Source organism: Canis lupus, chromosome 19 (assembly GCF_003254725.2).
Source record: "Canis lupus dingo isolate Sandy chromosome 19, ASM325472v2, whole genome shotgun sequence".
NCBI lineage: Eukaryota > Metazoa > Chordata > Mammalia > Carnivora > Canidae > Canis > Canis lupus.
In genome coordinates this window covers 50,265,905-51,419,337 of record NC_064261.1, presented here as the reverse complement: position 1 = coordinate 51,419,337, position 1,153,433 = coordinate 50,265,905, and the positions used below count along the sequence as shown (strand labels likewise).

Below are 1,153,433 nucleotides of genomic sequence, written 5' to 3'. Positions count from 1 at the left end.
TCTCTCTCTTTCTCTGTCTCTTGAGAATAAATAAATAAAACCTTAAAAAGTTCAAATGTATAGTTTTCAGCAAAAACAACAAATCACAGTGGATACAAAAACCAGAAAGTATGGCCCATTCAAAGGGAAAATATAAATCAACAGAAATTATTCCTAAAAAAGCAGATCTATTAGAAGAAGAAAAAAAAACTGTCCTAAAGATGCTCAAGAAACTAAAAATGTTGTGGAGAAACTCAAGATAAACAAAGTATGAACAAAACAGAAATGCCAATAAACAGACAGAAAACCTAAAAAGAAACCAAAAGAAGTATTGGAGCTAGAAAATCACAATAAATGATGCGCCGACTTCACTAGGAGGGTTCAAAGGCAGATTTGATCAGGCCAAAGGAAAAATCAGCAAACTCAAAGATAGGAAAATGGAATTTATTTAGTCCAAGGAACAGAAAGAAAAAAAGGTCAAAGAAAAGTGAACAAAGCCTAAGAGATCTGTGAGATTCTATAAAGCAGACCAATATACACATTGTGGAAGTCTCACACGGAGAAGATAAAGGGTAGAGAGAATCGCTGAAGAAATAATGACCAAAAATTGCCCAAATTTGGTGAAATACATGAATATAAACATCCAAGAAGCTCAATGAGACACATTATAACCAAACTGCCAAATGACAAAGAGAAAGCACCAAGAAGGAAGTAACTTGTCACATAGAAAGGATCCATAATAGGACCATCAGCAGATTTCTCACTAGAAACATTGGAGGTCAGTAGGCAGTTGGCTGATAAGTTTAAGTGCTACAAGAAAAAAAAAATCAATCAAGAAACCTATATCCAGCAAAACTGTCCTTCAAAAGTGAGGGAGAATTTAAGCTACCCCCAAATGAACAAAAGCTGAGGGAGTCTACCACCAATAGATCTGCCCTGAAAGCTCTCCCACAGACTGAAATGAAAGGACACTTGAGGGCAGCTTGGGTGGCTCAGCGGTTTAACACCGCCTTCAGCCTGGGGTGTGATCCTGGGGTCCCGGGATCGAGTCCTACATAGGGCTCCCTGCATGGAGCCTGCTCCTCCCTCTGCCTGTGTCTCTGCCTCTGTGTGTGTGTGTCTCTCATGAGTAAATAAATAAAATCTTTAAAAAGAAAAGAAAAGACACTTGATAGTAGCTTCAGGCTGCATAAAGAAACAAGGGCCTGAGTAAAGGTAATACATGAGCAGTTATAAATACGATATTATTGTCAGTATGGTCACTCGACAGAAGAACCAGACAGGAGACGAGTATGGGAATAGGTGTAAAGAACATAACACACCGCCTAGAGGTAAGGGGCACATACAAAACACTACCCAACAGCAGCGGAATACGTTCTTCTCAAATGCACACGAGACATTTTTCAGGGCAGACCATGTGTTAGTCTGTCTGTATTTTCTCTGATTACAAAGAGATAGAGTTAGGAATCAGGACAGAAGGAAAACTGGAAAATTCACAAATTTATGAAAATGAACAGTGCACTCAAACAATCAATGACAAGGGAAATGAGAAAATCCTTTGACATGAATGAAACTGAAGACAAAATACACCAAAACTTATAGGATGCAGCCAAAGCAGTGGTTTGAGGGAAATTTATACCCATGAATACTTATACCAAGAAAGAATAAAGATCTCCAATTGACAACCTAACTTTTTACCTTAAGATACTGGAAAAAAGAAGAGAACTTAAACTCAAAGTTAGCAGAAGGAAGGAAATAATAAAAACTAGGGCAGAGATACAGAAAATAGCAAATAGTGAACTAAGAGAGAGAATCAATGAACCCAATAGTTGGTCTTTCAAAAAGATCAACCAAATTGACAAAACTACCTAGAGAGATCAAGAAAACCAAAGAGAAGACTTAAATTGCTAAAACCAGAAACGAAAGAAGAGATATTGCTACAGATCTTAAAGAAGCAAAAAGGCTTATAAAGGACTACCAAGAACTGTATGCCAACAAAGTAGATAACTTAGATGAAATGGACAAATTTCTACAGAAACACAAACTACCTAATCTAACCCAAGAATAAATTTTATTCTTTAATTTTTTAAAAGGCTTTTTTGAGGTAATCTCTACACCCAACATGGGGCTTGAATTTATAAACCCAAGATGGAAAGTTCAATGCTCTTCCAACTAAGCCAGCCAGGAGCCTCAAGAAGAAAATTTTACAGATACATTGCAAATCCACGCAATGGAACATTATTCGGCAACTAAAAGAAATGAGGTATTCACCAGCTGAGGCAGTGTTGCCTGAGCCTCTGCCGTGCTCCGTGCTCCAGGGAAACAGTGGTGCTTAGGGAACCCGGCCCCACGGACCTGCCCGTCTAGGAGGGGAGGAGGCAGGGCAGGGCACCCACGGCTGCGATAGGTGCCATCACCCGGTCATGAGCGCTCTGGCGAAATGAAGCCGGTTAAGAAAATAAATGCAAGTGGTGGGCTGAGTGGTGGCATAAATGAAGTGGCACTTGCAGGGCTGAGACTCGCTGCAAACAGATGAGGGGTGTGGCTACCCGGAGAACTCGGGACTGGCCAGCAGAGCGTGGGCTGCGGCGCAGCAGCTCAGGGCAGACGGTGTGGGGCTGGGCGAGGGGTCAGCAGGCCCAGGTCACTCCTTAGAGTTTTAGGCCAAGGCAAAAAGCTTTCAGTCAGCGTGTTGAGTTTATTTCAAATACAACGGGAGGCCGTGGGAAGGTTCTAAGCAAGGAAGTGACACGATCTGATTCGTATTATAGAAGGATGTGTGGAAAGTGCAAGGTGTCAGGCGAATGTGGAAGCAGAATGTTGTGGGTTGAATTGTTGAGTGTGACCCCCTTGCCAAAGAAAAAAATAGATTTGTAGAAGTGCTAGGCCCGGGTACTTGTGTCTATGACTTTATTTGGAAATAGGGTCACTGCGGATGTAATGAAGTAAGATGAAGTCACCAGGGTGGGCGTGGATCCAACGTGACTCATGTCCTTACACAAAGAGGGAACGCAGACGCCCGGGGGACATGCCAAGGGGCGACATCAGTGTGAAGGCACCGGCGGAGGGTGGCATCGGGCTGCCCCCTGCACGAGCCACAGGCGGGGCCGCCGGGGGCTGGATAGGCCGGGAAGCAGTGACCCCCCGGAGCTTCCAGAAGGAGCAAAGCTGACACATAAACTGTAGACCGCTAGCCCCCGCGCCGTGAAGGGAGACATTTCTGTTGTTTACTCAGTTAGGGACCAAAGCACAGGTGAGCCAATTAGGCGGTTACGACAGGTGTCCCAACCAGAGCAGAGGGTCCCCGGACATGGAGGTGGGGAAGAGGGCCTGATGCCCCGGCTATTCTGAAGGGACAGCTGCCAAAAACTTGCTGATGCACCGGGTTTTGCCAAGAGCTGCGATATAAGAGTGAGTGGGCCGGGGGCACATTGCAAGGGCGCTGGCAGGGGACTCCAAGGGCCAGGGCCTCTCGCGGCTGGGTCTCCAAGGGGGATGCACCAGGGGAAGCCGGGTCTCCGAGGGGGGGGATGCACCAGGAGAGCCGCAGGTGCAGGGTCTCCGAGGGGGCTGCACCAGGGGAGCCGCCCACACAGGTCGCAGATGCTCTGCCTGCGGGGCCACGTGACCCGGAGCTCAGGCTGCAGCGTGTTCAAGCCAGACTGACGCTCAGCCTCGGATGCATCACGTGGGAGGGTCCCCGAGAGTCCCGAAGGCCCTGGGGGTCCAGGTTGCGACCCGCAGGCTCAGTGCCCCCGTCGCGCGCGTCCGCCCTTCTGCTCCGCCAGGTGTGTGCGCGGTACCTGCGGCTGCCTCAGGTGCGGCCCGTGGGCGCAAGACCCGCAGCTCCTGCCTCCGCGCCCCAGCCGCGACCCCCAAGGTGCACGCATTGCTTCAGGAAAGCAAGGCCTTTGGGGGTCCCCGGGGTCTCAGCGGTCTGGCACCTGCCTCGGGCCCAGGGCGTGACCCCGGGTCACCGGGTGGAGCCCTGCATGGAGCCTGCTTCTCCCTCGCCTGCATCTCTGCCTCCCTCTCTCTCTGGGTCTCTCATGAATAAATAAATAAAATCTTTAAAAAAAAAGAAAAAGAAGAAAGAAAAAAGAGAGGCCTTGGGTCAGTAAATGCCAGGGTCTCCTGCAGACCCAGCTGCCTGGCCTGCAGAGGCCCCAGCCTGCGCCACCCACGCCCCCCGCGCCTCTCTGGCACTTGGTGCTTTGGGTCGTTCCCAGAGCTTTTCATGGATCATCTCCCTTAGTCAGAAGGAAGGTCCTGGGCCTGAGCCTGGGCCCCGGGGTGCAGAGTCCGGATGGGGGAGACCCGGAGACTTGGAGCTCGACCAGCATCCCTGCACCCCCTGCCCTGCGGGACGACCTGGGAGCCCCGGCGCCCCGGTACCCCAGGCAGTGAGACCACGCAGACAGGCCCCGCGGCCCTTGGAAGAACCAACACCCTGCGCCTGCCCCTTCCCCCCCCCCCGTCCCCCCCCCCCCCCGCTCTCCCCGTTTCTCATTTCTCTCTCTTCTAAAATGCTTGACTGCTGCTTCTTTACCAATTACAGCTCTAGCCTCATTCAGCCCCGGCTTCCCTATATCTAAGGCTTATTACCATGATGCCCAATCACGGATTTGCCCCCCACCCCATCCAATCCAGAGCAAAGCCCCTCTGCTAGACTCAAGACCCCCCCCCCCCTTCTGGACCTCCCAGGAATAGACCCCTGGAAGCCTGCCCCCTCTCCCAGGTCCTCCTTCCCCTTCCCCTGAGATGTCCCTGCCAGCCGAGGTGCGCCTGCAGCACAGGTAGGAGAGGCCAGGAGGGGATGAGGCCAGGAGACAGAGCCTCCCTGGTCCCAGACCCTTAGTCAAGCACCTGCTCAGCCCTTAGCATGTGCCTGTTGGCACCTCTGCGTGCAGTGCTCCGAGCAGTGGACAGTTGGCACTGACTGCAAACAAACCCATCTGAAAACACTGTCCATGCTGGAGGATTCTGTGAGTTAATCGGGAGAAGAGAACACGCACTTGTAAGCAGGCAACTTGGGCCAGTCTGGGTACTTTAAGGGGCACAGTTCCCACCCTAATCAGCCCTTTGTTGTTGCTTCTACTGTCTTTTACTAGGTTTGGTGAAGCCACGGAGACTTGGTGGCTAAGAAACATGTTTAAGACACAAAAACACGTAGATTATGGAGCAGAATAGAAAACCCAGAAATGGACCCGCAAAGATATGGTCAGCTTGTCCTCAAGAAGGCAGGATAGAATACCCGATGGAAAAAAGTCTCCTCAACAAATAGTGTTGGGAAAACTGGCCAGTCACATGCAGAAGAATGAAACTGGACCACTTTCTTACACCATACACAGAAATAAATTCGAAATGGGTGAATGATCTAATGGTGAGACAGGAAACCATCAAAACTGTAGGAGAGAACACAGGCAGCAACCTCTGTGACCTCGGCCACCGCAACCTCTTACTAGACACATCTCCAGGGGCAAGGAAACAAAAGCAAACACGAACGACTGGGACCTCATCAAGATAAAAAGCTTCTGCACAGTGCGGGAAACAATCAACAAAGCAAAAGGCAGCCTACAGAATGGTAATTGCAAATGACATATCAGATAAACGGCTAGCATCCAAAATCTATAAAGAACTTATCAAACTCAACACCCCAAACCCAAAAAATCCAGATAAGAAATGGGCAGAAGACATAAAGAGACATTTTTCCAAAGAAGACATCCAGATGGCTAACAGGCACGTGAAAGGATGCTCAACATCACTCGTCACCAGGGAAATACAAATCAAAACCGCAATGAGATACACTCTCACACCTGTCAGAACGGCTAAAATTAACAAGACAGGAACCAACAGATGTCGTTGAGGATGCGGAGGAAGGGGAGCCCTCTTGTCCTGTTGGTGGGAATGCAAACTGGCGCAGCTGCTCTGGAAAACTGTGTGGAGGTTCCTTAAAAACTTAAAAATAGAGCAGCCCTACGACCCGGCAATGGCATGACTAGGTGTTTATCCAAAGGATACAAAAATACAGATTCAAGGGAGCAGATGCACGCTGAGGTCTACAGCAGCATTATCAGCAAAAGCCAAACTATGGAAAGTGCCCAAGTGTCTGTAGTGTCCACTGACGGACAAATGGATAAAGAACATGTGATATGTTTAACGGAATATTACTCAGCCATCAAAAGCAATGAAATCTTGCCATTCGCAACAATGTGGATGGGGCTAGAGGGTATTATGCTAAGTAAAAACAAATACCATATGATTTCACTCATATGTGGAATTTAAGAAACAAAACAGTTGAACATAGGGGAAGGGAAGGAAAAGTAAGACAAAAACCGACGGGGAGACAAACCATGAGAGACTCTTAACTATAGGAAACAAAGTGGAGGGAGGTGGGGGCGGGGACGGGCTAACTGGATGATGGTCATTGAGGAGGGAGGGCAGGACCTTATAGGTAAGTGAGGAATCACTAAATTCAACTCCTGAAACCAATACACTGTATGTTAACTAACTAGAATTTAAATAAAAATAAAAAAATAAACACATACTGGAAAGAAAACATTACCAAAAAGAGAGAGAGAGAGAAAAATATGTTTAAGATTCTCTCTGGAAATCTATCCTGGTCAATTTTATATGCTATAAAACCCCTCTGATAAGTTTAACATCCTCAGTGATAAGTCCTGCTGAAAGTTTAGACTCCGGGTGTGATGGGATAAGAGTATCACTGAACCTCCGTGATCTTCCTCTCAAAAATCCGTAATCCAGTCTAATTATGATAAATACATCAAACAAGCCCAAATTGAGGGATATTGTACTACATACTTGATCAATACTCCTCAAAACCGTCAAAGCCAACAAGAACAAGGAGAGGCTGAGAAATTGTCACAGCCAAGAGGACTCTAAGGGAACATGATGACAAAATGTCTTGCAGTCTCCTGGATGGGTCCCGAAACAGGAAAAAGACTTTAGGTAAAAACTGAGGAAATCCGAATAAACTATGGATTTTCGTTAATAGTAGCTGAATCGGTTCATTAATTGTGAGGAATATGTCACAGTAAGGTAAGATGTTGACAATAGGGGACACAGAAATTCTCACGCTGCCTTTGCATCTTTTCTGTGAATCTAATACTGTTGTAAAATAAAAACCTCATTACAATGAAACAAGCAACCGATGAACTTTGGAGTATTGCATTTTCTATGTACGATTCCCCTAAAGATGAATTCTGATCAGTTTAGTCCTTCTTACCATATAAAAACATTGGGGGGGGGTGTTTATTTTTTATTATTAAAAAATTTTTTTTAATTATTTATTCATGATAATCATAGAGAGAGGAGAGAGAGGCAGAGGGAGAAGCAGGCTCCATGCAGGGAGCCCGACGTGGGACTCAATCCCAGGAATCCGGGATCGCGCCCTGGGCCAAAGGCAGGTGCTAAACCGCTGAGCCACCCAGGGATCCCTGTGTGTGTGTTTAAAGGGGCAATTACTGTACTTTGATTTTTAAAAAATCAGCCTAAATAAAAAAATCCATTAAAAAAACCAGCCTATCTATGGTGATGGTTTCACAGACATATACATATGTCAAAATGTACCAAATAGCACACTTTAAGCATTTAAACAGTCTACATTTTGATGCCAGAACAAATAAACACAAGAGGGGCCAAACTCAATTGCTTATGACCTGAGAATTTCTCTTTAAAGGGAAAAGCAAACAAACCAACCTTAGGATCTTCCTCCAGAAAACACCGAATTGGCCGTCTAGGGAGGATGAGCCCCAACTCCCAAATTACAGGCTTCAGCAAATCTCCATGATCTTAATTAATTCAACCTCTGGAGGAATGATCCGGAGTCAGAAGAATTTTGATTCCTTGTGTGTCTGAGAATGAGATACTGGTGATAAAGGGCCAGGATGAAGGGAATTGTTCCTATGTTTTCCCCCTTGACACCCTAACCAGCCTCTGACGTTGCCCAAATGCTCCGAAGGGACGCTCTTCAGGGCAAGTTTCTGGGGCTGCCAGGGGGGTGGCCTTCTTCTGACCTTGCCTTGGGGCTTCCAGACCTTCACTGGCTCCACGCTTTATCTTAAACTCCTCATCAGGGCACCTGGGTGGCTCAGTTCGTTGAGCTTCCGACTCTTGGTTTTGGCTCAAGTCATGATCTCAGGGTCATGGGACCAAGCCCCATGTGGGTTCCATGCTCGGCGTGGAGCCTGCTTACGATTCTCTCCCCTGGCTCTGCCCCTCCCCTGCTCTCTTGTGCTCTCGCTCTCCCTCTCAAATAAATAAATCTTTAAACAAACAAGCAAAAAGACCTCCTCACCACCGAACTGCCGTCATCTGGGTGCATCACCTCTCTGGTCCCCGCATGCAGACAAGACCACTGCTGTGCTCTCTGCCACTGTGGATTAGGCTGGTTCCCCACGTGCCATGAACGGAATCCTACGGATACGCTCTTCAGTGTCTGGCTTCTCTCTCCCTACGAATGTTCTTGGATTTCTCTCTGCTGTCCTACTAGCAGTTCATCCCTTTGTAGTGCTGAGCAACACCCTCCAGTCTGGCGATCTGTTCACCAACTCACGGGCACTCGGGTTGTCTCCAGTATTTGCCTGTAAAGGAAGCAACGGTAAACACTCACGGACAAGTCTTCCGTGGCCACGCATTCACGGCTTCCGGGCTCGGTTGTACTGTATTATAGTGTAAACACACCTTTAACTTTAGGAGAAACCGCCAAACAGATTTGCAAAATGATCACGACCATTGTACACTTCTACCCACGATGTATGAGCTTTCTGGTGGACCCACATCCTCATCGACGCTGGGTGCGGGTGATCTTCGAAAGAATTCAGAATTCCGGCCGATGCGATGGATGTGAAGCGATCTGTCATTGGGACTGTAATCTAATTTCCCCAATGACCAATGACATTGAGTATACTTTTATGCATTTATTGGCTAATCTTTTATCTTCTTTTATGGAGCATCCATTGGAGTCTCTGGATCTTTTGTTCTTTGGGTTCTTTATCTTTTATCTTTTTAATCCCTGGTTTGTAGGCATCTTTCTATATTCTGGGTCCAAGTCCCTCATCATTTATTTGTGTATTGTGAATATTTCCTCCTATCCCTTGGCTTGCCATTTCATTTCCTTAGATTTTATTTTTATTTCATACTTCGTTTCTACATTCTGGGATCTTCCGTCGGTTGCCAACCCAAGCTCAAAATAGAGTATACCATGTATTGAGGGCTTGCTGTAGACCCTCTAGTGTGCTAAGTTCTCTATCCTCCTCGACATCCCCTGCTACTCACCACAGTCTGGGAAGTCGGCGGGGAATCCGACGTTGAGCAGCCTCCCAGTCTCACCCAGCCAGTGAGTGGTGGGCAGGCTTAAAGCCGTGGTGTCGGGTGCTGGGGGCACACCAAATTCCCTGAGTGGAGGTGGGATAAAAGTCACTGAGGCCGGGGATCCCTGGGTGGCTCAGTGGTTTAGCGCCACCTTCGGCCCAGGGCCTGATCTTGGGTCCCCGGATCGAGTCCCAAGTCAGGCTTCTGCATGGAGCCTTCTTCTCCCTCTGCCTGTGTCTCTGCCTCTCTCTCTCTCTCTGTGTGTGTCTCTAATGAATAAATAAATAAAAATCTTAAAAAAAAAAAAATCACTGACGCCGGGGCCCCAACCTCAGGGATCCTGATTTCATTGGTCTGGGGAGGAGCTCAGGCCCGGCTGTCTTGCAGAAGCTCCCCCAGTAACCGTAAGGTTCGCAGCCTGATTCCCAGAGTGCTCTGTCTTCCCTGCTGCTGCTCAGAGTTTGGCTCCTGGAGATGGGCCCGCCCCCCAGGGCAAGAAGGGGTAAGGACAGGGCTTCCCGGACCACCCGTCCGCATCATCTAGGAGCTGTGCAAGGGGAAAGCTCGCCTGGCTGAGGCCGTTCTCTCTGCAGCCTGGAGAGGCTTCGGGTTTGGATTCGGGAGCTCTTGAAAATCAGTTTCCTCCTCCACCCCCTCCTCCCAGGAGGCAGCACACCAGACACCAGCTCACAAAACCGGGTCCAATTTGGGAGGCTGCAGCAATCTGGGGAACCTGCCAAGGTGTCCCCGCAGGCAGGCAGGCAGTCACCAGTCGGAAGTGACGGCCGCCTGGGGTTTCAGTGCTGCACGCGAGTCGCCTCCCTGTCACCTTGCATCAGGCTGTGGGACGAGGCTTCCCCGCTCCAGGAGAGCTGGCGCCAGGGGGGTGCCTGCCGTGCTTGCAGCATCCCCGCATCCCCGCATCCCCACATCCCTGCATCCCTGCATCCCCGCATCCCCGCGTGCCCGTGTGCCCGCATCCCTGTGTGCCTGGCTGGCAGCAGCAGGCCGCATGTCCTGGAAGCCGGCGTTCGGTGACGGAGGGACGGAGCCAGGAGCCAGGTGCCCCTCTGAGGTCAGGTCCATCCCCAAGGTTGTCTCCCTGCCAGGTTTTCCGCTTCCAGCAACGAGGCCAGGAAATCCTTGTTCTGGAATCAGAAGCCCGGGTCACTGCCGAGGGCAGGGAAGGGGGGACCTGATGGGAACGCCCTGGAGCTCTGCAGTTGCCACGGGCCGGCGCCGTGGGACTCGTGGACAGGAGACCAGGTGACCCCCGTGGGACAGCACCCACCCCCCAAAGCTGGGTGCCAAGCTCGGGGTGGAGAGCAGGGGCCACCCCTTCCCACAGCACCTGGGCCCGAGCCTGGCACCCAGAGCAGTGCCCTGCAGGCGATTCCGGGCCCACCCCGACCTGCTGCACCCGCAGCGCCAGGCCCAGCTCCAAGGAGCCTGCGGTGACAGCGACACTCCCCAGGCTCCAGAGCAAGGGACCTGGTCTGCCCTCTCAGGAACCCCTCTCGGAAACCGGGGGCCCATGAGTTGCAGGCAGGAGGCAGCGGGAAAGGGCCCGCCTCGGCCCTTGTCGGCATTCCCTCCGGTGTGGGGGGCCCAGGGGAGGACTCCCCCCGGGGGCAGAAGCGGATGGAGGGAGGAGGCTGGGGAGCATCTTGGCTGCTTCATCCCACTCCCCCAGGCAGCGCAGGCTGCCCTCCTGCCGCCTTTCCTCGGGGAAGGAGGGCATGTCCCAGGGCAATAGCACAGCAGTTCCCTGGGCAGGAGCCCACCCTCTGTTTCAGGGGCACAGGCTCTGCAAACATATCTGGAAGGGCCCCGGGAAGGGTGGGAGTGAGGGCGGTGGGATGATGGGGGGAGGGAGGGACAGTGTGCCAACCCATAAGAAAAGGGGATTCTGGGGATCCCTGGGTGGCTCAGAGGTTTAGCACCTGCCTTTGGCCCAGGGCATGATCCTGGGGTCCCGGGATCAAGTCCCACATCGGGCTCCCGGCATGGAGCCTGCTTCACCCTCTGCCTGTGTCTCTGCCTCTCTCTCTCTGTATCTCTCATGAATAAATAAATAAAATCTGAAAGAAAGAAAGAAAGAAAGAAAGAAAGAAAGAAAGAAAGAAAGAAAGAAAGAAAGAAGAAAGAAAGAAAAGAAAGAAAGAAAGAAAGAAAGAAAGAAAGAAAGAAAGAAAGAAAGAAAGAAAGAAAGAAAAGGGGATTCCCTGGCCAAGCCAGTGCCCACTGGATATCAGCCCTAATTGGTTGTCGTATACAACCCGCCCAACTGTACCTGACGGGCCTGCTCAGCAATAGGAGCTTAACCAGGCAGGCACCGCATTCACAGAGCAAAGAGAAGTTGAGAAGGAGGTGCCAGGGTTGGGGAGCAGCTGGCTGGAAGGGAAGATGAGCCCCAGGACAGGGTGGTTTGAGGGTACAGGTGCTTTGTTTAAAACAGTATGGCAAGGCATGCAGACACGGAAAGGACTGTCACGAAGGAGGAAGCTTGCTGTACTCACAGTTGGTCAGAAATAGGAGGCGAGCTACGCGGTGCCGGGGCCACAGCCCGAAGTCCTGGAGTGGGGCCGGGGGTGGAAGGAGGAGAAAATACGGGCCAGGACCTTGACTGTGGCTTCCACAGGAACGAACAGGTGAGGCCAGGTGAGCAGGCTCAGAATTGGCCACCTGAGTCATTGCAGTGGCCCTGGTGCACTGGGCTGTTCCCAGGGGCCTGGGTCGTGGCCCCGGGTGGGGGCACTCCACTGAGCTGCAGGGTGTGGACTCTGGGTTGGTTGGATTATCTACGAAAGGCACACTTTTAGGGAGTTAGTTGTTTGCTGTCTCTGGGAACTGGGGGGACCATCCCTCCAGGGTCAAAGCATAAGAATATGGAAAAGAAAGGACGTGGTTAATGCGCAGGGATAACGAGGAAGGTCCTGAAAGCTGGCCCACTTAATGGAGCTACCACTCGGTTCCCTGGGCTCTCGGCCTGGGCCGCCCAGCACAGCAGCCCCCGCCACACACGGGATCGATCAGCGCCTGAAAGGGTCAGTGCACCTGAAGAATTGAATTTTACATTTTTATTAAATTTTAATCAATATAAATACTAAAGACTGAAGCCAGATAAAGATACTCTTCCATTAAACCAACTTAGCAAGAGTGTAAAATAACTCAATTATTGTTATACTGATTCCATGTTAAGATTCTAATATTTTGGAAATACTGGGTTAAATAAAATACACTATTAAAATTAATTCCACCTGTGTCTTTTTACATTTTTAAATGTGACTACTAGGAAATTTTAAATTACAGATGTGGTTTGCATTGTATTTCTGTTGGACAGTGCTGGCCGGAAGTCAAGTCCTTAACTAGCAGTAAGAGACTGGACTGCCCTGAGAGGCGGGTGCTAACACGGGAAACACAGAGCATGCCTTCCTCTTGTTGGGGTGCCACTCTTCTAACTGGGGATGTAGGAGACAGTGGTGGGGTAGCTGGAGATTTTGACGTGGCTGAAAAAAATTCATGCCCAAGCAATTTCTTGAGAGAGAGAGAAAATGACCTAGCGCCTGCAGCCCAGCAACAGCCGTAAGGCCCAGAAGCAATTTGCAGTATTTCCCGGCTATTGCAGTCCATGAGGGCTGCCAAAGTCCTCCCAGGACCCTGAGCTCCTCTTTCCTGCCCTGGACTGACTGCTGCCTGGATGGCCAGGTCTGGCAGAGACAAGGAACAGCAAAGAAGGACAAGTGGAGGGACCGGATTCCAAATGGCCTGGTGCCCACTGTGCTGAGTGCCTGTGCCCTAGCGGCCCTCTACCCTGGATGTTCTTGTGTGGCTGCCAGCCCTGGGAGGTGTGCATGACTCACAAGCATCCTCAAGGTTAGAATCTTTGGTCATTGTGGTTATAAATTAGTACAAGAGGTTTCTTGGCACTGGATCACTGGATGGACCCAGGAGCCCTGGCCGTGTATTAGCTGCAGGAAAGCTTCTCAGCCTACGAGGGCAGGAGAGGGTGTTGGTTGGATGGTGAAGCTGCTGCCAGTCTCACTAAGGGGACCCAGACAGTCTGGGCAGCAGGGTCCACATATAAAAGTGTGACCTGGCGTCACTCTAGAGGATGAGGTACCACAGCCGGTAGCCACCTGCACCCACACAGTTTTGTCAGCAGGAGAGGAGCTGGTTTCCATGCATATGTCCTCTGAGCTGCTGGATCACATCCTCTATGTGCAGGGGGTGGGATCCCTTAGCAGAGGTTAGCTTAAGACAGGAAAGAGAATACTCTACATGATCCAGAGGAAGGACTGGTTTGAAAAAGGGCCCAACTTTCCCTTTCCCATTGATAGAAGCAATCCAGTTCATTCAGTCCACCAAGTCACATCTTTGTGCCTAATATGTGCCAGGTGCCGGTGTACAAATCACTTTAGGTCCCTCCCTGACCTCAAGTAGCTTAGAGGCAGATGAGGTTACTCTGTTATGATAAAGTGTAAGTATTGTGAGACATCTGGCTGGCTTAGTTGGTGGAGCATGCAACTCTTGATCTCAGGATCATGAGGTCAAGTCCCATGCTGCATGTAGAGTTACTTAAAAAAAAATAGGGGTGAGCTAACTAAGCTCAGTTAGAAAGAACAAGCAACTCTTGATCTCAGGATTATGAGCCCCACATTGGCTATAGAGATTACTAAAAAAGAAAATAAATGGAAGGAAGGAAGGCTAAAAGGAAGGATGAGGATTGTGAAAGGGAAATAAGGTAGCCTTACTGGAGAGGCGAGTCAGAGAGGCCTCCTCAAGGAGTATAAATGTTAGCCACCTGAGGAGGGGCTGAGGGCAAAGGATAGTTTTTCTAGCTGAGAGATTTGCACACACAAAGGCCTAGAGGCAAGCGAGAGGCTGGCCTGCCAGGAATTTAATGTATTCAGCTGTATTGTGTGGAAACATGTTCTAGTGCCAAATATGTTCTGGGCATAATTGTACCGTCTTGACCTGCCCCAGAGGTTACAAAGACAATAACATGCAAGAGTTGTCATTCATTTGGTCACAAGGCATTCAGGGGCATCCACAGTGTGTCGGGCACAGGACCTCATTGTTAGAAGGCAGCAAGCAGCCGGACAACCCAAGGGATGTTGGGACTGTAGATGCAAAACAGGACAGAGTTGGGAGACCTGTGGGAAGGATAGGGAATTAAGGGGGAGGGTATTCACTCCTGAACTGAGTTTATGGCCTTCCTACCTTGAAAGCATGAAATGGAAATCAAAAGGTCTCTGGCACACAACCCCAGGACCCTGAAGGAAGAGGAACTATGTAGTACCTCTCTCTTCCGTGCTTCCTACATTTCACCATTTGTCATGGGCTGGAAGTTCTACTTCCATATTGTTTCATATCTTGACCCCATCCCCACTGCCACGGTCCCATTAATACTGCCTAGACTAAAACCACAGCCTTAAAAAAGGGGAGCTTATCAAAACACAAGGATCAGAAGAGACTGAAAAGTACAAGCTTGGCCCTTAAAAAAGATTGGTGGGGTAAGCCTGGGTGGCTCAGTGGTTTAGTGCCTGCCTTTGGCCCAGGGCATGATCCTAGAGACGCAGGATCAAGTCCCACATCGGGCTCCCTGCATGGAGCCTGCTTCTCCCTCTGCCTGTGTCTCTGCCTCTCTCTCTCTCTCTCTCTCTATGTTTCTCATGAAAAAAAAAATCTTTAAAAATATAAAAATAAAAAATAAAATAAAGCCGATTGGTTAGTGTGATCACTGGCCAGGACTGACAGGGCAAGTGTTCAATGTGATAAGACAAATGGTGTCTGTGGCATTCAGTGTGTGAGCTCCATTGGAGGAACAGGGCAAAGGCAACCACTTGGAGTAAGTGCAGAGAGGAGCAAGGAGAGCAAGGAAGGCCAGGGTATCTGTTGCTGTTATGGAAAAATAAGCAGTGGATTAATGGAGAGGTCATAGTTTTCCAAGTAATTTACAATAGCAACAAAAACCATACCTTGTGGTAAGACAACAAAGATGCAGATATTTGTGGGTAAATTCCATACAGTTTATCCAAGATTCAACACAATTCCAAGCAACTCGCCTACAGAGTTTTTCTTAGAACGTAAGAAACTGATTCTAAAATTCATATGGAAAGAAAAGTTGCAAGAATAACCAAGGTTACTTAGAAAATGTTATCTTTAATCCACTAAATACTAAGAAGTATTAAGAATTATAACAATTAAAACAAAGGTAGGCGTAGTACCTGGGTGGCTCAGTGGCTGAGTGTCTGCCTTTGTCTCAGGTCATGATCCCGGGGTCCTGGGGTTTAGTCTGGCATCAGGCTCCCTGTAGGGAGCCTGCTTCTCCCTCTGCCTCTCTCTCTGTGTGTGTGTGTGTATCTCTCATGAATAAATAAATAAAATCTTTTTAAGACAAACAAAACAAAACAAAAACAAAGATAGGAGTAGGGGTTAATGTTATGCATTCTGACAATGTTTAAATAATAAAACTAGCAAAAATGGGAGTTAAAGTGGGGAGTAAAATAAGCATAGTGACAGTCTCATGTGAAATAGCTGGGAACAAAAGACATCATTTATAGTTATGTAACCTTAAGTATTTTTAACATAAAAAGGTAAAAGCAAGGAAATGTCTTACTGATTAAGTTGGGTGTTGAAGAAGGAGGGTCAGCAGGGCAGAGAAGACACAAGCTAATTAAACTGTTATACACAGTAGGAACCAATAGGAATTGATTAAAGAAAGAAGGAACTAAGGGTATTACATAAAGATATACATGCAAAGGGAACCACCAAAATGAGAAATGGAAGCCTTCCTAAACACAAAAAGAACCACCACAACAAAAATGAACAAAGAAAGCAGACCACATAATGAATGAACATATATACAAATCGGCATACACACACACAAAACATTCATACAAACATTAAGCATAAACTAATATAAAATAATTGAGACAGAGGATCCCTGGGTGGCTCAGCAGTTTGGTGCCTGCCTTAAGCCCAGAGCATGGTCCTGGAGTCCCGGGATCGAGTCCCACATCGGGCTCCCTGCATGGAGCCTGCTTCTCCCTCTGCCTGTGTCTCTGTCTCTCCCTCTCTGTGTCTCTCATGAATAAATAAATAAAATCTTAAAAAAAAAATAATTGAGACAGATCTCTCATATCAAAACACGGAAATGGGCTGAAATGACTATTAAAAGCAACACACAACTCTATGCTGTGGCAAGAGATGTACCCAAAACAATGTGAATGATGAAGATTATAAATAAAAAGGTGGGCAGGAAGTATAGCTGCCACACGTCAGTGGAAATTGTGGAGTAGGTGGCTCCAAAGACCCATTGCTCCACAGACGTATCAGAAAATTAAGCAAAAAATTTTAGAATCAACCTTGTTAATTCTGGAAAACAAAGATTTACAGGATCCAAGAGAACTTTATAGCAAGAAAAAGGCAACCTAAAATTGTCAGAAAAGCTTTGCGATGTTTTCATTTTCCCTTGTCCCACTCACCTGTGTGGTATGTCTATGGACTTGATGATGGTACATCGTGTTCCCAGTGTAGGACTCTAGTGCCTGTTTCCAGAAGGAGTAGAACAAACCTTCTGCAAGAATTGTGCTTTGTCTAGTCAAACCTGTCTGAAGGACTGACACAAGGTGCTTTGTTTTTGTTTTGCCTAACTTGTAACTTGCTCAGGGTGGAAAAGTTGTGGACAGTTCTTGAAAATATCATAAGGCAAATCAATTAGCTGCATCAACGTGGGGGCAAATGATTATTTTTGAAGTGTATGATGCAGGGCCAAAATCCAAGATGGAAAAGTTGGGGAGAGAGTTTCTTTGGGAAATTAAGGGCATGCAAAGGACTGTTGTGTACCAGGAATTTAGAAAGCCATGTGCAGGGATCCCTGGGTGGCGCAGCGGTTTGGCGCCTGCCTTTGGCCCAGGGCTCGATCCTGGAGACCCAGGATCAAATCCCACGTCAGGCTCCCGGTGCATGGAGCCTGCTTCTCCCTCTGCCTGTGTCCCTGCCTCTCTCTCACTGTGTGCCTATCATAAATAAATAAAAATTAAAAAAAAAAAAAAAAAAAAAAAAAAAAAAAAAAAAAAAGAAAGCCATGTGCATGCCCAGGGCAGAACACATGCCAATAAAGACCCGAGAGGACCTTAAGCTTTTGTCTCTGGCTGATTTCTTGGTTAACACAAAGAGGAAGTGAAGGCTTAAAGCAGAGATGTAAATAGTCTGGCTAAAGATTTAGGAAATGCTCCAACACAGAACAAATTGCGGAAACTGGGAGATATTTGGGTTTTTTCTTTCATTTGTTCTTTCTCTCCTCTTTCTGCTTTGTTTTGTTTCTCCCTGGGGGTGGAAGTAGGGCTCCTGGCATTCAAGGAAATCTCTGTTAAAACACTAACTAAACACAAGATAAAGAAGCAGACTTCAGAGACCATACATAACCAAGAATACAGACTTTACAAAAATAGTTTAGAAAAGTCACCAAACAGCTACAGCTTATGGCAAACAAGAAAAACATACTCCGAGGAGAGCAAACAAATCTGATTTCCAGAGTTACCACATTACAAAATTCAAAGTGTAGCTTTCAACAAAAAAATGATGAAACATGTGAAGGAACAAGAAAATATATCCCACTCTGTTTCTAGAATTGACAGAAACTATCCCTGAGGAAGTAAAGACATTGCACTTACTAGACAAAGACTTAAATTTAACTGTCTTTTTTTTTTTTTAACTGTCTTTTTAAAATTTTTTTCAACTGTCTTAAATATATTCAAAGTGCTAAAAGAAATCATGGGCAAAGAGCTAAAGGAAATCAGACAACAATACACAAACAAATAGAAAATATCAATAAAGAGATAGAAATTACAAAAAGGAACCAAATAGAAGTTCTGGAGTTGAAAGAGCAGTAAGTGAAGAACTCACTAAAAGGTTTCAATTGCAGACCTGAGCAGATAGAAGGAAGAATCAACAAACTTGAAGATAAGCCCATTGAAGTTATTCAGCCTGAAAAGAAGAAAGAAAAAATAATAAAAATAAGTAAATAGAGCCTGAGAGATGTGGGGTATCATAAAGTATGCCACCATGTACTTAATGGGAACCACAGGAGAGAAGAGAAAGAAAGGAACAGAAAGAGTATTTGGAGAAATAATGGCTGAAAATTTACCAAATTTGACAAAAGATACAAATCTATACACTCAAGAAGCTCAATGAACCAACCACATGAAGGATACAGGCAAAAAAAGACCCATTACAAAAACATCATAGTCGAATTGTCAAAAGGCAAACACAAAGAGGGAATCTTGAGAATGGCCAAAGAACGGTGACTTGTCACATACAAGGAATACTCAGTAAGTCAATAGCAGAAGCATCAACAGAAATGTGGAGGCCAGGAGAGGGCTGAAAGGAAAAAAAAAATGTCAACCAAGGATGCCACATCTGACAAAACTATCCTTCAAAGATAGAGAAATTAAGACATTCTCAGATAAACAAGAGCCATGGGAATTTGTTGCTAGCAGACCTGCCCTACAAGAAATGCTACAGGGAGCCTTTCCAGGCTGAAATGAAAAGACGCGAGAGAGTAACTCAAAGCCGCACAAAGAAATAAAAAAATTCAGGTACCTACGTGGGAAAATATAAAAGCTAGTCCCCTGTGTTTTTGTTTGTAGTCTCTTTTTTTGTTTCCTATATAATTTATTTATTTATTTTTTTTTAAATTTTTATTTATTTATGATAGTCACAGAGAGAGAGAGAGAGAGAGGGGCAGAGACACAGGCTCCATGCACCGGGAGCCCGACGTGGGATTCGATCCCGGGTCTCCAGGATCGCGCCCTGGGCCAAAGGCAGGCGCCAAACCGCTGCGCCACCCAGAGTTTCCTATATAATTTAAAAGACAAATGTATAAAACAATATTTACAAATCTATCTTAATGAGCATACCACGTATAAAGATGTCATTAATAACAACAGAAGAGGGGAGGCTGGAGCTATTTAGGAACAGAGTTTTTATATGCTGTTGAGCCTAAGTTGGAACCAATTCAAACAAGATGGTTAGAAATTTAGGATATTAATTGTAACCCCCATGGTAACCACTAAGACAATATTTAAATATATATACACAGAAATAAATGAAAAGCGAACCAAAATGGTATGCTACAAAATATCAGCTATACACAAGAAGTCAGTAATGGAAAAAATGGAGGGGAAAGGTGTAAGACATACCGAAAACAGACAGAAAAATGGCATAGGTTAGGCCTTCCCTTTCAGTAACCACTTTAAATGTAAATAGATTCAGCTCTCCAATTGTTAAAAGGTGAAGGAGTGTCGGTAATATATCGTCCTGACCGAAAAGGTATTTTAATACTGAAGCCAGCCTCTCCGTACCACTTACACAGTTTTTTACACACTTTTGTTCAGGGTAACTCACTGACGACGGTGGTCTGGAGGCAGACGCTCCAGGCGGTACTAACACAGCAATCCCTTGCCCATTTCCCACAGCTGTTGTGCACCCCTGCTCTCTGCCTCCTCCTCCAGACCTTAATCCACAGCTTTCACGGAGCAAGGGGCGTGATGATGAGGCCCCAGGGTAGTCATGTAAAGGGGCACCATCTGGGGGAGAACAAGATGGACGGCCAAAGATGGAGTCAGTTTGGCAGTACTCCTATACCAATCAAAAGGCAGCGTTTGGTAGGACGGCTGAAAAATAGTCCTCTATGTGTGCTATTTTCAAAAGACTCACTTTAGATCCAAAGATACAAATTGGTTGAAAGTGAAAGGGAAAAAAAAATTCAGCAAACGGTAACCAAAAGAGAGCTGGATGGCTATATCAGAAATATCTGAAAAATATCAGATTGTATCAGGAAAAAAAATAGACTTTAAGTCAAAAACTATTATAAAAAAACAAAGAGGAGTATCATATACTGATAAGAAGATCAAGTCATTAAGAAAATATCACATTAGAAACATACACACCAAACAAGAGTGCCCCAAATGAATGAAACAAACTTTGGTAGAACTGATGGGAGAAATAGTCAGTTTTATAATAATAGTTGGAGACTTCAATACCCACTTTCAATAAAAGATAGAACATCTGAAAAATAACACCAACTTTTCTCAAATTCTACCCCAAAGGGGAAGATAGAACATTTCCTAATTCATTCTACAAACCCAGTATTAACTTGCTACCAAAGCTAGACAAAGACATCTCAAGAAAATTATAAGCCAATGTACCTTGTGAGTATTGATGTAAAAATTCTCCACTATGTATTGGTAAACAAATTCAACACCACATTAAAATGATTGATTATATGACATGACCAAATGGATTTATTCGGGGAATGTAAGGGTGGTTCCACATAAGAAAATCAATCAACATAAGAGGCGCCTGGGTGGCTCAGTGGGTTAAGTATCTGCCTTCGGCTCAGGTCATGGTTGTAGGGTCCTGGGATCCGTCCTCACATTGGGCTCCCTGCTCAATGGGCAGCCTGCTTTTCCCTCTCCACTGCTTGTGCTCTCTCTCATACATAAATCTTTTAAAAAAATCAATCAACATAATAAACAACATTAATAAAATTACAGAACCCCCCCTCCCCAACATATGATCATCTCAGTTGACACAGAAAAGGCATTTGACAAAAGCCAACACCTTTGATGATAGAAACACTTGGAAAACTAGGAATGAGAGGGAACGCCGGCAATATCGTAAAGGGCAATTAATGGAAAACCTACAGCTAACAACACACTCAATGCTGAAAGGCTGAAAGCTTTCCCTTTAAGATCAGGAGCAAGACAAGGATGCCCACTCTCACCACTGTTATTTAGCATTGCGCTGGAAGTTCCAGCCAGGGTGATTAGGCAAGGAAAAGGAATACAAGGAAGGCATCATAATTGGAGATGAAGAAGTAAAACTATCTCTGTTCACAGATGACATCATCCTAAATGTAGAAAAATCTGAAGGAATCTACAAAAGTGACTACTAAAGCTAATAAATATATTCAGTAAAGTTATAGGATCCAAAATCAACCTGCAAAGTCAGTTGTATTTCTATAGACCAGCAATGAACAACCCATGAAGGAAATGAAGAGCATTCCTCTTACAAGGGCATCCAAAAGAATAAAATCCCTAGGAATAAATTTAACCAAGAAAGTGAAAGGCTTGAAATCTGAAAACGATAAAACATTGTGAAAGAAATTAAACACCCAAATAAATGGAAAGATAATCCATGTTCATAGAACTAGAAAACTTAGTGTTGTTAAGATCATAACACTACCCAAAGAAGTCTCCAGGTGCAGTGCAGTTCTTATAAAAATTCCATCTGTGTTTTTGCAGATTTGGAAACATGAATCCTCAAGTTTATATGGAATTGTAAGGGCCCCAGGCAGCCAAGAGCCAAAACAATCTTGAAAAAGAAAAAGAAAATTGGAAAACTTATTTCTCAATTTAAAAATATATTTCAAAGCAATGGCAATGGAGACATTCTGAAAGTCGTACAAGGGTATATCCACATATATAGATAGATCAGTGGAATAAAGTTGAGAATCCAGAAACTAACCCATACATGGGTTAATTGATTTCTACAAGAGTGTCAAGACCACTCACGAGGGAAACAAGAATGTTTTCAATGAATGGGGCAGAGACAACTGGATATCCCATTCAAAAAAGTAAAGTTTGTCCGTGAACGCACAGCTTATCTAAAAATCAACTCAAAACAGATCAATGAAAACAAAAACAAAAAAAACACAAAATGGATCAATGATCTAAGTATAAGAGCTCAAAACCAAAAAATCTTACAAAGACACAGAAGTAAACCTTCATGACCTTGTATTTAGCAGTGAATTTATAGAAAATACTAAAAGCACAGCAAAAGAAAAAGTAGATAAACTGGACTTAGAATTAAAAGCTTTGTGCATCAAAGAACATTACCAAGAAAATGAAAAGAAAAGCCATTAATATTGGACAAAATCTTTGCATACAAGGGTTATTATCCAACATACACTGACTCAAAATTCAACACAAAAAGGTGAACAATCCAATGTAAAAATGAGTAAAAGACTTGAATAGACATTTCTCCAGAGAAGATACACAAATGGTCAACAAGTACACACAAAGATGTCTGGTTTCATTAGTCATTAGGGAAATGCTAAATCGAAAGAATGAGATATCACTTCACAAAGACTAGGGTGGCTATAATTTTTAAAAGAAAAGGAAAAGAGGGGCACCTGGGTGGCTCAGCCAGTTAAGCGTCTGCCTTGGGCTCAAGTCATGATCCCAGGGTGGACTTCCTCTTTGGTGGGAAGAATCTGCCTCTCTCCCTCCCTCGCTCTCTCTCCCTCCCTCTCTCTCTGCCCCTCCCCACCACCACCACTTGTGTGCACTCTCTCTCTCTCTCAGAAAAAACTACCAAAATGTTTTTTAAAAATAAAATAAAATACGAATTCCAAAGCATGCCCTTTTCAAGGGTCCCTAACCTATACAATGTGTATGAATAACCATTTGAATGTTCATTAGTAACACGTCCATTAACACTTTCAAACAGAGAACTCCTAACTGAGCTGAAAACCACTGAAACAAGCATTTGTTGGACCAGGGTCATGAACGTTCAAAAGTACATAGGAATTGGCAAACTTGTAGGGTCAGTCCCAGGTTGGGTACCACCTAGCTACGGACAGGCTTCTTCACCTGTCTGGGGCCTAGTTTCTTCATGTGTAAGAGAGCTGGGCAAGATCATCAGTAGGGCTTTTTGGGTTATAGACAATCCATGCGGTATATTCCCCAAGACCAGATAAAGCAAGGCGAAGCCCTTGGGACAAGGGTTGTTCATCATTCACGAACGCGGAAGCAAATTTCACCTGTGGTATTGGAAGTTGGGGAGAACAGCACTTTCTGGAGTAGCCAGGACAGAATGGTTTACAGGTGAAAAATGAAGCCCAAGGCAAGCCACGTCTGGAGGAGAACTGGCGTCAAAGATCAACAGTTGGGTACAAGTATTAATTTGCATTTTTTTGGCAAACATCTGACGTGGCTTTGGTGTGAGCAAAGCATCCTCCCTCCAAAATAGCTTAAGTGGAAAGCTTTAATAATTCATTACATTCCTGGTAAGTGTGTTGAAATCTGAGTTTTTGATAAAAATATACCCAGAAAGCATAAGGAAACATTGATTAGTCACAAAACCAGATATGAGTCTTACAGTAATCATTGATGAAGAAATATTTCTAGCCCACAAACAATGACAGAACCAGCAGCTATCTAGTCTGCTCCCAGATTTTCTTATACTTGAGCATGACTGCTAATTCAGTATAAATATAAGTAGAAAAATAGCTTTCGGGAATCTTAAATCAAAGCCTATTTTCTGCCTCCATCCACCTACAACCATCTGCTAGACTACGAATTAAAGAAGATGACAGCAACCCTCTGAAGATGCTTCACAAAGAAAACCAGTTTCAGAAGCTATAGGTCAGTCATTTTATGCATAATTACACTATTTTAGACTTCCAAGTCTATTTGGCTAATAAGTCCAAGAGAAATGAAACCATATTTAGTGATGACCATGTTCTGGTTTAAAATGACCATAAAAAGAATAAAAAACAAGATGGAAATCTCTTGATTTTATGTGATAGCACTAATTGTTATTCATTCACTTATTTGTTCAGCAAATATTTCAACAAATACCATGTACCAGGCTCTGTGCCAAGTGCAGGAAATAAAACAGAGAGCGAGTCGCTGTCATCATGAGTCTCATGAGGCAGACGAAGGGTCTAGTAAGCAAATAATATCAGTAAAAAATATTTCTTTCATATCATTCATAGATAAGGAGCTGGGCCAGAGAACAGCAGGGGTTGGCGGGAGAGTATCTCTGAGGAGGGGACCCTCCCAGCCTAAAAGACGAGAAGGAGCTAATAGGCAGAGAGGAGTCTTCTAAATGGGGCGGGGGGTGGGGGGTATGGGGGGGTTTGTACAAAGGCAATGGGGCAGGAGATCACTTGGTCAAGTGAGGATTGGGTCTACCAATGTGGTGCGGTGAGGGGGTAATGGGATGGGTTTGGAGAAGACAGAACAAGGCCCGGAAGATCTTGGTAGGTAAGTGGACAAGATAGTGGCAATCTCCCCAAGGAAAAAAATGGATGGACTCCGTGTGCATTGAGGAGCTCACGTCAAACCACTGGTGGACGGATCTGAACAGGGGTGGGGTGAGGAAAGGGAGGAGTCGGAATCAGTGGGTGCACGGAGGTGCCGTAGCTGAGATGGTGGAGACCGGGGTGTGTGCAGGTGCAGGGGGGGGGGGGTCCTGGCGGTCAAGGCTGCTGCGCACGGCTGCTCGGGCATGGCCGTGAGATTCAAGTGGGGCGTCAACAAGGTCTTGGATGCATAAGAGTGGAATTCAGAGCAGAGTTCTGCTAAAGATTTAAGTTTTGGAGGCCCCGGGATAAAAACAGTATTCAAATCCGGGGCCGAAAGGAGTGCAGAGAAGCCCAGGGGTCCTGGGAGAGAGGCTGTCGGTGTCGCGCAAGCCAGTCTCCACTGCTTCTTGACGGCAGGGCCCGTGTTCGTGTAGGTGAGCGCCCGGGTAGGAGTGGGAAAGGGGCTGCGACAGCCACGGTCCGGGCGCGGGGTCTCGAGCCCACTTGGAGGGCGGCTACGAGGTCCGGGGAGCAGTCCTCCCGGCACAGCCGTGTCCTCGGGGCGCGTGGACGGAACTCGGGCTGCTTGAAATGGGCGGGTGTCAGGGAGGTTTACAGACCGCTGGCGAGAATTCCTTTTCCCTCCTGTGGAGCATTTAACCACAATTTAAATTCGTAAACTCTAAGAATTGATTTTTTTTTATTGTTAAGGATTTTAGTTATTTATTCATGAGACACAGAGAGAGAGAGAGAGAGAGAGAGAGGCAGAGACACAGGAGAGGGAGAAGCAGGCCCCATGCGGGGAGCCCGACGTGGGACTCGATCCCGGGACCCCGGGGTCACGCCCTGGGCTGAAGGCAGATGCTCAACCGCTGAGCCCCCCGGGCTGCCCAAAGAATTAAGTTTGTAAAGCATACAATCTCACCATCTGCTGAGGTCACGAACGAAAAACTGGTCCCTTAACCAATCACACAAGCAGATGAAGGAACCGAAACCACCACCACCAGAATCCCGACCCACTTTTGGGGATCTCGGCCCCACCAGCCTGGGAGAGCCACACTTGTGTACCCTGAGCTCTCCGAGGGGCCGCGGTGGCCAGACGTGCGGGACAGGACTCGAACTCAGGCCTCCTGGCCACGTCATCCCTGGACCTACCTTCAGCCCCGGCAAGCTGTCGCCACTCGACTTCCTTCCGAGCCCAGCACTCCCGGCTACCCGCCGGCCCCCGGCTCTGCATGGTCCTTCCCGGCGGCTCCCCGGTCACTTCCGTCCCTCCCAGCCCCGCAGACGCTGAGGTTCACTTTCCTGCTTCTCCTGCTCCTCCCCTGGCTGATGGCGTCCACTCCGGCTCCCCCAGGGCTCCCCGGGTTGAGGCGGCCCCAGCCTTGCGGCCAGCCTGGACCAGGCTCCTGCGTAGCGCCCGGGCGTGGGACAGGATTCACGGGCTAGCCAACCGCTCCACCAGCGTACCTTAAATGTTTGTCTATTAAAAAAATGTGTTCCTTTGAAATGAATCCAAAGCACCGAGATGGGAGGAGGGGGTGCAGGGTCAGGGGGTCGGAACTAACCCAAGGACAGAGGCACAGACGTGCAACGGCGTCTCCCACCTGCTTCTCACCTCCTGGTATCCACGTCTGTGTAATTCCGTCCCCAAGTGGGAGCAAGACTCGGGACTTGGTCCTAACGGCTAGAACAAATGGAAGGATTTTACAGACGTGACCAAGGTCCCCAGTCAGCCACGTTACAGCACATCAGGCGCGTGGCCTGAGCCGACCGGTGAGCCTGCCGAGGGCCCAGGCTTCTCCGACACCGACTTGGCGGGGCAGGAACCGCCTCCCCGGCTACCTCTGAATCGAGTCACTGTGAATCCCACAGCCTGGAGCTAAGCCGTCTCCAACCGGGGGGGGGCTTAGAAGTGGGCCCTTCCCTTCCTGAGCTTGCAGGTGGGAACAGAGCGGCCTCGGCCTCAGCCCGGTGCTGGACCCCCGACCCGCGTGGATCAGATGCGCCGTCACAACCCGTCCCTCAGCACTAGACGACGCGGACGCACGCCTGCACCTCGGTTACCCCTAACTGGGGCTCACGTGGCCGCTGGCCAGAAGCTTCTGCTGGCCCTGAGGGCACCCGACAGAGCCGTGTGTCCGCGACCTCCAGGGGCCCCGGCCGGGAGCCGAGAACAGTGTTCTCTCCGCACCAACGGGTAAAGGCTTTCAACAGGGGCAAAAGGAAAACGCGGCTGCTGTCGGATACGCTGCTGATCAGATCGACGCTTTGTATGTCGAAGGTGGAGTAGTGTTGGGATGGGAGCCAACCTCTTGTTCCAGCAAGAAAGGGAGCTCTAGAACCTTCCCGAGGGCAAGGTTCACTCGAGGGAGGGCCGGTGCTCCCAGACACTTAGTCATCTTGAACTTGCAGGATTATTCTCATCATTAGCCGGTGACGTAGGGGTTTGGTCCGAATATATGATGACATTACAAGGGAGCTTTTGGGAGAATAACAGGAGGTCTCAAGTACACAAGTACTTAAGTACACACTGAACTCTCAGTGGGACAAAGAAAACCTATTTAGATAGCCCAGGCCTACAGGTAGGTCACTGCTGGAGAAATACGTAGCTTGGTGCTACCACCTTCCTCTTGGTGCTAAACTTTCAAGCTCTGCAGTAAACCACAGCTAAAAAGCCTAAAGTCCATGTTTGAAATAAGCAGTTCCCATCCGGGTAATAGGCAAAAGCATGGCAGTGAAGTATGTAAGGTCTGATTTGTTACGGATTCCTCTGAAGGGTGTTGGTAACTTAATGGATAGTGACAACAGGGAAGGGGATTATTCTGGGAAGGGAACCACCTGGGGAAATGGGAGATTTGGTTCCCGTGGTGGTATCAGAGCTGGTGGAGATGTTACAAATTACCCAGTTCTATCCATTTGCCCTATGATCCAAGTTGAGATAGCAAGAAATCAAAATCATGTGCCAGTTAAATGGTAGAGAAGGGATTAAAACCACACTCCCCAAATTCCGGTTCCCTACTGTACTGCATTTCATCTTGCTTCCTCATGGACACCTCTAGTCAGCTTTGAGGACATTCATGACTTCCAAAAAAAAAAAAAAAAAAAAAAGCAGGGCAGCCTGGGTGGCTCAGCGGTTTAGTGCTGCCTTCAGCCCAGGGCATGACCCTGGAGTCCCGGGATCGAGTCCCACGTCGGGCTCCCTGCATGGAGCCTGCTTCTCCCTCTGCCTGTGTCTCTGCCTCTCTCTCTCTCTGTGTCTCTCATGAATAAATAAATAAAATCTTAAAAAAAAAAAAAAAAAAGAAAAAGAAACTCAACCTTAAAAAAAAAAGCAGCAGCTCTGGGCTAACTGTAGGCTCTGCTTTAGCTCCCACATCATTTAGTTCCTTGGTGAGAAACCACTGGCACGTGGGCCACCCTTAATCCTTCACCAAGTTTGCCAGTGGCCTCCTTCCTAGTTTTAGGAACTTGCTCGTTCTACAGATAGGGAAACCAAGGTCCAGGAGGGGCCAAAGCTCAGCCAAGTCCTGGCCCCACTCCAGTTGCCAAGGCCCTGTGTGGACTGCAAGCTGTGAGCACTGACTGGCTAGGTCCGGCTGACAGAGGAGGAGGATCGGATCGGATTGGGCTTGCTTGGCAGACGGCTGGAAGCCAAAGTTGGATCTAATGCAGTCTTGGAAGCAAAAACTAAAACATTAATTGCCTGGTGGGGCAAGAGTGGAGGAAGTTGTTTTCTAAGTAAGTTTGAGACTCCGCTTACTAAGATGCTGCCAACAAGTGGACTGAGAAGTCTACTAAGTACTTCTTTGAAGAGCACTTTTTCCCCTTTAAAGATGGCAGGCAGAGACACCTGGGGGGCTGAGTCAGTGGAGCGTCTGCTTTTCTGCCTTTGGCTCGGGTCGTGGTCCCAGGGTCCTGGAATCGAGCCCCCGACTGGGGAGGGCGGTTCCTGCTCAGTGGGGAGTCTGCTTCTCCCTCTCCTGCTCCCCCTGCTTGGGCTCCCTTCATAAATAAATAAATAAATAAATAAATAAATAAATCTTTAACAAAAACAAAACAGATGGGAGGCAGTGGTTAGAAGTGTGGTGGTGACTACCTAAGTTTAATTCCTGGCTCAGTAACTTGCTGGCTTAGGGCAAATAATTTAATTTCTCCAAGCTTCACTTTCCTGATCGGTAAAATGGGAATAATACCGGTACTTACATAACTGTTAGGATAAAATGAAAAAGTCACTAAGAGAAAACTACATGCTCCATGATATTAGACGTGTATATTCCAATTAATAATGAAAAAACCCTCATCTTACAGGATATAATAGTGAAATACTTGAAATACACTTAACCTTTTGAAATTTAATAGTTTGCCAAGTTAGCTAAGGAATGACATTTCTGTCAACAGCGTATTACTGATCAAAAAAATTCTGCACAAAATATAGCATTATATTTGAATATGGCAGTATATCCTAGGGAGAAGTTTCTATAATGTTTTTTTTTTTAAAGATTTTATTTATTTATTCATAGACACAGAGAGAGGGGGGCAGAGACACAGGCAGAGGGAGAAGCAGGCTCCATGCAGGGAGCCCAACGTGGGACTCGATCCCGTGTCTACAGGATCACACCCCAGGCTGCAGGCGGTGCTAAACCGCTGCACCACCAGGGCTGCCCAGTTTCTATAATGTTAAGTCTTCCTTTACTGCTCTCCTTCCCACAAAAAACCTTCCTAATAAACACTATGCACAGGTGCAAATACTGTATTCCCTATTTTTTTCCCCTATTTTTAAAAAAGACAGAAAGTGTATAAAAAAATAAAATAAATAAAAGACAGAAAGTGTGTTTGTGGGGGGATAGAAGTGTGTGATGTGCCCTCCAGACATTTTTATTTTTCCTTTGGTCTTTTGCAAAAGAAAGAAGTGCAAAACATCCTCAAATATGCTTAGAGCCACATTAATCAGTGGTCGCGATGATCCTGAATTACTAGGAAGGGAAGGGTGCTCTCTTTAGGAAGGCAGGAAAATACAGGTTGTATCAGTATTTCTATCTATATCAAATAACAAGACACCCCAGGACATGAGAGTTATTTTGTTTAAAAACAAAAAACAAAACCAACCAGCCGGCTTCCTATTCATCCCACCAAAAACAGAAGAACCCACATTCTCCAAAGGACTCTGGAGGGTTACTGAACTACAAGTACCAACATCAGTTTCTTCAGAACACCGAGATACGGTGGTAGTGCCCCGTGGAGGGCCAGTGTGAAGACAAACGGCTCTTTAATAAGGTGAAAGTAAGTATCTTAAACTTAAAAGTTTTCGAAAAGCACTGGAAAAATGTGTGTGCAAATAACTGAAATGCCATCTGTGAAACAGTTACAACCACCAAAATAAGAAAGGCTTATTTTTCTATTTTACTTCAAAAGGAACAAATAAATTGGTCACCAGTCTTTGAGAAGTTCTGGATTTGCCACATCTCCAGAAACTGTACAAATGGATAGTTGTTCTGTTTTACTTCAGTTATTTATAACATGTATATCACATAAGGCAAATTCACTTCATGCTTTACTAGTAAAATGGAAAAAAAAGCTTTCTCCAAAATTGGCACTAAAGTTGTTAAGTTCTTAATAGCAAGGAGATACATCCAACTATAAGCAGAATGAACACAGTCATAATACAAATCAAATCAAAATTATTTCCTTTATATCATCAGCAATGAGTAACTCCAGAGGTAGTATGGCAGAAACGAGCATGGATCCTATCAGGTCACAACCAATGAAGAAATTAAATTTATTTTTTTCTGTGGTTTTGACCATAAATTGCTTTACACATTTAGGACCTGAATAAAAACCACTCTCAGCAGAAATCTTGGCCCATTAATTCAACTGACATATCAATTTACAACTTTCAGGACTGCAGATATAAAAAATGTAAAGTATAAAATTATGTAAGTTTGAAATGGTTTTAATCATATTCATTAAAAATATTTACATTTCCCAGGACTTACTTGACAAAACCCCCTTGCAATATAATTCTACTCTAAACTTTTATTTATAAAATGAGGCTCATTTATGAGATTTCAATGAATGTTATACTGCAAATTACTTACATTCCGTAAAATATTTTAAGAACTTTTCATATCAAAGGTAGTTTATATTGGATTATCTGAAACCCAATAGTGCCCACAGATGAGCTTCTTATAATTCTTTTCATTAATGCTTGGAAAGCACTGTGAAAATGAAAAGTGCTGTTAAGTGCTATCATCTCCCTTACATTTTCACTTACACTGTGTGCACATTGTGAAATAAACACATATGCAGCATGTCCATGTTTTGATATGTATTTTTATTTCCCTGCAGTTTTCACTTATCAAGAACAAGTAACAGGGAAAGTTGTCTGAACTAGTGCATAAACAAACATTCTGAAACACCACTACACGTATCTAATTTACAAGAACCGTATAAAAAAAGTCACTAAAACACTACACTATGAAGGTGTCCAACGCTTACAGTCAGACTTTTTCCAACCCGTTACTTGCCTTGTAGCCACAGGAAAACTCTCCAAAATTGAAAAGACAATCTTGCCACAACCCTCCCCCCTCCCAACACCTGGGATGGCTCGATATGTAGACTTCCAATAATTATTGCAATGATATGATGCAATACATACCTGGTAAAATATCCTTTATGTGGTGTGTTACAGTTTTAAAGCCAGTTAAAATATGCAGTCTTCAGATAAAATGTAATCCTTGAAAAATTTTCTTATCTGCACAGTTTAAATGTGCTAGATGCATAATTTTTCCTAGTCCGTTTTTTCCTGTGTAATTATTTTTTATAAACTGGTATTATAAATAGAAATATACATTCAAAATATATGGAAAAGTGAGTTACTACATTAAATTTGCATGTATCGATCCATCCCTTTCCCCTGCACAGTAATAGAAAATACTATTTTGCCTTGAACTTCATATTTGACAGTGAAATGCCACTAGTATTTACCAAAAAGTCCATCTAGTCAAATTGTGAAACAAAATGAACCAAGTGAAAACTTTACAGTTCCTTTAGAAAAAAATTACAAGAATTTCATTTCCTAGCTATGAATCTTTAACTTTTTAGACACAAAGTTGGATTTATTTTTACAAGATACAAAATGTAAACATGGCAAAATAAATAGTTAAAACAAGTGATGCAGGATCCCATTTCATGCTCATGATCCCATTAAAGAATTATTTTTTAAAATCCATTCAGTTGCAAATTCAAGTGCAAAAGCATGATGATGAATATCTACTATTCAAGTAACAGAAATAATATTGATGATACAAATAAACTATTTTACAAGGTAGTGATTTTCCCAATTTTACAAAATATACATCATATATCGATTTAACATCCGATATACTGTAGTCCATTTAGGTCCATTGTTACGCTCTGTGATCCACAGAGTGTCGCCTTTTGCATTCAGCTGGAATATGAATGACTGTACACCATCAGCACAGGTCAAAAGCCACATGTTTTAGGTTATGTCACTTCCATAGCTACTGTTGTCTCTGCTATTCCATTTAAGCCCAATCTTTCTGGTTCATGGTTCTCTCTAAAATGAAGCAAGGAGTAAAATCAACATTAATACTCTCTAGAATATTATCAGTATTTACAGACATGTTTTTATGTAACTACAGCTAAATACGTACTTCACAAGAACATTTCCCATTTTTATAATTTCTATACAGGAATGAGGACAAATTTTCTTCAGCTAAGAAATCCTAAAAATTCCTAATTCCTTGATTATAACTGTTTACTTAGGAAAGACAGTAATTTAACATAATATTTCAGTAGAAGCCGAAGACAAACTTCTCATGAAATATGTAACACAGAACCCATCCAAGTTTTTTTACAATAGATGAAATATGTAATACTCAAAAAGAATAATCATTAAAAGTACAGTATTAGTTACTTTCCACTGCAGTTTAACTTTATTTTATTTTTTTTTTAATTTTTTATTTATTTATGATAGTCACACAGAGAGAGAGAGAGAGAGGCAGAGACACAGGCAGAGGGAGAAGCAGGCTCCGTGCACTGGGAGCCCGACGTGGGACTCGATCCCGGGTCTCCAGGATCGCGCCCGGGCCATAGGCAGGCGCTAAACCGCTGGGCCACCCAGGGATCCCGCAGTTTAACTTTATAGGCTTAAGGTCATGTAGTTATTAGTTCATGCACTTCAATTGTTTTCTGATTCACTGTTCTCATGAATTAGTATCACAGAAAGAAATATAAAAACATATCCTGAAATACCACAGATTTAGCTAAACCCAGAATATTCTTAATTTTAATATATACATAGAATAATTTACTTTCCCTTTGTGTACAATGTTGAAGAGAATGCAAATTTTGATTTGAAAATTGAGGCTCTGGGACGCCTGGGTGACTCAGTGGTTGAGTGTCTGCTTTTGGCTCAGGGTGTGATCCTGGGATCCGGGATCAAGTCCCTCATCAGGCTCCCCGCATGGAGCCTGCTTCTCCCTCTATGTCTCTGCCTCTCTCTCTCTCTCTCTCTCTCATGAATAAATAAATAAAATCTTTTAAAAATAAAGAAAATTAAGGCTCTGACAAGGGAATTAATAACAACTCCTCTAGCCTTCCCAACTATCTATGCTACAAAAAAGTAACATAGGACTGAAGCTTCTAAAATATGATGTATTTTTGGAGGTCTGATGGTTCCCAATTTGATGTTTCCCCCTTGTTTTTTTAGTACTTCTGGCTGGCATATAAACAGCGCACTAGTGACACTTCAAACAAAATAATCTTAGTCACACAGCTCCACACTAAGCAGATCTCAGTATCTGTTAAAAAGCAAGAAAATCAACAGATATCTTATTGCTTGGGCAGTAAAAAAAAAAAAAAAAAAAGCGCCTTTTTCCTCCCACAAGATAGCCAGCAGGGAGGGGTGGAATGCTACTGGAAACACACACATGCACCCACCTTGCTATGCTGCTGATGGCACTGCTGGGAGTAACCTTTGGCACTCTGTCCATACTGGCAGCAACTGTGGCAAGTTTTAAGGCTGTTGGCGATGGTGCTGAAGTCCGTGTATTGATATGCACATTGACTGGAGAAACAACACTGACGTTATTGAGGTGCACTGCATTTGTCAGGCAGGAATTGTTCATGGGAAGTGTTTGAGGACTGCTTGTGCACAATGCTGGGATTAAGTGGTTTGTAGTGGTGTGGCCAACTGTCCTTACAAGTTGTACAGCGGAAATCCCTGGGCTGGATGATAAAGCCATATTGGTGGAGTATAACGTTTTAGAGGTTCCTGAAAGAGAAAATCATTCAATTCATATCACGAGACATTAAGTAAACTCTCAAAAAATCAAGAGTTTAATAAAAATAAGTGCAAACACTAGTATTCTAACTAAATCCCAAGTTAATTTCCACACAATGGCCTCTCCAAAGAGAGCTCCTGATCACATCCCTAACCCAGTACAACCCAAGGACAGATCTTTCTAGTGGCCTGCATAAAAATAAAAAGGCTTTACAAAGTATTCTGCTGCATCCCGATTTGGAAAGTAGGAAATAGGACACAGGAGGTTGAAAGCACGTGGAAATGATGGTTGGATTCTACCAGAATTCACACAGGCAAGAAGAAATCACTAAGGGGGGCAATCAGGATCATGGGCTTCACTAAAAGCAAGTGGAAAAGCCAAAGGTGTGAGTAGTAGTTGAAAGCTGATAGGAACAGCAGGTCTTTGAGGACTCGGGGTAGTAAGAAGCAGGTAAGGTTGCAGAGGAATACTGGATTTCAAGAGGAATCAGGAAGGCAGCCCATTGAATATGTGCTAGTGGGACAATAAATCTGATTTTAAACTTATTGAGAGAGGAGCCTGGATTATCCTTTTTTGGTTGGTGATTAGATAAACATGTTTCCTAAGATGTGAGGCAACTCACAGTAGTACGTGGATAAAGCTAGGCAAGGTGGAAGAGCTACAGAGGAAGGTTATCTAGAGGGTGCACGAGGAAACCGGGAGTAGGTTTTACGTGAATTTTAGAAAAACATTCAGCCATTCCACCACACTTCCCCACGGAATTCTGAAGAATCCTGACTTCTTGTACAGTGTTTTCTCCTTGCATTTAAATAACAAAAGTCCTATCTCAAATCGGTGAGTTCCAGCTTTGAGCTATTAAGCACCACACGAAACCACAAGCTTACCTGAAGGCTGGACAACACCGTTTATGTTGTTGTGGCCAGTGTTCTGTTCCTTGGCTACCTCACCGCGACTTGGAACAGGTGCACTGACCACTGCGGATGCAGCAAAGTGGGCGCTGGCTGAGTCAAGTGTTTTAGACATACAGTCAGAGGTGCTTGAGCCCTAGAAGATGAACGAAATTAAACTCTTGATTTTTCTGATGTGATTTCATGAACATGAATATTAAGAAATGGGCAAACCAAAAGGCAGTTGCCTTTTTCGTCTTGAAGAGTTACAGGTGTTTAAGAGATCTAGGACTCCACAGACTATTTCTGGCATATGAAGCAAGGAAAGGACTAAAAATGGGAAACAACTATTTCAGAGAAAGATCTAGGGAATTAAAAACCTCAAATGTATAATAGTCTACTAATTTTCCTAGTATGTGTTAATGAATGCCTTTAAGAATACTTGACAATCTAGATACCATGGACAAATGAAATCAAAAGGACTAACTGACCATCACTTTTGTCACAATTAAAAAATATGTCTGGCCTACCTCGCAGTTGGCTACTCAAGAGATTCAGAAAAAGCAAACAAAGGCAAGTTTAATGGCCATTCCTCTTGATTCCGTAGGAAGCTGATCAGCTATTCCTAACAGCCAATAGCTCTAGAATGTGGGCCATTCCCAAATCTACCTGGACGCTAGAAGAGTGCTGAGAGGTCCTGGTGTCAGATTTTCATGTTTTGGGATTCAGGATTTCCAAGGTCAGGGTATTTAGTGATCCCCTGAGAAAGAACTAAAACTACTACCATCAGCAGATGCTGGCCTGAGAGCTCATAGAATACAAAGAAGACTGAACGCGTCTCAGTTATTCCTTCAGCATTACTTTTGGAATTATGAAGCAACAAACCTAAGACCTAAACACTAGATGTCTTTCTTTCAGATGGCTCAAATTTGAAACCTACTTTTCAATTACAGTTTAATTTTTAGTGGCTTAAACAACAGAAACTTATTCTCATACAGTTTGGGAGGCCACAAGTTCAAAATAAGTCTTACAGTGCTCATATCAAGGTGTTTGCAGTGCTACCTTCTTCTGGCAATTACACTTTTATATTTTTATTCTTTGTGTATTCATTTAATCATGCCAGTGGAAAACTTCACCTGGTGGCCATTGTTTTCTTCAGGGGAATGTGATTCAGAGAAGAAAAGGGCTATGTTGTTCAGATTCACTATACAATTCAAGAGAATTACCTCTTGGCCCATGGGGCATATCCAAATGGCACTTAAACATAGTTTAGGAAAGGGTTAGGAAAGTTATATTCTTGGGGGAAAAAAAGTTTTGAGGACTGTATAAGTGGGGATGATAGTCCTAAGAGTATGTAATTTCTTCCACAAATTTCTAATAACCCTTTAAAACAATGTAGTCTCTTTCCTACATTACAAATACCATATTTGACTCTAGTACTCCCTTCGTTAAATATAAACTAGTTTTTGAAGGTTATCCTCCATGACTTGACTAAAATTGAATGAAAACGATGTACTTATGAAGGGGGGGGGGGGGGGGGAAGAAACATAACCACAACTAAAAGACAAGTTTACCTGTGCTTTTGGATGTGTCTGTTGCGAGGAATGCTGAGATTGCTGTTTCTGCTGAAGCTGAGCAAGTTGCTGCCTCTGCATTTGAACTAACTGCTGTTGATGTGTCTGAACTGCTCTTCTGTGATACCCCCTGTTACTGGTAAAGGACATTCATTTCAGAAATAAGTATGTGTTTTAAAATACTTATAACAACACAAAGTATGATACAGTATCACACGATTGCCTAATTAAGATGAAAAGCAATCGCAAATCGACATCAGCAAAGAACCCAACAAAAAGCAAAAGTGGTTTATGCTAATATCCATAATCTTCTAATGTCACATGCTAAAAAAGTTTCTATATGTAGTGTTTACTGTATAACGTAGTTCTAACAAAAGGATTCTAATCATTTATTCAGATTTAATGTCTTTGAGATCACTTTTAATTCACTATATTGTGGTAACAATAAAATAATTTTGATTTATTAACTGAAATAATAATAATGACTAAGTGATAGCTTTAGTAACAAAGCAGGACCATCCAGAAGACTAAATGATTCTTACTGCTGGTTTCCATTCAGGACATTTTCTCTGATTACAAATCAGAGTAGAGAACAAAGATGTTCATCTAGTTTAACCATTAACTATAGTTTCAAGCCAATAGATTGATACTAAAATAAGTCTTATCTATACAAATATGGGCTAGAAACCAGAGAATCGTTCAGAAAATTAAAGGTAGAATGTATCCTCCAATGTAAGCAATTATGCTGTGATCAACTGTGTTAAAAGTTAGTAGATTTCAAGTAAAAGTAAGACATCTAAAACTTCTGTTTACAAGTTAGCTAAGAAAAAGTTATAATAGAAAACATTTTTCTTTACTTTCATTCACTAGTTTTCAAGTACATTATTGATAAACTGAGCTTGAGGACAAAAGCTATTTCCATAGAAGTTAGTACATTATCAAAATCAAGAAATATTAAGTCACATCAGAATACATCTATTACTAGAATAATTTTGCTCTACTTTTCTTCATTGCTTTCTTTGCTCTCCCCAACTATTCTTTCAATCACCAAATATTTACTATCTACCATGATGCAGAGTGCTACATTTAAGAGTTAAGTGAATACAGGGCAAAATAAACTAAGAGGGCCCCTGCTATAAAATTCTATGGTGTAGTTGGAAAGGAAAGATACGTAAAAGAAATACCAACTAATATGAGTCAACTTTTAAGTGTAATTGAGCAATCAAATCAACAGAACCTAAAGGGGTTTAGCTATAAGACTATAGACTACACCCTAAACCTAGGTTACTTAACTACCCCCACCCCCAAGTTTTCCATTTAGTATAATTAAAATGAGAAGTTAAAAAAAAATGATAGTAAATTAGATATATAATAAGTTTTGAATACAGTCTATTTTCTATGAAAAGGGAGTTAGGCCCCAGAGATGGACAAAGCATTTGATACGCCTTCATTTCTGTTCTGCAACATTAAAATTTGTATTGGACTATGGGAAAAAAAAAAAAAAAAAACCAAAACAGTTCCTAGATAGCAATTTTAATTTTTAGAAGATTAAAAGACCTGGTGTTATGATAACGCTCACTCTAAAATTTTAATATTACCTGTATTTTTGAAGTACACATTAGTTATCTTACTGAATTACCAACAAAATCAAATGTTTTTCTTTGTTTGCACATATTAAATTCATTGCAAGTGTTCTATTTTTAAATGAAAAAAATATTTTTAATTCTAAATTTACAATCTTCAAAATCAAATGAAAATGTGAAGTATTCATGAATTTCCAGCTGTTTGAAAACCTTGGGAAAGAGATGAAAAATAGTTTATTAGATAAAAAGCAGGAAGGAAAACTCTTAAGTTAAACCCAAATAAATCTGTTTAAGTCTTAGGTGTATAAAGAGTGTGCCAATTCAGATGAAATAGACTTGGAATCTGGTGTTAGCATGGTGTACTCCCTCAAATCCAAGATTATGTTTGTCTAGAGCTAAGTTTTTGTTGTAGTGAAGAGGTGGCAGGTTATGGTGATTGAGGAATAAACTAAATTAATTATAATTTTAATGGCTATTTCAAAATTGAGAGAGAAATGAGAACAGTGAGAATCATCTCTAAAATATTTTAATTCAGAAAATCATGAAATCGAATTCAGAGTAAGTATGTATCTAAATTAGTAGAAAGAACAAAAAGCATTTTTTAATTTAAAAAAATGGTTGGTAGTCCATGACAAAGTATTGCCTACTACAGGTGTTCTAATTGCTTTTTATGAACGATGACCATTTACATATATATTAAAAAGGAATGCTGATAAAATTGCCTGTCTTGGGGAGGGGGGGTGGTATGTCTACTTACTGCCTTGTCTTGTTGAGACCATAATTTGCTCAGAAACCCCATCCTTTCCCCATAGAAAACTCATTAAAATTTCAACCAAGACTCAATTCAAATTATTCAAATTAATGGGGTTTCCTAAATTTTTTAACCTAGGCTGACTTTGATACCAAAAATTTCATCCCTGATCCCATTACCGGTTGAGAATCACTGGTAATATAAACTCAGCTTAATTCTATAATATGCTTTGAAAAATGACATTTTTTTCCTCTTCCCCTCATCTCAAGCTTAGCATGTTATATTCTTTCTTGACACCTAGTTTTCTTTGCTATAATGTTTTGTGCTTGAAAAACAAGCTGATGTTCCTCATTCAGTATTTTCTAGAGCACTGTTCAGTATTACTTCAATTCTTTAGACAAAAAGAGCAATTAGTAATTATGACACAGAATTTGAACACATAAAATATCCTTTCTAACTGACCTGTTTCATTTTGTTAGGGTGAATGGAAAGTGCTAAGAAACGTGTGATCTTAATGGCACAGACACAGTACTGAATTATCATTTTTAGGGCTGACTTAATGGTAGATGGAAGTAGGTAACTTGGTAGGTAATTTGACTGAAAGCACCTTCTCTACTGATTATTCTTCCTTTCATAATCACTCAAATAGTTTCACAAGAAATTTATTTTGCACACTGACTTGCAGTCATCAAAGGGGTAAACATTAAAACACTGCAGGAAAAGGTTGCAGTTATACTGTGAGGAAATCTGTTTCGAAATGAGATAGAGAATAGGAGGGTCCGTAGTGGCAAAAAGGGGAGTTGGGAATGTACAAATCTGTTTATCTGCTTCTCTTGCCAAGACAAGCTCTACTAGTTGCTCAAAGGTTGCTAGCTTAAAACTAAAATTTATGCTGGTCGTAAGTCTACCCTACCATGCCCCTCCAAGTGCTGTCACTTTAAAAGTAACCACAAATCTGATTGTTTTGTAAAGGTACCAATATTTCACTAATCTAGATAGATGGAAAGTGTCCTTTCACCTGAGTAAGAAGTTTTCCAAATCTCTGTGGTTAATACATACTAATAGGAATACATATTATAGAATTTTCCTCTTTATATGTGCAAATATATCATTCTATACACTAGTGATGTACTTGCATTTCTAGGTATCTTGTGTATATAACCAACAGTTGTTTTTTCACTAAAGCCTCTAACCTCTCTGGCTATTTTTTTGATCTGGCTCAGTATCCATCTTATTTTTTTTTTAAAGATTTTATTTATTTATGAGAAACAGAGAGAGAGAGAGAGAGAGAGAGAGGCAGAGACCCAGGCAGAGGGAGAAGCAGGCTCCACGTGGGGAGCCCGATGTGGGACTTGATCCTGAGTCTCCAGGATCACGTCCTGGGCCAAAGGCAGATGCTCAACCACTGAGCCACCCAGACATCCCTCAGTATCCATCTTAGATATCAGTTGCCTTATTTGCCAAATGAATCCATGTATTTTTTGTTAGAATACCTGTCACCATCCTTGAAATGTTGATTCTGTTTTCAAAAGTCCTACGCTTTCCTCATTTCATCTTTCACCTTTCAGGTATGTGGTTCCTGTGTGGTAATCTGCTAGGCTAACCCCTTATCAGCTTTCCCTACCATATTCTGACAGTGGTCCATCAAAAATATACTCAAGGTGTCACCACTATATTTTATACTGGTTTAATGATTCTAAAAGCCCTAGATCACTGCTTCTTAAACTCAGGCCCACAGACGTAGTATTCATGAGTATGTGGGAAATCTTTTACAAGTATTTGCTAACTTTTGTTGATAGAACTTAAAAAAAATCTAATAGAAACACATTCTGGATCCTCTTGATGACCATCTCACAATAGGGTATGAACATATGATTTTGTGTGTGCCTTTTAAAAATTATCTTTTAATGCAGTGTTTCTCTAAGTGGGCTAATGCAATGTATTCTTGGGAAGCTATGAATTTTTTTAAACACTAGTCTAGACCAAGTTTTCAAAGTTTACTGAAGAACAACTAATACGGTGGTAAAGATTATCTAAGAGTCAAAATGCATATATTATTATCCAGCATTTCTTCATCTACAGGGTAGGTCTTTGTTATAAAAGTCTTAACATATGCTCTATGAAGCAATACTGACTATACACATTTTTGGTTTGTTTTAAAAGATAGATCTGGGGCTGTTGGGAGTAGGGAAGACAACTTATTTTAAACCTTGTAGGTCTTAGTGAGGAGTCAGGTGAAAGTTCATATGAACCTTTGGAGCTACTATGAGGACAAATCTTTCAATCCTTCAAAGGTGACATTATTCGTCCAGGACTATACACACCCTATGATGTAACTCTCACAGTTAAAGGCAAACTAACGAATAGGCTACAAAACTGTGGGGGCACAAAGGGTGAAGATGGGAGGTGAGGTCAGGTGTGAAGGGTGAGGAGATGAAGAATGAGGAACAAATGTATGAAAATGAAGACTCATATAAGGGGTGCCTGGCTGGCTCAGTTGGTAGAGTGTGTGACTCTTGATCTTGAGGTTATAGGTTTGAGCCCCATGTTGGGCTGAGAGGCTACTTAAAAAAAAAAAACAAAATCTTTAAAAGACCCATTTAGCGGTGAAGGAAGCCATTGAGGGTTTGGTCGCAGTTTTCGGAGATGCCGCCCAAGGGAAAGAGCGGTTCCAGGAAACGGGGGAAAGGGGGAGCCGCCTCCAGGAGTGACAGTTCTGACAAGAAGGCCCAGGGTCCCAAAGGTGGTGGTAATACAATAAAGGTTAGACACATTCTGTGCGAAAAACATGGGAAAATCATGGAAGCCATGGAAAAGTTAAAGTCTGGAATGAGATTCAATGAAGTGGCCACACAGTATAGTGAAGATAAAGCCAGGCAAGGGGGCGACTTGGGTTGGATGACCAGAGGTTCTATGGTGGGACCATTTCAAGCAGCAGCATTTGCCTTGCCTGTAAGTGGGCCGGATAAGCCTGTGTTTACCGACCCTCCAATTAGGACAGAATTTGGGTATCGTATTATTATGGTTGAAGGGAGAAAATAAAATGGTATGAAAGACGGGAAAAAAAAAAGACCCATTTAAATTTGTGATACTCAACCTAAAGAGTTGTAACTGGAATTTCAGTATTAGTCCTTCAGCAAACTAAAAATTTTTAACTCCTGAAATCTGAATTTATATCTCATACTTCTGGAAGCAATCGTAACTCAAAAATAAATCCTTGTATCTTAGCTAGTTGTGAAAATATAATTTCACCTATTCAAAAACTTTCATATTTGCAAATATTTTATGGCAATTTAGGAAAGAACAGGAAAAAACCCGAAAAAATTAAAAAATCAGGAATTTCTCTGGAAAATTGCTCAAAATGTTGATATTCTTACAAATTGGTATGTTAAAATATTTGCAGCTGGTCAAAAATGCTGCTGGTATCTATCTATTCAATATTCAAAGACAAATGAGGGGAAAAATGTTAATTGCAACCACAGTCAAAACCAAGGTTAAATAAAAGTAAATTAATCCAGCTCCTCAAGTCTGAACAAGCAAAGCTACATTCATTCATCCATCCATCTTTAAAGTAATTTACACCCAACACAAGACTTGAACTCACGATCTGGAGACCAAGAGTCACATGCTCTACCAACTGAGCCTGCCAGGTGCCCCAAGCAAAGCTAGTTTTAGATATACATTTTCTTAAATTTTGGATTTAAGAACAGTATCTCAAAAGAATAAATAATACTGCAGTTTCAAATGACTAAAAACTTTATCATCTATTTATTTAAAAAATGTAATACTTGCTTGCCATGTGCTGGAAGCTCCTTAAAGGATTATTCTTATAAAACTGCAATATTAAACACTTAACATAGTGCTTTGCATATAATAATTCTAAGTAATTATGTGTGAAATTAGTTTTCCTTGGTTATTCACTTGCTATTTTTCAGCACAATCTATCTTTTCTTTCTCTGTCCTGGTTCTATTCTTTGAGAAGAGTTTTTCAGCTAAGAAAACAGATCTTCATTTTACATAATACTTAATAAGACATGTGTCTTTGCTTTAAAATGAAGTCTTTGGTTTTAGTTCTTCTACTACCTAGGACATACATTCTAATTTGTTTTAAGTCCTTTAGTATGACATCAAAAAGAACAATTAGGATCTATTTAGGACACAGGGATTATGACTTGAAAAATATTAACTGGGTTATTAACATAAAAGAAAATTCTTTGCCACTAGCACTCAAGTTCAAGAACTAAAAAAGTTGTGATTAAACATTATTGTCAAGAGTATCACAGTTCTATTTCTGATTAAACTATTTGTTGTGATATTCCAGCTGTGAAACAGAAAATTCAGTACTAATAATTTGTCTAGCTCAGTGACACACCCTGTAAGGTAAAAATAGGGTCCTGTGTCAGTCTCGTTACTCTTAAAGACAAACATGCTCTCATGACCAAGTCCACTAAGAATAAGGCAACAGTATTTCAGTATTGCCTTCATATTGCAGTATGAAGGCATAAAGACTGAAAGAAATAAAAAAAGATTCTTTTGTCTGTGTCCACCAAATATAAAACTACAACTTTCTAAAAACTCTTACATTCTCAAAAAAAAAAAAAAAAAAAAAAACTCTTACATTCTCTTTAAGTCGATGAAGGAATTGTTATCAGTATTTACTGTACTGTAATGGAATCCAGCTAAATTTTCTAACCAGAACTGAGAGGACTATGTAACGAATAGAACTGGTACAAATGGGTACTTCAAATGTTTACAAAAATGCTGTTAAAAGACTTGTTCCATTATGCATTTATATACCTGTGCCTAATATTTTGAAACAAATATATTAGGAAAAAAAAACACCTTGTGGCCTCAATGATTAAAGGGTCACAGCTGAGAAGGAAAACTTCAAATATAATCCTTTACTCTAGGCAATAGAATATATATTTGAAAATTTCTATTTAAGACACTGATTCTAATGTAGCTAAGTTGTTGCTTAAGTCTTGAAATCTGTCAAGGAAAGAAGGAAATGGTACTATGTTGAGAATACCAAAAAATTAAGACAGGAAATATACAGACCAAAAAGACTATTATTTTAATGATAGGAGAAAGGCAGAAATTAATATATTTGTTATTTAAGTTATTTGAAAAGTGCATCCATGCCGAAGATACTTTAAATGCTTATTTTATGCTAATATATCATGATAGTGTCATAAAATTCTAGAGCTAATATTATGGGATTATTGAAATTATAGTAAGCCATATTCTGGATCAATACAAATAGAATAAAGATGATACAGTAACATACAAAATCTATACATATTTTCTGGAAAAGAGTTTTTAGTCAAATCCTTCTGGAGTTTATTGGGAATGTACAATAGAAAGCTGCAAATATCTGGCCATGTTCAAGGTGAGATGAAACACAAAATCACTTTTTTGGTATGGCATTCATTGTTAGAGAAGAAACTCAAATCTACTATCAAATCTAATTATTAGTGCCTATATTGAGATATTTTTAAATTCCCCTTTTGGCAAAAATTATTTTGAGTAATTTTTGATACAGGAATTCCAGTTCCGTTTATTTGAACACTGTCATGGAGTTGCCTTAAAAAAAAAAAACAAAAAACAAAAAACTAATATTTATCAACTTCCTACTACCTTTAGGTTTCTAGGAAGACTGCCACCACAAATCATATTAGGAATTTATCCATTTCAGCTTCAAAAGCTCATTAAAACTTCACAGACTCATGAACTTTATATAATGAGATACCATTTTCTTTACCTAAGTTTATTTGGGAGAAAATTAACCAATTAATTTGGAGGAATGACATTATCAACTTCTAATTATTCAAACAAATCTAATTTTCTAATATAATCTTTAAATGGATAAGTGGCCAGATCAAGTTTAAAAATAAGCAGTCCAATAACAGAAAGACTGAATATGACTGAGACTAAATTTCAAACTAAAATGATTTGCAACCACTTTAAAGAGGTTTTACATAATTTCACATAGTAAAATGCACCATCCAGGTTAAAGTAACTTCGAAATACATACGTTTTATATAAAGAAAGGATATCAACAGTGTAAGAGAAGTCACATCTAGTTTGGTCTCTGGATACCATGTACTGATGTATCTATTATAAGGATATTAAAAATTGTACCTACTTGTATACATGTGATAAAGACAAGACTATCCGCAGATGAAAACAAATCAAAATTACATTTTAGATTGTCTAGATACTATACATTTACAATGTACATGTCATAAAAAATTAATTTGAGCACAGTGTTTCTTAAAATGCTCTCCAATCTCAATCAGAGGTAAGCTACCAGACAAAATTACAACTAATCATAGGGAGCTTCTTAAAAAAAAATAATTTTTCAGAGAGAGAGCTTTAAATGGTACTTTGAGGAACAATACCTACATTTGAGCAAAGTTCATATACACAAAAAAAGGAAACTTTCTTTACCAAGTGCACATTATGGCTATGAAGATCTGCCAGCAGCTTATAACCATTCTGCCCACAGAGAACTGCCTATGTTTTCCACCAACACACTCACAAAACCAGGCACACACATTCAAAACAGAAGTCAGGAGTGCCTGGGTGGCTCAGTTGGTTAAGTGTCTGCCTTTGGCTCAGGTCAGGATCTCAGGGTCCTGGGATCACCCCACATCTGGCTCCTCGCTCAACAGGGAGTCCGCTTTTCCCTCTCCTCCCCGGCTCGTGCGCTCTCTCTCTCTCTTTCAAATAAATCAATAAACTCTTAAAAAAAAAAAAAAGGGTTTTATAGGTAGTAGGACACTGGTTAAAATATGAACCCTAACAACAGGATTTAGTTTCTTAGGCTGGAAAAAAACTCTAGTAGGTTAAGATAAAAATAATTCCTTTCTTCAGTGGGATTATGAACATAAACCTTAAAATTTACCCTGAGCACTTATGTAGTGAATAATGAAAATTAAGGAAAAACAGAAGAGCAGGATATACTTTTAAAAAGTGACAGCTTACCTGATATGCCATTCTTGCTGGTGTTCAATAAAGCTACAGATGCTGCAGAAACTCTTTTATTGTTCACAGTCTGCCCTGATTTTCTTGAGGTACATTCTTCACTATCACTGTCCTGTAAATTTAGTAGCCTTGGCTGGAAACACTGTAGTCGACATGATCTGATATTGCTTAATATTTCAGAGAGGGACAGTCTATTTTCACAATGTTTATTGGAAGCATTGGTCCGAGTGAAATTAGAAGAAAAGTCTATAGTTTGGGAAGAGCTTGAAAAACCATTCAGCATTTCAGGGTCTATCTGTTTTAGGACTGGGTCATGTTCTGTGGATATCCGGTCCATTATAACCCTGAAAAGCAATATAAAACCAAATATTATCTGGAAGAACTTAATAACATTTTCTCTACATCCTCCCTGCTAGCTTGTAAACAAAAAGCAGGCCAAAAGAAATAGTTTACCTTCCACCTCTGCCAATTCGCCTCCTTGCAAATCCTATACATCTTCTTGGGACTGTGAGCGTTGTAAGGCAATGCCTATATCTCAACTTATCCAAATCTGCCAATTCTGAATTTTCAAATGAGTGGTTAGCTTGGTCCAAACGAGGCTGCAAAGAAAGAAAAAAAAAATTAAAAATCAGGGAGTAAATCTGAAATGAAGAAAAGTTAAATCATGATAAAAATAAAGTACAGCATTAGAAGAACAGTTGAAATTTAGATGTAAAACTGTAAAATTGGAGTTTAAATGACATTAACTAAATAAAATTTTATAAAACCGAATCAAAAGTTCACTTACCAAAATAACTCAAACTGAATTTAGTATTTTAGGGTATAACATATTTTCGAAGAAATCTATCTTTAAAGAATATTATGACTTTTAACATTTACGTAGAAAAGCAAAGACACTATAGTTAGTAATGTATAGGCTTCTTATTGAGATAAATCAGAAGGAAGTTTTGTTTTGTTGTTGTTTTGTTGTTGTTGTTTTTTAGCCAAAAATTGTACTTTATAGCATTTATGGATTAAGCTAACACTTCCTTTATTTTTCTGGGTCTTAACATTACTCTGCCTTTTCATAGTAATTTTCTTTTTCTTATTAGCATAACTCATAAATAACTTCCTACCTCTTCTACACTAAACAGACACACACACACATACCCTGAAATGATGGAAGTGTAGATGTTTACCATAATGCAACAAGAAAAATGGTCTCTGCAAGTCATATCTGAAAGCTATCCTCGTGACGCTACAGTTAGTTATACCTTTATGAAAACCCGAGCATTTGGGAGTGAGTCTCTCCTGATATAATGCTGCACCAAAACTTGACTTAATAGCACAAAGTAATTTCTAAGTATGTCAAAAAGCTTGAATATAATTATTATATAAGATATTGCCATGAAGAAAGTTTAAAAATGATTCTTTTATGTTTGATCCTTACTTGGTATATGCACAAGATGGACTTGCCTAAAATAAATTTTAATAAGCAGCAACTATCAAAATTTTGGGGCACCTGGGTGATTCAGTCATTTAAGCAGCCAATTCTTGATTTTGGCTCAGGTCATAATCTCAGGGTCCTGAGATCAAGCCCCATGCTCAACAAGGAGGGTGCTTCAGGATTCTCTCTCTATGCCCCTCCCCTCTGCTCATGTGTGTTCTCTCTCTCTCTCAAATTCTCAAATAAATAAATCTGAAAAAAATTTTCAATTAGAGATTCTGGGCTTATTTAACTCTAGCAGTGACAGTAATTTTCCTAACTGCTAAATTAAGCTATAGTTAAGGCTCAAAATAAAACTAAATTTCTAAAATTTAGAATTTGAAATTATCAATTTCCAAGTAAAAGGATTCTGGTATTTTTTAAATATCTTCTGAAAGGACTCAGTACTTTTCAGCATCTTTCACTGGTATATATAGGGGATAGTAAATAAAAAATGCTGATGGACTTCTCATTTGTAAATCAAGACTAAGTTACCTTGACAAGAACTACCTATTAATTCCAGTTCATATATATATACTACAAAAAAATGAAGTTCTTACAGCATAATACTGGCATCCTGCTCGCCTCCTGAAAGCACAGGGACCATCAGGATCATTTTCCTCTTCAGGTTCTGATACTGGGGATGGTACCTAGAAAAAAGAGGCATGAGACATTCCATTCAGGAGTTACCAAAGTCAACAGATCAGTCTTTATAATGGTCTAAAATCAGAGTCCGATCATAAACAGTAAATCATTCCTACATTACTTCTGGTAGGCAATAAATTCTCCCAAAGAGTTAAAGACCAGCAAAGATTCTCTATGGTTAAAAATGATTATTTTGGATGGGTTAGTTCTTGAAAGTAAGTTAACATGGTTTTGTGTAATGGATTCTGAACATGTAAGTACTTAAGAATTAGTAGTTTTTATATACCCACTTGTATATTTTGTAAATAATGTATGTGACCATGAATGCTTTATTTTTATTTTGACAGTTATGCTTCACTTATAAGTACATGTATTTTTATGCAATGACTTTCTCTGTAATAGAGTCAAATCTAGGAAGTTAAAACACTATTTATAAAGCTTATGAATAGTGCTCCCTCCAAAGTGATTAAGGGCATACATTTTTCTCAAAGGGAGTCCCTTATTTCCCTACCCATTTTTTAATAATCACTTTTTAAAAAAGTTTTATTTAAATTCCAGCTAGTTAACGTATAGTGTAATATTAGTTTCAGGTGTACAGTTTAGTAAAACCACTTTTTTAAACTTAGTAGATCAGAAGCAGAAAATTAAAAGAAAGAAAACTTGCTAAAAGTAAGCAGACTGGTTGCAGAAAGAAGTGATAAGCCCATAATCTGACAGCAAAAGAAAAAAATACTTTCAAAAAGCTGTCACATAATTTAAAAGCATTCTGCCTGGAACTATGTGATCTTAGATGAAATATCGCTGTATAATGTGAGTGGACCCCTGGGGCAACACTGATTAATTAGAGCAAACTTTATATCATAAAAGATGGATTAAATGATATACAAATATACTCTGATACAGCAGAAAATAATACGGTTTAGAAAAATTTCTACTCATAATGGTTAAAATTAAAAAAAAAAGTTTTGGTACTTAAGTTTCAGTTGTCTCGCAATTTCACTTTGGAGAACATCTCTTTTTCTGACAATGCTGGCTCAACCATATTTACTTGCAAATTTTGAACCTCACAAATCCCTCTCTTCCTATTTTGAGAGGAAAAATGTGTTCTCTACATTATTTCCAAACTGTGGTAATTACCACTGAGCAGGGTCATCCAGGGGATAAAGGCATTTGTTTGAGGTTGCAATATACCTCCACCAACCCTATGGGGGAGACACAGAAACAGTAAGCTGGGGCTGATTCTTCTTCCCAGGGAACCAAGCCCCCAAACCCAAAATTTGAAAGGAAATCCCAAACATGAATTTTATACTTTGGTTCCTTTGCAGATCATCTACCTCCTCTAAAATACACAGAAGGAAGCGTTACAAACTCTTAGAAATTCTTTTATTTATTTATTTTTTTAAGAAATTCTTTGCATAAAGTATACCACCCCTTTGTCCTGACCATCATTCCCCAGGAGTGGATTCCAGGATTTAGTGTGAGACAAAGGAAGAGAGAGCTGCATTAGAAGAATCAGAAGCATAATCAAGAAAAGATAAGGGTTTTTAATTCTGCTCTGCTGCAAATCAGTTGGGATAGGTCTGGTTAAAATGTTCTCTTAAGGCTCCCTATTCATTCCTATGTTCCTTGTTTACTAGACAAAGAAGAAACATATGATTATTTTAATGATCTTCTTAGCAATAAAATACTGATTTTGTAACAGCTACATCCTTAATAGCTGCCTAATGAATGATGTCCAACTACATAGGTAAATATGAATTCTTCAGCAAGAAGGGGATATCATTATAAAAATTTATAAGGGTTTTTAAAGACCTAGTTAAAGGACTCAGGAAACTAAGTTTTAAAATACAATTCGAAATTTCAAAATTTTCATGTGGGTTTGAGGGCTGGGGACTATAAGAATTCAGAACAGAAACAAAGGTCCCTTAATGCACGAGGAATATATAGGACTAGTATGTGAACTTATGCCTTACCATCAGGGTAATGGACTGATTTTAGCAAGAAAGGAAGTTTCTACAGGTCGTAATATCCCATATATCACCTTAAATGGCTAAGGTGTAAAAGCAAAGTTTTATAGGCTCTCCTGAGTACCACCAATATAAGGCTATTATTGATACATAATAATCCATGTCATACCCTTACTTAAAATTCTTTAATAATGCTTCAGAATATATAATGTAGATAAAAGCCATTTGCCACCTGGCTACTACTACTCCAAGTATCATCCTGTTCAGCCTCTCTTCCCTTTTGCATTCTATGCTCCAGCAATGCTGAACTGCTAGCAGTTCTCATTCATATGCTGTTTCCTCTGCCTAGAGCCTATCCCTACTTCTTGTATATGGAAAACTACTATTTGTTAGGACATTATTTTCCTCATTTCTTCAAAATGGCCATATCCCATGGCTCTTCAAAGCACTGAGTCTAACTGGATTTTCCTTTGACAAAAGTAATGAATTATTTCATTTAGTGCTTTTTAAGAGTGTACTAAATTAGACATATCTTTGTGCATTTGTTACAATCCAGATGAATGCTAAAATATTATCTGGGATAGAAAAACTAAATTAGTGATAGAAGAGTAAAAAAATATGTAATATAGCAAAAGGGGACCCATTTCACAATTTCATATAAACTCTAGATTTTAAGTAGTTATAACCATAAACTATTTTATAGATAATCTTGCTTCCAGGCATATCTGTAATACTGGTTTAAAAAGTTTTTTCTTTTAAAGCAATGAAGCAAAAATGTTAAAATAAAATAACATGTATTTGTTGCAGCATCTCTTTAGGTTGCCTATACCATATGAAAAAGAAAAAAGAAAAGGGTATTGCTAGATGAGGTGCTAAGTATAAATATGTATCTTTTAAAATTGATCCTTTAATATACAAAGGTCCTGTTTTAAAAATAGCACTTGTCAAAGTAAAATTAAGATTTTAAAACTGCAAACATTTTGCTATTAACTGTTGCAATATAAACCAAAGAATTATCTTCACAATTTATAATTTGAATAACTTCTTATAAATCTTCAAAATTAAATGGTTATTGCCAAAGTAGCAAAATTTACATTAAAAGTTGTAGAATAGAGCAGCCCTGGTGGCGCAGCGGTTTAGCGCCGCCTTCAGTCCAGGGCGTAATCCTGGAGACCTAGGATCGAGTCCCACGTCAGGCTCCCTCCCTGCATGGAGCCTGCTTCTCCCTCTGCCTGTGTCTCTGCCTCTCTCTCTGTGTCTCTATGAATAAATAAATAAAATCTTTAAAAAAAAAAAAAAAGTAGAATAAAATGCTAGTGGAATATGGCAAAAAGAAAAAGGGAATTATTATTGGTGAATATTTATATAATTATGTATTAACTATTTTAAAAGACCATAATCCATTTCTAATAATCTACCTTAAATACAGAGGGAAAGAATACTAACATTCATTTTTATATAAGGGAAAACTGAAAACCGCCTAAATGCTCCACAGAGAATAAATTCTACCCAACTGATAGAAAATAATGCAAAATAAATACCATTTCAGTGGCCACATAAATAATGTGGAAAATGTATATATATATATGCTATATAACATTAGGTGAAGAAAGTTAAGACTCAAAATTAAGAGGTTATGTTTTAAAATATAGCAATATAAAAGACTAAAAGGAAATGTCTTTAAAATAGTTTTAAAACAAGCACCTGTGGAAATTCATCTTCATCTGAGCTGTGAAAGTCATATTGCTTAATGTCACTCTTATTGATCACAGGCAATGTCTCAGGAGTGGGTTGCTGAGATGTTATCAAAGCCTCTGCTTTAGGCTTCTTTGGGTACTTCTTCTTTTGACGAACCACATCAGAAGCCTCTTCTTTCAAAGACAAATGATGAGGGTGCTGTTTACATGACGATTTTTCCCCCAAAAGGAAGAAATGAAAATCATTTTAGAAATCATGAAAAACTAAACTGCTCTTTGAAAAACATACATTTTTACCCAGGAGGTGATTTTATTTACTGTTTTTAATATGCAAAAACTATGTGATCATAAATTGAAAAAGGTTTTACTTTTTGCAAGTTATGATTAAAAATCATAATGGTACTTAATTTGCTTTTTATTGCTATTTTTACTTAAACTAAGATATTAGTGATTTTTAAAAATTGCTCTATTATTATGCAATCCAGCATTTAACAGTACTTCAATTTTTATTTAAATTCACTGTATTAATAATTAATGACTATTTTTAAAGTAATTTGATTTAGATAAATTCATTGATTTATTTCTACACTTATTTCCAATTTTTAAAAATGTCTACAGCTGGTACATTTTTGGAGAAAAATAAGTTTATTAACTAGAAAAAAAGCTTACTTTTTTTAGAATGCACAATTACTGCTTCAACCGAACAATAATCAAACTGTTCTCAAGTACCCCAGAGTTGTGACAGCACTTGAGAGGCCATTTGGCAGGAGACTAATGGGGAGGGTTTCCAGCCCCACCTTGCTCTCAACTCCTCAGCCAAGAAGCTCTAATCTGTTTTAACATAACGGTATTTCTTTTAATAAGTAGGGATCTACTGCTTAAAATGTTTGAAAATGATTGTTCTAAAAAAAAAAAAAGAAAATGATTGTTCTAAGCACCAAAGTACAAGCAATATGAAAGTGAAAAAATAATTAGGAAGTTCTACATTTTCCCATGTAGTCCACATTTCTGTTAAAACTACCGCAGGGTCAAGAATGGTACACACAATGAAAATGCTGCTTACTTAGTGATATAGCTGGGTTTCACACAATGGATATAGCTAGGACGTCAAAAAGAAAATCCCTACCTCATTCTTAGAAACTACCTATATTTTAAGGTGGGATGTATGACTAAGTAAATAAGGTTAACTGTGTTTAATGGGGTAGAGCAACAATGGATGCAACTGTATCTCTAACACTAGTAAACAGGGTGAGCATTTACATTTATAGATGGTCTGAAATAAGAATCAACGAACGTATAATAAAGGCTGAGTCTGTCAGTTTTTTCTGGTTGAGATTTCATTTCTAGGCCTACCAATCATATACCTGGAAAAAGCACTGGTTTATATAAAATGGATTTTAAAAAATAACTTAGAAAATTACATGTATTGCACTGGTAAATTTTTGGCTATAGAGGCAAGTATGATTTTAAAAGAATCAGGTAGATGGGCTAGATGCCTGTGATGAATAAGAAAGAACTTTGGTGTTTGAATTGACATCAGTTGAATAAAAGGAGGAGTCTTGCCGCTCCATATTCTTCTTTGACCTTTAAGAATAAACCCACAGAAAGTAAGAATTGTGTACATTTTTAAAAGATGAATTTTCCACAAACACCCTATGTTGCTTTTTAAATCTTGCTACAAAGTAAAGCTCTATTGTCTAAATACTCAATCAATACCTATTATTTAAATTTAAGCTCCTTAGAGGTTTTATTAACTTTTGTATTTCTCAACTGAATATTTTAATTAATGTACCAAGTGAACACTGAATAAATACAATTCCTTTAAATCTAAGAGACCAAAATAATCATGTAGTCTGGCTCTTTCTATTAGGAAGAAAACAGGATCTGGAAGTTACAGGACTTCTTCAAATCACTCCAACTGGACAGCAGTTGATAAATGCTGGTTCTGGAAGTGATGATGAAAATAAGAATAACTTCAAATATCTCAGTGAATAAAGCTTTAATAGTAGATTTTGATGCCTACCACTACAATGCAGGATTTGCTTAGGCTAATGACACGTAAACTTTAATTTATCGATATTCTGTAGGAAAGCAGATGGCATAGTGAAAAGCACATGGTTTTTGGTGTTAGTTAGACCTGGACCTAAACCTTGAATCAGCCACTTATCAGCTATCTCATCTAGAAGTCACACAGAGGTAAAATCTATGTCAAAGGGCTGCTGTAAGGATTAATGAGTTAATATGTATGTAAAAATTCCTAGCAAAGTGCTTGGCAAATAGTAAAAACAACGCATGTTAATTATGTTTTTCTTTAACCAAATTATACTAAAGGTAACTGATGAAACCAGTAATTGTCTGATCATTATTACCATATGTGCTTCTCCCCAGAGGATATTCACCTTAGTTTTACATTCTTGGACTTTGTGATGATTTCCATTGTGAAGAGTTGCTGGAGTGGCATATAACTCTTTGTCTGATCTATTGATTTTCACTTCATTAAGGATTTCACCACCATAGTCTCCCAAGTGATATCTTGGAAAGGTAACAAAACGTAAGAAAACGTTTTATAGTTCAAAAATAAAACCAATGATATCTCAGTGAAATAGAACACAACTAATCAAATAGAGCCAACAATTTATCAGATTATTCTTAAAAGAGAAAATTTATGGGAATAAAGAAGTTCATATTTGCGATTTGGTGAAAACAAACAACCAAAAAACACAAAAAATCTCTAAGGGACACAGAAGACCAATTTCTCATTTATTCAATGTTTTCAAACACTGGGAAATGATGTTTAGAATGCTTACCTCAGGAATCACATAAAATTCTGTTCGGTTTAGTATAGTTTAATCATGTAGCTATGCAGGACAATGACTATTGCATTAGAGGACACTTTTTTTTTTTTTTTTTTTTTTTAAGATTTATCCATTCTAAAGAGAGTGTATGCAGACAGGGGAAAGGGAGGACTCTCAGAGGGACGGGGACAGGGAACATCTTCAGCAGATTCTCGCTAAGCATGGAGTCCTCCACTGAGGGGGGCTCTATCCCAGGACCCTGAGATTATGGCCTGGAGCTGAAATCAAGAGTTGGATGCTTAACTGCCTGAGCCACCCAGGCACCCCATAGAGAACACATTTTTTAAATGTGTTGAAACAAAACATGCTTTCTACCTAGTCAGAAATAAAGTCCTTTATAATATTCATTTCCCTCAAATTTTAATAGAAAGTTTAATAATAAAAATGGACAGAATGATCCCTAGGTTCTTTTCTAAATAAGATTCAATGATTCTTTAAAACAATGACGTATATTAGAGGATCTATACATATTATACACCAAAACATTCCTCAAACTTGTAATTCAAACTGATAATCTAGTTTTTAAAAAAACTAGCAACACAAGAATTCTTAAAAAAAAAATGTAGGTTTTGTTTGAGAATCTATTTCAATTGTTTTAAAGCTAGGCAACAAATCATATTTTGTCCATCATCTGGCTATTGCTGCAATTAGTATATAACAGTAGCAATGTTACCTTTTTTCCACAACTTCTAAGGTTAAGTGCAATAATTCTCGTTTTGTTTTCTCTCTTCTCTTAATCATTTCCAAAATTGTTATGGCTCTACTAAACTCTCGTCTCAATTTCAGCATCTTTTCATAAGAGGCTTCATCATTCTTACGATTCTATTGAAAGTAATTTTAAAAGAATAAACAATTAATCCAGTTATCCACATTTCCATTTTCATTCACCAAATCTTAGGAGACCCAAACATGTTCCATAAAATGTTAAATGTAAAAATGCTTTAAAAATTATGTTAAACAGCAACTACATAAGACAACCTATCTACTTAACTCTGAAAATAGAAATTTAAGCAAATAGTTCTTAAATATTGAAAAAAAATGTTGCCTACTGTTGAAAAGATGGGATAATAGAAGGGATCATTCCAATGTAAAGAAATATTTAAAAGTTTGCCTGAAACAAAACTGAATGTATCAGAAAATGTAATCCATTTAAATTGATGCAGGGTATTTTCCAGTGACGAGAGAAACAGTCCTGTCAAATCAAGGTTACCTAAAAATAGCCAAATTAGGTCTCTATCCATCCATCCAGCTCTGTAATTGTGGGATGAAAGGGTCAATAACACAATGTAAACACTTACAATGACAAGCAAAATTTCACTTCACAAACTTAGATATAAAACTGAAAGTGGGATATAAAGCATCTCAAGGAATGGGATTATTATGTTTCAAAGTAATAACACCTCACTGCAGGGTAGAAACAAGTGAAAACTCTGCATTTCAGAGTATTGTTAAGATATTCCCATTCTGAAGCTTAAGATTTAATTTGAACAACTCAGAGTGAAAGTCCTGCTTAATAACTAGAGAAGGCTCAGTTGTAATTAGCAGCACCTATTTGCATACGAAAGTTACTGTGAATATATTTTGTTTAATCAAATAACCACAGAATATTTTTATTAGGCATGAAACTATTTGTTTAAAAACAGACCATTAAAAAAAATAAAAAATAAAAAAAATAAAAAATAAAAAATAAAAACAGACCATTACCACCTCTCATTCTATGAATCCAGACTGACTGCACTTAAGCAATCTTTCCATCCTTGAGTTAATAATGCAATTGTACTACAGGGTATTTACTCAAATGATACAAAAACAGTGATTCAAAGGGGCACATGCATCCCAATGTTTATAGCAGCAGTATTCACAACAGCCAAAATATGGAAAGAGCCCAAATGTCCATAGACTGATGAATGGATAAAGAAGATTGTGTGTGGGGGCAGCCCTGGTGGCTCAGCGGTTTGAGCACCATCTGCAGCCCGGGGCCTGATCCTAGAGACCCAGGATGGAGTCCCACGTCGGGCTCCCTGTATGGAGCCTGCTTCTCCCTCTGCCTGTGTCTCTGCCTCTTTCTCTCATCTCTGTGTATTCTCATGAATAATTAAATAAAATCTTTTAAAAAAAAGAAGATTGTATGTGTATATATTGACTATGGAAAATTAGTCATAAAAAAGAATGAAATCTTGCCATTTGCAATTGCAAGGATGGAACTAGAATGTATTATGTTAAGCAAAATAAGTCAGAGAGAGAAAAATACCATAGGATTTCACTCATGTGGAATTGAAGAAACAAAACAGATGAACACAGAGGAAGGGAAGGAAAAATAAAAAAACCAACAGAGTGCCAAACCATGGAGACTCTTAACAATAGGGAACAAACAGGGTTGCTGGAGGGGAGGTAGGTGGGGGAATGGGGTAAATGGATAAGGGGCATTAAGGAGGGCACTTGTGAAGAGCACCGGGTGTTATACATGTAAATGATGAATCCCTAAATTCTACTCATGAAACTAATACTACAGTATATGTTAACTAACCAGAATTTAAATAAAATCTTGAAAGAAAAAAAAATCTTGAAAGAAAAAAAACCCAATATATTACAGAGATGACTGCTAAGGACACAAACTCTGCAGGAATAAAAGAGATTGTCACTTCATCAAGCAAGGATCACAAATATTTGGTGTGCTTACTGAGAACAAAGCAGATATGGAACATGCTCTAGAAGATACATTCTATGACCATTTGAACAGTTAAAGAAATAAGGATTTATGAACATATCCTAATTGATTTGATGTGAAAAATTACTTATAAATTTTTTTTTTACACTTATAAATATTAACCAAGGGCAGCCCCAATGGCCCAGCGGTTTAGCACCGCCTTCAGCCCGGGGTGTGACCCTGGAGACCCGGGATCGAGTCCCATGTCGGGCTTCCTGCATGGAGCCTGCTTCTCCCTCTGCCTGTGTCTCTGCTCTCTCTCTCTCTCTCTCTCTCTCTCTCTCTCTCTGTGTCTGTCATGAATAAATAAATAAAATCTTAAAAAAAAATATTAACCAAACCTTTTGTATTGTCCCTCTCTTTTATTATCAAAATAAAGTATGCTAAAAGTAGTTTAAAAATGAATGCAATAGGACATTAAAAGGAACCTGAAGCCAGGTTTCATATTGAAAGATTATAAAGGAGAAAATAAAACCTGAGAAAGATTCAATGTTTTACTCTTTTTCTTAAAATGCTGTTATTAATTCTTTTACGTTATCAAATGGAAATTAATCCCCCCCCCACCATACTATGTGACAAAAGGCAAAATGTAAAATACGGTTTTTAACAAAAAAAAAAATTTTTTTTTGGCCATCAGGCAGCAATAATACCTTCCAACTGAAAAAAAAAATTAACATTACCAAGAGCAACTATTAGAATGTCCCCTGTACAGAGTACTGCACATGTTCTCTACCCTCAAAAGGCTTAAAGTCTAAAGATTAATTTCCTTTTGATAAGGTAGAAGAATGACTTACACAGCATTTTAAAATACAGGCATGTAGTACCTTAAAAGAACTTAGTTTAGGTTATATTTTATAGGTGATAATTAATTTTCAAATATAAGAAACTACACCTAAAAGTCTAACAAGGACATACAAATTCAAAGATGAATAATGACACAAAGTTACATACCAGCTGAACAATATTCAAAAGTGCACCAGAACCTATTAAAATGAATCCTCTCTTCGCTAAGTGTTTCTTATGGATTACATGTTTCTGCCCTGTCTTTACTAGTCATTTCCTGCTCTCTTTAGGCCCAAATAAATAACTACCCTTCCTAATTTTTCCTTTTTACTAGTCCTGTCCTTTCTATTCTTTTTTTTTTTTTAACTTTTTATTTTGAAATAATTTCAGATTTACACGAAGTTTTAACAAATTCCTATATATCCTCATCCAGACTGCCCAAATGTTGTTATTTTACATTTGCTTTATCTGTCTCAATGTATGTATATCTATTATTTAGTCTGTACTATGACAGACACTATTTGTGTCCCCTGAAAATTCATGTTGAAACTCCAAGTCCTCAATGTGATAAAGGCAGTTAGGTCATCAGGGGTGGAGTCCTCACAAATGGATTTGTACTCTTATGAAAGAGATCCCAGAGAGCTTTCTTGCCCCTTCTCCTATGTGAGGACACAGCAAGATGACTTATGGACCAGGAAGTAGGCCCTCACCAGACACTGAGTCTGCTGGTACCTGTATCTCAGACCTCCTAGCCTCTAGACCTGTGACAGATAAATACTGTTTAAACCACTCAATCTCTGGTACAGCCAAAATGGACTAAGACAGATATACATGAATATATACAAATACACACAGATATGTAAAACGGTCATATTTTTAAATTTTTTTGAGATTAGTTGAATATATACTGCCCCATCATCCCTAAGCACTTTAATATGGACTTTCTAGAAACAATGATACTCTTCTTATAGTATCAAAATCAGGAAATATTGACTTTATTCATATTTCACTGATTGCCCTAATATCCTTTATAGCAACGAATACAATTGTTAAACATATTTTTATGTTATGTAATTATTGCCATAAAGGACATTAACGGGACAATAATTTTTATTAAATTCACTTAAAACAGCAACTTTTTTCCTGGTCTAGGATCTGATTCAGGATCACAACTGCACTTAATTGTCATGCACCACCTGAGCTGAAACTAAGAGTCAGCTGCTTAACTGACTGTGCCACCCAGGCACCCCACGATCTCAACATTTTTGAAGAACAGAGGCCACTTATTTTTGTAGGGTGCTCCTCTACTTGGTTTCTTCAATGTTTTTCCACAATTCAGGTTATGTATTCTTAACAGGATTATCACAGAAGTGATACTGTATCCCTCTCTTATATTAAGAATTAAACGAGGGATCCCTGGGTGGCGCAGCGGTTTAGCGCCTGCCTTTGGCCCAGGGCGCAATCCTGGAGACCTGGAATCGAATCCCACGTTGGGCTCCCGGTGCATGGAGCCTGCTTCTCCCTCTGCCTGTGTCTCTGCCAATCTCTCTCTCTGTGACTATCATAAATTAAAAAAAAAAAAAAAAAAGAATTAAACGCTACCTATTTGTCTGATTACTCTTGATGATAACTTTGATCACTCAATTAAGATGGTGTCTGTCAGGTTTCTTCAGTCAAATAACCTTTTTTAAAAAAGATTTTATTTATTTATTCATGAGCGACACGGAGAGAGAGAGAGAGGCAGAGATACAGGTAGAGGGAGAAGCAGGCTCCATGCAGGGAGCCCGATGCCCTGAGCCGAAGGCAGACGCTCAACCACGGAGCCACCCAGGAGTCCCAGTCAAATAACTTTTTAATTAAAAAAGTATGTTGTAGGATTATATACTTGTTTCTCATTAAATTTCCTCCCATTAGTTTAATACCCACTGATTCTAACTTTTGCCTGAAAAAATTGACAAATGGTGATTTTCAAACTTCCTCATTCCACTGACACTTAGAAGTTAAAATTCTACTGTAAGAGAAAAGTGTTCTCTTCTCTTTTATCAATCTCTTTAACCTACCAATCTTCCTTCCACCCATCCATCCATCCATATTAGTATGGACTCACGGGTTACTTATACTCCAGATGTTATTCATTACTCTATTTATCCCTCTCAGCAAACAGAGCTAGGAAATATAACTGTAATATATGTGTGTACATATACATGCACAGATCTGTATCTATTTCTAACTCTATAAATATAAAAACAGTGAGTTCATACTGACATCTTTTCTATGCTTTTAAGATGGCCCTATTCTTGTTTTCAAATCCACTCACTTCCTTTACTCTTCCTCACAGTGGTCTCTACCCTGGATCAACTCTTCTTTTTCCCAGTTACAGTTTTCTCTCTATTCCCATATTATACTTCTGATCTACTGCCAAATCTCTAGGGAAGTGGTTCTCAATCTGCTGCACTTTTTTTTTTTTTTTACCTTTTATTTTTTCAAACTGCTGCACTTTAGAATTAACTATAGATCTTTTTAAAACCAAGTATCCTTGATTGTTTTGAAGAACAATCTTCATAGGAGATTGTTCTAAGGAGCCAGATTGAGACCCACTACCCTGTGTTCCCTCTCCTGTCGATCTCATTTTTTCTGGGCCACACAGAAGGGAGAGAGAAAGCACAGATGTTAACAGTTGTGTCTATGGGGTTAAACATATTAAACACACATGCTGATTCAAGACTTCTTCCCAATCAGTGGTTTCAGACATGCTGGTGCCTTAAGACGGTCTCATTTAAGAATGTCCTTAAGTACTTAAGCATTCACAAATGAAATATTAGTTTAGTTTCAGAAGTCCACTATTTTTGCACCTTTGTATCTAGCTATACACGGGTTTTCTATTTTGTGGAAACAGAAAAGGAAGTAGAGAGCCTTTGTTAGCTGTATTCATTTTTGCATATCCCAAAGCTTGCTCACCTCTGGAACATGTAGGGGTATTCACTATTGAATGCTTTCCCAACTTTTTCATTTTGAAACACATAAACATTTCTAAACAGCACTGGTATGCATGAAAGGGAAGTAGTAGGTCCCACAACTGAAAACAGAGAGGAATAAAAAAACTACTAGAAAAGAAAATGTAGCACTCTGCAGAGGAAGGTGAAAATAACAGATAAGAGAAAGGGTAGGAATCAGAGAGTCAGGAAAAAGTGGTGCTAGTTATTGCACAGTGGTGAAGCACCTAAATATATGAACCCATTCTAGCAATTCTCAATATACACTGCGTAGAAAACAGTGATTTAACCTACTGAAGAATAAAATCAATGTAAATATTTAGAATATTGCTTACGTGTCAATAAATACTGCTAATTTTAATTACGTCAGACCCACTCACTAAAAGAAGCCAAATAGTATTCTTCCTTCAAAGACATTGCTAAAAGTCTATGTTTTGCAATATATCTGAATCAATTATATTTCTTTTAAAAAGCAGTTGGTAGTTCAGATTTTTCAATGGTTCAGATAAACTTCTTCATGTCCAACTGCCTATATTTACAAACTTATTTTAGTCTTTTTTAAGCAAGACGTTAAATCTTCACAAAGAATCTTAGATTTCCTTAGCTAAGAACTAAAACCAATTTGAAACCTTAGCCTGGGTTAGAGAATGTCATCTACTCTTGAGAAATCCAAGAAAGACTTACAGAAAATAGTTGTTTGCCAGTAGGAGAATTTCTCCTAAAATATACTATTCCTGGCAGCTGTTATGCTTCACAGCTGTTATATTAACAACTGACAAGGACAAGCTTTTAATGTTAGGAGAAACAGGAATCTGCAGAAAATGCTTTGCCTCCAAATCAGAATTCCTTATAATTTTACATTTATATGTTCCAATTTTTTTTGTGTTAGAAAATGTGTTACTATGCATGGTGTTTGGAAGACAGTGAATACCTCCTATGAAATAATACCTTCCGCTATACCATATCATTCCACAACATGAGACCCTGTTTCTTACTTAAAATTCTGGCTCACACTGCTTCTGAAAGGCAGATGGGGACAGGTTCATCAATTTGAAATCTGACACAACGGACAACTCAGAAAAGAAGAAAAACATTCCACTGTTACTTTTGACTATTGGCAGAACAGGCTTGAAAATGAACCTTTCCCTACTTCTCCATGACACCATAGTAGCTAGAGGCAGTAGAGTCCATTTTATTTGCAAGAATTAGAATATGGTTTTAAAGAAGCTATAAGCTCTTAAGCTTCACAAACAAGAGGATATGTATAGAATGTATATACAATGTACTGAAGAACTCAAATTTCTGAGGTACATAAAGATACATAATTCCTTTTACCACTTCAATCATAAGTCTCAAATGGTATAAGCAGTAGACTTATAAAGGGCATGGGTATTAGGTATTATACCAATAGAAGCCAACCAATACAAGATACTGAAGAGCAGGATTTCTAACCTCAGGTTCAACAACATTATGAGCTTCCGTGTATATCAAGGTATTCAAAATTATTTGTCATTAGCAGAAAAAAAAATTGGTCTTAAATACTATGAAGGTACACTCAATTAAATCTAATTTGCACATTACCTTTCGAGTTTGCATTTTCTCTGTTCTCCTCCGAAAGGCAACATAAGGGTCATTGTTGGTAGAGCCGTCCCTTTTCTCTTGTTTTATCTGAGGAATGAGGGACGGTCCCCTGCAGTTTTTACGTTTTCTTACCCAGTAGTCATACACAGCTTTAATAAGGTAATCATCTTCGTTTAGCAGCAGTTTTGCTTCCTGAAGTGTTACAAGCTAAATGAAAAACACAAATTATCATTAACTGTGACGTTTGAAAAATAGAAATCCAGGTTACTATGCCTACAGAAAAAAATGTGTGATCAGTCTAACAATTATGATCAGACATCATGATGGCAGAAAACACAATTCAATCTGACAGAGGATTTACTAATAAGGAGATGTATCCAAAAATTTATATTTTGCTCTGAGAGGTAGTAAGTACAACTTAGTAGTTTAGAAGACTAAATGAACAACAGTTGGGAAGACTGCATAGATTTATGCTTTAGTTAAGTCTTGGACTAGAAAATATCTATGGTCCACCAAAATTCTGATATTCTGTAATTCTACACATTTAAAGATCTACTAGTTTTCAACTTTTTGTGCTTTTGTTCTTCAACAGAAACTAGAAGATACAGAAAGGTTTTTTCTATCTCCCTATAAAATGAAAGATGATTATTCTCTAATATACTGCAACGAATATAACAAGTTTATTATTTTTAAAGATTTTATTTATTTATTCATGACAGACACACATAGAGAGGCAGAGACACAGGCAGAGGGAGAAGCAGGCTCCCTGCAAGGAGCTCGATGTGGGACTCCCGGATCCCAGATCCCAGGATCATGGCCTGAGCCAAAGGCAGACACTCAACCACTGAGCCACCCAGGAGTCTCAACAAGTTTCTTTTGAAACTATAAAAGAACTCTTCTTGCAAAATAGTAAGCATATTTCTAGAAGTTTCAACACTACACAATTTTGGATTTCTTGTACTAATTAATAAAGGCAATTCCTCTACCCAAACTGGTTAAATACTAGAGAATCCTTGTTCTCAACACTCATTCTGCTGACACTGTTATGTCTGGGACAGTGACTCTAGGATGGTTCCTCTAGAATCTCTCACATTGATATCTCAGGGATCTAATTCTCCTTTATCAATGAAGTCAATATAATGTTGACCTATCTCAAACCAAGGTTTGTAAAAATTTGCTTGGTCACATCTAATTTTTTACTGCTTGTGAAGATCAAATAGACTGATCAGCTTTAGCAGGATGGATTATGGGTTATCCATATCCATTTACAGTGAACTCTAGAAAAAGATTATAGAGTTTTAACGCTGAAAAACCTCAATGAAGTGCTCTTATTTACTTTTATCATTTTGGAGATGAAGATTCATTTTCAAAACAAGTTCTTCCCTAGCAAATGTTTTCCTAAAACTTGGAAATTAAGGGAAAAATTTTCTCACTGAAACATAGGAATTGATCTGAGGGTTGTATGAAGTCTACTGAAGATAGCATGATTCACCGAAGAGATTTCTGATATCTGATTTCTCATATGGGTATAACTTCATGGAATAAATGCAATGATCATTTGGATTTCCAGTCCTATGATGTTGATTACCAGGGCTAATTAGTTGGTTTCTTACTATAATTAGGCTGCCAAGATTGGCCGCAGGAAAAGAATACACTGACAATGTCAATTCAAGTATTCCAGTCCATGTAATGATTACATTTAGTGCCATAAAATTGTATGTGGTCACACTTTGGCTTACTCAATGTCTCAGTCAAGTCACCTTAAATGCACCTAAGAGGCTGAGTAACGTGGTCTTTAAAGTAGGGGGCCAAAGCCTAGATGGAGACCAAACCAAAAGAACCAGTATTTCCACATCAACTTTAAATGGACACCTTTGTTTGCTGAAATTCTCTGGAATAGTCCAAAGTCTACATGCCAGTGGTAGAGTTAGAACCAAGCTTTCTGGATCTACTAAAATTTGACCTCATGCTTAAAAAGCATCAGAACATTAGCACTGGCAGCTCTCATGTGCTCTGAGGACCATGGGAAACCATTGTTTTTTCAGCTGTTTGGTCATTCGGTTTCTGGTAAAGTTTTATCACCTTCACTAACTATATAAAGAACATGCTCTAACTTATAGAGTGGAGAGGGGGATAGGTTTCTTTCCATCAAGCTGCAGAGCAGTACTGAGTTTCTTATACAATACTATCAGAAGGACACTGCTTCCTATCTTCCTGAAGGAGATGTCAGGCAATTAAAACACTGCCTCGTATTTCCTTCTCTGGTGATTCTTGCTCCTTTCACAAAGGTTCTTCTGCCTGGTTGATAAGTACCCTCTTTATGTCTCAGGTAACAAGAATTCAATACACTGTTTACAGTTAAAAACATCCTGACATTTCTTTCCCGTGTTAACTATATTTCTCAGCTAATTGATGTTTTTATGTTGCTATACAGTAAACTTTTATTGGGTAATCTGGGTTTTAATCATTCTGTTAAAATTATCTCTGGCTATTCTAAGGCAATCGGTATTCACTTGCATCATTATTATTATGCTGACAGCATCAATCTGAGAGAGCAAGAACTATCTGCAGATACAGTAGCCCCAGATTATTATGACACAGGATTAAAAATCTGCAAAATCTGAATCCTACTACTTTTTTACCTTAAGAAAAAAAGTTCTGCCATTTAGCACTTTCTCCACCAGAAAACAATGGAAACCAGTACTTAACAAAAAGGTTCATGATATTTATTATTTCTAAGACACTTCTGAGTTGTCTGATTTACTTGTTTACATAGATTCATGATTCAGCATTTTTAGCAAGTACATTTAGAATACACAAATGAATAAATTACATACAAAAAGTAATGTTTTAAAAATATAGTCAGTTAAGCACTAAATAATCAACTATTTATATCAGCCCATCTGGTGTTATATAGGTTGTGCAGAAATTAGGAAAAAAACTTCAAAATAAAACTACTACCTACAGAAACTTAAAATATGGCAATCAAGGCAAGACAAATACAATTTTTAACAAGAGAACAGTGTCAGAACTTTAGAACTGAGTATTAGTGCATTAAGATAGAGGGCAGAACTATAAATTACTCCCTTCTAGGAGTACCTATGTTGCTAGCTTAAGATATAAGGATAAATTCTGAGGACAGATCGTGAAGGAAATAGCAACAAGAGGTAGCAGAGGATGAGATGAAGAAAGAAGATTCTTCTAATACTACAGGGGATATTTAGTAGGATGCGGGCTAAAATGGATGGATGACAATGAGAAAGCCATTGGTGATCTGGGTACAATTTCAGTATACTGAAATGCACTGGGGTAGGAGTAAAAGTTAAATAATATGACTAACCTTTTAAAAATGTAATGGACAGACAGACAGACAGAAAGAAAGAAAGAAAGAAAGAAAGAAAGAAAGACAAAGGGTGGCAGTTTACTGAGAAAGATGAAGTCAAATAAAAGGGTCTCTTGTAAATAGGGACCCTTGGCAAAGAGAGGAAGATGGAATATGCAAGGAATATACAGGTGCATGAAGAAGAGTTAGAATTAGAAATTTAGGGACTGAATGAAAAGGGATAAAACACACATCACTATGAGTTTTGGGAGTCAATGGAGAGAGAAGGAATACAGAACAGGATCATGTGGAGCTAAGAGAGTAATTCAGAAAAATTAAACTTGAGAGGTCTGTGGATTATCTAGGTGGGGATGGCAATAGCACGAAAAGAGAAAAAAGAAAAGTCCTGGAGCTTGAGAAGGAGGTCAAGGGTAAAGATACATATATATATAATATTCACCCTCATAAAAATGCTTGCTAAGGTGATATTAACCCCAAACACATAGGATAAAAATCTCAAGAACAGAATTTCGAGAAACTCTAATGTTTGCAGAAATTAACGAAAAGGACTCAGTAAAGGACAATTAGAAGGAATGATCACAGAAAATAACACACACACCCCCCAAAAAATCAGAAGAGAATGAAGTATATTCAAAAGACCAAAGGTGATGAGTTTCAAGAAATAGGAGCGCTCAATTAAAATGAATGAATGGGGACTGAAAATAGTCACAGCATTTGGCAACAGGAATCTTCAATAATGGCTTCATTGCAGCAGCCTCTACAAAATGATGGGGGCAGAAGCTTTGTCTCAGTCTTTTATGTCTTCTCTACCAACCTAACAAATATTGCTTTAACCACAAACTTGATTCCTTGCCTTGAGATCTGCTACTATGTTAGCTGCCAAGAAAGGAAAATAAAGAAATTCATGAATCCACATTTCAGGCACCTAAAATAACAGCCTTTGGTATCTTTAATCCTTTATCCTAATAACAGGACCATTATCTTGTCCCTAAGATGAACCTCTACCTTTCTCTACACTGCTGAAAGCAGGTGCAATCATTCTCTGGGCCTACCCAGTTTTAGGATTTAAAAGCTTGTCACTGAGCAAAGAGAAGTAATAGGATATTTTACTGACTATACATGAATCATTAATTGTATTGTTCACACATGCTTTTTGTGTCCCCACTTAGAGAAGAAGCTCCCCAAGGGCAGAACATGTGTCATCTCTCTTGTTCACCGAAGTACTAAATAAATATTACTGACAGAAATGAAATAAAGCCAATTACAGAACAGAGAGCTGAAGGCTTCTGATGATACAATTTCAGCCACCACGAGCAATTTCTGAGCAATTATGGAAAGTAGCAGAAATGCTGAAATAAAGACTATATCTAGGATTGCTAGAAAAGTTTGAATATTAAGAAAAATGAAATTATACCTAATGTCAGTGGATCAAAACCTCAGGAAAACTGTGAGCACTAGTAAGAATATTTTTGGTACTTAAATCTGATAATTAAAACAAATTTCCAATAAAAAAAAGAATCTCTCAAAAAGCCAACTAAGTTGAATTTTACAAAATTCAGTTTTTTAATGTCTTTTTGACTACACATTAAATATTACTTTCCATCCCAAGGCGGGGGGGGGGGGGGAGGGGAAACTGGTAGAAAGGCTAAATGTGCAGCAAAGTCCTTTCGCCATGGAAAAGTTATTTAAAGGACTCAAGTTGGGAGGTAAAGGAAAATAATGAATTTCTAATGGGCAAATTAATGAAAATTGTTAACAGTCTACTGTAAAACATTTATTTCTATAACTTCTTACATCAATAACAATTAATATATATTAATATACCACACAAGTACACCAGAATTTTTTTTAAAGTAGTTTATTTTTAAAATCCAATTACAATATCTAGAAGACGTTCATAATAATAAACTTGGAAAACAGAAAAACAGAATAAAGAACATAAAAATCACCAATAATTTGATCACCTAAATAGAACCGTTAGTGGTATTTTGTTGGGCTTTCCTGATCTTTTATTCAATGCACACATATAAATGTAATGCTTTAAATGAATCTCATAGTTTTGTCCTTAACAATTCTGTTTCCTTTTTTTGAACTCTAACATATAAGGAATAATTTCCATTGATATTCAAAATAATGGTTTTTAATGGCTGTGTGATATCCTACCCTACACACAATTTGTAGGTTATTCTAAACATCCTTGTTCAAAAATCTTCGACATTTTCGCTATTTTTTTTTTTTGAGAATGATTCCTAGAGGTAGGATTACTAAACCAAAAGGTATAAATATTTTAAGGTTCCTGAAATATGCTGCCTAATTGCTTTCCAAGAAGGCCATACCATTTTTAATCCTCTCTACCATATTTAGAATGACCCACTAAAGAAAATTATTTGTGAAGTTTCTTCTTCACTAAAAGTTTTAAATAGTATATAAGTAAAACTAAAATACATCTGAAATGACAGAGTACCTTGATAAATCTAAGCAGCAAGTAAGATTTGGTATGAGCTATCTGCCTTAGAGACACAACCAAGCAAATTTAGCCTATGGAAAGGATGAAGAAGATATTATATAGCATTGCAGCTAGTATTATTTTTATATCCAAAAAAGAAGAAAGGTCAGAATAGTACTCTTCATACTTATTCAAAGACATTATGCTTAAGTTTTCAGTTCCAGGAATACTGTAAATAGAAATTCTAGGATGTCAGTAAAATTTAAAAGGCAGTATAATACAATATACTTAGGTCTAAAGAAAATGCAAAATAAAGCTGCTAATTGGATTAATAGTAAGACAGGAGACATTTTTACAAGGTACAGTACCTGATTAGAACTGGCTTTTTCAAGTCTGTCAATCATAATTTCAAATTGCAAAGGCTTAATTTCCATCTTTCTGTTAAGTCTATTTAATAAGGTCTCATCTTCTGAATCCATATCATAATCTGGTTGCTCGTTGTCTAGATTAAAGGCTAGAAAAGAAAAGAAAAATTCTTCAAACTGAAGAGAAATTATGGAGTTATATAGTGTTTATATTTGACCATATAATATTCCTAAATTATAACACATAGACCAAAGAGGAGCTCATGAGCTGACATCTAAAAATCAGTTTCATGGGATCCCTGGGTGGCGCAGCGGTTTGGCGCCCGCCTTTGGCCCACGGCGCGATCCTGGAGGCCCGGGATCGAATCCCATGTCGGGCTCCCGGTGCATGGAGCCTGCTTCTCCCTCTGCCTGTGTCTCTGCCTCTCTCTCTCTCTCTCTCTCTCTCTGTGTGACTATCATAAACAAATAAAAAAATTTAAAAAAAAAAAAAAAAAAAAAAAATAAAAATCAGTTTCAGAGTATACTTGAAGCTAATGTAACGCACACGTTGTGTCAACTACTGTAAAAAGAAAAATCTTAATTCATATATGACTTAAAATAACAGAACACAGTAAAAGCAATAAAAAATTAATTTATTCTAAAAATAACAGATCACAGTTAACTACTGAATGGGAAAAAATACTTGCAAATGACATATCTCATAAAGGGTCAATATCGAAAATAAAGAACTTATCCAACTCAACACCAAAAAAACAAATAATTCAACTAAAAAAAGGGCAGAAGACATGAACAGACACATGAAAGGATACTCAACATCACTCATCACCAGGCAAATGCAAATCAAAACTACAAAGATACTACTTCACACTTGTCAGAATGGCTAAAATAAAAACTCAAGAAAACAGTTAAGTGTTGATAAGGATGTGGAGAAAAAGGAACTGTTTGGCAAGGTTGGTGGGAATGTAAACTGGTGCAGCCACTGTGGAAACCAGTATGGAGGTTCCTCAAAAAGTCAAAAAACAGAACTACACTATAATACAGTAATCACACTACTGGGTATCCATTCAAAAAAATATAAAAACACTAATTCAAAGGGCTATATGTACCCCTATGTTTACTGCAGCATTATTTACAATAGCCAAACTATGGAAGCAGCCCAAGTGTCCAACAATAGATGAATAGATAAAGAACATGTAGTATACATACAATGGAATATTACTCAGCCACAAAAAGAACTGAAATCTTGTCATTTGCAATGACATGGATGGAGCTAGAGAGTTTAATGCTAAGTGCAATAAGCTAATCAGAGAAAGACAAATACCATATGATCTCACTCATATGTAGAAATTAACAAACAAAACAATTGAACAAAGCAAAAAAGAGAAAGACAAACCAAAAAACAGACTCTTAACTAGAGAGATTAGATGGCTACCAGAGGAGACGTAGTAGAGTCTAATAGGTGAAGGGGATTAATGGTACACTTATTTTGATGAGTACTGAGTAATATACGAAATTGCTGAATCACTTTATTGTACACCTGAAACTAATATAATGCTGTATATTAACTACACTGGAGTTAAAAATTAAAAATAAATACCTTTCACTAACTGAAAATAAAGCATCACGAAATACATGCCTTTTGGCATATATGTTTTCATCAGCAATTATTAAGAGAGGATATGTTTTTTTTTTTTAAGATTTTATTTATTTATTCATGAGAGACACACAGAGAGAGGCAGAGACACAGGCAGAGGGAGAAGCAGGCTCCATGCAGGGAGCCCGATGTGGGACTCCATCCTGGGTCTCCAGGATCACACCCTGGGCCAAATACAGCACTAAACTGCTGAGCCACCGGCGATGCCCAGAGAGGATATGTATTTATCAAAATGGTAGTTTGGTAACATGATGAAAAGCTATAGAAGAAAATTAAGAATCTAGAAATAAGGAGTGCTTCGCTGGTTCAGTCAGAAGAATATGCAAACTCTTGATCTTGGGGTCATGAATTCTAGCCCCAGGCTGGAAGTAGAGATTACTTAAAGAAAAACTTAAAAAAAAAAAAGAGTCTAGAAATAAACTCCAGTACAAAGTGTGTGATAAGTAATGGCATTTCAAAACACTGAGGACAAAGCAGATCATTAATAAAAAAGGGTTATACATACTAATTATCTTTAAAAAAACTTAAGTTGGAATTCTACTTCATTCCTAATACAATATATTATATATTTAACAAAATGTTATAGTAAAAAATAGCACAAAAAAATGCAAAAAGGAAATGCAAAGGGAAAACGTATGGTCAGGTACAAGCTCAGAAGCCATAAATCTGATCAAATACATGCAAACACAAAAACAAGATATGTGTCACTAATCAAATAGACTAAGATCTAAAACTTGATGATACGCTATTTTGGAATGAATGGGGGAAGAAAATCTCAAATGCTGTGAGGAGGAAATGAAAGCTGGTATTAGTTCAATTAAAATACATACTCTCGGACTTGGCAATTCTATTTCTGGGAATTTATCCTATAAATTCATACATAGAGACAAAGATAAATATACAAGAGTATTAGATGTGACACTGTAAGGAGTAACAAATATAAAACAATAAAACAATAAATAAATAAATAATTAAATAAATAAATAAATAAAACAAATAATGTACGTGGGAATAGAGAAACGTGATGGTTTGTACATACATGAAATAGAGGAAGCTCTGAAAATGAATGACAATGATATGGAAAGAAACCAATCTTAACTGGTGACAAAAGTTAGGGTACACAATAGTGTACATGTGCATTTAGACATATTTTTAAAATAAAATAGTATATGTATACATATATACTATTACAAAAGCACAGAATATTCTTTAAGTTTTGTTTGAGAGAGAGAAAACACGAATGGGAGAGACAGAAAGAATCTCAAATAGATTCCGCGCTGAGCAGGAGCCCAATGTGGGGCTTGATGTCACGACCCTGAGATGACAGCCCCAATGGAAACCAAGAGTCTAATGCCTAATTGACCACACCACCCAGGCACCCCCAGAATATTTTTATATAGTGCACAAATGTGTGTTTTTAAAGGGTAAGGAGAACACACACACACATACACACACACTCTCTCTCATAAACGCACAGAATACTTCTGGAAGGATATACAAGGAAGTGATAACAGCTTTCCACTTCTGGGAGGGAGGCTGTATAGATAGGGAAGTAAGTACAATCTGCTGTTTGAATATATTTAAACATTTACAAGTTGACTGCTTATAGTATAGAGAATTTATAGAACAGAGGTGGTCTAAAATTAGCTGATAAAGCACATATCACTTCTAGTTGCATGTAGCTTTCAACATCCCTTAGATTTCCTTTTACTTAAATATATTCATAAGCAAGCATCCAACGGGCATAGCTATATAGTGGAATGAAAATATGAAGAATCCAGGAGAAGAAATAATACAAGAAAATTTCCCAGAGCCAAAAAATGACAAGAAGTTTTCAGATTAAAAGGGTTTATTGGGGGCGCCTGACTGGCTCAAGTCTGTTAGCCATCTGCCTTTGGCTCAGTCATGATTTCAGGGTCCTGAGATTGAGCCCCCTGTGGGGCATCCTGCTCAGCGGGGAGCCTGCTTCTCCTTGCTTGTGCTCTCCTGTCTGTCTGTCTCTCTCTCTCAAAAAGATAAATATTTTAAAAATAAAAAAAATAAAAGGGTTATTGCTTATAGCAGCATTATCAACAATAGGCAACTATGGATGGAGACAGAGAGAGAGAGAGAGAGAGCGCGAGCGCGTGAGCAGGAATGAAAAGTATAGGAAGAGTACTTTTTCAGCTTCTCTCCACCCCTTCACTCTTCCCCCAGCCAAGGAAGGAATGACTTAAACTGAAAGGTGAACTTGGGAGGAAGACCTAATTACTTTAATATCTTTGGGAGCATAATCTTTTAATGGTTCTTCCTTCTTCTGAAGAGATGCATTCTAATCAGCCCTCTACTATGTGGCAAACATAGGTGCTGATTCTGCCCTTGTATAGGGAGAACTGCTTTGTCTCCAACCATTCCCCAACCAGTGGTGTGGTAATCTTGTCTAATTCAGGGGTTAAATATGAGAAAGTCTACTGAGGTCATACATCTATGTCTTGTCTTCCAACACCATCTTTATTAGTAACAAAACTGAAATTTTATGTGTCCATGTCTGTTTCTCAATTAGTTCTAAAGTAGAAAAGATAAAAAGACTGTTACTTTTGCCCTCCTAAGCAAAATTTGCAGGCTATCCAGTCAACATTGTAGGTTATTCTCAATAGTTTATTATATAAGTGGTTATGCTTTTTTTTTTTTTTTTTTTTTTGGACTCCAGAACATTCTACCTTCTTCTGTATTTCGGTCTCCATCATATGGCCCTTAAGATTATATTACTCTATGCTCCGAATTTATTCCGCTCACCCTATTCTGTCTGGTTATTTCTGTAAGTTGGATGCAATAGCACATGTGGCATTAGGTATTCCCTAACACAATGAATGTAAGCCAAATGAGAGGGCTCTAAATTCCAGGCTTTGTAAAAGCAAAGTAAAACAAACATGGATAATTTCCCTACCTTAATTCTGTGAATTCAGAACTCTTCACATAAACCTATCCTTATATTTACAGATTCAATCACTGTATCTACCAGCCTGTGAACCCACCTATACCATGTTTGATACCATGTGACGTTCCATTCCACAGGCAACTATACCAGAGATGAGTAACTGACCCTTGAACACCCAACTCGTAGGTGATCAGTGACCTATGAAATGGAACAGGGTTTAAAGCATACCTGGGCCAGACTTCCTCTAACAGAAATGTGAACATAAAGATTGCTTCTGGTTAAATAAGGCAGAATGAACACACAAATATGTGCCTCGAAATCCCAAAATAAAAGCAGAACAATTTTTTTTTCAAGTGGCATTTATCTTTAGAGGTGATGAGAATGAGCAAGTAAGAATTATCCATCAACTTTTCAGACTTCTAACTGAAACATAAACAGTCCAGCCAGGGGAGGAGAGGGTAGGTAGAAAGAACACAACTAGAAGCAGGAAAATTCCCCTTATCCATCTAAAGACTTAAGGAGAGTTGAAATTAACAGTTACTCTCTGAATGAGCGGGTAGGTCGTCACTTCTGAAAACAGGAAGATTAGTTAAAAATCTTTATATGGATAATTAGATCTTTCCTTCATCTACTGTAGCTAAGTAACTACTCTTCCTCCCAAATGGTAGAAGACTGATGGCTTATTCTGCAAAGGCTGATTCAGAGACCCTATGGGCTCTAGCACAGCAGGCATACTGAGGGAAAGTAAAAGGCTTCATACCAAAGGATTTGAAAGATTAAACAGAAGTCTACATGTTGAATAGTGAATTCTCCCGGCACTCCCATCCACTGCCATCTCACCCTGCCATCTCTACCTCCCAATTCTGCTATAAAAACAAAAACAGTGTCAGCCACCCAAGAATAAGAAAATTGATCAATCCCCTAAAAAACACCCTCAGATAAATGATCTCACTCAAATATAAATGGGCAGTCAAGTAATCCAGATATTTGAGGAAAGACAGCAAAACATCATAAAAAAAGGAATAAATAAAAAAAAAATCCTCACAGAAATATTATTGCATCCATGAAACAAGAACAGAAACAGGATACTATGTTAAGGGAACACTTAGAGAATAGAAAACTAAAAGCAAAAAATAAATAATATCAGATTTCTCAACAACACTGGATGTCAGAAGACAAGTGTTCAAAATTCCTAAGGTAAAAAAAAAAAAAAAAAAAAAAAAAAAATTCCTAAGGTTGACAGTTTCCAAACCAACCTATAACCCTCTCTGTTCAGTCATAGTATTAATCAAGTATGAATGAATCTACAATAAAAATATCAGACATCCAAGAACCCGCCCAAAATGCACCTTTCCACATACCCGTTCTTAGTAAGCCACTGGAAGATGTATTCCATTAGAATGGAGTAAATTTAAAAGTAAAAGAAAAGTATGGAATCCATGAAAGAGGGAAGCAAACAAACGAGAGAAGTAAAGAAATTACCAAGATGATGTATGATACATAACCATACAGCAAGCCTAAGAGCAACCAGTCTAGCATAAAGCAGCAAAATTAATGGTTACAGGAAAAACATGTCAATAGAGGGAATAAAACTGACAGATTATTTAACTGTTTGAACATATTAAAAGAGTTACACTTCATTTGAATTGAATTAATGAAAGGCACACAGAAAAAGAAACAAAGATGTTTCCTTTGAAAATAAAAATCTAAGAAAGGAAATGAAATCACTGTTAAGTAATTGTTTCAGCTGTTAATATTTGCAGAATAATACTATATACGCTAAGTATTGATTTAACAGTGTAACTACAGCCAAAAAATGGGACAGAGAAAGTGTGCTGAGAAGTGAGATAAGAAAATTTTAAATAGAAGAGAGAATATATTTTAAAACTTTTAAAAGATAGTTATGTAAGCCCACTATTTAGAAATATAAAGGTAAATACCAAAAGAAACCAAGGATTTGAATGCAGCTATCCCTCAGAATGGGGGAAAGACTGCCCTTATAAGAGGAAAAAAATTTCGGGATCCCTGGGTGGCACAGTGGTTTAGCGCCTGCCTTTGGCCCAGGGCGCGATCCTGGAGACCCGGGATCGAATCCCACGTCGGGCTCCCGGTGCATGGAGCCTGCTTCTCCCTCTGCCTGTGTCTCTGCCTCTCTCTCTCTCTCTCTCTGTGTGTGTGACTATCATAAATTAAAAAAAAAAAAAAAAAAAAGAGGAAAAAAATTTCAACTAAACCTAATGATATGTGTATTCATCTGACAAAAATATGTGATTTAAGAACTTAAAAACCCAAGCCCCTCCAAATCCCACAAACACATTAAGAGTGTTAGTGATGGGAGCAAAGAGGTGAAAAAGTCCCATTTAGAATATGGGCCATGGAAGACCAAAGCTGTGATACGAGGAATGAGGAGAAGGAAACAAGTAAAAGATCTCCAGTTCTAGTTTATAAGCATTAAGAATCCTTACACTGAGGGGATCCCTGGGTGGCGCAGTGGTTTAGCGCCTGCCTTTGGCCCAGGGCGCGATCCTGGAGACCCGGGATCGAGTCCCACGTCGGGCTCCCGGTGCGTGGAGCCTGCTTCTCCCTCTGCCTATGTCTCTGCCTTTCTCTCTCTCTCTGTGTGTAACTATCATAAATAAATAAAAATTAAAAAAAAAAAAAAAGAATCCTTACACTGATTCCTTCTTTTTTGATTCAGTTGTTTGCACGATCATAAGCAACCTTATAGCCAAAAGTGCCTATTTAATACTTTAACACTTTGTAAAAACAATGTTCCCATGAGGGTTGGTAAAATTTTTTTGAAGTTTTAAGTTTTAAGCAGGACTTTATTTTTCCTGTGATTTGTGTGTAACCCTAAACATTTCCATTTAGTTTTCACTAGCTTATTAATAAAATCCTAATTCAGTTGTTGCTTCTAAGTACTGTGAATTAATTATAATTACTCATAACAATGTTTACCACTGACGCAATTCCTATTATTTCTAAATAAACACTTCATATACATTTTCTCTAATGTTCACAAAACCTGAAAAGGTATGGTTATTTGTATCTTCATTGCAAAATGGAATTGAGATTTTAGAGGTGTTTTAATTAGTTTGTACTTTGTCACATAGAATTTGAACCCACATATGCTGGATTCAGAAGTGCGTGCTGTTTTCCCTTTACCACAATTTGCCTAAAAGGATTACATTTATATGTTCTTCTAAGGGTCTGTGGGTTGTTCTTAGGACTCATTTGTTGTAGAGAAATTTTAAATTTTAATACACTATAATTTATCCATTTTTCCTTTATGGTTTCTGCTCTTTGCCTTAAGAATTCTTTATCTTTAGGTCGTAAAGTTATCCTCACTTTTTGTTTTTTTTTTCTAAAAATGTTAACATTTTGCTTTCCTTATTTATTCCTTTTTACTTTTTTCTATATGGATAACCACTGTCCCAGCACTATTTATCAAATATTTTCATCCTTTCCCTACTGATCTGTAATACCTCTTTGACCAGACATCAAATTTCCACATATGTAATGGGTGGATGGGTTTCTTAGCTTTTTAACTTTCCATGGGTCAACTTATCAACGTATCTCAAACCATAAAATTTTAAGTGTTAACTATAAAAGGAAAGAATCAAATTAGGGCAGAGCAGATGGGATAAATGGCAACTAGACTTCTCTGAATATGGCTTACTTTATAGATAGGACTTTCAGAACGAATTTTACGTAATATGAAGCAAAATAAAATCTTAGAACAAAACCCAAGAATAAAATTAAATGGAATAAAGCCAACTGTCACTTGAGTTCTATTACAAGTATCTTTAAAATACAGTAAAGTTACATTTCTAGTAGGAAATACTCTCAGAGCAAAAGCAAAAATGAGGCCAACAACCAAAAAACTTAAAACTATTTTTGACAATTATATTGCTGGTGCACGTGCTGGCATTACTATTCTGAGACTACTGTGGTGTAAAGTGGGATAAAACCTGGTAAATTATGTAGACATTCTTAGATGTGAAAGAAAGTTTTAAGTGTGTAAAATTAAAACCCTATAGTCTTAAAGTAAGAAATATTAGTATAAATTCATGATGTATTTTATCTTTCAAATTTTAAAAGTACCTATTTCCTTATAAGGTCCACTAAAAAGTCTGAGAGACAGTGGCCAACTTGGTAGCAATGAACACACTCCTAGTGCCTAGACTGTAGTCTTCAAATATGATTTCCCACTAAAAAGAACACAAGCTGCCTGGAGAAATGGGTGCTTTCAGATCTGAGCCAGGAAATACAAAGGTAAGCCTATAACATCTTACTTTCAGTACAGTACAGCCATGTTAAAAGGACTTCAAAGCTAACCTGAATGTTTTTTTACTACTGGCCAAAAATGGATAGGAGTATCAATAAAGGTAATAATGTAATGAAATGAATCGTACAAATAGTCCATGATCCATAACGATTCTAAAAACAATAAACATCCTCATAGTCGCTTTTGGAAAGTACTAAGAAACCAACCTCCATCAAATAGTATGGAGTTTTTGGTTCTTTCTCCCTCCTTTCGTTTTGTTTTTAGGATCTAGAGACTCCCCACCCCTAGCTCCCAGCACATGCATATAGATAGGGTTGTACATGCAATGGAGGCCCATATAGGCTGGAGGCACTGTGAGGGGTTCAGGGTGGTAAGCGGTGCCCTATCAGTCCTTGGACTTCAGTGTGAAGTGACTCCATCCTAGGGTGAGGAAAGGAGGTGGTATTTCAGAGAGAATGAAGTGGGGAGGAGACCTGAAATGTGATTTTCTTCATTGTTTGAGCCTCCTGCACAAGCAAAGGCTGGCCACAGGTCTGACTCAGGCCATTTCTCGTACCTGCAAGTGATATGGACAAGTTGTTCTGCTGGGGAAGCCCATGCCAGGGCATGGGAATTGCTTCATTCCAGACTACTTATGAGCACAGGGCCTCTGCCAGAGACTTTTTCCTAAATGACTCTCACTGTGGAGGGAGATGCTCATTTTGGTGCCTCTGCAGACCAACTAGAATATACTCTATGTTTTTTCTTTTTTCCATACTGTATGATTTTATTTATGTGAAATGTTTAAAAAAAAAAAAAAGACATGCAGAGAAAGATCAATGTTTGCATAGGACTGGGTGTGGGAAAAGGAAGTGACTGTAAATGGACATGAGCTTTCTTTTTAGGGAGATGGAAATTAAATTACAACAAGAGGCAGGAGTGGGGGGACCCGGGAATCAGGATGTGATGAGTCAGGTTAGCAAGAGGGTAAGGAAATTTAAGTCCTAAGGGAGAGGATGAAGAGATACAGTTTTCAGTTTGGCCAATCACAGCGGAAAAGCATCACAAAAGTTCTCACACGTGGAGTGTGCTCTGCCCTTTAAAAACTAAAGCTAGATATTCTGTTCCACTGCAGTTATATGCTTTGTCAGTTTATTTGTGAGCTCAAACCAATTCACAAAACACTTGTGCCCACTCAAAAGGGGAGCAACTATCAGATCTCTATATGGGGGGATCCCTGGGTGGCGCAGCGGTTTAGCGCCTGCCTTTGGCCCAGGGCGCGATCCTGGAGACCCGGGATCGAATCCCACGTCGGGCTCCCGGTGCATGGAGCCTGCTTCTCCCTCTGCCTATGTCTCTGCCTCTCTCTCTGACTATCATAAATAAATTAAAAAAAAAAAAAAAAGATCTCTATATGGGCCAGTGAGTTTTTGTGTTTATGTTTTTCTTTTTAACACCTTTATCAGGACATTAGCTCTACACCATAAAATCCACATGCCTTTAAGTGAATATTTAACATATTTACAAATGACTTAGTGTATATTATCACCATCAAACCACATCAGCCTAATTGTAATGTCCACCCTTCTGTGATGTTGTCAGCCATTAACGATCAAAACCTTGATCTGTTAATTCCTTAGGGGCTGCAAAATAGTGATATTCTATCATTCCTTCTTGTTTTGTGTTAGCTGGAATACTTCTATAAAGAGAAATACCACCTCTTCCCAGAGACCCTGAGATACAGCTCACAGAAAAAAAGGTAAGATAAACACTCAATTCCCAGTTATATTAAGAAAATGCTGTTTTTCTTTTAGGGACTGGTGTAAAAATGATATTGTGCTTATGTTCAAAAATTCCCAGACGACAGGACATTGGATTAGCTATATAAAATCATGAGGTGGGGAGAAATGGTGTAGGGAAACAATATTACAATGTTGAGTGATGAGTTCATGGCAATTTGTTGTACTACTCTTTTTACCTTTGAGTATGTTGAAAACTTTTTCGTAACAAAAGCTTTTTAAAAGGTAACTATCGGTATCCCTGGGTGGCGCAGCGGTTTGGCGCCTGCCTTTGGCCCAGGGCGCGATCCTGGAGACCTGGGATCGAATCCCACATCGGGCTCCCGGTGCATGGAGCCTGCTTTTCCCTCTGCCTGTGTCTCTGCGCCCCTCTCTCTCTCTCTGTGACTACCATAAATAAATAAAAATTTAAAAAATATAAAATAAAAAAAAGGTAACTATCTAAAATATATAAAGAATCCCTTAAAAAAAAAATCAGTAAATGATGCAGAGAAAAGTGGATCCAAAGATATGAAAAGGTAATTCACATTGCAAAATGTTTAACATCACTGTAACTGGGGAAAGGCAAATTTAAATCAACAAAATCCATTTCATATCCATCAGATTGGAAAAAATTATAAAGTTTAATAATAATAATGTTATAGGAAAAATATGAAAAAAAAACCCCAAGAACTCTTAAATACTACTAGTGAAGATACAAAACAGAATAACCAGTTTGGAGAGCAATTCTGCAATATCTAGTAAAATTAAACATGCACATTCTAGAAGACCCAGTAATTTCACTTTGTAGGTCTATCTCACAGATGTATCCGTTAATATAGACAAGACATGTATAAAGCCACTCATTCATTGCTGCATATCACAAGAGAAAAAAAAAATCAGAAAAAAACTAAATGTCCATCAATAGAACAGATAATATTTACACAAAATTATATTTATAAAATGAAAACTTATGACATCAAACAAGCACACAAATAAATGTTCATAAGCAACTTTATTCATAATAGGGAAAGTTGGAAAAAAAAAAACCCAAATGTCTTTCAACAGGAGAAGACTTAAACTGTGGAACATCTATACCATGGAATTACATTCAGCAACGAATAGGACCAAACTAATGATACATGCAACAACTTGGATAAATCTCAAGGGAGTTATATGCTGAGTGGAAAAAAGCCAATTCCAAAGGTTAAGTACCATAGATTCCATTTATATAACGTTCTTGAAATGACAAAATTATAGAGATGGAAAACAGATTATAAAACAATGTTGATAAATGCACATATCTCACAAGAGTCTTATATCAGGATTAAATAATTTATGTGTATCATATAGTATATAGTATTAGTATACTGCAGAAAAAAAGGTACTTTTTTCTATTTCTCTGGAGGCTAAGACCTCTCAGAAAAGAGTCGTTACATCTCTTTCTCTAGCTTATTTTCTTAAGGCTACAATTTGTACCCCAATGTGCTTTTGATTTATAAAACAAAGTCAGAAATGCTTTGCAGGGACATGTAGGTGGCTCAGTGGTTGAGCGTCTACCTTCAGCTCAGGGCATGATCCTGGGGTCTGGGGATCGAGTCCCAAATCCAGCTTCCTGTGAGGAGCCTGCTTCTCCCTTTGCCTATGTCTCTGCTTCTCTCTCTGTGTGTGTCTCTTGTGAATAAATAAATAAACAATCAGAAAGAAAGAAAGAAAGGAAGGAAGGAAGGAAGGAAGGAAGGAAGGAAGGAAGGAAGGAAGGAAGGAAGGAAGGAGGGAGGGAGGGAGGGAGGGAGGGAGGGAGGGAGGGAGGGAGGGAGGGAGGAGAAATGCTTTGACAGAATCTAAAGAAACTTTTCAAATTAACTCATGGTTTAACCTTGTATTCAGTCTGGTCATACTTGGGAATAGTTTTTTTTTTTTAATATTATTCTGTGAGTCCATACATGTGAAATTCTAACTTAAAGCAAAAAAAAAAAAAAAAAAAAAAAATCCAAAGGTGGAGGCTGGTTAAATGACTGACAGGGATGTCACAAATGGTTTCTTCTATAAGTTTTACCTACCAGGGAGGAAAACATGGTTTCAGGAAGCTATCAGTGGGTTTAAATAAGTATTTTAGTTAAGATAATAAAAATCAAGAAATGGCGATCTATGGCCTATGAGTAAAATCTGGCTAGCAGTTTATTTTTGGTAAGCCTGTGAATATATAAAAAGATTCTTACATTCTAATTACATTTTGGAGTAATTACCAAAAAAATTCTTTTTAAAGAGGAGAAGAAAGTAAGAAGTAAAATATGTGGTAGAGACTTATGTGATACCCAAAGCCCAAAACATTTTCTATCTAGCCCTTTACAAAAAACTTGCTAACCATGATCTAGATTAGTAAACAAAAATTAACTGTTTCTGAAACACTGGAGTATGCAAGATAAGCAAAGATTTATCAGGGGAGTAGTTTTCAAAATTTCACTCTTTGTGGAGTACAGTTTCTTCTCTTGTAAGTATCTCTCAGGCTCACCACCCATTTTAAGAAAATAATCAATAATGGTAAGCTACCAGGAGATACTCCCTGAAATACTCTTAGGAATGTGAACCAAAAGCATGAAATCTGTTGTCTAAAAATGAAATCGTCCTTAAGGATGGTCTAGATCTGCTAAGTTGAGGTCTGAATTTGGCCAGAAACTTACTTCCAGGTCTTTGAAGTCACCTGCTTCTTTTTATGAACTTAAAAAAGTCAGCAAGATCTACTCACTAATATTCAAAATGAACCACTATAATTTATTAATATTATGAAAAAGTATAGGGATCCCTGGGTGGCGCAGCGGTTTGGCACCTGCCTTTGGCCCAGGGCGCGATCCTGGAGACCCGGGATCGAATCCCACGCCGGGCTCCCAGTGCATGGAGCCTGCTTCTCCCTCTGCCTGTGTCTCTGCCCCTCTCTCTCTCTCTCTCTATGACAATCATAAATAAATAAAACATTTAAAAAAAAAGTATAGACATTTCCACTGTAACATGGTATGAATTCCTAAAAATATTTTTATATGTAAAAATTATATACTAAAAACAGCAGGCTTACAAGAAAAATCTACATAACTTAATTAGAGACCAAACAAATTGTAACTGTTATATTAGTATATGTGCCATTCAGAGTGGCTGGCTACTATCTCAAGGGATACTAAAAATGCACAAACATAATAGAATGGAATTGCTGGCTGTGGGTACTGAGACAACACAGATTATAACAGACTTCTGCACTGGGGCTCCAGAAGTAAATGCAACCTGCCACTAGCTAAGAGTTGTGCAAGGCTGGATGTAACCCTCTTGGGAAAACAAAAGCCTAGGTGCAAGCACTCATTTTTAATTTTCCTCAATATGTAGTTGAAAGGGCTCTTGCATGTGCAACAACCAAACTAAAGCCTTTGTGCCTCCCTTTTGAAAATTTTTAATTCTTCCCTCACTATTCCAGTCCCTTTTGGCAAGGAAAAAAAAAAAAAAGATTCCGGACAACTTCCAAGTAGTACTGACATCATTCACAGTGTGAGTAATCATTGCTGAGCTAACTGGTATTAAAGAAACACACACAATGTAAGAGACTAAAAACTGTATTACTGAGGACAAAACAAGGATAAAATTTTATCTAGATCACATGTCCTGATACTATTTTTCTTATAAGATTCTAAATTATACAAATTCTCTATGCCACAACTCTTTTTATAAATAAGTGAGGTATTATTTATGAATCTTACCAATCAATAAATGAAATGTACATAAAAGTATTTTACAAGCACTCATCTATGTAATTCTTTAGTTATCCGTTACTATTCATGTCCAAGTTGCACCCAAAGGGGTTTCTTCTTTTGGGGTGGGGGTTATAAAACAAAGTTTGACTTTATTTTTTAAGATGGTAAAATACACTAACATGAATTTATCATCTTAACCATTTTTAAGTGTACAGTCTAGCGGCATTTTTTCACAATGCTGTGTGACCATCAGTACCACCCATCACCAGAAGGACCCAGAGTTTTTTCCATAATTCCATACTAGCATTCCTTGTTATTCTGCCAAAAATATGGAGATAATTAGTACTGTATAGAAATAATACCTATCTCTTACATGCATCACAGGAACCATCTGTAGAGTTAATCAAAAGATGCCTGTAAAACACACGAAATTCCTGGTCTAGGACCACATCGATTTGTTATTAAGTGCTTATTTAACGGATCAGGTAGAGACAGAGGGGCGGGACGTGAAGGTATTTACCCCTGTCCTAGGAGCTTCAAAGCCTCTCGCTCTGAGGATGATAGTACGGACTGTTACTGCAAAAACTCTCTTGGATAGGAAAAGAACTTTATGAGGAAAAGAACCATGGTTTTCCTCACAAACACACTGTGCCTGGTCATTGGGCTCAAGCGCTGTTTATCTTTTAACAAAGTGTGACCCTGTAGCCTTTGAATTACTTGATCATATCCAGTTTAAGCTTTTTCTGATTCAGGCGAGCAGTTTGGCTCCATGTCACCCTTCTTTCTTTTAGTTACTGGCAGTAAAGAAGTAAATTTAGGTACCTATTTCTGAATGTTAGTTCTGTGGAAGGGACTTCCACCACTGCTGGATACCATATGGGAGTGATGAAAAGGATTCAATGACCCTTCCAAAGGAGCTAACCCCTTAAAAACAAGTCTGTCAATGATCCCTCTTGTTCTTTTTCTACCAGCTCCTGTGTAGTATGGCTCTAGCAAAGAAAGAGGTACAGAGAGAGAGGGGAAAAAAAAGCCATTCTGCTATCAAAAAGAGTTGACCAGAGAATACACTATCAGTATTCCCAAACATGTCTGTAAAACATGCACCTCACATACCAAGAGATCTGAAAAAAATAAAAATAAATAAATAAAAATGCACCATGAAGGAGATAAAAACACCAGATGTGTATACTGCTAACAGACTGAACAAAGCAGTCTGGATTAAAGGAACAGGAATGTACTCTACCATATTTGGGCATGTTTGTTCAGAAAATATCACTAATATAAAGATTTACCAAAGAAGCCCTATATATTGGTCACCTATGTACACATCCTCACTTTCAAAAACTTATAGAAAGACAGGATAGCAGTTTATAACAGTGGGGCTTTGCATTTCTTCTTTCTACCCAGCATACAGTAACGAGCATCTTTCAAAAACAATGAGCTAACTAAGGTCATCTATGTGGTCTACAATGCATGTAAGTAATAAACTGGTCTGCACCAAGACCCAAGAGAAACCACTGTGCTCACCAACAGCCCATAATACCTGGCAATGGCACAATCCTCACTTACACTGTCCCTGACCATAGGGGTGATGTTAACTCCCGAGGAAGAAGAAATTTTACACAATACCAGTAAAAAAAATTTTTTCAAAAAATATTAATAATAAAAATTTCTGAAGAAGTTCCTTCTTTAAAGCAGAAGCAGCTTCTTGAAGCCATCATGTTAGGGTATGGCCAAAGCGGCCAACTGGCTAAAGCTGATAGCTATTTTGTGGAGAGCAGTAATTTTGGAGTTCCACCTAAGGAAGACCTCTTCCCTCTCATCTTAGTTCATATAATAAAGTAGTCTATTCTCTCTCTGTGTAGCTCTCATGAATAAATAAAATCTTTAAAAAGGGGGGGGGGTGGACACCCCAGGTGGCTCAGCAGTTTAGCGCCACCTTCGGCTCAGGGTGTGATCCTGGGGTCCCGGGATCGAGTCTCACACGTCAGGCTCCCAGCATGGAGCCTGCTTCTCTGCCTCTCTCTCTCCTCTCTATCTCTCATGAATAAATAAAACCTTAAAAAAAAAAAAAAAAAGAAAAAGAAAGTAGTCTATTAAGGAAACAAATCTAACAAAAAAACCAAAGAACAGTTAATGTGATTATTAAAAAGTGTGTGAAAGGCTGTCAAACCCAGCTTGAAGACTTCCACTGAAGGGGCAGACAAATGTATTGCTTGACAGCTGCTTCCTACCTTAAATCCATAACCCATCAATATACGTTCTTCTCTCACACCTCTTATACTTCATTTACTTCGAAATTTAAAAAAAAAAAATTTTTTTTGCCTAAAAATTCACCCATCCACACACATTTGATATAGCAGCAAACTGTAGGCAAACTTTATATAGTTTGATGTAGGAGCAACCAGTAAGCAAAACTCAGATTTAAAACAGTATAAATAAGAATGGCAATTCCAGATTAAAAGTTTTTTTATCATCAAAATTATTCCATTTCTAATATGGAACATTTTTAACCTAATGTTACTTGTCTTCTGGACAGGAATCAAAGAAAATAAATTCAAGAGGCTGTAAACACTAAAGGCAGTGAGGAGAGAGACAATATTTATTACTGTCCTTTCAGTCCTTTCTGTAGAAGCTGATTTTTCTCTGAACTGAATATATATTCGAGGGTCTATAATTTGCCAGGTACTAATAATTCTATAGAAAAGAAGAATATGGATGCCCAGATACAGTGTTTCCTGAGTCTTAATTTTTCTTTTAATTTATGTGCAACCTGTCAAGTGGAAAACTAGAATAAACAGAGATATGCTGGCAGATCCAGACTCCAATTAGCATAACCCAAATTATACAGTAGTTACTCTTTTCTTGTAAATAGAGATAAAAGCCTTAAAAATTAACAGTTCCTAAGGGTGGTCACAGACCAGAACTCAGCTGTTCAATTAATCACATAATTCCTTTTCCTCATGTTGGTGGAAAAATGCCAGGTGTGGGGGAAAATTATGGTTACTCAAGCAATATTTTTTTAAAGATTTATTTATTTGACAGAGAGAGAGAGAGCGCACACAAGTGCACACAGCAGGGGGAGAGGGAGAAGCAGACTCTGCTGAGCAGGGAGCCTGGTACGGGGCTTAATCCCAGGACCCTAGGATCATGACCTGAGCCAAAGACAGACACTTAACCAACTGAGCCACCCAGGCACCCATAAACAATATTTTAATAAAGTAAAAATCTCACTGTCATAAAGTAAAATCTGGATAATTTTCATTTTTAGAAAGTTTTTTCTTATTCATGAAATCTATTTTGAATTTTCTCCCTCTTTCAACTCTTCCTCTCTCCTTTTCCCTGTCATCATTTTCTCCCTCTGCTGGAGCTATATTAAAAAACAATACAAAACAAAAAAGTAAGTTGAAGATCAGACATACCAGTTAATTTACATTAATGCAAATTTTTAAAAGTTACATAATTTAGAGTCGGAAACACCTTATCTTACAGATCAGAAAACTGAGAGGTTAAGAACTTGGTGAGTTGAACACAGGTTTTAGGGTTTTGATTCATAGGGCTCAGAATTTATCCCATTACAACACACAGACACTATTAAATCCTTCTAATCATAGCAACAGTAATGAAAAATTCTTTGAATTTCAAAGGGAGCAAAAATATAGGCATATCAAAAGATTGTTTTTGTTCTACTTTGGACTTAAATGTTTAAGTTTATAAATTATATTTAATAAACAAAGACAATGCACATAAAACAAGCAGTTGTGAAACGGATGTATTAGGCACTCAAGGATTTATTAAAAAACAAATGTGAAATATTAAAAAGAACAAACTCTAAGAGTTTTTTACTTAAAAGTTATTTCAAGACAACATTTCCAACATTTACCTATGAATTATCAATGGTGATTTTTTTTTTTTTACTGTAAGAAGAAGCAAACTTCATCTTTATTAACTAAGCCCCTACTTTCATACATCTTCAAGTTTCCCAAGTGTTTAACTTCTGGAAACTGTTTGCCAATATCCAATCCCTTTAATTCAGACAACAAAGTTAAGACTGAGGTACAAGTACACCTTGTTTGTAAAGGGTCTTCCTTTCAATGTATTAACAACAGCACTTTTTAAGAATGCCATTTATTTACAAACTCACTGGTGTTATATCTTCTTCCAACTGTGCATTTCCTTTCTTATACAACTTTCCAAAATTACTTTTATTAATCCAATGAATCCAGTAACAAACACTAATGACTGTATCTCAAGTACACATATATGATAGGCTCCCTTCTAAATCAGAATAGATATCAATGCCATATAGCATCAAGAAGTATATGCAAAGGTACTCCAGACAAAGGAGCAAGAGCACAGAAATGGAATATGCTTAACTACAAAGAAACATAAATTACCAATAGTGAGTCTGGATAGACTTCAACTAGCAGAATAAGGATTCAGAACTATATATCCATGGAAGTTGTATGCACATATGTAAAATGTATATATATATTTTTAAGTAGAGTTGAATAGTTTTATTACAAGTCTTAGATCAGCAATGCTACTGTATCATCTAAATCTCAGTTAGATGGACCTAGTACACACTGAAGTGAACTCTGACTAGGTGGTAGACTTATGTACTAGGAAGCAGTTTAAATAAAACATTTTCCTAGAATCCCAAATATACTTCTTAATCCAAAAGAAGTCCAGGGATCCGAGAAAGGCTCTGAAGGCTCTCTTTTATATGAGTATCATCAAAGCATCTAAATCAGTATTTCTCAAACTTTAGCATTCACCAGAATCTTCTGGATGACTTCTTAAATCACAGATTACTTAGCTAGACCACCAGTATCTCACCAAGTCTATCTAGAGAAGGGCTTATTAATTTGCATTTTTAACAAGTTCTCAAGTGATGAGAAGCAACATTTTGAAAACCTCTGATCTAAACCTAAATCATTGCTCTTAAAGATAACAAACTTTATTTATGCCTAATTTGAAATATGCTGAATTTTTACAATTTTTAAATTTTTAAGGTCCTCAGGGTTCAAATAACTTTCAAAGATAGATAATGACAACTTAGTGTATCTCAAAGTTCAAAAGCAACATCTCTGCCTCTGCTTGGAGCTCTCCAAGGTTCTGAGAGCCTCCAAGCCTAGCATTTCTCAATTGTGTACCAAGAGACCACGAATGTAGATATAGCCAGGACTCTTTTATTCCCCCAAGATTATCTATTTTATACAGAGAGAGCACCCGTGCAAGGGTGGGGGGAGGGGCACAGGGAGAGGAACAGAAAGAGTAGCAGACCCTTGCTAAGCATGGAGCCCAATGTGGGCGCTCGATCTCAGAACTCAGAGATCAAGACCTGAGCCAAAACCAAGAGTGGGACACCTAATGATCTGAGCCACCCAGGGGCCCCTAGCCAGGACTCTTGACTTTCATTCTCCAAGATTTCCAACAACTATTTAAGACTCAGCCAGAGACCTTACTTATATTCCCTACCCAGTGTACAAATAAAGTGAAGTACAGAAGAATCCAAGATGACTTCTGATCCAAATCTCTCTGACAAAAAAAAAAAAAAAAAATCCACTCCAGATTTATAATGTAATAAGGATTATTTTAAGCCTTTGGCTGGCTAGTCAACTAATAACTACATCCCTCTCCCACTCTGAAGAATTCACATTTTATATAAATAACAAGTATTACTGGCCAAAATTAGTAGCAAAGATGACAACCATGGGAACCACAAACCATTAGAATGGGTAAGCGGATTCTTTGAATCTTTCAGGGAAATTTTCATCTTTAGAGTGGGTCTACAGCCTAATGATATTAGACAAAACCTAAAGGATGTAATGGTGATTTAAAATTAAAAAGTCAAGTATATAAAGATAATGATCCTTTTATTCTCCCTCTAATTATGTTTTTTCTTAGTCATCTCTCTCCTCCTTCAGACTCTTCCTCTCTTGTTTTCTAACAACTCAATAGGTAACTGGGCAAAGGACTAACAATTCAGGAGATAAAAATGCTAACGGCTCCTAAAAAAGTAAGAAAAAGACTTAACCACATTCATAAGGAATACATTAAAACTATACCAAGAGAAATTAAAGTCTGGGTTTTGGTCAATAACTATGTCCCAATATTGGTTTCTTAGGTCTGACACAGTAATGTGTGATGGTAATATTAGAGAAAATTGAAACCAGTAGTGAGGTATAAAGGAACGCTCTACTACCCTTGCAACTTTTCTATAAATCTTAAGTTTTTCCAAAATAAAAGATTTATTTAAAAGAATAATACACTAAGGTATATCATCTCCCACCTATTAGAATGTAAAATTTTAAAATCCAAAAGCAGTCTTTTGATAAGGCTATGAGGAAGTAAGTACTATCACACATTGCTAGTGGAAGTGCAAAGTGGTATAACTCCTATAGAGAGCAATTTGGCAATTTCTGTAAGAAATAGATACAATCGCACCTTTATGAAATTCTGTATATTCAAGTTATTCACTTAGATACTATTCGTAATAAAGACTGGAAACAATCCAAGTTCCCTTCTATAGGAAATTGGATAATAATCTGGCACATCCAAACACAAAGGACTATTATGCAACAGTAAAAAAGAAATGAGAACATGTTCTACATGCTGTTATGGGAGGGGATAATTTCCCGACTATACTCTTAATAAAGAAAAGGAAAAGAAAAAAAGTCAAAGTGTCAAAAAGTATATATAGTATATTAAATTTTGTGTAAGAGGGGATATAAAAATATAAATTCCTATGTGGCTTTATTTGCATAACAAAACCCTAAAAGAACACATAGCCTAATAAAAGTGGTTTCTTATAAGGGAAGGGTGAGGGCAGCCTGGGTGGCTCAGCGGTTTAGCGCCTGCTTTCACCCCAGGCCGTGATCCTGGAGACCTGGGATCAATTCCCACATCGGGCTCCCTGCATGGAGCCTGCTTCTCCCTCTGCCTTTGTCTCTGCCTCTCTTTCTCTCTGTGTCTCTCATTAATAAATAAAATCTTAAAAAAAAAAAAAAATAAGGGAAGGGCGACTGGAACCTGTTTTTTACATACTTTTTATTTTGTTTTTTTTTCATACTTTTTATTTTGAAATCATCTGAATGCATTACCTATTAAAAATAAAATCTGGAAAAAAAAATAAAAATAAAAAATAAAATAAAATCTGGGATCCCTGGGTGGCGCAGCGGTTTGGCGCCTGCCTTTGGCCCAGGGCCCGATCCTGGAGACCCGGGATCGAATCCCACGTCGGGCTCCCTGCATGGAGCCTGCTTCTTCCTCTGCCTGTGTCTCTGCCTCTCTCTCTCTCTATCATAAATAAATAAAAAAATAAAATAAAATAAATAAAATCTATTACTTTGTGAAAACAATTTTGTGTTTTAAAAAATATTCTGGGTCAGTGATCTCCATGTACTACCTGAGATTCTTCCCTACTTTCTGTTCAGACCTCCTATCTTTCTCATTCACTCTCAATGAATCAAATCATTCAGTAACATGGAATGGGGGCAAAAGCCTCACTTAGATATCTGGGTGCAGTCAGTATCTTCGCTTAACTAGTATAAACTAATTCTACAACTACATATGTGCAAAAATATACATGCTATTAATACCTAATAGTATAAAATAATAATTAAGTCACAGAACAGAGAGCCTGGGTGATTTGGCTGATGAATCGTCTGACTTGGGCTTTGGTCATGATCTCTGTTATTTTACTAATAACAAATCCACAAATAATCTGGGTCTAAAACTCCTTGTTAATTAAAGTGTAATGAGGGGCACTAATTAGAGTGTAAGAAGAGTGCTGAGCCAGGTGCGGGGCTTGATCCCATGACCCAAGAGAGAGATCCTATCTCTATTGCCTAAAAGAAGAATGGATGTTTAAGTGACTGAGCCACTCTAGTGCCCCACAAAGGAGATGCTTAAGCCAATGATGAGAATCAAGTATTTTCGAACAAGGTCCAATTTAGAGGGAAAAGGAAGGCTTTACTTAACCTTCACGGGGAGAAGGGGGTTCTATAACTCTGATTATTAACTATCAAAGAATGTGAGAAAAAATTATTTTAATCACTAAAATACTATCTTGGATTATTTAAAAAACACCATCATGGAGGCTTTTATTTTTTCATCTTTTACATAACTTCTATTTCCCATTTTAGCCTTTTCTGAAAAACCATGAGAAGTACTATTTACTGATTTTTTTTTCCTGATTTTTTTTCTTAAACAGAAACAATAAAACCTACTTGATCAAGGTCCTATGAAGTCCAATCCATTCTACCCAAAACAAACTTTGCCCACTGTAACATTTAGTTGGGAGATTAAAATCACTAACTGCCACACTGTGCTTTCCCAACTTGGACCTCCTTCCATGAAAGTTGCAGGACTGTCTTCAGAGTTCCTCACTACCCTAAGCAAAACTGAAAAATGTGCTTTTATACTTGTTTAGATTACTCTCATGGTTCCCTTTTCTTCAAGCTTTTCTCTCTTCCTGGCATCTCCTTCATCCCCATGCACAGTGCTCTTCCATTCATCAATCAACCCTGACAGGCCAAACCAGCAAAGTGTCATAACAAGTGTTTGTATCTGCCTTTAACATCCAGGATTTCCTTTTCTATTGACAACAACCATCCTCCATCCTGCAATTTATCCATCACACACACACAAAACAAATGAAAAAAGGAATTCTTTACTCCCATTGTTGATTCTATCATCAGCCACATTTGAACAGAAATGTATTTGTTTAATGTGTATCAGTATTTGCATCTTAGAATGATAAGCTATGACTGAAAAACTATACCAGAGTTAAACAGGCACACTCTAGAGCTAGAGGGCCTGGTTCAAATTCTGACTCTTCCACTTGCTAGCTGCATTACTTTGACTCTTTATGAAATATTTCTTTAAAAGGGGAGTAAGAACACTGGCTGCCTTGTAAGATTCCTTTAAGGCATAACTGACTTTATACATGTAAAACACGAACAGGACCTGGGCATGGCAATCAGTAAATGCTATTTTACTATGCCTTTTACCCGTAACTGTGGAAAGAAAAGTTTAGTCTTCAATTAAAACTGTCAGGAAATATGCATGTAAAAAATATTTTTATAGGTAGGGTAGACAGCCCATTAAATTGTATTACGGAGTAAGATGGGAAGGAAATTTAGTCTTTTAAGGTAGATAGGAAGACATACAAAATGCTAAAAGGTGCCAACTCTCAGGGCAGTGCGGTGTCACTGAAGAATCTTCCATGGAGATACTAGCTGCTAGGTGAATATGCTGAAAGCCTGTTTCTGGTAACCCCTATTAACAAAACCAGGTGTGCTGGGTTACATCACAGTATCTTCTTTGTGTGGCCCCACAGGAGAGTTCTAAACACTTCAGTGCCAGGAAACCTGTACTGAAATATGCACCTTAAAGCCAATCTTACTTTTCTGCTTTTGTCTATTAATTGCATCATGCCTAAAATATGTACTATTACACATCAGACTTAACCTCTTACTGTAGTGTCTTTGTTTTCTTCTCAATTTCTTTAACCATGCTCTTTACTCTATGATGTATTTTACTCAGTAACTCCAATTTTTTAATAGTGGGAATAAATAAATACATAAAGGCCCAAAAGGCACTCTCTTTGTACTCCGACTTCTTTTTCATCTCTCTAGTCAGACCACCAAATGATTATTTTGCTTTTCCCCCCAAACACCTGGTATTACTTTAACACTTTCTGACTTTTGGATTTCCTCCTCTTTCCTGTATTCATAGCTACCCAGGTACTGCTCTACCATTTCAGCCTTCACACCCACACTAACAGCTTTACCCAAGAATAGGAGGCTCAGCATAATCCTGAGAAGTGAGGAAGATCCTTAGAGCCAGCTGATCTGAACGTGAGTTGCCGTCAGGGTCTAGCCTGGCTCACTATCCCTGTTATCATGCCTTCAAATCATCCCAGTGTGGAATCTAGCTTCACCTGGAATGTGTTCTCCACAAATCTGATACACTCTATTTCTGTATTCATGGCACTGTTTTTTTCTAATATTTATTTTCGTAAATGTGTGATTCATTTCATCACATGCTCAATTCACCTATTAATATACACCCAATAACATTTTTACAAAAAGTGATGTTCTTAGAATGCATTCTTTTTCAAACCAAGGAGTTTTACTGTATAAACAAAGCAATACTCTTCATTTGGGATCTTTTCCAATGCTTGCCAATCAAAACATGTCTGTCCCACCAGTGTAAAGGGTCAATTATCATCATTTTCGTTAATGAGAATAGCAACGGCCATTGCAAGGATAGTGAGACTTAAGTTAGATATTAGGCCAGCATCTATCTCACTCCTGCTGAAAACCCAGTGGAATATATTGGTCCACTTTACGTTGAATAAGTTTCTTCTTTTCCCAATGTTGATTTGACAATGGTCAGCTTTATCAGACTGAGGAAGCCACCCTCACGCGTACTGACATGTTACAGTATTATAGAGGCAAAGATCGGCACTTTCCCAAGGCTTTATTATCTTTGTTGCCGATACAAACAGCAGTCAACCTCCTTTCAGTAAGTTCCTCTCCCTGCCTGGCAGATAACAAGGAGGCTACTTCCTACCTATCTGTCCTCCTAAACTCTCCTTTCTTTCAGCCAAGAAGCAGGGTGAGATGGTCTGCTGATCTGTGTTTGTAGGTGTGTAATGCAGTGAGAAGAGGAAGAGACCTTTCAAAAAAAAGATAAGGAGTCCTAGTTTCAAGAACCATTTAGGGGAATTCAAAACTAGATACAAATTAACTTCAGAACACTTCGAAAACAATATTGAAACAGTATCTCAAGTTCCTTCATGTTCTAAAATTCTGAGATAATTAATGTCAACTGTGTAATATTATAAATTTTTTTAAAGATTTATTTATTTATTCATTCAGAGAGAGCGAAGAGAGAGGCAGAGACACAGGCAGAGGGAGAAGCAGGCTCCACACAGGAAGCCCGATGCGGGACTTGATCTCGGGTCTCCAGGATCACACCCCGGGCTGCAGGCGGCGCTAAACCGCTGCGCCACCGGGGCTGCCCTATAATATTATATTAAATAAAAGGGGTAATGGAAGGTCAAAATAAGGAACTTACTACAATGTAATCAAAGTCATATCCTCAAGGAGAAAAATTTGGGTTCTGAATTTGATGAAGTTCTTAAATTCCAAGAGGAATGAAGGAATTATAACATCTGGGTTGAGGTACCCAAAGTAAACTTGTTTTAACAGTAAGTAAAAATGGAGGCAGCATCTTATACAGGTGTCATCCAACTGACCAGTGTGGAGAATTAGCCAAATGAGGAACACTTTGGAGTATCTTACGTCATCAAAAACTCTATGCCTCCAAGATGCTTCCAACTTGAAAAGAATACCCCAATGTTTCAGATTTAAAGAAGTTCCTCAGACTACCAGCACAGGCCACTATGGAGAACTAGTACTGAAAGAGATGGGAAGAAACAATGGTGCCTCATCCATACCAAGACTGGAATCACTCTACTCCCAACTCCTGGCATATATGAGTTTTGTCCTAAAATGACAATGTTGTAAATAAAAAGCTCACTTTTCATTTCCAACTTGGATCCACAAAGCTCCTCATTTTCACTGTACATATCAATTTTGTTACTTTTGATTCTGTGTACAATTCTGTTATTTTAATTCCTACAAGATCAGTATCTCAAAAATGTCATAGTGTGTATACTTTTATCTTCAATCACCCAATGATTCACTCATTTATTTATTCAGCAAATATTAAACTGCATACACCCACATGCTAGGTACGACTGGGCAGTGAAATTAAAAGGAAAAATATGTCCCTACTCTCAATGACTGCTATAGCCTAGTGAGACAACAAAGGGCAGACAATCACAACCAAAGGTGGTTAATGCCACAATGACAGTGTGCACGTGACATGGGGGGGCTTGAGGTAAACAGTGCCAAGAATTTTGCTTTGAGAAGGCTGTTATATGTAATCCTGGAGATGAGACAGAGAACAAGTTATATGCTAACAAGAGAGGACAGAAGTAAAGAGGTATGTGAAAGCGTGAAGGTATGAGAAAATATGGCATAAGTCAGAGTGCTGCAAGGAGCTCATTATTTCATAGCTGAAAGTGCGAAGGCTTAGAGGAATTGGAAAAAAAAATTGTATTGAGGCTGTATTCTAGGACTGCATGGTGAATGAGGTGAAACTGTGCTGCTGAGGATCCTACCATCTAGAGAAGGAAACAGACCATTACTTCCAACAGACTCAGTAAGGTTGGTGGTCCTAGTGGAAGAACCCACAGAGAACCAAGGCTGGATAGGCACAAAGAAGGGCCTTAAAGTACAACACTAAAATTTTATCCGATAGACAACAGAGAAGCTTTGAACAACTCTAAATGGACAATAATCACATTAGCAGCAGTGTAGACCAATAAAGAAGCTTCTGCCAAAGCCCAGGCAAACAATGTGATGGACCTGTACTAGTCCACCCTACTGTGGCAATTCTACGTCTTTTTCTAGCCAGGCAAATAGGGATACTTTGAAATCTATTATGTAAAGAACAAAAGGAAAAAGCCAGAGCAATATTTTCTGGAATTCTTATACTTAAGGACTCAAGAAAGAAGTTATGTCACAAAATATTTAAAAGACTTGCCTTGAGGGGTGCCTAGCTAGCTCAGTCAGAAGAGCATGTGACCTTTGAATACAGGTTTGTGAATTTAAATTCCACATTGGGTATAGAGATTACTAAATATAAATAAACTTTTTTAAAAAAAAGCTCTTCCTTGAAAAAAAATCTCTATGATAACATGAATTTAAGTTTTAGCAGAGACAAGTTTAAGGCCAGTAATAGGCACACAGGTAATGAAATGCGGAATATCAATTTGATAAAAAATTAATAGGCATTGAAAACAACAATCACAGACTATAGTAAAATCTGAGAAACTTAAAATGTACATAGAAAAAACAATACTTGTATGTACAGAATACTGTGTATAGTATGTAGAATAGCTACTTTGACTAAAAGAAAAAAATGAAAGTTAAAATGTTATTTTTATTCTATCTTCCACAGTTACACAATGAAATTAAATTTAAAAGCCAACATAAGATTAATGTTTTTTGTATCTAATGGGTCTGACCCAGGTGGGTTACACCCAATTTCTTCCTTCTTGGTTTTCTAGAGTGGTTTTTACATATGCTCCTGATGTCTAGCTACACTGTTACTAAAAATACAAAGACAACAACGACAGACACTTTGGCTTGAAAAATCCTTAAAATTCCTATTGCGAACAGCTATCTCCTTCCCGATACAAAGACAAAGCAAATTCAGGAAGATAAAGGGCTCAAAGTCAAAGAACACAGAGGGAAAAAAAAACAACACATAAATAATTTCTGCATCGTATTTCTCTCAAAATTCAAAGAATCTCTGGAAAATGGTTCTGATATCTAAGAGCCTTTTAAAAGTCATTTAAAAACAATTCAGTCAACACACATGCCATTTATTGTGCGTCTATAAGCCATGAGCTTTCATCTAAAGACACAAAGAGAAAATAAAACAGAAGTCTCTGCCCCAGGAGCTCATAGTTTAAAAGGAGAAAGAGAACGAACGGTTAATAAAGTACGGTGAGTCCTCTAATAGAGGTATATACAACGAAAACAAGATAAGTAAAAATCAGAGGTCAAATGAACAAGGTCAGGATAAGCTTCTTAGGGGAGTTTTAGGTCTTAAATGAGTTACAGGACAGGAAAGAGGACTTGAATAGCACATGCAAGGAAGTGTGAAACGTGAAACAACCAGGCAAATGTGAGTAATTTACCTTAGTTTCTATACTAAAGAGAGTGAGGGGAAGAACAACTGGAAATGAGGTTAATGGAGTAGACAGGAAAAAAAAAATCACAAAGGGTCTTGTGTTCAGACTAGAGATTTTGGCTGTTATGAATTCTGTCAAATCTAAACTGTCATCAGTTACAAGGTGCATCATGACTTTATATGTACTCTAAGAAAGAAAAAAAAAACACTTCTGCTGGAGTCTATTAAGTTTAATAGAATATTCCTGCATAAAGATACACTACTAAGTGGTAACAACTCAGCTTAAGATAAGAAATAAACCAACTATGCAGAAAGAACAGTAGGGAACTTCATTTCTCAACTGTATGTGAAAGGTGGAGGGGGAAATCTCCCCCTGAGAACTTCAACTCTAGGTAGGTCTAAAGCTACCAGTACAGACTAAAAACAAGTAAACAACAAACACTTTAAAGTGGTCTCCTGTTGGAAGTATCCCTAGGTGCTTAGCAAAAATAAGTTTTCTTTAGATAAAATAGACCTGAATTCAGGACAACAGCAATTTAATATGCAATCTTATTCCAAAGACGATCAATAAAAAACGTGCATCTTAGAACTGATAGAAAAGTCAGTCTTAAATCTAGAAAGGTTTCATAATTACATGGGGAACTTTTTAAAAATACTTATTGTCAGGCCACATACCTCAGAAAGGCAGACCTAAACCAGAGCCCTGGAATCTCAATTTTAACTAAGTTACCCAAGGCTTTTTCTTACACAATCAGACAAGATACCAAAACATGAGCATCTGTCTGACCCATCCTTTGAAAGCTTCTCTCCTAGACTGTAAAGAAGAGCATGATTTTAAGCCAAAGAATAATTAGATCAGATTGACAGTTCAGGAAGACCACTCTGGTGCCAGTGGACTTTGTGGAGAAGATACATTAGAAGAGGGTAAGGAAAGGCAATAGAAGAGTAGTAAATAAAATAAGACATTTGTGAAACAGTTTTAAGGCAAGAGATGGTTACTATTCAAATAGTAATAGGGAGAAAAATAAGAGAGTATCAAGGAGGCAGAAATAGAATTTTATAAAAATTAGATGTAGAGGGGTAGAATCTAATTCTAAAAAATTTCTGAAGATTCACCCGAATCAGCATCATAATAGCCTCTAGGCCTTTAAAAATAAATCTTAAATTTGAGTACAGTAATCCACCAACTTTTAGATGTATAATAATAAAATATAAGTGCTACACAAAATTCTATACTACATAAAGATCAAATGTTCCAAATGCAACTAACACTCAAAATGATTTCCAAGTTCAGATGTTAAGCACAGAGAGATTTTATTCCATAATGTTTTACATTTCTATGAATCAGTGTATATGCACTGAAAAATTAAAATCTCTTTGGGCATAAAAGAGAGAAAGGATTTTCACTGATTGATAAATTTAAATTACAAACAGAAAACAATGAATCAACAAACTTACGCTGAATATGAATGAACTGTTTTGGCTGTTTAAACTCTCCTTTGTACAAGCGATTGTAATAGTTGACGTTGCTCTCTGCCTCAGGAACTGGAATGACCATGCTCTCTTTTTTTTCTCTAAACACTTGCTGTGCTGAAATAGCTCGCTGTAAATGATGTTCCTGGAAAATGTAAAGTAGGCAACATAAGTCGTTTTAATAATGTTAATTCAATGCATAATGCTATTTAAAATTTACTTTATTTAATAACTGCAAGGTGATTTAAGAATTATAGATTCTTCAGCATAGAACTATAGAAAACATTGCCAATGATGTCTCTTAATACTTGTGCTCATCCTGTTATCATCTTAGATGTTTATAATTTTATTACGCAGAATTTTCTTTAAAGATTAAATATACATATATTCCCAAACTAGAATTTAACATATCAATTAAAAGAAAACTGATCCCTTGTTTGCTAAATTAACAGAGGTGTTTGTCAACCAGTACCAGGATACAGGAAAATATGCAAATGACAGAAAAACCATTTGTGTCACAGGTTTTAATTATCCTCTGCAATTACACACCCGAAACTTCAAAGGTAAAAAATTTTGAGTAACTCAAAAAAAAAAAAAAATGTTCAACAGACTGTATTACTATCACAGCAAGAAATATTTTTAAACTAAGGTTAAACAAAAGTTCCTATTAAAAATACATCCTGATTCTAGTAATTTTCATTGTCTCCACCACTTAATGCCTACTTTCTCCCTTGGCCCACAAGGGATCATTCTCAACAAAGTACTTTTACTTTGTGGAAGACAAATTAGGTCATGTCACTCCCCAATAGATCCTCTTCATATCAGATCAAAGATTAAAATGATCATTGACTTATAAGGCCTTATTTCTCTAACCTTAGCTTCTACCTCTCCCTACCCATCCTTTATTGTAGCCACACTGCCTTTCCTTAAAGTTCCTAAATATCCAAAAAGATTGTACTTGAAATTCCCTCAAATCTCACCTTATCAGAGAGACATTCTGTAATTTACCTAAGAGATAAAAGAATACTGGCTAAGAATTTATTAGTGTCATTCTTTCAATACTATTTCAGGGCATCTAGTAGGTATCAGATACTACTCCTGTTACTGAGAATTATAAGAATGAATGAGAGACTGCTATTAAGGAATTTAGCTAGTAGAAGAGAGATACCTAATTATGCAATCATGTTTGGACTTGACAAGCATCTCTCTTCTCAATTAGTCAAACCACTGTCTAAGGAGGATAGAGAAAGATATCCAAAGAAAGATATCCAAAAGAAAGAAAGATATCCAAAGAAAATCTAAACTAAAACTTTCAGGATCAACAGAGATTTAGCAAGGCAAAAGCCAAAAAACCCCACAAAAACCAAAACCAAAAAACCACAATCGAGGCAGAGAAAAAAAATGTTCAAAATAGGCAAAAGCTCAGACACATTCAATAAAAGGCAAGCAGCTGAGATAAAAGACGGTGGGTGCTAGCTTGGATTTGAGAGTTTCTCCACTTTCAATACCAGGAAGAAGTATGTTTTTCTTCATAGGATAGGATCCCAATTTGGAGCACTAAATACACCACCCCATACAAATATTACTATCAGTTTAGAATCTTTAGTAATAAAAACTTCTGAGTTAACTAAAAAATTGTGAGAGGATCAAATACACCCACAGAGAGCATCAAGAAATTAGGAAAGCCAGGCTCTGAAAGAGCAATTGCTAGCATTATTTAAGCCTATACTCTTACTACTTGCTGACATTTCACCCTTCTGGTCAAACAAAGTGATACAATATGAAAAGCCACCTTGCATTTATATAATGTTTCATAGTTCTCAGAGTACATCCATTATCACATGCTTATTAACTCCTCAAAATCTGGGGACAATGGGTCCCTGGGTGGCGCAGCGGTTTGGCGCCTGCCTTTGGCCCAGGGCACGATCCTGGAGACCCGGGATCGAATCCCACGTCGGGCTCCCAGTGCATGGAGCCTGCTTCTCCCTCTGCCTCTGTCTCTGCCTCTCTCTCTCTCTCTCTCTGTGTGACTATCATGAATAAATAAAAAAAAAAAAATTAAAAAAAATCTGGGGACAAGAATAGATATTATAACATAAATGAGACTCAAGAAACAAAGGATTTGCTCTTAGTTATGGTATAAACACAGGAGGATCAAATTTCAGCACTCTGAATTGAGTGTTATTTGACTATTTCATCTTTACTAAAATGGGCTGTTAAAAACAAAAAACCAGGAAAGGGGGATCCCTGGGTGGCTCAGCGGTTTAGCGCCTGCCTTTGGCCCTGGGCGCAATCCTGGAGTCCCGGGATCGAGTCCCACATTGGGCTCCTGGCATGGAGCCTGCTTCTCCCTCCTCCTGTGTCTCTGCCTCTCTCTCTCTCTATCATGAATAAATAATTTTTAAAAAATAAATAAAAGTAAAAAGCAGCCTGAAAAAAACAAAAAACAAAAAACAAAAAACAAACAAACAAAAAAAACCAGGAAAGCCTGGGTGGCTCAGTCAGTTAAGCATCTGCCTTTGGCTCAGGTCATGGACCCAGGGTCCTGGGATGCAGCCCTGCATTAGAGGCTCCCTTCTCAGCAAGGAATCTGCTTCTCCTTCTCCCTCTATCCCTCTCCTCCACTTGGGCTCTCTTTCACTCTTTCTCAAATAAATTCTCTTAAAAATAAAATAAAATTTAAAAAATAAAAAAACATGTACTTGTAATGCTAATATTCTAGAAAAATGGGTGACAAAGAGGAAACTGAGCTAACTGGTAGCACATTTTTGATCTGAAGAGATTCTTTTGATATAATGGACTTTCTTCTAAGTACAAAACGTTTTTAGGTATTATCCAATTATTGAAATACATCTTTAATAGATGAAGACTTAATATTTTAATTTTATATGTGAGGAAATTTAAAAATAGATCATAGATGACTCTCTTCTTGTTAACACAGCTGGCAGATGACAGAGCTGCAGCCAGAAACTAAGGAGCCAGATCATGACACACTCCCCCATTTTAATTTACAGACCAAATTTAGCTCTAAAATAAATCCTCAGCTATCATTTCCCTCCCATACTATCAGAAGACTCTCAATCTAAAAATTGAGAAAAAAAAAATCAACAATGACATGACTGCTAGAGGCCTGTGCTTCATACAGTAACAAACGCCAGTGACAAACATACAAAATCCTGGAACTAGGTACCAGAGTTTTCATTTGTCTTTATTGAGGCAAAGGACTGGTAGGAATAATGATGATTCCTTGTTACATGCTGCATTACCATTAGTAAAGTTACTTGGTTTTTAAAAGTATATTAAAAACCAAGTGCTACTTGATTTCTTTTCCATTAAGAAGGCATTCTTTTGACCCACCAACTTCATTAGGAAATTCATCAAAGGCAACATACAAATGGGCAACAATGACTAAATAAAATACTTCTCACGGCATTGTTTATAACATCAAAAAAACCCATAAAGTCTAAGTGGCAATACAGAGTTAGATATATAAATCATGTTTTATACATAAAATGGAACTCTTAGGTAGTAGTAAAAAATAACATAATGCAGACCTTTCTCAACCTGAAAAGATGTTAGAATATATTTTTGAGGTAAGGGACAGGTGGGTGGATGCTGGCTTAGATGTATAAATATAACACATATAAATAACATGTATAAATATAAATGAATATAAGTGTAGAGAAAATAGACTAGAAGAATATAGAATAGAATATACCACAAAATATTTTTTAGGTGGGCCATGTATTTTTCTGTGTGTCTGCTCTCTCATATTTTCCAAATTTTCTATAATGAATCTGTATTATTTTCACAAGTTTAAAAAGTGGTATAAAAGTTTTTCATCTTGGGCAGCCCCGGTGGTGCAGCGGTTTAGCGCAGCCTGAAGCCCAGGGTGTGATCCTGGGGACCCAGGATCAGGTCCCACATCGGGCTCCTTGCATGGAGCCTGCTTCTCCCTCTGCCTGTGTCTCAGCCTCTCTCTCTCTCTCTCTCTCTGCCTGTGTCTCTCATGAATAAATAAATAAAATCTTCAAAAAAAAAAAAAAGTTTTTCGTCTTAAATAGACTCACCACCAAAATACACAAAGTCACTTCCTATGACTCTTACATTCTGAAATATCCTTTTGAAACGTACTGTAGTATACCTAAATATTTTTTGGTGTTTTCCTAGATATTTACATATCTCTGTGCCTTCTGTTTTTCCTGGCAATATATGAGAAACTGTTAAAAGCAAACTAAAAGAAACTAAATAACTTATGGCTTTTAGTCATATGTAAGTACCAAGCACAACCATGCAACGTGCAGGGCAGAATTTTTTTTCTTTTGGAGATGGGTAAACTAATAAGGTTCTCTGGCCACACTGGTAGAAATCAGCAGTGCTGAAATCTGAACCCTTGTTTGTATGTCTCTTTTCCATCTTGCCAAGCTCATGCCCCAACTTGTTGGGTATCAGAATCTATCAATTAAGATAGGCTACATTAAAAAAATACACACACACACCTCAAAAATTATTTATTGGTTTTTTAAAAATTCACATGCAAAACCCCCAGTTAAAGACAGCAGACTAAATGCCTACATTTATCTACTTCACCATCTTACAATAGTAAATTTACCAATAAAGGATTAAGAAATTTATAAAGCCACAGGAACAAAGAGAATGAGAGATGAACCATCAGCACAAACAAACCAGTGTGGCAAAATTCTGGGAGATCAAAATCAAAAGATGAAGTTTTGAATCCCTGCAGAGAAGGAAAAATTAAAAACTGAGTTCATCTGTCCTGCAGAAAACAAGGTAATGGGGATTTTGAAATACTAGCTATAAACAGCCAAAATGAGACAAGCCCTTCTTTGCCTATTCCTCAAAAGCAGATCATTTTACAGAGACAGAAGAGAGCACCATAGAACTAGTAAAACTGTGAGCCACCCTTAACCTACAGAAGTGAAGATAACCTAGAAGTCTATCATTAAAATTTTTTAAAAGATTCAATTATATCTCTAATAATAAATTCTCTCCACTCTGCACTTCAAGAAAAACACAACAAATGAACTTAATGCCCCAAAGAAACCTTTAGAGATATGAAAACACACACACACACACACACACACACACACACACACACACTAAGATCAGAGAAGGAAGGATTTGGGGAAAAAAATGGAAAGAACTCAGGAAAAAGGAAAAAGACAATTATCTCAGAGATGAAGACTGAAATTACTAGTAGCCAAGTGCAAATATACTCCAACAAAAACATGTCACATAAAGGTTTTTTAATGACCAAGAGAATGAAAATGACATAAAGTAAAATGAATAAAAAAAGATGTCAAGGTCAGCCCCGTGGCCCAGCGGTTTAGCGCCTCCTTCAGCCCAGGGTGTGATCCTGGAGACCAGGGATCAGGTCCCACGTCGGGCTCTCTGCGTGGAGCCTGCTTCTCCCTCTGCCTATGTCTCTGCCTCTTTCTCTCTCTGTGTCTGCCATGAATGAATAAATAAAATCTTAAAAAAAAAAAAATGGCAAGATGTAAAACAAAGAAGGAATGACATTCATATAATTGGAGTCCCTGAGAAAGAGAAACAAAACAATCCAACAAAACAAATATTCAAAACAACAACCCCCCAAAATACCTGGAAATAATAGATTTGAGTCTACATATCAAAAAGAAGCCCATAAGGGAGCAAGATAGCACACAAAAAACCCACCACCACAGGCACAATCTGACAATGCTCAGTGCAGTAAGGAGAAAACACTCTGCTCACAGCTTCTCTCTAGGGAAGAAAAAGAGAAAAGTAGAATGTACATCCAACATTCCAGCTTTTTGGGAAACCGCCCAAGGGACTAACTTCTGTTTCAGCTAACTCAGAGGGCTGACTGAACCAGCCAGCATTCTTTGGATGCCTACGGAACAAAAGAGAACTCAGTCTCCTTGATGCACCAAAGAAGTTATAGCACTGCAGAGAGACACCAGATGGAGCAAAAGATTACAAACTCCTGGAAAACTAGTAATACTCTTTAATTAGGGAATTACGTGCACATGTCCAGAGAAGATGCAACTCTTCCAGATTTCCCTGCTTGTGCTACTAGAAAAGGTCTTCTGGATATGAAGCCAATTCATAACTAAGAGAGGTGACTGTTTTTTAAAAACACACAAATTAGGGGCACCTAGCTGGCTCAGTCAGAAGAATGACTCTTGATCTTGGGAGTCATGGATTTGAGCCCCACCTGGGTGTCGAGATTACTAAAAAATAAGTAAGTAAATAAATAAATTTTAAAAATAAAATGCACAAATGAAAGCAAAAAACAAGATGCATGGAAACAGGGAAATGTAGCTCAAAGAAACAAATCTCCCAAAAGTAACCCTAAAGAAATGGAGACCTGTGAATTATTTAACAAAGTTTAAAATAATTATCTTTACAAAGTTCAATGTGTTACAAAAAAAAAACAAAAACATAAATAGCTAACTGAAATCAAGGAAGCTGAAACATGAACAAAATGAGAACACCAAGGAAGACAAAGGAATTATCAGAAAGAACTAAGCAGAAATTCTGGAGCTGAAGAGTACAGTAACTAATTGAAAGATCCACCAAAGGGATTCAACTGCATGCTTCACCAAGCAGAGGAAAGAATTAGTGAGATCAAAGAGAAACCATTTGAAATTATTTGGTCAGAGGAACAAAAAGGAGGGAAAAATGAAGAAAACCTAAGAGATTTATATGACACTATTGACAGATCCATATAAACATTATGGAAGCCCCAGAAAGAAAAAAGAGAAAGGAGCAGAGAACTTGTTTTAAGAAATAATGGCTGAAAATTAAATATGAGGAAAGAAGTGGACATCCAAATTCAAAAAGCTCAAGTAACATCAACAAAGATAAACTCAAAAAAAAAAAAAAAAAAGAAAAAGAAACAAAGATAAACTCAAGGAATCCTACACTAAGACACATTGTAACCAAACTATCAACAGTCTAGGACAAAGAATCTTGAAAGTAGCAAGGGAAAAGCAAACCATCATGTATATGGGAACACTTATAAAATTATCAACAATTTCTCATCAGAAATACAAGCCAGAAAGGAGTGGGCCAATAAATTCAACGCATAGAAAGAAAAAAAAAATGCCAACCAAGATACTGTATCTAGAAAACCTGTCCTTCAAAAATGACAAAGGAATAAAGACCTACCCAGATAAAAGATGAGGGAATTCATCTCTATTACACCTGTCTTATAAGAATTGCTAAAAGGAGTCCCTTCAAGTTGAAACAAAAAGACACTAGACAGCAGACAGCAACACAAAAACATTCAAAAACATAAAACTCTGGTAAACGTATACATATAGACTAATACAGAATCTTGGAATACTGTAATGGTGGAACATAAGTCATTTTTGATTCTGGTATAGAACTAAATGGTAAGGGACACCTGGGTAGCTCTGTGGTTGAGGATATGCCTTTGGCTCAGGGCATGATCCCCAGGTTCTGGGATCAAGTCCCACATCAGGCTCCCCATGGGGAGCCTGCTTCTCCCTCTGCCTAAGTCTCTGTGTAATTAATTAATTAATTAGTAACATCAATAATGTGAAACAAAGAAAGAGATGTAAACAATTTAAGCTTTTCTCTGGGACTGAGTTTACCAGTTAAAAGAGACTGTTAAATGACGTTTTCATTTGTCTCAGTATTTTATAAGTTCCCTTGTGATTTCTTTTTTGACCTGCTGGTTGTTTAAAAGAGTGATGTTTGGTTTACACATATTCGTGAATTTTACAGTTTTCCTTTTGCTGATTTCTAGTTTCATTCCACTGTGGTTGGAAAAGATACTTGGTATGATTTCATCCTTCTTAAATTTGATAAAAAGTTGTTTTGTGGCCTAATGTAATCTATCCTGGAGAATGTTCTGTGTGTGCTTGAGAAAATGTATTCTGCTGTTTTGTTTTTTTTTAAGATTTTATTTATTTATTCATGAGAGACACACACAGAGAGAGGCAGAGACAGGCAGAGGGAGAAGCAGGCTCCATGCAGAGAGCCCGACATGGGACTCCATCCTGAGTCTCCAGGATCAGGCCCTGGGCTGACGGCGGTACTAAACCACTGAGCCACCCGGGCTGCCCATATTCTGCTATTGTTGGGTGGAATGTTCTGTATATGTCAACCTCTTGCCAAATTATTGAGAAGGAAAAACTTCCATATTCATTTAACAAAACCAGTATTACCCTGATACCAGGATCAGACAAATACTACAAGGAGGGATGGGGAAAAATGGATTAAGGTGGTCAAAAAGTACAAACTTCCAGTTACAATTTTAATATGTTCTGAGGATCTAACATACAGCATGGTGGCTATAGTTAAAAATACTATACTGTATACTTAAAAATTGCTGAGAGTAACTCTTAAATGTTCTCCAAAAAAGTTAACAGATTTTAACAATAACAGCCCTACTATAAGATCGGCAATCCCACTTTTATGCACATACCCCAAAGAACTGAAAACAGGATTTAGAAGATTTGCATATCCATGTTCTCCACAACAACCAGTGATGGAAGGAATCCAAATGCTTATTGACAAATGAAGGTATAAACAAAATGCGGTATATACATATAATGGAATATTATTAGTCAGCCTTAAAATGAAGGCAATTGTGACATATGCTCTAACATAGATGAACCTTGAGAGTTATGCTAAGTGAAATAAGCCAGTCCTGGTCACAAAAAGACAAATCCTTTGTGATTTCACTTATAGGATACCTAAAGTAGTCAAATTCTTTATTTTTTTCAAAGATTTTACTTTTAAGTAATCTCTACACCCAATGTGAGGCTTGAACTCACAACCCTGAGATCACGACTTGCATGTTCTACTGACTAAGCCAACCAGGTGCCCTCTAAAGTAGTCGAATTCTTAAAAATAGAGAGTAGAGTGGTGGTTGTCAGGGACTATGTGAGGAGGAAAAAAACTGTTGTTCAGTGGGTAGAGTTGCAATGTTCTAAGATGAAAAAGTGCTAAATATCTGTGGCATAATACTGTGCATAGTTAAAAAACTATTGTACCCTTAAAAATGGCTCAGGTAGCAAACTTTAGGTTATGAAGTCTTCACTACAGCAATAAACAAAAAGCTTATCAAGTACCTGGCAAAAGTAATCCAAAACAACAACCAATTCTGACACATTCCTGAATAAAACTATTTCAAAAATAATGAAAAAATCTTCAGTAATGAAAAATCTTCAATCTTAATCACTACAAATAAATGATCATAATAAAATAATAGTACTGATTATTATAAATTAATGTTATTACAATAAATGAAATGGCAAGAAAACCACTAAAATCAGACTTCAAAAACATCAGTGCAAAACATCAATGAAGCAACATTTTCAGAAACCTCAATGAATGAAAAATATGAGCCAAGGATTTTACAGTCAGCTAAAATGGTCTTAAAGTGAATTTAGTTTTAAAAATATATTTTATTTAAGCCACATCTACTCACCTACAACATTATCATCTCAACAATCAATTCAAAAATGTATGGCTATACTTTACATTTTCCTCCCATATCAGGTCTACAAAATCTAGTGTGTATTTTACATGCATGGAACATATAAATTCAGACTAGCCATATTTCAAGCGCTTAAAAGCCACCAGTGACTACTAGCTACATATTGGATAGTATGGTCCATCTTCACCTTGGCTTCATCCAACCAAGAGATAACTGGTAAACTCTAGTAAAAATTTATACCCACACACCCACAAATCTCTCAAAGATGGGAAGAGAATTAAAGACTAATATACATTCTGTATGTTAGTAAATTGAACACCAATAAAAAATAAATTAACTTAAAAAAATAAAAATAAAAATAAAGACTAATATACAAACATCTCCAAAAAAGTGGAAATAATGCAACTAAGAATGGAAGAAAAAATACAAACCTTCTCAAATATAAAATATAATCTTTTAAAATAAGAGCAAAAAGAGAGGGCCACCTGGTGGCTCAGTCATTTAAGTGGCCAATGATTTCAGTTCATATCAATAAATATCAATGAACTTATCTATAAAAACTAAAAAAATTTCAACTTGTCTGAATTATAAAATGAAAAAATTTTCAACTGGTCTCATAACCCAAGACTCAACTATACAGTGCGTATAAAAGAAACACACACACAAAAATGTGGTTCAGAAAAAGTAAAATTAAAGGAATGAATGCAAGTTTATCAGGTAATGGAAGACAGTAAGAAAAATGAGCAGATCCTAATTATCAGACATGTAGAGTGTAAGTCAAAGAGCATTAAGCATGACCCAAAAACCACAATCACAATAAAGGCTTTTAATACCCACATATCATTCATGCATGTCTGTATCTATAGGTTTTGGACATCCTATATGTATTTAACAAGTTATCTATGCATCAAATAAAACAACCTTTTTATAAAGCAAAGCTACAACATATGCAAGGACTGATTAAAGACACACTAATAGTATTAACTAACTTTAACACATGACTCGCAGCATAAGGTAAGTGAACAAAGAACAGCATGGGCCCAAGCATGGACCTAATTTAGTAAGACAGATCTTATAGCTATATATAAAACTTTATACCCAATGCTCCTTCTTCTCAAATACACAAGCAACTTTGATAAACATGATCATTTATCAGTTAACTAAGAATTTTAAAAAATAGGGTATTATGAAGAGTAGAATAGACAAGGAAAGAAACAATTCTTTGAGCATATCTCTTGTACGGTTCTGAATTTTAAAACCATGTTAATGTTTAACATGCTCTAAAAAATAATTAAAATCAACAAGAATGTGAGGAGAAACCAAAATAGTGCACAAGGAGAAACAAATAAATCTCACTTATTAGAAATGAATATTCATATAGCCACAATGAAGAGAACAGGAAACAAATTTTAAGTTCCTTTGGAACATAATGATTTGAAGCTCATCTGTAAAACTTAGATAATACGCACTTCAAAGAAATTTTGTAATGATTATTTAAGTTAAAAACGTGTTCACAATAGTTCATGGCACATCTAAGAGCTTCTTTTTATTAAAACACATCACAGAGGTGCAATATTCAAAATACTGGAATTTTAAAAACAGGATAAAAAAATTTAGGAATTTTGACAATTAAAATGCTTTTTTCAACACCCATTCATAACATAAAATTCCCTGAAAGAAATGTCCCCAATCTGGGATGCCTGGGTGGCTCAGTGGTTGAGCGTCTGCCTTTGACTCAGGGCGTGATCTCGGGGTCCAGGATCGAGTTCTGCATCAGGTTCCTTGCGGGGAGACTGCTTCTCCCTCTGCCCGAGTCTCGGCCTCTCCCTCTGTGTCTCTCATGAATAAATAAAATCTTGAAAAAAACAAAAATTCAAAGGAAGTCTGTTACCACTTCTAGCGTACACTTCTCCTAAGATTCTAGTCATAACAATGAAGGAAAAAAAAATACAGGCATGCAGATTGGAAAAGAAGACATAAAATTATTTGTATATGGTATCTTCATATAGGGGAGAAAAATCCTAGGGAATCTCAACAGAGCTCCTAGAACTAAAAAGTGAATTTAACAATATCACAAGTCAGTATTAAACACTCAACTGTATTTCCACATATTGGCAACTGAAATATGAAAATAAAAAGCAATAACATTACAACAGTATCCAAACTACTAAATACTTAAGAGATACAGGCCTAAGAAATAAATGTGTAAAACTTGCAAAACAACATAGAAGGAAGTATATAGCATGTTCATGGACTGGAAGGGTCAACATTATTCCAAGAAACTTTACTTGGGTAAATTTTCCTCCAAATTATCTAAATTTCTAATAAATTCCAATCAAAACCCCAACAAGAGTTTTTTTAAAAAACAGAAATGGAAAATTGATTCTAAAATTCATATAGAAAGGCAAAAGAAAAATAGCCAAAATCACCTTGAAAAAGAATAAATTTGAAGGACACACACAATCTAATTACAAACTAAATCATAAAGCTAAATTAATCAACACTGTCACTAACATAACATATAAAGCAACAGAAAACAACCACACAGAAGTCCAGAAATAGTCGCACACACATATAGAGAATGAATTTTAGACAAAGGTGCCAGCCAATTAATGAGGGAATTAAAGGAGGGTAAGGAGGGCGGGCACCTGGGTGGCTCAGTGGTTGAGTGGCTGCCTTTGGCTCAGGTTATGATCCCAGGGTCCTGGGATTGAGTCTACCATCAGGTTCCCCATGGGGAGCCACTTCTCCCTCTGCCTATGTCTCTACCTCTCTCTTTGTGTCTCTCATGAATAAATACAATCTTTAAAAATAATAATGATGATGATAATAAACAACCAACCGAATTTTTTAACAAATTCAGTCAATGATTTAAACAGACATTTCACAAAATATAATAAGGACCAGTAACTACTTGAAAAGATGTTCAACAACTTAAAAAAAAAAAAAAAAAAGATGCTCAATAACTTTACATCTGGAAAATGCAAAGTAAATCCACAGGTTTTGACTACATAATCACAAACTGACTAAAATTAAGAAACTGACAACACCAACTGTTGGTGTGTCACTGGAAAACTACTGGGCAGTTTCTCATGAAGTAAATAAATACATGCTTATCATAGGGCACCTGAGTGGCTCAGTCTGTTAAGCATCAGACTCTTGATTTCAGCTCAGGTCATGATCTGAGTCAGCTTGAGATTATCTCTCTCCCTCTGCCCTCCCCAACAAGTACTCTCTCTCTCTCTCAAATAAATAACTTAAAAAAATACGTACTTCTCACATCACCCAGCAATCCTGCTAAATAAGTATGCACCCAAGAATTGAAATGCATGTCCACAAATAACTTGCACAGGGATGTTAGCTGCTACTTTACTTGCAACAGCCAAAAATTAGAAACAATACAAATGTGAGTTAACAGGTAAACAGACAAAGTGAATACATTCATTCATTAGAACGTTACTCAGGTAAAAAATAATAATAATAAAAAGGGATGAAACTAATGATATGCACAATGATCTTTTTTAATTAAAGATTTATTCATGAGAGACACACACACACAGAGAGGCAGAGACAGGTAGAGGGAGAGAAGCAGGCTCCCTGCAGGGAGCCTGATGCGGGACTCGATCCCAGATCCTGAGATCACGTCCTGAACAGAAGGCAGACAACTGCTGAGCCACCCAAGCATCCGGTCACAATGATGTATCTTGAAAGTATACTGAGGAGAAAGGGGAACCCTCTTATACTGCTGTTAGGAATGAAAGCTGGTATAGTAACTCTGGTAAACAGTATGGAGCTTCCTCACAAAGTTAAAAATACAGCTACCCTATTATCCAACAATTGCACTACTAGGTATCTCCCCAAAAGATATAAACATAGTGATCTGAAGAGGCACCTGCACCTCAAAGTCCACAACAGCCAAACTATGGAAAGGAGCCCAGATGTCCACTGGCAGATGAATGGATAAAGAAGATGTGTATATTTTCTCTCTCTCTCTCTCTCACACACACACACACAGGAATATTACTCAGCCATCAAAAATGAAATCGGCAACAATGTGGATGGAAATAGGTGGTATGCTAAAGGAAATAATTCTATCAGAGAAAGACAAATACCACATGATTTCACTTTTTTTTTTTTTTAAGATTTATTTATTCATTCATTCAGAGAGAGCGAAGAGAGAGGCAGAGACACAGGCAGAGGGAGAAGCAGGCTCCATGCAGGAAGCCCAATGTGGGACTCGATCCCCGGTCTCCAGGATCACACCCCAGCCTGCAGGCCGCGCTAAACCGCTGTGCCACCGGGGTTGGTTGCCCACATGATTTCACTTCTATGTGGAATTTAAGAAACAAAATGGAGGCTCACGGGGGAAGGGAGGGAAAAATAGTTCGAGACAGAATCAGACAGAAAGACAAACCATAAGAGACTCTTAACTGTAGGAAGTAAACTGAGGGTTGCCAGAGGGGGAGGGGGTGGTGGGAAGATAGTGTAACTGGGTGATGGACATTACGGAGGGCAAGAGATGTGATGAGAACTGGGTGTTGTATGCAACTGATGAATCACTAAACACTACCACTGAAACTAACGATATATGTTAATTAATGGATTTTATATTAAAAAAATTTTTTTTAAATGAGTCCACTTTAGGGAAGGAGTTTGGAGGATGGGCAAAAAACTAGGTGAAGGGGATACAAGGTACAAATTTCCAGTTACATAATATGTAAGTCACAGAGATGAAAAGTACAGCATGGGGAATATAAAAATATTATAATAACATTACTTGGTGACTATGACTTCCCATGTTGTACACTGAATAATAATGTATGGGATTGTGGAGTCACTATGTTGTACACCTGAAACTAATATAACATTGTGGGTCAACTGTACTTGAATAAAAATTTTGGGATGCCTGGGTGGCTCAGCGGCTGAGCATCTGCCTTCAGCCCAGGGCATGATCCTGGAATCCCGGGATCAAGTCCCACGTCGGGCTCCCTGCAGGGAAGCCTGCTTCTCCCTCTGTCTGTGTCTCTGCCTTTCTCTGTGTCTCTCATGAATAAATAAATAAAATCTTTAAAAAAATGAATAAAAATTTCTTGAAGTCCAAAAAAATGCATAGAGAAATAACCAGACACAAAACTAATATACAGTGATCAAAATCAGATCATTAGTTCATTGAAATGGGGGTGGAGGATATGACTGCAAAAAGGGTTAAAGGGGACTTTTGTGGGGAATGAAAATGTTCTACTTATTGTTTGGAATGGTGATTACACAGATAATTTGTTTTTAAAAATAAAGAAACCACACACAAATGTTTTATACTTTATGTAAATTACACTTCAATAAAGTTGATTTTTATTTATTTTTTTAAAGATTTTCTTTATTCATGAGAGACACACAGAGAGAGAGAGGCAGAGACACAGGCAGAGGGAGAAGCAGGCTCCACGCAGGGAGCCCGACATGGGACTCAATCCTGGGTCTCCAGGATCACACCCTGGGCCAAAGGCAGGCGCCAAACCGCTGAGCCACCCGGGCTGCCCTAAAGTTGATTTTTAAAAGGAAGAAAAGGGGTGGCTGGCAGGCTTAGCCAGTAGAACATGATCTCCGGGTCATGAGTTCAAGCATGACATTGGGCATATAGCCTACCTAAAGTTTAAAAAAGAAGAGGAAGAAGAGGAAGAAGAAGAAGAAAAAAAATAACATGATGAAACAAAGAGTTGATGTAAACAAAACATGCTGGAAAGACAATATTTACAATGCTGGTAAAATTGTGATGAGTAAAACCGACACTTTCAAGAATGAGTGCTAGTCAATGTGTTAAAGTGTAAATTGGTATAATCTGGAAAACAGTTTGATAAGATGTTTCTAAGCTTTAAATACATTGCCATGTAAGACTTCTTGAAAAATAATGACATCTGAAAATATTTATGCATTAAGTAGAAAAAGCAGAAAATAAAACCATATACTGAAGATAATCTCAAATATATTAAGGTACATAGAATGTTAAGATGCTAGCATGAGGGGAATCTCTGGGAGGCTCAGCAGTTGAGCATCTGCCTTCAGCTCAGGGCGTGACCCCAGGGTCCCGGGATCGAGTCCCACATCGGGACCCCCACATGGGAGCCTACTTCTCCCTCTGCCTGTGTCTCTGCCTCTCTCTGTGTGTCTCTCATGAATAAATAAAATCTTGAAAAAAACCCAAAAAGATGCTGCCCTGAGGGCACCTGGATGGCTCAGTCAGTTAAGTGTCTGCCTTCAGTTGAGTGAGGTCAGGATGCCAGGGTCCTGAGCCAGGTCAGGCTACTCTCTTCCTCTCTCTTCCTCCTGCTCATGTTCATGCGTGCTCGCTCGCATGCTCTCTCTTTCCACCCCCTCGCTCAAATAAATAGAAACATTTTTAAAAAGATGATAGAATGAATAAATGTAGAATTTTTAAAAAAGGCTAGTAAGAAATGTGCCTATGGAAAAAACAAAAACAAAAACAAAAAAAAAGAAATGTGCCTATGTATTAACTAGTGAAACTATAGATGGTCTCTAATTTTCTCCTCTACATTTTCTACAATTTACTCAAATAGTATGTATTACAAAAAGCAATCAGTGTCAATCTTTAAAACTACTGATCAGGGATCCCTGGGTGGCGCAGCGGTTTGGCGCCTGCCTTTGGCCCAGGGCACGATCCTGGAGACTCAGGATCGAATCCCATGTCGGGCTCCCGGTGCATGGAGCCTGCTTCTCCCTCTGCCTGTGTCTCTGCCTTTCTCTCCCTCTCTCTGTGTGACTATCATAAATAAATAAAAATTTAAAAAAATAAAAAATAAAACTACTGATCAGGGGACGTCTGGGTGGTTCAGTGGTTGACTGTCTGCCTTTGGCTCGGCTCCTGATCCTGGGGTCCTGGGATCAAGTCCCACATTGGGCTCCCCTAGAAGAGCCTGCTTCTTCCTCTGTCTGTGTCTCTGCCCCTCTCTCTGGGTCTCTCATGAATAAATAAATAAAATATTTTTTAAAATAAAACTACTGATCAGGTATCTCTTCCACAATCAAAAGAAGACAGAGATGGAGGAAGACAAAAGAAAAAAGATTCCAGATAAGTAATTTTCTTATTCTAATTAAACTTGCTTCTCTTCTAGTACTTTTTAAATCTGATTCTCAGTCCTGGCAGCATATTAAAGTCCCCTGGAAACGCCAAAAATGGACTACATGAGAGAAAATAGTTAAAAAGATTCAGCAGCTGACTTCCACACCAACAAAGATGAAAGGCATACAGTGGAATATTAATCAGCTATGAAAAAGAATGAAGTACTACAACATGCATGAATCTTTAAAACACTGTACAATGTGAAAGTGAAAGTCATCAGATATAAAAGGCCACATACTATTTAATTCCATTTACAGGAAATGTCCAGATATAGGCAAATCCACAGAGAAATTAAGTGTGTAAGTGGTTGTCAGGGAGTGGCAGAGGTTGTAGGATGGAAAATGACTAAGGTATGGGATTTCTTTTTAGGGTGATGGAAATGTTCCGGAACAATATAGTTATGATGTTGATAACTATATATGAATATAGTAAAAACCACTAAATTGCACACTTTAATATGGTGAATTACATTATATGAATTTTAGTTTTTAGTAATTGCAAGGGAACCTGAGTGGCTCAGGTCATGATACTAGGGTCCTGGAATGGAGCTCCACATCAGGCTTCCTGCTCAGTGAGGAGCCTGCTTCTCCCTCTGCCATTCCCCCTGCTTGTGTACACGTGGTGTCTCTCTCTCTCTCAAATAAAATCTTTTAAATTGCAAATAAATAAAGAGGTGAAGTAACAAGGAATGAATTCACCCTTCTATACCTGAAGCAACAAAAAAGTCTGAAGAGAGTTGAAACAATGGTTTTCCAAATACTGGACAGTAGGCAATGAAGGACAACGAATATTTAAAAGTAAACAAGGGGGCAGCCCCTGTGGTGCAGCGGTTTAGTGCCGCCTGCAGCCCAGGGCGTGATCCTGGAGACCCTGGATCGAGTCCCACGTCAGGCTCTCTGTATGATGCCTGCTTCTCCCTCTGCCTGTGTCTTTGTGAATAAATAAATAAAATCTTTAAAAATAAATAAATAAATAAAAGTAAAACAAAACAAACAGTCCCTACAATTGCCTCAGCTTACTATCCTGGAAAAGTTTCTATGCCATGGAGCATGAAAGAGAAGTAAGACAGAGCCTAGAAGACTTCATGAATTGAAGAGACAGAAACAAGAGTCTAAGAAAATGAAAGCATCTAAGCTTCATAAGACAGAGTACCAAAAGGGAAGGTTCTGCAGAGACAACCCAGGAGATCTGCAGTTCTCTGTAGTATTCAGCATAGTACTCATCAGCACATTGTGAATAAACTACCTAACACTGGAGAAAGAACTATCTATCCCCCAAAGGATTCAAAGGAAAAATGCCTGTCAGGGCCAAGAAGAGCACCTGTTCCCACCAACTAGGCTAGAGAAAAAGACATGCTACACATAGGGGAACAAGGTAAGTATGACACAGAATTTCTCATCAGAAACAATGCAAGTGGGGGCACCTAGGTAGCTCAATCGGTTAAGCATCTGCCTTCAATTCAGGTCATGATCTTGAGGACCTGGGACTGAGCCCCATGTTGGGCTTCCTCTCAGCAGAGAGTCTGCTTCTCCCTCTCCCCTCAACCTCCTCTTGTGCATGCTACCTCAAATAAATAAATAAAATCTTTTAAAAAGAGAGGCAGAGAGAAACAATGCAACTGAGAAGACTGGAACACCATTTTTTAAATAGTGGAAGAAAAAAGTGTCAAGTTAGAATTCTATATCCAGCAAAAATATTTTCAAAAACAAAGCTGACATTAGAGATTAAAGATCTGTTATACAATAATGCACATATAGTTAGCAATATTGTAACTTACTTACATCTATAAACCGTTAAAAGGGTAAATTTGTTATGTGCCTTACCACACACAAAAACAGAGAAAGAACATTTTTAGACATGTAAAAGCTGAAGTACTCATCACCAGCAGGCCCACAATACAAGAAATGATAAGAGAAATCCTTTTGGAAAAAGGAAGATGATACCTGATGAAGTCTGGATATAAAACAAACTGATGGAAAGGAGTAATCATAAGGATAAATACCTAATCTTTCTCTTTTCATTTTAAAGTATTTGAAAAATAACTGCTGTCTAAGTAAAAATAATAAGAATGTGTTATAGGATTTATTACAAGTGTAAAATGTATAGAAACAATAGCATAAGGTTTGGGCAGGGAGAAATGGAAATACACTATCATAAGGTTCTTACACTGTACAATACACTGTATGTGTATCACTTGAAGATTGTGATAAACTAAAGATATACAGCTAATTGCCTAATGATGACTCAACTTAGAATTGTTTCACTTTACAACGGTTTGAAAATGATATGCACTCAGTAGAAACCATACTTCAAAATTTGAATCTTGATCTTTTCCTAGCTAGCAATATGTGGTACAATGCCCTCTTGTAATGCTGAGCAGAAGCAATGAGCTAGGGATGCCTGGGTGGCTTAGCGGTTGGGCGTCTGCCTTTGGCTCAGGGCGTGATCCCGGGTCTGGGGACCCAGTCCCGCATCAGGCTCCCCACAGGGAGCCTGTTTCTCTCTCAGTCTATGTCTCTGCCTCTCTGTGTGTCTCTCATGAATAAATTTTAAAAATCTTTAATAAAGAATAAAATTAAAAAAGCAGTGAGCTACAGCTCCCAGTCTATCATACAATCATGACAGTGAACAGCCCATACATTTGCAACCATTCTGTACCCATACAACAATTCTGTTTTTCACTTTCAGTACAGTATTCAGTAAATTACATGAAATATTCAAAACTTGACTATAAAAGACTTTGTGCTAGTTGACTTTGCCCAACTATAGGCTAATATAAGTGTTCTGAGTTCAGGTTTTAGGCTAAACCATGATGTTCAGATTAGATACATTAAATACATTTTGACTTACAATATTTTCAACTTACAATGAGTTTATTGAGACATAACCTCATTGCAAGTCAAGAAAGATCTGTATATCGTAAACTATAAATCAGAATTTCTCAATCTTGGCACTAATGACAATCTGGGCAAGGTAAGTCTTTGTTGTGGGAGGCTGCCTTGTGCATTGGAGGATGTTTAGCAGCACCCCTGACTTCTACCCATGATATGTTGGTAACACACCCCACCTGCTACAGTATGAAAATAAAAAATGTTTCCAAATGTCCCCTGGGAAATAAATCAGACTCTTCCGACAACCATGCCCTGTATCAATCACTTAAACAAAAGACAAAAAAAAAAGTTACAGCAAATAAGCCCAAAACAGATAAAACAGAATCATTAAAAAAAAAAAAAAAAAAAAAATTCCAAAAGAAGGCAGAATAAGAGAGAAAGAAAACAACCAGAAGAAACAAAATAGTGCTTGCTTTGGTAGCACATACACTAACACTGGAATAATACAGAGAAGATTAGCACGGCCCCTGCACAAGGATGACATACAAATTTATGAAGTGTTCAGTATTTTTTAGGGGCGCCTGGCTAGCTCAGTTGGGAGAGCATGCAACTTTTGATGTAGGGGTTATAAATTTAAGCCACATACTGGGTACAGAGCCTACTGAAAAAAGAAAAACAGAAAACAGCAGATGACAGAGTGAAACCTAACGAAACCTAACAAAAACCATATTAAATCTTACTGAACTAGGAATAGAGGGGTGTGTCAATTCCACAAAGACTATCTACAAAACATCTATAGCTAACATCATAGTTAACGGTGGGAAACTTGAAGCTTTCCCACCAAGTAAGTTACAAAGCTAGAATGTCCCTTCATCACTTTGTTTCATCATCATACCGAAAGTTCTAGCTAGTAAAATAAGACATGAAAAGGAAATAAAAAGTATACAGACTGGGAGGAAAAAAAAGACAAAACTTTGTTTACAGATATTATGATCATCTATGCAGAAAATCTGAAGGAAATGACAAAATATTCCTCAAACTAGTAAGTGATTATAATAACAAGGCTGCGAGATTCAAGGCTAAAACACAAAAGTAAATCACTTTCCTACATACCAACAAAGAATAAGTAGAATTTGAAACTAAAAATACAATAGTTTATTTACCATAGTATTTCCAAAATGAAATACTTAGGTGTAAATCTAACAAGTATGTACAATATCTTGAGGGAAAACTACAAAGTTCTGAAAAACAAATGCAGAGAAAAACTAAATAAATAAATATTTCATGTTCATGGATAAGAAAACTCAGTAAGTCTTCAACAAGGTGTACCTGGTTTGCAGTCAGTTAAGCGTGTGACTCGGTTTCAGTTCAGGTCATGATCTCAGGATAGTGAAACTGAGCGCTGCCACCTCAAGCTCTGCGCTCAGCACAGAGTCTGCCTAGGACTCTCTCTCCCACTCTTGCTGTCCCTCCCCACCATGATCATGCTCTCATAAATAAATAAACAAACAAACAAACAAATAAATAAGATTTTTAAAGTCTTCTACAAATGGTGCTTGAAAAACTGTGGGCAAAAAAAACAACTATGGGCATCCACATGCTAAATTATAAACCTAGACACAGGTCTTACAACTTTACAAAACTTAATACAAAATGGATCATAAACCTAAATGTAAAATACCAAAATTCCTATAAAACAACACAAAAGAAAATCTAGGTGACTTTAGGTATGGCAAAGACTTTTTATTTTATATTTTTAAGATTTTATCTCTTTATTTGAAAGAGAAAGAGAGCACAGTGGGGAAGAGCAGAGGAAGAGGGAAAAGCCCTGGGATCAGGACCTGAGTCCAAGGCAGACACTCAATGGACTGAGCCAACAGGCACCCTGGCAATGACTTTTTAAATACAACACCAAAGACACCAGTCATGAAAGAAACTGGTAAATTAGACTTCATCAAAATTAAAAACTTCTGTGGAAAAAAAAAACACTTAAGATAAAAAAAAGTGCAAAGATAAGCCACAGACTGAGGAAAAGAACCTGATAAAGGACTGTTATCCAAAACATACAAAGAACTCTTAAAACTCAACAATAAGAAAACACGCAACCTGATTAAAAAATGGGCAAAAGACCTTAACACACAATTTATCAAAATAGATATACACATGGCAAATAAATATATGAAAAAAAATGCTCCATATGGCTTATCAGGAGGGAAAAGCAAATTAAAATGGGATACCACTGCACATCCATTAGAGAGCCGAAATTCAGAACACTGACAACATTAAATGGTGGCAAGTATGTACAGTAACAAGAATTCTCATTCATTACTGGTGGTGATGCAAAATGGTAAGGGCCACTTTAGAAAAGTTTGGCAGTTTCTTATCAAATTAAACATTCTCTTAGCATATACTCCAACAACTGCACCCTTGATACTTAAGCAAAGGAGCTGAAAACTTGTGACCAAATAAAAATCTGCCCATGGGTATTTACAGCAGCTTTATTCATAATTATCAAAATTTGAAAGAATCAAGATGTCGGGCAGCCCGGGTAGCTCAGCGGTTTAGCGCCACCTTCAGTCCAGGTCGTGATCCTGGAGACCTGGGATCGGGTCCCATGCTGGGCTTCCTGCGTGAAGCCTGCTTCTTTCTCCCTCTGCCTGTGTCTCTGCCTCTCTCTCTCTCTCTGTGTGTCTCGAATGAATGAATAAATAAAATCTTAAAAAAAAAAAAAAAATCAAGATGTCCTTTAGGCAGTGAGTAGATAAACATTGGCACATCCAGACAACAGGATATATTATTCAGTGCTAAACAGAAATGAGCTATCAAGCCATGAAAGGCCATGGAGGAACCTTAAATGCATACTAGTAAGTGAAAGAAGCCAATTTGAAAAGGCTAGAACTGTAGGATTCCAACTAAATGATGTTTTGCAAATACAAAAATAGAGACAGTAAAAAGATCAGTGGCTGTGGAGGTATTGATAAACAGGTGGAACACAAAGGGCACTGAAAATAACTGTGTATCACACACACAGTAATGACAGATACATGTCATACATTTGTTTGAATCCATAGAATGCTAATATAAACTATGGACTTTGGGGGTTATAATTTGTCAATGTAAGTCCACTAATTGTAACACTCATGGGGAATGCTGATGATGGGGGAGGCTATGTATGTGTAAAGAGAGGGGATATATGGGAAATCTCTGTACATTCCCCTCAATTTTGCTGTGAACCTAAAGCTGTTCTAAAAGTGTAAAATCTTACCCCAAAGATACATATGCAGTGAAACAAACACCAGAACACCTGCACCCCAATGTTTATAGCAGCAATGTCCACAACAGCCAAACTGTGGAAGGAGCCTCGGTGCCCATCGAAAGACAATGGATAAAGAAGCTGTGGTATATGTATAAAATGGGATATTACTCAGCCATTAGAAATGACAAATACCCACCATTTGCTTTGACGTGGATGGGACTGGAGGGTATTATGCTGAGTAAAGTAAGTCAACTGGAGAAGGACACACATTATATGGTCTCATTCATTTGGGGAATATAAAAAAATAGTGAAAGGGATTAAAGTGGAAAGGAGAGAAAATAAGTGGGAAAATGAGAGAGGGAAACAGAACATGAGAGACCCCTAACTCTGGGAAACGTACAAGGGGTAGTGGAAGGGGAGGTGGGCGGGGGTTAGGGTGACTGGGTGATGGGCACTGAGGGGGGCACTTGGCGGGATGAGCATTGGGTGATATGCTATATCAGTATGGCTTCTAGCCATACTGATTAGGGATATGCTATATGTTGGCAAATTGAACTCCAAACAAAAAAGTTAAAAAATAAAAAAATAAGGGGTGCCTGGGTGGCTCAGCAGTTGAGCATCTGCCTTCAGCTCAGGGTGTGATCCTGGGGTCCCTTGATCGAGTCCCACATCAGGCTCCCTGCATGGAGCCTGGTTCTGTCTCTGCCTTTCTCTCTCTGTGTCTCTCATGGTAAATAGATAAAATCTTTTTTTAAAAAATTAAATTAAAATTAAAAAAAATAAAAAATAAAAAGTGTAAAATCTTAATTAAATGCAAATGATGTCAACACCACTGTTAAGACAGAGACTATGAGACTAGATAAAAACAAGTAAATCCTTATTATAAGCTGCCTTTGAATTGCAGCTTGAATACGAAGAAACACATTTTGAATATAGATTTAAATAGGCTAGAACCTAAAAAAATATATATATACTGCGTTAACACTAGTCAAAAAGACTTTGTGTGACCATATTGGCATGCAACATAGATTTCAGAACAAAGAATATCACCAAGGGTTTATTTCATTGAGGCCCCTGGCCGGTTTAGTTGTTAATAGCATGTGGCTCTTGATCTTGGGGTCATGAGTTCAAGTCCCATGTTAGGTGCAGACATTACTAAACATACTAAAGAAAAGTTTATTTCATCATATTTAAAGAAATCAGTCAGCAGGACATAACAATCCTACTCATTTATGTATTCAATAACAAAGCTTCAAGATACATGAAACAAAAACCAGTATAATTTCAAAAGTAAACAGACAAACCCACAATTACAGAGATTTTAATACCATACTCTCAATGATTGATAAAACAAATAGAGAATCAGCAAAGATACTGTAAACTATAACACTAACAGCTAACTTAACCTGATTTTTACAGAATGCTCCATCCAACAAAGGCAGCACACACCTTCTTTTCATGTTCACAGGAATCATTTACCAAGACAGAACATACTCTGAAAAGCATATTACAAATTTCAAAAAAGTCTACAATTCAAAGAAAGAAAGAAAAGAAAAGAAAGAAAAGAAAAGAAAAAAGAAAAATGAAATTCCTAACAGAAAGATCTCTGTAAAACCACTAAGTATCTGGAAACTAAGTAACATATTTCTAAATAACCCCAGGGTCAAAGAAGAAATCAAAAGAGAAATTAGTATCTTAAAATGAATGAAAATTAAAACAAAAAGTTGCAAGATACACTAAAACAGCACCTAGGAGGAAAGGTACTGCACTCAATACTTATATTAAAATAAAGGTCTCAAATCAATGACCTTAACTTCCACCCTAAGCAGCTAGAAAAAGAGCAAATTAAACCCAAGTAAGTAGAAAAAAGGAAATGATCAAAATCAAAGTGGAAATCAATGAAACCTAAACAAAACCTACTGAGAAAAACTGATTAAACCAAAAGCTAGTTCTTTAACAAAATCAATAGAATTGATAAACTTCTAGCCATACTGATTAGGGAAAAAGTGGGAAGACACAAACGACCAATGTCAGGAGCAAGAGAGGAGACATCACCTTAGAGAGTATTATGAACTTCTTATCAATAAACTCATCAATAAAGTGAAAAGGACAAACTCCTTGAAACAAACTTTTACCAAAGCCCACTCAGAAAGAACAGAAACTGAACTATAGTTAAAAATCCTTCATACAAAGAAAACTCCAGGGACAGATGGCTTCATTGGCAAATTCTACAAAATATTTGAGGAGAAAATAATACCAACTCTGTGCAAATTTTTCGGTAATACTAAAGTGTTAGGAATACTTCCCAATTCATTTTATGAAGCCAGTATTATTCTGATACCAGTTAACAGAAAAAGACATTACAGGAGAAGAGAACTACAGACAAATATCCCTTGTGAACATAGATGCAATCATCCTAAATAAAAATTTAGCAAATAGAATCCAACATGCTAAAAGAATAAAACATAACCAAATGAGGTTTATCCCAGGAATGCAACATTTCACCAGATTGATTCTTTAAAAAGCCATGATCATTTCTATACACAGAAAAAGCATTTGCAAAATCCAACATCTTTTTAAAACTTCTCAGAAAACCAAAAATATAAAAAGGAATTTCTTCAATCTGATAAAGGGGAATCTACCAAAAACAAAAGTCCCATCATACTTAAGTGAAATACCGAATGCTTCTCTCCTAAAATTAGGAAGATACTCTAAATATGGTCTTTGTAAGTAAAGTGATATGTTTTTCGTTAATTTTTGGCTCCCAAAGAAATACATCAGCTTTAGCTAAAAATCAATAAACAGGCACATTACTAAGGTTCTTTTTTTTCTATAGAACTGGACTTAAAGGCATTTATCAACTAAACAGATAAATATCTATTTGCATAAATTCCTTTTAGAATTTAATAACACAGTAAAGACTTTTCTCTTCTGAAAAACAGCTGTGTTAAATTTTCAATGAATAAGAACTGAATCACCCATAGCTTCTCTATCTTAACTGCCTGTGGGGATATGAAGAAGAAAGGGGGTGAGGAGACTTTAATGGCCAGATAACTGCTATCTTAAAACAGAAATGTAAAAGTGAGAGCAATCTTATTGTATACAAATATCTTTTCATACTCATTTTAATTCTAAAATACCTGACTTACAAATCAACTTTTGGAAAACAATTCAATTAGAAGTTACATAACACTAATGACTTCCACTTCATAAAGTTAGCAAATGTTTACTCTTTCGTTATCTAATTGTTGCTTTTCTGAAAACTTGTTTTAAATTGAGAATAGCCCAATGCTGATTAAAACCATGACCTTCAACATAATTGAGGAAGGTGACAGTAACATCAATGGCTGGCCTGCTCTTAAGTATCCAAGCAACAACAGAAATAAGCAATAGTAGAGAAAATTCAGAACAGTAAGCAAAATAAATCATTAACACAAAGCTTTAAAAAGCATTATTTGATATCCGGCTAATTTGTCTAGTGATTAACAAAGTCATTTCTGATATTATTTTGCATTTCTTAAATAGTAACAGGAGAGAGAGAGCACTCTTACAAAAAATGTCAAGATGGCTGTATGTGAAAACCACCAAGAATTAGATCACTTGTTATGCAAAGTAAAAATAAGAACATTAAAAAAAAAAAAAGGTAGCAAATGGATTCATTCACCCAAGAAATGACACAAAATGAAAATTAATCTCACCCACAAAAAAACTGTGCCAGGCAACAGAATTCCATACTTGAAAAAATGCTTGGGAAGCAATTCCTCCAGAAACTACAAAATTTGAAATAGGCAACAGACAAAAACACTTTACTGCCATAAGTAAAAATCACTATGAAAGAAGTAATCATTGTGGTGGGGGCACAGAATACACTTATCAATATCACCTATCAGACTTAAAAACATCCAGCATCTCCCAGACCCATTTGAGAATTTTATATAAGCATATCAAAACCCTCAGATGTTACAGAAAAAAAAAAAAAAAAGATTGAGAACTACTGCTTCAAACCAGAGCTTCTGAAATTTTAATGTGCATTTGAACCACCTAGCGATCTTTTTAAAATGCATGTTTTTGATTCAACAGGTGGGACTTAAAATTAAGCAGTTTTAACGAACTCCTAGGTAATGCCATATCCACAGACCAAACTCTGAATAGCAAGGTTCTCAACTATGCAACTCAGAAAAGGTATCTTTATGGTATAACCACTCTGGAAAACAGTTTAACAGCTCTTTAGAAAAGTTAGAGGGTTTTAATATACTCACCATACAACCAAGCCATTTTATCCCCAGGTATTTACTCAAAACAAATGAAAGCAGATGTACACAAATGTTCATAGCCAAAGACCAATCAACAAGTGAGTGGATTATTTGGTATACCCGTAAAATTTACTGTGATAAAAATTCTCAGCATGAATTATTGATACATGGTATAGTAAGTATGAATCTCAAATAATTACACTGAGTGAAAGAAACCAGACCAAAAGGAGTATATGCTTTATGGCTCCATTTATATAAAAAGTCTAGAAAATGCAAATCACTAATCTACAGTGACAGCATATCAAGTGTTTGCAGAAGGACAGGAAGCTTATAAAGGAGCATGAGGAAATAACTTTTAGAGGTGATGGAAATGTTCATTAATCTTGACTGTAGTAACAATGTTCTTACAGGTGTATATAAAGGTCAACAAATTGTACACGTTAAGTATATTCAGTTTATTCATCAATAAACCTCAATAAGTCCATTTTATTTTTATTTTCTTTTTAAAAAAATTTTTTTATTACTTATTCATGATAGTCATAGAGAGAGGAGAGAGAGGCAGAGACACAGGCAGAGGGAGAAGCGGGCTCCATGCCAGGAGCCCAACGTGGGACTCGATCCCGGGACTCTGGGATCGCACCCTGGGCCAAAGGCAGGCGCCAAACCGCTGAGCCACCCAGGGATCCCCAATAAATCCATTTTAGAAAGAGATCTTCCAAATCCAAACTTCCAGCTAAACAAAATAATGTCACTATAAATATATATAACTTCTAATTTTTGAAACTTCATATAATACTACAGTAACAAGAAATATATATTCAGGGCAGCCCGGGTGGCTCAGCGGTTTAGCACCACCTTCAGCCCAGGGCGTGATCCTGGAGACCGGGTATCGAGTCCCACATCAGGCTCTCTGCATGGAGCCTGCTTCTCCCTCTGCCTGTGTCTCGGCCCCCCCCCCCCCAAATAAATAAAATCTTTAAAAAAAAAAGAAGAAAGGAAAAGAAAAAGAAAAAGAAAAAGAAAGAAAGAAAGAAAAGAGATTGATTCAGTCTTTGTCCCCATTCCTGACACAGAGCTCCTAAAACTCTTGGAATTTCCTAAGTGGTAAGTGTGTCTTGATATTCCTAAACAAATCCCTTTCAAACACATCTGAGTTTATGTTATGAGGTCACTTTCGGAAAGCACCTACAGATGGGGGCTTTGCCAGGAGAATCAATCATGTGACTTAGAGGGTTGGAACTTTCAGTCCTACCGCCTAATCTCTGGGAAGAGGAGAAGGGCTACAGATTGCAGATCAATCACCAGTGGCTAATGATCTAATCAATCACACCTATATAACGAAGCCCCCTTAAAAAGCCCTGAAAGGAATAGGTTTAGACAGGTTACAAGCCGATGTATACACAGAGCTGCCAGGAGAGTGGCATGCTTCAAGAGGGTATGGACACTCCATGCCCATTTCCCCATATACTGCCCTATGCATGTCCTTCTGCTGGACTCTTCCTGAGTTTTATTGTTTTATAATAAATCAGTAATCCACCAAGTAAAATGTGTCTGTGTTCTGTGAGCCAGTTTAGCAAATTAATTGAGCCCAAGGAGGGGGTAATTGGATACTCCAATCTATAATCAATTGGTCAGATGCACAGGTGACAACCTGGACTTGTAACTGGCTTCTGAAGGTGGGGGAGGGGAGCAGTCTTATAGAATTGAGCCCCTAACCTATGGGGATCAGACGTTATCTCCAGTGTCAGAATTGAGCTAAATTGTAGGGTATTCCCTGGTGTCAGAGAATTGCTTGGTATAGGGGAAAAACCCAAACGCTGGAATGAAGGTCAGAATTAGATATATGCAACTGTATGCATATTACCAAAAATAAGAGCCTCCCTCTTGGGATGGGGTGGGCAGTGGAAAATGACTCAGAGGGCCCTGTAGGATCTTTCTTAACTCCAAGTAACCACTGGAAACATGTACTATAGGTAAGAAAGCCAGTGGTAATCCAGTAATAGAATACAATTTAAGAAATCTTAGTCTGTTCAATAAAACCTGAAATTTTGCTAAAAACACGGTATTTGTAAAATACAAAACTACAATTAGACACCCTTTGAGGGGCCAGACTCACTCCCACCGATGTTCACTCTCTCCCCAGAAGTGAGTTACCATCCTCAAATTGTTAAATCATCTCAACCTTACACCAAACCAAAGATCATCAACTAAATCAGTCTAGATACCTTATCTGAATTAGGCCAATCATATTCCATCTCCTGGAAAGTTAGAAATGAGAGTGAATCACTATTCTCAGCCAGAGTTGGTTGCTTAAATAGATATAAATTTAGTTAGAAGTTACAGAGTGGCCACCTTGGGTCAATGAGAGGCCAAAACCTGTATGTAATTCCTTTTACAGAGAAGAACGCAGTAAGACTAAAAACATTTTTTAAAAGAGTAATACTTCATTACTAAATGGAGTTTATTCCACAAATGCTGGGATGTTTCAGTATTATAATTCATTGATAATAAACAGATCTGAAGGAGAAATTTCCATAAATTCCAAAAAGGCAGATCCCTGGGTGGCTCAGCAGTTTAGCGCCTGCCTTCAGCCCAGGGCATGATCCTGGAGTCCCAGGAGCGAGTCCCATGTTGGGCTCCCTGCATGGAGCCTGCTTCTCCCTCTGCCTGTGTCTCTGCCTCTTTCTCTCTCTCTCTCTTTTACATGAATAAATAAATAAAATCTTTTAAAAAATAAAAATTAAAAAAAAATCCAAAAAGGCATTTGAAAATATTAGAGATTCATTTGTGATAGAAACACTGGAGATTTGACATACACTTTTGTGAATTATATATATATGTTCATAATACCTATTAGATCTACTTCAGTTTTCTTTAATTTTTGTTTTTTTGAGAAAGAGAAAGCTGTGTGTGAGCACAGCGGGGGGCTAAGGGAGAGAGAATCTGAACAAGGCTCCACACACAGGGCAGAGCCAGCTCGATCTCATGACCCTGAAATCATGATGTGAGCTGAAATCAAAAGTCAGATGCACAACCAAATGAGCCACCCAGGTGCCCTCCCTATTTTATTTTCTAACATGCCCTCCCTATTTTATTTTCTAACATCTATAAATCAATCCAGGGAAATTTACATCTTATTTACTGGAGAAACATTAGAGGCAGTCACTATGAAGTAAGAAACAAAACAAAGATGCCCAGTATCTTCACTACTATTAAACATGGAATGAAAGTAATTTCCAACAAAAATTTTAAATAAGGGAAGGCAATTAGAAGGATACTATTTGGAAACGGGAGAAGTAAACTACCTCTGTGAGCAAGTGATATGTTACCTTTATCTCAATAACCCAAGAGAATCAATGCAGAAACAAGTATAATCAGGTAACTTAAAGTCACAAGATATAAAATTAAAATATAAAAATAGTTTAAATACAAACAATAACAAGTTATAAGGTATAATGGAAAAAAGTGACACAATAGTAACAAAGTATGTAAGATTTCTAGAAATAAGCTGAACCAAAAATAAAAAGCAAATGGAAAAAAAAATGCTCCTGAAAAATAAACATAAGTAGACTTCAACGAGCGAAGAGACAAACCATGTTCAAGAGACAAACCATGTTCTTGGACAAGAAGTCAACATCAGAAAGATGTCAATTCTCTATAAGCTAATTATAAGTGTATGATAAATGTCAATAAAAACACCAACATCTTCTCCCTGGAGTTAGACAAAAATCTAAAGTTCATGTGGAAAAATATGTAAGGAAAACTGAAAAAGGAGAGCAATAAGAATGGGAGATGTAACTAGCCTCACCATATAGTTTTTTTTTTTTTTAAACATTTATTTATTTATTTATGATAGACATAGAGAGAGAGAGAAAGAGAGAGGCAGAGACACAGGAGGAGGGAGAAGCAGGCTCCATGCCGGGAGCCCGATGCGGGACTCGATCCCGGGACTCCAGGATTGTGCCCTGGGCCAAAGGCAGGCGCCAAACCGCTGAGCCACCCAGGGATCCCCTAGTTTTTAAAATAGTAAGAATATAAAGATAAAACAATGAAATGATTAAAACAGTAAATCTTCAAAAAAAAGTTAAAAATAAGTCAATCTTTTACACAATGAAACAAAATAGGAAATCAAAAAATAAATCCAAATGCTAAGAAATTTTATTTTATTTTAAAGGTATTATTTATTCATGTGAGACACAGAGAGAGGAAGAGACATAGGCAGAGGGAGAAGCAGGCTGTCTGTGAGGAGGGAGCCTGATGCGGGACTCGATCCCGGACCCCAGGATCACCACCTGAGCGAATCAACCACTGAACCACCCAGGTGCCCCACCCCCCCATAAAAACCAATATCCAGCAGGAAGGAACTGATTAAATTACCATAAATATATACAATGAAACAAAATCTAGGGGATCCCTGGGTGGCTCAGTGGTTTAGTGCCTGCCTTTGGCCGAGGGCATAATCCTGGAGTCCCGGGATCGAGTCCCACATCGGGCTCCCTGCATGGAGCCTGCTTCTCCCTCTGCCTGTGTCTCTGCCTCTCTCTCTCTCTCATGAATAAATAAATAAAATCTTAAAAAAAAAAAAAAAAAAAAAAAAAAAAAAAAAAAAAAAAAAAAACAAAATCTATAGTATCAACAAATTAAAATCAATGCCGAACCCATAGGCATTTTTTAAACAACTGTATTTATGCTTTAAATTCCCTTGTTTTGGAGGATCACTATTCCTCCCTTCCAAACTCTCTTTACATCAATGATTAAAATGCAAACTGCTATTCTCTTATACCATCCACTTCTCAGGCTACAGTGACTACAGCTAATTTAATAATTGCCAAGATGACTCAGACTGGCCAGTCTTTCTACAGGTTTTTCATTCTGAAAGGAACCAGTTAAAAAGCAAATGTCTGTCTCTTTCTAACACACACATACCCCTACACGTGTATATGTACCTATAAATATACAAGTACAGAGGGGCAAAAGCAGTGGAAGGAAGTTACATCCACCAAAAGGTCAACCATGGATATCTCAATGCTAGGATGGCAAGGGATCTGTATTTTCTTCTTTATGCTTTTTTGGTATATTCTGAATTTTTTACAAATAAGCATATATATAAAACTGTCATAATGAAGAGGTATTTTCATTTTTTTGTATATTTTTTAATTGGAGTACGATTTGCCAACATATAGTATAACACCCAGTGCTCATCCCGTCTAGTGTCCCCCTCAGTGTCTGTCACCCAGTCACCCCAACCCCCCCTTCCACTACCCCTCGTTCATTTGCCAGAGTTATGAGTCTCTCATGTTCCGTCAGCCTCTCTGATATTTCCCACTCATTTTCTGAAGAGGTATTTTCAAAAACATAAAATAAAGTGGATGTTTTTGGGGTTTTGTTTTCCAATTCACAGAGACATTAGCTACGCTCAAGATACGCTCAAACGGCTGAGCACATTTCCAGTGATCATTCTGTACTGCTTTACTAGTCTACACAATGAGTACCTTCCTATGCTGTATTAATGTCCTAAGAGCAAAAAACAAGTCAGGCAAATCTGAATTATGCCACTGTTTCTAAACACAAATCCACTGCAATACAGGCACTCAATATCTAAATGTTACTTTAGTGCTTAAAACAAAGAATTTTCCCTATACTCAGTACATTTATATTCCTCAGCGACATGCTATGTAAAAATTCTGCATTTCATAACATGAACAGTCTAAAGCTTTTTCAATGTCTTAGAATTCTCAAAAACTTAGAATGTTATGATTCATATGCAATTAGGATTAACAATGGAAAAAAGTAATCTGTATTATCTACTAAAATGTAATTCTTAACCTCCTCTAGGTCTTTTACTTCATTAATAATCTGATGATGGAGTAATCAAGACACATACATATAAAACTGGTTAAAAAAATCAGTAATTCACAAACCCCATTAGGTCTATCTAGGTACCAGAGACTTCAATTATGAAATCTCTGATATAAAATTAAGACTCAATTGAAATCCCTTAATCCACAAGGCATCCGAATTGTCATTACTCTGTCACAAATCTGCTGAAAATACATAACTAGAAATCACATTTCTAGTGCATTGGCCTTATAGCTAGCCTAGTCTCTGCAGTCTGCCATCACCACCACCAACCATTGTCACCCATGAACTGCCCCCCACAATCTATCCATCAACAATCTTTCACAAATACAAACCCAACAATGTACCCTCCAAAACCGCAGCTCCCTATTATCAAGACTAAATCCTATAATTCTCTAAATGAAGGAAATCATATACATATAGTTTAATATCACTTACTACTTATCATTGCATAACTAATAAATAATATATAACATGTTGCTGAATTATAACAGTATTTTTCAAGCTGAGGGTTGAATCTAGTTTACCATAAAATCACTAAGTAGCTCATTTAACAAAATAGAAATGAAAAGGGGAAAAACATGTATGTATAGCCAATCCTCATTACAAATTCTGTATTTGCAAATTCACGTACTCACAAAAATTTGTGACCCCCCCCCCCCCCAAAATCACTATATGCAGTACTCTCAGTCATTCAAAGAATGTACAGAGCTGCATTTGAGCCGTCCCAATCATCTGTTCCCAGTTGAGGTCAAATAAGGTGACGCTTCTTGTTTCAGCTCTCACACTGTAAACAAGTGTGCTTCTAATGCTCTATTTAGTGCCACTTTTTTGCATTTTTGCGGTTTTTTTTGTTGATGTCATTGTAGTGAAGTGCTGTGTAGTGTTCCTAAGCACAAGAGGCTGTGATGCGCCTTTACAGAGAAAATATGTATGACAAACTTCATTCAGGCACAAGTTTGAGTGCCACTGGTTGTGAGTTCAATGCCAAGAAACAGCAGTATATGTTAAATAAAGTATCTTTAAAACAAACATCCATAAAACAAGATTTTACATCGATTTGGTCGATGAAAATGCTGTGACCAGAGCTTCACAGGAATCCAGCCTTATATCTTCTTTAGGAGCGATGGTTCAGTACTCATTAAATCATTGTCACGGCAACGTGACAAAACATAACTACAGAGAACATTTGTGTGTGTGTATGTCAAGGCGCACTTTATTTTGGTTATACATACACACAATCGAAAAAGTTCAAAAGCCAATATATTAATTGCAGCAGAAATACCTCGGACAGGAGAGGTAAAATAGCAAGGCAGACAGGCAAGGGACACTGACACACATACTAACCCTTTTTTCCAATCACAATCAGAATCACCTCCCATAAATTGTGATTCTGTTAGTAAATCTAGGGTAAAGGCTACACACATACTTTATAAAAGCATCCCAGATTATTCTATGTGGTCAAAATGAGAACTGCTATTCTCCCTTGTAAAATTAGTAGTTTTCAAAGGGTGGTCTGGTCACTGGACAGGCAGCATGAGAACCATGTTAAAAATATAAATTCTCAGGCCTCTTTCCAGACCCACTAAAAACCACCATATCAGAATGGAGCCCACTGACCAGCATTTTAACAAGCCCTCCAGGTGATTCTGATGGATGACAAAGTTGGAGAATCACCTAAATCTTTTTTATTTCTTTTGGAGGTATTCTAAAAGCCCTGCTCTAAGATGGCTGAGCTGATATTTCAGATAGTAATGATTAAAACACCTCTAACGTATAGAAAAGTACTTCATGGAAAATGTCATCTGTGCTTTAAAGCAAAATAAGTAAAACCTGCACATTACTTGTATAATAATAAAGCAGCACAATTTCTTTAGGTCATCCTCCTTATCGCAACGTTTCTTTCCCCAGAGCTCATTAAATATGAACTGTTTTGTTTTGCTTTTAAGAGAAGGGGGAAGAGGGTAGGGAGACGGAATCTTAAGCAGGCTCCAAGCCCAGTGTGGAGCTTGTGAGGGCGCTCCACCTACAACCCTGAGACCATGACCTGAGCTGAAACCAAGAGTCAAAATCTTAATTACCTGAGCCACCCAGGTAACCCCAAGAACTGCTCTTAACTCAAGCTTGCCTATTCTAAATGATAACTCTAAACTAGACCACAATTCTTTCAACCCCCTAACAACTCTCCAGGGCATCACAAACTTTCCAACATTTTTTTTTAAGATTTATTTATTCATGAGACACACACACACAGAGAGAGAGAGAGAGAGAGAGAGGCAGAGACACAGGCAGAGGGAGAAGCAGGCTCCATGCAGGGAGCCCGACGTGGGACTTGATCCCAGGTCCCCAGGATCAAGCCCTGGGCGGAAGACAGCGCTAAACCGCTCAGCCACCCAGGCTGCCCAAACTTTCCAACATGTTGAAAAGCAATGACATGCACCACCACCACCACCACCACCACCCCCCCCAAAAAAAACTCCTAGCTTCCTGACTTATTAAATAACTTCAAAACTAATTTGTAAAAAATAACTCAGTAGTATCTTATTACTGATTTAGTTATTACATGAACTCAAATATACTCTTGTCCAAATCATGTCCCTTTCCACAATATCATTTTTATCTTCAACATAACACATTAAACCTTATACAGAGTCATCGATGTACAACTCTTTTCTTTGGGACTATAAACTGCTTGAAGACAGTACCATATCTTATCCCTTTCTGTACATAGCAGGTGTTGCTCATTCCATCAGCAATATTTAGTGAGCAACTACCATATGTCATTCACCGTACCAGATGATGAATACAAAAATGGTCATGGAGATATTTACTCAATGAATAAACACAAACCTCAGTGAAAGTTAGAGTGCAATCTGAATGAAAGATCCACCAACATGATCACCCAAAATAAGACCATCTTCTTCAAAAGGATAGCCTACTGTTGCTCTTCTGACACAAACTGCTATGTAAGGCCATAAATAACTGGTAGAGAAAATACACTAAGTCACTTAATCAACAGCTAATCTGACTTTAAAATATTTATCCTACATATAATAAACAAAAGTCCTACCCACAATGCAAGGCTTACAGACAGCCAAAATGCCATATAGGAATATCTAAACTCTAAACAATTCCATTAGAAAGCTACAATTTGCCAATTCTCAATTCCTCAGAGATTTTAAGATCACATATTACTTATAAAATGAATACAAAAAATATCTGCCTACTTTATGAAGTAAAAAGCATTTGTTTAGAAGTTTTCTAGGACACACATACACGATGCCAACAATAGCTGCCTCTAGAGTGTCTGGGGATGTGGGGAAGACAAGACACTTTTCACATATCACTTTGTTCTAAGAAGTTATCTTTAAATCACATAGGCCTACTATTTTTCAACTTAAAAACCTAGAAAATACCTTAAACATGAAGATAACATATTGTTTATCTCCTTTATAGTAATGGAAATAAAATCTCTAGCCTGACTATATATTTGGGACAAAGAGAACACAGGTATAGGATTGCCATTTGGGCCAAAGAAATTCTTGAGGCATTCTGAACCTCAACTCACAGACTCTCAACATATCCAAAGAAAGAATTGAGGAGTCCATAAATCTGGATGAGAAATAATCATTTCTCTAAATCCACTAACTTCTACCAAATTTGACATTTTCCTTCAATTACTAATGTCGACAAAAGGCAAAACAGTAGTAATACACAAGACTAGCAACAGAAATCACAGGTCATTTCAATGTCATATTACAGTAGCTGCATTTGTCAAAATTTTATTTGTATCAGTCACTACTTCAAAATTAAGATAATTAGACTCAACTCCAGATCTTGTCATAATGCGTTAGTTAAGCATGTAAATTACAAATTGTTTTACTATTTTGGTAACTTTCAGTATAACTGGCTTATGTGATTTCATTGTATGCATTTAAAACATCATTCTGATTCAGGCCCTCTGCCCATTTTTTTTTTATTGATTCTTTTCAGTACTGAGTTGTAAAAGTTCTTTACATATTTTGGATTCTAACCCCTTATGAGATACATCACTTGCAAATATCTTCTCCCACTCAGTAGGTTGTCTTGTCATTTTGTTAATAGTATCCTGAGCTGTACCAAAACTTATTTTGGTGTAGTCTCGATAGTTTTTTTTTTTTTTTTTAAGATTTTATGTATTTATTCATAGAGATGCAGAGAGAGAGAGAGGCAGAGACACAGGCAGAGAGAGAAGCAGGCTCCATGCAGAGAGCCTGACGTGGGACTCGATCCAGGGTCTCCAGGATCACGCCCTGGGCTGCAGGCGGCCCTAAACCGCTGTGCCAGCGGGGCTGCCCTCAATAGTTTATTTTTGCTTTTCTTTCTCTTGCCTCAGGAGACGTATCTAGAAAAATGTTTCCATCGTCCCTGTCAGAGAAATTACTGCTTGTATTTTCTTCTGGGAGTTTCATGGTTTTTAAGTCTCACATTCAGGCCTTTAATCCACTCTGAGCTTATTCTTGTTTGGTGTAAAGAAGTGGTCCAGTTTTCCCACTATATTCTCGCCTCCTTTGTCACAGATTAGCTGACCTTACAAGTACAGGTTTATTTTTAGGGTCTCTATTCTACTCCATTAATAACCTACGTGTCTATTCTTGTACCAGTACCATATTGTTTCGATTACTACAGCTCTGTAGCATATCTTGAAGCCTGGGATTGTGATGCCTCCACCTTTGTTGTTCTTTCTCAAAACTGCTTTAGCTATTTCAAGGTTTTTGGGGCTCCATACAATGTATTATTTGCTCTAGTTCTGTGAAAAATACTATTGGTATTCTGATAGGAACTGCATTAAATCTGTACATGGCTTTGGGTAGTGTGAACTTTTTTTTAAGTAGGCTCCACACCCAACGTGGAGCCCAATACAGGGCTTGAACTCATGACCCTGAGATCTGGACCTGAGCTGAGATCAAGAGTCAGATGCTTAACCAACTGAGCCACTCAGACATTCCAGGAATATGAACATTTTAACAATATTGGTTCTTCCAACCCATGAGCAGGAAATATCTTTCCATTTGTTTGTGTCGTCTTCAATTTCCTTCACCAATGTTTTATAGTTTTCAGAGTACAGATCTTTCACTTCCTTGGTTAAGTCTATTCCTAGGTATTTTATTCTTTTTGGTGCAACAGACATCTTTCCAAAGACGACCTACAAATGGCCAAAAGACACGTGAAAAGATGTTCAACATCGTTATTCATCAGGGAAATGCCAGTCAAAACCAAAATGAGGTATTACCTCAACACCCGTCAGAATGGCTAAAATCAAAAATATAAAAAATAACAAGTGTTGGTGACAATATGGAGAAAAAAGGAACCCTTGTGCACTATTAGTGGGAATGTAAATTGGGGCAGTCACTGTGGAAAACAGTATGAAGATTCCTCAAAAAATTAAAAGTACAATTACCGTATGATTCAGTAATTTCCCCACTGGGTACAGGAAACAAATCTATTAATTTAAAAAGATACATGCACCTCTTATGTTTACCACAGCTTTATTTACAAGCCAACAGCCAAGCTATAGAAGCAATGCAAGTATCCATAAATAGATGAATGAATAAGGAAAATGTGGTATGTACACACACACACAGGAATATTACTCAGCCATAAAGGAGAATAAGAACTTGCCATTTTTGCAGCATTATGGAAAGACTTAGAGAGTATAATGCTAAGTGAAATAAATCAAAGACAAATACTATGATTTCACTCATATGTGGAATTTCAGAAACAAATGAACAAAATAAAAAGAGAGACAAACCAAAAAAAACAGACTCTTAAAATACAGAAAACAGGGATCCCTGGGTGGCGCAGCGGTTTAGCGCCTGCCTTTGGCCCAGGGCGCGATCCTGGAGACCCGGGATCGAATCCCACGTCGGGCTCCCGGTGCATGGAGCCTGCTTCTCCCTCTGCCTGTGTCTCTGCCTCTCTCTCTCTCTGTGTGACTATCATTAAAAAAAAAAAAAAAAAAGAGTTGCAACAAAAAAAAAAATACAGAAAACAAACTGGTAGTTGCAGAGGGGAAAGTAGAAAAGTTAATAAAGGAGAGTAAGAGTATACTTATCTTGAAAAGCACAGAGGAATATATACAATTGCTAAACTGCTATATTATACACCTGAAGCTAACAAAGTATGTTAATTATACTTCAGGAAAAAAAAATCATTTTGAGAAGTTTTATCAAACTGCAAGGAAGTCCAAGTCACAAAAAGTTAAGAAGCCTTGGAAATGGTTCTTAAATCAGATGCAACAGCCCCCATTTGGAAATTGAAGGAGAAACCTTTAGAGGTTATCCCAATTGGAATGCTATCAGAATAAGCAGGCAGGGTATTAATAAACTTACTACTATGCCTGTGACAGTCCCATAATCCAACAAATTGTAATACCAAAAATGTGCCAGTCAAGAAACATCTCAAGGATCAAATGGCAAGATACCCTCTTCAGTACCATGTTTTCCAAAGTTTCCAAACTTAAACGTTCATCCCAGAGTGCACTGGTATATTAGAACTTCTCTCTTCATTTAAGTCTCTAGTATACACACCCACTAAACAGATTTTCATCACTTGGACACCTGGGTGGCTCAGCTGTGGAGCATCTGCCTTTGGCTCAGGGCGTGATCCCAGTTCAGGGATCCAGTGTCATATCGGGCTTCTTGTGAGGAGGTTCACAAGCAGCCTGCTTCTCCCCCTGCCTATGTCTGTGCCTCTGTGTCTCTTATGAATAAATAAATGGAATCTTTAAAAAAAAAAAATTATCACTAAAACTGATTTTCCCCCATGACCAACTAAATAATCCAAGGAAAAAAATCACTTCTAAAATCAAATACAATATTTAACTATCAATTATTCAGGAGTCAAGTATTACTCTGAGGATTAGCTAAAGATTTAGTTTGCTGCTAATTTTCAAAGTCTTTAATTTCTTAAATCATTTTGATTGTTAAATGTTCTACCAAGAACAGAGATGGAAAGAGGAAAATACAGTATCTGCTAATGTTTGACAACCCTACAAATATACTTAATTGACTGAAGAAAAAATATGAAACTATACCACAAAATAATGTATGGAGATACTCTGTATTTTCTTTTCTATATTCCTTCACATTTATTATCCTGAATAACTGAAAATTGTTATTAATAAAAAATTGCAATCGCCTGTATAAGGCACTGACTTACGTCTACCAAAAACATTAACCTAAGATTACTTTTTGAAATACTCCTCATTAAACAGATGAAGCAAAGTGGCTTAATGAGATGAAGTAATTTATCTTGCCCAGAGGGAAAGTGACAGAGGCCACGACTATGGACCCTATTTGTGGTTTTGTTTTTTTTTTTTTAAAGATTTTATTTATTCATTCATAGACACACAGAAGAGAGGCAGAGACACAGGGAGAGGGAGAAGCAGGCTCCATGCAGGAAGCCGGACGTGGAACTCTATCCCAGGTCTCCAGGATCACACCCCAGGCTGCAGGCAGCGCCAAACCGCTGTGCCACCAGGGCTGCCCCTATGGACCTATTTGTGAACACAATTCTGAAGTACCAACTTCATCAAAACAGTACTACAAATAAGGGCTGCTTGTCCACTCCCCAATCAACAACCTCATATCCTTTGTCCAGACTCCTCCGAAAAAAGGGAAGTGAGAAAGCCGGAAGTAAAGATATGAGTTAGAGAGCTAGCAGAGAGCCTTTCACTCTGCATTCTTCTGACTGCACAGTGGTATCAGCTGGCAAGAAAAAAGAACCGAAAAGCATATATAAGAGAATGGTGCTGTGGAGAATGTAGAAGTGACGTCGACGTGTCCTCCTCCACTGTTAAATCCGTAAAGAACGATGCTGCAAGGTGACTACACAAACCCAAAGTTCTGTTTCATTCAAGTGTAGACAAGGTGAAATATAAACAAAGATCAATTTTAAGATAAGATCAAATAATCACGATGGACCTACTATTATCTACATTGGTCTCTTCCTGGCTTATTCCTATTACCCCTTCCTCCTCCATCTATCCCCTACACATCCATTACTGGTTTGTTTTGTTTTTTTCCATTACTGTTTTTCTACTTCAATTCTACTTGTAATAAAATGAAGCTGCAGAGCTGTACGTTTAAGAATACAACCAAATTCAATCCCAGTGTCCAGTATATTGGTCACTGCCTGTGTTCTAAACTTTCTATCACTTAAGTGCCTGGGTAGGTATCCAGCCTGTACCGAGTAAAATGAAGACAGCATACCTTCCTTAAGGCATCTGGTCTAATTGGGAAAATAGGTGTCTATTCTTTCACTGTCTCATGCATATATCCGTACCTATCTACACACACCACACACACACACACACACACACACACTCTCCTCCTCTCAAGTGAGAAACATGAGGTACTAGAAAATTCAACTTAAATGGTATGGGCTAAAAGCATACCAAAATTCAGGACACAGCAGCAGTAAGAGTAGTAAAAACAGTGAAAGAAAACCTCACGAAAGCAAGGGAACTGATCATCTCCAAAACATACAGAGTGGACTTCTCTATTGATCTCTAGGAAAAATGAGTATCAAATAATAGATAAATGTAACTGAACCTCACAAAAAAAAAAGGACTCTCAACCAAATTAGCAGCATCTCAATAAATAACTTTTTAAAATTTTATTTTAAGATCTCATTTATTTATGAGAGAGACGGGGGGCAGGGGGGCAGAGACACAGGCTGAGGGAGAAGCAGGCTCCATGCAGGGACCCGACGTAGAACTCGATCCCGGGAGTCCAGGATCATGCACTGAGCCAAAGACAGAGATGCTCAACCACTGAGCCACCCGAGCGCCCCAATAAATAACTCTTTAAAGAGTTAAAGCTCACCTACTAGGAGCTTCCTAATATTTAGTCTCTCACTTATTAGTTCTTTCCATCTAATTAATATTCTGGACAATATGCCTAGTAGGTAGAAATGTGGATTCACAGATGCTACTAATTTTTAGATCCAAAGTACTGTAAAGGTCACTCAATCCAATTCGATTTCACAAATGAGGAAACTAAGGGCCAGGAAGGTTAAGTGGTATCTTTGAGGTCACACAAAACACATCCCTTACTACTCTGAAAATTAGTATAAAGGGTTGTTATGTTTTCTTTAAAAAGATTTTGGAGACTTCTTCTATACTCCTTTAATTTCATTTTAAAAAGGCAATACACATTCTACCATTTTATTGTAAAATATGTAAAACATTGTTATCTAATTACAATACTTTCCAAATTTAAGGTTTGTAAAAACACCCTAAGTTCGTAAACTCACCTTGGGTCAAACCATGAATTAAAATAATTTAACTTCGGAGGAGGGTTGGGGTGGGGGTGAATGGGTGACGGGCACTGAGGAGGGCACTTGACAGGATGAGCACTGGGTGTAATTCTGTATGTTGGCAAATTGAACACCAATAAAAATTAAATTTATTTATTATTAAAAAAACACTGTTAGGTGAAACGTTAAAAAATAAATAAAAAATAAAATAATTTAACTTCAAAACCTTTGGTCATTATGTTACATACATGCCAGGAGTAAATCTCTAAAGGGCCACTACCTGACTAAAGTCTCATTCTCAAGGGTAGCCCTTAACGGCACATGTGTACTAACAAGCCCCAACCCCCACCTCTACCTCCACACACGTTAAGAATTACAGGTGCACAGATACCTGATGCAAGCCAAACCAATATGCCCTCTAACACCAGGATCTGGGATTTTTGAAATGAAAAAAATGTAACAATGATGAGAATAATAGCTAATATTTATTGACTGCTTACTGAATGCCACAAATTGTCTCAAGCACACCACAATTCATCCTCTCTAAAACCTTATGAAATCTTATAGATCAATTTAACCTGCTGGAGGACTCAAAACCATTCAGTCTGGCTCCAGAACATTTGCACTTAATCACTACCATATGCATACTACCTCTCAAAAGGTTAGGAATTATTTAAAAAAAAAAAAAAAGATTAGGAATTGTTAATTTAGTGATGTTAATGTTACTTGCTGCTAAAGGGCCCATAGCTGCCCTGGTTCCTCACTTTCCTAAGCCTTGACTGTTGAAGCATTCTTTAGGATCTTTGAGACCACACCCAGGAATCTTTAATGAAACTAGATTTGGTTTCTGTTACTTAAAACCAATCTAATGATCCTACCTGTTAAATATTTTTAGGCCTCATTTTTAGAGAACTGATACTGCTGAAATCTAAACTTAAACCATAGATTAAATGTGTTGGGACGCCTGGGTGGCTAAGTGGTTAATTGCCTGCCTTGGGCTCAGGGTGTGATCCTGGAGTCCCAGGATGGAGTCCCGGGATGAAGTCCACGTCAGGCTCCCTGTATGCAGCCTGCTTCTCTCCTTCTGCCCATGTCTCTGCCTATGTCTCTGCCTCTCTCTCTCTCTCTCTTTCATGAATAAATAAACAGAATCTTAAAAAATAAATAACTTAATTAAATAAAATCTTTTTTAAAAAATGTGTTTACAAGAAGTATTCACCTCAAAGCCTCTTTCGTATCATTCCCTGAGGCAAAAACTTTTAATGACTCTTCCTTGTTACAGAATAATAAATGACAGAACAGTGGAAATGTAATAAACTTTAGGTATCACCTAGTTCTCAAGCCACTCACCGTATAGATGAAGCAATACAATGGTAAAAGATCAGAGCCCTAGAGTCAATCACTCATAGGGTCTGAGTTCAAATACTGGCCTTACTATGTTCCAGTCCAGTTAAGAGATGCCATGGTCACCTTTTCTAAGTAAAAAGGATCAGTTTCTTATTCTAGAAAAGAGACAATAGCACCTACTACACATCCTGCCATTTTAATGAGTTCTAAACCATCTAGTGAGTTTAACTGAGTGCCTGGCACATACAGCACACTCACTAACACACATTCAATAAATGGCAGCTGTGATGGTAGGGATGAAATGACCTGAGGCTTGGAGAAGGTAGCCAACTCTCCCAGATCTTTTGGCCACTAAGAAAAGAAACAAAACTAGAAACAGACTTCACACTTGCAAGTCCGTGCTCTTTTTTTCTACACCATCCTACAAATCCCTGGGCCTAACGTTCTAAACTATCTACAATCTGGTATAATTCTACCCTTTTCTCAACCTTACCTCCACCTTAACTTTTATTCACCAAATATCTGCTGAGCGCCAACTTTGTTGTAAACAATTTCTAGAGGTATCTGGGTGGCTCAGCGGTTTAGCGCCTGCCTTCAGCCCACCGCCGGGATCCTCCATGGAGTCCCAGGATCGAGTCCCACATCCGACTTCCTGCGTGGAGCCTGCTTCTCCCTCTGCCTGTGTCTCTGTCTCTGTCTCTCTCTCTCTGTGTCTCTCTTGAATAAATAAAATCTTCAAAAAATAATAAAAGCAAAAAATAAATAAATAATTTCTGGTGTTGAACATACAGCAGCACAGAACAAAGGAAGGGGGGAGAAAAGAGATAAAAGTCATCTGTGTTTCCAAAAAAGGGAGAAAGAGCTAAGAGAATAACATGCTCAGAAATGACATAGAGCTACCTTCCTGAAGTTTCAGGATGATGGATTGAAAAGGACAGATAAAATACATGTACATTGGAAGAACCTTCAGTCTACTTAATATCCATAGAAATTGTTTTTTTTTTTAAGAGATGTATTTATTTATCTGCGAGAAAGAGAGGATGTGAGTAATTGTGAAGTGGGAGGGGCAGAGGGAGAGGGAGAAAGAGAATCTTAAGCCAACCCTGCATGGAGTGCAGAGCCCCATGTGGGGCTTGATGTCAAGACCCTGATTTCACCATCTAAGCCTAAACCAAGAGAAGGACGCTTAACCCACTGTGCCACCCAGGCACCCCAACATCCATAGAAATTGCTTTAAACATTCCTGCACAAAAGTATTTGCTTCAACACTGTACAACCAAACCCAAAAGCCCAAATTGCTAAATCTCCCTCCAACCCCTCTAGACGTTCCAGTAAGTTCTCTCTCTCAACCATACTGACATTTAGCTTTTTCTAATGCTCTTTTTGTCAGGTCGACTTAACTTGGTAGCTTTTGCTAACTTTCCAAATATATTTTTGACCTCAATGACTCCTTTAAGTTCCCCAAAGTCAAGATCTGTATCATATTCTTTTAATTTTCATCCTAACAACACTCCAGTAGATAGCCTTACATATACTTTTAGACATAGTTACCCCTTTAAAATAGTTTCCTAAGGTCATACTTAAATTAACACCTGACACTCTTGATACCTGGCCACTATTTGCTTTTGTTGAAAGAATAAATGCTAAATGTTCTTACAACGTCAGCTTACAAAATTTTATTTTATATCCTCTCTAGAACCCTATTTTGAAACATGAAATGTATTAGTGCCAAAAATAACTGAGAAATGTGAGAAAGACTGAATATATTCCTACTCTATCCCTGGAAATGTCACTTCAAATATTAAAATAACACCAAAATTAGGCAACTAAAACATAAAAGGAGAAATGGCAATTCAAATCAGTCATGGTCTTTTTCTTTAAAAATAAGCAGATTTATATGCTTCATACGGATTTTGGTTCATTTTACATGTTACTATGAAGATATATTTACATAAATTTACACACATCCATGACAATAATACAACATAAAAACTAGTATTGCACCCATACCTATGCATAAAAAAGTTCTATGTTTAAAGGAGCCTCTCATTCAAGAGGAAAAAAGAAAAAAAAAGGCTTAGTATTTAGGTATATGTTGTACCAAACTAAGAAACCAAAAAGAATTTCCAGAAGACTGATTTACCAAATTCTGGTATTTTATACACACACACACACACACACACACACAGTTTCACAAAAATATAGACTTTGATATAGGAAAAAAAAAAATTAGAGGTTCATTCAACACTGAACCATCATTTATTTAGCAAGCATGTATATTATGTGCCAGGCACAGTTCCGGATACTCAAGAGTATATTAATGAACAAAATATGCAAAGATCTTTGCCCTTATAAAGATTACGTTCTATTAGGATAAAATCTAGATAATAGAATAGTTTCCCACAAATTTCTTATATCCTTCAGACAACAAAAACATTTAGATAAACACAATGGTGCCAGTATAGGGAAGCAAAGCTAACAAACTTCTAAGGAAAAAAAAAAGAAAAACCTTTTGCCAAAGGCAAAAGTCACACACAGTTAAGTGACCAAAAAAACTATACTTAGTAATTTAATATTCCAATCAAATCAATGTCATCTTTCAAAGTTCCGAAAATTATAAAAAGTAAAACATTATTTACAAAACTATAATGAACTTGACAACAGTTCAGAAGATAATCTGTGGTTCTGTAAGAAGTCAGTATGGGGATCCCTGGGTGGCGCAGCGGTTTGGCGCCTGCCTTTGGCCCAGGGCGCAATCCTGGAGACCCGGGATCGAATCCCATGTCCGGCTCCTGGTGCATGGAGCCTGCTTCTCCCTCTGCCTATGTCTCTGCCTCTCTCTCTCTCTGTGTGACTATCATAAATAAATAAAAAAAATTTTAAAAAAATATTAAAAAAAAAAAGAAGTCAGTATGAAGCCTAGTGGTTACAAGAATGGTTTCTGTGATATTAAAGGCAAGGGCATGAATGCTAGCCCTACCAGTTACTAACAGCGAGACCCTCAGTTTCTTCATCCATAAGCCAGAAATAATAATTTCTGTTACAAGGATTAAACGAAAGCCAGGAACAGGAAGCAATTCAAATATCCAAGTGTATGAATATATTATATATCAACTCACTAGAATACTATTCAGTAATAAGGAACGGACTGATACATGTAACAAGGATGAATCTTTAATGCATCATGCTGAGCAAAAGAAGCCTAACACTAAAGTATGTGAAACCCATTTAAATGAAATTCTAGAAAAGACAATACTGATCTACAGGGAGAGAAAGCGCATCTGTAATTGCTGAGAACTACTGAGGGAGAGGGACTGACTTGCAAAGGAGCACAAGGGAACTTAAATGTTTGTTTGAAATGTTGCTTCATCTTGACTGTGGTGGCATCTCCTCGGGTGTACACGTTTGCCAAAACTCATCAAACCCTATACTTTAAATGAACACATTTTATTGTATGTAAATCATAACCTCAAAAAAAGTGAACTTTAAAAAGAATTGAATAGTATGTGAAGTTCTTAACGCAGTAACTGAGACACAAGAAGTATTCGAGAAATGGTAAGGAACATCAAGAACATCAACTACCACTATGAAACACTAAGGGGGCCATGGCAGCACCACCGACCACCTCATCTTTCTCGTTGCTTGAATCGTAAACAAACATATGTTTACAGTATTTGACCTAAATCATGTGCCATGAAGAGCTCTACAGAGATCAAGTTTAGGAGGATGCCAACTGGCAGACTTAGGCAAAAGACAAAGAAAATAAGGAAAGGGAAGAAAAGAGAAGATGGCTGCATGTCCAAAAGAGCTAAGAGAAAGAGAGAGTGCTATCAATGCCAAAGAACACCTAAATGATCTAAGTATCACCAAAATGTAACTCAAAATTGAGTCAGTGACTCCATAAACAAAGTCTAATAATAATCCAACAGATACAGTCCTTGATTTTACTGGGGAGCAGGAAGGAGCGTAAGATCCACGAAGGTGATTCAAGTGAAGTCAAGGGACTCCGCCAACCACGCAGGGAGGGAGTCACACTGTGGACAGTTTAGAAATGCAAAGAAACAATTACAAACCCACAGGTTTTTGGTTTTTGCCTTTTTACAAGTCTACAATTAAAAGAAATGCTTACAAATGTAATTAGAACATGTTGAAAATGGAAGTTGAATTGAAATAGAACTCAAGTGAAACACAAACCATGTGGGAGATTTATACTTTACTGCTGCTTAGAACTGTCGATCAAGGAAGAACATTTACTTAAAGAATAATTCTGCTGAATAACGGAAATCCTGTAAATAAGACCAAAAGAACTGAATTGGCTTTCACTCCTGAAAGCCTAAGTCTTCTGACTCACATGTTAACTTAAAAGAGGAAAAGAGAAAACGAACACCCCACCTGGACATCCTGGGAAGCAAAAGACTTGGCTACAAATCAGCGTTTGTTCAGTTTTGTTTTGATTTTAAGTAAAATCGGATTTGTAACATCAAAGAGGCAGGAAGGCCAGGACCAAGAGAAATCCTGGGTGTCAACTCTAACTCCGTCAGAAGGTGATTTCTTTTTTCTTCTTCCCTAAAATTGGGCAGCTGAAGCAGGCTCTTGAAAATAACCCAACGTAATGTAACTTCCAATCTCTAGATGGGAAACCACAACTTTTACTGAAAAAGTCAATAGTGAAAGGGTTAACATTTATTTTTAATATATCACCAAAAAAAAAAAAAAATAACTGAACTGCAAGTTTTCTTCCTAAACTCAGATAAACACCAAGATACACGTGGCAAACTAAGGAACTAAAGCAATAACTATATTGCTGATCACTGTTCACAGAGAGCGATTTATATTCCAGGGGCTAACTGTTCATTCTACAACAAGTTTCCTGACTTTAGTTCTTCCCGAACCAAACTAACTGGATCCAAGTAACTACGTACATTATCGGTACTCTAAGCCTCCTAAGTTACCTCTCTCCCCTTTTGTCAAAACCCATACATAAAATGCTCACAAAAATTTAACTTTGTGTCATGCACACTTGTGTCTTTTAAAGTTCAATTAGGGATCCCTGGGTGGCTTGGCGGTTTAGCACCTGCCTCCGGCCCAGGGCGTGATCCTGGAGCCCCGGGATCGAGCCTCACATCGGGCTCCCCGCATGGAGCCTGTTTCTCCCTCTGCCTGTTGTCTCTGCCTCTCTCTCTCTCTCTGTTATGAATAAATAAAAATAAAATCCTAAAAAAAAAAATAATAAAGTTCAATTAATTCCCGTGCACACTATGACCTTATTTTAACCAACCTTCCCATGGAAAATCGACCTAAGTCAGACACAAACTTTGTTTTACGCGCAGAACGCTCTCACGTGACTTGGACCTCCATCTACAGCAAATACTGGGCTTTCCACCTCGCCACCCGAAAAGCCGAGCACTGAATGTTCACGTCCCACTATGTTGCCCATATTCTTTTTTTTTTTTTTTTGGGCTGAAAGTTCACGACTTTCAAGGAACCAGAGACCGAGGCGGACGACACGAGAGCAAACCCCAGCAAGAAGGTCGTGATAACCGGGCCATGGAAATGAGGTCAGCCCCCGAGCAGCCAATCAGAGGCGCGACAGCGTTTCCTGCAATATTAATAGCCAGAGGAGGAACACCAATCCGGGACACCCCCGAGCCGTCCCTCTGACAGGCACGGGCGCCGGGCAGCCAATCCACGCGCGCCCGGGGCCGACGGCGAGGCGGGACCGCAGGTTCATTGAAGAAATTGGTGAGGCCGCCGTTACTAGGAACTTCGCACGCAAACTTTGCCGCGGCTCCTTCCACCCTGTGGACACAGGGGAGGTCCGTGCGGAGGCGACACGAGTCCCGTGGAGGGCGACGGGCGGAACCGCGGGCGCCCCACCGCGAGGCACCCACAGCCGCAACTTGCAGAAGCGGCCGGTCCCGGCCGGGGACCGTGCTCGGGGCGGGGGGGGGGGGGCCGGGGCCGGGGGGGGCGCGGACGGGGACGGGGACGGGAGCGGGGGCGGGTCGCCGCGCGGCCCCCTCCCCCCTGGCCCGCCCCCCGCGCGCGGGTTACCTGGCCACACGACGCGGACGTTCGTTGGCGACGCGCTTTACGGTCCATAAGTCATTTCAAAGGGGCCCGAGGGCACGACTGACTTTGAAAGCGGGGAGGCGGGAGGGGGGGAGGGGAGGGAGAACGAAAAACAACCAAAAACAAAACAAAACAAGAAAAAAAAAAAAAAGAGAGAGAGAGAGAGAAAAGAAAACAAAAAAAAAAAAAGGAGAGGGACTGTGTCCTAGCGCGGGGCTGCCGCGTGAGCCGCTGAGGTAACCCCGCGGCGGGGGGGGGGGGAGGGGCGGGCGCGCGCCGGGCGGCGGCGGCGGCGGCGGCGGCGGCGGCGGCGGGGCCCCCTCACGGCGGTGGCGGCGCGCCGAGCTGCCGGCGGCGCGGGGACGCAGCAACATGGCGGCCGCGGGCGCGCGGGCGCTGCGCCGGCCGGCGGGGGCTACGCTACTCCGCCGGCGTAGGGTCCCGGGCGCGGCGGCGGCGGCGGCGGCGGCGGCGGCGCCCTCCAGCGAGCGCAGAGCGCGCTGTGAATGGCGCGGCCCGACTGACAAAGGGGAGGGGGGAGGCGGGGGGGGTAAACACTCGCGTCCCTACCGATTCCTCCTCCTTCTCCATCCCGGTGGGCATCTGGGGCACGGCCCGGTTGATGGAGACGCAGTCGTTGAGGTCAGGCATGTCCTTGCCGCGGTAGATGGGCAGCGGCTTGGCGGCGTCCAGCGCCCGCGCGCGGAAGGAGAGTTTACTCATTGTCTCCCCGCCTCGCAGGAGCGGCCCGGGCGGCGGCGGCGGCGGCGGCGGGGCGGGCGCGGAGGGGGGGCAGGACTCCCGCCGCCTCCTCCGCCTCCTTCCTCAGTGCAGCGCGGCCGGCCCGCTCCGCCTCCTCCTCCTCGCTGCCCCCGGCCCCCGCATGGGCGCCCACCCCGCCCGAAAACAGCCCCCCGCCGCCCGCGGCCGCCTCCGCGCGCTAGATCCGCCGCTCGCCCGCCCGATCCGCTCCCTGCGCCATGGCCAACATGGCGGACATTACCACAGCGGCGGCGAGCGATCCCGGCAGCCCGCGCGAGAGCGCGCCCCCGCCGCGGGCACGCGCGCCCCCGCCCCCCCCCCCCCCCCCCCCCCCGCCGGCCCACCCGCTCCTCCGCGCCGCGGCCGGCCGGGAGCGTGCGCCGCCTCGGGCCGCTCGGGGCCCCGCCGGGCCGCAGGTGCCAGGTGCGCCCCGGCCCGCGGCCTCTGCCCCCGCCGCCGCGCCGCCGCGCCGCGCCGCCCCGCTCGCCCGGGCCCGAGGACGGCGCGTGGATGCCCCGGCCCGCGAGCGCCGCGGCCACCCCGAGCCCGAGCCCGCGCCGACCGGGCGCCGGACGCCGGACGCCGGACACCTGGCGGCCTCGGACCGCGCATCCCCGGGCCGCGGAGGGCCTCCCCGTGTGCCCGCCCAGCAGACGGCCGAGCAGCCCTGCGCCCTGCAGCCTGCAGCCTGCACCTTGCAGCCTGCGCCCTGTCGCCTGTGTCCTGCAGCCTGTGCCCTGCACCCCGCACCTTGAGCCCTGCAGCCTGCAACCTGGGCCCTGCGCCCTGCACCTTGCAGCCTGTGCCCTGCAGCCTGCACCCTGCATTTGCACCCTGCAGCCTGCGCCCTGGCCCTGCACCTTGCACCCTGCACTTTGCGCCCTGCACCTTGCGCCCTGCAGCCTGCACCCTGCATTTGCACCCTGCAGCCTGCGCCCTGGCCCTGCACCTTGCACCCTGCAGCCTGCACCCTGCACTTTGCGCCCTGCAGCCTGCACCCTGGCCCTACAGCCTGCGCCCTGAGCCTGCACCCTGGCCCTGCAGCCTGCGCCCTGTCCTGCCCCAGGGAGCCTAACCTGATGACCCGCCTCGCCTCCACCGGGAAGATGCTGCTGACAGCAGCGGGGCCTAGCATTTGAGGCTGCAGATGCAACAAGTGCCCTTGAACCTGCCACCCAAACTCCTTAGAGTTATTTAGTGGATGGTAGATATATTTCTCTGACTTCAAAAACAGGCTTCTCAAGAATTCAACTTAGTTCTAAAAGTCAACCAAGACAGCGCATGTTTCCAAAGCAGCAGATGAGGGTGTGAAATAGTGGTCATGGTGGGAGAAGCAGTTTGAAATAAAGTCCCTGCCCTCATGGAGCTTTCCCATTAGTAAGATGACTGGATGGTTGGAAAGAGGAGTAACGATTAGAGACGGGAATAGTGAAGAACTGGGCAACAGCAAAGATAAATGATGGAGGGGAAAATTAAAAAGTGTAAATACTCAGGGCGCCTGGGTGGCTCTTCTGCTGGGGTCATGGTCTCAGGGTGGTCAGATTCAGTTCCATTCTGGGCTCCCCCAGGCTGGAGCCTGCTTGCAATTCTCTCTCCCTGCTCCCCCATCCTGCTCAGGCACACAACCTGTCTCTTAAAAAAAAAAAAAAAAAAGTGTAAATACTTTACACAGGAGATGACAAGGGCAGTAGAACATGATTAGTTACCGAATGAGTCGTCCAGGCAACGCTTGCCATAAGAGATCAGAGAAAAGAGACATTACTTTAGCCTGAACTGGTTAGAGAAAGTTCTAAAGAAGAGGAGAAATGGGGCAGACTCAAAAAAAGTATCAAGACTTGTTGACATCAGCTCTGGTTAGCTGAGAGTTTCTCAGTTGGTCTTTAAGCATTACAGCTTTTGTACAAAATCCCTGGGAAAATTATAACGCATTTTACAATTTTCTAATAATTGATCAATATCCTGTCAAGCTCAGAGAAAAGTAGGTAGTTGGCTGAAGTCCAGAGTGAAAAAAAAATACATCTACAGTCATTTCTCTGTGACATCAAAACTCTCTTTTCCTCCATTATCTCCCCCTCCCCACTTATTCCCCTTTCCCTTTTTCCTCTTCTTCCTCCACCCTTTTCTCCCCACCTCCCACTTTGAAGGCAAAATGATGGACATGGACTTCATGGCACCTAATAGCCTAATGCATTTGGCCCAGCCAGACTTCCGGCATTGTTTAGCAAGGCTGAAGTGTTCTCCATCCACTTTGTTGTTGGAAACAGTGGAGGTGCGGGGACTCACTGCATGTGAGCAGTACCTTCCTCGGGCTTAGGAGCATGTCCTGCTCCGAATACTCTCCTCTGGAGCAGTTCTAGTTCTCTGCAAAGAATAAGATCTCGTTGGTAGGGGGTCAACACTGGATTCAAGCCTGCAAGGGGGCAGAGGGAGCCACAGTTGAAGAAATGAGTCATCCAGAGCTTTTTTCCGGGTGCCCAGCATTTCTCAGGTTCAAAAAGGATACCTTTTTTTCTATATATTTCTTGTTTCTCTCTCTCAAGAAGAGAACTTTGAGTACCTATAATATGGCCGGCACTGCAGTAGTACTTTATGTGTAGGATCTCAGTCGGATTGTGCTTAATGCTCATTATAACCCTATGAAGAAACGTTCTGATTTTACTAATAAGGAAACAAGCACAGACAGTTCATTTGCTAAGTCTCAACACCAATAACTCACAGAACTGGGTTCAAAATCCAGATCTAGCCTGACTCCCAAACTCTTCTCATCAGTGCCCCCTGCTTTCCAAGCTTTTCAGTTTATTGACCATTCATTAATCTAGAGTTGCTCTTCCAAATTAGTGAGACCTTCCGATAGAGTCATAGCCCAGAACCTCAAGGTGCCTTAGGAGGGCAGGAGCAACACCTGCTCTGCTAATCGCTAGATGTCCAGTCCTGTGCCTTACATGGAGCAGGCCCGACATATATGTGTTGACTGATATTCCCTGGAGAAATTAGTAATACTGGGATCCCTGGGTGGCTCAGCGGTTTAGTGCCTACTTTTGGCCCAGGGCCTGATCCTGGAGTCCCAGGATCAAGTCCCACATCGGGCTCCCTGCATGGAGCCTGCTCCTCCCTCTGCCTGTGTCTCTGCCTCTCTCTCTCTCTCTCTCTCTCTCTGTGTGTGTGTGTGTGTCTCATGAATAAATAAGTAAAATCTTTAAAAAAAAAAAGAAGAAAAGAAAAGAAAAGAAAAGAAAGAAAAGAAAAGAAAGAAAGAAAAGAAAAGAAGTGATACTGACCCCATTCCCTTCCAGCTCGGAGTTTACATACCCTATTGGCCTGTCATCCAACCCAGCCATCGCTGACAAGATTTGCTCTTATTATGGCCTAGCCTGAGTTTTAGGACAATTAAAGCAGTTCAGATGAACCTTTTTGAAACCTGAAATGCTGTTATAGTAACAGGTTTTGACTCTAGTAGTTCTTGTTTTATTGTTCTTTATCGTTGACCCTGTAACAGATTTCTTCCCAAATCTCCACTTTCCTCTTGCCCTGTAGGCAATGATTATATAGCTGGCAATAAAATAGTTTGAGGCAGATGACAAACACAGTATGCTTTTCAAGGGGGGACACAGCCTGTGTATTCTTGGCTTCCAGTTCAGTGCCAAAAACAGAGTGCCTCTTTCGCATTTGGAAATTAGATTTTATTAGTATACAAAGACTATTTTTCATGAATTGATTTCTAATCTATTTGTTAAATACCCATATACTTGTTAGAGCTAAAAACAGAAAATATCTTTTCAACTTTTGAAGTAGGTCCTGTTATGTTTTTATCAGAACCTATTTCAAATGATTGTGCTGCCTAATGGTTTAATTTCCACATACAAAGCACTGAGTACAGTTGTCCTAAAATAGGTCCACTTATATATACCCCAAGCCAATTCCAAATGGCATGCATTTAGCCAAGCAAGTATAATCTATAAACACCTAAGAACTAGAAATAGTTTGGGATGCCTGGGTGGCTCAGCCGTTGGGCGTCTGCCTTCAGCTCGGGGTGATCCTGGAGTCCCGGGATCGAGTCCCACATCGGGTTCCCACATGGAGCCTGCTTCTCCCTCTGCCTGTGACTCTGCCTCTGTGTGTGTGTGTGTGTGTCTCTCATGAGTGAATGGATAAAATCTTTATTTTTTAAAAGATTTTATTTATTCATTGGATAAATTGTTTTTTTAAGAAAAAGAACTAGATACAGTTTTAAAGTGGCTGTCTAAATATAGTCTAGATAAGAATAAAGGTCAAATAACTGTGAAGATTGGGATTATATTCCATTTTCCATTTCCCTGTACAGCAATCAGGGCAGGCAGCTTCCAAATAATGAACAAATTACTTTTTGAAAGAAACCTTAAAACTAGTAAACACAGTTGCTATTCAACTATTTCAGAGTTTTGTAAATGTCACGTTCTTTCTAATTGGCTCCTTATTTCAGCAAACCCAATTGAAAGTTAATTGGGTTGGTATGTGAACTGCATCCCTCCCCTCCCCTTATGTTCCCAGCAATGAGCCCAGTACCAATAAAGCTTCGTTGTTTTCCATATGTAATCTGAATGTGGGGTCTGCATTCATTACCATCAGCTGGAATCAGCCCCCTGGTCCCAGTGCTCTTTACTTGAGGCAACTCTGAATCTTCGAGGCATGGGGACAGAGACTGCAACTCAGGGGTGACATGCCAAGCATCTACTACCACCTTTATATTCGCCACAGCGAAAAAACAAGATGCTAAATAAAAATGTATGACTGTAGCTCAGTCTCTTAGCAGCATCGCTCCTCTCAGACCTGGTTGGAATCACAGGGTGCCACCTTGTGTATAAGCCGACGATGTACTTCCCAGTTCCACAAAGGATCCAGATAGACTCAAAAATAATCAGCCCCAAAGCTCTCTATTTTATTAATCGAGGAAAAATGAAACAGATGTCATTCAAGGAAACAGATCGGAAAACACACAGTCCCCCAGAGAGTCCATGACCCCCAGTTTTGAACCACACTACAGCCTGTCTCCTTTTTTGCCCGACCCTGACCACTAAACACCCCGCATGTCCCACACATGGACTAGATTGCTGCTGTTCACTCAAGCTCTTGATGCAGGCACCAAAAATTAATAAAGCTCCTGTGGCAAAGCTACTGGATTCAACTAGGACAGCTATTTGTGTTCAAACAGCAAGCAAGCTCCCTAGATTTAATTTCAGGACTTTTGATTTCTGAGAGGGACTAGCTCCATCAATGTGATGAACATGATCCTACTTAATAAAGTGCTGAGTTTGGGTTTTTCTGTTTTGTTTTTTAAGATTTTATTTATGTGGGATCCCTGGGTGGCGCAGAGGTTTGGCGCCTGCCTTTGGCCCAGGGCGCGATCCTGGAGACCCGGGATCGAATCCCACGTCAGGCTCCCGGTGCATGGAGCCTGCTTCTCCCTCTGCCTGTGTCTCTGCCTCTCTCTCTCTCTCTCTCTCTCTCTATCATAAATAAAAATAAAAAAATAATAAAAAGATTTTATTTATGTAGTCATAAGAGACACAAAGAGGCAGAGACATAGGTAGAAGGAGAAGCAGACTCCCTACGGGGACTCAATCCCAGGACCCTAGGCCGAAGCCAGACACTGAGCCTGGCTCCCAGGTGCCCAAAGTGCAGAGTTTGAGACAGGGAAACACAATAGGTGGAGCAAGGTCATGGGTGGTAAAATCGGATCCTTTCCAGTTCAGCTAGCTACCTTGCCCTTGAGAAATTCCACACTTCTCTAAAATCAGTACAACTGCCATTCAGTTGAAACCACCATTACATTCCTGGAACTGACTGGGCCTTTCATGTTATTTTCAGGAGCGAGTTGGAAGAGCCTGGTGTTGGGGGCTACAGGTACACCCCTCGTGTCTGTTTAGGTCTCCTGGGACATCTATGCCTCCCAGTTGCATTCCCTGGCCTCTTCTGTTGTACATCTTTTTCTCCACAAGCATCTCTGAAAGGCAACTCGGAAGGTGTTTCTCTCTCCCTGTGAAGGCGGCGTAGTCTCACTGGTGTGCTGGCCCTTCTCACACAACTGAAGCAGGCTCAGAGCACCAAGGGGTCCGACGTGTTAGCCAAGAGAAGTTCGTTGTCAAGAACCGTGGGTTACTGGTGTAAAGGTGGCTCCCCTCGCCTGTTTTTTAAATCTCTACCCCCACCAAAGGACTAGGGTTTATAAACACAGATTTGTGAATGGAATATGCATTTGGAATCCTGAATTAAAACTGGTGAATTGATTCCGTAACTGCCAGCGCCTTTTTAAAATTTTATCTCTGTTGTGCCCCAAAACAAAATGACCTGTTTCCTAAGAAAAGGTTCTGGTATTAGCATATTGAGAGCCCCTAAACAAGAGCTCCTGGTATTAGCATACTGAGAGCTCCCTGAGCTCCAGAGTGACTTGTTAGGAGGCAGAAAGGAAAGCAATTTTATGTCTCCCAAGTTAAAAAAACAGGTCTGCTTGTCTTTCATAAGCTATTAAGAGGTGATTTTGGAAGAGGAAGAAACAGAAACCATTGAAATAAAATACCCTAATTACCTAGATATTTACTGGTTCACCCACACCCCTCACCCTATTTCAGAAAGCATTTCAGGTGGCTTTCGCGAGGAGCTAAAGTGCCCAAGGGTAGCATTTGGGCTCTAAATTTCCTGGTTAACATGAAATTTCCTAGTCACGTGAAAATAGGAAAGCTTGTCGGCTTCACAGTTCATAATATCCCTTAGATACAATGATTGATCAGGAGATTTGTAATTGTTCCTGGTTCTAATCAGAATATCCAAGAGTTCATAAATAGAGCAACTGGGTGGTGTGACGAACACCTCAAGAGTGTCCTTATAAAAGACACAAAGAGGGATCCCTGGGTGGCGCAGCGGTTTGGCACCTGCCTCTGGCCCAGGGAGTGATCCTGGAGACCCGGGATCGAGTCCCACGTCGGGCTCTCGGTGCGTGGAGCCTGCTTCTCCCTCTGCCTATGTCTCTGCCCCTCTCTCTCTGTGACTATCATAAATTAAAAAAAAAAAAAGACACAAAGAGACACCCCAGGGCTGTTTCTTAGAGTGGTTCTTCCATATCAGCTGATGGCATCATATGCAATCTAGCACAAACAATCTGGCAGGGGTTAGAATGTCTGATGCCATGAGCCCCACCCCAAGCAGATCTGGGCTTGGAAATCGACTCCATGGACTCCAAGCAATCCTCCCTAAAGAATGTTTGTCTTTCAACTGTCTCCTGATAAATGGACTCCTGTCTCCTGTGGCTCAAAATTGTGTCCTGCCACAATTGCCTAAAGCGTGGCTTTTCTAAGGGTAGACCCAGGGACGCCTGGGTGGCTCAGGAGTTGAGTGTCTGCCTTCAGCTCAGGTCGGATCCCACATCAGGCTCCCTGCAGGGAGCCTGCTTCTCCCTCTGCCTGTGTCTCTGCCTCTCTCTCTCTCTCTCTCTCTCTCTCTCTCTCTCTCTCGAATAAATAAAATCTTAAAAAAAAAAAAAAGGGGGGTAGACCCATATGCCCTAAGTGACTGGAAACAAAGAGGCTTACCAAGGACCAGTGCCTGAGTAGGAAGTTGTCCCTCCTGCTCTTGCAGTGAGCTTCAGGTGTATCCACTGGCAGGACCCAGAGGTAATTTTGCCTTTGCATAAACAAGGTGTGCACACTGCTATCTCGGGTTAGATGGTATGGCTAGGGGGACGGAGGGGGACACGGAGAAAGGGTGTCCTTGCTCACCGCATCTCATTCAACGGCTCTTCTTTGCCTGTTTTGTTTTATAGCTCCGATTCTGCTTCCTTTATCTTGTTGGCCTTTACTTAGAGCAGCCCCGTCTCTGCTACTCACTACAGGCAGCTTTTGTAGCCCAGCAGTGGTGCCAAGGCTGGTTTTGAAGGAAAGCGAGCTTCAGACTGTCCTCTTTTAAAGGTAGACATTGGATCCTCAACTCAGCGCCATCCAGAAGGCACTTTTGCACCAAGTCCCCCATCTTCCACACTTACCCACTCCAGCAATCCTTCACAGCACTGGGCTTTCCCCTCTAGCACTGGTACACAGGCCCATGCCTACAGAGGACCCAGACTTGCCATTTTAGGTTAACTTAGCAGAACAAAGGGATGTTGATTTGAAGGAAGGCCAATTCTTCCCCCCACATGGAAGCCTTTCACTAAGCCTGGGGACAGTTGCAGCTCAGTGTGGAGCTCGGTTACTTGAAGATCCTACTGATTTTCTTGGTCCTTTCTCCTACTACTTGTCTATTTCATGGGGATAAAATGGCCTAAGTAGTATGTTCCAACTCATGTATGCAATAGCTCCAGCTATTTAAAATGTGCCAGAGTGGTTAACCAAAGAAAACAACATGTGAAACCTATTTTAAGCATAGAGATAATTCTGGAATATTCTACCAAAATATTCCCTCTAGTGAGGGAAATGAGATTGCAGGGAAAGGGGTGGTGGTAGAGAGAAATCCTTACTTCTCACTTCATAAAGTCCCTCTGTAGGGTTAAATAATAATTCTACATAGATGGTTGAAAAAAATCATGAAAAAAAAAAATAAGTCAGATAATGGAGCACACTTGGGCTTTGGAGAGAGACAGAGCTTGTCTCCATGTATTCTATGACCCTTACTATGTTTCTTAACCTCTGTGACTTTATTTGTAAAATGGGGATACTGTGCCTGTCTCATAGGCTCCTGATGAGAACCAATGAGATAACATGATACAAATTGACTAAGACGGTGCCTGACAAATAGTAGAGGCCCGATCAACATTGAAACTATAGGTTTTTTTTTTTCCCTTTGCTCTGCCTTTTTATTTATACGGCTTGAGATGATTCAAAATAGAACTGTAGCACATATGAGATGAAACCTTGAGTTTCTGCTTTGGTTTACAGTTTGTTTCAAACTTTTTAATTTAAAACTAAACTAAATGGAACATTCCTCCCACCCCCACCCCCACCCCCACCCCAATAACACCTCATTCCCTGGCCCTATTTCGGTTTCAAGCATGGAATGGAACTATTATTCAGATCATCTCATCGTGGCCATAGGGTCCTGCCAAAGAGGCAACACTAGATCCTTCAAAAAGAGGAGATCTTATCTTTATTAAGGATGGACATACTTATGTCTAAATACCTAATCAAACTCTCTGAAAAGTCCAATTTATTTTTCATTTTCCAAAAGTTCTCTTCGATAACTAGGCTTAGATGAATCACATGACCTTAAGACCCATATTTGAGAAAAAGGATCTGCTTTTCCTTCCTTATTTCTGCTCACCTCCCATCCTCCCTCCTTCCGTCCCTTGCTTCTATTCTCTTCTTATTTTAGGAGATTCTGAAGCTAATTTTTAAAAGTTAAAGTTTCTATCTGAATAGCGACAGGGTTAGCTCCTGTTCAGAATCATGAAGGGATGGGCTACTTACCCTTGAAAAATCCCATCATAATCCCGGGAGCTAGCTTGTCTTGTCTCAGAGTTTATGTTCATCTGTAAAATAATGCTACCATGTTCACAAGTGAGGTCATAAAGGATATTAGCAGGAGTCATAATACGGCATACTGAGAGGCCTTCCAAAAACATTTACAAATGTTTGAATATAATATTTGTCTGTTTCCAACAAATCTGTCAGAATGTATCCACCCTAATGTGTGCCCTTCTACGCATCCACCTTAGCTTTGTAAAGAGCCAAATATCTCTCACAGTCAGAAACTGCTGACTAAAATTCCATTTGACATTGGGGGGCAAGATGGGTGGGGGAGGGCTCCACAGAGGAAGAAGGTAGTAATCCTGGTTTGCTTGCATGATTTGTAAGCTATCTCCTTTCCAAAAATAGAGTTCCACAAATACAGTAAACTCATCCAACTTTCAGCTTCGGAGGATCAGTCTGATTTGGATGTCTGCGTGCAGGTGTGCATATTAACCCAGGCCTGTCGCCGACTGACCTCTCCTTTTATTATCCATTGATATAATTTAATTTAGAGGAATTATTATTGGAGCATAAGCCCGGTAGTCTTGGTTTTACCAACCTTTCCTGACTCCTGAAATATAAGAAAATTCTCCCGATAAGAGTTTACCCAAAAAAGAGCAAACGTCCTTCTCGGTGCTATGTTGCCTTACAGGATATTTATTCTTTACTAATTTTACCAACTTACGAACAGCTCTCAAGTCATTCTGTTTGAAGATATAGTATGCAAGCTTGATTTTTTTTGTTAATTTTTTTTTTTTTAAAGATTTTATTTATTTATCCATGAGAGACACACAGAGAGAAAGAGGCAGAGACACAGGCAGAGGGAGAAGCAGGCTCCATGCAGGGAGCCCGACGTGGGACTCGATCCCGGGACTCCAGGATCACGCCCCGGGCCGAAGGCAGGCGCTAAACCGCTGAGCCACCCAGGGATCCCCTTTTTTGTTAATTTTTATATAGCCTTTAGTCTCTACAAATTTTATCACCTTTAGAATCACCTTGTCCCAATGTGACATAATATGAAATAGTAAAAGGGAGAACAGCCCCAAGATACTTAGAATTGAGACCATCAACTTCATTTCCATCCACACACTAAAGATTTGTTTCCCACCCGAGAAGGTGATTCTTACTCTCAGTAGTACAGCTAACAGCCCAGAACAGGCACAATTATTGACTTCTGTGCCCTGTTGCCTGACGTATGGCAATAAATTCCCAGGGTGGCCGCGCAATTACACACGATGTGATCACTATCACAGCAGGCCTGGCTACATATGGATACACAACATGATCACTTACCCAGTAGGCACCGTTCAATGGGGTTAGACAACACGATCACTACGCAGCAGGCCCCTTTCAATATGGATTCCTAATATGGCCATGACTGATGCACCAGGCCAGTTGCATGCATCCAAACTGCGTTCACCATCCCTGCAGAAACCGCTTGATGGGGACATGTCGTATAATACCTAACTGCACATGTACCCTCAGGTAGACACACCCGGCACAAGGTGTATGTTTAGCACAGCCGTCCCTGCCATGCAGAACATTGACCCCAGACACGATGGAAATAGATTTGGCCCTGCAGACAACACATGGTAGGACTTCCCAACAGGACTGCTAAGGTGGCAGGCAATATTCTGACTTTAGCCAGCTGTCAATAACCAAAAGCCGAATGATGAACAAGAGATCTGTAATTTAGGAAAATGTCATGACAAACGGGACCCAAGGAAAAGGCCAGGTGCACGCTGTTTTATGGGGAGTGTGGATTTTCCTGCAGCCATACCACCAGGGCCTCTGGCAGAAGAAGATGCGTTTGACATTACCCTGCTACTCTCATTAGAGCACATCCTTTTGATGGAAGGTGCTGTGTTTCTGAGCTGCTCTGATACATGTGAAAATATGCCAACTTCTTTGTGTAAAGTAATGTTATCAACAGTTGTGTGGAACTAAAAAAGAAAAGCTTTTTAGGCAAATAAATGGAATACTCCTTTTTTGCCAGCTTTAAAGAAGCAAATGAATTTGCAAATTTGAAATCAAAATAACAAAATTTGAAATCAAATTAACAAAAAGGAGAGTAATTATTTTATCAAAAAGCTTTTCACTTACTTTTAAATGATGCTATTCCCAAAGATTCCAATTTGGCTGATCTGGAATGTGGCCCAGAAATGTACATTTAACAGCTATGCCAGGTGATTCTGCTTCAGAGTATTTTATATAGCTTCGTCCCACTGCTTTTCTTTCCTTCCTCATTTTTTCTCTAATTTTCATCTTCCTTTTGCTCTCCCTACGTTTCCTCTCCCATTCTCTTCTTTCTTTCCTTGGCTCTATCCTCTTCCCTTAATTTTTTTATTTTTCTCCTCGAAGTATGGGCAGGGTTGGAGAGGTTAGTTGGAGGATCACAAGGAAAAGAGAATAAAGAAAATCCTGTTAATTTCATAACGTGGCCTCAAGCCACGTTCCAAAAACAATATAAGGGACTGCTGAATTCTTTGTGCCCCTTTAATTCTAGTATAAAGGTCATGCTACCAAACTTGCTATAGTCATGCTTACTAGGGGGAGGTCACCAGGAGCCAAGAGAAGATAGGCAGAGATCTTGGATTGGGCCTGCAATGGTCCACATTTGGTTCAACCAATTAGAAGATGCTGCATTCAAAATACTTAATAGCAAACCTGGGATTGGAGCAACTGTTTTCCAAATTTCTCACCGATGCTCTTTGTATATAAGGATGCTCCAGCCTTGGTGGTCATCCCTTTCCTCTGTCCTCCACCCCCATTCTCTACCTATTTACTGCTTGTCAGGTTTTGTTTACTTTTCTCATGGACTATTTTGTTGAACATGAGGGAAGCAATATAGTTTGAAGAGCCCCAATTTAGGACATAGGAAGCTGATACCCACATCTGGCCCTGGCATTAGCTACCCTGTGACCTTGGATAAGTCATGCAGCCTCTCCAGTCTCATTGTCCTTGCTCTAAAGTGAGGGGTTATCTGCAAAGAACAAAAAGAAGTGAGATTCTCCTTCTGTGAGGCTTCAAGATAAATGAGGCTAGGTGTAAATTATAACAGTGCTTTTAGCATCCAGTAGAAGTGATCACTTTGTCCTTAAAAAAAAACCCTAAAACTTGCAGTATCTTATCTAGAGTTAAACTTAAATGGCTGCCAAATTTCCTACCGGTTTTATTAGAATATAGTCAAAGGTAGTCTGAATGGTAAAATATAAACTTAAAAAGAGGTTAACAGGTTTTTTTAAAGATGTTATTTATTTATTCATGAGAGACACAGAGAAAGAGAGAGAGAGAGAGGCAGAGACACAAGCAGAGGGAGAAGCAGGCTCCATGCAGGGAGCCCGATGTGGGACTCTATCCTGGGTCTCCAGGATCACACCCTGAGCCAAAGGCAGATGCTCAACCTCTGAGCCACCCAGGTGTCCCTCATCTTAACCATTTTTAATTGTTCAGTATATTCACATTGCTATTCAACTTGACTCCAGAAATTTTTCATCTTGTAAAACTGAAACCCTATACCGATCAAACAACTCCCCTTTCTCCCTCCTCATTAGTCTCCGACAACCACATTTTACTTTCTGTTTCTAAGAATCTGACTACCCTAGGTACCTCAGGTAAATGAAATCCTACAGTATTGTCTTCTTGTGACTGGCTTATTTCACTTAGCATGAGATCCTCAAGGTTCATCCATGTTGTAGCATGTATCAGAATTTCCTTCCTTTTCAAAGCTAATAGCCCATTATATGTATGCACCACTCTTGTATATTCATTCACCTGGCAACCAACACTTGGATTGCTTCCACTTCTTGGCAACTGTGAATAATGTTACTATGAACATAGGTGTACAAATATTTCTTTAAGATCCTGATTTTAATTCTTTTGAGTATATACCAAGAAATGGAATTGCTGGATCACATAATAATTCTATATTTAATTTTTTAAAGATTTTACTTATTTATTTGAAAGAGACAGAGAGTTCACAAGTGGAGGGGACAGGCAGAGAGAGAGGGAAGAAGCAGGCTCCTTTGCTGAGCAGGGAGCCCGATGTGGGGCTCAATCCCAGGACCCTGAGATCATGCCCTGAGCCAAAGGCAGACGCTTAACCAACTGAGCCACCCAGGCACCCCTATATTTAATATTTAATTTTTTTATAAATCTCCATACTGTAGCAGCTGCAACATTTTACATTCCTACCAATGTCACACAAGGGTTTCAATTTCTCCATATCTTCATTTTTTTTAATTTAAAGATTTTATTTACTTATTCATGAGAGACACAGAGAGAGAGAGAGTGAGAGGCAGAGACACAGGTAGAGGGAGAAGCAGACTCCATGCAGGGAGCCTGATGTGGGACTCGATCCCGGGACTCCAGGATCACTCCCTGGGCTGAAGGGAGATGCTAAACTGCTGAGCCCCCTTAGGGATCCCCTCTCCATATCTTCATTAACACTTTTTACTTTCTAGCTTTTTAAAAAAAAATAGTAGCCATCCTGATGGCTGTGAGATGATATCTCATTGTGGTTTTGATTTGCATTTCACTAATGATTAGTGATGTTAAGCATCTTTTATATGCTTGTTGGCCATTTGTATATCTTCTTTGGAGAAATGTTTATGCAAGTTCTTCAACCATTTTCTGTTTTTTAAGTGAATAATTTGGCTAAAAAAAAGTAACCTGATTGTATAGCTTTTTTTAAAAAAAGATTTTATTTATTCATTCATGAGAGACACAGAGACAGAGAGAGGCAGAGACACAGGAGGGAGAAGCAGGCTCCATGCCAGGAGCCCGATGTGGGACTCAATCCTGGGTCTCCAGGATCACAACCTGGGCTGAAGGCGGCACTAAACCGCTGAGCCACCACGGCTGCCCAGCTTTTTGAAGTTTATATAGCATTCACACATTTTGTTCTGTTTTTTATTTACAATAACTCTGTGGGGTTGGCAGATAGATATTTTGCCATGTACAATAACAAAAACTGGGAATGAGAGAAATAGTACTTTGACAAAATAGCCATTAATAAGCAGGTCCAAGAGTTCTTGAGTTAAGTTCTATATTGTTTTTGCTTGAGCATAATAAAATGCATATTGTCTGCAACCAATAGAAAAAGCACAGAACGAGCTTAGAGACCACCTATTAAAAATCACAGAGAATAAAATCAAGCTGTGAGTTGGATATAGATTTTGCAGTGTCTTGTGGAGCCAATCCCAAATTCCATGTCCTGCTATACTCTACACATTTTCTTTTTCCAGGTATCAGAGCTGGGAATCCACTGTCAATGGGAATTTTTCTTTTCCAGACTACGATATAGACCTCTCCTGGTGGCCTTCCACCTGTGTGCTGAGGAAGGTGCAACTAGAGAGCAGTGGGAAAGAACCCCAGGAAATTCAGTGGCCGACTTTCCCTATCATGGCCCTAGGATCATTGTTCTTAGAGATTAGTTAAAAGTCCAAGACTCATAGGGGCACCTGGGTGGCTCAGTCAGTTAAATGTCCGACTCTTGATCTTAGATCAGGTCTTGATCTCAGGGTCGAGAGTTCAAAGCTGCCCGCTGGCACGGAGCCTATTTAAAAAAATCGAAGACTTGCAAACATACCACTGGTTTACCATGTATCTTGACCTAAGTATAATGCTCTGTACCTGACTGACTGTGTAAGTATTTGGGTGCCCTCTCCCATAACAATTAAACAGAAGATACATTGACTGGGAATCTTTGAACTTTTCTACAGTATGTTTCTGCTCTCAGCTCTGGAATAAAGAGGAGATATGGGGGAGGGAGGAAAGTGTTAGAAACAGTTCCTTTTCTGAAGACTGTATCCTTGAGACTTTCACCTTTTTCATTTCATTTATGCATTCGTATATTCAGTAATGCCAACTATGCTTTCTACTTCCTAATTAAGTAAAAAGCTTTCTACTAAGTAGAATAGCTGTGATGATTAAAGATGGGACAGTATCTGCTCCAGGTGCCTACCGCCCGGTGGAGGAGACAAGACTTGTATACACAGTTCACTATGGTGCAACATAGAAAGTGATAGGTATCTTAGAGAAATCCATACAAAAAATGCAACAGGGAAGAGCAACCATGGCGAGATACCTTCTGGTTGATTGGCTTGGCAATAAGTCAGAGAAAGCTTTAGGGGGAAATATTATCTGAGCTTTGAAAAATATGTGACCAGGTGAAAATGGGGCAAGAAGTACATTCTTGGCAGAAAGAAATGTGTACGCAAAGGCATGAAGGAGGGAAGGATAGGATGCCTTCCAGGGTCAGGAACCTGAAGAATGAAGCATGGTGGGTGGAAAAATCTGGGAAACATCAGCCAATCTTCCACTCTTGGTCCTGCCTATTAAAGACTATTTGGTCAAAGTACTCGGTTTCTCTCATCCTTAGTGTTTGTTTTTGCAGATGGCAAATCTGTCAACCCTACAAGGTTATTGTGAATATAAAATACAACACAATGTGTAAAAGTGATCTATAAACCACAAAACTCTACCAGTGTGAGGAGTTCTTACTGGTAGGTTGGGGCCCAATGATGGAAAGCTTAGGGGACTTCACAAGCCATGTGCATCACACCGAGAGGTTCTCCGCTGAGAGTTCCCCTTGCTTCTCAGGGAAAGTCTAATTATCTCTTTTCCACAGAGGAATATAATCTGGTGCACCAGTTCTATATACACATTTGATAACTGGTATAGGTTACATACCTGTAACTCTTGTTATTAAATTAACTTGTTACAGAATCAAAGTTTTAAGTACAGTCTTCTAGGTTTCCCTATTTTCATCTTCAATAGGCTGACAGGCTTGTCCTTTGGCCTGGACACTGGGGTCACCATTTTGGACTTTTTTGTTCTCACAACCGTACCTTTTCAGGCCCACGTTCGGTCATTCCTCCCGACTCCACTGATTCCTAGAGAATAGGACTCAATCCTGGTCGGGGGCACAGAGTCCCCTACTCACACTGAAGGGAAATCCTGCTTCACATAGCAGAAAACAATCTAAATTAATTAAAGGTGAGGATATTTGTGTGCCACAATATTTCAAAGGACTGCAGCAGAAGTTTGTCATTGTCTCTGTTCATTTTTATCTTGTGCTTAACTTTTTGGTTGTCATTAACAATGGATTACTTGCAAAATTTAAACCATTCAGGAGTGCCCAGGTGGCTCAGTCAATTAGGCGTCTGACTCTTGATTTCAGCTCAGGTCGTGATCTCGGGGTCCTGAGATCAAGGTGTGTCTGGCTCCCCACTCAGCAGGGAGTCTGCTTGAGATCCTCTCTCTCCCTCTCCCTCTGGCCCTCCCCAACTCTCAAATAAATAAATAAAATTTTTAAAAAATCAAAGATAAAGTGAATTCCTTATGTGTACGGTGACCTCTTCATCCCATGGGCCACCCACTGGCTGCTCTCAGTTGTGGCACCATTTCTCCATAATCAGATGCTTTTTCCTGGACTCTTACTGGTATCCTAACTCCAGTGGTCTCCTAACTAGACATTCTTGCCCAGCCTTGCCTTCTTCCCATCCAGCCTCTACAGTATTTCTTGATTGGTCATTCTAAACATGCAAATGGGGCAGCTGAGTGGCTTAGGCAGTTAAGCGTCTGTCTTGCCTTCAACTCAAGTTATGATCTCAGGGTCCTGGGATTGAGACCCACAACAGGCTCCTTGCTCCCGGGGAGCCTGCTTCTCCCTCTGCCTCTGCCTGCTGCTCCGCTGCTTGTGGTCTCTCTGTCAGATAAATAATATCTTAAAAACAAAAACAAAAACATGCAAATCCATTTGTGCATCTCCTTTGCTTCCTTAGGATGACACACAGCCCGCCATGACCTCACCCTCTGCCACCACTCCCCCTCTTTCACTTCCCCAACCCCAACATCCACATCTCCTCTGCCATCCTACACACTTGATACACTCCGAGTCAGCCATGCTCTTTCAGGGTTTGCTTCTTTACATGCTATTCCCTGGAGTTTCTGTTCAGCACCCTCATGTTCCACCCGAGGCTCATATCTATCAATCCCTTCTTTGTAAAGATATCCTGATGCAGGGGAGCCCTCCTATCCTCTCCCGACCTCTGGCATCATTGATTCTGGCCTTCTCTCACTATTTAATGAAAAATTAACTCTACTGGGACATTATTCATATAATATTATCACTGTTTGCTCATCTGTTGCGTCAATCTTATTTTTTCAAGTCCAGATATCTGGGCCGGTTGAGCCCAATAAATAGGTTGTCAAATGAATGAATAATGTACCCAGGGGCCTTGACTTTGGAAAGTACTCTACAAATCTTACACCCTTTCACTCTTTTTTCTAATCTCTATTTTATTTCATTCCTAAAAATCATAATTTCCATTTCAGCCCAACCCAGGTCACCATATGGAGACTCCAACTACAAATGTCCACTTTTAAGAAGCCATATTACCAGTCATGATGAAGAGGCCATTTTCAATTTCCAGGAGGTTTAAAGTAAAAAAAAAAAAAAAAAAAAAAACTTTGAATCCATCAACTAAATTTCACTCTTTTGCCTGAATCAAGTTTTCAGTTACAAATACACTTTGGAGAAAAATGGTTTTGTCATATTCATTCTTACCCCTACCTTATAAAAGAGAATTTTACCCAACAGAAGACAGAAAATAAAAGAGGTGATATCCCAACCAGTTTAAACTAGAAATTCATTTCAATATTGGATGCCTTCTCTGTGCCTAGATAAGTGTGAGGTAGGTCTTTGTATATATTCTTCTCTCTGGCTAACATTTACCTACTTCAGGTTTCTCAACATTGGCCCAACATTGGCAGTTTGAGCCAGATAAGACTTTGTTTTGAGAGTTCTCTGGTGCACCTTGGGATATTGAGCAGATATCCCTTGCTTCTACCTACTAGATGCCAGCAGTACCCCTACCCCAACTGTGATAACCAAAAATGCCTCCAGACATTGCCAGATGTGCCCTAGGGGACCAAATGAGCCCTACTTGAGACTCACTGACACAACTGATTCCCACTCATCCTTCACATTTTAGCTAATGTGTTTCCCCCTCTAGAAAGCCTCCCTTGACCTCTCAGAATGGATCAGATGACCCATTACGCATTAAAACATTGTACACCATTCCTTCATAGTACATATCAAGACTTGCAATTGTGCATTTATCAATATGCTTGCTTGCTTATTATTTTCCCATGAAGCTATAAGACCCATGAAAATGGAAACTGGGTCTGTTTTGCTCACTGTTGTACTTTGCACAGAACCTGGTTCATATTAGGCACTCCATAAACAAATGATGTGTTAAAAAAGAGAGAGAGAGAGAGAGAATGGGGATGCAGAGACTGAAGACATAATCTCTGACCTCAATAACAAATTTTTTTAATTTTTTAATTTTTTTTTTAAATTTATGATAGTCACAGAGAGAGAGAGAGGCAGAGACACAGGCAGAGGGAGAAGCAGGCTCCATGCACTGGGAGCCCGACGTGGGATTCGATTCCGGGTCTCCAGGATCGCGCCCTGGGCCAAAGGCAGGCGCCAAACCGCTGTGCCACCCAGGGATCCCTCAATAACAAAACTTTTAAAAATTCAGAGGAAATATAGGTGTGAAGCATTGGCTAGAAATATCTAAGAAACAATGCAATTCAAGTGGATGAAAGCTTTTAAATAATATTCTTTCTGTATAACTGAAAGACAGTGGAGAGCAGTTATGAAATTATGGGGCAGGAGAGTCTCTGCTGAGACACTATGGGGGATTGAAGGGATGGGCACGGACGAGTGTGGACTTATTTGCAAGAATTGTGCCATGGAGCTAACGGCCAGAAGGAGCTGAGGCTCACGTAATGGACTCTAGGAAGGACTTTATAATCCCACGTTCAGATGGCAGGACTCCAGCTGCATGAACAGCAACAACAGCAGCCATTAGCCCTTATGGGAACCGAGGGCAGGGAGAAGCTAGGGGACCATGAGTGGGATCATCACTCCCAGCTTCTGATACATTCTGGATCCACGGCTGAATGCAAAACTGAAGTAAACCCTTTTTCCTTTCCTTTAACGAATGAATAACAGGCCATTCTCCATGAAGATGTAAGCACGGTAAGAACCAAACCATACCCTCTTATCTATCTGTTGTCAGCACCTTTTCTAAATAAGGGGTCTTAAACTGTTCTCTTCTTTTTCTGATCTAAACTTTTTCCTTTGACTTGTTTGTTGTTTGTTTATTACCAGGGTGTTCGAGGCAGGGTCTTGACAGGAAGAAGATGGACTTGATAAAGGAACTGTTTACAGGCTGTATTGGGAAACCAGAGGACAGTGCCACATCTGGGTCTAAGAGTGAGTCACTCTCGTCACCTTTAGGCCTGAACGAGTGGAAGGAAGGAAGGGAAGGGAATAGGAGGGATAGGAGGGAAGAGTGGTTACAGGAAGAGAAAGAGAGAGAGCGGTATAGAGTCATCTGCAGAGCGCCCACATCTGGGTCTAAGAGTGAGTCACTCTCGTCACCTTTAGGCCTGAACGAGTGGAAGGAAGGAAGGGAAGGGAATAGGAAGGGATAGGAGGGAAGAGTGGTTACAGGAAGAGAAAGAGAGAGAGCGGTATAGAGTCATCTGCAGAGCGCCTGAGTGGCTCAGTTGGTTAAGCATCTGACTCCTGGTTTCGGCTCAGGTCATAGTCTCAGGGTCCTGGGATTGAGTCCTGCGTCCAGCCCTGCATGGAGCCCACGCTCAGCGGGGAGTCGGCTTGAGGATTTCCCTCCCTCTCTCTCTGCCTGCTTATACTCTCTTTCTCTAAAATAAATGAATCCCTGCTTATACTCTCTTTCTCTAAAATAAATGAATCAATCTAAGAAAGAAAGAAAGAAAGAAAGAAAGAAAGAAAGAAAGAAAGAAAGAAAGAAAGCCATCTGCAATGAACTACGGTCACAGAAGAGGATGCAGCCAGCTTGCAGTGGACCAGGCAGGGAGGGAGCGCAGAGAATGAATCGCCACCTAATCTTGCTCTCTTTTTCTTTTCTCTCTCTTTCTGCTTCTCCTCCCTCTCTGTCACCCTCTCTCTTTCTCTCTCTCTCTCTCAACTGCTATCATTCCTCATGGATAGCAATCTGGTAGGCAAGGTCATCTGCTGATTCAGTCCACAAAGGTGAGCCTCCTTGGTCCCAGGACTGGGAGGAGAAGGGTGCAAAGAGAACATGAGGGGCAGCAGAAAATATGCAGCACAGTGTATCATTACACACCATTCCCAAAAGGTGGATGATAACATTATTTCAGACTTTGTACCAATGATTTGAAAATTGCATTGATTTTGTGACATACTTGTTGCTGGGAAATGGAATATATACACACTTGAAAGTAGATACAGCGTTGAGAAATCCTACATGACTTGATCATTTTCAGTCATTGTACTGGCTCAGATTAAAAACTATGTTAAGCCTAGCTTCCAAGCCCCCATTACACTCTTGGACATGGCTGTGTGAAAGAGATTAGATAAAGCTTAATCTACCTGTGCCTCGTTCCTTGAGGAGTACAGTAGGACCACATAATGGGGCCTTCTTTCCTTTCCCTATGAGGGAAGTAGAAGTGGCCTAAGTGAGAAGAGCCATCATGGCCCTTTGAGGAAGGTTGTTGGGGATGGGGAGAGAAGCAGCTGTCGGGATGGGGAGGGATCTTAGTGCAATAGGTAGATAAAAAGGAATGTTAGGATGTTTGCTGGTGTGTCAAACAATATTAGATCTCTCCTTTTGAAATTTTCTGAGAGACTTAAGTAAAGATTTAAATCACTTCCTAATTTTTTATTTGAATATGAAACTGTTCAGATAAAGACCCCAAGTCATCCCAGCCTTCTGTAGGCTGCAGAAGCAAAGAACAGATGGCCATCTGGACAAGGGCCCTAGAGCCAGAAGGAAAATACAAAGAGCATGGGAACTCAGAGATGCCAGCCTCAACATGATGCCTAGGTGAGCGCTCCCCAGCCCTCACCCACATTTTCCAGGAGGAGAGAGCATTTTCATCAAAGGCAATATGAAAAGTTCATGGATGAACAAAGTGGAGCCTAGCTCAGTATACTAACAGGCACAGATGTTTAATAACTGTGATCTTCTTTGCTCCCCTTTCAGGCTAACGAAGCCTACTAGGGATGATTCTAGTTGCCGTCTGAGACCAAGCCTTGGCTTATGTCTGCCCCATGTTTTGAGTCCTGATCTGGGCTTGTCGCCCATGCTCCCATCTGTCCTGCTCACTGCTTGGCACTCACTCCTGTTCATAACCTCAGCCTCCACCTGTCTGTGCCTTTGATGAGTCCATTCTGTAAGCTGTAGCCCTAAGCAGGCATGGGACGGAAGAGTTTTCGATCACTGCTTTTCTCACCAATATATTTCTTGCAATCTTCCTTGGGATTCTAGACACTGGCTTGGCTCTAGAAACATACTAGTCCTATATTATAACAAGGATCACCTGGGGCCTGATACTAAACCAAGGCCATGACGCTGCCCTTGGGATACTTCATTCTGGCCACGGCCAACTACTTCAATTCCTACAAACCAGTATTTCATTACTACTACTCATTGATTTTTTTTCCCCAGGAGCCTGGCTCTAGCATGAATTATCTCATGAAATCCACAGGAAAAACCTATCTGCAAGAGCATACTAGCTTTCCTATTTTATAGATGGAAATACCATAACACAGAAAGGCCGTCTGTCGATTATATGTCTGTAAAATGCCCTCTCCTTTCCCACAGGCTGAGTAAATTCTCTGTCAGATAGCCAGCTGGTAGTAGAGCTGGGATCAGAACCCCGGCAATCAGACTTCTCATCCTACGCTCTCAGCGACTGTGCTACATGTGCCTGGAATGTTCCTTACCCTCCAGAAAGTGAATGATCCAAGACCTTCCCAGATCTGTGCCTTCCAGTCTGGAACACCCTCCCTCATTCTGCACATGATGCGCTCTTTCCCAGCCTTCAGGTCTCTCTTGCCATGTTTCCTCCTCAGAGAAGCCTCCCTGCCGACCAGTCTAAAGATGGTCTCCCTTGCTTTTAGTCTCCCTTGCATCCTGTTTCTTCTCTCCTTTGGTGCATTTATCCCAATAAATGTTCCTTTGCATGTTTACTTGCCTTATGTGTTGTCTTGCTGTGCAAGAGCTAGGACTAGGTCTGTGGGCTCAGCACCATATCCCCAAAACTCAGCTCAGCAAGTGACCCACAGCAGTCAATATCTTTTGAATAAGGGAATAAATGACTACACTTCCTTCTGGCAATCTTTTTACCCTGGAATCTTTCAAAATTCCATCTGTAACCTGCATTGTTGAGCTTATGGCAAATGTTTTTTTACTGTTTGTTTACTGCTGAGAAAGCAAACATTCATCCTTTGAAGGTAGATTTTATTTTCAGAAATAGATAATTCTTTTGAGGTCAAATTTGTAATGAACAAGTTTGTCACAATTAGGTAACCTAATTTTGATTCGAAATGCCTTGATCATAAAGTAGTAGGACTGTGTGTGTGCATGTCCTATAGCAGCTGCGGAAGGGCTTCTAACAGTTGCCCAACGACAGTGGTCCCAACCAGTGTGCAATCTGCAGGCAACAACTCAATTGGCTGCATAAATTCTAGCACATCTGTTGAAGATTACCTTTATTGCTTTCTAATCCGATTTCCAACATGCTAGTTTAGTTCAAGCATCCTCAAACTAGTTGGACTTAAGAGACTTTTATATTTTTAAAAAGTATTGAGGATCTCTAAAGAGCTTTTTTTTTTTTTAAAGATTTTATGTATTTATTCATGAGAGACACAGAAAAGCAGAGAGACACAGGCAGAGGGAGAAGCAGGCTCCCTGCGGGGAGCCGGATGTGGGACTCGATCCCGGACCACCCAAGCGTTGCATCTAAAGAGCTTTTGTAGGGATGCCTGGGTGGCTCAGTGGTTGAGCATCTGCCTTTCTTCCGCTCAGGGCGTGATCCCACGTCCAGGGATTGAGTCCTTTGGGCTCCCTGCAGGGAGCCTGCTTCTCCCTCTGCCTATGTCTCTGCCTCTCTCATGAAGGAAGAAAAGGAAGAAAAAAAGAAGAAAGAAAGAAGAAAGAAAGAAAGAAAGAAAGAAAGAAAGAAAGAAAGAAAGAAAGAAAGAAAAGAAAGAAAGAAAGAAAAGAAAAGAAAAGAAAAGAAAGAGCTTTGGTAATGAGGGTTATATATCCATCAATACTTATCATACTGAAAATTAAGATGGAGACATTAATTTATTACATCATTTAAAATATTTCTTTTGATATGTTATTTTGGTTGAAGCATATGAAAAAATCCATCACCCAGATATCTGGTTGGAAAAGGGAGAAGTGTATTAGTAGCTTTTTCAGATAATTGTGGATATTTTTTCATACTGTTCCCAAACTCAACAATTGGTAGTTTCTTTCTCTCTTTTTAAAGATTGTATTTATTTATTGAGAGAGAGAGAGAGTATGAGTGGGGGAAGGGGCAGAGGGAGAGGGAGGAGAGAAACAGACTCCCTACTGAGTGGGGAGCCTGATGTGGGGCTCCCTTCCAGGACCCCAAGATCATGACCTGAGCTGAAGTCAGATGCTTTACAACTGAGCCACTCAGATGCTCCAATAATCGGTAGTTTCTCAAAGATCAATTCAGTGTGAAATATGAAACTATGTCAATGAAATTTTTGTTCCTTGGTGCGTTCCCCTATCTTATATTTTGGACTCATGCATGATTTTGTAATATCAAATTAAATGGTTTCTTTTTTTAAAGATTTTATTCATTTATTCATGAGAGACACAGAGAAAGAAGCAGAGACACAGGCCGAGGGAGAAGCAGGCTCCCTGCAGGGAGCCCAGGACCTGGGGACCATGACCTGTGAGACAGAGGCAGGCACTTAACCATCTGAGCCACTCAGGCGCTTCTATATTAGTAATTTTTGTTTGAAGGCTTGAGTTTTATTATTGACAATGATATTGTCAGTTGTTTTCCTCTATACTGACGGGCCCGCTTTGTTCATTTTCAAGAAAAGTTCTGCAAAATAACCATGTAAGAGTGGTAGCTCAACGCGCAATTCAAATCCTCACACAAGCACTTTCCTTTGAGCTACAGTGAACTTCGGCACAGAGAAGTGCTTTATGCATACTTCCCATTGTATCACACGGAATATTAAAAAGGCATGAACTCAAGAATCAATATGAAATGAAATTAATAATTTTTACGGCCCCACCAAGGAAATTCTTAACTGAAACTACCTTTTTTCTTTGACTGTGAATCTCCTTTTTCTTTTCTCTTCCTTTCTTTTCTTTTTTCCTGCCTGGTGCCACTATCTTGATTTGTGCAAAGACAACAGCAAGTTTGACTGTCACTGCTTTCACGTCGTCAGTGCAGATGTCGACATGGCAGCAAAGGCAAATGACATCTTAGTATTATAATGAAAATAGCTTTGACCTTGACCTTGCTAATCCCCCCAAAGGGGCTCGTGCACTCTAGGAGTCTACAGAGCACTCTTTGAGGAGGGCTGTATCAGTCTATCTGCTATAAAACCTTCCAAAACCTTCTGCAGAATTGTGGCATTATCTTCCACTATCATGTGACCACACAGCACACCTGTAGCACAGTGTCAGCCTAGAGCTGGAAAATGGCTCCAAAATCACAAGAGGAAAAATAAATGGGAAGGGAGAGACTCAGTTATAGACAAGATAAGCAATTTTTGTTACGATGTGCTCGGATACAAATGCGTTAGGGTGGTGCTGATTCTAAATCTGCTTTTCTTTGTGTGGAAGGTGCTTCGAGAACAATCTCAGTGGTCACTCTGTCTCGCTGGCTTCTTCTGATTCCTAATTCTCAGAGCACACAAAAATATGGGTTTGCCTTTGAGGGAAAAGGAACAGGAGTTTGGGGAGATGTCTTATTTTGTAACCAGAATTTGCTTGTAGCGCCAATTCGGTTGCTTCCTATCAGTCTGATTGGAGTTCTCACCTGTGCTCGATCCTCTCTCTCCAGGATGCTTAGTGGCTAATTAATAAAAGCCTATGACAAATGGGAGAGGTCGATTTGTAAGACAATTATTATTTGTTTGGGGGAGTGGGCTTTACTTTTTAAATGAAGAGCTTAATTGTTCCTGTAAAGAATGTTGCAGCTGTAGGGACGCCTGGGGGGCTCTGCGGTGGGGCATCTGCCTTTGACTCAGGTTGTGATGGGGGGGGTCCTGTGATCGAGTCCCACGTCGGGCTCCCTGCATGGAGCCTGCTTCTCCCTCTGCCTGTGTCTCGGCCTCTCTCTCTCTGTGTCTCTCGTGAATAAATAAATAAAAAGAATGTTGCAGCTGTAGAGTCGTGAGTGGAACGAATGAGTTGTGTTCACGACCAAGGATAATGAATAGAGGAGCCCAACGCTTAAGCCCTTGTGTGTAACACTGAAAACCTGGGGGGAAAAGAAAACCTGGGATCCTGTGTTGGCACAGCTGGCCATAGGGGCAGAGGCGGTAATCCAGGTGGAATCTGGATGAATGGGAGACAGAAGGGGAGGGAACAGGGAAAACAAGACTTTCTGTCCTTTTGGCATCTTCCTGGCTCTGAACGGTGCAGAGTTCTGGGCAGAACCCATGGCCTCCCTGGAGATGACCTTGTGCCAACACTTCACACTGGCTCCAGGCCAGGGGGCCAGCGACAGGCTGGAGGAGGCTGCTGACCAGCGACCAGGAGGTCTTACCTCGAGTCCGTGGAGATAGAGCACGGGGACAGACGTGGCAGGGACATCCCAGAAATGTGACCACAGCAGCTCCGTATCCCTGTCCCTCAAGTGGAGGCCTGGACCCTGCCGGGATCCCTGACTTGATGAATTGGAATCAAGAGGAGTTTCCAACCTGCTGTGTCAATAAGCAGGAGGGAAAAGATTGTGAAATAAGAACCATCGGGGGAAGGGGTGAGGGGGAAGGGGGAGGAGGTAGGGAGCCAGAACAATTTTCTTCTCATGAGGGAAGGCTCATTGACTGGAGAAAACCCAACTTGAGCCAAGGGTATGGTTGAAACAAAAGCAGTGGTGCCCCCCATTTTCAAAAGCACTTTATCGTTACGGAGCATTTTCATGTTTCCCCCTCCCACACTCGCACCTCACAACGACCAAGTGACGTCGGCAAAGGGAAAAGTGAGTGTCCCAGCTCTCAGCAAGGCTGGGGAGTTTTTCTCTAACAAGGAAATACACAGATTATAAGAGCTGCCCATATATTCGAGCCACAAGGCTGTTCCTCACCGTAAAGCTCAAGGTAGAAATGAATACCAATGTAAGCTCCTTTAGAAAAAAATTTCTTTTTGATGTCATGAAAAACAAAAAGGACCTAACCTTTCTCTCAAATGTAGAACATTCACAATGAGAACAGAAGGCGGTCTGTTTTGGATGTTTCTGATGAGATCGTTACATTTTTCTTTTCTTTTTTCTTTTCTTCAAAACAAGAATAAAGGCTTCCGGTGACTTTCACTTTGCCTTCGTCTTTACTACTCCAAGGGCATTAAGAGTTGACAGTGCACACAATTCTACTAATAAGTACTTATTGTACCAGGGTAAAATTGCCAGCATTTGGAGCTTTGTCAGCCCTCAGCTCCCATGGGCCTCCTGTTGGTACCTATAGTCAGAAGAATTGGGAAAAGACTCAACCTCCTTGAAGCCAAGCTTCCCATCTGTGAAATGTGATGATAATATCTACTTCCCAAGATGTAAGGACTATATTACAGGTGGTGTCAAACAGATAAAAGTGTATAGCGAATTGCTTGGCACAATAGTATAGAGTGGATTTATTTGGTGATGTGCTGGAGACTTATATGAGCTCACAGGAGTTCATTATCATATTTTTGGGGAATTTGCTAGCCAGTTGCTGAACCGTTGGCAGCTGGAAACCAACCATGGTAAGAGTGCTCATACCATGGGAATCAGCAAACTATAAATCAGGGTTCCTCCGCAGCCAGTGGCTGAGGATTTATAAGCACACCACTACTGCTCATAATAAATAATTTTTTCTTATGGTTTTCAATTTCCTATTCAATATTGTTTTACAAATTAGGATGAACTAACATTTTTTTGTTATAAATGTCTTGAAAATGGAAAACAATTTCTTTCAATTTTTATTTATTTATGATAGAGAGAGAGGCAGAGACATAGGCAGAGGGAGAAACAGGCTCCATGCACCGGGAGCCCAATGTGGGATTCGATCCCGGGTCTCCAGGATCGCGCCCTGGGCCAAAGGCAGGTGCCAAACCACTGCGCCACCCAGGGATCCCTGGAAAACAATTTCTTTCACTGTTATAAAACCTCTGTCTGGTAAACCACCAATAAAAAATAGTGGGATCCTAGGCATCAGCAAAGTTAGTGGTCATGGTAGACACCGTTGGCTCTGACCTCAACCACTACTTTCCTTGCTCTGGCCTCTCTTCCCTCATTACAGAATGAGATTCCTTGATTTTAGGCAAGGTAGGCCCAGTGCTAATTTATAGCTCCAGACTGAGATCATCACACTCTAGTCAGTCATGGTAATGTGATTCTCCTTCACCAATGATTGGTTTACCAATGGGCATATAACTGAATTCTAATTTCTCAGATTAAAAAATAAAAACAAAAATAAACAAACAAACAAAAAAACCAGACCCTGATTAGAAGAAAGCCCTTGAGTCCTTTGTCCATTCACTTTGGTACGGGGATGTGATACCATGTGACTCGAAGGCCACTGGCAAGCAGGAAAAAAAGTCAACTCCTTGAAGATGTCTGAGAGGAAGAGTGGAGAGCGTCTATTTCTGTGTCAGCATCGCGGAGCCACTGATTGAACCCTGGACCTGTCCCTCACAATAACAATATGGTGTCAACCACAATTATATTTTTCCATTACTTGCAGCCAAGAGTATTCGAACCTAACGTGGGGAGAGTAATATATTATAAAAGCAGCCGTCGTCTCTTCAAAGTCCCCAACGTTGGTATCTACTTATAAAGCCCTTCCTGGCTCTAATCTCAAAGAGCACAGGGCTCAGAGTGGGAGGGCACCCTATTATGGTGAGGAGAAGACAGGGATGGAGTGGGGAGGACTGAGGACTTCCCCTTCCACCTAGATTGATTTGTTCAGCTACCATCATTGAATCAAGCATGGGTGGACATCACTTTGAGGCCCTTAAAAGGACTTGCTCGTCTGGAGATCCTGCTCACGGCGTATTCCTATAGGCACAATATTCATTCGGATCTTTTTAGAATTACTTTATCTGGAGTCATCTTAAATGCTTATCAGAAAGGAATTCTGGGAAATTCATTCCCAGCCAGCACATAAATGAATGGTTTTAAGGGAGTGGGAGAGATGAGGGTGGGACTAGAGGCTGTACCCATTACCCTTTCAAGCAAGATTTGAACAGAACATGTCATCATACATGTGAGAACATAAGAACCTGAAGAGGATGAGGCCCTTCTAGAAGAGGAAACAGTGAGCTAGTCCAAAGTGTACTGGCCAGGTGTCAGAATCTGCTTGTGACCCCCCCCCCCAAGACTGGGGGTTCTTGCAGCCAGGTCAGTGGGTCAGTGGAGCCGAGAGGGGGACACTGCGAAGAGGTGGCTGAGCCAGGCCTAGTGCCTGGAAGCAGCCTGGACGCGGAGGCCGGGAAGCCTCTGTCTGTCCGTGGCTTCCCCGCGTGCCCGCACGGCAGGGCTTTGTCCAGGCTGCTGTAGGAGCCGGGGCACAGGACACAGGAGCGTGACGGGGGACGCTGTGAAAACAGCCCTAAGTGCGCCAGTGCAGCGCCACGGCTCCGGCTTCTGCCTTTTGCTCCCCGGGCGCCAAGGAGCGCGGTGGCAACCCCTGCCCGCACCCCAGGGCCGCAGCTTCAGGGGGCTCAGCTGCCGGCTAGTGCCGGGGGACAATGACGGTAGTGAGAAGCCACACTGGGGCCTTCAACCCCGGGAAGTGGCAGAGAATGCTAGGACGTCTATGAATGGCCTCCCGGCCGCTGCGCGCTTATGAAGTCCTCCTTTCTCCTTGGGCTGCGAACTCCCGGGGAGGAGAAAGGAATCTCTGTCTGGTTTCTTTCAAAGGGGGGTTTGTAGAAAAAAAATATTCAACTAAATATCCCAGCTGCTCCCGAACATTTCTTTTTCATATTCGTCCAAAGGACCGGCGATGGGGTCCGACATCAGATGCATTTTCCACTCACGCCCGCTGGTTCTCTCCAGGGAGGTCGCCAACGCTGAGGCCTTCCCAGAAACTATTTTTAGGGAACAACTGCTCGGTGGGGAGAGTTCACCAGAAGAAAATCAGCTCCAGGAAGCTGGGGAGTAACTGCAGAGTGTTCTTGTTATCTGGGGCTCCGAACTCGGCTCTCTTCAAGCTGTCCCAGACCCACGGAAGTCACCTGTCCCTCCGCAGAAAAGCAGGCAAGAGCGTGCCGGGGCCACTCGAGAGTCGTGGCCGTTATTCGGAGGCGGTGAGTGGAATCCTGGAAGCGATGTCTGAGCGGGGGACGCGGCAGCCACCTCCCTTCCCTCACGTCCAGGAAGCAGGCCCGAAAGAGCTGTGCACGCACACGTGTGAGCTTAATAAGTCTCAGTCATGCCACCATTACGTCACTCAAAATAAGACTATACATAGTTTCAGTGGCAGAGACGCACTCAAGTTACCTCAGCATATGTGTGTCGGGAGCGGCGCTTCTGCTGCTGCTGGGGGAGCCCGGGAAAAGCCACGTGCCCTGGTGGCGGGAAGACAGGCGGCCTGCGGTTGGCGCGTCCAGCTGCCCGCTGGGGTCTGGGCCACCACCTCCTTATTTCTGGTCTGTCAGGGTGTTTGCTTCCTCATGGCGCGCACACTTTCTTGTCCCTTGAACGTCTCGGGTCACCGATGGATGCAGCCTCTCGTCTCCCTCAAGGCACCACGTCAGCCCCCGCCTCAGTCACCGAGGGCTCCCTCAGTCCAGCGTCTGGCAGACGAGCTGACGGCCTTGTTCGGCCCAGTTGGTCTTCTGCTCTGTTTCTGGCCGTCCTGAGGACGGTCCGCCCTCGGGCCCAGCCGGCTGCAACCTGAGGAGCGCCTGGTTCAAAACCCAGCAGGGTGGGCAGTCTCCTGCTTGAGGGCGTAGCTGAGGCGGCGGTGGGACGCTGTTCGGGGATTGGCACCAGTCCTGTTGGCGGCGGGTACCGCGGCTGGCGTGTCTGGTGTGATGTGTGAGCAGGCAGCTGACGCGTCCTTACACTGAGGAATTCCTTCATGTGATCTCTCTGACAGGACTAAAGTTCCTACGTGTCTCTGTGTCGTGTCCTCAAGAATTCTGAGGGGAAAAAATACCGTAGCACGTGGACCTCAGTTAAAATGTTGCCTCCTCATGGAGCCTTTCTTGACCATCCGCTAAAGGAACCGATAAGCCACTCGCACCCCAACGCCCTATCACTGTATTTCCTCCTTATTTCTTATCATCTGAAATTATTTATATATATATATATTTAATAATGCATTGCCTCTCTTTCCCCTGCCCCCAGGCGGTAAATTCCTCGAGGCAAGCACCTACCTGACCTTGTTTACCTCTTTCTTCCCAGCACCTGGGATAGTGGCGGACACAAATAAATATTGGTTAAATCAATGAATAAATAAATGGAGTGTAGAAGAGGAAAAATACCATGTAGGCTTTAGGTCTCCAGCTTTAGTGTACATGAGAATCACTTGTTTCTTGTTAAAAATGCAAATTCTTTGCAGATATTCTAATTGAGTATGTCTGAGGTTGAGCCCAGGATTTGTCATTGTGAACAACCACTCAGTGGTTCTGACGTGACGGGCGCAAGGACCACATTTTGATAAACACTTCCGTTGTTGAACCTGCAAGACCTTCGATTTGAAACTCCCCACCCGACTAATAAAAGGCAACCGTGAGATTACAGGGGGGCAGCACTTGGAAGATCAGAGCTTCCTCCCTTGGTTACCAAGGGCTGTTATGACCTAGGCTATCAACTAGCCTGTTGCCCCCAATTAGATCATGGGCTGCTTTTACCAGAAGAAAGAGAAATGGATGCTGGGCGAGTATAAACACTAGATGTCCACTCAAATATCTTGGCAAGACAGTATCACCCCCAGACTCCTTTGTGTCGTGTTGAGGCATTTCATGACCGAATTCCTCATGACCCACTCAGCCACACCTGTCACAACTAACCACTCATTAATAACAGCTGACATGCTGGCCTTCTGGTAGTTTCCCCTAGACCACCAGGTCCTTGATGACCTCTGGGCAGTGGTGTGTTGGCACATGTTTATCAACTGGCACATGTTTATCAACTCCTTAAGGGCAAGACGCCCTGGTGAGCAGTGTGTGCCACTTCCTGTGGTGTAAACATTCCCACCACGACCACTTTCGGACCATCAACATGACGTCACTGAATGTGGAATTGGGAAGGGAGGCACACGGTCCTCTCTTCCAGTAGGTGGAAGCAGGCTCCAGCGCACCATTCCTCTGGATCTTCCCACATCCTGCTCACCCAGGGCCTCCTGCAAGGGGGCCTTCACGCCACTCTTCCCCCACAGGTGTAGGCCAATCCTACAGAGCTTGAACCTGTGGCCTCGCTGGAGCCGCCTTGCCTGGGAGCAGGGCTCCTCCTACCTGTTTCCAAGCCCCTGGACTCCCCTGTAGGACAGGTGCTCGCGGGCATCTCCATGAGACCACGAACTCACAGCAGCCACACTTTGCAGAGTGCCTAGTCCACCGGAAGTACTTCAAAATACTCAGTGCCCGGATGCATGAATGCAGGCCTTGTGTCTCATGAGCTCTCCTCCTGGGGGCAGCTGACAGCTTGAACCGGTACCAGACCACACAGAACATTTTTATTAAAGATGTAAACAAGGGCAGCCCTGGTGGTGCAGCGGTTTAGTCCCACCTGTGGCCCAGGTCGTGATCCTGGAGACTCTGGATTGAGTCCCACATCTGGCTCTCTGGATGGAGCCTGCTTCTCCCTCTGCCTGTGTCTCAGCCTCTCATTCTCTCTCTGTGTCTCTATGAGTAAATAAATAAAATCTTAAAAAAAAATAAAGATGTAAACAAAAAAATTTTTTAATAAATTAAAGGAAAGAAAGAAAGAAAGAAAGAAAGAAAGAAAGAAAGAAAGAAAGAAAGAAAGAAAGAAAGAAAGAAAGATGCAAACACACGGCCCGGAAATCACTTTCCAAGGATAGGGCTGGTTGCCGGCTCAGTCTCACTTTTCATTGAGATACGTGTGCCCAAAGGACCAGTAGTAACTCACATCTTGCTCCTGGGTCCTGTGTGTACCTTCACTGTCCGCAGGCCCGCGGGAGGCCTTCGTTGGGAAGTGAGCACCTCCTGCAAGGACGGAAGACATGTGTGGGGGCCAAGGGCCTTGCTTGGTTTCGTGTGTCAGCCAGGCCCTCCAGAGGGGCAATAAAGCCAACAGGATGGGGTGTGTATGGCCCGGCAGGGGATGCTGGGCCATCGTGGGAGGGAGATGGGGACATGGGGGCACTTGGAAGGGAAATTTGAGAGAGATGGATTCCTTCTCAGCATATTTTCTGAGCTGGGAGAGAAGGCAGACACTTAACTGACTGAGCCACTCAGGTGCCCCAGAAAAATGTCTTGTTAGTAAAGCCAAATATTTGAGCTATATAATTCCCCAAGTTCTTTTCTTCCCCGCAGCCATGTCATTAACATAAGAACATACCCAGCAAGCCAATAAGAACATGAATGTGCTCACGGAGGTGAGTAATGGAGCAGAGAGTGCCCCGGTGCCATCTCAGAGCCCAGAGATTCACTTCAAAGAGTTCTCTCTGTGCGAGTCGCACACCAAAGACACTTTGAGGGGTGGAAGCAGTGGAGGAAGTGGTTTCCCACCCCAGCAGGTCAAAGCATCATTTAGAAGGTCTTTGGAAACTCCGATTCCCAAATTCTACTCCTAGAGCTGCTGAGTCAGGAGGCTCAGAGTAGGACTGGGAATCCGTTTTCAACAAAGGCGCCTGTGACCCAGTTGGCCAGCCAGCTTGGGGGACTGACCTCCGAGGGACCTGTAATGAGTAGTCGTAGGTGGGTGCTCAGTGACTCACATCTAGAGCAGTGGTTGAAAAGGTGCAAGAATCACCCACACAGCTTACTGAAAATGCAGATTTGACAACCAGTAGAAAGTGGCTCAAATGACAAACACAGACAACAGCAAATATTGGTAGAAAAAAGGGGGGAGCAGCTGGAGCTCTCATTACATTGCTGATGGGAGGGTAAAACTACAACCAGTTTGGCATTTTCTTACAAGGTTAAGTATCTGCCTGCACCGCAATCCAGCAATTCCCCTCCTAGATATTTGCCCAAGGTAAGTAAAAGCACATGTTCAGGGGTGCCTAGGTGGCTCAGCGGTTGAGCCTGCCTTCTGTGTCCGCTCAGGCCATCATCCCGGGGTCCTGGGATCGAGCCCCGTATCGGGCTCCCTGCACGGAGCCTGCTTCTCCCCCTGCCTGTGTCTCTGCCTTTCTCTGTGTCTCTCAGGAATAAATAAATAAAATCTTAAAAGAAAAGTAATATGTTCACATAAAAACGTGTGCACTAATATTCATAATAGCTAAAAACTAGAAACAACTTCAGTAGACATACCCTAAATGGCCTCAAAAATCCACAGCCCTGTATTAATCCCTTTTCCTTGAGTCTGGGTGAAATTTGTGACTTGCTTCTAACATGGCAAAGGTGACAAGGTGCCAAAAAGAAGCCAACACCCTCAGTCTTACAACTCTGTAAGAATCTCCAAAGACTCATGAAGTTTGGCTGATACCATAGTTGTGGTTTTGTGAGACTGTTTTGTGAGACGGAGCACAGGGCCCAGTTGAGTAAGCCGTGACAGGACTCCTGAACCACGGGAATTGCGAGATGATCATCGTGTGTTGTTTTTAACTGTCACGTTTGTAGTATTTTGTTACACAGCGTGGGGATTGATACTCAACTCAAATGTCCAGGTAAATGTATAAACAAATTATAACACATCCCTGCAATGGACTATGACTTAGCAATGAAAAGGAACTAACTCCTGATGCATGTAGCAACATGGGTGAATCTCAAAAATATGTTGAGTGAAGAAGCCAGACTCAAACGAGTATGTGTAGTGCTCTCTTGAGTACATTGGAATGGGAATAGTGATTGCTTCTGGGAGAGGTAGAGTGATTAACTGGAAAGGGACTTAAGGAAACTTTCTGGGGTAATAGAACTCTTGGCTGGGGGAGGATTTATTTGTCCAATCCCATTGAACAGTGTGCTTAAAAGATAAGCATTTGATTGTTTGAAAATCATACCTCGGTTTTAGAAAATCGTAAGTACCTCTACCTCTCAGATTCTGACTCAGTGGGTCTGGGACAGTGGGATGTAGGATTCTTCGTTTTTAACGAGTATCCCCAGACAATCCTAATACATCAGTCCTTGGGCCACACTTGGAAAACACCCAGAACAATGGGTCATTTAAGAAGGAGGGATAGAATAATCAGGGACATGTGGTTTCTTTGGATTCATTCTAGCTTTCTTCCAAGGACCTGTATTCTAATAAGAACAACAATGTCTTCCTTCATTTGTTATTCAGCCAGTCAATGGGCATTTTCATTCAGTTCAAATTAATTGAGTATTTTCCAAGTACTTGCTATTTATCTTAATCAAAGAGTTAGTAAGACACAGCCATTCTTCCAAAAGAGCTAAAAATCTAATCGAGGAAAAATGCCCATATATGCACAAAACTGGAAGCTGTTCAATCGCAGAGCGAAGAGGACAATCACCCACTCTTTCTACATATTGAATCTAGTTTTTCTTGGTGATTTTCAAAGTAATCCCAATAGCCCTACTTCAAGTCAGTGTGTCTTCAAAGTTACCTTTTAATGGAATAATCATTTTAACGATCATTTGGATGTTGCCCCTACTAGGTTTCCTGTGTTTTTCAACTTTTAAGGGTTCTTTTTTCTTATTTTATTGATTTTTTTTTTTGTTCTTACTGGCCAAGGATCATGTGTCAGGGAGGTATCAGGAGCTCTCAGTTAAGGACAAGACCATGAATTGGTCCCGTCTGTCTTCCCCAATGTCTTGGCAAAGATCTTGGTACTGTACCATGTTCCAAGAAACAATGAAGGAAACTTCTTCCTTCGGATGCCCAGATAGATGAGATTCAAGCTTTTAATTCCCAGGTGCTGCTAATTTTCATTGAGCCTCTTTCACTTGGGGAGATTTCTGTTAACTACTTAAGCATCGAATTTTAAGTATCACAATCTATAATGTTCATGCAGATTCATACTTTTGAAACCTTCCCAACAATTTTCTACTTCATTTTCTTCAATTCCAGGACATTCTAAATGATGCTCTTCTATTATGGACAGTAGAATGGCCAATGACCAATAAAATAATGTTTATCGGGACACGGGTGGCTCAGTGGTTGAGCGTCTGTCTTTGTCTCAGGGTGTGACCCCAGAGGCCCCGGGATCGAGTCCCATATTGGGCTCCTTGCATGGAGCCTATTTCTCCCTCTGCCTCTGTGTGTGTGTGTGTGTGTGTGTGTGTGTGTGTGTCTCATGAATAAATAAACAAAAAAAATCTTAAAAATAAATAAATAATGTTTATCTTTGGTAATAAACATGGAAAATTTCTCCTTTATAATGGAAGAGTAAGATAATGTAAATCTGCAAAGGTTTTTCAAACACATGGTTGTTACAATAAATTCCTATTTGTCTGGAATATAAATCCAGGGACCTAAATTAAAAACAATATATTTGAGAAAAGTAACCAGGGTGGGGAAAACACAAGGAACCAAAGAAGGGAAGGCTCAGAAGGGCCGTCTTCAAATATAGGGTGGGCTGTCTACATGGCTCCAGGAAAGAAAATTAGGGCTAATGGTGGAAGAAACACAATAACAGATCTTAGTGCAACAAATAAGGAAACTTTTCCTTACAAAGGGTGCTAATCAGAGATAAAGCAAGCTTCTTGGGAAGGCTGATTCATTTTCTACGGCTGCCATAAGAAATCATCACAAATTTAGCAGCTAAAAACAACACCCATTTATTACCTCACAGTTCTGTACATTTTGGAGTAATTTGTTACATACAGTTCTCTACAGTGGAGAACTATTACACGGAGCTTTATCCTTAATGCCTCTTTATTCTCACATTCCACATCTAATCCATCACAAAATCTTATTGACTCCACTAATGATACCTTCGGAATCTGACCATCTCTCACCAGCTCTACTGCCACCTCCGCGGATCATCATCTTTCTGCTTGCACACCTTCACCGCCTCAGTCTCTTCTCAACGGCACATCCATAATCCTTGTAAGACATCAACTGATAATATCACCCTTCTGCTCTGAGCCCTGCATTTTTTTCTCATTTTACTCATATAATAGCCAAAGTCTTACAGTGACTGTGTGCTGTTCCCTCCCCACCTCCATCCTTTTGGATGTTATCAACTACTATTCTATAGTCCTCCCATTCCTACCTCTCAGTGCCCCCCAAAGCTCCTCACTCACCCCTTGCCTTTATTTAAATGTACAACCCCTTGAGCCCTCTACACAGCCCTACATCCTTAGCACTCGCCACAATCTCACACGTTGTTTGTGGCTAGGCCATTTCTTGTCTCCTGATGGGCAGTCTTGCCCAGAGTTCCCCAATGGGTTGGCAGAGGTGCCATCAGATCCGCATCACAATCCGAAGACCCAGTCTTGCCTCCTTTTCCTTTTATCTGTTATGGGCATTACACCCAGTAATGGTTTGCCCTCCTAATTTCATCTCAGCAGCTGCTTCCCAGGGACCAAAACTAACATAAGGACTGTTGGAAGCACTTCACCTATATATTAACTCACTTAAATGCTTGGCTTTTTCCCTCTTCTAGCTTCTACTCATAGAGCTTTCAAACTTTCCTAGGATATAAAATCCCAGCAGCCTGGGAATTAACTAAGCTCCCTAAATCCTTACTCTTATCAGCAAAATTCTCCTCATTCTTAACCTTAAATCATGGCAAGATTCCCTCAGTTTTCTTTCTTTCTTTCTTTCTTTCTTTCTTTCTTTCTTTCTTTCTTTCTCTTTCTTTCTTTCTTTCTTTCTTTTTCTTTCTTCTTTCTTTCTTCTTTCTTTCTTTCTTTCTTTCTTTCTTTCTTTCTTTCTCTTTCTTCTTTCTTTCTTCTTTCTTTTCTTTTTCTTTTTTTAGAAAGAAAAGAAACCTTTGTTAGATCCTTTCATCCCTCTCTCCTTTTCTCCATCTTTTTACTGCAGTACTTTCTAAATGAGCCATCTTCCCTTTCTCCCTGCACTCTGGTGGTGCCCGGTACCTGGCAGCCTGATTTCCCACAGCCCAGGAAGCTGCTCTCCTGCAACTCCTGCTGTAGTTGGCACTCTCAATAACTTCTTGCCCTGCAGCTTCTGCCTCTGTTTGCTAGTGACCCGCATCCCTTTGTTTTCCCCCCTCCGCACTCATCTATTTCCTCTGGATTTTCTTTGCTTTCTCATCTTCTCCCTCAGTCTCTGATTTAGATATTCCCAAAGGGACAGTACTTGGTCCTCCTGTCCCTTCACACTCCCTTCCAGAGAACTTACTGATTCTCATGGCCTCATCTGTTTTCACTTGCAGATAGCTCATGCCGTTGATGTGTATCACTTCAATCTCCAGACGCATCTTCAGGTAACTAACTTCTAAACACAAAGCAAGGAGGCCAATTGCTTACCTGGAAAAATGCAGTCAGTACTTATTTTCTCCATATTTCGAGACTTTTTTGAACGCTCTATAGCATCCTGAAATTTAGAAGACTTTTACATGAAAAGGTGACTGGAGGCTGAAGAAAAAATAATATTTCTCATGATGTTGATCTCACATATTACTTGATTCCATTTATAGGAAACGTCCAGAATAGACAACGCCATAGAGTCAGAAAATAAATTAGTGATTAGTGAGCTGGGACTTTGGAAATAAGAGGGCTCTGCTAGAGACTGGGGCAAGGAGGATGGGAGTGACTGCTAATGGGCATGGGATTTCCTTTTGGGATGATAAAAAATGTCTTGGCACTAGGTAGAGGTAGTGGTTGTACGGTCTTGTAGATAACTAAAAACCACTGAATTGTATCCTTTAAAATGGTGAATTTTATGATATATGGATTATATCTCAATTAAAAAATGAAAGAAAAGGAAGTGCCTAATAAACATGGGAATGGAGAATGAAAGTCACAGCAATCTTGAATATGTGAATTAAAACAACAGTCAGGATTCATTTTTTAAGATTTTATTTATTTATTCATGAGAGACACAGAGAGAGAGAGCGAGGCAGAGACACAGGCAGAGGGAGAAGCAGGCTCCATGCAGGGAGCCTGATGCAGGACTCGATCCCGGGACTCCAGGATCACGCCCTGGCCCTAAGGCAGATGCTAAACTGCTGAGGCACCCAGGGATCCCCAAAGACTTAAAAATCTATTACACACAGGGTGTTTCATGATCATAGAGAAACTCTTATGTCCTGATGGAGGAAGAGTAATCTGGCATATTGTGTTCATACCCTGAATAAATAACCTCACTTCCAAGAAGTTACCCTATGCTTATATCTGCACATAGGTACGCATAAGAACAGATACTTAAAGGTGTTGGCTGTGGCATTGTTAAGAACAAACAAACCTCATTTTATAGCCATACAATAAAATCTTAAGCTATTGCAGAATAGGGTAAGTTTATATGGAAAGATACCTACAATATATTATAAAGTTAAAAAAGTTATCACAAATATATATTATATATTATATATATATTATATATATATATAAAATATAGATGATTCCCATTTTTTGTCCAAGACATACATATGTAGGCACATCAATTTGTAAAATAAAGACTAGAGAAACATACACTGAAATGTTAGTAATAGTTGCTGGGCTTGGGGTAAGATGAGATTTGGAGGAAATTTTACTTCCTATCATTATGATTTAAATTTATAAAAATGAATATATCTGGATCTCCTACAATCAGAAAAATTGATCACTATTTATAAAAATCAGCGAATATCTCAAAAGCCCACAACATAATACGTGTACATTATGGCATATTTTAAAGGTACATTAAAGAGACCATTTTATTTATTTATGACGCCGAAAGATCTTTTTTTTACATTGAATTAGCCAACATAAAGTACATCATTAGTTTCAGATGTGGAGTCAGCAATTCATCAGCTGCATATAACACCCAGTGTTAAAAAAAAAAACAAAAACCCGGTGTTCCTCACATCACGTGCCCTCCTTAATGCCCATCACCCGGTTACCCCAACCCCCACCCCTCCAGCGACCCTCAGTTGGTTTCCCAGAGTTAAGAGTTTCTCAAAGTTTGTCTCCCTCTCTGATTTCTTCCCATTCAGTTTTTCCTCCCTTCCCCTGTGATCCTCTGTGCTGTTTTTAAAGAGACCATTTTAGAGAAGAAAATACAATTTCTTAGAATCTGCAATTTAGGATATCCTAGAGTACTTTTTTTTTTTTTTGAGTATTGCTTTATATGTCCTTATCATCAGTTAATTTTTTTTCTCTCCCATACAGTTATAAGAGTTTTTATCTTTTCCTTCCTAAAGAGAAAAGAGATGGGGCTTTGGAAGTTAAGAGGCTTCTGATGTGGACCATAATCCTGCCACACAGAGGGTAGCTATGCCCACGAGGAATGATTAATGGCTAACATTACCACGATTATCAATAACTTCGTAGCTAACAAAGAACTTCTGCACATCTCATCTCATTGAACTGGGGGCCTGATGCTGTTCTGTGCACCTTAAGAGCAGGTTATTTCATTAGCCGCTGCGTCCCCAGGATCTAGCTCAGGCAAGGCGCACAATAGGTGTTTTCAACTGAACTGAAGCTGCAGAGGGAAAGAGGCACAAGGATTCCAATTACCCACTGGCATTAGGGGAAAAACAGGAAGTGAGGGGGAGAAGGTTGAAAACAGGAATAACACTTTTAATAGGATTTCAAGCTTCTGTCTCCCACCTCCCTCATTCCACCTTTGAAATCTAGATAGGAAGGCAAGACAGGAAGGCCAGAGGAGAGTGACAGGAGGCAAATGGACAATGGGACATGACAAAGGCAAGCTTCACCTAATCCTTGTTTTCCAGAGCCAGTCAGGAGCCTGAGTGTGAAGCTCGCCTCCATTAGATACAAGTACCAGGAGCTGGATCTTTTGTCCTCCAATCACAGGGAACCATTTTGTGTTTTTGTTTGTTTGTTTGTTGATTTGTTTGTTTTTAAAGCCCACATCTGGTCTATCCTCAGCATTTAGCTAAGTTACACTGGGAGGTCGCATTTGGTGTTGTCACAATCTTCATACCCCACAGTTAGTGACAAGCATGGCTCTAATGCAAGTGGCCCTTTGAACCCACCAAACTGGAGGTTTGGGGCTGTGGCTTGCAGAGCTTTAAATTCTCTCTCTGCTCTCAATTCTGCTCGGTTCAAATGAAATTCATGCTTTCTACATCGGGAAAGACAGGAGCCATCTGAAATTTTTTGAAACACCTGGTGCCAGGCAGGTTGAGGCAGGTGATCCCATCATGCTGCCCTTGACAGGTTTGTGATAACATCTTTTTTTTGGTCTTTATGTTATTTACTGGCAAATTCCAAGAAACGTCAGTGCTGATGAATGCAAAACTGCCACCATAACTGTGCTATCAGTACCCCCTAGAGCACAGATTTTGATTGATCTAGAGCTGAGTTTTTCAGATTAGAGATGGTGTGACCCATCGGTGAGTTGAAAAAACAATTCAGTGGGAAATTTTTCCAGCACTGTTACATCGTGTGTGTGTGTGCATATGCAAATGGTTTTAGACATATAAACAGTTCAGTGGATTGTGGCAGCATTTAAAAATAAAACCAAAAAAAAAAAGTAATAAAACCAAGTGGGATAAAATGAAAAAAATCAGCTTATAGTTCATAAGAAACATAAAGAACTGAAACTTAAGTTTTAACCACATTGTGTATGTAGGCTTATGGATGGTGTAGGTTATAATATAATATTAAGTGCCTTTCTTACAGTTAAGGTCAAAAGAGGTTGAAAGCCGTTGATCTAGTTCAGAAGTTGGCAAACTATGGTTCCCAGGCCAAATCTGACTCACTGCCTATTGTTCCTATAGACTGCAAGCTAAGCATGGCTTTTACATTTTTAAATGTTTGGGGAAAAAAAATCAGAAGAATATTTCCTGACATGCGAAAATCATGAGAAATTCAGATTTCAGTGTCCATAAAGTATTATTGGAATGAAGCCCAATCTGTTTATGTATTTTTTTAAATTTTTATTTCATTTATTTATTTATTTATTTTTCCAATCTGTTTATGTATTGTCTGTGGTTGCTTTTGCCAGAGTTGAGCAGTTGCAACAGACATTTTATGGTCCATAAAACCTAAAATATTTACTATCTTTTTAAAAATATTTTATTTATTTATTCATGAGAGACACAGAGAGAGAGAGAGAGAGAGAGGCAGAGACACAGGCAGAGGGAGACGCAGGCTCCATGCAGGGAGCCCCATGTGACTCGATTCCCGGTCTCCAGGATCACACCCTGGGCTGAAGGCGGAGCTAAACCGCTGAGCCACCCGGGCTGCCCAAATATTTACTATCTTTATGGAAAAAGGTTATTGACCGCAACTCAGAAGAGTCATTTTTATGATGCATTTCTTTCAAGTCTGTATATCTGTTCAATTTAGTTTATAGAAGAAATCGGAAAACTACCTGGCAGGATTGGAATGTGGTAATTTGGGAGTTGTAGTGGACACTGTGCTGCTCCCCACTTCCCCTGGGATCCCCTGTCCTGTTTTGTGTGTCCCCCTTCTGCTATCTGTGCATTCCAAAGGCCGGCACCTGCAGCATTCCGCAGAGACTACCCTAGTGCCCCTGGCACGGTTTTGCCTACCTGTGTAGGAGCTGGTGCCCAGGCATTTCAGATCTTCAAAGTAGGCTGTTGGCCAAAATGCAAGGGCATGAAATTCTAATGATCTTGCCTCAAGTCATGAGGACAAAACTGTGAGGGGTCATACCATTGCACAGGGGGCCTGTGGGATCAGGCCAAAGTTCTCCTCCAGACTTCACCAGAATCACACCCTTGCTTGCTTTCTCACCCTTCTCTGTCCTACTTAGCCCTCATTCCCTTCCAGGTTTCCTGGAGTACTTCTTAACACTGGGGTCATACGAACCCCAGTCTCGGAGTCATCTTCTGGGGATCCCAGACTCAAAGAGGAAGTAGGGGGAGAAGTTCATGAAAGGCAACTATTTGACTAAATTCTGGTTCAGTGGGTGTCACCAACCTCTCATTAACTGTGGACTCTTTGCACACTGTTGGTGTTTTCAGAAAGGGGGGAAAAAGGTGGTTTCCTCATTGAAGATGAATTTGTAACGTGAAAGAGCTCCGGATAAGGCAAGAGAATTAGATTCCATTTCCAACTGATCCACTGAGCAAACAGGAATCTCTATAAGACTCATTCCCCTGACTGGAAAAAGAGTTAGACTAGCCAATTTTTTAAGGTTTCCTCTAACATTCAGGGTCTCCTTGTGAAGCGGGCGGTTAAAACAATCGTCTTGATGCTGACTAATACTGATCGGGCCATCCAACCCACAAGCTGGGCTGGGCTCCAAAATTCAGACTTCAGCATATTCCCCATGCAGTGGAGGTGTTAGACCTGTCATCGCCATGTGGGTACCCTCGGTGCAGAGAGCCCCCTTGGGGGCCCAGGGCTCCCCTTCGCACAACCTAGACTTGGGCAGCCAGTCAGCAGCACTCAAGACTTTGCTTTCCCAACATGGATCCACTAGGTGTAGTTTTCAGTCTTAAAACTATGAACTCTCAAAATAAAATAAAATAAAATAAAACTATGAACTCCCTCCCATCTCCTCAATCCCAGCCTGGGCTCTGCTGTACTGGGCTTCCTACTTGGCATCATATCTTTGGTCTGTTATTCTTTTGTGCTCTGGTTATGCTCCACAGCTGGCCATTTTTGATTCAGCCCTATCAGGGTACCAAAGCTCCTACCTGTGAGACAAGAGCAACTCTAGCAGACACATAGTGGGAGGGAAAACCTTGAAAAGGAAACAGGATGCCTAGGGCGGGGTGCTGAGAAGGTAGATGATTGTAAGATGGCACCACTTCATTTTTATCTCGCTCATTATAAGAACTTTAGACAACACAGAAGAATATAAAGTATTTCTTCAATCAGGTTTGCAGACCCCTAGGAATTTGGGGTGTATTGTCTAAGGCCTGTGAGTTCTTTACAAAAAATTATTTATAATTATATCTGTTCATTTGGATAGTCATCCTAGTGATTAAATATGAAAACAGCATCATCCAGATTCTAGAAGATGACTGCATGCCGCTTAAAGCTAGATCTCCAATTTTATCATCTTTGTTTTCATTTGTGATTATGATCTTCAAGGAGCCAAGTGATAAGGTGACAGCATATTTTTTAAATTTTTTCCACAATGGAATCACCTTTATCATTTACTTTTAAGCTTAGGTAAATAGTCATAATCATTTAAAACAGTCCAATAACACATGAAAGGAGAAAAACTTTTTACTTTTTTTTGAGTAAAAATCACTCAAAATCCTACCACTCATTTCATAAACATTTTGACCTTCCTTTCCTGATTTTTAATCTTTCATGAGTTAGAAAATATGTCTTACTGCCATAAGGTTGGCAGATCCCAACTTCAAAATGATAACTGTCCCCTTTGTGTTGAATTCTTTTCAACTTATCAAGACAAAACTTCACTTTGGCTGTGATAATTTGCACTTGAGTGGCATTTTCATATACAAAGACTTAAGTTTTTAAGACTATTTAATACATTGAGAATTCAAGTTGACATCCTGAAAATTAACATAAGTAAAATAGTAATGTACTACTTTTTTAAAAAAAGATTTTATTTATTTATTCATGAGAGACACACAGAGAGAGGCAGAGACACAGGCAGAGGGAGAAGCAGGCTCCATGCAGGGAGCCGGATGCGGGACTTGATCCCAGGATCCTGGGGTCATGACCTGAGCCAAAAGTAGAGGCTCAACCACTGAACTACCCGGGTGCCCCAGTAACGTACTACATTTTAAAAAAGTTTTTAATTAAGTTCCAGTTAGTTGAGGTGCCTGGGTGGCTCAGTTAGTTAGAGTCTGAATCTTGATTTCAGGTCAGGTCATGATCTCAGGGTTGTGATGTCAGAGTCATGGGATCAAGCCCTGCATGGGGCTCTGTGCTCAGCATGGAGTCTGCTTGAGGTTCTCTCCCTCTGCCCCTCCCCCCACTTGCATGCTCTCCCTCTCTCTCTCTCTCTCAAATAAATAAACAAATCTTTTAAAAAAAATTCCAGTTAATTAATGTATAACATAATATTAGGTCAGTTTGCAATATAGTTCCATATATCTCCCAGTGTTCCTCACAACAAATGCAGTCCTAGACTCCCATCACCTATGTCACCCAAAATGAGTAATGTACTTTAATTAATGGAGAATAATGAGAAAAGGCCAGAAGCAGACTTACCATGAAGATGGCATATTCGAACTAGCTGAAAGCCATAGGACATTATGCTGGTAGTCACTTCAACATTTCACTTGTAGACCAATAGCAACACAGATAAGAAATCTTGAATTGTGGTTGTTTTCTAAATAATATAAATGTCTTATTTCCAGTTTTTATTATTTCCTTTCCAAACTTTGTGAACTCTATGTTGAAACTGCATTTTTAAAAAAATCTATAAAAAAATAGAGCAGATTCAGATATTATCTTCTTGTTCCCTCAAATATTTGATGCTCTTTTTTTGAAAAAAAAAAAGATTTTATGGGCAGCCCCGGTGGCGCAGCTGTTTAGTGCCTCCTGCAGCCCGGGGTGTGATCCTGGAGACCCGGGATCAAGTCCCACGTTGGGCTCCCTGCATGGAGCCTACTTCTGCCTCTCTCTCTCTCTCTCTTTGTCTCTCATGAATAAATAAATAAAATCTTTAAAAAATGAATAAAATGTAAAGAAAGATTTTATTTATTTATTCATGAGAGATACACAGAGAGAGGCAGAGACACAGGCAGAGGGAGAAGCAGATTCTCTGCAGGAGAACTCGATCCTAGGACCTGGGATCATCGCCTGAGCCAAAGGCAGATGCTCAACCACTGAGCCACACGGGTGCCCTGATGCTTTTTTAAAAGTTACAATAATAACCTTATTTTTAAGGAAACAAATTCAGTTAAGAGTTGTCAAGTGTTGACAAGAAATAACAAATGTTAGTGAGGATGTAGAGAAAAAAAGAACCTGGGCACACTATTGGTAGGAATGCAAAATACTGAGATCACTATGGAAAATAGTACAGAGTTTCCTCAAAATATTAAAAAGAGAAATACCATATGGGGGTACCTGGGGGACTCAGTCAGTTAGGTGTATGACTCCTGATTTCAGCTCAGGTCATGATCTCAGGGTTGTGAGATTGAGCCCGGCGTCAGGCCCTGCACTGGGCATGGGGCCTTCCTAAGATTCACTCCCTTTCCCTCTACCCCATCCAGACTGTATGCTCTCTCGCTCTCAAAAAAAGAAAAAGAAGGGCACCTGGGTAGCTCAGTGGTTGTGCATCTACCTTTGGCTCAGGTCATGATCCCGAGGTCCTGGGATTCAGTCCTGCACCAGGCTTCTTTCAGGAAGCCTGCTTCTCCCTCTGCCTCTGTCTCTGCCTCTGTCTGTGTCTCTCATGAATAAATAGAATATTTTTTAAAAAAGAAAGAAAGAAAGAGAGAGAGAAAGTAAGAAAGACCAGCCATGTGACCCAGTAATTCCACTACTGGTTATTTACTCAAACAAAATGAAAACACTATGTTTTTTGCAGCATTATTCACAATAGGCAAGATATGGAAGCAGCCCAGTTGTCTATCAATAGATGAATGGATAGAGAAGATGTGGTATATATATACACAATGGAATATTACTTAGTCATAAGAAAGAATAAAATCTTGCCATTTGCAACACCGTGGATGGACCTAGAGGGTGTTATGCTAAGTGAAATAAATCAGAGAAAGACAAACTTTACTCATATGTGAAATATAAGGAATGAAAAAATGAACAAAGAAAAAAAGAGGCAAATCAGAAAACAGACTTTTAAAGATCAAACTGGTAGTTGCCAGAGGGGAGGTGGGTCAGGGGGTGGGTGAAATAGATAAAGGGGATTAAGAGGTACAAACCGCCAATTACACGATAAGTAAATAGTGGAGATTAAAAAGTACAGCAGAGGGAATATAGTAAAAAGATTATAATAATGCTGTTTGGTAACAGATGGTGACTATACTTATTGTAGTGGACACTGAGTAATACATAGAATTGTTGAGTCACCACCATGTTGTACATCTGAAACTAATACAACATTACATATTAATTATACTTCAATAGAAAGTTTTACAAAGAAAAAATAGTTACCAATTGTCATATTATTAAAAATTGACCCATAGCTTTGGTAAAACGTGGTCTGATGATCTTGAATTTCAAACACAGATGTGAAATTGTTTGTATTTTTATAACATAATAGCAATACACAGAGTATTATCAAAGTCAAATGCAAAAAAGACTTAATATACACTTGTACCTGAGGTACATCTTTTTACAAATATATTTCATCAGAGATCTCATATCAGCATAACATCACCCATCAGTTTGTGTTTTAACTTCATAGATTTTTTTTTGGCATTTAATTTATAAATTGCTTTTGGGTTTTTTTTTTTTTTTGCCTTTGGGTTTATATTTCTACTAATGCAATAAGGTTCTGAGATCCCCTAGTTGATGATAAAAGCCCAAAAAATACACTGACTTCCATACATCTACACATTTTAAGTAAAATTTATGATTAAAAATTTTAAGCTAATAATAAATACCCAAAGAACATTTCCCTTTAAGTGATCCATATGTTACTCAAATTTGAGAAATCCCGGTATAAGGGTAAAACAATGTTTTTCTGCTCCTGTTGCAGGCATATATCTGTATACACATACACATAAACATACATATATGAGTATATGTATATACATATTGGGTAGTATTCTCATGTAGACAGGAGCCCCAAATAATTGTAGACTTCCAAATATATTTTGCTCTGAGCACTCTTTTTTGAAAGAAACAAAATCATACGTGTGTGTGTATATATATATATTATATTATATTATATTATATATATTATATGTATGTATACATATGTATATATATGTGTGTGTGTGTGTATATTTATATGGTCTTTTATGTCAATGAAATCCTCCCATATATGTTATTCTAAAAATCGAATTTTTAAAAAAGATTTATCCATTTATTGGAGCAAGAGAGAGAGTGAGAGTGAGTGAGGGGAGGGGCAGAGGGAGATACTCTCAGCAGCCTCCCAGCTGAGCCTGGAGCCTGACACGGGGCCCAATTCCACGACCCATGAGATCATGACCTGAGCCAAAATGAAGAGTCGGATGCTCAACTAACTGAGCCACCCACATACCCCTGTAACTTGAATTTTTACTTGATGTCACAGACCTCATTCTTTTTGTTGTTGTTGTTAAGATTTTATTTATTTATTTGACGAGAGAGAGCACAAGCAGGGGGAGTGGGACTCCCGCTGAGCAGGGAGTCTGATGCAGGGCTCAATCCCAAGACCCTGGGATAATAACCTGAGCTGAAGACACTTAACCTATTGAGCCACCTAGACACCCTAAACCTCATTCTTTATAATGAGTATAAAGTATTCTATTATATAACTGGTTAGCGAGTCCCTCATTAGGATATTCTTGTTTCCAGATTTCAAACACTCCTAAGGAATGTGGTGATGAACATCATTGTGCATTTTGTAAATGTGTGTAGAATAATTTTATAGACGTGAACTTGCTGAGTCAAAGTGAATGCATGTTTAAATTTTTGATAGATATTGTCCAATCTATCCAATTGTCCAACTTTCCACAAAAGTTTATTTATTTTTTAAAGATTTTATTTATTTGTTCATAAGAGACAGAGAGAGAGAGGCAGAGACACAGGCAGAGGGAGAAGCAGGCTCCATGCAGGGAGCCCAACGTGGGACTCGATCTGGGATCACACCCTGAACCAAAGGTATAAGCTCAACTGCTGAACCACCCAGGTGTCCCTCCAAAAAAGTTTGTATCAACTTTCTATCCCACCCACAGGGAATGACGTTTGGCCACACTTTCATCAACACAGAGTGTCACAGAACTTTTAAATCTTTGGAAAACTGATAGTTAAGAAGAATTGTGAGTAAACTGAGTCTATGGTATTTTGTGTTTCAAATGTATATAGATGCTGCTGTGATTGTTCAGATGCAAAATCATTTGAAAGTGTTGTCGCATTAATTTATCATTGTGCGTTTTCTCAGTGACAGCTACCCAAACAGTGGTGTCATGCAGAAGTTTATGATTTTGTTTCTTCAATAGAGAGTGCTCAGAGTAAACTATGTTTGGAAGCCTGCAATTATTTGGGGCTCTTGTCTACATGAGAACACTCCCCAGTATAATGCAGAGAATATGGTAGAGCAGGACCCGGGATGCGGCAACCCTGGCAGCTGTTGTTACCCTTTGTACTGACACAAATACCACCCAGCTGCCCCTAGGTTCAGAGAGGGGCCAAGGAATGACAAAGTTCTTCTTTAATAGAAGCTTTTTAAAAATTAATTAATTAATTGATTGATTAATTTTTAAAGATTTTATTTATTCCTGAGAGACACAGAGAAAGGCAGAGACGCAGGCAGAGGGAGAAGCAGGCTCCCTGCGGGTTGCCTGATGTGGGACTCGATCCCGGGACCCCGGATCACACCCTGGGCCGAAGGTTCAACTGCTGAGCCACCCAGGTGTCCTCCCAAATTAATTTATTTAAATTTTAGTTAGTTAACAGTGCAATATCGGTTTCTGGACTATAAAAGTTTTTTCTTAAGTGAGGAAGAAAGATATCCTTTGTCTTTTTTGTTTTCCAAAAAGTCTTAATGTCCACTATTGCGGAGTCACCGTAACTAGACCATACTTTTAAAAACGCAGCCCAGCCCACGTGCCCACCTGCGGTTCTTTGACGGCAGCGATGAGCCTGCTCCATCCTTGTGTCCGCCAGTGCCAGAAATCCTGGCAGGAGAACGGACGGTGAGTGAGTGAATATTGGGATGGGCATCGCTGTCCGTTCTGTAAACCTGAGCAGGCGACGTGCTTCCTCACACCTTCATCATTCTCACTCCTAATTGGACTTCAGCTTTTAGAGAAATAGTTTTAGAAACTCCCCTGTAATAGGTGCTTTTGACTTAGGCTTGTTTCTGAAACTGGTGATAAGATATTTAAAAAAGCCAACCACAAATTCTCTCTGAAAACACAACTGACTTCTTAAACGTGAAGCTTCCTATTGCAAGCGCAGAGCATAACCTCGTATCCTGGTTCAGGGGACGCTATTCCAAAGAGAAGGTTTACAACTCTGTAGTGTTGTGGAGACTGGGTTAACCACTGTGACCAATTCTACGAGTTAGCTTCCTTCAGAGAAGCAACCGACTCTGTCACTAAGTCAACCCATCGTATCAAACATCACATTTCTGCCTACCGTAAAAACGCCACAATAGAGTGGACAAAAAATATTTTAGTATATGTGCTGCCGAAGCGAGCACGAGTGGACAAAAAATAGAAGGCAAATCCAACAATGGCCAATAAGAGAAGTCCCTCTGAAGTATTGTCCGAATTCTCTTGCTTTTTTATGTCCTTCAAAAATTCTTAAAAATTGAAATATAATTCACATACCTGGAAGTTCACCCTTTCAAGTGTACAATTCAGTAGTTTCCAGTATATCCACCCATAACCACCATCTAATTCCAAAATATTTTCATCAAACCCCAAAACATCCCCATCCTCCAGTCCCTAGCAACCACTAATCTATCTCAATCTTCTTTTCCTTACCTCTAGTTGATAGTGCCTCAACCTGGGGGAGACAGTGGCCTTTAGCATCACAGGCCTTGGGAGAGTTGTCTCCCAAGATGCCTTTCTCTTTCTCCCACCCTCAGTAAATGCCATTGACCAAGCACAGACATCCCAGGGAATTCTCCATAGGGCAATTATTATTTGTCATCCATATATAATAAAAAGTGTGTGTGTCTCCCTCTCTGTGTATGTATGTGTGGTGTGGTGTGGTGACTGGGGAAAGAGTTAATGATGAGCACATGCATTATTGCCTTTGCTGCAGTAGAGTATTGATCGTCATGGAAGGCTAGAGATCACATTCTCTCCAAGAGATAAAATAGCAAGGCAATTTCTTTCAGAGTTAAACAAAGACATTTGCCATCATAGAGTCCAAGACTGGGTCTTAAATTTGTTAACATAATACAGAACTCTTAACTTGCTGACAATTTGTGTCTGGAAATGGAACAAGATGGCTGAGGAAAGAACTACACAGGAAGGCGTGAGAAGAAAAGCAGCCTCAAAATCCAGGAGTTGATGTGGCGCTCACAGCTAGGTCTTGTTCTTATGTTGAACACAAGCAATTTGTCAGAACCCTAACGGCAGGCAAGGCCATTCTCTGCCCATGATGGATCAAGCCAAAGACCAGAATACTATGTGATTATGTCTGAGCATGGACTAAACAGGAATGCTGCCCAGACCACCAAGATGGCCAAACACCCTCCTACCCTGGCTCATAGGAGTGAGTGCTGCTTCCTTACCAATCCCAGTTTTAGCTCACCTCCATTTCTCTCACCTTCTAGGTAAGACTTATTAAAATGTCAAATCACAGAATTGCCTTGGCTTTCTGAAACCATCCAATTCAGAGCAAGGCTCCACTTCCTCAACCCTCCTCAAAGTCATATAAGGTAAGCCAAATCCTATCGTAAGTCCGTTCTAATACCTTTTGCTGAGATGCCGTCCGCAGTTCTCCCTCACTGACACGAGTAACAGAAACAACCTGTTCATTTACAGATGTATTCCTGTTGGTCTTTGGCTGAAGAACATTGACAGGGGGAATAGACTAAGGGTAATTTCAGGGGACTGTACCAGGGCTCCTGCCCCAAACCATTTCACTTACTTTACCTGCCACAGGTAATACCTGAAATTCCACCGTGAGAATGTTATTCCTTTAGGTCAACACTTTAAGGACTATTAAAGCAGAAATGCTCTTAGAAGAGGGAATAACCAATAAAACACTCATTCATAGATGTTTGACTTTGAGGAACCCACTTCCATATTTCATTTATTCTTTGAATTTCCTCACATTTTAGCCCTTTGAAATTAGGACATATCCTATGATTCATGACATCTTAAATCCTCTGTAACATGGTGATACTTCTGATCTTCAGTTTCGTCAGTTGTGAGTTCTAGACGTAGGTTAAACACTATTTCCCAAACCACAGTTATTTACATAAAAATCACAACTTCTGCTACATTTGTGTGCTTCAGTAATGATATTCATATCATATTTGTCTTTACAGCAACTCACTTAGAAAATTTAAGTAAATATACCTTTCTCATAATAGTATTTATGAAATCGTGGGCAAAATACACTAGTTATAACTTTCCTTAAAACATATAAAAATAGGGGATCCCTGGGTGGCTCAGCGGTTTAGTGCCTGCCTTTGGCCCAGGGCGCAATCCTGGAGTCCCGGGATCGAGTCCCATGTCAGGCTCCCGCCATGGAGCCTGCTTATCCCTCCTCCTGTGTCTCTGCCTCTCTATCTCTCTATATGTCTATCATAAATAAATAAATAAATATTTAAAAAATATAAAAATATACATAACTATAAAAAATATATAAAATGGTCCATGTTCTATATCTAATCTCATCTCACTTATTGCCCGGTGGTAGCTGTGCTATGCTTGGACTACCCTGAACTAGCTGATTCCCTAAGTGTCTCCCTGGCTTTTTTGTTTTGTAGTTTCTAGGCTTCTAAGAGGGACACAATCTATCCCCTAGAGCTTATAATCTAAAGGTCAAGACTGACACGAACAAATAAAAGATAAACATACAGTCATACATATTTTTAAATATAAAAATAGGTCCTATTAACTATTTATATGGCTTTTAAATAAGGATAATTGTGTTGGAGTCCTTGGAGCTTTATATTGGCAAAAAGCATCAGATCTCTTGGTACCTGGAAACAGACCTGACGGATTTCAGATTTGATCTTTGTTTCAAATATTTTGGGGGAGGATTTTGTTTGGAAAATAAAGAAAATGGATTTGAGAGTAGTTTGGGAAAGGCTCTTAAAGGAGAAAAGATTTTAGAAATTATATAAACTCTTTCTTTGCTTACCACCAGCCAGAGGTCCTCTAAGCCCTTTCGACTCCAAGAATGTTTGGTGGACGTCGGCATAGCCTGGGAAGCTTCTTGGAAATACCAGTTCTCGGGTGTTAACCACAGTCCTGCTAAACTGAAATCTGCATTTTCCCTGAAGATTTATATGCCCAGTAAGTTTGAGAAGCCCTGCTCTAAACCACTTAAGCCTACCTTAGCCAGTGCTTACCTGAAAATGGTCCTTCAGTGACATATCCCAAGCCAGGTAGCCAGGACACCAGATGACATACATTACATTCATGTTTCCCTTCTACCATCTTTGACGGACCACATTACACAGTAGGCTTAGGAAGTGAACATTTATTTTATTCAGGGGGAAAAATAAATATCAGTTAAACTAACATCAAAACCCCAAGCCATAACATGTGGTCCTTCAGCTCATGGAAGCTAAGAATAAGATTAAAATCACCCTCATCGGGGATCCCTGGGTGGCTCAGCGGTTTAGCGCCTGCCTTTGGCCCAGGGCGTGATCCTGGAGTCCCTGGATTGAGTCCCACGTTGGGCTCCCGGCATGGAGCCTGCTTCTCCCTCCTCCTGTGTCTCTGCCTCTCTCTCTCTGTCTATCATAAATAAATAAATTAAAAAAAATCACCCTCATCTACTTCCTTCTTCCAACCACCTCGGCCATCTCCCTCCCCTGCACTTGCTGGCCCAGAACCTATCTGTCCTCCATTGCAGACTTGCAAGCTTTGACAAAGATCCATATGAAGGAAAATAATTGTGGATGAATTTATTCACATGGAAAAGAAAATGTCATTTTTCACTTAGGGCAGTCCTAGGCATTTCTATGAAAAAACATCTTCCCTGGAAAGTATTACCCCAGAAGATTCCTTCACTGATCACAGGATCCCAATTCCTTCCTTCATTTGTTTAGACAATACGCAACACGTATTTATTGAGTGAATGAATGAAATCATTTCCCCTCATGGACAATGGCTTAGAAGGCCATTCCCCTCTTAGTCTCTCTGGTAACTGGATTTTTGCCAAAGGCCATGTGATAGCATGTTTTCTGTCATCCCATCAACAGAATAAAATCAAAAGCATTTTAGGTGTGCCTGGTGGCTCAGTCTGCTAAGCGTCTGCCTTTGGCTCAGGTTGTGATCCCAGGGTCCTGGGATGGAGCCCTGCGTCAAGCTCCCTGCTCAGCCAGGAATTTGCTTCTCCCTCTCCCTCTGCACCTGTACCCCTGCCAACTTGTCCTCTTTCTCTCAAGTAAATAAAACTTTTTTTTTTATAAAAGCATTTTTAAAATGTTTAGTGACTAAGCAGAAATTATTTATTTAGAAGGTCAAAAGAAATGAGCCAATCAGAAAACAAATAGCCGGTGGCCACACAAATTCTTTTTAAGTGAGCTGCACTCTAATATTTAGATATAAGAGAAAACTGCTTTATTTTTAGTGTATTCATGTTCCTTATTGCTAGGTTTCCTTTCTGAACCCAAAATATACCAGGCTCTAGTACTGTCAATGTTATATTTGTGTGCCATACTTTATCAGCGTATTCAAAAGTTTTCCCAATGAGCCTCTGTGTTCTGTCAGAGGTAATAAAATATTTTTCTCTGAACGTTATCTCATGTAATTGTATATGATCATGAACCTTGATATAGCATATGAATAAGAGGACAATCCTTTATATGAGCTTAAAGGTCCCTCAATACTGGATATTTTGGCAAGCACATTTCAAACCCTAAATACTACTTTATAGTTTTTCTCCAGGTACTTTCTAGCAAGAAGAAAGAGTGAAAAGGAGTAGCCAACTACTGTGTCTCCATTCTGTGCCAGGCACTCTGTGGGGAGCCTGGTAAGAAACAAGGGCGAACAAAATATTAGAACGAAAGATATTGTTGGTGGTCTACTATGTGCCAGGTATTGTTTCAGGCTTGAAGTGCCGAAGGCAGAAATTCTAATGCAATGGTTTTCAGTGCTATCTGTGTAGTAGAATTACCTGGAGTCTTTAAAAAAAATAAATAATGATGTCTGGACCCCATTCCTGGAAATTCTGATGCAATTTGTTGAAGTGGGGCTGAGTATATCAAGGTTTTTTTGGTTTTTTTTTTTGTTGTTTTTTTTTTAATCTTCCTAGTTGATATGCCTGTGGGCTGAGGCTGAGAACCACTGCTTTGAAACACGTGTATTGTAATATTATGTTAATATCATCCGTATGTAAATCAGAGTGGTAAATTCATTGAGATTTCAGTGTAAGTAATAGATACAACATTTAAAAAAATGATTCTTGGGAATATGGGCCAAGTCCTCTATCTTCAGTACCTTATCACAGTGTGCAAAATATAAATGTGTTTTAAAGATCTTAATATTGGTGCGCCTGGGTGGCTCAGTCAGTTAAGCATCTGTCTTGGGCTCAGGTCGTAATCCATGGGGTCCTGGGATCCAGCCCCACATCAGGCTCAGCAGGGAGTCCTCTTGTCCCTCTCACGCTACCCCTCCCTTCTCTTGTGCTCTCTCTCTCTCTAAAATAAATAAATAAAATCTTAAAAAAAAAAAAAAAAGATCTTCACATTGATGATTAGAAAGCTTCTTGAAGCCATATTCATGGCACCAGGCCCAGCTCAAGCACTTAACACGTGTTGATTAAATGAAAAAAAAAAATGCTTTGATTAACGAAGGAGTGATGACGAGATGACACGGTGCCACATTGCTTCCTGGAAACAAGGAAGACAGAAGCTCTGCTAGCTCCGCTGTTGCTAGCTCTATGGAACTTCTGCTACCCATGTCCTCGGCAGCAAATGCATAGCATGAGTTCTTTGCCACAGATGAACTAGAGAGCGCTAGCCTCTCTCTTGGACCCTCCCCTGCTTCATCTGAGGCTCCTCATTGCCAGGGTCAAGTTGTGATCGGGCAAGGAGACAGTTAAAGGGCTGTGCTTCTGTGGGGGGATTAGCCAGGGCCACTAGCACTGCAGGCAAGGAAAGAGTTCCACTGACTTTGGTAGCTAGGAACTGAATTCTGCTGTGAGAGTCTATCTTTTACTTTCTTACTTGGGCTCAAACATTTGTCCTTTTACAAATTCTCCCCCCTTTGATCTAACTAACTACAGGGGACTGAGCTCTCAAGCACTGAATGAGATTCAGAAGATCAAGGGATATCATGCACGTACATGGTCTGTAAAATATGTTTAAATGTCACCTTCTGTGGAATGGGTTCTTTGACCCCATTTGTGATGCCAGAGTCTACGTAACACATCTTGCTGCCTTAGTCCATACTATGTAAGATGTATCATATAGTGCTGTTCCCACAGGAGCATCCTCTACATTACAATAGTTCATTACAGTTATTTGGATACATTGAGAATTGAATTGTTTTATGAAGCCCTTAACACTATAAAAGACATGTTCTAACACTGTCAGCCTGTTTGGCGGATGTTAGTCTCTTCCCTCAATGTCAGTGTGATAAAGAACTGCCCACTATTGGACACCAGTCTACGTATCTGGTGTGTGAGGCTCTAGGTAGGGCATTTGAGGAGAAGGGCACGTGCTGTAGCACCAGCCACTGCAAATGTGATTAGAGTTTCCAAGTGTCTCACCAGGGAAGATACTATGTCCAATGGAAGCATCCACTGCAGACTGCAAAGGGCAACCACTGGGGATACACACAAGGGCTGTAAGAAGTTCCTCAGAATTCTAGAAGCCCTGACCACACACAGATCTGTGCCTTGATACCATCTGGAAAGGAAATGACGACATGGGCACAGAGAGGGTCCACTTCTGGACGGTACAATTGCAGGGAAGGATTCTATGAACAAATTAAACAGCATCTCTCTCTCTCTCTCTTTTAAGATTTTATTTATTTATTCCTGAGAGAGGCAGAGACACAGGCAGAGGAAAAAGCAGGCTCCCTGTGGGGAGCCTGATGTGGGACTCGATCCCAGGACCCCGGGATCACGCCCTGAGCCGAAGGCAGACGCTCAAGCGCTGAGCCCCCCAGGCGTCCCTAACAGCACATCTTTAGCTCTTGCCTCCTTGCTTGGTCCGGCTCTCACAAACGCTCTTACCCAATCCTTCACTTTGTGTTGATTCCATTTAAAAATGCACCTGATTTCTAGAGCAAGGAGGTGGAAAATGAATACGTATCTATATCATACGTAGATCCATGTCTCATTTTTTGAGGATTACCTGTTATTATAGTTCATCCCGTTTCACCTGCAGACTGCCTCTTTATCAACTTCTCTTCTACCATATTTCTTGACTCTTGTCACCTACAATAGCCTCTTTCTGCTCCAGCATCCTTAAAACCTTCCACCACCCATTTACCAAACCAACTCTTCCCATCTCCTCCACTAATATTTAACTGCTATTTAACTTCTTTCTGATGAAGAAAATTAGATAAGGTGCCAGCCATATGGTTTTTATTTTCCTAACAAATCTTTCCTGGGATTTTGTTTGTAAAAGACTAACCACATTGTCTATAGTCTGATCTTTTTTTTTTTTTTCATTTCACATTCTTTCAATCTCCCAGTTTCTTTTCTAAAAGGAGATGATTGCAATCACCAAGGGAAATAGGCCTGACAATTAAAGTTGGATACCAGAGGGAATATAGTAGTTTGCTAGAGCTACAGTAACAAAGTCCCATTAACTGGGTAGCTTAAAACAAGAGAACTTCATCGTGTCATAGTTCTGGAGGCTAGAAACTCGAGATCAAGATGTTGGCAGGACTGGCTGCCTCTAAGGGCTGTGATGGATGTGTTTCACGGCTCTCTCCTAGTTTCTGGTGCTTTGCTGGCCATCTCCGGTGTTCGTTTGGCTTGTAGGAGCATCATCTTAATCTCCGCTTTCAACCTCAGCTGGCATCCTGTGTGTGCGTCTGTCTCTAACCTTCCTCTTTTTTATAGGGGCACGATCATATAGAGTCTATCCTCATGGCCTCATTTTAACTTAATTACCTCTCTCCAACCCTATCACTAAATAAGGCTACGTTCTGAGGTACTGGAGGTTAGGATTTCACATTTTCAGGGGACTGCAATTCAACCCTGAACGGGATTACTTTCTCCGTGTTGCATACGGCTGGACTCGTCTAGGTCTTGCTTCCTCAACGGCAGACTTGACTAGATGATGGGCAACTCCCAGTTGCATTCTGCCTCTTGACCACATGACATTGATCTCACTTGGTATCATCCTTCAAAGGAAATAGTCATTACCAGAGAGGGTGAAAAGAGCGACTTGGTTTTGAAGAGCCTGCCCACCATCCCTGGGGGAGAACATAAACTCATTCATACCCTGCCCCTCCTAGGCCTTCTCCCTCCTCAGCCCTCCCCACTCCTCACTCCGTCGTCCAAGCTGTAACCCCATCTGACATTTTCTTCTGACCTTCCTCAGAAGTCACTCTGGCTTAAGACACTACGTGCTGCTGTGTAGAGAGCCAAAGAGGCACCGAGCTGGGTCTTTCTCCAACAGCAGAACTGCTGAGCCTTCCTGCTGTGAACGCTTTGTCCCTCTCGGCCAGTACCACAGAGGAAGACCTCCTCTGACCCAGAGATCAGCAACAGGCTTGTCTGTGAATAAAGAGTTCAATGGGATGAGCTGAAAATGCCACACCTGAGGGTCAGGGGGGCCTTACGCATTTGAGTGAAAATAAATGGAAGATCCGCGTGGTCATCCAGAAATTCCTCCAAGTTGTGGTTCCTTTTCCCCACGCCCCCGCCATGTGTCCCGTTGGCCTCCTCCTGAACGGAGAGCACCCCTTGGCCACCTCTCAGGCCTTGGAGAACAAAGCTGCAAAGCGGAGTGGCAGTAGGTTCAGGTAAGTTCTGCTTTTGTTTTCCCGATGGAAAAGCTAGCACTTTGCTCCCAACGAAACCGTGTGCAATCTTTGTGTTGTGCCCATGCTTCAACATCAACCGCAATAGGAGGCACTTCTGCCTCGGGGAGACTTGTAAGCCGAGCTACAGAGCCCGGGAAAGCTTATTGAAAAGCATCTCCCAACACGTCTGGGTATTAGACCTTCCAGAAAGGTGATTAGGAGGAGGATCACAGAGACCAGGGGCGCATGAGAGAGAGAAAGCCCCTTTTGTCTGAGGAGGTTCGGGCCTGCGCTCAGCCCAAGGGTGACTGCTTGGGAGGAGAAACGCTTCTTAGCGCCTCTGCGACTTAAACTCTCTGGCCCTCACCTTTTACGTTAACTCGCGAAATCAAGAAAATGGTCCTGCCTCACGGGGCGATATCGAGATGATGCACAATTGTAATGTTTTTGTCTCAACAGGTCACTCGGAGGCAAATGCTTCTGCCTGTGTCAGTGGAAATATGTCAGTGTGGCCTGGGGCAAGCGCAGGAAAGGGATGGACGGACGGAAAGCGAGGGACAAAGTGCGAGGGGGGGCGGCAGGGAGCCCCGCCGCTGGGGGACCGGCCTCCAGGCCCCGGGGGGCTGGGACCCCGCTTGCTCGCTGTCGGAGGTCGCTGGGCCTCATGCCCCCCCATCCTTCCTTCTCCGCGTGGTCTGGGCACAGAAACCATCCACCTGCACGCGCCCCAATAGGCCTCGACGGGGAGCCTCCCTGCGGGCTCTGCTGGGGGGGCTGAGGAACAGCGACTGGGGCAATCCAGGTGGCCCGTGCCTGACCCACGGCCGGTCCCTCTCCCGCGCGAGCGAGGCGGTGAGCAGGTCCCTGGCCCGGGGACTGCAGCCCCACCGGCCAGGCAGAGAGCAGGTGGGCAGCAAGTGCCTTGTCAACGGGCTCCTCTCGGGCTGCGGGGCCCACCTGCACTAGACCAACTGCACCAATCACGACTGGAATGGCTGGAGTTTCAAAAGATCCATCTGTTTGAAGTCATGGGAGTTGCCACCAGGGCAGCATTTCGGGCTGGGTGGGGAGGGACAGGGAGGGGACCTGCATCCTGGGGCACCTGCTGACCCACGGGGGGGCGTGGGGCTGAGAGCCCAGGATGCAGTCGGAGAGGGACAGCCAATCAGTTCTGCCTCAATAAAGCTGGGGGAACCCCCGCCCCCAAAATAAATGCTCCTGGAACCCTAAGAAGAACTTGTTTTAAGGGTTGGCTAAGAGTCAGAGCAGCCGTGAGGCCGAGGAGGCAGACGAGGGGGCTGGGGGCCGCGAGGCCAAGGGGCCTGGGTGTACTGAGGCCCGCAGCGGTCCCCTCCCATCAGCCCAAGCCTGGACCGAGGCGGGCAGCCCAGTCCCACTGCCTTCTGGAAGCAGAGGAAATCCACTCTGGAGGGAGGCAGCCTCCTCGGGAGCTGCTCCACTTTCTCACGCAGCTGCTCAGTGAGAGTTGCCTTTGTGTGTCTTGTGCACACGCACCTCTCAACCCCCCGGGTGAGGCCTGGGAAAGTATGGAGAGGCCGAAACCTTGGCCCCTGGGCCTGTTTCCTCACTTCCAGGGCGAGACAGGTTTATCCAGCTTGGAAGTCCTCTGGGTCTCTGGGTGGAACTGGCCTCCACCTCACCTGCGTGGGCCAATCACGTCTTATTCACGCGGCTGCTGAAGGAGGACTCCCGCCTGGGGTGGTGGGACGACCGGGGGTACCCAGCACCTATCCACCCAGAGCCACGTAGACTCAGAGCCCAGGGAAGAAGGATGCTGCCTGCCATGCACTGGGGCTGCACTGGGGCTGCACTTGGGCACGGAGCAGAGAAACCAGGGCTGTGGGGGGCACTCTCTGTGGTACCAAGAGGGAGGAAAGGCTCCTGGTTCCCATGAAAAGATGTGATTGGTTTGTTTGAAATTGCTCCATGGGCTGCTAGGGAACTGGAACCCATTTCTTAGGGATAAGCAGGAACTGTACCTGGTCCCTTCGATAGGGAGGGCGCTCACCCATAGAATCACCTGTGGGAGCAGAGGTGGGAGGGGAGCTTGCAGTCAGGCCATTTGAGGCTCTCTTGATTTTACCAGTTGTCAAGGCAGCATGTCATACTGAGTTTTGGGCCTTACACCACACGTCCTACGGGAGAAGGCCCTATACCTACACCCCCTGCCCAGCTTTGCTACCCTCTTCCACTGCCTAGACCTTTCACTTATCCTTACATCTCATACTCTTTGCTTGAGCGCTCTGGCTCTTACTAGACTTTGGGTCCTTGTCGCCTCCCATCTGTTGTGATAACATCATATAATAGGTTTCTCTGTTTCTGTTTTTCCCCTGGTTGAATCTATTCTTGTCACAGCTGACGAATTAATCTCCACAAAATACTACTTTAACCACATTGGTTCCCTGTAGCACCTCATAACCCTTTGATCACTCCCTGCTGACCTTGTGATTTGGCTTCCCCACCCCCTGTGAAAACACAACCGAAACTAGCCCAATGGCAGGTCAACTGGGCTCACCGCGCCCCACGGAGTGTTAGGAGCCGATTCTCTGACTGCAGTCTGAAAAACTAGGTACCCGCCTCCATGTTGCTACTTTCTAAACATTATCACATAATCAAACTTAAGAAATTCAGTTAGTGCCAATTTTGTTATTGACATTTTTCTCATTAAAATTAAGGTAATCTTTGTTATTAGAATATGTTTTTTATTTATCAGAGTCAAAAAGTCAGAGCTATTTTCTTAAGGTTTTTTTTTTTTTTTTTTCCAGGAGGAGAGTGCTTTTTATTTCTCATTTAAGTAAACTCGATCCCCAACATGAGCCTTGAACTCATGACCCTGAGATCAAAAGTCACATGTTCAACTGACTAAGACAGCCAGGTGCCCAAAAAGGAGCTATTTTCATTTTGAATGGTTAAAAAAAAAGATGTGGCTATAACTTTTTCAAATTTTTCCTGGTACGCCTGGGTGGTTCAGCAGTTGAGCATCTGCCTTCAGCCCAGGGTGTGATCCCTGGGTCCCAGGATCGAGTCCGGCATTGGGCTTCCTGTGAGGAGCCTGCTTCTCTCTCTGCTTATGTCTCTGCCTCTCTTTCTGTGTGTCATGAATAAATAAATAAAATAAAAAATAAAATAAAATAAAAAATTTCCTGAGTTGATTCTTTGCAAGAAAAGATTTGAGAAGATAGGTGCAGCATAAAGGCTTTCATTTTCCCCGCTTCCTATTTCCTGGATCCCCTGCCTATCATGGGCCCCGAACAGGATCCTCATCACATAAATCCATCACTCACACATCCGGCTGCCTTTTTAAAAATAGAATTTATATTTTGAAATAATCTCAAGTTCACAGAAAAAAATTGAACGGGAATTTCAGAGAGTTCCCATATATGCCCCACCTCCACACATGCACCATCTCCTCTACCATGTTCATCCTGCACCACAGTGGCACATTTGTTACAGCAGATGAACCTACGCTGACACATCATTATCATCTCAAGTCCACAGTTTACGTTAGGGCTCATGCTTGGTGTTGTGGGTTCCATGGATTGGACAAAAATGCATGATGACATGTATCCATCACCCTGTATTGTACAGAATAGTTTCACTGCCCTAAAAATTTCCTCTGTGCCCTGCCTATTCACTCCTCCTTCTCCACTAACCTTTTTACTGTCTACATAGTTTGGCCTTTTCCAGAAGGTCAGGTAGCTGGAATCCTACTGGATGTAGCCTTTCCAGTTTGGCTTCTTTTACTGCGTGTAAGTTTCCACCATGCCTTTTTATGGCTTGATGGCTCATTTCTTTTAGCACCGAGTAATATTCCATTGTCTGGATTCACCTACTGAAGAACATCTTAGTTACTTCAAAGTTTTGGCAGTTCAAAATAGTCTTTGCCCTGTAAACAAACCTCCCTGGGCTGTCCAGGCCAAATAGGACCGAGATGGTAATCCCAACGAACAGCAGCTTCGTTAAGTGCTTGCTGTATGGGGTTATGTTTGAATAAGATACCTGCTAACTACACCCATGCAGTATAAAATTCAGGTCCGGGCATTTTTCAGGGATATGAGATTTCTCCAATAGAAATTATTCGGTTATCCTCCACAAGCATTTATAGAGTGGTAATATACTCAATGTGTGGAGGGGATAATGCAGTGACTTAGATGACTGCCCGCCCTCAGGATGGCTTTCAAGTAGCATAGAGAGCCCATGATGACTATACTGTCCTCGACAATAAAAGTTTCTTCAGCAAGTACTAGATGCTAAGCTCTGTGCTCGGTATTTAATTTAATCCACATAGTGACCCAGCAAAGCCATTTTATAGAAGAGGGAAATGAGGTTAGGCCAATGAGAGAAAGGAAAGCCCTCCCCAGCTGAACTGCAGAAACTTGAAGTACATTTGGGACAACCTCCTGGACCTGCCCCTGTCCATCTGCTGATGCTCACTGGAAGCTACTCCTTGGACCCTGAGGTCCAAGATTATGTTTTCTATTACTTTCCATCCAAGCCAAGGGCAGGTTCAAGGATGCACTGGATCCTTGGATTCCATACACAGCAAAACCACAAAAAGCATAGCAGGCCTCTTATCCTAGCAAGGGAACTTGATGCCTTCCTGACAAACTGTTGGGCATCCCTGAATTGGAGTAAGATGAAGACATCGAGCCAAGAGTGACTACCCACCTTAGAAGGTGAAGGAAAGAAGGGAAGTCATTATGGGTCTTTGTGGCAGACTCTGCAATTTTTGGCCAACCCCAAAAGCTTTCTGTGACAAGCCATTCAAGAGATGCACTGATTTTTTTTTTTTTTTTTTTTTTAAGGATGGGTAGGGAAATTCAGAAAAAGAGCCGAGGCCACCACAAAATAGCACAGCACTAAAGCAAATCAAGAGGAAAATAATAATAATAATATAAAGAGAAATTAATGAACTGAAAACAGTAAAACTAATATAAATAAATGCAAAAGCTGATTATTTAACAATCATAAGAAATACAATAGGTAATCTATACTTCTACTCACCAGGGCTGGTCTAGCTCTGCCACGGCTGAATGTCCAACTACCCCAACAGAAATAACAGTGAGTTCCTAATAAAGCATCGTCCCTTGAGGGGGGACCAACCAACCAACTGGTGGTGGGCTGGTCACACGGAGTCCTCCCACCCAGCAAGGTCAGCGATTCTCCTTGACTGGAATGGTCACATATTATAGATTTTGATTTGTCTTTACAGCATCACCATCCATCCACTGACCTTTAAATATTTTATCCACTTACAGAATCCTGCACAGTATCACAAAGGATCAAGGGTCTCACTTTACCGCCGAGGAGGCCTGCTATGAGCACACATGGGATCTGCTGATCCTATTACCCACCACTCCAAACAAAAGTTGTCAGCATGATTGAATAATGAGACGATCTAATGCCAAGGTGCCTTAGAAATATCGTCTTAAGACGATGACCATTATGAAGGATTGTGTCCCCGATAGATAGAATTCATGGGTCCAGGAGTCATGGGGCAGGGGAAGGGGTGCAAGACGAGAGCTGTGTTCACTATCGCTTCCCGTGATCCACTTGGGAATTTTATGCTTGTAGCTCCTACAACCCTGTGTCTGCTGTTTAGAGATCCTGGGCCCCAGAGGAAGAAACCTTTCCACTAGGAATCACATACACATGCACAAAAGTCCCATTTAACTTTAAGCTATGACTGCAGCTTGTTCACTTTGGGTTCCTTGAGCAGATAAACCAGACAGCTTCTACACAATGGGGCAGGGTGGATTATATTTGGCACCTGGGGGTAATCCACTGGGATTCTCTTGATACTCCTCTGACCAATTATGATGGTAAATCAACAAGGCAGCAACTCTGGCCAAAGGAGGGCATGGCAGCCAGGGACTCAGAGAGCTTAGGGTTGAAGATCCTCCTCCTCCTCCAAGAGGATAGCCACCTGGACTACGAGAGGCACCAGCTGCGGCTGAGAAAAATTGAGAGTGGAGGGTAGACAATGAGCACCAGTTGTCTCAAGATCAGCTGTAGCAGTGGGGGCTATAATTTGTGCCACTAACCATATTTTAAGTTTCCCCCAGAGAACTGAGGAATCTTGGGGAACAAGTTTCCAATGAGATGCATTTCTTCTGCTAAAGAGTAGATCTTAAAACATAAGGGGTGGACTGTAGGGTGCTTCCAAGAATCCCTGTGCAGGGCTGGGACACTCAGTCCACCAGCGGCTCTGGGAGGGCCGTTTGCTGCGGGCTTGGCTCCCACTTGAGTCCCTCCCCAAGAACTGCCCTTGGCTGAAAGGACCTACCTCACCCACAGTGATGCCCCTTGCTGGTCAGCCAGGAGCTAACTGACACGAGCGTTTAGGAGCCTGGCCCCTGACTTCGATTTGAGACGTCTCTGGGGGGCCACCCCAGCTTCCGAGCTGAGGCCTCTGTGGTGACTGCCTCACGCAACAACTTCTCTGTCACCCTGCTTCCTCCATCCCCCTCCAGTTCCTGAGAGCACATCCCAACAACCTACCCGCACACCAGCTCCACCTCGAGTCTGTTTCCTAGGAAACCCAACTCCCCGGGCCGGTGACTGGACATGGTAGAAGCTGATTCCACCTGTTTTGTGTGGATACCATTAAGGGAGGCTGCAGGTGGGGAGTGCAGAGAGCCGGCAGAGGGGTAGCCCTTGCATCCCTTGCATCCTCCGCTACGAGGTGGAGGTGGCGACAGGAGTGAAGCCAGGGGTTCCGCTGGCTCAGACATTTCCCGTCACGGGTTCTCACAGAGTCTGAAGCCAGAGGACCCAGCTCATTGCTCTTCTGCGCGTCTTATTCCGCCTTTCACTGCATCCTTGAGAGGCCTCCTGTTAAGCAACCGGCAAAACAGCAAACTACTGCCAGAAATGAAAATACAAGTGCTCCTTCCATTCTGGTCTTCAGTGCCTCCTAGAAGAGAAACTAAGGGATATTTCCTAAACAGGATGTGGCTTAACATCTTTCTTTTAAAACACATTTTTAGCAGCCTACAATAAAAGGTGGCTTTATCCAGAAGGGAGCTTTATCAGCCTCAAAACCATCTCTTCACACTTCGATTCTCTTCAACCTTTAAAAATGTGTCCTTCAAGGCTATGAGTCATAAAAGAGACATTTCAAGCAGACCAGAAACAAAGTTAGAGAGACAATGACTGATTCAGAAGAGAGCCCCTGTGGTTGGGGGCCCCGCACGGGGTGAGCATTTTTTCCCCCTGGTACCAGTCCCTGACTCTTGCTCAAAGGCTGGGCCCGGGGATGTTTCCAGAAGGCCCACGAGCCTTCTTGCACAAGCCTCCAGGCTAGCACTATGGAGGAGTCGCTGTGCACGGATAAGTGCTCACGAAGCCAGGGTGCAGGATGCTGAGAAACCCCCCACGCACAGTCGCCCACGCTGCTTCCACGAGCTCCCTCCCAGGCTGGGCAACGTCGGCCCCACAGGGATGTTTTCGACTGCAGTCCAGGAAGCTTTTATTTGGTGTTCATGTGGAAGTTGGCCTCCTGAGGCCGGCCGCAGTCTCCTACCGTGCCCACCCTTGGGCTCCGGTTCCAAAGAAAAACAAAGAGGACTGTGATCCATCGCAGGTACAGATTTTCTGTTTTTTCCCCCAAACACTTTTCCTGTGCTTTTACCTCATTTGCCACGTCCTTCCATCAGAAGCCTGTCCCCCATCCGTGGGTCCTGCGACCTCTTTCGGTCCCGGGGCTCCCGTCGGCAGGCCTGCAGAAGAGGTGAGGCAAGACTGTGGCTGTGGAATGAGTCAGCCAAGATCACACTGTCGTTGGGCCGTTTCTAGAAAAGTCTCTCCACCTTGATAAACTCCTCTGTGCTAATTCGGAATAGGAGGCCGGCCGAGACGGTGCAGGCCCGGGGTCCTGCGGCGATGTCCAGGGATGGGGGCTGCACGGAGGGCGCAGAGGGAGCGCCACAGTGTCCTTTTCCACCTTTTCTTTATTCTCCTTGTCTTCCTTTGAAGGAGTGGGGTCAGGCTGACTCCACAGGGCAGTGGCCGGGCGGACGCTGAAGCGCAGCCCTCTGGCCGCCTGTCGGGCCGACTAGGCCTCCGACGTGCTAGCTGGGGGCCTCGCAGACGTGGGGCCACCGGTCTCGTGGGGCAGACGCTGCTGACTCGCAGGCTTCATGTGACGACGGAGGAGGTGACACACGTGAAGCTCTAGCACCGTCCCTGGCACGTACTAAGTGCTCAGCAAACGTTAATTTTGGTTTCTCTGCTTTCACCCTTCCTGTGACCAGGGTGGCCTCATCGGGCCTGGCGGGGAGAGAAGTAGAGACAAAACCCGAGACACGAGGAGGGAGGAGGAGAGGGAGAAAGCTGTGGCTGGGGGCGGGGGCCGGGGGACAGCAGGCACCCCGGGGTGGGCGGCCCAGGGCGACGGGCTCCTCCCCCCAGAGGCCCTGGGTCACACAGGGTCACACAGGCCAGAGAAGGCGCGTCGCTCGGGCTCTCACAGGAAGCACAGGGGAAAATTGACAGGATTTCTGAGAAACCCGAGAAGCCACGAGGGCGCAGCTGCGGAAGACACACGCCCTGCAGGGTCGCCCGAGAGGCCGGGATGATGCGGCAGCGGCAGAGGGCGACAGGCGACCCGGCACACGGGGACCCAGCACTCCACGCGCTCAGGGAGGCCGGGGCGAGGGCCTGGGCTGCAGGCCAGCCGCTGAGGACCCGGAGGCAAGCGTCTGTCTAGAAACTGCCTCGGGTGGGGGGGGTCCCGGGGGTCAGTGGCTTAGCACCGCCTTCAGCCCAGGGCGTGACCCTGGGTCCTGGGATCGAGTCCCACGTCGGGCTCCCTGCGTGGGGCCTGCTTCTCCCTCTGCCTGTGTCTCTGCCTCTCTCTGTGTCTCTCTCATGAATAAATAAATAAAAATAAAAATAAATGCCCGAGGGGTGTCGGCCTCTTGGTTTCAGCGGGCTCAGGACCTCAGGGTCGGCTGGGTGCTGAGCTGGGAGCCTGCCTGAGGTCCCCTCTCCCTCTCCCTCTCCCTCTGCCCCCCACCCCTGTCGCCTGAGCTCAGTCAATCAAATCTTGAAGAAACCCTCCTTGCTGTGGGTAGCGCCGAGGGACGAAGAGGAGCTCCCGGCAGGCGAGCAGGAAAGGCGGACATGCCGACGCTCACGGGAGCAACGTGCCTAAAGCCCAGGTATGAAAGGGGCTTGGGACGTGCCCGCATCAACGCTCCATCCACCTGAGGATAAAGTGCAAGGAGAGGGGGATGAGGCTGAGAGCCGGGGCGAGGCGGGCGGCGGGCGGCGGGCACGGGGTCCTGGCCAGGCGCCTGCATTGACCCTCCCGAGCGGTGAGGAGTCCCTGAACGGTGCTGAGCAGGGGCCCGTCACAGGACAGCAGGGACAGTGGGATGGATCGTCTGCAGGAGTCCAAGCAGCGGGACCCCGGGGGCCGGTGATTGTGCAGGACCATGACTTAACATTACCTGCTAGGAGGAGCACCCTACAATATCCAGGTAAGTACTTTTTTTTTTAAAGATGTTATCTATTTATTCATGAGACACACAGAGAGAGGCCGAGACACAGGCAGAGGGAGAAGCAGGCTCCCTGCAGGGAGCCCGATGTGGGACTCGATCCGGGGACCCCGGGGTCACGGCCTGGGCCCAAGGCAGACACTCAACTGCTGAGCCACCCGGCGCCCCAAGTAGTTTTTTTTTTTTTTTAATGTAACCATTTCTAACTACGTGTCTGTATCAGAGTTTTCTCAATAAAACACAGAAATAAATTTGGAACCTGAGGCTGACACAGGACAAGCTGTCACCCACAACCCTCAATTTCATATATTTGTATTTATCAAACAGCCCAAGTAAATGACCTTAAAAAATAAGTGTTAAATTTGAACCTATAAACCTGAATTAATGAAATTACTGAGCTCATTCGGGGGAAACAAACAAACAAAAGGCCTGCGTCCTATGAAGGAATTGGGAAAGCACTGGTCTGGGGCATAGGACTCGGCGGGCCCCAGGCCTTCAGGGGCACTCTCTGCGCGGAGGAGCAGCAGCCTGGGCACCTGTCTGGTCCAATGCTACAGTTAGGCCCCGCAGCAGACACCGCAGCAGTCAGGCCCTGCAGCATGTCAGACCCCACAGCATGTCAGAACCCACAGCATGTCAGACCCTGCAGCATGTTAGACCCCACAGCATGTCAGGCCCTGCAGCATGTCAGGCCCCGCAGCATGTCAGACCCCACAGCATGTCAGAACCCACAGCATGTCAGACCCTGCAGCATGTTAGACCCCACAGCATGTCAGGCCCTGCAGCATGTCAGGCCCCGCAGCATGTCAGACCCCACAGCATGTCAGGCCCCACAGCATGTCAGGCCCTGCAGCATGTCAGACCCCACAGCATGTCAGGCCCTGCAGCATGTCAGGCCCTGCAGCCTGTCAGACCCCACAGCATGTCAGGCCCCACAGCATGTCAGACCCCACAGCATGTCAGGCCCCACAGCATGTCAGGCCCCACAGCATGTCAGACCCCACAGCATGTCAGGCCCCACAGCATGTCAGACCCCACAGCATGTCAGACCACGTAGCATGTGTTGCCTCACAGCATGTGTGGCCCCGCAGCATGTGTGGTCCCGCAGCATGTCAGGCCCCGCAGCATGTCAGACCCCACAGCATGTCAGGCCCCGCAGCATGTGTGGCCCCGCAGCATGTGTGGTCCCACAGCATGTCAGGCCCCGCAGCATGTCAGGCCCCGCAGCACATCAGGCCCCGCAGCATGTGTGGTCCCACAGCATGTCAGGCCCCGCAGCATGTCAGGCCCCGCAGCACATCAGGCCCCGCAGCATGTGTGGTCCCACAGCATGTCAGACCCCGCAGCATGTCAGGCCCCGCAGCACGTCAGGCCCCGCAGCACGTCAGGTCCCGCAGCACTCAGGCCCCCAGCATGTCAGGCCCCACAGCAAACCCTCTGAACCGGAATCAGCGTTTTCAAGGAGACTCTACACACCGGGATTTGAGGGGTGCGGGCCAAGGGGCCTCACAGGGCGGGTGACAGCAGGGCTCGCGGTGTGAACCGCCAGGCCGGGCGGCCCTCGCAGCCGACCGGGGCCGAGGGGGGGCCGTCCAGCCGCGGGCCGGCGAGGCCCAGGCCCAGGGACCCAGCACCCCACGCTCAGCAACAGCCCGGAGATGCCGGGAGGGGAAGCCGAGGCAGGGGAAGGCGCCGGCGGCCCCTGCTCAGAGCCCCCCACCCTGCGGAGGGAGCAGCGCCGGCTGCCTTCTGGGACCCCAGCCCCGACCACGTCGCCACCATGAATCAATTAAACCTTCAATAGCCCCAAGAAGTTGGGGCTCATTATCTCCATTTTCTGGACGGGGAGCCAACCACTTCCGAAGCTGCAATTACTGAGGGTCAGAGGGCACCGAGGCAGGAAGTCTGGTCTGTACCGGCGCATTCTTGGCCCTCGGCTCCCCCTCTCCAGGGGCACGGACGAGCGGCGGCTCCCGGCTGCTGGGGGCCCCGGGGAGCCCGGAGCCCTGGGGAGCCCTGGCCAGGAGCAGGGGGGCCGTTGGCCAGGCTCCGGGTCAGGAGGCCGGGGGCTGCTGAAGGCTCTGCTGGGAAGACGCTGGCGGGGCGCGTGGGGCCTGGGGCCCGGCCTCCAGTGGGGCTGCTGCTGCGAGGAGCCGGACCCAGCGGCCCCCCACGCGAGCGCAGAATCACTGGCTTTTGTTAAGAATACGATGGGCTCAACTGGAGCCTCGACGTCAGCTGGACTCTGTAGAGGCCCACATCCAAACCCTGGAAGGGAGAGGGGGCGGCTGGGCTGGTGGCCTGGAGCGCCGGTTCCCAGGGGGCCTCCCGGCACCTGGCCCGGGAGCTGTCACAGGGAGAGACCCGGGAGAGGGAGACCCGGGAGAGGGAGACCCGGGAGAGGCCCGGGAGAGACCCGCGAGCTCCCTAAGCCAAGGCAACCGACTCCACGTTAGTAGGAGACGAGCGCCTGAGGACGGGGAGGTGGCGGGGCCCAGCCAGCCCGACCCGGAGGCCCCTGGGGCGCCCTGTCCTGAGGATGGAGAGGCTGGGACACCCCTCGGGCCTGCGGCTCCCCGCTGGGGGGGGAGGGTGCTGATATCCAGCGGGGGCCCCTTAAATCTGCCTTGAGCTGATTCATCAACTCCTGGAGGCTGAGTGTGTGGAGGCCCTGCCTCCCCTTGATCCTGCCCTTTGATTCCTGCTTAATGACTCCCAGCTGTGCCGTCCTGGGTTTGTTCGACTTTCAGGGAAGAAACGGCTCTGAAACCTGAGCTCTTCACTAGGTGACTGAGGACAGGTTTGTGGACAGGGCAAGTGCTGCTGCTGGTCCCGGTAGAGGCCGCACGTGCGTGGCCTGGGGCCCTGGGGCGTCTCCGCAGAGGGCGGGGAGACAGGGGCTGAGGCTGCCTGAGGGGAGGGCAGGGAGGTCGTCCGGCCTCCTGGCCTCCGGGCTGCTGGCCAGGCCTCAGGCACAAGCTCTACCTAACTCAGGGACGAGCTGCGAGACAGGTCTCAGCCTACAGAGCCGAGGACTTCACCAGAGCAGGGGGGCGGGGGGTTCTTGCCTCTCCCCCGAATTCCTGAAACAGACTCTTCTGGGATATTAAGCTGTTCTGATGGCTGCAAAAACCCGGGGAGGGGGTAATCTTCAGCGGAGAGCACCTTGCTGAAAGGAGCCTACTGGGGACCTTCAAGGTACCCCAAGTGGAGAAGTTGGCAAAGGAGAGGAGACTGAAGACACACAGGGAGGCCCCACGTTTATAATGCATTCAGCCAAGGGGTGACTTAGGAGGGGTGCTCCTCTCTGGGAAACAAAGGATTGTGGAAGGAGAGGTGGGTGGGGGGATGGGGTGACTGGATGACGGGCACCGAGGAGGGCATGTGATGGGATGAGCACTGGGTCTTATACTATATGTTGGCAAATTGAATTTAAATTAAAAAAATTTTTTTTTAAAAAAGAGGGTTGCTCGTCAATTGGGAGGCAGTGTGGGCCCATGACAACCTCCAGGGGAGCACTTCAGGGTAAAAGGGGGGCAAAAGAGAGAAAGGAAGACGATAAAGCCAAAGCTGAGCAGTGAGCCCCGATCCCAGGCCAAGTGTTGGGTCCTGGTGCGTCGGAGAGGAAGGCAGGCCTGTGCGCTGGGCTGGATTTGAGCTGCTGGGGCAGGTGACGGATGGGGAGACCTCTGGGGACAGCTAGGCCTCCCCAGGGCCACGTGACTATAAAACCTGAAGCCCCAGGCGAGTGTAGGATAGCCAGATACTCCTAGTGCATAATTATATCACTTATATATGCTAGATCGCTGCTAAAAATCACACTATTCTTTAAGAATGTTTATATGGGGGATCCCTGGGTGGCGCAGCGGTTTGGCGCCTGCCTTTGGCCCAGGGCGCGATCCTGGAGACCCGGGATGGAATCCCACATCGGGCTCCCTGCATGGAGCCTGCTTCTCCCTCTGCCTGTGTCTCTGCCTCTCTCTCTCTCTCTCTCTCTGTGACTATCATGAATAAATAAATAAAATCTTAAAAAAAAAAAAAAAGAATGTTTATATGGAGAAGTTCTCACGATAGATATGTTCGTAACTGGAAGGGAGCTAGTGCTATGAGTAGTACACGCAGATTCCACTTTCTTTGCTGAATACACACACGGACACACACGTGCACGCTGGAAGGCTGCCAACACGCCCACGCTGGTTGGACGTTGCGACCTCTGGGTCGTAGCATCACAAGGAGCGTTTGTTGTCTCCCTGGTTTTCCGTACGTCCCCAGTTTTCTATACGCAGCATGCCTTGCTTTTGTAAACAGAGGACAATGACCGTTACTTCCATGAGAGTGCTGCAGCCACGTGGACGGGCAGGTCTATGGAGAGCGTCAGAGTCAGGGAGCTGTGAGCCAGGGTGACAGGGGCTTGGTGGACCCTGCTAGTTGCTTAAGAGCACCCATTTCCCCTTCTTCCTTCCTACCTCTGGTCCAGTCAGAGGGCACCCCGGGGCCTTCCAGGCAGTTGCGAGCTGCCGTGAGAGAGTCCCAGGAAGCCATGGTCCTTCTAGTCCCCTCCTTCCTCTGGACGTGGACCTACAAGTGCTGCTGCTGTCAGCGAATGAGCCAACGAATCTACAGGCCGCGATAGTGGTCCTGCTCCGGCCTTCCCGTCACGCGAAACGCCGTATTTCTGTACCGCTTGTTGACCTAGGGCTGTGTTGTCAGTAGCTGGAAGTCTACTAAATGATAGAGAATTAGATCGGTTATATGTGCCCTTCAGCAGGGTTGTCTTACAGTCTAAGGATCCCAGCATCTTCAAAAAAAAAGGACTTTCAAAAGTTGAAAACTCTTTTTTTTTAAATAATTTTTTTAAAGATTTTATTTGTTTATTCATGAGAGACACACACAGAGAGAGAGGCAGAGACACAGGCTGAGGGAGACGCAGGCTCCCTGCAGGGAGCCCAACGCAGGAATTGATCCCAGGTCCCTGGGGTCACATCCTGGGCCCAAGGCAGACGCTCAACCTCTGAGCCACCCAAGCATCCCAAAAGTTGAAAACTCTTGATAAAAAAATAATAATAATTCACGATACGTTCATGGTGCTTACACTTGGTGGGCAACTAGTAGGAAAGCAAGATGAGTGGATATTTAGTCAACCACCGTGTTAGGGAGAAGGTCTGAAGTAACAATAAGGTCACACAAAAACAAATCTGCGTAACACAACTGGACATTCATTTGGCAAACAACTGTGAAACCTGCTATAGGCTCGGCACCTGGCAGTGGGAGCTCCAAGGGGAGTGAGACACTGGCCATTTGCCTTGAGGAGCTCACAGATTGTTTTAAACCATTTTTCCCCTAGGTGATGTTTTATCCAAATCATGGAAAAATAAATGCAAAACGATCCATCTAGCAATACTCGTACTGTTCGCCTTCCGTACTGCCGTTGATTATATACTTGGTAAGAAATGTACTGTTACGGGCAAAACGAATGCAAGTCAGAGGCAGAAAAACAGGAAGGAATCGGATTCAGAAGGATCCCATAAACCAAGTATGAAAACCACACTGATCTTTACCCCAAAATGTGAAAAACTATGTTCTGCTTATGAAGTATTGCTTGGAATTATTACAGATATTTCCCAGGGTCCAGCTTATTTTAATTTTTTTTTGAAGATTTTATTTATTTATTCATGAGAGACCAGGGGGTGGGGGTGAGGGTGGGGGTGACAGAGACAGAGGCAGGTTCCCTGCGGGGAGCTGGATGCGGGACTCGACGCCAGCACCTGGGGTTCACACCCTGAGCCCCCCAGGTGTGAAGAGAATGCTTGAGGCTCGAGGAAGCGATGACGACGTGGCCCCGGCCAACTTCACAGGTCACACAGGCAGCCACGGACCCGCGTCTACACCAGCCGACACCCCTGCCTCCTAATTCCGGGCCCAGGAAACAAAACTCCCTGAGTAGTTTCCTCAACCAAAAACCACTCCCACAAGTCTAATGGTCCAACAGAGAACCTTCCCTTTGGACCAAGTAGGATGGCTCCCTAAATCCTCTTCAGAATTCTAGTACTCTTAGGAGGCGTAGTCATTATTTTTTTATTTTTTATTTTTGTATATATTTTTTATTGGAGTTCGATTTGCCAACATGACTGTATGTTGGCACCCAGTGCTATCCCGTCAAGTGCCCCCCGCAGCGCCCGTCACCCAGTCACCCCATCCCCCCAGAGGGGTACTCAAATTAACTCACAACACGGGCTGATTTTTCCAGTTATTCGGCAGAGCTGTGAGAGAACGGGACACCGAGGATGAAGAAGAGTGGGATTTAGGGACTGCCGTTCGGGAAGTCTGGGACAGGCTGGACACTCAGCTTGGGAATCCCCGGCAGGCAAAAGGCTGAGCGAGGGGCCTGGCTTTTTTCTCCCTCCAGGGTCCTACTTCTCATCTCTCCTCAGCCGTCCTCTTTCGAGGGATGCTAAAGTAGAAGCCCACGGCCGCCAGTGAGCCTTCTCCAGTTCCGCCCCATGGAACTCTGCGTCTCCGAGACGCCCTTAGAAAACGCAGCGCTGGAAGCCCTCAGAATAGGTCCGTGCACCGATGCCTCCGCCTCTGGTGGCTGCAGTTAGGGATCTTAATCTGTGACTGTGATCCAGCACTTTCCGATCTTTCTGATCAAAGAACTCTTTAGTGACCGTGAGTCACCATGTCTTAGCAACATATTCCAAGAAATGTTTATCTGATGCTCGGTGACAGCGAGTGTTACCTGAGTTTTCAGGTGATACAGCCCTGAGCTTCCTTCTGCTGCGGTTTCCCTCGCTCGCTGAGTGTGAGGAGGAGAAGAGGCCCGTTGCACGCTGCACCCTCAGCTATTCCCTGTCGGCTTTCCTAGCAAGTGGTTTGGTGGGAATAGATTTAAACAGTTCCTTATTTAAAGTAAACGTATTAGCCACAGCTTGTGACCATCTAAACTTTCAGTTCTTCATTCGCCTGCAAGAATTGGAAGTTGGCTTTTACCAAGTTGCTCTCAGCAAACCTTGGCTTCCTTGGGCAGCCCGGAGGGCTCAGTGGTTGAGCACCGCTTACAGCCGGGACGTGATCCTGGAGACCTGGGATCGAGTCCTATGTCGGGCTCCCTGCGTGGAGCCTGCTTCTCCCACTGCCTGTGTCTCTGCCTCTCTCTCTCTCTCTCTGCATCTCTTGTAAGAAAATAAAATCTTAAAAACAAAAACAAAAAAACAACTTGGCTTCCTTTAAAGCAGTAGCCTCCCTTATGAAGCCTCTTTTCATTATTCTGTAATCTTTGGAAAGAGCCCAAACACCTCTCCTCCCCCAGGAGAGCTGGTCCAGGAAAACTATTATTCGTGGCCTGAAGATATTTCAAACAGGATCATCACAGCTATAAGTGCATAGTCAGGATGCTGCCTGGAAGCCAACAAACTACCAAGTGTTTGCAACCACAAGGGACAGATCCAAGGGCTCTCACTCTAAAAGTTTGCTCCTCATACTGAGCAATCTGAATTAAGTGCTGAGAACAGCTGTTAGAAATGCAGCATCTAGGGTCCCCCGCTGGACCCCAGAAGCAGAATCTGCATTTGAACCGATCCCCAAGTGATTTATATCACTTGTATATCAAAGAAATATCGGGACTCGTCCATTTAGCCCTCACTTGCCCATTCATTCGGTAATTTTTGAGCCCCCCTGACACAGCAGGCTCTCTTGTAGGTAGTGAGGATGCAGTGGTTTTAAAAAAGAAAGAAAGAAAGAAGAAAAGAAAGAAAGAAAGAAAGAAAGAAAGAAAGAAAGAAAGAAGAAAAGAAAGAAAGAAAGAAAGAAAGAAAGAAAGAAAGAAAGAAAGAAAGAAAGAAAGAAAGAAAAAGAAAGAAAGAAAGAAGAAAGAAAGAAGAAAAGAAAGAAAGAAAGAAGAAAGAAAGAAAGAAAGAAAGAAAGAAAGAAAAGAAGAAAGAAAGAAAGAAAAAGAAAGAAAGGAGAAAAGTTCCCAGTTCTCATGCAGTTTACATTCTAAGGGGGATTGAGATAGAGGCAAGTTTAAAATGAAAGATTTCAGGAAGCAGTAAATGCTTGAAGAAATAAACATCATGGCTTAGAAGCGGAGCGGGAGCTGGGGGTGAGATGCAGCTTCAGGAAAGGACCTGTCTGAACGGAGACGTGCACTGGACCGGGTGGGGTGTCTCATGAGGGTCTGGGCACAGCTAGAGCAAAGGTCACCCGGAGAGCAGGAGCTCGGGACGGAAAGAAGACAGGCCAGTGTGGCTAAAGCTTAGGAAATTAGGAAACGCGGAGGTCAGAGGGGCCGGTCCAGGGCCCCAGTTTGAGAACCACCGATGTGCAGCCTTGTGGGGTCTTGTAAGGAGCTCAGTTATATTCTAAGTACGATGGAATGTCCCTGGCGGAGTCTCAGCAAGGGAAGGATGAAATCTCACTGTCGGGATCCCTGGGTGGCTCAGCGGTTTGGCACCTGCCTTTGGTCCAGGGCGTGATCCTGGAGTCCCAGAATCGAGTCCCATGTCAGGCTCCTGGCATGAAGCCTGCTTCTCCCTCTGCCTGTGTCTTGGCCTCTCTCTCTCTATGTCTATCATGAATAAATAAATAAAATCTTAAAAAAAAAAAAAAGAAATCTCACCGTCATTGTCCCCTGTCACCACCAGGAGAGGAGCAGCCCTTGCCTGTCGTCCATTACCATCTGCACTTGCATCCTTTTACTGCTTTGCTCACCACTGGACTTAGGGTTTGTATTTTTATTTTTATTTTTAGCTTTTAGTTTTTATTTAAATTCCAGTCAGTTAACATACAGTGTAATATTGGTTTCAGGTATACATTTTTTAAATATTTTATTTATTAATTTATTTGAGAGAGAGAGAGAGCACAAGCCAGGGAGAGGGAGAAGCAGGCTCCCCACGGAGCAGGGAGCCCGAAGCAGGGCTCGATCCCAGGACCCTGAGATCATGACCCGAGCTGAAGGTAGCTGCTTAACTGACGGAGCCACCCACGGGCCCCTCAGGTCTACAACATTAGCATCACCTGATTTCTTTCTTTTTTTTAAATTTTATTTATTTATTCATAGAGACACACACACACACACAGAGAGAGAGAGAGAGGCAGAGACCCAGGAGAGGGAGAAGCAGGCTCATAAAAGGAGCCTGACATGGGACTCGATCCTGGGTCACCAGGATCACGCCCTGGGCCGAAGTTGGTGCTAAACTGCTGAGCCACCCCGGCTGCCCTATCATCACCTGATTTGACCCACTTTCTCCCCCTTCCCCTCCATATCCTCCCCAGCATTTCCGCTGTGTCTTCTGGAACCTCCCTCACCCCCTCTTTCCGTGATCTGTACTATTCTTTCACATCCTCAGCCCATGGCTGCCTTCCCTGCCATCCTTGCCTTGAGTAGAGCCAGGCCACTCCCAAGGACACCGGATTCCCGCAGTCCTTTCTGGCAGAGGCTGTTTGATCTCGGAGGGCACAACCTTCCGGGCCAGGAGGCAGAGTTGGTGGCTGCTGGTTCTCCCGTGTTGTTTCTAGAGCATATTCCCTCTCATAAAGCCCCAGTGTATTAGCAGGTCCCCCTGCCTGGTGCTGCCACTGGGTCACGTGTCCTGGTCCACTGAGGGCTACAGGCCCTGCTTCTCACCTTCCTCTCCACACAGCTCCCTTTTGTCAACCTCAGGGAGGCTAAGCACACTGATGCCCATTCCAGCGCCCCGGCTGCTCGGTTTCCTTGACCTTTTCATCTCTAACGGCCTTTCTTCCTCCATCCCACCTCAAGGGTAGAGCCTGAACCTTGTCACAGCCGGAAGCTTTCAATCCTCTGCAAGCCACATGCCCATGGTCTTCCCCAGCTCCCTCTCTTTCAAACGTCCCCTGCAACAATCCTTCAGCTCTCTTGAGATCTCCTTTCTACTGGCTCCAACACTTTGTACCCCCCATCGGCCACCTCTTGTGTTCAATCTTCTTTCCCAGCGTAAGGTCTATCATCGTAAACACTCCCATCTAAAACTCTCATCTGCACCATCGCCTCGACTTCTAATATAGAACCTTACAAAGCACCGAATGGATCCAACCAACTATTGCTCCATACTTGCGCTCAAGTAATTTAGTGTTGCCATGGAAAACCATGTCTGCCCTGGAAGCAGATTCTTTTCACTCTAAGTTCGTGATCACAGACCTCAAAGGAGTACTCCAAGCTGCTAGGCAGTATTATTGTGTTTTTCTGGTAAGCCAGCATTCATATTTTGTATGGCAGCTTTTTCATACCTTTTTTTATCTTCAAAACTCCATCCCTTCCTGTTTCTTACTCTCAGCTGATGAACCCTACCCATATTTCATTGAGAAAAGAGAAGCTGTCACATGTGAACGCCCTCATTTCCTCATTTTCCCTGAAATTGACACAAGTACACTTGTTGACCTCTTCTCCTCCCCTCTAGTCGGGTATGTCTGTTCCCGTTGAAGGGCCACCAGTCCACCGGTGCTCAGAGTGGCCTCCCCTCATTCATGCAGTCACCCTCAGCAGTGCCTCCCCCTCTATTGGATCATTTCCACTGGTGTACACACATGCTTTAGCATCTCCATCTGTTTCTTCTGTGATTTATATCTGTACTTCTAAATAATATAGCTATTTTTAGCATCTTCAATTTTAGACACTTTCGATTGCTTTCCTGCACCCCCCCCCCCGTACACATTTCCCCCTCCTTCCACGCTCCCAATGTAGTTATGTCACCATTTTTAGCTAAGTCAGTGTTCAGTATTTGCATTACTGTCACTTAAGTAGTCACAGCTGAACCATTAGAAGATGTTATTCTTATATGGGTCGACTTCGTTTTTCTTGGGGTTACTAATCACCTCATTTTTTTATTCCTTAGTTTTTAAAGTATCCGTTACCAAGTTTTTGTACCAACTTTCCAATCAAGTTATAAAACCCTTCTCAAGAGGAAAAAAAAAAAAATAAAACCCCTCTCATGAATCATAGGTAACCAATCGAGATGGCTTCTTCATTCTTGAGTCTGGCGCCTTGGTTGTTCGGGCTAAAGTATGCAAGGCTGGGAATGCCAACATGTGGGCTTACGTGTGGTCTCTCCAGTATGGTGGTCATAGACAGCTGGACTTCTCACATCATAGCTCAACACTTCAAGAGTGAGTGTTCTGGCAAATAGGGGGAAAGCTATATGGCCTTTCAGGACCTTGGTTGGGAAGTCACGTTGTTTCACCATATTGTATCGGTTGATGTAGTCAAAGGTTCACCCAGAGTGAAAAGAAAGGGGCATAAACCTCATCTCTCAATGGGAAGAATGGCAAAGAATGGCTATGCTTTAAAACTGCCACAGAGACATATACACTTGTACTCGTATTTGAATAGAATGTGTCTTTGGAGGGAATCATAGGGAGTTGCTAAGGGGAGAAACTGGTTGACTAGGGAAGGAAGTGGGAAAGAAACTAACTTTGTCCTATAAGATCTTTTGAATTTTGTGTCATGTGCTTGAACAACCTTTTCAAAAAATTAAATACTGTTCCCCATGTCACAGCTTTGCCTAGAACCACACCTGCCTCCAAAGGTCTGTCTGTTTCTAGGACATTCTAGACCAGTGCTGTTCGATAGAACTTTCTGTGATGGAAATAGTCTATGTCTGCGTTGTTCAATATGGTAGCCACTAGCCACATGTGACTATTGAAGTTAAAATCAAACTAGATTAAAATTTAATTCCTTACTTATATTAGCCACATTTTAAGTCCTAACCGCATGTAGCTAGTGGCTGCCTACTGGATAATACAGCTGAAGAAAGTGGGAGGAGCTTACACAAGTGGGAGGGGGATAGGGAGCGTGAGATTCCTGGGGTCGGTGGTCTCCAAACACTTTCACACGTGTACCTCTTAAAACAATTTTAAGAAAATTCATAACCCGCTGCAAAAATGAAAGTTGACATCTAAGCGCTTTACCCTTAGTTTAAAAGTTTATTTTCGTTTGGAGTCACAAAAGATTCAACATTTTATAAGATGAGAACTAACTATAATTAGGATAAATATTTCATGAGATGGTTTGATAAGATAGGTTTAATTACTGAATAATGCACACTGAATCTGAGAGAAATTGCTTAAAAAATTTAGCACCACTAACCTATCTGCTTTAGTTGTTCTAAATTTAGAGTACCTCCATGTGGGCCATGCTTCACCCTTAACGGAAATACACGCCAGACAGGGAAAGACAGGAAGCCCTAAGAGGCGAAGACGCCTTGATGAATCATTGAAGAGGCTCCCCAGAAAGCCATGTATCAATCTTCCCTTTCTTTGGCTCAAGGAGATCTTCATACCCCAGAGCGAAGCTCCTTGGTGAATGATCATGGGTGAGGGGACGTGGGAACTTCTGTGAAGCAGATTTAAGTTGAGACTCTGGCAATGAAACCTCTTTAGACCACTCATGGGCCTCTAGTCCCTTGAACGTAGCCCCTCGGGTGTGCCTGAGCCCCGGTGTGGAGGCCGCTGCCTAGGAGGATGGAAGCTGGGCTCGGCAGCCACTCGCCTGCTGCTGCTGTGAGTTTCCACGGAAACCTTCCAAGGAGTAGAGGCGAGGACAGGTCCCCGGTGCCCCTGGAGCTGACACGGGGTGGCCCTGCCGGCCTCGCTCCACAGCCCTCAGCCCGCTCTCCCAGCCTCGTCTGCCACTAAGGTGGGCCGAGGGCCTGGGTCACTTTCACAGGAGCTCCTTGTCTGGAATCGCGAGCCCGTGGCCCGTGGAGAGGGCCAGACACGGCGCTTCCCAGACTTGGCAAGATGCGCAAGGCCAGACTGTTCCCTTTCATGGGTCAGTTCTGCTCGCACAGCCCCCTCCTCACCGCCGTCCCCCCTCCCTCTGCCCCTAATTACATCACACGGGACACAGACTGCAGAGGACTTCGGAGAGTCACGGTCCCCGGAGAGGGGGCGCAGAGCGGGCGGTGACCGGGCAACCAAGTGGCCAGTGGCCGCCCGAGGCCTGGGAGAGCATCTTGCACGCGGCCGCTTGTGTGACCCGGGGGTCGCTCAGGACATGAAAGCCACTAGTCCCAGCTGAGCTGCCGTCAAGAGGCCCAGGGCGGAGGCTGAACGCTCGCCCCGGGGTCGGCGCCGGGGCCACCAGCGGGGAAACCGCGATTTCCTTCAGGCCGAGGACGGGGACCTCGGTTTCTTTGGCCAGAGGGTAGCTGGCTGGTACCCGGGAGTCAGCTGGGTAAGCGTCTGCCTTCAGCTCAGGGCATGATCTCGGGGTCCGGGGTGGAGCCCCCCATGACAGGGCCCCCGCTCAGCGGGGAGTCTGACCCCGTCTCCTGCTGCCCCTCTCCCTGGCTGGTGCACGCGTGCTCTCTCTCTCCTCCCCCCTCTCTCCCCCCTCATCTTTCTCTCTTTCTCTTCTCCCCCCTCCCTCTCCCCCCTTGTCTCTCTCTCTCTGTCTCTGTCTCTCTCCCACCTGTCTCTCTCCCCCTCTCTCCCCCCTCCTCCCTCTCTCCCCCTCTCTCCTCCCCTCTCTTCCTCTCTCTCTCCCTCTCCCCTTCCCTCTCTCTCTCCTCCCTCCCCCTCTCCCTCTCTCCCCCGCCCCCTCTCTCCTCCCCTCAAATAAATAAATAAATAAATAAATAAATAAATAAATAAATAAATATTTAAAAAAAGAATCACTCTGTATAAGACCCCCCTCCTCTAGGGCCAGGGCGCAGCAGGTGCACGGGGAGCCCCTGCGCCGGGTCCGGGTCGGCTGCCTCTGGGGCCCGCGGGTACCCGGGAGGGCTCGGCGGAGGCCCCGAGGTGGCAGCGTGGGGCAGGAGGGGCCGGGGCGGCCGCGGGGTCTTCCGAAGGGGACACGTAAGGCAGCAGCGCGCTTCCCCTGCTCTTCTGCTCTGGGGCGACAGGCAGGGCGCCCGGCCCGCAGGTGTCATCGCGGGGAGCACCCGGCTGGCGGCAGGTGTCATGGCTGGGAAGGCCCACTGGTCCCTCGGCTGTGCCCACACTGTCCCCGTGCCTGCCCCCTGCGCCTCTCCTTCCTCCAGGCCTGGCGCCCAGCAAGGGTGTCCTGAGCCCCGACGCCCACCGGCCGCCTCCCGCCACCGAGCCGGCACCCCCGGTCCCTGAGCGCCAGCAGCCCTCCCAGGCGCCCGGTTCCGCCCGGAGCCGCAGCTGCACGGCTGCGCACAGGCCTTAGCTCCGTCACCAGGCGGGCTTTCCCCTTCTCGGGGCTCCGGCCTTCGGCTCATCATCCCTGGAGCCCCCTGGCCCTGCCAGCCGCGTGTGGCGGTGTCCTGCAGGGGAAGGTCCGGCCTCGGGGACCGCGGCCTGTGTCCCAGCCCAGCCGGAGCTTGAGCGGCTCTTTGGCCTCCGAGGGCTCCTCCGGCCTTGGGCCTCCCTGTCCCCTCCTGGAACCAACAGGCCGTCTGGGTGCAGCCCGGAGGTGGCGGTGGGGGACCCGGCACTGGAGTGCCCCACGGCCACCTCCTGGGGGGGCCCTGTCTGGCAGGCGGGACCCCTCGGGAGTCCGCGCTTGGGAAGCCCTCCAGCAGCAGAGAACTTGAGACCACAAGGTAGAAAACCGAGGCCAGCCCTGCCTTTGCCGGGTCTCGGACTCGAATTCCTCAGAGAAAGAGAAATGCTCTTTATTCCTGCTGCGTGCCCGCTGCCCCCCCTCCCCGTCTAGGCCCGCGGCCTCCCTCCGGCTCCGAGGAGCTTCAGCCCCTCCACGTGGGCAGAGGAGAGGGGCAGAGGCCTCGGTTCCTGACTCACCCGAGGCGTGTGGACGGTCTGTCTGTGTCGCTGAACAAAGGGGACCTGCCCGCATGGGGCTCCCCAAAAAGCACCTGAAGTAAGGGAGGGAAAACGGATCTGGGCAGCGGGGGCCAACCGACCTCCTTAGATTCCAGGTGGCAGCAGTTGAAACGTCGGGAGGCTCTTTGGCTCATGGAAACACCACCCTTACCAGCCCAAGGAGGACATTTCCAGATGGGGCCTGGGGGCCTGGGAAAGCGCAGGGGCTCCTGGGGTCTTCCCGGGGGGTCTTCGTGTGGAGCTCTAAAACCGGGTGCACACCGGCCAGCTCAGAGCAACAGGAGCCTATTGCCCTATGGTTCTGGAAGCGAGGAGCCGCGAAGTGAGGTGCTGCCGGCTGGTGCTCCCTCCCCACGAACCCGTAGAGGAATCCTTCCTGGCCCCCTCCTGGCTTCTGGTGGCTGCCGCCCATCTGTGCAGCTGCCTGGCCCCCATCCCTGCCTTTGTTGCCACATAGTGCTTTCTGTGTTTCTGCATCTTTAGGTTGCCTTCTTAGCAGGACACCAGGTACGCTGTATGGGCCCCTTGTAAGGCCCCTCCTACTTCAGTACAACGTCATCTTAACCAATCACACCTGCAATGACTTTACTCCCTTTAAAAGATTTTGCTTATTTATTTATTTAGGAGAGAGAGAGAGGGTGAGAGAGAACATAAGCAGAGGGAGGGGCAGAAGGAGAAGCAGACTCCCCACTGAGCAGGGAGCCCGACTTGGGGCTCGACCCCAGGACCCCAAGATCATGACCTGAGCTGAAGGCAGATGCTTAACCTACTGAGCCACCCACGTGCCCCTGCAATGACTCTACTTCTAAATAACATTTTGAGCTACTGGGAATTAGGACTTCAATACATCTTTCTTAAGGGGACACAGTTCAACCATGAAAGCAATGGATTGAGGAGAAGTAGGTCCAAAGATAGATGTGCCCTCAGAGCTGGGAATCCGACAGGAGAGAGAGGCGGGTGTGGCCACGGAACAGCCTTGCAAGTGGAAATATTTTCAGAAAGTGGTCACGAACACCAGGGCATGGGTCAGGAAGAAATAAGTCAAAAAAAAAAAAAAAAGGAAGAAAATAAGTCTTGCAGAGCGGAGTGAAGAGGAGAGAAAGTAAAGCAAGAATAAGGACAGAGGAGGTTGAGGGAAGGAGGGGGCATCTGAGCCCCAAAAGACATGCAGGCCGTGGGAGGCCTAGGAAGAGAGGGCAGAAGGAACATTCTGAAGGACAGGAAACCACAGACGCAGTATAAGAAATCTCATCTTTGCAAGCGATCATTCTGGAATTCATTAAGCAATTTCCTGCATGAAGCTAGAAGGGCGGTGGGTACTCTGTCCAGTGAGCTGCTAATCTCTCTCTCTTTTTTTGTTTTTTTTTTAAAGATTTTATCCATTTATTCATGAAAGACACAGAGAGAGAGAGAGAGAGAGGCCGAGACACAGGCAGAGGGAGAAGCAGGCTCCATGCGGGGAGCCCGACGCGGGACTCGATCCTGGCCCCGGCTGCCCTTATCTCGCTTCATCTTGGTTTAAAAGGTGGAGGACAAAAAAAATAAAATTAAAATTAAAATAAAAAAATAAAAATAAATAAAGGGTGGAGGACACACAGGAGAGGCCCAGGGTCTCTGAGCTGGGGGCCCAAGACCAGATAGAACGGCACCCCAGCTAGAGGCTGACAAGTTCCCCGGGGGAGCAGAGCTGCTTCGGGTGGGAGCTGAGCCCAGGGCCTGGCTAGATACCACTCGCCCCGGCCCCAGGTCCTCCCAGTTCTCTCCGCACAGGAAGACAGCCCTCCCCGCAGCCACCTGGACTCCCCAGTACCACCCTGCCCATCTCTGCCCTGAGAGCACGTGGCCGTAGTTCTGGCTGAGAATGAACGAGCTGGGGTAAGAGGAGCAGATCCTCCACGTATCACCTCCTTTGAGGCACAGGCTGTATGAGCGCAGATCTTTGTGGAATACTGGTCTATTCTTCAGGTCACCCCTCAGATTTAGAAAGGAGGTGGTGTTTCCCCCACAGCTCCCAGCTACTCCGCATCCTGGGCCAACACACCGGACCTCCAGGTCCTCATGGTGGGTTCTGAACCTCTTGTGTCCCCCCGCGGCATCTCTCCAAACGCCCCTATTTTGTGTACTATTTTGTTTCCGAATGGTTGGCAGGTATTTAATTTGATAAGGCAATCAGAACAATGTCGTAGAAGGCCTAACATGTTAGTGGATTATTATTATCAACTGACCCTCTCAGAGGTCTTGCTTGCCCAGAGCAGGAAGTGGCTCTAGGCACTCAAGTAGAAGTCGCTTCCTGCAGGGGGAGGCGGCGCATGGGCAGAAGGCATGGCCTGGCTGCTGTGGGAAGCGTGGCTAAGCAGAGATGACTCTTGGAAATGTCTTCTTGGCCATCCCCCCGGTGGCCCTGGATGTGTGGTACTGCTCCCTTGGACCAGACTTGGCTGCACTCCGGTGGATAATCCCCTCCTGGCCTGGGCCTCCGGTCCTGGGCTGCAGCATGTGGTTGGAGCACAGGGTCCTATGTCTCTCCAACTTTCTGAAGGTGGGGAAAGACCATCCGTGAATTCAGTTTTTGTAGTAAAAAGTGGAAAGGAGAGCCCGTTTCCTATTTTAGGATTTTCCCAAATTAGGAAGAGTGTTCCATGTGGGCAGCTCAAAAGAACAACCGTCCACTAAAATAATATGGTGAATATTCAGAAGAGCCTCCTGAGAGAACACCCGAACCCAGAAGAGGGTCCCTCCTGGAGATTTCAGGCACTGCCATGTGGATGGGGAGACTTGCCTGAGTCCTGGACGAGCCCCGGGAGTCAGGCAAAGTTCGCTTCCTCCTATGACAGATCCAAGTGCTGGTGACGCGCTGGCCCCGGTACGTGCCTCGCACATAGCTGATGCTCAACCAATATTTGTTCAATGAATGAATGAACTGTGGGTCTCCCAGTACGTGAAGCAGGGTGGAGTCATCCATCAATTAAAGAAAACCTGAGGGCCGTGGGGCAGGTCCTGTCCTTGCTCCCACACCTCACTCTCCTTATCTTCTAAGTTCGGAAGGTTGGCTGATCTCTAGGAATTTACCTTTGAATGAACTACAAAAAGAATTTTCGTCACCTGTAAGACAATTACAAATTTAAACACTGACTCGATAATTTGATGAGGTTAAGGAATGACTGTTCATTATTTTTCAAGGAGAAAAATGAGGATATGGTTTGGTTTTTAAACGTGCCCCCCTAAAAAAATAAAAATAATAATAAACGTACCCCTCAGCATGGATGGACCAAGAGGAATTAGGCTAAGTGAAATAAGCTGATGGAGGAAGACAAATCCCATATGACTTCACATACATGTGGATTCAAAAAAAACCAAAACAAACGAATGAACAAACAGTAACAATGACAAGGCCCAGAAACAGATTCATAAATACAGAAAAGAGACTGGTGGTTGCCCGAGGGAGGGCGCTGGGGAGATGGGTGAAGCGGATTGAGAGGTACAAAGTTCCTGTCACAAAATAAAGAAACCACAGGGAAAAAAAGTACAACACAGGGAATATAGTCAGTAATATTGTAATGCACGTATTGTGAGCGTTTTGCAACGTGTGTGCAATTGTTGCATGACTTGTATACACCTGAAGCTAATTTAATATTACATTCCAACTATATTGCAACTAAAACTAAAAACAAAACAGAATGAAAGTATTCTTGTCTTTTAAGGATACGCGCTGGAATAATAGGGGATGAAATGTCACAGTGTCCGAGGTTTGCTTCCTAATGAGTTGGAGCAGGAAAGCGGGTTGGAAAACAGACGAGAAAGGCCCCGAGTGGATCCGTGGCGACTTAGCAATGTGTACATGGGCGTCGGCTGCACTGTTTGGTCTACTTTTTATGTTGGAAAATGTGCACGCTAAAAGGATTTTTTTAGACCCTAGAAGCTGCTGTCCCAACATCTCTTGCTCCCTGGCTCTTTCCTAAAAGAACCTTCGGTGCCATCCGGGTGTCTGCTTCCACAGTGCCCCTGGGACTCAGGGCCGGGTGACCCCTTCCCCACCTCCCGCCCTCATTAGCTCTGCGGATCAGGGCAAGCCTGGAATGACCTGACAACCCTCTCACTGGGGAGTGCTTCGAGGGGGACGAGGGATGAAGGAGAGCTTTGCGGGGATGCTCCACTGGGTCCTCCTGACTCCGAGAGGGCCGCCGGAAGCACTTTTCTCCTGCTGGAAGGAAGCAGGTGGCCCTAAATGCCCAACAGCCACGCTGCATCCTAGAGGAAACCAGGTCTAGGAAGAAGCCAACATGCCGAACAGCAGAACAGAGGGATGACAAAGACCCAAGTCCTTGAGAAGTGTCCTGACCTGCTGGATCAAACAAGCCTGAAGTCCACTCTCTCTCTGGACTCCTCGTTACGTGATACCATAAATGTTCTGATTCTTTTTTTGATTATTTACAACCAAGAGCATTCACAACCAAGAGAATCTTAGCAGATTCAGGCTCAGGGAATCCTCCTCTTGACAGTGGTGGAGTGGGGACTGAGCTAAAGGGAGGGATCCCTGCAGCCCACAGTCACCACCATCGTCTGGGGTGCAGCAAGCAGTCAGTGAAGGAGACCAAAGGAGGGCGGCAGTAGGAGGGGTCTTTCGGGAGGGGACACATTGTCCTACCCTTACCATTTTCAGTCCAGATAGACGGTTCTCCCTAATGTCAGGCCTTCCTGCTTTGAGTGACGGCGCCCTAAAGCTACAGACACAAGTTCAAGGGTCACCTTTGGGAAAGTTGTGCCCGGCTTGTGCTACTGTGGATTGCCTCCGAAATACGACGGCGCCCATCCCTTGGCGAACGTTCATCCCAGAAATTATGCAAACCCGCTGTCGCCGTCCTGGGAGGCAGGAGCAGGTGGCCCGGGAGGGTGCGCGGCCTGCGGGGGTGCTCCTTCCCCACACATTACCCTTGGAATTCCAGGCCTCCTCCTGGCCCAAGTGGCTTCTCTTCCTTCTCAAGTTGATTGAAAGCCAGTGGATGGGGCCCTTGAGGGAAGCCTGGGGTCGTCCATAAAGCAGAGAGGGGCTCCCCAGTTCCCTTCGCTCTGTCTCCCGGCAGTTCCTCCTGCCCTGTTTGCTGTCTCTGCCTCAGCCCCCCCCCAAAATCACCTCCATCCACCGCAGCGGGGCCCAGTGCCTCCCCAGTGGATTCCCGCCTCCACCAAACCCCATTCTTCCCACAACCTCCAGAGCCACCCTTCCAAGTGCAAGTCTTTTCCTTTCCTAGAACCTGTCAGCCACATTCCCCTGCCCACAGGGTCGGGGTCGGGCCTTGGGGTCGGGACTTGGTGCCCCCGCGGCCTCCCCTCTGCTCGCTCCCCTCCTTCTCCTCTCACCTCAGAGCTCTCCACGCAGGCCAGGCGGCTCCCCAGGCTTGGAACCACCGGCTATACCCCATCCTCCTCTCTCATTTGCACAGAAGCAGCTCCTTTAGGTCTTATCTTAATGTCACCTTCTTGGGGAGAATGTTCCTTACTCTGTCTCTTGCCCCCAGCGAGTGACATCGCCTTTACTTGCATCCACGGTATCTCGCCCTTCTCTCTCACAAGTCAGTGTAATTGGAAATTTTGCACAACACCTCTCTTCCCTGTTGGATTTTAAGCTGAAAGAGGGTAGAGATTTTGTCCACTTTGCCCCACACTCCATCCCAAGGCCCTACCACAGTGTCTAGCACATAATCAATGATTAGTAAATAAAAATCGGTTGGCTGCCTATCAGGTGTGGCCGCAGCTGAGGCCTCCCAAAAGTATGGTCCCAGGGACCCCTGCAGACCCTCTTTGACCTCTTGCATCCATGGAGCTCCACACCTAGCAGGCTCCGGCTCTAGAGGACAGAGCGTGGAAAGGGACAAATGTGGACAGATCCGAGTCCACCTGGGAACCTGAAAGCCATGTTGTTGCCTTACAGGGAAACTGGCTTATAGAATTCAGGACATTCCCCTCCCAAGCACACTTGTTCCTCACTGTTTGCTCTAAAATGTTTTGTGTGACTCCGAGATGCAGACTAAAGACTAGAAACAGAAAGCAAAGGCTGAGAAGAAGAAAAGTCAGAGCCATTTCCTGTTCATGGGCCGCACGCGCCAGGGGGGAGAGCGTCCTTGTCCTCCTCCTGCCTCCGCAATAAGGAGAAGCCTGCAACGCCCCCACATCGGTGGTGCTCCCTCCTGGACTGCAGGCAGAGGGCTGGTGGGAGAAGCCACAGGTATGACGTCCAGGGGGTGGGGACCCCTGGAAGCACCATGGCTGCGAACTGCTGGTTCCTTTCCCTGGGACATTCGAGCAGCTCAACTTCCTGAAAAGTGTCTCTCTAGGAAAATCATGGAGTCATTCTATCCTGAAGTCAGGTGTGGAATGGGTGAGACTGTTCCTGCCAGGAAACGGGTTTAGTCGAAGGTCAAGAGAGTCCAGTGGCAGTTTCCTGGACCAGTCAGGTGGCGAAGGCATCATGGCCTCCTGTAGGTGGGCCTGGCCTCAGGGACTCTGGGAGCCTGCCCTATTGGAGATGGGGAAGGCCAGAAGGTGGGAAGCATGGGGACAGCTTTCAAAAGGCGTGGGGGTGGGGAGAGTCAGCAGGTGTAGGCTTGAATTCAGCCCCTGCAGCGGAGGGCTCTCCCCCCTTTGAGGCTCGGTGTCCTGTGATAGTGTCGGTCTGGCTGCGAACCCAAAGAGAAATGCTTACAGATGCCCCTGCACGTAGGAGCCTCGAGATCCAGAGGCAGCGTGGAGGATTACTACCAGGGGCTGAGCTCAAGAACCTAACCTTCAGTCCCTCCTCACCGTGCCTCCTTCACACTGGTTTTCCCAACACATGAGCTGTCAGTTCTCAATGAGGAGGTTTCGAGGCCTCCCGGGAGTCCACACCAGAACTTCTCAAACGTTTCCACGAATTTGTCCCCAATAAGAATGAATGAATGCCTCAGAGAAGCACAGCTGAAATTCCTTTAGGTTCCTTGTTTTATCTTAAAAATTCATGTGAATTAGGGGTGCCTGGCTGGCCGTCAGTGGAGCATGAGACTCTTGATCTCGGGGTTGTGAGTTCAAGCTCTATGTTGGGTGTAGGGATTACTTAAAAATAAAATCTTTTTTAAAAAGTCATGTGATTTTATGTATCTTAATCTGTAATACAGTCATGCGTGTTTGACATAAATATATTATTTTAACTACTCAAATAAAATGTACAGTTCTAGGAAGTTGCTGGGAGGAGGAGAATGGACAATGAAGAAGGGTTGGGAGGACTTGGCTCCTCACATCTGAACCCTGTTTCATTCTCCCCATAACTTTACGAGGTAGAAACTTTAACAATTTTTATGTATTTGTTTGAGAAATAAAGTGAGTGGAGGGAGGAGCAAGGGGGCGGGACAAGGAAGAGGAAAGAATCTCAAGCAGACTCCATGCTCAGTGTGGAGCCGAACACAGGGTTTGATCCCGTGACCCTGAGATCATGATGTGAGCCCAAACCAGGAGACAGACATTTCAACTGACCAAGCCACCCAAGCACCCCGAGGTAGAGTTTAAAAAAAGAATTAAAACATTACAGCCATTTCAAAGGAGAGTGTGAGCATTCCTCACGGGGTAAGTCCCTAAAAGAAATCCTTGTGATCCGTATCTGTGGCATTTTTCTCTCCGCTGGCTTTGCAAGTTGTTGGACATTCTGCCCCCTGGGGTCTGCGAGGTGTGTCTCAACCGTGCGGTCATTCACAGACACTGTCCCTACCCCCTCAATGGAGAGCGGTAGCCTCCTGCCCAGAACCCATTCTGCTAACTCGATGTATGCTTTGGACTCAAGTCAGCTCTGTCAGAAACCAAGAGACAGGAGGGAATCTGACTTCTACAGACTCTTGCCTGATCTTCCTTTTAGAAGTAGCTGAACCTGGCGGGAGCGTCACGTCTGGTGGTTCCAAGCTAGTAGCCAGCTACTCAGGGGTCAGTGTGCATAAACGAGGAGGTGCTATGGACTTCAGGTCAGAGCCGGTGGGGAGAGGGCGGAGCTGGATGGCGAGCTGCCTGGGGCCCTGCCCTGTAGAGAAGGGGCTGGGGCCGGAAAGAAGCTACAGCAGGTCGATGACCTGCTTGCCACGGGGGCTTCTGAGACCCAGGTCCTGAGGACAAAATAACAGCACAAGGTTGAGGTGAAGGTCTCTCTCCCCATGTCTGCAGTGCCTCCAGGGGCTCAAGGAGGAAGGCTCTGCTCCCAGAGATCTTGGCCAAAATGGCCAGGATGGCTTCACAGGCAGGGGTCAACAGTGAGGGGCCAGACAGGAGGGCCTGAGAGCAGAGAGCTTCTTTCACACAGAGACGCCTCCATCGACACCCAGCAGGAGCCTCACAGGGGGGTGCCAGGGCACAGGCAATGGGCCGGGATGGCTGAATGTCAATGCCTCTGTGGCCTAATAAGTATTCACATCCAGGGAGGGCTGGGGGAAATTCGGTTTACAGAACTCTTTCAACCAGGCATGGGATCGATCATGGGATCTTTCTTGCCTATATATGTTCCTGAAAACAAAACCAAAAAGGAAACAAACTGGGCCTTAAATGTGGAATGAATTTACTCCTTCAAAGTAGCACCTCAGGAGGTTACGCGCACATTCTACGATGCGCACGATGTTCGCAGGAATCGTCTTTGGGAACTGACTTCGGAGCCATCCTACGAGTCACACCTCAGAGTCAGCTGGTCTGATCACTCCACTGATTCTTCAGATTTGTCTTTGAATAATTTTTGCTTGATTCTAAAATCATCCATCAAATGATTATGCTTGTTGTTGTTGTTGTTGTTTTTTTAAACCAGTCTGTTTCTCTGTAGACTATAAATTTCTTGAACCAATGGAGCTCGTCTAGTTCATCTTTGGCTACAGAGGACCTGGCCAGGCACTTGAGAAATGCTTGATCAATATTTAACTCTGTGCTCGTTCACTCCATTTCATGGGCTTATTTCTGCTACTGTTGTGTCTCGTACACATTGCGGACATCAAAACGTTTTGACTTCTCAGGTGGCTTTTTGGTATTAAATAGTTAATATTTATTCCAGAAAAGGAAGGGTTATTCTAAATCTGCACCCACCAAAACCCACAGTAGAAATGCCTTCTGGAACGAGCATCAACAATTTAGCTGTTTCTGTTGGTTGACGTCACAGAGAACAGTCTGTCAACATTTTCCCCTATGTTGCTTTTCTTTTTGGGGGCATAGAATAAAGATGAAAAATCACAGCTCTGAGAGCACACAGAACAGAGAGCTGGCACTCGAGGGATTGATTATGTATTCACTTATTTATTATATTTTTTAAAAATGGCCCAGCTGCTTCAGCTTACACAAGCTGGGCTGAAATATTTCACTCGATGGTATTCTCATCTGGTGGTTATAATACCGGGTGATTCAATGCAAAGTTTTTTTTAACCCTAAGAGGAGAAAATCAGAATTAGGTTAAAAAAATAATATTAGTGCTTAAAACTGAGATTTAAATATTCAGGTACTTTCAAGAAATGGCTGCTGCCTTGCTCTGCCAGTGGTACGTGTCGGAACCAGCGCATCTGGAGAATTTTCCAGTTGCTCACTAAGTGTCCCTCACATGAGCTGCAAGGTCCAGGCCCAGACCTGTCCACTTGTACCTTGTAATGTGATTCCAGGTGATTCTGATGTAGACCTGTGGTTGAGAACATGTGATCTATAGGCATCTGACCACTGCTTCCCTGTTAATTTCTCTCCTGTGGTCATCATTATGCCTGATAAGTTATGTTTTCGTCAAATGATGGACTAGCTCAACTCCAACTGTCTCGAATAGAAGGAGGAACTCATTGGCTCGTTTAACGGGAAAGCCCAAGGTCAGGTTTGGCGCAAGACATTGCTCGATTCAGCGACCCAAATGGTGTCAAGATCAGGCTTCTCTCTTGGCTCGGCCTTCTCATGTTGGTGCTTTCCTCAGACAAGCTCTTTTGTGAAGGCAAGATGGCTTCCCGGAAAGTTAACCTCTACTTATCAAATGTTAGAATGAGATTCTGTGATCTGACTCCCCTTGGTCCACATGGGGTCCCAAGTATCCATCTCTTCTGTACCTGGCAGGATTCATTCATAGACTACAGAAGCCACTCTAGATACTTAGCAGAGAGGGATTTAATTCCAGTACCGAGTGCTTGCAAAATTGTTGAATGATCTAAAGGAGTGAGTTTTCTTTTCTTCTTTTTTTCTTTTCTTTTCTTTTCTTTTTTCTTTTTTTCTTTTCTTTCTCTCTTTACTTACTTATTTATAATGGGAGCACTAGGGTTTATGGAGCTGCTTATGCTTTAGTACAGACTCCGGGGCTTACCCATGGGGCTCTTGATGTATAAAGCCTGGACATTTTGCCAATTCTTGAGCAAAATGACACCAGGAAATTGACAGCTAAGTGGGTGTCACACCCAAGTTCATCATCTGTCATCTTCTTGTGGCCATCAGCCACTGCCAGACACCACACCCCCTTCACCTGCAACTTGATCGTGGACTTCACTTCATCTACTCTCACTGCGCATCAGCAAGGCCTAGTCAGGCCTGCACCCGGAATCTGTGGGATCTGCTTGATCAGAGATTCTGAGGCTAGCAAGGCGTCATACTTCTTGGCCAACTTCTTGACTAATTTTTTATTCTTGTTGAGTTTCTTCAGTGCCTCAATGTCCATGTGGGAAGTAGTCATAGTCCTGGCCTCATCCATCACAGTGCTGCTGACCCCCAGAACACAGATGCAGAACGTGGGGCAGGGAGTAGGCTTACGTCTGACCGGTGTCAGAGTCCTTCAAGGGCATCTACAGCTCTACCACCTGAAGGGGTGCTTTTTAGACTGAAGCTTTAAAAATGACTCCCAGAACACAGGAGAACTAACTTGTTGGGGAGAACTCTGACTCTTGAAATGCTCAGGAAAGAAGGGCAATCAGGAGGCCACCGTGGGAATAGTTGAATTCAAGCCCACACGTCATATTTGTGATTTGGGGATCAAGAGGCCTGGAAGCTGGTGACATTGCCTCCAAACTGCTTCTGAAACCCAACACACAATTGACCAGATGTGGAACCACTGCTTCATAGGAAGGGTCCAGAAGCATGTACACCTATAGAAAATGTGAATGTTGTAGGGAAGCTGTCTCTTCTGCACTCCTGCCTTCCAAATCTAGTTTGAATGGAAACTTTTGGATAACAGTTTGCATTCATGTCATTGCCTGTGGAAAAGTGTAGAAAGGTGGTTTTTAGCTATATAACCACAGTAATACAATAGCATAGCACAGTGCAGGGTGGTTAGAAAGGATTCTGAGGGCCCGTCCAACACAGCAGGAGGCTGGGAGGGTACAAGGCTCTCCTAGGCAAGGAACCACACCTCCCACTTCTGGGAGTGTCCAGGGTCAAGTATACCTGTAGCCCAAGGAGTAATCTTGGGGTCAGGTTGGTTGTCCAGAGGCAATTTAGGTTACAGGTTATAATTTAGTTAAATTTAGGTTAAATTATGCTGTTACTAGAAGGAGGGGTAAAGATGCTGGGTAACAAAACCCAAAGATGTCCCCTGTAAGGTGTATGATGTCCCTGCAAGGGACATGATGCTTTATCTGATCAGTATCGTCACCTACACTGTTGTCACCTACACTGTTTCCATTCCACTGTTTCTTCTCCTTTGCAAGACGGGCCCCCTCATCCTCCCTGCCCCATAACCGGGGAAGGTGGGGGCAAGGAGGGTGAGAGGGTCCGTCTTACGAAGGAGAAGTTCAGACCCAGAGGTTAAGAGCCTGCCCAAGCTAATCCTACAGCTGGTGAGAGGCAGGGCTTACATTCAGACCCAGTGTCCTGACTCAAATACCATTCCCTTGGGCTGGGCTAGAGCAGAATGTGGAAGAAAATTCTTCTGGAACAATGGTTCCAACCCCCAGCCCACATGAATACAGCAGTGTGCCAGGGGCCTTGAGGGAAAGTATTCCTCCGCTTTCGAGCAGCTCTGGCCGGATTCGAGCACAGGGTCACAGCGGACTCCGGCATCAGAGGAGAGGCGGGGAACCTGCACAAGAGCTTGGATGCTTGGCTCCCCCCTTCATTTGGTCTTAATCTGAAGAACGAAACAGGGAGTTTCACGTTTGTTTGTTTAATGCTGGGTGTTCCAAGATGCCACAGTATCATTTAAAATATCTGAATTTAGGACATAGATTGGCTCATGTTTCTCCCAAACAGCAATATTTTTAGCATTAGCCATTCCCACGTAAATGCAAAATCTTCTTTGATAACAGATCAAAGCAAATCCCTCCTCCTAGGCTTCCTTGCCGGCTGCAAAATGACTGGGTTTGCATAAACCAGATTAGAGCCATGCAGAGCTGCTAGCAGCATTACAAATGCCTCCTGGCGTCAGCACCCAGGAGAACCCCCCACCGCGTAGCAGCAAGAGTCTCCGCTCCACGGTGTTCAGACATTCAGGCCACCCACCACAGGGACCCAGACCTCAAACTGGACTGCAGTGTCCGAGGGGCCCTGCATGTCAAGGACGGGGACTTGCCTCGAGGCCAGTGGGCCTACAAGGATATAGGGGCTGGAAGGGCAAGCTCCAGGGCTGCTCCCTGAAAGTCCTACCTCGAGGTCAGATCCCATGAGGCCTGTGCAGCTGCCGCACGCAGACAGCTCCACCCCACTGGGCGATGGTGCCAGAGCTGTTTGTGATCAAGGAAGTTCTTCCTTTTCACCCGTGAGGTTGGGTCACACTCCCGGAGTCCTCACCATCTGCCTTAGCTCAGGCTGCTCTAACAAATTACCACGGACTGGGCCGTTGAATACTTCTCACGGTTCTGGAGGCTGGACGTCCAAGGTCACGGTGCTGGCAGTTTCTGGTGAGAGCCCTCTTCCTGTTTGCAGATGGCCTACTTCTCATGGTCTCACATGCTGGAGAACAGAGAGAAAGAGCAAGCTCTTGTGTCTTTTTAAAAAATAAAAACACTAATCCCATTCACAAGGGCTCTACGGTCACTGCCAACCACCCCTCGAAGGCCCTGTTCCCTCCTACTGTCACTCCGGGGGTTGGGATTTCAACATATGGATTTGAGGGGCCATATGGTCCATAGCATCATCTTGCTGTAGAGAAGGAGTTTGGGAGGAGCTGCTCACTCCTGGGGTCCTGGCCTACAGTGGCAGGTTGGGACAAGTCTTCCTTGTCCCTGTCACTCATACCAGGTCTTGGTGAAGCCTTATTGACATTTCATACAGCTGGTTAGTTCTTTTTTTTTTTCTTCTTCTTCTTTTTTTTAATCTCATGGGTTCATTTTAACAAAGTTCAGAAAATACTTCTGTCATGGGCTGAATTATGTCCTCTTCCAAAATACATAAGTTAATGTGCAAAGCCCCAGAGTCATAAATATGACTGTATTTGGAGATTGGGACTCTAAAGTAATCAAGTTAAAGTTAGGACATTAGGATGGGTCCCAATCCAGTATGACTGATGTCCTTCTACGAAACGATTAGGACACAGACGGGTACAGAGGGAGGACCACGTGAGGACACAGGGAGAGGATGGCCATCTGCAAGTCAAGGAGACAGACCTCAGAAGTGGCCTTGCGACACCCTGATCCTAGATTTCTAGCCTCCAGGACTGTGAGACAGTCAGTTTCTGTCGCTTACGGCACCCAGGCTGTGATAGTTTGTTACAGCAGCCCTAGAGGATTAGCGCACCTTCCCTCCAGACCAACTGGTAGTATCATCTCCTGCCTCGGGTCTCCAGCCCTTTTTCTTGAAAGCAGTGCTGATAATCTGTCCTCTGGATGCAGAGATGGCAGCGAGGCCATCAGCAGCAGGTGTGAGCTTGGAGTCCTTTCCCAAGTATGACGATGGAATCACCCACCCATGCTCTCTCTCTCTGGGCTCTTTCTAGGGCTGTGGAAACAACAAAGGCTTCCCAGGTGCTTCTCGCTGGGGGGCATTTCATGGAGGGGAACTTCCAGGGGGAAAGGACCCCGCACAGATTCGACACGCCTCCTTGGTCCCCACATTTACCTTTCTAGGCAACCGTCACACCAAATACTCACACCTCCATTTCCTCTCAGCATCGGTGGTTTAATCCAGTTGGGCCTCACCTTCCTGAGTGTGTTTCCAACTACGTTGGCACAACACTGGGGCATGTGGGTTGGCTGGATTGGCTGATGTGTCCTAGATAGCATTAGTGCCATCAGTGCGGGCATGATGGACTCACACGGGGAAACGGATCGGACATTATGGATGATGGCAGTGACACACCGTCTTGCTTTCAGCCCTCTGTGGTACGGCTTGTGTTCGTGCTACAGTATCCGTGATAAGCACTGTGAGCTCTTAGGAGAATAAGGGTTAACCGTACCACGAATGGTTGCACAGGGCAGGATGCCTCTCCCCGCGGAAGTCTCCTGGCCTGGTGTTTTAGCCGTCCAGTCATGCCCTCTGCATTCCTTGTTCCAGACAACTGTACTTACAGCTCCCATCTCCTTAGCGATCGCCGCTCCGTGGGCGTGCTCTACCTGGGACTACCTGGGAGCGCCCCACTGGACCCAGCACAATGGATATTTCCTATAGGAATAAATTATGCTCATGATTTCGATTCCTTTGTACTTATTAGCCATTTTAGTTTCAAAGTTGTTCTCCTTTTCCATCCTCACTGTAACCATCAGCACAGGTAAAGAATCAGACACGTACCCGGTGGGATTAGCAAAGGCTTAGGCCGGGGTGCATAGAAAGTACTGGAGTTCCTACCCATCTGTATTTTTAATCTCATAATTGAGTGTAGGTTTCACCCACATCATTAACCTGTCATGCAGTAGAGCGTGTGATGCAGTGCGTGTGTTCACAAGCCAACACACAACACACAGGGCAGGTGCCTGCGGAAGACGTTCTCACTGAGGGGTTGGATTTCAGGAAGTTTGGAGACTGAGCCAAGACCAAGAATCAGCCGGTCTTGCCCGTCTGGGCCTCATTTCCTTCCTTGTGCAACAGGACGTGAGCAGGGCCCGGCCCGGGCGGCTCCCTCCCAGCTCCCGGCCCCTGCACAGCGTCTCCTCAGGGGCGCATCCCCTGGAGCAGGAGAGGCTCCCGCCTCGGACGCTGCGGCCTCCGGCCTCCGGAGTGGTGACATGCACGCGGCGCGGGGCCCGGCTCGCGGCCCGGAGAAGCCCACGTGCGGTCGCCCGGGGCCTGCGGAGGCCGCACAGTGAGCGGCCAATGCGTGTTGGCCGGATAGAGCGTGAGGTGCTCTGAAGACCGAGCCCCGGCCTGGCCCGAGGGCGCACGTCCGTCCGGCTGCTCGGCCACGGGAGCCGAGGCCTGCGAGGCCCGCAGCGTGTGTCCGCGTCCGCTCCGCTCGGGCGGGAAGGGGCAGGGCCCGAGAGGCTCTGACCTCAGGGGAAGACGCGGCGGGAGCTCCTCAACCTTTTGCCCGAGGGGCTGCTGATGCAGGGCATCCCCGGGGGGCGTCTGGGCGCCCTGCCCTGCTTCCGGCCCGGTGGCGGCAGGACCCGTCCCCTCCGTCCTGGCCCCCAGGGCTGTGGCCAGACCAGGGGATGACAGTGCTCCCGGGCGGGGGTCTGGAGGAAGCGGGGCTGCTAGTCCCACCCCTCGGTCCACCTGGAGGCTGCTGGAAGGAGAGCAGCGGCAGCCGCAGAAACCTGGCCTGTAGTGACATCCAGAGGTCACGGAGAGAGCAGCGTGGGCAGGGGACCGCGGGAGGCCGGGACGGCTTAATGTTACCCCGGCTGCGTCCACGGCGGCATTTTCCCCTTGACATCACACGAGCCTTGGCCCAACCTTCCGGACGTTCCGAACCTTCTGGGCACGTTCCCAGGGTGCAGGCAGACGGAGCTCGGGCTGCTGAAGAGAAGGCCCCAAGGGGAAAGGGATCTAGAGCCGCAGACACAGGAGCCACCCGCAGCCCAACCAGGGTCCACAGGGCTTCCCGCAGCTTCCAGAGGCCAAAGTGCGTCGGAATCACCTGGGCTGGGCGGCTGGTTGCAGCCCCGGGTGTGGCAGCCCCACCTCAAGGGTTGTGACCTGGAGACCTGGGGAGGGGGGGGTGGGGCTCTAGGAAATTGGCAGGCGAGCTCCTCAGGTGATGCTGATGGGCCGTCTGTGGGCCGCACTTTGGGGGAAGCTTTCCCAGCGCCCAGAAACAGCGATGAGCGTCTGGACGGCGAAGCCTGAGAACGAAATAATTTCAGAGATGGGGTCACTTTGGGGGAAGGCAGGTCTTTCCCCACCCAATTGTTCTAGAACTTTGGGTGGGGGGGGGATGTGGTTAAGGAAACAGCGTGCCAGGAACGAATGAAGGGGGAGATCGCAGTTTAGCGAGGGAGGCAGAGGATGCAAGGACTGGCCTTCCGGATCCTTCCAAGTGTGCCGCCTCCCTTTCCCCGCCTCTGTACCTCGGCTCGCTGTTGGGGGCCGCGGGGCAGGGACCAGGGACCAGGGAACTGACTCCTTACAGAGGCCCGGCTGGCCAGCCTCCGGGAGGCCCCACCGAGGCCTCGCTCCCGCCTCCCCTGACCCGCCGGGCCCTCCAGCACCTTCTCACCGTCCCACCCACCCCAGGCTGCAGGGCCCCCCACCTACCATCTTCTTCCCCAGGAGAAGCCTCAGGGAACACGCTTGGGGCGAGGACCTGGCCCCTCGGCTCCGTCTCTACTGGCCGCCCCGTCAATGAGATGATGCCAAATGCTTTCGTAAAGCTCCACCTCGGCGGCCCAGGTCCTCAGACTCACTCCCCTTTGGCCCAGAGCAGCCCAGCTCTCAGGTCCCTCCTTTGTTTCTGCTTCGTGCAAGACTTCCTTTGAAGACGGCTTCTCATGGTGTGAACAAAAAAAAAATTTTCAACCACAAATTTAGTGTATCTGCCCCATTTTTTGATAAGGAGGCCCAGAGCGTGAACTCTCAGCCTCCTAGTTTCCAGTTTTGATGTGCGCACTGGGTATTTTATTAAAGGGGCTCGTATTTTTTATCCAAGTTCTAAAGCGGAAGTAAAAGAATTGCAGTGAGACAGGTGGTTTTTTGAGAAAGCTGGACTCAAGTGGGTGACATGGGGGCGACCTGACACAAAGGGTGAGTGGCGGGAAGCCAGAGGGCAGGTGCGCAGAGGTGGTGCTCCTCAGGGCCTCCCGCAGGACCTCCCTCAGGGCCTCCTTCATGGCCTCCCTCAAGACCTCCCTCAGGGCCTCCCTCAGGACCTCCCTCAGGGCCTCCCTCAGGGCCTCCCTCAGGACCTCCCTCAGGGCCTCCTTCATGGCCTCCCTCAGGACCTCCCTCAAGACCTCCCTCAGGGCCTCCCTCAGGACCTCCCTCAAGACCTCCCTCAGGGCCTCCCTCAGGACCTCACTCAAGACCTCCCTCAGGGCCTCCCTCAGGACCTCCCTCAGGGCCTCCTTCATGGCCTCCCTCAGGACCTCCCTCAAGACCTCCCTCAGGGCCTCCCTCAGGACCTCACTCAGGACCTCCCTCAGGACCTCCCTCAGGGCCTCCCTCAGGGCCTCCCTCAGGACCTCCCTCAGGGCCTCCCTCAGGGCCTCCCTCAGGACCTCCCTCAGGGCCTCCCTCAGGGCCTCCCTCAGGGCCTCCTGCAGTACCTCCCTCAGGACCTCCCTCAGGACCTCCCTCAGGGCCTCCCTCAGGACCTCCCTCAAGATCTCCCGCAGGGCCTCCCTCAGGGCCTCCCTCAGGGCCTCCCTCAGGACCTCCCTCAGGACCTCCCTCAAGACCTCCCTCAGGACCTCCCCCTCAGGGCCTCCCTCAGGGCCTCCCTCAGGACCTCCCTCAGGGCCTCCCTCAGGACCTCCCTCAGGGCCTCCCTCAGGACCTCCCTCAGGGCCTCCCTCAGGGCCTCCCTCAGGACCTCCCTCAGGACCTCCCTCAAGACCTCCCTCAGGACCTCCCCCTCAGGGCCTCCCTCAGGGCCTCCCTCAGGGCCTCCCCGTCAGGGCCTCCCTCAGGACCTCCCTCACATCCTGTCATGTGTCCCTTGAATCAGGCCAGGTAAGTCTCAGGAACTCTTTTTTTTTTTCTTTAGATTTTATTTGCGAGAGAGAGTGATGGGGGCAGGGGGTGAGGGAGCCGCAGGTCCCACTGAGCAGGGAGCCCGTGGGGGGCCCGAGCCCAGGCAGCACTTGAGCAACGAGGCGGCCGGGCGCCCCCAGGAGTCCCCGCAGCGGCCCAGTGCCCCAGAACCAGCTGGTTCCTTCTCTTTTGCTCTTGAAGATGCGGGACGCCCTGCCCTTTGGAGATTTAGGGTAAGACTGGCTCAGGCCCCGCTGCACGGCCTTCCCGCGGGGGCCTTGTCCGGGTCGTCCGCGGGCCGGTGACTCGCCCGTCCTGGCTCCTCGGGCGTCCCGGCTCCGGCGGACACAGGAGCCTTCCCGCCCCGGGTGGCCGTGGACCTCCCTGAGTCCCGGCGGCCGGAGGGAGATGCCGGAACCGCCTGCCCCGCCGGACCCCCGGCCCCAGGGCGCCCCTCCGCCCGGTGTGGACTCCTGCGGCCGCCTCCATCCTCGAGGGCCCCCGGGAAGGCCGGGTCTGGGGCGGCTCGTCCGGTGTGGCGCGGCGGGTGCCGGGCGGTAGGACCGGACCTCCCGGGCTCTCCGGGGCAGGAAGGCCCCTCGCCCGGTGCCCGCTCCTCCCCGTGGGGCTGCGGCCGACCCCGACCGCCTGCAGCGCCCGGCTCCCTCGCCCCGAAGCCCACAAGGCCCGTCCGGCCGGCCGGGGTGTGCCGCCTGCCAGGGGCCGCGACTCCCTTGGCGCCTTGGGGGGCCGAGGAGGCCGGATCGAGGGCCGCGCCCGCCAGGACAGGAGGCCCCCGTCTCCCCTCCTGCAGGTGGCCGAGGGCGTCACGGGCCGCCTGCCCGCGTCTGCCTCCTGCCTCCTGGCCGCCGGCCACGGGCCAGCGCTGGGGCGCCCTGGGCTCCGCACCTGGGCAGCCGGGGTCGTCGCGGCAGCCGTCCCTCCGTCCCTTGGCGTTGCTGCCAGAGATGCAGGAGGTGACGTGAGCACAGGGACCAGGCGCGCGGGCACACAGGGAGCACCCGCGGGCCCGGGCCCCCGCTCAGGCCTCGCTCTTCCTCCTCCGTGTGCTTCCCTCCTTCCTTCGCCGCCGCCACGACCCGGCGACCTGCTGGCTTCTCCTCCACCTGGCTGCCAGCTCGAGGATCGTCCCCGAGGAGCGTCTTTCGTCTGTACCTAGATTGGGGGCTGCGGCGAGGACGGGGCCTGTCCCCCGGCGGCCCTCCGAGCCTGGTTATTCCCGTGATGGCAAGACTGGCGACGGCCACCGGCTCCGCTCACTTCAGGGCGCACATGGTCCATCGTCGGAGGCTGGGAGCGGGGCCGGCTCCGTCCCGCGGCCCGGGCAGAGGAGGCCCCGGGAGCAGGGCGTGAAGGCGGCAGAGACGCCCGCTGCTTGCCGCCTCTCCCACCCCTCCAGGCCCAGGCTCCCCGCACTACACGTGTTGAAAGAATAATCTTTTATTTTTTTAAATTTTTAAAAAGATTCTATTTATTCACTCATGAGAGACCCGGAGAGGCCGAGACCCAGGCAGAGGGAGAAGCAGCTCTGCACGGGGGCCCGAGGCCGGCCTCGATCCTGGGACCCCAGGGTCACGCCCAGAGCCCCAGGCTGACGCTCAACCACTGAGCCCCCCAGGTGCCCAAAGGAGCAGCCTCTTAGGGTGCCTGCTGCCTCTCCACCCCCCACCCTGCGCCTCTGACCGTGCCCTCTACTCTCCCACCTGGGGGCTCCTTGAACACCTGCTCGGCCCCTTTGTCCCAAAGCACCTGGTCACTGAGCCTCCGGACCGTCCCCCTCGTCGTCACGCTGCTCACCAGCCTTCTGATGCCCCCACCTCCCCTGTCAGCTTAGTCGCTTCTGCTACTTCAGCGACACGTGGGCACCTAACCTTCTGTCTTTGATTGTAAGCTTCTAGAAGGCAGACGCTGCGTCTGGCACAGCCACGTCCCGCAGAGGCTCCCGCGCAGTAGCCACAGGACGAGGGTTTTGCCACGTTAGGCCGCAGCCACCGCCCCAGGCCCTCGTGGCTTCAGGCAACGGAGGTGGATTTCTTGCTCCTGTTTCCTGACCCTCGCAGGTGGGCTCCAGCTCTGCTGAGCTCTGCCGGCTCCGTTCTTCACGTCTCCCCCGGTGGGGTCCAGACCGAAGGACTCCTCCTCATCTAAAATGTGGATTTGTGGACACAGAAAACAGCAAGAAACAGGCCAGAAACACAGGGCGACTCCCGAGACTTCTTGGAGCAGGCGCGGTCACTTCTACTCACAACCCATCAGCCAGAACCAGTCCACAGCCAAGGGCGGAGAGGGAGGAAAACAGTGAAGTCCTGTTGTAGAAAGTGGGTTGTGGGGACGCCTGGGTGGCTCATGGCTCGGGGCGTGACCCCTGGGTCCCGGGATCGAGTCCCACTCAAGCTCCCCGCATGGAGCCTGCTTCTCCCTCTGCCTGGGTCTCGGCCTCTCTCTGTGTCTCTCATGAATAACTAAATAAAGTCTTTAAAGGAAAAAGAAAGTAGGTTGGGAGCAACTGGGGAAAATGATACAGTATTCCACGAGACCACTAAACGTTCCGTTTAAGGGAAACTTGACAGGGGGACGATTACAGGTATTGCGGGGAAGGGTCACGGTGTCGTTTCCACACCACGAGGGATCCGTGTTCAGGTGTGACTCCAATCAGAATATACCTGATTCCGCCCGTGAGAAGGGGCATAAGACATTCGCTCCTCCTGGTGCTGTGAATGTTTATCTATCTCCACGGGGGAAACACACCAACCATCAGGGAGTTCAGGCCTTAGTGACGGAAACTACAGAACTCACAACACCCGGGCCAAGTTTTTCAGAGTTTGATGGAGGAAATGGAAGCATTTTGGAGGAAACCATCGAAAATTCATGCTCAATGACTATGTTTTGTGCAAAGGCTGAGCCTCAGCACCAAGAATCTGTAGCAAGAGGCAGCAGATGACCATGGAAAAGAACGACACGGGAAACCCAAAACTGGCCTCGATCAGACCCGAGCCGTGCCTTCAGCGAGGCAGGTTAAGAGTTGTTGTCATTTCCCCAAAGAAACAGAACCAGATGGGATCCCTGGGTGGCGCAGCGGTTTGGCGCCTGCCTTTGGCCCAGGGCGCGATCCTGGAGACCTGGGATCGAATCCCGCGTCGGGGTCCCGGTGCATGGAGCCTGCTTCTCCCTCTGCCTGTGTCTCTGCCTCTCTCTCTCTCTCTCTCTCTCTCTCTATCATGAATAAATAAATAAAAATATTTAAAAAAAAAAAAAAAAAAAGAAACAGAACCGGAAACAATCCTTGAGGTTCTCTGGTGTTAAGCTCAAAGAATGAAACTTCCTTGTTCCCACCAAGTGTTGGTTTAATCTGAGTTCTCGGAGTTGGTGTCCGAGACTTACTGCGGCATCGTTACGTATCTGGCCCAAGTGAGACCTACTTTCCTCGTAGATTGCTGGGAACCAGAGTGGGCAAAACAAGGTGAACGGCCCTTCAACCCAGAATTTGGTCTTCCTGAGGCTCGTTCACATCTGGGGATGACAAGTGCTACCGGCCCCCCGTAGGCATATGCTCAGTGAGGAAATTCATTCTTCCTGCAACAGATTGGGCTCGATGCCAATTACTGAGAAGAATGAACGGCCCCCCCGTGGGACTGAAGCTAGTTAACGAATTCCATCACTCTGTCAAGGACACGAACTGCTTGTTATAGGGCACGATTTAAAAACCCAGAGGTTAGTGCCCCCCTTTATTAGCATGGGCTAGTTCTGAGCGATCCATGATACAACGCAGCCTCTAAATTGGCTCCAACAACAAATCCAACTACACCAAACCCACTGTGATGTTTTACAATTTCACTGAAGATTTTCAGAGGCGTTGGGGGGTGGGGAGCTTAAAGAAGTCTCTTCTCCTAAAATCTCTTTCTGATTCTCTCTTGGGAAATGGGGTGGGTTGGAGGACCAGGAAACTGCCTATTTCTTTGTCCTTCTTCCACGACCCCCAATACCTCTTCAGGAGGCTCCCTTCTGCCCTGCAACCTGGCCAGGGAGGCTCCCTTTTACCCCACAAAGGGTAAGTTATCACAGCGTCTTTCCCTCAAATCCAACCTCCTCCCTCCAGAAACCTTCACATCACAGCTATCAAGGAGATATTTTCTCCAGATCATTAGGAACTGTGCAAGTGTATTTCCTGTGCGAGGTTGGATCCTGTTATGTACCCACTTACTAAAGCTGAGAAGTCTGTTTCACGTCCCTGAAACTCATCTTCCGTCTGGAAAACAGGCTGAGGAAACGTTGACAGTTTGGCCTGATGGACACGCCTGCCCGAACTCCTGTCCGGGGGCTGCCACTTTCTGTCTGGGTAACATGGACAAATGACCTAGGAGCTTCAAGTTTCAGATCCCAGAGTGTGAAATGGGGGAACAACGGTACCTTTCCAACGGAAGAGCGGACGGTCTGCCGGGTGACTCTCCAAACATGGAGAGTGTTGAGCACTCTTCCTGGCACATGACAAGTCCTCCAGAAACATTAGCAATTATTTTCATCTTAGCAATACTTCACAGAGCAAGCTGATTATGTTCCAATCACATAGTGTGTTCCGAATTTATGCGGTTGTTTCAAATGTGCCAATTTTTGTCACTCCATCAAGAATGGCAGTCGCCAAAAAAAAAAAAAGAAAAAAAGAATGGCAGTCGCATTTCCCTTTTCAAGAACGCGAGCTGGCTTAAGGGCCTAGCTTCCCACCAAATTGGGCAGAAGCAATGACATAGGACTTTGGAGGCTGGGTTACAAAAGGCAACGCAACTTCTGCCTGGTTCTTTCTTTGGTGTCTTGAGACATCTGCTCTTGGAAGCCAGACACGATGTGGTGTGGGAGTCCAGACCACACCGAGAAGTCACGTGTAATTGTTCTGGCCAACGGCCCCAGATGAGGCTCAGGTGACAGGCAGCATCAATTGGCCACTGGACACGTGGAAGGGAAGCCTTCATCAGGGCTCCTCGGTCACTGTTTGACTACGGCCAAGATCTCAAATGACAGCCAAATAGCTGAGGTTGGGGTAGGCACACGCAGGTGACGTGCGCATAGTGGTGGTGAGTCCGCCATTTACGTTCTTGTTCTTATCTCCCGGCTTGAGAACTGAGTGAGTTTCACAGATGCGGAACAACATAGGAGTTTCAGGTCATCATCTGAGTAGCATCATTGTTAGGCATGTTGACAAGTGCACCCCCATTTTGTTCCCTGGAATGAAAGAATGTGATACTGGGATACCCCACCCCCATCTTCCCTGTCATCCTCACTACCGTTGTCAGGCTGTCAGGTCATTTTTTTTGATCTCATGGGGATTTGTTCACGTAGGCCCTGGACATTACAGGCACTGAGATGGGCTGGTAAGGGGTTGTGGCGCCCATCACAGCTCATCCTACGGAGCTTGCTGTTCTGGTCCCGGAGAGAGCATTATCTTCTTGTCTCAGGAGATGTGCCTCATATAATCTTTTGTAGTGAAAAAAGAGAGAGGCAAAATCCAGTCCGAGGGAGCTAGTAGCCTGCTGTGAGGCGTGAGGACAACATGTACACATCAGTTGGATTGTTCCTCGTAACCCCATCTGTTTGATTTAATTCCGTCCAACGAAAAGGACAGCGTGCAGTGCAGGACTGTGTTGGGGGTTGGGGCAAATTATATGGAGAAAATGCTTCAAAATAGAAACTTAAATGAAAAACTAAAACTAAAATTAAAATTAAAAAAGAGAAAGTGCTTCAAGAAGCTGTTCGTTGTCAGGCCATGAGTAGGTAACCGTGACAGAGATTAACACAGAAAACCCTAGCAGAAGTCTCCTCTGTAAACGTGAATTTGCTAGAAAATGCTGATTAGCAGCCTTCCTCCATAGAATTTTAGAACATTAATATGAGGAGAACTCTATTATTCCCTTAAAACTATTAAGCCCAAGGAATGGTGTGTCTTATCCAAAGTTGCCCACACGTGGGCAAACAGGAACAGAGCGGAGAGCACACGGCTCCCAACCTTGGACTCTGGGTTCTCAATGTGGCCCTTTCCAGTCGCCGACCTTAATCTGGCCATTTCCCATGCCTCAGTGCTGGGGGTCAATGATATCCTGACTGAGCACCTCAGAGAGCAGCTGGGTTTTTACCTTGAGGTCAGTGGAGCAAACTTGAGTTGTTGGCATTTTTCCAGGAGGATAGGAAAAATGATCTGACCAATTCTGTGGCCAGAGTGACCTTTCTAAAACAACCTTAAATGGTGGCAGAGAATCCTATGGCCATCTTAACCCTCATTGCACTTTAGTAATTTGGGGGTGTCCGTCTCTGACCTTAGGCTCTACGTTCCATGAGGGCAGGAACATGGCGGTCACATTTACCCCGGGGACCGAGGGTCGTGCCGGCATCCGCTGAGTGTGCAATAAATAGAAGTATTTGGGATCCCTGGGTGGCGCAGCGGTTTGGTGCCTGCCTTTGGCCCAGGGCGTGATCCTGGAGACCCGGGATCGAATCCCACGTCGGGCTCCCGGTGCATGGAGCCTGCTTTTCCCTCTGCCTGTGTCTCTGCCTCTCTCTCTCTCTCTGTGACTATCATAAATAAATAAAAATTAAAAAAAATAGAAGTATTTGCTGATACGTGTAGAGGTAAATGGTTGCTGCTCACCCGATGCAAAGTGTTTGAAATAGCTTTCCACGTTCTGCTGGCCTAGAACACCTGCCAGCACCCCGCTTCCACCATGAGCTGGCTTTTGCTTACCTTCTGGGCGTACTGTCTCCCTCTCTCCTTCCTGGAAATTAATTCAAGACTTCCTGAGTCCCTCAGAGCTCCCAGAAGATCATGTTGGTCCCGACCCCTTTCCGTCCTTCCCCCAACCCCTGCCCTTCACTCCATTCCCTCTCACTCAATGTCCTTTACCGCTGCTGGCAACGCCTGAATTTCTCCTCTTCCACACGTCACTTAACCCGATTCCCCAATATTTGAACCTCCCAGTATTCCAGAGCTCTTCACAATTCACACCTTGCAGAGTCTCGTGATGTCAGTGACGTCAGTGATGGCGGTGACGGTTTACAGGCCTTCCTCATTGGAACCGGAGCCCTTGAGGGAGGGGCCCTTTTAACTTCATCTTGGAGGTAAGATGCTCTGTAAATATTTCCTGAATGAATGGACAAAAATATTACATCTCTTGGAAATCTTGGCATTATCTGGAAGCATGGAAATATATCCACATTTTTTAGAAGTCATCACTGTCCATTTGGCTCATTCTTGAGGCTCGTAAAGCCTCTCAGGCTCTGCATTCAGATGAGAAATCTACCATGAGCCAATTTCGCTGTGGGTCGGGCTCCTGAAGAGAAAGTTCCATAAGACAGTTAACTCCAGGAAACTTTTCTAGGAAAAGTTCGTCTTTATACCTTGAAAAGACCTTACCACATGGATCGGAATCCCGCATGACCTCGTGTACAACGTGTTGCCATCCTCAAAATGCCTTCGCAGCTAGGTTCATGTTCGTGCTAACTTGACGATAACAGTGTGGGGCACGTGGTGTGATCCCAGCTCCCCCGGGACAGATTAGAAAAGTCAAGTCAAAAGAAGTTAAGGCACTTGCCCAAGGTCACACAGCAGAGCTGGGACTAGAGCCCAGTGCAGCTCCTTTTCCGCAGCATCACAACCTTATGAATGAGCTGCCTAGACCTACACACCTCGGCTGCTCGTCAAGAAAGCCCCAGAACATTCCTGAGACTGGGAGTGCACGGGGTACATGTGCATAGGGAGGGCGCCCTCTCACTCCACCAGGGGGGCCCGGGCACCCTGGGCTGGTACCTCTCCTGAGCAGCTGACAGAAGCCGGCAGCGACCGCGTCTCGCATCCAAGCAGACGTATTTAACAGGCCCTTCCGGGAAGACTGAGGTTCCTCGAAGCTGATGTGAACGTGGAGTCCGTGTTGGGGCAGACGCCCGGCAGCGCCTGCTTTCCTTCACCAGCCCAGTAGGACTGGGCGCAGAAAGTTACATGAGAGGGGCCGCCTGGTGGCTCAGCGCCGAGCACCGCCTGCGGCCCAGGGTGTGACCCCGGGGTCCCGGGATCGAGTCCCACGTTGGGCCCCCTGCAGGGAGCCTGCTTCCCCCCTGCCTGCGTCTCGGCCTCTCTTTCTCTGTCTCACATGAATAACTAAAATCTTAAAAAAAAAAAAAGTTAAATAAGAGAAGCAGGGTCTGCCCCGGGAGTTCCCGTTGACGGTTCAGTCCCATCACTGCCTTTGCCATTGAAGCGACCTTCTGTGTCCTCCCAGTACTTTGTCACTTGGGTGCTCTGCGGAGGTGGGTGCGCACACCCCAGGCGCCACGCACGAAACCCTCTACCGTGGGGGGGGGACTCAACACCTGCATCTCTGTTCCGTCCTCTTGGTCTTTCCTCACTTTTGTTTTGTGTGTCTCCTAACACACGTCCATGAGTAACTCAGCAGCGCACACGCACACACACGCACACACATTCGCATGGAGCACGTCCTCATCGTCTCCACGAGGAAACCTGGTCCCGAGGGGGGAGGCCCCTCCTCAGCCGGGAGGCCTGAGCCCCTCGCGCTGGCAGCGCCCGCAGCCCTGGGCGGGCTGAAGAAGGAGGCCACGCATGTACCCCCCCCCCCATGATGCCCCACCTGCTCCGGGCCACCTGGCGAGAGCTGGAGAGCCAGGGGAAGGGCCGAGGAGAGTCTGTCGCCCTTGGGGGCACCGAGCATCCCCTCTCCGTTCCAGGCCTTGTGCGCTTCGCCAGCGCCTGCGACTGTTGGCTTCCCGGGTCGGGCACATGAGCCAGGCCGGGGGGGCTCAGCCCGCAGTCACAGCCCCTGAACCCCCTGGCCCGTGTGGAAATTTGAAGGACCTTCTTGATTCTAGGTAATCTCTATTTGATTGGAAAAGGGGGACAGAGCCCGTAAAGGTCACAGAAGACTTCCTCAGGCTGTCCTGCCTGACCCCAAGAGCTATTGAGGATGAACTGGCAGGGGAAGCTATGTTCTGGGGGGACTCAGTCACAATCCGGGGGCCAAAGCCCCTGGCAACTGGCCTCCCTGGCTACTTTCCCACCTGCGTTGGTCCGGAGCGGCCTGGGAGGCCCACCAGACGGGAAACTCCAAAGAGGCCCTGCCCCTGACACCTGTTTAGCTACATCTAAGTTCACCAACTACATCGGCGTCCACCAAATTCTTCTCCCTCTTTTAGCAACATGTGGCTAGGAACTCATAGTCTGAAAAGGCTACGTACAGTATGTAGACATAAACTTCCTATTTAAAAATAAATAATATGGGATCCCTGGGTGGCTCAGCGGTTGAGCGCCCGCCTTCGGCCCAGGTCATGACCCCGGGGTCCTGGGATCGAGTCCCACGTCGGGCTCCCTGCATGGAGCCTGCCTCTCCCTCTGCCTGTGTCTCTGCCTCTCTGTGTGTCTCTCATGAATAAATGAATAAAATCTTTAAAAATAAAAAAAAATAATAATTCTTAATAGCACTTGAAAATACTACCACTTCAGATTATTTGTTCTCCTCTCTTCCCGTTTTGAAAGCACGCCTCAGTGTATTATTTCTTTTCATTTTCTTACTAGTCCTCCGAGTACAGCGAACTCTAGGATGGTTTCGAACACCCTCCTCCCACCCTCCATATTCTCAGATCTTTTAGGAACTTGCTCCCTCCTGCTGGGTCAAAGTCTTCCTCCTGTCCAGAGCACCCACATTTAAATCAGGGAAGAGAAATAAATGGTTAAAGGTGAATAGCAGGAGCCTCTTAAGTGATCGTCGCACAGAAGACGGAACCTTCCTCTACGGCAGGTAAGGGCTAGGTCATTCCCATCTATGGACGAAGGAAGTGACTGAGGCTCAGCCTCTATTATTAGCAGTAATAATAATCACAATATCTGGACTTGCATAGCATTTACTCTTTGCCTGATACTCTCCTAAGTGCTTCGCATAGATGGGTTTATTTAATCTTCAAGCACATCGATGATTCTATTATCCGTCAGTTTTCAGATGATGAAACTAAGGCACCAGGAGGGTAATTTGCCTGAGGTCACACAGCCCCTGAATAACTGCTTTCGCACCCTAGATATCTAGCCCCAGGATCTTTTTAGAGATTTGTCCTAAATCATGGAGTCTAGTGGTAAGAACTGGGACCCCAGACTTCAGTCTCTTAAACACGCTCTTCTCTGAATGAAGCTCTACGAAGCTCTGCATTCCCTGATTTGACGGATTTTGTGTTGTTTAAACTCTTCATACCTTGAGCTACTTATTTGAAGAGCTGGGCCCGACTTCACTCTGAGGCTGAGGGTTAGTTCTGTCTCTGCTCTGGCTGCCACAGCCAATGGGGTTCACTTCTCAGAGAAATCATTTTCCAGACTAGTGTAGAAGAAAGCCATTTTGTAGGTGCCTGTGGCGTGATGGACAGTGGAGTCATCTAAGAAACACCCTGGGTAGAAGGTCCAGAAGCTTGGGGCTGGACGGGGAAAACCAGAAAAGACCTCATGAAACAGCTTGCTTTGGACAGAACTGCCTTAGACAGGTAGATACCACGCTCCTGCCTTTAAAGCCTTCCTGGGCTTTAAATAAAATAAAAATAAATTAATTAATTAAAAATTAAAAAAAATTTAATAAAAAAATAAAATTGGGGAAAATGTATTTCTGGGTCAAAAAAATTATTACACAATTTTTTGTTTCAAGTATATGTTTAAATTTTAGTTAACGTATAGTGTGATACTGGTTTCAGGAGTAGAATTTAGTGATTCATTACTTACCTATAACACCCAGTGCTCATTTTACACAATTCTTCAAATGTGAAACGTATTAGGATTTTTTTTTAATTGAGAGGTTCTCATCTCTTCCTGTATTTCTTTAATATTTCTCTCCTGTTGTTCTTGTTTTCTTCTCAATATTTCCCCTATTTCCTTGTGAAGCCATTAAAGGTATTTGAAAAAATAAAATAAAATAAAAAATAAAATAAAATAAATAAAATAAAATAAAATAAAATAAAATAAAATAAAGCCTTCCTGGGGAGATGGGACAACTCTACACTCAGCTCCTGCGTGACAGGAGTTTCCCTTCCCCTTTTTTTTTTTTTAATTTTAATTTTTAATTTTTATTTTTTATTTATGATAGTCACACACAGAGAGAGAGGCAGAGACACAGGCAGAGGGAGAAGCAGGCTCCATGCACCGGGAGCCCAACGTGGGATTCGATCCCGGGTCTCCAGGATCGCGCCCTGGGCCAAAGGCAGGCACCAAACCGCTGCGCCACCCAGGGATCCCAGGAGGTTCCCTTTCCTAATCTCAAACTTGCCTGCTGTAGTTTACCAATGACCCGTCTCTGAGGGCCTGCTCTGTGCCAGGAGCTAAGAACTTTGCATTTCCTCATTCAGTCCTTACCCTCAACCCCTTTGGTAGATGAGGTTACACATGGATGGTAAATAACTTGCCCCATGTTAGACAACTGGTCAGTGGCACAGTCTAGATTTGACTGCAGCTGATCCCTCTCCAGGACCCAGTTTGCAAACATCAGGGGACGCCTCCCCCTTGAGGGTTCATCTCCTGTGTACAGGACCCCGTGCTAGAGACAGGGGTTATTTGCTGGCCTCTGGATGGGACTGAATGCCTGTTATTGTACTGCCTCTGTTGTGTGTGTGGCTTTTTTTAAAATTGATAATTAGCTTTATTATTATTATTATTATTGATAATTAGCTTTAAAAAGCCCTTATGTTCAATGTTCATCGAATGTAGGAGGTGATTAATTGTGGTCGGGGATACTTTCAAGGGCATGTACATAATAATGGGTTGGAATGGATGATGAAAGACCATTGTGGTCTTCCCTGCTGTGGGGCACAGGTCCTCATAGCCAGATGGCCTTGTCCTGGGCCCCAACTCCCTGGAGTCCACTTTCAGGCATTTTTACAACCCTTGGTGCTTACCTGGTACCTCTGGCATCTTGCGGGCTCCTCCGCAGCTTCCTATTGCTCACTGGAGGTATGTGGGAGGATGTGGGCAGGCCAAGCTCCCTACACCTGACCTATACCTACCTGTGCATTCTGGTTAGCAGGCCTTACTTTCTAACACTGTAACTTTTAACACTTCAATGCTTTGGGATTTTAAACTTCCCCAGCGTCTCATCATCCAAGCAGAAACATCATCGGTCCACCAACACAGCACGAATTTGTGTGAAGGAAATAGGGAATTGGTGCTGATGGCAATAACTGTAAGTGTGCTGAACAGCACTTACGTATGATTATTAAAGTGAACCTACACAAATATATTTATATACATATCTCAAGACTGGGATGGAACTTACTCAACAAATGTGATATGAAGAGTCATGGCGGGCCCAGAATATTTTTTAATTTTTGAGGACGTAGGTGCTTTACAAAAATGCTGCACTAGAAATGAGATACATGCTCCTCCGTGTTGTCTCACTCCGAGTGCCTGTTCTTCAGACTGCAGCAGGATAATCTTTCTAAAACACAGACCGGCTCCTATCGCGCCCCACCTTGAAATTGCAGCAGTTTCCCATCGTCACCACGCCGCGAAGTGGGGTCTGGGCAAGACTCCCCCAGACTGCTTGTGCTGCTTCACCCCAGTTCTCTTCTCGACTGCTTCAACACACTCCTTTCCCCTCCTCTGAGACACAGACTTCTTTGCCTGAATCCTCTTCATCCTTCCTGGCTCCTCACTAAGCTAGGTCGGGGGCCTGCCATGTGCTGCCCAGCCCAGGCCCGATCACCCTTATCATACTTACACGTCCCACTGGCCGGCTCCTTGGGCTGCTCTGTGCAGGCAGAGAATGGGCTCTGACTTGCTCACCACCATATCCCTACTGCTACATACTGGATGTGGCAGAGAGAGGAACTCAAGAATATTTATTACGTGAATATAGATCAATGATATCACCTAGATCCGCTCAACTGCTTCCATCAGAACTTCTAGAAGGATCATGCAAAAAGTACTGATACCTGAACCAGCTGCGGTAGAGAGCTGTTAAAATACATAAATAGCATGGTCCCCTCAGCCAACGTACTCATCTTGACCCAAGGCAGGCAGCTACGCTATTATTGAGAAGTCTTCCACTCACTGCGGCTCCTAACACACATCCAAAGGGGGCTATTAGTCTTCTTGCAAACTGAACCATGGTATCTAGGTAACAACTCTCCTAAGCCCTACATGGGACTTCTCAGAACATGACTGTCTTGAGTCTCATGATCCCAAGTGTCAAATGTGCTCAAAATGAAGCTGAACCTAATGCCTTGACTTCCGTAATGATGGGCCGAGAAGCACTACTTTGTTGTGGATTTTGTTTTGGATTTTGATCTAGGAATCTGTTTCCTGTTGATTACGGCATGCGAAACTTTCCAATGTTTCACACAGACATGTGTTCCCTAACTGATTTCGTTAAGGCAGTGGTTTTCAAGTCTCACTTGGTCCCTACCCCCATCCCTCCATTCTCCACCCTCACCCCAGGAGACATTGGGCAACGTCTAGCATCATTTTGGATTGTCACAATTTGGAAGGGATGCTACTGGTATCTGGTGGGTAGAGACAAGGGAAGGGGCCAAACATCCTACAATGCCCCGGACAGCCCTCACAACAGGGAATGATCTCACCCCAAATGTCACTAGTGCTGGGGTTGAGAAGCCCTGCATTGGAGTGTCACTCTGTAGACACCTTGGCGCACAAGAACCAGGCCCTGTTTACCTGTGGAGTACTTTCCAAGATGTGTGGAAACAAAACAGGAAAAAAAAAAAGTTAAAAAGCAGTAAGAAGGCTGTGGCTCTCCCTCTGCCTATGATTTAGAAATTAAGATGCACAGCCTGTTTCTAAAGTAGAATAATTCCATTTGGGGAGGTTTCCTGGGTAGACCCCAGTCCTGGATCAAAGAATCTCCTATGGAAATATAATAAACGGCATTTAGTGTGGAATTGAAGAGGCATGAGTGTGAAGAGTTTTGGTGAATTCAAAACCATATTTGTTTTTCACATTGAAAATGTTCAGGTCATTTTCTTTTCCTAAGAAGGTAACCATTTGGACAAAAATATCCACTTGAAATGCAGGTGCAATGTAAACTGCTACTCTTCTACACAGACAATCCAGTGTATTTATACTTAATCCATAAAGGCATGATGTTACAAAACACATTTGTATATTGTGAAGCCATCTGGCATCAAATTTTCCAATTTATAGACAACTTTGTATTTACATAACAAATTATTAAATCAACCATTTTTCCGGTTTATAAAAGGTCACTGAAGTACACACACAGTGTGTATAAAAGCAGATAAGGCTGATAATACATATTTACAGTAGATACAAATTAATCTTTCATATTTGAAGATAATGCTTTTTATATATTTTTTTCTGTATCAGACTCCCCACTGTTAGCAGGATTTCCCATGCTTGAGTTGTTTATTGCTTTTTGGCTCACTGATTTAATATTCACTTCTGGGTTGTTTACACGTATGAATTACTAATGTTCTTATCTCTTTGGCTAATGCAAATGTGAGAGAGTGAATGAAAGAAAAAAGATAAATTAATTCAATATTACAGTTCTGGCTGGTTGATATTATTTCTCCATAGCCCCCAAATGAATCAAGTAATGCACAACTCATTTTATACACTACATTGAAAAGTCTTGAGACTTGTGTTACACCATTTGGGCATACGTGGGCAAAGTAAACAGGTATCAGATTCTCAGGAAGGTCTAGGATCTTGGCTTTCTCGGCAGAGAGCGTCACCAGCATCTTAGGCATCCTAGATTTTAAAATCTCAGTGCAAAACCGCTTGTGACTTACAAGGGCACATTGCAGACTGCAGAGATTACCAAAGTTAACGACAACCGGTTATCATGGCCTGAAATGAAAAAAGGAATCACCTCATGGGATGGGTCAGTCGGGAATCTTCATAAAACTTACAGAAAGCAAAAAACAGCCCTCTGCTGTTGCCACAATTCTGCAGTGTTACGTTAAAAAGAATAAGGTTGTGCGTACTTGAAAAACAGACATAGCAAATAACTCAAAGTCAGGGTCCAAATGCATGGCTAAAAGTGGCCCATGATATCACAAGGGATGGATATTCTAAAGCATTTACATTCACAATGAGACTAAAAACTACAAACCAAAAATATTCCTTTAAATAAATAAAAACCCCGATTGCTTTTAATGCTACAAATGAGACAAATCAAACAAGAGCTGCTGAGTTCATTTTCATTCATTTGAAATAATCTTTAAAAACTCCTTAAAGGTGTAGTTTCTTCTCCTTCTGCTTCCTAATAAGACTGTTAAGGGACACAAAATCATATTAGATTTTCTTTTCCAAAGGGGATATTATGTTCGTTAAAGGTGCAAAAAATTTTTCATTGTTTCCATTTGTCAGATTTGTTGAAAAGAAAAAAGAGTTTGTTTTAGGGCATAAAAAAATGTAATAATGTAGAAGGGCTAGCCTTCATTTAAAAAAAATGAATTGGCTTGAATACAAAGAGAAAGAAATGGCTCTATGGGCAAAATTCAAGTATGAGTGACCAATTTTTTAATTGTAAAGTAGGTGCAACATTTAAAAAAATGTTACAGCACTGCATGACCTGTAATGCTAACAATATTTACATTAACTGCTTACACGAAACCATAGAACTGTAAAGGAGAGGGAAAAAAAACCCCATGTGGACTGAAACAACAACACCTAGCATCCACATCAAAGCTGTAAGCAACCAGTGAAATCATGGGCACAAACATACTTTACATGGTCTGCTGATGTAAAGTACACATCAGTGGGGAAGCACACACCTAATTAGCTTGAAATATCTAAAAGAAGGCTTGGTAGACACAAACTCAGTCTAAAGACGGACAGCAAGGGCTAAAAAAAACTTCTACACATCAACACACATACACACACACACACAGGCAGACAACATACAGGCACACATACGCGTCTACCCGGGAATAAACATAACCGTGCAGATGAAACAGTAGAAAAGCAGGTTGGTGGCAGAGAAAAAAGAAAAGAAAAGAAAAGAAAAGAAAAGAAAAGAAAAGAAAAGAAAAGAAAAGAAAAGAAAAGAAAAGAAAAGAAAAGAAAAGAAAAGAAAAAAGGGCATCTATGGTTTAAACATCCCAAACACACAAAGATGCGTCAACTAAACTACACAAAAGATCAAAAGATTACTTAGGGCGACTGCATGAAGGACCAGCAGGCAACCCCACTGTTACATGAAAGACACAATGAACCTACCCCCAGAAGGAAAGGCTCCTGCCTCCAGGCCGAGAAGCCCGGGGTAGCCAGCTGCATTCCATCAGGCCTGAGGGTAGGGGTGAGGGTGGGAGTGAAAGGACAACTGGACACAGGAGACCGGAGGGGAAGAACTAAGAGCTGTTGCTATCAAAAGTGAGCCCGGGTGGAGTGCTCTGTGCTGTGGCCCCAAAAAACCAACTGGAAGAATGACCTTGGTCTCCTTTTTCCTGAGTTACTGGAACTCTGCTACATCGTGGGACTGAGAAGAATGGGGGCTGGATGAGAGAGGAGCCATAACGAGGTGGTGGGTATTGGGGTGGGGGGCTCCAGAGCCTGCTACTGAAAGGCTCCCAGTGGCTGGAGCATTAAGCTGTTGAGTTAGCCCCAGGCTAGGTAGGGGCCCAGGCAGCGAGTGTTCTCTAGGGGTTTAAGGGTTTGGGGATGGGGGCTGGTGATTCAAAGAATAAAGGGATAATGGATCCCTTCTTTTGACAGTCCATCAGCAGAAGTCAGGCTGGAGGCCTGAAACTTCACGTAAGTGCGTGGGAGATAGGGTTATACCACCACCACAAAAATTGTGAAAAAAAGACGGAAAATTATGTTGTGCTACATTTCTTATTAATAACCTTGTACTTTACAATGGCTCACAGTTTTAGGTTTGTATACTTGTAATGTAGTATTTTCTCTCTACATTTGTTTCACATTTTTTTCTTACTTAATATAATATAAATAATTTGGTTAATAGATTTAACCTGCACATTTCAGCCACATTAATATATATAAGAATCTGTTAATGGTATAAATAATTCTTTAAATAAAATAAATCTGATATGTTACATAATACTGATAAAAAATTACCATTGCTAATAATTTTGTAAGCCACCTTCACTTCTGGTTTAAGTAATACTGATGAATGGCTATGAAACTTGCTTTGATGATTCGTATTCGTTTTTGCCACTACAAAAAAACTGAATTATAATCAACCTTACCTCTGATAATGGTCTCGAACTGGGGCTTTTGCCTCCATGTATGGAAACAGAGAGTTTTATCTTGTCAGGTACTGTTTGCAAACAAATTCCACTCTGAGCATCAATGGTGGTGCAGCATGAGCTAGCTAGATCAATAGGTGGCTATCAAACGTTAACTACAGAAATGACTGAGTAAAATATTCCATCTAAGATTTTTTTTTTTTATAAAACCTATTCTACTTTAAAACTTAGGTAAAAAAAATATGCAACAAATGGTTGCAGTTTCTGAATTCTCAATTTAGACCTGTGAGCCCTCATCCCTTTAGAAATCTGCAAGGTTTTGATTTCCTAGGCACCCGAAACTGAGTCCAGTGCTTCCAGGCAAGGTTCATTCCAAACAGACAATATAAATGGACACTCGGTGGTGTGCAGTGTATGTCATCATTCAGGTAATACATCATCATGCCTTTTCTCTGCTGTTAAATACAAAAACAGCATCTTTTACATTATCATAGAAAAGCATTTAGGTTGTATTTTTATTTATCACTTTACACTGGTAGTCTCTGGTAGGTGTACTCCATAGAAACCAAAGAATTTTGTACACTATTTCTTTGTACAATAAAAGATAAAGTGTGCATTAGGTACGCTTGTACATGACAATATTGTACAATATTTACATTTCTGATATCACCATGAAATTCTGTATTTTCTATATACAACATTGAAAAGTCTTCAGAAACATTTGGACATTTCTTATAATCACAATTTTAGTATTATAGAAAAAGTTTCTCAGTAATCTCTTGACCATTTATCACTCTCATCATTCAGGGATTCTGATTGGTTTTCCAGCATTCATTATCCTTCCTGTTCAAAAAAATATTGTATCACTGTTTCTTTTAGCACCCTGTGGTGGTAGTAGCTATCTGCCATAGTATAAATACTGATATAACAGTGGCTATATCAATACCTATATATAGATATATCTGTGCACGTTCCTTTAATAAACACTGCGCATTGGTGGAGTAGTCCCTGTTATCTGGAGATCTTCCTCCTCTTGGGTTTGGGGGGTCTCATTTGTCTGTCTCCCTGTGGGATTTGGTGAACCTGGAAATAAAGAGGTGGAAAAAAAATAACAACAGACGTTGAAAGTACAAACGCCATACGATCTCTGACAAAAAACAGGATAGGGAATAGGTTTCCACCTCTCGTCTTCAATCATTGATATCATGAGGCCTTGAAATTTTTTGTCAAGACCCCGGATCTCAGTGTGCCCATAGTCACTACAGAGAATGAGGAATCCTAGGAACTAAGAAGCAGAACAACACTGTGGGAACCCCATAAACTGTGGAACTCAAAGGAGGAAGCGGAGAAGACCAAGTGTGGGAAATGCAGTGTGCAGTCGCTACCCCTGCTGTCCATTTAAGGCAGAAATAACGCCTTTCCTATTAGAGATCCCTAGATCACCAATTTCAGTAGAGTCTAGGAAAGTGGAAAAATACGTACCGGACATGTTTTCTTCTTTATTCCGTCACCCGACTTACTTTTTAACTACTGAGAAGGGTCAAAGATGGTAAGAACACGCACACAGCTCAGCCCAAGGAATGTTATTTATGAGAAGACTCAGAGTAAAAATGGAATACCGCTACCATCGTTGGCAGATCTGAGCTTATATAGTCTGGGATGAGCAATTAGTACAACTCATCTGTTATATACTAATGCAGAAGCTGTAGCAATTAGGGCCGTGTATCATATGGAGCAGGGGTGGAGCATGGCGGAGTGTGATCGCCAGGTATGAGACAGCAGGTATGGTTTTGGGAGGCAGAGGACACGTGCTAGGGGGGTGCCCCACATTGTATGTGGTCACTGATAGGAGAGGGCAAGGTCAAGACCCAGGAAAGGCAGGCGAGTCCCAAGGCAGTGGTGTAGCTAATGCTTAACAACCAGCTTCCTGTTGGAGGAACACGAGCCTATTGCAGCATTTGCCCATTTCCATGGTGTAAATACTTCCACCACAGCCAGCTTCAAAGCTACCAACGTAACATGATGGAACTCATAGTTAGGAGATGTGCCCAGTCAGCTCTCAAGACCTGCTACACGTTGGCTTCACTGCATGTCTTCAAAATGCTTAGATAACAGCACAGGCCAATGCTGTTCAAAGTCAAATGCAAAAGGCTTTAAAAAAATTTTAAATTTAAAAAGTAACATAAGTTTCTCAAACTGCCTTTTCCTCCTAACCTGTCCATATACACTTTTAAAAACCATTAGTTTCTGATGAAGATCCATAATGGAAAACTTATTTTAACTGAGGAAAGAAGATGTTATCCAAGACTGCAAGCAAGTCTTGGTAATCTGTGGACCAAATGTGGCCTGAAAAGGTATTTTGTTTAGCTGTATGATGCCTTAATGTCTAAAACATTGTCAACACTAAAAAAAAAAAAAAAAAATGGGAAATTTTACTTTCCAGACTTTTAGCATCTTATGAAAACTTGGAAGAGCTTGCAGCTCTGGCACAATTTCCCATGTGGTTCAGATCTGCAGGAGTGTGGAAGGAGGAGCTCCTTCTGGAGAGAGTATGGACTCCAGCTTGACACAGTCCCCATCAGTGCTGACTACCTGCTGGCCACGAGGGCCAAATGTCCTGCAGGGAAGACCAGCAAGATGCTTACTGAAGTCATTTTTTCTTCCTCCTCAGCAGGCACATCGTATAACACGTTTCCTAGTCCATTTGAGTTAAGGAAGCCATATGAGGGGGTCAGACCAGAGGAAAATGATGAGCCTATCCCTGGCAGCCCTTGGCATATTCTCTTCTCTCATCTGATGGATGGAATTCAAGTGAAATGAGGAGCAGTGTGAGGCCCTAAGGACTGGTGGATGGTGGATGCTGGATGGAGCAAGCCTTTCCCCAACCAGCACCAGCTGAAGTGGGCAATAGTCTTTACTGTGGATCCTCTAAGGCGGCTTCCCCCGACCTCTTGGTTGGCATTTCTTGATCCGCTTGAGTGGCTGTTATTCTCACACATGACCCACTTTACTTACTGACAGTATTTGCCTGACCTTAGCAGGCATTTAGATTTATAATCCCCACTTTAGACCTTTCCTAAATTCTATCAGGAAATTTAACATCTTAGGGTCTTGGGGGATCCCTGGGTGGCTCAGTGGCTTAGCGCCTGCCTTCGGCCCAGGGCATGATCCTTGAGTCCCAGGATCGAGTCCCATGTTGGGCTCCCTGCATGGAGCCTGCTTCTCCCTCTGCCTGTGTCTCTGACTCTCTCTCTCCCTCTCTCTGTGTATCTCATGAATAAATAAATAAAATCTTTTTAAAAAAAAAAAACTTAGAGTCTTCATTCATTTGCAAAATGATGGGTTGGATCACCAAATCTCTAAAGCCTGCACCAACCCCACCATTCTGGGAATCTATAACCTGTATGTCAATCAGTAGCCACTGAATGGGTTGTTGGGATCTAGATAACTTGTTAACACAAAGCATTGAGTAAAAGTAAAAGAAATTAGCTTTCATTGCTGAATAGCCTTAGATAATTCACATTTTTTTTAGAAATTACTAAAATCATATTTTGAGTGTTTACACTAGCCAGTTTGTGAATTAGAGGACAATAGGTAAACTTCTCACATTCAATACTACTGTATGAATGGTTCAGTAAAAATGTAAAGAAAGAATAGACACAACTTCTCAAAAACCAGAGATTATAAGGTTCAATAATTTAATAATAGTGCCAAATATTTTGCTTTTTAGGCAACAGTACAAAGGAAACGAAAGGTCTTTGCACTCTTGAACTTGAGCCCACTGTTCAATTTCCCTTTTTTTGAGACAAAGTGAAATTTGCATTATTGACTAGGCAACAGTAGTGGCCACTGTTATTCAGGGAGTCAAATGCAGAAAGCTGTGGTTTGAACAGGAATATTTTGCGGCTCACATTTAGAAAGAATGTTATGTGGGAAAAACAAAAGTTATCTCAGAAAAAAGACATAGTTAATACTACCAGGTTATTTTTTCTTAAATTGCTTTGAATCTTTTTTGATATGTCTTTTTTTTTTTTTTTTTGGAGCCTAGTAATTTAGTATTGCTACGTGAGTTGCTTGTCAATATTTAAGAGACTTTACCAAAAAGTATAATACAATTTATTTTCAAAGAAGCACAGTATAATGGAAAAATAAATTAACTTACAGTCCCAGACATTTTGTCCAGTTCACTCATGGCCTCATGAATAGCAGCTTCTAAATGGTTATTTAGCTTTCCACTTCTGGAATTAATGAAAACAACACACCAGGTTAATAAATTAAGGAAACAAAGTCTCCATTTAATCCCCTAATCAGAAAACAGAAGTACCAATTCCACCAGAGAAAGTCAATTTATATTTACATTTGAAAAAGTCAGATGACAAACGCCCTGGGATTCTCACCACTGAATACTAATAATAAAGTCACGCAGCAACGAAAAGATGGGACACATGATGGGGGACAATGGCTTCTTCCCCCTTCCACACGCTTCTTCCCCAGTCTGATGGTTTTGCAAGAAAACTGGGCCACGGGTCTGCTTTCCCGGAGGTGGCTTGTGGGCCAGGAGTCCCGCCTGCCGCTCTGCGTGCCTGCTGGTGTCTGGCCAGGCCGAGGGCCCGCGGGGAGGGCGCAGGCCTGAGCTGCAGACTCCGGCCACTAGGGAGCTCCCTCTGCCCTCTCTGGCGGTCCCGGCTTCCAGAGTTGAGCAAGTGAAGGCTGAAATCCTGGTGTGCCTATGCACCTTGCACACTTGCACGTTCTGGGTGGGAAACACCTCAATTTGTCACTCCCAAGGCTCCCTCCATGCCTGGGCCTACCACATTTCCCCCAAACCCCAAATGACTTAAGTATTTGAGCAGATAAAGAATGATTCAGAGTGTCAATCACTCGTTTGACTTTTTCTCTCTACTCAGCCTAGCACGAGACGACGTGCGTGTGGCTTGAAGAACACAAAACAGTGCATCTGCTGCTACTGAGACTATGGGACGTTGCTGAACTAACTCCTTAAAATCGCAAACCCACACCATCTCCTTCTGTGGTTATGTACCCTTTGTCTATTCTAACTTCTTTTGTCCTTTTTTTATGCATAGAAATACTTACCCAGTTAGTCTGAGTACTAAGGTGATTCATTCATTTATCTTGTCACAACAATTACTAGAAAAGGTGCAGAGATAAGCCCTTTCAAAGCAGGCTGTCAGTGTGGTTTTCCAAGAGTTAAGTCTCAACATCTACACGAAGATTGGAAATTCGCAGTTGTGGAAGAATTTGGCTCATATTCCCATTTAGTCTGGCTCACATCGTGTTTAAAAACATATTTGAACTTTAGTGGAATGCCTTCAGATGGGGCCTTTTGGTTTACCACAGCCCCCACCAGCTTTTAGCCTCACACGCCGGGACTGGACAATTCATACATTTAGTTTCTGCGTACACCCCGAGGACTGTTCTGCTAGGCACATCACGGATGCTCCACGTATTTACTAACTAAAAATTTTGTCCAAAGCCAATACGATGTCTCGATATTTTGGGAAACATACGTGAACTTAAGTCAATTTAACTGAAAAAAAAAATTAATGTATTGGTTTTAACTAAATTATGTGGGCAATACAGCACCAACTCTTTCCCCCACCTTTTGCTGGCCTGCAAGCCAGCCTCTAGTTTTTTACATTCTTCCCATTTATTTTTAGAAATATAAACAATGCAGAGAAGTGCATAGAATAAATTAACCCCTAACAAACCCACTTCCAAGAATAAACTGATAATAAATGACCTATTTCCTTTAAGTCTTTTTTATAAAAAAACAAAACAAAACTGAAATTCCCATTTATTATCAGTTCCCAGTCCCATTCTCTCCTCCCCTCAGGTTGTTGTCTATCTTTCTAGTATGTTTTATAGTTAATTTTAATTTTATTTATTTATGAAAGAGAGAGAGTGAGCATGAGCAGGGGATAGGGCCAGAGGGAGAAGGGGAAGCAGGCTCCTTGCTGAGCAGCCCCGACATGGGGCTGGATCCTGGGACCCTGAGATCAAGACCTGAGCCGAAGGCAGACCTTAACCAACTGAACCACCCGGGTACCTCTGCTTTTATATTTCACATGATATATCCATGAACAATACTTAGCATTGTCTTTTATGTGTGTTTTTTGAATACACACACAAAGGTGTCCATCAGGTATGCGATGGCAGGCATACCATTCTGCAACGTGTCTCTTTCTCCCTTAGCACTGTCCAAGCACTGAGCACTGTCCAAGTTGATATCATCTATTCATACACTCGTTTATTTACCTACCCATTCTAGTTTTAAGGGACCATGGTGGGGATCCCTGGGTGGCACAGCGGTTTGGCGCCTGCCTTTGGCCCAGGGCGCGATCCTGGAGACCCGGGATCAAATCTCACATCAGGCTCCCGGTGCATGGAGCCTGCTTCTCCCTCTGCCTGTGTCTCCGCCTCTCTCTCTCTCTTTTTCTCTTTCAATCTGTCTCTCATGGATAAATAAATAAAATCTTACAGAAAAAAAAAGGGACCATGGGCATCTTGTGGAGTCAGTCTGGGTTGCTTTCCTGGTGAGAAGTTTGCTAAGCCTGATTCTGAGTGCCGGGAGGTGAGGGGGGGGTGCGGGGTGTTGGTCTGATCATAGGACTCTGTGGGTCCATGTAAGTTTGGCTGGGGTTAGGCTGGGGCCCCATTTATGGGCTGTTTGGGAAAGGTCTTGACTCAATATCACATGTTGCCTAGTTGCCTAACAGTATTACACCTTGTGTAATGTGTTAAATAGATTTGTCTTTTTACTATTTCTAATGTATTTAAAAGTATGAATATAAATTTCAAAAGATATTTATGTTACAGACCTTTATTATATCTTATGGGTTTACGATTGACTACTTACAGCTCTAAATGTCTAAAACAAAGGTAAAATATTTCAGCGAAAAGCCACTAGAGAATTTTGGTTCTCTCACTTTTATCTTAATAGCAAAAACAGCTACTATTTATTGAAAATTGTCTATGTGCCAAAAATTGTGTTAAATCTTCATATACATTATCTCATTAAATCTTACAGCAAGCCAATGAAGTAGGTATTATGACAACTGTTTATAAGCAATACTTCATGACTTTTTAGGGAGAACTGGTGAAGCCAATTCTTTTTTTTTTAATTAATTAATTAATTAATTAATTTTTTATTTTTATTTTTTTTTTGGTGGTGAAGCCAATTCTAATCTGGCAATGCTGAAGATGGATATTTAACTACAAATAGTTTTTAAAAGTAGGAAGTTCAAAGAGCTATGAAAAAACTTTCCCTATGAAAAATTGTTTTTTAAAAACATTTTATTAATATGTATTTATTCATGAGAGACACAGAGAAGCAGAGACACAGGCAGAAGGAGAAGCAGGCTCCCTGCAGGGAGCCAATGCAGGACTCAATCCTGGACCCTGGGACCATGTCCTGAGCCAAAGGCAGACACTCAACCGTTGAGCCACCAGATGCCCCTCCTAACTATGGAAAAATTGTAATAACATCACCAATCAAAGTATAAAAAGAATTCAACAGTACTTGTTGAATAAAAAGATAGAATTTAGGACTTTGTGATCTCATTCTTCAACAAGATGTTTAAAATGTTTGTAAACAGCCTGTATTAATTTAAGCTAAATTAATAGTGTTTTTCCTTTAACAAACTTAAGTAGTTCTTAGGGGGAGAAATGACTACTTGTGGAAGATGGAATAGATACAGAGAGGTGGGGCATGAAATTACTTGAATACATCATGAGATTCAAGAGGTAAAGGGAGATGCTCCCAGGTGCTAAAGCTGCTGACTAATTTTTACACTAACTGGTCAGGTCAGGGAAAAATGAACTTAAAAGAGGAAGAAAAATTTCCATGAGTTCATGAAATGAGTAATTAGTCAAAATTCAGTCTTCCAGTACCAAGGGCCTCCCTGTGGAGTCTCTTCTACTATTTTCGATTCCCTGCTGACATTTAATAATAAACATTTTTACTAATGGACACTCTAAAACCTACTTGATTAAGCAATAGATGTTCATATAATCACATTTCTAGTTATTAATGGAGATAATTGCCACTTCTATTCTTCATTGCCTATATTGTCACACATTATCCTTATCTTCGCTAATTGAGAAAAAAGGCAGGTACGCATCTGTGAATGGTACGAGAAATGAGGGAAATGAGAAACTGCACGTTGCTCTACACTGTCAGTGTAGAATTTAAGCAACTCACTTCCTGTAGAACAGAACAAATTTGGGTGACACCTAAATGTCAAGAATCTTAGATTCTGAAACACAGTCCATAGAGAAAGTAGGAAGATCTAAGAAAACTTAACATGCTGGGGCAACTGGGTGGCTCAGTAGTTCAGTGTCTGGCTCTTGGTCTTGGCTCAGGTCACGATCTCAGGGTTGTGGGATCAAGTCCCGCTTCGGGCTCTGTGCTCAGCTGGAGTTGGCTTGGGATTCTCTGGCTCCCCTTCTGCCCCTCCCCGCTGTGCACTCGCACACTCTCTCCCTCACAAATAAATAAATCTTTTTTTAAAAAAGAAAATTTAACCTGCTAAGTATAATTTCTTGGTTTCAAAGTGGAAGTAGGATTTATTTGATCACTTTATCACTTTTCAGCTTCACAAAAATCAAGCTACCAAATTTTAAATGATATGTATGTATAGATAGAATATTTGATCATTTCAGTGGAAATCATAACAAACTTAAAGCTATAAAACTTTTCCTTTAATGAAGCTATTTCCTCTTTTAAGTATGACTTCACCCCCAGTAATGTCTTCAATACACATGTTAATATTTCTCTTGTGATTAGGCTGTAATAAGCCTATCAGTTTAAAGGTATTTATTATACAGTTTGATTATAGAATATTAAAAATTAAAATGATCACATAAAATTCTAAATATCTTTTTTTTTGCAGATTTCATTTTTATTTTTTTTAAATTCTAAATATCTAATAGAATAGTAGAATGTTTCAACTGGGGAAAATATCTCATAATTGTGTTTGTTTCACCCGTATCTTTTAATCCAAGTATCTGTTTACTAACTACTTACCATGTACCAAGTACTGTGTTGAGGCTCTCTTTATAATGTCTATACTATAACGATGCTAAGAGGTAGATGTTAATATGCCCATTTTAGAAATGAAGAATTTAGGCGCAGAGAGGTTAAGCAACATACGCAAGGGCACATAGCTCTGATGCGGTGGAAACAGGATTTGAACTCAAACCCCAAACCAACTTCTTAACCATCTTATTCCAAATGCCGCCTTCCTTTTTCAGTTGCTTCCTCCCTCCTTTTCCCCTGTCTGCAAAAGCAGTCCAATCTTTGTCATCTTAAAAATTCTTCCAGTTATTTTTCAGGAACTTTTCATATTAAGGATAGGAAGAAGCCTAATTAATTTGTATCAGCTCTCTCTAGTTCATTCGTATTCCCTCTTCAACCCATGGCCACTTGGTTTTTACACCTTCCACTTTACTGGAGACGGTTTCCACTAAGGTTGCCTGCAGCCTCTAACTTGCCCATCTAATGGAGATTTCTCTCTTCTTGGCTTAGTGCACTGCTGTTTATCATTTTATCATCCTGGAAGCTTTTGGTCTTTGGTTCCTAACACCCTACTCTGCTGCCCCCTGGTTCTCTTCCACCTTTTTGATTGTTCTCATCTTCTTCATTATCTCTTGCAAATGTTCAAATGCCCACGTGGGTCAATCCTTAGCCCACTGTTCAAATGGGCCAAAGGATCTCTGTGTGATCGCAGCCATTTTTACATAGTGTCAGACTTGTGTCCGACACAGTTGACAGGCACCCTACATGCACTCAACAGCTCCCCTTTGTACTCTCCACTCAGCCAGTGTTTTCTACTACCCGCCAAGTCACCCCAGCTAAAACCCTGAAAGTCGTCCTTGATTGCTTGCTCTCCACATTCCGATCAATCACCATGACATTCTGTGAATTTCACCTCCTAAATATTCCTCGACCATGTTCCTCCTCCTCCATTCTCATCGCTCCCATTGTGGTTGAATCATCATCCTGCCTTGACTTCCGCCATGGCCTCCTAAACAATGTCCCTGTCTCCAATATGGTTCCCCTAAAATTTATCCTCCATAGAGGATAATCTATGTGAAAAATCCAACCACCTGACCCCTCAGGCACTTCCAATAAGATAAAGGATCCTATGGGTGCATACTAAACTCTTCATAATCTGATTGCTGCTTATGGCTTTGGCTGCTTCTCTTACAATTTCCTGTCTGATGCTTTACAGTCTCTCAAATCCAACTGCTGATCTCATTTGAACACTATCCCACCCCATACCACCTTGGTCCTTATCTCCTTGTTCTGGCTAATACCTATGTAGCACGTAAGGCTTGGCTCAGATTATCTCCTCTAGAAAGTCTTCCTTTACCTGAGTTTAATGCCACTTCTCTATGATCCCCAAGTATACTATACATATTGCTGTCATTGCAATTTTAACATTTTAATTATTTCTGGATCTGTCTCCTTTGCTCAAGAGAGCTCCAGGGACTGCAGCACAGATTTTTGCTCAATTACTCTCCTTAAATTGGGGAATAACTAAGTGATTAAATAAATGAATAAATACATGATTGGGTTCAAGACATCATTTGTCACTTATACGACTGACCTTCAATTAATTATTTAAGCTATTTGGGTCTTGGTGTCCTCATCTATAAATGGGCTTAGTAATTCTGGCCCATTTTGTCATTGGGAGAATAAAATAATGGATTTTAAATAGTATATGCAAAATGTAAAGTATTCTACTGGGCCTTTATAAGGCAAGTTAGTCTGTGTAGACAATAGCATGATAAATAAAACTGTTTTTACTAAAGTTCATTTCATAGTTTCTTCTTTTACATCTCTCATCTATATTCTAACTTCCTGGTTTCATGGCAGTCCCTTTAGATAAAGCCACTTAAGACTTAGCAAATTCACCATAACTAGTAAACTAGTTTTGAAGAAAAAAAATTTAAAATAGCTATTTATTACTTACTACCTTTCAGAAATCGATTAATACCAAATTTATGGGAAAAATACAGCTCATTTCAAGGCAGTATATTTAAATATTTGAAGGAGTTATTTCATTTCTGTGTTATCAATTGTTTTGGGTATTTTGAATATAATTCAGCTTACTGGCATATCTCACTGGAGGAAAGATTTTAGGGTTCTTTTACATCAAATAAATGAGTACTGTTGAATATTTCATAGCAAATGGCCCATTGCAAATTTGTGATGTAGGTAATTTGCAATTTCCCTCCTGTCATCCAGAACTTGTATTAATTTTGTGGGCCTTATCCTACCACAAAGCTCTGCACAGGAAGTGTTATTTCAGTCAGAGCAGAAGGGACTTGCCTCACCATATTCTTTATCATATCTGTAGTGAATCTGGCAATTCACTCAGTCATTGATTGCCACAGTCAGTGCCAACTTGCTACCATCCAAAAAATTCCCCAACATAGGGGCACAGGAGTTTGCCTCTTGTGGTTAGCATCTTTCCGTGAGGCAGTTTATTGAGATGAAGAATTTCCCCAAGAGATTTCAGTTCTAAAATTTTGCCTCTGGCACCACTAAGAGAAAGAGTGCTCTTTGATAGATAATATTGATATCATTATGTACACGAGATACACTACCGAACATTCTGACCTCATAATTCTTGGACCTGAACAGACATGTCAATCATATGTATTTTTAAATAACTTTCCATGTGCATTTGCAAAAGCACATTTGTAATTCTCTACCTTAAAATGAAATAATAATTATGATACATAAAACTATATTGTATTACAGTGGAAACTGTTTCTAACGTTATCTGCTTGGCCAAACAACATTTACCTAGAATAAAAAGATCGAGAAGTACTTGAAAAATAATGTCTCAAAGTACAACTTCTTATTCTAATTCCAAAGAAAACCTATTATTCCTGCCCTAAGAAAAAAGAATTATTTACCATCACTTTGAGTAACAGTTAATCTGCCAAAATTATTTACCTGTGTACAACTGGGGTATCTCCTCATTCCTCTTCCAAAAGGGATAGAGTTTTGCTACACTTTTATTTTTTTATTTTATTTATTTTTAAATTTTTATTTATTTATTTATTAGTAATTTCTACACCCAAGAGGGAGTTTGAACTCATGACCCCTGAGATCAAGGGTCCTATGCTCTTCTGACTGAGCCAGGCAGGTGCCCCTTTGCTCCATTTTAGAAACTATTTAATTGCTACATGTTGAAAGTGTTTCTTTTCCAACATATGACAGGGATGGAAATGAAGGGAGAGAGGAAAGAGCTCATGAAGAGGGAAATCCCACAGAACAGTACAAATGGTTACAAAAATACTCTGTAATAGCTAATTTGGCTTAACTATAATGGTCCTCTTGGGTGACAACTACTAAACTGTACTTAGTACAGTACAGGCCCTAAGATGGACAAAATTACTGAGATTTTCTTGTCCCTATGAACACAAACTAGTAAATTATATCCGTGAAAAGCAAAATGGCAAAAAAAAAAAAAAAAAAAAAAAATTCAGTGCTTACTTTCTGTTCCTTTTCCGGGCTCGGCTGTAGGCTTCTAAACCTTCTGTTAGTGTCTTCAACTTCTCGGGCTCCACCTGAGTGAAGGCATGAAGACCAAACCATATTACCCAGACCTGCAATTGTTAACACCATTTTACTTTCCTGTGGGGGAAGGGAGGCTTAACTTTCACTGCCCTGTCAAATGTCCTGTCCTTGCTCAAGCAGAGGTTGACTGTGTGGCTCCAGGCTGTAACATCAATGGAAACGAGAGATCGTTTGGCTTTCATACTATCAACATTTTGAAAATAATATTTTAAGAACACAATTTGGAACTTCAATAGCCTTCGATTCACAAAATCGTATAAATCAGAGATCCCTGGTTTGCTTTCTCTACTTGCTTGATACTCAGCAACTGCAAATCTGTACTCCATCCGAGGCGGATAGGAGCGGTGGCAGTGAAGGGGGTGGGCTTTGGAGCCAGTAGACTGAAGTTTGAATCTGACCTTGCTTTCTAGTGTGAATAAGACACTCCGATGTTCTGAACCTCAGTTTCTTTCTCTTTAAAATGAAGACAATACCTACCTTCCAGCTAGAATTGCTGGGACAATTAGAATGCAACAAGGCAGGATGAATACAGGTAAGCAGAGAGTGGCTGTTATTACCTTGTAGTCTTAGGTATTGCAGAGGCCACTAAATGCGTGGAAGGAGACTACCATAGTCCTTGCTGTCTAGGGAAGAGGGTGTTGCTACACCTGTGGGCGTGTCCTCTCCTTTCTTGCTTTATCACTGCCGAGAATCTTGCTACTTTATCACCCTATGGCCACCAAAATGGTGACTGGGGGACTTATGAGGGTGGGGAGGTGCAGTCTTTGCCACTTCCCCCCAGTAATCTCCAGCATGGTTCTTGAAGCCACCCCTCCAAGATAAACAATTAATAAATAGTAAAACTTGTATGTGACTTGTGAGTAAAAACACTTTAAGAAAAACATTGCTATTTTTATTGATCTTAAAAAAACAACAACAGTTTAAATAAAAACAGTGTCGATTGCTGTGTAAACACAGCTTCAAGGCAAGTCTCCCAGCCGTCCCTTAACCCAGTTTTTTCCCTGCCCCTATGCTACTTTTACAGAAAAATTTGAGAAGGTGCCAAAATGCCTCATGGGTAAGAAAATAAATACTAAGAAGCAAGGAAATTATTATTAACTTTTCTCTTGAAATCTTCTTGACTCATGAGTATGCTTTATAAATAATTTTTCTTTGACCTCTTCAAAATTGAGTAGCCAGTAATGAGTAACAAAGGGTTTCCTTTGTCAGTTTGAAAACAGGCATGTCTAAATACTCAAGGAGAAAAACAATCAAACAAAGAAAACATTTTCCCTTTCATAATTTTTGTACTTTGTCCTAAAGGATGCAAATCTCATATTTCTATATATCTATATCTCCATTCATTGGAGACACCCAATTTCTTGTGTGCTGGAACAAGAGACAATTCTGTTCTAATAACACTTCATGGAAACCATGAAGAAAAGTGTCTTGCTGAAATAACTGGAAAAGCTTAAGTGAGATGAATATATATATATGTGTTGTTTTAAAAAAAAAATAGTGCCTGGGTACATTTTCACATTTCATGTTGAAGAGGTTTCATCTTGTATTTACTCACGTGAAAAGAAAAAGAAAGATATTTCACACATTACATTTCTATAATCTATCGCTAATTCCACTTATATTTAATCCCCCCCCCCTTTTTGGCAGTAGGAAGGAAGCTCTCCTATGTAGTAAACTTATAGTAGGCACAAATTGGTGTAGTGAAAGATCTCAGAAGGGATTGATGCAAGCGACAGAAAGCAGATTCACAGTGAAACAAAGCAAAACATCAATATGAAGACTTAATCCACTGGTGTTAATTCTTAAACACTAAGTTATGTAAAACTATTTTTAAAATTTTCAGTTTTTATTTTTAATTAAATAAGGAATAAGGGGCAATAAAAACATTTCTTGTGCATTTATTGTGGAAAAGGCACTGTTTCATTATTTAATATGATAATACTGCAAACTAGTATTATTTTTGTTATTTTACAGATGAAACTCAGTGAATTTAAGTAACATGGCCAGCACTGAAACTCAGGTCTGACTCCAAAGCACTCAACCTCTCTCCACCACACCAACTACAATATACATTGATGTTTACAATCATTTTTTACACACACTTACACACACATGCACATATACTAAAAAAAAAAATAGGTCAAATTATTTTAAAACAAATTAGATTCTTCCAGAAATTTAGATAATACATGCTCAAATTTATCTTTAAAAACTTTTTTATGCTTGGATAATTTTCTGAACTAATAATCTACCATGATTTTTCTTTTCATTTAAATTGCCTCTAAGGCTGTAAGGTACTCTATAATGAACTATATTATTTATAAAGGATTCAAAATGACCTTGAAAGAGAAAGCAATGATGGTGCTTTCTGAAACTAAATACAAATAAGTTACACATCACTGTTTATTTCTGATATGACAAGATCATACATATCCAGAGGTAAATGTTTCGTTTATTTTGTTTCAGAATTTTAGTACTCTACTGAATTGTGAAATATATGAACAGCGTATGTTGTTTATAGGGAATTATTCATATACTTATGCAATATTCAAGAAACTCTTTAAAGATACTGCCGCCCCCTAAGATGGGATTGGAGAAGAACAAAATAAATTCAATTTCTAGTCAAATAGAAATCATATTTAATGATTTAATGAATACTCCCTCATAAATTACTTAGCTAACTTGTAAATGAAGAAAGTACTGAGAAATCAAATACATAAATGTAACATTAAAAAGGATAAACACAAATATTTCTATAAACCTTACATTGAAGGAGCAAGTAATTTAAGATACTTAATACTGTGATCTGTAATTACAACCTTATACTCCTGTACATTCATAAGCCAGGAGTTCTATAAATTATTTAATTCCTATCCTGGTGAGAAATCAAGGGAGGACTTTATAATGTACCTTTACTCATAATCTATCCCATTTTCTCACTCTGGTAATGATGAGGCTAATAGGAATGACCAACATGGTATAACCCTCTGCACATAAATCATTTAAGATTTAGAAAAAATTACCAGAACTTATACATATTTATAGTTCAATTATTACCTCATGTATAAATATACACACATATTGGATATATTTTGACTCCTAAAGCCTTGTTCACTCATTCACATTCTTTAGATATCACAATTCTTCACATGAATAGTCCTACAGCCTGTTCAAGCAACAGAAAGCAGATTCTGAACCCCACCTGTTCAGTAGGGTTGGAAACATACCCATACACTCTTTTGGGTGGAAGTTTAAGACTTTTCTGAACAAGTCTGAATCTCTAGTTGCTTATTTTGTTCACAAGGCACACAGTAAAATTTGGCAATTTAATTAAGTTTGATTTGGGGTCAACACAGTAGAATGTAGTGATCTTAGAAGTAACTTAAATCTACGACAAGGGAGACACAAATCCTTCAGAGAACCAAACTGACCCTCTGAAAATGAGGTAGAGTATATATTAGAAGAGCTTGGATCAAAGATCCTAGATCACTTTTGAATAGAGCCAATTAAGTAAAGATGATGTCAAAATTCCCCATAGGCTTTAAACCTGGTAACAGGATTGAATTTCTTGGTGATTTACTTCGCTGCTACTTAGTGGTGAGGGGAAGCTGTCACACAAAGGTCAGACAAAGGACAGAGTACAAGCCACCTCCCAGGTTTCATAGGAGAGGCGGGCAGCTGAACTCAAGCGCCTTCTCATTCTTTACGTCTTTGTTCATGTCATCAGCTCCTGTGTTGGGGGAATGGTACTATGCAAAGAGTACTAAGCTTAGAGTTAGGAGACGGGGGTTGGGTCCTGGCTTAACTGCCTGTCACTTGTGTCCTTAGGAATGCTACTTCGCTGAGTTTCAGCTCCCTCATCTGTACCATGGGGATGGTTGTGCGCTTCTTTATGCATCACTGAGAGAATCTAAAAAGACAATGAAGATGAAGGTACTTTGTAAACACCAAATCAGTCTTTACCAAAGTGTCATTAGTGGCATGTGAAACAAGGACAGACCTTTAATATTTTTTAACATTTTTAATAGTTATATATTCATATGTTTATATTAGAAAAATACAAAAAACATCATACTTAGGATTTTACGCATATTATATCTTAGAGTAAGACTGAAGACATTATTTGAAAGTAACTTCAATGGTGCCTAGTTCATATTATGAGTCCAAAAAGTATTTGTTGAATAAATAAATAAATAGTAAATGAATTTGCATAAAATTTTTAAGTATAGTACAGGTAGCATGCAACTTTATTTCTGTTTTTCTTGGGGGGGGTGGAGGAACAGAGGGACAGAAAGGGAGAGAATCTTAAGCAGGCTCCACGCCCAGCATGGAACCCAATGAGGGGCTAGACCTCAAGACCCTGAGATCACAACCTGAGTTGAAATCAAGAGTTGGACGCTTAACTGACTGAGTCACCCAGTGCCCCTAAAGGAACATGCATGCTTTGTTTTTTTTCTGTTTTTAGAGATTAGTGGGAGTGGGAGTGGGGGAGGCAGGGAGCAGACAACTTCAGTTGAAACCTGGGAAATAGAGCCCTGAAGCAATCAGCAAATATGAGGCATTTATTAGTTTCATTATTGACAAACACTTATTAAATAGTAAGTATTCAAGTCCTGCTAACTTAGGTGCGATATTGCAATATTTTTTAAAAAATGGGAATTAACGCTAAATAATTTGGAGTAAAGAGTTGACTCACCTGTGACAGAGAGGATGAACCTCATTTTCCATCAATAATACTCATGGAAAAATTCCTAAAGCGAACCCCTTTTTATTTTTTCAAACGAACTAATCAAATACACATAGACGACTTTTGTCAGTGGCCTTATCTGAGGCTTTGTGTGCGTGGATATGTGTGTGTGTGCTTCCTTTCCTCTTCACTTTGGAAACAGTGTTTTTAGGTAGAAGAAAAGTATACTACAGGACTAGAGTAAATCTATTCTAAATGTACAACATATTTTATACTGACCCACCACCCATCCTTGGAATTAAATGCTTGGGGTGAGCTCGGATTTCTAAAGCAGCACTGTTTAAAGTTTCATGTCACAGAAGCACGTACCTGCCTCCGACCCGACTCCATTTGCTACTATCCATATGAAAACCGTACTGACAAGCTCAAGAACTCTGTGTGGGTCTCAGTTACGTGTAAATGGAGACAGGCCTCCTTTTCCTCTTTAACCTTGTTCAAGGGAAGAAGGTTACCATATTCCACAGTTCGCTTCAGGGACATTCACGGTCTTACCTAAGCTTTTTCTGTTTTGTCTTTTTGCTAATATTCACATTTTTGGTCTTATTTGGTTCTTCATTGTTATTATCTCCCAAATTTCCGTCAGGCGCTGACTTTGTCAGCCTGGCTTTTATCTTGCACATTACTTTTCAAAAACAATTTTCCTTCCTTTTCAAGGAGATTCTGTTGCTACAGAGCATGGACTGCCTCTGCCGTCCTACCAGCCGCAATGCAGCCCAAATACTGTGGTTGGTGATTGAGTGCAGGGACAAGGATTCATTCCCAACAGCAGTTAAGGAGCTATGTAAGGCAAGGGCAATATACAAAGCACACTTTCAACAGAGAATTATAGTACCAAAGAACAAAAACAGCTAATGCTGATAATCAAGCACAGAAAGAATGTTCTTTAAAGTAAAACATTTAAAAATCATAAGAGCTCCAACTTAAGTTACACATCCCCAAAACACGATGGTCAGCTGTCTTTGGATACGCTTCACACTGTCAGAATGTGTGTGTGTGTGTGTGTGTGTGAGAGAGAAGAGAGAGAGAGAGACGTACTCACCTGACATATAGAAAGTGTATTGTCCCAAAATAAGTTGGGTTATGAGTTTTAATAATGATGAGTTTTGTCTCATTTGAATAACTGACTACTCAGAGAGCGATTTTCATCTTTACCTGCCAAATATAACCACGTGAAAAAAGGCAAAGTGCGATTCTCAAGAGAGAGCACCCTGCCCGCTACTTATAAAAACATGTCTTCATTTGCTCATCTAGTGTGTCACTGAAATGTACAACTTTTCTGAGTAATCAGAGCTCCCTATCTGTCCAAGAACAGCCAGCATTTCACTGAAGAGAAACATTGCGGCGCCAATCTGGAAATAAATCCTTTCCTAAATTTGGCTCAAGTTAGAATACACAACGACTATAAGAGCAATGAAATATGAAGACCAGTGGGAAATGTCCAAAAAGAGTAAAAGTTATGTACTAAAGAAAAAGAGTTTTATTTTTTGATTATCACTTGAGTGTCAATTCTTTCAGGTTAGTTAATATAAGATCAGAGAGGGCGGATGATAATCACAAAATATATTTTAGGAAACAGGGGGACTTTTCTGACTTTTATGTAATTATTGAAACAAGTACATAAAGATAACCATCTCCCCCCCCCCCATAGTTGCACAGGTTTACAATGATTGCTAATTGGGGTGTCCGGGTGGCTCAGTGGGTTAAGCGGTTGACTCTTGATTTCAGCTCAGCTAATGATCTCAGGGTCCTGGGATTGAGCCCTGCCCTGTGTCAGGCTCCAGACTCAGCAGGGAGTCTGCTGGAGACTCTCTCTCCCTCTATCCCTCTGCCCTTCCTCCCCGCTCTCTTTCTCTCTAAAAAAATAATAAAATAAATATTCTTAAAAAAAAAAAGTGTTTGCACTTTATGGTGGATAGGTGTAATGCCAGCAAAGCCATTTCCCTTTCCAAGAATGCCCTAAGGCCATGCCAAGATCTGGCAATGCAGCTCTCTGGCTGCGATGATGTACTGGAGCATAGCACTGAGGTCTTATTCTTGGTCACTGAAGCTTAAACTATAAAGGACTCATGGTTCAGAAAGAAACTTGCATCATTTATTTAGAAAAAGTATAAATATCTTTCAGACCATACTTGATTACAAACTGATAACCAAAGGAAAGAATGTGTTAGAGAGTGAGGAGACACTACTTTCAGGACGGTCTGATTCCGGACACATAATATTCTTTAGTGTTTTACACAGCTTCAGTATTGGGACAGCAGTCTATAGGGGTGATTCAGTCCAAGTTTCCATGGACGGCTAAAAATTTCTACTAATGAATATTGTTGTGTGTGTGGAGGGGGCGATGAGATAGGAAAGTAAAGGAAGAAAGCCTGTGTTGGTATTTTTTACAAACAACGTTGGGAGATGGACTTCCAGGTTCACTGAATAAAGTGCTTGAAAATGCTTCTGAGTAGAACTCCTGCTTGAAACGAACCGCTCACGATAACATAATCGGATATGCCACTTGTGTGTGACGTGCTGAACTTCATCAAAAAATGGTTGTAAACTATTTGACTCATTGAATATATTCATTATAATGCGCTCACTAGATTGGAGCCTCAATTGAGTTCGTAAACCCTTGATCCATGGATAATGCAGAGGCAAACAATAACTAAACTCAAACGACCACAATTCCAGAGTGGAGAAATCCAAATTAATAAGGTTGTTTAACATAAAAAAACACAGGGGCCAGGAGGCTAATTTCTACTGAGCGTCTCTCGTGTGCTGGATGATCTGTTTATGGTATATCATTTAATTCTGAAAACATCATTCTGAGTGCGAACTGAATAGTCCCACTTGAGAGGTGAGGGGACTGCAGCCCAGGGAGATTAAGACACCCACCCAGGAGCAATTAGGGAACGGACGTGGCGGGGATCAAGCTCACGGGAGGATGCCCAGAGCCCATGCCTCTTCCTGCCACACTCCGCGTGCTCTCTAGTTCTCCGTAGACTATGTTCATACGATGTTTGATGTTTTGAAATAAAACCCTTTACGAAGCAATCTCCAAACGTGCAGAACAGTTCCAAAGGATTATTAGTAATTCTGCTACACGTAACACCCCACCAAAGACGAACGGTGCCTTTCTAAGATCATAAACTGACCAGGTCGTTGACTATCATGACAGCTGGCTGAAGCGTCATCAACTTAGGGACAGCATGGACACCTCGGCCCGCGGCAGTAGTCCAGGGACAGCATTGATCTGTCAGGCCAGGGACCACCTGTACGGCCTGAAAACAAGAGAGGCGCCCAGCTTACTCTGAATTAGTAGCCTGCAATATTGCCAATTAATTACTTTTTAAACATTTTTTTGCCTGCTTCTGAAAAGAATCTGAAGTGGTTTGCTGAGAACAAAGACTGCAACAGAAAATAAATGACAGGTTCCTATGATGAGAGGGCTGGGGAGAGATTAAGATAATCGATCTATTCTAACACTTGAGTTAACATAGATTGTATCTGGAGGGATCTAACAGACTCTCCGGTTAATTTACTTTGTGGACATGGAAATAGTATGAACAACTGAGAATCTAGAAAGGTCTACGATGATAACATATAAGAAAATTGTTTACCAAAGCTTTCCTTCTGAGATACTACAAAGATAAACACTAGGGGATGGGGTCCCACATTTCACATTGGCAAGGTGGAATTAATTAGGTTTTACTGTTAATAAACACATGGTTTATGGAGTCAGTCTCTATCTTTGTCTCTCGACTTTATAAAACGTCAGCCATTGACACAGCGTAGAAGAGACCCTAATGCACTACTTGCCTTTTTAAAAGCAGAAATCTGATTATTCATGCACAAGACTTTATTTATCCAACATTGCTGAGGTCTTAGGGATTCTATGTAAATCATATTTACATCATGACTGGTTGGTTCACCGGACTAAGAGTACGAATTTTAAAAACGTTTTTGCTGGAAATCTTTTCAAATAGATCACGCTTTGTCTTACACAGCTATTGAACATAGTTTAAATTTTTCTTGATGAACCAGGATTACCAAGACATCAAGCAAAGGCCATCTGGCTTGAAGTCAGACAGACTTGTGTTTGAAATTTCACCTTTTCTGGTCTTATAAATCGAGAACACTGTTTGGCTTGCTGGGCATCATTAAATAAGGTATGAGGAAGCCCTTCCTTTGTTTTGTGAACCACAGAAGAAAAAAGAGTGCTTGTGAAATAGGACTTTATTTTTTTAATGTGCAAATGTGAGTAGGTCCTGGAAAGACCAAGGTTTTTAAAAATGTTAAGTGCCCTAGAGCTTTTAAGGCTGTTATACCTTGCTTTCTAATGACAGATAAATATTTCATGTGTTGTCATTAATAATGTATTATATGTTTTCAAGTTTTGTACCTCTAAATGTGGGCTTTAAATTATTTTTTTGAATTACTAAAAATATTTTTAACGTATCCTGATATCAAGGTTTTGATATTCAAGTTGTCAGAATGCAAAATCACAATGTCGTTTGGTGGCGAGGGGAGGGGAATATTTGAGTTGACAGAAATAATTTTATGTTAGAAATTCATCTATTGCCTATAACAAGGAAGAAGATTCTGGATTTTTTAAACACTTACTATTGTATAGTGAGTGAAACCCAGTTGCTTATTTAAATGAAGCAACATAAATGTTTCTTGGACTCGTAGATAATGATTTTTTTTTTTAAAGTGTATCTCCCCACACATCAGTGAGTAACTCAATCCCAGGAGTTTTGCAAACACAGACTAATCAAAAGATTAGGACCATTGTTTAATGTGAAATGTGTTAAAAGTACATGCCTTTATTCTCCTGAGGACATAAAAAGATATTTAGACAAGGCATTTAGGACAGGAAGAATGTTTCCAGGAAAGGGAGGCTATAATCTTTTCTTTCATTAAGCTTTTTGTAAAATGGCACCTAAAAAAGACTTGGTTTCATTTGCACCAAGATTGTAAAACAGTGCAGTGTCTACATCTTATATTTGTAGCAGTCCATTTATATCCTAAAAGCCCAATTTTGCTGTTTCTAATTACTTTTTGAATAAACTGTCAAAAATATTTAGGTTTATCAACCTAGAGAATGTTTTGTCTGGGCTCAGAGAGATTAGAGAATAAAATGTTTTGTGAATAGGGGTATGGAATTCATTTTCTTATCAAACGTAGAAACACTATGCCCAGAGCACACCCTGACAAGTATATATTAGGCATTATAAGCGATGGGCTTAAGGACCTCCTGGTCATTTGGAGAAAGACAATCTTTTTATTGTGCTGGCAAAAATGTTTTTGGTTTCCTGCCATTAAACCTAAGTGCCAGTGGAGGTTTGAGCAGAGTTGAAATAGCTTTATACAATATACTCTTTAAGAGAATACCATATATTTGTTAAGAGTAGTTTTTATTTCTTAAGAAGATGAAAAATTATGTTTCCTCATCATATGTGGGGAATGTGCATAATTATCTCCTCCTGGTCAGATATAAATTTTTCTATCCGCTTTAAACATTCTGCATGTTTCTCGCCTAGTGAGCCAATTTATCAATTGTGAGGGGGGAGGGGGAACCCAGAAGACCCCTACTAATTTCTTCTAAATTGAATAGTAGTTTCATGGAGAAGTTTTCATTTAATTTATATGATCAGATTGTGTTAAGTAGAACCAGACGGTGGGGTTAAACATTTCCATATGTTATAAAGGCCCAGAACTTTTCCTGAAAGGAGACACCATTCTGAATACAGACATTACCTGCTGCTTCCAGAAATGGCTGCAATTACACCCGGGTTTTACCCTCTCCTCAGCTCTACGTGGCTCCTGTGAGTTCAAGGAGGAGATGCTGTCCCCCAGCGCTTCCTGTTGCCCTACCTCTGCCATACTGCTGGACTTCAAAGGCCACCAGATTTTTTCCCTAGTACTTGCCACTTGCCTTCATCCTCTGTGTATGGAATGAAGAATTAAGTACATACAGGGAATGAAGGCAGGATTAAGAAAATTCTGGAAATCTGGTTCCTGGGTTAGAGGCCCTAGTGGGATCTCTACAAACACGGCACAACTCACCCCTTGATATGACATTTTGGTGACTATAACCATCCCCTCTTCATTTTATGCTCCAGAAGTTTGTGAGAACTTAACGAGTCATGAAGAATCCTAATTTCAAATCCAAAGAATCCAAAGTGACGACAACAAAAAATAACAATTGATATCTGAACAAAGGTTAGTATTTGACAATGGATAAAGATTGGTATACCTTCCCTTCCTCGGGGCTTTGTTGACATGAATTGTGAACGTCGTCTTCTCTTACTAATTTTCCAGGCCAAGAAGTAAGTCCTTTGATTTGGCCCCAGACCAAGTCGCCAACGTTGAACGTCCTTGGCCTATAATGTATCAACTCATTTGAAGAAGGGGAATCTGGATTCCTTAGGTCATCTTCACTACTAATGCTTTTAGCATCTGAAGGGCTAGGCACACACCCATTAATGCTTTTGGCATTAAAGTCTCCATTGTAATGGATGTAGTCTTTGACTAGAGAATTTTCCAAACTATTTGAGGAGCTCGGAGACTGCTCCTCTAGGACCAGGTCTTGTCTTGTGGTACTCAGCAGCTCTCCAAAGCCCCGACTCTGTCGAGGTCTGTTCCCATTAATGTGTGCACATCTTTCCACAGTGTTCTCTAGTCTCTCCTTAAAACTCATCATAGTTCTTTTGTAGTTATTATACCTGAAATTTTCCTCCAGAATTTTATCCCCTTGACAGTTTCTTGGTGGTAACAGTACCGGGTGCTGTTCCCCAGGCAGAAATGGCAGTGTAGAGACATTGTTGGACCTTTCGTGACAAGGACTACTGTGGATATGGCCTGGATGATCTAAAAATTCCTCACACTTCCACCTGTTTCGCTCCCCTCCAGGGCTTTGCTCCCCATCCCACTGTTTTTTGGATGTGTGGCAACTTGCTGACTTGAAATATTCAAACCCATCTCCTTCATTTGAGTTTTTCCCATGGTCCAGATTCCTGGGCAGCCGAGCCCCTCTTGCATTCCTCAGCCTACCATCATGATCGACACTGCCCATGTTTCGTCCATGAATGACCGCACTGACAGCACTGGGGAGACTTAACGGGTCACCAATCGAGGCAGTGAAGGCACTCATGGCACTCAGAGCTGGAATGGGGCTGATCTGAGTTGTACTGTTGACTGCAGTGGTGATGACAACCTGCATTCCTTTGCTGGCTGCATCAACAACTGCTTTGTAAATGGCATCTACAGAAGCATCACCTTGGCCACCCACAATGAGGCCATCTTTCACCTGCTGACCAAGAGATGGGTCAATCCTCGGTTGCAACTCACAAGATGTATCTTGGAAAGGTGGAAGTGTAGTGTTTGGATTCTCAGGAAGTGCCGTGAGCCCCGGCTGAGAGCTTATTCTTTTGTTTAGGAGAGCTGCATCTTCCTGCATTCTCACCTTGAAGAAACAGACAGGAAGCAGTGAGAGACAGAAAAGTTTCTAAAGACGTCAAAGAGAAAGACCATAATTTTAAGATTTACCGAAAGGCAAACAAATATAACAAGGAGAGAAATATAAAGAAAGAACAAGGCTCAAAATGTAATAAAAAGTCACTCTGTATAGTAGAGTTTATGTCTTGATCATACTTGGGTAGTTTCTTTGGTTGAAATTATTTCATACATTTGTTTTAAAGAACTCAGGGATCCCTGGGTGGCGCAGCGGTTTAGCGCCTGCCTTTGGCCCAGGGCGCGATCCTGGAGACCCGGGATCGAATCCCACGTCGGGCTCCCGGTGCATGGAGCCTGCTTCTCCCTCTGCCTGTGTCTCTGCCTCTCTTTCTCTCTCTGTGTGACTATCATAAATAAATTAAAAAAAAAAAAAAAAAAGATTTAAAGAACTCATCACTGGGGCGCCTGGGTGGCCCAGTCAGTTGAGCGTCAGACTCTTGGTTTCTGCTCAGGTCGTAATCTTGGGTTCTTGGGATCAAACCCCTGGTCAGGGCTCTGTGCTCAGTGGGGAGTCTGGTTCTCTCCTTCTCCCTGTGCCCCTCTCTCCTTGCTCATGCACTCTCTCTTTTCTCTCTAAAATAAATAAATCTTAAAAAAATAAAAATAAAAGAATGTATTTCTAAAATAAATGAACAAATAAATAAAAAATAAAAAACTCATCATTACCAAACATTCTCTAGAAAAGTTAAAGGTGAGGTGGTTGGACACAAACTGTTTTCAGGTAATGACTCCATGTATTTAAACGTCATTACAGGTTCTGCAAGTTGGGTTTCAGAGAGACAAGTCCATCACCAGCACTGCTCAAATTACAAAGGGAACCAGATTTTGGAAAGGAGTTCTAATTCACTGATATTTCTACTGAACTACAACATAAGCTAAAAGAAAATTTTCTCTTTCTCTTTCTCTCTCTCTCTCTCTCTCTCTCTCTGTCTATATATATATATATACACACACTCTTTCTCTTTCTCTTTCTTTCTCTCTCTCTCTCTATATATATACACACACACTTTTTTCGTAACAATAAAATATTCGTAATTTATTTCATAACAATAAAATAAAATATTCGTAATTTATTTCGTAACAATAAAATATATATATACACACTTTCTCTTTCTTTCTCTCTCTCTCTATATATATATACACACACACTTTTTTCATAACAATAAAATATTTCTGATATGACATTATATTTCTGAAGACTTCAGATAAAGCAGTGACACCTACTCTTCAATCTTACCAGGCTACTGACTGGGGGACACCACCATGCGGTCAGCAATGACAATGGCTCTCTATAGAAGTGATTCTTAATTGGGAAGAGGGGAAGGAAGGGGATGCCCAGCAGGTAAGAATGTCAATGGTCAGCACAGGGAGGATGAATGCACTTTGAAAAAGTCTCCAAGGTTATTCTAATTGCACCAACCCCACCTAAAAACTGCTGCTCCAGACCCTTGCTACTTCGGATTTCCTCTTCAATGATTTCTTCCTTTTTGTCTTCACATCTTTTCCCACTAAACCAGAATCTGGGATCCATCAACATATCAACCACTCTCTTGTTATTCTCCCCCTGTCTACACCTACCAGATAAAATCTCAATGTGGGATCAATTTAACTGCCCTTATCTATATCCAGTGAGAATGCTGAGTATCTGCCTAGAAATTTAGGGCTTTCAACTACAGCTGGGGGCTTAATGTTTCCATCAATCTGATGATCCTCAAGTTAGGTATCATTCTCCTTCACAACTGTTCAAATCTTTACCCACTTCTCCAAGCTGGTTGTTACAGCATCTCCAGCACTATTCTTAGTGGAAAACCCTTACTTAACAGAGAAAATGGAGTTCACAGGTTAAGAATTCTCATAGTTCTTATACTCTGCTACTCCCTACCCCCTGGCAGCACACACTTTGCAATGATACACGTGTCACATCCTGCCCTGCTTCCCAGTGTTAAGAGGGGCCTCTTGTTTTCTGATGGTAAGTCCTCTTACTTATGCTCTGATTTCCAAGGCACTCCTCAGGGATTTTGCCTCATTTGTTATCCCTTCTCTTCATTATGTTCAATCTTTTCCACATTTTTTCTTTTTTTGCTCTTAAATTTTTCTTTTTTAGCATACAACCATGTGCATAGCTTCCATATTTTAAAAGTTTGCTCATACTATGTCTGCCTTGGGGCACCACCCTATTTCTCTTATTCTTTATGGTTAAGTTTTTGAAAGACTAATCCACACTCTTTAATTCCCAACCTTTTCATCCTTCCATCCACCTTCCATCCATCCTACCACTCCACCAAAACTGCATTCCACCGTCATTGACGATGTCCTAAATCTAGTGGGTTCTCTTCAGGCTTTATCTACTTGTTTGAGATTTTCAGTGACATGGCTGAGTCCTTTTCTTCCCTTCTAAATTATTTTATTACACAAGATGTATATGAATATTTTCTCATTGTCAGAAAAAGATAAAAACGTTCTTTGTCACTCCTCCCCACCCAAACTTGACTCTTGCATCCCACTCTGATTCCAGTCCCTCTCTCAGGAGTAATCAGCGCTGGAATGCATCCTTGCAGACACTTATGTTTAATACACTAAGGTGTGTAGGTACATATCTAGTTTTCTTTCCTTCCTTCTTTCACATAAATGGTAGAGTATTTTAGTATTGTTCTATAATACCACAGTATTAAAGTCTTGCATTCTTGTAGATTTTTCCATATCAGTTATGTAAATCTACCTAAACCTTTTAAAATACTTGACAGAGGGCAGCCCGGGTGGCTCAGCGGTTTAGCGCCACCTTCAGCCCAGGGCGTGATCTTGGAGACCTGGGATCGAGTCCTGCATCAGGCTCCCTGCATGGAGCCTGCTTCTCCCTCTGCCTATGTCTCTGCCTGTGTCTCTACCTCTCCCTGTGTTTCTCATGAATAAATAAATAAAATCTTTAAAAAAATACTCAAAAGACAGATACATCATGATATATTAATTATTTCCTTACTGATGGACGCGGCTTCTAATTTTTGCCACCACAAATCATGTTGTAATGAACATTCTAGCCTGCGCCCTTTTGTTCACGGTTGAAGATTTCTCTAAAACAGATACAAAGAAGTTGAACTTCTGCATTAGAGGATATGTATATTTAAAAACCTGATAAACTATCAAATTACCCTCCCAAAGAACTATATCAGCATACAATCAGACCAACAGTATATCTGAAAGGATCCATTTCCCCACACCACTCTCGGCAAGGGATATCAATCAATCTGATAGACACATTAGTGTTGTAATTTGTATAACTCTGATTACTCTTTTCATATGTTCATTAATAATTTACTTTTCATTTTCTGTGAATTTTCTGTTCATATCTATTGCTCATTTTTCTAATCAATTATCTTTTTTTCTTCCTGATTCATAGGAGCTTTTCTTCTATAATGAATGTCAATTATTTGCCATTATCATGCAAGTATTTTCTGCTGGGTGCCACTTGTCTTTAAGTTTGTTTAGAATACCCTTATCATAGAGAGATTTTAAAGTTTTATATATTCGACCTTATTACTTCTTTTCTTTTTGACTTCTTGATTTTGTGTCTTACTGAAAGAACCTTCTCTACCTCAAGATTATTTTAAAAATACTTCTATATTTTCTCTTTGTATTTATTAAGCATTCCTCTTTCCATCTAGCTCCTTAATCTATTAGGAATGTATTTAGCTTGCAGAACTAAAGGAAGACTAAGTGATGGAAGCCAGGAAGGGCGGTGAGGGCTGGGGCTGGCGAGTGAGGCCAAGCCAGCTGGTTAAAGATATGGATTTCAATCATGAGAGCAATGGAACCCACAAAAGGGTTTAAGAGGATCATGTGATCAGTGTTTACCATCAGCTCCAAAAGGACCACTGAGATGCCTCAGACAAAATAAAATAACCTTCACACAAAAGACTGGAATGTTTAACAATATTCATTATTGGGAAATAATAGTAATTGGAGGTGAGAGGACACATTACTTCCTTCTCTGGTCTCTTGTCTTCATTTAAGCATTTTAACAGACCCAGACATTGCCTACACATTATTTACTATTCAAGGAACCCAGGGAAAGAGTACCTGAAAGTTCTGAAACAGACAAGCCATGGGGTTACTGTTAGCCGGGCAAGGAATTGTGGGCTGTCCTTGAAATGCCTGCAGGTTCTGGTACCCTTGAAGAAGCTGCTGCTGCTGCTGCTGATTTGGAGGAAACATCTGATTGTTGTTTAACAGCGACTGCAGATGAGTCAGTTGATGGTTATTCAAAGTATTGTTTATTGAGGACATGTCACCTATAGTTTGAAAAACATAAAATGTAAGTCAATGTGACTCTTTGGAGATCCTATGCCTCTCTTTGTACCTGAGGATCCCTGAAACAAAAACGGAAAACTAGACTTGACACGGTCATTGTATTCTCTTTTTCTCCTCAACATCCTACTAAGTGGTAAATAAAGAGGAGTTTTATTACTCAATTTTATCATTCATAATCAGTTTTTTGATTTTATATTCTGGAGACACTACTTAGTCTTTGCTCTATCCCTATATATTGAGTTTCAGTGTTACATAATTCCTCAAAACTGTTTTTCATAATTCCTCAAAACTGTTTTTGTTAGAGCACTTGAAACTAAAGGCTGAAATTAGCCCTAAAATGTTTTAGTAATCGTAAGTATTTGAGCAAACTATTAAACTATTTGAGCAAACTATTATGAGTGGGTCTCAATAGGCCTTGTTTACAAAATTTAGTTCTTGGGGCAGCCTGGGTGGCTCAGTGGTTTAATGCCACCTTCAGCCCAGGGTGTGATCCTGGAGACCCGGGATCGGGATCGAGTCCCACATCGGGCTCCCTGCATGGGGCCTGCTTCTCCCTCTTCTCCCTCCCTGCCTCTTCCTCTCTCTGTGTCTCTCATGAATAAATAAATAAAATCTTTAAAAAAAAATTTAGTTCTCAAGGCACAGTCATCAATAAAATAAAAAATAAAAAATAAAATAAAATCAGATTTGGCCTAGAAATACATATTTTGTTTTTAAGTAAAAGGTTTACTATCAGTAAAAGGTTGGTTACCTAAAATTAAAATCATAAAGAAAGCTAACAATACAAAAGAACTCACTGTCATAATCATTAAAATAAATGTTACACAATCAGACGGGATTAGTTAATAACTAAGTTTATACTCAGAATTCAGGTTTAACTTGTTTGAAATTTTATTGAAATTATCTTGAAGACAATGTCATTGTCATTTGTCTTGTAACTTGAAATATGTAAATCTGTAATGCTTTTTAAATTATTTAACTGTTGATTTCAATGCCAAATAGAACTAAAATAAACCACAGCAACTAGTAAACTATAAAATTAATAAACTATATTCTAAAGGTGTCCATAAAGCCTAAAAACATATTATTCATAGTTTTTTACCTATTGAAGATGCCCTTGTGGCAATATCAGGTATATTTGCCTATTTCCAGACTTTATGGACACCCTTTCTGTACTTAATATTACAGTTACCTGCATGAGTCAGTTGGATATACTTGACATTATTTTCTAACTTTTTTTGTGATAGAATAATCTATATGAAGGATTTTGTTTTTAAGCCACAAAGTTCTAAGGAATTATACTGTCTGAGGAAATCTAACACAGCTATTGAGACTGTTTCTTTGAACTTGGGCAAAGTTTATCTTTGGATATTTTTATGCCCTGTTTCTCATTTTGCTGGATAAGCATTTAGTTTTGTTTATTTAGGGATCACCTGGAAAAAACACTTCCTCAAGCTGTTTCCATCCACAGTGCAGCTGCTCATACTAACCCTGTGATGCCACACCAACTAAAATTCAAATAAAAGTTATTTTTAAGATGGACCTGTGCTTTATTGTTTGAAAAATAAGACTCTACTTGGCTTAAGAGAATGATAGGTAGGTTAGGGTTAAGTGGCATCAGAATCAGAAGATCAGAGAAAAGCAGATTAGAATGATATTTAGTACTGCTAGAATAGGGGAAAAGGAAAAAGTCATTTTCATGTTTGTATAACTAGGGATGTGTGTGGGTGTTATTATATTTAGTTCCTTAAGCAAGCTGTGACATAATAAAAACATTTTTTAAAAATAGTGTGACAAAATGGAGTTTTTAAAAAGGAGAAAATAGAATTAGAAAAACGTTTCTTTTGTAAAAATTTGTGAAAAAATTTAACTTACCAAGCAGACCTGTCCCCAGTAGAGGGTTAAGTAGCTGTGGCAGCACAGAGTTACTGTTGAGTTTAGCTGGACCAGGTGTATTCCCAGCATTATTAGATATATTCAGCAATGTTTCTGCCATTGACACCACTGCTGTCCCACCAAGTGTTGAGACAGTCAGTGCTGCCACTGCTGATGATGTAGTGGTTGTGGTAGTGGTTGCCTGGGAGGAAGTTGCTATGGAAACCTCTGGATGATTAGCGGTGTTGGCCGATGCTGAGTTCAGGACACCTCCCAACAGCTGGGGATTCAAGGCCATTAATCCTGAGGCCCCAGTGACAGCTGGGAGGAACAGGGGGTTAAAAGTAGTGTCACTGCCTGCAAAGCTTGGTATAGGGTTCCCCAGGGGGCTGGTTAAAAGGGTCTCAGCTCGGCTGTTCTCTGACTGATTGCTTGGCAAATGGTCTGGTGGGGCTGTCATCTGTGTTAATGAGGGTAAAGGGGTATTTTGCTGTTGCAAAAGATCTGAGATGGTCAGATTGAAAGATGGCAGGGGAAGCATGGCAGCTGCTTGGGCTTGGTTCTGAAGCAGGGCTGCTAAGAGCTGAAAGTGAACAGGCTGCAATACCTGCCCATCCATGTCACCGGAGAGAAAAGCTAAAGCAGCGTTTACATTCGGGTTGAGAAAACCTAAAGGGTGGAGGTTGATCTCAGACTTGCCTTCTCCTGCTGAAGGCTGGAGGATATTTAATAGATTCTGGTTTAGGAGATGCTGTTGATTCACTGGCAAAGAGATAGGTAGAGAACTGAGGAGGCTGGGGTTCAAGGGGTGTGGAAGATGGTTGTTTGAAGTGCTGTTGGATGGAAAATGAAGTGCGTGCTCCTGGCCAACATAAGGAAAATCACTCCCAATAGGCAGCTGACTCTGCAGTGGGTTTCCAGCTGCGGTGGTAACTATGACGCCATCTTGAAGAACAGATGTTGTCTTTGTGATGGCAGGGTGGTTGGTGCCAGCTATGGCTATGGAGGAGGATGGTCCTGAACCGCCTAGAATGAAGAAGGAGAAAAACCAACCGCTTATTAATTACGGATGCCAAGGAAGACGAGCCCATACAAATACATTAAGATCCATTTCAGTAATTCATTACATGTCACCTTTGAGGATTTAACTCAGATGAATTGCAATCAGAGAGGAGTTGAAATCTGTTAGTAAAACTTAAATTTAACTTTATACTTCCTAATCTACTTTGAGAAAATATATATTGAAGAAGTTTAGAAATATTAAAAATATATTAAGAAATAGCTGTTTCTAACAAATAGCTTGTTTTTCACAAGCTGGACAAGGTGAAGAGAGGGAAATCTGTGTTGTAGTTCATTCAACTGACTAGATAAAGGTAACAAGGCTTTATTTTTAGAAAGATACTTTTCCATTTAAGAAAACATTTTGGTCTTTATTTATAATACTGCCTCTTGATTTTAGTGGAAAAAAAAAAACCTGGAATATGCAGGAGACTACAAAACAAAATAAAAAAATACTGATAAAGAGAACTATTAATATGTTAGTGATAGTGCTTCAGGCCTTTCCCACCTGTATGTTTATACATATGCAGACATATATACATATATTACATATTTTAACAAAAATGGAATCATGCTTTGTAACTTTTTTCTTTTATCAATACATTATTGTGTTAACTTCACATTTTACAACTATCATCTATGAATATACCAAAATTTAATCAATCCCAGTTGAGGATATTTGATTGTTTACAATCAAATTACAATTACTCTAGTAAGCAACAGTATGATAAACATTCTTGTTAATTTAGCTTTGCCAATACACTCAATTATTTTCTAGGGATAAATTCTTAAAAGTGGAATTCCAGGGATAAAAGGGTTTACATATTTTTAAAGCTTTGGATTCATATTCTCAAACTGTCCCACAGTAAAGTTGATCAATGCACGCTCCATTAACATTTTTATAGACAGTGTATGGCAGTGTTCATTTCTAACCAACACTGTATTTTATCATTTTTTTAATCTTTGTCACTCTGATAGCATAAAGATACTCTGCACTTAGCATTCCTTAAATCAGACCAAATGCTACCACCTAAATAGCATTCTTAATCTTTTTTTTTTTTTTAGCATTCTTAATCTTGAAAGTCTTACGCTTGAGTGAAAATTCAAGAAACTTAATATTTAAAAATATAAACTTTCAGTTGTTCATTATAATCCTTTTAGTTCTCAATACAAGCTGCACAGTAGAATTACTACCTGGAGGACTTTAAACAAACAAACAAACAAATAAACAAAAACAATGCCTGGGCCCTATCCCAGATAAGTCGAAAACTCATCTCTTGGGAGTAGAGCCTGGGCAGTAGTATTCTTTGAAATCACCCCTGGTGATTCAGATGCACAAGAGATGGGGTAGGAGAATCACATTCTGTTGAAAAGGAACCTACAGTCATATTTTTCATAAAAGGTCTTTCTCTAAAGAGATGCATTATGTAATATATGCATTGAGCAAATACTGTTACAGGCTTATGCATTTAACTTTATATTAAACATGTATATGATGTAATGAACAACATCAGTGTTATTGAAAATCTAAAGTAATTCTAACACTGTACTGCTGTGCTATGCCATAAAAAACTTTATATTTGATCATGTTACCATTGAGGCCTGTCCAAATACAAATACACAGAAATGTTTCCATAGTTGTACTAGTATTGCAAATATAATTTTATATTCTTTTTGTTTTCTTCTAACAGAATAACACCAGAATTTTTCCTCTTCTTTTTTTTTGAATTTTTCCTTTTTGATATACAGACATTTCTATTAATATTTTTATTAATATTGATCATATTTATTGAATCATTCTGATAAAGTTTGGCATTTATATTTTCATTTTTTCATCATTATATGTAACACAGGTATGAACATCTTCCGGCATATGATACCTTGCTACTTTTGAATTTTTCCTCAGGAAAAACTGGTATGAGTGGCATGATTGTTGTGAGAATCAAAAATAGGTAAGTGAAAGGCTCGCAATGTGTAAAGTCTGTACAAGTAAAAGGAGCAATCATTGTCAGCATTATTATTTACATTACTAGTTGTAGTTAGTAGTGGTGATATAGTAATAGTAATAAGAATACATCAGTATAATCCAACACACCTTCTAGAATATCGCTATATTGCACGACTGCAATTTTTTCCAGGTGTCAGGTCTGTTTTTTTAAGTTCTCCATATTTCATTTCAAGAATGAGATAAAAAACCCTCTGTTTAAAAGTATATAAATATTTATAAAATATTATTATGAAACAATGACTGTTCACAAAGAGCAGAGTAAGAACATTTCGAATGTTGAAGTAGGCATATGGTGTACAATTCTTTAAATGTTAATTCAGATTTGTAATAAAACAATCAACACCTTAAACATTTCATTGCTTCTGAAAATTAGCTATTTCCATAAATAGGCACTATGCTTTATTTGCATTTGGAAACCATTTTTTTAAACAAGGTAATAACAACTCTTATTTACTGGTAATCGCTATCTGTGGCCTTTTTCCTTATCTGCTAACCAATAATGACATATTTAAAGGTACAGATCACCATTTCTCTAGCCGCAGTCAGAGCATACATTTTCAAAATACTCTAGCAAGGCTTTGTTGATGTACGGTTTCCTTAGAGGTTACTGTCATTCATATTTTTGTCTTTTTGTTTTTATATGAGAAGCATCCATATTTAGGATTCAAGAAAGTAGCCATTTGGGGACATTATTCTACGAGTTCTCTATTTAAACATTCTTGAGGAATGACAATAAAGAAATAGGGTTACTCTGTATGTATTTTTGTATTACAAACAAGAAGGTGGTGAACACCACAAACTTCTTAAGGGTAATATGTAAATCAAGGCTTATTTTTTATTTTCTCCAATTTTCAACAACAAACAAGAATACTCTGTTGAACAAAAGGATAGAAATGGTGATACAAAACAACGAAAACAAAAACAGCATGCTGCCCTTTTCTTGCAGAAAGTCAGAGTTTAGGAAAAGAGATAAATGCACAAAACTCTCAGTCTTTCTTTTTCCTCTCTCAAATACACATTTATTGAGAGCTTCTATGGATCAGGACATTTTAAAGCTCTATTCATACAGCTCATGTAACTAATAGTGCAATATGCTAAGAGATTTAACAGGTATATAGCAAGAGGACAACTATAAAAGTGAAGGTGTAGGGTAAACTAAGTGAGTGGTAACATTTGTTTGGGGATTTGAGAGTGGACAAGGAGATAATAAAGTGCATGGAGGTATGCATCCTGAAAACAAACAGATGTGACTGAAAATATTGTAAGCTGCTTTCCACACACCCCTACCCTCCCACCATAGATAGACAAAGCAGCACAGAAATTCGAAATCATCTTTCTAAACCCTTTAAGGCAAGGATCATTTCTTATTTCCAAGGCCTAACGTGGACTTTAGCACATGGTCGGTATTCCAAAAATGTTGGTTGAATCAATCTATTAAGATAAAAAAAAAAACCTGCCTTCAACTTCTAGAAATCAGAGCTTTTGATGCTGTGTGTGTAGCATGGGTGTATGGGAAGTAAGGGAGAGAATACCACCCATTTGTGGAGAAAGGGAAAATTGACTCTCCAGTGTTTGTCCACAGCTGGGAGATAAGAGACAGGAAAGGATCCTTAGAAGAGAACAAGTTACTTTAGACTCTCATGTGTTCCAGGCAGTTAAAAATCCTCTTATGGAGGAAAAGGTCCGTCCCAAAGTACTCTGAGTTCTTCAAGCCACTCAGTAATACTTAGGGTCATCCAGAGGACCTTGGATTTTTATATCTGGAGCAAAATTGGAGATTGCTTATTTCTGAACCACTTAATCTTGAATAGGCACTCTGGCAAACCTACTTCATAGTTCTGCATAAAAACCATATGGTCTCTTGAAGTATGTGGGGAAAAATGTTTTCTTAGAGTTGAATTTTTTTTTTCCAGCCAAGATGTTTTGTGCTTAAAAAACTAATGAAAGGGACAGTTGCTAAATTTTTTTTTTTTTTAAAGCAAACTATTCACAAAACATTTAGCAGTTTAACAACCAAAAGGCAGCTGGGGCTTGGAACAAGTTAGTGAGTTGGAGAAGCCCTTTAATGGGAAAAAATGATTATTTTACACCAGCCAGCAGCACCATAAACTGGCATAATCTCTTTCTCATTGTCTGTTGATTTTAATGAAGCCGAGATAAGACTGGAAAGCCACCCAGATAAACTTTCCTGGTGTGAGAGCATGTGCCTAGACACCCAATCGGAGATTGAGATAAACCAGAACAATCAGGAAAGGACAGTGGTGGCTTGCCCAGTGGGGTAGATTTCCAGATATAAACAGTACTCTTTGTCCACACATGTAATTTGATGTGTGTCAGTGTATATGTGTCTGTACATACCGAAATAGCACCACTAAACAATTTTTTAGGAGTTTTAAATGATATTTTCCTATGATTACTAGTTTATTTTTTTGTCTCCTTAAAAAAAAATTTGCTTTTTAAAACAAGGCAATATCTACCTCTTTAGACTTATTTCTCTCATGACCGATATTCTTTAAGAAAAGTCATTGTTCATATTATCCTAAACTCTTCTATGGTTGGCTCTTAAGTATTAATATTGCTGGACATGTCTTTGTATGGGCACAGATTTGACAAGTACACAAATAAGTGTTTTAAAAATGTCATTATACCAGTTTGATCTATATTTCCAATTTAGAATAAATATGACTTTATGTTAGAAAATTTTTTCTAAGTGAATATGCCCAAATTCTAAGTTGATATACTCAAATACTGATTTATATTCATAAAAATTCAAGAACTAAGAAATGAGTCATATAAAAGATACACCTTCGCCATTTGACCTTTATCATTTGCTTTGGCAAGTATACTTTAAATGCAAACAAGGTCAATGGTAATCCTTAATAAAAATGAATGCTTGTAGAAGCAAGAGAAAACATCATACTCTAGTGAATAAATGTAACTCACTTTTTAACCCCATGAAAATAGTAACATTTTCTCCTCTATATTCAAGGGATTGATTAAAAAAAAAATAGATAACTTGTATGAGAAGTCTAGATCTTCCAACAAGATATTATTTTAATGGCATGGTATATGTATTTACAAAAATACATCAATTTCAATCCATGTGCTTTGGATCCTGATGTAAATTCCTTGCATTCCTTTACCAGAAGTAGGCAGGAAGACCTAGGGACTAGTGGCTGTTTGTTCCCTAAAAGGAAGGGAGGGAGGGACCCCAAATCAAAGTGCTCACAGAAGAAGAGGGGGAAGGGATCCTTGGCAGTATCTAAGGAAATGCTCTCCACCCTTAGCAGGGCTAACCTGCTGGGAAGGAGGAAAGCCGGTGGAAGGGATGCAGCTTGAATATTGGAATATGTTTGAGTCATCATGACTGTATCAAGATCAGTCTTGTGTTGGTAATGGCGTCAGACAAAAAAAAAAAAAAAAAAAAGAGACAGATGTGATTTTTTTTTTTGCTACTGATCATTTCTATTTCTTTAACACAGAGAATCACTCCGAAAACTTAAAATAAATGCAAAAATGCTTGAGATTTTCCATTGTTTACTCAAGTAACAAAAGTTTTTTTTTTTACAAATCCTTTTTATCACATTAAAAAAATACTTATTGTAAGGAAACAAATATTGAGAAATGAGGTTAAATCCCTTGCTTAGTGAGATTTCTGCTCTCTGAATATGGGGGTAGAGTTACAATTAAAAAAAAAAAGCTTCAATATTCCATTCAGAAGTTTTCTCTCCTTATGTTGTTTAATGAGCAGAGTAAACTGAGTTTCTAAGTTATAAATAGTTAACTTTGAATTCTTCCATCGTATACTTATCTGTAGTGCTGAAAGTGCTTAGCACATACTAAGTGCTCAATACTTATTTGCTGAGTTAATTACCTCGGGGATATTCTAAGACAGTTTAGGCCTATTTGGGGCTGCAAAACCAACTTAGAATGCCCCAACCATTATATTTTGATAAATGAAATAGAAAAATAAAAGAATATATTGTATAACTGGGGTATTATTTTGTGTAAACTGTTTCTGTATATATATATATACACACACACATATAAACAGAAATATAATATAAATATAAAAAATACATATTTTAAAATGTTTATATATTTAAATATATAAATAAAATACATCTCTAATATAAATAAAATATATACACATACAAGTACTAAACTATATATAAATTATATATATTATATATTATATATACATAGTGGGTCGTGTTGCATTAGTGGGTGATAAAATCATTTCAGTGTGTCATGACGGTTTTAGAGAAAAAAAGTAGAGTAAGATATGATTAGAATGGGATCAAAAAGGTCAGAGTGCATCACATAAGATTTTTAAGGAAACTTTTGTTATACATTAAAAACATATCTCTAGTGGATTATAATGCAAGTTAGTTTCTCACAGTACGAAGAAATACCAAAAGGTCTCCGGGTTGCTCAACTTTATGGAGTTGTGTTCCAGGAAGCATGTTTATCAGGCTATATAGTGTGAGAGGTGTCCCTGTGGAGTTGCGCAGCACAAGAGTCCTGCTCTAGGGTCTCTATGGTAAACACTCTCCCTTATACCTGTACCCATGGGTCTCTGAAATTTCCTGGAGCAGCTCTCCCCCAGGAGTACCTCAGCTACTCCTTCAGACTTCTGTCGTTTAGTTCCATTTTTAATCTGTAAGAAGGTGAGTTGCTACTTTGAATTTTCAAGAAGTGTAATCCTTACAAAATAATTTTTACTCTACTCTTTGCTTGATTGGCATTAATGTTGTTTGATAAAAGTTCCTATAAAGGAAAAACTTCTATGATTTATCTAGTACTACACGCATGTGGAAATGAAATCTATTTTGTTAATACCACAGAAATGGTTTTAAGCATGATTTTTAATGAGTTAAATTCTTGTAGAGTTAACATTTACTGCCTAGAATTTGGACACTTTTAGAAGCTGCGTCAATGTTTTCAGACCACTTGATTTTAGTAAATAATAGCTTAGGCATGTCCTAGGGAACTGAAGGATTTCTAGTGATTTTGTAAGTGAGTTCAGTGTATTGCAATGGAATAAAATTCTCCCAATTTTCACACTGGGACAATTTATTTCTTGAAAGGTACAAAATAGATCATTGAATCAGCAAACATATCACACCACTCTGAGTTCTGTTTTCACCTTTGATTATACAGACTCAATGTCTAAAGTCAAACATATTTTAACTCCTTCTTTTGTACACAAGGAAACATTAAACCTGGAATATGTAAACAAAACAAGTGGTGTAACCCTGATAATAGGAAACCTTCTTAAACAGCAAGACATTGTTGTAAAAATATCTTACAGCAAAGAAGAAATGGCTCATTTTGCAAAAACTTAACTGAAAGAACAGACATAGATTTTTATCACACAATCAATAATTTAATAGAGTTTTGGTATTTGGTTAAAAAACAGAGCAGAAGGCAACTTTGAACCTAGAAGCCTTGTGCATCAGATGAGGGATAAAATCTGGAGCACTTAAAAATTTGGGTGGAAATACTTTTAATAGCAACTATTATTAATTCAGTCACAACCTGAAAGGAGCCTTTGCCCTTTACTCTACATTAGTCTCTCTACAATGAGAAGATTATTTCTACACAGACTTCCGGTACCCTGAGAGGGCTAACTTCTATAGTACAATCCACCCTAAGCCCTTTTATCCCATAATCTTTTTGCACTTGTAACTTCAAATGTCGGAAATGATGATTTCCCTTTATTTTCTTTACTGGCATGTTCTGAGAATAAATAAATACAAAGCATAAAAAACCAAGCTCATTACTTTGCAGTTTTACCCAGTGTTCTTCTGTGGTCTCTATTTCATTCTCTTATACCTACCATATCAGTGGCTGTACTGAATTTCAATCAAATGCATTTTGTGCTGAAAGAACACTTTCTTTTCCAGAGTTTAAAAAAAATATGTATAAATATCCATGAACATATATTCACTCATGGGTTTATTTATGTTCTTGTTAGTCAATGTATCTCTTTAAGAGTTAAGGCAAATCAATGTTCAACTTATTTTCTCTTCTGGTACAAACTCATGCTCTGCCTCTTCAGAGGATTATATTTTCATGTGTTTAGAAGAGTTGATAAAATGCTTTTTATTGAAAAAATAATAAGTGACTATAAAAGGGCTTTTAAAGCGAAAAAGTTGTATTTAATGATTATCACATTGGAGAAGGTAAGGTTCAGTTATTAAGTTGGTGAGCATAGTCGTCTAAATTTTTTGCTTCTTTGAAAATAGTGAAAAACCATAGGCCACATGGACACTGACGGGACGAGGTCCTCTGCAGAGGCCAGGGTTACTGGCATGTGGGGTTTTGTTCTATGGCCAGCAGGTGGGCAGCAGTCAGGAGGCACAGGCCTGATAAAATTTGCCAGTTGAGGGCACTTGATTTTGGATTCCTCTCTAAACCCAAACACAACAGGACACGTGCTGGAACCACTTAAACTGCTGGAACTTGGCTCTCTTCATACATGGAAAGTTGCTTTAAATGTACACTACTGATGGACTTCAGAACATACCTGCATTCAGCAGTGAGTGTTTGGACTGAGAATCAGGAACTTTGGGGTTTGGTTGCCAGATCCACCAGAGCTTTGCTTTACAACTTGAGGAATGTCAGCAAGTATCCTACTGGTCATTTTCTAAATCTGTTACATGGAAATATTAAACTTTACTTGTCATTTGATGTCCAAAAAGTTAATAGAAACCTGTAAACTTTACAATGCAAAGTGTTCAGAGAGCTTTCATGGGAAGGCAATTTCAAACCACCAAATAGAATTAATAAAGCCTTGTATATTCTTAAATTTTAGAAATATTTTCTAAGCATTTTATATCTTTTATCTGATTTTTTAAAATGACTTCTGCCTACAATTCCCATACTTGAGATGTAATACATTTTTAAATGTGTCCCATGGCCTAATTCACATATAGGCCTAAAAAAAAAACAAATCAGTATTTGGGTTGTTTATAACAGAAAAACTCTCTTTAGATGAAGTTTCTTAAAAAATAAATTACCAATCGAATTAAGTGTTCTCAAAGCAGGTGATTACTCCACTTAATTGAGGTCTTACTGTAACATTTTTGAACTGCTTAGGAGAGTGGAAAAGGCACTGGATCGAGCAGGTCACTTGAGTTCTGTCCAGGTTCCGTTACCAAAGGGAAGAGGAGAACATGTTCCGTGGGGGCTCTTTCACCCTTGCTGTGTTAGATCATGCTTGGAAGGGCAGAACCAGCATCTGCATAGTTGCCTCCTTCAAAGGTCTACCAGGAAACCCATTCGTATCTGATCAAGTGAGGTGATACGAATTCATTAAATGTCACCAAATGTGATTCACAATCAAGGGGCAGTTCTCTTGATAGTTTGGACATTTCAACTGTGTTGACACATATACCCTAATCATTATACACTGTGAGACCAGAGTCCAGAGAGAAGGCAAAAGTAACTGACTAAAAGTGCATCAAAAGTTTACAAATGTGGCTTTTAACACACAGTGATGTGCTTTAATTCACTATCTGTTGAGCATTTTCAAAGATTTTGAAACTGAAAACAGCATTTTTGACTACTACATGTTTTAAATGAAGAACTTACACAGTTGGGAAGAAAGGGTTTTAGCATCAGTTGAACCTGAGTTCAGGTCTTAATTCAGTTATGCATGATCTTGGACAGCTATTTATGTTCTCCAATGCTCATTCATCTCTAAAATGGGGGCAATAATACCTTATACTTTGGAAAACTATACAAATTAGAAATAATATGGGTAAATCAGCTGGGACACAATAAGTACTTGATAGCTGTAAGCAACATTTTAGGAATAAAATGTGTTTTTCTTCTGATGTCTTACTGGTATGCTAGGAATACGTAGCAGAAGTTACAGGGATAGCTTGACTGTCATCTGCTAGCTCACTCTGCATGCCTAGCCTTGGTACTTATTTGATAGGTGAATAAATGTCAGTGTAAATAAATATTTAGGCTAAGCAATTATAATGACAGTCCATTCAGTTGATACAGTTTACTGTGTATCAAAAAGAAACGGCATTAGAGACCTCTTCAATATTCAACTCAACAAAAGAATTACATTAATTAGTAAATCTACCCATTTTCACAGCCAGCTGCACATCAGATCTATGCACATTAATTAGTATTTAATTTTATTAGATTTCATATTTTAAAAATTCTTACTGACCTAGATTTTTATCAAGTAGATGCTTTCTGTTAGCTTACACATGATTGGTCGCATCCATATCATTACTAGACATTTATTCTTGTCCCAGTTAGCTATTTCTATGCTAACACTTTTCTCATATTAATACATTTTCAACCTGTGTGTTTGACACTCCCAGCACTTGCAATCCAGATCTGACGCTCTACAGAAGTGCATGGAACAAGAAAATACATGTCTAAGATTATTTAAGTCCATAAACTTAACATTCAGAAGAAACAAAAATATAAATAAATGTTGGTCTTTTCCATTATGGATGAACTTAAATACATCACCAATAAAATATATACACTTTGCAATATGAACTCAGACCTGAAACAAAGTTGAGGTAAGGGGTATCAATTATGTAAAGATATATAATACAAGGAGACTAAACGATGTCTCATCTAAATGACTGAAGGCATGCTTAATAAATACGGGATATCTTAAAATAGCTACAGATTTTATGTGGCTTTAATCTCCTAAAAGCATAAGATTAAATTTTCACTTGTGTGGAATTATTTAAAAAGGAATATGAGTCATTGAAAAGTTGGAAGCCCCTTTGGAATAAGGATCCTGTTAAACACATACAAAATAGTTCCATGAGATTTTTCTAGGCTAAGAGTATCAAGAAGGCACTAATCATTTTGATTATCTTCTCCACCGTATATTCTTTTTAACACAAGAGGGTCAATGAGCAGTTCTTCATTAAACACTGACATCCAGACATAAAACGTAACACAAGTTGTGGAGGATGGCAGGTGTAAGTAGTGACACCAGGAAGGAAAAACACTGGATTTTACTATCAGCAACACAGACATGTAGGTTCTAATGCTTCTCCAGCATGATGGTATATTACAGTCTATACAGATCTATACAATAGCTTATTAGTAAAAGCCTCAGCAGTTTTCTCATTTCCAGTAGCAATCTGGTTGGCAAAGCCCACTGTTTTCATATCTGAATAATACTGTCCCTACAATTATCTTTCCTTTCCTCCCTGTCATTTCCTACAAACCTCTGAAATCATCAGTGTTGGATTTTGAATATTCTTTCTAACACTTCCATGGTCAAATTTTCTGATGTCTCAAAGAATTTACCTCTTTCGTGCTTCTTTATGATTTTTAAAACAATTTCTGATGATTCTATTGCACAAAACACAAATCTTTCTAATGTGTCTACTTTTAAATAAATTTGTCTCCTTCATTACAGTGGATGAAGAGATATAATAAATTTGGGTTCAAAACCTTAATGTCAATAGTAAAAATAATGGTTAACTTCTACAAGAGAATTGTAAAACAATTTCAAGATCAAAAATTCTGGAAATCAGGTTTTCAAGCCTTTTTTTATTAGAAAACTTAAATTATTACCTTTTTTAAAAGGGAGTAGCCAATATCCATTTTTGAATTTTCTCAAACAAATAATAATAAAGGATAGCAAACTAGGATAAGAGAACACATTAGAAGGCAGCTTTCTACTTCATACAACTTCTAGTTACCTTTTCCTATCCATTCACCTATTTCTGTTCAGCAGCAAGAACAAAAAAAAATCCATTTATTTTTGCCTTTTTTGGGTTTTCCAAGATGAGTGTCATTTACCTGAATACAAACAAAAGCTAGGGGAAACGGCTTTAATATTGGCATAGACCAAGTACATGTCTCATGAACCAGGAAACCCTGCCTTCTATGGCTTCTTTCGTAGTTTAGAGTCCAATGGTTATATAACCAACTGAAAGTCAAACAAAATTCAAAATGACACAGATTGACAACAAATAACGGAAACACATGGAATCCCCTTGGTTGTTCTTTTTTCTAATAGACAATTCCCTAGCATTCTGTAAATAAAATTATAAATACTAAAGAAATGACGACAATTTCACAATGGGGAAAGGATCATTTCTTATCATAATAAATATTTTGGTACAAATTTTAAAAAATGTAGAAAAGTTTAGTACCTTGGGGTACTTTTTTCTAATAAAACCATACCTGCTTCAGAACTTGTTTGATTATAGCTGCTAACAATGCTGTTTGGTATCACTGGAGTGGAGGACGTTGAAATTCTTGACTGAGGTGGATTGGGATGTAATGAATTTCCTAAAGCCATGCCCGACTGACTGAGCATCCCACAGTTCCCGCTAGCCTGAATCTGATTTATTAAACCTGCAAGATGGTGGTTTGGGACTGGACTGTTACTGTGAACAAAGTTAGTGTTTGCATTGTGGCAGTGCACGGCTTCCCCTCTCAAAGGTATGTTCTGTGTCAGTGAATTCTGAAGAGCACTGGAGTTCATACTGGGATCTGTAAAATGCAGCTGGTTAGCAGAGCAAGGCAAAGCAGTATTTGAGCCCCCACAACCCGGGGTACTATTGCTACTCAAGTGAGAGCTTTGACAACTCATAGACTGTAGTAACTGAGACATTGAACTGATGGGAAATGAACCCTGACCCTGCTTTCTTAGCAAGTCGGGTCCAGGTTTAGGAACCGCAGAACTATCCATTTGAGACTGTCTGAGCAAACTCAACACTGTCGTAGGTGGCTGTTTTCTTTTCCGCAATGAGTCTTTTTGCTGAGACATCAGCTTATCTCTTAGTGCTGCTCGACCACTTTGCCCTTCCCCTGTTGGGAGAAGCATGTTGGCAGTAGGAGGGAACATGGTGTTTAAAGTGCTATGTCCTTCAGTGTTGCCACTGCCAGCAACAGCTCCAGAATTGCTACTGCTGCTACAGTTGTTACCAGCAAGTTTGTTTTGATTTGCTAGCTGTGCTTTGGCTGCTGCTGAGAGTAAACTACTTGCTGGAAAGGAGGCAGCATTGTGCTGGTTCAAGATCTGATTTAAAGGCATTCCCAGCAAACCAGGCTGACTCTTTACAGAACCACTTCCGGCAGATGCAGTAGGAAAAGCTGCACTGCTTGGGGTATTTAGTACATTACTCATTCCAGCAATTAATGGGTTAGGGATATCCTTGTACTGATGATGTCCATCGGACTTGGTAGAAGGGCTTGATGGCATTGATGGCCTTGGGGACCCTATCGTTGACCTTGGTGACCTGGGTGGAACCTTAATACCACTACAAGTGGCCTGGGGTCCTAGAGGTGGCATCATGAAATTTCCGTGATCTGATGATGTGGAAGATGAGCGTGATCTTTGGGGCGATGCCTCAATCCTTCCAATTCCAGTCCCCATCATGTGCACTGGGGATGTCACTGGAGAAGGGGACAAGGAGGTTGAAGCTGAATGCTGAACTCTTTGTATATGACTCCCATGATTCATATGACCAGGTTTTACGGTTGGCAAAGGGAGATTACTTGGCAAAGGAACAACAGCAGGAGGCATGCTTACATTCATCACAGGTACCTGAGAGTGGACATTTGAATGGAAACTAGTTGGATTAATGATAACAGGGTTTTGATTCACCGGTTTACTAGGAATAGGGTCAAGAATGCCAAGTGGATCTTTCTCAGATGTTAATGGCTTTTTCTGAAGAGCACAAGAAGGTGGAGGAGGGGGAGGTGGGCCTTGGGGTGGTTTGTGGTGGAACATTGCTCGTGGTATTTCCATATTAGTTGAAAAATTACACATTGGTTTTTTCATTACTGGACTCTTTGTAGTCAAGGTTGGGGAAAGAGGTATATTAGTCCTTCCAGCCATTGCACAGGATGACTGTACAGGAGAACCATGTAGCATTACTGAAGGTGGAGAAAGAGGAGTCCTATTCAAATGAATAGGACTAGAATTGGGAGCTCCATGAAAACCAGGATTATTTCTTGTGAAGACATCTGGGCTTCCGAGTGGGTCAGTCCTTGGAGAGATTGAGCCGTCTCCATATATCTGGGAACCTGACGATGCTGGGCTGGGCAGGCCTCCGTGGCTGCCACGGAATGGAGATTTCTGTCCGTGTTCACTGCTGCCCAATCTCTGCCGGGGGTAGACAGGGTGGAGTTCTTGTTGCTGGCTTCCAGGCAGTTCTTGTACATATAACCTTCCCATGGCATTGGATGATCCGATCATTAACTTGAAAGGATTCTTACATTCAGGCATTACAGAATTTGTAATTCCTTCATGCGACTTATTTCTTACGGATCTTGGAGTTGCTGCCCGTGAAGGTACTACTGGAGTTGCATCTGATGTGAAAGACAAACAGAAATTCTGTTAGTAGTCTCAATTCTTTTGTGTTGGCATGGGGGAAGGGAAGGAAAGGAGGAACTGCGGAAGGGAAGGTGTCTGGAAATAGAAATTGGCAAAAAGAAGTTATGACTCTGTGCAATTAAAAAAAAAAAAAGGTTCTGGACTCGATAGTAAACTTGGATGGAAGAGAATTCACATTTTTCTCCCTTAGCTCACCAAAGGTTCTCCATAACTGCTCATTATGGGTGTTTACTTCTTATTGGATGAGAAAGGATAGGGATCTGAATCAGTACATACAGAGCCATTCTAATAATATTTATGATATAAAAATCAAGATTGAGAGCCTATATGGAAATAGTAATGTTACTATCTTGTTGGATAGGAGTTTTTAAAGAATGGGGTTACAGTAGAAAATTACAATCTGTATGGCATGTTCTCCTCTAATTTAAATGAATTGCTATTTTCATCAGAAAATGCGTTACCCTCTAAATGTTTCTGTTGCCTTACTCAAACTTCCCCAGGATAGCTACAAAAACTCTCCCTTATCTCAACATTCTCACTGTGAGAGCAAGAGAATCTTAACTTTTGTGAAGTAAGTGAATGGGATTTTGAATCTTTTAAAATGGGAGTGATAACAATAGTAAGTGCAGTGATACTGCAATCATGCTTAGCTTCATCAAGTCTGTAACAGTATAACGTGGCAATTTCTTTGCCCTTCATCAGCCATTATTGTCAAAACAGCCTTAGTCAACCAACATAGGTAAAAGATTGTGATTCTTTTATCAGGATAGAGTTCCTATGCAAAATTTACTCGGAATGCTAAAATCTTCCGTACCGGTTCCAATTGAGTATTCTCTTTTTGCAGCAAGCATTCCTCCTTCCCTGGCTTTTTGGAATCCCTTCTGTTCTTTTGGAGATCAAATAGAATATAGGCAACAAAAGCAAGCTGGCTCATCATACAGAATTTTCATTCTATCATGTCAGAATCCTAGGTTTAAGCTTTTTAGCCCTTGAGGACGTTTAACAATTTATAAAGTTGTGCCTTCTAAATAAAATCAGTTTCACACGCCGATTCCTATCATCTGGTGGTGGCTGCTTAGAGAGCTATGTCGAAAGGCTGTTGCACCCTAGCTGGGCTCTGTGAGAAAATGCGAATGTGTCTGTTACAGGTGCGGGCAATGGAAGTGGTACCTTTATAGTAGATGTTGGCCACCCCAATTCTGAGACTGGCAAAACATTAGCAAGTATACTTGGGTTCCCTTGCAATCAGAGGTATATTTACTTAGGTGGGTAATGGTACACTTAAGATAAATATACTTCTCCTACCTGCTAGATAGGATACAGGTAAAATTATATTGTAACAATTTCTAAGACAGTGGTTTTCAACCTGGGGTATACAGGAGTCTAGGTAGAGCACATTAAAGAAGTAAGAGAATGCAGCAAACATATATACTTTTCTTGGAAAAGTGGGCTTTCTGTTTCTAGTATGGTAGAGCTTATTTGATAGAGTGGTTTTGGCACATAATATATGAAAAGTTGAGAACCACTGATATAAGAGAACTGCAGCAGATAAACCCAACTGAACTTATTTTCTTGTTAAAGACAGAATTTTAAAGTTCACAGTTAAAGGAGTACTCTATGACAAATATTTGAGGCATTGCGCCTAGCAGCTAGTGAGAGCACAGTTGTCTGTATTAACATCACTAGCGTTATTATATGATTAACTGTGTCCTCATTAGCACCAAAACCACTGAGTTGTATCTTTTATTGTTATTTATATAATTATCTATAGTTCAATGATTGAAAGTATAGATACTGGCATTCTTATATTCCACAGAATTTAGAAAACAGCTGTGGCTTAGAAAGGATTTCTTTCATACCTGGGGAAAAGTAGTCACCATCTTTAAAATGGCAGGAATACTGAATAAACAAACAAAAGTCATGCCAATGTTATGTTATGTTTAGGAGCTAAAGTATTACAAGAGTTGGCAAGTGGAAATGCTGGGCACTCAAGTGCTTACGTGTACACTCAAGTAGACCTTTCAAAAGAACAGACAGAAACTAAATATATCCTCATGTATGTAAACTAAAGAGGAGTGAAAATTACTACATGAGTCTTCTTAACTTTTATTTAAATCCCAACCCTATAATACAGTTTAATATTGGGAAAGTAAGATAAATGCTATGTCTGAAGCTAGTAAAAGAGTAGCACTTAATCCAATAAATCATATCATTTTAAAAGGGGGTGAGATGTACCTTTTATGCCTATGCTGGTTAAAGATTTACCTTTATTTTATTTTTTTTTAAATTTTTAATTTATTTATGATAGTCACAGAGAGAGATAGAGAGAGGCAGAGACACAGGCAGAGGGAGAAGCAGGCTCCATGCACCGGGAGCCCGACGTGGGATTCGATCCCGGGTCTCCAGGCTCGCGCCCTGGGCCAAAGGCAGGCGCTAAACCGCTGCGCCATCCAGGGATCCCAAAGATTTACCTTTAATTTCAATAATGAAGCCTGTATGTATAGGGTGTGATAAAGGACCTAGATCAAGATTTTGCTAGGGTAATTAAAAAACAGGGGCAAGGCAGACTTTGTAGAAAGAGGTAAAATTGATATACTGTGATATGAGAATGGCGGTAGACATATGCAAGGTAATATGCAAAATAAAAATGTAGCTAATCAAGGTGGCAAGATAATGGTAAATTCCAAATAATTTATAACAGTTAAATATATCTTTAAGTTTTTGCTGTATCTCTTAACTTAAAAAAAATGTAGCTCATAAAAAAAAAAACCAAAAACAAAAAGAAATACAAAAACAACAACAAAAAAAAAACAAGAAAAATTCCCTGAATTTTTTTTCTTATATACCTTTGTGGAGCAATTTTTTCCTGATCATTCTTGTTAGAGTTCAAAGGTTAGAGTTACTGAAGAGTAGCTCTCCTCAAATTTGTCCCTTCTTGTTCTTTATAGGAGTTCTAAGTGTGACTCTTTAATTATCTATATGCTGTCACAACTACTCTATCTAAAGCTGTCAATAATTTGGCCTCCACTTACCTACACAAATTTAACCTTCCACTCAAGTCAGATTAGTGTCCACATCATCTCTTAATTATGTTATACTTATACATAATGAATACTGAATAAGAATCTTCTTATTTCCCTCATATGTCCAAATCTTACCATTTTCCAGGGCTGGCTGAAATCTGGGGTTGACCAGAAAGCCTTCTCTGATCACTACAAGTTATATTCATTGTTCCTATTTTTCAGAACTCTGCAGAATGATATCATTTATCCTTCATAAACAAATGCTTTGGTGCTCAGCCACATGTTATCTCGAATTATTACTCAAGTGTTAGGTTGATTGTAATATTTTGGAGGGAATTCACATCCTAGCTCATATAAAAAGAAGTTCCCGAGTCTCAAAGTATAATTCCACAAATTAAATATGAGTTATAATGGGAAAAGTTACCATAACGATGGAGAAATTGGATAAGTATATAACTTTAACAAAGCACTCAAGCTTAATGTCTTCAATATAGGATAAATTGACATTATGTGCCTCCTAATAAGGACATAATATCACCTATGCAGGGGCACCTGGGTGGCTTAGTGGTTGAGTGTCTGCCTTTGGCTCAGGTTGTGACCCCAGGGTCCTGGGATTGAGTCCCGCATCGGGCTCCCTGCAGGGAGCCTGCTTCTCCCTCTGCCTGTGTCTCTCACATGAATAAATAAATAAAATCTTAAACAAAACAAAACATCACCACCTATGCAATATTCTACCAAATTGTATTTAACCTGAGTATAAGTAAATATGAGGAAACAATCAGGCAAATCCAAATTGAGGAACATCTATAAAACTGAACTGGGCTCTCCAAAACCAGATTTTAAAAGACTGGGAAATTGGTGTAGATTAAGGAAGTCTAACAATTTAGTACAGTTGTACAATCTTTGATTGCATCCATGGTTTAAAAAAATCTAAGAAATTATTAGGACAACTGGAATTTATCAGGACAATTACATTCTAATTATATATACTGCATATTGGATAATAAGTGCTAAAGTTTTTGAATGTGATAATTAGATTGTGGTTTATATAGGCAAACACCCATATGTGCGGAAATATTTTGGGATGAGTTGTCATAATATTTGCAACCTCTGCCACAAAATGTTAATTGTTGAATTTAAGTGAAGGGTACTTGGGTGCTCTTGAACTGTTTATGTAATTTTTCTGCAGCTTTGAAATTTTTAGAAAATAAAAGCGTGTGTGTGTGCGTGTGTGTCTGTGTGTGTGTGTGTTGGAGGTATGAAAAGTTCCTGACAAGGTGATTTCTCTTAGTAGGTGCTCAAGAAATAGCTATTGAGTGACTGAGAGAATAACACTGCTAGCTCTGGCAATACTGCTGGTTCTGCTTGAGGACTTGATAACACGCATCCAAACCAGCTCTAGGAAAAAGGTTACTTTGTTTCCTAAAAACCAATGGCACTTTCTCCTTTGTTAGTTCAGCTCTGGGAACTTGCATAGCATTTGTTATGTGTTAATTGGTATTTATCCGGCTGAGTTAACTCAATGATTCAGGAAATCTGGGAAGACAACTTCATAGGAATTTTCCAGACCTGATCTATTTGTAAAAAAAAAAAAAAAGATAAGACATATATAACTTAAAAAGCATTCTGCATGTTTCAAAAGGGGACTCAGAAAATGTTTGGCAAAGTGATTTCCAGGGACTCCTGTAGGAGAGAAGTTGGGGAGGCAAATTTCTAAACCTTTCACTATATTACATACTTGTTCCTCCCCCGGGACTGGTGAGCACCAGAGAAGGATGTGGGGCTTCCATGCTTTTGTGAAGTGTGGCCACGGCAATGATTTTTCTTTTATGTATGCATAGCTTTGTGACATCTTCATCTGCTTTAACATCTTCTGCAGTTCTCTGTTTCACAGCAGCTCCAGGATCAAAATTAAACACCTGAAAAAAGAATTCTCTGTTTAGAATATGTCTATAAAAACATTAAATTAAAAAAAATCCTCTTGTTAAAAGAAAAGTTTTGCATAGATTAAGCCATAAATTTGAATAAAACTGTCTGAGGTTTTTAAATTTAAGAAAACAACTTTATATATAAGTATAACAAATACTTCTGCCGAACTCTTGGTTTTTAGTGACAAAGTAAGTAGTGGAAATAAGACAACCAAGATAAAGATATGGAAAGGCATAATGTCTGATGTTTCCAATTTTAGATACTTTCTGATGTTATATCAGTACAAAAACAAAAGTACAGTTAAAAATCCCTAAAAGCTGACATTTTTACCTGCTAACTTTTTCTTTGGCTTTATTTTACTACTGTATTAATTTTACCTTTCCATGGATTTAAAAAGTCTATTACTCTATTTTTTAAAAATCTTATTATCTATTGCATATATACTTAAATGCTTTTTTGGGGGGGTGAATGAGGTGACATAAATAAAAGGAAAAATTATTTATTAATCTTTAGTTCTAAAATTAGCACATAATAGATATTCAAAGAACAATGACCCATTTCTATTCTTTTCTAAATAATATTTTATCATTTAAAATAACTATTTTTTACCTTGTAAAGGACTAAAACTGTTTTACTTTTGGCTCGGAGGGTTCAGCTTTGTGATTTTAGAAATATTTGTGGCAGATTTATCAATACCAGTGCAAAAAAATAATATTGCAAATTGAGCAGTTACAGTAGGGGGAAAATGCACTACTAAATAGCATGGGTATAGCTCAAATAAAAAGGTGCCGAAAAGATTTTGATGAAGTATTTAATATGAATATAGATTTGTCACCTTTGAAAATTGCTGGGAGTTGAACATTTTCTACAATTTTTAAGCATTCCAGAACACATGCAAAAGATACCTAATTAGATAAAGGCTTTAAAATGCACATATGATTGGGGAGAAGTAATATAAAAATGAAATGCCAAATGAGAAAAGCAAATATATGAAACACCTAAAAAAATACAAAACTGCCAACAGATCTATTGTGAAATGGTTACCTTGGGAAGAATAAGAGGACATTCCAAGCCACACTTGCATGTTCCGTCAGTAAGCAGGTATGTTTTAACCTGCTCCAAGCAAGATAACAAAGACCCACTGGGACTGTAAAAATAGTTTAAAAAAACATCAGGAAATAATTCTGACTACACATATTATATGAAAAAAGGCATAATTTATAGTCTTACTGTCCTTCACAAGATAACATTTTCCTACTAAGGAAAAACATTTGCTTTGTCAATATTATGTTATCTACTAAATTATAGCCTTTAACACTATTGCTCTTTCTTTTAACCAAAATATTTCTCAGAAAAATAAAGATTTTTCATAGAAAATTAAATAAATGTGTTTTGAAAACCAAGAGTGGATTACGGATGAGAAAAGTGCTATTCTTAAGAAAGTACAGAAGCAGGCAAGAAAGGAAAAGAAAACTACATGAAAGCAATCATTATTTTAAACTAGAAGCTCTACCTTTAAAGCTGTTTGAGGAAATACTAAAATTTAGGAACATGTTGGAAGTCAAACCAGAAAGTCCCTAAGTCTGCAAGTTTCCTTTAATCTTGGAGTCTAGAACCAAATTGCCCCAATATAAAAACAGATTTCTCTTTTTTCCTCAATACATGTGTTTCTTTGAAGATCGGTTAAGTGGCCCAATCAAATAATACTGAGGAACCAAACCATACTGGCGAGGAAGAAGAGCATGCAGAACTGACAAAGGATGGGGAATCCTTAAGAAAATAGGGTTTTACACGGCAGAAAAGTGCCTTGCACGTCTTCTAGTTTGTAATTGTGGTAGTGGTTTCAGTGTTTCTACCCTGTGGTTCACAAAAGTCAGTATAATATATGCATACTGACCAAGTTTAAGTCTTCAGAATAGGTACTAATTCTAATGACAGAATAAGTCTTTGATTTTTATTTACAAGGGGTGTTATTTAAAACGGACAATTTACGCTTTAGGACTTTCATTATTAATATGCTCATTTTACAACTTAAATCCATGTTATGCTTTGAAAATTATTATATATTTTTCATTCAAGAATATCTTTTATTTATGACTATTTACTAAAACCTTTATTTTAGCTTTCTGATTACATTTATCCAGAAATAATATTATCCTTTTTGTAAACAAAGCATTTTTCTACTGTGGGCAGACAGTCTATGTAAAAACACAGGTAACAATTTTCTATCTATAAATAAACCAACTTTAAAATGCAATTCACATTTTATTTAGGGACAATCATATAAATGACTTATGAATGTAGAAAATCTCAATTAAAATCCTCAACACTGGGATCCCTGGGTGGCGCAGCGGTTTAGTGCCTGCCTTTGGCCCAGGGCGTGATCCTGGAGACCCGGGATCGAATCCCACATCGGGCTCCCAGTGCATGGAGCCTGTTTCTCCCTCTGCCTATGTCTCTGCCTCTCTCTCTCTCTCTGTGACTATTATAAATAAATAAAAATTAAAAAAAAAATCCTCAACATTGTTGACTCAATTATTCATTTAGACTAACAGTTTTTTTTTTCAGATGATATGCAAAAAATAATAATTCCTATATTACAGACTTGAGTTCCACCCCAGTGGTAGGGCAACCAGATGATTTTAAAGGTCTGGTAATTTTGATAAAACAAGATTACCAATCAGTTGTCATATGAAGACTTCATGAATTTTGTGAAAAGAAACTGCCTAGCATTTTACAGTTAAAGAAAGTGTATGGACTAAATCCTAGAAGAATGTAATTGTAAAATTAAACCTGAAGACAAAAATTCCTGAATTCTATTAGAGTACTCTACTTTAGACACTTTAAAAAACATTTCCTCTCAATCAGTCAGTTGAGTTCTTTCCTTCAGTTGGAGCTCTTTAATTAACTTTTGGGAGTAATAATTAATGTAAAAAGTAGTTACAAGTCTTACGGCATAGATAAAGCTCAAAAGATTGAAAGCAGGTGGGAAATTTCCTGTGCAGCTTCAATGCCGCCCTGAGGCAGGAGCAGCTGGAGACTAACCTAAATATTACAAGCAAACTGTACACTGAAAAGGGAGCTACAGAAGGAGGGCTAGCCTCCTATATATGTTTAAGTCGTAATTTAACCAGTTATATATACAAACAAATAAAAAGCAAGCTGACTAAATTTATTTGATGGTGCTTTACCTTATTTAGCAAAGTTTGTTTCTGTAATAATTCTTAGTGTATAGATCTGGATTTGGAGCACTCACACAAACAGAAAATGAAGTCCTTGTACACTTGGAAAATCATGAATGGCCAAGATAAATGACAGATTCTTATACTTAACTTGGTTTAACCTAGCTCTCCGCAATCTAAAAAGCTGATATGTCTTTCACTGGGATAAAGATTAAGTAAAAAATTAAATTATTAAGATTTTAAAGTCATTTGTGCTTTAAGCTGAATATATATTTGCTCTTTATGGGCTTGAATAATCATAAATATAAACAGTAATAGTGATATCTTCCTATATTTACAACAAAGTATTTTTAGCAGTTATTTTTAACAGCATTGGCAATAAAAACACTTTGAAAAAGTTATGTGTCCTTGTTCATCTTATCTACTGGATGAGCACCACATTCTCTGCTTTCTTATCCTTTCATTCCAATTAATATAGAGCATATCTTTACTATTACAGAAATAAAATACTTATGTACAAAAGAATTTCAATAGGTAATTAAGTTTACCTCAAGAGACAAATTACACAAAGCAAACAAAACTGAGATAGATTCTGAACTGACTTCTAAGTTGTTAAGGTATGAAATCATTTGTATTTATGTAATAGAAAATAACTCATTTATATAAATACATCTTTGTACAAGTAGAGAATTCCACTGAAGCTGGGATACAAATAACCACACTGAAAGAAATAGCATTAATTTAATGATGCAATGTGATATCTTTTAAAAAGTCCTAAGTCTGTTTTTATATTACATCACAAAGAAAGGTTTATGCTATCATACCCTTTCATATACTTCCAGATAAACTACAAAATAAGTCTCTTAGATGCCATTTGTTTAATAATAAGACTAAAACTTGGTTAAGGGTTCAAGATTATAGGTTGGAAGGTCCTGAGCTCAACTCCTTCCATGGTCACAATAAGTCTAAACTACACATGGAATACTGTCCCTTAAAGACCTAGAAACCATGAACAGAGAGCGTCCACAGCAGGGGCAGCACAGAGATGGGTGGAAGAGGCAGAGATGCAGTCTCAGTAAGGAAAAAAAAACCACACCCCAGGAATGAAGTTCCACAGTCAGGAATATCTCAAAGGTATGGGCCTCTTCCCTAAAAAAACAAGAGATTTAAGCTCTACATCAGGCAAATCCAATCCTTAGATCTTACAGAGGAGGGACAAGCTCCCCAAATAGCTGGCTATGAAAACCAATAGAGAATATATCCAAATAAATTGTATAATTATAGGGGGAAAAAAACCCCTGTTCTCAAAGGGCTCATGCATAGACTCACTTGACCCAGAAACCAGAGCAAAAACACTATATTGAAAAGTGCATAGACCACAGTGAAAGATACCTACTTACCAATCTTGGAGAGCCTGCTGGAGAGGCAGAAGGTAGCAGGGCCTCTCCCCAAGGACTAAGACACTGGTGACAGTCATTTCTGCTACCTCAATCTGCCATGCTGATCCAGGCACTGGTGGGCACCATTTTGGTATCCTCTTCCTAGAACACTAATGCAAAGGAGTGTGCTCTGCTGAGAGTTTTACAAAACCTGGCACATCTGCCAGGCCTTGCAGCTAATAGGACACTAATCTTGCCCACCAGCATGCCTGTAGCAATTACCCTAGGGCCACACAACCAGCCAGGCCAGGGGCCAACCCTACCCAGCAGTACACCCACAGTAATTGCTACCCCACTATAACAGGAGGGTATACATTGCCCACACAAGGGATACCTCTATAGCAGAGGATTACACTTCTGGGCCCCATGGGACATCTCTTATACAAGCTACTCCTTCAGGATCAGGAGAGGTAGCTGAACTGCCCAATACATAGAAACAAACACAGAGAGGTAGGCAAAATGAAAAGAGAGAGGATTATGTTCAAAAGAACAAGACAAAACCTCAAAAAAAGAACTACACAAACAGAGAAACAATCTGTCTGATAAAGATGTCAAAGTTATGGTCATAAACATACTTACTGAACTCGTGAGAACAATGGATGAACAACACAGAACTTCAACAAAGGGACAGACAATATAAGAAAGTACCAATCAGAGATGAAGATTACCATAACAGAACTGAACAATACACTAGAAGGAATAAATAGCAGATTAGATGATACAGAAAAACGTATCAGCAATATTCCAATACCCTGGAAGACAGGGTAATGGAAATAGCCTAAAGTGAATGACAAAAGAGAAAAAAAAATAATAAAAAAGAGAACAGTTTAAGAAATTCCTGAAACAAAAGGAAAGAAAAGAAAAGAAAAAAGTCCCGAATCCCTGAAGCAACATTAAGCAGACTAACATTCACATTATATTTAGGGGTTGTATAAATAGAAGAAAGAGAGAAAGCATTGGAAAACTTATTTGAAAAAATTATAGTTGAAAATGTCTTTGACCTGGGGAAGGAGAGACGTTCACATTCAGGAAGCACAAAGAATCCCAAACAACATGTACCTACAGATCTATATCCAGACACATTATGATTAAAATGTCAAAAATTAAAGATAAAGAAAGAATCCTTAAAAAAAAAAAAAAAAGGAAAAGCAATTAGTTACATATAAGGGAATTCCTATAAGACTATCAGCTGATTTTTCAGCAGAAACTTTGTAGGTCAGAAAAGAGTGGCATGATAAATTCAAAGTGCTAAAAAAAAAAAAAAAAAGACGCTTACAACCAAGGATATTTACCTGGCAAAGTTATCAATCAGAATTGAAGGGGAGATAGAGTTTCCTAAAGGAGCAAAAGCTAGAGGAGTTCATCACAACTAAACTGGCTTTACAAGAAATATTAAAGGGACTACTTTAGGTGGAAAAGAAAAAGCCATGACTAGAAATAAGAAAATATATGAAAGAAAAAAAATCTTACTGGTAAAGGAAAACATATAGGAAAGGTCGTGAATCAACCACTTATAAAGCTAGGATGAAGGTTAAAAGACAAAAGTAGTAAAGTCAATGATATCTGTAATAAAGGATACACAAAATAAAAAGATGTAAAACATAAAATGTGGATAGAGGAAAGGAAAAACATAATGCTTTTGGAATGCTTTCAAACTTAAGCGACCACCAACTTAAAATAGATTGTGATATGTATTGACTATTCTAATATGAACCTCATGGTAACCAAAACCCAAAAACCTAAAATAGATATGCAAAAAAAAAAAAAAAAAAGGGAAAGGAATCCAAACATAAAACTAAAGAACATCATCAAGTTACAAAGAAAGATAGCAAGAGAAGAAAGGAGAAGAGTAGAACTACAAAAATAACCATGAAACAATAAAATGGCAATAAGCACACACTTATCAATAATTACTTTAAGTGTAAATGGACTAAATGTTCGAATCAAAAGACACAGGCCAAATGGATAAAAAACAAAAACAGAACCCATCTATATGCTGCCTATATAAGAGACTTCAGATCTAAAGACACACAAAGAGACTGAAACTGAAGGGCTGAGAAAAGATACTCTATAGAAATGGAAACATAAACAAAGCTGGGGCAGAGATACTTATATCAAACAAAACAGACTTAAAACAAAGGCTGTAACAATAGATAAAAAAAAGGAAATTACAAAATGACAAAGGGATCAATTTAACAAGAAGATATAACACGTGTAAATATTTATGTGCCCAACACAGTAGCACCTAAATACATAAAGCAAATAGTAAGAGACAGAAAGGGAGAAACTGACAGCAATAGTATAATAGTAGGGAACTTAACACTCTACTTACATCAATGGATAGATCATCCAGTCAGAAAATCAATAAGGAAACATTGGCCTTAAACTACCCACTGGACCAGAGGACTTATTAGATATATACAGAACATTCCATCAAGTGCACATGGAGCATCCTCCAGGATACATCATGTCAGGCTGCAGAAGTCTCAATAAATTTAAGAAATTGAAATTATATCAAGTATCTTTTCCAATTACACGTATGAAACAAATGTAAAATCAATTACAAGAAGACAAATTGAAAAAACACAAACACATGGAGACCAAACATCATGCTACTGAACAACAATGAAGAAATCAAAAAATATTTTGAGACAGATAAATACAACATCCTAAAATTTATGGGATGTAATCAAAAGCAGTGTTAAGAGGGACGTTTAAAGTGATACTGTTCTGCTTCAAGAAACAAGAAAAATCTCAAATAAGGATTTTAACCCCACACCTAAAGGAACTAGAAAAAGAACAAACAAAACCCAAAGTTAGTAGAAAGAGGAAATAAATATTAGAGTTTAAATAAGTGAAATAAAGATTAAAACTTAAAAAATTGAAAAGATTAAGGAAACTAAGCACTGGTTCTTTGAAAACATAAACAAAATTGATGAACATTTAGCTAGATTCATCAAGAAAAAAAGAAGAGAGCACCCAAATAAATAAAATATCAATGAAAAAGGAGAAAAGACCCTGAATAGCCAAATCAATCTTGAGAAAGAAGAATAAAGCTGGAGGTAATCATAATCCTCATTTCAAACTTACTACAAAGCTATTGTAATCAAAACACTATGGTATTATCATTAGCACAAAAGCAGACACACAGATCAATATAACAGAATTTAGAGAGCCCAGAAATAAACCCATGGTTATAGGGTCAATTAATATACAACAAAGTAGGTAAGAGTGTACAATGGGGGAAAAGACAATCTCTTCAATAAGTGTTGCTAGGAAAACTGGATAGCTACATGCAAAATAGCAAAACGGGATCACTTTCTTACACCATACACCAAAATAAGCTCAAAACTGAAGACTTGAAGGTAGGATCTAAAACCATAAGACTCTTAGAAGAGAGTAAGCAAGTATAAGCAGTAAGCAAGCTCTTTGACATCAGTCTTAAGCAATATTTTTTTGGATCTGTCACCTCAGGCAAGGATAGCAAAACTAAACAAATGGGACTGTATTAAACTAAAAAGCTTTGTACACAGTGAAGGAAACCATCAACAAATAAAAAGGCAACTTACTGAATAAGAGAAGATATTCACAAAAGGTATACCCAATAAGGGGTTAACGTCCAAAATATGTAAGAACTCATACAACTTAATGTCAAAAAAACAGATTAAAAAATGTGCAGATGACCTGAACAGACATTTTCCCAAAGATATACAGGTGGCCAACATGCACATGAAAACATGCTCAACATCGCTAACCATCAAGGAAATGCAAATCAAAAGCCCAACAAAATATCTCCTCACAAGTGTCAGAATGGCTGTCATTAAAAAGATAAGAAATAACAAATGCTGGTCAGGATGTGGAGAAAAAGGAACCCTGTGCACTGCTGGTATGAATGTAAACCGGAGCAGCAAGTTTGAAAAACAGTATGGATCTTCCTCAAAAAATTAAAAATAGAAATACCATATGACCCAGTAATTCCACTTCTAGATATTTAACCAAAGAAAATGAAAACACTAATTCAAAAAGAGATTTGCACTTCTATGTTCATCAGCATTATTTGCAATAGCCAAGATACGGAAGCACCCTAGATGTTTACAGATAGATGAATTGACAAAGGAGATGTGGGACACACATCCCTCAGTGCACCCACGCTGGAAAATTAGTGATAAAAAAAAGATGAAACCTTGCCCTTTGTGACAAGGTGGATGAATGAAGAGGATAGTAAGCGAAATATGTCAGAGAAAGACAAATACTGCATAACTTCACTTATATGTGGAATCTAAAGAACAAAGTAAGTGAATAAACAAAATAGAAACAGACTCATAGATACAGAAAACAAACTGGTGGTTGACAGAGGGGAGATGGGTAGAGGGATGGACAAAAGACATGAAGGGGATTAAGAGGTATGATCTTCCAGTTATAAAATAGGTAAGACACAGAGATGCAATGTACAGCACAGGGGATAGTCAATAATATTGTAATAATCTGTATGATGATAGAGGGTAACTGGACTTACTGAGGTGACCATTTCATAATGCATATAAATATCGAATCACTAAGCTGTAGTAATAAAACTAATACAATATTGTATGTCAGTTAAAAAAAAAAACCCTTGAAACTTGCTAACGGTTCAGTTATTCCATTCAACTTGGACACAAGATATATGTCACCAAAATTTAAAAGATCAGACATTTGCATTTTATTTGTAGGATTTTTACTTGTGAGATGAAGAGCCATCTCCAACATGACTTTTTCTTTTTTACTATTATATGCAACAGAATAAAAACTGCACAGAAAAAACAGGGAAATTATTTTTAGTTAATATCAGGAATTAAGAAGACTCATGACTAAAACTGCCTACAGATAAAAACACTCAACTTTACATCAGAAAAGTCAGCTGAAGCACTAGACGGACAGAATAATATTGTCCAGAGATATCAGGTCTATTTCTAGGATTTTACTTTCTCCTGTGAATGTGGTAATGATGCTTATATGTTTCTTTTAGAAAACTTCATATTTTTCTTTATCCTCGTTACAGAGATAAACAGAATGACACCTTATATAAACACAAGTAATGCATAAAAAATTCTCTCTTGTAACCTAAGGCAATTTACATTGCAAAACAGGACAGCATAAAACACTCAAATATTTCCAGCACGAAGGTCATTTATTCAAATTTATGTGAGGTGCTGTCAGTGATGGTATTTTGCTCCCTCAAAGGAACAGACTCTACCTTCTTAATTTCGGGATTGCGAACTTGGAGGAGACCACAGGTAATAATAAGGCTCACCTGACATAAAGCACTCCATTTTGATCCACACGCCGCTGCCAACCCACAGGAACTTGTATAGCTGGAAGACCTCCATCTTTGTCCCCTCCGTCACAGTCCTTGCCTCCATTCATTTTCTGTGTCTGCTTGGGACTCTCCAAAGATATCAGCAATAAGATGATATCCTTATATTACAGGGCATGATGGCCTTCAAAAATGGCCAATGCAGCACAGTTTTTCCCAGACTGTACAAAATGCATTGGGAAGCTTCGGCTCAGTTTGGAACCAAGTCCTTGAAATCTGCCATTGTGGAAAAAATCAGTTTCCCATTATAATCTACATTAAATAAACAATATTTAATTCCTAAGGATGGTCTACATGGGTAAAAATGAGTGCTTCTGACTAAGGAAAATCATATTCGCCAATGCTGGTACCTGCCTGGATTGGGGGAGGGGAAGAGTGTAAAGTTTTTAGTTCAACATTTTGTCTTGAACCTTGATGTCAGACTAAAATAACCTCTATTGTCTAGAGACCGGTCTCATTTTTACAGTGTGAGTCGGTTAATATTTCCAGGTACTACCCGCCTTTAGAGGCCACATTCTTTAAACTTTCTCTTCATCTTCCAATCTGAATCCAAGATGTTGCAGGTTGGTTCATCTGATGTTTTCATGTCTTCAAAATTCCAATAATGCAGCCTGAAACATATGTAAATGTGTAAACTGTATATTTAATATTGAAAAACTGAGAAGTGCACAGTTTTAAAAATAGATTAAACTGCTAAGTGCACCAAGCCACTTTGATGTCCTCTGCAGTCAAAATCACATGTCAAATTCGTCTTGTTTTCTTCTTCCAACTTGATCTACTCACTCTAGTTAAACCAATTTGCTTGCTCTTCACCACATGCAACTCTCTAATTAGAGATAGGTGCATAATCATAGCATTTCACAAATACACAAACACACACACACATGCACACACAAGGCCTCCCTACATTAAAAATGTATCTATCACCTCATGTTCTGATAATTGGAAAGTTTTGTGCTAACCCAATTACATTTTATCACTCTTTAATTGTACATATGCTTATGATTTTCTTTTCTAATCATCATATTGGCCTAAAGGAGAAAAAGCTTCTTTTTTTTTAAGAAAAAATTAAAAGAAAATATACAGTACATTTCCAGATACAAGAAATTTCCCCCACTGTTCTTGAATAGAAGAGTGGGAGTTGCTTTATAGTTAAGATTTACAAATTCCCATCTATTATGGGGTACTCTCTTACTTCCTTTATTTTTTATTTATTTTATTTTATTTTTTTTTCTTACTTCCTTTATTAAGTCACAAGGTCCTGCTTGGGGGAAAATATACTGGCTTGAGACAACAAGCAATCAGTGCTAATGTGGAAAGCTTGAAAGAGGTCATCTTAATGGAATTGCTAAGAAAAAAAGGTGGCAAATAAAATTTGAAAAGATTTAGTACTTAATCCTAACGGAGAATGTAACAGTGGCTAGTGTTACTTCTTGTGGTACATAAGCCTTTCTATCATCAATTTAATATGTAGTGTGTAATTATTTTGTGGGCCCATGAAACTATACTAAGGGATGAATGAAAAAAATCATTCTACTGTTATATGAGGGAGACACGTGGCTTGGGATAAAACTGTCCTGTGACAGCACCATCACAGATTTTTTAAAAATGCCGCACTCAGGCAACTTAACTGAAGGTGAAGGTGATATGCTCTGGAAAACTGTTAAAAGGCTTAAGAGTCATGAAAATATTAAAACTGTTTTTAAAAAATTTAAAAGATTTATATTTTAGAGGTTTAAAATATGTATGCATAACTTAACAAATTAAATCGTGTAAATAAAGACATAACTACTTTATCCGCGTTCCTAAAACCCCGCATCATTTAAGGTAGCTCCAAACATTTTTGGGGCTGTCTTCATTGAGGAATCAAGAGAATGCCTCAAACTAAAAGGCATCATGTATTCAGGCAAGTGCTCTATTTGCAGCCCGGGCTCGGAGACAGATCGAAGGTGCTGTAATGAAGCATATACTCATTTGGCTGAAAGTCACAGGCCACGGGCATGGGTGTTGTAAACATCAACAGGCAATGGGAAAGTGGCAAAATCTGTTGGGAAAAAATGTGAGGTACAGGGAAAAGTACCCAGTAATAGCATTCCCAGTGATGTCTCAAGCTTAACATCGCGGGGGCCACTCCACTGAGTCTACGCTCCTCACAAAAATGACCCACTTGTCTCTCATTCACTGCACTTTTAACCAGTCGGCAGCTACTGCGCATGGGGTACCATGCTGCGGCAGTCCAGAGACGGGGGTCACTTCTCTGTCCACGGCCCGGTGTCATGTTTGGCACCGAAGAGCTGTTCAGTGTGGACGAGTACAAAGAAAAGGGGGAGCAAAGATGAGAAAGGCTGGAGGGAGCAAGAAAGGGGTCAGTCCCTCAGCGGCCTTCCCCTCGCTGGTTAATGATGGGAAAGACACATTAATTTTGTGTCATCCTGGATTCCCAGTTTTGCCAAATAGTAAGAGACCCTGATGATTGAACCTGTGTTTTTTTGTTTGTTTTTAAAGATTTTATTTATTATTCATGAGAGACACAGAGAGAGACAGAGAGGCAGAGCCACAGGCAGAGGGAGAAACAGGCTCCATACAGGGAGCCTGACGTGGGACTTGATCCCAGGACCCCAGGATCACGACCCAGGATGAAGGCGGCGCTACACCACTGAGCCACCCAGGCTGCCCTGTTTGTTTTTTTTAATTCTTTTTTCATGCTCATTTTATTACCTTGCTTTTCCCAATAAAATCTGTTCGGTGGTCTGTGATCTTTAGATTGGACCGGCTCTCAATCTCCCTACTGTTGAGCTCTCTGCTCATTGGATGCCTATTTTCTTCTCTTTTCTTAAATTTTATTCATTTGTTTGACAGAGAGAGAGAGAGAGAGAGAGAGAGAGAGAGAGCGCACAAGCGGGTGGAGCGGCCGGCAGAGGGAGAAGCGGGAGAGCCGGACGCAGGGCTCGATCCCAGGACCCTGAGATCATGACTTGAGCTGAAGGCAGATGCTTAACCAGCTGAGCCCAGCCAGGCGCCTCTATGGCTATTTTCTTTCTTGTTTTCCTTTCTCTCCCTCCCTCCCTCCTTCCTCCCCCTCTCTCTTTCTTTCTCCTGCATGTGACTCCAACTTCCCTGTGAGACCGGCTGGCTCACTCCATTAAGTAAATTTGTGGATCTGCCAGATAATAACACTGGATTGATTCCTGCCAAATGTCTCTCTCATATTTCAGCAATGAAAAATACAAATATCTGATGGCTGGGTTTTGCTTAGACCAGCAGTTCTCAGAGCACGGTCCTGGGACAAACATCATTATTGTCAATAATGCCCGGGAACTTGTCAGAAATACAAATGCACAGGCTGGCACTAGATTTAACGAATTAGAAACTCTGGGGGGCTGCTCAGTTCTTTAGGAAGCCCTCCAGGTGATTCTGACGCATGCTCAAGGTGAGACCCCCGGGGGGAATGACGCCCCTGCCTCCCTGCCCAGGACAGGACGTGGCCCTTCTGTATCTCCACATGCAGGCGGCCAGCCCTCTACTCCCTTTTGGCCCTGGGAGGCTCATCCTTCCTTTGCTGATACTTCAGCCTTCTAGAAGGAGCGCGACTCCAAGAGCCTAAGGGACTCCTCACAGAGCAGAGGTCCAGTAACTACCCAGTTATCATTTATTTATCTGTAATGGCCCTGATTTTCTCAACATTCATTTTTTTGAATTTGGAAAATTCAGAGATGTCTGAAGGTTGAAAATTAAAATTGAAATGTAATCTCACTGCTGAAATAATAACCACTGCAAATTTGAATGTACTTTCTTTCGATCATTGTTTTTAGAAGGCTTTAAAAGCACACTTTAAAAAAAGAATTTATCATAAACAATACACCGCCACTCCAAATTCACAATGTAAGCATTTTGTCAGTTTTGCTTATTTTTAAAAATAAAGCACTATTACAGATAGAATTAAATACTATCTCTCTCCCCACCCCATCTCTCTCTAGTCCTATTTCCTTCACTCTTACCTTAAAGGCAACCACCCTCATGAATCTGCTCCTCATTCTTCCAGGCTACGGGGAAGCATGCTTTTTTATACGTTTATTTACTATGTGTATATGTAAACAATATTTGGCATTGTTATATGTGTTTTAAAATTTTTATATAAACACAATTTCACATATGTATCAATCTGCAACTTGATTTTTAAAATTCAACAGTTTTTTTTTTTTTAAGATTTTATTTATTTATTCATGAGAGACACAGACACAGGCAGAGGGAGAAGCAGGCTCCATGCAGGGAGTCCGACGTGGGACTCTATCCTGGGTCTCCAGGATCACGCCCTGGGCGGAAGGCGGCACTAAACTGCTGAGGCACCCGGGCTGCCTTCAACACTGTTTAAGAGCTAGCTCAGTTGAGATACACAGATATGTCTCTGTTGCAGAAATATAGATCCAATTTGTTAATTTTTACCATCTGAATGGTATTGTATCATGTGAGTAGAGAACTATTCATCTATTGATATATCAATCATATTAATGTTAGGTTGTGGGGTCTGCACATTCTCAACTTTTCAGACACTGCCAAATTGTTCTCCAAAGCTGTGCTGATTCCAAGTTCTTCCCATGTTATAAACACATCTTTCTCCTTTAAATATTTAATTATTACCACTTTATACTTTATTTTCATGCTGAGCCTTTTCTATGGCATTAAATCCTTTTTTCCAAAATATGATTTTTAATTGCTGGATAGAATTCTTGAGGATAAACATATATATGTAATTTATTTACTTCCCTTTTGTGAACATAGACCTTTTCCTGAATTTTCACAACTACAAATAAATCTGAGATAAATATATCTGTACATAAATCAATAGCCATTTTGTTAATTTACTGAGAATTATTTGCTAAAACAGAATTGCATAATTTTAGGATCCTTGATAAATTTCTTAAAGTGACAAAAAGGTAGTTTTGGGAAAGCATTTCAGGCCATAATTCTCAAACTTTAGAAACCCACGTATATCCTCTTCTGCTAAATATTAAAATCTTCTCTTTGGCTCTAAGATTCTGATAACCTTATTACTTAGATAGACCCATCAAACAAGATTAAGTCAGGCTTCATTTTTATAGTTTATATTGTAAAAACAATAGTTTTCCCTCTTTTCTTTATATAACATAAGAAACTATATATCTATAAGATTTTTCCCTGGAGATTCCATTATGACCCACCTTGTTTATACGGCTTGGTTTAAGCCTAATAGAAGTTAAAACAGAAAAGATATTGTGATATGAAATGTATCTCCATCTTACTAACACTCAGGACCAGGGATAGATCTTACACTTAGGACAGAATTTAAATTTATTTCATAAATAATTCTGGCAGCAACAATAATAAAATTCAAAAAGTGGTGTGTGTGCATGTCCTGAGGAGATCTACCACAATTCTACCAACTTTTTTTTTTTTTTTTAAGATTTTATTTATTTATTCATGAGAGACACAGAGAGAGAGAGAGAGGCACAGACACAGTCAGAGGGAGAAGCAGGCTCCATGCAGGGAGCCCGACATGGGACTCAATCCTGGGTCTCTAGGATCTCGCCCTGAGCTGGAGGCAGCACTAAACCACTGAGCCACCTGGGCTGCCGTCCACCAACATTTTGGTTTTCTTACTTCCTTTCAATATGTAAATTAGTCTGAGAATTGGCTTTTGGTGAATTGAATTTAATGGCTTGATTTACTTCTCTGCATTGGCTTCCTCTTACTATTCGGAATTCAAATTAGATGTCACCTCCTCCAAGGGACTACACTATAAACCACAGGTAATCTCTCAGACTTTGTTAAGTAAGTCACTGATATTTCTCGTCATCCATTTGTTTCTTATCACTTATTTGTTTGTTTATTGGCTGTCTCTCCCCCGTGGGAATATAAACTGTCTTACAGCAGGGACATCTCTCTAGGTCCTTCTTTTGTTCCTGGTTCCACTAGTGCCTGGCCTGCAGTAGGTGTGTAAGTGCTTCATGAAAACTGCATATTCTAATTAGTCAACATAGTTCTATATTCTGATTTTTGTCATGGAGGCTTATAAAGATTTCTTTTTTTAGCAATACATACATCTAAAATGAAAGAGGGGTTTTAAATGAAGTCAACAGAAGAGAATGAGTATGAATGTTGACAAAATATACGAAAGATTTTTCACTCTAAATCTGTCCCTAATCTCATAATCTCTGAGCGATAATTTCGGTGTAGAAAGTGTGATAGGGCTTCTCAGAAAATTAACACATGGACTTTATGCTTTATTTGTTAGGTGTATTAGTTTTGTTTATGAAGTGGTTTATATACAGATTTTAATTGGATTAATAAAGAAACCATTAAATAAATCCAACAATATAAAAATCAAACCCATATTTCAATAGGATGCTAATTAATGCAACAGACCTTTTTTCTTCATCTGCTTTGCTGACATTCTTGTCAACCTAAGAATACACTCACTACTTAATGCAGTGTTAAATGTATATTTTAAAGTTATACTCAAAACATCATGATATCATCATGTGACATCATGAAGCTATTCTTCATAAATCTTTCTGAATAACAAACATTATAAATTCTTTTGAATTATGTCACACAAAATTGACTAATGGTAAAAATAATAAATTGATTTTTGAGTCATTGGATTATCATGAGTAAATTCTATTAAAATGTTTATAACGGGGGCCGCCCCAGTGGCTCAGCAGTTTAGTGCCGCCTTCGGCCTAGGGCGTGATCCTAGAGACTGGGGATCGAGTCCCACGCTGGGTTCCTTGCATGGAGCCTGTTTCTCTGCCTCTCTCTCTCTCTCTGTGTCTCTCATGAATAAATAAATAAAATAATAAAAAAAAAGTTTATAATGGCATCACACATTGATCGTGTGTGCCCAGTGGGGTTCCTTGGTTACGTAGTATGATATAATGAATACCAGATAAACTGCTGATTTATCAAGGTAAGACTATGTAAATCAGGTAAAGTACCGATATTTCATATATTATATGTCTAACTCATCATTTATACTTTCTATGCTATGATTATAAACTTAGCCTTTGAAATATTTAAAGTTAAATAAGAAGTCCATTCCATTCTATCATTTGCAAGTGAATGCCTCATGTTCTCCAATTGAGAACAAGTCTCACATAAAACCTACCTCTATACTTAAATTCCAAAACAGCATGTATACACCACGACAGATACGACTGGAGTAAAAAATAACACCAGCATTAGCATTTTGGAGAGTAAAGTCTGAGTGGCTACAACATTATTATCATTTGATTGGGTAATAAATGGATGTACTCATAATCTTTCCATCATTATTAGTTAAATTATGCTTGTTAGAGTAACCCTAAATCACGTTTCTCCTTTTCAATTATCTTTTACCCTCATATCAATTATTCAAACAGCTCCTTCAGAGCACTTAGCCAGCCCTCATATCCAACCTCCCCATCTGCTTCACCTTTCACCTATTTATTCAGACTATGCATTTTTATTTATGAGCATATTTATCTTGTAGTTACATCTTTTTTCATTTTGAAAAAACTTCCCCATAGATTATCCCTATATTCATTCTGGTTATTACTGCCATTTGGTTATCTTCATTGTACAGTCACTTTTTCTAAAACATACTTCTCAGATGCATCTGATGTAAGGCTCTATCAGGCTCTAGTTACCCTAAATTAGCCTCAGTACATTACATTGTTTTACACACTTGTATCAGGATACCATAAGCACTTCTTTCCTGCCCTGATTACTGAGGCTCTCTAGTTTAAAATGTCTTTGCCTTTTTAGTGCAGAGAGGTATAAATGTCTACAACCTATACACGAGGGGTCATATTCATGTAGGAAGGTTACATTTTTTCACCAACTCTGAAGGTATGGGGATAGGCTCCTTAGAATGAGGCTAGTTCTCAAAGTTAAGGTAACAAGCATCTTGGCCTATGCCCATCTATGGTTAGGGGAATTATTTATACCAGGCCATTTCTTCCTACTAGTATTAAGCAACTTACACATTCTAGTCACATAGAACCTTTCAGAGAACTAAATGATGAGTATAGTGGACTGCAACTGGCCTCAAATATGTCCTAGCTCCGTTTATCAGGAGGTAGGATTTAGGAATCCACACTTTGAATCTGGGCTGGCCTTGTAACTTGCTCTGACCAATGGAATGTGATGGATGTGCTACTGTTTAAGAGTGGAGTCTAAACCTCGAGAGGCCTTGCATCTTCCACTCTTGCTTCTTGGAATCCATTGTCACAAGGACAACCTGAGTTAGCCCACTTAAAGATGAGAGTCCAGGTGGAGAGAAAGGTCCAGCCAGTCCAGCTAAGGGCCCAGACATGTGAGTCTAGTCAACATCATGTGGAACAGGGATGAGCTGGCCCAGCAGAGCCCAACCTAGATTGCCAACCCACAGAATCATGACTATTTTTTCAAATAGCCAAAAATTATACCAGAAACAACCTGGAGGTCTAAAAATAGGGTTTTATGTAAATTAATTACTGTATTGAGAAGCTATGTACCTCTACCCTTTATTAGCTTATGACCTTGGGCAAGTTTTAAAATTTTTTCCTTTACAAAACAGACAATAGCCCTACAGAATGGTTCTGTGGATACAAGTTAAAAAAGTCTTAAACCAGTGGCCAGCACACAGTAAGTAGCCAAGTTGTTATTATTTATGCATAGCTATTAAAATCATGTTATGGAAAATTTAATAGCCCTGGAAAAGATCCATGATATTATCAGGTGAAAAAAAATACTACAAAGTTGTATGTATAACTATAAATCTTCAATTACAAAAATGCTGCTACATATGTAGATGTAGGAATAAAGCAGCATTATCTTCTCAGTGGTTGTCTCTGGGTAGCAGGAATATGAATGACTTATATTTTCTTCATTGCTTTCTGTATTTTCAAAATTTTCTAGAATAAAATGTCTTTACAATCAGGAAAAATATTATCTCCAAAAAACTATGTATTATATTCACAGATAAGCTAATTAATGTTTCCCTAATCCTTAAAAGCATTAGGGAAAACTTTTTATTGGAAATAGTCACAAGCTTTGTGTCTAGTATTATGCTATTAATTCTCTTTCTGTTTTAGCCAAGTAGAGAAAAATATATATGCTGCATTAACCTGGGTGCTCTAATTACTGAAAAGAAAAATTAAGACTATGCCTTTGACTAAAATGCTTCAGAGTGACACTCCTAATTTTCTCCTTGGAATACATCTCCCAACCCCACATTCTTGTTCTTCATTAAACCAAATTCTAGGGGCACCTGGGTAGGCTCAGTCATTAAGTGTCTGCCTTCAGCTCAGGTAATGATCAGGCTCCCTGCTCTGTGGGGAGTCTGCTTCTCTTTCTCCCACTCTCCCTGTTTGTGCTTTTTCTCTCTGCTAAATACATAAATAAAACCTTAAAAACAAAACCAATTTGTTTACCTCAGTTTAAATGTCACTTTCGCAGAGAGGCCTTCCCTGGTTTCCCCAATCATTATTTGATTTTCCAAGTCTAAATTGGGTACCCTTACAATTCTTCCTTACAATATCCAGTAATTCACATAAATTACTACACATAACTGAGCTTTCTTTTCACCCTTGCCATTCTACTTGAATGCAAAGAAAGAGCAATTGAGACAGTTAACTTCAAGTTAAAGCTTTCCATTGTGCCTTTAAAAATATTTAAGGAGGGCATCCGGGTGGTTCAGTCAGTTAGGTGATTAACTCTTGATTTTGGCTCAGGTCACGATCTCAGGATTATGAGATCCAGCTCTGTGTTGGGCTCTGCACTGAGCGTGGAGCCTGCTTAAGATTCTCTCTCTCCCTTTCCCTCTGCTCTTCCCCCCCACATGCTCATGCAGTCTTTCTCTCTAAAAAATAAACAAATAAAAAATAAAAATAAAAATATTTAAGGAAGTAGTAAGTGAGGATCTGTATACATGTGTAGAAAATACTATGCATTTACTTTAATTTTTTTAAAAAGAGATTTTATTTATTTATTTAGAGGGAGAGAGAGAGAGAATGAGCAGGGGGAGGGTTAGATGGAGAGGGAGATGCAGAGAATTTCAAGCAGACTTGCAGTGAAAGTAGAGCCGAAGGTGGGGTTCATGTCAGGACGCTGAAATCATGACCTGAGCCAAAACCAAGAATTGGATGCTTAACTGAGACACCCAGGTGCCCCCATTTTATTTTCTTAAAAGCTGAAAAGTGCATAAACACCAGCTCCTAAATACATATTCTGTAAAGAAATTAGAGAACTGTTTTAGTGTAGTAATAGGTTTTATCAGAGTATCTATAAAGTAAATTGATAAACTCACTATACTGAGAGAAAAATTATTTATGATTTCTTCCTGCATATTAGCCACCAGCAGAGTTTGCTATTTTTGCTTTTTGATAGTACAGCGAAGTTTCTCCTAGAGAATATTTATAAAAAACACTTGTCTGCATTTACATAATCTATTTTAGAGTAGACTAAGCAAATTTAAGGAGTAACTTCCACATCTTATCTGTACATTACTGGTATTTTGGCTACTCCGGGAACAGCTCAATATATATAGGTCAAATCATTGTTGAGAAATGATATACAGGAGCAGCGGAGTGGCTCAATGGTTGAGCATCTGCTTTGGCTCAGGTTGTGATCCTAGAGTCCCGGGATCGAGTCCCACGTCAGGCTCCCTGGATGCAGCCTGCTTCTCCCTCTGCCTGTGTCTCTGCCTCTCTCTCTGTGTCATGAATAAATGAATAAAATCTTAAAAATGATATACATCAATATTGCTTGTTTCCCCAAAACTGTACTAAGAATGAGACAATTATGAATTATGCCCATTTGGGGCTGTATAACATATTTAAACAAACTGATATTTACATGCCCCTTAACTTACAAATGTTTAGCACTCTTCAGTTCATCTGGCAATGGACACCAAGGACCTACTTGAAGTAATCAGTTCTGTAGAGAGATAATGGTGCCCCCTAGTAACCTTGAAAATCAGCTTACTCAAGGTGGAAATAAGATTTCCCAGCCCTTGTAGAAACCCACCTGAAGACACTGTCTCTAAACATGTAGCAATATCTAGGAAAACTCACGTCCAATCAGTGCCTCCAACAAACGTAATTAAATGTAAAAGATAACTATAGTCTAATTGTTCAATAAGGTCTCTCAAGAAGGAAGGGAGGAATATGGTCTCTGTGTGGATTCTATAAACAGGAGTCCAAAGCATACAATCTATAAGTCCCATGAAATAAGTGATATTTTATTGTGTTTATTAGCTCACACATCAGGAACAATATGAATGTGTAGTAATACCTGAAGGTATTTTATGGTGTCATATGAAAAGTCTCTCAAGAAGACTCCATTTAGCATTGGACTACTCACTAGAATGCTGAGGGAGGCAGAGAAAATATAGCAGCCGAAGAAAAGTTATGCACAAAGTATTCAGGTTGGAGAGGAAGGGAGTTTCAGTATCATAAAACCAGGCACAGAGTATCTTAGAGAAATGCTGAAGAAAAGTAAAACCTTTGGAGAACAAGGTCTCTAATTTAACAAATAGTTTTTTTTTTTTTTTTAAAGATTTAATTTATTTATTCATGAGAGACACAGAGAGAAGCAGAGACATAGGCAGAGGGAGAAGCAGGCTCCCTGCAGGGAGCCGGATGTGGGACTCCATTCCTGAACTGGGATCACACCCTGGGCCAAAGGCAGATGATCAACCGCTGAGCCACCCATGGGTCCCTAATTTAACAAACAGTTAAGCAAAATATAAGACCAAGTCAAACAAGAGGACTCTGGGCCAAATTCCACCTGTGGAAGCTTTTGGCATGTACACAGTTTAAGAAAAATAAAACGAATTAGTTGATAATATTTAAATTAAAAGATTTCACATGAAAATTTGCATTTCCTTCTTTACCTGAGAAACCGGACAATTTGGTAACACTAGGTCAACATTCCTGCCTTGCAACAATTATCTGGAACGGAGCAGTGGCTGCTCCTTCAGAAAGGACTTGGCTCTCCAGTTCAGGGCAGTGGCTTCCTGCTTCATTCCCACCAGCCTGGCCTCTGTAGGCACTTGGGTTTCCAATCTCTGGAATAGAAAGGACCTTGAGATAAGGTTTGATGGACTCACTGTAGTCCTTGACAAGGAGTACAACTTATTATTATTATTTTAATGACCATTTAACCTACACTTCATAGTTTCTTCACAAAGGTGGAGAATGAACTCTCAGTGGATCATCATGCATTACTAGTATGTGGAGGAGTGCTAGGAAGACAGCTAAAACCAAGAGCAAACAGCTACTTTTCTTGATAAAACTGTGATGACTCGGAAAACCGAGGTGATTTTTGAGTTAGAGAGGTAGAGGGTACACAGAATTCTCAACCAGCTTCAATCTTCTATCTCCCCTTCTTTTTCAGTTTTGTCATTAGTAATACCACATTAACATTATCTCAAGAACTCATCTTGGGATCAAAGAATTATGGAACCAAATTGTACATTACCATTATTGAGTTATAAAATGCCATTCCTCTCTCCAACTTTTAACTCTTTCAGCAAAAAAGAAAAAAAAATAACTTATAAGGACTTTCAAAAGTGCACTTGAGACCTTATCACCCCTTACTCTATTTGACAAGATTCTTTCTCAGTCAGGGCAAAATAATCATTGAGACAGTGTGACTCATTTTGTTCTATTTCTACAGCTAAAGAACAGCCTTCTCATTTTTGTTGGATTTCACAGGTGCTCTGATATCATTAAATTCATAATTTGGGTATTAGGTACAAGTATTTCAATGAAAGCAAATAAACAAATGGGTTATATTTGCCTTATAAGCTAATTTCTTGTAAATACAGATCTGTATCAGACCCTAGAGGCGTATCACCCATGAGAGCAATGGCAAATACACTTTTTATTTTATTTTTTTAAAGTAATCTTTGCATCCAACGTGGGGCTTGAATTCATCTGACTCTGAGATCAAGAGTTGCATGTCTACTGACTGAGCCAGCCAGGCACCCTTAACTTCTTTTAATTGGAAGAGTAAGGACCACATCATTGGACCATAATCACTGGACCATAATCATTGCACAGTGTCCTCCTTCATCTTTAGGTATTTCCTGATAGCCAGCCTACTTGTTCTTTTCTCTTTTTGGTTTTAGGCCAAAGGGGACAGGGGAATGTGTGTGTATAGGACATGGTATACAGCTTGCTGGAGCTTCGCTATTCCTCAGAAAGCAGCCAAGAGAGACGAAGGAGCAACTAAGGGATGCGGGACTAAGATTTAAATAACTATATTTCTATAATCCTGATATTTTAAAGGTACTCCAGGCATTAGATAGTTTTAAGTATTTACTGGCCATCAATTACATGTGAAGCACAGTAATGGATACTAAGGAAGTGGACGTAAAGAGAATACACGCCCAGGAGGTGGAGGGTAGGGAGTGGGGCAATCAGGGAAATCGGTAATTACAACACTGAATGACAATGGTTACAATAGGGCTAAATATGGAGTGCCAAAGCACAAAGAGTTAGTCTAGTTTTCAGGGAGAGAAAGAGGGATGCAGAATACATTTAAAGATGAACTGAAGTTAGACAAAGAAAGGTTAGTAGGAGACCTGAAACTTCACGTAATCCATGCAAATGATCTTAGTTCCAAAAGATTAATATTAAAGATTTCACATTTCTGTCTGATGATAACAATTCCAATATTGTACTTATTTTTAGCTGGTACGCAAGCATAAGGGTCTCATTTTATCAGAACTTTTAACCTTGAGATGGGATAAGTGATGAAGCATTAATGAATATTTTCCACAGGAAGATCTGGATGCCTGCCTCATGCCTGAAATAGAAAACGGTGACTTGACATCTAGATAAGCAAATATCGTTTTCTAGAAGAAATACTATCAAAGGACAGTGATTCACGTCAATAAGAAAGTATTATTAGATGTGAATGCATTGGAAGCAGAGGCTAAAAGGAGGAAGATGTGGATGAGGGAGTCTTAGCCTGCAGATAAAGTAGTTCAAAACCATATGGAAGTATATCTCTTAATAAAGAGGTTCATAAGCAATGAAAATAAGATGACTACTGTTTTAAAGCTATTCTAGACAAATATATAAATAATATTAGCTGACTTCCTACCATCTTCTGGGAACAGCACTGAGCATTTTATACATACATACATTAACTCGTTTAATCCTTGTCACAACCCTATAAATAAGTACTATTATTTTTTCTTTTCCTAGAGTTAAGGAAATGGAGGCAAGATAAATTAAGTAAGTTTACCTTCTCTTTTCCCCTCCGGTAACTTATATCCTTCTTTCCTATTTTATTCTTTTTCTCCTTAGTGTTTATCACTAACATACTATATATTTTACATTTACCCTATTGTTATTTCCCCCGACAAGAACATAAGCTCTGCAAGCACATGGCCATATAAGTCATCACAAAGACAAAAGTCCTTATAATTTTTTGCTTTAGGTTCAATACTCCTTGAAAGCTGGCTGTATTTCAACTTTTTTTATTTCTCATAGCAGATAGTACACAACCTTACAAATGCTGGAGCCAAAAATATTTGAGACTGAATGATGAGCATTATTAATCAGTAAGCATGTACTGAGACCTTGTCATGCTAAACACTGCAACTGTCACTGTCGGATAGAGAAGTACAAAATACCATCAGTGTTCTCAGAGAACTTAATACCTAGGAACAGAAAAAGGTAGAGGCATGAGGAATACCCAGGCTACAAATGAAGAAGGCCTTTGCTACTTCCATTCTTCAACCTAATGATGTCTAAAAATGCTTATTCACCTCCTCCCAAGACACTCTAGTAGTTTGCTGCCTTAAAATTTCGTGGAAATGCCAGGATTGTTCATAACTCTATGCCTTTGCACATGTTGTTCCCTGGACATTGAAAGATTTCCTTCTCCGTTCCTTTTTTTTTTTTTTAATTTTATTTATTCATTCATGAGAGACATGGAGAGAGAGAAAGAGGCAGAGACACAGGCAGAGGGAGAAGCAGGCTCCATGCAGGGAGCCCGACGTGGGACTCGATCCCAGGTCTCCAGGATCACACCCTGGGCCAGAGGCAGCGCTAAACCACTGAGCCACCTGGGCTGCCCATCCTTCTCCATTCTTGAAGCAACCTTGTGCTCTTTAAATTCTAGAGTCAATTCCTCCTGGTAGCCCCCTCTAGCCTCCTGCTCAGAGTTACTTATTCATTCTTCTCTCATCTGACAGTGCTGTTTACATGTATGTAGCAGCATGGCTATACTGTTTTATGTACACACATTGCCTGTTTCATATAGCTTTGTTTCTGTGGTTTCCAAACACATTACCAGGTATGCACACCATGGTATGCAAACAATATGCTTTGAGCTGAATTGGTTTTTCTCACCTTTCAAAACAGTAAAGAACTTTTTTACTCCCCTAAAATATAGTCATAAAATAGAAAAATTCTTTTTAGTAATCTGTTAAAACCACCCAGTGATATATGAACATGGCTAATTGCAGTTGTGCATTCAGCCAAAATCTAATGGAGGCTAAATAGAATCTACTTTTATTCTATTTTCAGCACAATTTCTAAATTTGGAGACTGTCTACAGTGCCTAGATGAGAGCCTGGCACAAAGAGAATTACTTGTTGAATAAATGACATGAATGTTTGTATACAAACTAAATGCCATGGCATGGTAAAAATGTACTATAGAAACTCAGAGATGAGGTAATAAATGATAGAACAGTGAGCTAATGGTTAGGAAGTTTGGAATCTGAAATTTTCTAGCTGTATGCAACTTTGAGTAAGACACTTAACCTGAGCTTTAATTTTTCAATTTGTAAAATTCATGGGTTAGGCTGGATCAGTATTTTAAAAATTATTTTAGTATATGTCTCTTTTATCTAATGAAATCTAACTGGAATCTACATCATATAAAACAGAAAAAGAGACTTACTAGTAATAATTCTTTTTATAAGACCAAATTATAATATTACTTGTTAAAATCCACCAATGAAAATAAGGCACTATTTTGATTAGTAAAAAATATGAAATCAAGAGATATGAATGACAGTTGCAATTTTAAATCATCTTTAAAAGAGTGATTTTTGTACTTTGGCTTTATAATATTGATACAATTCTGAATACCACAAAAAAGCTATTGCCAAGGGTAACTCTTTTTAAATAAAAAAGTGAATTTGGCTTTGGCAACATTAAGATCTTTGCAATTAAAATGGTCTAGAAGCTTGAAGGAAGGAAGAGTAAAGAAAATTTTGTTTCCAAAACTGAATGAGTGTATCTAATCACTACTCATGTTTCTGGGCATAAATGTAAAATATGGGCAAGAAATACTCAAAACTAAAATCAAGCAAGAAAATTTCCTTTAATACAATATTATCATATTAATTTGCCATCACAAAACTGTTAAGGAGTGATAAGGATACATGGCAGAAAGCTGCCCCTATGTCATGCCTGTATTTATTCAATGAAGCATATATGCTATAGCAGTGCTTTTACTTGCATAACTTGATTTGGATATATAATAATGAACTCAAGTTTTTAAAAAGCCCAGCTAAAAGCTTAAAAATAAAAATGCATACTCATAAGAAGTTCAAATATGTATATGAATATTGGTAGCAAAGTTTTAGTCAGCAGTTCATAAAATATAAACTAGTAGCATGGTTTATTTTTGTTTCACTATGTGTTTATGTGCTTGTTTCATGATGTGTTTACAACTTGGTATAACATATCTGAGTAAACACATTACTTTTATTATGGTGTTAATATATTTTTAAAATTTAAATTTGTGTCCAACATTTGGAAAACTTTGAAGAATCTCTTCTGAGCTGGTTGTTCTTCTGGTTCATCCAATTCTACCATTTTTACCAAAGCTAGAAAAGCAAGAAAGACTTCAAAGATGACTTCAATTTTTTCAATTCAATCTTATATATGTTTACTGAGATTAGACTCCCTTGGAACATGAAAAAGCCTGGTATCAGATTGAAGTTAAGAATTGTGTTAAGAAGTATCATGAACATAGCTTTATTATTATTTTTTTATGAACATAGCTTTAAAAATATGTCCATCTTCCTTGTATAAGTCGAATCTCTATGTACGTAAGCTCAAAAGAGTTTTGGTATCATAATCCATGACATTCTAACATAAACACTGCTGGTCTATAGGCATCTTAACTTAAAAATGCAATCTCATTCCTATGTAGTTATTTGCTGACAATGATATCTGTCAGATGGAGAATAACTTGTCAGTGGTTTTGCCATTATTTACTTGAGGAACATATTCTGGTTTGAACTACAGAGGAAACTCACTTAACCGACCTCTACTTAAACAAATCAATCAATTTATCAAAACAGCATTTCTATTTGAAAACAGACAAATGTTTACCTCTGCTCTTACCATTTGAGTTGTATGTTTTCCAATATTAGTTGTGTTGTTTCCAAAGCTGTCTGAGTCAATAACATTTGCTGGTTAGGAATTTATTAATATTTCGTAAACTAATGAACATAAGCATAAAAAGAGAATGACTGTTTCTGTGAAAATTAAGTTGAAAGCATAATGCTTAACACCAGCCTCCTAAAAATGAGGTCAAATAAGATGGGAAAGTGGAAAGTCTCCAGAAGGCGGGTAACCCTAAAAATCTTGAACAATTCTGTATTCAGATTACTTTGCAAGTGAATTCTTGTTCCTCTCCAAAGTTAAAACAAAACAAAACAACAGAAACAAACCACATTGATATAAAGACACTGTTGTACTCCAACAAGTAAACTCATCAGGAAAGGCTTTGATCCAAAAAATTGTTGATTACTTTTAACTATAGAAATTACTTTTATTATAGATTATTTTGAACTGATGGTTACTAAAAGGGAGGTGGTGGGGGGATGGGTTAAATAGGTGATGGAGATTAAGGACTGCACTTGCTCTGATGAGCACAAGGTGTTGTATATCAGTGTTGAATCATCAAATTGTACACATGAAACTAATATTACACTGAATATTAACTAACTAGAATTTAAATTAAAACTTAAAAAAATAAAAAGATTATTGGCTGAATGTACATTTATAGATTGAAAGATATACGTATTTTTATTGATTCTCTGTTTAATACATCTTTTTATTTTTAAATTTTTATTATTTATTTATTTTTAAATGCATCTTTTTAATGAATAAATCAACTACAAGTTCAGATTGTGATGGATAAGAGGACTTCCCTATTACTGTTACAAAAGCAATATTTGTGACTGAGAATATGAATTAATGTTGAAATGAAATTGTTTGGGACTGAAGGTCTATTTTCATTTGATTCTCATTATTTTAAAACCACATTGATAAAGAAGTTATTATATAATCATTCAATGAAGAATCTTTAGTGAGAAATAAACTTTGAAAAGAGATATATCTAACAATCTCCTAAAAATAACTGACACCAAGAAATGACAGGATTATAATCAGAAAGTAATTAATTCACAGTCAATATACATTTCTCAGAAACTGGTACATAGGCAAGAAGTTAATAAAGATATAAATGATTAGTACTACATAAAATGCTCAATCTAATGGAAAACACAGAGGATTATACAAATCAGTAAGAATTATAAATGCACATTTTAAAAAAGAGCACATGATATGGAAAAAATTAGCACAGTATCATGGTTGAGAGCATGGGTTCTGGACCCAGACTAGTGGAATTAAAATTTCAGCTCTATTACTTAACGTAGACTTAGGATAACTTACATTTCTGTCCCTCAGTTTTCTCATTTGCAAATTGAAGATGATAATTATACCTAATACATAGTGTTGAGCAAATTGAATAAATGAAGGACTTAGTGCCTGGCCCATAGTCAGCACTATGTAAATATTTGGTAAATAAATAAAAATAACTGGCCACAAAGACAATCTCAAAGATTCCAAACAACTGAAATCACATAGAATGTATCATCTGATTAATTTCCATATAGAACATCTTAAGAAAATAATATTCCCAAATACCTTTGTGTTTGCAAATTAAAAAAACAGTGATTCATATATAGGCAGCCTTGAAAGTCAATATGAGGTCAGTGATCATATATTTATGGCATAATCCAAAATGTGACCTTATTTGCCAGAATATACTTTATCAGACAAGACAGCAATATAAAAAGAGTTGGATTTCTGGGTTACTGAGCATAGGTATGGAAAAAGCAAAAACAGAATAGATCACATTTGCAATTTAATATCAAACTGTTCTAAAAAATATACACAAATACCCATACAGAGTGTGAGAATGATAAAGCAAATATGGCAAAAATGTTAATTGTTGAATTTGTGTTTATAAATAATACATATAGATAAAAGATTATTTAATAAATAGTTTGCATATACTATTATAACTTCTTGATAAGTTTGAAATCATTTCAAAATACAAAGTTTTAAAAACGTAGGGAAAACACAAGACAGAGGGGCAATGAAGTTTGAAATATGGCAAATGTGTTACTGAAATTATGGAAAATAGAATACAAACCAGATTCTCTATAAAATAAAATCTAATCTAGAATAGAATCTAAAGGTCTATATGAAGGTAAAGAACATGCAATACAGGTATAAGGGAAGGAGGAAAGGAAATGCAAGTAGATAAAAGGCAGGAGAAATAGTCTCACCTGAAGGAGTTAAAATGCAGACCCAAGAAAATTATAAGGTAAAGTAATTAAATGCTCAAATAAATAAAGGGCAAAGTAAAGTTCCGTAGAAAGGGCTAAGGTACTTTTGAATTTCTTCCTTACTTTGCCCAACTCCCTCAACCACATGTATCAGTTGGAATAACTCAAATTTAAGGTAAAGACTGTTTAGGAAGTAAGGAAAGAAAGAAGGAAAGAAGGAAAAGAAAGATGTGGAGGCTATAGAAACTGAGAAAAAGAATCCATGTGCACAAATGGAGAAGGGTGAAATTTGGGAGAGGCAACAGGTAGAGAAGGTAAAACTTTCTGGAGAAGTGGATAGAAATGGGCTCCTTCATAGTAGGTATATGTGTGAAATTGGATTGGTCCTATTGACTAATGAATTGGTTTTGCACATTTATCAGGAGAAGTAACTATTGTATGAGATATAGTTAACAAATAAAGAAATAAAACTGTCAGGACTTGAAGTCAATGTGATTATTTATTCAGAAAGCTCAGACTGAAAAATTATTAGAGCCAATGACAACGATTTTTAGAGGGTAGCTGGGTATAAAACAACATACAAAAAAAAAGAAAGGGATAACTGTCCTATCTACTAGTAAAAATATTAAAAAGCTGTAGTATTGGGGCACTTGGGTGACTCGGTTGGTTGAATATCTGACTCTTGGTTTCAGCTCAGTTCATGATCTCAGGGTCATGAGATGAAGACCTGCATCCAGCTCTGTGCTCAGTGCAGAGTCTGCTTAAGATTCTCTCTTCCTCTCTCTATCCCTCTCCCAATCCATCCCTCAGCTCTCATCCTCTCTCTCCCCTCAAATAAATAAATGAATAAAATTTAAAAATAAATCAATAAAAGTCATAGTATTGATTCAATAATAGGCAAGTAGTGTACTAAAAGGGCGTGGCCATGAATAAACCTATAGATATGCAAATTTAGTTCATCATACAGGTGTCATTTTAATTCTGTAGGAAAATGATGGCCAATTAAATACATACAGTTGGGATAACTGGATACCCATTTGGAAAAGAAGAATAAGTTACTTCCATAACACATCTAATTCATAAAAATACACTCCAGGTGATTCAAGACTTAAGTAAAAAACAAACACAAATCAAACTAAAATATAAATGCATTAAGGCAATATAAAAGAATATATTAATGTGTGCTAATTTGTGCTATATTTATGAAGGACTTTTTTTTTTTTAAAGATTTTATTTATTTATTCATGAGAGACACAGAGAGAAAGGCAGAGACACAGGCAGAGGGAGAAGCAGGCTCCTTGTGGGGAGCCCAACATGGGACTTGATCTTATGACTCTGGGATCATGACCTAAGCCAACGGCAGAGGCTCAAACACTGAGGCACCCAGGCATCCCTATGAAGGACTTCTAAAAGAGATGAAAAGCAAATGCCATAATGAAAAAGACTGTTCGGTTTGACTACACCAAAATTTAAAACTTCCATTCAGGGGAAGAATCACAAAAAACTTAAAAAATAATTGAGAGGCTGGGGAAAATATTCAGAACATAATTAACAAAGTATTAATATTTGGAATGTATTAAGAGCTTCTAAAATTAGTAATAAAAAGACACAAAGCCCAAAAGAAAAATGGATAGTAAATAGGATAGGTAAAGAGGTAAAGCAAAAGGCCGATCAATTTAAGAAAGGATACCCAATCTTAGTAGTAATTGGAAAATGCAAAATAAAGTAATAAAGAAGTATCACTTTTCACTCATATGACATGTAAAATGAAAAGATTGGTAATATCAAGTTTGGTTGAGTATGGGAAAATGAGTGTAATAAACTACTGGTAGAAGGACAAACTGTAAAAAAAAAAAGAAGGACAAACTGTTACCTCCTTTTAGGAGGGTAATGAATCAATATCAATATGAGTTTAAGACATGCATATCCTTTGAAACAGCAATCCCTCTTGACCATGCATGGAAAATAATCAAATATGTGCACAAATAATAATGTAAAATGATCTTCACAGTAACAGGATCATTAGAATGAAAAACACAAAACAGCCTGCATGCCTATTAATTAGAGAATAGGTAAATAAATAATATAACATTTATAATATGGAAGATAATACAACACTTAAAAGAGGTAGTTCTATAAGTGATACGGGAAGATTTCCAAGACATACTGTTAAGTGAAGAAAAGCAAGTTGAAGAACATATTCTAAGTGTAAAAACATTTAAGTGACATTTAAATATCACACATAACAGAGTACTTTTAGTATCTATAGATGGTGAAATTGAGTTCCCTTTTACATAAAATACCATGAATTCCCATCCTTTCTTTCCTTGGGTGGTCTTAGTAAAAATAATCTTTGTATCTTAATCTTTAGAGACTAAAATTACAAGTTCAAACAAACGTGGACTCAGTACCCACTATACAAGTGCTCAAAAACAAATTTACATGGTATAATTCCTCCAAACCTTTTTGGAAATCACTTGGGAGCCTCACTTAAGTGGCATGAAGCAATCAAGTACTTAGAACAGAATTATGTTTATTTTTGGCAATGGACACAAACTGAAGTTCTACTTTCAAGAACTGACTCAGGAATAAATTTTAACACATAATAGAGGTGTATGAGGTCCAATTACTCATATTAAATCTTGGCTTTCTATGTTCATTAACATGGACTTTAATATTTTATAGCAAAGAGCCTAGAATGCATTCTTTTATAAAAGCATTTGATTTTGTTTGTTTTTATTATGTAAATTTCCTTAGGATTCTTTAGCTTATAATTTTAAAGTTTTTCCTTGAAGACTTAAAATGTGTAAAAGAATTTTTTGGGACCAAGAATGAAAACACGACAGCGACCTTGATACAATGAACATACCAGTGAATTATGTCTGAGTTTTAAGAATACTCAGCATGGGAGAAACTCTTGGGCATCTGGACTAACTAGGACTCTAAAACACTAAAGTTGGCTTAGGAGGCTTTAGGAACATGAGGACATAAGATGATGCGAGCAATTTCATTTCTGGGCGTATCAATCTAATGTTAAGGAAAAAATTTCCATGGCAATTTAATATAGAGGCAAAGGGGCAGAATCAAAGGATAAAGCTTTTTTTAGTTCTAACCATAGGTACCATTTATTGCAGCTTTTTGTTTTTAAACTTCTAATTAGGATATGTTTTAACAATTTTATTTTTGTAATTTTCAAGATGGATTCTAATGACTCAGATTAACCCATCAGCTAATAAATTAATGACTCAGATTAACCTGTCAGCTAATAAATCAGTCTCTATCGACTTACAAAATATCTAAAAAAGGTTACAAAGCTTTAAGACCATATATTAATTTAGCACATAGCTGAGCAGTATTACTAGCTATTGATTCATTATACTGGTCAGAAAGATACCCAAATTAGAATCAGATGTTGACAAATAAATCATCTATTAAACATAGCAGGCAACTACAAAACAGCCATGAATTTTTACACTAAAAACAAGAGGGACAAATAGAAGGAGTTTGTCAAATTTGTAAGAAAATAATCCTGAAACCCTCATGCAAACTTCAAACTACCAGGCCATTTCCTATTAATAATAACAATTAATAAATAAATCTGAAAATATGACTGCAATGGTAATTCTAAAGCTTCAAGAATGAACACTTCAATAGACAACTGTAGTAGTAATTTTTATATTTTAATCATGAACACTTCAAAAGATAAAATCACTAAAAAGATGCCAGGATATTACAATACAAATGCTATGATTTACCTGTGTTATATGACTAATGCTGAATAATAAAGCAATAAAATTCCATACTATTTCATATTTTCAACCATGGGTTTATATGAAACATTGTCAAACAAGTTCACCACTAGAGAAGTTCTATTTTTTAAAGAAAATTCCTCAATCCACTTTGTATATATAAATATTCATATAAATCATTTTAATATATAACATAAAAATGACAGCTGCTGGAAATTTTCATGAATCTTACAAAATATAAAAAGCTATAAACAATTAAAAATGAAATTATATTTAACAAAAATGCAGGTTGTGAGATGATGTTGATGTTACTCTTTTTCATTGTTCATCAATAGATAAACAAGGGTAACTAGGTCACAGTGAATTAGTAATTTGGATAATGAGAGTTTTTACAGTACCAATATCTTTTTTTCCCCTCATTGGACTTTACATTTTTTAATTTTTATTTTTTAAAGATTTTATTTATTTATTTGTGAGAGACACAGAGAGAGAGAGGCAAAGACGTAGGCAGAGGGAAAAGCAGGCTCCCTATGGGGAGCCTGATGTGGAACTTGATCTCAGAACCCCAAGATCATGACCTGAACCCAAGGCAGACGCTGAATCACTGAGCCACCCAGGCGTCCCCCTCATTGGACTTTTTAATACTTTGGTTTAAAGAAAATCTTTGTTAAAAAGTGAATTTTATTCTAAGTTTTATGATTTGCTTTCTTATATGTTTATTCATTCATTCACTCATTCAAAAACTCAATCAAGTATCAACTCAAATGAAATCATTTAAATCCTTCATGAGGGCCTTCTATATAGATCAGACATAGTTCTAGGTACTAGGGACACTGCATTTGGGAGGCTTACACTGTAGTGTTGGTGACAGAACAAAAACCTATAAGCAAATACTTAAATAACTGCAGGTCATGTTAAGTGCTATCAAAGAAATAAACAAGGGCCAAAGAGAAAACAAGGATGTAGGGTGGTGGGGAGAGATCTCCTTCGAGACCAGGGAAGTCCTCTTTGAGGAGGTGAAATTTGAGAGGCGTGAAGGATGAGAAAGAAACTGACCATAAGAATGGAGGGTGGGTTGGTGGGGAGTATTCTAGGCAAAGGAAACAGCATGTGCAAAACTCCAGAGCTGAGCATGAGTTGGGTGTGTTACAGAACTGAAGTTAAGATTGATGTTGCTAGAATGTAATGAGGGAAGGGAAGAGGGGTAGCATGAGATGAAGTTGGAGAAGCAAGCAAGGAAGGAACCATGTAGGGCCATCTTATTCATAGTCATGTTTTGAATTTTATTTTATTTTAATTGCAGTGGGAAAACAACTGAGGAGTTGAGTTTAAGCAGAGGAGTGACAAGACCCTAACTGCACTTTAGGAGGGTACTTCTTTTTAGCTGTACTAAGAATGGACTGGGAGAAGCAATCTGCTAAAAGTCTTTGTGATAAAAGCTGACAAAATTTTGGATGCCTGTTCTCAACCGTCTCTTAAAACGACTTCTTTCTATTTAACTGAATAATAATAGGCACAATTGGAATAATTGGAGAAGTGGGTCATATTATCTTGGGATTGTAATAGCCTAGGAAGTGCACATTGGGAGTGGTTACACAGGTACTTTAGACTTTGGAAAGCATAGTTCAAAGTATTCAAAGAGGTAAAAGTGCATTGTAAGCATCTATTATAAGGAAGGCAAAAAAGGTTTTGAAGTTATTAAAAAAAAAAAAATAACATTTTGACCATAACCATACAAACAGCCTAAGCCCAAAGATAAAGAAAACAGAGAGAAATCTGTAGAAGCTCAAGGAGTTGTACAGGGAGTTTTCTATGTTGCTGAGCTATAGAGAAGCTGTGTATAAAAGGCAAAAGGAAAGGCACATAAACCCAATTCAGCCTTCAAGACCTTGTGTGATTTGACCTCTGAACACCCATTTTGTGAGTGTCTTTCCCTGAGCATAGTTTATAAGTGTTTCTCTCCAGTCATGTCTTTTTTTCTGTTCCCAGAATATGTCAAATTTATTCTTGACTTTGGGCTTTTGCAGTTGCTGTTCTTTGTTCTAAAACCCTTCTAATATTTGAGCTCCAAAAGCATCTCAAAATGTCATCTTGTTTATTTTCTTCACAGCATATATTCCTAACTTAAATAAAATTACAGCTTATATGTTTATTGCCTTTCTCTCATCACTAGAATCTCAGCAAGAGAGCAAGGACTTTGTCTATCATTTTCATGGCATTATCCTCAGTGCTTATCATAGCATCTGGCACATTATAGGCTTTTGATAAATATTTTTTGATTGGAAAGAAGGAAGAAAGGTAGAAACAAGGGAAGGAGAAATGAAAAGGCATCTGAGAAAATTGTCAAAAAAGTTTACCAAATCCAGAATAAAGTGAAGTTTAGAAAAATCCTAGAGATATAATAGGTACTTTTAAAGTTATGATTGGAATAGGAAGATTAAGGGATACTTGGGTAAACAACTGTAATAATAAAATGAAATTAAAAGAAAATTAAATTTTAATTTTATTTTTTTTCTTGATAAAAAATAAATCTCATGTCAAAATGAAAAAAATATAACTGATTAAGAATAAATCATAGAGGTCTTTGGCTTCAGTCAAGATGGACTAACAGGGGTGACATTTGCCCTCTTGCTTGAAACAACCCCCACACAGTGAGGTAAAAAATCAGTCAGTCTTAGATGAACTTCTAGGGAATTATAGTAAGTGAAAAAGCCAGTCTCCAAAGGTTATATATACTATAGGAGACCATTTATTTAGCATTTTTTAAATGACAAAATTCTAGAAATGGATAACAGAGTAGTTGTTGCAGGGTTAGCGATGGGGGTAGGGTGGGGGCAAGATAGAAGTGAGTATGGTCAGGGACACCTGGGTGGCTCAGTGGTTGAGCATCTGCCGTTGGCTCAGGTTGTGATCCTGAGGTCCTGGGATCAAGTCCTCCACGTGGGAAGCCAGCTTCTCCCTCTGCCTGTCTCTACCTCTCTCTGTTTCTCTCATGAATAAATAAATAATATCTTTAAAAAAAGAAGTGAGTATAGTTATAAAAGGACAAGAAGACGGATTCTTGTGAGGATGGAACTGTACCTTGACTGTGGTGGTGGATGAAAGAAACTCAACATGGAATAGAATTGCACAGATCTGAAAACACACAGGCATACAAATGAATATAAGTAAAATTGGGGAAATCTGAACAAGATCAGTGCTTTGTATCACCACATTCTGGCTATGATATTTTACTAGTTTTACAAGGTATTACCATCAGGGAAACGTGGGTAAAGAGCACAGGAAATTTCTCTTTATTACTCTTCACAATTGCATATGAATCTACAATTAGCAAACATTTCAATTAAAAATAACAATCAACTGGGATGCCTGGGTGGCTCAGCGGTTGGGTGTCTGCCTTTGGCTCAGGGTGTAATCCTGGGATCTGGGATTGGGTCCCACATTAGGCTCCCTGCATGGGAGAGCCTGCCTGTGTCTCTGCCTCTCTCCTTCTGTGTCTCTCATGAAAAAAATAAATAAAAATTTAAAAATAAATATATAAAATATCAATCAATTAAAAGTAATCCAGACTGACAGATTTTAGAATTAACAGGTAAGAACATTAACACAGTTATAATAATTGTATTCCATATGTTCAAAAATAGAAAGATAGATGCAAGATAGTAAAAAAAAAAAAAGACCAAAACTGAAATTCCAGAGATGAAAATGATCATTTATGAGATGAAAAATACACTGGATGGGACTAACATTGCAGAAGATTAGACATTGCAGACATTGCAGAAGATAGTATAAACTTAAAGACATAATATTAGAAACTATCCAAAATCTAAGAAAAAAGACTGAAAAAAAAAAGTATCAGTGATATGTGAGGCAATTGAAACGGCTTACTATAGGTGTAAGTGAAACTCCAAAAGGAGGGAAGAGGGTGGGGGACAAAAAAATATTTAAAGAAGTAAGGGTTGAAATCTTCCCTGATTTGATAAAAAACTATAAACTCAGAGATTTATTTATTTTTTAAGATTTTATTTATTTATTCATGAGAGACAGAGAGAGAGAGAGAGGCAGCGACACAGGCAGAGGGAGAAGCAGGCTCCATGTAGGGAGCCTGATGTCAGACTGGATCCCGGGACTCCAGGATCACACCCTAGGCCGCAGGTGGCGCTAAACCGCTGTGCCACCAGGGGTGCCCTAAACTCAGAGATTTAAAAAGCAAAACAAATCCCAAGCACAAAAAGCATAAAGAAAACTATATACTAAGGTACATCATAATCAAATTGTTCAAAATCAGAGATAGAGAAGTCTTAAAAACAGCCTGAGGGGGGAAAATATGTACATAAGACAAAAATAAGGATGACAGTAGATTCTTCAGTGAAAACAATGGATGTGAGAAGACTGTGGACTCTCACCTTTAAAGTACTAAAAACCCAGTCATTAAAAAAAAAAAAAAAAGTACTAAAAAAATCTGTTGGCAAATTGAACTCCAATAAAAAAAAATAATTAAAAAATAAAGTACTAAACAATTCCCTCAACTCTGTCAATCTAGAATAAAATCAAAATATCAAAAATATCTTTCGAAAATTAAAGTAATATAAAAACTTTCAGATATACAAAAGCTGAAAGAACTTATCACTAGCAGATCACCAGTACAAGTATGGTAAAGAAGGTCCTTAAGGAAGAAGCAAAATAATACCAGATTGAAACAAAGATCTTAGAAAAGTAATAAAAACCACTAGAAATAGTAATTATAAGACAAAACATACATCTCTCTCTCTCTTTTTTTACTTTAAGTAATTTCCAAGCCCAGTGTGGAGCCCAAGGTGGGGTTTGAATTCACAACTCTGAGATCAAGAATCAGACGCTCAACTGACTGAGTCACCCAGGCACCCTGAAACGTACATTTCTTATATGTTCTTTCTCTCTTTCTTTTCTTTTCTTTTTTTTCTTTTCTTTTCTTTCTCTTTCTTTCTTCTTTTTCTTTCTTTCTTTTCTTCTTTCTCTCTTTCTTTTTATACTCTTTTATTTAAATTAAAAAATATATTTGACAATCTATTTTTTATATTTTTAAGATTATTTATTTGAGAGTCAGTGACACTAGCAGGGAGGAAGGGCAGAGAGAGAAAGAGAAGCAGACTCCCGGTCAAGTGGGGAGCTGGATGTGGGGCTCAATCCCAGCACCTGGGATCCTGACTTAAGCCAAAGGCAGATGCTGAACCAACTGAGCCACACAGGTGCCCTAATAATTGACAATTTAAAAACTTAAAATAAAAAAATCCAAAAGAGGAGAAATGGAAGTACACTAATCATAAGGTTCTAATACTACAAGTGAAATAATATACTATCACTTGAAGGAAGATGGTTGAGAGTTACACAGGTATACTACAAATCTTAAATAACCAATAAATAGCAAAATGAAAAGTTGTATCTATAAAGAGCCATTAAAGGTGATAAAAGGGATCCCTGGGTGGCACAGCGGTTTAGCGCCTGTCTTTGGCCCGGGGCGTGATCCTGGAGACTCGGGATCGAATCCCACATCGGGCTCCCGGTGCATGGAGCCTACTTCTCCCTCTGCCTGTGTCTCTGCCTCTCTCTCTCTCTGTGTGACTATCATAAATAAATAAAAATTAAAAAAAAAATAAAGGTGATAAAAAAGGGAATCATAAAAAGTACTCAATCCAAAAAAAGGAAGAGAGAGGAACAAGAACAAAGAAAAGATAGGACAAATATAAAATGGGAAATATGGGGCAAATAGCAAAATGATAGATTTAAACTTAACTATATCAATAACCATATAACTATATCAATAACCATAAAAATACAAATGTCTGGGCACCAAATTAAAAGGCAGAGGTTATCAGATTCTATGTCTGCAATTAGACAGTAAAAAGAAATAAAAGGCATCCAAACTTATGAGAAAGAAGTAAAATTGTCACTATTTCCAGATACAGTACTGTACATAGAAAACCCTAAAGACTCCATCAAAAACTATTCGAAGTAATAAATGAACCAGTAAAATTGCAGAATACAAAATTAATATACAGAAAGTGGTTGCATTTCTATGCACTAGTAACAAAGTACCAGAAATAAGAAATTAAGAAAAAAATTCATTTATAATTGGAATAAAATAAAAAGAATAAAATACCTAGGAATAAACTTAACCAAGAAAGTAACCTCTACGAATAAAATAAAAAGAATAAAATACCTAGGAATAAACTTAACCAATAAAATAACCTCTACTCTGAAAGCTTTAAGACCTGTATTGTGAAAACTATAAAACGTTCATTAATGAAGTTGAAGACGACACAAATAGATGGAAAGATATTTCATGCTCATGAGTGGAAGAATTAGAATTGTTAAAATGTCCATTCTATTAAAAGCAATCTCAAATTTAACGCAATCCCTATCAAAATATCAATAGCCTATTTTTCACAGAACTAGAACAAATAGTATTAAGCTTATATGGAATAACAAAAGACCCTGAATAACCAAAGTAATCTTGTAAAAGAACAAGCAGGAGATATTACAATCCCAGATCTTAAGATATACTGTAAAGCTATAATATCCAAAACACATCATGGATTGTGGAACAAAATAGAGAACAGAAATAAACTCATTTTTTTAAAGGATTTATTTATTTATTTATTTATTTATTTAAGAGAGAGAGAGAGAAAGAATGCATATGTGAGTGGTGGGAGGGGCAGAGGGAGAGAATTTTCAAGGAGACTCCCCGCTGAGTGTGGAGCTCAATGTGGGGCTCAGTCTCACAAAGGAGGAGATCCTGACTGGAGTCAAAACCAAGAGTCAGACACTTAACCAACTGAGCTACCCAGGTACCCCATAAACTCCTGCTTATATGGCGAATTAATCTACAACAAAGGAGGCAAGAATATATAATGGGGAGGGGCATGTATATATATATATATATATATATTATATATATATATATATATAATATATATACACACACACACACATACACACACACACATACCATATGATTCACTTATATGTTGAGTCTAAAAAACAAACAAATGAACACACAATAGAAGCAGAAACACACTTATAAATAGAACAAACTGGTAGTTACTAGAGGGGAGAAGGGTGGGCAAATGAGGTGAAGGGGAGGGAGAAGTACAGGCTTTTAGTTATGGAATGAATAAATCAGGAGGATTAAAGGCACAGCATGAGGAATACAGTTAATGCTACTGTAATAGCTACATTTGTGGTGAGCAAAGCATAAGGTACAGAATTGTTAAATTACTAAGTCATACACCTGAAACTAATGTAACATTGTATATCAACGATACTTCAATAAGTAAAAAACAGATTTGGATAAACGTCCAAATAAAATAAAATACAATAAAATACTGTGAATGGTAATAAACAAGCAAACAAATGAACAATAAATAAAAATGCAAAGCCCAAATATATGCTGCCCATAAAAATCACAAGTTGAATATAATGACACAATAGATCAAAAATAAAATTGTGGACAAAGGTAAATTCTGTTAACACTAATACAAGAATGCTAAAAGGGGCATTTGTGATAGGCAAAACTAAAAACAATCCAAATATCCATCACAGGTGGACAGATAGATAAACTAATTTTGATACATGTATAAGTGAAATGAAACTCAGGATAAAAAATGAATTATTGATTTATGAAACAAGAATAAGTCTTAAAATGATTATCTTGAGTGAAAGAGGCCAAATGAAAAGAGAATGTATACTGTATTTTCCATTTACATTAAGTTCTAGAAAGTGTAAACTAATCTACTGTGACAGCAGTTTAGTGGTTGCCTGGGGACATCAAGGAGAGTAGGAAGAAAAGGGAGGTAGGGATTAGAAATATATATAAGGAGGGATACCTGGGTAGCTCAGTACGTTAAGTGTCAGACTCTTGATTTCTGCTTAGGTCATGATCTCAAGCCCTAATGATGGCTCTGTACTCAGCAGGGAGTCTGCCTGAGATTCTCTCTCTCCTCTCCCTCTGCCCCTCCCCTCATTCATGGGCTCATGGGCTCGTGCTCTCTCTCTCTCTCAAAATAAATAAATCTTTAAAAATATGAATATAAAGAAACTTTCGGTGGTTATGGATATGTTCATTATCTTGATTGTAGTGATGGCTTCATGTATGTTAATACATCAAGTTGTATTCCTTAAATACATGTTATTGTATGTCAACTATATCTTAATAAAACCATCAAAAATAAATATAGTCAAGGTGTTGAAAATCCTCAAGGAGGGATCCCTGGGTGGCGCAGCAATTTAGCGCCTGCCTTTGGCCCAGGGCGCGATCCTGGAGACCCGGGATCGAATCCCACATCGGGCTCCCGGTGCATGGAGCCTGCTTCTCCCTCTGCCTGTGTCTCTGCCTCTCTCTCTCTCTCTGTGTGACTATCATAAATAAATAAAAATTTAAAAAAAAAAAAAAAAAAAAAAAAAAAAAAAAAAAAAAAAAAAAAAGAAAATCCTCAAGGAGAGACTAAGGAACTCTTATAGATAGGAGGAGACTAAAGAGACATGACAACTAAAATGTAATGTGGGATCCTGGACTGCATCTTGGGGAGAAAAAGTACATAAATGGAAAAAGTGAAATCAGGATAAATCTGTGGTTTGGTTAATAATATTTTAATAGTATTAATTTCTTAGTCTTGATAATTGGATGATAACTATGCAGAGTGTTAACATCACGGGAGGATAGGTAAAGGCTATATGGAATGCTCTGTACTATTTTTGCAACTCTTCTACAATCTAAAATTATTGCAAGATTAAAAAAATTAAAGAATAAGTCACTATCTTGGACAGGTGAAAAAGTAACAACAGATTTCTTACCTGCTTTAACAGATCCTTTATTTGTATCTTGACGTATATAACTGCCTGAAAAAAAATGAATGAGAGAAATCTGGAGATAAAATGACTGATTTGATAATGGTAATTTTGAAGAACTATAGAGGCTAGAAGAGATGCTAGAAGACTAGATAATGAAACAGTTTCTAGTTTTTTAAAAAGGAAAATAACATGGAGACCTCAAAATATAAGCTAGTCAGGCTTTAAATCATGCCTTTTAGCCTTGTAAGATTTTTAGAAGGAATTAATGAACAGATAGGTTTACGTGTACTTAGGAAGGAAGACAGTAATAATTGAGCTAGTTTAGTTTTACCAGGAACAAGTTATGTCAGACTAACCTTAATCACTTTCTGAAAGGATTGCTTGCTTAGCAGATATAAAAAAATGCTCTACTCTGGACCTAGTACCTTTGATTTCAAGAAGGTATTTGGCAAAATCACTAGAAATCTTGTGTACCAGATGGTAAAATCAGAGATATTTCAAAAGCTGTATATGTTCGTTGTTCACTGAATGATTATTTACAGGTTTATGACTCAATCTTTAAATTCAGTCTCTTATTGGAATTCTCTATTGGCAGATCAAAAGGCTTTCTCTGCAGTTCTAGCAAGTAAACATTTTCCATTAAAGATAAACTGCACTGAAAGAATGGTTGATGACGATAGAACAGAACTAGGAATTTTTTTTTTTTAAGATTTTATTTATTTAATCATGAGAGACACAGAGAGAGAAGAGGCAGAGGCACAGACAGAGGGAGAAGCAGGCTCCATGCAGGAGCCTGACATCGGACTCGATCCTGGGTCTCCAGGATCACGCCCTGGGCTGAAGGCGGTGCTAAACCACCGAGCCACCTGGGCTGCCCCAGAATTAGGAATTCTTAAAGGAATTTTGAAAAAAAAAAAAAAAGAAACTTTACAAAATAAGATTAAATGGAAGATAGAGGAAATATAATTTATAGTATATAATATAAAAAAGATTTTTTTTTTTGGCTGACTGCAAGTTCACTAAGTCTTTCTGTACAATGAAGTTGGTTAAAGGGTTAATAAGATCATACTTATCAGAGAGTAATATTTACCCTAAATCAGAATGTGAAATTCTTCTGATAAACTGGAAGCATTTTCATATTTCATTCATCAAATTTCCTTAATTCATAGAAAAAAATGAGAATAAATAAATCTTTGTGAAACAAGAGCTATGAAAACAATGATAGAAAATAAAGAAAATAAATAGGAGGGCAGCCCAGTGGCGCAGCGGTTTAGCGCCGCCTGCAGCCCAAGGGCGTGATCCTGGATACCCTGGATCGAGTCCCGCGTAGGGCTCCCTGCATGGAGCCTGCTTCTCCCTCTGCCTGTGTCTCTGCCTCTCTCTGTCTCTATGAATAAATAAATAAAATCTTTAAAAAAAAGAAAAAAAAAGAAAATAAATAGGAAAAGAAATATTTATTAGTCATTGGTAGACTGTAAAGTCATATTCCTGTTGTCTTTTTTTTTCCTGTTGTGTCTTAAGTGCTAGCCTTACTTTAACTAGAATCAGTTCTAACTATTTTATAACTATATTATGATTCCATAAAATCAGTAATCTTTTAAAATATAAGGATTAGAAGACAGAACAGGGGCCACAGGATAGACATTCATGAATTAACCAGAGAATAATAAAACCAAATATAATCAAGTAGGCCATGTAATCAGCTTGCCAGGGATCGGCAGCCTTTGCTAAATTGTTTGCTTCAATATAAATCCTTTTCCATTTCACATATTTATTTCACAGAGGGACATTAAGAGCCTGAACTAGAATTCTGAGAGTAAGAGTAGAGAGAAGGGATAAATTGAGTAATATTTGGGATCTGAAATAAGCAAGTCTTAGTAAATATATGGATGTGTGGGGCCTGATAGTAATGTAAGGAACGTAGGAAGGGATGGCAAGTAGGTTTTAATTCACACGCTGTATCAGGGCAGAAAAGAAAACAGTACACTAAAATTGGGTAATCTGTGGAAAACTTTACCTACAAAGATGTGGGAAAGAATTAGGGGAACTGACAAGGAATACTGTAAGAACCCAGCGCTAGCAACAAGAGACCTATTATTACCCTAAGCCAGAAACCAGTTTCTGGAAGTGAAGAGGTTGTTGACAGGAGTTGTGTCTTTCAGTAAAGAAATGCAGCCAAACTGTGGCAATCCCTGTAAGAATAAATATCCCAACATCACTCTTGACCCACTTTCTAATCTTCTGTGAATGTCTCTGAGCAAACCCAGTCAGAAGACAGAGGACAACAAATCTCTAGAAGTAGTCTTGCAGTAAAAGGCACAAAGAACAGGGTAGAGAATAAGCAGGTACCAATCCTAACTGATTGACAGTAGTTGCTTGAAACACCATGTAGAAAAGGATTCTACAGTATCATCCAATCTCATTAGGACACATAAGCATGAAAGTCATATGCCTATTATCATAACAGGATGAGGCACTGTTGGCATGTGTGTTCATGAGTCCTATGTCCGTAATAAGCATGAGATGGAGGAATGGTAGCATGTGTGTCATGTTTTCTAACCCTGGGCTATGCAGACTTTCACACTTTTAGTTTGCCTGAATGATAAAACATCTTTAGTAATAAATAAAACAAAAAAAAAATACAAGAGAACAAATTTATGAGTGGGGATGACAAATTCAGTTTAGGATATGTTGACTTTGAAATGTGTTGATTCTGAGACGCTCAAAGATGATCCAAAGATATATGGATCTGAAGTTCTATGGGGAATTAGGTTGGAAATAGTTTTAGAATCAATACTTTATATGTGGTAGTTGAAACATAAAAGTGAAGAGAACACAGAGTAAAAAAAGTAGTAAGTACATAAGAAATCAGGAGAATATCAACATTTTAAGAAAGGGGCATAGAAAAAGCCCACAAAAAGAAAAAAGAGCAAGAACAGTCAAAAGGTTATAAGCAGCACCAAGGAAGTGTAGATTCACAGAAACCAAGAAAACAGAATATTTATAGAAGAAAGTTGCCATGAACGTCAAATGTTGAAGAAAAGGCAGTGAAATATAGACTGAAAATTTTCCACTGGATATGACAATTAGATTACTATTGCCCATGGCTAGAGTGGTTCCAGAAATATGATAAGAAAGGAAGCCCAATTTCAATAGGATGAGAAGTTAATGAGAGAAAAGAATATGACTACAGCAAATAATAACCTCTTGAGTACAACGGATGAGGTGAAAAGGAGAATGAGTTGGTAGCTAGAAGGAAACAGGATTAAAAGGATTTTTTTTAAAAAAAAAAAAAGGATTTTTTTTGGAGTGGGAAAGTCAATAAAATTAAAGTATGAGGAGAAGAAACTAATGGAGTAAAACTGTATATATTAGAATGAGAGGACTATTAGAGATGGCTGGAACCTGTCCTACCAATGCATTCCTGAGGAAAAATGTCCTGCCCACAGGCCTTGCTCCTCAGAGCACAGGTAACATGGTATAGTTTCTCACCCCTCAGTACAGGTAATTGACTGATTGTAGGCACATAAGTTAGTTATCTATTATGAAACTGTGAGTTGAGCTAATTGGATTCTCTGTTAGGAGTATGAACTAAGAAATATGTAAATAATTGACTGATTAGCAGTATAAAGTCAGATGTAAGGGTGGTGAAATAAAAAGAAAAGGATAGTGTACTCAACACACAAAAACCTCAAACAATCCAATTAAAAAATGGTCAGAGGACCTCAACAGACATTTTTCCAAAGAAGATCTATAGATGGTTAACAGACACATGAAAAGATGTTCAACATCACTAAACATCAGGGAAATGCAAATCAAAGCCACAATGAGATACCATCTTACATCCATTAGAATGACTAAATCAAAATGACAAGAAATAGCAAGTGTTGGTGAGGATGTGAAGAAAAAAGAACACTTTGTGCAATGTTGATGGGGATGTATACTGGTACAGCCAATTGTTTTCCACGATGTGGAAAACAATATGAAGTTTCCTCAAAACATTAAAAAAAATAGAAATACCTTATGATATCAAAATTCCACTACTGGGTATTTATCCAAAGAAAATGAACACTAATTCGAAAAGATACATGCACCCCTATGTTTACTGCAGCATTATTTACAATAGCCAAGATATGGAAGCAACCTATGTACCTATCAGTAGACGAATAGGGGAAACATGACATACACACATGTGCACACACCCAAAGAATATTACATAGCCATAAAAAGAATAAGATTGTGCCATTTGAGACATGGATGGACCTAGAGGGTATTATGGTAAGAAAAATGAGTTGGGATCCCTGGGTGGCTCAGCGGTTTAGCGCCTGCCTTCGGCCCAACACGTGATCTTGGAGTTCCGGGATTGAGTCCCACGTCAGGCTCCCAGGATTGAATCCCACATCATGCCTGCTTCTCTGCCCTCTCTCTGTGTGTGTGTCTCTCATGAATAAATAAAATCTTAAAAAAAAGAAAAATGAGTCCGAGAAAGATAAATACCATATGATTCCACTCATAAGTGGAATCTAAAAAAATAATAATCAAACAGAAAGTAGAATTAGACATATAAATACAGAGAACAAATCAATGGCTGCCAGAGGCGAGGGGATTGGGCAAAATGGGTTAAGAAGAGAGGGAGATACAGTCCTTTAGCTGTGGAAGAGTAAGTCACAAGGATAAGAAGCACAGCGTAGGGTTACAGTCAATGATATTGTAATAGCAATGTAATGGAGAGAAGACAGCTATACTTGTGAGTACAGCAGAACGTATAAACTCATCAAATCACTAAGCTATACACCTGAAATTAATGTAACATTGTATGTCAACCATACTGAGAAATTTTAAAAAAAGGATGTGTAGCAGTAATGGCCCATGTTAAAGCTAAATTTAGAAAAAAATAAAAACCATGAGTGGCTAACTGAAGCATCGATAAGGTAGAGCATGAAGAAGCTAGCTCTTAGAGAAAGAGAGGACAAAGATGTGCGGAGAGAGGCAGAGTCTCCCTGAAAGACCATGACCCTCTAAAGGAGACTCAGAGGTTTTCTGAATCTGATACTTTCAAGTTATGGTTCATTGATGTCCTTATATTAACTCCTCTTTTCTTTTAACACGAATGGGTTTCTGTTCTTTGCATCCTAAACTCCAACTCTAGGACAAGGACTAAAGCAAAGTCATGGAGGAGTCAAAGTGGAAAGGGTTGCTTTGAACAAGAAGGGAAAATCCAATCCTTAGTAACCTTAAGAAAGAAAGGAAGAATGGGTATTAAGACAGGAGTCAGAAGAAAGTCTATAGCTCAAATACATTTATCAAAAAATAAAAAAAGATTAAAATTAAATGAAAAGCATTCACTTAAAGAAGTTGGAAAAGAACCACAAAGCAAGCCTAAAGAAACAAGAAGGAATGAAATATAAAAGCAGAAAATACAGAGGACAATATCAACAACAACTACACTAATAACAAGAAAAACAGAGCCAAAAGCTGATTATTGGAAAAGATTAATAAGCAGACTTCTGACAACACTGAAATAAGACAAAAGAATGTGTAAACAAACAAAATACATAATGTAAAGGGGTAAATAAGTATACACTACAGAGATAAAAAAGTAAGAATGGGTATTATGAAAAACTGTATATTAAAATATGTGAAAATAGTTTTGTTGATTGCTTCCCTTGCTGTGCAGAAACTTTTTATTTCAGTGTAGTCCCAATAGTCTATTTTTGCTTTTGTTTTCCTTGCCTCAGGAGACATGCCTAGAAAAATGCTATGGCCAATGCTAGAGAGATTACTGCCTGAGTTCTCTTCTAGGATTTTTATGGTTTCAGATCTCATTGTTTAGGTCTTTAATCCAATTTTGAAGTTGTTGTGTATACAATATAAGAAAGTGGGACAGTTTCATTCTTTTGCATATAGCTGACCAGTTTTCCCAACATCATTTGTTGAAGACACTGTCTTTTTCCCAATGGATAGTCTTTTCTGCTTTGTTGAAGATTAACTGACCATATAATCGTGGGTTTATTTCTGGGTTTTCTATTCTGTTCTGTTAATCTATGTGTCTATTTTTTTTTTTTTTTTTTTGCCAGTACCATACTGTTTTGATTACTACAGTGAAGGAAACAATCAACAAAACTAAAGGCGACCTATGGAATGGGAGAAGACATTTGCAAGTGACATTATCAGATAAAGAATTAGTATCTGAAATATATAAAGAATTTATACAACTCAACATCCAAAAAACAAATAATCCAAATGAGACATGGGCTGAAGACAGAAACAGACACATCTCCAAAGAAAACATACAGATGGCCAATAGACACTTGAAAAGATGCTCAACATCATTTATCATCAGAGAAATGCAAATGAAAACCAGAAGGAGATATCACCTCACACCTGCTGAATGGCTAAAATCAAACACACAAGAAACAGTAAGTATTGGCAAGGATGTGGAGACAAAGGAACCCTCTTGCACTGTTGGTGGAATGCAAACTGGTAGAGACACTCTGGAAAGTAGTATGGAACGTCCTTAAAAAATTAAAGATAGAACTATCATACAATGCAGTAGCCACACTACTGGTATCTATCCTCAAAATAGAAAAACACTAATTCAAAGGATACATGCACCCATATGTTTACTGTAAAATACTCAGCCCAATGTCCATTTACAGATGGATGGATAAAGAAGCTGTGGCATATAAATGGAATGGAATATTATTCAGCCATAAAAGAATGAAATCTTGCCATTTGCAATAACATGGATCGAGCTAGAGAGTATAATGCTAAGTGCAATAAGTCAGTCAGAGAAACACAATACCATATGATTTCCCTCATTTGTGCAATTTAAGAAACAAAACAAACGAGTGAGTGAGAGAGAGAGAGAGAGAGAGACAAACCAAGAAACAGACTCTTACCTATAGAGAACAAACTGGTAGTTGCCAGATGGAAGTGGGTGGGGGAGAGGTGAAACAGGTGATGCGTATTAAGGAGTGCACTTGTGATGAGCACTGAGTAATGTAGGCTTGAAACTAATATAACACTGTAGGTTAACTGTACTGGAATTAAAATAAAATAAAATATTTGAAAATAGAGATGAAATGAATAAATTCCCAGGAAAATATGAAACATCACTATCATTACAAAAAGAAATAAAGAACTCAAATAAGTAATAAAGAAACTAAAGTGGTAGTCAAAGACTACCTCTGTCTTTAATATTTTTTATTTTTTTTAATTAGGTAAACTCTATCCTCAACCTGTGTAGAGACCCAAAGTCACGACCTAGAGATCAAAACTCACTGGCTTTACTGACTGAGACAGCCAGGTGCCCCAAAGACCACTTCTCTTAAGAAACCCCAGGACCAGGTTATGCTGGTAGGTTCTACCAAATTTTCAAGACATACATAATTCCTATTTCACGTAAGTTGTTTCAGAGAACATGAAAAGAGCAAAAGGTACCCAAGTTATTTACAAAAGCTAATAAAATTCTGATCCTAATAAAAGATAAAAATAATACTGCAAAAAACTATCTAACCACATGGTGAAATTAATATGACAGAAAACGAGAATAGGACTTCATGTGTTTGTTGATACAATAATGTGTTTGCTATTTGCAAAATCTTAAATCAGACTTGTAACATAAAGCAGTAAAATGTATATGCAATAAACGAGAATAATACCATTGACTAAATTTCTACCTTAAAATTATAAGCATGACCTTTTCTTTCCAATTCAGAATTATAATATGTTCTCAGTGATTTTCAACTCCTCTTCTTACTCCCCATCTGTCAACTTCCTTTCCTGTGACTGTACTGTATCACTGCTACTAATGGCTTAGGTGTGTCAGGGTTAAACATGAACACCGTGAACATCTGCTCAGTCTCCAGTTTTTTGAAGAGGAGGCTGGGCTTTCCTTTCAAAGTTGGTGGACTTCAGGTTAGAAGATCAGACTTCCCAAACCAGGATAAAAGTGAGAACAGATCCGTGTCCTGGACAAGGAGATATCTGCTATTGGCTCCCCAAATCTGGTATGTCTGATTAACTTGAGCTAGAATAACTTAGAAGCACTGGTTTATAATCATAGGAATGAATGAAATTAGCTGTATGTTCCTTTCTGTTGATTTTTGGGTATATAATCTGTCTCATTATGGCTTCACCATCTATTTCCTGCTAATCGGTGAAGATGACATCAGGCTAGAGATGTCTTTGGAAAAGAGGGATGTCAGTCACAGACCATGTTGCTTTTTTGTTTTGTTATTTTAATCAGTAGGGGAACCAGAAAAGTCTGGTTCATGTATTGTTTACTTTCCTTAATTCTAGACTTTTGACTTGAGGTGATTTATTTCTTTACATTAGTATCACAGGGATTAAAAAGGAGATTCGGAAGCCTATGGAAAACAGATTAGGTGGACATAAATTTAAAAGATTAGATAGGGGGCAGCTCAGGTGGCTGAGTGGTCTAGCGCTGCCTTCAGCCCAGAATGTGATCTGGAGACCCGGGATCGAATCCCACGTCAGGCTCCCTGCATGGAGCCTGCTTCTCCCTCTGCCTAAGTTAAGTCTGTTCCTCTCTCTCTCTGTCTCTCTCTCTCTCTCTGTGTGTTTCTCATGAATAAATAAAATCTTTAAAAAAATAAAAGATTAGATAGGAATATTTTCCCATAGGATTGTCAAACTTCAGTTCCCTAAAACATGCAGGTAGTACTTCCCCACCTCCCCACCTGTCCTCCCGTCCCTCTATCCAGTAACTCTTACAGGAGTGAGAGCTGAATAATTTGTTAGAAGCCTTTTATCTTTACCCTTTTTGGCCTTTATATAACCAAAAGGATATCAGAAGGTCTGTGGCTTATATTGTTTCTGGAGCTAAGGACATCCCAGTAATGCAAAACTAAAAGAAATATACCATAACTCCTAGGAGAGAATTATAGAGTATATAAGAGGTTGAAGGTTAGTAAATTTTAAAAAAATTATTTATTTTTAGGAGGGGAAAGAGAGAGAGAGAGAGAGAGAGCACGCGCATGAGCAAGTGCCAGCTTGGGCAGGGGGAGGGGGGGAGGGAGAGAGAAACTCTCCGGCAGAGTCCTCATTGAGTGCAGAGCATAACAGGGGGCTTGATCTCTCGATCATGACCTGAGCCAAAACCAAGAGTCAGACGCTCAAGCTCATTGGACTGAGCCACCCAGGCGCCCTGGCAGTGAATGTTTTTAACTTAGTTTTAAACTGCTTCAATTTGTAACTACATTGAATGAAGAAATGAAAGTGAATCAATCTTTCTTTGTAAATATCTCATAAGTGAATATTGGACTAAATATTTATTTAAATATATTGAGATAACAATTCAGAAACTCCTCATAACAAGTGAGAATAGGACAGATTTTACAAGTGCTGTCTATACGCCAGGCCTGACAAACACAGGGCAGCCGTCCTATAAAGGATGAAGAGAACTTCCTCCAATAAACTAGTGTAGGGCAGACCATTTAGCACCAAGTCAGAGCTCAGGCTAGTTCTTCTTGCTTTAAGCTGTTGTTTCATTTAGAGCCAAAATACCGATATAATACTATTAAGAAGTAATTTGGAAAGATGCTCAACATTATTAATTATCAGGGAAATGCAAATAAAAAACACAATGAGATATCACCTCATACTTGTTAGAATAGTTATCTAAAAGACAAGAAATAACAAGTGTTGACGATGATGTGGAGAAAAGAGGACTCTTGTGCACTGCTGGTGGGAATGTAAATTATTACAGCCATTATGGAAAACAGTATGGAGGTTTCTCAGAAAATTAAAAATAGAACACCCATATGATCCAACAATTCCACTTCTGGATATTTAACCAAAGAAAACAAAACCATTAATTTGAAAAGATATATGTACCCCCATATTCAGTACAATAATATTTACAATAGCTAAGATATGGAAATTAATGGAGTCCATTGACGGATGAATAAGGAAGGTTATATATATATATATATATATATATATATATATATATACACGATACTATTCAGAAATAAAAGAAAAAAATCTTGCCACTTGCAACAACACAGATGGACCTAGAGGGCACTATGCTAAGCAAAATCAGTCAGACAAAGACAAACACTATATGATTTTGCTTATATGCAGAATTAAAGCAAAACAAAACAAAAATCAAGCTTATAGATATAGAGAACAGATTGATGGTTATCACTGGAAGCATTGGGGGGGGGGAGGGCCAAATAGGTGAAGGGAGTCAAAAGGTACATACAAAAGAATAAGTAAGTCATGGGAATATAATGCACAGTGTAGTGACTACATGGTACTGCATATTTGAACGCTGCTAACAGAGATCTTAAAAGTCCTCATCACAAGGAAAAAAAAATTTGTTACTAGGTATGCTGATGAATGTTAACTGGAATCATTGTAATGACCATTTCACAATATATACAAATATCAAATCATTATGATGCATACCTGAAATTAGTAGAATGTTATATATGAATTATACTTCAACAAACAAAAAGGATTTTGAAGGATGAGACACAACTACAAAGGCAGGGAACAAAGCTCTTTCAGTACTCAGGCTATCGTGAACATCAGTGGTTCCTGAATTGAAGCAGGCTTAAGAATTTACCCATGTCATTTGTTAAAATGCAGATGTCCAGGCCAGACTGATGGTATTCTGACTGAGAAGCTAGCTGGAGCACAGCAGTTAGGCATCTGTATTTTTATCAAGCACCCCCAGGTAATTTTGATAGAAGAGGAAGTCTGGATAGAGTAAATTGAAAAACACTGGTCTATGATGTAAAAAAAGGAATAAAATATTTGGCAGTTCTCCAGTTGATCTTGTCAATAAAAAACAATCACACCGGTTAACAAAGACTTGGAATTTGGATTTATGCTGTGTTACTGTGTATTGTCTATACTGCTCTTATTGTAGAAACAGCTATAGCAATAAAGAAATGCGATATCATGTCTTCCAGAAAGCCCATTCTTATATGAACTTTGTCTACATTATTAGAAAAATAGACATTTTCAATAAATAGCACCACTTTTATATTCAGGAAAAAATGAAGTAATTTCTACTTTGTGAGAAAAAAGCCAAACAGAAATTTACATAATGTAGTACACCAGACTGAAGGAGGCTACAGAAAAAAAATATTAAATGTTCCATTTGTTTTTCAATAATTCAAATCAGAGAGAATAGAAAAAATACATATAAAGGTCAATAAAAATATTATTTTATAGAATACATGTATATTTATATTACTTGAGGAACAAATATAAAACCTAAGACAAATGAATACTAACTTATGTGTTTTTAGAACAATGAATTTGTAAATATTTGCTTTTATCTGACAACTTTATCAATATGTCTATTAACTTTCAAGCTATTAAGCTTTGACAAGATACAGACTAATTGAAGAAATATGACTATTGGAAAAATATCTAGAAGCTTCCATTAATTCTTTCTTACATGCTTACTAAAATCAGGCAGATGAACACACTAGACGGGAAAGCTGCCTGCTGATAAGAAACTCGTTCTTTGTTTTAGGTGACGCCCAAAGTACATTACTTATGAAATATATGATGTCAAAAGAAAAGCATTCTAGAATCAAAAATTACTTTCAGGCTGGAAAAAGAGATTTAAATAGTATAAACTACATTAAATCATCTGGGTATTTGCTAAAATTCAATGCAGAGAAATATTAAGTCCTTGAGTCATTCAGTCTGAGAAAAGCAAGAATATGTCAAAAATATAGCTGGGCTGCAAATTAAACCTGAACATTTTTGTTTGTTAGTGTGCTAAAATATAAACTCATGTGGTTTATCTTTAGATACAATTTTTTTTTTTTGGTCTAGTAAGTACTGTTCTTTAACATTGTTTTTTGAAACTTATCCAAAAAGTAATCAACATTTCTGTAAGCCCTTTATGGAAGATAAAAAACAACTTGAAATATACCTTGAGACTATCTAAGATTAAATAAAATATTCAGAAACCTCAAAACATTTTCTCCTCTGGTCTCTTCCATCATAAGGTTTATTAAAGAGTCCTGGGAGTTTCAATTTACTGACTTGAGATGTAGACTTTACAGACTTATTCAGAGTGATTTATGAATATGCCTGTGAAGGGACATAACCATTCCTATCCTAATCAGGCTCTTTTATTTGCTTTTCTTAGAAAAATACTAAAAGGAATTCCCAAAGGGATTAATATGAAGAATTTCTGAAATCCAAAAAGGATAAGGGTGGGGTGCATGTTCTATTTAAAGCTTTTAATTAAAAATTATTGTTATGGAGTGAGTTGAGTGCCCTTAGAATTCTATATGGAAGTCCTTAACCCCTTCAATATGACAGTATTGGAGACAGGGCCTTTCAGGAGGTAATTAATGTTAAATGAAGTCATAAGGATGGGATCCTCCTCATCCAATAGACTATTGTCCTTGTAAGAGGGGAAAAAGACATTAGGGGTGGGACAGCACAGAAAAGGGCATGCGAGGACATAGCAAGAAGGTAGCTATCTGAGGCAAGCCAAGGAGAGAGACTTCAGGATAAAGTAGACCTGCTGACACCTTGGTCTTGGGCTTTAGCCTTGAGAACTATGAAAAAATAAATATCTATTCTTTAAGTCATGAAGTCTGTGGTAGTTTATATGGGAACCTTATACAACTATGTTATGTATATGATGTACATGTCATATATGTGAGTTATAAAGTATAATAACAAATGCCCATGTACCATCCCTAACCTCTAATCTCAAACACACTACCTCAAAGAGCATCATTGTTTCAAATTTTCTATTCATCATTCCTTTGCTTTGAAAAAAAAAAGTTTTATCACATATTTAGGGATCTCAACAATATATTTTGTTCGTTGGTCAAGCTGTCTATCCCTCTGCCAATATCACACTTTCTTCAGTTTTCAACAGAACAAATTCATTTACCTTATTCTTCTATAGGAGTGTGTTGGCTCTTCTAGGCTCTTTGCTTTCCCAATAAAATTTAGACCCAAATAGAGTTCCTCAAACACCGTTAGGATTTTTCACTGGAATCACATTGACCTATAAACCAATTTGAAAAAAAAAAAAAAAACTGACATCTTGTCTATATTTAATCAAATATATTAGTGCAACCTCCATTTAGACTTTAATGTTCTTCAATAAAGTTTATAGTTTTTTTTTCATAAAGATCTTGTACACTATTATTTCTTTGTATTTTATGTCTTTATGGATGTAGTAAATAGTATCTTTTCTAACTTTTTAAATATTAGAAATACAGTTTATAATTTTACATTGATTTTATAATCAGTCTCCTTGCTAAACTTTCATTATATTTCTATAATGAGTTTACCCGTTAATTACTTTGAGTTTTCTATGTAGATAGCATGCCATCTACAAACGAATGTAGTTTAATTTCTTCCTTTCCAAATGGTTATACTTGATATTTCTTTTCTGTTCTTGTTGTGAGGACTCTGACCTCCACTACAATGTTAAATGGACTTGTTCCAATTTTAAAGTAAATGTCTCAAGTATTTTTTTGGTAAAAATGATATTTGCTGCATATTCTTGACAAATACCTTTAATCAAGTTAGGGAATCTTCGCTTCTTTTCCAGTTTTGCTAAGAGGTTTTTTTTTTTTACCCTTCCATGAATAAGTTAACTATAATTAAAAAAAAAAACCTATCAATGCATTACTAGGTATTTATCCAAAGGACACAAAAATGGTGATTTGAAGGGATATATACATCCTGATGTTTATAGCAGCACTAACAACAACAGCCAAATTATGGAAGAGTCCCAATGTCCTCTGACTGATGAATGGATAAAGAAGGTATGGTACACCACACACACACACACACACACACACACACACACACACAGGAATATTACTCAGCCATCAAAAGTATGAAATCTTGCCATTTGTAACAACATGGATGGAACTAGAGTGTATTATGTTAAATGAAATAAGTCATTTACTTATTAAGACATATATGATTATATGATTTCACTCATACGTGGAAGTTAAGAAACAAGATAGATGAACATAAGGAAAGGGAAGGAAAAATAAAATAAGATAAAAACAGAGGGAGGAAAACCATAAGAAACTCTAAAAGACCGAGAACAAACTGAGGGTTGATGGAGGCAAGAAGGGTGTGGTGGTGGGCGAAATGGGTGATGGGTGCTAAGAAAAACACTTGTAGTGAGCACTGGGTCTTATATATAAATGATGAATCACTAAATTCTACTCCTGAAACCAATACTACATTATATGTTAAAATCTATTGAGATGACCATGTTTTTTCTCCTTTAATTTGCTATGCTAAATGATATGTATAGATTCTACCCTCTGCCACCAAACCATACTTGCATTCTTTATTCTTTTGATGCCCTTCTTGATCATGGTTGTATTTTCCTATTTTTTTTTAACACATTGTTATATGCTGCTTGCTAAAGTTTCGTGTAGGATTTGATATTAACTTCCATAAATGAGAACGAATTGTACTTTTCCTTCCTCTTGCTCTTTTTGTTTGGTTTGGTTATTAAGGTTTTGATATAGACGTATGTAGTCGAGCTTGGGGATAATTCCTTCTTTTTTTCTTTTCCGTTAAAGTGTGTAAATTTGAAATATCAGAGGATATTTGACCATTACCAGGTCAGTTGTAATGATATGAGGCTTGTGTATGTGTTTAATGAGAAGGTCTTAACAAAATATTTAATTATTTAATGGTTATGGGAATACTTTCAATTTCAATTTTTTTTTGTGTCACTTCTGGATAAGGTAACCTCTCATCTTTTATTTTTTTATTATTATTTTTTTTACATCCTCTCATCTTTTAAATTTCTACTTGATCTGTAAGTATTTTTACTCATAATATTGTTTATTTCAGATTTTTCTCCTTAATTTTTAACTGATTAAACTTCCAGAGGTATATCTATTTTGTAGGTATTTAAAAAAAAAGCAATTTCAGGCTTTGTTGATCCTACCTGCTAAATGTATGTTTTCCTTTCATTAATTTCTGCTCTTTGTTATCTCATACTTACTTTTTTTTTTTAAAGATGTTGTTCATTTTCTAACTCATTAAATTGGAAGCCTACATCATGAAATTTCAGCCTCCCTCTCTTTTTAATGTAAGCATTTAAGGTTATGTATCCTATAAATTTGGTATGTTTAGTTTTTGTCTAGTTATAAGGATGCTATTTTTTGGTTCATAGTTACTCTTTTTTAAAACAAATTTCCAAATGCATAATCATTTACAAATTTTTCTTTTTGCTATTGACTATTATGTCGGAAGATGTGGTCTGTAAGACAATTCTTTGAAATGTACTGACTTTTTGTGCTAAAAATATAGTCTATTTTTGTAAATGGTTTAATCATTTAAGAATGCATATTCTCTATTGTATGCAGCTGTAGACAAATGTACATTAAAATTTATTATTATATTGAGAAATTTCTGTCTTTAATTTTACAGAATTTAATATATTTTGAGGCTAAGTTATGTATATGCAGGCTTAATATTGTTACTTTTTTCTAGTGAACTGAACCTTTTATTATTACGTAGTAAGTTCTCTTTATCTCTAGTCATACTTGTTCAATTAAAATTGATACCCTAACTTTTGTTCATTTGGTGTTTGCCCAGGATAACCTTTTACTATTCTTATATTTTCAACCATTTCATGTCATTATGTTTTCAGAGTGTCACTAAGTGTAATTGCCAATTTATTTATTTATTTATTTATTTATTTATTTATTTATTTATTAATGATAGTCACACAGAGAGCGAGAGAGAGAGAGGCAGAGACATAGGCAGAGGGAGAAGCAGGCTCCATGCACCGGGAGCCCAACGTGGGACTTGATCCCGGGTCTCCAGGATCGCGCCCTGGGCCAAAGGCAGGCACCAAACCGCTGCGCCACCCAGGGATCCCTGCCAATGTATTTAGGTTTTTTTTTTAGTTTCTTACCCTTTGCTTTTCATTTGTCCCACTTCTCCTACACTTAAAAATGAAAAGCTCTCTTTTTGCCTTAAAAAATGAACTGGAAAAATTTTTATTTGTTTGAAACTTACTCCATTTTCTCCTTTTTATATGATTGGATGTCATATACTCCTTTTCTACCCCTTGTTTGGGGTACTTTATAAATTTTACTCTGCACTGATAATCCCTGCTGAATTTTTCTAGTTTCTTCTAATAACCTGTGCAGCCAATTTCCCATATTAAATTGTCCTTTTAAGATAACTGGAATAGTTTCTATTTAATTGACTAAATACTGACCAATATATCAATTTATTAAAGATTTCTTTGTCATTGGCCATTCCACTTTCGTAAGTTCAATTCTGCCAGTTTATTCTTTTTAAACATTTCAAATTTGTTTTTATATATTCTATATCAGCTAATTGCAATACCTTTTAATCCTGGGCAGGGTGGAGGCTACATCTGCAATTTGTCTTTTCTGCTCTCGCTCATGGTAGCTTATTTTCTTATGTGTTTGCTGGATTTTGATTATGAACTCCTATTTGGTTGATATGATCTGTAAACAAAACAAAACAAGAGGAAAAAACTCCCATCTTAAGTGAGAATTATTTCTTCTAGCTTCTCTGTCTTGCTAGTGGCCTTTAGTTTTCTTCTGGATTAGGTATTATTATTCTCATTTACCATTAAGAAGACCCCAATCTGCAATGTGTTTATAGCTTATACTTCAGCTTCAGTCTAAGTTTTTTTCTTCGTTAAGATTTTATTTCTACCTGTGGAACTTAGCAATGAGATAACATTAAGTTTTATGCAGGATCTGATTATTTTGTATTAAGGCAGCTCTTCAGAGTAATGTTACATTGTTAAAAATAGATGTCTTCATACTGATTTTCTATTTATTCCACTTCTGTGCTATTTGAATATTTTCAAATTCGTGTTATTTTTATAATAAAAACTCTGGTTCCTAAAAAACTTCAGGAGTTCAATGAAGTCTTTAGCAAAAATATACTACATTATTTTTTCCAATTAGATATTTCATTTTAACAATAACAAATAATGTATTAATATCATTTTCTTATGTTTAATATTTTTATATGTTGTACCTCAATTTCTCTAAGTCCTTTTCATTTGGTACAATATGTAAAATTTAAATCTCACAAATATTAAAAGTAGGAAGATATAAGCCACAAAAAATTTACTTTCCAAATAGAACAATGGATAGCCAATAAATATATATATGTAACTACCTAACCATAAATTTGTAAATAAGTATTTTTCATATATGTATACTTATTTAAAAATATATATATGAAAAAATATGTATTTTTAAATATCTAAGCTATACCAAATTCTAAGTGAATTTTAATTAGAATAATGGACACTATGAAGATGCATTACAATAAAGCTAGCCAAAATTAATAAATAAAAATGTATTGATTAGAATTAGTGAGTTATTTCAAGATAATATAAGATAAACGTTTTTCTCTCTCTTTTTTAATAATAGAAAAACCTTAAGTATTTCTGGTAAGGAAGAAAGTTCTCTCTAACACAGCTGGAAAGCTATTTATGATATAGTATAAAAACTGAAACTACACTGATAAAAAGCTGAATTATTTATTCTACTTAGAAGCAATATGAAAAGAAATTTAATCATGCCCTCATACTTGCAAAGTTATAACTTATTAAGCCGTAAAAGAAATGCTTAATGTAAGGAAATTAGATACTACTCTTCAATTTTGGAAAGGTATGCTCCTAAACTCTTAAAACAGGTTAGCAATTTTGGAGGTTAATTTGAAAAAGTAGCAATATGATTCAGGTCAACTCTGAAATTTATCAAGAAACCAAAGGTTATTAAACTGATTTTTTACTATTTTATCTTTGCTTAGAATAATTAAGGATTAATATATAAACCATTTCACTCACATAAACTATCATTTTTTTAAGGAATGAAAATATATATAAGTTAATGAATACTGTACAATGCATTAAAAGAAAAAGACAATTTATATGGCTTATCTCTGGTTCCTTGAAATGTTCTGAATTACAAAAGGAAATGCAGAAAGATTTTTAAAAGAGGGTTTCAAGGCTCAACCCCAAATCCTGACTACATAATAGATAATTTCTATATTGTGGGAACATCTTTTCAAGTAAATTTAATGTAATGACAAAACGGATACTTTTATTTCATTTGTTCATATGATAACCTTAAGAAATATGTACTCAATTCACCAAATTTCTGAAGCACAAAGTTTAAATTCAAACCATAATCCAACTTTTCTTTTCCTCCCTCCCTCCCTCCCTCCCTCCCTCCCTCCCTCCTTCCTATAGGTACCCACTGTCAAGACTATCCTTGGAGAAGGGAGAGGACACAAAATATGCTGACAGAATGGGAAGAGACAAAGCAAAAGGGAAGTACTGGAGAAAGCAACTGAATTACTAGAGGCTTACATGGAAGACATAGTTTTTCAATCTCCTTTTTAGATTTATATAATTTCATACATTTTGGAAAAAGAATTTAGACGAAGAGGCGAGAGACATATAATTACAAATTCAATGGTCAGACTCTAAGATGTGGAGAAAAAGTAGTCAAGGATGGCATCTATTTATTTGCATGAATTGTTTGTAAGCAAAGACATAGTTGCATCTTAGTGGCTTTCAACTGGCAATGACTTACTAGCCTAGAGAACATCTGTCAATGTCTGAAGACAATTTTGATTATCATTATGGGTGTGTGGGTGTGTGTGTGTATGTGTGTGTACACACACTTGCAAGCATGCTACTGGCATCTAGTGGGAAGAGGACAGAGATGCTGCTACACATCCTACAATGTACAGAAAATCCCCCTTTAACAAAGAATTGTCCATTCCAAAATGTCAACAGAGCTGAGGGTGAGAAACCCTGCCTTATTATATAATTGCAGATGTGCTTCTCTCTTTCAGTTCAAGTATGAATGATAGTTAGAGGAGCTAACATTTGGTAGAAGTGACTAAGAAAATAATTTAGGTGCTTACTGAAGGCAAATTTGGGATAAATTTCCCAGATAAAGACAATGACCTGTACCTGACCCCTAGAAATTTTAAATGATGCAATGAAGACTTATGAGAAAAATTAATCTAGTAAACTATTATCTCTGGACATTGGTTACCTATGGTTTTGAATGCTTTTCTTACTTAGGCATACTTTGTCTTACTGTGCTTTGTAGATACTGCACTTTTTACAAATTGAAGGTTTGTGACAATCCTATATTGAGCAAGTCTATCAGCACCATTTTTTTTCCAACAGCATTTGCTGTTGTGCGTGTTCTGACTGTTGTACTGACTGCCTGTCCTTTTATCTCTCTCCCTCTCCTCAGGCCTCCCTATTCCCTGAGATACAATAATATTAAATTAGGCCCATGAATAACCCTACAATGGCTTCTAAGTACTCAAATGAACAAAAGAGTCAGTTGATGTGACAAACTTCATTGTTTCATTTTAAGAAATTGCCATAGCTACCTCACCCCCAGCAACCACCACCTTAATCAGTCAGTAGCCCTCGATATCAGGACAAGACCTTCCACCAGCAAAATGATTACAACTTGCTGAGAGCTCAGATGATGGATAGCATTTTTTAGACATAAAGTATTGTTAATTAAGGTGTGTACAGTGTTTTTTCTGTGCAGAATGTTATTGCACACCTAATAAATCATAGTGTAGTATAAATACAACTTTTACATGCATTGGGAAACAAAAAAATTCATTTGACTCAGCTTATTATAATATTTGTTTTATTGTGGTGATCTGGAACTAAACCGGAAATATCTCTGAGGTATGTCTGTATTTTGTTAACTTTCTACAGTATGAATCTAGTTTTTTTGTTTTTTTTAAGATTTTATTTATTTATTCATGAGAGACACAGAGAGAGAGGCAGAGACACAGGCAGAGGGAGAAGCAGGCTCCATGCAGGGGGCATGATGTGGGACTTGATCCCAGGACCCCGGGATCATGACCTGAGGCAAAGGCAGCTGCTCAATCACTGAGCCACCCAGGTGCCCCTGATTCCAGTTTTCGTAAGGCAGGAATCAGAAAACTAGAATTCCCAGACTGTCTTACAGCTAGGTAAATAAATACCTTAGGTTCCAGCAATCGAATTCAGAGTGTGGCTTGCAACTAGAAGCAAGTAACCTGAGGATGCAACTCCTCTTGGAGAACTTGATATGTTGGTGGCGATATCAGGTTGTTTGTGGATGACAGCTGCATTCAGACTGATGCATCTTAAGTGCTTGGTGCCAATGCAAAGTGTTTTGCTACAAGAGCTTCTGCAATATGCTTGTACAATGTTACTGACTGGGTAACTTCAGAGCGGCTCTCTGGTCCTGCGGGAGTCTATTAGCTACCCAATTAATAACTTTCAGCATGTCTTCTTTATTGTTAAAATGGCCAGAGAGGATTATATTATTTGTAATAAGGAATCTTGACTGATACAAAAATGGATGGTTTAAAAAGATTTCTTTCCTAAACTCCTTAGCTGCTAATAAAATTACTGAAGTATCAGCAGTAAGCCTAAGACATGCTATTAAACTATGGTGTTTTGGATCTGGTGCTTACAATATTCTCATTAATAACATGTATAATACTTTGGAAATAATGCTAAAATAAAAATCCAAGGCTATGGCATTCAGGATCAATATTTAACATTAATATTTATATGCAGTAGGCATTATATAATGGTAGCTTAGATGTTACTTTGAATTAAAAATAAAGTCATTATATTGGAATAGTGATCAAGTATTCAAAATAGTTTTGTTTTCTAGTACATCTGCCTGAGAGATCATCTTCTTCAGTATCCCAACATCCTGAAAGGATGTACTACTCTGTTTTCCATACATCAATTTCAGGGCAAGGGAACAGACTGGTCACCTTCAGGCTCTCCTACTATAGGAAAACACTAAAATGGAAGGTCACTAGGGGCTAAGCCTTCATTTTCTTCTCTTTAATATCATTTTAAATTTTAGGTTTCACTTAAAAAGTTTTCAATCGGTACTTGCTAATTGTAACTTATGGAGGTTAAAAAAGTAAAATAAAAATAAGACATCTTACTAAGACTCATAAAAAGAAATACAGAACCTGCTATCATATTGCATGTTCTCCAAGAGTCTTTTACAACGTAAATGGTAAGATGATTGAGGGTTATTAAATACCTACATACACATTCAGAATTGTTCTATCTGACTTTGTAATAAAAAAATACAGGAACACATGCAGGTTTATGTGTGTAAACACACTCACATATACAAAGTAGATTCTTATTTCTGTGCAACAAGTAAACAGGCCTGTGTGCTATGTACTAAGCTTTGCAACATTCTGGTGTGGCAAACTAGCATCTAATAAGGTTTTCTGACATAATCAAATATTTCAGTATATTTTGTCAGTAAGGTAATCAGCTGAACCTAGATTCAACAATTCAAAAGGAATTTGTGCACTGAAAAAGGAGAGTGCGGAGGAAAGTCGCAAAGTCAATAATAGTATTATGAATAATTCTAATCAGTACTAAAAAAAGATTGAATCACCTGATGACTACTGTATTTTATTTGGTTCATATTTTCATTAAGGATCTTCCCATAAATGTAACTGGTTTGAGGTCCCCCCCAAAAGTGACTTGCATTTAGATGGAAGCTTATCCATCTAATTCAGCCAGCATCAGTATTTATATAATATCAATACTGTTTGAGATTTTTCAAATCTTAAAGGTTCTAACACACGATGATCCAGAAAGTCTTATGGTTTATCAATTATTGAAAAGATAATGGATGTAAAGTATAATAAAGGAAAGCAAAAATGGCACTTGTATAGCCTCTTTTTAAAAACAAATAAAGAAGAACATGTTTGTATTTTTCCCATATCAGATATAAGTCACCAAGGATCATTAGGTCATTATCTGGTTATTCAATATGTGCTTTTCACTGTTATGAAATACTACCACTGAGGAAGAGCTATTATAGCCTGAATTGACTGAAATCTACCAAAGTCATGCATAGAAAAAAAAATAAACAAAAAAATCTGATCAAAGATACTATCTCTTGAAAAAAGATTTAGTTGAAAGATGGTTTCTACAAAGACTGGATTCTTCAAATATATGACCTTTCCTTATGTTTTCACACATACTTTTGAAAATACTTTTTTTCCATGAATAAAGATGTTAGTTGAAACATAAGGATACTATCTCTTCTGCTCCCTGAAAAATTTATATATATACATATATGTATGAAAGTATTTATTTATTATTATTTTTAAAGTAATCCAATGTGGGGCTTGAACTCACGACCCTGAGATCAAGTGTTCCAGGCTCTACTGACTGAGACACACAGGCACCCTTGCTCCCTCAAAAATTTGAATAGTTAAGCCTATTAAAAAAATTAGGTCTGCTTGTTTTCTTATGATATCATAGAACTAATTTTCAGTGTTCACTAAAGTTTGTTTTTACCAAAGTTAAAATTTAATTTTGTATCCATATCAACATATAATTCTTTTAAAAATTAGGTAAGGACTATATCCAGCTAAACTATGTGTTTATTCCAGTATGCAACTACAGGAGGTCTTCATTACACTCGAGAGAGCTAATTAGAACAACTGCTCAAAGGCTAAACTGCTGTTCCTCAGTTACCCTGCTAGCAGAGCTGCTGGAGATCGGAGGCAGAACTGTAGGAAACGATAATGGCTGCCCAACCTCTCAACTGCAAGTACCAGTGACTTTCCACTAAGTCTTTTTGCATCCATCAAACTCCTCAAACTTCTTGAGCCCACTACATCTTCTTTCGTTACCCACTCCACTTGAGTTCATGTTCTCTTGGCTCACCTTTCTTACCTTTCATCTTAATTTCTGTGTTCCCACTTTTTCTTGTGTTTAAAAATCTCTCCCTATGTTTAAGGTTGTTTCTAAATTCATAATTGCTACTTTCCAGAAACACTGCAAAATAATACTTTTCTACTGGTGATGATTCACATTATAATAATGATTTACTGGTCTCCACACCCAAGGATGAAGGTAATGATCCAACAATATTAGTAGGCCATGAGTTGGAGTTGGCTATTTAGTAGTAAAGGATGGGATTTTCCTTAATGAAGCCATATTATTCTCCCTGGGTACCTCAGAAAGCCAATGGTATGTATGAGTGGTATGGCCTGAATTGATATAAACCAGTTAACTAGAAAGAGCCTAACAATCAGAGAAGTAAGGCAAATATTTTTTAGGAAAAAAAGTCCACTATTAACATTTTATTTTATTTTAAAAGATTTTATTTATTTATTCATGAGAGACAGGGAGAGAGGCAGAGACACAGGCAGAGAGAGAAGCAGGCTCCATGCAGGGAGCCCGATGTGGGACTCGATCCCAGGACCCCGGGATCACACCCTGAGCTGAATGCAGATGCTCAACCACTGAGCCACCCAGGAGTCCCTTCACTATTAACATATTTAACACAAATGACAAGATTTGTTCTAACACTTAGCGTATCACAGATACTCAATAAATTGTTAGTGTTAATGAGACTACTGTTTATCTTGAAATATGCTGATTTGGATCACAAAATTCATCTCATATATTTTTAATCCCATCTTTGGTAACCAAAATCACTGACTTCAAACAAAACAAAACAAAACAAAACAAAAACCAAAATCACTGACTTCCAAAACTACTCAGTATAAGTTAGGAACTCTTACTACATACCCTGATAACACATTGTACTACTTTTATCACATTTATTATACTGCATTGTCATGGTTCAGAGTGTGCTTGTAGTAAGTAACTTGAGAATGGGGATATATTTCTTATGCTTGCAACTTTAATCCAATCAAAGTACTTAGCATGAATGTATATGATTTATTCTGAATGAATAAATGAATGAATGAATGAATGATTGAATAGAAGCCAAAGCAGCTTTTTTTTTTTTTTTAAACAGGGCATTCAATCACTAGAAAATTTAATACATTCTTTTTTTTTTTAAGTTTTTAAAATTTATTTGTGATAGTCACACAGAGAGAGGGAGAGGCAGAGACACAGGCAGAGGGAGAAGCAGGCTCCATGCACCGGGAGCCCGACGTGGGATTCGATCCCGGGTCTCCAGGATCGCGCCCTGGGCCAAAGGCAGGCGCCAAACCGCTGCGCCACCCAGGGATCCCTACATTCATTTTTTTAAATAGAAAGGTCACTAGATGAATGAGAGTCTTAAGAGAGTCTTAATACTGGCATTATGAAGAAAAAAAATGCTGGGAAAAAAATTACTTTTACATACCCAATTGAGCTATTTCTTTGTATCCAAACCAGTTAGGAGATTAGAGGACCAAAAATGGCCTTTGTAGGAAGTGTAAGAAGATGATAAAATCATCTGAAGTGACATAGACCTTACCTTGAGATTCTGTGTCTTTCTTTCCCACTCTGAATTACGAATTTCTTACTAAAAGATCAGACAATTTAGAGATGCTTTAGCAAAATTTTGAAAATCTTAAAGTTCTGGAATTAACCTAGTATTTATAGCCTAGCTTCCTAGAGCATTTTTTCCCTCCATCTGCTGGTTGTTGATATCGTATAACCTTATATTCAGATTACAGAAACACAGCAAGAATGAGTTTCTCTTTTTTAATATATTGCAATAAAACTCTGGCTTCAAATCTTGGTGTGAGACACTCACTAAAAAAATCTGAATGAAAGAAAAGTAGGTCAGTATTGGAGCTGAATCCTTTCTTATGTAAATAAGAGCTCCAAGATTTAATTCTATAAAATAATTTTACATGATGCCACATGACCATTTTCTCAAATAAGTTATACAGTCATTAAAAGGGCAAAAGTATTATTGACATGTTTTACATAATACATTTTGAATGGAGACTATAAAGTTCTTAATGGAATTAAAAAAAAGAAACTAAAATAAAAACCTAGTTTATTTGCTGAAATGCTTATACATTTTACCTTTCCTTAGAAAGCTATTAAATTTTCTGTGAGGAAACAATCCTTCATCTCTTTTAATATATACAATGTTAAGAGTTATAATATTCTTTCTTACAGAGAAGCATCAAAACAATTTTAAAAGCCTGCTTCAGGGGCGCCTGGCTGTCTCAGTCGGGAGAGCGTGTGACTCTTGATCTTGGGGTCATGAGTTTGGGCCCCATGTTGGCTGTAGAGATTACTTAAATAAATAAAAAACTAAAAACAAACAACCCTCCCCCCACTTCAAACATACATATCCATGCATACTTAGTCCTTCTTAGTTTACCTCTTACTTAGATTTTTAAAAAGATTTTATTTATTTATTTATTCATGAGACACACAGAGAGAGAGGCAGAGACACAGGCAGAGGGAGAAGCAGGCTCCATGCAGGGAGCCTGATGCAGGATTTAATCCCAGGATCCCAGGATCACGACCAGAGCCAAAGGTAGACACTCAACCATTGAGCCATCCAGGTGTCCCATCTTTTACTTAGATTTTTGCTTTTGGTTTAGACTCTTGTATTCAAAAATTAATCAGGTGATATCTGAATCTATGACAGTCTTCGTCTGTTGATTGTCTACTAAATGGTAAATAACTTAAAAAAATTTAAACTAAAGTACAATTTAGTCCTCTGGATTTTTCTTTGACTTGCCAACTCTCAAGGTCAAGCAACTAGTAAGTAATATTTGACTCCTGAACAGAAAGCAAATATTAATTTGTTTATGAAGACTATATATCTTATGAATACAAAGAGGACAGAATTTGAGAAAGTAAAATTATGTTTTATGTCTATATATATAAGTACATACATAATATGTGCAAATAACATACATACTATAAATATATATTAGTGCCCAGTGAAAAAATTGTGATGCACTCAAAATATTAAAAATTGAGATTGTTTTAATAATTATCCCACTTTAGAAATAAAATATATTGTAGCACTTTATGACAGAGTAAGTATCTAAAACTAGGCAATTTCTTAATAGAAAGTCTTTTAAAAAAACATGTTTCTCAATTCAATACATAATCTATCACCTTTATAGAGTGGTGACAATGATTTATTATAAACTCTAGAGGGCAAGAAAGGTTCCTGGACAAAGCTTTTGTTATACTTAAATTAGCCAGGTAAAGTGGGGCATGAAGAATAAGTAAATGTGTGGCAGGTGGGCTGGAGGTTGGGGAGAGAATAGAGGTAGTGGTTTTTTTTATGTGTGTCTTGAAATTGCTGCCTATTGTACATCCTCTAAAGTGCATTCACTTAAAATATTAATACTCTGAATTCATATGGTACATTTAACATAAAGAGTTTAACATGTTCACAAATATACTATCAATGACCTTTTCTTGAAGGAGGGAGATTATTAATCATCATGTTAACTTTGCTTCATAATTTTATCAGTTTGGACAAAGAGCAAGGGATATATCTGGCCTTTTTCCTTATATACTTGGAACAACTGACCCATTAAACCGAAGTTAGGTTTTACCTCTCGGGGGCGGGGGGCATACTCAAACTCAAGAAAAGTGTTACAACTTTTTATTTCAGTGTAAGTCAAACTTAGAGAAAGGTTGCAAGAATAGGATGAGTAACTCTAGAAACTTCATCCAGATTCCTTGATTGTTTACATTTTGCCCCATTTGCTTTATCATCTAAGTATCTAATTTCTTCTTTTGAAAGTAAATTGGAACAATATGCCAATTCACCTCTAAAAATTTCGGTAAGCACTTCCTTTGGACATGGATATTCTTTTACATAACAACAATATAATTTTTGAAATTAAGAAATTTAATATATCTAATCCAGAGTCCATAGTCAATTTTCAATAATTGTCCTGTAAAGCCCTTTGTAGCATTTTGTACTTGCTTTTTTAAACCTATGGGCCACGATCCAAAACATTATCACACATTACACGCAGCCGATTAAATCTCCTTAGATTTTCAAGAGATTTTTAAAGCTGATAAAATCCATCTTAAAAATGGAAACTTCTCTGCCTTTGTCTTTTTGATCTTGACATTTTTGAAGAACACAGGCCAATTATTTTAATATTTAATGTTCCTCATTTTGGGTTTATCTGATGTTTCCTCTTGATTAGCTTTAGGTTATGCATCTTGGTGGGAATACTGTAAGAGGCAATAGTTTTTCCTTTTCCTGCACATCCTATCAGGAAGCACGTGAAATGTTAGTTTAATCCAATATGGGTGGTTTTGATTAGTTTGTTGATGGGATGTCCCCGTCTCTCCAGTGTCAAATTACTGTTTTCTTTATAATTAAAAAGTGATTCGTGGGAAAATATTTTGAAACTGTTCTATATAAAATTTAGTTCACTAATTGTAGCATCTGTTGATGATTTTCTAACTCCATTACCCCTTATATTAGTTGGCATAAGGAAGAGGTTTTTCTTCTCTCTTTAATTGATTTATTCACTTACATTAGTATGGGCGGATGGATTCTTATTTTATTTAAGATGTAATAATTCATTATTATCATTATTTATTTTGCTGTTCAAATTGTTTCAGATTTGGCCAGTGAGAATTTCTTCAAGCTGACTTCTATTCCAAATATTTTTGCAAGTAAATTTTTCTTGAAAAACTCCCATATTTCACTCTATCCCTAAAGATATAAAATATTCTTCCATCAGTGTTTCTTTTTTCAGAGCAGAAAGTTACTATAATGTCAAATTCAAAAATGTTCTGGAAGAACATGCTAAGGATATGATACTGACGATTACTAAATTAAGTGATGAAAGCAACTGTGCTCTTATTTTGGAAAAGCTATTTCTTCTTTTGCTATTATTTCCTTAGAGTTGTAACGTATGCAAATTTTTAAAGTAAAAAATAATATGCACATGATTTTAGAGTATTTTATCTAGAAACCATAAAGACTAACGCTATAGTAACGACTTTAACAATCTTTAATACTCTACCCTAAATACTGTAAAGTCATACATATATTATTTTTAATTAATTAAAAACATCTAACTAAATGTGGAGTTGTTATTAGAAAATGCTGCAACCTAAGACATTTTTCAAATAACACTGGTCCTTCACAAGCACACAGGTGGTTATAAATGCACATCTTCTTTTTCTTTTAAGGATTAAAAATGTAAATAGATAATTTAAAATCATTGAATATAATATCTCAGAATTACAAGGAAGTCTGAAGTATATTCAGTCCTATAGTTCCCAAACTATGCTCTGAAGATCACTTAATACACAAAGTATAGATATAGGGTAACACAGAAAACTTTAATACTATATCCATCTTTTGGAAATTCACAATACACATTAATATAGTATGAAAATTTGCTTAACTTTGTTTAATCCAGAATTTCCCAAATTTCAGCATGGAAGTTAGAATCTTTTTAGAAGTTCACTCTTAATATCTAGATAGGAAATTAGTAATCTTTTCATTTTTCAGAAAAGAACTATCTTTTATAATGTCTCATATATAGCTGATGGCACATCTGAACAGAAAATACAAATCTCTTGGCTACTAGAGTTTTGTTGTTGTAACATGCTGCTTCCTTTTTTTTTTAATGATTTTATTTATTTATTTTTCATGAGAGATACAGAGAGAGAGAGAGGCAGAGACACAGGCCGAGGGAGAAGCAGGATCCCTGCAAGGAGCTTAATGTAGGACTCCATCCCAGGACCTCGGGATCACATCCTGGGCCGAAGGCAGAAGGCAGGCTCAACTACTGAGAAACCCAGGCATCCTACTGTTTCTTGTCTTAACATAAGACCACTTCTGGATCTTTTAGTTGGAATCATTTGCCAAGAATTAGTAAGAGCAGAATATACTTATAATAAAATATGCTTTGAAGTTCTTGTTGATGTCTAGTTACTGCTGTTCAAAATACAGGATCAGTGGTTCTATGTTGTGGAGTCTAGTCTAGCTTCCATGACTTAACATACTCCGATCTTTAAAAATAAGTAGCTATGGTACTTTGTCTGACTATATAGGTAATGTCAGCCTTTCTTGTATCAACAACTGGATCCCGTGCAAGGTTTCAATAGCTATATTAATAAATACTAGACAAATTCATTCATTCACTCAAACATACACTCTACATTCAAAAATGGCTTTGCAACCAATTGGTTCATTGAAACACTAACTACACAGGATAGTTAGGTCCCCAAAATGATGTCCTGAAGAACACAGCTTCAAATGATGGGATTTGATATGATGCAATACACTGTCAAGGTCAAACAAGTGTGGGAAATGTTGGGTTTAAATTTTTTTAAAATTTATTTATGATAGTCACAGAGAGAGAGAGAGAGAGAGGCAGAGACATAGGCAGAGGGAGAAGCAGGCTCCATGCACTGGGAGCCCGACGTGAGACTCGATCCCGGGTCTCCAGGATCGTGCCCTGGGCCAAAGGCAGGTGCCAAACCACTGCACCACCCAGGGATCCCGGAAATGTTGGGTTTAAAGAAATTTCTCCCACTAGGACTACTCAGAAGCTTTTTTTTTTTATTTTTTAAGATTTTATTTATTTATTTATGAGAGAGACACAGAGAAAGGCAGAGACATGGGCAGAGGGAGAAGCAGGCTCCTCTCAGGGAACCTGATGTAGGACTCAATCCCAGGACCTTGGGATCATGACCTGAGCCAAGGGCAGATGCTCAACCACTGAGCCACCTGGATGCCCCTACTCAGAAGCTTTTATATGATAAAGGGTGTGAATTTTCAAGAAAGAAAAACATTAAGGATGAGTGTGTGTGTGTGTGTGCACGCGTGTGATTTTAATTCCCCCAATTTACTCAACTGAATCTCCCCACCTTCGTGATAAAGCTCTTAGAAGACTGTCCTATGAAATACCAGTTTGGGAAACGCTGATTTGATTAAAAAGGAAAAAGAAATCATCTAGGCACAGGAGACAAGTCAGAGTTAGGTTTACTGTTCAGTTATAGTAAGTTTCTAGTCTTGATAAATCTCTCATGCCTGCTCCTTCAAAAAGGTATTAATGTGCTCTGCCCACACTTTCTGTTCAGAGTCCTGCTTCTGGGCTACTCTCTTATAGCTGTTTATTGTTTTTATATTGCATCTCATTCTGCTCAGCTTCTGCCTCACATAGTTGCAGCCCTTACTTTTTTCTGTCTCTCCCTCTACTTCCCATTTGATTCTCAGCCCTGGGTTTCCAGATTATGGCCTTAGACTCCTTAATACAGAATCTGGCCATCTGCCCTGGTACTTTGTAATTTTCCCTGGCTATATAAAAAAAACTCAGGAAGTACTTTGGCAAGTAAGTCTTTTTATCATCAGGAGGACAAAAAAAACTACATGGTTGATCCTTAGCACATCTTTGCTTTAATTTTATTAGCTGAGAATTATGATGTAATCTGTTATTTCTTCTACTTTATAATATTTTTGGAATGAGCAAAGAGAAAACAAATGAGATTCTTTCAGTATATATAGGGCTCTCTACTTGAAAGTCAGTCACCTGTGTACGTACTTTAACTCATTCAATGCTTTCCTTTTAGGGTTTTAAAAGACGAAAGATTTATACGATCTGAAGAGAAACCAGAGTATTCAGGGTTTTATATTTTACACAGAATTGTTAAAAGGTGAACTAGCTTTCTACACTAAGAGAATACGGCTTCCTGAAAGTAAAAGCAGACTTTTTGAGAGATGCTCTACACCAAATTGACAGATGATAAAATTAACTTCTCCTGATGAATATAATTTCATAAAGCAGACTCTAGATACTATTTTATTTTTTATAATTTAACAGAGTTCACCCCAAATTAGGAAATGAAAACTAACTGCATCTTATTGGGGTTAGATTTCAAAATTAGCAGACTACTATACTAGGGTAAATAATGGGGGGAAAATCCATAGAGTCATATCTAACATGATATAACATTTACAAATGGACAATGATTATATGTTCATTTTCTGGAATATAAAGGCATTATGTTTTATTATTTGAATCTTTTTAAACAATATTTTAATGCCACCTTAAAAAAATGATTGTGCAGACTTTCAGGTATCTTTTAAAATACCAGCAATATTAAACAGTGTGCATCCTGTAATTCTAGCATGTGGAACCAGAATGTTTCTGAGGCTTCACAGTAAATATCAGCAATGCAGCACACTCTACCTCGATTTTCAATATCTAGGTCACATGGATCACTTTGAATACTGTGAATAGGGAAAAAAAACAAGCAGGAAGATTTTTATAGAGCTAAGAAATCATAACAACATTCAAATTATGAAAAAAAGCATAACATGGTTTTTAAAATAATAATTCCTATATAAAATAGAAAATAGTGTCCTAAAATGAATTTCTGATCTATTATATAAGCTGAATAAAACCTTTGAGGAGTATTATTTACTTAATAAAATATCTTTTGTTTTTACTGCTCCCTCAGATGTGTGTGTGTGTGTGTGTGTGTGTGTGTGTGTGTGTCCATGGTGAACAGTCAGGAACGGAGAAGAAGAAAATACGGGAAATAAATGTACTGTTAATCAAAAAGCATATGCAATTTAGGAAAAAAAAAATCCTACAGTTGTTAACAGTAATCAGAAACTAGAGCTTCCACTTACAATAAAGGCAAATAGGTATGATAATGATATCTGAAATTACAATCTTTATTTATATGAAAGAGACATTGAAGGTTGACAATATATTTTAATTATGAAAAATGCACAGGGATTTGTTAATTTTTCTTATCCATAAACATAGAGTTGCAGATATTTAGAGCCTAGAATCGTCTTTACTGTAGTTTTTATATTTTCCTTGAAATCTACTGAATTTATTAGGTAATGAATTTAAAATTTCCACTTGCCCCTTCCCCAAGTTATTACATGAAGGACAGGGAGTAAATGTTTCTCAGCAAAATGAGAGACTCTCATAATATATAATAAAGCTCTGCTACCATTTATAATTTTTATACGTGTATAGCTCTTTTTAAGAGAGACAGAAATGAAAACAACTTGACTGAATGCATTTTTCTTAATCTATTCGATAACACCAGAGGGAAATCACACATGCGTCAGCACAACAATTAAGACAGGAAACACTGAAAAACTACATTTAAATGACTAGGATTTATAGAGATAGAACTTTGATAAAAAGATTGTTCATATTATAAAGACTTGGCTATAATCGATGTATATTATTTAACAACACTAAAGCTTGCAAGTATCTTTTAATCAAGCACACAAAGGAGCTGCTTAAGCCTGCAAGAAAGCAGGGAAAACACTTTTTACATACAGCATACCGTTAGTTGGCAGCAATTCTCTTTAAGGCACCCAAATTTTCATACAGATACAGGTTAGGGGATTTGGATTAGAAAATTTACTCTAGTTATGGAGATATTTTAGAGGTGGTTTAAAAATGGGTCCATGGTCCTCATATGAAAACTCCACAGTGAATATCACACTTTCAGTTTTTCCCCTAAGGTCAAGAACCAAGAAAAGGATTTCCATTCTCACTACTTCTATTCAATATAGTACTGGAAGTCCTACCCTCAGCAATCAGAAAACGACAAGAAATAAAAAACATCCAAATTGCTAAGGAAGAAGTAAAACTTGCACTATTTGCAAATGACATGGTACTATGTAGAAAAAAACCCTAAATATGCCACCAAAAAACTACCAGAAGTGATAAATGAATTCACTAGCCTCTCAGGATACAAAATCAATGTACAGAAATCTATTACATTTCTATATAATAATAATGAAACAGCAGAAAGAGCAATTAAGAAAACAATCCCTTTTACAGTTACACCAAAAATAATAAAGTACCTAGGAATAAATTTAACCAAGGGGGTGATAGACCTGTACTCTGAAAACAATAAAATATGGATGAGGAAAAGTGAAGAGGATGCAAAGAAATGGAAAGATTTTCTATGTTCAATGATCAAAAGAACAAATATTGTTAAAATGTCTATACGACCCAAAGCAATCTACAGATTTAGTACAATCCCTATTAAAATACGAATAGCATCTTTCACACACCTAGAACAAACAATCCTAAAAATTTGTATGGAACTACAAAAACCCCTGAATAGCTAAAGCAATCTTGAAAAAGAAAAGCAAAGCAAAGCTGGAGGTATCACAATCATAGATTTCAAGCTATATTACAAGGCTGTAGTAATCAAAACAGTATGGTAATGGCACAAAAATAGACATATAAACCAACAGAACAGAATGGAAAATCCAGATATAAACCCACAATTACATGGCCAATTAATCTTCAACAAAGCAGGAAAGAACAGGGGCACCTGGGTGGCTCCGTGGTTGAGCATCTGCCTTTGGCTCAGGTCATGATCCCGGGTCCCCAGGATGGAGTCCCGCATCCGGCTCCCTACAGGGAGCCTGCTTCTTCCTCTGCCTCTGTCTCCGCCTCTCTTTCTGTGTCTCTCATGAATAAATAAATTTTTTTTTTTTTAAAGCAGGAAAGACTATCCAGGGGGAAAAAGACAGTCTCCTCAATAAATGGTGTTGGGAAAACTGAACAGCTACATGCAAAAGAACCAAACTGGTCCACTTTTTTACACCATTCACAGAAATGAACTTGAAATGGATTAAAGACTTAATTGTGAGATCTGAAACCATAAAAATCTTAGAAGATAGTACAGGGAATAATCTCTTTGACATCAGTTGTAACAACATTTTTCTAGATACATCACCTGAGGTAAGGGAAATACAAGCAAAAATAAACTATTGAGACTACACCAAAATAAAAAGCTTCTGCACAGCAAAGGAAAGATCTAAAAGGTAACCTATTCAATGGAAGAAGATATTTGCAAATGACATATCTGATTAAGGGTTAGTTTATATAACTTAATACCCAAAAACAAATAATCCAATTGAAAAATGGGCTGCAGACATGAACAACATTTCTCTAAAAAACAAACAAACAAACAAACAAACAAAAACCCTATACGGATGGCCAACAGACACATGAAAAGGTGCTCACCATCATTCATCATCAGAAAAATGCAATGAAAACCAGAAGGAGGTATCACCTCACACCTGTCAAATGGCTAAAGTAAAAAATACAAACAAGTGTTGGCTAGGATATGGAAAAGAAAGAATTCTCTTGAACTAATGGAAGGAATGTAACCTGGTGCAGCCATTCTGTTAAATAGTATGGAGGTTCCTCAAAAAATTAAAAATAGAACTACCCTACATACCAGTAATCGCACTACTGGATACCTGCCCCCAAAATACAGAAGCACTAATTCAAAGGGATACATTCCACGTCTATAGCAGCATTATTTACAAAAGCCAAATTATGGAAGCAGCCTAAGTGTCCACTGATAGACGAATGCATAAAGGAGATGTCATATACATATGTATTATTCAGCCATAAAAAGAATGAAATCTTTACCATTTGCAACAACATGGATGGAGCCAGAGAGCATAATGCTAAGTGCAATGAGTCAGTCCGAGAAAGACAAATACCATATGATTTCTCTTATATGTGGAATTTAAGAAACACAACAAACAAGCAAAAGAAAAAAAAAGAGAGAGAGAGAGAGACAAACCAAGAAACAGACTCTTTGACTACAGGGAACAAACTGATGGTTACCAGAGGGAAAGTGGGAGGAGGGATGGGTGATTTAGGTGATTTCGATTAAAGAGTACACTTGTGATGAACACTGGGTGATGTATGGAATTGTACACCTGAAACTAACATAGCACTGTATTTAACTAAAGTGGAATTAAAATAAAAACTTAGTTAAAAAAGTAAAAAATAAAAATGGGTCCATAGAATAAGGAAAAAGGGAAACAATGAACATTATACATTTTATCTCATTTTAGCCATCACTGCCACCCTCTAAGATAGGTTTTTGATCCTCATAGCTGTTTTTTTAAAATTTTTTTTTATTGGAGTTCAATTTGCCAACATTTAGTATAATACCCACTGCTCATCTTCCCAAGTGCCCCCCTCAGTGCCCGTCACCCAGTCACCCCAAACCCCCGCCCACCTCCCTTTCCACTACCTCTTGTTCATTTCCCAGTTTGGTGTCTCTCATATTTTGTCACCCTCACTGATATTTTCACTCATTTTCTCTCCTTTCCCATTATTCCCTTTCACTAATTTTTATATTCCTCAAATGAATGAGACCATATAATGTTTGTCCTTTTCCGATTGACTTATTTTACTCAGCATAATACCCTCCAGGTCCCTCCACGGGGAAGCAAATGGTGGGTATTTGTCGTTTCTAATGGCTGAGGAATATTCCATTGTATACATAGACCACAGCTTCTTTATCCATTCATCTCTCATAGCTGTTAATTTACATAAATTAAAGATTATAAGACTATAGAAGTTAAAGGTTGGTTTAAGACTAATTTAGTGCTATTCTATGTAAAATCACATTTACATTCAATGATAAGTGATGGGATGGTCTGAAATGATAGATGGAAAGCATTGCTAGAGTAGTTAGAGATTTGATTATTTCTGAAGAAAGTCACTTCTTTTTTGGCCTGGGGAATTGTTTATTATATTGCTATACATACTTTGTTAATATATTTTATAATGTAATAATACTTATATTTTGCTTTTAGTAGGAGAAAGTATTTAATTTCTTTCTAGATTATTGTATTTTATTAAATATTAACCTGTTTATTTTTTATCTAAGAATGTACTATTTACATCAGTATTTTAATAAATAGATCTATTATCTATATCTTTTGCTAAGTGTAATAAGAATCACATATAATTAAATCAGGAAAACCTAGTCTGTTAGTTGATGCTGCTATAATTAAACTTCAGCTACAGTGAGTATTTTATTTTTAAAAAAGATTTTATTTATTTATTCATGAGAGACACAGAAAGAGAAGCAGAGGAAAAGCAGGCTCCCCGTGGTGAGCCCAATGCAGCACTCGATCCCAGGACCCAGGGAACACGACCTAAGTCAAAGGCAGACACTCAACCACTGAGGCACCCAGGTGCCCCTAGAGTGGATTATTGATCATCATTTTTCTGATAGAAATTTGCAAGGGCTTCTAAAGATGGTAAATAGACCATACATGTTTTTACTTCTAAGACCTGCAAAAATGATAGTATTGGAATAAAAAATAAATAACATCACAATGGATGGGCTATGCACAGATGAGAGATTTCAAAAAATTAATGTGAGCTAGAAAACAGAAACACTGCAGCCTTGGGGCACAGGAACCACAGCCTGGTAGACATGGAGTTGCAGAAGCTAAGACAGGACCCATGGATCTGTAGAATCAGAGGGAGATTCAGGAGGTGAATCTCACAGATACTTGGTAAGAGGACAGTGAAAGCAGGAGGGACAGGTGGGGCTGAAAATGGGGAGATTAACTGAATATTTGTATAAGGAACAGTCGGCATCCACATCCACTGAATTCCTAAAGCAACAATCAACAGGTTCCTCTTGGAGGAAATCAATCCTAGACCAAAGAATAGCTTTAGGGGCTGGCATTTAGGGGACACGCCACTGCAAAGGCTAGTTCCCTGGCCTAATCACCCAAAACATCTGAAATCAAGAAAAGCTGTCTTTGTATGTAAATCTCCTACTAATCAGCTGTTTATTGTCTAATTGTCAAATATGAACCTTTCACCAAGAAATGCCAGGTATTTAAAAAAAAGCCTCCTGTGTCAAAGGGAAATACACACAAGCAAACAGGAAAAAGAAGGTGAACAGGAGGAAATGGGTAATTTAGTGAAAAAAGGGAACTTTAAAAAGACCCCTACCTCGTATCCTCAGGGACAGTGAGCAGAAATCATATTCGCGAAATAGTAATAATGATAATTGTAATAGAGGTGATAATAGTAAATATGTATAAGGCTTACTCTATTCCAGATTTTGTTCTCAGTGCTTTATGTTTAGCAGCTCATTTAATTCTCAGGACTCTGAGATAGGCATACTATCATTATCTCCATTTCAGGTTAGGACAGAGACACAGAATTTAAAACTGCTCAAGATCACAGAGGTAAGTGTGGGAGACTGGGATTTAAACTCAGTCTGGCTCCAGAATCTGTGTACTTAATTACCACCCTTTTCAACTTAAAATAAACAAAACCCCAAGAGAATATGAAAGACTCTTGGAAAATAAAAACAAAATTTTATATTTCAACCCTCCTACAGATTTCTTTCTTGGAATGGAGAGCACTGCATGGAAGTAGATTTAAAAAGACAGCATCATAGAAAAGATGAGACATTCGATGTTCAGCCATGTGGTACTTCATAGAATAACAGAAGTCACAGAAAGAAAGAAGAAAAAATAAAGAAGAAAAGGGTGGAAATTACTAAAGAAATAATACAAGATAATTGTATCTTGTATCTCCGGTGATCACACCGGAGAAGGGGTGTACGAAACCCCTCAGATGAAAATGCTCACTGAATACAACAGAAAAATATAAACAGAAAAAGGCTTATTACTCCAAGATACATCATCACCAAGAAAAGCACCAAGAAAAACAAAGAAGGTGCCCAAAAGTTGCCAAGCAAAAAAACAATGAGCTGCAGGCTCACGCTGGTGTTAATGAATTTTAGAAGACTGAACCATCACTTTCCAAGTTCAGAGAGAAAATTATTTGTGCTCTAGAATTCCAGAGAAACTAGAATTCAGAAGGAAGCAGTTAAGTAGGCAAGAGCTTCTCTTCAGTATATTCTTTTTGTTTTGTTTTAAGATTGTATTTATTTATTTATTCATGAGCGACAGAGAGAGAGGCAGGGACACAGGCAGAGGGAGAAGCAGGCTCCATGTGGGGAGCCTGATGCAAGACTCGATCCCAGGCCCGGGATCACACCCCGAGCCGAAGGCAGACGCTCAACCCTGAGTTGAGCCTATTCAGGGGTCCCTCTTCAGCCTATTCTTTAAAGATGGTGCCTTTCCTATAAGGTTTAACACAATGATCATTAAGAGTTCCAAAAAAATAAGTTAGAAGCGGTACAAAATGTCAGTTTTTAGACAGTGTCTCATGTGGACCAGACGGTCAAAATATGGCACCTTCAAATGTGAATTCTCCCTTTCCAATACTGATGCACACATGCCCACCTCTTCCCTCTTCCCCCAGTGGGGCCCTGCTCCCAGGCCGGCACCTTTGATGTTAGAATCTGGATATATCTCTAGTGAGAATAAAATAAAAAAAGTTTTAAACATGTGAAAGTTAAAAAAATTGTCATTCAAATATATTAATAGAAAGTTGCTGAGGGATATGCTTTATTAAAGGAGGATATACACTGAGAAAGAGAAAAATGTAGGTTGTCTGCTGTAGTGCCAATGAAAAGAGCAGGAAAGGGAAGCCAAAGAACGGTGGCTGTGTAGCCAGAGTATGTAAGGCTCCAGAAGAGTAGTTCCCAGGGAAAAACAAAAAACAAAACACAAAACAAAACACAAAACACCAGAGCATTTTATATGGTGCAGAGTTGGAAAGAATTGGGAATATGATAAAGAAAAATAATGAAAAAAAAAAAACAAACAAAAAAGGAAATAAGAAATTTTAAGAAAACGGAAAAATTGCTTAAGTAAAGACACAAAGCAAAGAAGACTGGGATGATAATCAGTCATTGATTAAAATGATTCTGTATCAGAAATGGTTCTAGCTGTCAAGAATATAGTGAGGAGGGGAAAAGAACAAACAAACAAAAAAATCAAACAAATTAGTTAAAGTAGATGATAATCCTTGTCTTCCTTCTTGAAGCGATAGTCAAGAATGGGGAGAGTGACAATAATTTCAAAAATTAAATGAAATAAAATATATAATCTGTATTAACAATAAGTGCTACGGAGAAAAACACAACAAGGAAGGTACAGGTAGGATCCCAGGTAGAGGAGTTGCTATCTCTAATAACATGGCCAGAACAGCCCTACTGGGAGCTGCCACCTGGGCTGAGTACTTAAGGAAGGGATGGAGAGGGCAATGTAGTCATCTGGGTGAGTGGAGGTTCCAGGTGGAGGAGGAAGCAGCAAATGCAAAGGGCCTTTTCACACAATCATGTAAATACTTAATTGTGGTTATAAAATAGATATAGGGACGCCTGGGTGGCTCAGCAGTTGGGCGTCTGCCTTTGGCTCAGGGCATGATTCTGGGGTCCTGGGATCGAGTCCTGCATCGGGCGGGCTCCCCGCAGGGAGCCTGCTTCTCCCTCTGCCTGTGTCTCTGCCTCTCTCTCTGTGTCTCTCATGAATAAATTAAAAAAAAGAAAGATGTAAATGGCATCAATTTTAGAGATACAGAAATGAAAGTACTGAGGACACAGAACCACGGAGGAGGTGAGTGTACTAATATCTTCATCTGACAAGTGGGTCCAATCCCAAAGTGGCACCTATAGTTAAAGGTATTCATTTATTAACCACAGAAAAACTGTTACAACAGAAAAACCAGACAGAAAGATAAAAGTAACTGAATTATGGTAGACAAAAAGTAGAGGCAGACTGAGTGTAGAATGCCTCTTTTATTTATGTGTGTTAATATATGATGCCTAAAAGTGATAAATAAAAAATCTGAGGCGAGGGGAGCCTGGGTGGCTGGTTGGTTGGCTGTTTGCTTTTAGACTGGGTCATGCTCTTGGGGTCCTGAGATTGAGAACCCTGTTGGGCTCCCTACTCAGCGGGGAGCCTGCTTTTCCCTCCCCCTTTGCAGCTCCCCCACTGCTTTTGCACACACTCTCTTGCTCTTTCTCTCTCTAATAAATAAATAAAATCTTTAAAAAAAAAATCTGAGGTGAAAGCAAATTACTTTTTACTTGAATACATGAAGATATCAGAAGGCAAAGCAGAAAGAGAAGTGAGGCTTAGGTGGGAGAAGGTGATCACACAACTGATTTTAACCAAGTGTGCAAATGTGATTTACACACACGCCTTTTGGAGGTCTATTACTCTTAGGATAAATATCAAAATCCTAAACAAGGCCTACAGGACCCTTTCTGTCTCACCAGCCTCATGCTCCCTCCCCTGAACTCTGCTCTGGACACACCTCCCTTGCATTTCCTGAGCAAGCAAGGACCGCTAAGCTTCTGACATTCTATCTCAAATGCCTCTGGCCCAATATGCTGCACTCCTGGACTGACTTATTCATTAGGACCAGTAGGCACAAGTGCCTAGAACCCACAATACTCTTAGGGGTCCCAGAAAAAGTTTTCTTTGAAAATAAGAAATAAAACCCTTTAAGGTCAAACAAAAATACTTTAGTGTATCATATTAACATATTTATCTCTATACCAGTATGATTGCAAAATACAATTTTTAATGTTTCTTATGGAAGAAGGGGACCTTAAAAGCAAAAGTGCCTACTGAAGTTGTTAAAATGGCATCCACAACTCTTTTAAACATATTTACATAATAGATGAAAAAGGGAGGGAATTAACAAAACAAAATATTTACCTAATTCACCTAGTATATGGAACACTACTATACTGTAGTATTAATACCAAAGTCATAGTGTAGTCCTTGAATCTCCCTTTCCCCAGTTCTACTGACCTAGTGACTCCTACTCAACCCTCAGATCTCAGCTAAATTGCCCCTTTTTCAGGTGATAAGGGACAGGTGGGGCTAGGTAGGGAGAGACAGGTAGGGGCTACAGGATCAGGCTCACAGAAATCCCAGAAATGCTAAGGCATAAGGAAACCAGAGATAAGGGAACAAACCAGACCACCCTGCCCTGGGCATCAGAGGTGGGGTCTTTCTATGGCAGTCACATTGTGGCCACAAAGAACGACCAGACCTCAAAGAGTAAGTAAGCCCCTACGATGTTATCACCAGTCCTTACACAAACCAAGACATCACAAGAATAATAAGGCCACAAGCTCCTTGGTCAGTTCTAATAAAAGACCTGTCAGGGGAGGTCCACATCGGCAATCTGGTCGGGGGCCCCTATCACTCCTGAGAGCTTGTTTTTTCTGTATCTTTGCTTAATAAAACTCTATTGCTGTACTCACTCTCCTTCGTCTGCGAGATTCATTCTTGAACTCTCTGAGAGAAGAACCTCGCTCTCCTGCTTCATAGGGACCCTGGCTGATTCTCCTAGACAATATGAGGTCCCTATATATGTTACCCCATCACCTTGAAATACAGAAATGAAATAATTATGTAAATTTGCACTTAATAAAGTCAGGAACTGTGTCTACCTCGTTACCACCATATCCCCAGCACAATACCTTGTATTCAGCGATGTGAGATCCTGAAAGACAGAATTTTCTATTGTGGCTCTCTCAAGTCCTTGGCTCAGTTTTCTGATCCTAGATTCACTACTATTTAATCTCTTATTAACTGTCTCTTCATTTTAAAAGTGGGAATAATAATGGGAGTTATGAATTAGAATGAGTTAGAACAGTGCCTGATACACAGTGAACCTCATTTAAAGTCTAGCTATTAAAAAAACAAAACAAAAAAACCCTACCCTTTCTTTGTGTTATTAGATTATTACTACTATACTACTATTTTTATTACTATTATCATCATCATATTATTCCATATGCTGGGTGAATTAGATAAATATTTTGTCTTGTTAATTTCCTCCTTTTTACTATAATGTAAATATGTTTAAAAGAGTTGTGGATGCCATTTTAACAACTTAAGTGACAAATTTTTGGGAAAAAGTTAGAGCAAATAGCTATAAAGACAGAAAAGAACTGAAGTTGTGGTAACTAAAAATACATAATTATCCATGAATTCAGGATGTCAGGGCTTTCAAAATATCCATACCCACCAATTGATAATTTTACATGATAAGATCAGGCTAGAAGAACATTTTTAGCAAAGAATAGTAAATCAGAATTCTCTTAAACATAAATTTCCATGAAAATCTAATAAAAATGAGAAGTAGAATTTATTATCTTAAAATTTTTTTTTTACCTATTTCCCTTAAATGGATGCTCTACAGAGTTGAACACAATTTTCAATAGTGATATTACTTTCTTGGAGTTATAATTTTTTATACATAATTCCTCTGCACGTAAATAAAAATACATACCCCAAAGCAGTAAAAATAAAATAAAGCAACAGTAACTGAAAAGCCTACCAAGGGTTTTCATTTCGGCAAACATTTATCTTACCATCTAAGCTTCAGACTCCAGAGATGACCCTTGGGATAAAATGACAGACTTAGGGTTGATTCCCACTGGTATTTCAAACAATACGGCACAACCTGAGGACCATTTTTTGAGGATAAATGACTGGCTAGGAGCAGTGCAGTCCTGAGGCTTTGCCTGGGGCCTATGCTCTCACCTAATCATTATTCACAATCCCCCAGAAAAGCCTCCAGCTAAAATTGTGATTGCTATTTAGGACTAAACTTGCAAATTCAATTTGGAAAATCCTTTCTTCGTTCATGATTTCATTTTTTGTTTAATTCATGTGCACCTTTAGATATCAACTATAGCAAGCATTAAAACCTAGAGCCATAGTCCATCTGTTTTGAGTGTTACTTTCTTTACCAATTTATAAAAAAGAAATTTTAATAGCAAAAATGCCTAAGGACTACATTGTATAATATATGCAATTAAAAATGTAAAGTCCTCAAAGGGAGTATGAAAAGCAGTAGTATGATAATAAACAAGAGTTCTGCAAATTTAGAATTTTGTAATAGAGTTCTCATAAGCCATTTTTCATTTAAAAAGCCAAAACAGTTTTTATGAATGCAAAAATGAATTGAGGGATGCAACAGTCTCTGAAAATCAGGGAATAAGCTAGAGTCAAATCAAACCACAAAGTTCTTTAATTAGGCCTTTCACTTTTTAATTAGGTTTTTTTTTTTTTTACTTAGTTGTAAAAAAATATTTTTTGCTGTCTATCCTGCCAATATATTCTACTCTTGCTCTATTTCTAGGATTGACCATTGCAACTCTCTCACTGTTCTTCCAGTAATTCTGTCTGCATTAGTTGATAGTGATGCATAATTTCTTACTGATTATAACACAAGAGTCTCCTCTCTAAAGACCAGCAATTCAGAATGAGGGCTGTATGTCTCAGACTGCTTGAACTAGATAGAGTCAGATTCCTTATCTCTATAAAGGGGATAATAATGAATGTTACCTCGAAGTACAAAGTGACAATAAGTGAGACAACTGAGAGTATTTAGTAGATTGAGAAAATGAAAAAAAAAAAACACATTTGTATGATTTGGGACAAAGTTGAGTCAAACTCTCTGCTCTTTTGTTTTCTCATTCATAAAATGAAATAATTAATCCAAAGTTCTTTCTTAACTATAAAAACTTACATGATTTTACTTAGCTTTTGCTAAGGTTAAGACTTACTTTCCTTCTCTCTTTTTAATGTGTATTGACAATTCTGTTTCTAGTTGGGACTCATTTGCTTTTTGTAGCCTTCTTTGAATGAGAACCACATGTGATAATATTCTGTACTCCTACTGGCCCTAGTAGTCATGGGGTATTTTCCTAATTGCTTATGATGAAGTACTACATTATCAAACTCCACAGAAGATCCTGAGAAGGTATTGCTTCCTTCTGAACTTGTACTTTAAAAGTGAATCAGACATTAATTATATATAGTATGTAAAACTTGTTATGTTTCTGGAGAGGCATATGTAAAGTTTTACTCAAAAAAGCTAACCATATATGGCAAAAATGAAGCCCATAAAAGCAAAACATATCAAAACATTAAAAAAATAAGAAAAAATAATTGTATTATATGTGACTTGTAGTGTTAATATTCTTAATATGATTCTTGACTCTTATTAATAAAGAAAAAACATCAAAGACCCCCAAGAAAAATTTGGAATGGGGCATAAGTGAGATAGGCATAAAAAATATAAAGGATAAATAAACAAAGATAGACATATCACTACTAATCAAATAGATGAAAATTAGGATGCCATATACTTTTCTTACTCAAGACTTATTTAAAAACAAGAAACAAAGATTCCAGATTTATTTATGAAAAGACTATAGAGAAAGTGGCATACTGCTGGTGGAAATGTAAATTGGTAGAGCCTTTCAACATATTTTTACTTTGATTTACCACTTCCATTTTTAAAAATATACCATAAGCTAGCATTTTCCAAAGTTTTCAGATGTTATTTTTGAAATGTATACAATAGCATTTAAAAAGTTTTCCTTTTTTAAATAAACTTTATTTTTCAGAGAAGTTTTAGGTTCCCAGCAAAATTGAGTGCAAAGTACAGCAATTTCCCCATATTGTCCCCTGTCCCCATACGCATATAACTTCTCCAACTATCAACATCCTGCAGACAGATGCTATTTTAAGAAAGGATTCCAGAGCCAAATATATATTTGATTACTAAGACCATTGTATATGACTATGCATTGTTATTCTCCAAGATGGTGAATAATAGACAGTGGTTCTTTATGTTATAGGCGATGGAACCCTTTCATCAGAGAGCATGATTAGGAATTAAGGCTCTGCAACTAGAAACTGTCTGAAAAAAATCATTAGACACAAGTACAAAGAGGTATGTAAAAGAATGTTCACTGAAATCATGTTTAACACAGGAAAAAAACTGGACAGATCCCACATACTCAATAATTGGAAAGTGGTTACATAATTTGTGTTATATCTTTAAACTGGAATAGTATATAACCATTAATAATAGAAATGCAGAGGATATTTACAGACATGAAAAATACTGCAATAACTGCTAAGTAAAAGAAGCAATCTAGCCAAGGAGCACTTATATTCTATTGTCCCTAATTCTAATCATAATAATTAGATAGATACATATATTATGCATTATATACATTCATATCAATAAATTCAAAAAGACATACAACAAAATATAAAGAGTAATTATCACACAGGGGCAGGATTACTATACTTTTCTGTATTGCCTTATCTTTTTTACAATAATGAACATTTATTAATTTTATAATAGAAATATTTTTCATTTTATTTATATTTTTTAGAAATATTTTTTAAAGGCTATGTGTTTATGTGTCTTTACTGTTTTGGGGACATCTGCTATTTTATGCTATAGGTATCAGATGCTTGTCACATTTAATAAAAATTAAGTTCACAGTCAAGAAAACTGTAATTATATAAAGAATTCATAGATAGAAAACACAATTCCTACCTTCTGGAGAGAAACTGATAAAAACATAACAAGTGCTGCGAGAGCCAGCAGCGTAATGGAGGCAGTAAATCTCTAGATGCTCTATGTCTTTACGAGTCCCTATAAGGGAGTACCTCTTCTCTCTGTAACAGAAATAACATAAACACACACATTTATTTAAAGGAGCAGCTGAAGGAAAATCATCCTTAGCTTGGAGCTATACAGGCTGCCTGTTTTCAAGTGGGATCTCTCAGGTAAACAGTTGGAAATATTATCACCTACTTTCTGTATGACCTTGGAAAAGTTATTTATCATTCTTCATGCTCAATTTCCTCACCCGTAAATGGGGATAGTGATATTATCAACCATAAAGATTAATATTCATAGTGTACTGATAGGAGTGCCAGATACTGTTGCTGTATATGTGGTTTTTAAAAATAAAAAGTGGGACTGAGGGCAGCCCCGGTGGCCCAGCAGTTTAGCGCCGCCTTTGGCCCAGGGCATGATCCTGGAGACCCGGGATGGAGTCCCGTGTCGGGCTCCCTGCATGGAGCCTGCTTCTCCCTCTGCCTGTGTCTCTGCCTCTCTCTCTCTCTCTCTCTGTGCCTCTCATGAATAAATAAAAAGAAAAAGAAAGTGGGATTGATGTTATTAATAGAGATCCTTCAAAGAGCATGTTACTATCAGATACATTTTACTTCTGTTACTATTTCAAGTAATTCTCACCTTGATTCTATGCGGTATTAGTATTATTACTACTTGGCCTTCAGCTGTGCATTAATTTTATCAGCTCCCTAAACTGATATAAAGAATTTCACAAAAACTGATCAATTGAAAAAGAAATATTTTTTGTGTTTCCAAAATGATATCCATTGGATAAAATACTATGTACTAATGGTCTGGTCTATTTAAGTACTGAACCACTTAGACATTACTTGATAAGTTTAAAATAAAAGCAAGGTCAATTGAAAATGTGTGTCGGACCTTAAGCCATACCAGTATGATATGCTTTTCTACTATGTACCCAGTTTCTTCTTATTTTTGATATGATACCTTGAGAAGGCACAGCATCACCAATGAGGTATTCTTGCCAAGAATATTTAATCTGAAGCTAATAATAAAAAAAGAAAAATCTAAAGTAAGGGACAGCTTGCAAACACGTCCCAGACTTAAAAAATATCAATGACATGACACAAAGAGGATGGGAATTTTTTCTAGATTAAAGGATATTAAATGGATATGACAACTGAATGCAATGAATGATTCCTAATTGGATCTTGGATGAGAGAAAAAAAAGACAGCTATATTTACCGGACAATTGGGAAATCTAAAATGGAGATTTCAGAAATCTTTATCAGTGAATAAATCTAAAATTAGGTGATTTGTACTTATAGATAAAATTATGAATTCAAGCATTTATATTGATCACAATTTATTAAATACATCTATTCAGTGTGATATGCCTGAAGATTACAAAAGTTCCTGGAGTAACAAAGATGTGGCTTAGCCAAAGAGTTCAGGTGAAGGGTATTGAGGACCTTTTTACCTAAGCCCAGCAAGTTAGCAAAATAGCTAAACTATGTATTTGTTATATTTGAGACCCAGGCCCTCTTCCTACTAAATTATTTTCCCTTCTAAGGGAAAGGAAACATTAAGAATGTTGGAGCAAGTTGCTTCATGCATTCCTCAGTAAAGAGGGGCACACCAGAAGCAGAGAAGGCAAAAAATAGATGACTTTGCCAAAAGAGCTACTTGCTGCCTGTGGCTGAGAATTAGATAATCTGAAGCCTGGGAAGTTAACAAAGTCAAATTATAAGTGTTTTATAATTATCTTTTACTTATTTTTTAATAGGCTATTTTCATGATGTAGAATTTGAAAGATATGAAGGGACAGTGAAAATTTCTCTTCCAGTCTTGTCCCCCAGACAAGACTGTTTTACCTCCTCAGAGGCAACCTCTGCTAATAGATTCATGTATTCTTCCAGAAATGTTTAATGCACTGTGGTATCTACACTAGTGTTTACAGAAATGGAGCAGGTTATATATACTGTTCTATACCTTACTTTCTTCTTAGTATGTTTTGTTAATTGATCATTCTAGTATCGTTGCCTTATTTTATATTATTATTATAATGCTATACCATAAAAACTATAGACAAGAATACAAGAAGATATAAAGATATTTTCATATGCTAAGGAAATAAAATGATGGCCATCAGTAAGAAAGAGCATTGAGGAGTCTGAGTGTAGAGTACTGAAGACACTAACTAAGTAATGTACCTGGGAGGATTTGTCTGAAGACTTCTTTGGATTCTAAGCAGGACAGTGTATCGTGACTGAGCTTCTGAAAAGTTGCTGAAGTCTCTATCCTGAGAAGGGTGCAAAAGTGGCTAAGACTGAGTTGGCATACACGAAGGAGACTGGGGTTTGAAGAAACAGGGTGAAGAGTGCATGGTCATTACAACTGGAGATCATGGCAAGAATCATGGCAGTAGATCCAGTATATGAATTCCAGAGGCCAAGCAAGAGGAATTACGTCTTGGTGGTTGCTGGCACATGCCCCATTGCTGGCCAAAATGTCAAGGGTCAAGCAATAATTCAGGGGAGACAAGCAAGCAGAGAGAAGGGTATGGAAACCCATACATCCACTGATGCCAGGATAATATGAGTCTCCCAGGAACCTGGAGAAGAGTAGAAGGGATGGAGAGAATCCTTCTAAGCTCAAGGGAAGAATCTTGGTTTAAAGCCTAAATTGACACAATTTTACTTTAGAAGTAACCAAGCAACTATCAGTTGGCAAGATTAATTTTTCCTTTATCTGTGGTTTTAGTGGGGAGTGCCAGGAAAACGGGTTTGTGAGATAAGTCAATTTTTAGATTTGGAAAACTGTATTTTACACACTTGAGATAAGCAACTATAAAATTTAAATCTACATAGCCAGCTTATAGAGCTGTTATAAAAATTCAATGAAATTGTTCTGTAAAAATGTACAAAAAATATATGGTGTGATTTTCTGGTTATGATTTCTTTATTTTATTTTATTTATTTTATTTTATTTCTTTTTATATTTATATATATTTTTTCTGGTTATGATTTCTAATAGTAACTCTCCTTCAACTTCTTCCCAGGTTCTGGGGACCTTTAATGCAGTCCCATAATGCCAGATTTTGTATACACATTCACTTCACAAGAGTATTAGCTTTGAAGTAAGTGAATCCTGGTTTCAAATTCTACCTTTGTTGCCACTACCTGTGTAAGTGTGGGGAAATAACTTCTTTGAGTCTTGGGTATTTAGTTGTAAAACAGTATGACAGCACAGAAAATATAATCAATAATATTGTAACAATATTATGTGTATGATGAGCACTGAGTAACAAATAGAATTGCTGAATCAATACACTGTATACCTGAAACTAATACAACATTGTATATTAATTATACTTCAATAAAAAATACATCCCTTCTCAATATTCTTAATACAAATCTATCCAAAAAAAATGTGTGACTGGGATCCCTGGGTGGCTTAGCGGTTTGGCGCCTGCCTTTGGCCTGGGGCGCGATCCTGGACTCCCGGGATTGAGTCCCGTGTCAGGCTCCTGGCATGGAGCCTGCTTCTCCCTCCTCCTGTGTCTCTGTCTCTCTCTCTCTCTATATCTATCATGAATAAATAAAAATAAATCTTAAAAAAAAATGTGTGACTATCAAAAATTATTTCTTACATGTATGTATAACACATTGGCTCATTGTTGGTGGACCTACTGATTAAAGTTTATATTGCCCAGTTTTTTATTTGAAAAGTTTGATCACATCATATGTCCTTACTATGCAAGATTGATCTCTGTAAAATAAGGTTTCTAGTTACTATTTTCAGGCTGATGGAGTAATAAATATCCCCACATACCGTAAAGGAAGCAGGTCTCTGTCATAAAAAAAAGCATTTAAATATAAAATATAAACATAAACAGCAATCTTCCTAAATCTTACCCTGAGACTGAGTATAGGGATTAGCTATAATTATTTCCCATTTTTCTAAATAGAAATTTTCTTTTTTATAAAAGGTATTTATTTCAAATCTAACAAATGTTAAAAAGAAACTACTCAGTGGATAATAAAATCAATAATATTGATTTCTTTTTTTTAAAGATATTATTTATTCATGAGAGACACACAGAGAGAAGCAGAGACACAGACAGAGGGAGAAGCAGGCTCCTCACAGGGAGCCCGATGTGGGACTCAATCTCCAGATCCTGAATCACGCCCTGGGCAGAAGGCAGACGCTCAATGCTGAGCCACCCAGGCGTCCCAACAATATTGATTTTTGATTAAAAGAGGTAGATTGAACATACAGATTTAACTCCATTCCTTTTCAAAACCATACTAAAATACAATATTAAAATTTTTGTTAAAAAGCATAAACCAAGGACGAAAAGGAGAGTGAGAGATAAATGAATAACTGTAACCAAATTTGGAAGCTAATGATGACAGCTAATTGACAGCAGATTCAAACAGGTTGAATCTGAAGCCAGCAGTAGGTAAAGTAAGGAAGCATTTTTATTTGCACTAATTTCCAAAAAAATTTGAGAACTGGTGGCACCCAGACTTCTGGAAGCAGGTTAAATCACAGCAAGCCTGGTTAGAAATCAATTTATGAATTATTCTCTTGCATTCCCTCTCTACCATTCACCACTAGACAAGTGCTCCTCCCTCCCTTATCCTGGCCAAAGACTACGTGTTTATTCTTTGGAGTATATAAAACAGAAGATTGCCAAACTGGGAACTTTTGAAGAATTCTGGAGGGCAGAGTACTCTGCTGCTGAAAACAGAATTGAATGAAGTTTTATATAACAAATATTGAAAAAAAAAACAAAGAACAAATATTGAGACTCCCAAGTCTTCTCCTACTGGGTTTGCAGAATGCTAGTGACCCATTATAAAGCCTTGAGGCAGGAGAGTGGAAGACTCCTTTGGTGAATATGACTTGAGTAAAAAGTAGTGTTCAGTGAAATGATACTGGGGGTTCCTGAACAAAAAAGCATGTTCAAATGTAGGGAGTTCACAACTATTAAGCTTCAGTTATGTGTTATCCTGGCATCCCCCTTTCTTCCTACCTTAAATATGAACTGACAGCCAATGACCACTAGACATCTGGGGAAAACCCCTGACATGAAAGATGGAGCCTGAAACAACCAACCAACCAACCAACAAACCAACCAACCAAACAAATAAAACCAAGCAAGCAAACAGGAAATAGGACTGTTCAGGAAAAGAAAATTTCTTTAAAGAGAAAAAAATCTTTAAAGAGATAAAAAAAGAATTGCATCCATGAAACAAAAACAGATTGATTAAAAAAAGAAAAAAAAATCAGGAAACAAGAGTTTCTGGGAAACAAAATTATGATTGGAATGGAAGCCTCAATAGAAAGGTTGGAAGATGTCCCCAGAAAGTAAAGATATTGAGAGAAAAAACAGATGAGAGAAAGAATAAGAAAATTAGAAGACTCATCTAGGAGGTTCAATATCCAAATAATAGAAAAATAGAAAAGGAAATAGAAAAAATCATCAAAGAAGTAACTCATGAAAATTTTCCTGAATTAAAGAACATGAATTTCTAGATTAAAAGGGCTCAGTGAGTGCTTAGCCAAATGAATGAAAATAGATCCCCTAAGGGCACAACATAACCAAATTTCAGAACTCTGTGACAAACAGAAAATTATAAAAGGTTCCAGAAAGCAAAAATATATAGAACAAAAAGTAGAATGTCTTTCAGCTTTTCACCACTGGAAACTAAAAGGCAATGGAGACAGACCATAAAAATTCTGAAAGAAAATAAATTCCAAACCCAAATTCTGTATTTAGCCACAATGTCCATCAAATATCAGTAAAGCTGAAAGCCATTTTCAGAGAGGCAAGATCAAAGCTATTGGTAGATGTGGTCCATCTAATTGAGAGTAAATGAAGAAGGAAAAGACGTTAAAAACAGGAGTTTTAACTCAAAACGGGAACAAAAGAAGCCCAAGGTGATAATGAAAACTCATCTGTGCCATAGGGGGACAGAGGTTGCAGCTGAACCAGAAACAAGTACACAGAAGCAAGCAAATGAGGAACATGGCAATCATTAGTTTTAGGGAAAACAGAGAATTGGAAACATGATGTGGTTCAGCCATGAAGTAATTTTATATAGTTATAAAATGTGCTAAATTGAATATGAAACATCAAAATCATGATATAACTATATTGAGAAGATGCTGTGTTTGTGGCGATGGGGTAGGGGATATAACAGACTTAACTCTATGGTTTCCATAGGAAGAAATTAATAGATTATATGTGAAGCTGAAAAAAAATCAAGAAGTAGAAATATAATTATATTATTTAGAAATGTTCCTTTTTCATAAATATAAAAAGAAATAGCTAAAAATAAACTGATAATGACTGCCCTGGGAATCAGAAAAATAGTGGAAAGAATTGCTGAGCAGGAGATTGCTGGTGTTTTTTTTAAGTCTCATAGGACTACTTGATTTTTTAAATCATATCCATGTGTAATTCTGATAAACACAAAACAAAAGAAAAAACAGCATAAGATTGCCATTAACCATGATCTGTGGAAACTTAGTAGGCATTTATAAAGTCTTAAGTGTCACTGTATATGAAGTGCTTTATTATATAACCTTATAGGGTAAGTTCTAGAAAAACAATGTTGAGGCAGAGGGAAATCTGCTTTGGTAGCCAGCCCATGACAGGTATCTAAACACTGCTACTTTAACTGGTAATGATGAAAAACAAAAAGAGGCACTGTATGGGGTTCTAGACTTTCTAGGTTCTGCCTCTTTTTCGTTACAAGATAGTTACAATATCTTGGACAAGATATTAAATCTCTTTTTGCTTGAGATTTCTTCAGTGTAAATCCTTATTTCACAATAATGCTGAGTGTTAACTGATATAGGAACAGTGGTTAGCAAGTGCCCGAGACATAATGAATGTTTAATAGATGTTTGCTATTTTAATTTTATTATTTATTTATTTTTTTAAAAAAATATTTACTCTTTCATTCATTCATTCATTCACTGATTCATGAAAACACAGAAGAGAGAGAGGCAGAGACAGGCAGAGAGAGAAGCAGGCTCCATGCTGGGAGCCTGATGCAGGACTCAATCCTGGACTCCAGGATCACCCCCTGGGCCGAAGGCAGGCGCTCAACTGCTGAGCCACCCAGGCGTCCCTGCTATTTTCATTTTAATCCCAAATTCCTAACTCTGGATTGTAAGGATCATATCCACTGTACCTCCTTCCACTCCTTCCATGGAATTTGGGACAATTTATTCCCCATGTATGTCTTGTTCATCTACTCCACAGAGATCTGACTCAATTTTGCCCTAAAATCAATCATGCCTGGTTTACTTGGAAACATAGACCAGAAATAAATGTCATGCCTGGAACCACCTCTCTTTTCTTATCCACGCCTCTTTCCCTTTCTCTTATAGCAGCCAGGAGCAGGATTTGTAACCAGAAGACCTAAGTTTGGGTAGGTCACTTAACCTTTCGGAGTATTGCTTTTTTTGCTTGTAAAGTGGACATGAAAATACCTACTGGAAAAGACATTTGATGTTTGCCTCCCTACCATGCTTTCCTGCTACTTCTGAGAACTGTATCCTGATTTTCACTTGGACAACTCCCAGCCATAGAGGAAGGTCTAATTGGCAAAGCCCTACCCTCCCCGTCCACAGTTACATGCTCAAGGATGAGCTCTTAACCAAATGAGGACCAGTGACACTCAAAACTGTTCATGTCACCAAATGTGGGCTGACAATGGAGCCAATTTAGCTCCAAATTAGCCTATCTGAAGACCATTCCATGCTATGAACCAATGTATCATTTCTTTAGTCAAAGTCAGTGTCTGTGTGTGTGTGTGTTCATGTGTGTGTGTGCACACACATATGTGTTTTGGCATGGGGTGGGCAGAGAGGGAGAATATTTTTCATTGCAACCAAGTGAGTCTTAACTCCTACCCACTATGTAAGTATTATCTCCACTATTTCTATGACCAACTAAGATGATAAACTGAAAATTTGGTAAACATAAAGGTGCACACAAAAGTTAACTATTATTACCATAGTTTTTAATAACATAAACCCAACTTCTTCACAGAGCAAACTATGTGTTACAAAAGATTTTCACAAAAACCAGAGTCATCTTACAGTCGATGTGTTGGATATTATTTGTGAATATTTATTTTGCATGAAAACATAAGGCTATGCCATTGTTCAACTCATTCCAGGTCATTCATGTGACAGCAGCTCAGATGGCTTCCTTATTCATCAAACTCAAAAGGTTAGGCTAGTAACCCCCATATCTCTATCTTACTCTTTGATATTTATGGCTGTATGCTCCATAAACCTGTGTGAATCCTTTTGAAAATTAGTAGTTTCCTAAAACGGAATTTTATCAGATTAATTAGTCAAGTCTGGAGTGCTTTGATAATTGTTTTATAATTTATTAATAAAACACGAATTAAAGGGAAATTTAAAAATAGTACCTATTTCATATAAAAGCTGGTTTTATAAACCTGTAAAATAAAATACTTTTATTGAGTAAAATTGGAGTAAAAATTGGAAGTAAATGGGTATTTCAAATGAGCTCGACAGCTTTAAAAAAGGCATTTGTTTTCTTAAATAGATCATTTCTTCATGTGTATAGGATTAATTTGACTGGCAATTCTTTTCTTTCTGGCTAAGCAAAAGTAACCTGTAGCTCGATTCCTGTTTCATTTCTCAGAAACTGAATAAGTGCAGTTGAAATAAATGCCATTTTAAAGTATTTGCAGTTGAAATAAATGCCATTTTAAAGTATTTGCTCCATCTGATATGTTCTTGGTCTTATTTCCAGGTTAGGTTCCTTTAGCTAAAGGATAAGCTAATAAGGCAATGAGGATGATTTTTGGTCTCACCCTCCATATCACTTCCTGATGACAACAATGAATATAATGATAAAAAAAATCGTAAGCATGAATGTATACATCTTCTTATGAGGAAAATATCTATGAAAAATTTAAAAAGCCTGGGCTATAATTGTATTTTTATAGAATTAAAGCGAAGAGGTAAGAATGATAATCTCTAGTCAAAAATAAGTTAAAATATCAGTGCCCCTGGTAAAAGTTTCATACTAATTCCAAATAGTATTAGACTGATTATTAGTCAGAAAAAACAATAAAATGCTTAAATTCCAGTTCAGTTAAACCAACAACTTTTCTTAATAAACCAGTTACAAACTAGGCCTATGAAGAGTCTGGTATTTTAATAAATATACTTTAAATCAGTTTTATCTTTCAAAATGGCTATGTGGGGAAGCTATAAGACAACCCTAGAAATCCTGGAATTGTTAGAAGTCTTTTTGGAATTTCTGTTTTTTAATTGCCTTTACAATTATCTTTTGTACTACACAGATCTCTTGTTTTTGACCCAAAAGGCATACATAACTTTTGACCTACTAAACTTAGTTGGAGATGACATTTAGTTGGTTTCAGAATTCAGATGAAACTAGTGTGTATATTTATTTATTTATTTATTTATTTATTTTTTAGTGTGTATATTTAAAAGTGTGTCACAGAACAAAAGCAATTCCATAGATATTTTGTGCAAAGGCAGTGCCCATGGAATAAGTCTATGGTTTCAAAAGTTCTACTAAGAAAGAGTCAAATAATAACCTAGATTTAAAAATGTTGTGTTTGTCACTTTCACTACAAGTACATCTTAATTTTGGAATAAAATAGTCTGAATATGCAGACATAATAAATTGTAGAGTGTGTAATAAAGTTTTTTTTTTTTAAATGAGCAACTCTTGGAAATTAATTCACTTTAACAAGCACTTACTGAATGTATTCTATGTATCTGTAGTAGTGCTAGGTAGGGAAGGAAATAAACAAATAATAGGAGGCCAGGTCCTCAAGGTACTTGTAAGCTAATAGAAGAGGAAGTCATGTACAATAACCACTACAACATCTACTTAATTCTAGACTGGACTATTCTAAATGAAGTCAAAATCGTAGTTGTGTAAGTTAATTTACATTTAAATATTGTAGTCCTGTATTTTCTCATATCTACCCTATTACTACCACCACTGCAATAATATAAATACTTACCACATTAAATTGTAAAAATTTGTTTACATATCTGCCCCCTTAGCTAGCTTATGACCTCCACCACAGTAAAGACTAAAGGTCAGGAGAATTAATGCACAATGCCTAATACATGCACAACAGCTGAATAGATAAAGCAGGAAGTTAAATGTATCATCACTGAAAGAAATGTAAAGTGGTATGAGAACACTGAACAGGGAATGGTTTAATTTTCACTGGTGAGCTTAGGGGAAAGCTTCATAAGGAAAGTAGCATTTAAAGAAAATTAAGATCTTAATACACAGAAATATGAGACAAAGAGGATTACACATAGATGGAACAGGGAAGGTTTGTAAGAGCATGAAAATTTTAAAAAGTACTGGGCATGCTTTAAAACTTTTCCTAATCTAGTATCATTGGAATTCTAAGCTTTTGTGGTTGATTGAGAGATGTATTAGAGGCACGAAGAGGAGTAGTGGGAGAAATACCTGGACAAGTCAGTAGTGATTTGAGTGGGATTGTTTTCCCATACCTGGGCAGCTATAGGGGTCAATACAGATGTCATGAAAGTCGCCCTTGGGAATCTACCACAAGACTGAACATCATTCAATTGTCCATACTGTTTTAGAATAATGTAGAGCGCTGTTTACCAAATGGTATTTCATAAAATAATATACACAGAGAGATGTAATGCATGCTTGCAGTGCCCAGTTCAATCTAGCATATTTTCCCAAAGAATTTGATTATGGAAGCCTTTCGAAACTCCTATTAACATCTCAGTTTGAAAAATATTATTGTGAATTCCCTAATTTTAATACATATGGTATCAGAATATTTTAACTCAAAATTTGAGTCATCAGATGGGTCTTTTTCGAACCTTTTGATTCTTTATTACTAGTGGAAACAACTCCTAAATATCCACTAATTTGGTAGCAACAGAGGATACGAGATAGTATATAAAAAATACGATTGTCAACATAAGTTTACTTTTGTCCTATATACCCAAACCTACCTGAAATACTTAAGAGTTCATGATAGATTGATCAAGACTACAGTGAAACTTAGTGAAATAAACATAAGGTTTGACTTAGATATAACACCTTAAAAATATTAAGAAACTGGAAACAAGGTGGATCTCCATAAACGGAGGAATAGTTGAGTAAATTTTGGTACATTCATACTGTACAATATGTTGTAGCCATTAAAAATATTAGAGCTATTTCTACAAAGTACTGTAGAATAAAAAATGCAAGGTGCAGAGCTGTGCGTGCGTGCGTGCATGAGAGTGAGAGAGAGCCCATTTTTTAAAGCAATGAACAAAAAAAAAATAAAAAAAAATAAATAAAGCAATGAACAAAATTCCTGTCTGTGTGTGTATACATTGAATACAGGAAAGATACACAGTGGGTTAAGTTAAAAAATGACCTCATAAAGATAGGATCATAATTTTACATATATATGAAATAAAAAAATAAGATCTAAGAAAATGAAGAATATCAAAAGATACAGGATTTACATCAAAGTTGGTTATGATCAATATAATAAATTATCACCTGTTTGAATTCTTTGATAGTTTCCTATAATTACAGTGGGAGCTCAGGTGGGTGGGATGTACATTTCTCAGCATGTATTATAGATTTTATTTATTCATGAGAGACAGAGAGAGAGAGAGAGAGAGAGAGGCAGAGACACAGGCAGAGGGAGAAGCAGGCTCCATGCAGGGAGCCCGACGTGGACTCGATCCCAGGACGCTGGGATCACACTCTGGGCTGAAGGCGGCACTAAAGTGCTGAGCCACCCGGGCTGCCCTCTTAGCATTTATTATATATCCCTTCATGATCTGGTCCCTCCTTTTTTTTTATATTACCAGAGTATATTCTACATTCCAGCTATTCTAAACAATTGAGCATTTATTGGAATGCTCCATTCTATTTCATATTCCTGTGGCTGCGTCCTTTTTTCAACTCTCCGCATGTTGAACTCTTACTTAAAAAATTTATGTGTAAGACCTAGTCATACAAATATAAAAAACATATTATATAATAATCATTAAATTAGTGTAATAGGAATTCAGAGTCCTGACTGGGATAGTAAGGGAAAGCTATTTGAATTAGGTCTTGAAGGATTAGCAGTCAAACAGAAATGAGGTGAGAAGGTATTCCAAGCAGGGAGAAAGGAAAAAAGCCAAGATATATAGGTGATATTCAGTACAGGACATCTTTAGGAGGCAGTGCCTGGTACATAGTGGGTATGTGGTAAATAAATGGATGGTTAGGCGGATGGATTTATCAGAGAAGTAATGCAGGGAAATAGCAAGTTATAAGATGGGAAGGATGGAATGGGACCAGATAATTGGGTCTTAAATATATAGCAAAGATACCCCAAATCTATTCTGTACACCTGGGCTCTTCAAACAGGAGTATGTGTACTTCACGGGGCACTGGAAAGACCAGGACACACATGAAGTATCTTTCTGCCTCATCAATTTTCTTTGGAAATTTAGAATTAAGTAATTTAAATGGTATCTATTTCAAACATTATTTTTATATTAAAACAAACATGTATTATGGAGTAGGATGCAAACTTTGTGTCGGTTTTTAAGATAAAACAAAAAAACTTTAAAGAAATATTGAGCTTGGTGGTAAAGGGCTTTCAGCTTATGCAACCAGATCCTGTGATGCTTGTTGACATCCTTTCCTGGCCATGCAAATACAGAGTCGTGAAAGGGATTCGAGCAAGGTAGTGACATGATTAGTGATGATTTATTTATATTAATCTAGCAGTAGGATGTCAGCTGCCCCAGAATGGAGAGAAGATTAGAAATCTGTATCCTAGCTAGAGAACTACTGCAAGAGTCCAGAATAGTAGCTATTGGGATGGAAAGAAGCATGATAAGCTCCATTAAAAAACTTAGTATTTCAACCAATATTGCAACTCCTGCTGGTATTAAAATTGATTCAGTAATACTAGACTTTCTTTATGCTGAGAAGCAGTTTATTATTGGTTAAGTAGTGACTGTGGTGCCAGCCTACTTGGGTTTAAATTTTGGCTCAGGCACTTATTTGTTGTGTGACTTTATACAAATTGTTTAACTGCTCTGTATCACTATTTCCTCATTTGTATGAGAGGGATAATGATACTTACTATTAACTACACCACTAGATTGCTGTGAGGATTAAAAGAGTTAATACATGTTAAACACTTATTTAAAATAGTGCCTGGCACAGTAAATACCATTTAAATGTTACCAGTTATAATTACTACTATTATTTTTAAAAATTAATTATACTGACCTTCATGTTTCCTGAGATTTTAAGTTTCTAGGAATTAGGGAGAGCTATAGTATAAGTATATATCATCTAATTCTGTGATGGCTCTGGAAAAATCCCTGGATTTTAGAATATCAATCAAGAGGGCATTAAAAACATTATAGGCTAGGACAGTTCACCAGTGTATTTGTGCCCTGTTGTCCCTTCTTTACAATTAAAAAGTCTCTTTCATATTTAACAAGCTGTTTTTAAAATGTCCACAGCAAGTGTTTCTGGTACCTAAGAAGATTATATTTGTTTGAAAAAGTAAATATTTTCTGTTAAAATTAACTGTCGACAACAAATGGAGAAAAAAATGTATTCAAAGAGCAAACTCAATGATATACTGTATGCCTCCATATTCAATCATTTTTGACTAGCAGAAATGACAATTTTATAGGGTTCAACCCAATATTTCCTTAAATATACTTTGTCCAAAGAATACACATACTTTTAATTTTCCTTAATCAAATTCTACATTTGCCTTTGTTAGTTAAAATAACCAAGAAATAATGTGGACAAATAAGATCAACAAACCTCTCACATAAAATAATAGTCTAGAATTCAGAAAACTTTGGTCTTTGCTATGAACCTTTGATTCCTCCCCTTGACCCTGCTGTGCTGTTGTGGTAAGAAGGCTAGTCTTACAGTCTTGTTCCTACCAACTTTGCATATATCCGCCACCACATGCCTTGTCTTTGTTTGGGATATTGCTTTTAAAGGAGGCTTAGAAAGATTTTTTGGAAGGGTATACTCATTCTTCAGAAATTAAGGCTATTGAAATTAATGAATGAAAAACCAAATTGTTTGATTTACCACTGAGTGCCTTTTGTAATGATTTGGGGGATTTACTAATATTCAGAAGGTCATACTTATTAAAATCAGTAGCAGCTCTAATTACTTAGCTGGCCATCTGCAATCGAGCCATCTGCAATCATTACTTGACTCTCCCAGACCAAATAAAAATATAAATAGTATCTTCAAGCTTAATTTTAGTTTTGAATAGCTCTTGAAATAAAGACAAATATATAAAACATTAAATAATATAATATAAAGACATGATTAGCATACATTTTGGTATGGTATATATTTTTTTGGTTTGCAGTTTTAGTTTTAAAAGAGTAAGATGAAAGCTACTCCAACTCTTTAAATATACAAACAAACCCAGAACTGCTTTAATACCTGGATATCAAAAGAATCCAATCTAAGTTATAGATCTATGTGAAATTAAATGAACTTAATAAAAATTAGAGTCTCTTCATTAGTAACTGTTACTAATGCCTGTAAGAAATATGGAAAAACATTGCCCTAGCCTGTTCTGCATTTTAGCTTCAAAGGTTAAAGGGCTCAAAGATGAGAGAAGAGAGGTCTTCACTTTGGATTGCTCCGAAAGAAAAAATTTAGAATGAATAGGAGACATGGCCAGAAGGAAGTGATCAGCTATGGAACAATACAGACCTCTAAATATTATGAGCAAAACTCAAATCCAAGTAAAATCACAAGCATTTCCCCATCTTCAATTTATTATTCATGCCACAGAGTAGTTTTTTCCAAAATACAAATCTGAGTATAACATCTGCCATTAAAAAAACCTCAGTAGCTTTACATTGTTATTGAACTCAACAAAAATAAAAATGTCTTTATATGGACTTGTAGAGCTACTGTGATCCAGTTATTTAATTCCTCTAATAGCTTTCTATTCATTGACTCTCTCACCAATTAGTTCACTTTATCATTTAGGCACAGGGTCCCTTCAGTTCCTGGTATTCTCTGTGTTGCTTCCAGCTACTTGGCTTCTTGCTATGCTTTCTGCCTAGAATGTTCTTTCCTTCCCTTTTGACACAGTAAGCCCATATTCTACTGGCAATTAACAATAAGACATATGATTTATTTCCGTTTGGCTTGTGAATAAAGTGCTATGAGGGCTATAGAAAGATGATTTTATTAGGTGTCTCTATATCTTAGTTACCCGAGATAGAAACTAATTTGGTGTAATTTCAGGAGAAAATAAATGTATTAAAAGATAGGAAGCATCTCACAGAATTCTCCAGGAAGCTGTAGCATTGGCTTTGGAGGCTACCAGGCCAGGAAAGGAGGCCGCAGTGTACAATGCTCCTGGTTAGAAGCTTCAAGCTAAGATGCTGCCACTAGATAACTTTTCTATTGTATTTGGACACTGGAAGCGGCTGCCCATTTCTATATGTTTCCCTTCTCTAAAAATGGAGTCTATGGACTGTTTTTCATGTCTTTAATTTTTGCTTCAAAGACCATGGTGTATATATGCCTGAATTGGCAGAGTCATGCTTGTAGACTTGTGTGAGAGAGGCATGGAAAGCAAGTAGTTGGCATTTTGAGCCTCTAAAGTAGAAACTATCTTTAATTCAGAGGCTAAGGGACCCCCTAAACACAGAAAGAGGGCTCTGATACTAATTCACCAAGAACAACAACAACTGTCCACTAGATTAAAAATGAAGATAGAACTGAGGAAAATTTTTTTGGGAAAACAGTATTTTAGGTGGGTCTCTCGCTCTCACTTGTTTTTTTTTTTTTTAAGGATTTATTTATTTATTTGTTCATGAGAGACACAGAGAGAGAGGCAGGGACACAAGCAGAGGGAGAAGCATGCTCTCTGTGGGGAGCCGAGTGCAGAACTCGATCACAGGACCCGGGGATCACGACCTGAGCCAAAGGCAGACCAATGAGCCACCCAGGTGCCCGATCTCACTCCAGCTCTTATTCTCTCTTTCCTCTTTCTTTCGTGGCAAGATTTTGCCAAAGTGAAAGCAAGTGATAGGGAGGACACTGCAGGGAAAGAAAACATTATAGGAACAGTTCTTAAGTAGCTTTAGAATAAATTGCTTTTAAATAAATCATCACACATAAAAATTCTGACTCAATCGGAGTGGACTGAGGCTCTAGTACCTCACATAATTATCAGAAGATTGTTGTACTCACTTGGTCAAGCATTTCTGATCTCAAAAGCATGGACATGTGAATAAATGCTATGTTTGGAGAATAGTAAGTTGTTGGCCCAGTATGAGAGGAACATAGGCAGATCAGAGGTAAGGCAAGAAAGATAAACTTGGCCAAACAGGGAAGATTATGAAGGACTTTCTCAACAGTTTGAAGTGTATTCCACAAGCCATCAGAGATTTTTGAAAATAGGAATGGTATCATATAGAAACCTATTAATCCTGCAAGTGGGCAAAATACAATATAATAAATACTTCAGTAAATAATAGGAAATGACTGCACATCAGTTATTACACAGAAGAGAAAAATATCCTCAAGAACATGGAATAAAAGTGGGATTTTATATAGGTGCCTGGGTGGCGCAGTCAGTTGAGTGTCTGGTTGGTTTCAGCTCAGGTGGTGATCTTAGGGTTGTGAGATCAAGTCTTGCATCAGACTCTGCACCCAGCAGAGAGTCTGGTTAAGATTCTCTCCCTTGCTCCCTCTAGCCCTCCTCACCATGCTCTCTCACTATAATAAGTAAATAAAATCTTTTAAAAAATTCCTGAAATTTTATACATCTTATATGTAGGTGCCTGAAAGTTTAGTCAAGCAATAGAACCAGAAGATGTTTTCTCTAGTTTTTGTGGGTGAATGAGAGTAGATGATTAGTCAATGGAGATTAGAAGGGGAGAAGTAAGAACTCTTAAAATTCTTTTAACTTTTTGGGGTTAAGCTCTTAAAATTTAGAACTCTTAAAAGTCTAAACTTTAGACAAAGATTAGATTACCTCTTGCCAAGCAAGCTCTGAGAAGAGAATGGTTGCTATAGAAGGAAGGAGGGCCCAGCCTGGATTACTGGTAGTTTGGGTTAACTGGAGAATAGTCTTCTATCAGAGAAAGGGAAAGTTTCCCGATCCCTGCTTTGTCACACTGGGTATGGATGGAGGCAATAACGTAATAAAAACTGAGATTGGCTATGACCCAGAATTACTTCTTTTCCTTGCAGATGGCCTACGAAGTATCATCTATATAAACAGATGATCTTAAGTTAGGTTGCATCTATTCATACATGTTGACTTTAAGTCTAAACATGTATTAATGATATTTGGGGATGCTGTAATTCATTGCCCTGTAGTGTACAAAGTGGTTTGTGGCATGATGATGCTGATTTCTAGAGATAAAACCAATAGATCAATAAATGATAAATCACACAGTAACAACGATCCTTTTGTGAAAAACAGAAAGGTTGATGGGATATCATACAAAGGTTAACGGCCCAGATCCACTTCTGGAATGGATGAGGAGTAAGGAACTACCAGTGTAACAATCATAACTGGAAAAATTATAAAAGCCCAGTTAGTTAACATTTCTAGAAACTGTCCTAAGGGCAAAAAGCAAATGAAAAACCTTTTTTGCAACTGCAGTTAGCCCTTACTTACATAGCAAAAGTTTTACTTCAGGTGAGGAAGACTGAGAATAAGTGGCCCCTATCACCCCTGCCTCAACTCAGTTTTGGCATAGATGTTTCACACCAGGAGGGAAAAGCCAAGAAGATCAGAGGCTACTGTCTCACCAATTGCCCCACTCATAAAACAGGAGAATCATTTCAAGAAAAGTTGTCCAGTATCCCTGTCCTTAGTTTCAGAGCAGTGGCTCAGAGATTTTGCCCAGGGATAGATGCAGGCCATGAAAACAAGAGAGTTTTAAAGTTCTCTCCACAATAATTTTATTTAAAACAGAGTGTAGAAAAGTTCAAGATTAAAAGTATGCTTGAAACAAGTGAGCAAGTAAGAGGAGGCTAGCAACTTTCCATGGGAAACAAGACAAAGAGCAGGCCACATGAATGAAGAAACAGAAATGGTTGGATTTATCAGTTCTTTTTTTTTAAATTTATTTATTTATTCATGAGAGACACAGAGAGAGAGGAAGGAAAAGCAGGCTCCGTGCAGGAAGCCCGATGTGGGACTTGATCCCGGGACTCCAGGATCACGCCCTGGGCCAAAGGAAGGTACTAAACCGCTGAGCCACCCAGGGGTCCTGGATTTATCAGTTCTTAAACAAAACAAAACAAAAATGGCCTAGGAAAATAGGGCTTTTACCAGAGACAACCAAGGCAAGAGAGAGCCAGAGTCCTTCTAAGTAGGAACAAACTTCAAAGAATAGCCCAAAAACTACTCTAGTAAAGGGGCCAGAATTCAATTGGATCAGACTGTGGAGTAATTTGTGTCCTTAAGCCTTATCAAAAAGAACAGAGCATTCCACTGGCAATCAGGGAAGCTCAACAGATGTGCAAGATACCAACAGAGGCAGATACCATAACAAAGATCAAGGAAGAAGACAGTCCAAGAGACCTCTGTTATAAATATTGTCATTACATGGTGACCATGTGGATGGGCAAGTCCAAACCTTTTGAGGAGTATTATCAGAAGCTTGACACAATGGGGGAAATAGACTTCACTAAAATAGCCTAGCTAAGTAATTAAACAAATAAAAAAGCAAACAACAATAAAAAATCCAGGAAGAGAGGATCAGTATCTAGAGTTGACATGCTAACTAAAATGTCAAGTTTTCAACAACAAAAAAATTACAAGACATGCAAAAAACAAGAAAGTATGACCCAAACACAGAGAAAAAAGTGAATAGAAACTAATTTGTGAGAGAGCCCAAAGACTTCAAAGGAACTGGTATAAATATGTTCACAGAACCAAAGTAAAGTACTATTACAAACATTTCAACAGATCTAGAATATTAATAAAGAGAAAATAATTATTAAAGAAGAAACCAAATGGAAATTCCGGAGTTGAAAATATAATGATTGAAATAAAAAATTCAATAAAAGGACTCAATAGATTTGAACTGACAGAAGAAAAAAAATAAATGAATTTGAAGATAGATCAACAGAGATTTTATATTCTAAATAGAGAAAAAAAGAGAAATGAATAGAGTTTCAGAAGAATATGGACACCACCAAGCAAACCCAACATATGCCAAATTGGGAATAACAGAAGGAAGAGTGAAAAAGGACTTGAAAACTATTCAAAGAAATAATAGCTGGAAACTTACTAAAGTGTATATGAATTAGTCTCTAGGTTAGACCATATCTAGAGAATAAAAAATCCTCAATAAATTTAAAAGAACTGAAATCATATAACATATGCTCTCTAATCATAATGGAATGAAATTAGAAATCAATAACAGAAAGAAACTGGTAAATTGAAAAACATGTAGATATTAAACAACACATTAATGGGTCAAAGTAGAAATAAAAAATGATATCAGAAAATATTTTAAGATGAATTAAAATAAGATACAATGTACCAAAACATATGAGATGAAGATAAAGCTGTGCTTCAAGGCAAATTATAACTGTAAGCATCAATATTAAAAAAGAAGAAAGATCTCAAATTGATAACCTAAATTTCTACCTTAAGACATTGGAACAATAAATGAAATTAAACTAAAAAATAAAAATGAGATTGGAAATAAATGAAATAGAGTATGGAGAAAATAGAGAAAAATCAATGAAACTAAAGTTTAGTTCTTTGAAAGGTCAGAAAAATTGTGAAATTTTTAGCTAAAGTAACGAAGAAAAAAGACTTACATTATCATAGCAGAAATGAAGGAGATGACATTATTACAGACCCATAGATAAAAAAGTATAAAAAAACCCTCAAAGTCAAAAAATTAGGCAACCCAGATGAAACGGACAAATTCTGAAGAGACAAACTATTCAAGAAGAAATAAACCGACTCAAGAAAAAATAGAAAATCTAAATAGATCTACAAGTAGAGATTGAATTAGTAATTTAAAAACTTTCCACGATGCAACAGTGTAAGTTCATCAGTTGTAACAAATGTACAATTCTGGTGGGGAATGTTGATAAAAGGGAAGGATACACATATATAAGAGCAGGAAGTATATGGAAAATCTCTGTATTTTCCCTTTAATTTGCTGTGGACCTAAAACTGCTCTAGAAAAATAAAATCTAAAACAAAACACTTTCCACAAATAAAAGCCTAGGCCCAGATGGCTTCACTGGTGATTTCTGCCAAACATTTAAAGAAGAATTTATACCAATTATTTACAAACTTTTTCTCAAAAGTACATGAGGAGAGAACATTTCTCAACTCATTCTGAAGCCATTATTACTCTGATACAGAAATTAGACAAATACATCACAAGAAAAGAAAACTAAAGACCAATCTCTCTTATGAATATAGATACAAGCATCCTAAATTAAGTAGAAGCAAACTAAATCTAGCAACTTATAAAAAGGATCATACACCATAGCCATGTGGAATTTATCCCAGGAATGTGAGGTTGATTTAACACCCCAAGTCAATTAATTTAATACACCAAATCAGTAGAATAAAGACAAAGCCCATGCCATGATCTCAACAGACACAGAATAAGCATTTGAGAAAATCCCAAACTTCTTGATGATAAAAAATACTCTACAAATTAGAATTAGAGAAGGGAACTTCCTCAAATAATAAAAAGCATGTAGTAATAATCCATAGCTCATATCATAATTAACAGTGGAAGTACGAGCACCTTCTTCCTAGATTAGGAAAAAGACCAAGGAAATCCACTCTTAACACTTCTATTCAACATTGTACTGGAGATTCTAGCTTGGGAAACCAGGCAAGAAAATGAAATTTAAGGCATCTAGACTGGGCATAAGTAAAACTACTCCTATTTCAGATGATACGATCTTATATATAGAAAATCCAAAGGAATTCTCTAAGAAAATATAAAAATTTATAAATGAGTTCAGTAAAGTTGCATGACACAGGATCAATACAAAAAAATCAGTCATTCTCTACATCAAATATGAAATAAAATTAAGAAATAATTACATTTAAAATTGTATCAAAAAATAAAATATTTAGGAATAAATTTAGCAAAAGAAGTATAAAATTACACTCAAAAACTACAAAAGAAACAACAGTTGAAGAAAATTGACCTAACTAAATGAAAATACATGTTATGTTCATGGATAAACATGAGCCTTAATATTGTTAAGAGGCAATATTTTCCATATTAATCTTTAGATAAAATGCAATCTCTATCAAAAATCACAGCTGACTTTTTTGTAGAAATTGACAAGCTGAACTTAAAATTTATATGGGGATTTAAAGGACCCAGAATATCCAGGACAAACAACCTTGAAAAAGAAGGACAAAATTGAAGAACTTAATTTCTTATATTAAACATCACAAAGCTATAATAATTAAGACGCTATAGTACTGGCATAAAGATAAACATACAGAGCAATGGAATCCAATTGAAAATCCAAAATTTTCATAAATCCATAAATCCAATTTGTGGTCAATTGTTTTCCCAATGGAGCTATGACAAAAGATACTCATATACTGCTGTATATGATTTTTAAAGAATTATTAGGGAATACAAATGAAGTGTAAGAATGAAAACCGTTATCAAACACAACTCAAACACAACTCACTGACAAATTGCTGATTTTTGCATATCTTCTTCCAGACTTTCATCTATGCTTTTTCTTACAAAGCACTGATAATACTGTACCTAAATTTTATGCATTTTTAACAAAAAAAGCCCAGGCTTCAACAAAGTCTTTGTAAACATTATGTATGATAATATCATAATATTGCACTGTAATTTGCTTTTACCATTCACTACTGTTTATCATTTAAGTTCTTTCCAAATTTAATTATTATAAATAAGCTTGCATAGTTTCCTTGGGATAAGGTTTTTTTCTATACTTCTTTGGAATAGATTTGTAGAAATTGGGTCAAGGATAATAATATCTTTAGGCTTCGGGTATACACATATATCTTAACTACTTTCTAAGAGTTGTACCAGTTTACATTTAGTAGCAGTGTAAAAAAATACAGTTGACCCTTGAACAACATGATGGTCAGGGGCACTGACCCTCTGCATAGTTGAATATCCACATAGAACTTCTGACTCCCAAAAAACTTTACTAATAACTTATCATTGACCTGAGTCTTACAGAATAACATAAAGTCAATTAACACATATTTTGTATGTTATGTGTATTATACACTGAATTCTTGCAATAATATAAGCTAGAGAAAAGAAACTGTTATTAAGAAAATCAAAAGGAAAATACATTTACAGTATTGTCTCAAAAGCAATTTGTATATATGTGAACCCATGCAGTTCAGATCCATGTTGTTCAAAGTACAATTGTTCCTACTTCTATACATCTTCACAAACATACTTCATTTTCATGAACATTATCATCTTTAAAAGTCCTTAGACCATGGATCTGAAATTCTACTTACAACCTATATTGGAAGAAGAACACATTTTAAGTTTGGTAATAGGGGTAATATCAATATTTTCTATAAAGGTTTTCCTTAACAGCAAAGGAAACAATAAACAAAATTAAAAGGCATCCTACAGAATAGGAGAATATATTTGCAAATGACATACTAGATAAAGGACCAGTATCCAAAATCTATGAAGAACTTATCAGGGACGCCTGGGTGGCACAGTGGTTGAACGTCTACCTTCGGCTCAGGGAGTGATCCCGGTGTCTTGGGATCCAGTCCTGCATCAGGCCTTCTCATGGGGAGTCTGCTTCTCCCTCTGTCTCTCTCTGCGTCTCTTATGAATAAATAAACACAATCTTTAAGAACTTCTCAAACTCAATACCTCAAACCCAAATAATCCCGTTAAGAAATGGGCAGAAGACATGAACAGACATTTCTCCAAAGAAGACATTCAAATGGCCAAAAGATACATGAAAAATGCTCAACATCCTTCATCATCAGGGAAATACAAATCAAAATGAGACACCGCCTCATACCTGTCAGAATGGCTAAAATTATCAACTCAGGAAATAACAGAGGTAAGTGAGGGTGTAGAGAAAGAGGAACCATCTTAAACTATTAGTGGGAATGCAAACTGGTACAGCCACTGTGGAGAACAGTAAGGACGTTCCTCAAAAAGTTAAAAATAGAACTAACCCTATGACTCAGCAATTGTACTACTGGTATTTATCCAAAGGATGCAAAAATACTGATTTGAAATGACACATGCACCCCGTTGTTTACAGCAGTACTATCAACAATAACCAAATTATGGAAAGAGTCCCAACGTCCATTGATCAATGAATAGATAAAGAAGAAATGGTATGTATACATATATATACATATATATAAATATATATATGTATATATATATACACACACAATGGAATATTATTCAACCATCAAAAGAATGAAATCTTGCCATTTGCAAAGATGTGGATAGAACGAGAGTGTATTATGCTAAGTGAAGTAAGTCAGTCAGAGAAGGAATACCATATGATTTCATTCATATGTGGAACTGAAGAAAAAATAGATGAAAATAGGGGAAGGGGGCCAGTCCGGCGAATCCCTGGCAGCCGTGGTGGGAAGATTCCTCCAGGCTTCGATTGCCGGACATATGAGTGCTATTCCATGGGGCATCTCTGCCTCTGCAGCCCTTAGACCTGCTGCTTCCAGAAGAACATGCCTGACAAATGTATTGTGGTCTGGTTCTGGTCAAGCAAAATTCACTTTTAGCACCAGTTCCTCCTACCATGCTCCTGCCGTCACCCAGCACGCACCCTACTTTAAGGGCACCACCGTTGTCAACAGAGAGTTCAAAGATCTAACCCTCGATGACTTTAAGGGGAGATATTTGGTGCTTTTCTTCTATCCGTTGCACTTCACCTTTGTGTGTCCTACAGAAATTGTTGCTTTTAGTGACAAAGCCAAAGAATTTCACGATGTGAACTGTGACGTTGCTGCAGTGTCAGTGGATTCCCACTTCACCCATCTCGCCTGGATCAACGCACTGCAGAAGAATGGCAGTTTGGGCCACATGAACATTGCACTCCTGTCAGATCTGACTAAACAGATTTCTCGAGAGTATGGTGTGCTGTTAGAAGGCCCTGGTATTGCTCTAAGAGGTCTCTTCATCACTGACCCCAATGGAGTCATCAAGCATTTGAGTGTGAATGATCTCCCTGTGGGCCGAAGTGTGGAAGAGACCCTCTGCTTGGTGAAGGCATTCCACTTTGTGGAAACCCATGGAGAAGTCTGCCCAGCAAACTGGACCCCGGATTCTCCTATAATCAAGCCAGATCCAAGTGCTTCCAAAGAATACTTTGAGAAGGTAAATCAGTAGGTCATCCCGTGTCCCCACCTCTTCTCACATCAGGGAAGAGCGCAGTTGGAACTCACCTTTAGCATTTCAAAAATGATTATTTATAGAAGATAAAATACCCATTATGCTTATATTCGTAAATAATCTAAATGTTTTGTTTTTGTAACACTGGCCAAGGCTTTTAAATGTATTCACATACTTTAATTGGTAACCTCTTGATGGCTAGCTAGTTTGTAGGATGCTAGTTCACCTAGTCCTTGCATTGTGTCTTCATTGGAAAGAGGAAACATTCTTCTTTGTTGGCCTTACTTGAACCTTTATGTTCACCAGAGTAGTACAATAAGCACTGAAGCTTGTGATCAAAGGTCCTGAAACTTTGTTGAATTTCTTTGCGATAAACTAAATTTTCTTTTAAGGCAGCAAAAATCATACATAGTTTTAAGGTGTTAACATCAATGGTCTAATGTAATAACTCTTGCAATGGCTGTATGTGTACTTGAAAAAAATGTGAATCATGTTTTTAAAAAAAACACGGTGGCCGAGTGACTTAAGTGATCATGTGTGTCTCTTATCCCAGAGATTAACATAGTTATTTTACTTATTTGTTAGCTGACGTAGGGTCTACATACAATTCTAGATACTGATTGGATATAATTATAAAGGACATTTATTGAATCCAGGAATTGCATTCTGAAATCATTGTAATTATTTTCTTTTCTGAAGTGCTCAATGTACATAATAAACATTTTAAAATAAAAAAAAATAAAATAGGGCAAGGGAAGGAAAGATAAAATAAGATAAAAAGAGAGAGGGAGTCACACCATAAGAGACTCCAACAATAGAGATCAAATTGAGGGTAATGGAGGGGAGTTGGTTGGGGGATGGGCTAAATGGGTGAAAGGTATTAAGGAGGGCACTTGTGATGAGCACTGGGTATTGGTAGATGATGAATCATTAACTTCTACTCCTGAAACCAATACTGCACTATATGCTAACTATCTTGAATTTAAATAAAATCTTGGAAGAAAAACAAACAAAAAAACACCAAAATAAAACAAAAACAAAAAAACAAACACAAAAGGTTTTGCATAGTTTTATGAGATTAATGTACCATACATTAAATAGGAGTCAAGTTAATTTTTCTTATTCTGGAAAAGAATGGATTTTTATCAGTCAGATCACATAAATACAAGGCACTGTAGCAGAAGTGGAAGAATGTGATGGAAAGGTATAAGCACAAAAACAGTTCAATAACAATACGAGATTTTAAGGTTTCAGAAAATAGCATAAGGTCTCAAGGTCGGTATAAAATTATTGTCAAAAAACAGCATGTGGGTGTTGTACATAAGTGATGAATCACTAACTTCTATTCTAGAAACCAATATTATACTATATGTGTACTAAAAAAACTTAAAAAAACAAAACAACAACATGGAAATTAAAGCTTCTATATGTTCAAAGGAGAGAAATCACCTCAAGTTAGAATGAGATTTATTTTCTAATCACACAACTTAGTACATATATAGGAAACCTAGAAAAGTCTTTGTCTTAACATATTCAGAAGTCCTTAAACAATAAATGTCAAAATTTATAAAAAATTCTAATGTTTGATTAATGTTTCTAACATCTGAGCATTAATATGCACACTAATAGCTTTCATTTTGAGATTACTGTTTTTTCTCTCTTCATTATTTCTTCAAGACTCTCTTCTAACAAATTTGTTTGTGATATATGATAGTAAATTCATCCTTGCAGTGAGTGGTTAATTGTACCTGTGGTTCATCTAGTCCTGTCATCAGGGCTTTCTTTTCCTTGGTATGTATGGATTTGTGCTTGGAATATCTATTCTAATGTACTAGTGAGTTGATGGCATTGCATTCTTTGGTCTAATATCTATCACACAGAAAAATATCTTTCTTGGGTAGTAGTAGAATATTATTTATGTTAAATGAAAACCACTATTGGTTTAGTCGATGCTATGGATGAATTTCCATATTATTACTTTGAAGAAATCAATTCACTTTTATTCAATGTCTGATGTTTACACACACGTGCACACACATACACAAAACGCATTTTTACAGTACTTTTAAGAAACAGTTCATGAGTTTTTGTAAGATGGAGAAGCTTTTACGTTAAACTTGAAGAGCTTCAGAATCTGCCACCAGGAAAGCCACAGTTCCATATCCAATGACTAAAGACAAAACAGAGTTCCCATAACCTAAATATTCATCAACCAAACAAAAGTTCTCGTATCATAAAATACTGATTAGTGTATACATCACTCATTAATTATTCCCTACTCAAATATTCTTTCCTCTTTAACACTAAAAAGCCTGTCCTTACCTATTAAGATAAAGGTTCTGTTAGTTGGTCTTACCTTCATCATTGGATGTTGCAACTGTATCTATTCTTTTAGGATTCTATTTATGACTATAAAAAATATAACACAATTGACAATAATGTAATATAAAATGACTCAAAGTCAATATCAAAGAAAAATGCAGGATTCCATGAAGCATGAGGTTGGTGAAAGTGGTACTTGAGCACTACTCAAATTGCACATAACCCCAGTTAAGACAGTTAAAAGGTGAAATAGAGAAGATTAGCAAGGATTATGACTCCACAGATGCGCCAAAGGTGAATAATTTGAATATCTAAGATTGGAGAGATCCTTGGGAAAATTCAAAAAATAAACCAAAAAAGACCCTGAATATTTTTGCAAAACAATCCTCTTTAAAAGCATCCTAGAAGGTTAAACATTAATAGTTGGATGTCATATTGTGTTATCAACTGTGTTAGAAATAACAAAAAAGAAAATGAAAATGTCATTCATTCTTTATGGAGTTTCATTATTTTACAGTTAAAATTATAACCTGTACTTAAATAGCCTTTGGTTTAGTACTTTTCATAATAAAGTCCTACTAAACCTTCCCTTTTATTCCCATGCTCCTACTATTTACTATACATCTTTCATTTCTATTTCATTTAGATTCCTTGTTCTGGTATTGATTCTTAGGCAAAAACAATAATACAGGATAGGCATAAAAAGAATTTTGATTCTTAAAAATGAATACAGATTAAGTGAATTCCTTTTTAACATGGATGTGAAACTTAATTTCATGTGCTCATAAACAATGCATTCCATAGGCCTAGTATAGTGTTAACAAAGAAAGCAATTGTCATCCTCAATCTTTGTTTATACCTTGAGAGATTTCAATGCACAATGTAAGGTATTGGGTGAACAAGTAATTAAAGCTCACCTAAATAAACAGAGGTCTGCAAAGTCTGGGAGATTAAAATCAATGAAAAGTTATATGGTAAGTCAGCTCAGGGATCGAAATACAGAAGAAATATGATCATAACTCTGATTAACCTTGCTGTAATATTTCTCAGCAACTAAGGGTTTTTAAAGATATATATTAAAAGTCAAAAGACATGGATATGGAATAATCAATCTATCATATGAAAAGCAAGGATCATTTGGAAAGTGATAAAAATCAATTGATAGTTTTCCAAGATGATAGGAAAATATATTCATTTACTTAGAAGAGGAAAAAAACCTTTATGTTAAGTAATCCAACCGTTAAATAAAATGTCAGATTTCATGTTTGTAAGAACAATTACTTTAATCACAATAACTACTTTTTTTTTTTTAATTTTTACTTATTTATGATAGTCACAGAGAGAGAGAGAGAGAGAGAGGCAGAGACACAGGCAGAGGGAGAAGCAGGCTCCATGCACCGGGAGCCTGATGTGGGATTTGATCCCGGGTCTCCAGGATCGCGCCCTGGGCCAAAGGCAGGCGCCAAACCGCTGCGCCACCCAGGGATCCCAATAACTACTTCTTTTAATTGAAATATTATTGATATGCCATATAGAAACGAGAATACCAGTAATAGAAACAAATGTTTGCTGATGTTTAAACAACTAAAACTTTAACCTAAGGATAGTATTCTGAAGAATAAGTAGGAAAAAGAATAGTATTCTGAAGAATAAGTTGGAAAAAAATGAATGCAGTAGCCAGGTATAAGTACAAGTACCAATTAACAATTGCCATATGATAATATGGGTGATTATAGCCAGATATTCTGATTATTCAATTAACGTCAGAGATGAGAATTTTAATATAAAATTTCCTAACTTTGGAAGATTATAGGACACAAATGACATAAGCCTGCCCGCTGAATCGGGCCTATAGGCCAGTGGTGTTGCAAATCTAGAATAAACTAATGCTATTTTTATTTATAACTGACTTGTATTTATAGTAAGGAAAATGTTTCAAATACTTTAGTCCAATTTTCTCATGTCAATCCTATTAACATTCTTTAGTAAGTTTACAAATGGAAATAATAAAATTGTGATATTTAAAAAAATATTTTATTTATTTGAGAGGAGGAGGAGAGAGAGAGAGAGCACAAAGAGAAAAGCAGACTCTCCTCTGAGCAGGGAGCCTGATGCCACTTGATCCTAGGACTCTTATCACGACACGAGCTGAAGGCAGATGCTGACTGAGCCACCCAGGTGTCCTTGTAAGATCTTCTCAATTATGCTTTCATTTCCAAATGTCTTGGCATTGGGTAGGAGGCAGAAAAGAAAAGTTAAGTGTGAATCCAAACTTGGGAACGTTTAGTGAAGAACAATGACAATCTCAAAAATACACAACTACAATCTAGACTCCTTTCTTTGTTTTCCTTCAGTTATCCCTCAGTTATTCAGAATGACAGAGTGCTATAAACTGCACTGTCTATTTGTTTCAGGAGCAGATGGGAAAAGTAGCTGCTTTAAAATGTGATTAAAATATGAGGCCTCTGTTTCGTATTTATTTTTCTTTTTAAGCTTCAGATTTTAGGCTTAAGCAACATTAATCAAGGGAAGAAGAACCAGACAGCTGCTGTAGCCCTAGTCCAACGTTTATGTCTCTGCATGGGAAATGCTATAAAAACAAACAAATAATCACAGCAAATAGACAATCGAGACTATCTTTTGCAAAATCTGAGAGAAAAAAAATATCACTCATATATTGTTGGGGTGAGTCCAGTGTGGTGTATAATCTTTATGGAGGGTAACTAGTCAATATTTATTTAAATTAAAAATGCATTTACTATTTTGTATTCTGGTTATGGTGATGGTTATGCAAATCTATGCATGTGTTAAAATTTACAGACTGGTACATCAGAAGAAAGAAGTCAGTTTTACTGTATAATAATTTTTTAAAAAGAACAAGTGCAAAAAAAAAAAAAAAGAACAAGTGAGCCTAGTAAGCCTAGTATACTAGTATATCCTAGTACCAGGGTTGTGGCCATTTTCAGGTTAATAATTACATCACCTTAATGGTGGGTAATGCTGACAGTTCCCATCCATTATCTCATCTAATTTTATAATTACCCAATTAGCATAGGGACTAGTCTCCAATTTTTGCAGAAGAGTATACCAAGGCTCCATGAGAGGGGAAGTGACTTGCCTAAAGTCACATGGCAATGGAATAATGAAGGCCAGACCAAAACCAGGCCTGTCTGCACAATTATAAACAGCCTCCAGTCCCAATGTCCCCACTCTCTGTTGCTCTGAGATGGCTGAACAATAAAGATATTTTTAAGTGCATTTACTCTTTGATCCAGCGATCCTGCTTTGGAAGTTTAACCTACAGATATCCTACACATGCACAAAACAACAATATTCAATTTTTTTTTCACTGAGGCAGTGTTTACATCACCAAAGATTGAAAGTAACTCAAACATTCCTCCACAAGGTGCTGATTAAATGGACTATGACAGACTTCCGATGGAAAATCATGTGGCTCTAAACAGGAATAAAGAATATTAAAAAAAACAAAACCGAAACAAACAACCTCCCCGTTCAGAACTCTAAGGTAAATTGTTCAGCAAAAAAAGCAAAGTGCAAAACAAAATATATTGTACACTGCCTTTGTGTAAGAAAGGTGGGTATACATCAATACCTCTATCTGTTAGTATGCTATGTGTACAAAGACGAAAGGGTACACAAGAAACTAGTAACAGCTTTGACCAAATGGGTTGGTGGTGGGAGAAGATGGAGACAGTGTTATAAAAGCAAGATTCTCGGTGAGTTCTTTTAAAGATATATATAGATATATCTATATATATATATCTATATATAAAGATCTTATTTATTCATAAGAGACAATGAGAGAGAGAGAGAGAGAGAGAGAGGCAGAGTCATAGGCAGAAAGAGAAGCAGGCTCCTCGCAGGGAGCCTGATGTGGGACTCAATCCCGGGACTCCAGGATTACGCCCTGGGCCAAAGGCAAACACCCAATCGCTGAGCCACCCAGGCATTCCTTTTTAATGTTGTTTTGAGTTTTGAACCATATGTGAAAAGTTAAGACAGTTAAGAAAGAAAGGGATTATAGGCAGCTGAGTGGAGCTATAAGTTTATGTATTAACCTTTTACTTTGTTCCCAAAAGCAGCAATTTTACTCAATCTTTCTCCTGGTTCTAGCAAGAACAAAGCATGTTTCACTTAGAGTAGTTTCTGCTACTGTGAGTCTGAAGGAAGGGAAAATCTGTATTGGGGACTTAGGTGGAGAACACATTTATTGTGACTTAAAAAGAGCCATCAATAAAGGATAAGCAGCTTTAGTTCCTAGATTTGTTCAGTATAGTCCACTAAAGGTATGTATTAATTTTACCTGAATAGGGAAGGAAAGACCTGCTCATCTGACTTCAGAACTAAAATTAGGATTCCTTTATTTCTGTTTCAAATTGCTAAGAACTAAATATTGTATGCTGTGTGTTTGAAAGAGCAAAGGATTCTAAAACCTTGGTCTCAGCAGTTAAACTGTCAAATACAAATACTAGATAATCTGTATCTACTTCGCTGCCATCCCCTAAGAATCATTCTTCATAGAACCCTTACTGAGAATTTTTCCTTATTGCAAAAAGTACAGAATGATTTGTTAGTGAAACAAACTTTCTGGCTCAGGTTACCTGCTTTCCATAGGAACTCTGTAAAACTGCTGTAAATGATGAGGAACAATCATAGCTTTGATTGATCTAGAAACATTTCTAGAGTGATGTGCAGTTTACAGATTGAATTCTCGTATCTTATTTCATTTCATCTTTACACTCTGGTATGTGGGTATCATTAGCTCTGGGGTGCCTGGGTGGCTCAGTGGGCTGAGCATCTGACTCCTGATTTTGGCTCAGGTCATGATCTCATGGGTGTAGGATCCAGCCTCTTGTCCAGCTCTGTGCTCAACACAGAATCTGACTGGCCCTCTCCCTTGGCTCCTTCCTCCTGTTCATGCTCTTGTTCTCTCTCTTTTTCTATCTCTAAAACAAATAAATAAATTAAAAAAAAAAAACAAATAAATAACATCTTAAAAATTCATCCTCCAGAGATTGCCAGAGGCCAGACTGGAACCCAGAGCTGACTGTGAGACCAACTGATTTTCTATTTTCACACAGTTATAAATATATATGCATATACATATATAACTATATGTGTGTGCATATATATAAAACTATATAATTATAAATGCCTGCGACACATGACTAGTTTATTTATTTATTTATTTTTTAAAGATTTTATTTATTTATTCATGAGAGACAGAGAGAGAGAGAGAGAGAGGAAGAGACACAAGCAGAGGGAGAAGCAGGCTCCATGCAGGGAGCCCGATGTGGGACTCGATCCTGGGTCTCCAGGATCACACCCTGGGCTGAAGGCGGCGTTAAACCACCAAGCCACCTGGGCTGCCCACATGACTAGTTTAGAGATAATAATAGTTATTATCTGATGAGAAGGTTAAGTCTTAAAAATTGATCTGTAAGGAAAAAATATACAGTCATCAAAAATACCTTTGGAGAGAATTTAAATCACCCACTAAGCGAAAAACATAGTGTGGGTGGCTTAAAAACCTGGTTATCTTAAATTTCGAAGTATAAATTAATATATCATATACACTAGGGTATATATACTTAAACATAATATCACATTACATGTATTTCCCAAAAGAGGATGATAATGGGTGAATTTCTACAACTAAATGTAAATATCATGGAACTCCACTGTACAAATAATAGCCAACATTCACTGAGAGCTTATTGTGAGTCACATATTATGCTAATGTTTTATATATTACCATATTTAATTGTTTACAGATGTCTATAAGGTAGATCCAAACTCATAAATACAGATGAGGAAACAGAAGTCTTTGAACGTTTGAGTCACACAGGAAGTATCAATGCCATGATTTGTACCCATTCATTTTGACTCTAGAAGTCATAGCCCTAGAATATGAATTGGTGTTCATATTCTTATTTGGATGCACCATAACTGCATTAAACAAGGCAGCAGAAGGAACCTTATATATCCAAGATGATAAGTTTGACAAAGATTCGTAATCTAATTTCCAAATTCTTATGTAAAAATTATGGCAATAGGACTTCTGGTCAAGATGGCACCGGGAGTACACATTTTAGAGACATATCTGTCAAATACTTAGTATTATAAAGCACAGAGAGAAAAAAATTAAAAGATATATGTGTACTAAAAGTAAAAATCCCCATGTAACAGAATACAAAGCAGTAAGCAAGGCTGATAGTGTAGACTTGTTAGGTTCCAGGTCTGGTAGCAGTCAGAGGCACCAGTGGTTGGAAGTGCACGGTAGTGGAGATTAAAAAGAACCACCTGGCAAAAGAGTTCAGCCAGTCTTGCTGCATAAAATCTGCACTGAGGTGTGATTCATCAAATTCTGAAAAAGAGGCTGTAAAAAAGCTCAGTTAAAGCTTACGCAAACCCAGGGAGCCAAAGGATGAAGACAAAGCCTACCTCTTACAACACAGGCCAATCTCACTCCCCCAACATCCTCTCTGAATCAGTTATTAGAATAAGCAGAAAACGATGAGATAAAAGAAAAACAATTCCCCTCAAGATAAGCCTGCAAATTAATTTCCAAAGCATATGAGGAAAACTTAAAGCCAAGAAAGGCAAAAACCTCAACAATTTTAGTAGAGTACATAAAGTTAAAAGAGAAATATGCAAAACAAATACATAGGCAGAACAATCAGAAAATATCTTAAAAATAAAACTTTAAGATTCTTAAAGAAATAAAATAACAACATCTAAAAAGAGAACAAAAAAACCCTATGAAACAAAATCAACAGAAAAGATAATAGATGTATATGAAAATATACAACAGAAAACTTTGAAAATGAAAATATATTAACTGGAAAAGAAAACCCTGGTGGACATCAGAGATTCTAAATTGGTGCAGTAAACTGGAAAACAGGATCAAGAAATTCACAAAGAATAAGATACTGAGAGGGGTGCCTTGCTGGCTCGGTCAGTAGAGCTAGACTCCTGATCTCGGGGTTGTAAGTTTGAATCCCATGTTGGGTGCAGAGATTATTCAAAAATAAAATATTTAGGGGTGCCTGAGTGGTACAGTTGGTTAAGCATCTGACTCTTGGTTTTGGATAAGGTTGTGATCTCAGTGTCGTGGGATCTAGCCCTCCATCCGGCTCTGCCCTCAGTGAGGAGGCAGCCTCAGATTCTCTCTCCCTCTGTCCCTCCTGCTTGTGCTCCCTCTCTCTAAAATAAATAAACAAACAAACAAAAAAAAGAATAAGATACTGAGGTAAAAAGAGATGAAAGCTGGGAAAGACTAGTTAACAGTCATGGGGGAATAGATAGATGCTTTAACATGTAACCAAACAAAAATTTCAGAAGTAGAAGATAAGAAGGCAGATAAGCAATGTTTGAATGTTAATGGCTGAGATATTTCCAGTACTAAAGGTCAATATGGTATCTGTGATCAAAAGCATCATCATTAAATCTATAAAAAATATATGAAAATAAATTCACACCTCAACCTTCACACAGCAAAGTGCAAAAATCAAGGTTTAATAAGAAAATCTCAATACTATGAGAGAGAGAGGGAGAGATAGAGAAAGAGAGAGAAGGGGAGAAAGATTACTTGTAAAAGAACTATAATTAAATGGCACACTTCTAGTCTATATCCAAAGATTCTTGAAGATATTAGAGTAATATTACCAAAGTACTGATGGAAAAAAATTGCAACCTAAACATTTAAAACAAGCTAAATTACCATTAAGTAGTGAGCTAAAATAAAAATATTTTTAGGCCTATAAAAACTAGCTTACCACTTGACATATTTATTGAAATAACTACTTATAGCAAAAGAAACCCTGAACATTGTGGGAAGGCATGAGATGTAAGAGACAGTTGTAAGCACAGAAATCAAACTAATGTCTCTTTTAAAATAAAATTAACAAAACACAAAAGTGGAATTACAGTTCTAAACAAAATTGTTAAGGAAGGTGACAGATAAAATGTGGAGATTATTTAGGGACAGGATATTCTAAGTTATTTTAAATTTCATGAGGAAATACTACAGTATTTATATATTAAAAATTTATGAGTAATAATTAAAAGAATAGAAACATGAATTTATAGCTTCCAAACCAGCAGAATGGGGGGAATAAAGAAGAAAAGGAAAGAAAAAAATAAAACTAAAATAAAATGGTAAAAATGGGTCCAAATGTAACTGTAACTACAATAAACATAAACTTTTTAAAAGAAAAATACTATCAAAATGGGATTAGAAAAATGAACCCAGCTTTATTATGCTCAGAGGCATACACCTAAGAACATGAGGTTTGGTGGCATAAAAATAAAAAAGATATGGAAAAGATATTCCAGGCAAGTACTAGCACAAGGAAACTATGAATGTAGAAGACTTTAACAACACAATTAATACGCTTTTCAAAAGCTGCATATAAAAAAACCCCGCTCTTTGTAAAGCTTATTTTTTTTTTTTTTTTTTTTTTTTTTTTTTTTTTTTGTAAAGCTTATTAATTGTGTGTTCCTCTGAGCATAGAACTCCTATGAAGCATACATGATAACTGATTTAATTTCTTCACTACTGGTCCGTTCAAGTTTTCTCTTTCCTCTTGTTTCAGTTTTGGTAGTTTATCTAGGAATTTATCCATTTCTTCCAGGTTATCCAATTTGTTAGCATATGGTTTTTCATGATACTATCTTATAATTGTTTGTATATATGTAGTATTGGTTGTTATTTCTTCTCTTTTATTTGTGATTTTATTTATTTGGGTCTTTTTCTTTTTGGTAAGTCTGGCTAGTGGTTTATCAATTTTATTAATTTTTTCAAAGATCAGCTCCTGGTTTCATTGATCTGTTCTACTGTTTTTTTAAAGTTTCTATATCATTTATTTCTGTTCTAATCTTTATTATTTCCTTCCTTCTCCTGGCTTTAGACTTTGTTTTTTTTTTTTTTTTTTCTGATTCTAGCTCCTCTATATGTAAGGTTAGGTTGTTTGAGATTTTTCTTGCTTCTTGATGTAGGCCTATATTGCCATATACTTCCTTCTTAGGACAGCTTTTGCTGCATCCCAAAGGTTTTGAACAGTTGTGTTTTCACTATAATTTTTTCCATGTATTTTTCAATTTCTTTTTTGGTTTCCTGGTTGACTCATTCATTGCTTAGTAGTAGCATGTTGTTTAGCCTCCAGGTATTTGTGTTTTTTCCAGATTTTTCTTGTAATTGATCTCTATTTTCTTACCACTGTGGTCAGAAAAGATGCTTGATATGATTTCAATCTTCTTAAATTTATTGAGACTTGTTTTGCGGCCTAACATGTGATCTTTCTTGACAAATGTTCCAAGGGAACCTGAAAAGAATGTCTATTCTACTGTTTTGGGGTGGAATATATATATATGTATGTGTGTATATATATATATACATACACACACATATTATGTGGATATACACACACATATATATTAAAGGATTAAAGGATTTATCTATTTATTTGAGAGCAAGAGCAGGGGAAGGGGCAGAGGGAGGGGGGAAAAGCAGACTCTCTTCTGGGCATGGTGCCTGATGTGGGGCTCAATCCCAGTACCCTGAGATCATGAAAGCCAAAGTCAGATGATTCATTGACTGAGGCACCCAGGCACCCTAGATAGAATATTCTGTATATATTTGCTAAGTCAATCTGGTCCAGTGTGTCACTTAAAGTCATTGTTTCCTTGTTGTTTTTTTCATTAGATCATCTGTCCATTGATGTAAGTGGGATATTAAAGTCCCCTAATATTACTGTGTTACTATCAATTAATTTATGTTCATTATTAATTGTTTTATATATTTGGATGCTCCCATGTTCGGTGCATAAATATTTACGAGTGTTATATCTTCTTGTTGGATTGTTCCCTTTATGATTATACAATGCCCTTCTTTGTTTTTGCAGTCTTTTATTTATTTATGTATTTTAAAAAAGATTTTATTTATTCATTTGAGAGAGAGAGGATGAGAGAGCACAGGTACGGGGACGTACAAAGGGAGAAGCGACTCCCTGCTGAGCAGGGAGCCAGACAGGGAGCTCAATCCCAGGACCCAGGAATCACAAACTGAGGCAAAGGTAGATGCTAAACTGATTGAACCATCCAGGTATCCCAAAAGTCTTAAGTCTATTAACAGTTTTAAAGTCTATCGGTCTAATATAAGTTACTACTCTTTCTTTTGACGTACATTTGCATAATAAATGTTTCTTCTTCTGCTCATTTTCAACCTGCAGGTGTCTTTAGGACTAAAATGAGTCTCTTGTAGGCAGCATATAGATGGGTTTTCTTTTTTTTATCCATCTGACACCCTGTAACTTTTGCTTGGAGTGGTTATTCTATTTACATTTAAAGTAATTATTATAGATGTATATTTATTGCCATCTTATAACTTGTTTTGTCATTATTTCTGGAGATGTTCTCTGACTCTTTCTTCTCTTTATCACTTTCAGTCTCTCCCTTGCTCTCAGAGTCTCCTTTAATATTTCTTGCAGGGCTGGTTTAGTGGTCATAAGCTCTAGTTTATGTTTGTCTGGGAAACTCCTGAATGATAGCCCAGAGAATTCTTGGCCCAGATTTTTCCCATTCAGCACTTTGAATATATCATGCCACTCCTTTCTGGTCTGTCAAATTTCTGTTGAAAAATCTCTAGTTAGCATTATGGGTTTTCCTTTTTAAGCTAAGGACTTCCTTTACTTTGCTGTTTTTAAGATTTTTATTACTATATATTGCAAATTTAATTACAATATGTGTTGGCTGGCCTGCTTTTGTTGATCTTGTTGAGAATTCTCTGTGCCTCCTGGATCTGGAATATCTATTTTCTTCCCCAGATTAGGAAAGTTTTCTGCTATTATTTCTTGAAATAAATTTTCAGGCCCCTTTTATCTCTCTTTTTCTGGGACTTTGATAATATGAATGTTATTATGTTTGATGAAGTCACTGAGTTCCCTAAGTTTATTCTCATGTTGCATACATCGTTTTTCTCTCTTTTGCTCAGCTTCATGATTTTCCATTATTTTGTCTTCCAGGTGACTAATTCATTCCTCTGCTTCTTCCAGCCTGCTGTTCATTGCACCAAGCTTGTTTCTAATCTCATTTATAAGCATACATGAAACAATCATGAAAAATGATGACATGCTAAACCTCAAAATAAGTGTCAAAGATTCAGAATCATGTGGAATAGCCTATGATCATAATGATTAATGATTTACATATTAATACAGATGAATCTTGAATGTATTATATTAAGTGAAAGAAGCAAAATCAAAAGACAACACATGGTATGACTATATTTAATCATCATTAGTAATATGAACTATATCTGGAAAAGGCAAAACTATAGACAAAAAAGAAACCACTGCTTACCAGAGACTAAAGGAGAGGGATTGACTACAAAGGGCACAGAAAAATTTTTGTGGGTGGTGAAGGAATGAATAGGTAAATTTGCCAAAAGTCAAAATAGCACACTAAAAAGATGATCTTATTTTATGTAAACTATACCTTAATAACTTGATTTCAAACGTTCTGCTTAATTACTTAAAAACAGTGATGAAAGCATTGCCTCAAATGCATTTATAAGTTAGAAAAATGATTAAAAATTGATCAAATATTTTAATCAAAGAAGTGAGAAAAAATCAGAGTAAACATAGGAAACAAGGAAAGAAATGATGAACATAATAACGTATACCAATCTCTAATGGTATGAATAAATGAATAAAACAAGCAAAAAAACATTATAGGTGAAAAGAGGACATGATTAAGATACGGTATATTTATTAACCTGTCTATTAATAGCAACTTTAGGACATACTTGATACCTTGGATGAATTAAACAATTTATAAATATATATGCCTGGGTTTTTACTGGTAAAATTCAAGCAAAGGAATGGGTTTTATAAAATGCTTCATAGTTTCATACTACAACCAAATTTCAATGATCTGTTTTTGTCTCAAACTCTCACTAGAAATATTTTCCTTATTATTCAGATCTTATCCATCTTTTCAGTCCTAAAGCTATGAGCTTTCCATAAGCTTTTATCATTTCTCACTACCGCTCTGTAATTGCCTTACCTATATGATTATTGTCCATTCAACCACCGCATACATTTACTTTGTATTTTATTCTCAACTGGATTTAAAATAATGTTCTATAAATATTGTAAATGACAAATGAAAATTGTTTCTTAAGAGTAATACTGAAGAAAGGGAGACAAAATTGTTTTTTGAAGTTATACAGCTAAGAGCACTTCAATTGAGTATATTAAAACTAGAGAAAAAACAAACTTTCCCTTTCTTCTCTAGGTTTAAATTTTTTTTTTAAATTTTTATTTATTTATGATAGTCACACAGAGAGAGAGAGAGAGAGGGGCAGAGACACAGGCAGAGGGAGAAGCAGGCTCCATGCACCGGGAGCCCGACGTGGGATTCGATCCCGGGTCTCCAGGATCGCGCCCTGGGCCAAAGGCAGGCGCCAAACCACTGCGCCACCCAGGGATCCCCTAGGTTTAAATTTTTAAAGGACCAATACAATCTTAACCAAAAATTCTGAATTCCTGATACTGGATACTTATAGAGCTGCTCTTTATGATGAGAAAACAAAGAAAAATCATATAACGAAGGAAGGCTTCCCTCTAAGGAATCATTAAATATTTCCCTATGAAACAGATATATGTCAAGAAAGAGCAGAGCACTTCCAAAAAATCTTTTGCATGAAAACTAAAAGCAATGTATCATTCTTGACTGGAACTTAGATTGGAGAAAGTAAATGCTATAAAATGATAGTATCAAAATAAATGACAATATTTGATTATAAGACTGTATATTAGATGATAGTATTGTATTGATGTTAAATTTTCTGAGTTCAATAACTAATTTATTGTTGCTTTCTAGTTTATAAGAAACATTTAAAATGAAAAAAATCAGGATGATATCAGACTTCTCTCATACAACCATATGTAATAGAACACAATGGAGCATGCTCAATTAATTTTTAGAAGTAAAAGATTTCTATCCAAGAATTTAAGACTAGCCTACCTCTATCATTCATTTCTAAAGACATAAAAGTATTTCCCAGTCATGCAAGAACCCAGAAGCCTTACTATTTATCCTGAAACCAAAATAACCTTTCAAAATGAAAAATATTTTAATTATGAGGAAGCATCAGCAATAAAACCATTAAAACTTTAGGTTATATGCCTAAATTAATATGGTTCCAAGACAATACACATATTAAAATAATCATTTAACAAAATTTAAATAATGTAAAAACATAACAATCTAAAGCTAAAAGTCAAAATTATTTCAACAAAAAAGTGGTGTGTGTAGTGCATGTGTGTGCATGCATGTGTGTGTGGGGGCAAGGGTAAGAATGGGAGGAAGTAAAATGTAGGTGAGTCTCTTATTGTACATAGAGGAAACTATTACATAATTTTATTAATGATGCTGAAAGAAGAATGTAGCACTTGTAGAATAAAAATATAAAAGTTCATAATGTGAATGAGAATAAAGATCAGAAGAAACTTGCAGGTGCAGCAAAATATAGGAAGAGAAAAAGAATAGGAAAGAACAAAGAAAGTATTAAAAACAAAGTCCAGCACTAAATACATATGATAAAAGTGAACTTCCCATATCCATAAGGAACATAGCCAAATTTAAGTACTTTCACTTTCCAGAGCATATATGAGACGAGATAAAGAAAGAGAAGAGAATTTTTTTCTACTAAGAAGTAAAAAAGTAGAATAAGAACAAATATATTTTTTTCCATAGCAGTATGATCATTTGGTTCTTTGTCCAAAAAAATAACACCCATAGGCTTATCTAAAAAACAAAATCCAATTATTTGCTGATTTCTATGTTATAAGAAAGCAATCCTATATTACATAAGCAACTCTATGCTAGAAGACTCACATCTTAAAATTTTATAAGGTTATAAGTAAAGGAACAGGGAAAGATAAATCAGATGATACAAACCAAAAAGAAAGAGCAGCAATATTAACAGCATACTAGTAAGAAATCAAAACAAAGTATATAAAATGGGCAAAGTGAATTATTTTTTGACTGATTAAAAAGTATAGACCTACAGTAAGGACATATTTTTTTGATTTTATACTACAAATAACATAGAATTGAAATATGAAACAAAGTCTATTTGAAATTCCAGAACATTAAAGTATGGAAAATAATTATTTTGGGAAAATAACTTTTCTCACATAGTCATTTTTTACAAATCAAGCATCCAGAAGTAAATTAGAGAATCAACAACACAATGGATGTGCATATTTTGCCTATAACAGAGAACATAACTTTCTTCAAATATCCATATAATGATTATCAGAATTGACTATATACGATACCACAATGACAATTTCATTGAACTTCAAAAATTAAAAAACAAAAACAAAAACAAAAATTTTAATTTATAGGCCCACAACTAATCACCAGACAATCAAACTAGAAACTATTGACTAAAGATAAAAAGAATATATACTACTACCTAGAGACTAAAAATCATTCTCAAAAGAGGAAATAAAGTTATAAAATATTTTTATTTAAAAAATAATAAAGGCAGTCAAAAGCTCTTAAGATAGGTTTCTGTTATGAAATGATAGGCTGAATTCATATTTCTATCTCTTCTCTCTTGAGATCTCATTAAAACACTAGAAAAGAAATAATTTTTAAAGAGAAAAATATACAATAAAGAAAAGGGATCAGAGGCTACCCACCAGTAGAAAAGGGAGTTTAACAATTTCAGAGAGAAGGAAAGTTTTTACTTTCCTTTTAGAGTTATAAGTAGTAAAGCATAACAGTGGAGCAGGGGGGCAACCCACTGGAGGAAGCCTGGAAAGGCAGAAAACACAAGAAACAGGAAATAATTGAAAGAAGACAAAGCTGTGGATTTCCCAACCGCTTGTCACCCTAGGATGCTTAGCAGACAGACACCTTCCACCCCTACTTCAATTAAAAAAAAAAAAAAAAAAGTTTTCTTCTCCAAAGAAATTTCACACACCATCTAGTATGAATCAGGGTGGCTACAATGAGAGGCAGTGCTCCCTGTCAGACATCAGCATTTTACACTTAGGATTTGTAAAAGACAGTGACTATTTTCTTTTCTTTTAAAAAAAATGTTATTTATTTATTCATGAGAGACACACAGAGAGAGGCAGAGTCATAGGAAGAGGGAGGAGCAGGCTCCCTCTGGGGAGCCTGATGCGGGACTTGAGCCCAGGACCCAGGAATCAGGACCTGAGCCTAGGGCAAATGCTCACCTACTGAGCCACCCAGGCAACCTCACAATGACTATTTTCATGTACATTCATCCAAAGTAAAGCCAGTCAATAAACTAGTCTACACACAACTCAGTGCTCTTCTATTACTCTATTTAAAATGTAAACAGAAGCCAAAGATCACCAAATACTTGAGGTATATCTACCACAACGAAGAGAAAAATAAAGACAACAAAAAGAGAGAAACAAAAGATTATGAGAGAGTGGAGAATATTTACAGAATGTAAAATAACTGAAAAACTTTCAATACATCCATAAAACAAGAACAGGATATCTTTAGGAAAGAATAAGAATGAGTCCTTGGAAATTAAATATATGATTACCAAGTTCAATAGAAAGTTTGGAGAATAAAGTTTAGAAAACTTTTCAAATAACAGAATAAAAAGAATAAGATAGGATATGAGAAAGAAGTTAAAAGTTACAGAGGACTGATTCTAAAAGGTTAACATTCAACAATCAGAAGTCTCAGAATGGAAAAAACAGGGACATATACAGGCAAAAATAATCACAGAAATAATAAAAGGTAGATCTATAAATAAAAAAGGGATATGAAACTTCAGATTAAAGGATCCCGTATGCCAAGTACAAGAGATTTAAAAATATCCACGACCAGACATATCTTTATGAAATTTTAGATCCCTAGGTAAGGAGATCTTAAAGGCTTCCAATAAGAAGAAACAAGTCACATAGCAATCATCTCATGAGCAATACTGGAAGAAACACAGAAATGTCTTAAAAGTTGTGAGGAAATGACTTTAAATTCTAGTTTCCAGCAAAAGCGGTTTTCAAATACAGAAGTAGAATAAGTACAGGTATACAGGTATACAAGGACTTAAAAAATTAACCTCCCATATATTCTTTCCTGAATGATTACTTGAGCTTTTGGATCTAATCTAGCAAAAGAAGAAAGGAAACCAAGAAGAAGGATGAATGGGGATCAAAGAAATAACTCTTACTCAGGATACGTGATTAGACACATCTCTAACTCTTGGACTAAAAAAAAAATAGTCTACCAAATGTAAAAAAAAAATGAAGTGACTGAAGAGAAGAAGAGTATTTTAAGGAAGAATACTGAGCAAAACACACACAAACTTTAGTTAGGTCAAACTGCTGACATACATTGTCAAAGGAAAATTTCGTAATAATCTATCATGGTTGTGGGTGTAGAGAAATGTGAGAGAAAAATCAAGCACCTTATTAAGCTTTTTGTTTTGTTAGAATGTACTGATTATCTCCATATTTTATTAGAGAATAAAAGTTCATATGTATGTCTATAGACAAAGATTAAAACAGGAAGCAAAATTTCCAAACCACCAAAAGAAAGCCCAGGATAAGAAAGAAAATTAGATCAGTTCAACACAAAGCAGGAAAAGAAACAAGATTAACAAATATGCAAGGAAGTAGTAAGTAGAAAACTAAACAACTACAGGGCAAGAAATAGTGTAAATATATCAAAAGTCATAATGCATCCCAGCAAATTTTATTCTCCCATTAAAAGACAGACTCCTGCTAAAAAGGAAGAAGAAAAGGAAGAAAGAGAGGAAAGTGGATGGAATGAAAGAAGAAGGTAGAAAATCCAGTGACAAACTAGTTAAAAAAGGCACGCTTAAATCAATATGATGGAGAAATGTTGAAAATCAAAGGATAAGAAAGATAAAAAAGTAATCCATAAAAATGCTAACAAAAGCAATCTGGTATCAGAGAAAAACTTTTTTTTTTTAAAGATTTAAAAAAATTTTTATTTATTCATGACAGACACAGAGAGAGAGGTAGAGACACAGGCAGAGGGAGAAGCAGGCTCCCTGCAGGGAGCCTGACTTGGGACTCGATCCTGGGTCTCCAGGATCACGCCCTGGGCTGAAGGCAGCATCAAACTGCTGGGCCACGAGGGCTGCCCCAGAAAAAAACTTTTTAATTGAAGACAAAATCAATTAATTAGAACAAGGATATTAAACTGGTAAAAGTCAAATTCTGACAAAAACATGTAATAATCTTGACACCTTGCTCAGATTTAGAAAAATATATTCCGTATATATATATATATATATATATACACACACACACACGTGTATATTAACATATACATATACATATATACTATTAAAATGACATTAATATATGCTTGTTTATATAAAACTCTTATTCTATATTCTTAATAAGTATTACTAGTATATATGTATATACACTAATATATATATGCTATTAATATATGTTAATAGTGTGTTAATATATGTATATCTAGATAATAATATACATTATATACTACTATATATGTAGCTTAGTATATAATAACATATGTTATATAATATTATGTAACATATATTTTGTAGTATATACTATGTATTAGCAAATAACATATGGTGTAATATATAATATTATATATATACTATTCATAGTACATATCTGTATATGTATACATACAAACACAGATATTGCTTAATAATTAAGGACAAATAGTCATCTACAACCACGGTAGAAAATTAAATACAGTGCTCTCATAAATGAACAAACAAGTAGTCAAAAATAAATGACAGAAATATCAGGCTTCAACAACAGAAAATACGTACTGTTTTTAAATGCCCATGGAGAATGATTATGTATTAGGCTATAAAGAAAATTTCAAAAGATTCCCCAAGTAGAAATTATGAAGACCACATCACCTACACAAAGAAATTACATTACAAATCCACAACAAAAGAATAGCTAAATCATATCCTCTTAGAACTAAAATAACCAAAAATGTATTTTCCTAAATAATGTCTGTATTAAGGAAGAAATAAAAAATACATTACAGACTATTAGAAATAATTGCCATCAGAAGAAAACCTAGAGCTTTAAGCCTATGTATTAAAAAGGACCTAATTCAAAACGTATGAACCAACCATTTAAAACAAGGATCCTGAAAAGAAAAATAATATATACCGAAAGAAAAGAGAATGAAGAGGCAGTGATAAAAACAGAAATAAAAGAAACAGAACCAAAATGGTAGACTTTGACAACCACAATAAAAGCTGGCTCTTCTGCAGCCCAGTAAAACACATAGTTCTGGTGCTATTTTATTTTATTTATTTTATTTTTTTATTTTTTTATTTTTTTCTGGTGCTATTTTAATATTTCAAATGATTTTAGAGAAAAAATAAAAGCCTTTAACTTAATTTTATGAAACTGATGTACTTTGCGATAAAAGAGGACAATGACCAAGCAAAAACAAAAACTGTAAACTAATGTCTTATTCTCTCATTTAGTACATACTGATTGTCTACTCTACTACAGGTACTGCACCAGGCACTACAGATAAAACAGTAAATAAAAAGATAAATCCCTACTCCACCTCCATGGAGATTAGATTTTGAAACTAAGCAAATCAATACATGATCAAGTATAGTTTATAAGAGGAATATGAGAAACGTATGTTGAGAAATTTAAATAAAATATATTATTATGTTAATAGGTAAAAAAACCCCATATGGTTATCATCATAAGTGATTAAAGTTATTTGGCAAAGTTCAACATCTACTTCTATTTAAAATTATTTAAGTAAATCAGAAAATGTATAGGTTACAGTTATTTACATTATTCTGCAAGAATTAGCTAATGCAACCAGATAAAATTATATAAGATGCAAACATTGGAAAGGATTTGGAATTATCATTTGTTAATGATAAAATTATCTACCTGAAAAAACACAAATGTACCAACTAAATTAGTAAGATACTTCATGAAGTAAGTTCATGGCCTGATAAAAAATAAATGTACAGTAAAAGAATAAGAAAAGCTTTATATAAACAGAAGCATATAGTAGGACATGTAATAGTAAAAAAGAGATAGTTCACAGAAAGTACACATACTTAGTAATGGTAATAAATCTCAAAGAAGCTGCACTATTAAAATTAGTGGGAATAGGAAGAGCTTTTCTAGATTATATGTTATTTATACGGAAAAATAAAATTAGATCACTACCTCAGATTCATACCTCAGACAAATTCTGGGTGGAGTAAAACTGATACATGAACAGCAAATTTAAATACAAGATTTTTAAAAATTAAAGAACATTATATAATATTCATTAATAATATGTATATTTAGTAAAAATGTTAAGACATCCATGCATATGGGCCCCTTAATTTCAGTACAGTGGTTACCTTTGGAGACAGAGGGCAGGAGGAGGGCTAGAAGTGGGTCAGTAATATATCATTACTTTAAATATTTTTTGAAAGGCTTATTTATTGTAGAGAGAGAAAAAGAGAGAGAGTGGGGGCAGAAGGAGAGGGAGACAGAGTCTCAAGCCCACTCTGCTCTGAGTTTGGGGACCTACAGGGGGCTTGGTCTAGAACCTGAGCTGAGATCGCAACCTGAGCTAAAACCAAGTCAGTTGGGATCCCTGGGTGGCGCAGCGGTTTGGCGCCTGCCTTTGGCCCAGGGCGCGATCCTGGAGACCCGGGATCGAATCCCACATCGGGCTCCCGGTGCATGGAGCCTGCTTCTCCCTCTGACTATGTCTCTGCCTCTCTCTCTCTCTCTCTCTCTCTCTCTCTCTGTGACTATCATAAATAAATAAAAATTAAAAAAAAAATAAAACCAAGTCAGTTGCTTAACCAACTATGCCACGGAGGCACCTGTATATATCATTACTTAAAAAAAAAAAAGTGGGAGATAAATCAGGATTAAGTGTTTAGTTTGATTTGATTGAGTTATTTAATTACTTTTTATATTTTTTAGTATGTTTGGAATATTTCATAATGAAGAATAGAAAAATTAAAACATCTATAATCCATTTAATCTTTATTTTGGTGTAAATTGTGAGTTTAGTGGATCTATTCCAATTGTCACACTACTGAATAATCCAAACTTTCCCTGTTTTAATTTGAGATGCCGGTATCACATTGTAAATTTTTCTATACTTAGGCCTATTTGTCTTTTTTTAGTCTGTTCTTTTCAATCTGTCTATTCTGGCCTCAGTACCACTGTTAATAGTTATTAAAATTTTACAGTAAGTTTACAAATGAATACATGGCCAAACCTGCATTACTTCTCTTCACTGTCCTTCTTCCCCTCCCAAACCAATATTTGCCTGATATCTCCTTTGTGTTTATTGTTACTCATAGCATTCAAAGTAAATGTTAGGAATAACCTCTGATGAAGCTTGCAATTTTTTATGTCAGCTCCATAAAGACAGGGATTTCCATTTTATTCTTTGTCATATTCCAACAGCTTCCAGAGTTTGACACACAGTAGTCTCTGAATATTTGTTCAGCAAATTCAGTCATTAAAACAAACAAACAAACAAACAAACAAACAAACAAACATAAAAACCCTGAAAAGCTAGGGTTATATTATATTTATAGGCTAATGTGGAGGAGAATATTTATCTTTATTGTACTTAGTCAAACCAACATTTATCTGTTACCATGGTTCTAAATACCTCTCAGCAAAATTTTATGAATTTCTTCAGCTAAATTTGCACATGAAATTCCCTTTATGTTTATCCTTGATAGGATTTTTGTTATTATTAATTTGCTTTTCCTTTCTTTTTAAAAATTGATTATTAGTAAGTAGGGGAGTAACTGATTTTGTGAGTTTTTTTATCCAGCAAACTTGCTATCTTCTTTTAATTCTGTATAGATAACAGTAACATTTACAAATAACATTATCTTGTATATTGCTTAGCCAATCTGTATATTTCTCTTCTTTCCCCTTTCTTATTGCATTGGGTAGAAGAACTTCTACTATGTTGAGAAGTTGGACTGACAAGAGGCAACTTTTTTATTCAGATTTTCAAATGGAATGCTTACTATTTTTATTTTTTTTAAAGATTTTATTTATTTGAGAGAGAGCAAGAGAGAGAGATCAAAGAGGGAGATAAAGAGGGAAAAGAGGGAGAAGCAGACTAGCCACTGAGCAGAGAGCCTGATGTGGGGCTTGATCCCAGGACCCTGAGATCATGACCTGAGCCGAAGGTAGATGCTTAACCGACTGAGCCACCCAGGTGCCCCTGGAATGCTTGCTATTTTATAAATTTCATTTTTAGATTTTCATAGATACCTTTTTATCAGATTAAGACAGTTTCCTTCTATTCCTAATTTACTAAGGATTTCTTATAATTATTGTTGAATTTTATTGAATGCCTTTCATTCATCTATTAAGATGAACACATGGTTTTTCTCCTTTAACATTCAAGGTACAAGATTATCTTGGTAGGTTTTTTTTTTTTTTTTTAAACACATTGAACCATTCTTGTATTCCTTGGATAAAGCCTACATGGTCAGGAGATAACACTCATACACATAAACATTATTCACTTCAATTTGCCAATATTTTATTCATAATTCTTGGTCTACAACTTTTATTATATTTGCCTGATTTTGATATTAAAAGCAAAAGAGAGGCTTTCCCACTTCTCCTGAAACTTTTCTTTCCTTTCCTATGCTAGCCCAAGCCACCATCTGAATTATCCTCTAATCCTCCCCTTCTTCAATTTCATTTTCTCTCTTCCCTGACCTCATCTTTTTTTCTCACAACCTACCACCTCACACATGCTCTAGAATGTAAGCTCCAAGAGCAAGGAATTTGCCTTTCCCCAGAAATTTGACCTCTGTGTAGCCTTAACAAGGGTTCCAAAGTGTCTGTTGAATAAATGAATGAAATAAAATCTTACTTTTCATGTATCAGACTGGCAAAGACAAAAAAATTGAAATGTCCATATTGACACTGGGGAAAAATGACCACATATTTATATGCATATATTCTAAAGAATAATTTGAAGATAACAACCAAAAGTCTTTAAAACAGGATACCTTTGACCAAGCAAGTGTATTTCTAGCAATTCATTTTTCTGATGTAATCTAATAATGTGAAAACATTTTTTATCAAAACCTTGTTAATCAGGAAAAATGGTAACTAACCTTTCAATGATATGTGATTTTTAAATAAATTATGATGTATCTGTACAATGGAACTGTATATATTTCTAAAATTGTCACAGAAAGATGTTTAGGACAAATTGTAAACTTAAAAAAGATGGTAATAAATGTGTATTATCATTCTATTTTGGTAAAAAGAAGTTTACTTCTATGCATTGAACAAAGTCTGAAAGAATATATACAAAAATATTGCTGTTGCTTACTGCCAGTCCTAGGAAAAACAAAACTTTTTTCCTTTTTCTTTATCTATATTTTTCTACCTTTCTATCATGAATGCTGTTTTGGTCACAAAGCATAAATTTAAAAAGAAACGAATTTTAATATCATGCTGTTACCAATTTAATGAAACATCTCTGGCATTGGGGGAAGTAAAACCAAATACTAGAGTGTGTGTGTATAAATGACATCTGTTGAAGGCTGCCCAATATCTGAACACACTTTGGGGAATCTTGAAACGAATTACTAATGAGCAGTAACGGGACCTAGGGTGAGCCAAACTAATGTTTCCATCCAGAACTCTGAATTCTGTGAGAGGAGTGCAGAGATACAGAAAACCATTAGAGATTACTCATCGAACCTGTGGCCAAATGGCGACATCAAACTCCCAAGAGTGTCCACGGGCAGCAGAGCATGACAAAGAATGTCCAGTGGAAACTATATCAGCAGCAGCGTCTAAAGCATCATTTTCTTAGGTATGATATTGGCTCGGCTTTGCCTTTTTTGGATTCTACTACGTTTGTAAGACTGGTTCTCCAGTGCCCCTTCAGATTCCATAGAGCTTCATATTTTTTCAGAAAAGTCCTGTTCTGCTTCAGATAAGTTAGTTTCTATTGTTTAGAATGAAGAGTCCTGGTATAATTCTCAATGAGTAAAATTGGGGACTGGTGCAACTGCTTAGCAATTATCACCAATTATCATCAGTTAAAGCTCCTGCATTTCAGAAATTGCTACAATTTTTCTAGGTAGGTCAAAAGGTTACTAGAGAGTGCATGGGCATAAATACCACAGAGATCAGGAATGAGTACCAGCCATGATATTTACTATTTGTGTGAACGTGGACAATAGATCTATCCCTCTAGGCCTTAATCTATTCGTTTGTAAATTATTTTGAGGATTCAATAAGATCATGTTAAAACTTCACATATCCCATATTTATTTTAAAATTTTAACTCTGCTCTGTTATTTCGTGGCTCACATTATACTTATACTTTTAAAAAAAAATTTATTTATTCATGAGGGACACAGAGAGACAGACAGAGACAGAGACAGAGAAAGAGAGCCATAAGCAGAGGGAGAAGCAAGCTCTCTGCGGGAAGCCCCAGGTGGGACTTGATCTCAGGATCCCAGGATCACGCCCTGAGACAAAGGTAGATGCTCAACCACTGAGCCACCCAGGTGTCCCTACCTACACATTTATTTATTTATTTATTTATTTATTTATATCTTTTTAAAATTTTATTTGTTTATGATAGTCACAGAGAGAGAGAGAGAGAGAGAGAGGCAGAGACACAGGCAGAGGGAGAAGCAGGCTCCATGCACCGGGAGCCCGACGTGGGATTCGATCCCGGGTCTCCAGGATCGCGCCCTGGGCCAAAGGCAGGCGCTAAACCGCTGCGCCACCCAGGGATCCCCTACCTACACTTTTAAATCATGTATTTTCCCACCATAGACACCACTTCCCTATGTGATCAACTCTTTCTATCTCATCAGAAAATGAAACGCCTAGGCATAAATCTAAATGTATGCTTTCTTCAGTACTATGCATTGGTTACTGCAGTCTGGTAGAGAAATCAGAATAACCTATATAAAGTCACACTGCGTTTTTGCCAGACTCACAATGCTGTATTCAGATAAAAACAAAGAAAATGGCAGCCCATATCCAAAAAAGCACTGAAACGTGAAAAAAGAACTTAAATCTTACTGAACTCTCATGAAGAACTAATATAAGATTCCACTGCTAATGCATAGTAAAAAAATCGTAAAATTCTCTTTTGTTGTCTCCTTAAATTATGGAGAAGGGCAGCTGCCCCAGAATCTCATCTCAGACCCCCAAATCTTCCTCAAATTATGTCTCTAAGCTCAACCCAATATAGCTTTTTCCCTCAACACATCCCCTCCTCTTTCTGGATCGATTATTTTCTCCCTCTAACTTCCTAATGTAAATCAATCAGGCTTTCTCAGCTTCTTTTAATTATCCTCCCTTCATTCATATATATATGTATATATGTATATATGTGTGTGTGTGTGTGTATATATATATATATATATATATATATATATATATATATATAAAACAAACACCCACAAAATGGCCCTGAGCTGAGCAAACAGGGAAAGATTTATGAACTTTTAGGTATTCATAATCTTTTATCCTCCCCCATATGCCTTCCAACATTTCTCCTTTCTCTCTTCTCTCATATCTCTTCCCTTCCCTCCTTCCCTCTCTCACCACCCGAAAACTGTGTAGATTTGAGCCATGATATATTTTGATCTGAAACCACAATTATGTCTTTACAAATGTTTGGCAACCCTACATTTTCTGGCTTGGTCCTTTTCTCTATTTGTCAGCTCTGATCTTTCTCCTGAGCTCTAGATTCACAAATGTGTCTGCCTTCTCAACATCTTCATTTGGGTGCTTTATGAGTATTTCAAACACAAAATTTAAAGTGAATGAAACACTCAGCAACTTTCTCCCTAAATCTCTTTTTTTTTTTTTCCCTCCTGTATTCTCCATATCAGCATCGACTTTCACTTGGTCAAACAAAAAGCCCCAGTGTGATTCCCGACTTTTCTGCTTCCTTTGCACTCTACATTCATTAATCAACAAGTTCTGATCTGTTAAAATCTCTTGCATTTGTAACCTATTGTACACATTAACTGCCACTACCCTAGATCAGACTAGCATCCATGTTTTCCTCTATCTGGTCCTCTCTGTTTCCTAGGGTCTGTCTTATTTCAGTTTACTGTTTTTACTATCATTAAAATGATCTTTCTAAGATGTCAATCTCACTCTGTCACTTAACTACATGGGTTCTGGAGTCTGACTGCTAAGTTTTGAACCAGATTTAATAATCAACTAGGGAGGAAGGAAAGTGCATGCTACGGTGGTTAAGCACACTACAATTTATTTGCCTTTGTTCAAATGTCAACATTGTCTTTATTAATATATGACCTTGGAACAATTACTTCAATTTGTAGCACTTAGTTTTCTTAATTGTGAAACTGAAATAACAAAATAATCTACATTATAGAGAAGTTTTGAGGATTGTATTAAATAGAAAGCTCTGACAGAGCCATGTAAATGTTTGCTATTATTATATGGCCTTACATGGATTATATAGCCTTTCAGTACTTCAGTCGCTCATTCTATAAATAGGAGTAGTATGTTATGACATAGGTTTTTTTGATATTAGATGACATACAGGGTCTCACATTAGATGTCCCCACATCCTCTGTGAAAACATTCTCTGACCTCCAATTCCCCAAGACAGGAATAAATGTACATGACGCCACTCTAGTATGTACTCTATATCATAGAATTTATCACATGTAGTTACAATTGACTGCTTCTCTGTTTCCATCCTGACTCTGGACGTTCTTGGATTGCATCCCCCAGTGGTTTTCCCACTGTACATCATAGTAAAATTTTATTGTACAATGAATGAATATATATATTCATATATATATAGTGTCTTTCCCAATGTCTAGCAAATAATAGGTGGTCAATATATGTCAATTCTTTTTATCAATTTTCTCAGTCTAAGTGGGGAGGGTGGTAGGACAGTTTCCTACTAGAGCTCTCTTTCCTTTTAATGTTAACCTTTATCAAAGTACCAGGCCATTTGGCGATGAGCCCTTTTACCTGGATCTAAGTGAATTGTCAATGCTGAGTTTTAGTGTCCCAACCTCAATAATCTTACAAGAAATTAAGTCACTATTTCCAAATGTGGGTCTTTTTCTGAAGGTCCACCAGTGAAGAAAAACATCGTGAACGATGTTAGAGTACATTCTTCAAACACTACAATGCCATGGTGACATCATTAAACTTGATTTTTTCCCACTAAACATCTTTATGAACTAGTTGAGTTTTGTTATAAAAAATTTTGGTTAGATGAAACTGTTCCATGCTCTGTAAGAAATGGGAGATTTCTGGACCCTTCCAGTAGCACTCTCCAATGGCAGTAACTCTTTCCCACCACTGTGACAGCCAATGATGCCTCTGGACATTTCCAAACTCTCTCTAGGGAGGGAGAGTTGGGGAAACAAAAATGATCACACTTAGTTGAGAATTATTTTGTTAGATCATTCATCTGACCTTTAAAATATATCCATTTCTCTAATACACTTATTACTTTGCCCTGGTATCTTACTGATGAAATCAAGGCAAAGTTAATGGCTACTGATTTTCTCTCTAAAGAAATGACTTGTACTTTTGACATACAGAAGTATGATGTAGGAGGAAATCAATGATTGCATTAATTGCTGAATAGGTATACATTTGCTAAACATTATCTTTGAACTATTTTTATTTGTATTTAGATAAACCTACAGACCTTGGCACTCCCTCTGAAAATATGAAGGAACTCCTTTGTTTTTTTTTTTTAAATTTTTATTTATTTATGATATTCACACAGAAAGACAGAGAGAGAGAGGCAGAGACACAGGCAGAGGGAGAAGCAGGCTCCATGCACCAGGAGCCCGACATGGGATTCGATCCCGGGTCTCCAGGATCGCACCCTGGGCCAAAGGCAGGCGCCAAACCGCTGCACCACCCAGGGATCCCTGAAGGAACTCCTTTGAAAAATGACCACAACTCTTTAAAAACCATGACTAACAGATATTTTAAGTTGAATAGAAATTATGTAAGCTGTTTTATTTTTAACATTTTAAAAAATATTTTATTTATTTATTCATGAGAAACACAGAGAGAAAGGCAGAGACACAGGCAGAGGGAGAAGTAGGTTCCCTGCAGAGAGCCTGATGCAGGATTTGATCCTGGGACCCTGTGATCTGATCCTGAGCTAAAGGAAGATGCTCAACCACTGAGCCACTCAGGCGTCCCTTATTTATTCATTTGAGAGAGTATGGGGAGGAGCAGAGGGAGGAGCCCAACATGGGGCTCAATCACATGACCTTGAGATCATGACGTGAGCTGAAACCAAGAGTAGGACGCTTAACCAACTGAGTCACCTAGGTGCCCTTAAAATGTATGTTTTAAATAAATTTACATGGACAATTCTATCTAGTGTATTAGGTGTAGTATGCAACTGGGAAATTTAAAAAAAATACTATGAATAGATATTGAATATTTTCAAGTACCTTTCTGCCATTTTCATCAAAATGGTCATAAGACTAAAATTATAAAAATGAAGGCCAATCATTTTTAAAATTTTGATGATAATAAGAATGATAAACCATAGTGAAGTACAAAATACATGGAAGTTCTTTCCATTCTTTACTTACGACACAATCTCACTGCAAAAAGACAAAAAAATCAGTGAGATAAACGATTCAAATATATCAATAAAGACTTCTGAAGTACAGTATTTCCTGAATCAAAAGAAAAGATAAAAAAGTCCTAATTTATAATGCAAATCTAACCTTTTCTGCTTTGAAATAATTGCTCTGGTAAGTTTCTTACATTGTTTTGAGTTAGGCATTCCTACCTTTCCTCTTTGTGGCCATTTGACCCCTATGTTTTTCTTTTTAAAGAATATTTATTAAGCATTTTTTATACCCACAGCAGTACATACTCTGAATTATGTCAGGGTAAGAAATGGAGGAAAGGGAAAATGCCAATTAAATCAACAATGAGATACCAGTACACACCTATTAAAATACCCAAAATCTGGGACACTAACAACACCAAATGCTGGCAAGGATGTAGAGCAAAAGGAACTCTCATGTATTGCTGGTGGGAGTGCAAAATGATACAGTCATTTTGGAAGACAGTTTGGTGGTTTTTTTATATAAAACTAAACATAATCTTACCATATGATTAAGTAATTGCACCCCTTGGCATTTACCCAGAGGAGCTTAAAACTTATTTCTACACAAAAACTTACACATGGATGTTTACAGCAGCCTTATCTATAATTGCCAAAACTTGGAAGCAATCAAGATGTCCTTTAGTACATGAATAGATAAACTATGATATATCCAGACAATAGAATATTATTCATTACTAAAAAGTTTTTAAGCCATGAAAGCATGAAGTCTTAAATGCATATTACTAAATGAAAGAAGTCAATCTGAAAAAAGCTACATAGTCTAGATTCCAATGATATGACATCTGGAAAAGCATAATTAGGTTATGGAGACAGTAAAAAGATCAGCCGTTGCCAGGGGTAGGGTGCGAGTAGGGATGAATAGACAGAGCAGAAGACTTTTACAGCAGTGAAAATACTCTGGTATTAAACATTTGTCCAAACCTATAGGATGTACATCAGGTGTGAACTCCAAGGCAAATTATGGACAGTGGGTGATTATAATATGTCAATATAGGTTCATCTTTAATAACACATGTACCATTCTGGTAAGTGATGTTGATAATGGGGAGGCTATACATGTGTGGGGTGAAGGGGTATATGGAAAATATCTCTACCTTCCTCTCAATTTTACTGTGAATATAAAACTTCTCTAAAAAGTAGTCTTTAAAAAAAAAAAAAGTAGTCTTTTTTAAAAAATAAAGGAAAACAAGAAAAAAGGATATATTTTTAAAAACACTGTTTTTCAAATAGCTTATATTCTAGACATCAACCAATCAATCAATCAATCAATCAATCAAGTGAGCCAGACTTAAAAAAGAACTACATGGGGCAACCTGGGTGGCTCAGTGGTTTAGCACTGCCTTCAGTCCAGGGTGTGATCCTGGAGACCTGAGATCGAGTACCATGTCGGGCTCCTTGCATGGAGCCTGCTTCTCTCTCTGCCTGTGTCTGTGCCTCTCTCTTTCTCTGTGTGTGTGTCTCTCATGAATAAATACATAAAATTAAAAAAAAATACTTTAAAAAAGATAAAAAAAAAAAACTACATGAAACTAGCATGCTGTGGAATAGTAGAAAGAACCCTGAACTTGAGTTAGAAAACTTGAGATCAAATCAAATTTTTGTGTGAAACTGGGCAAGGCATTTACATTTACTTTTTCTAAGTCTTGGTTTTCTCTATTGTAAAGTAAGAATAAAAGCATTTCTCTTAGAGTTGAGAATTAATGAGCTAAATCTCTTAAAGTACACTTACGTAGCCAATTATTAAATGTTTCTTTTTTATAAAATATAGGAATAACAAACAAGATGGGATCACTACCTAGTGGGATTTTTTTATACAGTTTTGTTAATTTCCCTAAATGTCACAATCTACAGGGGGAAAACATACTGTCTACAGAAAAGCAGGAAAGCCCTAGATATCTTCATTCAAACCTATTTCTGCCAAGTCATTCTCCACTATTCTGCACTATTTTATGGGACCCAGTACAGAAAAAAGATGTATCATATGGATAAGTGTTGGTTATAGTGGCAGAGTTCAGAGAATATTGTTTTTTTACATTGGGAAAATGGTCTGGAAGGGCAGGTATGTTCAGAAGAGCCAAAAACAGAAAGTAGACAAGCATGATAGGAACATAGAAAGACAGTTATAGAGCAGGGTTTCTCAACTATGGCACTGAGTTCATTTTGGGCCCCATAATTTCTTTGTTGTAGAGGGCTGTCCTGTGCATTGTTTCGTACTCTGGCCTTATATCCCACCAATAATGACAACCCCAAATGTCATTAGATATTGCTGAATGTTCCTTTAAGGGGAAAAACTGCCCCTGGTTGAGAATCACAGATTTAGATGGCAACAATGTAAGGGGAAAAGAGTGAGATAACTAATAATTCTGACCAAAAGATGCACAGTTAAAACAGGCACAATTTAAAAAGATTTATCATTGCAAAAATGATATGTTTATATGAATCATGTCTGAGGAAAACTATAAGCAGTAGCTCTCAAGTAGATAGTGTAATGAACAGAAGAGTAAATGTAAAATAATGACTGTGTCAAGGGTCGAAGTTGAGAGAAGTAGATAATGAATTGGGTGGGGGTAGACACATAAATTAAAGAGTAAATTAAGTCAGGGGTAACTGTTTCAGTGTGCCGGTTTTAATTTTCTTCTAATTTTCCCCCATAACTGTAACTAAATAAAATATGGTAATAGATTTTACCTCTCTAGATAAGTAGGCAGGTAGAGAGACAGGTAAAAGGTTAGAAATAGGCATCTGACAAAATATAGTGTCCTTTCTTGATAAAAACTCTCAAGAAAGTAGGGATAGAAGGAACATACCTCATCATCATAAAGGCCATATATGAAAGATTCACAGTTAATATCCTCAAAAAAACCCTGACAGCTTTTCCTCTAAGGTCAGGAACATAACAGGGATGCCCACTCTCACCACTGTTACTCAACACAGTCCTGGAAGTCCTAGCCTCAGTAATTAGACAACAAAAAGAAATAAGAGCCATCCAAATTAGCAAGGAAGAAGTGAAATTTTCACTCTTCACAGACAATATGATATTTTATGCAGAAAACCTGAAAGACTCCACCAGAAAATTGCTCGAACTGATACATGCGTTCAGCAAAGTCATAGGATATAAAATTGGTGCACAGAAATCTGTTGCATTTCTATACACCAAAAATGAAGCAACAGAAAGAGAAATCAAGGAATTAACCCCATTTACAATTGCACCAAAACCCATAAGATACCTAGGAATAAATATAACCAAAGAGATAAAAGATGCTCAACTTGGGCAGCCTGGGTGGCTCAGCGGTTTAGCGCTACCTTCGGCCCGGGGCCTGATCCTCCAGTCCCAGGATCGAGTCCCACATCGGGTTCCCTGCATGGAGCCTGCTTCTCTCTCTCTGCCTGTGTCTCTGCCTCTCTCTCTGTGTCTCTCATGAATAAATAAATAAAATCTTAAAAAAAAATGCTTAACATCTGAAAACTATAGAACACTCATGAAAGAAATTGAAGAAGACAAAAGATATGGGAAAACATTCCATGGTCATGGACTGGAAGAACAAACATTGTTAAAATGTCTATACTACCCAAAGCAACCTACACATTCAATGCAATCCCTATCAAAATAATACCAGCTCTTTTCACAGAGCTGGAATAAACAATTCTAAAATTTGTATGGAACCAGAAAAACCCCTGATAGCCAAAGTAATGTTGAAAAGGAAAAGCAAAGCTGGAGGCATCACTATTCTGGATTTCAAGATGTATTACAAAACTATAATCATTGAAATAGTATGGTACTGCAGAAAAACAGACAAATAGATCAATGGAGCAGAAGAGAGAACCCAGAAATGGACCCACAACTATATGGTCAACTGATTTTCAACAAAGCAGGAAAGACTATCCAATGGAAAAATGACAGTGTCTTCAACAAAGTTATTGGGAAAACTGGAGAGCAACATGCAGAAGAATGAAATTGGACCTCTTTCTAACATTAGACACACAAATAAAACCAAAATGGATGAAAGACATAAATGTGAGACAGGAATCCATCAAATTCCTAGAAGAGAACACAGGCAGCAACTTCTGACTTCATCTACAGCAACTTTTTACTACATACATCGCCAGAGGAACGGGAAACGAAAGCAAAGATTGACCTATCAGGACCTTATCAAGATAAAAAGCTTCTGTGCACAGTGAACTAAACTCAAAGCAACCTACAGAATGGGAGAAAATATTTGCAAATGACATATCAGATAAAGGGCTAGTATCCAAAAATCTATAAAGAACTTATCAAACTCAACAGCCCCCCCCCCCCCAAAAAAAAATCCAGTCAAGAAATGGGCAGAAGACATGAACAGACATTTCTCCAAAGACATACAAAAGGCCAAAAGTACATGAAAAAGCTCAATATCACTTGTCATTAGGAAAATACAAGTCGAAACCACAATGAGATACTACCTCACACCTGTCCGAATTGCTAAAATTGACAGGAAACAACAAATATTGGCTAAGATGCAGAGAATGGGGAACCCTTTTGCACCGTTGGTGGGAATGTGAGCTGGTACAGCCACTTTGGAAAACAGTATAGAGGTTCTTCAAAAAGTTAAAAATAGAACTACCTGATGATCCAGCAATTGCACTACTAGGTATTTGTCCAAAGTATTCAAAAATACTGATTCGAAGGGGCACATGCACCCCAATGTCTATAGCAACATTACCAACAATAGCCAAACTATGGAAAGAGCCCAGATATCCATCAGCTAATGAAATGGATAAAGAAGATGTACACACACACACACACACACACACACAATGGTATATTACTCAGCCATCAAAAAGCATGAAATTTTGCCATTTCCAGTGACATGGATAGAACTAGAGTGTATTATGCTAAGTCAGTAAGAGAAAACACAATATGATTTCACTCATATGTGGAATTTAAGAAACAAAACCTGAGCATAGGGGAAGAGAAGGAAAAATAAAATAAGATAAAAAGCGAAAAGGAGTCAAACCATAAGAGACTCTAAACTATAGAGAACAAATTGAGGGTTAATGGAGGGGAGGTGGGTAGAAGATGGGCTGAGTGAGTGATGGGCATTAATTAAGGAGGGTACTTGTGATGCACACTGGGTGTTAGTAAGTGATGAATCACTAAATTCTACTCCTGAAACCAATACTGTACTATATGTCAACTAACTTGAACTTAAATAAAATTTTGCAAGAAAAAAAAGGATTAGGAATAGTTTCTTGAAAACATAATCAGAGTAAATGTAAAAATTCCTTTGTCCATTTTTTTTTTATAGAGGTATTGATTTGTAATTGTTCTTTTTTGATTGTATGTGTTGGAATGTCTTCTTCAGTTCGTAACTTGTGTTTCCTTTTTTAAAAATATTTCATTTAGTTATTCATGAGACACACAGAGAGAGAAAGAGAGGCAGAGACAGAGGCAGAGGGAGAAGCAGGCTCCTTCAGGGAGCCCGATGTGACACCCAAACCCCGGACCCCAGGGTCATGCCCTGAACCGAAGGCAGATGCTCAACCGCTGAGCCATGCAGGCAAGGCATCCCTGTTTTCTCATTCTTTTAAGGTGACTTTTGAGAGAAGAAACATCACAATTATAATGCAATTAAATTTAACATTTTTTTCTGTAATGACTTTGTAAATTTTGTATCTTAAATTTTTCCCTATTCTGAATAATCAATGAATCCAATACCATTTATTGAAAAGTCAACCCTTATCACAATGCTCTGTTATATAACTCTCCAATCTCACAGACGTCTCTGGGCTGTCCTATTTCACTCCACTGGTCAATCTGCCTATCTTTACATCATTAAAATATTGTATTGATTGCTATAGCTTTATATCTATCACATCACCTTTGGTTGTTTACCATGAGATGGGGGGTATCCAGTTCACCATACTAATAAGACACAAAGGTTAAATTTTATTTTCCCCCATATTATTTCTATTCTTTGCCTTATTTCTTTTAAAATGTCTCTCTTCTTTATTTTTTTTCCTGGCTTCAAAAAATCAGATACTCCTTTTGAAAAAAAACCCTCAAGTGATATGAAGTAGAAAAGTAAAAAGTCACAGTCTACTAATTCACCCCCTTTATCTTTACCCTAAGGTAAAGACATTGTTATAGTTTGCTTTCATATAATATATATTTTTATTTTTACAAAAATAGTATTATGCCTACAAATATTACCCTATTGTTCTCTAACATTTAAAAAAATAAAAAAATGTATCAAGTGGAATTTAACATGTCATTAATTATAGATCTACTTCATGAATATTTTCAAAAGAAAACACTGTCTTGCAAATATTGAATTTCTGTTTCTTCAATTTAGAGTCCTATTTTCTGAGAGACATTCTGAAAATATATTTTAACTTGTTTTATAAATATGTAATGTTTCATTACAGGTCCACATTTCACTTATAACTGTTACTTATCAATAAACAGATTCACCATGACATATTTTCAAGGTTTGATATTTTCATCTCTCTTTATAAAACTGCATGATCAGAAGTTGTTAACCTCAATGTATTTAGGATTTTATTTTTTTAGATTTTATTTATTTATTTATTCGTGAGAGACCCAGAGAGAGAGAGGCAGAGACACAGGCAGAGGGAGAAGCAGGCTCCCTGCGGAGAGCCTGAGATGGGTCTCGATCCAGGACCCCGGGGTCACGCCCTGGGACGAAGGCAGATGCTCAACTGCTGAGCCACCCAGATGCACCTGGATTTAGAATTTTATAAGTCATTAGGTACACTGGGCTTACAAAATATTCTCAACATGCTAAGCAAATGTTAATTCAAATGACACTAAGCAGAATTAAAGTAGGTGTTACATTCCTTAAAGGGTCTAAATATTCTAACTGGCTTTGAGCTACTGTCTTCTCTGGCTGTTCACATATGCTATGAAAGAACAGCTCTTCTGAGGGATCAAATGAATAATTAGTGACACCTGCCATCTCCAATATTCTGAATGTCCATTATCCAAGAAGGTAGATGTTACACATATTTTTAAGATGTGAAAACCCATTCTAATTTATTTAAAGTACTTAATGATTAAAATAAAATATTCCCCCTATTATAGAAGTTACTTATTGTAGGAAAAAGATCAAAGATCTTTTTTCAAATTTTGTCTACTTTTTTGAGACATTTTATTATTATTATTTTTAAAAGATTTTATTTATTTATTTATTCATGAAAGACACACACAGAGAGAGAGGCAGAGACATAGGCCGAGAGAGAAGCAGGCTCCATATGGGGAGCCCAATGCGGGACTCGATCCTGGGTCTCCAGGATCACGCCCTGGGCTGAAGGCAGGTGCTCAACTACTGGGCCACTCAGGGATCCCCTCAAGAGACGTTTAAACATGGCTTTTGGAAAACTTTTGGAAAGAGAATAAACTCTTTAAGAATTAAAATTCATTTCTGGTAGGGATGGGTTGCAGAGGCTGCAACAAAACCTGCTACAAAGTTTAACAAAGAAAACGATCAGATAGAGGTGCTTGGGTGGCTCAATTGGTTAAGCCTCTGCCTTCAGCTCAGGTCATGATCCTAGGGTCCTACGACTGAGCCCTGCTTCTCTCTCTCCTTTGGTGCTCGCTCTCCCTCAAATAAATAAATAAAACCTTAAAAAAATAACAACTGCTTAAAAATTAACATTTATACCGACCATGGTTTCATTTTTTTTCCGACCATGGTTTCAAAGAATAATGACAGATTGTTAAAATAGGCAGAAAGAAAAATTCTTTCTAATTATAAAAAGTTCATGCCATAGAATGAGAGAAAAACTCTAGGCCATAAAAAGTACTCTACAAGAGATGTAATTATGGTATATTAGGTTTTGTAATGAACAATATTTACATAACATTAATAAGCTAATCATTTACTTTTTATACTGGCAAGATGGGGAGACAGTTACAAGTAAGTTACATCATCATCTAATGATAATAGATAATCTATAATTTCTATCTATAAACAATATCTAATAATGGTAAACCCAGATGTAGCTGTAAAAAAACCCTCCCACATTATTTACAAATATGTAGCTGAATTACTTTTGGTGAATTATTATTATTATTAAGATTTTATTTATTTATTCATGAGAGACACAGACACAGGCAGAGGGAGAAGCAGGCTCCATGCAGGGAGCTCGACATGGGACTCGATCCTGGGACCCCAGGATCACGCCCTGGGCTGCAGGTGGCGCTAAACCGCTGAGCCACCCGGGCTGCCCACTTTTGGTGAATTAAAAGGAGGATTAAAGCAGTTAAACATTAAAAACAGTTATCTCTAGGTAGACTCATAGGGAGGGGACATTAAATATTATTTGACCTTACATGTACACATAATGCGTTATTTTTTTTAAGGTTAAAGAGTAAGGTCGTAACGGAATCTAATACGGCTGCATATGCCTTCTCACTCCACTTCTGCGTGTTAGTATCTAATTGAGAGGCAATGTGCTGCGACAGGGGTTGGATATGGATCCACACGAATGTGGGTTTGAATTCTGTCTCTGCAACTGACTGATTCTAATGTATGTGGGAAAATCAGTTAATACTTTTGGGACCATATTGTTTTTGTATATAATTAGGCAATAATGATTTCTAGCATTAAGAGATACTGTACAAGCTACCAATAATCTACGTGAAGCATATGGCCTGTAGAAAATGCTTATTTAATAGTAGTTGCTGGGATCCCTGGGTGGCGCAGCGGTTTGGTGCCTGCCTTTGGCCCAGGGCGTGATCCTGGAGACCGGGATCGAATCCCACGTCGGGCTCCCGGTGCATGGAGCCTGCTTCTCCCTCTGCCTGTGTCTCTGGCTCTCTCTCTTTCTCTCTGTATGACTATCATAAATAAATAAAAAATTAAAAAAAAAATTAATAGTAGTTGCTATAACTAATCATTATCTCTTACTAATGAAAACAACAGCACACTATCAAAGCTTATAATTTCTAAAGCTACAATCTTATTTTGAAATCTGAATCATATAACTGAGTTTTATTATCTGCATTTTACGGTTGAACAAAAAGGATAAGCATACTTGCCCAAATCTATTAATAGGAACTTAAACTTGAAACAAAATTGCAAATGCTCAATCTTTCCCCAAAATAATTCTTATTCAGACAATAAAGAGGAAGGCTGAGAAGGGCCTTTCTGTGGTTTAGAATGTTTTAATTGTTTAAAATTATGAATGTTTTAGAATGTTTTAGAATTGTTTTGTTTAATTAACAAAATTCTTTCAATATAGTTAGCAATAGGGTGATCAATGATATAAGAAAAAGGGGAACATATAAGAAAAGTTTCAAAGAGAAAATAGCTGTGAATCTGGGTATCAGTTTCAAGCCTAAGGTTTCCTAATACTCCAAAGATAGAAATTTAATTATTTTTACCTAAAGTAGCCTACATAATAACACAAACTCTAATAGTAGAGTTTTGTGATATGTATTTCCTGACCTAACTTTGTTACTCATTTGTACCTAAGCCCTCATAATTTTGTAAAGCATGCTCAAAAAATTTATCATTTCTGGAAGGTGGGCCATAATGTAACTTTTCAAGTCTGATGCTGTCTTGCCTTGTTATGATTCATGGAATCAAAGAAAGAAACCTGTTATGATTCATGGAATCAAAGAAAGAAACCTTCGTTCATATGACATCTACTCCCTAAATCTCAAGCACAGTATCTAGGACACTGTTAACCACCTGTGAAACACCTTTCATTGAAAGGCTGGACTTGCATATCCAGGTCTGTGAACAATGGACTAGAATTCCAACTAAATTTAAACTTTGATGACAGGGAAGTTGGTCAGTCTTGTTCACTATTGTATCATCAGTGCTTACCAAAATGCCTGGCAAACAAGCGGTGCTCACTCAGTATTTGTGAAATGGATAAATAAGTGTATGAAAGAGTAAATAATAATACCTAAGTGATTATTTGAGTTTTTTTTCATTCTGCAAAGATAAAATGACCAAATACAAAATTAATAATAAATTTATTTTATTCATAACTCATGAATTATTTCTCCTCAATTTAAAAAATAAAATAATGTAGATCAAGTGAGGTGCCACTTTTTGGAGTAAAAATTCTGCTACTTGCATACATGTAAAGTTATGTTATAGTTTAACTACTTCTGTTTCATTTGCTATTAAGGGGTATTTTACCCCCTTAATAGCAAAAATAATGCAAACAGTCACAGTAAATGTAACAGTATTTTCTAACTTAAAATACCAAAGCCACTGTAATATAGGCCTGACATACATGATCTCATTCACACTTTACAACAAACTTATGAAACAGATATTATCACCACATATGACCGATGAAGAAAATGAAGTTTAAAGAGGTAATTTGTGCAAGGTCACAAAGACGGTAAAATCCAGATTAAAAAAAAAATCTAATTCTAAAATAACAGGTCTAACCATAGAGACAGTTAACACACACAGTCACACCACATCCAGCCTGCTATCCAACCCCAACCATGAGAGAATATTTTATCTCTTCTTTCACAACATTTATTGTACGCTAATTATGCTCCTGGTACTATGCTAGGCTCTCCTAAAGATCACTTGTAATTCTGAAATACAATAAAAAGTGGCACATACCAACACCGCTCCCTGGAACCATACTGTTGACAGCCATACTCTGAAAGTTTCCACACTCTGTTCATATGCATGTGTGACATGTGTGCTTTTGTTTGTCTTACTAAGCTACACACTTCTTTTAGGCAGGGTGGTACCAGGTTTATTTTTATATCCCCTAAAAATGCCTAGCACAGTGCTTTGCTCATAAAAAGTTCTTAATAAACACTGTTCAAAAATAACACTATGTGTAAATTGAACTAAATTTCCTTGGCTGAGAGAAAATGTAAATGAAGATTTTATCTTCAAATCTTCTGTGCAATTATCTTATACTTAAAAAAACCATAAATTCCAAAAACAAAGACAGTTTTATTATTTTAAATATTTCATTGGTAAACTTTAATAAAATTGTTAAATTTTCATGGAACAAGTATAAAATCTATTTTGATAAATCTCATTTAGTATGTATATAGACTTTATTTGCTTTTCATATATTATAACCTTAGGTAATGTTCTTTTTATAATACGGCCTTCCCCTACAATCCAAGTTAGTACATATGATTGCAAAGGATAAAAAGATTCCATTTTAAAAAGTATAAATAATAATTTTTCTATTTTTTCTCAGAACCATTATTATGATTACAGAACCATATGAATACTTGATTCTGTAAGAATTATATATAAAAAAAGAAACCACATCCTGGGAGGAATTATTTTATTTCCTCTTCTGACTTTGCATTTTGCTTCTTAGTCTAGATAAAAATAAAATCAATTTGAAAGGAAAGATTTTAATCTCAGATGATACTGAACATTTATTTTTTATTTTTTTGGAGGTAAAAAGATATGTGGCAATTCATACTATGTATTAGAGATCAGAATCTGGCCCTGAGTTTACATGATTGATGGGTTTCATTCTGAACAGGCATAAATGTGAATAGTAACTATAGTAATGCTTACCAGAGAGAGTGGATGCGACCTCAACTGGTTTCCCTTTTTATCTTTAGCATTAAATTGCTTCCTCTATAGCATACTGTTTTTGAAAAGCACACACAGTATCGTAAGCATTACTTAAAATATAACACATAATAACACATATACATATCCATAACATGATTTCAGTAGACAAAACAATGTTGTTAACTATTCATAGAAAACATCATTCAATAACCAATTTCTGAAATTATATGCTTGCCCAGGGTATAAATCATTCATTTGTGAGTTATAACTAACCTACAGGACAGAATAGTTAATTACATAGTGGTATATTTTTTACTATTTTCTTTAATGACCACATACCTAAACAGTACTTATTTTACTAGGCCTGAGTTTCTCACGGAAATTCTGTCTGACTCTAAAATTGGAAATTTAATTAGACTTGTTCTTCTCTGTTAGGAAAAAAAAAACACTACCATGGTTATCTTCTGGTCACCAGTCAGTTGGGCAGCTCCTAAGGGCTCATAGAAAAGGGCATCACTCAGACACTGACCACATAGCCTTATTGTTAGTAATTTTTGTTTTGTTGTTCCTCCTCGAATCACGATCAGGCAGTTTTTCCTTCTTACATGGGATAATACTAAAACTGGAACTCCTGGGAGGCATAAACTTATCTTGTAGAAATGATTTAATTAATCTATAGTCCTATTATTTAGTAGTAAGATCTTAGGTAAGTCATCTCACATAGTAATATTTGACATTCCACCCTTATAGAATGATTATGGTAATAAAGGGTAGCAACATTTATGAATATCAATGAAGTTCTAGGCTCTGTGTCATATGTTTCACATATATTGTCATATTTAATATTCAAAAACAACCAATTTTACAAGGTAACTACGATCACTTCCATTTTATATACAGGAACACTAAAAATCAGAAATTTGAAGTAATAATGCTGTAACAATTGGCAGAATCAAGAATCAAACCTAAAGTCTAAGTGATCACTAATCATGAAGTGAAATAATATACATGAATATAAAATAATGAAGTGAAGAGTTAAATATAAAAGTAAAAAAATCCCAGGAACTGAAATTCCAATAATGGTAGAGTAACTTGAACCAGACTTTTATCCCATGATAACAATTATAAACTGTGAATAAACAATAAAACAAATAAATAAAAAACAGCTATTTGGAGATTGACCAAAAGTAGGTAAAAACAGAAAGAGAGGCTTAGATTCTTGAAAAAAGAGAACAGTGCTGGACAAGATCTGTATTTATATAGCTTTTCCTTTAAGGTAGAAGGTTGTGGGAATAGCCATAACTGAAGCAGAATGCTACATTCTTATTGGCTTGAGGTATTAAAAGACTAGAGTTCAGGGCTGAAAGAATGGCTGATAATTGAAGGTGGGGGGAGGTAGATTTTGGAAAGTGGTGAAACACAGAGGGGAAGTTAAAATTTGCATACACCCCCCCTGGCCCCGCCCCACAACCATCTATATACATGGGGAAGACTCCAAAGAACCTATTGGAAAATAATAGCTAAAAGGCTGAAAAGAGATTTTTGGTGTTGTTCACTGCATGAGACAAAGACTTTGGAGTTTGAATCTTACCAAACTGATGCAGGTACTGGGTGAACAACTTAGGCTTTCCACAGAAATCACCCCAAAGGGCCACATTTCAGGATAAGATTATATCCCCGTACTAAAAGAGTCACCCTAGGTTTAAAGGCAAAACCAAAAGAGACCCACTCTAACAAAATACAGAACCAAATCTTTACTAGACAAAGATAAGCAGCCAGGAATTTAACCGTTAGAAAAAAAAAAAAAAGTCCATATTCTTTAGGAGAAGACAACAGAATCCATAGTCTCTAAAGTATATAATCAACCCAGTATAGAATAAAAAATTTCAACAAATGAACAAACTGGAAAATGTGACCCAAATTCCATAGAAAACAGCAATAGAATAGATTCAGCAATGACTCAGGAAGTACTTCAGTGCAAGTACTTTATTATCGAGAACATGGGGCACCTGGCTGGCTCAGTCAAGCCTGTGATTCTTGATCTTGGGGTTGTGAGTTCAAGCCTCATGTTTGGTATAGAGATTACTTAAAAATAAAATCTTATAAATAAATAAATGAATGAATAAATAAAAAATCAGGAACTTGGAGATATACCATAATGAATGCACAAAGCGAATCTTTGGAGAAATGGAAACAAAAAAGAATCAAGTACATTTAAAAATGGTTAAATTATGAACTTTATTATGCATATTTTACTACAATAGAATTTTTCTAAAGATTTAAATTGAAATTACAGAACTTAAAGTGCTGTATCTTTTTTTAAAGTGCTATGTCAAAATAAAAAATTCACTACATGACTTAACAGCATATTTAAGATGAAGGGAAGCCAGTCAGAGAAATTGAAGACAGATGAACAGAAATTTCTGAAGAGTCTCAGTTGACTCATATAGCCAAGATACAGTACCATGTAATTTATCATAGATGTATATGAAGTCCCAGAAAAAGAATAAAAGAAAGAGAAAATGGGGCAGGAAAATATATTTGATAACGTAATAAGTAAAATTCCCCATGTACGATGAGAAAATATCAACCTACAGATCAAAGCAGCTCAGCAACACTCAAGAAGAAAATATACAAAGAAACATAACCTAGGCACATCGTGTCAAATTGCTAAAGAATATGGATAAAGAGTAAATCTTAGGTAGCCACTGGGGAGGAAAAAGAGAATGTAATTCTGTCATCAGAGAATTGATTCTTATTATTCATATAAATCTAGAAATTCAACTATTCATTCAATTCTGTTTCATTTTTTTTCTGTTTCATTTTCAAAGAATTTCTTGGTTTGCAATTACCCATTTTCCCTTTACTCAGAGCTATGAGAACTATAACAGTTAGTAATTCCATGGTGGGAAAAGTATTCGTAGGCCAAAAAAAAAAGTTAAACAACTATATTAATATTGTTCTGGATGTACTAGCTAATTAGAGATTAGAGATGCAAGTATTAGAAAGGAAGAGGCACTACTCTCAACAATGGATAGATCAATACAAACACTTTGTAAGAAAATAGTGGATTTGAATAATACCATAGACCAAATGGACCCAACAGACGTGTATAGAACATCCCATCCAATAGCAGCAGAATATACATACATTTTCTCCAAGCACATATGGAAAATTTTCAAGGACAAATCATATATGAGGGCACAAAACAAATCTCAACAAATTCAAGAAGACAGAAATTATACTAAGTACATTTTTTATCACAATGGTATGAAATTAGAAATCACAATAGAAGGAAAGCTGAAAAAATATACAAATACATGGAAATTAAAATGTACAATTCTGAATAACCAATGGATCAAAGAAGAAATTAAGAGAAATTTTAAAAATATCTTGAAACAAATGAAAATGGAAACACAACATACCAAAATGTACGGTATGAAAAAGCAGTTCTAACAGGAAGGTTTATAGTTATAAAGATATACATAAGGGAAATAGATCTCAAACAACCTAATATTACATACATATCTCAAAGAATTAGAAAAAGAACAAACTAAATCTGAAGTTAGCCTAAGGAAGGAAATAACAGATTAGAGCAGAAATAGATGAAATAGAGAATAACAACAGAAAGGATTAACAAAACTAAGAATTTGTTCTTTTTTTTTTTTAAAGGATTTTATTTATTATTCATGAGAGACACATAGAGAGAGAGGCAGAGACACAGGCAGAGGGAGAAGCAGGCTCCATGCAGGGAGCCTGATGTGGGACTTGATCCTGGGACTCCGGGATCATGCATGGGGCCAAAGGCAGGCGCTAAACCGCTGAGCCATCCAGGGATCTCAGAATTTGAAAAGATAGACAAAACTGACAAACCTTTAGCTAGACTAAGCAAACAGAATGACTCATAAATAAAATTGTAAATGAAAAGAGAAGATATTACAACAGAAACCACAGAAATACAAAGGGAAATAAGAGACTACAATGAATAATATTATGTCAATAATTGGACAATCTAGAAAAATGAATACATTCCTAGAAACCTACAACCTACCAAGACTAAATTATGAATAAACAGAAAGCCCAGAGACCAATGAGTAAGAAGACTGAATTAGTAATCAAAAACCTTATAAAAAACAAAAGCCCAGGCTTAGATGGGTTCACTGGTGAATTCTACCAAACATTTCAAGAAGAATTAATACCAATCCTTCTCAAACATTTCCAAAAAAATTCAGAGGAGAGACTTCTATATTCATTTTTACAAGGCCAGCATTACCCTACTACAGAGGCAGATAAGAATGCTAAAAAAAAGAAAACTACAGATCAATATATCTAATGGATATATATATATATATACATATATATATATATAAATTCTCAACAAAATATCAACAAATGAATTCAAGAGTATATTAAGAGAGTCATACATTATGAACAAGTGGTACTCATCCCTAGGATGCAAGAATAGTTCAACACATGCAAATCAATAAATGTAACACATCACATTAATAGAGTGTAGATCAAAATCATATGATCTCAACTGATGTAAAAGAAGCATTTGACAAATTTCAGCATCCTTTCATGATAAAACCCTCAAAAAATCTCAATATAATAAAACCCACATATGACAAGCTCATGTTGAAATCTTCTCTTGTAAGATCAGGAGCAAGACAAGAATGTCCAATCTCACCATTCCTATTAAACAAAATACTGGAAATCTTAGCTGGTGCCATCAGGCAAAAGAAAGAAATAAAAAGTATCCAAATCAGAAAGGAAGAAGTAAATTATCCCTGTTTACAGATAATATGATCTTACATAGAGAGAAGTCTAAAGTCTCCATCAAAAAACTGTTAGAACTAACAAGTGAATTCAGTAGTTTCAGGAACAAAACCAATACATAAAAATTAGTTGCACTTCTATACAATAACAATGAACAATTTGAAAAAGAAATAGAGAAAACAATCTCATTCACAGTAGCATAAAAAATAATACAATACAAATAAATTTAACCAAGGTGGTGAAAGACAATGAACATTATAAGATAGTGATGAAAGAAACTGAAGAAGAAAATAAGTGAAAAGTTATCTCATGACATGGATTAGCAAAATTAATATTGTTAAAATGTCCATACTACCAAAAGCCATCTATAGATTCAGTGAAATACCTATCAAAATAAATAAGTGAAATAAGTGAAAAGTTATCTCATGACAAATAAGTGAAAAGTTATCTCATGACATGGATTAGCAAAATTAATATTGTTAAAATGTCCATACTACCAAAAGCCATCTATAGATTCAGTGAAATACCTATCAAAATTCTAGTGGCATTTTTTTTTACCGATAGAAGAAATCTTAAAGTCGAGTGGAATCACAGAAGACCCTGAATAGCCAAAGCAACCTTGAGAAAGAACAAAGCTAAAGGCATCATGCTTCCTGATTCTAAACTATACTCCAAAGCTAAAGCAACCAAAACAATATGGTATTACCATAAAAACAGATGCAAAGACCAATGGAATAAAATGAAGAATCCAGAAATAAACCCTTACAATATGATCAGTAAGAGCCCACACTGACAAGGAGCCAAGAAAATTCAGTGAGGAAAAGATAGCCTTTTCAATAAATGGTGTTGGAAAGACTGGATATCCACAAGTGAAGGATAAAACTGAACCCTTACCCTATACCACTCACAAAAATTAACTTGATTTGAATTTAAAGCTTAAATATAAGACCTGAAACCATAAAACTCCTAGAAACAGGGGAATAGCTTCTTAACATTGGTCTTGGCAATGATTTTTTTGATATGACATGAAAAGCACAAGCAAACAAAAGCAAAAAGAAATCAGTGAGACTACATTAACCATGTTTCTATACCGAAAAACAAAAATCAACAAAATGGAAAGGTAACCTATGGAAAGGGAGAAAGTATTTACAAATCTTCTATCTGATAAGGGGTTAAAACATATAAGGAGCTCCTACAACTCAGCAGCAAAAAACCAAAAAATCTGATTTTTAAAATGGCAAAGAAAACATATAAATATTTTTCTAAAGAAGATATACAAATGGCCTAAGGTACATAAAAATTGTCCAACATCACTAATTATCAGGAAAATGCAAATCAAAACCATAATGAGATGTCATTTCACACACGTTAGAAGGGCTATTTTAAAAAATACAGGAGATTGCAAGTGCTGGTAAGGATGTGGAGAAAAAAGAATGCTTGGGCAGTGGTGGTAGGAATATAAATTGTCACAGGCACTATGGAAAACACTATGGGGGGGGTTCTTCAAAATACTAAAAATAGAACTAGCATATGACCTACTAACCCCACTTCTGGGTATATATTTGAAGAAAATAAAATCAGTATCTCAAAGAGATATCTATACCTCCATGTTCCTTGCAGCAACCTTTACAATACCAAGACAAGGAAACAACCCATGTCTACCAATGGATGAATGAATAAAGAAAATGTGACATATGTGTATGTGTGGGTTTAAAACATGAAATATTATTCATCCATAAAAGGAAGGAAATCTTGCCATTTGTGACTATATGGATGGACCCTGAGGGCATTATGCTAAATGAAGTAAGTCCAACAGAGAAAAACAAATATTGCATGATCTCATAAGTGGAATCTAAAATAAAACTAAACTTATAGAAACAGAAAGTAGATTGGTGGTTGCTGAGGTGGGGTGGGGGATAAGATGGGAGAAATGAGTGAAGGTGGTCAAAGGAAACAAACTTCCATTTATTAAAATGAATAAGTTCTAGGGATCTACTACACAGCATGATGACTATAGTCAACAATACTGTATTGTATACCTGAAAGTTGCTAAGAGAGATTTTAAACGTTCTCAACACACACACACACACACACACACACAGACATATACACACACACACCTTCTCCATAGAAACTACATGAGGTGATGGATATGGTAACTAACCTTATTGTGGTAATCATTTGCAATATATATTTATATCAAATCATCACACTGTATACCATAAACTTCTGTTATGTGTCAATCACATGGTGGCGGGGGAGGGAAGAGATAATTATATCCTTATTTCCATGGTGACATGCATATATACTTGAGAAACCCAAGAAAATCAATGGAAAAACTCTAGAAAAGAGTTTAGAAATGTAGCTGCTAGTTACATAGTATATTGAAAATCAATGATTCTCCTATAATATAAGCCATGCTCAATTAGAAAATAAAAACTAGAAAGAAATCCATATAATATGAAAAACAACAAAAATAAGTAACTCAGAATAAACAAATCCAGATATCTACAAAACACGTAATTTGTCTTCAGGACAGATATAATCAAAATTCAAAGACTCACTTTTCCAACTAAGTTAATCTATTATTTTAATAAGATTCCCATTAAATAGCAATAGGATTTCTTATTTTCAGAACTTAAGAGATAATACCAAAGTTCATCTGGTTGAAAATATGCCATTATCTACAAATTTTTTTTTTTTGGGGGGGGAAGAGGAGTACAGAGGAAACCAGTCCTTCTAGATAGTAAAAACACTGTAAACATACAGCATAAGGAGTTTTAAACTAGAGAAGAAATAGATAAAATTATATATATATAGGAGAATCCTGAAATATACTCTAATATATATATAAGATTTTAGTGTAAGATAAAGGTAACTTTAAAAAAAAAAGGTTAATCAATGCCAAGAAATTAAAATTAAAAGATTAATCAATAAAAGCTGCTGGTATACTAACAGGATTGCAGACAATTTAAAGATTTAAATAGAAAATATATTATTTAAAAACATTTTGAGGGAGGAATGAATAGGAAGATTATAGAGGACTTTAAGGCAGTGAAGCTACTGTGTATGATACTGTGATAGTGGGTACATGCCTTTCTAAATTTGTTCAAATCCATAAAATGTACAACACCAATAGTGAACCCTTAGGTAAGCTGTAGACTTCAGGTGATAATGATGTGTCTATGTAGGTTTATCACTTGTAACAAATGTACCACTGTGGTGGGGAAACTGATAATGAGGGAGACTATGAAAGTTTGGGGACAGAAGGCCAATGGGAATTCTCTATATGTTTCTCTTAATTTTGCTGTAAATCTAAAACTGCTGTAATAAAGTCTCTTAACAAAAATTAGTCTGTAAAATAGGAAAGAAGAAATGGTGTTATATATTTTAAAATCTTGGAAATAAACTACAGAAGCCATAACATAAAAGACTGATTATTTGACTAAAACAAAACTTAAAATTTCAGTATGGGAAAAAAAACCTACCATAAATCATGTTGAAGTGCAAATTAAACCACAGAAAAATGTTTGAAATATGTAAGATACATTTTATTAGTATACCAACAGCTCTTAGAAATCAACAATAAAGAGACAAGGGCAAGACCATTAGCAAAGAACAATGGATATGCTGCATTTATGTAAAAAAAGGCATACACTACATATGCATGTATATGTACACATGTGTGGTACGTGTACGTACACACATAAACATGTGTGGATAGAAGATTTCTGAAATGATGCCTAAAATAAGTCAATACAAGTTACTTCTGGAAAGTAGAAACAGGAGGGTTTCAAATTTTATTTTTTATTTTATACTTTCCATACTATTTGTTCTTATTTTAAAAACCATGAGTAAATATTGCTTTAATAATTCAAAACCAAAACCTAAAAAACATATTCCTTCTGAAGAGCCTCACCAGTAATATGCTGATTGTTTAAACATACATATCATCCCTCTCTTCACTCAATGACAGCATTACATACTGAATTCTATCATGGAGTTAAGACATTTTACAAAAGGGAGTGACTTACTAAAATTCAGTAAAACAAAAAGCAATAAAACTCTGGAATAAGGGAAGTTATCTAAACATAAATGTAAACTCACTTTAACTTGTGGATTTTTTTCTTCTCAAACTGTTTTTGAAACATACAGCAGAAAATAGGAAATAATTATTGCTGTTTTCATTTTGTTTCTTTCAAGTCAGAACTACGGAGTTTTCTCTAGAAATTCCTTTCCCTTCATTCCCGCTGAGGCTCCGGAATCAATTGAGTCCTGTCCTCCAAAGCCCATTACACTCAGACCTTTCTCTTATGGATGCTGTTTCTCTATCCTCAGCAGTTTTTATTCCAGGAAGCTGGCCTCTCTCCCCAAGATTCTGGCTATTAACAAGCAATAGCTGCATCAAAAGCAACTTGATCAGTTGTGTACTCAGGAAAGGAGCATGCAAGCAAGGAACGATGACGGTAATTAACGTTAGCATCTGAGACTTAGCCTTTAGTAATCTGAGATATAGTATATTGCATATGCATAGTGTTTTCAAGAAGTTTCTCCTCAAACATCCTGGATCGAGATGACACTTTTTTCTAATCATTATAATGCAGCTTCTTTCTGAACATTTAAGTACACTGGAATTCCTAGCCTGTGTATTTTGGTTAACTCCTAAATGGTAAAAAGAAATAATCAACACATGCATAAATGAAATACAATTATTTAATTATTTCCAAGATACCTTACTGTAGTGGTTATCAAACCTAGTATATTCTCTTTTTCTTCAGGTTCACAGATTTTATTTTATCTTCTAGTATGGTGTCTATCATAAGTTTTCAAAATACATAGATGAATAAATACATGTAAAGAAAGCACTGTCAACTATTTACAATCATAGCATATTAAGGTTGGAAAGGACTTTAGAGGTTTTCTAAACCGTAAGAATTCCATAGGTTGCCCCTACCTATCCCTACTCACCATCATAACCACCAGTGTCATGCTCCTAGCAAATATGCTCATTCACTCTCACCATGAACATGCTATTGATGTTAAATCCTCCATCTAAGAAACCAGTCCATTCCAGGTTCAGACATATCCTGGGCCTTGAATTATAGACATTTGAGGGGCTTTCCAGGTTACGCTGAAGCATAGTCAGGGAGAACCACTGTGCTAGTAATTTGACCCATACTTCAGAAAATCAAACCCCATACTTTAAATAGTCGACTACTCACTTAACCTTGTGCTTTATGTTTTCCTTTCTCAAAGTTTCAACATTCATTTGGAAAATGAAATAAAAAAAAATCAACTAGAGCCAAAAGTCCTTCAGTTTACTGAAAAATCCTGGGAATACAGAACATGTCTCCACTTTGCAGCATCTCAAACTCTCTAGTTCCTGTCTATCTTTTATACAAATTAAAAGAAGTATTTAACACGAAAGGTGTATAACTTGTGATAGCTTACAGAGTTGCCTTACTTTCGATATCACTCATGGATGCTGTCTATAAGCAGAGGGGCTAATTACAATTTCCTTCATTCACTTAATAAACATTTATTATCTATTATGTGCAAAGAATAATTTGAAGCAGGTTTTATCTGCAAGAAGAATATATTTTGGAAACTTTATGTGTTTCATTCAACAATGAAAAAACACAAGGGCCTGGAAATAGGATTTTTTCTTTTTGTTTGTTTATCTTCTTCTTCTTATTTTTAAATACTAATTCCAGCATAATTAAAATACAGTATTATATTAGTTACAGGTGTGCAGCATAGGAATTAAAAAATTCTATGCATTACTCAGTGCTCATCATATTTGTACTCTTAATCCCCTTGACCTATTTCATCCAGTCTCCCCCCACCTTCCCTCTGCTGATCAGTTTGTTTTCTATAGTTAAGAGTCTTTTTTATAGTCTCATTTTTGTTTGCTTTTGTTTCTTAAATTCTACATATGAGTGAAATCATATGGTATTTGTCTCTTTCTGACTGACTTATTTTACCAAGCATTATACTCTCCAGCTCCACTCATGTTGTTGCAAATTGCAAGATTTCATTCTTTGTTATGGTTGAGTAATATTTCATTGCATATCTATACCACGTCGTCTTTATCCATTCATCTACGCATGGACACTTGGGTTGCATTAATAATTTGGCTATTGTAAATAATGCTGCAATAAACATAAGGGTGCATATATCTTTTCAATTTAGTGTTTTCACATATTCTTTGGGTAAATACACAGTAGTGGAATTACTGGATCATATAATAATTCTATTTTGATTTTTTGAGGAACCTCCATACTGATTTCCACAGTGGTTGCACCAGTTTGCATTCTAACCAAGAGTGCATGAGGGTTCCTTTTACTCCACATCCTTGCCAAAACTTGTTGTATTTTTTATTTTAGCCATGCTGACAGGTGTGAGGTAATATCTCCTTGTGGTTTTGATAGGTATTTCCCTGATGCTAAGTGATGTTGAGCATTTTTTCATGTGTCTGTTGGCCATCTGCATATCTTCTTGGAGAAACATCTGTTTATGTCTTGGATCCATTTTTCTTTTTTTTTTTTTTTTTTTTTTTTTTTTTAATTTATTTTTTTATTGGTGTTCAATTTACTAACATACAGAATAACACCCAGTGCCCGTCACCCATTCACTCCCACCCCCCGCCCTCCTCCCCTTCTACCACCCCTAGTTCGTTTCCCAGAGTTAGCAGTCTTTATGTTCTGTCTCCCTTTCTGATATTTCCCACACATTTCTTCTCCCTTCCCTTATTTTCCCTTTCACTATTATTTATATTCCCCAAATGAATGAGAACATATAATGTTTGTCCTTCTCCGACTGACTTACTTCACTCAGCATAATACCCTCCAGTTCCATCCACGTTGAAGCAAATGGTGGGTATTTGTCATTTCTAATAGCTGAGTAATATTCCATTGTATACATAAACCACATCTTCTTTATCCATTCATCTTTCGTTGGACACCGAGGCTCCTTCCACAGTTTGGCTATCGTGGCCATTGCTGCTAGAAACATCGGGGTGCAGGTGTCCCGGCGTTTCATTGCATTTGTATCTTTGGGGTAAATCCCCAACAGTGCAATTGCTGGGTCGTAGGGCAGGTATATTTTTAACTGTTTGAGGAACCTCCACACAGTTGGATCCATTTTTCAATTGGATTATTTGTTTTTTGGGTATTGAGTTGTATCAGTTCTTTACATATTTTGGATAGTAACAATTTACTGGACATGTCATAGGCAAATACTTTCTCCCATTCAGTAGGCTCTTTTAGTTTTATGATTATTTCCCTCACTGTGCAGAAGCTTCTCATTTTGACATAGTCCCAATAATTTATTTTTCCTCTTGTTACTCTTGTCATAGGAGACATATCTAGAAAAATGGTGCTACAACTGATGTCAGAGAAATTACTGCCTGCAATCTCGTCTAGGATTTTATGGTTTCAGATATCACATTTAGGCTTTAATCAATTTGAGTTTATTTTTGTGTATGGTATAAGAAAGTGGTTCAGTTTTCCCAACAGTTTGTTGAAGAGACCTTTACCCATTGCATGTTCTTCTCTCTTTTGTCGAATATTAATTGATCACATAATTGTGGGTTTATTTCTGGGGTCTCTATTCTGTTCTATTGATCCATATGTCTCTTTTTGTGTCAGTATCATACTACTTTGATTACCACAGCTCTATGGTATATCTTGATATCTGGTATTGTGATATCTCCAGTTTTGTTCTTCTCTTTCAAGATTCCTTTGGCTATTCAGGGTCTTTTGTGGTTCCATACAAATTCTGATTATTTGTTCTAATTCTGTGAAAAATGCTTTAGTATCTTGATAGAGATTGCATTAAGTCTGTAGATTGCACTGCATAGTATGAACATTTTTGCAATATTTGTTCTTCCAATCCATGAACATGGAATATTTTTCCATTTGTTTGTGTCATCTTCAGTTTCCTTCCTCAATGTTTTATAGTTTTCAAGGTACAGGGCTTTCACCATTTTGGTGAAGTTTATTCCTATATATTTTATTATTTTTGGTGCAATTGTAAATGGGATAGTTTTATTAATTTCTTTTTGTGCCACTTCATTATTACTGTTATAGAAATATGATGGATTTCTGTATGTTGATTTTGTATCCTGCAACTTTACTAAAATCATTTTTATCAGTTCTAGTATGTTTTTGGTGGAATCTTTAGAACTTTCTATATATAGTATCATGTTATCTCTTTGAGGGTTTTAACCATGAATGTCAAATGCTTTTTATGCATGTATTTAAATGATCATATGGTGTTCATTTTCTTGTTGATGTGATTTATGACATTAATTGATTTGTGAATATTGAGCTAGCCTTATATCCCAGGAATAAATCCACTTTTGGCAAATGATTTTAAAAAAATATATTGCTGAATTTGATTTGCTAATATTTTGTTGAGGATTTTTCTATGTTCATTAGAGACACTGACCTGTAGTGTTGTTTGTAGTGTCTTTATAGGTCTTTGATATCAGGGTAATGCTGGCCTCATAAATAAATTTGGAAGCTTTCCTTCTTCTATTTTTTGGAATAGTTTGAGAGGAATAAGTATTAATTCTTTAAGTGCTGGGCGGAATTCACCTATGAAGCCAACAATACTTAGCTTTTGCTCGTTGGGGGATTTTTGATTACTGATTCAATTTCATGGTTGGTAATCAGTCTGTTCAAATTTTCTATTTCTTCCTGATTCAGTTTTGGGAGGTTATAGGTTTCTGGGAATTTATTCATTTCTTCTAGGTTGTCCTATTTGTTGGCATATGATTTTACATAATACTCTCTTATAATTCTTTGTAAATCTGTGATGTTGTTTATTTCTCCTCTTTCACTTCTGATTTTGTTTATTTGAATCCTCTCCAATTTCTGATGAGACTGGCCAAAGGTTTATCGATTTGGGTGATCTTTCTAAAGAACCAGCTATGGGTTTCATTGACCTGTTCTACTGTTTTTTTTTAGCTTCTATTTTATATATTTCTGCTCTAATCTTTATTATTTCCTTCCTTCTACTTGTATTGGGTATTTTTTTTTCTAAGTTCCTTTAGGTGTAAGGTTAGGTTATTTATTCGAGATTTTTCTTGCTTCTTGAGGTAGGCCAGAACTGCTATAAAATTCCCTCTTAAACAGATTTTTCTGCATTCTGAAGATTTTGGACCATTGTGTTTTCATTTTCCTTTTTCTCCTTTTGACTTCCTCTTTGATTTCCTGGTTGACCCATTCATTGTTTAGTAGTATGATATTTAACCTCTTTGTGTTTTTGGTCTTACCAGATTTTTTTTCTTGTCATTGATTTCTAGTTGCATAGTGCTGAGAATAGAAAAGATGCATGCTATATGACTCTAATCTTTTTGAATCTGCTGACATTTGTCTTGTGGCCTAAACATGGGGTCTACTCTGGAGAATGTTCCATGTGCTTTTGAAAAGAATGTGTATTCCACTGTTTTAGGAATGGAATGTTCTGACTATATCTGTTAGATCCATCTGGTCCAATGTGTCATTAAATGCCACCGTCTAGTTGATTTTGTATTGAATGATCTATTCATTGACTTAAGTAGGGTGTTAAAACCCCCTACTATTATTGTATTTCTATTAATAACTTTTATGTTTGATTAGCTTCTTTATGTATTAGGGTGCTCCCATGTGGATGCATATATATTTACAATTGTTTATCTTCTTGTTGGATTGTCCCCTTTGTGATTATGTAGTGTCTTTCTTTGTCTCTTGTTTTGTAGTCTTTTTTTTTTTAAATCTATTTTGTGTGATATAAGTATTGCTACTCTGGCTTTCTTTTCACTTCCATTTTCATGGTAAATAGTTTTCTATGCCTTCACTTTCAACCTACTTGTGTCTTTAGGTTGAAATGAATCTCTTGTAAACATGCAGCATATAGATGGGTTTTGCTTTTTTTTTTTTTTTATCCATTCTGTCACTTCTTTTGATTGGAGTGCGTAGTCCATTCACATTCAAAGTAATTATTGATAGATATGTACTTACTGTCATTTTATTTGTTTTACGGTTGTTTTTATAGTTCTCTGTTCCTTTCTTCTCTTACTCTTGGGTTGCTTGCTTTCTTTAGTGATGTACTTGGATCCTTTTTCTTTTTCTTTTTTTTTTTTTTTTTTTACATATTAGTACCTGTTTTTGATTTCTGGTTATCATTAGGTTTATAGATGACATCTTATGCATATAGTAGTCTATATTAAGTTTATGTTTCCTTATGCTGAAACCCAATCTAAAAGTACTAAATTTTAACTCCTTCTTTCCCCATGTTTTAGGTATATGGTGTCATACTTTGCATCCTTTTATTTTGTGAATCCTTTGATTCTTTTGTAGATTTATAGTTAATATCACTGATTTTGTGCTTTTTACTTTTCTTCTTCCTGCTTATGGTCTCTCTTTACCACTCAGAGTCCCTTTGGGATGCCTTGGTTGTTCAGTCATTTGAGCATCCAACTCTTGATTTCATCTCAGGTCATGATCTTGTCCAGCTCTACACTCAGCCAGGAGTCCGCTTGGGATTCTTTCTCTCCTTCTCCCTCTGCCCTTCTTCCTGCTCACATACTCTCTCCCTTTCCTTCCCTCTCTCAAATAAATAGAATCTTAAAAAAAAAAAAGAGTCTCCTTATAAGGCTAGTTTAGTCATGATGAATTCCTTTACCTTGGTTTGTCTGAGAAACTCTCTCTCCTACTCTGAATGCCTTGCTGGGTAGACTATTCCTGGTTGCAGGTTTTTTTTTTTTTTTGAACATTTTGACTGTATCACCTTACTCTCTTCTGGCTTGCAAATTTTGCTGAAAAACCAGCTGATAGCCTTATGAGGTTTTTCTTGTATGTAACTGTTTTCTCTCGCTGCTTTTAAAATTCTCTTTAATACTACTTTTTGCTATTTTAATTACTATGTGTCATGGTGTGGTCCTCCTTGGGTTGATTTTTTTGGGGGGCTCTCTATGCCTTCTGGATCTGGATTCCTGTTTCCTTTTCAGACTTGGGAAGTTTTCAGCTATTATTTCTTCATTTTCTGCCCACGTCTCTCTCTTCTTCTTCTATGATCTCTATAATGTGAATGTTGTTATGCATGATGGCATCGTTGAGTTCCTTTAATCCATTTTTTTTAAAGATTTTAACTTACTTATTCATGAGAGACATACAGAGAGAGGCAGGGACAGGGGAAGAGGGAGAAGCAGGCTCCCTGTGGGGAGCTTGATATGGGACTCGATCCCAGGACCGTGGGATCATGACTTGAGCCAAAGTCAGATGCTGAATGACTGAGCCACACGGGTGCCCTCCCAAATCTATTTTCATTTAAAAAATATTTTCCCTCTTTTCTGTTTAGCTTCATTGCTTTCTGTTACTCTGTCCTCCAGGTCACACTGATCCATTCTTCTGCTTCCTCTAGTCTATTGTTTATTCCCTCTAGTGATTTTTAATTTTAGTTATTGAGTTCTTCATCTCTTACTGGTTCTTTTTTATGTTTTCTTTTTTAAGGGTCTCACTGAGGTCTTAAACTCTTTCCTCAAATCTGATGAGTATCTTATGACCATTACTTTACATTCTCTATTAGGTTTATTACTTACCTGGGTTTCATTTGGCTATCCTGCTGTGATTTTGTCCTATTCATTCATGTGGGACATATTCCTCTGTCTCATTTTGTCTAACTCTCTGTTTTTGTTTCTGCATGATAGGAAATGTCAGCTCTATCTTCTGCTCTTGAAAGTAGCAGCCTTAAAAAGAAGAGGTCCTGTAGTGCCTTGCAATATAATGTCCCCTGTTCACCAGAACCTGGTGTTTCAGGGGTATCTGCTGTGTGTGTTGCATGGGCCCTGCTATTGTGGCTCAGTTGCATCTGCCTTTAGTTCAGTCATCTGCAATGGCTCACTTTGCCTGTTATGGGCAGAGTTTGGTCCCTGTGTTGTTAGTGGGCCAGTGTGGGGCCACCTTGGGCTTAAGCTGAGTAAGAGCAAGCATTTACCAGAGCTATGGTAACAGTGAACTGCAGTGCGCTTTCCCTGTGTTGTCCCCTCAGAAGCTTTTTTGGATGGGTGGGGCCTGCCATCAGACCAGAAATCTGCCTCTAGCCAATTGCTGGGGTTGTAGTGGGACTGGTGTGTGTGGTTATCTTTCCCTCTCCCTCTGGGACAAGAGTCACTTTAATGTGGTACTCATCACTTCTGAACATTGCCACACTTGTGGCACCACCTTGTTTGGACTCCTCCTAAGGGCAGGTCTGCAGGAAAATGCAGGGGCAAGGCATGTGGCACCAGCAAGGTTTGCACTGGTATATTGTGGGAAGGGATCTGCTGCTGCTTCAGGAAATTCCTGCTCCTAGGCTGGAGGGGGCAATTCCGTAGGAGATCACAGGGGTTGGGGAGAAGGCGACATGCTGTTAGCAAGCTCCATGAAGTCTTCTGCAGGAAGAGACCTGCAGCTGCCTGGCAAAACTCCTGCCCAAGCCAGGATAGAGAGGGTGAGTCTGCAGAAAAGTGTGGGGGTGGGGTGTACTGTTAGCAAGACAGTGTTTATGTTATATTGGTTCCTACAGGTGTCCATTTATCTAGGCTGGGGGTTGGGGAGGGAAGTGGTGCCTATTAGCTCTTTTGTTGTTGGAGATGTTTCCAAAAGATTCTTGCCCCTCCAGCACATACTGAGATTAGTAAATGAATCTCCCTCCTTATATCCAGGCATTTTTCAAACTGCTGCTTCTAAGCTGTATTTCAGCAAGGCTGTTTGTTGTGCTCTCTCTTTAAGGATGCCGACTCATTTTTCTCTTACCCTCCAGCTCTCCCAGAGCTAAGCTTGCTGATTTTTAAAGTTCTAGGTGTTAAGCCCACTGATTATAAGACCTCGTGAATTATGCCCCACTGGTTTTCAAAGCCAAATGATACAGAGATTTGTCTTCCCTATATGGGTTCCTGTGTCTGGGGTGCCTGGTATAGTGTCTGTTTCTTTCCTCTATTCATGCCCTCAGCAGCCTTCCCTCCTGCAGACAGTCCTGTGGGTCAGTCTGACTCCTGGTCACATCTCCTACTCTGTTTGATGTGGCCTCTTCTCTACATTTGTCTGTGGAGAGTCTGTTCTGCCAGTCTTTAGGTCATTTTCTGGGTTATTTACACTGATATGGAAGTTACCTAGTTGTAGCCGTAAGATAAGGTGAGCTTAGGATCCTCCTATTCCATCTTTCTTCACTCCTGAAACAGGAGTTTAAAATGCTTTACCTCCCTTCGTTTTCAGAAGCTCAAAGACAAGAAAATGCACATAATATCCTCTCATTAAATTCTGAAATAAGACTGTACATCCTATGTAAGTGTTATTGCATGAAGAATTTTTGACAGTTATCTAAATATATGGGAGATGATCATAAAGAAGATAAAAATGTACTGATGATCTACAAACCACATTCCAAATTATATATTAGAAAGACTTCACTAGAATTAGCTTTACTAGAATATGCTGTAGAATTAATGTTAAAAATATATAGTGGCTGTGTTCATTTTGAAAGATCAAGAATATTTCTTAATTTGAATTTAAAGCAAATTTCTTACCCCTGAAAATAAAAAGTGGCTCTGGTTTGAATCAAGATTAGTAAAGGAAAGATTAACTCAGTTCATTAAAAAATTGTAGATATCAGTACAGTTATAAATGCAAATACAATACCAGCTCTAAAGTCCTTAGAGAATCTTATTTGTTGATATATGTAATATGGATATATGCCTTATTCATAAAACTGTAACCCTATTATTTGAACTCTCAGCTCAAGTAAACAAATGAAATGATAGATATTGTTTTATAATTTTAAAAAACAGAGCTACAGAGTAGATGGGAAAAAGTATTATCAAAAAACCAGTAAACTATCTATGTTCAAGAAATGGTATTACCAAATCATAAGCAAAATATGTGCATCTACTCATAGATCTTATCTTGTCAGAAGTGAAACAACTTCTTCCCCAGGAAAAGAAAATTCTCTTGTTTTTAGAATCAATTCTTATGCCCTAGCTTTATTCTCAGTTCAAAAAAAAATATATTAGAGAGTGTCATTGTTTGAATTGTGTTACCTCCCAAACAATATGTTTAAATCCTAATCCTTGACACTTGAATGTGAACTTGTTTGCAAATAGGGTCTTTGTAGATGTAATCAAGTTAAGATGAGGTTATACTGAATTGTGGTGGGCTCTAATTTAATAAGACCATGTCCTTATAAGAAGAACAGAAGAGACACAGAAACCCAGGGATAAAATGAGGTGATGAGGGAGGCAGAGATTGAAGTAATGAGTTTATGAACCAAAGAATGCTTAGGATTGTCAGGCAACAGCAGAAGCTAAGAGAAAGGCATCTAAAAGATTTTTCCCTACAGCCTTCAGAAAAGCATAGCCCTATAGACAACTTGATTTTGGACTTTTACATTCAATAATTGTGAAAGAATAATTCTTTAAAATTTAAACCTTCCAGTTTGTGGTAACTTATTACAGCACACCTAGGAAATCAACATATAGACTCAAACTACTTGTTTGCTTTTCTTTTTCTAGTGGAAATGTTAGTTTCTCAGACTAAACATATGTCCTATGTATACATAAAAGATACTTAAATTCTTTTTTGAAGATGAAAAAAATTCTTCACATCACTCTGGCTTGCACATGGAATATTTCTCCAAACAATAATGGTTGATAGGAAGTTAAAATTTAATTTTTTAAAGATTTTATTTATTTATTTGAGAGGGGGAGGAGAGAGAGAACATGAGTGGGGTGAGGAGCAGAGGGAGAATCAGACTCCTAGCTGAGCAGGGAGTCCAGTCTGGGGACTCCATGATCATGACCTGAGCTGAAGGCAGATGCTTAACCAGCTGAGCTATCCAGGTGCCCCAAAGTTAAAATTTTAGAGCAGGCACTGAGTCCACAAACACTCAAGTAAAATTACTTGCAAGATTTGGAATGTACATTCAAAGGCTCAAAGGTTAACAATCATTTATTTTAACAACTACATTTTTAAACAGTTGGGGGTCTTTGGTTTTTTAAAATTTATTTAAATTTTGTTAGTTAACATATAGTGAAATATTGGTTTCTGGAGTAGAGATCAGTGATTCATCACTTAGATACATGAACTCTCTTTAATACCCATCACCCATCTAGCCCATTCGCCACCTGCCTCCCTCCAACAAGCTTTAGTTGGTTGATATACATATATACATATGCCACATCTTTCGTATTCATTCGTCAGTCAATGGACATTTGGGCTCTGTCCATAGTTTGGCTATTATTGATAATACTGCTATCAACATCAGGGTGCATGTACCCCTTCAAATCTAAACAGTGACTATTTGGTAACTTGTATTTTCACGTTTAAACATAAACTGCTTGTGGGGAAACTTCAATGAACAGTATTTAGTAGCAGTACAACAACATAATGATGTAAAATTAAATTGGCATGAGTATAATGGACAAATTCATTATTTCTTTTGTAAGAATTGAGCTTGCCATGAGGAAACTTGTTTTCAATCATTTTGCAAAAACCGGAATAACTATATCACTTATTTGTTGAATTATGAGCTAGGCAAGTGCTAAATACTTCATATTTATTTATTACATCTATTCCACTTAATCCTTGAAATTATATTCTTATTAGTATTCAAATTTTAAAGATGTACAAATTGGGAGTCATAAAGAATCAGTAATTTGTCTAAAGTCACACAGCTGGTAAGTGTGGCAGACTTGTGGCTGACTAGTCTGTCTTAATATGTTCTTTGAATTTGTGTTCTTATATAGCAGACTTATAATACCTGATATGTTCTAATTGCCTTTTTAAGTACTAAAAGCAACTATAAAAAAAGCAACTATAATATTCAAGTAAGCCTTAAAATATGGGAAATAAATGAATTAGCACTTTTGATTAGAATTATAAATATCTGTGGCTTATTAATGACATCGTCATAAATAGAATGCAATTCAAAGAGAACAAAGGGCTGGTTCTTAATATAATGTGGAAGAAATATAAACTAGAGCTACCTGACATAAGATATATTGCTGTGGTTAAAGAATAACTTAAGATCAAAATAGGATATGTTAGTGAATGAGCTAAAACAGGAAATATTAGAGGAAAAATATTGACCAAGTAGGTTGCCTATGGAGAAGCAGTGTTTATAGATATTATTTCTACTAATTTTAGCAATGGTCAATTTTAAGTTTTTTTTTAAGATTTATTTATTTTAGATAGAGAGAGTGAGAATGGGAAGAGGGGTAGAGGGAGGGAGGGAGAGGGAGAGGAGAGAAAGGAGAGAGAGAGAATCTCTAGCAGACTGCTTGCTGAGTGTAGAGCCCACCACAGGGTTCAATCCCACAACCCTGAGATCATAATATGAGCAGAATTCAAGAATAAGACACTCAACAGACTGAGCCAACCAGGTACCTCATTAAATACTTTCTTAAAATAGTTAAGTTGATTATATCAAACTAAGAAAAGATTTAAATCGTGATTTAAGGTGTGCCTGGGTGGCTGGCTCAGTTGGTTAAGCTTTCTGCCTTTGCCCCAAGTCATGCCTCAAGTTTTGGGATTGAGCCTTGTGTCAAGCTTCCCTGCTTATTAGCAAGGAGTCCGCTTCTTGGTCTCCCTCTGCCCCTCCCCCTGCTGTGCTCTCTTTCTCTCAAATAAATAAATAAATAAATACATACATACATACATACATACATAAAATCTTAAAAAAATATCATGATTTAAGTATAGGTCTAACAAAACCTGTTTTAGAAACGATCACTAAAAGTGCACAAACGGTTATTAGAACTTCTTACTCCCAAGAACTGTTATACTAGATTGGTTCGCTGAAGGAAGCAGTGGAAACTATTTCTTTAAAAATCCTTAGGAACAGAAGGCATATTACCAGCAGTTCAGAAAGGGTTAGGTGTGTCTCTGCCAGAAGGCAGCCGGTGGATAACCACTCTTGTTCTATAAAGCCCAGTGACTACATAATAATGCTATTCTTATAACTGTGAGGCAAGGGCAACACAGCTGCTTTTTCCTTTCTTTAGTGATCAGGATTTGCTGTCCAAAAAGTTGCAGAATAATTTGAATGTAATTAGATGAAATTTTCCCCAACAGAAAAGCAGGAATTAATTTTGACTCTAGTTACTGAAAGAAAACTCAGAAGCTCTACACTGGGCTTTTTAAACATTTATGTCCTCCTTTACTTAGAAAGCATTCCTCTACATACAACTTAAAAAGCAGACTCGTTTGCTAGATGACCTTAGGCCTATGAGTTGAATTAATACTAAATAAAAAATTCTGAGCATATGTACAGTTTCTTTGTTTGTATAAAGTCCTTTGAAAAATTCAATTTTAGTGCATTCTACTTAAAGTTTTATGAGTTTATTTTTATTCCATTTTTATATTCATCTACTTAAGTCTTTATATTTCATTAAGGTAGAAAAGGCAGATTCCTCAAATTTATAATTTCTTTCTTTAAAATACAGTCAATTTCTTTCCAAATAACCTTTCCCTTTAACTGGTAATGTAATTAATTTCAATTTTGAAGACAGCACTGTGGTCCACAATCCTTGGCTGACTGTTCTTCCAAGAGTAATAAGAGCTGTTGAGACAGGAACTAAAAGTTCCATGAGTTCTTTTGATGCAGGATTCTTATAAAATATAAAGCTGTGAGGAATGTAAAGGGATTACTTCCCAAGACTTTGGAGCACTTCAGAATAGTTGTTAAAAATAAATGAGAAAAAAAATGCTGGAATTAAACAAAAAATTCATAAATGCTGTAGATAATCCCAAAGTAAACAGAAAATAATTTTAACTTCCCAAAGTCTTTAGTATTTGTAGCTAGATGATTATGTATTTCGAGATGGATATACATGGCACTGTTTTCAAAGATGGGTACTTAATTTCTGTAATTTAAATTTATTTTGTATTTAGGGATTTCATGCAGCTCTATACTATGAAATACAATATGCAAAAAGAGCTTAATATAATTTTTGACATGCAATGGTGCTCAAGAAAAAAAAGGAAGAGAGAAATAGCTTAGCTATAGGTAAAAAGCTATATTAGCTATGCTTAATATATAAAGTTGCTATATTAAAGAACACTTTCTTTCTTCATTAAAATGCAAGATAATACTATCTGTTTCTATATGCTTAACTACAGAAAACTCAAAATATAAATATTTCATTGCTTACCTCCAAAAAATTGTTGACATTCTCTGTGGCCATCTGCCAAGGTGGTCATTCCTTTGTGTGTGATGGAATTAGAGAAGTATCAGGGTTCTGTGGATTGATGAAAGAAAATATTCTGTGCTCTTGGCTTCTGATATTTATTTCCTTGGTCCTGTTAAAAAGGAAAGAAGTGTGAACTTACTGATTTTGAAGAGACAGTATTTCTTTAGATTCACATTTAAGAACATTTTCAGATTTTTATGAGTTCGCAGTAAGAATCATAGAATTTGGAGAGGGTGGTAAGATGGTGAAGAGTAGAGGACCTCATTTCATCTGATGCCTTGAATTTAACTAGATAACTATCAAATCACTCTGAACACATATGAATTCAACCTGAGATAGAAGAAAAGAATTGCTGGAACTCTACAAATAGAAAAGTGACCACTTTTTACATGGTAGGAGCGTGGAGAAATGAAACAGGGGATATATAGGAAGGTAACAGGAGCTGGGGGTGGGGGTGGAGGTGAGAGGGAGCCTCCATAAGCCAATTACTGGAAAGTGAAATAGCTCAGGAGCACAAAATCAGAATCTTTAGAAAAAATAAGCTCCAATGAGAGACATTCCTGCCTGAAAGGTACTCAGTGGTGTAGTGGGGCAATATCTTAGGTGGGACAGTGTAGTCTTAGGATCCCTGGGGTCGGAGAGAGAACAAGGGTGCCTGAGCCAGCAGAGTATTGGAGCCAGGAAACTGGTTACGGTTTTTGAGCCCAGGAGGGGACTCTGAGCTCTGTTCACCATAAACCATGAACTGTTGCTGCATGATCTGGCAACAGCTCTCAGTGTAGGGGTGCAGTGTAGGATAAAAAAGCAGTGGCCCTCCCCCTTCCTGCAGATGGGGCAGTGCCGGTGGGTACAGACCAGGGGACTGCTCTCCTTGGAGTCCTGCAAAGGACAGAAGTGCAGGACCTTCCTGCCTTCCCCCTGGGAGGATCTGTGGGGGTGCACACTGCAGGAGTCCGCAGAATGTGGCATGCACAAAAGTAAAGATTGCTTATGCCTGAGGGTGTACTGAAGAAAGGGGATCATGATCTTTCAGCTCTGAGCTGGAGATCAGCGTTTGTCCATTTTTATTTTCATCTTCTAAAGAGGCTCAGAAAGTCCTCAAGGAACAAAAACCATATAGAAAACCAGAAACAGCTTACATTGAGCTGGGCTACCTGGCAAGGGGCAGTAAAACTCTGCCCAGACACAGATACCTGAGAATTAACTCAGTAGGTCCCTCCCTCAGAAGACCAGCTGGAAGAACAGGGAACACCAAGTTTATGGAGCGCACGGCACTGCAAAACTCTAGCTCTAGGGTAAACAGCATATAGGATTTGAGGGTTTTCCTCATGATTCATTTATATTTCAGTTTAAAATTTTTCCTTTTCTTTCTTTTTCCCTTTTCAATTAGTTTATTTTATCAACTCTTTGTTTTCCAATTTTTTTTAACTTCCATTTTTTACATTTACATTTTATAGATATATTCTTCATTTTTGGCTTCCTTTCACTGTATTATATATTATATATATATATATATATATATATATATATATATATATATATTTGTTTTACTTTCTATACAATTTTGGGATTTAGTATCTTCTAACACCTGGGCCAAAATACACTCGGGACCAAGTGGATCATCCTATTTTGTCCACCTGGGAATTTATATTCTCTCCACCTTCCTTTTTTCTTTTCTTTTTCTTTTTCTTTTATGTTTCTGACCTCTCTGGATTTGTCTAGTGTGTATTTTGCTTGAGTCAGGGTTGATATATTTTTGATTTTGTTCACTTGATCATCCATTCTTCTCTGAGCAAAATGACTAGGAGGAGGAATTCACAACAAAAGAAAGTACCAGAGGTAACACTTTCTGCCAAAGATCTCATCGATATGGATATAAGTAAGATGTCAGAGCTGGGATGCAGGCTAACAATTATGAAGTTACTAGCTGGGCTTGAAAAAAGCATAAAGACACTAGAGAATCTTTTAGTGTAGAAATGAAATCTAATCAGGCTGAAATTAAAACTGCTCTGAGGTGCAGGCTAAATTGGATATTCTAATAGCTAGAGTAAACAAGGCAGAAAAGAGTAAGTGACATAGAAGACAAGTTGATGGAAAGGAAGGAAGCTAAGGGAAAGAGAGAAAAACAACCATGGACATGAGGGAAGGCTTTGAGAACCATAGAATGAAACAATGTTAGAATTATTGGGGTCCCCAAGGAAGAAGAAAGAGAGAGACAGAGAGAGACAGAAAAGAGGGACAGAAGGTATATTTGAGCAAATCATAGCTGAGAACTTCCCTAATATGGGGAAGGAAACAGGCATTCAAGTCCAAGAGGTAAAGAGGACCTCTCCCAAAATCAATAAAAGTATATCAATACCCTGACATATAATAGTGAAGCCTGCAAATTTCAGAGATAAAGAGAAAATCCTGAAAGCAGCTCAAGACAAGAATTCCTTAACCTACAAGGACAGGAACATTAGACTGGCAGCAGACCCACCCACAGAAACCTGGCAGGCCAGAAAGGGCTGGTATGACATATTCAACATACTAAATGAGAATAACATGCAGCCAACAATACTTTATTCAGCAAGGCTATCATTCAGAATGGAAGGAGGATAAAGAACTTTCCAGACAGACAGAAACTGAAAGAATATGTGATGACCAAGGCAGCCCCGCAAAAAATATTAAGTGGGATCCTGTAAGCAAAAAGAGTCCAAAGGTAACGTATCAGAAAGAAACAGAGACAATCCACTGAAACAGGGATTTTATAGGTAATACAAAGGAACCAAATACTTGTCTTTCAATAGTCACCCTGAATGTAAATGGGCTAAATGCTCCAATCAAAGACAAAGGGTATCAGATTGGATAAAAAAACAGGACCCATCCATATGCTAGACCTAAAGACACTTTCAGTTTAAAAGTGGGGGGGGGGGGTGGAGAACAATTTATCATGCTAATGGACTTCAAGAGAAAGCTTGAGTAGCAATCCTTGTATCAGACAAATTAGATTTTAAACCAAAGACTGTAGTAAGAGATTAGGAAGGATACTATATCATACTTAAAGGGTCTAACCAAAAAGAAGATCTAATAATTACAAATATTTATGCTTCTCACTGGGGAGCAACCAATTATATCAACCAATCAATAGCCAAATTAAAGAAACACATTGATAATAATACAATAATAGTAGGGGACTTCCAACATCCCACTCATAGCAATGGACAGAACATCTAAGCAGAAGATCAACGAGGAAATAATTTGGGTTTTGAATGACACCAGGACCAGATGGACTTCACTGATATATATATATCAATGATATATATAGCATTCCACCCTAAAGCAACAAATACACATTCTTCTCCAGTGCACATGAAACATTCTCCAAAATAGATCACATACTGGGACACAAATCAGATCTCAATCAATAGCAAAAGATTGGGATTATTCCTTGCATATTTCCAGACCACAGTGTTTTGAAGCTTGAACTTAATCACAAGAAGAAATTTAGAAAGAACTTAAACACTTGGAGGTTAAAGAGCATCCTACTAAATAATGAGTCAATGAGGAAATTAAAGAAGAATTTTTTAAAAATCATGGAAACAACTAAAAATGAAAACACAACTGTTCAAAATCTTTGGGATACAGAAAAGGCAGTCCTAAGAGGGAAGGAGACAGCAATACAAGTCTCTCTCAAAAAATTAAAAAAGTCTCAAATACACAAGCTAATCTTATACTAAAGGAGTTGGAGAGGGAACAGCACATAAAGCCTAAGTCAAGCAGGAGAAGAGAAATAATAAAGATTTTTTTTTAATTTTTTTTATTTATTTATGATAGTCACACAGGGAGAGAGAGAGAGAGGCAGAGACACAGGCAGAGGGAGAAGCAGGCTCCATGCACCGGGAGCCCGACGTGGGATTCGATCCCGGGTCTCCAGGATCACGCCCTGGGCCAAAGGCAGGCGCCAAACCGCTGCGCCACCCAGGGATCCCAGAAATAATAAAGATTAAAGCAGAACTCAATGAATAGAAACCAGAAGAATAGAACATACCAATGAAACTAGAAGCTGGTTCTTTAAAAGAATTAATAAGATTGATAATGCTAGCCAGACTTATCAAAAGAAAAAGAGAAAGGACCCAAATTAATAAGATTACAAACGAAAGAGGAGAGATCATGACCAATATCAAAGAAATACAAATAATTTTAAGAACATATCATGAGCAACTATATGCTAACAAATTAGGCAACTTGGAAGAAATGAATGTATTCCTGGAAACTGAAACAGGAGGAAATAGAAAACCTGAACAGACCCATAACCAATAAGGAAATTGAAACAATAATAAAAAATCTCCCAATAAACAAGAGTCCAGGGCCAGATGGCTTCCCAGGAGAATTCTACCAAACGTTTAAAGACGAACTAATACCTATCCTTTTGAAGCTGTTTCAGAAAATAGCAATGGAAGGAAAATTTCCAAACTTGTTCTATGAGGTCAGTTTTACCTTGATCCCCAAACCAGACAAACACCCATCAAAAAGGAGAATTACAGACCAATATCCCTCATGAATATAGACGCCAGAATTCTCACCAAGATACTAGCCAACAGGACCCAAGTGTACATTAAAAAGATTATTCAGGGCAGCCCCAGTGATTCAGCACTGCCTACAGCCCGGGGTGTGATCCTGGAGACCCGGGACTGAGTCCCACGTCGGGCTCCCTGCATGGAGCCTGCTCTTTCCTCTGCCTGTGTTTCTGCCTCTTCTCTCTCTCTGTTTCTGCCTCTTCTCTCTCTCTCTCTCTCTCTCTCTCTCTCTCTATGAATAAATAAATAAATAAAAAATCTTAAAAAAAAAGATTATTCACCATGACCAGGAGGGATTTATTCCTGGGCTGCAAGGATGGTTCAGCATTTGCAAATCAATCAATGTGATACATCACATTAATAAAAGAAAGGACAGAATGATATGGTCCTCTCAATTGATGCAGAAAAAGCCTTTGACAAAATACAGCATCCTTTCTTACTTAAAACTCCCAAGAAAGTAGGGATAGAAGGAATATTCCTCAACATCATAAAAGCCATCTACACAAAAGCCCACAGAGAATATTATTCTCAATGGGGAAAACCTGAGAGCTTTTCCCCTAAGGTTAGGATCATGACAAGGGATGCCCACTCTCATTACCGTTGCTCAACATAGTACTAGAAGTCCTAGCCTAAGCAATCAGACAACAAAAAGAAATAAATGGCATTCACATTGGCAAAGAAGTCAAACTCTCACTCTTTGCAGATGACAAGATACTTTATGTGGAAAATCCAAAAGACTCCAGCCCAAAATTGCTAGAACTCATTCAGCAATTCAGCAACATGGAAGGATACAAAATCAATGCACAGAAATCAACTCCATTTCTATACACTAACAATGAGACTGAATAAAGAGAAATTAAGGAATTGATCCCTTTTATAACTGCACCAAAAAACCATAAGATACCTAGGAGTAAACCTAACTAAAGAGGTAAAATATCTGTACCCTAAAAACTACAGAACACTTATGAAAGAAATCGAAGAAGACACAAAGCGATGGGAAAACATCCCTTGCTCATGGATTAGAAGAATAAATATTGTGAAAATGTCTATGCTACTTAGAGCAACCTACACATTCAATGCAATCTCTATCAAAATATGATTGACATTTTTCACAGAGCTGGAACAGATAATCCTAAAATTTGCATGGAATTAGAAAAGACCCCAAATAGAGGAATGTTGAAAAAGAAAACCAAAGCTGGTGACATCACAATGCCTGACTTCAAGCTATATTACAAACTTGATCATCAAGACAGTGTGATACTGGCACAAAAACAGACACATAGATCAATGGAACAGAACAGAGAATCCAGAAATGGACTCTCAACTCTATGGTCAACTCATCTTTGACAAAACAGGAAAGAATATCCACTGGAAAAAGGAGAGTCTCTTCAATAAATGGTGCTGGGAAAATTGGACAGCCACGTGCAGAAGAATGAAACTAGACCATTCTCTTACACCAGACACAAAGATAAATTCAAAAATGGATGAAACACCTAAAGACAAGAATCCATCAAAATCCTAGAGAACACAGGCCACAACCTCTTCGACCTCGGCCACAGCAACTTCTTGCTAGCCACGTCTCTAAAGGTAAGGGAATAAAAGTAAAAATGAACTATTGGGACTTCACCAAGATAAAAAGCTTCTGCACAGCAAAGGAAACAGTCAACAAAACTAAAAGACAACCTAGGGAATGGGAGAAAATATTTGCAAATGACATATTGGATAAAAAGGACTAGTATCTAAAATATATAAAGAACTTACCAAACCCAAAAACCAAAAACCAAATAATCCAGTCAAGAAATGGGCAGAAGACATGAACAGACTCCTTTCTCCAAAGAAGACTTACAAATGGCCAACAGATATATGAAACAAATGCTCAACATCACTTGTCATCAGGGAAATACAAATCTAATCACAGTGAGATACCACTTGACACCAGTCAGAATTGCTAAAATTAACAAGACAGGAAACAACATATGTTGGCAAGCATGTGGAGAAAGGAGAAACCTCTTATACTGTTGGTGGGAATGCAAGCGGGTACAGCCACTCTGGAAAATAGTACGAGAGTTCCCCAAGAAGTTAAAAGTAGAGCTGTCCTACGACCCAGCAATTGCACTACTAGATATTTACCCCAAAGATACAAATGTAATGATCTGAAGGGCTGCCTGCACCCCAGTGTTCATAGCAGCAATACCCACAATTGCCAAATTGTGGAAGGAGCCTCGATGTCCGTTGACAGATGAATAAAGATGTGGTATATACATATACAATGGAATATTAGTCATCAGAAAGTATGAATACCTACCATTTACAGTGACGTGGATGGAACTGTAGTGTATCATGCTGAATGAAATAAGTCAATCAGAGAAAGACAATGATTATATGGTTTTACTCATATGTAGACTATAAGGAACAGTGCAGAGGATCATAGGGGAAGGGAAGAAAAACTGAATGAGAAGAAATCAGAGGGAGACAAACCATGAGAGACTTTTAACTCTGGGAAACAAGTTTAGGGTTGCTGGAGGGAGGTGGGTACAGGGATGGGGTAATTGGGTGATGGCCATTGGGGAAGGGATGTGATGTGATGAGCTGGGTGTTATGTGCAACTGACAAACTGTTGAACACTACATCTAAAACTAATGATGCACTATATGTTGCCTAATTGAGTTAAAAAAAAAAAGAATCATAGAATTTTAGCCTTATACACAAGCCTTGCTAAATTCATGACTGCAAGCAAGAAAGAACTATGTCAATCAGATGATTCAATCTCCACACTTTGCACTACAGGAAACTGAAACCCAGATGTTAAACAACTCAACCAAAATTATAGACAATTAGTGGCAGAGCTAGCATGAGAAAACAGTTCTTATTACTCCAAGTTCAGGGCTCTTTTTTTCTAGCTGTTCTCCCAGCAGGTACAAAAGAAGAATCTTTTTTTTTTTTTTTTTTTTTTTTAAAGATTTACTTATTTTGAGAGAGAATAAGTAGAGGGGAAGAGCTGTGGGAGAGATCTTTCAAGCAGACTCCCCACCAAGCCAGGAGCCTGACTCCTAGCTCAATCCCACAACCCATGATATTATGACCTGAGCTGAAACCAAAAGTTAAACGTTTGACTAACTGAGTGACCCAGGCCCCCCAAGAGAAGAATCTTTGATTCTTTTTTTTTCCCTGCTGTATGCTCAGTGCCTAACAGATAAATTCTCAATCAATATTAGTTAAGCGGGGATAAATGAAGGTTTCTATAAGGACTAGTTGTTTTTGTTTTTCATATAAGTATATTCTACCCTACAATATAGTTCTTCTCAGTTGAAGGAATAGTAAGAAAACATTTTAAAAGCTTCTTAAAATGATCTCTTCTTTTAAAGCTCATTAAAAGAAAAAATATGATAAATGGCATTTCAATAAAACTACAGGAGCAACACCTGGGCTGTGTGATACAGTGGTAAGAGTTTTCAACTAGAATTCTACAGATCTAAGTTGGCCCTTCTTTGCATTCCCATTTTTCTACTTAATTCCTTATCTATCATTCATCCACCCATCCTTATCCACCTAGCTTTCTCTTTCATTTGGATCTCACTATTCTTGGTCCAATGCATTATCTGTAAAACAAGAGGATTGGAGTCAATGGTCTTTAGCACGTCTATGATTCCAACAGTTAAATAATTGACTATCCCAGAAGTTGGCTGACCAGTCTGAATGACATATAATCTTGCTCATCTAATCACAGTAACGAAAATAGAGACTAGTTTTAAATTAAATTTAGCATGTGTGTTCAACGCTAAGGAAATGACACGTGCCAATTATGTATTCTATGTCACATTTACACAACACTGAACTTTTGTGTGTTTCTGCTAAGAATATGCACAATAATAAATATTTATCGAGCACTTACTCTGTGCCAGGCATTATTCTAAGCTCTTTACATATACTGGATTTATAAAAACTACCGTTAGGCAGTAATTTTTACCCCAGTGGTAGATTAGATGATTTTTCCTTTCCCTAACATATGTCTGTGGAATGTATATGTGTACCCCTCTGCCCTATGACTTTTGGCTTGGCCACGTGCCTTGCTTTGACCAATGGAGTAACAGCAGACATCACACAAACAGAGACTTGAAATATGCTTGTGTAGTTGCACTTTTTTGACAATAAAAACGAGGGGCAGAGATTGAGTAACTTATCCAATCTCCAATCTTTTAGTTAGTTAAGTGATATAAGATATGAAGCCATGCAAATCTGGCTTGAGGGCCATTCTCTTAACACCTGTGCTGTAGTGCCACTACATTATACTGGTTGTATTATATAATATTAAGACATTTATTAATAAAGCAGCAGGTGATTTGGCACATACTAAAATTCATAATTATATAGGTAGTCTATCTGTCAATAGACAAAGTTGTCTTGCAGTGAAATGTTTCTTCTGGAAAAATTAGTAGATATAAAATAAATGTACTATTTCCTAGAAGCCGATTAATAAAACAATATATCTCTTGGGTGGCTTTCCAGCTTATCTTGCTACCATACAGTGGCCCTCAGCGCTGGTATCTCTGTTACATGATTCCACCCTCTGACCTTAGCTAATTCAGGCATGCGTCTATGATCCAAGCTGAATCAGTTAGGTTTCTCTTCTGGTATTTTGAAATTTGGACCCATCACTGGCAGCCACCATAAATGGCCCTACTCTGGAGAAAGCTGAAATCTCCAGAGCTGCTCCTGTTACATTATTTCCCACTTGTCAATTCTATGATGGTATCTTCCCAGACAAATGTGCTTTCTGAGTAAGCTTACTAAAAAATCTATTTTTCTTGTTGTAACCAAAATAAATGTAATAAAATAGATTTAAAAAAAATCCATTGTTTTTATTTTAGTTTAAAAGTTCAAAGAATTCTTAAAGAAGAGACTTGAAAGCTTGCATTTGTTTTACATTCTATCAAAGTAATTCTGCAATTTATTGTTATAAATTGTGTTTCCTGAAAATTAGTTAGAAATTCTTCTATATTTTAAGAACTAGCATCCATGAATTGTCTGTGAATAGAGTTAAATTTCAGTAAATCTGAATAAACTCCCATTTTTCTTTGTAATCCTATGTATTCTATTTTATGCATTTAAAAACATTTTATGATGAGCTTTCTATATTCCTTTTGATAACAAAAATCAAGTAAACATGTGGGATTATTTGCATCACTAATTTAACTCAGAAACTATATGTGAGACCCAAAGATATTCCAGACATTGTTTTGGGTTCCAGGGATACAGGAAGGACAAAATAGTTTCTGCTCTCACAGAGTCATGATAAGAAAGGATATGTGGAATATAATCTGAAATTTTCATGGTACTATTAGTAAAAAGAAAAAAAGTAGATTAAAAGTGTGAGAGTATGGAGGTAAAATGCCTGAAGAAAATTTATGTGCTAATCCTTAATCTATTCCTAATCTTCCAGAGGGATATATCATGACAGGGAGCTCATATGTAAGAGTAACTAAAAAGTGCAACCACTACTACAGTGGCATATTTGTTACACTTTTTTCTTTACCAGTGATTTTCGTAACTCAGTGATTTCATATATTGTAATATGACCTCTTAATACTTCACTGAGATGATCAAGTGAGAAAATGGAGCCTCAGAAGTCTGAGAAACTTGAGTACTTTGAGTAGTGGTAGAATAAGGGCTACTGTCTGTTTTCTAAGTTTCCCAGTTTTATGTCCATTATATGACGCTGTATCATCTTTACAAAAGACAATTAGTTTCACAGCAGGCAGGGATGAAGTTTTTTTTACTTACTTCTGTGAGATACTTGTGGGAATGAGAAGCAACATTATTCGAGTCAAAAAGAAGCTGCTGTTGACAAAATGAACATCTTTTGTCATCAGGCATATGCTCAAATTAGTAAGAACTTTGGAATGGTACGATAGACTTGGTAGTGTTGGAGTTTATGAATGCATTACTAAAAGCAGATTTTCTCAACTGGTGGATTTAACCATTTAGAGCAGGGGTTGGCAAACTTCAGCCTCTAAAACAAATCTGGTCTCACACCTGTTTTTGTATGACCTGTGAGCCAAGAATGGTATTTACATTTTTAAATGGTTCAAAGCATCAAGAGAAAAAAAATTCTATGACATCTGAAAATTATATAAAATTTAAATGTCAGTGCCCATAACTGCGGCTGGAACACAGCCATACTCATTTGTTTATGCATTGCTTATGGCTACCTCCACCCCTTAGCACAGTTGAATAGCGCCAGAGGCATGCTGGCCTGTGAAGCCTAAAGTATTTACTACTGACCTTTTACCGTAAAAAGTTTGTTGACCCCAATCTAGAAGATCACCGCTTTCCAAGGAGTTCATAATATTAACGGCAGTAATGACATTTATTTAAACTTGCAATTTAAAAAATTAATAATTGTATGGTTATTTAAATATTTCTTCCCCTTAAGAGCATCCCAGGCTTGTGAATGGCTATTTAGAAGCATGCTTCTAAGTCACTCGGCTGTTCATGTGGATGACCTTGACATTGTGGTCTCTGTGATTATTATATAAGTTTAAATTGTTTATCTCTCAGTCCTACCTTTTAAAACTTATTGTCATATAGATTGCTGGTTAAAGATAACAAGCATGGGGCACCTGGGTGGCTCAATGGTTGATGTCTATCTTTGGCTCAGGTCGTGATCCTAGGGCCCTTCTCCCTCTGCCTAGGTCTCTGCCTCTCTCTCTTTGTGTCTCATGAAAAAATAAATAAAATCTTTAAAAAAGAAACAAAGAACTTTTGGTGATATAGAATTAATGAGAAGCATAAAATTCCTATAAAGCCTGCAAATTTGTGTTAAGACAACCATTACCAAATCTGTAAGTTACACTTATCTAAAAGGAACTCCTAGCAGTCTCAAATACTTTTAAAAACTCAGAATTAAAAAGAATATGGTCCTATCCCTAATTTTCTTGAGCAGAATTTTCTTATTTAGAAATTAAAACCATTTGATTTCAAAAGCAAAGAAGATAAAGAACTCCAGAAGATGAGATCATAAAAGCAGTTTGGCATCTACTTTTGATGCTATAGCTTAGAGTTACTTTTCAGTATACATTTAAACACTCATTTGGCCACAAAATTAAATATTATTTAAAATGTTGTCATAATTTTGTATTTATTATTGTCAAATTATTTTCTCTCCACATAATTTAAGGTAAATTAATTAGGTCACTTACTAGAGTGAAACCCTTTGAATGTCTTTAATATGTATAAGAAATACTAGTTTACAGGGGCGCCTGGGTGGCTCGGTCAGTTAAGCCCCTGCCTTTGGCTCAGGACATGATCCCAGGGTCCTGGGATTGAGCCCCACATCAGGTTCCCTACTCAGAGGGGAGCCTGCTTCTCCCTCTCCCTCTGCTTGTCCCCCTGCTTGTGCTCTCTCTCTCTTTCTGTGTCAAATAAACAAATCTTTAAAAAATATTAGTTTACATTTAAAGTAAATTTTATTATTAATTTGTAACAGAAGGGGAAGGGCAGAGGGAGAAGGGGAGACAGCAAGGGAAAGAATCTTAAGCAGGTTCTAAGTCCAGCTGAAATCAAGATTTGGATGCTTGGGGTGTCTGGGTGGCTTAGTAAATTAAGCATCTGTCTTCAGCTGAAGTCAGGATCTTTAGCCTGGGATGGAACCCCAACCACATGTTGGGCTTCCTGCTCAGCTGGGAGTCTGTTTCACCCTCTCCTTCTGCCTCTGCCTCTCTCCTCCCTCCTGCTCATGCTCTTTTTCTCTCTCAAATAAATAAAATCTTAAAAAAAAAAAAAAGTATACAATCCATACAATGGAATGTTATTGGCCATAAAAAGGAATGAAATTCCAACACGTGCTACAAGAACGTTGAAAACATTTTTTCTAAGTGAAAGACAGACACAAATATCCACATAGTGTATGATTCTATGTATATGAAATGTCTAGAAAAGGCAAATCCGTAGTGACAAAAAGATTCGTGGTTGCTAGGGAGTTGGAGTAGAGGGAATGGAGAGTGAACTGCTATAAGGTGTAGGTTTCTTTTTGGGGTGATGAAAATGCTCTGAAAGCAGACAGTGGTGATTGATGCACAACATTGTAAATACATAGAAAGGAACTAAATGGAACAATTTAAAATTGTGAAGTGTATAACATATGAATTGTATCTCAATAATGCAGTCATTACAATTTTTTTCCTTAAAAAAAGAATGAATTCATTTTAACAGATAATCTTCTGTTTCTAAAGTATTTAAAATAAGTTGCCAAGTAATTATACTAGGGCAATATTTATGTTCATGACTATGAATAACTTCATTGATCTTACAAGATATACCTAAAAGAAAATACTAGTATATTTCTTCAGGTATTTCACATTTAAAAATCTAAACATATATAAATAAGTCTAAACATGGCACACACATAATTAGTATAGATAAGAACAAAAATTAAAAATTTCTATCAAATGCTGAAAGTAGTTATAAAAAGTTAATCTGACAATTTTCTTTTCATTCCAATTTAAGATAGAAAATGTTTATAAACCAATATAAAGCTACTTATATTGGTGATTAATGGCTTTTGGAATCTGGAGAAAATTTAAAATTGAAGATTCAATCAGAAAAATGAAAGAATGAAAAAGCTAGAATCCATCTGCATTTGAACAACCTTAAGTCTTAACTTACAAAAGATGGATTATAGTGCAAAAAAGAAAAAGAAAACAAAGAGAAAGCAAAGTCCACCAAAATATGTTTATTTATTTGGATCCCTGAACTTGATGTTCATCTTGCATTGAAGATGTTATTCACTAGGACACAGAAAGTGGCTTGATGGGTAGGGTATTAAGATCTGCCAAATGGGGATGCCTGAGTGGCTCAGCGGTTGAGCATCTGCCTTGGGCTCAGGGCATGATCCTGGGATCTGGGATCGAGTCCCACATCAGACTCCTTACAGAGAGCCTGCTTCTCCCTCTGCCTGTGTCTCTGCCTCTCTCTCCGTGTCTCTCATAAATAAATAAACTCTCTAAAAAAAAATTAAAAAAGATCTGCTAAATGGCTCCTTCCACTAGCAGATCACAGCTAGTCAACAAAAAATAAAGAGAAATTTTCTTCAGTAAATTTAGGATTAGGAAAGCTATACTGATTTTACACTGCATAGTCTTCTCTCATATATATATATATATATATATGTATAAATATGTATATGTACAAATAATATATTTGTATATATATACATATATAAACATATATACTTATATGTATACACATATCTATATCTATGAAAAGAAATAACTATTTTTTTTAGAATATAAATAATAAAATATAGGTACAACTGAAAATTTTTATAAAAAACCCTGAATATATGTAGGAAAAAACCAATACACTTTCTCTGATATTCCTAGAAAATAAATTGTAAAAGGATAAAATTCTTTAAAAAAAAAAAAAGACTATTTACTCATGAAAGACACAGAGAGAGAGAGAGAGAGGCAGAGACACAGGCAGAGGGAGAAGCAGGCTCCATGTAAGGAGTCCAACATGGGACTCGATCCTGGGTCTCCAGGATCAGGACCTGGGCTGAAGGCGGCACTAAACCCTGAGCCACCTGGGCTGCCCTGTAACAGGATAAAATTCTTAACAAATTACCAACGTTTATTTAGTCATCTATGTTTTTTTTAAATAATTTATGTTTTATTCACATTGAATAATGTAAGTAAAATGGATAAGCTTTGCCTTATAAATACAACATGATAATATGATTAATAGATTCTGTTTTATAACCATGAGCTAAATTCAAGCTGTTCCTGATATTTATCCCAATATGTGGTAAATCACAACATTATAATTCTTTTTTGTTGTTTTGTCCTTTTATGATCACAATATAAGTTTAATGTTATGAAAATATTTAATAATATAAAGTCTGAAATATAATTGGATCTAGGGAATTTAGCAAAATGTGAGCTTCTCAATCATTTTATAAAATCTGCTATCTCTTGAATAGTCTGTAAAATAATGTGGCATGTTTGAAGTATTAGAAAAATAATTCAGCAGTCTTTCATAAATGGTATATTCTACATTGAGGTAGAAAGGAATAATGGAAAGGCTACATGTTAAGATAATGTAGCAGTAGCAATAGATTTGTATGAAAATCAATCTGTAGGGTCTTATTTAGGATAAAGAAATTTTGCTAAATCTTGCAGCTGGAAATAAGTAGTCTCATAGCTTTATTTTTCTTTTCTGAAATGAAAATGATATTAAGATCTATTATATAACATGAAGATACTGTGATCAAATAGTATTTACAAAGCTTCTTAAATAAAGTCCATATTAGAATTTTAGTTACAACTGCAAAAGCAATAAAAAACAAATGCCTTCCTTCATATATATACACACATATTTTTTTGAGAGAGAGAGAGAAAGAACATGCATGCATGTACACATGGGGGGGAGGTGGCAGGTGGGAAGGAGCAGAGGGAGATGGAGAGAGAGAGAATCTTAGGTAGCTTCCACAACCAGCGCAGAGTCCAACAAGAGGTTCAATCTCATGACCCTGGGATCATGACCCCTGCTGAAATCAAGAGTTGGTTGCTTAACCCACTGAACCACTCAGGCACCCTCTTATTTTTATTACTAAGTAATACAGGAAACTAAAAGTATAAGAATATATATAATTAAATGGTCATTGTAGCAAATTCAGCTATATGGACTACTATGTCAACATAACGTTTTAAGGTCTTAGAAAAAAAACTATGCATTCATGGTAAAATCAAATTAAGTGACATATTATGCTAATAGCAAGTGAAAGAAGTAATAATAAGGGTTAAAATCACATTTGGATTTGGAAAAACTTTATACTAAAGATGTTTAATACTATACAGAAACATAACTGGAGAAACTTAAAATTTAATTTACTCCAAATAAATTCTTTTACTATAATTTATAGAAACTTACAGAATAGAGGCATGTGGTGACACCATGTCTATTAATTTTATTATTCATGGAAATATTTGTTTTGTTATTAAAAGCTCAGTTTGAGAGTTTCTAAGAAAAATAAGTAATTAAAGAGAAAAGTTGAGGAATGAAGTGCTCATGTAAGTGACAAGCAAAAAGAATCTATAAAAATAACGTAACAGTCAAATGATCTTTGCAAGTAACTTTAAAAAAACAGATAACTAAACATGTTGAATAAGAATTAGGTATATGGCAAGATCACAAAATTATTTCCAGTCACACATTTCACCTGGAAGAAATGAAGAGTCTTATAATTTATGCTTATTAAAGTAGCTTCCTGGGTAAAGCAAAAAACACAGTATAGTGCCTGTATTTCATGTTTTCAAAATTTTATGACATGCAAGCTGCATTAAAATTAATTGATTAATTAACTAATTAATGTGGAATAATGAAAGGAAAATTCTACATTCCCCATTGCAGAATATTTTCAAGTCCTATAGATGGAATATAAAGTATAATTGGGTATTAGAAAGTAAAAATTAACAGATTTGTACAATTAGCGCGGCCAGACCAAAACCAAAGTATACACCATATATAGTTTTACCTTATATCATCTTTCCTTCTGCTATGCTCTTTCATTGTTGTCTCATTATCATATTTTAAGACTTAATCCAAGTCCCAAATCTTCCATAAACTCCAGCCTATTCACTCTAGCTCTTGGTATCTCCTCTTTCTCTGGACTTTTGCTTAAGAGTACCATCCACTTAAAAATCATGAGATAGACTGACACTTTTTCCTATCACAGAGATATATCATAATTCACTTTTAAAATTACTTTTTTAATTAAAGTAATTCATGATCAACATAAAATTCAAAGTGCATAGAAGGATATGAAGTGGAAAAAAAGCCTGAATCTTTTTCCCACAGATAAACACCACCAATAATTTTTTATATGTCTCATTTCATAAATTTTATATACCTCTTAGAAACTCTTGGGGACAAATTATTTAGGAATTTGGAGTTTTTCAGATTTAGAAAGGTAATCTGATGCTTTTACTGCATTTTACCTAACATCAGCCAATGGTATCTAGGCAGGAACTCATAATAAATGAATTAATATTTCTGTAGTGATATTCACCCTTTGATATAAATATAGAACATAAATAACTTCACGTTCACAAACAGATTTTGTTGTTTTTTTCTTCCTCAGAGGATAGGTCTTTTCCCTCCAACTTCACTGAGATATAGTTGACATACAACACTAGTAACTTCAAGGTGTATAATAACATGATGATTTGATACACGCTTATATCGCAAAATGATTACACTAAATAAGGATGGTTAACAAATTCATCTTAACTCTTAAATGTAACCTAATTACATTTTGTGTGTGTGGTGAGAACATTTAAGATCTACTCTCAAAAAAAAAAAAAAAAAGATCTACTCTCTTAGCAACTTTCAAGTATATAAAAGTTATTGTTAACTATAGGTACCATGCTGAATATTAGATTCCCGAGAACTTAATGCATTTTATAACTGAAGTTCGTGCCCTTTGAACAAAATCATTTCCCCATTTCCTCCACTTGCCAGCCCCTGGCAACAACCACTATTCTATTCTCTGTTTCTGTTTAAATTCCAGTTAACACGTTGAAGCAAATGGTGGGTATTTGTCATTTGGAACTGGAGGGTATTATGCTGAGTGAAATAAGTCAATCAGAGAAGGACAAACATTACATGGTCTCACTCATTTGGGGAATATAAATAATAGTGAAAGGGAATAGAGGGGAAGGGAGAAGAAATGGGTAGGAAATATCAGAAAGGGGGACAGAACATGGAAGACTCCTAACTTTGGGAAACAAACTAGGGTTGGTGGAAGGGGAGGAGGGTGGAAGGTGGGGGTGACTGGGTGGTGGGCACTGAGGGGGGCACTTGATGGGATGAGCACTGGGTGTTATTCTGTATGTTGGCAAATTGAACACCAATAAAAAAATAAATTTATTATTAAAAAAAATCCAGTTAACATACAGTGTAGTATTAGTATCAGGTATAGAATTTAGTGATTCAACACTTATATACAACACCTGGCGCTCATCACAATTTTTTTTTTTAAAGATTCCACATATGGGATCCCTGGGTGGCGCAGCGGTTTAGCGCCTGCCTTTGGCCCAGGGCGCGATCCTGGAGACCCGGGATCGAATCCCACAATGGGCTCTCGGGGCATGGAGCCTGCTTCTCCCTCTGCCTCTGTCTCTGCCTCTCTCTCTCTCTCTGTGTGACTATCATAAATAAATAAAAATTAAAAAAAAAAAGTCTGTAAAGATTCCACATATAAGTGTTTGGCTGACTTATTTCACTTATGAGAGCATTCATAATGCTCTCAAGGTTTATCCATGTTGTCACAAATGGTAGGATTTCCTTCTTTTTCTATGGATGAATTTTATTATCTATGTTTTCTTTATCCATTCATTCACTGATAGGCACTTAGATTGTTTTTATGTTTTGGTTATTGTGAATAATATTACAATGACAATAAGGGTGCAGATATCCCTTCAAGATAGTGATTTTATTTCCTTCAGATATATATCCAGAAGTGAAATCATATGGTAGGTCTCTTTTTAATTTTTTGAGGGCCTTCCATTCTGTTCTCTGTAATGGCTGTACCAATTTACATTCCCAATAATAGTATAATAAATTTCCTTTTTCCACATCCTTACCAGTACCTGCTACCTCTTTTTTCTTTGATAATAGCCATTCTTTTACAGAGGTGATATCACATTATGGTTTTGATTTGCATTTCCCTGATGATTAGTGACTCTGAGCATCTTTTCGTGTACCCGTTGGCCATCTGTATGTCTTCTTTGGGAAAATATCTATTCAAGTCCTTCGGCCCATTTTCAATTGGATTATTTTCTAGCTATTCAGTTATAAGAGTTCCTTATGTTTTGGATATCAATTCCTTGTTTGATATGTGGCCATGTATAGTTTTTAAATTTATGATGTATTTAAATAGGCCTGTAATGTTCCCAGGTCAGTTAGGTTTTGCCCAAATGTGCTGAGGGAAAAGAAACTTGGATTGTGGAACTTTTTACCTTTTAGAACTGTGATTATAGGCCTGTACTAACTCTACTCATAAAAACACAATGCACTACCATACATGTAAAATGATAAATTGTGTCCTTTTGTTCATTCATATGCTTCACTATGAATGAAAGACAATCTTGGTCTCAGTCACAGTGCTCAATGACTGAAATCTATAGAGAACATTACATAGTTGACACTCAACTAAATACAGGTAGTAATTTAGTACCCACTAGAAAAAAGTCTTATTGCTCAGTTATTTCTGGATCTGTATATATTTCCTAGGAGATCTTGCAGAGAATTCAGACAGTGGGTCAACTGAAGATGCTCTATCAGATGGCAGAGTGCGTATTCATTGAATGTCTTTACCTGCCATCTCCAATATCTTCCCTTAGATTGCTTCCAGATGTATTCTACATTCTGTCTTTTGCCAATGATTATAACATTAATTACAGACATCTTTTATACATGTTTGATTCATCCTTTGATATTTTTCTCTTTTCATCTTCAACTGTTTTGGTTATTCTTTCTATGTTCTCTCTTTTTTTTTAATTTTTATTTATTTATGATAGTCACACAGAGAGAGAGAGAGAGAGAGAGAGAGAGAGAGAGGCAGAGACACAGGCAGAGGGAGAAGCAGGCTCCATGCACCAGGAGCCCGACGTGGGATTCGATCCTGGGTCTCCAGGATCGCGCCCTGGGCCAAAGGCAGGCACTAAACCGCTGCGCCACCCAGGGATCCCTCTTTCTATGTTCTCTTACCAGCTACACTCAGTAGAAGCTCATACTGGCTGATAATCCATCTAACTCTTTCTGATATGCAGATATGGATTCAGTTTTCCTAGCCAGCTAGCTAACCCACTGCCCGAATAACATGTATTAAATAGTCCATCTTTTCCCACTGATATGTGATGCCATTCGTATCATTTTCAGTATTTCTGCACTTATCAAGTCTATTGCTAGAGCTCATAATCCTGTTTATTCTCTCAATTCCTATGCCAATACAGCCTTTTCCAACCAGGGTTCTGTGAAAGAATTAAGTTCTAAGAAAGTGATATGTGACTATTTTTTAAATGATCCCACAGGTAGTACTTTTCTGATTCTCCCAAAGATAGCTCCCATTTTACACACCACAGAAAGGAAGTTAATTCATTATATACATCGGCTGAAGAATGTCCCCCCCCTCACCCCCCCAGTTATCATGTCTTAATGCCTGGAACCAGTAAACATCACTTTACAAGGAAAAAGGGTATTTGCCAATGCGATTAAAGGATTTTGAAATGAGCAGATTATCCTGAATTATCCAGAAGGGCCCTAAATGCAATCATAATGTTCCTTATAAGAGAAAAGCAGATATATACAGAAGAGCAGGAAGCAATGTGGCCATAGAGCCTGAGATTGAAGTGATACGGCCATAACCCAGAGCATGCTGGCAGCCACTGGAAACTGGAAGAGGCAAGGAAAGGACTGCCCACCCAGAAATCTTTAGAGAAAGAAGGACCGGCCAATATCTTGATGTTGGCCCAGTGACACATCTTTCAGATGTCTGGCAACTGGAAAAGTGAGAAAATAATTATCTGTTGTATTAAGCTATCAAGTTTAGGGTAATTTGTCATAGTAGCTATAAGAAATTAAGACACAAACAATGTACCTTAACTCATTGCAAATACCCAAGCAATATGCCTAGGCACAATATGGCACTAAGGCTTAATTTAAAGTTATTTTGGTATACATGAAAGTTACTCAGATGGATATATTATTAATCTTGTACCACAATATCTATTATTTATAGTAGTTACTCAGTAGATTTTATTTGGGGTGGTGGTTTTAGGTATATGATATCATCTGCCTGTAGGGGCTTAACTTCACCTGCTTAATCTCTCATGAACAGTGAGGAGAATGAATAAGATTCCAATTTCTACTGTGTTCTTGACTATTTTCTTGCATCTGCACTGTTTTTGTTTTATAATTGTTGGTACCATGCTATTTGGTTTGTAGATATTCATAACTGTTACATCATCATTGAGAATTACACTCTTTACATTAAAAAATAACTTTGTTCATGTCATGGGATGTTTATGTGGACTGATTCCTTTGGTCTGAAATAAGTATTTTGTTTGCTTTTATTTGGCTTAATTTTTATCTTTAGTTTTCAACATCCCTAAAATTCTTTGTTTTTCTTGCATATATTAAAGAGTAGAATTTTGCTCTGTGCTTTAGCTGGAAATCTACTTTTAAAAAAACTAACATGAATTAAAGTCCTTTTATATTAATTTTTCCCTGGGCTGATTCCTTTCAGTACAATGCTAAGTGATTACTGTGACAGTGGGCATCTGATAAATAGAAATGATCTTCATTCTATTATTACTTCAACTTCTTTTCTGGGTTTCAAAAAAAGAAAATATTTTATCATTGTTTATCTCATTTTTCTCCATGTTTAGTTTTTATCTCTGTTCTAGTAGTTACTTTATGCAACTTTTTATTTATAAATTGACTTACATAATTTTTATGACCTTGTTTTTTATTTGTGGATTCAAGATCTATCTGTTCACTTCCATAAGCAATTATGATATTAACATATTTTCCACTGCTGTGTCCTGCGCTCTTTCATTCATTCATCACATTTTGGTTAATATTTTTCAGTGTTTTTCTTTATACTGTTAAATTCTGCTTATCCTTTTATTATTTACAGCTTTAATTGACATTTTTTTTTATTTGAAGTATTAAAGAGGAGGAAATCAACAAATGACTATGGAAACCTGGGAGGAAAGGAGAAAATAGTCAAGGTAGTAAATCATTCCAATTTTTAGGGAATATAGTATTTATATTTTGTTCTTAAATTCCCACACTTGTTTTAGTCTTTATTTTATAGTTAAGCCTTTTAATACTCACTGCTTATTCTCTGTGGTAATTTTCCTAGTTATTTCTATGTAACTGACCGTTCATTTTCTAGAAACTTTTCCAAAAAGGGCACATTTGAAACAATATTCTCTAAGTTCAAAACTGTCTGTACACTATATCTAGAGACAGTTTGAATGTAAAATACAAAACCCTTTCTTTTCTACAAAATCCAGTAGATGTTATTTCATTGTCAGCTGTCACTAAATGTTGATGTGAATAAATCAGAGACAAGCCTGAATATTATTCTGTTGTATCAGTTCTTTCTTCATGTTTAAAGTCCAGGATATCCATGAAGATATGTCTCGTTACTGATAGCTCTGGCTCATGGTGTGCCCTTTCAGAATGTGATTCAAAGCATCTACTACTCTACAGAAGAGTTATTACTTTAACTATAATATTTAAAGAATATTTAACTTCCAATATTCTTTTCTATTATTTTGGTTTTTCTCTTTAAGTTTCTCAGTTTCCATTTACCTCACCATACATATATACATAAAATTTTCTAATTATTTTGTTCTTTAATTGGTTTATTTTATTCATTCTCATTTTGACCTTTTATGTTTCTTAAGGAACATTCTTTTAATTTTTATTTTTATTTTATTTTTTTAATTTTTAATTTGAATTCCAGTTAAAAAACAGTGTATAATATTAGTTTCAGGCATACAATTTAGTGATTGAACACTTCCATATAACACCTAATGCTCATCACAAGTGCCCTCCTTAATTCCCATCACCTATTTAACACATCCCCCTCACAACCTCTTCTCTAGTAACCATCAGTTTCTTCTCTATAGTTAAGAGCCTGTTTCTTGGTTTGCCTCTTTTTTCCCCCATGATCATTTGTTTCCTAAATTTCACATAAGTAAAATCATATAGTACTTGTCTTTTTCTGACACACGTATATATAGTCTTTTTCTGACTACATATATATGTATATTTATATACCGACTATATATATAATGCATATATACCACATCTTCTTTATTCATTCCATTATATTTCATTATATATATGTCTAGTCCATTCCATTATAATATTCATACATACACACCCCACATCTTCTTTATCCATTCATCAGTCGATGGACATTTGGGCTCTTTCCATAAGTTGGTCATTGTAGATGCTGCTGCTATAAACACTGAGGTACATGTATCCCTTCTAATTAAATTTTTTGTATCCTTTGGATAAATCTCTAGTGGTGCAACTGCTGATTCATAAGGTAATTTTATTTTTAACTTTCTGAGGAACCTTCATTCTGTTTTCCAGAGTGGCTGTACCAGTTTACATTTCCATCAACAGTGATGAGGGTTTCCATTCTCTGCATCCTCACCAACATGCTCCTTAAGGTACTTTTATAATACCTAGTCTCTCTTGGGATGCCTGGGTGGCTCAGTGACTGAGCATCTGCCTTCACCTCAGGGCGTGATCCCAGAGTCCTGGGATCAAGTCGCACATCAGGCTCCCTGCCTGGAGCCTGGTTCTGCCTCTGCCTGTGTCTCTGCCTCTCTCTCCATGTCTCTCATGAATAAATAAATAAGATCTTTAAAAAAAAATACCTAGTCTCTCTTGTGGTCTTTCCAGTTTTATCTTTGAAATTAATACTTCTTTCATAACTTTGGCCAACTCATAATATCTTAATATCTTTCCAACATTTACCCGACTTCTTACTTTCTGGATCCTGAGTTTCACTATCAGAGGTAATTGCTTTATGTATCTTCTCTCTTCTCTCTCTGCCTCTGTGTCCATCCATCTGTCTATCTCTCCCATCCTTCCTCCTTGCTTTCCTCTTTCTTTTCCCTTTTACATGGAGAGGCCCATACAACAGGTTTTCAGCAATAAAGATGCAGATATAATTCCCAAAACCTAAAATAGGCAAAAGTAGCTGAGACTAGCAGAAACCACGTAACAGTAGGTGAGGAGAAACACTGTTGGAGAAGTGTAGTGGTAGTGCAGATTCCAGAAAATGAAAGCAAAAAGTATGCCCTGAAGTTATATAACATACCTAAGTTGTCTTGTTTGCAATCACAGGTATGGGAACAGAGGTGAGTTGAGTTGTCAGCAGAATCCAACAGAGTCAGGTTTAAAGAAGCAGAGAGGGTGGATATAACATACCTAAGTTGTCTTGTTTGCAATCACAGGTATGGGAACAGAGGTGAGTTGAGTTGTCAGCAGAATCCAACAGAGTCAGGTATAAAGAAGCAGAGAGGGTGGGAGCTACACAAGGAATACAGACAAGCCTACTCCCTACACACACACACACACACACACACACACACACACACCCCTCTTGAAAATGCATAGCCAGATAAAACTATTATAATCTGCCATGTGCTATAAAAAAAGAACTACTACAGTACTGTTAAAAAAATACTCGATGAAAATAGCAAAACATAGTAACGGGCAGCAATCAATCACTAGAAAATTGTACTACAGTACAAGGGAGAGTTTGGAAAATTGAATATTCTTCTATGTATATTAGCCATTTGCAATTCTTCTTTGATAATTTGCATGTTCATGTCTTTTAACAAGTGAGTTTTCTTTTCTATATTGAATTGTTAGCATTCTTTCCATATTAAGAAAATTAGCATCTTCTTTATTGTAGTTACCAAATATTGATTCTTAGGATTTCACGTAACTTTTAATTTTTGGATTTTTACTAATTACTTAGAAATTTTTATAGTAAAAAAATAAGTCTATTATTTTATGGCTTTTAAAGAGTTACTTTTTAAACAAAACCTGTAAGTTATCACTCAGTGTTTTCCAAAGAGGTTTTAAATTCCACAAATCCCATCAATCCCATACTTAAAACCCAAAAGTAGCTTCTTGTCATGGTTACAATAAAACCTATATTCAGTATTCCTTAACATGACCTCTATGGTCCTTACATGTCTGGCCCCTTCAATCTCTTCACTCTGATTTCAAACCACTCTTTTTCTCACTTTCTCCATATCAGCACATGAGAGTTCTTGCTTTTCCTCAGACACATTAGTTCTTGCTGACCAACCAGCCTTTCCATTTGCTGTTCCATTCTGCTGCTACTCTGGCCACTCTTCCTCAATTCATGGCTTCCAATTCCAAAATCTGGGTGGCTTCTGCTTCAGTATCATTTCCTCAGAGTCGTTCCTGACCACCATATCTAAATTAAAATAGCACTCCCAGTTCTTCACTTTCTGCTTATCATATTTTATTTTTCTAAAACATGTCACTTTCTGAAATTACATTACTTAACTATTTACTGGCTTATTATTGAAAACTACAGGACATTAGTAAAGAAACTGGAGAAGTTACAAATAATTGGAAAGATATTCTGTGCTCATGGATTGGAAGAATTAATATTATTAAAGTGGCTATGCTACTAAAAGCAGTTTATAGATTCAAAGCAATCCCACAAAAAATAGAAAAAGTAATACTAAAATGTATATGAAACCACAAAAGACCCTGAATAGCCAAAGTGATCTTGAGAAAGAACAAAGTTGGAGGCACTCTGTTCCCAAATTTCAAACTACATTACAAAGTAGTAACCACAACAGCATGGTATTGGCATACATGGTCAATTAATGCATAACAAAGGACCTAAGAATATATAATGAAGAAAGGACAATATCTCCAATAAATGGTGTTGGGAAATTGGACAGCTACATGCAAAGGAATGAAACTGAATCATGATCTTACAACATCCTCAAAGATTAACTTAAAATGGATTAGACATGAGTATAAGACCTGAAACTATAGAACTCTTAAAGAAGAAACAAAACAGAACAGGTGGTAATCTCCTTGGTATTGGTCTCAGTGATGATTTTTTGGATTTGACAACAAAAGCAAAGTCAACAAAAGAAAACAGTAAGCAAATGGGACTGCATCAAACTAAAAAGCTCTGCCCTGCCAAACTATCAAAATGAAAAGCAAACTAATGAATGAAAGAAAATATTTGCAAGTCATATATTTGATAAGGGGTTAATATCCAAAATGTGTAAAGAACTTGTAAACTCAATAGTAAAGCAAACAAACAAAAAATATGATTAAAAGGGTAGAGGATCTGAATAGGCATTTTTCCAAAGAAAACATTCAGAGAGCCAATAGATACATGAAAAGATGCTCAACATCACTCATCATCAGGTAAACACAAATCAAAACCACAATGAGATTATCACCCGATACCTGTCAGAAAGGCTATTCTCCAAAAGACAAGAAGTAACACATGTTGGAAATTATGTGGAGAAAATACATTTATTGTTGGTAGGAATATAAATTGGTACAGCCACTATGGAAAACAATATAAAGGCTCTTCAAAAAAATTAAAGATAGAACTATATTATCCAGCAGTTCTACTCCTGGGTATTTATCCAAAGGAAAAAAAAACAACCATTAATATTTGACAATATATCTGCACCTCCATGTTCACTGAAGCATTATTTACATTAGCCAAGACATGGAGTCAACTAAGAATCCATCAATGGATGAATGAATAAAGAAAATCTGGTGTACATATGATTTCACTTGTATGTGGAATCTAAGAAACAAAAGAAAGAAGGAAGGAAGGAAGGAAATAAAAAATAGACTTAAATACAGAGAACAAAGTGATATTTGCTAGAGGGGAGATGGGTGGGCTAGGGACAGGTTAAACAGATGAAGGGAATTAGAGGTACAAACTTCTGGTTATAAAACAAATAAGTCATGGAGATAAAAATATACAACATAGGGAATATAGGCAATAATACAGTAATAGCATTTGGTGAAAGATGGTGACTGTACTTGAGATGAACACTTCAATATACAGAATTGTTAACTCAATATGTTGTACATGTGAAACTAATGTAACACTGTATATTAATTATACATCAGTAAAAACATGTTTAAAAGAAGAAAATGCATATATAATGGAATATTACTGAACCATAAAAAATGAAATGTGGTATATATATATGTCACAGATACAGACAACAGATTGATGGTTACCAGAGGTGGGGGTGGGAGTGGGCAAAATAGGTGAAGAGGGTCAAAAGGAATAAATTTCTAATTATAAGATAAATAAGTCATGGCACTGTAAAATACAGCATAGTGACTATTGTTAATAATACTGTACTCCATTTTCAAAAGTTGCTAAAAGAATAGACCTGAAAAGGGGAAAAAAAAAAAAAAGAAATAGAATGGCCAGATAAACTTTGCAAAGGAGCTGAAATTTAAAGAAGGTAAGAGGACTTATCAACATAGTCAAAAGAATGCATTTCAGGCTCAGAAAACAATTCTAGAGGAGCAGTTTCAATTTTTAAGGAATGTTAGCATGAAATAAATGTACAATTTCTTAAGATGATTATTTTAGAGGACTTAACATTCATTTGCATGGCATGATATATTTGTTTAAAAGTCAAACACTTTAGTCATATTTTGAATGATAGTATACTATACATGATACCTTTGTAGACTAGACACAGGAAATACGTTATAGAGAACTTTGTCAGTAAATTCACAGAATCTATATTGATAACAAATGTTTTCCCCTTTAACATATTAGTGCACTTGTTATTTGTTGTTTTCCTTTTAAATGCCACAGTTGAAGGTATGAATATTGAAACGCTAAAATGTATTAATATTAAAATCACTATCAAAAGCCTGCCACATAATTTCCCTTTCTAATGGTTTCTAAACTAACCATTTTTACCTCACTCTTTCCGATAACTTCTAAAATAGTGTAGAACCTACATAGGGGTCATTAACAGAAGCCTCCATTTCTTAATTTGTTGGCTGAAGTGATATGTAAATACGGATGACTAGAGTTCATGAACTATTTTATTTTCAAATTCTGATAAGCATTGGAAAGAAACTGACTTGAATAATGAAGATTTCCTTTTTCCTTGCCTGTTTTTTCATTGTAAATATTTATATACTACTGACCAGATGTGGGGGAAACTCTTTTTTTGTAAAAATGTCATATGAAGTCACATAAATCTGCCTTGATGGTGTTGCATAAGTGAAACTTAGAGAATTAAAAGCAATTTTCTTTCAGAAAAACAATAACAACAACAAAAAACAATGGCCAAACTAACCATGGTTAGTTATTCAGCTAAACAGTAATCTAGGTATGACTGTGAAGCTATTTTACATATGTTTTATAGATATTAACATCTTCAATCCACATATTCTATAAAGACATATAATCATTATAAATTCTCTATGAGAAAATTTAAGCTTATTGAGCATTCTTTGAGTGCTTAGAAAACCATAATATGAAAAAATTAAGTGCTTTACTTAATTTTACAGTATTTTATTTTCTCCTTACAAGAATATGAGATAGGTATTACTCATACTTCCATTTTATGGAGGAAGAAGCCAAGGCACAGACACTGGGAAACAAAACTAGGTATTCAGATACATAGTTGTCATGAAACCACGAGAACCCAGGCAACAATAGTGTTAAACAGGGCAGCCCGGGTGGCTCTGCGGTTTAGCACCGCCTTCAGCCCAGGGCGTGATCCTGGAGACCCAGGATCCAGGCCCACGTTGGGCTCCCTGCATGGAGCCTGGTTCTCCCTCTGCCTGTATCTCTTCTGTACCTCTGTCTCTCATGAATAAATAAATAAAATGTTTTTTTTTTTTAAATAGTGTTAAACATGGAGGATACAAAACAAAACAAAAGGGTTCGATCTTGTTGGCTTTTGGTAAAGTTTAAAGAAATTCAAACTACAACAACTCTGTAGTATAATTTTACATTTTTAGCAATTAAAAAGAAGGATAATGTTAAAAAACTATCAAGGCTTGGGAGAAAATGATACAATCTGTATTGATTATGGTAATGTAAAATATTTTAATTTTTTAGAAGTTAGTATAGCCAGTCATTAAAAATTTCAGATGTTGTGGCATAATAATTCTACTATAAAGAATAAAGTGTCTGTAAATAATTAAAAAAAAAAAGAAAAGAAACCCAAGTTTTTCCTAAATCACATGTGATAGCAAAATGTAAGTAACTTCAATGTTCAAACAAAGATAAATGTGGAAGTGTGATGGTTTATCAACAGAATACATAACCATTAAAATGATGACTATGGAGAACCATTCTTCAATAAGATATGAGAAGCTTTATCCAAAGTACTCTATGATCTTCTTGGAGAGCCTCACACATATTAGCACACTGAAGGCTTTCTTACAGAAAAGAAACGTCATTTGATGTTCACTTAAGTATTTTCCAAACTTATCTGCTTTATGTACCAGTTACTGCTGCAGAATAATCTATGTATATTGTTTACAAGTTTAGGTAGAGTTCAGCAATTATAGCTTGTTTCTGCTCAACTCAGTACCAACTGGGGCAGCTTGAAGGCCTGGAAGTGGAATCATCTGAAATTTGCTTAATCACATGGCTGGTTTGACCTCTCATGTGAACTGGGCTTCCTCACACTATGGGGGCTGGGGCTTGAAGAGTGAGCACCCCAGAAAGAGAGTCAGGCAGACCTGTACTATCTATAATGACTAAGCTTCTGCAGCTGCCTAGTGTCATTTCCTCTGCATTCTATTCATCAAGGCAGCCAAATTTCACCTTTTAGAGAGTGGAAAGTTTCTGGAAGATCATATGCCATCAGAAATATTTCTGTTGTTGGTTTTGACAAATAGAATTTGCCACATATTTTTCAAGTAAATTACTAATTTCCCAAGTTTGGTATATGTTAACGGCCATATAATATATATATTACATATATGCTATCTATCTATACTCATATACGTACTCATATTCACAACACACACACACACACACAATTTGGTCTAGAGAAAAATTTGCTGCGTTTAATGCAGTAAAACAGTCCCAATCACTGTGAATGAATTAAGCAATTTCCATTCACATTTATATGAAACAACAATAGAAATTAGTTTACCCACTGACCACTTGGGTGTTTATATTGTCTACCTTCTTGTATTTCAGAAGAGACATCAGGTTTTCAAGATACTAAATCTCACTGACATTGGTGATGAAAAAAATCTTAAGAAATCCACACAAATGAACATGTATCTATTTTGGCAATCACAATTCTGAGTAAGAAAGTATACTGAAGGGAATTGATTCTTATAATGGCAGTGTCTTCTGGAATTATCTTTTTTTTACCAGAGAGAGTTTTTCAGAGTACCTCTCTTGTGTAGTTACAGCAAGTAAATCGAAAATATTTTTTAATGGTGGTACAAAAACATTTTTAAACAGCTGCTATTAATTATCTTTACAAAACACGACAGGTTAAGGCAATATAAATGAAATCAAAGTGGAAAGATCTAATGTCTGTGGACATTTAAAACTTAGTCGGAATGTTGGGAATGAAAAGTACAGCATAGGGAATTTAGTCAATAATACTGCAATAATTCTGTATGATGACAGATATGAACAACACTTTGTAATGTACCTAACTGTTGAATCACTGTGTTGTATACCTAAAACTAATGAAATATGTCAACTATCCTTTAACTTTTTTTAAAAAAAGTAATACAGGGGTGAAAAAAAATCTTAGAATTAAAATTACCTCCGATACATCCTTTCTCAAGAAACATCTGGAAAATTCACTCCACAAAAATAAGAGAACAAAAGAAAAAAAAAGTTTAAGATAGGAGTTTCTCATAGAAGAGAGAAAAAGGAAATCTCACAAACAAGGAAGAGATATCCCAGAATGATACCTGTGCCATCAGGGATAGCAGCCAGACCGGACTGCAATGTGACTCCAGTCTTTCATCAAGTGTACCCACGGGCTATTTTAATGTTTTTCCTCTTTTAATTTTAGATCAGTCTAGCAAGAAGTTTATCAACTTTATTGATATTTCCAAAGAATTGCCTTTTGCTTTAACTAAGCTTTTTATTGTTCGGTATTTTTTAATTTATTGATTTCTGATTTTATATTATTTCCTAGATTATAGCTTTTTTGGGTTTAATTTACTTTTCTTAAAATTACGTTTCTCTTTAAGCACTTAATTACATTCTACAAGTTTTCTGTGTGTTTTTATTATCTTTGAGTTCAAAGTATTTCCTAATTTCTCTTATGATTTCTTATTGACTCATAGGTTATTTAGAAGTACGATGTTTAATTTCCATATATGTGGGAAATTTTCATTCTTTTTTTATTCTTGGTTTGTAACTTAATTCTGTTTTTCTCACCCGCCCCCCCCCCCCGGTTGATTTCAATTTTTTGATATTTGTTTAGACCTGTTCTATAGCCAAAATATAATCTATCATAATGAATGTTCCATGCAGAGTACTAAGGAATTCATAGTCTGCTGTTATTGAGTATATGTTCTATAAATGTCAATTAGGTCAGGTTGATTTTTACTGTTGTTCAAGGTCTCTATTTACTTACTGTTGTAAGAATTGTTGAAAGAGGACAGTTGAAACATCCAACTATACCTGTGGATTTGTCTATTTCTCCTTTCAGCTCTTCTCAGTTTTTGCTTCATGTATTTTTAAGAGCTATTGTTAGGTGCATACACATGACAGCGTGTCCTCTTGATGAATGTCTTTTATCCAGTATAAAACTTCCCCTTTATCTATGGCAAAGATGTCTTTCATCTTTTCTAGATGTCTATTTTGTCTAATATTAAGTTAGCCACTTCGACTTCTTGATGATTTGTGTTAGCATAGTTCATTTTACCTTTAATCTACCTGTGTTCTTATATTTAAAATGTACTTCCTCCATCCAGTATACTAAGGGTTGGCAAACTATGGCCCAAGGGATAGTGTTTTTTTTTTTTTTTTGGTAAATAAAGTTTTATTGAAATATAGACACAGCCACTTGCTTACATTTTGTCTATGGCTGTTTTTGTTTTTGTTGTTGTTGTTGTTTTTTTTTTGAGCTGTAACAGCAGCACTGGGTAGTTGTAATAGAAACTGTATGGTCCTCAAACCTAAAATATTTACTATCTACCCCTTGATAAAATGTTTGCCAACCCTCGTGGTACAGAATTGCTCTGGATTTTTATTAGTCTAACAAAATATACCAATTCAATGGAGTATTTTGACAACTTACATTTCATATAATTATTATGTACTTGGATATAAGCCTACCATCTTGCTATTTCTTTTCTATTTGGCCCATCTCTTCTTTCATTTTCTGTTCCTGCCTTCTTTTGAACAAAATCTATTTTTTAGTATCCCACCATACTCATCTATCGACTTATTAGCTACCTCTCTGTGTATCTTTAGTGGTTATTCCGGAGTTTAGATATGCAATCTTAACTTATCACAGCATAGATTTAAACAATACCATACTATTCCCTAAATAATGTAAAAATCTTACGGCATTTTACCTTCAGTTCTCCCTCTCATTTTTTGCTCTATTGTCATACATTTTACTAGTTATATACATCAAAAACCTAACAATATTTCATATTTTTATTGCATTTTATGATTTAAACAATTTTTTAAATTAAAAATATATTTTTTGGTATAATTAACAGTGTTATTTCAGGTGCATAATATAATGATTCAACAATTCTATACATTACTCACTGCTCATCACAATAACTGCATTCTTAATTTCCTTTATCTATTTTACCCATCCCTCCACCCACCACCTCCCTGTCAACCTCTGGTTTGACCTCTGTATTTGTAAGTCTGTTCTTTGTGTCTTTTTGTTTGTTTGTTCATTTGTTTCTTAAATTCCACGTATGAGTGAAATCATATAGTATTTGGCTTTCTCTGTCTGACTCATTTCACTCAGCATTATAGTCTCTAGGACCATCCATGTTGTTGCAAATGGCAAGATCTCATTCATTTTTATGACTGAGTAATATTGCAATATACATATACCACATCTTCTTTATCCATTCATTTATGGATGCACACTTAGGTTGCTTCCATACCTTAGCTATTGTAAATAATGCTGTAGTAAATCCAGGGGTACATATACTTTTTTCAAATTAATGTTTTCATTTTCTTTGGGTAAATACTCAGTAGTAGAATTATTGGATCATATGGTATTTCTATTTTTGATTTTGAATTACCTTTTAAAATTTTTAATGAGAAAAAAGTCTTTTTATTTACCTATGTATTTACCATTTCTGGGGCTTTTCATTCCTTTGTGTGAATTGTGCTCCATTTAATGCTGTTTTTCTTCTCCCTTAAGACTTCATTTAATATTTCTTGCAACAAATGTATGTTGGCAATAAACTCTTTCAACTACTTTGTTGTTTTATCTGAAAATGCCATTATTTTAGATTGTTTGCTGGATATATAATTTTAAGTTCATAGTTTTCTTTCAGTGCTGATCTTATTCCAATGTTTTTAAATTTTCATTGTTTCTGTAGAGAAGTCAGTACACTTTTTAACTTTTGTGTTTTGTACATACTGTGTCTTTTTTCTGGGCCTTTATGATTTTTCTTTTTACTACTGGCTTTCAGAAATTATGTCTTGGTGTGGTTTTCTTTCCTGTTTGAAATTAGTTAAACTTCTTGGTTTTGTGAGTTTATATTTTCCATCAAAACTGGAAAAACTTTGGTCATTATTTCTCAAAATATTTCTTTGTTTTGGAAGTCCAATTACACATTTTTTTTTTTTTTTTTTTTGGACCACATGGTAGTATCAGGACATTGAGGTGTCATTTGGTTTTTGTTCTTGTTTTTTGTTTTTCAGTTGTTCTTACTCTCTGCTTCCATTTGGAAAATTTAAGTCCACTTATATTTTTATCTTCAGTGTCTAATGCATTGCTTAACCCATCCAGTGGATATTTCATTTCATATGTGGGAATTTCTAGAGCTAAAAAATATATTTTCCATAACTGTCCTCATTATTTCAGTATTTTTCTTTAAATCTTAAATAGTAAACAATTAGCTGTTTTAAAGTCTTTGCTAATTATATCATCCCTGTCAATTCTTAGTCTCTTTTCCCCTGGTTTGGCTACGGTATCTGGCATTACACATGGGGAGAGGTCAACACTCGGTCCATGCCATTCTCAATGAGCTTAGAGGACATATGTACCATATGTATGAGGACCCATGGTCAAGTAGGTACAATACCTTTTTCATAAGAATGTTAAGAGTTGCAGACAGGAGATAACATAGTTTGAAAAGCGTTTTAATAGAGATAAATAATGCTAAATATCCACATATAAGGGCTATCTACACAAGCCCACAAAGGTCAAATAAGCCTTCTAAATTAATAGTATGAGTCACTATGATGTCCTCTGTTCTTTACACTGCTAAAGAAAAATGTCTGATTATTCAGATGAATTAGTTTATTTTGATAAGGCAATGAAAATTATATAAATCAATATTTTTTTACATCTTTCCCTTAATTTCAAACTTTCAGGAAAAAAAATCAAGTGAACAAATGAAGAAAAATGCAAACTAAATGCTTAGCACATCCAACCCCCCATATTCTAGTTGATTGCTTCTGCTTTATTAAAATACATATTTGTTCACTAATCTGGAGAACAAAAGGAACATGTTTATTTATTTTTATTTTTATTTTTATTTTTTAAAGATTTCATTTATTTATTCATGAGACTCGATCCTGGGTTTCCAATGAATGAAGGTGGTGCTAGTAAACTGCTGAGCCACCCGGGCTGCCCAAGCAACATGTTTATTATAGAAATTTAGGAAAGCATAAAAAAGGACAGCAAAAATAAATTCACTCATCATTTTATACTAAAAGATAATCTCTGTTACATTTTGGTGCATGTGTATAGACATTCACTTTTTTTAAAAAGAAAAATGAGTAGTAAAAAGTTATCAGAATAGTTTACTCTATCAGTATATGTTGAACATTTTAGACATTTGTTGGACATCTTAGTTGTTTTCAAACATCATGAAAAATAATTCTTTTAAAGATTTATTTATTTGAGAGAGTGAGCGAGCAAGAGAGAGGGAGAACATGCACGGGGGAGGGATAGAGGGAGAGAGAAAATCTCAAGCAGACTCCCTGCTGAGTATGGAGTTAAATCCTAGGACCCTGAGACCATGACAAAGCAGAAAACAAGAGTCAGATGCTTAACTGACTGTGGCACCCCGGCACACCAAATAACTCCTGATGATATGCTTAGGAGAAACTTTTAGAAATGTGATCCCTGGGTTAATGAACAGTACACAAATGTAAAGGTTTTGTTAGAGTTTCTTCCTGGAAGATAATACCAAGATGTTGGACTAGAACAGCTGCTGGATCCTTCTCTAAGCATCAATTCCAGTAGGAATTATAGACAGAAAAAGCCAAGAATAAGAAAACTCAAAAACTCCTAGGGAAGGCAAGGTGGTATATAAGACTATTGTGAATTGTTAAATGTGCTTGGGGCTTGGAACCCAGATTCTAGAGCAGGAAGGAGCCTATAGACTGTGGGAGGACAAAGCTGGAAGTGAACTATTATTAGAGTTCTGCTTTTGATTCTTTCCTATTCTTTCATTGCCTTGAAACAAAAATTGACTGCCCTCATATCTGCAAAGACTCAGACTACTAAATAAATGCCTTCAGGAGTAAACAGAGTACTTATAAAGAGCTAAGAAACAGGCATCAAAAAGGATGACTACTTACCATTTGCATCGATGTGGATGGAACTGGAGAGTATTATGTTCAGTGAAATAAGTTGATCAGAGAAAGACAATTATCATATGGTTTCACTCATATGTGGAATATAAGAAACTGTGCTGAGGATCACAGAGGAAGGGAGGGGAAACTGAATGGAAGTAATCAGAAAGGGAGACAAACCATGAGAGACTCTTCTTAATCACAGGAAACAAACTGAGGGTTGTGGAGGAGAGGTGGCTGGGGGAATGGAGTAATTGGATGATAGGCATTAAGGAGGCACATGATGTGATGAGACCTGGGTGTTGTATGCAACTGATGAACCATAGAATTCTACATCTGAAACTAATGATGTACTATATGTTGGCTAACTGAATTTAAATTAAAAAAAAGAAAAAAGAAAAAGCTGAGAAAGACATGGGGGACTAACTAACCTGGGGCATACTACCCAATACAACCTACGAATTTAATGCAATCTCAATCAAAATATCAAAAACATTTTTCACAGAACTAGAACAAACAATCCTAAAATTTCTATGGAACCACAAAAGACTTCTGTAGCCAAAGCAATCTTGAAAAGAACAAAATTGGAAGAATCACATTCCCAGATTTCAAGATATACTACAAAGCTCTAGTAATCAAAACAGAATGGTTCTGACACAAAAGCAGACACAGAAATCAATGGAAGAAAATAGAGAGCCCAGAAATAAAAGCACAATTATATGGCTAATTAATCTTTGACAAAGGAGTCAAGAATATACAATGAGAAAAAGATAGTCTCTTCAACAAATGGTGCTGGAAAACGGAGAGCAACATGATAAAGAATGAAACTAGATCACTTTCTTACACCATACACAAAATTAAACTTGAAATACATTAAAGACCTAGATGTGAGACCTTGAAACTATAAAAATCCTAGTGGAAAACACAGGCAGTAACCTCTTTGGCCTCAGTTATAGCAATTTCTTACTAGATATATCACTGGAGGCCAGGGAAACAAAAAGAAAAATAAACTATTGGGACCACATCAAAATAAAACGCTTCTGCACAGTGAAGGAAACTATCAACAAAACTAAAAGGTAACCTGAATGGGTGAAGATCACTGCAAATGATATAACCTTTTTTAAAAAATATTTTATTTATTTATGAGAGAGAGAGAGAGAGAGAGAGAGAGAGAGAGGCAGAGACACAGGCAGAGGGAGAAACAGGCTCCATGCAGGGAGCCCGAAGTGGGACTCGATCCCGGGTCCCCAGGATCACGCCCAGGGCTGAAGGCGGCGCTAAACCGCTGAGCCACCTGGGCTGCCCCTGCAAATGATATATCTAATGAAGGGTTAGATACCAAAATATATAAAGAATTTATACAACTCAATATAATAAAATCCAATAATCCAATTAAAAATGGGCAGAGGAAATGAACAGATATTTATTTCCCAAAGAAGACATATAGATGGTCAACAGACACATGAGAAGATATTCAACATCTCTAATCATTAGGGAAATGCAAATCAAAACTACAATGATATATTACCTCATACCTGTCAGAATGGCTAAAATCAAAAACACAAGAAACAACAGTGTTGACAAGGATTGGAGAAAAAGGAACCCTCTTGCACTTCTGATAGGAATGCAAACTGGTGTAGCCACTGTGGAAAACAGTATGGAAAAAATTAAAGATAGATTACCATGATCCCATAATTCTAATACTGGGTATTTATCCAAATACAAAAAAAAAAAAAAAACCAGACTATTTTGAAGATATGTGCATCCCTCCGTTTATTACAGCATTATTTACAATAGCTAACATATGGAAGCAGCCCAAGTGGCCATCTATGGATGAATAGCTAAAGATGATACGGTATATAAACACAATGAAATATTACTCAGCCATAAAAAGACTATCTTGCCATTTGCAAAAATATAGATGGATCTAGAGGGCATAATGCTAAGTGAAATAAACCAGTCAGAGAAAGACAAGTACCATATGATTTCACTCATATCTGTAATTTAAGAAACAAAGAAAAAAAGAGAAAACCTGAAAAATGACTCTTAAGTATAGAGAAACAACTGATGGTTATCAGAGGGGAGGTGGGTGGGAGGGAGAGTCAAGGGGTTTAAGAGTATATGATGAACACTGAAAATGTACAGAATTGTTGAATTACTATATTTTATACCTGAAACTAATATAACATTATATGTTAACTATACTGGAATTAAAATAATTTTTTTTAAGGAGCAAAAAAAGAAAAAAATACTATACTTATTTAAACATTGGTATATAAAGTAATGCTGATAGAAGACCTTGGTAAAATTTGTTGTCTTTAAAAACAGCAGCAAAGAGGGCATCCGGGTGGTTCAATGGTTCAGCATCTGCCTTCAGCTCAGGTTATGATATAGGGGTCCTGGGATCGAGTCCCACATCAGGCTCCCCGTGAGGAGCCTGCTTTGCCCTCTGCCTACATCTCTGCCTCTCTCTGTGTGTCTCTCATGAATAAATAAATAAAATCTTAAAAAAAATAAAAATAGCAGCAAAGAAAAAGAGAAAAATGGTAATAGTCTATTATTTAAACTAGATAATAGCAACATGATGGAATTAGGGAAGGGGAGAGAGACAACAGGATGTCGGAATGTATAAGAATCGTTTTAAGGAAGATCTATAAATACTAAGTTGTTATTTTTAAGTAAGAAAAGATTAAAAAGAAGATACAAAGTGTGTGTAAAAACAAATAATATGGTATAAACATTCAAATTTATCAAAAATTATAATTATTATATGTTTATTGACAGTTTCTTTTCTTGTTAGTGGGTCTATAAAATTCTTGGCTATAATCTCTATTCCTTTTTCTTTTTGTAAGTGGAAATTCCTTTAGTTTTCTTTTAATAATACATGGTTACGATAAAGTTTCAAATTCTGGAGATAAAGTGAAAATCTTCTAGAGTTAATTACAATTTGGTATATACTGTAAAGGACATTAGACCAGATGATCGCCTTTTTTTTTTTTTTTTAACCAACACTTACCTTCTCTTAACTTAAAATATCTTATTCTTTTGTTAAAATGTTTTCCTTTTCTATAAACTTGACACATGTAACCAGAAGTATGGCAACAGTTTTAGGAGATATAAGGAAATAAATTCAGGGCATGATTAACCTAAGTTTCTGTTTGTGGGACAGTAGAAAATTATTGGAGTACAGAATTAATTTAGGTACATGGCGGTGGGAGTTTAAGCAAGACTGGGCACATCAGAACCCACTGATCAGGGTTAAAGCACTGAATCCCTGGTCAGTTCAAAAGGCAGGTGGTGACCATTACATGGCTCAGGTAAATGTGTACACTGAGACTGTCTAGGTATTTCCTGAGGCAAAGGAAACTGAGTGAGCCTGGGCTATACATGCAGGTGGGAAGGCCATCAGGTGTTCTCAGTACCTTAGGGAGGAGACTGGAAGAAATAGAGGAAAAAATCTGAATAGATCAAAAAGCATTTAAAGACATAAATAGCATTCAAAGAAATCTCACATAAATCCTCAGAGCCAGATAGTTTTACATGAGTTTTAACACATATTAGAGAAATAGTAAATTCATATCTTGTAAAAATTTTCCAGAAAATACAAGAATAAAAGCTTCCCATCTTATTTTATTAGGTTAGTGCAATTGTAATTGCAAAATGAGGCAAGAAAAATGAAGAGAAAACAATTACAGCACATGTCACTTAAAAATGAAGATTCTAAAATCCTAAATAAAATATTTGCTAACCAAGGAAAATAACGTATTAAGAATAATACACCATGATCAAGTAGGATGTAAACTAGAAATGGAGGGAAGGTTTCACATTAGAAATTCTATTTATATAATTCACATTAATATACCATAGGATAAATGTCATATAATTATTTTAAAGATGCATAAAAAGCATACCAAGCTAGAAATAGAAGAACTTTATTAATTTAGTAAAGGCTATACATTAAAAACCTCAGCAAGCATTATACTTAAGAAATGAGAAACTAAATGCTTCCTCTTTAAGACTGAACATAAGATAAGGATGTGCCACTACTAACGTTCAACATACTTCCAGAGGAATTGATCAAAGGGATTAGAAAAATAAAAGTATGAGGATGGGAGAAGTAGAAAGAAAACTTCCATTATTGGAATTGAAATATGATCATCTATCTGGAAATAAGAACAACCTATTAAGAATTAGAGAGTTCAGCAATGTTGTTTCAAAATATCAGTACCATTTCTCTCCACAAACAACAGACATCAAGAAAATATTTTAATTAATATTTTAAAATACTGATGTCTACTCAAAGAGTATCATGCACAAAATTAAAAAGTTGAAAGAATGGAAGCAGATTTTTTTAATATCTAAAGCTAATAGGAAATGAAATGCTCTTAAAGAGCATTTATCAAAAGACAAGAACCTATGAAAAATAAAGAGTATGAAGAAGCAATTTCAGAAAAGGGAAGCCAAAGGCCAATTTAAATATGAAAACATATTCAGGGATCCCTGGGTGGCGCAGCGGTTTGGTGCCTGCCTTTGGCCCAGGGCGCGATCCTGGAGACCCGGGATTGAATCCCACATCGGGCTCCCGGTGCATGGAGCCTGCTTCTCCCTCTGCCTGTGTCTCTGCCTCTCTCTCTCTCTCTGTGACTGTCATGAATAAATAAATAAAATCTTTAAAAAAAAAAAAAAAGAAAAAGAAAACATATTCAAACTCATTACTGATAGGAGGAATTAAAATTAAAACAATAGGCTGTAAATTATGCATAGGAGATGGAAAATATTAGCAAGCTCGATAATGTCCAGGGTTGACAGAAATGAGAGAGTTACTGCTAGTGTGGACCAAAGTATTATTTGGTAGAGCAACTGGCAGGACTTGGTCAAATTAAGTATAAACATGTCTCCTATTACTCAGCAATTGTGCTCCTGAGTATACATCCCAAAGAAATCCTTGCAAAGTTCCATGATAAAACAAGCGTGGGTATATTCATCATAACAGTGTTTGTTGTGACAGAAAATCTGGGCGGCCATACTAGGAAATACAGGTCGTTAAAACATGGTAGCCACAAACTATGGAATACTATGCAGCACTTAGCAGCAGTGTACACATGACAACGTAAGTAAATGATAAGCACAAAAGGTTAAGCAAAATAAAATAGTAAGGAACAAAATGAGATACATAGCAAAATACCATATATGCATAATAAAATTTCATATACATAAAAAGGGGAAGGGGGCACAGTGGAGATATAATTAACACAAGCCCAATGAAAAGACCCATGAAGGTTCATAATATATTCTGTTTTATTTATTTGAAATTTTCGGTTTAAAATATTTAAAAACACATGTATATAAAACAATACTTATATTATGAAAAAATATATAACAAAAGAGAGTGTTTCAGTAGTTATTATAATGACAACCATATTAGAATGCTTCTCTATGGGTTAAGGTCAGGAGCATGGGACTAGAAACAAAAATAAAATAAAATATATAAATAAAATCAGTGCTTTGTGAGGACCAATGATGACAGTGTGCAATGAACTAAGGAGCATGTTTAGCTCTATTCTCTATGCAAAAGTTCCTTTAAAAAAAAAAAAGATTCCTTACAGCTATTTTTTTTTTTTTTTAATTGGAAGGATCTGGTTTTAGACTGTGGAGATGAAGGAACTACAAAAATAATTGTCTAATTATTATAATTCAGAAAACAATTGAATAGCTGTTCCAAGTAACCAACTCACCATATATAACTATAGAAATGAATTGGAAATAAATGTCATTTATATTTTCAAGATAAGTCATTTCTGACAATATTCATCACAAAAAACTAGCAAAATCAATAAGCTGCTACCCACAAATTAAGGAGAAAAAATAGACTCTAAAGTACTTGCACTCTAAAAAGATACAGCAAAAAAGAACAAAGGGAAAAAATTTCTGCACCAGAGGCTGTAAATTGTTTTATTTGGTTCACACAGTTGGCAAAAGTAGGTTTTTTTCACAGGCAAAATTTTGTGCGGATATTAAAAAATTAGGACTTCTCAAAATCCACATTTGATTCTTCCAAAAAAGTCATAAAATTAGATTTTATAGGCCTCTTATTTCTACCTCGAGAGGATTCTAGAGCTGAACAAAAGTGCCCCATTTACTGGTCACATATTCTCCGAGGCTGTATGTCTCTGCCTGACATACAACATTATTTAAAATACCTTTCTTGCATTTTGTGCTCCTCATATCTCACTCAAAATTTTACAAAATATATAAAAAAATTACTTAGTAATGTAAGCATGTAAGCAGTCATAGGAGGCATGAGCAGAGCATGTTAATTGAAAGGGTATGATGGGTCACAACAAATCTTTGGGGACTGAAGAAATAGTATAAAGAGGTTTGGTGAATAGACAGGGGTTTTTAGAGTGGTTAAAGAACAAGTTCCTTTTTTTTTTTTTTTTTAAAGAACAAGTTCCTAATGTAGTTAAGGAACTGATTAATGAATATAGTACATTAAGAAGAAAGTGCAGTAGATAGTAATTTTTGTTTAATTATTCTTTCAAATTAAACACTACTGAGCTTTGCTCACAGATTTAATGGAAGCTACTTCATTTCTTCTCCATTCTTCTTAATTGGTTTGCACACTTCTATAATAACACATCAATTTTACTAACTGCCTGTTATAAATGAAATATGATACTTCCTGTCAAGATAGTGTTAGGGCATAAAAATTTGTATATGAATATGAATAAATGTGGTTTTAGGGCTGCTTCGGTAGGACCAGCGATAGTGTACGGTTAGTAGGTCGAAGTACAGTCTGGAAATTCTATTCATTTAAATGAGATTATTTATGATGTTATATTTATTACTTACCTTGAGTGTCTATATTTTAAAGATCTTGTCTGTAAACCATATAACCTTCAAAATCTACTTCCCACACGCAGAAACTGATTTCCTCAAAAAGCATCTAAAAAAGAAAGAAGAAAATATGAATTTGAGGACATAAATATTGTTTCATTTATCTTAAATATAAAAGCAGATGTCAAAAAAAAAGCAGATGTCAAAATTATTCTTTATGACTTTAGTAAATTTGGACAAGGGGAGGTGTATCTCATAAGACATATTTTATATAAATAAACAGTAGTCAATGAGATTTTTTCCACCTAGAAGTATCAGAAAGTTCTGTGAAACATATATTTTGATCTATGTCATAAAATTTAGTACTTTCTACAGTACTAATTTTATCTGGCTACCTAGTTTCTATGACCATTTTTAAGAAATCTAATTTTAGGGACATCTGGGTGGCTCAGTTGGTTGGGCCTCCTACTCCTGATTTCAGCTCTGGTCGTTATTTCATACGAAATGTTTGAAACGTTTTTCTGGGTTGTGGGACTGAGCCCCAAATTGGACTCCCTGCTGAGCATGGAGCCAGCTTGGGATTCTCTCTTCCTTTCCCTCTGCGTTCCCCCTTCCTTCGACTCACACTTACTCTAAATCAATCATTGTAAAAAAGAAAATATATAAACTACATTGATTCTGACGTCCAACATGAACATATCCCTTCCCTAGAAAATATTTTCCTTATTCAAAATAGATCACAAAAAATATATTCTTGATTACATCTGAGTTGCATATAAATGCCATTATCATACAGATCAACTAATTAAATATTGTCTTCATAAAAATGGTCGATATCATTTAAACTACCCAATCAGTACTTTATACCAAACTAGGGAGACTCTGCAGAGGTCTTTTAAGAGAAATTGCTACTAATAGAGAATTAGGATTCTTTGCTAAAGAGAAAATGTTCTTTGCTAAAAGATTTTTATTCTGACTCTCCTTGGTTTTTAAACAAGCCTAAAACAAACAGTTAGGGAAATCGAATTTGGAGGCTAAAATACCATACCTTTAGTACGTGGTTGTGAGTACTATGGATTCCCAAACCAAATATCAATAATTTTTGGATTAAATAACATGATTATCCCTTTTGGCCATTAGTGTAGATCTCTCATTAGTTTCTAGTTGCAGCTGCATGTTAAAAACACTCAGGACTCTTTTAACTATACTGAGACTTGGTATATTTCTCAGATATTCTGATTTAATTCGTATGATGTGGGGCCAGGGCATAGGTATTTTTTTAAAACCACTAAGGAAGGATATCTGTTCTTCAGGTTAAGAAACAACCTCACTGCAGTTATTTGATTTAATTTCTATAAATCAATGAGTAACAAAAAAATACTGTCTACAGATATCTATGAAAACTACTGAATACTTGCTAATCTGACTACTAACAAGCATGACATAAATGGTGGTGGCTGCGAATCTCAAAGTACAATGCAGTTAAGGACCAAAGATACTACTTTAAAATGTAGATTCCTACCAGGTGTCATGTTGTAGACTCTGATTCAGAGAAATTAGGCTAAGGCCATGGATTCTCTATTTTTACAGACATCTCTGGTAATTATATAATGCAAAAGGTCTAAAGTCCCTATAAAACAGTACTATCAGAATTTATGAACACTACTACTAAATCTTCATTATTAGCATTTATAAAAATACATCTTGAGTTTTATTGTAAGATTACATTTCTAATCTTAAAAGAAATCCTGAGACGCTCAGGATAAGAAATAATATAAATAGGGCTTTAGCAATCAATCAATGTAGATAAGCTAAAATAATGTTTATGGATAATCTCTTTTCTAACTTGTGTATTCTCCTAATCAACAAAATACTGTGCCAAAAGAGAAAAACAAAGAGAGAATAGATTATATTCTGTAATGAAACTTTAACTTAAAACTACATATATAACTACAAACATGTCCTCAATGTCTCAGAATTAAAAATGTTTTGGCCCTAACTTAGCAGGGGGGGTGGGTAGGGCGTCGGGGGGGGGAGTTCTTCTATCATCATTTGCTCTAAGAGCAAAACTAAAAATTTTTTAAAGAAAAATCTTGAGTCATTTCCTTCAACACACACACTAACATAACTTACTAAAAATAACATGAAATAGGCTGTTAACATTTTAGCTTTGAAACTTCTTATAAACAGGTTCAGAAATACTTTGTAATAAACATAATATATTCATATGCACATATTCTTTAGATTCTTTCTGAAAAAGAAAAGTCTAATAAACAGAGATAAATATCCAAGTGTCTGCTATACATAATAAGGATGCTGATCTCAATAACTACTAGCCCTTTAAAGAAAACTATACTTATTTTCACTTACCTCCCTAGTATGGAGGTGCTCCTAATAAAGTATTCTTTCTACATGCATGTGCTACTAAAGACTTCAGGTTTTTCTATTAACTTAACATCAACCTTTAGTTTATGACTAAAGTTGATTCTTTTCCCAGACCTACTGCTGCTTAATAGTGAGTAAACAGCCATGGACTTCCCAAATGTCTTCCTGAACACGGAGCTATTCCACCTCTCAAATCTGCAGGATCGGACGCAAGTCGGCCTCTGGTTTACAGCTATGCAATGAAGTCCAATGCCTTTTGGCAAGTCTCATGATCTACTATTTGACCCCGGCTGCCTTTTGCTGTTTATCTCTCATCTCTTCATCAACCAAAACTTGGCTCAAATACTGCTTCCTCCTTGAAGGAAATTTCCATCAATCTGACACTAAAAGCTTTCTTCCTCTTTTGATTTCCAACACTAATTATTGAAAATTACTTAGGTAATTAATCAGATACTCACTTATGGTCCCTTATTTCTATCTTTTATTATTAAGATTTGGCATATTTGTTTTATTCCCTCAACTAAATTATAATTTCCCAGCAAGCCCTAGCCTGAAAGCATTTAATAAATATGTGATGATTTTATTTGTTGGTCTTCTCAGTAACTGAGTATAGCATTTTACAGCAATTGAGTGAGGCATCCAGCTTTTCTCTCTAGTATATTTTACAACAATTAGTGATTTAAAAATTGTAATTTCCCTATGCTGCAATAACTAGCCCAACTCTTTTGAGGATGCCACACCCAATTCTTTTAATGTCTCATGATCCAGGTAATTTTAGTCAACTGAGGGGCAATGGTGCAATAACTGTTGTTAATAGTAACAAATGAATTAACAAGAATGAACATTTTAAAAATTAAATTAGACTCTATTTAAATATACTTAACACAGCTGTTATAGGGAACAGGTTTAGTGTAGTTTCCTTAGGAAAACTATACTTTAATAAGAACCAATAACTTTGTAAATAACACAATATATTACAAAAGAATTCAATGTATACATATTACTCTTTAATAACTAAAAATACATGGATAATAAAGTGTCGGCAACTTTGTTTATTTAGTGCTAACACTTCTTTGAAATACAGTAATAAGAGCTAACATTTATTGATTTCTAAATTCTAACCATCATTAATTAATTTAATCTTTATAACAATCCTAAGAAGTACTATTATCATCTATGTATTATAGATAAGGAAATTGAGGAACAGAGAAATTAACTTGTCCAACATTTCACAGTTAACAACTGTCAGAGCTGGATTTCAAACGCATGCAGTCTACAATTACCTACGGTATTTCTTGAAGTCACTGTCCATTAAACTAAAATCTCCAGTAGCTCTGGAAGCCTTACTTAACATATCTTCATATAAATTTCTGTCTTTACACATTCCACCCTTTTACAAGGTTTATCAGGTTGCACACTCAAAGGAGAATGCCATGGGGGTTCACTTCCAACTCTTCCACAAAGAGGTAATTTCTAAGTCCTCGTTTAGTGCTACATACACTTTATTATTTTTGTACAATTTAAAGAATAAAGTCTCTGTACAATTTGCCTAATAAAGCATAATAAATACTAAGGTTTATCCTAAAAGCCTCAGTCTTGCTTTGAATCTAATGTTCTAGAAGCCTAATGACATTATGATTTATTAGGTATGGCCCTATGCTGGGATATAATATTTATGGTTTTAACTTATTAAAAATGTTTTTATGATAAACTAAACCTTCTTAAAACATTATTGCACTCCCAATTTTGAAATATGGAAGTTTTTACAGGAAGAAAACATGCTTTCTACTTCCCTGAGCTATGGGATGATATAAAAAAACCTAAACTTTTTTTTTTTTTCTTTTTTAAAGAGAAAGTATGAGCGTGGGGGGAAGGGCAAAGGACTGAGAAAAGAGAGACTCAAGCATGTTCCACACTCAGTGTGAAGCTCCATGAGGGACTTAATCCCAAGACTCTGAGATTATGACTTGAGCCAAAATCAAGAGTGGGACACACAACTGACTGAATCCCCCAAGCAGCCTCAAAATCTAAACTTTTATAGGTGATTGCTCTCATAGCATTAGCAAAATGCAATTCTGTAGACCTCAAGATCCCATTCTAATAGGTGACTTTAAAAAAAAAATCTATTTCACAAATTTCATATGTGGTTGAATGCAAAAAGATCACAGCAAAAAAAACAAAAAAACAAATAAACAAAACACGGAATAAAATAAAACCTTCCAGTCTTTTTTCCCAAAGAGTTAAAAATATATTTAGCTCTTGTCTGCTTGCTTATTTATTTGCCATGTCTACTCTTTTAAAGTTTCCAAATTTCTTCAGTATGACAAGAGTTCTAATCATGCAATCAAATGGAAGATTTATTTTCTCAATTGATTTTAGCATAGAGAATAATCTTAGCCCTAGTGTGTTCAAGCCATTGCTTACTACAGGTTAAATCCATTATAGCTTTATTTCAGATCACTTATTTAGTGCACCTTGCATAACTTTTATTTATGTTTTTAATGCAACTGTTCTATTTATGTTGAACAGCATAAAATTCCCTCATTGGATATGCTCCAGTCACTGTTAAAATGAAAAATAAAGAACCACAGGTAATTCTAAATTCTGCCCACCAAATTAGGCCTTGTCTTTAGCCCTCTTGCAACTTGTCCAGATGATCTGGCTTCAGTTAAGACACTATATTTAAAGTCCAAAGTAACTAAAGTTCTTTCATAAAAGTTGATAATAACCAGGCTATTCAAGGTATAATATAAATGACATTTATTATCATTAGAGAAAGAAAAGCAACCATTTTTGTTTCTTATCTTCTTTCTGCACCAGCATTCTCTAAAACTGTGTATCTGATCTAGACAGGGCATCTCTTTCACTGGAATAAATAATCAATTTGGTTTTCACAAAACCACCTTAATTACCTGTTATTTGGGAAATACCAGTGAGTGATTTCAGTGATATCTGAGTGATATGCAAACACCTTGAGAGCTAACCTTTTTGGACAGAAAGAATTATGCACACCATTTTGCCAAATATAGTACTGAGAACATGCATACTAATATTCTGGCAATAACAAATTTATTATGCCTGTTATCCCACTGGGCTGGTTGATAGACAATTAATGAGCTAATAGGGTTGGGACCTCGTAAGTGGGTTGGCAGCTCATTTATTAGTCTAATTCTATGTAGTTTTTCCCAACCTCAAAAATAAGGTTCTTGAAAACCATTATGGATTGAGAACTCAAGGTTGAGAAAATAAGTATGGTGTAGAGAAAGAAATCCAGGATTTGGAGATTGAAGTCTTGTGGATATCAAGGTCTAGGTTAATAGATTACATTCAATAAAACAAAGACATTTTAAAGAAATCTTTTCCATTTATTCTTTCATGCACCAGAACTTTTCAAGGATTTCCTCTATGGCAGTATTATAGAAATAAACTGTAAAACTATTCTATATAGTTTTATGATATTTTGTAAAGCTATTTTACTTTTGGAAATGATAAATATACCAGTGACCTTGCTCTCTGCCTTGCTCTGAATGCTGGCACTGTTAAAATTTATGACTAGGATGATATTGATGCTATCATTGTATCTTCTCAGGTTCTGATTCTTGCCTCTCTGACTCCTGACTCAGTAGTCTCTCCTAGACTTTTATAGCAGTTTATCCCCGTTATCTTTCTCACAGCATCTTCAGAAACCGCTACCACTGACATCACCTCCATTTTCTTTGTAAAAGCATCACAACGGAAAAAAAAAAGGAAGAAAAGCAACAGTGATTAACTACTGCTAATTTCAGTGTTCAAGATTGTGCTAAAAACACACAGGAGTATCTTGGAGATATTGAAGATTTGTTTCCAGATCACCATAATAAAGCAAATATTATAATAAAGTGAGTCAATTGAACTTTTGGGTTCCCCAGAGCATATAAATGTTATGTCTATCTATACTATATATAGTCTATTCAGTGTGCAATAGCTTTATGTCTAAACAATGTACATACCTTAATTAAAAACCCATATTGCTAAAAAATGCTATTATCTGAGCTTTCGACAAGTCATAACCACTGATCACCATAACAAATGTAATAATAATGAAAAAGTTTGAAATATTGCAAGAACCACCAAAATGTGACACAAAGAAAGAAAGTGAGCAAATGTTATTGGAAAAATGGCACTGAGAGACTTGCCCAATGCAGGGTTGCCACAAACCTTCAATGTATAAAAGAAAAAAAAAGTAAAAACAAAAAAGAAAAAGAAAAAAAAAGTAATATCCATTAAGTACAATAAAATGACATAAGGTGGTAGGTAGAATTACTGGACAAGAAATGAGTATATCAAAGGAGAAATTTCAGCATCAGAAGGTGCTTAAATTCCTTCCAAAACATGGCAACCTTGAAGGTCCCTTCCAAATTCATGATTCTAGGAATCTGATTAAGAATCATAAGGAATTTTATGGGCAAACAAAAGAATGCTTTGGGGGGAAAAAAAAAAAAGCATTCACAAGTCAAAAACCAAAGTTGTACTGCCCCCTTTTGGAGGGAGACTACAGAAATTCATAAACATTTAACAGGACGTCATTACTATTTTTCAATTCTAAAGCAGGATAGTAAAATACAGGCATTAGTTGTATCAATCAGCAATTTATTTCTTAACATATTTAACTAACCCCAATGTTTATTTTATTATTTTTTAAATATTTTATTTATTTATTCATGAGAGACACACAGAGAGAGGCAGAGACACAGGCAGAGGGAGATGCAGGCTCCATGCAGGGAGCCTAATGCCGGACTCGATCCTGAGACTCCAGGACCATGCCCTGGGCCAAAGGCAGGCACTAACCCGCTGAGCCACTCAGGTGTCCCCTAACCCCAGTGTTTAAACAAACAAAATAATATAAATTGCTGGGAGGCCAACAGAAGAACAAAACAAAATATTTGGAAGTGATACTGAAATTCATGACACGCAGTGAAAAATTCCAAAAGAACTGAATTTAGCCCAACAACAACAAAAAATGTTTCTGTTAATGATGCAACAGAAAATGGGTCCATAACCCTGTGTGTGTGTGTTTGAGAGAGAGAGAGAGACTATTGCTTTTGTACACAACAATCAGAGGTCTTTAAAGTAGTTTCACATAGTTTCAAGTATTTAACATTTTGAGGTATTTGATACATAAGACACTAAACCCCAAAGGAAAACACTATTCTAAAGATCGATTTCATGAAACGTTCATAAACCTACTTCAATACCCAAAAAGAAATCCAGATCCAAATATAAAACATAATGCTTTATTTATGTGGTGAAAATGAAGATAACAGCCCTAAAAGTGACTCCACTAAAATGAGCTAATCAAACTATTAGAATGTTGTAGGAGGTTAAGTAGAAAATACTGAATCAGAACTGAGAGAAAATCTTTTTAGAAGATGTTCTGTGCATAAAACAAAAGAAAATCATGTTAGCTAAAAATTTAAGAAAATATATACACTTATTAATTAGTACTTGTTAATTAAGACTAATTTAAAAGAAAACTAATTAAGGAGAAGATTTATTTAAATTAACTTATACAAAAATTTTAAATATAATTTTTTAAATATGTGCATAAAGACTAAAAACTGTTCTTATAAGATTCTTAATATAAGTGGCTTCAAAATGCAGCCATATATTATTAAAATCATCATATAAACTCTTACAGAAAACATCAAATTTATGCTATAAGATTTTTTAAATGTTCGATGATATGGAAATACACTCCCTCCAGTATTTATGGTGTTGATAATATAAAGTATGATCTTTTTATATAATGCATACTGTAGCCAAAGTAACTTTTCAAATTATCAACAAAACAAAATAAAACAACCCTCCAAAATGAGGGGTCCTCATTAATGGAAATAAATCCTCCTGTATTATCCTAAGGGAAGAGACGCTAGCCAGAACTAACTGAAAAAAAAAAAAAAAAAGCAATAAGTAGTTGCACCTTGGGAAAATCAAATTCTACTATGATTTCCAACAAAAACAAAAATATATCAGAGAAAAATATTAGAACCCTGTGCAAGGAGGTGAAATCCTCACATGTCAACACATGGAAATAATTAAATGACAAGCAGGGAAAATGCAAATAAATGCACAGAAGAGTAGGAGTATCATCCTTAGTGATGTCTGAAAAGGAAGTTAATGTGACTGGGGACTATCAAAGTCACCAGTGAGTGTTTGGGGGAAACATCAGTCTCTGGCTTTCTGCATTTTTTTGGTGCAGGCACTCATAGCAGCAAAAGAAACCATATTACATGAGAAATTTTATGAGCCAGTAGTAATGCCTGATTTTATGATGTCTGGAAACAGCTTTTACCAAAAGAGAACAATATTTCAAATCCTACCAAGATCAGTTCAGTATTATGCCAACCTGCCAAATAATGAAGAGTTTTATTAAAGAAAATAACACATTGACACAGGAATAAAATCTTATAAAGGGAAAAAGATGTCTGGATTACACAAATTACCTCCAGGAGTAAACAAAGATGGGGTCATTATTGACCGAGAGATAATTGAGAATCAAAAAAAAAAAAAAATGAAATCTAACTAGGAGCAAGTGCAAACAAAAAGAGCTTGAGTCACTCCTGTTTATTAGAGATTTTTCATGTATAGAGGGTTGCCTTGTCAAGTTTCTTTTTCGAGATATACAAAAGATAAATGGAATATCATTTTAGATCTTTCAAAGATTACAAGAATTAATATTGTGAAAATGTCTATGCTACCCAGGGCAATGTACACGTTCAATGCAATCCCTATCAAAATACCACGGACTTTCTTCAGAGAGTTGGAACAAATAATCTTAAGATTTGTGTGGAATCAGAAAAGACCCCGAATGGCCAGGGGAATATTGAAAAGGAAAATCAGAACCAGGGGCATCGCAATGTCGGATTTCAAGCTGTACTACATAAAGCTGTGATCCTCAAGACAGCGTGGTACTGGCACAAAAACAGACACATAGATCAATGGAACAGAAAAGAGAACCCAGAAATGGGCCCTCAACTCTATGGTCAACTAATATTCGACAAAGCAGGAAAGACTATCTATCCACTGGAAAGAGGACAGTGTCTTCAATAAATGGTGCTAGGAAAATTGGACATCCACATGCAGAAGAATGAAACTAGACCATTCTCTTACCCCAGACACAAAGATAAACTCAAAATGGATGAAAGATCTAAATGTGAGACAAGAATCCATCAGAATCCTAGAGGAAAACACAGGCAACACCCTTTTTTGAACTTGGCCACAACAACTTCTTGCAAGATACATCTATGAAGGCAAGGGAAACAAAAGCAAAAATGAACTATTGGGACTTAAAAAGCTTCTGCACAGCAAAAGAAACAGTCAACAAAACTAACAGACAATCTACAGAGTGGGAGAAGATATTTGCAAATGACCTATCAGATAAAGGGCTAGTTTCCAAGATCTATAAAGAACTTATTAAACTCAGCAGTAAAGAAACAAACAATCCAATCATGAAATGGGCAAAAGACATGAACAGAAATCTCAAAGAGGAAGACACAGACATGGCCAACATGCACATGAGAAAATGCTCCGCATCACTTGCCATTAGGGAAACACAAACCAAAACCACAATGAGATACCACCTCACACCAGTGAGAATGGGGAAAATTAACAAGACAGGAAATAACAAATGTTGGAGAAGATGTGGAGAAAGGGGAGCCCTCCTGCACTGTTGGTGGGAATGTGACCTGGTGCAGCCACTCTGGAAAACAGTGTGGAGTTTCCTCAAAGAGTTAAAAATAGACCTGCCCTATGACCCAGCAATTGCACTGCTGGGGATTTACCCCAAAGATACAGATGCAGTGAAATGGCAGGACACCTGCACCCCGATGTTTATAGCAGCAATGTCCACAATAGCCAAACTGTGGAAGGAGCCTCGGTGTCCATCGAAAGATGATGGATAAAGAAGATGTGGTTTATGTATACAATGGAATATTCCTCAGCCATTAGAAACGACAAATACCCACCATTTGCTTCAACGTGGATAGAACTGGAGGGTATTATGCTGAGTGAAGTAAGTCAATCGAAGAAGGACAAACATTATATGGTCTCATTCATCTGGGGAATATAAAACATAGCGAAAGGGGAATAAAGGGGAAAGGAGAGAAAATAAGTGGGAAATATCAGTGAGGGTGACAGAGCATGAGAGACTCCTAACTCTGGGAAACGAACAAGGGGTAGTGGGAAAGGGAGGTGGGCGGGGGGATAGGGTGACTGGGTGATGGGCACTGAGGGGGGCACTTGACGGGATGGGCACTCAGTGTTATATGTTGGCAAATAGAACTCCAATAAAAAATATACAAAAAAATCTTTCCAAGATAACAAATAAAAAACTATGCATATAAAATGCAAAGAATTTCCAGAGATTTGCTCCATCTTCTCAGTTTATAATGCACTAAAATGACTATGCAGAAAAAGAACTACTTAAACGTTTAAACCACGACATTATAGGTCATTGTGTTCTGTAAGAGTGATTTGAGTCTTAATATCATCTCTCTCGTAAAGCTTCAAATGCTATTTAAAATTAATCAAATATTAAATGTTCCCTATATTGCTGGCATTTATAAGGCTGTGATTTTTCTGATGATTCCTTAGTACCGAGAATATAGTTGTAGATACCACTGTAGATGTAGATACAATAAAATGTACCATATATATATATAAAAGTAAATATAATATATAATTTTAGCTTGGTATAGTGAACTGCAAATCAGTGCACGCATGGAAGTAAAACTTAGTATGTTCAGTAAAAGTTAAATATAAAACATTTAAAAATACCTATTGATGGGCTGATTATAACAGAGCAACTAAAGCAAAAAATGAAATATTCAGTTGATTCATATAGAAAAGAAAAACAAACTATCTCAATACGTTGGGATGCCTCTCTTTTGGACTGAATCAGGTGAAATTATTTTATTGTTCAAAAAACACTGAATATTGGGAATTTCATATGGTTTAGACAAAAACATTAGAGTTAACATATTTAATTCATTTAATTCTGTGAAATATTGCAATACAAACCAAGAATCAATGTATTCATTGACTAACATCTTGTATTTCAAATAATTTTACTACCACACAAAAAAGTTGAAAAAGGAGTAAACACTATTAGTGATTTCTGTTGCTCCCAGATTATTAAATTAAGAGATTAGGTACTTAGCAAATTTGAGCATACACTAGGTAGATTATTATGTATAGAAAATTATCACTGTTTTATTTTTCTTGGATGTGGAAAGAAGATGTAATAAGAGAAAGGCTATAAATGAGAGTAAATTTACATTTAGAAGAGAAGGAAACCAATGAAGTCCTTTATGATATTTACAATTTGGCAAAGTACTGTAAGGTGCAAACTTCTTTTACCATATTACTGCAAGTTCATAATTTAAAGTAATGGTTGGCTATAAACGAAGGCAATCTATGTTAACTGGCGATTGATCAGTCAATCAATGTTACTGAAAAAGGATCATATATTTATGTAATAATAATTCATCATTGTTTCAACAAAGGAATTCTCAATTTTGCCTGATCCTAAAAATGTGTCTTAAAAAAAACAACAGCAAAACCAAAACTTAATATAGTGTTTAAATTTTTATATACCTAATTGTAACTTTAGGTGTATCGAAATTACGTACTTTGATATATCTAAGGTTTGGTCAGAATGAAGAGTGTGACTGTACCAGTTAAAATACTTAATAGTAAAAGGCTTCCATACTTATTAGAAAATGGCCACTGCTCCCCATTCCACCTATCCTCTTCTTTACGAACCTCACCCCCACCAAGAAGACTTTTTCGAGTTCTAATCTCTAAGGAGATAACACCCAGTAGAACAAGGGATCCACTCAAAATAGTCAGTGCCTAAGCCATACCAGTTGTTATACGTTTCAAATCTCGCCTCTATTAATAAAACAGGGATAGTTGCAGAAGCTTTGTGTTTGAGGTCTGTCAATGTTATTATAATAGTTGTACTACCTGAGTAAGTCACTGGACCTTAGTGAAATTCCAACTTCCTTTTTTGAAATAGTTATTACTAAGTACTTAGTAGAGCTGATTGTGGAGTGTGTGAAATTACATGAAGTGACTATTAGCAATGGTAGGCATTACTCTCCTCTCATCTTACTAGAAATATAGTAAAGTTAACCCTTGAACAACAAAGGGTTAGGGGTGCCAACCCTGCATGCTGTCAAAAATCCACATATAATGCTTGACTCCCCCAAAACTTAACTACAATTAGCCTGCTGTTGACCAGAAGCCTTACTGACACCATGAACAGTTGATTCACACAAATTTTTTGTTATTACAATAAAGCAAGCTAGAGGAAAGAAAATGTTACTAAGAATATCATAAGGAAGAGAACATACATTTATAGTACTGAATTTATTGGGGAAAAAAAACCCTGCATAGAAATGGACCCACACAGTTCAAATCTGGGTTGTTCCAAGGTCAGCTGCAAATACTACATGGGAAAATAAGCAAAAACTACAGTCCTTCACTCACAAATGGGCCACATTTCAAACACTCATTTTGAAGCTGGTAGTTTAGTAATTAGAAGGCATTTTCCTGACAATGTTCCTTATACAAAAGTAGTAATGTATCTCAGCAATTTTATAAATTCATATTTCATCTATAATATACTGTTTTCATACATGGAAAAAAACCTTATTGAGTATTCATATATGCCAGGCACTATTCTAAGAATTTTACATTTAAGTTACTTAATCCTCAAAACAACCTTATGGAATAGTATGCTCTTACCACGCTCACTTAACAAATGAGGAAATCTAGACAGAGAGGTAAAGTAACGTGCTCTAGGTTGTATTTGCTAGTAAGTGGCAGAGCCAGGATTTATCCTATACAACCGGGCTCAAGAGCCTACGTTCCTGATCACTGTATTTTCTTTGGAGTTATTTGAATCATAAAACATATAAACACTTATAAAAATCAAAACATTAAGAAAAATTACGTGGTAGTTTCTCAACTTGTGATAGAAATTGATCAAATTGAGCAAAAGAAGAAAAAAAATATACTGAATTAATCTTGCATACTGGTGACTTGAAAAGCAGCCTGAGAGAGATTTGTGGAGATACTGTCAAAGACTTAAATGCCACTATCCTTGCTTCTTCATCTTAGCTAAAGCTCCTGAGTTACCTTTCCTTCCCTTTCCTTAGTTGCATATCTATCTTTCAGAGTGTCTTTTTAATTAATTATTTTTAAAGATTTTATTTATTTATTCATGAGAGACACAGAGAGAAGGACAGAGAAATAGGCAGACGGAGAAGCAGGTTCCCCGCAGGGAGCCCGATGTGGGACTCAATCTCAGGAAGGACCCCGGGATTAGGACCTGATGGAGGCAGATGTTCAACTGCTGAGTCACCCAGGTGCCCAGAATGTCTTTCTAAAAGACATTTTGCAAATCAGCCCAAGGCCAACCGGTATTGACCTGGGTTCCCAACTCTGGATTATCGACAATGACCAGGCTCTTGTTTGGCATTTTCCCAAAGATCAAGAGAATGGGCATATTTGTGCCAAGGAGAGTAAGTTCAGCTACTGCCCAACTCCCATCTTCTTCAGACTACATCGAGAACTTCCTTTTATACTTTAGACTCCTCTGAATTCTTCCTGTGACAATTTCTGGTTTTGAAAGCTTGTTCTTTAAATTCAATTTTTGGTGTGCTAAAATGGTTTCCAGCTAATGCTCTTGGTACTATTTTAGATAGTTCGTAATATTTTCATTTGAGCTTTCTGTTATATTTTACTTTTAGTATCAAGGTGACTGTTAAATATTTTATTTGCTTATTTGGTATGCTAAATGCTCTGAATACTACTTCGCAGTATCTTAGAATCATATTACTTTACTATTTCATTTTTAATTCGTTAGCATTTTAGGTATCCCTAAATATTTATACTTGAGCATATTAGTAAGATTTTAGTTTAGACTATAGGTCTCACTAAATTTTTTTGTTGGAATTACATTTAACTTTTTGGTTAAAATGCATTTTTTTTCAACTTCCATTTTTTTTTTAAAGATTTTATTTATTTATTCATGACAGAGAGAGAGGCAGAGACACAGGCAGAGGGAGAAGCAAGTTCTCTACAGAGAGCCTAATGTGGAACTTGATCCTAGGACCCTGGGATCATGACCTGAGCCAAAGGCAACCACTAAGCCACTCACATGTCCCCCTACTTCTATTGTTAAGACTTTACTATATATATTGACTTCAGTATTTTACAATTATGTTCAGAATTTCAATAAAATGGTGATTATGGAAGATCCTTTTACTTACATAACTTTGTTAAGTTTTACTCATATTTGATGGCTAATAAATCACTTTAACAGGGTAAAGCCACAAAAAAAAAAAATGAAAAGGGATCTATCATACTATATTTTTAGCCCCAAATTCAAATAGATCATCTTTTAACTATTTATTCTAAATTGTAAACTGTCTATTTACAATATAAAATAATACCAGTCTATATGGTAAGAATTCTTATTTTGGGGTTTGTTGGGTAGTTGTCTTATTGGAATTTCTAAGGAAACAGACTCTGAGACTAAGACTGAATGTACATAATTTATTAGGAAGGTTCACAAGAACTGGAAGGGAAATGGGGAAAGTGATAAGAGGAGGGCAGGTAGGTAATAATAGGGTACATCATTAAGCTATCTAAAACGGAAGCTAAGGGGATCCCTGGGTGGCGCAGTGGTTTGGCGCCTGCCTTCGGCCCAGGGCGCGATCCTGGAGACCCGGGATCAAATCCCACGTCGGGCTCCCGGTGCATGGAGCCTGCTTCTCCCTCTGCCTGTGTCTCTGCCTCTCTCTCTCTAGTGTCTCTCATGAATAAATAAATAAAACCTTAAAAAAAAAAAAAAAAAAAAGAAAGCAAAGTGGAACATAATCTCATGGGGGAAACTGATAAATGGTATTAAGATATAGGTCTCAGAACTATCTAAACCAGGGCCAAGGAAGCTGAAACCTGTTAGTCATTGCTTATGTCTAGCCCTAGTGGCTTCCAGAAGCTCAAAGGCAGTCCTATGGCTTAGATGGAGGTGCTGGCCTTCAGAAGGCTAAGGCAACAAGATGGTAAAGGGCTACAAGGGTGTAAAGATAGAGTATCACATTAACTATTACATTAGTAAAACTATTAGGCATCTCCCACCTCCAATCACCACAGTCATTTTTTTCCCCTTTCTTTTCTTTTTTTATAGGCTCCATGCTTATGGAGCCCAAAGTGGGCTTGAACTCACCACCCTGAGATTGAGACCTGAACTGGGATCAAGAGTCTGATGCTTAACCAACTGAGTCACGTAGGCACCCAAGTGATCATTCTGTCAGAGTAAATTTAGCCTGAATGTTGGTGAAATTATGGCAAAGCAGTTTTATCTGGAAGCAGAAAGTATACTAACAATATTTAAGTATTATGAATACTACGGTAGTGTGTAACTTCTCAACTCAAAATGCTAATGGAACAGGAGCCTTGTCCTAAGACACTAGGAAATAAACTCAACAAATCATATCAGCCTATGATTTAACTCTTCCAAGAATTAATCTTCTTTTCCTCCCTGACTCTTGAAGATCGGCTACTATCATGAATGCCACAGTAACTAATCTGGGAAGTTCACAACCAACAGACTAGTTCAGCGGAAACAAATGGTCATTGATGTTCTTCACCCCTGAAAAGCAACAGTACCGAAGACAAAAATTCAGGAAAAACTAGCCAAAATATACAAGACCACACCGGATATCATCTTTGTATTTGGATTCAGAACCTGTTTTGGTGGTGGCAAGACAACTGGTTTTGGCATGATTTAGGATTCCTTGGATTATGTGAAGGAAAATGAACCCAAACATAGAGATGCAAGACACAGCCTGTATGAAAAGAAAAAGACCTCAAGAAAACAGTGAAAGGAACACAGGAACAGAATGAAGCAAGTCAGGGGGACTGCAAAGCCAATGTTGTGCTGGCAAAAAGTGAGCTGGATATTCAACAACAGAAGAAAGATTCTGCAGTGACTTTATCTGTGGTGATTATGCAGATTTTTTGTTAGAGAATTAATAAATCAAGAATTAAAAAAAGAAAGAATCCTTATAGATCCTGATAGTGTCCTAAACCATTGCAAAAACACCCACCAGAACAAGAGATGTGAAGCATCATCCCAAATTATCAGTCTGTTTTACCTAGTGATGGGTACATTCCTATTGCAACTTGAAGGCATATATGCTATAAAAGAAATAAACTATAGAATAAAGTCATTTGGAGAATTCACAAATATTTTCTCCAAGAAATGCTTCCCCCAACTAAGTAAATTTTTTCTGATTTAATTCTTTCTTATCTTTAAAGTTTTCTTGCTTCCTCTCAGTATTTATCTGACTAGAATCTTAGGATCTTTTTTTTGGTGTGTGCCATACCATTTGTTTCTCAAGGTCAGGTGATAGGTGCCAACTTGGAGAGCTCAGGTCCAGGTCCCAGTTTCATCGTAATTCCAGAGCTCCTTTGGTCAATGAGATACTAAGTCTGGATCTTGACTCTGTGAACTGAATTAGCACGTGCAGCCACTGGACAGCTAAAACAGACTAAATGGCTAAGCCTTGAGCTCTGTGGGCCAGACAAGGGCATCTTTGGTCCCATACTGTCCACTAAGGTAGTGGATTTATTCAAGAGTAATTATCTTCTGAAAGCTAAACATAGTGAAAGAGCGAAGTGTGGGGCAGCCCGGGTGGCTCAGTGGTTTAACGCTGCCTTCAGCACAGGGCCTGATCCTGGAGACCCGGGATCGAGTTCCACATCGGGCTCCCTGCGTGGAGGCTCCCTCTCCCTCTGTCTATGTCCCTGTCTCTCTCTCTGTCTCTCATGAATAAATAAATAAAATCTTTAAAAAAAAAAAAAAGAAAGAGCTACGTGTAAGTAAACATCAATAGATGTGAAACTGATTTGTAGTTGATTATTTTTTGCACAGGATAGAGAACAAAGGTGGAAAATGTGTGTGTTTGTGTGGGTAAGTGAAGAAATGTCATTTTTCCCCTAAACTGTGCAAGGCTATAAAACATACTATTTGGGACAATTATGCATACATTTACTTCCTCGGAATTATATTTTTACAACATAGTTGCCAAGCATTGGTCCATTTCTACTGCAGAGAGCAATGTCTGGAATTTGTCAGGGCACCTCTGCTATTACTCTGGGCTGTGTGGTTGTCAGACTCGCTTCCAGTGTGTAAGCATGAGGAAGTTGCTTGGATGGGTGGGAGGTGAGTAGGGGGAGAGATAATGGAAAATATGAAGAGTAAGAGATTTACCTAAGAAGATTTTCTTTCTCAAAAAGAGTAAGTTTGGTGAAGAAATATAGTGCATAAAGCATAAACATTCAAGAAAAAAGATTAAATCATATTTTTATATGTTTTAAAAGACCAATTTACAATATAAAATTATATACTATTAATAACCTGAGTAAAACAATTTTATATACAGCATGACTAATTTCTTATAATTTTAATAACAATAATAGAAATTTACAGCTGGAAGGAATCTTAGTAATCCCCCAGACCTGCCCTCATTTTCAAGAAGAGGAAACAGAGCTAAAAGGTCAATTTGCCAAAGGTCATAGTCAGTGATAAAAGGGCTAGCATCCAGATCTCATCATTTCCTCTTAGATGTCCTTTACACAAATAATTTCGAAATATTAACTTTTTTTTTTCAATTTGCAGAGCTTTTCATTAGAACTCCACATTTTCACATAAATAATATTAGTAGGAAGTATTACTAGCATTGTACCACCTCCCAACATGAATATATTTCAAATCTGTACGTCTCTACTTTTAATTCACTTACTTACTAAAAGAATAGTCAAGAAAAGATGTTTGTATATGGGTATATATTAAGAACAATAGCCTTAGCCTATTCTTACGTATTTCATTAACATGAAATACATCTGAATTACTGTAACTTAAAAAATTTACAGCAGCTATCAGTCTGAAAGGTAGAACTATTTTCTAAAAGTCATACCTTCTAAAATCAAGGAAGTTGTGGAAAAAGGGGGAAGTGAACATGAATCTTTAAAAAAATTACTCAGCACTCTAATTCAAAGTTTTTTCCCTCTACTCTTTTTATTATTTTTCACTTTTCCCAAAAACTAGATACAAATAATATGAGAAAAGCTTTTCATCAATCCATACAAAGTTTTTAAGTAACAATGTCATACTACTTCATTAACAAGTCCTCTGGGTACAGAATTTTTTGACATGGACATGAACAGATTGAAGGAAGGAAGTTCCAGTCTTCAAAGAGCTGGCTCAGAATAAAGGCTAACATGGAGAAGACCATAAACTAGTCTAGATCTACCTGAGAAAAAGACCCATGTACAATAAAAAATAGAGTGAATACACTTGTATTCTTAAAAATGTGCAACTATTTATGTTAAGAATAAAATAGCTTTTGGGGGGAAGTGTGTTTTAGGTTCCTGCTTTGGAGCCTGAGAGAGTGTTCTCCTTTTGCCATGGATGATGGCAACTGGCATAGAGGCAACACCAAGGCTCAAGGAATAAGCCTTCCTCTCCAGAGGAACACAGCATGAGCACGGGACAAAGACAGCATTAGTTATATCTTCACAAATCAGACGCTCAGAATCCACAATACCTAGACTCATATTACCAGTGAATGGGATAATCTATAACAATTTGATTATAGGAATTATAGGTTTCAAAGGGACAAAATAAAATTTCTCTTCCCAATCCATAAAAATATGGACTAGATCCAATGAACATTTAACTAAGTTTCTAGTTTATGTCATATACTTTCCCAAATATAATGTGATTTAATTATCACCAAAATCTTAGTGTATAGGTATTATCATCTTAATTTAGCAGATGAGAGAACTAAGAGAAGACAAAGCTCTGGCTCTCAATTGGAAACTGTGGAACTAGAGCCTGAACCCAAGTCTAATGCTTTACTCCATCTTTCCACACTGCGTTATACCCCTGATAAGGGCTCATAGTTGGGTTAAAATGAAGACTTAACACATTGTAAGATGATTGTTTCTGGTTTTTACAAATGATTGAGGTAGCTGATAAAATACCAGTGCTGTATTTTAAAGTGTGAATAAGTAAAGAAATTGAAACAAAGAAAAACTATGATTGGGCAAAAAAAGTTGTAGGAAATGTATGTTTTTACATATCCTTGTGATGGTGGTACAATAACATAAGACTTTTTTTCAAAATATCATCACCAAAAAAGAAACTGCATGGGAAGCACAGCAATATTATAAGGTGTAAACTCCCTCTGGATTTCTCTTTTCTAGAGTTTCTCTAATTTCCAGTGACACAGCTGTCAACAATGATCCAAAAGCAGACAAGGCTTCCTTTTCCAGGTGACTAGAATTATGTGATCTCTGGAAACAATGCCCTAGGAACTTAGTCCTATTTACTCTTTTCTTTTGAAGACAAACCACAGGGATCCCTGGGTGGCGCAGCGGTTTGGCGCCTGCCTTTGGCTCAGGGCGCGATCCTGGAGACCGGGGATCGAATCCCACGTCGGGCTCCTGGTGCATGGAGCCTGCTTCTGTCTCTGCCTCTCTCTCTCTCTCTCTCTCTCTCTGTGTGACTATCATAAATAAATAAAAATTAAAAAAAAATATATTGAAGACAAACCACAATTTCCTGGGAAAAAGCAGAGTGTATTCATTTAACATATTACAAAAATAGTGTACAATATAACAAGGTTTTACAAGCTTAGCTTTTATCCTATAAATTCTTTTGGATCTTATAACAAATTCTTCATTACTGTGAAGAAAGCTGACACACACCTCAACTGGGCTAAGAGGTAAAGTGTCAAATGCATCTGTCAGTTTTTAAATTCACCTGCTTCTGAAATGATTGATATGGTGGGGAAAAGTGCAAAAGGAAAGGACTCCTCCCCAGCTCAGTCCTATTGGTACGATATTCTCCCAATCAGCCCATACTTTGGTTTTCTGAGTAGACATGGTGCTCTATGGTTTACTAAGAACCTGACATTCCAGGTCCTCTGCTTCCAAGCCTCCCACTGTAAGCTCTTGTCAGGAGACAAAACTACACATGATACACATTTTAAATTCTCCTCTCTGCTCACCTACTTACCTATTTTTCATTCTTTCTTCCCTCTTTCTTGCTTCAAGGATAGAGATTAGAAATGGTATTGCTTACTTCTCCAAATAGTCTAAGGGAATAAATGTATACTACTAGTTTAATTAACACTGAAATTTAAATAGAATGAAACATATCTCTGAAGAAATAACAAATGCTCACCTACCAAAACTATTTCCTGTTTTGTTAACAAAACCTGGCTCTTGAAGCTATAAACGATTTATTATTTCTAATAAATTTCATATATAATAATTTGTTTGTAATTTAGACTTCCATAGTGCTACCATTATATATACATCACAGTTCCTCTATGCAACTAACATTAAAGAAGATAACTGAGTCTTCTCCCTTAATTCACTACAATAATATTTTGAAACCATACTATGCCCAAGACAGATTTTAGATGCTCCTGGATGTTTTAAGAAGAACAAGCTTAAGAATTGGGAAGGGATTACTGCCCCTCCGCTGGCTTTCATGGCATAGTTGGGGATGTAAAATATGCACAAATCACTGTAACAGCAGAGATACAAATAAAATGCCATGAAAACCAAGAGGAAGGGAAGGGCAATAAATAATTCCTTCATAATTCTTAAAGAACTGATATAAAGCAAAGTAAATTATGGTAGACTGAAATTCAAAATCTAATATAAAGGAGCTTAGACACAAGAGTATTCCTAATTATAAATTCTAACAAAAACTTACAAACTTTTCCTGCTTATGTTTTAGAATGATTCCACTCAACATCTTCCTGCCATATTTCATATGACCCCTGAAAATGCCATCACCCCTAAGAGGCTCTCTCACCTGATCCCAAGAGCTCCGGTTGTCCTCTATAGCATGTAATGACTACATGACCCACATTATCTACTATAATATATTATTTAGTGTACAATTACATACTCACTTTAAACTTTGGGGACTTACTATGTGTCAGTCACTGTGCTATACTGCCTTACTTGTACTTACTTTCTTGATCCATACAACAACCCTGTATGCTACTTAATAAAACTTACCCTACTTTATGCATCAAGAAATAAGTTTAGACCGATTAGTCACAGGCTCAAAGTAACAAAATGAATGAACTGCAGTTAGGAAGTCTATCTCAAACCACATACCAATCAGTAAGTAACACTACTTTGCTTAACATATTTATAAATGTCATATTACAATTTTTTGGATATGAGATACCATGACAATTCCATTTGCTTCATGCATACATGGGACAATTGTACACCAAAATCATTTGTGGAGCATTTTATCACAGATAACCATCACCCATCCTGAAAGGTTGATTCATTTTGTCCAAAGTTGGATTGGCCCTCTGTAGGTCTAGAAAATCCCATAGGTGTTTCTGATGTGAAACACCTAAACAACATAGGCTGTGATGTTTCACAGCCAGAGTTGAAAGCTATTAAGTATTACACACTTCTAGGGATCTAGACAAATTTTAAATTACAAACAGCAAGCTCAGGCTTTTAGATTCAAATCTTGGCTTTGGTACTAACTACCTATGGGAGCTTGTGCTTCAACTTCTTTATATGAAAACAAGGATAATATTGCTATTCACTAGGGTTGTTGAGATGATGAAAAGGGTTACTATATAAAGAATTTAGAGTGGTGCCTGGCACAAGGAAAATTTTAATAAATATTAGCAATTGTCATGGGAGTGAGATCAGATGTACTAAGTATTTGCCAACTCAGATCTGAGAAACACTCTTGGGGGTTGAATCTTAATAAGTCTAATGCTATACCTATGAGAAAAGACATTACATATAGATGTTTCTAATTCAGAAAGTCATTTAGAATACAATTTATTTGCATACTGAGGATTGTTTATATTTGAAGCTTTGTGGTGGTGATGTCCAGTATGGCACAGAAAAATAAAAGCTATGTGGTATAGCTGAAAAAGCATGGATTTGGAAGTAGGGTACTAGTGTTTGAGCCTCTATTTACTACCTCTGCAAACCAGAGCAAGTCATTGGATTTTTTGTTTTCCCCTCTGTAAAGGGAGTATGTAAACAGTTTTCACTTTTTAATGTTTTTCCTGAAGATTACATGAGATGATGGATGTGAATGTATCTAGTATATAGTTGGACATATGGCAAATATACAACAAATTTGAGGTTCCACACCAGCTTTCCAAATCCTATTTAATCTATTTACAGTTAAAGGACAGTACAAATTGCCAAGTATAATCTTTCCATTCAGCATGTTAATAACATTTTCTTCTGTCCTGGCTTTTTGTATTATAATGGTTAAAGCGGTGGGTATAATGAAAGTCCACTAACAAAATCAGAGCCCTCAGGGCTGAAGGTCTTAACACAGAGACAACTGCAAGAGACTCCACTGGAAAACCTACCACTTAAACTCTTTAGTACACGGGTTTCTTGTGCTTAAAGGAGCTTAAGGAACATTTACAATTTCTTCCAGCTTTATTCTATGTATGCTTATTTTACAAAACTGTCCAACTGTATAATTTTGTATTCAATGTTCTTCATATGATACACTCTCTTGAGCATTTCCTCACTTCATTAAAAGTCTTTCACAAATATTATTTGCAATAGCTGCATAGTAGTCTAGCACATAGATGCATCATATATGATCATTCACTTTCTATAAAATATTGATATATTTATAAGTTCTTGCTATTATATATAACACTGAAATGAACATCTCTATTCATTAACATTTGTATATTATTTCCTTAGGATGAATATTTAAAACAATGATTTACAGGAGTGAAATCCACATAACATAAAATTAACCATTTTAAAATGAACAGTTCGGTAGCATTTAGTACACTCAAATGTTCTGTAACTACCACAGAAAACATTTCTGTCAGGATTAGCCTTTTGAAGTATTAATGCATATGAACATTTTGAAAGTTTTCAACACATACTGTTAAACTTCAAAAAAATTAGACTAATTAACGCTTTTATCAGCAGTATTTGACAGAACCCATTTTAGAGCACACTTATTTTCAAGTGTATAATCTATATTAAAAAATTAAAAAAAAACTTTGACAGTGAGGAAGGCATAAAAACATTATCTCTTTATTTTCAAGGATTGCTAGTAATGTTTTAATTTTTAAAAATATTACTTGCCATCCATATTTCTTCTTTTTCAGAACTACCCACAGTAATAAGATAGAAAAATTCTGAGATATCCTACAAAGTGTCTGCAGTAGTTTTTATGATGGATGCTCTAAAGACTTCTATCTATAAGGCATATCTGGGCTTAGGATGGATGAGGATGAGCTTGAGACTGTTCAAGGTCTCTGGAAGTACTAGGAAGACTAGTTTAGTGCTTTGGTTGGTGAAATCATTCATTGCCTATGATAAAACACGACACTTTTAAAAATATTAACCAGAAATGGAAAATTTTAAGATTATAGGAAAACAAAAAGGAATAAATGTTGTGATTCAAATATGTTAATGTGCAAAAAGATTTAAATATTTAGTGGAGATCATATCACTTGACTGAAAGTAAAACAATTTTAAAGATCATAAAAACAATAATATGCACAAAGTATGATAAGGAAGTTTTTGTAAAGTTTTGAAAATCAGAACTAAAGAACTGCTAATTGAGAATGCAGTGCATTCAAGGTTATTTAAAAAAACAGAACTCACTTTCATAGATCAGACTGACTTGGGCAGGATAGTCTGAAAAAAGTCTGTTTTCACTTTACAGAAAAGTGAACTCAAAATGGATGAAAGACCTAAATGTGAGATAGGAATCCATCAGAATCCTAGAGGACAATATAGGCAGCAACTTCTTTGACCTTGGCCACAACAACTTCTTGCTAGACACGTTTCCAAAAGCAGGAAAAATAAAAGCAAAAAAAACTATTGGTAGCTCATCAAGATAAAAAACTTATACAGCAAAGGAAACCATCAACAAAACTAAAAGGCAACCAACAGAAAGGGGTAAGATATTTGCAAATGACATGTTGGATAAAGGGCTAGTATCCAAAATACATAAAGAACTTGTTATACTCAACACTCAAAAAACAAAAAATCCAATCAACAAATAGGCAGAAGACATGAACAGATATATCTCTAAAGAAGACATACAAATGGCCAACAGACACATGAAAAAATGCCCAATATACCTACCATCAGGGAAATACAAATCAAAACCACAATGAGATACTTCCTCACACCTGTCAGAATGGCTAAAATTTACAACTCAGGAAACAACAGGTGTTGGTGAGGATGCAGAGAAAGGGGAACCCTCTTGCACTGTTGGTGGGAATGCAAGCTGGTACAGCCACTTTGGAAAACAGCATGGAGGCTCATTAAAAAGTTAAAAGTAGTACTACTCTAAGACCCAGCTATTGCACCACTAGGTATTTATCCTAAGGATACAAACAGTGATTTGAAGGGGTGCAGGCACCCAATGTTTATAGCAGCAATGTTCATAGCAGCCAAATTATGGAAGAGCCCAAATACTCGACTGATGAATGGATAAAGAAGATGTGGTATGTGCACACATGTGCGCGCGTGCGCGCGCACACACACACACACACACTGGAATATTACTCAGCCATCAAAAAGAATGAAATCTTTTTGGCAAGCCATTGGCAACAACGTGGATAAAATTAGAGGGTATTATATGAAGTGAAATAAGTTGATCAGAGAAAGACAATTATTATATGATGTCACTCATATGTAGAATTTAAGAAACAAAACAGATGAACATGGGGGGAAGAGAAGGAAAGCTAAAATAAGATGAAAATAGACAAAGAAGCAAACTATAAGTGATACTTAACTCCAGGAAACAAAGTGAGGATTGCGAGAGGGGAGGTGGGTCAGGGGAAAGGGTATTAAGGAAGGCACTTAATGTAATGAGACTGGGTATTATATGCAACTGATGAATCACTAAATTCTACCCAAACTAATAATGTGGTATATGTTAACTAAACTGAATTTAAATGAAGAATTTTTTATTTTTTCAAAAGATTTTATTTATTTATTCATGAGAGACACAGACAGAGAGAGGGGCAGAGACACAGGCAGAGGGAGAAGCAGGCTCCATGCAGGGAGCCTGACGTGGGACCTGATCCCAGGATTCCAGGATCACGTCCTGGGCTGAAGGCAGGTGCCAAACCACTGAGCCACCCAGGCTGCCCCAATTGTGTGATTTAAATGAGCTATAAATTAGTGTTAATTCTTTCCTATAAATAATTCTCATTGGGACGCCTGGGTAGCTCAGTGGTTGAGCATCTGCCTTCACCCCAGGCCGTGATCCTGGAGACCCGGGATCGAGTCCCATGTCGGGCTTCCTGCATGGAGCCTGCTTCTCCCTCTGTCTGTGTCTCTGCCTCTCTCTCTCTCTGCATCTCTCATGAACAAAGAAATAAAATCTTAAAAAAATAATTCTCATTGTTCTTTAGTCAAAATTAACTGAGCCTTATTAAGTGTGGTTAACTGCCAGACTAAGGACACACAGACAAAAACAAAAACAAACCCATAGCCCCTCAAAGAACTTACACTAGTGAAATTTAATATAGAAACAAACTGTTATAGATTGAGGCAACTGCAATGAAAAGATTGCACAGAAGTGGGTGGTAGCATGGAAGAGGAAATGATTAGCTTTATTTGAATTTTCTAGAGATTTCTATAGAAGATGACGTCTGAGGGGCCCTTGGGTGGTATAGTCAATTGAGAGTCTGCTTGAGATTCTCTCTCCCTCTCCTTTTACCCCTCCTGCTTGTGCTCACTTGCTCAAACTCAAATAAATAAATAAATAAATCTTTAATAAAAAAAGATGACCCCTGAGATTAATTTTGAAAGATAAAAATGAATTTACGAGGTTGGGCAGGGCCAAAGAGCATTCTAAACATTTGGTAGGGCTTGGAGACTTGAAACTTCTCCCTTCTGGGGTGTAATTATAAACTGTCCTGCACTGCTAGTGTTTAACAGTGGGGCCTATGGGAGCTGATGCTGAGGAGGCAAAAGTCAGATAAGACAACCTCACATGTGCATGTTGCAGAGCTTGAATTTAACACAAAGCCAATAGGGAATTATTGGTGAGTTTTAGTTCTGGGAGATAAATTACGTATTATATTCAAGTTTTAAACTAATGATTTTGGTGATGGATGGATTAAGCAAATACCCTAAAAGGGCTTGAAGATATCATACATAATCTGGCTCCTTTGAACTTCTCCAGCTTGATTTTGAGCCACCCTCTTCTGTCCTCTATCGGGAATACTAAACCACATTCGGTTCTATTTTCGAGGCATTTGCACAAGTGGTCCCTTTGTTTGGAAACTCTTCTTTTTGAGGGTCTAACTCCTCCACTTATCTTTTTTTTTTTTAAGATTTTATTTATTTATTCAGAGAGAGGCAGAGACACAGGCAGAGGGAGAAGCAGGCTCTATACCGGAAGCTCAATGTGGGACTTGATCCTGGGACCCCAGGATCAACCCCTGAGCCAAAGGCAGACACTCAACCAATAAGCCACCCAGGTGTCCCCCTCCACTTATCTCAGATCTTAACAGGAAGATAATTTGTCGGAAATCTTGCACTAACCCTCATAAATTATATCTACCCATCTACCACGTGCTACTAATGCTGCTTGTACTTCGCTTCTCAAAGCACTTACTTCACTGTCATATGACTAACTGCCTGTATGATTTTCTCTTCAGTTACTGTGAATTTTGTAAGGACAAGTTTGATGGCCTATAGATCCACAATACCTAGTGCAGGGCCTGGAATACAGAAGATGTTCAAAAAATAGCTCTTGAATGGGTGCTGAATATGAATTGTGCAGCTAGCAGCAGATCAGTTGGGTGACCAATGATAAATGCCTGAACTGAGGCAAAGGCAAGAATGAAGAGGATAGACAGGAGAGTTGGAATCAATTTAACTTGGTGACTTACCAGAGATAAGAGGAAGAAAAAAAGGAAAATGATAAAGTAGTGAAGGATAGTTTCCAAATTTTTTTTTAAAGATTTTATTTATTCATGAGACACACACACACACACACAGAGGCAGAGACACAGGCAGAGGGAGAAGCAGGCTCCATGCAGGGAGCCCGACGTGGGGCTCGATCCAAGGACTGCAGGATCACTCCCTGGGCCAAAGGCAGGCGCTAAACCACTGAGCCACCCAGGGATCCCTAGTTTCCAATTTTTAAGAATATATGCAGAAAGGACAACATAATCATGGTTCCTTATATACTCTCTGACCTCTCTCCTATTGTTCCTACCTCAGTTTCCCCCAAATGCCAGACACACTCTCGTGTCACAATATGCAGCTATTTTCTCACCCTGCAACACTCTTCCCCATGGATTCCTCCTTCACCTCCCCCGGTCTTTGCTCAACTGATAGCTTTTCAGTGATGACTTCCTAAATATCCTACTTAGAAATATAACCCTATCCATATCTTGGGTCTCCTTAGTTCTTTTGCGTGCTTTATTTTTTCCCCACAGAATTTGGATCAGACACACAACATATTTATATGCTTTGTCTCTTCTCACTACAAATGTGTTCCCTTAAGGGTAAATATTTGTTAATTTATTGACTTCACTATTGTACTCTCAGGGCCTAGAACACAGTAGGCATTCAATATATGTTTAATTAATGATTGAACAAACGAATGAACATTATCACCAACATGGGTACAGAGAGGGAAAAAAGTATATAGAAGATGATTACGTTCACTTTTATATACGCTTCATTAGAAGAAGTCTCTGAGAAGGAAGATAAAGATGGAAGAGTAGTAGGGGGACCCTGGGCTTGCCTCATCCCTCAAACACAGCTAGATCAACATCAAATCATTTTGAACAGCTAGAAAATCAATCTGGGGATTAAAAAAATAATCTGCACAATTGGAGGGAGAGAATGTGGCAGACGCGAGGTTGGGAGTGGTGAAGTGGAAGAGAGAAAAGTTACTGTGCTGGGAAGGGGAGCAAGCCATTTTTGTGAAGTGAAGCCACAGAGAGAGGGAGAGAGTGAGGGAAAGGGAGCAGTTTGTAGGGTTCACACAATATGCTGGGGTGAGGGGAATCCCCTGAGTTACACTGAGAGGAGTTGCTCCCCCTTCCTGGAGTACATTTGGAAGAAGGTATTTCGCCTAAGAACAAAAGGCCCATCAGGAACCACTGCAGAGCTGTTCAGCAGCAGGGGACAGAGGTGCGCACAGAGGGCGGATAACCTGGTCACAGCTTTCCACTGTGGGTCACAGCAGACTTCAGCCACCGTGTGGGCGTGCTCTGTGCAACGGCTTTTCTGGGACAGAAAGGTGCCTGGAGCTGCGAAGCCTCTCCTCTGAGGGAGAGAAGCAGGTTCACACCTTGCTGGGTCCTTTAAGATTTGGAGTTTTGAATCCCAGCCACACGACAGAGATAAAACACACGAGAACTGTGGCACTGGGTGTGCTGACAGCTGGGCACACACAGGTTGAGGGCAGAGATCAGCTGAAAGTCTGGGACACAGGAGAGGAGGTTGTTCGCTTTACTATGAGACCTTTTGAACAGCAGCAGCTGGGAGTTCTCCTCCCTGGGGCTGAGAGGGCAGGATGATGCCATCTTCCACACATCCTCTCTCCTCCCCAGCACAGCTGGACTTCAGAGAGAAACACAGCACCTCCAGTGGAGGCTGGAGCTGCTCACACCAAACCTTGACCCTCCGCCCAGAAGGGGCATCTGTGCTAAGGCAAGTCTGACTGTGCAGAGGGCCTCTCCCTCAGAAGACCAATACAGGCCCCCCTACAAGTAACAGCTTTGCTAATCATAGAGTACTCTAAAATGTCAGCTTCAGTTTTGGTGGAAAGAGGACCACTTTTTTTTTTTTTTTTATTCCTTTATTCTTTATTTCCTTCTTTTTTTTCTTTAGTATCTGGCTTATCTTTAGTATCTGGTGTAGTTTTTTGTTCGTTTCTTGGTTTGTTTCCTTTTCTCATTTTCTGGTTCAGTCTTTTTTATCTTTTCCTTTTTTTTTTTTTCCTCCTTCTTTCTTATTCTTTGGAATCAGGGTTATAGTTTTTTGTTTATCTGTTTGTCTGCTTTTTTGTTCATTTTCCTTTTCTTTTTTCTTGATAGAGTAGTCCTTTTGTTGTTGTTGTTTTTAGTTTTTTCTTTCTTTCTTTTTTTTTAAACCAGGCTTATCTTAACAAACAAATAAAAGCACACCTACTGGAAGGACCAAACAGTCCCCACTGCAAGCAAGGAGGAACTCTGTAGGGGTCTGACCTATGGGGAAAAAGCAGCCAAAACATAACATCAGAGTGCACAAAGCATACATCAGAAACACTTCCTGAAATGCCAGGCCCTGGACAGTTTATGACCCCTTCTTAATATAATATTACTCTCAGGAGCAGGAAACATAACATGCTTTCATAATATGCAAAAGACAGAAACCTAGACATAATGATGAGACAGAGGAATTCTTGCCAAAAGAAAGATGAAGAAATCACAGTTAGGGATTTGCTCAAAACAGATATAAACAATGTATCTGAACAAGAATTTAGAACAATAGTCATAAGAATACTTGCTGGGCTTGAAAGAAGCATAGAAGACACCAGAGAACCCTGGCTGCAGAGATAAAAGACCTAAAAATTAGTCATGCTGAAATAATAATAATAAAAAAATGTTATCACTGAGAGGCAAGACCAACTGGATGTAATCACAATGAGGATGGAAGAAACAGAGGATCAAATAGGTGGTATAGAGTTAAAATGGTGGAAAATAATGAAGCTGAAGAGAAGAGGGAAAGGAAACTCTTAGATCACCAGTATAGACTTAAGGAGCTCATTGATTAAACAAAGCACAATACTATCTGTATCACAGGAGTCACAGACGAGGAAGAGTATGAAGAAAGGGGAAGAAAGCTTATTTGAAAAATTATAGCTTAAAAAAAAAAGAAAAAGAAAAATTATAGCTGACAGTTTCCCTAATCTGGGGAGAGTAACAGGCATTCAAGTCTAAGAGGCACAATGAACTCCCCTCAAAAATCAACAGATCAACACCAAGAAATATCAGAGTGAAACTTGGAAAATACAAACATAAAGTGAGAATTCTGAAAGTAGCTAGGGACAAAAGGTCCTTACCCTACAAGGGTAGACACATAAGGTTAGCAGCAGACCTGGGCACAAAAACTTGGCAGACTAGAAAGAAGAGGCATGATATATTCAACGTGCTGAATGGGAAAAATATGCAGCCAAGAATACTTTATCCATCAAGGCTGTCATTAAGAATAGAAGGAGAGATAGAAAGTTTCCAAGACAAGCAAAAACTAAAGGAGTTCATGAACGCTAAACCAGCTCTGCAAGAAATACTAAAGGGGACCCTTTAAACGGGAAAGAGAGACCAAAAGCAACAAAGACTAGAAAAGGGCAGAGACAATCTACAGCAACAGCAATTTTACAGGTAACACAATGACACTAAATTCCTATCAATAATTACTTTGAATGTAAATGGACTCAATGCTCGAATCACAAGACACAGCGCATCAGAGTGGATAAAAAACCAAGATCCATCAAGATGCTGCTCACAAGAGACTCATTTTAGACCCAAAGACACCTCCAGATTGAAAGTGAGGGGGTAGAGAACCATCTATCATGCTAATGGACATCAAAAGAAAGCTGGAGTAGCCATACTTAGACAAACTAGATTTTAAACCAAAGACTGTAATAAGAGATGAAGAAGGGCACTATCTCATAATAAAAGAGTCTATCCAACAAGAAGATCTAACCGTTATAAATATTTATACCCCCAACTTGGAAGGAGCCAAATATATAAATCAATTAACAAACTGAAATAAACTCATTGATAATAATACAACAATAGTAGGGGGCTTCAACACCCCATTCACACCAATGGACAGATCATATAGGCAGATCAACAAGAAAACAAAGACTTTGAATGACACACTGAACCAGGTGGACTCAACGGACATATTCAGAGCATTTCATCCTAAAGGAGCACATGCAATATTTTTTGAGTGCACATGGAACATTCTCCAGAACAGATCACATATGGGGTCACAAATCAGGCCTCAACCAGTACAAAAAAACCGAGATGATATCATACATATTTGCAGACCACAGTGCTTTAAATCTTGAAGTCAACCCCAAGAAAAAATTTAGAAGGCCCACAAATACATTGAGGTTAAAGAATATCCTACTAAAGAATGAATGGGTTAACCAGGAAATTAAATAAATAAAAAAATACATGGAAGAAATTGAAAATGAAAGCACAACAATCTAAAACCTTTGGGATACAGCAAAGGTGGTTTTAAGAGGGAAGTATACAGCAACACAGACATTCCTCAGGAAAAAAGGTCTCAAATACACCACGTTACCTTATACTTAGAGAAGCAGGAAAAAGAACAGCAAATAAAGCCTAAAATCAGCAGAAGAAAGGAAATAACTATGATTAGAACAGAAATAAATGATATACAAGTAAAAAAAAAAAAAGAAAGAAAGTACAACAGATCAATAAAACTTGGAGTTGGTTCTTTGAAAGAATTAACAATTGATAAGTCTCTAACCAGACTTATCAAAAAGAGAAAGGACCCAAATAAATAAAACAACAAATGAAACTGGAGAGATCATAACCAACACTGAAAAAAACACAAACTATTATAAGAGAATCTTATGAGCAATTATATTTCAACAAATTGGACAATCTGGAAGACATGGATAAATTCCTAGAAACATATAAACTACCAAAATGAAACAGGAAAAAATAGAAAATCTGAACAGACCCATAACCAGCAAAGAAATTAAATCAATAACCAAAAATATCCCAAGAAACAAGAGTCCAGGGCCAGATGGCTTCCCAGTGGAATTCTACCAAACATTTAAAGAAGAATTAATACCTATTCTTCTGAAGCTGTTCCAAAAAATAGAAATGGAAGAAAAACTTCCAAACTCATTCTATGAGGTCAGCATTACCTTCGTTCCAAAACCAGACAGAGGCCCCACTAAGAAGGAGAATTACAGACCAATATCTTTGATAATAATGGATGCAAAAATTCTCAACAAGATTATGGCTCATCAAATCCAACAGTAAATTAAAAGGTTTATTCACTGGGACACCTGGGTTGCTCAGTGGTTGAGCATTTGCCTTCAGCTCAGGGCATGATCCTGGGGTCCTGGGATAGAGTCTCATGTCAGGCTCCCCACAGGGAGCCTGCTTGCTTCTCCCTCTCCCTATGTCTCTGCCTCTCTTTCTGTGTCTCTCATGAATAAATTAAAAAAAAAAAAAAGGATTATTCACCATGATCAACTGGGATTTATTCCTGGGCTGCATGGGTGGTTCAATATCCGTAAAACAGTCAACATGATAACACCATATTAACAAAAGGATAAGAATCATATTATCCTCTCAATAATGCAGAAAAAAATATTTGACACAATGCACCATCCTTCTTCACCTTCAAGCATGCAGGGACAGAAGGAACATACCTCAAAATCATAAAGGCTATATATGAAAGACCAAGAGATAATATCATCCTCGATGGGGAAAACTGAGAACTTTTCCCCTAAGGTCAGTAACATGACAGGGAAGTCCTCTCTTCCTATTGTTGTTCGACATAGTATTGAAAGTCCTAGCCTCAGCAACCAGACAACAAATAGAAATAAAAGGCATCTATATCCGCAAGGAAGAAGTCAAACTTTCACTCTTAGTGGACAACATGATACTCTACGTAAAAAAACCTGAAAGATTCCACCAAAAAATTGCTAGAACTGATACATGAAGTCATAGGATATAAAATTAACATACAGAAATACATTTTATGCACCAATAGTGAAGCAGAAAGAGAAATCAAGAAATTAATCCCATTTACAATTACAAAACAAAAAGATACATAGGAATAAACCTAACCAAAGAGGTAAAAGATGTATACTCTGAAAACTATTCAACACTTACGAAAGAAATTGAAGAAGACATTAAGAAATGGATAAACATTCCATGGTAATGGATTGGAAGAATATTGTTAAAATGTCAATACTACCAAAACCAATGTGCACATTCAATGCAGTCCCTATCAAAATAACACTAGCATTTTTCAGAGATAAAACAAACAATTCTAAAATTTGTATGGGACGAGGAAATATCCTAAATAGCCAAAGTAATGTTGAAAAAGAAAAGCAAAGAGGGAGGCATCATAATTCTGGACTGCAAGCTATATTACAAAGCTATAGTCACTAATACATGGTATTGGCACAAAAACAGACACACAGATCAATGGCACAGAAGAGAGAAGCCAGAAATGGACCTACATCTATATGGTCAACTAATCTTCGATAAAGCAGGAAGGAATATCCAAAGGAAAAAAAACAGCGTCTTTCTTCAACAAATGGTGTTGCAAAAACTGGATAGTGACATGCAGAAGAATGAAACCGAACCACTTTCTTACACCATACAGAAAAGTAAATTCAATATGGATGAAACACCTAACTGTAAGATAGGAAACCATCAATATCCTAGAGAGGGACATAGGCAGTAACCTTCTGGACCTCAGCCATAGAAACTTCTTACTAAACACATCATCAGAAGCAAGGGACACAAAAAGAAAAATGAACTATTGGGACTTCATCAAGACAAAAAGCTACAGCACAGTGAAAGAAACAATCAACACAACAAAACTAAAAGGCAACCGACAGAATGGTAGAAGATATTTGCAAATGACATATCAGATAAAGGGCTAGTATCAAAATATATAAAGAACTTCTTAAACTCAACACCCAAAAAACCAAATAATCCAGTTAAGATATGGGCAGTAGACCTGAATAGATGCTTTTCCAAAGAAGACATCCAGATGGCTAATAGACACATGAAAAGATGCTCAACATCACTCACCACCAGGGAAATACAAATCAAAACCACAGTAAGATACCACCTCATACCTGTCAGAATGGCTAAAATTAACAACACAGGAAACAACAGGTGTTGGTGAGGATGCAGAGAAAGAGGAACCCTCTTGCACTGCTGGTGTGAATGCAAACTGGTGCAGCCACTCTGGAAAACTGTATGGAGGGTCCTCAAAGAGTTAAAAATAGAGATACCCTATGATCCAGTGATTGCAGTAGCAGGTGTTTATTCAAAAATTACAAAGATACTGATTCAAAAGGGTACAAGCATCCCAATATTTATAACAATAGCTTAATTATGGAAATAGCCAAATTATGGAAAAAGCCCAAATATGCATCAACTGATGAATGGATAAAGATGTGGTATATGTGCACAGTGGAATATTACTCAGCCATCAAAAAGAATGAAATCTTGCTATTTGCGACGACATAATACTATGCTAAGTGAAATGTCAGAGAAAGACAAACACCATATGATTTCACTTATACATGGAATTTAAGAAACAAAACAGATGAGCATAGGGGAAGAGAAGGAAAAATAAAATAAGATAAAAAGAGAAAAGGGGGCAAAACACAAGGGACTCTTAAATATAAAAAAACTGAGGTTTCTGAAGGGGAGGTGGGAGGGATTAGCTAAATGGATGATGGACGCCTGTTTGGATGAGCACTGGGTGTTGTATATGGGTGGTGAATCACTGGATTCTGCTCCCGAAACCAGTGTTGTACTGTATGTTAACTAACTGGTGTACTTTAAAGAAAAAAGATGTTTTTGAGAGACAGACATACAACTGGTGCTCAGGGATAGATTTCCACTGGCATAAGAAGCATATCAGAAACTATGTGCAGGGAGAAAAGGAATTTTTAAAAATCTATAGAAATTGGAAAACACTAATATTTAAGGATTGAGCAAAGGAAGAGGAGTAAAGAAAAAAAATCTGAAAAAAAAAAAAAAAAAAAAACCAGAGACGACTGGATGGCTCAGTGGTTGAGCATCTGCCTATGGCTCAAGTCGTGATCCCAGGGTCCTGGGATCAAATCCCTCACTGGACTCCCTGCAGGGAGCCTGCTTCTTCCTCTGCCTGTGTCTCTGCCTCTCTGTATGTCTCTCATGAATAAATAAAATCTTAAAAAAAAAATAACTAAAGGGTAAGAAGAACACCAGGAAAGGAGAAAGGAGAGAATTTTAAGCGGTTCAGGAGTATCAAGTGTAATAGAAACTAAAATAAAGGAAGAGAAGGACCCACAGTATTTCATAATTAGGTCACTACTGACTTCAGGCAATGAAGTTTTACAGGAGAGCACAAAATAACAATCAGAATAACCCCCACTTACTTAGCATTCACTTATAGGCTATGCAAGTTGGTTGGTGCTTCAAATATACTGTCTCTAATCCTCCCAGCCACACTATCAGGTACCTATTCTATTATTTAAATTTTATAGAAGAAAATTAGGCTAAGAAAAGTGAAGTGGCTCATGGTTGTATAGATGACAAGAAGTGGAGGAGCTAAGGTTTGAGTCATAATAAAAATATACTCTATAAATGTTTTGTTCATTTGACACTCTTGATACAAATTACACATGAATTTAATTTTCCAGGTACAAAAAGCTTGCCAACACTCACATATTTTAAAGATCTTTAAAAAATTTTGTTTCAAATCTCATGCTTGATAACTTATGAATGCCATTATGAATATCAAGTGCTGTACTTATGCCTTTGGGAACTCTTGAGTTGTTTAAGTTTTTTGCTTTTATGATGAAAGGCACTACGTGTTTTGTTTTGTTTTGTTTAGAATCTGTGTCTTCATTTTATAATTTTTCTGCCTGTGGGCTAGGACCATGCTAAGTGCTATACATATATCCTCTCAGGTAATCCTCACCATAATTTTATGATTTAAGTTCTACTATAAGGAAAAAGAGGCATAGACAGATTAAATAACTTATCCAATGTCACATATTCAGTCTCAGCAGAGGTTTGAGGTCTCTGAGCTCCAATTCCAAAGCTCTCAATCTTAATTCTGACTCAGCTGTTTTCCAGGGTGATATGCCAATAAGGTCCTTAGTCACTTTGCAGATAGACCAATCTCCAGATAAGTATTGCCCTAAATGAACTCTGAGATATTTAGCTTCCAAAAATTTTGCTGTTAATTGGATAAAAAAGTCAATCTTTTTAGAAACTTAGACAAATTCTAACAGTTGAAGAAAAAAAGAGGAAGCATCAGTATTTGTGAGTGCCCTGTCCTAATAGCTTAATAATTTCATTAATTTCTTATCAGTTCCCAAAACAAATGACCACAAACTGATGATTTATTTTTTTTAAGATTCTATTTATTTATTCATGATAGAGAGAGAGAGAGAGAGAGAGGCAGAGACATAGGCAGAGGGAGAGGGAGAAGCAGGCTTCACGCAGGGAGCCCGACATGGGTTCGATCTTGGGACTCCAGGATCACGCCCTGGCCGAAGGCAGGCGCTTAAACTGCTGAGCCACCCAGGCTGCCCAAACCTATGGTTTAAAAAAAACACTTATCTTGTTATCCTATTAGGTAAGTAACTTTGTATAGGTCTCACTGGATTATGTGTGCATTTAGGACGAATCAGTTACCATGCCTTTTCCAGATTCTTGAGATGGCCCATATTCCTTGGCTGTAGTTCCTTTCCTCCATCTTCAAAGCCCACAAGAACAGGATGAGTCAGTCTTTCTCACATGAAGGAGCTCTCACCTCCTCTCCTGCCCTCCTTTTCCTCTTTTAAGAACTCCTGTGATTACACTGAGCCCATCTGGATAATCCAGGATACTCTCCCTCTTTCAAGGTTTGCGGAATTAGCAACTTTGACTCCATTCATAACTTTAATTCCCCTTTGCTATATAAGGTAACATACTTACACGTTCTGGAGATCAGAACATGGGCATCTTTAGGAAACTAGTATTCTGCATACCTTGGTAACTAAGAAAATTCTCATTGATAGCATAGTATGTTCCTATTACTGAAGACCAGGATGTAGAACAAATATTCTCCATTTCTTTTTTTTTAAGATTGATTGATTGATTGATTCATGATAGACAGAGAGAGAGAGACAGAGAGACAGAGACACAGGAGGAGGGAGAAGCAGGCTCCATGCCGGGAGCTCGACGTGGGACTCGATCCCGGGACTCCAGGATCGTGCCCTGGGCCAAAGGCAGGAGCTAAACTGCTGAGCCACCCAGGGATCCCCATATTCTCCATTTCTTTTTATATTTTTTACCAATAGAAGGAGAGGGAAAAAGATGCTAGGGTGATCGGAAAATACTAATTTGGATTACGCTATCTTACAGAAATATTTAGACTGAATTTTAAAAATTTTTCTTGTAGATCTTAAAAATAATCTTTAGCTATCCTCAATCTAGGCAATAAAACATAGGAGCATATGCTATGGTTCTGAAAGGTGCTTACTTTCTAAAAGCTAAGAGTATTTTGTTAGTCTTCATCCATTCCTTCATCCTTTGTCCTTGCAATTTACACAGACTTTTACCCTTCCTTGGGATTGTCCCTTGGCCTCTAAATTTACATATATAATCAAATTTCAAGCTATATGAACATAACATATCTTTGATATTAATAATTCCTCTTACATGGGAGTGAGGTCTACAGTTTTCAGAGGTTTTACTATAATTTAGAAAAGCCAATTGTTCCAACTAATTTTTCCAGCAGGAAGATAACATGAAGGAAACATTTTTAAGCCATGAGTGGAAAAAGTTTTAGTAACATCTGCTTATCAAAGCTCACCTTCCTCTCTTTCCCCAGTATTTCTTCCAATTTCTTTGAGGGCAACATAATTTTATTCCACTTCCACTGCAAGAAGTTGAACAAGGAAGACTTGCTAACCATTAATATTTAAAATGATAATTCAAAAATTGCCAAATAAGGGGGAGGTGTCTCTGATATCAAATAATTACAAACTAACCTTTATTACAATGCAACAAAAGGACAAAGTACATAGGAATAAATTTAAAACATTAGTAGTATCACTATAAAGAAAACACTGAAACTCTACTAAGAAAGTAGGACATAAATGGAATAACATTCCTTGCTGTTAGAATGAATACTGGAAGGGTGACAACTATCTCAATATTAATATGTATTTACTTTGCAAAAGTAGGGTGCCCCAAACCAGCAGCATCAATATTTCCCTTTGAATTTTTTAGATATGCAAATTCCAAGGCTCCAACTCAGACTCAGTGAATCAGAAACTCTGAAGGTGAGGTCCAGCAAACCATGTTTTAAAAAGCTTTTCACATGATTCTGATTGATACATGCAAAAAGCTGAGATTACTATATTAATGTAATCTCAACAAAAGTGACAACAGAAATTTTTCCTTAAGAGAGAAGTAGAACTAGACAAGCTGATTTTAAAGGTCATATGGAAAAATACACATTAAAATTTGGCACTAGAGAAGGGACAAACTGGCAAAGAAATCAATGGAAAAGAATAAAGAGTCCAGAAATATTCTCTCTATATGAAGGAATTCAGTACCTAACAAGAGTGGCATTTTATTTTATTTTTTATTATTATTTTATTTTATTTTTAAGAGTGGCATTTTAAATCAGAGGGGAATGATGCAGAGACAATTGGTTAGCACTCACAAACAATAAACAAGCCAAATAAATAAGTAAATGGAGCAGTAAGTTCGTGGAAGAAATAAGAGATGAATTTTTATAAACTGAGAAGAAGCAATACCCTTCTATGCTGGACATAAAGACAGGAAGAAGACTGAAAAACCTGACTTACAGAAAATTAGCAAAGAAAAAAATACTGTAAACTATGCCAAATGACAAATAATCAGAGAAAAGAATATTTGTAATACATAAAACAGACCAAAAGTCCAACTACCTTAACTTGCAAAGATCTACTACAAATCAAAACTCAATAAAAAAAAAATGAGAGAAGGATATGAAAAGAGGTGCTGGTAGGTGTGATGTGTGTGGTGAGTGAAGGAAGGCTTACAAATATACGAAAGGGTATTATATGAGAAGAAAATTAAAACAATGAGGAATTTTTCATCTTTGAAATTGGCAAAATACTCTTCATAATGCAATGTGGCAAGAATGAGGAGAAACAACATTCTCCTTTACCACAAACAGAAGTATAAACTGATGAAATGTCACGGGAGAGGCAGTTTTCTAAACATCCATCAAAATCTAAAAACAAACACACCTTACATTTTATGGGTAAGAACTTATTCCCTAGTAATACAAGAACACATGGCCAAACTGATGCAAATGCAATAATGTTTATTCCATCACTGTTTGAAATAACAAAATAGTAGACCAACTCAAATATTTGTTACTAGAAAATATGTAAATAATGGACTATCCATCCAAACAACTACAATAACAAATTGAGACAGCTTCATGTATCAATACCTAAGGTAAACTACCAAGTGAAAAAAATGATGAATAATAGAGTGTACGCAATATTTCCATATGTATATAAGGAAATATAGATCTTTTATCTATACACATTCATGTTTCTCTAGGCATATATTTATGAATGATACGGAGTTATTGTTAACACAAGTTAATATTCTGGGTGGACCCAGGATTGAGGTGTTCAGGGTAGAAACCTTATTTTACAACACTGTTTTGTTCTATTTCTACTATTTGAATTACTTTTTAATTTTTTTATTTGGATAGAGTTGATACACATTACATTAGTTTCAGGTATACAGCACAGTAATTCAACAACCCTATATATTATACCATCCTCACCACAAGTGTAGCTACCATCTGTCCCCATACGTTGCTATTACATGTCATTGATTATATTTTCTACACAGTACCTTTTATTTCCATGATTTATTCATTCCATAACTGGAAGCCTATATTTCCCATGTCCCTTCACTCATCTCCCCCCCCCCCACCCCTTCCTTCTGGCAACCATCAGTTTGTTCTCTGTGTTTATAGGTCTGATTCTGCTTTTTTGTTTATCTGTTTTGTTTTTATTCTACATATAAGTGAAATCATATGGTATTTGTCTATTAACAAGTATAGCTCAGTATTGGGAATAGTGGAGTAAAGGCAATGATAACATTGGCAAAACTGTCAAAGTCATCTTCAAAGCTCTCCAAATTAACTTCAGTTAATTATCTCATTTTGCTCTTAAGGAGTAGCCTTGAAAACCAAGAGCCTCACAACTCTGGTAGCTAGATAAACTAGCAGCCTATCAACACATAAGGAATTAGAGAAGGTTTAGAATTCCCAGAAATGTCCATACCCAGAAAACTGTCACTATCTATTTGCCTTATCTGGCATCTCACTAAATGGTTCCACTTTTAAGGCATTTTATTTCATGACTCAGAGTTGCCTCTAAGCAAACAGTCTTAACTTCTAAGCACTTGTTGAAGAAAATCAGTAGCAACTGTTTAACACTGAAGATGTTGGAGGTGGCTTTAACACCTGGGGCTAACAAGAGGCTGATCGATCAAATAAAAATTAAAGGGAAAATTTAAGAATTAAGATGTTTACATGGAGCTATGAAAAACTCCAACATATTCTTGGACTCTAGTGAGTCATGCACATGCAAAGATCTGGCCCATGACCATGAAGGACTTGAGAAGGTTCTAATAAGCTCTCACCTCTGGCTGACTTTGAGACTTTGTGCAAGCAGAAAGTAAAAGCTAACCTTAGTGGAATACTAAGGTTATGCCTGCAACAAATATGCAGACCCCCTCAACAAAGGTTAAGAGATTTATTTGTTCAATCTCCCATCAATCATTTGCTAACTACTAAGGCAACAGAACAGAGATGTTAGTGGCCACACAACAAAAAATACACTTTACAGAAAAATTACTTAAAAAACAAATAGCAACAACATCAAAAACCCAAATAGAAAAAACAAAGAGCAACAATAACAAACCCTGGGGAGGAGGGCATCTGGTTTCCAGAGTTGACAAATTATTTTAAATGTCCAGTTTCAACAACAACAACAACAACAACAACAACAAAAAGGAGATATAATCAAACAGAAAAGTATAGCCCATAAACAGGAAAATTAGCAGTTAACAGAAACTGTTCTTGAGGAAGTCCAAAAGTTGGACTTACAAGAATTTTAAATCACCTATAATAAATTAGTTCAAAGAACTAAAAGAAATCATGTCTAAGAATTAAAGGAAAGTATACAAATGATGTCTCCCCACATAGAGGATAACAATAAAGAGATATAAATTATTAATCTTTAATTAATTAATTTATTTTTAAAGATTTTATTTATTCATGAGAGAATAAAAAATTAATAATTTTTAATTAATTTATTTTTAAAGATTTTATTTATTCATGAGAGAGAGAGAGAGAGCGCAGCAGAGAGACAGAAGCAGAGGGAGAAGCAGGCTCCACGCAGGGAGCCTGATGTGGGACTCAATCCCAGGACTCCAGGATCATGCCCTGGGCTGAAGGAGGTGCTAATCCTTGAGCCACCCAGGCTGCCGTAGTTTTAAAAAACATTTTATCGACACCCAATGTGGGGCTCAAACTCACAACCCTGAGGTCAAGAGTCATATGCTGATTGAGCCAGCCAGGCACACTTATTATTTTTAAATAAAAAAGAAATTCGTTTTTATTTTTTAAGATTTTATTTATTGATTGATTTAGAGAGAAAGAGCACACAATTTGGGGGAGGGGCAGAGGTAGAGGAAGGGAGAGCATCTCAAGGAGACTCCGCACTGAATGTGGATTCCGATGTTGGAAAGTGTAACTGAAATGAAAAACTTCACTAGTCTGAATAGCATATTAAACTTGCAGAAGAAAGAATCAGTTAACTTGAAGACAATGAACTGAATGTATAGCTCAACTGAGACTATCCAGTATAAGAAGGAAACAGCAAAAGGAATAAAGGGAAATTAACAGACACCTGAGGGAAACCATCCAACAATACAATACATGCATCCAACAATGCAAAATGGGAATCCCACAGAGTGGGTGAGTGAGTGAGGATGGGAGAAAGAGAGAGAAAGGGAGGAGAGAAAGGAAGGAGGAGAGAAAGGAAGGAGGAGAGAAAGGAAAAAAGCAGAAAGAATATCTTATCTGGAAACTTTCCAGATACAACAGAAAAAAAAGTTAATCATAGAATCCAAGTATTTTTTTAGGGAAAGAAGGGACTACTCTTTCTTTTCTACTATCACACTTAATTTGGCTGAGTATAAAATTAACTAGTAAAATTATTTACTTTACAATTTTGAAGAACCTGTTTCACCGTGTAGTTGTGGAGAAGTCCAATGCCATTCTACTCCTTTGGGTGTGAACTCTCCCCATTTCTTGCATTTGGGAAGTTTTTACAACCTTTTCTTTATCCTTGATATGGTCCAATTTTGTGCTTTTTCTTTGGTGTGGGTATTTTTCATTTATTGTGCTGGATATACAGTGGGCTCTCTTTTTTTTAGATTTAATTTATTTATTTGAGAGAGAAAGTGAGAGCAGGTATGAGCAGAGAGCAAGGGAGAGGTAGAACTTAATATTTTCCCCGATTCTTTGAAAATATAGTTGTCTCCAACTTATTTATGTTTCTTTTTGCTTATATTTTAATCTTTTAGCTACTCATTGTCAGTTTCCTCTGGATCACATTACACTGTTTGATTAGGTTTATCATGTCTTTCACGTTGGAAGCTTTCCTGAAATTACTGGACAGTTGTTGGAGTGAACTGTTGGACATTCATTCATATTAAGAAAGAAGCACCAAAAGGAAGTGTATGGGCAGGACCTGTCAATGGGTGCCTTTCACTGAGAGTTAATCAGGTTAATAAGATAAAGTGTCCTATTTGTAGGAGAATCTCCAAATGTCAGGAACCGAAAATCTTTTGCTCTGGGGATATTAAAGTGCTATTCAACAGTAAAGTACTATTTCTTTACTCTGTTTTACTATACAGGTTGAAATTCAACTTTGAGCAGGCTTTCTAAAACCTATATCAATCTCAAAGATATTTCATAAATATATTCATCTATTCTGACATTATAAAACTTATTTTCTAATTAATTCTGAATATAATCTAAATCTGTCAAATTAAAATGCTTTAGCTAAGATGAAGTTCAAATCATTTAAGACATCTTCACAGATTTTCATATGTTAGACATGTTTTATACATCCTTCTTACTTCTAAATACATTAGGAAAAAAGGATGACACAGCAATGTAAAATTCAAGTTTTAGATAACTCTGGCTCAGATAAATACAGAACTAGAAAGGATTTTGAGCTATCATTCCAAAATATTATTTTGTAGAATAGGGAACATCATTTGGATCATTCCTTCAGGAGATTATCTAAGTTGGAGAACTGTGACTCGTTAACCATCTTTATATGACATGCAAAAATGTAAATAAACTTTTAAAAAAGTAATCATCTCTTTAAAGTTATGCACAATGCAACAGTCTCGTACCTGCTTTTGTCTAACAAAAACATACTTACAGAATTTGGTCAATACCAAAATTTATTAGTGGTGTTGAGTGCTTTTGATTTAGTTATATAAGAAATATACATTGTTTTTCTAAAATTTAAATTAAAATTTATTCTTATTATTCATGGAGAAATGAAATGCATTTGGGATGATACTTAAATCACAAGTCCAATATGATGTGGTAAAAGAGCACTGAAATAGGAATAAAGGAATCTGGTTCTAGTTCATTACTAGTATTTTGAACATGAGCAAATCACTTAGCCCCTTTGGGCCTCAGCTTCTTCAACTATAAAAGTATTAGACTAGGTAATCTCTCTCAGGGCCTCTCTTATCACTGAAAGTTACGTTACTTCAACATAATTATTTTCACAGCAACATTATTATTTACTAATTGATAACTTGAATGATGGACTTAGTTTTACAATTATGATGTTTAAGTTCTAATTATTCACTCTGCTGTTGCCATGCAATAGGAACTTGATCTTAAAGGCTGGCAAGAAAACAGGGTATGTTAGGGCCCAGCAAGCCAGGGAAGAGCAGGAACCAAAGTTCAGAGGTGAATAAATCCCACATGCCCAATGAACATATCAAGAGACTGGGAACAGAGGGGTCAAGAGAGTCTACTGAGGATTGCAGGGAAGGGCATAATAATGACTGGATCTGCACTTCAGGTTTTCTTGGGAGAGTGGGTGGACCTAAAAAAGACACTATCTATGGTTATTTTCTCTGCATATACCAAGGCCTAAATGTCACACTAACTTTTTCTAATTTTCTCACATCGGAGATTTAACAATCACATCTGTATGTTGCCTTAAAAAAAAAAAGTTTAAAGTTTGGGCTCCTGGTTGGCTCAGTTGGTTAACTGTCAGATTCTTGGTTTCGGCTCAGATCATGAGCTTAGTATTCTGGGATGGAGCCCTGTATTGGGCTCTGTGCTCAGCAGAGTCTGTCCCTCTCCCTCTGCTGCCCTCTGTACCCACGCTTCCCCCACCCCCTCTCTCTGTCTCACTTTACAATAAATAAATAAAATCCTTAAAAAAAGTTTAAAGAAAACATTTGGGGACAATATGCTCAGGAAATCAACCATTTCCCCTGTACCAATCAGTCCCCAAACTCAGTCTCTAATTTTATAAATTATAGGTAATCCATATGATTATAATATATATTATAATAATATATGATTATATAATTTGCTAAAAATTATAACTCAAAAATAAAAGTTTCTCTAAAACATATAGAAGTATTTTTCAAATACTGGGGATCCCTGGGTGGCGCAGCGGTTTGGCGCCTGCCTTTGGCCCAGGGCGTGATCCTGGAGACCCGGGATCGAATCCCACGTCGGGCTCCCGGTGCATGGAGCCTGCTTCTCTCTCTGCCTGTGTCTCTGCCTCTCTGTCTCTCTCTCTCTGCGTGACTATCATAAATAAATAAAAATTAAAAAAAAAAAAGAAGTATTTTTCAAATACTGTATTAATGACATTATAAAGTATTAATTTAGCTTTTAGAAACAAAACAACACTAGAAACTGTATTCTCTGAGAAATCTCACATTCCAAGAAGCAAGAGGTGCATTTGAACTGTTGCCTCAACCTGAAAGTCAAGTAAATTGTTCAGTAATTCCTCCAAGGTAAACTTCTTTTGAAATTTCAAAATGAATGTTTTAGCAATTTTTCTGAAAAGGGCTTATCTTGTGGAGTTCAGCAGACAAAAAAAAATTGAGGATTTGAATTAGGTACTCTCTCTTCCTTGCCCTTCATATCCATTCAAATGTCAGGATATATACAAGCAACATCTGTATCTCAAATATTGAAATTCTCTTTTGCATTCCTACTACTTCACCTAGTTCAAAGTCACAGGATTATTATTTTCTTAACAGTGAACATAGACATAAGTGGGGGTGATGGGAAGAGAGGGAGAGAGAATCTCAAGCTAAGATCCACACTCAGTGCAGAGCTCAATGTTGGGTTCCATCCCATGACCCTGAGATCATGACGTGAACTGAAATCAAGAATCTGACACTTAACTGACTGAGCCACCTAGGTGCCCCAGAAATCTGATTTTTAAATTTAAAAGTAGAACAATTGGAAAAAGGTTTGTCCCTGTTGAACCCAGAATTACTGGCTTATAAACCAAGTGGAAGAAATTGTGTCTGGTACCCTCACCATCAGCATCTTTGTCATAGCCATTTTTGCTGCATAAAAATTGGTTGTAAGGCAGTTTCGCCATAAAAGATAAAATCATGAAAAACATAAGAGGGACATTCATGGACATAATAAAATATAAAAGATGAATAACAAAAAGGCTTTGTTGTGAAATACAAAATATTTGAAAACAGTCAAAATGTATAGATTCATAGCAATACTGCATAAATAATTGCTTTTATTTTGTGGATTTTATCTTAGTTTTGTCTTCAAATTCTGTTGTTCATAGTATTATTTATGTTTTTATCTTCATTTTGCATTTCTTAGCTGGTTGATTGACCAGCTAAGAAAAAAAATGCTTTTTTTTTTCCACTAAAACTTCTTCCTTCATTCACAGAGGTATCAGTTTCCAAATACAAGGATGCATATTTGTAAGTGAGCTTTTTATTACATCATGAAAACCTTTTGAACTGTTTGTTGTTGGCATATGGTTATGTCAGTTGGTAGGTGTTTCAAAGTTTCATGGGCAAAGTGGGTTCAAAACTCTGCACCACTGTATACACCAGTATGAGGACTTAGATTTATACAATATAAAAATGGAAGTACTTTATCAATGGAGAAAAAAAACCCAACCTGTCAACCAGTTGATGAAACTAACAAACTGTCAAACTAAACTGTCAACCAATTATTTTTCTACCTCTTATGGCAAGAATGCTGTGGCAAAGATGCTTATGGTTAAACAACATAGAACCAGATGAAACATCTCAAAATATAGAGTAAATACAGAAAGAGAGAGAAATCTTCAGGGAAAAGATTTGGAAAATAACTCCGAGAGAAATTTCCTGTAAAGAAGGTAATAATCATAAGAGAAAATGGGAAAAAAAAAAAAAAAACAGAGGAAGGTTAGGAATATAGAAATGACACAAAATTCCCCGGATTCCCTGGTTTGAAAAAGAATTGTGTTTGCAAATGAAAGGGCTATGTTCTAGGTAGATTAATCAGAGTAAGGCATACAACTAGATATATTTTGGTAAAATTCATTTATTATAATGATTAAAAGAAAACATTGCAAACTTTCAGAAAGAACAAGTTACTCAGCAAAGAAAAGAATCATACTGACATCTTTCTACCTGTAATACTTGAAGCTGGAAGATACTGCAATACTGAGGACAGAGAGAAAAGACTGCCAACAAATAATTCTATGTCCACTCAAAAGTTATCATTCACCTTGCAGGCTAAAGGAAAGAATTCTGGGTATATAAAGATGAGCTATGATACCACTCCTCCATCTCATCTGATGAAAATTCTCAAGAAAAGCACCTGAACCAAATAACATAAGAACCGGAATAGAAATCTCAAGATGGAAGATGATGAATAGAAAATAGTGTAATAAGCCTTGCAAAATACGTGTTAAAACTAAATGGATAATGATTGTCTGACTGGGAATTGATAATACAACTGCCAAGTAAGGATTCTTAAAATAGAAGAGACATATGGCAAGGGAAAAATCTAATAAATCTGGAACCAAATGTATTGAACTCTGTCAGCAAAATCAAAAGTTGGAAGGGGTTAGGGAGAATAAAAGCACCCTAAAGGCCAAGGGGAATGGAATGGGGAATTAAGACATTCTAAAGCATTCATCTAAGAGTAGGGAATGGAGTGGATTGGTAGAGAGTTTGTCTGGCTTTGGTCTTTATATAATATTACGTAATTGTGGAGAAATATGTGTTATGTAAAGAGTATCAGAAATATCAGAAGAAAAAAGCACATTATTTCCAGATTAACAAAGCACAAAGAAAACTAATGATGCACTGAAAATGAAATTAATAATTTTAACAAATAAGTAAAAATAAAGGGAAAAAAGCAAACTACAAAATAAATAATGAACACAAAGTAGTATGAAAGGAATATAACGAAGTATGTAAGTTGTCACTCTACATAGTGATAAGAGGATCCCTCTTAAACAGAGTTTCAGACTGGGTAAAAAGCAAAACCCAGCTATATGACATTTTACCAAAAACCACAACTTTTAAAAAAGATTTTATTTCTTTATTTTAGAGAGAGAGAGACAGAGAGATCTCTAGAGAGAGCAGGAGCGGGGAGCGGGGAACAGATAGAGAAGCAGGGAGCTGAACAGGGAGCTCTATGTGGGGCCCCATCCCAGGACCCTGGGATCATGATCTGAGCTAAAGGTAGATGCTTAACTAATTAAGCCATTCAGGCACACCAAAAAACACATTAAAAGAAATTACTAAATATCTTTCTTTCTAGTGTTAAGAATGTCAAAATATAAATGTAAATATGTAAGTGTATCTCTATATCTACTTATTTATCTAAGTAAAATTAAGATAAAATAAGAGGTAGGCATGGTAAGTTCTAATAAAATCAAAATCAGTACAAAGATTGATGATGCCTGGACAAGTAGCAGAAAAACTTTTTTTTTTTTTTAATATTCCACACTATTCCAGAGGGTTATTTTCTTTATGATATTCACAGCAATTTGGATACCTACCTACCTTCATTACCATTGCTCTGCAAATAAATTTTCCTTAGTGTAATGTGAATTTGGGGTCAATTATTTTCTTTCAAAATAAGCTAAAAATAGCATGTTTAACTTGCTTTTCCCTCCCCCTGAAAACAGTATGGTTTTATTTAAACATGCTATTTTCTATATTTGACAACCAGAATGACAAGAAAAACAGAAAAGAAAACAAAACGAAGGCAGAAATGTCATACAAGGGAAACTTATCCTAATGGAGATAAAAATTTGAGAGTAAACAAGGGCAAATTCATACCTCAATATTCTGAGAATAACTTATTTGGAATGGCATAATTTGTAAATCATGAGGTTTATAAGGTAAATAGCAATACCAAATCTCTTGAAAAAAGAAAATATACTGTACCCTAAGTGACATTTAATTACCCCAAGAAAAATGTATACGATACAAAGATATTCTAGAAATATGATATGCTCCCTTAAGAGATGAAGAAACAGAAATTAAACTACTATTGGAGCTCAGAAAATGCAGAAGTAAACTTTTTGGTTTCCTTTATAAATGACTGAATAATCCCTCCAAACCATGTATTTTGAGATATTCTTTTTTTTTTTTTTTTTTGTTTTTTTTTTAAAGAACCATTCTGGTATAGTGCTTCCACACTTTCCAATTAAAACTATGTTAAGCATGGACCACCCAATTCTTTTCAGGTAGCAAAGACAGTATATAAATACATAAGATATGTTCTTCCTTTGGATAAGGTTTCACTGCTTCATGCATTTTATGTAAATGAACAAATATTTTTATGTAAATATGTGTATGTCCCTGTTAAAAAAAGTTCATAGTATCTATAACCTATAAAACCAAGTTCTGGTTAACAGGAAATCATATTAGATTTTAATATTACAGTGAAATCCAAAATATCTTGAAAAATGATGTATGACTAATTGAAGATTTAAAAAATTTACCAGTCCACCCTCACTGAACTAACCTAGATGAAGAGACTGATTAGAGCTGAAATCTCACTTTCACTCCTGCATAACTTTCTCAAAGATTTGTTTGGGAACTGTCTCATGCTTAGTCATCCTCCAAATATGATTTTTATGAGCAAAAGCAGTTAGCTATTTTTGTGTTATGCAAGATGGGAAAAGATATATGAGTATTCCTTTTTAAGCAACATAATTTGATTTTTATGCTTATTCAATATTAAAAAAGCAGTTCATTTTTACATTTTAGAATTGCCATATGGATATATTTCACTGAAGATCCATTCCTATTGAAAGCCTGGAGAACTTTTGTTTACAATAAGAGGTAGAGCAACAGAGGATAATTTATACATTGTCTATGTATTTTTTATTTCCATTCCAGTTTTTAAACAGTAGACTTTGAACAGCAGACTAAGTAGACATAGTCTCTAGAAAAATAAAACCTGAAAGAGCAGATTCTAAAAAATCACCATAATGCACATAAAAATTCTCTTTTCATAATCCTCTAATAATAGTTTTGACTATTTATTGAGTACTTTCAACGTACCAGGCATTGTCCTGTGGAATATCTCATTTAATCCCCGTAACAGATATATGAGCAAGCATAATTATTCCCACTTTACTAAGTCTAACTCCAAAGTCCTTTTATCTAAAATAATGTAAAGTTATTATCAAACACATTTAACTTTAAGATGACAATGTGCAAAGTAGTCATTAATAAATAGAACCCAAAGAGCAATGAACACACGTAGTCATTTGTAAATAGTATCCCAAAGAGCAACACAAGGGCACATGCTGAAAAGATACAATAATATCTCATTCATCTGGAACCATCAAGGAATCAGAAGCTTTAAGTGAAGGAGATTTTTCTAGATAATTAAAACATACCACTTTCTCAATATTTAAAATATTTAAGGACATTTTTCTAAATACAAATAATATATTTTCCTATATTCTTAACAGAATGAACTTCGAAAAACTTAACTTTTCATGATAATGCAGGCTTATTCTTATGAAAATTGGGATCTCTTCCGGTTAACAAATTCAGTAAATGTGCTATAATTATAGTGATGTCTTCAGCTGTCAACGCATGTGGTGCTATTTGCCCTTACTGTAAAAGGACCTGGATTGCTTTGTGATTCCTTAAATATTTTCTAATATTTTCCTATTTTCTCTTATTAGTTGGCTACTATAAGCATGCCTACCTCTGCCCAGTATGTTCCTTAGAGAAAAATCCCTAAACAATTGCAGGTTGGGATACAGAAAAACAAGCTAATTTTTCAACCCTCCTAATAACTTCTGTCCTCTTTTCTGTCTATTCACTCAACAAATATTATGTGGATATTTTAGGTGCTAGGCACTGTGTTAGATGCTGGTTAAAATTAAATTTTATGTTATAATAACCATGAAAATGACTGATAAACAATTCCTCTATAATATTAATCTTGTGCCTTTGGGACACATAGCTCAACAATATATCGAGTACCCTATACAGCAAGAGAGCAGCTACCAGACAAGATAAATTTATAAAGTCTCCACTTAGGTCTTATACTTCTGGAGTGGAAAGAAGATGCTGTCTCCTAGGTAGAATGACATTGTGATACTGTAAAAGGTGCACGTGAAGGCTTTCAAGCAGAGGAGACCCAAATAAGATTCAAGTAAGATAAAGGCATCTGGGTAAACAAGAGCAGAGAGAGAGAAAGAGAGAGAAGAAACCATTAAACCTATGATTATAATTATATCCTGATAGATTATATTGAAAGAATATGATCATAAGGCAGAAGTCACTTGCCCTGGCCTGTGAGATCCCTGGACTACAGGGCCCCACCCCCACAGCCTTTATTCAGTCTTAGATTCTCCCTCGGAATGCTTTATTAAGTCATTCAGCTGATGCTGACAGTCCAGGATCCACATTTTGTTCAATACCATATTGTATGACACTGGAGTAAAAATAGTATCAATATTGCACTTGAAAAATAAAGGTAAGATTTTATATAAAATGGAAAAAGAAAATGGTTGTGGTAGTTCAGGTATGACCCAGGCACAGGTTTGGGTGCAGTGTTGCTCAGTATGGTTCACTTAAAATCTATAAAATAATCACCTACAGTGCTTATTAGTAAAACATGGATTCCTCAGCCTTATCCCAGATCTAGTGAATTAGAGAAACGGGACCCTAAGCCCCCAAATCCTCATTTTTAAGAAACTTATGTCTAAGAATCTAAAAATCATCTTTTATAATAAACAGCTATAACTGGAAGGCACATCAGAAATAAAATTCTCTTACGACAAGTTAAAACAGATTTCTATCTTAACTATATATAAAGGCCATTCTTTTGTTCATTTGTCAATGATTTATGGAATACTCATTACATGTCATATAGTGTATCTAGATGTTGTTAATATAAAGATGACCAAGAGACAGCCCCTGAAATCAAAAGGCTCAGTCTAATGTTTGTAAGGATAGTAAAGTTAAGTCTTTTCACCTAAATTCTAATTAATTTCTATTATAGAACATGAACATGTGATCATTTTAGTTAGTTAATATACCTTGACCATAAATTGTCTTTAAGAAAAAAGTAACAAAATAAGTCCTTTTGAATGAACTCTATACCGCATTTTAGGACAAAGACCTTCTCATTCATCTCTTATTATGAGATAGTATTGAAGAATGCAGTTTTTAGGTAAGTGAAGTTCACTTATAAAGCAACTAAACTATTTCGACTCCAATCACTTTGGTGAGCTTTCTAAAACTTAATACATATTACCCAGTCTTTCCAACCTTGCCCACGACAATCATTAACCATTATGAAGTGAGTAAATTCCTGCAGCATGCTACATGAGAAAGAGCTGGATAGCAAATTTAAGTATGCAATTTAGCAGGCCCATCCTTGGAACTTTTGATTGAAGATTCACATTTAACAGCATTAATTTCTGTCTTAATACATACGCTTGTCTTTCTTGATCAGGAATTTCTAGAGCAAATTTTGTTTGTATTACATACCTCATGTTTTCTGTTAGACAATCTCAAATAAGCATTTTAAATTTGTTGAAAATTTCATGATTATTTCTAGATGTTTGTATGGTAACAAACAGAAATATCCCTGTCAAATTAGCATATTGCATATACTAAGCAATATATCAGAAACAATTTTGCATGGTTTCAGTGACAATGTTCATCATTTACTGTATCAGTCTACAAAATGACGATATTCTAGAGGCATCTGAGGTATAGAGGATCATTGCTATACTGTGTCAACTTGAAGAAGTACAGTGCTTCTAACATACTAAAGAGGAAGAATTGGGAGCTACAGAAGAAATCAGAAGATAAGGTTTATTTAATCAATCTAGCTAAAACTTAACATTTTGCCAAGATTGTGTATTAATATTTTTAAAAATAGTAATAATGGTTATAGTCTTCTCTTTTAGGACAAAAAGCATGGGCTTTGCCCAGAAATAAACCCACGCTTATATGGTCAATTAATCTACAACAAAAGAGGCATGAATATACAATGGGGAGAAGACAGTTTCTTCAACAAATGGTGTTCAGAACACTAGACAGCTACATACAAAAGAATGAAATTGGACCACTTTCTTACACATATACACACAATAATAAACTCAAAATGGACTGAAGATCTCAATGGGAGACCTGAAACTGTAAAACTCATAGGAGAAGACATCGGTAGTCATTTTTTTTGACATCAGCCATCACAACATTTTTCTAGATATGGCTCCTGAGGCAAGGGAAACAAAAGCAAAAAAGACTAGTTGGGGACTACACCTAAATAAAAAGCTTTTTGCACAGCAAAGGAAATTACCAAAAGAAAGAGACAACCCACTGAGTGGGGGAAAGTTTTTGCAATATACCCAATACAGATTCATATCCAAAATATGTAAGAATTTATACAATAAAAAAACCCCACCCAAACCCAAGTAATCTGATTTTTAAAAGGCAAAAGGACCTGAATAGACATTTTTCTAAAGAAGACATACTCATGGCAAACAATGAAAAGATGTTCAACATCACTATACAAGGAAACGCAAATCAAAAACACAATGAGACATCACCTCATATCTATCAGAAGGGCTAGAATCAAAAAGATAAGAATAAGTGTTGGTGAAGATGTGGAGTAAAAGAAACCCTCATGCACTATTGGTGAGAATGCAAATTGGTCCAGCAACTGTAGAAAACAGCATGGAGGTTTTTCAAAAAATTAAAAATAGAAATACCACATGACCCAGTGATTCCACTCTTAGGTATTTACCCAAAGAAAATGAAAACACTAACTTGAAAAGACGTATGCACTCCTACGTTTATTGCATCATTCTTTACGATAGCCAGGTATCCATTGATAGATGAATGGATAGAGAAGATATATATCTTCTTTAGATAAAATAGGATATAAAGATATATAAAATGGAATATTACTCAGCCATAAAAAGAATAAGATCCTGCCCTTTGTAACAACAAGAGTGGACACAGAAAGTATACTGCTAAGTGAAATAAGACAGACAAAGATAAATACTATATAGTTTCATTTATATGGGGAATCTGAAAAACAAAACAAATACCATGGAATTTAATTTATAAGGGGAATCTAAAAAACAAAACAAAAAGCAGAAAATGACCCATAAGTACAAAGAACTGACGTTGCCAGAGGGATGGTGGGGGGCAGCTGCAGAATGGGTGAAGGGGAGTGGGAGATATAGGCTTCCAGGTATGGAAAGAATAACTCTTGGACATAAAAGTTGCAGCATAAGGAATATTGTCTATGACATTATAATAGTGTTGTATGATGACAGATACACTTGTGATTAGCACAGCATAATGTAGACTTGTTGAATCACTATATTGTATAAGTGTAACTAATGCTACATTGTCTATCAACTGTACTTCAATTAAAAAAATGTGGGGTGCTTGGGTGGCTCAGTCCCTTAAGAGTCGGCCTTTGGTTCAGGTTATGATCTCAGGGTCCTGACAGGCTCCATGCTCAGCAGGGAGTCTGCTTCTCCCTCTTCCTTTGGCCCTCCCCCTCCCACCTCCTGCTTCTGTATGCATGCTCTCTCTCAAATAAATAAATGCATAAATAAAAAAATAAATAAATGCATGAGATTTGAAACTATTTTTTCCTAATATGTTTAGAGACTTTGTTTCTAGATCCATGGTTCTATAACAAAGTTATTTCAAAGCCTAAAAATGCCACTGAAATGTCTTCAATGCCACAAAATTACTTAAATTTGAAAGCTGTATTTGAATCACAAACTTTTCAACAGTGGAAAAAATCTTATTAATCCGAAAAATTTTAGAAGTGTCAATTAGGGAGGTAGTCCAAATTTCAAAATGATACTTACTCTATAGACAGAAGTTAGTACAGAAAGTAAAAAGAATTTAAAGTCTCATATTATTTAACAATAAATTAAATATGAATACCATATTCTACAAATAACTATTCAATGATGCAGTAAAATATATTTATAATGTCTGAGTTATCAGATTTTGTAGTGTACAGCCACAAAAAAGTGGATGTAGAACTAATGAGTCTTTCTCCCAAATTTCAATGATCATCATTTGCTTAAAACTTAGCAATTAAATGTTCCTTTTTGCTGATACTCAGTGATATTTTAAATACACTGACAACCTTTTTCTTTTTTTTAAAATATTTTATTTATTTATTCATGAGAGACAGAGAGAGAGGCAGAGACACAGGCAGAGGGAGAAGCAGGCTCCATGCAGGGAGTCCGATGCAGGACTCGATCTCAGGACCCCAGGATCATGGCCTGAGCCAAAGGCAGAAGCTCAACTGCTGAGCCACCCAGGTGTCCCAACCTTCTTCTTCTTCTTTTTTTTTTTTTTTTAATTCGTTTATTTTAGAGAGAGGAAGGGGAAGGGCAGGGGGAAAGGGACAGAGAATCTCAAACAGACTCTCTACTGAGAGTGGAGGCCCAAGCTGAAATGGAGAGCAGAACGTCCCAACTGACAAAGCCACCAGGGACCCCCGACAACCTTCTTTATACAATGTATCAGCTGTATTTTCCACTGGGTCTATCTTTTTGGACATAGGACTATGATTTGGGTCACTATTTTGGTTAAGAAGTTCCTTAAGTTTCCTTCAGCCATAGTTTGCATTCCATTTTCTTGATAAGGACTGTTAACAGTTCTTTACTGCTTTTAATTCTTCTGTAGTGTAAGATCTTTAAAATTGAGGTTGGATGAGTAAAGGCATTTTGGAGACTATTATAAAACTGACAAAAGGCAATATGAAATGCCAGCCTAAAGAAATAGAGCTAAAGATTCAACTTTTATGAGATCAAAATTTTGCGCTACACCTTAAATTTTGCTGATAGGAAACATTCAATCTGATGCCAGAATTTCTTTCTTAAAAAAACAAGAACTGTGCTGGTATAATAAATAGAATAAATGCAAACATTTTATACACACAGAGAATCCACTAATTTAAAATAATCTTTTATTAAGACACAAGTGGAAGTGTAGCTTTATATATTTGCTGCTGGTAGAGGAGTGTTCAGGTATTTAGAATGCCTTGGCAATACATGAATGTATGTATATGACTGTGTGTATGTATATGAAAAGTTATACATTACGTTTTTGTGCTGATTGTCATTTTCAATTACAGAGCAAGGTGGTATAAAAGAAAAAGGACAAACCCACGAAGGAAGAACTTGGGATTTAGTTTCTGCTCTAAGCCTACTTAATGTATGACGTTAGACAATTGTTTGTCACTGACCTTCAGGATAGCAGTACTTTTTCTACCAAAAACACACAGTTCTTGTAAGGATTCATAATATAGGTATTGTATATATTATATTTACGTAAAGCAATATACGTAGACATGCTTTTTAAAGTATGGTTTTTCAAGTAAGATGTCACAAAAATGTATTACTGATAATTAAGTACTAAAGTTTGCAAAATCATTTTATTTATTCTTAATGTAAGAAGCATTCAATAAACCCTATAGTATAAGTCATATTCTCTTTCTCACTGTCCTTCAACTAAGTGCATTCTGACATGCTTTTTTGAGTAAGGAATGTGTTGTACATGTGACTGCCATCCATCACACAGTCATGTTGGATAAGAGACTGTCAACTGCTATTGAAGTATAATTAGCTAGGGGAAAAAGATGGTATTATCATTGTCCCTATTATTAAAATAGCCCAGGGTAGAGGTCTCCTCTTAATGCTATAATTTATACAATTCATGCAATATAATTCATACATTCAGTGAAATGTAAATACAAAGGATTGCCTTGCCTGTTTTTTTTACTTTGGGTGTGTGTGGAGCATGGGATAAAGAAGCACCTGGGATATAAAGTACTGACTGTATAGTGAGAGACAGCATAAACACTCTGGTTATCAATATAGAATGTAATATTTAGCCATCTAATAACTAAAATTACATTTCTCTACTCAAAACCTTTAGTAATTTTCCCTTTCTAAGGTACCTACGTCTTGACCTACAATTCTCAATACCCAGGTTGGGTACTTAACAAATCCCTTGAACAGATTTTTATTTTAGTTACTGCTTCCTCTTTGGATGGCTAAAAACGGAAGAAAGCATGTACTTGTAATGCCAACACATTTTTCGTTTCCTTTTAAGCCAGTCATGTAGCTTGCTAAATTTCTTTTTACTTTCACTTTCAGCATAGCAAAAAACTGGTCATAGTCAATCTTTAAAAAATATTTGGAAACATTTTAAAAAGATTTCACAGCATGATTCATTCTTTCAATATTTACTGGCCTATTAAGTGGCAGCTACTTGCTACCTACACAGTCCCAGACCTTAAGCAAGCCTGATACAAGAGATAGAAAAATTAATAAGGCATCTGCAGTAAAATATGATAAATGTTGAAAGGAGCTAAGCATAGGGGGCTATTGAGCTATGCTGGAGGCATCTTGGAGGTTAAAGAATGTCTTCCAAGATGACACCAAAGTGGGGTCCTGAAGTCTGAAACGGGAAAGTGAAAATTCAGAAAGGGTATTTCAAGCAAAGCGAACAGCGTAAGAATTTACATCCTACATTACATGTCTGTCACGATCACATTTACCTTTTAGAAAGCTGATTATAATTGCAATATAGGGAATGGACTTGAATAAAGCAGAAACAATGTATTAACCAACTATTCCATTTTCATAATATATGCAAATTCACAATATAGCTTACAAGAACTTACATAAGATGAAATAAACACAACATTTAAGATAGAAATATAATGTTCATTAAGCCATGTTTGGTAATAGTAAAAAAATTAAAAATAAAAAAAATTCTCCCCAAACCATTAAACACAACAAAAAACCCTAATATATAAAGAAATGATTAAAAAATCATGAAATGCCACAAAGAGAAAGAATTAATTATTATAGTTTCATTGCCTCTAAGATGCTAGAACTGGTAAAATATAACCTGTATTCAGAGATGTCAAAAAAATACCTCTTAGATTGATGAAGCATACTAATTATATATATATGTGTATATATATACATGCATATATATATAAATTTCTATGTTTCAAAAAACATCTTAAATTTAAAAAGCATGTTTTAACAGTATATGTATATACCACATCACATCACAAATTTGACCAGTTATAAGCTATTGACATGCATGTGAATGTGTGTGCACACAAACTCACATACCCTCTGAAGCAAAGTATGTAACACACAACAAGAGAAATTTTTACAGGTTATTTTTTACCGTAATTTAATGGAATTACATGCCAAAAATTTGTATTTGTATATACAGAGAGATATAGAGATATGTACATACGGAAAGAATATTATAGAGCATAAAACTCATATAGGTGATACTCTTTTGCCACATAATTCCTCCAGTAATGTGATTAAGATGAAAATAATGTGGGTGGAAGAAAACAGAGGTACATATGGTGAGGGTAGGTGAATGTAAATTGGAAAGACTAGGGGAAGTTAAAGAGACAGCTGTGATGTGTGCAGTGTTTGAGGAATGCATATAAAAACTAATAATGGGAATTGAAATAAGTATTTCTAAAATATGGTTCATGAAGTCTAAGACAAAATGTTTTTAAAAAAATTTATTTAAGCTTCACAGATTGCTCTTTGACCTCGATCATAGTGCAGGACTGAATCATGTGAGCTGTGATTTATAAGAACTGTTTCTATCAATGGGAAAATTAGAATCAAAGTAAGTGTTTGGGGAATGATTAAATTTATTCACTTATTTAAAAAATCCATTAAACTTATATACATCAATTGTAAGACATAACTTTAGAAACATTAAAATGTGAAAACTTTTGCATTTGAAATGGTAGGAATGCAGTAATGCTTGCATGTGCAAGAGAAATGATTAGAAAGATGCAAGAGAAACATAATATTTACTACTTAGGGAAAAATACAGTCAGGAGAGGGGCATTCACTTTTATCTCTTAAAACTCTTTCAGTAATTTAAAAAAATAACATAATGCATTACTCATGAAAGTAGAGCTTTGGTTAAAAAAAAACAAAAAACAAAAAAGATCACCAGAGACATTTGTGTTAATGGATATCACTGAAGTGATCTGTCCTTTGTCTTGGATTCTTCACTCTTTTGAGTTCCTACTCTTCTAAGTGTTCTATCCAATCTCCTTCACTGGGTTCCCTTCTATTGCCCAATTTTACATGTTACCCTACATTTCAATTTTTAGCCGTCTTCTTCCTGCACATACCTCCCTTGGAGACATTACCTATCTTAATGGCATCAGCTCATATTATATGTTCCTCAGACTTTACCTCTCACATGTGAATCGTAGATAAATAAAACTAGAAATAGTCTATAACTAGTTGTCTGATGGATATTTCTAAGTGGATATCCCATAGTCAACAAACAACATATTTAAACACAACCCATTTTATTCATTCTCATTCCTTCTTTGACAATTGCCTTACATCTTGGGTAATGAATCATGAAGTTTCATGCCAGAAACTTCACAATTACTTCTGACTCCTATCCTTTTTACAAGGTCCCAATCTAGGAAGTTATCAGTCAACAAACAATGTTGAATTTACACCTACATTGTTTCACACAGTGGCCTGCTTTCAAAGTCCTATAGCTTGCACACATCTCTCGTTTAGATTATAATAGCTTTCTGAGTTGTCTCTTTCTAATCTCTCTATGTCAATTCATATTAAAGTCACTTTCCTAAAACACAGTAAGCCCATTCAGTTAATACTCTTGTAACTTAAAAATATGAAAAAAACTTCCACACTATTAAGCTCAAAACTCGTTTTTAATATTTCCACAAATATTTAATAAATACTTATTATGTGTCTGTATAGGTGACAAATTGGAGAAAGACTTCAAAAAACCATTGGAACTAAAGGTAAAAACTAAAGAGAAGAGCAGTGCTTGATGAGACCACAAAATTGCATATTCTTAGCTATTACTACATTTCACCCAACCCTCTAATGCCCACCCCCATCTGTCTATCCTTAGTCTTCTCTGCTTTCAGCCAACTCATTCAGCTCATAGATGGCCTCTTGTATTCACCTCTTCTTCTTTAAGAGATTAAGAGATATAGAATAGTAAGCATAGCTTTAAAGGTGATGAAAATGGCTAAGAATAAACTCTATATAACATTTAAGAGTTTACAAAGGCTGCTTTAACATTCACTGCACTTAACATTAATTATTGACCATTTTACTTGAGATTTAGAGTCTAACATAGCATAGTTCACTGATCACAAGCAAAAGACAGTCAACCTAATGAATAGGTAAGCCTAAATCTTATTTTCATCATATCATCCTAAAAAGTCAAAAAATAAAATACCTAATTTTGCAGTTGTTAGGAAACAAAGTGTTTGACATAACTGATTTTCTAAGTAACTGATATTTATCATTTCAAATGTTAAACTACAAAAAAATTTATTTTATTCTAAAATACAGGCATATCTCATTTAATCGCACTTTGCTTTATTGTTCTTTGCAGATATTGTGTTTCTTTCAAATTAAAGGTTTGTGGCAACCTTTCATCAAGCAAGTCTATGTCATTTTTCCAACAGCATTTGATCACTTCACGTCTCTGTCTCACATTTTGGTAATTCTCACAATATTTCAAATACTCTCATTATTATTATATTTTTTATTGTGATCTGTGACCAGTGATATTTGATGTTATTTTTGCATCGTTCTGGGGTGCCACAAACTATGTCCATACAAGATGGTGACCTTAATCAATAGATGTGTATGTTCTATCTCCACGCACCAGCTGCTCCCTCATCTCTCTTTCTCTCTCTCCCCCCTCAGATCTCCTTATTTCCTGAAATTCAACAATAATGACATTAGGCCAATTAATAACCCTACAATGGCCTCTAGGTGTTCAAGTGAAAAGAGTCACATGTGCATCACTTTCAATCAAAAGCTGGAAGTGATTAAGCTTAGTAAAGAAGGCATGTCAAAAGCCAAGATATGCCAAAAGCTAAACCTCTTACGCCAAACAGTTAGCCAAACCATGAATGCAAAGGAAAAACCTTGAAGGAAATTAAAAGTGCTACTCTAGTGAACTCACAAATGATAAATAAAACAGCCTTATTGCTGCTATAAAGTTTTAGTGATCTGAACAAAAGATCAAACCAACTACCACATTCTCTTAAGCTTAAACCACAAGAAGGCCCTAACACTCCAATTCTACGAAGGCTAAGAGAGGTAAGGAAGCTGTAGAAGAAAAGTCTGAACGGGGCACCCGAGTGGCTCAGTGGATGAGCATCTGCCTTTGGCTCAGGTCATGATCCCGGGGTCCTGGGAAGGGGTCCAACAACAGGCTTCTCCCTCTGCCTGTATCCCTGGCCCCTCTCTCTGTGTCTCTCATGAATAAATAATTAAAACCTTTTTTTTTTTTTTTTTTTAAGAAAAGTCTGAAGCTAGCAGATATTGGTTCATGAGGTTTAAGGAAAGCCTTTCCAACAACATAAAAGTGCAAGGTGAAGCAGCAAGTGCTGATGCAGAAGCTCCAAGTTATCCAGAAGATCTAGTTAAGAAAGTAATGATGGTAACTGCACTAAACAACAGATTTTCAAAGTAGACAAAACAGCCCTCTACTGAAAGAATCTGCTATCTAGGATTTTCATAACTAAAAAAGAGAAGTCAGTGCCTGGCTTTAAAGCTTCAAAGAACAGGCTAACTCTTTTGTTGGGGGCTAATGCAGCTTGTGACTTTAAGTTGAAGCTAATGCTCACTCACCATTCAGAAAATCCTAGGGCCCTTAAGAATTATGCTAAATCCACTTTGCCTGTGCTCAAAAATGGAACAAAGAAGCCTGAATGATAGCACATTTGTTTACAATATGGCTTACTGAATATTTTAACCCCACAGTGGAGATCTACTGCTCAGAAAAAAGATTCCTTTCAAAATATTACTGCTCATTGACAATGCACCTGGTCAGAAAAGAGTTATGATGAAAATGTACAATGAGATTGATGTTTTCATGCTTGCTAATGCAATATCCATTCTGCAGCCCACGGATCAAGGAGTAATTTTGATTTTCAAGTTTTTTAAAAAAGACTTTCAAGTCTTTGATTTTTAAGCATTTAAGAAATACATTTAGTAAAGCTATAGCTGCCATAGCTATAGCTATGATTCTTTTGATGGGTCTGGGTAAACAGAAAACCTTCTGGAAAGGATTTGTCATCCTGGATGCCATTAAGAACATTCATGATTTATGGGGAGATAAAAAATATCAACATTAACATTAACAGGAGCTGGAAGAAGTTGATTCCATCGCCCATGGATGACTTGGAGGGGTTCAAGACTTCAGGGGAGGAAGTAACAGCAGATGTGGTAGGACTAGCAAGGGAACTAGAATTAGAAGTGAAACCTGAAGATGTAACTGAATTCCTGCAATCTCATGATAAAACTTTAACAGATGAGGAGTTGCTTCTTACAAGAGCAAAGAAAATGGGATAGAAATGGATGAGATAGAAACCGCTCCTGCTGAAGATTCTGTTAAGATTGTTAAAATGATAACAACGGATTTGGAATATTACATAAATTTAGTTGATTGTATAGTAGGGTTCGAAAGGATTGATTCCAATTTTGAAAGATGTTCTATTGTGAGTAAATGCTATCAAAAAGAATCTCACACTACAGAAAAATTGTTCATAAACGGTAGTGTCAATCACCGTGGTAAATTTTATTGTCTTTTTAAAGAAACTGCCATAGCGATCCCAGCTTGCAACAACCACCACCCTGATCACTCAACAGCCATTCAATCTTGAGGCAAGATCCTCTACCAGCAAAAAGATTACAACTCATGGAAAGTTAAGACAATGGTCAGCATTTTTTAGCAATTCAGTATTTTTTTAATTAAGGTATATACACTGTTTTTTTTTAGATATAAGCTTCATAAACTACAGTATAAACATAACCTTGATATGCACTAGAAAACCAAGAAACACATTTGACTCACTTTATTGCAATATTCACTTTACTGCGATGGTCTGGAACTGAACCCATATTATCCCCAAAGTATGCCTGTTTTTTATACATATTCCTACCTTCCTAAGTAGAAAAGCAAAGAAAAATTTTAACTTTACTCGTAATTCCAGCACATCCAAAATGATACCCTATAATAATATCATTTTGTATCTCTAATTGTTTTATTAGATTCCTCTTTAAATGGAGGTCGTTTCTTTTCTATTCAAATACTTTTATAAATACCTATATTCGGGTATTGCTTCTTAGCTTTTTTGTTCTAAGAAACTAGAAAACTATGTTAAGAGTAGATCAAGTTAGTGAAGGTCTGAGGAGAAAAGGAGTTGCTGTAATACAAGAGCTTTGTGGTTAAGTATTTTCCGTGCTCTAGGTCTTTATATTATTTTACCTCAGTATTAGGAGTTGTACTCAAATGGCTACTTGTGCTAAAATTTATTTCCTATCAAAAGTGGGGAGGTCAGTTAAATATAAATTTTCCTAGGTAGCTAAAATGGGATTCAAATTTTATAAGATAAGAGTGAATCACATACAATTGTTCACAAGGAAATTAACATGCTGAAACTGAGGCTTTTATAGCTGACTCCAAAGAAATCCAAAGGATTTCATTTTGAAACTTCTTTTCAGATCTATATGTCTAACTCATAACAACAGGAAATAAGAAAACATTATGTCTTCTTTCTTTCAATTTACATCCAAAGGAATTCTCAGAATACAAAGTATTTTTTACTCTGATATAAAAAGCCTAGACACTCCTTTAAATTTTAGGATGTCCTTAATGAATCTAGTCTTTCATGGCAAGAAGTATTGCTTTCCACAGCTATTCATTCACATTCTCTAAAGAAGTAGTTTAGCTAAACTAAATATCAAAACTGGTTAAGATGCTCTGAAACTCTTTTACAGACATGGTACATGGCTTTTTAAAAGAAACATAATCTGAATAACTGAAGTCACCTGTAATAACAGGCAAGGCATAAACAAAATCAAACTAGCTTAAAAGCTTTCCAAAAATTAAACAAGGGTTTCTGAATCTTATGTAATTTTGTAGGGGCTAAGTATGTAGCCTTAGATAAATTTGCTTGAATAACCTTCTATCAAGAGGAATATGTGCATATCGTTGTAAAATCAAGAACAAAAATACACGGGCAGCCCGGGTGGCTCAGCATTTAGCACCTGCCTTTGGCCCAGGGCATGATCCTGAAGACCTGGGATCGAGTCCCATGTCAGGCTCCTTGCATGGAGCCTGCTTCTCCCTCCTCCTGTGTCTCTGCCTCTCTCTCTCTCTCTCTCTCTCTCTCTCTCTCTCTCAGTGTCTCTCATTAATAAATAAAATCTTAAAAAAAAGAAAAGAAAAATACAAAAAGAGTAAAGCTTTGAATAAAATATTTTTTTCTTAAAGAAATGCCTTCTACATGTTACACCTGTGAGAAACATATTGTGATTTTGTGCATAAATTATGCATACTCTTAATAACAACAGATATATTGGTGCTTACAATGGGGCCAACTATATTCTAAATGCTTTGCTTTTAAATAGCTCAGTCTTTAAAAGGCCCTATAAGTTAGGTACTATAATAGTCAAACCCAGTTTTGCAGATAGGAAATTCAGGTGCACAGAAGTTAAAGCTGTCCAAGGTCCCACAACGAGAAAGTAGAGGCATTGTTTAATAAATAGAAGAGCTGTTAATATAACGTAAAGATATCTTAGTATACTATATAGTATGAATTCTGAAATACAAAATGTTGAATACAGTGTAAAAATGGAGTAATGAACATTTTTAATTCAATAATTTAAACATCACATGAAACAAACTAGAAATAGAAGGGAAGTTCCTCAATCTGATAAAAGGCATCTATGAAAAACCCACAGCTATCATCATACATAATAGTGAGAGACTACATGCTTTCCCCCTTAAGATGAGGAACAAAATTTTCAGCACTTATATTCAGTATTGTACCAGGGTTTCTAGCCAGGGCAATTAAGGAAGAAAAAGAAAGAAAAGACAGTCAAGTCAAATTTGAAAAGAAAATGTAAACTGATCTTTATTTACAGAGGACATGATATTATATAGAGAGAATCCTAAAGAATTACTAGAATAGAGGAGCTCAGTAAGGTATCAGGGTAAAAGACCTATATAGAAAAGTCAATTGTATGTCAATACAATCTGAAAATGAAATTAAGAAAACAATTCTATTTACATTAGCATAAAACAGAGATAAAATTTTTTTAAAAGTGTAAGACTTAAAGATTTGATAATACTGTTCTAAGATATTAAAGGAAACCCAAATTAAAGGATATGCTACATTTCTGAATCAAAAGACTTAACACTTTTAAGATGATAATATTCCTGAAAATGATCTATAGATTCAATACAATCTGTAAAAATTTCCAGCTGTTAATTGTATAGAATTGACACAATGATTAGGATTTCACAGAGAAAGGCAGGAATAACCAAAACAGTCTCGCAAAAGAAGAACAAAGTTAGAGAATGTATACTTCACGTAATCAACATAATGTGGTACTGGCATAAGGATAGACAGACATGCAGATTAATAGAACAGAACTATGAGTCACAAAATAAACCCTTACATTTATGGTCATTTGGTTTTTGACAAAGAAATTAAGATCATTCACAGGAATAGAATTATCGTTTCAATAAATGGTGGTGGGTTCAACTGGAGATCCATATGAAAAATAACAAAACTGGACTCCTTCCTTACACCATATACAGATATTAACTTAAAACTGATCATAAACTTTAGTGTAAGAGCTAAAACTATAGTACTCTTAACAGAAAACAGGAATAAAATATTTGTAACCTTAGGCAAAGCCTTCTTTAAATATGACACCAACAGCACAAGAAAAGAAAAAATAATAAATTGGACTTCACCAAACTCAGGAACATTTGTGCTGTAGAGGATACCATCAAGAAAATGAAAAGATAATGTACAGGATGGGAGAAAATTTCTGTAAATCATGTAATTGATAAGGGACAACCCAAATGTCCATCAATTTGGTGAATGGATAAACAAAATGTGGTGTATCTATATATTGGGGTATTGTTTATCAATAAAAAGGAATGAAGTTTGGATACATACTATAACATGGATAATCTTCCAAACATCATGCTAAATGAAAAAGCCAATCACAAAAGACTACATATTATATGATTCCATTTGTATGAAATGTTCAGGATAGGCAAATCTATACAAAAAGATAGTAAATCTGTGATTTCTTAAAGTTTAGGAGGTGAGGGAGGCAACAGGGAGTGACCATTAATGGGTATGGATTACTGGGGAGTTAAGACATTTCAGAACTGACTGTTTTGTTACACATTTCTATGAATATATTTAAAGTCATTGAATTGTACACTTTGTTACTTTTAAAGATTTTATTTACTTATTTGAGAGTGTGTGTGTGAGAATGAGAAAGAGAGCATGAGCAGGCGCGGGAGGAGCAGAGAGAGAGGAGTAGACTTGCTATGGAGCAGAGAGCCGGAGAGGAAGTCAATCCCAGGACCCTGGGATCATGATCCGAGCCAAAGGCAGATGTCCAACCAACTGAGCCACCCAGGGGCCCCTGAATTAGGTGAAATACATGGTATAAATTTTATCTCCATAAAGCTGTTAAAATAACTTAAATGTCATTTTTTATCTTATTTTAACTACTTGTAGATAATATTTACCTAAGATGGTGACCTTGGGAAATGCTCTCTTTGTGAAAGAGAATAAAAAATTTAAATCCTTTTTGTCATGTGCTCAGTAGATTGACCAATACCAAGCAAGAGCAATTCTAGTATTCAACTATTTCAGATAAAATGGTTTAATATTAATCAATGTGAAGCTAAAATTATTAACTTTTAATTGTTTTTCTTGGAAATATAACTGATTTATAGCAATGATTTAATATGGGAAATTAATTCATTTTTGCAACTTGGAGACACATTATAAAACTAACTTATGTGATAGAATGAGACTATGTCACCCATCTTTTTAGTTAGTCCATTATCACAGAGATTCACACATTCTCTGTGGACATTTACTGAGTACTGATTATGAGCTTGGTATTGTGATAAGTGCTGGGTAAATGATGGTGACCTTTTTCGAGGCTATAGTGGAATACTGGTAATGCCTACTCTAATAGTAAGCAAAACAAGATACTTTATGGTGTTTTATGGTGAAATTTTCCCAGGACTGAGTCAACATTCTTTTTCCTGTGTGGTAAAGTAGATCCAAAAATCTTTTCTTAATATTTTTACTTCTTACTAAAGATCCAATATGCTATAGGCATAAATTCTTAATTATGATTTCATGGCTTTATTTTTTCTCTGTATATTAATTTGCACATCCACAAAACGGGGATAATTGAACCTACCTTATTAGGCTCTTATGAGAATTAAATGAGATATACATTTAAAGCACATAGATTATTGCCTATGTGCTCGAATAAAGACTCAGTAAACAATGATGGTAATGATGCTGATGGTAGTGGCAGTAGCAATGGTGATAATTTACATATAGGTATTCCTTTATCCCTATACAGAGGTGAATTCTATCTCCATCCAGGTCTGTGTTCTGGTTCAGATATCTATTTATTTATAAAAGTCCGTATTATTATCCTTTCTTCATCTGGTTTTCAAAAATAAATGGATATATACTGAAGTAGAAACTATGTACAACTGGTTTAAATCCAGCCACTATGCTATGTCTAGCTACAAAAACTGATACATAGGAAATTACTTGAAGGTCATGTAATTTGTCCATTCTTCTATATATTGTAAATTCTATGGTTGCATAAAACACAACTCTCAAAAGGTTACAAACTTGGACTATATATTTCTTAGCCTTTTGGAGAAATCCCATTTTTTTCATTGAAAAAGTAAAGAATAAATTGCCACAAAAATCTATTTATGCACTTGTTATTGCAATTCTGTAGAAGCTATAGCTATATACCTTTTCATCACAATCTATAAAGATGCTTTCACATTCTAGAAATTTTTTAGCTTCTATTTGAGTAATCATTTTATAAAAAAAACACTGAGAAAAATGATATTTATGGAAAATTATTGGTAAGCTATGTCTAAACTCTTTTAGGTACTTTTTAAAGATTTTATTTATTCATGAGAAACACACACACACAGAGAAAGAGAGAGAGAGAGAGAGAGAGAGAGAGAGGCAGAGACACAAACAGAGGGAGAAGCAGGCTCCATGCAGGGAGCCCAACGTGGGACTTGATCCTGGGGACCCCAGGATCACACCCTGGGCTGAAGGCGGTGCTAAACCATTGAGCCACCTGGGCTGCCCTAGGTACTATTTTTAAATAAACTTCCAACACCAGAAAGCTGTAAATTCAAATCTATATTATTGCCCCATGAAGAGAAAATATACAAGAAACAGGAGAAGTCATTGAAATTTTCTAATTTTGTTTTTGGTTATATTTGAAAGGTATTATGTCCATAAAACAAGAATATACTATCATGGAAACAGAGCATTCAACAGTAAAACAGAAAAAAAAAAAAAAGTTATACTAATCTACATATTCCCCTGGCACATGAAAGTTGGAATTTCTCAGATATACTCAACTGTTACTATTTAAACTCAGCTAATCTGATAGGCAATAGATTACATCTATTGTTATTTTTATTTATAATTCTTAGATATTTAGTTTTCAGATGTTTGTTGTTGGCAGAAAGCAATGATAAGATTCAGAGGTCTGGTAGGGCATTTCAAACCCAAATAAGAATTCTTTGGAGTCTGGCGGATATCACTGGCTCCTGATCAGTCACAGTGAAAACCTAAAATATATGGATATAAAAAGGACCCTAACATTTCCAATATGTCCCTTGGGGAAGGAGAGGATGAGTATACATACATTTAAAAATATTTTTTTTCAAATGGAGGTAGTATCTAAGCAGAGAAAATAAAAGTGATAAATATCTCTAAAACATAATATAGGAATTTTATATAATTAATTATATTTATTATAATTTCATAATCTTGCAGCAGTGATTTCCTTTCTTACCATGACATAACCAGAAATCACAAAAGACTGACACACTTGACTAAACAAAAATGTAAAAATTTAATGCAGTAAAATATATAAGATAAAGCCAAAAGACAAGATGAATTGGGAAGAAATATTTATACTTACAAAATAAACTAGCAAATATTCTTAGTATTAAAAAATTCTTCCATTAAATCAATGAAAAAGAAACTATCCAAAAGAAAAATAAAGAAAAGAAATGAATAGGAAATTCACTAAAGAAGGAAATTTAGAACTACAGAGATATTATTAGGTCTTCTTATGTGCCAGTGAACAATCACATAGCAGCTATCTTATATGAAATTCCTCCTTAGAAGAGGGTATAGAATTCTCAACAAAGTAGTTTCTAGATTCACATCAGTTTTATAGTAAGGTCAATTAGCTCACCAATGGTACACAGCACTTTAGTGGGAGAACCTGGGAATCAAAGTCTAATATCAGAGCTCAGAGTCTTACCATTGCTCTCTACCAATAACAAACAATTTCACTGTTGCAGGTGTACTAATTTTATGGAATTAATAATAAAGCACACAGATGCCTGTATGAGAAAGCAAGGGCACTCTCTAGTTGTAAAAGAAGAAAAGGAAATAATCTAAATAATTTTTAATAGGGAATTTGCTTACGAAAATACAGTATATCCATAACATGTAATATCATACAGAAATTAAAGTATATGGGATATAATATATGTAGCAATATAGGAAGATGTTAGAAATATGACATTTTTATAAAGCAACTTATAAAACAGAATTAGAATATGATCTCATTTGTGTAATTTTAAAAATTAAACATATTTGTAGATATATGTGTGTATACATTATATATATAAACTTAGAGATATCTCTAAGGAACACAATTCTAGATAGTAATTCTTATGTTCTGCTGTTTTATGTTTATATTACTGATTTTGTCTAAAATATATTAAGCTATTTCAGTACAGAGTACTTTTAAAAAGTAGTTGAAAAATATGCATCAGAAATTTTTAAATTTCAATCTTCTTGATCTACCTATTATATTTTTTTCAAAAGAAATTATGCTCAAAGATTTATTTCTTCAAAGACATCAGTGCACTAGTAAAATAAAAAATTTAAACTAACAATGGGAAGCTGTTTAAATAAGTCATGGCAAAACAGCACAATATTATACAGACATATGAAATAATAGTACAGAAAAAACTATAGAACATGGATAGATGTTTGTTAATGAAAATGACAAGTAACAAAATGGCTTATACAATATGAATTCATTTAAAAAAGAAAAATCTCTGAAGAGAAATATATGGGAGGCTAAGCACCAAAATGATTATCTCTGGATAGTGTAAATACATGCGATTTTTATTTTCCTCTTCTATATTTTCTAAAAGAAATAAATATTACTTTGTAATAACAAAATTAGCTTAAAAGTAGAAAAAATAAAAATTGTGTGTTGTGATATGTTTATCATATGGTATATAGTCATCGTCAGATTATTCATAGAAGAAAAATGAGATAAAAAGCAAAATAATGGGCAATCATTTATTAATCCAGTTTCACTACTCCATCCCACTTTTCCTAGCACCCCTTTCCATGATGAAAATTGGCTGTTTACAACAGAATAAGGTGTATTTAGGCTACTCAAATCCTTTGCAAGAGGGGATGGTAGTGAAATGGTTCCTCTCTGCGTGCCATTTTAGGATTCTCTAAACCTCTAACAAAACTGGTGATGTCAACATTTTATTAGAGATTAGAAGCTGTTAACAGTAAATGCCAAAAATATCAACAGTACAAGTTTGAGAGTAGGTACTATAAATAAACAAAATAAAAAAAAAAAAAGGTTTTACTGGATAATATTCCCAGTGGATGAAAACACAACGTACTTGCCATTATCTAAGAGTTAAACTTTATGTACAAAAGGGAAGCACCAATTACCAGATCACTGACTGAATTATCATAAAATATAAGCAGCTGCAAGTCACATCATCTATTTTTCAAGCCCGACCTCACCTCAAACATTAGAGTTGGAAAGGATTTTTGTAATAAAATGAGCAAGCTTTTAAGGTAAGGTTTGAGAGTGAAAAGCTGCAATAATGGGGGCATTATTGATTCACTGCATGATGCAGAAGTGACATTGGCAATTCTTGTCTACATATCTTGTCTAATGAATTTTTCAGATTACCAAACACACCCAGATGTTTAGATGACCAAAGAGATACTTGAGTTTTAAAGAGAGTCGGTGGCAGAACTGGGTCTCCTCAGATTTGAGTTATATTGAAAGATTTTTCTTCAAGTTCAGCACTATAATAATAGACCAAATGAGACTGACAACCCATAAACAGAATATGATGGGAATCGAATTTAAATAAAAATTAATATAGTTGAGTGGAAAAGTAAATAGATGATGACTCAACGATAAGCATTTTAAAAATTGTAAATCTGGTAAATAGCATTTTAGATTCCTTTTTTTTTTAAGATTTTATTTATTTATTTATGAGAGACAGAGAAGCAGAGACATAGGCAGAGGGAGAAGCAGGCTCCCTGCAAGGAGCCCAATGCAGGACTCAAAAACCAGGACCCTGGGACCATTACCTGAGCCAAAGGCAGACACTCAACCACTGAGCCACTCAGGTGCCCCTAGATTCTTTTTAAATTAAGTACTGGAAACCATGAATTGCAAAGAGGCTCATGTGGCAAGTCTTCATGCTTATTTTATTTTGCAACGTGAAAAATTCACAAAGACACATTCATTTTGCACCAAGTAGAAAGTATCTTTTACAAAGGTTTGTTAGGCCATTTTTGAAAGCATTTCAAGAAAAGCTAATAAAAAAGTATAGTTTTTTAAAGAAGGAAAAGAATATTGTAGTTCAGGATATTTATGACAGAACAAAACCTCCAATAAAAAATTTACATGCTGAGGAGATTCCTTGGGGAATAGGGTTTCAGTAGAGACAGCGAAAGTTCTCATAAGTGCATGTGTACACACACATGCACAATTTCTTGTGAAAAAACATGAACTAAAACATACTGTTAGAGAGAAATTATTACTAAGGTGATACAGTTATGGGTATAAGATAGCTAAATTTAAGTTTTTTGACATTATATACAAAAGTTACTGAAAAGTTTCTCACTGCTGCAACTTTTTGAGAAACATCAAACTTAAGGAAAATTCCAAAAACAGTATCCCCATAGAATACTCAATTACCTTTCACCTAGTTTAATGATTTTTTAACCCCTTGCCACATCTGCACTTTCTGTCTTGAGTATCTGCTTGTGTGTGTGCATATCTATATATATACTTGTACCTTTTTTTGCTGAAACATTTGAGAGTTAGTTGTATAAAACGTGGTACCTGACCCATATATGCTTCAGTATGTACCTCCTAAGAACAATGATATTCTCTACACAGTTAAAATAACATAATTATGATATTCAGGACATTAAAATTTTATATTTAATATATAATTTACAATCTGCAATTAGATACGATATAATTTACAATCTGTATTTTGCCATTTGTCCCTAACGTATCCTAACCTTTTATTACTTTTGCCTTTTTTTTTTTCAAATTAAGATTCAATCAATATTCATTCTGCTTTTATCTAAAGCAAATTCTCTAGTCCTGTTTAGTTTTCCACATTACTGACATTTTGGAGGAGTCTAGGTCATTTGTTTTTCAGAGTGTTCTTCAATTAGAATATTCTGGTTAATTCATCATGATTAGATTTAGATTAAACATTATTGGCAGGGCTACAGCAAAAGTGGAGGCTTCTCCTTCTTAAGTGCATATTAGGAGACACCTGATGCCAGACTTTTACTGATGTTCTGAAGTTTAATTTGGTTAAGATGATATCTGCCAAATTTCTCCATTTCAAAGGCACCTCTTCCTTTCTAATTAATAAGTAATTTGTGAGGTGATACTCTGAGACCATGTGAATATCCCACTTGCAAACAGTCTTTTAGTCAATAATTTTAGCATCAATTGGTGACTGTTGCTTGAATCAGTTATTACAACGGTTGTAAATAAAGGTGATTTCCTATTTCTATTATTCTTTCTTTCTACATTTGTTAGCTGGCATTTTGTCTTCAAAGAAGTACTTTACATTCACCCTTCTAATTTCTTTTAGTTGTCAGTGTGGACTCACGGATTGCTATCTTTAATTCACTGTGTTATAATCCATTTCTATCATTATTTATTTTGATAGTCCAATTGTCCCAAATTTTTCCAGAGGGAGACCCTTTAAAGCTGGCTTTTATGCCCTTTGGATAGGTCTCCCCAGTTTTGAGTCTGTTCTAAAAAACACTTTAAAAATAATGAGTTATTTCAAAGCAGAGGTCAGTATTATTTCCACTAATAGAACCCTACTAGAAGTATTCCCTCCAAATTAGAAAATGGGAAAATTCCTCCCAGGAATAAAATAAGGATGTGAATTATTATCAATATTATTTTAAATGGTTTTGATAATTTTTATAAATGAAAAAAGGAAAAATAAACAATGATTTAATATAGCAGGAAAAGGTAAAATATTATTTTGATAAAATGTATGCTATGAAATCTAAAAGAATCAGCACAGAAGTTATAGAACTAATGAGTTTAATACATTTTCCAGATATAAGTTAAATATACTAAAGTAATATTACCAAGTAATAACTAGCCAGAAAATATAAAGAAAAAAAGATTTCATTCCAAATAATAAGGAAAAACTGCATTATTTATAATGTAATTTAATGAGAGGTACATTTAATCTTTATGAGGACAACCATTAAATTTAATTAGCAGATTTAAACTATGACTTAAATAAATGGAGAAAATGTCATATTCTTGAATGGATAGCCATAATATTATAAAATGAGTTTTTTAAACATAGTAGATTACATATGTGTTCATCTCCACTCCTTTCTGAAACACCATTTAAATAATAGTAACTACAGTTTCAGAAAAATTATAATACTATATGAAAGAACAACACAGAAACAGAGAAGATATATCAGTACAATTTTGGAAACTGGAAGATGGATTGATTGAAGATAACCCAAGGGATATAAAAGGTATGGATATGAAGGGAAGGGGCGGGGGGAAGAAAGGAAAAGGAAAGGAGAGAAAGCAGTAACTAGCGCAGAACCTCAGAAAAGCTTAGGAATCGTCCTCTGGATATGTGTAGAATAGAGCAGGCTTTAAGTGGTCACAATTTTTTAAAAAGAGGATGCCACATAAACTAATGTCCTTCTCCAATCTGGAGCCAAGTGACTACTCAAGCAGTGACCAGAGTTTTATTGTCCAGAAGGCTGCCAGAGAGGTCTCATTGTGAGACACTCAGAAGAGCTGAGAGTAGAATAATGTGCCTTGTTTAACAAGTGGGTTTAAATAAAGGTTTATTATTATATCACATCTCCCTTCCGACTGATTGCCTCCCAGAATACCGTCATCCAAGCTTTTACCCCAGAGGCAAGAGATTGGAAAATTCCTCTGAGTATGACCTGAACTACAAGAATACCTTGAGTTACTGATATTTGGTGATCCCCCAACAACATGGTCACTTCATTGTTCATTCAACTCTTAAGGAAGCTCTTCAGTCAAGATCTGCTTATAGGATTCAAACCATAGAAAGAAAAACAGTGAAGTTGGAGAAATTGATACAATTTAGGAAACAGAAGAAACTTCAAAAATATATTTAATAACCTCTCAGAAAAAAGAAACTCTATTGTATCTAAGAAACAAAAGTCAGAGGCTATATATAGGAAAGAAACTTTCAGACAATTAAGAACAGAAGTGAAAAAAAACCCCATAAATGTGTAAAAAGATAAAATCAAAGACTACTTTCACAAAGTAGAATAAGAGAAATGAACAATAGGAAACAAAAGATAAGACACTTAGAATCTAAGAGGTCCAATATCTAAATAAAAGGAGTTCCAGAAAGATGAAAAAACATTACCAATAACAGCAAAATTAAAAAGCAAAATGCTATAAAAAAATAACCTGAGGGCAGCCTGGGTGGCTCAGTGGTTTAAGCGCCTGCCTTCGGCCCAGGGCGTGATCCTGGAGTCCCGGGATGGAGTCCCACATAGGGCTCCCTGCATGGATCCTGCTTCTCCCTCTGCCTGTGTCTCTGCCTCTCTTTCTCTCTATCATGAATAAATAAATAAAATCTTTTTAAAAAAAATAACATGAGAAATTTCAAATGGAATACCCAAGTCAAAAGATGAAAACAGAACAAACAGCAAGGTGAATCATTAAGGAAGTATAAAACACTGAGGAGAGAGAGGGTTTTCCAAAAAAGCGTCCCGAGATTGTGAAGAGGGAGTTACTATGTACAGGATGAGAAATCTGGAAGTTACTGGTCTTTTTAACAACAACACTGGAAACTAAAAGACAATGGCCTTAAAAATTCTAAAATAGACATGATTTTCAGGAATTAATGCAAACTAATTTTCATTCCTGTTAATATTTCCTGTTAACAGTTATAGAGTAGTTTTGGAAATACTACCAGAAAAAGTTCAGAAAAATCAGAAAAACAATCAGACAAACCTGAATTGAATTCTTGTTCAATCTTTCAGTAGCTTTGTAATTAGTGAGTTCCTTAGCTTCCTTAAACCTGTTTCATTCTTAATAGGAAGTAATGTCTACCTCACAGTTTTCTAAGAATTAATTATAACTTTTACAAAACAAAAAGTACTCAACAATTTATAGCTATTATTATCTTCAGAATTATCATTTTTATTATTTAGTTGATGTTCTAGCCATAAGAGATAAATGCTTAACAACTAAATATTTAAACAATTGGAGAAAACATATTAAATTTTAGTAATTAAAGTAATATAATGTGGTCATCAAATTGATAATTGTAAAGCCATGTAGAAACATGAGAAAATTAGAAAATGCCAAAGAAAAAGAGAGATCACAAAATACATGTACAGAATAGTTTTAACTACAGAAAAATGCATGTGCCTAAGCATTATAGAACTGAAAAGTCCATATGCAAAAAAAGTTGTATTAGAGTACTGGCATTATGAATTATTCTTATTTAAGAATTTATTTAATGGCATGTTATCTATTTTTAATAATGTTCAGATCACTGTAGAAAATACATATAAGTAAAAAGAAAATGTGTTAAAAATCATCCAGAACCTCATTCCCAAGAGCTATTACTTTTAAACTTTTGAGATTGATAATGGTTACATATACTCTATTGTTTAACAAAATTAGATTGTTTATTTCAGCTTGCAAACATCTCAGTTTCCTCTCAACCAATTATCACGAACTTCTTTTGATGGCATAGAATATATTTCAAAGACATTTTTTAAAACTGCTAGTTAGTATTTTATTATATGGATAGCTTACACCCAACTCAACCCATTCTCTTGTGAGGTTACCTGTTTCTAATATTTTAATTTTCTATAAAGTGATGTAATGACCACCCTCATAGCTAAATCTCTGCACATGACTTAATTTTTTTATAAATTCTTAAAAGTGAAATTTATTTAAAAAAAAGTGAAATTTATGCGTTACATATATTAAGTATTTAAAACAACTTGGATATACACTGCCAACCTGCTCTGTAGTTCTGAGTTGTAGCAATTAACTTCTTGCCACTAAGATATGTAGGAATATAGATTCTTGAATGCTTGTTAATTTGGGGTTTCAAATTGTTTCCTCCCTCCCTTTGTTCATTCGTTCCTTTCTTCCTTTTCTTTACTTTTTAACTTGATAAGAAAAATAGCATTATATGGCTATTTCCATCAGTATTTCTTGAATTATTAATGATGAATATGTGAAATATTTGTGTCTGTTTATGGCCTTTTGTTCAGTTGTTTCTTGAAGCACACGTTCAGAGTCAGTTTTGGATTTTACTCTTGGCTTTGCCATTTGCAAGCTGTATAATGGACTTCTATATCATGTAACCTAAGTACTACCTGAAAACACTAAAACAACTTAACTAAAATAAGAAACATAAAAATATTTCTCAAATATTCCCGTGAGTTAACCAAAAAAGTAAGGAATTCTGACAAAATTAAGTGAAGACTGATATGCAGAGTGGTAAGGCAAGCACTTAAATTGTTTTTTTACCTTGAGAATACATATGTGAAGTAGCTGAAACTGAGTATTAATTTTTGTGGCCTCAAAAGGTAGGGCGTTCAACAGCAGACTCCATATAGTGCTGCTACCATAAAGTGAGTATAACAGTAAACTGCAGGTGCCTGGGTGGCTTAGTCAGTTGGACATCAGCCTTTGGCTAAGGTCATGATCCTGGGGCCCTGGGATGGAGCCCCATGTTGGGTTCTCTGCTTGGCGGGGAGCATGCTTCTTCCCCTCTCTCTGCCTGCCACTCTTCCTACTTGTGTGCACTTTCTCTCTCTTTGTCAAATAAATAAATAAAATCTAAAATAAAGAAAGAGTAAACTAGACAAGATAATGATGATCATCATAGTAATAGTAAACACATATAGAACTTACTGTGTTCTAAGTGCTTCAAAGATATTAACTGATTTATTCCTCATAAAAACCATTAGAAAGGCCCCATTATAACCTTTTCTAAAAGGTCAAGACAGTGAAGACCACAAAGCTTAATGATAATTTGTTCATGGTTAGTAGAGCCAAAATGTATCAAACAGTCTTGGTCTCTAGACACTGCTCTTAAGCACTCTGCCATACTAATCCCCTCACTCTTATCTAGAGGAAAGGCAAGGGAAATTCTCTATACAGAACTCTGGCATTGAGGAGATGAGAAATAAAAGTCACCTTTGAAAATTTGCAACCATAAGCTAACCTTCACTGAGGTATGCAGTTTGGGGAAGCACTATTATTTTGCTTCATAAAAACTCCGGCCAAGAATTTAAACTGGGCCTATACTAGGGGTATCATACTAATAGTATTCTCAGGCATCTGATGGAAATAAAGATAAACCTTGAAAAATCCACTTTCATCACAGGTAGTCCAAAATTTCAAAAATAATCACTTAAATACATAAAAACAAAGCACTGTATTGTAAAACATACAAAAATATTTCTCAGAATCATTACTAAAAAATTTCTGGGTGTTAGAATTACTATACACACAATATAAATATGTTTCAAGAAATAAAAATAACATTATAATAACACGAATTCTGAATAAAAGAGAGAAAACAAAATTTTTAAACATGCCAAACAAGAAGCACGCGGTAGGCTCTGTCAGTTAAGCATCCAACTCTTGGTTTTGGCTCAGGTCATAATCTCAGGTACTGGGATTGAGCTTGGTGCTGGCCTCCTCCCTCAATGTGGAGCCTGCTTGAAGATTTTCTCCTTCTGCCCCTCATACCATTCATACACTCTCTCTAGAATAAATCTTTAAAAATAAAAATGCAAAGTATGATAAATCGAAGGAAAAAAAAATCAACCAGTAAGTTAGACAATAATTTTAATATAGCTGAAAAGAGAATTAGAAAATTGGAACAGGAAATGAGTATCATGTCAAATGTAGTCCTGACAGGTAAAGAGACATGGGAAATATCGTGAAAAGATCTAACATGTACCTGAACTGGAGTTCTAACAAAAAGAGAAGGAAGTGGAGGCTATGCTAGAAGAATTAAACTATAAAAAATACAAGAAGAAGAAAATATCCCAAAAGCAAACAAAGAAAAAATAAATTACATTCAAAGGACTGATAGACCAATAATTAAATTTTTGAAAAAAATAGTAGAGGCCAGTAGACAGTGAAATAATACCTTCTATGGGCTAAAGGAAATTCTCCAGTAACCTAGAATTCTACATTCAAAAATATTCCTCTAACGGTGAGAATGAAATAAGGTCATTTAGAGATAAAGACTAAGAAGCTTTAACATTCTTATATCCTCACTGAATATACTTTCAAGCAAAGGAAAATAATCCCCGATGGAAGATCTGAAATGCCAGAGAATTGATGAGGCAAAAATAGCTGTAAATATGAGCAACACTAACATTATAAAACAATGATATTTCTTATAGAAATAAAAATGGCATAATATATAAAATAAAAATATATAAACTGGAAAAAGTAAACAGAGTTAAAATGATCTTTTTAAAAATATTTATTTGAGAGAGAGAGAGAGAGAATGGGCATCCGTGTGGGAGGAGTCAGAGGAAGAGAGAGAGAGAGAATCTCAAGCAGACTCCTCGCTAAGCTTTAGCTTGATGCAGAGCATGATCCCATGATCCTAAGATCATGACCGGAGCTGAAACCAATACTTGGACACTTAACTGACTGAGCCACCCAGGCACCCTAAAATGTTCTCTTTTAAGGTCTTTCTTTTTTGTTTGAGCAGAGATTAAGGGTATGCACGTTATTTGAAATGACATCTGATAACATTTTGGGGGTAACCAAGTAAAAGCAGAGAGTATGACTTCCAAACTAGTAGAACCGTAACAGTAATAACAAAATAATGAGAACAAAAATAATGAAGTATACAAAAAGGCAATAAAGGGTAGAAAAAGAAAGAAATGGTGGGAAAATAAAACTCCAAAATACATGGTAAGAATAAACCCAAATATATTAATAATTACAATAAATGTAAATGGACTGTATCTTCCAATTAAAGATAAAAATTGTCAAGTTGCATTCAAGATTATTTTAAGCTATATTGTTTTCTTTATTTTAAGATACATAACATAAATAAAAGTACAAGTAGAAAAATACAGTAACAGCAAATATTACTAAAAATTAATATCAATCAAAATGTACTCTCAGGCAAAAAACCAAACTAGAAATAAAAGTACCAATTTTAAATGATAAAAGGTTTAATTCTCCAGGATGACATATCAATATCCAATTTACATGCAACTAATAACATAATCTCAAAATAGGTGAAGCAAAACTTGACAAGAGAACTAAATGCTAAAGCTTTTTAATATAGCTTGGTAATTGAAAGGTCAAGAATATAATGTCATAAGAACATAGAATATTTGAATCAGAGAAAGATAATTACCATATATCACTCATATATGTAATTTAAGAAACAAAACAGAGAAACATAGAGAAAGAGAGGGAATAAAGCAAGACAAAATCAGAGAGGTAGACAAACCGAGAGAGACTCTTAACCCCAGGAAACTGACTAAGGGTTGCTGGAGGGGAGGCAGGTAGAGGGATAAGGTAACTGGATGATGTACATTAAGGAGGGAACATGATGTAATGAGCACTGCAAAATATGCAAAATATGCAAAATACCCGTAGATCTATTCATATTCATTTTTTTCTCATTTCATATAACAGTGTTATATGCAACAGATGAATCACTATACTCTACCTCAAACTAATAATACATTATATGTTAATTAACTGAATATAAATTGAATTTAAAAAATAAAACTGAGCAAAAGACAAAAAAACAACACAGAAGACTTGAACAATTACCTTTATCTAATGGACATAAATATAAAATGGCAGCAATAATTGTAGAATGCACATTTTCAAGTACATTTCCAAAACAGAACATTTCAAAAACCTGACCACACACTAGGCCACAAAAGCAAGGTTCAGAAACTTATAAATAATTGACATTATACAAACCACATTCCCTAACTAAATAAGATTAAGATAGAATTTAATAAAAAGCATAGTTCTAAATAACTCAAAATGGAAATTAGCTCTAAATATTCAGAATTAAATAACAAAAAACTAATATGAAAAGTATATATAGCAATAGCAATAATTGTCGAAGATTTTATAACCTTAAATACCTACCATGGAAAAGAAGGATGAAAATTAGTGATATGAGAATCCAATAAAATGATTTTGATAAGAGAAATATAATAAACTTTAAAAAGCAGAAGAGTAAATTATACTCAATAAAAATTTTAAAAATGCAGATGATAAGAAATAATTAAGAGAAACTGATGAAAATAAAAATAAAATAGACTTGATAGCAAAATTAAAGTTGACTGAAAAGCCTGTTCAAACTGCAAACATCTGGAGAGATTTAACAATAATAAAAAAGGAAGGAAAAAAAGAAAGAAAAGGAGGAAGGCACATGTAAAAATAGCTATTAACAGAAACTACATAACCATAGATGCTTATGACATTAAAGTCATAAAAGGATATTATAACAGCTTCATGCCAATGCATCTGAAAACAGATGAAATGAACAAACTTCTGGGAAAATATACCTTACTGTCACTGATTCAAGTTCAAATAGAAAAATCTGAACAATATTACTAAAGAAATTGAATCAACAGTAAAAATCTTCCCACAAATTAAATGCCAGGCCTGGCTGTACAATCTAAGGGTTTTTGTTTTGTTTTTTGTTTTTGTTTTTTTTTAAAGATTTATTTATTTATTTTTATTTATGATAGAGAGACAGAGAGACAGAGAGACAGAAAGAGGCAGAGACACAGGAGGAGGAGAAGCAGGCTCCATGCCCCGGGAGCCCGACGTGGGACTCGATCCCGGGACTCCAGGGTTGCGCCCCAGGTCAAAGGCAGGCACCAAACCGCTGAGCCACCCAGGGATCCCTCTAAGGTTTTCATTTCTATGAATCTTAGTTTATCTAATTATAAAATGTGATATTATAATATACCATTATATTATTTCATAACTACTATACTATCTCACAAACATTTAATTTCAGGATTCTATTAAAAAGTATATGAAGGAAATTTCCAAACACTAAAATGTTATAAAAAACTATATTATTTATCTAATTTTGGATTTAAGTCCGGAAATTTATAACTAAAAATAGATACATTCCAAAGAATCCACCAAAAAGTCAAGTTTCCACCATAAGGCAAATCTTATTTTGCTACTGTATCCACTAAATAACTAAGGGCATATTCTTTGGGAGGAAAACTGGCCACAAAATAATACAACTGCAAATTAAGAATGCTGAAGAAACTTTAAAATCATGTTTTTAAAAAGTCACTATTGTGTCTTAAGAACTAAGTTATAAAATACAAATAAACACTATACATATATATATATATATATTTTTTTTTTTTTACTGCAATAGGCTTAAGAGCTAAAACACAAAAATAATATTGCAGGATGGGAAGAAACGCATAACACTAGTTCAATGTTTCATGTGTAACGAGTTAACGTTTTTTTTTCCTCCGAAACACAGTCTTCTATGAATGTGTGCTTCATAAAATACCCGTAGATCTATTCATATTCATTTTTTTCTCGTATGCATTCATTTAACAAAGCTGTTAGTGCTTACCAAGTTACAGGCACAGGATTAGTTGCTGAGGATAAAAAGACGAAAAACAGTGAGGGTTACACAATTTTACAGTCTAGTGAGAGGAAGAGAGAAAGTACCTAGAGTCTTATAGATGTTCACAGAGGAGGTACACTTAATGCAAAATGAAGAGATCAGAAAATATTTCCTAAAGGGATGACTAGAAGTCATATATTATAACCATATATTATAGACAAAATTAGAGTTAGCCACGGGAAAGAGAGGAGTTGCATGGCTATTCCAGAAGAAAGGATCTCAGGCCACTGCTGTCACTACTCCTATTTCTTCCTACAACCTCATCACACATATATGTTATAGTACATTGGTCAAGCATGGTGCCTGCAATAAAAATTATTTCATAAAGAATAGGGTTTTAAATTTACTGCCGAATAATGTTAACAATGGGTTTTAATGATATAAGCTATATAATGTATTAAAATTATTTTAACTCTTGACAAGACACCTTAAACTTATTTTGAAATCAAACTTAAGAGATCTAAGTTTGACCAAAATATGATGAAATTTTAAAAATACTGCTCATCTTCTTTCATTTTTCCATGTACTGTCATAGCTAGACATTATAAGAAAGAAGTCAAGAAATCTATGATGGGATAGGAAAATGGGTCATATTTCTTTCTGGTCCAGAAACAAAGAAAGGGCACTTCACTGAATTGGGCTGACTTTCCCAACTAATTCATCCACTAACTTGCCACTTAGCATGTAGCATGTATCACAACATCAATAGGTTATACAGCTTCCTAAAAAGATTCTCCTAAGGCCACTGTCCTGGTTCTTCCTCCAGCAGTGACTGGCTTTGGGGAATGTTTTTTATACCACTATTTCTATCTTAACTTTTCTATGATTCCAGTAATATTTATCCATGAGCCACTATATTAAATACTAAAATATTTCCAAGGCTGCAATGTTTTCAATTACATTAATTTTGATCTCTGTAAGAAATACAACCCCACTGTTAGGGATATATGTTACTCCAAAGAGGAGAAAAAGTCACTGATGGAAAGCAAAATAATGGAAAGAAAGCAGTAAGTAACAGCACAGCTGGGGTTGTGTTTGGCTTTGGTACAATAAAGAAAAACATAATACAAGTGGATAATGTACTTTTTATTTTCTTCATGCTGCCTACATGGATATGTGAGGAATTTATTCTAAGGCAACAGTTTGATTTCTCACAGAATGTTATATTTTCTTACAGGCAACTTTTTATGTTCTGATTAAATTTTTCCATCTATCTTTTCTTGGTGAGCTGGAATGTTGTGGTCTTATTCAACATAATAAATTAAGTTCTTTACAGTTTCTTTTGTATACATTTTTGGTCATAAAAAAGACCTTAAAAATTTGATCTGGCAATGAACAGACTGTGCTCCTAGTAGGGCCAACGTTCTTGCTCTTGTAAGCCTTCCACTGCTCCTGCAAAAGTCCTATTATATAAACAATCCAGATTTATATACATATCTAGCTGAATAAAACAAGCAATGTAATTCTGATCATTCACATAAATATTATACCAAAAATCAAATATTCACCTAAGAAATGTAGAGAAACTAAAGGTAGTGAAAACAACAACAACCCTGAAAGAACACAGCACTTGGATTTAGACCTGGCTTAGAATCTTACTGTCACCACTATGTAACAGCTGTGTAATAGAAAGCTATTTCATTTCTTCTAGCCTTTTTCTTTCTTTACTGTGAAATAGAGAAAATAATACATACTATTTTGAGGATTAAATGAGGTAACAAATGTACAGCACCCAGTGAAAATAGCGGACACCACAATTTTTCAACTCAACTTTTTATCAAAGTAGACTGGTCGGAACGTGTTTTTTATGGCAGAGATTGTCTGAAATTTGGCTAAGGAAGTGAAACCGATACCGTGCTTACTTCACACCTAGCTCAACCTTGTTCATACTATATTTCTGATGCAAAAGAAGGAAGGCATGATGTTTTAAACCTATCCCTTCAATTAAGACCTTCCTGCAGCATTTTATCTAGCTAGCTAGCTAGCTAGCTAGCTAGCTATCTATCTATCTATCTATCATCTATCTATTAAAAGTAGGCTCCATGCTGGGTGTGGAGCCCAATGCAGGGCTTGAACTCACAACCCTGAGATCAAGACATGAGCTGAGATTAAGAATTGCATGTTTAACCGACTGAGCCACTCAGGTGCCCATTCCTGGATCATTTTATTTTAATTTTAAGATTTTACTTATTCATTTATTTAAGAGAGAAGGAGAGCAGAGGCAGGGGGGAGAGAGAGAGAGACACTGTGCTGAGCATGGAGCCCAAGGCAGGGCTCCATCTCATAACCCTGAGATCATGACCTGAGCCAAAATCAAAAGTGACTGAGCCACCCATGCACTCCTCTTGGGTCATTTTAAATTAGAATATGCAGGGCAGCCCGGGTGGCTCAGCGATTTAGTCCTGCCTTCAGCCCAGGGCCTGATCCTGGAGACCTGGGATCGAGTCCCACATTGGGCTCCCTGCATGGAGCCTGCTTCTCCCTTTGCCTGTGTCTCTGCCTCTCCTCTCCCTCTCTGTGAATCTCATGAATAAATAAATAATCTTTTAAAAAAATAAAAAATAAATAAATTAGAAGATGCAGCGGATGGTTAAGACAGGGAAGTGAAATAAGAAAGGGGTTATTTGGACTTATTATATATGTATATAGAGACTGTTCAATCTATTTGCATATATATACATGTATGTGTGCACATGTGTAGGCACACACACACATATTGCACATAAACAATTATGTGCATGAGAAATTCAGGATCAATCAAAGAAAAAAAACCCAGAAATGTAATGAGTTGTAGTTTTAACTTTAATATCTATTTTTAGTGTGAGAACACAATTTTTTTAAGTTTAGTATTCTTTTTTACTGAGTATGCAGTATAGTGCAAGGAAATGAGGTTAAAAAACCAAACTCGAAACTGTCTTACCTAGCTAAAAGACTTACAAAGACAATAAGGTACTACTGAAGTTTCTTTATATCTAAAATTGTTTTAGGTTCTGATAAGATGTTCATTTAATTACATTTATTTATATGTCTATGGTGACAACACACAAGCAGCATAGTTTTATCACTTTTAAGTAAAAATCTTTGTTTTCCAATGGAATCGTATAATTTTCTTAGTACTACTTCTAGCCTTCTTTCTGCCTTTGTAACTAGTGAACAAGAAGGGGCTACTAATATTTATAAAATGCCTCAAAAATAATATCAAAGTTATCATGGATAAATAACCACACGTAAAGTATAAAGGACAATTAGTGACTGTTGGTAGAGCAGTGGAACATAGATTTGTTCTTATTTGTGAACATTATTAAGTGAGGAGAGTATAAGACTATTCTTTCCAAAGATGCTAATCAATCAATCCCTTCCCATATTCTCTTCTTACAACATGACACTCCTCCTCCCAGTGAGAGGTAGGTTCTATCCCCTTCCCTTGAACATGGGTAAAGGCCTAAGACCGACGACTGCAACAGATATACTCTGATCAAGATCATGTTATATAATTTCTGAGGCTAGGTTATAAAAAGGATAAAGCTTCCACCTAGTTTTTATCCTGACATAATTGCTGCTGAATCTTGGTTACCATGCTGTGAGGAAGCTCAAACTAGCCTGTGAGGGAGACCATATAGAGAATCCCTTTTGGAGAAGAATTAAATCCCCCAGGCAATAGCCAGAAACAACCATTAGGTGAAGGAACAATAATGCAAATGATTTTAGCCCTCGTAGACTGTCAGCCCCAAAGTTGAGATTCCAAATATGGAACTGGGACAAAGCATCCCCACTGTGCCCTGTCTGAAATCCTAATCCAGAATCTGTGAGTGTAATAAATGGTTATTCTGTGCCACTGAGTAACTTTATATGCAGCATAACTGGAACAGATGTTTCTATACACACAAGTTTGAGACCCTGACATTTGAGGACTATATGTAGAGGTTTATTTTGTTTATGCTGATGTTAGACTAGGGAAGACAAGGGGGGCTAACATTAGGTCTAATTTTCATAGCCAGCATACGACTGTTTGTTTTCTCTTGTGTTAAGAACGTTCTACTCTAACTCCCCTAAACCTGAACATTTATCCCCCCAGTGACCTGACACTCACTCTGATCTTCACTTGGCAAATTCCTACTCTCCTTAAAGATCTTATGTCTCCTATGAAACGTCACATTCTACCAGAAGATGCATCTAACTGCTAGGGAATGGGTTTGGGTGCCTTCTGTGAGATAATAGTGATTTTATCATATATATATATATATCCCAGTTGTTTAATTATGTGTTTACCCATTAGCCTGTAAGCTCCTTGAGGGCATATATGCTCTTACTACTGCATACCAAGCATGAAATAGTGCAGCGTGATCAATAAATAGCAGTTCACTGGAAGAATTAATGCTCTTTTCTACCTCAACTCTGCTGTCAAAGAAAGTGGACTGAAAGAGAAGACCTTGGAAAATTGGAAGAAGTAGATATTGAGAAATTGCAGTAAGTCAGATAGAAATAAACAAAGATACACTGAAGTTAACAACTTTGCCAATGAGTCTTTCTAATTCAGGGCACTCCAAAAATACCAAAGGCATCATATCTGATGAATATCAGAGGTAAAACAGTCTCCATTCTGATTCCAGAAAATTTTGCCAATCCGACACAGTTCTCCCTCCGTTCCTGTCTCCGCTGACACTCTCTCTCACTTCCTCATGTTACCCTAGTCTATAGACTCTTGATAACCTCCAGAAATCCAAAATCTCCTAATTTATCCAGATTTGTCATTATAAATGCTCTATACTTATGATCACACACCTGGTAGGATTCAAGACAATATGGATTTCATTTTTTTTTCTCTCCATTAAGCTAAACCTCAATCTACATGAAATAATATTATAAAAACTCACATAAACACATTTATAAATCAACAAAATAAGATGGATTCCATTTTTTGGGAAAGAAAATAAGTGTATTTAACTAAAGATTCCAAAATTACTCTTTCCAGTTCTTGGAAGTTTTTACTTCCATTCCTTAATACTGATATAAACTAAGTATTGATTTCATTATAACAATTAACTCTAGAGTGCAAATCACTTTATCCCTCCCTGGGGTTATCAACAGGAGATGAGGGACTTGTTTACCTAAATGAAACACCTACAATAGATGTGAATAATTACTTTTGAGTTAAGAAGTCTGTCAGTATTCTTTTTTTTTATTTTTTTAAAATTTATTTATGATAGGCACAGAGAGAGAGAGAGAGGCAGAGGCACAGGCAGAGGGAGAAGCAGGCTCCATGCACTGGGAGCCCGACATGGGATTCGATCCCGGGTCTCCAGGATCGCGGCCTGGGCCAAAGGAGGGGGTTAACCGCTGCGCCACCCAGGGATCCCGGTCTGTCAGTATTCTTGTCTACTCTTGATATTCTATACAAAAAGTTTCCCAGGAAGTACAAACCCATGCTTTTTTCCATGTTCCTATATTTCCCTCTCTTCCTTATGTATTAAGTAACTTCCTCTTCAAAAACTCCTTTCATAAATTGTTCTCTGGCAATTGGTTCAAAGGTTTTCCTTCCTATCCAAATATTGCAATCAATCAGAAAAGCTTCAGTGTGCTACATGAATGACCCCATACTTATCTTCCATTTCTTGTCTTTTCTTAGTGATTCAATCACTTCCATAGACATGCCTATATGTCATACTGCTATACTCTCAAGATAATACATTCAGACATTTTACTCTGACCATGACCTCCCTATCCAGCATTCTCTTCTAATTACAATCCAATATATAGATTCTCAAGGCAAGTAATCTCCAAAGTGGGATGTGCAGTATGAAATAAGCTTATATGAAGTATATTAGCATAGAGATAAATATACATATATACATTGGTGGTATGTGTTTTAAAAAACTGGTTACTTTCAGAGACTTTATCTACTTTTTGTCCTTTCTCTTCATTCCCTTTCCTACTCTTTTATCACACTGTTCATCACTTCAACCACTTGCCTGTCAATATTTTCTATTCTCCTGCCCTCTGTCTTTCCATTGTACCTGGGTTCTGAGTGCTTTGAGAGAATAATGACAAAATATAAAACTCTACAGATAGTGGCCACCATAGATCCTTGGTTAGCATCCTTTGGGCCCCAGTGATGTCAGGTTATCTTATTAGCTTTCCTTTCTTAGCTCTCTATTCCTCCATAGTGATTATCTCAAATATTAATCACTTCTCTAAAAACTCTATCCGTATCATGTCTTCCCTCACTCCTAGCAGATGATATAGAGTGCCGGTTAACAGAAAAAAATAATTGTCTTCAGATGAGATGAGAATTCAACTCCCTCAATTTTCTACCACCAATGCTAAAAACATAGATTTCCAATTCCCCCTTTCTCTTAGAATATAAAGGTATTTCTCTTCCTGTGCTATGCTTTTCTAGTCTCACTCCCCTCCGTTTATCTTTTTTTTAAAAAATTGTTATTTATTCATGATACACACACACACACACACACACACAGAGAGAGAGAGAGAGAGAGAGAGAGAGAGAGGCAGAGACACAGGCAGAGGGAGAAGCAGACTCCATGCAGGGAGCCCGACGTGGGACTCGATCCCAGGTCTCCAGGATCATGCCCTGGGCTGAAGGCAGGCGCTAAACCGCTGAGCCACCCAGCGATCCCTGTTTATCCTCTGATACTAATTTGTTCATCTCTCCACAGCCTTAGCAGTTCAACTTAAGTTTCTCCCATTATAAAGAGTCCTCCAACCTCAAATTCTCTCCAGCTACTATGCTCTTTTTCCTCTTTCGTCCTTTATAATCAAACTCCATGAAAGAGGGGAAACATCAAGTCTCCTTTTCTCTACCACTCACTTTACAAATTATAGCCCCTAGGCTTCCATGACCATTATTTCAAATCATTAATTCATATTCATATTGGCAAATCCAATGACATTTTGATCACTAATTTTCAAAACATTTCAGCAATTCTAACTCAGCTCATTCTTCAAAATTTGTCTTTCTTTGGCTTGAGACAACAGATAGTTTTCATCCTATCTCACTATTAGTCACCTTAGTGTTCTCTTTGTTCTCTGGCTAACCCTACATGTATGATTCTCAACCTTGGCTGTGTATTAAAATCACCAAGGAAGGGATGTCTGGGTGGCTCAGTGGTTGAGCATCTGCCTTTGGTTCAGGGCATGATCCTGGGGTCCTGGGATGAAGTTCCGCATTGGGCTCCCTAAGGAGAGCCTGCTTCTCCCCTCTGCCTGTGTCTCTGCCTCTGTCTCTCATGAATAAATAAAATCTTAAAAAAAAGTCACCAAGGAGGCTTTTGAAATACAGGATATTGTAGGACACACTGAGACAAATGAAATCACAATCCCTGGAGTGTGGAGACCAGGTACCATGTTTTCAGAAAGCTCATCATTTCGGATGTACTGTGCAAATAAGAACCTCTGTCTTAAATCTTGTCTGCAGGGCTCTGCCACAGGCCCTCTTCTCTTCTTACAGTATGCATTTGCTGTACACAAACTTACCTACTCTTGCGGCTTCAGTTATCTATATCCTGATAAATTCCAAATCTGTATTTTCAGCTCAGATCTCTCTTCTGATCACAAGACTGATGTATTCAACCCTTTGTTTGGACATAAAGACTTTTATGTCTTGTATGTCTCAAACTCAACGTGTTCCATACTGAACCAATCACTCTACATCCCACATATAACCTACTCCACATAACTGCCCACCCAACAAACACTAAACTCCAACAATTATACTTCTTAAATATCCCCCCAACTTATTTCTTTCCTCCCTTTTCGTATACAGGTCACCATCATTGCTTAACTGGACTGATTCTAGAGCTTCTCAACTGGCCTTCCACCTGTGATTTTGCTCTCCGCCAATCTACACACTTCACTGCAACCAGAATGATCTTTCTAAAATGCAAAGTTTATTACATTACTCACATTACTTTGTCATGCTCTAAACCTTGCAATGGCTTGTCATTGCCTTCAGAATAAAATACCTTAACACAGCTTATAAAGTCCTTTATGACTGAGCCCCTGCTTGTCCTCTCCCCACATTCAACGTTCAAGCACTAAATTTTTAGTACTTAGAAGAGTCATCCTTCTCTCTCCTCTAGGCAGTGACACAAAATTTTGTCTACGTGAAATAAACCTATCTCTTTCCAGGTCTAGCTAACTACTTATTTTTCAGGTCTCAATTTAGATGCCACAGCTTCTAGGAAAGCCTTTCCTAACTTGCTCAATTAGTGGTAAACACCAATGGTAGAGCTGGTGCTCAACAAATAGTCAAATGTAGCTCTTCTGCATTTTCTACATTTCTAGTTAGGTTGGAGGAATGAATCTGATTTCTGGCCAGTAAGATGTGGAGGACAGAGATAAATCACTTATAGGACTGTTCTTAAAAATGTCGGGGGTGGGAGGGATGGTGCCTGGGTGGCTCAGTCAGTTAAGGGTCTGCCTTTGGCTCAGGTCATGATCCCAGGGTCTTGGGATCAAGCCCTGTCAGGCCCCCCTCCTCAGTCTGCTGGTCTTTCTGTCTGTCCCTCCGCCCTACCTGTGCTCTCTCTCTTTCTTTCTCTCTCTCTAGTCTATCAAATAAATAGAATCTTAAAAAAATGTCAAGAGGGAATCTCCAGGTCTCTCTTTCACTGTCATGACAACTGAAAAAGCCATTTTCCACTTATGGAGATTTCTAGTTTAATTTGTGAGCAAGTTTGGCCTAGCATACCCATACTAATAACAATCAGAGCTTCAGTTTCTATCCTTGTTCAACTTATATTTTGAATAACTTCTCCCATATTTTAAAAGTCTCACTTTCTTTTATCCTATAGTTTCTCCCCAAACTAGAATTTCATCTTTAAATTCTTAGGCCCTTTAGGTATGCCTTGCTAGATGCCTGGAACTGACTAAACATGGAAAATATATATTGATTAACTTTTAATGGTGAAATAATTGAAGCTATCAATTCCAAAAAAAAGGGTACTTTAGGTATTTTATAAGAGATCTGAACAAACAAAATATAAACCCAATTACAGTACAGTTAAAAGAAATGGAAATGGAGACACAGCTTTGACTTTGATAATTCTCTTGCTTCTTTTTTTCTCCATAATTCTCCAAAATTACTTAAGTTTTGATTCTAAGAACAGTGGAAGCAAGGAAAGCACAAAATCTTGGGGTCAGAAGATCCAAGTTCAAGTTTTGGCTACTTCATTTAGTGGTTGTGTGGCCTTATGTATATCTCCCTGTATTTCTATCGGTTTTGAAATATGAGGAGTGTGTCTGTTTCTAAAACAAGGTTTCTCAACCTAATACTATTGACATTTTAAATTGGAAAACTCTTTGTTGTTGGGAGCTGTACTGTATGATATTTAATAACTTCCCTAACCTCCACCTACTAGCTGCCAGTAGCAACATCCTGATTCTCTCAGGTGAGGACAATCAAAAATATCTCCAAACATTGCTAAATATGCTCCATGGGGCAAAATCACCCACAGTGGAGAACTACTGTTCTAAAATAAGAACAATACTTTATAATTCTATAGCTTTGTTATTTCAGCAACTTATCCCCTCAAATTTTTTCAGGACTCCTAACAAATTACTAGGTTAAATGTTTATAGTCTGTCTGCAGTATTTCCTTTTCTTTCTCTGTAATTTCCTTTTCCTTCTCTGCTCTCTTGTAATTTGCTTTTAAATAGTCAAAAGCATATCAAAGAAAAAGAAAATGGAAAAGTGTAAATGTTAAACTGATTAGACAATTTGTCCTGGGGTAATTAAATATTGATAATATTGCTCTTTTAACTCTTAGCAGTATTTCAATTACTTTTTTCTCTACTCTCTTTTAGAAGAAAAGAGTACCTCGATTTCCCCTCTCCCACATACATAAGACCACTTAAGGTGGCGTCAGAGCTCAGGGATTCCAATTAACATTTAACACTGCCAACACTGAACATCTAAAACTGTTTCTTCATTCAGAACACTTTTTTTTTTCAAGTCTGTTGAAGGTTGCAAGAACACTCCACAAAGAATCTAACTCATAATAATGGAATTAATTTAAAAACGAATGTTAGGCATACAGACATGTATTACCTATAGTAAGTGATTTATACTATACCACATACTCTCAAAACAGTTTATAAATGTTAACTCGAGAGGTATCCGGGTGGCTTGGTCGGTTAAGTATCTTTTTTTTTTTTTAAGATTTTTTTTAAAGATTTTATTTATTTATTCATGAGACACAGATAGAGAGAGGCAGAGACACAGCAGGCTCCATCCATGCAGGGAGCCTGATGTGGGACTCGATCCTGAGCCTCTAGGATCACACCCGGGGGCTGAAGGTGGCGCTAATCCACTGAGCCACCGGGGCTGCCCTCGGTTGTATCCGCCTTCAGCGCAGGTCATGATCCCAGTGTCCTGGGATCAAGCCTGGCATCAAGCTTCCTGCTCCAAGGGGCGCCTGCTTCTCCCTCTACCTCTGCCTGCTGCTCCCCCTGCTTGTGCTCTCTCCCTTTCTCTCTCTGTCAAACAAGTAACTAAAATCTTTTTAAAAAATGTTACATCTAATAATTAAGTGTTCCCACCTTTTATAAGAGAGGAATAAATTTTAAGCATCTAAAAATGAGTCTTCAAATAAAAGTCCCTCTTTAAAATACACTTTATATTACTGTAGCACCTTAATGGTAAGTAAATCAAACATACTTTTACTTAAATACAGGTTGTATATGTGTAAAGGTATTATGAAACCAACAATATATAGTATGGCAGGGAGTTAACTATACTTCATTCCCCAGGATTACATTTGATTTTACATTCCCTTCAAGATCTACTGTAGAAATAACATAAGGAAGTACTGTAGTTTTAATTTCTAAAGCAATAGAAAAAGGGAAAATTTGTTCATTTTCAAAACTTATTTTAAAATGTTATCTTAATACTCACCGTATTCTTTCAGGAATTTGAAAATGAACATTTACAACAAACAACATTTTTCTACCTGTTAAAAAGAGTTGCTGAACCTGGATTTCTTAATTGTGATCCAACATTACATTTTCAAGTGATTAGGCATATACTGGGAGTAATGTCAACCTTTTAACTACATTTAATGAGTAAAGAGCAATCGCTTGCCATAATTTTATTTATTCATTTATTATTTATACCCTGCTAGCTTCCAATAATGATTTAAGATTATTCACCTGGTTTTTAATATACTGGAGTTATGAGGCAGCACTGTGGGGTAGAAAAAGCACTGCTTTGGAATCAGACACACCTAAGTTTGAATCCTGTTCCTGTGGCATAGTACCCATGAAACTTTAGTCAAGTCACTTATTTTACTCTCTGAATAGCAGATTCTATAGCTACTAGAACTACTAGTTCTAATATCTGATATATAGCTGGTTCGTGCCAGCATTCTATAAGTTGTATTTCTTCTTCAAAAATGCTTAATTGGAGTTGCAGAAAACTAAACATACTGGTTTTCACAGTATTCTCTTCTAGATCAAAAAAGTTAAGGCTTTGGTGCTATGCCTGAGAGGAAAAATATCAATATCTTAAAATATAAGTGCAGATGCCATTCTGGATTCATTCTTTTTCTGAACCACATTATGTTACTCATACCACTAAATGTAATTAAATACTACTTAAAGGATACATATGGAAATGACAGTGTAAATTAATATTAAGAGATAAAATATAAGTGGGATTTTGAAAATACTTTTTAAAAAAGATTTTATTTATTCATAAGAGACAGAGAGAGAGAGACAGAGACAGAGAGAGAGAGAGAGGCAGAGACACAGGCAGAGGGAGAAGCAGGCTCCATGCAGGGAGCCTGATGTTGGACTTGATCCCGGGTCTCCAGGATCACACCCTGGGCCGAAGGCAGGCGCTAAACTCCTGAGCCACCCAGGGATCTCTGGGTTTCGAAAATACTTAAAATCCCTGAGTAAACCTTCATATTAGAGCAGTGGGTTTCAAATACTCTGTACTGAATTTTCTTTCTAAAGATCTATAGGAGGTACTAGACTATACTAATCTTTAGAATTCCAATGTACATCTTCAGTCAAGCTATGTCACTAAAAATTTAATTAATTACTCTTTGGTGCAGTTGGTCTCAAAGCAGATTCAAGGAAATTCCAAACTTCAGAAACTAGAAAAATTTATTTTAAAAAATGCTGTTGGAAAAAAATACTTTTGGAAACCACGTCTTATGTTTCTTAAGTAGACAAAATTATGTCTTTAATTCCCTGAATCAGCTATATTGACTCTCATTAGGGTTGTACATTTTTGAAATTTCTACATGCATAAAAATTTAAAAATATACTGCTAACAAAATCATGCACAGAAAAAAAATACATTTTAAATATGGCAACCTGGCTTAAAAACAAGCAAAACAAAACTGATAATTCTAACAACCAATTGGTACGAAGAAATGTCTAATTCAGTAGTTCTGCATCAGAGTCACTACCTGGAGAGACGTAAAGACTGCAAGGCCCCACCTCCAGAGTTTCTGATTCAGTAGGTCTTGGGAAAGTCCTTGGAATTACATTTCTAACGTATTCCCTGGTGCTGCTGCTTCTGCTGTTGCTGGCAAGTTTAGTAGGCTATGAGAAACACTTTTCCAAATATCCCTAAACCTTTATCATTCCTAGTCTTCTTAATCTGAATAATCTGTTATGCAATTTTCTCAACCCAATTTATTCATTTATTCCTAGAGTGATTTCTTGGCCAGGTTGTTTCAAGGTTCTGTTGTCAATGGAGCTTACAATCTACTGGTAAGAGGGACAATAAATATGAAAATAGGAAAATACTGGATAGTAGTAGGGGGCATAAACAGAATTAAAACCAGGTGATGTGACATGGGTGATTTCTTTAGCTTTGGTGGTGGCTGGAGACTTCTCTGAGTAGTTAACATTTAAGCTGAGGCCTGACTAACAAGATCCAGTCATGGAAAGACTGAAAGCAAGAACATTCTAGGCAGAAGAAACCTGTGTAAATGTCTTAAAGGAGGAATAAATTTGGTGTGTCAAGACAGGTTAATTTGGATTACACATTAGGGTGGAGAGACAGTCAGAAGTCAAATCAATACTGTAGGGTCATTTGGGCCAGGGTAAAAAATCCAGAGAGCTCCAATACACCATACTGAAAAAGTCTGCCATTAAAATACAAACAATGAATATGGCATTTAATCTCTTGGCACTGTATCTGTACCCTAAAAATAACAGAATACACTTCTAATTGGTCAAAGGATCATGCCCATAGCAGTAGCCATGGTTTAAGGAATTTAGAGTAGTTTCAAAAAAAAAAGTCAGAAGTTCAGAAGGCTTTGTTATTTATTAGCCATATAATCAAGGGCATGGTAGTCTTCAGTTTTCTGGATCTCGGTTTCCTCCATTGTTAAAAGAGATAAGTATCTCTATGAATTATTATGAATATTAAACAGGATAATGAATACCCAATAATTACTTGTTATTTTGTGAGTACGTCATAAACAGAACTATAAAAATGTTATTCCAAATCAATCTCTTCTGCTCTTTCAGATATATTAATCAGCCAAAACAATGAAAGAACGATTGAAACGTGCTAGGTTTTCATGAAAACTCTCTTTTGTATCTGATTTCTCATAACTTCAATTTCCCAAGGATTCCCATATATGTGTCTATATCTGAGTTTTAAATACACTTGTACAATAAACCTAAGAATAAGAAGTATGTATTTTAAATCAACATATACAAATCTACACACCAAGTAAGTGTTGCTCCATTCAAGTACAGGATTACAGAGCTACAATTGTTCCAAATAACTGAACCTCTTGTTCTAGAACTAGTGTGAGAATCAATTTAAAAGACCCCCCAAAAGTCTGCTTTTTAGCTTTCACTTGTTTTTGACCAAGAAGTAATAAACAAAACACAAAACCTTCCTCATTAGACATTACTCAGAAAGAGTTGTCTATAAATTCTAAATTAACTCTCAAAAAGTGACTAATAATACAGATAACATTCAAAATAACGGCACAGACTGTGAAGGCAAACTAAGGAGTTCCAAAAGTAGTTATGCAAAAGCAGTAGCACTGAAATAAGTGCATAGCTCCCCTGTAATTACTTTCTAAGAAAAGACACTTGCTTGCATGGATGGTTTCTAGGATATTTGTTTAAAAGCAATCTACCAATGTTTGCATTATCTGCATGTGGATAGCCCGGAGTGAAAGTGAAAGATCATTTACAGGAAAAGTATCCCCCTCAGGAAACTGAATGTCCTATAAACCAATAATCTGCAAGAAAACAAAAGGTCAAAATAGACAAAAGGTCATGCTTCCAGCTTTTCTAACTTCTTGGAAGTAGTACTCCAATATTTTTTCTACCCAGTCTCAGTCACTTAATAGCTCTAACCATCTATCATGTGTTTTTGAGTAAAAACTATTAGCCTTCCTCACAAAAGGAAAATTAAGAGACTTAAAGAAGAGTTAAGTGGTAATTCAAAATTGAAGATAAACGGAAGTGGCAAATAAGAAAGAAGGCAACCTAGTCCCATTACTTCCAAATAAATAGAAGAACTGTAGATGGTATAAATGAAAAAAGATTTAGGTAGAGCATTTCCTAGAGTCTATAGAAGAACGGAAGGCAAAACAATAGTGAAGCAATGAGAAGCAAAACAAAACAAATAAAAAATCAATTCATCCCACTCTGCATCCTGTCACTTAAGTGAGCCTTTACAAATAGTCTCAGCCTGTTGGAATTCTCCCTCTCAATGTGTGATGGGATAAACGAACCTCAGAAGTCACTTGAATATTGCAGTAGGTGGGTTTTTATGTTTGAGGATGGGGCAGGCTAGGGTAAAGGATATAGGTACATTCTAAAAATATTTTCCATAGAAACATTGCCATAAGATCCATAGAACTGTTAATTTCACATCTTATATACGTAATGGATTCGTTAAAGGGACATAACACACCCAAGCATAATCACCATGTAAAACAGCATTTCTATGATAAACAGATTCTGAGAAAACTGATAAACAGATTAGATACTACCTATATTAGCCTCTTCAGGATGATGAGGCCTATCATTGTTAGCAGTTACTAAATATGTGACTCCAAGGTCACATGAATAAAACTACTAATGGTCACAATATCTGTCACCCAAAACCCTTAAGGGCCAGCAAAATTTCAGAATTGATGTACATGCACTTCTTTTAATTTTAGAAATTTAAACTAAGAAATATATATACTATATATTTATACTATATATGATGTAACATCCCCAGAGATCACTGGAGCAGCACCTGAGAATCAAACACATTAATATTTCTGTAGCGAAATACAGGAATATTCACATGGGGAAATACAAAGCCTATTAATGGCCTCACATAAATTCAGCTCCAGATTTGGCACCAAATAAGTTAAGTTCAAGTCTAAATTTGCTGCCTGAAGTAAAAATATTTTTACTTAAATTTTTCTTATTAAAAAAGGTGTGGGATTTTCCCTCAAAACTTTTTGAAGCTTTGAGTTACAAATAAGGGACTATGGACACTTATATCAGTATTTGTAAATTCTCTCAACATCTTGCATGGATGATGCATTGTCACCTTTAAAAAAGAAAATTTGGGAGCTTCCTAACTAACTAAAGACTAATTGACAATAGACAAAAAGCTTTAAAAAACCCTTGTAATTGTTTTAGTGCTCAAGGATTCCTGCAAAGGTTTCGAAAGGCTTGAGGTAACGGAGGAGAACAAAGTTTCTCTTGAACTGAGGGTTAGAAAATGCCATTATCTAAAATATGAGATTTAGATTAGCCTCTCTGCCACAATCAACAATAATTACTTTAATAATGATAATAATGATGTGGGAAACCTTGCTTTACACTGCCTGCCAACAAAACCTGCCATTCCTTGTTTCCTCACACTCAAGTGGATTGCCCTAAACCTAAAGCAAGGTTGCTCAATTCTGGCCTTGTTTCAGTGGTAATAACCTGCTGCGTTGCTTACACAGACAAAATACATTTATGTGGCACAGCAGATGCTATCCCTGGGTCAACTGGCCTAGTAATTCCTTCTTCCTTCTTCCGATTGACCCCTTCTGCACCAATTTCTATCTCTATAGTTGGAATCTACTCACTTCTGCTGTCAGGAGCTTCTCTAGCTTCAAATTAGACTCCACTTCCTGTTGTTTAATAATTTATATTCTCCTTTCTAGAGCAGCTCCTGTTCTGACTGAAGCTCTGTGTTTGCTAAGACCCTCATTTTCTGTAACCTCTTATCGGCCTAAGTCAACTTTAATCCTTCACTTCTCTTGGCTTGCCTCATTCTATAACATGGGTAGCAATAAAAGTACTGTTAATTCTCCTGAAAGTATTGGTTTATAGTTATAAAATTTGTCTTCCTTCTATATTTTCTCTTCTTTATAGATGTCCCATCAAACTCCTTAATCAAATAAAATGGAAGCCAATACTTTGAAAAAAGACAAAAATATCAGAAAAAACAGTAAAGGACAAATGTAAAGCCAATCAAAAATATTAAGATAACTCTTTGTTATCTTAATCAGTGTCATCCATTGTCACTAACAGTATCAATTTCCAACCAAATAAATAAGGAAAAATTATGGCAACAAGGAAATATTAGTTGGGGATGGATTTGTGGGTAGGGGAGTGGACTGCTTAAGAATGGCAGACAAAGGCCCCAGAAAGAAAAAAAATCAGCCACCATTAGAAGAATTGCAAAAAAATTTTATAAATAGTAACAAGATACCTGTATTTATATAATGGATGTCTTCCAAAGAATTTCATGGTGATGTCGTTTTTAAAGTGAACATATTTTTCTTAAAAAAAAAAAAAAAAAGATGAGCTAATAATATAGGATTAGCTTGAATTGGTCTTTAAAGTATATGATATTTGCTTATTGAAGATTTAATTACTTGGTCCTATAAAGAAAAGCAGGATCTAGTAAAGATACTAAAGATATTGTTTTTCATCTGAGACAAAAATTTCAATAGGCCCAAGTTTCCATTGAAAGATCAATGTAGCAATGATGAAAAATATATTTGGATGTCATTTTTCAAAAAAATGACTTGGAAGTCAACAAACATTGTACTGAAATATTTAAATATATTTAAACTCTATCTTTTAAGAGGTAGAAAATAGGGTAGTCATTACCTTAGATCTGTGTCAAAATTGTTCTCTTTTCAATGGCTATTATAATACGTTATCTTTTGTTTTATATGTTCTTATACTTGGAATTAAATTATAGTTGGGTAAATTTTATAATCCCAACATGGAGGTGAAGCTTCTAGTTATGCATATCACAGAGTTGGTGACATACCATACGAAAACAAAAGCACACAAAAGATTTAGTAATTTGCCCAATATTAATGGTAAAGCATGTTAGAGATCTTGTTCAATTTCCAGTCCAATGCTTTTAAATACTACATAAATCTATTATTCTAAAACATAAAATTAAGTATTAAATTGCAAAGTAGCAAAATAAAAGAGATTTTATATACTAGTATTTCTATCCAGAAATAAAAGTTTTCTTTGGGCAGGGGTGCAATCTTTATCTAGGGGGAAAAGTCTCCTGGTAGTGAAAATGTGAAGGATATAAAAAATATTTTTTATAAATGATACAATGAATAAAAAAAGAACTATTGAGTAAGGGCAGGGTGAAATAGATGGCCTTAATTAGGATGCTCTATTTCTTATTTTTGTATGAAATACGCTAAGCGAATGTATAAAAAATGAACATACTGTGGGACCCAGGAAATTTAACAAAAATCCCCTACCCCTGGACAAGCAGAGCAGGACTGATTCCATTTTGTGCTACACCCGCCACCTCCTGTATGACCCCCACATAACCTGCCTATTGCTTAAGGCGCTGCCCCACCCTAGTCAAGCCGCTGGGCACACCCTAATCGGAAATCAGCTCATAACAATGTAACCCTGCTTTGTGCCGGCCAAAACTGCGCGCCAATTCTGACCAAAGTAATAGGCCAGCTCAAATGGATACTATAGGGTAAGATGTAATTCAATTGGCCACCTGCTTGTGGACCGACAGGACTGTGCAACTTTCTGTGTATCCCATTGGCCACTCGCCCCTATAAGGCTGCTACGCCTCTTAGTCTCAGGGTCCAAGTCTCTGCTCCGCTGTGTCGGGTACACTTGGACCCAAGCTCGAGCTCGTAAATAAACCCTCGTGTGTGTTTGCATCGGTGTTGGCTCCTTGGTGGTTTCTCGGATTCGCAATCTTGGGCGCAACACATACATAATATACTTCAGAGGAAATCATAAATCATGTCTTTTCATTTTCTCATTTTAAAAACTTTCATTTGTAATAAGGTTATGTTTGCTGACTTTCAATTAAGCAGAGATAATGATTTAAAATCATATATAATATTAACATGCGATCTTTTCACAAAAACATTTTCCACTTAATAGTAAATATTTCCCAGTGTCCCAAAAGTCATTGTCTCTTTCATAAACAAAATCCATCAACCCAAAAGTGGCTTTGCAAATATGGTTATATCTTGATTTTTGAAACTAAGATTCCCTGACATTTTATAGAGCAGAAATATTGGATGGTTAGTAAGAGAAAGGGGAACACAAATCTTACATATTTGACTTTTGATTAATTTCACTAGTAATGGAAATCAGCAATCAGGAGAGAGAACAGAGCTCAGGTTTGGGGAATAAACAGACTTGGATTTCAAATCTCACTTTTTCAATAACTTTGATCAAGTGACTTAACTTCTTTGTGCTTATTTCAACCTCATATGTTTGTTATGAGAATCATAGGAAATAATGCCAATAATGGGCAAGAAGCACAAAACTTAATAAATATTGGTTTTAATTATTTACAAGACTTTTAGAGAGGATAATGACTCATTTTGTTGGAAACATTCCAAATGGTTTTGAAATTGTGCCAAAGCTACCAACAAAAAGGTAAGATTATTTTATTCGTTTTTGGGTTGCAAATGTACAGTTTTGTAATAAAAACCTCCTTCCCCTGAATTCACATGCAAATTCAGTAATGGAAGTGTGACAGTTGTAGATGTGTGAGTTTAATGTTTTACGCTTCAACTGGATAGGAAATTCCACAAGGGTTTGGATCATGTTTGTTTACAATTTATCCTAACACCTAGAACAGCTCTGGTACATAGTAGTGACTCAAAAAATATCTGTTGAATGACTGAATAAATAAATGAATGTGTTAATGTCAATCAGAAAAGATATAAAAGGGTCAAAAAATAGATAATGAGAAATATAACCATCTAAGATGAAGAATAATCCAGAATGAAATGTTGATGGTTCTGGGCAAATGGCAGAGAACGGAGCAGGTTAGAGAGCCTGTCAGAGCCAAAAGGAATGGACTTGAAAAAACAGGGAGATGGATATATGCTCTAGATGAGGGAATATACACAGGAGACACTGAATGACAAGAATTGGAAAACTCGGAACTCAAGTAAATGACGCCATTACATAAACGTTCAAGTGGTTCTGGAGAGAGAAGTTTCAGCTTAAAACTATAGAGGTCTAGGACTAAAGACAGAAAAAAAAAATATCTCCGAGTCTAAAGGATCCATCAGAAATGCCTCTGAGTTTGCATATGAACTGTGAAATATCTCCTCAAAGAGGAAAGGATGGAAGGACACAACAACCAAAAAGAATGAGGCTACAGAATAAACAAAAGCAGAAGACTGTTTAAAATTATTTAATAGAATCATGCTGAATGAAAGGAAATAATGAGTATACTGGTCATGAGCAAGACTAAATTATTTATCAATTAAATTAATGCAATTATATTCAAAATGAGCAGCTACTGGTATTTTGTATAGTCTGTGTTCTAAGATATCAGGAATTCACCCACAAAACTATGAGTTGTGCTGTAGTAGGCACTATGTAGGAGAAACAAAAAGATTAAAGTTATGATTCTGGGGGTAGGTTGCATCAGATCATTTAAGTATCCACAGTACAATTTGGGGAGGCTTGTGAATGAGGGCCACCTTGGATAGTGCTGCAATACAGGGTCCATTTATGGAAAGCAGACCGGGATTATGGGACATACCTATCATCTCTCTGCCCTACCTACCGTACCTCATTCCTCCTTAAAGTCACATCTTTTCCTATGAGTGATAGAGATATAACTCCTTATCAGCTCTGGTCTTGGTTGGCTCCAAGTTGCTATATACTCCATAGTTCAAGACATCTTTAATCCTTATCAGAAGTTTCATATTCCTCTGGTTATATAGCTAAAACAGGTGGGATGGTGAGGGAATGGAACATAAGTAATTTATATTGGAACTATCTGTACATAATTAACTAGGAGTTCATTGCATACCTCTTTCATTTATTTATTTGCTCATTCAACATATACTTATTAAGCTCCTAGTATGTCCCAGAAATTAATTCTAAATGCTGAGGATACAATAATTTGAAATGACAGACAGAAACTCCATTGTTGCAGTTTTTATTCAAGGTGTTTAGGAGAAAGAGGGGGTTTGAAGACAATAAGTAAGTTAACATTTATTTTACTCCTTTTACTTTAAAACGTATTTGATATTAATTTTGAAAAACTGCCTAGCACCTGACATTGTGCACTGCTTCTTATACTGAAATATACTCTAAAGAAAGGATAGTCCTTTTGGGTACACAAATTATCCTTATATTTAAGTGCCTTTGAAACACTTGCCATAATTAGAAGCAGCAAATGCTCTATATTTAATCTTAGCTTCCTTTATTGTATTTTATAAAAACATATTGATTCTTCTCATCATAGAAATAACAACCATATTACAGAAATATTGGAATCTAAAAGAAAAAAAGGCCCTAACATTAGTGCCTTAATATGGCATTTTAACATTTTCTTCTAATATTTTTAATGTTTAAATAATTGTATATTTACATAGTTGCAATCACAATATATAATCTTGACTTTTTGTTTTATTTTAAACATTTTTCATGACTTCATGATTAGATTTAAACTTAGATGCACAAATCAGTAAAGAACTGCTTATGTATTTATCATTCTCCGAGACCACATAAAAACCTTAAGAATGAAACTAAAAAGTCAATTTTAAGTATAAGAAGTCTTTAAATTAATTAGCTGAATACTTAAATTAGCCCAGTACTAAAAATTTTAAGCCTAAACAATGTTAGATTCAAATCTGATGCTACACATTTTTAAAAAAAAGATTATATTTGGCAAAATGTTGTGTTTAGTATACCACAGTTTCCACTTAAGGTTTCCTATTGAATAAAGTGAATGAGAAAATGAGATCATTTTTTAATAATAAATATTTATTTAGCAATTAGTGAAATATCAGGTTCCAAACATATAATTTGGAAGTTCAAAAAACTAAAGAATCACACTTTTTAAAGAAAATAATATTTATCTAAATTAAACTTCTGCTTCTAGCATGACTCAACAGTCCTGATCATTTTTTGAAGTTATCTGTATAAGATATCTTTAAAACTAAATACAGAATACAGTGAATTTCCATATATACTGATTTTACCAAAGAATTATGATTTTAATAAATCTCTTGCATTACATGATATAAATGCCTCAGGTGGACCACAACTTACTCATAACTTTAGTATACGCCCACCTCAGAGATACTGCAAGTTTGGCTGGAGATGAAAGAAATAGAACAAATATCTCAATAAGGTGAGTCAAATGAATTTTTTGGTTTCCCAGTGCATATAAAAATTATGTCCACACTATACTGTAGTCTATTAAGTGTGCAATCCATTATGTCTAAAAAAATGTACATACCTTAATTAAAAATACTTCTAAGAAATGCTGACCATCATCTAAGCTTTCAGGGAGCAGTAATCACTGATTAACATACAAATACAATGACAAAGGTTGAAATGTGTGAGAATTATCAAAATGTGATAAATACACAGAAAAGTGAGAAAATGCTATTGGAAAAATAGCAGCAATAGACTTGCTCAACTCATGGTTGCCATAAATCTTTAATTTGTAAAAAACTCAGTATCTGCAAAGTACAAAAAAAGCACAGCACAATAAAATGGGTATGCCTGCATATATTATCTGTTGTTTTGAAACATCTGAAAATCACTGATATAAGACAGGCTGAATGTGGCTAGGCCAAACTCAACACCTAAAATGTTTGTGATATAAAGGCAGTGCTTTTGAGATTGGAGGATAAGGCCAAACTATTCACAATTCTGCTGAGATTCCAAGTCAGCCTTTTATGAATTAGAAGTGGCATAAGTAGTAATGAGTAACTTCAGACACATATCAGTTCAATTTTATTTAAAAAAAATTTTAATGATGTTAATCTGGAAACATATTTCAGTGGATCACTCAAAGACAGAAAAGCTATACATCAAGATAGATGAGAGATGAGTTAGCAATATTAAACATGATTTTTCTACATACATGTCTAAGAAAGTTAGCTATGGGGTATTTTGCTTTAGTCCATGTAGCATTCATCTCCATGAATAAAATATTTTGATGATAAAATAATTAACACTTATTCTTTTGTGGTATTAAATTTCCCAACATAATGGCAGGATTACTGGCTAATTCCAAATTATAGCTATGATATCCAGTTATGTGAAAATTACATTTGAAAAAAAAAGAAAATTCATTTGTAATTAGCATTAGCCAAAAGAAGTTCACAATTACCAACAAAGAAACTAAACTTGTAACAAAGAAATCAGAGATCTAAAAGGGTCAAAAAATGCATGTTAAAAGAAGTATTAATGGATAATATATACTTAAACTGGATTATTTTAGCTACATAGAAAGAGAAGTTAGTCATAAAACCTTGTTATATAATGATACATTTGGAGTAGATAAGCTGTAGGGCAGTTCATTTAAAGAAATTAACTATAAAATGATTGCATAAGGAAAAAGTGATTTAAAATGATAATCTCAGAATTATATATAGCAGAAATGGATCATACAAATCCATAGTAAACACTAGCACGTTCAGGGTATTTAGAGTAATCTGCCAGTCCTAAAACAAATAGAAAGCTGGTAAAATACTATGCCAACCTGATATATAAGTAAACAGCACCCAGGGGATACCACAGGTTATTCAGTATACAAGCTGAGAATCTGATTAGTTACTTGAATCCACAGACCTCAGCCACATCTGTCATCTAATCATAATCAGTCATAACACTAGAAAGAACCCTAGGAATCATTTGGAAACATATGCTTGCCCATTGTTTAAAAATTATCTCCAGCGCTTGTAAAATAGTTGAGAGTAACATTTAACAGTTCAAGCACCAGTTCTGAATTAGGGTTTTCCCCAAATGTATTAAAATTTGGTTCCTATAAGTGACTCAGCAGGAAAGAAGCTGACCTTGACCAAGACTAGAGTTCCACAGACTGTTGTTAAACAGGTGTTTGTGGCACTGACAATCTACATTCCACTTAACAGAAAACCTCAAATAGGTCCTAAAACTGGTGTGGAATCTGGTAAAGTCTATAATCTAATATGCAAGAAAAAAAGTGGGGATATAATGGAATTGAGCTCTAATGGTCAATACAAGACTATCTCAAATATAAGCTTAAGGTATCTTTTCTCATCTTATAAAAGTTACATATTGTAGATGCTTTTTCTCCAAAACTGTTTTAGAATAAATCACATTTGTCTTCATACAATCTTATTCCTCTCAAACTGAATCAGAATACCCTCTTCCTTTATTCTGAACTTGAGTATCTTAAGGGACTCTCACTTGTCCTTGTAGCTCAGGTGCCTCATTCATAGTAGGGAATCTACATACAGTCTTTGAGCTCTATAAACACTGAACCATAGCCTATTATTCAGTTTCAGAAATACCTAAAGTTACATTCTGTAATACAGTGGTTCAGTCTGTAGTACAGAAAATTTTAGAAATTTACTTTTATATGTATTTCCATTCATTAATTTTGATTTTTAAAGTCCATAAAATTTAGGTCTTATTTCTTTAAAGACACAAAGATCTTCATGGTTGCTTTACGTCCTGTTCCTAACAAATCTTTACTTAATATCTGCATATACACATTTTAGGAGTCTGACCATTTTGTGGTCAACCATGCATCCATCGAATGTCTCCAATGCCCAGTAACAAGATCACTCAAGATACCAATAAAAATCACCATTCAAACAACACAGGAGAAGATTTATATTTCCATAGAAATGCAGTATCAGATCAGCAAGGGTGGTTCAATATTCATAAATCAATCAACATGATACGTCACATCAATAAGAGAAAGAATAAAAATCATACCATCATTTCACTAGATGCAGAAAATGAAAAAATACAACATCTATTCATGATAAAAAACCCTTAACAAAGTAATGTTAGAGGGAACATACTCCAACATAACGAAGGCCATATATGAAAAACCCACAGCTAACATCGTTCTCAAAGGGGAAAAAAACAAGAGCTTTTCCCCTAAGGTCAGGAACAAGACAGGGATGTCCACTCTTGTCACTTTTATTCAACATAGTACTGCCAGTGTTAGCCACAGCAATCAGAAAAAACATAAAAATAAATAAAAGGCATCCAAATTAGTAGCTAAACTTTCAGTATCTACAGATGACATGATACTATCTATAGAAAACTGTAAAGACTCCACCCCGGGCAACTGAGTGGCTCAGTGGGTGAGCGTCTGCCTTGGGCTTAGGGCTTGAACCTGGGGGTCCTGGGATTGAGTCCCACATTAGGCTCCCCACAGGGAGTCTGCTTCTCCCTTTGCCTATGTCTCTGCCTCTCTCTCTCTGTCTCTCATGAGTAAATAAATAAAATCTTAAAAAAAAAAAAAAAGACTCCACCAAAAAACTTCTAGAACTGATAAATGAAGTCAGTAAAGTTGCAGGATACAAATCAATGTAGAAATGGAAACCCATTCCATTTCTATACACTAATAAGGAAGTAGTAGAAAGAGAAATAAACAATCCAATTTACAATTGTGGCAAAAGCAATAAAACACATAGTTTATGAATAAACTTAACCAAAGAGTTGAAAGACCTGTACTCTGAAAATGTTAAGATGCTGATGAAGATGCTTTGAAGACAACACAAAGAAATGCAAAGACATTCCACGGTCATGGATTGGAAGAACACATATTGTTAAAATGTCTATACTATCCAAAGCAATCTACAGATTTGATGCAAGCCTATCAAAATACCAGGAAGATTTTTTACAGAACGAGAATAAACCTAAAATTTGTATGGAACCATAAAGACCCCAAATAGTCAAAGTAATCTTGAAAAAAAAAAACAAAACTGGAGGCATCACAATTCCAGACTTCAAGTTATATTACATAGCTGTAATAATCAAAACATATGGCACAGGCATAAAAATAGACACAGATCAATGGAACAGAAGAGAAAGCCCAAAAATAATCCCACAATTATATAGTCAGTTAATCTTTGACCAAAACGGCAAGAATATGCAATGGGAAAAAGATAGTCTCTTTAAGAAATGGTGTTGAGAAAACTGGACAGTTACATGCAAGAATGAAACTGGACCACTTTCTATATCATATACAAAATTAATCTTAAAATCAATTAAAGACTTAAATGTGAGACTTGAAACCATAAAAATTCTACAAGAGAGGGAAAGCAGTAATTTCTGACACTGCTCTTTGCAATATCCTTCTAAATATGTCTTCTGAGGCAAGGGGAAACAAAAAGAAAAATAAACTATTGGGACTATATCAATATAAAAATCTTCTGCACAGAGAAGGAAACAAGCAACAAAACTAAAAGGTCAACTACTGAATGGAAGAAGATATTTGCAAATGACATACCTGAAAAAGATTTAGTATCCAAAATATTTAAAGAACTTACACAACTCAATACCTAAAACCAAATAATCTGATTTAAAAATGGGCAGAAGACAGGAACAGACATTTCCCAAAGAAGACATACAGATGGCCAACAGACACATGAAAAGATGCTTAACCTCATTCAACAACAGGGAAATAGAAATCAAAACCACAATAAGGTATGACCTCATACCTGTCAGAATGGCTAAAATTAAAAATCCAAGAAACAACAGATGTTGGTGAAGATGTGGAGAAGAAGGAATCCTTTACACTGTTGGTGGGAATGCAAACTGGTGCAGCCACTGTGGAAAACAGAACAGAAGTTCTTCAACAAGTTAAAAGTAGAACTACCCTATGATCCAGTAACTGCACTACTGGGCATCTACCCTCACAATACAAAAACACTAATTCAAAGGTATAGATGTACCCTTATGTTTACTGCAGCATTATTTGTATTAGCCAAACTATGGAAGCAGCCCAAGTGTCTATTGATAGATCATTGGATAAAGAAGTGGTTTATATATACATCACAGAATATTATTCAGACATAAAAATGAATGAAATCTTGTCATTTGCAACAACACAGGTGGAACTAGAAACTATAATGCTAAGTGAAATAAATCAGAGAAAGACAAATACTACTTGATTTCACTCATATGTGAAATTTAAGAAATAAAACAATTTTTTTAAAAAAGAGACAAACTAAAAACAGACTGTTAAGTATAGATGTAGAACAAACTGATGGTTACCAGAGGGGAGGTGGGGAGAGGGGGATGGGTGAAAATAGGTGAAAGGAGTAAGAGTACATTTATCTTGATGAACAGTTAATAATATATGGAATTCTTGAATCACTATATTGTACACCTGAAAATAACACTGTATGTTATCTACACTGTAATTAAAATAAAAATATATATAAGGAAAAAAAAAGAAATGCATAATCAGATCAAACAAAAGACACATTAATAAGAGATATATGGAGCTTACAATATAATTGTGTGTTTTATCTGACAATGAGCTAGATAACAAGTAGTTTGAAGAGCATTAAATTACGGAACAGATGTTAGACAACTTTTTTACAGTAAAGGGGTTCGGACAGTAAATATTTTAGGCTGTGTGGGCCACTTACAGTGTGTTCATATTCTTTTTGTTCAGTTGCTTTTTCGACCCTTTAACAATGTAAGACATTTTTAGTTTAAGGGCCATATAAAAACAGGCTGCAGGCTAGATTTGGCCTGTGGGCGATAGTCTGTTGATCCCTTATATAGAATTACTTGCCTTTTGCCTCTACAAGACTCTGAGATTCTGGAGACGAATGATGTATTTTATTCACATTAATATTTCTACTGTCTAGTACAGTGACTTTCACATAGAAACCATTCAATAAATATTTGATTATTGAAACAAATAAGTGAATAAATTAATAAATCTGTTAGCAGTCAGTAACAAAATTATCACTTATAGTGTTAGGTATCTGTACTGTTCACCAATAAGCTGGTTTCTTCTCTCTGAGGCAGACAGAAATCTAACTTCCCAGCCTTTTTGTGATTGGATTTGTGACTTCCAGGCTGGAACATTTAATTGTAGATGCAAGATCTTCCAGAGCTCTTTTTTTCTTTTTTTCCAGTGTGATGATCAGCAATGATTGAATGGTGGCTGCTTCATAAGGTCCCTAAGTGACTATTATGAGCATAGATATCTCTGACCATGATGGACATACAAGGAGAGTAAGAAATAAACCTCTATTGTTTCAAACCACTGAGGTTTTGTGGTTGTTTCTTACTACCCCATAATATAGCCTATCCTGACTGATACACTACCAATCATACTCTCATGTTCAGGCTACATGCAATCTATTTTAAAACTTACATCTGTCTGTAGTACACAGCAGAAGAATAAAAGCATTTTTATCACTCTGCTAAAAAAAATTCAAGTGCTCTGAATTTTCAAACTAGTTTCTAAGGGTGACTTGGGATAAATAACCAATTTTTTTTTTTTATTTTTCTGACCCGTTTTCCTAACCAGGGTAGTATAATCAGGATGATATTTTCATTCTAAGAGTACACTTGTAGAGCAAAGTAAGAAAACAACCATATAGATATTATTCACAATTAAATAAGTTGGATAATTACTAGTGGCTCCTGACCTCTTGCAAACTAATTATTTTCATTAATACATTTATGTGAAAGCTGTATAAAAAACCGTAAATATTTTCTCATAAATATAATTCTTACAATATAGATTGCTATTTTCTAAAATTTCCATGATTAGAGATATTGTATATATAAAAGTATGTCTAGTCAATTATTAATCCTGAAAGAGAAAACCTATACAGATAGATTCAGAAACACTTAGGAGAGATCTCAACCAATTGTAATATATGGATCTTATTTAGACCTTGATTCAAATGAAAAAGTACCAAAAAAACCCCAACAAAAAAACAAAAAAAAAAGGGCCAATATATAATGCAATTGAAAAAAATCTGAAAACTGACTGATGTATAATGATAATTAGGACTGTGTCCAACTTTTTAAAGCGTGGTAATGGTATTGTGGTTATTTTTAAACTGAGTTATCTTTTAGATATACACATAAAAATATCTATAGATGAAAAAAGTCCTATAACTGAGGTCATAACCCTTTCAGTACAATTATTCGCATTTCTCTTAGCCTAGTCTGTTTTTTGAGAGAAGGGCAAAGGGAGAGAGATCAGACAAGGAAAAGAGGTATAATGGGCAGGATTCTAGACTCCCATTCTGATTTCAAACAGAGTACATCAGTTTTTACTTTTGACTGATTTCCAACCAACAACAACAACAACAACAACAACAAAAACCCCAAAGAAACAAACCTGACTAAATCTAGTTTATCACACTATGCCTCAAGTTCCATCTCTGGTTACCCCCTGAAATATAAATCCCTCTTCTAGAGTCATCTATAGTCTTCCTTAGTTGCCTCATTCTACCCTGGGCTTCTTCCCTGAACTACTTTTTGAATAATTCCTTTCCATAATGTTTTTTTCTACTGTACCTCTATTCCCGCTACTATAATTACTAATTAACAATTACAATCCCCTCTGCCTCCATCTTCTTGACAAAATGCTCTCTCTAGCGACCTATTTGTCTTAGTAGAAACCCAGAGGACCCCTTTCTCTGGTGGGCCTTTCTAAAGGAAGAAATCTTTATTCTCCCAACATCCTCGTATAACATTATAACAGAGTCTGGGGGAAGTAGGAGGTCAGCATTCCTTAAACCACTCAGGATCTTTTCCAAATCATTACTGACATATCCTCATGTAAAAAAATTCTGTTCTTTTGGGGTTTATTATTCTCCAGTTAATACACACTACTCTTTTTAAAAGGAAATAGCATATCTATAAACTGGTTTAATCAAACAAGACAGGAAACAACCAATGTTAGAGAGGATGTGGAGAAAGGGGAACCCTCCTGCACTGTTGGTGGGAATGTGAACTGGTGCAGCCACTCTGGAAAACTGTGTAAGTTCCTCAAACAGTTAAAAATAGATCTGCCCTACAACCCAGCAATTGCACTGCTGGGGATTTACCCCAAAGATACAGATGGAAACACCGGAACACCCGCACCCCAATGTTTATAGCAGCAATGTCCACAACAGCCAAACTGTGGAGTGTCCATCGAAAAATGATGGATAGAGAAGATGTGGTCTATATCTACAATGGAATATTCCTCAGCCATTAGAAACGACAAATACCCACCATTTGCTTTGACGTGGATGGAACTGGAGGGTATTATGCTGAGTGAAATAAATCAATCGGAGAAGGACAAACATTATATGGTCTCATTCTTTTGGGGAATATAAAAAATAGTGAAAGGGAATAAAGGGGTAAGGAGAGAAAATGAGTGAAAATATCAGTGAGGGTGACAAAACATGAGACAACTAATTCTGGGAAACGAACAAGGGGTAGTGGAAAGGGAGGTGATCGGGGGGCTGGGGTGACTGGGTGATGGGCACTGAGGGGGGCACTTGGCGGGATGAGCACTGGGTGTTATACTATACGTTGGCAAATTGAACTCCGATAAAAAAAATTTAAAAACAAACAAACAAAAAACAAATATAAAAGGGTCCTTGTACCAAAGACAGACCTGAAGGTAAGAAGACTAAACATGGGGATCCCTGGGTGGCCCAGCAGTTTAGTGCCTGCCTTCAGCCCAGGGCATGATCCTGGAGTCCCTGAATCAAGTCCCACATCGGGCTCCCTGCATGGAGCCTGCTTCTCCCTCTGCCTGTGTCTCTGCCTCTCTGTGTGTGTGTCTCTCATGAATAAATAAATAAAATCTTAAAAAAAAAATAAAAAAAAGAAGACTAAGCATGTTATTGCTGGTTTGTAGAAGTTAAAGCACCAAAATTGATGGGGAAGGGAAGAAACACAAATGGAGAAGTGGAAGAGAGGATACTTTGAGCAGTGGGTTATTTATTTCCAAAACACAAAGCTTTATTTACTTTTTCTGAATAGAACAATCATAATTACTAACAATAAAAAATTCATGGAAGAAAAAAATTATCTGGTATCTTATAAGCCTAAAATAACAAGGGTTAACAATTTTATGCAAATAGAATCATACTGTATTTTGTATGTTATTTTTACCTATCATTTTATAAAATGCACACTTCCATATTAGATCCATATAACACAGTTACCAGCACTGGCTCTGGAATCAGATGTCTGGATCCATAAATTAGCTTTTCTTTTTAATAGCCAGGTGATCTTCAGAAAGTTATTTTTGTCTAAGGTAAATCATCTTTAAAATAATGATAAAAATAGTACCTATCTCATGGGGTTTTGAGGCTATGAGATATATTCCATGCTAATTGCTTAGAATAGTACCTAGACATTAAGTATAAGTGCTCAATAACTATTAATAAAACAATTTAATTTAAATGTCATTTTCATATTAATACTTATCATGATTTGATATATGTATACACTACAAGTGATTACCACAATAACTAATTAACATTCATCACTGCACATAGGTAATTTTTTTAATGAGAAATTTTAAGATCTTCTCTCTTAGCAATGTCCCAACATAAAACACAGTATTAACTAAAGTCACCAAACTGTACAGTCCATTCCCAGAACTTACCTACCTTATAACTGCAATTTAGGCCCTTTTGATCACCTTCAACCATTCTAGCCCCATCTTCACCCCCCTACGTTTGGTAACCATTAATCTGTTCTCTGCATCTAGGAGCTTGGGGTTTTTTTGGATTCTACATATAAGTGACATCATATGGCATTTGTTTTCTTTGTCTGAGTTATTTCACTTGGCATAATGCCCTCAACGGTCCATCTATGTGTCACAAATGGCAGGATTTCCTTCTTAATGATTGAATAATATTTCTTTTTTTGGTGTGTGTGTGTGTGTGTGTACACACAAACTATATATTGTTACATATATATTATAATCATACCTTCTTTATAAGTTCATCTGCCAATGGACATAAGTTGTTTCCATGTCTTGGTTATTATATTAGTCTACATCTGCCATTTTAAGTTGCTGTACAGTATGCCATTAAAGAATGTACCATATGGATTTAAACTACCTTCTATTAATGGACATTTAGCTTGCTTCCACTGAAGAAATGTTTTTAAATGTAAGAACAAGGAAGAGGGACGACAAAGTCATTTAGTTTTAATTTGATTCATGAAAAACAATTACGACATTGAATTTTAACATTCAATGTTAAAATCCACCAATTTTAGCAATGTGCCCTCCCCTTAACTTCCAAGAGTTTTATCTATACCTCACCCCCTCCCCCACCAAACCCAGTGAATCTAAAATTAAGACAATGGTGACCTTTCTTTCTTCTAAACTGACTTCATCATCCCTGTGGGTTTCTTAATCTTATCTATCTTCTTGTCACACAGTAACAAAAAAGCATCACTGTGAGAACCTCACACTTTTGAGGAGTGCAGCATATTTAGATTACATCAGATACTAAAAAACTAAAATATTTTTTCTGAGGATTCTTGGCCAGTTCTATGGGATGAGTTTCAGGCCTTGGGTTTGCAAAGAAACTAAGATGTAGTATTTACTCCCTCCATCGCTTAATTTCATCTCCCATGCAATTTTTGTTAAAAGGATAAACTTTAGAGCTGCATATGAGTAACCTAGAACATTAACAAAATAAAACAGAAATCTGTATTTCTTAATCAAATCACTTGTTTAGAAAGCTTAAAGAAAACCTACATAAACATTTACCACTGGTGAAAGGAAATACTGCTCCCAGTCATATCTAACTGATCTAGTTTTCATGGTATATAAAAATTTGGAATGATAAAACTTTTGAGGTAATAAATAAATCTGATATATTCATAATACAAGAGCCTGTTGTGGTAAGTAATGATCTACTGTTAGCAGTAAATGAATGCCATTTTATTCAGTTTTCAAACAACAACTAATTCAATTATCCTCTACAGAATTAAAGTAATATGTTAAATTTAAAAGTATTCAACTTACCATTCAAGCAAATCCTTGATTGGTATGTATATAGGTTATGCCTCCAGAAAAATAGAATGCTAAGCATGAATATATCACTTTAATAAAAAGAGCTAGTATTTTTCTTTATGCTGTATAACGTGTGTGTGTGTGTGTGTGTGTGTGTGTGTGTATGAAAACACAGACTTTAGAAGTTTTTTAGGGGGCTGGGCAGAGGGGGAAGAGAATCCTAAGCAGGCTCCATGCCCAGCACAGAGTCCCAGTTAGGCTTCAATCTCACAACCCTGAAACCATGACATGAGCCAAAATCAAGAGTTGGACGCTTGACTGAGTTACACAGGTGCCCCAAAAATATTTTTTGGACTTAGAGCAAATAATGTCAATTTCTAAAACAAAAGTTTTAGGTGTGCCTGGGTGCCTCTTGGTTTCGGGTAAGGTCACGATCTTGAGTTTGTGAGATGGAGCCCTTTGAGGGGCTCTCAACTCAGCAGGGAATCTACTTGAGATTCTCCCCCTCTCTGTTTGCCCCTCTCCTGCCCACACTGTCTCTTTCAAATAGATTAAGTCTTTTTTTTAAAAAAGAAATTTTATACATAAAGTTTAAAGTCTACATTTTGGCCTATACATTTTTTAAAAGTTTGATTTCTGGTAAAACAGGAATTCTTTTTGCATCTAAAAATATATTATCCTGAAGGATGAATTGTGTAAGATGGTATAATTTAGTAAACTTATTTTTTTAACTAAATGACTCATTTTCACTACGCAGATTTCAGGTAACTATAAATATTTACCCAGTCCCATTACTTAAAGGTGTTTGTGATTAGAATTTTCAGTAGGTCTCAAGACATTATATCTACCATGGTAAATGCTATTATATTGGAGGGTATAAGCAATGTAGAACCTATCTTCCAGTTAGCATAAATTTTCTAGGTGAATGTATATTGGCATACAGTGATTAGAGCGTGGAGAATAGACATGCACATTTTGCTATTATTTACTCCAGACGGTAAGATGATGTCAGACATTTTGTTGAAATGCACTGTCCAATGAACTTTTAAAATTTTCTTTATATAATCTTTCAAATTTAGTATTAGAATTCACCATGAACATTATTTTAAAACTTATTGATTCCAAAACGCAGTATGCTAATATTTTATTCCATTTTCAACTAAAAGACAGCCAACATAACATCTGTACAAAATTTGTAGGAGAAAAGTGTTTAAAACAAAGGTATTTTAAAGACAAAGGCCAGCCTGAGAGGTCCCAGAAGAGAAATGGGCAATGCTAAATTATCAGAGAGAAAATACTTCAGATCATTTTGGTAAACAGATCCCCCAAGAGGTACCATCTTGAGCATATATTTATATGTTAGTACAATTCCAGAAAACCCTAAAAGACATGAGTTTCAGTCTTAACATCTATTATTTGATGACTGTGTAGCCTTGGACAAGTTACTACTTATCTCTAAAGGTTAGTGTCCTTATCTCAAAAGAAAGGAGGGGGGCACCTGGGTAGCTCAGTTGGTTAAGCATCTGCCTTTGGCTCAGGTCATTATCCCAGGGTTCTGAGATCAAGCCCCATGTCAAGCTTCCTGTTCAGCAGGGAGCCTGCTTATCCCTCTCCCTCTGTTTTCCACCTCCCTACCCCATGCTTGTGCTGTCTCTCTCCAATTAAGAAATAAACTCCTAAAAAAAAAAAAAAAAAAAAGGAAAAGAAAGAAAGGATAAGAATAGTGCCTATTTCATTGGATTATTAGCTAGATTAAATGAAAATATAAAGTGACTTAGCACATCTGTCTCAATAAACTGGTCCTCTGCTAACTATTCACATATTTACATGCACAAATACATAAATCCACATCTACATATATACACACACAGAGAAAAATACATGATATATAAATACCTATGTATGTTTACATATGTAAGAGAGCTGTAGTTTGTCAGAAAGAGAAATTGTAATATAGTTGTTTATGCTTAAACAAATGAGCCACCCAGGTGCCCCCGACATTTAAATTTTCAAAGACTGTTGTATAAAAAAAATAGTATTAAGATCTTCATTAATGTTATTTCTGTATTTCCAAGTTTTACACTAATGAAGTTGCCAGATTTTTCTATAATTCTAACAATCCAGAATTCATTAGGTAGTATCAGAAGAATGGCATGAAGTTCAATGATGCAATGGGCAAAAAAGTATCATATACTTTTGTATATCATATACTTTTGTCCTTTCATCTTATTAAGTATTTTTATTATTTAATTAATGAAGGCACTGAAAATGGGAAAATCATTCAGTAATACTTTTTAGAAATGGGAACTGCCTTCTAGTTCCCCATGAGCTCCTTATTATCCAGCTTTCCAACATAGCTGCTAAACACAGGTACATATTATAAGATGACACTTATGTAAATGTTAAATGCAGTAAAAAGCATTGGTTGGATGATCATTTAATCTGAGTTATTAAGAGAGATTCCTGTCACTAAGGAAAAAACATAAATGCCAACAATAGTGGATTGGTCAGACAAATTATGGTTCTTCCATTTAGAACTCTATTCTGTATTTTAATATTATAGTGATGAAAATCTATTAACATGGAAATACATTCATGAGGTATTAAGTGAAAACAGTCTGTATAACAGTATGCAACTTTGATCCCATTAAAATAGAAATAGATACATCTCTTTTTCTTTCTCTCACTTTCTTCCTTCCTCCTTCCCTCCCTCCCCCTTTTCTATGTATATAAAAGGTTTGGAATGAACAATGGAATTATACATTTTGAAACTTTTATTTATCCAGACATGGAAAATTTTCAGAAGAGAACATAGTTTCCATACCATAGCAAAAATTAAATGAATGATCTTGTATTAGCTGAAAATTTGGGTTTTGAAGTGTTTTCCAATTTTCAAAAATCTGTGATATTTTCCTTTACCCACTAATAACAGCACATCACTTAAAATTACTTCACACCAAGATTAGAAAATTTCTTACAAATGGCTTCAAAATCAAATTTTAAGTAAAATAATTGAATAACTATTAGTAAAATTAGATGTAGAATCTATCAGTATGGTACACAATGAGAGCAATGATATAGTGAAAAGTGAAATAAAGTACCCACAAAGTGCTAGTTAAAATTATCACCCATCATCTCTTCACCTCTTTTTTTATTTTTTCTTCTTTTTTTTTTTAATGATAGTCACAGAGAGAGAGAGAGAGAGAGAGGCAGAGACATAGGCAGAGGGAGAAGCAGGCTCTATGCACCGGAAGCCCGACGTGGGATTCGATCCCGGGTCTCCAGGATCGCGCCCTGGGCCAAAGGCAGGCGCTAATTCACTGCACCACCCAGGGATCCCCCATCTCTTCACCTCTTAAGGTGGTCCCTGAAGCATAAAAACAACAAAAAAGGCGCCTATCAATGCACTATCAGTGGAATATTTGATAAATAAATATTGCAACATACAACTATATCAGACTTTCTCCAACAAAAGCTATTTGTTGTAAATATTCAACAATCTACTGTGGAAAGAACTCTTGGACTTGAGAAGACACTCATGTCTTCATGTATACTATGATCACAGACAAGCATTACTTTGAGATATCTAACCCAAAATCTTTGCTTGTATTCTTTCAATACAATCTCTCCTTAGTACAATTCTGGAGACAAAGTGTAGCCAGATCATCAATACAAACTAAGAAATCTTCTTAGGTTCAACTGAATATGCAGACTCAGGACAACCATAGGCTACTATCAACACGAATCTATACAGAATATTACAGGAAAAGCACCAATGCTTGCCAGCAGCACACAATCAGCTGTTCCTCTTCTACAGAAGTCCTTGCAGCAGTCCACGTAGTGCTTCATACAGTCATCTGGGAGCTTTCTTTCCTGGACTCCTCTTTCCTGGACTCCTGGATCACAATTTTGGTACAAGATGAGACCCACAGCAAACAGATGAGAAAGTTGCACTGACTTATAGGCCTCCTGCACCATCTGTAGTATCTCTTGTAACAACTCCATAGGCATAGCTTCCAGGATTTCTCCAAAGGACACATCCATTTATAAGAGTCACCACATTCAAGGAAACACAAGATGTGGCTTCCTGCCAAGTATTTATAGTACAATAGTACCAATGAAGTTTATCAATTAGGGGGCATTTTTACCATAAGTAATGTCTGCTGACACAACTGATATACTACTCTTATCATGTAACCAAGGAAACAGAGCTAGAGAGTTAGCAAAGAAGGTCAAACTCTCAAGCTGAAGGGGAAAATGTTTTTGTCAAACCTTTGCCCATATAGGGCAAGATACTTTCTTGAAGCACTGGTGAGAGATGACAGTAAGAATGAACATTCAGTCACAATGAGATTTCAAAAGTCAGCTTTGGAGGATGGGGGGGGTAAGGATGGGAAGAGGTAGAAGTAAGAAGTAGTGTAAAATAGGGGAAAAGAAGTGAATGAAATGATTTTGTAATCCTAAACACCACTTATTTCTACTTAATTCTAGTTAGTGTTTCAATAGAAACGATCTAAGTTCAGTGTTTTTATTTTGTAGGCAAGCAGATAAGTGAATATAGTTTAGAATCTCACTCTAAGTAAATAGTATCTGGAATAAATCTATAAAATACAGATTCATCTCTTAAGTCTTGGAGGTCTCAGAACTTAAGGAAAATTTACTTATGCCTTGGCAAATGAAGTAAAAAGTTGACTGAGTTCTTGAAGATTGTATCCTGAGCTAGGTCTAACAATAACCTGTAAAGAAAATCAAATATAACAAAAATGCCTATCACTGAGTAATTCTTAATGGAGAGTTCAAAATCCTTCTTTGTTGTTGATACATTTAAAGCTCCTAGACAGGGATCCCTGGGTGGCGCAGCGGTTTGGCGCCTGCCTTTGGCCCAGGGCGCGATCCTGGAGACCCAGGATCGAGTTCCACATCGGGCTCCCGGTGCATGGAGCCTGCTTCTCCCTCTGCCTGTGTCTCTGCCTCTCTCTCTCTCTCTCTCTCTCTGTGACTATCATAAATAAATAAAAATTTAAAAAAAAAAAAAAAAAGATAAAGCTCCTAGACATATCAATGTTTATCATAGAGTTTGGTTCAAAGCAAGTACTCAATAAAGGTACTGAATTAATGAATATTCAGAGAGTATATCTTTTACATTCTATTATACATAATTACTATGAACAGAGTCAAAATTTCTATCAACATTAACTAGTGTTTTCTTGGCATTAACCAGAATAGGTACTGATATTCTTAAGTCTACACTCAGTTCCACAAGTATTCATGAAGCATTTTCTACATGCCATGATCTGTGCTAGCTGCTCGAAACTCCATCTTTGTTCTCTAGATATTGCCAGAAAATTCTAATACGACAGAGTACAAAACTGGATGATGCCATTAGGTAAGTCACCGAAGGGCAAAAGAAGCCTCGTACGCTAAATCAAATCTTAAATAATAATAAAGAAACAAGTACAGATAGGTGAAATGCATTCTTCTTGAAAGCATACCTTGAGCAAAGGCCTGGAGGTGAGAAAAAACATATACATGTGGTAGACCTAAAAATGGTTTTCAGCTTAGTATTGAAGAAAATATTAAATACTAAAGAGAGGAGGTAGTGAGAGATGAGGCTTCATCATGAGATGAACATAAATTATTCACCTATTAAACATATGGCATTTAAGACAAACAAATGTCTATAAATATAACCAATGGAAATAATGCTGCACGTCTCTTGCTCCCTCCCCCCCGAAGCTTTAACAATAGAGCATGCTTACTTTTGGAACATACAAATAACAGATATGCTTTAGCAACCACATATCAATTAAACGCTAAGTTCATGTTTTCAGCTTTGCTTTGTATACATTCCAGGCAATGAGCACACATAAACAATCTTCTTACTTTTAAGAAAAACTCCCACAAGATGAGCACTGGGTATTATATGTAAGTGATGAGTCACTAACTTCTACACCTAAAACCAATTTTACCATGTGTTAACTAGAATTTAAATAAAAACTCTACATTTAAATAAATAAATAAATAAAAATTCTAAAAAAAAAAAAAATCCCCTCACACAAGGCTCAGAGTTCACAGTGTTTTCTACTGAAAAATCCACAAGAATTCAAATTTAGCATATTATGACATTGTTATTCCCCTACCTTCCATGCCATCTCTGGCTTATCTAACAGTCATTAACTTTAACATATTCAACTTTGAAAAAATTCATTTTATTACATTATACTGTGATATTACAATATTACTTTCCTTTCTTCAGATTGGTTTTCCCTACATTTTTTGTTGAATGATGATTTCAAATGCTCATGACCTTGCTTCAGAATTGTTACTATTAAAGGAAACAGACTGGTTTCAACCATGGGACAGAGAACGTTCACAGGCTAGGAAAACACAGGAGCACCTCACAAATTCATAGGTTTGCCCTTTTCAACTGTTAGTTAGAACCTCTGGTCCACACAGCTTACTGGTTCCAGCTTCTTCCAATCTTAAAGATATTCTCACATCACCTAACTCCCCCTCCTGCTTTAATAATACTGGGAAGGGATGCCTGGGTGGCTCAGCAGATGAGCGTCTGCCTTGGACTCAGGGTGTGATCCCCTCCGGGGACGGACTCCTGCATCAGGCTCCCTGGAAGGAGCCTGCTTCTCCCCCTGTCTATGTCTCTCCCTCTCTCTGTGTCTCTTATGAATAAAATCTTAAAAAATAATAATAATGCTGGGAAATACTAGACTATCAGGAAAGAGGAAAGCCTCATCCTCGAGGCCTAAATGGCTGGAAGGAGGCCTTTTTACACCCTTCTTGGTATATATTCCAGAGGTGGGCAAAGATATTTTACACTTTCTCTATTCTTGCTCCAAGCAGGTAGGACTTATATATGTAAAAATCTAGGGATGAGATTGGGCGCTATCTAGCCCCAAATCTTCCTTTTGGAAAGTGGCGATGCCTTAAATTTATTGTCTCAGATGGTGTCTGTGCAGCTCTACCTCTGCTAAAACTCCAAAGCAGTGAAGAATCTCTCACCTGCCTACTGGGTTTTGGGGCCTGAAGAAAGTAAGACAAGATGAACCATAATATTAGGTATCAGGAAGTGACCATAAGGGATAATTTCAGCTCTCAAGTAGGTTATCAGAAATACATAATATAAAAGTAGTGAGCTACGTGTAAATATGAATTGCTGTCAATATTCCAGGTATTCGGTTTTTCATACATCAATTACTAAAGGAGTAAAAGAAAGAAAGAGGGGGAAAGAAGGAAGCAAGAGGGATGGAAAATTAGAAAAATTGGCTAATATAAATAGCCTCTAATCATTTGTAGTATTACCTAAAAATTATAGCTCATTTAATAGGTTTGTCATTAAGTGAAAGAAGGAAAGTGAGTTCAGTTATAAGGCTTGATGGGCTCTATGTAAAATTGCTGGGACTAGTGGGGGCTGGGCACGTTAGCTATCATCAGAGAAAGGTGAGTATCAACCAATTAGATACTAATTTGTGACAACCAAATTAGTATTAAGGGGTTAGGAAAAAAATGTAGATTTGATCCAAGGTAGCAACAATTTCCAAATGATCTTTTCTGATAGGAGGAGCAATATGAAAGGAATCTTTGTGTAGTGGTGACATCTGAAGACAATCGGTAGGAGCAGTAAGTTTCCTCAATATCTACTCTATATAAAGCAGAGCCAGAAGCATAAGGATTCTGCTGGGCAAAGGGGCTGCAGATCCATCGGATCTCAAGAACAGGATGTTTACTAGTACTAAGGAAGTTATCAAGTCAGTCTGAGCAAACAGGATGGCAATGGTGGGGGATCGCTATATAGCCTGTTGATACTGGATACCTATGGGGTCAACCTAGCATCTGGATACTGAGCTTAAGCCAGAAAGATCAATGTCCATGAAAGAATGAGATCATTAGTATTGTGGTTCAATATCTGGGTTAGGTAGAGATGTGGGTAAAAAGTCTAAAATATTGATAAATAAAAAGTAGCAATATTATAATTGATATATTCATGGGTTTTTCAGGATGTGTAAACTGTATGGGTGGCAAAAGCTGCCATGAGAGAGGCCTCTATCAAGATCTACAATTTTTTAAAATAAGTGAGCCCTTGCTCACACATAGACAGTGTTGTCCAAAATATACATTAGCACAGGAGTCAGCAAATTAAGCCCATCATCTGTTTTTGTTAAACAAACAAACACAAACCACTTTGTACTGGAACACAGGCATGTCTTATTCATTTGTGTATTGTCAATGGCTGGTTTCACACTACAAAAGCAATGTTGAATCTGGCTCATAAAGCAGAAAGCAGGAGAGCCCTGGTGGCCCGGTTTAGCGCCGCCTTAAGCCTGGGGTATGGTCCTGGAGACCCGGGGTGGAGTCCCACGTCTGGTTCCCTGCATGGAGCCTGCTTCTCCCTCTGCCTGTGTCTCTGCCTCTCTCTCTCTCAATCTGTATGTCTCTCATGAATAAATAAAAAAAATCTTAAAAAAAAAAAAAAGCAGGAAGGGCCTTACTATCTGACCCTTTACAGAAAAAGTGTGTTGGGCCATGCATTAGGGTAATACTACCTAGAACAAATCCAAAACATCTCCAACTTCTATCCCTGCCATTTATTTTCCTTCTATTTCTCAGGTAAATTAAAACCTGGATGTTTTTAAAACGAAAGATATATACAAAAATAGAGACAAAAAATGCATAAGGTTCTAAAACTTTAGGAAAAACAAATTCAAAACATTTGAATAACAAATTCTAAACAAATGAAAGTGGCACTGGTACTCAGTCCATCCACAATCCCTAAAATAAATTCTTAAAGTATTATGTACCTCAAATTTCTTTTAAAATATTTGTGTTTTTTCTATTAGTGACCAAGACAATTATTTTCAAATATTTTCAAAAATCGAATTAGAATACTGAAACAGAGAGAGGCTAAGTGAACTGCTTTCAAACTGGGTCATAGGTCCCAAGGAGCCTCTGAATATATTCAGAGAAATTCTTGTCTTCTCTAAGACAATGTGTAATTGTTTTTTGTCTGTACACTTTATTTTGTTAATGGGGCTGGGTGGTAGTTACAGTTATGTAAGAGATGAGAAATTGAGTTCATACCTGCTTCATATTGAAATTGTTATATATATCACACATATATATATAAAAGAAATTTTCTAGAAAAGAGTCTAAAATAATTTTTTCCCTTTTAGAGTTGTACATGTAATTGTAATATTTGAAAAATCCTTGTCACAGAATGTCAGTAGAGGAAGGAAAAATAACATTAAAAATCCTAACAACAGGGATCCCTGGGTGGCGCAGCGGTTTAGCGCCTGCCTTTGGCCCAGGGCACGATCCTGGAGACCCGGGATCGAATCCCACATCAGGCTCCCGGTGCATGGAGCCTGCTTCTTCCTCTGCCTGTGTCTCTGCCTCTCTCTCTGTGACTATCATAAATAAATAAAAATTAAAAAAAAAATCCTAACAACATAGGTAAAACTCGAGTGATTTTATAATTTGAATACCCCTAATTATTAAAAACTCAAACAAAAGTTCAAAATAGATTTCTTTGCCTGTAACAGTAATCACACATCTGCAAATAACACACTGTTTACATCAAATTAAAAATGTTAGCAACAGTTTATATATTATTCTGAGCTTATAGAACATAAAATTTCAGTGTTAAGTGTTTAAATTACTAAATACACCATATAAAGTTATATACATTTTGAAAATATGTTAAGGGATTCACACTTTCTATGGCTAGTATAAGCTCTGAAGAATGTAGTTTAAAAAGTATGCACAATTTGAATAAAGACTACAAATGCTTTAAAAGCAGGAACCATGAGTTTTTTACTTTTCAAAAATTAAGATTCTATGAAATAATGTCAAATTTTAGCATTTTGTAACTTTCTTCTATGCAAAAAAAAGAAAGCTAAAATGATATTTGTGTGTATGTATACATTATTCTATCTATCCATCTCAAGGTTAAGACTGCCAACAGAACATTTATAGAATAATTTTATGATAATTTTGGAACATGGGTTTGAACTGCACAGGTCCACTCATATACAGTTTTAAAAGTACAGTATGTAAATTCATTTTCCTTTTGATTTTTTCTCTAGCTTACTTTATTATAAGAATACTATATATAATACATATACAAAATATGTGTTTATCAGTTGTTTATGTTATTGGTAAGGCTCTGATCAATAGTGGACTATTAGTAGTTAAGCTTTGGAGAGTCAAAATTTATATGCAAATTTTCACCTATGTAGAGGATTAGTATCCTTCATCTCCACATGTTCAAGGATCAACTGTACAAACAAATTGGGAAAATATTTTCAGCCAACATGACAAAATGTTAATATACATACTGTATAATATACTCTTACATATTCGTAAATTAAAAAATTAAGGCCTCAATAGAATACATGAAAAGAACAAAGTGGATTTCATGAATAAATATGTTATTAAAAAAGAAGTGGTGATGGTAAAGAAGACAGGAGAAATATTAACATCCTGAGAACCCACTAAATAAAAATTAAAGATCTTAAAGTGGAGAAAATCCAAAGCTTTCAACTGTATGGTAAGCCATTCTGATATACATCCAGATGGGATGTATCAGTCAGTTTCATATTTCTTAAGATGTAAACTAACAACATGAGTCAATAGCTTTTAAGTTTTTCATAGACTTTGACTCAGAGATTTCACTTTCAAGAACTCTAGTCTTTGGACATTGAGATGTTGACAGTCCTAGACAAAAAAGCATTCACTCCCATGGAATAATAATGAAATATTGGAAACAATATAAAGTCTAACATTAAGTGAATGGCTAAGTAAATCATGATGTACACACAAGAAAGACTACATTTAAAGTTTTGAATAACATGAAAATATTTGATGTTGGGGTAGATTTCCCCTCTTTCTTTGAGTAGGAAGTACCAGATGCACAATATGATCTCAATTATGAAAGGGAACAGGGTACAAAAAAGAAAGGAAATACGCTACAGTCTTAACAGTGGTTCTTTCTAATTGTATGTACTTCCTAGATTTACCAAAGTGAGTATGAAGTACACTTGAAAACAGAAAAGGGGAACATAAAAAGAAAAAACAAATTTGCTAATGTGCCATTGATCCTTTAAATACTATTACTAGTTACTTATAATTACAATAATCTTATAATTACAGTTCAGGTGAACTACATCTCCTGTAGGTAAGCAGTTCTTTATGACACAGGGAAGAGCATTTTGTAAAAAGTAATATTCTAAATAAAAATTCTAAGGGATTGTAAGTAAAATTGGAAAACTAGTAGATATTATATTTTTTGAGTTTTAAAAACTCTGGCAAAATCAAATCCTGGGGACCCGGGATCGAGTCCCACATCAGACCGTTGCATGGAGCCTGCGCTTCTCCCTCTGCCTGTGTCTTTGCCTCTCTCTCTCTGTGTCTTTCATGAATAAATAAATAGAATCTTAAAAAAAAAAAATGGAGTCAACTATTTCAAAATTGAGATTTGAAAATTTTTGCAATGGAGAAAAAATATGTAAAATATAATGAATAATGAAGAGGGCTAAGGAGTATTACCATCAGGGATCCCTGGGTGGCGCAGCGGTTTGGCGCCTGCCTTTGGCCCAGGGCGTGATCCTGGAGACCCGGGATCGAATCCCATATCAGGCTCCCGATGCATGGAGCCTGCTTCTCCCTCTGCCTGTGTCTCTGCCTCTCTCTCTCTCTCTCTCTGACTATCATAAGTAAATAAATAAAAATTAAAAAAAAAGAAAAAAAAAAAAAAAAAAAAAAAAAAAAACTAGTCCTACCTAAACTTTTTATCATCTTGATGGAAATGTGCCAACCCTCTTTAGTTAGGTAATGAACAAATAATAAAGTACCAAAGTAACAGGATAAGCACTAGCAGAACCATTTCTAATTATGAAAGGAGGCAAAAATGATACATAGGATTTGACTGAGGTTAGGTAGGTTTTGTCACTAAGGGATAAATGACAAAAATATATTTATAAAAACAAATAATCATGCGTTATCAGTAAGAAGAAAAAGAAATTTGGAAATAAATTTTTCTATTTCTTCTGTGAAGTCTTCTATTTAACATGTTAACAAAATTCTAGGATAACTAACAACAAAATAAACATTTTAAAGATTTTATTTATTTATTTGACAGAGAGAGAGAGAGAATTCAAACAAGCATGAGCAGGGGAAGGAGCAGAAAGAGAAGCAGACTCCTCGCTGAGCAGGGCGCCCTAATGGGGCCTCAGGACCCTGAGATCATGCCCTGAGCCAAAGGCAGCCGCTTAACTAAGCTACCCTGCATTCCCAAATAAACATATTTTTAACTTAAAAATTTCAATGAATTTTGGAATATTTGAGAGCAGTCCATACTTTACTTAGGCCCTAGAATAATGTTTTTAATTATATGCAACATAAAAACAGAGCAGTTCAATTAACCCTAACAGTGGAAAGAAAAAAACATGGGAATTTATCAAGTACTACAGGAATGAATGACGAAAACTGGTTTTGTATAACCCATATAATTAAAAGATTTAAAAACGGGGCATTTTAAGTCATGGCTCCATGCATTTGAGGCCTCCAAATACCTGAAAGCATCTCACCAATCACCAAGACCCTAGATTCCTCCTGGCCCTGTCCTAGAGAACGCCTTTAAGGAATTATAAGAATTTCCTTTAGTTATTTCTTAATTGAAAAGTAATTTTAAATGTATTTAAATTCAGAGTATTAAATGTTTTAATTATATTAATATATTTGCATAGCTCACTTAATATTAATTACATTACTACTAGTATCAAGTTAAACTCCTTTCATCCAAATTTAAGAGTATGGTGATAGCTCTACTGTATAGTATGACTACAGTTGATAACAATGCAATATATAACAGAAGCTTGCTAAGAGAGTAGAGCTTAGATGTTTGCAACCAAAAGACAAACGTGAGGTGACGGATATGCTAATTAACTCAATGGAGGAAATCCTATCACCATGTATATGTATATCAAATCATCACATGATACATCTGAAATTTTGTTTTCAATTATAGCTCAATGAAGGTGGAAAAAAAGGGTATTATGATACAAATAGGGTAAAAAGCTGCTTTCTGGGTATTCCATTAATAAATGTGAATTGTCGTAGCTTATTGTATATGTGGAAGACTAATAAGTTATACTTTTCTTCTGTTGTCAGAACCAGCTTTTATACATGTATAAACATTTCATAATAAAAAAGTCATTAACAACTCTTCAGTTAAGTATGTATTTTTAAATGATGCTAAGATGCAAACTATAGAAATAGATACATAACCTTTTATATAAGCAAATAATACCACCATCAGGGATTTTTAAGTTCTTGCCAGGGTTCTTCATGCAGAAGTCTTCCTTCTGTTGTATCTATAACATTAGCAACATTACAAACATACATATACAGGAGACTAGATACTATAAAAACTATGCAAACGTTTCATTTACTCACTCATCTATCCATCCATCCATCCATCCATCCATCCAGTACACTCTATGAAACACTTTTACTGTGTTCCAATGACTTAATTTAAATATCAAATAGCCAGAAGTTCTGACCAAGGTCACATAAGGCTACTATGTTCTTCTGCAATGCCATGTTTAATGCGCGCGCGCACACACACACCCACACACACACACACACAAAGCATTCTGGCAGAAAGTTTTTAAGCTAATAACTCACTCATAATTTTTACCCAGGAGATACTCATTAAACAAAACTTTTAAAGTCAAACAGAAGTACTGAAATCTACCTAAGGAAAGCTTCAAGCACTGTGTCTACCCTATACAGATGTTAGAGAAAAATAGAAAAGTATGTAGGGAGACAGAATCAAATTTTATGATTACACTTTGCTCATTTTTTTTTTAATGAAGTGATGAAACTAAAGATAAATGACAGTGGAGAATATTTAGTAGCAAACAAAAACCTCTGAAAACTTTTTTTAAAGCATTTGCAATGCAAATTAAAGCAATCTAGAAAGTCAAAATAAATATTCATATATTGAAACATGTTAAGCCATCCATAATTTAAAGTTGTTTCTTAATAAGATCACACATATTACAAAAAGATCTACAGAATATAACTTATACAAACATAAAAGCTGACAACATTGGGGGTAAATGGGTTTGAATTCTGGCTTTTCACACTTACTAGCTAAGGGACATTGACAATTAAATTTAGCATTTCAGTCTGGTTTCATTATTAGGAATATATAGACACTACCTAATTTATAAGGTATTGGTGAGCATCTAAAAGATAGTTTTGGGAAAAACAGTTCATGACACTGTTAAATGGCAAATAAATGATACTTAAATGGTAAGTAAATGATATATGTTGTAAGATAAAAGTAGGAAAAAAAACAAAGGAAAAAAATGTGGACTCAAATTCTGAGGTAAAAGGTAGGGAGATGAGAGTTATACATTTTCTCCCTTAAGACAGAACTCTAAGAACAATGTTCTTATATTCTTGGACTGTAAAGAATTTAAATTATAGGGTGAAATATGTCATCATTGATATAATGTCTCTGGGAATGAACTATGAGTAACATTGCAGATTTTAATGTCTGTTCTTAACCACATTTACACTAGTGCTTATTTCAGGGTCCAGAAAACAAAATAAACCAATTAAAATATAAAACAACAGCACAATTCAATATAGTTTGTAGAATCCAATTTTTTTTTTAAGCATGGGAATAATTTTGTGGTCATTCCCTCTATGATTCTGTTAATATCTAGGATCTAAGATTCTAGGGAAGAAATCTAAGGAATGATAGTATAACAAATGCATTTGGACTAAATTACAAATTCTAAAGTACACTGGATGTACCTTTTTTTTTAGTATATTGGATTTAAATTAAAAAAAAAAAATCAAACCCAGTAGCACAGTATAGGACTCTAAGAATCATGATCCCTTTACTAAATAGCGAGGTCTTCATATTGTTCACTTCTCATGACCACATGCCTTTAAAATATAGAAATCGTAACAAAAAAAGATATTTTGAAAGGCTTTAGGCAAACAAAACAAAATACATTTAAAGAACACAGGAGTCACTGAAGAATAATACAAATTAAAATATATTTACAAGAAGAGAGTAATGGAAAACTACATTTCAAAACTTGTGAAATACAGTTAAAGCAATACTTAGTGGATAGTTAATGGTCTTAAATGCTTATAGTAAAAAAGGATAAAACCCTGAAAATTAATGAGAAAGCATCTAAATTGAAGTTTAAAAAGCCAGAAGAATATATAATGAATAAAGTAAAATTAAAAAGTTAAAGAAAAAAATAATAAAAGATAGTTATATCAATAAATGAATTAGGAAATAAGCACATAATAGTATCAGTGGTATCAAAACCTAGTTTTTCAAAAAGATGAACAAAATTGATAATGCCATTACAGGGTTAATCATACACAACAAAGAAGCATAAATAAAAAATGTCATATGTGAAAAGTGGAATGTAACATAATGCATATATTAAACAGATAAGAGAATATAACATTTTTATGCCTATAAACAAAAATACACGCACATAGATGAATTCCTAGAAAACTCTAATGTTACCTAAAGAATAAACTAAGACTCTAAATATTCTTTAACCACTAAAGTAATTTTATCTAAAGTTAAACACCTTCTCACGCTCTCACAAAAACAACAGCTCTGATGGGTTGTAGGTATTTTTCAGAATGCATTCGAACAAAATTCTAATCTTATACAAACACTTCCAGAGAATGAAAAAATAAAAAGGGTAAATATCAACTATTAAAAAAAAAAAAAGGACAAATACAGAGCAGTCTTGCTTCATGAACAGAGACGCAAAACACCCAAACCAAACATTTTTAAAACCTAATCCAGCAATGTAGAAAAAAGGTGTTACAACATGACTAAGTTGGTTTTTAACAGGAATGGCAAGTCAGTTTAATTTAGAAAATCACTTAAATGTAATTTAATTTAACATTCGCATTAACAGATTAAAGAAGAAAAATCATATAAACAACTCAATAAATGCACTTAATATGACTCAGTATTTACGTGTAATAAAAACTTAATACTAGGAACAGAAAAGGACTTTAAAATCTAATAAAAGGCATTCACAAAAAAAAGTCATACTTAAAAGGTGACATGTAGAAAGCACTTTTTTAAAGAAGCATCATTACAAGGATGTTCATTATCATCAGGACTGGAGATTCTAGTCCCCATATAAAAGCAAAGAGGATCTCTCTTCGCTCTCTCTGAATGAATAAATAAATAAAAAATCTTAAAAAAAAAAACTTCTAAAAGATATTTCAAAAAAAAGCAAAGAGGAAAAATAATGGGTATAAGGCTTTGAAAGGAACAAAATTTTACTATTTGCTGAGAAAGATGATCTATTTTTAAAATATTCTAAGAATGTACAAATAAGTTATTAGAATGATAAAGTATGTACAGCAAGCTTCCTAGATAAACAACAGATATACGAAAGAGAACTGCATTCCTGTACAAAAATAAGATACATTATATTCTAAAATATCAAAACTATATAGAAAAAATATACTGGGAAAAATCTCAAAACTCTGTGAAACATTAAAGAGTAAAATACAAGAAGTATCCTATATTCTTAAAGACTTGTTATGATGACGATGTCGATTCTAATAAAAATCCACATGAGGTTTCTTATAGACTATGACACACCAATCATCAAATTTCCTTGGAAGCACTATGCGACAAGACTTATGCTATCAGCTATCAAGATTTATTTTAAAGGTGTAGCAATTAAGGCAAAGGTTAGACAAACTGACCAATGAACATGAATAGTGAGTCCAGAAGATGACCCATACATATATTAAAACAATTTATTTTTTTTTAATTTTTATTTATTTATGATAGTCACACACACACACAGAGAGAGAGAGAGAGAGAGAGAGAGGCAGAGACACAGGCAGAGGAAGAAGCAGGCTCCATGCACCGGGAGCCCGACGTGGGACTCAATCCCGGGTCTCCAGGATCGCGCCCTGGGCCAAAGGCAGGCGCTAAACCGCTGCGCCACCCAGGGATCCCTATTAAAACAATTTAAAACCAATGGAGCATTGAAAATTAATGGTAAAGGAGAATCCGTTTAATAAACAATGCTGGTATGCTTAACTACTGAAGGAAACAATAAAGTTAGATCCTTATCTCAAATTCTACACAGAAATCCAATTCAGGTGCAGGTAAATATAAAGAAATGTAGAACATAATAGTTTAAAACTAAAAAAAAAATAATAGGAAAGTTTATTAAAACACAAAACAAGAAAAATCAAGAACTTCTTTTCATTGAAGCACCATAAAAACAAAAGACAAATGGGAAAAGATATTGGCTATATGCATAGAAAGTAGTATCCAAACATATAAAGAATTCCTAAAATATGAAAATGGAATCACAAACGTACTATATATATGTGAAAATATACTTAGCCTCATTAGTAATTTAAGAAATGCCAACTAAAATTGAAAGATGCCATTTCACGCCTATCAAATGCAAAACTTTTACAAAAGGGGGTTAGAGGAGGAAATACCAAGGGTCAGAGAAACAATAAAGCAATGGAAATTCTCATACCCTAGTGGTAGGAGAATAAAGTGATAGAATGATTTTGGAAAACAGAATGAATTGATCTTGTAAAGTTGAACATATGCATAGACTGTGATTCTGCAATTCTACGTAAACCCACCTCAGAGTAGTGCTCCTCAAACTATCCATTATGAACACCTAGTTGTATTCATTAAAATTTCCAATCTGTTACAGATCAATACTCATGTAAAATACAATAAAAATGAATTGCTGGATAATTAGTCATGTGCTTAGATATTGCAGTTATTAATGTTTCTAAACATTTTCAACTTTTGTACTTATTTTGTCACAAAAACAGTGATAGTTTGCAGATCAGCACCGGTCCATAAAACACATTTTAAAAAGCACTATATTAGAGCAGTGCTATCCAAGAAAACCTCTGATAACAGAAGTATTGTATATCTGAGCTTCAAAAACTGAACTCAAAGGGTGTTTTCTGGCCACAATGGTATGAAAGTCTAAGTCAACAGCAGAAAGAAATTTGAAGAATTCACAAATATGTGGAAATTAGACAACACACTTCTAAATAACCAACAGGTCAAAAAAGAAATCACAAGAAAAATTAGAAAATACCTTGAAACAAAAGAAAATGAAAGCACAACATATGAAAACTTATGGTATACAGTGAATATCAAGTAGGGAAGCTGAAGGGTCTCCATTTTAGGAAGGCTCCATCTATGCTGCTTCTCTGGTAGGCCCCACTTACTCATGTTCCATAGTTTGCCTGTGAATAAGCCAAAGAAGGTATGCTCCCACCTCAAGGGGAAGGAAAGGTAATCATTCTCTGAGTTTTGTCTTAGGCCCCAAACACCTAATAAATAACACCAGAAGAAGAGTCAAATCCCAAACGTTTCAGGATATTAGCTTCAAACAAACCTCAGTTGTAGCTGGCATCAATACCTCCTACCTTCAACAATTTAGGAAATGACACTTATTGTTCACCGGACACTCATCTTTGATTGGACCTTACCCTGGATTCCTGAAGGAACACATACCATAAACCCCTTTCCAACATAAACTCCTAGTCCCAAGTGACAAGACTCATTCTGCTTTCCTTTCCAAGCCTCCCAGAAACTTAGTCTGCTATTCTCTACATTTCACTTACACTATTCAATAAACTCTGTTTACACTTTCTCTGGTTCATTTTGATTTCTATCCTGCTTGAAGCCAAGGACCCTCTTGGCTGGTCCTGTGAGAGGTCTCTCTGGGTCTTCAGACCCAGCATGCCTGCATCAAAAGCATTGTTAAAGGGGAAATTTATAGCTGTAAATGCTCATATTAATAAAGAAGAAAGACCTCAAATCAATAACAAATCTTCTATCTTAATAAACCAGAAACAGAGCAAAGTAAGCCCAAAAAAGAAGAAAAATAATAAAGATTAGAGCAGTGATAAAAATTTAAAAATAAATAAAAGAGAAAAAAAACAACAAAACCAAAAGTTGGTTCTCTGAAAAGATCAGTAAAATTCACAAACTTTCTGCAAGATAGACCATACATACACAAAAAGAAAAGATTATCATTAGTAATCAATAATCAAAACAGGGACACTACTATGGACTTTATACAAATAAAAAAGGATTATAAGAATATATGATAAACAACTGTATGCCAACAAATTAGATAACCTAAATGAAAAGGAGAAATTCCTAGAAACATACAGACTACCAAAACTGACTGAAGAAGGAACAGAAAACCTGAAATGTGCCTATAACAACTAAAAAGATTTACATCAATAATCAAAAAATTTCTAATATAAAAATCCAGGATCAGATGGCTTCACTGGTGAATTCTTCCAAATCTTTTTTTTTTTTTTTAAGTTATTTATGATAGTCACACAGAGAGAGAGAGAGCGAGAGAGGCAGAGACACAGGCAGAGAGAGAAGCAGGCTCCACGCACTGGGAGCCGGACGTGGGATTCGATCCCGGGTCTCCAGGATCACGCCCTGGGCCAAAGGCAGGTGCCAAACCGCTGCGCCACCCAGGGATCCCTCTTCCAATTCTTTAAAGAAAAATTAATAACAATCTTTCTCAAGCTCTTCCAAGAAATAGAGGAAGAAAGAATACTCCTTAACTCATCCTATGAGACCATTATATCCTGATACAAAGCCAAAAAAAGAAAGCACAAGGAAACTATAGACCAATATCTCTTATGAATATAAATGCAACAATCATCAACAAAATATAGAAAATCAAATCTAGTAGCATTTATACGGGTTATACATGATAATCAAGTGGGATTTACTCTGGTAATGCATGGTTGGTTCAACATTTGAAACTCAATGTATGTAATACACTATATTAATAGAACAAAGTGAAAAACCATGTGATCAACTCAGGAGATGCAAAAAAGCCTATGACAAAATCCAACAACATTTCATGACCAAAAAATAAAACAAAACAAACCACTCAACAAACAAGTAGCAGAAATTTCCTTAACCTGAAGTAATATTTAAGAAAAAAAAAAAAAGACAAGAAAAAAAAGAAATTCCACAGATAATATACTTAATGTTGAGATAGTGAAAGCCTTTCCCCAAGATCAGGAAAAAGAAAAGGATCTCTGTTCATACCTTTCTATTCAACATGATACTAGAAGTTCTAGCAAGGGTAATTAGGCAAAAAAAAAAAAAAAAAAAAAAAAAAAGGCATCTACACTAGAAATGAAAAAGTAAACAAAAAACAAATTATATCTGCAGAAAATATAATTTTATCTATATAAAACCCTGAGGCATCTGTAAGAAATTATTGGAGCTAATGAGTTAAGCATAGTTATAGTATACAAGCTCAATATGCAAAAAGCAGTTGTACTTTTAAATGCTAGCAAGGAACAAAAAGAGGAAATTAAGAAAACAATTCCATTTACAATAGCATCAACAGGAATAAAATAGGAATAAATTTAATCAAGAAGTGTAGGACTTGTACACTGAAAACTACAAAACATTGTCTAAAGAATTTAAGAGACCTACATAAATAGAAAGGCATCCCATGTTCATGGATTGGAAAGTAAATATTAAGATCGTAAAAATCTCTAACTGATCTGGAGATTCAATGCAACTTCTATGAAAATTTCAACAGCCTTTTCCTTTTCTTTTTTTCTTCTCTTCTCTTCCTTTCTTTTTCAGAAACGGACAAGCTGATTTTAAAATTCATACAGATATCCTGAATAGCCAAATCATCCTGAATAGACAAAGCAGTCTTAGAAATAAAAAAAGTTGGATTCATATTTACTGATTTCAAAACTTACTACAAAGCTACAGTGCTCAAAACCGACTCAAAGTGGTAGCGACATAAGGAGAAACATAAATCAATGGAAAAGAACGGAGTCTGAAATATATCCATATGATTATGATCAATTGATTTTTGACAAGGGTGCCAAGATCATTCAATCAGGAAAGAATAGTTTCTTCAACAAACGGTGTTGGGAGAAGTGGATACACAAAAGAATGAATTTGGACCTTTACTTCATACAAAATGGATCCATACAAAATGGATCAAAGACTTATATGCAAGAACTAAATATATATAACTCCTAGAAGCAAAGGTTTAAATCTCTGTTACCTTGGATTAGGCATTGTTTTTTTTAATAAGACAGTAAGAGTTCAATTAACAACAAGATAGTTTAATTGTACAATTAAAAACTTTTGTGCAAAGGATTTTTTTTAAAAGATTTTATTTATTTATTCATGAGAGACAGAGGGAGAGAGAGAGAGAGAGAGAGACAGGCAGAGGGAGAAGCAGGCTCCATGCAGGGAGCCCGATGTGGACTTGATCCCGGGTCTCCAGGATCACACCCTGGGCTGAAGGTGGTGCCAAACAGCTGAGCCACCTGGACTGCCCTGTGCAAAGGATCTTATCAAGAAAGTGAAAGGATAGCACACAGAATGGGAGAAATATTTACAAATATATATATTTGATGAGTCTAGTGTCCAAAATATATATGTTCAAAAATCCTCTTACAGGGATCCCTGGGTGGCGCAGCGGTTTAGCGCCTGCCTTTGGCGCAGCGGTTTAGCGCCTGCCTTTGGCCCAGGGCGCGATCCTGGAGACCCGGGATCGAATCCCACGTCGGGCTCCCGGTGCATGGAGCCTGCTTCTCCCTCTGCCTATGTCTCTGTCTCTGCCTCTCTCTCTCTCTCTCTCTCTCTGTGACTATCATAAATAAATAAAAATTAAAAAATTAAAAAAATCCTCTTACAACTCAACAGTAACAAGATAAACGGTTCATTTTAAAAAAGGGCGAAAGATTTTAATAAAAAAAAAAACACAAAAAAGATGTTGAATAACATTAGCCATTAGGAAATCCAAAACAAAATCAAATGAGATACCACTTCACACCAACTAGAAACAGCTGTCATTAAAAAGATACATAATAAATGTTGGCAAGCATGTGCAGAAACTACCCCTCATATATGACTGGTGGGAATGCAAAATGGAGCGACCACTTTATAAGAGTCTGGCAGTCCCTCCGATGTTAAACATAGAATTACCGTATGACCCAGAAATTCCACTTCAAGTACATACCTAAGAATACTGAAAACATACGATTACACAAAAACTTGAACATAAATGTTTACAGCAGCATTATCTATAATAACCAAAAAGTGAAAGCAACCCAAATGTCTATTCAACTGATAAACAGAATGCGCTATATCCATAAATGAAAAATTATTCAACCATAAAAAGGGCTTAAGTATTGATGCACACTATCACATGGATGAAACATTATGCTAAATAAAATAAGCCAGACATAATTATATGATTCCATTTATATGAAATGTCCAGACTAAGCATATCAATAGAAACAAAGTAGATTAGAGGCTGCCAGGGGTGGTGGACGGGGAAATTTTAAGTGACTGTTAACAGGTTTCTTTATAGAGTGATAGAAATATTCTGAAATTAGATAGTGGTGATGGTTCCACAACATCATTTATATACCCAAAACTACTGAAAACACTCTCAAACGGTTACAATGGTGACATTCACATTACGTCAATTTTATCTCAATTTAAAAAATCCTCCACCCCCCTTCAAAAAAAAAAAAAAAAAACAACCAAGAAAGCAAGATAAAAGCTCAACAAATTTCAAGTTTTCTTCTTCTTTGCTTTCTGGTTTAAAAGATATTGCCAATAGCCTCATAGTCTGGATAGTCTGGAAATAGTTTTGGGGTATAAAACCATAGCATGATTATTCTATGGCTAGTGCATACCCAAAGATTTCCGGGGATTTCTAGTGCTATCCAACCTCCTCCGCTGGTTCAAAAGAAAGGTAAAGAATAGATGACTCCCTGGGATATGACCACATGCACATGTCACATGACTTCTAGCTTCTAGGGAGCTAAGGGGCTGTCCAATTTCTGGGTAAAAATCACTGGGCTGCTGAGAACCAGTGAATATGCCACCGTCCAGTCAAGCCACAGTCTAATCAGTCAGTCAGATCAGAAACTTCCAGCAACCACAAAAAGGACTTCTTACCATCCCTCTACAACGTGGTCACTTTTACTTCTGCTGCTGGCACCACCTCTCAAAGTAGTATCACTAGAGAAACCCCATTCCTTTGCCCCTCCTGCTTCCCCCCTTGACTCAGTGCTGACTGTTCAGAGCACTGCTGGTGTTCTCTTAGACCCAGGCAAGACTCCACGCCTCCTGAGTGGACCATGAGAGCATTCCAGGCTGTGACGGGGCAATTTTTCAGAGAGGTTTCTCTTATACTCACCTTGAGGGATTTATCACTTCTTTTCTCTCAGAGGAGCAAAGGTGGAACTTCAGGCACTCTGGGGGACTTTTCAACCAGTGAGTTCCACCTGAGAATATTCAGTCCCTTGTATGTTTTCTACTCTCATTCTTTTCTTTTAGAGGTTTTCATATTGCTTGTTTTTCTCTGAACAAGTTTTGTTATCTTAACCTTCCTTTGGAATATGCTCTCTTCCCGGAAAGCCTCACTCCTCTGGATCTTCCAACTCCAAACCAGCAAGCTGTTCTTCATTCTCCAAGAGACAGTCTTCCTTGATGAAGACTTTCCTAACGCTCCCAAGTAGTTTCAGGTGCTTTTCTTAGCTCTTACATTATTAACCCCATTAAAGCATGTGTCAGGTTATAACTGTTGATTCTCAATATATAGCATAATATAGTACATATACTCACTAAATTATAAATTTTTCAAGGGCAGAGGTTGTGCCTTACTCATCTTTGTAATTCCAGCCCTAGTAAATAGTAAGCATTCAATAAATCACTTCTTAAATATGAGTTAAAAAAAATAGCCTGTCAGGAGTCCTACTGAGACTCTCTTATGGACCAGGTACTGTGCCAACAACTTTGTATGCTCTCTCAGAATCTTCTTAAAAACACTGAGAGGGAGGTAGGTACGTAGAATTAATATCCCCCCTTTTTTAAAATAGACGTTATTCATTTGAGAGAAAGAGAGAACCAGCAGGGGGAGGGGCACAAGGAGAAGGAGCAGCAGACTCCTTGCTGCGCAGAAAGCCTCAGGTGGGGATCTATCCCAGGATCCTGGGGATCATGACCAGAGCTGAAGGCAGATCACTAACCAACTGAGCCACCCAGGCGTCCCTCCCCATCCTTTTTTTAAGATTTTATTTTTCAGTAATCTCTACACCCAAGGTGGGGCTTGAACTTCCAACACAGAATATCAAGAGTCACATGCTCTACTGAATGAGTCAGCCAAGTGCCCCATTAGCCCCCTTTTTTTTGAATGGATAAAATGATACTTAAACTTTCAGGATTTGAACTCAAATTCTGATCTCCAAAGTTCATGCTCCTATCCACTTTATACTTCAAAGGGAAAGGATAACAACTAAATTGATATAAAAGGATTTTTTTCAAGAAAGCATATTTAAACATTTAAGTTGGGAATTTCCTATGATATCTTATTGGAGACTTCTTTGTGAGGCTTTCTAAAATAAATCACCATATATATGAATGATTTTTCTGGACTTGCTGCTTGTTTTTCTATCTCATACCTTCATACATGCTGTTCTTTCTCTACTAAGTCCTTACCATCTTATCCACCTGTAGAATTCCAATTTACACTTTAAAATTTTGTGAGGGCATCACTTTGGATTTGAAGTTTTCTGCCAAAGAATATATTTTTATCATAAGGGGTTTCTGGAACTCAGAATTACTTTATAAACATACATTTCTAGATATTATATTTGTTTATTTACCTATTTTCTTTATTCACTCTGAATTTTTTCAAATGCAGAATCCATTTCTTCCTATTTTTTGAACCTGTAGTGCTTGTGTAGCACAAAGCCACACATACATTGAGGAACTTAGTAAAAATCTTGGCTAACTGCATTTCTTTGTTTCCATATGGTCGTTGGGTAGGTTTGAGGTATTACTTGTCCCTAACTGGCCAAGCAGGTGTGAAAAACATCCAGACATGCCATTGCCCATGTTTCTTCCTTCTTGAAACTTTCCATTTCTCCACACAGAATGTACTCCATTCTTTTTGGTTTCAGAGTCCTTACTTCAATTCAGGTCTGTCTCTTTGCAAAGGCCATGTCCTTAATGACTACAATATATCTAGGACATCCATCATCTACTATGGCTTGGGCTAGATTTTAAAGCACAAATAAAAACAAAGCAAGCACTTCATAATCTTAGGGATAGGTAGACACTAAAGGTAAAGAGAACTTTAAAATAAAAAGATAAACGTGTGTGCCATTAACAAAAAAAGAAGCAAATTAATTCTGCCTGAGGAGAGTTAGGATGATTTGATAGAAGTAACATCGGAATTGGGCCTTATAGTAAAACATGTTCATTTGGCGAGGTGGGGGGAGTGGGGAGCAATGAGGAATGGGTAAGGCAAGAGGCACTGTACAGAAGACGGCACATGTCTAAAAGCAAGGAGACCTGAAGAAGCCCAACATAATATTGAAGCGGAAGCAGTCTGGTGAGCTGCAACAAGGGGAAAAGCAAGGCTGGAGGTCTAAGATGGAGTAAAATAAATAGACTTATGTGCCAGACTGAAAATATGATTTTATAGAAACTGAGATGGAGACCTCTGAATGACTTTAATCAGGGTAGTGACAAAACTAGATTTGTGTTTGGGAACAACTGACTTCAGCAAAAGATAGAATATAGAGTACAGGGAAGGCCAGAGGTAGATTTATTAGCTAAAAAGGCTACTTACTACCATTGTCTAGCCAAAAAATGAGCTAAAGCAACAGAAATAAGAATAACATGAAGATATAAATGGGTAGACTTAGGGGTTATGAAGGAGACAAGTTCTATAGGATTTGGTAACTGACTATGGAGGTAAAGCAAAGAGTAGAAGATGGTGACATTTCTAACTTGGGAATGGGGGAACAGAATGACACCATGCAAGAGCGTAAATATAAGCAGAAGGAGATGTTTTGAGAGATGTAAATGAGTTTAATTACAAAAATGCTGATTTTGAAGGACCTTTGGGACATAATGTTAACCACTTAGTCTAAGACCTAATCATATGTTGTTGAATTAGTTTAATGTGTTTATGTAGACTTCTCAACCAATGCTAAAATCTTTAAAGATCTTGTATTTTCTTTCCTTTGCAACATCACTAGCATATAGAAAGGCTCATTAAAACAATAATAACAAATATCTGGTGAACTGACTTGATTTGTATGGACCATGATTCAGTACGTAAATCAAGATATAATTTTATTATCCATTATAGGATTAAGAAGCAAAAGTCATCAAAATTTGCTAAATCGGTATGTACAAAGAATCCTAATATACTTTTACAGCATGAAAGCAAAAAAGAAAGAAAAATGACATTCCTTTACATTTACTAGTAGCTAAAGGACATTTTCCCCTCTAACTCCTGGTTTATCTGCTTTTCATCATGGAATAATCAGTATCTGGTCTACTTGAGAAAATGACATGATCCAAATTCAGTCTTTTACTCACCAGTCGCAAGGACTATGGTGTCAGATATTGGTTCTGTCAGAGCATACACGACTTTGAGCAAGTTAAAAAGTAGACCTTTAGTTCAAAACTGTATGAGAGGATAACAAGACTTATCTCATAAATAAGGATTAAATGCTGTATTTAAAAGTGTCTATAACTATCCCTGGTATTTAATAAGCAGGCAAGCTAGTATTTTGCCTTAATGTGTTCTTCATGAGTGGAGAGAAGACTCAACATTTTAAAATATTGTTTTTCATATAAGACTTTGGATATTATACCATAAAATCATCTTCAAAGTTACTAGGGCATACTGCTTAAAAAGTCAAATACTGACATTAAACCTAGTTTAAAGTTTATTTTCATGCAGCCTTCAAGGAGTTAGTTCACTTAAAAATGCTTTCTCATCTATAAAATGGGGATAAAAATTATATCTACTTTGAAGGTGACTCTGTGGATTAAATGACATAATGCACACAAAGTATGTAATATTATGTACCAGTTACTATGCTAATCCAAATGTTAGCTATTAAAACTATAACCATTGTAATCCATTTTGTCTATATAGAAATATATGTAATTCTTATTGCAGAGATAAAATAGCATATATATGTGTGTGTGTAAATACATGTGTGTATGCCCTCATGCATGTGAGGAGGAAATCAAAGGGAACCAAGAAATTAAATTCAATACACTGAAAAATATATCATAAAAAGTTGCATATTGTAGGAAAACATAAATTTTTAGTCAGAAATAAGACACAGTGATAAATTATCAACTAAATTTTAATATTTGTAGAATATATAAACTGTCATTTTTATGTAAATTTGGGTGATCACAGGAGACATGAAAAAAATTTTCTAGTGTATTTTCATGTATTTTCCAGAAGTAAGGACCTTAGGAATAACAGAATTTACACTGGCAGTATTTACCCAACTAACTTTAATCTGCTGTTAAGAAAGAAATACATAGATGAACATTTATAGGTCTTTTTATTTTACCAATAAATAATGTAATAATAGCACAAGTATTTTTCCCACAGAAAAATGATATTTCTGACTTATCACTGATCACCTTTTTTCCCCCCCTTAGCAATAAAGATCCTTCACTAAGCAGTTTGTTTTACAGGTCTCCCTTGACTCCAACAACATGTTTGATGAGTAAGTTGACTAAAATACAAGTTATAATCCTTAACTAGGGAATTTTCTCTTCTGTGTTTAAACAGAAAGTCCTAAGAGTATTGGACTCATAACCTGTTGCCCAGTGCCATGGTACAAAAGTGTTTATGCATTAATACTAAATAGTTCAGCAACATGGGCATACTAGCTCATTAATCCAGATTTAATCATTTGAAATGAGATAACGGCATGTCCCTATTAGTCTAAAGTTCAACCCTGAATTTATCTATGAAGGAAACCAGCAAAAATAAATTAAGACCATAATAAGATTTAGAAGGAAATGTTTGTCCAATTTTACATACTATTTTCAAGCAGTCTTTAAACTGTTTTAGCAGCATTAATTTACATGCCACTACTTAATATGTGCATTACAAGTAACACTGATTCATTCAGACATAGAGAGGTTTCTTCTTGGAAACAGTTATATCACTATATACATTTGAGGTAAAGCTGCATATATTTTTAAACAATTGTAAAAGTCATTGGATCCAACCTCAATTGTTCTGACTTAGCAGTACTCTCAAGAGCTATCACTGGAAATCCTAGTCTGAAGTCTATTAAACACTTGAGTAACCAGAGATATATTTTAGGAGAAATAGGTGTATCTTACTAAGACTAAAATAAGTCTTAAAGTCTTAATAAGAAGTTTATATTAATTTGTATATTATGTACATGGGGCAAAATGTTTATAACTCGTATTTCCTTTAATAAAAATAACGAATAACTGCATGTCTTTACCATCCTGGTGTTCATCAATCCATCAACTTGATATTTTTGTAGGTAAGTCAAGAATTTAGTAGGTAATGTATAGTAAATCAACTGAAAACCTTGTTCCCAGGCTAAGGGCAGAATTCGAATAATATGTAAAGCTCTGGAGCAGTGATTCTCAAACTTAACAGTGAACAGAAGAATCACGTGGGAAGCCTTGTTAAAATGCAGATTCCAGAAGCCAGCTCCTTGGAAATTCCTACATAGTAGGTATGGGATATGGTGTGCGTTTAAATAGGCAACTCAGGGGCCAGCCCCGGTGGCGCAGTGGTTTAGCACCGCCTGCAGCCCAGGACGTGAGCCTGGAGACCCTAGATCAAGTCCCGCGTCAGGCTCTCTGCATGGAGCCTGCTTCCCTCTCTGCCTGTGTCTCTGCCTCTCTCTCTCTCTCTGTCTCTACGAATAATGAATAAATAAATAAAATCTTTAAAAAAATAAATAGGCAACTCAGGTTCTTCTGAAGCAGGTGGTCTAGGGGGTTAATAATCAGCCTTCAGCAGATTCATAAACTTGCTGATACATAAGGGTTACAGAGTTTTTCATGGACTCCCTCCCTCCAGAGTCCAATACTTTTATCATATTTTCAAAGGAAGCCAAGCTCCAAAAGAGAGCAAAAGCCAACTTGCCTGTGGAAGCCCTGAAGCCCCAATAAAATAGTCTCTGACCAGCAACAGGATTCCCACATCTTATGAAGGTTTCCTTTAGCACTACTAGTCTGGTTCCTTTTCCTTTTTTATCTTTAGAGAAGTCACCAAATTGCAATTTTTATAAAATCACCAAATGCTAGTATCAAAACTTTATCAAACATCACTATTTCCTTTCCAAGAGATTTTGAAATCTGCAACTTCACTTATTTGCAGGGTTTTTTTGTTTTTTGGGGGGGCTGTTTTGTGGCTCCTTCCTCATCTTTCCAGATTTGTTAATATAAATTTCATTTTATTCTCTATTCAATGTAGATTTTAGAGGAAATGTATAGATTTAAAAATAAATGTAATGTGCCTTGATAATGTAAAAATTTAAAAATTATCCCTGTTTTTGAAAAGCTAAATAGCTTTAGGTATCCAACAGCATTATTTAAAAGTGGGGGGGGGGGGCATTCTGGCTTTTTACTTGAAGTTCCCTATAGCTTACTCACAGCCGTGAGAGATGTTTTATCTTTAAGTCATAAACCCCATTTCTTCCTCATAGAGGCATATACTTCTCATCAGTCATGCAAAGTAAGACTTAACTTTAGACTGTTATTCAGCCACAAAAATAAATGATAGGAAAAATTGCCAAAAAGGGTATAGAGAGATGTACAATCACTGAACTCTTAGTATAGCAGCACCTTGTTCATCCGGATGTTTAGTTATTCTAATGACTATTCTGTAGAAAAAAGAAAGAAGGGGGATCCCTGGGTGGCGCAGCGGTTTAGCGCCTGCCTTTGGCCCAGTGCGCGATCCTGGAGTCCTGGGATCGAGTCCCGCATCAGGCTCTCGGCATGGAGCCTGCTTCTCCCTCCTCCTGTGTCTCTGCCTCTCTCTCTCTCTCTATGATAAATAAATAAATCTTTAAAAAAAAGAAAGAAAATGTTTTTTTCTGAACTATGGTTAACATCCACCTAATAGCTCTTATTAAAGTGGTGTTTACTATTTTTATCCATGTAGATTCTTTTTTTTTTTTTTAATTTTTTATTTATTTATGATAGTCACACAGAGAGAGAGAGAGAGAGGCAGAGACACAGGCAGAGGGAGAAGCAGGTTCCATGCACCGGGAGCCCGACGTGGGATTCGATCCCGGGTCTCCAGGATCGTGCCCTGGGCCAAAGGCAGGCGCCAAACCGCTGCGCCACCCAGGGATCCCTATCCATGTAGATTCTTATGAACGAGAAATTCTGCCTTTTTTAAGAATACTATATATGCTGATCACTTACCTGCAACTTAACTGCTCACCTGAGGTTGAGAAGGGTAACAATACTTTTGTACATTATCTTTTATGTATCGATTTACAATGAAAGATAAGCAGCAAACCAGGAAGTTAAGTTCTCCCTCAGTGGTCAGAGCTTTTCTATCCTTTCCCTCCCTCTCAGAGTAAAATACAGGTAAGGACAGGATGCTTCCTTCACCTCTATTTAAGGAGAGAATCTGTTCCCCTTAAGGAATTTCAAGTAGTAGCACACCGGTATTAAAAGTTTTTTGTTAATGCTTTTGGACAGTGGGAAAGCAGAAGAAAGGCAGTGGAGACAAAGAATCTTCTTTTGCCTCAGTAATCAATTTCCGCATCAAAACATGTATGACTTACTGGATTTAGAATAAAGGGTGGCAGTGTGTATGAAATGTGTGAGTGTGCAGGTGTGTGCTGGGACGAGGGAGAGCACTGTTAAACAGCACAATCTGTTAATACCCAGTTCTCATCTTGCTCCCTAAGAAAGACTATTCATTATGGCAGGGGGGCAGCTCTTTTGGAGGTCCATTTCAAGGCACTTCAGGACATGAATGGCTATATAATTGGCCATTTTTAACTATTACTTTCCCAAACTTCTAAATTCACTTCAATTTCACCTAACCAGTCAGAAGGCCCCTCTCCTACTTCTTCCCTGGGCCAAGCTATGAGGAGTGCCCTCAGCTATCCTGCCCTAGTCTAAGCAATTAGAGTGAGGATCCAGAAGCTGCCCTCACAGGATTCCTCATTACACTCTGGTGTCAGTCCAAAAATAAGTCCATATTCTGCAATGTCAACAGCCCTCTAGCAACCTATGAACCTAGTGTTTAAGCATCTCTCAAGTGCAAGGCATGAGATTGCCAACCCAGCAGACTTCAGCTCTAGAACAATAATTCTCAATACTGGCCATACTTTAGCATCTTCTGAGAAACTTTTAAAAATAACCATACCAAGATTCTCATTCTCAGAAATTCTGATTTAAATGTTAGAGGATGATCTTTAATGATTTTAATGTGCATTCATTAGAAACAGTATCTTAGATTTAGGAGAAAGAAGTGTGTGTAAAAGCAAACAAAAAGTATTGCTTTGACATGTCAAACTGTTAAGGATGAGATAAATAATAATGGATTTATTTATGATAAGGATTAAAATGTGTTTAATTTAAAGATTAAATAAAAAAACTGATACTGGTGTTTGGACAAATAAAACAGAAAAAGCCTGTATTTAAAAACACTATTAGTTATTTATAGCAATTATTTATTATATTTGCCTAATTATAAATTTCAACAATGATACCACTAAATTTACAAATTAGCCATTTTGGTTTTAATTAATTAGATTACAGAAATATAAAAAAAAGAATCATTGGACTGGATATCTAACTGTGCATATACTATATGCTCACATTTAATGGACAAGAGCTTACCCTATCAGTAGGGTACTGATTAAATATTGAACTAGACAATAACCCAATATTATAGACCACTAGATTCCCTTTTCTTAAATGAGGAGCAATAGCACATACCCAAACTATCAAATATTTTGAAACATAACTAACAGTCCAGTGCTCTCCTGCTTGATACTCACATGTCATTTTACATGCAAAACTCCTTATTCTATATATTATTTTCATATAGACTGTACAAATTTGAAAGATAATAAAATTAAAGAATATACAGTAACTCAAAATGAATATATTCAGAAACTATATGCAAATAGTTTCTGTATGCAGAATATTTTATTAGTTTATTGCTAAAATTTCAGAAATGTTTTACTCTCATTTCTGATTACAAGTCAAGCAGCAGTGGCTTCTGACATTTCAGCACTGAGTTTTCTTGTATCTCTTTTAGTCCAGAGTAGGAAGTAATTTTAAAAACACTTAAGTACATCAGAAGAGCTTTCTATTTACAGGAATTCTTCAGTGAAACTTTTCAACATTTACTTTACAGATTTACAGGTTCAATTTTTCATGTAACAAATTTATTAAAATTTGGCAAAATAAAGTGACTATAGTATGTACCCTAAGAGACAAAATTATGAATATATACCCCCCAAAATATAAAGCATACAGGAAACATTATAACCTAGTTCTAAATAATATATCAATATGAAGTAGATACCTTAAAAAAGCTTTCTTGTAAATAAAAATAGTTCATGTCTTGGTATCTGGATGAAAGATATAGTATTATTATTTCTAAGATGATAGATCTAAGGTTGTAAAGCAGAATATGTGTTTTTAAGTCCCAGCTACTTCGTCTGTAGTCTGTTGCACCATCTTTCTCATTTACCATATGCATTGTAGGTGGGATGTTTCCTGTTGTTACTATGTCTAGCTTTGCAGACTCAACTTTCAAACACTTTATTTACTTTTCAAATGTGATCCTATAATTGTGCTTTATTGTCCCCAAGTCAAAGTAAGTTACTAGGATGTGTACTTAGTTTTTCTATATAATATCCTTTAAAAAAAATCAGACTTTTTGTTAACCTAAAAAAATTTAAACAGTAACGCTGAAAAACAGATATGAAAATTACAATGGAAACAAAGATGAAATTATGAAACTTTTTTTTTTTACAAATCCTTGTAATTTATTAATCAAAACTTTATTTGTAATTGGAATACCCTTTATAATTTATTATGAAGCCTTTCTTATCAGACATATCCAGGAATGGTCTACAGGAACAGGATTTTAAACCAGTGTTAGATCAAAAGCATCCCAGAAAAAATTGTTTCTTTAATCTTATACCATTCTGTTTTTCTTTCTTTATTTTTTTTTTGCAGCAACAAGTACACTATAGCTTAGCAAATGCAAGATAATTAAAACAACTTTCTTTACTTAGAAAAAAATCCCAAATATACCCCTGAAAAGTTTTGGTGGACAAGACTTCAGAATCATAGAACCAACGTAAATGGTTTTCAGGGGCACAGAGATCCCTTTAAAAAATTCTGTACAAATATGAACACAGTAAGGCCCTTAAAAACTATTTAGTAAATGTTAAAGGAGAGCCAAAAAAAATTTAACGAAATTCAAATAAAGTACAAACAAGCACAAAGCAATAAGTTTAACAAGTATAATTTCTATATTACATTAATAATATTCAAGTCAAAAGTAGCTGATCTAAATTTCTAGGCACTTTGCCTTACTTTCTTCTCTTTCAGCTTCCTGTTTTAAACCAAATGGCGAATAGACCAAGAGGCAGGGGACCTCAGTCCTGCATATATCACTTGCTATATGATCTTGGATAAACCATTTTTTTTCTGGCATGAGTCTTTATTTCTTCATCAATAAAACTAAGAGATTGAAAATTACATGCCTTTATTATCATCATCTAGAAAAGTCTTACAACTCAACTTATATATTCATTCTCTAAGTACATCAAAGACTTGTTAACTCTTGGCAATGTTGATCACTCTTAAGTGCCATGGTCCCTCCCTGTCTTATTCATTGCTAAATAACTGACTCATAGCAAATATCATTTGGAGGACAAGTAACTGAATGAGTATTTATGCTTCTCTGATATTACTATGAAAAGCTGAAAATTGTTTCTTGAGTCCTAGGTCTCTCTTTACCTAACTACATATATAACAAGTGTTAAGTACAACAATGTATGCTTTCTCTCTGAGAAAAATTCCTGCCTATAAAAATATTACTGCTTCCTTGAGTCAGGATTTGATGTCCCTTAGCAGCTGATGTTAGCCTTAATAGTCTAAAATGTCCATAACCATCTCATTTAAAGAGAATAATTCTTTTCACAAGTCAGAACTTAAAAAAAAAAAAAAAAGACTTTTAACATATTTTTTTTAGCAGAAACTTAAGTGGTTTAGTCACATCAGCATTTACAAAGTAATTTGAATTTTCAAACTAGGTTATCAGATGATTATGATCCCTGAGTCTATGCCCCCATCAGCAGAGTGAACACATCAAAATATCAGAGAGAGAATGCGAGAGAGAGAGAACATTTTGTAGAACGTCTTTACAAAATCTGAACATTACTTCATGAGGAAAGTAGCAAGGCCATTGTAGCTTTGAGTTAGTATCTTGCTATTTTAGACACATACAGAATTATCTTTAAATTTCTAGAATTTAAGTGGCAGTTATGTAAGAATTCCCATAAAAGTCTGTAAATTTTAAGACTGGAATACTAAATTTTAAGTTTTGCTATTTTAAAAAGAAAATTCATAGTAAGTTATTTTTTATAATAATCCTACCTCCTAAGCAACTATGAAAAATAATTACAAATTTGAAATTAGATACTCTTCTGTTACTTATTTGTCTACAAATCATTTACAATTCTCTCTCAAAGAGATAGTTCTGAGTCTTTTGGTCACCATCAGTTATTACTTTTTGGATACCAACCAATCTGTTTATCACTCTCTTAAATTGATGAATTATAGACACTACATATTTTAAACAAGAAAAAACTTTTTAACGTTCCTTTAACATGTCTTTATAGAAATATGCTGTTCTTATAATCCTAGTGCTTTTCAAAAGTTAATTGTAAAATAATAATTTATTCTTTGAAACTCAGAATTTTTTTCCATAGGAATTAAATATTAACAACAATGGTTCAGTTTCTAAGATGGCTTGGAAAAGCACAATGAACCTATAATATGTAATATGTAGTATGAGAGCATTGATAACATGAGAAATAGGGAAGGAGTTTTTGAACTAGTTCATGAGGGTGGGGAGAGAGAAGCTATTGATAATTTTTAAAAATATACAGTCCTTAAATATCCAAAGAGATAGCTTTCATTAATCTAATCCCATTTAAAATAATTTTTTCCATATAAGTTTCAGTGAATAGAAACTTAAGAGGACACATCCAAAGGAAACACAAGCCAATAAAATTTTTGAAGAACAAAATAACTTTTACCTTATTTATTTTGCCAACTAATAGGTTTGTTGTTTGAATACTTAATAAAGAATAGACATAGCTTGGCTCAACATATTGGCACATGAAATACTCTGAATTCAAATTTAGGCTTTCTACTGACTTTTCTACTGTCGTGCTTTAAAAGATCTGAACTTTCTGTATGTCTGTTACTTTATGTGAAACAATAGGGATGTTTTCCCCACTATCTTTCAACAAATAAGATCAAAACTTAAAAATAACAAAGAATCTGGAAAGTACAAAATTATACATAAAAGTCTGGACATAATTCTCAAGTAACCATACATTAAACTGAATTTGTTTTGGGACTCCTGGGTTGCTCAGTGGTTGAGCGTCTGCCTTTGGCTCAGGTCGTGATCCTGGGGTCCTGAGATCGAGTCCTGCATAGGGCTCCCATGGAGCCTGCTTCTTCCTCTGCCTGTGTCTCTGCCTCTCTCTGTGTCTCTCATGAATAAATCAAATCTTTAAGAAAATAAAAAATATACTAAAAACCAAACTGAATTTGTTTTATTGTGACAAATGAGAAACTACCAAGTTAGTCACTATGACATTTAAGTTAACAGTTTTTCAATATTACAACTAATGCAGACAATACATATAATCACACTAGAACAGTTAATACTTTTAAAAGTATGTGCCAGGCATTTTTAAAGATATATATAAGATATATATACATATATATCTTATTAGATAACCTTGCGGTGGGCACAATCATTATACGTATTTTACTAATGAGGATATTGAGGCACAGAATGTGATACAGGTAGGAATTGGTAGAACAAGGATTTGAATCCAGACAGCCTGGCTCTATAGTCCAAGCTCTTAACTTTTTTTAACACTGCCTATTTAATTTGGGGAAACTAGACAAAGAAAAGTAACCTATTTCCATTTTATTTCACTTAATAAGAATTACCAAAACACTGTTGTAAGCTAGGAGTAGAATATTTACATTAATGAAGTGTGATCATTTATTCAAACTTCTCTAATATCTGAGTTCCACAATATTTATAAGGTGCCCATTTTATTAGCTAAGTGAAGAAAAGTAAAAAGGTAAGAGTAGATCAGATCCATGTGTAGAATTTCACAGAAAGTCTTAAAATATTTTTAGGAGTAACGGATAATTTTATTTTTTAAAAAAGATGAAAAAATTTAATTCATAATTTCACAAAGATTCTGAAACATGGTTATTACTAATAATAGAAGCACAGAAAGAGAAGGAAATGAAATGAAATTTTAGTGAATATCCACAAGATGCTAGGATTTCATATGCACTCCAGTATTTATCAGTCACAACCCTGTGAGAAATAAGTCACTATACAAATTTTACAGACAATCCTACATTCGGAACAATCAGTATATGGAGCCAGTGTTCAAACTCAGGACCATCTCTGAAGCTCTAAAAGTTGTCCCTTATTAATCAAAAAAAGTATGGTTATCACTGATCATCTGTGAATATTATACTACAGACTTGTAGTGTATCTCAAATTCTGGAATTGTGCTATCTCCAGCTTTGTTTTTCTTTCTCAAGCTTGCTTTGGCTATTTGGGTGTTTTCTTGTGAAACCATACAAATTTAGTAATTCTTATTTTAGTTCTGTGAAAAATGCTGTTGGTATTCTGATAGGCAATGAATTAAATTTGGGTTATACAGACACTTTAACAATATTAAGTCTTCGAATGCATGAGCATAGGATATCTTTGCATTTGTTTGCGTCATCTCTAATTCCTTTCATCAGTGTTTTATAGTTTTCAGAGTACAGGTGTTTCACCTACTTGGTTAAGTTTATCGCTAGGTCTTTTATTCTTTCTGGTGCAATTGTAAATGGAATTGTTTTCTTAATTTCTCTTTCTCCTACTTCATTATTAGTATACTGAAATGCAACCAACTTCCGGTTATGGAATGAATTAAGTCACAAGAATAACATGTAAAGCATAGGGAATATAATCAATGGTACTGTAATAGTGTTGCATGGTGACAGCTGGTAGCTACACTTGCAGTGAGCACAGCATAACATAGAGTTGTTGAATCAATCCATTACATACCTGAAACAAACATAATGTGTGTCAACTACATTCAGATTAAAAAATCCAATAAAATAGTTCATTCCAAATATAAAAAAGATATAGAAATATATTTTAAATTCAATATTTAAGCATAAATTTCATAATCTTTCTTATCCAAAGTTATAATGTTTTAACAGTTTAAAATGGTATCTGTCTCACTTTTACATTCTTAACAGAATTTTTTGCATTGGTGTGTATAAGCAGTGACACAATATGAAGAATGTACTTCTGGATGGTTCTTTTGTTGTTTTTAGAAGGTTTAAATAAGATAATGTATGTAAAATGCTTAGCAAAGTGAGTGGCAAAAAGTAAGCACTCAATATACATGAATACTAACTACTACACTAAAAAATCCTATCCAGCATTCTTTAATCATAATTGTTATTTTCTAAACTGTATCCGATAAAGGCATTTTGGTGAGGTATGTCTCATACCTATTAGCTTATCACAGAACTAGGGATCTCGGGATACTTTGATAGAAAGACAAGTAGGAAGTTGTAAAATAAGGAACACATCAATCCCTAAACAACTCCCAAGTGATTCTTCATTTCTGTTTAAAAGGTATCCTGACCCTTAAGTGTTATTAAATAAATTTAGTAGACATCTTTTCAACACGAATAAGCTTCCCAAACACTTATGTCCTAGGACTGAAATCCTAAGTGGTCTGCTAGACACTTCATGAAAAATAAACCAATGGTAGTGATATCATCTCAGTAAGAATGTTCTATAAACTAGTAAAAAGGAAATAAGTGAACAAAGAAGAACTAAACTCAATTCTGTAGTTTTTGATTTTAGATGTTAACCAGCTTTAAAAGCATAGCCTGCCATTTCTGAGAATGCCAGAAAGTTAAATTCAAGATCATCTGATGGATGACCCAGTGGCAAAATTTACTGACGAACAATAATGTGACGCACCTTGTCTATTCTATGAACGCTTGTACATATTTTACCTCATCCTTACGATTTAACACATCTTTGCAATATCTTGGTCTTAATAAAATTCAAGTGACTTAATCCACTTTTTATAATGGTCTTAGCATTTAGGGTATTTCTTGAACTTTTATTAATCAGATTGTTTATTACTTAATACAGATAGAAACTGGCATTCAAAGAAGCTTACAACTTAAAGATTAACATGAATATATTTTATCAACAGTATAAGTTACATGGAAAACAATAATTAAAAATTTAATTTCTTCAAATTTGTCTTTAAAATTACTACCCTAGGGGTTCCTGGGTGGCTCAGTCAGTTAAGCATCTGCCTTTAGCTTCGGTCATGAAGCACTGGAATCCCTGCTCAGCAGAGTCTGCGTCTCCCTTATTCTCTCTCCCTTTTCCTCCCCACCTGCTTTGCTCATGCCTGTGCTCTCTCTTTCAAATAAATAAATAGAATCTTTAAAAAAAAAAAAAAAAAAAACTACTACTCCGAGATACATCATATTTTCAAGGCTAATATGGAGGCCTGAAATAGTTCATGCAACCTAATAATTTGTAATTAATTCTGACTGTATAAATTAATCTAAAAAAAGCCAAAATAAAGTTGGCATTGTATTGCGATCAGTTTGTAATTCTGCTTTTCTTAAAGGAATTTAAAAAATTTCTGAGTTCTAATAACATCAACACAAACATGCCCTAGATTTAGGACATTCAATTTGTGAATATGTCTTCTACTCTGTCTGTCTTGGTTTGCTCCAGGTACCACAATGTGATATATCGAGGTGCCAGTTAAAGGTCTTTTCAAGTTGTCCCACTGAATGTGTCCCTTAAGATCATTTGCTATGATATCCTACTCCAGCCTAGCACATTTGTAGGCTTTTCTTTTTCTTCATTATTTACAACTCAGTTTATTCACACCAGGATATTCTCCTGAATACATACAGACATTAATTTTAATTCCCTTTCTTCTTTTTCTTTTCTAAACTCTGCCTACTTGTTTAAGGCATAAGGTTATGGTCACTACTTACCATTGTTTTCTGTGTTAAAGGGGTTTTATATAACTTGACCACTATAACCATGATTCCATGGGGAAAATCACTATGAGTTTTAAACTCAAACAAAAATGAACTCTTATAATAAACCCTTTTAGAAGTTTTTGAACTGAGCACAAAGAATATTAGTCTAAGTATAAATATTAATCCTAAGGATAAAGAAAACGTAGGCCTATAACATCTTGCAGTTTGATTCCCACCTAAATCTCTAGCATCACCTTTTACCACGCACTCCCTAGTTCTTACCATCTGTTATTCTGTCATTTAATGCTAGGTACTATGCTCTCTCACCCCTCAGTACCTTTATACATTCTGTTTGTTACCTCTAAAAAACTTTTCTCCCTCTTGATCAAGTTAACTAATTCATTAGATTTCAGCTAACTAAGCAGTTCCTCAAAAAAAAAAAAAAAAAAAAAAAGAAAGTAAGTAATTGGAATAGTTTCAGCTTTGCACTTATTTATATGATTATTTGATTAATATCTGTATCTCTAGGATAAGTCCAGAAGAGCAAGATCCATGTCTATTTTTGGTCACTATTTTAGTGAGCACATCATAGGTGTCAACACATATTTATTAGAAAAAAAGACATTGGGAAACCACTGGTTAAAAAAAAAAAAAAAGAAAGAGAGAGAGAGAGAGAAAGAATACTGAGTCAATGACCCCTACATAAGAGAAAAATCACTGATTTTTCAAGTTAAAACAATACAGAGCCATATTTGATAGAACTCTTTTCCTCTTTTCAGGGGGAAAAAAGGTCCATTTGTCATGGTAGGGATAGGTGGTATTGTCTGACAAGATGGGGCCAGCTAGAAATAAATTATGCCAGATGCAAATAAAACTCGCTAAGTAAACGGAGAAAACATAAGCTATATCTTTGTTATTTTTAGAATTTATTTATATATAAGAGTCATAGTTTTATTTGTGTACTATTTACTATTGATCCTAGGGACAACTAGAGTATTAATTTTAATTTTAAAAGGAAAAATATAATTTTCCTGTTTTAACTACACAGTGTTTCATTTCCAAATCATATATAATATACTTGCTTTAGATTCTTCACAAATTTTCCAGTTAAAATTACAAAAAACTATTAACTTCCTTAGGTTTTCTGCAAGTTATTATTTCCCTATTTCTTTTCTGACCTGCATTCTTGGAAATAAAGTGTTAAAAACAAAAATGCAAGATGTATTATTTCTAACCCAATTTTCAATTTACCAGGTTATTTTGAATTTTAATCCTAGTTTTCAAACTACTAAAGGTAAGCTTCCCCATCCCCTCATCGCATTGGAAGCTTTGTCTTCTTGAGTTACTTTCTCCTGAACCAACCTACCGTTTCTCCTCTATCTAAACCCTGATTAACTCATGTTCTCCCAAGAAGCCCACTGTGATTAACTCTACAGAATTCTAATTGCTTCTTTACACTGCATATTTTCAGGCTCAGTTTGATGTCATTTTACTAAAGCTCCTGAAGTGTGTTTTCATGTTTCAGTCCCTTAAAAAAAAAAAAAAAAGAATTTTAAAAACTTGTTTTATCTTTGTCTTCTATTCAAACCATTACCTGAATACAGAAAAATTTTAAAAATGTTAAGTGACTATGCCATCCATATTTTGAAGGAGCATATAATTTGGAGCACTGATTAAAATAATAAGTCTATCTTAAGTCCAACATATACCTTATCTCAAACTAAAACTGACTTTATGACAAACATTCTTCACACCACTAGTTCCCTAGTCAAAATTTTCCTAGGTTAGTAAGAAATGCATTTTGCAATAAGAATCAAAGTATTTAAAGTCAGGTAGATTATAGCCATTGTTCCTCCCTCGATTGACTACACTTTTCACCCTGTTAGATAAGATTACATCAGTCTAACAGACCTTATTCCGTATCAAGTTATGATGATTGTTAGCCAATACTCAATTCTCTTCAAGGTATTGAAGGGATATATTCATGTGATGATTAGGGGATAGTACTACAATTTTCCTGGATCATTCTTTTACTCATTCCTTTAATACACAAGTATTTTTTGCCTTTATAAAATTACTGCATGAATATAAACTTGTTAAAAATAAATCCAAGTAATGCTGAAGTATACAAATTCTAAGAGTTCTCAATCTTCCAGCATCCCACTTACACACTTTCTATAAACCAAGGATATAAATTGCTGTATTTTCCAGACTTTTTTTTTTAAGATTTTATTTATTTATTCATGAGAGACAGAGAGAGAGAGACAGAGACAGAGACACAGGCAGAGGGAGAAGCAGGCTCCATGCAAGGAGCCCGATGTGGGACTCGATCCTGGATCTCCAGGATCACACCCCAGGCTGCAGGTGGCTCTAAACCGCTGTGCCACCGGGGCTGCCCTTCCAGACTTTTTCTTAAAGTATTTACATAAACAAAAGGCATGTATTTTATACAATTTTTTTTATTTTAGAAATATATGTGTACATGGTATAAAATATGTATTATATGTACATAAGTATACTTATATAGTACATGCGTATTATTCTGTGTGTGCATTTTTTACATAAATGGGATCATAGTGTACATATTATTTTGTGACATGTTTTCAATTTAGCTTATCTTGGAGATCTTTCCATGTTTTTTAGCTTACAAATCCAAATTCTGCATGGTCGTTGTTAGCTCTCATTCTGAGAGACCACAGGTAGTATTTTCTAACTTTCTTATAAAATTTCAAAATAAACGAATCATTTCTTTCAGTCCCCAGGAAAATGAATAATGTAGATTTTTCCATTGTAATATATTTTAATTAAAAGCATTTTAGCAAGTATTCATTGAATTTAATATGATTTTTTCATCTTTCCTTAAATTTTTAAACCTCCTTAAACTTGTATTTTAATAAAAATATATGTACATAAAGAATGCAGACATTTAGTAATCAAGGACAACAATTAGCAAAAAGCAAAATTTAGCTTTCAAAAAAAGAGAAAACATTATAATGTAGCAAATGTGCCTACTTATTAGAATAACGGAACACATATACACATAACTCATTTTCTAAATCAATGAGGTAGATTGCACAAAAATAGTGAAGCTGGTGAAGAAATTTTAAGAATTCTTAATAGCTTCAAAAAGAAAAAAAAAAACTTTTAAAACAGTTTACCAACATACTTAGAACATAGAAACCACAAACAGCAGGAACAGCAAACCAGAAAAGCAACATAAGATTAAATTAAAATCTGTATTATGTATGTTTAGTCTCCTCCCATACATACATCGCTGCAGTAATGTGACTGTTATTTTTGTTTTCTAATAGGCAACACATTGCTATGTTCTTCAAACTGGAAAACAGGAGTTGAGTCAATTAGCAAACATCTACTATAGAATTTACTAAAAAGAAAAAAAACCCCAAAACAAAAAACACAACACTAAACTGGGTCACTTAAATAAGATACATAATAATATAAGCTGTTAGGCTTTATTATCAAAAGAAACTGCTGAAGGAAATGCTATACTATTTCTGGTAGAAAATAGGCTGCATTTTTAGATTTCTATAAAAGAATTAACGTTAATACTGCCTAAATGAAAAAAAAGTATTCATAAGGAATGGCATGATTTAGGAGAGCCTATGGCTACACAAAATCATTGCCATCATTACTGGTGATATTTGTAGCTGGTATAAAGCTTTCTGATATATAGTGAACTGAACACTGCAGCTTTAATTGAAGTTTGAATGTTATAAACAGTTAGATGTCTGGCTCTGGCCTGCATTCTAATACCATCAGCAGAACAGAGATGGGAAGTATAAACAAACCTTTTAACTAGATTACAGTCTCTAAAATGGCCAAGAAATCCTTCAGCACAAACTCCTGTGTGACAAATGTGGGAGAAGGAAAATGATTTTGGAATAATGCTAAAAAAAATAGCCTCTGCAATTTCTGTCATTTCTTGGAACATGTATTTGACTTTCTAAATATTTGCTTAATATTAATTAATGATAAATTTTATATTTAACTTTCCAAATAAGTAAAAATCCTTTTTATCTTACATAGCAGCTGTTTTTTAGATCAGTATATCCCAAGTAAAGAAGCTATTTAAAAATCAATACTTTTGTTGACGTGGAAGACTACATGTACACAGCCAAGACTATTATTTTTAGATAGTAGTAATATTAAGAATGTAGGATTAAGTTAATTAACGGTCAACAGATCAGTAGACATTTCTGTACTCAAGGTATACAGAAAACAATAGCTTTGGATACCAGGATAAATCTTAATATAACTTAGCATTCAGTCAAAACTTAAGAAACATTTTAGGTTCACTTCCAACTTCCAAAATATAGATGTTAAATTTTTAAAAAGGGCAGCACAAGAATGTAAATCTTAACACTGGCACCATACAGAAATTTTTCCTCTAATTGCCTCAATCTTGTTTGGTTGGCAAAGAACTCAGTGAAGCATGGATGTGCAAAAATTTTTCAACACTGCAAGGCGGGTGACTGATTTATATAAATCATTTTGGTCCTTTAAAACAATACGTTCTGATAAATTACTCAATGACACAGATTTAATTACAAGTTCTCTAAGAAAAGGTTATATAGGTCAACTGAAACAGGACTCAAATTAGAATTAGTCAACATAGAACTCTGAATGAAGTATATGGTTTTCACCAGGTTTGACATCATCATGATTTTCTTCTCTATTACGTGCAGCTACATTAGAAGACATAGCTTAATATACGTTAAGCCTGGTCTCAACACGTGTCTGAAAAATTATACTGAGTCATTCCAACTTCTGAAATCTCACATGATATTACAGAAATATGTCAAACAGAAACAATGATGAGTTAGAAACTGTACTTTTAACTTTTATCTTTAGGTATTGTCTTTGCCTATTAGGAATTACCTTTAGGTTATCTAAGGAAATTATTTGAGGCCATAGACTTATTCTATCCCACTGATTACTTATTCTGTAAAGCAATAAAACCAATTTGTTATAAAATTTCCTTTCTGAAATATAATAAATTTCAGAGAATAGTTCTCAGCATTTAAAAATATATCCAAGTTCTATGGGTCATAATGCATTGGCATAATTATTTATAGAACGATAGTCAATTCATGCTTATAGGATGAAAGTATATTTACTTAGGATGCATATGAAAATTACTTAACAGAATTTTTAAAAATTACTCTTTTCTCCTAGAAGCAAAGGATGTGAAAGTAAATCTGGTTAGCTGGGACAAAACCTATTTTAATTCAGTAGTTGCTTTAAAGAACAACTATATAATAATCTAAACATCTAAGGAATCCAACAAGTTGTCCATTCTCATACTAAAAATATTTCTGACTTAAAGTAGTACTAAAAAGAATACATTAAACTTCATCCTATATGTGTAATGTAGTAATTATGAAGATCTTATAAGATACAGGGTCCAGAAGATTATATCTATCTATCTATATATATGTGTGTGTGTGTGTGTGTATACACACACACACACACACACACACACACACTCAACCACCAGGCAATATATGTTCCCTCTGTGTAGAGGTTTTCCATTACAACATTTACATTAAAATGTTTACAGTAAATATTCATTGGGTCACAAATTGTTAGAACCTTCAAACTTCACCTAACAAAATGGTAAGTGTAACCCACGCAAGAGAGAGGAAGCTCAATATGTAGAAAGCCTAAATGTAATGTTTGCCATACAAAGAGAAGACTGACTTTATGTATACAGCTGGCCCCTGAACAATGAGCGCTGACCTCTGTACAGTTGAAAATCTCATGTAACGTCTGACTCCCCTAAAACTTCACTACTAAAAGCCTACCATTGACCTTCTAGAAGTCTTACCTATAACATAAACAGTCAATCAACACATATTTTGTATGCTGCATGTATTATATATTGAATTCTTACAATAAAGCTAGAGGGAAGAAAGTTTAGAAAATCATAAGGCAGAAAAAAATATACTTATAGTACTATAAAAATTCTGCATATAAGTGGACCCGCAGTTCAAACCTGTATTGTTCAAGGGTAAAGTGTATTTTATTTCAAGTTGCACACTAGTCTGCATCTATGTTCCTTATAAAAAACTGGGTTTATTTATTGTTTTTCTGTCCTTGTAAACTTTAAGAAATTGTTCATCACTCTATCAATAAGTTACTGGGGCCGTGATTTTACTGTTTACCAAAGTGCTTACTGACTGATAAAAACTATTGTGGCTGTGTTTTAAAGTGTTATGAATTTACTGTGATTAAGTGTTTTGCTGCTATATGTAAAATGTGATTTTGTCAGTAATAGGTTTCCCCATTTGCAAAATGGGAACAATGTTCAAAGTTCACAGGATCAGTGTATTGATATATTTAACACAGTGTTAGACACCTAAAATAAATGGTAACTATGTTTATTACTAAAATAAAAAGTTAAGAATGGATTTGAAAGAGAACAGAATTGACCTTCAGAAATCTGTTTAACTTCACAAAATACTATATCAGCAAGGGAGTCCCTCCTTTCAAACTGAATCAGTATTATTCTAAAAAGTACAGTTTAAGGGAAAAAGATAATACAGGAAATTTCTCCCTAATTACATATGAATGCCATGATAGGAACCAAGATAGTATTCTTTGGTTTTGAAACATTCATTAACTAAGAAACTTTCAAATCATTTTATTGAAGTTGTATCACATAATGAAGATTAAAAATTTGAACTAACCAATTTAGAGCTAGAACTAGAAAGCTTCTAATGAGGATCTTGGAGGAATTTATCTCGTGCACACTGAAAATTCCAAAACTCCTAAATAGGATATACTGTAATTATTCCATGATAATTATACTGTTAGATTAAACTATAGAAATTAAACGATCAAAATGATAATATGCCATGTCTTCCAATGAACCATGAAAGATAACATGTTATATGAAATGTAAAAAGAAAAGTTACTTCTGAGAAAAAAAAAAAAAGTTTAAGTTTGGAGAGTTTGGGTTTTGTTTTTGCAGGGGAATAATTTAATGAGATACTTCAATGAACAATGTTGATAACCTTCAAATAAAAGTATTCATCAATAAAATACTAGCAATGATAGCCACATACACTAATTTTACGGTCTAAAATTAATGAGTTATACACAGAATAGAAATCCCCAGAATACAGTATTAAGTGGAAAATTTTTCTTTATATTTTTCTATTTTAATAAAATACAGCAAAATCCTTCTTAAACATGCATTTTTTTTACACCTAACAGTATCCATTTAGTTGATATAAAACTTATTTAGGAAGAAACATCAAAATAAAGTCATGATCAATATACTTGTGGAATACAATTAAAACATCTCTTCACATTAAACTGTAGGGACCATCCTTGTTTCTCAGATGCCTAGCACTGTGCCTGACAGACAGTAGATGCTCAATAGATGTTTAATGAATACCTAAATACAATCTGTTTTGCACATACATTCAAAATCCAGACAAGTTTGCAAAGGTACATAAGTTGGACATAGGCTTTCTGGCTGACTTCATGGGGTCCCAGTGATGACTAGAAGTAAATCTTCATATCCATAGAAAACTGGAAAGTTGATAAGTGTCTGGGTAAGGACCAAAAAAACAAAGTCAGGGAAACATGTCACCTAAGTAACAGTTGCTTTATAGAGCTGGTAAAAGTGGCCTAATCATTCCAATAACCTATTGCACTAGTCAATCAATGAAATGAGATTTAAGTGTATCTTGAACATCTGCTAGTATATCTTTAATTGGAATTTTTTTGAAATCGCTTATTAAAAATAAATTACTTTTGTTGAATTGCATCCTGGACAAGGATCCGAGGGAATATGTTTTTACTTTCTATGAGCACTGTGTTGTTAGCAGGATTTAATTTGGCTAAGAGAAAAAGTGAGTGCTACAGCAAAAATAAATTTAAAAATTCATGGTAGTGGAGAAGTCATAGCAAGGGGGAGAGGAAAGAAAAAAGGAAGAAAGGAATCCCACACATGGGAGCAAGGAAATTCAAATATACCTAACTCTATCGTCATTGACGACCAACAATCAGTAGGGCCTACTGTGCACCGGACACTGTGCTGTAAGGGATATAAAATGTTAACAAGCCAAAAAATCCTTAGTCTTTAGTGGTTCACAGAGCAAGACTGACAGGTAAACATTTATAATACAATATGCCTCATTCTTACATGCGGGTCTTTCATCCAAGAGCAAGAAGCATATTTACTGATGAATTAGAAGTGCAGAGAAAAAATAAGCATCAGGGGAAGCTGAAATAATTCTCAAAATAGTAACTATCCAGAATGAGAGAGATCAGTACCTTTTAAATCAACAACAAATAACTGAATTATAAATAGACAAAATTTTGGCTTAAAGCTATTTACCTAAATATTCTTAGAATATTATGCCTCCACATAAAATCCGTTAAGTGCTATATGCAAAATTGTGAATGACAGTTTCATTTCTGAGCAAAGAAAATGAGGTAGTGTAGCGTAGTGAATATTAAGAGACCTAAGTTGTCTGGTCCATGCATAGTCTGCCCACTTAGAGGCCTTGGAACCTAGGCAAGTTCCTCAAGCTCTCCAAGCTTCAGCGATTTGGAAAATAAAGAGCTGGATAAAGCGACCTCCAAGATATCACTTAGATGAAAATTGCAATCTCAAAGTTTCTTAATATTCAAAAAATAAGCCATAATAAAAACGGTTTCTAAATATAAATCATTTTCCACCTTAGAGGAAGCCTAAAATTCTCAAGCCATACAGGGTTACCCTAGGAGTGGTGGGATAAAGAAGTGTTTTCCAAAGAAAAGCAGACATAAATTAAATAAAGGTATTATACTCAAGACTGTAAATTTTTACTCAGCTGCCGACGGGGCAACTACCATCCAATTATCTACACAATTCGCTTTACTTAAAATTGATTTCTTCACTAAGTTCTACTTTCTCACTCTTACATTAAGGTTGCTGAGGAATTAGGGTGAGGACGAGGAATCCTAGGTGGACCTGGAACAGTAGTATTGATGTTGTGAGAAGAACTTGAACTTGACATAGATTTCTGCTGAAGTGCACCAGTTATAACCTCAGAGAAAGGTAAGAAACTGTTCAAATTTATAACAGAAAGGAGGGAAATAAGACCATATTGTTTACTGCTACACAGCTCTTTCCCCGTGTCTCAATGTCTACTTTTGCACACACGTTAATGAGAATTCTGCAGAACAAGTTTCTACATTTGCAGTTCATTTTTGCCACTAAAATAGAAGCGATAGATATTATGTTTGGGCTTCACCATCAAGAAAATAAAAAAAAAAAAATCGAAACTATTACCATGCTGTTATAATATGTACGTCAAACATCCGTCTAGATTTATTTTTCTTCGATCCTTTCTATTTGATCAAATTGCTGTTTTCATATTACCAGTCTGATCATAAAATTGCTGCTTTACAGGAGAATATTTTTTGCTGACATAAATTACGGGATCAGAGATACCAATGCAGTTACAAAAAAGGGTGTGTGTGTGAGAGAGAGAGAAAGACAGAGAGAGTGTGTGTGTATATGAATGTGTGCATCCATCTTCAAGGAAAGGATAAAGAAATGTTATGTAGGAGACAAAATGCCACTTTCCAATGTAAGCCCTAGTAAAAGGCCTACCTTGGAAACATACTTTCTAACATCTGTGAGACAAAAATGCAACACTGAATTTGAAAGCCACAGTGATTTTTAGGAAGACTCTTCTCCTACAGACCTAAACCTGGGTTTATCTTTCAATTCATGTCCAACGAGAATGAATATCCTAACTAGGACTTCGCGACTGGACTCCTGAAGATGCATTTTAGAGATCTGTCTCCTTTCCCATGCACTGAGCAATCTGGTTCAGTACCCCAGGAGATGAAAAACTCCTCTCCATTTACAACACTAAATAAATAATTCAGTTAAAACTGAAAGTGGTACCAATCCAGCAAACTATTGATGGAGAGGTCTGGCCTTCCATGAAGCCAGAGCAACGTAAAGTTTTCAATGGGGATTACTTGTTCAGACAAGTTACAAAGATCAGAAAAATACCCAGATTAATTAGGAAGCAGTTAACAGTCTCGTGTTATGGAAAATAAATCATCAGGAATGTATGCAGGGGAGAGACAATACCGGTGGCATTCGAACTTTGAGCATTTTAAGCTTTGAACTTTACATGCTGGTCTATGGAATGAGCATTTCACCAGAGGAAAAAAAAAAAAAAAAAAAAAAGCAGTCATACAAGTCAACACCTAACCAAAGGCCTCTATCAACTAAAGATGTGAAATCTTCCATGCAAGTCAGACACAACAACAACAACAACAAAAAAAAAAAAAAGGAAAGAAAAAGAGAAGCAAAGCCAGAAAGCAAAAACCAAGTCTGTTCCAACACAACAACAACAACAACAAAAAAAGAAGAAGGGAAAGAAAGAGAAGCAGACCCAGAAAGCAAAAACCAAGTCTGTTCCAACACAACAACAACAACAACAAAAAAAAAAAAAAAAAAAAAAAAAAAGGAAAGAAAAAGAGAAGCAAAGCCAGAAAGCAAAAACCAAGTCTGTTCCAACACAACAACAAAAAAAAAAAAAAAAGGAAAGAAAAAGAGGAGCAAAGCCAGAAAGCAAAAACCAAGTCTGTTCCAACAGAGAAGTCAATTTCCCAAATCACATACAGAATCCCCCCAAAAAAGGGGGAGGATTAAAAAAAAAAAAAAAAAAAACAACAACAACCACTCAGGTCTACAAATGGATAAGCAGTTCCGACACATCCCAGATCAGATCCCCACAAATGCAGCGGAGCTTTTCCTGGGCGGGGGGGAGGTGGGGGGGTGGGGGGGGGAGGAGGAATTAAAAAAAAAAAAAAAAGCTCTCCAAATGAATTTTTTCAAGTGACATCTACAAAGTGTGCCTCTTTCTGCCTCTCTCCCTGGCGCCTCATTGGAGGAAGGAGGGGGTTGTTTTCCTACGCCGCCCCCCCCCGGGGCGGGGGGGGGGGGGAGCAAAGACACAATCAAGATGTGAGCCGGAGGGGAGAAGCCACTTTTGACAACAGCAAATAAAAATAAAAGTGGCGCGGTCCGGTGACAGGCCGGCGCCCCGCTCGCACACCCCTCCCCGCGCCCCCCAGCACCACCCCCTCCTCGCCGCGAGCTCCACTGCGTATGTGGTTCGCGGCTCCCGCCGCCCCGGAGTTCAAGTCGGAGCCGGGGGACGGCGGCGGGGCCCCCGCGGACGCACTTACCTTTCCGGCCCCCCACTTTTGGGCGCCTTCCCCGGAGCCGCGGAGGATGACACAAAGGGTAATAAAGGGGGGGCGGCGGCGGCGGCGGCGAGCCGGGCAAGCGGCGGCTCCGGGCGCGGGCAGGGAGATGTCTCCAGCCAGGGCCCGGCGGCGGCGGCGGCGGCGGCGGCGGCGGCGGCGGCGGCGGCGGCGAGGGGCTGTGCTGCCGGGAGGCTTCTGCTTCTTTCTCTCCCCTCTCGCGGCCGGAGAGGAGGAGGGTGGAGGGGGCTCGGGAGGGAGGCTGGCGGAGGGGTGAGGGGGTAGGAGTCGTGGATGGGGGTTTGCGAAGAAGAAGAAACTCCTTCTTCCCCTGCTCTCCTCGGGCTCAATCCCCCTCTCGGGGCTCGGGGCTGGAGGGTGGGGGAAGGAACTCGGGCGCCTCCCCCCCACCCCCCTCGATTCAAGGTTGAAGCGGGGCAGAATTAGTGTCCTGTCCCTTTAAAAATAGAAATAAAAGGTGCCCCCCCTCTGCCACTGCCTCTCTCTTCATCATCAGCTGCTGCTGCTGCTGGGGTCTCTCTGCCGGGGGGGGGGAGGGGGGGTTCGGGTAGAAGAGACGGGAGGCGCCCACTGCGCATGTCCCTCCCTGACGGGAGGCTTGGTTGGTGGACGGCAGGAGGAGGGGGAGGGGAGGAAATGAGACGGCCTCCCAGCAGCCTCCGAGGCGCGGGCGACCCGGAAGACGTTGTAGCGGGGGGTAGAGGGGCGGGGGCGGGGAGTAGGAGGAAGTTGCTACTCTTTAACTCTCCTCCCCCCCTCCCCGCTCCCCGCTCCCGGCTCCCGGCTCCCCGCTCCCCGCTTCACGCCCCCTCCTCGCTCCTAAGGGAAAGCGGAGGAGCGGAAGTGGGCGGGCCCACAGGGGGAGGGAGGGAGACTGAGAGGGAGAGACGCGAGCGGGTCACGTGCCCCGGCGGGAGACGCGCTGCGTGCGCGGGGCATGCCGGGAGTGGTGGCGTCCCGTTGGCAGCGGCAGGTGGAGCTGAGGCGACTGCGCGGCGCGCGGCGGCCGCGGCGCGGTTCTCGTGCTCGCCGGAGTCCTCCTCCGCCCTCCCTCCCCGCCCCTCCCCGGTAAGGGCAGGCTTTTCCCGGGAGAGGCCCCGGCGCGGCGGGCTGGCCGCCAAACGGAGGCCGGGGTCTCGCCCGCGGCGAAAGGGCGACTCGAAAGGGATGAGGACGGATGGTGGCGGAGGCTGGGAGCGCGGGAGGCGGGCAGGCTTGTGTAGGCCGGGCAGGCCCGCGCGGGGGGCAGGCCGCGCCGCGGGGCTGCCGCGGGATCCCCGGGCCTGCACGGCTTCCCCGCGACGCCCCGAGGCGGGGGGGGGGGGGCCTCGGCGGTCCTGCGGCGGGACGCGGCTGGGGGCTGCGGCCTCCGCGGGCGGTCCTGTTGGCTGCCGCTTCCGCTCAGAGCGGGGCGGGGGGCATCCTGGGAGCATCCTGGGGGCGCCCGGGGGCATCCTGGAGACATCCGAGGAGCATCCTGGGGGCGCCCGGGGTGCGTCCTGGAGGCATCCGGGGAGCATCCTGGGGGCGCCCGTGGTGCATCTTGGGGGCATCCTGGAGGCATCCGGGGGGCATCTTGGGGGCGCCCGGGGAGCATCCTGGGGGCATCCTGCGGGCGCCCGGGGGGCATCCTGGGGGCATCCTGCCAACTCGGGCCTTAGCTGCACCACCCGCGCTGCGCGCCTCGCCGCCCCTCCTGGAACCCCGCAGTGGGTTTGGGGAGGGGGTGAGCCGGGGGATTCCCCCTCCCGCGTCTTGGCGTTGCCGCGGCCACACCTCGCCCGTTGCTCGTTTTCGGACGGGGATTTGGGGTTGTGTCGTCTCTGTGCTGTCAGAGTTGGTAAAGGACAAGAAAATTTTCCTTTTCCTGTTGTAATGGATATTTCGTTAAGTTTCTTTGGTTACCTGTCTCGGCTTTAGAGGCTCGGGTTTCTCAATTAAATGCCATTTTTTTTCCCCCCCGGAAATGTTACCCTCGTATGATAGTAATTGCAACCCTTAAGGGATTCATGAATTCACATTAGTTAGTAAGGCTTCTTAAAGTAAATATCTCTGTTTCTTTTCCCATATTCATCGCGTACAATCCTAACTAGGAGCGTTGGAATCTTTAAGTTAGTTAATCTTCTGTAAAAGTGCTTTGAGAGGCTATCACTCTTTATGGTTTCTTTTAAGACCAGGGAATCCAGGGGTGCTCAGTGGTTAGCGCCGCCTTCAGCCCGGGCGTGACCCCAGGGTCCCGGGATCGAGTCCCCCGTCGGGCTCCCTGCATGGAGCCTGCTTCTCCCTCTGCCTGTGTCTCTGCCTCTCTCTCTGGGTCTCTCATGGATAAATAAAATCTTTAAAAAAAAAAGAGAGAGAGAGAGAGAGACGAGTACTCTAGAGTGCTCCGTGTTTGTCGTGTTGGTATTAGTTGATTCCGTAAGGGGTTCTTTAGGATACACTGTCAAAGTTGCTACTTTTCCACATTTTACTTCTGTTTTGGCAGTAGACCTATCCACAGACACTCCACTGCCTTACGACTTCCTCTGTGGATAGAGTAGTCTTGTCAAACGGAATGGAAACTACACTCCTGTGCCTTAAAATTTCGTTTATATTGCAACTAAACATTTACCACTTTATAAAAGAAAAAAAAGTTCGAACAAGGCAATTCAAGTGCCCTAGCTAAACAAATTTAGATTTTTTTTTTAATGTTAAAATACGAAATATGCAAAAAAGTGCACAAATCCTAGGTATGCAGTGTAGTGAATAATCACCAAGTGAACAGCCTGGTGATCTCCAACCAAAGTCAAGAACCGGAACATCGTTGGCGCTGGAGACCTACCTACTCCTCCCCCATCCATTCCTGCTGCCCCACTTCCGGAGCGCCACACTGAAGTAATTTTTAGGGTAATTATTTCCTGTTTTTAAGTATTTTGTTAACCACCAAGGTTGGCTTTCCTACACGATGTAGATGAATTTTGCCTGTTTTTCACCTTTATTAAAACGGTTGCACATTATGTATTCTCGTTTCATCAGTATTTAACCCTGTTAGTAGATTTTAGCTGTTGTACATATTTTTTTCATTTTTGTAATGTCTATGGTAAGTGTGGTGTAGAAAGTCTTGTTATGAATAAACCATAGTTAATTTAGCTAGCCTGATATTAATGGACATTCGGGTTGTGTCCTGTTTTTAGCAATCAGAAGCAATGATGCTGTGAATGTTTTTATGATGGTATTTTTATGCACATAGCATGCATTTTTTGCCGAGCGTAGCTTATGCCAAACTTTTATAAAATAGATATATCAATTTATACTCCCACCAGCAATATATGATACATCCCTTTTTTTCCTACATTCTCACCAACAGTTGATATTTTTCATTTTTGCCAACATGATGAATGTGGCTTTATGTTATTGTTTTAATTTACAGTGCTCTGGTTATTAATGACTTTGAGCCTTTTGTGAAACATTTTTTGGATATTTTGATTTCTTCTTTGAATTGTCTTTTCCTTTTCACAATATTTCTATTGGGTTTTCTTTGTTTTACTTAAAGATTTGACCAGCGTGGCAAATACTTTATCTGTGCTTGGAGCACTTCTCGCTCCCTGAATGGTTTTATCTTCATTTCATTCTTTACTGGTTTATATGCTATTAGTATTTTAAAACTGTAACTTTAACTCAAAGTAAGAGGTTCTATACTTGTGCTACCCCAATGCCTTAGCCCGCTTATGGCTGGCGTGGTCCACTTGAAATATGGCTAGTGTTGCTGAGGAAATGAATTTTTAGTTTTATGTAGTGTTAATTTAAACTTGAAAATTGATACTTGATTCAGTTGTTGAAAAACCCTTAAGTATGTTTGGAACAACTTGGGCACGTAAATGTACTTTCTTGACTGGGAACTTGATAAAAATAAGGTCAAGTATTTCTGGTGTCAATTTAGCATCTGAATTGTCATATTCTGTAATTATCAAATACCAGATTTCTAAGACTTAGTATGAAAACACTGTAAAATAGTTCAGCCTTTTATTATGATCGCATGCTGAAATTACAATAAGTGAATTTACTTTGTTTTACCTTTTTTAACCTAGGTACTAGAGAATTTTAAATTATATATATGAGCGCTATTTGTATTTCACTTGGACAGTACTGTTCTTACCATCAGTGTTTAGGTTACATATTCCTATATTTTTATTACTTTCAGTTTTCATTAATTGTTGCATCTCTGAATTTTCTTTGAAGATCTTTTTCATTTTGCTTTTAATACACTATTTAGAGTATTTTTAATACAAATGTGCTGACAGCCAATTATCTTAATTTCTTGCTTCCCTTATAGTGTCTTGATTCATCTTCAATCTTGAAGAATGTTTTGGGCCTTTTAAATTGTAGATTGTGGTTATCCTTCAGAATCTTGAAGAAAATGTTCCACTGTAGGCTTATTTATTTATTTATTTATTTATTTATTGGCTTCCATTACTGATTTTGAGCAGTCAGTTGTCGATCTAATACGTGCTGCTTTGAAAGAAGTCTGCAAAAAAAATGTTTTCTTTGTCTTAAGTTTCTGCTATTTCTTTATGATGTTTGTACAGAATTTTCTTTTACCTGTTTTGTGTTCATTGAGATACTTGAATCTCTGGATCAGTGTCTTTTTAAGAAGTAAATCATTCAAATTCTTAGTGTTTCAGCTACTTGCTAAATATTACAGCTGTGGCTTTTTTTGGCACAGTATTTGTAATTTCTTTTTGACCGATAATTTCAGTTTCTAATTTTTTAAGGGTCTATTTCTGCTGGTTCATGATTTTTTTCTTCTGTGCCTGTGTGCTAGTTGTTGGATTTGAAAAATTATGGAAATATATAAGTCTTAGGATAACAGTATCTTTTTTAAGAAGACGTGTTTCCCTAGGAAAGATGAGTAGGCAGGCGTGCCACCAGTCCCAAGTCACTTAGTTGATGTGCAAGACTTCAGATTACTTCTGTTGTATACATGACAATAAGCAGGGCTTTAGGTGTTGAGTCCTATGAGTTCTTTTGTACATCAAGTTCTCCCCAATCCTGGGAATGTTGCTCTTAGGATCTCAACTTAATTTGGGTGATGATGTGTTTGCATCGCACATTTGGTGGGTCCTGTGCTTTGATTTTTCTTTTTTTTTTTTTTTTTTTTTTTCTTGTAGCCCTGCAAAGCAACCAGGAATTCAGCCTGCCTTCTGTTTTCTCAGCCTTATTTTCTGGATAGGTAAAAAGCCTCAGGAAGAAGTGGCTGAGTAAGGGTTTTTTGTGTCTCCCCCCCCCCACCTTCCCCCCCAACCCCCGGTTTACTTTGTAGATTTTGGCATGTGATTTCATACTGCTTTATTATTTTATTATTTGATTTCTATTGTGAAGATTTTTTTGTTGGTTTCAGCAGGATCATTCTGATCTGCCATTACCATGGGTAGAAACATCCTCTTTTTTTCTTTATTAATTTTTGAGATTTGATTTCAAGATCTTTCTACTTCAACCAAACTCGTGTATTTTATCCTAAGTCATACATTAGTTTACAGTTTTTAAGTCATACATGCCTCTTTTTTTGAAGATTTGTATTTATTTATTTATTTATTTATTTATTTAGATTATTCATTTATTCATGAGAATGACACACAGAGAGAGAGGCAGAGACACAGGCAGAGGGAGAGGCAGGCTCCACGCAGAGAGCCTGATGTGGGACTTGATCTTGGGTCTCCAGGATCTGGCCCTGGACTGAAGACAGCGCTAAACCGCCGAGCCACTGGTGCTGCCCTGGATTTATTTATTTTAGAGAGAGCTCAGGCATGCAAGTGGGGGAGGAGCAGAGAGGGAGAGAGTGAGAAACTCCAGCCGACTGCCTACAGTGTGGGGATCCTGCCTGTACAGAGCTCTTTCTCACAACCCTGAGATCCTGACTTGAGCTGAAATCAAGAGTCATATGCTTAACTAACTGAGCCATCCAGGCATCACTCACTTGGGTGAGTTAAAATTTAGAAAATAGTTTCAAGCAGTTTTTGAGTTAATGATTTAAAAGAACATGTTCTTGAAGTAGTAACTACTTGTACATGGCTTGTTAAAAACAGATTACATTTATTTATCTCAAGTTTAATTCTCCAGAATGTGGCTCACTAGAGTTGCACCACAGTGGACCGAAATGGTTGTGCCTTTATCCCCACACCTTGCTAAGCCTCGGGAAGTGTATGATGTTGGACAAGGTGGATGTTAAAGCTCCCATTTCCCCATCTTTAGGGGCAAACACCTTTTAAACTTTTTTGCGTGGTTCTTGTGGTATTTCTATTTCCAAATAACATGTGCTACCACTTGATTTTTCCATTTTAGGCATTATCTGTTGACTTCCTGTCTTGATTATTTAAATTGAGGTTTTTCCAAACCATCCTCCATCATTCCAGTGACACCTTACTTTTTGGTTGATAATCATTCTATGTCTGTATACTTTCTCAATGTTTATCATTAATTCAGTCCCAAAAGATCTACTCGTTGTTAGCATATCCTCTCCATAGGGTTTTAAATCAGTTTAACCATCATTGAGTAATTTCTTCTAGAACATTCTGGTCTTCCGTTTAGGCTGGCTGCTTGATATGGTCACCCCTCATGCAACCTCTCTCCATCCTGTGATGGATCCTCTCCTGTATTCCGTGTAATTCCTTGTCTTGTGTTAAATTTTGCATATCTGAATTTTCTTTGGGGATCTTTTTTCTTTTGAGGGTATGGTTTAGAATTTCTTTAATGTCCCTTATCATCATTAAGGATTAATAGTTACCCACTGAGGTTAATGGTTATCCTCATTTTGATTGGTCACAGTCTCCAGTAGCTGAGAGGCAAATGTTTTGAGGTGTTGGGTATCTCTAAATGTCTTTAGATTACTCTAACTTATTTGAGTGTAGAATTCTAAGTTGGAAATGTTTTTTTCTCCAGAATTGCGAGCGAATTTTTAGTGTTTGATATAAAATCTGATGCTATTCTTATTTTCAACATTTTGCATTTCATTTTTTTCTTCTCAGTGGAAGCTTCCACACCCTATTTGTTTGAAGTTTATAGAAGGTTCTCTTTAGGATACCTTGTGTTCTGAAATGTCACAGTGGGACAGCCTGGGTGGCTCAGCAGTTTAGTGCCGCCTCCAGCCTAGGGCGTGATCCTGGGGACCTGGATCGAGTCCCACGTCGGGCTCCCCGCATGGACCCTGCTTCTCCCTCTGTGTCTCTGCCTGTGTGTGTGTGTGTGTGTGTGTGTGTGTGTCTCATGAATAAATAAACCTTTAAAAAAAAAAGTCCTAGTGATGTGAGTTATAAGTCTATAGGTATCCACTTTGCTGTACATTTCATGGGTTCTTTCTGGCAACTTCTATTCCTTAGTTCTGAGAAAGTTTCTGATACTTTTACTCTAATTTCCTTGTCTGTGGTTTTGGTTCCGAAATTGCAATTAGATCTTATATTCTTAGGTGTATTTCTCTTGACATTCTTTTGCTTTAAGTTTCTTGGACACTTTATGGATTTTTTTTTTTTTTACTTTCTGGATTTAAAAAAAACATTTAAGATTTTAATTTCTATTGTTATATTTTTAATTTCTAGTACCTCTTTTGATCTCTACATTTTTAAAATGGCATCCTGATACTTTTTTCTCTTCATGTATTAAAGTTACATTTTGAAGTTTATTTCACCCTGCTTACTCTGTTTTCTCTAAGTTATCCTTTCTGTTAGGATGTTTTAAAGGCTTTCATCTTAGAGGCTTTTCTCAGCTATCTTGTGATCCTTGATCGTGTGTTCAAATTTATGTGAAGGGCATTAAGAAGCTATTTCATGCTCTGTGAATTTGGCGGAGGCTTGCTACATATTACTAGATCTCCCTGTGGAAAGATTTAGTTGGAGCATATTTGGTTTGGGGAACCCCGATATCTGCTTTTTTGTGTGTTATTTCGAAGCCTTTTCTCTTAGGCTAGTAAGAGCCCAATGAGAAGAATTTTCCAATTTTTTGCCTCTAAGTCAGTGATTCTCTGCTGTGATACTGTGACCCCCAGGAGACATTTGGCAATGTCCAGAGACGTGTGATTATTAAGGGTGAATTGCTATTGAAATCTGGTGGATAGAAGCTGCAGGTGCTGTTGAACATCCTAGAATGCATAAGACAGCCACCCACAACAGAGAGGTAATTCAAAATGTCATTAGTATCTATTATGAGAAACCTTGCTCGCAGCATAAGCCTGATTTCCAGTGCTTTGAGAACCAGGTGAAAACAGCACAAGAATCACAACATTTGGTTTTATGTTTAAAGATTTTATTTATTTATTCATTTAAGCGATAGAAGGAGCTGGGGAGGCAGTCAGGGGGAAAGGAACCAGCAGACTCTGCATGCTGAGCCCAGTCCCACAACCCTGAGATCATGACCTGAGCCAAAATCCAGACTTGGTTGCTTAATCAACGGAGTCACCCAGGTACCCCTGATTTTTTTTTTTTTTAATGATACCCTCATCTTCTGCTGTGCCTGGCATTCCTCAATGTAGAGTTCTTATTTGTTACTCTATAGAGCCTTCTGATTGAGTGGGATAGAGGCGTCCATTTAACTACTTTAGTGCTGCAATTTTTTGAAGAAGAATTCTAGCCCAAATTAAAATACTGGTTATTTTTTATTTTTTTAAGATTTTATTTATTTATTCATGAGAGTGACAGAGAGAGAGAGGCAGAGACACACACAGGCACAAGTGTGTGGACTTGATCCCAGGTCTCCAGGACCACACCCTGGGCTGAAGGCGTCGCTAGACCGCTGAGCCACCGGGGCTGCCCAAAATACTCGTCATTAAGTGATCTTGTTATGTGTTTACCCTATTTGAACAGGATTGCCCAATGAGACTACATTTTATGAAATGCTTTAATGGGAAAATGAGATATAAGATGACCATGATAAATTACGAGGTAGTTTAAATCTGGAATTGACAGTTTTTCCCCTTCTTCTATTTCAGTTTATTCCCTCCCCTCTTTATTAAAGATTTACTTACTCAACAGAGAGCGCCAGAGAGCATAAGCAAGGGGAGTGGTAGAGGGAGAGAGAAGCAGGCTCCCCCGCCAATCAGGGAGCCCGGATGGGAGGCTCAATCCCAGGACCCCTGGGATCATGACCTCAGCTGAAGGTAGATACTTAACCAACTGACCCACCCAGGTGTCCTTATTCCCCCAGTTCACTCCAGATTCTTTTTGAGGTGGTGCTTATCTCTGGGAATTATATTCCTAACTAGTGCCATGATCAGTGTTAACAAGAATGAATAAAATACAAGTATTTTTTCTTATTTTCATATTGTAGTATGCTTGCTTTTATATATGGATACTCTTCTGATTTCTGGTAAAAAAAAAAAAAAGATGAATTAGTTTTAAAATAGCTAATCTTTCATTTGAATTGCCATTATTGTTTTTGCAGACACACCACCTGTAGGGTCATGCTCTGCCAAAGCTATATATTTTATTTTATACAGCTTTTCATCTTGCAAGTTTCCTGTTTTACTAGCTTGAAACTGACTGCCTTTTGTGCTTATATTTCATTTTCACAAATCTTCCATTAAGTTTGTGTTCCCACCTGGGTTTTTCACAAATTGTCCTTAAAAAGAGAGTTTTGAGGTCTGTTATTTTCCCATGTGTTTTGGGGTCACCATAGTTAATGACCGGGAAAAGTTAAGATCGTGACTTTGATCCATCCTTGTCTTTTTGGATTTTTTTTTTTTTTTAATTAAAAACTCATCATTTAGAGCAATTTTAGGGTTTACAGGAAAACTGACTAGTGAGTACAACAAATTCCCATATATTCCCACTGGCCTATCTCCCCTACTGTTAACACCATTTTCCTTATTAGCATCTTGCCTAGAGTGATGTGTTTGTCACAATTGATGAACTAGTACTGATACATTATTATTAAGGAAAATTCATAGTTTAGATTAAGGTTTGTAATGTGTCATACGTAAGGGTTTTGACAAACGTACCATCATATCCATGGTGACGGTGTTACAGAAAATCATTTAAATGCCCTAAAAGTCTCCTGTGCTCTACCATCCTCCCTTCTCTTGAATTCTTGGCAACCATGATCTTTTTGACTATCTCCATAGTTTGGCCTTTTCCATATAGTTGGAATGATACAATGTGTATCATTTTCAAATTGTCCTTTTCCCCTAGCAGTATGTATCTAACTTTGCTTCATGTCTTAAGCTGGCTTGATAAATCGATTTGTTTTTAGCATGAAATAAGATTTCATCTTATGATGAAACTGTACCACAGTTGTTGATCTGTTTACCTATTAAAGGATATCTTTGTTGCGTCCATGTTTTGGCAATTTTTAATAAAATTGTTATAAATAGTCTGGTGCAGGTTTTTGTGTGGATGTAAGTCCTTGACTCATTGGGATAAATACCAAGGTGCATAATTGCCAGATTGGTGTGGTAAAAGCAGGTTTAATTTTGTAAACTGCCATAGTGTTTTCTAGAGTGGATGTACCATTTTACATGCTAGTCTGCAGTGTTGTTTTTTTTTTTTTTTAAGATTTTATTTGAGAGAAAGAGGAGTGTGAGAGGGAGAGAGAATCTCAAGCAGACTCAACAATGAGTGCAGATTCCCTTATGGGGCTCATGAGCCAAAACCGAGAGTCAGATGCCTGACTGAGCCACCCAGGTACCCTGTGAATCAGAGTTCTTCTCTTTGTTCTCAGCAGCATTTTTGTCATCATTATTGTGACTTTGGACATTCTAATACATGTAGACTGAAATGTCATGGTTTTAATATGCAATTCCCTAGGGATATATGAAACTGAGCATCTTTTCATATGTTTATTTACCACCTATGTATTTTATTTGGTAAAGTGTTCAGATCTTTTGTTATTTTTAAACCTTTTTTGTTTTTGAGTTTTAAGGCTTTTTGTACGCTTTGGATGCCAGTCTTTTATCATATATGTGTTTTGCAAATATTTTGTCTCTGTCTTTATCTTTGTTCTCTTAACAGTGTCTTCTTCAGAGCAAAAGCTTTTAATTTAAATAAAATTCAGTTTATCAGTTTTTTTCTTTACTGAATTGTGCTATTGATGTTATATCTAAAAATTCATTGCCAGGGATGCCTGGGTGGCTCAGTCAGTTAAGCATCTGATTCAGTTTTAGCTCAGGTCTTGATCTCAGATTCATGAGTTCAAGCCCCACATTGGAGCCCAGTGTGGAGTCTGCTTTAAAAAAATATAAATATAAATATAAATAATATAAATATAAATTAAATATAAATATATAAATATATAAATATATATATATGGCAACTCCAGTGGTGCAGTGGTTTGGCGCCGCCTGCAGCCCAGGGTGTGATCCTGGAGACCCGGAATCAGGTCCCACGTCGGGCTCCCTTGCGTGGAGCCTGCTTCTCCCTCTGCCTGTGTCTCTGCCTCTCTCTCTCTTTCTCTCTCTCTCTGTGTCTCTCATGAATAGATAAATAAAATCTTTAAAAAAAAAAAAAATGCCAAACCCATAGTCACATAGGTTTTTTTTATTGTATATTCCTTTTTTTATCTTGTTTATAGTCTGGAATAAGATCCTTAAAATTTTATTTAAATTCAATTGGCCAACATTAACATCCACTGCTCATCTCATTGTGTGCCCTCAATGCCTATCACCCAGTTACCCTATCCCCCCACCCACTCTTTATTCCTTTTTAGAAGTTATACAGTTCTGCATTTAATGTATAGGTCTATGAGCCATTTAGAGTTAATTTTTATGAAAGGTTTATGTTCTCTGCCAACTAGTTTTTTGCCCGTATGTGTTCACTTGTTTTAGTACCATTAGACTTTGTTGAATTATCTTCTCTTCTTTGTCAGAAATATTTACGTGCGTCTGTATCTGGCTTTCTATTCTGTTCCATTTATTTTTCTATTCTTTTGTCATTGCCACACTATGCAGTTGACCCTTGAACAACCCAGGTTGCAACCCCCCATACAGTTCAAAATGAGTGTATGACTTAAGTTCCCCCCAAACCTAACTACTAATAGTCTGCTGTTGACTAGAAGCCTTACCTATAACATAAGCAATTGGTAACATATTTTGTATGTTATATGTACTTATGCTGTAGTAAAGTAACCTAGAGCAAAGAAAATGTTACTAAGAAAATCATTAGGAAGAGAAAATACATTTACTGTACTGTACTGTATTTGTATATTTTAAAAAGCTTGTAGAAATAGACCCAAGCAGTTCAAACTCTTGTTGTCCAGAGGTCAATTTTATGTATTAGCCTAACTTTATATAGTATGTCTTGTAGTGGGTAGTTTCTGACCTCAGACTTTGTTCTGTTGCAATATTGTGTTGTGTGTTCAGTGTGTTTTTTCTTTCCATGTAAAATTTAAAATCAGTTTATCATATCCACAGAATAACTTTAGAATTTTGATTGAGATTTCATTGAATCCTTAGATTAAGATCGGAAGAACTGGCACAATAACAATACTGAGTCTTCTTATGCATGTACATAGAATATCTGTTCATTTATTTAGGTCCTCTTTGATTTTTTTCATCAGAGTTTTATAGTTTTCCTTACATCCATCTTGTATGTTACTGGATTTATATGTGAGTATTCTGTGGGTGGTTTTTCTTTAGTACTAATAGAAATGATACTGTGTTTTTAATTTAAAATTCCATTTCATTATTGGTGTATAGGAAAGCAGTTGACATTGGTATATTAACTTTGTGTCCTGCAACTTTGCTAGAGTAGTTTATTAATTTCACTAGTTTGTGTATGTGTATTCTTTGGGATTTTCTACCTATCTGATCTTGTCATCTACAAATAGAGACCGTTTTAGTTCTTTGTCCCTATCTATATACCTTTTATTTCCTTTTCTTATTGCATTACTAAGGGTTCGAGTACTATTTTGAATGCCAGTGGTGATCCTTATTCTTGATCTTAGTGGGAAAGCATGTAGTTTCTCACTATTAAATGTGGTGTTAGCTGTAGATTTTTTTGTAGATGTTTTTTCCCTTCTATTTCTGGTGTTTTGGGGATTTTGATTTTTGGCTTTTCTGTTTTGTTTTGTTTTTAAGAGATACAGCATGCAGGCATGCACAAGCATTGGGTGGGGGAGGGGCAGAGGAAAAAGGTAAGAGAGAATCCTTAGGCTTCATGCCCAGCATAGATAGAACCTGACACAGGGCTCAACTTCATAACCCTGAGATCATGACAACTGAAATCAAGAGTTGGACACTTAACTGACTGAGCCACCCAGGTGCCCCAGTCCCTAGTGTATTTTTAAATGGGTGGCAGATTTTATGAAATAAATGTTTTTTCTGCATCTCTTGATAAAATCTTATTTATGTGTCCTGTTGTTATGAATTACATCATTTGCTTTAGGAATGGTGAATGAGCCTTGCATACTTGGAATGAATCCCACTTAATTATTTTTTTATTTTTTTATTTTTATATACCGTGTGATTGAACTTGTTAATTTTTTTGTTTGAGAATTTTTGCATCTGTATTTATGAAAGATACTTTTGTATAGTTTCCCTTTTTTGTAATGTCATTGTCTGCTTTTCTTACTAGGGTAAAACTTACCTCATACAATGAATTAGAAAGTTTGCCTTTACCTTTATTTCTTGCAAGAGACTTGGTATCATTTGTAAAGAATTAATATCATTTCTTCCTTAAATGTTTGGTAGAGTTTATCAGTGGATCTATCTAGCCTTGATGATTTCTGTTTTGGAAGGCTATTTATTAATACATATAAATATATTCAGATTATCTGTTTTTTCTTGTATACTTGTTAGATGGTGTCTTTCAAAGAATTGGTTCTTTTCATCAAGGTATCAAATTTGTGGGCATAGAGTTCATAATTTTTCTGATCAGCATTTTAATGTTCATAGAGTCAGTACTAATGGTCTTGCTTTCATTTCTGATAATCATTATTTATGTATTTTAAAATCTTTTCTTAGGCTAGCAAGATGTTAATTTTAAATATAAACTGAGCCAGTTATTTTGCTGATTTTCCTGATTGATTTCTATTCTAATTTGTATTATTTCTTTTGCAAAGTTTGGGTTGAATTTGTTTTTCTAGTTTTCTAAGGTAAAAACTTAGATTATTGATTTTTTTTTTTTAGGTTTTTTTTTTTTCTTTTCTATGTGTTCAGTGCTATAAATTGTCCTCTTAAGGACTGCTTTGCTGCATCCCTTATATTTGGTAAGTTCCATATGCATTTTCATTTTCCTTCTCAGTTTCTATTTTTCTTGATTTTTCACCTTTGGCCCATGTGTTATTTGGAAGTGTGTTGTGTGATCTCTACGTTACGGGATTTTCTTGGTATCTTTCTATTATGAAGTAGAGCATTCCTTATATGATCTCTATTCTTTCAAATGTGAGGTGTATTTTATGGCTCAAAATGTGGTCTTCATTGGTGAATGTGCTATGTGAGCTTGACAAGAATGTGTTTCTGTTCTTGTTGAATGCAATATTCTATAAATATAATTAGATCCATTTGACTGATGGTCGTGTCCAATTCAGGTATATCTTTCTTGATTTTCTGTAAATTACCAGAAGAGGAATATTGATGTTTCCAAGTATATGAGTGACTCATCAATTTCTTATAGTATTTTTATCATTTTTTTGCTTCACGTTTTTTGACGCTCTGCTAGACACGCATATGTAAGTACTGTTATATCTTATTGGGGAATTAATTCCTTTTTCATTATGTAGTGTGTTTTATTCCTGATATGTCTGTCTGCTTTGAAATTGGTAGCAAAATTAGTGTAGCTACTTCAACTTTCTTTTGATTAGCATATATCTTTATTTGTCTCTATACTTTGATTTGTTTCATTATATGTAAAGTAGGTTTCTTGGAGACAACATATAATTGGGTCTTGTTTTTTTACGCAGTCTGACAGTCTCTTTTTTACTTGGTATATTTACTTAAACGTTTAAGTCCTTGCTGACGTAGTTGGATTAATAGCTACCAGATATATTGCTGTTTTTCTGTTGTTAAAAATTGTCTTTTGTTTCTTTTTTTTGTTCTCCATTCTTTTTCTGCCTTCTCTTGGTTTAATTGAGTATTTTACATTATTCAGGGTTTTTTTTTTCTCTCAGGCTATAAATTCTACTTGTTTTTTACTTTCAGTGATTGTTTTAGAGTTTGCAGTGTACATGCATGAGCAATACAAACTCATTTTCAAAGAACACTATACCATTTAATGATTAGTACAGGCATCATGTAACAGGATATTCCTAATTCCTTATTTCTATTCCTTATAACATTTTTTCTTATGTCTTTTCTGTACTGCTAACCATATCAGACCATTCTTTATTTTTTAGTATTTTTGATTTTTGGTATTTCCTTTTGATTCATTCTTAGAAATTCCATCTTTGCTTCCCTGTAATTGCAGGTTACGTGCTTTTTCCATTAGAGCCCTTAGTGTATTGGTCATAGTTGTTTTATACTCCCAGTCTGTTAATACTAAAATCTTTGTCAGATCTGAGCCTCATTCTGTGTCTTCAAGTTACATTTTTCTTTCCTTTTAATATGCCTTGTAACATGTTGAAAGCCAGAAATGATGTACTGTGTATAAAGAACTGAGTGTACATAAGTCTTTAGTGTGAGGTTTTCGTGTTTATTCAGCTTAAAGGTAGGCTGTGTTTTATTGTTTGTTGTACTCATAGGTGTCAGAAGCTAAAATTTCTTTTGTGTTCTTGCTTTTATCTCCATCTTTTTTTTGGGGGGGGGAATTCTCTAGAGAGTTCAAAAACAGGATGTGAGAGTTCTTTCACTTTTAAATACTTTAGTACAAGAGCCCTATTTATATGGCAATAAAATGTTGGGGGTGGGGAAGCATTATATATTCCTATAATTAGGTCTTGGTTTTTTGTGTGTGAGTGTATGCCCTGTGCTGTGACCTTTACAGGTACTGCTTAACTTCCCCTCCATACAAACACACATTACCCCCTCTAAGTGAGTCAGGAAGGCAAGAAGGGGCTGGAGTTGGGTATTTCCCTTACCCAGGTCAGTTAGGCTCTGGTAAAATACCTTGCTTTGTGGACAAGCCTTGTTAAACAAGGAGGACAGAATGTTCCTTCTCCCAGATGTATTTCAGTATGACTGTTTTTTTGGTATCCCTGTTGAAACGAGGAAATTATTTTCTGATCCTTGCTGCAAACCTAGTAGGGTTCCTGGAGATAAAAACATGGAAAAATGTGGAGTCTTCTCTAAGATTCAGCCTTCCTGGAGCTTTTAACTCTTAAACTTATAAACATTGAGCTCCAGCAATTTGGTAAATTTTCAGTTTTCCTACTTTGGAATTGCCTCCAGTGCTGTTTCTATTCCTGGGCATCTGCTCCAATAAGCTGTGATCCTCTTTATGTGCCTGTGTATGTCTAATATTAGAAGAAACAGTTTGCCCTATGACACCATTCTTACAGAACTAAGAAGAGTTCTTGTTTTTTCAGTTCGTTCAGATTTTTTCTTGCTGTGAGGATAGGAGTGTTAACTTCCAAGCTCCTTACATTTTGGACAGAAAACCCTGATCCATTTTGAGCAATATATCATGTTTTTGTTGTTGTTTTTATTTTAAAATCAAATTAGTCAGGACTATTGTTTTAGAGTGTTTTTCACTGTGTGTGTATCATGACATAGCCTCCAATGGTATTTAATTTTTAAAAATAATTTAAAATTTAATTAGGACTGTTGTTGAAGAGTGTTTTTCATTGTTTGTGTATCATGACATAGTCTCCAGTGGCATTTAATTTTCTTTCTTATATCTATATATTAAATATTTTTAGGCATTTTTCTATGTCTGTAACTATTTCTTTTAAGAAAGTTTCTGGAAGTGGAATTGCAAGATTGAAGTCTGTATAAAGTTGAGCCTTATAATAATATGTATTTGTACCATTATTCTGTGTTGCTTCCATTGTACACAACCTCACCGATACAGACTATCGTGTTAACTCAAACACAGAACGTTTTAATTTTGTATGCCAAATACGATACCATATAATCTTTATAAATTTAGTTTTAATGAGAAAGAACTATGTTTTAAAAATGAAATTTACTTTTTTTTTAATTCAAGTTTAATTAACATGTATTACTACTTTTAGGTGTCTAATATGATTTAACACTGTACTTATTTCATTGCTCATCAAGATAAGTGTAGTCTTAATGTCTTCTTTATATCTATTTTAACCATCCCCCAACCCACCTACCCTCCGGCAACCACATATTTGTTTTCTGTACTTAAGAGTTTGATTTTTTGTCTCTATTTTTTTTTGTTTTGTTTCCTAAATTCCACATATGAGTCAAGTCTAGGTTCATTCATGTTATAAATGACAAGATCTCACTTGTTTTTCCAAGGCTGAGTAATGTTCCATTGTCTCCACCATATCATCTTTAACCATTCATCTGTGGATGGACACTTGAATTGCTTCCATATCTTAGCTATTATAAATAATGCTGCAATATGCATAGGTGTGTGTGTATACATGTACATATATATGTTTTTAAGATATATATGTAAAAAAGATATGTTTTTATATATATCCTTATACATATAAAGAATACATATCCTTAATACATATTTTTTAATTCTATTTTTTTTAATTTTTATTTTATTTATGATAGTCACACAGAGAGAGAGAGAGAGAGAGAGAGAGGCAGAGACATAGGCAGAGGGAGAAGCAGGCTCCATGCACCGGGAGCCCGACGTGGGATTTGATCCCGGGTCTCCAGAATCGTGCCCTGGGCCAAAGGCAGGCGCCAAACCGCTGCGTCACCCAGGGATCCCCTTAATACATATTTTATATATATTCTTTTATACATATAAAAGATATCTTTTATTTAAATATAAATATATTTGATTTTATATTATATAACATTTAGTATATACTTAATATATATATCTTTATATATATTTAATATATAGAAAGACATATGTATATATATATCTTTTTAGATTTGTGTTTTTGTATCCTTTGGGTCAGTACCTAGTATTGCAATTACTGGGTCATTTGGTAATTATATATAAAAAATTATATTTTTTAATAGTTTTGAAGAACCTCCATACTCTTTTCCACCATGTCTTCACCAGTTTTGCATTCCCACCAACAGTACATGAGGGTTCCTTTTTCTCTACATCTTCACCAATACTTGTCATTTCTTGTGTTTTCAATTTTAGCCATTTTGACAGATATAAAGTAGGTATAAAGTGATAGCTCATTGTGTTTTCAATTTTTATTTCCCTGATGATTAGTAATACTGAGCGTCTTTTCATGTGTTCGTTCATCTGTATGTCTGAGGAAAATGACTACTCAGATCTTCTGCCTACTTTTTAACTGGATTGTGGTTTTTTTGGTGTTGAGTAGGGTAAGTTCTTTATATATTTTGGATATTAATCTTTTATCCAATATATCATTTTCAGATATCATCTTCCATTTAGTTTTGTTGATAGTTTTCTTGGCTGTACAAAAGCTTTATATTTCGGTGTAGTTTAATTTTGCTTTTATTTACCTTGCCAGAGGAGACATCTAGAAAAATGTTTCTGTGGCCGATGTCAAAAATTACTGCCTATGTTTTCTTTTAGTTTTATGGTTTCAGATTTCCCTTTAAATCTTTATTATGAGTTTATTTTTGTATACTTGTATACTTTGTATAACAAAGTGGTCCAGTGTCATTCTTTTCATGTAGTTGTCCAGTTTTCCCAGTACCATTTTTCCCTTTTGTATACTGTTGTTAGCTTTGTCATAGAATAATTTACTCTAAAAGCATGGGTGTATTTCTAGACTTTCTATTTTGTTGATCTTTTGTCTATGTTTTGCCAGTATCATACCGTTTGGATTCTATGGCTTTGTAGTATATCTTGAAATCTGGGATTGTAATATCTTCTTTCTCAGCGTTGATTTAGCTATTCAGGATCTTTTGTGATTCCATACAAATTTTAGTGTTATTCTAGTTTTGTGAACAGTGCTAGTTTTGGTAGGGATTTGCATTCAATCCGTAGAGCACTTTAGGTAGTATGCACACTTTAACAATATTAGTTCGTATAGTCCAGGAGTATAGAATATCATCTTGGTTAAATGTAAATAGGACTGTTTTTCCTGATTTCTCTTTCTTGCACTTTTATTATTAGTGTATAGAAATGCAACAGATTTTTGTATTTTGCTTTTTTGTATTCTGCGACTTTACTCGATTCATTTATCTATTCTAGTAGTTTGGGTGGGGTGTTCAGGGTTTTCTTTTTCTTTTCTTCTCCCCCCCCCCCCCCCCCCAGGATTTTGTATATGTAATGCCAGGTCATCTACAAATAATGAGTTTTACTTACCCTTACCACTTTGAATGCCTTTTATTTATTTTCCACAACTGATTACTGTGGCTAGGACTTCTAGTACTGTGCTGAATAAGATTGGTTAGAGTGGACATCCTTGTCTTGTTCCTGACCTTAGAGGAAGGGCTCTCAGTTTTTACCCATTGTTTGATGTGTGTTTTTCATATATGGCCTTTATCATGTTGAGATATGTTTCATCAAAACTTACTTTGTCGAGAGTTTTTATCATGAATGGATGTGTTACTTTTGTTAAGCGATTTTTCTACATCTACTGAGATGATCATAGGGTTTATATTTTTTTCTCTTGTTAATGGGATGTATTATGTTGATCAGTTTGCAAATACTGAAACCACCCTTGCATCCCTGAAATAAATCCCACCTGGTCCTGGTGAATGATATGTTTAATGTATTGTTGCATTTGGTTCACTATTATTTTGTTGAAGTTTTTTGTAATTGTTCATCAGAGATACCAGTTTGTAGTTTTCTTTTTTTATAGTGTTTATTTGGTTTTAGTATCAAGGTAATGCCAGCCTCATAGAATGAATTTGGAAGTTATCCTTCTTCTGTTTTTTGGAATAGTTTGAGAAAAATAGGTGTTAACTCTTCTTTAAATATTTGGTAGGATTTACCTCTGAAGCTGTCTGGTCTTGAACTTTTTTTTTTTTTTTTTTAATATTTTATTTACTTCAGAGATAAAGCATTCATGTGTGAGCAGGAGAGGGAGAGAGAGAATCCCAAGCAGACTCCTTGCTGAGTGTGAAGCCCGATGTGGGGCTCAATCTCATGACCTTGAGATCATGACCTTAGCCAAAACCGGGAGTTGGATGCCCAACTGACTGAGCCATCCAGGTGTCCCTGGTTTTGGACTTTTGCTTCTTGGGAGTTTTTTGGTTACTTACTCTACTTCATTGCTAGTAAATTATCTGTTCGCATTGTTTTTCATCCTGATTCAGTTTTGGTGCATTATCTGTTTGTAGGAATTTATCCATTTCTTTTAGGTAGTCCAATTTGTTGGCATATAGTTTTTCATAATCTCTTACAATCTTTTTTACATCTTTGATGTTGACTGTTACCTCTTCATTTCTGATTTTACTTGAGTCCTCTCCTTTTTTGGATGAGTGGCTAAAGACTTGTCAGTATTGATCTTTTCAAAGGACCACCTCCTGGTTTCATTGATATATTGTGGTTTTAGTCTTTATTTCCATTATTGTGCTCAGATCTTCATTATTTCCTTTCTTCTCCTGGCTATGGGCTTCTGTTCATTTTCTGGCTCTTTTAGGTGTAAGGTTAGATTGTTTTAAGATTTTTCTTGCTTCTTTAGGTAAGTCTGTATTGCTACAATCTTCCCTCTTATAACAGTTTTTGCTGCATCCCAAAGTTTGGATATTGTGTTTTGTTTTTGTCTCCGTGTGTTTTTTATTCTTTAATTTTTTTTTATTTATCCATTAACTGTTAAGTGGCATGTTATTTTGCCTCTATGTATTCTCCAGATTTTTTCTTGTGATTGATTTGTCATTCTGTTGTGATTGGAAAAGATACATGACATGATTTTAATATTTGAACTGAAACTTGTTTTGTAGCCTATCATGATCTATTCTGGAGAAAAGTCCACATGCACTTGAAAACAATGTATATTTTGCTGGTTTTGACGGGAATGTCCTGTATATATCTGTTAGGTCCATCTAAGTCATAGTCCTGTTAATTTCTTCTTCATCTGTTATTAGTTGTTTTATATATTTAGATACTATGTTGGGTGCATAAATATTTACAATTATTATATCTGCTGGTTGGATTGTTCTATCTATCGTTAAGTGATTTTGTATTAACCTCAGAATATCACTTACTGATTTTCCCATTTATGGTAGTTAATTAGGAAAGTGGGATGTTAAATAATGGAACTTTTTATTTATTAGTTCACTATATTAACACAATTATAGGATGCTACAGTTTGTCACTGAAATAAGAGCTCATTACAGATACTTGGCCAAACAATAATCTCTGATTGAGAAGTAGATGTATTTTCATTAGTAAGCATATGTAGTTTAACGATGTATATATAAACATGTTCCAATGGCTGAAATGAGTTTGGAGAACTAAAATTTAGCATTTTACTGATTGAAGGAATCTTTCAGTTTCACTTTGTTTTGAAGAAAAAAGTTTAAAACTCCTTTCATATATAAAAACCACATAAAATTATCCTAGTGGGATTTTTTTTTATTGGTGCTTGATTTCTCTAGAATAATATTAGTACTAGTAAGAGGGGATATAGTCTTGGTTTTATTTTGATACCTATTCTATTATAAATTGAAGCTTTCTAAAAGCTTATTACAGCTTTCTAAAAGGTAGTTTATCTTTTATTTATTAGGCTATTAGCTAATATTTGATCCAGAATTGTTGATTCTGTTTATGAATTCTGTGTGAGCCATATATCTATATTTTCTGCTCTTTGTCTAGTTTGTTCTATGTCAAGTGCATAGAATAAAGTCCAAAGGCCTGTATTTTTTTTTCTAGGTATTGTGTACTTTTGTTTATTGTTGTGAGTTTTGTTTCAATGCTGGTGGTTTTTATTGTTGTTCTCTTTACCTCAAAGAATCAATTGAGGTAAAGAGTAGTCAAAGAATAGCAATTTTTTCAGAACAGAGAATGGTGTTTACATAAGAATAAAGGAAACAGTATATTTGAACCTGTCTGTTCACAATTGATCATCAGTTTAACCTTAGTTGAGTGGGGGTGGCTTGCAGAAAAGGATAGATATATTACACTTGAGTGCTTAACCTCAATCTCTGACTATAACTGGATTTCTGAGTAAATTTGTGCTCAAATGTTTTCATATGTGAGAATGAGGGAGTTATGTTTGATGATCCTGCTAAAAACAAGTGAGTATAACTTTTATGAAGACACTTTGGATATTGTCTTAAAGTCATCATGATGAACAGCTATTTTGCAGTACAAAGAATAATGTAAGTTACTGAAAATTCTGGTTTGGAGTCTCAAAAAGATGAAGTTTTCCTCTGTATTGTACAACGTTGTGTAAGAAAAAATTCTAAGCTGTCTTTTTATAGCAAAAAAAAAAAAACTTTTTTGGTGTACTCTTTTTTAAAAAATCCAATTACTTGTAGAGATCTTACTACAGTATAAATGTTTAAACTGAGATTTTTCAACTGTCATGGCAGTTATCTAAGCATGCTGATGAGGGATAGGGGCTGTATATTCATTAGCAGACACAATGGAAGAATATAATCTTGGGCCCTAGTACTCATATTGTAGGGATATGGTTTCCTTATGCTTTGTGCATAAGCTGAAGAGTCTCATTAGAAACAACAAACTGTTCTTAAAGTTTTTAGGGTAAATTATAAGATTTCGAGTTTACATGGGATAATTTCTAGGGATTCTCAAGTGGTTTCTATCTAAGACAGTGTTGTTTTCAGTTTTTTCCTTCTAAAAGTAGTTTAATTAACATTTGCTAATTGGTTCACTGGGGTTGTAGCATATCATATTTATATTTGCATAAATTCAACTGTGAGCATGTCAAAGGGAAAAAAAACAAATAGTGGGGAGGATGCTATTTATTATTCTTTTTAAAGGAACATACACCCTGGAGTAATTGCTCTTGCAAGTACAATACTGTACAATACTATACTTTAAGAGTATAAGGTATACTCATATGTTTTTCAAAAAAAAAAAAAAAGTATATACATGTGTTCTCTTCTTACTGACTTTAGTGCCTAGGTCTTAAATATTAAGTCCTATTATGATACCTTCCTTCATCCAAGAAATGATGTTTCATTGATTCAGGTCTTTGTTGCCTTTATACTGTTTATTCATCCAAGTAAACACATTAGCTTTGGTTCACAAGCTTCATTCCTCTTCTTATTCAGCATATTGCTAGTCAGATTCCATGTGTTCAGAGAAAATCGGGTACTGTTGGTTTGTGTGACATTTAAGATGTAGTTATAAGTCAGTGCCAGTAGAATGATATAATAGATTTCAAAAGCTGAAAGGATTTCTAGATTATTTGCAAATGTGTGTTTCTTTCATTAGCCTATATAATTCAGAATAGATTTTAAAGGTGTATTTTTAAAAAGTTTTTATTTTACACTGATACAAAATTGATACATACGATGTTTCATGGTTAATAGTCATAAATGTTGTAGTAACTTATAAATTCCTTTTTTACCTGAAGATTTTGTGTCCTTAAAGTTCATGATTTTCCCACTGATAGCGTTTACTTATTTTGTTGACTATTGATCCACTGGTGTTCTTAGAAACAACTCTGGGAGCATATTCATTAATGTCAGGATTCTAATAGGTACTTTGCAAAGTAAATACATTTACTAAAAAATTCATATGTGTACGTATCTCTGCACATATATGTATGTACGTATGCATGTATATACATGTATTAGGTGTATGGGTATGTCTCCATATGTATATGTGGTTCCAGGCACATTGGTATATAGAATTGAAAACTAAGAAATAAGAGAGAACATGGCTTTTCTGGAAAATTGCAGACCTTTCAGTATGAATTATTTAGTCAGTTTTGAATGTTGAATATAAAATATTAGACATTATAAAATATCAGTGAAGAAAATAGCATGTCGTTATATAATTAGACTAAAGATGGTTAAAACTTTGGATTCATTTGATTTGAGTGATTTCTTAAGTAAATTGTTTCCCCTCTATATTCACTGGGAACAAATGGAAAGAAAAAAATATATAAAGTTGTCAGGAGTAACTAATAATTCTACTGTGGACAGCTTTATCTAGAAATCACATGCAAAAAAAGCAATTATTTGAGATTACTCTTCAGCTGTGAGGAGGAGCTCAGGGAAACATCTTACCAGAGACTGTGCCCAACCTTAACTAAACCCACTTAATTTTGTAGACAACATTTTCACCTGATCCTTTAAAGAAGTACTAAGAATATGTTTGCTTGTCAGTATACCTGGAATTTATACCTGTTTGTCCCTTATTTGTCCCACCTTCAGCCTTTCTTTTAATTATATTTTAATCCTTTCCTTGCTACAAACACTCCAGCTGGCAAGAGATAAGTGTGGAAACTAATTCTGCCTGGCTGAAAAATAGCTCAAATATATTCTTTACTCAGTTTCATCTCAAAGAACAATAACAAAACGTGGAAACTACCCACAGATTTCTCCTAAAGTGTCTTTCATTTTACATTATTTGACTGTTTATCCAATCAAGAACATTTTTCTAACTGGAGAGGCAAAGTTCTAACATTTTTGACCATTCTTAATGTTCTTTGAAAAATGTCAGCCATACTGAGTTAGACACTAAGTAAACAATAGTGAAATTTGTATTTTTGCTTTTGCATAAACAAAGATTCGTGATAGTATTATTATTTTTAGTGTTTTCTTTAGTCATCATCGTAGAGAAATCTTTTTATTTTACTTTATTTTATTTTATCTTATTTTACTAAGAGTTCATGTCATAAAGTCATACTCCTCTCTGCTGGAACTTTAGGATTTTGTCCAAAAGAGGGTTGTTGGAAAAAAAAATAATAATTTGTACGTTTTTCATTTTCAATCCTATCCACCAGTTTTACACAGTTTGTAGGAATTCTACTAATTTCATCTTTTCTCGTGAAATTTTGTTTTTCCAAACTGAAAAGTTATGTTTTTAACAGATGGACATAAATCCTATTTATGCACTTCATAGGAATACACGTTAGTTCTCTTTATAAGTGTTTTTAATGCCTATTTATGACAATTTTTTACAGATAATACATCATTTTCAGCCACAATATCAGAAATAAAAGGGTTTTCAAAATGCTCTCTCTATAGCACAAGTTTCTTTCAAAAATCCATTTCTTTCCTATCTCTATTTTTAAGATTCTATGTAAAGTTTTTTTACTTTATTATTTTTTATTTTTATTTTTGCTAAGCAATATGCTTTTGATAGGCCGTACTTTTTTTTACTTTATGTATTTTTTTTTAATCTATCTATCTATTTATTTAGCAATATGCTTTTGATAGGCCGCACTTTTCATTCCAGGAAAGATCACAGGTTTTTTTTTGGAGTGTTTGAATTGTTTCACTTTCTTTTTTTTTTTTTTTAATTTTTATTTATTTATGATAGTCACACAGAGAGAGAGAAAGAGACACAGGCAGAGGGAGAAGCAGGCTCCATGCACCGGGAGCCCGACGTGGGATTTGATCCCGGGTCTCCAGGATCGCGCCCTGGGCCAAAGACAGGCGCTAAACCGCTGCGCCACCCAGGGATCCCGAATTGCTTCACTTTCATTTAAAACATCATAGTATCTTTAAGTACATTAAGTTAGCTGGCTTCATTAATTCTATTCAAGTGAGCTCATATACCTATGTTGTGTAGTAATGAGCTCAACATGAATAACCATGTGGTGTCCCCCCCCCCCTTTTTTTTTTTAAGATTTTACTTATTTATTCATGACAGACACAGAGAGAGGCAGAGACACAGGCAGAGGGAGAAGCAGGCCCCATGCAGGGAGCCCAACGTGGGACTCAATCCCTGTCTCCAAGATCAGGCCCTGGGCTGAAGGCAGGCGCTAAACCACTGAGCCACCAGGATGCCCTGTGGTGTCCCTTTTAACCTATCTCTTACTTAACTCCCATTCTTAGGTTTCCTAGGTTGCTGTTAGTGACATGACATGACTTGCTAACACAGATCAAGTGAAGATATTAATGTCAGTGTATGTATTAAATATTATCTAAGCATAATGTAATTTTAATTTTTTAGGTAAGTATTTTAAGTAAAAGTCTGTAAGTACTGGTTTTACCTGAGAGGATTATTTTGCACCAATTAGCTTGGAGCTTGTTCATCTGCAGGGCAGGAAAAATTCTTTTGTTGTACCTTTGACCTACTTGGACAGCTTTGAAAACTAAGTAAATAGGACACATTCTCACTTGTTTTCTCTTGTAAATGCTTTCTTTGGTTTACAGTGTTACAGTGTCTGTTCACATTACTATAGTATAGACCTCTTGAATTTTTTTTTTCCTTAACTTTGTCACTTAACAGACTCTTCTCTTGAAATAGAAGTGTTGTTGGCCCCTGAACAACATGAAGATTAGGGGCATACTTTTCTTTTGTATGTCTTGGTATTTTCTATTTACAAACGGTCATTTGAAACTAATAATTTAGTAGCTTTGAAAATCAGATTTCTCCCTTCAGCAGGGTTTGCTGCTTTTTTTGTCTTTATTATTTTACTTTTTAAATTGTTATAGTGTGTCCCTGTGCCAAAGATCAGTTTAAGGGATAAAACTAAGGTCTTTCAAGTCCCTGTAACCCTGTACCTTTCCCTGGGCATGCATCATGACTTTCTAATTCCCCGATTTTATGCAGTTTTTTTTTTTTTTAATGTCCTAATCTTTAATCTCTGGCTCCCAAAAAAGAGGAATAGTAGGGGCACATGGGGGGTTCAGTTGGTTAAGTATCCAACTCTTGGTTTCAGCTCAGGTCTTGATCTCAGGGTTGTGAGATGGAGCCCCATGTCGGTCTCAACACTTGGTATGGATACTGCATAAGATGATACTGCATAAGATTCTCTTTCTATCTCTGACCCCTCCACTGTAGCCCCACCCCTGCCTCTGCACTCCAGCAAACAAGCACTGTATCTCAAAAAAAAAAAAAAAGTAAACACTGGAGAGAAAAGTGGCACTGGACTTTTAAATCCCGTGGAAGGTCTTTCTCAGAAGGAAGAGGGACTTCCAACAATAAGAGGAAATGGAATAATGATGGCAACTTGTCTATTTCTCTGAGATGAGAGACCACCATCAACACAAATCTCTGACATTTGGGCCTTAGGATTCGTTTTACCCATTCTATGACCACAAGCTGTGTGCAAGAACTCCAGTAACAGGTTCATAGCTGCCTCCCACTGGGCTCAGTATTGGGGGATGGATAGCTGTTACTGAGCAAAGAGCTGAAATTAACCAAAATTAATGGCAATATGCTTTCCAAGCCTTTCTCTGGATATTACAAACCTTAAATAGACTCTAGAGTTCCAAAATAGTTATATCAGATTCTGTTCTGTACAGTTGCTTTCTAGTGGAGATTCCTGGTGCTTCCTACTTTCCATAATCCATCTTCCCATAATGCCCTTAGGGCATTTCTTTTTCATTGTGTGTTTTATAAATATTACAAGGATAGGGATCTCTGATTTCATTTTGCTCAGGATCCGTATCCACATGACTCCTTATTGGCTTTCCAAAGTTTATATGATAAACACGTTACTTTCTGATGTTAAAGTTACCTAATTTAAAAATACACGTTTAGGGAACGCCTGGGTGGCTGGCTCAGTGGTTGGGCATCTGCCTTTGGCTCAGGATGTGATCCATATCCAGGGATTGAATCCCACATCTGGCTCCCTGTGAGGAGTCTGCTTCTCCCTCTATGTCTCCACTTCTCTCTGTGTCTCTCAGGAATAAATAAATAAAATCTTTTTAAAAAATAAATAAAAATACACATGTTTATTAAACTATACAGGTGCACATTTGGAAAAAAACTAGATTGTCGGCCTTGAACATCTGGGATACTAGGAATTTTCTTTAAGAATGCATTCATCTGATATTTTTATTCACTTAGAGAAAAGCCTAGTGATGATTTTGATGGCTCTTTTTGATGTTTACAGTTTTTTTTTTTCTTGCCACTTTAACAGAACGCTGCATTGAGTGTCACTAGAGGTAACAACTACTGCTTATATGTAAGTTGTATGATCTTGGCAGGTTTTAAAAAAAATCTCTGCTCAATTTCTACTCTTATAAAAAAGCAGACTATATGTTCTTTAAGGTCTTTTCCTTTACTAAATTTGTGAGTTTACCCCTTGTTTTATACTCTTACTGCCTTTTCTATTTTTATGTTCATATATCTTATTCCAATCAGATTTTAAGCTTTTTGAGGATAGAGACCAACTTTAATACTCATTTCTCTTATAGTGGTTTTCCCACAGCGTTATAATACATACTGATTCACTAAACATTTGTTGAATTAATTGATAATCCTTATCAGCTTGTGCTACTCGGTTTTCTCATTAACTAAAATACAGGGAGGCACGTATACATTTAAATATTTAATCCTTTTTTAGGTTGTATTATCTTCTATTTTATTTGTAATGTCACCCAGTGACAATTTGTGTTTAATATGGTAAATACATATTCCTTTAAGCACTCTCTGAAATTGAAGCCATAAACTCCTTTATATGTATACATAGACACACATATGTGTTACCCATACACATATGCATGCAGAAATTCACACATATACACATGGAAATTGGAGAATATGCCAAATATACATTGCATAGCCATCTTACTATTTTCTTGGGTCAAATTAGTCATGGAATGTTATCCCCATATAATTATATTACCAAAAAATTTATATTTAGTTTACGCAGCTGACAAGATGAGTGCCTAAAATTTGTGACATGAAAGGACTTAAAACAACAGTATTATTTTGATGAAGCAATATGTTTTTTACTTTGAAATATTTATTAAATCAATTCAGTAATTTATTGAGCAGCTTCAGCTCTAGCTGGTGGTTATACAAAGCAGGTGTCATAATCTGTGCCTTCAGAAGATGTGATAATTCTGGGTCCTTTAAGACTGATAATTCAAAATCAGGTTTTATGTTACAATGCAGATGTTATATGCTGTTGCTAATCAACAAGCTGAGAAATATTTGGTCAATTCGCTAGATTTAAAAACAATCTGACTTTTTTGTTCAGATTAATGGTATATATACAATGGAGTATTACTCAGCCATAAAAAAAAATGAGATCTTGTTATTTGCAACAACATACATAGACCTAGAGGGCGTTATACTAAGTGAAATCTGAGAAAGACAAATACCAAATTATTTTACTTACATGTAGGATCTGAAAAACAAAACAAATAAGTAAATAACAACAACAACAACAAAATATAGGAACAGACTGAGAAATACAGAAAACAAACTGATGGTTGCCAGAGGGGAAGGGGATGGTGGGAGGATGGACAAATGGGTAAAGGGGTATAGGAGGTATAGGCTTCCAGTTATGGAATGTGTAAGTCACAGCTGAGTATACTCAATGGTATTGTCATAGTGCTGTGTGGTGACAGATGGTGGTAGCTGCCCTTGTGAGCAGAGCATAATGTTTAGAGTTATTAAATCATTATATTTTACATTTGGAACTAATGTAACATTATGTGCAAACTCTAGTTCAATTAAAAAAAATAAATCTGACTTGAGGGATTATAGTCTATCCATGTTGATTGTCCCTGTATGGTTAAAAAATAAGTAGTCATTTCCATTTTGTATTCTGAACCATTTGGTCTGGTGGTAATATATAAAGAAAAGGTTATATAATTTGGAGTCAACTTTCACTCTTACATAAACACATATAATAAATAAAGGCAGGTAGTTTACTAGGTTACATATGTATTCACCAAGACCAATGCATTGAAACATTAAGTAAAAAGAAAAGATAGGGTTTTCTAGAAAAGATAGGGTTTTTGTTTTCCTTTTTATTTTTTTTACTGCTCTTAATAGGATCTCTGTGATGAGCAGCCTGGATTTTGGTGCAGTCATCTCTTTCTGGGCAGTGTTCATAGCACCTGGCCTTTGGGGAAGAAAAGTATCTTTCTTCTGTGGATATTAACAATGAACTTCTCCATTTTGTTTTCACTACAGCTATAATGATCTCAAATGTGACACTTAATGCTCAGGAGATCTATGTCCAGGGAAGTGGTCAAACTAACACAGACCTAAGTTGCTCAGGTTTTTTAAAAAAGAACCTTTTTGTCATTACCAAGAGCCCTACAGGCATGTTCTGTAACACTAATCCAGTTTTTTTTCCACCTCTACGTATTATAATAATAATATGTAGTAGAGAGGGTTTCTACCCCTGAAGAGTCAAGTCTGTTGCCCTGGGATTTATTTTATTTTTTATGATCATTCATCCTTTTTGCTTATGTCTTCCTAAAAACTACTTGCTCTTTGCCACCTACCACCCACTTGGCATCATAGTAACTGACACAGCCTATCCAACTGCTACACCATTAGTGCTTTTTTCATCTTGTAATTGGAACTGTGAGGCTGTAATCTTCAGTTAGCACCATTATTTAGCTGGCTTTATCAGAGCAAATGTTTGCCCTCTCTTCTGAATCAAGCACATCCTTTTTTTTGTTGTTTTTATACTAGGTGCCTCTCATGTTGTTTGATACCAGTCTGAGACCGGTAATGGCTTGCTAACTACTTTTTAAAGTATTTTTTAGGTACTAATTTTTATTTTTGCTTAATTTTGTTGTTTTTTTAGTCTAGGGATTTTAATTTTTCCCAAGAAATACTGATTAATCAAAAACTAAAAACATTGTTTTCTATGCTATTAAAACATATTTGTCAAAATAATTTAGTTCTTTGCAGGAAAGAAAGTTGTTTTGTATTGTTTTGTTTTATTTTAATCAGGGGATGACATAAATATACAACATCCAAGCAAGTGTTTGTTTCTGTATTTCACTTTTTTGCTTAAAGAGTTTATTTGAATATCCTCTGAGGTTCCCTGAATTATCAGATGATAGGACAAAACCTTTATTACTTTTCAGTAACTGGAAGAAAAACTTTAACTTTTTCCACTTGGGCTTATGCTCTGTTATCTATTTTTCTAATAGGAAGCCTTCTAGCTTATTTGTTCATTTACCATGAAGTATGGTTCTGAGACTGGCAATAGGAGCATCATCTGGGAACTTATCAGAAATGCAAATTTTGAAGTGCTACTCTAAACTTATTAAATCAGAAGCTCTGGGGATGCTGCCCAGCAATCATTATCTTGGTTTGGTTTGGTTTGGTTTGGGTTTTTGTTTTTATTTATTTTATTTTATTTTAAAGATTTTATTTATTTATTCAGAGATGCAGAGAGAGAGAGAGAGGCAGAGACAAAGGCAGAGAGAGAAGCAGGCTCCATTCAGGGAGCCTGACGCGGAACCACATCCAGCGTCTCCAGGATCAGGCCCTGGGCTGCAGGTGGCGCTAAACCGCTACGCCACCAGGGCTGCCCGGGTTTTTGTTTTTAATTTAAGTTCAGGTTTATATACATACAGTACATTATTAGTTTTAGATATAGAGATTAGTAATTCATCAGTTGCATGTAATATCACATGCACTCCGTAATGCCCTACACCCAGTTACCCCATCCTCCACCCATCTCCTCTCTAGCAACTCTCAATTTGTTTCCCAGAGTTAAGAATTTCTCGTGGTTTGTCTCCCTCTCTGATTTCTTCCCATTCAGTTTTCCCTTTCTTCCTCTTTGATCCTGTTTGCTGTTTCTTATATTCCACATATGAGTGAAATCATATGATTATTGTCTTTCTGATTGACTTATTTCTAAGCTCAGCATAATACCTTCATTTCCATCCATATTAATGTAAATTGTAAGTATTCATCCTTTGTGGTTGCTGAGTAATATTCCATTATATACCACGTCATCTTTATTCATTCATCTGTCAGTGGACATCTTGGCTCTTTCCATAGTTTGGCTATTCTGGACATTGCTATTATAAACATTGGGGTGCATGTGCCCCTTCATATCACTTCACTACATTTGTATCTTTGGGGTAAATACCTAGCAGTGCAATTGCTGGGTTGTAGGGTAGCTCCAATTTTAACTTCTTGAGGAACTCGCATACTGCTTTTCAGAGTGGCTTCTTAACCATTACTGACTTGAGGTCTTTGAGATCCATGTAGATTGATCTACCCATAATTTCTTTTTATTACTAGTATTCAAATCAGCATTTTTTATATTGAGGGAAAACTCAGTGAATGTATGCCACTGAAGTATGCTTTCATGATACTACAGTGCCTTAGTTGAATTTGCACTTTGTATTTATTGCATTGTCAAAGAAGTACTGTCAAAGAAATTGTTTAGAACAAGATTCTGTGTTCTTGCTTCCTCCTCTTCCCCCATCCTCCTCTTGGTTCTTCTCTCTAGTGTAATGTGGTAATTTAGTAAGGGTATTGTGTCACTGTGCGTGGGATTTGATAGCATGGCGTATCAGGTAAACCATTTAACTTAACCCCCACAATATTCTTTGAATTAGATAATAGTTTTACTTCAAATTTTGCAGAGAAGAAAACTGGGACTTAGGAAAGTTAATTTGTAAAGGGACACCACAAAACCAGAACCCAAATCTTGGTCCTGCTAGTAGTTAGTAACAAAGTTCTTGAGGACACAGTATTACCATCAGTCTTAGTCTCATTTGTCTTAATTCTGCTTTTCTTTGGCTCTTTAGGAATTTGCATTTATATTAAATTTTATATAGAAATTTTTTTTCTGGACTTCTTACAGTTCTGAGTTGAATAATATTTTTAATTTCATCACTTGTGCCTTTCTAAGAAAAACAAAATTTCTAGAAAAACTCTGGTGTCTTCATCTTCACTTCCCATGCTTTTATTTTTTTCTGGTTTAATTTAAAAAGTGAAAACCTCTTCTTCATCTATTCAGTAAAACATTTAAGTCTATAGTGCCGAAATTTTCAGACATACTAAATGCATCTAGTAACTTTAAGTTTGAAATAAGTAAGGAAAGTATTACAATCATGGCAAATTGTGTTAGAAGTAAAAGCATACATATTGACTAGTAATTTTAATCTTCATTTGAAATATTCCTCTTAAACCTCAAGTCTTTATTGAAAGCAGCAAATAAAAGATGAAATATACTACCCTAATTCCAGAAAGGAGAATATATTCCTAATCATTTTTAATGTGTTATTAGCAAGCTGTCAGTCAATTATAAAAGATACAAATACTTGACGCTCTTTGTCTAACAATAATTGACTTTTTGTTAGGTCAGATGTTGATTTATTAGACCTTTTTTATGTCAGATGTGTTTTAAGCCACAATGAGGATATTATTTCATGTTGCTGAAAGGGTTTTCCCTATACATGCAGCTCTTGTTTAAGGAAAAAAATAATAAGCAGAATAAAGTAAAAATAATTAATGTGAAGATTCTCAGAGTGCCTTGCATAGGTATTAGGCTGCTAGAAGGTGTACCCTAGGGCAGCTGAGAAGACTGCTCTTCTTCTAAGAAAAAGTATTCTTATGTGATAAAACAACAATTGACTACTCTGTTCTTGAGTTTCCAATGTGGGAGCTTGGAGCCAGAAGCCCTACGGAGTTTAGGCCCTGGCTACATGGGTTATATAGTAAGGGGGAGACAGATTTCCTTGCTGTCTGTCAAGGCCTTGCTCAGATGCTATCCTGTTAGCTTTCCAAAAAAGAATAAAACAGCATCCGAGGGGTTGGCAACTAATTGTCAGTATGTAAAATTAATAAATATGAGTCATTAAGTTATTAAATGAGTTAAATGCAAAGCACTTTTAACAATTCCTGGTATATAAGTAACCACTGCTTAGGTTCTTATTACCAGACTAGTAAAGGATTGCTATTGGAAATCAGTGCTAAGAAAATTAGATTTTTAGCCAGAGATATTTATCTGTGAATATACTGCCTTGAAGAAGGATTTTATTTTTTGAAGAAGGATTTTTTAAAAGTTCTCTTTTTTTATTATTACATGTTTTTCATTAATGTTATCATTGCCGATTTTATTTGGATATTGTGTTAAATGCTCAGAATTTTAAAATGTACTTAGTTTGAGGATACTGACAATTAAGTGAACAGTCTTTTTAAATGTAATTTGATTATGGATGAAGAGAAATTTAGGCAATTAAATGGATGTTCACAGAAGAGGCATTTTACCTACTCTAGTGATTATGTATGTTTGATGAGTAAAGCAAGAAAGTGAAGGCTTGGGGCACCTGAATGGCTCAGCCCGAAGGCAGGTCATCCCAGAGTCCTGGGACTGATGAACTCTCCATGTCAGGCTCCCTGAGCAGGGAGTCTGCTGCTCCCTCTCCCCCTGCCTGCCTGCCTGCCTGTGCTCCCCCCCCCCCCCCCCAAATCAAATGAATAAAATTTTAAAGAAAGGAAAGGAAGCGAAGGCTTTCTGGAAGGTGACGATCCTATGGAATGGATGAGGAGAGAAACATTCTGTATGAAAGAAGCATACAGTTTTTTTTGTTTGTTTTGTTTTTTTTTTAAGTTAAGGAAGGGAATGTGAATATTGGGTTGAGAGGAAAGGTAGGAATTAGTTGTCTGTAAGAACCATATACTGTGTCGTATTGGAATGTCAAAGCCTACACTTAGACAAGAACTGTTGAGTTTTTTTCAGTTTTAGTAAGAAATAATTAACATACATTAATGTATAAGTTGAACGTATACAGCATGATTGATTTACATATGCTGTGAAATGATTACCACAAGAGATTCAGCTGAGAGTTTTTGAAATTTGCGAAATTGGACATTGTCATGTTTTAAAATTTGTGTTTTTGATTCTGTAATAGTAAATTCTTAAATCATCTCTTTATAAACCAGTAATGTATTATATTCATGCTTTTTTGTTTTTTAAGGATTTCAGTGTATTAAAATGAGCAGTCGTAAATCAAAGAGTAACAACGTAATACATGCAGAGTACCTTTCACAGGTTAGTATGCATTTTCATTAACCTCAAAGTCTGTTACCATGTAAAGCTGATCAGAGAAATAGTCATCTTAATTTGAATTCTCCCCTTAACATGAAGAATCACCCTTTCCATTCTCAGGGAGAGAACGTCTTACTGTACTTTCATTCTTTGTAAGTCTCTAGACAGTTGGAACCCTAACTTGACTCCTGTCTTTCCAAATGTGTTCTAATTTCAGTTTACTTCAGAGTTCTGTACTTCCTTTTTAAAATATATTCCTATTTTATTTCTTGTGATGCTGTTATAAATGGAATTGCTTTTTAATTTATTTGTTATGTGTCTAAATGCAATTGATTTTTATATATTAATCTTGTATCCTGCAGCCTTGTCAGACTTAGTAGTTCTAATATGTTTAGTTTATTCTTTAGTTTTTTATATATGAGCATGTCATCTGCAAATATAGTTTAACTTCCTTTTCAATCTGGTTGACTTTAATTTTTTTTTATTGTCTAATTACCATGGCTAGAACTTTCAGTATGATATTGAGAACAATGACAAGAACAGTATTGTTTTGTTTTTTATTTTGGGGAAATACATTCAGTCTTTCACCATTGATGGGTTGTTAGCTATAGGTTTTTTTGATGTCCTTTATCAGGTTGAGGATGTTGGCCTTTTTTTTCTAGTATGTTGAGTGTTTTTATCATGAATATTTAATATTATTTTAAGTCCATACTATATTCCAAGTTGAACACACATCTATATTTATATCTATATATCTTAAGGAATAAAGTAGGGCATGGATATAATAACTGTTCTGGCATTTCTGTTATCTGACTTGACCAGAACTATAGTTTTTTCTCATCAAAATTAAATGTGTGTTATTGGCATGCCTTCATGGAAGACCTTACTTTTTTTTTTTTTTTTTGAAAGAAAATGTTTAACTAACTCTGTTTCATGAAAAATTTTTAGCTGAAGTGTAATTTACTTCCAAATAAAGGGCATAAATCTTTCACAGGCAGGTTGATTAATTTCTATACACGTGTACACCTGTTTAACCTTTGTCTCAGATCACTTTGAGATTTTTGAACCTTTCACTGTTTTCTATAGCTTCACTTCACTTTATCCCTTAGATTTTATTCCTTTTTATTAGATTTCAATGAAGTTTAAAAAAGAAAAGGACTGTGGTTTATCTTTTTGATTTCTAATGATCTTATCTAGGTAGAGGAATACATATTATGATTAGTATTATTATTATTACATGATTATATATGCTCATTTAAGTGTTTGTAGTTTATACAATACTTATGTTCCAGTCAGTTGCCTTATTTAATCTTGAGAATAGGCCTACCAGAAAACCATTATTGTCTCTATTTTATAGACCAAAAAAATTAAGATTTCAAAACTAATTTTAAAATCAAATAATTGGCTCTTCTGGCCTCACTTCTCTTATTCTTTCCCCTTCTTAAATAAAGGTAGTTAGGATTATTTTATCTCCAGTGAATAATTTGCTTTGCTTAGCTTCTGGTACATATAAACAGAACTCAGATTTTATCTTTTTGATACATGAAAGATCAGTCCCATGCTGTCAGTCTGAGAGAAGCATATAATCTTGGAAACTTCTTGTTTCTGATGATGGGACCAAATCTGAAATAGCCTCCTAAGGTTTTTGTCTTTGGAAGATTTCTGTATTAGCAGATGCAGAAAAGGAATGCTTTTAATGGTCTTTTTAAAGATTGTGCTAGATTATCTGACAATGTTTTACAACTCAGTATAAGGCCTTATTCTAAGGCAAATTCAAAATTTAGGTCCTTCCAAGAATTTTTTTTTTAATTCATTCCAGTGATTCCTCATTTTATAGATAGAGCTGAATCTAATTTCTTCCATGTACTCGAGTATTTCCTTAAATGCTGAATTACTACTTTTTTTCAGTGTATTCTTTCCTGTTTATTTCTAATGTTTCTTTAGGCATGGATCATGCTCTTTAGTAGTAACATGCTCTGCTTCTAATAGGTCCTCAGTAACTATATGAACTTTTAAACTTATTTTCTTAGAATCTCGACTTTTATGACAGATGCAGATAAATAGGGCTTGAGCTAAGCCAGTTTAGATTTGTTTGGTCTCTAGAGATTGAGGTATGGTTCATGAGCATTATTATTAGATGAGATTACATTATTAGATTCTCTCCTGTTCTTGTTCCGTGGCTTAGATGTTACATACAAAGTAAAGTATTCATTTATTCACATTGCAATAAACCAACCCTCAAATTGCCAATGTGGCTAAAGTAAGTAATTATTTCTCTTGTTGAACCATACAAGTAAATTCTCACTCTTCCTCCAGGATTTGAGATAGGTAAAAAGAACCATTAATTTTACAATTCATGAAAATGGTACCAGAACTCTTAAAGACAAGTTATTTAGGGAGGTTTGAATAGGCTCATTAATACCTAATTCTAATTGCTATAAAAGTATATTCTCATTCATTTTTTATTTCATGTGTAACATTTTCATTTATATTTATTCACTTTGTTTTTATCAGGTACAAAGAATTTTACGGGAAAGATTTTGTCATCAGAGCCCACAGAGTAACTTATTTGGAGTACAAGTACAATACAAGTAAGTTGAGCTATCCCTTTGTCTGCTATAAATCTATTTAAAGATGTCCTTAGGTTTTGCAAAAACTATATTTTTATTTTTAAGATTTTATTATTCTTGAGAGAGAGAGAGGCAGAGACACAGGCAGAGGGAGAAGCAGGCTCCATGCAGGGAGCCTGAGGCGGGACTTGATCCCAGGACTCCAGGATGATGTCCTGGGCCGAAGGCAGGTGCTAAACCGCTGAGCCACCCAGGCGTCCTGCAAAAATTGTATTACGTGGATTTTTATATTACACGGATTTTTATCTGAATAAGGTTGACATTTTTATAGGAATAAAAAAATTCTTTTTTTTTTTTTAATAGAAACTCAATATTATAAAGCAAGAGCAGATAATGAAAAAGCTCCTTACCTTTCAATCTTGTGTTGCTCCTGCCATCTGGTATTATGGAGAAAATTCTGAGTTTTTGCACCTAATATTGGACAGCCATCTGCAGAGTGAAAGGTCCCAAGACTTACTACTGTTGTCTCTTGTCCCATACCATCATAAAGCCAGGATATTACAGACTTACTTGGTTTCCTCTTTAGGTTTCCAGAAAATTCATTTTGACCCACCCTCTCTTCTGTGTTTTTCTGTGTAGGACAATTTGGAGCATAAGTTAAGCGCCCAAAGAGAAAAAGGGAATGCCTGTTTTCTGTGCCTACTCAAATTCAACTTTTAAATAGTATTATCTTACAAATTACTCCAGCTTCCTTTTTAAATTTTGGCTTATTTATGTCATTTCAGACACTTAATTGAGCTGCTAAAAAGAACTGCTATCTATGGAGAAAGTAACTCTGTTCTCATTATTGGACCACGAGGATCAGGAAAGACCATGGTAAATTGCTTTCTGGTATATCCTTGTTTCTGTAGGCGTGCCTTGATTCTAAGAGACAGTACTGAAAATATTTTTTATTATTTTCATTATTTTGTTAAGTTTGCTTTTTTTCTTTTAAATCATCAAAGACATGCAAAGCCTTAAAACTTAGGGTGATATATTTGAGTTGAGCATAACTTTTATACCTTATTTTTCCCCACAGTAACAGATTTTCAATTGATGTTTTTTCCATCATGGCCTTTGTCTGTGAAGAGTTTGTGATTGCCAGTAGAAAAAAACAAATTAGCATTTTTTGAGCACATTCTTGGTGCCTTTCATCTATGTTCTGTACCTTACCTTATGCTTTTTATTTGTGTTATCATTTATTTCTTACCCTAACCCTGCAAGGTAAGCATTATTTCTATTTATAAATTAGGTAACTGTCATACGATGCATTCTTTTTCCCCCTCATTGTATTATTGTTTATTGTTCAACCCTAACTCAAGTAATTTTTTCGTATGTGCAATTACATGTTCTAGAATTCTTTTCTACTTTCCCTCTTTATCTTACTTGCTTAGTTATCTCAAAAAGATACTCTTGCATATTACTATCAATTTTCAGTACTTGTGCTATGTAAAAGCTCTTTTCTGCTATATTACATGCAATGAATTTAGGTTTCTCACTAACATACTTTTTAAAAATTATTTGCAGAAGTAAAATTGTTTATTAGATAAAGTTATGTTAATTAGAAATAAGATTGTTTTTTGCGATGCCTTGGATGGCTCAGCGGTTAAGCGCCTGCCTTCAGCCCAGGGCATGATCCTGGAGTTCCGAGATCGAATCCCACATCAGGCTCCCTGCATGGAGCCTGCTTTTCTCCCTGCCTGTTTCTCTGCCTCTCTCTCTCTGTCTCTCTCATGAATAAATAAATAAAATCTTTAAAAAATAAAAAAAGAAATGATTGTTTTTAAAGTAATAAATGTTGACTGTATATTAGGTAAGGTGAGGAAACAAGGGTTTTACTGTAATCACCCATTTCCAGTGAGAATATATATCTAGATAATTTCTTTTTTAATCTTTGAAGAATTTTCCCATTTACAATAATCTTTTAGTTTTGACTGTATTTAATTTTGTTCAGTGCTTATGCTCATCATTTTATACAACCACTATTTCTTTATTCTTGAGTTCTTTAGTATGATTTTCCTTTATGTTTGACTTCAGTACTGTTTGGGTGGTTTTGACAGTAAACCATGTGACTGGTATGCCTTTTAGCTGTAGAATGTTTTAAATTTTTAACAATAATATTATTAACAGTAAAAACACTGAGGAAAGGATATGTACAGAAATGTCACAGAAAATTAAATACAAATCTGTTAAATACAAATCAAATTAAATACATTAGTAAATTTGTCTACCAGGTTGACATACCTATAGAATTGATAACATTAAGATTGTAAACTTACAGGGAATTAGTCACGTGTTCCTGTGGGTAGTATAAATTGACATAACTAGAATAAGAGACAGTATTTAACCACATTACAAAGTAATATACCCTTTGATTCAGCAACCCTTTCTAGGAATTTATACTTGTGAAATGATGTATATACAGTTACCCATTGCAACACCATTTTTAAATAGTGAAAGAAGAGAAACAACATAAATGGCCATCAACAGAATACTGATTGATTAATCCACATAATAGATTATTATACATCTGTGAAAAGAAACATTTGTCTGTAGTCCAGAAAAAAAGGGAAAAAAATATCATATTTTTATTAGTTTATGCAGGCATACTTCATTTTGCTTTGCTTTGTTGCACTTTGCAGATAACTGCGTGTGTTTGTGTTTTGTTTTGTTTTGTTTTAACAAATTAAAGATTTTTGGCAGCCCTTTGTTGAGCAAGTATGCAGGCACCATTTATTCCAACAGCATTTGCTTGTTTTGTCTCTATGTCACATTTTGGTAACTTTCACAATATTTTAGGTATTTCCATTATTATATTTGTCATGGTGATCTGTGATCAGTGATCTTTGATGTTACTATTATAATTGATTTGGGGTGCCAGGAGCCATGCCTGTATAAGATGGCAAACTTAATGGGTAAATGTGTTCGTTCTGATTGTTCCACTGCCTTCCACTCTCCCATCTCTCTCCCTTTCCTCAGGCCTACTTATTCTCTAAGATACAAGAATAATGACATGAGGCCAAATAATAACCCAAATGGCCGCCAGGTGTTCAAGTGAAAGGGAGAGTCCTGCATGTCTCACTTTAAATCAAAAGCTAGAGATGACTGAGTTTAGTGAGGTGGGCCTGTCAAAAGCCAAGATAGACTGAAGGCTAGGCCTCTTACACCAAACAGCCAAGCTGTGAATGTAAAGGAAAAGTTCTTGAAGGAAATTAAAAGTGCTACTCCAGTGAACTCACCAATGATAAGGTAAAACAACCATATTGCTGATATGGAGAGAGTTTTAGTGGCCTACGCATTCCCTTAAGCCATTGCCTAATCCAGAGCAAGGCTGTAATTCTGTTCAATTCTTTGAAGGCCAAGAGAGGTGAGGAAGCCCCAAAGAAAAGTTTGTAGTTGGCAGGATTTGGTTTATAAGGTTTAAGGAAAGTAGCCACCTCTAAAACATAAAAGTGCAAGGTCATGCAGCAAGTGCTGATGCAGGAAAAGGGACCATGATGAAACATGGACAATGGACACACACTCTTGTTGGATTTCGTACCGGGAGGTGATACAGAGTGCATCTTCTCATAGTTCACTGGCCAAAGTGTCACACGGTCACACCTAATTTCAAGAGAGTAAACAGGTGTATTCTGCCTAAGTGACTAGAAGCCAAGTTAACCAGTATTTGGTGAATTTCACTGGCGACAACAGCTAACTTGTTTTGAGCTTGTGTTTCTCTGATTTTTCCCTGTCTAGATACTTGTAGATTTTCTTTGTCTTAGTATGAATATGACAGACTAATATCTAACCTTAGGTCATAAAAACTGATACTTTGTAAACGCCCTTAATATGGGACACCTGGGTGGCTCAATGGTTGAGCTTCTGCCTTCGGCTCAGGGCGTGATCCTGGAGTTCCAGGATCGAGTCCCACAGTCGTGCTCCCTGCAGGGAGCCCGTTTCTCCCTCAGCCTGCGTCTCTGCTTCTGTGTATGTCTCATGAATAAATAGAATCTTTAAAAAGAAACTCCTTAATATGAATTTAGATCTTTTTTCAGTACAAGATATTTGTTTTTCAATCTTCATTATTTTATGATCTTTGGAAAATATATCATCATACAAATGTTTGAAAAACATTTTTAGGGACACCATAGTAGCTCAGTAGGTTAGACGTATGCCTTCAGCTCAAGTCATGATCCCGGATTTCTGGGATCAAGCCCCAAGTCAGGCTCCCTGCCAGGCAGGAAGCCTGCCTCTCCCTCTCCTCTCTGCTTGTGCTCTATCTCTTTCTCTATCTCTGTGTCTCTCTCAAATAAATATTTTTTAAAAGAAGAAAGGAAAACATTTTTAGATAGTGCTTTAATTTTTCAGGAAACTCATAGTGATACTCTGAGAAAATGAACTCTAGGAAATCAGTACATTGGACCTATTCTATCCTAAACTATGCCTCTTGAAACAAAGTGGCATTACAACAGAGAAGTTGAATTGTAGTGATGTGTATGTCAACGTGTCACGCCTAAAAATATAACTTGAGCAGCTAATGCCTGAATTTATTCTGAACTTCATCTTGGAAATTTGTCCCTAAGCGGATGGAGAAGTTTCAGAAAAAAAGGAAATAGAGTTAGTAAACACTTACAAAGATGTTTAAGTACAAATTAAAACTATACTCCATTTCATTAGTAAATTGGCTAAAATAGATCTATTTTTTACCAGGAAAATTAAGCATAAAAGAGAGTCCCCCTTATTATAACCACTCCCCCATGCACATACATACAACTTCCCCTGTTATTAACATCTTCCCCAAGTATAGTACATTTGTTAAATTGATGAATCAATTTTAGTATGTTTTTATTAACTAAAATCCCATGGTTTTCATAAAGGTTCACTCTTTGTAATGTACAATTATGTGGGTTTTAATAAATGCATAATGTCATGTATCCACCATTACAGTGCCATACAAAATAATTCTACCACCCTAAAAATCCCCTGTGCTTTATCTACTCGTCTTCCTACCTGCAACCCTTGGCAATCACTAATTATTTTATTGTCCCCCATAAGTTTTGCCTTTTCCAGAATGTTACATAGTTTGAATCATAAAATATATAGCCTTTTCAGATTGACTTCTTCCGTTTGTCATATGAGTTTAAGATTTCTTTATGTCATTTCATGGCTTGACAGTCTCATTTCTTTTATTTGCTTAATAATAATACAGTGTATGAATGTGGCATTGTTGATGCATTCACCTATTAAAGGAAATCTTGGTTCCAATTTTTGGCAGTTGTGAATAAAGCTATTATAAAGACATATATATATATATATATATATGCGGACATAGTCTTCAACTTAATTGGGTAAATAACTTACGAGCACCAATTGCTGGATCATATGCTAAGACCGTGGTTAGCTTTATAAGAAGCTACTGATCTGTCTTCCAAAGTAACTGTACCGTTTGCTTTTGTCACCATATGCATCTTCATTAGCACTCAGTATTCTCAGTGTTTTTAACTTCAGCTATTGCAGTTGAGAGGTGGTGGAATCTCAATGCTGTTTGTATTTGCAGTCCTCTAATTATGTATAATAAGTAATTTTTCATATGCTTATTTTCATCTATCTTTGGTATTTTATGACCATTTTTGAACTGTTGATTTGTTTCTTATTGATATATTTTAAGAGTTATTTGTATATTTTGGATATGTGTTTTGCAAATACGTTCTTCGAATCTGCGGTTTGTCTTTTAATTCTATTAATCCTTTTCTTGGCAAGCATTTTTTTCATTTTTTTAAAGATTTTATTTATTTGAGAGAGAGAGCGTGTGTATGCACACAAGCCAAGAGGAAAGGGTTAGGGGGAGAGGGAGAAGCAGACTCTTCGCTGAGCGGGATCCCTACACGGGGCTCAATCTCAGGACCCTGAGATCATGACCTGAGCCAAAGACAGACGCTTACCTGACTGAGCCACCCAGGTGCACCCAGTTTTTTTTTCATTTTAAATAAGTTCAGTTTATCAGCCATGGATTGTGACTTTGGTGTTAAATCTAAGACTTAATCACTAAGCCCTAGATGTAGGTTTTCTCCTATGTTTCCTTCTAGAAGATTTTTGGTTTTGTGTTTTACATTTAGTTTGGTGATTGATTTTGAATTAATTTCTTTGAAAGGTGTAAAAAACAATTTGAAATCTTTGAAATCTGTGTCTAGATTCTTTTTTTTTTTTTAATATGAATGTTTAAATTGTGTTAGAATTTGTTGACAAGGCTATCTTCTTCTTTGAACTACCTTCACTTCTTTCTCAGATGTCAGTTAATTGTATTTGTGTCCATCTATTTCTGCCTGTCTTGATTAGTGTAGCTTTATAGTAAGTCTTAAAATTGGGCAGTGTGCTTCTTCAATATTGTTTTGGCTATTCTGGGTACTTTCCCTTTTTGTATTAACTTTAGAATTAATATATTAATTTCCAAGTACTGGAAATTTTTGAGCTAATTTGTAGTTTCAATCTATAAATCACACTGTAAAAATTGGTTTCTTTAACTATTGAATTTTCACATTCATGAACATGGGCTATCTTTCCATTTATCTTTCCATCTACTTAGGTATTTCCTTGGAGTTTTGTGGTTTTCCTCTTATAAATCTTATATAGTTTCATTAGGTTTGTACCTACATATGTAAATATTTTTGATACTAATGTGAATAGTACTATGTTTTAAATTTCAGATTCCAAGTGTTCATTGCTTATATATAGGAAAGCAAATTACTTTTGTGTATTGTTTTGTATCTTGCAATCTTGGTTTAATTGATTATTGGTTCTAAAAATTTGTCAATTCTTTGGGATTTTCTACAATCATGTCATCTACAAGTAGAAGAAAGTTTTATTTCTTCCTTTCCTCTTTCTTTTTATACCTTTATTTCCTTCTCTTATATTTATTATTCACAGGCTGTGTTTAAGCATTGAGGATAAAATTAACTGATATTATACAAACCCTCAATATGAATTTGTCTGTTTTCACTAACAAATAATTTTATTTTTGAGTATTCTCTTTCATTTCTTCTTGTCCTTTCTTAGGATTAGCCTTTGATCTCATTTCTCTGTGTTATTTCTCCATGTTTCTTTCTTTTCATCTTTTTCTTCCTCTCCCTCAGCATTCTGGAATATCTTTAGTGTGATTTTCTTCGTCTCGTCCATTGTTTGCTCCTTCTTTTTTTTTTTAATTTTTTTTTTTTTAAGATTTTATTCATTCACGAGAGACACAGAGAGATAGGCAAAGACACAGAGGGAGAAGCAGGCTCCATGCAGAAGCCCAATGTGGGACTCTATCCCGGGACTCCAGTTTTAGTATTTGTGCTGCTGAAGTGAGCACTATCCTGGGACTCTAGGATCTCGCTCTGGGCCAAAGGCAGATGCTCAACTGGTGAGCCACCCGGGCGTCCTCTGTTTGCTTCTAATGTGATACTGCATTTTAGTTTCTAATAATCCTTCCTTCTAGTCTGCCTCCTTGTCATGCACCTTCTTAGTCTGTTGTTTGTGTTTATTTAAGTCTGACTTAAAGAGCCCAAAATATTTATTTTCTAAAATATACATTTTCAGCAGTATTTAATCTTTTTCATCAGCTTACTATCTCCTTTCATGTTATACCATCTTTATATAAACTCCTATGTCAGTTTTTTTCTACCGTTTCAGGGCTTAGGGAGATGATAGCCATTAAGACGGAGTAGTTTTCAGTTAATAAAACAGATTGTTCTTGTTATGCTGGCATTTTTGTCCTAATGTTACTACATCTTAAACCAGAGCCCTGTGATGGGCTTTGACCAAATCTGACTTCAGTAGAATATGGAAGAATCCTGTACTTGATGTTCCAGTACTATTTGATTCATTCTTGTTGCACTCCGATATTGAGAGGTCAGACAGCTGACGAGCACTGTTTAACTTTTCTCACTTTTGTAGTTTATGTGTAGAGTATCCCAAGACATAAATTGTTTTAGACAAGAACTCTCATGTAAATTTTAATATAAGAAATAAAATTACGATATATTTATCACCGAGCAATTTGAAGTACAAAAATTTTGGAATCTACAGTTTAATTGATAAAGATAACAGTTAGTGGGGCACCTGGGTGGCTCAGTCAGTTAGGCATCTGCCTTCAGCTCATGTCATGATCCCGGGGTCCTAGGATTGAGCCTCACATTGGGCTCCCTGCTCCGCCCTCTCCCTCTGCCAGCTGCTCTGCCTACTAGTGCATGCATGTGGGCACGTGTGTATGTGAGCGCTTGCTCTGTGTCAAATAAAATCTTTAAAAAAAAATTTTTTTTTAAAGATAGCCGTTATGGTGGCTTATTGTATTTCAAACATTTTATTAAAAGAAATAGATGTAGGGATGCCTGGGTGGCTCAGTGATTGACTGTCTGCCTTTGGCTCAGGGTGTGATCCCCAGTTCAGGGATTGAGTCCTGCATCAGGTTGAGCATCTTCCTTTGGCTCAAGATCTGACCCCGGGGTCCCCGGATCAAGTTCCACATTGGGCTCTCTGCAGGGAGCCTGCTTCTCCCTCTGCCTGTGTCTCTGCCTCTCTCTGTGTGTCTCTTATGAATAAACAAAATCTTTTAAAAAAGAAAAACAGATGTGATTCCAAATGACAATCTGTCATTTGGAAAATGAAAATACTCTTCAATGTAGAAATTACTGTAGCCAAAGAAACAAATATTAGGAATAATAATAGTAGATAAGCATAAAAATCCCTGGCTGCTGGCAGGTCTAAATAAACTATGCCAGTATGTTTATAACATTGTTAGCTACAAAGACTGGAAGTAGGGTACCCATATTAGTCACCCTGCTTGGGTAGGATAACCTACCAAGTAGGATAACCAACTTTTTTTTGGTAAATAATTAGTTTAAAGTATTTGGAAAGATGACATTGTATGTGAAAAATACTGAAATTATACAATTGGTTACCTATTACACACAGTAAGTTTTAGCAACATCGGAATTGAGCTAAAATTATTTGAAAACACATATGTTAATACACTTAAATTCTTTCAGACCTCACAAACACATCATGAAAAGGTAAGAGCTGATCTAGGCAGATCATAGTAACTTGTTTGAAGTAAATTCAATGGAAACGGTGCTATAAACTTGTTTTAACTCTTTTTTTAAAGTTTTTATTTTAATCACCTGGTGTTCATTGAGACAGGTGCACTCCTTAATCCCCATCACCTATTTCACCCATTCCTCCTATCAACCTCCCCTCTGGTAATCATCAGTTTGTTTCCTGTCTGAGTCTGTTTCTTGGTTTGCTTCTTTTTTTTTTTTTTTTCTCTCCCTTTGCTAGTTTGTGTTCACAGTTCACTAAATTCCACATTAGAGTGAAATCATATGGTATCTGTGTTTTTCTGACTGACTTATTTCACTTAGTATCATACTCTCTACCTCCACCTATGTCATTGCAAATGGCAGTATTCCATTCTTTTTTATGGCTGAATAATATTCCGTTGTGTGTGTGTGTGTGTGTGTGTATCTTTTTTATACCTTAATCTATTGATAGATACTTGGAGTGCTTCCATCATTTGGCTAATGTAAATAATGCTGCCGTAAACACAGAGGGGCATATTTTCCTTTGAATTAGTACGAGAGAGTTCCTTTTTCTACACATCCTTGGCAACACCTGTTGTTTCTTGTGTTTTTATTTTAGCCATTCTGAAAGGTGTGACATGATAGCTCATTGTGGTTTTAATTTACATTTCCTTAACGATGAATAATGTTGAATATCTTTTCATGTGTCTGTTGTCCACCTGTACGTCTTTTTTTTTTTTTTTTGGAGAAATGTCTGTTCCTATCTTCAACCCATTTTTAAATCAAATTGGGTTTTTTTGGATGTTGAATTGTGTCAGTTTTTTATATATTTTGGATACTAACACCTTATAAGATACGTCATTTGCAAATATCTTCTCCCATTCAGTTGCTTGCCTTTGAGTTTTGTTGGTTGTTTCCTTCACTGTGTAGAACTATTTATTTTGGTGTGATCCAAATAGTTTATTCTTGCTTTTGTTTCCCTTGCTTCGACGAACCTATCTAGAAAGGAGTTAGTATGACCAGCGTCAGAGAAATTACTGCCTGTGCTCCCTTGTAGGATTTTTATGGTTTCAGGTCTTGAAGTTAGGTCTTCAATCAGTTTTCAGTTTATTTTTGTGTGTGGTGTAAGAAAGTGGCCCAGTTTCATTCTTTTGCATGTTGCTCTCCAGTTTTCCTAGCGCTGTTGAAGTGACTATCTTTTTCCTGTTGGATATTCTTTCCTGATATGTCAGATATTAGTTGAACATAAAATTAAGGGTTTATCTCTTGGTTTTCTATTCTTTTCTCTTGATCTAATGGTCTATTCTTTACCATATCATAGTGTTTTGATTAATGCAACTTTGTAATATAACTTGAAGTGTCAAATTGGGATGCTTCCAGCTTTGATTTTCTTTTTTCAAGATTGCTTTGCCTATTCAGGGTCTTGTAGTTCCATAGAAATTTTAGGATTGTTTGTGCTAGCCTTTGTGAGAAATGCTGTTGGTATTTTGACAGGGATTGCATTAAATGTGTGGATTGCTTTGGATAGTATAGACATTTTATCAGTATTTGTTCTTCCAACCATCAGCATGGAATGACTTTTCATTTCTTTGTGTTGTCATCAGTTTCTTTCATTAGTTTTTACAGTTTTCAGAGTATAGGTCTTTTACCTCCTCAGTTGTGTTTATCTTCTATATGTTACTATTTTTAGCACAATTGTAAATAGTATTGTTTGCTTAATTTCTCTTTCTACTGCTTCATTATTGGTGTATAAATGCAACAAATTTCTCTACATTGATTTTTGTATCCTGCAACTTTACTGATTCCATTTTTTTGTTTTAGCAGGTTTTTTTGTCCCAGTCTTTTGGGTTTTCTATATGTAGTATCATGTCATCTGTAAATAGTGAAAAGTTATACTGCTTCTTTACCTATTTGGTTGCCTTTTAATTTCTTTTTGTTCTCTGATTGCTGTGGCTAGACTTCCAGTCTTATGTTGAATGATAGTGGTAAAAAAAAAAAAAAAAAAAAGAATGATAGTGGTGAGAGTGAGGGTCGCTTGGGTGGCTCAGTTGGTTAAGCATCTGCCTTCACTTCAGCTCAGGTCATGATTCGAAGGTCTTGGAATTGAGCCCCACATGGGGCTCAGTGCCAAGTGGGGAGCCTGCTTCTCCCTGTCCTTCTGCTGCTTCCCTTGCTTGTGCTCTCTCTTTCTCCAAAATAAGTAAATGGCTAAAATCTTATAAGAAAAAAAAAAAGATGGTGAGAGTAGATATCCTTGTCTTTTTCCTCACCTTAGGGGAAAGGCTCTCAGTTTTCCCCCCATTGAGGAAGTTGTTAGCTGTTGGTTTTTCTTATATGGCCTTATTATATTCAGGCATATTCCCTCTTAAACCACCTTTTTTGAGAATTTTTATCCTAAATGGATGTTATACTTTGTCAGATGGCTTTTTCTGCGTCTGCTGATCATACAGTTCTTATTCCTTTCGGTTATTGATGTGTTTATCATGTTGATTTGCAAATACTGAACTACCCTTGCAACCCAGGAAGAATTCCCACTTGATCATGGTGAATGGTTTAATGTGTTGTTGATTTGGGTTTGCTAGTATTTTGTTGAGGATTTTTGCATCTGTGTTCATCAGGTATCTTGGCCTGTAGTTCTCCTTTTGTAGTGTCTTTATCTGGTTTGCGTTTCAGGGTAATGCTGCTCCCATAGAATGAATTTGAAGCTTTCCTTTTCTGTTTTTTGGAATATTTTGAGAAACATAGGTATTAACTGTTATTTAAATGTTTGATACAATTGGCCTGAGAAGCCTTCTGGCCCTGGAGTTTTTGTTTCTTGGGCGTTTTTTATTACTGATTCAGTTTTCTTGCTGGTGATCAGTCTTTTCAAATTTTCTATTTCTTCCTCTTTCAGTTTTGGTAGTTTATAAATTTCTAGGAATTTATCCATATTTTCTAATTCAGTGTTGGCATGTACTTTTTTGTAAGTCCTTCTATAATTGCTTGTATTTTTTGGTGTTTGCTATCTCTCATTTGTGATTTTATTTGTTTGGGTTTTTTTTTTTTTTTCTTGTTAAGTCTGGCTAGAAATTTATCAGTTTTATGGATTTTCTCCCCCCAAAGAATCGCTCCCAGTTTCATTGATCTGTTGGTTTTATTTTGTGTTTCTGTATCATTTATTTCTCCTCTAATCTTTCTTATTGCCTTACTTCTGCTGATTTTAGGGGTTTTTTGTTCTTTTACTAATGCCTTTAGGTGTAAGGTTAGGTTGTTAACTTGAGATTTTTCTTTCTTCTTGAAGTAGGTCTATATTGCTATCGCCCCTCTTCAGACCACTTTTACTGAGTCCAAAGGCTATTATTAACCCTTGTTTTTACATATTCATTTGTTTCCATGTGCTTTTTAATATCTTTTTTGGTTTTCTGGTAGAACCATTTATTATTTAGTAGCATGTTATTTAACCTCCATGTATTTGTGGGTTTTTTGAGATTTTTCCTTTGTGATGGACTTCTAGTTTCATTGCATTGTAGTCATAAAAGATACATGCTATGGCTTTAATTTTTTTTTTTTTTAATTTGTTAAGGCTTGTTTTGTCACCTAATATGTGATCTTTTCTGAAGAATGTTCCATGTGCACTCAAGAAGAATGTGTATTCTGCTGTTTCAGGATGGGATTCTGACTATTAAATCCTTCTTGTCCAGTGTGTCAAAGTCATTGTTTCCTTATTGATTTTCTGTTTCGATGATTTGTCCACTGATATAAGTGGGGTGTTAACGTCACTTACTATTGTATTATTATCTCATTTGTATTTGTTATTAACTCTTTTATGTATTGGTGTGTTCTCATGTTAGATATATAAACATTTACCATTGTTCTATCTTGTTGGATTGTCCCCTTTATTATTCTTTTTAATTCCTTTCCTTTTTTTCTATTTTTTTTTTTTAAGATTTTATTGATTTATTCATGAGAGAGACAGAGAGGGAAAGACATAGGCAGAGGGATAAGCAGTCTCCCTGTGGGGACTGATGTGGGACTCAATCCCAGGACCCCGGGATCACACCCTGAGCCAGAGGCAGACACTCAACCACTGAGACACCCAGGCATCCCTGCCCCCTTTATTATTATATAGTGTCCTTCTTTGTCTCTTGTTACAATCTTTGTTTTAAAGCCTATTTTTTCCAATAAAAGTATTGCTACTCTGGCTTTTAGTATCCATTTGCATCATAAATATTTTTCCATCCCCTCACTTTCAGTCTGCAGATATCTTTAGGTCTAAAATGAGTTTCTTGTAAGCAGCCTATGGATGGGTTTTGTTTTTCTATCCATTCTGTCACCCTCTGTCTTTTAATTGAAGCATTTAGTCCATTTGCATTCAAAGTAAATATTGAAAAATATGTATTTATTGATACTTTATTATTTTGTGCTTGTTTCTGAAGATTTTCTCTCCTTTCTCTTTTTCATGGTTTGCTGGTTTTCTTTAGTGATAGTTTTGGATTTCTTTTTTTTTTATTCTTTGCATATTTAGTAGTCATTTTTTATCTGTGGTTGTCATTATGTTTGTGACATTTTCCATGTATAGTAGTCTGTATTAAGTTGATGGTTGTTCAAGTTTGAACCCATTCTTTACTCTTCTTCTCCCTGCATTTTAGGTTTATGGGGTCATATTTTACATCCTTTTTCTTGTGAATTCCTTGTCTTATTTTTCTACAGGCATATTCATTTTTACTGTTTCTGTGTTCCTCCCTTCATCTTATCGCTTTTGGTCTCTCTCTTCCACTCAAAGAGACCCCACCCCCTTTAATATTTCCTGCAGGGCTGGCTTAGTGGTCATGAGCTCCTTTAGTTTTTGCGGAAACTCTTTGTCTCTCCTTCTATTGTGAATGATAACCCTGCTGGAAATAGTATTCTTGGCTGCAGATTTTTCCCATTCAGCATTTTGCATATAACATAGCACTCTTTTCTGGCTTGGAAAATTCCTGCTGAAAAATTCACTGATACCTTCTTGGTATTTCCTTTGTATGTAATTTTTTTTTTTTTTTGTCATGCTGCTCTTTTTATTTTTTTCTTTATTCTTAATTATAAGAATTATAATTGTCTTGGTGTGGATCTACTTTTGTTGATTTTGTTAGGGGTTCTTTGTGCCTCCTGGATTTGGATATCTATTTTCTTCTCCAAATGTGAGAAATTTTTAGCTGTTATTTCTTCAAATGAATTATTTACCCTCTTTGCTCTCCTCTTTTTCTGGGACTCCTATAATAATTATTTACTATATTGGGTGGTGACACTGAAGTTTCCAAGTATTCTAATTTTGTATAATTCTTTTTCTTCTCTTTTGTTCAGCTTGATTGTTTTCCATTACTCTGTCTTCTGGGTCGTTAATTTATTCCTCTGCTTCTTCCAGCTTGCTGTTCACTCCATCAGGCATGTTTCTCATTTCATTTATTGAGCCCTTTATCTCTGCTGTTATTCTTTATCTCTGTGTTAATGGTCTCACTGATGTGCTCCAGTCTTTTCTCAAGTCCAGTGAGTATACATACAATCATTGTTCTAAATCCTCCATCAGGAATGTTATTTATATCTGTTTCATTTTGATGTCTGACCATGGCTTCGTCCTTTTCTTTCATTTTGGACAAACTCCTCTTCTCATTTTATCTAAGTCTCTGTATCTGTTTCTGTATGTTAGAAAAGTCAGTTATGTCTCATGTTTTTGAGGGCAATGGCTTAAAAAAAAAGTATTTAAATTCAATTTAATTAACCCATACTGTGTTATTAGTTTCAGAGGTAGAATTCAGTGATTCTTCAGTTGCATAGAATAGTCAGTGCTCATTATTTCAAGTGCCCTTATTAATGCCCACCACCCAGTTAGCTATCCCCCTATTCATCTCCACTCCATCAGCCCTCAGTTTATTCCCTCTAGTTAAGAGTGTCTCATGGTTTGCGTCCCTGTTTTCCTCTTACTTTATTTTTCCTTCCCTTCCCCTATGTTCATCTGATTTGTTTCTTAAATTCTACATGTGAGTGAACTCATAGTGGTATTTGTCTTTGACTGTCTTATATCACTTAATATATTCTGGTTCTATCCACGTCATTGCAGATGGCAAGATTTCATTCTTTTTGATGACTGAATAATACTCCATTGCATACATATACCACATCTTCTTTTCCATTCATCTGGACATCTAGGCTCTTTCCACATATTGGCAACTGTACACATTGCTGCTGTAAGCATTGGGGTACAGGTGCCCCTTTGAATCACTGTTTGTATCCTTTGAATAAATACCTAGTAGTGTAATTGCTGGATTGTAGGGTAGCTATATTTTTAACTTTTTGAGGAACCTCCATACTGTTTTCCAGAGTGGCTGCACCAGTTTGCGTTCCCACCAACAGTGTAAGAGGGTTCCCCTTTCTCTGCATCCTCACCAATATCTGTTGTTTCCAGACTTGTTCATTTTAGCTATTCTCACTGATGTGAGGTGGTATCTCATTGTGGTTTTGATTTGTAGTTCCCTGATGGAGGGCAATGATTTTATGAGTAAGAGGTTCTATAGTGCCCTGCATGTAGTGTCTTCTCTTCCTCAAGACCTGGCACTTCTGAGAATGTCAGAGGATTTGTGCTACATGCACTCTGCTGTTGTGTTGTCCTGGCTACTTTATCTTTCAGGACAGTCATCTGCAGATGCTCTTTTCCTCTTGTAGGATGTATTTGGTCCCTAGCCTGAATGTGATTCATCTTAACTAGATGTGCTCTGGTTTGCTTGTAAAATGATAACCTTTAACCACTATCACCTGAATCAAGTGTGAGGCAACGTTGTATTGGCAGGAGTTTAAGCCAGTCTTATGAGGGCGGGAGGCCCCACTGTGGTGGGACTGAGGCAAAAGTGGCTGGGAAGGGCAATTCACCATGGCATGGAGCTGGGCTTGGTATAAGGAAGTTTAGTAGCAAGTGTGGGTGCTAGGCTGTTTTCTTTGAGTAGCTCTGTGTTTATGCTGATGAGCGTTGGAGGTAAATGGTACCTGTCAGTTCATTTTTTTTCTCCCAGAGATCTCTCTGTGAATACCCTCTCCCTGGGACACTCTGAGATGAGCAACTAACCTCTGCACTATGTGCCTCACGCACTCTTTAGATTGCTTTATGTCTGCAGACTGTTTTCTCTGCCTTCTCTCCAAGAGCAGCCCCAGTGTCCTTCAGATTCTCCTCGAAACAAGCATGCTGACCTTTGGAACTCGAGTCTTTAAGCCCCACTGGTTGCAAGAACTCAAGAAATTGAGGCCCTCTAGCTTTCCAAACCAATCTTTTGGGGATTCATTTCCTGTGTACTCCCCTGTGTGTTTGTCTCACTTCTCTGAGACTGTGGCTTCCTCCTACCACGTTGGCTCCGATCCATTTCTCTCCCAAGATAAGTCTCTGCATTTCTACCATCTTTGATGTGGCCTCTTCTCTACCCTTAGTTATGGAGCTTTCTCTGCCAATCTTCAGGTCAGTTTCTGGGTGATGATTTCATTGATTTGGATGATTTCATTCATTTGTTTGGATGATTTCATAGGTTATCTACTTGTATTTATGAGAGGAAGCAAGCCTAGGATCCTCCTACTCCACTGCCATCTTCCTTTGTGAAAAACTTTCTTCATGCATATGTAAAATGAATGTGTTTTTATTACTGCCATTTCATTACGCAGAGAATTTGAAATAGTTTTCAACAATTTACCAACCATAAAATAATTTAAAACCTATAATCAGACCCAGGGAAATGTAACCATTATGTAAGTAAGATATCAATTAATGGATGGAAGAACATTGCAGATTACTAAGGAGCTGTCGTAAAGGCCGTACTTTGATATACCATGTTTGTATAATCTGGGAATGAAGTCTTGTGGTAGACTCATACTTGCTCTAAAGGCCAAGAAGTACCACTTCATTTTCTGACAGTTCTCTATAAAGAATGTCACTTCTTAGCTGGTGTTTATTTCATAGTATGACAGTTGATATTTTGAGATATCCCTTTTTAAGAGGACTTAGATTACCTATGATCTGAGGTAGAATTCCATTGGGGTTTATTTAGATTTATTTATTTTGAGAGAGCACACATGCACACAAGAGTGAGTATGGGGTAAGAGGCAGAGGCAGAGAGGGAGAGAATCTTAAGCAAGCTCTGTGCTCAGCAAAGAGCCAGATGCTGGGCAGGATCTCACCACCCTGAGATCATGACCTGAGCTGAAACCAAGAGTTAGATGCTTAATGGGCTGAACCATCCAAGCAAAGCAGAATTCCATTTGTTATACCAGAATACTTAGTATTTTTGATATCCTTTTGTGAAACCTAATTATTTATTTATCTATTTATTTTTTGAGACCTAATAATTTAAAATGTTATTTGCTTCTATTTCACAAAAGTGTTGCAGTGACATATATAATGTTCCAAATACAAATAGTATTTTTTCAAAATGGAACCAGTTGTTCCAGTGTCTTTTTTGAGTATCCTTTTTTGATTGTCTTCACAAGGGCATATTTAATGGATTCTCAGTTACACTTAAAGAGGATGGTGTTCGTGGTTTGGCTAAAGGATGGGCTCCGACTTTCATTGGCTATTCTATGCAAGGGCTCTGCAAGTTTGGCTTTTATGAAGTTTTCAAAGTCTTGTATAGCAACATGCTTGGAGAGGAGAATGCCTATCTCTGGCGCACATCACTATATTTGGCTGCCTCTCTCAGTGCTGAATTCTTTGCTGACATTGCCCTGGCTCCTATGGAAGCTGCTAAGGTTAGAATTCAAACCCAACCAGGTTATGCCAACACCTTGAGGGATGCAGCTCCCAAAATGTATAAGGAAGAAGGCTTAAAAGCATTCTACAAGGGGGTTGCTCCTCTCTGGATGAGACAGATACCATACACCATGATGAAATTTGCCTGCTTTGAACATACTGTTGAAGCATTATATAAGTTTGTGGTTCCCAAGCCCCAAAGTGAATGTTCAAAGGCAGAGCAACTGGTTGTAACATTTGTAGCAGGTTATATAGCTGGAGTCTTCTGTGCAATTGTTTCTCATCCTGCTGATTCTGTGGTATCTGTGTTGAATAAAGAGAAAGGTAAGCAGTGCTTCTCAAGTCCTTCAGAGACTCGGATTTAAAGGTGTATGGAAGGGACTCTTTGCCCGTATCATCATGATTGGCACTCTGACTGCACTACAGTGGTTCATCTATGACTCTGTGAAGGTCTACTTCAGGCTCCCTCGCCCACCTCCACCTGAAATGCCAGAGTCTCTGAAGAAGAAGCTTGGGTTAACTCAGTAGATTGATCAAAGCAAATGTGGACTGAATCTGCTTGTTGATCAGTGTTGAGAAAAGTGCAAGAGGAACTTTTTTATATATTTGACAGTGTAGGAAATTGTCTATTCCTGGTATAATTACTGTAGTATTCTTGCCTAAGGCAAGAGTTTCAAACCACTGGTGAAATAAACCCAACTATTAATGAAAAAAAATTAATTTTTATTTATTTATGATAGTCACAAAGAGAGAGAGAGAGAGAGAGGCAGAGACATAGGCAGAGGGAGAAGCAGGCTCCATGCACCTGAGAGCACGATGTGGGATTCGATCCCGGGTCTCCAGGATTGCGCCCTGGGCCAAAGGCAGGCGCTAAACTGCTGCGCCACCCAGGGATCCTTTGCCTTCACTTTTAATATCATCTTCACTAATTTTCTTTTGTATACATAGCCTATTTTGAGGGACCATTTATTTTCTAATTGTAGAGGTAGCTTTAATATTAGTAATTCTTTATCATTATTCTTCTTTTTAAAAGCTTTTTGGGGACACCTGTGTTGCTTAGCAGTTAAGCATCTGCCTTTGGCTCAGGGCATGGTACTGGAGTCCCAGGATTGAGTCCCACGTTGGGCTCCCTAGTGGGATCCTGCTTCTCCCTCTGCCTGTGTCTATGCCTCTCTGTGTGTGTCTCATGAATCAAACTTTAAAAAAAAAAAAAAGCCTTTTGGCTTTTCTTTAGTTCTATTCATTTTTAAGTTTTAAAAATATGCAATATTAATGTGAAGAGATGTGTATTATATTGCAATATAATTGTAATAAGATAGCACTACTCAAAAAAGAAGAGAATAGGAAGTATGTAGCATAGGAATATGTGGTTATAAAAATCTGAAACTTTTTAATTGAACAATTTAAGGTGGTATAACACTCTTAGTGTATTTTTAGTAGTAATTATTGTATTATTATTAGTAATTTTTTTTTCTTTGCAAGCTATACATTTCTTTAATAAGGTCTTTCTCTGTATACAGTAGCCTGCCTTAACCCTTAGGACATACATTCCAAGACCCTAGTGAATGCCTGAAGGCAAACCCAGGGATAGTAACAAACCTTATATATACTGGGGTTTTTTTGTTTTTTTTGTTTTGTTTTGTTTTTTACCTGTGTTAAAATTTAATGTATAAGTTAGGCAGAGTAAGACGTTAAGAATAACAACTAGTAATAAATAGAATGATTATAATATAATAAAAGTTATATGAATGTGGTATTTCTGCCAAAATATATTGTACTTAACCTTCTTGTGATGATGTGAAATGATAAAATGTCTACATGATGAGATGAAGTTAGATGAATGATGTAGGCATTATTATGTAACATTAGGCTACTATTGACCTTCTGCCCATAATGTCAAAAGGAGAATCCATCTGCTTCCACATCGCATGCAACTGAAGCTTCAGATAAGGGGTGGCTATTATACCTAGCAACTAATAGAGGAAACCTCTCTTTTTCAACTTATCCTCTTGGTATTCTTTTTATTTTTATTTTATGATAACATACAGAGTAATTAACAGTATTTCATAGAAATTAGTATGTTGACTGGGGTAGACTTTTTGCAATCATATAGCATTGTTCTAATACATGTTTTTCAATAGCTTTTAAATGATTTCAGTTATATTTAGGTGAATAAATGTTAAAGATGAATAATGAACTAACACAGGAAGTTCTCAAGTGGCTGTAGTTATATGTGATTTATAGAGAAATATGTCTTTGACAGTTGTTTCTAAGCATTTATTAGTTTGGGAAGATGATTGAGGGACCGTGACAGTCCTAGCTTTTGGCATCTTGAGTTAGATGTTAGATGTTCCACTTAAACTTTTATCTACGAATAATGTGCAAATTTATTTGTTTAAAATGGCAATCTTTTTATGTTACTCTGTTCCCATTATTCATAGTTTTAAAAAGAATATGGGCTTACGATTTTTTAATCTATTATTAAATATTCCATAAACTTTTTAATACCATTTAGTTAATAAACCATGCTCTGAAAGAACTAATGGAAGTAGAAGAAGTGAGTGAAAATGTTTTACAAGTTCACCTAAATGGTAAGTAGATCCTCATTTTGCCATTGGAATGAATATAAGCCTTGCAAGCTTTTTATAATATAAAATTTATTTTACTAGTATGTTTTAAAGGTAGATAATAATTATAATTTAAAAACATGATCCATGTTTAACTTTCACTTTAATATACCATACATAGTATTTTTAGAAATTAAATAATAATAGTAGAAGAGGTACACAAGGACTCTTGGTTTTTTGGTCTTTCTTTTCTCTCTTTAAAACAAAAGAATGCCAAGGAAAGTAGTTCTCTGAGTTTACCAAATGTCTTCATTGCTGAGTTTCAAAAAGGAAGTAATGTTAACTAACAGACTTTTGATATTTTTCTTTCTAGTTAAATTTAAAAACAATTAGAAAACTTACTTGACTAGAAAATAATCTGCACTGTATCAAATAAATATTTCATTTTAGTTAAATGCTTTTAATTGGACTTTATTTCAGGACTGCTGCAGATCAATGATAAAATTGCCCTAAAGGAAATCACAAGGCAGTTAAATCTGGAAAATGTAGTTGGAGATAAAGTTTTTGTAAGTATCCTTTTAAATAGGCTTTAACTTTTGTGTGCCATAGATATTTTTGTATTTTTGGAAGGCTAGGGACTGTTACAGAGATTCTAAATTGAAATATAAAAGATTCTTAACGTAAAAAAGTATAATGTACTAGGATGCATTTATGCATATCTTTATGTTTAGATTTTTTTGAAGTAGATTATATTGACTATAAAATACCCGAGAAATCCATGTTTATGTAGATATTATCAGACTTTTTTTTATCTTTAAGTATTTTGATTCCCTATCTTTGGAGATAGTTTAACATATTTTTTAAAGTACTACACTCTAGCAGCCTGTTTTTAGTCTCCTGAGACTTCTTGGGTAGCTGGGAGTAATAAAGGGGAAATGTGCTGAATTTGAAACTACAAAAGGTAGAGTTGAGTCTTGTCTTAAAACTATTGACTACTTGATGATCATGGCTAATGAGTATTTCTGAAGTTCAGATTTCTCACCTGTGTTAAATATGCATTATCTTATACTTCACAGATTTATTTTAAAGACAAAAGGAAGCATTAAACAATTTATGTTTAAAATTGCTGGATTGGTAATGTAGCATTTATATATATTATTGCATAATATAAAATGTCAGTTACCTCTTATTATTAAAATGTTTTCAGAAACTTAATTCATATCTCATTATTGTAACAGCTTTGGAACCTAAGGATAATGAACATCAGGGATTTAAATGAAACTAATTAGAAATGTTTTGGAACTTTCATTAGACTTTTTATACTATCACTTGATTTATAGGGTTGAAGAGAAACATGATTAAATTAATTCATAGATACTTTAGTTTTCATAATGAAATAACTTAACCTCATACTGTTATTCAGTTGAAGTGGTTGTGTACATACCAAGTTCATTTTTTGCTCACTGGTGATCATACAGTGTTATCACTCTAGTGTGTACTCTTTTCTGCAGTGACACAGCCATTGTTGTGTAAGCCTCTGAGCATTTGGTAATTTCATTCTTTAGTAATAATTACCTATGAAAAGGTCAGCCAACCATGTGTTACCCTTCCACAATGTTTAAAGGTTCAGCATGCCCCTCTGTAAGTCTAACGTTTTATCTCCTGTTCAGAATGTGATGTTGAATACAGTGGCCTACTTGGTCAAGATTTACTATTATGTAGTCTCAGTTTGGCTTTTGGTTTGCAATTGATGTTAAACTGGGGTTTCTGACTTTCCTAAATGGACCTATTCTTATTGGATTCATAGGAAACAATAAAAGGCACAATTATTTATCATTTCTATTGTTATCATAATCATCACATAGAGTGATTATTAGTTTAACCTCTACATTATATAGATAAGAAACCTGAGGCTCAGAGAGCATAATTAGCTTCCTTAAGGTCATAAAATGACAAAGACTGGACATTAGGAACCTAAGTCACTTAACCCAGACGCTTTCTGTTTTGGCATACTTACAGCAAATTTATATATTACTATACATATATACATACGTATATGTATATAAGGATATTCTCATTTGCATATGTACTTATATAATAACATACTTAACACTTAAAGTCAGGTATAACCGTCTCTTAAAAAATAAGGAAAAGGCAAGCAACCTTTGGATAACTTTGACCACTGATTTACCCACAGATTGCCTCTGAGGTTTTGTTTATATTATGAAAAATACCTCTTGCCCTACCTATCTTGGAAATGTTGATTTGACAAGATACAGTTATAAAATATGCCTATTAGCTATTTTATATCTGTTCTCTCCATTGGGAAACAAACAAGTGGATTTATTTTCTCCTTTATGTCTTTGCAAATTTAAAGTTGGCTATTTCTTTAAATTAAAAACTCTGAATGAAGTAAAAATTAATGATACAAATGAAAAAATATTTTAACAAAGCCTTTATCCACAAGTTGAAACATCTGGGTAATGCATCTGCTCCTCGTTAATTTCCATGTAGAATATTTAAGTTGTATCCAAAAATATTTTGGCTATGTTCCAAGTAAACATAGCCAATTTTGATATGATATATATGAATTCTATAAAATGCTCTTGAATAGGGGAAAACTATTATAGTATGTAATAATTTGAGGCAATTTCTTTTCGTGTTCCCTTTTAGATCTCATTTAAATTTGTGCACATGTATTTTTAACAGTACGTTTTTTGGGGGATGCCTGGGTCGCCCAGCGGTTGAGTGTCTGCCTTCAACTCAGGGCATGATCCCAGAGTCCTGGGATTGAGTCCCACATGGAGCTTCCTGCATGGAGCCTGCTTCTCCCTATGTTTTATGTCTCTGCCTGTCTCTCTTTCATGAATAAATAAATAAAATCTTAAAAAAATATATAGTATGGGGTTTTTTTGTTTGTATTTAAATTCTAGTTAGTTAACATAGTTATGTATAAGTTAACATATAGTGTATACTGGTTTCTGGAGTAGAATTTAGTGATTCATCACTTATATGTAACACCCAGTGCTCCTTAATGCCCATCACCCATTTAGCCTATCCCCTGCCCAGCCTCCCATCTGTTGACCCTCAGTTTGTTCTCTATAATTATGAGAGTCTTATAGTTTGCCTCTCTCTTCTCCCTTACCCCTTCCCTTTTGTTCATCTATTTTCTTAAATTCCACATATGAGTAAAATTATATGAGCATTTTTTTTAGTGGTACAAGTTAATCTATTTGACGATACAAAGTGCAGTGATTTCTTGTTCTCTGGGTGTATTTAGAATACAGCAAGTCTTAAAAACTGCCTTTAAATTAAAAGTAGCATTTTTACAGACTCCATCTAGAAAATATAAAATTTGAGCATGACAGAGTAATGCCATTTTCAATACTATACCATGTCTCCTTTTATATTTAAGTTTTTAATGGTGCACCTGGAAATATCCAGCTTAGAATCTGTCTACTTACTAATCTAGGAATACAAACATAGTATCTATATAATGCCTAAGAATCAGATAGTCCTCTTTGTATCATTAAACTTTTAATTATGGTGTCTTTTTTTTTTTTTTTTTTTTTTTTTTTTGTTACTCAGGGAAGTTTTGCCGAAAACCTTTCATTTCTTCTGGAAGCTTTAAAAAAAGGTAAATGTTAGTATATTTAACATCATCAAAGGTATCTTTTAGCTTTTTCCCCTGATTATAAAAGTGATACATATTTTTCCAGAAAAAAAATGTGAAAAGCCATAATACAATGATCACTGTAATCCCTCGACTGTTAGAGTTATTATCCCAGTTATTATTACTTTTAAAGTAGTCTCCATGCTCAGCATGGAGCCCAGTTTGGGGCTTGAACTGATGACTCTTGAGATCAAGACTTGAGCTGAGATCAAGAGTTGGGACCCTTAACTGACTGAACCACTGAGGCACCCTGTGATTATCCCAATTAACATTTGGTTTCATATCTTTATTTACCTGCAATTTCTCGACGATACAGATGGATCTAATTTTTTATAAGAATAAAATAAGTTCCCATATTGTATAATGTGTATCTTTTCACTGAGCAATATGTTGTGAGTTTTTTTCCATGTCAGTAAATAGTGAGTTATATCATCATTTTTATGGTTCTCATATATTGTTTAATAAATTACCTGTACTTAAAAATGTAATAAATAATAAATTATTAATCACCAGTTATGAAGTTTGATTTCTAACTTTATATAATTAGATGCTTAGATGCTTAGATGATCTTTTAGATATTTCCTAGGATAAATTTAATGAGTAGAGTTCTGGATTAAACACTACCATATTTAAAAGAATAATTATAGGGGCCTGGGTGGCTCACTTGCTTAAGTGTCTGCCTTCAGCTCAGGTCATGATCCCAGTGTCTTGGGATTGAGCACTTTAGCCGGCTCCCTGCTCAGGGGAAAGTCTGCTTCTCCTCCTCCTTTCCCCACTCCCTTTACCTCTCCCCCTGCTCCTACTGTCTCTTTTTCTCTGTCTCTCTCAAATAAATAAATCTTTAGAAGGAAAAGGAAAGAGAAAAAAAGAAAGTAAAACTATAACCAAATTACCCTCGAAGTTCCATTTCAAATCTAAACATATTTAAGAGTACCTTTTCGGGATCCCTAGGTGGCGCAGCGGTTTGGTGCCTGCCTTTGGCCCAGGGTGCGATCCTGGAGACCCGGGATCGAATCCCACATCGGGCTCCCGGTGCATGGAGCCTGCTTCTCCCTCTGTCTATGTCTCTGCCTCTCTCTCTTTCTCTCTCTGTGACTATCATAAATAAATTAAAAAAAAAAAAGAGTACCTTTTCCTTTACAACTTTGATTTACAATTATTAATTTTCATGTCTGCCTGAGAAAAAATACATCTCATAGTTTGATATGCATAATTGTGGTGTTGATGATGCCCATCACTTCATATTATTATTGGACACTGATATTTCCTGGTTTATGTATTTTCTTGTTGGTTCTTTGCCTTATTTTGGTGGTGTTTATCGGATACTCACTTAGAATTCATGCACTCATTTTTCTCTTACCTTGGTTTGGACTTTTGTGCTGAAAAGAAATTTTAAATTTTTTATGTAGTCAGTATTTTTCCCTCGAGTTTGAAGGTGTTCGTTTCTATTTTCATATAATACATATATTTTGTAATTTGACACGAATTATTTTGATAAGGTGTTAAGTGAAGAGCTAATCTTGCATACACTACTTTTCCCCGTTGATTTTAATGGTGTATTTTATCAAATACTACATTTCTATATTATACAGATTTGTTTATACACTCTTTGAGTAGTCCTTGTGATTTTAATGCCCTTTAGGTTACAGTATATGTTTTGTTATCTGTTCATTGTCCCCATACCAGATTTTCTTTTTACTTGTTTGTGTAAATATAAAGCCATAAACCTTATGATAATAGTGATTCTTCTGCTAAAGTAGTTTCCCTCATTGTAATGCGAAAAATGAAATCCCACAGAGTCATATATTGAACTTTTCCTCTGTTGAAATACTAAAATTGTGGTGGTGGTAGCTCACAAAACCTGTGGTTTGAAAGAGTTAAAAGTGGCTTTGGCTGAATTTCATGGTTTAACAGTTACTTGTAAAGTTACAAATATTTGGGAAGATACACTTTGCATTTCTACTAACTAAACAAATCTGCTTTGAGGCAAAAGTTTTGTTCATAAGTTGGGGGGACTCCCTTTATTATTAATCCCAAAGTATTTTGGTCTATGTAGGTGTTAAGAGATCCCTGTCAGTTTGCTGATGTTAGAAGATTATATTTACACAGTTTTAAAAACAATAGTCACTTAGGTAATGTTCTTAATTTTCATCAGTAAATGACTAGAGTCTCATAATTAGACTGTGAACTAATTGAGGGCAATAGGGCTGTCTTGTGAATAATTTTTTATTGTTAAATAAATGTATAGGCTTTGCTAAGTATCCTACCCAAAATAGGTTTTCAATATATGTTTGTTGAATAGAGTTTTAACACCTTAACTGTAGTAAATAATTTGGAAATTTAAGAAAGGTTGATACAATTGCCTGTTAATATCTAAAACTCTTATTTTATCTTAGGTGACCGGTCTAGTAGCTGCCCAGTGATCTTCATATTAGATGAATTTGATCTTTTTACTCATCATAAAAACCAAACACTCCTCTATAATCTTTTTGACATTTCTCAGTCTGCACAGACTCCACTAGCAGTTATTGGTCTTACATGTAGATTGGTAAGTTTTTCTTTCTATTAAAAAATGGATTATCATATTTAGAAAATTAAACCTTAATAACTGACATAGTCACTTATGTAGGTCATTATATCAAGCATTTTTTCAAATGTGTTTCACTAGTGCCTGGTTCATTTATCCCACTTTTCAACTCAGATTGAAGAAAACAAGAAGACATTTATCACACATACTCATAAACTTATACCTTTCTCCCTCCCTCTAGTAGAATCACTGAATAAAAAATATGAAGTCAGATTATGCTAGTATAATTTCTACATTAGCAGGTAAAGAGAAAACTAAATAATCGCACCATTTTATTAAAATCTCTAATAGTTTATACTTAGGATTCTATATTTTGACAATGCTTAGACTTGAATAGAAAATGATACTGTCCCATCTTTGTGGTACACATTTCCAGAAATGAAAGGGATTACTTCTATCAAGCTGTCACAGTAGATAGTGCCTTTTTTGCTTCTTAAAGATGATTTTAGAATGATTTTTAACCATAGTCTCAATGTCACTATCACATTACTTTATGAAGACTTTTCTACATGTTGAACCTAACATACTTGGGATGACTACACAGGCCTTTTTTGTTTTTGTTGGTTATCTTCTTTTACATTATAAACTTTCTTCCTGAATTCAGGTAAAACTGGTATAGAAGAATCATCTCTCTTCTCATACTGTGGCTGCCATGAATCTGTTGTTTTCATTCTTCCTTTCCCTCTTTCATTCTTGGCAGATCTGTGGTCAGGCCCATTTACTTCTTTTTCCTTTCCTACAGCTCTTTGTTTTTTAGAAAAGTGAAATGCTTTACTAAGTCTTTTTTTTAACTAAGTCATCTTTCAATAGTCCTCCTTCCAGTGTTGTTTTTCTATGGAGCGTCTTTCTCTGTCGTGTTTTCCCCAGTGCTCTAGAGTTTATGATATATGCCTTCATAGTAAGCCTTCCTCACAGAACATCTGTCTGGTTCTTCACAGATCTTTATTCCTCCTTGCCAAAACATCAGTCACACTGCAGGAGTTAAGGAAGCATCTCCTTTCTTGCTTTAAAAAAAAAAAAGTCTTCCTTGGGTGGAAGTAGCACTGGCAAATGTTACTGACCCATTGAAGGACCAAATAAAGAATCTGTTGTTCTTTAGCAGTGTCATAATAAGCCTTTAAAAAGTCTAAATGTATGATTCTCCCAACTGTGCAATTCAAGTCTGTCTATATGTCTACGTTTATAGGAGAAAAGCAAAAGGATAGATGGATTAGTGACTTTATTAGCAAACAACCTCTTCTCTCCGGAAGTGGGTTTTTTTGGTTTTGTTTTGTTTTGTTTTTTTACTATTCCCTTTATTCCCACATTGCCAACTTCTGTCCTCAACTGTCCACTACTCTGATGTCTTTCACTTCCACCTCTTTCTTTCTCCTCCCAAGTTAAAGCTCTTAATTATTGCTTGCATAGAGTGTTGTTTCCACTGCCTTTCAGCTTCCTGCCTATATGGATGATCTAGAGCTGCTCCTTAATAGCAAATTTATAATATTGCTATCTCTATACATAATGTCTTCTCTTTTAATTATGCTGGCACTATATTTTTAACCAAAAAAAAATTCCAGGTTTTTCATTCACTTTCTCCCTACCAACTCCAAGCTGTTAATCTTGCCTGTCATCTTTTCTGGACTAACCATGATCCCATTTTGATCATTTGAATTCTTTCCTCTATTTGATACCTAGCTATTATGAAAATCATCTGGGTAGATTTTAAAATCGATAATTTAGGGCCTCACCACAGCTTTTTTTTTCCTTACAGAAAATTGATACTAAACTTGATTCCTAACTTCTTAAGGAAAAATAGCACAAATGCAAGCAGTTTCTAAATACCACTGTAAAAAAGCCAAGAGAGAGAATAACTTCTCACTGTCATGCTGTGTTCCTGCAAGTTTCCTCTCGTATAGTTTATTTCAGCTTGAATTTATAGGTAGTTTTGTGTAGAACTGAATTTTTCTTAGTTATGTATGCTACTTCTTGAGTCTTTGTTACATAAAACAATGAAGATATTTAAATTTTCAGGAATATAATAAGTCTACTGCATTTTGCCCTTTTTAAAATCTGAATTCTACATAGAATGTATGAAATTCCTTATTTAAAGTCTTGGTGTTACTGTAGCAGAGAAGTATTCAATACTAGTTACAATTTTTTGTGCAGCTATTGTTGGTCTTGGAATGCTGAAGATTAGCTGAGAATAGCATAGTAGGAAAAAGGCATGACATCACCAGGCCCACAGATGCTTAGAAGGGGATTATTAAAAGTGGCTTGCATAACTGTAAGGAAGTCAAAGGAATGATTCGAGTTTTTGAAGGCTTGCATACGTTTTTGTTTTTTGTTCTTTTTAATGCTTAATTGTGTATTATAGGATAAGCATCGTTACTTAAAGTGATAGTTCAAATATGTATGCCTCTAATATTGGTGGGTTTTTTTTTTTTTTTTAACATGTAGCTAATACGGATTTTTGTTTGTTTTTAAGGATATTTTGGAACTCTTAGAAAAAAGAGTGAAGTCACGATTTTCTCACCGGCAGATACATTTAATGAATTCATTTGGCTTTCCACAGTATCTTAAAATATTTAAAGAACAATTATCTCTACCTGCAGAATTTCCAGACAAGCTCTTCTCTGAGAAGTGGAATGAGAATGTTCAGGTAACTTGGAACAGAGGCAATAATGTTTAAATAATTTTTGTGCCTTACTTATATATACCATTGAAACCTACAAGTTTAAACAAGTCTGGAAATTAGCACAGTTTGTAATATTATTGTAGCATAAAACTGCATTAATACAAATTATACACTTTTTTGTGTTATTTTCTTTTAAAAGATATTTGAAATGTCATATGCTAATTTCTCTCTCAAAAGAGCTTTATTGGGCAGCCCGTTTGCCTCAGCGGTTTAGCGCGGCCTTCAGCCCAGGGCCTGATCCTGGAGACCCGGGATCGAGTTCCACATCGGGCTCCCTGCATGGAGCTGCTTCTCCCTCTGCCTGTGTCTCTGCCTGTGTCTCTGCCTCTCTCTCTCCGCTCTGTGTAGTCTCATGAATAAATAAATAAAATCTTAAAAAAAAGCTTTATTATTTTTTAAGATTTTATTATTCATGAGAGATACACAGAGAGAGGCAGAGACATAGGCAGAAAGAGAAGCAGGCTCCCCGTGGGATATGGAACTTGATCCCAGGACCCTGGGATCATGCCCTGAGCCTAAGGCACATGCTCAACCACTGAGCCACTCAGTGTTCCCTCTCAAAAGAACTTTAATGAGATTTTTATTTCTATCTGGCTTTTATTTTAGATTATTCTAAATAATCTAAATTATTAATATTGTTTGATACAGAAAAAATTGTTAAATTGTGAAGATTGTTAATATTTAGTGCTATGAAAGCTTTATTTTCATGAATTACAAGTTTATCTATATATTAGCTTAGTGGTTTATATCTAACTGTCCAGTACGGATCTCCCCCCCCCCCCCTCCAATTCTTGTACAATTTCAGTTTTTATTTCATTGGGTCTATTAAGTCAAGCCAGGCTTGGCACCTCTGGTTATATTGTCTGTATTGGTGAATCTCATCTTGTAGTCCCTGGAGCCCTCAGGGTCTTAGCTATCCAGGCACAATCACATGCTGATTTAAAGGTTTACTAAACCTTTTGGGCTCTGTAAATTTATCTTGAATTGGATAGCCTAACTTATATGGGCCATTCATATCAACTCTGCATACTAGCATCAGTTTACGATACGCTGACAGGAATTTTCAGTTGGCAGGAAGAAGGGAGAGAGTGTACGTGTGGGAGTGTGTTTAATAACAAAATTAAAAAACTGTTGCTGAATAAATCCCACATGGTAGAATCTCAAAAATATGGGTCTTCTGAAAGTAGAAAATAATGTAGAGTCCTTGGTCTTAAAAGAATTGGGGTAAACTGGTCTATGATATTAAATACTGATGAAGATGATTAGATCTTTGGATAATTAAAGTTGAAAAGTGTATATTCACTAGCTCTAAAAAAAATACATTGTTTTATGTCAAAGTAATAATTATTTTATTATTTTTTGTAGTTTTATTAAGTTTTTATTTAAATTTCAGTTAGTGGGGCACCTGGGTGGCTTAGTGGTTGAGCCTTTGCATTGCTCAGGTCATGATCCCAGGGTCCTAGGATTGAGTCACATATTAGGCTCCCTGGATGGAGCCTGCTTCTCCCTCTGCCTATGTCTCTGCCTGTCTGTCTTTGTCTCTCATGAATAAATAAAAATGAAATCTGTAAATTAATTAATTTCAGTTAGTTTATCTACCGTGAAATACTAGTTTTGGGTGCAGTATCCAGCAATTCATCACTAACGTATAACATGCAGTCTTTATCACAGGAGGTCCCTTCCTTATTACCCATCACCCACTTAATCCAGCCCCTGTGCACCTACTGTCCAGTACCCTCAGTTTGTACTCTGTAGTTAAGAGTCTGAGGGCACCTGGGTAACTCAGTCAGTAAAGTGTCCAACTCTTGGTTATGGTTTATGTCATGGTCTCATGTCATGAGAGTGAGTTCAAGTCTTTCCTGTGTTTGTCTCTCTTTTTACTCCCTGTGGCCCTCTTTCGTTTAAATTCCACATGGATGAAATCACATAGTATATGTCTTTCTCTGACTTATTTCCCTTACCATAATACTCTGTGGTTTCATCCATGGCATTACAAATGGCAGCATTTCATTCTTTTTTTTTTGTCTTAGGTAATATTGTATGTATACACCATAACTTCTTTATCCATTTATCTATTGATGGACATTTGGGCTCTTTCCATAATTTATTTGGCTATTGTTAGTAATGTGAGTATAAACATTCATACACAAAACTAAATTCAAAATGGATAAAAGACCTAATGAGACATGAAACCATCAAAATCCTAGAGAACACAGGCAGCAACCTCTTTGACCTTGGCCATAGCTATTTCTTATTAGATCTATCTCCTGAGGCAAGGGAAGCACAAGCAGAAATGAATTTTTGGGACTTCGTCAAGATAAGAAGCTTCTGCAAAGATACGGAAACGGTCAACAAAACTAAAAGGCAACCTTCGGAATGGGAAAAGATATTTGCAAATGACCTATCTGATAAAGGGTTAGTATATAAATATATAAAGCCACTTATTAAACTCAACACCTAAGAAACAAATAATACAGTCAAGAAATGGGCAGAAGACATGAACAGACATTTTTCCAAAGAAGACCTACAGATGACTAATGGATACATGAAAAGATGGTCAATATCACTCATCATCAGGGAAAGACAAATCTAAACTACAGTGAGATGTCACATCACACCTGTCAGGATGGCTAAAATTAACACAGCAAACAATAGATGTTGATGAGGGTGTGGAGATAGGGGAACCCTCTTACACTGGTGGTGGGAATTGAAACTGGTACAGCCACTGTGGAGAACAGTATGGAAGTTACTCAAAAACAGAAATACCCTATGATCCAGCAGTTGCATTACTCTACTGTGTATTTACCCAAAGGATATACAAATACTGATTCAAAAAGCAGTCATGATTTTTAACCCTAAATATCAATATCAAATTAAAAGTGGAACCTTTGCATTTGTTTTGTTCTTAAACAGTTTTATCAGCTTTGTTGAGCTATAAGTGACAAAAATTATGTATGTTTCATCTGTACAACTTGATTTGATACACGTATACATCATGAAATACCACAGTGAAACTATTCAAAACATCCATCACCCTAGTAGTTACTATTTTCTTTTCTTTTCTTTTCTTTTCTTTTCTTTTTTCTTTCTTTCTTTCTTATGGGAGGAGGTGAGAATTCTTATAAGCTATCTTATTCTAGCAAATTTCAAGTATATGACACTATTGTTAACCATAGTCACATTTTTAGTGTTAATTATTCGATCTCCAAAATGTACTTATCTTGCATAACTGAAACTTGATTCTTGCTTTGATTATAAAATACAGTCTTCTCATCTAAGCACTGTTAATTTGGGCACTTTCCCTTTTTTAAATTGTTAATTTGGGGACTTTGCTTTTTTTAAATTAAAAGTTCACTGAACAAGGGAAGATCTGGCTGGCTCACTTGGAAGAGCATGCAACTCTTGATGTTGGGGTTGCGGGTTCAAGCCTCACATCGGGTGTAGAGATTACTAAAAGTTCACCAAATAAAATTTCGTAAGTGTATAAGAATGCATTGGTTGAAGGTACAGGTTTCCCTTATATCCATGCCCATTTTACCTCCTTTTACTACAGAGTAATTATTTGGTTTATAGCATTTCATACTAAAGGTGCTTTTACATAAAGAGTTCAAATTTTGCATATTAGTCTTTGTTTTACCTTTTCCATTTGATCTGATTGACAATTCTGTATTTTTTTCTAGTGGTACTCTACAGAATTATATGTAAAAATGGTTGATTCTATCCTTAAAATTCAGATATTGTTCTATGCTGTCCTTAGGTGTGGTTTTTCCTTCTCCCTTCTCCACAAATTAATCTTGCCTGAGACTCGGGTATTTGTCAGTCCCAGGAAGTCTTTCTGATACTCTGTCTTATTATTAAGATTATAGTCTTTAGGAACTCTTTATATTTGGTACTCCCACATTGTCCCTTTCCTTACTTAGATCCAGAGTGGAACAGAGCTCTGCATCTTTGGCCTCTGAATCCACTTTTCTGTGCCTCACTCTCAGGCTTTCACCCACAGTTCCTGAACTGATGATATTGTTAGGACAGTATGTTTTTCTGACAGTATGTGTTTCTGCTTTAGAGATTCAAATGCAATCTTTCATGGTCTTTGCTTTGCCAGGACTTTTATTCCTGTCCCTGCTTCCTTTCTTTCCTAAGATGACATCATAGCCCAGGTTGTACAGTGCTGACACCTGTCTTTGTATCCTTCCCAGCCTCTATTCCATTTTGTGCATCTGAGTAGGTATATAGAAGTGTTAATTAGATGAAAGGAATTACTCCTGAAGCATAATTCTAGATGGCTCGGAAAATGGTAACCCTGTGGCAGGAGTGTGGTTAACCCTTAGGATCATTACTGATCCTAATATCACTGAATTTAGGGGCAGATGGTAGAAGTGAATGTGAGCACTATCCTTTTGGTTTTGGGTGTTTAACAATCTTGCAGTTCTTTTATAATGTAGAACTAGTGTCACTGAAGTTTGTGTCTCTTAGTTCTAATACTTTGTTCCCTTTATCCTTACCTCATTTGCCACTTCCCTTTGGTATGCTAATGATGAACTTCACTTGAAATATTTGTCAGCACCATGGCCAGAGGCCCTGTCCAGGAAAAGTGGGGTTGCACTGAGGGAGCTATCCTTTCTCTGAGTACTGACTACCCAGCAAGTTTTTTTTTTTTTTTTTTTGATACCCAGATTAAAACAAAAACAATAGTATAGATAACAAATTTCACCTATGGAATCTCATCCAAGAAATAACTTCAGGATATAGGGTTGAATCCTGCCTAACTTGAATGTTGTAGCCCTACCTACCCCGGATGAGTCAAATAAGTTAGGCAGAGTAAATACCATCACAGCATTGCAGTAGAAGAGAAATCCCTGTATGAAGGAGCATTTTAAAAGATGGTATTTAATTCTTCTCAAAGGAAATTCCCTCCCAAAGTACTATAGCTCAGTTCCAGGAATGTTTACCTACTGTCATAACCTTCCCTGTTAGCAGTAGGTGAGAAGATTCAGCAGAAATTGACTAGGAGGTTTAGTACCTATTATGCTGCCACTAAGTTATCCCTGGACAGCATCCTGAGTTTTGAGTTACCAGTAAACTGTGTTACATTCTGCTTACGATCTACCTGTGAAGAGGGCACCATCCAAGCAAACTGTACAATCAGAATAAGAACTTGCTTCTGCAACTGCTATTCATGTGTTGCATTAGTGAAAAGTTAATGTTTCGGCTTCCTTGAATAACAGGAGAGGTCTGCTTTGTTTCCATGTTCCTGTAAGGGGTGACATCAGCCATTCTCCATCTTTATTTCCCTTGCATCATTTCCTGAGCCAACTCCTATAAAGGAGTTTTCAATCCAGAGAAATAAAATCAGTCGTGTTTCAAAACCCAAGATCTTATATCTTCAGTGACTATCATAGTTAAATAAAATAGACATTCAAAGAGTGCTTTTTTTTTTTTAATAGCTTTATCTCCAGGTAGTTTCTAGTGTTTGAATCAAGGTGAAAGTGTAATAAGAGATTGTTTTAATGGCTCACATATAGATCTAGACTTTTTTTTTAAAAGCGTATTAAGTAATTAAGGAAGCAAGAAGGTGATAGCTTTCAGAAAGATGGAGAGTTGGATTCAGACCTCTATATAAGAAGAAAGAGTATAGGTTAACCCTTTAAAGCATCATGTGGAAGAAAAGCAGTTAACCAGCTATTCTTTTTTTTTTTTTTTTTTAACCAGCTATTCTTAAAAATAACTGAATTCTTACAGAGAAAATTTCTTTTATCAATATTTTTATCCCAGGCGATTTTTTTAATATTTTCAACAGCACTACAGTTAATTGCCAAAAGTTTTTTTATGTGTATTACTTTGCTTTATTATTTTATGTTCATCTACTGTACTTTCAAAGGGTACTTGATCCTGTTTATGATAAAAAGATATGTATAGTAATAGCAAACAAATGCTGTTAAAGTCAAAGAGAGGGGATCCCTGGGTGGCGCAGCGGTTTGGCGCCTGCCTTTGGCCCAGGGCACGATCCTGGAGACCTGGGATCGAATCCCACATCGGGCTCCCAGTGCATGGAGCCTGCTTCTCCCTCTGCCTGTGTCTCTGCGCCTCTCTCTCTCTCTGTGACTATCATAAATAAATAAAAATTAAAAAAAAAATTTATAAAAAAAAAAATAAAGTCAAAGAGAATAGTGAAAGCAATGACAAAGGAATGGGGACTTCAGCTAGGATAATGGGATAATGTATTCACTGAGTGCATAAAACTTTATTCCATTATACTAGAATTTATTCCTGAATTTGGATCTTCTTGCAGTAGAAGTAGAGGCAAACCAGTATCATCTCTAGAAAATGAGGTTTTATGGGTTTTTGTTTAAGAAAAAGAATCCTTATTCCTTGCAGATGATTTTTGAGAATTTATGTCAGTCTTCCCCAGGCTATTTTTGGCTCTGCCAGCTGTTAATTTCCTTTCCTTACTTCTGACTTTTTGTTTAATGCTAAATGTACCTTTTCATTAATTCTAATTCATTGCGGTCACTTGGCTATTTAGATAACAGCCTTTTCAAGAGGCTTATTGATCTCCAAATTTCCAAAGCGATTAGCTTCTCAAAATATATTTTAGTTTGCACTATTTACATTGTTGATCACTACTTCCTTCCCCTTGGTTTAATTGCTCTCTCTTAGATTCTCTTCCAGTCTTCAATATCTTTCTCAGTCTTTTTGCTCTTCTTTTTCCATTTACTTCTTAAATATTAATAATCAAGTTTCACTTCTTGACCACATCTTCATTCTTTTTAGGATATTCTGTCCCCAAAATACCATTTATGATTTTTTTCTTCCCTCTTAAGCCTTTGCTTTTCCACAAGTCACTATTTGACTTTCCATCAGACCATGTCTTCTATAAATGTCTTAATTCTCTACTTACACTATTAATTCAGACCCTTTTTGTCTCTAATATGGATAGTTGCAGTGTCCTACAATTAGGTTTTTCTGTCCTTGTCTTACCATGAAATCACTTTGCCAATAACTGAAACTCAGGGTTACATGACTAATCATCTTCTGTCAGTATGCCACGATCTTTCTGCATTGCTCATGTTGTTCCCTATAATGCTTTCTTTTTAGCTTATTGACTCATACGGTTTAAGCATTCTTTGTATTGCTTTACCTTTTTTCCCCAAATATGGTAATTCTTACTCTGTTGTGTTTTGTGCTGAGTTTTGATCATCCCCCTGGTATGACTGTATAGTTTCCCTTTTTACACCAGAAAGTTTGGGATAGGTATTATGTTTTATTTTTGTGATATTTAATTAACATAAAGGGTTAAGAAGAAAATTAATAGACTAGAAATTTCATTTTGATTTTTGTATCCTGCAAATAAAACCAACGCCTATTTAATAATGAATAAATAATCAGATAGAGTTAATGAGGTACACCAACCAGTGAGGCACATTATAGTTAGGTTTTAAACTGCCTTCTTCCTTATCTTTTTTTTTTTTTTCTCTCTCTCTAGTGTCTCATGGAAGATAGAAGTGTGCGAGAAGTACTACAAAAGCATTTCAATGTCAGCAAAAACCTACGGTCATTACACATGCTATTGGTTTGTATTCATTTTATTTTTGCTACTTATTTCACCAGGTAATTACATTTTGATGGGAATTGGATTGAATTTACAGATAAATTTTGGGAGAATTACCATGATTACTATGTTGAATCTTCTAATCTGCAATCTTCCAATCTGGAATATGGTACATTTCTCCTTTTATTTAGTTTTTCTTTGATTTGTTTAATCATTTTATAATTTTTACCACAAAGACTTTTTATATGGTTAAAATGTATACTTAAGTATTTAATTATTTTTTGGAAATGATACTTTGTAAATATATTTAAATGACATCTTGTTTTTAATTGTTTTCAATATGTTCATTGTTAGTATACAGAAATATATTTGTTTCTAATGGTATCGTAAATGTCTGTGACTACTAAAATTTGTGGCTGCTAGTATAAATATGTCCAGGTACTTTGAAGCAATTTTGCAAATTAGATATTTAGGGAAACTCAGATGCACAAGACAGCATATACAAGATTATTTAGAGCAATGCTGTTTATAATTGCAAAAAAAAAAAAAAGAAAATGACAGCTGTCAAGGGAAAGAATAAATTGAGTATACATGAAGGAATGTAATAACAGAAAAAAATGAATGAGCTGGAAGTGATACCTCAACATGCATAAGTTCTCAGAATAGATGTTCAGTGAAGAAAGTTACAGAGGTACAATATGATATTTATATAAAACTTAGAAATTAGTCTGTGTTGTCTAAGAATATATACGTATTCATACATATGTTTTTGTTTTCTATGCATAAATACTTACAAATGCAGTTGTTGGATTGTACAGTAGTTCCATTTAATTTTTGAGTAATCTACATACTATTTTCCATACTGACTGTACCAATTTATATTCCCCCTAACAGCAGGAGGGTTCCTTTTTCTCCATATCCTCCGTAACACTTGTTCTTATCTTTTTGATACTAGCATTCGGATAGGTATGAGGTAATCTCTCATTGTGATTTCGATTTGTCTTATTCTGATGATTAGTGAGGTTGAGCATTTTTTCATGTGTCTGTTGGCCATCTGTATTATGTCTTTGGAAGTGTCTGTTCAGCTCCTTGCCCACTTTTTAATCCAATCGTTTTGGGTTCTGGTGTTGAGTTCTATGAGTTCTTTATGTATTTTGGATACTAACCTCCTAATCAAATATATTTACAAATATGGGAGAAGTAATGAGATTGACTTTTTGGTTTGTTGATGATTCCCTTTACTGTGAAAAGTATTTTAGTTTTATATAGTCTGACTTGCTTTTTTTTGTTGTTGTTGTCCTCACATAAACGCAGTTATAAAAAAATATGCTGAGACAGATATCCAAGAGTTTACTGACAAGAGTATTTTTTAAAGAGTTTTATGGTTGCAGGCCTTGTATTTAGGTCTTTAATCCATTTGGTGTAGGAAAGTGGTCCAGTTTCATTCTGTTGAATGTCACTGTCCAATTTCCCAATACCATTTATTAAAGAGACTATCTTTTCCTCATTCTATATTTTTGCCTTTTTGTCATAGATTAATTAACCATAAACCTGTGACTTTATTTTTTATTCAACTATTCAGTTCCGTTGATCTATGGGGCTGTTTCCATGACAGTAGCATACTGTATTGATTACTATAGCTTTGTAGTATAGTTTGAAATCTGGGAGTGTGATACTTCCAGGTTTGTTCTTTCTGAAGATCACTGGCTATTCCAGGGTCCTTTGTGGTTTCATACAAATTTTAGGATTATTTCTTCTAGTTCTGTGAAAACCGTTACTGGTATTTAGATAGAGATTGCATTGAAGCTGTAGATTGCTTAGGGTAGAACAAACATTAACAATGTTAGTTCATGAGCATGGTATATTTTTCCATTTATTTGTGTCATTCTCAGTTTCTTTAATCAGTGTCTTAACAGGTTTTAGAGGACGGGTTTTTTACCTCATTGGTTAGTTAAATGTCTTCCTAGATATTTTGTTCTTTTTGATGCAGTTGTAAATGGGATTGTTTTCTTAATTTCTCTTTCTGCTAGTTTGTTGTTAGTGTACAGAAACACAGCAGGTTTCTGCGTATTAATATTTTATCCTGCGACTTTACTGAAGTTTTGTGTTGGTTCTAATGGTTTCTTGGTGAAGTCTTTAGAATTTCCTGCCCTAGTATTATATCATCTGCAAGTAGTGACAGTTTCACATTTTTCTTAAGCAATTTGGATGCCTTTTATTTCTTGTCTGATTACTGCAGTTAAGACTTCCAGTACCATGTTTATTTTATTTTATTTTATTTTTTAAGATCTATTTATTTATTCATGAGAGAGAGAGAGGCAGAGACATAGGCAGAGAGAGAAGCAGGCTCCTCACAGGGACCCTGATGTGGGACTCAATCCCCAGACCCGAGATCATGCCCTGAGCCAAAGGCAGACGCTCAACCGCTGAGCCACCCAGGGGTCCCAAGTACCATGTTTAATAATAAAAGTTTGAGAGTCTGCATCCTTGTCTTGTTCCTGACCTTAAAGGAAAAGCTTTCAGCTTTTTACCTTTTGAGTATGATCCTGGTTGTGGATTTTCACGCATGGCCTTTACTGTATTGAGGTATGTTCCTTCTATATAACTTTGTTAAGTGCTTTTATCCTGAATGGATATTGAATTTTGCCAAGCTTTTCTGCATCTCTTTTGCCAATTGTATGATTTTTATGCTTCATTTTGTTAATATGGTGCATCATATTGATTGATTTGTGAATATTGAGCCAGCATTGGATCCCTGGAATAAATCCCACTTGATCATGATGAATGATCCTTTTAATATATTGTTTTCAGTTTGCTAATATTTTGTTGAGGATATTTGCATCTGTGTTCATCAGGAATATTGGCCCGTAATACTCTGTTTCTGTAGTGTCTTGGTGTGGTTTTGGTATTAGTCTAATGCTGGCCTCGTAGTCATTCTTCCCTCTTCGGTTTTTTGGAATAGTTTGAGAAGTATGGGTATTAACTCTGAATATTTGGGAGAATTCACCTGCGAACCTATCTGGTCCTAAAATTTTATTTCTTGGGAGTTGTTATCATTTTTTAAGGATTTATTTTATTTTAGAGCATGAGCTGAAGGGGCAGAGGGTGAAGAAGAGAGAATCTCAAGCCAACTCCACACTGAGTGGAAAGCCCGACATAGGGCTGGATCTCCTGACCCTAAGATCACAACCTGAGCAGAAACCAATAGTTGGGTGCTTAATCCACTACCACCACCCAGGTGCCCCAGAGAAGTTTTTAAATTACTTTTTTGATTTTGTTACTAGTAGTTCAGATTTTCTGTTTCTTCCTGATTCAATCTTAGAAGATTGTGTGTTTCTAGGAATTTATCCATTTCTTCTAGGTTGTACATTTTGTTGGTGTATAAATTTTCAAGGTGGTCTCTTGAAATCCATTGATTTCTGTGGTGTCAGTTGTAACTTCTCTTTTATTTCTGATTTTGAGTCCTCTTTATATCTTGATGAATCTTTCTAAAGGTTTATCAATTTTGTTTGTCTTTTCAAACAGCCAGCTCTTAATTTCATTGATGTTTTTTCTGGATTTTTAAAAATTTCTTATTTGTTTTCATTCCGATCTGTATTCCTCCCTTGTTCTGTTCTTCTTTTTCTACTTCTTTTAAATGTCACATTAGATTCTTTCATTGAGGTTTCACTTGTTTCTTTAGGTAGGCCTGTTTCAGTCATATCACCTTCCTCCTCAGACTGCTTTTGCTCTGACCCAAAGATTTTTGGAACACTGTTTCCCTTCTCATTTGTCTCCATGTATTTTTCTGTTATCTCTGATTTCTTTCTTGACTCATTGGTTGTTTAGTAGTATGTTATTTGGTTTCCACATGTTTGTGGTTTTTCTAGGTTTTTTTCTTGTGATTGATTTCCTGTTTCATACCATTGTGCTTGGAAAAGATGCTTGATACGATTTCAGTCTTATTAAATTTATTGAGACTTGTTTTCTGGCCTAACGTAACTTGTCCTGGAGAATGTTCCACGTGCACTTAAAAAGAACGTGTTTGGTGTCTTGTGCTGGTTTTGGATGGAATGATCTGTATGTATCTGCTGAATCCATCTGGCTAGTGTATTTTTTGTTGTTGTTTTTAGATTTTTATTTATTTGTTCGTGAAAGACACAGAGAGGCAGGTTCATCACAGGGAGCCCAGTGTGGGACTTGGTCCTCTGGGATCACTCCCTGAGCCAAAGGCAGATGCTCAACCACTGAGCCACCCTGGCTAGTGTGTTTTTAAGGCCAGTGTTTCCTTAATTGATTTTCTGACTGGATGATCTGTGTATTGATGTAAGTGAGGTGTTAAATTATAATTAACATATAAAATTATAGTATTACATTCAGTTTCTCCCTTTGTGTGTGTTAATATTTGCTTTATATGTTCAGGTGCTTCGGTGTTGGGTGCATATATATTTACAGTTATATTCTCTTACTGGATTGATCCCTTTATCATTACATGATGTTGTTTGTGTCTTAGCACAGTCTTTGTTTTTTTTAAGGTCTGTTTTGCTTGGTACAAGTATCGCTATCCTGGCCTTTTGTTTGTATGTTTGTATCTATTTGCATGGAATATCTTTTTCTGTCCCTACACTTTCAGTGTGTGGGTATTCTTAGGTCTGAAGTGAATATTGTATAGGCAGCATATAGATGGTTCTTGTTTTTATTTTTAATCTGTTCAGCATCCCTATGCCTTTTGATTGGTGCACTTAATCCATTGACATTAAAAGTGCTTATTGGCATGTATGCACTTACTGCCCTTTCATTGTTTTCAGTTGTCTTTATAGTTCTTTTCTGTTCCCTTCTTCTCTTGCTCTCTTCCCTTGTGATTATATGATTTTCTTTAGTATTATGTTTGGATTCCTTTCTCTTTATTTTTTGTGTATCTGTTTTAAGTTTTTGGTATGTGGTTATAAGTTGGTAGTTGCTTAAATTCAAAAGCATTTTAGGGGCGCCTGGGTGGCTCAGTTTTTTAATCATTCAGCTCTTAATCTTGGCTCAGATCTCAATCTCAGGGTTGTGTGTTCAAGCCTCTCATTGGGCTAACCAATTTACCAGTGAAATTTTGTCATTCATAATTTTTTTTTTACTTCCTCTTAGGGCCTTTTCATTTTTGCTTAAAGAAGTGCCTTTACCATTTCTTGTAAGGCTGGTTCAATGATGATGAATTCCTGTATCTTGGAAACTTTTTTTCTCTCCAATTCTGAATAGTAATTTTGCTATGTAGTATATTATTGGTTGTAGGTTTTTTCCTTTCAACACTTTGAATATTATGTATTTTGTTTGAATATTATATATTAGACCTCCTTGGATTACTCTTCTTTAGGGCTTTCTGTACTTCCTGGCCCTGGATGTCTTGTTTCCTTTCCCAGATTAGGGAAGTTTTCAGCTATCATTTCTTCAAATAAGAAGTAATTTTTCTTTTCTTTTTTTAAGATTTTATTTACTTATTCATGAGATACACAGAGAAAGAGGCAGAGAAGGCAGAAGGAGAAGCAGGCTCCTTGCAGGGAGCCCGATATGGGACTTAATCCCCTGATCCCAGGATCACTCTCTGGGCCGAAGGCAGACACTCAGCCTCTGTGCCACCTAGGTGTCTCTCTTCAAATAAGTTTTCTGCCCCTTACTCTCATCCTTCTCCTTCTGGGACCACTAGAGGTGAATGTCTGTATGGTCGATGTTGTCTTCATGATCCCTTAACATATTCTCATATTTTAAACTCCTTTTCCTCCTCTGTGCTGTACAACTTGGGTTCCATTACCTTGTCTTCAGATTGCTCATCCATTCTTCTGCATCTTTTAATCTGTTGTTTACTTCAAATTATTATATTCTTCAGCTATGATTGATTCCTTTCTATATTTCTTAGCTCTTTGTTGAAGTTCTCACTAAGTTCATCCACTTGTTTCCCAAGTGTGGTAATCATCTTTCTGACCATTATTTTGACATCTTTACCAGGTAGATTGCTTAAATAACTCTATTATTTAGTTCTTTTTCTGAGGTTTCATCATTTTTCATTTGGAACATACTCTTCTGTCTCATTTTATCTGAATCTTTGTGTTTGCTTATATTGGGTAGCTGTGTCTCCTGGTCTTAAAAGTAGTGGCCTTATATAGAAGTCATTCTCTGGAGCCCAGACGTACAATCTGTTCTGGTCATTAGACCCTGGAGCTTCAGGGCTGTTTCATATTGGCTACTTGCACTTCTCTCTTGTCACTGGGCCACAGCTGCTGAGAGCACTCGTCAAGGCTGGTTCCTGGCCCATATGGCTGCAGTGCCTCATCACAACTACTACAGGCACACCAGTGTGTAGAGCTGGCCCCAGCCCAGGTGGCTGAGAGACCCAGCTGCAGCTGCTGAGGGCAGGTGGGTTGGGCAGCCCCCATGTGGCTCATTGTGAGATCTCTCCATGACATTTGTGTGCTTGCTAGTGGGTGGGGTTGGCTCCCCTTCCCTTGGGTAGGACTTATTTAGAAGGGGAACTTAGCTGGGTGGGTGATTCTGATGGTGCAATTCCACAGGGGGATGGCCCTGGCATGGATAGTGGTGCTAACCAGGTTGATGGATAGTGTCACAACTGGCTCTTGGAAGCATGTAACTAGCTTCGCTGAAGAAAAACAAGAAAAATAGTACTGCTAGCACTTTCATTCCCAAAGAAAGCTCCTATAGATCCCTGTCTTTCCAGCATTATGTATACTTTATATTAGTCAGTATACCTTCATATGTGGCCCAGATGTTTTTCAAACTGCTGCCTCTGAGCAATTGAAATTGTGTGTGGGCCCTGTAAGAATGGAGTCTCCATTTCCTATCATCCTCTGGCTCTGCCAGAATGAAGCCCCACTGATTTTCAAAGCCAAACATTATGGAGACTCCTCTTTCTGTGCGGATACCCAAGGCAGAGGGTGCCCAATATGGGGTTTGAACCCCTCACTCCTCAGGAAGGATTTCCACACCTCCTGCCTGTGGGTCACTGCACTGGGTATTTGAGTTCCTACCCCAACCACATCTCTGCTTCTTTTACCCTTCTCAGTGTGGCTTTTAAAAGTATCTTTAGCTGCAAAAAAAAAACCCAAACAAAAACAGAACAAAATCTTCAGCTGCTACTTTTCAGGGCATTCTCAGAGTTGCTTTATATGTAATTGCAGCCTTGGTGTGTCCATGAGGAGGTGAGCTCAAGGTACTTCCCTGCTCCATTTTCCCCATGAAATCAAAATAACCTTTTAATAGAGTTCTTTACCTATTTTGGATCTCTTCTTGCCCTCCTCTTTTCTAAATGTTTTTCTTTTGAGAAATTGTGAATTAAATATATAAGTGGGAAGAGATAGAGAGCAGCAAGAACTTTTTTTTATGCTTTACATTTATAGAGTTATATAGCATATGTATTAAAATACTATATTTTAATAGAGCCAAGTATGAGAATACCTTTCCCAAGCATTGATACTAACTCTCCCATAAGAATAGACTCCAAATTAGATTTTCAGTAATTCAGTAGTATCTCCAGAATGCCTAATAAACCTGTGTTTTTCTGATCCACATTTCCCTAGATGCTCGCTTTAAATCGTGTAACAACATCACACCCATTTATGACTGCAGCAGATCTGATGGAGGCAAACCAGTTGTGCAGCATGGATTCTAAAGCAAATATTGTACATGGTGAGAAACCTGCTTAGTTTTTTTTTATAAGTCTACGTTAATGGAGTTCTTTCAAAACTATACTTAACTATAACACAGAATACTTTTATACTCATAGAGCCTTTAACTCAGCCCTGCAAAAGGTATCATCACCCACATTTAAAGTGAAAGAAACTTGAGGCGCCTGGGTGGTTCAATTGGTTAGGTGTCTGCCTTCCACTCAAATCATGATCTCAGGGTCATGGGATCAAGCCCTACATCAGTTGTTCAGTAACGAGTCTGCTTCTCAACCTCTCCCTCTCCCTCTGCAATCTCTCTGACTCTCAAATGAGTTTATTTTATTCTTAAAATAAAATCTTAAAAATAAAAAACAAAGTGAAAGAAACTTGATACTCTGCCTCCCTTGCTACACTGGATATCCAGCTAAGACTTGTATTGCAGGCATTCACATTGCATCAAGTTCTGCTAAAGAGCATTGGCATTGAAGCGTTCACTATGCCTTTAAAGAATATAACAAATTTTCTTCTCTCCAGGAAAAAAATTTTAGATATAATTTCTACATGTTTAGGGTTTCTCTGAATAATCAAGGACCCTATGTGATTTAAAGTTCATAATTGTAGGGTCACCAGGGTGGCTCAGTGCATATGCCTTCGTCTCAGGTCATGATCCCAGAGTCCTGGAATAGAGCTTCGCTTTGGGCCCTCTGCTCAGTGGGGAATCTACTTCTCTCTCTGTCTTTCTCTCTCTCTCTCAAACAAAAAATTAAAAATGAAGTACATAATGGTAGTTTCAGTTTATGTTTATTATGGGACATATGAGAAGTGCTTGATAATATTCTCTCATCCTTAAAACATCTCTGTAAGCTTTATGCTTCTTAGTTTGCTCTTATTTGTAAGCTACACAAACGCAGGAAGCTTGAACAGTTTGCTTAAGATTGTATAAGTTAGAGTGATTGAAACGCATTTGAACCTGGGGAAGGTCTTGATCTCCTGCCATCCCTCAAAACCATTGTCTTTGACTCTGTCATTCTATTTGGAGGAGAGTTCTTTCAATCTTATGAATCAGTAAGTTAATATAAAACTCATAATTTGTTTTCCTTTTACTCTAGGTCTTTCAGTCTTGGAAATCTGTCTTATAATTGCAATGAAACATTTAAATGACATCTATGAAGAGGAACCCTTTAATTTTCAAATGGTCTATAACGGTGAGATGGGACTTTGGTGGTTTCTTTCTGACTGTACCTCACTGCTTATTTGAGGGTGTTAATGTTGGTATTGCTTTCTGTCCAGAATTTCAGAAGTTTGTTCAAAGGAAGGCCCATTCTGTTTATAATTTTGAAAAACCTGTTGTCATGAAGGTAAGACTTAAGTTACACTGTTCTTTTTCTACATACAGGTATATTTTTACATCCAGTTTGGTTGTATATGTCATAGTTGCACGCTTATTAATTTTGTAACATTAGGTGTTTATCTTAGAAATTTTTTTGCATAGCAGACAAAAATTACCTCAAAATGAAATCTTTGAATAATCTGAAGCAGCCAGTTGTTCCCAGTTTGTGGAAGTATACTGCCCTCTACTGTCTGTTTCCGGCCCTGCATGGTGCAAAGAACTAGACGTTACACTGCATGGATAAAATTCTGTCCCTTTACAACTCAAAGGTTGGCTTTATAATCTTAGCAGTAAAAAGACAAAAATGCAGGTATTAGCCATTAAGAAACTAGAGTAAAATATCATAGACTAGTGAGGACATACAAAGTGTTATTAGGGGTTAGTTAAGTTATGAGTTTTAAAACTTAAGAAATTTCATTAGAACATACAATTGTCCACTAGAAATATGTGAGCCACATAACGTAACTTTGGATTTTCTAGTACCAACAAAAAAAGTAAAAGAAATTAAATTAAGTTTAATGACAAATTTTACTTGACCTAATATACCAAAAATATTTTAATCTATAATCAATACAGAAAATTATTAATGAAATATTTTATCTATTTTTTAAAAATTACATGTGTTTACACTTAACACGCATCTTAATTTACTAAATATTCATTGGAAATACTTGCTCTTTAGATTTCATAAAATTTGTAGCTGAAGAAGATTTACATTCTGAAATTGTTCCAAACTAACTTAAAATTTTATAATTGACTCGAGTATCAGATTTTAAATTAAAATTAATGATAAACTTAAATAAAAAACCAAGTTCCACGAAAAGCAGTAGCCATCTGTGGTTCCCTTACTGGACAGTGCAGTTCTAGAGGACTTTATGGGGAAAAGCATCTTCTTTCCTTTCATCCCTCCCTCTTTTCTTTTCTTCTTTCTTTTCTTTTCTTTTTAAAACTGGCCCCATAAGTTCTTTATCATTCTTTATAGGCCTTAGTGATCAGACTTGTATTTTTTATACCAACTAAAAAATGTGAGTACAAGGCAATTACCATTTCTTGAGAACAACAGGGAAAGAATTTAGCCTACTGGAGGTTGTTTTTTTTTTCCCATTCCTAATGTCCATGTCTGCCTGATAGTCATAGTTTGTGGAGGTTGTATTAGTACAAAGGGTTACATGAACATTTAAATTCTTGTGATTTGTATCTGCTCATATCTTAATTTTAAATAAAGTATTTTCCTCCCTAGAAATACTTTAAATCTCTGTTTTATTCAGCTCCAATAATACCTGCAGCTTCCAGTGTTTTCTCATTTTCAGAAACAAGTGGTGTCTGAATTATTTCTCTTTTCATCAGAAGACTTTTTATGATACATAAAGAATAAATTCCAAAGTTTTTTGTTTTTTGTTTGTTGTTGTTGTTGTTGTTACAATGTGGTTGTAAGGATTAAAAGCTCCAGAATCTATTTCATTTTGTCAGTATTTAATGGTTATTATGTCATGACTTAATGGTTTGTTTTCATACTCTAATAAAATACCTAAAACAATCAGGGTTGGAAAAGACATAATACATGAATATTAGAGGTAAGAGGAAACAGTAAACAGCTCTTTTGGGGAGGGAGATGGAAGAGAAGGCTGTTTTGACAGGTCGTGGCATGTGCTTCAGACTTCTTAGGGAAAAAGGAACCTGTCTTTCCGTCGTGCCCATACCACTCTGCTGAACCATTTATTTTATAGGATCAGCTGAACAGTCATGGTGTACTGCTAGGGATCATTCCTGCCTCTGGCTTTTTTTCATCTATGTTAAGCTTCTACATAGCAACGTTTTACAAAACTAAAAAGAGAATGTAAATGGCAATTTGAATGACCTAAGTAATTAGTTAAAAATTGACTAGTCTTACCAGATGTTAGGTTTTCATAGAAAGAGCTAGAAGCCCTTCCTTTAAATTCAGAACTAGCAGGTGTTAGATACAGAATGAGCTTTGGAAGAAAAACTATATTGTGCAGACTGAATTAGAGTTTGCCCTGTTCACATTCAACAGTGCAAAGACAGATAATTGTATATTGACACTCCTTCACCTGATAGATGAAGTTTTTATGAGGTTGATGAGAGTGGTTTTTGAGCCCTGCTAATTTCTATTAAGTTTTGTTTCCTGGCACTCTGTTCTACAGTTGACCACAACCCTCATTGTTCCCTAGATTAACTTTATTTACTTCCTCTATTCAACCTTAACTATTTCTTTCATCTTTCAGGCTTTTGAACACTTACAACAATTAGAATTAATAAAGCCCATGGAAAGGACTTCGGTAAATACACAGAGAGAGTACCAGCTGATGAAACTCCTTTTGGATAATACTCAAATTATGAATGCTTTGCAGAAATACCCCAACTGTCCTACAGATGTTAGGCAGTGGGCAACATCCTCACTAAGCTGGTTATGAATATAACCAGTGGCTTCAGTTATGAAGTTTCAGGCATACTTTTCTAAGGAACTCAAAGCTATTGTCCTTTAACAAGATATGTTACTACATTTTCTTATATTTATAAACCTGTATTTTTGTATTTATGGGGACTGTTACACATGTAGTATCTGGGCTTTGTCTTGCCTTTGAGTCATGGGCAGTTACCATTCCAGTGAGTTAGATTATCTTGTAAGTAGCAGTTCAAAGAAATAAATGTGACTGTTTTAGGGAATGAACCATATGTTTATTTAATACTTGTCAAGTATTCATGTAGTATATTTGAAGAGTTCGTTTCAACCCAGCAGCCAAGTGCTCTTACAAATCCTAAAGCAGTAAAGAAACAATGGGAAGAGTTGAGGTGTACTGAGTAATCTTTTGGTCCATTGGGAGGTGCTGTATTTTTTTTTTTCCTCTATCCATGGAAAATTTGGATTCTATCCCAGACCCAGGTCTTCTAGTTCAGAAGACTGAACAGTTTGGCCCGAAGGTAGTTCACATGGAAGAAAAAGGTGAAAAGTTCGAATATGAATTTCTTCCAGGCTTCTTTTCAAAAGGTGGTACTTATTCATATTGTCTATAGAAGAATGCCTTGTAGAATTTTTTAAAAGGCAAATTCTTGGGCCTGTCACAGTCCCAAAAGAACAAAATTTGTCTTTTTAACGGGGACTTTAGGAAATCCCTGGAAAAATATTCCCGCAATTAATGTGAAGTGTTTGGCACTATTAACTAAACTCATTTGTATCAAAAATTAAATCCCTAAAGGGAATGTGGAAGTGCTCACCTTACAGATTCAGGAGTTCAGGCAGGAACTCATTCAGGTGTCTGTTTAAAGTGCAATTTAATAAACATTTGCTAAGTGGTAGTGACTTCATTTGTTCAAGAATATTTTATTGCCTGTTTTCATGGAAGGTTTACAAAAGACCATCCATATCCTTGTGTAGTTCATAATCCTTTTAACTGTCAAACACGCTGTGATATTCAGGGACTATTATTTTACAGTTGAGAAAACTAACATAGTAGTGGCAGTGTTCGGAATCAACACAGGTAGCGAATGATTGACAGACCCTGAAATTCAACTCAGATTTGACTGACACCAAAGCCCTACTATCAAGAGCTAAAATTCATTAATGGGTTCTTGCCATGTATTTTTTAAAGTACGCCCTAAGAAATGATTTATCTGCTTTTCAAGAAGTATCAGGTGTAGAATGGACTGTAATATTTCTGTGTATAAATGTAGCTCTTCGGTTCAACCTTTTTTTTGCAGACATAGCTGTTCCTTCCCCGCCTCTAAGTCTTCAGATCACTGTCATTTACTTTTCAGCAGTCTCAGTAAAGGTAAGGCTGGCGTACTGGTTCTGTGCAATAGTCTACAGATTTTTAGGGGGTATTTTGCCAAGATTGATGGTAGCATCACTCTTAACTAGAAGCAAGGATTTTACTCTTGAGCTAAAGTTTTCCCTTTAAAAAAAGTTTCCTGAACTATTTTAGGGAAGTACTATCTGCCTTAAAGGCACTCACTGTGAAAGCATCTAAAGAACTTGATTTTAAGATTGCAAATTACTAGCTTAAGATGCCACTAAAAGGCTGAAAGCTCTCATCTGCCTTCCTGGTTACGAAAGACCTACAGAAGATCCTACAGAAGATCTGTCAACAGCCAGTATACAGATTGTAAAACTTTAAGTAGCAGCGTGGGTTTTCATTTTCAGTGAAACAGTTCTTAAATTAGAAAAAAAAGAGGTCAGCAAAGGTCATACAAATAAATAAAGTATGTGCCTATATTACAAAGGCATTTTTTGAGGCGAGGAGCAATGTTGATATTCCCCTTTACATATTCCATAATACAGAGAAGCTGAGATGTACTTAAAATTTAAGGTCCATCTCTTAAATTGCTTTAAACCATCAATAAAAAAATAAATTTGAAAAGCCCTAGTAAAAAGCTTTGAAGAATAATCAAATAGGGCTTAGGGAATGTTTTCTTCATGTATTAGAGGAGGAGTGTGGCCTTTTAAATAACACAACCCACATGAGCTCCATGAGTCATCAGATTGAAAAACCGGTGAAGAGGAAGTGCTAGAGGCTTCAGTAGGCCTGGCCGATGGGACCCCTCCGAGTACCCTTGCTGAAGCAGGATCTTCTCAGAACACCTCCGGTTCGCGTACACGCATGTGAATGGCTCTGGGGAATTAAAACTGGCTGGTCCTAATGTCATGTGCTGAGTATATGCTGTGTATGAACTCCCCCGAGAACCTGCTGTGCAGGACCTGCTGCGGGAGACCATTTCAGTCTTTGGCAGAGATTCAGCGCACGCTCCACCATAGTTTGCGTGTTCACTTGGTTTAGAAGGCGGTGCGGGTCTTTCAAACTACCGTTACCTAAATGTATTTTCCTTCACGTTTACCCTAAAAAAATACTGAGAATCGCCCTGGTGTGAATTGTGACACTGCTCCCACCGCACCACGGGGATGGGGGCTTTCCATCCGGGACTCTTCTTTGAAAGCCACAAGATAAACAAAAGCCTTAGCAACATTAAAAATGTAAATGGACGGCAGCTTCCTCGACAGTTACTCTTCCCCTAAGTGCAAATACCAGAATTCTTCCATTGAGTCAGTAAATTAGTTACCATCCTTAGGAAATAGAATTTGTATCTGAGATGACTACTCCCTGAGCCACGGTTTTCAGTTTCCGTAGGAACACGAGGTAACTAACGGGCACCAGCCTCTGGTTTCCTGGAACTGGCAGGACTAATAGCCTTCATGGGGCGAGCCGTCTGCTTAGACGCTGAAGGGGGGACCCCAGCCTCGACCAGCCTGCCTTCTCTCACCACTGTCCCCATTCTTGCCTGTGTCAAGGTGTGAGCCTTGCCATGAACGATAAAGTTGCTGTTCCCTCTTTAAGAAAAATAAGTTTATTATTAAAAAAGTGTATGTACAGCTAAAGAAAAACTGCATAAACATCATACCATATTCATTTTTTTATTTAACTCGGGGGTGGAATGGGGATAGCATACATTTTATTGTACAATATTTAACAATCACTTATTCAAGGTGGGGTTTTATGGGGCTTTTTTTTTTTTTTTAGCTTTTTGTTAAATACTTGCAGAAAAAAATAGCAAGTACAATTTGACAGTAGTACAACAACCTGTGCCCAAAACACTGACAAGAAATACAGAGTAAAGCTAAAATAATTGCTTACCAATATTTTGAGAGGTAACAAATAGGATGTGGATTGAGACTGCATAAAAAATGTACTGCTGGTTGAATATCTGAGGTAAATGATGTTCAATTAAGATGCTACTTGTATCATTTTGCCCATAAATCGGTAAATAATTTTATGCACATTATACCAAATGCTTCTAAAAAGTAATGTTTTAAAAAGGTAAAAAAGAGAAACTGGAAAATACTTGTGGAGAAGCTTTTTTTTTTTTTTTTTTTAAGTAGTAATCACTTTTAATTCCACTTGAACTTCTCACCCGGCCAGGGTTTTTTTCCCTACCCACCTGCATGTTAGGTAAATGTAGCTGTTACTTTAGGATTGAGGAAAGGAGGAAGAGAGGTTCTTTTTAAATTTCATGATAGAGGATTCTATTTTAAATTCCAAACTTGTTGGGCTTTTTTCCTGATTGTATTTTTCAAAACATCACCATGAAAGATAGTGCAGGTTCATGGGCCCAACCATTTTGAGGCACAGTCTCTGTTCTGGAATTCACAAGGTACCTGTAATAAACATTCAAACAAGAGTCACACTTCACATGCTAAAAACTTCCTAGCATCTAAGATACATACAAGAGCTGTGCAGGGCATAGACTCCGAGTAAAGCCGAACACTGGTTAATCCATCAGTCCTATGGCAGTTGATCATAAAGCATTCCGGACACGGAGATTTGGGCAAGGTAAAGAGTGGAAGTTAGAGCAGCAGTCCTGATGGGTATCAGAAAGGCAAAATACAAGACGAATCATAAGGAGCACCATACACATGAGGAAAAAATTACTGGGGTCTCAGTGCACCCCAAAACAAAGAAGTCATCGTTTTTCTCATTCTTTGATCTTTTTTTTTTTTTTTTAGTATCCATAGCTCAAACCTTTTGTGAGCTTGCCCACTCTGCGCTGACTGTAAACCAAACACGAAAATGCCCTGCAAATGAAAGTTTTAACAAGACTAGGTGTCAGGACAGGTAGTCACTGGAACATTCTTATTTTACTGCTTATAAAAAGTGTTTTCCTATTAATATAGTTTTCAAAAGGATACACGTCTTAAAGTTGGTTAGCTAGAGTTAAGTACGATACCCAGGATTTCTAAAAATTTTTTCTAACATGAAGAGAAAACTATCTTTTGAATAACTGATCTTATAAAATTTATCTCTAGTGCTCACGTAAGCCAAACATTCATCCTAATATTCCTTGTTTTGATTTGATTTGATTTTTTTCCTTACTTTTAGAAATAGGGTTAAAATGTTTAGAACAGGAGATTGGCGATTTCCATGTGTGAACATTGTCACTTTTCCATCTTGATTAGTTTCAGAGTGGAAGTAAAGCCAAATCAAGAAACTGAGGTGTCAAGTACTTTTTGAAATAGAGGTGAACTCAACATCGAAAAGGGAATTTTAGGAATACACTGAAAACTTGGGTACACGTGCGACCCAAGAGCACAACGTCCTGGATGGTGTGTGGCACACAGACGACAATGCTATTACTCGTCTTTCCCTCCCTGCTTTAGAGTGTGTTGACCTATGCATTATTTATAAATAATATAATTTATTATTCCCAGAGATTAAGTGCACATTATATGTAAAATGTAGTGTACTGTGTGGTTAAATAGCCATTTGAAGATAATACATTCACAGTGAGCTCCTGATAGTGACATGTAAAAAATCCTTTTATAAAATTAATGTATGGATTTTAAAATGACCTGATGAAAGTACATAGCATAATACTGGCTATTTGTTGGTCAGTAATCTAGAAATTCAGGAAATTACTGTTTTACTTTGGCCTACATAAATTTGAGGAACAATCCAATCATATTCTAACGCAGTATTGTTTTGAAAAGCACTTTGGCACCTACCTACCATCGCTTCCGTTTTCTTATCAAGGATAAGGCATGAAATATCCTAAGAATCCTGGTTGTCAAAGCAATTTGCGGGAAGAGGCAAGAGGCTCGGCGGTCTTACCTCTGTCGACGTCGGTTACCTCTAAATGTCATTGCATATTTTAACTTGTTATCCCTGATTTGTTTTAAAACAGTAACATCTGAAATCTGTGCTTAGAATTTAAAACCTCTATCCTAGGATAATTCTCTACAGATCACAGACCTCAAATATTACTCTGACAAGATGGCACCAGGCAGAAATAGAGTGATAAAGGTACGCGTCTCAAAGCAGAGAGTGAGGAATTCTGGGTAATGACACTTCCTGAGGTGATCCTTAAACAGTGATCAAGAATGTCCCACACACTGTTTGGTGAAAAGAAATACACTACAATTCTACACATATAAATAGGAAAAAAAAAAATCTATTTTAAAAGAATAAAAATGAAGAGCTTTCCAGTGTCACAGCTCACTTTAAAAAATTTAAATCATGCTTAAATTTTCAAATATTCCCCAAACACAGCACACCTAAAAAAAAAGTACTTAGGTAAGTATGCGATAATTTGGGAACTGGATAGAAGATGAAGCTTTAAAACATGGGAGGAAAGGGGGAAATGACATTTTTTCATTTCAAAAAACAGCACTTTTTTCCGTTAAATACAAGCTAGCACAAGAAAAGCTAAAACACTGCTTTATGAATGGCCACTTAGTGTTGGCACTAAGCATAGCTTACCTTTTTTTCTTAAATAACACAGTGAATTTGTAATACCTTGTTACAAAACATGGATCAATTTATTATTCAAATTTTGTTAGTGTTTTCAATTTTATAATTTAGCAACCGTGGAACTGAGGTATACCTTGTTGAGGGAGGTTAAAGTAATGCTTGGAAGCCTCTTTACTGTACCCCACTTTGATGACTTTATGTACACAGAACAGCAGCACACTAAACATTCACAAGCTGTGTCATATTGGCATTACAATAGTCATTTATAGAAACACAACAGCAAATGCAATAAAAACAAGTTACCCTTTTTAAAATCTGAAATGAAAAGTTTTTGATTTAAAAAAAAAATAGCAGTAGTTCATTTAAGGAATTAGTGTCTTCCGACAGACATTTAGAAATCTGATGTCAGTTTTCAAACACTTGATTAGCCAGGTCCAAAAGATCCTTGATTTGGAGAGGGCTACGTTCTTCATGTACACGTTTTCAAAAGTTTCTTTATAGAGTCTGCAGCTTTCCTTAGTCTCGTGTCCTTGGCGTCTGCTGCGGGCAATGCTGGACGTCTCCCAGAGCCACATTTGAAACGAGGGTCTTCTTTCTGACCTGTCCAGGAGACACCGTGTTCATTTCTCACAGAAAATAAACTGTAAGCAGGTCCGTTAGCTTAGCAGCTCCAGTTCAGAGTCCCGTTTCTCACTGTGTACACATGGTGCCACCATCATAGACTAGATTCTTTGGGAGGAAAGTCAACATTTGTCACCATCGTGACCACTGTTACAATGTCCTCTGTGGTAATGATATTTGTTAGTCTTTGCATCTGAGTGATTCTTTCACCTACACATCCAGCTGATAACCTGGCTTCTGCATCGTGATCCCAACATTCTTCTATCGTTTCACAGAGCATTGCCATCCCCTAAAAAGGAAAAACATATTCAGACACCATAGCAAATTCTGTTTCTATTAGGAGACAAATGTCCATGAAGAAATGGCTATTTTTGTCCGTTGCAAGATTAGCCAAGTTTGATGTTCTAGGTCAACATTCACTTGTCTCTACTGTATGCGGGAAATGGAAGAAAAGCACCAAGAAAAAAATAAAATTTCTTACAGCACTGGAGACTGTCCCAAGAGGTTATTAAGGTTTTTTAATTCCAAAAACCCTTGTCCCATTGCTTATAAACCAGGTCAGTTCGAGGCTAACCCGTGAACTGGGCTCAATCAAAACCAAGGCTGAATTTTTTTAAACCAATTCTTATTGTTTTCTTAGTTAATACCAGCATTTCTGTTTTGCAGTTAAATAGAAAAAAAAAAAGTTGCAAAAGCATCCTGGAGATCCTCTATCTGCTTTGTATCCGTCTCCAGTTATATTTGGACCAAAATACCGAGGGCAGTCGTGCCCCATTCACTACCTAAATCTCTAGTTTTAGAGCATTCTGAAGAACCTGAACATAGTCCAATCCCAAATCAAAACATGGAGAGAGGAAAGCTTCACTTTTTAGCTTGGGAAGCTGCTGATCTTCGAGGTCCCCCACCTACCCGCAAGCTCAGGGTCAGGCACTCGCCTCCCTGGGAGCTTTCCAGACAGACAAGACCACAGCAGTGTGAGCCCCTTGGGTTCTAGGACTTCACCATCTCCCTCACGGCCCTAAAACTCTTGCTTACAGAACTCTAGGACCGAATACCCTCTAGGAAGATAACCTCCCCAGAAAATCCTCCCAGAAGAGAAGTGTGCAAATCTTTCCTCCAAAAAGCATTTGATTGGAATTTCAAATGAAAAGCTGTGTAACTTACAGCATGTTTCTGCCAATAATCTCTTAAAACAGGCCGCTTTTTTTTATGCACAACAACTTCCTGCATGTCTTCAAGAGATGGATGCTGGCCAATTTCCTCCTCAAATGGCAACATGTATTCATCTACAGGTCCTGAAATGGAGGGGGGGAATCATTTTAATTCAAATCTTCCTGACGTCCTGAAACACTCCGCATCACCTTTTCCCAACTGCTGCAGGCGGTAAGGACGGGGGAGACCGAAAACTCCACCATTCGGCCTATCGGCCTGCTAAGGGCCGAGGACCCTGCCCCTCCGGTCTGGGAGGCAATGCCCACCTCCCCTCGGGACAGGGCCACGGGCGCCATCAAGGCTGGCGAGTCCGCGCCGTGACCCCCCTTACAGTACTTCCCACAATTCGAACCGGACCGTCCACAGCGGTGCCTCCGTCTGCCCGTCTGGGGCCGTCTCCTCCCCATCTTCGCTGGGACACACCCTAGCCCCCTGCACGTTCTGCAGAAGGAATTACGTGCCTCAGAGTCCCACCTCTGCCCTCACAAAACCTGCCAAAAATATTTAGTTTTTTAAAAATCACAATTCTACTCTCGGTTCCCAACAAGTCTTCAGAACGTGCCTTCAACAGACAAAATTTATTCAACAAAACAAGCGGCTTCTATTTTCTCAGGCATACTCCAATAGGAACGTGCAGTTCCGCGTCCGCACGCGTTCGTAACGAGCGCTTCTCCTGACTAGGAACCTTCCGTGTTATTTGCTTCCGTTTTCCACCCGCCTGCAGAGTGACGGTGACATCACCTCTATTCTACAGGTAGGAAAGCAGCCCAGGAAGGTTGCGTAATGTGCGCGAGGGCAGCAGCTAGCTGCTCCGTGCAGAGTTGGGCTGCATCTCTGAAGGACGCTGAAGTCTGTGCTTTCCATCCCTGCGGTCTCCCCTTGACGGAAACCCGTCACTAAAGAGCCGTTTCCTATAAAGGACCTGTATCCTATAAAGGCCTAAACCGTGTACAGATGCTCCTAGTCCTGGACAGAACAGAGGCTGGAAACCGTGAGTCCTGAAGGAGGACCTTTAACTCCACCCTCTGCAAGCGGAAGAACCTTTGATGCCTGGAGAGTCCACTTCTGCTCTCGCACTTCCAGCAACTCCAGGGTCTGACGAGCCCACGGCTCAGCAGCAACGGCACGGACTGGCAGCCTGCCCGCCACGTCAACAGCAGGCCCCAGACCCAACCTAGACCTGCTGGGTCCAAACGTGAACTTTGTCAGGAGTTTGGTTCACATGAAAGTCTGAGAGGCACTGAATTTACCCGTCCACGATTAGCCATCGAAGCCCTCGCTTCTCAAGGTTCACTGTCCCCGCCCGCCCTAACCTCTGACCTAAGAGTCAGGAATCCCCGACTCTGCAGTCAAGTACTTACAGCACGTGCCAAGCATTTTAGAAATAGCAGCTGATGTCCTTTTCATTTGTCATGAAAACTTCCCGGCTAACCCCTCCACCGCACAACAAAGCACGTTCATTGCACTAAACCCCAGTGACACCCCTGCATTCCTCAGGCATGACGCCCGTCCAGAGTCACTTCCTGAAGATCTGCGTACCGAGCGCAGAGCTAGACCAGGATCCAGGTCCTGCCCTCAGCTGAACTAGACATTACGTCCGGGCAGGGCCTGGCATATCCCCCACACCACCAGCCCAAGTTCTTAGGAAGCATATTCTCCCGTAATTCCTGCCATCCAACCTATTGCTGCTTCCATAAATGCACGTAATAAACGTACTTCCTCTTCCACTTTGAGCCAAACTACATGGAACAGTTACTCTTCTTCCTGTAGACTTCCAAGCTAGGATTATTTCCAAACTGCATCACTCTCTCCTAGGTCTACGTCCACGCCCTGCCAAACCTCCAATCTTAGGAGAATGAATGGCTGTCCGTTCCTGAGCACCTCTCCCTCTACTAAGGTCCCTTTAAGAGCACAGTAGCCCCAAATTTCATGCAGCAGAGGTGGTCTGTCCTACACTGAGCCCATGACAGGGTGCAGAAAACAAAGCGTTCTTAGAAATGTGAGATATGTTGGTTTAAATATTCTCCGCAGCTCAGGGGCTGAGCATCTGCCTCCTTCGGCCCAGAGGGTGTGGTCCCAGGGTCCCGGGGTCCCGGGCTCCCTGCGAGGAGCCCACTGCTCCCTCTGCCTGGGTCTCTGCCTCTCATGAATAAATAAAATAAAATCTTAAAAAAAAAAATTCTACACAATTTCTTCTATGGTCCTATGGTCTCTTCACCATCTGCAGGGAGTTTTTAGGTAATTATAAACTTAAAGGGGTCAAGCTAATTTACATTTGTCAAGATGTTTGCCTCCTATTTTCATACCAAAAAAAGGTGCCATAACACAAGTGAAGAGAATGGAGACCTTCTGAGAAGCACTAAAGACAGAACCTGGCACACTGTAATTGTGTCACACCCAGAACACAATCTATAAGTTTATAATCAATCAGTGCAAATATTTATTGACATGAACAAGGACTTACATAACAAAGAATCCTTTAGAGCCAAGGTGTGCTACAGAATGTAACTAGTGTCACTCGTGTTCATCATGACGTCTGCATCAGCTCGGACCCCCAAGGCTGTAGGGAGGCAGGACTTAAGCTGTGGTATATCCACGGACCTGCTTAACCACGGAGGACGGACTAAGGTCAATGGGTCGGGTATGTGCTGGCATCATGGGAGTGATGCCCAGAGTGTCCTGGGAGGGAAAACCCCCCAACTCTTCATTTATCTCCTCTTGCCGTAAAAGCAGCCTTGGGAACCGACCGGGGTCAGGCAGGAGCTGCAGGACCCACCAAGGAAGCCGTCCTAATCCCTACGTCTGGATCCGAGTTTCAAATCGAGGTTTCACCATTTACCACCTTGAAACTGGCAGTCAGCTTAATTTCTACTTAAAATTTGAGCCTCAAACTGCTCATGTGTAAAACTAACATAATAACTACCTCCAGAAGGGCTTTAGGAAATAAACTAAAGGCACGTGCCCAGTGCAAAACGCCCGGCAGTGGTAAAGGGCTGGCATGGCCCATGCCTTCCCTCTCCAGCCTGCCCTTCTCCGCCTCCTGAATTCTCTTTAAGCTACTACCTCTTCAAGTCTACTTCAGAAAAAGTTTTGCACTTTAAAATATTACCTTTGAGTGTAATCATCCCTTTTCATATATGTGCAGTAGGCAATACATTGGCATATCTTTTTTTAAAAAATGTATTTTCCCTTACCATCTGCGGCAGTACAGCGAGAAGCCAGTTCCCACAGGACTAATCCCATGGCGTACATATCTATCCTCAAAAATGCATCCCTTTGGAAGTTTATAGCACCCTCTAATACCTCTGGAGCCATATATCTCCGGGTACCAACCTGAAAAAGATGTTGAAAGCAAACAGTACTCATTCATTAACTTTATGAACTAACATTTTATGATTTTGTAAAAAGAATCAAAACCAAGTGTGGTCTGCGATCCCATCAGGCCAGGTCACCAAGCTGTGACCACCAGACTAGAGAGTCCAGGAGCACCGTATTTCATCTCAAGTAACAACAGCCAACACACTGGGAACGGGAAGTTTCCATCGGTAGGGAGGTAGGGACTTCTTACAGAGAGTTCTACGCGACTCTTAAAAAACAGGAGGTAAATCTGGGCTGAAATTGAAAGATTTCCAAAAACCGTGTACAGCAAGGAACAAAGCAGTGTATATACTGAGATCCTTTCTGGATACACTTAATAAATACACCAACAGACATGCTGGGTTGGCTTAGAATTTTCTTCCCTTTCTGGAAGTAATCACAAAAAACAACGGTTTTGTGGGAGACAAAGGCAAAAAACAAAAACAAACAACCCTATAGTTCTCAATTGTACCTTTGCATCCTGTTTGAAATGTGTCTTTAAAAAACAAAACAAAAACAAAACACCCCTTTTTGAGGGTTTCTCTTTCTCTGTATTAACAAAAAATTACATAAAACTTAAAAAGAATTAGCCAAGTAAAGGATGGATAAACTTTTTAAAGTTCTATTTCTACAAAGTCTACATATTTATTTATTCATGAATTCTGTCCTGGCATTCTTTATTTATATCTGTCCCTAACAATTTGGTATTTCTTAGTATTGTAACTATGGTTACTAAGCTACTATAGCTAGCTTTGGTTGGTGCTTGACAATATTCATATATGAATGCTTAAGATTTTTTTGTAAGAAGCTGGGTGGATCCCAATCTAATTGAGCTTTTGGAGATCTAGGGAGCAGCCCAGATAATGGTATTTCCAAAAAGCTCTATCCTCAGATGACTGATCTCTAGACTAGAAGTTAGACAATTATCTGAAAACACACATAAAATGGAAATGTCTTAAAAAAGGAACAGATCACTAAGACTCTAAAGTTCAAGTTTTAAATTCATTTAATAAGATTTAATAAGAACGCTTTAAAGAAATAAAAAAAATAGGGTTTTTTTTTGTTTGATTTATTTATTTATTTATTTATTTATTTATTTATTTATTTATTTTCCTCCTTTAACTAATTGTAGTGAAAGCAAGCAGCAGGTCTCAAAAGTTGACTTTTCTCCTAAGATAAATGTATGTCACCCAAAGTACTCTTCTTACCAAGTGACTACTCAACTACCTTCTTAGTGTAAAATGTCCCTTCTTTTATAAATTAATGATAAGATAAAAATGTTTTTCTCCAGTGCTCTTTCTTTGCAACATATAAAATGTAGAGTCATATGCATTTTGAAATATTCTGATCTGGGGCACTGAGTGGCTCAGGTGGTTAAGCCTCTGCCTTCAGCTCAGGTCACGATCCCGGGGTCCTGGGATCCAGTCCCATGTCTGGCTCCCTGCTCAGCAGGAGTCTGCTTCTCCTTCTTCCCCCCACCCCACCACACTGCTCATGCTCATGCACTCTTCCCCCCCTCCCTCAAATAAATAAAATCTTAAAAAAAAAAAGTAAGAAAAGAAATGTTCTGGTCCATGAAATCTAGAGTCAAGGAGCCAGTGATGTGTTATTTTTACCTCCTCATGTAAACCAACCGAGGGCAGTAGTGTCTTAAAAATGGGAGAAGAGGGCTATGAGGTAGGTGCCGGAGGGTTAACTCTTCGCTAAACTGAGCTGCGTATCACAACCAGCTCAGCTGTTTGTCCCAAGGCCTCCCGCACAATCTCCTATCTCCACAAGACTGCCTTCCTTCCCAAACACATTTGGTGTCAGCTTTTCCAGAACTATGACTGCTGACCACTGCTAGAAACCTAAATGCTTATACCATCAATCAGTATTGCCAAAATCTGTTATGCTGTGATTCCTTAGCAACTATCCTTGGAGGTCAATAGGCAATACTGGGAAAAATGAAAGCTGAGAATTAGATAACCAAATAACTGCCATGATTCAAAAGATGAAGAAATAATCATGCCAATTTTGTAAGGAAACGTCACCTCTCAGGTCCAATTGGTTTTCTTAATATAAGGTGATCTTGTAGGAGTGAAAGCACCTTTCCTCGCCTCACAGTTTCTGAGAATAAAGTGTAGGGATAATGCTATTCTCCTAGGTGGCTTTCTTAAAGATTCCCATTGTTCAGAGCTCTTTGTGCAGACTTTGGCTCGATAGAGTTAATTAGACTCTTTGCTCAGGGCTTTGCAAGTGCTCTGAACTCTGGAGAGAATTCAAAGAAAAGCGGTAAAGTTGGTTAAAGAGTTAATGAAGCACTGAAGACCAAGAAGCGAGAAACTAACTGTTGTGTGGAAAAATCAGACAATAGATATTAACACACAGTAGCAAGAACAGTCTTTCCTTGTCCTGCCATTCCTCTTAGGAGGACGAAAGAATTAACAAAACCACTGCCCTAATACTGAGAACGCCCTACGAATGGGGTCTATGTAAACGTGCTGGAGTCTAACTGGATTAGTTTTAAAAATAGAATCCATGACATGTGTCCAGGTTGTTTTACGGACTGACTGGTCTAAGCCACTTGTGTTCCTAACAGTCCTTCAGCACCAGATGAAAATGTCTCCCTCAGCAGATTTAACATACTACTTTTCAGAGTGTCATTTGATATTAGTTGCTGATTTAATAACCATTACAGTCATTTTAGATCAACTCCATCCAGATATGCCATTCTCAGATAATATGGGGCAAGATTATTTTTTTCTTACAGTTTATGCAGTTACAATCCTTACCTGTCCATGGGTATCACCTGCAGACTTGCCAGCCTCGAATTTTAATGCCAACCCAAAGTCAGCAATGCAAGCTGTCAGATTGTTTTTCAACAGCACATTTTTACTTTTGATGTCCCTTGCAAACAGAAAGATAAAGTATTGAAATTAATCGTAAACAAGTTATCTTTTAAAAATTTCACTGAAAGTAGGAAAGGAGGAGACTACACTACAGAAGTAGGATATACAGGAAAAAGGAGGGAGAACGAGTATGCAAGGTCCCCATACAGCCTGAAGCACAAGGGCAGTGACCACTCCTGCTCATAACATGGACAATAAGAAGGAACTTTCTCCATAAAGCAGTTTTCTAAAGAGCTGCTATTCCAAAACCATGGTCTAGTCTAGATGTTACCTATGTCATTCCTACCTACCAGTCATAAAACTGCTGGGGTTCTGAGGTAATACAAATATTACCGAGTTTATAGTTGGAAACTCCCACAGCAAGTGAAATTTAAGAAACTAAGTTAAAAGAATATTCAAATAAGATGAACAGAGGCCTTCTGCCTACGGGTCCAGGCCTACATATTATAACGGTCCCTTATTTTAGTAGTTCTTCGATTCAAAAGCCTTATTGGAGAAAAGCAACTCTGGAATGTAGATCCGAAAATTTTCACCAAAAATATAAACTGCTCCAGCTGGATCGCAGTGTTCTGAAAAGAGTAACTGTTTTAAAGCAATCAGATATTCTCTTCTACACACTACCTTCAACTGGTTCATCCTAGAGATTACTATCTTCTAGCAACTTCCATCGCTGCCCTGAGCGGTGGCTGGATGTACGTACACAGACCAACCGTGGAACAGAGACGGCACCGGAGACACACGCGATGCTACAAACACCAATCCACTTTAGCCTCAGAAGATTTTTAGGAACCCTACTCCTAATAACCTTTTCGGCTGCCAAAGAGATTAGTGCCCTATAGGACTAGGTGAGGGGAGCAAAAATCTGAGAAGAAACAGACTCTATGCAGGAAGGTGAGAAAAATGGGGGGCTATTTCTGAGGAGAAGTCATTCAAGGTTTGCCAAATCAGAATCTGTATTAGAGTTGGATTAAACTAATGCCTCCCAGGATGCGGAACACCACCTGGCGGCACTCAATTATCTGCTTAATGAAGCTGCTTATACCCACCTGTACAGCAGCCATCTCTTTTTTTAATTGAGGTAGATAACGGACACACGTTACATTAGTTGCACGTGTACAACACAGTGTATTTCCACAAGTCTATATGCTGTGCTCCCCCAAGTGCAGCTACTGTTCCCATACACCACCACTGATTACACTCCCTAATGTTGTGCCTTTTACCCCATGACTTATTTATTCCCTAACTAGAAGCTTGTAGCCTACTCCCCTTCACCCATTTTGTCTATACGCCCACGCCCACCCCCACCCTCTCCTCTGGCAACCATCACTTTGTTCTCTGTATTTATGGGTCTGTTTCTAAAGCAACTATCTTTACATTGAATACACAATGGCAAACTGATCCCATGTTTAAAGAACTAACATTTTCCCTTTTGTGGTTCTGACAACTATTGGGTTTAAGTACTACTGCTTCACTGATAAAGACAGTTAAGAGTCATTCAAATGATGCCTCCCTCCACCTTAACTGAGGAGGTAATGGTCACCTGGTCATCACAAACACAAGAAAACAAATACCCAAAGTCTCTCCTTAATTCATCTTATAATTATCACCAAAGTAAGTCATGTTTTGAAGCAAAACAAATTTTTTTCCTTTGAGATAGACAAAATACACTCTCATTCTTAACCATGCTTTCAGAAATGAAACAAACTAAAACACTGGTCAAGAATTAAACTTTGCTAATGATACTAATCCATACATTATCCAAAATACTTCTTGGCCAATCTCAAAGCTAATTTGAAAAACAAATGAAAACCAACTGCCTCCACTAGCATGATTAGGTAATTAGGGGGAAAATAAATTTTGCACAGTAAATTAAAAGTGTAAATAACAAATACTGAATTATTTGGGAAAATAATATAAATTGAGCTCTACCTGTGAGATATGGCAGGTTTATGGCCATCTTTTAGGCCAGGTATATCCTCGTGCAAATAAGCCAATCCTCTGGCCATGGTTTCTGCAATATGACATAGTTCATTCCAAGAGACCACATTAGCCTTAAGAAAGTCTGACAGTGAACCCTAAAGAAAAGGAGAGGAAAAAAACAACTTATGCTCTGGATAAAAGCTGTATGACATGGAGACTCTCCTCTTTACTTTCAAGATATGGGAGGCAGCATATCTTTACTTTTAGTGAATAATGATATCCAAAAAAGCAATCTTTCTGGAATGGTTCAAGTTTCACAATAGTAAATATCTGACTAGAATGGAATACATCTAATCTTAAGATGTTTGTTCTATCACAGGACTAGGAAAACACAAAATTAAGATATATAAATAACTACATCAGAATCTGCCATCCTTCTGGTCAAGAATTTAGAGAAGTCCAAGAGCCACTTGTATCTAACGATGATGACACGGATTGCCAAGAAGAACACAATTTCCTATTTCATTAACATGTTATTCCATACTATCTCTAGAAGTTAGAAAAATAGCAACTGTGTTTTGGTGATAATTACTCTACAAATTAGTGACAGATAAAGCGGAACCCTTGGGTGGCTCAGCGGTTGAGTCTCTGCCTCGGCTCAAGGCATGATCCCAGGGTCCCGGGATCAAGTCCCACATCAGGCTCCCAGCAAGGAGCCTGCTTCTCCCTCTGCTTATGTCTCCGCCCCTCTCTGTGTGTCTCTTATAAATGAATAAATAAAATCTTTTTAAAAAATGATTAGATAAATCTCCTGACTCTAGTTCTGTCACAAGACTACACTGATTAAAGAGTTGAAGAAACACAATTCAAGCTAAAGAATGAACCACATAATCAAGATGGATCATGAATGGTGGATGAAAATCACAAAGCACCAGCTACACTGAAAGGGCTATTTGTAAGAGGAAAACTGCAGCACCAGAAATAAGGAACAAAAGACTGGTTTTATGAGAGTAGAAGGTTGGGTGAAAAAGGTGCCATCTTTGCTCTTGTATTAAAATTATCTTTAAAGGATTTTTTATTTATATGTATTAACTAGCTACAACGACGTACTATTCCCAGAAAAAAATCAGTCTGAGGGATTTGTAGCCAACATTAAGTAGGTAAGCCAGCCCTGACTTTCCTGAGTTAAAATGAAAAGTAGTTTTACCTTCTCATGAAATGCTGTAATTAGCCAAAGATCCACATCAACACTGGTGCCTCGTTTTTCTGCACCAATGAACTGTAGTATGTTCTCATGCTTCATTCCAGGTAAACTATAAACTTCATATTCATTTTGCCATGATTGTTTGTCCTAGAGTTAAAAAGAAAGAATAGTAATGCAAAGAACACAGGCAAATAAACCATATCTAAGATTACTCAAGTAGATTCAAAAATTAAAAATTAAAAAAAAATCTACTCAAGTAGATTCTAAGGCTAAATTTAAAGTAAATAAAATTTAAAATAAAAATGAAAAAGTTATTTGGTTTGGTTTTGGCTTATTTTTTCATAAAAGAAATCTGACAATAAGGTAACAAATCCATGACAAATGCCTGCTCTGTTCCCTCAAACATACTTTTCTGTGTTTCTCATTTGTAAATACAGGAGTTATCATCAGAAATGCTGCACCTCCGTATCTAACAATGGTGACACACTCTGCTGACAGTTTCCCTGAGATAAGAATTTCAGGTAGAAGGACTTCATCTTGACAGAAAAAAATTTTTTTTGTTCAAAGACTAACATTACAGCAAACATTCTTAACAAAATGTTGAGACTACCCTACAGAGTCCATAAGAGCACAACAGAGTATAAATAGGCAATACAATAATTTAAAACACCATATACTCATTTGTACCTGTGCAAGTGACCCACACCTACTACATGTCTACTTAGAAAAGATTAGTTTCTCTTCACACTGAAAGCAGGAAGCACCATAATAATAATGGTTAGGAACCTTCTGGATCCAAACTATCTTAAGAACCTTTGCCAAGTGACATGATCATTCCGTTTCCTCACTAGCAAAATGGGGACTACAGTCTGTCCCACAGGGTTGTTGTATGATATGTACACTGAGTGTTGTTTTGTATCTATGGGTAATATATGGGCACATGTTACTGAGTACTCCTATGCAAAGCACCTCTACCTGACAATAAGAAGCACTCAATAAAATATTAGCTACTGCTATTCTTGCTGCTGTTACCCTTATGTTAATATCCAAAGGTCTTTATCTAATTTTTAAGCTTCTTCCCACAATTGAAAAAGAGCCCTGAATTTGCCAATCTTAGCAGAACAGACTAGACTCTTCCTCTGAGAACTATAGTTTTAAAGAATCTGCATCACTACAAAAAAAAAAAAAAAGAAGAAGAAGAAGAAGAAGAAAAAAAAAGAAAGGTAGTACCCTTCTTCACAGACTATAAGAGGCTTTACAAGAGGCAAGAAAGATAAAACCTAGGTATATTAAGACAACAAAAACTGATTCTATAACTTTGGAATGAGGAAGATCCACTGTGCAGATACAGTGGTGGAGCCCACATCACCAAAGCCAACTGGGACTGCAACACCACACAAGGCATTAGCTAGAGGGGGGCATAAAGCAAGGGACAGAGACGAAGACATCATCACAGATCTGTACAACTGATGGACTCGCACAAAACATTAGAGCAGCTCAGAGATGCATTAGACCAGGGTGTTATGAGGTGAGCCCCCTTTAAAAGAAAAACAAGTCAGCAGTGAACCAATTATTTAGAATCCTGATTCACTGCCTCTGAAAATTCACCAACAAAACCTGAAATGATTACATGACCCCTCAAAGTAAGACAAAAAAATGAATCAGTCTGGTAATATATGCTAAACAATTCTAAAACTAGCATGCTGTTCTTTCATTCTTCTCTGTTTTCTGTTAATGTCAATGGGACACTCAAAGTTAACCAATGAAAGTCTGTAACTGGAATCCTCATCTTCACTTGCATTTCCGTAGTATTTTTATTGACAAAAGATCTCCTGTATGTTCGTAATTCCACTGCTCCAAACAGACATAATGACTGCTTTACCATGAGTTCCATTCCTCATATGAGACGGCAGACAAAAGGGCTAACTCTTTCCTCAGTATCACAGAACCACCCTGAAACAGTTTGTGTTTTCAGACTGTTGCTGCATTATGATAATCGAGCCAGTTGCATCTTTTACAAAATAGGTGCAGATGAGAAAGGTGCAATACCATACCTGTATTGGAAATATTTTCACAGCCACGTACTCATTGAGCAGCTGCGCTTTCCATACACAACCAAATCTTCCCCTTGCTTTCACTTCTAATAACTGCAGTGGCTTCAAACCTAGTAATGGAGAAGGTGGGGGTGGTCCTGGGTCCTACAGATAAACAGTAACAGTAGTTAGAAAGCGGCACATGATACAGATCAATGCTAAATATGAGAAGAAATTGTAAGTATACTAAGGCATCAACTGACAGAAACAGGAAACACATACAAATGACACTAACTTCAATCTTGCCAAAATTGAGTTCTCGAGCATTACTAATCATTTATAGTGATCCTAAAGCGAGTCACTTGAATTGGGAGTTTTTATATTACAGCAGGAAAAATGACCTCAAATCATTTTGAGTCAGTCTCACTAATTGTCTGGACTAAAATTTTCTGTGACCTTTAGGATATTACTAACAGTATTTCAATGGTTTCATCCAGTTGGTACTTCATTAGAAGATGAAGACTTTAAAAAGTGTCGGCAACAGCAAATTATGGCTATGTCTCAAAGGAAAACACTCCTCAAAATCCACTACTTTCTGAAACAATGACTATTTATCTTTAATAAATCTTTTCTTCAGTAATCTCAGAAATGCACATAGTCATTCTCAAACACACTGCAGATAAGAAGTCTATCAAATACAAAGCACATGAAATAAATATGTTAACAGTCAAACTGTTCCTTTCATTCTCATTTTTCTACCTATTAACAATCACTTTGCTTATAATTACATCCCAAAACTGACCTGAGATAAAAATTATTAGTCTGATTGGCAAAAAAAGTACAAATTATAATCCAGAAAATGAGTGGTCATCGTAGTAGATAAATGAAAAAGAAGTGTACTGCTATAGTTAATCTTGAAAATGGAGCAAGTATAGTATATAAATAGGCGTACAACATTTATAAAACACAAGGGCATCCTTCCTCTACAGAGCAGAATGGCAACCCCTCATTGGAAGCATTGTATCAGAGTTCAATATCTGCAACTAAAACAAGATGCAAGAAGCCTTCTGAAAAGCCTCCAGAGAAAGTGTTTGAAGGGCTACATAATGAGTATAACGAAGAACCAAAATTCTGTGGCAACAGTAATAGAGACCGCGACATCTAAGTTGCTTGGAAATGGTATGTCATCCCTGCATCAACACATCTCTCTCCCTTGTATCCCCTCTTACAAAAAAAAAAATCCCCTCTCCTACTGCCCCAAAACTGTTGGTGCTCTGTTCACACATTATTCAGCCCACTGGTGTCATTCAAGATTTGAAAAAGTTGACGTCTGCTTTAGAAAGACCCTCAAAAACAGAAACACTGCACAATATTAAAGAGGACAAAGGTGCAATTTTTTTGCAGGCAATCTTTATAAAATGGCTGGAGAATTCCTATTTTAAAATAAAATATTTTAAAACTAGAAAACTTCTTGTGACTCATTTCAACCTTGGATATTTATTTTTAAAGTATCTACAAAAGTTGCTCTTCCTTCACACATTCAAAAGATGAAAGGTCATAGTGGAGCTAAAGAGTGTTTTCGTTTAAAAGAGTGATGAGTCCAGAAAATCAGATACAAATCTGAGAGAAGTGTGGCCCCTAAAGTTATGATCCTCAGTGGGAAGGGACACAAGAATTCTGGAGAGGTTTTATCACAATTAAACCCACCCTACCTCATTGCTTGACTGGTCACTTATGCCTGGTAAGAGACGCTAGTGACAGGAGTATGCTGCTGCTGGGGATGTGGAAATGGGAGGGAGAAAGGTAGAAAACCAGCCTTGTGGAGGCAAAGGAAGTCATGCACAAAGTCCAAGAATTATTAGGTAACTGCATAAAATAACTATGCTGACAGGAGAAGTTCAATCTGAAATATCTGAATAACTACGAAGTTAAAAATCAAGGATTCCCCCCTTCTTTAGAACGAAGTCAGAAACATGTCAAGCTTTCAAAGCAAACTTACCAAAAACTAAAGTATGCAGATAAAAGCTGAAAGCTGAAGAGGCAAAATAACCAGGTAAAAAATAAAATGGCTCTTAAGCATTAAGATTTTTAATGACTTTTATATAAATTGATAAGATCCTTCAGTAGCATACAACATTACCCATTCTCTGCTCTAAAGTGTACCAACCACACAGAGAGGATTCAGTCTATAATACAGGATTCAGAGGACTTAATCCACATCTCAAATTAAGACTATGTCAGCAGTCCAAAATATAATTTTAATACAATACTAACCTTAATTTAGGAAACATACAATAACTTTCACTGTCTATATTTAGACGAAAAAGATCTCTGAATACTTTTCAAATGCACAAATAAACTTCAAGGTTCCCATAAGTTTCCAAGTCTTTGGCAAGTTTCTAAGCTATCATCATCAGTAAAAAAAAATCTTAGATCACTATCCTAATGGTATTACCATTATTCAACCTTCTATCACAACAGCCTGAAAACAGACTGTTACCAAAATTACTTACAAATAAAAAGTTTACAGTTATGAAGAATACTGGTGAATTTTTAAAGGGTGAAGGAAAGGACTACAAAGGCACATTCCTATAGAATATCAAAGCTTTTAGAAATGGTATGTGTTTTTAAATAATATTCTATAATACTTAAAAGGTAAGCCTCAAAAATGAGTAACTAAAATATAGATAATAACTCAGTATATAAAATACATAATGCCAATTAAGATACCTTTTTGCTTTTTTAATGAAAAATTACTAGAATGTTCTATGTCATACTTTTCAGCTCTTCATTAAAATTTATAGGAAGCTTTAACTACATCTCTAATATCTGGCTTTTACTTATCACCTGAGAATATTGGAAATTATTTGCAGTTTATGAGCATCATCATCATAATTTACCCACAAAAGTCAATGCAGTTTACCCTTGAACAGTATGGGTTTAAACTTGAGAAGTCCACTTCTATGTGCATTTTTTTAAATAAATACAATACAGTACTGTAAACGTATCTTCTCTTCATTAGGATTTCAACATTTTCTTTTCTCTAGCTTACTTTAAGAGTATACTATATTATACATATAACATATAAAATACATGCTAATCAAGCATTTGTGTTAGTACTCACAAAACTTAGTAGTTTTGTTCTGGGGGAGTAAAAGTTTATACATAGGTTTGACTGTGCACACCCTCAGCACCCCTAAGTCCTGCATTGTTCGAGGGTCAACTGTACTTGATTCTAGGTCAAAGAGTTACACACCTTGAAAATGTATCAACCCCTGGGGAGACAAATTTGAACTTGGACTTCATAATGACAGCAACATTCTGATATTATCATAAAACATGACTTTGCCCTGCTACACAGAAAATCAGCTTTGGGGGATCAATGGTAAGGACCATGGAATTCCTGAAAACTTTTCCTGTCTCCAGTTGTCTTGCAATCCCCAAGCTATTCTGCACAGTTAAGAAGAGATGAAGTAGAACATGGTTCTGATTACATCTTGTTTACCCATCTGTATGTGAAAACTATGGCATCAGAAGACATCACGTTGAGAAATAACAAATGGCAATTGCTGAAAACCATGCCCCCATCCCAACACCACTACCCAACAGAATTAATATAATCAAGACCAGAATAAATTAGCAGAAGTCAAGAGCTGCTATGCAGTCTGTGATCATTTCATTTCTTCTGAGTTCTCAAATGAGAAGGGTGAATTCTAATCTAAAATAGAGCCTTCGATCTCTAGAGAGCAAAAGATCAACTTAAACTTCTCTAACTAGCCCATTTGCTAAGGAGGCTAAAGATGAAAGAAACTATCTGAAAATACAGATTTCACATTAAAGGATAATGGGTTTCACCAGAGAGTCAGCTCCTGGTAAAAATGAGCATATGCTGACATTTAAGCTAGTGACATACTAGCCATTAAGTGTTAACATCTAATCAACTAAAATCGCTGTTTCTACATTCCAACTCAGATAAGTATAAATTCTGTTAACAATTCTTTGAAAACCAAAAACTGTTATAATATGTAGCAAATCAATCATGTTTTCAATACTAAAAGTGGTAAAAAAAAATTATAACATAAAGGATGCACAATAAAGCAACAACAACAAAAATCTAAGAACAAAATGTTTAATATGCATCCACAAAAAGTTCCACAACCATAAAACAAACATCAATGCATCTTACCTCTATCATTATATGAAAGGCGTGCTTGTGAAGAAAAAACACAGGCAAAAGAAATTACGATTTATATCCAGAATGAAATGAAAAATGACACATCAGTTACAAAAGTGAAGGAGGGAGAATAATGATTTAGCTTTTCAAAAGTTGGCAATGATCCAATGTATCATATTTTTAAAATAAGAACTGAGAACACTTTCCTTATAAACAGAGGAAAGTAATATCAAACAAACAAAAAACTTGGATATTACCTTTCAGATTAGGGATGTTATTGTGTAGATGACTCTAGTATGACCCCAAATTACCTGATCCAATGAACTTCAAGCTAGCAAATAAACTACACCGACTTCTTAAATAATCATTACTTGTTTTTCTAAGAAGTTCTAGAGTCTAAACAGGAGGAGCAAAGCAAACTGAGAAAATATGGGGTGGAATTGGCTTCTGGACACCAGAGGGCAGTATTGCCTTTAACAAAGACTAGAAGCAGCACAGAAAAAAAATTTTTACGTAACTAGACTAAGTTCCTCAGCCCACACGGGCAGTTTTGTTAAGAATCTCTAAAACCTCCTCTTTCTTGAACTGCTTCATTCCCTTTTCATGGAAGAGAGTAGAATCATAATATAAAAATGTTTCTAGTGTCTGTGCGTGCAACAGAAACAATATACTAGGGGAAGAAAATAAGACAGGGGAAGAATAAGTGAGAATTAAGTAGAACATATGACAGGCCAGGCCCACTGCTGACTTAGCCACAGTGAGAGTGAAGAAGTCAAGCAGTGATGGCCCTGGGAACAAGTATCCACACATATTTTTCAGTCTGAGGACACTCAGATACTGATAGAGAACAAGATTTTCATTTTCCCAGTCATCCTAAAATAGTTAAGGGCCTAAATTTAAAAGTAAAAGAAATATGGTCACCAGTGTAAAAGGAGGCTTCAAATCTCTCCAATAACTGAGTATTTATCGGCCCTTTCCAATATTTCTACAATATTTATACAGAGAATAGCACTGACAAAAAAAGATTTGACAACTCATTTATCTGTACCAGTAGCTGGACTAGTTTTGCTTCCTTCTTGATTTTCTCCTCTGATAATGATTCAGGATTATTTAGAATTCATCTAAAAGGCTTAGCTAATCCTACTATCAAAACATCTTATCAGTACTCCAGAGTAAAATTCATCCCTTGAAAGAAATACATGCCAAATGAATAACCAGACTTCAGCTTCCCAAGCCCTAGTATCTCTCAGGTTTTGTTTTCATTACAGGTACTTTGGAGATAAACCTGCCACTATAATCACACTATTCAAGGAGGTGCTATCCATGCATCTTACCAAAATGTGTATTTTTGCTCAATATACTTCTCAATAAATGAACATCAGATTAAGTCAGAGAATGATCAAGCTAAACAAGAGACACCAAGAACAGGCCTCAATGTGTAAAGTATGTTACAAAACAAAAGGGTCAAAACAGAATTCAAAAAAATTAAATCACTGAAATACATGGATAAAAAGTAACCAAATAAAACCATCAATTCACAACATGGAAAATGAAACTTGAGTATCATGCACTGTAACTGGAGATAACAGTGAAAACCAAATCAGCACATTAATGTCAAGAAGTTAGGCTGCCGGATGAGAAAGAGACTTGCTGCTTATTCCTTAAGGGGTAAAGAAATTTAACTATACTGCCAAACATCAGAAAAGAATGAAGAGGACTTCTCCATTCCCTCATCAAATCTTTCCTGAACGCCTAGTTGTGCCAGGCACTGACTACCCCGGGTGGGGGAAAGAAGATGTATCAAAGACCCCATGCTAACTGAATGCACGATGATAAAATAAGAGCAGTAAAAAAAGGAATTCAGTCCCTTGAGCAGGTACCTGTAAGGTGAAACTGGACTTCCACTGGCATGATAAATAAGAGGATTTTCCCAAGGAGAGGATCACTGAAAAATGAGGTAAGTACTTGAGGGAGACAGATTAGGTGGAAAAATGGTACTGGGTTACATCCTAAATTTCTGACTTGTGCCACCAAATGCTGTACTCATTCTATTTAACTGAGAACCAGGCTCAGAGAGATCATTACCACAGGTTGTTACATGCTTGGAGACATCCAAGTGCCGATATTCAGTAGGCAGTTAGATGTACAGAACAGGAAATACGGATTTTAGTTCATTTATATGCTATAAACAAACATATATGACATATATTATTAATTTTCCCTTATTTAGTATTTAAACCATACTAAGATTTATATATATGTACATATTTTTTGTTAACTCACTAAATAGCTTTGGACTATCAAGAAGAATTAAGGACCACCCCACACTCACCCAAAGTATTTGAAAACTGACAAATTCTGAATTTGCCTCATCTTAGTCATCTAATTATCTCATGCTCTAAGAAATTTCACAATTGCTAATTTTAAAAAAAGACTATTGCCAGGCAGACTGAAATAGAATCTATAAAGAAATAATATAGTGTGTGTATCAGAACAAATGCTTCTGAGCTAGGGAAAGCAAGACATTATACATTAACAAATTCAATAATATTGATACTGCCAAATGCACAGCCATCACTCTATCCAATTAGATCTTCCAAGTTCCATTGTGATATACCAACTCCTACTTCCTACTGTTTCTCTCCTCTAACTCCTGAAAGCAAAGCAAAGACAGACCAAGGTGGATGAAACAGGATTCTGAATAAGTTGCTTAAGAAGAAGGCTGCTGCTTCTCAGGGTAGCTAGCAATGGGGTTTAAAAGTCTGAACAAGATGTGAGGGATATGCATTCTTCTGGCCACTGCTTAGAAGCATCAGGTTTATTATCGAGGATAGAAGAAATTTTATTTTTATTTATTTTAGCATTTGTATTCTGCATGTAAGGCTGAAAAAAAGGAAAAGGATTATGCCATACATTATATAAATTGTGATGTAGTGAGATGGTTATCAACAAGGTTATATATTACAATAAAAACTTTCTGCGATGTAATTTACATACTCTGATCCCTCCTTATCCTACTTTAAAGTAGTTTTTTACGCCTCCCCTCCCAATAATATTTACTAAAATAAACCATTCTATTAAAATTACTTCAGTGAATAATCATCCCTGGGTCTAAATGCCCAGACTTTACCACTCAGCAGACTGATCCTAGGCCAAGACACTTTGCGTATCTGTGCCTTGATTTTCTTATCTACAAAATGGACTTAATAAAACAGAACCTATATCATGGGGTGTTGAAAGTTTAATCGGTATAAAGTGCTTGGTACAATCCTTGACAGAGTACTCAAAATGCAATCTTTTATTGAACTAATTTCAAAGTCTCAACATATAAATATATATATCTACAATGGCTTCCATAAATATACCTTTTGAGTACAATTTTGAAGTTGTTACTCTATCGGCAGTAACAGCTAACATATCGTGAACACTTAACATTAGGTAGGCACCTCACATGTGGCTCCCAGTCACTCCAAACTGGAGTCAGGCATTTCTCCTCTCCTCCTCCTTTGACCAAAATTGTTGAAGCAACTCCCCTCTTTCTTTACCTTTCATCTCTAAGCTGCAAAGTCAAATGACCAACCAACCACTAACCCATTTTTTATCTACATATGAACTATGGGCTTCAAAACAGCCAGCAAGGACTGTCCCTCTGCTGCTTATCACTATACATCAGCATGATGCCTGGCACACAGCAGGCACCCAAGCATTAGGTGAGTGGTTAAGCTAAAACAAAACAAACTGGAACACCTGCTAGCCTATGTGATACAAACAGCTTTCACTAACAAATGGGCTTTTTCATTTTATTATCTCAATTGACAGAAGATTTTACAATGATGAAGTAGCTAGGAATGAAGAAGAGATCTACAATGAGGTCCAGGAAATAAAAAATTAAGAGAAAAGCAAAGTCACTTCTTCCTATCTTCCACCTCACTCGACAAGAGAAAGGAGAAATTATGTACTCTGGTCCAAATGCATCAGCCCTATTTGAAAACTGGAAGGTGGGACCCTCCCTCTACAGTCCAAAGGAAAACTGAACTCAAAGTTTTAAAAATTCAGTGGAAGTCATCTTTAAATTAGTGCTTTCATTATTAACTTTAATATATAGCTAAACTTGTTTTAGGCTTTGGATAAAGCTTTTAATTTTTTTTTCCTTCTCCCCTTTCTTTCCTTTTTGCTTTTGGATATGGAATTTCAGCATATCTCCAAGTGAGCCCGTTCATGCATTTGTTAAGTAAAACAGCTCACACGCCTAAGAGTAATTTTTTTAGTAAAGCTGCAAGTCTACAAATAATTTATGACACTTCTCCCCAAAATCAGTTTAGAAGTATACATAAACTTGTAATAGAAGTTGTAACAAAAATAATCACACATAAAGGTGAAACAGACTTTTGTAGTAGCCCTGGACTATTTCTTTGGCATCTACAAAAAAAAAAAAAAAAAAGCCCAATGCCAAGACAAGAGCATTATATCACCATACTTTAAACATGCTAAAATAAGACAGTTAAAAATATTCGTGAAATGTGGGTTCCAGGTCTTAGCAGAAACCTAACTAACACCAACTCTAGCCTAATAAAACATCAAGTTTTGATATTTCATGAGCATACATTAAAGCTACAGTAAATTTCACTTAAGAATGCATCATTTAATCAGAATGAAATTGAAAAGAATTGAGCTGAAAAGCTATCCACAGTATACTGTTAAATTAAAAGAAACCAATTGTGAAATAACATTCTATAGTTTATAAAAGGGGAAAAAAGCATATATTCAAACAAATGAGATCAGAAAAAAGTGTCAAAGGATACATTCCAACCTGTTAAAATTGATTATCTCAGGAAAGTGATAAAGGGAAGAAAAAAAAGGAAGAACAAATGGCTCTATCTCCTTTCTTTTGCACACTTCCTTCTGTATAATTTGTCTTATTTTAACAGGCAAGTGTTTGGAATTAATTCTTAAAAAGAAAAAAATTTAAAGGAAAGAGAAAGTGAGTCAACCTATTTCAAGATGTGCTTCTCTTGATATGATACTCATTTTGCAAGTATAACTTAATATTAGCATATTAATACTCATTTAATTTTAGTAAATTTCTCCTGCATCCTCCGCCAATAAGTAAGCAGTACCCTTTCCTAAACTGACTTGGCTGAATGATGCTACGCTACCCTTTCGGTATCTTATTAATTTTAAATGGGTACCATACACAGACCCATGTTCAACAGGAAATCCTACACAGCATTTTCACAGATGGCTCGGTTTCTCGGTGGACCGTAATCTGACATAGCATGAAAGGACAACCTGTTATTTACTTTAATATTAAGGTCAGCAGTATTATTTTGTATACCCCAATCAGTATCCCAAACATCTGAAAACCTTTACTCTTTATCAGACCAAAATCTAGACAAAATGTCATGATGTAAATCACTGAAGAGACTGATGTCTTTAAGCAAGCATTACAGTTGCAATACTATAGTGCTACTTATATAGCCTTTAAAAATGAACAGGAAGTTGATTTCATACCTTTTTAAAGGTAGGTAATTTCTAGGCTCTAAAATCCACTTTCTTATCAAGTGTTTTTCATCAGCACAAATATAGATCTAATTTATTAACAGGAAACTTCAGCTCTCATATGGTTTTGAGAGCGATGCAAACACTTTTATTGAAACCACATTAACTCTAACCACGGTAAGACTTCTTAATCAGAGTCGATGCATCCATTCCCTCATATTCTTGACTCACTGGCACTAGAAAAACCAGTTTGTGTTCAGTTTACTCACTGTGGGTTAAAAGAGCAAATTCCTACACGTGGAAAGCCAGTTTCAGCACAGATAAAAGAAAAGGACCTAGGGGATGCAAATTTAAAAGATGCTTCAAGCTTGTGATTCCAGAAAGAACTGAATACTGGCATCGTCTTACAAAAGCCTGAATACTTCAACTTATTTTACCCTAAAGAAATATGGCCTCAAGATTTATCTTAAAACTAAGCCATCAAGTTTTTTATTAAATGAATCCCTGGGCATGCTACAATTATCATCTCAGTATAACTCTAAATGCAACAAAGTCAAATTCAGCAATTCATCACTTACCGAACGGTTCTACACACAAACACCGGGTGAATCCAGTATGATTACGACACACAGCTGGTCTTCAAGGGGCTTACAATCAAGTGGGAGACTGGAACATGTACACAAATGACTAAAGCCTCTCTCAATTGGGGTTATTCACCTGAATCACACGAGACGGAAACTGACTGCAGCACTATTTTCTCAATTATTTCAAGGGCAGTACATTACTAATACCATTCTAGATGCATATAATGGACGGCTTAGGGTGTAGTGAGAGGAAAGAATAAAAAAAGTAAATGCATGGAAGTACAGAAGGCTCCTATGTCATACTCTCAACTTTGTATTCTTTGCCATGGATCACTGAAAGCCCTCAAATAGTTTTAAAAACAGAAGGAAGATAATCAGACATGTAAAATGCTATTTTACAGCGATAATATAGATGGAGAGAAAGAAGACCAGCTATGAGATCACAGAAATAATCTCAGCCTCAGATGTAATAATGTCCTGAACTACAAGAAGGATGACATTAGTCTCCTAATCAAGAAGGACAAAAAAAATGAATGAATGGGACTTGGTAAATGACAGGGCCTAAAGAGGTAGTAGTTGTCTCCCAGGCTTTCATCCAGAGTGATGGGGAAGACAGTGTCAGAAACATAATAGTTAGAAACATATATTAGAAACATAGTAGTTACAGGTTATAAAGAAAGAAACAAGGCTTCAAATAAAAATAAAAACAGCAAAATGACTTTCTCCATGACTCTAACTATGCTAGATTTGAGAATTAATATTTTTTTACTGGTTACTAAGAACCATAAGACCAGATTTTATATCATGTAGATCCCCAGATCATTTCTTCACAATAAAATACAAGACTAGAAGAAATTCTAACTTGGTGTCTTAGAAATAAAGAATCCCACAATTTAGCTGTCAGAACTAGCTTAGTAAGAAGATGTATATGGGTATCTCGTGTCCTCCAGGATGCCAATGAGAAAAAAGACTGAGATTAGACCAATGAATGATCACAGTATACATAACTTCAGCTTGCTCTGTGAGATTCACTATAAATTCTCAAGTACAGTTCTTATTGTAGGCATGACTTGTCAATAAGATGTTACCCCAATGAGACTAATGTCATACAACAGACCAGTTCATTCACAAACCAGCCTTCAGCCTTTAGCCAAAGCTTTAAAGAAAAGTTTCCCCAAGAAAAGGAATGAAAAATTTCACGTCACTAAGTGTTTGAAGAATTGGAGGAAAAATGTTTCAGAAATCCACAAGAATATATGATCTTTTCTTAACTAGCCTTGGAATTCAGCTTTGAACATGGGGACATGAATATGGAGTGAAATACAGAAATCAAGACCTTAAGACTTCGAACGTATGTCTCCCTCACTTACTACTCCTATTCCTCGTAAAAGTCTTGAGTATCAACTCAGAAGCACAGGAATCCTTACCTACAACCCAATCGTGCTAACAAACTTTATTCTAAAATGTGCTAAAAAATGTTTTAATGGAAAACACTTGAATATGCCCTTGTATATATCCATGACTTTTCCTTTTTGTCTTATGTGAAACAGTGTGGTATTACTGCTCATTTTAGTAGTCAAACTATTCAACAACCGAAGTAGGAAAATAAATTAGCCTATAGAATGCTTTTGAAATGGCAGAGATATTTACTGAATTATCTAAAGCACCAGAGACACCAGCTTTGGGGGGGGGGGGGGGGTAGGAGAAGAAGAAGAAGAATAGCATAAGCAGTAAGAAGAGTAAAGCTTTACTGCCAGTCCTTGGTTCAGATTCCAGCTCTGACAATTGTGGGTCTTGCTATGTCTCAATTTCTTTATCTATAAAATTGAAATTAAAATTACATAAACCCTGTGAGATAAAATCAAATGAGTGCTTTTCACACCTGGCTGTTCACAATCACCTTGGAAACTTATTAGAAACATATCATCTTAGGCCCCACTCCATACTTACAGGGCTGTGGCCCTGGAGTTTGTATTTTTTAACAAACTCCAAAGATGAGCCTTATCTATCAGTCACAATTTAGAAATCATGAGAAAAAAATATGTATTTTATGTTTTTACATATTCTTATATAAAACTTAAGTATTTATACATATGTGTAACTTAGCAGTACCCTAGTACACTGTAAGAGTTCAATAAATCCTTGCTGTTGTTTTCAATAATTATTATCAATAATTATTTTGAAACTGGAGATAAAACTTGAGCATTTTTAACAAAACGGCCACTAATCAGTGTTGTAGAACCTCTCACTAAAAATGATACTTAAGGCATGACACTATACTTCTGAGACACAGTGAGAGATGACATAAATGAAATTTCCAAACTGATGACAATCCCTCTTCCAGTTTATTTTGCCTAACAAAAGCTTGACCATTCCAGATCATTCCATCACAAAATCTTAAATCTAGTTCTCAGTTTTCAGTAATTCATGTAGTGTATGCAAAGTCACCACAGAGCAATCCAAATGCTAAATAAATGTGTACAATAATACTAACCTGGTAACAAATAATCTAAAATCCAGAAATGGATATTCATTGGAGACTCCTGGTTCTCGGTTACTTACGAACAATAACTGCATCTTTCCATTTTAAAAGTCTAACCCCTTAAATTAATTAGCATTTCTAAGTAAAGTGGCCTCATGTATAGGATACTGAGCCCTTTTTTAAAAAGTCCAACCGTAACTTTGTGCCAATATTATATAAATATCAATGTTATCTATAAGAATACATTTTTATTTTTAAAGTTCCATTAAAAAACTTAAATTTATTTTTCAATTCAGTTTCTAGTTTTCTTCTATTATATCACAAATCTAGGGTAAATTCAGACACTAAGTACTAAATACTCTTTCTTCTAAAAATAGAAATCAAAAAATAGTTACCACCAAAGGCAGATAAAGTGGATCCTATGGCCATCTGGAGTAAGCTACATCTGTTTATTAGGCAGCGAAATTTTTATTTTAAAATACTTTCAGAGATAATTTTTAATAAATCCACAAGTTGGTTACTAAGGTTTAAAAGTTAAAATATTTCAGCTGCACAAAACAGTGTTTACCTAATTTACTGAATAAGGTATTTTACCTTTGGGTTTATTTCTCCATGTATACATCTTACAAAGATTATGTGGATCAATAACCTAATGCTAACAGATTGCTGCCAAGTACTGAGAAAGTAGTATGTTATGTAAATAAAGCTTACAGAGAAGAAGTTGTTTTGGTCATTAAATTATAGGACTTTACCATTCTTCTACCACGTTTTAACCATTAATCCTAGTATTAGAGTAACAGTTAAACCACAGATCCAAAAGGCCAAGGTAATCTGATCTTAAGAGTTGAAAGAAACACAGTTAAAACTAGAGTTTGAAGATGTCGCAAACAAGTATAACTACAGTTTTCACCCTTCCTGAGTTTGCAGAATATTAGCTACTTATATTAAAAGAACTTGTAAACCATTGTACCAGTACCAACTGTCTATGTGATAGAGAAAGAGGAAAATTTCATGAATTTAATCTGATTACCCACCATATCTATAGTTTAAGGTAGATTTGGGGTCAGGAGAGGGAGCATCGAGGGCATTGAAAAAATTTTTAGTATTAAAAAAAAAGCTTTTTAGTTTTCAGTACACACTTGATATGCTGCAAAAACAATAACAACAAAAAACACTTGAACTATTACTAATAAATGATGAAAAGCATTGCTCATCTGCTCCTCTTCCCAGAAACATTTTTTCGTATATAGCTTCCTGATGCCTTTGTGAAACCTCCTTTTCCACACTTTCTGGATCACCTTACTAAAACTCTCCCTATGGTTAAAAGGATATTTTGGCAAGTAGTCTTGAAAAAGGCAAAAGAATTAAGGAATGGAAGAAAGAAGAGAAAGGACAGGTTATGATATCACTTATCCATCAATTACTTCTCAAGAAACAAAGCTGGGTAAATCTCACACTTGAAAGTATTACAATGACAGTGAAACTGTCCAAAGAACAGAATACCCTTTGTTCTACCTTACCTCAGCTCCAAAGTGAGAAAAGTTTAGGACACAGCAAATTACTAAGTTTGGAAAATTAGCTATAGTTGCCATAACAATAAGCATTCAAAAAGTAACACCAAAAGAAAATGACTTATAGCAACCCAGTGGGTTTCACCACAGTAATAGTTCTGTAAAATATACAACTTAAAACAGCACAAGGTACAAGACAACTTACTTGAGTTGGAACAAGTACAGGAGGGTAGGCCATCTTATGATGCCTATACACCCAAAATGCACAAATAACAATCCCCGCAATCAACATAAGTGGCACCAAGGAATAAAGCAATATGTTGTAATAGGGTGGCTTAGGTGTAACTGGGTTCGAAGTAGCTGTGGAAAATGGAAGGAAAAAAACAATTCAGCTTTGGTCTACAAAATTCCACAATAAGTATTTATTGATTTATAGCATCAAATTTTAGGAGAAAAACAAGAGTAGGAGAAGGTAGGAGTAAATTATTCCATCAACACAAAATATGTTTTGCTTTCAGTGTACTAGTTGAACAGATCTATGTATTTTCCCTGTGAACTTACGCTGTGTGACTTCCATCTCCGGAAAATAAGAAAACCTTTCGTTACACATATTGCCCTCACAGCAACAAAAATACACTTCAGGGCTGTCTTTTTTTTCTATACAATCAGTCCTATAAACAAACAGAGGAGAAATCATTAAAATCAGCATTAAACTGAATCCACAATGGGTATTTTTCTAAAATTCTTCTCAGAGATAAAATAATGGAAAAGTCATTCATGGTCAACTTAAAAGATTTTTATTAATATCCAATGATCAATTCTTAAAAGCCAAAAAACATTCCAGTAATCCTTTTACTAAATCTCACTTAAAAACAAAAACCAGCTGCTTTTACAGCAATGACACTAGCTTCTTGAGGCCACTGCTATGACCTTAATCTGGTTTTAAATCATCAATCTAAGGCAACTATGTTTCTTTAATTATTAGAAAAGTGTAAAAAGGAACATAGAGCCAACGAAGAAATTTGGCTTACGAGCGCTTTCTCTTACAGGACATATAGCTTTCCCATTGCATGAATTAAAAAGCTGAACACTATAAATAAAACTATGTGTATGTGTACACACCGATACCCATATATACGTATATGTTTATATATAAATATACACACACACACAAGGACCTAAGTTCCTTTCATGGCAGGACCTATCTCAACATCACAGACCCAAGCTAGGTTTGGGAATTAACAGTATCATTTTTTGGAGTAGATTTAAATTCCCTAAACACAATGAGCAAGGGTAAGATAACCAACAAGTAGAAAACAAAATGTAACAAGATATAGAACCTAATAACTCAAAAACTGATATGAGGTTGACTGGGGAGCTGAGGAGATAGGGATTCAGCCACTAGAACAAACCCTAATCAGCCAATAAATAGCCATACCTGTTTGAAAACAGATAACAACAACAACAACAAACCTTTAAATATGCTAATAAACATCAGGTAAATTTAAAGACATATCCTACAAACTGCAAACTTTTGTGATGGCTGTTAGAATAATAAGGTTGAATTTAAAATGGAAAGCTTAAGAAATTTCAGGGAGAAGGCTGTTTTAACAAAATCAAACATTAAAATTAAATCTACACCAATTCTATTTAATAGAAAATAAAAGACAACTGAAAGCTAAATCTTAAGTTATAAAAAATATATGTTTAAAATCTTAACATTTAGAATCATGCCTCAAATTATAGGAGGGGAAAATGATTACTTAGCCAAATTAACTCAAAAAAGTACTTTTCCCTATCCAATTTCATTCTTTGTATCATTGTCTTTTCTCCATACTTTGATATTTCTTGAATCTTTTCTTTTTCCTTCTCTTAACTATCAGGTGAGACGAACAGTAGTTTTTACTACAAAAAGAACAAGGATCTCTGGTTTCAACTAATTAATAAAAGATAATTTGGAAAAAATATTTTCCCCACTTTTCTGGAGATAAAACTGACATAGCACTACATTAGTTTCCAGTATACAACATAAATGGTTTCATATTTGTACATATAGTGAAATCATCACCACAATAATATAATGTCCAACATCACACATAGTTAAAAATTCTTTTTCTTGTGGTGAGAACTTTCAAGATCTACTCTCTCATCAAACCACATGGGTGGCTCAGTTAGGCATATGACTCCGAATTTCAGCTGAAATCTCAGGGTCATAAAATCGAACTCCTCTCTCTCTCACTGCCCCTCCCCAACCTCCTCTCTCTAAAAAAAAAAAAAAAAAAAACAAACAAAAAAAGACAGAACAAAAATCTACTGTCTTATCAACTTTTAAACATACAATATACACTACACATTAGGTGAGATCATATTGTATTTGCACCTTTCTCTATACAATTAATTAATTTCACTTAGCATAACATCCTCTATGTGTGTATGTGTTTGTGTGTGTGTACACACTACATTTTCTTTATCCATCAATGTACACTCAGGTGCTTCCAATCTTGACTATTATAAATAATGTTGCAATAACCATATGGGTGTATGTATCTTTTTACAAGTTAATATTTTCATTTCCTCCAGATAAATACCCAAAAGTGGAATTGCTGGATCATAGGGTAGTTTTATTTTTTGAGGAACCTCCATTCTATTTTCCTAGTGGCCCTAGTTACTTTTCATAAAAGCAAATATCACCTCTATTAATGAGAGGCCAAGAATCAGAAATGCAGCTAAAATGTGTAATTACAGAGAAATAAGCCCTGGAAAATCCACAGATTTAGAAGTATATCCTAAATACTACAATACCGTGTGTGTGTGTGTGTGGGTGTATGTGTAAGATTTTAATTTCTCATGAAAAATTGAGATAATTCCATCTTCATGGGCTTATTCAACAATTTTGCTATTAATGACATATGGCTGGAGTGCCTGGGTGGCTCAGTCAGTTAAGCATCTGCCTTGGGCTCAGGTGGTGATTGGTCCTGGGTCCTGGGATCAAGCCCCACGTCAGGCTTCCTGCTCTGAGTCTGCTTCTCCCTCTCCCTCCGCAACTCCCAACCACTCCTATGCTCGCTCATGCACACTCTGTCTCTTTCTGCAATCTCTCTCAAATAAATAAATAAAATCTTTTTAAAAAATCACATGTGGCTAATCAACCACCTGTTCATGATTATCAATTGAGCCTCTTGAAAGTGGATAGGCCAACTATCTAGGGTTCCATGAGTGTATCAGTATTTTCTGGCTCCAAAATGTCTGTTTCTCTAGGATTCTGCAGCCTCTGCCAGTCATCAGCACCCACCCACAGTGGAAATCCTGGGGCCCAGGCAGTTTAAGTGATCGCCCATTATCTATAGGACTCCTTATAGAAAGATCACAGGCAGTCAACAACATCTCTACTGTAGCTTACTTCCAGTACAGAATAAAACAATTTAAGCAAAATCTTTTAAATAAAATGTAGCTTTCTACGAGGACTCTGTTAGTACTGATGTAATTCTGAACGTCAAGTTAAAATGTCTCTCGGGGGTAAAGAACAAAGGCCTACTTTGCAAGAAAAAAAAAGGAAAAAATGCAGGAAGATCAATTTCTTCCAGATACATAAAGAGGGAAACTAAAAGGAAATTAAATACTATGATTAAGCTTTACTTTTTTTGAGGACAGAGGATAGATTTTCAACAGATATACTGTCGTTTAAAGCAATTTTAGAAATCCTTTTTCCTTAAAATTGACATTTAAAAAGTTTATCATTCCAATAACAGAAGGGAAAAAATGGTCGTATCTATAGTTCTCACTACTTGGTAGATTATTCAAAGTATATCAAAGATAAAACATAAAAATGCCATATTTTATTACTTTAAAACACGTATCTTGTCATTAGAGCATGTTATAACGGCCTTCATAATCCCATATTAAAAAAGAAACATTTAAGTGAAAATACATGCATTGATCTTTTCCCCTTTAAAAAGGGAGCACGTGTGTGTGTATATGTGTGTGTGGGGGGGTGGTTATTCAACATTCTCATAAAACAATAAAATGTTTCCTTACCTGTCATAACAGTTGATATCATCCAGCCAACAACCTTGCTTCACTATTTCAATGGAACCAGAAATATTCTTCCAGGTAGCAAAACAATGTCGCCTTTTATCTTTGTCACCATAACAGGGTTCAACACCAGTTCGATTGGTTCTATCTCTCTCCCAATTAGCATTATAGAAAATACACTCCTGAGTTTCTGATCTACCAAGTATAGCACCTATAAGACAATAAAACAACAACTTAATATAACCGTATTGGCTCTTAAGAGATTGTCTCACCATATACCAACCTCAGATAGTCCTAAAATGTCAGTGACTTACAGTGTCCCACTGTGTAACACTGGGTTTAGGTTTCCACATCAATCTCTGTACTCGAAGTATAATACACAGAACAACAGAAAGTGACCAAATATATCACAAGATTTCTCTGTAAAAAAAAAGTTTTATTTAAGAATGTCCTTGATGAAAAGCTGTAAAATTGTTAATTTAATTAAATCTTGACCCTGGAGAGATTTCTTTTCCAAGGTGACAACATAGGAGCTAAGCAAAAGCACTTCTGCTGCACACTGAAGCACAATGGTTGCCTCAAGAAAAAGCCTTTGCATGACTGAGCTGGTAATTAACCCAGTAGTGGTTATCCAGACTTGGGTATCTGACACACAAAAGTTCTCAAAAATGAACCAACTAACCCTATTACTTCCAGAAAAACAACTAACATTAAACAATGTCAATGATAAATTTGATCCTTCAAGCAAAAAAAGAAGTGTGAAAATTTTGTGTCACCACCGTTAGCCTGACACTTTCCCACCTCCTGGGTGGCTCAGCTGGTTAAACGTCCAACTCTTGATTTCTGGTCAAGTCATTTTTCAGAGACATGAAATCAAGCCCTGCTTTGGGCTCTGCCCTAGACATAGAGTCTGCTTAAGATTCTCTCTCCCCCCCTCTCTCTGCCCCTCCCCTACCCCTACTCAGACATGCATGCGTGAGCACGCTCTCATTTAAAAAAAAAAAAAAGAAGAAGAAGAAGAATTCTCTCATGAGATCAGTGGTGATAGATCATGTAACTTATAAATACTGAATAATGAAATGTGCCAATAGTAGGTCTACATAATTCAGAAAACCAATATTCTCTAATTGAATTATGTATGGTGTTATAAAAGCATTTGTGAGTTTAAAAAAAAAGCCATTTGATATTCAAGATAGTTTCATAGATTTTAATGTTACAGAGGGCAAAATATTCATTAATGGTTTCAGATTCTGCACTGTAAAATTAGCTTTTAAAAAACTATCTCTTACCATGTATGGAAAAACAAGGTAGTGGAATACCCAAAATAATTCTGAAAAAGATATACAAAGGAGAATGCATACTACTGGTTTTCAAGACAATGTGGTCTTGAAAGCTTCAGCAATCAAGACAGTGTGGTCTTAGCGAAAAGACATATGCTTCAATGGGACACAACAGAGGACCCAGAAATAGACCCACACATAATATTCAACTGACACACAGCAAAGGTGCCAACACATTTTGATAGAGAAAACATAGTCTTTTCAACAACTGATGCTGGAACAATTGGACATCTCATCCAAAAACCAACAACAAGATAAACTTCAACTCGTATCTTACACCATTTATAAGAACTATAATCAAATACCTAAACTAAAACCTTCCAAGTATAAAACTTGTAGAAAAAAAATATGAAAAATCTTTGTGACCCTAAATTATGAAAGATTTCTTAAGACATGAAGTACAAAAAAAGAACTGATAAGCTGCATTTCGTTAAAATGAAAACTTCTTGGGGTGCCTGGGTGGTTCATTGGTTAAGCAGGAGCCTTTGGCTCAGGTCATGATCCCAGGACCCTGGGATTGAGCCCCATGTCAGCCTCCCTGCCCGGTGGGAAGTCTGCTTCTCCCTCTCCCTCTGCCCCTTCCTCTGCTTGTGCTTCTCTTTTTCTCGCAAATGAATAAATAAAATCTTTAGAAAAAAATTAACACTTCTCTTTGAAAGCTAAAGGAAAAAAAGTCACAGTCTAGGAGAAAATACCTGGCAAATTATATATCTAAAAAAAGCTGAAATTCAGTATACAGAAAAACTTCTCACAAGTCATTACTTCTCATTACTCATAAAAGTCATTATTTTTATTTTTTATTTTTTTAAGATTTTATTTACTTAATCATGAGAGACAGAGAGAGAGAGAAAGAGAGAGAGAGAGGCAGAGACACAAGCAGAGGGAAAAGCAGGCTCCATGCAGGGAGCCCGATGTGGGACTCGATCCCGGGACTCCAGGATCAAGCCCTGGGCTGAAGGCAGGCACTAAACCGCTGAGCCACCCAGGGATCCCAAAAGTCATTTTTTAAAGCCACTAAATTTCTTTAAAAAATGGGCAAAAGATTCAAAATAACACGCTTTGCTGAAAAAATATGAATGGAAAATGCTACGTGTAAAGAGTCTCAGTATCATTAATCATTACAGAAATGCAAACAAACTAATTATAATATTGATTAAGATGTCTAAAACAAAAACAATCTCAAATGCTGATAAATATGTAGAGCAATTGGGACTTTCACACATTGGTGGTTGGAATGTAAAATGGTCCACCCACTTTGTAAAGCCAGTTCGACAGCTTCTTATAGTTAAACATATATACACCTACCATACTACCCAACAATAGCATGCCTGGGCATTTACCTAAGAAATGAAAAACATATGTTCATGCAAAAACTGTACATGAATGCTTAGAATGGCTTTATTTACAATCAACCCAAAACTGGAAATGACTCCATATCCAATACTGGTAAATGGATCAACAAACATCCATACAATAAAAAGAAATGAACTAGTGATAGCTGTAGCAACACAGATGAATTGCAAACATATTATGCTATGTATTATGTGATTCCATTTATACAATATTCTGGAAAAGGCAAAACTATGTAGACAGAAATCCAATCAAATGTTGCCAGAAGCTGGGACTGAGGGGAGAGGGCTGATTACAAAAGAGTGACAAAATATTCTACATGATGACTGGCTAGAGGTTATATAATTTATGGTTAATCCAAACTGACAGAATTGTATTATTAAAAAAATACGTTTTATTCTACGTAAATTATACTTCAATAAACCTGACTTGAGAAAAAAAGCAAAAACTCTACCACTTGCGTTTAGGTATTATATCAAAGAAAAACATCCACAATTTCTAAAAATACTCATTTTTCTAACTATGTATCTGTGTAAGGCCAGATTTCCTTCATATCAAAAGAACATACCACGGCAGACTTAATGGAGAGCTACAACAATCTAGTTATCTTCCACTAAAACAATTAAGGAGATTTGTAAATATTTCACATTTTTTTGTTGTGGAAAATATTTTTCATAAAAATGTTCTTTGGTGAACATACAATGGATTATTGCTACTTTTAAATAAATATTTCAAAATTGTATCAACTTCTAATGTGATGATGATAGATATAACCCCTATTTAAAAAAAAAAAAAAAAGAGTCTGGGATTCTAAATATACAGTCTTTAAAAAGTTGAGACCAAAAAGTGTGAGAACTTGCTGCTGCTGTACAATGTGCTAGTACACAGATGGAATTATAAGCTACTAAAATCTGTAGCAATATTAGTGCAACGGACTTCTCTCAACTATGGAAGAAATAATAGCACGAGCAGACATATTATAACCTAAGGCTGCTAACTCCATGTTCTTTGTATTCTATAAAAAAAACCAAAGGTGCTTCTACTATTTATGTGTATAAAAACTATTTTCTAAGTTATTCCTTTTCAGAAACCTGTTGAAAATACCAGCAAAGTAAGTTTCCTCCTCTACTAAACCCAAAAGCAATCATTCACTGTCACATTATTATCTAAAACAAGGTATGGCAAACCTTCTCTGTAGAGGGCCAGACGGTAAATATTTTCAGTTTTGCAGACCAACTGGTCTCTGTCACAACTCCTCTCCATTCTGCGCTTACAGCACAAAAGCATCCATAGGACATTATATGAATGAGCATGGTTATATTCCAATAGAACTTTATTTATAGACACTAAAAATGAAATTTGTGTAATTTTTACATGTCAAAAAACACTATTCTTGTTTTCAACCATTTAAAAATACAAAAATCACTCTTAGTTTACAGCCTAATTTGGCTCACAGTCTGTGTGGTCAGCTATCTTTTAAAACAATTTCCTAATTCCAACAGTCTAGCTAACCTGCCTTTTGTTTGATTTGTTTTGTTGGGGACAAATCCTCTGTAAATTACCACTCATGTAATTAGTATTAATTACTTTTAACTTCCAAAGAAGATGCCACTGAAGCATAGGACACCATAACACCATTTAAATGAAATAAAACTGACAAAAATAAAATACTGCCTAGAGCAGAAATGCCAAGTAAGTTTCATCTTTGGTGTCAATTCCAATCAGTTAATAGTAGCTGCCCGGAGTAATAAGAATTCTGAAGTAAAAGGGTCTTCGACTTAGTATCTGCCATCTCTGTTCTAGAGAAAAGAAACAAATGACCATTTCTTCATTTTAAAAAATAATTTTTTCACTTAATTTGTAAAGGCAAACAGATTTCAGGATGGTTTTCTAGATTTAGATTACCATTTGATTGATATTTTCCAGAGATACAAGACTGCTTATATGGAAAACTGTGACAATCTCATCACCCCCCCTTCAAGCTGATCCTGTAATCTATCTCTATCTCATCATTCCTCCAACTCAACACTAAATACAACAACATGATAATTATAAAAATAAAGTCAATTACACATACATTTTATGTTCTTAAGCTTGCATTGTGACTTTAAAGGTGCAATCCTAAAAAAAAAAAAAAGGCAAAAGTTGCTTACACGCACTTATTTTTAGCAGCAACTTCCAATTTAAAATTTTTTGAAACTTAAAGCTTCTACCCATAGGTTTATTCTATCAAAATAATTCAAAATAGTTCATACTAAAAAAAAATAGTTCATACTATTTTCAAAAGAAATAAACAGACATAAAAGGTATTCATGGTTCTTAACAAATCATATACAACAGAATCCTCTGTTTTCTCAAATTCCTGTTTGAGTCCATTTGTAGCCCTGGGAATAACTGAAAACTCTATGACAGGAGGGGTATATACCCAAGAAAATGTGTGTGTGTGTGTGTGTGTGCGTGCACGTGTGCGCACTTGCTTTCTCTGTCTTACTGACAAAGACCCACTGGTGATCTAATGTTCCTCCCTAGTTAAGTACCACTGGCTTAACAGATTGTGACATGAATTTAGAATTTCATTCACAAACTGTGGCCTTGAGTAAATTACCAAAACTTTCATTACCCTGTTGCCACAACTGATTCAATTTCCATAATAACTTCATAATTATTATGGATAATTCCATCATTTCATAATTCACATTCAGCCTAGTTATAGTAAATCAATGAGCCTAATCACCGAATCCAGTATCAGAGTTAATTTAGATAATAATTCTATTTCCAAAGTACTACTTTATGCTTTAATGACTGGTACCATTTAAAAAAAAAAAAAAAAAAAAAAAAGCAACACACTGGATCTGAAATTTGGTAGAACATTTAACTATAAAATAGCCCAGCAAAATATCTAAAATACCCCTCCTATGATGAAAAAGCAGGTTCACCTAAAGTAACTGTTTGAGGATAACTGGGGTTTTATTTTTTAAAAGCAGTAAATATTAACATAATGCCCCAACACTAACTTTACATAATCTCTTCCAGAAACAGAAAAGACAGGCCTACTTCACAACTGATTTTATGAGGCCACCTCATAATTACAAAAACAAAGAGCACAAAAAGCAAAATATAGACCCGTATCTCTTACTTAGATGTTAAAGTCCTCAGAAAAATTTATACAAACCAAATCCAACAGCATGTTTAAAAAAATTTTTAAAAACCCACACCAGGGCAGCCCCAGTGGCGCAGTGGTTTAGCGCCGCCTGCAGCCCAGGGCATGATCCTGGAGACCCTGGATCGAGTCCCACATTAGGCTCTCTGCGTGGAGCCTGCTTCTCCCTCTGCCTGTGCCTTCTCTCTCTCTCTCTGTGTCTCTCTGAATAAATAAATAAAGTTTTAAAAAAAAATAAAAATAAAAACCCACACCAAGTAGGATTTATTTCAAGTTCATAAGGTTGGTTAAATATTCAAAAATCAATCAGTGCAATCGGCCAAATTAAGAAGCTAAAAAATAAAAATAATACAGTCTATCCAGTACACCAGGAAGAGAGGCGAACTTCCTCAAACTCACAAAGAGCACCTACAAAAACACTGGCCGCTAACATCATATTTAATGGCAAAAGACTAAATGCTTCTTTCTAAGAAAAAAATGAGGCAATGACGTCTACTCCCACTACTCTTAACACTGTACTGGAAATTCTAGCTACTGCAATAAGGCAAGAAAAAGGAATTAATGGCATACCAATTGGAAAAAATACATATGACTATTTCTATTTGCAGATGACATGACTGTCTCTGGAGAGAATCCCAAGGAATCTTCAAACAAAATGTTAGATGAGTTCAATTAAGGCCACAGGATATAAGATCAAAACACAAAAACTGCATTTCTATAAACTAACAAGGAACAAGTAGAAATAAAATTTAAAATATAATACCAGTGGGGCACCTGGGTGGCTCACAGTTAAGCATCTAGCTCTTGATTTGGGCTCAGGCCATGATCTTAAGATTCTGAGATCAAGTACTGCATCAGGCTCCCAGTTGGTGCTGAGTCGGCTTGAGATTCTCTTCCTTTTCTTCTTCCCCCTCTGACCCTCCCCGCACTTGCATGCATCTGTGCATGCTCCCAAGTATGTGCTCTCTCAAATAAGTAAATACATAAATGAATATAATATTTTTTAAAAGGTAGTACCAATTACAATTGCTATGATTATAAAATACCTAAGATATAATCAGACAAAATGTATAAAATCTGCATGATAAAAATTATAAAATATTAATGAAAGAAAAAAAAGAAGACTTGAACATTTGGAGAGATATACCATGATAATGTATAGATTTAATCCAATTCATATTAAAATTTAATCAAACGTCTTTATAGACATAAATGAACTTATTCCAAACATTTTTGAAAAAGAATAAAGTAGGAGAATTCATGCTTACTGATCTTAAGCCTTACCATAAAGCTGCAGTAAATATGACCATGTGGTAATAGAGGAGGGACAGACACAAATATCAATAAACACACAAAAAAAACAGAAAGAGATCTATACAAATATGACTAATTTTGGAAAAATGAACAAAAGCAACTCTATAGAGAAGAAAAAGCCTTTTCGATAAATAGCACTAGAGCAATAGCACATGGTTCAAGCAAATATTTCTTAAATGCCCTCCCCTCTGCTATCTATCATCGTTTTAATAGTTCCTGAAAGCCCAAGTCTTGCAAAAAAAGAAAACCTCCTAGGCTAAATCTCACATGTGACAATTTTCAGGTTTTCTCAAGGTAGATAGATGCAATAATCCTAGAATTTCTAATCAGAAGTCCTCCTGCCCTCAAAATGTACACACTTGCAATCCAACATAAAATGTATTCTTTTACATTTATTGACTGTTTTTGATCAATTGCCTACACACATTCTTTTACATGTCTGAATGTCAGTGGGTCTAAAACTATCCTTCCAAATATAAATCGTACTTAATGAATGATAACATGTAAAAAAGCAATGTAACAACTAAATAACAAAACTAAACACCAACTACTGCTGCTTCCCAGCTTCAAACAGCTGGAATTAAAATATCTTTAGCAATTAAGAATTGCATTAATTTGTTTTCTGATTAAGATGACGTTTTTCAGAGGTCTGTGACCTGCATCACCCTATTACGATGTTCCTATATATGTAACCAACATTAAACAGAAAGGAAAGTTGTTTGGCTATCTTACAAATATGAGGCTCTCTTCTGAAAAAGTTTTCCAATGGTGTCTGAAACTATCAATAAGTCATTGAGAATACAATATTAACAGACATGCAATTGAATGTCTTCCCTAAACCTGTTCCTCCTACAGACAATTTAGTCCTTTAGGAAGGGTTAATGAAGTTTCAAAAATAATAAATAAAACTTGATAAGCACTTCTTGTTTCTCTCTCACATGGTACTGCTTCCTGCCACTCTAGGGATAGAATATGCATCCAAAGAGAATCAATAGCAGCAGGCAGATAAAACTGAATGATGCTTTTAATCCAAAACATTTTATAGTATAAATTTTAAAAAATAAAATAGTATCAAAAGCATTAAACAAAAGAATGATTTTACATAAGTAACGGAAATTTAAAATAAGTAAATGTATACAGCATTTTATTAGTTCAACAGTTATTATTTAATAGTCTCTCACTATGCTAAGTAATCATCCAACTACCCAGAAACTTGCAACTTGAATGAATATCATACAATCCTCAATTTGAAGGATTTCCCAATTTCCCCATTAAGGTATTTTTAAAATTTTGACCAACTTAAAATATACAAACCTTTGTATATTCATATGAAATAGTCCAGTGTATACTTATTTTAATGAATTTGGTTTTATGAATATTTTAAAATCATAAAACACAAAAATTTTACAAAACAATTCTGTTCAAGTTTCACATGCAATTCTCAACAAGTGTCACTACTTTCTTTTTGAGTCATCGGAAAGTATCAAAACATGAATCAGCTTCACTTACATTTAAGTTGCTTCAAAGTCATATAGAATACTATCCCTGGAAATGTTTTTCCAAGCCAATAATATCCATTCACATAATACTAAGAGTAATTTTCCACTGTTCCATAGGTATATTTTGTGCTCTTCATAAAGTAACTACTGACAGTATTGCTTTAAAAAGTGAGCTTTTCAAGTTTTTTTTTTACAGCCTTTGTAAATTGTTTACAATAAATGATAGTAAACTAGTAGCACCACCACCCCCAAGAATAATTTATTCATTTAAACTCTTTATCCCCTTCTACCTATTCCCTTAGGAAACTGACATAAACATTCAATCTGGCACTGACTGGCATCATTTCAAGCTTGTCTGCCTTTTCCAAACATTACATTTTCATTCAAAATAGAATTGAAAGGGCCTCAAAATATGGAAAACTTTGTAAGGATTCATATATAAAATTACTCTTTTCCTGAGGAATAATCTTTCAGAGAAAACTATGCTTATATTGAGCATTTACAGATTTAAAAAAATTGACCATATGCTTATACTATAAGTTAACACACCAAGATAAGGGCTACAGATAAATGCTGCAGAAATTAGAGTTGTAAACCTAGACCTCTATTAGACTATGAGCTTCTAGAATAAGCCCTGTTACCACTTTTGAATTACCAGAGCCCAGCACAGTATAGGAATTTAACAAGTATACACAAAACCAATCAATTCACACAGAAAAGAAAAAAAGAAAGGCTCTATGAGGAAGTGGAACTAAAGCAAACTATTAAGGAGAGACAAAACTATGGCAAACAGAGGCAGAGAAGATAATGACCACATCAACAGGAATGTGAATAATCAGAGTATTTGACAAGACTGCTCTTATTAGACATGCGCATTCCATGTCATTTGATGTTGAATATAATCAAGACAGGTTTGCAATACATCAGAGCTTAAGAACTGAAATGATATTTTAAAGATTAATCTGAATACAATGAGTATTAAAGTGTGTTAGAATAGAAAGAAACTCAGTAAAGCCACACTAAACACTAATATAAACCAAGGTTCTATACTATCACATACTTACTTACCAGACAGCCACAAGTATCAAAAGGATTGGCAAATTAGAAAACAGAGATCAAGTTTTTGGTTTCTACAGTCCCTTATTTGGTCCCTCTTAGTGTAATAAAATAAGGGATAAAAGTGATTTGGTTTATAAAAGTCTTTGGGGTTTAGATGGTTGGCGGTTTCTAAATGTTTATCTCGTATCATCTGACAAACAAAGCTGGCTTCCACACTATCTACCCTTTGTTTCTCTTTGTTGCTAACTCTCCTCCTGATATTTATTCCTACTGTCATGAAAGATACATATTTTCAGGGATAAGTAAGGTATCTTCAAAGATGAGGCCCAACAGCAAAGTGTTTTTGCCTACAGCCACAAAATGTGTGGGATATCTATAAATGCCCAGGATGCAAGACTAAAATAGTTCTATCCAGTTTTCTGGCACTCATTTGAAATATGAATTACATCAAAACAAATACAAGTAGATACAAGTATTACCTGCACTGTGTAAAACAGATTTCTGATATTAGATGTTCATCTTGCGAGGGCAGGGGAGATCGCAGTGACTGCATCTAGAGACCAGTACTCCCACCAGAATTAATGGGCTATTTCGGAAATTATATAAAAGCCAAAACTCAGCATAAATTTAGAATAGTAAAATATAAAAGGTAAATTCTCAAAATCAGAACAGAACTCCTAAAACAGATTAAGGAAGCACACATTCAGAATAGTTCCTACTAAAAACAACCTACACATCTCAATTACACTGAGAACACCCTACGAAAATTAAATTTTAGTGCTCTATTTACTTGGGAGGTGTGGCCTTCTTTTTAGTAAATCATCAAACTCTGTCTGATGCAAAAAGACTAAAAATGGGTAATTTCAGCTGCTATACAAGTAATGTGAAATATCACCCGAGAGCTGGTAGTATCAAGGGTGAGAAACTGAAAAAAAAAAAAAAAACAAAACAAAAAACCACCTTATTACAAAAGTTTTCATCAAAGTAATACCTGGCATTTTAAAACCAGCAAATGAAGAAAATTAGTAATACTTATTAGTGTAGCTTTAACTAGCAATACAATTCTATTAAAGGAAAAGATTGCTGACTAGAAACAAACTTTGACACTGAATAACAATGGATATAGAATCAACCTAACTAACCTTATTTTAAAAATCACCAATAGCTTTTTTTTCATATTTATAACCAAGATTCCTAGTATTAGAAAAGAACATAATCTAAAATTCTTATTTACTACTATTGTGTGTTATGTAATCTGTCCCTTTTCAAGAAACTCATTTAAATAATGTTTCTGTACAACTATAAACACATCATAGGTCTTCCAGTATCCTTTCTTTTCTACAGTAACACACACCACTGAAGACAAGTCACTTTCCCTATTTGGTTGCCTTGGGCTGTTTTTAAGTATTAGGAAGAAAAATAAATCCATAATGTGCCAAAAGCCTTCTGATAAACAAGTTAGAAATATGAGGAAGGAGAATACATTTTCAATTTTTTTTTCTTAAAGACTTTATTTATACATGAGAGACAGAGAGAGGGAGGGAGTGAGAGAGAGAGAGGCAGAGACACAGGCAGAGGGAGAAGCAGGCTCCATGCGGGGAGCCCGATGTGGGATTCGATCCAGGGTCTCCAGGATCACACCCTGCGCCGAAGGCGGGCACCAAATCGCTGAGCCACCCAGACGTCCCGAGAATACATTTTCAAATAAAATTTCTGGATGGTAATGAAAACATTTTAGGCCCTATCAATCTTTTTTTTTTTTTAATTTTTTTTTAAACTTAAGCACCTCCTTACTACCAATCATTTCTAAAGGAAAACACAAACACTTTCTGGCATTCTTCCCAGAATTTTTTTCCCTTACCTGTTTAATACTCTGTACTTAGTACTTACTATTAGTCTGACAAAATATTACAAGATTCTGTCCATCTAGCTCAAGTAATATAAACTAGAAACACAACTACTATGGAATAAACTAAAAATCTAAATGTTGTATGTTATGACACCAGATACAATATGTGCACGGGTGTGTAATAAGGAGAGTAAAACTACTTGTAAGTCAACATTTAACCACTGGGTACTTAAGGACTCCTAACATTAATTCCTAACATTAATTCCTGACAAATTACTAAGATAACCACCGAAAATGTATTACAACATTGTTAACTCATAAGTGACTAATTTTTCCCATATAGGTAGTTCAAAAATAAATATATATTTATTTTGTAAGGACGAAGAGATTTTTAATATTATTTTTTAAAATTTTAATTCCAGTAGATTTATTAGTTTCAGGTGTACCATGTAATGGTTCAACAATTTCAAACATCACCTAGTGCTCATCACAAACTTACTCCTTAATCCCCATCATCTATTTTCCCCCATGGCCCCATCCACCTCCCCTCCAGTAACCATCAGTTTGTTGTCTATAATTAATGAAGACCAAGGGGCACCTGGGTGGCTCCTGTCAGTTAAGCATCCTACTCTTGATTTTCAGCTCAGGTTGTGATCTCGGGGTTGTCAGACTGAGCACGGGGTAGGGCTCCATGCTGAACATGGAGCCTGCCTAAGGTTCATTCTCTCTCTCTCTCTCTCCCCCTCTCCCCCTCTGCCTCTGCTACTCCTCCTGCTTACATGTGCGTGCACTCCCTCTAAATAAAATCTTTTTAAAAAAGACCCAGATTTGAAGAAAAATACTAATTTCTCAAACCTCTTCCTTAAGAAGTCTCTACACAAATAAAGTTTTAGAGCCCCAAACAGATAACCAAGTTTGTAATGGTAGAAGTTCCTTTTATAAAAGAAGCAAGCAGCCCTCTTTAAATAAATACCTAACAATTTCTCATTTTTTTGTTTACTTAATTATACCAAAAGCTGTGCTTCTTTATTAACAAAACTTTTTTTTTTTTTAAAGATTTCATTTATTTATTCATGAGAGACATAGAGAGAGAGAGAGAGAGAGAGACAGAGACACAGGCAGAGGGAGAAGCAGGCTCCATGCAGGGAGCCTGACTTGGGACTCGATCCTCGGACCCTGAGGTCACGCCCTGGGCTGAAGGCAGATGCTAAACCGCTGCGCCACTGGGCGCTGCTATTAACAAAACTTTTAAAGGACCTCATTTCTTAAATACTTCTCTAAGCACAGAAGATAATCTAAAAAGGGATAGTTCAATAAAAGACACTAACCTGCACTTGATTACTAAACTGCTAACTAACTAAAGCCACCCATTATAACGTTTTCTCCTAAAGAAAAATACTTCACATTAGTATATTTGGTTAGTTGCCCAGAATAAAGCATTGATTTTATCATCCACTACCAAAGAACTCCACTTTCCTAAATACATGAAGTATATATAGAATAACAGTAACCAAGAAAAGAGCAAATCACAAAACTCCAAATTTCTGATTCAACTGGCCAGCACTTGGGAATACATTTACGATTACTTTTCTAGGACAATCCAAGAAAGCCTGGCAAACTTCCAAATCTCAACCTTCTAATTAAAAAAGGAGGAGGGATAATGGTTATAAGAAAAGTCCTGCTTTCTTCTAATTTTAAACAATGTAAGTAGGTTTCTTATTAAGGGGGGGGGGGGGCGGGTAACGACAAAAAAGAATAGGAAAATAGGAGCCCAAAGTTTTCCCCTTACAAATGAGAAAAATCTACCCTTCTACCCTTCTGTCCCTGGCAGGACAACTTAACATCTAGTTTGGGGACATGCTACATGAAATCTTAAAGGATATATTATTTATGTCTTTCACAGAGACAGAGCAACAACTACATCCAACAAATATAGAGTGCTAGAATACTATGTGCCAGGCACTTTGATCCTTTACTAAGTAGAAATAGTGAGAAATAAAGTATTTCAAAATTTGAGATCTTTAACCTCAACCTAGGAAGAAGGGAAAAAAATGAGAGGCTGAATTTTCAGAACAAGACACTAAGGTAGAAACAAATACCTCTAAATATTTCTGAACTTCAATTAAAGCTTTTTTTTTTTAAAGTTTTTATTTATTTATTCATGAGAGACACAGAAAGAGAGGCAGAGACACAGGCAGAGGGAGAAACAGGCTCCCTGTAGGAAGTCTGATGTGGAACTCGATCCTGGGACCCCAGGATCATGACCTGAGCCAAAGGCAAACACTTAACCACTGAGCCCCCCAAGTGTCCCTAAAGCTTATTTTAATTCCTCCAGGAAGGTAGGTGGGAAGGCAGAATAGGTTAATAATCAGAAGATCACAAAGACTAGGGAATTTCAAGTATGTTTCTTTATCAACATTTTATTTAAAGGAAAAAATTGTGTTACTGCATTTAAAAATGTAGACTTTGTCTTGGAACTGAATTTACAAGATAAAATGACAAGTAAAGAAATACAGGGGCTCAAGCAGGTTAAGCCTACAACTCTTGATTTCACCTTAGGGTCCTAGATGCAGCCCTGTGTTGGGCTCCCTGACTAACAGGGAGTCTACTTCTCTCCCTCTCCCTTTGCTCTCTCCAAAAAAAATAAATCTTTTTTTTTTTTTAATTTTTATTTATTTATGATAGTCACAGAGAGAGAGAGAGAGGCAGAGACACAGGCAGAGGGAGAAGCAGGCTCCATGCACTGGGAGCCCGACGTGGGATTCGATCCCGGGTCTCCAGGATCGTGCCCCGGGCCAAAGGCAGGCGCCAAACCGCTGCGCCACCCAGGGATCCCAAAAAATATATCTTTAAAAAAAAAAAAAGGGAAATATAAAAATCAAGTGAGATATCCTGACTTGCATACAAAAGTGCTCACCACTAATTACTGCTTGATATTACAAAGCAGCCACATCAACTCCTTATTGCTAGGTAGTAAGGACACTTTTTAAAAAGTAAATAAGCCCTTTACAAATGCATTCATAGTAACTATAAAGAAACCATCCATTCGTATTAACACCCCTAACAAATAAAACAATAAAATAATGTCACCCAGCTTGTCAAAAGAATATTTATAGGTAACTAAAACTTGAAAAGAACAAAACCAGGCCAGGGACTTAAGTTAAAAGCAACAGAATTAGAGAAAATCTAAGCTAGTTTTGTTTACTTTTTTTTTTTTTTTTTTTTTTAAGATTTTATTTATTCATGAGAGACACAGAGAGGCAGAGACACACACAGGCAGAAGGAGAAGTAGGCTCCCTACGGGGAGCCCAAAGCAGGACTCGATCCTAGGACCCCGGGATCATGACCTGAGCCAAACGCAAGTACTCAACCACTGAGCCACTCAGGTGCCCTAAGCTAGTTTTTGAAAGAGATGTCAGTAGAATAAGAAGGCTATTACTTAAAGTTACCAACATCTCTTCCTAGGCTAGAGCAATGGCTTTCCAAGCTGATTTCTCAGCTTCCACTTATATCTCATCCAGTAAAGTCTTCATCCAGAAGTCAGAGCCTTTATTAAAGCAAACAAAATCAAGTCACTCCCCCAACCCAATGCCATTCAATGGTCTCCCACTGCTCTGGGCCTTAAAATAAAACTTGAACAAATTTTCTGAGGCTTCCACACTCTGGCTCCTCTTCAGCTTCAATTCACACCACACAAAGAACAAACTCAGACCTTGATACATTCTTTCTACCACTCCCTCCCTATTTCAGGTCCCTTTTAATGTTTGAGATAATGGAGTGCAGTAAAACATTTAAAAAAAAATGCTTGAAAAGTTGAAGAGAAGTTACCAGATCATGGCAAAATATCAACTCTAATTTGGAAGTAGTTCTCAAACCACTGAGAACACAGTTTGATTACATTTAGTACGTTTTAAAAATATATACATTTACCATCAAATTTTACATTCCCAAGAAACTACTGATTCCTAAGCTCTCAAAAACTTAATGTTATTTTCTGATATTTCTATAAAAAGAAAGCTTTATTTGCTAATTCATAAGAGACAAAGCCCTTAAATCTAATAACTTTTGTCTAAAAATCCCTAGTCACAATAATCCAAAACATGCACCTTCCTCCTAAACCCAGAGAAAGCTGAGCAAAAATTTCAGATAAACATTCCAAATCAAGTAAGTATCTGAATTTAGTTACTGGCCTCTTGCTTATTAGGAAAAATATAAAAGTTACACTTATGAAAGTCACATTTGCCCCCTTTAAAGATAAATACATCTATCTAATACCTTTCAATAATTATCAAAGTCATTTTAAGATATTGGTTTGTCTGATGCTATTAAAGAATAGCAGGAATAATAAAATTAGATTAACACATTTTTACTTAATATTACAAAATACATTTAACCTAAATCTTTTACTTTTACAATTTTATAATTTTTTTTTAATTTTTTTTTATTTATTTATTTATGATAGGCACACAGTGAGAGAGAGAGAGGCAGAGACACAGGCAGAGGGAGAAGCAGGCTCCATGCACCGGGAGCCTGACGTGGGATTCGATCCCGGGTCTCCAGGATCGCGCCCTGGGCCAAAGGCAGGCGCCAAACCGCTGCGCCACCCAGGGATCCCTACTTTTACAATTTTAAAACATTCCTTCCAAATGCAGATTGTCTTTACCTTCTAAACCGAAAGGAAAAATTTTCCTCAACCCTTTCTTTAATAGTCTTGCCATAGTAATATTCATAGTAATATTGCCAAAGTATAATTTGGCAACAACAATAATTTTGTTCTATGCTAATTACCACAAAATAATTATTTTAATACTACCTCAATAGAGTTTTCCCTCTACAACTAATGCAACAAAATATATATACTATAGGCATCGATTTTTACTGTAAGCATTCATATTTCTCTGTATAACCAGTCAGTAGTTAAGAAACAGGGATTTCGAGGAATTTAAAAAAAATGACATGATAAATGTAACACAGTTTTAATCAAGGATCAAAGTTATAGCAAAACAGTCTACAATGAGCCTCCTTCAGAAAGCTTTCACACAAACATCTGTAAAGCCTATTACTTACATTTAGTACACAAATTTTATCACCCTTGCTAATATAATGTCCATTTGAAAGGTCATGTTTACACTGAAAACTAGTCATGGTTACTTCAACAATAATCAGTAACTGGTTTTGCTATGTGAATGATTAATTTACTTTCTAATATGCCACCACCTATATCTCATTAATGAAACCAGAAAAATATTGTTTACTTAAGCTAATAGTAAAAAGAACTTTTTGTGTTTAGGAGTATGACAACCTTGGAAAAGTAAAACTGAAGATCGGTCAATAACTATTTACTTTTTAAATCCAAAAGTGGAAGAGTTGGCACCTCGATATATCTGTGTTCTAATAACTTAAGATCTTGAAACAAATTATGCTAGCCCACCTTGAATGGCATTTTACAATTTCTCCAACATTCTCCCTCCTAGAACTGTTTATCCCCTTTGTCACATGAAGGAACAAAGATCTACAGAACCCTAACAATTATTGAAGCTGTTTGCACAGTCCTCTATTTATTTGCACACTTAAACACCAGGAAAAATCCTTACCAACGAGCCACTGAAAGATACCTATAAAATAAGATTCAAAGACGTTCAAATATAGCGCACTTTTCTCTCAAGTTCAAAGCTACTTTCCCAATGCCAGAAACTAAGGCCACAGCTGGCCAGTGTTTAGGTTCAGATCAACCCTCGGAATAGAAGTCTGGGATCAAGATGTGTGGCAGAAAGCAAAGGAATTCAGAGACACAGAAACGTTAATAATAATGCCACTACTGTTACCCCTTTTCATGCTCAGTGATGTATTTGTGCACTGAAGAGACTGCGATGGGATAGGAGCAACCGGACAGAAGAAAAGGATGGAGACAAAAAGAAGTTGAAAGGACATGGAGAACAACTGCACCCAGCAGACTTGTTCTCAGGGAAGCAGCTGGCCGGCCGCTGACTCAGGGGTCAACAATTCTAATCCCAGGCCTTCCACTAAGTCTGAAGACGAACTCCTGGTGGAATTCACACACCCGCCTCCCGGTTAGCACTTATCCCACCTGCCCCAATTTTCAGTGAAGAACAATTTTGTTTTTAAAAAACAAATTAAGAATGGGAACAACTGCAATGAAAGTCTGAACCCAACAGGAACTTCTATATCTTTAGGTATTAAAAGCCTCAGAAGTCTAATGAAGAGAATGCCAGTGATAGGCTGATGAGAATTATGTCCTAGGTGCCACACAATCCAAGATCTGCCTTTAATAATAGCATTTTCAAATATAAATATGCATTTACGGCATAATCCTAACACTTGAGGAGACATCTGGGGGGTGAATACCTAAGAAAAGCAGCAGCAGCACTGGTGTAAAGGAAAGAAAATTTCAAATTTTAGTGTGTTGCTTTGGTACTCAGAAATTTTAATTTTTTTATAAACTATTTCACTCTTTATAACCATTCATTCAGTAAAAAGAGAAACCAGTAAGAGGAGAAGAGAGACAAAAAAAAAACACATTATATGAAAAACCTATATAACAGTGAGTAAGCATACTGTTTAAATGAAAAATCGTGGGGGGGGGGGCAACCAAAAACAGGATTGTTCATAGGAGTGAAGGTATTTAGCCCCTTCAGGACGTGAATACAAGTGTTGATAGAAGATGCCTGGGGGAGCAACCAGAACTGGACACACAATAAGCTTAGTAATTTTTCTTAATGGAAATACCAGACACTGCCTGTCTATCCTATTTTCTGCCTATTTATTTTGCCACATAATCTTAACAGTTTTCACTAATGGACTATTACATTTTTGGATCCCTGAAACTAACTTAAAAAGGAAGGCTGAGAAGTATAGATTCTTCTTAGAGCCAGTCATGTTCTATGGTTTTCTTTTCTAAAAACTGCTTTCTGAGATACTAATATATTCTGTGCTTTAACCTGCAGGTGATGGGCTTGTGCCCTGATTTGACATCTCTGTATTATTTTGAGTCTCTAGGGAAAACACAAATATATATATATATATATATATATATATATATATATATATATATATATATATTTTACACACACACACACACAGAGTTCTGATGTGCAACATTTTTAAATTCATTTTCTTTTTTTTTTAAGATTTTTTATTTATTTATTAGAGGCACAGAGAGAGAGAGAGAGGGAGGGAGGGAGAGACACAGGCAGAGGGAGAAGCAGGCTCCATGCAGGGAGCCCAACATGGGACTCGATCCGGGGTCTCCAGGATCATGCCCTGGGCTGAAGGCGGCGCTAAACTGCTGAGCCACTGGGGCCCTTAAGTTCATTTTCAAGCTGGAAATATATTATTCTTAATGTATATCTGCAGCCAGTGCCTAAAATGTATGCTTCTGGAGGCAACCAGAAACTCAGACTAGTGTTTCTAAAGTGTGGGTCCTGTACCAAAATGTAGATTTTTGGACCCCAATCCTGACCCACTAAATCAAATTAAGTGTGTTGTCTATTACACTGCATTTTTATATACTATGTGCCGGGGCGAGATACAAAAATAAGAGTTTTTAAAGCATAAAACACTGTATCTAACACAGAATAGATAATCAGTAATAGTCTACTCTCCCTGGAAATGGAGAAAATGGGGAATTATGTTTTATTATCCCCAGAAGGTACCATAGTGGTAGGGGTAGCTTTTTGTTCTAGGTTGGTATTTTTTGTTTGTTGATGGTAAAGAGTATTAAAGGTAGACTTCAAATAATCCCTAAGCAAGATTTCTATTTAAACAACAGCCACAGGAATTATTTTTAAAAATTACTTAGTAATTATTATTCCTAATATTAATATTCCTAACATCAAACACTTTAAGCCCCAAATTTGAAAATTGAAATGGACATTGTCTTCCCTTCAAATTACATACTCACTTGGCTTGAATATCTGTAATCCTGTTTAGCCTCTATGCAACTTACAGAAGCAAAGAAATTAAATGGAAATGGGGAGATTTAAAAAACTCAATATTTGTGCATTAGAAATCTGTTATCAAATACTTAATAACACCTGTGATCCACCCAGACTCACCTAGTGGAGAAATCATTATAGATTTACAGCTAAGAGCCACTGCCTATTATACATATATAAATTATATGTATTACATATTACAACGTATGCATATGTACTATGTATTATGTTACAACTTACAGAGATCTAGCATTTAATTATCTTTTTACTCAAATGGATTTTTACAAAAATATCTTGCTTGATCCTCAACAATCCTACCAACTCATATTGTATACTTATAATACAATCAGAAGATTCATACTTGAACCAAAACAGATCTTAGAATCATCTAGTGCCTCATTTCCAGTGCTTCTCAAACTGGATGTGGTATGCATCAGTTATACCTGACTGCTACATAAAACTTCCTTAGCACTACCCTCAGAGCCTGACTCAATGGGTCTAAGGAGGAGCTCAAGAATCTGCATTTTTATCCAAGTACTCAAGGTAATTCTAATGCTGAGAGGACCTCAAACCACAGTTTGAGAATCATAAAACAGTTCAATCCCAACTGAGTCTCAGAGATGAAGTGATTATAATGGTCATTATGTGGTAGAGTTGGGACTCAGTCCCAGACTTCTGTTCTCATTTTCACTATGCACACCATTCACAAAACAAGTCTTAGAAAGTCTTTCTTCACTTAATAAGAATTCGTGTAAAGAAATTTTCATCAACTATTAATCAAGAGGTTTCACCAAGCTGGACTCTGAAAGCTACTTTAAGGAGTCATAGTTTAGAAGATGTAGTGTGAACATGGATTCCAAAAACACTATGGTAACTCTTCTTCCAACTCTTCTTCCTCCAAATTAAAAGAAATAACAGGAAGATCATACCAGTCAAGATCACTACATGCATACTCATTTAATCCATATAGGTCAATGAAGTAGATTCTATTTCTGCCCATTCTATGGATAAAGGAACTGAGACGTGGGTGGTTGTAATTTGCCAACGAATATAAAATTCAGTGGTCAGGTCAGGACTGACTAAAGTTAAAAGTATGAGCTCTTAACATCACTTATATACTGTGACCAATATCCCTATCACTAGGTCCTCTAAATTCATCGCCTAAGCAATAAATTTTGATCTAGTAGTTTGCATAATCTTTCACTCGCACTTAAGTCACCAAGAACTTTGTCCAGTTCTTATTTCATGAAAATCAATCATTTACCTCAAATCCTTCCTCTACTATATTAGTGTAAATCATCCCCCCATGCCTCACTGCTACCCACATTATTTCTCTGCAATCAATTTTATCTGCTGATCTCAATGGTTTCTCTTGGATGTCATTATGAGTAACTCCAGTAGTACCATAGCCTAGGCTAAAAAGCCCTGGGTTGGGAAAGATGTTTTCCTTAAAATGCTAAGTATTTTATTCTTCTTATCGAATACTGTCTGCTGTCAAGTCCTGCCATTTTCTATTTTCATCTTCTTTTGAATCTTTTTCTCATCTTCCAGATGATTTCCCCACCATCCACCAAAAATCTCTGTTTCACACTAGTTTCTCAATCTCTCTCCTGAAATTACAAACCATCTCATACAGAATTCCGGGCACTAAGTCTATCTTAAAAGATTCATGTTCACTCATCTTATGCCTTCCCCAATTTCCTGGCATTACCATAATTTCACCAAACACTCCAGACCCAAGCTGTCCGATACGAGCTATGTGTGGTTAGTAAGCACCAGAAATGTGGCTAATGCAAACTGTTATGTGCCATTAACTATAAAACATACACCAGATTTCAAAGGCCTCATCAATAATTTCATACTGATTACATGTTGAAATCATAATTTTAATATACTGAGTTAAATAAAGTATATTACTGAAATTAACTTCATTTTGGGGTTAAAACATTTCGCGTTTTTGTACCTTTTTTAATATGGCCACCAGAAAATCTAAAATTGTATTTTGTGGGTCACATCTGTGTCTTGCATTCTATTTCCTTTCCAATACTACTTTATACAGTCCACAATCCTGAGCCTGACTGGCCCAATGCCAGTCATTATAACATGTCATAGGAGACCTTAGAATAGATCTACTCCCTCTGTTCAACCATCTCCTCAAAGCTATATCAATTATCAATTAGCTCATCCCATTAAAATAAAAATTCTAGAACAATTCAGCAAAGAGGACAGGGAGCTCCAGCCTGAGAACCAGTGATCAGCAATGGGGAGCAGAAACAGCTGATGCTGTACTATCAGAGAAGACAAGAGGAGCTCAAGAAATTGGAAGAAAATGACGATGACTCCTGTTTAAATTCTCCGTGGGCAGATAACACTGCTTTGAAAAGACATTTCCACGGAGTAAAAGACATCAAGTGGAGGCCAAGATGAAGTTCTCCAGCTGACGACACTGTCAGAAATACTAGCTCACCTTTCATTTGGGCAAAATAATACAAACTTAAAAAAAAAAAAAAAGTAACAATAGTAATAGTAGTAAGGTGTTGAATTTCTAGTTTTCCTAGTTTTTCTTTCAGTTTGTAGGTTTAAAAGAAAAATTATTCAACATTTCAGAACTTAATAAATACATCCTCAAAAGATAAAAAAATGTTCCTCGCATTTCAAGGAACACCAGGTAGAAATGAAGCTACCATGAATGCCTTCAAAGTTGGAACTACAAGTTAGGTGTCAAGTAAACAAGCTACCGAAAAGCAAACAAACTAGTCTGCCTAAAAACCGTCTCCTATACCTGAAACTTTTCTTTTTGCCTTCTCTCCCATATACTTAAGCTACCCCAAGAAGGTAAGACAATGGCTACCTCTAACAAAGGAAAAAGGAAAACCCTAGAAACTATAGAAAGACAAAAATAACTTCTATCACTAAGATTATCTGTATGTAAAACAAAACGTATGTAAGATTCTGAGAGTTAGAAGATACGTTGTTAAGAAAGAAAATTATAACTTTCAGAAAAGATGCATTTAACACCATCTACCCCGAATCCTGCTCAACCAGATAACCTGGAGACAGTGGCAGGTGACTAAGACTCCTACCATAGTCATCTAGTAGCATTTCTGTCAAAGGAAGAAATCACACTAATATTCCTCTAATTGAGCCAAGAAATGCATCAATGACAACTTTGCTGATTTTGCAGAAGTGGCAGTGATAAACCAAAACATGACATAAAACCATAGCAGTCTGTTGATGTCCGGCTGGAAAAGGAACAAAAGAGGTTTCTGTTGAGAACTACTCTGCAAATATAAAGCACAACAAAATGTAAGCCACTAATGCTTGACATCAACTGCTCAACATGTTGATTACGCATGGAACCCAGCTTTCCATTAAGACATAAGGAGCTTTGCATCAAGGCACACTTTATTAATTGGGCTTTACATAATACATTCTATGTGGAAAAAATAATGTATGACTCCTTTTTGATAGATGCAAAACATAGGTGAGGCACATTTAAGAAGTCAGCTGTCAATCACTCAGATTTCCCTGTAGTAAGAATACATACATACTAAAACATGGGCTCTGTGCTCTCAATGCTGATTCAGAGGAGATGCAATGGAAAGTATGTGATCACGTTTGCCACTGTACGGGGTAAAAAAAACCTTTGCATTAGAGAGCAAGCAAGCTTCACCAGTAAGAATCCCTAATACAGTAGGTGCTCAATAAACTGTTTTTCTCCTACTTATGCCAAAGACCAACAAACAAAATCAAATCACAAAGAATGTAAACTGGATAAAGTAACAAAAAAGCAGAAAAATGAAAAGATCTGAACTTGAAGAACAAGAAGAAGGCAATGTGAGCAGCAATTTAAGATGTCCCAAAAAGCAGGAGGCAAGTTTTTCTTTAAAGTGAAATCTTAACAGATAGTTAAGTAGGGGACTTAGTCCTCAGAATATTTATAAGATGAGCTTTTCAGTATATATCTGCTCAATGCCACTGACACCAGAGGCTTAATACCGTGCTTTTGCTTGTTAGGACTTACCTGCAGCAAATAGCACAGTCCACAAAATATTGATACATTCGCTCTCAAAATTAATTTATAATTAAGTTATCATATATACTTAAATTGCACAGGCACCTAGGCTAGATATCTACAAATTGTCCTATGAGTGATAACACACAAAATGTTTATTTAAATAAAACCCTCATTTAAAAAGCTGATCAAATTAAATTATTTACTGATGTTCCTTCGGGTCTTTAGAATTTAAGTATTAGAATTCAAAAGTGATTAGCAGAAGGTAAGTGTAGGAGAAAGCTTACATATTAATTTAATTTAATTAGTAATTACGTATTAACTTGGCATTTACTCAATACTGGCCAAAAGCAAGGAAAAAATGTCTTCCTAACAAGTTTTTAATATTACCAGCCCACAAGTATAAGTAAGAATCAGAACTTGTGACATAGCAGGGGAAACCTCTTCAAACTCATGAGCTTTGAGCACTAGAGAGGAGTACCAACCATCAGACAATAACTGTAATCTAAGTACTCAGGGCACTCCAAAACATTAGAGAAATATACCACAAGTCGTCTTTTACTCTTTAGAAATTTGCAATCCATTCTGCATCTCAAATATATCAAAAATTTGGAAGTTATTTAAAGTAATTTGTGTGCTTATTTGCAAACCAAGTACACGAGGAATGTGAGGATTTCACTAGGAATGTGAAGATTTAAAGGGCTATATATACACAGACTATAAAGGATTTATTAGAAAAGACTTCATAGAAAACGTTTATGGAAGGGGCGCCTGGGTGGCTCAGTGGGTTAAGTGTCTGCCCAGGGTCCTGGAATAGAGCCCCATATAGGGCTCCCGGCTCAGCGGGGAGTCTGCTTCTCCTTTTGCCCCTCTCCTCCTGCTCATGCTTTTGAGCACCCCCCCCCAAACAAATAAATAAAATCTTTAAGAAAAAAAAGTTTATGAAAAAGACTCTTGCTATATTTGGAAAAGTAAAGATATTTGGTCATCTAAAGAAAGAAGAGGGTAGTCAGAGAAAAGAAGGGCCTGAATGCAGAAAGCAGTCTGTACTGAGAAAAAAAGCAAGCTCCTTTAAAAGAGAAGAAGGGAGTCAGTGGAGAAAGAAATGAGAAAAATCAGGGTCAACAGTTCTTGCAACTAAAAGGCTTCTGATTAACTACCTAAGGTATTCAGAGTCACTACGTATCGACTTTATAAATTAGGCCAGAGGGTGTAAAGGGTAAAACTCCATCCTAGGTAGCCTACAAGGTACTAGAAAGGCCAAAGAACTGAATAAACTGTGACACCTGCTCTCAAGTTGCCAACGCACAAACAAGAAAAATCAGATGCGGCTTATTAAATTCAGCATTCTGGCAAGGTATTGGAGACATTCATAAGAAGCACAGATAGATAGAGATGAAAGGTACACTTTTGATTAAAGAAGTAGCAGAGATGACCAAGTAGAATATTAAAGGAAGGAAGAAATAGGCCAACAATTAACTTGATGCTATGCTACACAGGAGTACCACAAGGACGAACACACACGTCTAAAGAGTAAAGATTTCCTTATATACTTGAGACATTTTTCACTCTACAACTTGTTGTTGCCTTGAAGAACAAACTCTTCAACTCATACCCTCCACCCTCCCACACACCCCACACACATCCCCCCACACCCAATCTCTTCTCACACAGCCCACAATACCCTCACACTCCGACACACACCTTCCTCTTACCGACCCCTACACACCTTCAGAACTCATATACCCTCATATCCTCTCCTCTCACACAAACCCACAACTTTCACAGCCCCACAGAACTCTCACATACCTCAACACCCATGCTCTCTTACACCCCCAAGCACATTCATACCTCATTCAACACAAATATGTCATTCTCTTATTTCCAATATCCATACCTTAGTTCATGTCCCTACACTCACCCCCACCCCACCACTTTCCCAACTAAATTTTAAGTGATGACTTTCAAGGTCCACTGAAGTCCCATTTCCTTTATGAAGCTTTCCAGGCTACTTTGCCTCTTGATGATTTTTCTTGATCCTGTATTTCTTAGTTACTCAGCTAGTATTCAGCTGGTTTCTCAAGCAATTCAAAATTTAAATATAAACTATATTGTAACATTTACTGTTGATTTATATATAGAATTCTCTCCAACAGAACATAAGCATAGACCACAGCTTTTTATTTTCTCTACAGAAACACAATACAAGGCACGCATGCACACGTACGCGCGCGCGCACACACACACACACACCTTTTGAATGGCTGTTACCCTATATGCTATTCCATTTTGACATAATATTGCCTAACAATTCCCCAAATACATTCAATCCCTCGATTTCCTTCCACAATCTCCCAATAACGTATTTAAACACATCACTAATATGGTCTTACAGTCATAAGTTGGACATTGGCTTAGGGAATACACAAAAGGCAAGAATGAATAGTCAGTCTCCCTGATGAATGACACAAAATCAATTTTAACATTTTTACAAATAACCTGGAAAAGTAGGTATAAAGCAGAGCCTTCAGACTTAAGAAATTTCAATAAGCAACTCTAGGAAGCAAGTTACCATGCTAAATGGGAGCAATTTTACAAAGTTCTTTAAAGGGTATAAAAATGTAATATTAGAATGCTTTCTAATATTAAAGGAAGAATACAAACTACCCTTATTAAATGACTATCCCTAAGGGAAAAACTCTAAAAGTCACCAAGGATTGCTTTTAAAGATATTAAAAGACAATGATAGAAAGTACTGATCTAAGTACAAAGGGCAAAATCTTATAATCCTTCGGAAAGGAACAAAAATTAAAACAAAACAAAACAAAACACCTTGAACAAAAAAGAGATTATCTACATCTAATATTTCAAGAAGGTATAGAGCCTTTCCTCAAAATTCAAGAGTTGGTGTTACTTCCCAGTTTAACAATCCAACAAGGGTTGCTACAAGGGAAAAGATAAATAAAATCTTAAAGCACAGACCAAAGACTCCACTTCATCTGTACCCAACTTATTTTTCTAACCCTATCTCCCATTTTATTTTCTACCTCCTTTCTCCTGTCGAAAAGGGGTATTCAACATATCTATAAATATAATATTTACTGCCTCAGTACTCTTGCATATGCTGGTCACTCTGTATAGAATCCTTCTCCCCATCAAAGGCCAATGGGATTACACTTGGTAAAATCCTACCATTCTTCCCAGGTCAGGTCAAATGCCACTACTTGCACACATAATTCTTTTTTTATGTCTAATCGTTGAACATGAGTTGAGCACCTACTTACTACTACTCCAGCAGCACTAAGCCAAGCACCAAGAATTCGGAGATGAATCAGACAAACCCCTTACAAATCTAATGTGGAAAAGAGAAAAATATCAAGAATGTAGGAAGTTTAACAATAGGTATAAATCAATAAGGTGGTATGGAAACACAGGAAAGAGCACCTAACAACTTGCTGGGGAAGGTCCCATAGGAACTTCAGGAAGTACAAAATGTGTGGAGTTTGGAGGCAAAATCAAAGTATATGGTGGGCGGGGAGAGATAGAAGTTTTTTTTTTTAGTGTCAGAGGATCAAAGTAGGAAGCAGTGAGTGGCAGGAAATGAAGTTGGAAAGGAATAGTCCCAGGGGGTACTGTATATGTCAGGTTAAGAAGGTTGGCCTTCATCCTCTATGGGTGATAAGTCAGTGCAGGGGATTTAAGCAGGTGAGTGTCAGGGTCAGATCTGCACATTCATGACAGATCTCTTAGTTTCTGTAGTCTCCATGGTTTCCAGCAAATTGTGTAGAAGCTACAGGTTTTCTTTTCCTCGGGCGCTTTTTTGTTTGCTTTGTTTGCAGGAGAGGGGAGTAAGGGGGTGAATGCATTTAAGAGTCCAGGGAAGGGATGGTAAGGACAGAACACTCTGGTAATGGGAACGGGCAAATAAGAATAGATTCAAGAAATATTCAGGAGGTTAAAATTTAGGATTTAGTAATTTCATAGACTTAGCAAAAACACTCAGAAGTGTTGAAGATGGCACCCAAGTTTCTGGTTCCAGAAGGTTTAAATTTCAATCTTTCCCTTTCTATAGTCTCTCTCCTAAACCAACTCCTTAAGCAGCATATAAACATCCCTTTACATCCCTTCTCAGCTAACATTTCTTTTTTTTTTTTTAAGATTTATTTATTTGTTTATTCATGATAGACGGGGGGGGGGGGGGGGGCAGAGACACAGGCAGAGGGAGAAGCAGGCTCCATGCCAGGAGCCCAACGCAGGACTCAATCCTGGGACTTCAGGATCGTGCCCTGGGCCAAAGGCAGGTGCCAAACCATTGAGCCACCCAGGGATCCCCTCAGCTAACATTTCTTAAAAAGTAATTGGTCAAGCTGAACCCACTTCCTCATCTACATTTCACTCTTCATCTTCTACAATGGTTCTTGTCTCCATCATTCCACTGAAATGTCTCTTGCTAAAGTTACAAATAATCTCCAAATTGACAAATGTAGTATTGACTTTTCAGCTGTATCTTATCTGGTCTCTCTGGCACTGTGAATATTCATTCCCTCCATGTAGATTTCTTACAATGACACTTATTTGTTTACTTCTACCTTCCTGACCACATCTTGGTCTCCTCTACAAGCTCTTCCTTGTCCTTTCTCCCTACCCTGAAAATGTCAGTATTCCCCAGTTTGATCTTTAGAACTCTTTATTCTTCCTTCTACCTAGCTGATTTCATGCCTATACATCTATTAGCTGAAGACTCAAATCTCTCTCCAGCTATGATCTTTATCATCAACTACTTATTTGATATATCTACCCGGATAAGCTACAAGTATTTTTTGACCTCTACTTGATGAAAACCTAACTGATCTCTTCATGCTAAAGTTCTAACCTGATAAAGCACTCTCCAGCTCAAAATGGGCTTCACAGCCTTCAGCATGAAGTTAACACTCCTCCACAAAACAAGCCCTTCGTGATCTGATCCCTGTCCACCTCTGCAGACTCATCACTGAGTCCATCACTGTGCTTCATGTCCCATGTCTCGTGATCTAGGTCTCATGAACTAACTCCAGTACCTCAAACATGTAATAAATATCTATGTCCACGTATAAGTTGTTTCTTCTGCATGTCTCTGGTCATTCTTGGTTCTTTTAGTCCCTTCTGACTCTCCAAGTACAGGGACAGACTGCATAGATTCACTAGGAATTTGTTAGAAATGTAGAATCTCAGGCTCCACTCCCAACAAAGTGAATCAAAAATCTGCATTTTTAACATTATCTCCAAGTGATTTATATGCATACTAAAGCCTGAGAAGTAGTCCTTTATCAAAACCATTACTACAATGAACAACAGGTAACACAGAAAAGGACAAATCTAATACATGTTACTTCTGGAGCCTTAATCTAAGTCATTCCTTTAAAACACACAGTTTTTGACTGAGTAGTAATGAACTTTGTTATTAACTCTCCATTTACAGTCTCTTCTCTCCCTCTAGATTTAGTGCCTGATACCATTTTAGAGGCTGTGACTCTGGCTCCACTAAAAGATGCTCACTCTCTGCCCTGAGGCTGTATGTTCTCAGACCTTGGAGGCTTCCATAATGGGAGTCTCAAGACCAAGAAGCACACCCAACAGACTCGACAAAGACAACATAAAATATTCCTCCCACTCTGCTCCCCTGGTGAACTCCTAATCATCCTTCAAAAACACTGTAAGCATCATTGAAGGAAAATACTACGTGACTCCTCCCAAACTGAACTTGGGCCACCTTCTTCTGTAGTCCCAGGCACTCTAATATACATAGAATGTGCTGCATAATTGCTATTTTACTAATCATTCCTCAACAAAATTGTGAGTCCTCTAGGGACCGTGTAATCATTCATCCCCATATTCACAGTTCTGACATATACTTAATGTTTACTGGATGACTAATAAGTAAGTCTGGAGCTCAAGGAGATCAGAGTGAGAGATATAATTCTGGACAACTACATTTAGTTAAAAATGATAAGTGGGATTACTTTAGCAGGGAAAGATGTGTAGATTAAGAATTCCATAAGGATTTAACTCTTGAGAAACACAAAACTAAAAGGATGGGCAGACTGAGTATTGAGTGTTGAGGTAATGAGGGGGCTATGGTCAGGAAAACTGGAAGAATAAAGGAACTAAAGAATTTCAGGAACAGGCAGATAATAGCATCAAAGTTTTAGGAAAGTCAAGTAGTAACCAAATATAGGTAAGAATCCTTTAGATTAGGCAATCAGAAAATCATTAATCTTTAAGGGAATTATTTCACTTACTTCAGGATGACAATGGGTTGAGGAGAAAACAAAAGGTACAGATGTGAAGCCAAAGTAGGACAAAAACCTTTCAAGAACTTAGTGAGAGGAAAAAGGGAGACCTTTACACATGATTTCACTCAAAAAATACTGAACATTGGACACTAGAAATGCAGTGATAAACAAGAAGGTCATAATCCTTATCCTCATGGTGCTTTTATTTTGGAGGCACTAAATTTAGGAAGAAACAACGCCAAGAGGACCTCAAAAAGATTAGACCAAAGAGAATCTGAAAGGCATCCCTTACTTACTAAAGTCCTAAAAGATAACTAAAGCCTCCAGAGAGAGAGAGAGAGAGAGAGAGAGAGAGAAATGCCCCTTAGTGTATAACACCATTTTTTTTAGTAATCATGTCAACTGCCTTTGTATTTGAATTTAAGTTTCAAAATGTGTATTATGTTTTGATGTATAAAGTTTATCATTCCAAAAAGAAACAAAGACTTCATACTCCTTTTACAACCTCCATAGTACCTGGCATACTAAGAAGCACACAGCAGGTACCCTTTAAATGTTGGCTGATTTCAATTATAGCAAAGCAGATAAAGAATATGACAATATTCATTTTTCTATAAATTCAGTCACTTAAATTTAAACCAAATCCCTATGGATTTATTAGCTTCTACTACTCATTTGTCATCTTTTATTCATTCTTCTAATCTAAGAAACACAGAATAAATAACGGATTTCCTTTTCTTCCTATTCTCTTCATCATCACTCAGTTTTCTGCAAGCTAACGTATAATTTAAAAGTTACAGTAACAGAAAAATTAAGTCCTTGGATTTTGCAAAACAAAGTATGTGTTTTATCTTTTTATCAATCTGTCTTAATATGAATGTGGGCAAGGGAACCACAAATCCAAATGCCAGAATCATTCATACTTATCTAATATGTTCTTTCTCACTCACCCAGCATAGGTAACAGGCACCAAGTGAGCAATTAACTGCTACTACCATTAAATTATTTTCCAAATACCAGTCAAAAAGAATCTGGGCTTGTTTTCTTCTACAGAAGCAAATTTCAATTAATTCATCCTCTCTGAATCAAAGTATAATCATTTTTAAAAGATGCATTTGCTTTGATCCTTTCATTCATTAATTACTCAAGTAGTGATCAGCGCAAATGAATTCTGACCTAGTTCTGATTCTGGCTCATTGTATAGCCAAAAGGAACAACTTCTGTTTCTTAGTCTTTAAACAGTTGTGGACTTTTAGTTAAGAAGTGGAGAAAGCTCTGCTTTATCAGCTCCAGGAACTACGACAGACCATCAAAAACTCATTCTGATAACTCAGCATTGTTTACTACATCGTAAGTTTTTAAGGAGTAACAGCAACAGCAGCTACTGTCAGGGTGGGAACATGGGGCAGGAACATTGGCAGAACAGGTTCAAAGAAAATCACACTGTCCTGGAATTGGTAACGTCTATTTTAATACACATTTCAAAATATTTGATTCAATAGAAAGAACAGATTTAAGCCCTGCATACCAAGGTAACATACCCTGGCTCTGCAACTTCAGTTATGTAGCCTTAGGCAAGTCACTGAGTCTCAGGTTCTTCATCTATAAAATGGGAATAATATCTATCTTATAAGGTGAGTCACCCACATTATCACTGAAACTTAAAAGCACTTAGCCCAGGGCATACAATAAGTGGTGGCTATTAATAATGGCAGCTTTAACAAATGTTAATCATTAATAACATTATCGTTTTACACAATGACCGAGCTGTGACATAGCTTGCCAGTTCCAATTTGACCAAAGAATGTAATAATGTAAAATCGTGGCTCACGTGTAATGGGACTCACCTGATAATGACCCATTAGGAAAAAAAAAAATGTAATCATTCTTCAACAAAAGCAAAAGTGATTGAGAAAAGCAATCAAAGACAGGATTTACCTGCAGCAACAATTAACACACATGGATTTGTGGTTACCATCAAGCTATCAAGCAGGAGCAAAACAACCTTCTGCCCTGGACTTTCGGCTCATTTTGGTGTTTCTTACTGCTGTACTGCTACTTCCAGCTCCCTACTTCCCCACCAAGCATGGACTTCTCAAAGTAGTACAAGGATGATTTACAGAACAACTACCTCTATTAATGACTGTAAAGATTCCCCCCCACTAAGAATGGGAAATGGCAGAGGAGGATGAGAAAAGAGTAAGCATTCTTTTACCAAAAAAACCCACTGAACTTAAAAATGGGGTTTTAATAAAAGTGCTAACTCCAATGCTTAGTGAATTCAAGCAAATTCTGTTATCTCAGAGTCTGACTTAAATTAAAACATAAAATAGGAAACATACCTCAAACAGGTTCAAATGGGATCAAATAGGAACATACATGAAATCAGTCAGAAAACTGTAAGGCATTAATAAATAGAAGTTACCTTCCCAGAAATAGTGAAAAAATACTGAAAAAAACAAGTAAGATTCACTTTTGGAACTTTCACTTATTTATTCTACCACACTCACTTCCCTTTTGTCTTCATCTCATTTTAGAAAGATTTTGAGATGCTCCCCTTTGAGGATATACTATTGAATGCCACAGTACTCCATTCTATTTTATAGTTTTCTGAAAAGATCCCCCATGCTATATAAAATACTATCAAATTACATAATTGAAAATGTTAGTACTCTTCTCAAAGTAGTACAAGGATGAAAACCAATGTTCTAGAATTTAAACAGTCTAACAGATTTAAACCAGTCTAATAAATATATAACTAATATAAATAAAACAAACACTATTGTATCCTGAAGAGCATGGCCATCTGCAGAAGTATAGTTTCTCACTAAATATACTGGAATTCCCTCAGTTTTAGATTCACTACACTGTACTCATTCATGTTCAATGAATAGTTCAAGCTAGACACTGTGCTAGACAAAAACAATTAGCAGCAACTTTTTTTTTTTTTTTTTTTGAGACTTAAAAACCAGCGGTTTTAGGTTCACAACAAAATGAGAGGAAAGTACAGGGATTTCTCATATACCCTCTGACCCCACACATGCATAGCTTCCGGCATTATCAACATAACTCACTAGAATGCTACATTTGTTACCAAGGATGAACCTTGACACATCAGAATCACCCAAAGCCCCTCATTTATCTTAGGGTTCACTCTTGGTGTTGCATATTCTATGGGTTAGGACAAATGTATAATGACACATATCCATCATTAGACTATCATACAGGGTATTTTCACCACCCCAAAAATCCTCTGTGCTTTGCCTATTTATCCTTTCCACCCCTGACAGTGATTTTTTCTTAAGAATTTTTCAGTTGGCCTCTTTCACTTAGTAGCATGCATTTAAGCTTCTTTTTTCTTCTTTTCATGACTTGATGGCTCATTTCTTTTTAGTGAATAATATTCCATTGTTTAGATGTACCACAGTTTATGTATACATTCACCTACTAAAGGACATCTTGGTTCTTCCAAATGTTGGCACTTAGAAACAAAGCTGTAAACATTCGTGTATAAGTTTTTGTTTGGACTTAAGTTTTCAATTCCTTTGGGTAAATATCAAGTGCCGTGACTGCGAATCCTAAGGTAAGAGTATGTTAGAAACCACCAAATTATCTTTCCAAAGTAGCTGTGCCATTTTTGCACTCCCAATTATATGAGTTCATATTGCTCTACATCCTTCCCAGCATTTGCTGGTGTCAGTGTTCCAGATTTTGTCCTAATAGGTGTACAGTATTGTCTCATTTTAATCTGTATTTGCCTGATGACTTATGATGTAAGGTCACCACTTCATAGCTTCTTTACCATCTGTTTATCTTCTTTGGTGAGGTGTCTCTTAAGGTCTTTGGTCCATTTTTTTTTTTTTTAATTTTTTGGTCCATTTTTAAATCTGTTTTTTTTTTTCTTATGAGTTCTAAGAGTTGTTTATTTTGGACAATAGTCCCCCATCAGATATTATCAAATATTGCAAATATTTTCTTCCAGTCTTATCTTTCAACTAATGTCTCTGAGTTATTTAGAACACTTACTACATGCCAGTTATCATTTAAAGCGCTTTATATATATTAATTCGTCTATACTTTATATTATCTCCCTTTTCCAGATGAGAAAAACAACTTGATCAGAGAGCCAGAAAATAATGGAGCCAAGATACAAAACCAGGTGCTCTGGCTCCAGTGCTCTTGAACACTAGGAACTACACTGAAAGAATCTAAAAGAACTCAAGGTCAGCCAATAGAGATGGACATATTACAAGGAATTCTAATACAGAATATGGTAAGCAGTAGCATAGGGGTAACCAAGAGGGCTAAAAATATTAAGTCCGAGTCTTCAGATATTACCAGTTGAAATAAATAAAATAATATTTTATTTATTACTAATTTATTTATAATAAATAAATTAGTAATTCCCATTGTAAAACCAAGACTCCCAACTCAGCCTGAGAAAAATTAACATACTTTATAAGGGTTTGTCATCTTTCCATTCAATTAACCAGGTATATCTCTCTATCTGCTATGGTTTCATTACTTTTCTAGTTAAGAACAATAGCCTTCCTATCAATCTTTTTCCTCCCAAGACAATTCCAAATCAAGTTAGAGATCAGAATTAGCATAAATTAGTTTGCACCATACTTGCTAACAAAATATATAAGAGAAACAGAGATGTCTTAGACACTTAATATAATTTTTAAGTACTTAAAATGGGTAACTAAATCTGGACTCAGTATTGCTTAAGAGAAGATTCTCCTTAATAACTAGAAAAGAACTATTTTCAATTAGCATATCAAAGCTACTAGTCTCCAATGCCAAGACTTCTGTCGGTAACATGATTAACAGCAGTCCTTGTTTTACCTATACCCACTTATAAATCGCCACCTGGGAATAGCCAACCCATTCAGGTGGCCAGGTGGCCCTGCTACTTGGGTTTCCCTCCTTGTTCTCCTTTCAACTAAAGACAAGATTATATTACTCTTCCTCACTAAACTTCATCCTCAAGCCCTTGTTGTTTCTGGTATGAGTTAAGAGCCCACACTGGTGGTGAGGTATGAAGGAGCAAGGCTCGCTGTACAGACAGGGAAGAAGAAAAAATAAAGGCAAAATGACAGAGCCTCTTCCTTTCTTACACATCATGTCATTCTTCACATAGTTCCTAATCATTTTCTTCCAGTAGCACTGTCCTAATACTTAAGCCGGTGCCTTGTCTCAAGAAATTTGATGAGTTGCCACCAATTAAAACGTTTTTTTTTTTTTTTTTTTTTTTTTTGTGGGACACCAGGGTGGCTCAGTGGTTGTGCATCTGCCTTCAGCTCAGGGCGTGACCCTGGGTCCTGGAATTGAGTCCCACATCGGGCTCCCTACACGTAGCCGGCTTTTCCCCTGGCTGTATCTCCACCTCTCTGTGTCTCTCGTGAATAAATAAATAAAATCTTTTAAAAAATAAAATGTTTTTTTGTACTCTGAAACACAATAGAAGTCATACACAGCTTCTTTCCCTCCAGTAAAAACGTGTTATAACAAAGAAGTGCATATTCTAAAATAAGGCAAATGTTCATATGAATCTCACTGGTGAAGCTTATTAGTTTAAGACCCTGTCTTTTTATCTATAAAACGGATAACTACCTCATAAAGTAACTTGGTACCCAAAACACTGTAGCAAGCAATAAAGACTTCCTTCCGATTTTTTCATTTGGGTCTTATATATAATAAGAGGGGGGAAAAAAGATGTCAGGATCAGTATCTCAAGCCCTTAAAGTACAGGTTTTCAAACTTTCTGACCACAAACCACTGTAAGACCTACATTTTTCATTGTGATCCACACATATATACATAAAATCACACACATACCTGAACTTCACAAAATACTACAATCACTCTTCTATTTTCTTTCTTTTCTCTGCACCCCTACAACCTGTTTACCTCCATGCCCTCCCTCCCTAATCACATAACTCTCTTTTTAGTCCTGTCACCCTATCACCCTACTGGAGCCCCAAGGATCCAGATATTTCCCAGGATCCAAAGCCCAGCAGACAGAAAAAGAGGGATCCCAGAAGAAGGAAATTTTGATAGGTGTTGAGAATATGTCTTTCTTCTGGTCCAAGAAAGAATACCATATCCATTCTCTCTCAGAGATGGTGTTATTGCTGGGGGGCAAAGCTGTACTGGAGGAATGCTCCAAAATAAAGAACACTGGAGGTAAAAAAAAAAAAAAAAAAAAAAGGCTTGTAGATTAGTCTGGGGACTTACCCAACTTATAGAACAATGATCCTATAAGAAAATTCTTTCTAGGTTCCAAAAAAAGTTTTTAAAACACAAAATACTTCTTGGAGGGAGGGGTGCTATTTATACCATGTTCTATGTTAGGGGCTGGAATAGCTTGTATGTTTTTAAATGGCTGAAAAAAATTCAAAAGAATATTTTATGACACATGAAAATTACACGAAATTCAAATTTCAGTATCTATAAATAAAGTTTTATTAGAACACAGTCACACTGATTCATTGATTCATTGTGATTTAACACAAATGATTTTGTGTTAAAACTGGCAAAGCTGGGAAAAAAAAGAAAAAATAACAAACTGGCAAAGCTGATAGTTGCAAAAAAGACTGCCTAAAATATTTACTATCTAGCCCTTTACAAAAAAAAAAACTTTGTGAACTCTTTAGTATTTGAAAGCTTTCAACCTACATTCACAAATACTGGTTAAACACCTTTTATGTGTCAGACGCTGGGGAAACTACAATGAATAAGTCCGATATGGCTCTCCCCTCCCAAGAATTCATGGAAGGCAAGTGAAAGCAAAAGCTCAGTAGAATAAAGAGCATTTGGTTTGTTGTAAGAACCATCAGAGAGCCAATATGGCAAAAGAGGAGACTGGAGATGACCATATCAAGCAATGCGTTTAAGGTCACTATAAAAACTAGACATTCCTCTAATATTTTACTGTATATTCAGTTTAACTCCTTTACTCACACTGTAAAGATAAATATCTACTGATGAAAAATCACTAAGTCTAAATTAGAACTATTACAGTTCACTTGAACCTAGCATTCTAATGTTCTCAAAAAAAATCATTGCATTAATATAAATATCTGAAATAATATTTCAAAGTTTAAAAAGTTGCAAGTGTATATGTAAGTGTGCTTGAGTTTATGTATGCAGCCTCTGATCCTCACTGTACTTCTGTGAGGTAGGTATTATAAACTCCATTTTACAGATGAAGAAATTAAGGTTACAGAATTTTCCCAAGTTCAAATGGTATATCACACCACGGTTTAAAAAAAAAAAAAAAAAAGCCCCAACACCCAAGTTTTCTCCCTACAGAATGTCTGTTCTTTCTACTAAACCACTCCAAGAACTGCATAATTAATTACTTTCACTGAATTTGAGATGAAGAACCTTCCTACTGCTATTCATTTGTTTTTGAGAAAATCATTCTTTCTAACCAACAGCTACATTTGTACCAGTAAGATTAGCTTTTATTTCTATTAACTAGACCTTACTAGTCTACAACAGGTTCCAATGGTAGAAAATTCTACAATCTGTAACAGACTAGGCTCTTATGATTTTTTTTCTACTCCCTGGCTTAGTGAGCTGATATCTTTCCCTATCACAGAAACAAGATCAGATATTAATTTAAAAATACTGTTTAATCAAAGCTGCTAAATATACGTTGCTAAATATATGTTGCTAAATAGGAATTACAACTCTTGGTGTAGGGCTATTATTTTCCAGCTACAATAGTGAAAGATAAGATCTGTGGATAAAAGATCAAAACCACTCTTCTACTGATTCAAAAATTTAAAAAGTATAACCAACATTCCTCTTCTCTGACCCTGATCTTTTAATTTTACTCCATCTTTCTAAAGTGAGGATCAGCTTGAGTAGACTTGTATCTCATAAAAATCATTCTGATAGAGGTAGTTACTAGAAAAAAACAGTACCTGACATTCTGTTTGGCCATCTCAGCAGTTAAAGCCTCCTAATTTAATCATTTCTATTATTTCTAGTTCTCTTGGTGAATAGGCAATCTCTATTTACATTTTAACAAACAATTAGCAATGAATTTCCTAATTCAACACCAAAACCAGGTTTATGTATGTCTATGGAAGAGAACAAAAAAAGGTCAGTTGGTAAGACATGTCATGTAACATTTACACAAAATAAAAGGATGATCAGTAGCTATGTAATCATTTTCCCAGTCACAAAATAAGGTTTTCTTTTTTTTCCCTACCTCTGAATGCCTACTAATCAAACTGCCTTACTATTACCCTGCCCATCTGTATAAGCTAATCTCTCATAACTGCCCTTATTCATTACTTATCATTCTCTTTTAACTTAGACTTTTCATTTCTCCCCCATATCATTTTAAAATGTACTTGCACAAGTAATTTGAAGTCTAAGCTTAAATAAAAACAATTAGCAAATTCTATTCACAAGTAATGCAGTATGAAACTCCAGTACCAATTAAGACAAAACCTAGCAAACCAGTTATACTTCTAGAGCTACTTTATTTTAGGTAATAACAAATAAAATGGATTTTCAGGGTGAAACTACACTTCTTTACAATAGGTGGCTTAAGTTAGCTTTACCTGTTTCCATAATGAGAGAAACCAAATGAAAAGAGGCAGCCACCATTACATTTTTAAATTCAGTAAAGTTTAACGTCTCTTCTGGTTTTCTCTCTGTGTAATAATATAGTTTTTCCTAGTCAGAGATGATGATGCTGAACTTCTGCCAATATAGAGTTGATTTCCCTGTGCCAAGCACCACCTCCCCCTCCTACCAACAGTAAAGGCTTGAAATCTTTCACAGATAAAAATATTCAAGCTGACTACTTAGAGTTAGAGGCCATAGCCCTGAGTAAAAATAAGAACCCATAGTATTAACTATTTATCCTTTCAGCCTTTAAGACCTTGATAACCTGTAAAGATATCAAATTCCTAAGAATTAAGACACAATATATGCTTTTTCTACTTGTGAATCTTCAACCATACCAACAATACAGTATATTACATGTTTAAAACAATAAAGAGATGATCTTGTGAAAAAATAGACATATGAAAAGGAGTAAAGTCAAAGTTTCACTGGGAAATAGGACTGCTTAGTAAACAAGAATATAAATTAGCAAATGCACAAAATCTAAATATAGGAAATTGCCACAAAAATTCAATAAACTCCAATCTACATTTTATTATCTCTCTTTTTAGATTTTGGGTTTTTTTTTTTTGAGATGTTGTATTCAAAGTTTTCAGGTGCACAATAAGCCTATCCATTTTTCTTTAAAGAAATAATAGGTAGGAAAAAATGGGGTGACTAAGAAAATCTGAGAGGAAGACTAGTTAATTGCAGGCAAGCTTTAGAGTATGGAGAATGTTCAAAGCTAGAAGGGGTCTTGGGAGAGTCTCTCTAGTTCAGGTTGATGGGAACAGCCTCCTACTCTCACCTCTTCACTCTTAGATTCCTCTAATTTATTGTCCAGGGAGCTGCCCAAGTGATATCACCACATAACCCAGATCTAGCTCCTCCTTAAAACTCTTTGCTTTACCACTACCCTTTGGATTTTATTCTAACTCCTTCCCACATTAGATCAAAGCCCCTACATGGTCTGGTCCCTGTCTATCTCTCCAGTGCCAAGCCTGCACTCACTTCTTCAGGCAGGCAAACATTTACTGAGCTTCTCCTTTGCCAGACACTGTGCTAACCCCTGAGTGTATCATGACAAAGGTGACACACCCCTCTTAGAGCTTACACTCCAGTAGTGGAAAGTGTAGATAATAAATGGGTAGATAAACTAAATAACTGGAGATTTGTGGTACGTGATGTGAAGTGAATAGCTATCCTGTGAGTACCCTGTTTGCTTCTGTCAGAACTCATATGATGATCTGTAATTATTTTATTCACTTGGCTACTTTAAGACTGTAAGCTCCATAAGCACATAATCATATCTGTCTTCTTCACTGCTGCATCCCAAGCACATTGCAGTGTTTAGCAATGCAATTCAACATTTGTTAATAAAAAAATAGTTATTTTACCCTTTTTAATTTAAAGATGAGTAAAATGAGTTCTTAGTGATGGCTAAGGTCAAGAAGAGTAAGCAAAGTAAGAATCTGAATGAAATTCAAGTTTTAGTCCAAGATATTATTATATCATATCCAAAACACTGATCTCAAAACTTGATTGTTTTCAAAGCTTGTAGCTGTCCCCCCAAAACAGGCTTGAGAATCTTTCAAGACTTTACTTTTATATGAAAAATCTTGCAGCACTTAAGTTTTAAGTAAAATTATAAGTATATCTTAAATTCCAATAAATAGAAATGAAAATTTATTCAAATGTTTCCTTTCAATGTATGCTACAACAATGAGATCTTGAAGAATACTTTGTAAAAAAAAAAAAAAAAAAAACTTATCTGAATGTTCTAAATATTTCTTGGCTCCTTTTTGGCACTCTATTGATATTTTCTTTGGCTAAATCATTTAGTCAGAATATTATTTTATATTAACTCATAAGTACTTTACTAGAAAATTTTAAAATACCTTCCAAGAACTGAATCTATATTTTTAAATGTTTTACACACTACATTCTTAAAATAATAAGACTTAAAGATAGGTTACAAACTAATATGTGTGTGTGGTATCTACTGTGCGACTGTGTTATATGGCCTATTACTTCATTATATACATCTTGGTTTACAAATTTAAAAAAATTAATCTAAGAGTTTTAGAAACTTGCCAAGATATCATAATTTACCCATGCCCCCTCCTCCTAAAATAATGCTTTGGAAGTAGCTTGATTTATCATCTATAATCATAAAAATGTGAAGATCATGTATAATCATAAGGATATGAAGACTAACAGATTTTTTCCAATAAAGGTTTCATTTCTATTAAATATATATTGTAAAGTTAGTAATCATAAGTAGGAAAACTCCTCTCTCAAAGTTTTATATATGGATAGGCTTACTTTTATTACAATATGTAAAGATGGTTCATTTTTCAAAGCTTTTAAAAAGCAACCACTCCCTAGTGGGAACTTCTAATAATTATCGCTTTACATTTATTTTCTTCAGCAAATTAGAGAATACAATGATTCCCAATGTGACTATAGCTATTAAGAAAATAGTCAACCAAAGAAAAAAGTGCTTGTATCTAGTCCAAAAGAATGGTATTAAAAAAGTTTAGGATTCAGGCATGAATAACATACACCAAGTCAAAAAAGTTTCTAAATCTACTTCTATGCAAGAGTATAATTTACTATGAGGAAAATGCCTTATGTAGATCTCAAAGAATATAATCTGGATGGCCAGTATGAGCAATAACTGCAATTACTATAATCTATTAAACACAAACAACATACCAAGCCGTAAGTGCTTAGAATTCTTTAACTTCACAATAAAGACATATCCATTGTGTGGTATCTCTACCCCCATAAAAGAATATTACATGTGCTCATATTTTCTATGTACTCTTATTTTTCCAAATCATGTCGGTATTTTCACTCATGCTTATTATCTAAATCCATATCTGTAGAATTTCTTTAGTTATGAAAATGCTTCCTATTTTCTTCTGGTTTGTTATTTCTTTACCAATTTAGTTAGTAGCACCAGCATCCTACTTTAATCTTCAAATTGCTCTATCCTATATTCCACATATATATATTTGGGACATCCATCAAGAGCTATATCATACACTCCTATCTCTCTTAGTTTCAATTACTGTTGCTCTGATTTAACCCCCTTAAATGAGGTTATTTTACTTTTTCAAGAAATTATAAACATCCTCTCATCACATAAATCTCCTCAGATTTAGCCAAAATTCCCTCATCTCAATTTGCCTTCCATCCATGGTCAAGTTTACTGGTAAATGCCCTCTGTGTTCCTGATCCTATTTTGTGCCTTTTCCTTCATATTAAGATGAACATCCCTCTCAAACACCTTCCAAGACATTTTTTTCCCTATTACTAGGATCTATGTCCTCCAGAAAGCCTTTCCTAAATTTAAAAAAAAAAATGTATATATGAACCCTTCAAAATTACAATCTAATTCTGTTTTAGCACTTTTGTATACACCTAATTTAGCCAGTGAATCCAAAAGAGAAAAGAGCTCAGTCAGGGCCATGCTCTCTCATGGGACCACTTTTCGTTATATTCTATACCTAAGTACTCATTCTCTACTGTCAGTTAAATAATGAGCACATTTTTCAGTATACGTATTTTTCATTCCACATGTTTACACTGCAGCTTCCTTCTCAGAGTACTGAGTAGAGAGAATAAGGGATTGTTGAACTGAGTCGCTATTTCTTAGGAGTTGAGAACCCATAAGTTCATCACTGAATTAATTAATGGATCACAATAAAAAATATTTTAGTGAACAGAATATAAAAATAAATAAAAGTCTTACACACAGAGTTCACAAAACTTCTATTCCTGACATATATACATATTTATGTATATGGAAACTGAGTAATGATGTAATGTCTATCTCTTACTGTGGGCTATGGTCAAAAGAGCTGAAAGCTACAGAACTTAAAGGTCTCTAAAATGCCTTCTAAATCTGCACGATTCAAATTATATTAAAAGATTTATTAGTCTAAGGATCAGAAAAAGCATTTTTAAAAAATGAAGAGAATTTAAGGATACCCAAAAAACAGCCAGCAAAATCATTTTTTCTTAATAAAATGTCACTATTAAACTCTAACCTTAAGATTATAGAATCATAAAGCTTTTAGAGAAGGAAAAACATTCAGAAATAATCTAATCCAACTTTATTGCTTTAATACATATAAAAGAAAAACCCAGGCCCAGAAATGAAAAAATTTCACTTCATTCATTCACTGAACATTTCCTCTGAACCCATTATGTGCCAGGTTCTAGGATTGAATCTGCATATAGAGAAGATGTCTCCAAAGAGCTCACAGTCTAACATGTATAAAGGTAAATAAACATTTGCAGTAATTAGTGGAATCAAGGTCATTTAGAAAAACAGCAACTAACTCAATCTGGGTTGGGTGGCAGAAAAATTGTTTCTAAACAAGTGATACTACTCAGTCTTAAAAACAAAGAGCTGGCCAGGTAAAGGAGAAGAAATAAAATATACAAAGGTACTGTACTGATACACAATAAAGGATGACACATTCAAAAAACTGTAAGCCAAGTTGTATAGCTGGAATATAAGGAGGAGCCAAAGCAGAATACCAAGTATTTGTGATTTTTTTTTTAAGATTTTATTTATTTACTCATTTACTCTCTCAGAGAGAGAGAGAGAGAGAGAGAGAGAGAGGCAGAGACACAGGCAGAGGGAGAAGCAGGCTCCATGCAGGGAGCCCAACGCGGGACTCGATCCGGGGTCTCCAGGATCATGCCCTGGGCCGAAGGCAAGCGCCAAACTGCTGAGCCACCCAGGGATCCCAAGGGGCTGCCCTATTTATGTGATATTTAACCTTCAAATCACTCTCTGAGGTGGTCACTATTAATATCCCCATTTTGTAGATGATAAAACTGAAGTACAAAAGATGAAGTGATGTGCCCAAAGTTAAATTGTGAAGCCAGGATGTAAACCAGGGAAGCCTAACTCCAGAGCCTATCCTCTTAGTCACTCTACCAAGAGGTTAGAGAACACAAGCAGGAATCAAATGATAAAACACCATTCTAAGTACATACCATTCTAAGACTTTAGATTTTATGCTAAAGGTGACTCACAGTGAAATGTTTTAAGCAGGAGTGACATATTTAGATTTATTTTTTAATGAAGTCAATCTGGAAGTTATATGTGGACAGACTGGAAGAGGAAGTAGTTACAGGGACCTAGTCTTGGCTAGAAAAGTATTACCATAATTCAGGCAAGAAAAATGATAGATGTGCTACACAGTGGCAGTGCTGACACCGGAACCAAAGTCTACTGACCACTGTGACCACATTCTTGTCCAGTATCCATAAGAACCCCCAAACTTCTTCCTTTAAACCCACCATTCTAACAGTTTAAAAAAAAATTCAAAACTCGGGGAAATACACATTTTCTTTAGACCCTTCATTAAACCAAATGTGACTACTAGATGCATTTGGATATAGGAAAGAAAGTGACTAACAGAAACCCAGTGGAGAATGACAGAAAGTCAATTGCTATCTACAGCAGTTTTCTTACCTTCTTGACTTTTTCCTTCTCCTTCCTCTATATACTATTCCTGGAACTTTCATGTTCAATAGTCAATTTGAAATCAATGTTCTGTCTAGACATGACTATTATAACCTAACAAAATTAAATCTACCACCGAGGAAGTCTGATGTGGTCCCAGCAATAAATATATTCTCTGGTCTGGTCAAACTGTGGCTTAAACAAAGGTGATGAATGAATAATAACAAAAGACAGACTTTTTGAAAGCAGAGAAGAGTTAAAACCAGAACATTTAAGGGGGAGTAAGAGTGGGGCACCTGGGTGGTTCAGTCAGCTAAGTGTCAGATTCTTGATTTCAGCTCAGGTCATGACCTAGGGTCATGAGCTTGAGCCCTGCATCAGGTCCCACATAAGATTCTCTCCCCTCTCTCTGCCCCCTCCTCAAAAAAAGGTTACGGGGGAGGGAGGAGTAAGAGCAATCTACAGTTGAAGCTATTTGATTCCAAAAGAGTGTGTGTGTGTGTGTGTGTGTGTGTGTGTGTGTGTGTTTGTGGTATTCCAGAAGCCAACAAATGAAAGAACAGTAAAAAAAAACTATCTGGTCAATTCTCAAACATTCTAAACTGAATCTGTTTTCATTTAAACCATGTGTAAGCCCCTTGAGCCACCCTGATGCTAAGCAACAAGTGGGTTCCACAAACAAGCTGCCTACAGTATAAGGAAGTACAGAAGGAACAGAAGGGGTTAAAGAGAATAAACAAAAAAGGCCTACAGTGGAAAGGGAAGCATAATGAAAGGGAATGGAAGAAATTATGAGTTATACAATATGGACAAAAAAGTGAAAGAGTACTAGTGACCCTAATCTCAAACACTGCTATCTAAGACCAGTAGCAACATAAGAGAGCATGAAAAGAGGAAATTTAAATCACAGATTTTTTGAGACCCCAAAGATGCGAAATAAGAGTACACTACCCACAAAAGTAAAAAAGCAACAAAATAGTTTTAGAATCTAAAGGAATGTTTAGAGATTATTAAAATCTCGTTTGATTTAGTTGTGCTTTACTTCACACAAAACGGTGAATCCAAAAGGTGAAAATGTCAGTAGTACCAGAGATACGCATGTATGGGGAGGTGTGTTACAAAGATAGTATGAGGCTTATTTGCATACTTCTTGTGGGAGTGATTTCAGAAGTTTTCCTTTCAATGCTGTAGTGCTACTTACACCTTTTCACTTTAATTCTTATCCTGGCTGGGTTCACTTCCTTAAAACCAGAGTTCAAAACAAGTAAGCACTTATTAGTTATGGTCAAATTTTAACCTTAAAAAGGACAAGGGTCTGTGATAGATCATAGAATATTAATTAGCATAGCCAAAATGAGTCTAATAATCAAAACCCAGCCAATGATTCTCCAGAAAATTATGGAATTAAGAAACCACTTTAAAAGTTGCTTCAAATTAAAGGCAGCTAAACGAAAGAAGAAGAAGAAGGAGAAGAAGTATCCTTAAAAAAAAAAAAAAAAAAAAAACCTGAATTTATACTTTGAAACCTTTCAGGGACATATAACGTACATAGTTCTTCCATCGGAAACTTATAAAACTTTCTGGCACCCTCACTGTTGATCTCACTCTCTCTTTCTCTCTTTCTTTCTCTTTCTCTAACACACAATCCGCTGCCACCACACAGTCCATACAGTAAAATTTCAGTAAGGATAAAAGGAAATATCCTTAAAGGTAATTATCACAGCAAGGAGTCTACTGGATCAGATGCAAATATAATTAAACTTGATACCTTGACCAATCATTCATCCTATTCATGAACATACCAGTCTTCATGGGCTCTCCATCATAGCAAAGCAATGGTTTTGGAGAGTTTATTCATAAATCAGCAAAACATTTTATTAAAGTATAATAAGATGAAATAATGCATATAGCTATAGTCTGTCTAATATAATCATTCTAGTTTTAAAAGATAACGAAAAGATGAAAGCTCTCAACAAAAAGTCACCTAAAGATCAATATGCATGTACCTGCAAAATTTGGATGACTGACTGTGGGAGTAGGAAGCTAGACCCTTTTGCTAATATACTAATACTTTTGAAAACAGAGCTTCTCAACCTCAACACTACTGACACTTTGAGCCAGGTAACTCTTCACTGTGCAAGGCTGTCCTGTGCACCGTGGGATGATGAGCAGCATCCCTGCCCTTTCCCCGCTAGATGCTAGTAGCACACCCTCCCCCATAGTTGTGATAACCAAAAATGTCTTCAAACGTCCCCTGGAGGAGAAGTGCAGGGGTAGGTAGCAAAAGACACCCAACCTGAGAACTACTGGCTTATAAATACAAAAAAATTCAAAGTGAATTGGTGGAGGAGGGAGTCTGTCTTGTTCCTCTTCTGGTTTTGATGTTCCAGTAGATGGTATCTGAATCTGATCACAGACTACACTTAAGAGATTCTGACTGTAGGAAACAAAGCGTGTCACATCCATCACTTGTTAGCCAAAGTTCAGCTGAGTCCCAGAAGATCCACAGTGCTGCCAATTCCCCCTCCAAAGGCACATAGACTCACTCACAGAAACACACACGGGCACGGGCGTGCACACACCCGGCACTGCCTACCTATCTGAGGTCAAAGAAATGCACATAATTACTTTATTTCCATTTCTTATTTCATCAAATATATGGACCAGGCTGCTCCAGTTCCCACAGAAACCCAAATTCCTCAACTTAGTCAGTGCAACTCAAACACCACAATAGCTGCATCATTCTAGGTAGGAGAGACCTAAGTGCTAGAGCAAGTATTAAACTCATAGTTTAACAAATGGTGAAGAAAGACACAAATTAGCCACACTGCTTTAAAAACAAACAAACAAATCCAATAAATCGATTTGTGTTTTCAAACAGAATCTGAGGAAGGATAAAAAGAATGGAAAAAATGCAAATACAAAAGGAATCTGAAGGCATCTGAGGAATAGAACAAAACTCAAAAATGTTTCCCCTGGAATTACATTAAGAAATTACATACTTGGCCATATCCTACAGGAATAGTCTGCAAAATCAGTCTCCTATATACTATGCCATGGGATGGAAACTGAAAAATCAAAGTCTGCAAAATACTAAAAAAAAAAAAAAAAAAAAAAGAAAGAAGCATCCACCCTAAAAATCTGATAAACAGCTCTTTATTACTATTTTTCATTTGCTTAAAAAAATTAAATATCCAGAAACAAAAAAAAAATGACAACTTGAGAAATTTTTTAATTCTCATAAAAATAGCCATCCTCATGCTTCCAGCATGCCAGATTACATATTACCTAGGAAAATCAATTAGGAAAGGAAACACAATAATCTTTTAGAGTGCATTTGATTCATAACAAAAGCCTTTTAAAAAATCAGATATTTTAAGTACTAAATATCTTTATACATAAATATGGATTAAAGTCTTTAAGATGATTTCAATTATCTTCAACAGAATTATATTTTAGTTCAACTAGGAATTATTTGGGAAAAAAAACTATGCAACAATATTCAGCACCAGTTTTATGTAATTCTATGTGCTATACATATCTATATGCTCTGTAAGCAAGAAAATTACTGTATTTCAGAATTTTAGCTATTAACCTCCTGGCCCACTGAAAATAATCCTACAAGAAACTAACGCTCAATTCTTTTTGCTTCTAAACCAAGCAGAGGAGGCTGTAAGATCTGTAAGCGACAGCCTGCTTTTCCAGAAGTAATACCTTGAGACTGCTTAAGAATAACCCCCTTCACCAATTATTGTGACTCAGGTGGGTTTGGGAGGGAATAATGTCCACAATTCCTTGGTCAGTGGCCATGATGCCCCTCCTCCTCAAGGGCAGGAGATCAGAGAAAGGGATTTGAACATGAGGAGTTCACCAACCAGAACATACAGGAACCAGGAGAGAGAGAGAGTACTACGGGGAAAATAAAAACTGCATAGTTAAGTCATGTCACAAAAGCGAGAGGTTTAATGTTATCAAGGTATTCATTCATTTCGGAGACACCATTGTTTATCTTCCTCCCCAAGCCCTGCACAAAAAGAACTGTCAGCCTGCCTTAAGCATGTTCCTTCTTCCATTTAAACAGACATGATTCTTTGGTTAATCTCTGGCAATGATCGCCATTTCACAACACATTTAGCCCACCCGGAACTGATCAATACCACTACAGACATAAGACTAGACTTTATCCATTTATTAACCACAAGGAAATGTACCATTCAGCAAAATTCTATACGTTACAAAGGATTCTATTAGAAGAGGGGGCTGGGAGGACGGACGGACACACACACACACACACACACACAGCACAGAGGTACACAAAGAAAAGACTAACACCCTCTAATTTCCCTGCAGCAAACGAGATAAAGACGTGGCCGTGAAACCTGTCAATTCGTCCCCCCCTCCCCCCCGCCTCCAATAATTCTCTCCCACAACCTGGTAACCGAATATTGAATTTTATGATCACCAGATCCACTGCGACTTCAAAAGTGTTCCATCCATCAAACTAAACTCTCCTGCGACGTACGTGTGCACACCTTGGAGCTGGGCTGCGTTCGTTTACCGAACCCCAAACACAAAAGACTAGTTTCCCAACCACTGGTTGCAAAGGCGTACAACGTCCAAGCAAAAATCACAACGTCGGATGCAGGAGGGACCAGGTCGCCCCCTCCAAACCTCGGGCCACAACCCACGCCAGGACCGCAACGTCTCTGACGAGCGCGAACCATCTCGAATGGCTGCTCTATAGACCGAAAACAATGCCTCGATACACCGCGCGTTAAGAGAAGTCCCCCGTAGGTGAGCGGAATCTGTGCCAGCCGAGAGCACGCAGACATGGTGGTGAGGGCCAGCGCTCCGCCAGCGCCCGGCCGCGCTCCGCTCCGCGCCGCGGTATTGTGAACACCCGGGCCACAGCAGCTACAACTATTTTTAACGCGGCTGGACGCCGAAGTTGAGGAGACCGTGAGGCGGGCGGGCGGGCGGGCGAGGGGGGTGGGGGGGACCCCGATGACACCGCCGCCGCGCCGCATTGTTTCTCGCCGTCCGGAGCGAGCGGGCGAACGGGCGAACGGGCGGGCGAACGGGCGAACGGGCGGGCGGGCGACGGCCGGCTGGACGCCCGTCGTGACGGCCACCGCGGAAGCGCTGGTTACGAGACAATCAAACCCAGAACAAAACGCGCCGCTCCGGGGTGGGGGGGAGGCAGGCCACGCGACACGCCGCTCCGGGGGGCGCCTTTCGGGGCTCGAACCCGCGGCCCCGGCTGTCACTCGCGCCGCTTGTGGCTTAACCGCCCCCCTCCCCCCCCCCGCCCCAGGCAGCGCTGTCACCCGGGGCGAGGGCCACGGAGCGTGACTTTCCCAGTCGCACGGCCGAGCCGTCCGTCTCCTCAGCCCGCCGGCCCGGCTCCGAGCGGGAGACGCTGACAGAGATTTCCGGGGCACGGTCGGGGCTGAGGTGGGGGGTCGCGCGGGGTCGCGGCCCAGGGCGCCGGGGGGCGGGTGTGCGCGCGTGTGTGCGCGCGTGTGTCCGTGCGCGCGTGTGTGTGTGTGTGTGTGTGTGTGTGTGGAGCTCCCCAGGCCGCCGCCGCCGCAGCCCCGCCGCGCTCGCTCCACGCACCTACCTGAAGAGCAGGAGATAAGAAACACGGCGAACGCCAACTTCGCAGCAGCTCCCATTTTCCGAGGCGCCGGGGGATCCGCAGCAAGTTCTCGCTAGAGAGCCCGTTCCCTGGTCTTCCTCGGAGACAAACCTCCTGGTGTGAAATCAACCGTCATAAAACATATTCGGAAGCCCCCGACCAAAAAGAAAAATAAAAAAAAATAAAAAACGAAAAAGGTTCACGGGGTTAAGAAAAAAAAAAAAAAGGAAAAAATAAAAGAGCACAATAATGCTATATATTAAAAAAAAAAAAAAAGGAAAAATGCACCACGGGGAAGGGGTGGGGGGAGAAAAACCGCCACACACACGCACGACACACAAAACCAAACAACGAAAAGGCAACAACAACAAAAGCGGGTTTAAATCACTGTCAAAATCGCTGTCAGCGCCGCTCGCCTGTCGGGGCTCTCGGAACAAAACGCCAGGCGGAGGCGCCGAGGCGGCGGCGGGGCGGCGGGGAGCCCGAGCCGCCCGGACAGTCCGGGAGCCGAGCCGGGTCCGACGTCCGGACCGACCTTCAACCCGGACACCCAAAGTCCGCGGACCGCTGGCGGCCGGGCTGGCGGCCGTGGCGGCCCGGGCGGCGGGGACGGCGCGGCGGCGGCGGGGACGGCGGCGGGGACGGCGGCGCAGGCGGCGGCGCAAGCGGCGGCCAAGTTCTGGTCCAGGCTCTGGCTCCGGCTCCGGGCTCCGGGCTCGGCCGCGTTTTCGGTCCCCTGGCCTCCGCCGGCCCCGCCCCCCACACTTCCGGTTCCGGCCCGAAGCTGGAAGCCAGGCGCGGCGGAGGAACGCTCGGCCGCGGCGGCGGCGGCGGCGGCGGCGGCGGGACGGGGACGGGGACGGGGACGGGGACGGGGACGGGGACGGCGGGGCGGCGGGCGCAGCGCGCGTGCCGGGCCGGGAGCGCGAGGAGATGGTCGGGGAGGCGAGGCGAGGCGGGCGCGGGGAGGGGCGCGCGCGAGGGCGGGGCGGGCCGGAGGGCGGGGGCGGGGCGGGGCGGACGGAGGCGCGTTCCCGCGAGGCCTGTGCGTCCGGCCTGCGCGGCCTGCGGGGCTGCGGGGCTGCGGGGCCGCGGGGCTGCGGGGCTGCGGGGCCCGGGCGGGCGGGACGCGGGGCGCGGGGAGCCGCGGACCCCCTGCCGTGCCCTGCCCTGCCCTGCCCTGCCCCGCGCTGCCCCAGGGGACGCCGCGTCCGCGGAGCCGCCCGGCCGACCCGGTGCGCGCGGGCTGCAGGCGCGGCCCGGCCCCAGCCCCAGCCCCCGGCGCCCGAGCGCTCAGTGCCGCGGCCGAGCCACCGGGCCGGGCGTGCACGCGGGGCGGGGGGCAGCCGAGCGCCGCCCGGGATCGCGCGGGGTCCGCTCCGCACCCGGCGGGGTCGCGGCTGCCTCTTTCTTTCCTTGCATCTTTTTCTTTCTTTCGTTCTTTCTTTCTTTCTTTTTTTTTCTTAAATTTTCACGCCCCTTAAGCCAGGTGGATCGCTCGCACGGGGCCGGGCTCGGATCGCGACTCCGAACGCAGGACCAGCGTCCCCCCTCGCGGAGCCCGCGGCGGCGGCGGGTTCGAGCCCCGCGGACGCCGGGACCCGACCCGACCGACCCGACCCGACCCGGGGCCGCCCGGCCCTGCCTGCGGCGTTCTAGCGTGAGCTCCGCAAACCGTTTTATTTTTTTAATGATAAAGAGTCATAAACCGTACTGCGTGTGGCTAACTCCTCTGTTTCACTGGTGCTTTACCGATCCCCACGTTTTTCCCACAAAGCCAAGCCTCCTCCCATGTATGTACACAGTGGTTTTTTTTTTTTCCCCCTTCCTCTAAATTACTCAATATCGCTATCTATGAAGCTCATCCTGTAATTATCTGCCCATTTCTACGACTTGTCAGGGTCATTAGTAATGACTGTGACTCTTAAACTCCCTCCAAGATCTCCAAGTCCTCACGTCGTGGTGCTCAGAATTTGGTTTTCTGTTTGTTTGTGCTCAGAATTTGTTTTTGTTTTTTTTTTTTATTTGTTTTTTTTGTGAGGTTTTTTTGTGTGTTTTGTTTTGTTGATTTTTTTTGGTTTTGTTTGTTGGTTTTGTTTTGTTTTTGTTTTTTTTTGTTTGTTTGTTTGTTTTGGTGCTCAGAATTGGACTGATGTTGTGCAACAGTTAAGAAAAAGTCCCCAGTGGGTCTTCAAGGTGTCTAAATGGTCCCATATTATGTAATTCTCTGGACCTTATGAGCTGCTCAGAGGAATAAATATAAACATTCTTCCATTCTCTACTTGCACTGTTTCCACTAATGTTTCTGGAATGGAAGAGCGTATTTAGTGCATTCAGGAATTTTTCTGTGGGTTATACCCTGGATCAGGCCTCCCTGTTGTCTTATCTCTGCATCACTTCCATATTTCGCAGATTGTGAAACCACAGAGAGTGGAATAACTGGAATAACCAGTAATAGGACTAAAACACACACACACAAAAAAATTATATTCCTTATCTTACCACCTAAATTTGCCAGTAGAAGAATTTTAAGAGAAGAAGGAAATTATTTTTTCTCTGTCGCATAAAAGGGGAGCAACAAGTCAGAGTCCTCGCTGAACTATTCTTATAAAGAGTTTAGCCCCCCCCCAGAAGTTATTAATATCCAGTAACAGTAGTTACCTATTTTGTTCCTAAAATCCCCCATCTTCTGTATATTTTTAAAAATTCAAAAATAATTTAACTTAAGACGTGAGAGTATGTGACTAACTCCCACTGGAATTCTAAAGCTTGAAAACTAGACAGAGGTAGCTGCAGCTAACCCTACTGCCCCTCTTTTTCCTATTTCTAGAATCACTTCTTCTTAATCCACAAATCCAACAACTCCCTAACAGTGCAAGCCATACAAGAGGAAGAAGGAGAAGGAAAGAAGGAGAAGAAAAGGGGCAGAAACGCGAAAGGAACTCTGGTCCGACAAAGCGTTAGACGATTATGTGTTAAACACCTTTAGCTGACATCACTCAATCCCGACACCTGGTCTCAGTCTCTCTAATGCTAGAATTTCAGGTCCAGGCTTCTGACAAGAAATTTGATTGAACTGCAGGCTTTCCCCAGCCGGAAGAATTTTAAGAGACCGTTTTAGGGCGTGTTGGCTAGATGAGGAGACAGAGGTAAACAAGTATTGTAGACTGCTTTCAAAATAGAGGATGATTTATTTTGCTAGGAACTCATATGGCTCAAAAAGGTATATGCATTAGGTTTGAACCTTCAGCTCTGAAATAGGGCTGGAATTGAATTAGGCAAGATTTGAACTTGCCTTTGAGATTGGGTGGTATGCCATATATATTGTGAAGAAATTCACTGTAAGATATTCACCTGCCTTTGGACATAGCAACAGCCTCATATAAGCTTAGAGATGCCAAATCTCTCTTCCTTCATCTTCAGTAAGATGACTACATTCCTTTGGATGATGAAGGCTGTTGGATTTCCCTTAGATGAAAGATTTAAGAGTATTTCTGCTGCTTTCTGTATGCTACAAAAGTATACATTTGTATGAGTATGTACAAGTATACTATAAAGGTACTATGGAAGTCTACTCGTGTTCAAATTTCAAGTAACATGGGCATTCCTGAAGTGGCATAAGTAATGAATTTCCCCTACACCGATGCTGTGAGGCATAACACAAGGGGAAAATCTTGGTAACTTGGTAAGTCAAAGAAAGGCAAATAATAACATATCTTCCATGAACATCCCCCTCCCTAAATGCTCAAACTGGGAATTAAGTTCCCTGTATCCTACCTAGCTTTTGCTACTGTTATTCTTCCCTTTTTACGTAGGTCTACTAATAGCATTGCACTATGCCAATGATGGAGTGGACGGAGACAGATAAAAGAATAGGGATGTGGGAATGGATGAGGGACAAAACATTAGGGCAGAATTTTTTAAGACAGGAAGATGAGTTAGAAGAATTAGAGGAAACTAGTTGTGGTAGAAATAATGAGTCTAGCACTTTGATTAAAAGGCTATACTAACCCAAGTAGGAATAGAAATAACCAATTGGTCACCATGTGACATCCCAAGGGTAATATTTGAATTTTCTCCCACTCTCACCTCCTTCAAAATCCAGTCAAGGTATTTGGGGAAGATGTTTTCCCACCCTCCAATGTATATTCATGACCACAGAAACTTCATTTTCTGTTTGACTTCCATCATTTTAGAAATTTAATTTCTAATAGTTTTCTATTTCATTTCTAAATTTTACAACTGTTCTGTAAATTTTATGACTTTTATTTGTTTTGTTTTATTTCTAGTAGCTTTCAACTCCTCTTCCTATAACAGGATGGATGAGCTTTGAGATACAGTGCCTAAATCAATCCCAATGACCTCAGTCATTCATCCAAGTTGGAGTAAAACAACACTACTCAAAAGTACAGATCTCCAACCAGCATTGGTCCCAAACCTTGTTACTGATCTTAAATGAGATTAGCATAGACATTGGCAACAATTGATTAAAAAGTTTCATAGAGGGGCGCCTGGGTGGTTCAGTCTGTTAAGTGGCTGACTCAATTTCTGCTCAGGTCATGACCCCAGGGTCATGATCTCAGAGTCAGGAGATTGAGTCCAGCATGGGCTATATGCTGGGCATGGAGCCTACTTAAGATTCTCTCCCTGCCTGTCCCTCCCTCTTCTCTCCCTCTCTCTAAAAGAAAAAAAAAAATATATTAAAAAAAATCTTGTAGAAACTTAAACATGTTAAGTCTGTTAAAGTTAATAATAAAAACAATTGGGTTTATATTTTGTTATTGTTTTTATTTCATGATGTTTTTTAGTAATTTTTATTGAATTTTACAAAAGTCTCATAGATTTGGAATTCACCATAGATAATTTGAGAGGCACTGGAGGAGAAAATAGACTATATACCAAAGATTATCTCTCAAAAAAAAAAAAAATGCTTTCCATCCATTTTGACAAATGCTTGAAATCTTCAATAAAGCTTTGATGCTATACTCTTAAAATTTTCTATAATGTAAGATTGCATAAGAATCAGTCCTTTTTATCACATGGTCTATCATTACCTGTGCTATTCATTTATTCAACAAGTAACTATTAACTTTAGCTTCAGGGTTGTCCTGGGTATTGGTTGCATAGTGATAAAGAAAGTGGATATCATCTCTGCCCTCATTGAGCTTACAGTATCATGAGGAAGACAGAAAAAAATATTTGTCAAATGGGAAGGATTATTTACAAAAGCAGACGGGGTGCTGAGATAAGGAAGAATGATGGAACTGGAAAGGAAAAGGACACTAATGCGAGGGAATAACTCAGGAAGGACTTACTAAGGAGGTAACATTTAAACCGAACCCACAAGATGAAAAGGAGATAGCCATGAATTTAGCTAGATAAGGAGAAACAGTACGTACAAAGCCTACGATGTGTTCCAGAAACTGAAAGGAGGTTCTCGTGGTTATAAAGACAGTGGTATAAATAAGGAGAGAGAGGAACACAGGCCCCGGACCACAAAAGCTTATAGGGCAAAGTAAGGTCGTTGGATTTTTTTCCAAAGTGAAGCATCAGGCCATTGGAGTGTTTTAGTAAGGAAGTTATGTCTTCTAGCTTAAGTCCTTAAAGATTATTCTTGTTCTTATATGGAGAACAGGTTGTAGGAAATTACCAAAGAAAGCAGAGAGACTAGGAGAAAGGTGTTGCAGTAAGTCAGGCAAGAGATTATGGTACTATGAACTAATATGGAAAGAAGTGGACAGACTCTAAGATATACTCGGGAAGAAGAATCAACAGGATTTGCTGATGCATTGGAAGACTCCTACTTTTTTCTTAAGCAGATGTGTAGAGGTAGTGTCATTTGTTGAGTTGGGAAAGATTTAGAAGGAGAGATATAGAGAAAGTAGAGAGATGAATGGTGAAAAAAGTTCAATTTTGAAAATATTAAATAACAGATGCCTACAAGACGTCTAAACAGAGATGTAAAAGTAAGCAATTGTATGTAACCGATGTTCGGAGGAACAGGCAATGCTGCGGATATAAATTTGAGAATTATCAGCAGGTAAATGGTATGTAGGGCCATGGAAATGACTGAAAACATCTAAATAGAGAGTGGACAGAGAGAAGAAATTTAGCAAGTGGAGGAATAAGAGGCAGGAAAGGGGATGACAAAGTAAATGCCAGAGAGAGAAGATAAAAATTGAGAAAGATGTCATACATGAGAGTGTTCTACAGAAGGGAGATGGGAACAGTATTGGTCCTATAGAAACATCAATAAATTGAAGAGCAAAAATAAATAATAAATAAATAAATAAATAAATAAATAAATAATAAGGAGCTATTGTATGTTGCATCATGGGGAGAGAAGCCAGATTGAGGTAGGCAGGACGAAAAAAGTGCCAGCAGAAGCGGGTGAGTTTGTAGAACTAGTCACTGGAGGGTGTATTTCCAGCTGAGAGCTCTAATTTCCACAAATTATAAAGCAAGTTTTCAGTTTAAAGTGGAAGATGCATAGTGAAGAGTTGTGAAATATTCCTAATTGAGGTTGGAGAGCAAAGATTTATAGTGGAATTCTCAGGGTTGAGTAGCTATTGGAAGTTGGAGATCATGTTTATCACCACTGCAGTCAGTCCAAGCTGTTACTGGTTACTTCCTGAAACACACAGGGGTGTCAGGTACAGAATTGTCAGGCAGTTGATTGAGTTCTATCATGGTTGGGTTTGTTAAGTAAGTGATTTTGAGGAAAAGAAAAAGAAAGAAAGGTATGGGAATTGTATTGAAACACCGAATAATGGAGTTTGAGTTGGGTAGGAAGAAAGTATAGTCTAGAAGAGGCTGTTGTGTGTAGAGGAGTGATAGGAGTCATGGATTAGAAGACTGGCCAACACCGTTAAGATAGTTTGTTGCTTCCTGGTCAATATTTAAGCAACTAGAAGGCTAGGAGCTAGGATCAAAGAATAAGAATGCAAAGTTTTAGAGAGAAGTTGTGTCTGGCCAGGGAATTACCATTGCTGTGAAAGAAAAAGATACGGTCACTGGCAATGAGAAGATCCAAAAATGGGATGCCAAAGCATCCAGTGAGCTGAATGGGTCATTTCTAAGGAGGTTGAAACTACCTAAAATGGTGACAAATACTAGACAAGGGAGTAAAAACATTGAGACTTCAAGAACATAGAGATGTTTCTTGGAGTCTGTTAGATGACAGCATTCCTCAATGTTATTTTAAATTTCTCCATATTAAAAAAATTCAATCTTTACATTGTTTCAGAAGCATATATTATGCAAAGTAAGATAAAGTACCAGGCAAAGGAATGATCTGAATATTTGCTCCCTTTTATATGGTGAGAGCATTAAAAAAAAGAAAAAAACTGTGTTGAGATAAAATTATCACAAAATGTAACAATAATTATTATTAAAACTCCATTTCTAGGGTAGCCCCGGTGGCTCAGCGGTTTAGCGCCGCCTTCAGCCCAGGGCATGATCCTGGAGACCTGGGATTGAGTCCCATGTCAGGCTCCCTGCATGGAGCCTGTTTCTCCCTCTGCCCGTGTCTCTGCCTCTCTCTGTGTGTCTCTCATGAGTAAATAAATAAAATTTAAAAAAACATAAAACTCCATTTCTAAAGAATTATAAATAAGAAAATGAAAAGAAAAAAAAGAAAATGAAAAGAGTAGATGTGAGTTTATTGTTGTGTGTAAATGTGAATTTTTGCACTTAAGCAATAGAGAATAATACCTGTGTATAACATATAGTACTTTTTATAATTAAAAAAAAACAGGGGAGATGGAAAAATTATTTTTCTCTTTATTTCCAAAAAATTTTTGTTTTCTCTGGCTAAACTACACTGGATTTTCCCATCTGTTTAAGCATGCAAATTAAAACACTTAACGGCACTTTATTGTGCTTCATTTTAACTTAGATCAGAAGAATTTTAATCAAAGCAATACTGAGGCTTTAGGGGAAACTGAATTGTAGGAATGTTTGTAGTAATTTTAACTAGTCACAATGTATTGTATGCATTTCTTTATATTCAAAATCAGTTATTACTAGCTACTCTTGCAAATAAGTGATAATTTTATCCAATTTTTTAGGTGAACAAATGCAAAGGTTAAATGGTTTGCCCAGGGACATAAATTGAATCAGTAGCAGAAGTAGGATTATAACTCCAAACTACTGACTCAAAGCTTAGTCCAATGAGCCATGCTGTTTCTCAAGTAGTAAGCATATTAATTGTCCCTCCAAGCAGGAAACAGAGTTCTAAATGGAGCATGTCCCATCCAGACCTACACAACATAGTAAGGAGACCTATTTCTTCCACTTAAAAAAACCAAAAGCCGAAACCAAAAAAAACTTACATACCAAACCGTCAACCTTTCTGTATAGAGACAATATATGTCAGAAGTTCAAAAAAGTAGTACAAAATATATATACTGTAGAAAGGCACTACATTTTATACTTACAAAATCAAAAGAGTGTTTTAATTTTGTTGGCCAATACTGACATTAGACCTGGGATACACAGAATATGAATTTGCAGTATTAGACTAATATCTACGTAATTCAGGAATCCATTTTCCCTTTGTTATTTAGGCTAACCATAGAAAAACAGCAACTGTATACATTTTATTTAACATTTGAACAAGTGCTTTCCTGACTCATTTTTCTTATTCCAAGTTCACCCAGGTACGTACTTTTTCTGACTCAGTTTTAACTCTGCAGTTTCAAAACCACAAATGAAAGACTATATTGAAAGCAGAGATTATGGAAGTTGCAAATTAAAAGTGAATGATTCAACTTCCACTTCTAGCTATGAGAGAATAGCTTGTAATATTTTAACTCTCCTTGAGAACAACCGGTTAAACATAACATATACAACAACTATTTGAAGTCACTAGAGAAGAGCTAAGAAAACCAGTCCCGGAGGATCCAAGATCCCAGAGGAGAGAAAACTGTGATGAGTTGAGCCCCACATTCATCTCAGCTTTTCACTTGTATTAGCAGATTCCTGGCACGCGTAAATAGAGGCCAATAAGAAAGCATCAGCCTGAGCTTACGGCAGGCTCACTGGGTTGGGAATGCTATATGACAGATGATGATACAGTTTGAGACTACCAAGGTGATTGCGACTTGAGAGACTAAGATCCAGGAGTTGAGAAAGCCACAAAGTCAAGGCATATGCTGACTCTTAAACTGTGCAGGGTAAAATGCAGAGAAACTGAGTGTAAAGGACTAGCTTGGATGTTAAATAGCTGAGCAGAGATTTTGGCAGGCTTGGAGAACTTGGGAGGCAGAGATGAAAATTTAGAAACCACCAAGGTGCTAGAGCCTAAGTAAATGCTTTAGGATTTCAGAGGAGAATCTAAGAATGCTACTCCTTAAAAATTAAAGGACTATGCTTTAGGAGTAGGAACAAACTGGAAATCATTAAGGCTAACAAAGTCTGAATCCCAGCATTTGACTTGAGTAGTGTGATGAGTCCATACATTATATGACCAGAGCATATTAAATCCTTTCTGGGAAAAGGATAACTTAATGTTGAGTCTTTGCAAATTTTCACACATGACATTTAGCATCCAATTTAAAAATCACCAAGTGTGTAAGAAACAGGACCAAGCAGAAATGCTAGAAGGAAATGTTACGAGAACTAAAATAAATTATAAGATGAATTAATAATAGATTAGGCACATCAGAAAGAAGAATAGTGAACTAAGAGAGAAGTAGAAAATATTCAAATATAAAGATTAAAAGGGATGAAAAATACAGAAGAGAAAATAAGAGTTAGGTGGAACAGCATTTAAAAGTCTGACATACCAGTAATTGGAGTCCTAGAAGAATATGAAAGCATGAAGTGAACAAGAGCAACATTTCAAATCTATTGGCAACAAATTTTACAAAATGGATGAAAGCCAGCAAGTCATGAATTCAAAAAGCTCCACGAACCACATGCAGGATAAATACAAGGAAGCTACAACCAGGGTATCATAGTCAAACATCTGGAAAAAAAAAAAAAAAAAAAAAGATAAAAAGAAACTATTGACCAAAGACTTCAGATGACTTTTAAATAAAAACCATGGAATCTAGAAGACAATGGAATGACTTTAAAATTCTGAAAGACTGAAACTGCTAACCAACAATTCTATACCTTACAAATAGATTCATCAGAAAGGAATGTGAAATAAATAAATTTTCAGAAAAACAAAACCAGAGAAAATTTGTTTCTAGTATACCTACACTACAGAAGACAAAAGGGATTTTTTTTTCATGTTTCAACATGGAACTGTAGGAAAAATATTAACACAGGGAAGGGTAAATGAGTAAATCTAAATACAAATAATAGTAAGTAAAGCACTATGGGGTTTAAAATAGCTATAGGATTAACATACATAACAACACAAAGATATTATCTAAGAAATTGTAAATGTACAAACTTAAAGTATATTTCAATGAATGAATGAATCTTGGAATCTCTTATTTTAGGGTAATCAATAAAATGATAAATATATCACTACAATCCCATAAGGCAAATGGAATAATAAAAAACTTGATTAATATAAAAGAAGATGGTATAGTATAAAATATACAGTAAGAAGATACATTTCAATACAAATAAACCAATAATTATAATTAAGTAGTTGGATTAATACTCCAGTTAAATGACAAAGATGGGCAAAGTAGACAGAAAAACAATAACAAATCATATGTTGCTCATAAAAGATAAACCTTAAATATAAGGACTATTTAAGGCTGAAAGTAACAGTATGAAAACTATAAAATGAAATCATGACCAAAGGAAAAAGGTGTAGCTATACTGATGTCAGACAACATAAACTCTAAGGCAAAAGGCATTACTATAGAAAAACACAGTGTTTGATAATAATAAAAGAATCAATAAAAAAATCATAAAAAAAGAATCAATAGGAATATAAACTTAAATTTAAACATACCTAATAACACAGTCTTAAAATATATAAATTATTATAAATATATTCTAATTTTCCCTTTTTGACTCTTTGATGTCCTCAAATTTCTCAAATTTCTCAAATTATTTTTTCTGTTTTTGATTTTTTTGGTATTTTTATTTATTTATTTATTTATTTATTGAAGTATCTGACACACAATGTTACCTTGTGTTATTGCTTTTTAAAAATATTTACTTATTTATTTATTTTAGAAAGACAGAGCAGAAGGAGGGGCAAAGGTGGAGAGAGAGAGAATCCTAGAGCACACTCCCTGCTGAGCAAAGAGCCTGGCATGGGGCTAGATCCAAGGACACTGAGATCATGACCTGAGCTGAAATCAAGAATTGGCCACTTAACCCAGGTGCCCCTGTTATTGATTTTTAATATCAATCCATTAATGTTGGAGAACATATATGGTATGATTTCAATTATTTTCCATTGATTGCAGCTTGTTTATGTCCTGATATATGGCCTATGCTGGAGAATTATTCGATGTGCACCTAAGAGTATGAATTCTGTTGTTGTTGGGTAGTGTTCTATAGATGTTATTAGGTCTAGTTGGCTTGTAGTGTTGTTACACTTTTCTATTTTCTTCTTGGTCTTCTTTCTTTTTATCCATTACTAAAAATGGGATATGGAGGTCTCAAACTAATATTTTTTAATTGTCCATTTCTTCAATTCTATAAGCTTTTACTTTGCACACATTGGAGCTCCACAATTAGGTGCATATGTATTTATAATTGATTGTCATCCTGACAAAATGACTCACTTTTTATTTTAAAATGCCTTTTTTGACTCTAGTTACCTGTTTTGTCTTAGAGTCTATTTTGTTTGATACTAGTATGGCCGTCCAAGGTTACTTTTGGCTACTAGGTCTTTTTGGTTAGTTACTAGGTCTCTGATTACAGTAACCAAAGAGACTTTTCCCCTATTCTTTTACTTTCAACTTTTTTGTTTCTTGAATCAAAAGTGTATCTTTTATACCCAGCATATAGTTGGGTCATTTTCTTCAAAATACATCCTGCCAATCTCTCCTTTTGATTCAAGTGCTTAATCCATTCACATTTAATGTAATTACTGATAAGGTAGGATTTACATTTATCATTTTGTTATTTGTGTTCTGTCTTATGTCTTTTTCTTTCTCAGTCACTGCCTTCTTTTGTATTAGATATTTTCTAGCATACTTTTTGAACTCCCTTGTTGTTTCTTCTATTATATTATTGGAATTAATTTTCTTACTGTATTCGATGGAAATTACAATTAGCATTCTAACTTAAAACAATCAATTAGAATAATGTACAAAATTATTGGTTCCTCTTTGTACAGAAATGTACAAAATTATTTAGTTAGTTCCCTTTCTGCTTTTCATTTTTGGTGCCATTATTGTCATACGAATTATGTTTTTGTATATTAAAGCCCATTAACAAAGTTTTATAATTTTTAAAAATATTTTATTTATTTATTCATGAGACACAGGCAGAGGGAGAAGCAGGCTCCATGCAGGGAGCCTGATGCGGGACTCAATCCTGGGTCTCCAGGATCAGGCCTTGGGCTGAAGGCTGCGCTAAACCACTGAGCCCCCCAGGCTGCCCCAAAGTTTTATCATTTATGTACATATCTTTTAACTCATATAAAAGGTGAAAAGTGTTGCAAACAAAAATACAGTTTTACTCTTTGCCATTTGACAGTGTGACTATCATTTGTCTATATAAAAGAATGGATCTCAGGGTGCCTGGGTGGCTTAGTTGTTTAAGTCACTGACTCTTGATTTTCGTTGTAGGACTGAGCCCTAGGTTGGGCTCCATGCTCAGTGCAGAGTCTGCTTGTCCCTCTCCCTCTGCTATTCCCCCCCCACTTGGACCCCGTTCACACACTCTCTCAAATAAATAAGTAAATAATAAATAAATTCTTTAAAAATAAAAAAAGAGTAGATCTCTTTATGTTCATCATACTTTAGGTTTGTTGAATTTCCTGAATCTATAGATTAATATTTTTCATCAAATTTGGGAAATGTCTGTCCATTGTTTCTTCAAATATTCTTTCTGTTTCTTTCTCTTGCTTTCCGTCTGAGACTCTCATCATACATATATTAGTACTTTTCACAGTGTTTTGTGGATCAATGAGGCTCTGTTCATTTTATTTTTTTCACTAAAATAATTTCTGTTTCTCAGATTGGATAGTCTCTATTGACCTATATTCATGTTTGCCAATTCTACTTTTGCCAGTTCAAAAATAATCTTAAGTCCCTCTAATGAATTTTTAATTTTTGTTACTGTACTTTTCAATTCCAAATTGATATATTTATATTTGGGATATATATGTATATATTTTGCTGTTGTTGTTGATATTCTTTATTTGATGTCATCTCTCTATAATTCCTTAGCTATGATTTCCTTTAGTTCTTTAAACATGTTTATAGTAGCTGATTTTAATTCTTCGTTTAGTAATTTTAACATCTAAGAGTCCTAGGTATAGTATTTATTTACTGCTATTTACTCCTGTGTATGGGCCATAACTTCCTGTGTCTTAGAAAATCTGGAAATTATTTTTTGCTGTTGAAAACTAGAATTTTATGCAATATAATGTGGTACCTTCATACCACATGATTTATTGTAGGTGCTATTTGTTGTTGCTACTTATTATTTGGTGACTTTCCTGAACTAATTCTCTAAAATTTGTATTTTTAGTTATATGTAGCCATCGAAGTCTCTGCTTGGTGAGTTTAGTGGTCAGCTTACAATTGCAGGATGATTTTTGTAAAAGAACTATAGGTGTCCAAGATTTTGCCAAGAAATTCTTTGTGTGTTTGTTTTGGGGTATGCCTTCAATGCTCTGGCATTTTATAAGTCTGCCTTAACCTTCACTTCCTGTTTGCACAGGGCTTCAGATTGTGTCAGAGGAGAGAAAATGGTTTTTGTGAGGCATTCCACAACCCTGCACAAGCATGTGGCCTTCTAGAGTCTCAGAAATATTTTGGAGCTTTTCAAAGCCCACTATGCACATCTCATTTCAGATTTCCCTTTTTTTTTTTTTTTTTTTTTTTGTCAAGCCTCTTGTTTTTGTCAAGTGGTATTTCTTTTTCTTTTTGTCAAGCCTCTTGTTTTTGTCAAGAGTGGTATTTCTCTCTCTTTCTTTCTTTCTTTCGTGGTATTTCTGTTTTAGGTGACTGTGATGTTGAACAATTGTCATTGAATGCTTTTGACAATGCCTTAGGGGTAGAGCTCTCTTCACTAAACAAACTCTGGTTCAGGTAAAATAAAGGCAAGTCTTATGAATGGGGTTCTTCCTGGGAGTTGCCAGATAGGTCAAACAGTGACAATCGGTTGGGGACTTGGGGGGATTTCCAAACTCATTCTGTCCCCTTCAGTGTCTACTAGGGTGGTTTTCATAGCTACTATGGTGTTAGGCTGCTGATTTTCAGGGCTACCATCAATCTGAGGAGAGGATAACCAGATAGGGCAAGTCAAAATGCCACAAAGCTCACCGGTTTTACCAAAATTCAGTAGGTTTTTCTTTTTTTAATAAATGTTCTTTTGATTGCTGCAAGTCTTGAGTTTATTTCTAGAGGTCTGAAAAAATTAATTTTGACATTTTTAATGAGTGTTCTCAATGCTTTTATAGGAGAGGATTGAGGTTCTTACTCTGCCATTCCAGAAGTGCTTTTGTTCTGATATTTTGTTGAAGTGGAGTAGTATAGAGCAATAAAAATAATGAATAATGTTTCATGTAACCACATTGATGAGTCTCCCAGAAATGACAGTGAGCCAAAGAAGCCAGGCACAAACAGTACATATTGTTTGATTTTACTTATGGGACCTTCCAAAACCACCTAAAATGAGTCTATAGTGATGAAAGTGAGAATATTAGTTAGCTTTAGGAAAGTTAACTGGAATCGGACATGAGAGAACATTGTAGGATATTGGGAATGTTCTATATCTGACCTGGGAGGTGGTTACACAGGTGTATTCATTTACCAAAATTCTTTGAGCAATACACTATGTGAATTTTATTGTATGAATATATACTCTTGTAAAAAACAAGCCTTTAAAAACAAATAACAGTAAATGGTTAACCTCAGGCCCTTCTTTAATTCTTGGATATAGATTCCCTTTCAGAGTGTAATGGAAGGAGTGAAAGTTCTCATATTTGTGGTTGAGAGAGTCGCATATGTATCACTGAAACATAGGAATGATTTGTTTCTAATATTGTTGTCAGTGTTAATAATCGGAGCAAATATATCTGCAAAGCTCTGATTCTTAAACTGCTTTCACATACATTATCTTGTCATCTGTACAACTATTGAAGTTGGAGGTCAAGTGCTATATTTTCCAAATGAAGAGACTCAGATGTAGAATTAGAATTTGTGAATAATAGAGTCAGGATTGATACTTTATGTGTCTAACTCTTAGATGATTATGTTTCTTTATCACACAGTCTTCAGAATATTGCTAGCCACCAACTTATCAAAATTAGTTGTGTGCCCATGGTTTTAGACTTCTCTAAAATTCTCCCAAATCATTATTAAAGGATGATGTTAATTCTTGAATCTGTGGATAATCCCAAGATTCTAGAAATAGAATTTTGAATTTCCTCTTTTCAGTCTATCTGTGAAATACAAGAGTATTTCTTATCCAACTTAAACATATCTTTTTGTTAAAGATTTATTTATTTATTTGAGAGAGAGAGAGAGAGAACGCATAAGTGGGTAGATGGGCAGAGAGAGAGAGAGAGAGAATCTTCAACCATACTCCCTACTGACTGTGGAGCCCGATGCAGGGCTTATCCCATGACCCATGAGATCACCCCCTGAGCCAAAACCAAGAGTCTGACACTCAACCCACTGAGCCACTCAGGTGCCCTAAACATATCTTTTGATGAGATTTCACAATACTTACTTATTATATATCACATCCTTTTTATGGTAAGGACCTTGTCCCATTGTTATACTAAGTTGCTATTTCTGTAGTCTACTTTTTCCTTGACTTCTACTCAAATACAGAGTGGTTAACCACAATGTAGGATTCCTTTCTAAATATCTGAGGAATTTTAAAAATTATCCTCACATTAGCAATCTATGGTCCTACTTTATTTAGGCCTTCTTCCTATCATTTATTAAATATTTGCATATTGGCTGAGCTTCTCTCCAAGATCCCTGCCTTGTCGTTTCATCCATGGCATAAAACTATATCCCAGAAGACAGCACTTTGATTAAGACCTGGTCAGTGTTAAAGGTTTTGTTGTTTTTATTGTTTCTGATGTATCATAATTACTATATAATAGTCTATCATGTTTATGTAAATTTCTAGCATTTTTTCTTTCATTTAGGTGATTAAATCTGCATTTGTCCCCTGAATTAAAGGTCATTAGATTTGTGAAGACGACTTTGAATTCAATTGTGTTTCCTTAAGTAATAGATATGCAAGCTAAAGTTGCATCTTCCGTTAGTTTAATAAGTATACGCTCAACATAAATCCCAGGATCACAAATGAGAATAATAAATAAAGAGGACCCCCAAAGCCGCTATGTATTTGTGAATAGCTACTAGAAAGCCTTAATTTGCTTTTCAGGAAAGTGAAGAATAGCACACACGTGAGAAAGTGCTATTTATAAAGAGAATAAGGGGCTTGGAAAATTTATTTATGCTTTTGCAATTAAGTTCTAAATGGCTGATGGAATGCCACTCCAGATCCCAAACAGAAAGTGTCTTTAACTGGATTTTCCCTGTCCTGCATTGTGAGCAAAAAACTTAACTTCACCACTTAAAGATTGCAATTTTTCCTTCAAATCTCTCTCTATGGTCTGATATCCTTTTCCCCCACTGGAGCACACCTTTCCCATTATATCCACCAAAATGCAGTACTCAGAATCTGTTTGGTCCCACAACTGATGCTACCATCTACTTGGCAATTTTAGGAAAAACTGTAGGTAGATGAAGTGCGTTACTTCATCAGCTCAGGACAGCCTGAAAACAATAACCCTTCTTGCCGAAGCTAGCTCAGTTCTTTCATTTGCTGCTCTCTCCTTGAGGCCAAACCCTTGAAGTCACCACCTTTCTTCTTGTTCTGTCTGCTTCCATTCTCAAACTGAGAGCAGAGAAACCTTTTTTTAGAAAACTTCATCTTTGAAGACAGGGTCATTTTCTGCCTGGATCAGTTTAGGCTTCAAACTGCTGTTGTGGTAGGCATCTGAGTATTCAACGTGTGTGGGGTCATTGGGATTGAACCCACTGAAATCCCATGATCAATCTTCTTTTCTTTTTTCCAGACATGTGATAATATGCAGAGATTGCCTGAGTTCAACTTTTCATTAGTTCATCCCTTCCTGGGTTTGTTTTTTCCCTTTTTTTCTCATTTTTTTTTAAACCATCTGGACCCAGGGTGTCTTTAAAACTTTATTTCCTTGTAGCACTTTTGTGCAGTCCACATCCTGTTTTTCCTCCCATCCTCTGCACATATAAACCAGATCACCAACCCACCTCAGTAGCCTACAGTTCCCAACATTCAGGGATACCAACACTTTGGTAATATCGCTCTACTTTTCTAATCATATCATTAAATACAGTAAAATAATAGCACATTTTACTTCAATTATACTTTTATCTCTGTCTCTAGACATAGATCCAATTTGGGGGATGAGGTCAAGGGTAATTTAGAGGATATCTAATAAGATGCACCACAGCAAAAGAGATTGAGAATATAGTTTAATGTTTGCTTATTTTAATTTTTTGTTGGGGAAAATGTTCAAAATATACCAAAGTAGAGGCATGTTATATTGAACTCTCAGGTATCCATCACCCAGCCTTTACAATTATCATAGTCTGTTTATGTTATTTTTATTTTATTTTTATTTTTATTTATTTTTTGTTTGTTTGTTTATGTTATTTTTAAAAGAAATATTTTTGATCACTATATTGTATTAACATGGCTTTCCTAAGAATTGTTATTCTCCATGACCAACCTGCTCTTTATCCTAAATCCAGTCCTGAAACCAAATTAAACATAGTAAAAAAAAAAAGAGAGAGAGAGAGAAGTTAGGAGTAGAAAAAGAAAAAGGAACAAATTGAATACAGTTCTTTTATTTCCAGGAGTATCGCTTCCATATTATCTTTGCCATATAAGACAAATTGCAACATAAAATGTCTTATAAATTCTTAACGGTTGAAGGGAATTCTAGCTTATTGGAGTTACTTCTCTTTTACCACCCTAGTGTTGTCATAGGTACCCTACACTGTATTCTTCGGTGAAACCTCGACAAAGATTGAATCCGTTTCAATCTAGGCAGGTGATATCTGGGCTGGGGATATCTACAGCATCTGCAAGAAGAGAAGAAGGCTTTGAAGAACTATAGTAGTAAGGTCTGATTTATACTGCTTCCAGGTAACCGAACAATTTGACAAAAACAAAGAGTAGTTAAACCATGGTTGTATTTCTAGACGGGATGAAGCAAATGACAATTAATGGAAACATGCTATGAGGATAGTTTTCTTCGTATCTTTATTGCTATCTTGGATAAAAGATTCAGAACATATTGTGAGACTCACAGGGAACTGAATTAGGTGGTTCTCTAATATCCTAGAACACAGAGAGAGAAATGATGTGAAGGCTGATAAACTGTTGGTCTGAATGCAAAATGTGAAACCAGAGGTGACAAATACAAGGTGAGGTTTAACTTCAAAGAAACTCCCCCATGAATTCAGTTTGAAAGATGATCTTTCTCCTATACTTTTCATTTGACAGACTTGTACTAAAACAATGCTTACATCTGGATCAGGAAAAGTTTAAAATTTTGCAGATAAGATTAAGGAGTTTTGAAGATTAGTGGCAAAATCAACAATTGTAGAAAAGAAATCCAGCCTACAAAATAAAATTCAAAATGTGTAAAGTACGTGATGAGGATTGCTATGGTCTGAATATATATATATATCCCCCCAAATTCATGTGTTGAAATCTTCACCCTTCAAAGGTGGTGGTATTAGGAGGTGGGGCCTTTTGGAGGTGAATGGAGCCCTCATGAATGGAATTAGTGCCCTTATTTATAAAGGAGGTTCTGGAAATACACCTAACTCCTTCCACTGCTCGAGGATACAATAAGAAGTCTGTGACCTGCAAGAGGGTCCTCACCCAAGCATCCTGGTGTTCTGATCTCAGACTTCTAGTCTCCAGAACTGTAAGAAATAAATTTCTGTTGTTACAAGCCGGTCTGTAGTATTTTGTTAAAGCAGCCAAATGCACTAAGGTGAGGAAAAGACTGAATGATTTATATGTGTGTGTGCTTATAAAGGATTAAAAAGAAGAGACTGGCAGGAGGACACACGTATTTGGGCTTAATTCCCTTTATCTTGAATAAAGCAGCATAAATAAGTAGGAAAATGTATTTTCCTTGGTTCTCTTTCCTAAGTGTGGCTTTCATAGTGTACTTTTTAATAGAAAGCGTCCTCTGGCAATGAAAAAGATAGTCTTAATTGACTCCCACTCTCCCCAGCAGCAAATGATTTGCTGGTGACTAGAGCTGTAGAGGAACAGAAAGTTTAGGCAAGTAGCGTCCTCCACCCCTCCTTTGCCCTGAAATGGCATATATTCACATAGTGCAAACTTTTCAAAAATGTAAAAAAGGCATACTGTGAAAAGTTGTGCTCTCATCCTGTCCACCATTTACACAGCTCTCTTTTACACACACACACACACACATATACACACAGAGCCATAATTAATTCTTATATATTCTTGGCAGATTTCTTTATGCGTTAACCCAGAAAATATGAATATATAGTCTTATTCTTCCTTTTTCAAATAAAAAGTAGCACACAATATACACTGTTTTATGCATTATTTTTTTTGCAACACTACATCTTGATGATCAATAGTAGATAGCTTCCTCATTTTTTTAAACCGCTGTGTAGTACTTCACTCTGTAAATGTTCAATGATTTTTTTAACTAGTCTCCTATTAGTGGGTATGTGAGTTGTTTCCAGTTTTTAAAGCAATGCTGGCCTAGAAAACATTACACATAATGTCGTTTTACACGTGGGCAAGTATATCTGCAGGATAAATTCCTAAAAGTACAATGTGAACACCGTTTTGATAAACCTTACAAAAAGTCTTTCCATCGGAGCTGTACCAATTTCAATTCTCCCTGATGTATGAGAAGGCCTATCTTCCTACAATAAGAAAATGTGCTGTCAAGCTCTTAGACCATTACCAAACTGGAAAGTGATAGATCAGCCTAGTTTTAACAATGTATTTCTCTTATTACAAGTGGATTTGATCATCTATTTATATTTATAAGCTATGTCAGTTTTTTTTTCTGACATATATGTATGTATTTCTGCCTATTTCTACTATGTGATTGGTCTTTTATTGGTTTCTAGTAGCTTTTCATACGTTAGGGAAGTTAGTATCTCTCTCTGATAGAAGTTTTTCAGTTTACCACTTATCTTCTGAGTTTGTTCACAGTTTCATATGTTGTTAAATTTATTTTTTTTAATTTTGTGGATTCTAGATCTGAATTACAAAGATCTTCTCCACTGAAATGTTACAAAGGAACTTCTTGTGCTCTCTTCTACTACTCGCATGCTTTCATTATTTTGTATGTACATCTTTGACTCAAATGAAAACTATCCTAGTTGTACTAGATCACTAGAGTGTGATAGAGTAATGAGTCCAATATCTTTTCCCCATACATTCTATCACCATTTATTGAAGTGTTGTCTTTTCCCCACTGATTTGAAATGCTACCTTTTTCGTCTGGTGAATTGTAGTATGCATTTGAAATTATTTCTGGACTTTGTATAATATTCTGTTGGTCAATCTGTCTAATGATGAACCAGTGCCATCCTATTTGAAGGTTTTTATGTTTATGTTTTTATAAAACATATAGGGGTAATTCCCCCTCATTGCCCTTTCTCTCCCCCAATTTTCCTTCCCATTTTTGATAATTTTTCCATATAAACTTTATGATCACTTTGCCTAGTTTCAAAAAACCTACATCAATATTATTCTTTTTGGGCTTATGTTTAAATTATAAATTAAAAAAAATAAAAATAAAAATAAATTATAAATTAACTCACAAAGAATTGACATCTTTTTGTTGTTAACTCTACCAGCTAGATACATCTTCACTTTGTACAAAAATTTCTTGTATGTTCTTCAGTAGAGTTTTAACATTTTTTAAAAGATTTTATTTATTTATTCATGAAAGACAGAGAGAGAGAGAGAGAGAGAGAGAGAGAAAGAGAGAGAGAGGCAGAGACATAGGCAGAGGGAGAAGCAGGCTCTATGCAGGGAGCAGGATGTGAGACTCGATCCTGGGTCTCCAGGATCATGCCCTGAGCCGAAGGCAGATATTAAACCACTGAGCCACCCAGAAATCCCCAAGTTTTAACATTTTTTATTAAGTTTATTTGCCTGCCTTTTATCTTCTTTTCTTTCTTAGGTGAGTACTGTCTTCCATTATATATTCATATTGTTTGTTGTGTTTCTTTTGTATATTGATTTTGTGCCCCACTACTTTGCTAAATAGCTTTTCAATTGAGTCTCTTGAGTTTTCCAGGTATATAATTATAATACCTGGCAGGAAGATTCCTAATGGATGCTGTGGAAGAGAAGAAATTGTGTTTTTCAGTTTAATGGATAGAAATCCCTTCTGATAAATCTCAGGAAGGACAAATATAGATACATTCTGGATGCTTGGCTTCTCTAGACCAGACCAGGTAATGAATGCCCTCAAAAGCTGTAGTATCATTTTAGAAGGGAAATATTGGAATGAGGATTGTTTTAAAACAAATAAGTCATTGTGATCTTAATCTTAGTCATCATAATTGCCATTACATCTTAAATTTATAGAGAGTACTCTATTTTTAAAAATCCCTAATACAAAGCTACCGATTTTGTTACTCCTATTATTATTACCAAGCATTTCAAAAATACCTTTAAGATATCCATGTGTGGTTCATGGAGTTTAACTCTAATACAGAATGGTAAAGAAAAAAATCCAGTTGTATGCAATCAACTACCCATCCGTCTTGAAGTGGGATTTGTATTTAAGTAGCTTAAATGAGTTGCTTTGTGTTTATGATGGGCACAGCAAATCCTCCTTGCTGGTTGCTAAACCCTCCTCACCTAACAATGATCTTCTTTGTCGATCTTCATGGCATGGTGTCTCATCTGTTTAGTTTGGCTTTTTATTTGACTTTCATTGACTTCGCGGCCAAGCCTGTTTTCTTTGTTTGATATGTTAGCTCAAATATGTAGGTGAACTCAGCCATTTAGTGATAGGCGTATAATTTTTAAAAACCACACATACTGGATTTGATGAAAGAATGTAATTTCCTCATGCAAATGGAGAAGCGAATGTTTGACTTTTGAGTAATATCTTGCTCTCTTTACGAGGAGTTGTCCAGCTGTCTTTTGCTAGGAGACGTAGACTTCTAGTTGCTGAATCTCTGTCAGCCCTTTTTTCTATACACAGTGCTCAGCCTTAGATCACGTAGAGACAATTTTAAATCTTCTTTAAGTACTTCCTGAGGTTTTAGCACCTTTCAGTGCTAGTTTCTAAAGAGCTGCTGCTGTCACCCGAGTGTTAGCACTGAGCTAGCCACCATAACGTGAAATCTGATGTGTTGAAGAATCTTCTCATTTGAGGCACATCACGAGTTGTGTCATGTTTCTAACTACTAGAAAAAATGTAAATATACATATTGGGCAGGATGTCAGCGAAGATAAAAGATGTGTAGTGGAGAAACCAAAGAATGTGAATGTGTACCTTCGTACCTGTTGGTGCTGAAGTCCTGATTTGCCTCTAAATTCAACTTCATTGCCTTCCCTCTGGTATGATTGAACCTCAATATTTTATTTCTCTTTTACAACATTCTCTTTAAAAAAGAACCAAGATACAAAATGTTTTTAAAATCCTAAAGTTTTATATGAATTTCAGTTTTCTCTGAGGCGTTAATTCTGATATAAAACCAGTGAAACTTCAGCTCGAATAACGTGAGGTATTGAAATCTTAAGGGACTTCTGTGTGTGTTGAGAGATGCTGGCAATTGGAATATTCTCATCAATAGGAGGTTTCTGTTGGCTCTAAATGTGAATTACTTATGTAAATGTCCCTTTAGAATCTGTTTATAAGGTAGAGAGCTTAGGGGATATTGGGAAGAATATTGCCTTGTTTTATAGACGTTCTGATTTGCTAACACACTTGAAGTTTCAATTCAAAAGTCACTCATGTAACTTCTTTTTTTTATTGATATGATTTTTGTCAAGTTTCAGATAACTTACTTACGTTTCCCAAGAACCTTTCCTTGTGTCTGGGGTATACTATGACATTTACCCTCTTCCTTTTTCTTTTCTGGATAATTTTTTGGACATAGTGCATCTTTCAAAGAAAGAAGACAGAGAAGAGGTGAAACCAATCCCTGGTCTATTCACATGGCCAGCAGAAGAGCCAAGGAAGCTCCCCCTACTATTTTCTAATTGACCAAGATAGAGGAATTCTTTAATAAAAAGGGCTCTAATTTTATTTCTGGAATTATTTGATTATCTCAGTTTCCTGATGCAAATTGATATCAACTCAATAAGCAAGAACTTGGAACAATCTCCCATCCTTTTGTGCAGTGGGAGTACAGGGCAGCTGGTAGACCACAGGGACAGGGCTGGGGAGGTTTGTTTGTTTGTTTGTTTTTCGTTGTAGCAGTTTGTATAGTGAAGGTTGTATTTTAGATTACTTTTTTTTTTTTTTATTTTAGATTACTTTATCCCTAAATCTTCTCAGTTGTTGCTTCTCTATACTTGCCCTTTTCTTTTCCCATCTGACAAGTTTTGGCTTTACATTCAAAGACCTCCCTGGGTCTGTCCAGTGTTAGCCTGGTGATAAAACCACCTTGCAGGGCCCAGTGCCCACACAGGCAGCTGTGGGATTGACTTCTCCCATCGCACAGGTTCAGGGTAGATGACACACTTCTTTCTGTAAACTTGGACAACTTTGCCAATTTGCTGACCTTTGTAGTGTCCTCATACAACCTGAACTTTATCATCCTTTCAGATGGACACGGAGAGAACATTGTACTTCTGTCTCAGCTCTTTGGAAAGAGGGAAAGACGCAATCTTCCTGCAAATGTGGGAAGGTCAATTGAAATGCCTTTTATGGCTCTTGCCCTGGTCAGAAGTCACAAAGGGATTGAACTTCATTTTGGCTACTGCTGCTTCAACAATGGCCATACAAGGGGGGAAAAGATGGTGCTTTCAGAGCAGTTTCTCTACCTACAATCTCTTGGTTTGCATGAAGGTGCAATTCTGGCTTTCTAATCTGTGTCCAGCCTTTTGCCTGGCCTATCCAGTATTTTTTCTTCTAAAAGCTAGGGCTTAGAATTTTAACACACTTGGAATCCTAGTCAGACACTTAGTTGCCCTCCTTTTATTTATTTTTAAGATTTTATTTATTTATTCATGAGAGACACAGAGAGGCAGAGACACAGACAGAGGGAGAAGCAGACTCCTTGCGAGGAGCCCTATGTGGGCCTCGATCCCAGGACCCCGGGGTCATGCCCTGAGCCGAAGGCCGATGCTTAACCACTGAGCCACCCAGGAGCCCCAGTTGCCCCCCTTTGAAATGAAGGTTTGCTTTCATCGTTTTTATTGCTGTTGTTGTTGTTTTTTTAAGTTTAAAGAGGCATGTTTTAGTCATATCAGAAAGAACATGGACTCTGGAGTCAGGCATGTCAGTATTGGAACCCATATTCCCCATGTACTGACTTTTTCACTTTTTAAACTAGTTATATAACATTTGTCTGCAAGTTGCTTATAATAAGATCTGCTATGAAAATTCCTTGAGTTCATGCTTGTAAAGTACTACCCATTACCTAATAGATGGCGAGCACTCTATGCATATGAGTTTCTTTTAAATTTTTTAAATCTGTTGAGGTATTCTAATGCCCATGTATTTTGGTGAAAGGCTTTATGTTAAAGAATAAAAAATATACACTTTCATTTATTTATCAAATATTTGTTGTGTATATTTTAAATGCCAGAAACAGATTTAAAAGCTGTGTATATGTAGTAAATAAAACTGAGAATATTTAAGAAATACTAAGTTCATAGAAGATTTGCCTTCTTATGGGGAAGATAGATGATGAACAAAATAAACATGTGAAATATATGATTTGTTGAATGATAGTAATTACTATGGGAAAGGGTTGTACCCTGAGCAGATAATGCTTGAGCAGAGACTTGAAGGAGATGAGAGAGTGAGCCATGTGGACACCTAAGGTGAGAGTGGATGGCAGGTATGTTATCCCAAAACAAGGAGGTCAGTGTGTCTGGAATGGAGTAGGAAATGTGCCCAGACAGATAGCAGAGGCTGTATTATGTGGGACCATGTAGGCTATATGTAAGAACTCTGGGTGTCACTCTGAATGAAAATGGAGCTAGGAGAAGGGTTTGAACAGAGAAATGACATGATCGGACTAAGGTTTAAAAAGGCAGCACTCAGGCTGCTCTATTAAGAAAAGACTATCAGATGGATGAGAGCAAAGGCAGAGGAGACCAATGAGGAGACTACTGTAGTGATCGTAGTGACCTGGACCAGCACAGCAGGTAGCAGAGGAAGTTGTGAGAAGTGATTGGAATCTGGATATATTTTGTATATAGGGTTGACATAACTTTTTGAAGGATTTTCGTTAAGGTATGACAAAAAGAAAAAGAGAGATGAGTAAAAGATGGCCCCAAGTTTTGGGGCCCAAGAAACTGGAGTTTCTAAGAGAATAGAACTGGAACATGAACATATTTGCAGTGAGGGTAAAGAAGGAGATCCAAAGTTTAGATTTGGATATGTTAATTTTAAGATTAAAATACCTATTAGGCTTAAAAGTAGAAAGGTTCATTAGTCCTATAAAGTCATAAGACTTGGATGAGAACTACCAGGGAAAGAGTATAAATAGAGACAAGTTACACAGAACTCTAGGAATGAGCGAGTTTGCACAGAAAGCAGGCAAAGTCATTTCTACACTAGAGACACTAAAACCTTTAAAAAGAAGCCTAGAGGAAACATTAATAAACTTAGAAATGGCTTATAAATATATCAAATTTAGATAAGTGGAGTAATAGAACTGGAAAGTGATGGCCAGTGTTTTTAGGAAGTAGAAAACCATGCAGCTAGTTTAGAAATGGTTCATGAAAGAGGTGAGCCTCTTTCGATCCAAGTTTAGGAGGAAGAGAACATGGATTTGTAGGAAGGAGACAGTTTCAAAATTGAGAATGGCTCACTAGCCACTAGATTAGTAGGACTAGTTTTTTGGTGAGTGAATCATTTCTTCCTCATTGTATCACTCAGGATTCTAGGAACAGATGGCTCATTCAAAAGGAGCAATTTAGGAGAATATAGATACTGAGCTACTTTATGCAGTTGTAAGCAGAGTTAAACCAGTAAGAAGGGCCTGGCTCGACTGCATGATGGATCTGTAGGTCCAGGGAAGAGGCAGGGCACCTATGGCTATAATTATAGGACAGGACAGCTGACAGGAGCTGTGGCCCTCAGTGGAGGATCACAGGAACTGCCAACCTGCAGTCTGGCATAGAGAGAAGCAGGGGAGTAAATACCCAACTTAATTGTCCTATCATTGTCTGATGTCCTGCTGGAGCCTCTTATAGGTGGGGTTTAGTAAAACACTATAGGGCAAGCAAGTCTAGCGATATGATCCATACAAATCAATCTCCTGGGGTACAGATCAGATGGGGAAGGATGGGAAGTGGATCCAAGGCACACACCGAGACCATTCAGTACACTTGTTTCCATAAAAATGTTTGTAATAAGGTTCTGTGAAAAGCCAAAGGATGAGAATTTCAGCACCAGAAGACCTTTGAATAATTGTAAATAGAATCATATACTCCCAATCTCTAATGTTAGTTCTTAAAAAAAAAAAAAATCATGCATCTTTGTTTCCCTTTTCTTTCCTTTTTTTGGCATTATTGTTTGGTTTATTTGTTTTTTTTGGCAAATTTCTGCCCCTGATTGTTGTTCAGCATTTATACACCTTAACTTGCTACTTTCCATTTAAAAATAACCTGCTTCTATGGGACACCTGGGTGGCTCAGTGGCTAAGCATCTGCCTTTGGCTCAGGTCATGATCTCAGAGTCCTGGGATCCCCTGCATGGAGCCTGCTTCTCCCTCTACCTGGGTCTCTGCCTCTCTGTGTGTCTCTCATGAAGAAATAAATAGGATCTTTAAAAAAAAATCAGATTCTAAAAAAAAAAAAAAATCAGATTCTAAACTGGGTACTAGGTTTTAAGTTTTAAGCAATACAAAGGCTTGGTTGGCTACAGCACTGTGCAGATAGTTTATGTCTTCAATATCAGTACCGTAGCTTAACTTTTCTTCTTGTTAGTTGTAATTGGATAACTTGTCACTAGAGATAGGGAGTTAAAAGTCTCATGCTAGCAAAATAGTCACTCTCTAAATTGTAATTTTTCCCATTCCATACACTGTTTCTTGTTGACTCCAGTATTTGCAACCAATCTCCTTATGACTTTAAAACCTTCTTGCCATGGACATCTAATGAACATATTCAGGCCAACTATGTAAGTAGAATTAGTAAGATAAGATAGAGACTAAAGAAACATATCAGAAAATTACAATATTAAGAATGTGTAAAGTTATCTTGAAAATTATGTCAGAACAAACTTCATAACCTATTAAGAGTATGCAAATTATTTGCAAAGAACCATTATTTTCTCCCACGTGCATGTAGCTTTTGTTAAGGATTGCTAACTCTCCCCTAATATTGATTTGCTCCTTCTTTCTTTAGTATTAGAACCTTCAACATTTAGCTGAGCATCTGGCCATCCAGATAAAGACTATATTTCCCAGCTACTCTTGCTGCCATATATTTTAGGATCTGACCAATGGTGTGTGAGTAGAATCCAGCCACATTGGTGAGAGCTGAAAAAGCCATCTTAGACCAGGGAATGAAAGCCATGTCTTGAGAATGATAGAACAACAAAGTAGAAAGTGCCAAGTCCTCAGGACCGAGGAGCTGCCACACAACCCCTGGACTGTTTGTGCTCCAGCTCTTATGTGAGAAAGAAATCAGTGTCTATTCATCTGAGCTATAATTTTTTTGGTCTTTGTGACAGCAGGCAGACTTATCTTCCAGTCTACTCATGGCCCTTCTAATAGAGGCCAGTGTGTAAAAGTACCCTAGTGGTTGTCTCTTAATATCTGCTGATAGAGAATATACATAATGACAAAGAGGTATTATAAATACAAGAAGACTTTAAATGGATTTTTATTAATTCCAGCTGCGTACATTTGAAAAATGATAGTACTTAGGTGAAATGTATTGCTTAGTCACTCTCTTGTTAATGCTTGGACTGACATGTGGATTTAAGGACTTGTCAGACCCCTTCCCCAAACTTCTTTCTGAAGTCCATGGCCTTAGGCCTTAGATTTAAAAATGAGGATAGAATAGGAACCAGCTCAGGAGAGGTTACATAGAATAGGATCCATTTCAGAAAATCTGAAATGCGGGGTTAACTGTTGTCTAAAACAGTAAAAAGAGAGGTGAGGACCAGAGGTCCAGCATCTAGTGGACATTGTGGGAACTTCCCCAACATTACTTTGCCACTTCCCCATCGCATAGCAGCCATCCCCCTTGGAGGGGTATACTGTGTTGAATAGTGTCCCTCCCAGATTCATGTTTCACTTGGAGCCTATGAGTATCACTGTATTTGGAAATAAGGTCTTTGCAAATAAAATCAAGTTAAGATGAGGTCATGCTGGATTAAGGTGGGCCTTGATCCAGTGACTGGCGTCTTTATAGGAAGAGGGAAATTTAGATATGGACACATAGACAATCATCATGTGAAGACAGAGGCCAAGATTGGAGTTATGCTACCATAAACCAAGGAACACAAAGAACGGCCAGCAACTAGCAGAAGCTAGAAGAGGCAAGGAGTGATTCTTCCCTGGAGCCTCTGGAGGGAACATGGCTCAGCCAACAGCTTGATTTAGAATTCCCAGCCTCCAGAATTATAAGGGAATAAATTTTTGTTGTTTTAAGCCACCCAGTTTGTGGTACTTGGTTATGGTAGCCACAGGAAACTAATAGAGGGGGGTTGACAATGCCCTCAACTGTACATTGAGATTATATTCAGTATGTTTCACAACCAGGATATGATCCATCCAAACAGGAGAGATGCCTGCTGCATTGCTAGAGCAGGGACCAGATGGATCCTCACTTTGCAGATGTTAACTTTGTAGTTGCTGGATACAGGTAAGTCAGGAGGATGCCAGGATGGATTGTTGAGGCAGTGAGGAGCATGTAGTGGGTCACAGAGCCTTGGCTACTTATCATCTGGTTTAGGAGCATTTCAGTATTTAAAAAAAAAAAAAAAAAAAAAAACCAAACCTATGTCAGTGTGTGCTAAGCACTTGGTTTGGTTGGTCTAAACCAATATGTCTTTCCTTCTTGCCATTGCAGATAGTTCAAGAGGAGTCCAAACTGGGCCAGTCAGAATGAAGCTCAGGCTTTCCTTCTCTGGGTAGGAGAGAGGATGCCCTGTCTTGAGGAGATGTGAATGGGAAAGGAGGTGACCCTCGTTGCTGTGAACTAAAATTTTGTAACCTGCCCTTGTAAAGCCTAAGGGGACAACCAATAATCAAAGAAGGGAAGAGCTGAGACAACTGCAGCCAAATCACCTGGCACTCTGGTCATTTGCAGCTGAGTCTCTGCCTTCCTCTGGACTATTAGTCACATGAGCCAACAAATTCTCTTTATTGTTTATGCAAGTTTGGGTAAGATTTTCTTTTGTTTACGACTAGAAGAATCCTAACTGATACGGCCTCTGTGACTTTCTTAGCAGATATTTATTAGGGCCTCTCCTCTGAAACATTTTATTTTGATGTCTGCTAGGGTAATTATTTTGCAATTACCTTTTACGTTTGTGTTCTGTTAGTAAATGAAACACTAGCCAAGCTTCAAGGAAATAGGATTTCGCCGAAAGACTATTATCATCAATTTTATACTGAATCTTTATTTTAGAATACAACCTAAAACCAAACAGACACACAAGCGCATCTGTGTGCACACACGCGCGCACACACACAACACGTACACACACCTGCTATTTCCCCCACCGCATTCTTTGCCATAAGTACTAAAAACTAACTTGAATTATAGATGCTATTGGTGGGCAAAATGGTACAAAAAAATGGGAGAGGATCTAGAACCTGTGGGGGGTAGTGAAAAAATAAAGGAAAGTGTTAACTCAAAGAAGAGTGGCTTTGTGAATGAACTCCTCTTCTATAAGAATAATTCCAGAATAAATCAAATGGTAGTGCAAGGGCCAGTTTAAATACAGAGGCTAGCAAAGGAATGGAGATGGAGAAAGATGAATAGAGGCAGCCAGGGAAAAATCACAAAGTTTAAACTCCTTTTCCTCTGTCTCAGTCTTCAAAATAAATCTTTGTCTTGCAATTATAGGGGCCATTTCAAAATTGGGCTAAGGAGGGGCAGACACAAAGTACCGGTGTCCTCTGTGGCCCCCTAAAAATAAAAAACTTGGGTTGATTCAATTGATTCAGATTACCTCGAATTACTGTTCATCTGTGTGCTGAATTTGAGCCTCTGCTTCATACTCCCCATGGTGGTTACTGTCTATAGATTGTTAACAATAAATATTAGAAAATGCGATTCCAGATTTAGCCAACATTTCAGTTGCCTTTGATTGACTTTGAAATTAGGATATTGCTTTCAATAATAAGGGGAAAAAAGTTTAGAAAGGAGACTGCACAAGTGCTAAAGCAGCTTTTCGTCGTGTGCAGTTCATGTTAAATTGCTGGTGTCTGAAGAATACAGAACTGAGATTTCATCAATACATGCAGTACCACACATTTCCTATTTTAGTTGCTAATTAGTATTCAGGTGTGCAGTGGAATACATGAAATTAAATGCTAATGCCGTTTCATTTGTGACTTAACATGTACAAGTTGTTACCATATGCACATTACCCTGTCAATGCACATGTATAATTGTTGTTTTTTCTCTTTGTAATCATCATATCTTCATGTATTCATTTGATTCAATCTTCTGAGGGCATGGTCTGAATAAATCTTGGATACAAATAAATGATTACTTTCTATAGCTTAGAAATGAAAATAAGAGATACCTGAGCATCATTTTTAAAAGGCTTCAGCTGGGGATCCCTGGGTGGCGCAGCGGTTTAGCGCCTGCCTTTGGCCCAGGGCGCGATCCTGGAGACCCGGGATCGAATCCCACGTCGGGCTCTCGGTGCATGGAGCCTGCTTCTCCCTCTGCCTATGTCTCTGCCTCTCTCTCTCTCTTTCTGTGTGTGTGACTATCATAAATAAATAAAAAAAAAAAAAAATTTAAAAAAAAAAAAAGAAATTTAAAAAAAAAAAAAAAAAAAAAAAAAAAAAAAAAATAAAAGGCTTCAGCTGAGGCCTTACTTTTATTGACGGACTAGTAGAGAAATTGTCATTTTTTTCCCCTTATTTTGTTTCACTGCATTTGTGATTAACAGCTGCAAAAATTTTGAACCGTCTAATGGAAGTAGTTTTATAAATATTGCATGCCATTTTATGTTCTTCAATTTGTACTTCCCCTTATCAAGTATTTTTATGTTAAAAAATTTCAAAGTTAATGTATGAGGAAGTAACTAGCTACTTTAGTTAGTTAGATTTCTCTTTCTTGAAGAAAATTACTATAATGGTTACTTTTGCTAAAATGCAATTACTGTCACTGTAACAATCAATCATATTTTTATATAAGAAACTTTAACAACTTTTGAATGCATTAAGAAAAGTAAATGAAAAAGACTCAGTGTGAAATAAGACTAGACACCCAAATCCCCACCCCTGACATCTGATGTGAAAAAAACTCAGCTACCTTTCCTGTAATTCACGTTAATGCCTTAGCTAAGATCACTGTAAAAGTCTTATAATGTAGTAGTAAGCAAGTATCTTAGAACGTCATTGAAAAATGCAATGTATATGCAACAACTAGTAGCTATTATTGTTTCTGGCGAATGGTTTGCTCCTAATCCGTCAGAATCTGCAATCTTTGAGTCTTGCAAATTAAACCAAAAGACATCATTTGCAAAGGTTTAGCATTGTTAGACTCCTGGAGCTGAAAATACTGCACTTGAAAAGGGAAGGTTAGGAAGTATGAACTGCATCAGTTCTTGGCTTTGAGGAGATCGCTAGTTGAACTTAGGAAAATATTTTTGCCTCAAAATATTATGCAGTCACGTGGAGACAGTATTTTTCCCCCAGAGCATCTATAATATACGCATAAAGCTGGAACACTACACATAACATGAGATTTCTGCACTGCTACTCAGAATATTATACCCCTCATGCAATATCGGAAATAGAGGACGCGGTCTGTACTGTTACTTAATAACATATGTTTTGACAGGATGAATACATTGAAAGGGAGGCATTAATCAAAACCTATAACAACAAAAACAAACAAAACAAAACCTATAATATAATAACATGTATGGGTAAACAGATTATTTTATGTAGCTATTGTACTGAGTCACCCAATCAAAGCCTGGGCACATAGGCCATCCCAGCTGGGTTCTCTCTCCTTCTCCATCCCAGACCCGCCCTCTACCCGCATGTCTGTCTCTTTCCGTTTTCCCTACAACCTTTAATGGTATCTCCTTCCAGCTAATCTCCTAAACTGGGTACAGGAGATGTATTCTGATCCCTCTCTCTTCCTTAAGTCGTTCATTCGCTGCATTGCTAGTCAGGTCCAGCCTCACTTTGGCCCCATGTCAGCCTTCTCTGAACTCACCTCAAGGTCCCAGTGTAACCAGTGTCTCTCCTTGGTCACCCACCCTCTTTCCTGCTTCCAGAGTTATTCTTTCAAACTCCTTGGCATGACACACAATTCCTGTCCCCTTTTGTCTGGTCTCACCCCATTAGTTTTCTGGGAGCTCCTCCCCACTGTGCCCTGTCCAGCCAGTGACACAATTAATCCACATAGTCCCTAACGGTGGATGCTTGCCTTTGCTTCCTGGAATATCATTTCCTAGGGCCTCTGATCAGAAAATTACTATTTCTCCATCAAGACCCCTATCTAAAAGGCCTTCTCTGACATCCCCAGGCAAAATTCACTGCTTGCTCCTCTATGCTGTCATAGCTGTCTGGACATAAGAGGTTTGTGGCTCTGTCTGTGTTTCTCGAGCTTGCCTCTGCTACACTGGAAGCTTCTCTAGGGTAGGGACATGTCTGACTCTTTTTGGTATCTTTAGTGCTTAGTTCAGTGCATGGCAATACGGTGGGCTGTCGATACAGAGTGAATGTGGGGACAATGACTAAATCCTTTAGTACTGTTAGTTGTGAACCAACTTCAGTGTTATTTCTTATGGAGTCACATTTTGTCTGAAGCAAAACCATTAAGAAAAACAATACTTTTACGTCATGCTATAAAAATTAGCTTTTAACCAACTTACCTGAAAGTAACCTCCATTATAATGAGAGGTCATTCCTCATTATTAGGAAGCCTCTCCATTCTTATGGATTCTTTTCTTTCTTTCTTTCTTTTTTTTTTTTTTTTGGTATTAAAAAATGTGAGGTGTGAGTGACCAATGAGTAGCAGCTGCACACTTGATTTGTTAATAAAACATCCCCAGCAAAGGCAACCCATTACAAGATATCTATTGGACATTGGATTTTTTTTTTATTTCCCTCAACGCTAAAGCTGGCCATAAAGTTCATCTAGTGGCAATTTTTTGAATGTATTTTAAATTGAGATAGCAGCAGGCCAGTGCTATCTATAGAAAACTGCATTTGGTTCTATTGCCAATATGTGCTGCTTTTTTTTTTTTCTACACTCCGTCTGTTATCAGGTGCTTCTTTATGTCACTGTCATGCTTTCTAGAAAAGAGAAAAGGATCATAGCAAAAACATCAACATCTTCCTTAACGAAGACCCTACAATTATTTGATTTAAGTTACATTTGCATTAAACATCGGTCATTTTAATTTGGCCAGAACCCCTGTGTTATTTGAGGAGTGGTGTCTCCCTCTTCCTCTGGGTTTTGCTGGAGAGGACAGTCTCAGTGTCTTGCCAGCTTCTGCTGCAGGAGTGGGCAGGGGACCTGAGCCTGTCCAATCATAGTATCTCACCCTTCTGTCTTATGGTGTTTGGTGGGCATATGACCTAGACAAGTCCTCTTAGAATATGTGTGTGTGTGTGTGTGTGTGTGTGTGTATGGTGAAAGGGCTCATATTTTTTGCATCTCAAGATTCAAAGATGCACACTTGGAAATCCTGGCACTTATGTTTTCTGACATGTGATGATAGTCATTCAGAGTAGGAAAACAGGTACCTTACATACAAAGAGAAGCAGAGACGAGCATGGTTGAGAGATGTTAAGTAAACCTTAATGATGCTATTTGCACTCCTGTTCCTAGCCATTCCCGAAGTGAGAGTCATCCTTAAATTTCCAGGTATATGAGCTGACACATTCCTTCTTTTCTACTTAATCTGGTTTGAATTCTTCTAACCAAAATAGTATATATCAAAGTGACGTTATGCTGAGAAAAACTAAGTGTTGTGGCTCCTTACATATGAAATGTCAGGGTTAAATAAATACAAAGTACTCACGATCTGTCACTGTATGGAAAGAAGCTTCTGGATGTGCATTCCCTGACATCACTCAGTATTTTCGACTCTAGATACTTGAAAGTTCTAGAAAATCATTTTATTTAAAATACAATATTTCAAATACTAAGCCTGTCCTCTCCACCCAAACCTGGAGGAAGAGGGAGAAGCCAGTCCTCAAAGAATAGGGGTTCTGGCTAGATTAAAATGTGTGATGCAAATGTACCTTAAATCAAATAATTTTAAGGAAGATGCTGAAGTTTACACTGCTATTCTTTTCCCTTCTTCAGAAAGCATGACAGTGACACAAAGAAGTGCCTGACAACAGGCTTTTATTTTTTTTTAAGATTTTATTTATTTATTCATGAGAAACACAGAGAGAGGCAGAGACACAGGCAGAGGGAGAAGCAGGCCCCCTGCAGGGAGCCCAACGTGGGACTCGATCCCAGGTCCCCAGGATCACGCCCTGGGCTGAAGGCTAAACCGCTGAGCCGCCCGGGCTGCCCCAGACTTTTAGTTAACATATAGCAAAAGTGCTAACATGGGGTGATGGCTTTGTACCGTGTCAATCTCCCCAAATTCTCTTCCCATAATGGTTGCAGGTTAGGATTTGCCAAGACACAAAGTTGTGCAGGATTAGGCACCGAAGGACACCCATTTCTAGGTTTTGAGGATTGTGGCCGGACCAGTACTTTGGGGTTTGTGCATGCTGTCATGGATCTGCTGTTGGCCCAGGGCATCTGCTGGACCCACGGCACCTCTGGCTGCCATCAAACTCCTTCAGCCTCTGAGAATCCAGGGTTGGGGCATGATTGGCTCTGTGGTAAAAGATGCTGGCTTATCCCAGAAGTTACCCAAATTATCAGGATGGAAGGCAGAGATTAGGTGATCTTTCAGTTTTTTTCCTAACAGGTTCTGGTTTGTCCTTGGTTGCCCCTACTTTGTGCCCACATTCTCTTCCTGACTGATGCTCAGGCTCAGTACCAGACCTGTAGGCAGCAGACGTCTATGACTGCATTCAGGCCAGCGCCTGTAAGAGTGAGCTCTTTGTGGTCTGTCGCTCAATGGTTCTGCCTGCCTGGCTCAACTCCACCTCATGGGTGGTCTGTTTCTGACATTCACTTCTGAAGCATTATGAGAGTTTATTTATTATTGGGAATCAATATTGGTGAGGTTGAAAGAATTTAGGCTTTACCCTCACTCTTCATATTCTACTTTTGCCACATGCTATCTGTATGACTCTGACCAAGTTGTTTGATCTTTTGATGCCTTAGTTTCTTTAGCTATCAAATGCGGAAGACTATATCTACCAAATGGGGTTGCTATGAAGATTTACAGGGAAATGCCATTTGTTTTGCCACTAGATTATTGTTCATTATCGCGATCCTAGCATCTACTCAAAAATCAGTATATCGTACCTACTTTACAATCTTTTCTAAATCGATGGATAAACAGGTATGTGTTTAACACATGTTGATCTCTTCTCCTCATTCTTTATTTGCAGAATTATGGTAGAGTAAGTTATTCCTCAGATAATATTTAGTTTCTTCCCCCAAAAAACCTCCAAGGGAGAAGTTTATTGCCCTGTCTCGTTAATGTCGGTCTTGGCCCTGTGACTTACCTTGGCCAGTGGGCTGTTAGAACATACAGCAGGTAGCCACTGCTCCTTCAAACTGGGCCTCTGAATGAGACCAGTAAAGCAAAGCATTTCTGGTCTAGTCTGAAGCTGACACACTGCAGCTGACTCATAGACACGTGACTAAGGACCAAAGCTTATTATTCTATGACTTGAATATTGAGGTGGTTCGTTATGGAACAATTGCTGACTGATGCAGAGGGCTTAATTATAAGATAGAGTCCATATCTATAGATTTAGCATGTAAAAAAATTAAAAACTAATTGGGTTTATGTGCCTATTATAAATTACATAAACAATGAATTTGAATAATAGTTTAGAACAGTCTTTGGCCAGATTGATCCATCCACTAACAAAATCCATGAGCACAACTCTGGTTAGAGTTCCAGCCTGGCACTAATGCGTATTTGAAGAGTCTAAGAGTTGGTAGCGATCTTCAAAGAGCATAGGACTATGTCCTCAAGGAAAAGTGAGAATCTTCTTTTAAAATATGCCTCATCTCAGAGCTCTGCAACTGGCTCAGTATAGGGTCATTGTGTTGCTTATCTAAACATGTAGAAAGAACTCTGCTTAGAGGCTGTGGCCTTGGAGAAGAAGAAATGCAACTTCATTTCCTCACTTTTCAAAGGTGGACGATAATACTTACCACCCAATGGAATTGTGAGACCTAAGTGTAAGCATGCATACAAGGCTCTTAGCACACTGTCTGGCACATAATAAGCAGTCAATAGAAGTTAGCCCTTGTTACACTTATTACTGTGAGTGATAGAATGCTTAGGCGAGTTGCCAGGCTAATACCGCCACTCTAAGCCACTCACACGGAGAAGCGAGAGAGCATTCCAGTGTGGCTCCGTGATTGGACAGGGAGTCTCCCAGCAAGAAGAATTCATTAAGGGGACAATCTAGGAGAGCAGCATTTAGTCCTTATGAAAGAGAGAATAACGTAGATCATAATTTTTTTATAACTATTCTAATGGAGTTTTCTGGATCAGATTTCAGATTTCTTTTCCTTGGGCTAAGGAATCCAAATTCATTTGTTAACTTTGTTGTTCACCTATGAGTTGTATTGATTTTTCATATTTCTCATTTTATTTTGTGAAGACTATGGACCAGGCAAAGTCTGATTTGAGCCAACCAGGGCGGAACAATAATAGGTGGGTATAGAGTACATATTTTTCTACTTCATTTTAAGTATTCTGTTTTATTTTATCTTGCAGTATTCATTACGATCGTATCTTCCTTTATTCTTAGTCAATGATTTGGTAGGTGGCATTGACCCTATTCTTAGCACTAGACTGGGTCTTGTTTGGTTTATCAATATCTTATTGCTGTGGCCCTGGTGATTGGTTCAGACTTAGGCATATGATCCAATCTGAGGCCAAGGAAATCCTGAAACAAAAATTTGTATTTGATTGTTGGAGTCTTTCTTTTCTCAGCTGGAATGATATGAAGATACCACACTTGCAGCTGCCGTAGATGGGGCCACTAGGGGCAGATATGTGGAACTGGAGAATAAAATCAACAGCAAGGAAGATAAAACGTGGGAGATAGAGACAAATTGACTCATTGGTAAAATCAATGAGGCTGCTAAATTCAGCCTTACCTGAAGTGAGAACTGCCTCTGGATTTCAGCTCCCTATGCATTGTTTAAGGCAGTTTGAGTCTGATTTTCTCTTTATCTGCAGCATAAAGAGTAATGAACCTACATGCCACACCCTTATTTATATGCCCCATGAAGAGCTCAGGTGATCAATAATAATCATGGAGTTAAAAAATTTTTATATATGAAAGTTCTGCTTTAGCACTGTGGCACATTCAGCGGGCTGCCCCTTTTGTACTATTCTTTTTCCTTCCTTTTGACTTGGGGTGTGTAACAGAATAAGGATCCTCTAATTACACTTTTGAAACACTTTCTTAAGAAAACAGAATGTAAAGTGTAATGTTAGATGAAAAAGACAGGGCCAAGAAAATGGCATCTATATACATATATAATACACCTGTATAACACATGTATACTCTCAACTATGTGGACATACATAGGAAAATATTATTATTATTTTCAAGATTTTATTTATTTATTCATGAAAGACACACAGAGAGAGGCAGAGACACAGGCAGAGGGAGAAGCAGGCTCCATGCAGGGAGCCTGATGGGGGACTTGATCCTGGGACCCCAGGATCACACCCTGAGCCAAAGGGAGATGCTCAACCACTGAGCCACCCAGCTGCCCCAGGAAAATATTATTTTCATAATAAAATTAAATATTATTAAAAATGCTCTTTCCTACCATGGTACTACTAACATAGATGTTGTCTTTTTAGGCATGAAACACCCCCTCACTATCTAGATGGTCCTTGTGACACTTATGTTATGCTCATTTGTCACACAATCTTTTCCCTTAACAACTAGATTGTGATCAAACATTACAGCACATTAATTCCCTAGTGAGACAAGTTAGAATATAGTGTGCCCTGCTGTTTTGTCACATTTTCCTCTTTTTATTGTAATTTTCTTTTAACATCACCAAATTTGGTGCTTTTATCAAAATGATTGAGTCTTAAATTGGAAGATTTGTTTGATGGTTAGGCTCCATATCTTGAGTTAGAGAATTTTGCTTAAGAGTTAGAAGAGCCTGAGAAAGGCGTTATCCACACTGGCCTTACATAACACATATATCAGCTACTAGATTTCTCATTCCTAAAGTTTTGAGTTCAAAAACAAGGAGAATGTGAAGGAAAACCTTTTCACTCTTGAAAGTAAGTGTAAAATATCTTAATGATTTTCTATGCACTCTCTAACTTTATGGAATTTGATTGTTGCTATCTTGACATAGACCTTTAAAATAGTTGCCTTTCTGACAAAGCAAAGGAAATGAGTTATTCCAAGTCAAGGGCTAATAAAGCTGACATTAATTTAATAAGAACTTTGAAATATCATTGACACGGTTGATTTGTAAGCTCCATGACTAATTTTTGTTGTTTTTAACGGCCAAGAGAGTACGTTTACACTTCCAGGAATACAGAGGATGTGATAGAATTGTTACCAGGAAGGAAGTAACAAAGGGTATAAGGCATACATCTCCCTAGTGAGTGATAGAATCACTACAGTGTTTTAGAAAATGTGAGTTATTTTCTAATGTCTTTGACCATACAGGACTTCTTAGGGCCTTACCTCTTGCCCTTTGAAGGGACGAGGTGGGGAGGGAAGGGAATGTGGTAAGAGAAGGAAGACCAGAGAAGTAGGAGGGAGCCTTAAGGATTTGCTCTGTATTGGTTCAACAAAGAGAATTCTGTAGCTTTCTCAAAGTTGGACTTTTAAAGCACTGATGATACAATGGAGCCACTGTTATAACGTTGGTGACAGAGATAAAATTTACATTCGTCATTTAGGTTTTTTCTGCATTTTATGAGAAAGATATTCAAGGTCTTTATTTGAACTAAAGTATAAATCCCATCCGCAGTAAAATGAAGTTATTGTAGGATGATGTTATACTTTGATTCCACCTAGATGTTAAGTCATGTAACTTGGCACATTCAATTATGGTAAATGAGCATTTCCTTTTCTATCAAGATATTTGTAGTAAAATACTCAATTATAGATAAGATGATAGGCAAAATTTTAAACAATTTTCTTCTTCCTTGCCAAAGATTCATAACAGAAATTCAGTAGATGCTGTGTGCATGAAGAATGCTTATTGAATATCCACTGAATTTACTATGAAATTTGAAACCATAAATGTTGACCAAGGTTAGTTAGATTTCATTCTTTCCTGATATGAGGATTCTATTCCACTTGTTCTTAGACACACACACACATCTTTAGGTACTTTGCATATCTAAAGAAAAAATTTTACATATGGTATTTTTTTTCCCCACTCAGTGTTAAGTTTAACAGTTGTTTTAGAAGTTATTAACAAATTGACAGATTAAAAATTCAGAAAATTAACTGTGGTTAGTATCAGAGAATATTTTTAATATATGTGCATTTAAAATAATTATTGAGCATTAAAATCCATCTTGAAAATATGAAATCTATCATTATTTTCCCCAAATCTGAAATGGTGCCAGAACTTTGGCTCATTTTCCATATTCCTAATTATGTTTAAGACTCTGAAGAGGCATGGACAGATTGTATCCTAATAACTGTCCACAGACCTTTAACCTACAATCTTTTTTAAAAAATAATTTACTCTCAGTTGTGAATTTAATAATATACTACAGAGTTCAAGCCTGCAACCGGGCTGATCCCTACTAGCTGTCTAACTGAGTTCATATTATTTAACCTCTTTTCTCTCAGTTTCCTCATCTGTGATATGGACATAATTGTATACTTCATTATAGGGCTGTTGCCAGGATTCAATGAGCTGATAGATGCAAACCACTTAGAATTGTGGCTGGCAGAGAGGAAGTTCGATAAAAATGAGCAATTTTGACGATTTTTTACCCTCTCTCAAGGGTTGATTTGAAATAATCCAATTAATATTACTTTATTATGCTTTCAAATTGCAGTATGTCACCCCAAATACACAGTGAGTCTCAAGCCCTCTGTTATTCTATTTAAATGAAATTAGAGAATATCTAATCAATACTTTCTATTGCATTATGGAAAGAAGATAATTAGTTAGTGAAAATGGTATTTTCCTCATCTGTGTCACTAATATTCTGAGGAACTAAAAAACAAAGCATTTAATATACATGTTCCAGGAAGCACATAAGTCTAATATAATAACTTTCTCATTCCCAGGGTGCTTGTGATGTTTAATTAGTTAACATTTGAAAAGTGCTTTGTGGATTAAAAGTGCTACATAAGTGCTAAATCTTTATTGTTAGTAACAAAAGACCAAGTTTGAAAGAACACATCAAGCGTATTTTACAAAGGAATTGTATTTTATTGTAATTTTTGCTTTTCAACTTTGTACAAAACTGCCATTAAAGTTTATTCTTGTAAGAGATAAAAGCAGAGCACTCCCACTGAAAAGCTCAGCTCAGTTAACCCAGTGATAATGGCGGGCTTTGACTAAGTCACCCCAAACCAATGTCTTTTACCTTCATTATTACTGAAGTGAAGATAATCATACTTAACCCCTACCTACTTAATGCAGACATGAAAATTAAGATTCTTGGAAGTATTAGCTAACATTAGCTTTGAGATCCTTGCAGGACAGTGCAATTTATAAGTGTTGTGATTAGTGCTCGAGACGCTGCACTCACCATGTACTTGGTGCACCGGTGCTAGGGCAGCTGAAGGGTCTTTGCCTACAGCACTGATCGCAGAACCGGGCAGCCTCCTCTCCATGACCTTCCATCAGCAATAAAACTGGTTTTTAGAAAACAGTTGCATGAGCAAATGTGTTGGTGTGGTTGGGTTTAAATGTCTGCTTCTTTGGCCATTCCCTAAGCTGAGTGGCAAACCCACTTCACTGACCTTGTTTTCCTTCATTTGTGGCCTTCGATGGATGTGGAATGCAGCGCGGTTGGTCAGACAAGAAGCCCAGATGATCTCTTCTTTCTTAAGAGCTAATGGCAAACAAGGAGGAAAAGGTGGTTAGGCTTTTCTCTTTATCAGACAGCATTGACTTTTCAGAGGTTCTGAGGTCTCGGTAACCCATCAAACTTTCCTTTTTACACTCTTTCCAACTCAGTTTCTTACCCAGTCCCAGCTGTTGGTTTCTGACATTTCACCTGGGAGCACCACTCCTTTAGTTCAATGGTTCGCAGCTGGGAGTTTCTGATGGGGCATCTGGGATTGAGAGGAGACTTGGGATGACTACGATCAATTGGAGCAGGGGACAGGGATGAAGAGAAATGTCTTTCATGAGCCGTCAGTCATGTAGAGCAAAGAATTATCCTACTCCAATGATGACAGTGGACGTGGTGAGCGACCTTGACAGCATCTAGCCTAAAACAGTGGTTCCTTTTAACTTGTAAATACGGTAACCTCCCCTTGTGTGCAGTTTCACTCTCCTTGATTTGGTTACCTGTGGTCAACGAGTCCTGGGCTGGAAGCAGCTGATCCTCTTTTTGACAAATCATCAGAAGGCCAATCAGTAGCCTAACGCCGTAACACAGCGCCGACGTCTTTCGCCTCCTGTCATCTCATCAAGGAGGCATTTTGTCATCTCCTATCATCACAAGAAGGAAAGTGAGTCCAGTACACTAAGATATTTTGAGAAATAGCGACCATACTCATGTAACTTTTATAATAGTATTGTATATTGTTATAATTCTACTTTATTATTGTTGTGGTTAATCTCTTACTGTATCTAATTTATAAATTAAACAATCTTTGGTTTGTATGTAGAGGAAAAACATGATGTATACAGGGTTTAGCCCCATGTGCAGTTTCAGGCATGCACTAGGGGGCTTAGAACGAACGTATCCCCTATAGATAAGGGGGGGGACTACTGTACTGGAGTTGTCATTGTCACTCAGAGCTTATCATAAATTCCATGTTGTTTCTTTGGAATTGGTTTTGATAAACAGTTAAGAGTTGGTGGGAAGAGCACAGGCAGATGAATTTCTTGGGAATAATGATCTTATGGAGGCAAAGGAGATGAGAAGGGAAGAATCTGTGTGTGGCAGGTACTGTTGGTTGAATGACCCACAGCAATTTCCACCCCCCCTCCTTCTGTCTCCTTTCACTAAAAAGGCTGGAAAAAACTGACTTCTCAGCTTTCCTTGTGACCATGTGACAAAATGCTAACCCATAAGATGTAAGTGAAAGTCTGCCCTGGGTGGGAGGAGGGACTTCTGTTAAAGTACTGCTTTTCTGGTAAAAGTCATGGTGATTCCCTATCCCTTTTTTCCTGCCCTAGATATAGATGTGAGGTTCAAAGCCATTCTTCAACATTAAATGAAAATCATGCCAGGGAAAGGCTGGAACAATGAGTATGGTGAAGAGTAATAGAAAAAGCCTGAACCTCAGTACGTCCTTGAGAAGCCAAACTAATTTTGGCAACTGCTATCCTTGATCTTGTTATGTGAGAAAAAGAAATGCCTTATTGATTTGAGACAGTTAGGTTCATTATTATTTCTAACTGAATACATTGCTAACAATGTAGAATCAAAAAGAAAATTGTCTATGCATAATTTTGCCTATGTCTATGCCTTCATCTTCCCCAAATAGTCCGTAATCAGGATCACCTGTGCCCTGAAGAGGGCAGCCCAACCTGACAAGGCCCTCATTGAACTAATTTCAATCTTTATTGAGAGTCCACTACTTGTAAGACAATATAGCTCAAATAAAAACGAATAAGATATAGTCCCTACCTCAGTAAGCTTGAATTTTGAGACAAATGAGGGAGATAAATGATTTTACTGAATCATTTCTGATTCATTCTATGTTAGAACCCTTAATATCATTGATTCGGAAAGCTGTGGTTTGGAGGTGGAGAGATTGGAGGCAGAGAGGACAGGGAGGGAGTTGCTGCTATCACTTAGACAAGGGCGGTGACTATAGTCTGGCTAAAGAGATTTCACTGCTCCGTGGCCATATAAGGCAGAGCTTCTGAATTATCAAGGATACTCCCCTTTTTACTTGAACAATTGGCCTTTCAACTGCTTTCCCACATTTTCCTGAACCTGTAGGCTGTAATCATCTATCCTCATATCAAAGTATGATTAAACATCTGCAGTGTGGAAGTGTTGCTTAGTGGTCAGGAGTGTATACTCTGACTTCAAATTCTAGCTCTGCTCCTTACAATGTGGATTTGTACTTAGGCAAGTTACTGAACATCTCTGTGCCTTAGTTCCGTCATCTGTAAAGTGGGGACAAAATTACCACTATTTTATACCACTGTTAAAATGATTAAATGCGATAATACATGTTAAATGTGTAGGACAGTTCCTGGCATACAGTATGTGCTTAATAAATATTAGCTTTTGTGTATGCAGCACTGGATGAAGCCACTGGGAAGGCAAAAAGGGATACAAAGAATGTAAGGCCATAAGCCTGACACTTAGGGGTTTAATGTTATGGAGGAAGGGATAAGTTCCTTATGGATTTTGGATACTTACTAACCCTTCATCGGATATGTCATTTATAAGTATCTTCTCCCATTCATTAGGTTGTCTTTTAGATTTTTAAAATTTAATTTTAATTCCCCCATAGTTAATACACAGCAGCATATTAGTATCTGGTGTACAATATAGTGATTCAGCAATTCTTTTTTTTTTTTTATTGGTGTTCAATTTGCCAACATATAGAATAACCCCCAGTGCTCATCCCACCAAGTGCCCCCCTCAGTGCCCATCACGCAGTCACCCCCACCCCCCCGCCCACCTCCCCTTCCACCACCCCTAGTTCGTTTCCCAGAGTTGGGAGTCTCTCATGTTCTGTCTCCCTCTCTGATATTTCCCACTCATTTTCTCTCCTTTCCCCTTTATTCCCTTTCACTATTTTTTATATTCCCCAAATGAATGAGACCATATAATATTTGTCCTTCTCCGATTGACTTCTTTCACTCAGCATAATACCCTCCAGTTCCATCCATGTCCAAGCAAATGGTGGGTATTTGTCGCTTCTAACGGCTGAGGAATATTCCATTGTATACAGAGACCACAGCTTCTTTATCCATGATTCAGCAATTCTATACATGGTTCAGGCTCATCACGACAAGTATGCTCCGTAATTCCCATCACCTATTTTACCCATCCCTCTACCCATCTTCCCTCTGGTAACCATTAGTTTGTTCTCAATAGTGTAGAGTCTATTTCTTGGCTTGTTTCTCTCTCTCTCTCTCTCAGCTGTCTTTTAGTTTTGTTGATGGTTTCCTTAGCTGTGCAGAAGCTTTTTATTTTGATGTAGTCTCAATAGTTTATTTTTACTTTTACCTCTCTTGTCTTAGGAAACATATCTAGAAAAATGTTGCGATGGCCAATGTTAGAGAAATTACTGCCTGTGCTCTCTTCTAGGATTTTTATGTTTTCAGGTTAAGCCATTTTGAGTTTATTTTTGTGGATGGTGTAAGAATGTGGTTCAGTTTAATTCCTTTGCATGTAGCTGTCCAGTTTCCCAACATCATTTGTTGAAGAGACTTCCTCCTATTGCCTATTCTTGCTTCTTTTGTCCATGATTAATTGACTATATAATTGTGGGTTTATTTCTGGACTTTCTATCCTATTCTTTTTATCTGTGTATCTATTTCTGTGACAGTACCGTACTGTTTTGATTATTACAGCTTTGCAGTATAACTTGAACTATGGGATTGTGATAACAGCTTTGTTTTTCCTTTTCAAAATTGTGTTAAGCCTGGTAATTTTTAACACTCTCATACCTACACACTCCCCAAAACCCCTTGCTTCTAATGAGAAGCTAATGTGTCGACATGGTGCTGAGTACTTTTCCTAAGGCAGCTGGATGATAAGCTTTGGACACAGAGTCTCTGAAAGGTGGAGTCCACCTGCTTGTTAGGACTGGGGAAAGAGACGTGATTGGGTTTACCTTCCCCATTGTTCAAAAAGGATTTACAATGGCTTGGACACAATACAATAGAGCAAAAAGAAGAAGAAATTTTCGGGTAAAAGAAAAGAAACAAGAATAAGAAAACAAGACTTAGCCTGGATTTGTAAAGCTTGGAGAGAATTTGTTGGACTCTTTTAAACTGGAAGGAGAAAAAAGAGTAATTCAATTTTAATCTAACAGAATTGATCAAAATACTTTACATGAATGGCTGCCTTTGTCATTTATTTTCAAAAAGGTGGCAATATTTTTTATTTATAAACAACACGTATAGATTTATATAAATGCATGGTTAATCTCAGTGCTCAAGAATGCACATATCCCAACATCATCTTGTAAATGTATGAGTTTTCTGAGATTGAATTACATCATTACGCCCACATAGATATGTAAACTTCATGCTGCATTTATTTAACACAACAAGACCCAGTTACTAAAACATCCTTTGTGTCTTTCGTTTTCACCACATGATATTGTTTAGAGTAGTGTTTTGGTTCCAAGCACATAAGACATTTTTTAAATAAACGAGAATTTATTTTCCTTGTTAGGATGTGGGTTGTCTATTTGAAGCATTAGCAAAGCCATTCTTTGGGGCTTAATGTTTTCATTTGTGCAGAGATCTGCAGGGATGTACAGTGAGTAAATTGTCAAAAGTGAGTATAAGGCATCTCTAAGTGTTCAAAGAGCCAGGACTGGAGATGCCCCTTCTTTATATTTCTTTCTCCTGCCCTCACACACGTGTACAAAGCCACAAACAGATTCCATTCACTCAGCCATGAGTAGGTATGGATGATCCCGTGACAGCCCCCTACTGGTTTTTACCACCTCTGTTTGTGGACATACAGAGGGCCAGGGGAAAATACAAGGAAGACAAAGCTAATCCCCCATTCAGGGATGGAGCCTCAGAACTTCATTCCTACAGTCCCCAAAGGCACAGAGGGGTGCTTTTTGTGATTTTGCATCTTTTAGCATATTTGAGGCTAGGGAGCTAGCTGTTAGGTAAAGGGCAGATGAAAGTGCTGATGAGAAATTGGGCGAAAGCCTTGCCATTGGTGTATTAGAGAAGTTTTATTGCAGTGAGCTGAAGAGAGATCATTGAACCGAGTTTTAAAAAAAATTTTTTTGTCGTTTATAATAAGATTTGAGATTGCCTTTTTTGTAACGCAGCAAAGATGAGGAAAAGAATTTCTAACAAAAAGCTATTAAGCAGACTTTTTTTTTTGAAAGCAAACTACAAGGTTTTATTTGTTTGTAAGATTCACAAACATGTTAATACAGTTGGTGGTGAAGTTCTTAAATTGGAAAACAAAAAGAATAATAAAAACCAAAGAGTAGTTTTCTCCATTTTTTGTATGATAGAAGAAAACAGAACTAAGAAACTTTGCAGGTAACCAGTGTGAGCTTTAGTTCTGTATTTAACAAACTACTCTTTGATGTGCTTTGAAATAACCTATAAATCCATAAATAAATAAATAGGCTAGCTCTACTGTTGTCATCTTGATATTTAATAATATTTTATAATGAGGATGCATAAATTATTTTATTTAAGAAATTAAATAAAAATTTGTGAAGCTTGGTTTACTATATATTTACAGTAAATTATTATGCTATAGGAAAGAGAAAGGGAAAGAATGCTGCTAGTTTTTGTCTTTTTTCTTCTTTCTTTGAGTTGGCCTCGTCCATAATGAAAGCTAGTGATTATGAGACTTACGCTAACTCCTCCAAATGCCTTTATATCTATAATTGTATTTAAAAGGGAGGAATGAATGATTAATTTCCTTTATTTTCAGGAATAAGAAATTGTTGAGATGTATGTCATTGTATTCACATCCATGGCCAATTTTATGATTATTCCCAATGATTCTCCAGGTACTTTGTTGCATCTCATCATGAATTATTTGAGTGACTGGGTTTCCCATAATTGGTATAATAAAATATTTCATAATGGAGTAGAGGAAGACTTCTCAGCTTCTGGGCTGTAAGTGGTAATGAAAACATGAAGTTTTGTCTTATATCTTGAGGCTCAAGAACAAAATGGAGAGTTTCTGATATCAGTATTGAAGGGCATTTGAGTATCAAAAATGCACATGGTACTGTTCAAGAGTGTGCCAAGAGAATCAACAAGACATGATGTCTAGTTACCTGAGGCTGATAGTAAAAAAAATACAACCTGCCCATTTCCAGTTCTCTCTTAGAAGTGATCAGAGCCTGCCTTGATTACTTCTAGGGTCCAGACCACCATGTTTGTGGCCCTGGCCCTGTTAGCAGATTTGCAGAGAAGGTGGATGCTTTTCACGCTTAAATCTATTCATTTTTTCCCCTAGGCTCCTTTCCTGTCAAACAGAAAGCTGTCCTCTAAAGCATTGCTTGTTGCTGTCTTTCTTATTAAATAATGTCAGAAAACAGTTTTCTTTTGTTGCTATTGTTGCAAGAATGAACTATATCAAGCAGCTGGCCAGCTTCTGTGTAATTATGCTGTATAACCATAAAAAGCAAAAAACCCCCCCAAATTATGAAAAGCTACAATTGGGATGCAAGATCTCAAAACTAAAATTATTTCTACAGATTCCATGCTTTATGACTTTTTACTATTCAAACTAATATTAAGGAGAATTTTCCTCCTTAACATTGATGATATTCTGTTGGACTGCAGAATTTCGCTTATATACACATAGTTTTATAATTTGAAGGACATCGAAAGTTCTTCACATCCTGCCTCTTTACTTCTAGTGTTACTTCACTGACTACAATTTGCACAAACAATCCTGGTTGTCATAAAATTACAACCATGAAACTGCTGCTGTGTTCAGCATATGTATCTCTTTTTTAAAAAAAGATTTTATTTCTTTATTTGAGAGAAAAAGAGAGTGCAAGTGGGGGGAAGAGTAGATGGGGAGAGATTGGGGGCGGGGAAAGAATCTCAACCAGACTATGCACTGAGTGTGGAGCCTTGATCTCACAACCTGAGCCAAAACCAAGAGTTAGTTGCTTAACCGACTGAGCCACCAGGCACCCCTCAACATATGTATCTTACTATAAATTTCTGTGGTTAAATGTGGACAACTGGAAATGGGAGAGAGGACAGGTACATCTTGTTGGGAAAGAGATGAGGAAAATTGAGAATGTCTATGGCTACAGGGGGTTCTCTTATGTGGTCAAGGAAGCCTTGCTACCCTGATAATGGGAGGAAGATGCTATAAGTTTCATTTAAAACAAAAAAAAGGCAGAAAGTGCAGAAAAAAAGATTTGAAAGGGTACACAAGGTTATCTATTTCACATTTTTGACCAGAGAAGGCCATATCTAGACACCACACTGAAAAAAGATCTGCCAACTTATGACTTTGTAAGAAGTAAATGAGCAGATGATTCATGCAAATTTATTCTAACCACAAAATGAATTTTGAAAGCCCCAGAAGTTTAGAAATATAAATATGTGCTTTATTCTAAGTCCATTGAGCATAAAAAAAGTTATATAAGGTAAGTCTAAGGATGGTATGCCAAAATAATATAAATAGTGAGATCAGATAGTGGAGGCTTGAGGTAGGCTGAAATATGCAGGGGAAGTTAGGAGGAGGCCACATAAGCGATCTGAGGAATTGGTAGGATTTAAATAGATCAGCAGAGAGGAAAGGAGCTGATATTCCAGAAGGCAAGAAAAGCATGAGCAAACACAAGAGGATGGGTTTTCCATAGCATGTTTTGTGGAAAGAATGGTAAGCACAGCGCTCTTCTCAGTTGGGCAGCTCAGGTGGGATGGGCCAGAATGTGACAGTCACGTCTGGTCACACAGTTGAGGAGTCTACACTCTATGGTGGTGCCGAAGAACAGATGATATATGTATAGTTAGAGGCATTTAGGATAATCATGTTTCCCGTAACGCACCTTTCACTTCCAGTTTTAATATACTTGATTACCCTTGTGTAATCTATGAAAACTATACTGGATATAAAAGCGAAGGGTGGAGTGAGATGACTAGCATTTATTATATGCCTGCCAGGCACTATATATATGTTTATATATATAAACATATATATATGTTTTAAAACATACTATTAGTTACTAACTATATGACTTATGCAAGTCAATCTTTCTGTGACTCTATTTACTTGTATATAAAGTAAGGATAATAATATCCCTACATCTATGTACCTACCTGTCCACTCATATATCTAATGGATTGGGAAATTGTTAAGGGAGAGTCTCCTTTGTGGTTAGCATGTATAATGAACTCAACAAATATTTGTTCAGTGGATACTTAAATGGGCTGCTTTGAGGAATAAGTGACTTGAGTACTAACTGAGAGAAGTATTTCATAAACAGCCGAGTAACACATAAATGAAGGAAAAGTCTCTTCCTTCTGCTTCTGTCTCAGGTCTCTGCAGAAATTCTTCTAATTCCTAGTCTGAGCAGAGAGTCAGGCCCACCTCAAATTCAGTCTGCCCAGCTTGAGCTAGGCTGTTATAGCAAGGACACTTTCATGGGCTCACCAAACCCTTTTCTTTTTGTTCCTGGCAAACAGCTAAACAACTCTTCTTACCTTTCCTACAGTGAAGTGAGGCCATGTGATTGAGTTATAGCTAACAGTATGAGTTATAGCCATAGCCCCTCAAATCTCTAGGGATTGACCCTAAAATCTCTTAAAATATTCTTTATTCTCCCTCTCCCTGTCTGCTTGCCAGATGACACCTGGGGACTAGGAACCCATATTAGTTTGCTAGGATGGCCATATCACAGTATCATGGACTACGTGGCTTAAAAAATAGATTTTATTTTCTCACAGTTTTGGAGGCTAGAAATCTAAGACCAAGGCAGGGTTGGTTCCTTCTGAGAGCTGTAAGGGAAGAATCTGTTCCAGGCCTCTCTCCTTGGCTTGTACTATGCATGGATGACCATCTGCACCCTGTATCTTCACATCTTTCCTCTGTAGGTGTCTTTGTCCAAATTTCCTCCTCTTCTAGGGACACCAGTCAAATTGGATGAAGGCCCACCAAATGGTGTCATTTTCATGTAATTCCCTCCATAAAGACCCTATTTCCAAATGTGGTCACCTTCTGAGAGAACTAGAAGTAAGTACTTAAATATATGAACTTTGGGGGAGATACAAGTGATGCCCTAACAGATGCTATGTGTTAAAATCAGGGGGAGGCTAGATACCCCCTTATCCCTAACATGCAGTAACTGTGACATGAGCTAGAAAACTTTATTATTTAACTCACTTAGATTTGGTTTATGTAGCAGCTAGGATATCTTGACTAATACAGATATTGGTATCAAGACTGGAGTAATATATAATAAAAACCTAAAATATATGGCATTGGCTTACCAGTGGGTGTGGTGGGGGACAGGTAGCAAAGACACTAGTATTAAAGGCTGAAAAATGGCAATCCATGTAATGTAGTGGCAAATTGTTTAATGAACTGTCACCTCTTATATTTTGAGCAGCAGATAGGTCTATGTTGAGAAACAGCTCTAAAGGAAAGAGTAAAAAGAATCAATCTGTCAATGTGCATTGACCACTGTTGGCTAATTTTTGAAAACTATTTCAAAAATAGATAAGGTCAGGAAAAAACTGGCCACTTAGTGAGCAAAAGTGAATGAATTGAGTCTAGAAATTTGGGGCCTTAAAGAATGGGCAAGTGTGACCATTTCTAAGCCCCAGTCAGTAGAAATAAGATTGAATAAATTAAAAACCCATTAATATCCAAGCATCTGGCAAATATCAGATTATGAATATGGTTTTCCAACTGAGCTTGATGACACTGAGGTAACTGCCATTAAATTGAGGCAGCAGGTGCAGAGTGGGGAAAAAATATTTGAGAATTTCTGTCTAAAAGATAATTTGGGGATGCTCACTTCACTAATGGGATGAGTAAAGTAGATTAGGAACATTCTATACTTTTGAGGGAACCACATTATCAAAGAAACTGCAAACTTTAAATTTGGATTAAAAACAAGAAAACTTGATTGTTTAAGGAGTAAGACCACACTTAGACTCCCAAGTTGTCCTAACAAGAAGCAGCCTATAAAAACCACGCAGTCTGTAGGAAGGGAATACTCCCAAGTACCCATTTTAGACATGGCCAAAGATGCTGCATAAAGAAGAAGCTCCCACATGGTCAAAGAAGTCCTCCCAAAGTGGCCTTTACAAGAAAATCTTCCTCTATCCCCACTCTGTGTATGATAAGAGGCCCTCATAGTGTCTGACAAGTAGGATTTTAGAATCGTTTTAACTCAAGTCTGCTTCTGTTTCCCAAATGGGGTGTTTTGGGTGGTAATTCTGTGTCCATTCCACCACTGAGTTTTGAAAGTTTGTGAGTTGGAAGGCAGATGACTTGTGCCTTCTTTTTAGTTCATAGTTTATAAGAACTTGAAAAATCCTACCTGGTATCGATGGAGAGCTTGACCATTATTGAGAGATCCAGGTCTTTGACTGGATGCAGTGATCGAATGGGAATTTGGGCTGTCTCTTATGAGGAGGTGGTGATTTTGTTCTGTGGTTGGGAGGAGAGGTTGAAATAAATATGCGATGACCAGGAGGGCAGAGTGTGGCGGAAATATTTTCACATGCTCACCAAATCTAATCTTTTTTTTTTTATGTGTGTGTCCAGCTGGCCTGCAACACAACTACTTTTCACAGCATTTTCTGCAGTTAGATGAAGTCATATAACTGAGGTCTGACCAGTAGAATGTGTGTAGAAACAAGGTATATCTATTCTGGGCCTGACCTCTAAAATGTCTTAATTCTCTACAATCCCTCTTTTCTCATCCTCTTGTTGGATGATACTAGAGTGGCCTGGATACAACATTTGAAGAATGAAGAAATGAGGGTCCCTGAATGGGTACATGGAGCAGACTTAAGCCCCTCACCTACCCTAACCCTTTGCTCCGAACCTCATTAACTCCCATTGAACTGTGACCCTAGCAAGAGATGCACCGTCATTGAGTTAAACCCCTGAGATTTGGGGGCTGTTTGTTACAGCAGTTGATGTAGTCTGACTGATATAGCCACTGATCCTTTTATGCCTTCTCAGTGTATGCTTTCCCAGGTTCCCCACAATGACCTCTTCACATAGCTCATACATTCAGTGGAGGGGCAGAGAATTCAGCTAGCCTGCCCTCACATTTAAGGACCCAATTGATCCCAACCCCCTACTCTCTGTACATCCAAATTCTCTGAGAAGTAGTCTCATGTACTAATTTAAGTAGTACCTCTATAAAGACGACTCCACACCTTCCTCTCCAATTTCGACTTCTCTCCTGAATTCTAGACCTAATTTCCAACTGGCTGCTGAGCATTTCTTTCTGTATCAAACTGAGTTTGATTTTCAAGTAGGAAATATATCACTACAGTCATTGTCTTTTTCTTAAAATCTGGGCCTCTGTTTCAGTCAATGTTCACAAATCTTCCTGAAATCCAGCTTGAGTCTTGTGAGTCATTTTTGACCCATCCCTACACCCGACCCTCCATCTCCACTCTGACCCTGGAGAGTTTTCTTTTGCTGTCCAATACATCTTTTCCTTCTTTTCCCTCCTTCAGTAATCATTACCTCCCCATCTTATCTTTGGCCCATTAATGGCTTTACGTAACTCTAGTTTCTACCCCATTAACTCCATCTTTCTAAAGCTTTGAGAATTATATTTTAAAATATAAAAGGAGTGACACTCCTTTTCTAAGAAGCTCTCATAGCATTTCATTATTTACAAAATAAATCCATTTTCTTTAACTTACCATCTGAGAGTCTTTATTCTTTACCCCAACCTTTTAGATCCTACCTGGTCTCCAACCACATCAGTCTTCTCTGCATTGCTCTGCATGTCTGTCTTTGCTGTAGCACAGCTAATAAAGATTCTTAAATACTCTCAATGACTGTCTACCTCAGAATCACTAGAGAATTAAAAAAAATTATATTCCCAGGCGACACCCTTATAGATACTGTGGTCCTCTTAATCTGTTTTACATTGTGCAGTGCAAACAATCTCTTTTTGGAGATGGGAATACGAATAAGAAAAAATTGTAGCAGCTTTAAAAACAATACAGTTTTTTGGGTGTTCCACGGACTACTGAATCAGAATCTGCAGGGGTAGTATTTCTCCAAGCATGTCTGATATGCAGGCTTAGGAACCACTGATAGGCAAGCTGGAACTAAGAATAGAATAAGGTATTAAACATATTCTCCAAATAACACTGACAAGGGACAAAAATGGGAAATATCATTATGAAATCAGGGAAGATATATTTGAGCTAGCATGTTTACAAAAAACCAGACACACTGGGATCTGGAGTTTGAAGAAGAGGGGTCCCCTTATTTTTGTGGATCTTCATCATTGGGAAGAATAGAAATAAAGGGAAAGTGACTTTCTTGAAGTAGGTAAATTGTGATAACTTACATTAAACTCAAATTGCACTGTGCTAAATGCTATGGCTAGCAACAAAGAGGGTGTATATGCTCAGGAAACCTACCCTCTCAGCAGACAAGAAACAAAAGCACACTGACAAGTGGATAAAGTGGGAAGGCATGAGGCAGCGAGATGACAACGTTATTTGTGACCAACTGGCAGTGCTGTCAAGTGGGGAAGTGAGAGAGAAAGAGCCATTAAGGACTCTGCTCTTGCTGGCCTAGACCTTATGTTTCTGCCCTGAATGAAGAAAGAAAAACAGCAATTGAATAGCTCATAATAACAAATGAACAAACGAGTGGTAAAGAGGACTGTGACTTGCTAAGTAGGGACTCTATGGTGAGTCAGCCTCTATTTTGACCTCGACATATGAATAGGAGAATTATATCCATTTTGCTTTTGTTCTTGGCTTCAGCAATCTGTGAGCCGTTGGATGCCATACAGTGAGGAGTTTAAGGTAGACTGTAGCCACCACTGCTGAATACCTTAGCTTGAGATCTGAGCAAATATTTGGATACGAGATGACTCTCTGTGACGTTTTTTCTCTTTAACTTTGAGGATAATCATTTCAAGGAATTCCAAAACTTGAAAAGGATTAAGGATATAGTGTTTTGAAACCAGATCTGATCTGTTTTTTAAGCTGTGCTGTATTTAGTTAGAGATGTATTTAGTTCTGTGAATGTCTTGAGTCTATCATTGGAATTGGACTTTCCCATTAAAACCAGACGCTGATTCTTGAGGAGCCGGAATAGGGTGCTCGGTGTTATTTGGTGGGATTGTTTTCACTTTGCCCTCCACTGTCTGAAGCAGCATGGCAGCCAAAGAGCGCTACCGTTCTTCTCTTTCTGTCTGGCCCTGGGGAAGCTATCTCCAATTGGTTGTGCAATGCAGGGGACTGAGTTTTTTTGGGGGGGATTTCCTTGACTAAGAAAAGTCTCCAGGAGAAGTGTAATTTAATCACTTTCAAAGTTTTTAAAAAGTGTAGAAATAGGAATTAAAAAGCATTATTTGGAGTTTAATTTATATTCTTTCCAGAGACGAGCTGTTGACAATGTTGGAGGGTGAGGGGGATGTGATAAAGACGGGAAAAGTATCGAAGATTCTGGTGGTTTAAGATTCTATAATGAGCCTCCAGCCTGTCAAGAGGTGGGGACTCAAGACCTGAGGAGCTCAAGATTGTATATGGGGTGGGAATAGACCAAAGCAAGAACCATTCTTTTTTCAATTTGGGACTGAATTTTTAAATGGTCTAAGAATCATTGAATAGGGCAAAATCCTGGCACATATCTCATCTGATTGAATAGATTAAAAAATCATTCAGGGTAAAATGGTTTTCTATTGCTATTGTGTTATTTTGTCCAATTTTTTCCCCAAAGGTGTGATTTACATAACAAAGTTAGCAAAAAATTTCTAGGCCTAATTATCACTTTCAAAATAGAACCTGGAAATCAGCCATTGGTAACTGAAGATTACAGATTGTTTTTTAAAAAGCAAATCTTGAGTTCAGCTCAAATGTTACCCTTAAAACTGGGTTGTATTATTTTGCCACATCAAATCAAATGCCTTTTTGGCATCAAAGAAAGCAGCTCCAAGCTAATTCATAACTCAAGTGCTGTCAGTTTAGGATATATTAAAGCTTTAGCTTTTTTAAAGGTAAAAAAAAAAAATTGTGCCTATATTGTTTATAATGACAATTTGCCTGCGTGGTAGTAGACATTAGTTGGAAACCAAAAATATGTTCTTTTTCTTCAGTCTATGCTCTAGTACAGGAGCAGCAGAGGAAGTAGTTCGGAGCATAGGCTCTAGGTTAGATTTCCTGAATTCAGATTCTGGCTCTCTCACTCCCCAGCTCCAAGTCCTTGGGCAGGTTCTGCAACTCCTCTGTGTCTCAGTTCTTTCATCTGTAAAAAGGAATAGTAATGACACTTCTCTCATGGGGTTTGTTGACAGGGGTAAATGAGTCAATACATGCAAAGCACTTAGCTCAGGGCCTACAAATAGAAAGCATTCAGTATTTATTATACTCTGATATGTTCTCTATATTGAATTCAGGAAGATTCAGACTTTTGTGCATAAAAGGACATTCATATACAAAGCTAGCTCAGATTTTTTAAAAATGTAGAAATAATAGAAATTACTACAAAAATATATTTTTTTCAATGTGGATGATTTAAGCAGTTAACAAGATTTATTTATTTATTTATTTACTTTTAAAGATAGATTTATTTATTTATTTATTCATTCATTCATTCATTCGAGATACAGAGAGAGGCAGAGACACAGGCAGAGGGAGAAGCAGGCTCCATGCAGGGAGCCTGACGCGGGACTCGATCCAGGGACCCTGGAATCACGCCCTGACCGGAAGGCAGATGCTCAACCACTAAGCCACTCAGGCATCCCAAGGTCAACTAATTTAAATAATACTATCAAATAGAGGCTTTTATGCCCAATTTTTCTTTAAGAAGAATTTTTTCCTAAAGCATTTGAATAAAAGACTAACTTGCATAGTTCAATTAATAAATGATAAATAATTTTTCAATTCTTATGGAGGGGAAAGCACTATGCTAGTCCCTATGGGCAAAATGATAGTGGTGATTAAGGAAGTCACACATATAAATAAATATACAACACTGATCCTGCTCTACAGGAACTTAATTCATTCAATTTTATCCCTATCACAAACTATTGAGAATCCAAAATGCTTTAGATTATACAATGAGTAAGAAATAAACTCTGTGTTGAAATACTGAGATTTGGGACTTTCCTATTAGAGCAACTGTAGTTATTTACCTTAACTAATAAAGTTGGGTTTTGAACTCTCTGGTAGATCTCAGAATATGAAATTCAGAACTGCTGTTAAATTTATGCTGTTGGTGGGTCCTAAGAAATCCTGCTTCAGGAGCACAGCAGATAAAACTCCTTTGTTCACATTTTGAAATTTCGTTGTGTATCTACTGCATAAGGAGGAGCTATATAAGACATTGGGAATAAAAAGAAGAATAAAGAGAGCCCGGCTGACTCAGTTGGAAGAACATGCAACTACTGATCTTGGGGTTGTAACTTTGAGCCCTACATTGGGTGTAGAGATTACTTTAAATAAATACATACATACATACATTTAAGGAAAAAAAAAAAAGAAGACAGAGTTGCTGTCCTTGAGGTGTTCATGAACTAATGGCAGCAGCAGTGAAAAATATAACTAACACTTATTGAGTGACTACTGCATGCTTTGCATTCATTATTTTCTTTATTCCTCGTAAAAACTCTATTACGTACTTATGCCTAAGCCCATTCTGAAGAGGAGGACTATGGGGCTTCAACAAGTTAAGGAATTTGGGAGTATTTCCAAGTACTACCATAGAAAAAATATGCAAATAAAAGACAATGGAATTAAAGCTAATTGAATGCCTGCAATGCCTATGGCATGCTGGGAATGATGCTGTATAATTTATATGCATAAGCATTGCATTTTATCTATATAATATTTCCCTAAATGTATGTATTGTTATCCTTAAGTTACATGGAAAGAGTATGAGGCTCAAAAGGGTTAAGTAAACTCCTCTAGATCACTCAGTTTATGGTAGTGGAGTAAGAAATTTAAACCTGCATCCTTCTCATTTCAAAACCCAAGTTTTCTTCACCGCATCAAATGGTCTGTGCAAGGTTAGCAGAACGAAAGAGAACTGCAAAAGACAAGGCCAGATCATGATGAACCTTGTAGGTGGTGAGAAACCACTGAAAGATTTTGGCAGAGGAATATCAGATTTGTGTTTCAGAAAGAGCAGGCTGGTAGCAGTTAAGAAGAATGATTATATCTTAAAAAGTTGTATAAATTACAACTCCTATGCTACTTTCTTTTCTGACTCACAAGCATCACCAGGATGAAGGTCATGAAAAAGATGCTTCATTATCCCTCTCTCTTTTTGGGATTTAGATTCTGTACTTTCCCTTTATTCCAGGGGCAGCTGACTCATGCCCTGGTCCTACCCTGTCCTGAGTCAAGGCTCCAGCTTTTATGAGTGTGCCACTACAGACCTACACCCTTTTCTGTGTGCTCTTATTCCATTTCATATCTTCTTTCCACACGCTATATATATATATATTTATCTAGATTTGACTATAGATGATTTTCTTGAATCAAGGTTGCAAAAGAGCTATCTTTTGTGTGTCATCAGGTGGAATATAGTGGTTGTTTGATGAAATTACCAATGCTATATTATTTATCAAGAAGCATACAATGTTGATGAAGAACTAAGGGCTCTATGTAAGAACTGCCTGGGAGTAAAAATTCTACCAAGCTGTTTACTAGCTGTTAAGCACTTTGCTCAAAGTCATTTAGTTTAATAAATAATTGGAGCACGGTGCAAAGAATATGCTAGGCACTATGCTGCATGCTTCACATGTTACCCTGCCTTTCATAAGCACATAGAGCAGACCTCGGTAGATACATGCTTTACACATATGCTCTGCAGTTCATGAGAATATGGTGAACCTGGAAGTGGGTATTATCTCCTAAACTTGACCTCTACATTGTGCAGTAATTTCCTTTCTTTATAAGGATAGTGACAGTAAGTATTTTAGGATTATTATAAAGATTAAATGAATTAATCCATCACTATGTGTCTAGTCCATGGTAAGCTCTCAATCAATATTATTACCTGATGAATCAAGGAAAGATTCAAAATAAAAGCTTGTGGGCTTTGAGACAAAAGGATAAAGTATGAAAGGGACATATCCATATAGAAAAAAAAAAAAAGAAAGAAAAAAATCCATCAGGGAGAAAACAGAACCATTTTTTTTCCAGCTGGTTTATTAGATTAAAGTAGAGCAAGCTGACTAGCTGCAAAAATTGTGCTGTGTATCTATGACCACAAGTACAGAAATAGCACCAGTTTTTAGATTTAAACATCCTTGATAATTTATTGAAAAATCTTATAAAATGAATACTTTAAGCAATTACATGTTCACTGATTAAACCACAGAAACCAAACTTTAATGAAAGAAAATCAGCTTAACTCTTAAGTGTACCAATCTAACGGAATCCAAGTCAGAAAATGCTAAATTTAAATTCTGTGAAACTGAAAAATAAGCAGATGAAATTGCCTGTAAATATCAATTGGATGTCATTTTGATTTTTTAACCAGTTTTATATATGCAATTAACATTCATTTGCATAAAGAGAATATTAGATGAAAATACAACCTTATCAAGAAAAACTTATAGGAAAACAATCTGTAGAAAGAAAAAGGGACAATGCTCATCAAATCAGAGTATGTGAATGTGAGTGCCTGGGCTCTCCAACATGGTATTCCTTTCATTAAATGACGGAATAATTCTCAAATTATCCTCTACTAAGCATTAAAGTGATTCTTGACAAATGCGAGTGGCCACACTGATCAGTTTTCCCAGGCTGAGGCATAGGCCAGGGACAGTTCTGTTTAAATTGCCCTTTTTGTCGGGGACCTGTGGCTCAGTGGTTGAGCACCTGCCTTCAGCTCAGGGTGTGATCCCGGGGTCCTGGGATGAGTCCCGCATCGGGCTCCCTGCGTGGAGCCTGCTTCTCCCTCTGCCTGTGTCTCTGCCTTTCTCTGTGTCACTCATGAGTAAATAAATAAATTCTTAAAAAAAAATGAATTGCCCTTTTTCCTCTGTGATAGATTGTTGGGTGAAAAATACCAAATTGTTCTGTTGTCACTCTTCTGAGTATTTAATAGCTATTCAATTCCTGATACATTGGTAACTTTAGTTTCCTTATTCACTGAGTATCCATTCAAAGAAGGAACTCCAGAGATAAATGTCAAACTGTATTTTCTAACTACTGAGGAAAATTTAAGTTAATTTTCTTATTTCAAATTGTTTCCTTCATGTGTCTGGATTTTTATGCTGGTTTTGCGCTTGGAGCTTTTTCTCAAATATAGATAGTCGGTTTGGAAAAGGATGAACCCCTGGAAATTTGAAGATGAAATGACTGGTTATGGGTTGGAGACAGTATAAGTAAGGAGACGGTTCTATCTGCTAATACTAAATAATAAAGAAATAGAATAAAAAAGGATTCAGAAGAGCTATTAGCGAGGCATTAACCCCTCAATCCCCAACCAGGTACTATTTGGGAGTCAATAAAAAACTAGAGATGGTTGGTTTGTATTGTTTTGCCTTTTTCTGTCGTACCAACAGGCATCTATTTGGAGTTGGTGGTGGAAGGAAGGTTGTGTGAGTCTGTGAGTGTGTGCGCGTGTGTGTGCACCCGCATACGCATGTGTAGGAAAACCCAGGTTAGGTGCTGAAGAAAGGGTTCCACAGAGACCTTTCTTTGTGAAGGTTTGCTTCTTGACATGTTATTTGTTGAGGTGCATTGGATGCTCAAGGAGGAAGTCTAAGTTTGCCGGAATTTGATATTGGTTCTGCCTCTGTTTTTATTCTCTTCTGAAATTCCATGAATTCTTTAGGAAATTTGCTGGAGTCTATACACTTAGTTATTCTTGTGGATACAGAAAGGCTAGTGTGGAAAAAAGAAGGAGGATCCATTCGATCTCCTTCTCTCCCAGTAATACTCTGTGTTGCAGATGGAAGTCTAGGACTGAAGGGCATCCCACAGAGAAGCCATCAGGGGAGGACATGGTAGTGAGAACAGGCTGTGATTGCAGGATTGCAGCCACAGGACAGACACCACCATCTTCCTGAAGGAGGAGGGAGCAGCCCCAGGGAACTCCTGGGTGCCTTGTAAGTGCTGTAGCTCTTGACCGACAGCTGGTCGTGGGCAACACATCTCCTCCTCCATCTCCACATACGCTTCTCAAGAAGCATCTTACCTCTGTGTGACATCTCTTCCTCTTCTTTTATCTTTCTACGTTGTCCTCCATGTTCATTTAGGGATAACATACATTTTCATGGTAAAAGAATGTCAATTTGAAGGTACCACTCGGCAAACATCACCTTCTCAATGGGAACCTTATTTATAGTTGCAACCTCTCCTCTATACCAACATTCTTTATCCTCCTTCCCTGATATATTTGTTCCATAGAATTTATCACCATCCTTATATGTCACACATTTTAGTTACTAATCTTTTGCTCCATTACAAAGAAAGCTCCCTCCATGAAGGCAGAGATTTTATCTTTTTTTGCTCACTACTGTATATGTCCACTGCCCAGAACAATGTCTGTCCTAGTGGTCATGCAACGAATATTTGAGGAATGTTGATGCAGATGACAAATGAAAGCCCCATGTTCCCTTCTGTTTACTCACAGAGCATTCAGGTGAGTCCTCGTCTCACATGGGAAGCTCCTTCTTGAAAGTTAGTTTGAGCCATCCAATCCAATGGCGACAGTCATATTCTTCATATGGTCAGTTATTGCACAATCGCTCCCTCTAGCAAACTCTGCTTTCTATGTCACCGGCTCCTTTGGTCCTTCAGGGGCCACTCACCTCCTAAAATACCTGCTATTACTTGCCGAAGGTACTGTGTGAGTACAATTGTTCAAATTATTCTGGCTTCCCCTTCATGGTCTCAGTCAGAAGTATTGCTCCTGGAACCATGGACAGGTCTCCCTTTTTGCTGACCTCCTGGGGTTATTCTGCTTGCCTTCACCATCATCTTTGCTTCCTCCCTCATCAAGGCTCTCCCTCCTTCCCAGACCTAATGGCTACTTCTTTGATTCAGATGTTTGGAAACAAACAAAAACTCTAAGCAAAAAACTGTTCCTAGAAGGGCATGCACCTGGATTCTAGGTGCTCCCACTTTCATTCTGAAATCTTTGGGAACTGAGAAAACAGGAAGTCCAAACTCCCAGGGCCATTAACCGTTCCTGCCGCTGGTGGGTTTGTGTATGGCACAGCAGCACAGGCTTCCTCCCTCGGCTTCCAGCGCTCTCTCCGACCCCTCCAGTTCTTTGCCTTCTATTGTGGATCTTGTGCTTGGAACTATTTCTGGTTCTATGCTTGATCCCTGGGCTAGATACTTTGGGCTGTCTAATCTGGAATTAGAACCGGGTCCCCTTTGGCCAGCCACTGGAGAGACCACTGTTCTCTCCTAGATGCTGTGACTCTTGGAGCTGGGGAGGTTGAACTCAAAAGGTTTCTGTCTCAGCCTTTCATTCCTTGTTAAGAATGGTTGGTTTCAACTAGGGGGAGTAGAAATGGACGATGAGAAATCAAACACCTAATCCATGTGCACCGGAGCATTGGATCTGCTGATGGCAGAAGCACAGTTGACCCCGAGAAAATTTAGACAACCGCTCTCTAGACTATGACATTCACCACCAGCATTGCCCAAGACCAACTTTCAGCAGCTAAGAAATCTTCCCTTCTCCAACTTGCCCCAGCCTATGGGACAGTCTTCTTAAAGCACATGCATGTTGTCTCACAAACTCTGCTTTTTCCTGTCTAGGGGAGCAGTTGACTCTCTCACAGATTTGAGGGCTGGGAAAGTCCAGAGGGATGTCCTTGGAATGAGGCTCAACCTCAGAGCACATGGCATATATTTGGTATCACGAGAAGACTTAGGGGTAAGAAAGAATGTTACATCATTTAATCAAACAGCAGCTCTCAGGCCAGGTTGTGGGGAAGGGGACGTGGGTGAGGGATTACTCATCTATCATATGCCCACTTGGGAGTCTTGAGGTCATCAGGGCTGTGATGTTGACGACCCCTTATCTTTATATGAGGAAACAAATGCAGTCTCTTGCACAACTTTTAAGTTTTAAAATCGCTGCAAGGAAACATTTATTGAGCACCTACTATGTATATATACATCATTGTGCTGGGACAGGGAAGTGCTGAAGTTTACAATGAACAAAATGTATTCTCTGCTTTCCAAAGAGTTTCCTGTTTTGTGGGGGAGACAGATAAGTACAGAAATAATACAAAAGGGTAAAAAAGGGGGCATGGCAAGTGATGAGTGTGGAGGCTGAGAATGGAAGTAGCCAGCAAAAGTTTCTAATTTTGAGCATTAGTGTTACAGTGCATGTGGCTTTTATTTCTTTTGCAAAAGGAAGAATAAAAATTCTGTGATCTTTTTTTATAAGACTATTAAGCTAAACTACTTCCAACAACTTAGAAAAATTTGGTTATTCATGAGAATAACACCTTTTCTAAGAGAAATAAAGTTAATTTTCTACTCTTCTGCAAAGGAGGTCATTAATTATACATTTTAGATTTCATCAATTTCAGTTAGATGAGACTAACATTTTAACTAGATGTCAAGGAAGACATAAGATATTAAGTTAAATACACTGGATGACAATAAATGGTTATTAAAGAACATAATTCTGTTACTCTCATAATTTTCTCACTTGGGTATCTAACCAAAGGCCTGAGTTTCACATGTAGGCAGATAAGTCAATGTATAGCAATCCTGTGAGCTTTAAACAAAAGCTTCTAAACCATTGAGTCATTTCCAGATTAAGGACAGATGGATGGCATTTTTTTTAAGCACTTAAAAAAACAAAATCAACAAAACACTGGCATCCACAGTAGTAACCATCTATCTGCAAAAGAATCAACATACCTCTTATCCTGCTCCCACTAGGAATTTACTATTTTTGAGATAGGAACTTTATCTTGAAAAAATTTAATGCATGTGATTCTGTGTTTTGGTGACTCTCATTGCCAACAAATGTAGAAAAAGAAGGAAGGAAAAGCTAAGAGCCCTAGCTGTTTGGCATGCTTGGTGATTTTCCCAGGTTGCTCTTCTGTGTTCATCTTCTACTGTTTTTTAAAAATTGCCCTGTTTGGACAGCCCCCTATCAGGAGAAACAGGAGAAGTAACACCACACTGTTTCTGATGCTGCATGGGAGAGCCAGAGCCATCTTTCATTTTTTCACATTGTCTTCTGCTTGCTTGGCCCAGATTCACAAATGGAGAGAGTCGTTTCTTTTTAAAATTCTTTTTTTTTTTCCCTTAGGGAATCCAATGAGAAATATTAATGAACTTTGTTTTGATTTAACCAGGGGAGGGAGGGGCATTCACTTTCCAATGAATCTTTGAATTAATTTCTACAGTGTAGTTTGGCATTAAGAAGCTCCTTTAAACTGTTTGAATTCACACATCTGTAGTGACATTTGAATAGTTCAGACAACTGCATGATGAAAGATTGATCCATGTGGGTTGCATCTGTTTGACCCTGCTTTCGTATCCTATGGTGTATTCCAAAGGAGCAGCAAAGCAGTGAAGATGCTCACAGAAGTCAGGAGTGAGCTGAACCATGCCATACAGAAGTTAGGGTGGTAAATCATACTCATCTTTGATTTTGGTCCTGCATGGATACCCAGGCCGGCCATACATCTTCTCTCTATATTTTTGCACGTCACTGTTTTTGTATTCGTCAGTCTCTCTTAGGTTTGTTCTGTCCCTGTTAGATTTTGGGTTCCTCAAGAGGTATGGTTCTTCTTATCTTCCGCTTCCTGCTTCCTCGTGCAGCATCTATTCCCCACACTTCACATATAATGTCTACTTAATAGATAATTATTAACAGACCGATCTTTTTCTTCCCAGTAATGGATTAAAATTGGTTCTTTTTCCTTTTTTTATTTTTTCTTGTTTGCTTCGTGCTGCTCTGTGCAAAATCAGTGACCTTAATCTGCAGTGTGGTACATAAAGAAAAGCGATCGCTAGAGTTGACATGAATTTGAAACAGCAAAGAAATGGGTCATCCAAACTGAAGTCAACAATATGGAGACTTTATGCGTAAAAGAAGCCTCTGCTTTGTACGTGGCCACTTACTATTAGTAGCTGTCATTTATTTTTTGTTTCCAACTATTATGGACTTGATTTCCTTCAGAGTGGCTTTGAAAGATCTCTAAGAGCAAACTCATCACTTAACAATGTTTATTTATTCACCGTTTTGCCCTCTCTTCAATGTGATGTATGGGCATTAAACTGGAAGATTCCTGTTAAATGTGGTTGGAGCTGAGGAGATAAATTCCCAGTGCAATGAAGGGGGAAAAAAGAAGACTTCTCAGTATTCTTTAAAAGGAAGAAGCAATTATAATTTTGTAGGTTTGGGAGAGTTTCCTTCCTTTCTTTTCTTTTTTTCATTCTGTCATCATTTTTGCTTTATTAGAAAACAAGTACCATCTGTTTTTTATATGAAAAGATTTCTTAATTGTATTTATATGCAAGCCAATAATTCCAAGCAACATGATTAATATAAAGCAATAAATAAATGACTTCAAGAAAAACACTTATAAAGGCCACTATGCTTGAAGTTTCCAGTTTTTCTCACATTCTCAAATTTCTTGGGTAAAATCCTTCTCGATTTCCCAATTGTTACAAATTTTTATTGCATTTATTACTGAAAAAGGAAGGTCAGTAGGAGAAAATTTAATCACTGCACAAAAGAGAAAATTTGTAGCAGCTACCTGAGCTATGGCTTATCTTTCTGTGGGCAATTGGATAAATCTAGAGCCAAAGAAACTAGTGTTTAAAAACCCATTTTGGCCATGTCCTCACAGGAAAAGCCTGTCTAGACAGCATGGCCTATTAGGTCAGGAAAAAGTCAGACTTTTCAGTTTGATAGAGATTTTCCCACATAATTATATTGTAATATGGAGTCTAGAAATACTTATTCCAATACATAAAATAGTTAAGATAATCCCACTGACTCTCACTGACTAAATGTTTTAGTTCAACTCTTTGTTAGATGGTCCCTGTTGATTACTTCATTTGAAGAAGCTTTTCCTAGTGCATGTAGTTACTTATATAAGCAGAGCCATAAGTTAAAAAAAAAAAGTATTCAGTTAAGGCATTTGTGGAACAAATATGAATTTTCCTCTTATCTTCTTTGTTGTAAATTATAAACATAGATTTCAGAAGAAAAAATACCTGATTATTCAGAACATTTTGCTGTTTGGACCACAGATCACCTTAAGCCCTTTGGAAATTTGAAATTTAGTTATAGTGCATTTTTACATACAGTGGAAAGGTTGATCAGTGATAATCCACTATGAAAACATCATTTAATGAAATAGTTTTCATGCACCCTATAGGTGCCAAGGACTAAGCTAACCTCTAGAGACAATGTTTTTTCCATATAGAGGCTAGAGGATCTGAAAGTAGGAAAATATAATGGCACTTGAGAGGCATGTGAGCATTCTGGGAATTAATCCTCTGTCAGTAGCTGTTCTTCTAATACTAACAGATACCTTGAACAAGGAATGAGGTGCACTTCTGGGCACAAGTAGGGTTGTCTTCGTCTTGGTGGAGACAAATTAGAAAAGAAGCTTTAGGTATCTTTGAACTTGGACTTAGGAACGGCAGAACAGATATTTCACTATCTAGTCGAGAGAGTAGAAAGGAGACCCAAGAGAAGTTGGGTCATTCATGGGTGTAGGGTGGGGAAAGAAAATGGAATTAGAAAAAAGGGAGAATGGAAGATATATTCAGCCTCATGTGTCCATATTTTATACCTAGCAATCTCAAAGAAAGCCTTCTACCTTCACTTGGTGTTCCAGTATGAAAAGCCAATAATGAAGACAATAAATCCCAACCCTATTTGATTCTGAAATCCTAGTCTCTTTTAATTTATTGAGGTGGCCTTGGAAACTCAGTAAAATATGTAGAATTATTGGTAGTGAATGCTGTAGCTGAGACTGTATGTAATTTAGCCATATTTAGCTAATAAATGTATAATATATTTTAAAATGTAAAATATATATTATAAAATAATATAAATATATTTTAAAATATAAAGTATAAATATGTACAATATATTAATATAACATATAATATATTAATATTGTATAATATATATAATGTTAATATAATACAAATATATTAATATAATATATTAATATATTAATATAATATAAAATATATATTATACATAGATAATATATGTAAAGTATATAACATATAAAGTATATATAATATATTACTTGTATATAATTTAGCAATATATAAATATTGTGGATTAAGAGTTGTACATGAACATGTATATATATACAATATAATATATGTAAAACATATAAAACATATATAATATATATTATAATTTAGCAATATATAAATATTATTTCACTGTGGATTAATACTTGCACACGAATACTTAATTTGTGTGTTCAAGCATACACATACTTAAATCTCCTCTAGACACACTGATGGCCAATATTAACAAGGATTAAAAACCACCAAATTAGCAAATTCACACATTTTCTCCATAACACATGGTTAATTACACAACTGAGGGATCAAAGTCCTGGGCTATGCAAGTGTGTTTGTTTTTCACACTAGGGAGCCAAGTTTAGCAGCACTTGAGGAATTCAAACAGAACCTGTGTTTACTAGCCAGAGATATGTTAAGGCACAATTAGATAAATGCCTAGGGTATAGAAAGATAAACATAGGCACAATCTATCCATGTTTGCTTATAGTTCTTTTTCCTTAGTGTCTATTACATGAATTTCCACCTTTCATCTATAAGTTGTTCAGAGTTTCTAGTTGCAAGCCACAGAATCCACTCTGGCCAGTTTGAAGAGAAAGATGTATTAAATCTTTAAATTTCGGGTAGCTCAAAGAATGTTTGCAAGGGCCATCGGACCAGGTTTATTTTTTATTTTTTTTAATTTATTTTTTATTGGTGTTCAATTTACTAACATACAGAGTAACCCCCAGTGCCCGTCACCCATTCACTCCCACCCCCCGCCCTCCTCCCCTTCTACCACCCCTAGTTCGTTTCCCAGAGTTAGCAGTCTTTACGTTCTGTCTCCCTTTCTGATATTTCCCACACATTTCTTCCCCCTTCCCTTATATTCCCTTTCACTATTATTTATATTCCCCAAATGAATGAGAACATATAATGTGTGTCCTTCTCCGACTGACTTACTTCACTCAGCATAATACCCTCCAGTTCCATCCACGTTGAAGCAAATGGTGGGTATTTGTCATTTCTAATAGCTGAGTAATATTCCATTGTATACATAGACCACATCTTCTTTATCCATTCATCTTTCGTTGGACACCGAGGCTCCTTCCACAGTTTGGCTATCGTGGCCATTGCTGCTAGAAACATCGGGGTGCAGGTGTCCCGGCGTTTCATTGCATTTGTATCTTTGGGGTAAATCCCCAACAGTGCAATTGCTGGGTCGTAGGGCAGGTCTATTTTTAACTCTTTGAGGAACCTCCACACAGTTTTCCAGAGTGGCTGCACCAGTTCACATTCCCACCAACAGTGTAGAGGGTTCCCTTTTCTCCGCATCCTCTCCAACATTTGTGGTTTCCTGCCTTGTTAATTTTCCCCATTCGCACTGGTGTGAGGTGGTATCTCATTGTGGTTTTGATTTGTATTTCCCTGATGGCAAGTGATGCGGAGCATTTTCTCATATGCATGTTGGCCATGTCTATGTCTTCCTCTGTGAGATTTCTGTTCATGTCTTTTGCCCATTTCATGATTGGATTGTTTGTTTCTTTGGTGTTGAGTTTAATAAGTTCTTTATAGATCTTGGAAACTAGCCCTTTATCTGATATGTCATTTGCAAATATCTTCTCCCATTCTGTAGGTTGTCTTTGAGTTTTGTTGACTGTATCCTTTGCTGTGCAAAAGCTTCTTATCTTGATGAAGTCCCAATAGTTCATTTTTGCTTTTGTTTCTTTTGCCTTCGTGGATGTATCTTGCAAGAAGTTACTATGGCTGAGTTCAAAAAGGGTGTTGCCTGTGTTCTTCTCTCGGACCAGGTTTAGATACAACACATTCTCTAACAGTGCAGTCTGGAGGATTGTTCCATTGCTGCAGGATTATCATTACCAAGATGCCACTGCTGCCCCCCTTCAGGGATTGTACTCCGTGCATGCTGTATGCCAGCACCTCCCCAGGGTCAGATGCTTCCACTCCCACGTTTGCCTGAAGGTTACTCTCCCCATGCGTGGCCATTGGTTCATGTTGCTACTGTCCACATATTTCTTCCAGACTCTTATAATAGGTGTTTTTTGCTTGACACAACCTGGGCCTGATACTTGCACTGTAGCCACAAATGAGGCTGGAAAAAGTAGTTGGTGGTGGTGGGGGGTCCTTTCCGTTGTTTTTTTGTTTTTTCAATTTTATTTCGGCAAAGCTGGATTCATGATCTGAGAATCTATCAAAATATTGAGAATGTTTGGAAGATATCAGACAGCTACAAGTGACAAAGTTCCAAAGGCTATGACTACAGAACCTCAGTGAGGACATATTTATTTCAGGATGAGCTAGAAATTAAAATTAGGTGGCACATTAGCAGGATGTGCTGACTAAAAATTGGAGGCTAAAATCTTTTTTGAATCTTGATGTGTAGGATTTGGACAAATTATAATTTCTAAATTGCAAACATCCAAAATACCTAGGGATAAACTTAACATGAAATATGCATGACCTGTGAAGAAAGTGATAAGATGTGCTGAGGAGCATAAGAGATGACAAAAAAAATTAAAGACACCTTCTCTTGGCTAGAAACACTCACTAATGTAACAATGTCAATGGTCTAAAGTCAATCAACGCACGAATGGTAATCCTAATCAAAACTCCAAATGGGCTTTTGGAGGGAACTTGACTAAATGACTCTAAAGATTATATTGGATCATAAATATAGCCAACGATACCCTGAAAAATATGAACCAATGTAACAGCCAATAAAATTCTGAAAAAAGGAAAGTGGTGGAGATAATAAAAAGTCTAGAAGAAGACTCAAGTTAGTAGGGGAATAAGATATGATCAAGATGGCAGAGCCAACAAGACAGATTATTTCATAAGTGATATTAAGATGTCTAGTTAGTCATTCAGGAAAAAAAGCCCGCTATTGACTTCAATCACTGTGTTAATAGAGAATCCAAATAGATCAAAGATTTAGTTCAATAACTAATCCGTTGAATTACTAAAACAAAACAAAACAAAAACAAGGGTGGCTAGTATTACACTCTTGTGGTGAGAAAAGCCTTTAACCATCGTATAAATGCACACATACAGACACTCCCCCTCATATACACTACAGGAAACTATTGAAATACTTAAGTATATAAAAAAAACTCTATAGTGAAAGGAACCATGAAAAACAGAAAGACCATGAAACAAAATGGGAAAAATATTTGAAACAAAGTTTTGAGAACATATAGGAAAATAAAATCGGGTGACAGTACAGTCTTGTGTTTAAGGAGCTCTCAATCCTTCATACACATGTAATCCCTCCCTCCCTCCCTCCCTCTCTCTCTCTGTAGATGTATATACTGACACACTGTGTCTCTCCCATAATTTAGCCCCTTTATAGAATTGCCATTGGCTCTATGTTTTATGGTACCTAATAAAGCAGCTATTCTGAAAATTTTTGAGAGTTTTGGTTAATTCATCTGCCAATTTTTTTTAAGTTCAAGGAACATATTTCTTTTTTTTAAAAAAAGAGTTGGGTTCATGTATTAAAACAAATTTTGGATATTGACTATGTTTCTCTTAACAAAACATCTTCAGATGTTTCTGTGAAAAGTAATTAAAAAGTCCTCTGGGCTTATGCAGACTTTTCTAGCTTCTTCTGCTTTCCTGGTTCCAAGGAAGAGAAGGCAGGATTTTTTAAAAGGGGGATTGCATTCCCTTCAGATTATTATTCTAAATCTGACTTGATGGCAAAATCCAAAGTACATCATCTCCCAAATAAAGCTAGCTGCTTGCCAGACTGCTCTGTTACAATTGAACTGTAAATGGCTCACATCAGCACATTCTGTCAACTTTATATAAACCCTACTTTATGTAATATGATTATAGATCCCCCGAACACTGTTCTGTACCTGCAACTTGCAGACTAATTCTCTTGATATTCTCTATCTGATATAATCCCCACGAAAAGCAGCCTGGGCTGATGTTGAGGACGCAGGCAGAGATAACAAGTGGCTAGGGCCTGGTAGTTTCATTTTTCTAGAAGCCTGTTACCTCGCATGCAAAAGACAGGTAATTGTGTTCTTTCTCCCTTTTCCCCTCAAGCCTTTACTTCTTGATCCCTGTTTTTATCTCATGTAGAGATGTCTGGGGGTGACCTTCTTTGACCAAAGGCCCCGAGCACTCCACTGGAGCACGCGATTCATGTGGTCAGCATGCCCTTCTGTGCAAGTGATTTACCCAAGAAAGCTTCACTCTCTGTTTCTCTTTGACAATATGATTCCTCCCGGTCCCCAGTCAGGCTGACTGGCCAGCATGAAGAGTTCTTAGGAGATCCAGTTCAGATCGACAGGTATTTATAGAGCCTCTATTGTGCTTAAGCACCAAGTGAGGCAGTGGGGATACCAAGACCTGTAATGCAAGATCCCTCTTCTGTGGAGGTGACAGCCTAATGGAAAAAACAGATGAAACCAGAGTTTGAATGTAATGTGATTAATACCAAGATAGGATTCCTGGATGCGTAGCACAGGCCAGATACTTAGTCTAACCTGGGATCCAGAAAAGGTTTCTCAGGGAGATGAGGCCTGAGCTGGGTCTGGAAGATTGAGAAGGAACTGTATAGGTGAGTAAAGAAGCCTATGCAAAAAGTAAAGCTTGAAAATTGTCACAAATATGTGGAGTGGCATGGGGACATGGGCAGGGGAGCTCCCAGGATTCGGCTGTTGAAGGGACATGTATCAGGCATGGAATGGTGGGAGACGAGGCTGAAGAAGGAACTAGGTACCAGGTAGGGAAGGACTTGGGTGCCTGCTAGAAGCTTGGGCCTTACTTTACAGGCAGTGCCACATCCTTCATTTCCTGCTCTCTCTCTGACCTATTTTCAATCCTTCAGCAAACCCTCCTGACCCAGCACCATAGCCAACTAGTTCTAAGCCACCGTGGATCATGGTGGTGGCTCGGCAATGAGACTGGGGATCAGTGTCCTTCCATTTCTGCCCTCTGAGTTCTACCCTCTTCACAGAAGTGAGACTAGTCTCTCTGAAATATAAATCAGATAACGACATTCCCCAGTGAGTACCCAAGCCTCCAAAGATGTCTGCCCCTTTAGAATAAAATTCATATTCTGGGGTGCCTGAGTAGCTCAGTCAGTTAAGCCTCTGCCCTTGGCTCAGGTCATGATCCCAGGATCCTGGGAGAGAGTCCCATATCAGGCTCCTTGCTCAGCAGGGAGCCTTCTTCTCCTTCTCCCTCTGCCTGCCATTCCCCCTGCCTGTGCTCTCTCTCTGTCAAATAAATAAAATAAAATCTTAAAAAAAAAAATCCACATTCTTACCAAGATGTAAAAGGCAAGTCCTTATTCGAATTGGCCCCTGTCTTGCTCCTCACTTCATCATCAACCTCCTTAAACTTTGCACTCCAATCAGGCAGGCCTCCTTGAGAAGCCTTGGACATGCTGACATACCTCTGACTTAGAGCTTTGCACCTGCTAATCCCTTTGCCTAGGGTGTCCTTCCTTCCTTCCTCCCTCCCTCCCTCCCTCCCTCCCTTCCTCCCTTCCTCATGGCTGACCCTCTCCCCTCATTCTCCTCTGCCAAGAAAGGGCCCTCCTTCATTGACTACCCACTCTAAAATTTATCCTCCACCACCATTACTCTTGGTCTCTAATTTCTGCTACATCTATAGATCTGTCATTGTATAGTTTTCTATGGCCTGTCTTACAGGAATGTAAGCTTCAAGACGGCAAAGATGCGTGTGTTTTGTTTACCATTGTATTGCCGGTGCTGAAGCACTGGGGATTTATTGAAGAAATGGGTGAACGAATTCAGAACCATTTAAAACTTGGAAGTGAAAGGATCCAGGTGTGTGTTTTAGCCAGGTCAGCCTGGCTGCAGTGTGGAAGATGTATGTCGGGGAGTAGATTTTGGTTGGGAGAGGTTAGGTAGAGAAGAATTAGAGACCAGTTTGGAAGTTCTTGTGTTACTCCAGGTCAACAGAATGAAGGACTGAACTAAGGCAGTAGTATTTTGCACAAAGAAAAAGGAGCTAGATTTGAGAAGTGTTTTGGAGATAAACTGGCCAAACATGATCAAATTACATCTGGGCCTCCCTTCAGGCTCTTGACTACATGAGGGATGATAAAGGATGCTGGAACTGGAAGTGGCCCAGAATCCGAGGGAGCAGGATGATGTTGCCCGAGTGCCTTCTGGGACTAGTGCTTTTCCGTTTCAGTACTTCCCTGGATTAAAATTTCCAAGGCATCCATGAGTCCCTTGTGAAGCACAGAAGCATTGTCTTGCTGCAGATCTGAATGACTACAATGAGCTGGATGTATTTTTGGCACCAGATAGATGTTCAATAATAGTTTTAATGATAGTTTCTACAGCAATTGGGTTTACCCTGGAGGCTGTCCATCTCTCTAATGACTAGGGCCAAGCCTGCTTAGTTTATAAAATCTGGCAAAATTACAGTGTGAACTGGTAACGCCGTGGGCTGTTATACAAATTATACCAGGTCTGTCTTTGAGAAACTCATCCCTGCCCAGTGCCTCCAGATACTTCAAGGATACTGACTTCAAAGGAAGTACTGTGTTGTTATGAACCCCACAAACCATGTACCTAGCAAAACGAGAAAGGGCCCCACGGTGCCTAACTTGTAGAAGTATTTGATCAACTTGAAATTTTTTTAAAAAGTGTTTGAGCTGTTGAAATTGACGGAGCATTACAATTTTTTTCCACATGGTTTAGGAAAGTTCCTTTTAGTTTGGGAAAATTTATTATCTTAGCCAAGGAAAGAATTATGTATAGGCCTCAAATCTATAAACTCTCAATCCAAGAGAGATTATGAAATTATTTTGGATGATTGAGACAGAAGTGTTTCCAAAGAAAAGGTTTATCACATGGGTGATTTAAAATACTACTAAAATTGCCTCTCCAAGCGATGACCTAGAAATCTGACAATGCGATAATGAATTCTCCAACAAATAAAACAAACAAACACAAGAATCACATTGGAACATTTCACAATTGGCAGGGTGAAAACTGGCAACAATGACTTCTGGAAAAGTGAGTTGGATCTTATAGCATTAAGATGAATTTTGGGACTATAACATCAAGTCAACACTTTTGTGAGAATTTTGGAATGCTCAATTTCCCACAATCTCATCATTTCTCTGCCTGACAATTGTAATTATTCTTCATCAACTTGACAGTCAAATTTGCTTCCTGTAGCGATAATATACCTGCTACCATCCTGGCCATATTGGAGAAATAGCTTTTCCTTTCATAGGTTTGTTCATTTTGAAGCTAACTTTCCATGCTATTCTAACCACTTTCTTACATTATTCATTAACTAATCACCATTCATGTTTCTGACAGTAGTTTGTAACTTTAGAGAAAATGAGGAGATACACAATTGTCTCCCTGATTATGAAGAAAACACTACTTCACTTAACTTCACAAATTGAAACTAATTAATTACTTGGCCAAAGTACGCTATATGAATTCGGAGAATATTGGACATTAGTGTGTGTTCCCAAAACATCCAAGGTCGTTAAGAAATTGCAGATTTAATGTAGGAAACATTATAAAGGAATCTCATTTTGTACAGGTTGGGAAAATATGCATGGGACTTTAAGACCCGATCACATGTTTCAAAAAGAACAATAATAGGGAAAAATAGAATAATTATAAAGCAAAAGTGCCTACTGGTTACAGAAGATATTGATTTGAAATCTCCTCACTTAATTATTTATTCAATACACTTCTATTCCCTTCTGAGGAGGTGACATTTGAGTAAAAGTTAAAGGAGGTAATGAAGTGCACCTTGCAGTTACCTGCGGAAACCACTTTCCAAACAGAGGGGACTGCAAAGGCCTTGTGATGGGGGTAGGATTGTGCCTGGGGCTCTGGAGGTGGTGCAGAGAAGAGGGCAGAGGCTGTGGGCTGGAGCAGAGCTGTGCACCGGGGACTGAGGTCCGGTGGTGAAGGGGTCTGTACAAGCCAACATGGGCATATTGGCTTCTTTTCTGTGTGAAATGGGGAGCACTCGCAGTGTTTTGAATTGAGTTTTCGAGGATGCAGTCTGTCTGGTGCGTTGGGAGTAGGCTGTAGGGGGCACGGATGGGGTCCTGGAGACTCTTTAAGGGGCTGATACAGGACAGTGGCTTCAACCAGAGGGAGAAGTGGCCAGACCCCTGGCATATATAACCTGGAGCTGTTGGATGAATTGGAAGTATGCAGTATGGAAAAAGAAGCAAGCCCAGGGCAACTTGGGTTTTTGTTTTTGTTTTTTAAAGATTTTATTTATTTGTGAGAGATCACATGAGCAGGGGGAGAGGACAGAGGCAGAAGTAGACTCTCCATGAGCAGGAGCCTGATGCAGGGCTTGGCCGTAGAAGATCATAGGAACCAGGAATGTGACCTGAGCAGACGCTACCCAACTGAGCCACCCAGACGCCCAGTGACTCGGGGTTTTGGTAAGCAACTGGAAGGAAAGATTTGTCATGTGTATTAGATGCTGTAAAAAATTTGCCACAAACAGGGTGACTTACAACAACAGAATGACAGAAATGTATTCTGTAGGTCCAAAGTCAAGGTGTTGGTAGCCTACACCAACCCTGAAAACTCTAGGGGAGAATCTACTCTTTGTGTCTTCCAGTTTGAGTGGTTGTTGGCTTCCACGGGCTTCCTTGGCTGCAGGGCTCCAGCCTCTGCCTCCACAGTCACGTTGCCTCTTGCTCTTGTGCCTTGTCGGGCCCGCACGTGGAAACCTAGGATGATCATATCCCAAGATCCTTAACTTCATTATGTCTGCAAAATCCCTTTTATCAAATAAGGTAATATTAGTAGGTTCCAGGGATTTGGATTTGCATCTGGATCTATTTGGTGGAGAGCATCACTCAAACTACTTCACCATTCACTGAAAGAGAGGAGATTGTGGGTATGTGGGTAGGACAGGGTGGGTGAGAGGGAGAATGTATATAATATTTCTTTACCTGACCGAAGACCAGATTACCTGAGACGTTGAATTAAATAATCAGGTATTATTATTATTAAAGATATTAATTATATTGGTCATGCAAAACAATAGATTATTAAATCTCCATAAAACCCCAATATTCTCCAATTTCGCCATTGTCCTCACTCTTTATGAGGTATTTTACCTCGAACTGTTGAGAAAAGTGAACTGTTCATGTCTGAACTGTATTTCCTCTCCCTTTCACCAATCTATGGTTTGTTTAAGACTCTACTTCTTCATCAGATACGTATTTAGTGTCTAGGGTGTGCAGTTCACAGTCTAGGCAATTCGGAGATGTAAAGATTATTAAGAAATAGTTTCTATCATTCAAGATGATTATTTGACTCAAACCAGCGCCCTCCATCCTGTCATAATGTGGCTTATTAAGCAGAGAGCTTACTTACAGTAGGTGTTTTGTGAGCAAGTCTCCTCTGCTGGTCAGGGTTGACAGCAGTCACAAAATCTCTCTCTTCCTTTTCATTTCCCAGCCACTTTCCTTCTTTACATTCAGAAAGTTTAGGCAATCCCAGACAGTGAGCTGTAGGTCCCAGAAATGATTCAAAATGCAGAAACAAGACTCCTGAATGAGTACATCATGGGGTTGCGGCGGTGGCGGGGGGCATCTGTTTTACTTGGAGGTCTTTTCCTAGAATTCACCTCCCCACCACTGATCTCGAGGAGAGTGAGAGTTGGCTGAAGAAACAGAAGTGGGGGGAAGGAAGCACGTGAAGTGTAATGAAGGTAAAAGAACCAATGATCTTGGAGGTGGGAGGGTGAGAGTGGCAGGTAGCCCTACAGAGTTCAGGGAAGGGAAGGATGAGGAGTGACTATGTTTATCCATGACCACTCAGCAGGAGGAAGAGACTGGAGCTGTCAGGGTGGTCTGAACCCTTGAAAAGTGATGGAGTCTCTGGTCCTTCCGATGGCCCGATTTGAGTAGCTCCTGGAACTATCCAACCTCCTTCGCAGTGAATCGAGTCTCAGCAGACACTAGCTAATTCCTGTAAAGAGCTTAGGGGGCAGTGCCTGGCACATCATATGAGTTCCACAACAATGAGCTATTATTATAAGTTGCTGTTTTATTTTCCTTGCTACTTGATCATTTCTCACAGAGCGATCAGACTGTTTGAGGGGGTAACAGAGGAGACTGAATGCATAAGCCTTCTTGGCCCTGTCTACACTGTGATGATTCTGGTCAAGATGTAATGAATTGGGGGCACCTGGGTGGCTCAGCGGTTGAGCATTTGCCTTTGGCTCAGATCATGACCCTGGGGTCCTGGGATCGAGTCTCACATCAGGCTCCCTGCATGGAGCCTGCTTCTCCCTCTGCCTGTGTCTCTGCCTCTCTGTGTCTCTCATGAATAAATAAATAAAATTTTTTTTAAAAAGATGTAATCAACTACTTAACTAGCCACTCGTGAAACAGTCTACTAATTCTCTTCTAATATTGCAACCAGAATATTTGTCCACATTGAGATTATATTTGCTGAAAATTGCCACGTATCACCACCTAATTATCGTCTCCTTTTGTAATCACATTGAAGCACATTGAAGCTCATGCCCTTCTTCCTCGAATGCCTTTCAATAGATCACCCGTGTCCACCACATAGTTTAAACTTCTGAAAGCAGCATTCAAGACCTGCTTATTACCACTTGATTCTAACTTGTTTCCCACTGACTTTTTCCCACCACTCCACCATATTATTTCTAGGTTACCACCAAAAAAGACTTTTGTCTCTTCTACAAAATGCACACTCTCCTACCTCTATGTCTCCTGCCTCCCAGAATGATCCAACTTCTTATATTACTCATCTCCTGTGAGACCCCTTGCCATTGCTCCGGGGCCAGCTCCAAGGCCGTCTCCTCCACCAAACGCTTCCAGTTCCCTCTGGCTACAAATGACTGCCATAAAAACCTGCGGTTCATGGGTCTGCTTTTAGGATGTTTTCCATGTAACAATAGTTTGTCAAATTGGGAGACTCAGTGTGATATCACAGAGGAGAGCTAACACTCCTTGGAGTCAGACCATCAAGTCCTACTTACTGGTTTCATAACCTTGAACCACTTATTTAAACTGTGTGAGCTTAGTTTCCTTATCTGTAAAATAAGCATAATACTACCTGCCCTGCAGTGTTAATATGAGGATTAAATGAAATCCTTCAATGCGCTTTAAAGCTCTTGGTGTAGTCCCTGACATATTATGTGACCCAACATATGTTTGAAATTATTATTTTATTGCTATTATTATGTCCTTTCATACTTGAAGATTATAGTCATTTTGAGGTCAAGGACACGTAGTCTCATTCCTCTCTGTATTCCGCTTAGCGTAATGTCTTGTGCAAAGGTCCCCATGTGCTACATATGTGAGTATCTGTATATCAGTTTTGACTTTCCAACTACACTGTATGCTTCGAGAAGTCGGGGACAATGCCATGTATACTACAGTACACGTGTTTAGTGCCCAGGTAAAGGCTGGCATAATATGTATACTTGCCTGGGTAGGAATATAATCTGTTCAGTCACCCTCTGCCAGCAGTGATACTTATTTTTTGTTTAAAGATTTGATCAATTAATTTATTTGAGAGAGAGGGAGAGAGAAAGAACATAGATGGGATGTGGGGTGTGGGGGCAGGAGCAGAGGGAGAGGGACAGGCAGACTCCCTGCTGAGCGTAGAGCCTGATGCAGCGCTTGATCCTATGGGCCTGAGATCATGACCTGAGCCGAAATCCAGAGTTGGACACTTAACCAACCGAGCCACCTAGGAGCCCCTGGGCAACGGAATCTTGACTGTGGTTGTTAGCCGGGGTCTTGGGAATCACCTCATCCAGACCACACTCTTCAAAAGGTCTGAAGGAATTGTGTATAGCTGAGAATAACGAGATCCATAGTATGAAATCAGTACTTCTATACTTAAAATTAAGTTGGGCTTAAATATGGTTTCAACAAATTGCAATGGAATATTATATGTTATTCTAATGGTGACATTCCTCTCTTCACATGAAACAATTAGTGGGATCTTTGGTAAGTGTGGATCAGAGAAATATCTCTGACCTAGTGTTGGTCCCTTTGCGCGGCTCCGTTTCTGGGTCCTACACTCTGCACAGGCTACAGCTGCCTGCCTCCGAATGGGCGTGTATTGCCTCGGACTCCAGACTAGCACCGTAAGCAGCTGTTTTTTTGCTACACTGATGGTTGCGCAGGAAAGCCTTTAAGTAGAGTTTTCATAAACCATTTCTTTAGGTGATCATGTCAGATGTGATCGGTATCAAATTCACTATTGCACCAAATGTAAAGGGGACGTAAATGTGCCTCCCCTATGTTTTACAAAGTCCTTGCCCTTATTTGGTCTTTGGAATGGAATTGTTCTTTGTGAGTACTGCTGCAACTTGCTTTCTCCAGGAGTTCTTTGATTTGCCCTATATTGCGAGACTGGAAAAAATTATATGTTTTGCTATGGATTTTTGACATATGAAGCAGCTAGTGGCTGGATTCAACCTGAAAAATAATCCTCTGTTGTACAGAAGCCATATCTATGCCTTCCTGAGTGTCATAGTCAAACATCTTCTATGCCTACCTCTAATTAAAAACTAAGCATTAAAAAAAAAAATAAAAATAAAAAAATAAAAACTAAGCATTCCTTGAGTTACATGACACTATTAAACTTTCAATACTTATTGAATAATTTTGGAATTTATGTTATTCTTACAGTTTAGAAGATATCTGAACCCCAAGTATAACAAAATTGCTACATATTTACGTAAATTCACAGTGTCTGAGAAGTGTCTTATAACAGCCATGTGAGCTATGTATTCCCCTCGCAGATGAAGTGTAGGTGATTATGTATCATTATGACAGTGGAAAGATTACTAACTAATTGTATTAAGTCTAGTGGTGATAACATTATCATAGCATGAAGGAGTAAATTCCGAGATGAAGGTGAGATGATGAAGGGAAATTAATAAGAAACCTGAAATCATTTAAACTTTTTCTCTGGTGGGTTGTTCCCCAAGGTCTCTCTTTCATCAACCATGTGATATACATTATACATGGTTTTCCAACATTATAACCATCTCTCCTATAGGTAATGGAATTTATTTAGTTCTAACAACAAAACTGGGTTTTTGTTTGGAAAAGATAATTTTTGAAAGAGAAGGGGAGTGATAATTCAATCATCCCTTCACAGCTGGACAGAAATTAATTTTAGCTGGCATCAGAAAAATTAAGTGCTCTAACATTCTTTTTGCTCCGAACAAATGGAATATTAACTATGATGGTGAGTCTCTAGTCCACCTGTCTCGTTTTAACACCTGCAAGGGAGAGAGATTTAAAGACACACAATGAGTTGTAATACAAATCTCTTGACTTCTAATCCAGGGCATTTTTCACTACTTTTCATTCTCTATAATTCTTTTAATTGTACAATTATATTAGAAGTGACCAGTATTATGGGCTGAATGTTTACATCTCCCCGAAATTTAAATGTTGAAGCCTTAAACTCCAGTGTGACTGTATTTGGAGATGGAGCCTTTATGGAAGTAATTAGGGTCATATGAGGTTATGTGTATGGGGCCTTCGTGGTGGGATTAGTGCCCTTATAAAAAGAGTTACCAGAACACTTGGTGGCTCTCTCTTGGTCATGCGAGTACGCAGGGAGATGACAGTGGTTGTCTGCAAGCCAAACAGAGAGTCAACATTAAAAAGCAATTAGGCCACCACCCTGATCGTGGACTTCTCAGCCTCCAGAACTATGAAAGATAAACTTCTGTTGTTTAAACCACCCAGCCTATGCTATTTTGTTAATGGCAGCCTAAGCAGACCCACACAATGAATAAAAGAAAAAATACTTTTTTTTATGACCAAATTTGTCTACTTTCCCATTGGTTTGGTGTTGTTGCAAGTAGACATAGTGATGTTGCCTTGATGAAGTACAATTTGAAGGTGAGAAGGAAAAGAGAAGTCTTTATCTTCACTCCTGCAGTGCTAAGTTTCTGAAACTCAGAAATTCACATTCATAGATAGAGATGTGTTGCGTGATTTATGTGCAAATTCTATCTTGGACCTGCCCTAGAGATGGAACTGCTTATGCAAACACAGATTAATTTGATTAAAAAGAATATTTATTATGTCTTAAAATTTCTCTTTCAAGTGGGAATATGTTATTCACTACTGAATGTTCAGGGCTAAATTAGGTGCTTCCTAATTATCTTGGTCAAAGGGGTTAGTAGCAAAGGGAGTTTTACATTTTTTATTCTGCAGGGCATCTATTCATATTATTGCCCCAGCTTCCAATGAGATAAGAATTAGCTAGCAAGGTAAAATTAGCTCTACAACTTCTACTCAACATTTAAGAAGTCTAAACCTTTAGGAAGGAACTAAAATCAAAATGGATTCTTTCCAATTTTTCATACGAGTTTTCTTTATAATAGAAAATACATTCCTGATTTTCTCATTGTAAGTCAAATCCCGATGGCTAATGTGTTTGGAGGAGACACTCTAGCTAATGTTTTAGTTTTGGATTGAGAAGTGTCAGGAGGAGTCAATTCCTGAATAAATGTGTATGAGGATATTGATTATAATAGAGATATATCTGGAAGGATTTGAAAAACACGCTAGTTAATAGTGGTTATCTCTGGAAAATGAGATACTGTAATATTTTATTTTTTGTGATATAGGTATATTTTTATTATCAAAATAATGCTAGAGCAAAGGTAACCAATAGGATTTTTATAGCTTTCTGTTTTAAAGCTGTAGCCTTAAAATTAAGGAGTTTGGAGTCAGAAATAAAATTATTTTGGAAAAGCAGCAGTATCACAATATAGACACATCTAGAATGTAAATAGATTACCATTATAAAAATGGACTGATAGAGCAAACCCTAAATCTCAAACTTTCCAAAATACTTCCCTTAGGATTTTTTTCTGAAGTACCAGGTAGTGATAACAATAATGATATGTCTTACCTAATTGGGTTTCATAGTTTATCAGCTAAAGAACTTTCTCTTATTTGAGCCCAACAAGAATACTTTCCAGTGGGCAGGGCAAATGTAGCTTTCTTCACCTTAGTCATTAAATAACTGAGGTTCATAGAAAGTAAGTGACTTGTTCAGGTTGAAAGGGTAAGAAATGGCTGGGTCAGAAGTAGAGATAAAGTCCAGTGTTCTTTCTAGCATAGAACTCTATATCCACGATCACCACTTACCTTGCCTCCCGCTCACTTAAATCGCTCTAGATTTGCATCCATACCACTCCAGTGGACTCACCCTTAGAATGATCACCAAGGAACTCCATCTTGCCTTGTGATAGTCCATCCTCATTTTACGTGGCCTCTTGGCAACACTCTCCTCAAAATTTTAAAAATACTTAAAAAAATGGATAATACATGTTAATGCTACAAGTTTCAAAATGCATGAAAGAATATAAACACAGTTCTCACGCCCAGAGACAGCCTCTTCATAAAATTATTGTATATCCTTTCACAGATATTCTAGGCATATACGGATCTCTATCATCTATCTATCTATCATCTATCTATATTCTTTTATTTACTCATACAAGAGAGAGGTAATATACCAAAGATACTAATCTAAACTGTGACTTGTTTCACTTAATCATGCATCTTCAGGAGCCCTCTATATGGTACCTTTAGAGCTGCCTCATTTTTTAAAAAATAGCTAAATAGTATTCCAGGATGAGCCATAATTTATTTAACCAGTTCCCATAATTTTATTATTTATTTCAGGATGAGTCATAATTTATTTAGCCAGTTCCCTGATGATATACACAAGTTGTTTCCAACCTCTTACGGTTGAATATAGCTCTTCAATGTATGTCCTTATACATTTATCATTTTGTACAAATCTAAATATACAAGATCAATTCCCAGAAGTAGAACTACTTGGTCAAAGGGTATATATTCACACTTAAAATTTTGATATTGCCAAGTTGCTCTTCAAAGAGAATGTGCCAGTTTGTACTCCTATCTACGATACATGAGACTGCTTCTCTACAATCTTACCAATGAGATGTGTTATTAAACTTTCTGATCTTTGCTAATCTAATGGGTGAACCATGACCTTGCAATGGTGTTTAAATTTTATCTTCTTTTATTTTGAGAGTCATTGAGCATATTTTCTTTCCCAGGATCCATTTACATTTCATTTTGCATGTACTGTATTTCCATATCCTTTATGCATTTGTTTTCTTCTGGATACTCTATAATTCTTGATTTCTCACCTCCTCGTTTTCCTGCTGCTAAACTGGTTGCTCCTTCTTAGTCTCTTGTGCTGGGTCTTCCTCTTTTACGATCTCTAAATGGTAGAATGCCCAGGGCTCAGTCTTCAGCTCTCTTTTATTTTCTACTCATTATCTAGGGATCTCCTCCTGTTCCATCTAAGAGCTGATACTTTCCAAACTTACACCTCCAACTCCAGTCTCTTCCCCAGCATTTTGTCTAACTGCTTGTCCACCTAGGTGTCTAATAGGCATTTCAACTTTAACATGTCTAAGTATAACTCTTGGTTAACCCCTTTTCTCTCCAACTCCTCCTCATTCCAGTGAAAACTGCCACTCCACCAGTTGAGCAAGCTGGAATACAACTTATCCTTGATTTCTCTCTGTCTCATTCCTGATAGCCAATTCATCAGTAGGCCTACCACCTCTAACTTTAGAATATATCCTGAAAGCTATCAATTCTGATTGCTCCTACTGCTACCATCACTCCCACTACTGCTGTGGGCTCTATTACACCAGTCCAGTCCAATCAACCTCTTGCAGCTTTATCCATGTGTGGAGGTATAGGGTGTGTTCTCACATCGATCAAAGAATCACTGACCATGCACTCCAGCTTCATTGTGGAACATTGGCAGGCAGCTGAAATAACACATGGAGAAGAGTGCTTGGTCTACAGATTCCTGGTTGCCAAAAGGTTCCCACTGCCTGTTAGATTGGGAGCATTTTGAGAGCCATGCAAAACTGGTTTAATCATCTCTGTATCCACAACACTCAGAATAGGGACCAGCATGTAGTTCAATTAATGTTGGTAGAATGAATGAATGAATGAATGACCTATTGGTGGGAGGTGATAGGCATCATGCTAGAGAGCTTAATGATTTATTGACCACAAATCATTCATTCAACAGATGTAAGTGGCTAGAGCATAACATCACCTTACAGTCTGCATTCCAGATCACTTAGTGTTAGCAGAAAGCACAGAGAATCAGAGAAAACCATTTTGATTTCTTGACTCCATAGTTCCTTCGATTCACTCAGATTGAATCTCTGCATTAAGTCTGCCATCATGAGTCTTTTTTTAATTTTTATTTTTATTAGGGGCATTTTTGTTAAGGGATTGATTCAGGAATGCAAATGTTCAGCTTGCTGGTCCACCTCTTACTTTCTGTATAGGGCCAATAATCAGTCTCTTGTTTTGCTTCAGTACCCAATTTCAGTAACCAAGCCACCGCGCCATCCTAGGACTACCTTGATAGTTTGCCTGAGGATATATCTTACTTTAGAACTGTTTCTAGGTTTCTAGAACCTTTTGGTCTCCATGCCTGAAGCTGAATATTTCATACTAGGTATCAGACCTAATCATCTGTTTTCCTAGACCCATGCTTATTGACTACTGCCTGACTCCTTAAAACCTGCCCATCATCCCAGGCTTCCTCTAGTCAGCGTTCTTTGACTCCCTCTTTGACTCCCTGTATTGAGATACAATGAATGAGAAAGTCAACTTGGATGTCTCAGGTCCAGGTGTGATCCTGGAGGAAAAAATCGTGGAGATGAAGGAAAGAAGCTATTTCTCTTTCATCCAAGTTCACAAGTGCTATCTATGAACATTAACTACTTTGAACTCTATGGATTGCTTTCTGCTTTTGTTCAACTCCTACAACACATTATAGGCTTCCCAGCGTGCACTGTCATCCTTTAGATGTCCCATGTGAGTTAGTGGTCTCTTCCCAACAAGATGGTAATGTTCTTACAAGTGTATATCTCAAGCCTTCTTATTCTAATATCACTTCCAACGTCAGTATCAAGTACCATTTTTGAGCACTTGTAGTATGCTAGACACTGTGCTAAGTGCTTTATTTACAACAACTTACTTAGTTTTTGGAATGACCTTATTAGGAAGGTGTGAATATAAGGGAAGTTGTTATTTAATGGGTATAGACTTTCAGTTTTGCAAGATGAAAAGTTCTGGAGACCTGTTGTATAACAATGTGCAAATATTTAACAATACTTAACTGTACTCTTAAAAATTGTTAAGATGGTAAGTTTTATGTTATGTGTATCTTACCACAATTTAAAAAGTTCTTACACATAGAAGGTAGACTGAGATACTATACAGTATTGTGCTATGCCCAACAATACAAACACAATGTAATTTTATTGTTAAACATGGTGGTTCTCATGATGACAATGGTCAAATCCTTACACAATGCAATTGTTCTAAATTTTGGACTTAAAATTCTACTGTATTAAAAATGCGCATGGGAAATTTTTATGAATATTATCGTACTGTTGAATAGTGGTTAAGAAAAATTAGTGAAAGCCCAAGACATTGCCTCATGTCTCTAGAACTTGGTTGGAGGTGTTTTTTTTGGAGGCCCATAATATATGTATTTATATACATTATGTGCATGCAGACACATAGCGATACTACACATATTCTGACCCTTCAACTTACTCTGTAAATGTATATTATTTAGTGAGTCACTAATAAATGTATATTATTTAGTGAGTCATTAAAGGTGTCACACACCTTTCTTGTGTGACAACTGCGCTTGTTTACATTCTAGAAAATGTAGAAAAATTATATCTAGAAAAATTACACATCTGTGACCAAATATCTTAGTTAGACTTATATATTTCCTAATGTTTGAAAAGAATATCTTCTCGAGCTCATGTAATATATTACAAAATAGAACAAAATCTACATTTTTTGTGAGAAAATGCTCTTTATTTCATAGCTTTTTGGTATATCGAATAGATATTCCCATTGTTTTTTTCCATTGATGAAAGTTCATCTTGCTTTGGTTTTTATAATAATCAAAATGTATTATTTTTGATTCTTAAACTTCCCAAAATGTTTGAAGTGTTTCAATTTATATAGTGTAAATAGATGCCTGTGGATCTAACAGGAGGTTGAGAAGTTTCCCTCCTCAAAGATATAGGCCTACTATGGATATTTGAAATGCCGCCAATGATGATTCATGCTTTCTGTTAAGCTTTTCCCTCATATAGTGACTCTTTTCTAAATTGCAGATACTCCACGAAGGAGTAATATACTGAGTAGCGCACACCCTATTATGAAATAATTGATCATATCTTTTCTATGATGGGAGGAACTATACAGGAAGTACTGACACAGGACCCATGAAAGACAAGTAGCTAAGGACAGGCCTGAGCAGGTAAAGGATTTCTCCTTCCACCTGAACAGAAGCCGAGTTCCTGATCCTTTTTTTAAAATGAGTTTCTTAGTTGCAAGTTTAAGTTTTATGGATACAAGCAAAGTGCAATGGAAATCTGGGACAATTACCTAAATTATTTCATTTTTAAAATCCTTCATTAAATCTAAACAGGGATTTTTGGCTTAAATTATTCAACAGGACTAACTGCATTAAAATTATCTAAAATTGCCTTGCTCTCTATTTCACCTTATCTGTTTAGAGAGACAGACCTTAGGCTGTGTCTGCTTCACCCGGTATGGATTGATTTGGGGCCAAAAAATTCAATTAATTCTATTCACAGAGGAGCATTGTGGTACTGAGCAAATGGCAAAATTAATGCTTCTGATTTCTTGCCGCCCTATTCCACTGTCAAGTCTGGGAGGGACAGAGCCTGACATATTTCATGATCCCAGTTCAGTTGGTTCACCGTGTGTTTGTGTGGGTTTCCACTTGACATCTTATTTTAAATATATTGGCTTCAAAAACTGTTGTGCTTTGGGATAATCAGCAGAGCCACTTCATTGTTTGGGAAGCAAAGAAAGCAAATTGAGGCAGTGTGTCGCGAGCCAGGATCTACTGTGTGCTTATCATGTGCTGGGTATTTATTAACTCATTAATCTGAGCTTTATTGTAGGTGGTGCTGCAGCTTCAGTGCTGGACGGTTTAACTCTATTACCTGTGTGCTTGAGCGCAGCCCTATGCTGAAAGTCAGGGGAGCACACTGGTGAAGAGTGTGGGCTCCAGACTCAGATCGCTGAGTTCTATCACTTCATGCCTCAGTTTCCCTTATTGTAAAATGAGGGCAGGAACAGTTTCTGTCCCATTGGGTTGTGGGGCGGATAGTTAACACATGTTAAGCACCTAAAAGAGTGCCTAGTGCACAATTACTTAATAAATATCACCTATTATTCTTAATGGCATTATTGTGATAGTCTCTATAGTCCATGAAGCAATGCTCGGAGAGGGATCATGTGGAAATCCCTGTCTCTTGCCGATGAATTTACCCCTCCCCCAACCTTTTACTCTTTCCTCCGCTGCTCCCACCCATCCGCCATTGCATAGTCTTCAGAATTAAGGTTGGCTTTAGGACTGTGAATTTAGGCAGAGTTATAAATCAAAATCAAATGAGCTATTTTGGCTTGTGTGCCAGTCATGTGCTTATTATCTTTTTACTTAAAAAGTGATCATAAACGTCATCACGATGATGGGATCTGTGTAGCACTTTATGGTGTTAGTATATTTTTATATTCATCTCATCTAGTGTAGCAACACTCTGCAAAAGATTGTGCAGATGTGACTTCCATCAATAGAAATTGTAACACAGAGAAGTGGAATCATTTGCAGGAGAAGGGGAGGGGATGCAGGGACTCCCCAGGGGCCTGGGGCAGGACAAGTTGAGGGAAGGAACGTGAGAAAAGTTTGGGGTTAGCCTGAGAGTTTGGAGTTATTGGGATTGTCAATGTCAGGCCTATGGCTAAGGACAGGGGCGAGGGAATCTTTAGAAAGGAAGAGAGAGAGAGAGAGAGAGAGAGAGAGAGAGAGGAGGCCAGGGGAGGCCAGTAAAGCAGAAAAGGGAAAGAAAAAGCAAAAAGGGAAAATGGGTGGAGAGTCTGGGAAGAATAGAGTGCTAACAGCAGTTTCTTCCAAGATGCTGACTATTCACATCTAAAAATGGAGGTTCCTCAATGGCAGGATCTTAATCTAGGTCCTTAATTTCTTCTCCGGGCACTTAGTGTAGTGTTGTTGAGTGCCTAATGAATTGTTCTCTCTTGTGCAAAGGACTTCCACTACAGCAGCAACTGTGAGCTTAAATGATGGGAAATGGTTCATTTGTCCCATTGAGGAGAAAGGAAGACCTCCTAGGAAGTCCAGGAATCGGATGAAAATGATGAGTATTCTCTGGGGTGGTTGAAATTAGAGCTCTGTGGTCCGGAAAATAAACTGTGCTTCAGTACAGATACATTTATGGAAACATCAATAAACACTGTGATTAAACTGCAGATAGGATTCCATCAGAGAGAACAATTCAAACGGTGTACAAAGTTATTTTAAACCCCTATTCATATTTGCAGGTAAAAATTCCATTTTAATTAACTAGATGGGTTATTTAGATGGTTTTGTTAAATTCAAATTATGTTAAAGTAAAAACCTTATGCTTCAGGGTATGGAAAGTCTACTCTCTGCCCCCGTGCTTCGTGCTTCGGTGTGCACTCCTTGCAAATAATAGCTTCCTAACACTGAAAGCTCTGGTGGGGGCATGGATTCTTCTACACGCAATCCCGAAGTAGCTATTGTGTGGTGAGCGTTGGGTTTACGTCGAGGAAATCCTGACAGAGTCCTCACTCCTGAGGAAATTGAAATCTTTTGGAGATTAAAAAACAATGTGGCAATGACAAGGGCTCCTAGAGAGACAGGCTCAAAGGATGGTGGGAACTCAGGGGAAGGGCGGCAGGAAAACGTGCTTGCTCTGTGCCCTGGCTCTGCCTCTGGGAGGATGAGCTGGGGAGGGTGACGGGCTGGTCTGCAGAGAGCCCTGCATGTGCACAGCCGGAGAGAGGAGAGCGCTCAGGAGCCGAGGGTGCTGGCGGGAGTGGAGACAGGGCCTGGAAAGAGAGATGGGGGCAAGATGAAGAGGCATTGTCGGTGGGGTCCGGCCTTAGAAGGGCTTGGGTGTCGTTCTACAAGCTTAGAGTTTATTTGGAATGCCACGGGGGTGCACTGAAGGCCTGGAGGCATCAGGAGGGGCAGAAAGATGGGCGTAGGAAGAGGGGATGTAGATGCACTTAGGTGGTAAATGTTGCATTTTTTAAAATAAAAGCCCTCTGGGCTGCTGGCTGGAGGCTGGATCGGAGGAGGGTGTGACTGAGGGCAGTAGGAGGTGGTTGGAAGAGGCTTCGTGAGAGGTGATGGCAGGAACTGAGAGAAGATGACAGGTGTGAGCAACAGTCAAGCGGAAGAGTTACTGGAACTTGGGGATTGACTCGGTGCCAGGGAGCGATAGAGAGGAGTCTGGGAGGCTCGCAGACTGGAGGCTTGTGATGCCAATCCAGGGGTTTCTGTAGCTGAGAGGGGTGTGTGGGGGGAGGAGGAGGAGTGAGGGAGATGATGGTTTCAGGTGCCTGCACTGGGGGAAGCACCGGGAAACTGGCAGGGCCTGCAGTGGTGAGCACCAGCCTTTCGGGATTTCTGCTGTCCGGTGACTGCCTCTGAAGCTTCGGTCGTCATTGTCCTGCCCTGGCTCCCCTTCCTCCCTGTCCCCGACCTCCTGTCACCTCACACCCCGGCTGCTTTCCTTCATCCTTACCTGCCTCTGCTAGTGCTTCTCTCTGGGTCTCTCCGGCCCACCGCATCCCCCGCCCACCCTTCGCTGAGACTCAGCAAACCCACACACTCATAATAGATAGAACAAATACTGAACCAACGTTTTTGTTAAATAGCTTGACTGCTTTGTGGACAGGGATTTGTCAACACATCTGTTCTAAAGGATTTTCTTTTAATAGATTTTTTTTTTTTTTTTTTTTTTTTGTGAAAACCAGATCAGCAAAGCACTGTTACCATGGTCTATCCTTAGAGACCTGAAAATTGCTATACTAAGCAGAACTGATTAAATGGTATTTCACCTGTTTGCAATGAAACTCACAATCTGTTCCTGAAAATGGTTGCCATTACTTGGCTAAAGGTGACTGAGGGGAGGAATATACTATCATATTCCAAGACTGAGATTTGCGACCTAGGTCTACGGACGGCGGGCTCCCTCCCTAACTGGATAAATGCAGACTGTGAACCTTGAAGGGGACCCGCTCGGAACAGAGGGGGCCCTGCAGGAGGGAGCCACCAAAGCTCATCATCAGGGTAACTGGGGACACCACCAGGTACAGAGCTGGGGTGCAGGTTGAGTGGAAGGCCACCTGCACCCAGCATGGATGAACTAGTGCTCCTCAGACATGCCGTTCACGTGAGGCTGTGGCAGGGTCTTGATTCCAAATCCAAGGAAAAGTGGAAGATGGATCACTTGGGTGTGTAAGTTCTGAAGATGTTTGGCCTGCAGAGTGAATGTTATCCTGCTTCAGGGAAGCAGCGGCATTCAGAGAGCTGGCCCCTCTCTCACCCTGTTCCCATGGGGAAGCTGCAAGGTTGCCTTGTGTTCCCCGAGGACAGGGACACCTACCCTGGAGGCAGCGTGGCAGGAATGACGCTTGGTCCATCCAGGCAGCCTGACACAAGCAGGGACTGCGACAGAGAGGGTCCAGCTTGGCCTGCCCCCCTCCCTCGATCCCCAGCAGCATAACTTTGAGTAAGTTCCTTACCCTCTCGGAGCTTCGCTCTTCCCTCCCTATGAGGAGAATGACGTTCCTCATGGCAGTGGGGTGTGGGGGAGAGTAACGGCCACCACGCTTAGGGCGTTGCCTGGCATGTAGTGAGACGGGCCTAATAAATGCTAGCTGGCATCTCAGTGGCTATCTGATGGGAAGAAGACCTTGGAACCAGAGAGCTGTAATGAAGGGCTTTGCAAAAACAAAGACCTTTCTCCTGCCATGGCATTAAGAAATGGGTCTTTGGGGGTTTGTTTACAATGAACTTGGTACAGGGAATGGTCTTAGACTACAAAAGCATTCTGGGGCTTTGTAAAGTCTTGTCTTCCCTCTGCTCACAGTTCACCATGTTCGACAGCATTCTGTGACCTGCTGTCGTGTAAAGCCCATGGCAGCCTCTATCTCTAATTGCTCTTCACCCCCAACCGATTACCAACCTGCGCAGGGAGTTGCTGTAGGACCTGTGAAGGGTCTGCCTCGGGAGCCAGAATCCTGACTCTGGTTTTGCCCATCTCTGGCCCCTCTTCTTCCTTTTCTTTCCTAACGGGCATTGCCAAGGACATTAAGCATCTTCTGGAAGAGGATAGAGCAGTGGTCCGCAATTCTGGCTGCATCCCCATCAGCTGTAGAGCTGCTGATAAACTGTGAGGGTCCAGGTGCCTGCTGCTGGATGCACAGAGGGCAGCTTACCTAACTCACCCTGGAACTCCAGTGCGGTGTCCTTGTCAAATCTGAAGCAGCCGAGGACCCCCTACAGTTGTACTAAGCAATCAAGACACCCGTGAGCATCCCCCTGTGGTTGTAAGTCTCTGCAGGTGCCTCTGGGAACCAGCCCACCCCTCTGGGAATTGGATGTCAACCGATGTCAACCCTCCAGTACCCTTCCTGCTTCACCCATGGCCTCGTGCACCCATTTTTCCATCGCATTTGTCTTTGACTCAAACTTTTCCCTTTGCTCTTGTGCAAATGTATAGAATGGGAGGAGTGTAGGATATGTGTTCTCCCTCATATGTGGATCACTCTTTAAAATGGGCTTACAACAAGATTTCCTTCCATATCTGAACTAAACCTGGGAGGGGTTAACTGGGCAGAGAGAAGATGGTCTCCTGTTGGCATTTCTCCTGGAAGATTTCCCCTTATTGGTCAGAAGCCTCTTTGTGTGTGGCAGTTCACTGTTTCAAGCTACCAAACGCACCTCCTCCCCCAACCCCAAACTGGAACAGCCTGGGTTACAGACTGTTCCCTTGTGGGGAAAGCATGCCTCACTGGGCCCTGCCTCTTGACAGCTTAATGCCAGCATCTCTTAAAGCTAGAGCTGCTTCCTCCCCATGAAGTTTATTCACAGGTAAATTTTAAGGTTACAATGTTTTTATCAGTACTAGTTTGAACGTTGTCATTTTTTCCCCCCCATAGATTATGTTGCATTTCCTTCTTTGGCCCAAATTAAAACAGACTTGTGAGCGTTTCTCAAAAAATGTTCGTTCATTCCAGGGGTGTTTATAAGTGTTACCAAAAAAGGAAAATGCTTCCTGGTGAACAAAGCTTGGGGAAATACTAGAAAAACAAGTCGGTTTCTCCTCTATAGAAGCACTTAACGTGGTAATATTTGTCGTGAATGCAATATTTTCCCATAAAACTCTTTTATATTCACAGAACATCTCTCAGGACTAGGTTTTGGGGAAGACGCTTTGGGAAATGGTGTCCTAAATTTCTTCAAACAAGAACTGTGGAACAGAAAAGAGAGAAGAGCCATACCTTGAAACAGAAACTGATGCACATGATGCGACATGTTCTCTGATAATAAGACAATTCGAAATTGGATCTGCCCCCAAATAATTCAGAACTTTGGATCAATGTGTACCTCATGCCCCGAGGGTGATGGGGGACAGCACTGCCTTTCACAGGCAGCCACCTGAAAACAAGGGTCTTTGACGTTGTTGTCCTCGGTCGGGGCATCATCAAAAAAAGTGGGTGCACGATATTTGAAATGGGGTGATCCAGATAAATCCCGTAATCCTATCACTGTTGTCTAGGGAGTTAAGAGATTTGGAACGGAAACCATGGGGCCTTTCAAAAATAAGCATGACGTTAAATTGCATCAGAGATAAGTAGGCAAGATGTCAAGCGTGGGACAGCTGTTGTGGCTGGTACCGCTCCGTAGACGGGCAGGCCTACCGGATCATCTCCTTGGTTCGCATCAGCATAGCCAGCTATTAGGAAGGAATCACATTCCTGTTGTTCCAGTTCAAAGCATCCACTGATTCACTCCATGAACACTTATTGGAGGCCTGCAAAAGTAGTAGGTACTGTGCTAGTCATTGGGCGAGAGCGGTGACAAGATAGACAAAGTCCCTGATCTAACAGGTTGACTGTCTCGTTTAATCTTTATAATGTCCCCATTTAAGAGGTGAGAAAACCATTCTGAGAGATTTTAAGAGATTGAGACTGTCGATTTTCAAGTCTGGAGGGTACCTTAGAAAACACTGTTAGTCAAACTCGACATTTGACTCAAGATGAAATACGTTGAAAGGGCTACTCTTTTTGATTGAAAAGAGTGACAGCTAAGGACCAAGAGCCAGGTCTTCTGGGTTGCAACTCTGGTCTCACCCTGTTGCCATATGGTGCTTAGAAAATTGATGTGGCTGCGTACGAGGTAGGCATTCAGCACAGGTGTGATTCTCAGAGAGTGGACGCATCCTCTGCCCTAACACGGTCGGAATTTGACACCGTCAGATCGAGCTGCTAACTGCAAATCCAAAAGCAGCAGTGGCTTGAGGTCCATGCCAAATAGTATTTCTCAGGGTAAAGAGGGGAAAGGACCCCCATTAACTGAGAATGAGATAAATGGTCCCAGAGCTCGTACTTGCATCTTGGGGGATTATGAAAGCACAGTGGATGTGCTCTGATTTAAACTTGGCCAGACGAGGAGGGATTAAGTTTCATGACACAGGAGGTCGGAATTGTAACCTTTGTGGGTTCTCCACGGGAAGATGGAACTCTTATATGTCATTACGTGTAAGGAAGCGATTTACGGACTGTATTTCTGTTACAAACCTATTAGAAATAAGGATTTCATTTCTCCTTGATTGCAACACTGAATCTAGGAATGTCAAGGGAGAGAGAATGTACTTTGTGGAATGCAGAAAACTTTGTCAAAAAAAAAAAAACACAAACCCTTAATTGGTAAAAATGTATCAAAGAAAGTATATAAAACAAACAGTGCACATTTCATATTTCAATTTTTTATTTGAGTTATCTAAATGGATGTTAGATTGATTGATTTAATGCACGAAAGGGAGATTAAACGACTATTAATCAACAGACACGTATTAAGCATCTACTGTGCAAAGCATCATTAGATAGTAAGGAATAGGAAGATGAATAAATCCTGACCCCTGAGAGATGATAAATGCTGCAATACAAGGATGAAAACTGTCATGTTCATTAGAGAAGTGTGACATGTTTGGGAGAACAGAGCTATTTCTCACTCTGGGAAATATAATCGTAAAATAGTGAGCAGACTTTTGTTGTCTATGAGACTGTGCGGTCTTGAGAACCTGGTGAGGAATATGCCACCAAAATTGTGGAGTTACGTGATTTACCTCTTGGAAACTGAATTTGGTATGGATGGTATGATTCAAACTACCATTTGCAGTGCGATCTATAATAATAGCTGTTATTTTTTGAGATGATGTTATATTGGCCCGGATCCTTCTGAAGTCGGTTCTGACATTTATAAGGGAGCAGTTAGCTCCTTTGCAGACAGCAAGCTCACCATCCTTGCATACTTGTATCTAAAATAGTCCTAAAAATTCTCTTTATTGCCACTACACTGTTTCCCAAAATGAAGCATGAGATCATGGTAGTATTTAGTTATTGGTTCAGTTTCCTGTCTTCTTAGATCTTTTTAAAGCTCCTACGTCCTTACAGAATGACCTCCTAGCTTAATGCCTAATCACGTGATCAGCTATTTACAAAGTGCTGCTGTTCTAATTTGATTCCTTTTGATAACATAAGAGAACATTTAGTTGTACGGTCTGTGGTGAGTATAATTTATTTCGTACTCTGAGTCTTCTGAGACTGCTATGGCCGAAAGCAGCCCAACTAAATAGTAACAGTCTATGAGAAATTAGATCAGCCTGTCTGTAAAGGAATTTCTTCCGACCATTTCACCTTATTGATTATATAGTTCTAAATGAAATAGATAAAAAAAAAATTTAGTCGGCGAATGTGCCAAGCCATGCTTTGTCAACTTTATGATAAAAATGTGTTGAATGTCCTATGTATCACACACGTCACATCTTATCTGCATAGGGATGCATACACTTTAAAATAAATTTAAAAAAATTTTTTACTGATAGTATTTGCAGTCTTGGTTACTAAAATCCTTATCCTAGAACTCAGGACTGGAGGTTCCTTTAAGGCAAACTTGTTAAATACCAGTCCCCAACTTTATTGCCGACCTATTATGCATACATAATGCATTCCACACTCTTGCAAGATGCAAGTCACTACTCCCCAGTAACATTCTTACACACAACCTTACTTTGGAATGAAATAACCTCCTGAGTTTGCATTATCTTGTTTTGTGACTTTTTTTTTTTACCTATGACCTTAGAGAACTGGTTGTGATTTTATTGAAAAATGTAGCACGTTATTCTTATGCAAGGCTCCATGAGTGGCTATTTTTGTTCTCCGTTCTCAACAGGAACAAGTAAATACTGCAGGATGAGTTATTTTTAAAGGCTTTTAAATAGTGTTTGTTATTTCAAGGCATTAACGAGTAAAACTTCTTAGAAAATACTGGTCAGTTGTGTTTATTGCCTTATGTCAACACGCTTGTCATTTTGAGAAAGTGTCATAATCCTAGAAGAAGATGGTTTGCACTCCTTGCCTCTGATTCTAATCTGAGAAGTGTTCTGCGTATCCCTGCGTATCTCTCAAAGGATCTGTGGCTGCACATCTGCGAGCATCTTGCTTCTCCTAGCAGAGCACATGCATGTTGGGAAGACTCAGATTCGTTTCTTCGGCAGTGCATTTGCTAATTGAGGGAGGGTCTGCAGCCCCTGCAGTATTATTATTTTTTTTAACACCCCGCAGTCTTCATGTTGCTGACATATTTAGAGTAAGCCAGTGTTACTGAATGGGATGGACTGACCACAGAGATCTGGATTCCAGGCTTGGACTTGCCCACAAGCAGTGAATTAAAGTTCTTTGAGTATAAAGTTCTTGAGTCCCAGTGTCCTCATTGTGTGAAGGGAGAGATTTGCAAACTGCTGGCTCGTGGCTTATATCTAATGTGCACAGGTGCTTCATGTGGGCCACAGACTGCTTCAAAAGTCAGGAGGCTTTACATATGATTTCTAGTATAAAATGGCAAGATCTGGCAATCTGGCCTGCATTCTCAAACAGCACCAATTTTCTGGGCCCTGTATGTTCCTCAGTTTGCTCTCCTTGCTCTTGACCGGGTTTTGTTGCCTTGATCTTCTGAAATGGTATGATTCTTTAGGCTTTGTCTCAAGAAACTTGGTGGGAAAAATTCAGTTTCTTTTAAAATTCGTTAGACATGTTACTTTTTTTACTTTTCTGCCACGTAAAGCCTTAGTTTTCCTTTGGTTCCTTTGTGACCTAGCGCTCCACAAAGGATACAGCACCCTACCTGTGTATGTTCTGTTCGGCCTGTGTATGGCCTGTCCTTCTCAGCCTCCTCTTTAAGGGCAATGGTTGGGGAAGAACCTTGGCTTTATTTTTTCATACCCCCGTTTAACTTTTCTCCTTCCATGATTTTACTTCCAGATGTATAATGTAAAATAATTTATCATCACTTCTATGGAAATTAGAGAAACAATGACTTTCTACTCATGAAATTCAGAAAGTATGTGGAACTGAGAATAGAATAGTAAATCTCACTTTCTGAAGCTGTGCTTGTTCACATTTTTTTGGTTACCACACTGTATCTAATCAGATTCTTGCAAAACAATCCTATGCATGCAACGATTCTCCTATAATTCTCTTTGGCGACGGAGTCCAGCTGCTGTGGTGAGGGTTAGTTGCTTCTTATGGCTGGGGATCATCTTTCATTAACGATCACAGATGGTAGTATATCCATCTTAGTACAAGAACTGATATAAACTTTGGTCAGGCAAAGGAGGACTGCATGACCACGAAGAGTTTCTTCCAGCACAACATCCCTGAATCATGTCCAGTGGTTATGTGTCTTCAGGTGAATCCTCATCCCAGATTCTTGGAGAGAATCGATATAGTCAATAAAAATCCAGGTAGTAAGATAACCTTGGATCCAAAGGGGGCTGGTGGAGAATGATCAATGAAATAAACTTATTTTTAATTGTCTTTTTGAAAGTTGAATTTATATAGAAAAATGGTTAAAATTAGAGAGATGGTTTAGAGAAACAAAAATGCTTATTTGCCAAAATAAAGCCTTGGTTTCTTATTTGGTTCTTACAACATGGCTACTCTTCAACAGTTTTAGAGCAAAGCAAATGTTACTTTTCGTCAAATGGGATCCTTGAGGTTGATTATTGACAGCCAAGGATCATCAAAAGATAATACACGTTTTGCAAGATGATTCTCATTCACCTGCTGATTAAATTGTGAAAAATCTGAGAGCCCAAATACAAATGTTTGTTCCTCTTTTACTGGATATGCTCCCAGGCCTAGGCTAGAGGTAATACAAATTAGAGAATTTCCACTAGTTGATTCAGGGAAACAGCTAGCCTGAAAAGTAAACCTCTCAGCAGTGAGGTTCTGCAGAAAAAATACAAAAGTAGGAGCTTGGGTTCAGTTAAGGAGCATTGGAGGCAACAAAATTCCTTTTGTAGAGTTTATTATTCAGTGTACAGAGCGGATTGACCAGATTCTCAATTTGTGAGTTTATTCTTTCTTTTCCTCCTCATCTCTTGTCTGGCTTCTCTTTGCTCAACGTTGACTGCTGAAAGTGAAGCAGAACTCCTTAGGGTAGGCCCCCTACCTCTGCTTGTTACAGAATGCACGTCCTCCAGTCTCTCATTGGGAAATGCATTCTAGGATAATGTTGGAAGCATGAGGGGGCACCTTTTGTGAGGCACGTGGGCAGTTAATGGCTTGGGTAAAAAAGGTGGTGAGTTGATCTCTGCTTCATTTCTGGCTAAACCTCTTAAGAACTCCATGGAAAGTGGGTGGAATATTTTGAGTATCTTGTGAAAACTCAGATATGTTTCCACAGAAGACAAAGATGTCTGGAAGAAGGCATTTTTGTGGTTGTTAACCTCACGCTTTTTCATATCCAATCATGATTTGGCTCTGGAAGTTCCTTAATACTATAAAGAATTCGGTAAAATTTTATAGCAAGTTGCTCCCTGTTGTCTTTGGAGACCTCAAGATCTGCTGTAGGATTATCTTCTGTCAAACCGTTCAAGAAGGGTAGCAATCAGTCCTGGGCAAACATTTAATGAATTAGCAATTGAAAAAATTGAGGCAGGGGGAGCTGAGTTCTATTTTAAAAACTTCATTTATATTTAAGTTTGTAAGGGGACTTGGGGGCAGTTGGACTAACATCTTCATTTTACAGATGAGAAAACTGAGGACCAAGGACTATAAATACCATCATTTAGGTTACATAACTCCTTAGCTGCAGAACCAGAATGAATTCTTGATTCCCAGCCCAAGGCTTTGTTATTAGGGCACGCTGCCTTAGATTTTCCCACCAGATCAAGCTGCTGGCTTGGGTAGAATTCTAATAATTGATATTTCATTTTTGATAAAAGTTTGTTTTGTGAAGCCTGCATCACATTATGTCCTTTCAGCACTGTAAAAAGGAGCTTAATTTGAATGTCCTTGTAGCATACTGCACCAACTAAGTGTACCAGCTTAGCCGGTACAGTATTATCACCAGGCTCCAAGAACACTGTGTAACTTTTCCCACCTGATGCTAGCCTCTCTCTGTCATGTTCAGCTTTAATTTTTGAAGAGCTGCCCAATTCCTCCTGTATCTGACTAATCTTAGGGAAGGATGCTGCCTTTAGTGTATGGTGATTTTCAAGGAATCCTCCCCACCCCCAAACCTGCTTCCAATTAGTGCACACAAGTAAATGGAGTTATTTCTTTTCCATAGAAAACATTGGCACAGATAACGAAAACAAAAATAATAAATTAGTTGACCAGTATGTTGAGACTTCTAAGTTTACATAAAAATTGCTCTTGTGCTAAATCATGGAGCCAAAGCCAAGTATGTATATGAGACCTAGCCTTTGGATTTCTTAAGCTGTCTGTTGAATGTTAGGCATCTTGAAATTGTCACAATTGTCATTTTGGATGTCCAACTTATCTCTATTTGTTTTTTTTTTTTTTTTAGGATTTATAAAGTCGGATTACTCAGTGGGAAAATTTTTTTTTTCTTAAGAAAAGGGGAGATCTGAACATGGAGAAAGCCCATCCGAAAATCTCTGTGACTCAAAGGTGATCTTTGAATATTATTTCTGGGCCTGAGTGAGCTGCATGCATTTTGAGTGCCACAAAAGTCATGGCCTGGTTGAAGGAAAAGGTAGTTATGGAGGTTAAAACAAAAAACAAATAAGAAAAACAAAGGAGAGAGTAAAAGGAGAGCATAGGAGGACAGAGAGTACTCCCAGAAATGGTTCCAGATATCTGTGTATGTGCTGTGTTCTCTTACTCTTGGGTTTTTTTTTTTTTTAAACAGCTTTATTGAGTTATAATTTACTTACCTCAGACTTCATCTGTTGCAATTATACAATTTAATTATTTTAAAACTCCGAGTTTGTCATTTAAGTCTGTTACTTGGCCTCCATTGTGTCTAATGAGAGGTTAGTCATTAATTGCATTGTTCTCTTTTCCTCTCTGTTCTTCAGATTGGGTAACTTCTGTGGATCTATCACCAAATTCCCATATTTTTCTTCCATATTACATTTTCAGGTGAAACTTATGTGTGAAGTTTTCTTTGTTTTTTTTTTTTTGTTTTTTTTTTTTGTTTTTAATATTTTTTATTGAAGTTTAACTTTTTTTTATTGAAGTTCTATTTGCCAACATAGAGTATAACATGAAGTTTTCATTTCAGTTATTGTACTTGTTAACTCCAGAATTTCCATTTAGTTCTTTTTACAATTTGTATCTCTTTATTGAGATTCTTTATTTGCTGAGTCGTTGTCATCATAGTTTCCTTTAATTCTTGTTTCCTTTCATTATTTTTTTTAAAGATTTTATTTATTTATTCATGAGAGACAGAGAGAGGCAGAGACACAGGCAGAAGGAGAAGCAGGCTCCCTGTGGGGAGCCCGATGCTGGACTCTATTCTGGGTCTCCAGGGTCACAACCTGAGCCAAAGGCAGATGCTCAACCACTGAGCCACCCAGGTGTCTCATCCCTGGGACACCATTTAATTCTTTAAATATATTTATGCCATTATGAGTTTTTGTCTACTAAATCCAACATCTGGATTCCCTCAGATATAGTTTCTGTACACTACTTCCCCCTTCCCTCCCCTGCTGCAAGTATGGGTCGTAATTTCTTATTTTTTTGTATGTCTCATAATTTCTTTGTTGAATATTGGGCATTTTAGATCATTCCTTATAAAGATAAGATTCTGACCTTTTTTTTTTCCCTGATGGATTTGTTGTTTGTTGAATAACTTGCCTGGTCTAAATCTACGAAGTCTCTCTCCTCTGCAGTGTGTGGTCCTCGATGTCTCTGTTCGATTTCTTTCCTCCTCCTCCACCTCTTCCTTCTTCTCTTTCTTGTTTTTATTTTTAAGTCTGACTTTCTAGGGACCATCTCTATGCCTACATACCTTAGGGTTAGCTAACAATTGGTCAGTGGCTGTGCTCAAACACCTTGAATCAGTATGGCTTCCATCATCTGCTGATGGATCTGTGTGCGCCCAGGAGTATATTCAAATTTCAGGTCACTTTCAAGTCTGTATCATCTTTTTCCTTCTGCTGATCTCTCCTGAATCTCCTTTTCATATGCCTAGGCTCAGCTCTGTTGACTAGGAACAGTTTAGGTGTCTGAGTATGTGCACAATCTGGTCCATTCAGGGTATTTGGATTGTTTATCACATCCCCTATGGATGTCTCATTTCCCATAATTATTTGTTAAAACTCTAGCTAGTCCCCTAGTCTAGTGCTTGCCCCAAACACACCAGCAACCTTAGGCTAATGGAGCCCTGGGCCTCTCTTGTCACCAGATCTCCTCTTTAATTGACAATGCTCCAAATTGAGTGAACCCCCTGCAGCAGCAGCAGCAGCAGCTTATTATATTCATGGCCTGCCCCACTTTGGTTGTACTACCAGGCTGAGAACTGAAGGAGAAATGATTGCAGCCTCGGGCAAAATGCCACAGACTTGTGCTGTTCTTATCCAAAGTTTAGTAGTTGTCATGAATAAATGCTTCTCAGTTTGTTATATGTCTTTGGTCAAACTCCAGGGTTCTGAGATGATTGGCTTTGACTGTTTTGTCCAGTTTTCTAGTTGCTTCTGGGAGAGAGGATTTTTATTGACTTTAAAAAAAAATTCTTGACTTATTTTATCCTGTCAGGGTGGAAGTTGGAAGTCTCCTAAACTTTATTTTAATGACAATATCTTCATTGAGAAGAGGCCCATACCCTTCGCATGTGGATGTAAAATCTCAGCACATGTTCCAGAGGTCATGCACTATATTCAATAGTATGTCCCAAACCAGGAAATACTCCATCCATTACCCATCTTTTAAGAAGCAGACAGGTTTGAGGCTCTACCCACACCTCTGCTTCTATTTCCTTATGAATGAACATTGAGTGTTTTCATTTCTGAGTGCTGATAACCAAGGGGCAGATGATTCTTCTCCTTGGCAATAGTAGCACTCATTTAGTTTGCAGGTTGGGACAGTGACAATGAAAGGGCATTATCTTTCTGCCTTCTTAGTAATAAAGATTTAAAAAGTAATAAGAATGTCTACCATTTAGTGAGTGCTTACGACGTGCCGCTACTTTGTTAAGCATTTCACAGCTTTGTGTATCTTTATCTCCATTATGAGGCTTAAGTAACTTGCCTGACGTCCCTCAGCCAGCAAGTTGTGGAGAAAGGATTCAAATCCACATCAGTTGGATGCCCAATTGCATGTATTTAATGACCAAACTATACTCCTTTGGGGCATCATACTCCCAGATATCAAGCCGACAAATTAGGTTCATACTTGTTTTGAGAGACTGGCTTCCAATCAGGTGGCATTGTGAAGATCTGCCCATGATGATCCTTGTCTGCTTCAACTGCCATCTTCCTTCTCCAGCCCTTCTTTACTGGCTCACTAAGTCTAGTTATGAGTTGGGTAATGTAGGTGGGGGTTCAAGGAATTGTGCTTAACAATATATTATTTTTCTGCATCTTTAATTTTCTCAACTGAAGGGTACATCTTGTCACAAGTTGGGTCTCCTGGGAAGTGGCATCTAAAATGGAGATTAGCATACAAGAGGTTTATTAGGGTATGCTCTTGGGATCAACACCTTTGAAGAGAATGGAAGGAGGCAGAACTGGGTGGAGCAAAGAAATGGAGCTATGATGAGATTTCAACAGAGTTCTCAGACAGCCTTGGTTGTGAAGCTAGGATCACCTTGTTAGAAGGCTAGTAGATGGGCCTTTTTTTCTTTTTAAAAAGATTTTATTTATTTATTCATGAGAGACACACAGAGAGAGGCAGAGACACAGGCAGAGGGAGAAGCAGGCTCCATGCAGGGAGCCCGACGTGGAACTCGATCCCGGGACTCTAGGATCATGCCCTGGGCCAAAGGCAGATGCTCAACTGCTGAGCCACCCAGTCGCCTATCGTTGGGCCTTTTATATCCACAAAGATCTGTGGTTGGGTAGCCCATACGGGGGAGGGGTGTGACTTGGGGGTGAGGCAGTGCTCTTCCTCTTTGGCTGATATAAGCCCCACATGGGGCTGACCACTGAGAGTTTTCAGCCAGCAGCACCTGCTCCCAGCTGGGGAAAATACATCTTTTGTTCCTTAAGGAACACCTGGGTGGTTTGTTGGAGTGCCCAACACAATTGTTTATATGCATACATTTTTTCTGTAATTATTATTATTTCTTTAATTTGGCAAAATAGTTTATTGGGAAAATAATTTTTTTTGTTGAGATACAATTGACACCATATTGTATTCATTTTAGGTATACAATATGATGATTTGATATATGTATCTATTGTAATTCTTTATTCCTTCTCTTCAAGCAACATGGTTTTTTGTTTTTTTTTTCCAAGCAATATGGTTTTTAAGTGTGAGTTTTACATGGGCACTGTATGAGAGGCTGAAGATATGACAATGAAAAATATCTACAGAGTTCCCATTCTTCTAATGTTTATAGCTTGGGGGAGGCTATTTGTATTTAATTTTCTTCCTTGAAGTCTCTTGTTTAATCAGAAATTGGTTCTAGGTCAGTAACTCAATGTGGCCTAATTTAAGCCAATTTTAATCTCTCATCCAAGCCTTAAGCACTTGCTTGTTGTTTCCCAAATCCTTTTAAATTAGAGGATATCTTTCTTAGAATTGTACTAGACAATGTTTAGAAGTTTTTACCATTCGTAAAGTTACAATTACCAGTTTAATGGACTGTGAGCTGAGGGAAAGGAACCTCTGTATTTTAAAAAAAAGGCATTAAAAATTAATTATAATTTTTGACAGAAAGTGGTGATAGCAGCAACTGAATTTGTTGCTTAAGATTATACTGGCTTCTTAGTGTTATCCTATTATCCTTAAAAAAGAAATAGTGTATTTTAATTGTAATTACTTTTGATAATTTTTTTTTACCCTAGGAGGTAAATTATTAATTAGGGTGTGCATTATAAATTACTTTTTTATTAGGTGATTTCTGTCTGACAATAGTTTCTAGTTTTTTTTTTTAATTAAACTATGTCTCTAGGATTTATTATTAATAGCTTTGGGCTCTATTAAGAGGGAGGCTAATCTGATTTCCACCTTATGACTCCACATATAACTGGAAAAGTGATTCTGTCCAACTGAGATAACTGGTGAATTACGTGTGGCCAATATGAATGACTCTTGGTGAGGAATCCCTTTTAAATGAATATTTCCTTTTCACATTTTCCCCCCATGGTATTTCACTATAGATTCTAAGTTAATTTGCCTCACCAATACATGTGTGTTAGGAGAAATAGCTCTTTAAGGAACTAATCCAGGCCTAAAAGGAAAGCACGGAGAGAAGAAGAAAACTCAATGTGGAATCAACTCTAAGTGAGAAAACAAATAAATGAATGGATCACCAATAATATTATCATATGTATAGAAGTGGGGTCCGTTGGCCAAAACTGAATCCTCATACTTTTTATTCTTCTGAAATTTCATAGGTGTGAGTGGAAAAAAACAAACAAACAAACAAACCAACAAACCACGACCAGTAAAGACTTGCAACAACAAAACTGCTCTTAAAATAGAACTATTTAAAAGTATAAATTATTTTTGTCTTCACTTTACCTTTTGAGCAACCAATCTTTTGTTTTGAGAAAACTCTTTGAAAGAATGGGGTCATAGAGGAATATATATTTCGTGTAGGTCTGGGACAGCACCTCATAACCAAACTCTTTAATATTTCTACACTTAAGTAGATAAATAAAGACCGTGGCAGCTATAGTCTCTTTGGGTCAGATTTGCTACCTAATAAGCCAGCCCCAAACTTAGGAAAAGAACATTTGGTTTTTAGAGATCTTTGGATTTCAGAATTTGTGGGTAAGAGATTGTATACCTGTACTAATGAGGTGTCTTTCTATCATTAGAAACCTAGAGTCATTTCATTTACTCTCAGGAAAATATTCTGAGACCTCGTCTCTTAAATAATTGAACTACCTTTGGAGGAAAGTGAGTGGGTGCCCATCTTCTTGTTTTGGAGAGCGGGTGAGTGGGCAGGGAGAGGGTCTGTAGCCTCAGAGTTGGCTCTTACCTTCACTCCCTAAACAAAGCCTGCATGTTTCTGCTTTAGTTCTCTTTTAGGTTTCCTGCTCAGAGAACTCTCCCAAGAAGTAGATTGGTTTGTGCTGCAGCAGTGGGACCCTCAGCAGCCTTTTAATCTTTTTTTTTTTTTTTTAAGATTTTATTTATTTACTCATGAGAAAGCCAGAGACATAGACAGAAGAAGGCTCCCCACAGGGATCCCGATGTGGGACTCGATCTCAGGACTCTGGGGATCACGACCTGAGCCAAAGGCAGACGCTCAACCGTTGAGCCACCCAGAAGTCCCTAATCCTTTTTTCTTAAGTGTGGTAGGACAGCCAAAGAACCCAGAGAAATCTAGCACCATGAAAAAGAAAGAGCAAGATAAACAAACAAAAAAACTTGACCTGAAGGAAACCTAGATCATTTAGGAAACAGAATAAAACTTTAGAAGAAAAATAGTCATATTCAAGAAAATATTACATAAAATAAGAGCAATCAGGGATGTAAGAGCTGTTCAAGAATAAAAATATTATTGCCTATATGAAAAGAATTTAGTGCAAGAACTGGAAAATGAAGTTGAGGAAATCTGGTACGTGAAGCAGTAATACAAAGAAATGGAATATATGAAAACGCATGAGATAAGAGGCCAAACCAGGAGGTCCAACATCTTCTGAGAAAAAGAACAGGGAAAGTAAAGGGGAGGAAATAAAGCAGTAAGAAAAGAGTTTCACAGAATCAGCTTGAAAGGGCCTACCTAGGAAATGAAAAAAGCCTGTCCAGAGTGCTTTAGGAGGGGAAAGAGGAAGAGTGAGGCCTGGAGTCTGTCTTTGGAGACCCCAGTCATAGGCAGAGTTAGACTTGCTCTTTTTGGTGGATTGTTCTGAATCCTATCTGTAGGGTGAATTGTGATTTACTTCTCTCTGTCATTCTGATCAAATGGTGGTGGTGGTGGTGGGATGAGAGAAAGTGCAGCAGGTTTTTTCTCCCAGGAAAACACAAAATGTGAGATTCAGATTCTGCTAGCACTTATTAGGGCGCTTAAGAAAAAGAGCTTCGAGTGCCCTTAGTAGTTCAAGAGTACAGGGGAAAAACAGATTACAACATAGAATGTACTCATGGTCTCCTTCACTTGTAGGTACATGCAAGCTTAGAAAGTAATCTGGAAGGCTATATATCCCATTTCTGGATGATGGGTGATTTTTATGTTCTTTATGATTTCCTACGTTTTATGAAATAAGTGTGTATTTGTTTTACAAATAAAAATGCTATACTTCTGTGGGGGGGGAGCTTTCTGTATTTAAAATGCAAATACTCTTGGGAGAAGAAGGTGAAAACCTGAGGAGAGTAGCTTATGGGAGTAGGAGAAACCCCTCAGGGTGCTGAGAAAGAAAGCCTGGAGCAGGAGAAACTGCAGAATGAGGAGGTCGTAAAACCCCAAAGATTAAGCTAAAGATAAGCTTCATCTACCTGGGGCTCATATAAGACCTGTCTTAACAAATTTCTGAACTGAGATAAATAATTTTCTTAAACTGATGACTCATTGCTTGAGGACGGATGCTATCCAAGTTTACCTACTAAGGGGCAGAAGAAACAGAACCAGGGGATCCCTGGGTGGCGCAGCAGTTTGGTGCCTGCCTTTGGCCCAGGGCCCGATCCTGGAGACCCGGGATCAAATCCCACGTCGGGCTCCCGGTGCATGGAGCCTGCTTCTCCCTCTGCCTGCGTCTCTGCCTCTCTCTCTCTCCTCTCTGTGCATTCTCATAAATAAATAAATAAAACCTTAAAAAAAAAAAAAAAAAAAAAAGAAACAGAACCAGATCTGGGAAGAGTCTGGCCAGGACTCTGCTGTGAGAGGGAAGAGAAGGAGCCCGGGGTTTATGGTGAGGTGGTTGGGGCTTGGCTCACATAAGGCATTCTGTGAGTGCAGAGATCTTTCAATTTCTCTTAAATTTACTTGCAAATAGATACACAATGCTTTGCTGACCGTTGCTGCATCCTTAAAGAATAATTCTGTGGCCATGGCCCCCATTGTCATCATGAAGATACATCTATTCTCAATTGATCTATGGGGAGGGCTATTGTGGGCACTTTAAAAAGCAGGTTAATAAAGTAGAAATGGTTTCTTTCTCTTCTTCTTTTTTCTAAGAGCTTAAAGATTGTGAAAGAGAACAGTTTAAAAGCTTACTTTATGTAAACAGAAATTATAAAATGTAGCTTCTCACGCTGAAGCCCTGCCTGAAAGGCCATGTGATGATCCAGTTGGTTAAAAACATCCTTTAATTGAGTTTAGGTCACTAACTTTGGACTTGCCCCCATGGTAGCCCGAGTTTTTAGAATATTCAAGACTAAATGCATCTGGATTAATTTGATAATCCACTTAAAATAAAACTGTTGGAAAACCGTCATAAGATTTGCCATCCAGGTTAATTTTTTTTCTCCCAAAAAGCATTATGTTCATAAGATTCAAAACAAATAATTCAAGCTCTGAAAGTTACTTTTCCTTACAAAAATACTATTGTGGAATTCTTTTTTTTTTTTTTCAAAGCAGAGAGTAACAAAAGCAGGGGGAAGGTAGGAAAGGAACAGAAAAGTGGATTTAAGAGATAATGTATTGCATTTAAAGAACTCGAATGCCATTACTTTTCATCACTTAACTTTTCAAAGAACACTTTCAGCTTCCTTATTTGCATGTTTCATTGTTTTCCAGCCTTTACACTGTATGCTTAAAATGCAAATGGAATAATATAAGAATAATGAGAAGTAATACTTGGAAATGTTCTGAGAAAATGTTGAAAAAGGGCCTGGTTTCCATCTAATTGAAAGGAGGTGAGACTTGGGAGAGCAGTCAGACCAGATATAATTTTATCTGAAGCTCTAACTAGCAACACCACTGCTATCCTTCTTTCTCCCGTGTACTCATATTTCTCCTTCAGGACTCACTTATTCTTTGTCCATTTTTCTCTTATTTTTCACATTACGTGTGAAGTTCATCGGTTAACCTCAATTCAGTGAACATTTATTGAGCACTTATTAACTAGTCTAGAATGTAGAATGTAGAATAAGTAGCTCTCTAATAAGAAAAGCAGGGTTTAGGGAGCTTTGGTGGCTGGGGTCACAATCTTGGGCGTGTGGAGTTGAGCCCTCCATCAGGCTCTGCGCTCAGGGTGGGGTCTGCTTGAGATTCTCTCTCTCCCTCTGCCCCTCCCCCTGCTCGAACTCCCTCCTTCAAATAAATAAAGAAATTTTATATATATATATATATATATATATATATATATATATATATATATATTTTTTTTTTTTTTTTTTTTTTAAGCAGGTTTTGTCTAAGGAACATACCTGGGGAAACACTTGTAACACTTGTCAGCCTCCTGCCCTAAGTCCTTTCGATATCTGACTCTTCATTGAATGGGCTAGAAAATCAGAGGTCTTGGGTTCCAGTCCCTCTCTGCCATTTTCCCCAACATGCTACTTCCTTCTCTGAGCCACAATTTCTTCATCTGTAAGAGGGAATAATCACGTCTTTCTCCTTGGAGGCTGTGATTAATTGAGATAATACAAACAAGGTGCTTATAGAAATCGCTCAGATGATCTCTGGCCTTTGGTTTGTGATACAGCAAAGGAAGTATAGGATGACTAGCTCCTGTGGTTTGCCTGAGACTGGTGGGTGTCCTGGGACATGGCTCTGTCACTTTTAAAATGTAATGGTGCCAGACAAATCTGGACGGAGTGGTCGCCCTAGAGATAGAAGAACATACATTCAGTTAGTCTTTTTTTTTTTTTTTAAGATTTATGTATTTGAGAGAGAGAGAGAGAGAGAGAGAATACAAATAGAGTGGGGAGGAGTAGAGGGAAAAGGAAAGGATCTCAGGCAGACTCCTGACTGAGTGCAGAGCTAGACATGGGGCTCGATCTCACAACCCTGAGACCATGACCTGAGCTGAAATCAAGAGTCAGATGCTTAACCCACTGAGCCACCCAGGAGCCCCTATATTCAGTTAGTCTTAATCCCAAATTGACCAAATCAAATTACATGCTAGAGGAACAAAGTTGTATTGGGGCACAGGGCAAAGCATGGGCAATTCCTTCACAAAGAAGAAAGAGCATTCCATCAGAGGGAACCAAAGAAGCAAAGGCATTGAGGTGAAAAACTGCGTGGCCTGCTTGTGGAAACCTTAAGCATTCTGGTGTAGGAAGGACAAGGGTATGAGAGGATGTAGCCAGTTAAAGGTTCAGAAGAGTATGGGATGGCCAGACTACCCAAGCCTTGAGTGTTAGGCTGAGGACTGTGGATTCATTCAGAGGTAATGGGGAGATGGATGGCCATGAAGGGGGTTGGAACAGAAGTATGACATATACTTCTCAGACCTTAGTTTAACCCTGCAAGAGAAAGAGCTCCTGTGGCCATAATCATTCAAATTGATTATAATGATCAATTTGTCTATAGCTCTCATTTTATTATTAAGTAATCACAAATGTTCCATTATATCACCTATTTAAGTTGGCTCTCCTTATATGATGGCAGATAAAAGGAGCAAAGTCACTTTTGCTACCTTCCACATTTAAACTTGGGGGCATCCTGGTTCTCTGCTTCCCATTATCCTCCTTATCTAATCAATGGCACAATATGTTGGTTTTTGTCTTCACAGCCAAGTTTTCTTCCTTTCCCTTTGCTAGCTCAGGCCTTAGTCGTGTTCTTCGAGATTCAGGAAACAATCATATGTGGCCCGTGTTCCCAGCCTCCTTCGATGTATATATTCATCCCGAATACTGTGACTAAGTAATCTTGTTAAACATTTTTGTCATGTCACTTCCCTATTCAAGAACCTATCACGGCTTCCTAGTAACACTTGGGTCTTGGCCACTTTCGTTAGCCTGCCTTTAAAATTTCTTCATCAGTGGTGGGCCCTTCCCTGCAACTAACCACTCACATTCTTAGAAGCCATTGGTGATTCTCATATCCACCTTCTCTTTGTCTTTTTGTTTTTAAAACTTTTAATTGTGGTTAAATACACATTACACAAAATTTGCTGTCTTCAGCATTTTTAAGTGTACAGTTCAGTAGTGTTAAATATATTCATATTGTTGTGCAACCACAAATCTCCAGAAACTTTTCATCTCTTTTTGTCTTTAACACCAGGCCTTCCTCACAAATCCAGCCCCTCCATCTGTTTCAAACCGCTTGCCACACATGGAATTGAGTTTCTTTTCTTTCTCTTTTCCTGTTTAAATCCACAGCCAAACTCCAAGAGGAGAAATCCTATGTAAAGTCTATAAAAGAGTAGGTGCTCAATAAATGGTCCAAGTTCAAGTACTATTGTTCTGTTTCATACGGGTGTGTAGTTATAGCTTGTCTGTGAAGAACATGTTGTCATTCGCAGGTCTCAGGCACGTAGGTCATCTCAACCGGTCCGCATCATAGCCTGCCATGGTAGGTAACGTAGATGCTCTTACATGTGGTTTCCAGATGAGGAACCCAAGAATGACTAAGGTACTTGTCTGAGGTGATGCAGGTAGTAAGTGACAGACCTGGCAGTAGATTCCAGGTATTTTGGCTCCTAACACAGAGCTATTTCCACTATGTCCGGCTGCCTCGTTTCTTTGAAGCATATCTTGTCTCCTCAACAAGAGTGAAAGTTCTTTGGGAGAAAGAACTACAAGAATTATCTTAATAACCTTAGCGTAAGCCTGAGTCCTGGCACAAAGATTCTGTTTCCTAGGAACTTACCAGCTTATTGATAATTCATCGCACTGTTACCTATAGTCTCTAAAATATTTAAATCATTTTATATATAGTCCATGTGTTTCCTTATATAACTCAGCAGAAGAGATTTTTGGTTGTGACTTCATTCTTCTGGGTACGTGGGAAAACTATACCTTTCTTGCTTTCCCATCACACTTGGAAGAAGTCATATGACAAGTTCTGGCCAGCAGGTTGTAAGTGGTCATGCCATAGATCTCTCCAGTCTCTTTTCTCCTGCCACCTCATCCATGGAGGAGGACTTGCGTAGAGATGATCTGGGCATCAGGGATGCTCTCTTGAGACTTAGAGAACAGCTACCCTGGAGAGTGGCCCGTCTCTGCCGTGGACTTTGTGAGATAATCAGCTTGTATCATGTTAAAACACCAAAGATTTTAGTTTAGTTTTTCTTTTAACCTAGCCTAATCTACCCTAGTCTGACAGTACAAAGTGGAAACATTTAATGGACAGCCTGTTGGCATCTCAAACTCTCAGAGTTGCCTTGGAAAAATAAGGAATTCTTCTTCTTAATTTATGGTTGGAAAAAACCAGGGCACAGAGAGGTTAAAGGAATGACCGTGAGCCACTTCTCAGCTCAATCCCTTAATCCAAGTTGGTGATCTTTCCCCACATACTTAAGGCCTACCATAAGAAATGTAAATCAGGTGCAGAAAAATGTAGACTAACACTCCAGCCCTCTCTGCTTGTACAATAACATCCTCCAGCCTCAGCTCCTTACCCGACTTCACAGTCATCTTCCCTTTTCTGTCTAGTTTCCTACTTAACTGCCAGTTGAAGCCTTTACCAAGGCAGGCTATGTTGAAAGAGGCATTATTTATCACTGTGTTGCCAGAGTAACACCAGTCTGCACAAAGACGCAGTTGAAGGACTGGAATGCGTACAGAAGATAGTCCTGCTGGTCTTGTGTAGACTTCTCAGTCCCCATCTCCTACCCTTGGCCTGTATGAGGAAGAGAGAGGGATGAAGTTGCTGTCTTTCTAAAGAGGAGCTTCTCTCAAAGAAAGGAGAGAGAGAGAGAGCTTGCATAGTCTCATAGTTTCAGTTCGTGATGTTCGTTATAGTTTTCCCATTATTTCCACTTAAATCCTTTCTAATCAAACGAATTCTTATTAATAACTCCAAATAAAATCCAATTGCCAGAAGTTAGGGTCTTCTTTTCACCTTTTCCCCAATTTTGGTTAAAATTTAGACTTTTGTACGTCCTTATTTCCCTAAAGTTTTACACACGCATACACACATACGCACTTCTTACATAACATAAAACTTGATGCACATAAAGTCTATAATGTTTTTTCAAATTTCCTTTCTTTTTTTTTTTTTTTTTTTAAGCCTGGGTTTTGAGGGTGCTAGAGGTATGATGATTGAGACATTAAGCCTTAGACCCAGAGTAATTTTTCTGTATAAATTTGCATGGCCTGAGCAGCCCGGGTGGCTCAGCGGTTTAGCACTGCCTTCCACCCAGGGCCTGATCCTGAAGACCCGGGATCGAGTCTCATGTCGAGCTTCCTGCATGGAGCCTGCTCCTCCCTCTGCCTGTGTCTCTGCCTCTCTCTCTCTCTCTCTCTCTCTCTCTCTCTGTGTGTCTCACGAATAAATAAATAAATAAAATCTTAAAAAAATTTTTTTTTGCATGGCCTACCGGGAAGTTACTAATGTTTCTTTGCAGCATTATAAAGTTGAACAGATTATTCAATTCATATTTTAACCTCACAATTTACAACTATTAGGAAAAAGCTGAGAGGGAGGCTGAAAAGATGTTCCTTGGGGGAATTTTCATTGCTGAAATAAAAGATACCAATAGACTCACAAAAAGTTCCATAAAACAAATGGGAAAAAAAAATGTTACACTGAAGATACAGATAATTTGGGAAGCTGCAGCCATCTGGTTATGGTCAAAATAGCTGCTTCTGATGTCCTTAGATGGTACAAATTACTGGCAGACCTCAAAAACCAAAACAGGAATCCATTTTGAGATCAGATTCCTTTTGCCTTCAAGACATGTTTATAAAGAAATCAAGATTAGAGGAAACAGAGGAAGAACTGAAGTGTGGAGAGAACATATCACCAAAGGGCCACTTAATTTGGTCAGTGATTAATACGAGCAGCATTTGGGCAAGAGGGCAGGTGGATGTACAGCCCCGGGTCCTTCATTTGGCTTTTTCACTTCACTATAGCCCTCGGAGCCCCCAGTTTCGCACCGGGGAACTGTTTGGTGATCTCCAAAGGGCTCTGTTACCAGTGGCAACCAAGAGCCTTCTGCAAGCAGGGTAGTGGACATTGACCACAGAAGACATCCAGTGGTGACGCGTGGACAGTTGCTTTTAAGCACGTTGGACTCCAGCAAAAATGTGGGGGGAGCACTTTGTAGGGTTTGGGCGGAGAACTTCATTTGTAGGAAGTACTAATACGAGTTGAGCATTTAAAGTAAACGTGCTCCCAAAAAACATAAATAAATAAAAAGGAAGTGAATTTATAATTCCCAGGTCAACCAAATCTTCGCGGACTTGGTCTCATTACTGAGCTGCTTCAAGCAGCCTGTGAGGGAGGGGATTGTCCACTGACTCATCCTCCCTGCAGTCACTAGGCACCCTCAGATCCCCCTTCCCACCCCGCGTTCCCTGGCGGTGTGAGCGTGGCACTTTCTTTCCCTTGTGTTTAAGCTTAGATAACCTTTCCTTCCCCTCACATCTTCTCCTCTATCTTCCTCCCAATCTTCCTTCCCAATTTCTAGGACTGTCCTCTGCTCAGGTCACTATTCTGATTTCCTGTCCCAACAATCTGTGAGGGCAGAAACTGAGAAATCAAATAACTTCCTCAAAATACTTGTTTTGCAGTAATGGGGAGGGAAGAATGAGGAAGAGGGGGGTTGGTATTCTTGTATGTAAAAAAAAAAAAAAGCAATTTGCATACTTTAACAGATAATTTAAGCATGCTATTTATGCAGATTTTAAAAATCATTTGAAAACTTTTTTTGAAACCACTTAAAAAATACTTCAGAGTAATTGCACAGAATATTGACGAAAACAGCTTCCACCTTAAGCTGGCTACAGGCACATTGTTTTTGACTTGGTCCGTATATCATTCAAAACACTGAATATCTTTTTTGTGTCTTCCTCGGCGATGGGAATTGATGCGTAATTTGTGTAAATAAAATAATCGTACTCAAACAGTTACTCTATGGCATCAGGGAAATTCACTTGTGAGGTTCCTGGGGGCCACTTCAAAGGCAGAGGTGTTCATTCTCTAGAAAGGCTGCAATGGAGGTCTCATTAAAAAACTGCTGGCCTGTGAATTAAAAAGGGGACTTTGTGTGCGTCAAGGTTCCCTGAGAGGAAACCAACAGTTGCTTCAAAACGAGTCTTGAGCGAAAAGACTCAAGGGCAGATGTTCTGATTTATGGATGTTGATGCACAGTCAAGCTACTCTAGGTAGCTGGGCTTCTAGGTAAATAACAGGAACTTATCTATGGGTGGTTAATGCTCCTCCTGAGTAATACCCAGGAGGTCAGTCAAAACTGAAATGATTTTAGCAAATTTGGAGCTGAGTTTTGCCTGAAAAATATGTCTGTATTAGGTAGGAGAGGCTAATTGCCATAAGGATAGACTCCAAAATAGATCATGGCTGACGCAGTAGAAGTATATTTCTTGCTCACATGATGGTACTGGGTGAGTGAACAGGCCAGGAGGGTGGCCCTCTTTCATGGAGTCATGTAGGGGCCTGGCCGATGAGGGCTGTGCCATCTTCAACATATGGCTTCCATATGCACAGCTGGTCGGGGAGAGGCAGAGAGAAGCAGGCTTGGAAGGCTCTCGTGGGCCGAGCCTGGAAGTGGCACGCATCACTGCTGCCCACATGTCACTGTTCCATGACCATATCCAACTGCAGAGGAGGGTGGGAAATATGGCCTACCTGGGCTCCCAGGGAGAAGTGGAGAATACGGCTGTTGGCGAGCGGCCGGCCGTCTCCGCCAATACCTGGTTGTCAATCAGTGGCTGTTGTGACCTCTAGAAATAGATTTCATTCAAGAGAAGGAAATTTGTCAAAAAGATTTAAAATAAGTGAGACTTCATCCAAGGAGAGATGTTTATTTAATATACAGAGTTACAAAACATTCAGCAGTCCGGGTCTGTTGGGCCCGAAATCCCAAAAGGAACAGCCTTCGGCCTGTCTTCCCCAGGGACGCCATTTAATACCTGAGGCGAATACTCAGTTTTTTAGCAAAGTGTTTAATAAAGGTTTACTTAATTCAATATATTATCACTGAAAACATTTGAGTATGTATTTGTGTGTGTGTGTGTGTGTGTGTGTGTTTCGTGGAGACTGGGGTCTATACCCAGAGAATGACATAATTTCTGAACCTAAGTCACTTGTACTGAAGCTACACCCACTCATGATTAAGATGAAGATAATATCCTCCTTTGGACTTTTGTGGCATTTGAAAATGAATAAACACACCCTGGTTGCATAGGCAGTGGGAGTAAGAGGCCTGAGGATAACTTAATGACCTTGTTCATTACTGGCCTTAAATTGTATTTAATCTAAGGGTGGGCCCTTGCTGCTGCGTGACTTGCAAAACCAGTTATGTTTCATATAGAATGACTTTGTTCATCTAAAATCGGAGGCGAAGTCTTTGTCTAGGCTAATTAGGTGGGTAAAAGGGCAAAGCCAACCAAACTGCTTCGGAGCCAACTTGATTATGCGGGTTTATGAAGAACAGTGAAAACTTTTGATAACTGAAACATGCAGATAATCCCTAAATCTTGCTCTACCCATTGGTTTTAATTACTTCCTCCATGGGCTTGGTACCAGGTGCGTCAGGTCAATCACTGTTCCTCCTCTTTCCCCTGCCCTCGCCCCGTGAGAGTCTAACAGTGGGTGCCGGGAAGCAAATGGTAAGGCTGGGTAGTTCCCTGGGCCGTGTGAGGGGCCCCGGGAACAGAGGATTGCCAGCGATTGATCTTTTATCACTGGGTTTATGGCACAAGCCAGGAGGGCGAGAGGAGGTGTGGGCTCTGGACCCAGACAGAGCGGGGTGCAGATCTCTCCATCATTACTTATCAGCTATGTGCTTCGTGCTTTCGGCCAATTACGTAACTTCTCTGCGCCCTTAGCCTCCCCATCTGCAAAAGGAGCCTGAACAGGACCCTGTCCCAAGGCGGTGTGCTAAGGACTAAGGAGATCACGCGCGGCACAGTCCTAGCCCGGTGCCTGGCACGCAGTAAGCACGTCATCGGCCTTAGTTACAATTACCCTCTGTGAAAACCTTGGATGTCCCTTCTTCTCCCCGTGTCCCACGCCCGTCTCCATTCCTGATAAGAATCAAAGGGGCGCGTGTTGCTGAAATTCCTCACCCCGGTGCTGTTTTAGTAGCTCACGCACTAGCCCCCGATGCCCTTTGTGACCTTAGGGATGAAACAGCTTGGTGGCTCAGAGCAGCTCTTTCTTCTCAGCTCTATTTTGTTCTGGATATAGCTGTTCTATTCACACACCTTGCAATCTGTGAAGTTAAAATTAACCTATTTGCCAACCTGCGTCTCAGTGAGAAACTGAAAAATTACACCTTCTCTACGCACTAGACAGTGTTTTCTAGTGCATCTTTGCTGAGGAATATGTTAAAGGAAGAGATGGCTTAAAGGGAAAAGACTGAGTTCTCTCTGCGCTGGGTTTATTCCCTTGGAAGAGTACTCTGCAAATGTCAAAAGCTGGATTGAGAGAACAGGATGTGACATGGAAGTCGCTCAGTTGTGTCTCCACACACGTTTTTGAGATGGGGAATCAAAGTGTGCCAGTGTAACTGTCAGATTTGGGCATATGGAACAATCTAAGGAATCTGACTCTTTCCAGTAACAAGTTTAGCAACTTCCTTTTAAGAGAGAGAGAAAGAAAAACACTCACTGCACTCGCAACCAATGGTGATCTTCAGTCAACAGTTCAGAGGGGTCCACTTTTCCACGTTGCATCTGAGCTGGCATTTCCCCGGCTCTGGGAAGGAGGAGCGCGGCTGACCTGGGCCTTGTGGCTCTTCGATCTGAGGCGCCCTGGACTGCGTTGGTGGGCTTCTGCCTCCCGATCACTGCAGAGCCATGCGAGGTAGCCAAGGGATGGATCTGTTTGCCTTGACCTTGTCCTGGAGGGCAGCAGGGTGTCCTCACCTGTCTCTCAGGGGGCCTGGTCGGTTGCGCCAGGCTGCACGGGGGTGGACTCTCTTATTCCCTGTCTCCTTCAGTGAGCCATTGTGACTTGTTCCTCAGGACTTCTTTCCCCTCTCTCCCCCACCGCTCCCCAATGATCCTTTTTTTAAAAAAAAGATTTATTATTATTCGTGAGAGAGAGAGAGAGGGAGAAGTAGGTTCCCCGTGGGGAGCCCGATGCGGAACTCGATCCTGGGACCCAGAGATCACACCCTGAGCTGAAGACAGACGCTCAACCACTGAGCCACCCAGGTGTCCCCCCAGTGATTCTCAGAGACTCTGAACTTTCAGGTTTTAGAGACGAAAATCAGTGAGGATGGGGCGCCAACTTTGAGGGAGTGGTCTTCAAGGTCTGGGCCCGAGAATTCCGAAGCCATCAGAAAGCTGCTTGAGTCTAGACCCTTCGAGATATGATAAGAGGAGAGTTAGGGTTAGAAATAGCTGCTGCTTGCCTGGCAAAGGGAACCCGAAATCAGGGCGAGTAGGTGGCTGTGGAGTGGGAGACTGAGGTCTTAGGCATAACTCTCCGCCCTGAGATATTCTGTTACTCTCTGTAATTTTACTACTGGAGACTTATTCTTTGGATCTGGAGGTTGTTCAAGTTTCCAAAAGGTCTTCGTCTACATCTGTTTGGGAAATAACATTTTAAACGTGCTTTCACATACATTCGTCGAACCCTTAAAGCAACTATGTGGGTTAAGTGCTATTATTATTCCCATTGTACAGAGGTGAGACCTGAGGCACGGAGGCACTAGCCACTTGCCCAAGACCCTACAGCTGGGAAGCGGTGGAGCGGTGGAGCCCAAGCAGTCAAGCTCCAGAGCCCCAGCTCTCAGCCCCATGCCCTTATGCTCTACACTGACAGCATTAATTCTTACTTTGCTAGCTCCAACATCTAACTGCTGCGACAGAAACTCCAGTTTCCAGCAAGGCTCCCTCTGCTCCCCGTCTCAATTATTTCTGGGAATTCCCAGAGACCCAGCAAGTGTGGACCAGTGGATACCAGCGTAACGTATCGTACCTACCAAATCCCTTTCTCCTGTTTGGGTGTCCCCTGGGTATTATCTTGCTGCTGCCTCTATATGGCAGCAGTTTAACCTAGGAAGGCTATGTTCTTTAGAGTCCCCAGGGAGCTAAGACCATGTGGTGTTCCATATTGAAGGAGTGAGGATTTTCTGCCAATGTGAGACATCGGGGCTTTGAGCAGCACGGTGCTGTGCCCAGCTGTAGAGGACTTCTGGCATGTGGGATTGTCTGCCAGGATCCCTTTACTAAAAATTGCCCCCACCCCCAGCCCTTGCCTCCATCCTCGCAGTTGACAGGAATAAACACCTCGGTGTCTTGCATGTCTCCATTCCCAGGCCGTACCTGGCAGGCCCACCGTGGAAAAGTGGGCTGATCCTAGCAGGCCTCCCTCTGGCCCCAGATGATAGTCCAAGGCTGATTCAAACTGGGCTAACGGGCTTGGGTGGGGCGGTGGGCGTCCAGAGAGCTTGAGGGCAGCCTCTTTCTAGGGATTCAATCTACCTGGTGTGAAACTCAGCAACTCCTCGAGGCCATGGATCCTCCCATCCAAAGGAAATCACTCTGCTGGGGGGAGAGGATACAGGGGGTGTGCAGAGAGGCAAGAATGAGGAACAGAGTAAACGCCCAGTGTGCGCCTGAGTCCCCGATTCTAGTAATTTCAGAGGTTCAGCAGCGTCTCTGCTCTTGCCATGTCTTCCTGTTCTTTTCTTCAATACCACGGACAGCAAAGTCTCATATATTTACTCAGGCTGGTTTGAATTGTGCTTTTGTCACTTGCAACTGAAACAAATATCACAGTCCAGCAGGTGACAGTTTCTGGCTTAAGCATCTTGATATTTATTTGCAACTGTCCCTTGAGCTTTGACAAGGGGAGCGGGCCAGTTGAGAATTTTCCACCAAAACACTTCTCTAAATTCCGTTCTACTCCCCCCCCCCCCCGTATTATAATTAGTTCCTTAGACCTAAGGCTGATGATTTTAAAGCTTTCACTTATAGATGCAAATACACCTGGGAAAAGAAACACCTTAAACCAATATCAGCTAAAAGCCATTATCTGTAGAGAGACTAGCTGACAGCTAAGAATAAGACTTCTGGGAAATGAAAACTGGTTGGAGAGAAGCAGAAATTTGATGTGTAAGTCAGGGAAATGGAAGACAGACTTTGTCAAGGACAAGCCTTACTTTCTGGATGTCCTCCTTACGTTAGCAAGGGAAATCCAGACATTTGTATGTTTGTTGTACTTCTTTTCCTACTGCGAATGTGATTAAGACAAAAATATGTATTCTTTGCCATACTCGACTAGAGCCCAGGGGATTGTTGTTTATTTTATTGTACGTGCTTTAAGTTGGGGCCTTTTAAAACTTAATATTTAGACATTCCAAATGGGATGCAAATTGGTAATTTTTTTTTTTTTTTTTTTTTTGACCAAAGCCTCTGGAACTTTAAAGGAATCAGATTACAATGCCGCAAATCTACCTTCCTCATCACGATTTAACGTTCACTGAACTGGGAAAATGGCTGGGGCTAGGAATCCTGTAAATAAATACCTTTGATTTTCTCCTGGGCTGCTAATCAGCCTGCTTAAAACCGAATCTTGGTTGCTTTCTCTTGAAGGGAAACAGGAAAACAGTAGAGAATTTAGCTATCTCGAGTTTTGCTTGCTTGATGCCTCCTCCAAGTCTCCCCCAGCTTATTTTGTTGTTGAAGGAACGTTTATTGCTAGAAAGTTTGTACACCTGTGCTTTCAGAGCCACTCATCTGATCCAACTGTGGAATTTTATTTTATTTATTTTTTAATTTTTATTTATTTATGATAGTCACAGAGAGAGAGAGAGAGAGAGAGAGGCAGAGACACAGGCAGAGGGAGAAGCAGGCTCCATGCACCGGGAGCCCGACGTGGGATTCGATCCCGGGTCTCCAGGATCGCGCCCTGGGCCAAAGGCAGGCGCTAAACCGCTGCGCCACCCAGGGATCCCCAACTGTGGAATTTTAGATTTTGAAAGGGGCTTCAAGGAACTGAGTGGTCCAAATCTTTTCATCATAGACTTTAGCAAATTGAACTAGTTTAATCAGGGTCCCAGCTATTTAGAGGTCTTTAACTCCTCAGACAGTGCTATTTCCAGGTAAAACATAGAATTTTCCAAATTAGATCTGGTGATCACACATCAAAGCCAATCGATGTTCAGTTTCCATTTGTGTCCTTTTGCTTACCTCTTAAGGCAGAGCTGACGAACTCATTTTTGCTCATTTTTGACCCCCTCCTGGGTTCGAGGAGCTTGACCTGGGCTCATAGGACCAGGGGAGGTGGGCAGCTTTGGATAGATGGAATTGGCTCACCGATTGCCTGGAGTAGAGCGAAGGGAGCTCCAAAAGCCTTCCAGCTGAGGATCTGATGTTGAATCTAAACTGAAACTTCTATTTCTAGGAACTGAGTGGAGATGGAGATCAAAGGCCGTATGATACAGGATCGAAACCAGTGAGGAGCAGGAAGTTGGGAAGGGAGTTCTAGAAGGCAGGGCTGGAGGAAGTGTCTCAAGCCTTAGAGCTGGGGAACTCCCTTCCCACCTCCCCCTACCTGCACCCCTCCTCGAGGGTGTGGGGGAACTGATCTGCACCCACAAGATCTCAGTGACTAAAGAAAAGAGGAACCTCCTTTATTAGAGAAACTGATTCTGGATGGTATTTTTGGCTGGATATTTGTCATTCTTGCTCATCCCCTGGTTGGAATGCTCAGTGTGGGATAACGTGGTCATGCTTGAGAAGCCTTCTCAAGTCCATGAGTCTATTATGAGCCTAAGAGATATCGCTGATACGCAAAGAGCTAGAAAGTGTGAAAAGCAGTGTCATATGCATCTTAGGAAATAGATATTTTTGTGGCAAATTCTTGATGTGCTTTCGTGCAAATAATTTATGATTAAAATTCTCCCACCTTTCAGTTTGACAGATTGGTGTTGAAATTAAAACAATGAATCCTTTGAGAAAAGCACTGGGAAGAATTGGAGAAAAGGGATTATCGTGCTGGTATAAGACTCTATTCCCTGCCTGAATAGGGAAGGGTGTGGAACGAGGAAAGCCGTAGGGAGAAGTCTAGTTAGAAAACTTGTTTATTTTTCTTCTTTTCATCTTCCATTTCCGACTCTTCCTTATACTCCTTATCCTCCCCTGCATCTCCTCCTTCATTTGACCTGCATTCAGATTTAAAAATTTCAGAAGCCATGAATCATACGTGCATTTCTTGGAATAATGTAATACACAGACAAATGAAAGTGTTTTGACCTTGCACGACGCGGGATGAAAGCGCACCGTGAGGGTATAAAGTGTCGTTTCCGTATAATTGGTAGAAGGCAGGGATGGTCCTAATCTGCGGAGAGTGAGCAGGCTGGTCCCGTGTGCTTGCTAAGCTCCTGGCTGCTGGTGCTGCACCAAGTGTGTGCCTGCCTTGCCAGCTCATGTCAGATCATTACTGACATTTTCAGTCCCCCTTTCCAAGCATGCTTTTGAAGTTCTGTGCTTTGCCTGAACTTTATAAAACCGTGGTTGCAAATGAGGAGGAGATTTGGAAGGAGTTTAGGGAAAGGGAGTGAAGGGAGGTACCCCAAAGAATGGTTAGCTGCCAGGACCATCCTGGAGGTCAGGGTAGGTGGGTGATGCCGAGCCAGTGCTGATGGTCCTGGTTGGGCCACTTGTTTATTCTTCGTTGACTTGTACAGACCCAACCTGGTTAAAGTGATGACCACGGCCGTCACCAAGAGGAACACTGGTCTCTTCACCCCATCCGTGATCTCCCTGAGGCTGAGGCTCCAACTTCTTTCTTCACAGCAGGGAAGTGCTCCTCCCAATACTGGGGGTGCAGAGGCATCTCTGAGAGTGACTCCCTGATGCACCTCCAAACTGCACAGGGTGAGAAAAACAGTAGGAAAGCCTGCCTTTGTTGTGTGCTTTTCTGGTGCCTTTGACATACTACTACTGCCTAAGCCAATATAGCCCCTCCTTTCTTTTTTTTTTTTTTTCTCTTGAGGAGTGGGGGTTAGGGAATTCAGCTATAACAGGACCTTCACTCAAGGAGTTAGTTGTTCTGGAGTCTGTGCTCTGGGAGGTTCAGCCTGTTATGAATAGGTGCTACATAAAGGGAGTTCAGAGGATGAACATCCAGGGTAGATTCTGTGGCTCATTGACGACATCAACGAGTCAAGCTCTTTCACTTCTCTGCCCAGTCATTCTCAATGTGTTGGTATTTGGTCTTGGGCTGGCTACCTCAGGGCCATAAGATGGCTGTCACAACTCCTGGCAACACGGCCGTGTTCAAAGACAGAAAGGAGGAGTGGGGTTTGGGGTATGGGGAAGGAGAAATGCCTTAAGATAATTCTCTCTCTGTCTCTCTCTATAGGTAAGTAGGTAGGTAGGTAGGTAGGTAGGTAGATATATGGATATATTAAAAGGCCCCTCAAGATGTTCACTCATATCTCATCAAGCAGAACCGTGTCCTGTACCAACCATAGTAAATGTCTGAGAAAGCTAGTATCGGGTAAAAATGAATGGGATTGCTAGCAATGGCTTAACTAATCATGATTCAAATGATGGGGGTGGAACGCATCACTGTTCTGCACTAAACTGTGGTTCTGTTGGTATGGAAGGAAGGGGTGGATGGCTGCGAGGGGCCAGGCAAGAGTTCTGGACAAGTTCTGGACACTAACAGAACCATGGTTTTGTTTTCTCCTCCTCTGCACTGGCACGAGAGTGTGACTCACTCATTCTGGGGGGCTTCCTTCCCAGTCCTAGAGAATGAATCATGATCATGAGTGATTTAAGCCAATCATGGTGCCCTAATTCCTCTTGCCAGTGGTTGGAGTAAGCATGGAAGTGTGGCACAATTTTGGCCAATGAACTGTAGGAGGAATCTGGACTAAAAATGACACATGGGGGAAAAGAATATTTGATTTTTCCAGATGTTGGCATATATGGTGTGATGGGTGGTGCTCCTGCAGTCATGAGGGGAATTGTACAACGTGCCAAGAAACATAAAAGGGAGAGACCAAAGTTCATGGGGCCTGATGATAACTCTGATCTGCTGAATTAACTATCCCTGCAGACCCCTAATGAAGAACTTACCATGTGAATAATAATTCTTATTGTTTAAGACACTCTGGATCATTTTTTTTCTGTTATTTTCTGTCCAAGGAATCTCGAGACAAGAGGCAAGAGTTAAAATGTATAACTCAAAATATTACTCCCTAGATTATGCTCTTCAACCCAAAGTAATCCATGATCAAATAAATGTGGGAAATTTGAAAACTATATATGTTTGTGGAAGTTAATGATCAAATTAGCATATCAAAGGCTCAGAACAAAATTTTTCTTGAAGAGAATCTTTGCCTCTGCTTATATCCTATAGCTCCCATTTAAGAAGGAGTCAAATAAATACTATGTAGGTAAGAAAAAATGCTTTTGAATAGAAAATATACTTGATGTATATTTTCCTAGTATATTTCCTCTCCTAGTAAGAAATCTGTAAAAACCCCTACACTCCTCCACCCCTTGGACTTGAGTCTATCCTTAACGGGGGAAATCCCTAGCAGGACTCTTGTGCTTTGCAAGTATCTTCAGATGGTTCTTTGTTTCTACTTAAAGACTAGCTCTCAGTTATGGCTGCACAGACCAGCTGCCCTGACTTTTACAATCATCATAAAGTGTCCTTCCTGTTGGTCAATAAGCACTAATTATTGATCACCAGCCATAAACCCCAAACTCTGTGAAATCTGAAGAAATACAAGTATGAGATATGTTTTATGTATTAGTTTTCTAGAACTGCTGTAACAAATTATCAAAAACTGGGTGGCCCAAAACAAAAATTTATACTCTCACAATTCTGGAGGTTCAAAGCTTCAAATCAAAGTATTGACTGGGCCATGCTCTCTCCAAAGGCTGTAGGGAAAGACCCATTCTTTTTTTATTTTTAAATTGAAATTCAATTTAATCAACATATAGCGTATTATTAGTTTCAGAGGTAAAGTTTAGTGATTCATCAGTTGCACCCAGTGCTCATTCCATCATGTGTTCTCCTTAATGCCCATCATCCTGTTACACTGTCACCCCCCTCCCTCCAGCAGCAGCCCTCAGTTTGTTTCCTATAGATAAGAGTCTCTTATGGTTTCTCTCCCTCTCTGTTTTTGCCTTATTTTCCCTTCCCTTCCTCCATGTTCATCTGTTTTGTTTCTTAAATTCCAATTATGAATGAAATCATATGATAGTTGTCTTTCTCTGACTGACTTATTTCACTTAGCATTAATACCCTCTAGTTCCATCCATGTTGTGGCAAGATTTCATTCTTTTTGATGGCTAAGTAATATTCCATTATATATATATATATATATATATATATATACACACACACACACACACACACACACGTATAGTAATATATATAATTATGTTATATATTATATATTATATAGATATTATATATAACATGCATACATATGTATGTATGTGTGTGTATATATATATATATACCATGTCATCTTTACCCATTATATATATATATATATCCATCTTTACCCATATAAATAATATATGTATATATTATAATATATATGTGTGTATACATATGTCTGGGCTCTTTCCATATTTTGGCTATTGTGGACACTGCTGCTATAAATATTGGGGTTCATGTGCCCCTTTGAATCACTGTGTATCTTTTGGGTAAATACCTAATAGTGCAATGGCTGGGTTGTAGGGTAATTCTATTTTTAACTTTTTGAGGAACCTCCATTCTGCTTTCAAAGTGGCTGCACCAGTTTGCATTCTCACCAATAGTGTAAGTGTTCCCCTTTCTCCACATCCTTGCCAGCATCTGTCATTTCCTGAGTTGTTAATTTTAGCCATTCTGACCAGTGCGAGGTGGTATCTCATTGTGGTTTTAGAAAAAAATCCATTCTTGCCTCTTCTAGCTTCTGATGGTTGCTGGCAATCCTCAGCCTTCTTTGCATGTGGCAGCATAACTCTGACTCTATTTTTTTGTGCTGTCTTCTCTCTGTGTATCTGGGTCTCTCTCAATGACACCAGTCACTGGGATAGGGCCCACTCTAATCCAGTATGATCTCATCTTAGCCAATTATACCTGGAAAACCCTATTCCTAAATAAAGTCATACTCTGAGGTACTGGATGGACACTATCAAACCCAGCACAGTCTGTGGTTGAGGCGGATTCACTCTGGTTGGGTTTGCCCCCAATTCTGTTACTGACAGTGTTGTCCTTACTGTGAGAGCCATGTGGCTCAGAGAGAAGGAAGTGTTTACGTTGTTTGAGTGGGTCAAGGAAAATGTGTAAATGAAGTGGAACTTGAAGGGAACCTTGAAATAGGGCTGGAATTTCACTTGATGGAGGGGACAGAGTAGAAGGTTTTGGATCTTCTGAAGAAATGAATTACTTGACCCCTTACTCATTTGGACTGTGATTTCTGAGGACATATGTGGTCAGGGCAGTGCAAACACACCCTTCTCTCAAGGCTTGCCTCTTCTTCATGGCTGGGAAGGGTTGTTGTAGGGAGAGGAGATGAGTGTGTATGTGAAGGATAGGGCACTGAAGAATTTCCTTTGTTTTTTATTATTTTTTAAAGATTTTATTTATTTATTCATGGAGACACAGAGAGAGAGATAGAGACAGAGAGAGGCAGAGACACAGGCAGAGGCAGAAGCAGCCTCCATGTGGAGAGCCCGACGTGGGACTTGATCCCAGGTCTCCAGGATCACGCCCTGGGCTGAAGGCAGCGGTAAACTGCTGAGCCACCCAGGAATTTCCTTTATGTAATGAAAATGGCCTGTCTCCTCCCTTGCAAGAAAGAAGTTGGGGATAGTAGCAAAAAAAGGATCATATACTTTAAGGAATCATAAAAGCTTAACAAAAAAGATGGATGATGCCCACTTAAAATAGGTAGGTGAAGACTACAGCTGTAGGTCAAATTTAGATGCGGATTTTTTTGGCTTAAATTCAGAGGAAAATTTAAAATCTTTATTATTACCTACAGGTTTTTTTTTTTTTTCCTGCCAGCATGTTTTTTTTTTTTTTAAGTTACCATTACAATTTGTACACCTGCCTAAATTTATTCCCCAAATGTCCAATTAACTATTTACTTATAGCCGTCTAAATTCTTGTAGTGTTGTTTGGATGCTCCAACTATCAACCTTAGTCATTTTAATGTAACTATAGCATGGCTCCACATGCAAAAAATGACTAGAAAAGACTTTGCTCTGCTTCACATAGAACCAGCCGAGTATTTTACTTCCTTTTCCTTTATATAGCTTCTTTCCCCTATATATAGATCAAACAGTTTTTAAAAGTATCTCTAATTCCTGGTCTTCAAAGTCTGCTAGAGCAGCCCTGAAAATTGTCTCCAGAAATAAGTTTCTATGCAGCCTACTAATTTAATTCAGCCGTCCCAGAATTTACGAATGGTGTTTGCTGCAAAATGACATCCTTTTCTTTTGCTACAACCACAACTTTGGTTCAGTGCACTTTTGACCACTATTGCCATTCACAGTGCTCCCGTAGCACCACCGAAATTTTTACCTGTAACCTTCAGATCATATGGGAATGAGTGTCCTGCCTGTCACTGGCTTCTTTAATAAATCTCATCACATTTTGGTGCAAACTTTGCATTTCAATGGCAAAATTGTCCCTTTCCCCTATCTCCTGTAGGATGGGATCAAGGCGCACTATCCATGTTTAAATTGATGAACAAGATAGGAAAAGACATCCAGTGATATGAGTAGAAACCAAAAGAACCTATATGGCGATCAAAGAGAAATGATTAAAAGGGACATATGCAGGGGCAAGGGACAGACGGTGACAATCAGAATGGAGGCCGGCGGTAAACATCTGGAGCAATTACTCTCCTGCTTATGGATCCTGATTGCCTTTTCCAGACAGTTCTATTGCTTGGGTTCTCGCAAACTTCGGGTCAGTTGGTCTCTTGCTCATGGCTATGATGGGCTGCTGGAAGGTGTTTCTCACTTTCTAAGGTACTGAATGACTTTCCTTTTTGAAGAAAGCTGCTACTTTTACCTGAAGGATCATTTTACATGGAAACTTTCCAAGGGGTCTTCCCAGTTTGTAAATTTGAAACTGAACTTGAAGCATTTTAGCTCTGGAACACTTGGGCAGGTCACCTTTCCAGTCGTAGAGGCTGAAGAGAAATTAAAGGTTTGACAGGTATCAGAACTGGGTAGTGCTTTTTAGCTAAAACTGTGATGGAAACTCCTGAGAGTGTAGGGGTCTCCACAGTACAGGGTATCTGGAGCGTGTTGGCTAAAATGCTGAATCCGGGTTCAGCGTTCTTCTGTGAGCCAGGATTGAGAGAAGCATGTATTGTAAGTTCCGTGAGGTCAGGAACTAGGTCTTCCATATTAGAACTTGCTCAGTGACTGGCACATTAGTAAGCTCTCAATAAATATTTGGTGACCAACTGAATAAATGGATAAAACAAGGAATCTCTGAGATCTGCACAGAGTTGGGTCTTATGGGCAGATGGAAAAGACTTGAGGTTCCATTAGAAATTCATTAGTTTGTTTTAAATATTGCCCTTTCCTCGCCACCCTTCTCTGAGACACAAGTACCCCTGAGTAAGGTGACATGGTAGTCCTCTGATGTTTTATCAAAAATGAGGCTTCTTTTAAAGAATTTATTTATTTATTTATTTATTTATTTATTTATTTATTTATTTATTTATTTATGAGACAGAGAGAAAGAGAGAGAAAGCATAAATGGGGAGGAAGAATGAAGGGGAGAGGAAGAGGGAGCAGGAGACTCCCAACCGTGCAGGGAGCCTGACTCCAAGCTCCATCCTAGGACCCTGAGATCACGGCCTGAGCTGAAGACAGACAACTAACCATCTGAGCCACTGTGAATGGCACCCCAGCATGAATGAGTTAATAGATCATGGTGCCCTGTGACGTTCATGAAAGGGGGGAGAGGCTAAATGGAGGCAAATTGTTGCAGGAAGGGAGGCCAGAACACAGGAGACCAATTTGACTAATCCAAGTATTTTTCCGATGGTGGTCTTGTAAGGAGAGCCCTGGCCCAGCTGCTGCAGTCATTCCTGGGCGCACCTGCAGCTTTTGGAAAGTAGCACAAATTAGGGGAAAGAGAAGAAAGGTAGTTGGAGAGTGGACTTTTTTTTTTTTTTTTTGTATTCTGACCTAGTTTTCTATTAATAAAATGTATTTATTACTTAGGCAACATTTTTCCCAGCAGGCAAATTATAACTAACAACATACAATTTTAAGCTAACATTCTTTTTGCTAAAGGCCTCAGTCATCGCAGGTGTTATTAAGGGTAATAAGTACTTGAGGAGGAAGAAAGAACAATTCTTTTATTGGAACATTTGTGGAAGGTCCAGTCAATGCAGTTAAGAATTATGTCAAGTGCCTTATTTTTCAGCTCTCAGGGAAGACCACGATCTGTGAATGATTTTATAGCATTTGGGCAGTGATGGATTCTGGTAGATACAACTGAAACAGTTAGTCCTGTGGATGATTATGCCCTTGAAGGTAATAACACTGGGTTTAAAGAAAATGGGTATTTACACGTAGGAATTGAAACAAACACTGAGCGCTCCATCTGCGGTGCCGTATGCTGTTAAGTTACTGGAAAGAGAGAGAAACCCTGTATATTCTCAGCTTTTAGAATAGGGCATAAGGAAGAGGAGCGCTGGGAGATGGAGCCCCACGGTCACCCTTCCATGAGCAGGGGTGGTGCTTCCGACGTGTGCGGAAAGGGCAGCAGCTGCTGGAAGACGTTCCTTAGGCCACTGTTTTTTTTGTGTTCTTTCCTAGCTGGGGTGTCTGGGGAGCATGGAGTTGGAAGAGGGGCAGGTGTGTTGTGCCGCTCAGGTCTTCCACCCAGCACCTAGGGCCTAGGACATACAGCACCATTGTAGTAGTCATTGGTTGCAAAGGTACTTTATTGGTTTTAAAAATAGCTACTATTTTAATCAGTGATAAAAAGCTCCCTTTTAGGCCCAAGGACCATATAGAGCCTTCCTGGCAAAGAGTTTAAGTTCCCACTGGTGCTAGTTTGGTATCACTCATTTCTTAGGAGGCCGAGTCTCTGCTATGTGCCCTATTCCGGGGCTCGGTGGGCTGTTATCGCAAAGACCAACAGAGTTTCTGGAGTCTCAGAGCTCATATTTTCGTGGGGGTGATGCACCATGAGCAGTACAGAAATACAGAGGTTACTTTCAAGAAATAGTCTCTACCTTGGAGGAGCTCTCCGTGTAACTGGAGAAACTAACGTGTCAGCATACACTTGTCAGGTGACATAGAAATACCGTAGCGGCAACTCCGAGGACCTCTGTAGATCGCCACTCGGTGCCCAGTGTACCCGGTTAGGGGGCATTTTGCAGTGGAGTCTGTACACTTCAAGTTGACTCAGGTGTCCCTTGGAAACGTCTGCTGATGATGTAATTACTTACCTTCCTGAAGAAAATAGTATTCTGATGAAGTAGGTCACCGTCACATAGTGACTGATGACTAGCTCGCTGCTCTCCTGCCGAAGGTGGGAGTATTGGAGCAGTCCCCGCTGTGGCTAACTGTCCCTACTTTTCAGCTCTCACTCAGATAACATCTTGAGAAGTGGCCTCTGGCCCCCCCAACCTTCCCCCCCCCAAGTTGTTCTTTGTCTCCTTGGTTTATCCCGAGGTGTTTACAAACAAGAAGAGGAGGCAAGAAAAATATGTGAAGAACCAGGAAAAGAAGGCAGAAGGTGTAAAATGCTACAAATAATTATAAATAGTGTTATGGAGATTTTAGTGAAAAAGAAGTCACTTATCTTTTTTCTTTTTCATTTCATATTTTAAAAATGCGGAATCCTTGGAGAAGACGAGGCCTTTATATATAGGTACATATATCTTTGAATCACTGGACAAGAAAATAAAGGTCCTGGAATGTTAACAAGATTTATGAACACGGGAACAAGGTCTTATAGAGGCGATTGAAATATGTGACAAGCATTAGCATTTCAGAGTAGTGATGAGCTATTTGTATAGATTGATGTGGCTAAAAATTAGACAAGGCATATTAAAAGCTGAGATCATTCAGGCTTAGGAGCAGCTGAATATGAGCAATTATGAAGCAGTTAAGCCATTAAATAAAACTGAATATCTTGTGAACTGCCAGAGCAAAAAGACACCTCCGTGTGACCGAGAGCTTTATCACCAACACTCTCCTCTCAAAAACATAAACACGAGGAAATGGTGGTGCCAAGGGCAATGGAGAGGCTCTTTAAAGGCAAATCATGTCACACGTTGCTCAGGACGGTAACCTCATGTGGAGAAAGCCCTCTCTAGCTGGGCGTAGGGATGGTGTGAGCAGAATGTGGGGATGAGGGATTAGGGCCAGCATTTGGGGTTGGGGGCCTGATAGGGGATCTGGGTAGCACAGGGGCCTGTGGAGAACGGTTCCCCTGGTCTTCGTCATGCTGTCATCGTCCACCCAGGCTGGCTGCCTTCGTCACCTGTCCCCCGGTGTGAGGGATTGTGAACACGGGCAGGTGCTGTCTCCGTCAAGACGGTTATGCTCTTCCCATTCTGCTCGGGTGTCAGGCGCTTCGGCACGAGAGGGTTTCAAGAACACACTATGTGAGGGGAAATAATCTTTAAAACATCTGTTCTTTCCCCAGTCACTGTGACTTGGCTACATCATTTGATAGTAAATAAGATTATTCGGTGAAGAAGAAGGCTGAGGCGGTTTGGGAGTGGATGTGCCCCATGCCGTGGTGCTGGGTCTACACGCTCGAGCCGTCGGAGTGGCTTCGCTGGTTGTCAATAGAAACATCTAATATTTAGTAAGAATCTGCCATGTGCTAGGCATGGGGTGAGCACGTTTACGTATTTACCAGGAGAAGCAGGGTGTCAGAGTAGAAGGAGGCCAGGCGTCAGAGCTTCCGCCTTGGCATAGCCTCTAACTAGCTGGGAAAGCTGACCAAGTCATTCGAAACACTCAGCAAACGTACGGAAGAAAAGCGAAGTCTCTAGATCTGTATTTATTTTCTTGTTTAAAAGTGTGTGTGTGTGTGTGGGGGGGGTGCGTGCGCCTGTGCATCTATGTCTGGAAGAGATTATCTTTCATATTCCCTCCAGCTCCAAAGGCTATGGGCCGTACATGGGGACAGCCTCATGTATATTGACCCTTCCGCTAGTTCTTGGATCGTATACTTTCCACTTGCTGCTTTTTTCTTTCTTCTACATCCAAGGCAATCATCAAACTGCACTTTGATCCCTCTTTGAATTATCTCTCAACCAGTCATTCTGTATCAGGAAGCCCAGTGGTTAGAAGGGCAGGCTTTAGAGTGGAATCGATTTAGATTCAAATTCCCCCTTTACTGTTAGGAGCTGTGTGTGATCCTACGATCTTGTGATCTTTACTATTTATTTAACGCATTTGAAATTCAACTACCTTCTCTATAAAAAATGATGGTAACTCCTACCTCTCACGATCGTTGCGAATGTTGGATGAAAAAATGCATATAAAGGACTTAGCAAAGCGTCTGGTACGAAAAACTCAGGGTTAGCCTGTCCTTACACCGCTGCACTCTTATCACTGGGGGTGGCGGTCAGATCGGTTTCCGACCATCACCACTGTGCTTGTCACCCTACCATCCTTTTCCATTGGACTGTTTGCTGGACAGTTCTGTAGCTGACATGCTAACTCCATCAGGTAGGTAAATAGGTAAATAACTACACTACTTGGTAGACTCTCTCAGTGTTTCGTTTTTTTAAATTTTCTTTCTTTTCTTTTTTTTTTTTTTTTCAGTGTTCGTTTTGGAGAGTTTCTACTGCTTTAGATAGATCGCTTCAGGTTTACTAATTTTTCCCCTCTAATCCATTGTTTATTTCATTCAGTGTATTGTTCATCTCATTGTATTTTTTCATCTACAGAAATTTTAATTTTGGGGGAAAGGGTATTACCCATGTCTCTCCTTAATTTGCTCTTGTTTTCCTCTACCTTAGGGGTTCTGAACCTAAGAATCACCCCAGTGGTGATTTTGCCCTTGAGGAGACATACGGCAATGTCTGAAGATATTTTCTGTTTGTCACAGGGAGGGCTGGGGAATGGTACTGGCAGCTAGTGGGTGGAGGCCAAGGATCATGTAATGCACAGGACAGCTCCCTCAACAAAGAATTCCCTGGCTCAAAAAAAAAAAAAAAAAAAAAAAAGAATTCCCTGGCTCCCAGTGTCAGTAATACCAAAGTGGAGAGACCCTGCTCTACCTTGATATATAGAATATAGTTATAGTGCCAGTTTCAATATTTTTGTCCACTTCTCCCATCATCTGTGTCATTTCTGAATCTGTTTCTTTTTTCTTTTTTAAGATTTTATTTATTTATTCATGAGCGACACACAGAGAGAGGCAGAGATGCAGGCAGAGGGAGAAGCAGGCTCCCTGCATGGAGCCCGATGTGGGACTCGATACTGGGACTCCAGGATCACGCCCTGGGCCAAAGGCAGATGCTCAACCAGTGAGCCACTCAGGTGCCCCCTTAATCTGTTTCTATTCACTGTTCTCCCCCCTCATTGTGCTTCTTCGCATGCTTGGTGAGTTTTCATCAGAGGCCAGTTACTGCAAATTTTATCTTGCTGGGAGCTGATTCTCTTATATGTGCTTGTACTTTGTTCTGAACACATTTAAGTTACTTGGAAACAGTTTGGTCCTGTAGGCTTGTTTTAAAAATTTGCTAAGTGGAGTAACCCTTAGGGATACTTTTTTCTCACTACTGAGTCAGTTGCCTTCTGAGTCCCTGATGCTCTGTGTACCATAAGGCTTCCCACTCTGGAGGTGGCAGGGGAGAGATGGAACCATTTTCAGATGTGTGTGAGCTCTGTGGACTGCTTCTTGTCGGCAGTCCTTCCTGGCCTCACTAATGTCCTCACACCCAGGTCCTGGTCAGCAGGAGGCTGAAGACACAGAGAAACCATCTGCAGATCTCCCAGGCGGACTCTGAGCGGTGATCCTCTCCCCGCCACCGTGTGCTGTGAATTCTAAGCACTGTGACCTCCCTTCTTAGTCAGCTCTGTCTTCTCAACTCAGGGGGGAAGCAAGGCTCTGTTTGGGTATCCTCTCTCCATTAAGGCCTAGAACCTCTCTCGAGGCAATAAAAGTGAGCAGTTGAGGGCGAACTCACCTGGTTTGTTTCCCTTCACTGAGACATCATTGACCTGTGCTTCCTAGTCTCCAAAGTCTGGAGACTACTGTTCCACATGTGGAGTCTGTTGTTTTATAGCTATTTAAGGTGAGAGAGTAGATCTAGTCCCTGATACCCCATCAGGATCAGAAGTGGATGCTCACGGTAGACTTTGGGGAGAGGTTCATAAACAGTGCTTTATATTATATTTCAAACAGAATCCCATTTTGCTTCTACAGCTGTGCCTCTAGAAGCATATTCCATCTTCAGAATCAAACTGGCGTCAGTGCTGAGATCTAAACCAAAAGGTATGCACTTAGCAGAATAACCTCTGCACCCTCCTACGTTGCTTCTCTTCCGCTCCCTCTCTCCACGTGGCACTCTTCTCTTGAGAATATACTTCAGTACGTTCAGCTGCTCCATTTTTAAACCTCTTGCCCTCCTGGATCCTATTACTTGCTCAATTAATGTGGACCTTTTTGGGTTGCTTTTGGCCTTTTCTGCAGTCAGGTCCTAAAGTTTATGTATGGCTCAATAATTCATATGCCTGTTTGTTGGTTACAATGCAATTTAATGGTCTATTTATATTGCTCTATTTATTAGCTTTGAAATTCCGTAACAGAGGTATCCATTTTCTGCCCTCAGGGCACGCTCACATTTTAATTACCACTTATGTATTAAAGCATATTTCTTTACATGTTTTCTAGTAACTCTTTTTTCTTAAAGGCTTTCATTAAGATATGTTTATTGAAGAGGATGGGGGCTGGAAACATAATGAGAACTGGGGAATGAAAGCAAAATAAAATACAACTGAGTCCCAAGTTTCAGTGCTTGCCAGCTGTGCCATTACTATTTCTCTTGGTGGCAGGATATTTTCAGATTTTTCCAAAACTAGAGAAATCTTAGCTCTTCATGGCTTGGTCACTAGCCTGGAAGCTACTAATCCTGATGCTGTTATACTGTAGCTTGAGCAAGCTTGATCTGGTTAGGGGTTTGTTATGCTGCTCCATGTACTATGATGCTTGACAATAAAGCCCAGGATTTAGGTTGAGTGGCTCATAAGATTAGAGATGGGAAATGTGGAGTCTTTCATCTTTTGGTTCTTAATTCAGAGCCAATCAAGAAGTCATTGGATTTAATGACCTCCAGTTAGAGGATCCTGTGAAATAAGCTGTTGCTGTCAATCCTATTTTTAATGGACAAGAATCCCCATAATTCAGTGCCACATGGTACCCTTTGTTCTATAGGGTTGATAAATGGGCTGTGAATTGACGGTTTCTGGAAACAATTTCTCCCTCCCTACTCAGAGCTTAGGCAATTTGATAGGATAAACTGTAGAAGTGTAACCAAACTTTATTACTGATCCAAATATGTTATTTGGAGTCGTTCCAGGATTTTCGGCTCATGGGGAGAACAGGGCCATGGTAGGAAGGGAATACTGTGAAAGTCAAAGGACCCACCAATGACCTAACAGCATAAGGAGCCCTATGGAAAGGGGTCGGCAGTTTCCAGGTCAGGGAGCCCACTCCTCATTCCAGGGGTCAGCAGCTGTTTGAGTTGCCAGAGTGAGGCCATGAGGTCAAGGCCAAGAAGAGAGTAAAACACTGAGTATGTGTTTGATTAGCAATCTGAGGATATTAGTAATAGGTTAAAACTGAGGCTCCCCCTCTTGACAGCAAGTCTTTTATATTTTTCCTTGCAGTGGGTGTACATGAATCAATTTAAGAAAATAGTGTGTAGACTGAGTAGGATAATGCAAAATGACAACAGATTACGACAAATGGCAAGAGTTCCCAACATACTTGGATTTAGATCTTTGAATTCAACTCCATCTACTTGGGGAAAAAAGAGAGGGAAAAGCAATTTAAGTAGGGTGGATGATTCTGCTTGCCATTTCATCTAAACAATGAGCAAGAGATAGGAGATGTGAATCTAGGTTGTTTCCTGGGTTGGTCTCAGTCCTCTGCGCTTCTCCCACAGAGTATTTCTCTTCACAAAGGGTGATTCAAATGTTCAATGAGACTTAATTTTCATAACAACATGCCAATAAAAGCAAGCTAATAACAACAAGGTGACAAATAAATAAATAAATACAATTAAAAATAAAAGCCAGCTAACAACTTCATCTGGTGCTCAATCAGAGAAGAAACTGGGAGAAAATGGGGTTATAAACCTTCTTAATAGATTTTTTTTTACCCCATTGGTAAGTTTGATTCTATGAGTTTTGCTTCTAGTGCTGATCCTAGAACCTGACTTCTACGAAAGATGCAACTACAATGAATGGCATAACACCCGGCACCTGGTTGGCACTCAGCAAATATTGGTTAGAGGAATGAATGTGTTAGATACAGGTAGAGGAGCAAAGTGATGGGAACTCTTTTTTAGTATATTCAATAGTTCTGCTGGAAACGTCTCTATGAATTGCCCTAGCCAGTATATATGTAATTGTATCATCTCTGTATCTATTGACCGACTGATAGATCAGTTTATCTAAAATATAGCTGTAGCTGTCACCCACTCTTGGTACTACACAATGGCCTTGGTAAAACTTCAGTAAAATTTGAGTTGTAATACCGAGTGGTACATTTTGTGACTTGCTCATCTTTGAGTTCGAAAATCAACATCTATCACTAAAACAAATAAATCAAAGAGCAACTGTTGAAAGTATACATTGTGGAAATAGTCCACATGGGGAGAAATTCACCTTGGGAAGCCAAATGGGTACTGGGACAAGAGCCAAGCGCTTAATTCAAAGCCTTCCATTGGCCTTCCTAGCTGACTGACCATGGGTAAGCTGTGACTTTTCTATTCTCACTTGCCTCTTCTGCAAACTGAGTGGGTTGGATCAGAACAAACTCAGCTCTTTAGAGCTTAAACATTCCTTAGTGAGTTTGAAAAAACCAATTTAGATAGTACTTCAGCAGACCAAAAGATTAAGGGATTTTTTTTTTTTATTAGATCACTTTCCTTATTCAGAGATCATTAGCATTGTGATTTGGTATTTACAGAAGGGGCCAATCTTTGGAGCTAAGATTTCCACCTGGATAGCTAATTTACACCTCTTTAGAAACATTCAGAAACACTGCTTGGAAGTCTCTTTTTAACAGTAGTGGTTCTTAAATTTTAGGATGCATAAATATCAGCTAGGGGGTTTGCTAAAAATGTGCATTCTGGGGTGAGGCCTAGGAATTTTAATATTTACGAACATCCTAATTTTGAAGTGATGGTCCCTGAGCTCTTTTTGAGAAACACTGATTTAAGGTATAAATAAAATTGTCTTTGGATAGGAAGGAGCTCAAGAAATAATCCAGTCCAGTCTATCCTCAAAGATGGAGTAAGTTTATTCTCAAGGTCCACCATAGAAAGGTATCATACAAAGTCCAATTTTTAATTTATTCCAATCTTTAGGAATTCCTTCTTTTTGTTAAACCTAAGACAACCCCATCTCACTTTAATAGTTGCTTTTATTTGTTGGCCCCAGTACTTCTAGTAAAAAATTTTTATGGGATCATGAGATCTTGGAATTGAAAGTGACATCAAGGGATGGTTTTATTTAGTACCCTGCTTTTTGGCTGGACTAGAGTAAAATAAATTTTAAAAAACAGTGAAATGATTAGCAGGCTAATATAAAAAGATTTGTTTGGTAAAAGGCCTTAAAGGCATCTTGGAGCACACAAAAAACTAGACAAAAATGAGGAAGTAATTAGAGACATTTCAAAGCACAGAATTTTCCCGGTCAGCTATCCTTAGGGAGTCATCTTTAAAAATAAACAACTGCCTGGAAGGTTGGTAGGTAAAAGGTGGGTAAGTCAAATCTGTCCTTGGGGATTTGTGGAGGTGTAGATGGGCCCCAGTTTGAGTAGGAGAAGGCAAGAAAAGAGAATAAATCTGAAAGCTCTTATTCACTGGTACTTGGTACCACTAAGCCTCCAGTTAGCCACTGCTGGGCTTTGGTGTGCAGATGAGGCCTAATGACGTAAGAATTGTTTTCAAGGTCAGGCAGGGCTCTCAACTCTGCCTTGGGGTACAGTGGAGGGTGGGAAGTGATGGTAGAGAAGATGGGTTTGTCAATACCTTTTGTCATAAGCAGGCATGGGCTTGAGCTTAAAAGTTGTGTTGCTTATCTTGGCTTCCTTGTCACCTTCCTGTAGTGAGAATGCTCTCCAGAATTTCATCATCTCTCAGAGGTTACACGGATGGCTGTTCTTTGTAGTATCAGAGGGCAGAGTATTACAGGCAATGGAGTTCGGGCTTTCACTCCTTTGGCCTTCTGCCTCCCACACGTGTCCCCTGGACAAGTCCATTTTCACTCTCAAGTCTGAACTTCATCTTTGAGTTTGATTTGAACAACGTGATAGAAGAAGATGGAGGTGGAATTGAGAGCTATTCTTAGGGAAAATAACAGAAATCGGTCAGATAAGTTGGCCCGGGGATGTCGAAAGCAAATTTCAGCATTGCCAGAATCTCAGGTTGGTGTTTTCAGAAAACATTTACCACCTCCCTTCTTCCTTTTTTAACCTAATAAAGCAAAGTCACATTATTAATTTCTTTTTTATTGAAGTACAATTAAGAAGCTCTAAAAAAAGAAACATTTTACTGGTTTGTTAAATACTACATGTGAAGTCATTCAGTTTATTCTTTGCTCTGTAGCTCTGCACTTATTCAGAATTTATTCTCTTGATAAGTTCTAAAAATTTTAAAGTTTGAGTTGAAGTTAAACAAATAACTTGAATAAGTAATTTCCAATGTGGACAGCTCTCCCCAAATCCCTTTTTTGTGAATGAAATGAAAATTTTCTCAATCCTAATATTAATGCTATGAAAAATGAATAGTATTTAATTCAAATTTATTTTATAATCAATACTAGGGAAAAGATTCTCTCCAAAGGAAAAAAAAAAAAAATCAACGGCCTCAAACTCATGACATGTTTTTTCCAGAAATTTCTGAAGCCCTAGTGAGGTTATGTGTTCCTTATCTCTGCTCTCATAGCTTTCCATGGTTTCCTTTATCACAAATTTTACTAAAGTGTTCTAAGAAAGTAGCACAGCAGGAAGGACAAGTTTATGAGCTAAAACCTAAAGCTTGAAGTGTAATCCAAACTCCAGCATTTTACTATCCCTGTGACTTTAGAAAAGTTAATTGACTCCCTTAGACTCAGTTTCTTCATCTGTCATATGAGGGTTATCACTAGTACTTACTTTGTAGTGCTGACATGAAGATTAAATGAGACAACCTGTATAAGGTGCTCAGAGCACTGCTTGGCATATATTGGATGCTTATTAAAAGTTAGCTGGCTCTATAATCGTCTGGCCCTTCCTCTCCGCTGTGAGTTCCCACAGGATGCAATTTATTTAACATTCATGTTTATTCCTCAAGTTCCTGGCATATATTCGGTACTTCTTAGATGTTAAATGAAAAAAAGTGCTTTACAGTTCGTGACAGTGTGGAACCCAGTTTGCAAAAGAACTAAACACCAGCAAAGCCTCAAAGCTCGTGTTATGGAGTATCCACACAAAGGAGCAACAACTAACATTGCCCCCAACGTTACGTTGTGCGTGGTGGGGGAAACGATGGAGCTTTCACAACAAATCTTCAACTCCTATTCCCTACCTTCTCCTGTTCTTGCTAAATATATGCTAAATTTTAATACTCAGGAGATTTTCAGTTCACCAAGTTGACAGAAGACTGCAGAAGATTAGAGAATTTTGGTGCTAAGAGGGCTCCGGTCCTCTCATTTCATCCCTGGGACTTTGTCCCTAGTGGTCCCTGTGGTTGACACAAAGACATATAACCAGTCATTGGAAAGTGTGGAGCCAATACCCGGGACACTTGATTTCTTGGCAAAGGCTTTTGTGAACAAACCTGCATGACTGAGGATAGTATGTGGATTTACTGGGCAATCTTAATGGACAAAAAAAGGGAGGTGGGCTTACAAAAAAGCCTGCTAGAAAACTCACAGTCCGAACAGTCCGAACACCCCAAGCAGCAAACTACAATTATCACCATCCAGGCTCCGGATTGCTATGGTGTCGCAGAAAAATTTTGCCTTTGAGGTAGAGGGATAATGCTGCTTAGTGGTTTGGAGTCTTGGCTACGGAGTCAGAAAAACCTGGTTCTGATCCCTGCTCTGTCATTGGCTGGCTCTGGATCCCTGGAACCTTAAATTTTCTCTTTGTTTCCTCAGTTTGAAAATGCAGATAGTAATACCTACTCTGTAGAATTATTATGAGGATTCTATGAGAAAATTCACACATTTAGTACACAATATTCAGTAAGAGGTAGATGTAGCCTTTGAAATTTCATCAGACTCTCTGAGCCTCAGTTTTCGTATCTATAAATTGGCATTACAGTCTGCAATTTACAAGGCAATTGTAAGAATTAAACTTTCAATAAATGTTCTTTGGAAAATACCTATAATCTGGATGCATTGGCTTCTTTCCTATATTCCTTTGTCTTTCCGCTTGTGTTCCCTCTTTCTTCTCTTCCCCTGTCCAAGGATCATGGACCTTGGATTATTTGCTGGTGGTCTAATACTCCTTTTTGACCTGCCAGTTCAAACCTGACTTTGGTAGTACCCAATGCTTCTGTTTTGATTCTTCTGTTCGAAAAATCAGAATTCTTTTAGTGTTTATCTTACGTGAGTGTCGGCAAGGAAAGCAATCTGATCAAAGCAATTCACAAGCTAGATGTAGGTAACTGGTGAATTCACTCAGAGATATTTGTATTTTACAACTCATGATAGGAGAAATAGTCTTACCTAGAAAGAAAAAATCCATAGACTTTTTTTTAAATCAAAGAAATCGGCAATATCTATGTGGAATATAAAGGGAGGAAGAAATATTTTGTGGAAGCAGTATTTTGGGACAGTATACTTTCCTCCTCCGGCAACGTTTCCCTTAATACATACAAAAGAAGGAAATGGGTCAGCATCCCCACCCTGGAATGGTTGCTGCTAGCAAGAGGAATCTTTCTAAGGTAAGAGTGGATGTAGGCATTTGGATCTCAGTCTCTCGTAGGCCTACGTGTCTCCCCCGTTCTTATGCCTTCTATAGAGATCTATTCCGTGAGATCTCATTTTTTGAGACAGCCCCAAGTACCGAAAACATAGACTTTTTTTTTCCTTGAGAGCACAATGGAACCCTCTATTTTTATCTTGGCTGGAAATGAAAGGGAATGCTTCCAAATGTTTCAAATCTTCAGATGTCTTTAGTTTGGATGGAATAATATGAAAGATGAAGGCTGGCGGGGATGTGATTGAAGTCTATAAAGTCACGAAGGGTCTGAGCAGCGTGAACACAGATTTGCTCACCAAATCTCTGAAAGCCAAAGCCAAGGGCAATGCCTGAAAGCTTAAAGGGCAAACTCCCTACACTTAATTGCACCTTAACAAACATCCTCTCAGTTATAAAGAAAATACAGTAGAATTTGAAGAGGCTGATTGGGAGTTTACCTCAAGAGGTGCTAACTGGACACGTGACTAAACTCTGGAAGAGTCCAGGTTTGTTTATGTTCCAGACTGAATCTGCAACTGGAAGACTTGGGTTAGTGAATACTTCAAGAGTCTCTGACATTCCGTGGCTTTGTAGGTAATTAGTGAAAAAATTATGGAATGCTCTGGGTGCATCCCTACGTTTCAGAGGCTGACATGGTATAAGACTGTAACTTCCTCAGGGGCAAAATTGGAGACTTGCTATTGGGCCCAAAGGGTCTCACCTTTGCATGTCTTCACTTCTCAGGAGGTGAGTTTTATCCTGGGGGAAAGTAATTGCTGAAGTCTTAAACTAATAAGTTCAGCTCATAATTGCCCACATTGCTATGTGAAGAAGCAGAACGAGGGAATGTCCAAATCCTTGAGATTTATCAGATATTCCTGATGAGACCACATTGGTGTTAGCAACAAAAATATACACATTTAGTTAAGTCCCAATATATTTGTTTTTTGACCTGCAGTGATTCTATTAGTTTTCAAAAAACAAAGTGCTCGACTCAAAATGGATTGTGTGCTTGTTATAGCAAATGTATATTGATTTGATTAAAAATGCATTAATTTCTTTAAATTTCAATAACAGTGGATTCGTTTTCAGAAAGAAAGGGCTGGAAAATGTGTAGTCATGTAACCTGATAATCTCAGATAAGTGGTATTTAATATTGCTCAACAGGAAATTTTTTTCCCTTATACTTTTAAAGTGAAAATCTCCAATATTAAGTAATGTATGTAGTGCATATGAAGCATTTAGAAGAAAAGAAAGCTCTCTAATTTAACTCAAGGTCATATGCACATTGTCAGAGCAAAGAGGGAGCTGTGAAATTATCCAGGGAACTTGAAACAGTCTAGACAGTCAATCCAGATAATTTAAAAAGATATGTGAAAGATGCTCATAAGAATGAGAGAGTTATCTGCTAATATGAAGACACAGTTTTGGGACAAATCAAGTTTGGTGTTGTTTAACCCCGTTTTATTAGAAATACATACACTTAAAATATTCTTATAGATAGGAAATTATTTAATAAATTAATATGTTTTATTTATTTTTCGCACACACACACATCCAGCCATGGAAGTATCTTTAAAACTAATCTAATGCCTGTGAATGTTTAATTTTTTTTTTCATGTCAAATGGGTGGCATTGAGCAAAGCCTATAAAACTCATTGCATTATGTAAAAATCCAAGCAGACCCCAGAAGAAGCACATGCCTGGAGGGAGGAAGAGCCCAGGACTCTCTCATTAAATCGTCCATTGACTACATTTAGGCAAGTCCTTTATTCTCTTTTAATTTTTTTTCACTTGTAAGATGAAGGAATGAGAGCTGAAAGGACACAGAAGGGATAGTCTCTAAGTATGGCTTCGCATAACATCGGATAAGATAATCTCTGCACCTTTATATCCTACAGACACACCACAGTATAAGTCTGCAACAGTTAGCTATTTCTATACCGGGGAGAATAAATAGCAAATTAATAAATTATGCTTTTGTTTACTCTTCTGCAAAGGATAATTGCTCAGCAGCTCAAGCTTCCAATTAGTGGGAACTCATTCAATGATTATGGAATTGAATTGATTGTGACCCATAGTACATAAAAATGGGCTTGAATGCTACCAAGTAAGCTTGAATTTCACAAGTCTTGCATTCCACACTAGGGAAATCAGCCTCCAGAAAGTATTTTCACTATTTTCATGGCTTGGAGAAAGGTGGTAGGTTTCACTCACAAATAGCTATCTCTGAGAACGGAAATATAAACAAAATCACAGCTTGTATGTGAACTGATCCTCCTTTCCAATGCACACTGAAGGCCAAATGTGTAAATATACGTTAGCAGCGTGAAGGCTCTCTCTCAGACAAACTGACATGCTAATCCTGCCAGGGGAATGTCACACGCTTGGGTTTCTCTCCATTCTCAACCCTGTCATCGTGTTCAGCGCTCTCGTCACCCTGGATCACTCCTGGATGGCTTCTGTGCCCCCACCTGGGCTGTTCGGTACAGTAGTCACCAGCCGCTGCCGCTAGCTCCAACGTGGTTGTGCTCGACGTGTGAAAGCCCCAGCAGCCTTCGAAGATGCAACATGAAAAAAAGAAAGTAAATGAACTCATTACTATTTTTTTTTTACATTGACTAGCCGTGGAAATGAGAGGATATTGGATGTGGTGGTTTAAAGGAACTATGTTAGCAAAGTAAATCTCACCCGTCTGTTTTTATTTTTTAAAATGTGCTTTCAGGGGATGCAGAACTGCCTAAGTGGGCCCGCACCGGTGGCTCACCTTTAGTTCTGTTGGATAGTGCTGTACTTGAGTATCTGCTGAAAATGCATCTTCCCCACATGCTCTTTCTCAGAAACTTTCAGGGGTGCTTTGATCCCAGCCACATAATCTACATGTTTTTTTTTTTTTTTTCGTTAAGCTTTTGAGGCTATCTCTAATCTGCACCACTCCTATTTAACTATTTTAGGAGGAAATTACCCCTTCCCTCCTTGATGGTGTTGTTTACTGTCCTTTTTCTCTCCTTCCCTGTTTGTGCTAAGGCTCTGAGCACAGTTTCCTTCATCTCACATGTACTGGTTTTCCTGCTGAACTCTGGGGCTACAGTCCCTCCTCTCTTGGAATATACAGTCTAGAGGAAGAAAGAGACAAGTAAACAGGAAGTCACTCTACAGGTCGTTAGTGCCACCAGGGGTGAGAACAGGGTGCAGGAGGGGACACAGATGGGTCCCAACTCAGGTTCAAGAGTGTAAAAAAGACTTAAAAGATGGTTTGAAGCCTGACTTGAGACCTGACGGATGAGTAGGAGTTTACTGGTCAAATGTCAGGTGAGATGGGGACCAGGCAGATAGAAATTGGGCTAAGGCCAGGAAGTGAGAGAACACTAGGTCTCTAAGTGAGATGCAGAAAGTGATATGGGTGGGAAAGGAAACAGGAAATTGAAGCTACAAGTCAGAGCTGGCCAACGGGAAAGCCGTGCCATGGAGCTTGGTCCTATATACTCTTTTGCATTTCCATCTTAGCTCTCCGCTGTAGGCCGATTCTGTTCATGGACCCACTTCTCAGCCTTTTCTGAATCCTTGCCCCTTGCCATGTGACGTTGCAGTACCTCTCATTAAATAGGCCGAGTCTGCTTTCCACCCTTGAATCTGGATTTGGACACGTGACTTGCCTTGGCTATTGAAATATTGGCAGATCCCATTTACAATGTTTTTGTGCATTTGCCTATGCTTTTGCACTCTGCTATTGCCATGTAAGGGCTATGCCCAGGCCAGCCTGCTGATTTCAGAGGGAGAGTGAAACACATGTGAGGGGAGCTGAGTCACTTCTTCAACCCAGCTAAGACCATACATCAGCAGCCTACAGTCAGCCAACCCCTAGACACGGGAGAAAACCCACCCAAGATCAGCAAATTCACCTAACACCTGCAGCTATACGACTCCTTAATTTGCATGGTTATTTCTTATTCAGTATTATCATGGGAATGTGTAACTGATACGCTAGCCAACTAGATTGTGTGCTCCTTGAGGGCAGGACCATGTCTTTTCTCCTTTTTTCCCAGTGCTCAATAAACAAGTAGCAATTGATAGATTTAAACTTTTCTTGGGTTGACCAAAGATTTTAATGCCATAGTGGTAAGGAAAAATGGAAGCTTTCTCAAGGTAATGTTGATGACCTTGCTAAGACTTTCCATCAAGGAGAAAGACAGCACCTAGTTCTCCTCCTTTGCTCTATTAGAGATACCAAAGGCAGCAGCCCCTGAGGGAGAAAAGATAAGGAGGGTGAGTGTGATTGCTTAGTGGTTTTTCTATACCAAGGAGAATCCCCTGCCCCCGCCCCAAGGCGCTAGTGGGATTTAGGAGACCTTACAGGGTGGTGCACACAGTCTTTAAAAAGCAGCTGACAAAGGAGAAATGCCCAGTACAACTTCTGGAATGTAAATCTTATTTGACAGTTTTTCTAGAATGCCCGTCCTTCCCAGTAAAGCTTGGCTCTGACAGATGCTAAGTAGACTGCCAGAGAAAATTGCTGAGCTTCATGGACTTTGGTCAGGTGGGTCAGAGTTGATGGCATTGTGTCATAGTCATTTTCCATCACCAAAGGAGAGAGGGAGGCTGCTCAAAAGCTCCAGCTCTACTCTGTTTTGTGTAGCTATACTTCAGAATGCCACTAGACGTCTAAGAAGTGATGTTAGTCTCTGCTTTAGATCTCTTGGAAAACTTTCCTAGATCATCAAGAGTTATTGAACATCTAAAGTCCTTTCTTAAGTCAATAGACCAGGGTGATATAGACATGCTGAGAAAGGCACACACAGGCAGATGTGAGGAATATCGGTCCACTTTGTGGAGTCAGTGCAGTGCTGTGGTCTGAAGTATGAAATCACATACCCAGGCCTTTGTGAGGAAATCCCTGCCCTTATGATGCCAGTCTTCCTTGTGAATCAGAGATGAAAAGTGGCTTTGGAGTCACATTGTCTGGCTTTGAATCCAGCTCTGTTACTTATCTGCCACTTGATCTTGAGCAGGAAAACTTAGACTTAGTTTCTAAGTTTTCTCTTGGTAAATTTCCTCTCTTGGAAGATGGAAATGAGAATTGTTCCAAGCTCATGGAGTTGAGGCAGAGACAGAATGAGATAAAGCATGAAAAGTTGTTGACATGGTGTGTGGCTCATGAGAACTCCTCAGTAAATGGTGGCTGTTACCATTAGTGATTTCTGTACCTTTTGTTGACCTTGAGAGCTGGGTAGTAAGCAATGCTGGTCTAGCTTGTCCTGTAAGGGAATGACTAGCGTGACCCTGTGTCAGCAAGAGTTGAATCTTTAGGGGAAGCTGAGGTTTGCTTAACAGTGAATTGCTTGTCCTGTGACCAGGCTTGCGCTGGCTGTAGATGATGCTGTCATGCCACCATTGCTACCATCCTAATGTGGGTGGCAACCAGATTGTTCTGAGAGTGTTTTAGACTTGCCTATGCCTACTCTCCCAAGGTTGGACCACAGTCTACTAGGAAAGAAATTCACTCAACGATGGGAGCTGCTTACCACATTCATGCTCTTGGACAACTCTTCACTCCCATGGGCAGGAGTCTGGCATGATGGTAACTTTGGATGATGTAGAGGCTGCATATTTCAACGGGCCAGTGGCCACGGATAGCGAGTATCACGGTTTTAATAAGTGCAAGGTATGCCTCTATGTTTGTATGTGTGCGCCCGAAAGGGTATCTGGCGTGTATTTCTCCTTTCGTTGTTTAGTCTTTTAACACATATTTACAAAACCTCTCCTGTATGCTAGACACTCTGCTGTAAGTAAAGTAGATATGCCCCACTGCTGAGCTATTTGCAAGTAGATTCATTTCCTGATTTTTTCCTGCAAACTCAGTTTTCCGGGTTCCCTGGCCAAGTGGCTTCTTGCTAGATGTAGCCAATGGGAGGTCCTAGAAGAAGAGAGCTGAGCAGGAATAAGAGGAGAAGGCCATGGTATTTCTCACTGTGGCTTCCATCACCCACTTGGGGAAGTGGCTACATCTCTGTCCCACCTCCTGGCAGGTACCTTCTGTCCTGAGTTCTGCTCAGCCCAGATGTTGGGATCAAGTAACAGTCCTTCCTTTCTTTGTCCTTCCAGCCCTAGGGATGGTAGGGGTTTCCTGCTCTTGTTTAACTTTGGGCTGTTTCACTCTCGATTTTCTCAACCACTTTGCCACCAGTTTCCTAAATTAAATGCCTTCTGTTGAACTTATCTGATGTGATCTCTGTTTTCCTGACTAGATTTTGAGTGATATGATCTCAATACTTTTTATTCTTTGGGGAGGAAGCAGATATTCAAACAGTCCTACCAATGTGTAATAGCATTCTGTGATATGCTATGAAGTACAGGTACAAGGAGGGCATGCAGCTGGGTAGGGAGCTGTGTCGATGTAGTTGGAGGTCTCGCTACTCTAGGTGAGCATTGTCACCCCCTGAGGGTGTGCGAGAAATGAAGGTTTTCAGCCCAAGCCCAGTTACAATTGGTTCAGAAGCAGCATTGTAACAAGCTGCCCCAGTGAGAGGAGGGATCCAGTGATGGCATCTACTTCCAGTCTGATTACTACGCTGCAGGCCCCCAGCTCCTGTCCAGTGGGATGGTACGGAATCCATGGTGGCCTTGAATCTCAGCTCCATTCACATGAGGAAACTTTGCAGTGCCCATTTCTTGACCCTGCGTGAACAAACACTGCAGGACAGGCTGACTCTAGGGCCAATGCAAAAGAGAGGGTGGAGATTAGGGCAATTCAGTTCTGAGAGCCAGTACACTTTCTCTCTACTGGCTATTTTGGGGTAGCTGGTTGCTGAGCGCTAGAGGACTGGGCCTTTGAAATAAAATTGAAGAGTGTTATGGGAAAGTAAATATTTCTCTCAAAGTGACCATATCCTAGATCGGCCGGCCAATGTAGGACATTTGATCACTTTAACCTTTCCACACCAGTAAACGTCAGATGAGACTCACATGCATTGTTTTTTTTTTAAACTACAGTGGAAGAAGCTGTTGGAAGGAAATTGTACAAATGTGACAGGCAGGTTTTCACCCATGATCTCTTTATGGTTTTAATAGTTCGGCCCATTCACCAGACCTAGTCATTGATTTTGGACGTGCTCTTCCCTTTGCTCTGACCACTACCCAGAAGTGAGAATAGTGTGAGAGGAACAGAACCTGGCAGCAGAAGATCACGTCAGCTCCCACCTGTGCCATTTTGTGAGCCGTGATCGCTAGGGCCAGCGTCTTAATATTTCTGACACTCAGTGATTTCACATGCCACGTGACTGGAAACCCCTTCCTCATGAATTTATGGTGTGGCCCAGATGGTTCAAAAATGTGCTATAAAGTAACTGGCATTTAAAAACTATACTTATAGCAAACTAAACTGACAAAACTGCAGGGAGAAAGCAAAACGTGTCAACAGTATGATTAAAATAAGATGCTCTACAGCTTCCGTGCTTGGGTCAAAAGGACTAAAGACTGCACTTTGTCCTCTTGTAAATACGTGTGTGTGTGTGTGTGTGTGTGTGTGTGTGTGTGTGTATGTTTTAATGCTAGTCTGTACATCTTTCAACCACCCTCTCTGCTTCTTGTTTTGAGTTTGTGGTTGCTAATACTTACTTCTTCCCTATTTGTGGCCGTGCATGTTGACATTCATTCCATGAGTATTTACTGAGCTCTGACTCTATACCAGACACCAATCTTGGTATTTAGGATACTCAGTGAAGGGAGCAGATCTCACACTCCTGTTTTTAAATTTTAGTAAGCTCAAGTGACCCTCCTAGTTACATATGAGTCTATCAAATATCCATCAGCTCTGCCCAAGGATGTGAAACTTAGCTGGACCTACTTGGGATAGGTATGAAGATCCCTGTTTCAGTTGTTTACTGGCTGCAATGCTATTTGTACAGCTCTGATTCCATATTTACCCTACTTCTTGGTGTCCTCTTCACGCTACCCTCCCCAATGATTGCATCTTCTCTCATGACTATGTCAAACCTACTTCTAATCTCCCGGGACAAGACCTTCTGCTTGCATGGAATTTATTTATTCCTTCACTTATTCATTCATTCACTCATATCTTCAACTAATATATATTGAGAACATTATGCTAGTCACTACGCTAGGAAATGTGGCTATAGATATGAACAAAATAGAGAATGATCGTGTCTTCATGGATCACCCTTTCCAGCAGGGGATCCCATAGATACAATTTATTATTCAATTATAATTATGAAGAGGACTCTAGAGGGAGAATGCACCATATTGGTAGAGTCTCTAATAGGGGTACTTCGATGAGTCTGACCAGTTCACTTTCTTGAGGAAGACATTTAAACTGAGTTCTGGATAATAAGGGGGGGGGAAGGGAATTAGTCAGTGGTGGGGGCAAATAAGAATATTCTATACAGAGGAGCATATATGTAAAGGCGCCAAGGCAGGAAAGAAATTGGAATATTTGAGGACCTGGAAAAGACTGGTATCCTTGAATCTACAGAGAGAGAGAGAGTAGAATCAGGGAGCAGTATGAGCTGGAGATGTATGTAATCTTGTAGGCTATGTAAAGTATTTGATGTTTATTCTAAAAGTAATAGAAAACTGTAGAAGTGTTTTATGTTGGGGTATGGCTTTTATGATCTCATTTATGTTTCTAAGTGAACATTTTGGCTGCAGTGTAGACAAGGGGTTGGAGGTATGGCAAGAATGGATGTGGAGAGACCAACTGGGAGCTATCATAGCTATCCAGACAAGATGATAGAGTTAGTATAGATTAGGATAGTGGCCTGGGTGACAGAGAGAAATGGATGGATTTAACAGTTATTGGAGAGTAAAAATGGGCAGGGTGTGGTGACTGGACCCCGGTTATCCAGGATGACACCCAGGATTTTGGCTTGAGCATCTGGGTAAAAGGTGGTATTGTCCACTAAGATGAGACCTACTGGAGGAGGAATGGGTTTTGGGGACAAAATGACTTTCATTTTGGACATGTTGGATTTGTGCTGCCCTTAAATAATCCAGAAGGAGATGTTGAGTAGGTAACTAGATGTATATAGGCCAGGAGGTAAAGTTTGAGCAGCAGACTGCTGCTACTAACTACCTCAATCGTTGTTGACTCAACACTTCAGATATTGGAACCATACTTCAGATCTTAGCTGATGGCAAAAGCATCCTATGAGTCCTCCCCATGAAATGAGTGTCCCGATTAACATTATTTTCCAAGCCTCTTGACAGACTATGAGGCATTTACGATACTTCCATGTTGAACCTTAGGCTTTTAGATGTAGGATGCCAAATTGCTCTGCACTGCCAACATCCAGATACCCAGTTATGATGATAATGAAACGTGTCTATTGCAGATATTGCTAGCTGCCTCCCAATGTCCATTCACCCTTCCTCCTTAGTAACAGAATCTGGGCTCCCCTTCCTGTCTCCTTTGTAGCAATACGTGGCCCCATAAGTGAAAGGCTTGCCAGTGAGATGTGGAGAATAGTACTGTGGGGGCAGAGACATTAATGGGAGCGAGGTGGGGGTGAGGAGAAAGTCATCTCTTCCTGCCAGCTGCTTGGAATCCAGATGTAATGGCTGGAAAAAAATGTCATTTTGGATTATGAGATTCTCATGTGGTAAAACAAAAAGATAGAAGGAGCCTGGGTCCTTAATGACTTTGTTGAGTTAGGCTGACTAATGTATGCCTGCTTTAGCCAAAAAAGAGATACATTTACTCTAAATTTAGCAATTGTCTGGGTATCTTACTGTAAAGCGACCTATTCCAACATGAAATTTGGTGTGAAGAGAATAGGTTTGGATCTCATTCGAAGAAGTTTATTACTGGAGTGGTAATGGAATCTTGTTTTGGTACTTTTATCTCTTGCCCAAGGCCTGATCAAGAGTAGTGTAAAGACAGGGATCAGAAAGATCAGAAACTGAGATGGAATAGTAAATAGGAACTCCAACAGAGAAGAAAGAAACGAATTAGTTGTCTAAAAAAAAAAAAAAAAAAAAAAATACAGATTGTATCCGTGAGTTTTTGCTGCTTAACAAACTACCCCCAAATTTAGTGACTTAAAACAATAACCATTTATTTAGTTTATGGTTTCGCAGATTGGAAATTTGGGCTGAGCTCGGCTGAGCTGCTCTGATGATCTGGGCAGGCTTGTCTGCTCTTGGCTGAAGCCCATTCAGGCAACTGTAATAGGTGCAGGTCACCTGGCTGACTGACTTTTGGCTGGGGGGCTCTGGTTCTCCTCTGTACAGTCTCTTGTTTTCCAGAACTTGTTCAAATGATGATGGTGGCAGGGATCTCAAAAGAGTGAGTGAAAGTGTGTGATGCTTCCTGAGGTCCAGGCCTAGAACCAGCACAAAAAATTGCACCTGCATTTATCTTTTGGCTAAAGCAAGTCACTAAGCCAGCCTATATTTAAGGGGTGAAAAAATAAATTTTATTTCTTGATGGAAAATGGCAGAGAATTTGTAGCTGTTTTTGCAATGTGCCACAACACAGACTCCTAAAGATCTAATTTCAAGTAGAGATGAGGTAAGATATACAAACCCCCTCTGTAGGAAATGTAACCCAGGGGTTAGGAGTGTGGCTGTGCTATTAGACAGAACTGGATTCAAATCCTGACTGTGTTGTTGACCGGCTGGGTTTCTTATTTATAATGACTATCTCATGGTTTTGTGAGGATTATATGTATATAAAATATATTCTTAGGTACTGTGCCTGGCATGTGCTAAGCAATAATAAGAGGCAGGTGTTGTAGTTGTTGTTATTATAGGATACTGCTGTGGCAGAGGACCTGGGGTGTAGATTGGATTTATCAGGTGGAGGGCTGGGCAAGAGAAAGGCTGGCTCACGTTGGCAGAGAGAAAAGAGAACTATCACAGGATTTAGGTAGTAGACTACGGGGTCGGTCAGACTGGGGACTCATCAGAGCCATAGGCACATGCATTGTCAAGGTCTCCTACCAACAACAGTGATGATTGACATTTATTGAGCAGCTACAATGTGCCAAGCACTGTTCTTAAGTGCTTTATAAATATTAACTCAATCCTCATAACACAGTTATCTAGGTTTTGTTATTCCCATCTTATACTTGGGGAAATTGAGTCACAAAGATAATTTTTTTTTTTTTTTTTTTTTTTTAGCATGTTGTCCAAGGGCACACAGCCCATGAGTGTTGAGCTGAAATACCAGCCAGGTTTGTCTCGCTCCTGACTCCAACCTTCCAACATCTTCACTGCACTGTGGGATGATCCCAGGCATGTGCCAACGGCAGACAAATGAGGTTCAGAAGTTTCTAGAGAGATAAGGAAGTTGCAAGCAACCACTCGTAGCACCCACAGAACCACAGCTGAGGAACTGCTAGGGCCAGGGGGGAGGCTGTCTTAATAACTGAGACCTCCATAGCTCAGCAACTCCCATTTGCACTCTCTCTGGCATTTAAATTTCTAGTACTCAAAATGAGGAAGGTGAGAATTGCTTTCCCTTCACAACTCAGCTACTTGAAAAAATAGTCTCCACTTGTTGACTTTTCTTCCTCCTGTCCTGCTGCCATTAGCCCCCTGCAGCCTGACTTCCAATCCCTACTGTGGTCAAGGTCACTAATGACCTGGATGGTCACATCCAGTGGACTCTATTCAGTCCTCATTGCTTGGTGCTGAGGAGCTGTGGTCTTTCATTTATTGAAATGCTTTCCTCCCTGCCTCGATAATCTTGGCCTAGGGGAGCTGAGCCACCTCTTCCAAACATGGCCTAAGGCGGCCTACTCCTGCTCCAGGCCAACTAGCCTCCTGTCCTCAACTGTCTTCTGCGTTTACAGCAGCGTATTCTCATTCCTATGGCCAATTTCAGGCATCTCCACTGTTTCACACTTTTTTTTTTCTATTCCTTTGAATGAGAAGAACATAAGTACTCATACAGTCTCTGACTTGTGGCCTAGAATGCTGGCAACTGAAGTGGGAGCAGTTACTATCAGCGATCGAGCCCACATTGTAGTGCTTCTTTATACACAATGTAATCGACCTTCGTACAAGCCTGTGAACTAAGTAGTGCTATTTCTATTTTACATATAAAGAAACTGAGGCTCAGAGAGCAAATCCACATACAGCTGGTAGAGGAGTCTGGACTCAAAGACACCCAGATTGTTTTGACCCAAGCCTGTGTTTTCCTGCTACCCCAAGCTCCTCTCATAATTCACAAATTGTATGCCACGGGATCAATAGCATTGTCTGCAATAATGCGAGAGTCTAATTTGCATTTATTTGTTTCTTATTTATTTACTCTCATTGCCTTTGGGACACAGCAGAACCTGCCAGATTGAGGAGAGTTGAAGCACAGACCTGCTGCCCAGTTGCCCAGGGTGTGAACGACCAAAGGTCTGAATTCTGTTTGGATGCCTGGGTGCCTCCTTTTCTGTAATTTGTAGCCAGACTCTGTCTTTAATTAGAATGTCCCTGGGATTTTATGAGGAGGGGAACATGCACGGGTGAGATTATAGATCAATAGCTCTTCCACAAGACACAGATATAGAGCAAGGAACAGATTAGAAATTGCAATCCAGGCATGAAGGCACCTTGGAAAAACACATATTTTATCCCACCCCCCTTGGGGATCATTGAGTGTCACCGAAGCCAATAAGTTAAAACTTAATATGTGAAGCTGAATGGGCAAAGCAGCATATTAACGGAGGAAAACGAGAGGCATTTTCTTGACCCAGTAATTTGGAAGGAGAGTAGGTGAAGTGTGTAAATTAGAGAAAATTCAAAGGTGAGTCATTTTGGAAATGTATAGTAGGCATATATCACACTAACTGCAGCTCAGAATTGTGGATCTCACTTCTGAAATCCATTAGAGCAGGGCTTCTTAGCATTTCTTACCATTTTAATACTTGCATCGTTGTTTGCTTGATTTTGTCATATGTGGTCTATGTTTATTTAAAACTTCAAATGAATTAAAATGCTTCTTTCTCTGAAGTTTTAATGATGTTCCCCTGAGGTAATTAGAGGCGCTCTGTGGTGGGAGGTGTCCCAGGGCTGGGAATTATGGCATTATGGAAATAAAACCCACGTGCTACCTCCTTCCATTTTTAATTTAGAAGGAACAGCTGGACGCAGTGTTTAAGTACTGGGGATAAAAAAAGAAGGGAAACTCGGTGATTGAAGGGACTGGCCTGAAAAGAGTGGTAGGAAGAGTGATGGCCTTTGACGTCCTTACCCAAATGGAAGGAGGAATTAAGGTTCTAACCGCAGGAGAGAAGTCTGTGGCATCTCATTCTGTCAGGAGTCTCATCCCCAGCCAGTCTTCGGATGCTATCTCTAGGAGCTTGTTCATTCAGCAGATGTTTCTCACGTGCCAGGTTCCGGGGTACGCAGTGCGCATTCAGCTGGGGAGTGAGATAGGGTCCTTGTCCTCAAGAAGCGACATTCTGTCGGGATAGATTAACAACCAACAAAGAGACAGAGTGTTACGTCAGCTGGTGCTAAAGTGCTATTCAAAAAAGAGAGAAACAGGCTAAAGCGGACTTCGAGGGAAGAGGTGCTGTTTAACACGGAGCGATTAGAGAAGGGCTCTCTGAGATGGCACTTTTTTATTTTATTTTATTTTATTTTTTTTAGGATTTATTTACTTATTAGAGAACATGAGCGAGGGGAAAGGTAGAGGGAGAGAATTTCAAGCAGACTCCCCATTGAGCACGGAGCCCGACTCTGGGGCTTGATCTCACAACCCGTGAGATCATGACTTGAGCTGAAACCAAGAGTCAGATGCTCAACCAACTGAGCCACCCAGGAGCCTTGAGATGATACTATTTGAATAAAGGACTGGTTTGTACCAAAATTCAGTGGAGCAAAAAATACTAAGTACAGTGTGCTTGTGGTCGTAGGATGAACAAGGGAGACAGTTCGCTGGAACTCATGTGAACGCCAGCAAGGCCTTTGGCTACGGTATTAAGTGGATATTCAGAAAAGACCTTGCGTTGTCACAGGGTCTCCCTGGGAGAAAGCTCCCAAACCCTGGCCTTGAAATGCTGCGGAGCTCTACAGCCTTGCTGACGACACTAGTCTGTGAGGGTAAGGACCACTGAACAATCCCAGGTTGGACACTGATTTAGTCCACCATTGTGCCTGGTCCCCAGCCACGTCAGGAACAAGCAAGGCAATTATCCAACTCCGGGGAAAAACCAATCAAGATGCGTGGACCACACAACACACCGTAGTCATTCTTTTTGACAAGTTGTCACGGTGTGTCAAATAAAATTTCTCATCTACACATCTGAGGGTGAGAAGTGACGTGGTGTAGAAGCTTCAGGAGGAAGAGAATGGCTATTTGGGGAGGGGGGGGGGAAGTTGTACCTTCCAGACAAAAATCTCTTGTTTACTTAAGCAAGCCATTATCCATCTGCTTTCTCATGTCTGTCTGAATCTTCTCTGGTATCTTTCAGGTCTTGCCTGGGTTAGCAGGGTTTTTTTTTTGTTTTGTTTTTGTTTTTGTCTGTTAGAAACAACCCATTCAGACAACCTTAAGACACACTTGGGAGATTTATCAGGGACATGCAGGGCGATAGCATGGAACCCGAGGGAAGGAAGTCAGTCGGGGCTCACAAGATGCTGGAACCCCAACTAGAAAATCATAAAGAACGAGAGTTGCTTTTTCTAGGTCTCTGGAATCTCATAGTCTCTTGTCTTGGCCTCTTCTCATCTGCTCCATTCGTGTCTCTCTCTGAAGAGTGGCTTTCTAGGTTTCTCTGAGCACATGGCTGCTCTAGCTTCTGTCTGTACATTACTTCCTTGTTCATTCTTAAAAAGAGACTCACTAGAACTAGTCCTATCCAATGAATAATTATATGTAAAAAGCAAGTTATAAATAAATATACATGGTGTAATCCTATTCTATAAACAGTTTCAGTACGTGTATGTATGCTCAGAAGAAAGGAAGGAAATGCACTGAAGTGTTTTTAATGGTTATCTCCATGTGATAGGATTATGTGCGATTTAAATTCTTTTTCTTTGAGTGTGTCTGTACTTTTCCGTCATTACCATAGAGCATTTTTGTAATCGTGAAAAATTATTGAATAAAAAGAGGAGGTGAAACATATGTAGTAAATCCACGTGGTCTAGGACTAAGCCCAACAGCGGGTCGGGCATTTGCCAGCTCTAGGACAGGGAAGGAGGGCTTCCCGAGGGTGGTGGCCAACTGTGCCGGGAAAGGTAGCAGGAAACACTTGACCCACAGAGAGGCGCTGGCTCTTTATTTCTTCATTTATTCGATGGTTCTCAAGAAAATGGCCTCAGATGGTTGTCAGTACCATCATGGGAACAGGATTTGCAAATAATAAGGACATGCTCCCCAGGTCTGTGGATTTTCTTTTTCCCCTTGCGTTACCTGCGCAATCCTGTGTTGTCTCAGACCCAGTCAGTCCTGTGGCAGCCCATGTTGTAGGGCTGACCGCTCAGGAACATCCGGGGGATCACATGAGATCCTGATTCCATCTGTTCTCTGGCCTGCCCCCTTCTTAGGAGACAGCAGAGTGATCCAGTATGTGTCTCTCCCCCTACGAGACACCACCTGAACAAGCTGGATCTTAAAGCCTTTCTCTGGCTCCCAGCATCCATGGGGTCAAGTCCACCAGCTTAGCATAGCAGAGAAAGCCCTCAGTGCCCTGGCTCCTGCCTCCTTGCCGCCCCCTCCCGTGTGGGTCCCCTCCCCCCTTCACTTCAGCGGCAGAAACACTGAATTGCTTGAGGTTCTTTTAACACATCATAACATTTCACGCGTACTTGCATTTGTATATGCTATGCCTTCCTTCTGGAATGTTCCTTTCCTCCCTTGTCTGCTTGGAAACCTTCTCTTCCTTCCTTCTGCTCAGATGTTACATTTCTGGATGGATTTCTTTGAAATCACAAATGGAAACCATTCTCTGTGTACCTTTATGCCTTCCCTCACCCCTGGTATTGCTTCTACACAGCCACAGAGCAATTTGTCTGTTTACACGCCTACCTCTCCTCCTAGAGGGCAAGAACGATTTTGTGGTTTCTGAATCCTCAGTCTTGTTACGTAATAGGTGCTCAATAAATGTTGCTTAAGCGAATAAACAAATGAATAGCTCCAATTTGGGACGCCTGCAAATACTGTGTCTTGGAAGGTACAGTGGACTACAGGGGGAGCGAAGCGGGTGGAGAGACTGTAAGGGAGGCTCTACAGACAGTACCTCCTTTAATCCCCAGAGTAGCCGTGTGAGATTTTTATCATCCATCCCATTTTACAGATTAGGAAACCGTAGCTCAGAGAGATTAAAAAACCTACCCCAAGCCCTGCTTCCAGAAAGCGGCAGAACCAGGATTTAAACCTGGCCCTGAAGCCTATGCTCTCTTACCTGCAGGATCTGTGTGAATCTGAACCTTTGTCTGCTGCTAATGAGCCGCATGATCGAAAGCAGTTCATTTCATGTTCATTATGGTCAGGCTTTCACATCCGCCAAGCAAACTGAACTCCAAGGAATGAGTTTTCAAACCCTGGGTGCACATTAGAATCCCCTGAAAGGCCTTTACAAGACACTGATGTGTAGCTCTCCCACCGAGAGAGTCTGATATCATTGGTGTGGGGGCGGTGCCAGGACATCAGTATTTTTTCAAAGCTCCCCGGGTGATTCTAATGCGCAGCCAGAATTAAGAAGCATTGCTCTAGCTCAGTACTTCTTAAACTTTAATATGCATATAACTCATTTGGAGATCTGGTTAAATGAAGTATTCTGATCCAGTCATCTGGAGGTGGGGCTTCAGATTCTGCAACTCGAACAGGTTTTCTGATTGCACTTAGGGTAGGGAGCCTGCATACTATCCGACCAAACCTAAATTACCCCAAGATGCTTGTCGCTGTCACCAGCTCCTCATAGCCAAATGCAGCTTCCCGCGTGGACACACCATTCAACTCAGTGTCCGTGGGCCTATGGTCTTTGACCCTGAGGGACCCTCACCACCATCAGCTTTCTTGATAGGTCTGGCAGTTGACCGCAGTTCATCTCTTAATGGGTTTTCAGAGATTAGGAAGCACAGTAGGAAAAGATTTGGCCTGGGCACAGTGGAAAAGGACCTTGGCTAACTGGGCAGCAGATGGTATCCACCAGAACCCCAGGGAATCCAGAGTAAGCCACAGTGGAGGGTACGGCAAGGCCGGTTGAGGCCTAGAAGCTAGTACAGTAATGGGTGTGTTAAGAGGGCAAAGGAAGGTGAGGGCAAGGTATAGGACAACTGTTAAAGTTTAACTAAGGGCTTAGAGAGAGACAAGATGGCGTCCGATGAGGCCAAGCTGTCAACAATCATTCATCAATCAATATTCAGCTGTTCACTATTTACTACCTACCTAAGATCAAGTCCTGAGCTGGGTGTGTGTTCTGTGGGAGGGTGTGTGAGGGACAAATGGTTCGTGAAAAGGTTTGTGAACGGAGAAGAAACCTGGCTTGTGCAGACCTTGCTTCCATCAGAGAGTGGACCCTGAGTTCCCACTCGACCCACAACACCGCTCGGTAGTGAAGAGCCGCAGGTGTCTTATTAGGGGCAACCGTTCCATCCTGGCGGAGCAAGCTCCCGGAATTCCGTGTGCACATCCCTGCACGAGCCTGGGACGCGGTCCGGGATGTTTGGTGTTCCTATTACCAATGAGAGGGAGATGGGTCCCTTTATGGGGAGAGCGCAGAAAGCAAATTTAAAGTGAATCAGCTGTCGCTTCTCGGCCTTTTGGCTAAGATCAAGTGTAAAGGGAATTAGATATTGTTGGGGAGAATTTCCTCCCCCAAAGCTTGAAGAACCACAGAAGGGCCACCGAGGAAGGACTTTTTGTTTGTTGAGCCTTAGTCCACAAACTTCAAAGGATCCTTTCAGGTTCAGGTTGTGCTTGGCCTGGTGCAGGGCAGGGCCCAGCTGGCCCCTCAGGGTCCTCTTCCAGCGCCAAGTTTAGTCCTGTGTTTATGGCTTGGAAGAGCCAACACCTTAACTGCTCAGATATCCTAGACACTGGATGGTTTTCACAGATTTGGTAGCAGGAACACCCTACCTCTTTGTTTAGTCACTTGAAAAGGAGGATTAAAGACCAAAAAAAAAAAAAAAAAAAAAAAAGAGAGACTCGCCACAAATAGATGGAATGGAGCTGGTCTTGTAACACTGCGCTTCCCATCGTGCCCATATTCCTTGTGGGAAGCGAAGGCAAAGCCAAGTCTGCTCCGTGCAGATTCAGCAGCACCAGGCCCCCTGCTTCAGAGCGGTTTGTGCAGAAGTTTCCTTGGTGAGGCCTTGCTTTCTTCCGCGGAGCAAACAGGTGGAAATTCCTGCTCCACCTCCTCCGTATCACTGGTAATCTGACCTGCACTCTGGTACCTGAACACTGAAACCTGGGGGCTCCCCGCTCAACTAGAATACTTGGGAAAAGAAGAAAAGGAGTAAAGAGCCTCGTCTTAACCTTTGCAAATGTCACATACTATTTATATAAGATTTACCACTTTTTTCTTCCACAGCCCAGGACTTTGTGAAGAGGGAGGTGCGGGCACCGTAAGCTAAACTGCATTCCTACAGGTTTTGGATCACAGCTTCTCGAACCCTTGGAGGGCGAAGCCAATTGTCCGGACATCATTCTTCGGGGTCAGATTGCCTCACAAACAACTCGAGTTCTACTTCTTGGATAATTCCCGAAACTGGTTTTCTAATAACTTCAGGTGAGAACAAATTATTATTATTATTATTATTATTAATTTTTCCTCTTAAATCAAGTAAATCCCCAGTCTTCAAAAACAGGTTGCTATCTGTTGGATGGAAGTTTTGGAAGTCGTTCAGTCCGTGTCCTAATAAACGCGACAAGCTTTTTATTTCAGATCCAATCTTATTAAATAAAAATTGCACTGGACTCAAATTAAGTTTTTGTTGTCTGCCTTGGGTCCCCACCAGAGGACTGAACTTGACCAAATCGGTTGCCGCGTGAAAGCTGGTAAGTATTCTTATAAATTCTAGAAGGGAGGAAGCCACAGAGTCTCATTCTGACAACCTCCCTAACTGTAGGAAGATAAGAAAAGCAAACAGAGGTTGATGCCACCCAGGGATAAAGAGAACATGAGCCTCGGAGAAATATGATCGACGAGTGTGTAAACGCTGAGGGCTCATCAAAGGCGCTGGTTTCAACTAGAATGCAGGTTGCACATACTTGATCCTTGAATAAAAATAGACCTTTTTAGGCCAAGAGCTTCTAAATAGCTGAAGCATTGGAGTTTTTAGACGAACACACTGTACCTTGGTCTTAAAATGGTGACCGTGACTCAAGTCAGAGGTCAAATGGCAGCGCGTAGGCCATCCCTGACCTGAGAGCTGTACTCTGGCCCTCACTGTCTTCAGAAATGGATTTGTTGCAATATCTTAAGGTGAGGATATCCCACAGAAAAATCCAGATTTCTGGATTGCTTTGGAAAAGGGGGTAGGTTCTGAAAGAATTGGCCACATTCCCGTTTGGTGTCGATTGGCTGGCGGTACATGGATGTGCCCTAACCACGGGGCACACAACTTTTCCCGTTTGGCACCCACTTTGCCTCCTTGACCCCTGCAGGGGTTTGGTTTTTGACTGAAGCCCAAGCCTGGGTGCTTCACACTGGTGCGGGGCTGGCCGCTGGGGGCAGGAAGGCCCAGGGGAGCTGCAGAGACACCCCGAGTCTTTTTCTTTCACTCTCTGGTACCGACAGTTGTTTTCTTTCTCTTCTTGCTGAGGAGGCGTTGCAGCCTAGATGAGGGAGCCCGGGTCGAGGGGGGACTTGGCTCGAGGGAGAATTCCTTTCATGGAACTGAGGGAATCCAGGAAAACCACATCCTTCAGAGCCTCCGTTTCTTCATCTGTAAAATGAAAGGCTCGTCGATTCATTTATTCATTCAACTGACGGTTCAAGGCACCCCTTACTCTGCTTTGGAGATGTGTCAGAGTTTTATAAATTAGAAAATGCAAATTCTCTTTTTTTTTAAGATTTATTTATTTATTTATGAGATTGAGAGAGAGAGAGAGGCAGAGACCCAGGCAGAGGGAGAAGCAAGCTCCATGCAGGGAGCCCGACGCGGGACTCAATCCTGGGACTCCAGGATTACGCCCTGGTGCTAAGCCACTGAGCCACCCAGGCAGGGATCCCCTATAAATTAGAAAATGAAGCAAACGGAGGTGCAGACATGCCCTGGGTCAGCGTCTAACGCCTTTTTTTTTAAAGGATGAATTTGAAGGCCTGGGACAGTCGGCCCACAGCCCCCCCAGGTGACCCGGCTGGCCTGCCAGTCATTTGACTTAAGGAGTGGCCCCTGACCCCAGGCCCCTGTCTGCTAGGATGGCCTGCGTTTTTTCCCTCTTATGCCACATTTGCCTCTTCTGCTACCTTGCCTCTTTCCTTTGTTCTCTTCCTGTCTCCATCTCCCCCAGCCTAAGGCTTGCCAGGGGCTTCGCTTTTAAAGTCTGCCATAGAATTTCTGGAGACAAAATTCTTTTGGCTTCGTCCTTTTTTTTTTTTTTTTTTTTTTTTTGCTTTTCATCCTCACCTTGACAATAAGGACAGGATTCTCAGTTTTACTCTGTAGTTTGGTTTACTCTTAACCACGTCTCCCCCCCCCCCCCCACTTCTTTGCAGCAGCTGTTCTCATTCTTCTAACCAGTTTTTAAAAGGCTTGAATTTGGAAATACGGTCGCTGTGCGCCTCTTCAGAGATTCATCCATAACTGTCAGAGCCTTTTCATTCCCTGTCTTTTGTATAGGTTTCTTTTATGAGCAGAGTAATTTGCATTTGTCTTTAATTCTTAATTTGTCTTTGCATTTACTGTGGATGTAACATGCAGCTGAATTTGCATTTTCTTTTCACTTCCATTCTCATGGACTGGGGCTGTCTGAGGTGTAAACCATGGAGACGTTCGGGAGCATGTTTGCTGGTTTTATCATATCCTCCCCTCCCCTCATTCCAAGTTGTCTTATTATATTTAGATGCTCTAAACTGTAATCAAACATAGATTACGCTTTCCAATCCATTGGCTACTTAATCCCATTAACCTTTAAACAACAGTTGTATTGACTCATCAGAAGAAGAAGTCTGATGTATGAGGATTCGATTAGGTTCTTGAGTTTAGAACGCTGAGGACTGGGGCGCCCGGGTGGCTTAGTCCGTTAAGCATCTGCCTTCGGCTCAGGTCAGGGTCCCAGGTCCTGAGATCGAGTCCGGCATCGGGTTCCCTGCTCAGCAGCAAGTCTGTGGCTCCCTCTCCTCTCCCTCTGTCATCTCTCTTGCTCTCAGTCTCTCAAATAAAATCTTTAAAAGAAAGAAAGTGAGTTGGGGGTTTAATTCTGTCCTTACTGCTAACTATTTGGATACACATCATGTAGCCTCCTGGTCCTCGGTTTTTCTGGCTATTTCAGAGTTCATCTAAGTACAAATGGTAGGAGGGGTGTGGGACCCTTTGAGGAGTATCCTATTCTGGACCAACATCAAGTATGGTGCCCTGAGGACTCCAGGCAGCACTGCCCTCGAGCACTCCGTTCAGCTTCTGTTTGGTTGATGATAGAGCTTTGGTTCCGTGGGGTTTCACCAACAATAGCCACTGTATTTCAAATCATATCAAAGCTTCCCATTAGCAAAGGTAGAAAGGACTACGTTAAAATCCACCTACGGCCTCATGCTAGGGGGTCCTCTCTAGTGCTGTGAAATAACATTTAAACAGAAGGTTAATGCCTTACACTAAACCTCTAGTCCTGATGTGCCAACAAAAAGCATTAGTTCTAATTACTCTTCATAGAAAAGCAGAAACTAGAAGTGGCCTTATATATTCCAACATTCAATTAAAAGGTTGTTCTTGAGAAATAGATTAAAAAAAAACACTACGTTGTAGAATGTTGAGAAAATTGTTAGTTGCTTCTATAGCCCATTCCGTAACAATATGTAATTTTTTGCCTTGGTGAGAGGGAGGAGAATTTTGAGGCAGTGTGAACTAATTGTAGGGTATACAGAAGTAGTTTTCAACAAAGTCCAATGATTCCTCCTCACCACTTCCCTTCATCAGAGCTTAATTACCAGAAGGCCCTTGAGGCATTGGAGAGGTGTCTAGATTTCCTATAAGATGTACCAGGTCCCAGAGAATGAGCCATCCCCTTAAAACCATGAACATCTTCCTTCCCTGCCACCCACTTCTGCCCCAGGGTTAGATCTTTCTCGGTTGGAAGTGTTTGAAACCTATGGAATTAATGGAGTGATCTGAGTCAGAGGGCCAGTGGGATAGGTCAGAGAGTGGGAAAGTTTACTCTCTGGCTGAGGATCCATTCTCTCTCAGTTATGCTTGTTGCCCCTTTACCACTCCAGGAACCCTTGTTTCAGGTTCAGGAAGAGGAAAGATCTCCGGTTACTTTGCAGAGATCTCTGCTCCACATGGTTCAAGTGTGCACAATAAAGACTTTGATGGGACTCTAAGCCCATTGCTCTTGAGACATACCCCGAAAACCCAGAGGCCAGAGAATAAAAAGAGAAAGAACTCAGGTTGAGCGGTCAGAAGGGTGCGGAGGACATCACCAGGAAGAAAGAAAACGAAGCAAACACAGTAATTTTAGGTAAACTGAGAAAATCATTGGTTTTCTTGAAATTTTAGGATGAAAAGTTGGGTTCAGAGGGTTACATTTCATTGCATAACCTCTGAGCACTATTTCACTGTAGCAGGGAGGCTCTTCACTACAATCTTTGTAGTTGCAGAAGACCCTACTGTTCTCTTGGAGCATACCAGAACTTTTTGACACTTTTAACTCTCAACTATGAATCAGAGTTTAGGAAAATGGATTTATTGTCCTATTTGCCCTTGTCCAGGCAGGTGAAATGCAAACTTCATTGCAACTGATTTCTCTGGAAGCAGTTTCCCAATTTCTCTGGTTGGGAGGACAAGCCATTTGTTCCTTAAAACTTGATGGGTTTCAATGGGGCAACTGTAAATTCTCTTCTGACCTAATACCTCACCTAGGGGAGGGTTATTTTCTTTCCAGATTGCTGACTGGCTTCCTCCCTGTAGTGCTGGAAAGCCTTGTTCAAAGATCTTGAAGACTGGCTGCATCTCTTTCCTAATGAAGCACCCTTAGCTTGAAGCTGGGGAGAAGGTCCATCTGGCTTCTGCCATATGTGTGTATGCTGTCAAACCAGTAAACACAGCAGAGTTTGCTGACAGTGAGGAGTTTCAGTTAGTCAGTCATAAATTAGAGATGAGATATGCTGTGTTCCTGCTGCTGCGAGCTTTCACACTCCAGAAAGGAATCTTTACTTACCTATCCCCAAGAAGATGAAAATGTGGGTCAAGGACCCATCCGATGGGATGCCACGGCACGTCAAACGCACGTATACCATCCAGAGACGGTGAGAACACACACAGGATTAGGAAATCAAAATCATTTCCGAAGCACCTGATTTGTATCTGTTTGCTCACACAGTTGGTACATTGACTCTTTTGTTTTTAACACATATATATCTATTTATGGGCTTTTTTCCCTCCCCACTTGGAGTGGGTATGGGGGGAACAGTTCCGTGAAGAGTCTTTAAAAACACTCCTGTGCGGGGTGAACATATGTGTGGTCTCCCCCCAAATGTGCTTTATTCTTGTCTGATAACCAGATAGGGAGACAATAATTAAACTTTAATGCAGCTGTCTTTTTAAAGAGAAAAGTGCTTTCTGACTCTTAATGGTAAAATTTCATTATTATGATTTTAATGCTTTTAGACTGAAGGAGAGTTTACATTGAGGCTGCAAAGAAGCACAGCTAAACTGTTCCTCTAAGACGTATTTATTTCATTTATGGGCTTGTGTTGAGGTGTGTTTTAATGTATTACATTTAAAACAGACCATGATATATTAGACTATTTCAACACTTAAACCAGAAGAGCTTCAGATAACATTGCTATCTGGATCTGAAGGTATTACCGCAAGAGAGTCATAATTTCTAAAACAGATAATCATACTTTTTATTCTGAACACCCTTCTTACCAAAGAGGTTCGGTGACCCCCACACATCTTCAAACCTTCTCACTCAAAAGCAAAAGAAACAGGATGTTAAGATAGTCTCACTAATATGAGAAGTGGAAAAGTCATGGCAATTTATTTGTTTGATTAGTTCGGAAATGGTCAGCCCCTGACCTCAGCTATATTTTATTCCTGTGAGTTGGAATTTGAGGCTGGGAAAGAAAGGTGATGACAGATGGGGTGAGCAGAATAAGGAAGTTTCTAATTCATAAAAAACCCCAGCTGTTTGGGAAAAAAAGAGGGGAGGGGGCCACGATCATGGTTGGAAAGAAAAGAGGACGGTTGGTTTTATTTGAGTCCCAGAAATAAACACTATAGGCTCTTTGAAATTCCCTGTTTGATACCTAGTATGAGTAGGATTGACATATTTTTAGAAAAACTTCAGAACTTGAGTATGTAATTCGTTTGGCCGTTGTTCAATAATACCAAAAATTGGTATATGGCTTCAGTGGGTTGAATAGTGCAAAATTCTTGGCCACTTAGAACCTCAACGTGAGTGTTACCTTATTGGAACATTGGTTTTCTTAATGTAATCAGTTGAGGAAAGATGAAATCATTATGGATTATGGTGGGCCTTAAATCCAACGATTGGTGTCCTTATAAGAAGAGGAGAGGACACAGAGGCCTCTCCTACGCAGACAAGAATGTAACGTGAAGACAGAAGCAGAGGTTGGAGTCAGCTCTCTATAAGCCAAAGAACACCAGGGATTACTGGCAAACACCAGAAACTGGGAGACAAACATGGGTCAGATTTCCCTCAGAGCCTCCAGAAAAAACCAACCCTGCTGATATCTTGATTATGGACTTTTGGCCTCTAGAACTGTGAGAAAATAAATTTTTGTTGTTTTAAGCCACCAGGTTTGTCGTGATTTGTTATGGCAGCCCTAGGAAACTAGTATAGTTACTTAACAATTTTATTCCAATAGTTAACAACCTTCGCTTTAGGTGCTTTACCGAAACAAACACAATCATCTTCCTGAGCTTCGTCTTTCAAGCCACTGACTGTTCTTCAGCTGGGACGTCAGTCCTCTGCCCTAGACTGCACTCAGACTCAGTCCTTGGCACCATTGGCTCACCTGGGTCTCCAGCTTGCAGACTGTGGGACTTCTCTGCCTCCATAATCATGTGAGCCATTTTCTTATAATTATCTATCTGTCTATTTATCTGTCTATATCTCTCATCTCCTCTTGGTCCTGATTCTCTAGAGAATTCTAAGGCACTTTGCTTACACAATCTGGTCACTCCGGCCTCATCTCTTATCAATCTCTCCCCTTCATCAAGTGCTCTGAATTTCTTCCCATACCGTGAATTAAAAAGCCCTGTCTCTAGACCAGTGGTTCTTCTTCTTGGCTGCCCACTGGAATAACCTGAGGAGATCTCAAAATGATTGGGGGATCCCATTCCTAGAAATTATAGTTCAACTTGTGGTGGTACAGTGAGGAATTTAAGAATCTTCCTGGGTGATTCTAATGTCCAATTTAGGCTGAGAACCACAGAGGCTTTGCACATGGTTTGGGACTCTCATCCCCTATTCTGTTTCTCAGGCTAATACTTCTTGTCTTTCTGGTCTCCATCTAATGAACACCTGCTCCAGAAGTCTTCCTTGATTACTCCTAGACTAGGTTAGTCTTCTCCTTATAGATTCCTTAGCATCCTGAACTTCCGTATCACAGCTCTTGTCACATTTAATTGTATGTATGTGTGTATTTATTACACAGGCTCCATGTCCAGCATGGGACTTGAATGTACACCCCTGAGATCAGAGTCACATGCTCTACTGACTGAGCCAGCCAGGCACCCCTGTAATTACTTCTTTAATTCTTTACCTTCCCCATTTGAATGTAAGCACCACAGGGTCAGGTATTATATCTAATTTGCTCCACATTTTATCCTCAACATCTGACTTTGTGCCTGGTATTTTGTAGTTAATATTAAACTGAACGCATCAACAGATGTAAATACATCCGGCAATATACACTGAGAAAGGTTCTTATTTGTTTCAAGCAATCCATTTGGGGGAACTGTCCTCAGTGTGGTCTGGAATTCGTAGTCTCTCCAGAGTGAATACCCTTCAATGACTGTGTCTTGCCCTGGGGTGCAGTTTTTGGGACCCATTCTTCTTGGCTGCCATCTTTTCCAGTCACCAGGTCTTGAGGATACCTCTCTCCCACCCCCAACCCTAACCTTGACCTGCATGCCATTCTGTCTCTGGCGATTGTAAGGTAGGAGCTTGCATCAGAATGCCTATAGCAGCATTTTTAAAACACACTTGTTCAGACCTCTACTACTTTCCCAATTCTGACTTGGTAAGTTTGGGGTGGATCCTAGGCATTTATATTTTATCAGAGTGCCACAGATTATTCTGGTATGCAACCTGGTCTTTCATTGTTTCTAAATGTGTGGGGTGCTTACTAGCAGACCAAAGAGAGTGAAACTCAAGTGGGAGAGGGCCAGAAGGAGAACGATGCCTATAGCTTCTGGCCACCAACCAAGGCATGTGCCCGTAGTTGTACCTATAGCACATTTAGGCAACCCTAAGTGTCCTTCCAGGAATTATGACTCTTCTTTCATTGCCTAATCTATAGAAGTGACTGTGGTAACTCTGTTGAGATTGTTGAGGCCACGGTAGACCATGGGAGGAGACATTTGCGGTTGGTGGAACCCTGGGGGTTCTCCAAATTGTGGACAGGGCTGACATTTTTTTGGGTTTCAGACAATGGGAAAGTTTTCCTCCCAGCTGCCTAACCGAGGCTGGCTTGTGTCAGTCTGTGAGAAAGGGGACCCGGCACTTTGCTGTGGTGTCACCAAGGGTTCCTTCCACTTTATGTAACACAGCCTTTAGAACATTGCTCTTAAATATATGTTAGGGTTGGGCTATTTAAAGCTCAAGACTTCTGCTGCTCAGACATGAAGCACAACACTCCAACATAGCTTTAAGTTATGCAAATTGTTTCTTCTCAGTTGCTGCAAGAAGCTTTGTTTTGTGAGATTGGCCTAGGGCCCAACAGGTAGCGTGCTCTGAGAAGGCAGCCCTCCTACGAACCCTTCCGTCGAAGGCTTCAGCCAGTGCTGTTCTCAGACATCCACCCAGGGCAGAAACGGGTCCGAGGGAAGATGAGGTAAGCGGTGGCACGGGCTGGTTCCACACGGCCAGCAGCCCACCGGGAGTAGGAGCCCGGGGACCGGGGCCGGGTCCCCTCACCTCTCCGCCTCCCATTCTCCACGTGCTCCAAGCTGAGCAGGGCCACCTTTCTCAGCCTAAAGTTTTTCTTCTAAGCTTTACTTTAACATTGGTAAGCATGCATAAATCACCAGCATCCATAGACATCACGCATCTCTGTCCTTACGTCAGCAGAGGCTCTTTAATCAGCTTGGATCCTAGTCAGTCCCAAGACATTGGAAGTCCCCAGCCTCATCGCCTTTTCTCTGTCTCCTTACCTCCATCTCTGGCTATACATACACTCCACCCAGTTTACGTAGGAAACCCATCTCCCTCCTAGGAGTTTGTGAGCTTTGGTGGAATTTATTCTAACTGTGGAGAGGGTAGAGAAGAGTCCCTTCTTGCGAGGCATGGCCTCCTGCTACCTTCCTGCCTCTGTTCCCTTCCTCCTGTCTCTGCTCCCTCCTCTTCTCTCCTTCCACGCACCCTGTCTTCTAGCCCCAACCACAAGTCATCACTGCCATGCAGAGCCATTTGTCTCTGGGGTCAGTGGAGGGTGGCGGGGTTCAGCCTCTATCTCTGAGCCTGCAAGCCCAACCTCAAACGACTTACTGCTTTTGTGATTTCACGCTTCTTAAGAAGCAGTCTTGGTTATGGATGATTTTTTTTTTCTTCCCTGGTATATATTTGTTTGATATCTTACCATGAGTTAAGGTTTATCATGCATATGTATACAGTGGAAACTGTAGAAATTTTAGAAGGTACAGGTGGGTTCTCCTGCAGGCAAGCTGTGTGATGTTATTAGCCTTAAGCTATATAAAGCCAGCAAGACTTTAAAGCTTGAAACTGCACTATTTTGGTGCAAAAGAGAAAGTGATGTTGAGGAAGAGTGAGAGAAGAATCGGAGTCTTTAGGTATAGATGTGCAACTTCCAAAGTGAAAGGTGGAAAAATATATAAACCGCCCTATGAATATTAATAAGAATACTTTGCAAAGCACTCTGAGTTCTCAGAAGAAAGACGCTATGTAAGCACAAACTTTAGCTCATTAATCCTAACAGCATTCCAGTGAGAGGAGAGCCAAGGCAGATTATTCCACTTTAAAGACTAGGAAATGGAGAAAGGAGGGCACATAACTTGTCCCTAACATCCTCATTACCTCTGCTGTTGAGATGGTTGAGATTATGCAAATCTCTCCTTTAGAATGTGTCCCCACACAGGCCGGCCCCCCTGCCGCCTGCAATAAATCCTTACTCCTGGATGCTGTTCATCCTCCATCCCTTGCTATTACATCCAACAGAACATCAGGGTCTTAATAAGTACTTAGTAAATGCTCGTGGACTGAGGAACAGTCATTTGTACTGTGGAAGTGATGGAGGTTTCACTAGCTGTATTTTCACTTTCCAGTTATTTTTATTCTTACTAAGTTTTAAATAATTACAAGCAATACAAACATCTTGCTTTTGTAAAAGAAAAAAAAATGAAGCATTCTAGAAGTTTCCTTCATCTGTCAATCTATCATCCTCTTCCCAGATCTAATCGGTGATATAACACAGAACAGTTTTAGTGATATATTTTGGAAAAGTAACTACATGTGCATAGTACAAAATTTTAAAGGTTTTATAAGAGGATATTCTCTGAAAAGTAACTATCCTTCTCCCCTTTCCCAGAGGCAAATGTCATTACCAGTCTTGTGTCTTTCTAGGCATGTTCTGTGCTTATACAAGAACGTGTATGCGTGTAGCTTTTTAACCCAAATGGTAGAGGATCATAGACCTTGCTCTGTCCTGGGCTCTTTTTACTTAACAACATATCTTGGAGATTGTCTCACGCCAGTGTTTATAGTTGCCCCATTCACAGTATTTCTTTTTGTGGACAGACCATCATTTCACTACTCTCCTAGTGAACAATAGGTTATTTTCCATCTTTTGCTATTATAAACAATGTTACGATAAATGTTTTTCTGCATATGACAGATTGCATATGCGCAATGTCCTATGTGCAAATTCCTAAAAGTCGAATTGCTGGTTCAAAGAATTTGTGCATTTACAACTTTGACGGATATTGGTAATTGCTCCGCATAGGAAAAGAACCAATAGATGCTCCCAACCACAATGGAAGAGAGCAAAGCGCATTTTAGAAAAGCCATCTATAAGAGAAGAGAACATGGAGGAGGTACAAAAATTAGATTACAGCAAAGTAGCATGTCACAATGAAGACACTGATGGCTAACATTCATCTGTAGAGCTTACTGTGTACCAGGCTAGGTACGGGCCCTCAGATTCATGGGCTCAAAACAGTTCTGTAACTATTAGGTGATTTTATTTGAAAGGACTTTAAATTGGTACCTTGCCTAATAGTTAAAATGGCTGTTAGAAAAGAACATTTATTGAATATCTCCTAAGTTTTGGGAATAGAGAGAAACAGTTCCAATTCTCTGTTATTCAATCCTATGAGGTAAGCATTATTATTATCCTCTTTTTTTTGAGGAGAAAACTGAAATTCAGGTTAAGTAATTTGCCTGAGGTGTGCTATGGAATTAAAGAAGGACTCTCTAACTTTCTATGATGCCACTCTGGCTTGTGTGATTTGGAAGACTGAGCATTCTCAATTAAGAATCGAAATGGCATTTTCCTAAGGAAGAAGGTTATGAGTCCCATGGTATTGCAGTAGGGAAGGATATCCAAATATGTGTACTTTAAACTTGTCTGCAGAAATACAAACCGCCTAGTAATCAAAGGATGCTTTCTGATGTAAAAATCTCAACAACATCACTGTTCTCTCTCATTTAGTGAGGGTCTTAGAGACAGATCTGTCACCGCGCGTGATGACCCCACTCAAGAAGGAACAGATTTTAATCTCAGCATCATTTTAGAAATTGGCAATGTGAGGAAAGGGAACATAAGGGAGTGGGACACAAGTTTCATTTTCACATTAGGGTACACAGCTGAGCTGAGACACTATCAATGACCAAGATTTGTATCCTGTGGTTACTGCTGTGATGAAATCCTGTGGAAAGGGGAGTTTCACTTCCAGACACAGATTGACCACTGACAGAACCAAGAAAACCCATGCAATCATCTGCTGGTTTTTCTCTACCAAAGAAAACTGGCTGTGGACCTTTTGCCAGAAGCCAGGAATGGCAATGTGTGTCTTCTGTGAGTGGGTGTTCAAAAGATGGTAGTGCTGGGGCTGTACCTTTATAATAGGGGCATTTTGTGCATTGCACCTCAATGAGTGGGCTTAATACTATTAGTTAGCTTACTTCAACAGTTATGTACTGCGTTCTTGCCAACATGAGGATATATCCATGATGTATCTGCTGGGAGATACAGGAAATATAAATTCTTGTCTTTATGTACTATATGCAGGGGAATATCTAGCCTAATGGTGCAGCTAAAAACACATACACATGACAAACTATAAGACATTTCTCCAACAAATGTTTTCTCAGAATCTACTATGTGAAAGGCACTGAGCCAGTTTCTCAGAATACTAGGTTCAGAGAAAAGAGAAATGGGTCCCTGCCCTCCGTATTTACAGAGTAGATGGGGAGACAGATGATTGAACAGTTACACCAAGTGAGAATTACAGAAATAACTGCTAGAAGTGTTCAGAGAGGTTATGTTTTTCTGGGTTGGTGGAGGAAGAAAGCCTTCAGTAGAGGGTAGACATGAAGTAAAAAATGCACACTACCAAATATTTTTATTATCTTTCTTCTGGGTGGAAGAGATTTTCTAGTAGAAGGTGGATGTGGAATCATAAACGCTGCTGACCAAATATTTCTCTCTTCCTTCTGGGCACATGGGGGATTATACTTTCTCACCCTCTTTGAAGTTAAGCCTGGCTATTACAACTTGTTTTGGCGCAAGAAAGCAAGATTGATATGTGTCACTTCTCTTTTTAAATTATTTTTTAAAATTTAAAATTTTTTTTTTAAATTTTTTTTTTTTTTTTTTTAATGATAGTCACAGAGAGAGAGAGAGAGAGGCAGAGACACAGGCAGAGGGAGAAGCAGGCTCCATGCACGGGGAGCCTGACGTGGGATTCGATCCTGGGTCTCCAGGATCGTGCCCTGGGCCAAAGACAGGCGCTAAACCACTGCGCCACCCAGGGATCCCTAAAATTTTAATTCCATATAGTTAACATACAGGGTTATATTTTTTCCAAGTGTACAATATACTCTTTACATATATGACTTTATTATTCAGTGCTCATCAGGTTAAGTGTATTCTTAATCCCCATCACCTATTTCACCCTCCCATAATGATTCGTTCGTTCCATTTTAAGAGTCTGTTTTTTGTTTGTCTCTTTTTTCTTTGTTCATTTGTTTCTTAAATTTCACACATAAGTGAAGTCATACGGTGTTTGTCTTTCTCTGTCTTATTTCATTTAGCATTAGACCCTCTAGATCCATCCATGTTGTTACAAGTGGCAAGACTTCATTCCTTTGATGGCTGAGTAATATTCCATCATATATATATACCATATTTACATATGTTCTTTGCCCATTATCTATCGATGGACACTTGGGCTGCTTCCATCGTGTGGCTATTATAAATAATGCTGCAATGAACAAAGAGGTGCACATATCTTTTTGAATTAGTGTTTTCATATTCTTTGAGCAAATACTCAGTGGTGGAATTACTGGATCATATGATAATTCTATTTTTAAGTTTTTGAGGAAACTCCATATTGTTTTTCACAGTGGCTGCGGTATGTATCCCTTCTTTCTGGAAGCTTTAAATGCCTCATGCTATTAAGCACACCTTGGTGGGCAGATCCTCAGAGACACATGTGTTGAGAGGAAGCTTCTGATAGTCATGGTCCCCACAGGACCTTGATGAACACAGTCCTCTAGCCTTTGTAAGGTATACGTTGTCGTGGTTTTAGCTCTCTGAGATTTTGGAATTGTGTTTTTCTGTAGCCCATTCTGACTAGTCCATTCATTTACATTTTTTGGTGAAGATTTATTGAGGAATTCTAAGTATTATGCTTAGGTACTAGGAATAAATCATAGAGAAATATAAGTTTCTTTTAGAACTTATATTCTAGTTATGTGGAGGCTAAGAGATGGAGCTGGAGGGAAATAAACAGATAAACAAGGAAAACATAATTAGGATTTTGATTATGATAACTTTTACTGTTGATAAGATAGAGAATGCCTTTTAATAGGAAATGTTTTTTTTTTTTTTTTAAGATTTTACTTATTTATTCATGAGAGACACAGAGAGAGGCAGAGACACAGGCAGAGGGAGAAGCAGGCTCCCTGTGAGGAGCCTGATGTGGGACTCGATCCCAGGACCCCAGGATCACGACCTAAGCCAGAGGCTGACCTCAACCACTGAGCCACCCAGGTGTCCCAATAGGGACTGTTTTAGAGAGAGTAGTCAAAAAAAAAAAAAAAAAAACCTCTCTGAGGAGATGTTAATAGTTAAAATCGGAAGAATGAGGTACAATCAGCCATGTGAAAATCCAGCAGAGAGTGTCCCTAAAGGAGAAAACAGCAAAACCCCTGAGGTCAGGAAAGAAGTTGGCTTATATGAGCAATGAAAGAGGACCAGTGTGGTCTAAACGAGGGATTTATCGGGAGGTGAATGTGGTACCAAGAGCCCAGTGCTACAGGCTGCAGTGAGAAGTTTTAAATTTTTAGGTAAAAATGGAAGGTCGTTGCAATATTTTAAGCAGGAGGATGACGTCATTTATGTGTTAGAAAGACCACTGTTTGCTATGGAAGAAGGCCAAGCATGGATGCAGGAAGGCCACTTAGAGGACTATGACAATGTTTCAGAAAATCGATTTTGGGGACTTGACCTAGGGTGGCAGCAGTGGAGATGAGGAGAATTGGGTATAATATTGAGCAAAGTATATCTCGATAGATTTTGCTGGTATAACACACAGGATTTGCTGATGGATTGAATGTGGGTAGGTGTTAAGAATGATGTCTAAATGTTTGGTTTGAATTAAATATAGAGAGAGGATTAGAGTAGAAGCAAGAAGGAGATGGGAGAAGTGAACTAAGAGTTCTGTTTAGATAAGTTTAGTGTACACATTAGATATCCAAGTTAAAATACCAAGATAAGAGTCTGGGGCCTAAGCCTGGAGGGAAAATGAGGAGTCCCAGCAAATAGATAGCATCTAAAGCCATGGCAGTAGATGAGATCATCTGGGGAATGTTTGTAGATAGTGAGAAGAAGAGCCTAGGACTGAACCCCTGGGCTCCCTCAAATGTAGAGGCTGAGTAGAAGAGTAATGACAGAAGCCTGGGAATGAGTGACCCATGGGGTAAGAGAAAAAAGTGGAAGTGTGGAGTGGTGGATGCCGAGAGAAGAGTGAGGAAGGGAGGAATGGTTAGACATGTTGACTGCTACCGGGAGGTAGGTAAGGTGAGAAGACAGATCTTTTCACTGGTGTTGGCACAGACTTGGTTCTTAGTAAATTGAAAAGAAAATTGAAAATTCAGTGGAGCTGGATGCCAGATTGCAAAGGGTTGAAGAAGGAACGAATGTGAAAAAGTAGGGAAGCTGTATGTAGAGAAGTTGTGAAAGCCAGAAATGCTCTGATAGATGGTAGGTAGGTAATGATTCATATGGGTCAATGGAAATTTTTTTTTTAACAGATATGAGGTTCTAAAGCATGTTGTGTGGTAATGGGAATGATTCAGGGAAGAGAAGGAAAGTGGGGGAGGCGGTGGCAAGAGAAGAGGAAGAAGGAAAAGGAGAAGAAGGCAAAGACTCTAAGTGCTTGAGAGCATATTCATAATGGAGTTATGAATACCAGTAGAAAGGAAGGCATTGACTCTGAGGTGATTAGAATTTATGTGGGTGGAGAGAAGTAGAAACATCATTAGCAAAGGTGTATTTGTGGTATTTAAGATGGTATTTTGGTGAAAAAAAATTAGTAGGATTGATTGACTAAAGCCATGGCTTTATTAGGGAAATAGTACGACTAAAATTGGAAATACCTAATGCAATTGGAGACTTGGAAAGGAAGTTCACTCTGGGTAGGAGTCTGTGCTACCACTGCCCTGACAGGCATCTGTCTGGCCTCTGCTCAAAGGTGAGGGCAGATTGCAAAAATGCTTATATCTAAATTAGCTTTGGGAACTCATTATTTAGACCATGAGAAGCCAGAGTGCATGATAGAGAGGGGGGCCTTGATGAAACCAGTATTTTAAGCAGCTTCTCAAGGAGGGAGCATTTTGGAAGACTGGAGCAGGGAGGTTGTGGAGGGGGACAAGCAAGGTGGGAGGCCCATGGAACAGAGGCCAACAGGGTGGTGGCACTGGGATTACAGAGGAAGGGAGGCAACGTGACCGATGACACTAAAGGCTGTAAGAGGAAGCATTTAAGACGGTTGATATGTGGGAGGAAGTGTTAGGAAGGGGTGAGGGCATATATTTTTAAGCTTGGAGAAGTTGTGATCAGAACAAGGTGAGTTGGAGATATAGAACTGAGCTTTGGGGGTGATTTCCTTTCTTTTTCTTTTTTAAAAAAGATTTAATTTATTTATTCATGAGAAACACAGAAGCAGAGACACAGGCAGAGGGAGAAGCAGGCTCCCTGCAGGGAGCCCGAGTGGGACTTGATCCCAGGACCCCGGGATCACGACCTGAGCCAAAAGCAGATGCTCAACTGCTGAGCCGCTCAGGTGTCCCTGGGGGTGATTTTCTTCTAAGAAATTTTTGAGCCACCAGTTTCACTAGATGAGTTTGTAGAGAGAAAAGCAGGGCAAAGAGGAGAAAGAAGAATGAGGGAAGGAGACCAAAAAGAAAACAGTTTCAAGAAGAAAGTGTTCCTTGGGATCGAATACCACAAAAAGGTGATTCCGCTGTATCGATGACCACGAGCGCTGTGTCTGCTTAGTTTATGAGGTGCTTTCACGGTGTTTCATTTCATTGACAAGTCTAAGGTCTTCTTCGTAATTCTCCAAGGTAGGGAGATGGTATTTCTACTTTCAGAAAAGAGACTTGCTCGAGGCCACACAACAGCTTCCATTGGGTTGTGGTTCTCAAAGCGGGGTGCCCGGTGCAGCAGCAGCAGCAGCCTCACTTGGGAACTTGGAGATGCCAATTGTTGGACCCCATTCCAGACCTACTGAGTCAGACGCGCTGGGGTTGGGGCCCGGCAATCGGTGCTCTAGCAGGCTTCTCAGGTAATTCTGTTGCATGCTAAATTTGGGAACCACCAGCTTCCATATAACAAGCATATGGCAGAAGGAAGACAGATGCCAGAGGGTTAAGGAGTGAATGGGAAGTACGAAGTGAAGGCAGCTGGGGTGGTTACTTTCCTGAGTTAGGTCTGAGCTCATTTCCTGGGGTTGTGGTTGGAGGGTGCTCATTCAGGACCTCTGGATTCTGCATTTTCGGTACTATCTTGACTTCCATTTGACCATAAATTGCTGTGTTGGTGCAACTTGTTCAGCGCTATCTGTGGGAGGAGGGATTTTTTAATTAAAAATCAAATTTTATTAGTGCAGGGAAGGAGCATATAGATATAGAATAGACACAGATACATGTATAACATTCTCACCGTGCTTAACACGGCGATCACACTCCATGGTTTCTTAGTAGAGACTCATTAACATCTTTGTGCATCTAGAAGCTACAATGTCCAGGCACGAACGTGGTATGGCTACGTAGGAGAAACAGGGAAACAGACTAACAGGGCAGCCTGAAGCGACAAGGGCCTAAACTAGGATGCGATCTGGTCTTGGGGCTATTTGGTGGTCCTGAGAATCTTTGGGGGAACGTTGAACAAGGGGTGATTGGCGAGAGAGGCCTGTAATGTGGCCCGGGTTGGTGAATTACCACAGTGCTAGTGCAAGGAGAGGAATTGAGAAAACTTTTCCCTTTGACAATTCAGTGTTCTCTAAAGGAGAGGACAAGCGTGTTTTCTATCTCTGCCCCTGGTTACCGGCAACACTTCCCCTTGCCCCAGTGCCAAAATGGTGAGTTTACTTTTTGACTTCGATGACTGGCTACTGTTCCACTGAACCCCAAGTCCTTGGCCTTGACCTTTCCTCCTCGGCATCAGGGTAATTTCTCACGTACTTGGCTCCAGGCTCTCCCTGGGATGCTCCCTACCTCTTTAGGGGCCTAGGATGTCTGCGTTCCTCTCTCTCTTTACAGCCTTGACTCTTCATCACTCAGGCTTAATGCCTTCTGAGTGTTGTGTGTGGCTCAAGGAAGGAAGTAAACAGATTCCGAAGGCGCCATGCCTGTGTATCAGTTGCTTTTCCTTCTTCTATTTGGGTCAGGTGTGTCTTCCGTAGGGGTCAGTTAGGGTAGGAAACACCGCATTTCCTAGTCCTCAAATAACTTCTGCCTGAGAGAATTTTTGATTGACTTTATAGGGAAGAAAAAAAAAAAAAACCCTCAAAAAATGCTTTTGGCAGTCTTCAATAGGACAGATGGAAATGTGCCTGGCAGGGTTTGACGTTCTAGGATGAAGTTTCCATCATCTTTTGTCTAGTCACAGAAGGTACTTTGGAGTAAGGAAAGTAAAACTGAGCTTGATGTGGGCTCATTTGGCTAGATATCCGCTAGTCGGACATGCAAGTGTTTGGCATGGGCGTCTAGCATTTTCTGCAGTGAATGGGGAGCTTAGCGAGCATTTGATGAAGAAAACATAAGACCTCAACCATTGCAGCAAAGGAAAGAAAACATTACAATAGGGAATTAAAAGCCACACATGTGTCTGTACGTATCTGTAAGCGTGGGACAAAAACATCTTCACAGGCCAGACCAGACCGAGGGAAAGATCTAGGTTAGATCAACCGAAACAGTGAGTACTGTTGGCAGGTTTACTGAGCTCAGGGGCTGAGCAAAGGTATTCTGTAGTTTATATTTTTGACGTGTGTTGTTAATTAATTAAATGCATGCAGCCTTCCTGTGAAGTGAGTCAGTGTTCCTCATTTCACGTGTGAGGAGACAAGGGCAGGGAGGATAAATGACTTGCCATCTTGCCAACCGGTAGCATCACCCTGGCCGGATTGCTAGGATTTCCAGTGGGGCTTCAAAGGATGACTTTAATTCCAGATGTAGTCTGGGTTCACGTGAGGCTACTCAGGTGAAATTTTCATGTCTGTGCAGTCCCTCCCTGGGTCCTGCCTGGGAGGAAGATAATGGTCAGTAAGAGTCTACTTGGAAGGTGTGGGGGTTTCAAGTGCTTCTCATGTTGACTTAAATTAGCACTTGTCTCGCTTTCTTAGTATAAACTTGCCATCCCCGAGTGCCACTTATGTGCTAAACAGAACAAAGAGCAAGCTTGCTGGAAAATTAATTAATTCAATAATTGATGGCAAAGGAACTTGAAAAGTTGCCAGACCAGCGGCCCAGTGTGATTTGTAGCAACAGAACAGAAAAATACCTGAGGAATGAGTTTCACGTTTATTTTTGGGGGGCACAGCAATAATCAGCAATAAGGGGAAGGGGCCAGTGAGACGAAACATCACGGATTCAGTCTTTCACTTGCCTGATGGGAGCTCCCCATGTGCCGCGACCCCCTGCACACGATGGAGCGCTCCGTGGGCTGGGACAGGAGCAAAATTCCCGGATTGTTACTGGACAGCTAACCTCACCGAGCTGTGGGAACCTGAATCAAGCCGCCTCGATGAGTGAGGTCAGTGTGCCTCCGTAGGCAAGCTGGGTAGACAGGGCCAGAAACTGTAGTGTGCAGATGGAAACAGGGTTTAGGAAACGCCCAGGATTTTGAGGGATGAGATGGGCAGTGATGCTCAGTGGCAGGGAAGGAGCATGAGGTGAGTCCACTATTAGGTTAGGGAGAGGCACCCCTGGAAGATGGGGATGCCCAGGCTGGTGGGCAGTGCAAGAGTCCAGCTGTGCACTCCATTCCACGGTCTGTAAATAGATCATTACTCTTGCCTTTTGCCAGTGGGAAAGGGAACTAATTAATTAGAGGAACAGAGGATCCTACAGTATTGGGACACTTTGAATTTCAACGGAGAAGTCGTTTAAGTGTTTCAGAATGAGTCAGAAGGAGCTTAAAAGTTTAGGGGTGCATAGTTTGTGAGCCTGTGAGTCATAAGGGGAATTTTATGTGCTATAGATGTCATTGAGTAAGTAGGCTTTCCTTTTTTGGGGAGGGGGAGTTCAAATTTGCCTTATTAGCAGCAAAACTGTCATATGATGTGATTATATTTAGGGAACTATGTTTCAAAAATCTAAAACTCAATTAATTTTGTAGATAAATTTTAATATGGTAATTTCTTCTAATGACCTTTCTTAAATGAACCTTGATAAAAATAGCAGCAGGTGTTGAATGGCTGCCTGAAGAACATCATGTCAAGTTCTGAAGGGGGTTCAGAAAGAAATAAGGAAAGATACATTTATACTCTAAAGCCCTACTTTCAAGATCTATCAAAATACCCAAAGACTGTTGAACTCGTTCTTTCTCTGACTCTTTCTGGGGGAGGGGTGTCTGTCTTAAGGGGATAATCTAAATATGGAAAAAGTCAACGTACGAAGATATTGATAACAGTTACCATTGTGAAATAGGAAAAAAATTTTTTGAAATTACAATAATACTCATTTGATAAGACATGCCATTTATGTTCTAGCAAATATTAACAAAATGATGGTAAAAGAGGCTGTATAAGGAACATGGAAAAAGCATATAAACTTCCGTTACATGGAAAGATTAAAATAATAATACCTAACATTGACTTAGCATTTATGAGGGTAGTATTTCTGTTTTGCGTCCTTTAAATGTTTTAACTCCTTTAATTGTCACAACAATCTCAAGTGAGGGGTATTGTTACCACCCTTATTTTGCAGACAAAAGAACTGAGACAGAAAGGTCACATAACTTTCCAAGGTTACCAGCTAGAAAGAAGTAGAGCCAGCAGGCCCCAGAGACAGGCATAGAGCTATATCTACTACACGATTAAAGCTATTTTTAAAGCATATATGAGAGAATATGCTGATTTTAAAGAGTGAAAACACTGCTTGTATATAACCGTACGTCTGAGGGCCAGTCAGCTTCCGTGGTCGTCTCCTTAACTAGCCGTGTGACTGTGGCCTCGTTAAGGCTCAAGGTGCCCAATGGGTTGTGTGGCTCCTTTTGGGAATTCATGCAGTCCCTTTCCTGGCACCGGTTGTTCTCTCTCTGGTAAACTCGGTTACACAGGATCGGAGACCCAAAGAGGTGGCTGACGTCGGTGTGGATAGAGCCAAATACAACCCGGCAAGGAGATACTACTTTGTAGAGCCTAAACTTCAGAATCAAATGAGACTGTCTTATAATAATATTATGATGTGACATTTGATTGCTATTTGCAGTTCACGCGTCATTTTCATCATCTCATTTGATCTTTGCAAAAAGATTACCTTTATTTTGCAGATGAAGACTGTGAGGTTCAAAGAGCACTCAAATTGCAAAGCCTGAAATCCAAACCCCACTCTTCTCTTCATTTACACAAAGATGTGAACATCCTGTGTATGTGCGTGTATACGCCTAGTACTTTGTATGCATCTGTCATCGAATTTCTCTGCAACTTGCTCTTCTCACTTAATACTGCATCATACATGTCTCCAAGCGAAGATGTGAATCTGACTCGTTCTTTAAGTAGTTGCACGATAACCTGCACCATATGGATGCATCTCAGTCTATTCAACTATTCCATCTTTTTTTTTTAAGCTTTATTTATTTGAGAGAGAGAGAGCGCGCGTGCTCACATAAATGGGAGGAGCAGAGGGAGAGGGAGAAAGAACCTTAAGCAGACTCTTTGCTGAGCACGGAGCCTGATGTGGGGCTTGATCTCATGACCCTGAGATCACGACCTGAGCCAAAACCAAGAGTCTGCTGCCTAACTGACTACACCACCCGGGCGCCCCTCAACTATTCTATTCTTCTGGACATGAAGGTTGCTTCAAGTTTTTGCCATCACAAACACAACTGCATGCAATAAACATCCTTGTGTCTATGTCCTCCTGTACTGGTACTTTAATTTTTATGGGGTTGATTCCCAGAAGTAAAATTGCTGAGTCAAAGGATATGTGCTTTTAAAATTTTAATATATCGTGTCAGATTCCTCTCCAAAAGGCTGGGTCAAACACTTCTCCACTCTGATGTCTGGAAGTGCCTGCTTGTCTGCACCCCCATCAGCTAGGAGTTGTCACTCCGGTCTCTTACAGAAGCCCTGGCATTTGGACGGTAAAGCTGGGCCTCTGTCTTTTCAATGAAGAGGTCTCAAATACCAGGGACTTTGGGCAGATTTTTAAGAAATAGCTATCTTTAGGGGATTATTCATAACCTAATAGACGGGTTCTGCGAGGAGGCTGCTTTTGGTCTCGGCCACTGCCTTGTATACTTACCACATATCAATAAATAATAACCATTACGGTCGAACATTAGAGTTGACAGTGTAGTAACTTATGAACAAATCTCCTCATTAGCAGCACTATTTTTTTTGGTGTTTGCAGCAATCTAGTAGTCACAGCTAAGTTGGAACCAGAGCCATCATGTATGTAAGACATTTTTTAGCTCATTTACTCTGAACTCACTTTGCATACAAGAGCACTTGGCCCGTGCCATATGGTGTAATGTCAGAACAAGACGCAATCTGAAGTGAAGAGGAATAGGACCTCTTTGATATGAGAGTGCATTATCCTGTACTTGGGTGCTTGTGGTTTTAGAACTGAGTTAACAATTGTTTCTGAATAGATTCAGATTTTAATTCTATCTGATTGACCCATGTATTTTCCTGCTGTTGAAAGGGATGGGCTCCTGGCCTCATATATTTATTTATGCGTGTCTGTGTTTGTCGACCACTCAAGAGTTGGAATTGTAACATTGCATCACTGGACTTAATTTCTCCTTTAAAAAATTCTTGTTGGTATCTTACAGGCTGGGGTTGGGGAGTTAATTAATTTGAGTGTTGGATTGGGTGTCTGGCCACCTTTTCATTTTCTCTAGTAATGGCACCTTCATTTTACTCTGGGGAGCCTCCCTCCCCAGGATCTCCCCCCTTCACTCCAAGAATAGAGCTCGCAAGCAGCACCTCCCTCCACCTCTGGTCTAGTATCGTATGCTCCTCTGCATATGGTTGGTTCAGGGATGGGCATATAACCTGACCCAGGATGATGACACTCCGTTCTGAGACTTCGGTCAGGATTATGGGGAAGAGATAGTCCCTCTCTGCAGTGATCGCTAGCTCTAGGCTGAGGTAAGCGTGAGCTATATATCTCCAAGAGGATAGGGCCTACCCGAGAATGAAGCCAATCCAGAGGTTTGCAGAGCCACGAGGTGGAAAGAACTTGAGTCCTGAGGATACACTTGAGCTTTGAGTTCAGGGTTGTATGGACATTACCATTATGTGAGCCAATAGTTTCCCTCCTTTTCCTTATTTAAAATACTCTACCCATTTGGGGTTGAACCACTTACTTGTATCCTGTTGAATCCTAACTGATTTAGGTTTTTACATTGTCTTGATTTTTTCTACTGCATCAATTGTATGATTTTTTTCAGTGGCTTCACTGTTCCACTGCATAAGCAAAGATGTTTTCAAGCAACTTCTAATGTGAAGTATTAATTAGATTAAATAAGAAAATGTAGATGCTGAGAGATGAGCTTCTCTTTGGCAGTTCCTCAAATATAAAAAGGTAGTCTCTCTTGTTTTTCTTGTTAGTTGGTTTAGTATGTTTTTAGGTCAGATGTTGGCATCTGAGTTTCCTTCCTCCCTGGTCAAAGTTAACAACTCTATGGGATTTTTTTTAATGTTTTCAGTTCTTTGAATAATAGCATACAGAAGCTTATTATCCCAGCACGTTCAGTATTGCCCTAGGGGCTGAGGATGCAGCAAAAGCTACTGATAGCACTAACTGCAGCCAGGTTCCTCCTTTAGGGACCCATTTATGTGAATCACAAACGATTTCTTAGCTTGTGTTTTACTGTGTCTTGTTCCAGGCACCTAAAGCAGCTTTGGAAATTAATATTCTTTCCTCTAAGCTGAGATAGATCATATGTTAACTGTCTTATAATAGCCAATAACAATGTTTAATTATTTTAGAAGTAAAGTATAAGGATGGGTGGGGAATGACAGTATTTTTTTCCCCAAACAGAGTGTGGGGAGGGCAAGTCATCCTCTGTTTAAACCCCAATCTGAAAAATATTTTTCTCAACAAAAGGATCTGCAAAAGAAAACAAACATTTCTCCAATAGTGTTAGAGTGGCCGAACACGGGGGCAAGACTGGGAGTCATTTGAAGTAGGGACATGCAGACGAGAACAGCACTGTAGGACCAGGTACATGAAAAGAGTCTTCCCTGAGTTGAAACTCTGTAAAAAATACTGGAGGAAGCACACATTCTTAGAGACACCATTGCTATAAACTCCACATTTAAATGATGTCCCATGCAAGGCAAAAAGAAAGACTGAAGATATCTGGAATTAATCATAAGAGAACTAACCTGAAGGAATGACACTACAAAGCATAGGACACAGGCATGACAAGGATCGAGTGGAGTACCCAGAGTATGATGGACAGTGTAGGAGAGATTTAGGAACTTTAGGGCAGAGACATTTCTCTCATCCCTTCCTGGCTGAGTCTTCACCAATATATATATTTTAAAATTTCATTATTTATTTGTCAGAGACACACAGGGAGAGGCAGAGACACAGGCAGAGGGAGAAGCAGGCTCCCCGTAGGGGAGCCCGATGTGGGACTTGATCTCAGGACCCCAAGATCATGACCTGAGCCAAAGGCAGACGCTCAATCACTGAGCTACCCAGGTGCCCCATCTTCACCAATTCTAAATGAGTGGAGTTGATGAAGAAAAATATTTGCAGAGTGAGTACTATTGGCCATATACGGTTAGGCAGTCCAAAGTCAGATGGATTTCGTATTTCCTTCATATAATTTTTACTTACATTAAATGAGTAGAACACTACTCGTGGTTCTCATTCTGCAGAAAGAAATCTATTGTAGATAATAATTTGTAATTTCCATGAAATCTTTAGCCCAGTGCACCTCTCCTAAGTGGTATAGTTAAGACCCTGATACCCAATGTGGGTGGACAAGAGGGGTACGTTCTTGGTGGAATCATGCTTTTATTGGGTGAATTCCAGGTAATTGTGCTATCTGGGCCATCTTCCCATGCATCTTGTTCAAGGAGGTATTAGGCTTCCAGTCACACTTTGTGTCCTCAAGGCCGCAGACCTGGCACATACAATGCCAATCCTGTGGATAGTCTTTTTAAATAGTTTAACTGATTGGTCCAAGGAAGTCTCCCCAGTGGCATCTCTGCATCTCATCTATTCAACTGGCTCTCTTCTTTTCTCTTCTTTCACTTTTTTTTTATTGTGGTAAGATATACATAACATAAAATTTACCATGTTAACCATTTTTAAGTGTTCAGTGATATTAAATATATTCATGGTGTTATACGATCATCACCACTATCTGTAAATACCTCTTTTCATCTTGTAAAACTGAAACTGCAGACCCATTAAACAATAACTCCATTTCCCCTTCCCTCCAGCCCCCGGCAACTACCATCCTACTTTCCGTCTCTATGATTTTTTTGTTTAGCTCTCCTCTTGGTAATATTTTAGCTGTTCGAGGAACCTGGGTGGTGGTGGGAGGAGGTAGTCAAAATATGGAGCTGTTGGAGATGTGACAGGAAAGATGGGACCTATACTTTGTTAAGCATCCAACACAGTTAGTTGTATGACTTTGCAGTAGTTCCTTAACCATACTTTCCTCAGTTTCCTCATTTGTAAATAATGGGGATAATAATAATACTTACCACATATGATATATATGATGGAGAAATAATTATACATGTAAAGTCTACAGAGCACATACTAAGTAAGCACTAAAGACATTTTATTGATGGTGGCGATGATGGTCTCTCATTAGGATAATTACCTCGGTTGAATTAGCCCATTTGAGCAGAATATGAAGTTATAGCTGACATGAGCCCTCCTACCCTGCCCACACCAGGTTGTGTGGGATTAGAAATTCAGCTATAAGGATGATTTGGTTGTTCAAATGGTCTGTATACTGTTTCATGTTTATGCCAGCTTATTCACATTGTGTAGACTTACAACATTATTTTCTGTTGAAAACACCCTGTGACATATGAAGTCAACACTTCTCGTGTTGGGGAGGAAGCCCATATGTCTATCACTGAGGTTAATGATCATTTTAGTGACCATACCATTCCCTGGAAAATTTTGGGTTACCAGAGAAAGTATCCAAGGAGATATTATAAAATTGCTGTTAGAGAAATTGACATTTTGGGATCCCTGGGTGGCTCAGCAGTTGAGTGCCTGCCTTCGGGCCCAGGGTGTGATCCCAGTTTGAGGATTGAGTCCCACGTCAGGCTCCCTGCATGGAGCCTGCTTCTCCCTCTGCCTGTGTCTCTGCCTCTCTCTGTCTCTCATGAATGAATTAATAAATAAAATCTTAAAAAAAAAAAGAAATTGACATTTTCTTTACATAGGGCATCACTGAGTAGAACCTGGACTTTAAATAGCTCAAGAGATGATATGGCTTGAGATCGAAAGGCCCAACTGAGCATGTGCTTACAAATGGTCTACTTGGGCTTTGCAGATAGTAACTAGAGCATTTTTTAATTCCACTCCTACCTTGATGCTGTTATTTGTTTCCATGACACTAGTTCTGGGAATGGCACCAGGCACATTCAGCATCTGCAAGTGACGGTTTAGATAGTAATTGATGTGTGTTACAAAACTCACATCTGGGCCTTGCACCAACTGAGAGTCAGTTTGATTTGATCTGGCAAAAGGAGCTTCAAAGCATTTGGTTTTTAAATTATAGTGATTTATAGAAAAGTGCCTCTTAAGATGACTATCAGCTGGTAGCAGGTTGAATTTCCAGAAAAAGTGTGCTTTCATTGTCCTGATTTCTCCAAATGGCAAGCCCACTAGGGCACTCCTCTTCAACATAGCCTCCTGGGGCTAGCTCTTCCTTTTGTTGAATATGCTGCCTACAGATAGGATTGCTGATGCTAAAATTGTTGTTCACTGTGCTGGAAGTTTATTTTGTTTACTGGATAATACTTGGATTATCAAAATTGTGAGAATAAAGTACTTTGATGATAAAGTTGGAATTTAAAAAAATCTTCATAAATTTATGTGAACTTTTTTTTCAATTCAAAGTGGTGTTTGTCCAACAAAAGTCATCATGCCTTAAATTCCATTTTTGTACATTTCCCTCTTTCTGTCATGTTATCTCTCTAGTATATAATCCTTCTTCCTTCTCTCTCAACTCTTTCCCTAGCAAAATCTGCAGAATTTGCTATCAGTCTTTTATTCATGTTTTTGAATTTTACCTTAGTGTGATTAAGTTTCTGTCTATATTTTACCTTTTCTGGGTATTTGCACTTTAGGCTTTCGTTGGAAAATGAGAGGCTCTTCTCTTTTAAAGGAATTTCAAGGGTCATTAAGTAGCAAGAGAATCTTTCTAGAACTGGGTAAGACAGCTTTCCGATACCATTCTAGATCTTGTATGACAAGCGCTGGAGGTTAACCTAATTTAATCACACTTGAGGGATCTGAAATAGAATCATCAGGAATCACCTTCCACTCAGATGTGGCTGCAGGAAGCCACCAGGTGAGGAAGGACATGTTTTGGTCACTGAGTAAAGGTGCCCCAGGTAGGTTCCCAAGATAGTGCTTCTCTAACTTTAATGTGCATACGAATCACCTGGCACTTTGTTAAAGTATTGATTCTGAATTAATAGATGGGGCATGGGATCTGAGATTCTACATTTCTGGATTCATCCCATGTGATGCTAATGTGGTTGGTCCCTAGACCACACCATTAGAGTAGCAAGGGTATGGAGGGTTCCTCTTCTGCACATCTTCTTCATTGTCTCTTTTTGTCTTTATTCTCCTTTTCCCGAGGTTAAGTTTATATAGGTGTACATTATGGCACATTTCATGTTATTGTTACTAGTGATTGTGGCATTCCATTAGGCAAGTCCTTCAAAATAATCAGATATTATCATTCATTCAGAAAATATTTATCAAGCACTCACAAGGCACTAAGTATTTTTCTACATATGGGCATATAGGAGTGAGCAACACAAAACTCTGTCCTCTTGGAGCTTTCACTCTACTGGGAGAAGCAAACAACCACCAAATAGTAAACAAGTGTACACAAGCATGCCTGGTGGAGATAGTGCTATGCAGAAAAATAGGTGAGGAGGATGGGATAGAGAGTGGTAGGGTAAGGGTGGGGAAGATGTAGGTTTATGGTAGGGTTATTTCCTTCCTCAACTACAACAAAGGTTAAACTATTGAGTTAATTATTAAACAAGCTAGTATTTAATTCCTTAGAAACCCAAGGAAAGGTTTATTGAATGAAAACAGAAAGCTGTATTTTCTCAAGGCCAAAAATTTTGAGTTTGCGAATGTGGTGTACATCAAATTACATGGTTCTCTCTAAGAGTAAACCACTCACCACCTGACATATGTGAACTTCTCCAGGCTAATTAGGGCACCACTTATATTACCTATTCATACTTCCAAGTAGCCTAAACATTGATGACTTCTGAAAAAAAATCAACAAACCTTTTTTTTTTTTTTTAAAAAGCTTAATATCAAGAACTGATTTAGAATAGAACCATGACTATAGTTGACTGATCTTTGACAAAGGAAGAGTGGAGTTCAATGGAGTACCAAATGGTACTGGAACGATTGGGCAATCACAGGACATCCACATACTGAAAAGTAAATTGAGATACAATTTTCCTGCACAGAAATTAATTCAGAATGGTTCATAGATCTAAATGTAAGATGCAAAATTATCAAACTCCTAAAAAATAACACAGAAAACCTAGATGAACCTGAGTATGGTCATGACCTTATTTATATATAACACCAAAGATATATCTGTGAAATATATAAATGATAAGCTGGACTTCATTAAAATGAAAAACTTATACTCTGCAAAAGGCAATGGTATTAGAATGAGAAGACAATCCAGACTGGAGAAAATATTGCAAAAGACAATCTGATAAAGGACTGTTATCCAAAATATACAAAGAACTCTTAAAACTCAACAATAAGAAAATAAGCAACCTGATTTAAAAAATTAGGCCAAAGACCTTAACAGACACTGTACCAAAGGAGATATATGGATGGTAAATAAACACATGAAAAGCTGCTTCACTTGACATGCAAATTAAAACAATGAGGTACCACTATGTCCTTATCATCGGAATGGCCAAAATCCTGATCACTGACAACACTGGTGAGGATATAAAGTGAAAGGAACTCTCCGTTCGTTGCTGATGGGTTGCAAAATGGTACAGCTACTTTGGAAGACAGTTTGGTGGTTTCTTACAAAATGAAACATACTCTTACCATAGAATCCAGTCATCATGCTCCTTGGTACGTACCCAAAAGAGTTGAAAACATGTCACACCAAAACCTATACGTTGATGTTTATAGTAGCTTTATTCATAAAATCCAAAACTTGGAAGCAACCAAGATGTCCTTTAGTAGGTGAGTGGATAAATAACTGTTTCACAGCCAGACAGTGGAATATTATGCAATGCTAGAAAGAAACGAACTATTAAAGGATGAAAAGGAGGAATCTTACATGCATATTACTAAGTAGGAAAAAAAAGGCACTCTGAGGGGCGCCTGGGGTGGCTCAGTCAGTCGAGTGTCTGCCTGTTGGTTTCTGCTCAGGTCATGAGTTCAGGGTCGTGAGATTGAGCCCATGTCAGTATGGAATCTGCTTAAGATTCTCTCCCTCTCTCTGCCCCTCCCCCAACTTGTGCGCACACTCTCTTTCTTTCTCAAAATAAATAAAAGATTTTAAAAATGCAAAAAAAAAAAAATCAGAAAAGGCTATCCACTATGTGACATTTCTGGAAAGGCAAAACGATAGAGACAGTAAGATGAGCGGTGGACTGGTGTATGACACTATAGTGATGGGTACTTGTTAAACAATTGTCCGGACACGTAGAATGTACACTAAGAATGAACCGTAAGGTAAAGTATGGACCCTGAGTGACTGTGACGTGTCTATGTGGGTTCATCAGTTGTGACAAATGTATCACTGGTGGGGATGTTGATGATGGAGGAAGCTCTGCATGTTGGGGGACGGGGGGTTCTTGGGATACCTCCGTATTTTCTTCTCAGTTGTGCTGTGAACCTGAAATGGCTCTAAAAAAATTCAAGTCTTCCTCACTTTGCTGATAAGAGGCCCTGATATTCTGTCTTCTACTTATAACAAGCCAAACGTCCTCATTTTATAGATGACAATGTGGAGGTGAAAAGGACGGGAGCTTAATGACCAAAATTCCACTGACAGCCAGTAGGAGCTGGGACCCTGAATGTTGGCCTCTAGATTAGCAGCTTCCTTCTCTTCACTCTCCATTGCTATCTCTGCAAAGAGGACTTTAATAGTTGGAATTATGTAGAGTTTTAAACACAATGGTCTTAAGACTTTTCAAGGAAAGATCAAACAAGTATTCTAATTGAGACCCTTTCTCCCCCTCCACATATTTGTGATTCTATGTGATCAGACCGTGTGGAGTCTGTACTTGGTTGGTGCAACTCTCGGGAGATAACACCAATAAACAAATTGGCTTCTTTTAAATTAACAAACATCTTTTTTAAAAAAAATAGAATTGGTTGGTCAGTATGTCTGGTCAAAACATGGGTGTTCCTTCAGAGAAAAGCAGCTGATACTACAAAATGCACTTTTGAAAAAGAAAAAAAGAATGAAGTCACTTCCAAGCAAGTTTTCCATTCTTCCGAGAACACTAACTTTGTGTCATTACTCTAAAAATTAGCCAATTAAGATTGTTTCTTTACATTCAAAAACCTATGTTTTGGGTGGCAGCTTGTTGAATGGGTGGCTTGCTGGAGCACCAGCAACCCCAGTTTGAACTTTCCTAGCCCTTGGGCTGTCCATTGACATTTGCAAACAAGATAGGTAAGAAGGAAGCAAAAACCATCTGGGTAATATGTCTTCTTGATTTAAGGTTGGTTTTGTAATTCTAACCTCTAGTTTTACCCCCATTTGATCCTTTAGCTGGGGAACTTGAATTGGTTGGGTTTGCCCTTGTGTGAAATCTGTGTACCTGCAACAAAGAAAATTACTGTAGAAAGGGTATTTCCTGTTGCTGAAGCCTTTCTTTCCTGCCTGCCTCCCCTCTCTCCCTCCCTCTTTCCTTCCCTCCCTCCCTCCTCCCTCCCTCCCTCCCTCCCTCCCTCCCTCCCTCCCTCCCTCCCTCCTCCTTCCTTCCTTCCTTCCTTCCTTCCTTCCTTCCTTCCTTCCTTCCTTCCTCTTTCCTCCCTTGTCTGTCTCTCTCTCCCTCTCAGAACAGCAAATCTCTATTGTTACTATTCACTGATCATTTTGGAACCGTCGCATGAATTATACCAATGGTAATTCCTTTAGAAAGATAAAATTTTTAGGTTTTTGCCAATTGAAGTATTCAGTGTAAAAACAGATTTCTCCAAATGTAGCAAATTGTTGGTTCATTTACTAACCATGTTTGTTTCATGTATTTGCATTTGCCAGACAAACACTGAGAATATATATTTTAATTTTATTGCAAAACTACCATTTCAAGGCATACCGTGAAATTATAATTTATGTTCCTGAGATTTTTGTAGTTTTAGAATGATCATTTCAATTTAGCCCTGGGTACCTTATACCATTATGCTAGGAACACTTCCAGTTTAAACATATATAATTTATTTTTAACAGATTTTGCTTGGAGTACACAAATGAAATGTAACAGTCATTACAGAGATTGTCTTAGTTCATTTACTAAACATGAATCCATGTCCTCCATTTCCCTTATTTTGTGCATGACTCCCTGGCTGGGCTTCTGTTCTCTGCTTTGATGCAAATTGTAGGTTGAAGGAGGCTCTGAGCATAAAGTCCCTTTTAGGGAACAATCCTGGCAAATGGGATGTGTGGGTTATTCAGATATTCTGTATTTTTAGATAGCTCTTTCTGAAAAATCAAATTTATAAATTGATCTTTCCTCCATTCTTAGTCACTTTACACCTGGAACCCCTCTTCGCTTCAAAACACCCCAAACAAACAGCCTTGATCTTGAGACTTTTTCTTTCCGGAAGATGACAATTGTATTTTTTGAAGTTGTTTTACCTTTATTCACAAAGAGTTATCCAAACTCAGCTTCTAATTAGAGTCCTCATTCTCTCTCAAGTGGCACAGATCAAACAAAGGTGGAGATTCGGCATGTCACAGCTCCGTGAGTTTTTAGCAGGAATCACACACAGCATTGAGTATATAAATTTAAAATAACGTAAAAGCACTTTTGATAGGCTCTGTATTGAACCTAAGCCAGCGAGTTTTGGCCTCCAAATATTTACACTGGGTTTGTGTTACCTTTGCACACCAAATCTTTGTGGCTTATGATGTATTGTCAAGCTCAGTACAGATGGTGTACAAAATATTTCCTTTCTTTCTCTACTTAGAAGACTGAGGAAGGTCCCACAGTATAAAGTTGTTTGTTGGCGGACAGATTTTATGCCATTTGAAACTGGAATTATGGAGAGCAGTTATCAAGGGTGTGAGTTTTTGGATTCAGCAAATAGGCGGGGCTCACAAATTAGGTTTTCATCAGTAGTGAATAAATGTCTCTAAGGGATTAAGGTAGCAGAGCAAGCTTTTGCAGCTTTGTATACACTGTGTACCGAGCTTTCACAAGATGCCATAAGGAGCTGTGGAACTTCCCTGGGAGAAGCTGAAAAATAAAGATGGATTCTGTGAGCGTTATGGGTTGTTGGGTGATTTTGCTTCAGGCTATCAAATAAAAGTGGCACATGTCATTAGCCTTATGGAGAGAGGGTTTTAAATATCTTTTCTCAAAATTATGTTTCTTTTGATTTATTCTGTGGTCCCTTTTGTCTCATATTTCTGAAAGACGCCTGTGACAGGAGGGCCTAAGGGATCATCCCTCTTATAATCTGACATGTTGAATTTTGTATAATCCACACATTTTTTTTTCCTTTGGTATTGGACACTTTCCAAGCACTGAATTAATTCCGCTGTTTAAAAAAGAACAAATCAAAACAAAAGTCTTCTTAAGAGAGCAAAACCCTCAATATGGCTGTGCATCTTCGCAAACCAGAAGCCTAAGTGTCATATTTGAATGACTACAAATATTAAGCAACGATGAGGTGCTATGGCCTCTTCCTAGAGGACATTTTATGGGGCTTCCAGCTTTCGTTCATGCCCATACCCTCTATTATCTCAGATATTCCATCTGCAGAGAAGAAAGATGCAGAGAACCTTCAACAGGGAGGCACATACGTAATAAGAAGGTAGAAGTGACTTCAGGGCATAAGGATCTGCCAAGCACTGGCCCGCAGGCTCTCATTACATCGAGGTTGGAGGGGAACAGTAAAAAGATCAAATTCAGCAGAGATCAACGGCACGCATCATCCTAACTGATCGATAAGCAGCTCCTGAGAGTAACCAATGTGAGCTGAGCTGGATCAGTCTCCCCTAGACTCCACCAAGGAGTGAAGATCACGTCCCTTTCAGGCTCAGAGGCCTCTAAAGCTGGAAAACCCCATAGGGATCCAGGCACGTTGCGATGATTTCTAACATTTTGAAGGTCTGCTTTACTGATGGAAATAGAATAATTTCACCAATGCAAGTAGTGTGAATTAAAAAAAAAAAACCCAACAAGATAAATTATGCCATTATTGCCACATTTTTCACAGCCACCCTACTAAACACTGACATTTTAAGAGGAGTTTATATAAAGAGGAACATTATTTTTGACACAATACTGAACTTGCAGGTTACTAAAGCGAATACTTGAGAACAGTCTGAGCATGTTCTGACTAGAACAAAGTCTTAGAGGTGGCTTCCAGTCAGGCATAGCTACATATTTCATTTAGACATTTCTAGAATGAAAACGAGAGAGAAGTTTTAAGAGGCCTTAAACCCTATCTCCCCACCCGCTCCCTCAAGTATAAATTTAGATAAGTGTAATGTACAGAAAATAAGCATCCAAATAGACTCATTTGATTATATGGCTTTTCTGTCTAGGAATTATGGAAACAGGATGCTTTATTTGATCTTGGGTTATAATATTACTGAAAGTTTTTGCTAAGGTTAATAAAAAGGAAATTCAATAGATACATTAAAATGTCTGAAACAGGCTCGTGAGTTAGGACACTGAGCTCACTGCACTTAAAGCTTGGAAGTCAGAATTCTGACGCCACTCAGCAGCGAGTCTGTGTGTGTGTGTGCGTGTGTGTGTGCACGCATGCGCCAGCGAAGTGGGAGGTTGCTCCAGGAGAAGAAATCTCTTTGGCTCAATATTTTAGAGCGTGTTGCTTCAGAGAAGCATCTTTTAATTGGCATTTAAACTCTTCTATTATTACAAGTTGGTATAAGAAGGACAATTTTCAATTTTCATTTCTGGAGACTGTTTACTGCCCTTCTCATCAATATTTAAACATTGGGAAGCAAGGAAGGCCTATTAGGTTGTCTCAAGGATTGTTTAAAAGTCCGTGAGAATTTGAATCAAAATTTAATCTGAGAAAACTTGGGAAACCTGTCTGGCTAGAAAGCTCTTCTTCGTTTCTTCCTCCCCCATCCCTTCCTAAAGTTCTTCTGATTTGTGAGCCCAGGGCAGGTTTAATTATAATTAGTTAATGTTAGTTAATTAGGTAATGTTCATATAGTGCTTTGAAGATGAAAAGTGTTTTAGAAATGCTAAGTGCTATCATTATTAGTATCAGCAAAGGGGAAAAGAAAGCATGATGAACAATTTTGGAAGCTGCAGAATTTGAACGTGAAAATGCTTGATGCCACTTGACTCTCCAGCCTTCCACCATCTCATCTGTTCCTGGTGGAATGTGAAGTAGCCCTTTGTCTTCATTGTTTGGGTGGCCAGAGCTCCTTTCCTTCCTCCTTCCCTGTCTATGCTGACCCTGTTCAAAGAAGTGAAGCGGGAGTCAGTCTTAGGCTAAACACCACCCCGATGTGTACACTTGGGAACAGACTCACATGCAAGGATGTTCCCACACCTAGCTCGGCCCTCAGTGTGAGCTCATGCTTAGGCATATTTCTGAAATCTGAGACCTTCCATAGGTCCCAACGATTCATAGTTTCTTCAATCTTTCTTGTTCTCTATTTCAGAAGAAAACAGTAGAAAATTAGAACAAAAAGAATCACTGTTCTTTGGATTATGTTACTTATTTAAGGGAATGAACCTGCAGAGTAAAAAGTAGCATCTCTTACTTGCAAACACAGGGAATTCTCTTAATTGTAACTGAGACGCAAACTTTGGAGGCACATGGCTCCTGAGCTTTAGCAATGCAAGGCGGTCCCATGCAACTTGCAGAGCAGAATGCATTTGCAGACCATGGTGTATCTGGATGGCACGTCACACAACTTTTTATTAGCTATGCTGAGGAAAGTAGGTCAATGTGATTTCTGATGTTCAGGTGGAGGAAAGTGGGCCCTGGCCACAATTATGTCCAGGTGAGGATGGAGGCTGCTATTTGGACGATCGTGCTAATTGGAGGCAGTGCCTTTCTCCAATCTGTCCTCCAAACAGAAATCACATTTCTTGTAGACTTAATTTTGAAAAGGCTTATAATAAGACAGGAAGGCTTGGGATCTCAGAATGAAATAAATCAGTGTGTGGCAATAAAGACTCTAAAGAGCAGATAGAGGAGTCAGGGCCAACCTTGCAATCTCACATTGGGCTTCTACAGAGGAAGGGTAGATGATGTTTGAGTGATCCAAGTTCATGGAAAATTGTATAGGAAACTCTCACCTCATGATTCCTCACCTCTTTGTTTAGCATATTGATTCCTTGCTCTCTTTCCTTAATATAAATTGTTTAGGTGGCAGTAATACCGGGGAAATGGCATAGATGTGTCTTGGACTTGAGTTAAATTATTCCCAAGAGTCCAAATTGGTTTCTTACTGTTTGGTCGAGTAATTTGTGCATCTCACTAAAGGGCTAATGAACACTTCACTTTGGCACTTGGAAACAGACACATTCAGATCATGTTAATCAAATACAATTAACTTTCAAGGAAGGAGGCTGGAAGAGCGGGCCAAAACAAATATGCTGAAATAGAACAGAGATGAATGCAGAGTCCTGCAGTTAAAAAAAAAAGATCGACTGCACATACATAGAACAACTATGTGGTTTATTAAAACAAAGCAAGACACAACAGCATCCACCCAGCTTTAAAGGCTTTAGTTGACTAAAAGCTCCACATGCATGCAGTGGTGTGACCTGAAGGCAGAAGTGCCAGGGTGCCTCAGCCTCACACAAAAAGTGTCAGCACCAGCACCGAGGCTGAAGGAGGGCCACATCCCCAATACCATGTTTTCCTGGTCTTGGAGTTTTTAGGATGCTTGCATGTCTTTATAGGATAGGGTTGAACTGGGAGAGATTCAGCCTAGAAAAGTAAAGATTCTAGAGACAAGTCAGATGCCATTTTAAAATAAAAAAACTTTTTTTTTTTTTTAAAAGATTAATCTGAGAAAACTGGGAAGGAGAGAGAGAGATTAGGCCCTAAATGACTATGGCCAAGGAAGAAATGACTAGTCAGGCTATGTTGCTGGACTTTCAATCCCTCCATACATCAACCCAGACCTTTTCCCTTGTGCTATTCCTCACTGTTCCTTTATCAGAATCTTTTGCCATCTGCCCTGGCTTGCCTCACTGTTCCCCAAATTCACCTTCCCGGTCACCAGCAGGGCTTTCCCTTGCCTTTATGCTGTCCCTAATGCTTTTCTGCCCAACTGAATCCTTCAAACTCTTGCCCAGTGTTTCTCAGCGTTGGCTGCACGTTAGAATTACCTAGAGAGCTTTTAAAACCTCTATGCCTGGGCTCTACTTCCAGAAGTGCTAATGCAATTGGTTTGGGGGGAGGCCCAGGCATCAGTATTATTTTAAAGCTCTCCAGGTGATTTTAATGGAAGCCTGGCATTAAGGACCTCTTGTTTGGTTCCCGCTGGACTTTGGCAATGCATTGCTCCATTTCACTTATTCCTCTGACCGCCTGCTGAGAAACTCACTTACAATTAATATTATGTCTGATTTAATTCATTCAGCAAGAAAGAACTACCTGCTTTGTATTATTAATCATTTCAGGGTACATACATCTCACTTCTTTAATTGAACCCTCAGTCCTGTGGAGGTGTTTTATATTCCATATTCCCTTCTGTCCGGCACAATGCATAGCCCAATATCTTACACGTGGGAGAGTGTGTTTGTGGGGGGGGGAGTTCTTCTTTAACTTACTATAGAAAATCAATAAATATCCCTTACTTAATGGGCACATAAAATATGCTTGATAGTTGATACTAAAGTTACAAAAATCATTTACATCCAGAAATGTAAGAGAAGGGTGGGCCGTGAAAATTCAGCTAATCTATTGGGTGAGAACACAAGTTAGGAAATAAAGAGTATTTGGGCTGCATTCAATGTCGCAGGAGACATAATGGAGAGTAACTGCGATGGCTCACCAGACTTTCTGGTATCACCAGAAAGGCACAGAATAACCGGGGCGGCCACCCTTGGAGTGGCTTAGCATGACTGTACTTATGAGTAGAAGTTGGGTCATGAGGCCACAAGAGCACACGAGGTCCATTATTTCTGGCTAATGAGGCTATCTTTGCTTTCTTTATTCTCTGACGGAGGGTGGCTTTTTGAATCCTTGTACTGAATTTTGTTTTACTCCTACAGGTGGATTTGTGTAAGCCAGAACAGAAACTAATGCCAAGAGACGGATGGAGTAACTAAGCTGTTAATAAATTCCAGTGCCACCTAATAATAATACTTTGTATTTATACAGCGTCTTTCTTGGAGGAGCTCAAAGCACTTTATGGGCTCTGAAAGTTAATCAAGTTGGGAATTTTCAATCATTGTGTGAGTGAGATCCAGGGCTACAAACCCCCCAGCTGTAAAGCTTGCTTTCCTTATTTATACATGTGGACCCTGTTAGCGTGGGGACTTCAAAAAAAAAATCTGAGGCTCTTTGGCCTGAGAGACATTGTACCGTGGAGGGAACTGGAATTCATTTCTAGCCAGCTAGTATAAAGATCCCAATAATGTTTCAAATATTTTAACAAATAAAAACATTAGAAAACATCCTATGCAGCTGTCTGGCAATACTTTGTCACCATGACAATTGCTGAAATATAACGATCCCTGTGTTTGTGTTTCTGGCTATTAGAGGAGTAATTGTAAGGGGGAAGAATAAGTTTTACTTTAGGTTTTGTTTACTGGAATTTTCTTGTTTCTCTTTATTCGGATGTGTATCATCTCTGAGTAATAGAAGGGACTGGGGAAAGAGAACAAGAGAAGTAAGTTCTTCTCTGGGCTAAGCTATGACAGAAGATGATTTTTTTTTTTCAGAAATCTGGCTAATAATGAGATTCATGGAAATGATCTGATGTCATCAGAGACTAGTTATATGAACTTAACCTTCAAATCTGACCTGTGCAGCCCTTGCTTAGGAACCCTTTCCTTAGCACTTGGATTTAGAAGTTTTATTGTGGAGCTGGATTTTGTTTAGGCAACCACTTTTTTTTTTTTTCCTGGGGTCGGGCCTCGGGACTTGAAACAAGTTACATGGAGCATGGTTTTATGTATCTTCTGAAGAGCCAGATGGAGTTGACTTTGAGCATCTGCCATATTGTAGTGGAGTAGGTCTTCCAAAATTAGAATATTGGCTCTTCATCCAAATAGACTTTGTAATTCCAAATACAGTGCAATGAAAATCACTGGGCTCAGTAAGTATTTGTTGATTGATTTTCTTAATACAGGATTTTCCAGAGTGAGATGAGTAGCACGGCGATGGTCAAAATGAGTTTAAATGTGGCTGGAGCCCTACACTTCATAAAATAGAATCCCAGAGAAAGTGATTCTTTTTCCAATTTTCCTTCCATTTTTCTGATTCTATAAAGGAGACAGGCTTAGCTGGGTACTAGTATGTCTTTAACACTACTACCTTTGAAACAAAAAGAGAAAGCCTCAGCCTTTGACTGCAATAGCCTATAGAGAGACCGTAATATAACAGTATTTAATGGAACACTGTTTGGTTTTTTGGTATAAATGAAACTGGCTTTCCATTTTTGGCAATGATATAAATAAATTTTTATTTAAATTTTTTATTTTTATTTTTTATTTAAATTCTAAATAAATTGAAGTGGAAAAGAATGAAGATATTTGAAGAAAACACTAAATAAACAACAGCACAGGTGGTATGTATATGTCATAAAAATTCATCTATGAGATGACCAGACTCCCTTACTATTTGGGTTTATTGCTAAAACCTAACACTTGTTTTCATTTTTCTTTTCTTCCTTTATCAGAATTGCTTGCTACTTTTAAAACGTGAGTTTGACTTCTCAAACTCTAAATCTCTAAATTATATGGCAAAAACCATTAGTTTCCACTAGTTTCTTACTAACTGTCTAGGTTAAAGGGTATCCCTCTTCTGCGTAAAGGTTCTGGGATGGAGTTAAGTGTCCACCGTGTGTAACGAGTAAACTTTTCAGGGATGCCTTTAGAATAATACTATCTATGTACCATTTTGGGGAGACTTGAAAATAGTCATTTTGTGTTCAGTGATTTATTTATTTTAGAGAGAGCAAGAGAGAGAAAGCATGTGAGCGAGGGCAGGAGCAGATGGAGAGGGACAAGCAGACTTGGTGCTGAGAATGGAGCCCCATGAGGGGCTTGATCTCAGGACCCTGAGATCCTGAGCTGAGCTGGAATCAAGAGTCAGACACGTTCCAACTGAGCCACCCAGGCGCCCCTGTGTTCTGTGATTCAGATGAGGCGTCATGGTTGAGAAAGGTTTTTGAAGTTGTTCGTCAAGTCAAACCTATTAGCTTAATTATCTTCGCTTTGAGAACATTCAATGATGTAAAGGAAGGGAAGAGACATCAGAGAGAGGTAGGAAAGGAGGTGGCAAATGGTGCAGGGAAGGGAGTGGGCGCCCTGAAATGGCAGGGAGGGCTAGAAGTGAAAGAGGAATCCCGCAGGGTCAGAGGAGAGAAAGAACAATGTAAAACCACACCGTGAATTAATATGTTTGTTTATGGAATACTTGGTATTAACGATTTTTAAGTGTGTTGAAATACAGAGAATTTATGTCCTGATAGTGTTTGTTCTCAGCTGCTTGGCGATTTCAAAAGGGAAGACAGATTACTCCAATACTGATACCTGCAATTAGCGCTGTGACCTTGGCCAAGTGGTGGAACTGTTCTGGGAAAGGCCATTCCAGCATCTCCACTCGGAGGCTTGCTGGGTGGGTTCAGGGAGAGCTGGTTAGTGAGGGGAAGTAGGACTGCAAGGCCACGCACAACTGCCTTGTAGAGCTGGGGGCCCCAAGCCCCAAGCCCCAAGACAAAGCAGGAAAGGTGGTTGGTTTTTTTCTTTCTTCTCTTTTCTTTTTTCTGTTTTTTGTTTTGTTTTGTTTTGTTTTTGTTTTTTTTTTTGTTTTTTTTTTGTTTTTTTACAAAGCCAACAGATAATCTGAAAGATTGTGTTTCTTTGCTCTTTTCCTTAGCATCCCTCAGTATTTCTTGTTGATGATGCTCTCTCCCTGGCTGCAGAATCACTGTGAGCTTGTGACACCAGGCTCTGGAATCTGCTTCTGGCCACCCTCCAGAGATTGACTTTTAGGCTTAAGCTGCATTGGGGTGGGGTCATTAAGACAGTTGCTCTGATGTCTGCAGCCTGTCAGTGAATGTAAAAATGAGCAAGAGAAGTTCTTCCCCGGGCCAAACCTGGGCATAAGGGAATTTTATCTCAGACATCTTTTTTGCCTTAGTTTCTTCCTCCGCAGGACAACTCCTTTTCAGGTACACAGGATCCTTGTCTTGTAACTCCTCCCTGTTATCACTCACCCTGCATCCCCACATCCAAAGCACTCTCAAGAAAGCAGCTATTTAGACTTCATGTGAAAGCAAGTTAACAGTTTTACCTTTCCCAGGTGTGTTTGCAACCTGAAGTTTTTATTGCAAGTTGTGGAACTCTGTTCCTGTTAAAGGGATTACAGACAATTCCAGAATTTTCTGGAAAAGAGCACATGGGAGCAGGGTCTTAGAGGCAGATCCTGGAAATGAGCCATGTCCTCATGCCTCATGGGCTAGCTCTCTGGGCCTGTCCTTACAGTCTGCAAGGCCAATGGTTACCAAATACTCTATTCTGTGTATCAAATTATTTTCTTGGTTTGCTGGGGTTGGTTAGGGAAACATAATGATATCTGGTGTATAGCCGACACTTAGTTCTCATTTCAATGGATTTGTTAAATGGTGACGTACACAGGCAGCGTGCCCAAGTGCCTCTAACTGTTGGTGCTAAGTTGACCCTCTATCCCTCTTAGGGTATCAACAGCTCCTGACCCTATTTCACTGTGCATGATTAGGGCATTGCACCTCGCTAAGCATATTCATAGCAGGCTCAAACCCATGCAGCGATGTTATCTATCTCTTGATCTTCCCCCCCTCCCTTTTTTTAAGAGAGAGAGAGTGCATGCATGTGGACATGTGTGAGAAGGAGAGATGGGGAGGGGCAGGGAGGGATCAAGAGAGAGAATCTTAAGCAGGCTCCACACCCAGTGCAGAGCCCCACATGGGGCTCGATCTCATGACCCTGAGTCATGATCTGAGCTGAAATGAAGAGTTGGATGCTTAACTGACTGAGCCACACAGTCAGTTTCGTTTCGTTTCGTTTCTTTTATTTCTTTTCTTTTCTTTTTTTTCTTTTTTCTTTCTTTTCTTTTCTTTCTTTTCTTTTTTCTTTTCTTTTCTTTCTTTCTTTTCTTTCTTCTTTTTCTCTTTTCTTTTCTTTTCTTTTTTTTCTTTTCTTTTCCTTTTCCAGCTATCATCTACCCAACTATCCATTATAAAGAAAACAGAAGGAGAGAGCAGAAGGCTTTGAGACATTTTCTTTAGACAAGTGAAGATTTTGGATAGCTCTTCTTACCACATCCCTTCAAGAGGCTGGGCTTAATAACATATAGGACAAAGTGTGAAATGCCGCCTCTTTCCACAGTGCTGCGTGGTAGAGGGTCTCCTGAGATTTGCTGTTGCAGGCTGCTAGCATTTCGTTTTGATGTTATTGCTGCTGCTCTGGGTTTTAAATATTTTAATGAAAATTTTTATTGTGTTTGTGGACTGGCTTTTAGCAAAGGCTGCAGTTTAAGAGATTCTAATAAATGAATGAGAGATGTGTATAAAGAGAATGAGAACTGAAACCTAGTTAACTCACAGCTACAGAGAATTTCATAAAACACAATAGAATCTGATGTTGTTTTAGAAGGTGGAGTGCATGACTAGGTACTGGAGAAATAGATTAGGCCTCTCTTTCAGAACCATTACAAACCATAAAAGTCTGCACATTCTTAGTTGGTTTGGTGACTATTTGATTGTCTCCTTCTTTCAAGTGGATCATTATTGTTGTAATGGGGTCTACGTGTTTCAGAGCAATGCCTGCTTATACAAAGAACAAAGACAATGGGGAAAGTGATGTCCTACCTAGAAAACCCAGCCTTGTGTAACTATCGTCTTCCTCTTGCAAATATGTGATGAAATCTTATCCATAAGAGCTCTCTGTTTATAAATTTTATGAATAGGCCTAAATATCTAAGCCTATGTATAAAATATTTCCAATGAGCAATGCAGCTCATTTTGTGAACTGTACTCCTTCCTCCCACCTCTGGTTTTGATGCCTGAGGGCCTTTCCATAAAAAATGATCTTATGCAATCCAGCTTGGTGGTTTTCACATGCTTTAAAAATGCATTCTCTTCTGGTGCGATGGTGCCAGGAGCACCGTAGGATTGTGTGGGCTTATCCCTCCCTTTCTCTGCTTCCAAATGTCCAAAGATGAAATGGAAAATAATTCTGAAAAGTGATGGTGCTGGGCATTTCCTTGTTTGCTTGCAGATGTATTCCTTGCCCTTCTCGGGCTCTGGTCTGCCTAGTGGGCGTTGGCCAGAGAGAGAGGCCGGGGCAGGAAGTTGGAAGGTGGGAGGAGAGGAGAGACCTGCGTTTTCTGCTTTCTTTCTGTCTGAGGTAGCAGCTCCAGCAGTGTTTCCAGTCCCCAAACTGCTCCCCCCGGGGACCCCAGCTGCCCCCAGGCAGGCTTGTGTCAAGCCAGCTGTCTCTGGGCCGCCCCAGCCCCTGGGATCTGGGAACACCACCACTTTGTCGCGAAAAACTCCATTATTTTCTGATTATACGTATTTCATGATCATTGTAAAAAAAAAAAAAAAAAAGGAATTAAAAACAAAGTTATAAAAAGAAAAATGTCGAATTACCTGAAACCCCACCATCTGGCAACGACCATGATCAACATATTAGTATGTTTCCGTCCTGTGTTTTAAATACGTATAAACTGGCAATGTTTTTGGAAACAGCTACTAGATGCTATTAGTGGCTTCTTGAGGCTATCATTTGTGGACGAGCTCTTGCGATAAAAGCTTTGCTATCACAACATCAGTCCTCTTCTCAGGATGATGGGCACAAATGCCAAGATGCGGCAGGTTGTGGATATGGCCCCCTGACCCTCTGCCAAAAAACACGTGCACACACACATGTGCACACGCACACCCACCACCACCACCAGACCCAGGGGTTCTGAAGCTACCTCCAGGTAAACGTCTTTGGAAGGGGTCCCACCTGTATGTTGTCCACTGCAGATGGGTCCCGACAGGCTCCCGAGATTTCCTTCCAAGGGGAAGCCGGTTTGTGCAGCAACTCTAGGAGGCCCACGAACAAATGTAGGCAGAGTGACAGCAATGACAGACCCTGTACGTCTGCGGTGCTTTTCTTCTGAGGAGCTCAGGGGTGCCTGGCATTCTTGGGCTCATTGCTTTTTCATCCCCGTGAGGAAGTGGGGAGGCTGGTTTCATGCCTTCTTCACAGATGGGGAATCCGGGACCCGCCAGGTAACCACATGACCGACATCCCCGGAGGCTTTCTAACTCTGAGAAGGGAGACTACGATTTCCCAACGGCAGCCCTGGGCCCCGCTCCCAGAGATTCTAGTTCTGTGGGTTCTGGTGTGAGGCCAGACAATCTGCATTCTCCCCTAAGCTCCTCGGGTGCTGGTGTGTAGCCAGGTTTGGGTAACCTTGTTACCTCCACACCAACTAGTGGCCTTGGAACTCGTGCTAGGTGCTAGTGTCTTAATTCCTGTGGCCTTTGCGATGTCAGCCCTTTAAGGTGGCTAACGTGAGGCCTTTTTTGCTCCTGATGGGTCTCCTTCCTGCTTCTGGTCGTCTATAGAGATGGTTTCCTGTAATTGTCGCCCTGCCTCATTGAGTTTCGTGTTTTGGGACCCAACTGTGGGCCCATACAAGAGGCGAGCTTTAGACGACCCTGGAAAAGGGTCAGACCTCCTCTCTGGATCCCTCCCGTGTCTCCTGGGCTCTGCTGTCGTGAAATTCCCCACTGTGCTCCACCCTGGCTGGTCCTCTCTGAAAGTGGGACTTGACCCTAAATGAGAAGAGGATACAAACGATCTGACTTTCACCTCTCTTGGAAACTCTTTAGTCCCAGACCTGGCTTCCTCAGCGGCCGCAGCTCAGCCGATCAAATCAACCTGTCGGAGAAGTGGGGGTCCGAGGTCTCTACTGCACAAAACAAATGAATCCAGGACTGAGTGGGCCAGGAATTTGGGAAGATCTTTGGGTCAGGTGTCTGGGTCAGGAATTTGGGGAGAGTTTCCCTGGATGGTTCCCTCCTGGGTCTTCAACGACTTTGCCGTCAGCTACCGTCTTGGGGCTTGACAGAGGCCTGGAGACCAGCGCCCAGGATGGCCCACTCACGTGGCTTTGGCTGAAGCCTCAGCTCGTGTCCTCTTCCCCAGGGCGGTTTGGGTGGCAGCCGGCTCCCCTCAGAGGGGGTGACACAAAGGGAGGTAATAGTCAGTGATATTGTAAGAGTGACGCAACGGGACGCGTGGCAGCCACACTTGTGGGAACACAGTGTCATGTAGAAACTTGTCGAGTGGCTCAGGTGTACACCTGAATCGGTTACACTGTGTGTCAGCTACCCGCGACTCTTCGCAGTGATTGTGATGATAAAACAAAAAAAGAGGGGAGACAAGAAGGCACACCTCGTTTGCTGCCCTAATCTCAGAACCCCACAGTGTCACTGCCACTTTTACCACAGTCTGTTGGCTAGACGTGTCGCTCAGTACAGTCTGCACGTAAGCAAAGGGGGACCAGGCTCCCCCCTTTCGAAGGGAGGAGTGTCAAAGAATTTATGGAGCATTTTAAAAATTTTTTCAACTTTTTTTTTTTGTATTTTTTTTAATTGGAGTTTGATTTACCAACTATATTCTAAAGCTATCACAGGGGATAACACTTTAACATGCTCACCCTTCTCCATAGGGTATTTGCATATTAATAAGGCCTCAAGCTGTTCAATGCTTAATCGGTGTTAGAGCTCCCTTCTCTGACCTACTGACTTTAGGGCAGAAATAATGGGGACATTTCAGTCTCTGGTTGATTTTTAATACCCTGCCCCGTTCGTGATGTGTGCACACACACCCCCACCCACCCACACGCACGCACACACATGCAACCGCCCTTGCTAGTTCTGGATCTGCTCCACCTCTGGTGAGTCATCTGACCACTATTGCAAGCAAAACTTTCTCTCCCACAGGGCTCTCCCCACCCCCACTCCCAGTCAGGCACTGGTCTCTCTGGTTTCTGACCTTTTATTTTGAACACTTCATCCCGGTAATCCTATTCTTTGTCCTCAGTTTGGCCTTGAAGAAAAGCAGAGCAAGAATTGGAATGACATTTGTAAGGAGGAGGAAAATCTTTTCCTTCCGCCTATGTATTCAGGAGTTGTGATATCCCTATATCCTAGCAACAGTCTTGGAGGTGAGGCAATGCTTTGTGAGAATCAAAGCAAGTCTGACTGTAGCAGCGTGAGTATTGAAAAGGCCTTTGAAAGATGAAAAAACTGCCAATTATGTGTCTTTGAATTGGATCCCATCCAAGCCCTCCCTGAAGGAATCCCATTTACCTGGTGTCTGAGCAGGGCCAGGAAGGGAGGAGGGAGGCCCGGACCAGGCGTGGAGTGCCCTCGCATGAAGCCATTCCTTTTGACAAAGAATGATCCCCGTTTCCCAGGTTAGGTTAGTGAAATGTGATGGATGTACGAACCGAAAATTACGCCTTTGTCACGCTTCACTCAGGACACCACAAGTTGAAGACTTGTAAATCACCTGCCAATATGCCATTAATCAATGGTAAAGAGGAATAAGAATGCTCCTCTGTGCAGGTCAAATATGCAAAGGAAATTGCCCGAGGAGGAGACTCCTCTTCCAAATCCTCCTCTCCCCATCCAGCCTGGGGAAGCCTTGCTTTTGTACGCCTGTGGGAATAAAGACCTCCTTATTATAAAGGATATAGGAACAGTGATGCTGATTAGGAAGTGCCATGCTTTTATGTCTTCCTAGGGACACGGATGGAATCTTCCTTGGTTTGTTATTTCATCTGGGTGTGTTTATGAGGGATGTTAATTAGGAGAAGCAGGTGGCACTGTGTAGATTTGATATAAAGCATCCTTTTCGGAGTGGTGAGTGAGTGCCAGGCATCAAAGCAAGGCTTGTGACTCGCATTATTTTATTTAGCCATTATAGCGACCCAGAGAGCTTGCTTATTCTTAGCTTTTTTTTTTTTTTTTTTTTTTTTTTTAACAGATGAAAAGTTGGAGTTTCAGGGACGTCAGGTAACTTGCCCAGGGTCGCACAGCCAGTAAGCAGCCAAGCCAAACTTAAATTCAGATCTGGTGGTTTCTGGCACCGGGTGAACTCCACTTTGCCTGATACACATAAACGTTGCTTGAAGTGGGAGGGTCACCAAAATCTCCCACCTCCCATGCAGCACAGTTTTAGACAAACTTTTCTGGAAAGCAGTGAGATGCCTTGGTGCCTCTTCTCAGCGTCTTAATCTGTAAAATGGGCTAATGGCTAGATTAATGTGGGAATCAAATGAGAATATGTTAAAGCATTTCTTAAGCTGGAACGTACGATTTAAATATCAGGCATCACGCTCTCATTTCGTTTAGAACCTGCCTCAAGAGTGGTCGGATTAGCTACAGGGCAGGCAGGCGTAGTGGCTTCCAGCTGTGTCCGGAGCCTCCTATCACGACTGAATGTTTGCAGAGTTTGGGCGATGGATGATGCGATTTCCACCTAGTGCTCTTGTGTTATTTCTGGAGAAATGGAGCATAATGAGGATTAGGGCTGGCTGAGATCGTCACAGCAAAAAGGTAACGTTGTTTGCGTGGGTCCCATGCACTCACACTTTCGAAATTGAGCTTTGCGAGTAGTAAATCACCACCTTTGTAGAAGATAAGCAGTTGCCCGTTTTCAAATATTAAAATCTAGAAAAGGCAAAGGAAAGCATGTTAAGATTATTATTTAGTGCAAAATACAGGAATGACCCTGAGTTTCAAGTACAAAAGAAAAACAACCCGAGCTCTTCTCCCATATAAATTCAGGTGGGAAGGAGCAGTATACAATGAAGTAATTGAATAAATAACATGAGATATTTATAAGATGAAATTTCTCTTCCTAGAGAGGAGGTCTTGAATGCAAAATGTAAAATATTTATCTTCTTGCTATTCACCATTGTCTATTTTAAATAAGGTTGTCTAGTTCATTAATAATGAAGAAGACAGCAGAACACCATCATTCTTGAGATGATTGTGCAAATTTATAATAATTTATCATTTCTAGGTGCTTATGTTCATATATTAGTTTTCTCTGCCTCAATATCTGCAGAGCGGAGGCTCTCACACCTGTTCTTGCTTAACAGATTCAGAAATCCTGCGGTGCACAGAGGCGTGCCTCCTCTGATGGGATACTTTGAAGAAAGAGTGGCTGAAAACACTTGACTTTAGGTTTATTTCGGAGTCTGACATGCAGGAGTCCCTAGTCCACGGCCTCCTACCGCATCATTTTTCAAAGGAAACAGCTGAAACCTTAATGGACCAACTTGGAGGTGAGGGAGCTATGGGTAGAACCTGGGACTCTGGTTCTTAAATTGCACTTTTTAAAAATATTTTATTTATTTGATAGAGAAGAGGGAGAGCAGTAGGGGCAGAGAGAGAAGCAGGCCCCGCTGAGCAGGGAGGCGAGCCGGGCTCCGTCCCAGGACCCCAGGGTCATCACCTGAGCCCAAGGCCGACCCTTAACCGGCTGAGCCGGGAGGTAAGGCAACCTGCGGCCCTCCTCCCGCTCAGGTGCACACCTGGGCAGGTGCCAGCGAGCTCTCCTCCGGCTGCTGCTGCCAGTGGCTCAGGCCAGGACAGCGGGCCCGGGCGGCTGGGCTCCGGGGTGAGCGCCGGTGACACGGGCTACAGTGGGAAAGGTGACCGTTCTCAGGAATCCTGGGGTCCTGGCGAGGCCCCACTTGCTGTCCTGCCCTGGACGAGGAGAAAGGGGAAGCTGAGGGACCAGGGTTTCGGGAGCCCCGCGGGGCTGGTGCCAGAGGGAGGACGCACGGCAGCAGCTGGCAGGTGCGGGCCCTGGCTCGGGGTGACCCAGGTGAGCCAAGTGGCCGCGTGGGGGTCCGAGCCCCTCCAGGCTGCTGGAGGATCACCCGTGGAGGCCGAGGCCTCCAGCTCGTTGGCAGGGCCCAGGAGCCCGGGCAGAGGGCTTCTGGAAGGGCCCCGGGGACCATCTGAGCACGCTGTCCTACACCCACCACCCCGAGCCCGGAGGCCTGTGGCCCGTGGCCACCGTGCAAAGAGGACCTTGAGGTGGCCACCGTGCAAGGAGGACCCTGAGGGGCCGGGGACCCGTGGGCGGGGTGCCTGAGCTGAGCCTGAGAGCTGGGGAGCGGAGGGGGCAGGAGCACGAGGCCAGGCAGGCGACAAGCCCTAGGGCCTGCGAAGGTGATTGTGCCCTCAGTTGTGCAAATGGGCACATTGCTCATTAACAGAAACTGCAGAAACTGGGGGCTTGTTTTAATGGGATCGCTTCTTGGCCCCCGCGGCCTTTGAAGGGGGGTGCATTAGGTCCAACAAACCCTGGAGCTACAAGGGGAGGCCAGGATTTTAGAAAACTTACTTTTGAATTTCTGAACGAGGCAAAGGCATTACTATATGGCAACAGGGAGGAGTTCACGGGTCTTTCTCTCTTATTGCCAAGATGTTCGTCTATTATTTTTTCCCTGGAGAGAGAGAAACATTTTTTTTTTTTGAAATTTAATGTTCCAGAAAATTAACTTTTCTGCCCTGATCAATACCTTTGGACAAACCCCTGTATCCCAGAACCTACTGGGGACATTGTGGCATATCTTGGGTTTGGGCGTATGAAGGAGCCTATGGATTAGAGGTGTCTTCTCGGAGCAGACCTAGAAATCTGAGTCTTTGGGCATTTCTAATGAATTCTTAGTAGCTACTATATGCTAATATTTGGGGGCTCTGGTGAAAATTGAGCTGTATTTAAATGGAGACCGAGAGAGCGTGCTTGTGAGAACCTGCACGCCTGAACACAACACTCCCACCCTTTTTCCTAGAGTTGGCGCTGGCCCTGCTCAAAGCTACTGTTCCTTGAGATGCTGATGGGTGAAATAATTACACCAGATATTATACCAGTTACTGCATCCAGAAAAACCGGGGCCTAGTGTTCTGTGATGTGTGGGTTAGAAAGTTGGCTTAGAGAACTTGCTTTAAAAGAGTCCTTTAAAATGGAATGAAAAGGCTTTAATGTTTTGGAAAGAAAAGAAAAGGTGACTTTTGTATGCTTCTTAATGCATATGTACAGCTTTGAATGGATTTATTATAGAACTCAAGAACAGAAGATTAAGAAATTAAGGATCGTGATGCTTAAAATAGATACCACAGGGTTTTTTTTTTTTTTTTTTTTTCTCACTTTAAGCAAAGCAATCTGCTAGGCAGGTGAGATTCCTGACATGATAACAATAAAATATCCAAAATCCTTGGGAGGCTATTTCTTTACCAGTCATATTTCCCAATGGATTTTTGATGAATATGTTAGATTTTTTTTCCTAGCTACATCTAGATAAGCAGAACTAGGGAAAACAAGCTTCTGATGCCCTTCAGGCTGGCCGAAGTATACTAAGTATAAACAGCTGCCGTGCATTTAAAAATGTTCCTAATCTACAAAATCAAATCAGTGCCCAAGTCTTTGCTCTCTTTATCAGATTACAGATTTGTCTTTTGTTTTTGGAATTGGTGACAGCTAGGAAAGAAAAAAAGAAAAGAACCATCCTGGGTCTTTTTAAAAGCTGTATCATTGTGTTTCTTATCTCACCAGATAACTTTCTTCTTCCGTTTGCTGTTGCTGCCATTAAACCACAGGCCGAGTTGGGGGGTTAAGAACCCTCGCTGGGGTTCCAGTGAGACCAGTGTGCGTGGTTGAACAGATGTAATCCCAACTGTATGTATATTGAGTTTGAAATTGACCCTTGATCCTTGCCGATACTCCGCTTCTCCGGAGGAGGTAGTGGTTACCTTTACCTGGGCATGGAGCCTTGAGGGTGTGGGACACAGGTGGGTGCATTTCGAGTAGGGGAGGCCGGTGGGAAGGATGTGACGTTGGAAGCGCTGCTGGCGGAGACGGTTCTACTCCGAGGGCACCTGGGGGAAGATGCTGCTAAGAGACTGGATCAAAAGATATTTTTTGCATCTTTCGTAATTTTCCCAGCATAAGGGATGGAGATTTTTAAAACACTGGGCAACGAGAAAGTCTTGTGTGTTAGGTTTTGCAATGCGATCCGAGGCCTCCCTGCAGAGCTACCACCGCCAACATAAGTGCTTGCACCCACATCTGCGGGCCGCCCCTGTGACTGCTCTCTGCAGAACTGTAGACACCTGTTGTCTGGCCAGGTGAGCTATCACCTGTGAGGGCATTCGTCCTTTCCAGATCCACAAGAGTTGATTCTGTATATAGAAGGCATTTCTAAAAGCATTCACTTCCTTTAAAATCCTCCAAAAGACTGCAGCAGGATGTAAACCCAGAGAGAGATCCCAAGGGACCATAACAATCCTAGAACTTTCCAAGAGGAAGGAAACTCTGGCAACAGTCACGGGCAGCGTGTCCCAAGACCCCACCCCCTGCATCCTTCACGACCCCCTTCCACTGCTCCTCCTGTGCCTTTTCTCAGAGCCTATCACACAGTTAGCAAGGGACTCAGATATAAAGGACTCGATTACTGCTGCTGTTTTTGCCCTTCGGACTCTCTAACTGGGGATGTCTGGGGTCACACGAAGGAGATATTGTTAAGTAGTTTGTTCTAGGACAGACATGTCAGTCAAAGATACCATGGCTTTTGGCAAATAATTTTTTTTTTTTTTTTTTTTTTTTTAGTTTTTCTAGCATAGGGTGGGGTTTTCTTTGAGTACAGAAATCAGAATCTGGTCAAAAAATAGCTCCATTCCCTTTTGGTAGTGGAAATGAGAGAAGCAATCCAAGAAGGTAGGCAAGGGGAGTGGGGAGAGGTAATGAGAGAATGAGAAGAGAGAGAGAGAAAGAGCGAGAGAATGAGAGAGAGAGAGAAAGAGCGAGAGAATGAGAGAGAGAGAGAATGGCCCTGGGTACCAAGCTGTATTTCAGGGCTTGTCAATAATTCCATTACTGAGACTTCAGGTGACTATAACTTAATGTATCCATAAACATTTACCCTCTGAATTGAAGTTTATCACCTTGAGCCTCATTTTGATGATATTTGTGTTTGTTTTTTTTTTTTTTTTTTGGAGAGGGGGGAAGGAAGGATGTATTCCCCTCCTGGGCCAGGTTAAAGTTAGAAAAGAAACATGCCTACTTCATTTGGCTATTTTTGAGAGACCTCTGAAGTAAGATAATGTAATGTGGGCTTGGAATTAAAACTTTTTCCGTTTCCACAGCTCCCTTTTATTTTTAAATACTGTCTTAGTTTACATCTTCTTCTCTGCCTTCCAGAATATGTGTGTGCTTATGTGTATAAAATATATTATTCTTTATATCAATCCTTTCTCTACCTCCTCTCAGACCAAACATCTGTTCTTCTCTGTGAGGCAGTGTGCTTCGGGCTCAGAAAAACAAAAAATAATAAAATATTCTCTGTCCCTAATAGCACATTTCTTTTCTCTTGGAGAAACATTTGGTAAGCTTCTTTTTCTTTCTTTTTTAAATCAAGGTCAAATTGGCCCGTAATTTTATGAAAGTTTCAGCTGTATTTGTCATTGACATCTGTACGGGCTACAAAGTGACCACCAAAAGTCTAGCTACCATTCGTCACCATACAATTGACCTGCACCCATTTAGTCTCCCTTCCCCTCTGATAGCTGATCAATCTGTTCTCTGTATCCGAGTCTATTTTTGCATTATTTTGTTTGTTCATTTCTTACATATATTTTTTAGATCTACATATGAGTAAAATCGAATGATCTATGTCTCCCTCGGGCTAACTTAGTTCACTTAGCATAATACCCTCAAGTTCCATTCATGTTATCACATACAGCAAGATTTCATTCTTTATGGCTGAGTAGTATTCCATTGCACACGTAAAGCCTATCCTCTTTATTCACTCATCTATTGACGGATGCTTGGGTTGTTTTCATATCTTGGCTATTGTAAATAATGCTGCAATAAGCATATGGGTGCATATATCTTTTTGAATTAGTGTTTTCATATTTAGATAAAGATCCAGGAGTGGGATAGTTGGGTCATATGGTAGATCTATTCTTAATATTTTGGGGAAACTCCATACTGTATTCCGCAGTGACGGCACCAATTCACATTCCCACCAACAATGTATGAATTTACATTCCCTCCAACAGTATGTTCCCTTTGCTCCACATCCTCTTCAACACTTGTTTTTTCTTGCTTTTTTATTTTTTTAATTTATTTTATTTCTTTTTGATGCTAGCCATTCTCACAGGGGTGAGGTGATACCTCATTTTAGTTTTGCATTTCCCTGAAAATCAGTAATATCGAACATCTTTTCATGTACCTGTTAGCCGTGTGCATAAGACATTGGAAAAACACCTATTCAGATCCGTTGCCCGTTTATGACATCATTTTCAGTCCATATATAACATTTAGTTCATTTTTTTATTGTTGAGTTGTAAGAGATTTTATATATTTTGGATTTTAACCCCTTATTGGATATGTGGTTGGCAAATATCTTCCTTCTCTCAGTAAGTTACTTTTTCATTTTGATGATGGTTTCCTTTGCTGTGTGAAGCTTTTTAGTTTGATGTAATCTCACGTGTTTATTTTTGCTTTCCCCCTGCTTTTGGAAATAGATCCACAAACACATTGCCAAGACTGAGGTCAAGGAACTTGCTACCTAAATTTGCTTCTAGGCGTTTTGTAGTTTCAGGTCTTACATTCAAATATTTTATTCATTTTGAGTTAATTTTTGTGTACGGTGTAAGAGAGTGGTCTAGTTTTAATCTTTTGCATGTGGTTCTTCGGTTTTCCCAGCACCATTCTGAAGTTCGTTCTTTCTCTGTTGTATGTTCCTGGCTCATTTGTGGCAAATTGTTTGTATGTGTGTAGGTTTGCTTCTGGGCTCTCATTTCTGTTCCATTGATCTGTGTATCTGTTTTTATGCCAATGCCATAATGTTTTGATTATTAGAACTTTGTAGTATAGTTTGAAACCAGAGAATGTAAATTACCTCCAGCTTTGTTTTTCTTTCTCAAGATTGCTTTGGATAGTCAATATCTTTTGTGGTTTCATATAAATTTTAGAATTATTCTAGTTCAGGGGAAAAAAAAGCCATTAGAATTTTGATAGGGATTGCATCGAATCTGTAGAGTGCTTTGTAGTATAGATATTTTAACGATATACTAGTCCTTGAGCATGGAATATCTTCCTATTTGTGTCATCTTCCGTTTTTTCTCATCAGTGTCTCATAGTTTTCAGTTTATAGGTCTCTCCTTTGTCTTTTTAAATTTATTCATAGGTATTTTATTATTTTAATGCAATTATAAATGGGATTGCTTTCTTCTCTGATAGTTTGTTGTTGGTATATAGAAATGCCACAGATTTCTGTATATTGATTTTGTATACTGTAACGTTACTGAATTTATCATTTAACAAGGTTTTTTTTGTTTGTTTTTTGGTAGAGACGTTGGGATTTTATTTATATCATGCTGTCTGCAAATAGTGACAAGTTTACTTCTTCCTTTTCAATCTGGAAAAATTTTATTTATTTTTCTAATTGCTGTGGCTAGGGCTTTCACTAATATGTTGAATGGCAGGCAAGAGCGGACATCCTTGCTTTGTTCTTGATCTCAGAGGAAAAACTTTCAGCTTTTCACCATTAAGTATGATATTAGCTGCGGGTTTCTAATAAATGACCTTTATTATGTTGAGGAAGATTCCCTTTATACCTACCTTGTTGAGAGTTTTTATCATAAATAGATGTTGAATTTTGTCAAATGTTTTTTCTTAATCTGTTGATCAGATGATTTTTCTTTTTCATCATGTTAATGTGTTGTATCATGTTGATTGACTTGTGGATGGTGGGCCATCCTTATGTACCTGGAATAAATCCCATTTTCCTGCTTATGTTGTATGATCCTTTTAATGTATTGTTGAATTCACCTAGCTAATACTTTATTAAAGATTTTTACGTCTATGTTCATTAAAGATATTGCCCTGTCATTTTCTTTTCTTGTGGTAACCTTGTCTGGTTTTGATATCAGAGTGATACTAGCCTTGTGAAATGGGTTTGAGAGCATTCCCTCCTCTTTAGTTTTTTTTGGAAGTTTGAGTATAGGTATTAAATCTGAATGTTTGGTAGAATTCACCAGTGAAATGGTCTGGTCCTAGGCTTTCATTTTTGGGAGATTTTTGATGACTGATGATTCAATATCCTTACTAGAAATTGGTCTGTTTGGATTTTCTATTTCTTCATGATTCAGTCTTAGAGGAATGTATATTTCTAGGAACTTATCCATTTCTTCTAGGTTGTCCAATTCGTTGGTGTATACTTGTTCATAGTAGTTTCCTATGATGCTTTGTATTTCTGAGGTATCAGTTGTAACCTTTCCTTTTCATTTCAGATTTTATTTATTTGAGCCTTCTCTTTTTTTCTTGGTGAATTTAAAGATTTGTCAATTTGCTTTATCTTTTAAAAGAACCAGCTCTGAGTCTCATTGATCTTTTCTATTGTCTTTTCAGTCTATTATTCATGTCTGTTCTGATATTTTTTATTTCCAGCTACTAACTTCATTTGTTATTCTTTCTAGTTCCTTGATTGTTTGAGATTTTTATTGTTTCTTGAGGTAAGCCTGTATTGCTATGTATTTTCTAGTTTGGTATGCCATTTTTCTGTTTTCATTTGTCTCTAGATAATTTTTTAATTTATCCATTGGTTTCTTCAATAACTTACTGATTGTTCGGTAGCACATTGTTTAATCTTCACATATTTGTGGTTTTTCCAGTTTTCTTCTTATAATTGGTTTCTAGTTTCATAATATTGTGGTCAGAAAAGACGATTGATATGATTTCAGTCTTCTTGAGAATTGTTTTGTGGCATGATGTGATCTGTCCTGGAGCATATTCCATGTGCACTTGAGAAAAATGTGTGTGCTGTTGCTTTTGGATGGAATGTTCTGTGAATATCTATTAAATCCATTTGATCTATAGTGTCATTCTAGGCCAATGTTTTCTAATTGTTTTTCTATCCATTGATGTAGATATGCTGTTAAATAAAGTCCCTTAATATTACTACATTGCTGCCAATTTTAGTTCTGTTAATATTTGCTTTATATATTTTGTTGCCCCTTTGTTGGGTGCATATATATTTATAAATTTTATATCTTCTTTTTCTGCATTGACCCCTTTTTCATTAGGTATTGCCCTTCTTTGTCTTTTATTAAAGTCTTTGTTTTAACGTCTATTTTGTTAGATATCAGTGTAGCTATATCAGCTTTCCTTTTGTTTCCATTTGCATGGAATATTTTCCTCCATCCATTCATATTTGGCCTGTATGTGGTGTCACTTCTGAAGTGAGTCTTGAAGGTAATATATGGTTATCTTATATATATATTTTTTAATCCATCCAGCTACTCTGTATCTTTTGATTGGAGAATTTAGTCCATTTACAGTTAAAGTAATTATTGATAGGAATATACTTATTGCCATTTTGTTATTTGATTTCTGGCTGTTTTTGTAATTCTCTATTCCATTCTTCTCTTTCTCTCTTCCCTTGTAGCTTAATAGTTTTCTTTGGTATTATGTTTAGATTTTCTCATTTTCTTTTGTGTATTTACTATAAGTTTTTGCTTGGTGGTTACTGTGAGGCTTATATATAACATAAGTATATGACAGTTTCATGTTGATAGCAACTTATTTTTAAATACACTTCAAAATTTGACGTGTTTATTCTCTATTAGCTCATATTTTATATTTTTGATGTCAGATTTTATATCTTATTTTCTGCATTCCTTACCCAATTATTGTAGTTTTGGTTAATTTTACAGCTATTATTTTTTTAACTTTTGTACTTGCTTTATAAGCGATTGATCCATTATCTTTTTTTATATGTTTATCTTTTCAAGTGAGATTTTTACTTCCATATGTTTTCTTGTTATTTCTTATTTAATTTCTTTTCAGCCTGAAAAAATCAGTTTACAATTTCTCGTAAGGTTGGTTTAATGGTGCAGAACTCTTAGTGTTTGCAAATTTGGGAAACTATCTCTTCTTCAATTCTGAATGATAGACTTGCCATATAGGGAATTCTTGATTGGATTTTTTTTTCTTTTAGGATGTTAACCTTAAAAATGCCAATTATTTTCCCAACAAAAATGGGTTTAGTAAGGAATAGCAGAGAATTACAATCTGGGACAAGGAAGCTACTGTAAAAGCATCAGCAAGTCTGGAAAACAGAAGAGAGGTATTTTTTTAGCAAGCAAGGAAGAAAGTTAGGAAGGCTGTTATAAACTAAAGGTCCATTAGGGTAAACTGGGAATTTGAAATATAATAGCTTTTTAAAAAGTTTTAATTTTAATTTCAGTTAGTTAATATACAGTGTTATATTAGTTTCAGGTGTACAATATAGTGATTCAGCAATTTCCTACATTACCCAGTGTTCATCACAAGAGCACTCCTTAAAATCCCCATTACCTATTTAACCCAACTCTCCACATCTCTCCCCCACTGGTAACCATCAGTTCTCTAAAATTAAGAGTTTGTTTCTTGGTTTGTCTCTTTGAGTTGTGACTCAGTTGTGACTCTCATTGTCTGAGCTGTTTCTTCCTGCCACTGGGATAGTAAAGTAGAAACTAAAGTAATACGGATTTGAAAGGTGTGTTTCTAACTGCTGTGCTTGCAATTGATGAAGACATGTCCCATGGGGCTCAGAAGTACTATCCCTTGCTACCTGGGTGAGGTGTTCAATGGGTGTTGCCTATGTGAGCTGTGTGTGCCTACTTGCTGTAGTGGGGCTATAGCTGTGGTGTGAGGGTAGGTGAAGCTCTCATTTGATCTGGCCACAGTGCACAGCTGTGGCATAGGGTGGGCAAGCCCCTCAGCAAGGTGGGTCCTCCCATAACAAGCTAGAGGAACAGTTTCAAAATGATGCCCACCAGCACTGGCACCAGCAAATTAGAATGAGATTACAAAAATGGCCTCTGTTAGTGTTTCTGTCCTTGGAAGGAGTCTGAAAAAGTTTCGGCCTCTCTGACAGACACTTCAAGATTAGTGTGTGTCCTTCACATGTGGTCTAGGCATATTTCAAACTGCTGATTTTGTGCTGAGTCCTGGGGTTAAGTGAGCCTGTGTATGGGCCCCTTAAAAGGAGGTTCTTCTTCCCTACAGTTCTTTGGTTTTCCTGGACATAATCCTCATTGGGTTTCAAAGGCAAGTGTTTTGAGTCTTCTATGTAGGATGTAGGTATTGGAATGCTTGGTGTAGAATACAGGCACCCTCACTTCTCAGGAAAAAAAGTTCCGTATTTTTGAGATCCCTCCCAGTTGTGGATTGCAGAGCCCGGTGTGTGTGTGTGTGTGTGTGCACGCGCGTGTTGGTGAGACTATGTCTCTGGCTCTCCTACCTGTTGTGATACTGAGCTTTTATCCTTTCTTGTGGAGGCTGTACTCATAGATTTTTCAGGTCTTTTTCAGAGGAAATTGTTCCATATGTAGTTGTGAATTTGTTGTGTCTGTGGGAGGAGGTGAGTTCAGGATCTTCCTACGCCACCATCTTGAACAACCCCTCTGACTGTTTTATTTTTCTATGTTAAATTTTAACCTCCTTGAAAGTAAAAACTGGCATTATAGTCATAAATGTACTTAACAAAAACAAAACACAACACAGTTTCATAAAAAAAAGCTTATGTCTTAAAAAATGGTGACTTTCTTTGATATCATTTTTTTCTTCAACTTTCCTTCCTTTAAGCCTGAGTTCCAGAAGACATCCTACACTAAGGTGTGATAGGCAATATAATGATCCCTCAAAGATGTCCACATTCTAATCCCCGGAACCTGTAAATATGCTACCTTCCTTGGCAAAGTGGAATTAAGGTTGTTAATCAGCAGACCTTACACTAAGAAGGTTATCTTTTTTTACTGGGTAGATCCATTGTAATCATGAAGGTCTTAAGAGCAAAGAAGGAGGCAGAAAAGATCAGAGAGATGTGAGATGAAGAATAACCCTCCACTGCTGGCTTTGAAGATGGAGGAAGGGGCCACAAACCAAAGAAGTGGCCTCCAGAAGTTAGAAAAGGCCGGAAAATGGATTCTCCCTTACAGCCTCCAGAGAGGAATGTGGCCTTGTCAACATGTTGATTTTAGCGCCATGAGACACATTTCAGACTTCTGACTTCCAGAATAGTAAGATCATAATTTTTGTTTATAGTCAATAACTTTGTCATAATACATTGCAGCAATAGAAAACTAATACACAAGGTGAACACAAAATAGGTCACCCTAATAGATTACTAGTTAATTCCCCTCCTGGCTAATTGGATCCCTCAAATTGCCTGAATTTCCTGAGGGCATTTTCATTGGCCCTCATTCATATGCTCCCCATTTCCAACTCTATACCATGGACTTTTTATTTCTCTGTATCTTCTATTTTCCCTGAAATTACTCGTCTCAGTTCCATTCTTTAGGGCTTTTTTCTACAGATGAGAACGTCTTTGATAGTTACTATCAAAGATGATGTTTTAGAAATGGAAAAATTAAGTTATGCTCTATATAGTCTAAATCAGTCAGGATCCAATAAAGTATAAACTGTGTAGTCGTTTGAACAAGGAAAGTTGCATGTAAAGAATTATTAGCTATAGCAAGGAATTAGAGAAATTAGAAAAACTAAAATGTTAGGGAAAATAGAAAAAGCACACAAAAGGAGCCTGCGCTAACCCCAGAGCACCTGAGGAAAAGTCTCCTCAGGGCTGAGATCCAGATCTTGCTGGAAGGCATGGCTGTAGCTCATTGGATAACCTTTGTTGTGGTGCCTTTGCTGGCGGAGCTTACTGAAAATCTGTCCTCTGGAACTTTCTGGAAGTCCATTCTTCAGAATGTCAATGAAAGCCTCACAGGAAGGTATCTTGCTGGAGACTTTCTGCTGTGAAAGGAGAGTGCTGCGGTAAGCTGTTGGCCACTGACTGATGCTGGCCGCTGTGCACCTAGGATCTGGATGCTGGAGAATCTGTATGTGCAGTAGGAGCTGGGTGTTGGAGAAATCCTGCATGCTGGATCTGAAATCGGGAAGGAAGTTCTCTTCCTCATGCAGTATCTCTCCTTCACCTTCTACTGACAAAGGTTAACATCATGCCTGCTGACAGAGGGAAATATTTATAGGGCTCATCTCCATTCACAGAGCAGGCAATGAAAGGTAAATTTGGAACTGAGAGGCTGTGAATTGATAACTGGCCAATGGTCTCAAAGGGTATATGACATAGGACAGTGGTTCTCTAAGTATGATTTGTGGATCCCTGGGTTCCCTGAGATCCTATCAGAGCACCTGTGAGGTCAAAATTATTCTTGTGATAATTTAAAAAGATCAGTTGCCTATTTACTGTGTTGGTGCTCATGGTACAAAAACCATGGTAGTAACATTGCTGGCACTTTAGCAAAAAATAAAGCAGTGATCCCAAACTGTACTAATGGTCGTTGTACTCTTCACTGCCATACATGAGACATACAAATAAATAGCTTCTTTTAAAAATATCCTTGTTGAAAAAGTAGGAATGATTAATGAAATTTCAAACCTTGAATACACATCTTTTTAATATTCTGTGTGATGGGATGGGAAGAATGCATAAAGGACTTCTTCTGTCTATCCAGTTATAATGATTGCTCTGAGGAAAAGCAAGTGAGCAGTTGTTTTAGTTGCAAGCTGAACTGGCTACTTTTTATCATAGGATGGTATTTTAAATAGAAAGAATTCCTGATAATCTATTGTTAAGCAGACTTGGGTATTTGGTACACATTTTCTTTCCTTTTTGTTTTTAAGATTTTATTTATTTATTTGAGAAAGAGCATGCATATGAGCAGAGGGGAGAAGCAAAGGGAGAGGGAAAGGAGGCTCCCCACTGAGCAGAGAGCCTGATGTGGGGCTCCATCTCAGAACTCCAGGATCATGACCTGAGCTGAAGACAGACACTTAACTGACTGAGCCACTCCGGTACCCCTTGGTACACATTTTCTTCAAAAATGAACAAAATGAACCTATCAATCCAAAGAAACCTGAGCATGTGTTGTTGCCAATGATAAAAATTCAAACTTTGAAGTGGAAATCAGAATTTTGGAAACTTCTATCTCCTATCATGAACTTGACAGCTTCCTAATCCTTAAAGACTTCTCTGATGAGATGAGTAGCAATATCACTAATAGGACTTTTTGATATTATATAATGAAATGTGTCAACATTTAGAAGATCTGATAACCCAGTGAATTAATATTTTCTAGATGACCATTACATGCTGTCACAAATCATTCATGGATCAAAGATCCATTTAAAGCATAAGATAGATGAATGAATTTTAATGCAACAGAAGGCAAAATGGCCATTGATATATGGTTCAGATTCATACTGCAGCTAAGCTTTAAGACACTATCATGAATTGAGTTTTGGGTAGTATCAAAGATTTTCCAGTTATCTGAAAAAGCTATCGAAATTCTCTTTTCTAACTCCTGTGTAAGGGTGGATTTTCTTTATATACTGCAACTAACCTATCACAATGGATTGAGTACAGAAGCAGGTATGAGACTCCAGCTATCTTCTATTAAGTTAGAGACATTAAAGTTATTTGCCAAGATGCAAAATAATGACATTCTGCTCACTCAATTTTTTGTTTTGGAAAATATGTTTATTTTTCATATTTTATGTTAATATATAGTTTATTATTTTTATATTTATTACTAAATATTTAAATAATTTCCCATAAAATTTCTAATATAAAATATTAATAGAACTCACATGCTCAAAAGCTCTCTGGAGTACCCAATAATTTTTAAAGATATAAAGGGATTCTAAGGACAAAAGATTGAGTATTACTGACATAGGAAATGGTGTAAGTTGTAGGTTTTAGTTTAGGATAAGAAGTACTATCTGAAAATTAGAGCTGTCACAATCCCACTAGTAATTAAAAAAAAAAAAAAGTTAAAATACCAGATAGAAATGACTTCTTTCCCTCACATTGGCATAAATTAAAAAATCAAGTTTGGTGAGAGTGTGTGAACATAAGAATTTTCATTTATTGCTGGTAGAAGTTTGAGTGGTATAGTCACTGGGGAAGGCAAATTGACAATCTTGTTTAATTGAAAATGCATTTTCTAATCAAGCAATTTTACTTTTTATTATATGTTCTTGAGAGTCTGTCACTGTCGTACTCGAGGATGGAACGGACACAGACGCCCATTGTTAGCCCCTTTTTAAAAATAAATTTATTTTTTATTGGTGTTCAATTTGCCAACATATAGAATAACACCCAGTGCTCATCCCATCAAGTGCCCCCTCAGTGACCTTCACCCAGTCACCCCCCACCCCCTTCCCACCTCCCCTTCCACTACCCCTTGTTCATTTCCCAGAGTTAGGAGTCTCTCATGTTCTGTCTCCCTTTCTGATATTTCCCACTCATTTTTTTCTCCTTTCCCCTTTATTCCCTTTCACTATTTTTTATATTGCCCAAATGAATGAGACCATACAATATTTGTCCTTCTCCGATTGACTTATTTCACTCAGCATAATACCCTCCAGTTCCATCCACATTGAAGCACTAGGAGTCCTAGCCTCAGCAATCAGACAACAAAAGGAAATAAAAGGCATTCAAATTGGCAAAGAAGAAGTCAAACTCTCCCTCTTCGCCGATGACGTGATACTCTACATAGAAAACCCAAAAGACTCCACCCTAGGATTGCTAGAACTCACAGCAATTTGGCAGTGTGGCAGGATACAAAATCAATGCCCAGAAGTCAATGGCATTTCTATACACTATACAATACCCAAGTCTGCATAACAATAGATTATCAGGAATTCTTTCTATTTAAAATACCATCCGATGATAAAAAGTCAGTTCAGCTTGCAACTAAAACAACTACACGCTTGCTTTTCCTCAGAGCAATCATTATAACTGGATAAACAGAAGTCCTTTATGCATTCTTCCCATCCCGTCACACAGAATATTAAAAAGATGTGTATTCAAGGTTTGAAATTTCATTAATCATTCCAATGAGACTGAAGGAAGAGAAATTAAGGAGTCAATCCCATTTACAATTGCACCCAAAAGCATAAGATATCTAGGAATAAACCTAACCAAAGAGGTAAAGGATCTATACCCTAAAAAGTACAGAACACTACTGAAAGAAATTGAGGAAGACACAGAGATGGAAAAATATTCCATGCTCGTGGATTGGAAGAATTAATATTGTGAAAATGTCAATGTTACCCAGTGCAATTCACACGTTTAATGCAATCCCTATCAAAATACCATGGACTTTCTTCAGAGAGTTGGAACAAATCATCTTAAGATTTGTGTGGAATCAGAAAAGACCCTGAATAGCCAGGGGAATATTAAAAAAGAAAACCATATCTGGGGGCATCACAATGCCAGATTTCAGGTTGTACTACGAAGCTGTGGTCATCAAGACAGTGTGGTATTGGCACAAAAACAGACACATAGATCAATGGAACAGAATAGAGAATCCAGAAGTAGCCTTTTTTTTTTTTTTTGTAATGGAAACAAACTAATACAAAGCGGCAGCATTATATAACAGGATCCCATATAACTGCTAAAGTGAATGCACTAACTCTCCAAATGTATATATAGATCTTTAAAACATACTATTGAGTGAAACAGCAAATTACAGAGAAATATATATCATACAGAATCATTTATGTGCATTTTAAAGCCACACTCACAAAAACATCTATGTGGTGTGTGGAATTACATGAAATTGTACTCTTTGGGTCAAAAGTAGTTGAAGATTAGAAAAACCATATTATTCAAACTAATTATATAGAGTTTAAAAAACTTGTATATTTATCAACTTATCACACTAAATTCTTTGGGAAAAGAGATATAGACTGACTAATGGGAATGGACTTCAACTTTATCTGTAATATTTAATTTCTTTTATAATAATGAAAAGAAGATAAAATATCAAAATGTAAATTCTAAATGGTAGAAATTTGAGTGTCTATTTTCCTATGATATCTAATGAATTATTTTAACTGGAAATGTCCCAAAGAGGATGAAATGAGTCAAAAGGCAGCCTGTTTCCCTAAATTTACTGCAGTGTTCAGGATGCTGTAGGGGACATTCAAACACCCAGTGCAGGGGCTTCTGTGAAACCCACTGCCTTTACTCAAAAGGAATACATGTGGTTAGAGCAGCTTCTAGTTCTATGGCAGCTTTTTGTGGTGGTGAAGAGACATGACAACTGTGAATTTCTTCAGAGCTCCTATAAATCCTAATACCTAATTAGGTTCATAAAAGGCTGACTTCTGGTGCTTAGTGAAGGAAGAGTTTTATCTAGCAGAATATTCGCTTTATCAGACCTGAAAATATTGACTTCACCCAACCCCTCTAAAAGAGTCCATTTAGATATTTTTCACCAGCACCGTGAAAGTTAGAATGGTCAATTAGACACAGACAAAATGGGCTTAAGATGTATAAATTGTAGTTAATAGGCAGCATGTAACCCAATGTATACTAAACATCTTCTTTGGGCTGTACTTTTTTTCCCCTTTGTTTCTGAATTGCCTCCCAAGTAGCATTTTTAATGGGAGTCTCACAAGATTGAAAACAAATGACACGATAAATTAGTATTTAAGCCTTTTACACAGATCTTACTTGCAGAGCTCTGGATGGAGACGAAGAGGGATGATCTGAGTAGGATCTTAAGAAAATCCCAACCTAACTGGATAGCCAGAGCCCATACAAATGAAGTTCCTACCAAACAAGCTTTAGGAATTGCTAAAATTGGGTCTTGGCAGCCATGGCTAGAGAGAGCACCAGGACTATAATGTAAAGATTGTGATAGGAGTTGGCCAGGCATGTGTTTGGGAACAGCTTCCCAGGGGAGATGCAACCTCCAGAGGGTTCAAAAGGGGGATGATCCAATTTACCTGTGTGAGGGACCACTTACTTCGGAACTTGTGATTTTTCTGCTGAGTTTGGAGGTTAATTCTGGAAGAATGGATTAAGCCAGCAACACAGTTGTGATTCATGGCAGAGGCTTGACTCTTGCAAATGAGTCGGGAAATATGAGGAGTGTGAAATATAGCAGGCAATGGCTAAATAGTTCAGTGGCGGTTATTGTTATTAGAATGTGTGAGGCAGTCTTCTATTTATAGCTTGCTGTTCTGAGCGTTTGTTCAGCTCCCACCTCCACCCAAAGAACTCAATGTGACATCAGGCTGGAGAGCCCCTCATCTAGGTGAAATTACTTAGGAGATTCCAGTGGAGTTTCAGATTATTCACATTTCAATGACATTTTCTCATGAAAGCTCTAGGACTGTCTAGAGTCAGCTGTCCGACAGTGACACTGAAATATGCTCTGAGATGGGCCCTGGATACTACAGGGTTGATTTCTCTAGCTTACGGCCACACCAAAGTAGAATCTCCAGCGACTCTGCCCTTTTTTCACACAACCTAAGTCAAAGTGGGCCGGATGAATCACCTTTTGTAGTAGATCTGTAGGACCTCTTCTCACTCTTAATGAATCTCTGTCTTCTGGGCTTGGCATCCTGATAGTTTATTCAATAATCCATTCATTTAATATGTGTTGAGTAGTCTGCTAGGTGCAGTTAAAAACAAGGAGGTAAGGAACATCCTCAAATAATCTTAAAATGAAACGAGAAGTGCCGTATCATTCAAGAGCAAGAAGAGTTCGGAGAATGGCAGTGTTCAGATGGTGATGGGTGGGAGAGGTAAGGAGATGATGACAGGGCAAGAGGGAGCTGAGAGCCTTTATCGGAGAAGCTGGACAAAGGTATAAGCCCCATGACTGGGTTTATGGCCTGGTAGTCCTTCTAACTGGTGCTTAAAAAATATCTGTTTAACATTTGTGTAGTGGAGAAAATAAGACCCACAGAAGCCGCTTCTCTACTGCCCCGAGTCTTTCAGCTCTGGTCCCCAGCTTGTACCTTATTTATTTAGCAGGGTAAGAGCCCTGCAGTTACCTGGATCCACTCCCCCTGGAAGGCAGTCTAGCCACCTGCCATCTGTGGTTATTCACACTTACCCCTGCCAATCCTCCCCAAGCCCAAGTGGCTTTATTAAATTATTCCTTCCTAACACCTACACTGCTGTTTCTGAATGGAGTCCTAGTAAACACAGTTTGCTCCATTTCACTACATTCTTGAGCACTGCTGGGGTAGTTGCCAATCTGGCCCTCTCCCTAATCTAAGCTCTGAAAAGAAGCAACAGCCTGAGCAAAAGTTCAGAGACTGGAGAGCTTGGTGGTGACGTACCAGAATGTGAAGTATCATCTGTAAGGAAGCAGTGGGAGAAACTGCTGCAAAGGAGGGGTGTGAGCTTGTAAGAGACCTTTGACGGCTAGTCTAGTTAGTCCAAGAGAACTGGCCTCTGTCCACTAAGTCCTAGTAAGGCACTGAATGATGATGAGCCAGGATTACGATACACAAAATCAGATGTGTAGTTTGAGATTTTCTTTTTTTTTTGGTCAATAAAAGGAAATAATGGACCTAAAGATGTATAAAAATGCATTCTCATTATTCTTTATAAGTTTCTACATTTAAAACATGTCAACAGTCACTAAGAGTCCTACTTATGGTTAATATTTTACGTTTCCGTCCAGTTGTATTTCTTTGTGTATGTTTGTATGGTTGAGATTACAATGTGTATACAATTTATTTTCAGTTTTTGTACTTAACAACACTAATGACCCCGTTGTTGAAAACTCTTCATGAACATAGTTTTTATTGGTTGTGCAGCACTTGTTGTGAACACTTGGGTTATCTAGTTATTATTAAACAATGTTATAATTATTTAAGATTCATTTGGCAGCAGCCTGATTTGGAGAAGGAGGCTGTCACACAAATAACACATAACTGAGGTGGGAGCCAATGACTGGAAGAAGTTTCATTGATTTCATGTCTAATTTGGGCAGCAGTAGAGGAAAGAACGGAGGGAATCCGATGGGATTATTGTTAGCTTTTCAAGCTTTGATTTCCTAAAGGCCTGCACTAAGTTTTCTTCCTCTTTCATACCCAGTGAGTCCTCATTATGTATTTTTTGAATGAATTAATGAATGAGCCAATGAACGTTAGGCTTTGGCAATGCTGCTATTGCCAAGAACTAACACATGCATCAATTCTAAGTAACGTTTTTACTCTTATGGCTTCCCTAAAGAGTAGGTCCTCTATCCTTTGCAACTATCATCTAAACAATCCCAATGCACCAATTCCCTCTGAATTGTCTGATGTATTTACTTTTTTTCAGAGACAGAACACCCATGAAAACAAAGAGTGGTCAGCAGAGAAGTTAATATAGATTTGCTTCTGTCTTTTTTTCAGTATTTCCCATTTACTTCTGGTCAACAGGCAAGCATTTATAAAAATTTCTGTAATGTGCCCAGGGCTGCGCTCAGTGCTTGGGCAAGTAAAGTGTGTGCTCTGCCTTATGCATGACTTATAATTTAGTTGTGTAGCAAATACTAACATGCAGAGGTAAAAAGAGAATGATATAGAGATAGTGTTTAGTGAAGAATGCATTTATTATCGACTGAAGCTTAGAGACAAGAATAACACAATGGGATAGGAGTAATAGTAAACACCAAGAAGGCAGTGTGAATTTCATGAACCAGGTGGAATTTCTGTCAGGATTGTGGTTTTTGTCTAACTCTGTAAAATGGAGGCGGGCAACAGCTGGTTCCTACTTCCTGGGTAGGGCATCTTTCTTTACTTCCCGATGATAAATGGAGACCCCTAAATGCATTTAATCAGTGCTTTACCACCACATTCTCAGCCAAGATGTTGGCCTGCATATACAGCCCCAGAGACGGACAGACTTGCACCTAAGACCTGCTATAATCCATGTGAATAATCAATATTTGCTGGTGCAATGATCTCACTCTGGGAAATAATGCTTCTGAGCTAATTGAGCTAATGAGAATATATTAGCTATTGGTCTAGTGAAAGTGATGGCAGAGTAATCTAATTCCTACTGGCTCCTGGATAACCTTCAATTTAAAGGTAATGACATTAAGAAATGTTAAACTGAGTATGCTCAAGTGTACATGATATGTACTCATTAGGCAGTGCAAACGGCCATCAGTAAGTCATAATGATTCTGTAGAACACGGGGCCCATGGACAGAATCCAGACATTTTTGTGGACTTGCGTTGAAAAGAGAATACCTCGATTTTCCCTAATTTCTAATGAAATTTGGCATTTTCTTTCTTCATGGATATAGGCACCTACTTACAATGATATGCAAGGTACCTGTGACTTAGTCATTAATAGAAACTACTGATATTTTCGTATCACATTAAGTTTGTTTCCTATATCCCAAGATACTGTTTATATTCAACACTGCTTTGAAAATATGATAATGAGATCCACAAATAGATCTTGTTATTTCATACATTAATAAAGAGTATGTTGTTATATCAGTAATTAGCTTTTTTTAACATTTTGATATTAGTAGTTAAATATAACTGGTTTCCTTTGTATTCCTTTTGGGTTTTTTAAGCTTTAAGAAACATTATTGCGAGAAAGCATCATGGACTTTGCCTGACTGCAAGGGGGTTTATGCACAAAATGATTAGGGACCCTTTCTTAGGAAGAGGAACCTTTTGTTCCTGGTGAAAACTTTGCTATTTGCAATACAAAGTCTTTCTGTTTTTCTGACACCGGGGATCCTACCCTTCCCTTTCTATGGGGGAGAACTTGGAGTGGCTCTGCTGTCAGTTTACACAGTGAGATCTTACACCATATGTAACTCTAGAGGCTGGAGAGATGACATTCTGCCAAAATGGTTGGGAAACATGGAGAAACAGAGAGCTGGTGGCTGGACCATCTTACAAGGAGAAGTGACTTCTGTAAAATTGTATCATGTTGCAGACTGCTGCCTTTCCTCTGTGGCTATTCTGCTTCTCAACTCATGTCATATTAACAAAGTCTTAGACAAATAAACTAGCAAAATATAGGGGTGCATGGGCTGGCCTTTCTTCTTGCTGTCTGGTTTGGTTGAGGGATGGCAGTAGAGAAGGAAAGGAAGAAGGGATGGTCGGGGCCGAACTGTCATTTCATCTCCCAATATAAGCCCTCCTTGGTAGTGTGACATCGGTTAAGTAACACATCCTCTCTAGACTGTGATTTCATCATATTAAAATGAGAGGCCGGTTCTGATTCTGCGTGGGTCCTGGGTGCTGGTAAAGATGGAGCAGTCCTTTAGGGCTCAGGATTTTGCTCATGTGGCTCTGCCTCTCTGACCACCCAGACATAACGCCAAGAGGAATGGAGAGAATGGCTCGAACTCAACTTCCCGGGAGCCTCTCGAAAGCTGATCTAGAATACCACAGGGTCTGCTGGGTGTCGAGGGAGCACAGGGAGGCTCTTTGGCATTAGCTTCCTGGGGTCTTCAAAGGTGAAAAGTTGAACAATGTCACCAGTGAGGCAGTGCAGATTCCACTTCACAAGGACCTTTGGAAAGCAGACTCCTCCGTGAGCGTGCTCTTGGATGGCTGGTCTGTGTCTGTCAGTGAGGGAGTAGGCTTTTTGGGCCCAAGAGTAAGCCTGGTTCAAATGGTCATGATTTTCCCTAGTGCTTACTTTACTTTCTGTAGCCTGTCTCCTTTTACATTTATTTTTTATTTTTTTACATTATTTCTGCTGATTTTAAAAATTGCTTCTTCTCGTGCACTTAGCTCTGAGGATGAAAATAAGCCTTTCAGATCAGGTTTTTGTGGCCGAAGCTGGGGAAGTAGAGAGAGTTACAAAGGAAAAATGCACAACGTTTGAAGTATAATGTCCTGGTTTATTTGGGTTTAATTGTGAAAGTGTGTGGTTTCTCAAGCTGCATATCAATTTATCACAATATGAAAATGCTTATGGTATAATACTTCGTGGAGACACCTTGACTCAGGAAGCAGAGGTCGCAGTGGTCTGAGCAAATAGCTTCAGTTACTTTCTGAAGCTGAAACCCACTCCTCTTGCTAGCAGCTACCTCTCTGTTATTGAATTCCAGGAGAAGAAACTGCTTTTGAGCTCTTAGACCACCTTTAATGCAGCAAAAGATTAGCGTATTAGAAGTTCCCCAGCTCTACAGGATTTCACCTAGGAACATTTTGTTTGTTCTTAAAGCATCAAAGCCTTAATGTAGCAGAATTTCTAGTTGATTGCAATTTTCATATACTCTATCTTTAGGAAAAAAAAAGGTAAATGCCAATGAAGTACCTATTGGTACTTTGTTCAAGAAACCATCTTTCAGATCATGATTTGAGATTAGTGAAAAATATGTTTAGTCTCCTGTACCTGCTATCTTCTGACTATACTTTATGACTATGATTAACATTCAAAAATGACTGAAGGCAAAGCAAAACCTCAAATCATTAGAGATCCAGAAAGGTTTAAGAATAGCAAAGTTTGAAGCTCAATTTTTCTTGCTGAACAACCCTCATTATCAAATCTGATATTGAATATGCTGATTGATTTAACTTTTATTATCCTTCAGAAAAAGAGCCAAATCCTGTTAAGCTAGGTGCCTGAATGGAACAGCATCTGACCTCCCATTTAGCAGGAAAGACAGTATATTTAAGGCATATTTTGGAGGCTATAATATAAATTTAGACTTAGTCACCAGGGTAGCTAAGGAATTAATATCCACTTCATTCTTAATTTATTTGGTTTGAGTATTCTGCAGAACAGAAGAAAATTATGCTTAGGAAATACCCAACAGGATAAAGGAAAGACCTTTAACATAGTTTTTCAGCTTCAGAATGACAAAGTATCTAGAAACGAAATAAGAAAGTGAAACAAACTTTTTAGGATTTTTAGGTTCTGACCTTTATTCTTTGGGGCGGGGGGGAAGCAATGGTGGGTTGAGGACTCTTTTGATTTTCGGTTCATGTAATTCCCGTGATCATTGATAGGATTTCTGGAATATAACATTTTAATCCTTAGATCTGGAATGGCCCAAGAGTGGTATGAAATTTGTTTGCTGTTTCATTTTACTGGAGAATCTACAAGAATATTATTTACAGCTCTGGATTCCCCCCACCCCATCCATGTAGCATCTCTTTCAGCCTCAGTACTTTATGTCTATAGCAGGATGAGTCATAAAATCAAAAGCAAAATGTTCTTGTTTGCATCCCTGGACAGAGGAGCCAGTGTATTGCTCCATGAAATGAGACAGTAAACCTAATACTTCTATGCCAAATGTACAAAAGTATATACTTTTGTAAATGTACTTGAAGATTTCAGTCTGGTGGTTTAATAGAATCTTAAGTACATGAACAATAGGAAGAGAGACATGAGAGGCAGAAATTAAAATGAATAGTTGCAACTCCATCTTATAGAATGTGTAACTTTAATCAGCTCTAATCTCACGTTCCGACCCCTTGTCTGTATGCCAGTCACTCAGAAAACTGAGCTGGGGTTTTATTCCACAGTATCTTGACCATGTCCCCTGCTCTGTGTGCTGTCCTTCTGTGTCTTAATGGTGTGCAGTCATTTTTGCCTTCTTTGGAGATCAGCAATTTCCTACCCTCCTAAATCAGATGAGGACAGCCAAATGCAGCTTTTAAAAAAATGCTCATTTCCTACCCATTGACAAATGTTTATCAGTGGGCCAGATGTATGTGCTGAGAACATAAAGTGAACAAAATGGACACAATTCCTCATAGAACTTATGATCTACTTGAGAAACAGACTATGCAAAATGATGTTATTTCAAATTGATAGAAGAACTGCAGTGGAAAATTAGAAAGTACAATCTTTGAAGGATATAACTGATGTTAGTTTGGGAAGTCAGGACAAATCTTTCTGAGAATGACATGAAGATGATGTGAAGGGTGAGTAATGATTAGCTGGGGAGTGAGTTGGAGAGAAGTTTGTTCCAGGCAGATAGATACACAAGTATGAAGACCCGGGGCGGTGGGTGGCGGGGAGAGGGGAGGGATAAGAATTGGGAACATTTGAGAAAGGAAAAGTGACCAGTGTGGGCGGACTTTGGTGTTCGTGTGGGAGTGGGGATGATGGGATAAGGTTTGAGCTACAGGAAGGGGTCAGATCATACAAGGTGTGTTGTCTGTTTTAAGGACTTGGCTTTAATCTTAAAAATGACAGGCCATTGCAAACTTTTAAGCAAGGGAACTACACAATTGGATTTAAGTGGCCAAGACCACCTTGGCTTCGGTGTGGAAAATCAATTGGAGGAGGCAAGAATGGGAAATGGAGTATTATTGCTTTAGCCTAAGACAAGATAATAGTGGTTTGGACTCCTGGGATAGCATGAAGATCGACAGGAGTTAGTAGATTCAGGTATATTTTATCAGTAAGGTAGATGGGACTTGGAAATGCCTTGGAAGAGGGGATGAGAAAGAAGGGAGTGACAAGTATGACTTCTAGAATTTTGGCTAGTGCAATTAGGTGGCTGGAAAAGATGCCATTTGTTGAAATAGAGAAGGCTGAAGTTGGAACAGTTGGAGGGGGAAATCAAAATTTAATTTTAATATGGTTGAAATATATTTGAGACATTCAAGTGGTAAGGAATTAGATAAAGAGGTCTCTGTTTAGAGAGATAAGTGGAAAATTGATTAGTACATAGATGCCACTTAAAGCCATGTGAAGGTATAAGATTTTACTGATACATAACATATGGTAAGAAAGAAGAAGCCCCAGGACTGAGCCATGAAACTCTAAAACCTAAAGGCCACATAGAGGAAGTTCTGTTGTTTAATGAGCCTAAGAAGGTACAAGTAGGAGAAATACAAAAACATTCAGGAGAATATGATGTCGTTGAAGGGCCGAAGAGAGTACTTCAATAGGAAAAGAGGTCAGTTTGGTTGGATGTGGTTGGTAGTTTAGTTAGATGATAACTTAATGATTTTGAGGTCCTTGGTGGCTTTAGTAAGAACAACTTTAGAAGCAGAGGCAGGATTTAGATTAGAGTAAATGGGCAATGAGGAAGCGGATATGAATGTGTAGAAAACCTTTTAGGGAAAGGTTGGCTGTGAAGAGAAGCAGAGAGAGGAGTGGTCTTTGGTGAGGGATGCAGGTCAATGGAGGACTTTTTAAAAAGTGGGAGATACTAGAGTCTGTTTGAGTACTGACAGGATTGAGAAAGAAAGAGGAGGTGTTTGAGGATGCAGGAGAGAGGGATTTAATGATGGGGTGGGGTAGCCTCCTCGAGAAGGTGAGAAGGGGTGGGTAGATCAAGAGTGAGTCCTGCCAAAATGCCATAGTTAAGAGTTGGGATTTTGCTGGGCAGGGGTTATAGAAAGGGGAAGGGGGAGTGCAGATATTTGCCCAGGAGTAATTTTAGTGATAGACCAATGATTTTGATCTGGGTAAGGAAGGAAGTGAGGGCGAGCAGGTCTTCACGAATAGAGAGAAATGGAGAAATCTATGGATTTAAAGACTTGATGAAGAAAATGAGTGCATTGGCCAAGACTTCCTACACAGGACATTGGCTTCCTCCATGCATACTAGGTCTTTCTCTTTCAACGGCCCTACATCCTTATTTGCATTGTGTATTACAAAATATCTTTAGAACTCTTCCACAAAAATTCTCATGCTTACAGACTAAAGTAGAAGAGTAAAACAAATAGGCATATCTTAAATTTCACTTAGTCTTGCCTCCTGTCTTAACCTACTTCTTTGTGGCCTGAGGAGCACTGATCATGTGTTTGTTGGAGAAAAATGTTTATTGGAACGTCAGGATCTGTTCACTTAATTCTGCTTCGAGTTAGGTGCTTGAATTTATGCGGTTCCCCTACGAATAAATTGTGTGTAAAAAAAAGAAATCATTTTTTTTTTTTGCCTTTCCTCTACAGACCCTCTAGACACAAGTGTATTTCCTGACTAGATCAAACTAAGCCTTAATTATTAAAGTTTTTTCTTGTTGATGTCTTTTCAAGCTAGATCTTTGCACTTCATGCTTATACTTAGTTATTTGTTGAGTACCCATCAAATGACTGGCAATGTGCTAGAACATTTAAAAACTAATGTACTCTGGGGCAGGCATGCAAATCACGATTTCTTGTGGTAAATGCTTACATTAAGCAGTTATAGAGGACTAGGAGAATACCAAGGAAGGGAGCAATTGATTTGATTTTGGTAAAGGAGTTAGAAAAGGCAGCACCAGGGAAGGTATGTTTGAGAAGGGCCCTTAAGGGTGAGTGGGATTAGGTGGCAAAGGCATGAATGAGAACGATCATGTTTGCAACCGGGAGAGTAGTCTGTTGTGGTTTGAGACTAAGTTGTGTGGATCCAGCTCTAGGATTTCAGTTTGGAAAGTCATGGTTGACCAAATTCTGAAGAGATTTAGGGTTGACCTAACAATTTGCCTATTATTCTATAGGATAGAAAGCTTTTACAGATTTTAAAATAGAGGACTGCTTTGATCAGTTCTATTTTTCTTGCTCTACTTCTGTTTTCCTTCTAGTCTTAATATATTTCGGTTAAGCAACAACTTTTCACCCCAGCCAAAATTATGTCTCACAACTGACACCACTACACTCCAGTTGCCTCAACTTGCTCTGCTGATGTTGCCAGCTCTAATGTCTCCACTGACCCTTTTGCTTCTGTTGCCTGAGAAAGTGGACCTTGTCAGAACTGTGCCACCTAGGCCTGAAATGATTTTCTACCAGCCTTGCTTCTTTGAGTCAAAGTCCAGAGTGGGTGGGTCTGAATGGCTAGGGTTGGCCGTGTGACCACACCCTAGCTGCTAGATAGCTTGGGATGATGAATGTCCTGCTTTTCCAGGTTCCATACTGGGAGGCCATCTTTGCCTTGCATCAAGATTCCTAAAGGTAGAGATTCTACAGACATAAGTAAAGTTACAAATAATGATTAGCCTTTAATCAGCTAAAAAGGAAAAAAAAATGTTCATAGACCATGCTTTATGGATGAGGAAAGAAACTTATGTAAGGCCACAGTGGAGTAAAGCAGTAAAGGCAGGACCTGGACAGGAGTCTGACTCCAGAGTGCATGCTCTGAGCCACTATGTCCTGTAATTAGGCTGTAGAGCGATAAAGACTCTTTGATGGAGTGTGCACATGGATGATAGTGATGTACTGAGAGAGTAAGGAGGTCTTTGTGAAACAGAGTAAAGGGCCTGCAGGAGTCAGGCACATTGGTTTGTTGGTACCATAACATCACTAGAGTGGGGGGCAGGTTGGTATAGCCACAGTCTGGAACCCAACAGGGATGGCACTTCATCAGTTTAGAGCCTGTACTTCTTGGCCAACTTGAACAAGCAGCATGGCTGATGTCTGAGACTGACTTCTTGTATCTGTGGTTTCTGTTGATCTATTTCTCCTAGATCTTCGCCCTTTCAAGCCTCCCATATGGAACCCTAACTCCCTGCTCCTCCTGTGACTGGCTTTTCTGTGTTCTTCCTTTCGTCACTGAGAATTGAAACTCCAGTGAATCTTCAGAGGGCCTTTTCTGGGAGGAAAATCATCAGTGTCAGTCAGATCTACACACACCAGATGCAAAAGCAAGGGTAATAAAAGTGTGTAATTTCAGCTAAAGCCAAATCTGGTCATAAGATGCTTCTAAGAAGTTATTCCCTTTTCAAGTAAATTTTGAATTTTTTGGATCTTTCAATGAGAGTAAGTAAATCGAAAGGCTTCTTGTAAACACCAGTCAAAATGTTGCAATAAGTCATCTTCTAAGCTACATAAACAATCAGGCCCAATTACATAATTTCTATTTTTTTTTAATCTAGAAAAACAAAACCAAACCAAAAGGAGATCCTTGTGATAAGTCCTTATACTTCATCCATTTACAAAGTGTTGGTTTCTTAGTGACTCTAAGTTTGGAGGATATGATATCACTTTCTCTGGGAATCAGCATTTCCAAAGCATCTTTCTTCTCTTGTTTTTACCTTGTGGCATTATCCAGCTACCAATATCAGGATTTCATAGAGAGTTCTTTATCTACCTAGAAGTCCTTAGATTCTTAGTAGGACTTCCAGTTAAATTTTGTAAATGTAAGGCTATTGTTGAATGCTCCGCGGTAATAAATATTCCTTCCATTTGCAGTTGTCCTCGTGGAAATGAAAAGGCTCCTGGCACTTGAGGGAAATACATATCTAGACATTATATACTCATGAAATCCTTGGTCTTTTCCATCATGCCACTTATTCGTGTTGCTCACGAATCTGATACACCCTTTTCCTTTTCTTTCAGCCACTGCCAATATTTATCTTTCATTTCTTCTGTTTCCCACAATTACCCACCTCTAAACATTATCAAAACTATCCTCAGGCATCTAAACTTTAAATGAGATTGTGACTTTTCCATTTGGGCCTTGTTCCATTAAACAAATATGTGGGTGCTACATGATTTTGCAGCAGATACTGTTTATGTGGGAGTTGGATTTGTACTGTTTACAGTTAAGGAGGAAAAATTCAACACTTTATTGGACATGTACTAGCATGTGGGTGAGGTTGAAGAAAATAATTGAGTGTTGAAATCAAACACATGCCTGGGAAAATATTCCTTTCTGATGGGCCAGGCAGGAAAGGCCAACAGCTGGCACACATGGAGAAATTTAAGGATTGCACCTTCTTTTTTACAATATTCCTTCAGGACACTCAGCCCCCTAACTGGAACTGATTGCCCCAGATGAATTCAAGGCAAACTTCTATTCCAGAAGCAAGACATGTCACCACAGAACAAAAACCACATATCTTTATTTCATTGTGTAGTAGCTTTCCCATGGTACTAAAGGCCACTCATCTATCTACCATTTATCACCAAATCTCATCATGAATGGTAGTTATGTTCTGTATAGTTGCTATGAACACTGAATTAGTGAATGGTGAACCATTGCTCCTAGGGAAAATGTAGGGTTGGGTTCCATGCCCATCAACTCATTATTACATACTCTGTCCCGATGTGTGTTTCTATTTAAAGACACCTCATTTAATAGGTATTGTTGATTCACTGACGTTGAACTCACGGCCAGCAGCGCTGTAACTCATCCTGGGTGATGCTTGTTTAACACACTTATTTTCTTTATAAGGCACATCCCGGCCTTCTTGCACTTAGGAATCAGAGACAGCACTTAGCCACGATGCTTGGGGGCTATTTAAAAACAGTGAAGTCATCAATGAAAAGCACAAAAATGTAAAAAAAAAAATAGGCCACAAAATATAATGCAAAAAGATCCGTCTATACCATGAGAACCAAAGCACGAAGGCAGAGCACTGCCTTGTTAAACCACAGCTGGGGACATGTATGTTGGGTGACTCAAATTTTTTTGCTGCTTTCAGCATGTGCATGAATAACTGAAAGTACCCCAAGTATTGATTTTTGAGGTAACAAATAAATTTTAGTGAGCAGGCAAATTTGGAAGTACAGAATCTGCAAATAATTAAGATTGACTGTATCCATCCATCCATTGATCTATCCATCCATCCATCCATCCATCCCTTTATTTTCAGGACATAAAGTACACTGAGAATTTCTAGTCACTTTATTTGGGAGTAATCTATATTGCAAATGTGACTGTGTTATCCTGGCCTTAAGACTATTGAAAATAGGCATTTCTGAGATCAAAGACTTGCAGGTCTTATTGACTGCTATCCTTCTAGCCATAAAAGAGAGCCTGGAACAGTGTAGATGCTAAAAAAATATTTATTGAGAGAATCAGAGTGTTTTGCAAATGGCACTTGTTGCATAGAGTAGCCTGTTTTTCTTTCTCTCATACTGACCTCAGGTAGAAACATCTCAGAAACCAAAAATCTCTCTACCATGTAGGTTATTTTTTGTACACAATCTTCAAAGAAGAGGATTAAAGTAGAATAACCTAATAAATACGAATCTATGGAATCAATGGACCTCACTTTAGCCGTCAACTTAGATAGATGAAAATCTGTCTCCCAATTTTCTCCCATCTCCTACTTCTACAAATTAAGAAGAATCCACAACTTTCCTAAGAATTTATATCAGTATTTAAGAGTCCTGCCACCTGAAAATTTTTCTTTTTTGATGAGAGCTTTTTATCTTAATATATGTTAAATTTTCCCTCTTTCTCTCTCTTTGTGTCTTTGTTTCTCTTCCTTTCCTCCTTGAATTCTTCTTCTCCCCACTCTCCCTCTCTTGTGCCAGGGTAAACAATAGCTCTATATATCAAAACCTCTTAGGATAACAGGGCTATAGTGTTCACTTTCCCAGGTGAAACTGTGTGTCAGAGGGTTTTTGTTTTTGTTTTTGTTTTTGCTCAATATTTATTTAGAACTGAATTGTGTTTAGTCCTTGTAAGCATTTATTTTTATTACTTTTTAATTTTTATTTTTTATTATTTTTTTTTTTGCCATGAACCAGTAGGTTGGAAATATTACCTCTGGGAGAGTGCCTTTGGAACTCTGTGTGTCGATCAAGTTGTTTAACGCAACATATGCCCAGAATTGTATAAAAAGCAAATAAATGTCCAAAAAATAAAAATGAAGGAGATTATATTTTTAGCATGCAGGATAAGTTATGGCATATGAAAGTAATTTATAGAGTATGAGATTGTAGGACATTGTACAATTTAAAAGAAGAATTAGATTTATAAGTACAGTAGTTCTCCCACTCCTTGGTCACAGGTTCAGTTACCTGTGGTTGACTGCAGTCCAGAGAAGACAGATGATCCTCCTTTGTATTGTCAGAAGGTCAGTAGTAGTCCAACGCTATGTCGCAATGCCTGTCATTTACCATACTTCATCTCATCACATGGGCATTTTATCATCTCACATCCTCACAAGGAGGAGGGTAACTACAGTTTGGTAAGATAGTGAAGAGAGAAAGAAAGAGACCATAATCATATGACTGTTTACAGTATATTGTTATAATTCTATTTTATTATTATTCATTGCGGGTCACTCATTCAGGTTAAGCATCTGCCTTCGGGCCAGGTCATGGTCCCAGGGTCCTGGGATGGAGCCCCATGCCAGGCTCCCTGCTCAGCGGGGAGTCTGCTTCTCCCTCTCCCTCTGCTTGTGCTCTCTCTCTTTCTCAAATAAGTAAATAAAATATTTTTTTAAAAACTCCTCAGATATGGAAAGAGGTAATTATGGGGCTGAAATGAATTGCCAGGGAAGCTGCTGGGACTTAGTTGTATACACAAAGTTGTTCTAAATAGATTTCTTTTCTCACCCTAGAGTTGAGTCCTTTATAACCCTGGAGGCAACATACTGCCTGGTATAGGGTGCTAATTGAATATCATTTTTAAAAGCTTGTTAAAGATTTTAATTTATTTATTTGAGGAGGGGAGGAGCTAACACCCTACTGAGCAGGGGCTTGATCTCAGGATCCTGGGACCATGACCTGACCTGAAGGCAGATGTTTAACTGACTGAGCCACCCAGGAGCCCCTGAACATCATTATAAACTTGGATGCTTGTGTTTGGGAAGTGTATGTGGTAGGGTTGTGGGGGCAAAGTTACTGAGAATATTATAATAGCTGCCATTTATTGAGTCTTTAAACCATTTTCAGGTATCATGATGTTATATTTTCTTGTTCTTATTTAATATTCAAAACTCTTTGAGGTGATATTATCTATTTTAATTATGAGCAAAATTCATCTCGGAGAAGATAATCTGCCCAAGATCATAGAGCTGGTTAATAGGGCAAATTGAAGTTCAACTTCCTTTCAGTCTTTTTCTGTGTCTTATATAAATATATTTTTTCATTATATTTTTTTTATATCTAGGTATATAAGAATATATGTATATAAAATATACATGGACAAAAAGTATAGGGACATATTTCTTTGTATACATATACACACATAATTGGGATCATGTGCCATATAATAATTTTATGGTCTATGTTACCAAACAGGATATTTAAAATTCCTCAAAATCAACATGCTTAATGATTACTTAATGCTTTATGGAATATATGTTCTGTAATTCACCTATTTTTGGATATTTAAACAATTTCAAATTTCGTCAGTATTACAAATAATAGTGTGGTGAACCTTGTAGTTTTAAGAGTATCTGAATCCCACCTTATTTCCTCATAAGGGATACTTAAAAGTATAATTACTGGGTATAAACACAACTTTTAAGGCTCTGTATACTTACATCAAGTCATCATGTATTCCCAATACATGCACTTAATTTTCAAACAGGGGAGTGCCGGTATCAATCTCTGCATACAGTATTATTATTAAAAATCCCTTGCAATTTTTGGTTAAAATAGCATATTGGTATTTCACACTAGCAAGACAGAGTTAAACTTTCTTTTTATGTTCTTCACTTCATTCCCTCTTCCACAGCATCATGTCCATCATTTTGCTTCTTTTAGTTGGCTTCTATAACATGACTAAATTTTAACTGCATTCTTAGTATCTCTACTTTTTTGCCAAGTATTATGTGGCTTTGAAATTACCAAGCCAACATTTATGCCCATTTTTGTGGCATAGGGACATTGGATGCCATGTGGTTTATGGGAACAGCTCTGGATAAGTTACATTAGTCTTTGCCTGTCCCAGCCTCACCTAGCTGGTCCTGGTAGCCTCAGCCCTTCTAGAGCCATGGAACCAGTGGACACAAATGGATATGGTGTCTGTAGCTGCATTCCTATTAGATATAGGGTTTGAGAATAATGGTAGGCTGTCCAAGTGTCTGGAGGCTATTGTAGTCTTGGTCTAGCAATGGCTTATACTGAGGCCTTCCTATCCATGTGTGGCCAGGCAATCCCAGCCGGACTTCTGAATAGAATCCTGGCCTCTGTTCTCTCTACCGTATTTCCTCCATGTGGAAGGTGTTCTGGGGTTTACCCTGGATCCCTTGTCAATAGGTCAGGAGCCTCTCCTTGACTTGGCTTCCATCTGTCTAATCTCTAGTGGCTAACCCTGCTCCCTAACAAGAACTACCGCCTTGCAGAACCCATTCCTGCTTGAGATGGATTCGAGTTTGGCTCCTATCCTTTGGACTTCTCATTTTCTACTCTGTTCTTCTTCCTCCACTATAGGATCCCATACATTTTCTTTCTCTTTACTCCTCTCCTTCCCTACAGCTCTCTCCTCTTTTCCCATTGCAAGATTGGGTGTGTCTACACATCCAGCACAGTACAGAGCTGTGCTGCTGCTGGGGATTCAGATCTGAGCTTCAGGCTACAGTTTCTAAAAGTGTGATCTGGCCGAGGTATTTAGATTTTCTGCATCACAACTTGTTAGTCTGTAAAGTGGACTTTTATTTAAATCAATTACTTAAAGCAACATTTACTGAGTACGTACATTGGGGTAAGTGACCTTTGGTCTTTGACTTCGAGAATCACACCTCTTGCAGTCAGCCAATTCTTTCTACATAATGACAGTACATCTCCCATTTGACTTATTTTATCTTACTTATAATTTGTCCCATATGTTCAAGAATACTCCAACATTCCTTTAGAATTATATCCTATTTTACTAATAGCAGTGAAATTTCAATTCAGTGGAGAATATCTATAATTCATTATCGCAATGTAACATCCTGCTCCTCCCCACAATATCAGGCTGAGAGGACCTAAATGTTTCCAGAAATGTGGCTGGCTTATTAAGCTGACTTTTAAAAAATCAAATATAACTGTTAGAATATAAACGTTATTTTGGCTAGAAATTCTAAATGTCTCCTATAAGTATATAACATTGTAAAATAAGTTAAATTCTTCTTGATTCAAGCAATGAAGAAAATAATCTCTGGCCTACATGTTGCTTTAATTCAAGTGTGTGTGCACGTGTGTGTGTGTTTTAATAGACTTCAAGCTGTATTTAGCATTATTCCCACATTGCCGACGGAATATTTGTGCTTCATTATTTGTAGGGAAAAACATATTATATCCAGTGGGCTGAAATGGGGAATAATAAGCAGTAAAACCGGGATCCCTGGGTGGCGCAGCGGTTTGGCGCCTGCCTTTGGCCCAGGGCGCGATCCTGGAGACCCGGGATCGAATCCCACGTCGGGCTCCCGGTGCATGGAGCCTGCTTCTCCCTCTGCCTGTGTCTCTGCCTCTCTCTCTTTCTCTCTCTGTGACTATCATAAATAAATAAAAATTAAAAAAAAAATCTTTAAAAAAAAAAAAAAAAAAAAAAAAAAAAAAAAGCAGTAAAACCATGCTGAATAGAGTCCAGTATTCAACTTCGATATTCTGAATATTCTCTGGCTTAAAGAAAAAGAATATGGATCAAATGTAGGCACATTTTTTCCCCTAATATATATGTGTATATGTCTATGTAAGTGTGTGTTAATATCAATGTGTGTATATACTGTTTTGTTTTTTGTTTGTTTGTTTGTTTGTTTTCTGGAGCAGCCTACCTCTATCGTACTAGAGGCTCAAACCTTATACTTCTTTTGAAATGACTGAGCAAAAACGAGGCTGATTTATAAACCTGCCAATATCCTGGCATCCTAGAGTGTGATGCTTTTCTAATCTGGAGATTGATGACCTTTCAAAGTGATTCTATACACCATGCCTGGTTCAATTTTTGTTTCAGAAAATAAAGAACCTAGTTATTTTTTTTTCCTGATACTGCTTTTCAATCTTTTTATGGGATTCCTATATTGATTTGCATTTTCAAATGTTTTTCCATCTGAATCTCCTGCCATTCTGAATGATTCCAAAGGCCTTATTAAGATGGAAACCTCTGTGAAGTTTGAAGAAATTACTTTTTATTTACAAATTTCAAACAAAGCATTACTATAATGAACAGTCAAGTCCTAATAGTGCATTTGTACATTAATCTTTAATACTTTTATAGGCAACTTAGAGCTTAAAAAAAATTTAAAAAAAGACCACATACTCCAAGTCAGAGCGTATTGTCTCAAGTCTGGAGACCTCCTTCATCCAGATACCAGTCCAGACCCGCCTTCCTCTCTATTCCTTGCTTGCTCTCTTCTCCTTGGTTTAGCATCCAGTGATATTGAGGAGGAGGGGCAAGGATGGGGTGACTGGGGGTGGGAGAGGAAGAGACAGTTAGTTGGCCAACAATCATTTATTGGATGCCTGTTCTGTGATAGACACTACTCTGGATCCTGGAGATGCAGCAGTGAATGAAAGAGACAATCCCTGCTTTCCAGCAGCGGACTTCTTCTCCTCTTAACCAGAATAGTGGGGGCAAGATGCAGGAGATCAGTAGCACGAAAACTTTGTTGCTCCTAATCTCATTTTAATTTTGAGTGGAAGATGATACTTAGCATTTCTTGCATGTCTCTACTCTGAGGCAGATTTCTAGAGGCTTTCCCTATATGTAATAACTGAACACATTCAACATAAAAATTGTAACTGAGCTAAAAAAATCAGTCCATCTCTTTGAGGGACTCTCTTCTCTCCAGTAATAGTGGTGGCAGTGTGCTCACGTTACCTTAAAAGTTTCTCTTGTCTTCTTGTTCATTCTGGAAAAACCAAGCTTTTGCCTTGTGTCTTCCAAGAAATTCATGGAATCTACTCCTTACCTCATACAACATGTCTTCTAAAAATATAAATGAATGAATACGTGTTTAACATTTAGTGTTACCATGAAAGTTAGTGAGGTTTGGTTTTAATGTCAAGAATATAAAATTCAAGGCTTTAATAAAAGTTCCACGTATATGTATCCTTATTTTTTTCAGCATGTAATTGAATGCCATGGGGTATGGTAGTGGAGACTTCTGATAACAAATTTAGTTTGAGTGGATTATTTCAAACAGCTTAAATATGCAAAAATAATTTTTCTACTAATCATATGTACAGTAGTTATTTTTACAAAGGACAGCATGATGGCTTTTATTAACAATCTCTATCCATGAAAGAATGTCTACGTATCTTACCAGTAAAAGATCATCACATTTATTGTGGATGTTTCAACTTAAGGCATGTTGGGACCAAAGAAAGAAATGTAATTTATAAATAGAATTGAAATTAGAACATGTTTTCTTTCTGAATTTCTAGAAATTGTTTTTGGTAATTGACGACTGTCTTAGTCCATTCAGGCTGCCATTAACAAGACCCTGCAAGCATTTATTTCTCACAGTTCTAAAGGCTGAGAAGTCTAAGATCAAACACCAGTATGGTTCCTTCTGCTGAGGACCCTTTTCCTGTTTCATGGCTTGTGCCTTCTCTTGCCATCCTCACACGGTAGGAGGGGCAAGGGATCTCTGTAGTTTCTCTTTTACAAGGGTACCAATCCCGTTCCTGAGGGCTTTATCCTCAGGTGCTAGTGACCTCGGCACCTCCCAAAGATTCTACCTCTTAAAACCATCATGTTGGGTACTAGGATTTCAACATAAGAATTGGGGGGGGGGGGCTGGTACAAACATTCAGAGCATGTCAGCAGCTATATTGCTTAACCAGTAGACAGTCATTTCTTTGTAGTAGATAAGGTGGGATCCTGCATGGAATCTGAGAATGGGCTAAGGTGATATCTTACCATTTCCTCTGACTGGATGATTGTCTACCCTCCCAGTCATGACCCTGATATTGGGAGTAATAGGAAAGTAATCCAAGGATAATGACAGCATAAGGGTCTCTTTTGGCTTTTGGTGAAATAAATTCACCATTCTAATCTTACAACAGAACCATCAGATGATAAAACAGATGTTAGGCAATAATGTCATTTTTGTAACGTTTTAAATTGGATGCTAACGTGAGGTTCATTTCAATGGGGAATTCATGTCATGTTGCAGATCTTTTGAAAAAAGGCATTATAACTCAATTCCTACAGATGCTCATTAAAAGTATTTTGAAATTAGAGCATTATATGATTGTGAGATCCTTGGGCTCCCTGCAGACTTGCATTGAAATTGTGGTATCTTTATTACTCTGTGTTTATTGTATGTGAATGTTTTCTAGCAGAGCTTGAACTTCATGCTCACACTGAAATGTTTACACTTAAGCAGGAAGATTTGTTGGCAGTGTAAAACCACACTAAAAGGAGTGGTACCATTATTTTAAAAATGAGCTTTTACAGTATAAGGACCAAAACGTGAAGTGACTTCTACCCGAGGCAAACCTTTGGAGGTCTATGAACCATCTTGATACATTTATGTGTAGACAGCAAACTCCCAATAAAGCTTGCTGAGCCATTGACAGTATGTGGGGCACTTTGCACCTAATAGTGTTCAGTAGTGTTCCATCAGCGATCTTCTCCCCAGTCAACTCCCCAAAAGACAAGCATATGAAACAGTCCTTCTCATAAAACATTTATAATCCAGGTGAAAAGTTCCAAAAAACCAATAATTTAAGAATATATTTTAAGTTAATTGGCCATCAAAGGAAGATAATATAGGACACATGGATTTCAATCTCTGAGACACGAGAGGGTGTAATTCATTTAGTCTTGGGTAAGTGGCCATCACTGAACAAAATGAAATGGATAAGGTTAAAAACAAAGCTAATGAAAAACCTCCTCATTTTTTGGCTTCTTTGTGTCAAGTCCTGAGGCAGTTACTTCACAAGCATTTCATTAAATCTTTATAAGAATTCAAATAAGCACAGTTATCCTATTTTATAGATGATGATACTGAGGGTTGGAGAAGTAATTGTTGAATATCAAACATCTAGAAGGTAGCAGAGCTGCAATTTGATTTAATGTCTGTTTCAAATTAATATACTCTGCTGTTTTTCTAGAGTGTAATGAGATGTTTGTTTATTGAGACTTAAAACGTTTACAATTGGGGTGGCGGAGGAGCTACAAATTGCTAGAGTTAGGGATTCTTGCCAATCAATGAACACCCTATGAGTTAGAATCATAAGTCATCTTTGTAAGCTCTCTGAGGCCCAGAAAAATAACTATTTTTTGAGAGTTTTGTTTTAGTATTACAGGCAGATCTTTGAGCATTCAGGTAATGATGTAGGTGATTGACTAAGGAGTTATGAGGGCTACAAAGAGGAAGTAGAGGCAATAATAGAGACATTTCTGCCTTTCTGTTAGACTATGACTTTGACAAGGAGAGTTTTTAAAAAAACATGTTTGATGGAATACTATTCATTGAGGACAAATCTTGCCAGTCCAAGGTACTAAAAGAATCCAATGTATCTTTAAATTTTCCATGTATAAAACATTAGGTTGGGAGGCATGGAAAGTAAAAAAGAGAAATTTAAATGCATTTAGGATAATTCTGGAAAGATAAGTACTACTTTGACCATGTGTGTATCTTTTGCTATAACTGGTTGAGTCAATAAAATTCTCAAAAAAATTAGTCATTGTCCAAGTGTAGTTTTAGAACTTTTAAAAGAAGGGGTGTGGAAGAAGGCCTAAAGTATACTTATTTTTGGCACAAAATGCTTCCAGGTGGTTAGTATTATTGATTGCAATGGAGTTCCCATCTTCAGAATACCAATAATGGAATTCCTAGAGGAAGACAAAGGCTAGGATTCCAATCTCTTAGACACGTGAGCTCTAGTAGTGGCTGAGGAAAGTGGTCATTATTCTTTGCATGATTGTGGTTGCTGAGAATCAAAGTTCATTCCAAGCTAGTCTGTCCCAAGTTGACATACTGAACTTGGGAGGTTTTAGAGAAAAAAAGAAAGAAGCTGGGAAAATGCTGGAGGCATTTCAGCTTTTATTGAATGATAGACTAATCACATGCAAATTTGTATTTAAAAAAAAATCACAAACTTGAGGACTCCTCATAATAAGATTGCAGTCCTATTCCTTTTGAATGATGTAAGTATATTTCCACTTAAAATAATAATAATCTGTTCCCAACAGCCTCTTTCATATATTAACCTCTATCAATGTTACCTTTGAATAGTTCTACAACCTCCCATGGTGCAAATGTCTCTGTTTAACTAACACTCTTTATTTTATTACATTCAAAATGTACTTGTGAAAATGAAAGTGCTTTGTATTGCTATTATAGCTCCAACAATGTGATTATTTAGCACTTTTCAGAGACTGATTTCCTCGTTAGTATTTATACAGCCCCATGTACCTGCTATGAGCATTAGAAAGGTGCAAACAGCATTGGAAGGTTGGAATTTTTTAGCATGTTTTAGAGCAAGAATGACAAGGCCTAACAGAGGAGAACAAAAAGTAACGTTTCTAAAAAGTGACATTTTTAGGCTCTTATTGACAAACCCTCTGAACATATGTGAAACATTATCAAAATAATCACCCACTACCTCTGAAAACCAAATTTTGGTTGAAGAAGTCAAGGCAAAAAAAAAAAAAAGAAGAAGAAGAAGAAGAAGAAGAAGTAGTAGTAGTAGTAGTAGTAGTAGTAGTCAAGGCCCATCCATTCTGAAGGCTCAGTGTTGCCTGATGTTTTAGCAGAATATCCAAATGCTCATAGAACACCAAACATAAATGTGTTTAGATGAGGACAGATTTCCTAGGTACTAGCCATGGATCCATCCTTAAAAATTTCCAGCTCCAAAGCTTGTGAGTTTATTTCAAAATTAAATATTTCCTAAAAGAAGAAATTGCTTCCCAACTGAGTTACCACTATAGAAATTTCTGCCTTAGATTTTCCTGGAAAGCTGAATCAAAGGTAACCAAGAATGACCTGGCTATAGTAGTGTCTACAACCTGGGATCCTTGATCAAAACCTGATGAAACTGTATGGGTTCACATTTCCAACTTTCTCTGTATTTAGAGAGCAAGGCAGGCTGAAAAGTCCCTCTGTGGAATGCATTTTGCACCCCATTTGCCATATATATTTTCTAGCCTGGAGAACATGACGTGAGGCCCTGCTGGCACTTGACCCAGTGGTAATTTGAGACCAGCAGAGTATTTTGGTGGTTCCTTGTGAAGGCCTACCTTCACAAGGAGAACTACAATCTCTGGCATCATGATTCCGAGCTTTTCTTGCTGTTTGACTCTGAAATACAGTCAGAGAATGGTTAACAAACTATAATGCATCAATGTAATGGAATATTCCACAGTCTTTATCAATCGTAACTAGGAAGAAAGTGGAGAAACTTACCACTCTATAAAATAATTGAAAAATCACATTACAAATTGACACAAAAACCATGGTGTAATACCTTTCTAAGTATGTATAGGAACTGAAAAGTAATAGGCAAAATTAAGAATAGAGGTAAAGTTGGTTAATTTGGGGATTTTTTCTCTTTTTTTTGCAAAGAGTTATTTATGATAGTTTCATTTTTTTCCTTCAATATGTAATTTTTATACAAACAACCCAAGTTGCTTGGTGTAACTTGAGGAACCTCAAAAAAGATGAGTTTCTAAAATGTGTGTGCCTGAGAACAGCATTGCAGCTAAGATATTTGTAGGTAAGATATTGGGTAAAACTCATAGAGTTAACTTGGTTTCAAGTGATTACCTTTTACGTACATTGCTGTAATCAACCATTTTTAAGGAAGAGAACTGAATTAAGTAATACCTTCCTTCCTGAACCATCATAATGATCTTCCTTTCCCTGAAGAAAAGTAGCCAGATACCTTTACTATGGGAATTTAAGCATAACAAGGGAGCACTGGAAAATACTATTAACATTTGCCGGCAGCTGGCAAATGAATAAATTGGCTATATTCTGTGGCCTTTCTGAAAGTATTTTCTCCAAAGAAAAGTTAGATGGACTACAATTAAGTTAAAACCTTAGTATAGGATTTCAGGATTGGAAGTGACCTTAGAGATCACCTGTTCAAGTAGTTTTACAAATTCTAGAATCCCAGTGGAACCCCAAAATAGGACCCAGCTATAAGAAGAGCTACTCTTTTTGAAGCATGGGAGCTATTCCAACTCCGCTCCACCAGATTGACTATTGAGACTGTCTCTGACCTCCTATGTAATCCTGGTACTTCTAGGTCCTGACATGGGATGACAATGGCCTGAGCTCCATTTCTAGATGGAAATCCGGTTCTCCTGACACCCATCCAATGGTCTATTAAACCAATGGTTTTCAGACCTCTGGAAGATCCCTAGAACACAGCAAATTGGTCTCTGCGGCTGACAGAGGAAAGCAGGACTGGAAGAGGGAGATGGGGCAAGGATCAGCTCCTTTATCCCATCTGACCAGAGCAACTCCACTTTTACCTTTTTAAATAATGAGATTAATTTTAATATTCTTCTGTGGAAATGTATTCCATTGCCAAAAAAGAAAAGAGGAAGGAAGAGAGGGAGGAAGGCAGGCTCACATAGGACTATTTTTCTTTATATTCCCTTTTCTAAATAGTCTAATCTTAAAGTGCCTCTATCTTTTTATCTCCTATTTCAGGGCTGAAGATGGAGAAATACACACATACACACAAAAGCATTTTAGAAAAAAATCACAAAGCAATGGAAGCTGGGTGGTGAAGCAAAATTCCTGACTAGAAAGTGGATGCTTAGCAACCAGGACCACATGTTTCTGGCCTGGCCACATGGATTGATTTTCTTTTTTAAAACTCTGATAATAGCTGGAGACTCTCCTGTGGTCTGGATCAGTGATTCCCTGTGTCTTTGTGAGGTTATTTTGTTTGACAGGCAATAGTCCACTTGCCTTGACTTCACTTCTAGGTAGGGAGGGCATTTTGGATCACTTGCCAAGTGGACCACAAGCTGTGGGTAGCTGTTCTGGAAGGCAGAAGTCCATAACCAACAGCTTTCTTAAATGGAGAAAGATGGGCTGCTGATGGGCAGAAAAGACTCTGACTCCATAGTTCAAAGATATGGTGAAAAGAATTAGATGTTGAAGGTGATTTATGGGAAGAGGGGGGAAAGTGAGGTGTTCAGCTACGAGATGCAGAGGAAGGCATGCCTGTACCGCTCTAATGGGAAAGCAATGTTTTATGTGTTTAGACTCCACTCCAAATAAAATCATTGGTGATTTTCCTAAGATCAGAGAGCTGACATCTTACTGTATTTGGGAAACCAACACCATGAAAACAATAGTGATACCACAGCTCACATGTATGTGTTACTCCCATTGACCTCTAAGGAGTATGATGAAAGTTATTATTTTTTTTTCAGATCTGTAAATTTGGAGAATCTAATTCAGTAGAAGAATTTAAAAAGTGTTATAGTAAACACTAGTAAAGTAGAGAAGTTTGGTTAGGTTTGCGGATAGTATATCATGCCAATGAAAATTCCTTGTGTGTTTGTGACTGTCTTGCATGTTTGTTTATATGTTTGATGACTGACTGTTCATCTGACTTAGCAGAGGAAATCTTGCACCCTTTTAGACTTCATAAGGGTTTAAACATACTAAGGAATCCCCCAAAATGGCCATTCTATCATTCAAAGCCATCCAGAGAATAGGCTTTATTTTGACCAGCTTTTGAGTGGTTGGAGACCGCATGGAAGGTGGTTCGGAAATGAAATTTCTCCATTTCCTATCTCCCTGTTTCCCTTTTTGCCAGGCAGTCTTCTCTAGCCCCACATTTATCAGGACCTATGCTCTTTCCCTCTCCTGGGGTGTTCTGGGGGGCATCTCCCTGGATTAGGAGCAGTTTTGCTTCCCATGGTGCCTAGGGAGCTCCACTTCCTCCTGCATTGTGCAAAGTTGTTGCCCTTCAGTCATTTGGCTTCTTGGCTCGCTTTGTGTGTGGGGGTGTGTTTTTCCTGTTTTCTAACTTGCATTTTGTTTGGTGGGGTGGGAATATCTTTGTCCAGATGGTCCCCATCCCAGGACATTTTGCAGAGTATCTGTGAGCCAGAAACCACCGGGGATTTTTTTTCTTTTGACTCAAGAAGGTCCCTCAGTTTGCTTCATGTTGCCAATTCTTCTTGTAAATCTCAAGGCATGTTCCTTTTGCAAAACAACTCTCTGAAAACACACACACATGCACGCACACAAATAGTTTTATTGGTTAAAAAATTAGTCTGTGGTAAATTCTTGCTAAAAAGTGGTAAATTTTCTCTCTTCAAAGAGGCTGGCAAACTTTCCCCTTTCATGACTTTGCATTTTAAGCAAAATCCTTGACCCCCTAAAATGCTCTTAGAGCACATGCCCTGTGTGGACACCCTACAGAAGCTGATCCCCAAGACACAATGTCTAACCACCTCCTATCATCTCCTCCCAGAACAAACCTGAATCCTTTTGAAACAAATCACGTGGAATAATCCAGATTGCAAATGAAAGCCCTATGGTCCATTGGAGGCAGCGTAATTTGTGTTTATTATGCTCTTTCAAGTGATGGCTGTATTCCCCTTTGTCTCGTTTTCTTGTTGCACAGTAGACATCTGCTCATGCCTGAAATGCCTTAGAAGAACTTGATCCCTTTGGGCTTGGAGAGGTAAGGGTGGAACAGGGGCAGCTTCATCTAAATAGTGCTTGAAAACCTTAGTCAGATAACCTTTTGCAGAACAATCTTCTCCCCTTCTTGAGCATAGCACACCCTCCTCCCCATTGTCTTCCAGTATGCAAGATCCATCTATGTAAAGGATGTTGTGTTGGATGACTACTCCTGATGAGGGTTTTTAAACGCTTTAACATGTGGCATCATTGTTATAGCTGTCATTGCTGTCTTGGAATTTATTCTCAGCTCTGAGAAAGGCTTTTAGCCATGTGTCAGGCAGCACGTCAGCAGAAATTGCCAACAGGCACAATTTATACTCAGCCTTTTGGGGCTGAAGGAGTACTGCCTCAGGCTGCTTGAGATCTGAAAGAGGCTAGAACCACATGCTGGCTGTCTATGACCTACGTCTGCCCTTAGTCAGGAAAATAATTTTATTTGTAGGATTACAGACATTTTCAAGGGTGTATTCCTAAACTGCTTTCCCTGATGGAGGATAAGAAAGTGGCCTGGCTCTCTTATCCCATTGTCCTATTCCTCTCTGTATTTGCGCTTACCTTTCCCCCCAGAATACAATGGCATTAAGGAAAAAGTCAATCCCATTCTAGTAGCCCAACTCTAACCTAAAGTGGGACAGAATTGCTAATGTTTGTCTATTGGGATGTTTATTATTGTAAGATAGTTTGTAAATAGGGAAGTGGATTAAGAAACATGGTGCATCTCATTCAGTGCATTGGTTCTTCTTCAATGGAATACTCCACACGTATGAAACAGATTCTTCATTCCATGTTAATAAAAATTTGGTAAGCAAAACAAGTTATCAAACTAAATGTTCATTAACGGATGAATGGATTAATAAAACATGGCAAGTCTGTACAATGGAATATTATTTGGCCAAAAATGGAATAAAGTACTGATATCGATACTTGCTATGATATGGATGAGCCTTGAAAACATTGTGTTAATTGAAAGAAGACAAACACAAAAAGTCACATACTACTATTATTCCATTTATATGAAATGCCCATAAAAGACAAATACACAGAGACACAAACTAGTGATTTCCAGGGCCTAGGCGAAGGAGGGAATTGGGAGTGAGTGCTAATGGATATTAAGTTTTGTTTTGGAGTGGTGAAAATTTTCTGCAATTGGATGGCTGCAAACTCTAAATATACAAAACAAAACAAAACAAAAAACTATATTGTGCACCTTAAAATTATATTGTATACTATGTAAATTATATCTCAATAAAGCTGTTATTTTAACAAAGTCTAAAAGTACAAAAAAAAGAAAAACAAGTTACCTAACTCCATGCACTTATAATCTTATTTTTGTAAAAAAAGTGATATATATTAATATATTTATTTAAACCTATATATTAACAAAAAAGAATTAAGTATATTATACACACACACACATATATATACATATGTGTATACATATTTACCAAAATGATACAGTTACCACTATGGATGAAATTATAAGAATTTTGCATTTTCCAATTCTTTGTATTTAGCATATTTTTTCTACTTAGAAAATTATGCTGGTTAGTTTTATAAAACTTTGAAGATGAATGTCACTATAAATGTGAGAAAGATGGGATAAATGATGGCTGCTTTAGACATGATGGCTGCTATTTAGGCATGTTTTAAAATGCTTATCTTTTTCTTTTTTTTTCTTTTTTTAAGATTTTTAATTTATTTATTCATGAGAGACACATAGAGGCAGAGACACAGGCAGAGGGAGGAGCAGGCTTTATGCAGGGAGCCTGATGCAGGACTCCATCCCTGGACTGAGGTCACGCCCTGAGCCAAAGGCAGACACTCAACCGCTGAGCCACCCAGGTGTCCCAGTTTCTTTTTCTTAAAGCAGCACTGTGGGCCTAGAAATGGAGCACCAAATGGGAGTCTTAAAATATGGTATTATGTACCAGAAAGGTTAATTTCTCATTCCTCTACTTCATTTCCTCCCACTTAGAAAATAATATCACATTAATCTATTCTTTTAACTTTTTTTTTTTTTTTTCTGAAAGAGAGAAAGGGAGGGAGAGAGAGAGCAAGATCTTGAGTGGGGGAGGAGCAGAGAGAGAAAGAGAGAGAACTTTAAGCAGTCTCCACACCCAACTCTGGGCTTAAATCTCATGATGCTGCGATCATGGCCTGAGCTGAAATCAAGAGTTGGATGCTTAACTGTGCCACGGAGGCACCCCTAGTATCCCATTAAGCATATTGTTTTGAGTTTATGACAGATAACATGGGATAGAAAGTAATTTAACATTTATCGAGTGCACTTGGTTGCCAGGAACTCTGAAAGAGCACCACACTCTCAATTACATGAACAAATGTTCTCTGTGCCTGGAGTTAGGTACATTCAAGACTTTCGTTCCAGTCTATCAGAGAGAACTTAGTCAAATAGTCATACCTAGCTGCAAGAGAGGCAGCAAAGCAGTTTCTAACTGGCTGGTCTAGGGCCTCTCAAGAGTTATGATAGTTTAGAAGAAAGGAAGAATGGATTTTGGGAGAAACTAGCAGAGTTCCATACCAGTTATTTGGAGAGAATATCTTTCAAATGTAGCAAAACTACATGTATTCATGAAGCAAAATATCTTGAGCCAAAGAATAACTCTGAATTACTATGGGAGGAAGTATAATTATTGGAGCTCTTTAGATTATGTAAACAACCCTTTGATTTGATGGTGGGTGGATATTCATCTGCTCACAGGCAGGTTACTAAAGTTAATGACCCATAGAACTCATTTTGAGCCACATGATCATTAGTGCGCTTGGTTCTTTGTTCTTTTTTATTTTAAACAACTCGTGTTCTTGTTTACCTTTGAATCTAATTTTTGCCAAGTTGTGTCATATCAGGGTGGCTTTTCTATACAAAAAACTTATATTAACTAAAGTCCAGTTATAATTCCTGTATTAGTTATGCTAGTTGTTGTAACGAATAAATTCTCAAATTTCAGTAACTGAATGGGATAAAACTTATTTCTTGTTCAAGCAATAGTGTAATATGAATGTTCAAATAAGCAGCTTTCAATGTGGTGAGCTAGGGACCCAGGATCCTTCCTTCTTTTGACTCTACTACCAACTTTTAGATTTCTGTAGCCTTAACTTCTAGCTGGTGAATGAGGAGAAAAAGAACCTGAAGGATAGAATGGAAAGTTTTTATGTCCCTGGCCTGGAAGTGGACTATAAAACTTTCACCTACTGCCCATTGGCCAGACAATAGCCACATGACCACACCTAACCAAAGGGAGCCTGGGAAATGTGGTCCAGTTGCAGTCTTACTTAGGAAGAAAGAAAAGAGAGTTGGGGAACAATTAACCAGTTTCTGTCACAACTCTTTATCTCAAAGGAGATAAAGTCTCAACTCCTTATCAAGGACTACAAGGTCATTTATGATTTGTTCCTGTTTACCTCTGGAACTGCATCTTGTTTCTTGAACTCTATTCCATTTCAAGTCATTAAATCATAGAGATCCTGAGGTGTTGATAGTTCAGGTAATAATATTGTTTGCCAGTAGAACAGTAACTAGCAATTATTCAAATCTTTTGATCTTCTTATCTTTAGTCTCCTGAGACCAACTAGCTTTTATCAACACTTTTCCCACCAAAAAAAAAAAAAGAATAAAAGGATTACGGGCACTACTGCTTAACTACTTGATGTTCTGTGGGATAAGTTGGGGGGGCTTTTTGTTTGTTTTACTTTTTGTTTTTGTTTTTTGCATCTAATAAATCTTAAAGACTAGGAGAGAAGGAGTTTCCTCTTACACATCTCAGATAATTTGTTAGTTTTCTGAAGGGCTTTCTGATCTTTATTCTCTCATTCTTCCGGATGGAGGATTGTTTAACTGAAGTTACCTAAGATACCGGTTCCCAAATGTAGATGTATTTAAGAATCACTTGGGCAGTTTGTAGAAAAGATGATTTCAAGGCCCCATCAGAGAATCTGATTCAACAAGACTGGTATGGCATCAAAGAGTACATATTTTTATGGTTCTATGGTAATGGTCCATGGACTGTGATCTGAGAAATATTAAACTAGGAGATTAGAAAGTATAGAGGAGTGGACAAGAACACCACTCAGACAAATTTATTCAGCTCTATAACTGAATAGTGTTGCAATCTGGGGCAAGTTTCTTAAACTCTGTTAGTGGCTGGGTGGGGACCAATGAAATGTTATTAGAAGCTCCTGTTAATGGTCCATTTGCTTTGTTTCTAGAGGCCCCTTCCTGCCTCTTCAGTAGTCTTACGCCACACTGTAGCTGGATTCCCATTCTTGCCAGCTACAGTATGTTTCTCAAGAAGGGGTAATGCCCTCATATATGAGGCCTAAGAAATTGGCTTTCAGAACCAGGAGAGAGTTTAGGCTCAGAGAAGGAAGGAGTCAGGGGCCTAGTCATTTTCTTAAGTTTTCCCTTTTAAACCCAAGTCCTTAGCTACTTACAGATAGGGAGATGCCGGTGTCATAGCTGCTAAAAATTCAACACAATCTTGGACTGCACTAAAGAGAAGTTAAAATTCATATAAATAATGGGGAAGGTTCTATTCTATTCTGTGGTGGCCACAGCCTATCTGGAATTGTGTTCCCTCATGGAAACTCACTCCCCACCTAACCAAGAGCTTTGACAATCTGGAGCACATTCAGAGGTGAGTGAACAAAATGGCATGAGGTCTGGAACTGTGTCCCATGAGAGGACATTCAGTCAAATTGGGAAGTTTAATTTTGCCAGAGAGAAGACTTGGCGGTAGTTCAGGGTGATGGTTCAAGAAGGACACAATGATTAATTAAAAATTTGCCAGGAGACAAAAAAATGTAAGAAGATCTAGATTTATTATTTGATGCCTTTTAGAGTAGAATGAGGACAGAGGTGGGAGACAGATCAGGGTTAAAATGTTTCCAAGCCCAGACATATCCTGTTGTGGAAAAAGTAGAGGCTGGTGACCAGTTCCAGAGGTGGTTGTGAGCCATCTTTCTCTTTTAGGACATATAGGATTTCCACCTACCACGACTCCACCACTGCCAGCTAGGGCCTTGTCCAGAGGACTGAGAATGCTGCAGTTCAGTAGACAGAAGAAGAGTAGGAAAAGCATCAAGAAAACCAGTTCTCTAGTAGATCTTGGCCTTTTCAGTAAAACCCACCTCATGGGGAGAGTGGCAAAGCATAACATGGGTCTAAGGTAGATCCTGACTTGCTTATCTGGCCATTTAGCCACAAGGAAACAGGACAACAGACAGCAAGATGGCCAGGTTCCTAGGGAGATCCAGCTCAGCTCATGTTATATCGAATGGCAGAGGCCAGAGCAAGGTCACCAAATCAGCTCAGGTCTTAACTACCCAAAGACATAGAAGCTGGTGGCATGTTTTATATTTTATATTTATACATATATAATTTTATATTTTTAATGCACCGTGGTTTTGTCAGCAACCTGAAATCTGCCCAATAATATTAGTGCTCCTTTTTCTTGGTTTGTGAGTGGGGGTGGGTAGGGAGGGCTTAGGATCTTTCCATTCCCTGCTGAAATATTCATTCTATGTGGAATGGGGTAATTTCTAAAAGGACATCTATGATGTGCTGGTTTGGTCTTTGGGCCCCAGAGAGAACCTGTGGCTTTTTTCAACAACGTTGGCTGAACCAGGATGGAGGAGAGCTGAACTGTGGGTGATCTCGCTGTCATACTGGGCTACAGAGCCAGAAGGAAAGGAGGCAGGGAGACCAACCGCAGCTGGCTTTAGGTGCATGCTCTTGTCTTCAGGGAGTTGGTCCTGCAGTGTCTCTAGGTCTGTAATAAACTTTCTGTCTCTCATTTCTTGTGACCGCAGTTGAGGTTATCCGTTCTGAATGCCAGAAACAAACAGGCTGTTAGAGTTTTCAGAGATGATAGATCATCTTCTTTTAGCCTCTGCAGCTTTACAGATCACAAAATTGAGTCCCAGGAAGGTCAAGGAACTTGTCAAAGGTCAGAGAGCTGGTTACTGGAAAAGCTCAGACTGTAGTGTATATTGTACAACACAGAGGTTAAGACTGATGAAGAACACGGTTTCTGGAGACAGCCAGCCTGTATTCAAGTTGCCAGTGACAGCTCTTCCCCAAATAAGAAACTTAAGAAAGTTCATTAACTCCTCCATTCCTCGGTTTCGTCATATGTGACTGAGGGTAATAGTGGCACCCACTTCATAGGTTGTCATGAAGCTTAAATCAGGTAAATCATATAAAAGACCTTTAGGGCAATACCTGACATTCAGTAAAACTTGATGAGGTAACCTATTACCATTAATTTGAGATCACAGTCCTTTCACTCTGGACACAGGATTTGATTTAGTCCATGGTAAATGGTGATTCCTTCTGTGTAAAAACATGTCATGACTCTTAAACTGTGTTCAGCCTCTCCACTGACCACAACCTAGACCCGGCCCCTTATCGCTCACCTGGATTACTGCAGGAGCTCCCTCCTTGGTCTTCCTGTCTCCTTTCCCATTTTTTGTTCTAATCATTAATTGTTGCCTAACAAACTGCACTGAAACATTTGCTCAGTTTTGTGAGTTCAGGAATTCAGAATTGCTCAGCCCGATGGCTTGTCTCTACTCCTTGCATTGTCACCTGGGGCCGTTTGACTGAAGCCAGAGGGTCTTCTTTCAAGATGGTTCACTCACAAGGCTGGTAAGTTGACGCTGGCTCTTGGCTCTGAGCTTATCCAGGGCTCTCTCATCTGGGGGCCTCACTTCCCCTCCAACGGGCCTTTCCTTGAGGCTTTCCACAGCATGGTGCCTGGGTTGCACGAATGAGTGTTCCAAGACACCAGAGGTAGAAGCTGCCAGTTTCCGAATGCCTTGGTCCTGACAACTGGCAAAGCATCACTTTCATTACATTCTATTAGTCCAAACAATTACAGAGCCAGCCCAGTTTCAAGGAGGGGAAAGATAGATCCTACCCTTCAGTGAGAGGAGTGTCAAAAATTTGTAACTGTCTTTTATATTCCATGTCCTTCTATAACCAATTATCTTCAGAATATCACAAGCCAACATTAAAAAATATAAATCAAATCAAAGCCCATTGCTTTACAACTCTTATAGGTCTATCCACCACACTCAGATGGTACGTACCAGACCCTTGGTTGACTTTCTAACCTCATTTCCTTTTCCAATTGTATTCTCTGACACTCTACCTAACACAGTACTGTGTTTTCTACACCCTTGCCCTGTATGATTTTTCTTTATGCACTTATCATTACCTGACATATTTTATTTTTATTGATTTGTCTAACTCAGCCCCTAGAGTATGAATCCATGAGGGCAGAGGCTTTAGTCAATGAGCTATTGCCATTGCATGGAACAGTGTCAATAGCAGTGCTCCATCAATATTTGTTGAATTAATGAATGGCACATTGTGTATTGTTTTCTTTGACGTAAGAAGATAAAAAAAAAAAAAAAAAAAAACTTCTGTTTTTGTGTACTTGACTTTCTGCCATACTTTCCCTCTCTCCCTGGAGAGAGAATAGCCTTGGTGTCAGTTGAGTTTATTTACCCATGCAACATGAGGAAGGAAAGCAAGTTGAAAGACAAAAGGCTGGGGATCCCTGGGTGGCTTAGCGGTTTAACGCCTGCCTTCGGCCCAGGGTGTGATCCTGGAGACCTAGGATCGAGTCCCATGTCGGGCTCCCTGCATGGAGCCTGCTTCTCCCTCTGCCTGTGTCTCTGCCTCTGCGCCCCCCCCCCCCCCCCGCCTCTCTCTCTCTCTCTGTGTCTCTCATGAATAAATAAAAAATTAAAAAAAAAATAAGACACAAGGCTTTTGGCAGGGGAAAAGACTGAAAATCAGTTGGCTAATATTAATTACAAGTCTCACTATTGACTCACGTATTTAGCCACATATATGTACTAAGAAAGAAATGATACAATCTGTGCTCTCAAAGAGTTTAGAATTAGGGCAATGTGTTGTGATGATGACTCAAGGTGGCAGAAAGTCTAAATGAAGTTATCAATGGCAGTGAAATTAGACAAACTTGGACACCTTTCTCTAGGCATGTGATCTAATATCCACTTGCTTAACTTCTTTGAACCTTGAGGTTTTTTCATCTGTGAAGTATAAATACTAATATTCTCTAGACATCTCTGTGAGAATGAAATGTGTCACTCTATTTGTGGTAGGATTAAAATACATCTGCAAATTCTTTGTTACTCCTGTTGAGAGGTAGGGTTCTATGTACCCTACCCTTGAATTTGGATGGATTGTGTTTGCTTGGGCCAAAAGAGTATAGCAGAAGTGATGCTATGTGACCTCCAGAGCGAGGTCATAAATGGCCAGAATTCCCACCTAAGAAGTCTGACTACTACCCTGATGGCATCATACTACGTGGCCATATGTAGGCCTTCTGGCTAAGCCTAGTTGTTGCCCCCCTCCCAATGTGGGCAACAGCTATGTGAGTGAAGAAGTCATCCTAGTGTGGATCCTCCAGCTACTCCAGCCCTCAGTTACGGAGTCCTTCCCCACCAGGAAGTCACTTGGGCCAAGGCCCCATACAAGATGAACAGAGAAGAACTATCCCACTATGTGCTTTCCCAGTCCACATAGCTTTCATGAGCCTAATAAATGATGGCAGTTGTTTCAGGTCACTATGCTTGGGGGATGGTTTGTTACTCAGTGATAGATAACTGGAACAGAATGGGGACCACCTTACATAGTCCTTTGTATAACATAGGTAATCTAAGTATGTCCATCTCCCCCTTTCCTTCTAAATTCAGTAGGATGTTAGTGAAGGGGGACATGCCTGTGGACTCTGTGGAGTGATGGGTTTTGACTTGGATTTTATAGGTAGGGCAATATTTCAATAGGGAGATGAAAGGGTGTCATAGAAAGACATTCCAGGCAGGGAATGTAGGTGGGAGGAAGCGTGATTATGGCCAGAGACTTAGAGTAAGTCTTCAGATGACTCACTGTTAGAAGTATGTAGTGGTCAGCTCCAGCTCCTCAGACATAAGATAAAACTGCTCAGAAGGAGGCTTCCTCACTGGCTACCTCCTTTATGCCAAGAAGTGAAATGCAGTGATGAGACCCTCCCCCCAGGGCCCTGCTGCCCTCTAGGCCTAGTAGACATCAGAGGGATGCTGGGGTCCTTGGTCCTCATGCTGTCCCTTTGTCTCTGACTTGGTGAATTCTCTGTGCCTGCTTCTCTCTGCTCTCTTCTCTGGTCTAAATCTCAGGCTTTCTTCTTACACCACTTGCTTCATCTTCATTCTCTTTGCTGACCGCTTGAGACTCCTCCCTCTCTCCAACGGCCCAACATTTCTTCCATCTATTTCCTCTGTAGATGTAGAAATAAAGATGCAGTTTTGCCACTTTTCATACTTCAATGAAACATGGACATCTTTTAATAAGGGGGTGTCTCTGAGTGTTTGTATTTATCATTCATGCTTATCTATTTTTTCAGGAGGAGAATTTATATTTAAAGTTTATTAAACAACAGCCTTTTCAAGAGTGAGGACCATGACTTTTAGGTAAATTATGGATCATATTTGGACAGCTCTCAAGTGTACCTACACTAAATAAATAATGAGGTACTGCGGAAGAATATTCAATTCTTAGTGTACGGGAAATCCTTTTCATTTCCATGGGGCAGCAGAATGGCTAGGAGTACTGCCACCACCATGTTTTGCTAGAATCTGAGAGTGGTATTGAGTACCCCAACCTTTTCCCCCTTCTCTGCTAAGGTGGAATCAAGAGTCTGAGATCTCCTTTGGAACAGACCTCAGCACAACCTGAGGGCAGAATTTTTTATCATAGCCTGATTAGTATTATTAGTCATTTTACTAGATCAATTTCAAGGCTCTCCTCGGCTCACATGGACAAAATTTTCATACTTTATTTTCCCAACCTGATGATTTCTATCTAGAAATAGGACAGAAAGATTTTTCTTGGTGTGTCGAATCATTAAAATCTCAGTCACCGGGCTGCCCCTCAGGAACTTTTTTAAATAAAGATTTTATTGTTAAGTAGTCTCCACCCCCAACATGGGGCTTGAAGCTACAACTCTGAGATCAAGAGTTGCATGCTTTACCAACTGAGCCAAGCAGGTGCCCCCAAATCTCAGTAACCCTTATGTTCTAAGAATAGACTAACGTGTGCCACCGGACAGCCAACTCTGTTTTTTAAAAATAATGCTTCTCTAAACTCAGTTGTTACTTCCTCTACCCTTGGATAAATCTTGGCTAAGCTCAGACTTTATCTTCTTATTGTCCGATAATAAAATGTCTTTAGTCATTTTAATTAGAAAAAAAATTACAAACAGACCAAAAAACTAGATTCAGTTCTTTTTCTTAGTCCTAATTTAGAGTAATGATCAAATGTAAGAACTTCACTCAAAGGTAAAACTTTAGGCCTATGCAAGTAGAAAGCTAGTAGTGGGCAAGCAGTGTCGGTAAGAGGTACCAGAATGACTTCTTTTACATTTCTCCAAGTTACATTCTTTCCCCTTCTTCCCCAGCTCGCTGACCATGGTTTTTGACCTTCTTCCCCACAATGTCAGCTTGAAGTTGGGGGATGACTGTGATAGACAAAAGTCATAGAGGGAGGATGACTAGAATATTCTCAGCTAGTGTTTGAGCCTTGTGAGGTACTTTGGGGTTTTTGGAGCACTCTCCGTCAACAACGAATGCATCACTGAGGATCTTTTGCCTGCTGTGTTCCCTCACAAGTGAGGTACATTCTGTCTGGTTGTCTATGTTACCTTCCTCAGCTGTAGGCATCTGGTGATCTATCTGCAGCACATTGAGGTCTGAAGGGTCTTCATGTTAGTTCTCTATTGCCATGAAATAAACTACTAAAAATTTAGTGGCTTAAAACAAAGTAAATTTATTATCTCACAATTTCTGTAGATGAAAAGTCTAGGCATAGCCTAATTGAGTTTATCCCTCAGGGTCTCACTAGGCTGAAATCGAGGGGTTGGCTAGAGTGGTGATCTCAAATGCTGCTGGAGGTCCTCTTCCAATTGCACACAGTTCTTGTTAACATTTATTTCCTTGTATCTCTAGAACTCGTGGAGGCTGCATCCTCCAGGCCAGCAGGAGAATGTCTCTCTGACACTTAGTCGTCTTTTAAAGGCTCATCTACTTAGATCAGGATAACTCAGGAACCTCTCTACTTTGATCAACTCAGAGGATTAGTAGCCTAATCATGGCAGTGATATCCTATCATATTCCTGGGTCTTGCTCAATGGAGGCGATTACACAAGGAGAGGGGATCAGATAGGAGTGGACACAAGAGAGTGGAATCTTGAAGGCTTAGAATTCTGTGCATGATATCTCTTGGGAGGAGTCTGCAATTCCTCCACCCCCTCCATCATCTTTCCTGTGGCCCATGTCTGCGATTCTCTTTCTGTAGGAATACAGTTACTTTCCAGCTACCACTCTCAACTCTTCTTCCACAGGCCAAGTAGGCAGCTCTGGCCCATTCTATTTCTCACGTATGGTCCAGTTTCCATCCACTATGTCACTCATTGTCCAGGAGACCTCTAACAAGCTCATCCAGTTATCGCCTTGAAGTCTCTCTCACTAGTACTGAGGTGAGGGTAGAAATTTCCAACCTTCCATTCTCCCAGCCTTATCAAATGATTTCTTTATATGCTCATGAGCGGCTGAGGAGACAAGGTCACAGAACAATTTAATAACTCATTTTAAAATCCTGCTTAGGTTGTTTGGCATCTCATTTTGAAAATTAGGAATAATTGGTACCTCTCTAGTAGGCTTAGTTAAAATTAAGACCAAAAGACTTCCGTAACATTCTGGTATTTGGAGCTTATTATTGCTCACTTTTATTGGGTTCTTAATATGCTTCATCTTCCACTAAGTACATCAAAAAAGGGAAAACTGAGGCCTAGAGGCTAAATTACTTGTTCAGGACCATATAACTGATAAATAGTAGAGTTGCAATTTGAAGCTAGGTCTGATCCTATAGCCCACGTCTTAACCATTGTCTGTACAGACTTCCTAATATTCTTCTTCCCAACTTCGAATCCCTGAATAAAAACACATGGGTACATTGGGTCAAGTTGCCTAATGCTAATTAGACTGCTGAACTTATTATCATGTGGATTCTATCTCTACCTTTTTGTGTTATATGGTTATGAACCTGTGTCTTGATAACTGCTGTTACAGTTAGGGCTGCTGCTTTCCTTCTGCTCTGGGTAAAACATCCCCAATGTTCTGATCAATTCATTTCAAACAATTGCAGATCTGGCCCTTTGTCAACTACCAGAGCAAAGAAGGCTTACCAAATTCAGAGTCTGAGAATACAGTTCGGTCAATAGGCATAGACAACCAAGCGAGTACCTTGTTTACATCTCGGGCAATATCTTTCAAGTATCTGGATTTATGTGGCAGTCCTGGAGTGGGTCACAAGTGGAAATTTTGGGAAATTCCATCCCATGCATGAAGAACTAATTGTGTTCTGTTGATTTGTTTGTATTCCCTCTGTCACAACTAAAGAGACCACAATTGGATGTGGATATTTATTGAATATATTTCATAACTGCCTTTTTCTAAGCGTCTGGTTGCCTTATGTTGATACAGAACACTCACCACCTTGCTACTCAGCTGTTTTTTGGTCACAGGCAGAGTCAACCACCAAAGAGGGCCAAACCTCAGGACCGCGGGAGACTCAGCCATTCTCTGTGCTGAAAAATGTGTTTTAGTAACAATAAGCCCCCTTCAGGCATTTTTAGTAGGCCAGCTCTCCTTGGCTTGGGCCAGAGTGGCAGAAAGCAGAATGATTGCATTTCGTGTGGAAGGATTTTCTGAAGTAGCTTTCTGAAGCTACTTTCTACTTTCTGAAGTAGCTTTCACCCAGTGGGGATGGAAAGTTTGGGAATGGTACCAGAATAAGAATAAAGACCGAATGTGCAGGCGGGAAGGCAGACGTTAATAGATTGCTGGTTGTTCAGCAGGATGCTGAGTGCTGTTTCTGAGCTAGAGTTTTGAAATCTTTAGGTCTATATCAAAGATGTGTTGTTCTTGATTAGCCATATAAACTACTTCTTTTGTAGCTTATTCATAGTGAAAAGTTAATCTCAGGCTGCCTGCCATTGTTATCAAATGGAATATGCTCAGAGAATGGAAATTAATTTCAATAGTTGACCAAATAAAACCCAATTAAGAAGATAAATTTGCTCCGAGGAAAACATGTGCCATACATTCCAGAACAATGCAGAAATGACTTACTTTGGGTGGTTTGGCTTTATTCCTATGTTGCCTTCTCCATATTTCTGTTCCCTAATTAGGGAAACAGAGGAGACCAAAGGGGAGAATGCCTTTCCTTATGTTAAGCTTGAAAAGGTCATTGCAGGCCCATGAATTTAAGTCCACGGAGAGAGCAAAGTGTTGGAGAAACTCTGAGCTTGGATGGGATTTTGTGGTTAGGTGTGATGCAACCAGGAATGAGTGTTAGAAGTTATGTTCTCCAGATGGCTTCATCGTGTCTCAGACCAGGCCAGAGATATCATGCAATTCCCTTGAGCTGCTCGTGTTAAATATGTCTGGGATAGAAAACACAACTGAGTAAGAAACTGTGGAGGAAGAGCCAAGTTCTGGGAAATTCCTTTTCATGCAGCTGGTCTCAGACCTTTGTGGAGGATTTCAGTGGGCTCCCTGGAACAGGATTCCTGGGGAGGGAATGATTGTCCTTATTAAATAGAAGTCCTTATTGGTACACTATTGACAAAAGAAAGAGAAGGAATCTCTCCTATTTGGGGAATCTACAATGTATCCTGAATTTAGTTCATAGATGATTAAATGAGATAAGTTATGAAGTAGTTTTTATTCCATTTTATTTCCGTCTGTCAGCCTGTCTGTCTATTCATCTGCATACAAAGAGAGGGGATTAATTTGTCCTTAGGAGCACCTGATTCTAGGAGTATTTAGCCTTTCCCTTTCATGAGTCTTGTTTCAGTCTGCAACTACAGAATGAGGAAATTGAGCCAAGCAGAGGTAAAAGCGAACTATCCAGGAAATGAGTGGAAAGATTCAAAATGAAGCAAATCTTTCAAGTCCCATGGTCTCTCTAATACTGCATCATTGTAATAATGTCTTTATAAAAGTAATAATTAATATATATTTAGTACTTATAGCCTTAACTCTCAAAACTTTTCATCTTATTTCCATAATAAATAAGGTGGGTATAAACGACCTGAGGAGAAGTTGAGTGATTTCCCTAAAATCCTCCAGAAATTTGAGATCAGAATCAGAACCAGAGCTGAGGGACCCAGTGATTATTTCACAGAATTGTACTTCAGTTCTTACTTTACTTGGGAAATCTGAAGATTAGCTACCCAAGTTGTTAGAGTCCTGCGTGGCAATTTCTTATCTCAGCTCTTACTTAAGCTAGTGCAATGCTGTCTTGGAGTGACCTGGGGAGCATTTACTGGACTAGCTTGTCCTTTTTAAATTTTTTTTTTTTTCCCATAAGAGCTGTGTATTCCCCATTGCAGAGCTTCATTCTAGTCATCATGTTACGTGGACAGAGGACAGATTTCTGGTCAGAACTGTTGTATCCTGCTGTGTAGACTGTAGACTGTACTCACAGACTCTGATGCATATAGTACCTCTGGGGTTGTACAGAACGGCAGCTGTGCTGTTCTGATCGTAAGCTGCCAAGAAAGACCAGTAGTTGGGGTGTTGGGAGGACATTTTCCTCCTTAGGTCTCCATACCATAGATTGATCCTTGTCTAATACATCCGTCAATCCCTTAAACCCCCAGGCTCTCCTCAGATTCAGAATTATTCTGGGCAGTGGACAGAGGTGCCTTACCTTGTTGAAAACACTAAGACACTTTAGTCCTTTGGATAAAAGAGGGACCTTCCAGCACAACATCCCATGTTGGTCTAGTGACAGTAATGATCGTCTGTCAGCCTGTCTGTCTGTCTAGTCATCTGCATACAAAGAGAGGGGATTAATTTGTCCTTAGGAGCACCTGATTGTAAGAGTGTTTAGCCTTTCCCTTTCATGAGTCTTGTTTCAGTCTGCAACTACATTTGTTTATGTTCAAGTCTCTTGAATAAACATTGGAAAAACTTTTATGGGCCTGCTCACACTGATTTGTTGATGTAAAATGGTGTAAAATCGTGAGGGACCTTTGGAATTTGTGAAGGGCAGCATTTGCATTTCCAGGAAATTTGAAAATAGGTAGGGCAAAAGAAAAGGATTTTGTGCCCAAATTCCTCCTCTATACTTAGCTTTTCTCTCATTTAATTTCTAAGCAATAACAGCAGGGATGGCTGGCGACTTTGTATGTTTAGATTAAAAACACTATCGCATGCTAATAATCACTGTTGTTTGATGCAGCAGATTAAGCTGTATTATCATTAAGGATTAATCTTTGCAGGCTTTGAAGTTTATGAAATAGATAATTTTCTCTTCTAGAAAATATTTTTTTTTCTTCTAGAAAATATTGAGAATAAAACACTCTGGCTCTCTAAGCTTAAAAAATTCTTAGCCTGGTCAGAAGTGACAATTTATCTGTAATCAAAAGGCAATAATTGTGCCTTGAGTCAGTGGCCGCATTTGTGCTTTTGTGAATAAGAAACAGATTTAATTGATTAAGAACTGAATGTAAGTATATATTCTCTCATGATAGCTTTTCCAGAGCTTTCTGCTGCCCAGGGTTCCAAAAGATGAGCGCATCACTATTTGTTTGCAGGAGATGTAAGAATTGATCTTATATTCTTAAACCTAAACTGTTGGAGAGACAGACAGACTACACTTCCCTGTCCCTCTTCTGGAATTCCATCTCTTATAACATCCTCACTGTGTATCTTGGAAGAGGTCCCTTTCCCTGTGCATCCCTTCATGTTTTGCTATCATTTGGAAGGACAAATTCTGCAGGGTCTGGTTAGGGCAGCAGGGCCAGACCTAAACAGTCCAATGCAGGCTATGATTTTTGATCTTTTTTGGAATTACAAACACCAGATCTTTTGACTTCACGGCACCCACCGACTCGTCTTAAAAGTGCTGTGTGGAACTTATAAAATTAAAGTGAATCAACACTGTTAGTTTTTCAGAATTTGGGACAGTAGAGAACTGGGGTTGGACTTCATTGCTCCAGACACTATGGGATGGTAATAGCGGCCCTCGTTGATTGAGTTCTTATGTGCTTGGCATTGGGCAAAGGGATCTTTAGCCTCATATTCCCTACCACCCTGTGAGGTAGTCTTGTTAGGAGCGCTACTGTAGAGAAGATAAACTCCAGGCAGAAAGAAGTAAGGTCCATCGACAGGGTCACCCAGCAGGTAGTGGTCCTGGACGTTGAATGTGGGGAAGGGAAAGATGAATTGGTCCCACTTCAGGCAGGGAAAGGGTTTGCTGTGTTTGAGGCCTCTAACAGAGAGCTTGTCTCATGATCTCTTGTGGTGGCTTTTTGGGAGGTCATCAGATAATACGCTTCCGGTGGTAGTTCTGTTTTTCTAATGACATCGAGGCTGCTGAGACCAAGCGCAGCTACCCAAACAGCACTTTTGGAAGGTATGGAAGGTATTGGACTCATCAGGAAAGTGCTCATCGTTTTGTAGTTGTGCTTAGACACAAGGGAACAACCAAACACAGGCTGATTCTCAAAAGGCTTCTGGGTAGATTATAACGCGTCAGTGGGGTAGTCTGACAGCACCTTACAAGCCTAGAACTTTCCCAAGCTGCAGCTCCTGTTGGAAGTTCACCTTATTTGCTGTAATCACTCAGGCTCCTAGCCTGATCACATCCCCGAAATGTGACTGAATTTCCCAGCAGGGGGCCATGCACGTTCTTCTGGTGTGGAGCATCACGCCTGGAGACAGTCCTGATATCAGACATCACAGAATTGTTCAACCCACTGCAGTGAGAATTTCCTGAGTGCCTATCCCGAACAGAGATGCAGAGCAGATTACAGAAACAAGGAAGACTTCATCTTTGCCCTGAAAGGGGGTAATAATCCAGCTGGGGTTTGGGATACACATACCAAAGACTTTTTTTGCAAAAAAACAGAGCCATCACATTTCAATTATCAGGCTTGTCTAGCATTGAAGTCATTCTTCTCTGAATGTTGAATTTATAGTTGGTGATTCATTCGCTGTGGAGAAAGAGATGGTGCTTATATGGATACTTTCATTTTTAGTCCAGTCATTTGTTTATTTAATCGATGGAGGCTCTTTTCCTCAGAAGTTTATAGCAGAGAAAAATATTAGCGTTGTCAGATGATCACCTGTCTTGTGTTCACTTCACGTTGTCGTAATTTTAGGCACTTGTTTTTCCAACCCTTTGGATCCTGTCACTCTCCTGTTTAATGCCTTCAAGGTCTGCCACTGTTCTTGGGATAAAGTCCAAGAATGACAAGGTAACCACCACCACCTTCTCTGTTTGCTCAGGATACTCACCTTTTTTTTTTTTTCCATCAAATGCATATCTGCTGCTGACGGGGGACCAGCACTGTTCAAATTATTTTTATGTTAATAAGCTCTTTTCAGCCTCATAATAATCCTATATGGCTGTTAGCGGGTTCCTTATTCCCCTTTTGCCAGTGGGGAAACAGTAGCACAAATTGGGCAACGAGCTTAAGGTCAGGCAGCAAATAGGGCCTAGAACCTCAGAGGCTGTGAGCATGACCCAGCCACGGCACTTCTCTGTTGCTTTCAGGGCTTTGCCATCCTCTTACTCATTTCAGGGACTTCACAGATAAGCTCCTTCTGCCAGGAATCCAAGGGCCTGCTTACTCCCATCCCCACCAGCACCACCTCTTTCTCCTCCCAGTCTGCCTGCCTCTTATAATCACCCTTTCAGCTGTCCATTTAAATAGCACTTTTCCCTAACCATTACCCCAAACTGAGTTACTGACCGTATTACTCACTCCAAAAGCACCCGGTATTTTTCTCTTATTGCACAAAGCACATTGAGATTAAATGATTATTTGAATAATGAAGACATTTTTCTTTTTCACTAGATTGCTATGTAACTTGAGAGTTAGGGCCCATGTCTGTCTGTGCCTTCAGCACCTGAGTACTTAGGCCACCGTAGGCACTAAATTAATATATACCACAATTAAGAAGTTAAATTAATCATCAGAACTGGAGACAGACAAGCAAGGAGACATTGTGAGGTTGTGGAATGAACACAGATACCTGGAAGGCTGCAGTCCTGCCTCCCTCACCAACTGGGACTGGCTGCGCAGCAGTGGGCAAGCCCCCTACTCTCCTAGCCTCCCGTTCCTCATTTGTAAATAGGGACATAAACAGCTGCATATCTATCCTAAAAGGTACTGGGAGGACCAATGAAAGGGGAGAGAAGGGCTCATGAGGCCACTCTGTCTTACCTTTTGGTTGGTTGTCATAATTGTTTCACGTTTATTGAAATGGCCTACTGGTCTCCATTTATTTGCTTTCTGAAGCCTGGTTAAATGAAAGGTGCATAAGAAAAATAAATCAGGGTATTCTAATTTGTATGAAATACCTAGGACAGAGAAACATGTTGAACCATACCAGGAGTGCGCAGCGCGGGGTGGGGGGGGGGGGGAGATGCAAACTGGGAAATCCTCTGGCTCAGATGACTTGGAGCCTTCAACAGGCAAACTGTAAGGAAACAAAGAGGTGCTGGTGGTGCCGGTAAGGACCGTAGATTAAAATGACTCAAAAACTATATCAATTTTTAAAATAAGCCTGATAAAACTCGTGCGCAGGGATGTACATTTGGGTTGATAAACCCCACAAAAAAGTGCAAGGAAAGAATTAACATAAAAGTTAGGATATTGGTTATGCATTTGGGGAGAGGGCACGTGGAAGGGCCTCTGGGGTCGCTGGCAATATTCTATTTCTGGACCTGAGTGGTGATACAAGAGTTTTGTCTTCTAATAAGTCATCACGCTCTATATTTGTTCGTGTACTTTTCCGTATCTCTTCTTCAGTTTTTTGAACATAACAAACTAAAACATTACAAATAAATAACTCAGCCAACCAACAGATAATAACTACGTAGAGCTATAAATACGAAATTAAAGAGATGGTTGGAAACTCACAAACATCAATTAAGTATATATCCTGGTGGTGATCTCAATCAGGAGTGGGCAAACTTTGGGAAACGACCAGACAATACATATTTTAGGCTTTGTGGGCCAGAAGGTCTCGGTCTCAACTATTCAACTCTGCCATTGTAGGCAAAAGCAGCCCCAGATAATATGTAAACAAATACGCAGGACAGTGTTCCAATAAAAGTTAATTTATAGAAACAGTCCGAGGACTGGATTTGGCCTAAGGTGCTGGTTTCCTGACCCCTAATTAAAAATTTTAAACCTGAATGTTGCCTGGCGTGTCTTCCCAGTGTCTACTAGATGAAAATCAGCCCAGCCTGTAATCCAAACCTTCCTTCAAAGTACTTACTAGAGGGGGCTACCTACTAATTCTAATGCTGCTTTATCTTTCAAAAAGCTTTGAAAATTTTGTCTTTTGGAATTGCCTTCAGAGATGAGGTAGCAGAGACGGCATGTCTGTGCCTTTTAAGTTGAATCTGAATTTTGGAAATACGTGTACTAGTCATTCAGAGCCAAAGCTGATGAATAAGGTGGGTGACAAACCGGGTCATGGTGTCTTCCCTCAAAAACATTTCAAGGCTCATTGCAAACCAGAGCCCCGTATTCGGCTGCTGTTCACCTTTTGTGTGAACACGCATTCAAATCTTTCAGATGGTTTCATGTTAAATTTGATAGTCCCCTTGGCTTTAAGGATGAGTTCTCCTTCAAATAATCCAGAGAAGCGAATTCAGCATCGTTTGTATTTGTGATTTGGGCATATATTTTTATTGTAGTCATTCTATTTTGGGTTTTTTTTTTTTTTTCTGGAATCTTTTGTGGTTTATTTTCTGGTCATGCTGGAAACTCCATGTTTCATCACTATTACAGCTCTTAAAAACAGGGTGTTGTTATTAATTTTCCCTGATTGATAAAAACACATGCTGTCATCTCTGAGTGGTACAATCTTTGCAACAAATTGACTCATTTTTCCCTACAGTCAACCTATTGCTCTATTTGCTATAACTTAGTCCAAATTCTCCATATTTGAATGACCCCCAAATCTCTTACCTTTTAGCCATTTTTCATAAGTCTTATGTACAAGTCACTTAAATTAATACCATGTACATCTTCTCTGTGAAAATCTCTTTCTCTTGGTATTACTTATCCTCATGACATTTTGGGAGGGATAATTTCTAGTGGCTCACTTTAAGACTTAATTTCACCCTATATTTGACCTTATTAGTTTTCATTTAAAAATCCACAATATGCAACAATATGTACCAGAGCTCCTGGGCCAGCCACCAGCCATGTAATACTTCGAGAGTGTGTCTCTAAGCTGAAACAAGTTATCCTTGCCATCGTTTCTCCCTCTTTGCTTTCAGAAGCCTTATGAAATAAACATTCTCACTGCTTCAGAGTCCCATCCTAGCACTGCATCATGACAGTTGGAAGGAATTTGACATAATTAGCCTTTCATGTGGAGCGATTGGATTTGTTCTATAAACTGGAGTTTACTGGTAGAGGTTATAACAACTAAGTTCTCGAGTTCTGATAGGACAGAGGCAATAATTGACTCCTCATTTGCGGATTGATTACAAAAATGATGCTAGTCGTTCATGGCTTTCTGTTCCCACACCCTTTGCAATGTGACCTTTTTAGCTCTTCCCATCAAGATTTGGGTTCTATCATCTCATCTTTCATTTTTTTGAGCTGGATGTGTCCTTGCTTTGGCTCATAGAAGGCAGTGGTAGGGATGGTGTGTAACTTTTGGGACTAGACCTTTGCAAGCATTGCATGCTTCTCTTTGCTTTCTTGGTGCCCTGTGATTACTGGCTGGGGGAGAAAAGGTTAAGTGTCCAGTCACGGTGGCCCTAGCCAACAGTCAGTCAACTGCCAGACATACGAATTAGGCTGTCTTACACTAGCCTAACCAACCAAACTGCCAGCTGTCCAGACAAATGAGTGAAACTGGCTTAGATCAGTAAATCCACCCAGCTGACCTATGGATTTGTGAACAATAACAAATGCTTATTGCTTTAAGTCACTGAGTTTTGGGGCAGTTTGTTATACAGCAATAGCTAACTCATATACCATTGTGGTTTTAGGACCTAGCACGAATGCCTGGCTATCACAGTATAAACACATACTACATATTTTTTTGGGTAAAGGCCGTAAATTGCTAACTGAAAATCAGAGCTCTCGAAGGATGGATGAACCTCTTTAGGAGACAGTGTGTTTCCAACATGCTCTATGTCCTGGCTTCTCAGGATCTTTTTTGGATCATAATTCTATCATGCATCCTTCAGTGATTGTGTCCTTGCCTCACGTCAAGTGTGGCTTCAGTGTGCAAGGGCCTATCCATATTTAGAAATACCATTTAACACTACTTAGGCTCATCTCAGATTTTCTCAGGGCCCTGTGATGGCGGTGAGCATGAGAGGTAAAAGCAGCTGAACTGGACTGGTGGAAAGATCAGCAAATGAGAATCAGGAGACCAGGAATCCTGTCCCAGCTCTTATAATAACCGTCCATGTAATATTGTGCAGGTATTTTTATTTTAACACTATTACGCATTTTAAATTTTTCTTCTAGTCTCTTGTAACTCTTATTTGTAAATTGAAAAAGGTAACATTTACCTAACATATAACATGAGAATTTTATAAAAATATAAAGAAAAAGCAGATGAGATATATTTTTATCAAAGGCAGTGTGCATCCATAACATTTATTTTAATTTAAATACCAGCTATTATTAGCTTGAGACCAGTGTCGTCATGTTGTCAAGCATATTGTCAATTTTAATTATAATTCCTCCTTGTGTGGAGTACGTTCCCTCAGGACCTTGTATAACATTTTGGGGAGGGAGTGTGTGTGTGTCATAAGCTCTTATTAAAACCATTTTATATCTTTATATAAATTTCTCTTGCTTTCTTAACATCAACGAAGTATTACTTACAAGAGTAAAATCTGTTCTAGAGTTAACAAAAATATTTCTTTAAGAAAATATATAGAGTAGGATATAAAGTGCTTTTTAATGTCATTAGCCCTAGCTGCTTTGTTTATTTATTTTATTTTAAACTATTTTATTTTATTTATTTTATTGTTTATTTTATTTATTTATATTAAACACATATATGTATATTTTAAAAAGATTTATTTATTTATTCACGAGACAGAGAGAGAGAGGCAGAGACACAGGCAGAGAGAGAAGCAGGCTCCATGCAGGGAGCCCCATGTGGGACTCGACCCCGGGACTCCAGGATCACGCCCTGAGCCAAGGGAGACGCTCAACTGCTGAGCCACCCAGGCATCCCTAACTGCTTTAATAAAGAGTTTTATTTTGATAAGAGGTATTGATTAGAGAATTGATTAGCTGAATCTTAGGCTTTTTCATCAAACCACAACTTCTTAACAAAGGTACCACCCCTCGTAGGAAGGGCAGTATTTGGGGGCTGTCAATGTGACCTCCCCCAAAATAACTTCTTGAGTGTCAGACTCAAGAACCTTGATCTATAAAGTGGAAATTGTGCATCTCCTAGAACCTATGATTATGAATACTTCTGATATAACAGTTTCCCTGACTGAATAGTTTAGGTTGTGCAAATTGCCACATAGATTCATTTTACCATGATATATGGAGACGCTCAGAAGAATGGGAAGTTTCTTTATCATGTTTGTGAGTTAATTATTATTATTTTTTTACTGCTATTAATTCTTGGAACTGAGTTTTAGATTGGGGGGTGGGAGTAGGGAGGGCTGGCTTCAGGGCGTCTGATTTTTGGTTAAGTAAGCTAACCATGTGCAAAAATAAACCTGGCTCACACACTGCTTTTCTAAATAATTCTTTGCCAGCACCAGGCCTCAAATTAACACCTCTCTCCATATCTTGCATTTCGTTCATGTGCATCCTGAGTTTTCAGCGATAGTGAACCACCTTGGTCTTCAGTGTGATTCTAACAAACACATCTTGGGAGGATTTTTACAGAAGTTTAGACCCTAGTCCTAGAGGGAAAGAGGTGACGTAAGGTTTCTTTGGATGCTCCATGATAATCCTTGCGTGGCAACCGACTGCCATGGATAAGAGATCTGGAAGCAGCTCTTTTCTTACATAACATCATTCTTCCAGAGGCTCCCAAGGTACCAAGATCCCCTTCCCTTCCAGAAGGATCATGCTTTTATTTCTTCCCAGTTCTGGAGTCAGGGAGGAGAGAAATGGAAGGCAAAGGACAGAGCCCACATTTCCTCTTCTGAGTTCCTAAGAAAGCCATCATTTCAGTGATATTATAAGAAAGGATTAAAACATAGATCAGTCATTTTTTGCTAAGCGGGCCAAAAAAGTGTATATAGGATTATTTATTCATGGGTACAAAGAAGTCATCTAAATATTTTAAGCACAAATTAAAATTTTAAAAATGCATGAAAAGAGATTACAGTGTTTAAACTAACCTTAACTCATATGTAGTCACAGGTATAAACCTGCTTTTGAGGATAAATGGTGCCATTATCTTTCTATAAGTTTGCCCTTCCTGATGAAATTATAAATACAAAGGCAATTTTGTGGATATATGAGGTGTCCTATTTTACCTTACTATGAATTTCCATATAATTTTGCTTTGGATTGTACATGCTGAACAATTCTAAGAAACTCAGCACAGTGATCATTAGGGTCAATGGTGCCCGCCTGATGTAACTGAAGGGGGTGCTGCAAGAGACTTGGGTTCCAAATTCTCTCATCTGCCAACCCTACTATGGTAACTGGCATGGCTTTGCGGGGTGCTTTTTTGGGGAGCAAGGAACCAAAGGTCCCAGAGTAAATTTTGCCAGGGGAAAGAGAAGCATGAAGGCTGCCTTAGCATGAAGTAGTTCATTATAATACAAGGAGTTTGGTCAGTGGAATCAAGCAGAGTTCAAGTCCTGGCTTTACGATTGCTCCCTATGTGATGAAGAACCGGTTATTCATCTTTCAGAGCCCAAGATTCCTCATCATAAAGTGGCCATATTCTTCTGTACCAGAAGGTGTTTGGAGAGTAAAACAAATGTATGTGGTGCATAGAAAATGCTCAGCAAATGTTCTCTTTCCCTTCTGAGAACAGGGTCCACGGAAAGGAGCTGGACATGTCAATTGTTTTAGGGGAAGGGTCAGGAAATCAGGAGGGTCAGGAAATCAGGAGGCTCAGAGAAGGCTTTGAAGACTTTGTCAGTGAAACACCATGTGGGGCAGCTCTGACTATGGGATGACCCTCTGTCCACCGTCCTGCCCCCCCCCCCCCAGCTCACTGGGTATGGGGAATGAATGCAGCCAGAGGGTGTGGGTGGCTCTGACCTCCGACTTGGCTTATCTCCCAGTGGCTCCGGTGATGGCCTGTATTTCCTATAGCTCCTCATTCCCCACAACAAGGGAATAATGCCAACGGGTGTATCACTGGATATCTTCTAAAAGTCCAGTAACAAAATAATAATGCAATTTGCATATTGTTACTTTGTACTTCTTCATCCCTGAGATTCTCCAAGGTTTATCTTTTTTTTTTTTTTTTTTAAATGTCCGACTTTCCCTTTCTTAGCCTGCAAAATCTTTGAGTGCCAGAGTATTCTATTCCTTTGGCTTCTTTCCAGTCTTTGGAGCAAGAACTCCGTCAACATTGGCAATTTCCTGCATGCCTCCGAGCTACCTCTGGGAGGCAAAGATTCCAGAGCCAGGTGCTTTTCCCTTTTACATTTCTTTTCTATTATCTTCCTCTACATACGTGTGTGTGTGTGTGTGTGTGTGTGTGTGTGTGTGTGTGGAGACCTACCCCCAATGTGTTCCAGTCACTAAAATGACATGAAAAATCCAGTGAAGAAGACGACCCCGTTGAGGCCCTTCAGCAGCGAGTGTATTTGGGGAGATAGTTTCTAAAGTGCTGACGATCTCAGAGCACCGTGTGCACAGGAAGCTGTGGGAGCCTGTGAAGAGGCGTTCAAGTCAGTCTGGGTTTTTCTAGAAAAGCTTCCTGAATGGGATGATGCTTAAGTTGAATCCTCAAGGACCAGTGGGTTTTACCCAGGAGAGAAAGGAAACAGGCAGTGTAAAGACACAGAGAGAAGCGAGAACACTATTTTTTCCTCTCAGAACTATTAATTGTTGGGAAGTGTTGGCTGGATCATGAGGGAGGCAGGAAATGACATGTAAGGGGCATTTAGCAGCTCCCTCCCACAGACCCTCCCACCCCCAGCCTTGCTGAGCCTTGTTGAGGGCTCTACCCTGACTGATACGGAGTTGGTGGGGATGATGTGGGACACAGGACAAAGTAATGGTGATGTTGAACAGGAAATGACACAATCAGGTGTGGATCGTAGTACAGATCAGGGTCTCAACAGATTGAAGCAGGAAAACCCATTACTGGGCTTTGACCTGGTGTTTCCCTGACAGAGAAGAAGACCTGCGAACATAAGATGTATCTAGAAACCCCTCCGTGTGAGTCACATTAGGCCTCCTAGGGTAAGCAACATCGTCGCTGTTCTTACCAGGTAGGTGGGAGGATCATTAGGAGGCTGATGAGAGTTATGCCTCCACAGTTATGGTTCACTTATTCATTTATTCAATGAAAAAATATTCATTGGGGAGCTAAAGTGTTTAGGTTCTACGTTAGGTCCTTCAGAGTTTTTAAAAAATGTTGCTTACCTATGGTGTTCTTCTTCAGCTAAATTCTTTAAGCTCTAGGTTCATTTGTCCATGCCCTTATTTGCCTGCAATATTCATTCTTCTATCCAGCACCTAGGTACGGTCCGGCACAAAGTATCTTCGTACCTAATGTTTGCTGAATGAATTAGCTATTAAACATAACCCTGCTCTGCAGTGGGAAAAGCAAAGGAGCAGTGGTGACTGAGGTAGTGTGGAAGCAGGGAGCGCCCATGCACCGTTTCCCCTCTCAGGAGCATGCAGTGGCCTCCTCCGCCCTCCCTCTAGGAACCCCTGAGGAAAGGAATAGCAGGTGGAAATCAGCAGAGCCTCCAGAGCACCCTTGACTAGAGATGTGTCTAGTTGAGTAAACCTAAAGGAAGGAATTAGTAAAAAATAATAACCAAGAAGTGGTTTGGGAACGTGGCAGTGAGCTACACCTGTGTCTGGAGAACTGCCTTTTTAATTTTGTATTTATTTTTTATTTTATTTTATTTTATTTTATTTTATTTTATTTTATTTATTTTATTTTATATTTTATTTTATATTTTATTTATTTTATTTTATTTATTTTTGAGAACTGCCTTTGTTGAGTGGAGAACTAAGTTGAGACATTTCTCTTGGAGAGGTAGAAGAAGTATGATTTTTAACTCTTGAATGTTTCCTTCCCACCCTCCCTCCCTCCCTCTTCTCTTTCTTTCCTTCCTTCCTTCTTGCTACATCTTAACATCTATATAGCTTATCCCAGGGGGTCAATGGGAAAAGTGATATTCTGGGGCATGAGAAATTGTGTTGGCTCTACATCTCTGTGGGTTCAGGGTCTGGACGTTCTTGTGCTATTGAGGCATGTCCATCCCCTGCTCGAATGTAAGATCAAACACCAGGAAGAGAGCTGCTCTGAAACCTGGCTGCGTGGAAGCGACCTTTCTGGACAGGCAGGAAGTTTTAGCCAGGCAGGACACCAGAAAGAAAAAAAACCATTGAAGGACGTAGGAGGGATGAAAAGTATTCAATATTTTGGTGATTAGAAGAACACAACATGGAGAAGAAAGATGAATGATATTCAACTCTGTATCCCGGGGGTTCTGAGAATCAGTTTGGCTTATCCCTCTCAGGGGGTGAACCTGGATTCCTCTGTGAGAACTCGCCCTCGCTGCGTACGGAGCAACGGAGAGGACTAACAGCAGGTAGGTTTTAGGACTCCCGTTACTGGTCTAACAGGATGGGAGATGGTGCATGCAGGGCCTGCAATGGTTAAACAGAAAACTGCACTGTCTCCCATGATTTGCACTAAACACGTTAATGAATGAAAGTATTTAAAGCTGTGTTTGGCTTGTGGTGGGTCTTTAGTAAGTGTGGATTCTTTTCGTTATCACTTTTCCTTCGCAGGCTCTGGGATGTGAGGTAGAGCCCTAGAGACTCCACGGCCCCATCTTCTCTCTGCTGGTGGGCTCCACCAGCACGGCCTGCCTTGTACTTCTCCTTCCCCAAATCTCTCCCTTTTCTGCAAAAATCAGGATCAGAAATCTCCAGAACCCCTGAACATAGATGCCATTTTCACTTGTCCTTCTATGGTAGTGACCCTTGTCTTGAAAGAGAAGAGAAAACCTGGAAAGGCGTCAGCTAGGCCCCCGAGACGCTGTCAACGGCTGAGCTTTCTCGACTGCAGCTCACAAGAGCAGAATGACAACAGGCTGGGCACGCACCAGAACACCAAGAAGAGGGAAGAGTAAAGTAAAAAGGCAGCAAGGTACCGGTCTGATGAAGAAGGACCTGCCAGTGAAATTTGAGCAGGAGGAGGAGAAAGTCCTGTTAGCTAGACATTAGGAAGCCCGTCAGGATGGCACAGGATGCACGGTGGGGAGGGAGGTGTTCAGGAATTTACTGAAGAAAACAACAGGGAGATGTCCGAGAACTATATTTACGAGCTCAGATTCTATACAGATTATGAAGGAATAAGTCCAGTCAACCTGGAGTTTTTAACACTGGAACCAAATCCAATGTCACAGAAAACACTGGGACGTTATGGGCTAGAATCAAGAACGACATGCAAAGGTTTGTCTTGTTCAAAGGAAATCAGTGAAATAGAAATGATGGACATGCCCCAGAGCCTCGGTTATTTCTGGACACGTACACAACTGAAGCGTAAATGCTCGGTGCAGAACAAACCCGAACATAACAGAGTAAATAGGAGTGATTTGGGGGGAGGGGGAGGGCACGTTGTAAGTCCCCAGGCCAGGTGCTAGGAGGCTAATGCTAACGTGCAGAGCCTGGCACGGGGTCCACGCATGGCAAGGCCATGGGCACGTTCCGCTGTCCAGGTGTCTGTTGACCTTTCCTTCTGCTAAAAGCTGAGAAGTGGATAACCCGCTCTGGGGACGATGCCATTTATTGGAAGTCATGAACTGTAAGACTGTGAATCTGGTGCTGACCCTCTGGGAAAAAAATTGAGAAACTTTGGTTCAATTAAAAAAAAAAAAGTACCTAATAAAATGAGCCAGGCGTTAGATGGGACTAGGAAGATGGGCAAAACAGACACGAAGCTGGCCTTCTAGTGGAGGATCCGGATGCATGACTGGTTCCATGTCTGGTTCTTTCCATTGCAGTCATGATGGAAAGAGATGGGGGGGGATGGGGTACAGTGGTGTAGAGTAGGAGAACCCTCTGAGGCTGAGGGGCAGGGGGGCCTAGGGAAGACCTCCTGGGGAAAGAGCATCTATGGTGCTATTGGAAGCACCCACTTGGCAAGAAGGCCCTGAGCTGGGCCCTGGCGGGACCCTGGGGTGGGGCTGTGTGACGGTAGGGACTGAGGAGGAGACCGGGAGACAAGGCCCCTCACAGGTTTCTAGACCTATGTCCTTGCCGTCCATCTCTTTAAAGGAGTGAGGCCCTGTGGTCACGGGAGCTCCAGAAGATAACTCAGGGGCATCCCAGGGGCCTCTGGCCTGATGGTGGGCCTCCACCTGGAAGAACAAATAGGGTGAGCAGGGATTCGAGTGGCTGCCAGGAGCAGAGCTAGGACTAGGTGTGCATGTCCTGGGGACAGGGGCCGGAGGGGAGGTCCTGGCATCAGTTCCCCCATTGCCCGGGGAAGGGGCAGACAGCGGCTCTCCTAATCCCTGCGACAGGGCCCAGGGCAGAGCAGTGAGCACCCTTTGGGACTACGCTGTCAGAGGGGAGCTCTGACACTTGGGGCGCTGGCCAGTGTGGGGGGCGGTGCGTAGGGAAGGCCTCCCAGGGGAAATCCTCTCGGTGCTAGTTCATGTCAGACTTTGTGGGTTGGGCCCCCGACACAGAGCTGAGAAGGCCCACCCCGTCATGTCAAGAGGTGGAGAAAAATAGGGTGCTGTGGGAAAAAGTTCTTGCACCTGCTGTGCTTTCAATCTTCACCTCTTGGCCAACACCCCCCCGCCCCCCCAAGTCCCTGTCCAACCCTCCCAAGAGTATCTTACTCTGATGCACCGGGACTGGGCTGCTCCTGCACCGCCTGCTTACAGGATCTCCTAGACCCTCAGCTTTGCTTCCCCAGAAGATGCTCTTTTCTGCCTTTTAGGGTTCTCCAGTGACCTGGCCCTCAACCTCTCATTGCAACTCTGTTCTTAATCCTGTGTCAGCCCCTCGCACCGAGGTTGCTCTGCTTTCTCACTCTAGACCCCCCTCTGCACAGTGCATGTTGCTTCCTTTACTCCCCCTCGCTGCCCTTTACCCACTCAGCCCCCCGCTTCCTAACAGGCTCCCCACCTCACTCGCTGGGAAGAGATGACCCACAAGTACTGGAAGAGTCATTTGCAAGCCGTGGGAGCATTTGGGGGGCCTCGGGAGACCAAGCATCAGGGGCGAGCAGGTGTTCTTCAGGAGGAGAAGGACTGGGAGGGACTTTCCATCAGGAGAGCGACCCAAAGCTACTCTCCTACATCCTGTCCACCCCGGAGTAGATTGCTCACTCTTCAGGTGGCAGAGGAGGAGCATTACCAGGCTGAGTGTCGGATCAAGACCTGTGAGACCCCAGTTGCTTGATCCTCCTCATATCTCCTATCCCAGTTTACTACTGAGCATAAATATATCCGCCATCCTGACCCCTACAAGGACAGAATTCTGAATATGAGGTACGACGGGACTGGGATTTTGCTTCTCCAAAGAGAACCATAGAGATAGACGTTTTTATCTAAATTAATCCATCAAGTGACCATTAACTAGGGTCACGTGGTGTTGCACACTAGGGCTTTGCATTATTGATTTCTTTAAACAAGCCCTTGGTGGAAAGGCCACTTGGGAAAGAGAATTATTCATAAAGCTGGACAATGAAATTGCTCCAGGCCACACCCTGCTTTTTCTGGAGAGTCTTGGAGAGAACATGCTTCTCCTCCCTGCTGCCCTGGCCCGGGAAATCTCAGTGTGATGGTCACCGAGGGTCTCCACCCCTCAGCCTCCTGATCAGACACTGCCAACTGGGCCTAACTGGAGAGAATCCTAGTCTCCAAGGTGAGCCTGTGTAATTTTTCTCGTTGGAGTCTTTTACTTTACACTTTGGCAAATGTTTTCATATCTGAATTGTCAAACTGAAAGGAATGAAGAAAGGAAGTGCTGTTGAGGTGTCATTTATCGAGGAGGCTTCTAGAGTGAAAGTGGGCTCCTGGGACTGACATCGAAACATTGGCGCTTAGAATATTCGAGCTACCCAGACCGATGTGGCTCAGCTTCACCAGTCAAAGGAGAGATTTCAGAAAGCACGAGGCCTAGGAGCCTGCTTATCCCGGGACGTGAATGTGCCCCTGGGTGCATATACCCACCTCTTTGGAGTTCTGAAACAGTGCAAGGTACCAGGAGCATCTCTGGGCACGTCTGGAACGGACAGGTGACCAGCAGCCCTAGGAGTTCCGAAAAGAGATTCGGGCTGCAGGCCAGTCAACCTGCTACCGTAATGAGCCACATGACTTCGGACAGGGCTTAGGCTCTATGCCTCGTATTAATCACCTATAAAGTGTTGTGAGTGGACCCACCAGAATCTTTTCTTGTGGGCTACTCTAGAATTCTCTATATGATTTGCTTCTAGATATCCTATAGTAGCTTTGCACTAAATCTGCTTTAGAAAGTTAACTAGGTGCAAAAGGAAGCTCAGGACTATATAGATAATTTAAAATAAATAATTACTACTAGATTCAGAGGTCTGGATCCTACTGTCCTGGGTCAGAGAGGAGATTGTATATATATATATATATATATATATATATATATATATATATATATATTATATATTATATATTATATAATACATATAATATAAATTGTTTAGTTGCTGATGTAAATGATGGGATGGGATCTCATGTTTGTTAAATAAAAAAGAATATGCAAGGAGTACAAAAATATCTCCTTGAAAGGGTTTGATGGGAGATATTTTCCAAAATTTGGATTATGGGAAGCACATGGTGTAGTGGTGGTTGAGGGCTGAGTTGTGTCCCACTAAAAAAAGATGTGTTGAAGTTCTAACCTTCAGTATTGACAAATGGGATCTTTTTTGGAAATAGGGTCTTTGCAGATTTAATCAGCGTAAGATGAAATCATTAGGCTGGGCCTACTCCAATATGACTCGTGTCCTTAGCCAAGAGAGAAAATTTGAACACAGATGCACTGAGAGAAAACTATGTGAAGACAGAGCCAGAGGTTGGAGTAATCTAGCTATAAGCCAAGAAAGACCAAAGGTTGTCTGCTGTCACCAGAAGCTACAAGAGAGGCAGAGAACGGATTCTTCCTCACAGCCCTTGGAAGGGCTGCCACCAGGGTTTTGCACTAGAAGTTAGAACTTGAAAGAATACATTTCTATAGTTTAAGCCACCTACTTTGTGGTACTTGTCATGGCAGCTCTAGGAAGCTAATCCAGGTTAGAAGTGTATAGGCTCCAAGGTCAGAGATTTTAAGTTGAAAAACGGTCACTTGACTAACTCGTTATGTGGCAGCAAGCAGCCTTCATCTCTCGGAGACTCCGTGTTCTCCTCTGCTGGGAATGCTCTGAAGATGAAGTGAGGTAACCTTGAAAAGAGGCCATAAGTAGATTGTGATCAACGCGAAACGTGATCGTCTCCGTGTGTTTGCCTCCGAACCAGAGACCGTTTCTTAAGGCCCTTGAAGACGGGGACCGGACTGCCTACCATCTCA

At 38.3% G+C, this 1,153,433-nt stretch overlaps 9 protein-coding genes, 1 long non-coding RNA gene, 1 other non-coding gene and 2 pseudogenes across 37 annotated transcripts; 7 read left to right on the top strand and 6 right to left on the bottom strand.

Moving 5' to 3' along the window:
• Positions 1-30,730: 30,730 nt before the first annotated feature.
• On the bottom strand, positions 30,731-148,292 carry EPC2 (enhancer of polycomb homolog 2). The gene is given in 15 exon segments (XM_025431786.3): positions 30,731-31,994; positions 33,380-33,713; positions 34,608-34,767; positions 36,185-36,291; positions 36,294-36,320; positions 45,506-45,849; positions 45,959-46,104; positions 47,531-47,620; positions 51,287-51,478; positions 53,679-53,811; positions 54,808-54,956; positions 62,199-62,405; positions 68,356-68,501; positions 97,949-98,108; positions 148,059-148,292. Coding segments are annotated over 15 exon segments (2,421 nt in total). The 5' UTR covers positions 148,212-148,292; the 3' UTR covers positions 30,731-31,921.
• LOC118351483 (peptidyl-prolyl cis-trans isomerase NIMA-interacting 4-like) lies at positions 41,128-41,588 on the top strand. The gene has a single exon (XM_049097183.1). The coding sequence runs from the start codon at positions 41,165-41,167 to the stop codon at positions 41,558-41,560; it is 396 nt and encodes a 131-aa protein (XP_048953140.1). The 5' UTR covers positions 41,128-41,164; the 3' UTR covers positions 41,561-41,588.
• LOC112650006 (U6 spliceosomal RNA) lies at positions 117,867-117,973 on the top strand. The gene has a single exon (XR_003129869.1). It is a non-coding gene; the product is annotated as a U6 spliceosomal RNA (small nuclear RNA).
• Positions 148,293-239,267: 90,975 nt separating the features above from the next.
• LOC118351489 (60S ribosomal protein L10a-like) lies at positions 239,268-242,313 on the bottom strand (annotated as a pseudogene).
• Positions 242,314-264,465: 22,152 nt separating this feature from the next.
• On the bottom strand, positions 264,466-700,438 carry MBD5 (methyl-CpG binding domain protein 5). Of its 21 annotated transcripts, none has more exons than XM_025431590.3 (20): positions 700,299-700,438; positions 535,506-535,599; positions 493,677-493,824; positions 404,637-404,758; positions 376,125-376,249; positions 372,670-372,786; positions 359,766-359,810; positions 354,015-354,068; positions 339,461-339,634; positions 327,505-328,178; positions 318,638-318,740; positions 317,403-317,583; positions 310,481-312,616; positions 297,223-298,248; positions 295,117-295,328; positions 289,784-290,992; positions 286,680-286,805; positions 278,709-278,782; positions 270,339-270,414; positions 264,466-267,259 (listed from the first exon to the last, which is right to left on the bottom strand). In XM_025431590.3, the coding sequence occupies exons 10-20, from the start codon at positions 327,615-327,617 to the stop codon at positions 267,188-267,190; spliced, it is 5,328 nt and encodes a 1,775-aa protein (XP_025287375.1). In that variant the 5' UTR covers positions 327,618-328,178; positions 339,461-339,634; positions 354,015-354,068; positions 359,766-359,810; positions 372,670-372,786; positions 376,125-376,249; positions 404,637-404,758; positions 493,677-493,824; positions 535,506-535,599; positions 700,299-700,438; the 3' UTR covers positions 264,466-267,187. The 21 variants fall into 21 exon arrangements, with proteins under 21 accessions (XP_025287375.1, XP_025287486.1, XP_025287468.1 ...); XM_025431701.3 differs by having other exon boundaries at positions 297,922-298,248; XM_025431683.3 differs by lacking the exon at positions 286,680-286,805.
• On the top strand, positions 428,229-429,577 carry LOC112649794 (thioredoxin-dependent peroxide reductase, mitochondrial-like). The gene has a single exon (XM_035702241.2). It carries the CDS (start codon positions 428,337-428,339, stop codon positions 429,144-429,146), a length of 810 nt encoding a protein of 269 aa, XP_035558134.2. The 5' UTR covers positions 428,229-428,336; the 3' UTR covers positions 429,147-429,577.
• Positions 586,733-599,828, top strand: LOC112649441 (uncharacterized). 4 transcript variants are annotated; one of them, XR_007403899.1, is made up of 8 exons: positions 586,754-586,862; positions 587,502-587,561; positions 591,516-591,689; positions 593,955-594,055; positions 595,186-595,229; positions 595,562-595,619; positions 595,835-595,942; positions 596,754-599,828. It is a non-coding gene; the product is annotated as an uncharacterized LOC112649441 (long non-coding RNA). The 4 variants fall into 4 exon arrangements; XR_007403900.1 differs by lacking the exon at positions 587,502-587,561 and having other exon boundaries at positions 586,733-586,862; XR_004807101.2 differs by lacking the exon at positions 595,562-595,619.
• On the top strand, positions 700,224-786,905 carry ORC4 (origin recognition complex subunit 4). Of its 3 annotated transcripts, none has more exons than XM_025431743.3 (14): positions 700,224-700,356; positions 735,052-735,125; positions 737,637-737,713; positions 738,478-738,568; positions 758,019-758,094; positions 758,551-758,636; positions 761,659-761,707; positions 764,140-764,291; positions 766,798-766,971; positions 774,491-774,577; positions 782,110-782,218; positions 783,306-783,401; positions 783,487-783,554; positions 785,830-786,905. In XM_025431743.3, exons 2-14 carry the CDS (start codon positions 735,069-735,071, stop codon positions 786,016-786,018), a joined length of 1,311 nt encoding a protein of 436 aa, XP_025287528.1. In that variant the 5' UTR covers positions 700,224-700,356; positions 735,052-735,068; the 3' UTR covers positions 786,019-786,905. The 3 variants fall into 3 exon arrangements, with proteins under 3 accessions (XP_025287528.1, XP_025287546.1, XP_025287535.1); XM_025431761.3 differs by lacking the exon at positions 700,224-700,356 and adding an exon at positions 701,247-701,405; XM_025431750.3 differs by lacking the exon at positions 700,224-700,356 and adding an exon at positions 703,090-703,223.
• On the bottom strand, positions 701,138-710,310 carry LOC125753047 (basic proline-rich protein-like). The gene is made up of 2 exons (XM_049097342.1): positions 710,277-710,310; positions 701,138-702,204 (listed from the first exon to the last, which is right to left on the bottom strand). The coding sequence occupies exons 1-2, from the start codon at positions 710,308-710,310 to the stop codon at positions 701,138-701,140; spliced, it is 1,101 nt and encodes a 366-aa protein (XP_048953299.1).
• Positions 753,736-756,242, top strand: LOC112649682 (phosphate carrier protein, mitochondrial-like). Its single transcript, XM_035702059.2, is given in 3 exon segments — positions 753,736-753,748; positions 755,219-755,829; positions 755,831-756,242. Coding segments are annotated over 3 exon segments (825 nt in total). The 3' UTR covers positions 756,032-756,242.
• Positions 786,906-788,997: 2,092 nt separating the features above from the next.
• ACVR2A (activin A receptor type 2A) lies at positions 788,998-873,465 on the bottom strand. Of its 2 annotated transcripts, XM_049097288.1 has the most exons (12): positions 872,917-873,465; positions 823,365-823,572; positions 819,891-820,000; positions 819,535-819,689; positions 809,266-809,289; positions 805,101-805,244; positions 803,050-803,193; positions 801,852-801,997; positions 799,806-799,920; positions 796,869-797,007; positions 793,627-793,757; positions 788,998-792,751 (listed from the first exon to the last, which is right to left on the bottom strand). In XM_049097288.1, the coding sequence occupies exons 1-12, from the start codon at positions 872,969-872,971 to the stop codon at positions 792,557-792,559; spliced, it is 1,566 nt and encodes a 521-aa protein (XP_048953245.1). In that variant the 5' UTR covers positions 872,972-873,465; the 3' UTR covers positions 788,998-792,556. The 2 variants fall into 2 exon arrangements, with proteins under 2 accessions (XP_048953245.1, XP_025287515.1); XM_025431730.3 differs by lacking the exon at positions 809,266-809,289 and having other exon boundaries at positions 872,917-873,464.
• A 402-nt stretch (positions 873,466-873,867) lies between these two features.
• LOC112649359 (uncharacterized) lies at positions 873,868-877,928 on the top strand. Its single transcript, XM_049097341.1, has 3 exons — positions 873,868-873,879; positions 874,079-874,594; positions 875,765-877,928. Exons 1-3 carry the CDS (start codon positions 873,868-873,870, stop codon positions 875,921-875,923), a joined length of 687 nt encoding a protein of 228 aa, XP_048953298.1. The 3' UTR covers positions 875,924-877,928.
• Positions 877,929-896,624: 18,696 nt separating this feature from the next.
• Positions 896,625-897,054, bottom strand: LOC112649974 (60S ribosomal protein L26-like; annotated as a pseudogene).
• Between the last annotated feature and the right edge of the window lie 256,379 nt (positions 897,055-1,153,433).

Excerpts from the sequence above, each read along its gene's own strand:
- ACVR2A (XM_049097288.1), bottom strand. The coding sequence starts at position 872,971 with ATGGGAGCTGCTGCGAAGTTGGCGTTCGCCGTGTTTCTTATCTCCTGC. Across the intron at positions 820,001-823,364 it reads GATATCAACTGTTATGACAG|GACTGATTGTATAGAAAAAA; the intron begins GTAAGGAAACAT and ends GTTTGTTTATAG. Across the intron at positions 793,758-796,868 it reads TCGCTGTACTGCCGCAGATG|GACCTGTAGATGAATACATG; the intron begins GTAAGGGAAAAT and ends CCTCCATTTCAG.
- LOC112649359 (XM_049097341.1), top strand. Across the intron at positions 874,595-875,764 it reads CCTGCCTGCGGCGTTCTAGC|AATCACTTCTTCTTAATCCA; the intron begins GTGAGCTCCGCA and ends TCCTATTTCTAG.
- MBD5 (XM_025431590.3), bottom strand. The coding sequence starts at position 327,617 with ATGAATGGAGGCAAGGACTGTGACGGAGGGGACAAAGATGGAGGTCTT. Across the intron at positions 295,329-297,222 it reads ACTGGGGACAGGTCTGCTTG|GTGACATGTCCTCAATAAAC; the intron begins GTAAGTTAAATT and ends TTCAAACTATAG. Across the intron at positions 267,260-270,338 it reads TGGACAAAATGTCTGGGACT|GTTCACCAAATCCCACAGGG; the intron begins GTAAGTTAATTT and ends CTTTATTTCCAG.
- LOC112649794 (XM_035702241.2), top strand. The coding sequence starts at position 428,337 with ATGAAAATAGGGGAAGGGGGCCAGTCCGGCGAATCCCTGGCAGCCGTG.
- LOC118351483 (XM_049097183.1), top strand. The coding sequence starts at position 41,165 with ATGCCGCCCAAGGGAAAGAGCGGTTCCAGGAAACGGGGGAAAGGGGGA.
- ORC4 (XM_025431743.3), top strand. The coding sequence starts at position 735,069 with ATGAGCAGTCGTAAATCAAAGAGTAACAACGTAATACATGCAGAGTAC. Across the intron at positions 738,569-758,018 it reads GAGGATCAGGAAAGACCATG|TTAATAAACCATGCTCTGAA; the intron begins GTAAATTGCTTT and ends AATACCATTTAG. Across the intron at positions 761,708-764,139 it reads TCTGGAAGCTTTAAAAAAAG|GTGACCGGTCTAGTAGCTGC; the intron begins GTAAATGTTAGT and ends ATTTTATCTTAG.
- LOC125753047 (XM_049097342.1), bottom strand. The coding sequence starts at position 710,310 with ATGGATATGATGGTACGTTTGTCAAAACCCTTAC. Across the intron at positions 702,205-710,276 it reads ACGTTTGTCAAAACCCTTAC|GAAAAGGAAAATTTTCTTGT; the intron begins GTATGACACATT and ends CCATTACAACAG.